The sequence below is a fragment of the Vipera berus genome (genome assembly GCF_964194415.1).
Source record: "Vipera berus genome assembly, chromosome: 1".
Taxonomy (NCBI): Eukaryota; Metazoa; Chordata; class Lepidosauria; order Squamata; family Viperidae; genus Vipera; species Vipera berus.
The window spans coordinates 303,263,653-304,405,926 of record NC_138202.1 but is presented as its reverse complement, the minus strand read 5'-3'; the positions used below and the strand labels follow the sequence as shown (position 1 = coordinate 304,405,926).

General features: G+C 38.8%; 7 protein-coding genes across 10 annotated transcripts; 4 read left to right on the top strand and 3 right to left on the bottom strand.

The window, feature by feature from the left end:
• Positions 1-100,581: 100,581 nt before the first annotated feature.
• On the bottom strand, positions 100,582-117,029 carry LBH (LBH regulator of WNT signaling pathway). The gene is made up of 3 exons (XM_081312502.1): positions 116,611-117,029; positions 112,853-112,952; positions 100,582-103,085 (listed from the first exon to the last, which is right to left on the bottom strand). The coding sequence occupies exons 1-3, from the start codon at positions 116,634-116,636 to the stop codon at positions 102,897-102,899; spliced, it is 315 nt and encodes a 104-aa protein (XP_081168628.1). The 5' UTR covers positions 116,637-117,029; the 3' UTR covers positions 100,582-102,896.
• A 51,147-nt stretch (positions 117,030-168,176) lies between these two features.
• YPEL5 (yippee like 5) lies at positions 168,177-178,005 on the top strand. The gene is made up of 3 exons (XM_081315341.1): positions 168,177-168,347; positions 174,771-174,930; positions 175,966-178,005. The coding sequence occupies exons 2-3, from the start codon at positions 174,790-174,792 to the stop codon at positions 176,188-176,190; spliced, it is 366 nt and encodes a 121-aa protein (XP_081171467.1). The 5' UTR covers positions 168,177-168,347; positions 174,771-174,789; the 3' UTR covers positions 176,191-178,005.
• A 9,358-nt stretch (positions 178,006-187,363) lies between these two features.
• LOC308660233 (ankyrin repeat domain-containing protein 9-like) lies at positions 187,364-189,352 on the top strand. The gene has a single exon (XM_081314489.1). The coding sequence runs from the start codon at positions 188,068-188,070 to the stop codon at positions 189,175-189,177; it is 1,110 nt and encodes a 369-aa protein (XP_081170615.1). The 5' UTR covers positions 187,364-188,067; the 3' UTR covers positions 189,178-189,352.
• A 110,454-nt stretch (positions 189,353-299,806) lies between these two features.
• ALK (ALK receptor tyrosine kinase) lies at positions 299,807-980,310 on the top strand (the record flags this gene model as incomplete). Its single annotated transcript, XM_081312714.1, has 29 exons — positions 299,807-300,479; positions 473,669-473,788; positions 519,741-519,899; positions 645,372-645,573; positions 773,481-773,608; positions 841,363-841,494; positions 850,084-850,218; positions 851,855-851,955; positions 864,774-864,943; positions 879,381-879,475; positions 881,386-881,511; positions 912,199-912,361; positions 926,517-926,664; positions 932,860-932,991; positions 934,980-935,124; positions 946,926-947,108; positions 950,372-950,473; positions 951,135-951,287; positions 951,659-951,766; positions 960,031-960,217; positions 964,747-964,837; positions 965,668-965,732; positions 966,480-966,609; positions 972,939-973,036; positions 973,480-973,572; positions 976,477-976,578; positions 976,909-977,043; positions 978,413-978,503; positions 979,639-980,310. 29 exons carry the CDS (start codon positions 299,807-299,809, stop codon positions 980,308-980,310), a joined length of 4,839 nt encoding a protein of 1,612 aa, XP_081168840.1.
• A 7,648-nt stretch (positions 980,311-987,958) lies between these two features.
• Positions 987,959-1,028,664, bottom strand: CLIP4 (CAP-Gly domain containing linker protein family member 4). 3 transcript variants are annotated; one of them, XM_081342725.1, is made up of 17 exons: positions 1,028,604-1,028,664; positions 1,022,465-1,022,618; positions 1,020,092-1,020,231; positions 1,019,514-1,019,607; positions 1,017,844-1,018,005; positions 1,012,364-1,012,482; positions 1,011,810-1,012,046; positions 1,007,543-1,007,678; positions 1,005,956-1,006,093; positions 1,004,470-1,004,550; positions 999,327-999,470; positions 997,887-998,021; positions 996,475-996,598; positions 992,825-992,886; positions 991,990-992,062; positions 990,771-991,118; positions 987,959-989,761 (listed from the first exon to the last, which is right to left on the bottom strand). In XM_081342725.1, exons 2-16 carry the CDS (start codon positions 1,022,595-1,022,597, stop codon positions 990,797-990,799), a joined length of 2,100 nt encoding a protein of 699 aa, XP_081198851.1. In that variant the 5' UTR covers positions 1,022,598-1,022,618; positions 1,028,604-1,028,664; the 3' UTR covers positions 987,959-989,761; positions 990,771-990,796. The 3 variants fall into 3 exon arrangements, with proteins under 3 accessions (XP_081198851.1, XP_081198850.1, XP_081198852.1); XM_081342724.1 differs by having other exon boundaries at positions 987,959-991,118; XM_081342726.1 differs by having other exon boundaries at positions 987,959-991,118; positions 997,887-998,018.
• A 9,260-nt stretch (positions 1,028,665-1,037,924) lies between these two features.
• Positions 1,037,925-1,049,394, top strand: PCARE (photoreceptor cilium actin regulator; the record flags this gene model as incomplete). Its single annotated transcript, XM_081312707.1, has 2 exons — positions 1,037,925-1,041,550; positions 1,049,265-1,049,394. 2 exons carry the CDS (start codon positions 1,037,925-1,037,927, stop codon positions 1,049,392-1,049,394), a joined length of 3,756 nt encoding a protein of 1,251 aa, XP_081168833.1.
• A 13,736-nt stretch (positions 1,049,395-1,063,130) lies between these two features.
• Positions 1,063,131-1,124,065, bottom strand: TOGARAM2 (TOG array regulator of axonemal microtubules 2). 2 transcript variants are annotated; one of them, XM_081313136.1, is made up of 20 exons: positions 1,123,988-1,124,065; positions 1,109,079-1,109,274; positions 1,108,522-1,108,656; positions 1,104,728-1,105,003; positions 1,102,944-1,103,170; positions 1,098,659-1,098,834; positions 1,097,610-1,097,659; positions 1,093,581-1,093,762; positions 1,091,382-1,091,538; positions 1,088,151-1,088,315; positions 1,087,535-1,087,676; positions 1,085,987-1,086,092; positions 1,083,016-1,083,251; positions 1,082,226-1,082,384; positions 1,082,023-1,082,140; positions 1,081,542-1,081,645; positions 1,078,133-1,078,331; positions 1,077,240-1,077,456; positions 1,072,047-1,072,133; positions 1,063,131-1,065,851 (listed from the first exon to the last, which is right to left on the bottom strand). In XM_081313136.1, the coding sequence occupies exons 2-20, from the start codon at positions 1,109,104-1,109,106 to the stop codon at positions 1,065,595-1,065,597; spliced, it is 3,021 nt and encodes a 1,006-aa protein (XP_081169262.1). In that variant the 5' UTR covers positions 1,109,107-1,109,274; positions 1,123,988-1,124,065; the 3' UTR covers positions 1,063,131-1,065,594. The 2 variants fall into 2 exon arrangements, with proteins under 2 accessions (XP_081169262.1, XP_081169261.1); XM_081313135.1 differs by lacking the exon at positions 1,123,988-1,124,065 and adding an exon at positions 1,118,449-1,118,497.
• Positions 1,124,066-1,142,274: the final 18,209 nt, after the last annotated feature.

The following is a 1,142,274-nucleotide window of genomic DNA, read 5'->3' as shown; positions in this document are numbered from 1 at the left end:
ATTTTTGGAAAGTAAAATAATTTAAATCCTCTCTATTTGTTGGGTGAGTTTTCCACGACATTCCTTCTACACCCTACAAGTAGTCCTAGCATAATGTTTAAAATTGGGACCAGAATCTTGGCTGTTGAACAAAGCAGTCATTAAGAGAAACATCCATGTTTTGCTCAATCACTACAATCCTGGCACTCCTTGTTGCAGTCATTAAGTGGTCACGTGGAGATAAAATCTTCCAGGCAGGCAACTCTTTGAAAGGGAAAGGGCTGCCTTCCAGAGGGTTTCAGCCATGTATGGAGCTTAAATCCTTCCTGCAGGCAGCTCTTTTGCTCTCAAAAGTTCCTGCAGCCTACTGAAGGATTTCAGCTCCTCTCCATGTAGGGAAGCAAAATCTTTCATGGGCTTGCAGGAACGGAACCTTTAGGATTTTAACTTTATTCCTGCAGTACATAGAAAGATTTCAGCTTCCCCCAGGCCCCTCCCCTCCACTTACAGGTTTCCCTGCCATCTTCCCCATGTACTTTCTGGGGAAGCTGGCAGAGAAGATTGCATATGGTGATCACAGGATACTTGGCAGCTGGTTATAAATGTGAGCCAATTGTCAAACACCCAAAATATGGTTGCATGATCATGGGAAGGTGGCACAACATTTTACAACATCTGAAAATGATTTACAGAACATAAAGCACTCTTTCTGAGGCTTTGTAATTGTGAATGGTCATTATGCACTGGCTATAAGTTGAAGGCTACCTGTACAGCATTTATCTTTAAGAGGAGAACAAGATGTTGGAGATCCAAGACCATAAAAATCACCAGAATCTGACTGCTCTCTTGCTGGCCATCTGGCTGTATTAAAAAGCTGCTTTCCCAAAATGATGCATTCCAGATGTGTGGGATTTTAATTCTCATAATCCTTGTGATTTGGAAAAAAATCAATCAAGATATCTATTGCAATTCTCCTGAGTCAACGCTGACTTGAAGACATACATACAATCTACAGTTACCGTATACAAGTTTTTATGTTGTTAAATTTGTTATCCCCTTTTTAAAAAACATTTTTTCACTTGCCAATAGTTGTACAATCTTTAAGACAATCACGAAAAGTAATGGTTGTCATTACATTTTATTGTGATGTGTATCTCGTAAGTAATTTTATTGAGATGTGAATACTTGATTGGATTTATAGTATGTGCATATAGAGTCAAGATGGTGAGGAAAGGAGGTGAATACAATGGCTTCTAATGTCAAAATGTGGAGGAAAGAAAGTGAATATAATGGCTTCCGACTTGTACAAATATCTATGCTTATGTCTGTTAACATGTGCTAAACTGTAGGTACTATCAAATGTCCTTCTTTCTAGTGCTTCTATTATTCTTTAATATCTGAATGAGCATTCCTTCGTATCTAAATATTTTATGGCTGAGCTGACAAGTTATTGTCCCTGCAAATGTGTTTTGGAGAGGAGGCAATTTACTTGTCTAACATAATGCCATATTTCCTTCTTTGTGTCCATCCATACATGCGCACCCTGAATCTCCTTGTGTACCTTTGAGAAATAGCAATCTTCATTTTCTTTTCTTTGCTTCCAGGGAATGATAACTCATTAAGATAATAAAACTATAAAGGAAGAGCTATAATAGAAAAGAACAGAACTAACTGCCCGAGTAATTAAAGGTTATATTAAGTCACAGCATGATTAATACAGTAATGCATTTGCTTTGGTGAGGCACATTAATGTACTGCCTGATTGTGTTTTTCCCTTGGCATATGTGCATCAAAGCAATGTCTCCTCCTTTTCTTGGCTGTAATGGTGTTTTGCAAGAAAGCTTAGGGCTGTGGCCCTGATATCTCCCATGAAAAGAATAAATCAGCAGGTGACATAAAGCACTTCTTTCCAAAACCTTATGAGGTCACCACCACACTAGCAAAGGGCCACTTCCTGTCTTTCGTGGTTATTTTCTCTGGGTTTGGCACATAATGTTCCTTGAAATTAATCAGAATCCCACTGCTAGGCCTCTCAGACTTTTCAGGCTTGTACAAGTGCAGAATATTGAGGAAACATTTGTAGCTGAGAGTTTTGTGTGTGGGAGGGAGGAGGGTTCATAAAATGACAATCACCAGAGATACAAGAACCATCAAGGAAGAACAATATCCCGATCAAGGCTCACAAGACAAGCTACTACATCTACACAACCAACAAACTTACCTCTTCCATGCACTGATAATCAAATGTCTGCAGGAAGATAAACAAAGAACCCAACAGAAATATGATCAATTTATTTTAAAAAATCATTTTCCAAAGCACCAGCTTACAAGAATTTATCTATTATTTCTCCTCTGCTGGAGGACAACCCCCTGCTTATCCCCATTTCCTTTTTCTAAGCAGGTCAACGTAGCTCCAAACAAACCACTGCACGTCAGCTGCACGTCATTTTTATTTTCTCAAAATGCTCTAGCCTCAGAAGTATTGTCGATAATGGCTGTTTTCTTTATAACACATCAACTTCCCATTTTTTTAAAATTACATGAATTTGTTCAAAGTTATAAAAATTGGGTGTAGCAGGCACCATGGGAGGAATCCACAAGCATTTTCTTGCTCTTTGACCCCATGTTGTAAGACCTAATGCTAATTTGTTCTCCATTTAATTAGAAAAGTAGTGTAGGTAGTTCCATAGTCAGACCTAATCAATCCAGGGAAAGCATATGATGGGAGATTTTAACAAACGAGTGATCAATGGCTGTTAATACTGATGACTGTTTACTATCACAGGCAGCATGACTTAAATACTGGACAATGAGTAATGGCAGAAAGACAGTCATTAAATAAAAGAGAAGCATGTTCTCATATTCCCTTCAGAAAATTTGGATTATAAATCTCATAATCCTGACAATATATCTAGGACTGAGGGGAAATAAAAACAGGATCAACTGTTCCCCTATCTCAGGAACTGTCGATTCCTTGGCTTCCAATCAGTCCTCTTCAGCATTAGATCATATTGTTTCCATATCTCTTTCAAGATTCTAACACACTCTTGAAATTACTCATTTTGTCTGAGCAGTAAGATTTAAGTTCACTTCTATTTTGCTTTATGTGATATACACTTGCAACTCAGTGAAACCTTGTAACATTTTTAGTGGCACTATCTTTTTTCTTTTTAAGATGTTTTGCCTCTCTGGATTCTTCTAAATTAAAAAAAAACTTAATAGGCAAAATTGAGCGACCAATTCTAAGTTAGATATATTCACAAATATGTGTTTTGCCACCATGCAGAAGTGAAAGTACAATTGATAGATAGCTGTAACTAAGAGAATAAAACTTAGCTGCAATTGAAATTAATAAAAAAGGGAAATGCTTCAACCTCCCTTTTACAATTGACCAACAGTGATTTTGTCAATGCTGATGGTGTTCAAGTGTGCTCCAGATGTTTTGGAACTGCACTCAAGGGGTCTATTACTTTTCCCCACAACAATAACCCTGTGAGGTGAGTTGTGCTGAGAGAGAGTGACTTGCCCAAAATCACCCAGCCAGCTTTCATGCCTAAGGTGAAACTAAAACTCATAGTCTCCTGGTTTCTAGGCCAGCATCTTAACCAATACACCAAATTGGTTCTTGTAAGAAAATGATAAAAAATATATATTTGAAAAATTACCCTGCTCCAAGATTTACTCATTTATTCCTCCCAAGAATGTAAAAATAAAACCATCTATTCTCATGGGGCAAGTCAGGATCCATGAATTAGACATAAGAAAAGCAAACTTGCAGTTGGCATGTTAATAGGTAGAGTCCATTGCCAAGGCTTAAGTTGTGGGAAAAGTACAAGTAGAAAAGAGTAGATGGTGAAAGAGCAAAATAAACAAATACAGAGGTGAGTGGTATATTTCCCTGTCATTAATACTAAAATATCTCTGCTTTTAACTGTGCTTTCATGATAGTATAATTAGCACTGCTTCTCTCAGAGGAAAAGCCGGTAATTCTGCCTAGAAAGAGATGGGTTTCCACAGAAGTGCTAATTAGCTGTTGCTTGATAAAACTGGTGCAGACAAGCAAACAGGTGTGGATGAAAATGGAAATAATAGGTACAAACCTGCTGTCATCCTATTCAATGGTGGCACTAATTATATTTTACTGGATCACCATTTTATTTTACACCATATACTTGGCAAAGGCAAATGACTGCATTGCATTTGCTTTTGATCAGGCATCTTCTTAGGATTAACTCTATTTGTACTCTGTTCATCATATCAAGTCTGCTCTTGAAGCAAAATATTTCTGTCCCATGATACTCTCCTAGTAAGTGCTGAACTGAGCAGCTTCGAGCAGCAAGTATGAGTAGCACATACAATTTCTAAATATGCAGCCCAGACAGGTTCTTGAATATACCTCCCCAAATTTCTACAAGGCTTTTCTCACTAATCACACAAAACCCATGTTAACACCACATTGAAATTCATACACTGTACTAAGATTATAACATTAATTGTTGCTGATTTTAGGTTAGAGTGGAGAGTGATAAAACAAAATTTCCTTTCAAAATTTCTTTCAAAGTGGAAATTAAGAAGCAACCAAGAGGTATTACGAAAATCCTATCTTTCATTATTCTCTCCAGTAATCAGCAGCTTCACTCACTTTTCATACTTTAGTTAAAGGAAACATATACTATGCTGGAACTAATTCGTATATTGCCATAAACATATCTAAAATTGCATTATAGTTGGTTCATTTCCTTGGTAAATTGTGGGAATGATGTAAATCTAATTTACCTTCATTTCAGTGCCAACATCATTCTGATTAGCTAGTTTTATTACATGCATTTATTACATGCATTTATTTATTTAAAGCATTTAAATAGGCACCCTTCTTAATCAAACTCTGGGTGCCTCCCAACCTGCAGTTAAAATAACATCACTATACATTAATACATACCTATGTCTATTAAATCCACAAACACTAAAAACTGGCACCAGATTAAAACTTTCACATGCAAATCCACTAAAGTTGGGCAAATCTTTAAAGGGGCATTTCACTTTGTTTGAGTCGACTGCCACTTCTAATGGGTGGAATGATTTGGCCACGCCACTGTTTTTTTGCTGAGCAACAAGTTTTTGTTGAACTTATAACCTTAAGTACTTTCTAACTGTAAGGTCAGGGACACGGTGGCTCAGTGGGTTAGGACGCTGAACTTGTTGATCAGAAGGTCGGCAGTTTGGTGGGTCAAATCCCAAGTGCTGCGTAACAGAGTGAGCACGTGTTATTTGTCTCAGCTTGTGCCAACCTAGCAGTTCGAAACCATGTAAAAATGCAAGTAGAAAAATAGGGACCACTACAGTGGGAAGGTAACAGCATTCTGTGTACCTTTGGCATCTAATCATGCTGGCCACATGACCACGGAGACGTCCTCGGACAAGCGCTGGCTCTTCGGCTTTGAAACGGAGATGAGCACCAGCCCCTAGAGTTGGAAATGACTAGCACGCATGTGCGGGGGAACCTTTACCTTTTCCTTTTAACTGTAAGGTCAGTTTGACAGTAGAACCAGTTACTGAGAGAAATGGTGGTCCTCAATCACTGGCACCTTCAAATAGAAGCTAGACATCCTTCTATAGGGGATGCCTTAAATAGGATTCCTGCATTCAGCAGGTGATTGGACCTTATGACCTAAACGTCCTTTCTAATTCTGATTCTATAATAATTTGTATCATTTAGGGCAGGGGTCCCCAATCCCCGGTCTGTGGCTGGGTACCAGTTTGAAGTCAGTTGGGAACCAGGCTACATAAGTGTCAGGAGAGCATATGCAGCTCCATTTGCACAAGCAGTGAGCACATGCATGAAACCATCCCCTATCCCTACCCATACTGCTGCCATTTGCCACCAACACTACTGCCGATCCACAGAATCAGAAAAGTTGGAGATGGCTGATTTAGGGTGTAATGTATGGGAATGGTAGTTAACATTGATTTTGTCATAAGATTGATTTGTTTACAGAATATAAGTTGGAAGGGATTTAGGAGGTCTTCTAGTCCAGCCCCTGCTTAAGCTTGAGTCCTTATACAATTTCAGACAAATGTTTGTCCAATCTCTTATTAAATCTTTTCTTAAAAACCTCCAGTGATAGAGCACCCACAACTTCTAAAAGCAAACTGTTCCCAGGAAGCATGATACTAATGACTCGAACATGCCTGCAATGGTCAGTTGCCTGAGGTGGTTCAGTCATTTATGCTCCATTTGGGAGCTTGTGTGTGTTTGTATGGTGTTCTATTCTTGCAGTTGGTTAGGCTAGGCCAGGGGTTTCAAACTCAATTTCATTGAGGGCTGCATCAGCATTGTGGTTGCCCTCAGGGGGCCGGGTGGGTATGGCCAGGGTGGGCGTGGCCTACTGGGTGGGCGTGGCTAGAGTGCATATGGCCTACTGGGTGGGCATGGCCAGCTCTACATCATTCGCATCAAGGGTGCCTATGGGGGCCTGGGCAGGAGTGGGACAGATCTGAGGGTCTCTGGCAGAAGGAGGGTCTCTGGGCCGGGGCCAAGGCAGTGGGGGCCATTCCCTCACTGTTTCCAGGATGGCTTCATGGGCCACATGAAACCACTTTGCGGGCCAGATCCGGGCCCCGGGCCTTGTGTTTGACATGTCTGGGCTAGTCAGTGTTACAATGATGTCAACACTGTAAAGATTGGATGTTCCCGCTCTGACAACTGATGAAAATTGCAGCCATTTTCTCTTTTCTTTTAACATGCTTTTTCTGGTACTTAGAAATTAGGTGCAGAAAGTGTGTGTGGGGGGTGGAGGGGTTGGGATGAAAGCTCAAGCTCAGTTACCTATAATAATAATGTTGCTTTGTGGGAACCCAAGGACGAGCTGAGAAAGTTTTGGTGGGCTGAGGAGCTGGGGAGAAAGCCCGCATTTTAAGCTAATTGGAGAATGTGATTTATGACAGCTTATTGGGGGTGGGAATTGCACTTTGTTACTTTGTATCCGGGGGAAGGGAATTTAGTTTTTGGGTTCAACTATGTAGTGCCGATACTTTGTTTCCTGAATAAAATGTTCTTTAAGGAAGAATTTTTTGCCTTGGTGGAGAAGTTGGTGGAGAGATTCGAAGGGCTGGAGATGAGGAGTGGGGAACAACTTTCTCACTCTTCACATGCCAGTCAATGTGATGATCAGTGCGGCCAACACCAATCTGTGACTAAGAGAAGCCCCACCGATAGAGTGCAGGTGGTTTCCCCGGCCTCAAAGCCAGCAGCCTATTGGCTTTGAAAGCTTTGAAGCTGTTTGCAAGTCTTTGGGGGGTTGCCATTCGATTACTGCTCTTGCTTTACCAGGATCCATTTCAATGCCCTCACTGGAAATTCTGTAGCCTAGATAATCCAGTCGGGTCTGGTGGAACTCACATTTTGATAGTTTAACATACAGTGTGGCATTCAACAATTTCTTCAATACTTCTTGCACTAGCTTCACATGGTCAGTCATATTCATGCTGTATATCAGGATGTCAAGATACATTAAAAACCCCTTGTACAAATGATCGTGTAGCACCTGGTTGATCAGCTACATGAACACAGTTGGAGCCCCCTGTAGTCCAAATAGCATAACTTTGAACTGATAGTTACCCATGGGAAAGTTAAAAGCGGTCTTCAATTCATCTCCTTTTCTTATTCTCACTCGGTAATATGCCTCCCTTAGATCCAGTTTAGTGAAGATGCTCCCTTTTGCTAGATGGGGCCTTCAGGAAGGGGAGGGGGTACTTGTTTTCTATGGACCGGCAGGTGGCTTGGGTTTCATCTATCGGAACCCTGACATTAACCCAAAAACTAAATTCTTACTGCTGGTATAAGTCTCATTTATCTTGTAAATATGGAAAGGAACCCAAATCCTTAAACAGACATAAAGTAAAGGTAAAGGTAAAGGTTCCCCCGCATATGTGTGCTAGTTGTTTCCAACTCTAGGGGCCAGTGCTCATCTCCGTTTCAAAGCCGAAGAGCCAGCATTTCTCCGAAGACATCTCCATGGTCATGTGGCCGGCATGACTAGACGCCAAAGGCGCACAGAACGCTGTTACCTTCTCACCATCATGGTCCCTATTTTTCTACTTGCATTTTTATGTGCTTTCGAACTGCTAGGTTGGCAGAAGCTGGGACAAGTAACAGGCGCTCACTCTGCTATGCAGCACTCAGGATTCAACCCGCCAAACTGCCGATCTTCTGATCGACAAGCTCAGCGTCCTAACCCACTGAGCCACCGTGTCCCTTATTAAACAGACATAATGGTCAGGTAAAGCTAATTCCAGATGTGTTATCCCCAAACACATTTTGCAAAGAAGCCAGCCATGATTCAGGAATGTTTGTAGCTCTTACAAAATAGGATCAGATGGGGTGATTTAGTAGCAGTGGCTGACTAGTGAAGCTGTTGCTATCAAGAAATATTTCTTGGCACAAAACCTTGAACAAGTCCTATTTTTCTGGGCTATAAATTAGCCAGTCACCTGTTTGCCAGTTGCTTGGAGAGAGCCCAGAGGAAATGTTCATATGAGTCTCCCAATAGAGGAATCAACAGCTAAAGCAAGTAATGAGCAAAGCTCAGCCCCAGCATGGAAAATGTTGCCTGTTATGAACCTATCTCCAAATGGTATGAGACAATACCAGCCTTCCAGAAAGTATAACTCCTATCATGCATGAATATTGTTTATTTAAATGTAAACTGGGGAAAGTCTCACAGATACTGAAGGACATTAACCTGGGACAGATTGACACTGAATTACCTCTGGATCAAAGCTTTGCCAGTCATCCCTATATGATGCTATGAGAACAAGATTTTTTTTTTTGAAAAAAATCCATCCACCTTTCCTTTTGCTTCATTCCTTATTGGTTCTCACCTATGTTTGTTTTTAAATGTTCTGGGAATCAATAATTTCTATAAAATTCAAATAGCCTTTACATGTTTCCATATTTAACAAAGACACTTTGTGGAATGTAAACATATTTCTTGGGCAATTTTCTAAGGAACGATAATTGGCATCCTACGTCTATATTTTATGATATCAAGCACCAGCATTATGGGCTTACACTGTCAGACAAGGCTGGGAATGCCCAGGTTCAAGATCCCACCCATCTATAAAAATAAATCGAGTGCCATCACTTAGCCTAGGCTATCTTACAAGTGGTGATGTGCTGCTTATGATAGTATATTGCTCTGCTTATGGATTTCAAAGTGTTGTAAAACTCTTGAAATGCAAAACCTTATTGGGTTCATCAACCAGCACAAATAAAATTCCTTTTACAAAATAAAATTGGTTTAATTTGAAATGTTGAGGCTATGGGAAAACCTGCCAAAGGTGGATGAGCATATTGATTACCAGTTATCAAATAACAACTAACCAAATAATAGAAGCTATGATGGATTATTTTACATTCTCATCTGATTCCACATGGACATTTGCATGTGATAGAAATCCATTGTCTTCCAGAGCATAATAATGCAAACAAATGCCTATCTAAACTGTTCCTCAACACATCTATGTTTGTTAGATGAGTTGAAGATTCAGGAGACCTGCATAAACAAGATTCAAATTCCTCATCAGCAGTGAAAAGAGATATCTCCTCAGCAGTTCATAGAAAACCTGTGAGAAAGAGAATGTCTCCACTGTAATGTGCACAGCAATACATTGACTCTAAACTTGGGGTTGGGTGGGGGGGGGAGTTCATTTGCTAAAATTCTTTATCTACTCCTTAATCTCAATCAATCATGATAAAGAGATTCCGGGCATATTTGCACTTATTATTTAAGCTGCTCCTGTCCTGTGTTCACGGTGGCTTGCCTCTAAGCCTGGTTAAGAAAATCCTATTTTATTGGCAACAACTTAGAATATAATCAGTCTGGACTGCAGACTAACATATTGTCCCATAGAGAATTTCCCTGTTGCTGGTCCTAGACTGTATGTTCTAGGAAAACAATAGCCGACCACTTCACTTCCTCCTGTGAGTGAGTTTTCCTGGAATGTTTATATGTATGAGTTAAATCTATAACTCTCTCTCTCTCTCTCTCTCTCTCTCTCTCTCTCTCTCTCTCTCTCTCTCTCTCTCTCTCTCTCTCTCTCTGTCTCCTCTCTCTCTCTCTCTCTCTCTCTCTCACTCTCTCTCTCTGTCTCCTCTCTCTCTCTCTCTCTGTCTCCTCTCTCTCTCTCTCTCTGTCTCCTCTCTCTCATTGTCTGTCTCTATCTCTCACACATACATACACTACACACACACACACACACACAAGCACATACCGAGACACATTCAAACACACCCAGAGTTAAATTTATATACGTATACAATGCAAGCATGAACAACCGTCATTTTTAAAACTGAGCATTCCTTTCTTGTTAGAACTTTTTATACGTTAATAATTTCTTATTATTCTTTTTGCTATAACAACAGAATGCTTAAGCATTTTGCCTGATATGTGATATGTGAAAGGTTGCTGGCTTGTAACCCAGCATATTTTTTTAAAAAAAAATACTATCCTTTTATATCTAACTAGCTTTCCCTATTTAGCCAATGGCTTTTTTTAAGGTGCAGAATTCCAGCATTTCCATGTTTTTCCAGTCTCTTGAGGTTAACAGATTTCATAATGAAACTCTAAAACCCTGCACTTTTTTTATTTTACAATTCTAAGCCAAATAGAAAAAAAGTAATTTGAAGAAACTAGTATTTTTAAATAAGTGTTTTAGTTACATTTTCAACCAGGAACCTCTTACAATAAAGCCAGTGTTCTTTGTGCTATTATAATGCTAATAAGGAGAGAGAAATCTTAGAAGTCAGTACATGAGGATCATTCTTGCCTGCATTAAGGGGCGCTCCTGTTTATGAAGTGGCCAATGCACCACTCAGTATAATGGTAGAAAGCCAAAGGAGTCCAGCCTGAATGGACAAGAACACAGAAAGTTACATAAAAGGAAATGGCTGCTTTCAAACTGCAGCTGGACATCAAACCTGCAACTGGAACCAGAAGAGTAAACACTGATTTCTGCCTCCATAGAACAATTGCTTTCCTGACAGGTCAATCTGACCATTTGCGGACAAGCCGTGTGTAAAACCCTTCAGGTTTCCTAAGCCCAAGACAGGTTTCCTAACCTTGGCGACATTAAGATGTGTGGACTTCAACCTGATTGGCTGGGGAATTCTGGGGGTTGAAATCTACATTATTAAAATTGCCAAGGTTGGGAAACCCTGGTTTAAGAGAAAGAAAGCTCTGTCACCTCTTCTGGAAATTGATTTCTTTTACGATTAGGATATTTTTTTTTCTTAAGGCTGGGAATCTATTTTCTGATCTTTTCTGCAGAAGCTACTAAAACATTTATTATTTCTGGCCTTTGAAAGTTTGTACCATTTCTCATTGCTCCTAATGTTATTTCACTGACGCTAAACATACTCATTTACTTTCATCTCTCCTCACAGACTTAGTTAACTGATCTTCCTTGTAACTTTCTCTGGACCAATTCCAGTCTGTCTATATAATTTTTTTCCCCTAAACAAAAACAGATCAAGTATTTTAACTATTGCTATATGTATTCCCACAAACAAGATGCACCAGACTCTGATACCTTTCCAGCAAATTTTATGCTTTACAATATCTTTTTTTGAAATGCAGTGAACTGACCTGAACTGAACAAGGTATAAGTGTAGTTGCAGCAGAGATTTATATAATAAAGAAACCATGATATGACAGTGAGTTACCAGGTATTGTGCTGAAAATATTTGTGAGAGAGGCAGGTTCTCAGCTAGGTCTTGAAAAAAGCAGCCCCAGTAGGCTTCCAGTTCAATCCAGAGTGAATATTATAGAGAAAAATGGCAGAAAAAGTAACATTTATACAAATGTTGGAAGAAAATAATCGATTTGTTTGTCCAGTTCTTTGGAGTATGTCCTTCCCTGCCTATACTACTTTGGAAGGGCTAGGCTCAGGGCTTTTTTTCTCATAGAATGCTCAGAACGGAGTTCCAGCACCTTTTTTGGATGGAACCTTGTAGGGTAGGCAAGGTGGGTTGTATGACATGTGTGAGTTCCGGCACCTTTTTCTTTTACAAAAAAAGCACTGGCTAGGCTACTTTTACTCTGGCTAGTAAAAGCTCAAAGAAGCACTTCAGAGAAAGAATGGATTGCAAATCAGTGCTTTTGTTCCAAGGGATTTGACCCAAATTGATGAGCCACTTTTTCCTGTTTGCTGCTGCATTGAACAAACTGCAAGGGTTTGCAGAATTTAGCTTTATTAATAGCCTACGTGTCTCTAGCATTTTTTCTCTCTCTCTTTCTTTTGCTTCTCATGGGTTATTTTCTGTTCATTGATTCCTGTGATCATTCTGTTCCAAGGCCTGATTAAACCAGTTGGTGAGATGATGATAATATAGAGAGTAGAAAATGAAGAATATTTCTATAAAAGTTTGGCATCTCTGTAGACAGAAAAAAGAACCCAGATTGTATCAGCTTGGCTGTTTTCATTTTTGCCTTGACTTATGAAGAGCAAAGGAAATTTGGATTGAATTATTTACCCATGTTGAAAGAGAGATGATTCCTAATTTTTATTTAGAACAGTGCTCCTCAACCTTTTACAGAAGTCTGTGAAGAAGAAAGATTTGAAAAAGGCTGACAACAAAATTTCCAGAGGCAAAAGGTTGTTAAGAGAAACAGAGCATTTCCAGGAAAAACAACATTGATTGTCCTAGTTCTGCATTAGACACAGAAGAAGCCAAGGACAAAACACTACTAAAAATATTGCACTTCCAGTAGTTGCCAGGTGTTAAGACTTAAAGGCACACACACACACACACACTCACACACACACAGTCACAGAGAGAGAAAAGGTTGGAGGTGAGGGAGAAGATAGGATAAAATCATAGAAACATAAAGTCATAAAATATCATTTAGACTATTCAGCAACCCAACTAAAAGCATCCTGAACAGATAGATGGCTGTCTAGACTTAAACACCCATCTGGGCAACTGATTCAAAAGTGAAATTGTTCTTATTACCCAGGTTTTCCCAACTTTCAAGTTTGCTTTCTAGAACTTAAGTTCATTATTCTATATCCTGCCTTCATGTCTTCTGTGAAATATGCTTTCTGGTATTTGAAGACTGATATCACACCATTCTTAGTCTTCCCATGGCTGCATAGATCCAGCTCTTTCTACTCCTTTCATAAAAAATATTTATAGTCCCCTGATCATCTCCACTGCCCTATTCATTTTTTACCCAAATGTTTTCCTAAAGTGTAGTAGTCAGAAGTGAGCACAATAATTGAGGCAGTGTCAATGGAATTTTACTTTGCGAATGATCTCCTGCAGCCTAAATTTCTATTTGCTAGTTTTGTAATCCATCACATTCCTGGTTTACCCTTTGTATAGTTCACATTTTTCTCTATACAATTAAATACAACATGCTCGTAGTGATATTGCCAGATGAATCCCAGTAAGATAAGAGGATATGAGGTGGTAATTTGTCAGTAGATCAACAATATCTGGGGATGATGGAGCAAGTTCTAGCAATCAGTGCAAGAAGTCTAGGAGGAGAGTGATATATCATAAGAATGAAGAAACACTTGTCATTTGTGCTGGACCAAGACATTGTACTGTCTGAGACCAGGCAGGAAATTGCAATTCCCATTCTCCTGGGTCAAGATGCACTGTGCCTAAAACTGGCCATGTTATTGTGGTTCACAAGGCAGGAACTCTCTCAGCCTCCTTAGCTCATTCTTATAATAAAAATACCATGATAAATTAAATAATTTAGATCTGATGTGTGTGACATTGAGCAATTGTGATATGATCTAAGGTTCAGAGTTGTTAGCATTGACATTTGCCCCTTTTATGATAAAATCACTCCCTGATTGCTCTGGAGCATATCCAGTGCTCAGACATTTAATGGGATTATTCTGTTTCCAGCTGGGATTTTGAGAATTCCCCAGAGTGATGGTGGGTACTTTCATCAAGGCTCTGGAATAAAGCTTGCTGACTTGGGTTGAGGGATGATTTTGCAGGGAGCTACAAGGAACGAAGCAAGCCAAAAGGTGCCTAGAGTTCTACTGGCCTAAAACCAATTCCATATTCTGGTCTACGCTGTGCTGATAAAACTAGCAAAACATTGGTATTTCTTCTCTTATTGTAAACTGTATGCAGATTGCTACTCTGCAGAGCCTTTTAACTGTATACTACCAGGCAGGGAATGGCAGAAAGAACATCTAAAGATATACTCTTTCTCTAGGCTTGTAGAGCACAGAGTCACACAGAATTGGATGCTATCTGGGCAGATCCAGAAGTGATGTCAGTGGCTTCAACTAGAAAAATTAAGTTTGGTCCTGTGAATCCTGAAGAAGTGGTTAGTTCTTGCAGCATGAGCTCTCAGTCCCTTGCAAGTAGGTCTCCTGTCCTTCCTGGATGGTGAAAACATCAGAGAAGTGAGAGTTGGGTTGGCACATGCATCCTTGAGAGAAGGGAGTATTATCATCATTTATAAAAGAGATGATATTGCATAGCCTTCTTTAAAAAACAACAACAACCTAGGTAGACCAGACAATTATTGACTTGTATCTAGCCTCCGTTTTGAGAGTATAATGTTAAAAAATAACAGGCCTAGAGAGGCAATGAGCCATGAAGAAAATTACCTGGATTAGTTTCAGTCAGGTTCCAGGCTATTTTAACATAGAGGAATCACTGATCATGCTTATAGATGATCTCTGTCAGGACCAGGATGGTTAATGTGAGTCTCCTAATCTTGCTTGATCACTCAGTTGCATTTGATGCCATTTATCATGGTATCCTTCTGATCCATCTCCAAGGGTTAAGAATGAATACAACAATCTGCAGTGATTCATTTTCCTGAAGGGACATTTTAAGTCAGTGACAGCAGGCACAGGAAAAGATTGAGCCCTAAACCCCTTAACAGTGGGGTCCTACTAGCATAACACTCTCCCCCTCCTATTTAATATTTACATGAAACTGCTGGCTGAGATCATCTGTTGGTGTGAGGCTAGTTTCTGCAATATTCTGCTGATGCCCAATTTTACATCTTATGCCCGAGCTAAGTAAGTGATTTAATTGAAATGTTGTCTAGGTTGAGATCTGGATGATAAGAACAGGTTAAGATTCAGTCTGGCAGTGGGAGTAGCTCTGAGTCTGAAGGCCTACCAACTCCAGTGAATTTCTATCATTAACCATATATGGGAGTTTGTAGTCTCCTGAAGCAAAGCTGGTTCACAACTTGTGAGGCCTACTGGACTCACAATTCCTGTTCCAGAAGCAGGGGGTCAACTTTCACCAAGAAGGCATTTGCACACCTCCATCTTGTATGTAAACTGCATTTTTTTTTCTTAGAAAGAGAGGCATTAATCCTTAGAGCATTGTTGGTCTAAGAACTTCTGGATTTTACTTAAGGATTTCACAAATTCATCTCCTCCATCTTCTTAACTCCCTCTTTAGTCAAAGAGTAGCTTTTTTGTAAGTCACATAAGAATTGCTGGTCAATAAGGAATCATAAAAATTGGAAAGTTTTAGCCACTCACAGCAAAGTAGACCAAGTAGATCGTGCTACAAATAACTAAAAATAATAAAGTAGAACCACAAGTTTCTATCCTTATATTTCTCCATCATTTTTTTTTAAAAAAAGATAGTCCACACTTCCATATTTTAATTTGCCTAAGCAACCTTTTTCCTTGTTGTTTTACAATGAAGAGATCCCCAAAGTGGCACAGATCTACAAAAAGTAATAACAGGCTGTGTGGCTAATAGTCTTTAAATATAATTAAGAAATGAAAGGCACATCTTACTGTCCATTTTGAAAAATAAATTCTAAAATGGCTGCTTCTTCCACAACTAACTGATTGCAGCCTCACCCCCCAGTTGTCGACATACAGGTCCTAAAACTACTTGCAGACCATTGCTGTATGGAGGATCTTGTAGGATGATTCTAAGGAATGCCAGTTCCTATGTTGGTAAGTTGAAAAAGTGACAGTCCAGGGAAAAAAACCTTCAAGGAGCCCCAGGGATCCTTCTCTGGGTGTGTCATAAGTTGGCCATCTTCTCACTGGACGTTTTTTTAACTTTAGGCACCTAGAGACTTACCTGTTCAGATTGGTTTCTTTGGAATCAGTTCACAACAATCTGAATAGAACATATGTGCAATAAAGCATTTCATATTTTACTCATGCAATATTTTTATTGCATAAGTTGCAACTGGTTACCTGTGGGCTTCAAGATGCAATTTAAGGCACTGGTTGTTATCTATAAAGCCTTTCATGGTTTCAGATCTGGACAACTACAGAATTGCTTTCTCCTTGTTGTTTTCTGCTTGGTCAGTAAGACATGCCAAAAATAGTTCACTCCAGTTCCCATCTGTAAAACAGTATCATATTTCAGGACCTAGGATGTGGACATTCTTTGGCTGAGCTTCTCATAGTCTGTATGGGTCCAGCCCTGTTTTTCAAAAACCTTTAAAAACTTGCTCTTCAAGCAGGCTCTATAGAAGGGTAGTATGATTCACCTCCTGATATCAGACTGGTTTTTTCTTGAGTGTTACTGGGTTATGTTGTTGGTTATTTTTGCCTATGGTTATTTTGTGCTGGCTTTTGCATTTTGTTGTTTCTTTCTTTAATCCTAAAATATTTTTTACTAATTTGGGCCATTTTGAGGTACAGTATTCCATGCAAACAGACAATGGTATGCAATCATATAGCTTCTGGGAAATTGGCCATGCCTTCCACAAAACTTAATTTTCTTCTCTTTCCATCCCTCTTTCCTATGTTACCTACTTTTCAAAAATCAGCCAAAAGGCATGGCATTGAATATGCTCAGCCCTAACTAGGCCTGTGCATTTGTTATTTTTAAACTCTTGGAAATTTCCAAATTTGCTGATATCTTTCTTTTGTGATTTATGTTGTTGTTCAGTCCATGTAAGGATCCATACAAAGAAATTGTTATTTTGTATTGGAAGGTGCTATCAGCTTTCTTCATCTGGCTTCCTTTAGATGTGTTGAGACAATTCTCAGAATTTTCAGCTGGTTATCTAGTATCTATCTATTGTCGGTCTGTCTGTCTGTCTATCATTCATCTATCTATCTATCTATCTATCTATCTATCTATCTATCTATCTATCTATCTATCTATCTATCTATCTATCTATCTATCTATCTAATTAATCACCAAGCAGCATATTGCTCTATCCTCACTCATTTTCCACTGCTTTGCTAATCTAACCATGATTATGATCTTGAACTTCCAGCTCTACTTGCAATTGCTATTTCTGATATAAGTCTCTGCATGAACATGTTAATTTCCCATGGAAGATATCCATAAAACTAGCTTGAATTTAAAGAGTATGTTGCTAGTTTTCATATGGCTATAGTTCACCCTCATGGTGTGCTAAGGAAATGGAATTCAGTTGTGACTCAATTTCATTGTGACCGCCCTCAACTACTGTATTACAAAAGTTGCATACTGAGAGAACAGACTGGCTCTGCTTGAGCTTGTTTTCACAACAGCCCAGTTAAGAACAAAGAAATTAGATAATTATATCATCACTGTCACTGATTAATTATATACACATCCTCTCTCACCTCAAGGCCTTAGCTTATTTAAGGAATTCAAATATGGTTATGTAAAATCTTAGCCATTCAGCTACTAATATAATGGGAAAAACACTACAAAGATTTAGTTTTACGTCATTAATCTTGGTCTTGGCAATCAGTTACTTGTCTTTCAGGTCTCACTGAAACTTGGCATCAACCTTGAACATATAGAGTGGAAACATGTAGCATTATGGAGTATATCTAATCTCCCTCATTTAAATCTTCCTTTCTCAGTCTTTCATGCTGTAGATTATTACATTCATAATTCCCAGATAACACAATTACTCACAGTTTGGGAACTGAAATCCAACATCTCTGACAGGTATCAACTTAGAGAAACTACTTAGAATCACCCCATACCCAGCTTCAAGGACCTTAAAGGATACAAATTAACTGGATCCCTTTCAGTGTGGTTTCAAACCAGAGCATAGCATCAAATACTGTGTTGCCCACACTTAGTGATGACCTTTGGCAGAGCTGGGATGGAAGTAGCACAACTTGTCCTCATTCAACTTGAGGACTGGACTTCCATTTCAAGGCTGGTGTTCAATTTGGAGGCTTTCTTAGCCTCTGATCTCCTGCTCGAGCAACAAGGCCTTTGCACAAATTCATCTCATGCGCGGGTGTCAAACTCGATCGCATCATGCGATGTATCGTGATGTATCTCAATGTTTTTTGCCTTTGAGGAGCCGGGGTGGGTGTAGCCTGCACATGACGCATCCAGCCCATGGGCTGCAGTTTGACAACCCTGATTTAGTGCCGCAGTTATACCAGTATTTAGACAAGGTGATCCTTATGATGGTTGCTCATGTTTTAGATATTATTGCAATGTGTTTTATAAGGAGCTGCTCTGAAAACTTCAGCAGTTTCAGATTGTAACAGCATGGGCAATTAGGAGCACGCCACAGCTTGCCCATGTAAATCTATGCTTCAGGACCTTCAGTAGTTGCTTTGTACATAATAACTGCAGCAAGACACATATGCACGATGATGGAAAAATATTGAAGTACCCACAATGGAGAATTGGATTGCGAAGATGGCAGAACTCACAGAAATGGCAAAATTGACTTGTTTGATCAGGTATAAAACAATAAGTCACTGAAGCAGTAAGCGTGAGCTTAAATGGACTCCAGAAGATGGTAGAGGACAGGAAGGCCTGGAGGAATGTTGTCCGATGGGTCGCGATGGGTCGGACACAACTTCACAGTTAACAAACAAACAAACAAACTAAACAATAAGTACTGTAATGTTATAAAAGACTGGAAACTCTTTATGGTCTGAAAATGGAAATAATGAAATAGTGATTTCTGGATTTGTTGGTTAAAAAGGATTGAATATGGCAGACATGTCAAACACAAGGCCCGGGGGCCGGATGCGGCCCGCGAAGTGGTTTCATGCGGCCTGTGAAGCCATCCTGGAAACAGTGAGGGAACGGCTCCCACTGCCTTGGCCCTGGCCCAGAGACCCTCCTTCTGCCAGAGACCCTCAGATCTGTCCCACTCCTGCCTAGGCCCCCATAGGCACCCTTGATGCGAACCATGTAGAGCTGGCCACGCCCACCCAGTAGGCCATATGCACTCTAGCCACACCCACCCAGTAGGCCACACCCACCCTGGCCACACCCACCTGCCCCCCTGAGGGCAACCGCAATGCTGATGCGGCCCTCAATGAAATTGAGTTTGACACCCCTGGAATATGGGGTTGAAGGGGACTATGTAGTATACTTTTGTAATATAATTTTAAAGAGGAAGGACACTATGCAACTGCTTTAAAGAAGATTGGAAGTTGCTTCTTTAATTATCTTTTTTATTTTTCTATCTACTGTTCTTTACATTTCCCCCCTTATATATTTTTTTCTTAACTTTTCATTATCTGTTACCACATTTATCTTTTACTTATGTATTATTCTCGCTGCGATAAGGGTGGCAAAATCCAACTATTTTTCCACCCTCATCGCGTCCGCAGATAATCGCCCGGCTGCCTTGTTCAGGGTGACTCGCTCCCTATTAAACCAAGAGGTGAGGGAGGAACCCTTGCAGGGTCGAGCCGAGGAATTCGGTCAATATCTGCTGGATAAAATTGCTCGGATTCGAACTGGCCTGGACTCCAACTGGGCTGAGATGGAAGAACAAGACATGGACAGTCTTGTCGACGTCATCTGGGAAGAATTTGATCCTGTAACTCCTAAGGAAGTGGACAGGATTATGAGAAGGTTGAGCTCCTCCACATGCTTACTGGACCCGTGCCCTTCCTGGATGGCCTATGCAGCTCGAGAGGGGACACGTGGCTGGTTCCTAGCGGTCATCTCTGCTTCTCTGAGTGAGGGTCACTTCCCCACTGCCTTGAAGGAGGCGGTGGTGAGACCTCTCCTCAAGAAGCCCACCTTGGACCCATCCTCTTTGAATAACTTTCGTCCAGTCTCCAATCTTCGCTTCCTCGCGAAGGTTGTTGAGAGCGTGGTGGCGCACCAACTTCCTCAGATCCTGGATGAAGCGGTTTATCTAGACCCGTACCAATCGGGTTTCAGGCCGGGCTACAGCACGGAGACGGCATTGGTCGCTCTGATGAATGATCTCTGGAGAGCCCGGGACAGGGGCCATTCCTCTGTCCTAGTCTTATTAGACCTCTCGGTGGCTTTCGATACCATCGACCATGGTATCTTGCTGCGACGCCTCAGGGGACTGGGAGTGGGAGGCACGGTTCTGCGTTGGTTCTCCTCCTTTCTCCAGGGTCGCTCGCAGTCGGTGCTGACAGGGGGACAGAGGTCGACCCCGAGGCCTCTCGCTTGCGGAGTCCCTCAGGGGTCGGTCCTCTCGCCTCTCCTGTTCAACATCTACATGAAACCGCTGGGTGAGATCATTCGCAGTTTTGGAGTAGGGTACCATCAGTATGCTGATGACACCCAGCTTTTCATCTCAACTCCAAACAATATCAGTGATGCCCTAGACGTGATGTCCCGCTGCCTGAAAGCGGTCCGGGAATGGATGGGGAGGAACAGGCTTCAACTGAACCCGGACAAGACTGAATGGCTGTACGTTCCGGCAAACCAGGATATTCAGAATGTCCATCGCTTAACATCGGGGACATGTTACTACCCCCTGTTGATAGGGCCCGCAACCTGGGTGTCCTCCTAGACTCGCAGCTCTCCCTAGAAGACCACATAGGAGCTGTGACCAAGGGGGCCTTCTCCCGGGTACGACTAGTTCGCCAACTACGGCCTTATCTGGACCTGGATTCCTTACGTACAGTCACCCATGCCCTTGTGACCTCTCGCCTAGACTATTGCAACGCTCTCTACATGGGGCTGCCCTTGAGATCCACTCGGAAGCTTCAGCTGGTGCAAAGTGCAGCGGCACGGACACTCTTGGGAGCCTCCCGATACTCCCATATCACACCTCTCCTCCGTGCGCTGCACTGGCTTCCGGTTGCCTTCCGTGTGAAGTTCAAGGTGCTAACAATGACATACAAAGCCCTACATGGCATGGGTCCGGACTACCTACGGGAGCACCTTCTGCCGATGTCAGCACCCCACCGTCCTGTGCGCTCCCACAGAGAGGGCCTCCTCAGGGTGCCACCGCTCAAGGAATGTCGGCTGGTGGCCCCCAGGGGGAGGGCATTCTCAGTGGGTGCGCCAGCCCTCTGGAACAGCTTACCAACCGAAATCCGGATGGCCCCCGACCTCCGTACCTTCCGACGTGACTTAAAAACCTTCCTGTTCCAGCAGTCTGGCCTGGCATGATAGCGTTAATTGGGGTCCCAGTTTGTTTTCAATATTGTTTTTATTACTTTTTATTGTTCATCTGTAGACCTTCCTTCCTCTGTACACCGCCCCGAGTCCCTCGGGAGAAGGGCGGTTTATAAAAACTAATAAATAAATAAATAAATAAATAAATAAATAAATAAATAAATAAATAAATAAATTTTTAATACAAATTACTCTATGTGTGCATGTGTGTATGGATAGACAGACATCCTGCACAGGTTGCTTATGTTATAGGCTTCCAGATGAAATTCAAGGTGCTGGTTTACAAAGCCTGGTAGTTTCAGGGACAATATGTCTCCAGTAATTTTTAGCTTGTAGGCTTCAAAGAGTTAAAAAATAAGACTTTTATAAAGCAGCATATGCAAGTGGAGTGTGATTTCTCATAAGTTTAGTTTAGTGTAGTATGTTGAATTATTTTTTATTGGAATAAAAAATTCCTCAAAAAGTGCACTCCTTTTTCCAAAACCACAATAACTTGTAGTATCCTCTTCATTTTCTTTCTCATCACTGACCCAAATTTTTCTTCAGGAGAAAAAGGACTTTTTTTAAAAAATCCACCTTTTGTTTTCAACATATTTTGGTACTATATTATTCCAGGATTTGAGATACATTGGCTGCTTGAATCAAAAGAACTCCTGGCACAACCACAACTATAATTCAGGGAGTCTGGAACTGCTTAAAGAAGGAAGAAAAAGAGTGAATTGTTCTGGCCCATCTCAAATTGACTAGGTGACCTCATTGGCAAACAGCCTAAGAGCTCTCAGATCAGATGAGTCTTCTTAAGGCTAATACATGTGGATGCAGTAAGTATGGCTGACTTAACGGTTCAGTGAATGGAGACAGCTGCCTCAGGTGGTACCTATATGAAAGCCTGATGCTGCCAGATACAGCAGGGGAGGCTATCCATTCACCAGTGTTGGAGTAAGGTTCAGTTGTGGTTCAAGGAAAGTTCCCTATGTAAAAAGAAGACATCAACTTGACTGCTTTTCTGACAGAAAATTGTTAAAAGACGACTCTAATGAGTACAACTAATTACTTCATAGAGATTGGGGTTGGCTAACCAATAAAGCCACTTTTGATCATTAAATTCTAATCTATATTTCACATGGGGTCCAGAGCAAACTTTGGTAGCACTCTGCAGAGTGAAAATATGGTGAGTATCCACATAATTCTTTGGGACCCTGTCTGGGAAACCGTGGTTTAAGCTGATTTAAGTTGGAAAGAAAGGTCCAGAATCCCACTGGTTCACCTGTGAAAAGAAAATGCAGGACTTACCCTCCCTTTTCTTTTTGTCACTTGGATTAGGAAAGGAAACTGGCTCTGATGGAACTCTCTGAGTCTAGGAACGAAGATGGGCATTTCAGAAATATTGCAGAACAAGAACAGACGAACATATTTGTGGTTTTAAGTAAGTGATAACCATCTTCCCATTAGACTAAGACTCAGCATGAAGATCAAAGGCAACATTACTAGGTCATGAAGCCCAAGGTTGAAGATTATGTAATTTAACCTCTTTTTCCTTCTAGAAAAAACTGCCTTCTGTGAACTTGTGAGAATCATGCTTTGTGGTTGTGAGATGTTCTAAGGCAGAATTCCTTTTTTATTTATATTTTTAAAGGAATTTACATGAAATAAAAGACAAATTTAAAGAAATATAAAAACCAAAAGGTACAAGAAGAAAAACAAAAGAAAGTAAAGTTATAAAATACGATGACTTCTGAACTTTACTTCAACAGATAATTACAATCTTAGAATTGTAGTTAGAATCTTCCCTCCATCTTATATTATAAAATCTCTTTAGCATCTCCTTTAGTCCAGATCATTTTCAATACTCAAATCCATAAATCATATCAACTGTTTTTCTTCCAGCAAGAAGTCCATTCAAGGTTTTCAGTCTTTCAAAAGCTTTTGTTGTTTTTTTATCTCTAATCAAACAGATCAGCTTTGCCATCTGAGCAAATTTTGATATTCCTCTGCTGCGGGAATTTCAGTGTTTTTCCTGCAATACTTACTATATATAAAATCAATCTGCCAAGAATTTTTTCTAATTCATTTTCCATAAGTGCCAATAAAAAAAATGTTCTGGTTTCTTCACAATATGTATCTTTAACATTCTTTGCATTAGCATATGGATTGGAATCCAAAATTTCTTCCTTTTTTTTTGCAAGTACACCATGCATAATAAAATGCCCCCTCATGTGTTTCACATTTTCAATACTGCTTTGAATTACAAGTATAAATGTTGATAATTTCTCCAACAATAGATCATTTTATAAAAGTTTTCTCTTAAGTTATGACAGAATGTAAATTTAATTCCAGTTATCCACACTCCCTCCCCAGTGTCCATCTTAAAATGTATCCAAAATTAATGGACTATTTTGTCATGTATTCTTTAACTTAGCTTTCTTCTGTTTAAATCTTAACTGTTTATACATTTTTGCTTTGGCAGGTTCATAATTTAAATTCAGTTTCAAATTCTGTTTTGCATTTTTCAATTCCAATTATTATTTATATTATTTCCAGTTATAACTCTGCATTATTCTGCTTTAAAAGTGCGTGAATAGAGAAGTTCATTAATTCACATTAATTACATTCTAGCAAAAAGAAGTGTTTAACTCAGAATCATAATAAAACATTGTTGTTATACAACAAGGCTGCAAAGTGCATTCCCAAAAGTTCTTGTGTTCATCTTGACTTGATGCAAATATTATGCTGTCAAAAACAAGCCAGAAAAGGATTGCATGTTAGGAAAAAAAAGTTTGATAGTTTTGTGTCAGGATGATCTACCTGAACACTTTCATCTTATGCAGTAACCTTAGGCAGGATATTAGTTCTAGCAGAGTTGCTTCAGCACTGATAGATGGCAATGTTGTCCAGCTAAGATGGATGATGGAATGTAAGCCTTAATTTTATGGCTTTGGAAACATAAACTTAAACACACCCTAATTAGGCTGGTAATTGTTAGAGATCTCAATCTCAGAGTGTTGCAATAGATGAGGGGAAGGGGGCAGGGAAAAGTCACAGTTCCCAAGGCTACAGAACAACAGTGGAAACACCATCATTTTATCTACAGAGCTTTGTTGCCAGTTTGGTCTTGCATAATACTGTCTTGTGCCACAGCAACCCAATAAATGTACTAAAAAAACAAAACAGCAACTCTACACTTTGGAATGTCATAGATGAGAGCAAATATAAAATTTGAGCAAACACCCAAGAGTCAGTCTTAAATAATCAAGAATAAATGGATTGGAATTTAACAGGAATTAAAACGAAGACCAAGGTTAACTCATGGTTTGCATTACGAATTTAAAAATCTTGGCTCCTCAGCTCATGACTGGTATGCCTAGGTGTCTGTGCCATAATTTCCACATCAGAGTTCCCCAACCCCCAGGTCAGGGCCCACTATCAAGGGTTGAGCTGTTTGGAACTGGACCACAGAAGTGGCAGGAGAGCACGCACACTCATCCCCGCTTGCACCAGCTATGCGCAAGCAGCTCCATTTACAGGTGTGGTGGGCACACGCACATGCGCAGCTCCATTTGCATGAGTGGCTGGTGTACGTGCCTGCAGTTCCTGCAAAACCATCCCCTCTTCCCCCCTCCCCTACCAGTCCGCTGAGCTGGAAAGGTTGAGGAACTCTGCTCTACATCATAGAATGCATTCATCTTTCTGAAGAGCTGTCAGAGGACAAACATCTGTTTCAAGACATCCCATGTTTGAAAACCACAGGAAGAAAAAATAGGGTTTGGGGGAATTATCTGTATAGTTAGCATTTATATAGCAGTCCAAGCAGCATTCTGCTTACTCAGTAACGGATTTTCACATTATAATGGAAGAAATTGTGTGTTATTTCTGCTTATATTCTAGTAATTCTATATAACTTTATATTGATACATACATAGCTCAAAAAGGTGCAGTAGAGCTGGGAAACAAATCTGCTCCACAGAGGTTTGCCAATAAAAGGAAGGATATTAACCTGAGCCTAGGGATCTGCTTGGACAGAGCTGTAACAGAGAGAAAGTAGAAGACAAGAAAATAGGATCCCGGAATGTTAGGATAAACAGAGAAAGAGATCATAGGAAGAGATGGGAGCTTCTTGGAAGTCAATGAAGATCCCAACAGAAATTAAAATTTGAGACCTGCAGAAAGAAAGGAATTTGTTCCAAAGAGTAGAAAGGGAAGGGGGGAAAACTTAAATGAGTTAGGAAGAGTGTAAAAACAGTGCAAAGGGCAAACATGGACATGCACCCTTCCACAGAGGAAAAAAAGGAATGGAGCAGAAGTTTAGCTTGGGAGCAATTGCTAAAGGCAGGAAAATGGAAATGGTTACTGCTGGGAAGCAGCCTGGGATGGGAAAGGGTATAAGAGACAAATTATTTCCTCCCTAAATCATTGTACTCCAGCCTGAGACTCCAGTTGCTACATTTGCAAGGGGAATGGGCAGTTGCGTGTGTGTTTTATGAGTAGGAGAAGGATTGGGGCTTTTAGAATTGAGAAGAGAAGAAGCAGACAGTGTTAAGGAATTTATTGTGCAGAGGTCTCCTTGTGCTACCAAAGAGTTGCACAGACAAGGAAGGGCACTGAGAGCAGTAAAAGTCACACACAGAAATACACTGAGTTCTAAAAGCAAAAAGTATTTTACTTTGAGGTGGTGTAAAAACATAAATGCACAGTCAAAAATAAACAGTCCAAGTAGCAATCCAAAATACAAAGTCTTCTTACCGGTCCAGAGGTCAATACACAGTTCAGGTTACAACAGTAGTAAACCAACAGCAGAGCAAAAACAGTAACAGTAGAGAGCAGTGAATTCAGAGAGAGAGAGAAGCTACTTTCCTAGCTTCCTCTTATGGCCATGAGAACACTTACACACCCATTGGCCAATTAACTTCTTAAAGCCATAGCATTATGGTTAATATATTTTCAACCCAACATTGTAGGCTAACACCATATGCCTAACATTCTCCCCTTTGGGTAGAATAATATATAACTCTTACAATCTTATGCACATTCTTTCACAATTAGCATTGTGTTTCACAGCACTTTGTACCTTCGTAAAATGGTCTGCAATATTTACATCAGATGAACAATACTCTAGCTGTATTAATTTATCCTTGACACATTGTCTGACATTTAAATAACGAAGATCAGTATGTTTAGATCTTGTTCTTACTGCAGCATTATTAGCCATCTTTATTGCAGCTTGATTGTCCTCATATACAATAAATGGATCATTTACATTTAAACCCATATCTAACAATAATTGTTTGTACACTAGCAGTTCTGTACATAACACTGATAGACATGAAAATTCAGCCTCCATTGTAGATAAGCTTATGTGTTTTTGTCTAATAGACTTCCATCCAATTAAAGAATCACCCAACATTATAGCCAACCCTGAGGTAGATTTACGAGTGTTTGAATCAGAGGCAAAACTCGCATCTGCATATGCAGTAAGGATTAACTCACGATTTGGCTCTAGATATAACGAGTAGTGAATAGTCTGCTTCAGATATCTTAATACTCGTTTAGCTGATTGCCAGTGTCTAACAGTTGGATTATTGTTGTACCTAGCTAATTGATTTACACAGTAAGAAATATCAGGTCTAGACCAATTACTCAGATACATAAGACTTCCTATCAAAGATTGGTACATAGTCTTATCAAATACAGGACTCTCAACATTAGTGTCCTTAAAATCCATAGCCATCGGAGTTTTTGCTGGTTTACACATTTCCATATTGTATCTCTTTAATAACTGAGATATCTTACTGGCTTGCGACATCTTAAAACCCCTATTTGTTTTCACAATATCTAACCCCAAATAGTGGCTTATTTTCCCAAGATTTCTAATTGTGAATTTAGTTTGCAATCTTGAAATGATAGTTTGTGCTTCTAACTCAGTTTTTGTTATTATTGCAATATCATCTGTGAATAATAAAATAAAAGATAATGCTCCGTTGTGTTCTCTTCTAAACAAACAAGGATCAGCATTACTGGCTACAAAACCTAATGCACTCAACTCATTAACTATACATTTATTCCACTCATAGCCCGATTGTTTCAATCCATAGAGGCTTTTCTTTAATTCCCAACAATCATGGTCTCTATCACTGGTCAATCCTGGTGGTATTCTTAAATAAATAGTATGTTGCAATGGAGCATGTAGATATGCAGTTTCAACATCTACATGATTAACCATATATTGGTTTTTAGCCGCCCATACTAAAGCTGCTCTTAAAGTAGTTGCCCTTAGACTGGGTGCAAACACTTCGTCATAATCCTCAGTAGTTTGGGCAAAACCTTGTGCAACCAAACGTGCCTTATGGGTTATAGTTCCGTCTACACCCTTCTTTATTTTATATATCCATTTACAACCTATAGCTTGCTCACCAGGTGGCAGATTTGCTTTCACATAAACCTTAAGATCCTGCAAAGAATTCAACTCCCTGTTCATTGCAGCTTTCCATGATGCTTGTTCCTTTTCAGGATACATCCTGATCTCATCATAGTTAGATGGCTCTACACTAACTTGACATACTATACTAGCTTCATAGCGATCAGGTGGATGTCTGATACGCATTGAACGCCAAGGAATTACAGGGCTTTGAATTTCTGTCTCCTTTCCTTCCTCTGATTCATCTATTATCTCCCCTATCTCCTCTTCATCTTTTATATTTACAGGAGATGTATTATCATTACTAGTTACGTTATCAGAGGAGTCCTCAAACACTAGAGGATCAGTATTAACAGCTTCTTGCTCTAACCTATCCCAACCAACGTGCTCAAGGAATTTTGCACTAGCACTGTTATATACATTAGTTGTGCCTCGTTCCCAGAAACGATAGGATCTATGGTTAGCTTCGTAACCTACGAAGCTGTTTTACGTAGTGAGTTAAAGTTTACATGCCCTAACCGCCTATGCAATAAATGTATACATTCATCATGTGGCTTCTTGTTCTCACATATCGAGTTAGCTTTAACTGTACTAACCTGGTTACTTGTGAGAATGAATAAACCATTTTTCAAATTAGCAGTTACACAGGTTCCATTCCTCTCAATAGTGCATTGCTCCCCTCTGAATGTTACCACAAACCCAACCTTAACCAATTCCCTTACAGATAACAGGTTGAATCTTAGCTTAGGTATATATAACATAGGTAACTGTTCATCAATGCATGGACAATAGGAATTACCTTCACCAGAGGCCTTCATCCTCCAACCATTGGCCAGTGAAACATATTGGTTGCTGTTTTTCATATTAACAAACCTCTTTTTCACTTTAGTAATGCATTGTGAAGCCCCACTATCAACAACCCACAATTCATTATTTCTGGATGTTGATTCACCAGAAATAGCCAAACCAATGCCCTTCTTAGCCTTCCCACTGCTATTCACATTCTGTTTTTTACCCTTTCTACAGAATTTGGCTATATGCCCTCTAGCCCCACAAGAATAACATTTCTTGACGTTGTAAGCAGTGGTGAATTGCTGCTTCTCTCGTGGCTGTGTCTCTCTCAGCTGGTCTCTGTCACGCCTTCTTCTGGACTCTTCCAGCAGTCTCCCAGTAATGTTAGTCAATGTCAGTTCCTCTCTGGTCAGGACTTCCAAAGAAGAAACATACCCATCATAACTCTCATCCAAAGATGACAGAATAATGTAGACCTGATGCAACTCTGAAAAAATCAGCTCCTTTTCATGAAGCTCTTGAAAAGTTGCCTTCATGTAATTTAAATGGGTCAGCATATCTCCATTCTTCTGCAGACGAGCCCTAAACAGCTTACGTGTAAGGTGTATATGTGCACCCACACTGTCACGAACATAAAGCCTTCGCAAAACATCCCAACACCTTGCAGCAGACTCCTCACCACGAATATGGACAAGCTGCTGGTCATTCAGTGTTAGTCCAATAATGCAAAGAGCTTTCTCATTGCTTCGTTTAAAGTTGTCTAACTTCTTTGCATCCTCTTCATCATCTGGATCCCAAGCAGTAGTATCTGGTGGGTTAATTACAACAGCCCATAGTCCTTCCTTGCGCAAAAGCAAGCAGCATTTTGTGGACCAGGAAACATAGTTTGTCCCATCCAACCGGGTTATCCAGGAGATGCCTGACAACAGTTCCTGTGCCATTTTACACCAAATACAAACTCAGCTAGGAATACTGTGTGTACTTACTCTCAGTACAGGCCTGGGCCCATAACCAGTGTTAAGGAATTTATTGTGCAGAGGTCTCCTTGTGCTACCAAAGAGTTGCACAGACAAGGAAGGGCACTGAGAGCAGTAAAAGTCACACACAGAAATACACTGAGTTCTAAAAGCAAAAAGTATTTTACTTTGAGGTGGTGTAAAAACATAAATGCACAGTCAAAAATAAACAGTCCAAGTAGCAATCCAAAATACAAAGTCTTCTTACCGGTCCAGAGGTCAATACACAGTTCAGGTTACAACAGTAGTAAACCAACAGCAGAGCAAAAACAGTAACAGTAGAGAGCAGTGAATTCAGAGAGAGAGAGAAGCTACTTTCCTAGCTTCCTCTTATGGCCATGAGAACACTTACACACCCATTGGCCAATTAACTTCTTAAAGCCATAGCATTATGGTTAATATATTTTCAACCCAACATTGTAGGCTAACACCATATGCCTAACAGACAGGATTCAGATAAGACAGGAGAGAAATCCACAGTAGGACCAAGTAGCCAAAAGAAGAGTGAGACCAACTATTGGATGAACCTTTTGTGAGCATCTTTAAGAAGTTTTTTTTCTTTTTGGATACACCTGGAGAGAGGGGAGAAACAATTCCTTACAGGTTTGTTTAGAGTGAAATGATCGTGCTGTTCGTCCATCAGCATTAATAAAGACCTCAACACAAATAATCATGTTGAAACTAAATATATGTCCAAAGTTAACTGGTCAGGACAATGCAGACATGGAATGTCCTGGCACACATTGACCAAACATGTATAGACACTGCAATTGTTGCAATGATGGGGCTCTAGACTTGCATAACTCAGACTTATATTGTGCTCGTACAGCACACATTATTTTGTAAGTTTCACTGCTGTTATGGATAAAGCCATGCCAGATAGAGCAATTTTGAGCCAGCTTCCCAGGTAGTTGTGTCTTTGTCAAGTAACTTCACAGAAACATAAAACATATAAGGAACAGTTGCTGGAATTGGGTATGCCCAGTTTAATGAAGAGAAGGACGAAGGGGGACATAACAGCAGTGTTCCAATATCTCAGGGGCTGCACAAAGAAGAGGGAGGCAAGCTATTCTCCAAAGCAATGGACAAGAAGCAACGGATGGAAACTAACAAGGAGAGTGTTGTGTTCGGTCAGGCGACAGATAACACGGAGACGGTTCAGGGTTTAGACTGTTTATTCTACCTGCACGTGGTTGAACTGACCTCGCATGGCCCTGTGTTGCTTATATGTCCGGCAAGTGCCGGACGCTAGCCAACCACCTGGCTGGAATCTCCCGCCTTGCCTCAGGCACCCAACCCAGTGTCCTAGAATTCCTGCTGGCTGGATTAGCCAATCACGAGGCTGTGCAGTTGTATACAGAACACCCCTTCCCCCCCAATTGTGGATTAACCAATACCCTGGTTCCCGTAGTCCTTTGATTATTTCCTTACATAGTCCCTTAGATATGCCAGAGGTCTGTGTTCTCTGGCAGGGTATCTCCCTGGTGGGCTGTCTGGCCTAGTCTCTCTTTCCTGGATTGGCCTTGTTGGCTGTGGCAACTCCCCCCTCTGCAGGTGCCCCGCTGGTTGCGATGTTCCTGTGAACATGTCTCTGTGGCTGGCTCTGTAGACTCTGACCCCCTTGTAGTTGACCTTAGTGACCCGGCCTCTGTTGGTCTGGCCCTGCCCGTTGGGTTAGGTGGGGGTGTTGTCATTGGAGATAGGAGTGGTTCATAGTGTGTGTGGCTTTGCGACGGCTGAGTCTCTCTGGGTGCCGGAGGGGTGTTCTCAGGGGCCCTTTTCCTGAGTTGGTCAATGTGTCTCCTGACCTGGTGTTCCCCTTCCCCCTCTATGATGTACGATAACGGCCCCAGCTTGTCTACGACCACTCCCCATCTCCACTTGTCCCCTTGGCCATAGTTCCTGGCCCACACTAAATCCCCAATGTTCAATGATCTGGCCGAGCAGTCCTGTTTGGTTTCAGCTGTTATCCTATCTGGGTGGAGCCTATCTAATTTGGTTGTTAGTCTCCTGCCTCACCTCATTTCCGCTGGACTTTTTCCCATTGCTGTGCATGGTGTTGTGTGTTGTGCCAGCAAAAACTGGGCCAGTCTTTGGTGCCAGTCCCCTACAATAATCCTGTGCAGTGCGTCTTTGGTTGTCCTCATGTTCCTTTCTGCCAATCCGTTGCTGGAGGGATGGAAGGGTGCCGATGCTGCATGCCTAATCCAGTTGGCCTTGAGGAAATCCTGAAATTCAGCAGATGTGAATTGAGGGCCATTGTCAGATACAACTACATCAGGTAACCCATGAGTGGCAAAGAGTCCCCTCAGGACCTGTATTGTCTTTGCTGACATCATGCTCTTAACAGGCACTACCTCTAACCACCAGGAATAGCTGTCTACTACTATTAAAAATGTCTGACCCTGGAAGGGCCCCGCATAATCTATATGTATTCGGGACCAGGGGTTGTGTGTCGCCTCCCACCTGTGTACAGGTGTGTGGGTTTGTTCTGGCATTGACCTCTGGCATTGATAACACCCTGCTACCCTTTCCTCGATGGCCTTGTCTAACCCTGGCCACCACAGGTAGCTCCTGGCCAGGGCTTTCATGCGCACGATACCCTGGTGCCCTTCGTGTAATTCGCAGACAACCTTGTCTCTAAGTTTCTCTGGCACTATTACCCTGTTCCCCCATAGCAGGCACCCTAAGTGTGATGACATCTCGTCCCTTCTCCTGAAATAAGGCTGGAATTGTGGACCTGGGCTTTCCCTTGTCCACCCCCCTTGGACCCATGATGCTACTCTGCTTAGTACTGGATCCTTGCTGGTGGCAATGGCAATGTCTTTGGCTGTTAGTGGGCATTCTGGGAGTTCTTGTAATGTGAGGATTTGTCCCACTGGTGCTGGGTCTGTGTCTGTGTCAGGTAGGGGTAGCCTGCTTAATGCATCTGCATGGCCCATTTCTTTCCCCGGTCTGTAATTGATGGAAAACGTGTATGCTGATAGGAAGATTGACCATGTCAGCATCCTTGGTGACATTATCTGGGGGGTCTTTTTGTCGGTTGTGAAAAGACCTAAGAGCGGTTTGTGGTCCGTGGATATTGTGAAATTCCTGCCGTAAAGGTAATTGTGGAATTTCTTCACACCTGCCATGATTGCTAATGCTTCTTTGTCAATTTGCGCATAATTCCGCTCTGCCTTGGTCAGGGTTCTGGAATAATATGCTATTGGCGTTTGTTCCCCATCACTATCCATATGACTGATCACTGCTCCCACCCCGTATGGTGATGCATCACATGCTAAGTATATTGGCTCACCCTCAATGAAGTGAGTGACTGTGGACCTACTGGATAGTATCTCCTTCAGTGTTTGAAAGCTTCTTTTGTGTTGTTCCTGCCACTGCCATGTGGTTTTTTTTGTCAAGTAGCCTGTGCAGTGGTTCTGCTATGGCCGCTTTATGTGGTAAGAATGTATGATAAAAATTTATGAGACCTAAAAATGCTTGTAACTCTGCCTTACTTTTTGGTGCTGGGGCTGATTTGATTGCTTTTATTTTTTCCTCAGTTGGATGTATGCCTTGAGCATCAATCCTGTACCCTAAAAATTCAGTGGATGTTACCCCAACAGAGCATTTTTCCTTTTTTAATTTAAGCCCTGCAGCTCTAAATCTCCCCAGTACCCTTTCCAACCTCTCAGCTAGGACTCCCTCTGTTTTTCCTGCTATCAATACATCATCAAAGTAAGGGCACACCCCAGGTATGCCCTTTAAAGTCCTCTCCATCACTTCTTGGAAGATGCCTGGGGCTGCTGCAATGCCAAATTACAATCTGTGAACTCGGAACGCCCTCTTGTGGGTAACTATCGTTTGTGCGTCCGTGGCTTCCCTGGAAACTGTGAGTTGCAAATACGCCTGCGCCAAATCAAGTTTAGCAAAGATGGCGCCGTTCTGGATCGTCGCGAGGACCTGCTTCACTGTCGGGACCAGGTAAGCATGCTGTTTCAATGCTTGGTTTAGTGTCGCTTTATAGTCGGCACATATTCTCACATCCCCGTTAGATTTAAGGGGGATGACGATGGGTGTCTCCCAGGGCCCCCCTTCCACCGGTTCCAATACCCCTTGGCCTACTAACTTGTCTAGCTCGGCTTCTATTTTTTGTTTAAGTGCGAAGGGAACCCTCCTAGCCTTAAGCCTTATGGGGTTTACTGAAGGATCTAATTTAAAGTTAATGGGCGGCCCCCTGTACTTCCCCAATGTGCCATCGAAGACGTCTGCGTAGCTGTCGCAGATGGATTTTAGGGTTTGCTGGTGTATTGTGTTAATTCCCCTGACCCATATGCCTAACAGACCGAACCAGTTGAGACCGATTAAGCTGGTTCTCTGTCCTCCGGTGACTAGGAGTTCTAACGGCCCTTTAAACCCCTTAAAACAGATGTCGATGGTGACCTTTCCCTTCACTTTGATGGGTGTCCTCTGGAAGTCTGCTAACTGTATATGTATATGTTTAATGGGTACTCGCCGCCCGCTTCTGGCCTCGATGTGTGTCAGTATTTTCCCCGATATGATGGACACTGCTGCCCCTGAATCTACTTCCATTCGGCAGGGGATGCCCTGCAGCCTGACCTCGATTTTTAGTTTGGGGCTCAGTAGCTGATTGATGACCACCCCCACTTCCCGGCTAGGGTTCTGTCCCTGTGGCCTGTGGGTCTCTTTGCCACTTTTGTGGGGGGTTACCTTACCTGCGGCCCAGGCGTCGATGTCATGGAGGTTTTTGCATGGTTTGCCTCTACAGATTATTTGAATGTGGCCGGTTTTCCCTCAGTTCCGGCATTTCGCGTTCCAGAACCTGCAGCTGGCACGGGGATGGTTTCCCCTGCAGCTTCCGCATTTGGCTTCGGGGTCCCTTTGTCTGTTCGGAGACTCTCTCGGTGATTTGTGTAGTTGCGACGGTGGTGGTCTTCTGGGATGGTCAGTGCCTTCCGATCAGGTTGTCCTCGCTGGGATTTTTCCGAATCGCTGGGTGATCTCTTTTTTTTTAATTGAAAAGTTTTACAATACATTTTTCAATACAAAAAAACCCCTCCTCCCCCTCCCCTCTCCCCAACCCCCCTCCCCTCCCCTCCCCCCTTCCCGACTTCCCAGAGCTGAATACAGGGTATAATACAAACAAGCATAATCTAAAATATGCTAACAACAATAATAAAACATTAAATTCTATCACACTTTAACTCTCCATAATCAAAATATTAATAAAATAACTACTAACTAATTATACGTCATAAAAAATCCACTACTTATTCAAATGCTAAATGATACTTTTTAGTCCCATATTTATTCTGAATATATTCAATCCATCTTCTCCATTCCACAATGTATCTCTGTTGCGATTGATCTTTCAAATATGCTGAAATCTTTGCCATTTCCACCAAATTAGAAACTTTCAAAGTCCGCTCTTCTATAGTCGGCAGTTCTTCCTTCTTCCAATATTGTGCTACTAAAAGTCTCGCTGCTGTAATTAAATTCAACATCAACTTTGTATCTATAACAGTAGTATCTATAATAATACCCAATAAAACAATTGCGGAGAAAACTTTATCCTTTTCTTAAATATCTTTTGCATATTCCACCAAATTTTAATCCAAAAAGCTTTAACCTTTTTACAAGTCCACCATATATGAAAATACGTTGCATCCTCACAACCACACCTCCAACATTTGGGCTGGCAGTTCGGATACATACTTGCCAATTTTTTAGGGTCTAAGTGCCACCTATAAAACATTTTATAAAAATACTCTCTTAAATTTTGGGACTGTGTAAATTTTACATTTCTAACCCAAATCTTTTCACAAGTGTCCATTGTTATAACTTCTTGAAAGTTCTGGGCCCACTTTATCATACAATCTTTAAAAAGTTCCGTTTCTGAATCAATTTCTATCAATGCATTATATATCCTTTTTATATGTGCTTGACCTTGATCTCTAATTTGTTTTACCAAATTTTCATCAATCATCGAGAAACCAACTTTCTGGTCCTCTTTCCATCTAGCCTGTAATTGCCCATACTGAAACCAAGTTTGTACAATCTTTTCTTCTTTTAAAATATTATATGACTTTAGTTGCCATACATTCCTTTCTAAACTTAAGATTTCCTTATATGTAGTCTCATCATGTTTAAATCCCACATTTATATTTTCTATTGCATGTTTAGGTATTGCCCAAATTGGTATCTTATAATTTAACTTATGTCTATACTTTTTCCAAACTCGCAACAGAGCATACCTTAAAATATGTATCTTAAACACATTATCCACCTTCTTATCATACAATAAATATGCATGCCAACCAAATAACAAATCATGACCCTCAAGATTTAATAATCTCCCTTGTGTTAGATTAAACCAGTCACTTATCGATGACAAAGCAGCAGTCTCATAATATAATTTAAAATTAGGCATTTTAAGACCGCCTCTTTCACGCGTGTCTTGCATTATCTTAAATTTAACTCGTGGCTTTTTCCCCGCCCAAACAAATTTATTAATTCCTTTTTGCCATTCCTCCAAATTTAAATCCTTTTTGAGTATAGGTATCATTTGAAATAAAAATAAAAATTTTGGCAAAACATTCATTTTCACTGCTGCAATTCTTCCCAATAAAGATAATTGTAATTTTTCCCAACTATCTAATTCTTTTTGTATTTTTTCCCATAGCATTTCATAATTATTTTTATATAACTTCACATTTGAAGCTGACAGATATATCCCCAAATATTTAATCTTTTTAACTATTTCAAATCCCGTTAGCTCTTCTAAAACAGCCTTTTGTGATACAGTTATATTCTTTGACAATATTTTAGTTTTTTGTATGTTTATCTTAAATCCAGAAACTTTCCCATATAACATTATTATCTCCATCAATTCTACAACTGAATAGTCCGGCTGAGTTACTGTAATAACCAGGTCATCCGCAAACGCCCTCAATCTATAATCCTGATCTCTTATTTGGATTCCCCTAATTTTATTCGAATCTCATATTTTAATCAATAATATTTCCAATGTTAAAACAAATAATAAAGGTGACATCTCATCGATGTCCGTCTCCAAAGGGTAGTCCTCCACCCCACCGTCCACAAGGCACTCCTGGTTGATGGCTCCGGCTGCACCATTGCTGTTGTGGGGGAGGTCGCGTTGCCCCATGGCTTCGTAAGTGAGTAGTTCGTCCAGGACTTCTTGTAAGTTCCCCGTGGGCTTTGCGATGATGCTGTTTTGCAATTGTTCATTGCGTAGCCCTAGGACTACTCTGTCCCTAATTCGCACCTCCAGATTGTCGTACTTACAACGGAGTGAGGCTTCCCTCACTGCAGCCACGAATTCTGTTATAGATTCCCCCGGCCTTTTGGTTCCTTTTCTCGAAGATTCTCCTCCAGAAAAGTTCCGATCGTTTGGGGGTGAAGTGCTCTTTGAGCTTCGCTAAGAGCTCGGTGTATGACACACTGGCAACTGCAGCTGGCTGGCACAAACCCATGGCGACCCGGTAAACCGGTGTGCCGCTGATCGTCAGTAGCACGGCAGCCTTCTTCTGATCTTCGGTTATGCCATTCACTAACATGTACCCCTCGACTTGGCCGACGTACTCCTCCCAGTCTTCCGGGTGTCTGGGGTTGAATTCTCTCACCGCACCGACTTGAGCCATTCTTGCTTTCCATCCGCGATTCTGTACCGCTGGGCTGGAGACTTGTTGTGCTGCTGACGGCTATTTGAATTTCCCGCTCCGCTTGCTTCCTGCTCACGCGTCCTTTTCTCCGCTGTTCTGCCGCAATCCCATCCTCGTCGCCACTGTTGTGTTTGGTCGGGCGAGAGATAACACGGAGACGGTTCAGGGTTTAGACTGTTTATTCTACCTGCACGTGGTTGAACTGACCTCACATGGCCCTGTGTTGCTTATATGTCCGGCAAGTGCTGGACGCTAGCCAACCACCTGGCTGGAATCTCCCGCCTTGCCTCAGGCACCCAACCCAGTGTCCTAGAATTCCTGCTGGCTGGATTAGCCAATCACGAGGCTGTGCAGTTGTATACAGAACAGAGAGAAGCAACCTAGAACTAAGTAGAAACTTCCTGACTGTTAGAACAATTAACCAGTGGAACAACCTGCCTCCAGAAGCAGTGAATGCTCCAACACTGGAAGTTTTTAAGAAGAGACTGGACAGCCATTTGTCTGAAATGGTATAGGGTTCCCTGCCTGAGCAGGGGGTTGGACTAGATGACCTCCAAGGTCCCTTCCAACATCATCATCATCATCATCATCATCATCATCATCATCATCATCATCATCATTATTATTATTATTATTATTATTATTATTATTATTATTATTATTATTATTATTATTATTATTATTATTATTATTATTATTATTATTATTATTCCAATGCTTAGAGCAGAGTTGCATCCAGGAGATCTTGATATGGGTAGGCAGGCAGAAAGTTGTATTGGTAATGAGAAGTGAGACTGATTCATAAATGATTGTGTTGTTCATCCATCACTGTTAATGATTTAGTTGAAACTAAATGTGGTGTGTCTGAAGATGACCAGTCTGGCCAATTTGGGCACAAAATGTCCTGGCACATGTTGGGACAGTGCAGTTAAAAGCCAATGGGATCCCACTTGGAGATTCTTTAAAGAACAGCTCCTCAAACTCATGCTTAACTATTGTATTAAAACAGGAACTATAATATATCATGCATATCTCTTGGTTATGCCTTCTTAGGGATGAGTTCTTCTTCTGGAATGCTATGCCAGTATCCTTGCTATGCTCAGAGCTTCAACATCTTTATGAAATAAATGGAGCCAATCAGCCAATCTCTATGTCTCCAAGAATGGGGAAGGAGGCCATCTAAGGAGAAGCTTACCCTTCTTGAATAGAAACCCTTCATGGTCACAGAAAGAGCATTCCCTGACATTTGGGAGTACTTAATACTCAGCTCTCTTTCTAAAAGGTGCAACCATGACCAGGTGGCAAAAGCAAGCAAGAATGATCTGGGTCTTCAATCATACCTTGGTTATATTTTAAGAAGATTAATGCCGAGGGGGACACATATGGTCCTCTATATGTCCCATCAATATTATTTGAGAAGCTGCTCTCAAAGGACCCCATAATTATGTTGTATTTCCACAACTTCTTTTTCCCCCTCTAACTTTCAAAACAGGCCACGCTGATTTGACCCTTAACACACTGTTCCTTTTTTGTATGTAATTTCTCAAAGGCTAAATATAAACTGCAGAAAGGTACTATCTTTTAGCCTTTGTGGTGTTTGGAAAAGAACTTAAATAAGGTTCAGTCATCACTGCTTAAAAATGTCTGGCCTTTAAATGATCCTTTTCTAATTCTGGTGCTCACTTCAGTAGACATATCTGTCTAATCAGCCAGGTATAATGACAATTTCAATCTGCACATGAAAAATGGTTGTTTATCATTATCTCTCCTCCTTTTTCCCCTTCTTATGTAAATGATCTATTTCCAACTCAAAAAAGAGGGGGAAAAACTATAAATAAATGGGAAGAGGCTATTTTGGAGGGAAAGAAACACTTCTTGTTCTTTTGTGTAAATAAATATCTACACTCTTCTCCATTTATCCTAGTCTATCTAATCTCTAAAATAAATTCCCAAACTCTAGCCAAATCATTTTATTCAGTTTCTGCTAAGGGCTTGAGAACATAATGTGCTGGCTCTTTTTTTAGAATGGGAGTCATTGACCCCTAGATAGGCATACAGACTTCATTAATGATCTTTTTTAGACGAAATTTTATCCTTTTTGATTGGAGTGAATCAATGGAGTTCAAGTTAAAATCATTATGAGCCATTTTGGGTGCAAGGATCCAGTGACGTAATATTAGCCTTAAAGGTCATATTTATTTTGCTACAAACCAATCTTCAGATGCTCATAGAGTCATTGAGCCTTGCTCATTTCCCCCAACATTTTTGCTTTATGACAGAATATCTGAACCAAACACTGTTGTTTATGGTTTCTGGCAAAGTGAACCAGATATAGAGTGACTTCTGAATTCAGGATCAACATCTGAAGATGAAACTCTGCATGTATTAACTGCATAAGCTGACTTTGTAAAAATGCTGCTTGGGGGCCCCCGAAAGCCCTAATAAAGCAGGCATATACATAGAATGAAGGCTATTGCTAAGCACATTGATTTGTGCTTCTTAGATTGTAAGCCGCCCTGAGTCTTCGGAGAAGGGCAGGATATAAGTGGGATAAAAATAAATAAATAAATAAAATGTATCAACTGTATGTGCAAACTGAACATAATACCTTTTCATTGCCAGTTTCTTTATCAAGCACCGAACTTGTACAGTACTAACATATATATGAAGACTTGGTTTAAAATATCCTAGGATTAGAATATCTCAAAAATATATAATTTTAAAAATAAATCTGCCCAATATCTGAAGTAGCTTCAGAGATTCTTCTCTCTATGTCTTTGTCACAGGAGGCTCTATTGGAAAATATATGCAACAAGCTTTTTATTTTTTGATGACACCAGAATATAAGAGTGCCTTTCCCATAGAGCAGAAGATTTATTTGTTCAAATATTACCAAGTCTAATATTTGCCTTGCTAAAGTGTGAGCTAAATTAAGCTGCTGTATTGTTTCAAATGGTGTCATAGTTGTGCATTAGAATTTTATTGTCATCCCTTTTTTGAAAAATGTACTTCTATTTGATCAAAGAATGTTGGCAAAAATTAGGATTAAAATCTAGCTGATTAAATGTGGACTCACCCCAACTCACTTATATACAATGTTTTATGGATTGTGTCTCTACATTAGCCTGATGCCTGATAGTGACATGTAGAAGTCATACACTTTACGTCTCTACACAGGTGGTCCTCACTTACTAACTTCACTTGGATCCAGCACCTCTGTTGCTAAGTGATGCAGTCTTTAAGTGAAACATCATGTGACCATACCTGACTTACAATGTCAGTTCTGCTGTGGTCATTAAGCAAATCACTGTGGGCCTTTAAGTATGACATTGTACAACTGTGACCTGCAACTTCTTGCTGGCTTCCCCATTGACTTTGCTTGTCACAAGTCGGCTGTGAAGGTTGTAGATAATGATCACATGACCGCAGGATGCTGCAACCATCGTAAATCCATGCTGAATGCAAAGTGCTTGAATAGCAATAGCACTTAGACTTATATGCCACTTATATACCACTTCACAGGGCCCTCGGTTTACAGGTTTATATTGCCCCCAATAATCTGGGTCCTCATTTTACCAACCTCAGAAGGATGGAGGGCTGAGTTAACCTTGAGCTGGTCAGGATTGAAGTGCTGGCAATCAATCAAGTTAGCCTGCAATACAGCATTCTAACCAATATGCCACCATGGCTCATGATCATGAATCAAGATCATGTGACAGCAGGGATGTTGCAATGGTTGACACCAGCCTGAAGATGACGAGTGGGACCTCATCGAAACATCGCCAAGACACTCTCAATTTTACACGGGAAAAGACCTGAATACGCCAAGACCTACATACCTGTACCTGTGAAAATCTACAAAAACATATGTGTGTGTGTGTGTATATATATGTATGTATGTATGTATGTATGTATGTATGTATGTATGTATGAGTTGTCACAGTTGTGACTACAGCTTGTGGATGGCCTTAGGTTAGGCTGATACAGGCAATAAGGTTTATGAAAAAGGCTAAGAATTAGAAGCAAATAATAATCATGGTTACTGGGATACAGAGAAAACTTCTTATATTCTTTGCTGCCCAAGAAAATCCAGTTTCCAGCCTTGGTCACCTAAATTAATTCAGCATTTGCACTCATCTCACCCAGAATGTGACATATCCTAAGGTGACATGAATATTGTCACGCAATTACTGTGGCTTGAAGGAAAAGTGTGGCATATGGAATTACAAAAGCTTTATCATATCATGAAGGAAACAATTGTACAGTCAAGGTCAAGGTGGCCTTAGGAATATTGACTCTCAGCACAGGATTAGCATGCTGTTTCTTAAAAAATCCAAAACAAGCCCATATCCTTCCCTCACTGCTGATAAGTGCAGATAAAGTGAATGGAAACTCACATGCCAATCTTACCAGCTCTCTTGTAGCTTAATGCATTAGCAGCACATTTCAAAAGCTGATAGTGAATTAATGTCAGCACAACAAAGCTTTAAAGATCACAACCCTGGGGAATATTCCTTTAAATAAGCGTCAGTGTTCCATATGTTCTTTTCCCTCAAACTTTGATCACAATTGTTCTATGAGTACTTCATTTCTTTTCTCATGGCCTTATCTAAAAGAACATCAAAATATTCAAGATGTATCTGTTATGCCAAAACATGTTAACTGTTCTGTCAAGTTGTAACTGCAAGACAGCCATCTTAGTACTATTTATTTAAGAGTAAATTTTAAGAAGTACACTGGAGTCTATTTCGCAGTAAACAAATATAGCAGTGTGCTGTAACACTATAGTCATTAAGCATATCACCAAGAAATAAATTCCATTGACATTGACTGGATTGATCCAGTTAGGATTGCATTGCATGACATCCTTGAGAGTGGGGATTATTAACTCATGCTCATTAACCAGTTTTAGCCTTACAAAATAATTTCATCTCAGTGATGACAAGATGGTCAGGGCAAACAGATCTGGATTCCAAAATGTGGACAATCACTGAAGGTGCATGTCACTCAGAATCAGAATAAATATAGAAAACTATTTTTTGGCTGCCATCTAATGGCCAGCCAGATGTTTATAACTCAGATTTGGTAGCCTAAGATTTGGATCAGTTTAAATGCCAAGTAAAGAACTTTTATATGCTGAATTTTAACTCTTTGTCTTGGAGAATGTATTTGTTTATTTATGTAATATCCCTCCTTTATTATTTTTTACAAATAACTCAAGATGGCAAACATATCTAACATACCTTCCTCCTCCTATTTTCTCCACAACAACAATCCTGTGAGGTAAATTAGCTCTTGAGTTTCCCCAAAAATCTTTCTTGAAGCAGGTGATATGTAAAGCAAACATAGATTTGGCCAAGGAGTCTCTGATGCTTAAGAAATCATTTGGAGCTCTAACATTAAGGAGATGAAATGGGAAGGACTTTGGTTTTCAGCAACATACCTGCTAATTGAGCTCCATCAAATACTGAGATAATTTATGTTATAGTAAGGAATATGCCAAGGAAAATAGTGGAATGGGGCTGACTATCTCCATTTTAAAACTTCATTTTAACAACAACCAATTTCATATCTAATTTTAGATAAGCTATCAAAATAAAGTTAGCTTAGCTCTCTCTGTATCTTTCTTGTCTATGTATATGCAGCTGATTCAGGAAGGACTAAAGTATTGAGCATCAAGGGCAGACTTGCTAAACCTTGACATGATGTGTGGATTTCAGCTGGGCATGGGGAATTCTGGAAGTTGAAGCACATCTTAAAACAGGGGTCTTCAAACTTGGCCCTTTTTTTATTGAAAAGTTTTAAAATACATTTTATCTTTAACAATCCCCCCTCCCCCTCCCCTACCTATCCCTCCCTACCCCTCCCCCCCTTTCCCCCCTCCCCCCCCCGACTTCCCAGAGCTAAGTACAGGGTATAAAAACAAAGAACAATCATAAGCATCCATATGCTACCAATAATAAATTCTTAAATCTGTCACTCTCTAGCTCATATAAGATAACTACAAGCAATACTAATATTTCATATAGAAAAAAAAGAAAATAGAAAGGAAGACCTATTCAAATGCTAAATGAAACTTTTTAGTCCCATATTTGTTCTGGATATATTCAATCCATTTTTTCCACTCCATAATATAACGTTCTTGCGAATGATCTTTCAAATAAGCTGAGATCTTTGCCATTTCTGCCAGGTCAGAAACCTTTAAAGTCCATTCTTCTATAGTCGGCAGTTCCTCCTTCTTCCAATATTGACCTATTAAAAGTCTTGCTGCTGCAATTAAATTCAACATCAACTTAGTGTCCACAACAGTAACATCTGCAATTATACCCAACAAAAAGAATTGCGGACAAAACTTTATCCTTTGCTTGAAGATCTTCTGCATATTCCACCAAATTTTTATCCAAAAAGCCTTGACCTTTTTGCAGGTCCACCATATATGAAAATATGTTGCATCTTCGCCACCACACCTCCAGCATTTTGGCTGATAATTCGGATACATACTTGCAAGCTTTTTAGGATCTAAATGCCATCTATAAAACATTTTATAAAAGTTCTCTCTTAGGTTTTGAGCTTGTGTAAATTTTACGTTCCTCACCCAGATCTTTTCCCACGTATCCATTGTAATAACTTCTTGGATATTCTGGGCCCATTTTATCATACAATCTTTAACAAGTTCTGTTTCTGAGTCAATTTCTATCAATGCAAGATATATCCGTTTGATATGTGCTGGACCCTGGTTTCTAATTTGCTTTATCAAATTTTCATCAGTCATAGCAAAACCAATTTTCTGATCTTCTTTCCACCTGGCCCGTAACTGAGTATATAGAAACCAAGTTTGAACAATCTTCTCATCTCGCAAGAGGTTGTACGGCTTCAAACACCAGACATTCCTTTCCAAGCTTAAAATCTCCTTATACGTAGTCACATCATGTTTGAAGCCAACATTTATGTTTTCTATTGCATGTTTTGGGATTGCCCACAACGGGATCTTGTAATCTAGCTTATGTCTATACTTCTTCCAAACTCTCAACAATGCCTGTCTTAAAATATGCACTTTAAACACATTATCTACCTTCTTATCATACAACAAATATGCATGCCAGCCAAATAACAAGTCGTGGCCCTCAAGATTTAATAATCTCTCTTGTGTCAAATTAATCCAATCACTTATTCCTGCTAACGCAGCAGCTTCATAATATAATTTAAGATTGGGCATTTTAAGACCACCTCTTTCACAAGTATCCTGCATAATCTTAAGTTTAACTCGTGGCCTTTTCCCTGCCCAAACAAATTTATTGATACCCCATTGCCATTCTTCCAAATTAGAATCTTTCTTAAGAACCGGTATCATTTGAAATAAGAATAAAAATTTAGGCAGGACATTCATTTTCACTGCTGCGATTCTTCCCAGATGGATGACGAATTCTGGGAGTTGAAGTCCACAAGTCATAAAAGGGCCAAGTTTGAAGACCCCTATCTTAAAATTATCATGGTTGAGAAACACTGATTTAGAGTTCCCATTTCTAAACTTAAGAGGACAATTATGATGGATAGTATTTCTCATTGGTTTAAGTAGCAAAGGGTTCTGTTATCTAACAGATAGTATCTTATATACTAGATATCCCAAACTTTTAATGCTTCTCTACACTGTTCTATTGATCCCATGCCTGTTTAAATTCTCCCTTTTTGCATCTTCTATACTTTCATGAATCTTATATATACTTTTCTACATGTCTCATTAATCGGAACCACGACATCTAGTTTATGTACTTTATATGATCTTTGTGTATAACGCTATGCCTTTTATTATATTTTTATACTTTTTTCAGTGATTGTATTGGCCTACACCTGTAATAAAAACTGATTTTATTTATTGTTGAAAGTTTGGAAAATGGAAACAGCATTGCTGTTGAACTATCCAATGTCAGCCCAAGCACTGACTCCATAGTTATATTTTTAAGCCTGTACCTTGCCCACTGGAGTCTAGTCTGCAGCTTCCTCAGCACATTGCACAGAGGTTCGTGTATGACAATTGCCATATGGCAAGATTATTCCAAGCTAAACTGGAAATGCTTTGATGGCAGAAAGATGGAGGGATTGATGTAACCTATTATTTCAGTCCCTTGAGTGCCAGATTCCCAGCTGCTACTGTTGTTCATAAATGACCACACTGCAGTGTTTGTAGCCATGCTTTTAGCTGAAGGTGTGTTTTCAAACTGAAGTCAACCCTTGGTAGCTAGACTTCCTTGCTCATATCTGTCTGAACACTGAGCTTTCTTCCCTGACATATATTAGATATCAAGGCCATGCATCACCTTCAAAAAGTCACACATATTGTCCTGGATATTAGACCACCATTAAACTCGTCCCACTGCAAGACAGAGCAGAAAGTAAGGAAATGGAGGACAAATTACATAATTAGTTAATGTCTTTTCATAGAACACTTTCCCAGCCTGGATTGCACTAGCCACATAAAAATCAGTCTCACCTAAACTTTTCCATCAAAAGCAAACAATCCAGTTTGGCACGTATCTGAAGAAATCTCATTTGGAAGATTTGGGAGGGGTACCGAAATGTGTATTAATTACACAAGAATGGTCATATGATTTAGTCCTAGCATTTTAGGAGGGAAAAACCTTATTACAACAATTGGTCTTACCTGAAGAATTAGCTCTTTGTTTAGAATGAAACAATGTTTTTTTCACTGAAGGCTTTGGGAACTTGCAAATTTATGTCCATCTCACCAGATTTGACAGGATTGGCATGCTTAGGTTCCCTTCCATTAAGCAATGTCACCTGGTCCTCTGTTGGGACCTAGGAAGCTCACCTTCTCTTTTGTGATGCCTGTCTTAATAAACAACCCCCCCCCCAAAAAAAATCCTGATAGTTCTGATTTTGCCGGTTTTTTCTAAGGTACTGAAGACCTGTTTCTTCTCTCAGGCAGAGAGAGTGGGGAAGCTGACCTTGCTGAAGAGATTGTGTAGTTTATGAATTACCCTGAGTATCATGAATTGCTTTTATTATTGTGGAGTTTATTTTTAATTGGTTTTAACCATCCATAGTCTCATGATTATTAGGCAATCATATACAATGAATGAATGAATGAATGAATGAATGAATGAATGAATGGATGGATGGATGGATGGATGGGTCTGAAATCTTAGAAAGTCAAAATGGATAATTCTAGTACAGAAATAATCTGATTCAGTATGGCTATATTATATGATTATTTGTGTAAGTCTTGCCAGTGATTCATCAGGGCCAGCCTTAGGTCTTAAAGTTAGTGTGTCATAAGAAAAAAAAAGGCACAGCTTTTAGCCATTGGAAAACAGCCTAAGGAAGAGAATGAGTAAATGTGGCATCACTACTTTGCCATAAATATGCACTCATTTTCAGTTTCAAAGAAATGAATGCATTGATGCTGTACATGTTAATTTCCTAAAGGTGACATTAACCAGAAGGAGATCACTTTACTGCAGTTTGGAAGTAGAGAAGCAAAGAGACATGGATGAAAAAAGACTGGATAGGATGCACATCAAGGCAATAGACCATGTGGAGAGTCTCAGTGTAGTATTGCATGGTGTACTCAGGACTTTTGGGGTTTCCTTTTGCATTTTTGACACACAGGGCATTTCAATACATGCACCTAAACATGGAGCACACATGGTTTGACAACATTTATTTTCTCCCATTTTCCTCATTTTGTTGCCTTTATTTCATCCCCAGACCATCACTGAGATAGACCTGTGTCCTCTTTAGCTGCTCTGCAACTAATAACAGTCCTTTCCTCCTCATCCCAGGTTGTCTTCTATAGTCACCTTCAAAAAGGTATGATTTTTTTTCCCTTGGCTTTGTCCCTCATTATCTTGGAGGGAAGTCAGGTTATTGCAGTGACTTCAAACAAAAGTAATATAAACAAGATAGAACTTTAGCAATGGGGAGAACAAATTTCATGCCGCTCTAGTATTCTATCAACTCAGAGATAGGTATAGAGGGCTGCAATGCAACAGTGGAGGGAAAGTCATAGGAAAGTATATGGTACCTTCGACTTAATTCCACACATGTCCTTGACCAGTACCAGGGCAGTGGCGGTAAATCCAACACACAGAGACACCCCATCTCTTCAGCTTTCAATAAAAAATATACAAAAGACAAGTTTATCAGTGATGACATCTGACTTTTTCCCTGTAGAGAAATATATGGCAACCCACTACAAAATACGAAGATTTTTCTGTTTAATCATCAAAATGGTATAAATTAGGGGTGCTGAGTATTTTTCTACCTTTTGTGGGTTGCTTTCCTGCAGGCTACCACCCAAAATCTTTTTCCTCTGATAATTTGAGGTGGCTAAAATAAAGCACCTTTACAAGAGCCATGGAGAAGAGTCTGGTAAGTGGAAACAGGGATTTGTTCTCTTCCAATTCAATTTGTTATTATTATTATTATTATTATTTAGACCTCTCTTCATATGCCATTATTTTATAATTGTGCATTTAAGAACCTAAAGATAAAACTTTGAGCTTTCCTAATGTGGACCCTACATATGGGAGAGATGTGGAAATAAAAGGCAAATGGCTATGGCAGTATCTGTCTCTCTGCAATCTGCATGACTTAGTCTTTAGCCCTAGGCAGCAGAGTTCTCAGGGGTGCCTGGCTTTTCATATCTTTTTTTTTAAGGAATAAAATTAGAACAATCAACTTGAGTGACAATTGTTTCTATATTAAAATAATATTTTCCCATTACAAAATTCAGAGGATGGGCGTGTGTGTGTGTGTGTGTGTGTGTGTGTGTGTGTGTTGAAATGCTAGGGAACAAGGAATCATCTTTTATCGACAAATAAATAGGGAAACAGTATTAATTTGCATTCATTTTGTTTTTGTTTTCTCATGTCACTTCATCAGTGCTTAGCAGAAATTGTAATGCCATTGGCTAAGTGGTTTTGGAGCAGAGAAAATGAAACAGTTATGTGCAAGGAGCATTTTCACACATCACTGGAGCAATCAGCTGGAATTAACTGCTTTGCTAGTTAAAACAGCCATTTTGATTCCACAGGAAGGCTCAGCTGCTCAGTTTCATTCAGGAATCAGGAGGGGGGGGGAATGAAAGGGAAAGGAGAAATAAAAATACGTTTAAGGGGAAAAAAGAAGCAGATGTTTTCATATCTTCTCGCTTGATCCCTCCACACTGAAGCACTATCTGCAGTTCTTCAGGCTTGCAGGGCATCTGTGTTGGATTCTTCTGACATATTTTATGTAGGGCACTTCTAAGATAGTTCAAAAAGATTTTTCTAGTGCAGAATGTGGCTGCATATCTGTTTGAACAACTCATACCACATGCAGACACCCCATTTTTGGTAGATCTAGTTGGAAACAGATGGATTGAAATGATATTAAATAAATAAATAATTAAATGGCAGGTCTGTAGTTCCTAAGACATTGCAAATACAACTACTGTAAGAAGGTAATATTATACTCAATATCTATGGAGATTCTCAGTCATCCAGGTCATGAACAACCATTGAACAAAACTGAACACCCCCCCTCTCAACAGAGGGGGAGGGATATCTCCAGTTTACAACACAGTCCTTTCAGCAGTTCCAAGAAGGCTCCACACCCATTTGCACTACTCAGGTGACCCTGAGGACACAGACAAACCCTCAAGTGGCCCCAAGGACTCTCTAAAAGAATGCAGTTGACCAGCTGTCTGCAAGGAATGTAAATCCTTCCATCCCCACCATCCAGTCAGAGCTGAAGAAGCTTCTTGGATGAGAATAAGCAATATATGAGGAGACAAAATTGTACACTACTATATAGAGCAATTATCCTACACTATCTATTTTAAAGGAAAGAGTCATTTCATAACTACCATTGAATCATTGAATCAGATTTCAGTTGGTTCAGCTAGGCCCAAGCTGCACTGTTTAAAAAGCTAGTAATAAATTCAGAGAGGAGAAGGTCAATTATGGCAGCATAAATCCTATATAATTCAAGCAAATGTAGAAGGGGGGCGGAGAGGGAAAACACTACCTAAACCAATATGCTCCATTCCATAACTTTGTCTTTCTGCTGTGTTCACGCAGCTCACTGACCCATATATTAACAAAGAATAATTTAACCTAACAAATTTTATCATCCTACTGCATTTAGCTTAATATCCTAGTTTATTTCAATAAACCATGATTCTACTAGATATAGATAAGCAAGTTATGAGTATACAATGCAAATCTTTCAGTATTTTATTACAGCCACCAATTTTTCCAAGGGCAAGGAGGCTAATGGTTTCAGCACCATGGAAAGCTCCTAATGAGCAACTTGAAGGATAAATCTTGGAAAAGAAATAAGGCTTTTAAGCAACCCACTCCCCAAAGAGTGTGGATTTTTAATAATAGGACTCCTGGCAAAGTGAAAAATCTCTCCTTTATTACTCTTCCCCCAAATGTGTACACTGTGTTACTAGTGTATGGTGTATTGATTTTTTGGGGCAACTAGATTAGGTGAAGTAGTTTGTGGCTTAGTTTACACAATATAATAGCTAGTTTATGATAGCACCACAATTATCAAATAGCATTTCAAGAGAATATCATTACCTTTACTGTTTTTAGCACCAAATTAATAACAATTTATTCATCCATTTCTAACTAGCATGTATCATTTAGCTTAGGCCCATTTGGCTCAAAATCAATATTTCAAATGTGTTTCGATTTTAATTATTATTACTATTTTAGATTATGTTTTTAATTTTATTCTTGCATCTGAAAGAAAACTCCAATTTTGGTGTAGTTATATAAATAAAATAATAAATAAATGTCCACATTTGGGCCAAGGGCAATAATTTCCCTGTCTCTATTTTACAGATTTGTGATGTCCATTAAATACTAACTAACAACACATTTTTCCATGATAAGCAATATATTTGGACAAATGAATGGAACTGTCCTCATGTAAAAGCAGAACAGTGGTGCAAATTATAAATAGCCTAGAATACTGAATATTTTAATGCAGTTTCAAATAGCAACAAATCAGGGTTTTTTAATTTAAATTCAAGTAATACCTAATGGAACATTGTGTGAGAGGTGACATTGTGTACTTTGAGATTTATAGATGTTACAAATTCTGAAGTTACTTCCAAGTTTCTCATCTTCTAAAGCAGACAGGAGCATACATATGACTAAACATTAAAATGAAAGGAAAAGAAACAAAACTGCTAAGCTTGTAAGCCGCCCTGAGTCTTCGGAGAAGGGTGGGATATAAATGTAATAAAAATAAATAAATAAAATAAAATAAATAAAAATCCACTATTCCATTCCATTCGCTTTCTAGATACTCTCAGGAGCATCCTTCCTGTGTGCTGAGGAACAAGGAAGACGACCAAGCTTCTTGCATCTCCAAACTCTTTCTTTGTCAGTGTGTCTTCCTATCTCTCAGGCAACTCCTTGCTCCTACTTCCTGTTCACCGTGATCTTATGAGAAAGAATGTGGAATCTGGATTACCTATGGGCTTGGTGCCTCTGAGAGGTTACATTCATTTTATCTGCATCTGGAAGAGAGAAAGATGAACATATGTGGCAATCACTGGCTGATGGGAGAATGGAGAAAGAGGAGCTGGATCACTTCTGGTTTGTGGAAATGGACATAGGAAGGGCTAACTATATTATCTTTTCTGCTGATGATATTGAATTTGTTCTAGTATACATACCCATATATTTTTTTTGCTTAACAGCCTTGTGTTGAAAGGATTCATCCTTGCAAATTAAAATGATACTTATTTTATTTATTTTTTTATTTATTTATTAGTTTTTTATAAACCGCCCTTCTCCCGAGGGACTCGGGGCGGTGTACAGAGGAAGGAATGTATACAGATTGAACAATAAAAATAATAAAAAACAATAGTGAAAACAAACTGGGACCCCAATTAACGCTATCATGCCAGGCCGGACTGCTGGAACAGGAAAGTTTTTAAGTCGCGTCGGAAGGTACGGAGGTCGGGGGCCATCCGGATTTCGGTTGGTAAGCTGTTCCAGAGGGCTGGCGCACCCACTGAGAATGCCCTCCCCCTGGGGGCCACCAGCCGACATTCCTTGAGCGGTGGCACCCTGAGGAGGCCCTCTCTGTGGGAGCGCACAGGACGGTGGGGTGCTGACATTGGCAGAAGGTGCTCCCGTAGGTAGTCCGGACCCATGCCATGTAGGGCTTTGTATGTCATTGTTAGCACCTTGAACTTCACACGGAAGGCAACCGGAAGCCAGTGCAGCGCACGGAGGAGAGGTGTGATATGGGAGTATCGGGAGGCTCCCAAGAGTGTCCGTGCCGCTGCACTTTGCACCAGTTGAAGCTTCTGAGTGGATCTCAAGGGCAGCCCCATGTAGAGAGCGTTACAATAGTCTAGGTGAGAGGTCACAAGGGCATGGGTGACTGTACGTAAGGAATCCAGGTCCAGATAAGGCCGTAGTTGGCGAACTAGTTGAACCCGGGAGAAGGCCCCCTTGGTCACAGCTCCTATGTGGTCTTCCAGGGAGAGCTGCGAGTCTAGGAGGACACCCAGGTTGCGGGCCCTATCAACAGGGGGTAGTAACTTGTCCCCGATGTTAAGCAATGGGACGTTCTGAATATCCTGGCTTGCCAGTACGTACAGCCATTCAGTCTTGTCCGGGTTCAGTTGAAGCCTGTTTCTCCCCATCCATTCCCGGACCGCTTTCAGGCAGCGGGACATCACGTCTAGGGCATCACTGATATTGTTTGGAGTTGAGATAAAAAGCTGGGTGTCATCAGCATACTGATGGTACCCTACTCCAAAACTGCGAATGATCTCACCCAGCGGTTTCCAGGTAGTCCCTAAAATACTGCATAATAGCAAGGTTCAGCCATCCTATTTTCCATTATCATTCCAAAATTGGAAGTAGAAATATAAATGGAGTTCCTATTTGGTCCAAGGGGAAAAAAAGCCTGTTCTTCTCCTGCCGTTGAAATAAGTGGTAGCAACCAAGCTGTAAATAACCTGTTGAATCAATAAGCACTTCCTGGATACTCTTGGGTGGCTGGTACATGAACTGGAGAAGAGCCAAGAGAACCAAATACTCAATAGAAAGATGGTGTGTGTGTGTGTGTGTGTGTGTGTGTGTGTGTGTGAATAAGCTAGACAGGGCAGATTTATTCCATTATACCCACACCTTTCCTCTGTCTTAAGGCTAATGCCTGGGAAGTATTGGAATCACATGTGACTATTTTCCTCCATCTGCTGAATTTCTACTTGTCTTGTAGCATTTGTTTCTTTTTCCTTTGACAAAAGATTCCCAAAGACCAGACAAGAGGGCCCTTGGGTTTTACTGCTTTTTAAAAATTATCTTGAGGCATATAAACTGTGAAAAGTAATTGTTACATTACAAGAGGAAGCAAATGATCCTGAATTATGCAATGGCTTTTAACTGAGGCTATTTACTTGATTGGCTGAGGGAGTGAGAGGCAGCTAATTAAATGTTGGTGTTTGTTTTTTAATCAGCTAGATGTTTAGACAATGGAGAGGTGGCAGACGTTTAGGATTTAGAATGAACAATTTCTATTATATCCTTTCATTGTTATTTTGCTGGTTACATAAGGATAAAAGCCAAAAATGCAAACAGCAATTTGAAGTTTTTAAAAATCTGTCAGTCTGTTGCAACACTACTTATATATACAAATTTAAAAGTTATTTTGTGGAATTGTCCCAACATTATCATATGTGCTGATTATCATATTGTGGTCATTCTCTCTCTCTCTCTCTCTCTCTCTCTCTCTCTCTCTCTCTCTCTCTCTCTCTCTCTCTCTCTCTCTCTCTCTCTCTCTCTCTCTCTCCCTCCCTCCCTCCCTCCCTCTCTCTCTCTCTCTCTCTCTCTCTCTCTCTCTCCCTCTCTCTCTCTCTCTCTCACATACACACACATACACACACACACATCAGAATGAAGCCTACTTATAGAAAGTAAGATTCATATGGAGTTCTTGCCTGCTTTAATTAAAAATCCCATGGTGCCAGTGATAATGATGCAAAATCATGTGATGGTGCCCATTGTTTGAAAGGTTTCTGGTCCCCGATCCAGCCTCAGTTTCCTTTAGGTAATGTCTCTTGCAATGGAGAGATGGAAATAGGCCACTATTTGAAATGCCTCCATGCATTCAGAGGATAAAAACATAGGAAAGAGTTTACAGCAATTATAAATCAGAGATAATGTTACTCAGCTATCATTTCAAGCGATAGTTGCTATGTACAGGGTCATTTGGATTAAGCTAGGATTACCAGGTTATAAAATCTGCATACACATACATACAAAAGGTCTTTGAATGTTTTGTTTCCTTCAGGGACTCGACTGGGCTTAAAAGGAGAATTCCTATTTGCTTTGCATGCATCAGCCACAACAGAAACCTGTCTAGTGGTAAGAGGAGACCTTAAATTACCTCTTGTTCCATCTCTGTTAAAATGCAGGTGGTTACTGTTGTTGACACTCAGTGATAAGTGAAGACTTTTTCCATTGGAAAGAATCTCAAGAATCCGAGTTCATTTTTCATACCATTTTCCTGCCAATGCCTTGTTTCACCTAGCCTTTTAGAACAGGATATAGATAAGAGAGGTAAAAAGTCTAGAGGACATGATAATACAGGATCTTAAATATCCCCCTCCCTCTCTTCCTCTCTCTCATTGGCAGTCAATAATAATAATAATAATAATAATAATAATAATAATAATAATAATAATAATAATAATAATAATAATAATAATAATGACACAAAAATTTGTGAAGCCTTTCAGATTATTTTCACCAGTGAGGCACTAGCTTGACACTGTTCTGGGGCTGTAACAGAGGTTCAGCCATACTAGCTAGGCCTCAACAAAGAAGCAAGAAGTTCCTCTCCCATAAATAATATGGTGAGACATAACATACAGAAACCCATACCAGACTGATCACTGCCTGGGTCAACAAGGACATACTACATAGTGGAGTCTCTGGACATCTGATGACAAATGAGTGACAGGACTCAGGACTGTTGGCTGAGCAGCCAGAACCAACAGCTGCAGGACTACCTGAAGAAAAGTTGTTTGAGGAATCAAGGTGCCCTATGGCAGAGATCCCCAACCTTTTGGGCACCAGGGACCAGTTTTACGTGGAGAGGGTTTTTTTTCACAGACCAGAGGGGGCGTGGTTTTGTGTGCTGCCTGCATCCCGCAAATGGGGATTTTGCTTGTTTGTGTGGTTCAGTTGCTGGCATGCCCTGGCCTGGTACCGATCCACAGACCAGGAGTTGGGGACCCTGCCCTATGGAAATAACATCAAGAGTTATTTGGATGAAACTGGATGAAAAACATCACTATACTGGGCCAGCCCTCCGGCAGCAAGCGGAGTAGGGGAGCGGGGATCCATTATACCAGTTCCTTACCTCTGCCTGGCTTGTTCTGTGGCCTTATGGTAGCGGCATTGGGTGCAATGTGTGAGGCGGCATATGGCCAGTTTTGGCATGATGTGGCTGTTTGCTGCTGGCTGCGGCCATTTGCCACCTCGCGCGTTGCACCTAATGCTGCTGCCATGAGGCCACGGAACAAGCCAGATGGAGCTAAGGAACTGGTATACCGGTTTCTTACTGCTGTCCAGTTTGTTCCACGGCCTCATCACAGAGGCACTGGGCTGGAGGCATCAAAGAGCCGGTTTTGGCATGGCATGGCTGTTTGCCACCTTGCGTATTGCACCTGATGCTGCTGCAATGCGGCTCGGTTGAAAGTAGCTATGGAACAGGTGGGGCAGGTTCCCCCCTCACCTGTTGATTCAGCTACAATTTTGGTGGCTCTGTAGGCAGAGCTGCGAAGTTTTCTTCTCTGACAGAGAAGAGAACAACACAGCTCTGCTTACAGAGCCACCAAAGCAGCAGGTGGATCGCCGGAGGTTCAGGGAGAGGGTGCTGAAGTGGGTGGTTGGGCCATTGGCAAGAACAATGTGGTTGAGCAAAAAGTGGCCTCAGAACAAGTGGGGCAGGTAAGGAAAGAAATCCTTGCTCCCCCCAGAATTGCCTTTCTTTCCTTACCTGACTCCCAGCCCTGTGCTGTTTCTCCTTCGCAGTCTACCACTGCCACTTGCAAGGACAAAGGAAGTATTTTTGGGGGTGGGGGTGGGGGGAAAGGTCAATCAATCAATTCCAACTTCTTGTGAAAGATTGCAAAGTTGGAATTGATTGATTGACCTTTCCCCCCCAAAAAAACCTTCCTTTGTTTCCTTGCATGCTTCAGCACCCTCCCTCCCAGAGCCTCCAATGCTTCACCTGCTGCTTTGGTCAGCCTGCCAGCCCCCACCTCAACGCCCTGCCCACCGCTGCCTAGCATGGCCACCCCAGGGCTGCAGGGACTGGCCTGGCATGGGAAGGGCACACGTCCTACCCTACTCCCACCATGCAAGGTAAAGTTGCCACCCTCCTCCTGATGCCCTCACCTTCCCCAAGCATTTTTTTTACTAACCTGCCTTTCAGCTGCATTCCATTTCTCTGTTCGCTTCTCAGCCTTTTCTGCATGTTTGTGGGACTATTGGTAAAAAAAAAAGTTCCATCAGACTTTCTAACTTCTTGAGATCTTGGGGGAGGCAAGGGCATCTGGGTGGGGGCGGGCCCAGCAACCTTACCCTGCGCAACTTCAGCAGGTGTCTGGCAGGGGAAGGGAAGCAACTGGTCTACCACCATGCCAGTGCTGCCGCGTTGTTTCTCTACCCCATGCACAGGCCCCGCCCTACACCTCACATGTTCACTCAGGATAGTGAACGTTGTAATACCTGGAGATGGCAGAAGATAAGAGAAAGAATTGGACAAAATCACCAAAGGCCTGCAAATAGAAGTAGAATGACTGGGGCAAAAGAAAGCAAAGATAATACCAATAGTAATTAAGTGCCTTTGGATGCAATGCCAAAACATCTAGAGCACTACTTGAATACCATTGGCACTGACCATCAGTCAACTGCAGAATGCAGCTTTGCTTGGAACAGCTTACATCCATACTGTAATGATACCATCAAATACCAGCAAATGTTGATTAATGCAGAGCCCTGGTTCAAGATGGGCCATTGATGACAGCAAAACAGCTGCCTATCTAACTAGTCTGTGAGCACTTGGAATACTGGCTTTAAAATACCATATCTGCTTTCCCTACAGTAAGAGAAAATGCAGCTGAGTCATCTAAATTGTTTTCAAGATGAATGTGAAGGTATATCTTTATGTTTTCTGTACAAGACTCTTGGTATAGACCCCAAACACCTAAGTGACTCTCTGTGTGGGGTTCACAACCAAGGAATTTACTTCTTTCCATGACCAGGAGCACACCAAATTTAAAAGCACCTGTTGATGATATAAATGTATCTGCAAAGCTCTTTGTGGCAGCAAAGCCCAAGGCATTGTAATACAAGATGTTTGGATTGCCTCCTTAGAGCATGACTTTATTTTTTTCTGTCAGTTTCCTGGAAAGTCTCAAATGCTATAGAGGTTCTCTTGTGGACTAATAATGTCTCCTACTTTGCTGTCCTCCCTCCCTTTCTTTCTCTCCTCAATTATGCTGGTGAAGGAAGAAGCAGTACTAACTACTGTGCCCTGCCCTACTGCATAATGGAAAGTATGAATTATCTTTTTTAAAAACATCCTTGGGAACAAGCAAGTGCAAGGTGTCTGCACAAAGTGCCTTGGGAACTTAACCTAGCCTGGCAAGTTCACTGTGGTTGAACTGCACTGCAGTCATTAATTAGCTGTCTTTTTGGCTGCCATAATCATCTGATAAGCCCTGAGAGCTCCTTCTTTCCATAAGGAAAGGGAGTCTAACACGTATAAAGCAGGCCAGATCTATAGAAGGGGTTAGTATCAAGGCTGCAACTCTGCATTCAGATCTTGCTGTTGCTACAAAAGTTGTGATGGGGGTTCAAGTCAGTTTTTGACTCCTGACAACTGGCTAGACAAGTCAGTGCAGTTTTCTTGACAAAATTTCAGACATGGTTTGCCATTACCTATTTTCTAGAACTGAGAGAGGGGGTCTGGCTCAAGGTCACCCTCCTGGCTTCCCACCTAAGGCAGGACTAGAACTCCCAGTCTTGCAGTTTCTAACCTGGTGCCTTAATTACGATTGCAAACTATATCTCAGATATGAAATCCAAAATACAAACTGGCAATAAATACAATAGTATAAGCAACCAAAGGAGGACTCCACTGGGTTAGGACGCTGAGCTTGTCAATCAGAAGGTCGGCAGTTTGGCAAGTCGAATCCCGAGTGTTGCGTAACAGAGTGAGTGCCTGTTACTCATCCCAGCTTCTGCCAACCTAGCAGTTCGAAAGCACGCAAAAATGCAAGTAGAAAAATAGGTACCACTACGGTGGGAAGGTAACAGCGTTCCATGAGCCTTTGGCGTCTAGTCATGCCGGCCACATGACCACGGAGACATCCTCAGACAAGAGTTGGAAATGACTAGCACGCATGTGCGGGGGAACATTTACCTTTAATATATATATATATATATATATATATATATATATATATATATATATATATATATATATATATATATATATATATATATATATATATCCCTTCCTCACCTAGGATGCCTATTGATTTTAATGAAATTTTTGTCAACAACCTTTCTCCCAAAAAAGATTTAACCCTGTCCTGTCCCAAGCAAGACAAATTGTAAATTGGATGAGTCTTAGAAGAACTATAGCGATTTTTAGGCCTGTTGTACAGGCTATATTCAAATGTATATTCTTCCAAAAACCCAGTGGCTTTGCATAGCCATGTACAACTAGACTTTATATATATATCACGGACCTTGCTTATTTTACATTTCCTGATTGTACCATATTGATGCTCTTGGTCACACTTTCCACTCCCAATTGGCATTTTGAGTGGGCTGTCTGTATAGCCCTTTTCCTAGCAAATGATTAGTAGGTATGCATACAGTGGAGCAAATCTTCTGATAATAAAGCTGTGGGAAGAAGTTGGGCAAATGGGCTGGTCCATTTGCATAACTGTGATCTATCTAGATGTTTATCACAAAACAATCAGAAAAGCTAATTGTAGGGAAGCCAAATATACAAATACGAATTGTTACTCAGAAAAGGGCATTTATGAACTGTCTACAGTGATTGATGTTTGTGGGTAAGTCTCATCTTGTGTTCTGGGAAGATATGCAGTTCCTCATAGATTTAGGAAGTAGCTGCTTCTATTTTAAAAGTTTGTGTATTAGGTCAACAAATATCTGTATACCTTACCATATTCCCCCAAAGGAGGTTTTTTTTTTGTTGCTATTGTTCTGTGCAATCTGCTGTTGGTAGCTTCTTGCAATTGGCAAAATGGGTCATATGACTCATCTCCTTCAGTAAAAAATTGCCATATTTTTAGGTGTGGAAAAGTTCCAAAAGTGTATGGAAAAATACTAGCTCTGCTTGAGACAAATAAATTGGACAATGCATTTGTCACTAGCAGAAAGATGCCAGGACCCATGCATCAGTTGGTTGGTTGTGGTCATCTACAATTCTCATCTCAGATTTCAGTGTTGCTTTACTGGAAACATGAGATAGATAGTTACTTCATAAACCCATCTATGTAGTTTACATGGCAACTGCTCAGAAACGATGTGGCAGTGCCAACTTCTAGGTTGTTTTTAACCTTTCTGCCTAGCCTGCTACCCTCAGATTTCCTAGTGGTTTCTCCTCCAAGTACTAACCAGATTTGAACCTGCTTAGCTTTTTTTTTTTGCAGTTAGGGTTTGGGTAGTTAGAGGAACTTTGAAGAGCAATAAAGTACCAAAACTTCTGATATGTGCAGAATTTATGAGGATATGTGACAGACATCTGCAGCTTTTATTTCTTTTCACAGCTTGTAAGTATTTCCTACAGTTCTGTTTATGCAGAAAGCTGACCTATAGATTATTTATGTACTATTGGCAATTTATTGATGGCAAATTGATAAGAAAATTGGCAAATAATTGATACAGTAGGTTATTTATCTAGGGGTAGTGTCTCTTACTATCTTGGTTTGGATGGTGTCAGAATCAGTAGCCCTCTAGGCTCCAATAAATGACTTACCTATCATCTGCAACTCATATTAGTTTATTTAAACAATCTATATGGCTATCCATCTTAATTCTGGACAGTTCACAATAACAACAAAACCAGTAAATAAACAATCATAAAAGCAATAAAAACAGTTAAAGAAGGTGCACCATTGTTAGACTTACCGTAAAACCAGCTTTGGGACAGATCCTCCTACTGAAAGCCTATCTGGGGTTTCTAAGAATCAACAGTGACTTGATGGTATGGAAGCAATCAAACAAAATCAAACCATCTACTACCCAGTTCTTTTACTGATGATGTTCAGGACTGCATCTCAGAGCAGGAATATATATGTAAGACAACTATTTTTCTCAAATGGTTTCTGGCATGCATTCAGAATGGTGATGTGCAAAGCCTTCGGTAATATTTCTTTTTAAAGTCTACCTGTAGCCTAGGGGCACTTACTGGAATTCTTTTCACCCGCATTAAAACTCAATCCTATGTGAAATCAGACCAGCTTTTTAGCAACAGGCCCACTCTTTTGTGATTGAGCAATAAAGCTATTCATTATAGGTCGGCTGTCAGGAGGAAGGAGAGTCAGCTTCACAAAGCAATAGATGTTATGTATATCTCATGTAATATCATGCAGGACTAAGTCTTTTTTTATATATAAATGAATCTTTATTTACATTTCGTGTTAAAAACACACCATACACCAACAAAGACAAAAAAAAAACATTTACAATATACAAAAAACGAAGAAATCGAAACATTGAAAACCATTTCAAAAATTTCACATTATATCTACTTCTAAACTAACAATTATATTCCACTCATTAAGTCTCTTATAACCATCCACCTCCAAAGCTTATTCATTAACAATGACTATATCACTTCATTTTTGACCAACCTCCAAGCCACCCTCATTTCTTTAATCTTTTATCCATCCAAATATACCATTTATTCCATGATAGAAATGCTGGTGTCTCTTCTTTACCCTTCAACTTCTTGGTCAATGTGTCTGCTTCTGCACAATCAAGTATTCTCCTAATTATAACTTCATCCGGCGGGGTATGATTTGCCTTCCAAAATTGAGCATACCCCATCCTTGCCGCCGTTAAGATACGGTATGTAAAACCAAATACCATATATCCTTCTTAATATTTCCAGGCCTGGAGCCAAGCAGATACGTCTCTGGTTTAAGATCAACTAAACACCCTGTGATTTCCTCTATCCATTTTTGGATCCTCATCCAATATCTAACCACTTCCGGACATGTAGGACTAACAGTCTTGAATACACCAGTCTGAAGTTACTTGGAGAAGGAAATTTGGAATATGGAATGCTTTCCAATTGCCAAGGTAACTTAGCAAATATTTCCTTTCTGGCACTGGACTGAAACTCCAAATATGCAACCAAAAATAACTGCCTGGGAGAAGAGGGTAAGATGGCACATTGTTGCTATAAGTCAGAAATATGCCATCTCTTTTAAAAAGTCTTTTTTTATGGGCAAGTAGGATGATTAATTAGGGAGGGGGAAAAAACCCAGCCATAGTTACCTGTGCTGAAGATCAAGATTGCTATTCTCTACATCTCTATTTTGAGTTAATTTGGGGAATCACTGCAGACTTTTCTATGTTCTAGTTGTTCTAGTAATTGTTTCAAAGTATCCACTTGGTAAGGGATTTGCCTTGTTTTAGTAAGTAAAATAAAACAAAAACGGCATTGTAAGGAAAGAAAATGAAAAAAAAATATGGTCTTGCTTTGTTTTTTAAAATCATACTCTATTTACTATCCAGAGATAAAATGGAGAAAAAAAACAACTCATTCTTTTCCAGTTGACTTGAACCCCATTAAAATCCCAAGCACAGAAGCCTTCCATTCAGATAGCATGAGTCCTGAGAGTTGCTTATTCCATACTTGGGTGGAAAATTATTCTTTGTGTATAAATCACCACAGAATCCTTGGCATATCTTTCCTTCACTGGCCATGTTATTCTTTTCTTTCACCTCTTCAAAGGAATCGCTTTTCAAAGGTCTTTTTTTCACCTTCCTACGCCTACACATATAAAAATGGCTTCTACTTATTTGTCAACATGTCCCACTTTCAGTCTTCATAACAGCTCCCAGCTCTGTAGCTAGCAGAGAATGTAGTGACCAGTATGCCAAGAACAGAAGGACGTTGCCTTTTGTCCCCCTCAGAGCTGAACCCGAGCTCGGCAATATATGACTGTCTCTTCCCAGACATTTTGTCTAGAGTAGAAGTCAGCCAAAAAATGAGAATCAATTTATTATAAAGCACAACTCACAAATGTCACTCCATTATGGCAGGCTTTCCTTCACTGCTCTGTTGGAGAGATAAGTCCGGGGTACAAAATTGTTGTTTATTGTCTTATGGACAGCCATTGAATGCTGTAGTGAACTCATCTCAGCGTTCAATTGGCAGGAATACAACTTTTTAAATATATCACCATATATTTAAACCATAGCCAAATCTCAGATGTGGTTGGTTAGAAGAGGATCCAAATCTGGCATTACCAGGGATTTGTTGAGATATTTTTGTTCATTTTTTTAGGTCTATACAACCCAGAAAGAGGTCTATCATTTATTCCCAAGCTCAGTGCCCTTCTCCCCTTTTACAATTGCTACCAGATTGTAACATAACCTCCTTTGAGTTGAGCTTATCTCCTGATGTTTTCACGGACAAGCTCAAATTATTTTCTGGGAATCAATTTAAAAACTGCCACTGCCTTTTTCTGGGATGGTTTACAATTTCTCAGTTTCACTTACAGCTTTGGTTTCTCCTAGTGACCTCCCATCCAAATGCAACTAGGTCCAATATGAAGCCAAGGTCCCCATCAGATAACCTGCAGCAGTTGGCCAATACTGCCATGTGGATGAGCTCTGTCCATTTGGAGTATTTTGACTTGCTCTCTCTGGCTATAAATCTAAAGTTGCCACAGGGCATCCATAAGTCTTTTATCGTTTTTTTCCAAGAAGGCTTTTTTATGCCCATTGAAGGCTTAAGCAAAGGGATCAAGACCTGTTGGACAAGGAAGACACATTTACAGGTTAGCATGGATGGTGAAAGACTCATCTGCAGCCATTGCCATGTGGAAGAGATTACAGGAAAGAAATGGGTTGATGAAACCTAGTCCGCCTCAGCTTAGTCTGAAGAGACACCTGCTCCCTCCTTCTCCTCCTCCACCTCCTCCTCCTCATCTTCCTTCTGCTCCTCCACTGCCCCTTAGATCCATATGCCAGGAGCAGATTCTGAGATTTAATATAGTTCGATATGGTGATTTTTCTCTCAACTGCTCCTGACCAATTCCCTTAGAAAGATTCATGTCCTAAAAGGGAAGAAAAGTGTAGAGGAAGAGAAAGAAATGGAGTAAATTTAATTAGTTTTACTGCCTATTTTATGGTGCAAATTTATGTCTCGGTTTTTAATAAAATATCACAGATGATTTATGTCTGATCCATTTAAGGGATAAGGGGAAGAGGGGGATGTCCTGACTAGGAGCATGCCAAACATTGAGGAAATGCTTCCCTTTGAGGGTGAGCTGATGAAATCATCCTATCAAAGTAGAACTGTGAAGATGGCTGATGAAATGCTTATGTTAGTACAGGTCAGAATAACCACCTTGTATCACTTTACTTTGTCTCTCCTTTGCTGCCTTATTGATTGGTTGATTGACTGATTGATCAAATAGATTTATATCCTTCATTTTTTTTGTTCAAAAACTAAAAAGGACAACTCCCATCTTATTTTCTGTGTAACACTCCCCACCACCACCACCACCACCACCACCCCATGGGGCAGGTGGAATTGAGAGAAAAGAACTGGTTCCTTTGATGGATCTCTGTGCATCTGTGGCAGCCCCTTTTCTTGAAGTGAAGTGGCCAGTTGAGGCACATCACCCTATCTTTGATGCTTCATAAGGTAGAGCATATCACTTCCAGCACCTTTTCCCTTTAAACAGAAAGTTGCATCTCCTCTGATGCTGGAAGTGAAGCATTCAAACAAATTGTGTTGCCTTAAACGAGCCAAATAATTAATCCTAGGTGGTTAAGGTTACTATTTTTTCTTCCTGCTAGTGTTCATCTTGGCTTTGATTTTAGTGGATGTGAAAGATCTGCTTCCAGTCAGATCTGTGCATATTTTTTTCTTTGTTTTTTTACATCTCTTATGAGATTGTGGAGGACAGAGAAATAATGTTATGATATTTGAACACTTTGAGTATCATGCTTACTAATTTTTACAGGAGGCTTATTTTTAACTGTACTTGTTCACATTCTTCTTTTTTTCTTAGCATAGATTAGCAACTATGGAGGAAAAACATGAAAATTCTGCATAATGCCTTTGGATTGGTTGTGCAGATTTTCATCCTGAAATAATTGTAGTTCTGCAAACATGACTGAAATTAAGAAGACATGTACTGGTGCACTTTGAGGACTGAAATAAAGACATCTTGATTGATCCAGAGAGAGAGATCCATAAAAGTTAACATGGATTTTTTTTTATCCTAATCTTGGTAAAGATGAATGCAGAAGAGCAAATAACAAAACAGCAACAAATAAAGATGTGGTTGTTTCTTTGTGTCCTACTTGGAACTAATCTTTCTTCCATTAGTTCATCACTGAGTTCCTGCTAAACACCCTGTGGGAACAACAGTTTCCAGAGCAGACTATGGAAACTTTCAAAGCACAAACACTTGAGGCATATTCTCATGGGCCTCTTCGTATTTGGCAGCTGGAGTTTCCAGTCAGACCCTGATCATTTCCTTGTGGGGACTGCCACAGACAAAAGTGATCACATGCACACTGATGGCACATGCCACCTATCAACCGAGATCAAGCCTTTGGCATGTCACCAAAATCATTCAGAGGGCTGTTTTTTCAGTGGTGTGAACAGCTTATCTACTCTAATTGTAGCACAACCATTAGGCTGAGTGAGGCAGTTGTCTCAAATGGCAGATTAAGTAAATTCAACTGCCTGTCTGGCCTGTGTTGGTTCATGGAATTGAGAAATATGATCTCCTTATTTATCCCAGAGAGCACTATTACTTGGACCAGCACTAAACTTACTAGATAACTATGACTCCCTTAATCTGGATCAACTATTCTGTCTATCTATATGTACCTAGTGGTTATATTACTCTTCTGTATATAGTTTACAAAAAATAAAAACAAAAATCAAATATATTTTACATGGATTTGAATATTCACCAGAGGGAACTTCCAGAAAAAAACCAAAAACTCTATTGGGCTGAAAGTAAATGTAGTTAAGGGTTTAACCATTCAGACTTAACTTTTCCTAATGTTTTATCATTCACTGGAGTGTAAAGGAGTATATTAAACCTTCATTGTGACAGATTGGCCCCCATAAAAATGCTCTTTGCCTGAAATAAATAAACATCTTTGCTTCTTGGGCAAACAGCATTTTCATGTAGGAAAATATTTTTATAAGAAAATGTCATAATTTAACATCATCTCACCATTGGCATGGATGTGAGTGGTATTCATTCCAATGTTTCCACTAATAATATCACTTTCTACAGGGGAACAATCCTGTCATACAGCATCACAGTCTGGTTTGGAAGCATCACTGCTTCAGATAGGAAGTTGGTGCAGAGAGTGGTGAGGATGGCCGAAAAGATCATTGGCAGTTTCCTCCCTCCCATCCAGGACATAGCACAGAAGTGTTGCTTGAGCAGGGTCCGTAAGATTATCTGGCACACTACCCATCCTCTTCACAACCTGTTTTCTTTGTTACCTTCTGGGAGGAAGCTTTGTGGTATCCGCAGCAGAACATCCAGATTCAGCCATAGTTTCATTCCATACAGCATTAACCTTGTGAACTCTCAAGCTTCCTCCTTCCATTATATATTTAAGATGGACAGTATTTAATATTTATTTGTTATGTATATGTAGGGGTGTGGGTCTATACATATGTGTATATAGTATGGTTAGGTGTGTGTCATGTATGTGTTCCACTCTGAGAGCAGGCAACTAAATTTCATTTTTGATGTGTGCCGTTGTGCCCACAGTAAAAAAAAAATGACAATAAAGGTTATCTTATCTTATCTAAAATACTTTAAAATGGTGAATAGAATGGGGATATTACACTATTATCATTTTGGGCTTCCTCGAGGCAACTTGATTATTCCAGGTCTCTTGGCTTACTATCCCCATGATTCCCAAATATTCCTTATATTGTTAGGGGTAATACAAAACAGTCATACTGAACCCAGATTGAGAAAATCTAAGAAAAGCTTCAGATCATCACCATTAAGGATGGTCTTATGATAAACTTCATAGATATTACACCTTAAGCTCATTTCCAGTTTGGTCCGCAGTGAGATCAATGTCCTTCATCAGATCTTTAGTTACTTTTCAATGAATATTTATGATGTAACAGTTATACCATCCCGGCTTTGTTCCATTTTTTAAAAAATGTGTAGTAACTTTCAGTGATATTCCTTAACAACCAACACAATATTCAACATGCCTTTCCTGAAGAAATTCAGAGCTTTTAGTCATCTTTTCCACATTTTCGCCTATTTGGTTTAACTCCTAGCAGTGTTCTGTAGATCTGGGAGTTGAAGTCCATTTATCTTCAACTTGCCAAGGTTGAGAAACACTGCTGTAGATTGTTAGTACTGATGATACATCAGGAATTTCTAGAAGGAAGGTTGAACAAGAGATTTCATTGCCGCCTATATGAAGTGTGCTGTGAATGGAAGTGCTTGTTTTCACTATGTGTAAATTTATCATTGCAGGTGCTTCCACTGAGCAATTTCCTAGCAAGAGCTGAGGTGCAAGCATATTCCAGTGGGTCAGGATGCTATTGTGGTGCTGAGCTGATTGCCTGACTCAGCTTCCTTCTATCGCAAGGCTTAGCATAGTCTTTTTATAAAAACATCCTTGGCTACAATGGCAGTGGTCCCTGTGTGTGTAGGTAACATGTGTCAATTTTGGCCAACAAGTGACAGACACTGGATGCATCCAAATGAGTTTTATTATGCAGCCTACATGGAAGCCATATTTACCAAAGAAGAGGTAAAGCTAAGGTAAAGGTAAAGCTAGTTCAACTTAAATTAATTAAACACAGTGAATAATGCAAGTACTCAACCTGTGTGAGGCAACTCTACTTTGCCTCAAAGAGGAAACTCTCCTACAATGGACCCTACCATAGTATTTGCCCAATTGTACTCTTTTGTTCTTTAGAAGTGCATCAGAGAAGATCTGCAAAGCTTTACAAAGCAATTTCAAAGGGGTGCTTCACCCAAAGCATGGCTACAGCTAAGCACCCCTTTGAAGCTTTCCACTCCCACAAGGATTCCTCTGTCTTTAATACCTTTCTCCTTTTGCCATATTATATTTTAGAATTAAATTGTATATTTGGGGGTTGCCTCCAAAGCTTTGGAGGTTTTATGTAGGTCTCATGTGACAGAGGTGTTTTTTGCAAAATCCAAAGAGAAGGAAGGAAGGGTACTTACGTTATAAGGAATTCTTTTTAAAACATAGTTTAAAGATTAACCCAATTACTTGATTCACAAAAATTCATTGACTGGAGTTTTAGTCCTTCATGCAGCATGAACTCCAGCAAAGAAAGACAGAAAGAAACAACATTAACAAATTAACACAAACCCACCTACTCACTCCCCAGACAGTTCAGAGAATCATTCACTTCCTAAACAGCCTCATTCCCTATTTCAAGTGGTAAAACTTCTCTGGACAGAACTTTTGACTCAGACTGATGAAAGATAGAAGTGAAATGGCAAAGGAAGAGAAACAAACAATTGCCAGATCATTAGACAGCAGGTATACTGACCATTTTCACTGCAGAGATGGCAAAAAATAGCATGAAAAGGTTTTGTGGCATGACAGAGAGGATGTATGTAAGAGGAAGAAGGATGACATTGGTAATTCCAACAAAGGAAGAAGGAACCCAGATGCAAATAAATATAATCTCCTTGAGGTAATAGCAAGCAAATGGAACATATAAAGCTGATAATTAAGTTAGTCACCAGCAGCAAATTACAGCTCTTAAGCCTGCAGTGACTTTAAAGACTCTTCCTTCCACCTTTTTTTCCCCCTCCCTTAAGCACCTGCCTGTTTATAAAAGGCCTGTGAGAAAACAACCCATTAAAGGAATTATGAAATGGAGCTGCCCATAACGCTTTCTGTTTCAGAATTTTCCATTCCTTTCTGCTTTGTGTAGCTATCTTAGCTAATTAGGCTTTCAAGGTACCAGGTGCCGCTGCTAATAATACACCTCCTTTCTTAGCAGTTTTCCTTAAGGTTTTTTTTCCCCCCTTTGTAAGCCAGAATACAATTCACAAAGATTGATCCTGGACAAGTACATTGAGAGAGATAATGACAAGAGAGGCAGCCTGAAAAAAGGATGACAACAGCATACATAATTTATAGAATGATCCAATAAGTGGAGAGGAAGACTGGAGTGGGGAAATGGATGGTAGACAATCTGTTTTTTTCTGGAGTCCTACTGCCTCATTGTCTACCCTGATGAAGGGACAAGATTATGCCCAGTTCATCACACATTTTGGGGAGGAGGGGATGTAAAGGCTTTAGGTCTTTCAGATTGATGGCCTGATGATATAGAAACACCAGAACTTGAACCCTTTTGGACCATGCTAGGGATTATGGAGTCCAGAATTCTCTGCCACTCTGTCACAATTTCTGACCAGTGGTAATAAAAAGTCACCAAAATTAATAGCAATTATCCAATACTCCCTGAATGTATCCATTAGTCGCCATGTAAAACTGTTTAAACTGGTGGCCGTAAGCACCATACATGGTTAACTATGGCTTTGTCCTCATTTGTACCTAACCATACCACAAGCTTGCCTAGACACCCTTTTTTTTCTCTTCTGCATTCCAATAACATTGACTTTGTCTTGTCCCCAGCCATGTGCTAAGACAGGCTTAAGCTGTCTGCAGATGTACCAGTGTTAAAGTAGAATGTTTCACTTTATTTTAATAATGTCCACGGACAGCCTCAGGCTATGTAAAATCTGTCAGAGTTTGTCATGTTTTACTTTGGATGGGTCAGGCACTTGGCGGTGAGTCAGAATAGAGGTAGCTGAGGTAAAATTAAGCATCAGCAAAGGGGGCAGAAAATTTCATGCAAACTTATTTTTCTGCCTGTTCAAGAATGCCTTCCTCCTCCAAGCCCTGTTGGGCTGACTCACTATGGCAGGGTGATCTTTAGGGAGAGCTGAGGAATGCTGGGGACCATATGCCAACAGTATATTGTATATTCCTTGCGGGATCACCCAAGGTGTGAAGGTCATCTTAGCTCTCCACCTGAAGTAAGCAGGCATTAGAATTGGCAGCAATGGTATAGGAAGATGCTGGAGGTGGATGATCACTTTAGTGACAATATCAAAGGGATGAGTTCATGCTGTGTGGGAGAAAGCAAGGTAAACCACTTCTGTATTTTAGCAACAAAACCACATGGATGGAAAATAATAAAAAAAAATCATTACCTATATATTGCTGGGTGATGGGCCTGTTAAGTTGGATGGCTCTCATCATGCCACTGAGAAAGAACTGAGTCTTTTGGAGTACTAATGGTGTTTATGATGTGGCTAGATTAAATTTTAATTGCTGGTATGGCTATATATGGAAAGGATATCCAAAGCTTCAAAGACAGAATGGAACATGGAATATAAGAAGTATGAACACGAGAAAGCTTAACACAGTGAAATATGAAAAGAAGTGTCTACTTCAATTATAGAAAGGACTTTGTGTCAATCACATCAAGCTGTGAAATGTGCTTAGAAAAATGAACATCCCAGAACATCTTACTGTCCTCGTGCAAAACCTGTTGAAAGGTCAAAAAGCCACAGTCCAAACAGAACATGATGGAAAAAAAATGTCTCTAGCCTGGCAAAGGAGTCAGGTAAGGCTGACTTCTCTTTCCTTTTTATTCAATATATATGCTGAATATATATTAAGAAAAGATGGATTGGAAGAAAATTAGCATGGAGGAAGAAACATCAAAAATCTAAGTTAAGATGGCTAAAAATGCAAAGGATCTACTACTCTGGTAATTGAAGTCAAGTGGCACAGTGAAAAAATAATAATATTAAGAAAACCAAAGAACAGATATAGCAACCAGCCATAGAACTAACAGCGAAAAGTGGTAGATAGCTTCTTATTTTATGATCAACCATGAACAGTAATGAAACAAGCAGTCAAGAAATACAAGCAGACTAGCATTTAGAGTAACAATGAAGGCCTTGGAAAAGATAATCAGATGCCATGGATACCTAAAACGGATACCTAAAATGATCAGAATAGTGCAGGCAATGGTGTTACACTCTATGGAAGTGAAATTGGACTTCGAAGCAGCAGGGTAGACAAGAGTATTGCCATTTTGATAATTGATGTTAGATAAAACTCTGGAGAATACTATGGTCAGTCAAGGAAACAAATGGCAGGGGTATAGAATAATCAATCCAGACTTCTTATTCAAGGTGCAAATAATGAGGCTCAAGTTGTCATACTTTGGACACCTTATAAGACAATCTAGCTCTGTGAACAGGGTTCCTGTGCTGGGAAAGGAGGAAGGAGAGGGGAAAAGAGGATGATCCGCCCAGTCATCTACTGTGTCAATGGGTGCATCATTGGAAGCGCTGAAAGATCAGGTTAAGGTCAGATTGTCATGAAGATTACATGGTTGCTAAGAGTAAATGTTAACTTGATAGCTCAAAGGATAAGAGTTGTATAGCATTTTTCACCCTTAAGGTGAAAGGCACCAAATATTGTGTGGTGAATTATTCTGAGTGTTTGTGCAGTGACTCTTGACTTCCAACTTGGTAACCGGAAGAAAATCTTCAGTCCTCATTTCAGATGTGTGAATTTCAGCATTTAGAATTCGTTAATCAGTGTAGCTTTTGCTGAGAATTCCGTTTGTAGTCAATGCAGCCAAAGCTGGGGACCTCTAATCTAAAATAAAAAGCCACAGACACTATAATCTTTAAAAAATAATAATAATAGGGGAGCAGCTTTAATCATTTTGATTGTCTTTTCTATTTTTTTGTTTTTTATCTTTTCCAGTTCCAGTGAAGTGACAAAACTGAACAAACCTTTTGGTTTGTTGAATAAAAATTCAGTCAGCATTTTCCACCAGCTTACTGAAGGATTTCCATTTTCTATTATCCTACTTACAGATCTCTTTGTTTGCTGCGGGAATATTACTTCTGTCACTTTCATAAATTTTCAGTCATCCTCCTGAGTCCCTGAGGTTGTCTCCTAAATAGATATTATATGTTCACCATTTATTGATGAGATTACTATCTCACCTTGTTCTTCTGCCAGGAGCTCAAGAGAGCATACAAACTGCACATTCTTTCATTTTATTCTCTGGGGAAACCCTAAGACCATCCCAAGATTATTCAGCAAATTTGAGGGTGGCAAAAGCCTCTCAGGAGGCTTTATTCAATGCTCAAACCACTGCGCTGCACCATCACAAAGAACTGAAGGCTAACCTCTTCTATGTCTACATGGAAGCAAACCCCACTTGTTTAATGGGCAGAGTTAATGTACTACTTTAAGAAAAGTATTGAGTGTGGCGTAGGAAGCAGCATATTTTTGACTTTTGTCCAAACTGTGCCACCCCTTCATCTATTTGATTTGAATGAATGAACCTTTATTGTCAAAGTACAACCAGGTATACATTAAGATTGGCTGAGCCTCCCTTCGTGCCCCCCCACAACTCACAGTGGCAACAAATCCACCATCTTATTATACCATGTGAGCTAATTGCTCACAACATACCGGCCTCGCAAGTCAATCATACATAAAGTTATTTCCCATTCAAGAGTCTGACAGCCCATGGATAGAAGCTGTTCTTCAGCCTGTTGGTACGGCTGGCTATACTCCTGTATTTCCTACCCAATGGTAGGAGAGTAAAAAGGTACCGACCAGAGTGTGAGTCGTCCCTGAGAATTTTCCTCACTCTTCCAAGGCAGCAAGCCCTGGTGATGTCATCCAGTGGTGTCAGGGGACAGCCCACGATGTTTTGTGCTGTGCTCACCACCCTCTGTAATATCTTCCTATCCGTGGCCGTCAGGCCAGCATACCAAACTGCAATACAGTGTGAGACGACACTCTCTATAGTAGACTGGTAAAAGAAAGTCATTAGCCGTTGTTCTACCCTGTTCTTCCGCAAGACCCTGAGGAACTGGAGTCTCTGTTTGGCCTTTCTGCCCCCCTGGGTTGTATTGACTTTCCAGGTAAGATCTTCAAAGAGGTAGACTCCCAGGAATTTAAAGGAGGAAACTCTCTCCACACAGCTTCCCCCGATGTAAAGTGGGGCAGGTTCCTCTCTTTTCCTCCGGGCATCTAGCACCATCTCCTTGTATTTATATTTATATTGACTTGTATTTATACAATAGAATTAGAATTAGAATTTATTAAATTTATATGCCGCCCTTCTCCCTAAGGACTCAGGGCGGCTCACAACAATAAAAAGATAAAAAACATAAAATACAAAATTTTAAAAAGAATTAAATCATAAATGTAATAAATACATAACAATTAACCCAATAAAATCTAATTTAAAACTATAGTCAGTCCAGGCTCAATTGTTGGAACAGCCATGTCTTCAGGTCACAGCGGAAGGACCGAAGGTCAAGGGCCATCCACAGCTCTGGAGGCAACTCATTCCAGAGGGTCGGTGCACCCACAGAGAAGGCTCTCTCCCTGGGGGTCACCAGCCGGCATTTCTTAGCAGATGGAACCCTGAGGAGGTTGACTCTGTGGGAGCGAACCGGGCAATGGGAGGTTGACAGTGGCAGCAGGTGGTCTCGCAAGTACCCCGGGCCTAAGCCATGTAGGGCTTTAAAGGTAATTGCCAGCACCTTGAATCGCACCCGGAGGGCAACTGGAAGCCAATGCAGCTCGTGCAGGAGTGGTGTAACATGGGAGTATTGAGATACTCCCATAAGCACCCGCATGGCCGCTTTCTGCACCAGCTGAAGCCTCCAGGTACACTTAAAGGGCAGCCCCATGTAGAGAGCATTGCAGTAATCCAGGTGAGAAGTGACAAGGGCATAGGGCATCTCGGTCCAAAAAGGGGCACAACTGGCGCACCAGGCGAACCTGTGCGAAGGCCCCCCTGGTCACAGCAGTTAGATGATCCTCCAAGTTAAGCCGTGAATCCAGGAGGACACCCAAGTTGTGGGCCCTTTCTGAGGGTGGCAATACCTCCCCCCTATCAGAAGAGATGGAACATGTTGGACAATACGAGATGCCGTTATCCACAGCCACTCAGTCTTGGAGGGGTTCAGCCCGACCCTGTTCTTTCCCATCCAGACCCGCACCGCCTCCAGGCACCGGGACATCACATCAAGGGCATCACTGGGTTGGCTCGGGGTGGAGATGAACAACTGGGTATCATCTGCATATTGATGATACCTCACCCCAAAGCCACGGATGATCTCACCCAGTAGCTTTATATAGATGTTAAACAGGAGGGGGAGAGAACTGACCCCTGAGGCACCCCACAAGTTAGGGGCCTTGGGGTAGATCTCTGCCCCCCCTGCCAATACAAACTGCGAGCGGCCCGAGAGGTAGGAGGAGAACCACCGTAGAACAGTGCCTCCCACACCTAACCCCCCCGAGCCGTCGCAGCAGGATACCATGGTCGATGGTATCAAAAGCTGCTGAGAGGTCAAGTAGGACCAGGACAGAGGAACAACCCCTGTCCCGGGCCCGCCAGAGATCATCTAACAGTGTGACCAATGCTGTTTCCATACTGTAACCAGGCCTGAAACCAGACTGGTGTGGGTCCAGATAGTCCGCTTCATCCAGGAATTGTGGGAGCTGATGCGCCACAACACTCTCAACAACCTTCGCTACGAAGCGAAGGTTGGAGACAGGACGATAGTTATTCAAGGAGGCCGGGTCCAGGGCAGGCTTCTTGAGAAGGGGCCTCACCACTGCCTCTTTTAAGGTGGAGGGGAAGACACCCTCCATCAATGAAGCATTGACAACTGCCTGGAGCCAGCCCCCTGTCACCTCCCCGGCAGCCGAAACCAGCCAGGAGGGACATGGGTCCAATAGACAAGTTGTAACACTCAGTCTATGCATAATCCTGTCCACATCATCTAAGGAAACAGGGTCAAACTCACCCCAAATGGTATAACCAAGACCTGTCCTCTCCACTCCGCCGGATTCCACCCAGTCGGAGTCCAAACCAGTCCGGATCTGAGTGATTTTGTCCTGCAGATACTGTACAAATTCCTCAGCCCTACCCTGAAAGGGGTCATCCCTCGGTCGCTGATTAAGCAGTGAGCGGGTCACTCTAAACAGGGTGACTGGACGGTTATCTGCAGACGCAATGAGAGTGGAAAAGTAAACATGCTTTGCCGCTTCCATCGCCACTAGGTAAGACTTAAGATAAGTTCTTAGCTGTGTTCGGTCAGAATTGCATCTGCTGGACCTCCAACAGCTCTCTAGGCATCTTTTCTGGCGCTTCATCTCTCAGAGACCCTCAGTGAATGAGGGGGCCACCCAGGATCTGCGCTGGGTCAGAGGCCGCAAAGGCACAACTCGATCCAAGGCCCCAGCAACCGCCCTCTCCCAGGCTTCTACTAGGGCCTCGGCAGAGTCGTGGGCAAGGGAAGCAGGAAATGTCCCAAGCTCCATTTGGAACCTCTCAGGGTCCATCAGGCCCCTGGGGCGGAACCACTTGGTTGGTTCCACCTCCCAGTGGCGGGGAGTGGCGTACTGAAAGTCTAGCTGGAGAAGAAAATGATCGGACCATGACAGGGGTTGGATGGTTAAATCCCCTCTACCCAGATCATTAATCCACTGTCCAGAGATAAAAACCAGGTCGGGTCTTGAATTACTTGAGTCAGGTCCATGGTTGTCATGGAAGCCATGAACTCCCGAGCCAACTCAGACGCCTCACCTGCGGAAGGCAGATTGAAATCCCCCAGAACTATAAGCCTGGGGAACTCAATCGCCAACCTGGGCAAGACGTCGAGGAGATAGGGCAGGGCCGATGATGCACAGCTGGGAGACAGGTACATAATCAGTAGGCCCAACTGAACTCCAGGACCCCACTTCAAAAGGAGAGACTCACACCCGCCTATCTGAGGGACAGTGGCTAATCACGGACAAAGACTCTCTTTAATAATAACTGCCACTCCCCCACCCCTGCCCTGGGCCCGCGGCTGGTGAAGCACCCGGAAGCCCAGTGGGCATAGTTCTGAGAGGGGGACCCCTCCCTCTTGGCCCAACCAGGTCTCCATGATGCAGGCCAGGTCCGCGTTCTCCTCCTCAATAAGATCATGTATGAGGGGAGCCTTGTTCACCACAGACCTGGCATTGAAATAAAGCAACCTGAGCCCAGGGTCCTGCAATCCTATGCCCCTGGGGGAGCAAGAAGAGCCACGAGGGTGGGAACAGGCAACAGCTTGAAGACAGCGGTGGCCTGTTCCCCAATAGCGATAGAGCCTTCTGCTCCCACACTCTCTGCCCCTCCCAATCACCGTCAGGATAGGGAGACCCTCCGCACTCGGAGCTGAGTCTGCCCCCAAACCCCTACTCCCCCCCGTGACCGTCCAATGGTCTGGACTGCTGTCCAGGTCGAACTCCTCCAAGTTCATTCCGGATCCCTTGGGCCTCCCCCCTCCCGGATCCCCTTAAAATTTTAAATAAAAATCTTGCTAAAAATCCCCACAAACTCCTCTTTGAAGCATGCCATCTCTCAGGGTCCCACAACCCATCATCAAGAAAGTTCTTATGTAAGACAGATGGACGCTCCTGCGAGAGGGGGGAATCTCGCAGCGAGTAAAGTTCTCCAAAGGTATACGCTGGCATACAGAGAGAAACGGTAGCATCGGACAATGGAGGGTTCCAGAAGATGGTAATGCATAGTTCAGTCAGCCTGTGGCAGGTCCCAAAGCCACAATCGTGGTAGCAGTAGAGAAGGGGTGTCAAACTCAATTTCACTGAGGGCTGCATCAACATTGCAGTTGCCCTCGGGGGGGGCAGCTGGGTGTGGCCAGGGTGGGCGTGGCCTACTGGGTGGGCATGGCTGGAGTGCATATGGCCTACTAGGTGGGCATGGCCAGCTCTACATCATTTGTGTCAAGGGTGCCTATGGGGGCCTGGGCAGGAGTGGGACAGATCTGAGGGTCTCTGGCAGAAGGAGATGGGACCAGGGAAGTGCCAAGGCATGGTCCACCGGAGGAGCCTCACTGTTCCTCTCAGGCCATGGGGCGGGACTGGACGGTGGCACGGAGGTCAAATGCCTAGCCCAGCCCTCAAGCACCCATGGCACTAAGCCCAGCCCCACTTCCCCAAGGGGGTGCCCAGCTGCATTTACCGGCTCCTCAAGGCTGCTGCTGCTGTGCTTGCTCTCCTTAGCCAGGTTGCTCATGATGGGTACGAGGGCAAAATCAAGAAGGAGGCCCATCCCTCTCCATGTGAAGAGACCTGGCTTTGTATCCAAAGCTTCCTTAGCAATAGGGAGACCCCCCAGCATAGGCCAGGAGGAGGGGGCAAGGGGATGGTGAAAGGGCAGCAGGGCAGGACTAAGGTAAGACTTCCCTCAGACCTTCCCTTTCCTTCCTTCCTTCCAAAGAACAGAGTGGTGGGAAAATATTTGAGATGAGGGAGGGAGAAAAACAGGCAAGAAACACAGCTGGGGAAGTGTCATCCTTCGTGAGGAATGAAGAAATGCACCATTGACTTCCGGCAGCACTGCCGCTTCGAATGGCGGCGTTCTGAAGCCGCCCGATCCTGGGAAGCGTCAAAACGCCCGGAGGCAGCAAAACCAGCTGTTCCACGGCACTGGAGCTTCTTCTTCGGGAGAAGAGGGAGAGGCGAGCCTGCCTGGATAGAGGTAGAGCCCCCATACGATCCTCCCAAGTAGTTTGGGGGATAAAAGGGTGAGCTCCCTCGGAGCCCAGGCTTTCTCCGCTCCCAGGACGTCCTCGCTCCAAAAGGAGTGGAACAAGACGCGACAACTGCACCTGCTGCTTAGAGGGGACTGTGAGTATCTTGAAAAGCAGGCAGAGCAAAGCAGGAAGATCTGGATTTTTAAACTGGATCTTAACTTTAACTCAGTTTCATTATCTTCTTCAAGCTTCAAGTGTGAAATGGAGTGAAAATGGCGCTGGAGTGTTTCTCTCCTGTGTGAAGTGACTGTGTTTGAAAAGTGTTATATTTTGCTACAAAGCAAGAGACACAACTCGCAATTGACTCTATTCAGTATTGGATTTTGTGTATTTGATTTTGTGTATTTGAAAGCCTGTTCCCTATTCTTCTTATTGAAAGTTAAAAACTCTGGGAGAATTGTTACTTTTTTTTTTCCTTTTCTTCCTGAACTTTGATTCTGCTGGGTGACAGAGGAAATTGAAACTTAAGAGATGGCTGCGAAACGTGGGGGAGGGCCCCCGCTTTCTAAGTACGCTATCTCCTCACCTATGCCAGAAACTGCAGGGCAGACTTCGATGAAACCTACAGTACAACCACCCTCTCCCCCACCTCCTGCATTTACACTGACAGACATCCAGCAAGTTGTGATGCAGTCAACGCAAGTTCTGCAACAAGAAATAAAGAATCAAAACAACCAGATGAGGGAAGATATACAGTAGTGCTTGCACTCCAGGGCTTAGCAGCACATATAGAACGCCTGGATGCTCGTGTGGATTCAGTTATGGAGTATGTGGAGAACTTGGAAAATAAAATTACTGATGCTGAGCAGAAGGTTGATAGAGCAGAGGCCAAGATTGACAGAACAGGGGATGAGGTCATTATATTAGAGTATAAGAGCATGGAGTTTGCTTTGCGTATTAGAGGCCTCAAAGAGAATCCTAAAGAAAATCTGGAATGGGAAATAGCACAAGCAGTGGCTCCTGTTTTGAAATGGGAACCTGAAGAATTACTTAAGGAAATGGATAAGATATTTAGAGTTAACTCCTGGATTGCTAGGCAAAAAAGTCTACCTAGAGATGTAGTGATCTATTTTTCCAGGAGATCAACTAGAAATTCTATTATCCAGGCCTTTTATCGGGAAAAATTCCAGATTGCAGGCCAAGATATTATGATCTTAAAGGAGATACCTTCAAAAATTCTTGGAAAGAGGAAAGACTTTGCCTTTTTGTCTGATGAGCTTAAGAAGCGACAAGTCCAGTTCAGATGGGAAATTCCTATTGGGATTGTGGTAAATTATGCAGGGACCAGATACAGACTGGATACAATCTTAAAAGCAAAAGATTTCTACACTAAGGTCCTGAAAGCAGGTTTACCACCATCTCCCCGAATTAAGAGAACAGAAGCTAGACAAGATGATAAACAATTGAGTGAAGAGGCAATGTTACTGCCCCCTGAGGAGATCCAGAAACCGGAGGCCATAGAGCAGAATTTGATATTAAAGGAAGACCCAAAAAAACAGAGGATGACAAGAGCTGCACATAAGCGTATGGAAAAGGAACAAAAACAGAAGTCTGCAACTGGTTCAGCTACGCAAGATGCGACTGTTTTAGAGCCCGTGGGAGGAGCACGTCCTAAGAGAGCAACAGCTGATCTTCAGGCCATGTTCCAAAGGCTTATGGTCACCAGAGATGGTGAAGTTCCTGACATGGAATGTTAACGGGCTAAATTCACCACAGAAAAGAAAGAAAGTATTTTTTTATTTGAAACAACATAAAAATGACGTTGTTTGTTTACAAGAGACACATATTGCATTAAGAGATCAAAAATATTTGACTAATTCCCGATTGGGAACATATTTTGCATCTTCTGCTCCGGACAAGAAGGCTGGAGTGGTTATTTACTTAAGAAAAGACTTTTCGGCAAGGTTGATTGAATCAGATAAGCAAGGGAGATATGTTAGTATTGAATTAATATTACAAGGAAAGAAAGTTCTTCTTATTGGATTATATGCTCCAAATCAACAACAGCAAAAAAATTTTAAATTCTTACACCAAAGGCTAATTGAACTGGATTATAAATCTGTTATTATGATGGGGGATTGGAATGGGGTCTTGGTGCCATCTGAAGACAAGAAGGGGTCTTCTAAAACCCTTTGTAACTCAAAATTGCCTAAAGCCTTTTTTGATCTGAAGGAAGATCTGGAATTAAGAGATGTATGGCGGGAAAGGAATATGAGAGACAGGGATTTTACTTTTTTTCGGATAGACACAAATCTTTTTCCAGGATTGACTTCATTTTGATTACTACTGACCTTTCCTCCTCGGTTAAGAATGTTAAGATTTTCCCTAGGACAATGTCTGACCATAGTCCTGTTTGGCTGGAGCTCTTTACTGAAGACAATAGTAGGAGATCCTGGAGGCTGAATGAGAACTTATTTACAAATGACTTGTTCTTGCAGAAATGTAGAGAACATATGAAAGAATTTTTTGTCACGAATATGCATAAAAGTACTTCGATGGAAATGGTTTGGGATGCTAGTAAGGCCTATATGAGAGGGGTTTTGATTTATATGAATAATGCTTATAGGCGTAAGCAAGTGCAAAAACGTTTAGATATTGAGGAAGAGATTAAAATTAAAGAGAAAAAGTTTATTTTGAATCCATTGGATAATAATTTAAAGATCTCAATACATTTATTGAAAGAACAATTTAATATGCTATTGGCTGATCAAGTAGCAACTAATTTGCGTTATGCCAAACACAATACTTTCTGTAACGCCAACAAGCCTGGTAGATGGCTGGCTTATCAATTAAGGAAGAAACTGAAATTACGTACTATAGACAAAATAGAATATAAAGGAAAAGAAGTCTACCAACAAAATTTGATTAAGAGGAGTTTCCTAGATTTTTACTCGAAATTATATTCTAAAGAGAATATACAAGCTCTAGATATAGATAAGTATCTACAGGGAGCTCATTTCCCAAGACTTTCACAAGAACAACAACTTGAGATGAATTGCCCAATTACACCAGAAGAAATTTCTTTAGCTATTAAACAGTTGAAATTGGGCAAAACTCCAGGAACAGATGGATTAACAGCAATTTATTATAAAAAGTTGCTGCCTGAAATGATTGAACCCTTAAAGATTTTGTTTAATGAAATTCAGACTGGAGGCGCAGTTCCTCCATCATGGAGGACAGCTTTTGTATCGTTGATCCCAAAGGAGGATCAAGATCTTACCCAACCTAAAAATTATAGACCTATATCGCTCTTAAATACAGATTATAAGATCTTTGCGAAAGTATTGGCTAATAGATTAATGCAAGTTTTGAAACAAATGATTCATAGTGACCAATCGGGATTTATATCTGGGAGGTATATGAAAAATAATGTAAGACAAATTGTTAACTTGCTTGAATATTTGGATAAGAACAACCAAGTCTCCACAGCACTGATATTTTTGGATGCAGAGAAAGCCTTTGACCAATTGAACTGGCAGTTTTTATTAAGAGTTGTTGAGGAGATGAATTTTGGAGAAGGTTTTCTACATGCTATTAAATCTATATATCAACAACAAACTGCACAAATTATAGTTAATGGGGGACTAACAGAGACTTTTAGAATTGAAAAAGGTACAAGGCAGGGCTGCCCCCTATCACCATTATTGTTTGTTTTAACATTAGAGATTTTACTAATTAAAATTCGAGAGTCCTCTTTGATAAAGGGAATTAAAATAAAACAGAATGATTATAGACTGAGAGCTTTTGCTGATGACTTGGTTGTGACAGTATCCCAACCGCTACAGTCGGTTGTAGACTTGATGGAAATTATAACTCAGTATGGTAAGGTTTCTGGGTTTAAGGTGAACAGTAATAAAACTAAGATATTATCCAAGAATTTATCTACGAGTGAAAGGGATATGTTATCTAACTTAACAGGTTTTGAAATAGTGAAGAAGGTTAAATATCTAGGAGTGCATATTGCAGCCTCAAATGTAAAATTGTATAAGAATAATTATGAAACACTATGGTTGAAGGTACAAAGGGACTTAAATAATTGGAAAAAATTACAATTATCACTACTGGGAAGAATTGCAGTTGTTAAAATGAATGTTCTACCAAAGTTCCTCTTTCTGTTTCAGATGATACCTATACTGAAAAAGGATGCCAACCTTGATCAATGGCAGAAGGGTATTAACAAATTTATCTGGGCGGGGAAAAAACCAAGAGTTAAATTCAAGATTTTACAGGATGCCAGGGAAAGAGGAGGACTCAAGGCGCCGAATTTGAAATTGTACTATGATGCGGCTGCTTTGACCTGGGTTAGTGATTGGCTTAATTTAACTAACAAGAGAATACTTCATCTTGAGGGATGGGATTTGGTATATGGATGGCATGCATACTTGCTTTATGATAAGAAGGTAGACAGGGCTTTTAAATCCCATATTCTTAGAAGTGCTTTACTGCGTGTCTGGAAAAAGTACTATAATAAGTTAAATTATAAAATACCGATTTGGGGAATTCCTGGACACGCGATAGAGGGTGTATCTATGGGAGTGAGTATGGATATGGTTTCTTATAAGGAACTACTCAAATTGCAAGGAATGATTGGCAACTTAAATCAGCAGAGGAGTTAAGACAAGAAAACCAGCTGCCGGTTGAGCTCCGGATGGCACCGGATCTCCGCTCCTTCCGGCGCGGGTTAAAGACCCATTTATTTGAACAAGCTGGCCTGGCCTGATGGGGAATCACTTAGGGTTTTAATATTTATATATATATATTATTGTTTTTATTGTGGGCAATAATTTAATTCTTTTTTAACTTTTGTACTTTTGTAGTTTTAAGATATGCCCTGTTCACCGCCCTGAGTCCTTCGGGAGAAGGGCGGTATAAAAATTTAATTAAATAAATAAATAAATAAATAAATAAAACATAAATTACTCTTGGTTTCAATATACCCAATTGAAAGCTAGGTGGAAGTCAGATCGAAAGGTTGGTATCACAATTACAGATCAAAATTTAGTAAAGCAAATTAGAGATTCAAAATGTGCACATATAAAGAGGATATATAATGCTTTAATTGAATTGGATTCGGAAACGGAATTGGTTAAAGATTGCATGGTAAAATGGGCACAAAATATTCAGGAACCAATCTCGTTGGACACCTGGGAGATAATTTGGGTTAGAAATGTTAAATTTACCCAGGCTCAAAATTTAAGAGAAAATTTTTACAAAATGTTTTATAGATGGCATCTGGATCCCAAGAAGTTGTCCAACATGTATCCTAATCTGCAGTCTAAGTGTTGGAGGTGTGGTAGCTTAGAAGCTACCTATTTCCACATGTGGTGGACTTGTAGAAACATAAAAGCCTTCTGGATTAAAATTTGGTGGAACATTCAAAAGATTTTTAAGAGGAAGATAAAGTTTTCCCCGCAATTGTTCTTACTGGGTATCGTTGTAAATTGTGATGTCAAAGAGACTAATCTGATGTTGAATATGATAACGGCAGCACGGTTACTGGTGGGACAATATTGGAAGAAGGACAATCTGCCCACGGTAGAAGAATGGGTGTTTAAAGTTTCTAATCTTGCAGAAATGTCCAAGATTTCTGCTTATTTAAAGGATCACTCACAGGAGAGATATATTTCAGTTTGGAGGAGATGGATAAATTATATTGAAAACAAATATGGGACCAAAAAGTTCCATTTAGCTTATGAGTAGAATTTAGTGGGATATTGTTATTGTTAGTAGTTATGCTAAGAGAGAGTTAAAGCGCAGTACGAATTTGGTTGATTGTATATTGTGTAAATTTTTATTTAGAATATGATTGTTGTAACTATAATCCTGTATTTAGCTCTGGGAAGTGGGGGGGGAAGTGGGGGGGTTGGGGTGGGAGGGATTTGGGGATATATTGTAAAATATTGTAAAACTCTTTAATAAAAAAAAAAAGAGAGAGAGAGAGAGAGAGAGAGAGAGAGAGATAGAGATCCCCAGGTGCAATTCCTGTGCTTTTTGGGGTGAGGAGAGAGGATTCCCAAGGCGCCCAAAGTCAAAGCAGATTCCCAAGGCGCCCGAAGTCAAAGCAGAACTCAATTAAAGTGCATTTTGCAAAGTGGAAAAAAAAAAGAAATGCACCATTGCCTGGAAATGGCCAGCACATGGCCCTCGCCTACTTTACATATCCGGCTTGGTGGGCTCTATGGGAGGGGATGCCATGAAAAACGTGAGAGTCAATATTACCTGCACAATGCTGCCCAGCCCCTAGCCTGCCCAGTTTTGGCAGCTAGCGGGGTGCTCTACTCAGTGTCGAGAGGCTGAGCCAGGTGGCATGAATCTGAAGAGAAGCACAACGCTGCCCAACCCCTAGCCTGCCCGAAGTAGGCAGGGCCATGTGCTGGCCACTTCCAGGCAATGGTGCATTTCTTCATTCCTCACAAAGGGTGATACCTCCCCAGCATGCGCCGAGGGGGCAGTGCCGACACGGCACGGGCCAGTCCCTCGCTGTTTTCAGATGGCCTTATGGAGCTAAGACTGAATGTATTTCAGCATAGATGACCACCACGGAATTGTACATTGGCTGCTGGCCAGCCAGGGCCAGGGCCAAGACAGTGGGGGCCGTTCCCTTACTGTTTCCAGGATGGCTTCACGGGCCACATGAAACCACTTCGCGGGCCGCATCCGGGCCCTGGGCCTTGTGTTTGACATGTCTGCAGTAGAGTAATCAGCGGCAGCGACAGCAAAAGCCATAAGGTGGTAGTGGCAAAGTGGTGGTGGCAAATGATGACAAGTCCGAAAAGGCAGCCCGATGACAATGGCGACGGACCCAAAACAACAGGATTCAGGCATGGCGACTACTAATGCAGATTAGTAATGTGGTTGGTTCAGTCCAGCTCCTGATGGAAATTCTAGATATTATGAGACTGTGACAAAGCATTATCCCTCAACCTGAAAGAAATTTAAAAAGGAGATGGAAAAAGAAAGGAATAAAAAAGACTTTAATTTAACATCTGATCATTCACTTTCTTGATCTCCACAAATGCTTTTTACTGGTAAACTGTATGTTGCTCTTTTTGGAGGCTGCATCAATTTCTCTTTTCCTAAATGATAAACACAAATATATCCCTGAAATCCATTCTAGATGAACCAGAGCACTTTTCAGGAATTGAAAGGCATCATGACTGATAGGATATAAAGGGGTGGTCAACTAATGTCCCAAAAAGCTGCCTTTGGCTCGAAATGCAATTTAATCTAACCCTGACAGCCATTTCAAATGACTGCTTTAAAATAAATAAAAAAAAATGCCCAAAGCTTCACTCTGAAGTAAATAATATTTTTTTTTGAAAGGTAACTTGGGCAAGAAAGAGAAATAGATACAGTTCTTTATCTTATTTTTTTTCTGAGTTTATATGTAATGTTATAATCATGGCTGAGTGGATTTGTTCCATAAATATCAAATCATTTCTACTTTATTAAAAAGCCTGGCTCCCGATGGAGGAGTGAAAACATGTGTTAAAATAAATTTCTGTTCCCAGACCCCTGCCAGAAAAACATAGCCCCCACCTCAACCTTCCAGCCAAATTCATAAGGTAGCCACAGAAGGGGATGAAGTGGAGTCTACTCAAAGCCTGCTCAAATTCTTACCTGTCCCAGAAAATGTACCCTCCCTTTAATTGTCAAAATTTACTTTTCTCTCAGGGAAAGAAACCTATAGTTACTCTGTTTAATCCTGAAGAGTAGAGGTAGGAGCTTAGATGGCACAGTCAAGAGACAGAATTTTAAAGTTTCAAAAGATCAACTTCATAAGACAAACTGAGATTGGGGATAGTTTAGCTTCCCGTAGGAAAATGAGAATAGAAGGGGGAAGAGTAATTAGGCTGGTATCAAAGGTAGTGTCTGAATTTTGCCAGAAAATTTGGGGGGAGGGAGAACTGGGAGGGAGAATTTGATGGAATTGAATCATGGCTGACAACTAAGATGGATCTTAACATCAGTGGCTGTTAAAGGAAAGCACACAGACGGTTGGCGATAGTGAAAGGAATGGTTCTTACAATGCTGGATCAGTGCTTTGTTCCTGGGATGTTGTAATGGTAAAATATACCCCCCATAAACATACACATATACATATGAGCTGCATTCAATACCAAACCTGTGAGATGGACACCTCCCATCCCCATCTCATACATGGGAACTACTTAAAGTGTCCTTGTAAGAGAATAGTGACAGCAAGTTGAACTGATCCTGAGTGGCAACAGGGAGAAGACTCAGCCAGGAATCTGTGGCCAGTAAACCAAATTGTTTATGCTCACTGATCACAGCTCAGAAATAGTATAGCTGCTATGCTGACCAAGGAGGAAGAGAAAAATAAGGTCACTCAGATGGGGCCATCAGAAACATTCTAATCTCATACTGTACCTTACACTATATCTCCCTTTGTCTTGCCTTTGCAATGAAGTAGGCCAAGGATACATAAACAATCGAGCTTCCTTTAATCAAGGGTTCTCAACAAGCTGCAAACGCTTTGAAGAGACCCAGTGTACACTGCTGGGTTGTTTGCATACTAATAATATTATGTTGCATCCTCAAAGTAATTTGGTTGCTTTAGGTGAGTTTTAGATTTTTGGGACAATGCGCTAGTTCAAGGGGTGTTTTGAAGACTTCTGAAGTGGAAAAGGGCAGAACCCAGACAATTGTGCCTGTGAAAAAGAGGATGCATCAAGGGACCTGGTTTATGCTTCATGGATGATCTTTTGATTGGTTAATTATGGGCTATCATTTTGTTTTCGGCTCCTAGTGAGCACATAGATCAGGGGCCTTCAAAAATTTAGAAGACTAGGTGGTCATTATATACTAAGCTAAAAGCATTATCTTGCAAAAAATAAATAAATCCAAAACCCTATATACTTATAGAAGTTTTAAGCTGCAGAATTCTCTAGAAGGGAGAAAAAACATTTTAGATACCAAGCTGAGACTACCCTCTCTTTTCTGAGTCTTATCAGTAAAAGAACCAATAGAAGGCAGGAGACCCCAGGCTTGGTTTGAATAGCTGTAAATCAACTTCCTAGGGGGAATGTATCTCAAAATGAAACTGCCTTTTTTTATAAAGAAGAACAGTTTCTGGAGAGGGTGTTTTGCACTGACTTTTCTATCAAAACTCAAGAATCCACAGAAAGCCCTGATCATGGATACATGATGCCTTTCAGATTTACAGCAGCTACATCTTGAAAACTGGACTTCGTAACCTAGATTTATTTTTGATTATTTTTAAGATGGATATTGTTTTAGGTCCAGATAACATTGCAAGCCACAAGCCTCAATTAAAAAGCTGTAAATAACTAGACATTCTATGACCATGTTTACTGAGTTGTATGTCTGGCATGTCACACTACCACAACCCAAAAGGTGGGCTATTTAAAAATGTGTTAGTGGCTGCAGTTGAACCATAATGCGGATTGTTTGACTTTAGCTTAACATATGCAATATGCTAGTCATTACCAGTTCCAGGCAGTAATAACTGCTTCTTTGAAGGAGGGTGTCTTCCCTGCCACCTTGAAGGAGGCGGTGGTGAGACCCCTCCTCAAAAATCCTGTCCTGGACCCAGCTGTTTTAAATAACTATCGTCCAGTCTTCAACCTTCGCTTTTTGGTGAAGGTTGTTGAGAGTGTGGTGGCGCATCAGCTTCCTCTGTTCCTGGAGGAAACTGATTATCTGGACCCGTACCAATCGGGTTTCAGGCCGGGATACAGCACGGAGACGGCATTGGTCACGCTGGTGAATGATCTCTGGCGGGCTCGGGACAGGGGTTGTTCCTCTGTCCTGGTCCTATTAGATTTCTCAGTGGCTTTTGATACAATCGACCATGGTATCCTACTGCAGCGTCTCAGGGGGTTGGGAGTGGGAGGCACCGTTTTACGGTGGTTCTCCTATCTCCTGGGCCGCTTGCAGTCGATGTTGATGGGAGGGCAGAGATCTACCCCGAGGCCTCTTGTTTGTGGAGTTCCTCAGGGGTCGGTTCTCTCGCCCCTCCTGTTCAACATCTATATGAAGCTGCTGGGTGAGATCATTCATGGTTTCGGGGTGGGGTATCATCAGTAGGCTGATGATACCCAACTTTTTCTTTCCACCCCAAACCAACCCAGCGATGCCCTCGCCATGATGTCCCGTTGCCTGGAGGCGGTCCAGGTCTGGATGGGGAGAAACAGGCTTCGTCTCAATCCTGCCAAGACTGAGTGGCTGTGCATATCGGCATCTCGGGTTAACCAGACCATTCCACCTTTAACGATGGGGGGTGAGGTGTTACCCCCCATTGATAGGGCTCGCAACTTGGGCGTCCTCCTTGACTCCCGGCTCAACTTTGAAGATCATATAGGAGCCGTGACCAGGGGGGCTTTTGCCCAGGTTCGCCTGGTGCGCCAGTTGCGACCCTATCTGGACCGAGATGCCCTACGCACAGTCACTCATGCACTCGTGACCTCCTGTTTAGACTACTGCAACGCTCTCTACATGGGGCTGCCCTTGAGGACCACTCGGAGGCTTCAGCTGGTGCAGAATGCGGCCGCGCGAGTTGTGATGGGGGTTTCCCGATACTCCCATGTAACACCTCTACTCTGCAAGCTGCATTGGCTCCCGGTTGCCCTCCGGGTGAGATTCAAGGTGCTGGTGATGACCTATAAAGCCCTAAATGGTGAGGGTCTGGGATATCTGAGGGAACACCTGCTGCCGGCATCAAGCTCCCTTCGTCCAGTGTGCTCCCACAGGGAGGATCTTCTCAGGGTGCCACCGGTAAAAGATTGCCGGCGGATAACACCCAGGGGGAGGGCCTTCTCTGTGGGTGCGCCTGCCCTTTGGAACCAGCTGCCAGTGGAGCTTAGGAGTGCCCCCGACCTCCGTTCATTCCGCCGGGACCTGAAGACCTGGCTCTTCGAGCTCTCTGGCCCAGGCTGAGAATTTTAATTTTAATTTTAACTGGGGTTTTTATTCGTTCAGGGATTGATATAATTTTTAAATTGTTTTTACCTTTTGTATTTTTCATTTTAATCACCCTGTAAACCGCCCTGAGTCCTTCGGGAAAGGGCGGTATATAAATATAATAAAATAAAAATAAATAAAAATAAATTGCGATTACTGTAGTCAATCATGTGAACGTCCAGGTAATAGTTTATTCATGGTTCATGAAGCCATGACTTATCAAATGTGTGAAGGCATTTTCTCATCTTCTGCTTCCTGACGTTTGATTCCCACTAAACCAAACCAAACCAATAAAGGGATTCATCTTACGGGTATCATTCATCTCACCAGGGACCACTGGAATGGCAAAACTCCCAAATCCACGCAGAGATTCATTTCAGGAATTTGTTTACCTCCCTCTTATAAGACTCTTTTAAAAATGTATAAAGCAGAGAAACAATTTAAATTAATCACATTTATATTTCATGTATTCTGGTGGTAGTTAAAGATACATTTAAAATACTCTCACTGAACCCAATGAGATTTAGAAGTTCTCTGTGTAGATATTTGATATTTTTATTTATTTGAATGCTTGGATTGTATGAAGCTTCAAAGGAGGCTTCGCTTTGATGAATCTTTGAATGAAACATCTTCTTTGCTGCTTCATTCACTTTTAAGGAGAAAGCAAAGTTGCTTGGTTTTACTCTGCGTCAGGGACCCTCTCGACTTTCTCCCACAGCATCTCAGAAGTCTGAGAGGGATCCAAAGACAATTGCTGCATGGGATGAACCACCTACATCTCTTGAAGCTTTCCTTCAAACCAGCTCACCTTCCCTACTAGGTGGCCCTAGTATGTGCTTCAGGCAATCACTAGTGCTCCTCTTGGAAGATGCCAATGAGGCTTGGTGACTTTAGCAAGACTTCTGAAGGGCTGTGGATTGTCCACAATGATGCACAGCCTCATAGCAGGAAGCTTCCTTTCTCCAACCAGGCAACCACACTGTGGGGAATCCCCAAACTGCTCAATCTGGAAGCACAAGGACCTTCTCTTCCTGTAATTGGCCTGAAACAGTTGAAGCCCCCCCAGCCCCCCCTCACTGTTCATTGCAGTAAATCATGTGGCCTCTTCACTTTGGTGGGATTGCATGGCCACTGCGGCCTGGATTGCTTCATCACAGCGTATGCCAGTTGCTTCACACAGGGCTACTGTACTACATTTGAAATTTTTGCAAGCTCTTTGGAGATATGACTAGAAATGAGAGTATATCACAAGACCACAAAAGAAAGGATCCAAAAGCCAAAATACCATAAATAGATAAAATTTAAAACTTTGGATAGGAGGAATCAAATATCAGTATAACTGATATTTAAAAGAATCTCCAACCATTGGGCAATAAATCTCTTTGGAGGTTAATATGCATTTGTTTTACCAGCTTGTTTATGAACCTGGCACTGTACAGGCTTGTTGTGATTTAACTGTGATGGGAAGTGAAGTATTTCTTTAAACAAAAATCTGATAAGTAAATGCAGCTTCAGTTAGAAATTCATTACACTTTTTGTCTTCTTCAGTTATGCAAGAATAAATCTATAAATCTGAAGAAGCCAGCATTCTCTTTTGTTCAGTTAAAGAATCAGATACCTACAGTACCTTGTATTTCATTTTCTGGGACAAATTAAATAGAAGATACTTGTATTAAAGATTCAATTTATCACACAAACCCAAATCAACTTGCTCCTTAGAGCCTTTATTTCCACTACACAATCCAACCCACAGGATCTTCAGCTTAAAGCCACATGGCAAAGAACTTCAGGTAATGAAGAGAAACTGAGCTCACACAAATGGTGAGGTGCTTTCACAACGAGAGTCATTTTATATGTAATATACAATATGTAATTACAATTGTTCCAAATGAGAATGACTCAAATTTTCCAGTAATCTTTCCTGTCGGTGGTGTGTAGAATGTAATTCTAGTCATTTTTTCCTATGACTTTGGACTTTAGAAACAATAATTAGCAGAGTCAGCATGTTATTAACTTTGTCAGTAACCTTTCCCTTACCAGGCATCTCTGTTCGGACACAGATTCAGAACAGTCCTGAAAGTTTGCTTCAGTTTTTCAAGCGATATGAAAAATTATAAAGTGTATATGTCACAAACACAGAACACTTGGTTTAAGTATTTTGTGTGCTATCCTCTTCATCTTAATTAAATAGGATTAATTTCCCAGTAGACAAATGAGGAACTTTTCCTCTTCATGTACAGAAAGGGGAAAATATTAAATTATTAAAAGGATGTATTAAATATATATTAAATAGTTAGATAAGAAATACATGGAGCTAAGTACTGATAATTATTGTAACCGTTGAAGTAATGTAACCGTTGTTTCTCTTCTGGCTTCACCCACTTGTTAGTTGTTATCCAAGGCATTCCACTTGAAGGTCAAATCTGAGCAGTTCAAAAAAAGATTGTGTCTCACTCATATAGTCTAAAACAGGCTACACACTTTACTTAGTCTGAAGAAAAGCAGTGGAAAATATCAGCATATTTTGCATTCCGGGCAAGCTTCTGTGAGATTCTAAAGAAAGTATCTTTGAGAATGTGCAGAGTATATACTCCTTAGCACAGTGCAACCATACCTGGTGCCCATGATAAAACCTAGGAGATTGCAGATCAGTGTAATCTAAGATAGAATAAACACTTGGAAAAGTTGGTCTATTTAACCTGTATTAAAATAGCTGACAGGAGGTCACATTTTCATCATCCTGATTTTGTTGAAAAAAAATATACTTGTGAGCATGGTTAATTAATCTAATGAAATAGATTACTTGATAGGAAGAAATAGTTGTCGAAGTTGAATGGATTTACATACACTTTTTTCAGGCCCAACGAATGAGTTTATCATAGCTTTGCATGCTGATCTGGGGTTGCAGCCCAATATATCTTGAAATATATTTTAAATACTTGTTGGATTTGAATTCAGATTTTATGTGACTATAACTAAAAATCTCAGTTACCCCAGTGATAGCCCTGATATGACCACTGTGGCAACAATCAGAGATAAGATAGAAAGATTAGCAGACAAACAAAGGCATTTTAAACAAAGGCATTTAAACAAAGGCATTTTAAAGAAGAACCGTGGGGGCACCACAGATAGAGCCCTGGAAAGACTGAGTATATCGGTACTTAGTGGACACTGAGAAACTATGTGGGGAGATAAAGAAAACCTGATGGAGGGATAAGTAATAGAAGAACTGAGATTCTAAACATGAGCATATTGGCTTCCCCTTCTTGAAAATTTCACTTGTTACTTTCAAATTCAATTTACCTGACAGTTTAAAAAGAAAGCAAAAAAAAAAGCAATATGCCTTTTAAATATTTATCTGTATTATTTTAGGGTGATTTTTTTTTCTTTTTTGTGTCACAAAAACAACAATACTCCTTGGTATTTTACAAATTGAGCAATGATTTTTTTTAAAAAAAATAATTTTATTAAACTTATCAGTATAAAATACAAATGGAGCAGTGGGCTAATGCCTCCTTAAGTAACACCAGCTGCCTGCAATTAGTGCAGGTTCGAGTCCCACCAGGCTCAAGGTTGACTCAGCCTTCCATCCTTCCGAGGTAGGTAAAATGAGGACCCAGATTGTTGGGGGCAATTAAGCTGACTTTGTAATAATGCCACTGGGGTGTGTGTGTGAAAGCCCTAATAAGCAGGCATATACATAGAATGAAGGCTACTGCTAAGCTTGTAAGCCGCCCTGAGTCTTCGGAGAAGGGCGGGATATAAATGGAATTAAAATAAAAAAAATAAAATTAAAATAAAATAGTGGGAAATCGGGAATAGTAAAGGGAAGAGAGAAAAGTTCTGGTAAAGGGAGAAAAATAAGAAAAGCATTGACTTCTGACTCTTTTTCGCACAGTAGAATAAAATAATAACATCACAGCCTCAACTTTTTACTTTGACATACTTAGCATGTATTAGCCATTTCTATAACAACAAACTTATCTAATCAGCAAAACCCAAAGTCAATATTTCATTTTTTTTCCATCTCAAGCAGAAACTCCAGAAGTGGTTTCCAGGTAGAAACAAAATTGGTTGTGTTTTTTTCTTTGACTAGAACAATTTAGCCATCTCTGATGGTTCCATCTGTTTTTCCAGCCATTCATCTGTTGTGGAAATTGAAGTTTTTTCCATTTTTGTGTATAGTGGTAAATAATTATTAATGTTCAAACCCGTTAGTGCTTTGCTATAAAATAAAAGGCTAGTCGTTAAATTGGAACTATTAAATTTTGATCTTGCTGCTGTCAACATATATAACAGCAATGGATTTTTCTCAAGTTCTTTGTCCATTAAGCTTAAAAAAAAGATCTCTAGTTTAATTTTTATATTTATTTTGTATCTTCTGTATTAAAATATGAATCTTACCCCAGCTTTATCACAAGTCTACCAAAGATGAAAATGTTCCTTCTTTGCATTTATATTTGCAACATACATTTGAAATACTTTTGTACATTTTGGACAATTTATCAGATGTTAAATACAGTGGAACATAATTTTATAAAAAAATGGATGATAGTCTAAGGTAATTTTTAAACCTTCATGGTTTTCCGTTGTTCAAGCATATTATACCCAAACTTCTCTGCCCATTGAATCATTCAGTCTTCACAGATTCATTCTCCAAAACTCAATAACAATTGTTTCAATAACAATTCATCATTGCTACATAACACAAATTCATTTTTACAAAATCCAATCCATTACTATTTTTATCTAGTTTAAATGTTTCTTTCAGTTTTAAATATATAAGCCAGTGTCAGATACACCCTTGTGACTCCAACTCTTCCTTGGAATTAATTAATCAACTCACCTTAATTAAAAAGTATAATTTAATCATAAGTCCACTAATATGACCTCACCATTGTTTCTTGTCTGAAAAAGGCTTCCTGAGGTGACACCCAAAGAGATACTTTCATAGAGAACATTGTTTTATATTTTGTCCAAACCTGTAGGTGACTTTTAAATACATTTTGCCAGCCTGTTAGAGGACAGGTAGACTCTCTTTTTAAACAGATGAGATAGTTGAAATTCTTATAGTTACAAAATAATTTCAATCTACTTTACTCCTTATCACAGATTCACTTTAAGGAAGATTGGCACCTTTGGACTTAGTTCCTGTGAGTACTTGTCCTGCTTTGGATCTGCTGGAAGAGGAACACCCAAATGTGGCCCCCTAAGAGATCTGTAGCAGGAGATGTTTTACTCTCAAAATATCACAAAATAATCCCCTAGCCTAGCATGTAGAGGCAGTCAGCAGGGACTGCTATTTCCCTTGACTCTTAAAAGCATTGAACCACTGCTTATAAAAGAGTTGGCAGGACAATTCACTGAGAACACCACTGTGTGGACTTGTGATATGGAAAAAAGCTTATGCAAAGCTGTCTGATCCCTTTATGTATCAGTATTTGTGATACCACAATCATGACCTTCAACAGTCATGTGTATAGTAAAAATGGTGGTAACGGTAGTAAAAGTTCTCCAGTACTGAGATGCCAAAAGCAACTGACAGCAAGACTACAGGCAGCTGCATTTTATCTTGGATTAAATTTGGGCTACAAACAACAGTGAATCCAGAAAAGAATGCATTATACAAGTGTTGCTGCTAAAATCTGTTCCTGAAAGACACTGGTATGAAACATCCATAAGATGAGGAACAGTTGCAGTACTACAAACAAAGATGCCAAGGATACAACTTTATTTGCAATATTGAGTTAATAGTAGTAAAGTTATTAATGGTGGTCTCTTTAATCATTGGGATTAAATCATTACTTCAACATTTCCAATATACATATAATAAAAGGGATGTTCTTTCCAGGACAAAAATCTGCAGCCAACTATATGAACTTTGTGCTCAAATAGTTCATTTTATTGTTTATAAATGATGGTAGGACCACTTTTCAAGGCATTGAAACAGAAAGTTACTTATATAAAAAGGAATGGATTATTTTTATTGGCATCTCTCCTATATAACACTGAGAAGTAAATTCAAGAGGTTGTTTGCATCTGCATTTTCAGAGAAGAATTCTGTAGTTTAATTTTACCTAACTGCAGCAATAAAGATCATTGGGCTGCTAGGGCTGCCCACTGATCCTGGAGGGTGTGCTTTACTTTAACAAAGGCTCAAGAGAGAAATTTGCTGAAAGTAGTTTTGCACAATAGTGTTGACCCCTTCTTGGATTAGAATCTGTTGGAATATGCAAAAGATATTTAAGAAAAGGATAAAGTTTTGTCCGCAATTGTTTTTACTGGGTATTATTACTGATACTACTGTTGTGGACACTAAGTTGATGTTGAATTTAATTACGGCAGCAAGACTTTTAGTAGGGCAATATTGGAAGAAGGAAGAACTGCCGACTATAGAAGAATGGACTTTAAAAGTTTCCAACCTGGCGGAAATGGCAAAGATCTCGGCGTACTTGAAAGACCATTCGCAACAGAGATATATTGTGGAGTGGAAAAAATGGATTGATTATATCCAGAATAAATATGGGACTAAAAAGTTTCACCTAGCATTTGAATAAGTATTGATGTGATATTTACATTGCTTGTAGTTATTTTGTAAGAGTTAAAGTGCGATAGATCTAATAGTTTATTGTTGTTTGCATAAGGTAGATTATGATTGTTTGTATTTTTATACCCTGTATTTAGCTCTGGGAAGTCGGGGAGGGGGGAGGGAGAAGGGAGGGAGGTGTTGGGGAGGGTTGGGGAGAGGGGAGGGGGTTGGGAGGGGTTTTGTTTTGTTAAAAATGTATTGTAAAACTTTTCAATAAAAAAAATAGTGTTGACCCCTTCAAATCTAAGAGCATGAATATAGAATAATAGAGTTGGAAGAGACCTTGCAGGTATTCTGGTGCATGTTCCTACTCAATTAGGAGACCCTATACCATTCTGGACAAATGGCTGACCAGTCTCTTCTTGAAAAGCTCCAGTGATGGAACACCACAACTTCTGGAGGTAAGCCGTCCACTGATTAATTATTCTCATTGTCAAGAAATTCCTCCTTAGTTTTAGGTTGGATCTTTCTTTAATGATCTTCTACCTGTTACTTCTTGTCCTGACCTCAGTGCTTTGGAGAATAGATCAAACACCCCACCCCCGCTTTCTCTGTGAAAGCCCCTCACGTACTGGAAGATTGATAGTCAACACTTAGTTCCCTCAATTATTCATCATATGACTGAGCCTCCAGACACCTTATCATCTTTACTGCTCTTCTCTGCACTCTTTCTAGGGTCTCAATGTCTTTTCTGTATCGTGATAAGCAGAACTGGATGTAGTATTCCAAGCATGATCTCACCAGTGCAGTATAAAACGGTATTATCACTTCACATAATCCTGTTGCAACCTAGGACTGGATTAGCTTTTTTGGCAGCTGCAGCATACCGCTGCCTCATACTTAAGTAATAGTCAAATGGGACACGTAGATCCCACTCACATTTGCTATTATTGAGTCAGGTACTAACTATTCCATACTGGTGCATTTGTTTTTTCTTGTCTGAATGCAAAACCTTACTTTTTCACACCACTGAATTGCATTTTGTTGGACAGGGTCCAGTGTTCAAGTCTGTCAAGATCCATCTGAAACTTAAGTCTATCTTCTGAAGTGTTGTCTGCACATTTGACAAGTTTCCCTTTTGTCCCCTCATCTAGATCATTTATGAAGATATTGAAGAGTACTGGACCCAAGACAGGAGCTTTGGGTACCCTACTGCCTGCTTCCCTCCATGTAGATGTAGTGTCACTGAGGACTACATACTGAGTGCAGATGGTCAGCCAGTTGTAAATCCATCTGCTGGTGTTATTGTCTATCCCACATTGTTCTACCTTAACAAAAAAACCAACAGCTGTGGGGCTTTATATCATCACTGCTCCCAGCTTTCCTCCAGCACTTGCAATAGTCAAAAGAGTTTTCTTTATGTGTATGGAAGCTTCTTCCAGGTATTGCAAGGATTGGGAGATGCTCTCAGAACATATAAAATGCTATGTCAAGACAAACTGAACCACCTCTTCACTTTAGTAAGTTGCATCACATTGCCTTCACATTGTGAAATGCCCTGACAAAGTAAATCATAGCTACTTTGCATGGGCCTATTGACTTACTATACTGACTCAGCTGTGGGCCTTTTCATATTTCAGGGTGATTTGTTCATATCAACCTTCCCAGTTTGGGTGTCTTTCAGATGTGTGCTGCCTTCAGTTCCTAAAATCCTTCAGCCAGTGTGGATGTTGCTAGGATTACTTGGAAGTGAAATCCTGGAGAATGCTTATGATATGTGTGTATGTATGTATGTGTATATGCAGTGCTTTTTTTGTAAAAGAAAAAGGTGCCGGAACTCACACATGTCATACAAACCACCTTGACTACCCTACAAGGTTCCATCTGAAAAAGGTGCCAGAACTCCGTTCTCAGCGTTCTATGAGAGAAAAAGCCCTGTGTATATGTACATACATGTACACCCATACATAAAATGAAGTAAGCAACCTGTTGCCCTCCAATGTTATTAATCTCAATCATGCCCATCAGCTAGCATGATCAGTTAATAATGAATTGTGGTACCTGTAATCTTAAGAAAACATACCAACATAGGCAGAAGCAAAAAGTAGGCATATCTAAGCTGTAGCCTTATCAAATGGGCTGCAAAGGTAATATTTTGTTTGGGAGAGATCTTATGAACATTTGGCATTTTTCTAGAGAAGAGGGAATGGAACACTGTTTTGTATAACAGAGTTGTGAGTTTATCATGATCTGTTTTGCAGTCTCACAGGAGGATAACAATTGCCTGAAGAGCGCACAAATCCATCACAGTGTCTCCATAAAAAGTCCCCGAGGCAAAGGAAAAGATTTGAGAAATATGAACTGGCTATTGCCTAGTTAAACTATTTTCAACAGGCCTAGCATATAAATAGTGCAAAATAAAGTATTACTGTTCTTCCATTTTATTTGTCCAAATTGAAAAGAAAGGAGGGATCATTCCAGAATGCCTTGATGCTTTAATACTATATCTAGGCTGCCACAATTCTCTTACCACTTGCAACAGCCTATTCATGCAGTTTCTAGATTACTGAATATCACCTTTACATTGTATATAGGTTGTTGTAGGTGCAGATGCCCACAAATTTTATAGTGACTTTCCCTAAACTGGCACCTTCCTGGTACATTAGGACTGAGAATTCCCATGCAGCATGATCAATTTCTAGGAGTTGCAGTCTAGACACATCTGGATTGAGATAGATGTAGCCTATCTGCTGTGTAGCATAACGTACATCTTCTCTTGTGGAAAAATGCGTCTCATGCTATAAAACCATCATGGAAAGGAATATTTCATTCTAGCAATGGTCTCTATGGTTCAAGAGGATATCAAACAAGTCACAACAAATAGAAAAATTGCTGCTGTACTTGGTCTCAATGGCCTTCTATCAAAAACTAGAGAGCATAATCTATAATGCATAACTTTGGGTTTCACCTCAGAAGGACTAATACTTTCCAATCTGTGGTGGGGGGAAAAATCCACTCCTACAGAGAAGCCCAGTGCAAAGTAATTAAATTACTTTACTTTTACTTTCAATCATTTGAATGCACTAGGACTCTTCATTATACTGTAAGAGTTAATAAGGGAATGCTCAACTTAGATTATAACCATTGAGAGACATACTGGCATTGTGTTGAAAGAAAAGATAGCAAATTCTATGTCCCTCAGCTAAGGAATGGGGAAGTCAATATCCCAAAGCAGAGCATAAACCCTGTAGAAATAGAACAGACATGCATCATCCGATGGCCCAGGGGAATATGAACACTGCCCACTAACCAGAAACAAACCAGCAATTATGTTGGAACGACAACATATGATACCAAAATAATTGGGATATTTATCAGCATGTAAGCCTCCAGCCTCCCCCAATATATTATGATAGTGTTTTTACTCTATCAATCAGTAACTCACTCCATAATGTATGGGATTAGGAGGGGGGGAATTCCACCAGAGCAAAAACCACATGTAACAATTATGTGATCCTGATACAATAATTATAATGTGGTCAAACAAGAGAAAGCACACATATGTCCCAACTGAAAGATGCATTGCCAAGCTCACTGGAGACTTCAAATATTTTTGTACTTCTTCAAATTGATGACCTCCTCAAGAAATGTTTGATCTCAACATCTTCAGTTTCCCAATCAGGTGGCTACTGGCCAAGCTGGGAACAGTTGTCTAGTATATCTAAAAATCACCAATATTGCCCTATTGTTATTTTGAATTGTTTTCTGCCTTCTAACTATGTTTGAAAGGCCAATGTAAAAATCATGCATTAATCAGAGGAAGCTGCTTGGATTATTATTACGGAGGGGAGGAGTGATTTAATATTAGAGAACAATAAAGTTGCACACATGAAGAACCTTACCAAGAGCAGGAAATACCATGCAGGCAAGAACATATTAAGAAGTACAGGCTGAAGGAGGAAGTACAAAAAATACAGCCAAAGAACTGGTGAGATTTTCTTGTGCTCAACTTGACATCCTCTTCTTTATGCATGCTTCACTTCCTTAGTTGTGTTTATCAGATGAAGCTAGTGGTTTCTGGGTACATTCATGGTGAGCTTGCAGCTCATAGATCTGTTTCACAGAGTAAAATGTTCAGTACATGCTTCCTTTGTGGCTTCTTTCCTCCCTGCTTTCTTTCCTATGTTGGTCTCTCCTCTTCATGACCCACAGAAATAATGTTTCATAGAAAATAAAGTTCCATCATCAGTTTTCGGATTTTATTTTCTGAGTTTTTTTTCGACTGAACTTGCTGAAGAGGAGGGCATGTATCTAAACCTTTTTCTATTCTGTGGCACATTTTATTCTGGGAATGTAAACAATCACCTGCAACAATCATATGAATTGTTTACTATTTGTGCACATCAGTTTGTTCATGAACTGATGTGCACAATGATCATAAAGCAAGTTGTTCCTGGCAAGCTAACTCCACGTGTTCATTCATGGAACACCTGTAAAAGTAGTCAAGTCCATGTTATTCATTTATGTCATAAGTTGAATACTTTTTTTAAAAAAAATGATTGTAGACGACTGCTGTTCCAACATCATTGCAAAGAGTTAGAACATTAGGGCAAACATATTTGGACTACAAAACTCCAGTAACCACTAAGGGATGTTTCTATAAAATACCATCTGGGGGTCCTTTGAATTTTTGCAGATCAGACATGGTAGGCTTACTCAGTGCTTTTTTTGTAAAAGAAAAAGGTGCCGGAACTCACATATGTTATACAACCTGCCTTGCCTACCCTACAAGGTTCTATCCAAAAAAGGTGCCGGAACTCCGTTCTGAGCGTTCTATGAGAAAAAAAGCCCTGGGCTTACTGAAGATAAAAAAAAATATTTGAAAACTGATAAAAGTTCAAAATGATGATTAAAATCATTCAGGTAACAGAGGTAAGGAATGGGTAGTCCTTCTTTTAGGGGGGGTTTAAAGTATCCTCTAATCATGACAGGTAAAGGCTAACATCACAATTAACTTGAAAGACAGATAAAATGATAAAACATTTTATTATCAAAGCTAAAAATGGCCATTATCACAGCTAAAAAGCTAAAAAAATTCCTGCCAGCTTGTAGCTCCCTAAAAATATTAAGTTTAGTCCTGCTAATATTGCCTGCTATTATTCCTGCCACTTAGTAACAAAAAAGATCAAGATGGCATATTTACAGCTGCAACTTGGTTTTGATCATTGAAAAAAGTATTAAATATATCTCTAATGGGGATATTTTTTCAGACTTTTTTTGAAAAGCATTCATATTTACCTTTTCTACTCAGCATAATCTGTATTTTATGGAATTTATATTTGTGGAACATGGGAATAAGATTTAAATACTACACATTCAGAATAACCTGTGTGTGTGCAGTTGCTCTTCTGCAACCGTGGATGTGTGGAACAAGAGAATGGCAACTGAACATACTAGAAAAGGCTCAGAACTGACCCACAACTCCTTGATGAGGAAAATAGCTTCACTGTTGTGAAGAGGAAGTTTTATTGTTTTGTATAAGCCTAATTTCTGTGCAACATTCTTGGAAAGATCAGTTAGACTGACATAAAGTATAAAGCTCTCGGGATGGGGATGAGGGAATACAGAAGCTATCTAGCTAATTTTTATGTTAACCCAGCATTATGTAGCAACAATTCCTTGAAACTAACTAAAAACAAACAATACCCCCTCCCATTTTACTTCTAGAAATACTTATATTTCTCTCACAAGTTGTTTATTAGTAATGATGTTCTGCTACAAGTATAATATTCTCCATTTTAACCAAAAGCCCTAACTTGAAGAGACACCATTTGAGCACACCATTTGACTCAGTGCATGCTGCATCTATGGATCAAGCAGAGTGTTAATTCATACTTCAGAGTCCACTCAAAAAGGGAAACTGTGAGGACTTCTTTGCAAAGCAGTGATGCTCTGCTTCATGGTATCTTCCTGACTCGGGGCCTTGAGATGATACTAGATAAGAAAGAACAAGATGGCTTTCCTCCAGCCAAGGAAATTTGTTTTGCTTTGGCAGAAATGTATTTTAAGTGTGTACATGCAGAAAATTGACAAGGGCCAACCTGGTGGATAATTGGCTATGCCTTACTACTTAAGACCACCTCTCAGGGATGGCAAGGAGTGAAGGGACATCTTAGAAAAAGGTTCCCCCAATCCTACTTCTGAATGTTTTGATTTACTTGCTTTAAATTAAAACTATCCCTTAAATGCCTTCTGTTTATATATTTGGTTTTACATTTATACAACAGCCCAATAGATCTTACAGTGTTAATGTGCAGTTTTAGTGGTGCTTGTACCCTCCAGGGAAACTAGCTAAGGAAATGGTGCAAGTATTGCTCCAGCAGCAGCCCACAATGATTCTGCCATCACACCTTTCTCACATGTCACAAGAGTTGGACAGCATAACTGCTCTGCCTGAGGTGCGGGAAGGTAGTAGAGGTATACTGTGTCGGGATGAGATGCAAAGGCCCATTTTCCAGTGACATGTCCACAGAAATGGCTTTACTAATCAAGACAGGGTTGGCACAGTGTCACTACTTCCATTGTAGAGAATAGACAAAAGGGTTTTTTTAAAAAAATAAAATAAAATAAAATAAAACCAGATCCTCCTGGCTGTGGTGAAAGAGGACTGTGAATGTGCTTTCACTCTACTGATGGATTCTCTTCTCCATCTTTTGCCATAAAATGAAGGTACGATTGCTCCGTTCAGTGAGATGATTCCATCTTCATCCAAATTTGTGAGACATATTTATTTAAAAGGCTATGGGAAAGCCAGAGCTTTGAATAATGTAAATAAATAGGACACCTCTTAAGAATTTGGAAAGCATTTTCAAACTTTATTTACAACTGTCACAGTGACAAAAGTAGTTTGAAAAAAATGCTAGCTTTTTCCCTGAGGCTCAAAAAAGAATTTTACAGAAATATAGAATGTAATATATATAACAGGAAAAAGTTCCACTGGAGTGCTTTGTTCCTCAGACACATTCAAAAGTGACAGAAATACAAGCAACAACTGTATCTTTTAAAAAAGCAGAAAAATGATATGCAAATATTCAAAGACAAACAACAATCCCACTCTGTCCATAAGCACTAAGGATTTTTGTTTTTCCAAGTCTGAGTGGTTAACATTTGACAACTTCAAACTGGGACAAAAACTGGAGAAACAAAAAGTGACTTTTGAAGGAAAAAAGAATAGGGCATTTTGGGTTGGGTGCAAGTGTGAAAGCTCATTGTACTGAACAGCAAGACAAGAATAGATTCAAGGAGACAAAAAACATCTGGATCCATCCATTTTAAAGCAACCTTGACAAGTGCAAGGGTGCAAGACGAATTTCAGTGATGCCCAAACATCCACCAAGACAGGTAGTATATGTGTTACAGGTTCTTGGCTGAAAAACACACACACAAGAACACTCAACTAAATCCCTACAATCTCACATCCACATGTAACAATGATTCACAGCTGTTAAGTTATTGCCATTATGTGGAAAACACATGCGAGACGAGACTGAAAAAAGTAACCCTGCTGATTTCAACAAGCAACTCTAACCCATTACCAGCAATTTCACTACTCATGAGGTATCAAAAATAAGTGTACGTGTGTGTAAGCGTGTGTCTTTTATATATAGCACATATACAGAGTTCCAACAAATTAGGAAAGGAATGGAAAAGATCATGGAAAACTAAGGATTATTTTGACTATCTTGTTAAGGCTATAATGTTTATACATTACAAAGTTTTAGTTTCTCCACAGTTAATATGGAATCATTGGCTTTTAATATCTGAAAGCCATACTTGAAATTTCAACTTTGTGGAACTTCCGGCCAAGACATCAGATACTGTTTTTTTTTAAAAAATGAGGCTGCCAATTTAGCTTATCCAACTATTTGTTTGCCTTCTCAGAAGAGAGATATATGGGACATGAGGAATGAGATGATAATGGGCAAATGAGAACCTGCGAACAAGGTAAGTCAAAGATCCTTGGTTCAAAAAAAGTGTTATCTTCTCGACAATACTGAGATGCTATAATACCTTTTGTTTTTGAAGATAAGTCCTGCTTTCACCATCCTGCTTTTAAAGGGGATACCGATTCTCTTAAGGTCTTCCTATTTAACAGCCTTGTTGGCCCTGTACTATAATCATGAGCCCTTGATCCAGCATTAAACACATGACTAAATTATAATCAGTACTTATGAAAAAGCTGCATTTCACAGCAACCGGATGCATTATAACAAAGAGAGTTAAACAGTAGCTTCAGTAGCAAGAAAGAAAATATTACTTATTTTCCATATCAAAATCTCCTGAAGTTTTTCTAAAGAAGCATTTCTTCCAATCCCACCTCCCAAACAAAATAAAATGTGATCTTTACAGCCTAAACAAAATAACTGCAGAACAAGTAGTAAAGGCCATTTCTATAGTCAACAGCTCAATGGCCATACAAAGCTATTCACTGCGATGTCAAAATGCATGCTTAGAGGTGCCAAGAAAAAAAGACATAAAAATATAGTTTATGTGCAACAGGTGAGCAAGCTAGTGCCAGACCCTGCAGCCTGACAAAGATGGTGTCACTTTTAAGAGGACGCTAGGCTGTACAAGGCCAACCTACTTATTGACCCATTGCTCCTCTATGGTGTTCCGCAGGAAAACTGCCTAACTTGGTAATGTCATAGGAGCATTTCAGTGGCTTTGTCTTCCAGCCTCCAAACACATGCACACATAAAACCAGAAAAAACACTATGAGAAGGCAAGGTTTTGAGAGATGAACACTATTCTCATGCATTTGTAGCCAGAGGCAGTCCCTTATAGAACTTAGCTGCATTTATATTTGCAGTTATTTCTTCTAATACCACACACTTCAGAAGAAGCATGCTTCCTGCTGGCCTATTCCTCCACCAAAGCGCCCTCTAATTTCCTGGCTGCCCCAGGCAACCACCACAGAATTCAACAATGATCTTGAGAAGGGCAATCATTTTTGGCTTGCTTTGCCTGCCCAAACTTTCTTAGTTTTAGCTGGAGATTGTCACATCAAGCGTTTCAGTTCTCAATAGAGAATATGAAAAAAAAACTAAGATCTTGCAGGTGCAAAATTGAATGTCTTTTGTAGAAAAGACCCTTCAGAAATCTGTTCTCTCTCCCTCAAGATGACCTAACATCTTGAGTAGAAGATCTTCGGTGCTTTTACTGCTCCTTGCTCTCTTTCTTTGCTTCATCACAGTTCTGTTCCTCTTCCTCCTGAACCAGGAACTCTTCAGGTGGCCATCTTAATTCTCCACTCTCTACATCTCCTTCTGTTGGCTCCACCACAATGGAAGGAAGACGGTCCTTCAGCTTACAATAACGATCAAAATCTGAAGGGTCAGGGAAAATCTGAAATAAGAGATTTACAATAATCAATGTCTCCAATCCAATGTATTTTCAGTAGATTTTCATTTATTCACAGCTATCCAAGTAGCCCCCTTTAAACTTCAAAGATGAAACATGTTTTAAACTTAGGCTCATTCATATCCCAAATTATAATTATTATAATTAAACTGATATGATTCCTTATTGTATGATTTAGAGCATAGTAGGCAGCCAAGATTCTCAGACAATTTTTGTTGCTTTCCGTTAGTGATCATTTCAAAGCCCTCCAGATGTTATTGATCTACAACTTCAGCAGTAGGCATGCCCACTGATAAGGAATGCTAGCAGCAATGTCTAGGGAGCCAGAAATTCCCATTAATTCCTCTCTTTTCTTGCATTTTCTAGTTGGCTGGAGGTAAAAGGAGATAGTTTTACCCCCTTTTACATTGATGGCAGTCAAAAGATCACCACATCCCAAGGGAATGGAGTCTTCACAGCCTGATTTGAAGTCAACACATCTCCAACTGAAAACAAACGTGTCTTTCATGCAACGGTTACAATTTGGACAAGATCTATCTCCAGTCTACTGGCAGGTTACAAGATGTAGTAAGCTGTCAATGATATTTTTCATATTCAGGCTTTTTAGGTGACACATACACTTTTTAGGTGACAAGCATGTCATGATGTGTTTATATCATATCACTGTTCCATGAGCTGCACTTGCTTCCAGGGAGTTTCCAGGTGCAATCTAAGGTTCTGGTTATCACTTATGAATCCCTACATGATAGTATAGCTTATCTATGGGATTGCTTGCCTTTGCTCGTCTGACCAGACCCAACAGGATGAGTAAAGTTCCCTTCTATGAAGCAATACCATCTATGAAGCAATACCATACTTCTTTATCATAGCACCTGCCCCCATGGTACAACATTCCTCTCAAAGTCTAGATGATCCTGACCCTGTCCATCTACCTTAAGGTGTCAAAGGCTTTGATTTCCCTCAAGTCTGGTGATTATTATTAGTCTGCCATTTGATTGGCAAAATAGAAGGGATTTTTTAAACCTCATGAACATTGCACTTATTAGATTTTTATTAAAAATTTGTTTACTTTCAACTGCTGTATTTGTAAGATATTGACCATATAAATGGTTAAATAAGGAAGGCTCTCTTGGTGTATTTTGTACACATAAGACATTAGGAAAACTGATCTTCAGGTTACTCTAATCACTATAAATAAGTATTGAATGTGATTATACTGCACAAAGAATCCACAATACAACAGATGTCCTGCCCATCAACTTCCTGAAACCTCATTATATATAATTCAGTTTTGGAGCTAGGTCTAGGTCACCCATAATGTATGAATTATGACAATGCTTGACTAACTGGACATTATCAAGCAACCCACTATGCTTATGTCTCAAATTCTCCTCTTGAAGGGTTGTTCATCTCTATTCCTGATTAGATTCTTACCAACATCAGACCATACACAAATATATTTTCACCCATTATATTAAATAACCTGTTATTTTACTCTGGCCAAGTTAGCACTGCCAAGATGTTACTGTTGGCAAGCCAGCATCATGATAATTCCATTGCTTCAATGTCTGAGCTCTTTGCAGATACTCAACAGGTACCATTTCCTTAGTCAGTTTTTGCCACCCTAGTGTCCCCCGGATTTTTAGACACTAGCTCTCAAGCCAGCACCTGCATTCGACCTAAAGATACTGAGAACTGCATTTCAATAAATCTGAACATTATGTAAATATCCAACTACTATGCTAGGTAGATATTTCCAGATAACAGTAATATCAATTAAAACTCATATGGAAATAACTGCAATATTAATGTTTGATCTATTGCACTCTAGGAATTTTTCATCCCATCAGTCTTACACTGATCACTACAAAGCTATTATAAACTAAGCTGAAGTTTCCATCTCACCATTAAAACATATCAGATGACCAAACAGACCCTGTATAGAGTCTACAGGTTGTGTATAAAGCATCAGATTTAGCTATTGTATCCTGTTCAAGAGGGGGGGGAATGTTGGCATTTAAAGTTGCTTTCCTCAGCAGAGCATTTCCAAATTGTTCAGCACTACAATAACCACTATCCTCAACCAACTCTATCAGGTGACTATAAATTTAGGGGGAGAGATGAGTTGCAGCCAAGCCTGAAGTTCATAATTTGGATAAGCCAATATACATCCTCAGTAAGAGAACAAAACCCTTCCTGTATCTACAATGAACAGCAGCACAGGACAGAACAGCATTAAACCTTTGTTATGGGAAGCACATTAGGTCAAAATGGAATAGCCATTTTGAAAATATGCTGACCTACCCCCTTTAAAGTAAGGAATAAATGATTTCTTTAAATAATCATCCCCCAAATATCTATGTTTGTGTGTGTGATTTAAATAGCCTAAAGAATCTTATCTGTAACAGCTGCACAGATAGGTCAGGATTTTTCCACTAAGTCATGCTTTTTTAAAATAATCAAGGAAGCATAAAAATGAGATGTTGCAATTGCACTCAAGGATTATATGGATGGGCCAATGGAAAATAAATGAAGTCACATTTCCCAGCACATGACAGAGAAACAAGCATAAGCTGTCAATAGAAGCAAAGAAACAAGAGCCTTTGCATAATGACATTTTAATCCATGAAGATGGTCAGCTGAATATTGCTTGCACTCTTTATAAGAAGACTTAAAAACTATCTTTGTGGTTTTCAGAGCTGAGCATTGGAGTAAACATTGTCTTCCTCTCTGAGTGTTAACTTTACTTTTAACCATCTCCTTGAATTCAATTCCTGGTGATTACTTACAAACCATATAGTTTTCTTGCAACTTGATTTATCGCTGCTTTCATCCAGGATAGTTTTTCAATTTCTCAGTCTAGTCAACAATTCATGAGAACTCATGTTGGTTTTCTTTCCAAGTCTAACCAGATTCAATTCTGGTTAATACTGGAGATCAGCTGTGAGGTACTACTATCTGCTGTAGACAATTACCCTCTACCGTCAACAAATATATTGAGTCTACAGTATCTATCACGATTAATACCAAAGTGCAGATTTTATAGCTGAAATATAGACATCTATCTTTCTTACTTCTACCCATCACTTACTTTTTGTTGTATCTTGCTTGTTGCTAAAATTCTGCATAGTCTTTTGAGCCATTTTGGTTCAAAGCAAGTTATAGACTTGGTACATTCCCCCCAAAAGTCCCTTGTTATTGTCTACCATGTTGCTTTTGTTCAATTTTCTAGAGAGGATGTATTGCAAAGTCCCTTTCTGCTCTGCATTTTATAAATTTTTTCATTAATCTTTATCTATGGCAGCAGTAACAATTTTTTTTATAAAACTAAACATTTAACAAACTCTTTTTCAGGTAACAGAGACATAGGAAGTGGACTGATGCATTATGAATGTATTCTGTGGCTGCCATAGGAGTAAGAACCAAATGTCAGAAAAAAAATCACTTGTTCAAATACAGTAATTTACCATTTTATATTATTTTATTTGGAATATTCATAGATAAGAATACTTATTTGCTAGGCACCTCAAAGAGGAGAGAAAAATAAAACTTAAAACTTGAGATAAACATCTTTTCCTGTGCCAAGTGACACCCCACCCCCTTCCTCTAGAATTGACTGAACTTAGCCCCAGAATGGAAAAAATGCTTAACCAAGCCATACTAGTAAGAAAAACAATACTACTGAGAAGAGTTTATAAGCATCTAGCTAGACTATTGACTGTGTCCCAGTCCATGCAGCCTACAAGACCTTCACTGAAACTAGCAGTAGCAGGCAGGGACATATTTAGTCAGTGCTATCTGAATGCAGCCCAGCCCAAAGTTACTGATGGTAGTTGCAACCCCAGGCATATGCAACATGATTCAGTGAACCTACCAGTGACACATTAAGACTACTTTTTGCTACTCCATTAGGATCCACTCCTGTGAATGCAAAGGTCACAGGTCATCCAGCTGGTCCATTTTGAGTTTCATGAACACCAACGGTATTTAATGGTTCAGAGGGTTTGGTGCGGTGGATCTCAGGAAGATTTGTCTTTAACAGTGTGTAAATCAACACCCACAAAGACGGTCCAAAACAAACAAACGTGTTGTGCAGTCTAAGTCATGTATATCAGAATTGCTTCTACGTCTATAGCCGATAGGTAAGAGATAAAGAGATCTCACTACAAGACATCACCCTGATTTCATTTGCACGTATAAACCTAATTCTGCTGCTTCACACAACAGCTCGGGTTGCTTTTGTATCAGCTTTGAGTGCCTACTGTCATCAGGATCAATGCATTTAGTTACCACTTCTTCATGGCAATTTCAATTTATATATAGAGAAAAAGAATGCTTGCCTCAAAATGTTGTTTATTCAACCCAGCTACCACAATGAGAGGCTGCCTCAATGGTCATCACTTCAGATTCCATTCTGAGGTTTTGTTTTGTTTTTTGGTTTTTTTTAAGAAGTTTCAACACATCATTATTTTGACAGCAGAGCAGGGATATTTTAGTCAACTTCAGTTTCAAACACCATGATTAGTGCTAGACTGTCATTAACAATCAAACTTGGGAAAAGGACATAGTCATTTCCAGGTAGAAAGGATAATAGGAGAACATAATGGATGGGCCTCAAATTTAGGCTGAAAACTAACAAAGCCTTTGTTTCAATATTCAAACAACATTTTAAAAAAGAATCAAATTCACTGAACAAGAATGTTGGGATATTCATTCCCCATTAAATTAGAACTTGCCGCTTTCAGCTGCCGCTTTCAGCTGTATGTTGATATTAATAAAATGTAGAGGGAGAAGAGTTCCCATACATTACAGCATTATTACACAGTTCCAAACTTGCCCTTCTTCCAATGAAGAGGGCAAAAGTCTATGTATATTCTGGATGTTTTTCCTGGCTTCCATTTGCTATTTATTTAGCAAAAGAAGCTTTCTCTGACCTGGCACTTTCCTGGCTGTTGGACTAAAGCCTCCAGCATTCAACCAGCATTGGCAACTCTAGTTGAGGGATGGCTGGAAGCAGTAACCCAGGACATCTGCAGTTTGCCAGGCTAGGGAAAGCTCTGCTAAAGGATTGCTAATTTAACAGTAACATTAATCACTTTCAATAATCCTGGATTTTATTACTTAAGGCTGTGTTGAAAAGCTCCTCCACACAAGAAAAGAAATAACTTCTGTCAGAAAAGAAAGCTAGGCTAGTTTTTATGTGCAGCGCATTGGGGTGGGGGTAGATTGTGAATTTTAAATTAAAATGCTTGTCTGAAATGGTACCACTTTTATAAGCTAAAACTGGGTGAGGGTTCAGATTTAACAGATTAAAAATAACGGTAAAAAGCTTAAAGCTTCTAGTTTAAGACAAACATTATGCATTTCCAGATGCTTTGGACTACAATTCCCATGCTTCCTCATTCGGCATGAGGCTCATGAGAATCAAAATCCAAAATCAAATCAAGTACAGGTAGTCCTTGACTTACAACCACAATGCAGCCCATAATTTCTGTTGTTAAGTGAGACATTTGCTAAATGAGTTTGGCCTGATTTTACGACCTTCCTTGCCACAGTTGTTAAGTAAATCACTGCAGTTGATAAGTTAGTAAACTGGCTATTAAAATGAATCTGGCTTCCCCATTGATTCTGCTTGTCAGAAGGTCGCAAAAGTGATCACATGACACACCCACCCACACACCCCAGGACACTGCAACCATGATAAATATGAACCAGTTGCCCAACATCTGAATTTTGACCACATGACCATGGGGATGCTGCAAAGGTCATGTGAAAAATGGTCATATGTCACTTTTTCCAGTCCCGTTGTAACTTTGAATGGTCACTAAAGGAATCATTGTTAAGTCAAAGGCTGCCTGTACCTTGTTGTCTCTCTCTCTCCCTTTGAAAGAGAGAAAGACAGAAGCAGGGTTGCCGACACTTCCTCTCTCTCTCTCTCCATACTGTATGCAATTAAATGAATTTAATGTACAGTTATCAGTAGTTAATAATAGCTAATAACTAAGAGTTAATAGTTGCCAATAACCTTTTTCTCTGAAAAATGATGCAAAACTTCAAATCAAAAATACTTTGTAAAGAACCAAGCCGAAATCAAGCAACAGAAAAACTTGTAGAGCAACAACTTCAAATCCACTCCAGCTGGATCACTTCTTTTCTATCTTTATCCCATTCCAGGTTATCTAAAAGGTGGTCCAGTAGCTTCAAGTGGCATTTACTTGGTAGTTTCCAGAGTGGGCTTCTAAGGAAGAAAAAAAACAGTGTATGGCAGGGCTCCCCAACCCCTGGGCTGTGGCCCACTACTGGGCAATGGCCCATTCAAAACCGGGCTGCGCAAGTGGTGAGGCTCTGCATACATGTGAACGCACAGCTTGACTTGCGTGAGAGGCCTGGTTCTCCTCCCCCTGCCCCCGCCAAGCCATAAAGGTTGGAAACTGCTGATGTATGGTACCATTTGGTAATTTCCAAAATATGCCCCCAACAAAAAAAAATTGGATGGGGACTTAAGGGGCAAAATGGGTTGTTTCGCAGATTTTTAAAGCACCCATTTCATCTTTTAAAACTTCTTAAAAATTCCTCCTCAAATGGGTCCTGGCTCCACTCACTTTGAGGATTCAGCCCCAGGCATGGCTTGCAAAGCCTGGCATTGTTACTTCCTGGAGTTCCTATCCTAGTCTTGAAGACAGATGCTTTGCTTATTCATAAATGGATTACTTAGCAGCTGGTTGAGAACTCAGAACAGGAGGGAAATAACTTTCTGGATCACATTTGAGTTGTTGCACTTCCTGATTTGATTGGACCGGGCAGCTATTAGTTTGGGGAATGCTGACATTTGAAAGTGCACAATGCAATTCAGACATTTATGGTAGGAGTAATAGATTAGGATGAGATTTTGTTTTCTGTCCATCCTAGAAATAAAATGATGTTCTCAGGCTGGAGAATTCTTTATGTAGAATCAAAAATCATCAGAACAATACTGTAGCAACCTTCTAGAAAACTGCAGTTCTCTTCAGCTTCCAGTGGCTTCCTCTTTCAAATTCATAAGGCTCTTCTAACCTCTGAACCAGAGGGTGTGTGTGTGTGTTTTGTGTCTTCTGAGAGATAACAAGGAACCTACAAGTCCCAATTTTATAGCAGCAGAAACTCTGAAGATTTAAACATGTTTTAAAGCTCTCAACTGGACTGCAGATTTGTGTTCAGGTTCATCAAGAAATCCTAGAGCCACCAATTGTCATTTTCAAGTATGTACTATATGTGCCTGGAGTCATGGTGGTTTCTAGCAGCCAATGATTTTGTCTTGCAAGTATATAGACAACCAATAAATAAATCTATACTGTAGAAGTTTAGATAATCATTTTAGGATCCTAAAATGTTATGAACTAGAGCAGGGGTGTCAAACTGCCGGCCCGCGGGCCGGAGCGTCACGGAGAAACCACGCCCATCCCATTTTCGGCAATGGGAAAAAGTTCCGATACATCGCGCGACGTCACGTGGCATCGCGAGTTTGACATGCCTGAACTAGAGGTAGAGACATAGCACAAGTAAGGATGAGGTCAAAGCCAAACTTCTAGTCATTCTAAATAGCAATTTTTGCCAATACAGCAAATGGGTTTCAGAGGTTTAACTCACTTAAATCACTGAATTCTAGCTTCTGGTTTGATCAAAGTTAATGGCCACAAACGTTTTCTAGATCAAGTTCAAACCACATAAATACTAGCATACTTATAAGACAAGAGACTATGCCATGTAGCATGACCTTAGAATTGTTTTTGTTCTATGAGATAGAGATTAAGAAAACATTCTTCAAAAACACTTTAAAATCTGAATTGCTGGCAGTTTTGATGATTTATGAGCCAAAATATAGTCATAAAATCATCCCAAATCCAAACACTGCCAAGCCTTTTGTGTTAGGAACAAGCAAAAGGCAATGAGCTTAAGGCCATTGATTTAACACGGCTTCTGCTTCACTCAGTAGAAGTTGTCTTGGTAGTCTAAACATATTGAACTTAATCCAGCTGGCCAAAGTTATCTGAAACACAAAGTTTACTTATTTTAATACAAGTCAGCCTCAAAATAGTTAAGACCCTTGAGCCTTACACTGGAAATTCATGTGGCTTTTTTCAGTTCTGATGCAATATTTGCTAACTGTATTTTTCCACTGGGATTCATTCCAAAATCAAGTTTTTTAAAAAAAACATTGCTAAAATTAGCCTGAAGTAACAAAGATTCCTTGCACTACCATTCACCTAAAGGACATTAGATAATTGAATGTGAAAGGTAAGTCAAAAGTGACCTACACACCTTCCATTCAAAGTACAGAGCAGAGTTAAGAGCCGCTGAGGGGGGAAAACCCTAATGGGGTTAGAAAATGCTTAAGCAAAACCTACTATGGCTTTTCAAAATCAAAATGCCACTTTATACAGAGCAACCTGAACAGAACCGCCCTGAGTCCTCAGGGAGAAGGGCGGTATAGAAATATTATTAAATTAAAAATTAAATTAAATTAACCTACAAATATTTATTCAGAAATATGTTGAAAGGACTTGAGTAGTATTCAATCAGATCAAAGCCCTATACTGTACAGCTGGTTAATCTGCCTCTGCAGTGATCAGCCAGATCATTATTAGTTATCCACAAACTGGATCAGGATGACAACATTCACTCATGCCTGTAATTTATACCTTTTTATATGCTGTTCACTTCCATTTCAGGCTTACAAACACTGATATAACAACATCTGAAGTAACCAATCATTACATCCAATCAAGAATTTGTTAAAAACAAAAAGTCATCAAAGCCAAGGTAGAAAGAAATGCTTTAAGGCTATACACTAGCAATAGCAATAACACTTTGTAGTGTTTTATAGCCCTCTCTAAGCAGTTTAGAGAGTCAGCATATTGGCCCCAATAATCTGGGTCCTCATTTTACCAACCTCAGAAGGATAGAAGGCTGAGTCAACCTTGAGCCGGTCAGAATCGAACGCCTGGCAGTGAGTGGTGAGTTAGCCTGCAATACCACATTCTAACCACTGCACCACCCCAGCTCTTAAAGTATGCTACTAAAGTATAACAAGGAACACTTACTCAATGTCAAATTTATTCCAAGTTCTAGGAGGCAATGTAAAAAATAACACACTTAGATGTTCATGTTAAACATATCAGTGGCAGGCCAGCAATGCAGTTGCTTTAGTTCAGGGAGTGATATGATGCCAAGTGCATACACCCCCCCCCAATGCTCAATCTTTCTTCTCCAGGATTAACACCAAATTATTACCCAAAGGTGATAGATAAAAAAACCCTTCTTCCCAATGATCTAAAACACACCAGAGATCCAACAGGACATCTAATCCTTAATGGGAACTGCAATAACTCCACATACATCCAAATTAAACCCATATCTCATATTCTGAATGAACCTAATAGTGGATATTGAGAGAGATGTAGCCATAATGTTTAATACCACTTATATCTTATAAGAAGAAAGCCTTATCCTTCATGAATTTATCTGCTGAATTCCTTAACAGATCTTTTTCTTCAAGCTGTTTATAAATTTACTTGTAAATAAATCACTTCAACATCCCTCCAAACCCCAAAATACACTAGATTCTGTGCTAACTGCTCTTGCCAAGGAAGCATTACAAACAGCTTTGTAAATTTTAAAATATTAAGAACTAATTAATCAGCCTTCTAAAAAGACTACTATCTAATCCTAGCTGAATCCATATGCAATTTGCAGTTAGCTAGCAGTAAATTTACCTGATAGGATAGGCCATCCTTGCGGGGGCTTAAACCAATCTCATCCATAGTTGGAGCACTCATCACCTCAGTCATGTCAGCTGATCTCAAATAATCAGGGCTGGAAACAAAGGCAGAGAGACAACTTCAGCAATTACTCTTTTATTCAGCCACAATTAATAGTAGACAAGCAAAGAAAACTTAGGACTCCATATTGATAAAGAATTCTAATACAGATTAAGATACTTAAGCATTTCAATGCATATATCCAGTCTTAAGTCACAGTCACCTAGATATTTTGAAAAGAAAGTACTTCAATCTGTTCTGGAACAGAATGAAAAACACTGTCCTACAGATTCTGTGAAGGCTTCAGAATTAAGAATTTTAAACCAAAGGCATGACTCTTGCTTTGCATTTTTATTGACTGAGCCACCGAAAGGTTTCAGATTGATTCATTCTATAGCCCTGGTTTTAGTTTCAGCCTTACATTGTTCCCAATATAATTTATTTTGAAAGCAAAAGTAGATTTACATGCATGCAACTTCTTGTATGTTAGCGTGTAATTCCACCTCAATTTCCCAGCACAATAATTCTTAAGTTTCTCTCACCCACTTAAGTTATAATAGAGATAAAAACAATGTAGTGGGGCACTGCCATAAAGAAATAGCATTGCAAGTTCACTGGCTGTTCTACACTGAAAGGCATCTTTCAGAATTCTTACTCCAGATAATATCACATAAGAATGTGCACCCATCAATCACCAGTGGCCAAACTATAATGGGTAGAAGGTTTTATTGTAACAGTCAGACATGAGACTGGTCTTGATTCCTTGACTATTCTTACAGTACCTTCTACTTTTCTAAATTAATATTTTAAGTACTACAAATACTGAAATGTTCAGCATTAGCTTTGCTTAGCTTAAAAATAATAAGCCAGGTCATCCCAAGGAATCACTTCCACAAGTAACAATTGTATCATCACAGCATATTATAATTCCATGATATATATCATACTTTTAAGTTATCACAAGAAACACACACACACACAAGGGAAGCAACATCTAGAAGAGTCAGCCTAGTTTTGCATATACCAGGTTACACAGACTGAAATAACAGTTGATTTCTTTCTTCCCCAATTTCTTTCCTTTCCACTCTTTGTCCCTTGGTCTTAATATCTTAGGGAACAAGACTTTCATCTTGTCCTTAGAATGCATACACCTACCTAATGGGCTGCCACAACTCTCTTCACAGCAAGTTCAGAGAAAAGTATCACCATCACTTGAGCTCTACAGAGTTGCTGAAGAGGCAACAAGTTGGTCAGCATTATTTATGAGAATAATTTAGAGCTATCAGTAACACTGTGGGGGTAACCTTAGAGTGTCTTTGTTTGCAACAAAATGGGGAAATAACTGTGATAGAGATTTGAGGTCAGCCAAACAGACTTTAAGACAATCAGAACAGAAAACAAAAAATGTTGCAGCTAGGAACATTGGTTTGAGGTTTTTTTTTAACAAGGTATATAATATAAAGGTTAGTTAACTGGCCAGGGAACCATCCAAGTTGCAGTGTCTGGCAACAGAACTATATGTAAAGCAACAAGAAAATTCACCAAGATAAAATACATCAATTGCCAGAGATCTCAGCATTTTATTTCACAGGTTTTATAGAGGAAAGATCACTTTCCTGACACTATTTCTGCACTAGCTCTTTCAGAAGAGACACACATTTTAATTGTGTCATACTTGCCACTTGTAGTCACTACTGGATCCTGGTAAAACTGCTAAGAATTTACTGTCTGCCAGAAGGTATTTATTGTTCTAATGGCATTTGTCCAGCGAAACAGTAAATACAGGCTACTGATGAGAAAGAGACAATGGGAATATATGCACACCAGGGCTTAATATCTGAAGGGGGGGGGAAGCTATTTTTCCCCTTGTGCTCTCTGCCAAAAGGCAAAAATACTTTAAGCATCCTTACTTACATCAAGCCAGCCTTTCTTGAAAACATTCCAGGAAGGCAGTTATACAACTTTGCCGCAGCTCACTCCTCTTCTAACAACAAAGAAATCAGGCTGCACTCAGTTCTAAAGTGTGAGCCTAACCCACTGAATGAATGCACCTGCCATAAAATGCTCATTTGGAGCCCCAGGTTTTGTGCAAGACCAAATTTTCAAACTGGGGGATAAATCCGATGGAACTAGGAGTTTCCTAACTTGTATCCAGAGCCCCTGGCTCTCTATTATGGCTTAACTGCACAGTGTTCACTCACATTCCAGATTATGGATCGGGGCTTCTGAGTTAATTGAAACACCCAGAAGGCAAATGACAAAATCTTAAATCCGTTTTTTTCTCCCCACTGTCTCCTCCCCCCCCTCCCCCTCCCCACAATCAAGGTTACTACTTCCCAACTAGAAGAATAGTCTAGTGTTTAAGTCACCAGGCTAGAAAGCAGGAGATTTGTGAGTTCAAGTGCAGCCTTAGTCAAGAAAGCCAGCTGGGCGACTTTGAGCCAGTCACTCTTCCTCAGTTCAGCCCACCTCACAGGCTTGTTGTGAGGAATATAGGAAGAGGAAGGTGTGTTGGATAGGTATGCCGTCTCGAGTTATTTGTAAAAATAATAAAGGCTGAATACAAATAAACCAAAAGCAGCAATTGTAGCAGCACCAAACGTCTGCAGTCTCCTGCCTTTGTTAATCGTCTTGAAAAAAGCAGCTGTTTAGCAGCAAACTTCTTACTGCGTTTTAAGTTTTCTTCAGCTCGACATAGCATCTTCCCCACCATCTGGGGGGTGAGGGGACAGGAGAGGAACCCCGATAAGGAACCGGGGAGGGGAAAAAAATCTTCATTGCTATCTGCGGAATTCTTCTAAGAGGCCGGTTCTTTGGTCCGGATTCTAATAACCCTGATGCCCCCCACACACACACACACACTTCCACTCCCCAACGTTGATGGGATAATGCTCCATAGATATATATATATATATATATATAACCCCTAGGGAGCTGAACAGTTGCAATTAGGAATACCGAAAAAAAAACAGCTGCTGGGTCGGGTTTTTTTTTCCACAGAAACCAAGCCAGTAGCTGTTTTGTTTTCTCCATGGAGCTCCAGCTGGAAGAAATTAACACTTGCTGACAAAATCCCCCGGGGACATCGCAAGCGGCCAGCCTCGATCCAGACACACACACACACCCCGCTCTTTTCTCGAGAGGAGAGCTGCCGCCTCGCCCCGCCAACGAGTCCTCCACAGCCTCCTCTGGCAGGAAAAGCCAGATCCGCCTGAACTGGCTTCTGGCGCGGTGAAGCGGAGGACAACCGACGGATGAAAAGCAGCGCTTCGGAAGCAACCTCTCTCCTCTCCTCTCCTCTCCTCCCAGCAATCGGACGTGCCGCGACTGCTAAGCAGGTCCCCGGAACGCCATCCGCCGTTTCCGGGTAGACTTGGGCTCCCGAGAGCTCAACGGGACCCGCTTGCGGGTGGACCCCAGGACAGGATCGGGAGTGCAGGCGCCGTCCTGCCCGTTTGGCGCCGGAACGGAGGGGACGCGCCCAGGGCTTGCGTTCGTGGCGCCCCTCCCCCCCTCCTCTTCCTCCTCCTTTCTTTGTTTCTCCCTCCCGCCTTCACTCTGCCCACCCCTCCAACATTCCTGGAAGTTCTCCGTCCTGGTGGCTCGCAAAAAGGTGGCGTCGAGCTCTCCCCGTTTCACCTCTACTACCATCGACCCGCAAGCCCTCGCCAGCCAGCCAGCCACGCCGCAGAGCCCCCCCTCCGGCTACTCACCAACGAATGGAGAAAAATACAGACATGTAGTCCTAACAAAGGAGGTCGACCCAACGTCCTTTTGCAGCTCAGCACAGGAGTTAGTGCAAAGGAGTGTGTGTGTGTGGGGGGCGGGGGGGTCGAACTCGACCAACCAAAAAAAAAAAAAAAGAGCGAGCGATTGAGAGGGCTAAGCTTCCCCGTGAGAAACTATCGCCGGAATAGCTCTCGGAAGATAAACGCCCCTTCGGGTTCTTTTTTTTTTTCTTATCTCCCCCCGCCCCCCTCAAGTTGTTTAGGTGGAAGCTGCTGGGTTAGCGTGTTTTTTTTCCTACCCGTCGCAGCTACAGGTTTGTTCCACTAAACTGACCAGCACAAAGAGTTTGAGAGCTATTTTTATAGACCGGGGGGGCGTGTCTGGGCTCACAAAGCCCGCCCTCTGCCTTCGATGATGTCACAAAACTCATGAATGGTTTCGTGCGTTCGGCCTGTAAGCGGAGCCGCATCGCGGAAGAAAGCAGCAGGCTTCGGGGCATTTCTATTGGACGCCTAGTCTGGCATCATCTTCGGCACGAGTCCGGCTTGCCGCTGGTGTGCGTTGTTACCTAACGCTGATCTCAATCGATCCAAGTTTGGCCATAAACCCTCCTCCGATTTCTCCCTCTCTCTCCCTCCCTCTCTCTCTCTCTCTCTCTCTCTCTCTCCCCCCATTCTTTTTTGAATGCGTGGCTGTGGGCTTAAAGGAAAAGTATTTAAAGCATCTCTCTCCCGTGAGAAATCATTCTTTGAGGAAAGGTGAGAGGAGCCTTTGGCAACGCGGGTCTTGCAGAAGCAGAATACGATCCTTGAGAAGATCGCCGGAAGATGCAGACAAGGACGGCATTTCATTCATAATAATGGATTTTACAAGCGCTCGCCGTAACCTGCTTTCGTACACTCAGAAAGGCGGACCTTTCGCCTCCGTCACAAAAACCCGCTTATTCCTCCCACCAGCTACGTTTAGCTTCTATTTAAAAAAAAATACGCAGATACATGCGCGGGTGCTCACAGACTGCTCCAGAAGCAAAGATTGAAGCAGTCGTTAATGCACTGCCTTGAGGAAGCCGATGCTTTTATTTATTTATATACATATACATATACATATACATATACATATACATATACATATACATACATACATACATACATACATACATACATACATACATACATACATACATACATATATATATATATATATATATATATATATATATATATATATATATATATATATATATATATATATATATATATATATATTGGTCTGGATCTGCGTAATATGGGTCAGGCCGGCCGGTTCCTATTTTTAGTATCCTTAACCGGGAAAAGAAAATGTCTAAATAATCCTTGGGAAAGTGGGCAGAGTTTGCAGCTTTGCAGGGCCATCAATCGCTAAGTCGGGTGATTTCGTTTTTGGCTTTCGTCTCTCCAAAATAGGAATTATTTTTAGCGTTTGGGAGAAAGGAAAAGGGTGTGTTTTGAATGTGTGCTTCGGTGATGCTGAATTGTTTTCCCACAAGAGGGACAAAAGGGACAAAAGAGTTGCTTTCCCCCCCCCCAGGTGATGTGGGCAGGTCTGCATTGATACCACCAATAGGCAGCAGTTCTCAAGAGGTCCTTTTCTCCCCTCCAGAAACTGAGTTTGTGGGAGCTTCTGCATATAAATCTGTTAGTCTCATCTGCTTTTTTTTAATCCATTCATACATGCTTCATGGATGTATAGGTGTAAAGGTAAAGGTTCCCCCACACATGTGTGCTAGTCGTTTCCAACTCTAGGGGCCAGTGCTCATCTGTTCTGTACCAGCCTGCTACCGGCCCTGCAGAAAAGGCAGGGACAACCCCTTTTACAAGAAGGCAAGAGGCTGGAACTAAGCCTGCCAAATTTATGGACACAAAAGCAAACAGAACAAGACACGAACCATGAAACAGGAGCTATTCAAGCGGTTGCCTTCAGCAAACCAGCCCTCCCACGCATTCCCCTTTTATACAGTTCAGGGCGTGGCTTCTCTCTGCCTCCTTCCGAGGTGCCCCATTGCCTTCCTCTGTTTACTCCTGATTGACTGCCTCCTGCTTCGGGCGTCCTTGAACAGGGCCAGCTGTGGGTCATCTTCATCCACGCTGTCAGGCTCACACAGCTGGGTCTGCGTCGTGACCAGGTGGGAGGGGCCTGGCTGAGGGCTCTCATCAACAAGCTCTCCAACCCCCTCAGCAACCTCTCCAACACCCCCCTCCTCCTCCTCTGCATCATCCGACCCAAATGCCAAACCCACAGGCTGACCCTGAATCACAACATCATCTCCGTTTCAAAGCCGAAGAGCCAGCGCTTGTCCGAGGACGACTCCGTGGTCATGTGGCCGGCATATACTAGATGCCAAAGGCGCACGGAACGCTGTTACCGTCCCACCATAGTTGTCCCTATTTTTCTACTTGCATTTTTACGTGCTTTCGAACTGCTAGGTTGGCAGAAGCTGGGACGAGTAACAGGCGCTCACTCTGTTATGCGGCACCCGGGATTCGACCCACTAAACTGCCGACCATCTGATCGACAAGCTCAGTGTCCTAACCCACTGAGCCACCACGTCCCTTGCATAGGTGTACATATTTTTAATTTCACTAGATGAGGGAGTTCACAGATCGTTTTAAGCGCTCCCCTCTTCTGCTGCATGCACTTCAATGAATGAATGAATGAATCTTTATTGTCAAAGTACAACTATGTATACATTGAGATTAGCTGAGCCTCCCTTTGTGCTCCCACCCCTCAACACACAGTGACAACAAACCCTCCATCTTACTACACCATGTGAACCAACTACACCACACACCGGCCTCCCAAGTCAATTCTGCATAAAATTCACAAAAGTTATTTCTCATTCAAAAGCCTAACAGCCCACGGATAAAAGGTGTTTTTCAGCCTGTTGGTGTGGCTGGCTATACTCCTATATCTCCTACCCAATGGTAGGAGAGTAAAGAGATACCGTCCAGGGTGTGAGTCCCTGAGAATTTTCCTCACTCTTCCAAGGCAACGAGCCCTGGTGATGTCATCCAGTGGTGTCAGGGAACAGCCCACAATGTCTTGTGCTGTACTCACCACCCTTTGTAATACTTTCCTATCTGCGGCTGTCAGACCAGCATACCAAACCACAGTACAGTATCACCCTGTAGCTGTAGGCTGACATAAAAATGGACCACCTTAACATTCTGGGGAAAAGTATTTGAGGCGTCTGCCTGTCTGTGGTAAATAGTCACATAAGGGGATGCATCACACGCAGTACAAACTGGCAAGTTTTCATTAAAGTGCGTGAGCACTGAATTTGAGGACAGTAGTGCTTTTACCACCTTAAAACTGTTTTCTTGCACCTTGGTCCACTTCCATGGGGTGTTCTTGTCTAAGAGCTGGTGTAATGGCTCTGCCACTGTGGCCTTGTTAGGAAGGAATACATGGTAAAAATTTAGGAGACCCAGGAATGCCTGGAGCTCTCCTTTAGATCTGGGGCTTGGTGCCAGCTGAATTGCCTTCAGCTTGGACTCTGCAGGATGGATGCCTTTGGCATCCATATGGAACCCCAGGAATTCAGTGGAATGGAGTCCAATTTTGCATTTTTCCTTCCTCAGCTTGAGTCCTGCTGTGTGAAACCGCTGAAGGATGGCTTTGAGCCGCCTTGCCAGGACCTCAGTGGACTCTCCGGTGATGAGTACATTGTCAAAATAGGGGCAGACCCCCGGAATACCCTTGAGCGTATGCTCCATTACTCCCTGGAAGATTCCTGGGGCTATGCTAACCCCGAATTGGAGGCGCTTGACCTTAAAAGCCCCCCTATGTGTCACAATTATTTGTGCTGTCGCTGTAGCCTCATCCACTCTTAACTGCTGATAGGCCTGTGCCAAATCTAACTTAGCAAACATGCTACCCCCTTGCAGCAATGCCAAAATGTGGCTAACAACTGGCACCGGGTACGCATGCTGCTGCAGTGCCCGGTTAATGGTGCACTTGTAATCAGTGCAAATCCTGATCTCCCCATTGGCCTTAAGTGGCGTAACAATAGAAGTTTCTCACTCCCCACCATCTACGGGCTGTAGTACCCCCTGACTGACCACCTTGTCCAGCTCTGCATCAATTTTGTTCTTTAACGCAAAAGACACACAACAGGGCTTAACCCTAATTGGCGTTACGGAGGGATCAAGCTTAAAGGTTATCGGAGGGCCCTTATACTCTCCCAGGCTTGTGTTAAAAACATTTGTGAATTCCTCGCATACTGATGCCAGGTTCGCTGCTTGTGTCCGGTGAATTCTGGTTACTTGAATGCCCAGTGCATCAAACCAATCAAGACTAATGAGGCTTGTTCTCTGGCCCTCCACCACAATGACATCTAGGCCCCCGAAAACCTCTTGAATTTTACGGCCAAAGTGGCCTCGCCCTTGACGGCTACTCGGGAATTCTGGAAGTCTTAAAATAATATCAGACGGCTGAAGTTTGGCCCATCTCTTGCTGCGGCTGCAAACAAACTGGAAGGTCTCAAGGGAAATAATGGATACAGCTGAACCAGTGTCCAGTTCCATTCTGCAAGGAACGCCTTGCAGCTCGACTTTTCAAGCCATCATAAGTGCATTTATCATTTTTATCTCTTGTAGGATCATGCATTGCTTGTTCAAAATGATACACAAGGGATTCAAAATTATTCCATACAACCAAAACTGTACGCAAACTAGATGACACCCATCGGGTACTTAAAATTCTTCCAATTTTCATCAGCTCAGTCCCCAGTAATTCTGCACATGAATGCAACTCTCTGCTATTCTTTGGTGAAACATGGTATATGACATACAGTTTATCAATAAATGATTGGAATCTATTTATTCCTGAAGTTTCCTTGGCAGTATCACCTACTGATAATTCTAGTCTGTGATTAGCACAATGCCAAACTATAATAGAAGGAAAACGTTCTGACAGCAATTTTTTCACTCCACTTTTACATCCCATCATCACAGCGGCGCCATCGCATGCCAGAAAAATCAAATATTTTTTCAAATAATCTTCTGTCATCCCATAAGAGTAAAGACATTGGAGTAAGGAATCAAATATTTCTTCTGCTATTACTTTTTCAAGTTCTACCAAGTCCAAAAACAAATTTACTGGTGAATTCATTCCCATACCTTCGATACAGCATCGAACAAATACTATGAGGGTAGTTTTTTTGCTTATTGTGGTTGATTCATCAATTATAAATGGAATTTTATTATTGGATTAAACAATTTCTTTAACCACAGTTTTCCTCATTTCTTCACTTATATGATTAACAATATATAATCTTAAAGGGCTTGCCATTGTGATAGAAGATTGCTACCACTACTCCAGGGTTTGGCTAATTTAAATATGCATAGCATAATTAGATTTATTATTGCTGCTAAAGCTATGGATTACGGATTCACATTTCCCATGGATTGTCTTCTGTCCATGGGAGGGAAGCTTGGTAGATTCTAAATTTCATAATTTTAGTTCTTCCTTTGTGGCAGGGTATATATGAGAACAAGCTGCAAAGGTCTTTAAAAACATGTTTCTCACATATTTATATTTTTGAATCATAAATATTAAATCTTTTTTCTTTCCAATGATCCAAACTAATGCTTTAGAAATATAATTTCCAGTTTTAGCTACAGTAAACAAGCAAATTACACTAAAGCTAAATTTAACATTACTTGTTAAAGATATTTACTATATTTCAGAATTAGTATTCTTTCACTCACAATCTTATTCCTATTCAATTTGGCTGATTTTAAAATGTGATGTAAAATCATAAGCACATAAAAAGAAAACAGAAGAAACAGCTGCAAATTAACTCAACAGTTCTATGCTTAGCAACATTTCCATTTAATCAAAGTCCTTGCTCTTTCCAAAGCTATTTCAGGGTTTACTTTCTATATACACAAACAATGGGAAATGAGTTTCTGGGCTGGTTCAAATTTTTTACACATTCCAAAAATTTCAGGTAATGTATCTGTTCCATATAAATATAAAAGCATGATAGGCTCTGTATTTGTACAATGGCCGATTATCTTAGTGAGCAGAAACGTGGATAACTACAAACAGAAGTTGCAAGCCCTCTCAGAGTCATCCTGGTGAGATAGTCAGCATATAAATTTAATAAATAACTTTTTTTTTCAAATGCCCCTATCAGGAATTGAATTTGAATGAAGTTTCAGAAAAGCAAATGTTCTGTGCTGGTGGTACTAAGCTCCCAAAGATCTAGCATGGGATAAATGAATTCTTCCTAATAAAAATAACTTCCTGCCTTTTTCTAATCATCATTTCTTCCCTACAGCAATTTGAAAAGTAAAACAAAGTGAAAAAAACCACTACTCCCTCCATGCAGGGAAAATTTCCTTGAGTCATACTTGGATATCCTATTTGCAAATAATATCTTACTTACCTACTTGAGATGGTGTAGTTGGGGATCAGGGAGGAGTGCAATGTTCCTGCCTTCACTGCAACATTTGCCTGCCAGGTCTTTTGGCAAGCTCAGCAGCAATTCCTATTGGCTTCCAAAAGCCAATAGCATAGCTGACTCAGGAATTCTGGGAGTTGAAGTCCATGAGTCATAAAAGAGCAAAGCCTGCAATAGGCTTAAGCCAATAGCAGTGCAGCTTGTGCAAAAGCTTTTTTTGGGGGGGCAAAAAAAGCTGCCAGAACACCGTTCTGAGTGTTCTATGAGAAAAAAAGCCCTGGCGAAAAGTTTTTGTTGGAGCTCTATGCTCCTGAGTCTGCAAACAAGACGAAGTCTTTCTTCCAAGTCTGTAAACTGACAAAGACGATATGCCTGCCTCAATGTTGCGATGAACTCTGTGGCCGTCTTGCCGGGTTGTTGTTCTCACTGTTCAAAGGCATGCCTCTACGCTATCACCAGCAGCTTTGATTGAAAATGGTTGCTGAACCGTTTCTTCAGGTCCGCATAAGTAATGAACTCCAGCTGTGCCAGTGCGACCAAGTTCTCAATGATGTTGAATGTTGCAGGCCCACACACACAGAGGAGTGTTGCGGCCTTCAAACCATCTTCAGCAACTTGATTTGCCCGGAGGTAGTTCTCCACCCTCGAAATGTAGGATCACCATCTGTCCAGGTGCGTGACATCAAATTCTTCGAGCTTTCCAACTTTCGCCATGGTGAGAAGTCTTTGTGGCTCATGGCTCGCTTCTTCGTAGGCCCTGGGACTGATCCTCAGGGTGGGGTGGTCTCCAGCATGGCTTGCTAGGCAGACTGAGGATGGGGGGAAATGCTGTCCCTACCAGACGGTGTGCTAGTCTCACCCCCTAGTGACTTCAGGCTCTTACAAAGAACCAGCATCCCATCCTCATATTTCCTCAAAGGATATTAAAGAGGCAGAAAAGCGTGCCCAGTTTTCTTAATAGCCCCAAGTCTCCCTCCCCCAAGCAGAAACCAGCTCTATAGAAATGCAGATGTAAATCCAGGAAGGTTGGAGCTAGAAGATTAAGAAGACAAAGACACCTAAAGTCCACATACCCCACCCAAACTCTAAGATGGGACATAATAGGATTAACCCACAGATGCCAAGGGCACACCCAGACTCAGGTCAGAATACATGACATAGGAAATAGCCTCAAACAGGAACAGGAAACAACTTCAAACAAAAGGCTCAAGAGCAGGGGTGTCAAACTGCCGGCCCGCAGGCCAGACACATCATCCAGAAGCCGCGCTTACCCCACTGCCAGCAATGGCAAAACCATCCCGATACATTGCATGATGTCACCTGACATCGTGAGTTTGACATGTCTGCTCAAGAGGGTATAAAAACCCACTCCCTACATGTGCTCAGCCCATTTCTCCTCTTTCTTCCAGAGCCATCTTTCTGTCTGGCTCTCTTTAATAAACTGCAACCTTCTTTCTAAAGCAGTTGCCATGTTGTTTACCCCCGGCTTGGACTGAACCATGATGAAGACTTTTCCTTCAACAAGCTATTACAGGAGAACTGCACAATTCCCTCCAGTCTGAGGGGCACATTTGGTCCTTGATTGGCATGTTGCAATTGCCATGCAAAAGATTGATGGGGTGGGCAAAGTCAAATTACAATTTCAAATGTAACCAATTGTTTTTAGAAATCTTTGCTGCACTTGTGTAGTTTTTGCTTCTCTGACAGTATATAAATACAGGCAGTCCTCAACTTACAACCATTCGTTTAGGGACCATTCAAAGTTACACTACAGGAAAAAAAAGACTTGTGACTGGTTTTCACATTCACAACTATTGCAGCATCCCTGTGGTCACATGATCAAAATTTCTGCACTTGGCAACTGGCATGTATTTTTTATCTATTAAATTTGTTTGCTGCACATTTTTCTTAGAGGACATGTTTTTATGACAGTTGTAGTGTCCTGGGATCAGGCAATCGCCATTTGTAACCTTCATAGATGGCTTCCAACAGGCAAAGTCAATGGGGGAAGCCAGATCCCTTAACGTTCACATGATTCACTTAACAACTGCTGTGACTTAACTGAGGTAAAAGGTCATAAAATGTGGCACAACTCACTTAACGGTCTTGCTTAGCAATGGAAATTTGGAAATAGGATGCTTTACTCATTATAGCACAGGTCCCCAACCTTTTAGGCACCAGTTCCGTGGAGAGAGGTTTTTCCACGGACCAGAGGGTGCATGGTTTTGTGTGCTACCTGCATCTTGCGGATGGGGCTTTGCTTGTTTGTGCGGACTGGTTGCTAGCATGCCGCAGCCTGGTACTGGTCCACGGACCAGGGGTTGGACCCCTGCATTATAGCAAAGAATAACATCTTTTTTGTGACATGACCTAATCAATATTGAATAAGAAGGATGGGGGTGGAGGTGTCAGTTAACTAACACTATGAATGATGCTATGCAAAATATGGACATTGTTGCAAACCTTGCATAAATCACTTTTTGTGTGCCTAGTATGAAGGTAGATTCAGAATTAAATAGGATGTTGGGACAGTTGATTTAATAACATAGAGTGGCATGTCTATCCAAACTATCAAAGTGCCAGACAACTGATTTACTGTAGATTTTTACCTATACGTTATAAAAAAGTGCTTTTCATTCAGCTGTAGCTACAGTATGTATGAAAAGGTGCATTTGTATTCAAGGAGTCTGTAAAACTCAAAAGCTGTAGCCAAAGAAAATACTGCTTGCCAGGGTTTGTGATTTTGCATATGGAATTTTGGTAGTGCAGTTTGCACATCTATCTGGTATAGTTCTCTTGTTCACAATGCATTTTTCTATTTGCTCATCTGTACAGCCATGAACATTTAGCCTCTTTCCTGAACAATTTGCTACCAAACATCCAGGCACATGGAACCAAGACTATGAGCTGATCAGAGTTGCTTCTTTATTGTTGCTTGCCTATTTACAAGAATCTTGCCAGACTGATTATATTCTCTTGGAAACAGCCAGAGAAAGGCACCAGGATTTTATTTTATTTATTTTATTTATTTATTTTGGAGCTGGGGAATGTTTGGCCTTTATCTCTTCCTTTCCTGCAAGGACTCCAACCTTGCAAGTATTTTGACTCCTCTCCGATTTTAGCTGGAGATTCCACCACAAACTATGTTCTCTTCTCATTTTAAAAATGAATCCTGGAGAATTAGGTAATTATTTCCCCATACCTGCTTTGAAACAAAACAAGTAAGCAGCAAATGTTGATTGGTTATCATTTCTGGGTTCTTTTTTGAAAATCTTAACAGTTTAGTCAGTCATGTAGATTATTAATGTAAAAATATTCCTGAAAATCACAAATCTTATCTTTTAAATAATGTGAGGAATTGTAGCGGATTTCTTTCCAGTTGTATCATTTATACAGCATATCTGTTTTTTGTTTTGTTTTGTTTTGTTTTAAAAAGACATCCTGTGAAACTGAGTTGAATGCTTTCTTCATTATCTTCTTTTTATGCAGATCTTCTATTTCTGGCCAAGCATCCTGTATGCAAATTGTTTGTTAGGCAGGCCTGTGTGTAGAAAAGGAGGCAGATGGTCCAATAAATCTTACCATACCTGCTTTTCCAACTCTAAATACTCAAATTAATAAAAAGATCCTGGATCACACATATCACTAAGCTGGAATATGATTTTGTATTATGACTTCTTTATTGCCATGGATTCCTGTATCACACTAGACCAATCTTTGCAAGCAATAAGGGAATGACTAGAGTCTAATTCTCAGATGCATTTTTTCCAATTGAGTAACTGAAACGTCCTTGCTATGCGGAGTAGAAAAAAATCCACTTGGATTTATGTTTAATTAAATGTCAGTTATAATTTTTGGCATATACATATCTTCACAGAGGGTCTCCAGAATGGTGATTTATTTCCTCCTTCAACAGTCTCTGTGACAAACCATTGTAATCCAATCTGTCATTATCAGAGATGACTTTGTGCTTAATGACTAAGAAGAAACAGGGAGGCTGGCAGGATACCACATTTACTTAGATTTATTTTCAGAATTAGCTAGCACTTCCTTAAGCTCAAATAATTTTATTTCAGAGTCAGAGAATATATGTGTCTAGTTCAAAAGAGGTAAATAGGAGATGTGGACTACATTTCCATTATAAAATAAACTGAACTGTTTCCACCTACATATTTTGATTCTGACAATTATGTGAGCAGAATTTCATGTGTATAGCTATTCTCTCTCACTTCCTTTGTGTGTTTTCTGAAGGGACATGAATGTTTAAATGTAGCCATGAAAGAACTAAATTATGTCAGAATGTATAAATTGGTGTCATTTAGGTTTTGTGGGTACATATCAAAGAAGAAATCCATTTGTTGGAGACAGCTACATGTTACACTCCAGTGAATGATGATAATGAGAAAAAAAGAGATGGGTTTTGCAATAGTGCAACATTATGAAGAAATGCAATCCTGAGGAAAAAATATTCTGTTAGATGACCAGAATGGATGGGCAGGAGAAAGATGACACTACAGAAAAAGTGATTATGCCATTTGGAAACCCTGAGTGAACAAGGATGGTGCTGTTTGGTATTTTAGATAAAGTAAATGTTTGTTTAAAATATATGATTTCAGCATAGAAATGAATTTAAATCTAAAAATACTACTGATTCAGTTGCTCATAGTGAAAAAATTAGAAAATTAGTGAAGAATGTAAGAGTAATGAGAAATTCCAAGACCATTGTTGCTAACATCATACCATAAATTTGGGGGGAAAGTGGATTTGAAAAAAAGGAAAGAACTGAAAGAAGAATCACCACAGAAAGAGTCCTACATGAAAAAGTAGATAATGTAAGAGGAGAGCAATATTTTGTCGTACTAAGTCACAGGTCTGTTAGCACCTTTTCTGACAAATAAATGTTATAAATGTTAGTTGAAAAAGTTACTACCAGGTTCTTGTGGAAGCCTCTGTTTCAACAGATTGAACAGAATGAGGATGCAAAGAATGCTGAATGCAGGTGGGTAGATACAAAAGACTGAACAGCTTGAAAGGAGTGGGTTGGGTCATATACAAGGAATGAGGATTAAATCACAAAATGAACACATGAAGAAAGATTGGATTGAGGGAAAAGGTAAAATTGAAAAATTTATGCTTGGATAGAATTGATGAGAATCTCAGAGACAAAAAAGGATGAGAAGTTTAAAGAACAAAAGGCCATGAATGATGAGGTATACGGAATATGATGCAAACAAGGATTGTTTGCAAGGTTAAAAAGTATGAAAGAGGAATGATGAATGCTGTTGATTTAAACTAAATGTAGTTTATTTCTTGTGTCATGCTTTCAAAGTTTTTTGGCTTACAATTCCATACTTCATTTCTGTGCTTGACATGACACTATTTAGCCTGAAAGGAAATAAGAATAGAATAGAATAAAGCTGGAAGGGATCTTGGAGGTCTTCTAATCCAGTCCACTGCTCAAACAGGAAAACCTATACCATCTCAGACAGGTGAATGTCCAGTCTCTTCTTAAAAAACTCCTGTGATGGAGCGTCCACAATTTCTGGGGGTAAGCTGTTCCACTGGTTGATTGTCCTCACTGTCAAGAAGTTTCTCCTTAATTCCAGGTTGCTTCTTTCTTTGTTCAGTTTCCAACCATTGTTTCTCATCCTTCCCTCTGGTGCTTTGGTGAACAACCTGGCCCCCTCTGCCTTGTGGCAGCCCCTCAGATACTGGAACACTGCTATCATGTCTCCCCTATTTCTTCTTTTCTTTAGACTAGCCAAACCCAAGTCCCGTAGGCGTTCTTCATACGTTTTAGTCTCCAGGCCTTTGATCATCTTAGTTGTTCTTCTCTGAATTTTTTCCACACACTCAACATAGCAGTATTCCAGGTGTGGTCATACTAGGGTTTTATAAAGTGGTTATAATACTTCACGTGATCTTGATTCTATGCCTCTGTTTATGCAACTCAGGATTGTATTAGGTTTTTTGGTTGCTGCTACACACTGCTGGCTCATAGTCAAGTGATCGTCCACTAGGACTCTAAGGTCCCTCTCACAGTTACTGTTTTTAAGCCAGGTCTTGCCCAATCTGTATTTGTACCTTTGGTTTTTCCTGCCTAAATGTAAGACTTTGCTTTTCTCCACATTGAAACTCATTTTGTTGGATAGGACCCATTGTTCAAGTTTGTCAAGATTTTTTGGATCCTGAGTTTGTCTTCTGGGGTGTTGGCTACTCCTGTCAGTTTGGTGTTATCTGCAAATTTGATGAGTTCCCCTTCAATTCCCTCATCTAAGTCATTGATGAAGATATTGAAGAGTACTGGACCTAAGACGGAACCTTGTGGTACCCCACTGCTTACTTCTCTCCATGTGGATGTAGTGCCATTGAGGACTACTCGTTGAGTACAATTTGTTAGCCAGCTACAGATCCATCTGGTGGTGATGTTGTCTATTCCAACTTTTTCTAGCTTACCAAGGAGTAGGTTGTGGTGTACCTTGTCAAATGCCTTACTGAAATCTAAGTATACTATGTCCACTGCGTTTCGCTGGTCTACTAGTTTAGTCACTTTATTGAAGAATGAGATGACTTTGTTTGCTTCTAGTTGTTTGCAGATCTGTTTTTTGATTATCTTTTCTAGTATCTTCCCAGGTATTGATGTTAAACTGATTGGTCTGTAGTTTCCTGGGTCCGTTGCTTTTTGCTTTCTTGAAGATGGGGACCACATCAGCCCTTTTCCAATCCTCAGGTACTTCTCCGGTGCTCCAGGATTTATGAAAGATGTGGTACAATGGTTCTAAGATAACATCTGCCAGCTCCTTCAGAACTCTGGGATGTAGCCTGTGGGGTCCCAGTGATTTATATTCATCAAGGTTGGATAGGTGTTCCCTTACCATTTTCTTGCTTATTTTAATTTTAGTTCCTAGTATGTCTTTTGCAATGGTTTTTTTGGTGTGTTGGTATGCAGAAATGCTTGCATTTAGCCTGACTACCATTTAAAGTGCTAGCAAACAATGTTTAGAACAAACTAGCAGAGGGGCTGATGAAAAGAGAAGATCTAGGTCTGCTTTACATTTCTCTTATTTTTAAGCTCATCCAGGCTTGTTCCAATAAATTAACATAACTATTTGAATTGTTTCATTTTTGGGATGTATATTTAGCTCCATCTCTGGACTTTTAGGGATGCGGTGGCTCAGTGGGTTAGGACGCTGAGCTTGTCGATCAGAAGATCGGCAGTTTGGCGGGTCGAATCCCGGGTGCTGCGTAACAGAGTGAGCGCCTGTTACTCGTCCCAGCTTCTGCCAACCTAGCAGTTCGAAAGCACGTAAAAATGCAAGTAGAAAAGACCACTACGGTGGGAAGGTAACAGCATTCCATGTGCCTTTGGCGTCTAGTCATGCCGGCCACATGACCATGGAGACATCCTCAGACAAGCACTGGCTCTTCGGCTTTGAAACAGAGATGAGCACCAGCCCCTAGAGTTGGAAACGACTAGCACGCATGTGTGGGGGAACCTTTACCTTTACCTGGACTTTTGTTAAAATTATTATTTTTTTGTTTTCTCTCTCTTTATAGCCAATGTTGTTTTAAACCTTTTAGATTGTAAAGACTTTTGCTCATTGTTTGTTACAGATCTTATTCACATTTTAAAGATTTAAACAGGAAAGAGGAACAACTCAAGAGCAGATACGTGTGTTGGCAAGATCAGAAAATGTTCTTCATGCAGTCAATATTTAGGATTGCAAGATATTGTAACCCAACTGGGTACTTCTTCAGAGAAAGCAAGTGACTAGTAATTAAGAATATTATTTAATACAAGACTCTTATGAGTTTCATGCTGTACAGCAACTTTTCTCAGTCATAGAACTGATACTATCATGATTTCCAGCGTGATTATGTTTTATAACATACAATGAAGCTTAACAGAATTTAGAAAATTATTTCAATCTTTCTTGAGGACAATTACAGCTAGGGACTTCTAAATTTCTTAATATTCAATTGTATCTATTCATGTTAGCATTTTATTATTTTCCACCAATGCAATGTTGTAAAGAAATAATGTGGAGGATCTCAGGAGGCTTGTGTCAGCCAGCAGAATAAATCCCTGAAAACTAAATGGGAGTGGAGGTGGAGAAGCCAGCAAAAGAGGTTAACAATGGGCTGGATATGATCAGGAAATGCAGAGAAATGTGTTGTCTCCAATGCACACTTAAGATAAATCATCTGGGCAGTAGTTTGGAATAACACAGACTGTTCTAAAACACCATGCCTCCAGAACAGTATACACACACACACACACACACACACACACACACACACACACACACACCCCGAAAAACCGCATAAAACACACAATGGGAGAGGAGAAACATATGCAGAGATTCAACACATTACTTTCTGTCACAGAAAAATACAAATACAAAAATACAAATCTAACTGTATGCTGTCACCACAGCTGGTAAAGAGGTCACAAAGAATTGCAGAAACTATGCTCTTCATTGTTTCCTTACCTTGTTATTTTTTTCCAACACAACAGAATAATGGAGATAAATCATATAAAGGGAGTCAGGACTCACTCTGTTTGCCAGTCATTAGGATAACTCTCTGAGAACTGAAAGAACGGGATGAAATGTAGAATAAAAGAAGTCAGCAATAAATGTGCAAATAGTCTGGTTGATTAATAGATAATACTGTATGTGTGCATGCAATTTTAATACAAGTTCATTTCCATATGATTAAGTTATACAGAAATATAACTTCTGAATCTGGCAACATCTTTCCAATTAACTCCCAACTTTGGAGAGCAGGCAGGCTTTTAAAGAAATTAAATAATGAATAGACCTCATGCTTGTTGCATCCTTTTGTTTTCCTAACAAAGGATAATTTCATCCATGAAAGGCCTTGAAGGACATCAGTGAAGTTTATAGTAACGGAGATTAAAAAAGATTTCTTGAACAAATATTAAGAGCATGAGGCTAGTTTACTTTAAAGAAAGAAAGGTTGGAGCCATTAGATTGATCAAATACAAAACAATCTGGGTCTCCTTGGAAGGAAAAAAAATCAAACAAATAAAAAGTTCAGTTTTGCAAGGGCAAATGAGAGCAAAGATTAAGTACTTTAGCTAATCAAGGTTAGTTAAAAGTTCATATCGGTGGAAATTGCTCAGCTGCTCAAAGAGTGTCTAATCCTGTAAGACATAAAGAAAGACCTATAACAAAATGCCTCTCTGTAGAAAGCTTCTTACATAGGACCCTCCATTTCACCTCTATTCTCCCCATTTTTCAAAAGGGCCACCACCAGGCTCTTTTCTGGAGCTTGCCTATTTCCTTCAAAGGCTTTATATTTATTCAACCTTTGCGGTTCTTCTATTTCCCTTCCCTGTAAATGTGCATTTTGGGATTGTGTGTGCATTTCTGGCAAAATAGCCTAAACAATAGAAATAAAGGAAACACTGGACTCTTGGGGAAAAGCTGGGAATGGAAACCAGAATGATGCATAGAATCCTAATAATTCAATAAAACTGTATTTCCCACTGAGCAGATTATTTGTTCTTGTTATGTTTATTTTTTTACTAAAGTTGGAAAAGCTGCCGAATGCAAGCAACATAAAGATTTTTTTTGCTTTTTGAAAACAATCTTAACTGAATTCAGACACAAGTCTTTCTGAAAATAGATGTAAATAAATGTAGTAGATCTAAGTTAGTGACTGAATTCATATATTGAGCTAAGTCATAGGTTGGATAAACTATTTTTTTAATACATTGCAGTTGGTAAGTAGAAATCAAGGAGTATTAATTACACAAAAGATGACAAACACATTAAATTAATTACAATAAGGAAACAAATTCTGTTCCCAGTTCATTTTTTAAATATACTAAATTGGTGTAATTGGAAGAAGAAATAATTTTGAGGAACAGGAGAAAGGACTCCAATCAAGACTATGCTCTGATAAAATAAATCTGAGTCCAGGTCAGAACTGTAACCTAAGAAAATATCTTAGGCAAGCCTTCCCCCCCACACCCCCAGATTTCCTGAAGATAAAGGAATGGATGGAGAAGCAGGTTCATATTTGCAAAATTCTGTTACTATAACTTTATACTGTAATAAAAATAATATTCCTATGAATGACTTTGGTTTCCTAATCTTTTCTACCTTGAAAGGCTGCCAGTTATGTCTTGCTATTTGCTGCCTGTGCTAAATTTATTGTATGTCTGAATTTCCACATACATGTTTTTATTTATTTCCAATTACGCTCCTCCACTTTGGAGGAAAAGTTATCCAGGCGTTAGAAATGGAAACAGCAAGCGATAGTCACAAGCTACAAAAAGATTGCAGAATAGTCAAGACAACATCACTTCTTGGCTGTCTCCTGACTGTTGTATTTTTTTAAATGAAAAGAGAAAAGGAAAATCCTATTGTCACACGTTAGCCATGAGACAATAACATTGAATTGAATTTACACAACAGAAGAGATTTATCTCATGTACAAAAGTGACCATAATTTGCGCCTCTTCTTTGCTTTGTTATCTAAATAAATAAATAAGGAAAATATCTGGCTACAAATGTTAATCAGATCTCCATTTGAAAAAAAGGATGTAATTGTTGTGTAGTGGGTTCTGGAGAGTAGGAAGGACGCCAGGCCGATGAGTACAGCATAACAGCTCTTTATTAGGTGGAAGTGACCATACTGGGGAATAGGGGTTACCTGCACTCTTTATATACCTGGCCAGTACCTGGCCAGTACCTGGCCAGGTACACATCCAACCAATCGGATTGAACCTCTGTTTCCCGCCAAAACTGCTTCCCGCCAAAACAGTTACAGTTCAACGCCTCCTGGTGGTGACTCTTATACAAATGCTTTAGGTGTTCCTTTAAGCCTAATACATAACAGTAATAAGACTGAAAAACGTGCAAAGGAGAACAGCCAAAATAATTAGGGGGACTGAGCACTAGAGAAAGCTATGTAGAATATCTTCAATTCTTTTGCTTAGGAAGGCATGATCAAGATGTATGAAAGCATTTGTGGCATGTAGAAAGTGGCTAGGAAGTTTTTCTTCTTATCTCTAGTCACTAGGACTAAGGATCCTCCAATTAATGCTGACCGGAAAGAGCCTCAAAACAGAGAATGAAGCATTCACATAGCACATGTAAAATGCATTAGCACAAAATACAGCGATGGCCACTAATGGATGACTTTAGAAGGGAATTGAATATATTCCTGGAGAACAAATCTATCAGCGGATATTAGTCTTGAAGATTCAGTGTTTCCACTGGATTGGGCAGGAGGCCCCCAAATAATAATGGCCTGTCAGCAATGGTGAGAGAAGGATATGTTTCCATTTTTGGCTTAAAATGGAAACACAGTTGGCTAATATGGCTACTATGTGTGAAAAGTGTTGGCCCTTGAACTAATTGAACTAGTTCAGCTAAAGAGTCTTCTTATATTCTTCAGAAGGTCAGAAAGAAAAGAGCGTGTGTTTATCCTACAGTAAGATCAATGTAGGGAAGAACACACTACTGTTTCTCAAATTATGTTGTTGGGATCACAGTACTGGGTTACCAGGTAATCTTGTCCACTTCCCTTTCTACAGGTAGGGCATATCAAGTCTTGTTTTCACAATTCCTATCACCTTCAGATATTAATTAACATAAGATTACCCACTAGTCAAGTATGAGGTATTATTTATATACAGCTTTGTACATTTTTCTTTTTATCATCTAATTCAACTTTCTTTTATGTAAACATGCAAATATATCATGTAGTCTATTAACATACAAAATTAAATGCTATTTGCTAAATATATATACAAAGAAATAAATTAATGGCAAATGTCCAATTTAAACCTGATACAGTACATAGTGCACAAAAATGCTCCTTTATTTAGAAGCACTTGAATTCAGTGACTTTCTTTTGATCAGTCTCAACCTTTCTTCTGAGATGGTATCTGATTGGGATCCTTTCTTCTTGATTTTCAAGTACTGCACTGAAAGAAGGCTGCTGAGAGATTAATCTGACTGACTAGGTCTAGACTGAGTACAAGGGATGGAACAGACATTTCAAATCAAGGCCTGTTTTAAAAGTTGAAGTCTGCACGACAGGAAATGCCTCCACTTCTTAGACTAAAATATCTAAAAATATTTTATCCTAACTCAGAAACTTTTGGGTGTGTATGGATTTGCTTATTGGAAAAGAATTGAAATTCACTTGGATTCAAGGTAGATAATCTGTTTTTGATTAAGTGTCACCAAGAATCCAGTAACTGTTGGGTAGCAAAAGGTGATGAAGCATTGTATTGTATAGTATTATACATTTGTTTTGCAATTCAGTTTGCGCTGGACATTTGAAGAAGTAATAATTTGTTTCCTTAGTTATGTGCTCCATTTGGCATTTGCTAAGTTTCAGTAATATTAGGAAAGTTTTCAGAAGATGCCACACTAGTTATGCTCATTCTGAACCATACAAATTAAGTACTTATATGAATGAGAAAATCAAACTGATCAGCCATATACAAAAAGACATTGGCAAAATGCAGTAACGTCAAACAAATCTGTCACAAAATGAAATCAAATTATTTCTTTTTCTCCACAACTAACTGGGAAGCTTTTTTACCCACTCAGAAGGCATAATGAACTAAAAAAAGCTTTGTGTACTTATGCCAAATGCACATTCAGTTTAATTACAATGCCACAAAAAAGTACAATCTTATTTAATGGCAGTACCACGCTTGGCATTATATGTGATATTTGAAAAGCTTTATATATTGCAGATTCTGGGCTCCATGCAATCTTCTGCTCAAAGTTGTAACATAGAAATCCAGCAGCCCAGAAACCTACTAATCTACCTCATGTAAAATGCAGGTTTGGCCTACATTTGTGCCTGGGCAAACTCAGTCCCTGTGTCTTATGCCTGCATTTTTCTAGCTTCTATTTAGGTTATGTCATCTTATCATCTTTTATACACAAACTTGCCAGCCTCCTTCCTTAATCATTCATCTACATGGCTCTCTTGACTGCTGCATTCCCCAGCCATTTCCCCAAGTTACTTCAGCCTTATTTGGCACTCTCTAAATGTGTCAGCTATAGATCTTGTTCTTACTCCAGCCAAAGCATCTGAAAAATTCCAGATTGTGAAACATGATCTGAATTTCTTTCCTGGAACCACTGATGCTTTGCATTTGTTTCCTGCATTACCTTGATGTAGAAGAGCTGTTTCAGATTACTGGCATTTTAATGTTTCAGCTTCACTTTCTGAATGCTATATTACTACTATAGTTAGATAAAATCATTGACATCATAAGAGAGTTTCTGTAATAAAGAACTCTTAACCTGGATTATTTCACTGCCTTAGTAGTGCTCCATCTTTTAGTGATGCTCTGTTGTAAAGGCAACCATGCTAGGTAGCCATTTTGCCAGCTCCAGTGGATGGAAAATGCATGCTCGTTGCCTAGCAACCAGAGCCAGTATAAGCCAGTATCAGAAAGGGAGTGCAACCTACCATTATTCATAAGTATGCATCTAAACTGATTAAGCTGTAGGCCATTTACAAGGGTGCATATATGACCGCTGCAAAAACATACTCTATGTCTTTCCCACAAAATGGCAACTAAAGGGCAAAAAGACTAATGGAAAATGGAAGTATTTGAAGTGAGGTTGTTCAATTCAAAACATACAATCACCTGCTCACAGACATCTCAGGGAAATCTCTTCAGCTTGACATCGTGGTTGAGATTAATGAGAATGGAAGCAGAAAGTAAAGCCAACTTTGGAGGGGGGGGCACTTTGTCACTTTTTCCAATTGTATTCTGAAGAATCCCTTCAGAGCTATTTCACAGCAACTTCCAGTTAGTGTGTGAATTTCATTGCATATGCAAGGAACTCATTTTCCCTGAAAAAGAAAATTATACCTGTGTTTATTATCATATTCTCAGTTATCCAAGACAAAAGTTCTTTTTAGTTTTCATTCCAGGTAAATGTAGAATATTCTTATTTCTCCACTGCTGTTGGAGAAATGCCACTTATGCCACACACATACATCTCTCTCTCTCTCTCTCTCTCTCTCTCTCTCTCTCTCTCTCTCTCTCTCTCTCTCTCTCTCTCTCCCTCCCTCCCTCCCTCCCTCTCTCTCTCTCTTTCTCTCTCCATATTCTTCCCACACAGATCCCTTATGGAATGCACCCATTTGAAGTTACTTTTCTCTGCTAATTGTTTTCATCATCACATTCCTTCTGTATATGATAACTTTGATGTGAAACTTGTGACTTGCTGCAAACTTCTGCCCCATCATCTCCAGGGGATGGGAATAGTCTCCAAATATTTCTTCTTTGCTGCTGTTGCTTGCTACATTTTGACTTGCTGTATCTGAGCATTAACTTGGTGATATAGTTCTCTTTCCACTAAAAAAGAGAAATCTCCCATCCCTTGGCAAGTTTCTCCAGACCAATGTCCATCATCTTACTTGAACTGGTCCCAAAGCCACCTTCATACCAAATGTCATTGTGATCCCATGGTGTATGTCCATCAATGTATTTCACCAATTTTTTTTAAAAAAATGGGGGGGGGCACTGTTCACTTTGTCACTTTTTCCAATTGCTCTTCAGGGCTATTTCACAGCAACTTCCAGTTAGAGTGTGAATTTCATTGCTGCCCATGGAAAGGAAATGGCCAACCAAGATTTTATTCCCTTGCTCAGCACAGTCTAAGGAGCTAAGAAGGTCACAGTCTTAATTGAGGGCAGACTGGAGATCAAGAAATGTAGTAAGAATGGTTGCTTCTTCTCCTGAGAAGCTTTTGACATGTAACATTTATATGAAGATACAGTGATAGGTCCATTATACTTCTTAAAACTCTGTCCTTCAGTTGTTAAAGCCAGGCAGATGGAGAGGGAAGGCAAATGCTATGAAACAGAAGAGTACAGAAAGATCAATATTATTACTGATGGAAGCAGTACAGTTTCACCAGGACCAGGAACAAATAAGATCAACAACTAAAGCTGTTTTGGTAGTAGAGAAAAGGCAGGAGGGAATGTTTCTATCCATTATGCAGCTGTTACAAATAGGAAAAAGGTGGAAAGCCTTTAAATTTCTGTTGTGTGCACATTCCTACTCTTTTATCAGCAGCTGACTGATGATTACCTCTCCCCCCCTTACAAAAACAGTGTTTACTGAACAGATTAAACAGGCAGGGGCAATTAAAGGGCAAAAAGTCTAATAGAAAATGGAAGTATTTGAAGCGATCACATAGAAGTAAATTCCTGATCACATAGAAGTATCCACATGCACATTATGATGAATAGTCCACATTTAACTAAGCTTTCTCTGAATGCAAAATGATCAAGGGCAGAGTCATGTCTTTGTATAAATGACACCAATATATCATTTGCAAAACTCTGCCACCCACATAGCAAAAATAGTACAAAACATGCTGCTTCATTGGCAGAAAAGGGATCGTGCCTTTTCCAATACCATTAACTTGAGAGAGAGAGAGAAATTCTTTTTTAGAGGCTTAACTTTATCTTACAAAAGCATTTTGGAAGTGGTCTTGTGCTGTTTCACAAAATCAGTGAGCACACACTAAGGAGCAAGCCATCTGATTTGTGCTTTGGAAAACACTGGCTGGGCATTGTGTGAGCAGCTGCTTATAGAAGTCAGATATTGTATTTGTTAGGAAGCAAAAACCAAAATGGCAAGGGACGCAGCACCCAGTGTTGAGGGGGTTGTATGCCACATATACTGTAGACAGATGCCATTTCCAGCTTTTGCCTATGTCCTCACTGCAGCCACTGCCAACAAACCAAGAAACCATGCAAAACTACCTAACATGACATCATCTTCTTTCTCTCCTCCTTCCCTCCCTCATTCATCTAAGGCATTTTATTTTCATGGATGGGTTCCCATTTCTTCATGTGACAATAATGAACTCAAATTTGTATTTCCATCAGATGCCTCCTTAGACAATGCATTGTTGTCAAACGTTTAAGGGACATTTAGATGTGTGTTTTATGAAAAAGAAGTTAATAGATTTGTCAACTGGATAAAACAAGTCACATGAAGTGGAAAATCACAGGAAAGTCAGGCAAATGATGAGGTCCCTAACTGCCATTGTCTGGGCAGAGCTATCACAGGTAACTGACTTATCACAATTACTTATTCAAAATTAAATCTCCTTTGCTAGTAATGAGATATTCTCTAAAGTCTGAGGAATGCTAGCTTCCTTCTTAAACATAACCTCTCATGGGAGGTACTAGGGGTATTTGTTACAGCTTTCTATACCTCTTTAGCAGTAGCTCTTTCCAGAGCTTTTTTTCTAAAAAAAAAAAAAAAGGTGCCGGAGCTCTCATCTTGGTGGGCACAGGAGGGGGGGCAGGTCACGGGTGCGAGGGGGTGTTGGTGGTGGGCTGCCCCCCTGGGCCAGAGCTGGCACAGCTGGTGCTGTGGGAGCAGCGGGGCCCACTCTATATGGCGTGGCTGCATGGTGCAGGCGGTGGAGGCGGTACAGGCCAGGTGATGCAGGACGGCCACTTAGGCACACAGGGAGAGGCGACGGTGGCACAGGTCCAGCACCAGGTAGGCCACCAGCCTTGCTGGCATGGGTGAGCACAAGGAAGGAGTGCACATGGACTCCGCAGAACCCACCTCCCACTCCTTGTCCTCTCTTACTTACCTAGTTGAGATGGTGTAGTTGGGCAGCAGGGAGGGATGCAAAGTTCCTGCCAACTCACCTTCACTGCAGACAACTTGCCGGTGCAACATTTGCCAGCCAGGTCTTTTGGCACACTCAGCAGCAATTCCTATTGGCTTTCAAAAGCCAATAGGCTTTTGAAAGCCAATAGAGGGAGTAGCATAGCTTGTGCAAAAGCTTTTTTTGTGTGTGTGTGCAAAAAAGGGTGCCAGAACGCCATTCTGAGCGTTCTATGAGAAAAAAGCCCTGCTTTTATGTTTTAATCTTATGATTTTAAAAATATTGTAAGTTGCCCCAAACCTCGCCATGTGGCTTGCATACAAATATTATATAATCGGTAAATAAAAGTAGAACATATGTTAAATATACATCTGTGCTCTGTCCAAGGGTGCTTGGTAGGCTGCATGTACAGGCCTGGTCTAGAATTTATTTTGGAGCATTCAACTATCTAGAGCAGGCATGTCAAACTCATTTTGTTTGAGGCAACTTCTTATAAAAGAATTGCCTTAATTTGTTTTAATAAAATAATTTAAATCAATTTTTCACTTGATTTCAAATTAAATGAATTATATTGGCTGACAATGAGATTTTTTTTAGTACAATTGCCAGGTGCAATATAAACTGGTTTTAGTTATATGTGTGCACTAATTATTTCAACACCAATACATTTTAACAACATATTCTATTTGTAAATGAATGCAAACGCAAATTATACAATTTTTTGTGCAAAAATAAAACAAAATAACAGATTTAAGAGCTGTTATCAATAGTTATCCTTAGATAAAAAATAATTCCATCATCCAAAACTTTGTTATACTGTATTTAACAAACAGATGCTTTGGGATTAAAAAAAAAAAGACTGACTACATTTGATTGTGTATCACTATGGCATTAAAACAAAATTTGAACAGTGTATGAAAAATAAAGGTTCCCTAAATGTCTGCTGGCTACGTATATCTATACATTTTCCTTCATAGCACTCTACTGCCTTCTTTTTAGCCTTTTTTTCAACTTCCCAGCTTAAAAAATGCAAGGCACCGGGAGCTGAAAGTTACAGAGACTGTTTAAGCAGGTTGCTAAGCAACCTGTTCACACTTGGCCCTTCTTACCCTCCCACTTTTAAATTAGCTTGTACGGATCACATTTCCTTCGATTTGAGCCATCTGAAGGCATGTCGCTGCGATGCATTCTGCTGCTCTGCAACCTGGCTGCCTGAGGAGAATTTGGCTCTCCAGAACAGTTTCCTTCAGCTTTGTGTGTGTGTGTGTGTGTGTGTGTGTGTGTGTGTGTGTGTGTGTGTGTGTGCAAAAAAGTTGCCGGAACGCCATTCTGAGTGTTTTATAGGGAAAAAAGCCCTGGATATATCACATATAATTGAAGATTGTAATTAGTTGTGTGTGCACGTTCAGTAAGTGTGATGTATTTGTGCTGGCATTTCTAGGCCTCTTTCCAACCATATCCAGAAAAATTTGTAACAAACATTGGAATTCTTAAGGCCATGTTTGGTATTTCCAAGCAATCTGTTACTGGAAGGAAAAAGCAATCCCTGCAGCGTTACTGATCCCAGAGAAGCATTTGCATGTATGCAGGTATCCTTAGGGTACCATGCTCGTGTCCAAGTACTTTGTCAAACTGAAATTCATCTTGTTCAGTGTTTTAAAATTAGGAACTTTGAGATGTTTAGACTTCAATTCCCAGAATTCCCCAGCCATCATGCTAACTAGGGAATTCTGGGAGCTGAAGTCCACAGACCTTCACATTGTACTGGGCTGCAAGAATCTGGATGACCACAAGATGGCACGAAGGAGATGCACTGTAACTCAAGTGTTTGGGAGTGTGTGTGTGTCAGGTGTTTGTAGTCTAAATCAGCTGCTTGGGAAAGCCTTTGAATATCCACACAAGTTGTCATTTAACGTTGTCATCCAGTAATTAATGTTCACACACATATTAATTGTGTTAATATGTCTGTGCATATAAACCAGCTGCACACAGCTCTGAAATTCACAAATAGAAAGGTGTGGTGGTTGGGGCTGAAGCTTTGCAATGTTACAACTCTTTAAAAATCAGACCTGGACAGCTCTACAGAAAATAAATTTTTCCTTCCCAGCAGTCACTTGACAGGATTTTTATGTCTGAAATCACCTGCATAGATCTTCTGCCAGTGCTCTGAGTTCAGTTAATATACAAATCAATTTTTTGATTTGTTTTTATTGCTGATCCCTAGGTGCCATAAAGGGACCTTCAGAATCTGTACTGTTTATTTCACAGGCATGATAGCCAACGCTGCATATTTTGAATGAAGTCAGCCTAAGATGGATTTTTTTTCCTAAGCACATGAGAATAGAAGGTCACATTCAAGATTACTCTGATAAGCATGTGACTCCCTTATCTTTTGCAGGGGGTATTTATGGATGATGTGGGGAATTTAATTTGTGCTGAGTACTGAATTAAGGGACTGCTAGCATTTCAGATTCAAATGGAGTAATATGAGAATAGGGAAAAGGATTAAATTTACTGGGAAAGAAATAGGATCTGGTTATTCTACGGTAATCTTTAGAGACCGACAACCAATTTTTATCCTTTTGAAAAATAAATGATGAGTGGGTTTCTGTTGCTTTCTCTTCACTGGAATACAAAACAGATCAGCTTGAGCAGTGTTTAGTGTATATCTTTGGAGATATTCTAGATAAGGGTTGATTAGGGTGTGTCACCAGTTAAATTTACACAATCGCTGAATCATAATCTGCCTAATCCTGTTTTAATCTAGCAAACTGTGTGAAACAGCTCATGTGGTTTATCAGATGAGTCATGCCAATTCAAAAAGTTGAGCTGATTCAGCAATCCATGACTAAATGAATTGTGGAGTGGGGTCATAGAAACACAGCTGCTTTCTGTGTTGGCCTGATACAACCATGATGATAACATTCAAGAAATTTTGTCATTGTTTTCAAACAAAATCTGCAGAAGAATTATATTTTTCAGGCCAATTCTAGAGGCATTCAAGTGCCTAGCAGGGCTTAAGCAGACTGGTCTGACATTCTGAATACCAATAAATGTCAAGGACTACCTTTATCACTGATTGGCAGGTCTGCAGTACTTGCAGACAACCGAAAATCAATTACAATTTGCTTCTCGGTTGAAAGATGAGCACAAAGATGTCTCAGCTCACCTGTGCTCCTCTGCTGGCCAATAAAGAATGCCTCAGCCTGTCATTCAGTTTCACACTTAAAGACAAATTGTTCCATTCCCCCACTGAAGGATTAGTATGATAGCATCCCAGCCATTTGACAATAAGAAAACTTGGAAAGTGGAGCAAGCCAGGTGTACCCTGCTATGGAAGATTATAATATGATCCAACTTCATTTTGTGCACAAACGTTGATAGTTTGCAAAACTTCCCATATATACAAAATCTTGTGATTATAGCAGACATAAGCAGAACCAAGAACAAGTGTAAATACCTAGCATCACTATTAAGTGATCACCAGAGTGCTGGATTAGCTTTGTGACTAGATCTGAATTTATGCCTGATAATATCTCAAGACCACAAAAGAGTGTACAGATTTTTCAATTTTCAGACTGTTTCATAAGGCAAGATGGGAGAAGGAAAAAGTGGCTAAAATAATGAAAATTGCATTTAATCAGATTTCATAGAGGGTGAGGACATTCAAATTGCTGTTGTATTGACTTTGGTTGCAACCAGGACACGTGTGTGTGTCTGTGTGTGTGTGTGTGTGTGTGTATGATGCAGAAACACACATTAAGTGATTCCCTCTGTTCTTAAACTAAAGTAAAACACATGAGTTCCTAGAAAGGTGCTAAACAAAAGAAAAGAGAAACAAAACATTTTTTGTATAAAGGAAACAAATAATAATTTTAGTTGCTGTGTTACAATCCTCCCGGGTTCTCAAAGTTGTTGGGCTACAATTTGCTTATTATGCTGCCAGCAAGACAGAAAGCCATGTTGACTAGAAATTCAAGTAGGTCCCTTGACTGGGAAAGATAGTTACTGCTAGGAATTAAGAATTGGAGGATGAATGCTCATGCAACCTCTCTTTCACTTCTTAATATGAACTTCCTGTCCAGCATAGATCATCATCATCACCATCATGCATTATTATGGCTTTAATAAATTTGGGGGGGAGGGGGTTGTCTCATAAGACTTGTCCAATATAGTACCATTTTGTGAATAAGCATTTCTTCTGTGAGTGTAATTTTATGAGATGCCTATCATAAACCAGATTTTGCAAACCAAAACTGTTGGTTGAGCTAAGGAAGAACCAAACAAATGGCACTGTGGCTTAGCCCAATATGTGAGCCCAGTTTAAAACACTATGATGGAGAGTTAAATGGCTTTGACATTATTAGTACTTCACAGTTCTGAAATTTCTCCAACACATTTCTTTATAGACCAGTGGAAGGAAGGGGGGGGGGACAAATGTAAGACATACCTTGAAAACTACAAATAAAACAATAGCAATGATTCACTTGCATCAAGCTGTTAAAACCAGCACAGCTATGATTTATAGTTATAGTTATAGTTATAGTTTATTTGATTTATATACCGCCCTTCTCCTTGGTAGGGACTCAGGGCGGTTCACAGGGCATATATAAAAAAGACAATACAAAAATTAAAAAAGGATTAAACCCATGCCCAATTAAAACAGTAATACAAATTTAAAAAACAATTAAAAACCCATAATCCCCCATCAGGCCAGACCAGCTATTTCAAACAGGTGGGTCTTCAGGCCCCGACGGAAAGTTCGGAGGTCTGGTGCCATCCGGAGCTCCACCGGCAGTTGATTCCATAATGCCGGAGCGCCCACAGAGAAGGCCCTCCCCCTGGGGGCCACCAGTCGGCATTCCCTGACTGGCGGCACCCTGAGGAGGCCCTCTCTGTGGGAACGCACAGGGCGGAGGGGAATCGATGCCGGCAGCAGGTGGTCCCTGAGGTATCCCGGACCCATGCCATGTAGGGACTTAAAGATCGTAACCAACACCTTGAACCTCACCCGAAAGACAACTGGTAACCAATGCAGCTCGCGGAGCAAAGGTGTAACATGGGAGCACCGGGAAACTCCCAAGACAACTCTCGCGGCCGCATTCTGTACCAGTTGGAGCCTCCGAGTGGTCTTCAAGGGAAGCCCCATGTAGAGAGCATTACAGTAGTCAAGGCGAGAGGTCACAAGCGCATGAGTGACCGTACACAGGGCATCCCGGTTCAGATAGGGCCGCAACTGGCGCACCAGGCGAACCTGGGCGAAAGCCCCCCTAGTCACGGCCACTATATGATCTTCCAGGGTAAGCCGTGAATCTAGGAGGACTCCCAAGTTGCGAGCCCTATCCATTATTTAATCCTTCTTTTGCCACTCCATTAATGTTTGAAATGTTGACAGAGGCATTATCAAGCTGGTTCAGTTTAGCTTGTTCCAGAACTAGTGGCTATTGTTTTTGCTCAGTCTGAGCAGGGGTGGGTGTGACTCCTGATATTTCACTACCTGCAGATGAGATTTGGCTACACCCTGACTCAAGCTCCCTGCAAAAGATGGAGGTACCATTCAGGCACCTGATAAGTAGCATGGCTAAAAGAGGCAGGAGCAGTGCCCACCAAAAACTCTTGGCAATGGCACCCAGAGGCACTGGAATTAAACACAAAGTAGGGGGTGGGGGTGTGAGACATTCTTCAAAAAGCCAATCAGGAAGGAGGACAGTCCATCTCCTACCCATGCTTCATTCTAAATATTGTTAGGTGACACATAGCAATTATGTTCCTTGCCACTAAGCTAATAAACAGATTGAATCTCACGGTTTCTAAGAATCCAACACCCACACGAGAGTATCAGCAACGCTCTTTATGATTGTTTTTAATGATTTGCTCACAAGAGAAAATATATCTAAGCATAACACACATGGTTGACTCAGCCTTCCATCCTTCCGAGGTAGGTAAAATGAGGACCCAGATTGTTGGGGGCAATAAGCTGACTTTGTAATAATGCCACTTGGGGGGGGGGGCGAAAGCCCTAATAAGCAGGCATATACATAGAATGAAGGCTATTGCTAAGCACATTGATTTGTGCTTAGATTGTAAGCCGCCCTGAGTCTTCGGAGAAGGGCGGGATATAAATGGGATTAATAATAATAATAATAATAATAAACCATGCCTGTCATTTATTCCTTGACCAGAATTTTTAATTTGTACACACAAATGAATATGACAAATGAAGGGAAGAGATCAGACAGAGGAGGAAGAAGTTCATGAGCTTTTCCCCATCTCTCCTTTGTGGAATTTCCCAAATCAAAATGTTCACAACATGAAATACCAGTCAAAGCAACTGAACTCTTCTTCATAACTCTTCTCCTATACCAGGAGTAGGCAACCTTGGCTCTTTTATGACTCTGTCCTATACCATCAGACCATTTAATGGAAGACACGCTCCCCCTCCTGGTGAAAGAATTGATTTGCAAAAGGGGAAAAATTGGATCAAATAAACAACTATTACCTTATTTAGGCCAACCAAAATAGCCTTTAAAAAGCACACTCATTTTAGTTGGTATAAATATTATACTGTTTGTTTTGAGTCAAGTTATTTTAGAATCTGCAGAGGAGCTTTCACAAACATCCTCATTTCAAATTTTGCACATCTTTCTTATGACATCCTCTTTTCTCTTCGCTAATATCTATTCAATCTGTCTGTCCTGCTCTGATTTTAAAACATGGAGTTATTTGTCTCAAAAGTGCTTTTTCAAAAGGCAACTGGAATTTCTCGTTTTTCCTTGAAGATGTTTTGCTTCTCATCCAAGAAGCTTCTTTACTTCTGAAGAAACTTCAGTCAGAACCTCAGTCAGAATTGAAGAAGCACCTTGGATGAGAAGCGAAACATCTTCAAGGAAAAACAAGAAAGTCCAGTCGCCTTTTGAAAAAGCACCTTTGGGACAAACGTGACCTGGATGACTGAGAATCTCCATAGATGAGTTATTTGCTACACAAAATATAGCAATTTTAGAAGTTCCCAGTTATCACCCATTTGTTTCAATGATCTATTCTAGCCTATTCCTCAGCATTCTCTAGGCATGCAACACAGTGGACATAACACCTATGAAAAGGAAAAACAATATGTATCCCTTCTGAAATTAGTGAAGTCTAATTATCATCAGCTTCAGTTGGCACAGCAAGAGATGAAGGATTATAAGGACTGTGGTTCTTTCTACAACATCCAAAATCCTATACCTTACTTACCACTGCTAGCCTCATCCAGAGATTATTTCTCTAGATACGAACTTTTGCACTGGGACTGTAATTTTTCTGTCTTGCAGAACTCCTGTGTATTTTTACTGCATAAATTCATCATTACCCTCTCCAGCTTTGGACTATCTGTTGGGAGCATGATAAACTATAACATGTGCAGCAAGTATTAAAAAAGTCATCTACTGCTATCAATGATTAGCTTCACATAAAGATTTGAACAACATTGCCACTATATTTGGTTAGTTCAGATTCTATTTAGCAACTTTTTGCTCCACATTTTTCAGGCTCCCTTTGGGTGGCAGGAACAAGCAAAATGGAGATTCTTGCCCTTCCTGAACTAAAAATCTTGATATTGGTGTAACCCACCAATAGATTTAATCTCAAAATAACAATAATAACTTTCACAAACAGAATAAGTTACCCCCTTCCAAAGATTAATTTGGGGATAATGCTGAAGAGCAAATATAGTTTTTTTTTTCTCCATTGAATTGATCATCATGGTTAGTCTTGGAAAATTGTTTTGCAATAACTGGAATTTTGATGGTGAGCACTGTGTTATGTTATTTGAAAAGTTGTGAAAAAACAATCATAGTATAGAATCTGATTTCATCAACAATTTTTGTTCCAACTTTAGGAAATAATCTTTTATTTGAGACTCTTAGTTTGATGGAAGTAGAAAATTGCTTCTTTAAAGCAATTCCCCCCCTATATCTATAATTAATTACTTAACGGTAAGATACTTTCAATTAAGGAAGAGGCTTTACAATACAGTTATAATTAGAAATAGGCACATCAGTCCCAAAGTCTTAAAAGATTAAGAATGTCCCTAAACCATTTCTTGATGCTAGATCCTGTGTCTTTGGCAGAGTTTCAGCTATCTACTATTTGGTGTTTAAGAACCTTAGCAACTCATCTGGATTGATCCCAGCTTTCAGAGACATGTCCTGGTTGGATTAATGCTTATACATGCCTCCTTGTATGGAACATATGAGAAAAAATATCAAATGAGAATTATAGGTTTAGGTTTTTAGGTTTTATTAAATTTTTATACCGCCCTTCTCCCGAAGGACTCAGGGCGGTGAACAGGGCATATCATAAAACTACAAAAATACAAAAGTTAAAAAAGAATTAAATTATTGCCCACAGTAAAAACAATAGAAAATATATATAAATATTAAAACCCTAAGTAACTCCCCATCAGGCCAGGCCAGCTTGTTCAAATAAATGGGTCTTTAACCCACGCCGGAAGGAGCGGAGATCCGGTGCCATCCGGAGCTCAACCGGCAGCTGATTCCACAAAGCCGGAGCGCCCACAGAGAAGGCCCTCCCCCTGGGGGCTACCAGCCGACATTCTCTGACTGGAGGCACCCTGAGGAGGCCCTCTCTGTGGGAACGCACAGGGCGGAGGGGAGTCGACGCCGGCAGCAGGTGGTCCCCGAGGTATTCCGGACCCATGCCATGTAAGGACTTAAAAACCATCACTAAGACCTTGAACCTCACCCGGAAGACAACTGGTAACCAATGCAGCTCGCGGAGCAAAGGTGTAACATGGGAGTACCGGGAAACTCCCAAGACAACTCTCGCGGCCGCATTCTGTACCAGTTGGAGCCTCCGAGTGGTCTTCAAGGGAAGCCCCATGTAGAGAACATTGCAATAGTCAAGACGAGAGGTCATGAGCGCATGAGTGACCGTACACAGGGCATCCCGGTCTAGATAGGGCCGCAACTGATGCACCAGGCGAACCTGTGCGAAAGCCCCCCTAGTCACGGCTACTACATGATCTTCTAAGGTAAGCCGTGAATCTAGGAGGACTCCCAAGTTGCGAGCCCTATCTACGGGGGGTAAAGACTCACCCCCCATAGAAAGTGATGGAACATTTTGAATGTCCCGGGATGCCGGTATGTACAGCCACTCAGTCTTGTCAGGGTTGAGTTGAAGTCTGTTCCTCCCCATCCAGACCCGAACCGCCTCCAGGCAACGGGACATCACAGCGAGGGCATCACTGGGGTGGTTTGGGGTCGAAATGAAAAGTTGGGTATCATCGGCATATTGATGATACCCAACTCCAAAACCACGAATGATCTCACCCAACGGTTTCATGTAGATGTTGAACAGGAGAGGCGAGAGAACCGAACCCTGAGGAACTCCACAAACGAGAGGCCTAGGAGCCGATCTCTGCCCCCCTGCCAACACCGACTGCGAACGTCCCAGGAGATAGGAGGAGAACCACCGAAGAACTGTGCCTCCCACTCCCAATCCCAATCCCCTGAGATGCCGCAGCAGGATACCATGGTCGATGGTATCGAAAGCCGCCGAGAGGTCTAATAGGACTAGGACAGAGGAATATCCCCTATCCCGGGCCCTCCAGAGATCATTCACCAGAGCGACCAATGCCGTCTCCGTGCTGTACCCGGGCCTGAAACCCGATTGGTACGGGTCCAGATAATCCGCTTCATCCAGGACCAGAGGGAGCTGATGCGCCACCACACTCTCAACAACCTTCGCAAGAAAGCGAAGGTTGGAGACTGGACGAAAGTTGTTCAAGACAGCTGGGTCCAAGGCAGGCTTCTTGAGGAGAGGTCTCACCACTGCCTCCTTCAAGATGGTGGGGAAATTACCCTCACTCAAAGAAGCAGATATAACCACCTGGAACCAGCCTCATGTCCTCTCCCTGGCTGCATAAACCAGCCAGGTAGGGCACGGATCCAATAAACATGTGGTGGAGCTCAACCTCCCCATAATCCTGTCCACTTCATCAGGACAAGTCTGTTGTAATGTTATGATTACATTTTATGGGTGGGAAACATTTAAGTGTTTTCATATTAGCCTTTATTTATTCCTTGTCAGATTTTTTTTTTAATAAGAGATAACATTATCACTGTTTCTCTATCTCACTTGTTTCAGAGCATCCCAACACATTATTCTGTTAGAGGTATTTCTTCATGATCACATTCAATTTAAAATTTAGAAACATGTTTCCTTGTTTCAAAGTTCAGGCACATTATTTAGGGAATCTATCTTAGGTCTCATAAAAATGTTCTGGCTCTCTTTGAAAAATTCTGCACACAGCCAGTTCGATCCTGACAGGGCTCAAGGTTGACTCAGCCTTCCATCCTTCCAAGGTCAGTAAAATGAGGACCCAGAATGTTGGGGACAATATGTTGATTCTGTAAATCACTTACAGAGGGCTGTAAAGCACCATGAAGCAGTATATAACTCTAAGTGCTATTGCTATTAGAGGATTTTTCTGCCTTATTGTATTGCACCTACTTCATTTAATTTTAATTTTCTTTTATACTGGTTTCATGATAAGGTACCTTCAGCACTTAAGTGAACAGAGGGAAAAATTCAAAATGCAAGGATTGATTTTACTTAGGATAAATAAATGCAAGGTATAGGGATTTTACTGCTAAGAAGAGATCTTTCTTAAGCAATATAACTGGGACACTGTTTTAAACAGGCAGGTGGATGGACTCATGGTTTTTGAGATAAAGGAAATTATTCTCTTGAAGACACTTAAGGGGTGATGCTAATTTTGTGCAAATTCTATCAGTTTCAGGGCTACTTTGGGCTTTGTGTGTGGCATGATATAAAAAAGTGAGCAGTGTGGTGGCTTAATGTTAAAGAGGCTTGCCTCTCACTCTGAAGATTGAAAGTAACAGGAGATATTTCTCTCCTAGGGCACAAAGAAAAACTATCTGCTGTGAACTCCGTGTAGCATCAGGAAGGGCATCTGAGCAGTAAACACTCAACTCCATCCAATCACCCTGACTCTACCCTGAATTAAGGGATTACAGGGTCATAAAGGACATTTTTTTTAATATTGTACCAAAGTAAATGGGACCAGGACATATTAATTGGGAAGAGGGAAAAATCTCCAGAAGTGATTTAGCTGAAATGGGATCTTGAAGTTACCACAGTAGGGAGCTTGGTTCTTTCAGGATTTTCTATACTGTATTTATAATTTTCCTTTCTAGTTTTTATTGTAAAGATTTCCCCACCAGTTCATTCATTGCTTTTCTTTTGAACAGCAGAGGGAGGTATTGAGCTATTAGTCCAATAGTTAGAATTAGATATACATTCAAAAAGCCCTATCAAATGACTAAATGAGCATTAGGATTAAATTAAATTGCTTCTCAAAAGACAATCTTCCGTGCACAATATTTATCAGGATTAACTTATTTTTGACACTGGCAATTTAGCAGATCCTACAATTAAAACCAATTGCATGCAGAGATATTAAGTAAATAACATCTGAAGCATCTTCTTGTCTCATTTTAGTTCAGCTTGAAAACCTAGTAGGGACAGACCTGATTAATATATAGAGAGAGTTGATATGGGAAGTTATGGGGTTGTAGACAAAAAGAAGTTTAAAAAAAGCCTGGGAGGTTGAAAAAAAATGAAAAAAAAAAAAACAAAGACAAAATACTTTCATATTCTTCTTAGGAAACTACTTGCAAATTTCCAAACTTTAATGGTGAGCGGGGGGGTGGGGTGGCATATGTATTTAATAAACAAACAATCAAACAAATTGTTGAGACTGATTCTAGAGCAGTGTTTCTTCACTGTTTTGCTGTCAGGAGTCCCTTTCCCACTTTTAAAAATTATGAAAGAGCCAAAGAGGTTTTGTTTGTATGGGTTATATTTATCAATGTTTACTATATTAAAAGTTAAAATTCATGCATTTGTAAAATATCAATAGTATCAGGCAAAAGTAACAATAACATATTAACATAAATATATTTTTCATGAAAAAGTTCTATTTTTTAACAAATAAAAATGAGAACAGGTGGCATTATTCTACATTTTTGCAAATACCTTCAATAATTGTCAAATAATTTTGAGTTTGCAGGTCCCTTAAGAGGATCTTGGGGACCCGCAGGGCTCGTCAGATCACATTTTAAGAAATACATTTGAGTACAAAATCTCTGTTAGCAAAAAAGATCTAGTGCATCTAAGAGATAAAACTTTTCCTTACATACACAAGCTCCTTTACTCCTCCATCTATGCACCTAAGGTACAAACTCAGAAAGACTTCTGTATGAGCCAGTAATAGGTAGTATGCAATTCCAGGATACCAGTTAGTCCCCATGGTGTCAGAGTCCTCTCTGAATATACTGCTAAAAAATTACAATTTTTTGTCACCCCTTGAGGTTGAAAATCCACAAGAATTGTCATTTAAATCCTAAAATGTAGATTTTTTAAAAAGATCAGAGCTCCCACCCACTAGTTCACAGAGAAAAGGTGGAAAAAATGCAGATGAGACCAAGCTGGCAGGAATAACTAACACTCTGGAACAGACATGTCAAACTTGCAATGTCACATGATGTCGTGCGACGTATCAGAGCTTTTTTTTTCCCATTGCCAGCAATGGGGTGGGCACGATTTCCTGGTGACGCGTCCGGCCCACGGGGTGGCAATTTGACACCCCTGCTGTAGAAGATAGGCTCAAGATACAGAAGAATCTTGTTAGGCTTGAACCCTGGGCTCTATCTAACAAAATGAAATTCAATGGTGAGAAAAGTAAGATTCTACATTTAGGCAAGAAAAACCACTGCAAAGGTATAGACTAGGTGGTACCTGGCTCAATAGCAGCAACTGTGAGAGAGATCTAGGTGTCTTTTATAGATAGATAGATAGATAGATAGATAGATAGATAGATAGATAGATAGATAGATAGATAGATAGATAGATAGATAGATAGATAGATTTCTAATTTTCACAAATCATAAGTGCTTAATAAACAATGTGTTGTCTGGGTTCATTTTTTACTTAACAATAAATATTAATATTATTCTATATCTTCCTTTTCTTTGTTCTTCAATATCACTCTTAGTTTCTGCCCATTCTGACATTTTCTTAATCCTTTCTTCTTCAAGTGATGTTTCTTCACTTTTCAAACACTAAACAAATGCAATTCTTTCTACTATTAATACATATAACATGCATACATATATTATATGTTTCTTCTTCATCATGTTTTTTCTAATACTGTATCTACTAACATTGCTTCTAAAGTATAGCATCTTTTCGATCCAATTCGTAACTCAATTTTATTTGCAATTACAGTCACCTTATTAGACCATTACCCTGTTTTCCCAGCTCATTTCCATTTTGTTTTCCCTTCAGTGTTCAAAATATCTTTATACATTATGATTTTCTCAACAGTAGTTATAATGAGGTGAGTAAAAGCTTCCCTTATTAAAAACCATCCTGTTATTTTCATGTTTCCCATCTCATAGAAAAATAAATCATACTAAGTATAAGTCATATCTTTCTAAATATAGTTTTTTTTTAATATCTAAGAGTTATCTGTTTCTAGCCATATTCAAATACCTGTTTGGTAATATGAGGCCCCAACCAATTGATCAAGTCATCTATTTTCTTTAGTCTAACTCTAGCTTTCTTTCTTTGCCAGATAGGCTTCCAAACCCATGTATTTGAATCATAAAAGTATTTTTCCTCAATTTTTATGGGTACTCTTTGTGATTGGAAAAGCCATTTGAGCAAGGCATTTCTGAGGCGGAGTTCAGCCCAGTGGTATTCATTGAAAAGCTCCCACTTTCCTCTTCCCTCAGCTTTTCTTGTTTCCCAGTTTCTAACACTTCTTCTGAGGGCTCTATAGTCTGCCCTATATAATCTTCTTCCTTATCTTCAAGTATATTCTGAGGTCTTGAGGGATGGTGTGTTCTTTCCATTTCCGATTATTATCTCTGGGTCTTCAGTATTTTTTTTTTGTCTGTCAGTCTATAGTTTCCTTCCTTTATTTCCTCTGTCTTTGGATCATTTTTTTCTAACCTGTCTTCTATTTTCTGGGTTCCTTGTTCTTTCTTTGCAGTCGTTTTCTGGGGATTCCCTAGTTTAGATTTTAAGTTAAGAACTTGCTCATTTATCTTATTCATGTTCTTTTTAGTCTCTTCATGGTTTCTTCTTGAATCTTCTTTATGTAACTCAATTGTCTCTTGAATTGATTGCAATATAAGTTGCATTTCTTTCTGCAAATTATTAGTTCTTTGTCTCTGGTGTGCCATATTGTGGGCTTCAGAGGCAGATACTTGGGGTGGGGTTTTTTTTACCACTTTTGGCTAGATGTGGAGCACTTATTTTTGTTCCCTCCCTCTATTTATATTTCCCAAATGTTAGTCTTTTTTGACAGGACCAATCTTATAATCAGTAAAATACAAGTTAAATTTAGGTCTAAAATCATCTCATATAGTTCTTATAGTCTTTATGTGTAGTCCAATAAGTTCCACAATATAGGTCTATCATCAACCAGGGGTATTTTGTCACAACTCTTCTGTCCAGAAGTCCAAAGATTTCAATCCAAACAATGTTTGTAATTCACAGTGTCCAACCACCTTAAAGTCAATCCTTTAGTCTCCTCCCAGTAAAAAGGAATAACCAAGAGACAGAAAGTCAAAAGTTAAGATTCAGTCAATATTTGTAGTCAGAATAGTCAGCAAGTTTCAAAACAGTTATATCTTCTACCAAGTAGAGAGTAGTCCAAAATACTTTTCTCTGTTACCAGCTGTTCTCTGTTGAACTGAAAGCTTAGCTGAAGGTCAAAGAAGCTGAGAGTTATCTGTGTCTAGGCATTGTGCCAAATGCTCTAGCTAGCCACAATAAGCTGTACCTCTATGTCACCGTTAGATGTCGTCAGATGTCCATTTTCCAACACTTAAAATAAACAGTTATTTTCACTTTAAAGTTTCTTTAATTTCACCCCAATATTTTTTCCAAAGAGAAAACCTTTAACAGATTTCTCAATTCTGCAATTTGTCAATGGTCTGTCTTGTGGAACTTCCACTTATATTATATTATATTCTTCTTCGTTTTTTCCCCATACAAGATTTACCTGCCACTTTTTTTCCTCTGGAAGTGGGGAGCAAAAATCTCCTTCCTTCTCACGCTTGGGGATTTCTTGCTTTATGGGAGTTTGTCTTATTGAAGAGTCAAATATCAAGGTAGTAGAGAAAGGATTAATAATCCCACCCAGTTCCATGCCTGTTGTTTAAAATGCTGCTAATGCTGGTGTTTTCTTTATTCAATTGTCGATGACTTGGGTTTACCACAGAAGTGGATCTAGCCTTTCCCATGCCAGTTTCAGGACTTTACTCAGATCAACGGATCGATCACCATCTTTCCGTGATCTACAAGGGTCCTCTCCTTCTTCATCGCCTCTCTGGGATGACTTTAGGCCCATTTAGAGCCCCCTGGTAGGGCGAAATCAGCCATGGGAAGAGGAGCCCTACTTTCCTTTAGCTGCGATGCCATGATGTAAACCAGAAGTAGGGATGTAGGTGTCTTAATAACAATCACTTAAGTATGAGCTGACAGTGTGCTGTCACTGCCAAAAACGCCAACACAGTCCTAGACTGCAATAACACAGGGATAGAATCAAGATCATATTAAGTATTAACATCACTTTATAATGCCTTGGCAATACCAACTTGGAATATTGTATCCAATTTTCATCACCACGATATACAAAATTTTTTGAGACTCTAGAAAGAATACAGAGAAGAACAATAAATATGATTAGTACAAAGAACTGTTGCAGGAATTGGGTATGTCTAGTTTACTGAAGAGAAGTATTAGGGGTGATGTGATAGTGGTGTACCAATATCTAAGAAGAGGGAGTCAAGCTATTCTCCAAAGCACATAAATGTAGGACAAAAAGCAATGGATGGAAGCTAATCAAGGAGAGAACCAACTTAGAAATAAGGAGAAACTTCTTGACTGTTAGAACAATTAATCAATGTAGAACTTGTGGGTGCTCCAATACTGGAGGTTTTTAAGAAGAGCTTAGACAACCATTTGTCTGAAATGGTATAGGGTTTCCTTCTTGACCGGGGTTGGACTAGAACAGTGTTCCCCAACCTTTCCAGGTTAGCGGCCTGGAATGGGTGGAAAGGGGGAAATGGGGATGGTTTTGTGTTGGGGACAGGCATGCACACACAGCTTCATTTGTGTGAGCAGCAGGCGCAGACACCCATCGCTTACGCAAGTGGGGTTGTAAGCTCCCCGCTCGCTTCAGTGGGGTTGCAAGCACCGACGCACACTGGCCCACTATTCACATGGCCCAGTTGCAAATAGGCCATGGCCTGATAGTGGGCTGCAGCCCACAGGTTGGGGACCCCTGGACTAGAAGACCTCCAAGTTCCCTTCCAACTCTGTTATTCTATAACACCTTGTCCCTTTCTATGTGTGTTGCATGGCCCCATCCACTTTGCATTATTCCCTGGCAGCTGGGATATTGGGAAAGTATTAAAGTATGGCTCTTGGCCAGAAAAAAGATTTCCTGCTTTTGGTTTAATCATAGGTTGCTGTTAGTTTATCCTATTGTTTTTCCCCAAAGCTGTTAATCATCCTATTTCATTTTCCAGCTCATACAAGCCAACCTATAACCATACAGATTCTCTCCGTAAGTTGGCTCTCCAAGGAAGGTTTAATCAATAATCATTAGAATTGTCTGGTACAAATCTTTCTTGACTGTTTGTATTCAGTACTTTGATTAAATCTTAACATAAAAACTATGTGAATATTAATTGAGTCAAAAAGAGACAGGATTAGTTCAAAAAAAGAGAAAAATCTTCTTGCTTAGCACTAAGAAGGCCCTTAACAAAGTTCTGAACCTAATTAGACAAGAGATCGATTTCATTTGCTAAATCTTTGCCTACAGGGATGTGATAGAAGTTGTTTCATCTACCATATAGCAGCCCCTTGCTGAGGAGGGGTGTCTATCTGTTGGTAGCAGAATCTGTTTAATGTGCGTGTGAATGCAAGTGTGATCTGGAGAGAACTGCTTGCTTGCAGAAAAAATGTGACTCTGGTTTGCCTGCTTTTCCAAAAATATAAGAAGGTTGAAAGCAATGGAATAGAAACAGTCACTCACCAAGAAGCATAAGCCAGCTAAAGATAATAAGGAATACGCTGCTTAACATGCTGGAAGTGTAACTTTTAAAATGTTGTGCTGCTAATTGATACAGATGATTGTGCACAGTAGGATGTGGATTTGGGGCATAGTTTCAAACAGATGGTATCAGTATACTTTAAAAAAAAATATCACTCCATCTGTCCAAACACAATGCTTCCCATAGTTCTGTCAGGCAGGATTGCTGTAGTTACTTTAAATACTAATTATGTCATATGCTACACCTGGTTTTTTAATGTGTGTGTGCTTTTATCAAGAGATTTCAATACCTTCTATGATATGACTCTTGTTCAGCAAAAGGCGAGTTGTACATGAGACCATTTTAGCACAGATAAATTTGTATTTACTAGGGAAAACCCCTTTTAGGGTTATTATTGCAAAAGTTTGGAAAACTGTGAATCTGTTGAAGCTTTTCCTCACAGTCCAAAGCAGTAAATGGCAGAGGAGAAAGATGGGGAAAGAAAAGAATGGCTCAAAATCTGAACCCACCTTTAGCATGTTCCCTGAAAAAGATCCAATGTACAGAAATGCTAAATTGCCCATAAATCTGGGGGCAAAAAGGATCTTGACTTTCAACAGAAACACAACCGAGATAAAATTTGTTTGTTCCTCTCTAGCTGGAATCTGTGTCAGGATTTCAAAGGGATTTACAACAATTCTGATAATATTTCCATGAAGTGTGTGACTAAGATCAGAAAGCACATGCCAACGTATCTAGGTTTAGCAGTAGAAAGGGCTTGAGGCAACAACCTCTGCTACTTTACCCTCCCTCCCTCCAACTATTCAGTAATGGATGTGGCCAGAAGGGATGGCCCAAACTGATAAATCAAATGAAGCTACTAAATGCTTTGTCAGGAGACCTGCTTTCCTAAAACAACAACATTTGCTCTGGCTGGATATATCTGTCCAGGACCTCAGATGGATTTATTTTTGGTTTGTTTTAATTGGAGATGCCACAGATTGAAAACCACATCTTCTGCATGTGGGTTTTAGGGGCCCCCAAAACTACTGACTTTCCATTGTTATCTGTGAGTGGGGTTTACTCTCCCACTCAAAGTCTGTGCACCATCTGGAGGGTCTTTTGTGCTCACAGCTGCTGCTTGAGGAGCCAATGGAAGCCATGGCCAGGAGAGCTTTTTTCACAAATACATAACTTACATCTTGTATGCCAGTTATGCCCATTCCTTATAGGCACTCATGCCTCATATCTCCCAACTGGACTGTTGCAACGTGTTCTATATCAGCTGTGGCGGCACAGTGGTTAGAATGCAGTATTGCGGACTAATTCTGCTCACTGCCAGGAGTTTGATCCTGACTGGCTCAAGGTTGACTCAGCCTTCCATCCTCCCGAGGTCGGTAAAACGAGGACCCAGATTGTTGGGGGCAATATGCTGGCTCTGTAAACTGCTTAGGGAGGGCTGTAAAGCACTATGAAGTGGAATATAAGTCTAAGAGCTGTTGCTGTTGCTATATGGGGTGGCCCTCAAAGAGCATTTGGATGCTTTGGCTGGTCCAGGAAATAGTGGCATGAGCAATTAAGGTACTCTACAATAGGCCCATGTAACATCATTGCTTTGTGAACTGCACAGGATTTCACTAGGTTTTTGGGTGCAATTTAAGGTGCTGATTGCCACCATTAAAGTCCAACACGGCATGGAATCAGGTTACTTAAGGGAATACCTCTCTCCAGTAGTTTTTGACTGCCCCACCAGATGGGGCAAAGTGGGTATGATCTGGATGCCGCTGATAAAACAATGTAATTTAATGGGTTGCCAGAAGCATGGCTTCTTTGTTAAGGCACTACCTATGAAACAACCCCCTCAACAATCCTGAAATACACAGTCCATACTCCTTTGGCCTTTTACAAAGCTGTAAAGAGCTGCCTCTTTGCCCAGGCATCGGTCTCAGGATATTAGTATGGAATCTCTGGCACAGGTGTATTTGTCTCACGGTCTTGTGCTTTCATTAAGCCTCAATGAAGTGTTGATTGTCATTTTTTATCTTAATATAAATATCTGTTTTTAGATAGATAGGCAGCCATATAAATTAATTAGTAAATATAAATAAATGAGGAAAGGCATGCATTATATCACAATGCTACAGAAATCCATTGAAATATAATGGCCCCGGCCCTGAGTAAAGATGACCTATTTGGAAAGCTATTTCATGGGATGTTAGCAAAAGCCAACAGTCAGTCCAGAAAAATAATCAAACCGAATCATACTCCCCCATTCCTCTTCTAGCAGAGAGTATATATATCAGTTGATTTCTACATCAAAACAGACGAGAGATTGAATTAAAATAAAAATGAGAATACTTAAAATGATATACTGCAGTAATCTTACTCTATCCAATATCTTATGCATATCTGATATCAGAACAGCTCCTTCATATCCATCAAAACCTCCAACACTAAATCCCAATGTCTAAATCATAGTAAATGCCAAGTGCTTTCTTAAATGTACCTTTAAAATCTGGCTGCAGAAGACAACAACATTCATGGAAAGTTTCAACAAGATGACCATTGGGGGGCTGTCATGAATAATACTTTCCTTGCCTCAATATCTACATGGCATAAAAGAAAGGTTTATACATTGTTCCACCCAGGGCTTTTTTTGTCATAGAACACCCAGAATGGAGTTCCGGCACCTTTTTTGCATGGAACCTTGTAGGGTAGGCAAGGCGGGCTGTATGACATGGGTGAGTTCCGGCACCTTTTTCTTTTACAAAAAAAGCACTGGTTCCACCACTTACTGCACTATGCGGTGGTAAATTGAAGAGAAGGCCCATTGAGAAACTTGATGGTTATGTGTCTATGGAGATTCTCAGTCATCCAGTCATAGTTGTCTCAAAGGTGCTTTTTCAAAAAAGGCAACTGGAGTCTTTTTTTTTCCTTGAGGAAAAAGACATTTCACTTCTTATCCAAGAACTTTCATCAGTTGTGATGGTGGGAGGGATGGAAGGAATGGAAGGATTGTACTTGTTTGCAGTCATCTGGTCATTATCTATCTATCTATCTATCTATCTATCTATCTATCTATCTATCTATCTATCTATCTATCTATCTATCATCTATCTCTCTATCTCCATCCCCAAATGACCTCAGTGGCTCTGAGAGACAGTGCTAATGACCAGATGACTGCAAAGAAATATAATCCTTCCATCTTCTCTCATCCTGTCAGTAGCTATCCTTCCATCCCCCCACCAACTGATGAAGCTTCTTGGATGAGAAGTGAAATGTTGTCTTCTTCTTCCTCAAGAAAAAAACAGTCCGGTTGCCTTTTTGGAAAAAGCACCTTTAGGACTTGATGGCTATGCTTCTTTTTTTCTTCATAAACAAAAAAAATAATATTGTATTTATTAAAATGCAAGCAATGCTATCATGTAAGGTTTAGTCTCCACTCACAACATTTTTCCAGCTCTACCAATAAATGTAACTGAAACTGGTGGGGTGGGGTAGGATGAAGAGAGAAGACAGGAAAATTAAATAGGTTTTTCTGAGATTTCCAGCTTACACTGCTGGTAATCTAACCTTAGCAATTCATTGCCAGGATGTGTTCATAAATAAGAATCCAATAATCGGATGTTCTTGCTTTGACAACAGATGGAAATGCAGCCATTTTCTCTATTGCTTTTAGAATTAGTTGATGCTGGGAGGGGGAATAGGGATGAGAGTTCAGCTAGTCAAAACAATAATAACTTAGCCGTGGGAACCCAAGGACATTAGGCCCAGAGCTGATAGTGTTTTGGCTGGCTGGAGAGCTGGGGAGAAAGCCCGAGCTTCAAGTTAATTGGGGAATGTGATTTATGACTGTTTATTGGAGGAGAGAATTGTACTTTGTTACTTTGTATCCAGGGGAGGGGAATTTACTTTTTGTTTTCAACTATGTAGTGCCGATACTTTGTTTCTCGAATAAAAGATTCTTTAAGGTAAACAATGCCTCGAAGTTCTTTTGAAGAGTTTCATCTGTTGGAACCATGACATAATCTATTATACAGAATTTAATTATATATTACAGTTATGAGATTGTTCTCTGCGCTTTTTATACCCCATCAGCTCTTCCCTCTGTTTCTTAACATTGTCATTGGTATCTGTGAAAACCATCCCACACTAGGCAGAATTAATTTAATTTTTATATTTACTGAGCAATGGATTACTTAACTTTCATCTCTATCTGCCAATTTATGCAAAAAAGGCAAGAACATCTTATCTGTCAGATGAAAGCAAGCAGAACCTCTGGTGAAGAGTTTCAACAGTAATTTATTGCTAGTCAGCTATGTTACAAAAATCTCCCCTCTTGGTCTCTCCCTCCAGTCTAACCGGATATTCCACATTATCTCTCTATATATACTAAGCACAAAAGGCACAATATAACCCAGGATCAGTCATAACAGTTAAATGCAACTTTATCTCCAACCAATTACATTTGCTTGTAATCACCTAGAACAAGGCTTTTAAATCAGTGGTACGGGTACCCCATGTGGTACATTGGCACCTGGCAGGCGGTATGGGACCATCCTAGAGAAGTGATAGCAGGGGAGGGGAATGAGCTGAACTGGTGGCTGCACTGCACAAGCCTGAACGAGAGATGCCTGGAGCTGCAGGGTTGTCAGGGCTCAGCGGAAGCACCAGGATCAGCGCCAGCTGGAGCTCGGCACTGATCCTGGCACTTCTGAGCCCAGAAGAAGTGCCGATCAGCTGGAATGTTGCAGCATCTCCAGGGTCTTATGATTTACATTCAGATGCTTGGCATCTGACTCATATTTATGATGGTCACAGTGTCCCAGGGTCATGTGAAGTAACCAAAACCTGCTGCAACCACCCAGCAGATGGGGGGAATAACCAAACACCCAACCCATCCCACCCCCGCTGCCAATCCTCAACAGAAATGCTCACAACAATGAAAACCTCGGACAGGAGGAAGAGCGCCACCAGGCAGGAAGGCAGGTGTCTTGCTCGGCTGTGGCTTGGGGGACACTTTTTTCAGTGCCATTGTAACTTCGAACAGTCACTAAGTGAACTGTTGTAAGTCGAGGACTACCTATACTTCATCACTTTTTTCCCTTTTTTTGGTCATATTTTTGATGCTAGGTGACTGGTGGTACTCGGATGTTGCCATATCCTAAAAGTGGTACAATGGGTGAAAAGGTTGAAAAGCCCTGACCTAGGGCACACATTTCTCAGGTTTTATAACATCACTTGGGAAGAAATAACTCTTACATTTTGCCAGAATAGGTTAAACATATATACAGTAAGAAAAAAGCAAAGGAAATGTGTAGTTCATTTTAAAAATAGGAGAACAATAAAACTATTTATCAATATGTGTTAAGGATGAATTAATTGATGTAAGAATAAATGAGGGGTCCTTGGTGTCCTCCAAGTTTGGTTGTTTTCAGACATTTCATTACGCAAACTAAGTAATATCATCAGTGCTAATATCATCAGGATGTTTAGGTAATGAATATCTGCAAGAAAACAACCAAGCTTAAAGAGCACTATTCTTATTTCAATCCTGAGCTCCAAATGTTCTCCTTTACTGATATGAAAAGCATGGAATGATGTGAAAAACCTGCCTTATGCTAAAACGGATAATTGGGCTAGTATCATCTATATTCACTGTCTTCAAGAAACAGCTCCAGTCAAACCTCACTCCTTTTGCTTGCAAGAAGTCCAAGAAGATTCAGAGTTAGAAAAGGCCATTTAAACTACTAAGCCCAGTTCTTTGTTCTATACAAAAATTCAGTTTGCAAGATCCTGAAAGATGGTTGCCTACCCTCTCTTTGAATACATCCAGCAATGGGAAGCTTATAATCATTCTCCGTAATTGCCTTCATTGTCAAAGTGTTATCATTAGAAGGTTTTCCCTGACAAAATCTGTAGCATGTCATAAACCAAAAGGCAACAGGATAAAACTGATATCGCCCTTCTTTTGTGGCATTCTGTCAGGTACTTGAAGAGTGTAATCGTATCCACCAACTCTCAAGGTTAAATATATTCTTTTCCCACAATTTCTCTTTTGGGGACTGTAGTTCCTGAACATATTCATGGGAATTAAGCATAGTTTTATCTATTATTTGGTTTAGCTTATCCAAATCTGTTAGTAGACAGCATTTGATTCTCTCCAGCCCTATAGCACAATATTCTTCCTTCATATTTTCAGTTACCTTCCATGGACTAAAAGAATGGATTAGAGGTCATCTTATTATATTTGCTGTCCAGGTCTCCAACTATAAGATGTTACTGCTGTTGATTTTGCTTTGTGTGCTTCATGTAGTTTTAAAACTATGTGAGTCCTTTTTGTATTGAAAGATTTTTCAGAAATACAGTACATATAAAAGACTATCACCTAACCAATGTAACTGGTAACTCAATAATAATCTGACTAGTTCTAATCTGTGCATACTTTTTTTTCAATTTTAAAATTCCATGAATTTAATAATCCAAATATGTACTAGTACTGAAAATGAACTGAAATTACATTTAATTCAGATACAAGTTTTATAATAATCTGTAATTGATAAAACATTCTAAGATGTTGTGTGTGAGACATTAATGTTACAATAAATGGATATTTTTAATGGTCATATTTTTAATGGTCACATTTTCAAAAGGGAACTGGATTTCAGAATGACCACTGCATCTGACTGATGGAAAGCCCATCAATCATGTTATTTGTAAAACAAAAATAAATAAAATTCAGGATACTTGTAAAGCTTAACATTATAGTTGCATAGAGGTGGGAAAAGCTACTATAGACGTTCACAGGTTCTTACAACAGAAGAATGTAAAAAAATCTATTCAGAAATAAGCCATTCATTTATTATTACATTCTCTATTTGGTAGTCAGGTTGGACTCAGAATGGCTTAGTATTCAATTTCCAAATTTATTTTATACCAGCAGAATCTGTTAAAAAAATAAAGGTCTAAGACACGGGTCGGCAACCCGCGGCTCCGGAGCCGCATGCGGCTCTTTGAGCCGTCTCCTGCGGCTCCCAGTCGCCTGGTGCGCGCGCACCTCTCCGAACGGGTGGAGGTGCGCGTGCAGCTCTCCAAACCTTCAAGGCGGCGCTTGGCCCAAAGAAGCGGGAACTGGAGGGGCCACGATTTCCCCTCCAGAGGAAGAAGGCGCTGGATGCGGCCGGCTCCGCGGGGAAGGGGGAGCGGCGGCGGGGGCGACGGAAAAGCTGCAGAAACGGTAGGAGAGATGCTGACTGGCGGCGGCCTCGGAGGAGGCGGAGGGGGAGGAGGGAAGGGTGACCCGGCGGGGGGGGGTGAGCCAGAAGGAAAAGGGAAACTCATCCCGCAGAGCGGTTGCGAAAAGAGGGAGGAGATAAGCCAGCCCGGTACCTGGATCCGCTTCCTGTGTCTCCTCCGCTCTGCCATGATGTCCCCGTTTTGGTCTCCTTGTGAAGTGGGGCTGAGCCGGAAAAGGGGGATGGGGAGACCGAGGGAGGGAGGAAGGAAGAGAGAGAGAGAGACGGAGCCAGCGGGCTCACGAGGGGCAGCAACCTTGCGAGAGGCCGCACGCAAGCCATTAGGACGCGCACGAGCCCTTGGGGAGGCAGGGCGGGAGCGCGGTCCGGCCGCTGGGCTTCCTTTCCCTCTTGTCCGCATCGCTGCAAGGAATTGCGTTGTTTGGGGAATTTGTTGAATTGGAGCCATGGGCTAGTCGTGGTTAAGGCACTTGTAGGCGAAGCAAATCACAAAAGCCCCCAAATCCTTCTAAATGCAGCCCACGGGCGAGCTTCCCAAGTTGTTTTAATTTAGTTTGCACGTGGCAATAGAAATAAGCTTTTTTCCTCCTCAGCGGATCGGTGCGGTGAAGAGGCTGGGCTTCCTTCGGGGGGCCTTTCATTCCTGTACAAGGGGAAGGGGAACTCTCTGTGCTTTTGTGTGTGTGTGTGTGTGTGTGTGTGTGTGTGTGTGTGGCCCATCTGCAAAGCTGCCGAGGAAGGAGAAGCGGGATACTGGTTGGGTGGGGGAGCGGCAAAAGCGGGGGGGGGGGGAGAGAGAGAAACGGCTCCGCCTTTGGTTCCCCCTCCTAAAGCACAGGGGCGCTAGAGAAAGTTTGGAGTTGGGTAAGGAAGCGCAAAATTCAGGAAGGAAAGCGGGGCGGCGGGCGAACGGGAGACCTGCCGACGTTTGGGGAGGTTTGGGGAGGTGCACGCCGGGGAAAAGGCTGGGAGAGGAGGGGGTCCGGGCTGGGGGGGAGGGATGGGGTGGGGGAGAAGGAGGCTTCCCGGGCTGGGGGGGGAAGCAGAAGCGAGGGATCAGGACTCCTCCCGCTTGGCTGCTGCCGCCGCCGCCACCACTCCTACGGCCGCCGCCACCTGCTCTCTCGGCTGGTTGCTTTCTGCTTCTCTCACCTGCCCTGCCCCCCCCGCCTGCCCTCCTTCCTGCCTTCCTTCCCTCCGCCTCGCCTTCCCCGCTCCCGCGTTTTCCCTCTCCCCGCCTCGGATTCGGGGTGATTCCCCGGGAGAGGGCGATGGGATTCCAGCAAGCTTTCAAGCCTTCTCGGCGGTCTCCGGCACGGCTCAGGAAGCGTTTCTGTGCCGCCCGGCCGGAGCCTTTGCCTCCTTCCCTCCCCCAAGCGAGGCGTCCTTTTTCAAGTTGCAAAACCAAGCGGGGTGAAGCGGGCTGTCGGGAAAGACATTGCCGCCTCCTCCTCCTCCAGCGGCGACACCTCCGGTCGGGCCCTGGTGGCGGAGGAGGCAGTGGCAGAGGCGGCCGCAGCACCGGCAGCCTTCCTAGCAGCGGCAGAGACAGAGGCGGCGGCGGAGGAGGAGGAGGAGGAGGCGGCGGCTGCAGAGGCAGCTTCCTGGCGGTCTTCTTCCTCTTGGCTTCCTGCCTCTCCGCCCGCGGTGCAAGCTCGGATGTTACGGGGCTGGCCGTCCCGGACTGGGTCGGGCGAGTCGATCACCTCCTCCTCCTCCTTCTCCCGCTCCCTCTCCTCTCCAGGATGACCCTCCTGAATGTCTTTCCCGACAGCCCGCTTCACCCCGCTTGGTTTTGCAACTTGAAAAAGGACGCCTCGCTTGGGGGAGGGAAGGAGGCAAAGGCTCCGGCCGGGCGGCACAGAAACGCTTCCTGAGCCGTGCCGGAGACCGCCGAGAAGGCTTGAAAGCTTGCTGGAATCCTATCGCCCTCTCCCGGGGAATCACCCCGAATCCGAGGCGGGGAGAGGGAAAACGCGGGAGCGGGGAAGGCGAGGCGGAGGGAAGGAAGGCAGGAAGGAGGGCAGGTGGGGGGGCAGGGCAGGTGAGAGAAGCAGAAAGCAACCAGCCGAGAGAGCAGGTGGCGGCGGCCGTAGGAGTGGTGGCGGCGGCGGCAGCAGCCAAGCGGGAGGAGTCCTGATCCCTCGCTTCTGCCTCCCCCCCAGCCCGGACCCCCTCCTCTCCCAGCCTTTTCCCCGGCGTGCACCTCCCCAAACCTCCCCAAACATCGGCAGGTCTCCCGTTCGCCCGCCGCCCCGCTTTCCTTCCTGAATTTTGCGCTTCCTTACCCAACTCCAAACTCCGCCGGCAGAGGCTCGATCTGCCGTTCTGCAAGCCTCCGCCGCCGGTTAATACCCTGTATTCAGCTCTGGGAAGTGGGAGGGAGGGGGAGTTTGGGGGGAGGGGGAGCTCCACGGTGCAAAAATAAAGCCCTGCCGCTCTTCGCGTTGCTTGCCCGACTGGCTGTCACGGGACCAGCCCTGCCCCCATCCACCTCCAGTATGGATGGCTCTGCCAAAAGAAAAGCAGCCGAAGCAAGTCTCCCATTGAGAGAATGGGGCGGCGGCGGCTTGCAAAACGGCGGATCCAGCCTCTGCCGGCGGCAGAGGCTGGATCCGCGCTCTGCAAGCCTCTGCCGCCAGCAGAGGCTCGATCCGCCATTCTGCAAGCTGCAAGCGTGTCTGCCGGCAGAGGCTGGATCCGCCTTTTGCAAGCCTCCGCCGCCCCATTCTCTCAATGGGAGGCTTGCTTCGGCTGCTTTTCTTTTGGCAGAGCCATCCATACTGGAGGTGGATGGGGGCAGGGCTGGTGCACGTTTTGCCTTGTTTTGCGCATGCGCGTGCGTGCATGCACGCGCGTGCACATTTTGCGGCTCCCACTTTTTTGTGTTTGTGACGGAACCGGTTCTGAGTGGCTCTTTGCCTTTTTCCGGTTGCCGACCCCTGGTCTAAGAAAATGTTATATATCAAAATACTTATTTTCATTTAAGATCCGTAAATGTATTTATCTGTTAACATATTCAGGCCATGAAAAAAGCTTAGGTGGGAGATTTGGACATCCCAAAGCAACCTCAATTCCATTTTTATAAAATGATGGCAGAATTCTAGGTCACCAATCCAACCCACCTAAGAATGAGCTTTTGTCTTGTTGCTGGTTTGGACACAAATTCTATCAATGTAGATGTGCTTGCAATATGTTCACATTTTGATCTTCAGATTTCAGACAAAGGTGGATAAAAGAGAAGTTGTATCTACTCCAGAAAACAGAACAACTGTCAATCTCTTCCAAGGCAGGCTGTTGTGTGCAGAAATGTCTTTGAACGCTAATACCAAAGCAATTGTTCGAGACATCCAGCTACATCGCCTGCTTGCTAGCAGGCAGCTAGCTGTGTCCATCAGTCTGTGTTTTGCTTCATGAGATACTGTACAATGTACAGCCCATCCACTTACATTACCTATCCGTTTACATTTTATATGGGTATTATCCATAGCCATACAAAGCCTGTGAGACGATGATCTGATATCTATTTTTCAGGGCAGCAACTCGCCGCTCTATTGCAATGAAGCGTATAATGTACACGATTGTTTTTGTAAGCAGAAAAATGGAGCTGTTGCACTATATTATTAAGTTGAGGCCTTTTTAATTGAGACCTTATCACTTCGTTTTCCTCTCCCACAATAAAACTGTGCCGAATGGATCTTTCTTCCCTCCTTTCCTTGCACGACAGAATTCAGGAATATTTCTCTATATACGGATACAAATAAAAGTTCTCAGACGACGAACCACCACAACAAAGAGGATTGGGGGTGGGTGGGTGGGGGTGGAAGACACCCGACCACGCACAAAGGACCGCGTTGCAAGAACTCTCGCTCCAGTCTCTGGCCCTTTAAGAAACCGCCCCCCCCTCGCCCCACGTGGCCTCAATGTTTGTGCGAGGCTCGAGTCGCGTTTAGCGGAGGGCGTGGCTCGCGTTAAGAGGAGACGGACCTCAGCTAGTATGGCCACGATTGACACAGTTGGAGGAGGGGCTCTTCCCGGAGGGCGGAGCCAAGCGGGGGGGCGGAGCCAGCGAGGGCCGGAGAGTGGGACCTGGCTGAGTTGAGAGAGCGACGCTCGGAGGGAGCTGCCTCGGGAGCGAGCGCGGACCCGGCACTTGAGGCGGCTCTTCGGCTGCCCCTTTTCCTTTCAGTGCAGGCTGCCGCGGAGTCGAGTCTCGGCTCTTAGGTAATGGCTGCTGCTGCTGCCGCTGCTCCTCCGCGGGGCTCCGGAGACGCGCTGGAGGAAGGGAGGGGGCGGGGAGGCCAGTGGCTGAAAGAGCGGCGGGGCCTCGGAGAGACTCTCTCGTCTCGGTCTCAGCCAGAGGGGCTCCTCCCGGGCCCCTCGCATCCCCTTCCCCCCGGACTCGCTGTTTTTGCTCGGCGACGGGGGCTCCCGGCGCGCCTGTTTCTTGCTTTCTTTCTCCAACTCTTTCCTCCCCTCCCCTCGGCCCCCGTGCAAAACCTCCTTCCCGTTTGTCCCTCCTGCCTTCGCTTCCTCACTCGCGCTGCCCTTCCCAGCAGCCAAACACCCCGAGCTGGTCCCGCCCTCGCATCATCACAATAACACTCACTATGGCACAATAACGCCCGATATGGCACGAAGCCGCCCGCCCGCCCTCCCTTCCTCCCTCTTGTGTCGGCCCGCCTCCCCCTCCCCTCCCCTCCCCCAGCAGCCTGCCGCCCTTGCATCTTCCTCCTCCTCCCTGGCCGCAACAGCCTAAGGCAGGGTTAGGCAACCTCGGCTCTTTTATGACTCGTGGACTTCAACTCCCAGAATTCCTGAGCCAGCTATGCTGGCTCAGGAATTCTGGGAGTTGAAGTCCACGAGTCATAAAAGAGCCGAGGTTGCCGACCCCTGGCCTAAGGGCTTCCCTCCCCACCCCCGGCTCAGCTACCTAGCCTGGACCCGCCGCGGTTGGGCTGCTGCCCTGAGTCGTAGCAATTCCCCGCTGCCTTTTGTCCGGCGCCGCAGAGGAGCCGTAAGGGGGGGTTTGCTTTCCCCTGCGGCAACTGGGCTAAAAGCGCAGCCGCGATTGTCCCGCGACGAAGGCGACGGTGGGGCTAAAAGAGCGTGTGGTTGTGGTGCCTTGGCTCTCCCTTTCGTTCGAGGCGTCTGGTTTTTTTTCCGCTCCGTTGGTTCCTCCTCCTCCTCCTCCTCCTGCTAAGTAAGACAACTGTTGATGAAGGGTGTTTCCTGTAAAGGAAACCGGTTTTATTTGTGTGTTTTGCACGCCTACGCGTATTCTGAGCGACAGTTTAAGCTCTGCGTTGGTACGGCTTCGGTTTTTTTTTCTCCGTCTGATGATGTGCCGATTCCAAAAAAAAGTGATACTAATTCTTAGGCTTGCAGCAGATCATGTTTACTTAGTGAGGTATGCTCCTAGTTCAGGGGTAGGCAACCTCGGCTCTTTTATGACTCATGGACTTCAACTCCCAGAATTCCTGAGCCAGCCAAGCTGGCTCAGGAATTCTGGGAGTTGAAGTCCATGAGTCATAAAAGAGCCGAGGTTGCCTACCCCTGAACTAGTTAAAAGGTTTATTTTTGAATCTTTTCTTGTCTCCCCCTCCCCTCCCTTTCAATACAGCCACTTCACTGACTGGATATAAATTTATCTCTGTTGCAGTCTTTGATAGCCATAAATGTATAAGAGGTTCCTGAATGTAAACGTTTCTAAATATAATGCTGCTGATGTATAAACAAGCCGTCTCTGGCTATCGTGATAACAACAGGAGGCCTGCTAGTCTCTTGTCAGCTGTTTCTTTTTTGTTGTCAAATCATCTGGGTTCGCTTCATTCTCACGTGTGAAGGAAGCAGGCAGACTCTTTGCTGATTGGAGACTGCGTGGCACGTGATCATTTCAGGCTGCTTGTCGTGGACTTGGGTTTCTGGCTCTTCTGGCGGAAGTGGCAGAAGTAACTCTTGCAATGTTCTGTAATGATTGGTGGAAAGATTTGGAGCACAGCTGCTCACGTGATTGAAATGCTAGTGGGGAAAGAATTCTCCTTCTCTTTTTTGTTTCTCTGGTTAATTCCTTAGTTCCAAATGCCTGATCTGTAAGAGTGGCATTCCAACGAATTTGCATTAGCTGTGTGGAAAAGATAGAGTTTAACCATGTTTGATTGATTCAGTATTCCACTTTTGTAAAAACTGAACCTGAACTTTTTGATGTAGCATCTTAATATATTAAAATTGCATAAAAATGACTTCAGATACAATAGAACTTCTTTCACATTTGTTTAAGGAATAACAAAATGGATACCAGTCCCCAAACAACTGCCCTCTGAAATAGTAACTGGCTCATGCCTTAAGGCAGGGGTAGGCAACCTTGGCTCTTTTATGACTCGTGGACTTCAACTCCCAATGCTGGCTCAGGAATTCTGGGAGTTGAAGTCCATGAGTCATAAAAGAGCCAAGGTTGCCTACCCCTGCCTTAAGGAGATTGGAACTTACTATCTTCTGGTTTCTAGTCTGGAATGTTAATTGCTATGTTGATGGCACTGCATTTAATCATCTGTGCTAATTGTAATGAAGATATATTTTATAATTAAAATGTTGCATGAATCAAACACATATAGATCTCTTCAGTGCACTCTATTAAAATATGCTTTTAAAAGAGTGTTTCTTCAGAATAACTCTTAAGAATGATGGTGAGGGGGAAGGATATATCACGAAATATTCTGAAGGTGGTCAGTGAATTAAATGTGCCTTAAGCATCTGAATTAGCTTTGGACTTGCCTATAGGGTGAGGTCTTTACTCCTGAAATAGGATATTATATCATTATTTTAAATTGTCTGTATAGACTCCTGGAATGGGTGAAATTATAGTAATGGTTGTGCTCATGTTTTGGGGCATAAGTAATTTTGAACTGTTCATATGAATGCAGTGAATTTCCCCAATTGTCTGCAAATGGCTGCATTGCATATATCTGGAAAACACATAGTTACTTAAGCTTGAATTCTTTAACCAAAGTTATATAGATCATGGAACAATAAATTGGCCCCTTTCATAATCTTTAAATTCTTTTTTTTTTTTTGAATTAATAAAACCAGACAAAAATAAAATATATGTTTAATATTTTTTTAATCTATAACCACTGTAATTTTAAAATATGAGACATTTTATGTTTAGTTTGTAAGATAATAGAACCAGAGTTGGAAGGGGTGAGTTATACATTGAACCTCAGTGTAAAATAAAATAACCATGTGGCTGAAACATAAATTGAAAAGTGCTAATGGGCAAGTGATTTTCCTTTAAAACATCATCAGCCCAGTAAGAATTTTATACATTATTCTATAAGGAAGAGTATGCTAGGTTTTCCCATATTCCTTGTTTTGTTGAAAATGGGTAAAAAAGAACAATGACAACAACATAGTAACATCTTTATGTGTTTTAAGATTTTAACATCTCAAAACCAGAGTTCCTTCCCCAGTGGTTTGTTAGGTGAATATTCTTATTTTCTGAGCAAGGGGGTCAACTTTGCCATCTGGTCTCTGTGTAAAGGATGTGAAATATAGTCAGCTTTGAATCTAGAGGGCAGTATTCATAAAACAATGGAATGTAGGCCACAAGCAGAAACATAAAACATTTTGGAATAGTGTAATAGAGGATATTTTCTATAAGTTGAGTTTTACATTTTAATCTGAAATACAGTTATATAGCTAGACTACAATAGTATATGGTGTAAAAATGTCTTTGAAATGCTGTTTTTTTGTGCTTCCATATGATGGCTTTCAGTGATTGTTTTCAGATTTCCATTCTTGATTTCTCCTCTCAAGAATGATGTTTGCAATCCAAAACTAACAGTTATATACTGTAGTTTTTTAACAATTATTTATGTAAGCACATCTGCTTAAATAAGCCTCTTATATGCTTTGTAGACAGTGAGATGTGTAATCTGACAGTTGCACGTGGCTGATTTTATCAAGTTCTTAGGCATTTAGTAGTAGCCTATGTAACAAATTGATACCACTGTCAGTGAAGCAGTACGCTTAGTGACAGATTGTCTCAAACCTACACCAGTTGATAAAATATATCCTCTTGTTGGCATTGCCCCATCTAAGATCAGGAGAGAACTAGCAGCAGATGCAGACAGAATGAACAAGAGACCCCGAATCCTCTGAATGGACATATGCCCCAAGCCCACTGATTTATATCTAGGAACAGCTTTATGGCAAGAACAAACATTCTTGAGGATACTCAAGAACAAATTGAATTAAAAGATGGAGAAAGGAGACCATTGAGCAAGGAATAACATTAATGGAGGATATGGCTGAAGCCTCTGACCTTCCTTATACTACTTGGCAGGAACCTGAATAGATTGAGATTTAGAGTGTCTAAATGTAAAACCAATATGCTCAAGTGGAGGCTCTTAGCAGATAACAGCACATTATGTGAATGGGGAGCGATAAAGAGCTGGACCCATCTGCTAGTATGTCAGGTACTACCAGAAACATGTACTGCTAATGATTTATTTTTGGGCAATGACAAAGCCAAAAAGGTGGCTTCATTCTGGCAGTTTAAAGTTTCCTTCTGCCATCTCCTTCCTCCTGGTCTCCTTCCCCCTCTTTTAATTTGATTTTGTATCCTCATGGAAGAAGAAGTAGCATACAGTCCCAAGTTTAATAGACTGTCCAGGTAATACATTGATTTATCTGGGGCTACTTTCCAATGCCAATTAAGGTCTTTAAAGACAAAGGCTTGCAGTTTGATTTCACATAAATGTAATATTGGTACATAGGTCATGAAAGTTCATAGGGAGATTTAATAGTCTTGTACAATTACTTTCTAAAAGAACACTATTGACTAATTATCCATGACAACTTTATTTAGAAATTCTAAGTAGAATTGTTTCTGCAGCAGATATCCTCCTGTTTTTGTGTTCTTTTCATTTAAATCCATTGTTCTTTTATCTTCGGACAACAAAAGAATATTCTGATATTTGAAAATATCAATTATATTTTCTTTTCAATATACACATAACTTAAAGCTTTTCATGTAAGACTATATTTCTAAGTTTCTCATGTGTATTTTAATATATAGGTAAAGGTAAAGGTTCCCCCGCACATGCGTGCTAGTCGTTTCCAACTCTAGGGGCTGGTGCTCATCTCCGTTTCAAAGCCGAAGAGCCAGCGCTTGTCCGAGGACGTCTCCGTGGTCATGTGGCCGGCATGACTAGACGCCAAAGGCGCACGGAGCGCTGTTACCTTCCCACCGTAGTGGTCCCTATTTTTCTACTTGCATTTTTTACATGCTTTCGAACTGCTAGGTTGTCAGAAGCTGGGACGAGTAACAGGCGCTCACTCTGTTACGCGGCACTCGGGATTCGACCCGCCAAACTGCCGACCTTCTGATCGACAAGCTCAGCGTCCTAACCCACTGAGCCACCGCGTCCCTTATTTTAATATATAGAATCTATTAAATGCTCAAAATATTTCAGTGATACATTTTGCAGCTTTCAAAAGTGCTACTGACAAGTTCTGTGGTCAGAAGTTTCCAAGGTTGCATACTAACAGAAGCAAAGCCTAAAATTGGAGCAATTTGGAATAGATCATCTGAGATGAGATGGATGGCTTAAACATACCCTGTTTTAATTCAAAAACCTTGGTGAAGCTGTGGTCCTGACTAGGGCAAAGATACAATAACATTACTAAACTGAATTTCTAGGGACACTCCTCTCCATTCAAAACTTGCTTACATAAATATCTTGGCAGGAAGGGAATAGAGTAGAAATGATGGATTCTGCAATATACAGAAACATATTAGATCAGATTACCCTTTGGGACCAAAACAGCCTTGTTTGCCTTAATTATTCAATCACAGCTTTTGGGAAAACTAGCATAATGGGGTCTCTCAAGCAGTGATTGGGTGGCAGGCAGGCCAGGGAAAGGTCAGAGGCACATTGCTTCATAAAGAATTGTTGGGGGTTTTGTAGTAATACAGAAGTGATGATTAAGGGACTGCTAGAGTCAAAATCAAAACTACAGAATGAAATTACTATGATGACTCAGGCTGGGTTCAGAATAAGGATTGTGATCTAACTTGGAAGATCCCAAATAACATTGAAGCTAATGGCATGGAGAGAATGTCAAAGGGGGTTTATATATAGGAGAGGAACATCACCTTTCATTTTGTTAAACAACAAACCTGTTTCACCTACATGGAATTATAGACTTACACATTCTTGTGATACAGATGGGAAGCTGGCTATTCAAGAGGTAGGGGGAAAAAAGAATCTGGCTGCATTCAGTGCTCTTGATTATTTTCTAAAATAATAAAAGTAATGAAGTTATTTTTTTTGCTTTCTTTTTGGTGTTTGCAAAGCAGCATGGAGATGCATTATGTCTGAGCTATTTGCAAATCATCTGATTTTTGTCTCTTCCTCTTTTTCAATATGAGGACAACTCATAATAGACATTTTTATAGATATGGTAACAGAGTGGGATAAGGTGGAGATAATCTGTTCTTTTAAGTAGCCACAATTAATATTTATGAAACAGTTATTACTGATATTTATGCACTGTCAATATTTTTTAAATATAATTCTCATAAGTATTTTGCCTTACTTTGACTTTTCAACATTAATGCAATTTGTTTCTCCTGGTTTTTAGGTCTCTAATAATTTTTAAAATGGGCCGCATCTTCCTGGATCATATCGGTGGTACTCGCCTATTCTCCTGTGCAAATTGTGACACAATTTTGACCAACCGCTCAGAGCTTATATCTACCCGTTTTACAGGAGCTACAGGACGAGCCTTTTTATTTAACAAGGTTAGTTAAAGACATCTAAAACTTTCTAGAAGTGTGATTTCAGTATTTCTGCAATATATGGTTAGGTAAAGCAGAAATGTCTATTTAAGAGTTCTAGCAATGTGGTAGTAACAGTGACTTAGGGCTTTTTTCAGATGCAAAATTCTCTGCTACATAGTATTGCTTCTATCTGGATTTGTGTCTGTAACTGTGTGTGACAGGTTGCACGTGCGTGCATACATAATACATAAAGTACACACATACATAAAGTATAGGTATCTATTTGACCATTTATTCATATGCTGAGAAGTAATGATCAATCTAAACTTGATACTAAGGTATTATGGCAGTTAAAAGTTATTGGATTAGCTGCCTTTGTTGGGCTGTAGATTTTTGTTAAAGGCTAAGAGTATCATTAACTGCTAGGAAAAAAATCAGCCTTCAGTTTCTGAGAATGTTAAAAATGTGAATAGCAAACTGGGTAAAACATTGGAGATAAAGTGGTAACCAATTTGTGTTCTAACAAACTATAACTTATAGGCCAAGTTCATTAATGTCCTTACATTTGTCTGTGTAAAACAGATTATAATATGTGTAAGATTTGCTGGACATTGCTAACCCTTGCTGTGGACAACTACCTTAAAATGCATGGCTTGCTTAATTTTGAAGGATACTTTGTCTCCAAAATAGAGAACATAATTAGGGAAAGAAACATGCTGGAGGAGTTGTTACCATAGTGGTGTTTATCAACAGACCAAAATTCCAATTAAGGCTATTGTATTATACAGAGTAATCAAGGAGTGACATTAAATGAAAAGTTGAAAATTGACTTTTCCATAGTTCTCTAATGATTGTAAGTTGTCACTGAAATGCAGATTTTAGCTTCTTTGGCTTTGGAAGCTCACTAACTTTCGGCCAGTAAATTTTTCTCAGTCTAACCTACCACTCAGAGTTGTTATGGGGAAAAAAATGTGAGAAAAGAGTGTTGCCTTGAGCTCTTAAATATGGCAAATGAATCAATCCATTAAATGCTTCTGTCCTTTTAACTTCCTTTAGGTGGTAAATTTGCAGTACAGTGAAGTTCAAGACCGAGTTATGCTCACTGGCCGTCACATGGTTCGTGATGTGAGCTGCAAGAACTGTAACAGCAAACTTGGCTGGATATATGAATTTGCCACCGAAGACAGCCAGCGCTACAAGGAAGGCCGTGTTATCCTGGAAAGAGCTTTAGTCCGAGAAAGCGAGGGTTTTGAGGAGCATGTTCCATCTGATAACTCTTGAATGGAAATCTCTTCATCTTCAGGCTTTCTTTGTTGAAACTTAAAAAAAAAGAAAAATCAACAAAAAGAAACCCAATCCTTACTTACATACGCTGTCACCTTAGCATCTGCGTTGGATTCATGAACTACATAGAGGGAAAGAGGGAACTACAGAGAAAGAGAATTCCATATGGAATGTTCCTTTTTCTTTATTATTTTTCATTATTTTTCTTTTTAAAATCTTTTCTCTTTATTCATAGAGAATATTATCTGGATGCTGTAATACTTTTTCAGTTTCAGCTATGTAAGCATTTGAAGTTACAAATCATCTAAAAGGAATTCGGAAATTTCTTTTATTAGAGAAATCAGTTGTATTTTAGTTGTAAAACCTGTTACATCATAAGGAAATTTTAGTCTAGCTATGCCTTTTAATTTATTTCCATTTTGTCCTCAGTTTTTATTTCATTTTAGCCAGACTTTCCACCTAACTGACTGGCTGACGAAGAGGTTTGACTTTGTGAAGAATGGTGAAGGTTCAGTGTTTTGTCCAGTTTGTGCTGGCCGCTGATTCATATTCTTGTTGGGGTTCATTGGTAGAATGGAATCTATGCTTGTCTTTCTTTGTGTAACCCAAAGTTATTCTCATTCCTCATTTACTTAAGCAGCACTTTTACCATGTGGCTGATGTTCTGCTACTTATTTAAGCAAATAGGACAAAACTATGTCTCTATTTTTTCAAACTTCACTTAAAATATTGAGAAATGACTATTGTATTTGTTCAAAAGTATATTGATAATTATGGGGATTGAGCAAGTTACCTTATTCCTTTTCTTTCTTAGTTGATCTTAAGTAGAAATGTACTCTTAACCTTGGAGTTTCTTCCCTTTTTTTCTCTTAACCTTTAGTTCTGCATTAAAACCTGGCTATGAAGAAAAAGGGCATGTATACATTCAGGTATTTAATCCATGCCTGTTTAAATAGCTTACAACTTGTCTTCAAATGCTGCTTCTGATGTCAAAGCTTAGATCTTAGATGCATCTTACCTTTGTGATGCTGGGCCTTTACTGCTTTCACCAGCACAGGAAGCTCATTTGGCTGTACCTTGTAAGTGAATGATCTGGTACTTTCTTTAGCAAGTTATTTGTGTTGCAATACTGATTCTTCATCAGAGGAAATATTTCTATATGCTCTCCTTAGTCACGGGTGCCCAGATGTTGCTGCTGGCATGGCCTGCCCTCAATGGCATGTTTTTGGAGATCCAAGAGCTGAATCTTATAGGACTAATCACAATTTTGTACTCTTCTTGTCAGTACTAAATGTTTCATAAATAGGGCCATACATGACATGTGCTTTACTGCAATAGATTCCTAAGCACTTGTTAAGTTCTACTTTTGAGCAAAGAATACAAAAGAGTATTCCTGAAGTTGGTGAGATATTGGTAATAACTCTAATCATCCTAACCACACTGGTAGTGGCTGGGATAGGAAGTGATACCATTACAAGTGTCTTTAGGAATTATGTTCTTTCAATTTGTAGCAGACTGAAGAGGGATGGGATTGTGGTTATATTTTTTGCACTCCAGAGGTGGCACTTTGCCATCCCTCTTAGTTTCATATTTTAAAAATTTATATTACGCAATTTAGAAGGACAAGATGTAGATGTGTATGCTGCAGCTAAATTGAATAAGGATACTTAAAATAGTGTAGTAAATAGACTTTAATATTGATTTCAGTATACCCCCTTTATTTTACTACTCTGATGATCTGTCATTGGCATGGTCTTTCATGTACTCTTCATGTGTTTGGTGTTGCAGTACAATAAAGTATGTTTTGTCCTGCCTGGTCTCTAATTACATAGTTCACATTAAAATATTACAAGTGGGTCTTTGAATAATGCCAATAGGTATTTTAGTGATTTTAGTCAATAATGAATATACATAGCTGAAATAATTTGTTATTAAATCAGGCTAAGATAGTTAATTGAAAGTAAATATATAAACTGCCCAGTACTGCCTTGTAATGTTTGGATAATAAAATCCAGTGGAGAATTATGTTTCAAGCTACATAATTCTTCAAGAAGTACATACCATGCCCACATACTGGAATATTTGTGTTGTTTTTAAACTGAAAGGTGTTATAAATATTTGTGCTATCAGACATAGTTTTGGAACAGAAATCTAGAATCCATATAGAAGGAATAGATGGCTTCAATATGTAGCAATAAATAAATAATGCATATTATTTCATTATTTACACTACTAGATAGGTGCACTTTTTCATAAATATATTCTTGTGAATTTAGAATTAAGGGTTCCTAATTCAGGTATAGTAAGGGAAGATATTCATTTGTATTCAGTTAGAACATGAGAACTAAATTATAATTTCTAAAATGAACACATTTCTAGTTTCCATCTTCTCATATTTCTTAAAGTAGTAATCAAAGTAATCTCAGTTGGTTTTGGCTTCTACAGTAGTATTTTTATAATGCTAACATGTTAAAATGTTGAATAATAAGACTTACAATATGTTCTATTTGTATATTGTTAATCTACAAATATACTATTCCGATCATTGTACTATTTGGTTGCCCCTCCCAGAGTTACTATTTTAGATTGCATCAAAAAATACAGCGTCAAGATTAAGAATCATGTTACACGGTATATAGAACATTGCCTCCAATTCTGGGGCCTCATTTCAGGTAATTGAGAAACTAGTACATATCCAGAAAAGATCAATCAAGATGATAACAGGCCTACGAGATAGAACCTATGAGAATCCTATAGAAAAATTTCATCCTGGGAAAAAAATTGTGAGGCATGATAGTATTCTTCAAATATGCAAATGACTTATCAGTAAAACAAGGCACAAATTTGTTCAAAATTATTCCACAAGACAACAAACAATGAGCTTGATTTTACAAGGAAGTAAGATTTTGGTTGGATTTCAAAAAATATAACAAGATTTCTTCAACAATGGAACAATCTTGCTTTAAAAGATGAGGCACTTCTTACTGTGTAGTGTATAAACAGGAAAGAAATGGCTTTTTGTCAGGGTTGTTGAAGCAATAGATACCTGGCCTGGGAGTGGGGTTGGACTAACTGATCTTCAGTGGTTCTTAAAACTTATGTGTTATGATTATAAGTAGGTTTTCTAAATGAAGGCAAATAATTATTCCATTCTATTATGACTGCTCGGACAACATCTTGAAAGCGAAGTCCAGTTCTGGGATCCATGTAAGAGAAAATGAAGCTGGTTCAGAGAGGGGCACAAAGGTGATTAGGGGACAAGAAATTAAAGGCATATTAAAAGAGCAGGATATATTAAATTTGAGAAAGAATAGGTGGTATGATGTAACTTAGAAGGTCAGGACACACATTTAAGAGTGTAGAACACAAAATAATGGAAGCAGAATTTGACAATAGGTTAAGAATGGAACCAATTATCCAAAGAGATGACAAGTTCTCTTGGATGTTTTTAGGTGGAGCGTCAAACCATATGCCTGGAATGCTTTAATTTTTGTACTGAGCAAATGATTAAGGTGGCCTTTATTTCTTATATCTTGCCTTTAGTATTTGTACAAATAAGACTGCAAACATCCAACATACCTTCTATTTTCCGCATGACACCCTGTGAGGTGAGTTGGGCTGACAGAGAGTGACTGGCCCAAAGTCGCCCAACTGGCATTTCAAAGGCGGGACTAGAACCCATAATTTAAATCAGAAGTCCCCAATCTTTTGGGCACCAGGGACCAGTTACGTGGAGAGAGATTTTTCCTGTGGACTGGAGCGGGCGTGGTTTTGTGTACTGCCTGCATCTCGCGGATGGGGCTTTGTGTGGACCGGTTGCTGGCATGCTGTGGCCCAGTACCAGTCCACTGACCGGGGTTTGGGGACCCCTGCTCAATAACTCCTTCAAACTTTATAACGTGGAGACCTTAGTGCTCTCTGAACTTCGTGTTTGCTGCAGACATTTTAATAAGCAAGCTTAGAGAATACCAAGAGCTCCACAGTTCCACCCTGAGCTACATATATTCCCTTCTATTGGAAATAATTCCAATAGAACAGTGCTAATTGGTGGAGTTACATTTGTCTTTTCACACTTATATTTCTGAATAATCTTGACTAAATTCAGTGGGGGGAAAATGAGGCAGCAATCCTGGCAATCTGTGTACAGATTACTCATTCCCTCCTCTGGAAAACTGGTTTAATGGAAGATTACTGGAAGGATTGTGGAAGCCTAATTCTACTCCCTCAGCAATTATGTGCAGGATTGTTGGTTTCTTCTTGCTATTGTCAACAGGAAATCAGCAATACTGAGTTTTTCAGAGGAAGCAACGTTTCTTTCAGTAGGCCTATGTAGATTTATGATTCCTTGCTGCCAATAGCAGCAAATACAGGTGACCGCTTGCCCATCTACTAGTTCTGTGGTGGCGAACCTATGGCACGCGTGCCACAGGTGGCACACAGAGCCTTCTGTGGACACGCGCACCGTTGCCCCAGTCTTAGGCCTTCAGCTGGGTTTTAAAAAACCTTTTTGATTTAGGCCTCTGCTACCATATGCAAAAAAAAAAAAGGTTCAATCAATTTCAACTTCTCGCTGAGAAAAAAAATCTCACAAAGTTGGAATTGATTGAACATTTTAGTCCCACCCAGTCTGCTGTTACCACCGCAGCCACGCCCACCCAATGGGCCACGCCCACCCGGCACCCAACAATACATAAATGGGGTTTGGGTTGCAGTTTGGGCACTCGGTCTCTAAAAGATTTGCCATCACTGTACTAGTTCATCATGAGGTGTAATTGGACAACAAAAAACCCCAAGCTCTATGTAACTCGGGCATTTTGTTCATAAGAAATCTGTGCTGAGAACTTCTTCAGCATGTTAAAAGTTGTGTGCCTAAAACCTATTAAGTTTGCCATCTTTGGGAGAGGGGGGATAATACATACGCATTTGCTGCTTTCAGGTTTCCTAAACCTTTTTGTATCTTTGCCACTGAATGTTGTTAGAGCTTTATGCTGGTCTTATCCATATATGAACAGAATCTATGTGGAAGAAGTACCATGAACATTTACTTATTTCATTTAGTTTGTAATATAACTTGATGTACCAGTATGAAAAGTTGCCAATATAATTAAAGGAGGCCAATTGTGGAAATACTTAATCAGAATTATCTGGAGTCATCCTTGTCCTATATAAGAACCACAGACTTTGGCTCCCCTCATTTGAGTGAAATTATCATACATATTTTAGAAATACATAAGCCCTTGTTCACAAGAAATATCTAAACATAGTGGTCCATGTCCTTAATGATTATCAGAGTGGAAAAATTACAAATGATTGCTGTAACTCTAAGGCTCCACCAAAGTACAACCAGAGACATAGTCTTGAAATGGAGAAGTCTGAGAAAAAAGTAGTCAATTACAGTTTAATTAAATATCTTTGGATATGGAGTGGAAAGTGAGATTAAGATAGTCAAGGGTGGCAAATGATACACATACAAAAGGGGTAGAGTTTTCATTGTGATACCAGGTTCAATATCTGGCCAATTTTGACTCCCCCTATAGATATTGATGAACTACCCTGACAAAACTGTTCTAGAAGCATAACATTATCAGAGAGAAGCCTAAAGTAGCACCTAGGGATCTTCAGGCCTCTCATGTCTTCAGTAAAATCAGTGTTCATGATTTTATCAAAAATATAGGTGCTCATATCCAGATTGTCAAAAAGTACCTTGGTGGCCCTCTATATTTCTTAAGTATTGTTTTCTCGGCTGATGAAACAAAAATAAATTTTTCTAAACTATAATGCACATGTATTGTTATGTCAAGGGGAAATCCAGCAGTATATACAGGACCTAGATGATTTCCCATCATTGAAGGCAATATTAAATCTGTTTGCTTCAAATAATTCAATAGAAGAATCTGAATGTCTGCTGAAGCTCAGCCAATTCCTGCAGCAAAGCATTAATCACAAACAAATCCATAAGTCAATAGGTACATAAGAATAAATGCTTTGGAATATTGTCCAGACTAAGCTCCATAGAAATGTTATGGTGTATCCTGAAATTAGTATTTCATGCAGGAATATTAAGCTGAAATATTTCTCCGTGGAGACATGGACCAAAATTCCTACATAACTATGCAACAAATTATTTACAAACTACAGGAAGCATTTGGTTGCTGTAATTGCAGTTAAATGTGACATAACTAGTATTTAAATCTATTTCTGTGTGTGCGTGTGTGTGTATTATCTAGATTCTAGAAGAAAATAGTATCATGTTTATTCTGTTGTTTCTTCAAATGAATCATAAGACTTTAAAATAAACTGTGAGGTTATCATATGAAGATTAGTCAATCTTCATCTGCCTTTGGAAGACAAGACAGTATAGAAGTCTGGTTTGCAATTATCTAAATAGTCATTCATTTAGGGAAGGCAGGTGGCTGAATATTTCATGGCACTCTGCAGAACAGCTTTAATACGGTCATATATTTCCAGGGAATAAAAAAATCTCTCTATGAGATAGTCCTTTACTCCTCTTTGGCTATGTGGATGAACATGTGATTGTGGTCAGAGATATCACTCCGATGTTTGATGGGCATAGTTTTAATCTCTGATTTATATGTGAGACTGAGCTGTGTGACTTTATTCCAAAATGAAACACTGGGAAATAAATATTTAAAAGTAGCATTCACAAATGGAAAAGGAATCAGATATAAATACACATGAAGCAGATTTCTGTGTTGTCCCTAAATTCCACCCAATTACTTAGCTGTCCAATTTTGAAATGCTCACGTTTTATTAATATATTCCATCTCTTAATTTGAGAATCACATTTCTATTATTGGAATCCATAATCTTCTCTGTAATTTTTAGATGATCCAACACTTTAAAAAAAATTGTGGAGATTGCCGTGAAGATAATAGCAGAAACAATCTGGTCTTTTCTAATTCTACAATCTAGAGCAGACATGTCAAACACAAGGCCCGGGGGCCAGATCCGGCCCACGAAGTGGTTTCACGTGGCCTGCAAAGCCATCCTAGAAACAGTGAGGGAACGGCCCCCACTGCCTTGGCCCTGGCCCAGAGACCCTCCTGCCACAGACCCTCAGATCTGTCCCACTCCTGCCCAGGCCCCCATAGGCACCCTTGATGCGAACGATGTAGAGGTGGCCATGCCCACCCAGTAGGCCATACGCACTCTAGCCACGCCCACCCAGTAGGCCACGCCCACCCTGGCCATACCCACCAGGCCCCTTGAGGGCAACCGCAATGCTGATGAGGCCCTCAATGAAATTGAGTTTGACACCCCTGATCTAGAGCTATCTGGATAATTTAACATTTTCAATAGAATAGAGTATGTCTTTCTCCTTATTTATGATATGAGTATTTGATAGACTTTACCATCAATGTAGGCCTATTTTGGCATTAGCAGTGAATATTATGCTATTTTCTATAATTTAAAATTCCTGACTCATCCATTTATGTTTTGTTACCATGAGACAGAGAACTCCAGCTGCATTAAAGTAATATTAAGCATCATGATATATATTTAAGCACCCTGGAAAATCCAGTGATAGGTACTTAGGCCAGTTTGCCTATGAAATTTCTTTCAGCTGCTGTGAATTATCTGTGGATGATCAGAAAATTAGTTTGAACTGTTTGAAAGAGTACTCAAGTTGGTTTGAGATTTATAAATAGAGAATACCAATTCAGACTACTGGTCTATTGACCTAGATAAGAGTTTTCTAAATTAGCAGAATCATATAGAATAATCCCTGTTATAAGGGATCACAAGGCATCCACTTCCTAAAGCTACTGAGAACCTAGTTTTCTAGGAAAAGGAATAAAATAGGAAAAAATAAAATAAGAAAGCAATTCAGTAGAGTTGTACTCCTCAGTTATTAGCAAATAGTTGTGTACTGGCAGTCAGGATTCTATTTGTGCTGGAGCAGAAACTTGCAAAGGGATTTATTCAAATATATGCCTTCCACAGCACAAATGGGCTTGTGGCAGCCAACCAACAATGCCCTCTTGTTTTGTTAAGTGCATTTTGTTGCCTCTGAGCCCATTATAAAAAGGTAAATATAATATGCCATGGGCTAGTTTTGAATTGTAAAGCAAGATCCAGGAACATCTAGTATGTTGACATATGATCACATGATCATTCTCTCTCGTTCTAGCCTTGGATATGAGAAACAAAAGCTGGCAATGTATAGGGAAAACTGTAGGTAACGATGTATCTAATTTGAAACCTTTTCAGTTTTTAGTATAGAAGGTGGGGGAGCATGACTCTTTAAGCTGAAGATTTTTGAGTTTGCCTATACCTTGTATGAACTGGAGAATTATCCTTTCCACCATATATTCTAGATATTTGGTGTTAGAAACAAAGGAATTCATTCTTGGCTGAAGCTATCATATCCGTTATAGAAGTCTAGATTACTATTAAGTTGCAGCAAAGATCTAGAGCAGGGGTGTCAAACTCAATTTCACTGAGGGCCGCATCAGCATTGCAGTTGCCCTGGGGGGGGCGGCTGGGTGTGGCCAGGGTGGGCGTGGCCTAGTGAGTGGGCGTGGCTGGAGTGCGTATGGCCTACTGGGTGGGCATGGCCAGCTCTACATCATTTGTGTCAAGGGTGCCTATGGGGGCCTGGGCAGGAGTGGGACAGATCTGAGGGTCTCTGACAGAAGGAGATGGGACCAGGGAAGTGCCAAGGCATGGTCCACCAGAGGAGCCTCACTGTTCCTCTCAGGCCATGGGGGGGGACTGGACGGTGGCATGGAGGTCAAATGCCTAGCCCAGCCCTCAAGCACCCATGGCACTAAGCCCAGCCCCACTTCCCCCAGGGGGTGCCCAGCTGCATTTACCTCCTCAAGGCTGCTGCTGCTGTGCTTGCTCTCCTTAGCCAGGTTGCTCATGATGGGTACGAGGGCAAAATCAAGAGGGAGGTCCATTCCCTCTCCATGTGAAGAGACCTGTCTTTGTATTCAAAGCTTCCTTAGCAATAGGGAGACCCCCCAGCATAGGCCAGGAGGAGGGGGCAAGGGGATGGTGAAAGGGCAGCAGGGCAGGACTAAGGTAGGACTTCCCTCAGACCTTCCCTCTCCTTCCTTCCTTCCAAAGAACAGAGTGGTGGGAAAATATTTGAGATGAGGGAGGGAGAAAAACAGGCAAGAAACACAGCTGGGGAAGTGTCATCCTTCGTGAGGAATGAAGAAATGCACCATTGCCTGGAAATGGCCAGCACATGGCCCTCGCCTACTTTACATATCCGGCTTGGTGGGCTCTATGGGAGGGGATGCCATGAAAAGCGTGAGAGTCAATATTACCTGCACAATGCTGCCCAGCCCCTAGCCTGCCCAGTTTTGGCAGCTAGCGGGGTGCTCTACTCAGTGTCGAGAGGCTGAGCCGGGTGGCATGAATCTGAAGAGAAGCACAATGCTGCCCAACCCCTAGCCTACCCGAAGTAGGCAGGGCCATGTGCTGGCCACTTCCAGGCAATGGTGCATTTCTTCATTCCTCACAAAGGGTGGTACCTCCCCAGCATGCGCCGAGGGGGCAGTGCCGACACGGCACGGGCCGGTCCCTCGCTGTTTTCAGATGGCCTTATGGAGCTAAGACTGAATGTATTTCAGCATAGATGACCACCATGAAATTGTACATTGGCTGCTGGCCAGCCAGGGCCGGGGCCAAGACAGTGGGGGCCATTCCCTTACTGTTTCCAGGATGGCTTCACGGGCCACATGAAACCACTTCGCGGGCCGCATCCGGCCCCCAGGCCTTGTGTTTGACATGTCTGAGCTAGAGAAAACTCCTGTAATGTTAAACAAGGAAACATATGGGCAAACCTTATACACAATAAAAAAAATTGAGTAAAAAGAGAAAAATAGGTGGAACTTAAAGGGAAAAATTGGGCAGAATTAGTTGAAAACAGCTATTCTTTTCCTTGATTATAAAGTGCCATCAATGCAGTGATCATAAACTAGGCAGATTCCAGCAAACTAGTGGACAGGGCGGGGCGGTGTGCTGTGGGTTCACGAAGAGTCAGACACAGCTTTGTGACTAAACAACAACAAATATTATTTTCCTTTATTTTTTTTTACCTAAGCAATGGAACATAATCCATAAAGCATAGAACAGTCTATTTAAAGAAGGATGAAAACCATTGTAATAAAAGGAAGACACTCTTGGATAGTTGAATTTGCTGAATCTGGCATGCTGCATTCTACACTACATAGCAAGAACAGCCGAAAAACCTATGTGGTTTCTATAAATTGTCTTGTTATAATTTCTTTTACAGTTGATGCCACTCACTTTAATTAGCTTACTACTTTGCAGGAGGCAGATTTTGTGAGCAGACTTTTCCACCTGCACTGAAGGTTTTCCAAGCTAATTTCTCATCTGCATCTTCATAGTGACTCTGCTCTGCAAAACAGAGGTTGTCTCCTTTCCACTGGTGGAGAGTAACCGCAATAGACAATGTGTTTGAAAAATGCGTGAAAAACTGGCTGTTACTCCATGAAAATGTTGTCATGTATGCTTTGTGATGAAGATTTTTTATGTTGGGTATTAAAGTATTGTAGTTTATAGTATCACACAATTAAACTTAGCTCCTTTCAGTGTTGTATAACACTGAGAAAAGAGGAGGCAAGGAGTAACTATAAGGAGTAACTAAAATATTTTTATATATTTCTAAATTTCAACAAGCCAATAGAAGTTACAGATGAGAAAAATGATGAATGCTCTGATTCTGTTCTCCCCCACCCCCAGACATTAAACCAGTTTCTTTTTTCTATATTTATGTTCAATAGTCTTCAAACTTACTTTGGATTTTTTTTAATTTCCATGTGAAAGTTCCCTTCCTATATACAATATCGCCATAATAAACCAGCACAATCTAGCAGAAATAAGCAACTTTCTAAGTTAGTGCTCAGTTAAAAGAAAGAAAAGGAGCTCTTGAGGTCTTCAAGGAGTCTGTGTGTGTGTGTGTGTGTGTGTGTGTGTGTGTGTGTGTGTGTTCAGTTGTGTAGTGGTGGCAAAAGAGGGCAAGGCAGGAACACTTTTTGGCAGCTTTTAGAGGTACAAAATAAACACCCCAATTCTACACTTTGAAGAAAAGAAAGCAATCAGAAAACATGGCACAAAAATCAATGGTTTTGCCACCCAATTTTGGTTGTGCCAAGTAGGGGGAACTAGAGGACCAATAAAACAACCACTGGAAAACCTGTCCTGGCTCTAGTGGCAAAAATCAGTCATATGGTTTTCTACCATTCTAAGGCAGAAAATATACAAAGTATAGGCTAACCTGTAAAGCAAGTTAAAAAATTAACAATGAAAAACTCATAAACTCTCTTCCAAATGCAGGAAGACCCAGAATGTTAGCCTTGCTTAACAGCCCCACTTTGCACCTTACCCTTACACCGCATCACAAAAATCTTAATTCTACTGGCTACTTCAATCACCTTTTAACGATTTGCATATCCAATTTCCCAGAACAGCAGAATTTTCTTAGACCCACAGCCACTGTAGCCAGATGTAGACGAGCTTTACGCTGTGGGGCTATTATTCAAAACCTGTCAGGCTAAGACTGGAAGTTTAAATTTCAGTTAACTAGGCTGGATCATTAAGAGACCAAATTATCATGGACATTCTGTAGGGAGCATCTAAATGGTTTTTATTTCAAAGAGAATCATAATCCTCTCTAAACACATTCCTCTAATCTGATTTCTTTATCTGTTTTTCAAAATAAACACATAAGTAAATAAATCACAATGGTTGGCATTCTGTTAATCTGGTGGAGAACTGCTTTAACATGCTGCTTGCTTGCACATCAGTGGTTAAATGAGCTGGCGGGATTGTGCTTACCTCAACAAAATCACCGCAGCGAGAAAGAGAAAGCACTGAATGGGTGGAGATGAGCAGCCCCCGTCAGAAAAGAGCTATGCATTCTGGCTGGTGCAGTCCAGAGGAAGCTGCTGCAATGACAGCCTGAAGGTGCAGCAGCCTCTGGATTCTGCTTTGAAACTGAAAGCCAGCCTTCTGTTGCACAGAGAATTGTTATTGCTGCGACTATTGTTGTGCTTATTCGTTTTTTGCACAAAAGAGACTGCTCCTCGAAATATGGCCAGTGGCAATGCGTCCAGCTTACAGGATGCCCAGAACAGGCGTTGCAAGTTTCTATCTTATATGTTCTATCAGTCTGTCCGAGATCACAAGCCTGTGTGGTTGCTAGAGGACATGAGGACAATGGAGTATTTCTACTGGGAAGAGAGTGCTAATATGAGGACATATTCCCCTTCAGAAGCTCTGCTGTATGCTGTGGTGCACAACCATCTGCCTTATGCCCAGTATCTGCTGTCTCATTTTCCGGAGGAGGCTCTCAAAGTTCCTGGAGAGCATTTTTGCTATTGTCCATCCTCTGCTCCTCATTTAGCAATGGCTGTAACCTATGACAGGAGGGACATCCTGGGGCTGATCATCAGCATTGCACACAAGCTGCCTAGCCTGAACTCTTACATCAATAGGACCGGCTGCTTTCATCTTGAAGATGGCAAGACCCCTCTGCATCTCGCCTGTGAGCTCCTGAGATCAGAGACTGTTCTCATCTTGCTAGGAAATGGAGCTTCTCCTCGGATAGAAGACAACAAAGGGCTCACTCCACTGGATGTCATCTTGGAACAGATGTGGGATTCCAAAGTCAACGTGGCTTCCAAAAAACTCTGCCTTGACTACCTCTTGCTCTTCATGCCTAGCCCCCGCTTTAAGCTGCAGAAGGTCTTGCGGGAACATCCTGAACCCTGGGCAGTGCTGCTTGGAGAGGACAGGTTCAACAGCCTGGTGGGGAACACACCTGCAACTTTATACCTGCAAGCTATGCAAACTATCCTCCAGATTCTCCCACCTTCTCATTTCCCTAAAAGCATCCAGGAACTACCTATACCTCAGGCACTAAAGCCCCTGCCTTGCATGGGCAAACAGCATCTGGCAAAAAATGGGGTAAACAATTTTCCATGATCTACTCTTTTTTTCCAGGATTAAAATCAAAGATAAGTGATCAGCTAGGATTTTCAATGATGTGAGAGGTATAATTTTATTTATGCTGAATAAAACTAGTTTGGGGTCAATCATAAGGATTGCTGCCTGTGAAATTTTGAAGTTAAGACATGTATTTATCCTGGGTACCACTGAAAATCCTACTAATATGATTTGTGAAATGCTATTGCTGTTGTTCTTGTTATTATTTCAATGGATTGCAAGCATTGAACTTTTGAAAGAAAAAAAAACTATTTTGTTTTATGCATGTGAAAGATTAAAATTACCTGAGCTGTTTCCCTTTTGCATTTTGCCTATTGAAATCTGGGTAGTACCATGATGCCAATTGCTAATACTTAGATAAATTATCCCAGTTTTAAAAAGGCAGGGTAGCCATTGGGCATTATGTGGACTCAGACTCCTGTATGATGCGCTGGTGCCGTCATTTAATTCTCCTGTGGGAGGATCCCAGGTTTTGTGTTTCCCCCATGTCGTTTCCCCCAAGGAACATATGAGACTGAGCCAAAGACTCGTCTGTTGCCTTATAAACCAGCAGTTATCATTTTAACCAGGAAAACAGTAGTCCTCAATCTGCAGTGATAAGGAATCCCTTTGCTGCAGGTTACTATTGTAACCCTAATGAAATCTTGGACTGTTAAATAAAAATTGCCTGGAATCTTTATTTTGGAAAGGCTGAGAGGATTTAGGAGCACATAGAGTCAGAATGTCTGTTGGAAGCTGAGTGCTGTGGAAGGCCCACTGTGGTTCATCAGGAGTGGAAATTGCAAGTCACAGTGATTTCTTTTCCACTATAGATGCCCCCTTCAGGAGCCAGGCTATGTTTGGTTGCTTCATTACATTAAAGCAATGCATAACCCAACTCTGTTTGTGTGTGTGTGTGTGTAGGGGGGTGGATGATCAGATATAGTTCTCTGCTAGTCAATTTAGTTTGTTCAGCCTGCAGGAGAATGCAAGAGATTTGCTTGAATCTTTATGCTGTGTTGTGCTCTAGCTGTGCTAATCAAGGAATGCTTAGCAAGTGAAGCCTTGGGAATGATCATCTGGCGGGCTTTATTGCAATGAAAAATGTTTCACTAGCATGTTTGCTTAAATATCTTGCTCCCCTCTCTATGGTATTCTCATTCCAGTTTATTGCTTTAGTCACTGAGGTGCCATAGTTAAGAAGTGTCCTTCATGAGGTTCTATACCATCAGTATGCATTAGTTTTTGCAAGTATGGCCTGGAACAGTGTTTCTCAGCCTCAGCAAATTTAAGATGGGTGGACTATAACTTTCAGAATTTTCCCAACCCTAACTTTGGCTGGGGAATTCCAGAAGTTGAAGTCCACCCATCTGAAATTTGCTGATGCTAGAATAATCCTGACTTTATATCTTTATATAAAGATATATATTGTCATGGTTCTGATGGTTCTCTTTCCAAAGAATTATAACTTTTTAAAGCTAGTGAGATGTTCACATTTTAGATTGGCGACATGTCCTTCTTTGCAGAAGCCTGTCCTTTTAAAAAGCCCCCCCACCACCAAAAAATAGACTTCTTAAGTTCTCTCAGTTCCAGATCCATTTAAAAGAGAAAAAAAAATCAGAGGGCCGATCTAAAAACTATCCATTCTATTAGGTATAGCTTTCCATTGATATTTTGATTACCAAGATGATAATGCTAATACATTTAAAACATTCTACTGCTTGCCAATAGTTGCTCTCTCTCTCTCTCTCTCTCTCTCTCTCTCTCTCTCTCTCTCTCTCTCTCTCTCTCTCTCTCTCTCTCTCTCTCTCTCTCACACACACACACACACACACACACACACACACACACACAGAGCAACTATTGGCAAGCAGTAGAATGTTTTAAATGTATTAGCATTATCATCTTGGTAATCAAAATATCAATGGGAAAGTATGGCTAAAATGTATATTGATAAGAAATTTTTGCCGTCCACCTGCTAAAGGAACATAAATAACTTTTTAAAATGTTATTAAGTACTATTTTCTTTTACACAATATTTTCATAACATCCCATGGTCTTCCCTAGTACATCACGATTCTCAAGGTTGCCTTGGAGTTTCCAGCTTTAATTTAAAGATATTTTTTTTGTCAAAGCCACTATAGCATAGAGACTTAAAGTGTCAGCCAACCACACCCTCCCACCCATACATGCAGATACACGTTAGAATAAAACAATGTAAAGTTACAGGTAAAAATACTTGAGAACATTTCAATGCTAGAACTTGACATTGTACCATATCTCTCAGAGGCATCAGATCTCAGTTAATATTTCTAAGTTAATCTTCAAAATTCTCTTTAATGTCTTGTTTCCAAATAGAAAGGGAGTATCTTCTGCCAAACATTTCTTTTCTATATTTTTTTACAGAACTAATACCAGGTAATATTATAGGGTCTCCCCTAAGCAACACACTGTCACATTGGCAATTTGCCCTTGATCTGGAATATTTTCCTTTCCTGCAAGAAATAATAATGATACTGTAAATGATACTGCCGGCGTCTACTTCCCTCCGCCCTGTGCGTTCCCACAGAGAGGGCCTCCTCAGGGTGCCACCGGTCAGAGAATGTCGATTGGTGGCCCCCAGGGGGAGATCCTTCTCTGTGGGCGCCCCGGAGCTATGGAACCAGTTACCGGTTGAGCTCCGGACGGCGCCCGATCTTCGCTCCTTTCGCCGCGATCTAAAAACATACTTGTTCGAGCAAGCCGGCCTGGCCTGAGGGGGGATTGGTGGGGTTTTTATTGTCATTTTATTGGGGTTTTTATTATGTATTAACTGTATTTTTAATGGGCATGTATTTAATTACTTTTTAACTTTTGTAATTCTGTGTTTTATTCTTGCCCTGTACACCACCCTGAGTCCTTCGGGAGAAGGGTGGTATAGAAATATTAATAAATTAAATTAAATTAAATTAAATAATAATAATAATGAAGAAAAAGGCTTCTGCAAATGCCTGCTCAAAAATACTGCATAGAATTCATCAACATCTCCAGCTAAAGCTCCTATTTACCTTGTAAGTCATGGAAAGGGTTTCCTGCCTCATCAGGGAATTGGACTAGATGACCTCCAAGATCCCTTCCATCTGTGTTCTTGTTGAGCCACTCATCATTCCAAAGATGCACCTACCAGTTTTGAATTTGTCACGAGAACTCCACAAAAATTCAGGCTAGCCAATCTGGACATTTCTTATTTTAATGATACTCAAGATTTTTCAGGAATTTCTCCACAATAATCCATACTAATGGCTATCACAAAGCCATCTGGGAACTTCTGGATGGGGCCACCAATTTATCAGAAAAATACAATTTCCTATCTATTTAATACACCTTGATGGGCAGAAATCAGCAAGTGAAGTTTTTGAGCCATATAGAGTTAAACATTATTATGAGTGCGCACTCCTATTTCAGAAAATGAAAAATTGGAGAGGTTGCACAATTCACCACTGGGTGGATTCCCTTAAACTAGTTCTTGGGAACTCACAGATGCATTTTTTTTTCTTTTCCAAAAGGCAACTGGACTGGTTTTTTTTTTCCTTGAGGAAGGAAAAAATAGCCCAGCTGCCTTTTGAAGAAAAAAAAAAGCACCTTTAAGACAACTATGACCTGGATGACTGAGAATCATTCAGTCCATGGGACGTTTGGGGTGTCAATTCTGTGGTTTTATTTGTTACACACATATATGGATACAAATACGTACACGCCGTTCATTCATGGAAGGCCATGACAATTAGTTGTTTCTTTTCACTATACTTGTTTCAGCCTCTCTTGACCTGGAATTGTAATACAGACATATATATGCCTAAACTACTTAGACTCGGGAGAAATTTCATAGTTAGATGAGAATCTTTATTGCAAGTAAGAAATGAAGCCAAATGAACCAAAGGATCTTCCACGGCTGCCCTCTGGTGCTTGCCCCAGCGCGTCAAATCCATGGTTTTCTCTTTTTACTTTTCCCATAAATCAGAGAACTCTGTGTGGCCTTTGGTGGCCCTGAAACTGTAATTGTCTGTATGCATAACTCTCAACTCTGGCCAAAGAATGACCAGCTTCCCACTTACTTCTCACAAATATTGGCCTATATAAGGTTGGTGAAATATTCACAATTCTCTATCTTCTGGCTCCATCTCATTACATTATCATTCATAAAGATGATCTCATCTAGCCCCTGTTAAATAAAGTATATGTGACTCTTTTACAAATCAAGTCTGACTTTAACCATGATTTATGAAAAAACAACTATCATGTTAGCTGAGAGAGTCTTATTTGCATATGAAGATATTTGTGTCTATAATAACAAATGAACATTGCCACTAACCAAAAGCTTGGATATCTGATGCATGTAACAACTTTACCGAAGGATCAATTTCAAATCCTCCTATTGATAATCAACTGCAATATTGCTTGCAGTTACTGACAACCAGTTTCTGAGGTTGTGTTGTATGCCTTCCTCCCTTCTCCTCCCTCTTTGCAGTGGACTAGGTATAGTAATACGAGCATCAGTTTGGAAAAGTTTGAAATATTAGTCTAGGTCTGTCTAAATCTAAGACTTATAGGAAGAAATTATTTGCTTCTGTTTTACTCTGTTCACACAATACACTTACTTGGATCTCTAAGAGGATTTATACGTTGTGGGAATATTAAAAAAATAGTCACTTGATCCAGTGAACTGATCCACAGGGGGTTAAATTTAATGCTGAGCTGATCCAAACATATAAAGGATTAAAGTAATGCCACTCAGTGAGTCATGTTGTGGAAACACCCAAACTCCATGACATGATATATTTTGTGTACATAATCTTCCAGGAAAAAGAGCTGGCAAGAAAGAACAATTGAAAAATCAAGGCTATTTATTTCTAAATTTCTTAAAACCTTGATGCAATGGCCAAGATGTGTCAACTCTGCTGATGGCTTCACAATGACAAAGATGCTAGTAATGGTGTGAAGGTTGGCCGGTAGTGTCTTGATACAAGAGCTCAAGAGATAATGGACACTTTCTGAAAAAATGAATGGGAGTTCTGGGTTTCCCAAAATTTGATTTTAACTTCAGGAGTTTGTCTGGACTAGTGTCGGGGCAAGCAGACAGATCTTCTCATGAAGGGCCCAAGTCAATAACTTTATTGTGTTCTTTCTATAATAGAAGAATCTCCCCAGAATGCTTGTCTTCTCTTGGGAACAAACCAGTGATGGGATTCAAATATGTGAACAACCAGTTCTCTGTGTGGATGCTGCTTCCGGAAGTCCATTTTGGGCCTGGGCAACAAAAAATTAGCTACCGGTTCTGCCGAAGTGGTGCAAACCGGCTGAATCCCACCACTGGAACAAACAGGTAAAGTTTCATGGGACTTGTCAGTGGGTGGGAGGGGGAAGGGTCAAGCTTATGCCACTTGCAACTGCTCAAAAACTCAAGGCTAGTTCCCAACTTGATTCCTCCTGCTTGGCTGGCTGGGAGTTTACCAACAGTTAGTTGACAGTTATGGGAACTTTTTGTAGCACATTGTCCTTAAATTTTCTTTCAAGATTGTACTACCTCATTTTCTAAACCACATACATTTGGTAACTCAAATTCAAAATGTGGGTTGAAATTTCCCATTCACAATTAATGCTTGTTCAAGTTGTAAAATGTAATCCTCTTCCAATAGTTGACACTTTTTCAGCTCTGCATTGGCAACCCTGCATATCCAGGAGCTGTGTTTATATTGACAAATTTTGATTTTGCTAAATAAAATAAAAGTAGATAAATCTACTTACCACTGATTGTAGCTGTCTTTCAAAGAAAAAGCCATATTTTGTAACTAAGACTTCTCTTAATATTTCCTCTTCCTCCCTCTCCCATTTATAATGAAAATAATCTTTCCCTCATTGTATATTGGACATGCCAAATAAAGAGAAATGTAGCTATATTTAAATAATAAATGAATGGGATGTACTTTAAAGTTGCTTATACCGGTATTTTTTACACATTGTATTGTACCTCCAGAATAAACATAGTCTGTTTAAACTTGTCCACTGAACTGTCTTTGAGTTTTATTATCCACTGAATTTAAAATTTGTGTTCATTGCTTTTCCTGTTGTTATTTTTATTTCCATGCTTTCAGCTCTTTTTCATTACTGGAAAACATAATGGTATTTTCTTGGGAGGGGAGATCATTATCAATGAGCCATAATTTCCAGATTAAGGTTATGAGAGTTCCAGCAAAATAAATAGATTGCATTTTCATTTCTAATTGAAAATGAGAGAGCTGTAGCTCAGTAGTGGAGAACATTTCAGTTTTCTTCATTAAAATCACATTTCAGAGTATGACATAAAGATATCACATTCAATACTAGATATTTGCTGTTTAAAGTTAAAGAGGAAACATGCATCTTCAATGCAAATTAAGGTATGATATTGAGATTTCAAATAATGTTATTTATTTCATTCCTGGGGCTCCTTCTTTATTTTATTTCTGGTCAAACTGTTTCCTCCAGCTGCTTTTCAGGGTAAAGTAGTATCTTAAAACTATATGCAGTTCACCAATAATCACTTCTTGCTTCCAAGGGGAACCCAACAGTATAGAGTACGAATTGGTCCTTGTAGGAAAATAATGCTATCTAGTCATTATCTGGATTTTTGTAACTCAGATATCACAACTCTGGTTCAAATATTTAAACACTGAAAAATCAGTACTTAAAAAAGCCCTTATATCTAATGGCATATGCCATAAAGTATACTGGCCTAGCCTGGCTGTCCTTCTGCTAGTGTGACTCAGCCACTGGAATGAGTGAAAGGAAGGAAAGAATCTCATCTCTGACCTCGAAGGGCAGCTGTGCTGTCACAAGGCTTGATGATGGCACCAGAGGGCAGTGTTTTCAATGTTAAGCAAAAATCAAGGACATGGGGCCACCACCTCAAACTGACAGGAGAAAAGTTCAAAAGTATTGTTAGAAAGTATTAATGACTTCCAGTGCTTTTTTTGTAAAATAAAAAGGTGCCGGAACTCACACATGTCATACAACCCGCCTTGCCTACCCTACAAGGTTCCATCCAAAAAAGGTGCCGGAACTCCGTTCTGGGCGTTCTATGACAAAAAAAGCCCTGATGACTTCACAGAAAAAGTAGTGGAAGCTTAGAACCAATTTTCAGCAGAGGGCTTTTTCTCCTGTCAGCTTTCTATATTTCTTTGTTTATATGAACTGACCTGGCTGCTAATCAGGGCTGGTATGGTGAGATATTCCATTGGTCCTGGCTGGCGTATAGGTGTTGAGAACTGGAACCCGGAGGAAGGGGGCATACTGCCAGTCTAACCTAAAAACTGGGGGGAGAGAGAGAGAGAGAGAGAGAAGGAGTAGAGTTAAAAAGTCTATGCATGGAGTTGAACAAAATAGGTGGGGGGAAATTGGAAATAGAAATGTCCAGAGCAGTTGTTGGTTCCTGGTCAGGATGGAGAATGATCTATGAGGCTTCCCTGATGAAGGGAAGACACAGAAGGAAAAGATCTCCACCCAAGAAGAAGGAACCTGGCTAATTGCAGGTGGCAGCTTCACTGAGGACCCTTGAGGAGGTTTAAATTGGGCTGTTGGTGCAGAAGCCCTGGTTTCTAGGGAAGAACTGGGCAGAAGACCTGAGAGAGGCTCTTTCCCAATGGAGAAGAAGCAGTAAGCATTTGGCTGAGAAGTTCCAGGCAGAGGTCAAGCCATGCCCAGCACATTACAGTCAATTCAAGCCAGTTCCTTTTATTTCACTCTCTCTCTTGTCAAGCCCAGAAACCAGGGAGGGAGATAAAGAGATAGAAGGGGACAGTCTCTGGGAAGGAGACTTAGGAGGAAACCTGACCATGGGTGAATGTCCACTAGTGTGTTGTATATAAAAGGTAAAGGTTCCCCCGCACATGCGTGCTAGTCGTTTCCGACTCTAGGGGCCAGTGCTCATCTCCGTTTCAAAGCCAAAGAGCCAGCGCTTGTCCGAGGACGCCTCCATGGTCATGTGGTCGGCATGACTAGACGCGAAAGGCGCACAGAATGCTGTTACCTTCCCACCGTAGTGGTCCCTATTTTTCTACTTGCATTTTTATGTGCTTTCAAACTGCTAGGTTGGCAGAAGCTGGGACAAGTAACAGGCGCTCACTCTGCTACATGGCACTTGGGATTCGACCCACCAAACTGCTGACCTTCTGTTCGACAAGCTCAGTGTCCTAACCCACTTAGCCACCGTGTCCCTTATGTTGTTGTATATACCTGCTCTACATAACATCACTGTTTACAGTAAAAAGCATAAAAGCCTACACTGTTTTGTTTTCCTTTGTCAATTGCCATTCTTGCAAAACAGTACACCTCAAGTTAAGAAAATTAACCCTGTGACACTAGGATATAACTTTCCCCTGCTGAGAGGTTTCAGATGGCTTCCCCCCAAAAAAAAAATCCATTTCACATATAGGTATGGAGGTGATAAATATGAAATATTTTGAATACATAAATTAGAACTAATGATCATAGTTCAAGAAGGAAATGATGTGATAGGTTTCATGTGAAAATGTATGGGATAATATACAGGATTGGCATATCACATTGTTAAAAAAATATTTTAAATGTAAGAACATAAGCCAGGGCTCTTCAAACCTGGCCCTTTTATAACTTGTGGACTTCAACTCCCACAATTCCTCAGTTAGAATTGATGACATAAGCAGTGCCCTGCTGGATTGAACCCCTGACTCATCTAGTTCAGCAGTCTGTTCTCAAAATGGCCAACTAACTGTCCAAGGAAGCCAACTAGTTTCTCAGCAGATGGTTGTCACAAACATTTGTGTTCCAACAAGGCTGGTAGCCACTGATCCCCATGGCTTTCATGAATTAGTCCAATCTTTTTTAAAGCCAGCCAAGCTGGTAGTCAGTACCATATCTTGTTGTACAGAATTCCATAAGTGAAATATGATGCATAAAACAATTTCTTTTGTCTTTCCTGATTCTTCCAGAACTTAATTCCATTGGGGTAGCCTCTGATTTTAATCTTTGGATCAGAAGAAATATATCCCCATTATCCATTTTATCCACACCACCCATAATTTTGTACACCTCAGTCATATCTACCCATATTTCCCTGAAAATAAGACCTGTTCTATATTTTTTTCCTCCAAAAAGGGCAGTAAGTCTTATTTTCAGGGGATATTTTACCCGCTTACCTCAGGACCACCACAGCCTGGATTCCCATGCCCCGATCCCAGTTGCACTGCTGCCCAACTTCTGTGGCTGCTTGTGACTGCTCACATCAGGACACTACATGGCACGCTGGTCCGGTGCTACTGCTCGCAGCGGGAGACCACATGGCATATCCTGTTGGTGCTGTTGTTCACGGCAGGACACCACATGGCACATTGTGCCGGTGCTGCCACTTGCGACAGAATGCTGTGTACACATTGTGCTGTGGCACACAAGAAGCGGCACCAGCACACCATGCCATGTGGCTTCCTGCTGTGTGGTGGTACCAGCGCGATGTGCCATGTGGCTTCTTGCTGCAAGCAGCAGCACTGGCACAATGTGCCACTTGGCTTCCTGATGTGAGTGTTGGCACCAGCTCATGGCACATTGTGATCAGCAGCACTAGCATGATATGCCATATGGTCTCCTATCGCGAGCTGCTGCCAGCAACCAGAAGTGGATGAGGCTGCTGCTGTCGCTGCCTCAAGGCAAGGCAGGTGTCGGAGCATGGGAGGCCTGGCTGCAGAGGCCCTGAGATAAGTGGGTACAGGGCTTGTGGGGTAGCTCCACCCCCACATCCTAGCTTGATTTTTACACGTGCGCCTTGCCCATATTGTAGAACCAGACAGTGGGACGGAGTGGGCGGGGTCTTAACTAGGGCTTATTTTGGGGTAGGGCTTATATTAGGCACACATGTAAAAATAAAGCTAGGTCTTATTTTTGGGATAGGTCTTATTTTTGAAGAAACACAGTACTCATTTGTCTCCTCTGTAAATTAATGACCTCCAAATACTACATTTTTTCTTCATAGGAAGTTTCTCCAGCCCTTTGATCATCTTAGCTGCCCTGCTCTGAGTCTTTTCTAGCTCTGTTGTATTCTTTTTGAGGTGTGGTGGTCAGAACTGCACACAATATTCCAGATGTGGTCACACAATTATTTATATAAAACATTATAATAACAGCATATCTGTTTTCACTATCATCTCTTATTATTCTTAACCTGATACTGGCCTATTTTACAGCAGATGCATACTGTATCAACACCTTCACTGAACTATTTATCATTATTCAAGATCTCTTTCTTCATAGGTCACTTTGATCCCATTAATTTGCATAAGAAATTAGGATTTGGTGCTCCAATGTGTATCAAGTTGAATGGCCTCTGACACTCTGATGTCCTTTTGGAGCTTATTGTTTATTATATGTATTATTATATGCGGCCGGCGTCAACTTCCCTCCACCCAGTACGCTCCCACAGAGAGGGCCTCCTCAGGGTGCCACCGGTCAAAGAATTTTGACTGGTGGCCCCCAGGGGGATGGCGTTCTCTGTGGGCGCGCCGGATTTATGGAACCATCTTCCGGTCGAGCTCCGGATGGCGCCTGACCTCCGCTCCTTCCGGCGAGATCTAAAAACCTACCTTTTCGAACAAGCTGGCCTGGCCTGATGGGATGGGGTTGGGTTTTATTAATCTGTTTTAACCTACTTTTTAATGTGTTTTAACTTATTCATGGGCATTTTGTTTAATCGTTTTTAATTTTTGTATCTTGTTTTTTAATATGTATTGCCCTGTTCACCGCCCTGTCTCCTTCGGGAGAAGGGTGGTATACAAATAAAATTAATAATAATAATAATTATTATTATTGCCTGAACAATTTAATGTCATTAGCCAACTTGATTAGTCAGCCCAGTTACAAATAATTTATAAATATGTTTAAAATGCTCCAGTTTTAGGTCAGAACTGTAGTGGGCCCAACTAGTTACATCCTTTCATTTTGAGAAATGACCATTTAGTTCTACTCTTTGATTTGTATTCTGAAGTCAGTTGCTTATCCTGAAAAGGACCTGTCCCTTTAGTATTTTATACTTTATTTTATGCAGGGCTACTAAGATCATTGAGAACAGATCTATGCAGATTATGCCCACAGAGTCACTCTTATCTACCTGTTTATTAACACTCTTGACAGCTGCTGGGAAACTATATCTGCCAAGAATCAGAAGTCTAACAAATTTTGTCTTCTTTTCCTACCAATATAATTTATCAGAAACTGGAAGAAAGAACAAAGGTGTCTCCTCTTCTGGATTTAATTCTCATGAAAAGGGAGGAACTTGCATACCCCATAGGTGGAAAGAAGAACCTGCTTTCCTGCTGGTGGACGCAACTGAGTGCTACAGCAACAGACCTGGAAAATGCCCAATGACATCAATATTGAACCTGACTGGGCACTCAATAACAATAGGTGTATGGTGAGTGTTAATAGAACCCTGCCCCCCCTCATATAGGTAAAGGTAAAGGTTCCCCCGCACATGCATGCTAGTCGTTTCCAACTCTAGGGGCTGGTGCTCATCTCCGTTTCAAAGCCGAAGAGCCATGGCTTGTCCGAGGACATCTCTGTGGTCATGTGGCCGGCATGACTAGACACCAAAGGCGCACGGAACGCTGTTACCTTCCCACCGTAGTGGTCCCTATTTTTCTACTTGCATTTTTATGTGCTTTCGAACTGCTAGGTTGGCAGAAGCTGGGACGAGTAACAGGCGCTCACTCTGTTATGCGGCACTCGGGATTCAACCTGCCAAACTGCTGACCTTCTGATCGACAAGCTCAGCATCCTAACCCATTGAGCCACCGCATCCCTCCCCCCCATTCACACACACAATAATGGCTAATGATTGTCTTTTGATTCACTAGACTTCAATAGGAACCTGTCAGGAGAAACTACAGCCACTTTGGGAAGAGTTCTCCACACTGTTGAAAACTATACGGAAATGGACTTGGTTAGCCTTCACCAACCACAATGCCTGCTTTTTATTTGCCTGCATAATCTGAAATACAGATGCTGAAAAGACTGATCAATATTTCAACTAAAAAAATGGCACTGCTGCACTGCCATATAACTGATTGTATTAGCTTAATGGAGCAGTTGGATAATGAACATTTGGGTATTGATTTAAATGTATGTAGTTACTTGTATGCTTCCATTCATTATGTGTATGTATTTAAAATATATAGGTAAAGAAGACATTTTAAAACTCCATCAAGTGAACCTCCACGGAATACTTGTGGAAGACTGGACATAGCAGACTACGAGGGTTGCAACTTGTGGGAATAATTGGTCTTCTATTTACATTTTCTTTCTGAAAGGATTTCTTACTCCATAGGACAGAGGGACTGCATGGCATGGAACATGTTAAACATGATAGCCAACATTACACAAAAATCACCTATTGAGTTAGTAGGATAATTTCCTTATTAATGTGTCCTCTGACCTTGCTGTAAGTTAGAGCTGGCAGATTTCTGAGTGTGTACACAACGTATGGAGGGTCTTCCTTTATTTGGAGCTCGTTAACTTTTCATGACACTTGCTTTTCCTGATGCATCTTATTTCTCAGTCCCTAGAATGACTCATGAAAATCTAAATATCTGGATGATTACCATTTTTTCTTGCTTCTATTTCAAGTCTCCCCACAAGCAATTCTGTTGATTTTTAAGGACTCTGCTCTGTTACAAGCCAGACAAACTCCAAAGGATAGTTAAATTTGGATATGTGGACCTGCTGCTTATAAATCCCCCTTCCATTTGCCAGGTTTAGGGTTGCTGAATTAGAATTTGCCCTTCTCAAAATTTCTGCATCACATGAAATCTATGGCCATGCTACAGCCAATGCTATTAGGACACTACAAACTGAAGTCTCTTTTGTGTCTCTAATTGATATTCAGAACTGCAAGGCTCTAGACTGTCATGGTTCCAACAGATGAAACTCTTCAAAAGAACTTTGAGGCATTGTTTACCTTAAAGAATTTTTTTATTCAAGAAACAATGTATCAGCACTAAATAGTTGAAACCAAAAACTAAATTCCCCTCCCCTGGATGCACAGTAACAAAGTACAATTCCCTCCTCCAATAAACAGTCATAAATCACATTCCCCAATTAACTTGAAGCTCGGGCTTTCTCCCCAGCTCTCCAGCCAGCCAAAACACTATCAGCTCTGGGCCCAATGTCCTTGGGTTCCCATGGCTAAGTTATTATTGTTTTGACTAGCTGAACTCTCATCCCTATTCGCCCTCCCAGCATCAACTAATTCTAAAAGCAATAGAGAAAATGGCTGCATTTCCATCTGTGGTCAAAGCAAGAACATCTGATGTTAGCAGCGTTGACATAGACTGTTTTTTGGACAGATCAAGGAGGCGTTTGTGTACTCTGTATTTCTGGTTGTTGTGCCTATTACCAGAATCAGTTTTTTTGTAGATTTTTAATGTGCTGTTTTTCATACTATAGTACACTGTATGTTGATGCCTTTTTTCCTTCATTTTTAAAAATGTTATTACTTCATAGTTACCTGGCTTGACATAGTTGAAATTTTAATTTTAATTTTGATTGTTATATTAGGGATTTTTATTTGTTTTGTCATTACTCATAGTACCTGCAGTATTACTCATAATCTCTGCTGCAACTTTTGAGAACTTTCTTCTACAAGAAATCTATTACTTCTTTTCCAAATTGAAACCTCTGTGCATTTGGTCTCTGCTACTGTTGATCCACATTTCTTAAACTTTGGTTTTCCAACATTTTCTTTTTTGGTGATGCTGAAAGAGTTCATTTTGTTTCAGCCTTTAGCCTCAAAGGGGGAAATGCGGGCCACATAGGATGGACTTTGTGGTATTGTTGTACTTGCTAACAAACATAGTTATTTTGTATTTTAATTTGACTTAGTTTTCTCTCTTTTTAAATGATGTTAATAATTTGACTGATAACTGCTAACATTGTAAACTTCAAGATAAAAAAACTGTCTTTGTTTCCCATATCAGGCCAGCATGGGATATCTGGAATTTGTCTCCTGAAAAAAGAAAGCTTGTTAGCACTAATTGGTATCAGGTTTGTTTCTCTGTGAACTCCAAACAAACCTATGACTTTCCCCCCATCATTAACATCTTAAATTTTACACCCCTACTTTTGTCAGACTTCATTCAAATGGACATATGTGTGGTCACATGTAATATGTTTAATTTCATGTCACCGGTTTTCTATGCAAAGGAGGACTTACTTCTGTCCTGTTCCATCAACTTTTCTCTTGTAATTTTCTTTGTTGTGTTAACTATAAAAGGGACCGAGAGCTGGGTCTCAAGGTGGCCTCTTTGAATGAGAGGAATCCTTTTTAATCAGAACATTCTAAATACATCATAATAAAATGATCTTTCTCTCTGGGTCTGTTTCATTGGAAAATAGGCATGCTGAGGCACAAGCCTAGAAGCCATATTTTGGCTCTCATTACAGAGATGTCTGCCAGCAAGATGGGGTGGGCTCAGAAAAGTCAAGGTTAGGGCAAAAGCCACCAAAGCCCTGAACCCTTTTTAATGTGTAAGGATTGTGCACTGCACTGCCTAGTCATGGATGCCATCTTGACATTTTTAAATGCCTCACCCCACATTCCTCAATTGTATTTACGACAGGACTTTTAGTTGTTTGGTTTTAAATTACTCCAACCTCGGATAAACTACATAAGAATCAGTCAATGGAATGTGTGCCATGAATCTTCAAAAATAAACATCCTTGCTTAGCAACTGTCTTTCAATCTATGGTAAAGTAAGGACATCGCTTTTGAGGTAAGTGGATTTGAACCCTTCCCCAGTCCATATCCACAATTATTAACCGGCATGGGGAGAAATAGCAAGAAACTTTACATGTAAAGGCTTATGCTCTCTCTCTTTCCCTTCTATATAAAATACAGAATCAATTCTGTGCAGGTAGAAGTGGGCAAGAGAGGGACAAAAGCCATATGTGTAACATACGCATACACAAACACACACAGACACAGAAACACACATGCACCAAAATAACACATATTTATATATATATAATTTCTCACAATTACTTAATTGTTTCTGGAAGTCCCTAAACTTAAATCTTTGCTTTGTTATATTGATTCCCTCTTTAGGCAACTTAGAAATATTTTCATTTCCTGCTCTTGGTGAACAGAAGGAAGGAAGGAAAAATACTTTGGAAAGTCAGGGTCTTGTCATACTTTTCCAAAGTATTCACCTTGAGACCATATCATTGGGTTGACTCATTTGTTAATACAACAGTTTTATAAATCAAATCAAATCAAATCTCAATGAGTTACACCCCAAAGTTCTCAAGGAACTGGCAGACGTGATCTCAGAACCACTGAACTATATTTTTCAAAGATCCTGGAGCACTGGGGAACTACCAGAGGACTGGAAGAGAGCTGATGTAGTTCCCATCTTCAAAAAAGGGAAAAAAATAGATCCAGGAAACTACAGACCTATCAGCCCGACCTCAATACCTGGGAAAATTCCGGAAAAGATAATCAAACAATGAATCAGTTTGTCAAAAACAGATCATGCCAGACAAATCTTATTGCATTCTTTGACCAGGGGACAAAATTAGTGGACCAGAGGAATGATGTAGATATAATTTACTTGGACTTCAGTAAGGCATTTGATAAAGCAGATCACAACCTACTACTTGATAAGATAGAAAAATGTGGGTTAGATAGCATCACCACCAGATGGATTTGTAGCTGGCTGACAGGCTGTACTCAGCGTGTGGTCCTCAATGGAACTGTATCTACATGGAAGGAAGTGTGTAGTGGGGTGCCCCAGGGCTCTGTTTTGGACCCAGTGCTCTTCAACATCTTCATCAATGATTTGGATGAGGGGATAGATGGGGAACTCATCAGATTTGCAGACGACACCAAGCTGGCAGGAATAGCCAATACTCCAGAAGATAGGCTTAAGATACAGAAGGATCTGGACAGACTCGAACACTGGGCACTATCTAACAAAATGAAATTCAATGGTGAAAAAAGTAAGGTTCTACACTTAGGCAGGAAAAATCAAATGCACAGGTATAGTATAGGTGGTACCTTGCTCAATAGTAGTAACTGTGAGAGGGATCTCGGAGTCCTAGTAGACAATCACTTCAATATGAGCCAGCAGTGTGCTGCAGCTGCCAAAAAAGCCAACACAGTGCTAGGCTGCATTAATAGAGGGATAGAATCAAGATCACGTGAAGTACTAATACCACTTTACAATGCCTTGGTGAGGCCACATCTGGAATACTGCATCCAGTTTTGGTCACCACGATGTAAAAAAGATGTTGAGACTCTAGAAAGGTTACAGAGAAGGGCAACAAAGATGATCGGAGGACTGGAGGCTAAAACATATAGGGAACGGTTGCTGGACTTGGGTATGTGTAGTTTAACGAAGAGAAGGGTGAGGGGTGACATGATAGCAGTGTTCCAATATCTCAGGGGCTGCCACAAAGAAGAGGGAATCAAGCTAATTCTCTAAAGCACCTGAAAGCAGGACAAGAAGCAATGGATGGAAACTAGTCAAGGAGAGAAGCAACTTAGAACTAAGGAGAAACTTCCTGACAGTTAGAACAATTAACCAGTGGAACAACCTGCTTCCAGAAGTGGTAAATGCTCCAACACTGGAAGTTTTGAAGAGGAGACTGGACAGCCATTTGCATGAAATGGTATAGGGTTTCCTGCCTGAGCAGGGGGTTGGACTAGATGACCTCCAAGGTCCCTTCCAACTTCTTCTTCTTCTTGTTCTTGTTGTTGTTGTTCTTCTTCTTGTTGTTGTTGTTCTTGTTGTTGTTCTTGTTTTGTTGTTGTTCTTGTTCTACTTCTCATTATAATTATGATTATGATTATGATTATGACTTGCAACGTAACCCTTATTCCAAAACACCTTGCTGGGCTCATTTACTGTTACCATCAATACTCCATATCTAAGTCCTATAACAGTGACACAGTCAGAACATTTCTTAGCAATTATATTAGTAATCGATGCCCTGCACTGCAAAGAAGTAGAAAGGAAAAAAGGAAAAAAAAGATTTTTTCCCATGTGGAATTTTTGTAAAATATCAACTTTTGCTTTGTAAAATATTGACCCTTGTAATTGAATCTCTAGTAAAAATAAAGAAAAACTGAGAGGTGGACCATGTTTTAGCCACCAGATGTCATACTTGTTCCATCTTTGATGCAGCACCTAATTTAACAAAAATGGAATATCACAACCCAGTGTAGTATAATTTAAAATATTGCACATTGTGCTTATAATGCATCTTTTAGTATCACAAATGTGTGACAGTACATAGAAAATATAACTGTTAGATGCATATATAACAATTAGAGAAGCTAATTGTTGAACTACAACATCTTTTATTCTTGAAAAGTCAGTGCTGGTTGTGGATGATGGAAGTGGCCAACATACTCTGTAGTCTCTTCTACATTTTAACCTGATATTAAGCTAATTCATTGCTCCAGTATTTTGCTGCTCTATATAATCACTTAATTATTAAAAACAGACTTCTACAAAGTTGTCTAAGCATTCTTTTAACTGAAAGAAAAGAAACAATACAAAATAAATAAATAAATAAACCCCCCCAAATCTGCCTGCTTTGAAGTCTAATTAATTGGAACTAAGAAAGTTGCAGGGGTTGTGTTGCTGTTGTTGTTAGTTGCGAAGTCATGTCTGACCCATCGCGACCCCATGAACAATGTTCCTCCAGGCCTTCCTGTCCTCTACCATGACTTATGTAGCTACTAGCTATTAGATTTAAAACAACAACTTCACCTTAAAATGAAAGCATGAATCAATTACAATTTATAAATGGCTTATAAGATGTACTCATCTTATGAACATAAATGAAATAACACACACATACACATTTTCCAGTGTTGCCTACTTCTCCCCCAATTAGCATTGGTATACAGCAGTGGCTCACATTATAAGCCTGACAGATTTTGCAGTGCATTGAATCTCAACATAAGTCTCCATTGCATTGCGGGGTGGGGAAGTACCACTCCCAAAGCAAAAGGCATGCAATATGGGGGAATCTATCTTTTTCAAGGACACAGAAGTGATTGATTTTATGAGAGAATACAACAAGGCTGTAAGTAAGGGGAGGAGATGGTAGAAAAGCAGCAGTGCATTAATTAAAGAAGAAAGTTCAAAGGTAGCACATACAATAAGTAGGAAAAAAAAGATGAAAACTTATAGCCACTCGATGTCAGACCTGCAATTCACATGGTGGGCCTCATGAGGAAATTCACAACCTTAATTTGCAGTTCTTTAGCTCTGACACCTGGAGAAATGTATATGCCACAGTTTTCTACCTTCAGTGGTGCCAAAATGAATGAGAGAAAGAGAGTCAGTTCCAATATGAACTAAGAAGGGGACCCTATTAAAGTGGGGACAGAATCTGACTTGTGAAGATTCTATGGGTCAGGTCTCTCCACATCTTTCAATTGCATACTATCTGTTTGAGTTTGTTGTGATTCAGGGTCAGCTTGTGGGTTCGGTAGTTGGGTCGGACGACTCAGAGGAGGAGGAGGAGGGGGGTGTTGAAGAGCTTGATGAGAGCCCCCAGCCAGGCCCCTCTCATCTGGTCACGACGCAGACCCAGCTGTGTGAGCCTGACAGCGTGGATGAAAATGACCCACAGCTGGCCCTGTTCAAGGACGCCCGACGCAGGAGGCAGTCAATCAGGAGTAAACAGAGGAAGGCAATGGGGCTCCTCGGAAGGAGGCCGAGAGAAGCCACGCCCTGAACTGTATTTAAGGGGGAATGCGTGGGAGGGCTGGTTTGCTGAAGGCAACCGCTTGAATAGTTCCTGTTTCATAGCTCCTGTTTCATGGTTGGTGTCTGTTTTATGTTAATAAATTTGGCAGGCTTTATTCCAGCCTCTTGCCGTTTGTAAAGGGGTTGTCCCTGCCTTTTCTGCAGGGCCGGTAGCAGGCTGGTACAGAACAGAGTTGTTCTATGCTCTGGCTGATATCAGCTTTGACAGTGTTCTTTGGCAGCCTGGTTTCCTTTTACCGCTAACTCTTCCAAACCTAGCTGCTTTCTCCAGTGAATCTTTTCCGTATGCTTTTGGATAAAAGTAATGAGAAGTAATTCAAGTGTTTGTACATTTTAATTTCCATCCCGCTGTCATCAGAGTTGCACAATTGAGAGATAAACTTACCTAAAACAAATGCATATCAATTATAAATAACTTGTGAAAAAATAAAGATGGGAGGATTGATGGAGAAATTTTTGAAGAAATGTTGAGAGTAATATTTGATCTATTTGATCTATTCCAACAAATTAATATTTTTTTAAAAAAATAATTCTATGTAAGTATGAGTTTCTGCACATTATTACATGGAAAGGAGAGGAAGTATAAGAAAAGGGAGAAATAGATCTAGAACTAGATCAGGGGTGCCCACCTTGGCAACTTTAAGACTTGTGGACTTTAACTCCCAGAATTCCCCAGCCAGAAATTAAAATCGCCAAGGTTGGGCACCCCTGAACTAGATAGACTGGATCAGGATCAACTAGATTTGGATCAGGTTGGCACAGATTTTTGTTTCCCTACTTGTGTAACTAGTTACTGATGGACCAAGGAGAATTGAAAATAAAGAATATGCTTTCTTTTGCTAATAAATAAAATAGAGAGAGAAATGCTGAGTTTATGTGGAAACTTTTCCCTTTTTCTTTTCTCCTATCAATATGTGTTAAAAGTCTTCTTTAAATAAGTAACCCTTATGTGTGAATTTCAAATGTTGTTTTCAAATCTGCAGGCTGACTAATGTTACAGACTATTCTCTTCATTTTTCCTGCTATCACTTTGTAGCCTCTACTGCCACCCCCAAATCTGCCCCACCGTTACATCCTCTCTGGTAGTGTTTTTCCAAGTTGGCAACCGTAAGATGTGTGGATTTCAACTCCCAGAATTTCCCAGTCAACTTTCTGGGGATCTAAAAGTTACAAACGTAAACATCTTAAAGTTGCCAAGTTGGAAATACACTGCTCTTTTAACAACACAGAAAAACAAAATGACTGCCAGAGACAGAAAATGTTTTAATAGAATATTTGGTTAGTGGATGTCAGCCTTACTAGATAAACTAAGCCATGAAATGAGCTCTACATGATGTGTACAATTACTCTCATTGAGACTTTTCATAACAAAATCTTGCAAGTCTGGTTGTGCTGTACTCCATCTTTTAGATCAGTGAATTATGAAGGTGTCTGAATGACCCATTGTTATCTAGATGTTGTGGACATAACCAATATTTTAGCCTTGATGGCAGAGTCTGCATATCTCTGTCATGGTGCATATCTCTTTACATTGGCTAAACAAACTTGGAGCTACTCTTTCAAAATGGTTCTTCTTGCAGGATTGTAGGGAGCTTCACTGCAAGCAAGCACTCCTTTGAAAGGAGTCCCTGAATTGCCTCACCATAAATGCCTTCTCTGAGTAGTAGGCTGGTTGCTCTACTTTGCTTTACCTGCCTGAAGTGGCTTCTGTGTGCAGAAAACATTATTTTAGAGGGCAGACTGCTGAGTGGGGCAAATCAGCTTGTAATAGCATTCTGCATCAAAAGTGGAGTGAAACCATGAACCTACATGCCAGCTTCATATATTCCAGTGTCTTGTTAGCCTTTTTAGGAATCAGTTGCTGTAATAGAAAATGGGTCCTCATATTCATAAAATAAGAAGAAAATAAAAGAAATACAGCTTGCATATGCAGAAAAAGCCAGGAATAAAACCTTGGCACATATTACTACCCTCCCTCCATACACTGATTATAGGGCCAGCATTTACCTGCATAGAGGTTATCAGATTCATTTCTTCCTTCTCCACTATCCTGCAACATTCAGCTTCTCCTAATATGTGCTACCACCCATGCTGATGAGGGCATTTGACTGGTACAGATCATTCCTTCTCTCTCTGCCTGTAAACATGTGAATGAGTGAAAAGGTCAAGGATAATGAAAGCTGCTAATTAGAAAGCATCTGGTTATTCACACTAGCCCCTTCCCTAAAGCATACAATGCTTCCAATGATGTTCATTTTCAACAGAACTTAGCCAATTCTCTGTAATATGATAATAGGTCCAATGTTCATTTGCCAAGTTGTAACAGATGTTTGGGGCTTTGTGATTGAATTCCCTGCAGAAAAGAAATCAGTCACCTTGATTTGGAGTTCATCTGAACTGCAATTGATTTCCTTTTTATTTCAAATGCAGTGTCCCAAGCCAATGCTGCAAGCCTATGTTGCCTTCAGCGGCATCTCAAGAGGCCATACAATACTGTAGGTCAGATTTTCCATTCCATTTAGATATCAGCAATTCTTCCCTTTCCACAATTGTAGGGGGAAAGGAGGAAAGGCAGGAAGAATGGGGTGGTGTGGATTGGCCAAGGGCCTTCCCAACAATGTACAATCCCCAACCCCTGGCCTGTGGACGGGCATCGGGCCGTGGCATGCCAGAAACCGGGCTGCGCAAACAAGCAAAGCCCCATCCACTGGATACAGGCAGTACATGAAACCACGCCTCTTTCGGTCCACAGAAAAACCTCTCTCCACAGAACCAGTCCCTGGTGCTCAAAAGGTTGGGGACCTCTGATCTACTGCCTACCTGTAGATCAGTCACCACTTGTAAGAAGGAAACTAAAGGAATTAGAGACCAGGATTGTTCCTTTCAGCATCCCTTTCAGCAAGACTGTGCCCTTAAATTCTGTAGGGCTTAGAAACCTGTCTCCCCTAGTGAAAGAGATCAACTGCTTCCCCACTTTTCTCCAGTGATGGAGAGCAAAGCTGTTCCATTTTCATGGGGAAGTTCTGGAAAGACAATGGAAGTTATGGGGATTCAGTCCCAGGAAGGGGAAAGCAGACACTCTATTTCCATTATCATTCATAACAGGTCAGTAAGACCATCATATTTTGTCATCATGTCAACAGTCCTTGAGTTCTTCTGGAAGCCAGAGTTCTTCTGGAAGCCAGATGTAGTCTATGATGAGATTTTCCAGCACTGCCCTAAGCTCCTAGTGCAGATGTTTCTAGTTGCAGTACTATTCCATCCTTTTCTCCCCAAAAGCATCCTTACTCTGATTTTGTCTTTTGATTCTTGTTCATGACTATTTATTTATTTATTTATTTATTTATTTATTTATTTAGTTAGTTAGTTAGTTAGTTAGTTAGTTAGTTAATAGAGATGCCTTTGGATGTTACCAATGCTTATCTTGAATTCAACATCTTTAGCCAAAATATGCAAAACTGCTTATCTTAAATGTTTATTCCAAATTGCAGAAACTGGAAAAGTTTATGATTAACTGCAAAATGCATTGATTCCTTTCCTGTAGTCATCCAGCCCTATTGGGTCTTGGTACCTCTCAAAAAAGTGGTAGATGTGCCTAACATTTTAAATAAATTAATTTGAGATGTCCTTCTTGTACATTCTTTTTCCTTTCAAGGAAGATTGCATGAAATCATCACTTAGGAGATGACTCTTCTTTCAATTAGATTTGTTGATTAGCAAGAGTTTAGTCATTTCAGAAGAAAAACAATTGCTACAAAGATATTAGAAACTAAAGAGTAAACATAATAATTGGATTAGTCTTTGCAATAGTAAACTTTAACAGAATTCAAAATCAAAACAAAACCACTTTAAATATTTATCCCTATTTTGAACACATATTTACACTGCATCAGATTTTAAAGTACATCTCTCAGGTAGTCCTATGAATTCCTAGTTTTTCACAGTACATAAAATGTATTTTCTTTTAGCTCTGTTTCTACAAAAACATTCCAATAAACCTCACAGGATGATTATTTGCTGTTCCAATTAAAATAATTAAGGCTACCAATAAAAGACTGTTTTACTCATCCACTGAGTATTTCTTAATTATCCACATGTGAAATCTTTTAATTGTTGCTGCTGGTTATTTCTATAAATACTTTATTTGAAAATCTTTAGTATTCAATCCATGCACAAAAGGCATAATGAATTCTGTCACTTTGGGATATTCATCATTTTTGCAATGCTTTGGAAAAGAGGAGAAGTAAAGAATGTCAAATCATTATATAAGGTGGAAAACATCTCTACAATGTTTTGAAGGAAAATGTGCTTTGGCACCAGCAACCCATGCAAAACAAACCCGTTCTGAAATCTGATCATTCATTACTTGGTCATGGTTACCCATCATAAAAACGTCATTTTTTATTTCATAAAATATCACACAGGCACTGAAAATACAGATCAATATCCGTTGACTATTATTTCTAATTTTTTTTGTTCCTTCAATTGAAAGCTTTAAATTAAACCAACATAAGAAGGAAGGAGGAATAGCATCTAGATATGTCTTTTAAATAAGCTGTATCATTAAGCAAAAACATCTATGCCATAGATTCTGGAGAAACAATCGCAGTAAGAGGAGAGGACACTTCTAACTAACCTGGGAAAAAGCAGGTTCATTTGTTTATTCTACCTTCTCTTGCCTGAATTGCTAACAGTACAAAGGAGGCATTTGGAATCCTTCAGGAGCAATACTTTCTTGTTAACTGTGATAATTAAACTAAGATGGAGTTATGGCAATCCTACCGCTTTGCTTTTAATAAACAACAGAATGAGGTCTTTATGAAAAATACACATATGAAGTTTCTTCCATGTTAGAAAAGAAAGCTAAAAATGAACAATGTTCAAACAGAAAATTAGGCCATCTTGGAGAAAGAATCTGTCTGTCTGTCTGTTTCCCTGTAAGGAATTTCATTTTTATAAGAGAAATTCCTTACCCCCCTGATGTGTGAGATGATATAGGACCTAAACATTCCATCATCTACTTGTGTACGCACACTATTTAGGTTTCAATTATTCATCTATAGGCATTTTTCTCACTGGTTTTCCTGCTCCTTTTCCATTACCATTTCTTCTTCATTTAGTGGATCAAAAAGATATTTTCCTTTCCAAAAGCCTTTTCTCATTATAAAACCTTAGTGCATCCCAGCCCTTGGTGCAAAGATAGAAAACTCCATCAGGAATTCTGTATTTTGTCCTGACTTTTCTCTTATCCTTTGTGTTTTGCATGCAGAAAACTGTGGGTTAAGGCTGCATAAATCATCACCTGAAAATGAGACAAGCCCAGCATCATGGGGACAATTGGGAAAAATTGGCTTGTAAGGCCACTAAATGACTTTGTAAATAACTAATGAAGAAAAGCTGTTAGAAAAGATTATGCTCTTTCTCATCCTTACAATTAGCATAATATATTACTTTTTGTTTTTTTTTTAAGATATAAGGTGCTATTTTCAGTTCATTGTCCTTATGCTCAAGGCAGCCAACATTTTTGAATGTTCTCCCCTTAATTTTGTGGCATTTCTTAATAAAAGGTTTTCTTTTTCCCCATACAAACTATTTTATTGTTATAAGCCCTGTAGTTTTTTGCTACTTTAAGATTCCAGGATATTTGCTTGGTAATATTGAGCCTTTAGATAAATTCTACTTGGATGTTGTCTCAGTGCAATTAAAATTCTCCACATGCTTACACAAAGTTCCAAACATTAGAAGCCTTTAAAGAAAGTTGTGCATTACAGGGATCCATAGTTTTAAGCTACCATATTTATGAACACTGTCTTTGATATACATTCATGGAACCATGGATACATAACTTTCTTCCAAATAATTGCAACAGAGCAACTATTTGTTGGTTTTTCAATGTCTCCTTGCTGCTATCTGGTAAAGATCCAGATTTTTGCAGCCCAGTTAGAATAGCTTTAATTAAAATCCATGCACCTACTCAATTTGGAGGATTTCCTAGCACTTCTTCAACCTTTTCTCCTGTTAAAAAAGAGTAAAATACTCAGGGAAAGAAGAGAAAAGCCATCTCTAGGCAGATTTGGGAAGGAATCGGATCAGAAATTCTAAAAACATGCTCCAATCAGAGTAAACAATGCTAACATGGGTAGTCTGACTGTGGATTCCATATTTGTTAGATTCATATGCTCAAAAGAGTCTTTATAAACTCCTATGGGATGGAGAAAGTCCTTTCTTTGGCTGGTCTAATCATTAGGAAATATCAGCCTATAAACTACTTCTACTGTCTATTATTCCCTTTATTAATATGTTTACTGTCTAGCCTCATCCTATCTGTAGGATGTTCTGGTGATTCAAAAACAGCAAGCAACTGTGATTTCCTCTACTTCAGCCTTTCTTTTTAGATGAGCTTCAAAATACCTGCTGTAGACATATTCAAGAATAGAGAATGTTCAAGAATTTCTCTGTGAAATATAGTTCAAGTTAGGAAATAAGCAAATAGAATACACTGGGGACATTGCCAGAACTATTTGAATTTTTTTAAAATTCCATTTATATCCCGCCCTTCTCCGAAGACTCAGGGCGGCTTACAAGCTTAGCAGTAGCCTTCATTCTATGTATATGCCTGCTTATTAGGGCTTTCACACACACACCCAAGCGGCATTATTACAAAGTCAGCTTAATTGCCCCCAACAATCTGGGTCCTCATTTTACCTACCTCGGAAGGATGGAAGGCTGAGTCAACCTTGAGCCTGGTGGGATGCGAACCTGCACTAATTGCAGGCAGCTGGTGTTACTTAAGGAGGCATTAGCCCACTGCTCCACCAAGGCTTAGAGTGATTGTTATAAATTATACCACACTACCTTGTTATTATTCTCATGAAGCAGATTGCAAAGCAACATATACTCAGGCTAGTGTACATAGATGGAAGCAAATATTAGGTTTCTACCTATGCTCAACAATATATATAATAATAATATAGGTGCCTTGTGTGCAATCCCAAAATATCTGGAGCACCACCTGAACACCATTGACATTGACAAAATCATCACTACCTTTTGTAATCATCAAGTAAGAAAGATAGCTTTACTTGGAACGGCTTACATCCTGTGATCCCTAACTTTTAACATCATCAAACAACAGCATTTACCTGTCCCAGATCCTGGAGAGTAAAGAGGATGCACTGAAGCTAATCAAAGAGAGAAGTAATCTGGAATTAAGGAGAAACTTCCTAACTTTGAGGACAATTAACCAGTGGAACAGCTTGCCCTCAGAAATTGTGGGTGATCCATCACTGGAGGTTTTTAAGAAGAGACTGGACAGTCACTTGTCTGAGATGATATAGGTTCTCCTGCTTGAGCGGGGGGCTGGACTGGAAGACCTCCAAGGTCCCTTCCAGCTCTATTCTATTCTATTCTATTCTATTCTATTCTATTCTATTCTATTCTATTCTATTCTATTCTATTCTATTCTATTCTATTCTATTCTATTCTATTCTATTCTATTCTATTCTATTCTATTCTATTCTATTCTATTCTATTCTATTCTATTCTATTCTAGTATACTATTGAATATTGAAGAGAGCAAACTGGCTACAAGAAAGACCAAATGAAGAATAGAAAAGAAATATGGCAAAGCAAAGAATTACATGATCACTACTGAAAACACTAGCAAACAAAGCAGGTAACAACAAGACCTAGTAATGGCTAAGAGCAAGAAAAGAGAAAGAGACAGAGGGCTGATTCTGGCAGCACAGAACCAAGTGTTAAGAGCAAATACATTTAAAGCCAGAACTGAAACAACAGCAACAAACAGCAAATGTCATTCTGCAAAGAAGCTGAACACCATTAAACATCTGCCTATCCCAGTCCTTGGGAAGGACTCAATACATGGACAGTCTAAACATCTGGCTGACTGTGCAACCAACCACAGTGATAATAGTGAAATCTAAACAGAGACAGAAGCAGAATAAAAGCAATTAAAATCTGATCTTTGTTGTTTCTAGGTTCTTTTTTTGGAGGAAATATTTTTAAAATTTCAAGTATTACAATCAATAAGTAATTAATAAAATGGAGGCTATTAATAAATTAATAGCCTCCATTTTTTTCTCCTTCAGTTTCTCTTTTAATTTCTTGTTTCCCAGTTTTCAGCATTTCTCCTAACAGCTCTATCATCCATTCTATCAATTCTTCTTCCTTGTCTTCAAATATGTTCTGAAATCTTGAAAAGTAAAATATCTTTTCAATTTTCGGTGTTATATCTGTGTCTTCCAAGTTTTTATTGTCTGTTGGTTTCTTCTTTCAAATCCTCCATCTTTGTATTAGTTTCCTCTATTTTTATTCTGTTTTCTGAGTTGCTAGTTGTAGTCATTTTCTGAACATTTTCTGCTTGTAAGTTTAAGTTGGAAAGTTGTTCATTTATGTTATTTAAATTATTTTTAGTCTCATAATGATTTAAAACAATTGTCTCTTGAATTGATTTCAACATGGAGATTTCTTTCTGAAGTTCATTTACATTTTCTTGTTGATTATCCATGTTTCTTCCAAAAAGAAATTATCCAGAAGCAACTTTCCCACTGTTTCTTAATATTTCTTGATAATTCTTAAAACTAAGAGTCAGTCAATATTTGTAACCCAGCCCAGCCAATTCAAAATGGTTTATTGTCTCATTCATACAGATAAACAGCCCAAGGATTCCCACCCCTTTTTACCAGCTGCAGTCTGCAAAAGTGAAAGTTTCCAGAAACAACAAATGTCTGGGCTTTGTGCCAAATTTTCTTTAAGCATGATAAATTGTAATGCCAAAGCTCACCACTAGATGTTATTAACACCATCTTCCATCTTTTAAGTCCAAACACTTCACCAACTTTCCAAATATCTTTTAAAAAAGAAAGTCTTAAAAGTACTTTTAGTCCCCAAATTTGTCAAAGCTATGTCTCTGTATTAATTATAGTTTTCTCTATTTTCCTCCCAAGGAAAGTTACTTGCTGCTTCTTTTTTCCTGAGAGGATGGGGCAGAAATTTCCCTTCTCTTTATCATTTGCAGGCATTCTTTGCTTTGGGAATTCTTTTTTCCAGGAAGAAGTTTTAAAGTTATAAAGAGGATTATGTTCTCGCCCAGTTCCATCCACATTGTTCAGAAGTTGCTAATTAGTGCTTATCTTTGGTTGTCAGTAGTTTCTGACTGGTCAAACTGGCCAGTCTTTTGCCTGCCAGGTTGGAGGGCTTCCTCAGATCAAACAGAAGGGCCGCCACCCCTCCATGATAGACAAGAGTCCCCTCCATCTTTGTCACCTCTCCAGGGTGACTTTAGACCTTTTTAGGATCCCCAGCAGAGTGAAATCAGACATGGAAAATGGAGCCCTGTTTTCCTGCACCTGTAACGCCATGACATCTAACCTGGAACTCTAGGTTCTTATTTACTTACAAAAGAAATAAATGACACAGGAACTGATTCTTCCAAGCAAAAAGTTTATTTAGAAAAACTGAAAGAAATAAAAATCTACTCACATAAAGGATCCTTACAGAATTAATATACTGTATAAGCATCCAGCCTTGAACAAGATACATTACTGACTGACATCTTTCCATTAATAGCAGCAAGACATCTCTGATCCCTAAGTCACATTTGTTCTTGCTATCTGTGACTTTCTTACTTTTCATCTCTTTCAACACATCCAAAAGAATTCCTCTAAATCAAGTTATTATTTTCTATTCCTTACCACCACACTTACACAGTAACATGCAAATGTTCTGGATCTCAACTCCGTTCTCAATTCTGGATCTATGAAATGCCTGACTAGGTATAAAACGTCTCCTCAGATATATAGAATTATCATGCTTTCAGGACTTTTAAACATGCATTTAGCAGTCTTCTGAAAAAGCACTAAAGAAAGGACCAGTGCTGCAATAGATTTAAACTGAGAGAAAGAAACTGCTTCCGCCAACTCGATTCTGCTGATTCTGTAAGCAGTGAATGCATTATGGGTGTTGTATCATTAACAAGAGATTTTGTGTGGTCATGCTGTTATTACTTTGGAAAGAGCAGTATCATTTTGCATATTACACGGGCTGCTTCCAGGTGCTGCCAGTCACAGTTGCTGATATTTCCTTGAGCATATCAATTTGAGATATATGGGAACTAGCCTGAAATTGGCAAGACTTCTAAGCTTCTCTGAAGAAGTGAGAGAAGATCTCCCAGTGTTTCTTCCAGTGTGCTAATGACCAGCCACTTGACTTTTGGGGGAGGGGAGAGACATTGTTAGTGATCTTCTGGAAGTCTGCTAAACCAATGTGAAAAAGAAAAATAATATAAGAATTTGATAGAGCTGCAAAGGGAAGTAGGACAGAATGGATCATCCAGTGAGAAGGAACAGCTCCTTCCAATCTTCCTTCACTCCTACAATCTGTCAGCCACACTATTTTTGGCCATATGTTTAACAGTCTTCCAGAATTTTGCTAAATCCATTCCCAGAAATAACCTGAACAAGAAGTCACCAGCATTGATAACTGTCATGTCATCAACCTGTCATTCAGGCAACCTGAAAGCTGGCTAAAGACTTTGGTCTGGATATCCACACAAGGCACCCAAGCTCATTCCATTACATGCTAAAGTCAGTGACTAGTAGTTGATTTTGCTACCAAGAGATAACACTGGGAGGGAGATGAAATGCAACCCACCAATTCCTGATTTAACTTGTCCTATATTAACATAGTAAGAATATCACTAGTTGATGACATTGCTCAGCTATCAGAGCAATAGCAATTATGCTAGGATAAAGGAAGGAAAGAATGTGTGATAATGCTAAGCTTGTAAGACGCCCTGAGTCTTCGGAGAAGGGCGGGATATAAATGGAATTAAAATAAAATAAAATAAATAAATAATGCTGCTGTGAAGAAAAGAACATAATTTACTAATTATCCATCAACCATTAATATTAGATTAAAGGTAAAGGTAAAGGTTCCCCCGCACATGCATGCTAGTCGTTTCCAAATCTAGGGGCCGATGCTCATCTCCGTTTCAAAGCCGAAGAGCCAGCGCTTGTCCGAGGACGTCTCCGTGGTCATGTGGCCGGCATGATTAGATGCCAAAGGTGCACAGAACACTGTTACCTTCCCACCGTAGTGGTCCCTATTTTTCTACTTGCATTTTTGCATGCTTTCGAACTGCTAGGTTGGCAGAAGCTGGGATGAGTAACAGGCGCTCACTCTGCTACGCGGCACTCGGGATTCGACTCGCCAAACTGCCGACCTTCCGATTGACAAGCTCAGCGTCCTAACCCACTGAGCCACCGCGTCCCTAATATTAGATTACTATAAGCTAAAACAGTAATCTTTACCAATTGCTATGAGGGAAATTCAAAGGGGATATAAATCTCATATGTGAAAATATAAATATCTTCAGTTTTAGCTCAGAAGTTCTTGTATACATGTAAGAATTTAAAAACTCTCCTTGAGCCAGCACAGGATTCCAGATGCATCATGGATACTGACCAAAGCCAGAAGATGGCAATGGTGGTTCACTTTCTACCTGAACATTGAGCATTCCTGCTTCCAATTCCTCTGCTTTTCTCTTTCACTTTCCTGATTTAGCTGGATCATTCTAACTCACCTACACCACGAAAGAGCTACAAAGACCTGCATGCCGCTTCTCCTAGAAAAAGTTTCCTGTTCTCTAGTTTATTGGAATTCCATTTAAGATCATGTAGTTGCACAGCATCTAATTGGCTTGCCATTTGGCTTTAGCATTGGATTATTCAGCTTCTCCCTGATGACATATTTATAACTTCTGGGTGAATCATGCATAGCTCATCACAAAAATATGACATCAGCCTTGTGCTCTTGGCAGTCATTACATGCATGAATTGTCACATTTATGCTTCTCAGTGGAATGCAAAGTGAAGTCACTGGTTTTATGAAAATGGGACATGCAGCACAAAGGATGTGATCCACTGATGTTATGTTTTCCCATAGCTAAATGCAGCCGTTCCTTACCTCCCACTTGCCATTTTCAATGTGCATGTCAGAATCCGTTTCTTTGCTGGGGGGGTGGGAATTTGCTTCTATTCTTTCTTCTCTGCGGGTTCTGTCATACTCCTGGGGGGAGGGGTGAAGTTTTGGGGGATTTCACATATTTATTCTTTCTTGCTTTTTGCCGCTACAATGTATCCTCTCCACTTCCTCTATCTGCTTGTTCTTTGAACTGTCTCCCCTTGACACCAGCCTGGGGTGAGAAAGGAATGTGCTTCCTGCCATCTGGCTTATCTCTTGCTGCAGAAGGAGAGGTGCGAAGTCCCAACAACATTTTCACAGCCTTGGGAACGGAGTCTTATAAGCCCCGTTCCCACAGAGAACATAACACCTGAGGATTGACCTGTTTGAACTGACCAGATGAACTATTCAGGTGGGGTTTGCTTTTTGCTCCTTTAATCTATTGATTTGAGCGTGAAACCCTCAGATCCTGCCTTCTATGCTTGCAGTCAACTTCTCTTAATAAAAGTTCCTTTTGGTATGACTCTGTTCCAAGAGTTCTGCTTTTTTGGGAAGAGGTTTTGAAGCGGGTCCTTACAGTGCATCACATGTTCTGATAAAAGCAGTTTGTTCGATATATATTGTTATTTCTGTCAAGCCTTTATGGACTTTCTGCTAATGTTAGTCCTGAAAATATGTTTTATGGATTTCTCTATAAATAAAGGATGGGATATGGGGTGAAGAGATAATTGTTTGTAACCTTAGAGGGAGTGAAAGCTCACTGAATTTGTTTATATTTGTGATGAAGTTTGGAAGTAATTTCTTTATTTCTTTTTTATTATATTGTTTTTTCTTTCTTCTCTTTTTTCTTTCCTTGCACTTTTTACTCTTTCTCTTCTTTTTAAGTTTAGTTTGCATTCAATTTTATATTATAATCACAATTCTTAATAAAAAATATCCCTGTGTGTATATCTCAATATTGTTTAGTATTCTGGTTGATAGCTAGGTATTTCATCAAGTTAGATATAAATATATTAAATAGCAGCTCACAAATGGGTAGGACAGGAAGCAATCCAACAGTCAATAATATAGTACACATATTAAAACAAGAAGTAGCACCTAGCAATTTTTATTGATCTAAAAGAAAAGTTAAGCTGGGTGAGATCTTGGATGTGAGATCACTAGGGTAACAATCTAGGGAAGTAATCTAGACAAGGAAATTGGGAAAAAACCACAGGAAGGAAACAGAAAATTGCTATTCTTTTTCTTGTTAAATAGGCTATGTGGATGTATCTGCATAGATACTAGGAAGGCTCTGCCTTACTATGTCAAGAAAAAAGTCTTTATCATCTAAGATAGTTTTAATGCAAGTTTGCTTTTCTTCTGTTGTTCACTAAGTGCCATCTGGATACCTGAGGTTATAATTCTTTGAACATTGGCCATGATGGCAGGGGCTGGTGAGTTGTAGTCCAAAAATTTTTGCAGGCATCTGGTTGCCTAAGCTTAATGTGGTACAAGAAATGTTGCACTTTGATCTGGAGAAACCCTAAAATAGATCTTGCTGAATTACAAGCCATACTGTGTACCCTTGTATAAAGTATTGGCTTCATCCTTTTTTCCAGCACCTTCTACTCTGTTTTGATTCCTGGTTACCACATGGACAAGTCCCTGAAATTTTCTAGATAGCATTTTCAGAAGTAGTTTGTTACTACAAGACACAAACACAAATACACACAAATGAACAAAAAGCCAAAAGTCTTCCTCCTTAGATCCCTCAAAATGAAATGGATTTACACTGCTTTGGCTGCCTTAAACTACTTGGAGAAAGGATGGAGTACAAGGGTTCTACATAAATCACTGAGACTCCCAGCTCATTGCTCAGGTAGAACATGGTGCTATGAAACATTTGTCCTGATCAAAACACTACTGGATTAGAATAGAATAGAGCTGAAAAGGAACCATGGAGGTCTTCTAATCCAGCCCTCTGGTCAAGCAAAAGGACCTATATCATCTCAGACAAGTGACTGTCTAGCCTCTTCTTAAAAATCTCCAGTGATGGAGTGTCCACAATTTCTGAAGGGAAGCTGTTCCACTGGTTAATTGTCCTCACTGTCAGGAAGTTTCTCCTTAATTCCAGGTTGCTTTTCTCTTTGATCAGTTTCCAGCCATTGTTTCTTGTCCTGTCTTCTGGTGCTCTGGAGAATAATTTGACCCCCTATTCTTTGTGGCAGCCCCTCAAATACTGGAATACTGTTATGTCATCCCTATTTCTTTTTTTTTAGACTAGCTAAACCTAATTCCTGCAACTTTTCTTCATATGTTTTAGTCTCCAGGCTTTGGATCAGTGGTGGGATTCAGCCGGTTTGCACTGGTTTGGTAGAACCAGTAGCTAAATTTTTTTGAGTTTGGAGAACAGGCTGAATCCATGCTGCTTCTGGAAGTCCATTCTAGGCCTCGGCGGTCTGGAGGAGATCTCATAGACCTAGAATGGCCCGCTGGAAGTGTGTTGATGTCACTTCCGGAAGTCTGTTCTAGGACTTGGAGGCACAGGCCTGCATCCACGCAGAGAACCAGCTGTTAAGGTATTTGAATCCCACCACTGCCTTGGATCATCTTAGTTGCTCTTCTCTGAATTTTTTCCAAGTTTCAACATCTTTTTTGTAGTATGATGACTAAAATTGGTTGCAGTATTCCAGGTGTGGTCTATTGCTTTATAGGGTTTTATAAAGCAATACTAATACTTTGTGTGATCTTCATTCTATGCCTGTTTATACAACCCAGGGCTGTATTAGCTTTTTTGGCTGCTGCTGCACACTGCTGGCTCATATTCAAGCGATCATCCACTAGGACTCTAAGGTCCCTTTCACAGTTACTGTTTTTGAGCCAGGTCTCATCTAATCTGTACTTATACATTTGATTTTTCCTGCCTAAATGTAAAAGTTTGCTTTTCTCCACCTGAAGTTCATTTTTTTGGATAGGGCCCATTTTTCAAGTTTCTCAAGATCTTTTTGGATCCTGAGTTTATCTTCTGCGGTATTGGCAATTCCTGCCAGTTTCGTGTCATCTGCAAATTTGATGAGATCCCCTTCAATTCCCTCATCTAAGTCATTGATGAAAATATTGAAGTGTACTGGGCCTAAGGCAGAGCCTTGTGGTACCCCACTGCTTATTTCTCTCCATGTGGATGTAGTGCCATTGAGGACTATTCATTGAATATGGTTTGTCAGCCAGCTACAAATCCATCTGATAGTGATGTAGTCTATTCTGTCTCTTTCTAGCTTACCAAGAAGTTGGTTGTGGTCTACTTTGTCAAATGCCTTTTTGAAAACTAAGTATACTACATCAATGTTGCAGGTCTAGTAATTTAGTCACTTTAACAAAGAATGAAATAAGATTGGTTTGGCATAATCTGTTTTAACAAACCCATGCTGGCTACTATTTATAATTTTATTTGCTTCTAAGTTGTTTGCAGATCTGTTTTTTTGATTATCTTTTCCAGGATCTTCCCAGGTATTGATGTTAGACAGATTGGTCTGTAATTTCCTGGGTCTGTTTTTCTCCCCCACTTTCTTGAAGATGGGATTAAGTTACTGCTATTCCCATTTCACAAATCATGGAATGGACTGAAAGTTAAACTATATCTTCAATGACAGTTGACAAATGTTTCACGTTATAAGTCTGTTCCATTCTTACATAAACTGGGAGTGGTGAGGTTGGTTTGTTTCAGCACCAAAAGAGGATGGAAATGAGCACCAAGTGAGAGAACGCACAAACCTCTCTCAATCCTTACTTGCTAGTCCAGTTCTTTTCCTCCCTTTATGGGTCATGTCTACTATCTGGGATGTCTAGGATTACAAAGAGACATGACACAGAAGGATCTAAGGTTTCAACGCCACTTTCTAAAGCACCCTCTTTATTCTTAAAATCATTTCCTTCTCATTTCTTTGTATTGACAGAGTGGATCAAGGGATGCCCCCCAAAATACGTATTCAGTTCTGCTCAGCTATATCACCCAACTAATCTACTGCAGAAGTGGAAATTGGTACCGAGGTTTTGCTGATGTAGCTTAATGATCTAGCTTTTGAACTGGTGTCATTGCCTCTCCCCTCCCACTTCTTTCTGTATATGTGCATAAACATATGCATATGAGGCCATGTATGTATGTAATATTGCACCATATACATTTCATTCCATTTGTCAGGTTTCAGAATTGTTAGCATGGAGTAGCTGGATTATTTCAAAGTGCAAGGAAACTCATTCTTCTCCCCGACAACACTGAGCACTTGGTGTCTTTTCCCTGCTCCTGGCTAGTCTCAGGGCAGGATTCTCATGCTAAATGAATCTGCTCTCTTTCATTATTCAGCATACTAACTCAAGGTCATGCTATGCAGATGTTTGAAAGAGGTGACAGTCAACCTATCAGTCATAGTTAGGCTTATAGGCAGATTGAAAGGAATTTCCAGCTAATGGTGTGAGGATGTTTGTCTTGAGAGAGCATGCTCACATTTATGTGTGGAGGCACTGCAGAAGTGCAAAGATGCAAGGGAGCCGATCAAAAGGGAATGCTGAAAATGTCCTATAAGCAATACCTCTCTGTCCCTGGGGAATATAATATTAAGTGAATGCCCTGCAAAAAAGATGCTAATTGGTATCCTGGTTGGGAAGGAGACAAGTTCTCTTATCCTTTTCATTCCTCTAATCTACCCAAAACCTCTGTCTCTTCCCATTCAGCCAACCAGCTTCTCTTTGGTTTGGACACATTTTGAAAAAAACCAAGACATTGCTGCTGGCATACAAGTATCTATCTAGATGTTAAGTTTTGCTGAACCGAATCCCATCCTACCCTGTTGTGTGTGCCTAGCATCTGTTCATCAGAAGCATATATTGCTTCTGCATCGGGAGATTCCCCTTTCCTGCTATAGAATCAACTGCATTTATTTATTTACACTTTTAAAAAGTGTAATCCTGCCTCCCCCCCCCTCCAAAGGATATTTTGTATGGCTAAAATATACAAGTCTGAATGTCTTTCTTTGAAGAGCCATGGACAATCCATGGAAATCCACAATTTTACAGGATGCTGGCTTATTTATTTACGCTTCTAATTGTCTGAAAAATCTGCTCTTGTTTGACTTTTCATCAGTCCTCTCTCTTAGTTTTAATCTGTTGTACTATTGCTGTACAATATATACATATTAGTATATTACAAATTGTCAATTATTATTCCTTAAAACTCTTAGTTGATTAAGCAGAATTTTCAAGAAGAGATAGTTCTCATTGTATGACCATAATTGAGCCCAGAATTTTGGCTGTAAGTCACTGTGGTAATAAGCCAAGCTGCCACATGACTGGATTCAATATTGAACTATTTTTATGAAAGTTGTTTAGTGAGTCACCATGGTTCTTAAATGAATCACATGCTGATAAGTCCAAATTCTACTTATCCAATGGGGATATTTTGCTGTTCTCTGGCATTTTCTGCTAAAAATGGCAACAAAAGTTGCAAAATGCTACCTTGTGATGGAGGGATACTGCAATCGGTCATAATTGTGACTTGTCTAGGAGATGACCAGACTGAGTGCAAAAGCCGGGTCAAATACATCATCAGTTTGCAGTCTCTACACCACCATAAGAGACCAAAGTCCAGTCCTTCTTGAAGTTCATTGATTCTTATCTGGCACCAATTCATGTTGACCATTAGTAGATCAGATTCTTGTCTATAGGTAGCATGAAATAAACTTGTAGTAGTTTAAAACACTATCCTGGCTCCTGATTTCTTGCACCCTGACAATCTGGTTGCCAAGTGCCCAAAATGCAATCACTTGATTGTGGCGTGGGTGGAGTGTGTGTGTGGAAGGCAGCTGTAACTTCAAGAACAGGTCATAAATAACTTTTTCAAGTCTGGTATAACTTTGAATGGTTGTTAAGCAATCTGTCATAAGTCAAAGATTACTTTATAGTTCTCTGAGGCAGTATTATCATATATTGGGTTGTGGGTTGTGAAACCAGAAGCTTTGCTATCAGGGTAAGAATCCCCCCCCACACACACACACTACTAAAGAGGAAAGCTGAAGGATGTTCAAAGTAGAGAGGTTATCTTTAGTATTAAACTTACGAGTTCTTTGAATCACTATCTATATTCTTTCACTCCAAAATAATTTCCTCCAGGAATGGGTTATGATTAACAGGACCTGGGGGCCAATTCCCTTTGAAACACTCCTCGCCACTCCCACTCCCACCTCCCAATCATACACATTTTCTTCTTGCGTATTTTTTCATTAGTGTAATTTTTTCTCTGTTATGACTTTCCCATTGAAATAAGTGGCCCAATCACCAGGAGCATGTGTGAAATACTATAATCATTCTTGCATTATATTTTAATGGATTCGTTTGTTGCCTTGCATAAAAAATAAATTGATTTATTGGTTCATTTTGGATGCTGGTTTATTGGGATCACTTTCTTCCATAAGGCCTGGGGCATTGCCCCTTTGCCCTCCCTACAAATTAAAAAGAATGTTAAGTACGTGCATGTTTTGCAAAAAGCAGAGTGTATCAGGAGGCATGGAGGAAGATTTTGCCCCTTCCCTTTCTGTTACAATTTTGAGATAAATTCCTTTCCTTAAAAGTTTAAGAAAATCTATTCTTCTAATATCAAACAATACGATAACACTTCTTAATTACAGAAAGCTGACAGAGGTTTAGGAAGGATAAAATATGAGTTCTGTATATTTCCTACTGAAACGCTCCAAGTACACAAAGTTGGAGGGTCAGGGCTCAGATTCAATCTAAGGACATCCTGTGCATGTATCTTCTGTTACCATAAAGGATATAAATTTATTCTTTAAACGTGTGCACTGAGGGACTTTGTTAAAAATAAATAAATACACCTGTAGAATATAGAAGTATATCTCACATATGCTTTTGCAAAGTGATTTTTTTTTCACAAAAGGGAAAACATCAGGCAACTCTGCAGAACAGAATCCCTGAAGAGAAAAACAGTCTGATGAAGTTAGTGTTGATTGCACTCACTAATTCATCTTCAAGTTCTTTTTTTTCTATCACCCACACAGATGAAAAACATGTTTGTGGAATACATCAGTGTTTTTCTTTGAGTGACTAAGAATATTTGCATTACTTGCACCTCATTAAGATATTTATGGCAAAGTAGAATCTGTACTTGACTCTACCTTGAGTGGGTAATTGTGTGTTGCTAATGTAATGGCTGGAGCTGGTGATCCAAATGGAGGTTTAGGAAAGGACACTGTATGTGACACAAGGACAGCTTGAACAAGTGGAAGAGAACCAGTTCCTGTTTCATACATGGACAATACTAGAAAAACATTTGAAATTATAAAAACTGCTTGAAATGCCTAAGGATAGTAAAGAAAACACTTTTTTCTAAAAGAACAAAAGAATGCATCAATGAAAAGTGATATTATTAGATGTTATCTGGTCTATGCTTTTGCTCAGTTCAGGAATCCACTAGACTAGTCCATTCCCAAATGGTGGTCATCAAGCCTGTATTTAAAAATCTCAATGGACGAGGAGACCACCATTGTTCTAGGCAAATTGTTAAGCTCCTAGAATCAGGAAATTCATTACATTATTCAGCAGAAATATCTTTTAAATTTTTGTAGAACTATATTACAATATATCTCCCTTTAGGTCTTCTCTTCTGCAAACTAAATCTGCCAACTGTTTTAACTATTTATCTATTCCTGTTTGTCTGTCAGAGTCTTTAATATCCTGGTAGCCATCCCCTAAATTTATTTCAAAATCTCTTTCCTTTTGGAGTGCCCACTATGGACAATGCTACATATATAGTCTAAGAACCTTGAAATAAAGTGGAATAATTACCTTTAATGATCGTGATGCAATTCTTCTGTTAATGTGACCTAAGACCAGGGGTGGGATTTAGCTGGTTCGCAACACTTTGGCAGAATCAGTAGCTAATTTTTTTGTTGCTCAGGTCCAGAATGGACTTCCAGAAGTGACATCCACACAGAGAACTGGTTGTTCACATATTTGAATCCCACCACTGCCTAAGACTACATTGGCCTTTAACTTCTGTGTTACATTAGTTTCTTGTGTTATTGGTGATCCACAAGTACTCCAAGAACTTTACCATACACAGTCTGCCAAACTAGGTTTCCTGTTTCTTGAGCATACCTAACAGTTAAGAGTTATTTTCTCAGTTATACACTAACATTTTCAGACAATTACAAAAGAATTCTGTATAGGTCTACTCAGGAAACTATTTAGTGAAATACATTATCATGTAAGTGTATGTAGGGCTTTAGCCTCAATTTACTGGAAATAAGCCCTACTGAACATGTATTATTGTTCTTGTATCTTTACGATAATAAAGTAGGTTAATAAAGTTGCTGTTACATTTTATCCAAAACTGAATTTCAGTTGGAAATAATTTTCAGAACTATATCTAACTTTTACTGCTTTCTGGGAAGAGCACCACCAGCAGCTTCAGAAGAGAAGGCAACACCAGATTCATATTACACATTTCTTTTGTGACCTTTACAAGCTGTCCATTAGCTTTTGAACCTACTGAAAACTTTTGTTGCTGATTTACACAGCCTTAAATGGTTTAGGCCCAATTATTTCCAGGAAAATTTTTTCTAGTATGTGTCAACTCAGTCATTAAAATCTGTTCAAGGCAGTTTACTGTATCTGTTGTGGTGATTTTGATATGAAGCTCTCTCTTTTCAGAAGCTTTCTGACATATTCAGGATTGTAATTTTGTTGTTTATTTATGACACAGCCCTTCACCTAAACAACAAAGGATGTTTTGCTGTTGATCTGCCTATGGTTTGATCATACTAGTTTCACTGTATATTTTGCTGTTTAATGTTACAGACTGCTTTATTAGTTCTTTAGGAGTGATTATGTCTAAATCCATCAAAAAGCTTTATTGCAAGATCCAGAATGGTGAACTATAGATACAATCTGGTCATTAAATTTGTGAAGTTTTTTTAATGAGACAATGCTTGTGCATTTTCTTTCTTGTCTGGCATAATTTTTGGTCCTATTCTTACAGTTTATTTTGAAAAGAAAAAGACAATGTAAATTACATTTTCCCTGACTACAAGGTACAGTTATGTTACAAATGAAATCTTGCCACATCAGTTATCCTGAAAGCAGCTATTCCCTATTTTAAAATGAGGTTACATTTATATGGGGTTAGCTAAGAATAGTTCATGTGTAAACTTTGAGTATATTGCAAGAGATGCGAAAATACAATGATAGTTAAGCATGCTGATATATATATATATATATATATATATATATATATATATATATATATATATATATATATATATATATATATATATATATATATATATATATATATATATATATATATATATATATATATATATATATATATATATATATATATATATATATATTGAGGTAAAACAATATACAGAGAGTATACAACCTTGCTTGTGAAATCTTCTTTGCCTAGGAATGGAAGAAGAAGTGGTACTCCAGGACATCTTCTCATCAAAAAGTTGCTTTTATGAACTGTTCTCAGGATCTAACTTGCTTATTAGTATGCTTCAGTTAATTAATTCTACTCTTTGTTAAAACTAGCTGATCATTAGTAAGCTTTTCTCACCTTGGCTTTTTAATAAATACTGCCAACTGGAGATTGTAGTTGATTACTTTATTTAGCCAGCAGTTAGTGGAACCTAAGGCACCTGATATATCATTCCGTATCTTAAGGAGTTTAAAAATAGTTCAAGGAAAAGATCTTACTCTTTTCAAAAAGAATAAGCTGTACATTTGGATCTAGATGACTGGTTGGAAATTAATCTGACAAATAGTGAAAACTTTTCATCTTGTAATCAGAGTTGAAAGTGCAAAATCCCATTTTTCATGAAACAAATTAGAAGGAGTATGTGGTGGAGTAAACCAAAATTACAGAGTCCCTCAAGGGCAAAACATCAGTGAAAGTAGGAATGATTTATAAAAAAAATAAGATTAAACATTTCTCAGATTTATATATGTTAATACTATTAAAAGCAACAATTGTACAATTTTGGACATTGACTTATCTCACACTATATGATGGACATGTCCTATGAATTCAAATCCAATCGCTTATCTGGCATTGTGACATCAACCAGTTCACCATATAGCTTTTAGCTTGATAGGATCACTATTATAACTAAACTAAAAAGCAGCAGCTGAATTTATTGGAAGGAAAATGTAACTGAAGCAACAGCAAGAAAGAGAAACAATGCAAACATTTATCATCTGAAATATGTACATTTTCAGAGATAATATAAATTGTTAAAACAATTATCAAGATGGATAATGCCCTGTATTCAAATATGCTGGAATTCATATTTGAAACTGGCTACAGTTCTATAACCAGTGAAGTATGCACCTCTTAAGACAAGCATAATCATATGTGTGTGTTTGTGTTGAGTGTATGTGTATGTGGAAAGAGAGAGGGAGGGAGGGAAGGAAGGAAAAGGGAAGGAGGGAGTAAGATAGAGAGAGGATGTCCTGAAGGATCAGCAGATTTGAGGGAGCTCTGGACAAAGCTAAACAAACAAACAAACAAATAAGATAATCTCTGCCACCAGCTGCCACTGAATCCTGGTTCTGTTATATCCAAGCTGTTTGACTGCTATGCTGTCTGTTTCCCTTCTTGCAGAGGTGTGGGGTGGGATAAAAAAAAATCAAATTGGTGTTTTCCATCACACAAGCCCATCTCTGCAACAAACATAAAGGGATGGGGCTTCAATTTCATCTTGACCGTTTTGGCCTGCCCCATGGGTAATTTGCCTCCTCGGCTATTTCTCACTTTGCCGCTTTCTTCTCTTTATCACTATCACTTTCCTTCTAGAACAAACTAAAAATGACAACATAAAACATTAAAACAATAAATATTATCATTAAAATTAACAAAGATAGCTAAGGAAGGAGCAATATACAGCGGGGTGAAGATAGAATCTTCTAGAAGATTGCCTTAGCAGTGAAAATAATGTGACCTTTAGGAAGAAATCACAGTACTTGTCTTTTAACAAGATTTCTTGTTCTAATACGGTATATAGGCAAACTGAATCCAGATTCTTGTTTTCCCAGTTACTTTTGTCTAAAGCTGACCTGTAGAAGCTTTGACTTTCCAGTCATTGTGGGCTCTGACTTTGATCACCCCCAACCAGCAATGGCCAATGGGAAGCAGTGATGTAATATGAAATTAAACAACCCTGTGTCAGGCACAAGAAATCAAGAGCCAGGATAGTGTTCACAAAGCACTGCAAGTTTATTCCATGCAACCTATAGACAAGAATCTGAACTACTAGCGGTCAAGGCAAATTGGTGCCAGATATGAATCAACAAACTTCAAGAGGGACTTGGTCTTAGGTTTCTTTCAAGAGCATAGAGGCTCCAGACTGATGTTGTGTTTAACTCTACCCTCAGGCTCAGCTTATCTCCTACACCTGCCTTCCCAGTGTACTAAAGAAAGTCGTAAGTTCTTTGCCCCATTTAAGAAAATTATTGTGTTGAAGTCTTCTTGTTGCTATCAGCGGTCTGAATTCTTAAATGCAAAGGTGATTTGTTTTGGAAAAAAAAAATCTTTGTTCATTTCTTCCTGTAGTACTAATTAAGAATTTGACCAGAACAATACCAGAATTATCCTCAGGAGAAAGCTTTTTAATTCCAAATTAACAAAACATCTTTTTTAAAAAAAAAACAACAACTTTTTTATATGATATGCTCCATTGGTACTGTGGCATTCTGCCTATGTGGGCATATTTTCTAACACATTATGCAAAAATAAGTCAGGGAAGATGCTGAGGATTGTAATTTTCTAATTTAATTCTGCCATTTCCAGTAATGGAAAGCCATACTCTTTCCATTTATCTTCATAAGTGACAGATGCATTTCATTAAGACTTCCTTAAATAATTTCTCATGACATTTGAGGAGGGAGGGGGAAAGAGTGAGGACATCTCCACTTTGCAAGCACACTGGCACTGGTGTTTTGAAAGCTGTTAAAGTCATAAATGATCTGAAGCAGAACATTTAAAAGGTAAAATAAAAAACCATTTGTCTGGTATTTTGAAATGTTGATGCCTGTTGAACAAATTATGAAATAATATAACATTGTTTCTGATGGGGTAATAGTACACCAATAGTGCTTCTATAATGCTGTTTACTATGAAGGATCTCTCTAGTATTTTGCATTTGAGGCCAAAGAAAATGCTTAGGTGATCACCCACATGGGAACCAACCTAGAGTGGATACGAAAACTGTCATATCTGTAACTTTCAGGGTTTAATTCCACTAATTATGGTAGTTTCATGTTAATTGCAGAAATCAGATTTTTTTCAGTCTAATTACCATGATTTTTTTTTTAAAAATGCTCCTAAAACAGACTGGGGGCAATAGTGATGCAAGGTGAAATAAATATTTTTGTGAAACAAATGTGTGTGTGTGTGCGTGCGTGTGTGTGTGTGTGTGTGTGTGTGTATACATACATACATACATACAGTGCTTTTTTTGTAAGAAAAAGATGCCGGAATTCACATCTTGCTAATCTTTTATTTAAAAAATTATATTTTCAGTTCTTAATATAAATTTAATTTATTGTATTTAAGGCAAATGTTCATAGTAAATTCCTAAATTTTGTCCAATTCTCATCTGGCAAATCTTCTCGACTCGTTTCCTTGCTGTTAGTATCTATGGCTGAAGCAGCCCGCATACACCGTTTTAATGATTTTGCCGCTGACCTGCTACGCTCGATAGGGCAATTCAAGTCCACATGGACCAAACATCAAATTTTCAAAAGTTACTTTTAAAATTTGGAAAATCCATTAAAAAAAGGTGCTGGAACTTTGGTTATTCAGGTTTTTCCCCATGTAGAACTAAAGGTGTAGGGGCGACGTTTCGACGGAATCCCATCCGGCATCATCAGGCTGGTGGCTTCTGCTTCCTTCTTCTGGGAGAAGCATGTGGCTGTTTGTTCCTCTTTTTTTTTAAACTGCCAGAGGGGGTGTGTTCTGTGGGTGGAGGTGTGCTCTGATTGGGTGGGGGAGTAAGTGTGTTCTGATTGGGTGGGAGTGTGTTTTGAATGGTGGGTGTGTTCTGATTGGGTGGGGGTGTGTTTTGAGTGGATGGGCTGGTCTCAGCTGCCAGCCTTAGACCTGAGCTGGTGAGTTGTGCTGCTTTTGTTCGGCTTCGTGTTTGTGGTGGTGCCATGTTTTTATAGTGGGTGTCAGTTTGCTTATTGTGTGGTTTGGAGGGGTTTAAAGTGGCTGATGTTGCAGCTGTAGTTAGGTTTCTGTTTTGTGGTTGTGCCTCGTTATCATTGTGGGTTCGGATTTGCTTTTTGAATGGTTGTGTGGTGGTGATGTCATGTGGTGTTATCATGAGTTTGGGTCTATCATTCTTGGTGGTTGGGACTCGTCTGTCAATCAAGGCAGGTTTCCAAATGGTTGGTAGGCGAGAGGTATCATCTCGTTTGTTTATGCTGTGGGGGCGTTTTTCTATCTCAATGGCTTCTCTGATTATTCTGTTGTTAAAATGTTCAATTTTGGCGATAGTTTTGGTTTTTTTAAAATCAATTTCATGTCCCGTGGCTTCAAAGTGTTGGACCAGGGATGAAGTTTGTTCTCCTTTTCTGAGTGAGTTTTTGTGCTCTTCAATGCGTGCACTTATTCTTCTGTTGGTCTGTCCGATGTATGTGGTGGGGCAGGTGGTGCATGGGATTTCGTATACTCCTTGGTTTTCTAAGCCAATTATGTCCTTGGGGTTTCTTAGGATGGTGGATATTTTTCTGTCTGTGTAGAATACTGTTTTGATGTTGTGTTTTTGGAGGACCTTGCTGATTCTGTCTGTGGTCCCTTTTAAGTATGGGAGGAGGGCTTTGCCATTTTCTTGTTCTCTGTCTTGGGTTTTTGTGGGTGTCTCTCTTCGGATTAAGTTGGTAATCGTGTTTCTTTGGAATCCATTGGCTGTTAGTACATTAGTGAGAGTGTGTAGTTTGGTTTTTTGGTGTTGTTCGTCAGCTAGGTGTTTTGTTCTGGAGATGAGTGTCTTGGCTACGGAGTTGATCTGTGCTGGGTGGTGGTGTGAGAGTGCGTTCAGATAGCGGTTTGTGTGTGTGTTTTTATGGTAGATAGTGTGTCCTAGGGAGCCGTTGGATTTCTTGTAGACTAAGACATCAAGGAAGGGAAGTTGATTGTTAGCTTCTGTTTCCATGGTGAATTGTATTTTGGGGTGTAGGCTATTGAGGTGTGTGAGGAAGTCATCCAGTTTTTCTTTGCCGTGTGGCCAGATTACGAAGGTGTCATCTAAGTATCTGAGCCAGAGTTTGGGTTTGTGGTTGGATTTTTCTAGAGCGAGGGTTTCAAAGTGTTCCATGTAGAGGTTTGCGATGACAGGTGAAAGGGGTGATCCCATGGGTGCTCCTTCCATTTGTTTGTATCTTTGTCCATTGTAGATGAAGTATGTGTTAGATAGGCAGTGGTTGGTCAGATCTAGGATGTGTTTTGGGGGGTTGTATTTATTTAGGATAGCTGTCAAGGCTTCTTTGATTGGCACTTGGGTGAAGAGGGATATGACATCAAAGCTCACAAGTAGGTCACAGGGCTGTAAGTTTAGTTTACTTATGATCTCTATGAATTGGAATGAATCTTGTACGTGTGAGGTGATGGAATTTGCGTAAGGCTGTAGTTGTTTGGCAAAAAATTTGGCTAGATTTTGTAGAGGTGAGCCTATGGAGCTGACTATGGGTCTGAGTGGGGTTCCTTCTTTGTGTATCTTGGGTAGACCATAGAGCTTAGGACATCTGGATGATTTTTCTCTGGGAATGATTGTTTTCTGGATCTCTTCACTGATGGGGGTGGCTTTTATTTTGGATTTTGTGGTTTTTTCCAGGTAGGTGGTGGGATCTGTCTTGAGGAGTTTGTATGTGGAGTCTCGGAATAGGTTGGATAATTTGGTATGGTAGTCAGATGAGTTCATTACCACCGTGGCGTTGCCTTTGTCTGCTGGCAGAATGATTATGCTGGTGTCATTTTTTAGGTTAAGTAGTGCTGTCTGTTCCTCTTTGGGTAAGTTGCTTTTGGGTGGTTTGCTGGTGCAGAGGATGTTGGTAACTTCGAGTCTGATTTTGTTGGCGTCATCAGGGTTAATTTTGGTCAGGCTGGATTCGACTCCGCATATAATGGTTTCCGTGGGAATGTGTTTGGGAGCGACTGCAAAATTAAATCCTTTAGACAGGATGTTGGTTTCGGCTTTGGTGAGAATCCTATCTGAGATGTTGTGCACAGTTTGTTTCATGTGTTGCTGTGAGAGAGGAGGGGTTTGTTTCTGGCGTTCCTTTAGTCTTCGGAGTTTATTGGTGTGTGTGTCTGTTTTGTAGGCAGTCTCTGTTTCAGCTCTCCAGACAGCGATTTGTTTGAATTTGTCCCAAAGTGTGGGGTGGATCTTGTTGCTGAGTTTGAGGTGAAGTGTGAGGAGGTCTCTGTTGATTCGGTCCAGGAGGAATCTTTTTGTGTGGAGTTCATTTCTGATTAGGGCCAGTTCAGTTCTTATCAGGATGCATTTGATGGCTGCAGAGTTGGAGTGGAATTTCAATTGGAAGGATGTGGGGATTAAATTTTGATCTCGGCAGTTGCGTAGGAATGTGAGGTCACACAGAATGGAAGCTCTTCGTACTTCGAGTTTTTCATAGGTCCTAGTTAGCTGGTGGATTTCCTCCCCGTAGAGGTAAGATATTTGTTTTCTGAGGTTTTCGCGGGTGTTTGTATGTGGATCTTTGGTTATTCGGGTTTTCCCCCGCGTAGAACTAAAGGTGTAGGGGCGACGTTTCGACGGAATCCCATCCGGCATCATCAGGCTGGTGGCTTCTGCTTCCTTCTTCTGGGAGAAGCATGTGGCTGTTTGTTCCTCTTTTTTAAACTGCCAGAGGGGGTGTGTTCTGTGGGTGGAGGTGTGCTCTGATTGGGTGGGGGAGTAAGTGTGTTCTGATTGGGTGGGAGTGTGTTTTGAGTGGATGGGCTGGTCTCAGCTGCCAGCCTTAGACCTGAGCTGGTGAGTTGTGCTGCTTTTGTTCGGCTTCGTGTTTGTGGTGGTGCCATGTTTTTATAGTGGGTGTCAGTTTGCTTATTGTGTGGTTTGGAGGGGTTTAAAGTGGCTGATGTTGCAGCTGTAGTTAGGTTTCTGTTTTGTGGTTGTGCCTCGTTATCATTGTGGGTTCGGATTTGCTTTTTGAATGGTTGTGTGGTGGTGATGTCATGTGGTGTTATCATGAGTTTGGGTCTATCATTCTTGGTGGTTGGGACTCGTCTGTCAATCAAGGCAGGTTTCCAAATGGTTGGTAGGCGAGAGGTATCATCTCGTTTGTTTATGCTGTGGGGGCGTTTTTCTATCTCAATGGCTTCTCTGATTATTGTTGTTAAAATGTTCAATTTTGGCGATAGTTTTGGTTTTTTTAAAATCAATTTCATGTCCCGTGGCTTCAAAGTGTTGGACCAGGGATGAAGTTTGTTCTCCTTTTCTGAGTGAGTTTTTGTGCTCTTCAATGCGTGCACTTATTCTTCTGTTGGTCTGTCCGATGAATGTGGTGGGGCAGGTGGTGCATGGGATTTCGTATACTCCTTGGTTTTCTAAGCCAATTATGTCCTTGGGGTTTCTTAGGATGGTGGATATTTTTCTGTCTGTGTAGAATACTGTTTTGATGTTGTGTTTTTGGAGGACCTTGCTGATTCTGTCTGTGGTCCCTTTTAAGTATGGGAGGAGGGCTTTGCCATTTTCTTGTTCTCTGTCTTGGGTTTTTGTGGGTGTCTCTCTTCGGATTAAGTTGGTAATCGTGTTTCTTTGAAATCCATTGGCTGTTAGTACATTAGTGAGAGTGTGTAGTTTGGTTTTTTGGTGTTGTTCGTCAGCTAGGTGTTTTGTTCTGGAGATGAGTGTCTTGGCTACGGAGTTGATCTGTGCTGGGTGGTGGTGTGAGAGTGCGTTCAGATAGCGGTTTGTGTGTGTGTTTTTATGGTAGATAGTGTGTCCTAGGGAGCCGTTGGATTTCTTGTAGACTAAGACATCAAGGAAGGGAAGTTGATTGTTAGCTTCTGTTTCCATGGTGAATTGTATTTTGGGGTGTAGGCTATTGAGGTGTGTGAGGAAGTCATCCAGTTTTTCTTTGCCGTGTGGCCAGATTACGAAGGTGTCATCTAAGTATCTGAGCCAGAGTTTGGGTTTGTGGTTGGATTTTTCTAGAGCGAGGGTTTCAAAGTGTTCCATGTAGAGGTTTGCGATGACAGGTGAAAGGGGTGATCCCATGGGTGCTCCTTCCATTTGTTTGTATCTTTGTCCATTGTAGATGAAGTATGTGTTAGATAGGCAGTGGTTGGTCAGATCTAGGATGTGTTTTGGGGGGTTGTATTTATTTAGGATAGCTGTCAAGGCTTCTTTGATTGGCACTTGGGTGAAGAGGGATACGACATCGAAGCTCACAAGTAGGTCTCCACCCACAGAACACACCCCCTCTGGCAGTTTAAAAAAGAGGAACAAACAGCCACATGCTTCTCCCAGAAGAAGGAAGCAGAAGCCACCAGCCTGATGATGACGGATGGGATTCCGTCGAAACGTCGCCCCTACACCTTTAGTTCTACGCGGGGAAAAACCCGAATAACCAAAGATCCACATACGAACACCCGCAAAAACCTCAGAAATATATATATATATATATATATATATATATATATATATATATATATATATATATATATATATATATATATATATATATATATATATATATGTTTTCGTAGATTCTCGCGGGTGTCTGTATGTGTAGATCTAGAGTCTCGGGTTTCTTCCCGCGTTCCTTTCATCTTCAGAAAGTTGTGGCGACGTTTCGACGAAATCCCATCCGTCATCATCAGGCCGGAGTGTTCCTCCTGCTGCTTCCAGGAGCAATGCGTGGTCTGGGTGGAGGCGTGGCTGCTTTCTGATTGGGTGGGGGTGTCCTCCAACTGGGTGGAGGCGTGGTTGTCTTCTGATTGAGTGGAGGCGTGGCTGTCTTCTGATTGGGTGGATGCGTGGTTGTCTTCTGATTGGTTGGAGGCGTGGCTGTCTTCTGATTGGGAGGGGTGTGTTCTGAATGGGTGGGGTTTTTTATTGTGTTGTAATATCCTGAGTGTTGTGATTTGGTGTCCTGAGGAGTGGGCTGTGTAGTGGCCTCCAGAGCTTTGGTTTGGCTCCGAGTTCGAGGACTTGCTATGTATCTCTGGTATGGGTCAGTCAGGTTCGTGTGAGCATTCTTCTGCTTGGGTGATGGCACTTTTGCTTGACTTGTTCTGTCTTCTGTGTGGGAGAGTTTTTGTTCTGGTTGTGGATGAGTCTTGCTGGGGCTGGTGGCATTTGGGGTTGTTTGTTGGTTTTTTAAATCCTTGTTTGCTGAAATTCGTTTCTCTATCAATGCTGGTTTCCAAATGGCATGTAAGCGGGAGGTGTCGTCTCGCTTGTTCATACTGTCTGGGTGTTTTTCTATTTCAATGGCTTCTCTGATTATTCTGCTATTGAGATGTTCTATTTTGGCGATTGTTTTTGTACCTTCAAAATTGATGTTGTGTCCCGTAGTGTTTATGTGTTGTACTAGTGAAGATGTGTGATCTTTCTTCTGTACTGAGTTCTTATGTTCTTCTACACGTACCTCTATTCTTCTGTTAGTCTGTCCGATGTATGTTGCTGGACAGGAGGCGCATGGGATTTGGTATATGCCCTGGTTTTCCAGTTCTATTTTGTCTTTGGGATTTCTCAGGATGGTTGATATCTTTCTGTCAGTGTTAAATGCGGTTTTGATGTTATGTTTGCGTAGTACTTTACTGATTTTGTCGGTTGTTCCTTTTATGTAGGGCAAGATGGCTCGTCCGTTGTTCTGTTCTTCTTCTTGGATGTTTTTCTGTTTCGGAGTCCCCTGCTGAATCATATTGGTGATTTTGTTTTTTTGGAACTTGTTTGCTGTCAATATGTCTGTCAGGGTGTGTAGTTCTGTTTGTATATGTGTTTCATCTGCAAGGCGTCTGGTTCTTGTTATTAGTGTTTTGGCTACTGAATTTATTTGTGCTGGGTGATGATGTGATTTGTTGTTGTTAGCTGCAAAGTCATGTCCGACCCATCGCGACCCTATGGACAACGTTCCTCCAGGCCTTCTGTCCTCTACCATCTTCTGGAGTCCATTTAAGTTCACACCTACTGCTTCAGTGACTCCATCCAGCCACCTCATTCTCTGTCGTCCCCTTCTTCTCTTCCCCTCAACCTTTCCCAGCATTAGGCTCTTCTCCAGTAAGTCCTTCCTTCTCATTAGGTGGCCAAAGTATTTGAGTTTCAACTTCAGGATCTGGCCTTCTAAAGAGCAGTCAGGCTTAATCTCCTCTAGGACTGACCGGTTTGATCGCCTTGCAGTCCAAGGGACTCGCAGGAGTCTTCTCCAGTATATATATATAAAATCCAGTTTGCAACTGAATTAATTATTTGGTACAGAGTAGTCCTCGAATGACAACCACAACTGAGCCCACAATTTTTCTTGCTAAGTGAGACAGTTGTTAAGTGAATCCTGCAGTTGTTAAGTTAATAATATGGTTGTTAAGTGACTCAGTGGCTTCCCCACTGACTGTCAGAAGATCACAAAAGGTGTTTCCATTTCCCCAGGACACTTCAACCATCCCAAATATGCCAAGCATCTGAATTTTGATCACGTGCCCTTAGGGGAAGCTGCAAGGGTTGCGAGTGTGGAAAACAGTCACAAGTTGCTTTTCTTTTAGTGCCATTGTAACTTTGAACAATCACTAAATGAATGGCTGTAAATCAAGGACTACATGTGCTGAGTTGGCAGTGCAGTCTGAGGTTGCTGTGGAGCTGCAAAATTGGGGCCTAGGAAACTACATGTGGCCTCAGAGCCTTAGGTTTTTCATCTGGGTAAAGAAGGCTTCCCTTTATAATGTCAATGGGTTACCCAAACTGAATTCTATGTCTGGAATGATATGGGGATTCTGCCATGATCAGGGAGATTAAACTGGAAGATCTCCAAGGCCTCTTGGGAATTTCTTCTGCTGACTCCATGAAAGGATCCTGATCAGTATCACTAATGTGTGCATATTTGCTGGCTTGTACATATATTGTTTATTCTTTTCTGGCCCACTTTTTTGTTCTAAATCTGTTGCCAGGTGATTTGAAAAGATAAAACACAATTTAATCCAAGTTTTATCACATTTAAAGTAGGCTACTGAAATTGATGGTACTTAATCAGCCATTAAGGCCCATTCCTTTCTTGGAGTCTAGCCTAAGTAGAACAGTATCTAAACTGATGCTAGCTCTAATGAATTAAAAAGTAAAACAAAACAATACAGCAACAACATTAGTAAAGGTAAAGGTAAAGGTTCCCCCGCACATGTGTGCTAGTCGTTTCCGACTCTAGGGGCCAGTGCTCATCTCCGTTTCAAAGCCGAAGAGCCAGCGCTTGTCCGAGGACGTCTCCGTGGTCATGTGGCCGGCATGACTAGACGCCAAAGGCGCACGGAATGCTGTTACCTTCCCACCGGAGTGGTCCCTATTTTTCTACTTGCATTTTTTACATGCTTTCGAACTGCTAGGTTGGCAGAAGCTGGGACGAGTAACAGGTGCTCACTCTGCTACGCGGCACTCGGGATTTGACCCGCCAAACTGCCGACCTTCTGATCGACAAGCTCAGCGTCCTAACCCACTGAGCCACTGCGTCCCTTATAACAACATTACAAGCACTGATCAACACCTAAATAAGAATGCAGCTGTTATTAGGTAACATTTTTGTAAAAGTCTGCCATTTGGAGTAGTATAAATAAACATTGATGGTATATATTCTTATCTTCTATATTTTACCCTTATGCTATGAACATTTCAGGTTTCTGAAATGTAGCATATAAATAGCAAATTATCAGATTGAAGTATTCAACAAGTATTCAAGTATTCAATAAGCATTTGGAGGTAGGGAAAAGATAAACCAGGCAAATAAGCACATTCGTTCATTTGTTCGTTCATTCATTCAATCAATCTATTTGCTGCCCATCTGGTTCAAGGGCTCTGAGTAGCTTACAATATAAAACAATTTATTACACATTAGGTAAATATTGTCAAGTAACTTGTTCACCTAGTAAGAAAAGACAGTTCTGCAAGAGCAAAAAGTGATCTATTCCTGTCTGAACATAAGATCATTTCTATATGATTCTGTAGAATTTTGGTTATTTATTTTATTTATTTATTTATATTTATATACCGCCCTTTCCCGAAGGACTCAGGGCGGTTTACAGGGTGATTAAAACAAAAAAATACAAAAGTTAAAAACAGTTAAAAAAAATATATCCATCCCTGAACAAATAAAACCCCAGTTAAAATTAAAATTAAAATTAAAATTCTCAGCCTGGGCCAGAGAGCTCGAAGAGCCAGGTCTTCAGGTCCCGGCGGAATGAACGGAGGTCGGGGGCAGTCCTAAGCTCCACTGGCAGCTGGTTCCAAAGGGCGGGCACACCCACTGAGAAGGCCCTATCCCTGGGTGTTGTCCGCCGGCAATCTCTTACCGGCGGTACCCTGAGAAGACCCTCCCTGTGGGAGCGCACTGGACGAAGGGAGCTTGATGCCGGCAGCAGGCGTTCCCTCAGATAACCCGGACCCATGATCTCCTGTGATTCTAGTAGATTGCCTCTTGCACCTACTGTCACTGCTGTGAATGGTTTAATGACAAACAGAGGATGTCCAGAACAGATGTAGATCTTCCTAAGGGCAGATGTGATAGACTCATTGTCTTCTGGTCTTCTCTTTCTTTATCCATTACTTTGACTTTCACTACAATACAGTGGCTACTCCTTTTTTAAAAAAGTATTTTTATTAAAAATTAATTTAATTTAATTTAATTTAATAATATTTCTATACCGCCCTTCTCCCTGAGGACTCAGGGCGGTTCACAGGGCAAGAGTAAAATACAAAATACAAATATTAAAAAGAAATTAAATGATTGCCCAATTTTAAAACAATTACAATTGCAACAGTAAAAAAACTAATAAAAACTAAATAAAAATACAAAGTGTGGGAAAGAAAATAGGAAGAAAAAGAAAAAAGAATATAGTAAAGAAAATCTAAAGAAATGACTTTCCTCTTGATCACAAGTTTAGACAATTTTAGTAACTTGTTGTTGTTGTTGTTAGTTGCGAAGTCGTGTCCGACCCATCGCGACCCTATGGACAATGTTCCTCCAGGCCTTCCTGTCCTCTACCATCTTCTGGAGTCCATCTAAGCTCACGCCTACTGCTTCAGTGACTCCATCCAGCCACCTCATTCTCTGTCCTCCCCTTCTTCTATTGCCCTCAATCTTTCCCAGCATTAGGCTCTTCTCCAGTGAGTCCTTCCTTCTCATTAGGTGGCCAAAGTATTTGAGTTTTAGCTTCAGGATCTGGCCTTCTAAAGAGCAGTCAGGGTTGATCTCCTCTAGGACTGACCGGTTTGATCGCCTTGCAGTCCAAGGAACTCGCAGGAGTCTTCTCCAGCACCATAGTTCAAAGGCTTCAATTCTTTGGCGCTCAGCCTTTCTTATGGTCCAGCTTTCACTGCCATACATTGCAACTGGGAAGACCATAGCCTTGACTATACGCACTTTTGTTGACAGGGTGATGTCTCTGCTTTTTAGTGTGCTGTCTAGATTTGCCATGGCTTTCCTCCCAAGGAGCAAGCATCTTTTAATTTCTTGGCTACAGTCCCCATCTGCAGTGATCTTGGAGCCCAGGAAAATAAAATCTGTCACTACCTCCATTTCTTCCCCATCTATCTGCCAGGAATTGAGAGGGCCAGATGCCATGATCTTGGTTTTCTTAATGTTTAGTTTCAACCCAAGTTTTGCACTCTCCTTCTTCACCCGCAACAAGAGGCTCTTTAGTTCTTCTTCACTTTCTGCCATTAGAGTGGTATCATCTGCATATCTTAGGTTGTTGATGTTTTTTTCGGCAATCTTAATTCCAACTTTTGATTCATCTAGCCCTGCCTTTCTCATGATGTGCTCTGCATATAAGTTAAATAGGCAAGGCGACAGTATACAGCCTTGCCGGACTCCTTTCCCAATTTTGAACCAATCAGTGGTTCCGTGTCCAGTTCTCACTGTTGCTTCCTGGCCCACATATAGGTTTCTCAAGAGACAAATAAGATGGTCTGGTACTCCCATCTCTTTAAGGACTTGCCACAGTTTGTTATGATCCACACAATCAAAGGCTTTAGCATAGTCAATGAAGCAGAAGTAGATGTTTTTCTGGAACTCTCTAGCTTTCTCCATGAGCCAGCGTATGTTAGCAATTTGATCTCTTGTTCCTCTGCCTCTTCGAAATCCTGCCTGTACTTCTGGTAGTTCTCGATCCACATACTGCTGGAGTCTAGCTTGTAGGATTTTAAGCATAACTTTACTAGCATGAGAAATGAGTGCAATGGTGCGATAGTTTGAACATTCTTTGGCACTGCCTTTCTTTGGAATTGGAATGTAAACTGATCTTTTCCAATCCTGTGGCCACTGTTGAGTTTTCCAAATTTGCTGGCAAATTGAGTGTAGCACTTTTACTGCATCGTCTTTTAAGATTTTGAATAGCTCAGCTGGAATACTGTCACCTCCACTAGCTTTGTTGTTGCTCAGCTTTTCTAAGGCCCACTTCACTTCACATTCTAGGATGTCTGGCTCGAGGTCAGTGACCACCTCATTGTGATTATCAGGGACGTTAAGCTCATTCTTGTATAGTTCTTCTGTGTAATTTTGCCACCTCTTCTTAATCTCTTCTGCCTCTGTTAGGTCCCTGCCATTTTGGTCCTTTATCATGCCCATTTTTGCATGAAGCGTTCCTTTCATCTCTCGAATTTTCTTGAAAAGATCTCTGGTCCTCCCTATTCTATTGTTTTCTTCTATTTCTTTGCATTGTTCATTTAAGAAGGCATTCTTATCTCTTCTAGCTATTCTTTGGAATTCTGCATTTAATTGGGCATATCTTTCTTTTTCTCCCTTGCCTTTTGCTTCCCTCCTTTCCTCAGCTGTTTGCAAAGCTTCCTCAGACAGCCATTTTGCTTTCTTGCATTTCTTTTTCTTTGGGATGGTTTTGGTTGCTACCTGTTGTACAATGTTGCGAACCTCTGTCCATAGTTCTTCAGGCACTCTGTCTATCAGATCTAATTCCTTAAATCTATTTGTCACTTCTACTGTATATTCAACAGGGATATGATTTAATTCATACCTAACTGGCCTAGCGCTTTTCCCTACTTTCTTTAATTTAAGCCTAAACTTTGCAACAAGAAGCTCATGGTCTGAGCCACAGTCAGCTCCTGGTCTTGTTTTTACTGACTGTATAGAGCTTCTCCATCTTTGGCTGCAGAGCATATAGTCAATCTGATTTCTGTGTTGACCGTCTGGTGATGTCCATGTGTAAAGCCGTCTCTTGGGTTGTTGGAAAAGAGTGTTTGCTATGACCATCGTATTCTCTTGACAAAATTCTATCAGCCTGTGCCCTGCTTCCTTTTGTACTCCAAGGCCAAACTTGCCTGTTATTCCAGTTATCTTTTGGCTTCCTACTTTAGCGTTCCAATCCCCCATGATGATAAGGACATCATTTTTTGGTGTTAGTTCTATAAGGTGCTGTAGGGCTTCATAGAACCGGTCAATTTCATCCTCTTCAGCACCGGTGGTTGGGGTATAGACTTGGACTACTGTGATATTGAATGGTTTGCCTTGGATTCGAACTGAGATCATTCTGTCATTTTGAGGATTGTATCCCAGTATTGCTTTTCCTATTTTTTTATTGACTATGAAGGCTACTCCATTTCTTCTGAGGGATTCTTGCCCACAGTAGTATACCTGATGGTTATCTGAATTAAATTCACCCATTCCTGTCCATTTTAGTTCGCTGATACCTAAGATGTCAATGTTTAGTCTTGTCATCTCTTGTTTGACCACGTCCAGCTTTCCTTGATTCATGGATCTTACATTCCAGGTTCCTATGGAGAAAAAATCTTTACAGCATCGGACTTTCTTTTCACCACCAGACATATCCACAGCTGAGCGTCCTTTCGGCTTTGGCCCAGTCGCTTCATTCTTTCTGGCGCTACTAGTACTAGCCCTCTGCTCTTCCCCAGTAGCATATTGGACGCCTTCCAACCTGAGGGGCTCATCTTCCAGTATCATATCGTTTTGCCTTTTGGTACTGTCCATAGGGTTTTCATGGCAAAGATACTGGAGTGGTTTGCCATTTCCTTCTCCAGTGGATCACATTTTGTCAGAACTCTCTGCTATGACCTTTCCGTCTTGGGTGGCCCTGCACGGCATAGCTCATAGCTTCATTGAATTATGCAAGCCCCTTCGCCACGACAAGGCAGTAATCCATGAAGGGGTTTAGTAACTTACTGCCTTTTAAAAAATACAACAAATGATCTCTTCTTCCTATATCCAGTCTCTTATCTATAAACAAATCCTTAAAGCCTCATTGTTTCAATCCATTATCACCAGAGATAACAACATATCTATTTTAACCCTGATCAACTTTATATTTCTTCCTTTTACTTTTAACAAACTTGATCTTTAGTCCCTTCCAACAATGTACCAGAACTAGATATCGTTTCATTTTTCTTTGTCCTTTCTCACAATATTTTCAAAGCTGTAACACATCTCTTTTGTAAATCCAGTATAGAAAAAATATCCAATTGCTTTGTTGGTTTGTTAGTTGGATATCCCTTTTGATTAGGAATCAGAAAGTTTCTTTTCTATGTCCAGATTTGCCATGTCATTTTGTAGCCTGTTATTTTTAAATTCATTTTCAGATCAGTCTCAATCATGTTAGGTAAAACTTGTTCTTCTTCCTTAACATACATTAAACATAGTCTATCTATAAGAGGCAAACACTCTTAACACTAACTGTGGCTTGAACAAGATGGCTACTCTTTCATCTCCCAGAGTTCTAAACTCACTAGAAACTTCTATCTCCTCATGAGAGCAAATGACTTGCGACCAATTTCAAGCCCTCTTCTTGTCCATGGGGGACTTACAAAAAGCTAGGCTACCTGCCAGGTCTTCACTCTGCCATGATTGTGAGCTTTTCTGGAGCTTTCTTCAGTTTGCCTGTTCTTCTCTGAAGGTTTCCCAAGTAACTACTCCTTAACTCATCTCAGCAGTGGTGGGATTCAACTGATTTGCACAACTTCACCAGAACCGGTAGCTAATTTTTTGTTGCCCAGGCCCAGAATGGAATTCCAGAAGTGGTATCTACACAGAGAACCAGTTGTTCACATATTTGAATCCCACCACTGCATCTAAGGTATTTACCAGTTTCCCAGTATCTAATGTCACTTCCTCTGATACTGAGATTGACATGCACAGGCCCTAATACATAATAGTATTGTTTAGTATAACAATAAGGTGGGAAAGCATGCAGACCATGGCTTCTAGAATATTTCCAATCCTATAATAATATTTATATTCCAAATCAGAAGAAGGAGGAAGGGGTGATAGGGCAAAGCTTATAATGGAGGAATCTGCAACATTTTGAGCCACTGGCCAAATGCCTTTTCCACAGGAATGCACTGGGAGAATTTGGGGAAAACTTTCCCAATCTGCACAGCTCATTTTTAAACTCCATCTTTCTTTTGTTGCTTCTTAACTTGACATCAGTTTGACACTGAACTTCCTCCCATTGGATAGGAAAAAGAAACAAACCATAATTTTGTCTCTAGAGTCCCAGCAGTTGGTACAACAGAAACAGCCAGCTTAGAATAAATTAAAAGTTAAATGGCAATTCTAACTGCATTTATTGCAAAACACTCAAATTTTTGAGTGGATATAAACTCTAAGAATAGCATTTTGTCTTTCAAAGTCAAAGATATGAGTATCAAAATCTAAAAAGCTTCATATATAAAAAAGACACCCAGGAATTTAACTCAAGAGTTTCAGAACTCAATTAGAAAAGATAGTTATACATAGACAAAATAACTATTTTGTATTAAAACCATAAGGCTAGACTGAGACGAATGCTAAATTCTTAATTATTTTTTTCATACTGGAAAAGTTGTATTCTGAAAAAGAAAGATCCATCCTTAATTGTCTCTTTCACAGCTAGGGGGAGTTAGAGGATTAATGATCTTTCACTTAACTATCCAGTTTTGTCCCCAAGAAAACCGTCAAAAGGTGGCATTACCAAACATCATGCTTAAATACAATTTTTATGTCATCATTTTTTTTGGAAGTTGACATTTTACTCATTCACCTGCTTTGCAGCACTATTTATTTTATTGAATAGCATATCCTTCCATTTTTGGAAAAAAATGCATTGGCTTTTTTAAAATGAATGATTTGAATGCATTCAGCTTTCCTGAATACATAAAAGTGAATTATACTTAAAAAAACAACCCTAAGTGAATAAAGCTTTGTTGTAATGGCTGAACACATTATTTACAGAAACCAAGCGGTAAATTTCCAAATGGTTATAATGTGATTTTCATTCTACTTGTCTAAATCCATTGTTGTATCACTATTGTTTTTTTTATTACACAATTAACATATCATGACGCTTTAGCAAGTGGTGACACTTAACAATTTTTAACAGCTGTTTTAATAGTTTTTTTATTAAAAGTGTAATAATAAATGTTTTTTCTTTTACAGTATTGTAGTACCATAACAGTACTTGATAGTCAGTAGTATAATAGTTTAATAGATAAAAGCAACAAAGCAAAACAGGAAATTATTCCAAAAATAGGCATCTGCTCAGAAAAAGCTAAGGAAAGCTTACTTTTTCTTGGAATAAAGTTTAAAGAGTAAAAGATGTGATATTTTAAATTCTGATTTTATCTTATGCTACTTAAGATAGTAATAATATACATTCATTCACTTACTGCTCAGATGATTAAAATGGATATGAGAATCTGCCTGGCCTTTTTATCTAGTCCCTGAATAGATTGCCTTTAAAGACTAGCAGCAAAACCTGAACATTGCAAGGCAGAGCAGAACAGCTTCTCTCAAGTCAGCCTACATTCCACTTCAGCTGAAGCAGCACTTCATTTGCCCATAGTTCCTCTTATACATGAGCAAACCAGATACTTCAAAGGATTCTATGGATTTATGGAGCCGAGCAGCTTCAAGGATTAACAAAATGTTTTCCAACCTGATAGCTTATTTATTATTTATTTATTTTTTAATTTATAGTTTCACTTTCTTCTGCATATGTGGCATGTCCTCCTTCATGCAGGATTTGGGTATGGCTGGTCTAGAGAAAAGAAGGACTAGGGGTGACATAGATAGATAAATAGATAGATAGATAGATAGATAGATAGATAGATAGATAGATAGATAGATAGATGATAGATAGATAGATAGATAGATAGATAGATAGATAGATAGATAGATAGATAGATAGATAGATAGATAACATTTATTATAATTTTTTTACTGTGGGCACAATGGCACACATTAAAAATGAAATTTAGTTGCTTGCTCTCAAAGTGTATGCATACATAACACACATTTAAACATATTACGTATATACAACATATGTATAGACCTACACCCTTACATATAAGTAACATATAAATATTAATCACTGTCCATCTTGAATATATAACGGAAGGAGGATGCTTTAGAGTTCACAAGGTTAATACTATATGGGACGAAACTGTGACTGAATCTGGATGTTCTGCTTCAGATATCATGGAGCCTCCTCCCAGAAAGTAACAAGGAAAACAGGTCATGTGTAGTGTCCCAGACAATCTTGCGGACCCTGTTCAAGCAATGCTTATATGCTAAGTCCTGGATGGAAAGGAGGGAACTGCCAATAATCTTTTCAGCCATCCTCACCACTCTCTGCACAGCCTTCCTGTCTGAAGCAGTGATGCTTCCAAACCAGACTGTGATGTTGTATGTCAGGATGGTCTCAATCGTCCCTCTGTAGAAAGTAATAAGGACAGGGGAAGGAAGATGTGCTTTTCTCATGTGACACAGAAAATGCAGGTGCTGCTGTGCATGCTTCACCAGTGTCTCACTGTTGAGTGACCAAGCATCCTACTTGTTAACTGCACACCCAGGAATTTGATTCTGGTAACCATCTCCACAGGTGAATCATTGATGCACAGAGACGTGTGGCTGTGGCTGTCTTGATAGCAGTATTTCAGTATTTGAAGGGTTGCCATAAAGAAGAGGGGGTCAACTTATTTTATAAAGCACCAGAGGGCAGGAGAAGAAACAATGGATGGAAACTACTTAAGGAGAGCAGCAACCTGGAATTAAGGAGAAACTTCCCAACAGTGAGAACAATTAATCAGTGGAACAGCTTGCTTTCAGAAGTACGATAGATGTTTCATCACTGAAGGTTTTTAAGAAGAGATTGGACAGCCTCTGGTCTGTAATGGTTTAGGGTCTCCTGCATGAGCAGGCGGTTGGACTAGAAGACCTCCAAGGTCCCTTCCAGCTGTATTCTTATTCTAAATTCATTTTATCCCACAACCACCCTGTGAATTAGAACGGGCTGAGCAAGAGGAACTGCCACAAGGTCATTTCTCCAAAGATTTTCCATCTTGCTCTTTTAAAACATCCTCAATTAATCACCTATTTATTTAAGCTGGTTGAATTTTTTGATGGATTTATTTATTTATTATCCTTGCTTGAAATATATTAGTGATCTGTCGGTTCAAATTTTTTTGCATTCTGTAATACTTGCAATTTTCAGCAGATGGCAGTGCATGGCTACCTTTCTCTGGATTCAGAAGTAAATCAGGCTCAATGCCACAGGTGCTTGGACAGAGAGCAGGAAAAAAATAATACTAGGTCTGTAGAATTGAGTCGGTATTTTAAAAAAAAATCCCCCATGAGAAGGCAGTGGTAAATTACTTCTATTTTTTGCCCAAAATGAGAGGGATGTATTCTTGAAGTCACCAAGATTCATGCTCAGTGCAAAGGAGACTTGAATATTAGTTTTTTGTATCATCTTTGTAAGTGTTTTTATTCCCTTTTTCAGTTTTTAAATGAACAACCAATACATAAAAGCAAAACAAGAAAAAAACTTTCTTTTCTTTTTCCTGGTTTATTAATCAGCCAGAAAACCTGAGTGGTAACATTTCTGGCTCACAACATACATTGTGGATGACGTTCCCTTATTGTGAATTTTGAATAAGTTCTAAATATTCTAGAGTGATTTTTTCCCCATTTCAGCTTCTTTTCCCAACTTGCTTTTTGCCATTTCCCTCATTGGAAACATTTTGTTTAATTTATTGACAGTAATTAAAACCATTAAAAACATTCAAGAAAATCATCCCAACATTAAATGGTAGCCGTGGAGACCTAAACTATATTCAAATTCATTGGCAATTTTCCTGTTTATACATAAACAACATTTGATGATACTGAAAGCTATGTATACTTATGAGAGTTTATATATACCAGGCCACCTAGCAACAGTTATTTGAGAGATGTTCTGTAAAACGTTTGTTTTGGAGACAAAGATGATTGTAAGTGCCACCAGTGTAGGATGACTTTTCGTTTTTGGAGTCCATGCATCTTCAGGTTGCCAAGGTTGAGAAACACTGTTTTATATTATTGACCAACGATAGAATAAATGCTAAGGCAGCACTTGTCTTCAGAAATGGCATTGCTCCAAAAACTTGCATTGATTTTTCCAACATCGCTCATGAACTCCAAGTACCGTGCAGCTAGGCTGATTCCTTGTATTTACAAAAGCCCTACTGATAAGGAGCAGTTTCTTTTGTTCTATTTATACTCACTCCTGGGAATTTCATTCCAGCTGAATCCAGTGTGATTTGCATTTGATTGAAACATTTAGGTTTGGAGTGTAAAGTGTGCCATGTTCCAATTTTATGAGCATCATACCTGTGGCATATGTGTTGTTTACCTCACTCATGAAATGCTCCTCCTAGTCTATCCTTTTGACAGTGCTTTTTCTTAAGACTACTGGTTTTTCTGTGGTTGGTGTTTATGACAAGACTAGTTCTTTTGCTTCTTTTTTGACAATTACATGTTCCTTATAGGGTCAAATAGAACATTTTTAGATGCTGAAATAATATCAGTTTGAATCCTGTGATGCTCTTAAGGAAAGGCACATGGTATATTTACGAGCAGAAGAAATCACTAGGCCAAAGATTGGTATAGCATTGAGAAACTGCCCAAAAGGGATTAACATGAGTCTGACAAATAAAACCAGTTGGCCAAATATACAGTGTGCATAGGAATGGGCAAGGCAAGGCAAGAAAGGGTTGATTTATTTTTAAACATGATACCAGAATAGGTGTGAAGGAAATATGGTTCCAACCTATGGGGGCCATAGAAAGAAACAGGAGTACTTTTACTATGCCTGAAGTTTGCATTTTTTTACTTTAAGGACATGACTGGAAAGAAATCTGCCTTGTCTTGTGCCAGACTATTTAGCATTGTGTTTTTGTCTGGAAATTTTGTTTGAAAAACACTGATTTAACACAATAGAATCTATATTTGCAGGACTCTCACACAAAGTCTTTTCTTAGTCCCCTTTTAGGACAGAAATCAGGGGGTCTTTGAATCCTGTGTGTGTGTGTTTGATTAAAATATACTTTATAGGGCTTTAAAATAAAGCTTTATAAGCTAGCTGCCTGACCTGTAATGAAAGGTAGTTATAAATAATGTTGTCAGTAAAATAAATAAAAATAGTTTTTTTAGGAGAGAATAACTTCAAGCTTTCCCTTTAAGGAAGTAAAACTGACAATCACACGAGAATTGGATGAACCACTTGACATTTTTTTAAAAAGCTATCTGAAATTTGATTGGAATAACAAAAGATGAAAAGAACAGTAAACAAAAATGAAGCTAATGCATTTACAGGAGTAAAGATATCACTGTAAATTCTTACCAATTTGCTTCCAACAGAAAATCAAAATTTGTATCACTAAAAGAAGTGTCCAGATTAGCCATCTAATGAGGAGGCAGCATTAATTCCAAAGACAGTGAAATGATATCTCATTTTACTTCCACTGATGGGCTTTACAATCAAAGGCTGCTGTTTATTCATTTCCTGCACTTCTTCACTAAACAAAAATTAAATGATTTTTTTCCATGAAAATCCTGGAGTGTGGGCACTGAGATAAAATGTTATAAAGCTTCCCATGCCGAACTATTTCAGTCATATCTGCTTCATACTATTTATTTGCCATGTACATTATTTTAAAGTAATCTAAAAGTTCAAATCTCTTTTCACAAGAATTTATTTCACAGTGTAGGATGATTCATCCTAGGATTATCCTACCTGGGATTTCAAAATCTAGGTAAGTATTTGGTGGTTGCAAAAAATTCTTGTATCTCTTTGCTGCCAACCAACTTGCCTTCTCAGTTTTTATAATACACGTATACAACCTTAATTTACCTCCTCTTTCTTTCCTCTTTCTGCTCCCATGCCTTCATCTTTGGTGATTCTTAACTTTCAGTATTGCCTTTTTCCATCTTGATTTTCTATTACATTATCCCAGGGTAAGAGAGATATTTGGGCAGAGATGAATCATCCACTGGTAACCAGATTGTAATTAATTATTTCACACAGATTAAAATTGGGAGCTTCAAAGCAGATTAAATAAAATGTTTGTCCCCATGAAAAAATGTTCAGTAAATTGCTCTTGAGCCATACAATTAGTATTCAGGCTTTTACTTAAGAACAGGAATTGTACTGTATCAACAAAACCATAAGGCAGGGGAACTATGACCTTTTCATGACTTGTGGACTTCAACTCCCAGAATTCCTGAGCCAGCCATGAACTCCCACTTGGTAATTTCTCAACATGGCTGCCATCACTCATTACTTAGGTATCCTTCCCTAAATGATATCTAACTTGGCCTCTTCCTCTTTGCTCTCTTTTATTCCTGTCTCTCCCAAATTTCTTGACTTGATTACAAGTTTCTAATAGACAGAACAGAGTACAGTAACAATTTCACCCCCATTCCATCCTGATTTTCAGAGACTGTCAAGCAAGTCCCTGGAGTTTTCTTGGCAAAGTTTTTCACAAGGGGTTTGCCACTGCCTCCTTCGCAGGGCTGAGAAAAAGTGATTAACCCAAGGTCACCCAGCTTGCTTTGTGCCCAAAGTGGAACTAGAAGTGACAGTCTCCTGCTTTCTAGCCTGGCGCCTTTAGCACTACACCAAAATAGTTCTCATGGTAGCAAAAAATAAACCCCAACAGGACAGATTACCTGAATCCTGATACAATAACAGTACAATTTGGAGGCTTGCTAAATCTACTGCTCCTGGTGTTTACTTACAGTATTCCCCTGTTGCTAGCATTTATTGATTGCGATTCCTTTCTTGTTAAATTTTGCTTTGGGAAGAAAAGATGCAGCTTTAGAGAACATAAGATCTGTGACACAATACTGCAGTACTCGTTCTCTAACAAGAATGCACTAAAGGAGCTAATTTATTTCTCCTCCTCATTATTTTCTTTTTCTTTTCTAAAGAGACAGTCAAGAGATCATTCCCTTCTCCCTGTTCTTTCTTTTTTAAAAAAAATATTGTGTATTTTTCCATATTTTGTGAGGTACAGTATGGCAGAAATGTCCCTGCTGAGATATCTGAAGAAAAAACGTATAAGTGCCCAGAAACAGTGATAAGAAAATATGCAAAGCTCCATGAAGGCACTATTAAGGTAAATCTACTTATTTGAAACTGAAGTTAGCAAAAGATACTGAAGCTGTTTGTGAACACATTGATTTATTCACTGGAATTTGAAGCCTTATGTTTATTTAGGGTCCCTTTTTGATAATGAGACTCTGGTATATCTATTTCTGCTACAAATACCTGCAACAGGGGACTTTTTAGAGCAGTATTTTTTAAAACTTGGTAACTTCAACTTGATATGCACTTCAACTCCCCAGCCAGCATGGGGATACACGCAGGTCTTTCTAAATTGTTGATGAGAAAAGGGTCTTCTTTTACAGAATATGGAAGAAGAAAATAACAACAAGAAGAAAGACAAGATAGTCTGTCAAAAGTGTACAAAGGCTAAAACTCAGAATAAGTAAAGATTTTTGAGAGATAACAAAAATAATACCCATCCTCCCCAAAAATCCTTTGAGTATGTTAGAAATAAAAGGAAATCTCAAGATTTCCCAGAGTTGTGGGTGCTCCATTGTTGGAGATTTTCAAGAAAAGATTGGTCATCCATTTGTCCAGGATGGCATAAAGTCTCCTGCCTTGGGGAAGGGGTTGGACCACAAGACTTCCAGGTCCCTTCCAGCCCCATGATTCTATGTTTCTATTTAAGAACACTGAGGCAAGAAAATAGTGACTCAATAAGTATGGTAAGAAGGCAGAACTTCTTAATGTCTTCTCTCAGGGAGCAAATGGAGCCTTAATTTGTCATTGTTATGTTATTGGGGGAATGAGGGAACTACAGTTTAGGGTAGATAAGGAAAAAGTAAGAAACAACTTAGCTAGTTTAAATGATACATTGGATACATCACAGGGTACTGAAGGAAGTAGTGAAAATGATCCCAGGACTACTCTTGGTTGTCTGAGATTGTCCTAGAAAACTACAGGAAAGCTGATATCATCCCCATCTTCAAAAATAGAAGAAGGACTCAGGAAACTGCAAAACTGTCAACTTGATCTGCATACTGGACAAAGTCTTCTGCCCAATGATCAAGCGGCATGTTTATAAGCACGTGGATAGCATGCTATAATTAACAGAACAGCATGATTGTGCCAGACTAACCTTATCGCCTTCTTTGATAGAATGATTAGATGCCATATATGTTTAGTTTTGTACTATACTATAATTATTTTAGGGATGCGGTGGCTCAGTGGGTTAGGATGCTGAGCTTGTCGATCAGAAGGTCAGCAGTTTGGTGGGTTGAATCCCGAGTGCCGCGTAGCAGAGTGAGCGCCTGTTACTCATCCCAGCTTCTGCCCACCTAGCAGTTCGAAAGCACGTAAAAATGCAAGTAGAAAAATAGGGACCACTACGGTGGGAAGGTAACAGCGTTCCGTGCGCCTTTGGCATCTAGTCATGCCAGCCACATGACCACGGAGATGTCCTTGGACAAACGCAGGCTCTTCGGCTTTGAAACGGAGATGAGCACCAGCCCCTAGAGTTGGAAATGACTAGCATGCATGTGCAGGGGAACCTTTACCTTTACCTTTTTATAATTATTTTAATTATTTTTAAGATTGTTTGCTACCTAGAGTAACTTGTCTGAGATGGGCAGATGTAGAAATTAAATAAATAAAAATAAAATAAATCAAGGAACTGCATAAACATAACATACCTGGACTTCAACAAAAACTTTGAACAATTTCTCATGATAAAACATAAAATATAGGCTAGAGGATATCAGTATTAGATGAATCTATACTTGGGTGAATGACTGCACTCATTGTGTGCCACTTCAGATTGAAGGGAAGTGCCAAGTGTATGTTACAGGATTCTGTCCTGGGCCATTAATGACTTGTATGACAGGGTTTTTAGTTGTAACAGCAAAAAGGTGTCCAGGGACTGACTGTGGAACAGATCGTGAACTGCTCATGTGCAAATTCCAAGTTAGCCAGAGTGAAAGAATAAAGCCAACTATTTCCCACAATATGATCTTGAGCATATATCCACCATTTTCAAAGAGAATATCACTAATCACTTAAAAAATCCCAAATCTCATTGATAGGGAACTAGAGAGTTATGCAGTGAACTTAAAAAGTGACCAAGAATAAATGTGAAAAGAAACTGCCAAAGATGAAGAAACAGAGGAAATCAAACTGGAAGTGAGAAGCATGAAAATGATCAAAACAGGAAAAGAAGCCAAAAGCAAGAAAAACAAAAATCTCAAGAAGGAACTTAGTAAGGAGTTTTAGAGTTTTAACCAGTATTATAAAAACATCTGTAAAGACTGTAAAGGCTATGGTCTTCCCAGTTGCAATGTATGGCAGTGAAAGCTGGACCATAAAAAAGGCTGAGCGCCAAAGAATTGAGGCCTTTGAACTATGGTGCTGGAGAAGACTCCTGCGAGTCCCTTGGACTGCAAGGCGATCAAACCGGTCAGTCCTAGAGGAGATCAACCCTGACTGCTCTTTAGAAGGCCAGATCCTGAAGCTAAAACTCAAATACTTTGGCCACCTAATGAGAAGGAAGGACTCACTGGAGAAGAGTCTAATGCTGGGAAAGATTGAGGGCAATAGAAGAAAGGGACGACAGAGAATGAGGTGGCTGGATGGAGTCACTGAAGCAGTAGGCGTGAGCTTAAATGGACTCCAGAAGATGGTAGAGGACAGGAAGGCCTGAAGGAACGTTGTCCATAGGGTCGCGATGAGTCGGACATGACTTCGCAGCTAACAACAACAACAAAGACTTTGAGGATTGAAACACAAAAAAAAATCTCAGAATTCAAAAGGAGGTTCCAGTTTTAAATTAGCTTGATAAAGGTGTCAATGGAAAACATCAAAGATGTAAGGAGTATATTGAAATTTTGCAGAGGAGAAAGATCAATATCCAAGATACTGTCATGGTTCCGACAGATGAATCTCTTCTAAAGAACTTTGAGGCATTCTTTCTCACTAAAAACCTCCGTTAGGTCCTGGTATTTGCTGTGGATGAGTGGCTCACCTGGTTGACTCAAGGCAGCCATGTGCGCTAGCTCATTGGGTGGGCTAAGTTCTCCTCTAATGTCCATTAAGTTAAGGGGGGGGCTTGGGTCCTATAGGTAACCTCACAGTCCTCATTCCTTCTCCCACCAGATAAGTGGTTTCCATTTGTCTAACCAGGCTAGTCCTAGGATCACAGCCTCAGTCATTTTTGGAGCCACCATGAATTGAATGAACTCCTAGTGTTCACCTATTTCTAAGCGTAGGGGTTTGGTCAATTGCATGACTAAAGTTCTTCCCATTAGGGAGCCATCCCTTGCTCAAACCTCACAGGTTTGGAGAGCAGCCTTGCCAATATGCCATTTTCAGAGCAAGTGATAAGCTAATAATGCATCGGGAACACCCAGAGTCGACTAGTACTTTCAGATCTACCTGTGCCCCTGTCTTAGGGATTATGAGTTTGGCAGGTAGTGAAAATGGTGGGATGTGTAGACTCACCATCGGGTCATTCTTTCCTTCATTGTCGCTGTCATAGGAGGGTAGAGTGGCGGAAAGTCCGACTTGGGGTTTGGCATTCTCTTGTGTGGGGAACATGACTTGGGCAACAGGTTCCTGCATGATCTAGCTGGATTTCTCTTTTGCCAGCTGCTGAGCTGGTTTCTTTCTCACTGGTGGTCCTGGTCTATTCTGTTGCTGAGGGTAAGGGACTGGGCAATTCGCCGCTCTATGTCCCTGATGTCCACATCTGAAGCTGTTGTGATTCAGGGTCAGCCTGTGGGTTCGGCAGTTGGGTCGGATGATTGAGAGGAGGAGCAGGAAGAGGGGTTTGGAGAGCCTGCAGAGGACAGTTCTGAGGCATCGCAGAGCTCTCAGCCAGGCACCTCCCATCTGGTTACTACTCAGACCCAGCTGTGTGAGCCTGTCAGCTCGGATGAAGATGACCCACAGCTGGCCTTGTTCAAGGACGCCCGAAGCAGGAGGCAGTCAAGTAGGAGTAAACAGAGGAAGGCAATGGGGCACCTTGGAAGGAGGCAAAGAGAAGCCATGCCTTGAAACTGTTTAAAAGGGGAATGTGTGGGAGGGCTGGTTGCTGAAGGCAACCGTTTGAATAGCTTCTGTTTTAGTGGTTCGTATTTTGTTTTGCTCAGTTTGCTCTGTTTTGGATCTGTTTTGTGTAAATAAATTTGGTGGGCTTACTTCCAGCCTTTTGCCTTTTGTAAAGGGGTTGTCCCTGCCTTTTCTGCAGGGATGGTAGTAGGCTGGAACAGAACAGAAGCATTTGATTGGTGGGCCTGCAGGTAGCCTGGGACTGTCAGTAGTCCTGGTGGTTGGAGGCTTTTGGGGGGGTGGCTGTTGTTTGAGTTGATCTGGCCTCGGCTCAGCTCGGCTTCTTGTGGGGGTGGCTTCTTATAGCAGGCAAGCTGAATGTCCAGTCTTATTGCTGCCTGGTACCATTCTTGCAGCTGTATAGATACAAGCCTTGGAGAGGTGGTCATCCAGTCCCTCCTTGAAATGATGGACTAGGGATTGCTCGGGCCACCTCTGTATTCAGCTGCTGCCATCCCCACTGTTGCTGACCTGCAGGTGGTTGTGGTATCCCCAGTTGTTGTAGGCCCCCTGTGGCCTCCGAGGTGATTGTTGCTGGATCCCCATCTGTTGCGGGGCCCTCAGTGGTTGTTGCACATTTGGAGGCGGCAGCCAACCCCACTGCTGCTGCTGTACTCCCAGCAGTTGCAGACTTCCTGGTGGCTGCATCACCCCTGGTTGTTGCAAAGCCCTCATCTGCTGCTGCACATTTGGGGGCTGTGGCCACCCCCAGTCCAGTTGCTGCACAGCCACCAACTGCTGGCTTCCCATCTGGGGAGACTGCAACATTCTCCATTGCTGTATGGGACCCGGGCTGGGTGGCTGGTAAGTGCGTTGATCCAGGGTTTGGCTGTCCCAGTGACAGCTCGGGCTCTTATCTCGTTGGCAGTGATCAGGGCTTCTGGAGAGGCAACGACTGGAGCTGTCTCTCACACAGGGCTGGAGGCCATGGTTGGTGGCTTCGAGGATGGGGAAGCTCCCTAACCCACACAGGTGGGACCGGGGCTTCCCCTTGGCATGAATTGGTAGCTGCCTCACCGATCATCATGATCGCTCATGTATGGGGAATGGGAGGGTTGTTTTCCACTTCTCATTTCTAGCTCCTCAAATCTCTCCACCAACTTCTCCACTGATTGACTATGGGCTGTGGACAGGTACTTCCATTCACCAGAGTCCTCAGTGATAAGATAACCTTTATTGTCATTTTTTTACTGTGGGCACAATGGCACACATCAAAAATGAAATTTAGTTGCCTGCTCTCAAAGTGGAACACATACATGACACACCTAACCATACTATATACACATATGTATGGACCCACACACCTACCTATACATAACAAATAAATATTAAATACTGCCCATCTTGAATATATAACGGAAGGAGAAAGCTTGAGAGTTCACAAGGTTAATGCTGTATGGAATGAAACTATGGCTGAATCTGGATGTTCTGCTGCAGATACCATGAAGTCTCCTCTCAGAAGGTAACAAGGAAAACAGTTCATGAAGAGGGTGTGTAGTGTCCCAGATAATTTTACGGACCCTGCTCAAGCAATACTTCTGTGCTATGTCCTGGATGGAGGGGAGGGAACTGCCAATAATCTTTTCAGCCATCCTCAGCACTCTCTGCGTTGCCTTCCTGTCTGAAGCAGTGATGCTTCCAAACCACTGTGATGCTGTATGACAGGATGCTCTCGACCGTTCCCCTGTAGAAAGCGGTCAGGACAGGGGAAGGAAGATGTGCGGTAGTCAATTTCATGGTTCTCCACTAGTCCAGGGAATGCGACATACGGGAAGCCCCTATTTGCAACTTGACCTCATCCACCTTTGAAGTACTTGATCGTGGCAAGACCATCTCAAGGTGTCTGGAGTCTCCACTGGGTAAGGTCCGTTCTGATGACCAGATCAGCTGTCCTTGCGGCTTGGGTCTCATTCCCAACTGAGAGGCCTGAAAAAGTTCTTCTCCACCAGCATGCTGGCTTGTGCTCCCCCTTCTGAGGTAGCAGCCACTGCCGGGGTGTTGGTTTCAGGCACTCCTTCCTTCTCCATGCTGAGATCTTCCCTGAATCTTTGTCAGTCTATCCCTTAATTCTAGGGACAGTGACTGGGACTCCAAGATAGTTAGGTAAAAATTGGAGTTTTTAGCTTATTGTCATGGTTCCAACAAATGAATCTCTTCAAAAGAACTTTGAGACATTGCTTTCCTTAAAGAACCTTTTATTTGAGAAACAAAGTATCGGCACTACATAGTTGTAGCCCAAAAGTGAATTCCCCTCCCCCAGCACAAAGTAGCAAAGCGCAATTTCCTCTTCCAATTAACAGTCATAAATCACATTCCCCAATTAACTTGAAGTGCGGGCTTCCTCCCCATCTCTCCTGCAGACCAAATTTCTATCAACTCTGGACCTAATAATCTTGGGTTCCCACGGCTGAGTTATTATTGTTATGACTAGCTGGACTCTCCTCCACATTCCCCCTCCCAGCATCAATGGACTCTAAAAGCGATAGAGATAAGATGGCTACATTTCCATCTGTTGTCAAAGCAAGAACATCCGATGTTAGCCACATTGACAGATACATTAGAAGATTTTTCTTATGTACAAAAGGGACTTGTAGAAGATGAAGTTAATCAGTATTTCATTCATTACCAAGGAGGAAGGCAATAGGAACTAATGGAATATCTATAGAAATAAGATATGCTAAATATGAATAATTGGTAAAAGTTCTAACTAAAGTATGCCAGCCAATCTGGAGAGGCCAAGTGATATATGCATGCCAAGAAAAAAGTCTTAATAATGTACAAACTGTTGTGCAAGATTTTAAATTTCTAATGCAAAATAATAGTTCAATTCATACAATGCAGATTAGGGGCTTCTATGGAAAGGGAGATGCAGATGTTTAAACTGGCTTTGGAAAAGGCTGAGTAACATGAGACATTATTGCTGATGCAGGCTGAATAATTGAGAAGAACAAAGAATACCGAAAGGATTTAGTAGATGCTTTATTGATTATAGAACGGTTTTTGATTGAATTAATCATGTCAAGCTATTAAATCTATGTGCTGAACATATATTGAGGGAAATTGCAAGAATATAAGTATGGTTTTAAAATTAGAGGAAGAAACATCTATAACCTGTTCTATGTTGATGACGCAACTCTGATTTCTAAAGCTCTAGTAATGAAAGTCAAAAGGAATGGTGAAACAATGGGATTAAAATTAAATATAAAGAGGACAACTTCTATGACATCCAAACTTAGAACTGACAATGTTTTTGGATGGTAGTTAGCTTCTGCCTTTTAGGAACAATTATCACAGTAAAAGGGCCCAGGAGTCAAGAATGTACCACAAAATAGCACTTGGTGTGGCATCAGTTCAAGCAGGAAAAATGTAGTCTCAAAGATGAAAAGGCTTGTCCATCACTATTTTAGATGAATAATAAACCTGGGTCTTGTTGACCCAATTCTTAAGTCTAACATCTTGATTTCAAGGATGATCACAACTAGCAAGTACAAAGCTTGCTGTGAAGTATTAATAATACAGTCCCATCTATACCACATCAGCCCTTGTCTCTCTAGGTAGGCAATTAAGGCTGTTTTTATGCTATTAAACAAGCTCTAATAGTTGCAGCCAACAGGCTATCTATTATCATGAATGAGTGCAATTATCCCAGTCACAATCAATATTTGCTTACACACAGCTGAGATATTGAAAGCACGCAGTGTGTTTAACTGGCTGCCACTATTCAAATAGTGGGGGAACTCACAGAAGCTGAGAAAAGTTATCTTTTGACTGGTTTCTATGATCATCTGTGAAATGAATATTGGAAAGCATCCCTGCAAACACCACAGCCTCTCACACTGCAAACAGCTAAGGCTGACTGAATGACTGACTGTGTCATAGTAGGAAGTGGACACCAAAGGGTGTTTTTTTTAAAAAAAAAAGGCAGTAGTAATTTTAAAATTTCTCTATTCTGTTTCCTTTTTCAGTCCCACCCCATCCACCACCCAGAATCCAAATAAGGTAAAATAATCCAATCATTACAGTAGTTGCAAACTGAATTCTGAAATCCAGGACTATCGTTCCAAATAGAATTTTTAAAAAATTGTAATGGGTGAGACTGCACCTCAGATGCTAAAATATATTGAGTTATTATCATCTCTCCATCAAAGAACTGTAGATAATTCAAAACAGCCCAAACTGATAATTTTGGAAGAGAAATTGAAGAGTCTATATGATTGGATATTAAATATTGCTCTTGATCATTTTCTTTCTTTTTCTCTTTCTTAATTGAAATACTAATATTTTCTTTACAAGGTGAGTTCTATTACTTTGTTTGTCCAGGTTAGGTATTTTATTTATTTATTTATTTATTTATTTATTTATTTATTTATTTATTATTTATTTATTTATTTATTTATTTATTTATTTATTATTGTTAATGCACTGGGTGAAGTTAAACTGCATGGCATTCAACTGAAACATTTGCCTAGTCTAAACCCACTTGTTGCTGAGCTGTTTAATAACATACTGCAAGGTGGCAAAATTGTAGATTGGTTAACATCTGGCAAAAACCAAGTGATCATGAAAGATCTAAAAAAAGAGTTAGCACCAGGCAACTACAGATCACTTCCCTACTTGCCAACAAATTTCAAATTGCTAACCAGCATGGTAGCTGATGAAGTCCACAGCATCTACTTGAAAATAAGCTTTTCCTACCCAAGCAGAAAGCAAATTGCCCAAATAGTAATGCAGGGGTGTCAAACTGCCAGCCTGCAGGCTGGATGCATCATGCCAAAACTGTGTCCACCCCATTGCTGGCAATGGAAAAAAAAGTTGTGATACATTGCAACATGTCATGTGATGTTGTGAGTTTGACACCCCTGCAGTAGAGGAACAAAAGACCTGTTTCTAATTGACAAGCTGATTTTGGAAAGCTGCAAGAGAAGGAAAACCAACTTGAATGTAGCTTGGATTGATTGCAAGAAGGCATTCAACTCCCTGCCATATGATTGGATAATCAAGAGTCCAGGTATAATAGGAGTCAGTAGAAAGATAACAAGCTTTGTGCAAAGTACAATGGAACAATGGAAGACCAAGTTGCTGGTCAATGGTGATACTGGGAGAGGTTAATATCAAGAGAAGAATCTGTCAAGGAGACTCATTATCACCACTACTGTTTGTCATAGTAGTGATTTCTATATTAACAATACTGAATAAGTCAGGCTATGGCTATCAAATGTCAAAAATAATTTCCAGACTATCCTTTCTCTTTTACATGGATCATCCAAATCTGCATGGAGAAACACCTTCTGAAATACAATAGTTCTTCAATACTGTGTATATACAGCCAAAATATTGCAATAGAGTGCAGTGTTCCACTCTTACCAATAGTGGGAAAATAGTAAAGAAATCAAGATGCCCTATGAAAATGACATCAAGAGTCTGGATGAAGACTATTACTACAGCAAATACCTGGGCATCCTTCAAGCTGACAACATCAAGCACAGTTAAGTCAAGAAGGTTAGAAGTGAATACATAATGAGAGTGAAGAAGATTTTAAAATTCAAACTCAGTGGAGGAAGTACCATCAAGACAATTAACACCTAGGAAATTCCATCCATCAGATACACTGATGGATTAGTAGATTGAATTTAAGCAGAATTAAAAGCAGTGGATAGGAAAACCAAAACATAATGACAATTAATCATGTCTTTCATCCAAGCAGCAATGTTTCCAGACTTTACTTACCAGTGAAAATAGGTGGGCATGAAATGCTGCAAGTATACCAGACAGGTGGGAAAAAATGAGTGGGTGAATTGGAAGAAGGACAGTAAAAAAGACACATTGAAGCTAGTATACCATGAAGGGTTCTGAGTACTAGAGAGACCAAATTGGCCTACAAGAAAAACCACATAAAGAAAAAATATATGGCAAGGCAAAGTATTACATGTCCAGTACTTATATATAAAAAATAGCAGGCAAAGCAGATACCAACAAGACCTGGCAAGGGCTAAGAGCAGGAAAATTGAAAAAAAGATCGAGGGACTAATTCTGGCTACACAAGACCAAGCCTTAAGAGCCAATACATACAAAGCCACAATTGAGAAGACAGCAACAGATAGAAAGTGCCACCTCTGCAAAGTAGCTGAAGAATCAATAGATCACCCAGTTAGCTGTTGGAAGAAGATTGTACAGACGGACTATAAACAATGGCATGACAAAGTAACAACAATGGAGCATTGGAATTTCTACAATAAATACCATTTGCTTGCAAGCAAGAATGGGTGGGACCACAAAATAGACAAAGTAATAGAAAATGAAGTGAATTTGCTCTGGGACTTTAGAATTCAAACAAACAAGGGTCTGCCACATGACACCCCAGACATAATAATTGTTGATAAGAAAGACAAAAAAAGTCTGTATAGTGGACAAGGAGAGAAACAATTGGAGAAGATAACAAAATACAAAGACTTGCAAATGGAAGTGGGATGATTGTGGCAAAAGAAAGCAAAGATAGTACCAATAGTAATAGGTTCCTTAGTTGCAATCCCAAAACAACTGGATCAGCATTGGCAAAATTACCATCAGTCAAAAGAACTGCTTATAGCTTGTGATGATAACTTTAACACCATCAAACAACAACTGAGAAGGACTTGATAGCAATAGCACTTAGACTTATATACAACTTCACAGTGCTTTACAGCCCTCTCTAAGAAATTTTACAGAGTCAGTGTATTGCCCCCAACAATCTGGGTTCTCATTTTACTGACCTGAGTCAAGACTGAGTCAAACTTGAGCCTGTCAGGATCAAACTCCTGGCAGCAGGCAGAGTTAGCCTGCAATACTTCATTCTAACCACTGCACCAGCATGGCTCTTAAGTTGATAAAATGCCAAATCCAGTCTAAACATCTGGTTGACTATGGAACCAACCATAATAAATAACAAATAAAACAAATAAATAAATAATGACTACCATGTGATTAAACCTTTTAAGTTCTTAGAATTAGAATTTAGGATTGAAGATTGAAGCGTTTAAAATGGTCTCAGCTTCAAATGTGGTTGCTGTTGGTATTTCCAATTTTTTCACCCTTCTTGCACACCTTATAATTCTCAGCAAGTGATGAAGAAACAAGTGAGAAATTTTATTTAGTTTAACCTCTTTTTTCATGGTTGGCAATAACTCTAGGATGTTTTCCCTAGTGATGCCAAATTTCTCTCTACCTGGGAAGCATGGAGCACTTTTCTTTGGCAATGCCACCTCCACCCCCACCTCTACATGTTCAAATGGCTAATAAGTGCAGTGAATGTACAGCTAAACCTTCCTTATTTATATTGTGTCCCAGGTGATGAAATGATATTTTTAAGTGACCATTTGAATATATGGATGGGAATGAATTCTAAATCTACTAGTTCATTTCAAAATGTCTTGAGACAATTACATTTCATTTTGTCATGCTTAATGTATATTATGCTGCAAAGGCCTCAGACTTACAGGAACTGAAAATGTAAAGGTCAAATAACCTGTTGTGCATGTTGCTTAGCATAAATCCTACTGTGTTCGTGGAGGTTAATCAAAGGCAATTATTCTAAGAACTCTATCTGGATTGAGATGGCAAAATTACCGTATGAGTGCACCCGTGCCGACGGACCAATGGGATGTAATTGCTTCATCCCTGTTCAGAACTAGCATTCATCTTAATTGCACCCCCAAAACATGTACTAATGCCAATAACTAGGTAAATGTGAGCTGATTTGTTATCATGGCATATGCTTTAAAATACAGATCAATTTATGTATAGCTCCATTCAGCGCTCACCTCTAATATTCAGGGTTGAATATGAATTTCAGATTGATTTTAATGCTCTCCTATGTTCTTGGATTTGGGCATGGATTCCATGGGATATTAGTTAGTCAATATATGTTTCATCCTCCTTTCCTCCTTTTAATAAATTTGACATATAGCAAGCCAAAGGAGTGCTTGGAAGAGAAAAGTAAGGACTATCTTTTGGTCATATCTGGCAGCATGTTTACTGTGAATGCACATTGAAGAAACAGCAGGAGGAAATACCAGTTCAACAAGACCCCTCCAGCCTTGTTGCCAAAATTAAGAATCACTGTTATTCATTAACTATATATTGTGAATAATTTAAAGGAAATCAGATTTCTCCCTATATATCAGATTAGTAAGTCACACAGTCAGTTGAAGATTATACAAATGAAATACCCTGAACCATTGAAAGCTGTAAGAGAAGAGCCATTTAAATGGTAATGGTTACATGGCAATAAATCACATTGATTTGGCAATGAATTCAATTTAAAAACTCAGGTGTCTCCCAGGTTAAGGATCTCTCTCTTCATCTATGGACACCATCACTGCTTCATTGGTAAGTGGAAAACTCCTTTTGTCTTTCTTCATTTAAACTACTCCTTTGTGGTGATAAAATATGGTTCTGAAATCAAGAAGATAGACAAAATAAGATCTAATTTTCAGACATACAACTGAAGGACAGCCGAAAGCTTTAAGTGCATTCCTGAGAAGAAAGTAGAGAAATACATGGAAATCAATTTAAAAAATATTTCTTGCAATTTTATTTCAGGAAGAATAACTTTATGAAATAAAATTTTTAGTGTATTATGAGAAAGAAATGTTTGAGCTGACATAGAAATTTGAAGCTTTAGAAAAGAAAATGGCTATGCCAAAAATCTTAGCAATAGATACATGTAAAACTAGTTTGATAATTCTGACAAAAAAATTGCCACAGATGTTGACACTATGTTCAAAATAAATAAAGGCATTCAAAATGAAGTGATCTATCTATAGGTGTAATGTAGTGGGATTTGTACTTGAACTGATTCACGTGTCTGTTTGAATGCTGCTTAAGGTTGCTCCATGCTGTGTCTGTGTAACAGTCACTGACTAAGCCAGACTTGTTGTCTCCAAGATCATTGGATGATTTGGGGTGGGAATGGGTTCCTTTAACCTATTGGCTGCTGCCTAGAGGCCAACCATATAAGTAGCTGTGCAGCAGCCTCTGTTTCAGTTCTGTTCCTATTTATCTAAATAAAGCATGTTTCTGTTTGCAACCTTCTGTCTAGCTCAGGGGTCGGCAACCTGAAAAAGGAAAAGAGCCACTGGGAACCGGTTCCATCACACATAAAAAAAGTGGGAGCCACGTGCGTGCGTCCATGCACGCGCATGCGCAAAAAACATTTTGCACATGCGTAAAACGGGTTTTTCTTGCGCATGTGTGGACGCGCGCGGTTGCCATTTTTTTTTATGTGTGATGGAACCGGTTCCCAGTTGCACGATGACAACAGCCCGTTTGCAGAGCTACCGCCTTCGGCAGCCTGCAAACGTGCCGCGGCAGCTTTCCCAACAAGCGCCGCCGCTGCCCGTTCACGTGGAGATGCGCGTGCACCTCTCCAAAGGTTTGGGGAGGTGCACGCGCACCTCCACTCATTCGGAGAGGTGCGCACGCACCTCTCGGATTGGACAGCGGCACCGCTTGTTGGGAAAGCTGCCGCGGCCCATTTGCAGAGCTGCCGCTTTCGGCAGCCTGCAAACGTGCCGCGGCAGCTTTCCCAAAGAGCGGTGCCGCTGCCCGTTCATGCGGAGGTGCGCGCGAACCTCTTCAAAGGTTTGTGGAGGTGCGCGCGCACCTCCGCCCATTCGGAGAGGTGCGTGTGCACCTCTCCAAACGGGCGGTGCCACTCTCCATTTGGAGAGGTGCGCGCGCATCACTGCCCGTTCGAAGAGGTGCGCGCGCACTGGGCGGCTGGGAGCCGCAGGAGACGGCTCAAAGAGCTGCATGCGGCTCTGGAGCCGCGGGTTGCTGACCCGTGGTCTAGCTTATTGCCCTCAAAGAACTGGCTATACAACACTGGAAACGAAGGTGAGATGCTTCTTCTTCACAAGAGCCTGAAGTCACTAGGGGGTGAGGCCAGCACAGCGCCTGGCAGGGACTGCATCCCCCCTCAGTCCGCCTAGCAAGCCATGCTAGAGACCACCCTGCCCTGAGGACCAGTCCCAGGGCCTACGAAGAAGCCAGCAGCATGAGGCAACATGAGACATGAGCCACGAAAACTTCTCACCATGTCGAAGGTCAGAAAGCTCAAAGAATTCGATGTCATGCACCCGGAGAGATGGTCGTCCTACATTTCAAGAGTGGAGAACTACCTCCGAGCAAACCAAGTCCCCAAAGATGGCCTAAAGGTCGCAAGACTTCTTTGTGTCTGCGGGCCTGCAACGTTTGACATCATGGAGAACTTAGTCACACCGGCACAGCTGGAGTCCATTACTTATGCGGACCTGAAGAAACAGCTCGGCGACCATTTCCAACCAAAGCTGTTGGTCATAGCATGGAGGCATGCTTTTGAACAGCAAATACAACAACCCGGCAAAACGGCCACAGAATTCATTGTGGCATTGAGACAAGCTTCGTGCCTGTGCCAGTTCTCAGATTTGGAAGAAAGGCTTCAAGATCGTCTCGTCTGTGGACTAAGGAGTAGAGAGCTCCAACAAAAACTTTTCGCGAAGGAGACTCTCTCGTTCCAAGAAGCATTAAAAGAAGTTATGGAGGACAAAGCTGTTGGAGGGGCCGTGAGGGCATTGTGGCCTGCCAAAAGCACTCCACACAAAGCCGTCCACCATGAGGATGCTGAGCAATGAGAAGATGTTGACTCCGACCACGAAATCAACAAGACTCAATGGCACAAAGACAAAGAACAGAAGCCTCTTTACAAGGCAGTTCCCTTCCTTCGATGTTTGGGATGTGGTGGCCGCCACCAACGAGTGGGCTGCCAATTCCGGTCAGCCATGTGTTGGGCCTATGGAAAATCTGGCCACATCACAGCTGTCTGTAGGGGTCACCAGAAGGACTGTCAACCAGATGAGCCATATAGGAGAGCTACTGGGGCCCCGGGGTAGCATAGAGTAGGGTTCTTCTCCAGCCGCAGGAGTGTCTGCTGCATGGGAACTCAATGTCCCCTTAAACAAAAACTTTGGCTTCAAGTCGAGCTGCAGGATGGAACTGGACACTGGCTCAGCTGTATCCATTAATTCACTTGAGACTTTCCAGTTCGTGTGCAACCAAAGCAAGAGGTGGGCCAAGCTTAGACCGTCTGACATCATTCTAACTGACTTCCAGAATTCCTGAGTGGCCGTCAAGGGTGGGGCCACTGTGGCTGTAAAATTCAAGGGGTTTGGGGGGGCCCTCTATGTAATTGTAATGGAGGGCCAGAGAATGAGCTTAATAGGGCTTGATTGGTTTGATGGATTGGTTTGATGGATTGGGCATTCAAGTAACCGGGATCCACCGGACACAAGAGGCGAACTTGTATGCGAGGAATTTGCTGATGTTTTTAACACAGGCCTGGGAGAGTACAAAGGACCTCCAATAGCCTTTAAGCTTGATCCTTCCATAATGCCCATTAGCATTAAGCCCCATCAGGTGCCATTTGCACTAAAACACAAAATCGATGCAGAGCTGGACAAGCTAGTTAGTCAGGAGGTACTACAGCCCATAGATGGGGGTGAATGGGAAACTCCCATTGTCACACCACTTATGGCCAACGGGGAGATCAGGATTTGTGCTGATTACAAGTGCACCATTAACCGGGCACTGCAGCAGCACGCGTACCCGATGCCACTCACGAGCCACATTTTGGCATTGCTATAAGGGGGTACTGTGTTTGCTAAGTTAGATCTGGCACAGGCTATCAGCAGTTACCAGTGGATGAGGCCACAGCAGCTGCACAAACAATTGTGACACTTAGGGGGGCTTTTAGAGTCAAACACCTCCAATTCAGGGTAAGCATAGCCCCAGGAATCTTCCAGGGAGTTATGGAGCATATGCTCAAGGGTATTCTGGGGGTCTGCCCCTATTTTGACGATGTGCTCATTGCCGGTGTGTCCACTGAAGTGCTTGCAAGGCAGCTCAAAGCTGTCCTTCAACGGTTCCACACAGCGGGACTTAAGCTGAAGAGGGACAAGTGTAAAATTGGGGTCCCTTCCACTGAATTCCTGGGGTTCTGTATCAATGCTGAAGGCATCTATCCTGCAGACTCCAAGCTGAAGGCAATTCAGCTGGCACCTAGTCCCAGATCCAATGGAGAGCTCCAGGCATTCCTGGGTCTCCTGAATTTTTACCATGCATTCCTTCCTAACAAGGCCGCAGTGGCAGAGCCGTTACACCAGCTCTTGGACAAAAACACCCTGTGGAAGTGGACCAAGGTTCACAAAAATAGCTTTAAGGCAGTAAAGTCACTACTGTCCTCCAATTCAGTGCTTACACACTTTAATGAAAACTTGCCTGTATGCATTGCATGTGACGCATCCCCTTATGGGGTGGGGGCTGTACTAAGCCATTTGTCAAATGATGGGACTCAAGTCCCTATTGCCTATTATTCAAGGACATTGTCCACGGCTGAGTGAAATTATGCTCAAATTGACAAAGAGGCTCTGGCTGTCATAGCCAGGGTGAAAAAATTCCATGATTATTTGTATGACCAAGAATTCACGGTCTTCACTGACCACAAGCCATTGTTGGGGTTATTTACCACAGACAGGCAAACGCCTCAAATACTTTCACCTAGAATGTTAAGGTGGTCCATTTTTATGTCAGCCTACAGCTACAGGCTGTTCACAAACCCGGCAAAGACATGGGCCATGCAGATGGCCTTAGCAGGTTGCCATTGCCGCACGTGGAGCCAGACCTGGCTCCAGCAGCATGCATCTTGTCAATTCAAGATTTGCCAGAACTTCCCCTCCATGCTGGGGATGTTGCCACGGAAACTGCCGCAGACAGAATTCTCAGTAGAGTATTGTCATGGGTTCACACCGGGTGGCTGAAAAATAGCCCAGGGCCAAAGTTCCAGAGCTACTTCACACGGAGACATGAGCTTTCAGCTCACAAAGGCTGCATCTTATGGGGGAGTAGGGTTATTGTCCCCAGTTCATTAAGGCACCGTGTGCTTCAGTCTCTTCATGAGGGCCATCCAGGTATTGTCTGGATGAAGGCACTGGCACAGAGTGGTGGCCAGGGTTAGATAAGGCTATTGAGGCCCAAGTACATGGGTCTTACATGTGTCAACAGTCCAGACCAAAGATGCCGCAAGCCCCTGTCCACTGATGGGAGGAGACTCATACACCACAGTCAAGGATTCACATTGACTTTGCTGGGCCCTTTCAGGGACAGTTGTTTTTGATAGTGGTCGACAGCCACTCTAAATGGTTGGAAGTAATTCCTATATCTACTTTTTTTAAAAAAAATCCCATTTATATCCCGCCCTTCTCTGAAGACTCAGGGCGGCTTACAATTTAAGCACAAACCAATGTGCTTAGCAATAGGTAAGTACTACTATGACTACTGTTAGGACCATCCAGTTGCTTAGAAAGCTTTTTGCCACACATGGGCTGCCAGACGTCTTAGTCTCGGACAACGGAGCCCAGTTCACAGCGGCAAAATTTCAGGCCTTCTTGAGGGCTAACCTCATAAGGCATGCAACATCAGCTCCTTTTCACCCCTCGACTAATGGGCAGGCTGAACGCATGTGTGTACGATGAAAGAGTCACTCAAGTGCATTGTTTCCGGTGATTGGCACCATACGCTGGCTGATTTCTTGCTTTGCCAGCACACTACGCCTTGGACAGCAATGGGCAAAAGCCCAGCAGAGCTTCACTGGAGAAGAAGATTAATCACAAAACTGGACAGGTTGCATCCTGACTGGGTAGCAGCAGATACCACATGACCAAAGGCATCACGGGTGTTGCAAGTGGCTGATGGGGTGAGGACCCAGAACTATGGGCATGGGAATTTGTGGGTACCGGGTAAAATTGTTAAAATCTCGGGACCCCTTTCCTATGAGGTGGCTTTGGATGGGAGGCAAGTCATTCACCAACATATTGATCAGCTGCGGAAGCATTTTGCAGAATGGCCACTAAGCGAGGACCTCACAGCGGGTCCACAATCAGAGCTGGCAACTGGCAGCTTAACAGAGCAGTTCATATGCTCTGAGGACTCATTCAGTCAATTCAACGGGGAGGTGGTTGTAAAGGGACACATTCTGGGAGTGCAACCTGGGTCTCCCACCAGGGAAGGTCAACCTGAACAAGGCAGCAGCTTCGCTGACATAGCTACCTCATTGGACTTTGGTTTGGGCTGACCAGGAATGGCCAGCCAAAGGAACTCGAGTCAATCCGACTCACGTGAACCCAAGAGTCCTGGTCTACCCAGCCCCGCGGGTAAGCTGGTAGACCGGGAGCTGCCTGGATCCCCCAGGCATTCTGAATGGTTGTGTAGACCATCACAATATCTACAAGATTATATTCTTAAATAATGTGTGTACATTCTAGGGGGGAGGGGTGTAATGTATTGGTATTTGTACTTGAACTGATTCATGTGTCTGAATGCTGCTTAAGGTTGCTCCATGGTGTGTCTGTGTAACGGTCACTGACTAAGCCAGACTTCTTGTCTCCAAGATCATTGGATGATTTGGAGCGGGAATGGGTTTCTTTAAACCTATTGGCTGCCACCTAGTGGCCAACTGTATAAGTAGCTGTGCAGCAGCCTCTGTTTCAGTTCTGTTCCTATTTATCTAAATAAAGCATGTTCCTGTTTGCAACTTTCCGTCTCGCTTATTGCCTGCAAAGAACCAGCTACACAACAATAGGATCTATCTGGTAGACATAATTTCTGATTTGTGAAGTTGAGCAAGATTAGTTCACAGCAGTCTTTGGGTAGAAATGTGTATGTAAGTTTTTTTTTCTTTTTGAACTCTTGTGAGAATACAAGCTTAAAATCAAAACTCCAAATTGTAAGGGTTTTTCCCCATTCAGTACAAAAGCCCAGTCCTAATATTGTGAGGGTTTTTATCAATGTAATATTTTTCATCCTTGGCAACTAGTTGTGCTGAGGAATTTTGGAAGCTGAACTACACACAACTTAAAGTTGTTAAGATTGAGATACACTGAACTACAGTATGACTTCTCATTTATAAATGCTTCAGTTAAATGATTGTTTTTTCTTCTTGATCAATGGAGATATTTACATGTACTTTTTTAAAAAAAACATCTACTATTAGTTTTATGGAATTGTAAAACCAAAACCTCCAATCCTTTCGCCGCGGCCTCAAAACACACCTGTTCCACCAAGCTGACCTAGACTGACAGGCATCTTAATTAATTTATATTTAGTATTTTTAATTCATTTTTAAATTCTCTAATTTTTTATTGCACTGATGTTCTCAATTTCATTTATCTTGATTTATGCACTTATTATATGTTTTATTGTGAGCCGCCCTGAGTCCTTCAGGAGATAGGGCGGGATATAAATCCCATCAATAAATAAATAAATAAATAAATGCCCTTCCCAGAGGACACTGATGCTTACCATTTTTTTAAAAAAATAAGAATTCTCATATCCTTCTACATGAGAATGATTTCTTTTATCTAGAAATGTGTTGGTTAAGTATAAATTAAAATTAAAAGTCTGTTAGGGGTATAGAAATTTTGATTAATAAGTCTTTGAAATTTCTAGATGAACAAGAAAAATTTAATTCCAAAGCATTATTTAAAGTACAGGTGAATCATAAAATCATATTTGCATTTATGAATTCTGGTGTTCCTACTAAGGACTATCCCTATATCTTGGATAATCATTTTGGATAACAGACAAATATGGCTGGTGATATTAATCAAGTTTTAGATCCATCATTATATTGCAATACTTTTGTGCCAAATCAATTTTCATGTAGGGCGCAGCTACAAAGTTACATGCTGTAATTTAATTTAGTGGATGTATTGTGACTTCTTTTGAATGCTACATGCCGGTAGGTTTAGTTCCATTTTTCACTATATCAATCTTCAACTAATGAAAGTGATAAATTCAATATTATAATATCCATGTTCAACTGTCATAATCAATGAGAAATAATCACCCTATTTTTTTAAATAAATACTGTACAAATTATTATTTAGCTATCCACTTTTTATAAAACTGATAAAAAGACTTTAAAGATTTTTTTTTAAAAAGACTGAAAAGACAGATATTAATGGTCATACTATCTCATATACATTATAAAAAAACAATAATCAATCCAAACAAGACAGTTTAAAAAAATAAACTTTTGTGGAAGTATGCAAGAAAATCTATATTTATGTAAAGGTTTCGTATCTGCTAGATAAGAATTTTATTTTCTATATGCATTCAGAATAGAATAATTATTGAATTGTTTAAAAGAAAAAAAATATTGTTTTATAGGAAGGAATAGAGAACACATCCAGTGAATTATTGACCTCTCATCTGAAACAGCAACAACAACATTAATTATATTGTATAATTAATGTTCATTGCAAAATATGCAATGACTCTGATCTAATAAATTACCATTTTAAAAACAAATAATTCTGCTTGATTTTATAATATGGAGTAAAAGTTGCTAAGAAAGAAATTATTTAAAATAATGAATCTGTATACACCAGCTAATTATCTGACTGTATCTTTATATCTACACTGCTACAATTAAATCTAAATATAGATGAAACTCTTAGTCCTTTATTTTTTTCTCCTTTTTTGCAATTTTATAATGATGATATTTGAATGAATTATTGCTATCTTCTTTGAATTACTTTTACACAACTGAATTCAAAGGTTAGTAAAGATACTGCTGATAGTGTAAATTATCTTCTGAATTCTTTTATAAATGTCGATACCAAAATGTTGGTAGTGTCATTGAAATGTAAACTACAGATGAGCTTATCTTTGTCCCTGAAGAACAATTTTGTAGCATGAAAGTTCAGTAAATTCAGAAAAGTGGAATCAGCATTGCCCTTGTTGGACATGGAAAAGGCCTCTGTTATGCAGTTTAAATTATTGGAGCACCTTCTGGTGAAACATGAATGTTTCTTTTCTTTTTTAAAAATTAATTGAATTAAAACTTTAGTCCTTCGGTCACATATGGAATTACCCTTCACTGATGTCTTGTCAAGGAAGCTTTTTCTTCTCCTCTTACATTTAATTTGATACTGAAACTACTGTCCTTTTTTAATCAGTTTAATGATATTCTACATATAAAAGTGGTTGAAGTTGAAAACAAAGTGTTATTCCAGATTGATGATGTAGTATGTTTTAGTAATAATTCTGAATGTTCTGTATCAAATCTCATAGACAGAGTACAAGTGGCTGATAAATTTTCAGGTTAATCAGTTAACTGCTGTAATCCTAATAAATTTATTTCAGTTCTTTTAAATATTTTGGAATTACCTAGACAAATGTTTTTCTGCTATCTGTAAATATTCTTTTTTTAATATTGATAGAAATACATTATTTAATATTGATAGAAATTCATAGTTAGAAATTCTAGTGAGCTTGTTGGGAATTACAAATGGTGCGAAATGGATATTATTTCAAGATTCATGTATGTAGTTAGAGAGATTCCCAAGTTAAATATACTGTGTTGCTGTTGTCCCCCCCCCCCCGAGAACATTCAATTTGTCTTTATCTAAATTACAGCTTTCGTATATATTTTTCTGAATCTCAGCTTTATCATGCCTATTTCTTCCCTGGAATCAAAGTGATTTAGTTCAAAACCTTTATGGGAACCATTAGAAGACAAGTGAGTGATTCTATTAACATGACAGACACTTGGTTCCTTTTTAAAAATAAAAACTCTTACAGTATTTCCTGTATTAAAGGTTGTAAAATAGATTTGGAGGATGTTGTGATAGAAGTATTATTCATATGGGAATGCTATTTGGGATAATCCTGATTTGAAACTTGGGGGTAATGTTTTTAGCAACATTCAAGGCATAACTATTCTAACAAGATGTAGTTAGTCATCCTGGAAGGAAACTTTATTTATGAGATTTTTAGTCCACCCCAGTCTGTTATAGCTATTGGTTTGCCTACCTTTAATATTGGATTTACACTTCACTTGATGAGCTGAAATGCATAAATTAATAAAATTTAGAGGCTAATAGAGTTATTATTACTTTAAATCTAATTGTTAATGAAAGGTTTAAATTATTTAAATTATTGCAAGAGAAATTTAGATTGTCAGACAGCAGAATGTCAGTATATTCACTCAAAACATCTCTTGATGGCACAAATTATTCCACGCACATTGACAGCATATAAAATTCAGGATTTGCTATGTCAGCAAATTTAGAATAGAATAGAATAGAATAGAATAGAATAGAATAGAATAGAATAGAATAGAATAGAATAGAATAGAATAGAATAGAATAGAATAGAATAGAATAGAATAGAATAGAATAGAATAGAATAGAGCTGGAAGGGATCTTGGAGGTCTTTTAGTTCAGCCCACTGCTCAAGGAGGAGAACCTATACTATTTCAGATAGGTGATTGTCTAGACTCTAGTCTCTTCTTAAAAATCTCTAATGATGGAGTACCCACAATTTCTGGGGGTAAGCTGTTTCACTGGCTGATTGTTCTCACTGTCAGGAAGTTTCTCCTTAATTCTAGGTTGCTTCTCTCTTTAATCAGTTTCCAACCACTGTTTCTCATCTTTCCCTCTGATGCGCTGGTGAACAATATGACCCCTTCTTCCTTGTGGCAGCCCCTCAGATACTGGAATACTGCTATCATATCTCCCCTATTTCTTCTTTTCTTTAGACTAGCCAAATCCAAGTCCTGCAGCTGTTCTTCGTATGTTTTAGTCTCCAGGTCTTTGATCCTCTTAGTTGCTCTTCTCTGATTTTTTTCCAAACTCTCAACATCTTTTTTGTGATATGGTGACCAAAATTGGTTGCAGTGTTCCAGGTGTGGTCTTACTAGGGTTTTATAAAGCGGTATTAATACTTCACATGATCTTCATTCTGTGCCTCTGTTAATAACCTGGGATTGTATTAGATTTTTTTGGTTGCTGCTGCACACTGCTGGCTCATAATCAAATGATCATCCACTATGATTCAAAGGTCCCTCTCACAGTTACTTTTTTTAAGCCAGGTCTTACCCAATCTGTATTTGTACCTTTGGTTTTTTCCTGCCTCAATGTAACACTTTGCTTTTCTCCACATTGAAACTCATTTTGTTGGATAGGGCCCATTGTTCAAGTTTGTTAAGATCTTTTTTGTTATGTATGGGGTCTAAGCAGCAGCTCTGCAAATACCACCAGGTGGCACTGTACCATAACCGGATTGGCTGGTTAGCTTTCAGCGGGAGATTTAGATGAACGGATTGGGCAAGAGTGTACCTGGCAAGGTATATAAAGGGTACAGGTAACCCCCTTTGTTCAGTACAGTGCTAACCACAATAAAGAGCTTTTTGCTGTACTCATCTGTCTGAAATCTCCATGCGGTCCTGAACCCATTACACAATAGTGGCGACAAAGGTGGGATGCTGCTTCACTCAGAGCTGAAATCACTAGCTGAATCACTAGCTGAAGTCACTTGGGATGGTGGAAAGAGATATCTTTCCCAAAAAGTCCCTTCCATCGAAGCAGTATCCACAGGACTGGACACAGCATGGCAAAGCTCGGTCAGATCCTCAAATTTGATGTCAGCTGTCCCGAACGTTGGGAGTCGCATTTGGGCCAGGTCAAAGGATACCTGTTGGTCAATCAGATCACCGAAGACCGCTTGAAAGCGGCGGCTCTGCTGTGCATCAGCAGGCCTGCTGTTTACGATGTAGCTGTCGGGTTGTGCTCACCGACAACTATCAGAACCGTTTCCTACGGCGACCTCAAGGACAAACTAAACAGGAATTTCATGCCACGGAGGTCTGAAATGTCCTGGCGGTTCCAGTTTGTCCAGCGGATCCAGCTACTGGGTGAGTTGACAGCCGATTTCATCGTGGCCATGTGACAGGCCGCCCGTCTCTGTAGGTTTCCTGACTTAGAAGACAGGCTGCGTGACCGGATCATTTTCGGTCTAAGCGATCAGCGGCTGCGACAGAAATTGCTCGTGAAGCCTACCATGAGCTTGAAAGAGGTTATGGATGAGGTATTGGCCTACGAGGTGGCCAGCAGCTCAGGCCAGACCACTCACCGACCCAGCAGCAGCTCTGGAGGATCAGTCCACCATGAGAGTGCTGCGTACGGCAGAGCAGAGAAAGACAAAGCAGCTGAAATTGACACGGTACACCGGAGGCTGGATCATAGACCAATACAACAGCGCGCAGACCAGGGTGGTCATCGGCGGCCAACGGCATCGCGAAGATACACCAGTGGGGCTGGCACCAAAACTACCTCCGGAGGCGGAGCAACTATTCCCAAGTGTGCCGGCTGTGGAGGAAACCATGCGAGGGCATCCTGCAGATTCCGCTCGGCAAAGTGCTGGGTCTGCGGAAAAACAGGCCACATTGCAGTGGTCTGTCAGAGTCATTCCCGGGATGAGGATGCGTCACCGAAAGGTACCAAAAAACCCCAAGTCACCACCTCTAATTCCTTCGTGAGTCTGACAGCCATTTCCCAAAAATTAAATTAGAGCTTGACTCCGGGTCCGCCATCTCTATAATTTCTTACGAGACATTTAAACTAGTGTGCGGCCGGAGCAAGCAGTGGGCACAATTAAGGCCTATCAGTCTAAAATTAACAGATTTTCAAAATGCACCCATTAAAATTAAGGGGGAGGCCACCCTGTCGGTGGGGTTCAGGGAGTTCCATGGGCACTTGGATGTCCTAGTAGTCGAGGGCCGGAGGATTAGCCTAGTGGGGCTGGACTGGTTTGAGGCTCTGGGCATAGGGATCTCAGGGATCCATAGCACCCAGGCCAAGAGCCTCGAATCCATCTGCAAAGCGTTTGCAGACGTCTTTGATGGCAAGTTAGGAAGGTACATGGGCCCCGCATTAAATTCAAATTAAATCCCAACATCATGCCTGTTAGAATTAAACCCCGGCGAGTCCCCTTCGCTCTCAAACACAAAATTGAGAACTAATTAGATAGGCTAGTGGAGCAAGGGGTGTTAGAGCCAGTAGAAGGGGGAGAGTGGGAGACCCCTATAGTTAACCCGCTAAAGGCTAACAGAGAGGTGAGAATCTGTGCTGACTATAAGTGCTCGGTGAACCAGACCCTTAATCCGCACACTTACCCTTGTCTTCTGGGGTGTTGGCTACTCCTGTCATCTGCAAATTTGATGAGTTCCCCTTCAATTCCCTCATCTAATTCATTGATAAAGATATTGAAGAGTACTAGGTCTAAGACGGAACCTTGTGGTACCCCACTGCTTATTTCTCTGTGTGTGGATGTAGTACCATTGAGGACTACTCATTGAGTATGGTTTGTCAGCTAGCTACAGATCCATCTGGTGGTGATGTTGTCTATTCCACCTTTTCCTAGCTTACTAAGGAGTAGGTTGTGGTCTACCTTGTCAAATGCCTTACTGAAATCTAAGTATACTATGTCCACTGCGTTTCGCTGGTATCCTACAGTACTTTAGTCACTTTATTGAAGAATGAGATAAGATTGGTTTGGCATGATCTGTTTTTAACAAACCTGTGCTGGCTACTAGTTATGACTTTGTTTGCTTTTAGTTGTTTTCAGACCTGTTTTTTTATTATCTTTTCTAGGATCTTCCCAGGTATTGATGTTAAGCTGATTGGTCTGTAGTTTCCTGAATCTGTTTTTTTCCGTTTCTTGAGGATGGAGACCACATCAGCTCTTTTCCAATTCTCAGGTACTTTCCTGGTGCTCCAGGATTTATGAAAGATGTGGTGCAACGGTTCTGACATAACATCTGCCAGTTCTTTCAGAACTCTGGGATGTAGTCTGTCAGGTCCCTTTATTTATATTTGTCAAGGTTGGATAGGTGTTCCCTTACCATTTTCTTGCTTATTTTAATTTTCATTTCTAGTATGTTTTTGATGTGTTGGGCTATAGTTTCTTTTTGTGTGAAGACTGACACAAAGTATGAGTTAAGCAGATCTACTTTCTCCCTGTTGCCTATGATTTCCTTGCCATCTTCTCTCTTTAGTGGGCCTACAGTTTCCTTGATTTTTTTCTTGTTGTTAATATGTTGGAAGAAACTTTTTTTATTGTCCTTAATTTCTGTTGCAAGTCTTTGTTCATTCTGAGCCTTTGCTTTCCTGACTTCATCTTTGCATGTTCTGGCTGTCTGCTGATAATTGGCTTTAGTTATGTGCCCCTCTTTCCATTTTTTGTATTCGTCCTTTTTGTCTTTCAGTTTGTTAGAGAAATCTTTGTGCAGCCATGCTGGTTTCTTCTTGGATTTCTTGTTTTTCTTTCTTGGTGGTATTGTGCTGGTCTGGGCTTTTGTGATTTTGCAGGGTTTACCACTCTTCTTGGGTTGTTTTCCCTTTGGGATTTTCATCCATGGAATCTTTCTTAGGTTCTCTATGAGTTATTTAAAGTTGGCTCTTTTGAAGTTTAGGACATTGGTTGGATTGTTTTCTATTGCTAGTGTTTGCATTATATTAAATTCCAGTATGACATGGTCACTTTTGCCCAGGATTCCGGTAATTTTGATTCCCTCTATCACTTCTTCTCTATTTGTAAGGATTAAGTTCAGTGTAGCTTTATATCTACCTCCACCTTTTGGGTGACAAAGTTGTCAACTAGGTTGGTTAGGAATCTGTCTGATCTACCATTCACTGCAGAGTTTGTCTCCCAATTGATATCTGGATAGTTGAAGTCTCCCATTAATATTTGGGTATGCTTCCTGCATGCATTTGTTTACTGGCAAAGAGTTCATCTATTTCTTCTGGTTGGTTGGGTGGCCTGTAATATACACCTATGGGAATGTCACTTTTTTAGATTTATAATGAAGAAGGGAAATGCAAAATAATGGGCAAATTACTGAACCATTGAACTAATCCATCACCTAGACAAAGTTTTTTTTTAAAAGAGCTTAAAAAGAAGAATTGAACTATACAGGGAGAGAGAAATGCTGAACAAAGAGGCAAGTTTCTGGAAAGGCAGAGGTACATGAGAGAGGATAGCTGACATGAAATGGATAATGAAGAAAACAATGCATGAAGGAGTTTGCCTTTGTTTTACTGACTACAGCAAGGCTTTTAGTTGTGTAGATCATGGCAGAATGAGAAGATATAGTTGACAGTGCAGAAGTGAAAGTGATGGATAGTTTTGTTTTCTCTGGCTCAGGAACAGGTAAAGATGGCAGTGTACTGGAGAAATAAAGAGGAGATTAATCCTAAGGAGGAAAGCAATGACAAACCTGGATGAATTCAGGGAGAATAAGAACATTTCTATCACAGCAAAGATCAGAAATGTTAAAGCAACAGTTGTCAGGTGCAAGACATCAGGAACCAAGGTTATTCAAATAAGTACATGTTTATTCCATGCTACCTCTAAACAAGAATCTAAACTACTAACAGTCAAGGCAAATTGTTGGTAGATCTGATGGGCTTGACCTCTCCCTCAGACTCAGCCTGGTCATCTCCTACAAGAGTATTTCTGGTGGCAAAGTACAATTGCAAAGGTTGGACATGAAAAAAAGAGAGAAAGAAAGTATGGATCTGGACTATAGCTACTAAGATATCAGGAACTGCAATATGAACCAATCAAGAAAAAAAAAAGCTTGACTGCTTACATGAGGCAATGGCCAGCAAGGAGAAACTTACATCAAACTTACATTTGAACAATGTATTGCAAGCAGATGATGGAACAACAACAACAAAAATGGCTATGCCTGGCAAAGTTTGTTGGAAGTCAAAGAAGGTGAAGACAATGGATGGATGATATCAAAGAAATTACGGAGCTGTCAATGGTTATTACTGATTATTACTGAAGACAGATTGAGAGAGCAGTCTTTTGTCCATGCAATCACAAGTAAACGTGCCTAACTCAATGGTGTGTAACTATCTAATAAATTCAAAAACAACACAATATCTTTCCAGCAAGAGGACAAAATCCACTCCTTTCTACTGTTTGTATTTTCTTCTTAATGTGCAACACTATATTGATTTAAAGATGTATATGCCACAAAAACAATGCGAGACCAAGTTACCACTGAAATCTTGGACTTTTAAAATGAGCACTCCTGAATATCTAGCCCATAGAACAGAAGCTTAATTAGCAAGATTCAAGATTGAGAATCTTGCTCAGTTAATTCAATCAGAAAAGTAGGTAACTCTTCTCATCAATATATGCTAATGTACTCTCTCAGTTCTCCACACCTAAAGACCTTTTGTGTTTTGTAAAATTAGGCAATATGAGAATTTCATATGCATTCAAGGATGGATCCCAGTGGAAAACAGCCAGAAGCACCCCTGGCAATCAGAGATATCTCAGCACTCAAGCATAGCTGCCTATTTAAGGAAGAGATATTTCATCACCTCAGGTCAAAAGGGGAGCTAGTAAGTCTTCTCTGAAACCAGAATTAAAGCTCTTAAGCCAGCCAGAAACATAGCATTTAATAAGAACTAGTGGGAAAAATAGAATCAGTTCTTTTCTTACTCATTTCTAGTGCTGTGCTTGATTTTTCAAGTAGGTGTGTGCTGATGCTGTAATACAGAGAAATGTGTCTTTGTAACAACCAAAGCAGGGTGGAGGCATAAGCCTTCTTTCAGGAGAAAAGGAGAAATAGAAGAGGATATATATGGCTCAGGATTGAACACTGGAGACCTAGGTACTCTCTGAGCTTGCTTGTTGACTTGCAGATGTTTCATTACCCAGGGCACTGTGGTTGTTGCCTAGTCACTGGGTAATGAAACATCTGCAAGCAAACAACCAAGCTCAGAGAACACCAAAGACTCCAAAAGGAGAAATAGACTGAAAGGTAAATGGAAACTATCAGTGGCAAACACCTAGGCACACTACCCAATTTTACCTGAAAACTGTACATGCAGGAATCATAGGAGACATTGCCCTTGGAATTTTGCTTTACAGAAAATCTGACTGGATTTACCAAAGATGTTTAAATGCTAAAATTGGGTTGAGTAATTGTGCTTCAGAATATTTTGTGAGACTCTAACATGTTGTATGAACTAAGCTGTCACATTAAGGCATCAGTTAAGTTCATTTTAAAAAAAAAATAAACTGTTATGTGAACATAGGAATTGTACTTTGTAATGTTGGGCCTAGAGTTTAGTGTGTCAATAAATTTAGTTTTTTTGAGTATAGAAGTAGGCAAATGAAACCTGCCTCCTTTAAATACTTCATGTTATATATGTGATCTGAGAGTTACATAATATGATGGAAACTAATCAGGGAGTGCTCCAACCTAGAAATAAAGAGAAATTTCCTGACAGAACAATCAATCAGTGGAACAGCTTGCCTTCAGAATTTGTAGATGCTCCAACACTGGAGGTTTTAAGAATAAATTGGAGAATAATTTGTCTGACATGGCATAGGGCCTTCTGCTTAAGCAGTGGGTTGGACTAGAAGTCTTTCAAGATCCTTTCTAACTCTATTATTCTATATTCTGCACTTTGCATACTTGAAAGGAGACGAGCTGCGTTATATAAGCATATATCACATGTGTGCATTAATCAAATTACTTTGAACCATGCCTAAAAAAATACATAGAATCACATAAGTTACTTTAATTTGTTTGGCAAACTGGCATCATGCAGAAAATATTCGCAACTGTTAAAGCTATGGGCTATATCTTTGAAGTCCTATTCTCTCATTACCTGCACTGACTACATATTTCCTTATTAAAAGACCAGTTCTGTTCATTTATTTAAATTTTATTTTAAAAGATTTATATGGCCACCCATCTTATACAAAATATCCTTGGAGGCTCACAAGTACACAATAAATATAAAATAGCTGCATACATTTCTTGGGCTCCAACCTCACTTTAGACCAATTACCCTAAACTGGGTAAAAGTGGTATGGGAAGAATCCAGAGAAAGAAATATTTTGGGCAATATTAAAAAGGTAGAATATGTTTCTCCAAAGGAATAATGGAGAAGATCTTAAAAAAAGATGGAAACCAGCCCCAGCCCCTCTCCCCCAAGCAGAAAACTCAGCAGAGGCCAGCTTTGAGAAATGCAAATTCATTAATTCTTTCAGAAAGGTTTGAGCCTTCCAGATAGAAAGTGAAGAAATTAGGAAGACAAAGACCCCTAAAATCTACATACTCCCACCCAAATTCTAAGGACAGGAAACATAATAAGATAAACACAGCAATACCAAAAAGGCACATTCAGACTCAAGTCAAAGTACATGACACAGGAAATACAAAGCCTCAAACAGGAACAGAACAAAAACCTCAAGAACCCCCAAAGGTATAAAAACCCACCACTCCCAGCAACATGTGGTCAATTTTCCCAGAGCCATCTTTATGTCTGGCTCTCCTCTTCAATAAATTGCAACCTTCTTTCTAAAGCAGTCTACAATTTGTTTATTCCCATCTTGGACTGGACCCTGATGAAGATTTTTCTTTCAACAGTGGTTTTTCTTTGGGTAATGATATACAAACCCATTTTGTGATCACAACAAAGATTTTTAAATAAGGACTTTCTGATTGTTGGTAAAAAGGACTTCCAGATAAGTTGTTGTGGGCAATGAAGGAAAATGGGAAATGCTGTCTTAGACCATTAGTTGGGGCTTCATACTTGGTTCAGATTTTGATCTGAATGTTTGATCTGAATGTGGTTGTTCAAATGTTTTGTTTTTCTTTCAATGGTCAATTCTGTCTAGACAGTTTGGATGACATTAAGCAGTTAACAAGGTTGTCTCCCTTACATCCTCCTGTTTTGTTTTCTTGATTAACATGTAGATCTCACAAGACTATTTAGGTCCTGAGGGAGTGAATTTATATAAAAGCAAACCAGCTAGTGACCAATCTATTTGTATTTCCTAAACCCAGTGTCAGAGATTGGGTTCTAATTTTAAAAAATGCTGGGAGTACAGGTAAAGTGTGAATGACAAACAAAGAGTCAAAAGCTTGGCTCTGACTTACTTGCTGCCATGTTCTTAATTAGAACATAAACATTGTCAGATTATAACATTAGCGGTCCTAATTGGGCCAACAAAACAAGAGACTAACTGTCGTATTAGCAGCCAGATTGCTTGCAGGCAGGATCACTGTTCAGAATACAAAAGCACTAATGGCTCTGTGGGTTGAGTGAAAGGAGTAACAGACAAACCCTGATTAATAAGGGAGGGGGAGGTTACTGTAAGAAGTATGCAGGACCCAAAGCGAAGGCAAGATAAGCAACTGTGACCAAGTGCACTGTTATTTCTCTACAGACAATTTGGGTATTTGGGCCAATTTTCATGGCTGAGAAACAGCACTTGAAGGTGTGAGAAATCCACGGTGTATTATCATTAGCCATCTGGCAAAGTGGTTCCTATGCTGTTCCACTTAAATGCTAGATAGATTGATAGGAATATGACAAATGGCAGCAGCAGCAGCAGCAGTAGTGGTAAATATAATATAATAATATAATAATATAATATAATTTTATTTATATACCGCCCTTCTCCCGAAGGACTCAGGGCGGTGAACAGGGCAAGCATAAAAATACAAAGTTACAAAAGTTAAAAAGGATTAAATATATGCCCACTAAAAACAGTAAGTACAAATATTAAAATAACAATAAAAAACCCCGCCCATCCCCCATCAGGCCAGGCCGGCTTGTTCAAATAAGAATGTCTTTAGGTCGCGACGGAAGGAGCGAAGATCGGGCGCCATCCGGAGCTCAACCGGTAACTGATTCCATAGCTCCAGGGCGCCCACAGAGAAGGACCTCCCCCTGGGGGCCACCAGACGACATTCTCTGATCGGTGGCACCCTGAGGAGGCCCTCTCTGTGGGAACGCACAGGGCGAAGGGAAGTTGATGCCGGCAGCAGGTGTTCCCTAAGGTACTCCGGACCCATGCCATGTAGGGCCTTAAATACCATTACTAGTATATTGATCATGCACTTCTAACTGAGCCCAGAATAAAAGCCACAATCAAAACTGTAACATATTACAAGCAACTGTAAAATCACCACACAAAAATAAGGAATCTCTTCATGAAAGGCCCATAACGCATATTAATATCAACTATGTTCAAATTAATATATTTTTTTTTAAAAAAATAAATTATAAGATACTACAGCTCCCCCCCATCCCCAAATATGTGTTTTTAGTATTTCTTTAGATCTAAAAAATCTGATTCCAAATATAATTCTGGTGGGAGATGATTGGTTGTTTTCTTTTTTCTTTTTTTTTTTAAAAGCTTCATCACCACTAAGAACAAAGAAAGCAATGATACCATGGATGACTGGCAACAATAATGCAGATTAAATGAGTGACTGGGCTGGTGACAATTGGCTATCATGTGATCCAATCCTAAAGATAACAGTGTACAGTTATTACAGTAGAAGAAATCTTAACCATCTCCTATGAGAAAACAGTTTATTGATACATATTGTATGCCCTTGTGATCCTTACATTTTAGAAGTCCTTCTTTTTCATTCACTTCCTGTTATGTATTTCATCAACAATTAAAAAAAAGATAACCATGGCAATTGGTTTGTGTTCTCATAAAGCGGGTAAGTATGATAAATGTCTTGAAAATGGCAACAACATTTGACTGGTTTCACAAATAAAGTTAAGACTTTGGTTTTGACTTTGGTTCATAACATGAATTTAACAGCTGTAGCTGGGATTAAGGCTTCAGATTATCTTTGAATTTAATAAACATGGGTTATTCAATAATCCACAGCTTTGCATGCTGCAGACATCTAATCATAGTTGTCTCTGGACAACATATTAACATAACAACACAATTGTCAATTGTATCTTTAAAAGATCTACTGGTGTTTTTTGAACTTGGACATCATTAAATACAAAGAACCAGGACAAAAGGCAGACAACTTTTAGAAAGCATGAATTATTTGTTTTTTCTCATTTGTTTTACTCTTTTTTATTTTGATTAATCTTTTATTATATGAAAATTCTTAATAAATGTAATAAAAAGAAAAATTAAATTATTTAGCCTAGTTTGATGGAGAGAAGCTTAAATAACATTGCTCCTATTTATAACTGAAATTTATGTTATTACTTTCTGATGTGTAACAATTACATTGCTTCCATTGGTAGACACAAAATGAATAGTACTAAGAATTGGTACTATCATGATAATTATGAATTCTGTTGCCAGCCCTAGAGCTATTTATTGGTATGATTATGTTACAGCTGTTACAACAGGCTTCATGAAAGTTCCATTGTAAAAATTTGAATCACAGCTAGAAGTCTATCATTTAAAAAAAAATTCACTGTAATGCAGATCCGGGATGGAAACTTCAAGTGACACTTAGAAAACAGCAGAATAGTAAATATAGATTATAAATAAACATAAGCAAAACTCAGTAAAATACCTCAAGCAAAAATAGGAAAGGGTATGAATTTACTTTCTAATTTGCATCAGCAAGATTATGACATCTCTTAAACTTCAGCGCTTGCAATCTTATTCACCCAAAGGACTGATCCTTTTCAATATATCAAGATACTGATTTTTTTATCACATTCTCTGGTACCAACATAGCAATAAATCATTTTTTCTGTCAAATTATTAGATCTTAGGCATTAACGTCTTCTCTGACACACAATATTGTTCTCTAATTGGATCCTCAAGGCCAGTCATTGATATCTGGCATGATTTTACAAAGCTTCCACTCTTTGGAGACCTCCCCTTCCTCATCATCTTTACATAATTTTGATTTTTTTATAGATGGCCAAAGTTTGGTAGACAAAGAATTATATTTGCTATTCTTTCTATCTCTTTCTCTCTTCATTAAATTGTTTAAAATAGATATCTAGACTTTGTCCAGTTTTTCCTTAAATGACAGATGCAGAACCTGAAGTTCTAGAGTAGGCAATGGACATCTTTAAAAATTACTATTATTTTATGATTTTTACTGTGAAATATTTGGGAAGCAATCAAATTAACTGCATTTATCTGCAGATGAACTTTTACTTTAAATTAAAAGAAGGGATCCTTTTCCCTATGCTTGTGGCCCTACTAACATTTCAGAGTGCAGCCCTCAACACATCATGGAAAGGCCACATGTAGCCCTTCCTCCTCCCGAAGCATTGAATATCCTTGCCTTAAATCACTGAAAAGTTCCTTATGCTTTGCTTTCTTTGTCTTTTCTATTCCCATTGGCACAATCAGTGCACTACAATCTACCTGTTTGGATACATATATGTTTTAGCAGGGCTTTTTTTGTCATAGAACGCTCAGAACGGAGTTCCGGCACCTTTTTTGGATGGAACCTTGTAGGGTAGGCAAGGCAGGTTGTATGACATGTGTAAGTTCCGGCACCTTTTTCTTTTACAAAAAAGCACTGTGTTTTAGAATGATCACCTTCTTTACAACATATTTTCTTGTTCTCTTTGACTTAATTAACAATTACTGTAAGAAAATCTTATTTATCTAAACCATTGTTCCTACCATTATAAAGGTTATTAATACCACAAAAGAAATAGTTTGGTCATTGGAGATTTTACATTATTTTTTTTCACTCTTCATATATTAATGAGCTTAACTTTCCTTCTCTCTTTTGTGACTTTAAAGGTAAAGGTAAAGGTTCCCCCGCACATGCGTGCTAGTTGTTTCCAATGTGTGTGTGAGTATACACATACATATGCATATGATTTTATTAGCTTTCAGGTTTCATAGACTTACATTTTGCCATTACAACAGCTTTACAAAACCAGATATCAGGTCCCCCTAAAGCTCCATTTCCTCCCCATAATTCATGACAACATGGAGATCTATTATCCTGAACAAGCTTTTTGGGACCATGTTTATCTTGGTTAAGACCTTTATAATTTATATATATATGTGTGTGTGTGTGTGTGTATATATATATATATATATATATATATATATATATATATATATATATATATATATATATATATATATATATATATATATATATATATATATATTAGTTGACCATATGCTACATGTGGGTCATATTTGGGCAGATTGGTGCTTGCAAGGTAATGGAATTGCATGCAACTGTTTTCATGAACAGATCACTCTCTAGTTGGCTTTAGATTAGCAGTTCATATAAACACTTGTCCAGATATCTGTCTATGGAGATTCTCAGTCATCTATAATGTTGAACATCTTGAATGAGAATCAAAACACCTTCAAGCAAAACAAGAAAGTCCAGTTGCCTTTTGAAATAAAGTTTTAAGAACACTGACAAACTAGAGAGTATCCAGAGGCAGGCAACCGGAGTATCCAGAGGCAGGCAGGATGTTGAGGAGCCTATAGAGAAAAATATATGAGGAAGTTTTGGAGGTACTGAATATGTTTTTCCCGAGGAAAGAAAGTCTATGGAGAAAGAGTAATATCTGAACAGCTATCATGTAGAAAAAAGACAGAATTATTCAGAGTTTTTCTAGAAGACAAGGAATGAAACAAGCAGGATTAAAATGTTTATGAAGTGTCCAAGAATTGCCTTGTGACAAAGTAGAATCCAGACTGATTAAGGAGCCTGAGATGCTGTAAATGAGAAGAGCAGTTAAGATACCTTTTCTGGTGATTGTGTTGATTCCATCTTTGAGCATGAAAGAATTCGGATCGATGCAGAGACAAAGAACCCAAAGACAATGCTCTCAAATATACATGAAAAAAGATCCACAGTCTCCAAAGTGCATTTTTTTCAGAAAGCACTCAGTTACTATCTAAAGGATGGAGGAAATCTAAAATTACATATAAAGGATACCATGTCAACTTTAGAGGCAAAACATATTTATACAGAAAGAAATGCAGGTTGTCTTTGTTTTAAATTAATTGCCTAGAAGTTATCCAAATCAGGGATATGCAATAAAAATGAAAAAGGAAGCAAATATACATTTAATAATTAATAGTTTTATTTGGTGAAAATGAAACTTGCTTTGAAAGTGGATAAAGAAAACTAAGCAAGACAAACTCCAGCAGAGTTTAAAAGAAGTGATGAAATTACTTGAGATGAAACTGAAATGAGTAGACACTGGAAGAAATACTTTAGGACTGAATCAATAATACTAATAGTATTGTCCAAGAAAAGATTAATAAAAAGGCATAAATGTTAAGAGAATGTTGAAAACAGTTAAATCTGCAGAAATAGATGATATAATTGGAGAAATATTTAAACACAAATGTGGTTTGTCACAGTATGTCACAGTGGGAAGACTGTATCTGTACCTGTTGATCAGAAAAGTGTTGCTAATATTCTTTTGCATAAAGAAGTTAGCAAGAGTAAATGTATAAACTACAGGGAATTAATTTGTTAAGTATGCAAAAGAAGAGGTTTTTGGAATTCTATGATAATGAGCAATGAACAAATTTAGGAAATTATGCTGGAAACGAAGTGTACAGACCAAACCTTTGCTCTTGAATAAATTAATAGGAAATGTACAAAGACTTCAGTTACCTGAAAATTTTGTATTACTAGAGAGTTGGTTACTAAATGTGATGGAAATAATATATTAATGTAACTGAATGAAATATTTTGTTCAGCACTGATAACAGAGGAAGCTGAAATGTATTATCTATTTTTGGTTGTTTATGGATGGATAAATGTAGAAAAATGATTTTGTGATATAGCAAATGTAGTGTTTGGGGAGAGAAATTTCATGCACTTTTCTATGTAAGCGATACCATTTTGCTGGCTAAAAACCCAACATAATTTGTAGTATATATTAGATGGATTGTATGATGTAATAGAAATATGGACTTGAAACGATGTAATTAAGTTTAAAATATTTGTACTTGACAGAAAAATTGAGTGATGATGGCAACTTATATTTACATGGCAAAAATTGTTATCCCTGGTAGAATGTGTATTAAAGATGGGGAAATGGGTTTAAAAATTTTAAGAATGGCAAATTCTGTTAGAAAATTTGTATGTTGTTTGTGATCTATGGGAAGAAATGAATGTGTGCCAAAAGAAGCAAAAATAGCTTTGTGTAAGAATGTGATTCTGCCCATTTTACTACATGGAAGTGAGAGAAAGCAGAATGTAATGGAAGTGTGTTATTTAAACCAAAAGGAGATTGGATCAGTAATGAATATATGTATAAGGAATAAGGACTAAATACAGAGGTAAGTAACCAATGTAGAAGAGTTATGTTGAAGCAGTTTGTCATAACAAATGAATTAGGATTGAATCACAAGACAAATACAGGGAAGCAGAGCAAGTGGATTGAGAATAAAGGAAAAAACTAAAGAATTTATTTTCTTTCTGTGGTTTGCTACAGAGGTGTCAAACTGCCAGCCCACAGGCTGGATGCGTCACACAGAAACCGTGCCCACCCCAGCAAGAGGAAAAAAGTTGCGATACGTCACGACACGTCATGTGATGCAATGAGTTTACATCCCTGGATTACTATTTCTTACTGCTTTTCTGCATAAGGGAATATTATCAATGGGGCTAGTATGATGGGTGTGTCTTTATGCATGCAGATAAATACCCACAGTCCTGCTTCAGCATCAGCCCAGCAGTGCAGTGGCCACTAATAGCACTGAAGCAGCCACAGTTTCCCCAAATTTCATTCTTCAGGAATGAAAGGTCCCAGAGATTGTAAGTTAGCCAGTTTGAGGTACCATGGTTCAAAAATGTTGTCCTGTGATATATCATTTCACCTTGTTAAGGGTCATGACCATTTAGTAGTAGGTAGATAAAAGTGCAACCTCTCAAAAGTTGTACTCCAAAGCTACTGGAAACATCACTTGCATCACTTGCCAATATTTGTGTGATATAGGTCAAGGATTTGGATCAAGGGTATCCCTAGTGTATGATCAAATTGATAGCCTCAATGGTACAATCAAAGACCCAGTCAATTTTATGTGTATTACATTTTCTCTCTGTCTCTGTCTCTGTCTCTGTCTCTGTCTCTGTCTCTCTCTCTCTCTCTCTCTCTCTCTGTGTGTGTCTCTCTGTGTGTGTGTGTGTGTGTGTGTGTGTGTGTGTGAGAGAGAGAGAGAGAGAGAGAGAGAGAGAGAGAGAGAGAGCGCAAGAGAAACAGAAAGAAAAAGAGAGCCTAAAAATGTTTAGCTATTTTGAAGAGAATCCCAGGCATGAAAGGCAAAATAAGAGCAACTAATTCCTTCACTGAATGTCATATGGAATGGAATTTATTATAATTCACAATACTTTTTTTATAAAAAAGAAAGGAAAATAATACCATTTTCCAAATTAGCAGTGTAATGTTATCCACAGGTGCTAGCTGAAGCCTCTATCTGCAAATATCCAGGCTTTTAAAAGCATAGGATTTCCATGCATTCTGGGACCCTACATTACATATTGGGGTCAGGACCATTAGTAAGGCATCACAACCCCATTCTACATGCAGCTTCAGTTCACACAAAGTACATGATGTCAAGTTTCCAACGTATGGGCTTTTCAAGTGACTCTGAGGCATTGTTTACCTTAAAAGTCCTTTATTAGCCTAATACACCGGCAAATGTTTGCTCGATGGAAGCTGGAATCTGAAATCTCCGCCCCTCGCACAATATATTAAAACACAATTCTCCACCTTTCTAATTTTGTCATTAATCATATTCTCTAATTAATTTAAAGAATCAGTTTCCCTTCTGTTAGAAGACCCGCCAAAGCCTTATCTTCTTAGCTAGAGATGGCCTTGAAAAGTGCAATCCTACTCATCCCCGCTCCTAACCTTAAACTAAAACAATACACAAGTCTTAAAGCAATACACAAGTTTAACTTATGAAATAGCTACTTCTTAATCTCTTGTCAAGCAATAACATTCCATGTTAGCAGCGTTGACACATGAGATGAAGACTAAAGACACCATATTAGAATGTAGCAAATCAATGTTTGAAGACTTAAAGTATGTAAGAGTTTATCTGATTTTTTTTAAAAAAATACTGATATATACAGAACAGGTAGATTAAAAAGAAAAAGGTGGAAAAAAGAATGTTCTACATATTTTATCATAAAGCAGGAGCAGCAACATCAGTAGGAAACCTGTGGTTCTTCTGGGGTTTGACACCTTTTCTCTTCTAGTGAGGCAAAGGAATGTTCCTGAACTCATGATACAATAGATCAGGGGTGTCAAACTGCCGGCCCATGGGCCGGTTGCGTCATATGGAGGCCACGCCCTCTCCAGCTCCAGCAATGCAAAAAAAGTCACGATACGTCGCAACACGTCATGTGATGCAGCGAGTCTGACACCTGTGCAGTAGATAATTTAAAAAAATACAACGGATTTAGCACACAGAGATGGGAAGGGCAGTCGATCAGAGAAAATCACAGGCTTTTCCAGAAATAAAAGATCTCCAGTACAATAAAGACAACAACCCTATTCTTCTCTGATTCTATCAGAAAGGATTCCAACATTCACACCACCAAATGAAATTTCTGTTTCTTCTATGTCTCTGACTTCAATTATCTTCCCCTACCAGTGTAGTATGTATTTGGAGAAGCAAGCCAGTCCCTTCCTCAACAGGCAAACTTTCCTGGTAGTCGAAAGAGTAAAATGCCTAAGCTTATGCTGTTAGATTCCCCAGGTTGAGGCTGTAAGTACTTTATAGGTGATTAGCATTGCTTGCAGTTTCCTGGTTTGTTTTTGTGCCTTGCAGAAGCCTGTAACCAATCCATGGGGGTATAAGAAGAGCTGTTAAACAAAAAGGAAACAAGGCAGAAATTGGCCAACTAGCTAACCCGCTAACTGACATGCAGTACTCCTTTGCTGTCTTGGGGACCTACTCATTCAACTGATTAGGAAAAGAGAAGTCATGATCTTACCTGACAGGAGGATGGCGATAGCAATAATGTCAAGAAAGTATAATACAAAATTTCTCAGTTCAAAAAAGCTTGCTGTGCTGTATTATGAGCTCAGCACAGACGTCTTCAGGTGCAAGTTCAGCTACCACCAAAAATTCTCCCGTCATAATAAAATATAAATTATGCTCATTTCTGTTTTCTCATGCAACCAAGCTAGAAGTGATACCCAAACAAGGGTTATGCTTTACAAATAACTTCTTCACTGGTCAACTAATTTCAATCAAGGACATTTTTCGTTTTTTTATCCCTCTCTCTCTCTCTCTCTGAGTCACTGTAGTGAATACTTTAAAAATATTTTCATACCACTCCTTTTCATATGAAACCTTATAGACCTCTTTCAACACAGTTACTAATAAAGAGTGATCGTGACACTTCAGTTGCCTCGTTTTTAACTACAGGTAGTCCTTGACTTATGACCACAATGGAGCCCAAAATTTCTATTGTTAAGTGAGATTTGCCCCATTTTACAGCTTTTTTTTTGGCCACAGTTGTTAAGTGAATCACTGCAGTTGATAAGTTGGCAATCTGATTGTTCAGTGAATCTGGCTTCCTCCATTGACTTTGCTTGTCAGAAGGTCGCAAAAGGGGATGACGTGCCCTTGTGGCACAACAATGGTCATAAGTATGAACCAGTTGCCAAGCATCTGAATTTTGATCACATGATCATGGGGATGCTACAAAGGTTGCAAGTAGGAAAAATCATCATAAGTCACTTTTTCCAGTGTCATTGTAAGTCTGAACAGTCATTAAATGAACTGCTGTAGATCGAGGACTACCTATATTTTACTATTTGCTTAGAAAGTTACAGAAGAATCCTACATATTGGATTTTTTTTTAAAAAAGGAAGATAGCATATGCTTGTATCTGAATAACTGAACTGTATATAAATTGGATTACATATTTTGTTTTTGATTTTCTTAACTTTTTTTTAAGTCTTTCTTCTTTCCTAAGAAATTCAAGTTAGGGATACATTGGAAGATTAGTGTCTGGGGTCTTTTGATATCATTTTATTATTTTGTAGGATATTTTAAATGAAGCATGTGTTGGATATTTATGATCCTAGTACCAGGAGAGGTGCATAAAATATTAAATTGGAATAATGCCAGAGTGCAAGAGAAGGTCTGAAAATACAATATACTGAGTATTGACTCAGAAATAAGAGAAATTTCCTTTCCATGCAGTGTTGTGAAAGGGCCATTTACCCTTGCTCAAATTCCTTTTTTCAATCTACATAATAAGGATATCAGCAAAATTCAGTATTGTATTAGAATAAATGCTGCATAAGGCCTCATCTGAGGCTCACTGTAGCCTTAATAAACCTAGCTGGTTTGCATGTGCTTCCTGTTAACTCATGGAAGACAAAATATGAGTGCCCTAAGTACTTTATAATGAATGAATGAACCTGAGTTGGGAGTTGCTAGGTTTTTGCCCTGAAAAAGACACTTTACTAAAAATATACTTACAGTAGTATGAAGTCTTCCATTTCAGTTTGTAAAATCTCTTTGGCACCAATGTGCAATTCTGTAAGAACAGAAAATATATGTTTTCCTATCATTGTTTTTGGTTTTTTTCATAGTAAACATTTGAGCAAGTTGATAGGCAGGCATCAAGGCAGGAATGTGTAACCTCTGCTTTTAGAGTCAAGCTATTCTCCAAAGCACCTGAGAGCAGGACAAGAAGCAACCAATGGAAATTAATCAAGGAGAAAAGCAACCTAGAACTAAGGAGAAATTTCCTGACAGTTAGAACAATTAATCAGTGGAACAACCTGCCTCCAGAAGTTGTGAATGATCCAACACTGAAAGTTTTTAAGAGGAGACTGGACAACTATTTGTCAGACATGGTATGTATGTATTTATTATTATTTATTTATTTATTTTATTTTATTTTATTTATTTATTTGTTTATTTATTTATTTATTTTTCATTCATTTATTTCATTTTGAAACATCACATTATTTTCACCTTTTAAGTTATTGCTTTGTAATTAATCCCTATTTACAAGGGATCCCTATCATGGTATTCATGGGTTCCAGTACAGCTGTGGATATCACCCCCATTTTCCTGAGTCATCCTAACTCATTCTGTGTTGTTGTTTTCTTTTGATTTAAAGGAGGTGAATGAAAAATAAATCTGCTGCAAAGCAATGCATCAGCATCAAATATTGTCAAGCTCTATGCCAGATATTTTTTAGTAGACATCACTATAAACATCGTATCTTAAATATGATAGACGGTTAAATAAACAAACGAACAGGAGGCATTTTGAGAGAATAGGACTGCTCACAGTCACTCATGCCTTAGTCACTTCCCATTTGGATTATTGTAAGAAGCTGTATCTGGAGCTTGTCTCTGAAAAGGATCGGAAGCTTCAGTGGTGCAAAATGCAGCTGTGTGGCCAGGTACAGGTGCAGGACATTTGACATGTGTGATAGTACTGCTCTGGGAGCTGCAATGGCATTAGTATGCTTCCAGGTACAATTCAGGGTGCTGAAATATTTTGTGGGTTCAGTCCAAGATACTTATGGGACTGTCTTTAGATCCAGCAGGAGAGCATGCTCTGTTCACTGGCGAGTTCCATCTACTGGGACCCAGGAAGACAATCTTTTCTAGCATGGCAGCTGCCCTCTGGAATATCATCTCTCCTGAGATTAAATTTAGATTGCCCCTGCTGGCCTTCCCTAAGCATTGAAAACCTGGGCTTTGCTTTCCATCCTGTGGCCCTGGCAATATTGGGAAGCCTGCCTTATGGCTGATTTGGATGTAAGATGTGAATGTGCTTGGCAGATATTCTTTGTCATAGATATTGGATTTTTTTTTCAGATTTAGTTGCTTTATCCTGATTTTATTTTGTTTGCAATTGTTAGCCTTCTAGAGCCATGCATATGAGATGGGCAGCCATAAAAATTTACTAAATACATAAATATTTATTATTCTTTGGACAGAAGCAATTAAAGGCTGGGAACATTTGGTAGATCAGTGCCGCCTACCTTTTGGGACTGGTTCTATGGAGGGCATTTTTTCTGTAGACTGGGGTGTGTGTGTGTGTGTGTGTGTGTGGCTTTGCATGCTGTCTGGATCCCATGTGTGTGTGTGTGTGTGTGTGTGTGTGTATGCTTCACTCACTTGCATAGCCTGGTTCCTGGTGGTGCCAGTCTGCAGACTGGGGATATAATGTACATATCAACAAAACTACTTAAATTCCTATCCCTGTTCCTAGAATATTTTTGTTTGTCACACAGCTGTGAGGGGCCAGGGTCTTCTGGGAAGGGGAAGCTGCCTCAGTTATCCTGATATATGGGGTGTGAAAATAGTTAACTTCTGATATTATTCATAATAGTACTCATTATGTCTATCCAAACCTAGAATGAAGACTGCCTTTGTGTGTTTCATCACTTGAACAGTTCTTGGTTTTTCATTTAAAATCCCAGTGTTGTTTACAATATGAACTAAAAACAATACATATTAAAGTCACTGCAGGAAACCCAGAAGCAAACCAACAAAAACAGCAGAAATTGATTTAAACAAACAAACAAAATGAGCAACCAAACAGTTTTCCGCAAATAAAATTCAGCCAGGATAATGTGCAGAGTGCTTTCTGTTGACTGTTAAGTCCTTACCATAGCCAGTCCTTATTTTGTAAGGCAAGGATGTTCCAAATCAGAAAGCACATTTAGTAGGTTTGAAGGCTCCCTTTTTAAGAAAAAATAAACAATAAAAATTAAATGCAGTATATTGAGTGGAATTTATCAGATATTTCAGCTGAAGTCTTAAGTCCCTTGACCATAGCTTGGTTGGAATGGAAACAAAATTGAAGTATCAGTTTGCATTGTGCCTTCTACATTGGGAAAGTAAGATATATCATTCTATTATTATTTATAGTGCCAACAAGATTAAATACACATTAATGCAGAAGCCACTCCAGTGCACAGCTTAGTATTTGTGGGTATGTGTGTGTGTGTGTCTGGGGGGTGGGGGGTGGGATTGCTTGCTTGTGAACTTTTATGAAAACTTTTACCAAAGGCAGAGGATAATTCACTTCAGCAATCAAGAAGATTGAAAGACAAAATTATTCCATATAAGTGCAAAATTTAATTCTCATGCCATGATTTATACATTACTATTAGCCATTTGATAAGATGGGCTGATTTCAGCAACAGGCAAGATGAGGATAATGAAAAAGAGGCCATTTTCCCCCTTGAAAAAAAACACGCTACTAATTCCAGTTGTGAAGGATCAAGGGGGGGGGGGAAATCACTATTCCTTGGTGATGACCAAAAATTACTTTCAGGCTCTGATACTTCAGCTTCAAATACTTGTAATATTTATTCCAGATTTTAAGCTAACCAAAAGCAATTTAAAACCTTTCTTTCTGTCTTCAGATTTACTACGTTATTTATCTACTAAAGATCTCTCACTTACCCTTTCTTTTTCAACATTGCTAAGGGGCAGGTTCTCCCAAAAAAAAAAAAAAAAATAGAAGGGGAAGAAGGAATCATCTTGCAAAGACCTACAGATTTCAGTATTAGAGGACAACCCGCAGTAAAGTTACAGTAGTGGTGGTGAACTTTTGGAAGAGTCGGCGGATCCGGTGAGGGACAGATCGTCAGGGAGAAAATCTATTCAGTCGCTCAGAATTGGCATGACTTGACCACACATCAGTCAATGCAGAAAGCAGATGGATTGGAAAAATTAAAGAGTTTTCCTATGGGCGATTGCGGATGTCATTTACCACATTTTCCAATATAACTGCAATATACTAGTTGCTGGGAAAGAGTTAAATCACTTTCCTTCTTCTTTCTGACTCTCATTGGGGGCTGCAATTGCCAGAGAAATCCAAATGACAGGGAAAGAGTTGGGCAAGGGTTTAGAGTTGTGTAAAAAGGAAAAAAAGGCCAAAGCTGTCACAACTCCTTCAGGCAGGTAGGGCAGCTGTTGCCTTCAGATAAAGCATTTCAGCTTGAGAATTTCACTTCCACTGCCATTTAGCGACACTGAGCATATTCGGTGCACCTTCGGCTTTTAGAGCATTTATATCCTTTGCTGCTATAATAGTCTTCCTTATGCGTCTCCTATGTTCGGTATGAATCACCTTATTTCTCCTGGCCGGTGATTTATAACATTTTACAGTTCCAGCAGCCAGAGGAGGTGAATTAAAGGCCTAAGCACGTTCCAGGGTGTTTTCACAGTGGCTTTTCTTTTCTTAGATCCGTCTAATATTTTACAACAACACTGAAGAAAGTATAAAGCGGCAAATTCCTCTTCAAGGGATTTTTCATTCATCTCAAACCGCCAGCTCGTACCGCCATCCGCAAAACTGAAGAGATGTTTTTTTTTTGTTTCCCCCCCCCCCCCGCCCTTCCTCTTTCTCAATGGCCGGCTCTTCTCCAGCTCAAGCCTTCCCTATCGATCCTTTGCTCATTTGCATAATGAATTCTTCTGAGGCGGCTATTGGCTGCCCCGAGCCGCGCTCGTGCGTGATGTCAGCACTCACAGGGTATTGCTTGGGTTGTGGCGGGTAGTTGGAGCCTGTCAAAAAATCTTCGCGGCGGCGGCGGCGGCGGCGGCGGCCGAAGAGGAAGAAGAAGCGAGGCTGCATCGCCCAGCAAAAGCCGCCTGTCGAGCGGCAAGAGGAGGGGAAAGAAAAAAAAAAAAGAGTCGCGCGTAGCTGCCCGAGACTCCTCGTTTGTGGCTTTTTGGTCACCTTCTCCGTCACCTGCTCCAAGCGAAGGAAAGCCCAGCGCAGAAGGAAAAGCAACACGGGCTAAAAGAAGTCAGCCCGCTAGCCAGAGTTAGGTTCCCGCTAAAACAAGGGCGCCGGAGGCCGCCTCAGACCACCCTCTCTTCGAGCTACCTTCGTTTCAGTCCCGCTAGTAGAAGCCCCGCGAGCGCCCGCCTGGCTTAGGACAGATACGGAGCCGCGCGAGCAAACGTGAAGGGGGGAAGCTCGCAGCTTCTTTGAGCCGGCTCGCCTGGAGACCCGAGAACGCCGGACCTTAAAGGAGGACGATCCGATTCAACGCCCCTTTCGCATTTCTGGGCAGAGGGCTGGAAGATCCCAAAGGGGAAAGCTTTAGCCTGCTCCGTGGACCCGGCCAAAGGTTCCTTCCGACGTGGAAAAAAGGCTGAACTTGTGCCGGAACGGGGTTGCTGGCTGCCTTTCTTCCCGAGCACGGGCCAGCCGGCGTGCAGGAGTTTCTTCAGTCCGCTGAAAGGGGGCTGGCGCCAGCTCGAAACGAAGAGACCCTCTTCCCCTCGGAGTCGGCTCCTTCCAGGATACGACGAGACCTTTAGAAGCTCGTCCGCGCGGTTTGCGAAGCGGGTCCCAGAGTGGCTCTAACGGCCGCGAACCTGGCTTAAAGGGAGGACTGAATTGGGGGGGGGGGTCGCTGGAAGACGCTGGGGCGGGAGAAAATTTATATATATATTATTTTGTCACTTGGCCGTTCCACTTGTGGCCGCCTGATAATATGAAAGGCGCTGGTTTCCCGCCGTTCCTTCTGGCTCATCTCCTTCTCTTTGCCACTCGAGGGGGAACTGTGGAGGCGGGCAGCCCCCTCTCGGGCTCTCGAGCTGGCGGCCAGCAGCCGTCCCGAGATGCGCCGAGTTTCTCCCGGCAGCAGAGAAAGAGCTTAGCGATGGATTTCATCGTGCCGTCGCTCTTCCGAACCTACCTGAGGGAGCTGGTGCTGGGTGACGGGGCCAGAGGCCAACCCTTGGCCGGGTTCAAGGCCCACTGCAGCCTGGTGCTGGACTGCCCGCCGCTTTTGCGCGCCGCTAGCTCTTGGCCGCCAAGGAGCGGAGCCGCAGAGCCCGCCGGCCGCGCCAGAGCCCTGTCCAAGGTGCTGAAAGCCGGTGCGGTGCGCAAGCTGCGCCGCGCCAAGCAGCTGGTGCTGGAAGTGGGAGAAGCCAACCTAAGGGACGACTGTGCCTGGCGTTCCGAGGCGGGAGTCGTGGCGACGGCGAGCCGGCTCGAGTTTACCCTCACCGAGGAATTCAGCTGGTGGATCCGCTCCGGGGAAGGCAGGCTGAGAGTTCGGTTGATGCCCGAAAGGAAGGCGTCTTTCTTGGGAAGGGAAGGCAGCTTATCGGCGGCCATCAGGGCATCCCGGCCCCGCCTGTTTTTCCAGATGGCCACCAGAGGTGAGAGAATAGTTGGTGACTTCTGCGCCTAGATAAAGTCAGCTTCCTAAGTTTGGGAAACGTAGAGGGAGTGAAAATATAAGGGCAGGATTAATCCTCTTTCAGGTTAGGAGGATTTCTAAATTTCTGCTCTCGTTTACCAAAGGTAAAGCAAGCCTTTAAAATTCACTGTAGTTTTTGTAGTATTAATTCAGAAGCATCCTTTGGAAAGAGTTTGTGATTTGCTGTGATATTTTCAAATAGAATTTCTTTCTTTCTTTCTTTCTTTCTTCTTCTTCTTCTTCTTCTTCTTCTTCTTCTTCTTCTTCTTCTTCTTCTTCTTCTTCTTCTTCTTCTTCTTCTTCTTCTTCTAAAAAAACCCATTATATTTCTAATTTTCTGCATTCTACACAGTGTTGCTTATCCTGAAAGGGAATAACATGACTACATAAAATAACCAATTTCCCCCCTTCCAGTTCAGAGTGCCTAAATGCCTATTCCTCTCCAGTATGTAGCTCTTAGGGGTTTGTTGGAGAGTAATGCACTGCAAGAAATTAATGTGCTGGTTAATGACTGAAATAAAGTTATTGTAAATCTTAACATATCAACCAGTACCCTATCAAACCAGTACCAGTACCCTATCAAAATCTTTTGTACTAAGTTAATTGTAGAAAGTTGAACACATATAACATTTTGTGTGTCATGAAATAGATGTTCTCAAGAAGGAACAATAATCTGGAGAAATTCAGTGGAGTTCGGTGGAATTACTATAGTTTAAATAAGATATGAATAATGTTACTTAGAAGTAATGTTACTTCTAAGTAAACCTTTGTAACACTCTCAGGGCCTTTAAATATGTTGAACTAATTCCCATGTTTCCTAGCCATCATAGGCCATCTTACACATTTGGAGAACACAAGTAAAACATGGATCCTCACACTGAGTTTAGTGAAGCTTATACCCAACTTAATGTCCATAATAAAAAGAATTATCTAAAAGGAATACTCATATAGAGACTGTAAGGTCTTGAATGCATTTTGCCTGGAAAATGAGATGTGCAGGTTGAGAAAAAGATACTTCTCATTATAAAAATTATATGTATTTTTCATTTTTTAAAAACAAAATACCCAAAAATTTTACACAATGACTCATTAGTGAGCTAGTAGCATTTCTTTTCAACTGAAATGTAAAAGTTATTCATTCAGAATAGTATAACTGAGATTCATAATTGCAAAAGCCACCCACTGATTAAATTAAAATTAAGACTTGTCATTGGTCATAAACTGTTCCCATTAATTAACCAATCACAATTATTATCTTAATATTTTAATGAAAATAGTTTAAACACATTGCCTACATCAGGAGATTTCTGTAGATTAATAGCCCAATTTTAAAAAGAAATTACAATATGGATCACTGGGATAGACTTGTGTTCAAAACTGATAGTATAAAATATTATATTTTGAATGTATGCAGTTCTATGAATTACAAACTAATTCAGTAAAAATACAATTACTGAGACATAATTAGACTTCACATAGTATAGCCAGACTTCTTTCCTTAGTTTACCAGTTCTAAAATAGTTCATATACTTACAGTTATTTTAAATTTAGTGAGATTTTCATAATATATACAGTAATGTGCAATCCAAATGGCATATGGAAAGCAGCAGAATTTGTTCAAGAAACAGGACTAGATACAGAGGTACCCACAATCTTAGTCTCGTGTGACAGAAAAATGTGTACATGGTGTGTTTTTTAGAATCATACTTTCCAATGTTGTTTTTCATTTCTACATATTCAGCCTGTGTTTCCCCACCTCACCCCAAAGCATTTATATCACCTAATGTTAACATATGATCTTCAGTAATTAGTACTGTTGAGATGTTTGGTTAAGGGGAAGGGAACTTGTGGGATAAAGTTTTTCTGAAGAGAGTTAGGATTTACACCCAATATACTAGCCCATGCAATCCTTGAATAGGCAAGAAAAAACAAAGGTACAGGTATAGTATAAGTGGTACCTTGCTCAATAGTAGCAACTGTGAGAGGGATCTTGGAATCCTAATGGACAATCACTTAAATATGAGCCAACAGTGTGCTGCAGCTGCCAAAAAAGCCAACACAGTGCTAGGCTGCATTAACAGAGGAATAGAATCAAGATCACGTGAAGCATTAATACCACTTTACAATGCCTTGGTAAGACCACACTTACAATACTGCATCCAGTTTTGGTCACCACGATGTAAAAAAAGATGTTGAGACTCTATAAAAAATGCAGAGAAGAGCAACAAAGATGATTAGGAGCAGGGCTATTTTTGTAAAAAAAAAAAAAGGTGCCGGAACTCACACACGTCATATAACCCGCCTTGCCTACCGTACAAGGTTCCTTCCAAAAAAGGTGCTGGAACTCCGTTCTGGGTGTTCTATGACAAAAAAAGCCCTGATAAGGGGACTGGAGGCTAAAACATATAGGGAACGGTTGCTGGAATTGGGTATGTCTAGTTTAATGAAGAGAAGGATGAGGGGGGGACATGATAGCAGTATTCCAATGTCTCAGGGGCTGCCACAAAGAAGAGGGAGTCAAGCTATTCTCCAAAGTACCTGAAGGACAAGAAGCAACAGATGGAAATTAGTCAAGGAGAGAAGCAACCTAGAACTAAGGAGAAACTTCCTGAGAGTTAGAACAATTAACCAGTGGAACAACCTGCCTCCAGAAGCAGTGAATGCTCCAACACTGGAAGTTTTTAAGAAGAGACTGGACAGCCATTTGTCTGAAATGGTATAGGGTTCCCTGCCTGAGCAGGGAGGTTGGACTAGATGACCTCCAAGGTCCCTTCCTATTATTATTATTATTATTATTATTATTATTATTATTATTATTATTATTATTATTATTATTATTATTATTATTATTATCATCTTAACTCAGAGGGAGTTGACCTTTCAGGATGGAAAAGCTCTTCACTCCTGTTTTAAGGAATTGGCAAACCATCTCATATAAAGATTCAGTCTCATTACACTTCAGCAATATTAGACTAATACAAACTACTATTGAACTGGGTATCTTCTTGCTCTATTTTTTTAATGGACTTCCTAATCTCCATTTCTTCAGCACTGATATTATCTGCATAAAAGCCCTTTTCCTCCTCTATAATTTTATGCACTCCTTATAACATCCCATAGGTATATAAAATTATATATCTATAATTAGTCATTATAAAACAAACTATGATTCTACGAAATTTCCAAAATAGAGTGCTTGAATGTTAATGTTTATAGTTATTAATTTTTGTAAATATTTCAAAAGAAATCTAGTTTGAAATTACGGAATGAAGTCTGAGGCATTCAGATTCAATCTTATGTAGGGATGAACAGGTCATAAGTTTTATATTACTGAAATTATTTGTAGCTCAAACTACAGTTGGGCAAAGAGAACTGCTACCCATGACTGTTGACTCCTCCAAGTAGATTCCTTAATAATACAACATTGATGCTCTGACTTCAATTCCAGGAACATCAAGAATAGGATTTTAAGAAAGAACAGTTCAGACCTGGACATTTTTTTCCTTATTACTTCTAGCAGACATAAATAATATTCTGATTTCATGTCATCAACTATTGGTTCTAAGTAACAGACTAAGGCTACATATGTATATGTGCTTCTGAAAGATATCACTGTATATATTTCTATGTTTTCTATCGCCCACAGCCATCAAAGCCAAAACTCTATTTAATTTATTTTTATTTATGACCAGGCATTCTAGAGCTACCAGCATTGTTTCTTCAATGTTCTGCCAACACCACTATCCATAGGTAGAAACCTATCTACACATGGGCTTTCAGTACTGCTAGTACCAGCCAAGCTGTTGCAAGAATGGCAAAGCAACATCTTTCTCTAAAGTTAGCTTTGCAGTTGTTCTATTGCTACAATAGATTGGAAACATGCTGCAATGACATTGGCACTGCAAAGCTTTTACACTGTGTTTGATAAGCTTTCCTTCACTTTCCTTGTTGTTGTTGATAGCTGCAAAGTCGTGTCTGACCCATTGCGACCCCATGGACAACGTTCCTGCAGGCCTTCCTGTCTTCTACCATCTTCTGGAGTCCACTTAAGCTCACGCCTACTGCTTCAGTGACTCCATCCAGCCATCTCATATTCTGTCGTCCCCTTCTTCTCTTGCCCTCATCCGCAACAAGAGGCTCTTTAGTTCTTCTTCACTTTCTGCCATTAGAGTGGTATCATCTGAATATCTTAGGTTGTTGATATTTCTCCCGGCAATCTTAATTCCAACTTTTGATTCATCTAGCCCTGCCTTTCTCATGATGTGCTCTGCATATAACCTAAATAGACAGGGCGACAGTATACAGCCTTGCCGGACTCCTTTCCCAATTTTGAACCAATCAGTGGTTCCGTGGCCAGTTCTCACTGTTGCTTCTTGGCCCGCATATAGGTTTCTCAAGAGACAAATAAGATGGTCTGGTACTCCCATCTCTTTAAGAACTTGCCACAGTTTGTTGTGGTCCACACAATCAAAGGCTTTAGCATAGTCAATGAAGCAGAAGTAGATGTTTATCTGGAACTCCCTAGCTTTCTCCATGATCCAGCGTATGTTGGCAATTTGATCTCTAGTTCCTCTGCCTCTTCGAAATCCTGCCTGTACTTCTGGTAGTTCTCAATCCACATACTGCTGGAGTCTAGCTTGTAGGATTTTAAACATAACTTTACTAGCATGTGAAATGAGTGCAATGGTACGATAGTTTGAACATTCTTTGGCACTGCCTTTCTTTGGAATTGGAATGTAAACTGATCTTTTCCAATCCTGTAGCCACTCTTGAGTTTTCCAAATTTGCTGGCAAATTGAGTGTAGCACTTTTACTGCATTGTCTTTTAAGATTTTGAATAGCTCAGCTGGAATACTGTCACCTCCTCTAGCTTTGTTGTTGCTCAGCTTTTCTAAGGCCCACCTCACTTCACATTCTAGGATGTCTGGCTCGAGGTCAGTGACCACCTCATTGTGATTATCAGGGACGTTAAGCTCATTCTTGTATAGTTCTTCTGTGTAATTTTGCCACCTCTTCTTAATCTCTTCTGCCTCTGTTAGGTCCCTGCCTTTATGGTCCTTTATCATGCCCATTTTTGCATGAAATGTTCCCTTCATCTCTCCAATTTTCTTGAAGAGATCTCTGGCCCTCCCTATTCTATTGTTTTCTTCTATTTCTTTGCACTGTTCATTTAAGAAGGCATTCTTATTTCTTCTAGCTATTCTCTGGAATTCTGCATTCAGTTGGGCATATCTTTCTTTTTCTCTCTTGCCTTTTGCTTCCCTCCTTTCCTCAGCTATTTGCAAAGCTTCCTCAGACAGCCATTTTGCTTTCTTGCATTTCTTTTTCTTTGGGATGGTTTTAGTTGCTACCCCTTGTACAATGTTGTGAACCTCTGTCCATAGTTCTTCAGGCACTCTGTCTATCTGATCTAATTCCTTAAATCTATTTGTCACCTTTACTGTATATTCAACAGGGATATGATTTAATTCATACCTGAGTGGCCTAGTGCTTTTCCCTACTTTCTTCAGTTTAAGCCTAAACTTTGCAGCCAGAAGCTCATGGTCTGAGCCACAGTCAGCTCCTAGTCTTGTTTTACTGACTGTACAGAGTTAATGACTACCACCTATATGTTATTTTTTTATTTAGTAAGCAAAGTTATTGTTTGCCTAAGCCAGTATTAAAATGTTGTTTAAGGAGTAAAGAATTCATCTGAATTATGCTTAGGTGTTAAATGAACAAGTAAATGTCCTTGCTGCTATATCCTACCACACATAGAAGTTCATAAAAATGCTTAACTGAAGTTGTCTGTTCAATAAATCACTGTTCTATGAAGGGTGACCCTCAGTGTGTATGGGCTGTATTTTTAAACAGACAGTGAAATATTGTAAGAAAAGTAATCTTAAAGAATGATGAGCACTGCTCTATGTAACATGGCAGTAGAATATTATTTCTTCAGAAATTGATGGTAAAAAGGTGAGCAAACTAAATTTACACTAATTTTTAACATGTTTTTCATGGTGAATTTTAAATATAAATTTTACACAATTCTCAAATCATATGTGAAGCAAGGACACTCATAATTTAAAGTAGAAACACTGACTGTTGTTTATCAGGGTTTAAAGTACCAACACAAAGTGCTATTCTTTAATGACAGAGAAGTGGGCTATCTTGAACTCTCCAACCTACAAATAATAGATTGTGCAGGCAACATATTCCACAGATCATTCATTTATATGGATATTGAATTAACCTTTTCTCTTCTTTTGATAGAGGCAAAATGTTTAAAAGAGACCTTTGTGTTTATTATTTATGTGGATAGAATTGTAATTTGAAGGTGGATATGGAAGATATTCCACAGCTCAATAAAAGTATGAACTTGGGTCAAGATCTATAAATTAATGGTCCATGGATTTCAGCTCTTAGTAGATCTTCTGACATAGTGCTGAAAACAATATCATTTGCTAATGCAAGCACGCAATTTGGCAAGTAATATATAGATAGTAATCTATGGATAAGAATAAAGATTTAACTTCTATACCAGTAAATTCTCACATATTTAAAAGTGTATGGGTCTGGGAATACTTAATAAAGGATATGGATATGGAGTGTGTGTTAGTATAGTATAGGTATCTTCTTGTGGGACACAAGAAACAGTATATAGGCTTGCAAATTAATCTTTGTAATAGAGTTTCTAGATTGCATAGAACAGTGGGAACAAGTTCAGGGTAAATTGGACTTTGTTTGGGCTTGTGATATACTGGCTGAAATGAATTTTAAAAGATTGTTTATGATGAAAGGCAAAATTCATGAAAGATACAAGATGACAAGAGGTTCTGAATATGGTATAGACCATTATTTTGGTAGAGTGAAGATCTTTTCACAAGAGGATCTTGTGAAAAAATGGACATGAATGAAAAAAGGGAAAAAAAACAGTATGAAAGAACAATTGCAAGAAAAGAAGGTGTGTAGAACTATGCTAATAGAGAATTTGAAAAAGGATGCTTGGTGGTATGATGAAGTGAAAGTGGCTGTGGATGAAAAAATATATGCAACACAATGTATATAAATTAAGATTACTGAAAGATATTATGGAAGGCAGAGAAATAATCTGTTTTAGTAGAAATTTTTTAAAAAATGTTTTGGTAGTCAGTGAAACAGACTAAAGAGTAAGCGTCCCACAGAGTTAATGGAATTAAAAATAAAAGGCATGAAATTATTTCAGCAAAATTAAACTGAAGAAGTGCTGAAAGGACTAGAGATTTCTATAAGAATGGTAATGATATCTTGAAGTGTGGAATTAATATAAATACAAATGCTATAAATATTTGTGTCCACTGTTGAATAAAAAGTAACAAATTCTATGAGACTGATAATAATTGGTACTTCTGGAGATGTACATGATATAACTGGAGAAATGTCAATGTATGTATGTGGTTTGCTTATGGGATGGCTGTGTGTCATACCTACATCTGGTAATTGGAAGAATGCTTTTATTGTTTGTGTTCCTGGGCCTTTTTAAAACAAGCTCCAACATCTGGCATCACCTTCCCCATGCAAGGCTCTAATCTGCTTTGGATGATCTTAAACATTATTTTGCTAGCATGTGAAATTAAGAACATTATACAATACTTTGCACACTTTGTTAAGTTTCTTCTCTTTGGTATTGGAATGTAGACTAACGTTTTCCAATCTGTGGCCATTGTGTTGTTCCTCAGATGTGTCAATTTGGCTTGATTAGAACTTTTACTGTTTTTTCTCCTGTTGCTTACCATTTTTCTGTAGATAAATCAGAATAGAGCTGGAAGGGACCTTGGAGATCTTCTAGTCCAACCCCCTGCTCAAGCAGGATATCCTATAACATTTCAGATAGGTGGTTATCCAGCCTTTTCTTTAAAACTCCCAGTAATGAAGCACCTACAACTTCTGAAGGCAAGCTGTTCCACTGGTTAATTGTCCTCACTCTTAGAAAGTTTCTCCTTAATTCCAAGTTGCTTCTTCTCCTTGATTAGTTTCCATCCATTGTTTCTTGTCTTGCCTTCTGGTGCTTTGGAAAATAAGTTGACTCCCTCTTCTTTGTGGCAGCCCCTCATATACTAGAATACTGCTGTCATGTCACCCCTAGTCCTTTTCTCTAGATTGGCCATACCCAATTCCTGCAACGGTTCTTTATATGTTTTTGTCTCCAATCATCTTGGATCCATATTCTAGGTGTGGTCTTACTAAGGTTCTATAAAGCAGTACTAATTCTTCAAATGATTTTGATTCTATGCTTCTATTTATACAACCAAGGGTTGTATTATCTTTTTTTGGGATGCTTTTGTTTAAATGATCATCCACTATGACTCCAAAGTCCCTCTCACAGTTACTGTTTATGAGCCAGATTTGCCTAATCTGTACTTGTATTTTTAGTTTTTCCTGCTTAGTTGTAAAACCTTGCTCTTCTCCACATTAAATTTCATGTTGTTGGATAGAGCCGATTGTTCAAGTCTGTCAAGATCTTTTTGTATCCTGAGTTTGTCTTCTGGGGTGTTAGTTATTACTGCTAGATCACTTCCTGTAGCCTTGCAATTTGACAATGGCCAGAATACTGATCTAACGTCATCTTCTAGTTTAGAGATTCTTGTAAGTAGGGAATATTTTCTAAGGAATCCTGGATGTTGACATCTCTCCTCTACAGAATTTCAGAATACTCTTTCCATCTTTGCTTGATCAACATTTAATACTGTATGTTACAATCTGTCAATTGTTGTCCTTTATCATAACTGCTAGAGGTTAGGACCTCCTGAGTTCAGGGATCATTTGGAAGACTTTCCTTATGTATCCACTCTATTTCCTTCTTCAGCATCTTGACAGATAATGTTGTAATACTGCTTCTTGTTTCTTCTAACAACTGTCTGAAACTGTTAAATCCTTCCTGAGAATTTTGGCTTTCTTGGACTTGATTTCTCTTCTCAGCAATTTCCATGTTTGTTCTGACATTCAGATTGATTTACTTTGGTGTTTTTTTTACTTTCACCCTTAAAAATTTCTTTAAGTTCATTGTATAGCTCTTTCATCCTCTATCAATAAGGTTCAGAACCTCAAAGTGATTAATGTTCTTCTCCTTGAATGATGGGCATAGGTTCAAATCATATCATGGAATCCAGTTGTATTTTTTGTTCTGCTTTTGGAACTTACACATGAACAATTTATGTGCTCTACGAGAGCTCAGTTATAACATGGCCAGGAAGTCTTTGTAAGAGATTATGAATTGAGATTATGAATTGAGGAATCAGGCTAGAAACCAGGAGACTGAGTTTTAGTCCTGCTATAGGCACAAAACCAGCTAGATGAACTTGGGCCAGTCACTCTCTCTCTCTCTGACTTGGGAAGGAGGCAATGGCAAACTACTTCTGATATCTTGCCAAAAAAGTGCAGGTACTTGTCCAGGAATCAAAAATTGATTCAAAGGACTACACACACACACACACACACACACATCAGAGGGTTAGAATAACAGCAAGATGAATGGTGGCGCAAGAACCATGGTGGCACAGTGGTTAGAATGCAGTACTGTAAGCTATGCTGAATCCCAACTGCCAGCAGTATAGCACAGTGAAGCACAGTATATAAGTCTAAGTGCTATTGCTATATAAATTTAATAAATAAATAATAAATATCAAGTGGCATATGGATGCAGCAGAAGCTGGGATGGTTCATAGGAAGGAAAAGTGATTGATCTGAAGACATAACAGTTATGGGAGATAAACTGAATGGTGCTGGTGAAAACCACAGTGTGCTACATTATTTTATGTTATATCAATAGCAATAGTACTTAGACTTATACACCACTCCATAGTGCTTTTACAGTGCTCTCTGAGTGGTTTACAATGTCAGCATATTGCCCACAACAATCTGGGTCCTCATTTTACCACCTTGGAAGGATGGAAATAGTATGATGGATATTCTTGTATGAAAGCACTGATAAGGCTATATAGTTAGGTTATTCAGAAGGTCAGGACACTTGGATGTATAAGACAAATTGAGATGTTGAAGTATTCCTAAAAGTAATGTATAACATTTCATTTTTATTCCTCAGACAGCATTTCCCCCCAATCTATGGCACACTCATGGACTAATACTAGTTTAACGTGAGGACTATGGCAGAAGCTATTCAAGTACCATGGGTTTGTCACTGCATTCTAGATTTATTGCCATACTGACATCTTAAAAACCAGCTGGATGCTTTAGTAATAGTTCTGAAAGGTTCCCTCAGTGAAGATTTAATTTCATTTAAACTCTTTATGGACTTAGAGTGGCAAAGACTTTTCTGGTTTTATGCATGCAAAGTTCTGGCCAGCAAATTTGTAAAAAGAGAAATGAAATATGTGACAGCATGAAAAGGTATTTGATTATGTGTAATTTGTAACCTATTTTTGATGATAACATTATCCTAAAACAGAAATTACAAGATTACAAATTCCACTGAAAAATCACTGGAAACTTTCTATAAATTAGGTTTTCAACTGGAATATAGACCACACATAAGCTGAGATCAATTTTTTTCTGAATTAGATATGGGACCTTTTCATGTCCCAGCATATAAATTTAATAAAACAAATAAATGCATTTATTGTATTTCAGTGTTGCCAAAAGTTCCCCAGTCACCTATTCTAAGTTGGCCATGAAGTTGGAAGAAAAATATTTGTTTGTTTAGCCAGATATATATGACAATATGAATATTTCTCATATGAATATATAGGAAAACATATATTTAAACCTTATTAACATACATTTCTGTGCAGAATATCATAGTAATTTAAAAATGTATATTTAATGCAAGTATTTCAAATATACACTGAGAAATACAAACAAGAATTAGTTGTATGGATGTATGCAGTATCTTCATGATGTAGCTATGGTAATGTTGTAGGACTTCATATTTCAGTGCTAAATGAAGAGTAAATGAAGTAATGTTTGCTTTCATAGTGTGCAGGAATATGTAAAAAGGACATTGCATCAAGAAAACAGTTGAATTTTTTCAAGGCTCACGTTCATTCACTGAGAAAAAAGAAGGGCAAAATGACCATGTATGCAAGGGCAATGCCAAAATAGCTGTGAGTAGCTTCTGAAACAGCTGGGTGAGTCTGGAAAAAGATGTTATTACTTCATTGATTTAAAGAGAGGTGCTTCTTATGTGCTCATGCAAAAAAATGAATCTCTCTTTTGAAGAGTTTGCTCAAATTTATTTATTTATTTGACTTGTATGCTGCCCATCTCACCTAGACTGACCTACCTAACTGATAAGATGGAGATTATTTTGCATACATCTTTACTATCTCTATTTTGCTTCTTAGAATCATAAGAGAAGTTGGTACCATAATTCGGTTCTCTAATTAGAATACACTGTAGTTCACTGACATCAATGCATACAAAAAAATCCCTTTGATTGGTTACTCTCCTAGACAGCTTCAGTCAAAGATATTAATTTTATTCACATGGCCCACTTAGCTGAGTCAAGGGTGATGTCAAACATGAAAGCCCAATGAGGAAGGAATAATTTTAGCCTAAACTTGACCTGACACTACTTTGGATGAAATTGCCTTTCTGTGATAAGCTGCATTGTGCAAAACTAGGCAAAGTATGATGGGAGAGAAATTATGTCTCTTTCTGCTAGACAAATGTGCAAAAGCTTAAAGCAGGCCCACAAATACAGGGCTTGTTGAGGCAGTCCCTAGCTGTGGTTCCCTCTTCTTGGTAGAGATTGTTACCATAATCCTTTAGGGAAGGAATTCCTTCAGAATTAATATTTTTCTATATGAAAGGTTTAGGCTCTGGGGAAGTCTCTCTAAGTCTTTTGATTTTAAATAAATAAAAGTAAGCACTCAACAATGTTACTTTTCACTTCCCACCTGCAAGGTATCCAAGAAACACATCACTGGCAATGGCACTATGGAGCTGTTGCTTCAGAGGGTTTATCCAACCACCAGTCTGAGCAGTTGGAACATCATGTTTGTCTCTGCTAGCCATAATACTATTTCCTTAATAGTCCCTCATCTGATCTTTCATGTTGTTGCCTTGGTTTTCTAGTGACCAGTGGGATGCTGGAATTTCCCCCTTGGCTTCTATTGTTTCATATTAGAGACAGTCTCTTAAAACATTCTGCTTAATTGTTCAAGGACCGTAGAGCCTTCAGTCTTGTTAATGATTTTTATGATACTAAGATACTAATATTAGTTTTCCATATTATGTATGCTGTGATATAAAGGGGCAAATGAGTATAATAGCAGAGTACATCTGTTTCCAGAGGGGAATAGCTCCTGAGTAGAAAAGTAGAATATAACTGAAATAATAATAAATCAGCATGTTGTTTTTTTCTGCAAAGGACTAATTGAGTTCAATGGCAAAATAAAGATCAACCTATTTAGTATCACATAGAATTTTGTGGCTCACACTCTTATCTACTACATTAATACATGTAGTATAGTTCTGAGAAAAGAATGTGATATAGCACCACAGACTCACAGAGTTAGAAGCTTTTGTCCAATCCCTTGCTCAGAATGAAAATCCCAATTAAAGCATATTTGACAGATGTCTCCCCAGTCTTCTCTCAGTAAAGAGAAACTTACCATATCAATTATTTTGACTATTGAGCTTCTCTGACCACTAAGACATTTTTCCTAAAATTCAGACAGAATTTCCCTTGCTGTATTTTCAGATCATTATGAAAAGTAGAATCAGATCAAGGCTTTCTTTTAGGAGACACTTCTTCAAGTAATTGAAGTTATTATATGTAAGACATACCCACCCCAGTGATCTTTTCTAATTTCACCTGTAAAATGACATTCCCATACCTGGAAAATACTGTGGGAAGGAGGGTTGAATTTTGTGATAGGATATTGACATTGTAACTGAATAAAATCACTGATGAAATCAACACTCATTGCTGAAAGAAGCCAAGTTAAATGTAGAGACTCTTATTCTGAGCCTGGAAGTTCCTCCTGCCATACACAGGTAGCCGAAGCTGCTTCATATGCTGTTGATCTGCAAATCCCAGCATCCTCCATCTTTGGCCAGGCAGTCTAGGAAGGTTGGAAGCTGTAGTTGCTTTGTAAACTGACAGGAATGTACTACAATGTATACAATCTTGAATGAATGGATGAATTAATAAGATCCAAAATATATAGTAATATTGAAAACATGTATTATGTAACAGTATTTAGTAGCTTGATGTTAACAGTAATTCTGTTAGAGCCTTTAGTGTGCTTGGAGACAAGAAATTACTGTAGTTTGCACTACAGTTGTACTATGTACATCTGTAGTGCAAATTCACCTTTAGGCTTACTAAAAAAGGAAAGGAGTCCCTTTGGATTTTACTCCATTTGTCATTGCCCACTATAGGGGGTTGGTGCTTGTCTCTCTTTTGAGGCCATAAGCCAGCGCAGTCTGAGGACATTTACACAGTCATGTGGCCAGCATGATATAGTGGAGCACTGTTTCCTCCCCACCAAAGGGGTATCTATTTATTTTCTCACATTTGCATGCTTTTCAAATGCTAGGTGGGCAGGAGTTAGGCAAGGACAGATGCTCACCCAATTGTGTGATGCTCAGGACTTGAACTTGCCTTGTCAGCTTTCCAGCTGATAAGCCCAGCGTCTTAACTGCTGAGCTATTCCACCACTCATTTAGGCTTACAACTTATGAAAATAATATTTAGTGGCCCAAGTGAAGAATTTATTGTATTTAATGACTTAAAACAAAAGTCCTAATCTCAATAGTAGCAAATAGGGCGCTAGCCTGAAAAACAGAAACTTGTCTAGTGAATGTTGGAACAAATCAATTATTTTGTTAGGATTTTTTCAGAAATCAATTTGCAGCAATTATTTGGTAATGCTTTAAGCCATTTTTATTGTGATTTATGGTAATACCAGCTGTGATATTAATGTGGTTGTATTTTGTGGTATATTTAATCTTTACCATCACACTTTGTGTTCTGCCCCATTCCTCATTATGGCAGTGGTATGGAGTATGTTTCTAGAAGAAATGAATGAAGAAGGTTGGGACTGTATTACAGGCATATATATTCACAGCAGGATCTCCCAAGGTGTGAAGGTCTAGCTAAAAAAAGCAGGTACTTACATTGGGCACAGCAATATAGGAAGATGCTAGAGGAAGAGGATCACTTAGTGACAATCACAAGTGACATGGAAAATAAAGTTGTTCAAAACATTTCTGAAGGAGGCTCCAATCTCAAACTGGTATGTTAAAGGATGCCAATCAATTAACTTTTAAGGCTGACAATTTCCAATTGGGTTAATTAGTAGTTACATGCACATACAAAGATGAGTCACTTCAATTCCTCTTAAATCTCATTAATTTAGAGTACATAAATATGTGTACATGCAGTATTCTAAACCACACAGGGTAGTTCTGAGGGACCATCCTATTCCACCCAGATTCAAATTTATGATCTTAATTAAAGCTTAATCCAATGATCCCACTGCTTCTCAGTGTTTTGTGTGGAACCAGGGTTCAAGAAACAATTTAAACATGAAGAAAGCATAAAGAGCAGTTTCTGCTTGTCTTAAATTAATTCAGAATGTCATATTACAATCTCTTCTCTATTAGCCCTTTTAGTGTGGTTGACAGCTACTTCGACACTGACATAGGCTGTCTATCTGTATAATACTGCAAATAAATGCAGTTATTTTTTCCTTAACTAAAGGGAAAAGGTGGCAGAAAATCCTTGAAAGCTTTTCTAGAGCCAAATCAGCATAAAAAAGAGGTTCCCTAGAGGGCATCTTGACTATTGAACTATCTCCTATAAGCTCAATATTTTTCAGAAGCAGAGCTGCTAATATGTTGTTTCAGATGCCCTAATTTGCTGAAACATCACCAGTTTCACAAAATATTCTGACTTGAAGGGTTTCATCAATGATTCATATAGGACTGAACTTTCTTAAACAAAGGCTGGCTTCAGAAATTCCAACTCATTTAAACCTTTCTTGTTTGGAAGAGAAGTTCCAATTGGGAAGTACCATTTAGTTAAAAGTCCAACTATTTCAGCAGCCAGAAAATGTAGATTCTCTTTGAACTGCCAAGTAAAATATTTTAAATGTTACTAGTTACTTCTCTCCTCTTCATAAACCATTTTTAAGAACAATAATTTATTTGATAGTTCTATGTCCTGTTTGTAACCTGTCTATATATAATTTATGGATGGCTCTGACATATCGGAGGTATTTAGAAAATGATTTTTTAAAATCTCTAACCTATTTATGGGAAGACCACTGTGTAAATGTATATTCAAAGATCAAGCTTTTATAATGGTATGTGTTTGCTTTTTGTTTACTGAACCATGTTTTTAGAAACATATATCAATGGTTCCAAGATTAGCATTCCTGAAATACAATTTGATACTTGCCCAAATTTAATTGACTTTTGTTAAACCTTCCAGCAATAATCTAATCTACTATAATTTTGGTAGATAATAACATATTATGCAATTAATAGCCAAGCTGGAGCTATGTTTAATATAAGAAAATAAAGGCATGGTTTCTTTAAAAACAATTACTTAACTCTGGATATTTTGTACATCTACTGTATTTCTGAAACTTGGCATGCTCTCTTAAGACCTTTTTATGTAAATATTTAGTAGAAATATAATTATAGCTGAACATCAACAGATGATGTATATAGACAAAATGTATAGGGGATCTGAAAGTTGGATCCAGTTTGTTTTAGTCTAAACTGGTTATCACATTCAGAAATTGAAAACTATGTTCCTTTGTCCAATGCATGTTGGATACATTCCAATATAACCAGTGCTTTTTTTGTAAAAGAAAAAGGTGCCGAAACTCACACATGTTATACAACCTGCCTTGCCTACCCTACAAGGTTACATCCAAAAAAGGTGCCGGAACTCCGTTCTGAGCGTTCTATGAGGAAAAAAGCCCTGAATATAACAATATTCACCAATTTAGTGCTTTGTGGAAGTGTGAGGCCATTCATTTCATTTGTTATTCTACAATAGAATGTGAAGATAGTAAGCTAGATAAGTGTGTGTATTTGTTTGTGTGTGATGTGTGAGCATGCGTGCACACACATACACCTTTAAATCAGTGTTGATTCCTGGTAAATGCCCAGACAAATTCCTACAGTTTTTTGGCAAGTTTTTTCAGAGGTGGTTACCATTGCCTTCTTCCTATGACTGAGAGAGAGGGACCAGCCCAGGGTCACCTGACTGGGCTTAAGGTGAGACTAAAATTCATGGTCTCTTAGTTTCTAACATGGTACCTGAACCATTACACCAAAGCTAGAAGTATCTTCCCCAAAATTCAAAGTGATTCAAGTTTGACCAGATATGTGTAGAATTACACTAATGAGCAAGTGACAAAACTGGAACCAATGCTCCATTTCCCCAAAGAGTCTCTCAACTTTCTTTTTAATATAGTGAAGAGTTTTGTTTTATATAAAGGAAATTTAGGGGGGGGAAGTATGAAAAGATGAAAAGGATCCTTTCTGAAATGAGCCACATTTGTCTTTTCTCTGTAATTCAGAGAAATTTGGTGGAAGAAAAATGTCAGGGAAGCATAAATGCAGATTTGATAAGTTTGACCTTTTTTCTTTTCAGAACAATAAATGTCAGAAAACTTAAAATGACAAGGTGGAATAGCTGGAGTTATTTATATGTTTTAATAATTTAGGGAGGAAGTACATTTTGAGACCTACATACTGATATGATGTTTTTGCTAAACTTGGTATCTGGAAACACCCGTTTCACAGTCACAATGATATACATTTCTACTAGAAAACAAAATAATAACACACAGTATTTTAGGATTAATTGTAACCTTTATGAATGAACAACAGTGTTATGTTGCTCACAAATGGAAGGAATCAGTAAAGACACCATAGAAATAGACCTACAGAGATGACATAATTCTTATCTTGTCCTTCTATCCAGAATGCACAAATTCACTGTCCAGAAATATTCAGGAAGATAGAACTGCTAACCAAATACAGCCAATAATAGCTTTCAAAAATACATTCAATATGGATAACATGGATATAGATTGGAGTGACTTAAAATAAGATAGGAATGATATGGGAAAAATATGTTTCAATAGTAGGGTCTCATTTTGTGACCTGGGTGCTTATTTCTCCAATATAAACATATTGCTACAATGATTGATTAATGTTAAGATAGCATAAAATTATACTCAGCTGTAGAATATTATTATATTTATTCAACCTCTTTATAGTATAATTTAAAGCAACATTCTCAAGAGCTTTTTCATTCAGACAATGCTACAGATCCACACTTTTGCTGTACATGATATTGCTGCAATAGGCTGCATTATATCACAGCTTTGATCATACACTTCACAGGAAGTGAATCTAAAGATTTTAATATAGTTCTAATATAGTTGGAAGGTGACAGAATGTAGATGGATAGCCTATGCATTTCTCACGCAGATGTAATTCTAGACAACCAATAATTTTATTCTTTTTATGCACAAATTAATATTTTGAATGCCCTCATGCATCTTCATAATGTGCAGGATGCAATCTTGTATAATTATTTTATTTTGTCTGCAGTTATTAGTGAAATATTGTTTAAAAACTCTCAAGACAAAATATGCATCCATTTTTGCTTTGATGCAAAAGTGTGTGTTCATTTTAGAAAGTTTGTTCCTAGAAGTAATGAAGATCCCTCCTTCATTGAAAAGGAATATCAGATTCATGTTGATTTTTTTAAAAAATTCAGGTTATTGTTTGTTTAGGATTCCATTATATAGTTTGATAATGTAAATAGGTTTGTAAGTTGTTATTTATCAATTGTTCTCTTGGCCCTTCATTAAATCAGTAACCAGTTGATTCCATATAGTCTTGTATTGCATAACTTTTTTTCTTGATCCAACAAAGCTTAGGTATTGCACACCAGTCTCACAACCATTTCCAGCATAGATAATTAGGAACCTGGTGGCTTCCCTATTCTGCACCCATATAAAAGGCAGTGATTATATTTCAATGGGAATCTTGGTTGAGAACGCTTGGGCCTCTTTGGAGGACACTTATGCTAAGAATCATAGGCTCCACTATTTATTTATTTTTTTGGAATATTCAGCAGGTCCTAATAATTTCACCCATGAACTGCCTTTTAGGTTTTAATTTTAAAGAATCTAGCTGGCAATGTTCTGGGTCCTTTTTGACAAGGAAGGTTAAGTACAACAGGTGCTGGGATTACTGGGTGCTGTTACAACACTTTTGAAAGAGCAATTCCATTGCCTGGGAAAGCTTTAAAACTGCTTTAGATGCTGGCTGTGGCAAAGGGGGATATTTGTCCAGTTATGTCTAATTCACCAGGTGCAGCTGTGCCTGAGCCACTCAGATTACATCCCAAAGATGCTTTTTCAAAAGGCAACTGGACTTTTTTTGTTTTTTTCTTGAAGAGGTTTTTCGCTCCTCACCCAAGAAGCTTCTTCAGTTCTGACTGAATGGCAGAAAATGGAAGGATTTTCATGCAGTCATCTGGTTGTTAGCACTCACTCTAAGAGTAGCTGAGACCACTTGGAGGCTTATCTGTGCCCTTGGAGTCACCCAAACAGTGCAAATGGGTGTAGAACCTTCTTGGAACTGCTGAAAGGACTGTGTTGTAAATAGGAGATAGGTGGTGTCATATACATCCCCCTCTATGGAGAGAGGGCTGTTTAATTTTAACTTTGGGGTCCTCTCTGTCCAGAATGTGGACTTTGCTGTCTTTTGTTGAACTCTTCACTAGTTCAGCATTGTTTTGAACAGAACTGAAGGAATTGCTATTAAACTTTAAAGTCCTAGAGGGCATATGGCCAGATAATCTGTGGGATTATCTCTCCTGTTGTGGTTGTTAAGATCTGCAGGAGAGGCTTTTCTGAAGATGTCCTTATTTTATGAGGCCTTGTCAAGCATTCTTCTGTGTTACTCCTAGTCAAGGGAGGAGTTATTTTGGATCCTCTTCTCTCTTCCTTTACAAAACAGTTAAGTTACACTATTACAACCAGACATATGGTGCTATTTTTAAGAATGGTTTTAGTAATTTTGCTTTAGTTTTTAACTATGTTTTTACTAAACTAAATAAAAACGAACATATTATAATCACAGAATGTTGAAACTACAATATCTATTAAAAATAACCCTGTGAGGTGGGTTTGCCTGAGAAAGAGTGGCTAGCCCTAAATCATGTTCTAAAGCAGAAATAGAGAGCACAGTGCCCTCCCTTTGACATCTCCATGTTTCCTTCTATTTGACTTTAATTTTCAAATCTTTCAAGTATAGAGAAAAAACAACAGGAGCAATGAAAATGAAAAGCTAGCCGATTCAAGGGGGGAAAAATACAAATGAAAGCTGGAAGTTATAACTGGAATTATTTTTATGCATCTTGAAGAGATGGTGGGGAATTAGGGGGAACTGTTTGTATTATGGTGTTGTGAATTGTCACACTCAGAAAGGAAAGCATCCTTTCCATGGAAGCCATTATGTGACGTGTTCATGACATGGTGTCAAAGTTCTAGAAATAAGTGCTGGTATTTCAGAGAGCCTTGAAGGCTCGGCTCTTTGCCCAAGCCTTTGGTGAGAATAATTTAAGACCCTTCTGGATAATTTGCTTCGCTTTGCTTGGGGCCTAGTTTGTGCCACCTTTTGTTCTTTGTTTTAATCATTGTATTATTTTATTCTCAGTATATTTTTATCAGTGAACTGCCCAGAGTCACTTATTTATTTCAATGTAATGAACTAAATAAATACCCACCAGACACAAAAAACGGCTACCTCTATATTTGTGTATCAAGTTATTATTGCTATTGATACAATGCCTTTTGTCTTATGGCAATAAAAGTGTACTGCCCTAATCTTTGCAGTGGCCCAAGCTCATAGATAAAAATATTGTATATTCCCACTTCTTTAAATCCGGTATTCTCCAGATGTGTCAGGTCTGCAATTTCTCAGTATATCTGGAGGTGCAAGGTTGGAAAAGTTATTTAGAAAAAAAATATCTGTATCTATATTTTAAAGTAAATAACCAAGGGAAACAATGATCCCTAAAGTATATTGGAATGTGTCTTTCTCATGTAACAGGGATAAGGGATTACATTTCCAAATAAAAACATGATTCAGCTAGTGATCATCTTCCATTGTTTTCCCACTTTCAGCCATGTTTCTTCACTCAGTAGACATGAAAGTGTTAACTGAAGAAAAAAATTCTTATAATGTATATTATTCATTTCAGCAATATTTATGAAAGGCAGAATCATATCTATAATCAAAAGTGCCATGTTTTTCTCTCTATTGACTCAGGTGTTTGAATTAAATAGCTATTAACACTACCAAATAAACAAGTATCTTATACAGCCTGCATAAAATATTATTATACAAATTAACCAGATGTTCCTTTGGGGAAAGTAAAAAGCCTTGCAGAACTTTTTTTTTAAAAAAAATTCAGTTCAATGACTATATCTTTTCTGAAATTTGATTGATGTCTTCTTCTGTTCTATCTTAATTACTCAAATACTTTGATCACAGAATAACAAGCAAGTCCATTATTTTATTTTGCAGTGGGGTACAGCACCAAGTGGTGAAATTAGTTTTTTTCATATTTGATCTACAACCCAACTAGATTTTAAAACTAGCCCAGAGTTGCTTTTCAGAGTGAAATGATCAGCATATACATTTAACTAATTAATTAAATAAATACATAGATAAAGAAATCTGAGACAATCCCCCCCCCCCCCAAGAATGAGTGGTCAACTTTCAGGAGAACCACAAGCATTTGTCTGGCTTTTTCTCTGACATTATTTTAATAAAGACAAGAAGCAGAGGGCAAATCAAGGTTTTAGCATAACCATTTTTTCCCAACATTTTTTTCTTTCATTGATGTAGTGTTTCAACTTCCATCCCATCTGAGATATTCCATTTTCCCCCTCTTTCCCTTCCTGAAAAATAAGTACTAGCGTAAATGCCATGGTACACATATTAGTAATAAAATAAAATACAAGGAGAGTAACAAAACATTTATAGTATGTCTCTATTAACCAAGAGGAGGAAATAAAAAGCATGGGATACTAAATGTAGCCTTCTCCAACCCTTAACTCTTTCACTATTATTAGCATCCCTTTAGTCAGCATGACCACTTTGAAGAATAGAATAGAATAGAATAGAATAGAATAGAATAGAATAGAATAGAATAGAATAGAATAGAATAGAATAGAATAGAATAGAATAGAATAGAATAGAATAGAATAGAATAGAATAGAATAGAATAGAATAGAATAGAATAGAGCTGGAAGGGACCTTGGAGGTCTTGTAGTCCAGCCTCCTGCTCAAGCAGGAGAATCTATACTGTCTCAGACAGGTGAATGTCTAGTCTCTTCTTAAAAATCTCCAGTGATGGAGTGCCCATGATTTCTGGAGGTAAGCTGTTTCACTGGCTGATTGTCCTCACTGTCAGAAATTTCCCCTTAGTTCCAGGTTGCTTCTCTATTTGATCAGTTTCCAACCATTGTTTCTCATCCTTCCCTCTGGTGTGCTGGTGAACAACCTGGGCCCCTCTGCCTTGTGGCAGCCCCTCAGATACTGGAACACTGCAATCATGTCTCCCCTATTTCTTATTTTCTTTAGACTAGCCAAACCCAAGTCCCATCCCTGCTTTTTGTATGTTTTAGTCTCCAGGCCTTTGATCTTCTTAGTTGTTCTTCTCTGAATTTTTCCAGACTCTCAACATCTTTTTTGTGATATGGTGACCAAAATTGGCTACACTATTCCAGGTGTGGTCTTCCTAGAGTTTTATAAAGCAGTACTAATATTTCGCATGAACTTGATTCTGTGCCTCTGTTTATACAACCCCAGATTGTATTAGCTTTTTTGGTTGCTGCTGCACACTGCTGGCTCATAGTCAAGTGATCACCCACTGGGACTCCAAGGTCCCTTTCACAGTTACTGTTTTTAAGCCAGTCTCACCCAATCTGTATTTGTACCTTTGGTTTTTCCTGCCTAAGTGTAAAACTTTGCTTTTCTCCACATTGAAACTCATTTGGTTGGATAGGGCCCATTGTTCAAGTTAATCAAGATCTTTTTGGATCCTGAGTTTATCTTCTGGGGTGTTAGCTACACCTGCCAGTTTGGTGTCATCTACAAATTTGATGAGTTCCCCTTCAATTCCCTCATCTAAGTCATTGATGAAGATATTGAAGAATACTGGGCCTAAGACGGAACCTTGTGGTACACCACTGCTTACTTCTCTCCATCTGGATGTAGTGCCATTGAGAACTACTCATTGAGTACGGTTTGTCAGCCAGCTACAGATCCATCTGGTGGTGATGTTGTCTACTCTATTCCACCTTTTCCTACCTTACCAAGGAGTAGGTTGTGGTCTACTTTGTCAAATGCCTTACTGAAATTTAAGAGACCAGGCATTTCTCTTTGAGACATAAAAGTAAGATCAGAGAAAGTTATAACCCAGAGGTTTTTAGGATGTCGGAGACCTTAGAACAAAGAGTATCTCAAAATTTAAACAACCTTCCCCCGAAAGGGAATGGTATTGTACTTGACAAATTTCTATCTGAAGAACCTTTTGTAGTTGTAAGCAAAGAGGATGCTAAGTACTGGGTCAAGCCAGCTTTAGGGCTCTAGATGTCCAGCTCTTTGTTTAACTATTAGATTGGGACCAAAATCTTTTCTTGCTTTTAATGAACACCACTACTATATAGTCATTTTTATTTAAAAATGCTATATGTTTCAATGGAATAAAACTTCTACATGCGGAGTCATTCAAGTGCCAGTGTGCATCCCATCATTCCCATTTTGAACAGCAACCACCAAGTTGATGCAGCAGAATGGTCATGCCCATCCAAGTTAAACATGTTCCAACATGAGTCTTAAGCACATACAAGTAACACTTTATTGATTATTATGGGCAGATATGAACTCTGAAAACTGTCTTATGAATGACTTACTGAATTTTGTTATCAATACGGGTAACCTAAGTTTTGTCTTGGGAAGGATTGGAAAACAATAGTTGACACACAGATTCTAAACAGAAATATCATTAGAAAACATAATCCAAGGTGGGACCTTAAATAAACAAACATGTATAAAATATTTTATGCCTTGAGGCATAACTGTTATGCCAAGTATGGATGAGATAACTGTCACCCATTAACTCTGGCATGCAGCTTTTGTGTGTTCCTGAGTTCTGCTTTGTTTTTGAGAAACAGTTGTGATTTCTAGCCTATAAAACAATCCTATTTATTTTATTTCTGTACCACTCGCCTCTTGTAAACCTGATGGTGCTTTATGATAAAACAATGCAATAAATTAACAGTAGCTTAAAAACAGCATGACAATGGCATAGTTATTTAAAAGGTGTGGGGATTGAAAGACAAAAGCAGAATAGAACCATTTAACTAATATTAATCCTGGAAAGGCCTGCCAGAAAGACATTGAAGGACATTAATTGTGGTTGAAGTATTTTGTGGGTTTGTGGGTTTCTCTCCCGAGATCAGGAATCTAACCTGAGCAAGGATTAGTGAAGCAGGTTTCATAACAATAACAGAAAGGGGATTTATTTCCAGCAAATACGTGCTAGGAATAAGCAGAGGCTAACACCTAGCTAACTATATCCTTCCATGAAATATTCAGATAGCATGGGCTCTGTGGTGCGTGTGCCTGGAAAGCAAGATTAATAATCCTTTGGACAAAGAGCAGCCAGAGTGAAAGATCACAATGGAACACAGAGTTAAACCTTACTCCCTTGCCACTACCAATTAGATCAGTAGATCATGAGACACTAAAAAGTTAGTCTTGTTGGATTTGTTAACTCCAACAGAAAAGGATTCTATGCAATTGAAGGAAAATGGGAATGATCCCCTTTCTCTGCTACTTCCCAGAGAACCCTGGAAGAAATATTTCACATATGTTTGGCATCAATAAAAAGTATATCAGATATTGGCTTTGCATGGAGCATAGTTGATGCTATAGTTTGGGTTAGACAGCTACTGATTAAAATATGTGCAGAATAAACTTGTGTTTTCAACCTTGTATATAAATTTCAACTTTGGCTGGCTGGGGAATTATGGGCATTGAAGACCACACAAATTTGCCAAGCTTTATTGGAATGAATTGTTCTGGGTAGAAGTCTAGCTCTTGTTACCTGGCCCAATCCCATGTACCTTAATAAGTAATGGCATTTCTTTATTTTGGCTTCATTTCAAATGTAATGGCTACAATTCTCTGAATAGTGCTGGGTATGTCTTTTGGGGGGGAAATATTTTTGGGGGAAGTGGGTTGCATGTCCACCACATATACTACTTTGTTTCTTAATTTTCATGGCATTTCCAGCATACATTACTATATGTTCTGTCTATTTTGGCAATTATTGATGACTTTTTACCATTAATATATATTGCTATTTCACCAGGGTATCTTGGATGGATGGATGGATGGATGGATGGATGGATGGGAGGGAGGAAGGAAGGAAGGAAGGAAGGAAGGAAGGAAGGAAGAAAGGAAGGAAGGAAGGAAGGAAGGAGGGAGGGAGGGAGGGAGGGAGGGAAGGAAGGAGTTCTATTTGGAAGAATAGTCAACCTTTTATTTTAGGGAATTCAGACTTTTGTTTTTCTAAATATATGCCTTTTCACTGTTCAAAATAACTAGTTATGTAGAGTGATATTTGCATATCTGCCATGGTATGCTATAAAAGAATCTGATATTGCATTCTGGAATGCATTCTAGAGTGCAAAAGAAATTATGGCCAATTAACTATGTACAAAGAGCTCTCAAAACCTGAAGTGAGTAAACAAATAAAATAGTAAACTCATATCAATTAATATAGATATGTAAATTAGGCATCCTGAATTTAAAAAAAAAAACCTTACTATCATAAAATTATATCATTTAGGAATTCAGGATCAGTGATTTATTCACTCATGATTCTAAGTAGTTGCCACCTAATTTACATAACACAGTTGTTCCATGAATAAATAGGAATGTTCTTAGAAGAAAAAAATTAAGTCAAAATATAATAATTGAAATAAGGATGAAAAATAACATGTATATCAAACATAAATTTAATGCTATCATTCAAATACCATTCTAAGATTGAAGAGGTTCAGTTTCAAAATGCCTGCTCTTCACACGCACCCCAGACAGACAGACAGACAGACAGACAGACAGACAGACAGACTCTCTCTCTCTCTCTCTCTCTCTCTCTCTCTCTCTCTCTCTCTCTCTCTCTCTCTCTCTCTCTCTCTCTCTCTCTCTCTCTGTGTGTGTGTGTGTGTGTGTGTGTGTGTGTGTGTGTATTTGTGTGTGTATGTCTATATATGGAAGTTAAATCTAGACTACATCAAGCATCAGGTTTAAAACTTTTTATTACATTGGAGGTTTGCATGCATTTTGTTTCCCTGAAGGCATGTGGAGAAATAATTTACCAATCAAATGGTGAAAAACTAAAAAAGATATTTTCCTGCAGTTTCCATCAGAATATTACTTTATAATATAAATTATTCTGTACTATTACAGCTGACAGTGTACTAATTTGGAACTGATTGGTAGATAAATAAAGCACAATTTGTTTTGACTAGACGACACAGTTTAGGAATCATAGGATATGTTCCTATTTTTAATTCTGTGGCAGTGACTGATATAACAGAATAGTAAAATCTGTCAGCAAATATGCAAAAAAATATTTGAAGATTGTAAGCAAGACGGCTGCCAGCAATAAAAAGCAACGTGGCAATCAGATGTGGAATTCCTTATCTTGAAGAAGCACAGCTTAAATGGTGGCAGTAGTGGGAGATAAAGCAAAAGAGGCGATGAAAGTAAGGATGAACAGAGAAATATCTTCCAAAGAACTGGAGCAGAAGACCCTTGTGAAAAAGTTATTGCTGAGGAAAGATACCTGCAACTGCCAAGAGTGAGTCTCTGCCAGGTTCTGGACAGGAGTGATAGGAAAGATAAATTAAAAAGAATGGGCTGTATGCCTACTTCAAGGCTCTTCATCTTAATTTGAAAATACATGGTATTTCAAATCCATCCTGAAATGTTCAGCTTTGAAGGGGCAGAGTTTGCCACATTACACTGTTTTCGACAAGCTGAAATTTCTTTTTTTCTTTTATACCATTGTTCAGGCTGGTGATTTTCAAATTTAACATGAGACTTGTATAAGTACCGTATTTTCCGGCATATAAGATGACTTTTTAACCCATGAAAATCATCTCAAAAGTTGGGGGGTTGTCTTATACGCCCAGTCGTCTTATACGCCGGAAAATAGTACATAAATCAATCGAGCACCCCTGTTCTTGCAAAGCAACTTCAAGCCTCCTTAGTCCAGTCCCCCCTCCAACGTGACTCTCCCTTCCCACCCCCAAGAGCCTCTCAGCCCCTTCCCCTCCCCCTTGCAAACGCCAGACCCCGGGAGCTCTTGCGTCTATTCCAAAGGGTGGGTGGAAGGAAAAGCCCCTTTCGGCTCCGGCTTGGCTGCAAGTCAGCGAGCCCGGGAAGGCACACCCTCCGCTCTCACTGTGGAGAAAGCAGGGCAGGTTGGCGTCTGGCGGGAGCCGGCAGGGCAGTCCTGTGCACGCGCGTGCTCCCTGGCTCCTAAGGAGTCCTCGGGGAGCCATGGCAGGCGCCTCACACTCTTCCCTCTTGAGGCAGCATCGGCGGAGCCGTCTGGCATCGGGCGGGAGCCGGCAGGGCTGTCCTGCACACGCACGCACTCCCCGGCTGCTAAGGAGCGCTCCTTAGCAGCCAGGGAGTGCGCGCGTGTGCAGGACTGCCCTGCCGGCTCCCACCTGACGCTCTTCCCTCTTGAGGCAGCATCCCCGAGGACTCCTTAGGAGCCGGGGAGCAATGCTGCCTCAAGAGGGAAGAGCGTCGGGCGGGAGCCGGCAGGGCAGTCCTGCATACGCGTGCACTCCCCGGCTGCTAAGGAGTGCTCCTTAACAGCTGGGGAGCGCAGGACTGCCCTGCCGGCTCCCGCCAGATGCCGGCCTGCCCTGCTTCCTCCACAGTGAGAGGGGAGGGCGTGCCTTCCTGGGCTCGCTGATTTTCCGGCGTATAAGACGAAAAATCTTGAAAATCATCTCAAAAGTTGGGGGGTCGTCTTATACGCCCAATCGTCTTATACGCCGGAAAATACGGTAGTCCAAAACTAGTTGCAGCTAGAAGCTAGCTGAATGTTGGATCTCTTCTCTGTGTTTCTCCTCCCCCACCCCCACCGTAGTTCTCAGAATCTGTATACTGCAACAACTTTTCCTCCAGGCTACAATGTCAGTCATTCTTAGCCAGCAAAGCTAAAAAGAGCAGAGATTCGGCAATACTGCTTTAAAAGATATATTATACATGTATTTACATTGTAAAATTTTACAAAAGAATGCAGATAGGGCAAAAGAAATACAGGCATCCTTGACTTATGACCAGTCACTTTGGAACTGTCTGAGGTTATGACAGACCCCCCCCAAGTTACTTATAATCCAGATTTGAAGTTTCAATGTCCACCCATAGTCACGTGATCATATTTTAGATGCTTGGAAACTGGCCCACATTTATGACCGTTTGCAGCACTCCATGGTCATGTGACTACAATTTATGATGTGTTTACCAGAAACTGAATTTACTTCTAGTTTCTGACACAAATTGCCCCATAGTGAACAATGGACTCACTTAATGACCACATCATTCACTTAATGGCAACTGTGTTCACTTAATGGCTACCACAAAAAGAGGTAGTAAAATCAGGTCTGGTCATGTGGTGAGCTGCTTTATGACCATCACAACTTAATTGTGGGTTCGGTTATGATAATAAGTTAAGGAAAACCTCTACAGTACAAACTTGAGCAGCACTGTTAGTGCATCATCTTTACAATTTTAGATTTCAATTAATTCAGTCATCTCTCTTAAGACACCTCAACAAATTTTACATGATTTATACTGATTAAAGATTGAATGGGATTAAATTATATGTTTAATTTTTAGAGATTGTATGGTATAACAAAGTCAGCTATTTGTATTTCATTGACAATATTTTTCCTAGCATTAATTGTCCCATTTCAGAGTCTTATCGCAGACATTGGCATGACAAATAGTAAGTTGTATATCATTTGGACAAACACTTCAATGTTGCTTTAATCCAAGCTATTGGCAATAGTCCAGTTGATTTCAATGGGCAGAAGGGCCAGATGGCATTCCCTCACTGCTATAGGCATGGCCCAAATGAAAATGATCTCTTTCCAGAGCTACTAAAGTCCAATGATGAAATCTTTAATCAGTGTTAGTTAATTAATTATTAATTATATTTTTATTACTTTTATTACTTTTTAAATAATTCAAGGTGGGGAATATACCTAATAATAATTATACTAAACATACCCAATAATAATCATAACTTTAATAAAGACTTTAGGGAATTCTAGGGTTAACAAATCATGTTGAGGAAAGAAACTTTACTGGACAGAATGGGAGAAATGCTCACTGTAGTTTCTATCATCATAATTCCAACTCTGAGAAAACAGATTATTTCACATGCTTTTATTCATACTCTTTATGACTTGTAATTATAACTGTATTAAGTGTATCCTGCCTTGTCATTTGGCTCTATGTTTATGAGTATGGGCATGCCTTTTTGCAAAACTCAGTCTACACATTGATGCTGTTATTCAGTGGTATTCCCATAAAGCCCTTTTTCTGCTTTCTTCTACCCTACTGTCGCTACTCAGTTCTATCTACATTTTACAGGCCTTCTCTTTAGAAGCTTTTCCATCCATTTCTTCAGATTTTGAACAGTGTACAGTGTAAAAGGACCTCACATTTGACCAGGTATTTCTTTTTGCAGCTTCTAATAGCCAATAAGATCTGCTCACAATAAATTGGAAGATAAAATGCATTAAGTATATTTACGGAGACACAAATTATATTTTATTGTATAAATACATTTAATGTTTTAACTGGAGCAAGCTTGTGCTGGTACAGTGAGAAGTATCACTATGCAAAATTCATTTCAAGAGTATCATTTATAAAACTATTAATAAACATGTGATGTAATGAAAATTATATGCAAAAAGTGATGTAATGAAGTTCAGGCTAGAAAGAAACCAAATTAGAACTTGTTAAGGAAGAAAAGCTAACTCAGAATTTTTACCCAAATGGAGATGTTTTCAAGCTGTGCTCTTGGCAAGATGGGGGGAAAAAAGGAGTTTATAAACATTCAACTGAAAGTCAGAGGTGACAGTCAAGGCTCTCGTAAAGGTGAAAAATAAGAGAGATTCATTTATGTCCCATTACTTCAACAGCCAGACAGTTAGAATGCTGGTTGAGTAAAAGGATCAAAAATGAGTTTGTGAAAAGGAATGAACTTTTGTGAAATGCAAGTGATAAGATGCTTGAATAAATGGTGTTCACTTTTTCATTCTAGATAATATAGAAGTATAATTAAATTTGACTTCACTTGACTTTCTCTGACCTTCATTGATTTCCAAAAGCCACCTGTGGATTTGCTGATATAACACTGCTGTGCATTGGTTTATCCAAACAAAACTAGAGAGGTACAACTCCTCACTTATATTTTTGTGTAATTGTCACAGATACAATTTATATATTTCTTACTCATGACCCCTATTAGCTATGTGTATGAGTAGTGGCAGGCAACAAGTCAGTTCCAAGTGGTGAGAATGAACTGAACTGTCTTTGCCCTGATATATTGGAATGAAAATTTGAAATTAGCAATAGAGTTAAAATTAAGCAATAGATAATAACTAATAAGAAGAACCTGCCCCTAGTATTCCAACTGTGTTACACAAGGACTTTCCTTATTTAGGAATGTTCTGCTATTATTCTATAACCTTGCAGTGGACAATAGCTGATTTTGGTTTTTCACTGTCAGTTCATCATGAATACAAGTTATTATTCCATAGCCATTCTACTCATCCTTCTCAGGAATGGTCCCCAATGAGCCAACATAGTAGGAATTTGGGGAGGGGGATTGAAAGGTACCAGGTTATTATTGTTGTTGCTATTATTTGAAAAAAAAATAGAATAAAAAGTATTGGTTATATTAAAAAATTAAAAAGAAAAATAGCCAACAAATCTAAAGAGCATATTTAAAAAATACCTATAATCTTTCAAACATTTTAGAGATACTGTATGTCTGTCCAAACTAAATTGGAAGTAATTATTTAATCAAACATTATCTATATAACTAATAAATAATGGCCCAATTTCATTGTTTTTAAAATTTTTGGTTATGTTAATTTTGCAACCTGCTTCCCATTTTTTTTAATTGCCATAGAGCCAATTTTCGAATGTTTTGAAATAACAAATAGCAGCCAACACTGAAAACAAGATTATTATTTTCTATTCATCCAATGAATATCACCATCTGGGTATTTTCCAATGAGTTAGATTCTAACTAAGAATCTTCTATCATTATAGCCTACTTCAAATATTGTTAGTGGTCTTGATTGTTCTGGTCTATATATTTTAGAAAGAAATAATTACACCTGACTCATTTGAAACCTGCCTTTTGCAAAATGTAAGTTGAAAATGGGAGAAGTCATAAGCACATCCATACCAGTCTGAATGGTGAGGAATCTTCATTCCTCACAATTACTTGAGAATTAAGTTTATCCTTTTACTTTTCCTCCCACACCAAACTTGGTCCTGTTTTGTTCAGCTTTTGAAGAATTATGTTACTGACAGATAAACAGATGGACAGATAGGCAGAGTCCTAATTCCCTTGATTTTTTTCAAACATTCTGTTGGGTTGAAAATAATAAAATTCACTTGCTAATATTTATTTCTCTGCAAAATAATTTGCTTAATCAATTCATTTCTCACTCCAGCTGAATCTCAAACCTTATCCTCTTTTGCTACATTCACTGAAAAATGTAGAGAATGTCAATATTCATTTCTTCTGCTTCCCTGGTTTTCATGAGATTGATCTTCTGAACAAGGTGTTGTTGTTTCTTTACACATTATTCAATTTAATCTAGCCACTGGAGAAAGAGGTAAAAAAGCAAATGCATGCTTTTGCTAGTGCATTTTATTCTTTCAGATGCTTCTGTTAAGAGCAATTCAAACATTTTTGCTGGAAGGAAATATAAAACTGTGCTGCATGCTTTCTTGTGAGTAGTTTTGTGAATTCAGTTCTCTGCTTGCACTTCATCTGTAATTACAAAAACAGGTCAGATATGAGTACCGTATTTTCTGGCGTATAAGATGACTTTTTAACCCATGAAAATCATCTCAAAAGTTGGGGGGTCGTCTTATATGCCCAGTCGTCTTATACGCCGGAAAATAGTACATAAATCAATCGAGCGCCCCCGTTCTTGCAAAGCAACTTCAAGCCAGCTTAGTCCAGTCCCCCCTCCAACGTGACTCTCCCTTCCCACCCCCAAGAGCCTCTCAGCCCCTTCCCCTCCCCGTTGCAAACGCCAGACCCCGGGAGCTCTTGCGTCTATTCCAAAGGGTGGGTGGAAGGAAAAGCCCCTTTCGGCTCCGGCTTGGCTGCAAGTCAGCGAGCCCGGGAAGGCATGCCCTCCCCTCTCACTGTGGAGGAAGCAGGGCAGACTGGCGTCTGGCGGGAGCCAGTAGGGCAGTCCTGCGCACGCGCGCGCTCCCCGGCTCCTAAGGAGTCCTCGGGGAGCCATGGCAGGCGCCTCACACTCTTCCCTCTTGAGGCAGCATCGGCAGAGCTGTCCGGCGTCGGGCGGGAGCTGGCAGGGCTGTCCTGCACACGCGTGCACTCCCCGGCTGCTAAGGAGCGCTCCTTAGCAGCTGGGGAGTGTGCGCGTGTGCAGGACTGCCCTGCCGGCTCCCGCCCGACGCTCTTCCCTCTTGAGGCAGCATCCCCGAGGACTCCTTAGGAGCCTGGGAGCGATGCTGTCTCAAGAGGGAAGAGCGTCAGGCGGGAGCCAGCAGGGCAGTCCTGCACACGCGCGCACAGCCGGGGAGTGCACGCGTGTGCAGGACTGCCCTGCCAGCTCCCGCCCGACGCTCTTTCCTCTTGAGGCAGCATCCCCGAGGACTCCTTAGGAGCCGGGGAGCGATGCTGCCTCAAGAGGGAAGAGCGTCGGGCGGGAGCCGGCAGGGCAGTCCTGCACACGCGTGCACTCCCTGGCTGCTAAGGAGTGCTCCTTAACAGCTGGAGAGCGTGCGCGTGCGCAGGACTGCCCTGCCGGCTCCCGCCAGACGCCAGCCTGCCCTGCTTCCTCCACAGTGAGAGGGGAGGGCGTGCCTTCCCGGGCTCGCTGATTTTCCGGCGTATAAGACAAAAAATCTTGAAAATCATCTCAAAAGTTGGGGGGTCATCTTATACGCCCAGTCGTCTTATACGCCAGAAAATATGGTACTCTAGCTGTTTTCCCAATACTTCCTGTAATCTACAATGCCTGGAATAATCTCCATTAAAATTCTTGCTGCTTTCAGCAATTTAAACACCAAAATTGGTTTCCTTTGCATCTGTAGGTGACAATTTTATCTATGAGTGAATGAGAGGGGTGGCAGATGTGATGAGATTTTAATGTAATTATATAAGGTATAATATACTTTTCCTGCTTGGTAGTGTTCTAATCAGTGCTTGTCCAAGCAGTACTGAAGTGACAAGAAAAATACAGTTTCATATTATTTCATTTTTGATGAAAATGCGTGCCTAAGGTAAGCTATCATGCTGTGCCCCTCTCTGATTATAAATGTATGACAAATCATTGAGTGAAAAGAGTACAACGGTCATGTAATGGGCTGTTAACTTGTGGCGCTCCATAAGGAAATGACAACTCTGGCAGCATTTGATTTCTGTTAGATGAACTTCAGAGCCCTGAAGAAACAAGCCTCAATAGCAGAAAATAAAATAAAAAAGATTGCTGAAATTGCTGAGCTAGTTCAAAGAAATAAATAGCCATTAAAAATATTGGACTAATGCTGCAGAGTTTTATTTTTCATCTTCAAAAATCCTGAAGCAGGATCACAGCCATAGAGTTATCAAGCTAGAAAGATACAGAAATGATTCAGCGACCTTGGTTGGGTCTGAATGCTCCATATCCAACACACACACACACACACACAGAGAGAGAGAGAGAGAGAGAGAGAGAGAGAGAGAGAGAGAGAGAGAGAGAGAGAGAGAGAGAGAGAGAGAGAGAGAGAGCTTTTTTTTTTTGTAAAAGAAAAAGGTGCCGGAACTCACACGTCATACAACCCACCTTGCCTACCCTACATTTAAAGTAACAATAAAGTTCGCATCCCACCAGGCTCAAGGTTGACTCAGCCTTCCATCCTTCCGAGGTAGGTAAAATGAGGACCCAGATTGTTGGGGGCAATTAAGCTGACTTTGTAATAATGCCGCTTGGGGTGTGTGTGAATGCCCTAATAAGCAGGCATATACATAGAATGAAGGCTACTGCTAAGCTTGTAAGCCACCCTGAGTCTTCGGAGAAGGGCGGGATATAAATGGAATTAAAATAAAAAAAAATAAATTATGTGTATTCTGCAAATAATTATGATTCATCATAATTCATGTGTCAAAGACTACCTTTGAGGAGGGGAAAGTACCAGACTGAGCAATCTCTCCAGCCTAGGTTCTATTGAACTCCAATAGCTTTAGCCAGAATGATTAATGAAAAAGAAAAAATTGCAGTTCTATAATATCTACAGTATAAAGCAACAGATTTTCTACTCATAGGAAGGAGTTTTGAATTCTTCATGCAATATATCATTACAAAACCACTACATTCTATAATAGCTAGTCCCAAAATCCCCTTTGCTTTTGCTTTCTCCTTTATGCAAATAGGACTGATACTCCTAGATTATAGGTCATAAGCCAGCCCTTTGAATTGTACTCATTACTCATGTATTAGAAGCTTATGCATGGCCCATAACACAAGAATAATATGCTTCAACTAATAAATATAATGCTTCATTTTTAATAAACTGAAGTTTCCATATAATCTCCAGAGAAAGCCATATCTAAAGGACACCTTCATTCATTCAGGCTGGTAAAGAGGAGGGCGTGAATTATCTTGACTAAGTCATCCTGTCTCAGGTAGGATCACAAGTGGCACACCCACTGGAGTAGAACAAAGCTCCCTCTGCCAGCTGTTTCCTCTGCTTGTCCAGGAAACAGTATTTATGAGTCAAGGTGACAAGTCATGGACCTTCAAAGGTTTGGAGACAACCTCTATTTAGAGAAAATGCAGGAACAGACAGAAAGATGCACAAAGAGCCATACACTTTTTCTAGGTTTCAGTTTTAGCTTGCTATGTCCCATCCAGTCCTTCAGAGTATCCATATACCTGGACAAGACTTTAACAGCAATTCTAGCCTTGCCTAGGGTGCCAATTGACAACCGTGCATCATAATGAAGAATGTATCCCCAAAACTTTTGTTGTTGTTGTTGTTAAACAGTGTAAGGCAATGATTTGAAATTGGTTAGACACTTAGTATAGAAATGATGGGGGGAAAAAGATTATCTTTGCTTGACATTGAATGTTGCCCATACTTAAAGTAAGGTACAATATATCAGCCCCACCAGATAAATCAGATGAAGGAATCGAGTTCACGGGAAGGTTAAATACTTTTATTGAGATTGGTTGTAATAACAGAACCTTGCACCTGATTGTGCTATAACTCCTCCCCTCTCTAATACCCTTGGGAATTAGGGAGGCATCTGGTATCAACCTAAGGTATTATTTTCTCCTTGTCCTGTCAATAGAGTTCTCATATCTCCATAAAGGACAAAGAAGTAAATATCTTATAATCAGTGGCATCTTCAGAGGGATCAAAATAGGCAAGTTAGTAATTGTGACAGCACAAGCCAAGCCCCACTTTTGCCCATACATACATATGCTAAAAGATGGAGCTTTTACCATGCTGCTGTAACTGCTATCTGACCCATGTAGGCTGCCCTGCAGATGATGATGCTTATAATAGTTTTATCTTCCTCTTTTTATTTGCTAATTTAATAATTCCTACAAGCACAAAACAAAATGCAGGCTTCTTCAAAGAGCAGGTTTTTATATGAATCTTTCTCTGTCTTTCCTTTTTTCTTCCATGGGAAGCTTATATTCCTCAAGCATCAACTATCATATTCTGTGCACAAAATCACATTGATGGTAAGATTTCATGCTTCCCACATTCAATTTAAATTATACTGTAAAGAATTTGACTTACCATAAACTTGTTTTGGTCTATAAGCTGATTCATCTAGTTGTAATTTCTCCTAATTTTTTTAATACATCTTTCCTAGCATACATTTTTGCAAGCAGTATTCCCTAGTAAAAGGCTACTTATATGAATGCTTTTCTCTATGTATTATTATTATTATTTTGCAATGCTTTGCAAAACTAAGGAAATGAGGATATTTTGACATTTTTCATTTTGTGCATAGGTTCAGTAAAAATAGACATCTTTACCTGTGAATCACATGCATATCTCCTCCATTTCTAATTGGTATCCTGCTGGGATGAGTATAGAGGTGTTTCTACTTAGGAATAAGAATTCAAAGAAATGTTATGGGTTATTATTAAAATGAAAGGGGTTAGAGAAAGTTATAGGTTCATATACCTTTTTGCCTTGCAGTGAAATCTGATGATGAAATGTTTTTTTCTTCTGTTATGTGCGTAACTATACTTGGATCCATAGCCTTACATTTACTTATTTGCTTTCAAGCCTATAATGAAATTTGAATAACTACAATGCAGTCTGAGAGAGAAAGACAGTTTTGTGTAATAGTTAAAGGCATCAGACTGGAAATCAGGAGCCCATGAGTTCTAGTCTCACTCAAGGTATAAAACCGTCCGGGTGACTTTAGACCAGTCACTTCTCAGCCTTAGGAAGGAAGGGCAAATCACTCCTGAAAAACCTAGCCAAGAAAGCTGCAGGGACTTTTCCAGGTAATCTACAGCAGTCGCAACTGAGTCAAAAACAGTAAATAAATGGGGGAAAAAAACTGGAGAGAATATTTGAAAACAGCTGTGAGGAAAGTGGTCAGATAGGGTAAGGGTTAAAGAAACTAGTTTGATTGGCCCATCCAGGTGCCAGGAAAGAGACAAACTAGCCTCAGAAATTCTCAGAATGCTGAGGAGCCAAACAGATGTTTGTGTTTCTTCTCCCAGGTGTGCTTTTAAAAGGAGAGAGCAAGCAGTTCTATTTTGTCTTTGGGGTGTGTGTGTGTTCTCTCTGGCTAAAAGAAAGGTAAGAGCAACTGGACTGGATGTAATTAATTTGGAGAGAAAATTGGGGTCATTGAAGCTAGTTTTTTGGGAAGGTGCTATAGGGCTATAAAAAGGGGCTTCTTCTGGGAAGCAGGGAAACGCAAACCACTACGCCCATTGTATGTGCCCATAACCACTGCTAGTAAATGGAGAGATGCCCATTTCCAGCATTCCATCTAATGTAAAATGTGACCATATTAGCTTCAATAGCCTTGGGTAATGAAATGAAAACATTTTTCACTGATTTTTATCAAGCTCCTGTTCATTAAAGAGTGAATAGATTATTCCATCCTTAAAATATTTCAAAATGCAAATCATGTGGGATTATAGAATTTTCTTCTCAAAGGGGGATTGTTTGGTAGTTTGCATAAAGTACTATATATAATTTATATGATCAGCCCCCTTGGTTCCATTCATTAACAGTATCTGAATTATTTCAAACTGAGACTTTGGAAAGCTGTTGCCAATCAGAAAAGACAATACTGGATTGAATGTGCAAGTAAGGCTGATTCTTCTCAGGAATTTCTCTTCTATGTATTTATGGTTAAACTGCAAGAACGAAACAAATGCTGTACTTTAAGATGTTGTGTTGTCATATAATAAGTAGAAACATCCCAGGATTCTTCTGCAACCAAGGCTTCTGCTTTTAATGAATTTTCCTGTGTAGTGGAATTAGAAGTTACACACATTTCTGCTATTAATAAAATAATAATAAAATAAATATTGCATGAAAGGTCCAGATTGCTGCAGGTTACAATGTAATTAAGACCACAGTTCTCCTTTGCTGGCTATACTTTTGCAGATCTTGCAATTTGTTTCTTTCAACCTGGAATGAGAAGTATTGTAGTACATTACTGAAATATAATGTCTTCCCACATAAGGTAAAAAGGACATAATACAATTTCCAGCTCCACTGAAGAGGGTAATAAGTCTAGGCTTCGTGGCTTCCCATAAAGTTATTGAGCTTTATTCCCAGGATAAAAAAATGTGAAAATCTGCTTCTTATGGTGCATTCCTATCTTTAACACTACTGTCCTTTTTTTGGTAGCCAATCTCATTCAAAATTCTCTACCATGTGATTGCAATGCTCAGATTCATTGTGCCCCATACTCACAACTGCTCTTTATGCAGGTCAGCAGGATAAAATGACAATCAAAGCCAAGGACTTGTAAAGTTTATCTTGGAAGGTCCTTGACAAGATAATTGAACTCTGAGTCACATATGAGCTTTCTTGGAGTTCTTGTAGGATTGTATCTGCAGCTAAACAAAATCAACCAGCAAATTTGCAAAGGGAACAATTTGGGTGCCTTGCTTGTTCTCAGAGTATCTCAATTTATATAGTCATCTATCTCAAATTCATGACTCTAGGCAAATAATTAGCAGTAGGAAACACTCTCTCCACATACATTCAGTTTTTAATATTTCTTATATGTATCAGTTGAAAATTCAGGTGTTCATAATTGGACTGCAAACTTTACAGTGCTGTTTACATATGTCTACTCAGAGGTAAACCCCACATGTTTATACAATGGGACTTATTTCCAATTGGTGTGCCTGAATTCCTTTCATAATTCATTGGAATAAATGAATGCAAACTTTTTGACTAATCTAAGAACCAACTGCAAAACTGGAAAAAAAATACAAGGGTATTTCAAAGAGTAATGCTGTCATCTTAGAAGATAAAATTGCTCCTTTGTTTCACAGCATGAAATCCTTTTAAAAGTATAGCTCATACAGCAACATGATTGTACATCAAGTAAAAAGAAAATATACATAACTTTTTTTTCTTTCAGAGTTATTGTTTTTAATTAGTTTGGGTTCATCAAAACCAACATAGAATAAATATGTTCTTTCAGCAGTTTCCTTTGGCCCGCTACCTTCTTGGTTATTAAAATGTAAGATCAACCTTTGCTCAGTTTAAGGACTGATCCAATTCAACCCTGACCTTGTCAACAAAACCCAATGCATTCAGGAAGTTCAGAAGTATTGTTCCACTGATGCTTCCTAGAAGCAAGTGGGTCTTTAAAATATACTGTTTGAGCTTCAGGAAACAGGAAATACTGTAGGCATCCAGTCAAGCAGCTATTGAAAGCTGTAATGTAAAATCTGCTTTTCAAATAATCTAAATTGGATGTGTTTTATAACTACTTTGCTCTAGTAGTTCTGAATCTCTTCACATTATATTATTTGATCTATATCTTTCTACCCTGGAAAGCACTCAGTTAACAAGTAAGCCATGTAGCTTCAATGGATTACCAAGAGCTCTAATGTGTGAAAGAAATAAAACGTATCTTTTCATACACACCCATGCACACACACACACACACGTAAACTGTATTTCAAATACAATCTTATGTATTTATAAAAGGAGATGCCCATCATATGGTTTTGTGTGCCTTATTTCTCTGTGTGTATTCAATGAATTTAATCCAGAAAATCAGACCACTTTCATTCAGATTTACTACATCCTCTCCTCTCCTGATTCATGTATTTTTTCATTTATTTCTCTTATATTCTGAGTTGCATATTTTCAATATGTCATGGTTACATGCATATTAACATGAGCTGCCCATCATAGCTTTGATTTATTGAGGTTTTCACAGAATACTTTTTAGTGACATCGAGAAGATTACTAGCTTTAGTTACCAGATACGTATAAAAAAATATTTTGACTCGTATCCCACTGTAGAGGAGTTCAGACATAGTGTTCAACAACAGATGCAGCAGTTGATAGGAAAGCATGAATTGGAATGATAAGGAGTGAGGAAGAAATGCCAGATGGTCCAATTTTGACTCTCATTGGTACAATAGGAAAAGAAAGCATAATGCTGTGAGATTGTCAAGATTCTTTTGTTACAGCCCATATAAATACAGTTCTAGTATTTCATATGATATTGGTTCCTGACCTGCTCTACCTCAGAGGCCTGACAGCCACAAAATGTAGTTTTGTCTTAAACATGTTCACCTATTCTATTCACCAATTTATATATTGCTAATTGCTATTCAAATGTAGCTCAACGTAGTTATGGTGATGAAGATCTAATTTCTCTGCAACCAGATGAGGAGGTTAGGGCATTATAATATATGCAGAATAGTGACAAACCTTTGGTGTTCTCCATGCTATAAAGAAAGGGATTTAGATGCCTTTTGTTGATGTCTTGATTAGCATTGAGTTAAGTTGGTGCTTTCAGTCCTTACTTTGTTCACATTATTTCTTAAAACGATTACCCAATAAACACATAAAGACATTGAGTTCTAATAAATCAAATTCACTGACTTGTAGTCATAATGGGTAATTGAAACATTCAGTATGATCCTAACAGAATAATGTGTGGTCTGAATTTAGTTCTTTATCAATTATTGATTTTCCTGAATGCTTATGATTTCTTATTTTAAAACCTTAAACCAGGGTCCCCCAAACTTTGCTACATGCACTGGCACCGGCCTGTGGCATGCCAGAAACTGGGCCACACAAACAAGCAAAGCCCCACCCGTAGGATGCAGGCAGCACATGAAACCACACCCCCTCCAGTCCACAGAAAAATCTCTCTCCATGGAACCGGTCCCTGGTGCCCAAAAGGTTGGGGGCCACTGCCTTAAGCAATGTTTAAGAGTTTAAAAATTCTGAAGTGTAAATGATACAGCATCTTTGTGAGGATAAAGAGAAATCAACACTGAGGATAAACTAGTATGTAGAATGGTACAGGGTCTCTCGCTCGACCAGGGGGTTGGACTAGAAGATCTCTAAGATCCCTTCTGTTATTCCATGTTGTGCAAAATTATTTTTGTTTCCATAACTTTCTTAATTTGCTGTAGACAAAGGACTTTAAAAAACCCAGGATAATTATTACTTGAAATATGCAGAGGTTTGAGAGGAACATTTAACTGCAAACCTTAATTTCAGCAGTATGATCAGATTTAGTGGAACAAAACTGAGACAGATTAGAGTCTTGCAATCATCTTCAGAGAAGCCACTCGTGTTATAATTTAGTTCTTATGCTTGTGATTAAAAAGTCAGTGGGATATCCTAGGAGAGTATTCTTTAACTAAAAGTTTTGCTGGCTGAGAATTTCAACCTTAGGGAACTACTGGCAGTAATGGGAACTTCCAGTGAGCTGAATGTCCTCAAGGGAAAACAAGGACAGTGTTGCAACAGAGATCGGTGACCAGACCATCTCTTTGTAAAAAGGAGTTTGTGAGGTTACCCAATGCACTCTTGACAGCTGCTCCTCATGAGCAGACTGCATGTATCAAGGTTTTTGCTGACAGCTCATGAGTGGAGTGGCTGCAAGTCAAGGCACTTCCTCCAAGCTAATAGCCATTAAAATGGACAGAAAGCTCAGTTGACTCTCATTAATAATGATAAGGAAGTGCAGAGTACCTCTTGAGTTAAAAAGAGCTTGCACAGAAAAAGAGGATACTGAGAGTAGTCAAGTTTATGCATCAACCACACAGATACACTGAGGTGTGTAAAAAAGTTTTACTTGTGGAATAATACAATAGCACAGTCCAAGAAAAAATCAGTCCAGGTCATACACGAGTAAAGAGATGATAGCAAATAACAATAGTCCAAGGATTATCCCCCCTTCATGGAAATGGGTGTACCAGACCATCTTATTTGTCTCTTGAGAAACCTATATGCGGGCCAAGAAGCAACAGTGAGAACTGGACACGGAACCACTGATTGGTTCCAAATTGGGAAAGGAGTCCGGCAAGGCTGTATACTGTCGCCTTGCCTATTTAACTTATATGCAGAGCACATCATGAGAAAGGCAGGGCTAGATGAATCAAAAGTTGGAATTAAGATTGCTGGAAGAAATATCAACAACCTAAGATATGCAGATGATACCACTCTAATGGCAGAAAGTGAAGAGGAACTGAAGAGTCTCTTGTTGCGAGTGAAGAAGGAGAGTGCAAAAGTTGGGTTGAAACTAAACATTAAGAAAACCAAGATCATGGCATCCGGCCCTCTCAATTCCTGGCAAATAGATGGGGAAGAAATGGAGGTAGTGACAGATTTTATTTTCCTGGGCTCCAAGATCACTGCAGATGGGGACTGTAGCCAAGAAATTAAAAGACGCTTGCTCCTCGGGAGGAAAGCCATGGCAAAGCTAGACAGCACACTAAAAAGCAGAGACATCACCCTGTCAACAAAAGTGCGTATAGTCAAGGCTATGGTCTTCCCAGTTGCAATGTATGGCAGTGAAAGTTGGACCATAAGAAAGGCTGAGCGCCAAAGAATTGAGGCCTTTGAACTCTGGTGCTGGAGAAGACTCCTGCGAGTCCCTTGGACTGCAAGGCGATCAAACCGGTCAGTCCTAGAGGAGATCAACCCTGACTGCTCTTTAGAAGGCCAGATCCTGAAGTTGAAACTCAAATACTTTGGCCACCTAATGAGAAGGAAGGACTCACTGGAGAAGAGCCTAATGCTGGGAAAGATTGAGGGCAATAGAAGAAGGGGACGACAGAGAATGAGGTGGCTGGATGGAGTTACTGAAGCAGTAGGCGTGAGCTTAAATGGACTCCAGAAGATGGTAGAGGACAGGAAAGCCTGGAGGAACGTTGTCCATAGGGTCGCGATGGGTCGGACACGACTTCGCAACTAACAACAACAACAAGGATTATCCAATACAGAGTCTTCTTACCAGTCTGTAAGTCAAAACACAGTTCTTCAGGTTTAGCAAACAGTAGCAAACCCACAAACCACAATAATCAGCAAGTAACAGAGAGAATAACAGAGAGAAAGAAGCTATGTCTCTAGCTCCCTCTTATGGTCATTGGAAAAACAGCATTGGCTAATCATCACACATTTAAAGTGATACAATACAGTTTCTATTACAACAATACAATCATAGTTTATATATATTGCCAACCCAACCAGTTAGGCCATAGTCATCTACCTAACAAATTACTTTTAAAATTGCTTTTAATTGCTTTTTAACTATTAAGAATCTTTGGATTTTCAAGTTTTATAACATTCACTGGGTAAGTCTCCTTCAATCCTTGGAGAAAAGTTTTAAGTGCAAGATTCAGGACTTTAAAAATGGAGGGGAATAAACAGAAGTGTGAATAGAATCTTGATTTCAGAAAGATAGAGATAGTTTGAGGATTGAGAGGGATTTGAAATAAACTATAAAAATCTTCCCATGGGAAAATCCTGTTTAGAAAAAAAAACATAAGGAAGTTTATACACTAGAGAAAAGAAAAAAATGTGAATTTAAAAATGGCAAGTTATAAGAATGATATAAAAAAAGATATAAAACTGGCTGATGTCATTATTAACAATTAAAATTATGAATAAAAAATACCGTATTTTCCGGCGTATAAGATGACCCGGCGTATAAGATGACCCCCTACTTTTAAGAAGTTTTTCAAGGTTTTTTGTCTTATACGCCGGAAAATACTTACATGCCCTGCCCTCCCTGTCCGTCGCAGAGGAGGCGAAGGCCCGACTGGCCCCGCCGGCCCTCCCGCTGCTCCCGCGCTTTTGCCGGCCCCCGAGGCGCAGCGTTTCCCGGGCGGCAGGCAGCGCCGGAGGGTAGCTGCCACCCCGCCACGGCCGGCGCCCCTCCTGCTTCCCCCCCAGGCCTTGAACTTCTCCGCCCGCAGCCTCTTTTTCATGTGCCGCTTCCCTCTCACCGTCGGCCGAGGTGCGCTCGGCCCGGGCTCCCGGTCCCTCTTCCCGGCCGGCTTCCCGCCCTGCCCCTCATGGAGCTGAACTGGGCGTGCAGCCTCTCGGTGTGGCTGCTTTTCCTGGGCAGCCTGGCGGTGAGGCTCCTGTGCTCGGACCTGTTGCTGAGCCGGCGGCTGCTGCTGCACGTGGGGCTGCTGGCCGTCCTGCAGGTGCTGGGCCGTCCTGCCGCTGCCCCTCAGCGCCGCGCTCATGGCGGCTGCCTGCTGGCTCGCTCGGCCAGCACCGCCTGGCGGAAGCGCATCCCCACGGGGGGAGAGTGGTGCTGGTGACAGGTGAGTCCAGCGGGCGCAAGGCCCTCCCCACGCTCCCGCCCAGCCATGTCCCAGAGCCGCGCCGGAGATAGCTTGGTTGCGCGGGGCGGCCCGGCTTTGCAAGAACGGGGACGCTCGACAGATTTGTGTTTTTTTTTCCGGCGTATAAGACGACCCAGCATATAAGACGACCCCCCAACTTTTGAGAAGATTTTCATGGGTTAAAAAGTCGTCTTATACACCGGAAAATATGGTAGCTTGGATAATTTCCTTACTTTGGATTTTCCAAAGAGACTTGTTAAAGTTTTGAAGGATTTTCTGAGAAATGACAAAGAGAAAATGAAAAATCAAATTCTGGAGCATTATTTAAAGGGATTAAAGTTCAACATTGGAATTAAAAGTTAAATATTTAGATTTTTTGTTTTTGTTTTTTTGAGAGAAAATAATTACTATGTTAAAGTAGAGAGATGGAACATAAAGCCAGTTTATTTCATAGAGGTTAAAATATATATGTTCTGATAATTCCAATGGAATTTTGCTGACTAGGACCAAATGATGAGGCTTTAAGAATTTATTTATAAATAAGAAATGAGATATGGGAAGAAAATATATTTTGTTGTATTCTTAGAGAAGGTGATGTTAGTGAATTTTTTTCTACTTGTAATGAAGGGGAAAATGATCTATTTATGTATTTATTTCCTTTTTCTTTATATATGTACATATATATATATTCTGCACTTTCTACTCTTTTTTCATTCTTTTATGTTTTTTTTTTAGTTTCCATTGGTCTTTTATCTTTGTAACTGCAAATTTTAATTTTATATATAAGCTTTGTGGATGAAACTATTAAATACTGTGAATAGATACTTGAACATAATCAGTTTACAATATCGAAAGCCAAAAAGAACACATATCTGTCAAAGCATACATTATTCTTTGTTGTTTCCAGTACAATCAGACTTGGAGGAGAGACATAGTTTTTGAAAAGAACACTAAGCCAAAAAAGATAGCATTTAAAAATCAGGCAGCACTTCTGTCATCAAACAACTTGTCCTAGAGCAGTTACAGAAATCGGTATTCAGATCAGTTAATAAGCATGTCACTTTAAAGAGATTTGTGAGTTAGCCCAGCAGTGCAGTGGCGTTGTATTTTATGGCCAGTTGGGAGTCAAGAGCTTAAATCTCATTTCTTTTATTATATTAGACAACTCAAAATGTTTATTCTTCCAGCAAATATTGGCACTATAAGTAGGATTAGGAACAGCTTTCAGTTTGGGACATTTCCTTCCAGAAATTGCTGAATGGTCCCCTGGGATAGCATGATCTGGGTTAGAGATTGCTGGCTGGCATATTTTTGAATTCTTTAAAACAGCCTACTTTTAGTTTAATAAATCCTACATATATCTACCTAGTAGTCCTATACTGTCTGGGGATTTAAAATATTGACCAGAAATTCAAACAGATTTGTTTGCAATAACTGTTAGCGTTAATGGAATTATAGGAAAGTGGGAAGAGCAGCATAAAATATATCGTATATATAACACAATTATGAACAAACCATATTTCAAAAACATTCCTAATTGTATTTACTTAATGCATGAATCTGCTGTCCTGACTGTCAACTTTAAATTTTTGCATATATCAGATTTGCTGTCATTGGATCACAGCAATAGCTTATAAATGCATTTTTAAATTACATTTTGACTCTCATTCATTTTGATGTAAGAATTTCTAGGAAACTTTCTAGTAAATTTGAATGTTGTTTTCATGCAAATAGGTAAACATCTAAATAGATGTTTAAAATTCTGAGAGTACTTGGGAATAAGACAAGTGTGATTAAGATAAATCTAACTACAAGGTAGATTAACATTTTCAGAGGCCTTCTTACATTTAATCATGTAAGATTACATTCAGTTAAACAAAGTCAGGGCTATTAAATACATTCTTATAAATACTTTAGAAGGCACCAGTGAACCTCCACGTTTTAATTATATCATTATTGTGTTTTACTATGGGCATGTCAAAACAAGGAACCTCTGCATTTTTTTTAGATGGATCATTTTGTTGGGTTGTTCACTTTTGTGAGGAGGTTAGTTTTCTAATGTAGGGAAGACATCTTTATTTTGGAACTCCTTTTTTATAGAACTCTGGATAATTCAAAATATTGCAGGACAGATACTTATGTATGAGAAGCTTCTGGCAGAGCAGTGCTAGGTTAAGCAAGTATGGGCTTACTTTCAATTATTTATGCTCCCTTCCTCTCTCTCTTTTTCTTCTTCTCATTTTGTTGCTGTCCATTCTCACCTCTGTGTGAGTTTGAAACAGGCAAAATAAATAAGTAAAATGCCATGTATATCAAGATTGAGCAATTTGTGCATCTGGAAGCTCTTCTAAATGTTTATTCAGATGAAGATGTATACAGAAAAGGTTATTTGCTGAGCTGATTTACTCCATGAAACCAACTGTTCAAATGGCTTAAATAGAAGAAACCGAATCAGCTCTGCAGGTTGAAAGCAATCCATACAAACTACCTTATTACTAAGCTTTGTGGCTTAGAAGTGATCTAGATGGATGATGGTGAATCTTCAAGTATCTACTTCACCTTATGCATTTTTCATAAATGTTGTTGTTGTACTTACGGTTTCCTTGACTGGTGACCAATTGTGTTAGTAGCTTCTTTCATTTCTGCCTGCTCAGGGAATGTGATCTCTTTAAAATATATAACCCACATGTTATTGGATGGGAATGTCATGACATCTAGGGGCATGGACATAACATTTATTATTATTATTTTGTTTCATATTGATTCATTATTTCCTGGTCTTTTAAAAGGTCGCTAAAGAGCTTACAATAAACATTTTATTTGTATGCTTGTTAACCTGCCCTTGCTTCAAGGTCAAAGCAATAAATGGGTTTTCTACATTTTCTATCTAGAATAAACTGAAAGTAGATTAGACGGAGAAATTGTGACTAGTATAGTCTTGTTAAACCAATTTGTATAGTTATATCTCACTGAATAAATTTCAACTATCTGTTTTACAGAAAATATTGAAATGATTAATAGACTATATACAATGTAATAGGTCAAAACCAAGCAAAAACCATTGGCCTCATTGAGACAATATGCACAGCAGGGATGTAGCTCAGTGGTCATGCTGTTTTTCTACAACACACCGAGTGCAACATTCCAGAAGTTGGGAAGCCAATGTTTGCTTTGCTTCTTTTTAGTATTATACTTTTAGTATTATACTTTTAAATATTATTTATTTCTATTCTCCCATTTTGTGAGTATGATAACTATAGAAATCCAGTAATAAATATTTTGTTTCCTCACTACAGCCTTAGTGTGTTTGCTTTAAACAACAGGCCTCCACCTAGAAGAGGGGAACTACTAGAAGTAGGGATCATTTTTTGCAGAATATTTTTGTATTGGAAGGTTTTAAAGCCCTGAAAAAGCTTGGTCCAAATTGGTTCATTCTGCTTCATTTTGCCAACATTCCCAAAAGGGGAAATCATCCCAATGTATAAGGTAAGGAACTCCAACACTGAATATTTTGTACACAATAGCTTAACATAATATGAATCTAGTCATAGTTGATGGTGTGTGATATGGTGTAGCATAGCATAGCATAGCATAGTATGGCATGGCATGGCATGGTATGGCATGGCATAGCATAATCAGATATTTGAAGTTGACTCAGTACAAAGTAAGTTAGTAAATCATATGTTTAGCAGGATGAGTTTCAAAGGCTTAGTGCAGTGTCTTTGAAACTTATCAACTTTAAGATGTCTGGATTTCAGCATTCTGGCTGGAGAATTCTGGAAGTTGAAGTCCACACATATTAAAGTTACCAAGTTTGAAAAACACTGGCTTAGAGCAATGCATAAATCCATCTAGTAAGTAACTAATAGATATATGTAAGGTGGCTGGGTGTGATGGCAGTTCCAATGACTGGAAGAGATACTTCTTTAGAGGTACTACAACTGGTGGAGAAACCTTCACAGGTGACATAAAATTAGTAGAACACTAGCCAATGTCTTTTACGCCGAACACATATTTAAACTTAAGTTCTTCTAGATAATGTTTATCTAATACTATTGAGAACTTCCCAACAGATCTGGAAAACATCAGGTTGGGAAAACTGTACAACACAGTCAAGTTTTATTAATCAAAAATTTTAAAAGTGAGATAGAATTTATTCATTTTTGTTCAGGAATGTGTTCAGTTTCAGAATGGTAAATCTTAAAGCTTAAAGAGATCAAACAGATTCCTAACCAATCTAGCTGACAACTTTGTCATCCAAAAGGTAGAGGAGGGAACTAGAAGTAAAGCTATGCTGGACCTAATTCTTACTAATAGAGAAGAAGTGATAGAGGGAATTGAAGTTACCAGAACCTTGGGGAACAGTGACCACGTCATACTGGAATTCAATATAATTCAAACACAAGCAATAGAAAATAATTCAACCAATGTCTTAAACTTCAAAAGAGCTGATTTTAACAAACTCAGAGAGAACCTAGGAAAGATTCCATGGATGAAAATCCTAAAGGGAAAAACAACTCAAGAAGCATGGGAAACTCTGAAAAATGCCCATACTAGCTCAATACCACTGAAAAAGAAAAACAAGAAATTCAAGAAGAAACCAGCATGGTTGTGCAAAGATCTCTCAGACAAACTGAAAGACAAAAAGGACAGGATACCATGGTCGATGGTATCAAAAGCCACTGAGAGGTCAAGTAGGACCAGGACAGAGGAACAACCCCTGTCCCAGGCCCGCCAGAGATCATCTACCAGTGCTGTTTGGACGCCTTCCGACCTGAGGGGCTCAACTTCCAGTGTCATATTGTTTTGCCTTTTGGTATTGTCCATAGGGTTTTCATGGCAAAGATACTGGAGTGGGTTGCAGTTTCCTTCTCCAGTGGATGACGTTTTGTCAGAACTCTCTGCTATGACCTTTCTGTCTTGGGTGGCCCTACACGGCATAGCTCATAGCTTCATTGAATTACACAAGCCCCTTCACCATGACAAGGCAGTAATCCATGAAGTGGTAAGGATGAATATTGGTGTCTAAAGATGAAAATAATTTTGCTAGATTAAATTGGTAGAAATAACATAATGAATACTGTGGTAGAAGTAAAGATGTCTTTCTTTGAAAGCATTTTCTGTCATAAAGTTCTAAATGTCTAAAATGTGGCTTCTTTTCATCCAGAGCTGCTGGGAATTGTATAGATATTATCTTTGAAATTGAATTCAGTGGAGCTATGTCAGCAGCACATAATATTTTATCACATGGGAACTACAAAACTACTTTGGGGGCCCTGATGTGACATTATGGCATCAGTGCTTTCTATGCTTGCCTGTGAATAAGTCCCATTCAAGACACTAGAAGTAAACATATGAATGTTTTGAAAGTTTGGATGCAATACATTTTTTTTAAGTGTCACCATGGGTCCAGAGATTTGATTTACCACAATTTTTTTTTCTGCAATAAGGATATGGTATAAATCTAAATTTTGCTGATGGAGCTGTTCCAGGAACTGTTTATATGGGAAAGGAATTGCAACATAATTTGTTCCAAGATCTTGAGGGTTAGAGATTCATAATTCTTTGGCCATGTGGAAGTTAAATAAGTCATGATTTGGATAGTTTATGGAAATACAGATATTCCATACATAGACCACTGACTTTTTCAAAGATAGCTCTGTTAATTTGTCATGAAATAACAAGTCAGCTTTTCCTAAGGGTTTATCCTTTTTTAATCAGATACAAAAACAAAATAACATCTCTGTTTGTGTTTAGAGATCATAACACTTTTATAAACAATATTTTTTTCATAGGAAGCTTAAGAAATGTGGTGTTATACTTAGCTTTGCATCAGTGATGGGTAGGAGAAGGAATGGCAGAACTGGAGGTGGAATTAAAAGAGGGATCAGCCTAGAATCCCTCTGTAACCTCTGGAAAACTAAGTTGAACACCACTCTTGAATTCTGTGTCCCTTATCTAATTCCAACCACTTGCTAACTGTTAGTTGAGAAGATTCCTGTGCACAATTAAATCAGTTTAATTGGACCTTCATGACTTGGTTTTGCCTGACATTAGGCCAGCTTTCTGTTTCTTATCTATGGTATTGATATATTCTTAGAGTTAAATTTCAAATCAGCATCTTAAGGTGTTTCTTAAAGTAATAATTTAATTTGCATTAATATGTCTTCTGATCTATACTTTTAAAAAATAATAGATATTTCTCTGAAGGGGCCTGATTAACTTGTACAAAGCCATATTAGGTTGATTTTTTTAAAGATGAAATTCCTTTGTTTGTGATGGTAACACGAAGATCTAATGATAATCACAAAGTGACAAAAATCTGTATTTATGCAAAAGATAAATAATAAATTAGTTAACTACCTATATTCTGATAGATCCAGTATTTCTAGAATGATAACAGAAGCTGGTTATCTAAATAAATGCATCAGGACCAGTTCCAAGTAGGAGTAAATAAAATGGAGGCTAAGACGCTGGAAATAAAATGGAGGCTAGCTGTTTGGGAAGAAGGTTTAATGATGAGCAGAACCAGCACAGCATGCAGCTCTGGGACAGCTGACCAAATGGATCTGGGATTAGATTGTTTGGGGGCTCTGAGACTTTGAAGTGGAAATGTTTCTGGGTTGTGCAATGAGGTGGACATTTGTGTCTTTTACTAGTCTAGGGTGGTGGGTTAATCCTTTTATTTATTTATTTTTTATTTTATTTTATTAAACTTATATACCGCCCTGCTCCCGTACGACTCAGGGCGGTTCACAAGGTTTTTTAAAACAATACAACAAATTACATAGATTAAAAACAATTAAAATGATTAAACCAACCTTGAAACTAAAAACCCCAATAACAATTAAAATACAATTAAAACCCCAGTTAATATTCTCAATCCAGGCCAGAAAGCTCGAAGAGCCAGGTCTTCAGGTCCTGGCAGAATGAGCGAAGGTCAGGGGAAGTCCTAAGCTCTACAGGTAGCTGGTTCCAAAGGGCCGGCGCACCCACAGAGAAGGCCCTCCCCCTGGGTATTGTCCATCAGCAATCTTTTACCGGCGGTACCCTGAGAAGACCCTCCCTGTGAGAGCGCACAGGATGAAGGGAGCTTGATGCTGGCAGCAGGTGTTCCCTCAGATATCCCGGACCCAAGCCATTTAGGGCTTTATAGGTCATCACCAGCACCTTGAATCTCACCCGGAGGGCAACCGGAAGCCAATGCAGCTCGTGGAGTAGAGGTGTTACATGGGAGTATCGGGAAACCCCCATCACAACCCGCGTGGCTGCATTCTGCACCAGCTGAAGCCTCCAAGTGGTCCTCAAGGGCAGCCCCATGTAGAGAGCGTTGCAGTAGTCCAATTGGGAGGTCATGAGCGCATGAGTGACTGTGCACAGGGCACAGTCCTTCGGGAATAGGGCGGTATAGAAATTTAATTAAATAAATAAAATAAAATAAATTTCTGTCCAGGTAGGGCCACAACTGGCGTACCAGGCGAACCTGGGCAAAGGCCCCCCTGGTCACGGCTCCTATATGGTCTTCAAAACTGAGCCGCGAATCCAGGAGGACGCCCAAGTTGCGAGCCCTATCAATGGGGGGTAACACCTCACCCCCCATCATTAAAGATGGAATGGACTGGTTAGTCCGAGATGCCGGTATGCACAGCCACTCAGTCTTGGCTGGATTGAGACAAAGCCTGTTTCTCCCCACCCAGACCTGGACCGCCTCCAGGCAACGAGACATCACGGTGAGGGCATCACTGGGTTGGTTCGGGGTGGAGAAAAAAAGTTGGGTATCATCAGCGTACTGATGATACCCCACCCCGAAACCACGAATGATCTCACCCAGCGGCTTCATATAGATGTTGAACAGGAGGGGAGAGAGAACCAATCCCTGAGGAACTCCACAAACAAGAGGCCTTGGGGCAGACCTCTACCCTCCCGTCAACACCGATTGCGAGCGGCCCAGGAGATAGGAGGAGAACCACTGCAAGACAGTGCCTCCCACTCCCAACCCCCTGAGACGCCACAATAGGATACCATGGTTGATGGTATCAAAAGCCGCTGAGAGATCTAATAGAACTAGGACAGAGGAGCAACCCCTGTCCCGAGCCCGCCAGAGATCATTCACCAGTGCGACCAATGCCGTCTCCATGCTGTACCCGGGCCTGAAACCCGATTGGTATGGGTCCAGATAATCAGTTTCCTCCAGGAACAGAGGAAGCTGGTGCGCCACCACACTCTCAACAACCTTCACCAGAAAGCGAAGGTTGGAGAAAGGATGGTAGTTATTTAAAATTGCTGGGTCCAGGGCAGGCTTCTTGAGAAGGGGCCTCACCACCGCCTCCTTCAAAGCAGCAGGGAAGACACCCTCACTCAAAGAGGCAGATATTACTGCCTGGAACCAGCTTCGTGTCTCCTCCCGAGCCACATAAATTAGCCAAGAGGGACACAGGTCCAATAAACAGGTGGTGGAACTCAGCCTCCCCATAATCCTGTCCACATCATCAGGGGAAACAGGATCGAACTCAGTCCAGATAATATGCTCAAGACAGTCCGATTCCTCCATATCAGACTCTGCCCAGTTAGAGTCCAAACCGGCCCGGATCTGAGCAATTTTTTCCGTCAGATGATGACTAAACTCCTCGGCCCGCCCCTGCAAGGGCTCCTCTCTCAACCTCCTGATTAAGGAGGGAACGAGTCACCCTAAACAGGGCGGCCAGGCGATTATCTGCGGATGTGATGAGGGCAGCGAAGTAATTAGCCTTTGCTGTCCTCATCGCAGCAAGATAAGACCTTATGAAGGTTCTTAACTGCAATCGGTCAGATTCGGAACAGCTCACCTCCAACCGCTCTCTAGACACCGTCTCTGACTCTTCATCTCCCGGAGCTCCACAGAAAACCATGGAGCCCAACGGGTCAGGGGTCGCAAGGGTACAAAACAGTTGAGTGCCTCAGTGGCCGCCCTTTCCCAGGAAATCAACCAAGGCATCAACTGGGCTGTGAGTGAGGGCGATGGGTATAGACCCAAGCGCCATCTGGAACCGTTCTGGGTCCATTAGGCACCTGGGGCAGAACCACCTGGTTGGTTCTGCAGCCCAGTGGCGGCGGGTGGCATAACAGAAGACCAGCCGCAGGAGATAATGGTCGGACCATGACAGGGGAACAATGACCGGTGAACCCCCTCCCAGATCATCCAACCACTGTCCGGACAGGAATACCAGGTCGAGAGTGTGACCCCCCACATGAGTCGGGCCTTGAATTACCTAGGTCAGGTCCATGGCCGTCATGGAAGCCATGAACTCCCGGGCTAACTCCGACGACCCTCCCAGGGAAGGCAGGTTGAAGTCACCCAGCACTATAAGCCTGGGGAACTCTACCGCCAACCCTGAGAGGGTGTCGAGCAGCTCGGGCAGGGCTGTTGCCACACACAACCACCTCCACCCCTCCACCCCTTTTATGTCCTAAAGGTCATGTCCTGCCCTTAGAATTTGGGTGGGGGAATGTAAATTCTTAATCCCATCAACTGTGGGGGCTGAAGGCATTTTCTTTATTAATAGTGTGCCCCAGTCTTTCTGAACGGATTACCAAATCTGCATTTCTAAAGAGTGGCCTTCTCAGGTTTCTGCCTAAGATTTTTTCCTCCATTTCTCCTTCAGGGAAAATATTCTATACTGCCTTTTTTAAATATTCCCCAAGATATTTCACTCTCTGGTGGGTGAATGGATGCTGGCTTCCTACAATAACTTTTTAAATAATATAAATATAATAAATAATCACGACAGAGAATGAGGTGGCTGGATGGAGTCATTGAAGCAGTAGGCGTGAGCTTAGATGGACTCCAGAAGATGGTAGAGAACAGGAAGTCCTGGAGGAACATTGTCCATAGGGTCGCAATGGGTTGGACACGACTTCGCAACTAACAACAACAACAATAAATAATCTACTGTTAAATCATTTGGAACCCTTTCAATTTTGTACTGAAAAAAATACCGGTAATGTTTTCTAGAACAAACAGGTTATAATCTCAAATCTATAACTTTATAGAATTTTATAGAACTGGTCAGTTTTTAAGAGCCACATCTTTCTCACCACTAATCTGCTTAATGACAAAGCATGAAGCTTTCAATAATATACTATTATAGCTTAATCTAATCACAGTATTTCTATACATACATATTTCTATATGTAACTTGGAGTTAAAGTCTGTTTTTATTCTGCAGTTTTTTCAGTTTCCATTCCAGCCAAAGTAATTTGATTTATGCTTTAGGTTTTTTTTTTGCTTGACCACCTATATCTGCAAAATTTGCAAATGGGCTTGCATGTGAATGGCTCTAAACATTTCTTGACATTAAGCCATTTAGTACTGTAATCAATGAGATAGGCTTGCCTAGTACCACAATGAAGTGTTAATTAGCTTCCATTTAGAAAACAATGTGAATTCACAGTTGTTGTCACATGGGAAAAGAGCAAAACTAGAGCAATCTAACAAAATGCTGAAAGATGCCAAGTGGTTAGAAACTCCAATCCTCATTTTTTTTCTTGTTTCCTCTCTTCATTTGCAGCTGGGTTTGAGGGAACACTACAGGTCTGACAGTGGAGTGGCAGGTATCCCAAGTGTTTGTACTGTAATCTGAATGTGATGACATCTGTCAAACTAATACCTCTTGTATTCCTGATTAGAAAAGCATAATTGGAGCAAAACTATGGGGGGGAAGGTTGTTTTTGTATTCCATAGCCTTAAAAGATTGACTTGTTATTTTGAAAATATTAATATAACATGATCAAGTTATTTAAAAAGTTCCAGTCTAAATGCAAATTCAATAAAAATGCATATATACAGCCTATATATACTGTTATACTGATGTTAATACAAAATACAGTTGTATGTATGTTTGTATGCATGTACATTTAGGCATTAGACAACCTGATGTCCAACTGATTTTTAACTGTAGTTGTAAGCATCTTTAATGTTGTACATTCTGGGATGCCTTATGGGAATTTCAGTCCAAAAGATATATTTGGTCCAGGTTCCTTTGTGCTTCTGTTTCAAAGTTGCATGCTTATGGTTCCATTCTGCCTTCATCTTTCATTTTTCATTATTGTAAATGTGATAACCTGTGACCTTGTGACTTCTAGGTTGAATTACTGCTATGTGGTCTACATGGAACATTTGAAAGCAATCTGGAAACTAGAACTTGTGCAAAATACTAAATCAATACTAACATTGGAATCCAGGTTATAAAGCTGTGATCTAATTTCTTGTCTGATTTCCACATTGTTTCTTAATAATTTTATATCCATTCTCAAAGGAGATTTGCAAAAAGGACCAGTAGAGCCAGATACATAATATTCACATTTATTCCTCTGATAGATTTCTTTAGAATATTTTAATGAGATGGAGCTCATTGCTTTGTTTGCATACAAAAACCTAGTTATGCGTATAGGCCTTTCACCTTGTGAGATTCATTCTAATGGAGACAAAGCCTATGGTTGAGTGGAAAAAAGAACCTACTTGTCCTTAATTTCTAACCATCCTATTTTTATCCTTTTATTGTTCTGTGTAGATACTTGCACATATATTTTCTAACTAAAGCCTCTCATGGTGAAATTCAGAGGTCAGCCTGCATGCTTTCATATGCGGATATAGACAATCAATGTAAGGGATCTGAGACAGTTTAATAGGAAATATCCGAACATTTATTTATTATTTATTTATTAATTTAATTTGTATACCGCCCTTCTCCCGAAGGACTCAGGGCGGTGAACAGGGCAATAGATAAAAACAAGATACAAAAATTAAAAATTATTAAAAAGTAATTAAACAGTGCCCATAATAAATTAATACAGATTAAAAATTAAAATCCATTTATAAAATCCCACCCCGTCCCATCAGGCCAGGCCAGCTTGTTCAAAGAGATGGGTTTTAAGATCGCGCCGGAAGGAGCGGAGATCGGGCGCCATCCGGAGCTCGACCGGAAGATGGTTCCATAAATCCGGTGCACCCACAGAGAACGCCCTCCCCCTGGGGGCCACCAGTCAGCATTCTTTGACCGGTGGCACCCTGAGGAGGCCCTCTCTGTGGAAGCGTACTGGGCGGAGGGAAGTTGACGCCGGCCGCAGGTGCTCCCCAGGGTGGGGTGACAATATGAAAGATACATATTTGCTCAGTGACAGTTGAATTTTTAATGACAAAGAATAGGTATCATGTAAAATGTAGCCACTGATTTTTATTTAGTTGTCTCCTTTAATTCCCTTATACATGAGCAACTGAAGGTAAAATGTCTACAGGTGGCTGCACAGCATTCTCTGAAATTAGGCTTGAGTTAATGAGCAATTTCTTGCTTAATTCCTGCAGTACAGTTTAGAAATACAGGAAACACATGAAATCACAAAAGGTCAGAACTTCTTCAGGTGTGAAACGTGATTCTCTAACTGTAAAGAAAAGCAATGAGATGCTGCTTTGTAAGGCACCATCAAGAGTAATATCTTCTATTTGTGCATTTTTCCCTCTTGCCATATTATTTAACAATAACATTGATATAATGAAGTACAGTAATTCTCTATATTTTCAGCATGCATGTAAACAATTAAATTTCTTCATTTAAATACTATTTCAATTTCAGTAGAAGTTCCATCACAACACATTATGCATTTCTTACCAGTCAACAAAGCAGAACAAGCAAACATTTTTCTATTACTTGTTTTACTGAAACTGCTAGATATGAGCCTGCAAGACTTAAGGTCAATACTCTCAGTCCAAGAAAATCCAACAATAATACAAAATCAAAGATATGCTTAATGATTCAATAATAGCAGTAATTAATTATGTTACTATAACAACATAAAATTGAGATACTGCCTCATTAAATCAAATGCCTTTATATCATCAGGAAATAGCAGGCTGGAATAACATGCTGCAGGGGAAAAATCATTTGCAAACATCCTAATTCTGATGACCAAAGAAATCTTTCTTTAAGTTAGGATGGTGATTTAATTACTGACAGAGTTGTGACCTTGGAAGGAAGATTTATGAAGATCATTGACTAGAGAAGCATTGTGGGATTCATAAAGTGAAGGCTTCGCAACTCAGTTTCAGGTAGAGATGAAATCTTCTCTATTCATTTTTAACAAAGTTCTTAATATGCCCATTCTCTTCAGATTTAGTTCTGTTTTTAATTCTGAGCCTCTATTTAAAATGTTAATAATTAGAAGTATATTTAATAAATAAAGTCATGAAACTCCACCTAAGCTCACAAAATGAAAAGAAAAAAAAAACCCCTCCATCTCTCTAGGTAAATGATTCTATTATACCAGCAGGAGGTTCAGGCAGGATGAAAGCTTTTAAAAAAAATAATTATATACTTATTTTATTTTATTTATTTAATTAAATTTCTATACCGCCCTATTCCCGAAGGACTTACATATCTTGCAGCAAATTGTTACCATTTTCTTCTACAAACTATACAGCTATCTAGCTCCTTTTATAGCTCTAAAACAAGGATTTGACCAATGCATGGAAGAGAAATGTAACTATTATTATTAGTTATATATTTCTTCTATGTTCAGAGTGAGCATGCCATCAGATACCAGTTGTTAGTAAATGCAGAATGCAGAGATGCTAATATATTTATTTCCTGCTACTTATTTATTGCTCAATTCATGTATTCAGTTTTCCTTTTTCAAGGATCAGCAATCTTCCTTTGAGTTAATTTCAGATATCTCTACAACAGATCCATTTACCCAGGTAGAATGGTATTATATATAATAATAATTGCTTTTGCTCTTGGGTGCCATTTTTTTGAGTTATATCTTTTGAACTATACCATTGAATGATTTTACACTGTGGTTCTTGTTAAACTGTGTTTACTATCCCAAGATGCTTTGGTAAGACGGGGTAGGGGTAATCTAAGTAAATAAATTAAATCAGTCATCCATTAAGATAGATAGATAGATAGATAGATAGATAGATAGATAGATAGATGATAGATAGATAGATAGATAGATAGATAGATAGATAGATAGATAGATAGATAGATAGATAGATAGATAGATGATAGATAGATAGATAGATAGATAGATAGATAGATAGATAGATGATAGATAGATAGATAGATAGATAGATAGATAGATAGATAGATAGAGTGGTGAAGATCACTTAGCCCAGATAATTGTTGAGTATTACCATCTGGAATTAATCCTTAGCACAGGAACAGAACTATTGTACCTGTAGCAACCCCATATATTTAGACAGTCTGAACATAAGGATCCCTGTTTGGTTGGACTGCAACCACGAAAGGTCTTTTTTCCTTCCATAAAAATTTAGGCTAAGCACACATTCAGATTGCTTCATAAAGCAATTTTCTTCCCTTCTCCATTATTAACATGCAGAGAAATTACCACCTTGATTCATTTTGCATTGCACTGAGGCTTATCCAGCAGTTCAAGTGCAGGTGATCCTTTCAGGAGAAGAACAAGCAGAGGTGGTGGTGGGGAAGAGTTAAATGCATCATATCCTTGCTTCATATCCAAGTCTAGCCTCCCTTGAATTCTGTTGACCCTTATCTAGCACCAATTTAGTGCTGACTGTTAGTTGATTAGTTTCTTGTTTATAGGCTTGAATAAATCTTCTGTGCTGCCAACCTGGTTCTTTGTGCCTGACAATCCTTGATTCACAATCATTCATATGGTGACCGTTCTAAGTTATAACCACTGAAACAAGTCACTTACGCCCTGTTTTCATACTTATGACTGTCATGGCATCTCCAAGATCATGTAATCAAAAGTCAGGTGCTTGGCAAGTGGCATTCATTTATGACAGCCTCCCGAGATCATGTCATTGTAACCTTCCCAGCTGGCTTCCAACAAGGGAAGTCAATGGGAGCAGCCAGATTCACTGCAGTAATTGGCTTAACTACCATGGCAAAAGAGGTCATAAATGAGGGTACTAGGCATTTACCCATCTTGCTTAACAACAGAAATTCTGATCCCAATTGTGTTAGTAATTTGAGGACCACCTGTAGCCAGCTAAGGCTTCTATGCATATATTTTGTATGTTAAAAAAGCCTCTTCAGGATAAGGAACTACTGAATTACTGAAGATGTCTCAGAACACAAAGTACTGTATGTTCACAAGGTTCACAATCCAGTACTGCAATGAGAATTGAATTGTGTTTGTGGCAGGACAACTGCATGACAGGATTAAGTGAAAAATTCTGTATTATCCAAGGGAGCCAAAAAACCCCAAAGTCCTAACCATGGGATAACAGTTTTTCCTTTAAAAGCAAGCTTGAACTCAAAATAATATAGATTTCAACATTCAGGTAAAACTTGAACAAGACTCAAACTTGTTTATATTCCTTACTCAGGTGTGGAATGTTAATTTTTTTCATATTCTACATCCAGATTAGGTTTCTTCAGGAAAGGCCTGATCATCAGCTTTTTAAAGCAGGCCTTTGGAAATATAGATTTCCAACCATTAATGAACACTTACTTGAGAAATGACTTAAGAAGGTAATTTAAAGTCTCATTATGCCTGGAAATTTGTCTTCCAAGTTTGCAAAACAACAGTACATAGTTAATCTGCATTAGTTGTTTGATTAATGTTTGTTCAACAAGTGAAACATTCAGTCACAAGCAGAACTATTTTGAATTAGTTTTCATTACCATATATTGACTATAATTAAAATTGTATTTATCTTTTTAAATTTGGCATCTTAGTTGTGAAGGAGCCTAGTTAAGGTGGTAGATGAGGCGAATATTACTCCTTGTTCCTTTGCTGTTATGAACATTTAATTTTCTTTTTAGCTGTACAGTACATTCCTTCCTGTTCTCTTTTTTCTTGACTGTTTATTAAGTTGCAGCTTTTATTCTCATTTAAAATTTGTTTTTAATCTAGATTAAACAAAAGTTTGTTTTGTTCCAATGTCTGACTTAATACACATCAATAAATCCTACAAGCCCCTGCATCTGAGATACCTCACCACTATACTTTTAAAGGAGCATTGAAGAAGGAATGCAAGAATGCTTAAGTAAACATCAATTTAGATTTAGAAAAGAAGAACGGGTGACAAGAAGATCAAGACAACTCTGATTTTTTTTTCATATAAGAGGGAACAGAGGGAAATTCTGTCAGGCTTTCAATATTCAATTATTATTCCTTATATCAAGAAAGTAGAGTTTCAGTGGCCCTTGTGGTATCTGTTTTCTGATCAGGTCTAAGTTAAAGGACTGACAGCCAGACACTGTTCATCTAAATCAGGGGTGTCAAATTGTCTGCCCGTCGGCTGGATGCATCACATGCAGGCCATGCCCACCCCTGCTCCGGAAAGGCAAAAATTTTTGTGATACATCACAATACATCACATGACGTGATTTTGACACCCGTGATCTAAACCCCCAAATACATGAATTCAACTATTCAGTGAAAGAATACACTCGATGAATAGATCTTCTATTTTGCTCTTTATATTCTTATGTTGATGGAATCTGGTGATGGAACTTCCTTCTTGTACGGGCCAACAATTCTTCATAAAATGCAAAGGTTGGAGGGGCACAAGATAATTTTGGGGACTTTGCAATCTTGATGGAGTTGTATTCCAGCAAATGTCTAGATAGTTAAAAATATTTCCATTATTAGTACATTTCTATTTCTTGAATATTCTGTAGTCTGGTCCAGAAGTGGATTGCCCAATCTTCTTCCTGAGTTGGCAATCTGCTATACAATTCCCATAATTTCCTTATCTTCTTACCCAAATGTTCTTCACTGAACCCTCATGCTGAAAATCCTGAATTTTAATAGATATGCTCATTTCCTTTGTGTATTATGTCACTCCTTACCTTTCATCTGGCCTATTCCTTCTGAATGTTTTGTAACCTTCAATTCTTGCATTATGCTCATGTTTCCTCCCTTCAGATTTCAATTATGCCTACTAAATCATATTTGTCTTCCTATATTAAAACTTTTAATTCTTTTTGTTACTCATACTCTGTGCATTATATATAGGCACTGGAATTTTTGGATCATGCATCTTGATCTATTCCTCCCTATATTTCCATGTTCATTATTGGCACCTTCACATCCTGTATCTTCTCAGCTCTACTTGGTATTGCACAATTATTTGGTTTCTCTTCTCCATCCTTCACAGGGTTCAGTTTAAAGCCCTTTGAACCAGGACTGCAAGACCTCTTCCAATCACATTCGTCCCAGTTCTTTCCATCTCTTGTGGTGTTCTCCCTGTCAGAAAAGTGTCCCATTGTCAAAGAATCCAAATCATTCCCATTGACACTTCAGCACGGCCAATTCTTCTCTTCCAGTATTATTCTCTCTTCCTGGGCAAAATGTAACAGGAAGGAGCAAAGAAAATACTATCTATGCTACCAGCTCTTTTACTCTTTGATTTAGTGCTTCATAGTCCCTTGTAATGACTTCAAGTCTGTCTAGCTATATCATGAATACTGTCAATCACTAAAAAGGGATATGTTGTCATATAGCTTAAAGTCCTATGGGAATCTCTATGATACAATCTGAATGTGTGCACCAGGAAAGCCATTTACCATGTTTTTCCATGTAAAAGGTAAAGGTAAAGGTTCCCCCGCACATGGGTGCTAGTCGTTTCCGACTCTAGGGGCCGGTGCTCATCTCCGTTTCAAAGCCGAAGAGCCAGCGCTTGTCCGAGGACGTCTCCGTGGTCATGTGGCCGGCATGACTAGACGCCAAAGGTGCACGGAACGCTGTTACCTTCCCACCGGAGTGGTCCCTATTTTTCTACTTGCATTTTTACGTGCTTTCGAACTGCTAGGTTGGCAGAAGCTGGGACGAGTAACAGGCGCTCACTCTGCTACGCAGCACTCGGGATTCGACCCGCCAAACTGCTGACCTTCCAATCGACAAGCTCAGCGTCCTAACCCACTGAGCCACCGCGTCCCTTTTTTTTTCCATGTATAAGACGCTATTTTTTCCTGCAAACACCCTGTTCAAAAATCAGGTGCATTTTATGCAAGTGCAGTGTCTTATACATGGAAAAATAATGGTAACCTCCGCAGCTCAAGGCATGCCTGTGTGGGTTGCCACACTGCCTGGTGCAGGAGTCAAGCCTCTGTGGGCTTGCCACTAATGGGAGGGGGGAGGGGGCAAGATCATCAGCTGGCCAAACTTCCAGATTTGCCGGCTCAGCTGTTCGGCGCTCCGGCTGCAAAATCAGTCTCTCTCAGTAAATTGATCTTCAAGTCAAAAGCACAAATCTTTCCCTTTGCAGGATCTCTAGGATTTACTTAGGATAGAGGCAGTGGCACTTTATTCAGAAATGTAATCAAAGTGAGCTTTTCTTCTTTATCTTGCTTTATCTTTTCCTAATTAGCCCCCCCTTGTTTTTTACTTTCCCTAGCATAGGATAGGAATAGGATAGGATAACTTAGTATCACTTTCATTTCGTTTTGTTAATTTTGTATCCCTGTGATCCTCTCAGGAGACCTGTGCTTTGTTTATATAGCAGCTCTTGCTCTATTATTAGTGGTTGCATAGTCAGCCAGATGTTTAGAATGAATTTGGCATTTTTGTCTATTATTAATAATAATATTAGTCATTGCAGTACTAGTGGCAGCAATAGTGGCAGTTATCAAATAATACAGGCCACTAATTTGTAAATAGTTTCTCCATCACAGATTATCATTAGAGTCTAATGATTGATACGGTTATACTGTGACAATTTTTTTAGAAAAAAGCAAAAAAGGATTTTGGCAAGTATTTGCTTTTCAGAAGAATCTGCTTTATGGGAAGCAAAAATACATCTTGGGCCAAGGTCATTGTCAAAATGTCACATTCACTGAGAAACAAATATATTGAATAACTTAACTGATGTTAAGATATGATAAGATGTAATAATTTTAAATATTCTTAATTCATTTTCTATGTCTCCTCAGTAGTTTTTGTTAAATATTACTGTAATAATTGTCTTTTTTTAAAAAAAAATATTATGTATTCAGGTGAAGATTAAACAGGCACCTGTTGAGAAAGTGTTAAATTTTTTCCTGCATTGTGAAAGGATCAGGCTCAATGACCTAAGTTGCTCCTTCAAATTCTGTAATTGTATGATACCTGTAGTATTGTAACAAGTTTGGAACTAAAAAGTACTTGTGTTTCATTTACAGAATAGTGTTTTTATTTCAAGCCCTACTTAATGTATGAATAATGTATGAGTAGTGATTTTCAAAGCATTTAAAAGAGATGTTTTTGAACAAACTAAGCATTTGGGCATTAACTGCTCACATATAGTGCAATTTTCTGATTTCCATACATTGGCTATAACCAGTGGCTCCTCAATTATAGGATGTAGTGTAACCCAGGAGGTTACATCAGGGGTGGGCTGGTGTGTGTGTGTATGTATGTATGTGTATATATATATATATATATATATATATATATATATATATATATATATATATATATATATATATATATATATATATATATAATAAATTTGGATTTAATACAAACAATTGCTGCCTGTGGATGGCCCTAGTTTGGGCTGATACAGGCAAAATCTTTTGCCCATATTTGGGTTGACGAGGTGCTCAAAAACACTACACACACACACACACACACACACACACACCCCTCTCTGCTTGTTCAAGAATAGGATCAGACCAATAACATTTTGGCTTGTATGATTTTATTCAAATATTGCATACTCTGCAAATGAGGGTTTTTTTGTAATTAATTATTATTGCATTTCCCATTTCAGATAAAGTGAGCTCTCTGGAGATTCTAAAGAAGCAAGGAATCAGTACTATAATTTTTAATTGAGTGACAGTAACAGATGGTTGAGTTTCTTTTATCATCACTTCATGACTTTTTCCCATCTGATTTTCACGTACATAAGTGAATTAATCCAGTTTCCCAATTTATTTATTTATTTAAACATTTCTATAGCCAGTTTCTTATTTTAAATTTATCCCCACCCCCACCCCCTACACCACACATCGCATACTATATACAGTATATAGGTATACTACTTATATGGGAAGTTTTTATATCCAGTGAAGTTTATTTTAATTCAGTCCTGTGTTTCAGTTGTAAATATCATCCAATAAAAGAAAATATATGTAGCTCAAATTTGAGTTTTGTGGTTTCTGGTGCTCTCTGGGCATAGTTATTTGCCTGCAGATATTTCATTAACTGACTAGATAGCATTATCAGTGCTAACGAGTATAGGATTTGGTCCCTATTTATATACAAAGTAGTTTGGCCTGAATATTTTTGAAGGGTATGGTTTTCTCCTTGGTAGTTCCTTGATTGGGATAATGTATTCTGCTTGATTGTTTGTCTGGTGTTGATCTCTGCTTATGTGGATGTAGGCTGCTGGAGAAGATGTTTGTTTCCTTATTTTTTGTTGTCTCTTTTGAATAATGTTTAAATGTGGTTTATTTCTATCTATCTATTGATTTGTCTGAATGTCATGCTTCCTGGAATTCACTAGCATTTTTGGATTTAATTTGGTCTAGGACAGGGGTGTCAAACTGCCGGCCCACCAGCCGGATGCATCATAGTGAAACCACGTGCACCCCATTGCCGGCAATGGCAAAAAAGTCATGATACATTGTGACACATCACATGACATTGTGAGTTTCACACCCCTGGTCTAGGATGTTCAGTTTCTCAGTTGAAACCATGTGCTTTTAGATTAAGGAGTTTTCATCATGTCTTCTGATTGCTAGTTATTGCTTATGGATGCACTCTGCTCATCTTCTGACTGTCTACCCTACATAGAAGCTGTTACAATCCTTACACTGTAAGGATGACTGCTATTTTTTCTTTTTCTTGGCCTACTGGTTCTTGGGTTTACTTAAGATATTTTCGAGGGCTTTGATTGGTTTGTATGCTATGGAGTTGCCATGTGTTTGTAATAATCTGTGGATTGTTTTTGAAATGTTTTTGAAGTTGGTAGTGTTATCCTTTTCATAATTTGTGTTACTTGTGCTTTAGTAGGTTGAGTGGTCAAGCACTTTTTGATAAAGTTGTATGAGTAAGATATTTGAAGATGTATCTTTTTTCCCCTTTTTTTCTGGTGTCCTGATTTGCTGCAATGCATTTGTACTCATAAAGGAGAATATTTGTAGCTCAGGGTTGAACGGAGGGGTCCTTGGTGCTCTCTGAGTTTGGTTGTTTTCTTGCAGATGTTTCATTACCCAAACTAGGTAACATTATAAGGGCTAGTCAGTAGTCACTAGCATTGAAGATGTTGCCTAGTTTGGGTAATGAAACATCTGCAAGTAAATAATCAAGAGAGCACCAAGAACCCTGCATTTGTACTCATCTGATTAATGTTCTTACACAGCTCTTCCTGTGAGAGGTTGGGTTGTTACTTTGGTCGATGAGTACTTGATTATTGTGAGTTGTTTTTCAATAGACTTGCATTTCTAATTTGCCATACTTTCTTCTGCTGATTAGGATATCTAGGAAGGATAGTGTGTTGTTTACTTCTTCCCTTGTGAATTTTATAATTTTGAAGATGTTGATTGTTTCATGTGATTTAGCTGTTCCTTTTTTATTAAAAGAAAAGTGTCATCTACATACTGGATCCAGATTGTGATTCTGTGTGTGAGAGGGTAGTCCTCTGACATTGACATATTTGTCCATCAGACTGAAAGTAGGTAGTGAGGTAAGGTCCATGATTCAGGGTATTTTGATTTCAGAGTATTTGGCTAGGTTGTGTTATGTAGTACTTCTACCATGGATTCTTAATATTTTTAGGAAATTTAGAAAAGAATTGTAATGCAGCATTAATTACAGTAATTTGTGTGCACATGTGTATGTGTGCCCATAAATTTTAAGTCAAAAGTAAACTAAAATATATTATTGATAAAGTTCCTGTAGAATTCTTCACTCCAATAGCAACATATTTTCCTGGAAGTATGAATATTCTAGCAAAGACTGGACTAAGTGATAGGATAATACAACTGGAACAAACATTTTCAGAATTTAATTGTCAGCATACTAAATTCATCAAGATCAAATGAAGGCCAGAAAATAGCTTTAAAATCTTAAGATGAAATGAAGTCTCAGCTGCAGCCTCCTTGTATCAGTATTTCTTGAAGAGATCACTGATAATGTCTTGTTCCCTCTTCAAGGCTCCACTTCTATCTGCACACACTCTTGTCATGCTTGATTTTGATATATGGTAATTAATTTCTTGGGGCTCTTTATACTAATTCACCCCAAAGTGCAAGGATATTATCTTAGGATATCAGCTAATTAATCAAAGGTTACATGTAGGTAATTAATCAACAATCTCTTGTGGAAAAAACATTTTATAGTACTGAGGCAGATAAGAATGCATAAGTAAATATATTTGCATGTTAAATAAACATTCTCTTAAGAATACAGGATAATATGTACACAGAGTCTTTGCCTTTGGTAGAAATGTTAAATAAAACATGAGTTTTAAAACACCTGGTTACAACTAAAACAATGCATTTGTTATGCTTTGCTTCTTTTCAAATATCTCTATTTTGTATGAATGCTCACAGATAATACACACAAACATTTTTTGATTCTCCGAAGGCAGATCAGAATTTCCTAGCTAAATGTTACAGGAAAAAATGGATAATATTCAGTACATTTTTAATGCATGGGAGATAATCTTTGAGTACTTTGAAGTGTCAAATAAACATTACTACTATATTACTGTGGATAGATAACCACCCCAAAATATCCTAACATACTGAGCTAATTTTTTATGCCACACAGAGTTTAGTAGAGCACAGACAAACTCCTAGAATAATCATACAATATTAGTAATTGCTGTTAAACCTTTATAATACTGAGACCCCTTGTGATGCAGTGGTTAGAATGCAGGCTAATTCTAACGACTGCCAGCAGTTTGATCCTGATCAGCTCAAGCCTTCCATCCTTCCAAGGTCAGTAAAATGAGTACCTGGATTGCTGGGGGTTATATGCTGACATTATAAACTGCCCAGAGAGCACTGTAAAGCACTATGGGGCAATATATAAATCTAACTGCTACTGCTATTGCTATAATAAGGATACAGGTTTTAGATAGGCAAGTCCTAATGTGCATCCTTTAGAGCAGGGCTTTTCAACCTTTTCACAGATTGTACCACTTTTAGAATATGGCAATATTCGAATATCACCAGTCGCCTAGCAAGGTGTCAAAAACTTGATGACCAAAAAAAAGAGGAAAAAAGTGATAAAATACAGGTACTCCTCGACTTACAGCAGTTTGCTTAGTGACTGTTTGAAGTTACAATGGCACTGAAAAAAGTGATTTATGACAATTTTTCACACTTATGACCATTCAACATCCCAAGGGTCATGTGATTTACATTCAGATGCTTGGCAACTGATTCATATTTATGATGGTCACAGTGTGCCGGGGGGGGTCATATGAACCCCTTTTGCGACCTTCTGACAAAGTCAGTGGGGAAACCAGATTAACTTAACAACCATGTTACTAATTTAACAACTGCAGTGATTCACTTAACAAATGTGGCAAGAAAAGTCATAAAATGGCACAAAACTCATTTAATAAATTTCTCACTTAGCAACATAAATTTTGTGAAGGAGGAGGAAGAGGGTTTAAGAAAGCTTAGCAACCAGAGTGGGGAATTCCCCCTAAAAAACAAACATGCTTCAACAGCACGACAGAAGTGACCAAACCCTGCTGCAACCACCTAGCAGATGCGAGGGGGGGGATAAAAACCAAACAGCGCCCCCTGCCAATACTGAACAGACATGCTCACAACAACGAAAATCTCAGACAGGGGGAAGAGCACAGGTGGGCATCTTGCTTGGCTCGTATCTTGGTGGGGGAAAGGGGGCAAATGCTGCCCTCTCACAAAAGCAGAATGAAAACTCTGAAAAACGACAAACAAAAAAGGTTAAAACAGAAGAGTGTCTCTTCTGAACAAGAAAAAAAAAATCACATCTGCATCCAGCTTTCTGCTAATAGTTGTTGCTCTGTCATTAACCTCATTGATAGGAACCATTTAAGTCTGGCTATTTTCTGGCCAAGGATCAAGACTTGACAATGTAAGTGTTCACCTAATTGCATAATTTTAATAAGTTCTGGAAAAATTCCATGAATCATAATAACTGTAATAAAAAAGGTAAAATGTAAAGGTTCCCCCACACATGCATGCTAGTTGTTTCCAACTCTAGGGGCCAGTGTTCATCTCCGTTTGAAAGCCGAAGAGCCAGTGCTTGTCTGAGGACGTCTCTGTGGTCATGTGGCTGGCATGACTAGATGGCAAAGGCGCACGGAACACTGTTACCTTCCCACCGTAGTGGTCCCTATTTTTCTACTTGCATTTTTACGTGCTTTTGAACTGCTAGGTTGGCAGAAGCTGGGACGAGTAACAGGCGCTCACTCTGCTATGCAGCACTTGGGATTCTACCCACCAAACTGCAGACCTTCTGATCGACAAGCTCAGCGTCTTAACCCACTGAGCCACCGCGTCCCATAAAATAACTGTAGTACTAACCCTTAATTATTCCCAAAGCTGTATGGTTAAGAGCAATGGCAACTTTTCTTATTTTTTTCCTGACTAGACTATCTTTGGCTGGACCAAAATAGAAACTAAACACAAATCCTGAGCCAAATCAGGAAATATCAGCTATTGTACATATCCAGAAAGCTGGAATGTCTGTACTGTATTACCATAGTGAAATATTCTGATAAAAATACTACAGTATTATTTGTAATGCTATCTTAAATTCAGATACATAAAGATACTCCCTAAATTATAGACTTAAATAAAATTAAGAGCCAATGCGGTACCAATATTTATTTGATAGCACTGTCTTTAATCTAGATTGAACTACTACATGGATCTTAATATACCATTAATAGGGATCAATGAGCTTTTAATCGTCTTCATGCCTTTTTGACTGATTATTGTAAGAACTGTATTGATTTGCTACACATTAACATTTGGAGTAGACATTTCATTTAACTGTACACAAACAAGGCTTATCAATGTCTAGTATCTGAAATTTTTTTTTATTATTTTGCACAGATTTTCAAGCAGGGAGATAACATTGAATCAGCCTCTTATTTCAAGGTAGCCAATGGATATTTCTCTTGGTACCTGTTCTGCTACACCTCATTTGAATTCCTTTGAGATCATTAAAAAATAAGTGAAAAGATGACATGTGGCAAAGCAAAGACTGATTTCTAGAAGCTAGACTCTAGAAAGATGTATACTGTAAGAACACATATGGGCACCACGTGGCCTCATAGATATTATTACAGAAAACAAAGATGGTGGTTTGTATCCCATCTTTGTATCCAATGTATCCAATTTTGTGCCTTTCCTTTAAATTAGTCTTAATTCCTTGCAAGTGACTAGAGTAGTTTTCTTGGCAAGTTTTTTTTTTTAAAAGGGTTTACCATGGCCTTCTTCCTAGGGCTGAAAGTAAGCTGGCTTTGTGCCTAATGTGAGACTAGAACTCACAATCTCCTGGTTTGCAGCTTGGTGTCTCTAACCACTAATAACCCACAGAAAGACAAAGGTAAAATAGTGGGATTTTGGAGAGCATTCTGGAGGGTTTGGGGAAGGAGAGATGTGAGAAGCACCCACCACAGATTTGGTAAATGGAGTTTTGTGACAGCCAATTTTTGGACTGGCTTGCCTTATCTCCTGGCAGCCTTCTTCATTCACAATAAGCTTTCATGGTTGCAAATCTGTTCTCTAGCCAAAGGGGTTCCCCATATGTATCTTCCTCCTAGGACTTAGCTGATATAACCCTCAAATAAATAACAAAAATAACATGGTTCCATATCTTTTTCCTATTTATCCCACCTCCTTTGTCTTCTTTCTTTTTCTTCCTCCTCCTCCTCCTCCTCCTCCTCCTCCACTTCAAAATAGTAAGAAATTGCTCTTAATTTTCAGTAACCATAATTAGAAAGTACTTTGAGAGGTTACAAAAATGGAAACTTGTGACCAGAAGTCACATATTTCTGCACAATGCCGTAAGTTTCGATTTGGCTAATTATCAAGTACAAATCTAGTGAACTGTTTATAGTATATTTTGTCTGATTCCCAACTGATCATAGTGCATTCATCAACTATGTTTAACCAAGGTATAACACAATGTGTAAACCTAGCAGCAGTGTGTGTAAGAGATAACAAAATGTCAGGATGATGGTCATGGCAGTGTAACTGAAGCTCCACCCTTTATGTAAATATGAAATGTTGATGACTTACCAAACAAGTGGAGATTTTTGCCCCATCCCCCAATCCTAATCCCTGGATGTTGCTGGAACCTTTGTTAGTGAGAAAACAGAAGTTTCATAAACTTTTAAGTTAATTATCTTAGTATCAATCCTGATTTCATCAACCAAGTTGCCTCCAGATATGTTAGATACATTCATTTATTATGTACCACCCTGCATGATGAGAGATCTGCAGGACAACAGGCTGGAGAAGAGGGGCTTAACCAGTATGGCAGAGAATATGTATTATTTTTTTTTTATAGAGAGAGTTAGAACACAAATAACATTGTATGTGTTATCTGGATATCTTTAAAACCTGATGATGTTTTTTCAAATGTATTTTTTATCTTTTTGTTTTCATTCAAACACAAGATAGCCAAAGGGCATCTGCTAATGGGTATAAAGTTCATCTATGTAATGTGTTATATTTCCAGGACATGATGAAATGCACAGTGACAATGACTGAGTATGCTAATCATACTGAATATTCCAAATACATTCTTCCGGCATAATTAAATTGTAGCCTAAATTAATGATGCTTAATTTAAGCATTAACCGGGAAAAACATTATAAAAATAACAAATGCTCAGACATATGCTTTATGAGTGCCAGCTTATTTGTTTCTACTTAGTAATTATGTTGTCCAGACTGCTAGTAACACTGATAAACCATGTTGTCATTAAGAAGAGTTATTATTAAATGGGACACTTTAAAGTAAATGCATTACTTTCTGATTGTCTGCAGAGAAAATACAACCATTAGAATCCAGAATGTCGAATGCATTGATATGGATATATTAAAAATAAAAATCTACAACCATCCAATCTGCATATCTACAGTTGGGGAATTGTAGCTCCATTGAACTATGGTTGAATCTGATCACTGCTCTAAGCCATAACATGGTTTGCTTGGTTTTAGCTTAGTCCTAGACACCCCGTGACCTATTGAGTTATCCTTTCAGAGATATTTTCTTACTTAAACAGAAAAACAGAATAATCATGAGCTAATTGCTATTGTTTTGGGTTCAAAATTAGAAGACATTTTATTCAAGAAAGATGTGCGGTAAGATAAATATAGATGTTTTCATTTAACAAAGGACACTTTTAATGACATTTGTGGTCGATCTTTCTTTTTTAAAGAATACTGTAATATTTTCAATTCTTTTGCCTCAGTTCAGAGTGACAGACATTTGACTAAGCCAGAATACTTGTTTTTCTGATAAATCAATGCTTTGTGCTTCACATGACTGCTTTGGGAACTGTGTCTGCTGAAAAAAGACATCTTCACCTTCTGATACATTGAACATAAATCTTGGAATTATGATAATGTCATTTTTGAATACACCAATGTTTATCTTTGTTAAAATGAGATTCTTGTGGAATTTTTCCATGGTCATCTGTGTTCCATGAAAAGCCTTAGAAGATCCAAGTTCCCCATTAAAATGATGGAAGATCCTGTGTTTGGTACAAGTTTATGTGGTGGCAATGCAGAAAGTTGAATTAAATCAAGGAATTCTTTTGGAAAATGAGTAATGTTAGCTCCTTCACTGACAATATTAAAGACAATATTCTTTCATTGTTCCAGGGAAGTGGCTACTACATGTAGAATTTATTTTTCATATCAGTTCATTGAGGGGGGAACCAGGATAGAGTTCTGTGAGAACAGGATTATCATATATTAGGCAGATGCAATTCTCCCATAGTTCTTGTTGGCAGAATCATATCTTCATATCTAATTCTATTTTATTATTTCATGTTTTTTTTAAAAAAATTGTCTTCTCCGACATCCAGTAAGAACTCAGAATATCTTCTTCAACACTCACTAACATTTTTAATTGAAATTTGACAAAGCTTTTCCATAAGTACAGGTAGTTCAAACACAACTGAGCCCAAAATTTCGGTTGCTAGATGAGAAGTTGGTGGAGCAGTGGGCTAATGCCTCCTTAAGTAACACCAGCTGCCTGCAATTAGTGCAGGTTCGAGTCCCACCAGGCTCGAGGTTGACTCAGCCTTCCATCCTTCCGAGGTAGGTAAAATGAGGACCCAGATTGTTGGGGGCAATTAAGCTGACTTTGTAATAATGCCGCTTGGGGGGGGCGAAAGCCCTAATAAGCAGGCATAAAACATAGAATGAAGGCTATTTCTAAGCACATTGATTTGTGCTTCTTAGATTGTAAGCCGCCCTGAGTCTTCGGAGAAGGGTGGGATATAAATGGGATTAAAAAAAAGTTGTTAAGTGAGTTTTGCCCCATTTTTATACCTTTCTTGCCACAGTAAATCCCTGCAGTTGTTAAATTAGTAACATGATTGTTAAATGAATCTGGCTTCTACATTGACTTTGCCTGACAGAATGTCGCAAAAGGTAATTACTTGACCCAGGACACTGCAACCATCATAAATATGAAGCAGCTGGCAAGCATCTGAATTTTTATCATACAACCATGCGGCAGCAGTCATAGTGTGAAAAATAGTCATACAGTAAGTCAACTTTGAACGGTCACTAAACAAATAGTTGTAAGTCCAGGACTACCTGTATAACTTTTTTTTTTACAGAGAAGCTTGTTCATGACATCTCTTATCATGATATTAGGTTCACTGATAGTTTTCTCAATTTGGACAAAATCTTCAGACATTGCATTCTTGAACAGATTCCACAATTGTTGTGGATTGTTGACATCGGTGCTTCTTATCACGATGACAAATCTCTTATTACTTTGGAGATTCTTGTTCTTTTGGTGTCTTCTATAGTTTGTTCCTCATAATCAGCTTGCAACAAGCCTTTCTCTCTGCAGACATCTTTGAATGAGGGAAAGATAAGTCCATTATATATCTTCATTTGATTTGAAAAATAGTGGACTCATTATGTGATGAAGAAACCATCTCAAACAGTAGATGTCATCAACAGTATATAATTGACTCAGAACATTGGCTTCAAATGTTGCTATTCCAATTACTATGTGAGATAGATGAAACTAAGAATTGATAATTGGCCAAATTAATTTTTATGGCATAACTACAACAACAACAACAATAATGTTGGAAGGGACCTTGGAGGTCATCTAGTCCAACCCCTCTGCTCAGGCAGGAAATCCTATACCATTTCAGACAAATGGCTATCCAATCTCTTCTTAAAGACTTCCAGTGTTGGAGCATTCACAGGTTCTGGAGGCAGGTTGTTCCACTGATTAATTGTTCTAACTGACAGGAAATTTCTCCTTAGTTCCAGGTTGCTTCTCTCTTTGGTTAGTTTCCATCCATTGTGTCTTGTCCTGCCTTCAGTTGCTTTGGAGAATAGCTTGACTCCCTCTTTCTTGTGACAACCCCTGAGATATTGGGACATTGCTATCATGTCACCCCTTGTCCTTCTCTGCATTAGACTAGACATACCCCAGCAACCATTCCTTATATGTTTTAGCCTCCAGTCCCCTGATCATCTTTGTTGCTCCTCTTATATTTCAATCATCTTACTCTGGTAACTTGCCCAGAATGCGTGCACACGCACACACAAACACACCTTGGGCACAAACAACAGAAATTTGGAGGTACTTACCAAGCTTTCTTCTTTTCAAGTAGCTGTCTGGGCTCAAAAGACCCCTTTACTACCATTGCCAAGTGGGTAGAATCTGGGAGCAGTACCCTCAGACAAAAGAAGAAAGTCTAATGCCAGCAGAGCAAAGACTTACTGGGCTGAGTCAGCTGGGCTAGGTTAGCCTTGTATCCCATCTGGGGTACCAATTGTTAGAAGAATAATTTGGGAATTCTATGAGCTAGAGTAGAGCAAGAGCAAATAAAAAATGAAATCCAGGCATACTATGGGAAAGAAGATTAATTTATTCCCAAGCACAAAGAGATTTGCTCTTGTGGGTATGTTAGTATCTCCAAAGAATCTTTTAATTTTTGCTTCAGGTGAAACTCAACATCTGTTTAAGGATTTACATGTAAACACAAATACCATCAGTCATGTTGAAACACTTGTACTGTACATTGCCTTGAAATTCTTCAACTGTTCTGCCTGAACAAATATCTTGAAAGTCACCTCAAAATATTTTTTCCAAATGAAACCGGGGACAACTCAGTTCTGTTACTTATTAAGCAATGAAATAGATATTCTTAAGCTTGCTTGGTCGTAATATTTAAATCTCATCACTGAGCAATGAGTTATGAAAAGAAGTGTTTTGGTTGATATAACTTTATATATTATGAAACATCCACCACTAAATTCTTTCCATATTAACCTAAGAAGTAGCAGGATATTGATGAATGCTGTTGCTTCTCCAGCAAGCTTGGTGTTTAAAATTAAGTCATTTTGGGAGGATTGTGTTACCAAAACCATTAAGAATGTTGTCATTATGTGACATACATAATGTAGAGGAAAAAGATAACTCTGGTTACAATCTTCTAGTTGTTTCTCTCACTGAGATCCATATCAGAATATACATGTGTGAATAGAACCAACCCATTAGCATTATCTAGATAGATGCTTAAGAACTCCCCAATAAAGGTTATTAAGCAAATTACATGCTATGATAGAAATCCTACACCTCTGAGCTTTCTTCCTCACAATGAGATAGACAGAGAAAAAGCAAGAAGGAAATATTTTATTTTTTATATATAGGAAACATGATAAAGGGAAGAGTGTAAGAGTATCCATCTCCCAGTCAGGAAGCAGATAAGAGATAAAGGGAGAAGCATAAGAGGGGAGTTCTTGCCTTATATCTACATTGACTAAAAGGTGAAAATTAATGATGCTTCTGGGGCTGCATCTCCACTTATGATTGTTTATAAAGTGGCTTTTTTCTTCTTCCCAAGTCTCTTTGGAACATTTAAAATGCGACAGAGAGGATTGTGATTTATTTTTTCAAAATATTTTTTGTATTACAATTGTTGGGGAAAAAATGAGCCGATTTCAAATTCTCCAAATCCTTTTTTTAATCTTTCATTTTTTTCTTTCCATAAATGAGTATCCTGAGAAAGTGCAATCATGATGACTCTTTTTTAAATTTCCTGATGTAGGAAAGCATATTTTATTCAGTTCTTTTTAATGGAAGAATATAGGTCCTATCATCTAATTCACAGAGAAGAAAGTACAAATGTCTTAAGTCTTTTACCCCCATCTCTTTCATATTTCCATATTTCAGCATATAGAGGAGGTACTCCCTTGAAGAGATATGTAAGCTTCAGGTTCAGAAATAGCTTATGTATCTCCCCAGAGGAAAAAGTGACAAACCCTCTTCTGATTCCTGCCAGCAGGAAGAAAAAGAATTCAAGTTTCTTCTGTGTTTGGGAAAAAAAAAACTGGTGACATGCTAGATCATTCTTAATGTAGCAACAAATCGTATTAAAAGAGAAAATCATTCTTGAAATAAAAGGTTATCCTCTGCCATGATGGACACACTGACATACTAAAAAAGTTTCAAAATTTAGTAGCAAAAGGCAGTATCAGTACAGCAAAAGCTGAGCTAAATGCTTTGGGATTTATTGTTGTAATTAATCAGGAGCTGGCTTGGAAGCCAACTTCAAATACATTCCGATAGTTTGATCATGAGGTTCTATTCCTTTCCATTTACTATCATGTTGCTGTTCAGTTCTATTGCAATTATATGAGCTTTTCTAGTGGTGGGATTCAGCCAGTTCACAACACTTTGCCAGAACCGGTAGCTAATTTTTTGTTGCCCAGACCCAGAATGGACTTCCGGAAGTAGCATCCACACAGAGAACTGGTTGTTCATATATCTGAATCCCACCACTGAGCTTTTCCTACCATATAAGATTTTGACTGCTACATGCCAGTTTCCAGTACTAATTTAGGAGAATGAGGTGATTCTCCATCATAAATCTGTTGAGAAGAAAGAAAAGAGATACCTAGTTCTTTAATAAGAAAACATTCCCATTTAGGTGCAACCATTTTTGACATTATTTATGTAAATGTAATTAATGTACTTTTTAAATAACATAAATAGCAATCTGCGGAAGCAGAACAGTTTGGGGACTAAGTGGACTTGGAAAAGTATTCGTGATTTTCTTTTACCTCTGACATGATGTAGTGAAATATTTTGCTTCTGAAGCTATTTCCACATGTTAATGAAATGAAATGAAAACAGCAATATTGGAGGAAAAAATGTTCTTGCAGAATGTATTTTCCTGAGAGAAAAGAGAACTTCATATATCCAAAGTGAGGGAAGTACTGAGGTTTCTCAGGCTTGCTTTTTGTTGCTATTTAAATGAATTTATAAATATAATAACAATAACAATAATAATGCAGCTGGCAGGATCTCAGGCAGGAAACCCTATACCATTTCACACAAATGGCTGTCCAGTCTCTTCTTAAAAACCACCAGTGTTGGAGCATTCACAGCTTCTGGAGGCAGGTTGTTCCACTGATTAATTGTTCTAACTGTCAGGAAATTTCTCCTTGGTTCTAGGTTGCTTCTCTACTTGATTAGTTTTCATCCGTTGCTTCTTGCCTTCAGGTGCTTTGGAGAATAGCTTGACTCCCTCTTCTTTGTGGCAACTCCTGAGATATTGGAACACTGCTATCATGTCACCCCTTGTCCTTCTCTTCATTAAACTAGACATACCCAATTCCAGCAACCATTCCTTATATATTTTAGCCTCCAGTCCCCTAATCATATTTATTCTCTTTCTCTGTACTCTTTCTAGATGAATATCTGCTATTCATCATTATTCCTCTCCTGTCTAAATATGATTGAACCAGTAGAACAGAAGAGAGACTGAAAAAGGAAAGTAGATACTTCCATTTTTATTTTGTTGTGTTTCAGGAAAATCTGATCTTGGTCAGAGGGAATGTCAGCTGGCAAAAAAAAATACAGGCAAATGTAAAAGGATACTTCTATCAATGAGACCAATATAATGCAGAAAAATGGTGGGAGGGCGATAAATTCTTTTTCTCATCTTTTTTATCTCCATTTATATCTCATTTTGACTGGCATTGCTATTTTTTGTGTATTGCCCAATTAGCAAATGTGGTAAGAACAGAGAATTATTCTATTGGCATTCCAAGTTAATCTCACTTTTTAATATTTTGTAGTTATTGTCTTTAGAAATTCTGAAGTTCTGCCAATATTTATTCAAATTCATGAATAAAGTTGCATATTTGAAATGCTTGAATTGCCCATACACCTGGCATTGTTCCAGGAGCCCATTCTATACCAGATGTATAGTCTATCTGCAGAAACTGCAATGCAGATGATCACAATTATTGGTGCAAGTCCAGCATTTTTGCCTGCCATGCCACATCACTGTTACAAGAAGAATATACTGTGGTTGGGACATTTCATCTTGTTAGTATACCATCACAGCTGCAGATATAGGCTCACAACATTACTTCAGGCCTAGTGAAATAGTCTCATTGATTATCTTGTAAGGTGAATGGAATTACTGACAAGTCATGTTATTAGCTTCAGGCAAACAGATGGTTTGCCAGAAAATATGTAGCAATCCGTTAAGTGACACAGCAAAACTCTGCAGCAGAGTATAAATCTTCCATTTCAGTCTAAATATTGGTACTCCTCAAATTCAAAAAATGGAATATTAAATATTCACCAAGGATGCAAAAATAACCTTGTACTATGCAAATGTTCTTTCATAGATTCCATGTATACATGTTCATGAAATAACTCAGATTTTTTTCCTCTCAGTATGTATTGATAAAAAAGAGACTTGTTGCACAATGCTTTTTCTCCATTCACAACCTAAGTCTCACAGGATTTGTGAAATGCTGTGGACATAGTACTGTATATTTAGACTTCAGCAAGGCATTCAACAAAGTAGACAACAACCTTCTTCTTGGTAAACTATAAAAATGTGGGATAGACAGCATGACCACCAGATGGATTTGTAACAGGCTGATAAGCCATAATCAACAAGTAGTCATTAATGGTACTACATCTACATGGAAGGAAGTAAGCAGGGTTTACCACAAGATTCCATCAGTACTCTTCAATATCTTCATAAATGACTTAGATGAGGGAATAGAATGGAAACTAATCAAATTGGCAGATGGCATTAAGCTGGCGGGAATAGCCAACACCAGCTCAGGATCCAAAAAGATCTTGACAGACTTGAACGTGCCCTATCCAACAAAATGGAATTTAATGTGGAAAAAAGCAAGATTTTACCAAAGGTACAAGTACAGGTTAGGTGAAACCTGGCTCAAAAACAGCAACTGTGCAAGGCACCTTGGAGTCCTAGTGGGTGATCACCTGTCTATGAGCTAGCAATGTGTAGCAGCAGCCAAAAAAGCTAATACAATCCTGCGTTGCATAAAGAGAGGCATAGAATCAAGATCACGTGAAGTATTAGTACTGCTTTATAAAGCCCTAGTCAGTGAGACCACATCTGGAATATTGCAAACAGTTTTGGTCACCATACTACAAAAAAGATGTTGAGACCTTGAAAAAAGTTCAGAGAAGAGTAATTAAGATGATCCAAGGCCTGGAGACTAAAACATATGAAGAACGGCTGCAGGACTTGGGTTTGGCTAGTCTAAAGAAAAGAAGAAACAGAGGAGACATGATAGCATTATTCCAGTATTTGAGAGGCTGCCACAAAGAAGAGGGGGTCCTGTTATTCACCAAAGCATCAGAGGAAAGGACAAGAAACAATGGTTGGAAACTGATCAAAGAGAGAAGCAACCTGGAATTAACGAGAAACTTCCTAATAGTGAGGACAATTAACCAGTAGAACAGCTTGCCTTCAGAAGTTGTAGGTGCTTCAGCACTGGAAGTTTTTATGAAAAAACCTGGATAACCACTTATCTGAAATGGTATAGGTTCTCCTGCTTGAGCAGGGGGTTGGATTAGAAGACCTCCAAGGTCAGGTCCCACTCTATTCTGATTGATTTTGCCAGGGTTGGGGGTGGGCAGTTAAATTTGTATATTATTTCTGTGGGCAAACTTAGTTTTATTACCTTTACTGCATGACTGAAGTTTCTCTATTCCCCTCTTCCTTGGTTAAGATGTGTATAGTGCAAGAATTGATCTACTAGCCTTGCAGGATGTGGAATAATCTTAAAACCAGTTATTACTCTTCCTCACTCTCCCTGGACAAAGATAAAGCAGCTTTGTCACTTGGTTGCAATTAAGAAGCAAAAAAGGCAGCCTTTCTTCTTCCTCTTCACAAACTTAGAAAATGTGCAATCATACCTAAGGTTATATTTAGTCCATTCACGCTGCGGCTCAACCAGGCTCATTTAATGATTCAAGATAATGACATGAAGTTCCCTTTGGATCTAATATGACTATTCTTGTCTCCAAAAGAAATGGACATTTCATAATTGCTACTACACTCTCCTTTATCCTGCCCTTCCCATTTTGTAAGCCCTTGAGTAACAGGGACTTGACTGCATTACTTAGTGAGAGCAATCTTGGCAGTCTCGGTTGACATTGTAACCACAGGACCTGAGGGCGTTGTTAAGCAGGAAAAGGCAGGAATCCCAGGCAATCAGGTCAATGGGTTTGTGAATGGCATGAGGGTGGGCACAGTTGCACCACAGGCAGGTGCTACAGGGCCTAGGCAAATTCTTCAGGGAGCACTATGGAGAATGAGTGGGAACATCATAAATTATGATCACATTTGGCTTCCGGTTTGTGCACGCAGTGCTTCTGGACGCACAGGAACAGTTCGCTTCCTGCTGTCCGTTTTTTCTTTTTTGGAGGACCCTGAAAAGGGTCAAAAATCACCCTGGAGGGGCAACTACCAAGAGGAGGACTTTCCTGTGATCATGGAAGGGCAGAAGCCCTCTGCTTTAATCTGGAACAACTCCTTTGACCCAAAAAAGAAGAGACCGGCCATAAAGATGGCTGGTCATTAAGCCGCTCCCTGCCGAAAGCCAAAAGCACTACTTAGCACTAAGAAGCAATCTGGAAGACCTGGGTGATACTTTACCTTTCTTAGTCCCTTAACTATTTTCCTGTGGGACTTTCCTAAAAATTTATTTCCCCACTTTTTGAAAAAACGGCAAATATCTACTCTGGGAACAAATCTTAAAGCCTTAAAGCCTTAAAGAAATTCAAGTAATTCAGGAAAGAAATTAAGTAATTTTATCTGTATTTACTAAAAAGCTCCTATTTTTTTGGTGGGGATCTTCTACCCTATTTCCTCTCTAAGCTGTGAATTAAAGAAAAAAATGGACTAATGTTACAAGAGTTTTATATTAATCTGGAAAAAAAGAAAATTTTTACATTGCATTTTATATGGTATTGATGTCATCTTGTGGCAAAACCTGATACAGCAAGTAAACTTTTCTCCTGTTGTGAGAGCTGACTGAATAACAGAGCTGTCCTTGACATTACTTTAAAAGATAGGTGTGGGAACACCTGGCACTAAGAACAACTTTTGGAGGTGGATAATCTTTTGACTATTATTAAAATAGCCTCCATGGAAGATTTAGCTGCAAACAACAAAGAAATGGATGAATATATCCCACCACTTGATTATAAACTGATACTGGACACGATTTTGGCAATGACAGAGCAAAGTAAAACCAAACTGCAAGAAAAATCTGACAACTCAAAGCCACCAAATCAAATTCTGACCTTAAATGAGGAAATAATAATCCAAGAGCAAATAGAAGAAGTGGAAACTAACACTAAAATAGGAGATTTCAAAGAACAAACAAATGCAACCTACAGAGAATCTTAAAGTCCAAACTGCAATGTCAACTACAAAACTTACAACTCAAAAAGCAATAGTGCCTGAAGAAAGCAATATTAAGAGTGAAGACATTAAAGGCCTTCAAATATACTTTATTGATAATTCAACTAATCAAATGACAACCATCACACCAGCTACTACTTTCTACCTAACCCAGATGGAATTGGAAGAACAAAAAGACTTGATTGATCTAATGGCAACTATATTACATCAATTATCAAAAACTGAATTATTAAAGCAAAACTTCAATGGTTACAAAGGGGACACTTTCTTTGCAAAACTAACATTTGGATACTCTCCCTGGATTCAAATAAGGGGTATAGGAAGAAAGGGAGATACATTTGAGAATTTAAAGATGCCAAGGGGGAAGCCTGATTGGCACAAAAGGAAGCCAAGAGTTAGATTTAAAAAACTGAATTTGTTTCTTTTTTTGGTATTCCTAAAGATAGACTATAAAAATACCTTTCAATGGATTAAGGGGAATCTCTAAAAAATATAACTGATTTTACATTTAGGTTTTAGATCTGTAAGGGAAAACAAAAGTAAGCTTTTAGAATATAATCCTAAACTATATTATAGAATTTGGAATCATATATCGAAAGATAGTATTTTAACAATTGATGTATCATTAAGACGACTTATTATAGAATATATTAGTTGTTACTTTTGAACTATATTACAGAATCTAGAATTTTATATACAAAAGATTGTATTTTAATAATTGTTGAACGGTTAAGACAAAAATATATTTCTAATAATTGGTGATTTGTTAAGATGAAAACTAGATTTTAATGGTAAAACATAAGAATGTTTTGTAATGAACAATGTAAGTTTTGTAGGCAACAGAATTATTCTTTATTGAAATAGGAAATTGTGGGTTACCATGATCTGGTACTGGTCCATGGCCCAGGGACTGGGGACCCCTGCTCTATAGGAAGCAGAACTAACATAGGGACAAATTGGTTTATATCAGAAAGTCCAGAGTACTGCCTTATCATGGATTTTAAATAATTCATAAAATCAGCTGGGTTTTCTTCTTTTTCCTGCCTCCACTTCTGAATTCCATGCCAATCTATATTAAGGGGATCAAAATTTGATTTAAGATAGAATTTCTAAATTCGGCCATGCCATCTGTCCCAGGATCTGCCTCTGGTCATTTTGCCTTTCTGACTAATTGATCTTTGATATCATGGGGCATAATTATTCTGAATAATTGACTTACATCTGCCTATATTGGCTCATAGAATTGGAAGACTACATTTCGTTCTTCTTTGAATGTATTTAAGTTGCTCCTAGTGAAAACAATTGATTTAACAGGATTTCAGGGATGATGCATGCTTACAATATCATGGGATCCTGGAACCTGTCTCACAGAGCATTGGAGTCAATTCCTGTTCCAATTTTGCTTGAGACTTGGTAGATATGTAAAATTTGGCCTTTCAAATACAAGGCTTCCAATTCCCTTTTTTGGAGTAGGTTTTATTCTTTTTTTTAATTACATTTATATCCCACCCTTCTCCGAAGACTCAGGGCGGCTTACAAGCTTAGCAGGATTCAAGATTACAATTACAACAGTAAAAATATTAATACAAACTAGAAAAAAACAAAAAATACTAGAAGGTGCAGAAAAAAACAAAAAAGGAAACAGAAAATAGGAAAGAAAGAAAAGTAAGAATATACAGTAATAATGAAAAAGGAAAAAAAATAGATGAAGTGACTTCATCATAACCAGTAAGAATAGTGCTAGACACCAGGTTTCCATAGGCACTTAACAAAAGCCTTGAGAAACACGAGCAGGAAGAATTTCAAACAGTGTATGCTCTTGGTCAGATAAAGGCGAGCCTTAGTTGAATTCTGTCTAAGAAACTCAATTTCTCTACCACCAGGGGAGAATCCAGTTACGTTGAGGGTGGAACAGTGGGGAAGAGCAGGGATGAAAGTTCAAGAGGGAATAAAAAAAATATCAAGATAGGCCTGTCCTTTTTTGAATCTCAAGGTGAAATCTTAAGGGAAAATGAGCTTTTTAAAAAACTTTAAAAGAAAAATGGGCGCAAACTACGCTTGAGTAATCCTTTCCCATTTTGGAGCTCCATATTGTCTTCTAACTGCTGTTTCCTAATTACATGTAGTCCTCAACTTACTATCACAGCTGAGTCCAAAATTTCTGCTGTTAACTGAGTTTTGCCCCATTTTATGACCTTTCTTGCCACAGTTGTTAAGTTAATCACTGTAGTTAATACGTAAGTTAGTGACCCAGTTGTTAAGTGAGTGGCTTCTGCATTGACTTTGCTTGTCAGAGGGTCATAAAAGGTAAACAAATGACCTTAGGACACAGTAACGGTCATCTTTATGAACCAGTTGCCCAACATCTGACTTTTGATCACATGACCGTGGGGATGCTGCAAAGGTCATAACTGTGGAAAATGGTCATAAATCACTTTTTTTCAGTGCCATTGTAACTGAATGGTGACTAAATGGACTGTTGTAAGTTGAGGGCTACTTGTGTTATACAAGTGGTTCAATGGTCAGCATCATATACACTGAGTTGTGGTCTATACACTCAAAAGCTATCAGGGCAGTATAAAGTAAAAAGTGCCTTGCCATTTCTATTATTCATTAAATGTTAGGAATGAGATCTTGCCAGTCTTACATTCTGTGTACAGTAATGTTGACATATGGATTGAAAAATCCTACTTGCATGTGAAATAAGCACAGTCGTTTTGCTAGTTTGATCACTCTCTTGCACTGAAGTGGCTGAAGGACCATGCTGGGACAGCAGGCTGGCTAACAAGGTTTATTTGGAAGCAAGGCAAAAGGGGTACAACTCGTTCGGCTTTTATAGCCGGCTGCCGGCTGGCTGGACCAATCAGGGTTTAGTCTCTTCGTGCCGCGCCTTTCTCGTCCAATCGTTGGGCCCGCTCTCTGACAGCTCTTTCTTCCTCGTGGCAGGCGGCTCTCCGTTGTTTTGACAGCCGCGAGCTGTCAGTCGGCTGCGCCTGCGCTCTGGCGGGGAATTTTGACAGCTGTCAAAATTCCCGTGTGTTCTCCTGTCAGTTTGGGTTTACCTCATAGTTTAACGTGTTTAACAATAGTCATAAGTATTTAACGTGTTTAACAATAGTCATAAGTATTTACATTTATACAAACATATATTACATGCACTGTTCCTTTTTAGTCAGAATAACACAGTTGGAAGGGACCTTGGAGGTCTTCTAGTCCTACCCTCTGCTTAAGCAGGAGACCCTATCACATTCCCGATAAAGTGGCTGTCTTTAAAGCCTCCATTGATGGAGCACCCATAACTTCTGAAAGCAAGCCGTTCCACTGGTGAATTGTTCTCCCTGCTAGGAAATTCCTCCCTCATTCTAGGTTGCTTCTCTCCCTGGCTAATTTCCAACCGTTGTTCCTGTCTTGCCTTCTGGTGCTTTGGAAAAGAGGTCAAATATTGGAGCCCTACTATCAGGGCACCCCTAGTCTTTCTTTTCATTAAGTTAGACAAACCCAACTCCTGTAACCATTCTTCATGTGCCTCCCTAATCACCTTTGTTGCTGTTTTATGCACTCTTTCCAAAATGTTTTGTAGTATTGTTTCCCATTCTGCTGGTCTCTGCTGTATTTTCCCTCAGAAACTGCAAGGAACATTTTATCTATATAATATTGTAAGATTTTAAACAGTTCCACTGGTATTTCATTAATTCTTTCATTAATAGGTTTTTTTTTCTTTTGTTATTTTTCCAGGTTCTGTTCCTTGATTGATGGGTTCTAGTTCAGTGACCAAAACCCTGCACATAACATTAATTTTTCATGTTTTGTTTTTGTTCCATTTCTTATATTTGTATCATCTCTCTTTCCCTAAACATGTACACATGCGTATAAATACTGGACTGAACTAATTTTATTAACTTTTAAATTATTCTTAGTAGAACATAAACAACTACAATACCAACAGGGGAAAAAATTCAGTGGTGGTTACACAGGAAAAAAAAGAATCTACATACATTGTGATAAACAAAATAAATTAGACACTATAAGAAAAAAAAGGATTTTTTTTAAAGTAAAAGGTCCAAGTAATATCCCTTTAGTATCAATATAGAATTAATTCAGTTCTTTGTCTTGTTATGAAATCCTATACAAATATATTGCTTCATTTTCTCATGTTTCAAACGCAGAGACGTTTCAAAAACAGATAACAGACTCATGTCCTGGTTCCATTCCTCGGTATCAGGAGAATAAGTTCCATTTACATGATCTGATTCATTTTGACAATATCTAGGAGCCAAAGTTTTTCACAAAATAACAATTTTTGAATTTTAGGAAAATAGTTTAAAATCTCACATACACCTCTAAGTGTCATTGCTTATTGCTGTTTATCTATTGTATTTCTTTCTACAGTATTATTAACATATATAGGTAAAGGTAAAGGTTCCCCCGCACATGCGCGCTAGTCGTTTCCAACTCTAGGGGCCTGTGCTCATCTCCGTTTCAAAGCCGAAGAGCCAGCGCTTGTCCGAGGACGTCTCTGTGGTCATGTGGCCGGCATGACTAGACGCCAAAGGCGCACGGAATGCTGTTACCTTCCCACCGTAGTGGTCCCTATTTTTCTACCTGCATTTTTTACGTGCTTTCGAACTGCTAGGTTGGCAGAAGCTGGGACAAGTAACAGGCGCTCACTCTGTTACGTGGCACTCGGGATTCGACCCACCAAACTGCCGATCTTCTGATCGACAAGCTCAGCATCCTAACCCACTGAGCCACCACGTCCCTTTTATTAACATATATTATGATCCAAAATGAAAACAAAGCTATACTGGACAAGGTCAAATCCTATAATTTGGTATATTGTAGTACACGTACAAATAAAGAAAAGCTGCCATCCCACTGTTTTAAAACATTTTCTGAGGCATCCAATAGACATAAAGTAACACTTTGTGAAGAACTGTTTTCCTTAAAATTTGGACGCATTGCTTTTTCCAAGTTTGGGTATATGTATTCTTCATTCTACAGTTCAGTAATCGATGTCATCTTTCATTGTTTTTTGCTTGTTTGTTTCGTTATAATATTGAATGATTGGTTTTATTACAAGTGTTTTGTCTCTTAGGAATACCAATCTTGATGAAATATGATTTTAATTACAATCATTGTACTTCTGAAATTTAATGAAAGTTTTTGCCATCAAATTGTATCTATTGAAATTGCATATAATCATGTATATGTATTTAATTCAACATGTTGTGATGCATGTTTCCCTTAAGGTCCAGATGATCCATTCTGTTTCGTTTATAAGAGCCGCAAAGACCTGAATCTTCATTCAAGATTTTGGCTTTTTCTTTTATTGATTTTATTATACTTTTCTTTGCGTTTTTAATTTGTTTTTTTTTTATTAAAAAGTTTTGGAAAAATTACAATATAATCCCCAAAACCAACTCACCCCAACCCCCCCTCTCCCTCCCCCACTTCCCAAAGCTGAACACAGGGTTACAAATATAATAATCATAATCTAACTAACATTAACCAACTATATAAATAACCAAGTTCATAATGTGCTTTAACTCCCCTTTAACGTCAATACAAACAAAGTAAAAGTGAACATAATAATAATAAAAACATAAACAAATTAATATCCAAGTTATTAAACAATACTAATACTAAAAATAATAATAATACCATATAATTAAAACTAATAAAAATTCTGCTATAATAAACTGTTAATAATAATAACAATCTAAAATTTACCCATAAGCTAAATGGAACTTTTTGGTCCCATATTTATTCTGAATATAATCTATCCATCTTCTCCAGACCGAAATGTATCTTTCTTGTGAATGATCCTTCAGATAACCAGAAATCTTAGCCATTTCTGCTAAATTTGACACTTTAAACGTCCATTCTTCTATAGTAGGCAAGCTATCCTCCTATTTCAGGAGTATTTATGTAGGGTGTAAGGGGTGTAAGAACTAATCAGAGAAAATAAAATACTGATAGATATTACTATCAATAAAATAAAATATCCTTCGTTGTCTGAATGCTCATGCTTTAAGTTTGCTGTTAAACATAATAGCTACCCCACATACTTTATTAAGCATCCCCTAATGTGAGTTTGTCTAAGCTCATAGGCATCAAGAAAAATTGTTAATTAGCTAAAATATGTGGGTTTTGCAACATAATTATATCTATTTATAACTTTCCAGGTTATTAAAATAGGTTCCCATTTATATCTGAGTTCATTTATATTCCAATTGATTACTTTAAGAGCCATGCCTTCATACAGATAAAATATTTTTTAAGACGAGACTGGACAGCCATTTGTCTGAAATGGTATAAGGTTTATGGCCTGAGCAGGGGGTTGGACTAGATGACCTCCAAGGTCCCTTCCAACTTTATTATTATTATTTCTCCAGGTCAATTTCCAAGTGTTACAGCTCTCTCATACTGCAGTAAGCTTCATAAAGTAGATACATAGAGAGAAAACCTAAAATAATGTATATAGATATAAGTTTAAAAATAAAAGTTAAACAATACAAAATATGATAAAAAGAGAAATCTCACCTCAATTGCACTATTTTTTTTAAAGAAACAAACAAACAGCCACCTCCATTTAAACCTTTATCTTGAATTAAATTATTACCACCGATTCTGGGAATAAAGACATTTTTTTAAAAAAAAATCCTTTGGTATTCATATAGTAGCAATGACAGAAGGAAACAGTTGCAATTCAGCTGAGGAGTGCGAAGTATACTAGAATTTCTGAGCAGCAGACGACTTGATATTTCTTAATATCTCTTCACTTGGTAGATTTGTATGAATTTATCATGAAGTTATTGTTTTACATTTAAGGACTTAATTCTGACTTTATGAAAAGTAATAATTCTTTTCAATCCCTCCAAATTTTAGCAAATTTAATTAATTTTATAGGATTAGGAATAGGGTGTGGTCGGGGTTAGGGTTGGGGGTTAGGATTTTTTAAAATAACATTCTTTAATATTTAGCAAATAGCATGTTCATGTATTTAAAAAAAACAATGAATAATAATTATTATAAACAATATGTTAATTAATCACTCAGTAGTCTTTTTCTTACTAGTATATATTCAATGTTACATATCACATTCCTTTCTCTCTAACTCATTTTTCTAGCCATTGATAAAAATTATCCCATGTTCTAAAATACATTGAATCTTCTTTCTCTTTTATCTTTAAAGTCAATCTCTCCTTTTCTGCACACTCTAAAATTTTCTTAATTAGTTCTTTCGTTTTCATTTTTTCCAATATTGGGCAAATACAATTCTTGCTGCAGTTAGTACATGCAAAATTAAATATATACAGTCTTTCTCATAATTTGCTCCTATTATTCCTAACAAAAATAATTCTGGCTTAAAATCTATTTGTTTTTTAGTCATTTTCTCCAACCATAAATGTATTTTTGACCAAAATCTTTTAGCTTTAGGGCATGTCCACCAGATATGGTAATAAATACCTGGCTTTTGTTTGCATTTCCAACACTTGTTTGAAATATTTTTTAAAGATTTTTGCTAATCTCACTGGTGTTAAATGTCATCTGTAAAACATTTTATATAAGTTTTCTTTATATGCCACTGCTTTTGTTTATTTAGCATTTCTTTCCCATAACCTTTGCCAGTTTTCTAATTCTATATTATGTCCAAAGTTCTTTGCCCATGTTATCATGTTTCTTTTACTTGTTCCTCCTCCATCTTTAAGCTTAACAGATATTTATAGAGTTTGTTAATCAGTTTTTTGTCTGTTTTTAGCAATATCTGGTCAAATTCGGTCTGTTCTTTATAAAATCCCATTGTTTTAGCATCTTTTTCATATCTCGTTTGGATTTGCAAATACGGCCAGCATGATAGATCAATACCTTGTATATCTCGTCTGTCTTTCAATATCCCATCATTGTCCAAAATATCTTTATAGGTCACAACTTTGTTGTCATTAATTAAATTTGGGTAAACAAATGCTTCCATTGTTGAAAGCCATCGAGATATCTTGATATAAATTTTTGCTTTCATTTTTTCCCCATTCTAAATAAATGATCTCATTTTAAAGTCTCCATGAACCCCAGATATACCAGAAGTTGAGGTCCACAAGTCTTAAAGCGGCCAAGTTTGGAGACCCCTGTGTTAAAGTAATATTACATCCAAATTGTAAAGAAAATAGTGAGAATTTGAACATTGCACTTGTTCTTTGGTACAGCATCCCCTAAAACAGACATATCAAACTCGCGATGTCACATGACATCACGCAACGTATCGGAGCTTTTTTCTCCATTGCCAGCAGTGGGGTGGGCGCGGTTTCCTGATGACATGTCCGGCCTGCAGGCCGGCAGTTTGACACCCCTGCCCTAGAGAGCTCCAGGGCACTCGTCTTGCCTACCTTCAGGCTATCTTTGAAAAATTGGTTGTGCCCCCAGATCTGGGGCTACGTGGTTTTGGTGGGTCCCCTGTTTAATGGTAGATAGAGTGGAGGTATGTTGTGTTTATGGAGGGGTTCCTTTCTTTTTTTTTCTTTTTTTTATTGAAAAGTTTTAGAATACATTTTATCTTTAACAATCCCCCCTCCCCCCACCCCTACCTATCCCTCCCTACCCCTCCCCACCATTTCCCCCTCCCCCCCGACTTCCCAGAGCTAAGTACAAGGTATAAAAAACAAAGAACAATCATAAACCTCCATATGCTAACAACAATAAACTCTTAAATCTGTCACTCTCTAGCTCATATAAGATAACTACAAACAATATTAATATTACATATATAAAAAAAAGAAAAAAGAAAAAAGAAAGGAAGACTTATTCAAATGCTAAATGAAACTTTTTAGTCCCATATTTGTTCTGAATATAATCAATCCATTTTTTCCACTCCATAATATAACGTTCTTGCGAATGATCTTTCAAGTAGGCCGAGATCTTTGCCATTTCCGCCAGGTCAGAAACCTTTAAAGTCCATTCTTCTATAGTCGGCAGTTCCTCCTTCTTCCAATATTGACCTGTTGAATTTAGTTACAGCAGCAAGACTTTTAATATGGAGGGCTTCCTTTCATATGCTGGTTATGTTTTATGCTTTGTTGCATTTTGTTTTATATCTTACTGTGTTTTAGACTGTGAAATGCTCAGAGTTGTTTGGGAATGTGATAAAGAAATAATCAAAGAGAAAGTCCTTTATTTGAATCTTTATATTAATAGATACAAAGTTTCACATTGTTATGGGGCTCCTACAGTAGGTCTTCCTCATTATATTTCCATCATTGTCTTTGTTCTGCCTAAGAAGACAATAATAGACTATTGTCCATATTGCAAAACGTATCTGGATCCTTTATCTATTCTTAATGCATTTGATGCTTAGGCTGCTCTTTTACTAGCACTGCCAGAGCCTTGATGTGGTTATTTTATGTTGAACTAAATGCAACATCTGAAATTCCAAGCAGAACTGTGCAGTTCCAAGATCACTAATATAGTATAAAATTTAAGAAATGGAAACCTTTTATTAGAGTAGCTGATACAAAAATGGCAATCAATAAAGTGAAAGTAAAATGAGCTTCAAAAGCCAGCAAGATGAGCTCTGTCTTCTTTATCTATACTGCAAAAGCTTTTCCCTAATGATTTTACTGGTACCCATTTAGAAAATGTTTAGTAATCTTTCCCAGAATTAAGGGAGGTGCTTTGCTCTGCATGCAGAAATCTTAGATTTCATTTCAACTTTCCCTAAAGCGATAGCAAAATTTCCAATCTGTAGCTCTGGAGAACTTCTACAAGGCAAAGCAATATGCTGGCATGGTATTAGGAACAGGGGTGTCAAATTGCCGGCCGGCGGGCCAGTTGCACCATGCAAAAGCTCCACCCACCCCAGCTCCAGCAATGCGAAAAAAGTCACGATTCATTGCGACACATGATGTGACGTGGCAAGTTTGACACCTGTGTATTAGGAAGGTTCTTATTGCTAGAATACAACAATATTTTGGGGAAATCATGTGAACTGATCAAGCTGATTAAAAGGACTGCCTTGCCAAGAAAATCCAATACATTTAGAGCACTCTTTTAATGTTATCAAACCACTCTTAGCTAGATACTCATTTATATTCTCATTGAAAAAAAATGTGCCAAGAATGGTTTGGCAGGCTGTGTTGCTTGGCATGCAGATTTTTTCCCTTCATATTCTTTACAATTTTATCTTTAATAACATGGTCTATCAGGTTACAAAACACAGATGCAGGCTAACCAATTAGTAATTTCTGTTCCCATAGCTCTTCTTTTGAAAGGACATTATAGTGATCTGTTACCTTTTTTTTACACAAGACTTAACCTCATGTCACTCTATGTGCCTCAATTTTGCAGAGTTTCTTCATTAAATTATCTAATTTCAAGCATGCTTATCTTCTGAGGTGAAATAATTCAGATAATTAATTTAGTTTTCTTCTGAGTCACAACTTTCCCTTTCAAGATCTTTTTTTTTAACCAGTCCTCTACCTCTTTGGTCAAATTTTATTTTTAAAGTCAGATATGAATTCTTTTTCATTTAGATATATAATGACTTCAGATCAGTTAAACATTTATATTTTGCATTGTATTTGGGGGATATTCTATTTATTTTAGCATATCTCTTCTACAATCTTATAATTATTTCTTAAATTAGGTGTTGAGTGAGTTTTCTTGATTCGCTGTATTTAAATTGTTGATCTTAATATTAGCAATAGCACTTAGACTTATACACCATTCTATAGTGTTTTACAGCACTCTCTGAGTGGTTTACAAATGTGAGAATATTGCCCCCAACAATCTGGGTTTTCCTTTTACCAACCTTGGAAGGATGGAAGGCTGAATCAACCTTGAACTTTTCAGGATTGAAAAACTGGTCGTGGACAGAATTTGCCTGCAAATACTGCATTCTAACGCAGTGGCTCAGTGGGTTAGGATGCTGAGCTTGTCGATCAGAAGGTCGGCAGTTTGGCGGGTCGAATCCCGAGTGCCATATAACAGAGTGATTGCTTGTTACTTGTCCCAGCTTCTGCCAACCTAGCAGTTCGAAAGCACGTAAAAATGCAAGTAGAAAAATAGGGACCACTACGGTGGGAAGGTAACAGCGTTCCGTGCGCCTTTGGCGTCTAGTCATGCTGGCCACATGACCACAGAAACATCCTTGGACAAGCGCTGTCTCTACGGCTTTGAAATGGAGATGAGCACCAGCCCCTAGAGTTGGAAACAACTAGCACGCATGTGCGGGGGAACCTTTACCTTTACCTTTAACCACTGCACCTCATGGCTCCTCATAATACATTCCTGTAATAATATTACTGGTCTGGGGAATGATGAAAGTATGGTCTGAAATTGCTGAATTATCAGTTAAGATTTTTGAAATTGAATTTTTCACACAATGATGGATAATCAAGCTAGTTCCATATAGTAGCACAAATATCCCCACAGAACAAAACTGAAGCACATTAAACACTTGATTTAAGAGATAAATACAAACCTTCTAATCTGCAAAATGAACAGGTAAATGTATAAGAGTGAAGAGTTACAACTAATTGATAAAATTTGAATTGCTGGTTTTTATATGAAATAAAACTTTAAATTACCTATACAATTGCACTGATAGCTATAAGATTCAATAAAATTACCCTGAGATAAAACAAGACATTGAAAGCAACAACATTTATATTGCAAAAATAGTTAAAAAAAGAAGAATCTCTCTGCCAATCAGGTAAAAGCGAAATCTCATTCAATCAAGTTCATTGCTGGTGAATTAAGTGGTTTTCTGATCCCCCCCACAATAATTCCCAGTCTATTCTATTGCCCAGACAGCTTCCTATGCAAGTATTAAATAGATCAGACTCTACTTAGCTTTTTTTTCTGGCCAGATTAAAAGCTACAAGCATGAAAGGGGAAGGGAAGAAAAAGAACAGGTTTATGAAAATTTGAACAACCGATGGGGGCAACAAAGAGTTAGGACTTTCTGCATCTTGTCTCCTGCCATCTAGTGATTATCCAGGTTTTTGTAGACCAGAACTATCTTTAAAAGAAACTGTGCTCCAAATCCTGATTCAAAGAAAATATTATAATTCTCAATAATGCTGGCTGTTGATCTCTGTTGTTGCCCTCCCTTCCAACAAATCCTCCCCCTATTTCTTTCCACACAATACTGGCTTGTTAGCTGAAATTTAACGTCACTTGGAGGAGGGAGCCTGTTTCTGGGTTCTTCAAATGACTAGACAGTGATGGTACCCTAATAACAATTTGAGAAGGACACACAGAGCAGCATCCACGTAAATTATCGGGTCTAAAAGCGGCTAGGTGCTAATGCAATGTTGTGTGCCACTGAATTAGTACAGTATAGAATTATGGCATAGAATTAGTATAGAAGTTGCAGATATGATTGCAACACTAAAACTCTGGGAGGGGGAGGTCAAAACAGCAAGATGATGGCCTTATGTTCAAAGCCCCGCTCTTTGTGCATGCATTGATTGACACACATACAAATTGAATGGAACTGCAATCTTCCCTTTCTTCAACTCAAATGTCTCTGGGTAGAAGCTTCATTTAGGTATCTTTTCTGTGCAATAGACTTGCATTTTTTTTTTTAAAAAAAGACTTGATAAAGGATGCTCAACCCTGACACAAATTAAAAATAGATCAGACTGTCAGAACAAGGCATGCCAAAGTGCTTTAATAAATAATAGGGATCTTTTAAAAATCCAATTGTGCTTTTTCTATAATTTACACCAGTTCATTTAACAATAGCATTGGATCAGTGACAAAGAGGTACCTTTTTCAAAGTAATTTGAAAATAAGAATAAACTACTTTGTATCATTTTCAGTACAGGGGAGGAATAAAGGAAACAAATTGGCTTGATACATTTTTTTTAACACTAAACTTATTTCCATTGAGTCTCTCTCTCTCTCTCTCTCTCTCTCTCTCTCTCTCTCTCTCTCTCTCTCTCTCTCTCTCTCTCTCTCTCTCTCTCTCTCTCTCTCTCTCTCCTCTTTCCAATATATCTCTTTTAATTCATGTGAGGAGTTTTCTACTTCATTTGAATAGAAGACCTTTGGCTGGGGAGTCAAGGGGGCAGGGAGGTTTCATGATAGTTATTGAAGTAAGTTTGTGATACTCTGCCTGGTCTGGTACATATAAAATTGTGTTCCTAAACTCCAGATTGGACGTTGGTAACCTCATGTTACATTCCCAACCAAAATGTAAGGAATGCTGAGGGCTATTTTTCCAAGCTCTTGTTGAATGATTTTTAATGTATTTCCTTTCTCTTTCCCGTGGAAGGCTAAATAGAGGAGAAGTATGCAGGTTTTTTGCAAATGAAGTTTGCAGGACATGCAGTGTTGAGTAGCTGCTCTCTCTCTCTCTCTCTCTCTGTGTGTGTGTGCATGCACTTACATATGTTTGTTGCATGCCATCTTACCTTCCAAATTGAGGTGACTTTTGGCAGCAGAAAGAATAGAAATTGTTTGGTTATCATACCTTTTGGTACAGTTTTCAGGAGCACAGGCTCCTATTTGTCACTGTTTTATGAAAGCTGTTTGGCACAGGCATTTTATATTCAGGCTTTCATTATTGATGTGAGCCACTGTTTTTGATGGACTGGATCCAATTTGTTAAAATTATTAGCTTTGGCTATGAATTAAAGAGGTGCATCTAAGATTAAGTAGCTTTGGGGGCTGACAAATACTAGCTATTAAAAATAAACTATCAAAGGTTAAATTGCTACCAAAGTGATGAGGTGTCCATATACATAGCTACACGAAGAAGAGGAGCACATGGTATGGCTGGTGTTTTTCATATTATACTCTGTTCTGTGAAGAAGCTGTTCTGAAGAAAGTTTATTGAAATATATGAACAGCTAATAACTCCAAGCTCAAGCTCAAACTATATATGACATACAGTGCATTGTACATATTTCCTCTTCATTTTAAGCAACCAGAAACAGCTGTTAGAAACTAGAGTTTTGAGCTGAACAGGGATGGAGGTAAGTAACTGAGATAAGCAATTCCTCAATTATTTTCTATCTATAAAATGTTTCTCCAACTGTTTTTCCCCCCCTAAAATAAAATTCAGCAAGTTTGGCCTCAGTATTGCTCCTCCATCAGATCCTGAAGTTTTGTTTTTGGAACCTGTTATGACTCCTCTTCTAGTGATGTCATAATCACTTCTCTAGATACTGGATTTTAATAGAAACCAACAACTATTATCCATCTATTTGTCTTGTTGCTATATTTTGGTAGTGGCAGAGATGGAAGAAAAACAAAACAACAACAAATTTTCCCACCAAATTAGTTAATGAGCTAAATAATATCATGAATCTGGTACAAAGTAATTAAAGTCTGTACTTTAAGAAAAGAAGATATTATTATCTAGAACAGTGTTTCTCAACTTCAACAACTTAAAAATGTGTGGCATTCCTCTCTCATGTTGACTTGGGAAACTTTGAGAACTGAAATCCATGCATTTTAAAGTTGTTAAGGTTGAGAAATGCTGGCATTAATGTTTGCCATATAGAAAAATCAATGGGACTGGAGAGGCTGATTTTCTTCCTACTCACATTTTTGTGAGTAAAATCACTTTTGCAGGGATGGTGAGATGGTGAGGCCTAATTTATGTTAAAACCAGATTTATTTTAGGCAAAGTATATGGTTTGTGGAGCACAAATAAATTGTCAAGGTTAACGTCTCTGTTTTTTTTCCTTATCTGTGAAATATTTCAGCTTTCTCTCTCACTGTCTACAGTCCATTATTTTATCTATCCTTTCCCTTTGGTACCTGAATTTGTGCTGCCATACAATTATAGTCACTTCTTTTTACTCCTAAATAATTTCATATGTTCTAGCTTTGTATCTGCTTTGGTATGAATATGCATCTATTTGATCTTAATAAGGAGAAAATATGAAGTAATGTTTCCTCTATAAAGAAATATTGAGATCCGTATGACACATAAGTGGCAGTTTTGTTCTGTGGAGAGATACAAAAGCAGATATACAAGTACAAGAGAGAGTGGGAGAGAGAGAGGAAACCAATAACTTGTGCAAGAAATCAGAAAGAATATTGTGATTAATTTAATCTTGTTCACATATCACTTACTATCTCCTTACATGAGAGGAGGGCTGTGGAGGCAGAACCACTTAGTCCTTTCTCTCTATGCCAGATTCAGATCTTTAAAAAAGGTTCTGGATGAAGCTGAAGATAGGTATTAGTGGCAGATGAGCAAGCCCTTAAAAAGGGTGGGGGATGTGATTGCTTTAGGAAAAGACACTCAAAGATCATCTTGGTGGTAGCACTGTTTCTGAAGAAGAAAAAGAAGGAAAAAGCTAAAGAGTACAGGGAAAAAAAAGAAGTATTCAAAATCCAAGGAGAAGGGAGAATAATACTAGTGGTTGGCAACCTGGAAGAAAATAGGGGCAAAGTCAGCAATGAAGACTGTTGGTTGTACAGCACACATGACAAACAGTAAGCCATTGTGGAGGTCCCTAGGAATGTGGACAGTTGTTCAGAGGATAATTCAAGAAAGATAGTAAAGAGTTCAATATGGCATAGAGCGAAGGAGAGCATCAGTGGCTGTCCAGTGGTAGGAGATGCTGAGGCCTAGATGGGAGACACTGGGACTTCCCTCAAAGTCCTAGAGCAGTGGAAAGGCCTGGAGAAATGAAATGTTCCTAGGAGGAGACTGCAGAAGAAAAAATGAAGGAAGGAAAAGATGGTTAGTCTCCTCCTGCTGAGCCCCAGCTTCCAGAGAGGACCAAAATACAGAGGTCAGAGGCCCCAAGCATCAGAAATGGTCAAACTATAGCACCAAGTGGCAGATAGGTCAAAGCTGAAGAGCTAGTACTGGATGACTAGTGCCAGAGATGAATCATTTAGAGCCACAAGTGCTAGCCCCAGAGAGCCAATATTAGATATTGGTAAAACAAGGAAACTGCATTGTAATAACAGCCAGCACGAGAAAGAGCAGTGCCAGCAAGAACCAATATGATGAAGGGTGAGAGTCCTGCCTACAGCTCCAGAAATGTGGACCATCAAATCCAACAACAATGACAGTGATTGAAACTCTGCAATCAAACTTCTGGATACCCAGCATCAATGAAAAATGAGCAGAGATTCAATTGCACCATCTCAATTGCCCTCGTAACTTTTTAATTCAATAAAATCCAGTGAAAGGCATCTGGGACATTAACACAAACAAATGGGAACTGTTTTAATCACTAATAAGAAAGATAGAAATATAAAGTAGGAGAAAAATAGAGTAGGTAATGTTGGAATAATTGAGAAATAAAGATTTGAGTATAATTAAGTTATAGAAATAAGACACAGTTGTAAAAACATAAAAATAAGAAATCAAAGAATAAGGTATAATTCTGAAGAATAAGTGAAGCATAACTTTATTTTTGATCAATATATTTTTCCTACACTAAAAATTCCCATTTAGAATTGTATTAGCTTTTTTGGTGGCTGCTGCACATTGCTGGCTCACAGTCAAGTGATTGTCCACTAGTAATCCAAGGTCCCTCTCACAGTTACTGTTTTTGAGCCAGGTCTCAACTAATCTGTACTTATATCTTTGATTTTTCCTGCCTAAATGTAAAACTTTGCTATTCTCCACATTAAAACTTATTTTGTTGGATAGGGCCCATTGTTCCAGTTTGTCAAGATCTTTTTGAATCCTAAGCTTGTCTTCTGGGGTGTTGGCTATTCCTGCCAGTTTACTGTCATCTGCAAATCTGATGAGTCCCCCTTCTATTTCCTCATCTAAGTCATTGATGAAGATATTAAAGAGTATTGTGCTGAAGACGGAGCCTTGTGGTGCCCCACTGCTTACTTCTGTCCATGTGGATGTAGTACCATTGAGAACTACTCGTTGAGTACAGTTTGCCAGCCAGCTACAAATCCATCTGGTGGTGATGTTGTGTCTTCCACCTTTTTCTAGCTTACCAAGCAGTAGATTGTGGTCTACTTTGTCAAATGCCTTATTGAAATCTAAGTATACTATGTCCACAGCGTTTTGCTGGTCTATTAATTTGGTCACTTTATCAAAGAATGAAATAAGATTGGTTTGGCATGATCTGTTTTTAACAAACCTGTGCTGGCTACCAGTTATAACTTTGTTTGCTTCTAGTTGTTTGCAGATCTGTTTTTTATTATCTTTTCCAGGATCTTCCCAAGTATTGATGTTAGACTGATTGGTTTGTAGTTTCTTGGATCTGGTTTTTTATTTTATTTTCTTGAAAATGGGAAGCATATCAGCCCTTTTCCAATCCTCAGGTACTTCCCTGGTGCTCCAGGATTTTTGAAAGCTATGGTGCAATGGTTCTGAGATATATATTATATTTATATTTATTTGATTTATATACCATTATATAACATCTGCCAGCTCCTTCAGAACTCTGGGACATAATCTCTCGGGTCCCGGTGATTTATATTCGTCAAGGTCGGATAGTTTTCCTCTTACCTTTTTCTTGCTTATTTCAATTTTTGTTTCTAGTTTGTCTTTTGCAGTAGTCTTTTTTTTGTATGTTGGGCTAAATTCTTTTTGTGTGATGAGTGATGCAAAGAATGAGTAAAGCTGCTCTGCTTTCTCCCTACTGCCTGTTACTTCCTTGCCATCTTCTCTCTTTAGTGGACCTACAGTTTCTTTGACTTTTTTCTTGTTATTTATAAGTTGAAAGAAACTTTTTTTAAAAAATTGTCCTTGATTTCTGTTGCAAGTCTTTGTTCATACTGAGCCTTTGCTTTCTTGACTTCACCTTTGCACGTTCTGGCTGTCTACTGATAATCAGCCTTAGTTAGGTGTCACTCTTTCCATTTTTTTGTACTTGTCCTTTTTGTCTTTCAGTTTGTCTGAGAGATCTTTGCGCAACCATGCTGGTTTCTTCTTGAATTTCTTGTTTTTCTTTTTCAGTGGTACTGTGCTAGTATGGGCATTTTTCAGAGTTTCCCATGCTTCTTGAGTTGTTTTTCCCTTTAGGATTTTCATCCAGAGAATCTTTCCTAGGTTCTCTCTGAGTTTGTTAAAATCAGCTCTTTTGAAGTTTAAGACATTGGTTGAATTATTTTCTATTGCTTGTGTTTGAATTATATTGAATTCCAGTATGACGTGGTCACTGTTCCCCAAGGTTCTGGTAACTTCAATTCCCTCTATCACTTCTTTTCTATTAGTAAGGATTAGGTCCAGTATAGCTTTACTTCTAGTTCCCTCCTCTACCTTTTGGATGACAAAGTTGTTGGCTATGTTGGTTATGAATCAGTTTGATCTCCTGCTTGCTGCAGAGTTTGTCTCCCGATAAACTCTGCAGCAAGCGGGAGATCAAACAGACTGGAAGTAAGCAATGCAAGTAGAAAATTCACACAGTTAATATATTGTCAGAGTACTCTGTGGCACCTTGATGGCTTACAAAGTTATTATAACATAAGCTTTACAGCGACTGTAATCTATTCCATCAAATTTATTGTACAACCGGTGGGGATAAAAAGACAGAGAGGTTAAAGAGAAATGAAATGCAGAAGGAACAGGCAATTATAATTCATATAATGTTCAAAATTATTTGATCTGGGAATGAATTGTTCCTGAGAACTCCAGAACACTTCAGTCACTTCTGTATCACTGTATCACTGAAACATATGATGTATAGGATAGACCTGCTTTGAAATAGACCTGTTTTGTCCAGAATGTTATGTGTGGAATATATTCTGTTTTGAGGACTTACCTCTAAAAACTGCAAGATCATTCCCTATGGTTTCACATAGAGGGGGGAGCAATGTGAAAGACTATAAAGAGGCAGCAGTTTCCCAGGATGGAAGGAGCACATTTTGGGAGGTTAGGGTTGGGAAGACAAGAGGTAGCACAGTCCAGAGATGAGTAGGAGAAGAGAAAAAGAATTTGGATAACCACTCCCTAGAATCTCCAGCATATATTTATTATGCTGTGGGTAGTAAGGGTATAGTCTGGCAAGATTCCATCTGTTGTTTGTAAGTAAATAAAGAACTGAATTCTGGCTGAACTGTTCCATGTCATTCTTGGGCTTAATGTGACATGGAATGAAACAATGTGAAGGAAGATTGGCATAGCCAGAACATAACAGAACATGCAGGAGTTGTTCAGAATTATCTTTCATGGATCAAATAATTTTTCATGCACCTCATAATTAAATATGATTGAGGGTTATTCACAGTCTAGTAATAACATGGTAGAAAACTTTTTGGATAATGTTTATTTTTTAATGAAGTAGATGACAATAATAAATTCTAGTAAAATGCATGGACAATACGTCACATGACTTTGAATGGAGGAACAGTGATTAACTTTGAGGAGGGAGGTTAATTATTTGAAGGATTCATACCATAGTTATCGCAGCAGAGTAGTTTGATTAATGCTTTGCTTCTAAGCAGAAAAAGGCCACATAAGCCTTTCAGCCTAATTCACCTGCTGGAAGTAATAACAGAATTCTTCTTTTTACATCATCACAAAAGGCTTACTTTTTAATTTGCTTTTGCAGAAGGCTATGAGGGAATGATTTGAACACATCAGAAATGGTTTTGTATTATTTTTTATTATTAATTAACGATTGTTCAGCCAGAGAGCATTGTACTTCATCCACAAAATAATGATGCTTTTAAGACTTGGTTCAGAAAGGTCATATGGAGCAAGACAATTTCATTAGTTGTAGACTGGCTGTGTGGATGTAATAATGGAAAACAAAAATATGAAACATGGGAATAGAAGGGAGGTAACAATAATTGTAAAAGTAGCTTGCCTGTGATGTGCCTAATAGCACATAGGAATGTGATTGGGGTTAGATTTTAAGGAAAGGAAGAATCAGGTTAGTGAAGTAATTAGGATGATAGGAAGATTTAATAGAAAGGCTTATGGCAATAGTATTTTATTTTACTGACGGGTCAACCGAATCATGTGTATCTCCTGCTATTTTGCTTGGAGTAGAAACCATGAAAAACAATTTAAAAAGAAGAAAGAAAAGAAAGAGTTAGCAGTTGACTCCTATTTGGAGCTTTTTACTGATAAAGTGAATCAGTAAGTAAAAATAACATTAGTACTCATAGTTGTGTTTCTTGTCTGGACTACTTCAAAGGGCTATTTTGATAACTGATGCACCAATTAAACCACGGGTGTCAAACTCACGATGTCACGTGACGTGTCGTGATGTATCACGACCTTTTTTCCATTGCCGGCAATGGTGTGAGCACGGTTTTGGCATGACGCATCTGGCCCATGGGCCGGCAGTTTGACACCCCTGATTTAAACAGTAGCAGAATAATATATTTTAGGTTTGTATAGCAAGTAAAAAAGCTATAAATTAATATCAGGTTTTACAATATGCAAAGGAAAGAGGAGGATTGGGTTTACCTGATTTGAAGTTGTATTTTGCAGCTTGCTCTTTGGTTTGGATAAAAGAGTGGGTGTTGCTGAGAAATAGAAGGTTTTGAGAGTTAGAAGAACATGGTCTGAGATATGGGTAGCATGGATATGTGTAGTACAATAAAATTGAGGTTAATGTAGATTTGAAAAATCACTAAGTTAGACATGCCATATTGAGCATATGGAATAGATACAAATTTAGGTTTTGCCCCCAAGCACCTTTGTGGTTCTCAGCATAAGAAGCATTTTATAGACAAACACAAATAGTTAACATACTGTGAGATACTAGAATTCTGTCAAGGGGAATACAAAATAAAATCAGAATAATTGATGGGTTGTCAATAGTTTTGCTTTTTCTATTTACAATTAACAGAAAAAATAAAAGTTGACAAAAATATGGTATTAAATACTCTAAGACTGTTTTTGAAACAGAATTGTGTACAAATGGTGAACATGTGATTGCTAAAATGTATAAACCTTTATTGATAATTGAAAGACGTAAAATACTGTAATGTGTGATAAAGTGGGCTAAAATTTTATAATATACAGATGGAACAAAGAGAAAATATGTGGTTGAGAGGATTTAAATTTACACTATAATCTTAAAGGAGAATCTTTATAAAATAATGTACCATGGGTTTATGACACCAGAAGAATTATCTAGAATATATAAAGGCACATCAAATGTGTGTTACCTGAGCCTTGAAGTGGATCCCGCTATTTCCTGTTATCCTGAGAGAGATTCTCATCTTGGCATAATTAATGCCCTTAGTTAACTCTAAGTGGGATGGCTACAAATATAACTACATACATAGAAGGATAAATTTTATTAAAAGTTTTATTTTGCCAATGAAGAAATAGTTCACCTAGTACTATTTGACGAGGCATGCATAAATGAAGTCTGTGATGTTTTGCTGCTGCTTATGAGAATTATTACAAGGTGTGAGAAAGGATATTTTTGCAGAGATAAATGCCTCAGGTATTACCATTTGACATAAAGAATCTGCATTACTGACAGAAATGCTTCTCATTTTGTTTATACTGAAATAAAAGGGAAAATTCAAAGGATGGATTTGGGGTGTGTTTTGTGTCAGATTGCTTCCTGTGAAACTACAGACAGACACTACCGCATAAATCCCAATTTATCTTCATTTTAAAGTCTTCTAGGGTCTTAAAGGAAAAATGATCACATTTTGTTCATTGCCTTGGAAGCAAGAGAAGGAACAGTTGCTCAGTTGTTGATCTAACTTAGGGATGACAGAAAGTTAGGAAAGGAACATTCAGTTGCTTAATATATTATGTACTCCTTCCTACCTTCTTCCAATGTTATAATCTACAGGAGAATAAAGTAGTTGTGGTCAAGATGGATGCATATACCCATTGAAGAATTGAAAGGAAGGGGGAAAAACTGAGTAGAGAAAATCTCACAGTTAATGTGGAAAATATTTTTTCTTCCCACAATAACCATCTATCTAAGATAGAGGTGAAATTTCAGCCTGTGATGACTGACTTAATTCAGTTTTTTATTATTATTTAAGTAGCAAAGTTCCTAATGGTGTTAAAATTCTTTTTTAATAGGGCTATGCGAGGCTTTGAATTGGGTAAGTTGATCTGATGAAGCTTCAATCAAATTACCCCATTAAAGCAGATTTGCAAAGTGAAGCAGAGACTTCCTTTGAAGTAATGGATTGAATCAGGTGGCTCTGAAGCGCTTCAGAGATTCAATGGCTTTTTTGCTGTTTGGGGATTTTTTTTTACAGACAATATATAATGCACATTTAGTTCCATACATGGACAATGCTGGTGCAGGGAGTTGAGCACTGTGATAAGCTCTCTGAGATGGATGTGAGCAGCTGGCCTTTATCACCTCATTAAAAGCTGTGCATATCAGTGGTTTTTTGGCTAACAAAGTTAGTATTACTGGGTATTTTATGCATTTTCTCAGCTCTCAACTTCCTTCATGGGTCAATCTATATATCCCAGCTAGCACTGTGTAACTTTTTGTTTTAAAATTTGTTTTAATAAATAGTTCAGGCTTCCATGTATTAATTATTTAAGATCTCATAGAAAAGAATTCATTAAAGATCTGAATCAACATTTAGACAGTGCCTTCAACTATAAGACTTCTCTAACATATTTAAACAGGATTTTCGAACATCTACATATTGTAAAAATGAGCTGTTTTTCACATTTACCATCATTGTCATGTTTAGGTGGTAAATACGCTAGCTTGTTATGTTTGCCTGAGAATTTGATGTATGCACTTACAAAGTGATACAACATGTGTTTCTGATCCCATGATGGCTTTTCCATAGTCATTAGCAAACCACATTTGGTAGTATGCCGAGCAAATAAAATTAGAAAAAAAGATATGGAGCATGTAACTGCTAGAAAAAAGTTCCAGCAAAGTTTACTTAAAAAACAAAACACCAACCTCATTTTGTCACTTACTAGAATAAATGCTAAAAAAAAACACCAGTATCTTATTGGGGACCAGTAAAGTGGAGTTTTTGAATGATTAATGATAGCAGGTTGTTTCTGTCATCTGTGACTGAATCTCAGTAGAATCTGGAGTGGGCCATAAATACCTTTCTATGGCCTTTCAGCCATTGCTTGGGACTTCCCAACTCTTCCTCTACCACAGAAAACACAGATTGTGTCAGATGTTTACTGCTAGACTTAGAATCTTAAAATCAAATACATTAGTAAATAAATCCAGCATTGTTACCCTCTGAAGTACATTATCTATTACAAAAACTGAAAACAGTGAGATGTGATACTAAATTGGAAGTTCTAAATCAGGGGTGTAAAACCTGCGTGCCAGATGTGTCATGGCGAAACCACTCTGGCAATGGAAAAAAAGTCATGATACGTTGCGACACGTCATGTGATGTGAGCAAGCCTGATACAAAAGATGGAACAATTGAAATAGTTTGTTGAGTGCATTAGCCCTCCACTGCATGCATACCTACGTATTAATGAACACTATGTAAACTAGGGGAAACAAATCCAAACATACATTCTTTTAAAGAATACTGTACTTGACTACAGCTTTGTTACTGTAAAATTATTTTATAGAGACATGAAGATACCAGGACTGAAATAAATTCCCCCTGCATTATGAATCGGTATGAAATGGTTGGGTTTCAAATGTTCTCTTGTATGTCCAATATTTCCTTTGCTCTGCTTCCCTTTATAGTGTCGTTCAATATTTTTTTTTCTTCGAACCTATGCAAATCTGCTATTGTTAAATATATACAAGTCTTGTTGTTGCATTTCCATATGGATGAAGCAAGCTTGACAAGGAATGCATTATATGTGTCTGTTAACAGAATGAAGGGTATTAAATCTTTGAGTCATTGTAAATATAAAGAATTCTCAATCCAAGTATCTAAACCAAAAGTATTTAAAATTTACTGTTTCAGCAAAGTTTTTTTTTTGCTACTGAACAAATAGAAAATAAGTATGAATCACCCAACATAGCAGGTTTATCTTAAAATATGAATGCATTTTTATGATCATTTTTTGCAGTGTAAGTCAAATATAGAGGCAAGACTTTCAGGTATATACAATGCAACTGTAAATCTCTTGAAGACAAGGGCATTGTTAAACAATACTTCCAATTGTGAAGCATATGAATATCTAGGCCCGTGGTGGTGAACCTGTGGCATGCGTGCCACAGGTGGCACGCAGAGCCCTCTCTGTGGGCACGTGCCCCATTGCCCATCCTAGGCCTTCAGCTGGGTTTTATAAAACCTTTTTGGTTTAGGCGTCCATCTACATTGTACCTCTCCACTTTCCTCGCCTTGTAACTTCATATATTACTTAAGAAAAAAAGAGCAAGGCTTTTAGATTAAATTTAATTTTTATCTAAACTATGGTTATTAAATAAAAATTAGTTTTTATTCCCAGTAACACCTTATAACTGAAACCAATATCACTGTACATTTTCGTTGAAGCTTTTGATCAGATCCATTACTTCAGGCCATTGCTCTTACTCAGTTATATGGGTATACAGTGCTAAAAGGTTTTGTTAGAAGCATTTGGTTTTTGGTTTATTGTGGTTATTTAAGAGGTGAGCTATGGAGAAATATTATTTTGGTGATAAGCTATTAAAATTGTCTTTAGTTGTTGGGATGAAGAGGGAAGTTACTTTTTCCTTCTTTTTCTTTTTCACACTTTTTTCTTTTGTATTTTTATTTTTAAAATTATAATTTTATTAAAGTTTTTAAATTATAAAATACAAATGAAAATGAAAGTAGTAGGGAAATGGAGGAGGGAAAAGGGGAAAGAAAAAACTGTAGGGTAAAGAGGAAAGTAAAAAGAAAAGCATTGACTTCCAATTCTTTTTAGTGCAGTAGAATAACAACATTACAGACTCAACTTTTTACTTTTACATACTTAATATGCACTAGCCATTTCTATAACAACAATCTTACCTAATCAGCAAAACCCAAAGTCAAAGTTTTATTTTTCCCCATCTCAAGCATAAAATCCAGAAGCAGTTTCCAAGCTTTGTAAATTTAATCTCTCTTAAATATTTGTATTTATTGTTCTATTGTTGTTTTATTGTTGTTAGCCGCCCTGAGTCCTTCGGGAGATAGGGCGGCATATAAGTCCCATAATTAAATTAAATTAATTATTTTCTTTGATAAGAGCAGTTAATTTAGCCATCTCTGCTAGTTCTATCAGTTTTTATACAAGTTTTATTGATTTTTTAATATTTGCATATACATGTATTTGTGAAGCAATACGGTGGCTGGGTAGTCAAAATAACAAATAACAAGTTGTAAATAGTTCAGGTTGCATCAACAGGGATTCCCTCTCTGATTCCCTTAATTTTCACGTAGTCAGAATAGTCAAGTTAATACACTTCTAGTTGTAAACTAGTCAATTAACAAAATTTTCAATATATTTTCACTAATACATATCAATATCCTGTTTTTAAATTTTATTTAATTGCAATAGAATATTCTAGAATAGCCTAGAGTATACAAAAGAAAGCTTAATTTTTGGGTAGCCCACAATTCCCTATTTCAATAAAGAATAATTCTCTTGTCTACAAAACTTACATTGTTCATCACAAAACAGTCTTATGTTTTACCATTAAAGTCTAGTTTTCATCTTAACAAATCACTAATTATTAGAAGCATATTTTTAATCTTAACGGTTCAACAATTATTAAAATACTATCTTTTATATATAAAATTCTAGATTCTATAATATAGTTCAGAAGTAACAACTAATATATTCTATCAGTCATCTTAACAGTACATCAATTGTTAAAATACTATATTTTGATATATCATTCCAAATTCTATAGTATAGTTCAGAATTATATTCTAAGAGCTTACTTTTGTTTTCCCTTACAGATCTAAAAGCTAAATGTAGAACCAGTTATATTTTTTAGAGATTTCTCCTTAATCCATTGAAAGGTATTTTTTATAGTCTATCTTTAGGAATCCCAAAAAAGAAACAAGTTCAGTTTTTTAAATCTAACTCTTCGCTTCCTTTTGTGCCAATCAGGCTTCCCACTTGGCATCTTTAAATTCTCAAATGTATCTTCGTTTCTTCCTATAGCCCTTATTTGAATCCAGGGAACATATCCAAATGTCAATTTTGCAAGGAAAATGTCCTCTTTGTAGACATTGTAGTTATGCTTTGATAGTTCACTTTTTGATGTTGGATGTAATATAGTTGTCATTAGATCAGTCAAGTCTTTTTGTTCTTCCAATTCTATCTGGCTTAGGTAGAAAGTAGTAGCTGATGTTATGGTTGTCATTTGATTAGTTGAATTCTCAATATAGTGTATTTGAAGGCCTTTAGTGTCTTCACTCTTAGTATTGCTTTCTTCAGGTGCTGTTGCTTTTTGAGTTGTAAGTTTTGTAGTTGCCATTAAAGTTTGGACTTTAAGGTTTTCTGTAGGTTGCTTTTGTTGTTCTTTGAAATCTCCTATTTTAGTGTTAGTTTCCACTTCTTCTATTTGGTTTTGGGTTATCTTTTCCTCATTTAAAGTCAAAATTTGATTTGGTGGCTTTGAGATGTCAGATTTTTCTTGCAGTTTGGCTTTAATTTGCTGTCATTGCCAAAATTGTGTCCAGTATCAGTTTATAATCAAGTGGTGGGATATATTCATCCATTTCGTTATTGTTTGCAGCTAAATCTTCCATGGAGGCTATTTTAATAAGAATCAAGGATTATCCACCTCCAAAAGAGTTGTTTTCAGTGCCAGGTGTTCCCACACTTATCTTTAAGAATAATGTCAAGGACAGCTCTGTTATTCAGTCAGCAATCACAACAGAAAAAAGAAATTTACTTGCTGTACCAAGTTTCGCCACAAGATGTCATCAATAACATATAAAATGCAATGTAAAAACTTTCTCTTTTTTCCAAATTAATATAGAGTTTTTGTAACATTAGTCCAATTTTTTTCCTTAATTCACAGCTTAGAGAGAAAATAGGATAGCGGATCCCCAGTAAAAATAGGAGCTTTTTAGTAAATACAGATGAAATTGCTTAGATTCTTTGCTGAATTAATTAAATTTCTTTTAAAGCTTTAAGGCTAGATTTGTTCCCAGAGTAGATATTCACCGTTTTTTCAAAAGATGGGAAAAGAAATTTTCAGGAAAGTTCCACAGGAGGATGGTTAAGGGAATAGGAAAGGTAAAGACTCAGCCAGGTACTCCAGATTGCTTCTTAGTGCTGGGTAGTGCTTTTGGCTTTTGGCAAGGAGTGGCTTAGTGATCGGCCATCTTTATGGCCGGTTTCTTCTTCTTCAGGCCAAAGGAGATCGTCCCGGATTCAAGCGGAGGGCTGCCGCCCTTCTGCGATCACAGGGAAGTCCTCCTCTCAGTAATCACCCCTCCAGGGCAATTTTTGACCCTTTTCAGGGTCCTCCAAAAAAGAAAGAAACGGACAGCAGGAAGCAGACTGTTCCTGTGTGTCCAGAACTGCCGCGCACATGAACCGGAAGCCTATCAGTTTTTCTTTTGTATTTTTCTGTTTGTATTATTCGTAATCTGTATTGGCTTTTGTTTTCCCCCAGTTATAATTCTTAATATATATATATATATTTAAAAATATTTTTTTTATTCTTTGACCTGACATTTTCATACTTTCAGTTAAGAAAATAATTGTTATATTTTTTCCCCATAAAATACTCTGTATCCAAATGAAAATCTTACCCATTGATGAGAATATAACAGAGGAATACTTCTACTTAAAAGGGGCTCTTGCAGTGGTGGGATTCAGCCAGTTTGCACCACATCGGCAGAACCAGTAGCTAATTTTTTGTTGCCCAGGCCCAGAATGGACTTCTGGAAGTGGCATCCACACAGAGAACTGGTTGTTCACATATTTGAATCCCACCCCTGGGCCCTTGGTAAGGATCCAAAATCCACTGATTCAGCCTCTTGTTATGTGGATATAAATTTATGGTTGGTCAAACAGCCAGCCAGACATTTTGGGATTTTTGTCACTTATCAAGTCCTTTCCAATGATCTGGAATAGGCAGTTTTTGTTTGATTTTGTTAAAAGTATTGTGACTGTTAAAGGATGTAAACTGTTCCATGTAAAGATGCCTTTGCCATTGACTGATGGTAATTTTGTCATTGCCAAAGGTAACAACAACAACAACAACAACAACAACAACAACAACAACAACAACAACAACAATAATAATAATAATAATAATAATAATAATAATAATAATAATAATAATAATATAAAGTTGGAAGGGACCTTGGAGGTCATCTAGTCCTACCCCCTGCTCAGGCAGGAAATCTATACCATTTCAGAAAAATGGCTGTCCAGTCTCTTCTTAAAAACCTCCAGTGTTGGAGCATTCACCACCTCTGGAGGCAGGTTGTTCCACTGGTTAATTGTTCTAACTGTCAGGAAGTTTCTCCTTAGTTCTAGGTTGCTTCTCTCCTTGACTAGTTTCCATCCATTGCTCCATTGTTCAGGTGGTGCTTCAGATATTTCAGAATTGCACTCAAGGCACCTTTACTTTCTTTCACCACAGATGTTACCTATTTCTTGCTGGAATTGATTTAGAACAATTGATCATTATTTCTTTGTTTTCAGTCTATATATGTTTGCAATGGGTAAATAACTTTTCTTTCTGTCAGCCCTGTTTGCTCAGCAAAGAATCCTTAAACCATTTGTAACCAGAACTCCTACTTTATTTGTTAATTCCAGCCATGATCAATTCAGTATTTAAATTACGTCTCACCATATATATTTTTTATGGGAGAGCCACTCTTCATCTGGCTACTCTGATTTGTGAGGCACTACTTTGATGGTGTTCTGGGGCTTGCATGCTCTGAGATTATGAGCGTTATTAATATTATTATTTTCTACAATGCAATTCGAACTCTGAATCAATGATTTAGAACAGAGGTCCCCAACTTTTTGGGTACCAGGGACTGGTTTCGTGGAGAGAGGTTTTTTCACAGACCGAAGGGAGCATGGTTTTGTGTGCTGCCTGCGTCCCACGGATGGAGCTTTTGCTTGTTTGTGTGGACCAGTTGCTGGCATGCCATGGACCGGTACTGGTCCATGGACCAGGGGTTGGGGACCCTGATTTAGAAAATAGCTGTATCTTAGACTGATTTAAAACCTTAACCTCAGTTTTGACAATCTAGTTGTGAAATCCAAATATCTCCCTTTGTTTCTGCTATTTATTAGGGGAAAAAGTAAGAGGCTTTTATTCTGTCTGATAAAATTGAGTGATATTTTTTTAAAAAAAAATAGAAACTACATTACGAAATAATGTATACTAAATTTCACACAGACTTCAGTCAGTGTTTTCTCAGTTTCTTGTAATTTTAAGGAAACTGTTGTAAGGGTTTAAAGGTAAAGGTAAAGGTCCCCCCGCACATGCATGCTAGTCGTTTCTGACTCTAGGGGCCGGTGCTCATCTCCGTTTCAAAGCCGAAGAGCCAGCGCTTGTCCGAGGACGTCTCCGTGGTCATGTGGCCGGCATGACTAGACGCCAAAGGCGCACAGAACGCTGTTACCTTCCCACCGCAGTGGTCCCTATTTTTCTACTTGCATTTTTACGTGCTTTCGAACTGCTAGGTTGGCAGAAGCTGGGACGACAAATGTAGCATTCCCGGGTTTTGTTGTGATTTTTTTTCTATGCTTATCATAACAAGGGTAAAAAGGCATTTGTTTTCTGAAAGATTAATGTTTATAGTCTGATAACTAAGCAAGCAGATTTCAGGTAAATTCATGCAAAGTAGAGTAGACAGATCGCCAAATGTGTTGTCCCATTTGCAACTAGAACAAAACTATTAGAAAATGTAAAAGATGGTGGATGCATAAAAATTAGAATCCATAGAAGTTTGAAACAGTCATATAGATCACTTACTCATACCACTGTTCAATGTACAAATCTCTTAAACTATCCTTATAGGTTACCATTCAGATGTAAGACCTTACATGTCATTTCTTAGAAAGTTCAGGCTTTTTGAGATAATTTTAAATTATGATTTTTGTTCTCTAAAATCACAATTTTCTATCATTGCAAATTTGTTTACCAATGTCCTATTAATTAGCCAGCTTTAATTATTATGTTGAACAAATCTAGGGAATCCCATTCAATATTTCCCTCTAGGACAATGCAGAAGCATTTCCGACACCCTTTAGGTTCTATTTTTCAGCCAATTGCAAATCCATCAAATCTAAAAAAAAACATTTAGCTCCCATTTGTGAAACTTGTGAGAATTATTTTCTGGTTCACAAATTAGTTGTGGAAGGCAAATTAATGCATTTTATGGAAACATCGGAAGAAAATGAATATTACTCCAAACTCTGTCAGTAGGGTATTACCACTTGATTTACTTGAGAAGGTCAATTCCACACCTTGTAACTTGACCTTTTTCAGTTTTAATTCCCAGCAAGTTCCAAACTAATTCAAATAATTCAGATGATGTTTTATAAATATTTTAATTCCTGCTTTCAGCATGGGCAGCATTATGCTCAATACTATTTCAGCACTGAATCAGAAATCAACATTTTTGGACACATCCCCTCAGATGGGATATTGGTATCAAATTATGGAGATTGAAGTCAATAAGGTGAAGAAACCCCAGCTTCCATTCAACATTTTCCATCTGGAAGATCGGGATGATGAAGAAAGGGCAACTGAATGTTAAAGTATTCAGTTTTGATGAATATTTGGATATTACCATAGTTCCATAATTATGGAAAATTCTATCCATTGTTAAGCAGAGATGGTGTTATGCAAATACTGTGGAGTTAGCAAACTTCATTCATGTACATAATGTGCTAACCCTATTACATTCTATTTTAAGAAAGAAAATCCTTTGAAAATGAACTTTAATTACGACTTGATTTATCAAACAGGCAAAACCTAACGTTATTATGAAGAAATTACTTTACTTTGGAAATGTTGAGTTTAAAGCACCCATCCAACTTACCAGCTTCTGATGCTCAAACTTTAATTTCACCTTGTACATGAAAGGATTTTAGAGAACAAAGCATTGTATTAGAATCACAAATACGGTAGACATCAAGTTCTAATTATAAAATAATGAGATTTAAAAGAACCACAAAAGTAAGTATTTGCCTAAGAAAGAGAGTATAGTATTTTATAATAGCTAGAAATGCTTTCCTGTACAGCAGACGATAGAATTCAGGCAGCCATTCTAACTTGATTCATCATCATCATCATCATCATCATCATCATCATCATCATCAGGGCTTTTTTTCTCATAGAATGCTCAGAACGGAGTTCCGGCACCTTTTTTGGATGGAACCTTGTAGGGTAGGCAAGGCAGGTTGTATAACGTGTGAGTTCCGGCACCTTTTTCTTTTACAAAAAAAGCACTGATAATAACAAACCTTTATTGTCAAAGTACAACATGTGTACATTGAGATTAGCTGAGCCTCCCCCCGTGCTCTCTCCCCCCAACACACAGTGACAACAAACCCTCCATCCTACCACACCATGTGAACCAACTATACCACACACAGGCCTCCCAAGTCAATTCTGCATAAGTTCACAGAGATTATATCCCATTTAAAAGCCTAACAGCCCACAGATAAAAGCTATTTTGCAGCCTGTTGGTACAGCTGGCTATACTCCTATATCTCCTACCGGATGGTAGGAGAGTAAAGAGATACTGTCCAGGGTGTGAGTCATCCCTGAGAATCTTCCTCACTCTTCCAAGGCAACGAGTCCTGGTGATGTCATCCAGTGGTGTCAGGGGACAGCCCACAATGTCTTGTGCTGTGCTCACTACCATCTGTAATACTTTCCTGTCCGCAGCTGTCAGACCAGCATACCAAACAACAATACCGTACAAGAGGACGCTCTCTATAGTAGACTGGTAAAAGAGGGTCATAAGCCGTTGTTCTACCCTGTTCTTCCACAAGAACAGGGTAGAACATTCATCTGTTGAGGAAAAGGCATATCCAGGACTGATTATTTCCTTTTTGCTGTCCATAATACAGATAGTTCTCGAATTACGACCACAATTGAGCCCAAAATTTATGTTGCCCCATTTTATGACTTTTCTTGCCACAGTTGTTAAGTGAATCACTGCATTTGTTAAATTAGTAGCATGGTTGTTAAGTGAATCTGGATTTCCCATTGAGTGGGCTGGTCAGAAGGTCACAAAAGCTGATCACATGACCTTGGGACATGGTAACCGTCATAAATATGGGTCAGTGGCCAAGCATCTAAATTTTGATCATGTGACCATAGGGATGCTGCAATGGTCGTAAGTGTGAAAAACTGTCATAAGTCACTTTTTTCAGTGCTGTTGTAATTTTGAATGGTCACTAAATGAACTGTTGTAAGTTGAGGACTACCTATACACCTAGTAATCATTTCCAAAGTTCAAACTTTTTTCTCTGTAGTTAGCTTTCAGTGCCATGCCCAAGAATATTGCTTTAAATATTCTGATCTCTGTTGTCATTAAAATGTCCTTATCTTTCACGATCAGTTTCTATTTTTATTTTTACCTTAATAATGAGCTCTTCTGAAAGCCAGTTTGGTATAGTGATTAAGGTACCAGGATTGAAACTGGGAGACTGTGAGTTCTAGTAATGTTTTAGTACAAAGTCAGGTGGATGATCTTTCTTCTGAAAACCTTGCTAAGAAAATTGCAGTCTAGTCAAAAACGTTGCTAGGACTCAAAGACTGCCCCCCACCACCCTCCTTGGTGGAGCAGTGGGCTAATGCCTCCTTAAGTAACACCAGCTGCCTGCAATTAGTGCAGGTTCACGTCCCACCAGGCTCAAGGTTGACTCAGCCTTCCATCCTTCCGAGGTAGGTAAAATGAGGACCCAGATTCAGTGGCGTAGCGTGGGTTGTCAGCACCCGGGGCAATTTGCGCCCCCTAACCCGGTGACGTCATGGCACCGCCGAAAAGACGCACCCCGCAGCGGCGTAGACTTTCCAAGAAGAGTCGCGCGCATGCGGGATGCTTCCGGGTCCCTCTCGACTGGGCGGGGCTCCGACCTGCAAGAGCCGCTGCATTTAAGCTCACACGTGAGCCCCGCTAAATAAAGCCACGCATGCGCACGAAGCTAGGCCAGCCGGCCGGCGGGTCCGTCTTCGCTCGGCCAAGCCTGCCGGGGCGCCTGCGGGCCCTGGGCGGAGAGTTGGGCGCTTCTATTTATTTTATTCAGTTTATGTGGCCGCCCATCTCACCTGCCGGACTCGTTTCGCTTTGCAAGAAAGAGCAGCTCGAGAGCGGAGCCAAGCCGACTCTGTGCAGCCCTTGGTGCTCCCTGAGCAGCTCAGTGCGAGCGCGCCCCCCCCAGATGTTGCACCCGGTGCGGCCCGCCCCCCCTGCACACCCCACGCTACGCCACTGCCCAGATTGTTGGGGGCAATTAAGCTGACTTTGTAATAATGCTGCTTGGGGTGTGTGTGAAAGCTCTAATAAGCAGGCATATACATAGAATGAAGGCTATTGCTAAGCACATTGATTTGTGCTTCTTAGATTGTAAGCCGCCCTGAGTCTTCGGAGAAGGGCGGGATATAAATGGGATAAAAAAACACACACCTTCCTTTGAGTTAACAAAGTGGTGTTAACATATCCAATTTAGATATTAATTCTTCATCTTTTCCTGTCTTTCTTATAAGGTGCATACTATAAAACAAATATAGCGACCACGTGGATTCTTATTTTTTCCCCTTCTGAACCACTATTTTTTTTCCATATTTCTTATTTGCTTCTTGTTTTTGTTAAGGTTCTTCAGAATAATAAGCACTTATTTTGGCCATCCCTAAATGATTTCCAAAGGATCTTTTGGAAGAATCTGAAAGGTCAGATTGCAGCTGGCATTATTTCCTGGATAGAACTAGTTGAACATCAAATAGGAGTTATATATCAGAAGTGTTGGTCAGATTTTTGGATATAGCTTCTATAATTCCAAATCATTAATCATGGCAGCTGAGTTTTATGAGAAATACACTCTAAAATTTCTGGAAGGTAACCGGCTTCCTTCCTCTGTGATACAGTATGATATATAATGAGTCTTGGGGTGGGAGGTGTTTCTTTCTTTCTTAATTTAATACTCTAGATGCATCCTATTTATTTAATTTATAAACAAGTAGTATTATATTCTAATTAATATACACCCACATGGACAAATTATTAATAAGTAATCACAATCACAAAAACGTCTAGAAAGTGGATGGTTTTGGATTTGGGTTGATGTGAATTTAATATCTCTGGAGATTGCTAGGTAGAGAAGACTGAATGTCATATTATAGAGAAGAAGCTGGCAGTTCAGTGTTTTAATAATGATCCAAAGATGGTATTATGTATTAAAGAAAATGAAGGCAGTAGGAAAGCCTTGCCTAAGGGGGCTCATTTATTCTTAATACTCACTTAATTTTTACTTCTGCTTTTGATTTTCCTGGGTCTCCGTCTCTTTCTAAGCTTTTAGCCCTTTTGCATGTTTACCCATTGATTCATTCCATCTTGTTTCTGTATTAAACCTCAGGACTTGTGTGTTCATTTTTTGGGGATCTCCAGCCCTTGCACTTATGTGCCCATTTAGGTTAAAGATTTTAAGGCCCAACTCAAACATCAGAACCCTACTGATTTTTAGTTTAAAAGACCTTCACAACATGGGGTCCTTATACTGGAAGGGATTTCTGGGCTATAACTATGATGATCTTCTATGATGCATTTCTCAGAGGCTTTTCTTGGAGAGGTGCCATCTTCTAAGTTAGAATGAGAGTGGTAAAGAGAAGGATTTTTCAATAATGGCTTTCTGGCTTTGCAATTTTCCTTGAGAAGATAATTTGAAGCTTCCCCAATGTCTTTCAAGCACTCAGCAATGGACTTTTCTTTTTTCTAGGCTTCTGCACTGAAATCAGACTGGTTTTCTTGATTGTTTCAGTATGATTTTTGTGTTGCCCATTTTCCTATTTTTACTACATGATTTATTTAAAAAAAATAAGGTGCTCTTCATGTTATCACTATCTCAACAATCTTATTTATGAATTTTAATCTCATCATTATGCTTTTTATAAATATTTTAAGGTGGTGAACATATTTAATATTCCTACCTTCTCTTTTTTTTCTTCACAACAAGAACCCAGAGAGATGAGTTATACTGAGAGTAATGGGTCCAAAGTCAGCCAGCTAGCTTTTAATTGAAGAATGAGTATTACATATCAAGTTTAAAATAATGGAATTATTAAATATTATTATTTGAATCCCATCATAAGGCTTAGAAGCTACCAAGTTTCTTGTCCCTGTTTTTCCACTAAAACACATTTAACTGGGGGGTTTGCATTCTACAATTCTAAGAGTGTTATATCCCTCCCTCCCTTCCTCCTTCCTAGAATGTCTCTAAGTATTAAACTTAGAGACATTCTTTAAAAAACAAGATATGTAGCTGCTGCTCAGCTTATCAGCTCAATGTGACCAGAAAAAAAGGGTGGATTCTTGGTGCTTTCTAAGCTTAGGTGTTTACTTGAAGACATTTAATTACCCAGCTAAGTAACATCATCAGTGGCATTAGGAACATTGAGTAATGAAATGTCTGCAAGCAAACAACAAACTCAGAAAGGCCAGACTCCACAGATCTGCTGGAGTGGGTGGTTAGGATCCAAGGAAGCCAGACAGAAGAGTAGTGAATGATGGAGGTATTTTGTTTTTGTGGTCTCTCTCTCTCTCTCTCTCTCTCTCTCTCTCTCTCTCTCTCTCTCTCTCTCTCTCTCTCTCTCTCTCTCTCTCTCTCTCTCTCTCTCTCTCTCTCTCTCTCTCTCTCTCTCTCTCTCTCTCTCTCTCATATTTGGACTTATGCTGATTCTCTTTGTTAAAAAACACAAACATTAATTTGCTTACTAGGAAGTGAACATTGGCATAAAAGACAGTGGACCCAAAACAATGGTTTTTGGTGTTTTAACTTAATATCTAACTTATAATTAGTTTGTTGTTAAATCCCTGGATGAATTAACCTTTCTTATTACTTTACTGGTTTATCTTCATGTACATGAATGTTTTGTAGCAAGGCTATTCCATGTGGCAGTAATTTGAATGCATTTATAATATTCTCTCATGATTTCTAATGTGCTCACTGACCTAAGAGGTCTCATTTAGTTTATTAACTAGCAGATGCATTTTCTTTCTTTTATTCTTGGTGCTAGAAAGTTTAATAGTTTGTAGTTAATGTGTGAAATGATGTGAGAAGCGTCATTCCTTTTCTTTGGTATTTTTAGTTGTTTTCTAGGGAGTTTCAGCCTACTACCAGATTAATTTATCCATGTGATCTTTAGCTGTTCTGCTGTTTCCTGCCATTTTTTGATAACCAACAAGTGAAACCACACTGCTCTATTTAGGGCAAAAGTCCCCAACCTTTTGGGCATCAGGGACTGGTTCCGTGGAGAGAGATTTTTCCATGGACCGGAGAGTGCGTGGTTTTGTGGGCTGCCTGCATCTTGCAGATGGGGCTTTGCTTGTTTTGTAGCACAGTTGCTGGCATGCCACGGCCCGGTACTGGGCCACAGACTGGGGGTTGGGGACCCCTACTTTAGGGTATATATACACACTTCCAGTGAGAGACCTGGGCTGCTAAATAACTTCTTGAAGTGTGGAAGATCATAAGGATATATGAATCTCTCCAGATATACTTTTAGTCTGGTTGATTGGTTCCTTTTGCATCCAGAAGATATATCACATCAACTGTGTTGATAAGGCTCTTAAGCCTTTCATATTAAGTTTTCATAAAGCAGATCAACTTTAGAAAATATAGTGGTGGCATTTTTAGTTGAGATATAACTAAACAGCAGATCACCAAACAGTTGTGGAGAAAGCTGAGCTCCCTTTTCAAATCTTTAAGAAGTATGTTTCAGGAATTGCTCCACAGCCAACTATTTATGTGAAATGTGCATTAATCTTGCACAAGTGACATAAAATTTAGAAAGATGTACCTTGGTAATAAATATGTTTTTAAAAGGTGCTTGCATTTCTATTTTCTGTGTGGGTTATACCCTTTCTTCCTGAGTTCCCCAGAGAACAGTTTGCATCTAGGATGAAGCTTCCTCCTGGAATAAGTAATCTAAACCCTGATCAGATTTTAAATATCCTGAAGCTTTTAAATAGAGGCTGATAGTCATTTTGAGGGGATGGTGCAGTGAATTCTGCATAGTGCAGGAGGTTGGATTTGATGATGCCTTAAATGCTTTCCAATGCTATGATGTTATAATTGCTCCTGCTTAAGATAATTTTGGGGGGATCTCCAACTTCAGCCAGGTGAATTTCAAAATTGGGGACTCTTTCTTTGATCCAATTATATATTTTCCCTAAGGATCAGGTTGTACTAGGATGCTTCAAAGTATACCATTTTGCCCACAATACAGGAACTTTTTGTTACCCTGATTTTTCCTTAACCCATTTCCTTAACTGTGGATATTTGTTTTGCAGTCCATTTCTATTTCAGCATTCAGTCAACTGGAGCCATGATGACTAAGTTCTGTTCTTCCAGACTACTTCAAAAAAGAAAAGGTGTTTAACCATTTTCTGTTGCTAAAGAAATATATCATTGAAGCCTAGAAGTTTTATAAAACCAACCTTAGAAAGGCATTATAAGGCCAGATCTTCATTAGTCCCATAATGGTTTACTGTCCAGGAGAGGAAATTTGGAAAATTTAGAAAGTGGATGTGATGCATATGTTCAATAAGCACTTCAAGACTGACAGATCAGGAATCTTTGACAGAGGGATTCGCCAGGCTATAGTCTGCCAATTCTAGCAGGGTGTCCTAACCTAACAATAAAAACAATTTAATTCTGATGCCACTCGGGTAACTCACCAATAAAAGACAACTAGTAAACAGAAGTAGAATGAAAATTATTCTACAAATTGAACTACAGGATAGTTACAAAATGTCAATCTAAACAATGCATTAATTCAGACAACATCCACCCTACCCCAAGGCTTTGGAGAACAGCCAGATTAAATATGCATTTTGACTTACTTCATCAGTGTGATACATAATGTGTAAATAGTTTTAAAATATGTCTTATTCCAGGCTTGTTTCAATAGTCCCGAGGACCTAAATCATGATTTTGTAATTCTTGCTAGATATCACACAGTTAATAGTATTTTTGAAAATGTATCAAATGTTGTGTGCATTTTATAGATTTTATTTCCAGTCTTCAAAGCCTTAACTGCTGCCTTCATTGATATATAGTCTGAAGTCTTTGTCCTATATTGAGCAAAAAATGTAGTCTGTTGTCCATTTCTTTATTCCATAGCTCTTTTTATCTTGAAATATGAACTAATTACATTAGTATTTTTACTATTTTTTCTCTATTACACATTTAGATGTGCATATATGTATTTGCTATTATTTTTGTTTAATTCAGACTAATTTCACCAAGGTTTCTCTTCCCCTCCCCTTGTGAGATGCCTCTGTACCATTAATGGAACTCCTGTTGAATTAAGATAATGTATACATAGCAGTTTACAGTCTACATTATTGAAAAATAAACTTTTAAAAGCTTATTTACATTTCTTTCATTAAAATTAAATTATTCAAAAAAGCCCAAACACCATTAATACTGTTTTTGCTCTCACCTACACATAGTACTCCTTTTATATTTAATACTGCTTTTTGCTGCTCATTAAACTGATCCCATGCTCTGTTTGGACTGATCTCAGAAGTAGCAGCAAAGAAAATTTCCCAAATGGTTTCTAACTTGATTGCATAGTCAACTTGATTGCATAGTGAAACATCAGCCCATGAAACTTATCTAAATTGACTGGTCAGTCTCCTACATTTCAAAACAGGAATTGTCATGAACTCTAAGTGAAGATGTTAGAGATGATCCTTTAAATCTTTTGCATGAAAAATTTATGCTGTGCTACATAGCAAAGACACCGCTGAGATTCATGAGAAGTTTATTTATTTATTCATTTTTCTTCAGTAGCTTCTTATAATCTGGTTTATTAAACAACTACAATTGGCTGGGATCATGCATTATGTTACATTATAATCAACAGCTTATAGATCACAACAGCTGAGTTTAAGCTATGCTTACAAGCCACTTTGGTGCAGTGGTTAAGGCAGGGGTCTTCAAACTTGGCCCTTTTATGACTTGTGGACTTCAACTCCCAGAATTCCTTAGCCAGCATCATAAAAGGGTCAGGTTTGAAGATCCTTGGGTTAAAGTATCAAAGTAGAAAGTGGGAGACTATGAGTTCTAGTATCACCTTAGGCCCAAAGCCAGATAGGTGACCTTGGGCCAGTCATTCTCTCTCAGTCCTAGAAAGGATACAATGGTAAACCATTTCTGGAAAAAAAACATGCTGAGAAAACTGCAGAGACTTGTCCAGGTAGTTGTCAGCAGTCAACACTGACTCGAAGGCACACACACACATACACACAAAAATCCCAAGGTGACCACATTCTATTTTTAGTATGATGTATGAACCAATCAGTGAGAGTCAGTGGTGTATGAAAAACTTTCTTGAATGATTGTTGAACACTCTAGACTACTCTTCCCTTGCAATGTGCAGCTTCAGAAGAATTTCATGTCTTTTGGTGCACATACAAAAGCAATGAGCTTTTTCTAAGGATTGCATAACCACTTGACCCAAATGTTATATATGAGCTAAACAAAAGATGCAGCTACTTTAAGGTATTGCAAACAGGTGCTAGGATTACTACGTTATGTTTCAAAGCTGATTTTGAAGATTTAACTGCTATATAACCCTATATTACATGTTGGTTTTTTTTTCCTAACAAACAGAATTAGGAATTTTATTTGTCAATAAAGGGGTTAATTCTACTGAATACAGCAAATAAGGAAATCATTCTATACCATATATTTTGGGGAGCAATAATAATGCTTTTACATTGCAGACATCACTGATTTTTAAACAGAGCAGGTGTTGAGTGGAACATTTGCTTAAAAATGCAAGTTCAGGACTTATTTCTGCCACCTTTGGATTAGCTCAGAAAATAACCTGGCTAGTTTTCAAACACTGAGAAATTATTGGCTTATTTCTGAAAGACTTTCAGAACAGATTGTCTCCTCCAAGCCCTCTCAAACCCTCTAATATTTTCAAACTCTCATTTCCTGTCAAATATACTGACCTTAATTATTGGTGGTGGCAATACTGTGATGGAACTCAAAAGGAAATAAATAAGGAAAATCTCTGAAGCTGCAGCAGGGAAGGAAGTATCCTCCCCTTTAAAGGAATCCCTGGAAAGACTATTACAAGGCTATTAGTCTTGGGGGCAAAAACCCCACTATTTTCAGGAGCTAGTGTACTATTACTCCTCTGGTGTAACTCACCATTCAAGCATGACCATTGATGGCAGAAAGGTGATTTGAAATGATGCTCCCTTCATTCTTGTTCTACTTGCCACCACTTTCTTGGTAAGATACCGGTTTTGGAAAGGAAACGTATGATTTGTGTCTGGCTGGGTATGTGAAAAAAGGAATTATTCTCTGGAACTCCAAGTCATAAAGAACAGAACAAGTGGTTAGCTGAATCATCCCCAAAAGTGTTAGTCTAGTTTAGGAGACTGTTTGTTTGTTTGTTTGTTTGTTTGTTTGTTTGTTTGTTTGTTTTGGTGTGGGGAGAACCCCATGAAATTAACCAAGCCTAGAGAAAGATACAGAGTCAGCAACATATGGGTTGCAATGGAGTCAATCAAACCATTTTAATGTGATGTCAAGATTCTGTTTTACAACTGCCCATCTCACACTGTGAAATAACAAAGGCAATAAAAATTCAAGTGGAACAGTTAAAAAAACTAAAATAAAAGCACAGGAGAGTACGTTCTAAATTGAAGCACACTGGAACTATTTAATGGACTCCACATTTTCATGAAATGCTTAGACCAGATATCAAAAGCAAGTTTTAAGAGCCTTCCATAAGGCCAGCAAGGTTGGGGCACTCTAAGTTTGTAGGGGATTATATTCCAAAGGAAAGATGCCACAGTAGAAAAGGCTTTCCTCCTGAAACCTGTCAAATGAAACTCATAGGACCCGTAATACTACCATTCTCTTTCAAGGAGGCAGCAGTTCTCCCACCTCTAAAAATATTCTTGCTAGTACTAGAGAATTATATCAACTACCACCCATTTGCAAATATCCCTTTTAGGGACTTAAAAGAGTGGTATTTCTGTAGTTTGCACATGTTGTTGAGAATTCTGCTAATTCTTTTCATCTCATATTTTTTCTGTCTAGATTCACACTTGATTTTCCAGCCTCAAAACTATGAGTTCTATTGATAGTCTTATGGACCATCTCCAAAAGATGGGTTGAGGGAGCTGCATGATATCTCATTCCTATCTGCAGTGTCAGAGAGTTGGGTGACTGTATTTCTATACACTGCCATATATCTTGTGGGATGATATAAGGCACCGTGGGTGACAGTTTGTCTCCAGTGCTTTTTAAAGATCTATATGATGTTGTTAGGAGAAATTACCAGAAGTTTGGAGATGTGGTGTTATCAATATGCAAATACATCTCTAATAAAAACCCATTTGAAACTAGTTTTCCAAACCTTTTTAAAAACTGCAATTATAAAACCTGTTGGAGAAGACTTTTTTTTTTAATACTGAACACAAAAGCCGCTGTCCTTGGTATTTTAATAGACTCATCTTAATCCATTAGGGTTTCCCATACTTAAGGAAAGCACAGAGATATTTTTTTGTTATGGATAGTTATTTAAATAATTTATTTTAATAATATGTTTCAACCATTTTGTGCAGTTAACTTTCATAATTTCAGAGTGTTTTGAGCATTTTGGAATATGCTGTTTTTTGTTTTTTTTAAAAAAAAATCCCATTTATATCCCGCCCTTCTCCAAAGACTCAGGGCGGCTTACAATCTAAGCACAAATCAATGTGCTTAGCAATAGCCTTCATTCTATGTATATACATGCTTATTAGGGCTTTCGGGGGGCCCCCAAGCGGCATTATTACAAAGTCAGCTTATTGCCCCCAACAGTCTGGGTCCTCATTTTACCTACCTCGGAAGGATGGAAGGCTGAGTCAACCTTGAGCCCGGTGGGATGCGAACCTGCACTAATTGCAGGCAGCTGGTGTTACTTAAGGAGGCATTAGCCCACTGCTCCACCAAGGCTCTTGTTTAGAAGGAAGTGTTGCAATTCAATTGTTGAGTACATTATTACATTCAGAAGATTATGTATTTCATTACCTGCTTCTTAGGAAATAAATAAAGAGTACAACAGGAAATATATCTCTGGCTGAGACCATTGAGAATACCTAGAAGATGATACAGGCACAAATAGCTCACGTTAGAGAATCCTGTCTAAGGCAATTTCATATGTTCACATACACAAAACTATGTAGACAGCTTTGTGAACCCTGAAGTTATATGGAACATATCCTGAAGTATTCTGACAGCATCCAGTTATGTATTTCTGGCCAAGTGATGGCATATGATGAAGTTTCTTCCTTAGTATCTGGAGGCAAAAGTGCATGGCAGGCCCAACATTTGGGAAGGAAATCAATGCAAAAAGTGGAACTGTACTGTCAACATTCATTTTTGTGAAATAAAACAGATTGCCTGAGTTAATTTTTATACAGCAGTAACACTTTCCTACTTGAAAGGTAAAACAAAGTCTACACATCTCTGAAGCTACTGAAAGTTACAAGGGCAGCCTCTTGATAAACATCCCAGCTGAGAAAAGACTACTACTATGTATAGGCCATTCTTTCAAAACAAGAGACTTTTGAAACATCTTGCGTAATAACCTTTAAAAGAACTCTTTAATTTGCTTTTTTTTCTTAATTCTGAATGCATTTACTAGCATAACAATATCAGGTCTGCAATATTGCTCTCTAATATTGACCTTACAATAAAAAAAATTCAAAACATCTAAACAAATGCAACAATAGTAGCTACAAATGATGAATAATATTTAAGATAATCAACACAATGTTTAAATGCATTGTAAAATTCATAAACCTTTTTTTAAAAAGTCCAATCTAAGCTAAAATCTCACAGAATAAGGTTTTTGTGTTTGCTCATGGCCATCATTGACTGTTTGGGAGACCAACTCAGCATGTTTCTTTCTCCATTTCACTTTATCTAAAGTTGGAAGAAAACTTTACATAAATTTGCAGTGGTCAGACTTTGCAGCCTATTTTTATTTGTGATTTATTCTGAGATCCTAAGTGCAAGCAAGTCCTTGCTTAGCATTTTCTGCAACCTAATTGTGCGGTGGCTCAGTGGATTAGGATGCTGAGCTTGTCGATCAGAAGGTCGGCAGTTTGGCGGGTTGAATCCTGAGTGCCGCGTAACAGAGGGAGTGCCTGTTACTCGTCCCAGCTTCTGCCAACCTAGCAGTTTGAAAGCACATAAAAATGCAAGTAGAAAAATAGGGACCACTACGGTGGGAAGGTAACAGCGTTCCGTGCACCTTTGGCATCTAGTCATGCTGGCCACGTGACCACGGAGACGTCCTTGGACAAGCGCTGGCTCTTCGGCTTTGAAACGGAGATGAGCACCGGCCCCTAGAGTCGGAAACGACTAGCACGCATGTGCGGGGGAACCTTTATCTTTACCTTAATTGAGCTAGATAAATAAAATGGGGAATCTTAGAATCTTACAGTAAGATTAGGATCTGTAATTTTACAGATTACGAGGTTACTATAATCCTAATCAGTTTCTAGTTAGTTTCACAATACCCGATGAGGCAACTCTCTTGCTTCATCCTCCCTGCCTCTGGGCTCAAGCCATTGCTTTTTCATACTTAATTTGTTATTATGAAAAATGCTTAGTTGCAAAGATTTCTGTTAGAAACTGGGGGAAAATTTTCTTCGTTACTGCATGAACTTTCCTATGACCATTGGTTTTTGAGTTCTTTTTATGCAGACATAAATGCACATAGTGTACTGAAGAGATGGGGAAAAGCACTAGTAATTTCTTCTCTTTTTCTTCTGTGTGAATTTTGGGCAGACATTTGAGCTATGACAGTTCTGGGGGTTATTATTTGCTTTTCTTTGTTTTATTGAACTTTTCTTTAGTCACCTGGAGATAGAGGGAGATCTGAAATGGTTATTACCTTTTCTTACTATCGCAAAACCAACAAAAGCGAATTATTTGAAAATGATCTTAAAACTCATTTATTAGGAACTGATAAATTTAAAAAAAAATGAACATTTTTGCTTTTAAATGGAAGGAACAAAACAAAATAAAATCCTACAAAAATTGTTGTTAAAACCAAAATTCACCAAAACATATGTCAGATGAAAAAGGGAAGGATAAAACTTCAGGAGTATACACACATATAAATGAATACATATGCAATCTTAAGGAGAAATACAACTTTTTAATAATTTGTATTCAATATTTATATGTAGAGTAACATTTGAACTTGCAGACATAACTAGGAAAGCATTGTTATTATTAATAAATGATGACTGGAGTATAATATATCCTTCACTGTATGTTTTTCAAAGCTTTTTGCTGACTTATTTTTTTTCCAGCCAAAACAATTTCTGACATTTTGAAATATCACTGATTCAGTGAAAATGTATTTAGTTTCCCAGGATTTTGTGATAACTAATCTAATAGCCAATGACAGAAACTGAAACTGTTTATATTGCTTAGAAAACCTGGATGATAAATCAGTGACATGATTCATTGTGAAAGAATATACATATAACTTTATTTATTTATTAGTCAAATTTATATAGCCACCCTTCTCACTGAGGGCAAATCTGGGCAGAGTAGAACAAATGGTTACAAACACATATAAAAACCACAGATATAGACGACTTCCAGTGGCGACGCGACGCTGAAGACAGCCATCTCCGGGCTGTCCGCTCCGCAGCTTTGTTGAATCACCGAAAACAGCGTCGATCAGCTGTTTAGGTGATTCGGAAGCCCCCTCCCCGGGAGAAGAGGAGGGGGTGAGGCCCCAGATAGGGGTTGAGCTCTCCGGGGCCGCCTGAGCTTTAAGTTTGGGTGGCTGAAGGATCGAGCCCCCCCGAAGCCTGGGTTTACTCCGGGCTGCGCAGCGTCTCTGCTCCGTAATTTTTGGAGCAGAGCCAAGCGTTAGCAACCACTCCTGCCAGAAGGAAGGACTCTTGAGTATCAAGACGCAGGCAGAGCGGTACAGGAGGTCAAGGTGAAGTGGACTTTTATCTTTACTCTCTAGCTCAACGGATTTTATGGATTAAAAGTGAAAGTGCGCAACAAGTGAAAGTGGGGGAAGATGGCGACGAAAGCCTCTAAAGTTCTTCAGAGTGCGGGGGCTTCCCCGGTGCAACAGACTTCGTTGCAAGCTTTGCTCCCTCCCGCACCTGCTCCGGCACTGACTCTTAAGGATTTACAGGATGCCTTTGGAAAGCAAACACAATTAATGTCAGATATGATGGAAAAGCTGGAGGAGAAATTGGAGGAGAAAATGGAAGAAAAGCTGGAAGAGAAGTTTAGAGCAATGAGGGCAGACATCTTGTCTACAATTGAAAGTGTGGCTGTATGTGTGCAAAGTTTGGATGAAAAAGTGGAGGATCTTAGTCAAAAGAACTCTGTATTAGAAGTAAAAGTATTAGAGAATGAAAATATAAGGGATAAAATGGATGGAGACTTGAGTCTGGTTCAGTACCATCAGATGGAGTTCGCTATTAGAATCGGGCTTAAAAGAGAATCCTAAAGAAGATTTAAAGCAGCTGATCTCCGAGGCTTTGGAAGTGGTACTGGGCCAATCAGCAGCTGAAATTGAGGGAAGTATAGATGAAATCTTTCATGTGAACTCATGGATTGCAAGGCAGAGGAAGTTACCTAGAGATGTGGTGGTTTACTTTACAAAGAGAGCAATTAGGGATGAAGTTATTCAAGTTGCTTATGACACTAAGTTTGTGGTTGCTGAGCAAGAAGTTCTGGTTTTAAAAGAGATTCCTCCGAAGATTTTAAGGAGAAGGAAAGATTTTGCCTTCCTAGCACAGGAACTTAAGAAATGTGACATTAAGTTTAGATGGGAGATCCCAGTGGGCATGGTGGTGATGCACGAAGGTAAAAGACACCGTCTGGTTACAGTGACTCAGGCACGTGATTTTTACAGCAAAGTTTTAAAAGCAACCCCTCTATCACTTCTGGAAGCTGTAAAGGGATATGGCGAGGGAAAGCCTCAAGATGCTGATGGAACACAGACAGAGGAGAATGGTGCTGGAGGGGATCAAATTACAGTTTCATCGGCAGCTGCTGGAGAGCAGAGGATGACGCGTGCCGCTTCAAGATGAGTGAGACAAGAGCAAGAACAAGATCAGCAGAAAGTTATGGAACCTCCAAAGCGTACTTACAGTGAAGCTGTGGGAGGGGCGTGGCCTAAGGAAGTTAAAGGGGTCCTGGCAGACGTGCTCCAGAAGCTTCGGGACGCCAAGAATGGCGACTAAGTTCTTAACCTGGAATGTTAATGGATTAAATTCACCACAGAAGAGAAAGAAAGTTTTTCAATATTTAAAACAATTTAAGACTGATGTTATCTGTTTGCAAGAAACGCATATTAGGGTTATGGACCAAAAGTATTTGTTGAACTCAAGGCTGGGCACGCAATTTATTGCTTCTGCAATTAATAAGAAAAATGGAGTGGTTATCTATGTCAAGAGTACCCTGACAGCGGAACTAATTGAAGTAGATAAACAAGGAAGATATGTTATGATAGATTTGCTGTTAGAAGGCAAAAAAACGCTTTTAGTTGGACTGTATGCTCCTAATCAACAACAAACTGATTTTTTTAATTTACTACATACAAAGATTACCCAGTTGGATTATAAATCTTTTATTTTTATGGGAGATTGGAATGGTGTCCTTGATGTACAGCTGGATAAATCTGGTTTCTTTAAGCGTGCCCCGAGTCATGCTAAACTGCCTAAATCTTTTTTTGAAATGAAGGATCACCTGGAATTGCGAGACATTTGGCGAGATACACACATACATGAAAAGGATTATACTTTTTTTTTCTGATAGACATCAATCTTTTTCTAGGATTGATTTTATATTACTGACTAATGATCTCTTTTCTAGGACTAAGAAGGTAAAGATTTGTGCAAGAACTATATCTGACCATAGTCCAGTTTGGTTGGAGATCAACAAGGACAATAGAGATAGGCGCTCCTGGCGCGTAAATGAGAATTTGTTTAGAAACCAGAGAAATGTGGAAGAATGTAAAAAGCAGATGAAGGATTTTTTTGAAATTAATATGAGCAAGGATACCTCTATGGACATGGTTTGGGATGCTAGCAAAGCTTATATGAGAGGGGTGTTAATATATATGAACAATAAATATAGACGTAATTTGGAAGTTAGAAGGAAAGAACTGGAGAATGAAATTAGGGAAAAAGAAAAGGCTCTAATTTTGAACCCATCGGATGCGAAGATTAAGGAGGTCATTAAACTGCTAAGAGGACAATTTGATAAGTTGATGGCTGATCAGGTGGCAACTAACCTACGGTTTGCTAGGCATAATACTTTTTGCAATGCCAATAAACCAGGTAGGTGGTTAGCCTACAGGTTAAGGAAAAAACAAAGGGCTTCTAATATAGATAAAATTGAATACAAAGGAAAGGTTGTGTTTCAACAGGATCTTATTAAGGAAGCCTTTGTGGACTTTTATTCAAAATTATATGTTAAGGAGAAGATTAATGAAACAGATATTGATGTATATTTGAAGAATGCTAGCATCCCGGCTCTCACACAAGAACAAAAGGAAGAGATTAATCAATTGATAACAGAAGAAGAAATTCTTTTAGCAATTAAGGAATTGAAGATGGATAAAGCGCCAGGTACGGATGGACTGAAGGCGGTCTACTACAAAAATTTACAATTGGAGCTGATAAAGCCATTAAGGGAATTGTTTCAGACAATTCAGAGGGGGGGAAGGGTGCCTCCGTCTTGGAGAACTGCTTTTATTTCTTTGATTCCGAAGGAAGATCAAGATGTTACTCAAGTAAAAAACTACAGACCAATATCACTTTTAAATACAGACTACAAGATATTTGCTAAGGTGTTAGCTAATAGACTGATGAGGGTTTTGCAACAGATGATTCATGGGGATCAAACCGGGTTTATTAGTGGTAGACAAATGAAAAATAATGTGAGGCATATAGTTGATGTGGTGGAGTTTTTGGAAAGGAACAACCAGATCCCTGCGGCACTAATTTTTTTAGATGCTGAAAAAGCTTTTGATCAATTGAATTGGCAATTTTTGATGAAAGTTTTAGACAAAATGAATTTTGGGGATAAATTTTTACAACCAATTAGGGCATTATATCAAAAACAAACTGCCCGAATAATAGTTAACAATAGTCTGACTGAAGTATGCAATATTGAGAAGGGCACAAGACAAGGGTGTCCGTTATCACCTTTATTATTTGTTTTAACATTGGAGATATTATTGATAAAAATACGGAATTCGGAAAAAATTAAGGGTATTCAAATTAGAGATCAGGATTATAGACTGAGGGCGTTTGCAGACGATCTGGTTGTTACGGTGACTCAGCCAGAAAACTCTGTTGTGGACCTGATGGAGATAATAATGCAATATGGGAAGGTTTCTGGATTTAAGGTTAATGTACAAAAAACAAAAAATTTGGCCAAAAACATGACAACACCGCAAAAGGCCCTTTTAGAAGGATTAACTGGATTTGAGATTGTTAAAAGGGTCAAATATTTGGGGGTGTATTTGTCACCCTCAAATGCAAAGTTATATAAAAATAATTATGAAAAGTTATGGGGAAAAATTCAAAAAGAATTGGAGAGTTGGGAAAAATTGCAATTGTCTTTATTGGGAAGAATTGCAGCAGTGAAAATGAATGTCCTGCCTAAATTTTTATTTTTATTCCAAATGATACCGATTCTTAAAAAGGACTCTAATTTGGAAGAATGGCAACGGGGTATCAATAAATTTGTGTGGGCAGGGAAAAGGCCACGAGTTAAACTTAAGATTATTCAGGACACTCGTGAAAGAGGTGGTCTTAAAATGCCTAATCTTAAATTATATTATGAAGCTGCTGCGTTGTCAGGAATAAGTGATTGGATTAATTTGACACAAGGGAGATTATTAAATCTTGAGGGCCACGACTTGTTATTTGGCTGGCATGCATATTTGTTGTATGATAAGAAGGTAGATAATGTGTTTAAAGTGCATATTTTAAGACAGGCATTGCTGAGAGTTTGGAAGAAGTATAGACATAAGTTAGACTACAAGATGCCGTTGTGGGCAATCCCGAAACATGCAATAGAAAACATGAATGTTGGCTTCAAACATGATGTGACTACGTATAAGGAGATCTTAAGCTTGGAAAGGAACATCTGGTGTTTGAAGCCGTACAATCTCTTGCGAGATGAGAAGATCGTTCAAACTTGGTTTCAATATACTCAGCTACGTGCCAGGTGGAAAGAAGATCAGAAAAGTGGTTTCTCAATGACCGATGAAAATTTGACAAAGCAAATTAGAAATCAGGGTCCAGCACATATCAAACGGATTTATCTTGCATTGATAGATATTGACTCAGAAACAGAACTTGTTAAAGACTGTATGATAAAATGGGCCCAGAATATTCAAGAAGTTATTACAATGGACACGTGGGAAAAGAGAGAACTTTTATAAAATGTTTTATAGATGGCATTTAGATCCTAAAAAGCTTGCAAGTATGTATCCGAATTATCAACCTAAATGTTGGAGGTGTGGTGGCGAAGATGCAACGTATTTTCATATATGGTGGACCTGCAAAAAGGTTAAGGCTTTTTGGATAAAAATTTGGTGGAATATGCAAAAGATCTTTAAGCAAAGGATAACGTTTTGTCCGCAATTGTTTTTGCTGGGCATAATTACAGATGCTACTGTTGTGGACATTAAGTTGATGTTGAATTTAATTACAGCAGCAAGACTCTTAATAGGTCAATATTGGAAAAAGGAGGAATTGCCGACTATAGAAGAATGGACTCTAAAGGTTTCTGACCTGGCGGAAATGGCAAAGATCTCGGCCTACTTGAAAGATCATGCGCAAGAACGTTATATTATGGAGTGGAAAAAGTGGATTGATTATATTCAGAACAAATATGGGACTAAAAAGTTTCACTTAGCATTTGAATAAGTTTTCTTTTCTTTTTTCTTGTTTTTTTTCTTTTTTTTTCTTCTTTCTTTTTACATGTAACATTGGTATTGCTTGTAGTCATTTTATATGAGCTAGAGGGCGATAGAATCAATAGTTTATTGTTTTTAGCATATGGATGTTTATGATTGTTCTCTGTTTTTATACCTTGTACTTAGCTCTGGGAAGTCGGGGGGGGGGAGGGGGAATGGGGGGGAGGGACAGGGAGGGTTATGTTGGGGTGGGGGGAGGGGGGATTGTTAAAGATAAAATGTATTGTAAAACTTTTCAATAAAAAAAAACCACAGATATAAAAAATACAAAAATCTCTTTAACAGTAAAGTTTATAAAAACAGAGAAGCAAACTCTAGGAAAAGGGGGAATAAAAGCCTGCTCAGTAACTGAACCACCTAACTTTATAATTTATAATTGTGACTATAAATTTCTTCAATAGAAATGAACAAGATTGGCTAATTAGATATTGTTAATAATGTTTACATTTGCTTTCACAAAATTAAATGAGATTACAATTTATAGTAGTGTGATTTTAAAGGAATGAACCATAAAGTATATATTTATGATCAATTTATATTGATTTATAAAGACTTAAATTCTTGTGATATTTTTCATTGATATGACCAAATTTAAATTAAAAAAATACCCAGAGATTTTCAAAAACCCTGTCATGCTCAATGTAAGGATTTTGTATAATTCTGATAAGATTTCCTTGTTTTTACATTAATTGGATATGTATTGTTCTTCAAATATGGATAATGGTCTTCACTGATGAATTCCAGATGGATATAGAGAAATAACTGAACCTGGATTAATCACTAACCTGCACAAGCAAACTATGGTTAACTATCCTGATTGTTAGCAGAATTCAACCTTAGATCAATCCTTATTTGGATGGTTTTGCCATCCCAGGCCCTCTCTCTACAGATATTATGCACAAATCTTAACTGTGAAAAAATTGGGAAAATTTTGGGAAAAGAAACTAGACAGAAATGCATAACAGATAACATTGCATACCTATATACATCCTATCCTCTCTATACATACGTGGGAAAGTGTTTGATTAGAAATTATTCAAATCAAAGTATATCCGAAGGATCATTATTGAATGAACTAAGATTTGCCCCAAATGTCAATAATAATAATAATAATAATAATAATAATAATAATAATAATAATAATAATAATAATAATAATAACAACAACACTTTCTTTCAACATGTAAAACACAAGAAAAAAGTCAAGCAAACAATTGTCCCACTAATGAGAGAAGATGGCAAGGAAGTAATGTGCACCAGGGAGAAAGCAGAGCTGCTTAATTCATTCTTTGTATCTGTCTTCATACAAAAAGAAAAATGTAGCCTAACCTACCAAAACCAGAACAATAAAAGACAGATTAGGAACACAAATTAAAATAGGCAAGAAAATGGTAAGAGAACACCTGTACATTCTAGATGAGTTCAAATCACCAAGACCTGATGGATTACATCCCAGAGTTCTGAAGGAGCTTGGCAGATGTGATCTCAGAAACATTGAACCATATCTTTCAAAGATCCTGGAGCTCTGGGGAACTACAAGAGGAATGGAAAAGAGCTAGTCCCCATCTTTAAAAAAAAAAAAACAGATCCAGGAAACTACAGACCAATCAGCCTGACATCAATACCAAGGAAGATCCTGGGAAAGATAATGAAGCAATAGATCTGAAATAGCTAAAAGCAAGCAAAGTTATAACCAGAAGCCAACATGGGTTTGTCAAAAACACATCATGCCAAAAAAATCATATTTCATTCTTTGACAAAGTTACTTTCTTTGACAGAGTTATCAGACCAGCAAAATGGTATGGACGTAGTATAATTATTTTATTATTTTATTTATTTTAATTCCATTTATATCCCGCCCTTCTCCGAAGACTCAGGGCGGCTTACAAGCTTAGCAGTAGCCTTCATTCTATGTATATGCCTGCTTATTAGGGCTTTCACACACACCCCCAAGCAGCATTATTACAAAGTCAGCTTAATTGCCCCCAACAATCTGGGTCCTCATTTTACCTACCTGGGAAGGATGGAAGGCTGAGTCAACCTTGAGCCTGGTGGGATGCGAACCTGCACTAATTGCAGGCAGCTGGTGTTACTTAAGGAGGCATTAGCTCACTGCTCCACCAAGGCAGAGATTTCAGTAAGGCATTTGACAAAATAGACCACAGCTTTCTTAGAAAAATATGCAAAATATGGAGTCCTAGTGAACAACCAATTAAACATGAGCCAGTAGTGTGTTGCAGCTGCTAAAAAAGTAATGCAATCTTAAGCTGCATCAATAGAAGGATAGAATCAAGATCATGTGAAGTGTTGGTACTACTTTATAATGCCTTGGTAAGGCCACACTTGAAGTACTGCATCCAGTTTCAGTCACCACGATGTAAAAAAAGATGTTGACAGTTTGGGAAGTGTGCAGGGAAGAGCAACAAAGATGATTAGGGGGATGTAGGTTAAACCATATGAAGAAGGGGTTGCAGGAATTGGGTATGTCTAGTCTAGTGAAAAGAAGGATTAGGGGTAAAATGATAGCAGTGGTCCAATACCTCAGGGCTGCCACAAAGAAGAGATTAACCTATTTTCCAAAGTACTAGTACAGGGGTGTCAAACTGCCAGCCCGTGGGCCGGACGCATCATGACGAAACTGTGCCCACCATATTGCTGGCAATGGGGAAAAAGCTCCGATATGTCGTGCGACATCACGTGACATCACAAGTTTGACATGTCTGCACTAGAAGGCAAGGCAAGAAGCAATGGATGAAACTAATCAAGGAGAGAAGCAACATAGAATGAGGAGAAATTTCCTGACAGAACAATTAACCAGTGGAATGGGTTACCTTCAGAAGCTGTGGGTGCTTCATCACTGGAGGCTTTTAAGAAGAGATTGGTCAGCTATTTTTCTGAAATGGTATAGGACATCCTGCTTGAGCAGGAGATTGAACTAGAAGACCTCCAAGGTCCCTTCCAACTCTGTTATTCTGTTCTGTTAATAACATTTGCTAATGCAATTTCTTTGGTTTATTTTTTGACCCTATGTGTACTTTCTAAGCAGAGAAGAAATGTCTTGTATAATGTTGTTAAATCTACCTGCTTGTTGATGAAGTAGAAATTTCAGAATGGAGCCCTATTGAAGAATGATCAGTGCATAATTGACTGTCAAACAGATGGACAAAGTTAAGGTTAATTGTTGCTGAGAATGGCACATTCCCAAAGGAACATTATTGCTAATAATAGAACAATAATTCAGCTTCTTGGAATTATTCAACATTGTCAGTAGATAAAAGGAGGAAGATTCAGCTGCAAAAAATAATATTTTGTTTTCCTCTAGCAGGACATTCTGAATCATTTTTCCCTTGAGACATCTGAAGTATAAAGTTGTGGAGAAACATTCTTAAGTGCAACTTGGATAGTAATATGGCTATATTCCATTAACAATTATTTTCACTATTAACTGATGTTGAATATCTGATGTGATTTTGAATTAATCTACTCAAACATAATTTTGACATAAAGAGATGGGTTTAGTAGAAATTACTAACTTTGCAAAGTTGCTTTAGTGGTCATTATTTTAGACATTGTGCTTTCAGAAAACCAATTTTATATTCTGTTCCAGTAAACCTTAGAAATACGGAGGATTCCAAGTGTTCATTGGGAGCTTTAGCTAAACTGAATGTTTAAAATGCTTCAAATGAGAATTCTTTCTGTAACATTTTCCATACTGCATTTTCCATACTGTTCTATCTTGACCAGAAAAATCAATAATGGTGGGTGGGCAAGATTTCTGACCTTATATCCAGAAGACAAATAATGAAGGGTGCATCTGATTTACAATGGTACACTGCCATTGATCATAGCACCTCTGTTTCTCATTGATCAAAGCAACCAGAAGGCTACTGTGCTGTTAAAAGCTGTAGATAAAAATTCAAAAACAGAGAGGTATTTCATTACTAAATAAAGTTACATTAAAAAGTCAGTGCATTCAATATTGCTAAGTTAATATCTGGGGCAGTAGAGTTAAAGATGAAGCTTTTATTCTATTAACTTACATTTTATGGTATTATAGACAGGTTTTAACATAAGGATGAATGAAAGGATGCTCCTATGCATTCTCCTAAACCACAGAATTTACATTTCCAAAATTAAGTGGCAGAATAGCATGATTTTTACTCATTTTTCTTCAGCTTTAAAAAGGGATTTGTTACCTGGAGGTCCCATGCTCACCTTCACCCTTAAAACACACCAAAAAAGAGAGAAGAAAATTGGTTTGATATTGAGATGTTTTGGGGTGGAGTATTGCAGTGACATCCATAGGAAGAAAATGATGACATAATAACCTAACAACAGCTTGAAATTTTTAAAACAACCATGTGAAAATATACCTTTAGACCTTTTTCAGATGAGAACTATATTGCAAAATTAAGAAAAGTGTATATTCTGAAAAACAGTCTTCCATTTCAAATATAAAAAATATGGAAAAAATATCTTGGAAGAAGGCAATAGCAAATAACTTCCATAATATAGTTAGGTAAGGATAGGCACATGAAGAAACAATGAGTGTTTATTTTCATAATTAATAGGTAAAGGTAAAGGTTCCCCCGCACACGTGTGCTAGTTGTTTCCAACTCTAGGGGCCGGTGCTCATCTCCGTTTCAAAGCCGAAGAGCCAGTGCTTGTCCGAGGACGTCTCCGTGGTCATGTGGCTGGCATGACTAGACACCAGAGGCACACAGAACGCTGTTACCTTCCCACCGTAGTGGTCCCTATTTTTCTACTTGTATTTTTACGTACTTTCAAACTGTTAGGTTGGTAGAAGCTGGGACGAGTAACAGGCGCTCACTCTGTTATGCGGCACTCGGGATTCGACCCGCCAAACTGCCGACCTTCTGATCGACAAGCTCAGCGTCCTAAGTCAATGAGCCACTGCATCATAATTAATATTTGTACACTATTATTTGATTGTGTCCACTATGTTTGGAAACAATTAAACCTTTAGCTATATCATTAAAGAATAAATGAAAATAATGCAACATAGGATATTGGTATCCCAACTCATATCCATAATAGTCATTTTTCTACCTGGGATCTGTAGAGGCATAGTTACTTAACATCATTTCAATTGACTGGAAAATCAGGAGGTTGTCAATTTTACAGATCACTTCTATATTGCTTTTGTATACACATTTCACAAGCATGGTTTCCCTCAGAGAATCTTCCAGCTGCAGTTCCCTAAGAGATCTTCAGATTCTCTACTCAGTATGGATAGATATTAGATTATGGATGTTAAAGAAAGTGAAAGATAAGTTTTGTTTAACCAATGTTTAATAGTCAAATACAAATTTGAAAAAAAATCATCCCCTATGCACATTCCAATTTTTTATTTGAAATTAAAATTTCCTTGGCAAATTCTTGAGAAGCTGAGAGGTCTTTATTGTTTGTTTTGCTAGATTTACCCTCAGGAATCACTGTAGGTTTTTTTATATCATTTCTTAATATATGTTCAATTATTTTTTAACATGACATTTGCCCAGAGTCACACTCTTTGGATGAATGGCCATGCAAAATAAATAGTATCTGGGTAGTAATTTGAAGCATTTGACAAATGAATTTGACCATTGGAAACACATTCTGAAATCAATTAAAATGATTTAGTTTTTCTGTAAAATATATAATCTAGGTGGGCATTTAATTTCTGTGTTGTCTGGGAAACCATATTGAGGTATAGAAAAATGTTTATGTGTTCGGTTTCATGGCCACCCATATGTCAAGTGTTAGATCATTTGGATAATTTAAGGATATTGTTCTTATTTTAGTTCATCTCCAAAATCTCTTCTTTGCAGTATAAGCAAAAGAACATAAAGCTCTTCTCCTACCCACTGGTGTATCAGGGTCAATAATATAATAATATGTCAATGACATAATAATACAGTATGTCATTAGTAGTGGTGGGATTCAGCCAGTTCATACCACTTTGGCAGAACTGGTAGCTAATTTTTTGTTGCCCAGGCCCAGAATGGACTTCTGGAAGCGGCATCCACACACAGAACCGGTTGATCACATATTTGAATCCCACCACTGGTCATTAGCCTAGCATAACAATGTCAGATGTGTGTTTGCAAGCCTTGTTGAATGACTGGTATGGAAGAAAGCCTTCTTAGGTATGGAATCAATGAATTTATATAATAGTTGAAAAGTGAAGGGATCATTATAGTATATACTGTACTCCCCCGCGTATTGCCCTCTGGTTTCTTTTGTGAGGTGACCTAAAACATTGCATCTCACTTTTGGCTGTGAGTCTTCACAGAGTTTAAAGAGAAGTAATAATAGACTGTCCGTAGAGGGGTTTTTAGGCTTATTTCATGGTTTTTCAGTTGAAACTGAGCCAAATGCAGATCATTATAAGATGAATATAGTTAATATTGAACAGCAGAATTTGACAGTATCTTTCTCAGCAGAGTGTTGTGGCATAATAGCCAAGGGAGAACATCCTGTCCTGAAGCCTGTTTGTTCTTTCCCCTGGTTAGTTTAATACCAATCTGGTAATTTCTCTTCTAGAAGCTTGATGTATGTATTTTACTAATTATTCATTTGAGCTACTTTTTACCATATATAAAAGTATAGCCAAAGCTTTTCTAAAAGTAGTTTTTATAAATGTATAAAATCTACTAAAAGGAGGTACAAACAGCTTTGTGATTAGAATATTAATAAGTTTGGGTTCATTTTTGTAGTCTTTTTTTTTCAAGAAAGGAAGGCAAATATCAATGTGCAAAAACATGCTAGACACAGTAAATACATCTGGTGTGATTCATGTGGAATGACAAGGAACAATAAAGCTTTCTCGGAGACTAAGAATATGAAAGCATTTTGCAAATAAAACTTTCCAGAATTTCCAGCCAGAAAAATACCTATAATGCTCATTATATAACGACACCCACATCTCATTTTCTTAGCATTGTTTAGGCTATTTTTGCACTTCGTATGCTTCATTGGCTTTGAATTATGTAGCTAATCAATCTAGTTTCACCGTCTGATGCCCATTGAACTAGCTTGAGTGGAAATGCTTGGCTGCATAGAAGGATAAACCTGACTATTGATGGTAAGGGGAGAAATGCATTCATTCTCTCCTTTGGTTTCATAATAATATATAAAAAGTGTTCATTATCATCCTTACTACTGTTACATATTTCTGTTAACTATTTCTCCATTTAAAAAATAATCCTCAAAATAAACCTTCTTTATTTCTAACACAGCCAACCTGATTGCTCCCTTCCCCCAGTATAAAAAGATTTCCTGCACCTGCCCCACCGAAAACTGAAGCTACAGAGATATAGAAAAAGCATCAAATTTAGAAAGAAGCAAAGGAAATAGCTGTGAACAGTCTGGAATATTTTATCCGTTATGTAGATTTCAACTTGCATGAAATTCAATTGTCAACATCCTTACCAGTCCCTAGTCTTTTCCACCCAAACACAGAATAACAGGAAACTGGCAAACAGGAACGTTGTAACAGATGCTTTAATGGTTCACAAACAAAGTCAGTGCTGGGAGTGGTTCGCTCCCAGCACGTTAAATATCCTCCCCACTGTGGCTCCACCCTTCCCCCATAGTAGACCAGCATCCAGTGATTGTCTGTAAAACCGCACCGGTGGCATCGGGAAGTGGCTCAGCTGTTCGGTGGGAGCAGGAACAGGCTGCTGGACCTCTCAGCTGTTTGGCGGTGTCGGGAGGTGCCCCATTGGTTTCCTGGGCATGGCGGCCACAGGGAGGCTTTCCTGGACATCCAGCTGGTGGAGCCATTCTGAACGTGTTGCTTCTCCACCCCCCCTCCAGTGAATGTTGAGCCCACAGGGCTTGGCATCAACTTGATCATAATGTGTATCAGCATATACAGGAACACTAATTTTAGACTTCCTGCAGAGGACTCCTATATCTGCAAAATATCCATAAACTCCATGTATTAATAATAAGCCACTTCTAAAAATTTTGATAGTGGGATTAGCATGATCGGGAAAATTACTTACCCTTGTGTTTTGTAATTTTATTTGCATTTGCTGTAAGTTTTAAAAAAATAGATATCTGTGAATTAAAATAAGTTGATTCTACAAGGTGAAAAATGTTCACAAGGACTATCTTTCCTGGTGAGGAATAATAAAAAATAGAATAATGCATTTGATAGATGTTTCTAAAACTACATTTAAGACTAGAGTATACATTGGAGGAACACTCATAAATAATGCATCTGTCAACCGAGGGAGCCAAAACCATCCAGTTTTCATATTGTTATCTCAGCTGATATTATTAGTGCTGATTTGTGCAGAGGGAGATAGCAGGAGATCATCTACACATAAATGCAATGATTATTGCAATGGTACTGTTAACTGTTCGGTTGAATACATGCTGTATATTGGTAACAGAGCAGTAATAAAAAGATAATTCCACATGTTGACTGCACAATCCATCAGACAGTGCACAAGAGGCGAATAGTGTAATAATGGAATGTCAGGACCAAATTAAAGAATATGGAGCCATATACTGAGCTCCATACCATTTTTCTCTTGCTAGCAGCATCTGTATGGAGAAGGTGGAACACTCCATTGCATATATAAGGTCCTCACAAATAGACAACTCCCCTGGAAGTTGTGAAGTTGTAATGGCTGGGAACCCCAGTATTCCAACACTGAAAATAGCTTGCATAAGGCTACTAGTCAGTTCATAGCAGAAACAAGAGTTTGTATTGGAAATTTCCCAATACAAAACTAAAATTTCTTTTGCAAATATAGGGGAATGTTAGGTTTTTCTTCAGATCTATCAATTTATTCAATTTTTTCTTTCTTCCTTCCTATTCAATTCCATTCTCATTCCTTCTTTGAATTATTAATACAGAAAATGACAACAGAAACATGTACTATAGAAGGGATAGATATTCAGGGGTCCAGCAGATGTTTTGGGGTTACTATTGGACTGCACGGGACTACTAGAAGTTGAACTCCAAAACAAATGACATCTCTTGAGGACACCTATTATTGACACCTCTTAATTGTGAAATTACTCAGGAAGAAATTCTAAATGTAGGAGTTTGGGGTTTTTTTTGTTTTGTTTTGTTGGGGTTTTTTTTGCATTTCCTTGGATGTCTGCTCCTAACTGTTCATATTAACATATTTCAGTATTTTGCCTAACTTTTTATTTGCCAACTGAAGAGCAACAGATGTGAGTCCATAATAGAAGATTAATAAAGGTAACAATGACCTGTTATTCCCAAGGCAATACAATATTATGTTCATTTGTACAGTTGTTCAGATACTGTATGTAGAACTGTACATCATGTCTTTTAATGTTTTTTTTATAGAGCTCCAGACTTTACTGCAGATTGAAACTTTAAAAGTAAAGGAGAGAGAAAAGGGCTTGGCTAAAATAATTTTTCTAGCTATTTCTTATTAGTAATCTGAAAGAAAAGCAAATGGGGTTTCTGTTAGGTAATCAAGATCTCCAGGAGTCATCCATCAACAGATAGTAATCTAGTTATATACCGGTAGGAGGATTAGCACTATGTGCAAATCACTTTTGCCAAATAAGTTAAATCAGATAAAACCTTAGTTCTAACTTTCACTAAAACATAAATAATTCCTACTTTGGAGAAAGGATACTAATCATATTATTAATTTAGGAACTTTCATTTGCCCCATTATAGTTACCTATGTGAAGTACGTGAAGTCGTATGTCAATTTATGTGTGATAAAGAGTGAAATGTTCACTGAATAGTGATATGATATTTAAATTGCCTGTTGGGTTGCTGCCTTCTGATTGTTCTTTTTTTAAAAAAATAAGTGGACATTGCATGGTTTATGTCTTACAGTATTCAGAAAAAAACACCTACAGATGAATATTTTTTTTAAAAAAAATCACATAAAATAATAATAATAATAATAATAATAATAATAATAATAATAATAATAATAATAATAATAATAATAATAATAATAATAATAAGAAGAAGAAGAAGAAGAAGAAGAAGAAGAAGAAGAAGAAGAAGAAGAAGAAGAAGAAGAAGAAGAAGAAGAAGAAGAAGAAGAAGAAGAAGAAGTTTGAAGGGCCCTTGGAAGTCATCTAGTCCAACCCCCTGCTCAGGCAGGAAACCCTATACCATTTCAGGCAAATGGCTGGCCAGTCTCTTCTTAAAAGCTTCCAGTGTTGGAGCATTCACCACTTCTGGAGGCAGGTTGTTCCACTGATTAATTGTTTTAACTGTCAGGAAGTTTCTCCTTAGTTCTAGGTTGCTTCTCTCCTTGACTAGTTTCCATCCATTGCTTCTTGTCCTGCTTTCAGGTGCTTTGGAGAATAGCTTGACTCCCTCTTCTTTCTGGTAGCCCCTGAGATATTGGAACACTGCTATCATGTCACCCCTCACTCTTCTCTTCGTTAAACTACACATACCCAATTCCAGCAACCATTCTCTATATGTTTTAGCCTCCAGTCACCCAATCATCTTTGTTGCTCTTCTCTGTACCCTTTCTAGAGTCTCGACATGTTTTTTACATCGTGGTGACCAAAGCTGGATGCAGTATTCCAGGTGTGGCCTTACCAAAGCATTGTAAAGTGGAATTAGTACTTCACGTGATCTTGATTCTATCCCTCTGTTAATGCAGCCTAGCACTGTGTTGGCTTTTTTGGCAGCTGCAGCACACTGATGGCTCATATTGAAGTGATTGTCTACTAGGACTCCGAGATCCCTCTCACAGTTACTACTATTGAGCAAGGTACCACTTATACTATACCTGTGCATTTGATTTTTCCTGCCTAAATGTAAAACCTTACTTTTTTCACCATTGAATTTGATTTTGTTAGATAGCGCCCAGTGTTCAAGTCTGTCCAGATCCTCCTGTATTTTAAGCCTCTCTTCTGGAGTATTGGCTATTCCTGCCAGCTTGGTGTCGTCTGCAAATTTGATGAGTCTATCAAATCTATCCCCTCATCCAAATCGTTAATGAAGATATTGAAGAGCACTGGGCCCAGAACAGAGCCCTGGGGCACCCTACTACACACTTCCTTCCATGTAGATGCAGTTCCATTGAGGACCACACGCTGAGTACGGCCTGTCAGCCAGCTACGAATCCAACTGGTGGTGATGCTATCTAACCCACATTTTTCTATAGATTTGTAATAAGATTTGTCTGGCATGATCTGTTTTTGACAAACCCATGTTGACTTTTAGTGATGACTTTGTTTGCATCAAGGTGTTCACTGATTTGTTGTTTGATTATCTTTTCCAGAATCTTCCCAGGTATTGAGGTCAGGCTGATAGGTCTGTAGTTTCCTGGATCTATTTTTTTCCCTTTTTTGAAGATGGGAACTACATCAGCTCTCTTCCAGTCCTCTGGTAGTTCCCCAGTGCTCCAGGATCTTTGAAAAATATAGTTCAGTGGTTCTGAGATCACATCTGCCAGTTTCTTGAGAACTTTGGGGTGTAATCCATCTGATCCTGGTGATTTGAACTCGTCTAGGCTGGACAGGTGTTCACTTACCATTTTTTTTGCCTATCTTAACTTGCATTTCTATTCTGTTTTTTATGGCACTGGTTTTGGTAGGTTGGACTGTTTTTTCCCTTTGTGTAAAGAGAGATGCAAAAAACGAGTTAAATAGTTCTGCTTTCTCCCTATTGCTTGTCACCTTCTTGCCACTTTCCCCCACTAATGGACCAATCATTTCCTTAACCTTTTTCTTGTTTTTTATATGTTGAAAGAAGCATTTTTTGTTATTTTTGGCTTTGGTCGCAAGCCTTAGTTCATTTTGAGCCTTAGCTTTCCTCACTTCATCTTTGCAGGCATGGGCTATTTGCTGATATCTGACTTAGTTATGTGCCCCTCTTTCCACTTCTTATACTTGTCCTTTTTATCTTTCAATTTATCAGAGAGTTCTTTATGCAGCCATGCTGGTTTCTTTTGAGAGCTGTTATTTTTCTTCTTTGTTGGTATTGTACTAGACTGGGCCTTTATTATCTCACTTTTCAAAATTTCCCAAGCTTCTTGAGTTGTTTTCCCCTTTAGGATTCTCATCCATGGAATTCTTCCCATAGTCTCTCTAAGTTTAAACTCTAGTTTGGCTGTGTTCTATTGCTTGTGCTTCCAGAATATTGAATTCCAATATTGCATGATCACCCCCCCCCAAGGTTCCTGAGGCTTCGACATTTTCTATCATTTCATCTCTGTTTGTGAGAATTAAATCCAATATGGCTAATCCCCTAGTTCTCTTCTCTACTTTTTGGGAGAGAAAGTTGTCTGCTAGGTTTGTCAGGAATCTGTTTGATCTTCCACTTGGTGCAGAGTTTGTCTCCCAGTTTATATCAGGGTAATTAAAGTCCCCCATTACTATTGTGATGTGCTTCTTACATACCTTAATTAGCTGACTAGCAAAAAGTTCATCCATTTCCTCTGCTTGGTTGGGCAGCCTATAGTATACACCTATGGCAATGTCATTTTCCCCCCCCTTTTATATTGACCCAAATGCATTCAAGTTTACAGTTTTTGTCATTGTTGTGCTCTATTTCTGTAGAGATAAAGTTATTTCTTATATATAGAGCAACTCCACCTCCTCTTTTGTTTAGTCTGTTTCTTTTAAATAGTTTAAATCCCTCTAGCTGTGTGTTCCATTTGTAGGTTTCATCCCACCATGTTTCCGTAATGGCAACAATATCATATCTGCCCTCATTTACCTGAATTTCTAGTTCACCCTGCTTACTGTTCATACTCTGTGCATTAGTGTATAGACATTTGAGTCCTTTATGACTGACCCTGTGTTTACTTGCTGCATAACTTGTGTGGTGCCTGGCTTCCCCTATTTTCTTAGATTGCCGGGACAGTGATGTTCTGTATCAATTAACTCACTGTCCCCATTGTTTAGTTTAAATGTTCCTCCAGAAAAGCTGTGAATTTATTGCCAAGTAACTCAGTCCCTTTCTTGGATGGATGCAGACCATCTCTTTTATACATTTTTTTCATTGGACCAGCTACAGACATCATGACTAATATAACCAAAGCCTTCTCCTTTACACCACTCCTTTAGCCACATATTAAATTCTGCTATATGCTGGCCTTTTCCATTTTGCTCCTTATACACTGTTAAAACCTCTGAAAAAGTAAGCCTACAGCCTATTCTGCTAAGTTCCTGCCCCAAGCTCTGGAAATCATTCTGCACAGAGAGTACATCTTTTTGGGACAGATCGTTAGTGCCAAGATGTAGAATAGCCTCCACATCACAGTCCTTGCTAGTATTCTTGATTATTTTAGAAATACGCTTCTTGTCCCTACTGGCGATGGATGTTGCTGTGACATATTCTTTAAAACAAATTTTCAGTATAGATTTCCGGAATTACTTTGAACTGTTAAGCCTGACTTTTTGAGGAGCAGGTTTTAGTTGTTCTGTATGCTTCTTACATATTCATACTAGCAAACGGATGGTCCTTGAATATTTCTGCCCTTGTTTCTTTCATATTCTCATATGAAAGTGAATGAATTTAGCCACAACGGCCTTAATTATTAAGCCACCTTCCTTTTTACATTTTGTGACTACTCTCTATAATAAGCCTGCACAACTGATGGAGGGGAAAGGGCCACATTGATACAATCATTAAAAATAATTGTAGTTCATAAGGGAATAACTGCAGTATCAGTCAGCTGTTTAGTGGCTAGTGGGGCAGCAATGGAAGTGTAGATGAGGGGGCAAAATGTTGAAGATGCTTGGCAGAGTATCTTTTGGAGCACAGCTGTGAAAAACTAGACAATGGATCCTTCTCATTGCTGATGTTTTTGGCAACATTTGTTAACTTTTTTTTTAAAAAAAAAGCTGGTGGCCATAGAAGGCTTGCTCTATAACATATACTGTATGTCCTGGGGTTGTAAAATTTGTTATATTAATGAATGGCTTTGGATTCAGGAGTTTAAATCTCCATTATCTGCAGCATTCTAAAGGATATTTATATATTTGTTGTTTGCTTGCTTCAAAGTTTTCTATGGTTGCCCTTCTTAAACAACTCTGGGCAGCTCATAAAACAGTAAAATCAATAACTATCAAACAATCATAAAAATGGTAAAACAATGTACCTGCACCTTAACTGTCCTCTTAGGATGCCTCACAGTGGATTCCAGTTGCCCTCATTCAATACTATCTATCTATCTATCTATCTATCTATCTATCTATCTATCTATCTATCTATCTATCCATCCAGTCCTCTCCCAAATCCTTGATAAAATGTGAGGTGTTAATGTCCTTTCAAAAACTAAATTTCCCTGCTGAATTGCTGGGGAAAGTGTTTTACAATGTAGGGGCAGCCACAGAAAAGACATGATTCTGAAGTGCCACTGGGTGACAGGATTTTTTTTTTTAAATCCCATTTATATCCCGCCCTTCTCCAAAGACTCAGGGCAGCTTACAATTTAAAGCACAAATCAATGTGCTTAGCAATTTCAGGGAAAGAAAGTGCCTGCCACATCCTATTGGTGGGATGGAGAGATAGTCTAATGGAGAGGTGATCCTGCAACTAACCACGTCACATACCATGTAGCATTTTAAAGCTACTTTCAATTGTACCCAGAAGAAAATTGAGGGGTGGGAGGGGGGGCAATTGAATGCTGGTTGTTGCTAGATTCTAGAATTACTAGAGCTAATAAGCAGCATGAGAAGATGGTTTCTCTTTATTAAGAATTCTTATTATAGAACATGTGAGATGGTGTCTGAGTTCTTGTATCTAGGCCAGGGGTAGGCAACCTTGTCTCTTTTATGACTCATGGACTTCAACTCCCAGAATTCCTGAGCCAGCTGGAGTTGAAGTCCATGAGTCATAAAAGAGACAAGGTTGCCTACCCCTGATCTAGGCATCTCCCTGTGTCACATTCTAGGACAGGGGGTGGGGCAGTTTAAAGAGGAGAGAGGTAACAGTTCAATAAGTGATACTTGGAGTTGAGACTCAAGAGTGTGTAAGGAGTGCAGTTGACACATTGTAAATTGTCTTAATTTTCTGGTTAGCAATGAGAAAACCTGAAAAGGGACAAGCAGGGTGAAACTAGATAATCAAGCACTTCATTGATCTAAACTTAATCTGCTGTAACAGCCTTTGTAAATGCTAAGAGGGGTTCCTTGCAGTCAATAAGTCAAACAAAGGTCTCTGTCAATATTCGTGTAGAGTTATAGGCCCCTGGCACTGTAGCCTTGTCTAGATCAAATGAAAGCTATTTACTCATTATTGTTTAAAATTAAGCTCCAGCTGGAGAAATAGTCTTGAGGTTTCTTTTTTTTTTCCAGTTTGGTCTGGTAGAAAAGAAAATGAGCCCAACCAATTCTTCTGTTAAGGAATCTCTCTTATAAACTATCTCAGTTGCTTGTCCTGAAAAATGAACACACTGTATTGTATTTCTCAAAGCTAATCTGAAAAGCTTTGAGCTAATATAAAAACGTGAAATGCTCCTTTAGAAAAAATAGTTCGCTTTATTGATAGATACCCAGGTTATGTAGGGTAGACCATGGTATCTTACTGCGGCGTCTCAGGGGGCTGGGAGTGGGAGGCACCGTTTTACGGTGGTTCTCCTCCTACCTCCAGGGCCGCTCGCAGTCGGTGTTGACAGGAGGGCAGAGATCCGCCCCGAGGTCTCTCATTTGTGGAGTCCCTCAGGGGTCGGTTCTCTCGCCTCTCCTGTTCAACATCTATATGAAGCCGCTGGGCGAGATCATTCGTGGTTTTGGGGTGGGGTATCATCAGTACGCTGATGATACCCAACTTTTTCTTTCCACCCCGAACCAACCCAGTGATGCCCTCTCCGTGATGTCCCGGTGCCTGGAGGCGGTTTAGGTCTGGATGGGGAGAAACAGGCTTCGTCTCAATCCCGCCAAGACTGAGTGGCTGTGCATATCGGCATCTCGGGTTAACCAAGTTATTCCATCCTTAATGATGGGGGGTGAGGTGTTACCCCCCGTCGATAGGGCTCGCAACTTGGGTGTCCTCCTGGATTCACGGCTCAATTTCGAAGACCATATAGGAGCCGTGACCAGGGGGGCTTTTGCCCAGGTTCGCCTGGTGCGCCAGTTGCATCCCTATCTGGACCGAGACGCCCTACGCACAGTTACTCATGCGCTTGTGACCTCCCGTTTGGACTACTGTAACGCTCTCTACATGGGGCTGCCCTTGAAGACCACTCGGAGGCTTCAACTGGTGCAGAATGCGGCCGCGCGAGTTGTAATGGGGGTTTCCCGATACTCCCATGTAACACCTCTACTCCGTGAGCTGCATTGGCTTCCGGTTGCCCTCCGGGTGAAATTCAAGGTGCTGGTTATCACCTATAAAGCCCTACATGGCCTGGGTCCGGGATATCTGAAGGAACACCTGCTGCCGGCATCAAATGCCCTTCGCCCAGTGCGCTCCCACAGGGAGGGTCTGCTCAGGGTCCCGCCGGTAAGAGACTGCCGGCGGGTGACACCCAGGGATAGGGCCTTCTCGGTGGGAGCGCCTGCCCTCTGGAACCAGCTGCCGGTGGAGCTGAGAACTGCCCCCGACCTTCGATCATTCCGCCGGGGCCTGAAGACCTGGCTCTTCGAGCTCTCGGGCCCAGACTGAGGAGGAATTTTTAATTTGGGGTTCTTTTTAACTGACTACAGGGTTAATTTAATATTTTTTAATTTGGTTCTTAATTTTTGTATTTTGGATTTTTAATTCCCTGTAAACCGCCCTGAGTCCTCAGGGAATAGGGCGGTATATAAATATAACTAAATAAACTAAATAAATAGAATGTAAAGTGATAGACAAAGCCACTGGAAAGTTGGACAACTTTTAAGAAAAGCAATATAAAGTTGGTAGACAATTCTGAGCCTCATTTCCTCACAAAGAAATATTACATGCAGCCAGATTGATCAAATGCCTGTGGGAATTGATGCTTACTCACATTTTGTAGTTTGCCTTTTCTTTCCCAACAATGTATTCTTCCAGAATGCCAGCTTTAACTTGCATCAAAACTGACGTTATTTTGGATCATGCTGAATTTTTAGCTGTTTTGCCTGTGCAGATTGAGGGGGTGAACTGTGGACAGCAGTGTGAACTGCAGAATAGTCAAAGTGAGATGATAAACCAGGAATAAAATAAAAGATAGATCTTGATTTTCAAGCAAGGAATCCAGAAATCTCAGAAAGAGGCTTTGACTTAGATAACTGATCCTGCTTAAATTGGAAGGAATGAGATTGGATAGAAGGAACTAATTGACCCCAAGATTAAAGAGGGATATTTAACCATGTTTCAAGGGCAGGAAGAAATCAAAAGTTTGAAATTTGGGGGATTTATATAGCTCTCATTTCTTTGTTTTGCTGTGGGCAATCTACTGTTATGCTTGAAGTTTCTTCCTTGTCAGTGTTAGAAAAAAGTTTCTCATCTAGCCAAGGGATAAGTGTCTGGAAATTTGCAACTTACTGCCAGGCCCAAGGGTGAAGACTGATTTAGTTATGTGGCTTCAGATGAACAACTTGAATAGATAAACCAAAGATCAGCCTAGGGAGATAGACAAAGGACAGAACTGGAAGGTTCTTTTCCAAGGTGGCTTAGTTATGCACCATATTACAGTGTGTGCACATTGATGTATGTGTGTATAGTGCTATGAAATGTTAATTAATACTAGAGAAACCAAAGCCTACTGTTCCTCCCACTGCTTTGCTACCTGTCAAATTAACAAGGACATTTTGTTTCTTTTATTGAAGAGAACATGAAACAGGGTTTCTATTAGGTGGGCAATAACCAGCATAACGGATAATTGGGTTTCCAATCAAACCTTAATAACCTTTCAATAAAGCTTAATGCCATAAGTTTTAATTTTTAAAATCAATCAGACTCTCTAGCCCCTGATAGGTGAGAAAATACAGAAGTTTCAGGAGCAAAGCACTATCCTAGTGAGTCTAAAATATTGGTAGTTCTTGTTTAGCAACCACATTTGGAACAGGCAATTCAGTCATTAAGTGATGCAGTTGCTCACTGAAACCTTGACTGATGAGTTTAGTTTATGGTCTTACGTCAGCTTTCCACTTTACAGATCTGAGGAGGTTACAAACGCAAGGATTGGTTGTAAAGTTCCTTTTCCTCACTGTTGTAACTGCAAAATGTCACTAAACAAAACAGTTGCTAAATGAAGACTCCCTGTAAATATAGTAATTCTGCTTATGTTACCCTCACCAGATAAGGTTGAAGAGATAAATGTTCATTAGAAAGAACACAATTCACCTCTGACTCTACTGCCTATTATTACCACTCTTAGAATTTGGATTAGTGCCAGAAACCCAAAGAAACCCATGAGAAACTAATTTGAAGTGTACAAATAACATTACACTGTAAATGTTTTTTTTTACATTGTAATATAGATTATATTGTATAATGTAAAATTGAATGTGGAATCTGTGCTATAGCTTACTAATGTTCTTGCATACATTTCCTACTTAAGGTATTGCAAGAACTCTATGATATTCCAAAACGCCATGGTGGCGCAGTGGTTAGAATGCAGTACTGCAGGCTACTTTTGCTGACTCCTAATTGCTAGCTGTTTGGCAGTTCAGTTCTCACCTGCTCAAGGTTGATTCAGCCTTCCATCCTCCCAAGGTTGGTAAAATGAGGACCCAGATTGTTGGGGCCAATATGCTGACTCTGTAGGCTGCTTACAGAGACTGTGAAGTGGTATATAAGTCTAAGTGCTATTGCTATTTGTATTATTATTTTTACTATTCTTACTATGCTGTATCTTCCCACTTCAAAAGTTCTGAAGATGGTTTGAAAATCACAGTTGTCACATTACTCTGTGAACCAGCATTATCCTCTTGTTGTTAAATGATGGCAGACTCAGTAGTGGAATGACAAGACTATGAATTCTTAGACAATTGCTAGCAGAGCAATCATCTTTATTAGTAATACTCCCTAAGCTAATATGATTGAACATAAGTGGAAAATGTGCGGGATGCCAGATTCCCAGTTGAGTCCTTAGAAAACAGAACACTGACTTTGACTAAAAATTAAATTGGGTATAATGTAGTTTCCTGGAGCTACTGGCATTTTATTTATACCTGTGCATTAAGCATATTTAATTTACAGCTGCCTAACTACTGTTTGGCTGCACTGCTTATTGGATAATGCTAATGCAGAGACTTAATCAAAAGTAAGGGTAAGAATGTCAAGAGAAACACCTAGCAGCAGCCATGTTAGAAGCAGTCTGTCAGTTGAACAATTTGTTAATGCTGCAGTACTTGAGAGAATTTTAAGAAGGAAGTTGCTACCAGCAGTGCAAGGCCTGGTTTACATAACATAGGAGTGATGTAGAGCAGTACTTACAGAATAACTTACAGAATAACAGAGTTGGAAGGGACTTTGTAGGTCATCTAGTCCAACCCCCTGCTCAAGCAGGAGGCCCTGTACCATTTCTGATGAGTGGCTGTCCAGTCTCTTCTTGAAAGCTTTCAGTGATAAAACACCCACAACTTCTGAAGGCAATGCAAAATAATGTCCAATGATAAGTAAAAGAATATTTTATTTATTTTTTTATTTTAATTCCATTTATATCCCGCCCTTCTCCGAAGACTCAGGGCGGCTTACAAGCTTAGCAGTAGCCTTCATTCTATGTATATGCCTGCTTATTAGGGCTTTCACACACACCCCAAGCGGCATTATTACAAAGTCAGCTTAATTGCCCCCAACAATCTGGGTCCTCATTTTACCTACCTTGGAAGGATGGAAGGCTGAGTCAACCTTGAGCCTGGTGGGACTCGAACCTGCACTAATTGCAGGCAGCTGGTGTTACTTAAGGAGGCATTAGCCTACTGCTCCACCAATAAACCCTATTACATCCCCAAATGAACTTCCTACATCTGCTCTCATGGAAGACATCTGATCTTATGTAGTGATACTGTGTTGTGTGTCCGTGTGCATAAACATTAGAGTCAGTCTTGACTCCTGGAAGCTTCCGAGACTAATCTTTGCATTTTTCTTGTGAAGATTTTTTCGAAGGTTTTTTTTTGTTTTTTATTTGTTTTTTTTTGGCTCTTGCCTCTTTCCTATGGTGATTCTGACTTTGTGCCCAAGACAGGACTAGAACTCTGCTGGACCATACTTTTCTCTAACCTTTCTGTTCCTTTGCCATGATATAAAAACAAATGCAACTCTCCCTTTACTGGTTATACTACATCTTATTGTTCTGCAACTGAGGAAAAAAAGCAATCTGCTGAAATGACCTGATGAATGTAACACAATCCTCTGGATAATGCAGTCCTATTTTAAGCAGAAAATAAGTGATATTTTGAGACCACAGTAATACTTGCTTTTCTTCGTGAGAAGGAAGTTAAGGAACAGCTCTGCATTTTTCAGTAAGTGAATTTTTAAAGAGTGGAGAGCTTTAAGGAATATAAAAGTCTGAATTCTTTTTCCTTGCTGTTGTTAGTTTTGTTTAACTTTACTAGATCTAACCAGAGCCTGGAGTTTGAAAATCAATACAGAATTTAGAAGCTATCCTTCTGTGAATCAGTTAGGAGATGAAAGTATTGGAATATAATTGTGTAATATGATTTTTTTAAATATATTTCATCAATATTGCCTGGAACCCCAGCCAATGATGTTATATTATTTAAATTACTGAAAGTTTTTTTTTAATTTATTTAGCAAAGCATCTTTCTGAAGTTTTGCCAAACCATTAAGCCTTTTAGTCATTACAATGACTTTTGGCTTGGTTCCTTCTAGTTGCTCTAACAGTAATTTTGAGTATTATGATTGATTGGTTTAACACAATCGGGAATGCTATAGCTTTTTCAAGGTACTTGTTGCACATAATGAATCTGTTTCTGTTTGGTCTGCTTTGATATTGATATAGGAAGTATTTTGCTACTGCAAGAAGGATAAGGCTATTTCTTTGCAATTATGTCATGGGATAAATAAACATGTGGAGATTTTGATCAACCATCTTTGTCCCCTCATTGATGTGGAAAGCCAACTGTCACCTAAGAAGTTGACAATGAATAAGGGAGCCTTAGACTCCCTTCTGGGAAGACAAGACAGTATCAGGAAAGCCCCTCATATGCTGGGATAAATGAAAAGAAAAATACTTTGAAGACACACTTTATGGAAGGGAGCTGTGGTGGCACAGTGGTTAGAATGCAGTATTGCAGGGTAACTGCCCACAGCCAGGAGTTTGATCCTGACTGGCTCAAGGTGGACTCAGCCTACCATCCTTCCAAGATCAGTAAAATGAGGACCCAGCTTGCTGGCGGCAATATGCTGACATTTGTAAATCTCTCATAGAGTGTTGTAAAGCACTATGGAGAAATATATATGTCTAAGTGCTATTGCTATGTAAGGGATCATGGTGTACATTTTCTCATCTCCCCTGATCTGTTAAGCATCACTGCAATCTCTTAAAAGATTTCCTGAAAAATCCACAACCAGTTTTCCTGGAAGTTACTCAGAGTGTATTGTTTTGCCTTCATTTAATTTTTTTAGTAAAAAAAAATAGGATCAAGTTTCCTTGGGGTGCATTTTATAGAATGTCAGAGAAAGAGGTTTTTTCTCTGATTTATGATGCTCTGGGCACCCCTCAAGGCAAATCAAGATAGTAGCCTTATGATAGGAAATTAACGGATGCTACTGCAAGAATCTAGAACCCTGTGCTTGGGGTAGAAGATTGTGATCTCAAAGGAGGAATTGATCAGAGATACTGATTTCCCTCTTCCCTGAATGGTGCCCATTCTTGGCCAAACACCATACCAACCATACATCCCATTGGCCATAATCTCATCACCCTCTCCTCCTCAAAGCTCACACCATCTCTGGATCAGGAAAGACTTGCACCATCGCCATCACCCATCTCTACAGTTACCCATTCACACCTTTTCCATCTACACAAACAATGTAATCCCTATTCTGTTCTCTCTAGAAATGTAGGGAATTGTCACCCCTCCCTCACACACAAGCATTCTCCTGCAAGGCTTGTTAATTTTGCATTACATTCCCTTATTGTCTTATTTGAAATCTGTTCTTACATGCTGCAGATTTTATTACAATCAATAGATCAGAGCTAAGAGCAAAGCAAATATATTGTATGGCCTCAAGAACTAATAATATAGACATAAATACAATACAACCCATGCTGTGAAGCCGTTTTTCTGTCAAGAAGTTTGTTCTTCATTTTAATAAGCATTGGCAGAAATTTAGCCACTAATAAAGCCACCCTTACAATTTTATCTTCCAATTAATATTTAACTTAAACTGACTAGTAATGCAGTCAATATATTTGCAATCAGTTATTAGTGGACCCCTTACAAAGACGGCAGAAGAGAAAATGTTTCCCAGATTTACTACCTTATTCATTATATTAACAAATTCTCAAAGACAGAGCAGTCCTAGCATCGATGTCAGAATCCATTTATATCACATTCATAAATGTATGTTTAAAACATTATCCCCCCATATGGATTCTGCCATCTCCCGAGGAAGGAGGAGCATACGTGGATTCAGCCTGCCTTAGGTTATTTCAAAGACCAAGGGAACCTTTTGAACTGGGGGGATCAAAAGGGAGGGTTAGAGAAGAAGGTATCTGGCTTGTGTTTTCTTTTAATTCTGGAGAGGAAGAAGGCAATAACCATAAAGATTTGAAGTTCCTTTTTTTCCCACACAAAAGGGATGACACGAAGTAGAAGGATGGGGGCTGACCAAATGGGGTTGAGGAAAGGGGGGTTGAACCGGGTACCCTTTATAACATTTCAATTTGTAAAACAATACTAAGTCCTGTCTTGTATTCCCACAACCAAGCATGTCCTAGTAAAGATTCCTTTTGGACTAGAACTGACTCCAAGAGTTTTTGTCTTCCTAAGACGTGGTTTGGGGTGGGTCCTGAAAATCCCTTTCCTGCAGCGTTTATGAGGGGACTACATTCAGTCTTGCCCAGCTACTTTGAAAATGAATTTTGCAAAGACTAACAGTATAACCAGCTGGTTAAAAAAGCATTATTTTCCCAACCAAAATGCTTTCAAAATTAGGTGAATAGGATTACCAAGCCTGAAAGGTCTAATACAGAAATCATAAAGGGGAATATCCCATATGATTTTCTTTATTAGTGCAATTGCAGAATTACCCCATTTTATAGAGTAAGAAAGAAGGATAGAAGAATGTTTGTTTAATGTAGTAATTAAGGCACCAGGCTAGAAACCAAAAGAGTTTCTATTCCTACCTTAGTCAGAAAGCTAGCTGAATAACTTTTGGCCAGTAACTCTCCCTAAACCTAGGAAGGAGGCAATGGCAAATCACTTCTTAAAATTCCAAGAAAATTGCAGGAACTTGTCTGGGCAGCACCAGACCTTAACGCTGACTAGTGGTGGGATTCAGCCAGTTCCCACCACTTCAGCAGAACATGACATTTGCCCAGAGTCACACTCTTTGGATGAATGGCCATGTAAAATAAATAGTATCTGGGTAGTAATTTGAAGCATTTGACAAATGAATTTGACCATTGGAAACACATTCTGAAATCAATTAAAATGTTTTAGTTTTTCTGTAAAATATATAATCTAGGTGGGCATTTAATTTCTGTGTTGTCTGGGAAACCATATTGAGCTATAGAAAAATGTTTATGTGTTCGGTTTCATGGCCACCTATATGTCAAGTGTTAGATCATTTGGATAATTTAAGGATATTGTTCTTATTTTAGTTCATCTCCAAAATCTCTTTTTTGCAGTATAAGCAAAAGAACATAAAGCTCTTCTCCTACCCACTGGTGTATCAGGGTCAATAATATAATAATATGTCAATGACATAATAATACAGTATGTCATTAGTAGTGGTGGGATTCAGCCAGTTCATACCACTTCGGCAGAACTGGTAGCTATTTTTTTGTTGCCCAGGCCCAGAATGGACTTCTGGAAGCGGCATCCACACAGAGAACTGGTTGTTCACCTATTTGAATCCCACCACTGATGCTGACTCAAAAGTGGAAAGCAGACAAGAAGGAAAATGCAGTGATATCTTCAGTCAAATACTATTATTATTTACTTGTAATCATGACATCAGTTGTAAGTTCATAAGCAGTAGTTTTTGTGTGATGACACCACATGCATGTTCTTATTACCCCCCCTTCTCCCCTATTAGCTATGTTTATGATGGAATGTGTACCTGGGGAAGCAGTGGAGAGGAGTCTTGGCAACACAGAGCTTTCCCAGGTAGCTGAGAGAGGCTCAAATTAAGAAAGTGCACAATCCAGAGCTGGATGGGTAAGGTTCAGTAGCCAAACTAGAATCTGTCTGGATATATCTAGTAGGTTAGAAAGATATAGATTTAGTTTGGCAAGATTCTGTCCACTGGATAGAAGGATTGGACTAAGTTGGATTTTGCTGTGTTGTCCTTGGGTTTGGATCTGACAGTGATGTATCCCACTGCTTGGCAGTCATTCCTTGTAAATCAGCAGAAAACTTTGGACTTTCTAAAAGATTTTCAGAAAGATTTTCTACTTTGAGTGGAAAGATTAATGTAAATATTTGTTGGCGGCTCTGAGTGTACAAAAAACAGTGTACCCTACAGAGAGTAAAATAGTGCCTTGAATGTACAGACGTGCTGAGATGCTATTACATCTGTTGTAGTCCCTTTAATTCTACTTCTGCTATAGCACCAGTGTAAAGACAGACACTCTGTCTCTGCCTCCTGTGGTCAGGTGGATTGAGCCTGGAGTACTAGTTCAGGAAATGTGCTGGTGAAAGCAATTTAACTGTATTTCATTTTCTATATGCTCCCTCATTCCATCTTCATTTGCTGGCAGCTTTGGAAACACATGAAAACAGGTTTAAGATAACCCTGGAGTCTGGATTCAGACATAATGTCAAGGAAAGGATTTAGTTAGTCATGGTTTAGAAATTGTGGGTTGCTGTTATGTTGTGGAGCGCTATTCAGAAATGCATTCATGGTTCTTTAAAAGTTGTTAGAGTGATTTCTTTACTGCCTTCCAGAAGACCTGAAAGCAGGAAAGGATAAGGTTCAGAAACAGAATTATAGATTGGGAAGGAGTACGGTAAGATCACCTTCTTAACATGACAGTTGTGCCCTAATAATTTTTCATGGACCAATTTTGCCATCTTGTAAACTAAGAGTTCCTGTATCTATTGAGGTATTTTGAAGTTCACCTTGTACAACTTCTTGTAAAATAGTTTTTTTTTCCTCAAAGAGATGTTTCTATTTCATTTTTATTCAAAACATCTGTATACCTTTCTCATTAATACATAAAAACATAATTAAATCTCAGAGCAGCAGTTTCCAAATGTATTATATTACAAGCCTCAGAATTCCCAACCATTGATTATGCTACTGGGAATTCTGAGAGTTATAGTTCTGATACATATGTAGATTACCAGACTGGAAGTGGCAATTATAAAACATTCAGTAATGTGGTTCTTCAGACATCAGCAGGCAAAATGCATTAATTTCAGAAAGTACTTTCAATGTGATATATTTTATAATTGGACTAGTTGTCACCTAATACAGTTTTTTTGGACAAGATGGGGAGGAGGGGGAAATGTGATCCTTTGCTTAACACACACAGATTAGAAGAACTAGACAGAAATGGGAAAGCAAATGTGAATGACTGTGGGATTAAGTTCTAACTTAATCTAACTTTCAAAACAAGTGGTTAGCAACTGAAAATAAGGTATAATCTTAAAACTGCTGAAATGAATTTTTGGGAAAAATATTCTTGGACAGCAGGTGTGCTTCTAAGATAGTAACATGCACACTTGTGCGTGTGTGTGTGTGTGCACACACACACACACACACACACACACCATAGAGGTGATATGATAAAGGAAGAAATTTGAATAGCCCTCAGTACTGTTGTTGATAGTACTGAAGTTATTCATTCTGGGGTTACATGCCCAGGAAAAAATAGGTATATTTTTATTCTTTCTCATGAACCATTTTTTCCTGATTTGCACACTATTGTACTGTTCAAAATGCATGCATCTTGAAAGTACCTTAAATTCTAACCCCACCCTCTCCAAAAAAAAAGGTTAAAATTGAATTTGAAAGGAATTTTAAAATGGTGTTTTAAAGTGTTTGGCAAACTATAATGTGTGATGTGATGCCTAGGAAAATGCATATAGAATAAATGCTTGAAAGAAAAGGGTTATATTCTGATGAAGTAATTCAGCATTTCTCTGTTTTTAGTATGGATCAGGAAGAATGGGTACGGTTGAACCGGTTTGTCCCAGTTTTTTTTTAAAAAAAAAGTATTCCCAATTATGTAGACCCAGACTGAAGAGAGCTACAGAAGGACCCACCCACACCTACACACACACACACACACACACACACACACATACACAGACGAGAGGGCTTCCTTTTACCTCTGTCCTATATTCTGTTCTGTTACTATAACAATTATAATGAACTTTATACTATGAATTACTTTTATGCTTTATTACTATTGCTCCTATATTATTACTATTTCCTCTATACTATTACTATTATACATCAAGCTTTTCTTTTTGTACAGTCCGTTCCTTTTTATTTTTTTTGATGGGGTTTACACACGCACATGTTTGGTGAAGAAGAGTGAATCTCCTCACTTCATAACAGTTGCCATCACTGTTATGTTATATTGATTTTATTATAATTTATTTTAAGGTTGTAAACTTCCTAGAAAAGGGACGCGGTGGCTCAGTGGGTTAGGACGCTGAGCTTGTCGATCAGAAGGTCGGCAGTTTGGCGGGTCGAATCCCGAGTGCCGCGTAGCAGAGTGAGCGCCTGTTACTCGTCCCAGCTTCTGCCAACCTAGCAGTTCGAAAGCACGTAAAAATGCAAGTAGAAAAATAGGGACCACTACGGTGGGAAGGTAACAGCGTTCCGTGCGCCTTTGGCGTCCAGTCATGCCGGCCACATGACCGCGGAGACGTCCTCGGACAAGCGCTGGCTCTTCGGCTTTGAAACGGAGATGAGCACCGGCCCCTAGAGTCGGAAACGACTAGCACACATGTGCGGGGGAACCTTTACCTTTACCTTAAACTTCCTAGAGTCTTTGAGAATCTAATAGCATACAAGTTTAATAAATTATACTCCTCCTCATTGATGAGTTATTCATCCTGAAGTCAACTGAAACATTGTACCATCATATGAGCATGACCCTAGGCTTTTTCTATATTTCCCCCTTTATTGAAAGACTTCTATCATGCTTCTTTCTGAAAACAAATTTCACTATAATATATCTCATTATATATTTGGTGTGATGGTATCTCATTTAATAAATATGAGGAATAAGCTACTTTTCCTTTTTAGCAGCAAAGTGAATTACAAAAATTTTAAAGAACTTTATTACTTTATATTCATTTATTTTAATTATAGGTTTTAGATATTTAAACAAATATGTTTAGAGTTTTTATATCAAGTTATTCAAATTATCCCCTCAGCAGGTATATAATGGCTTCCAATTCCAATATCATGCCATGTAGCAAATTGTATTATTTTGTTTCATGCCAATATACAAATTAGAATTGACATAATAAATGCTTATTAAATAGATAATTGGGAGAAAATGTTGACTAGCCTAGAGGATGTATAATTATAATGCAAAGTGTAGCAGGAGTAACCACGTGCCAGAACAATGTAAAATAGAAGTTAATTATGTAGTTTTGCTACACATACTAAGGTCTTTCTAAGCTAGATTGATGTATGCAAGAGATGATAGTTGCATAGCAAATTATTAACATTGCATAATGGGTTGGTGATACAGGATTTGAATACTCACAGAGAATATTAAGAATCTTTGGAAATTAAGAAAAAGTATTTTAGTGTGGGAATTGGGCTGGAATTTTCTCTTTTCAGTTCACAGGGATTTTTCATGAAGGCAAACATAAAATGTTGCTTTATATTTAAAGCTTCTTCCTTTTAAAGACGTAAAACTCAGGTGAATTTGGGACATATTTGTAATTATGGAAGGGGTAATATGGTTTGAAAATGGTTACAAATGTTATTTATGAGTTAATTATAACAATGATAATGCATGGTTTTAATCTTATCTTTTAATACCAGCTATTCCCTGATAAATTTGTCTACTCTTATCAGTTATTGCTCTAGTATGCTTACCTTTGAGCAGAAGAAATAAGTAATTGAGTATTACATTCGGCTACACTAAATTCTCTATAGAAATTATTATGCCTGCTATTTACTAGGCATCTGGCTACAAGCCAAGTCATGACCTATTTTTACCTTTCCCCTATTTTATAAGAGTTAACCATGACAGCATATTAATTAACTAATTAATATGTTTAATAGATTCTCAATGAGGACAGATTTGATTTGAAGATGTGTGATTTAAAAGTGCTGTAATGCAAACTGAGTTTGAGAAAGCAAACTCAATTGAGTTGCTTTGATTGTCAATTTCCAAAAAAAATAATCATTCATAGGCTATACTGAGGAAACATTAAAATGCTCTCATCTTCCTCCTCCTCCGAATAAAATCAAAATGGAATGGAAATCTAAACTCTTCACAGGATACTAGTCCTTAGCTTGTTCTGTAATAGTTAATTAGCAGAAGCAGACTCATTTGTTGAAAACTGGTGCTGCAAAGAAAGATTGGCCCTATAGAAGAAGAATGGCACAGAGCAAGTGGCTTCCTAGCCTTGTTACACCCTTGTTTTAAAAACACCAAAACATTTAGGCTTCATTCATTGTGACGACTTAAATACATCACTCTCATGCAGAATGTGAATTAAGATGTGACCCCAGGTGGTAGTGAATTGTTCGAGTATGAGCCATATTGGGAGTGCTAAGAGTTGCGTTGACTGGGATAGCACATAGGTATTTCATTTTATTAGCTACAAAAGCAATTTAGGTTGAGCGTCATACATGGATACATTAAAAATATGAGAACTGGGATAGTAAATGAAGAGCAAATGGCCCTTACCACTCCAGAATAGCTCTGATAAGCAGGAAGTTTAATGAGATGATAAAACACTTTGGCCAGCTACTCTAGATAAAGTCAGCAACATAAATCTGCTTCAGTAGAGTGATTTGGCTAAAGCTTCATTGAATCAATATACCCCTTCAAAGCATTCTACAGCCCTAATTTTTAATAATATTGTCACAAAATGTAAGGATAGAAAATGGCCTTGCTATAAATTATGCTCTTTCTTGATTTCTGGTTGACTGAATGCTGCCTATGCCTGTATGTTTAGGTTCCGAAGAAGTAGTGGTTCAGAAATCTTATGGGGGAGGGGGACAGGGAGAAGGGCCAGTTATTTTTTTATTTGTTTATTTTTTATTTTAATTCCATTTATATCCCGCCCTTCTCCGAAGACTCAGGGCGGCTTACAAGCTTAGCAGTAGCCTTCATTCTATGTATATGCCTGCTTATTAGGGCTTTCACACACACCCCAAGCGGCATTATTACAAAGTCAGCTTAATTGCCCCCAACAATCTGGGTCCTCATTTTACCTACCTTGGAAGGATGGAAGGCTGAGTCAACCTTGAGCCTGGTGGGATGCGAACCTGCACTAATTGCAGGCAGCTGGTGTTACTTAAGGAGGCATTAGCCCACTGCTCCACCAAGGCTCTTGTGAATAAGCTTCCACATTGCCACCTTCACAGCAGCTTAATACAGAGGAAGCCTTATCCTTATATATAGGCTTTGAATTTGTGGATAAACTTGGGACTCTTTTTTTAAAAAAAAATAAAGTTCTTGAAATCTGGGTAATATTATATTAGAGCTTAAAGGAGTATCACCCAACTTGTAACACAAAATGAATTGTCACTGTGGTACTTCTACTTAGGAACCTTTCAAGTTCCTGCCAGTGTTATATGTCCCCCCCCCAAAAAAAGGTAGTAGCTAGGAAGAAATAATCCTATACTTATCAGTATACCATTAAGCCAACATCTCTATGGGGTAACATTGAAAGTACCTTTAGCTGTGCTAATGGGTGAAAGAAAAGGTGGCCATTTATGATTTAATATAAAAAAGAACAAGAATAACATGTAATTATACAAAAGTCTGCAAAAGTCTATTGTAGATTCGTATTTAGAATTTACAAAAATATTTTTAATAGAAAAAATAATATTTACTGAGTACTGTTGTGACTGGACAGTCTGTGTGTCTGTTAGCATCTCTGTGTTTTAATGATTCTAAAGCAATTTTAAGTTTCCTCCTATTTGTTTTTATTGTTCTTTATCCTGAAGTTAGTTTTGGCAGGTCATCCAAACCTAGAATGTTTTTAAATGGATGATGATTCCCTAGTGACCTTTAAAATGAAGGACTAACCACTAAAAATAAGGGACATATATAGTCATGTGTAAAAAAATGGATAAAGTATAAGAATTGGATGTCCAATTAAGGCACCCAAAAACTGGGGAAAAGAATATGATGGATGAAATTCCAATACAGTATATCCATATTCTTCTAGCTCTTTCCTCTAACCTCTTTTTCCGTCTGTAAACAAAATGCTGAGGTATCATAATTTTCATGTCTACAATTTCTATTTACAGCCAGTTTACAGGTGAGTATCTAGGTAAAGATAAGAGCTTTTTCTGTGTTACTCAGGTATTTTATGGCATTCATTTCAGGAACATTTACAACACTTTCAGGAGAAATGCTTCTATGTATTTAATTTTCCCACAGCTGGAGTCAGATAAGATATCCTTTAAGCAAAGCAGTGAAAATAGACAATTTAAATATGCTGGGATCTTTCCCAGTCAAGGGAATTTGAATATTTTATTGTTGCTGCCAGGATACCTGGATTTTACATAGACATAGAAATCTTGTCCTTTCCCTCTTTTGGGGGGGGGGGGTAATGCAACAAATGGCTAGTATTCCTTCTGCATCTTGTGCGAAGAAACATCTTGTGAGTTCATTATCTTTTTTGCTAAAGTATTTCTTAGCCTCAAGGCTTAATGTTACTAATAAATGGTATTAAGCACACAAAAGGCATAAAATTCACAAGTACAGTATCCTAGAGCCATTAATATTTGTTTCCATTGTGCGGATGTAATGCTTCGGAGGATTCTGTATTATTAGTTTTAATAGGCTGAACTTTTTCAGGTTCTAGAAATTAAACAGGTCATAGAGAGCATTGCAGGCATCCTGTCTTAAGCAAGTAAAATCTTGGTGGCTATATTTGGTAGTTCAGCTATTCATAGAAAATACAACAAATACTTATTATGTTGGCTATTAAGCCACCATTTCAGGCTTCTGGCTATATTTCATTCTCATTCTCACTGCTATGACCAGCAATGTTGCAGAGGCTGTTTCAGTAATCTGACCAAAGAAAGCAGATATGTGTTTGGAATTTGCATGGAAAAAAAAGTGTAAGAGGTTGAAGACTTTATCAAACAGGGACACTTGTGGTGTAATCCAATAACCATGTTAATATTTTATTCTGGATAATTATAGAATCCCGTTATGGGATAGGCAAATCTGTCAAGGTCTATTTGACTAAATCCCATTTTTGTACTACTTTGTGTTTTTTTTAATACAAACAAGTTAGATCACTCATTTACATAGTTGCCAAACTTCTGAAATGTTTTAGATCATGAAATGTACTTTTTTTTCTATAACAACCCTAGAAAACTAATGCAAAAAACTAGTGCAAAAAACTCCTATATATATAGCATATATCTCAAGATTCAGAATATAATTAAGGATGAGTTCTTTTGTTGCTTTTTGTCTACCACCTGCAAATCCATTAACATTTTCTGACCACCTATCCATCCAGATATAAGAAGTGACTCATCTTCCCTTGTTTTTCTTCCAGGTTTTTAGCGCAAAGCAAAGCTAATATTTACTTAGGTGTGAAAAATACATATCATGAAAGCTGACATGATTATCTGTATTGTTTCACTTTAATTCCCATTTAGGAAATTCAAGCTTCCTTTGTCAACCTTTAAGGTGGAGTGGAGAACACCAGTGCCACATAGATCAGTACTATTTTTATTGTCAGGCTACAGTAACAAAATCTTGTACTTCACATGAATGTACTTTACCCCTCCTTTCCTTTATCTTTGTTTGAACTAGGGAGGGGCTTCTCTTGTTACATTCTTAGCCTGGACTCAGGCCCCTTTTATCTGCCTTTTTCCTTTGCGGTAGCTCTTCCTTCATCCCTCCCTATTGTCACAGTTACAGCATTTTCAGTTAATTGTCCTCATTCATCTCTTGACATTCTAAGAAAATGTTTGATACTGCATTTTCACTTCAGTCCCCCCCCCCCTGTGGGTTAGGATAAAGGATTGCAGCTTCTTTGTATAGACCTAATCTATATGGAAAAATTTTCTTCTCTCAGCAACAAAACTAATTCTAACCATAGCAGTAATCTAAACACAAATATGGGAAAAAAACATTCATAGATTTCCCGTTACACCTTCTTTGAGAATTCTCCGCTTTTATCCGAGTGTCTCACTTTTCTGAATTTAGTTATTTAAATATACACATGGATATTTGTGAATATTTGCATTAAATATAAATAATAGCTGTCCCTAATATGTTTGTATGATTAAAATATGAACATAAAATGGTTTGGAATCTTTCACCTCTGATTTTGAGACAGTTCCATTCATATCTCATTTTCCATACATTAAAGCTAAACTTTGAAATCCATATATGTTAATGCTTGATAGACTGTACCTGATGAAATAGATACTGTAAAATATGTATATTCATTAATATTTTGGAAAATATTAGGTATTTTGACTTGTTTTTAAAATAATATGTAAAAATGCTTCCTTAGATCTAAAAAATAAAAAATAAGAAAGATAAAACCAATATCAACCATTACCATGTTTGCAAAGGCATGTAACACCGGCATGTAACACATGGTTGTAGTTAAAAATCTTTTTCTAGTACCATAGACTAATTCAGAAAAAAAGTTTAAGATTTCGCCAGTCCTTGCTGTCTCTATTTTGGAATACAAGTAATAAAAGCAGATGTTCATAAATGATGTTTCCTTTCTTGTTCCTTTTTTTAATGCAAACAACTGTATAAAAACAATGGTTAAGGCAATTTTGTCTAGTTTCTGACAATCCAGTGGTCAATTTCTTTTCCATCAGTAGCCACCATATATATTTTTATGGTATGAACGCATTTTTCAGCCATTGTCACCACAGAATCCGGGGCTGATAATGTTTGCCGTAAAAAAAAAGCATGCACTTCAATATTGCATGGAACTGTAAGATGTTTCAGACTGAACATATTCAGTCAAATTATCAGTCATTTTTCCAAAGCATGTTCTGTTCAAAAAATGTCACATCGTCTGATTCCATGTATTAACTGCTACTCATATGGGCTTTCTTTTCAACAAGAGTTTAATACAAATTTTCTGACACTCCTAGTACTGTTTATTTGCGCTCCATGAAGCTTTCCCAGTTTGACATAAAATCATTCTAACATACTTTGCTTAACATGTTTCTTGGCCAGCAAAAAAAAAATGAAGTGATGCTCAATGTAAGTCTATCCATTTCAGTCCAGTCCAGTCTTTTTTTGATTATCTCTTCATCCAATGATGGTTTTTTTTTCATTTTTCCAGTGCTGAGCAAATACAATCCTCGCTGCTGTTAATACATGTAATGTTAAATATACATTTTGTTTATCAAATTTTTCTTAAATTCTTCCTAATAAAAAAAGTTCAAATTTAAAATCTATGTTTTTCCCTAACATCTATGTATGTATTTTTGTCCAATTTTTGTTTGCTTTAACACATGTCCACCACAGATGATAATATGTACCAGGATTTTGATTACATTTCCAGAATTTACTAGACATATTTTTTAACATTTTTGCTAATCTGACAGGTGGAAGATGCCATCTATAAAACATTTTATATATTTTTTTCTTTTATTCCATTTTCAATATTTTCCTGTATAATTTTTGATAGAATTCTTCTTGTTTAGACAAGACACAGAATACTTTCAAACATGGAACTTATTTTATCAATGACTGGAAAAATGGGATAGAGAGTAAGAACTTAACTTGTTTTACTAAGCAAAACAAATCAACCCAGACAACATATTGCTCATTAAGCACTAATGAACTGAAATAATAGAAAATTAACAAAATACTTTAAAAAAATTAACATTTTTTTTATTGAAAAGTTTTAAAATACATTGGGAGGGATAGGTAGGGGTGGGGGGAGGGGGGATGGTTAAAGATAAAATGTATTTTAAAAAAATTAACATTAAATGAGCTTGGCATGTTTGTATTAATGTATGTGAATACATTTCATGTGCTTGCCCCAACTGAATAGGGTTGCCTTCTTCATTAGCAAGGAACAATACATATGGCATGGATAAAATTAAAACCAGTTTCCTAATATATAAATGAAGTGATGGATAATAACTAAACAATTTGGAAAAAAATGTAAAGAAGGATGTTTGAATCAAAGCTGGGCACTGATGGATGGGGCCAAACTATATGATTTTAACATTATCACAAAAATTTGGGCAGTTTTCTGCCCATTCATTACAAATGAAAGTAAATACAGGCTTAATTCTGATATCAGTAATGTTTTCATTTTATTTGAATAGCAAATGTTCGGTTTTACGTTCTTTCATCAGTTAATGCCAACTTATACTGAACCCAACAGGTAGCTAATCAGAGAAAAAACTACAGACAGATACAATAGGTAATGTCAGGAAGCCCTGGAATTTTATTTTATTTCCCCATGCAGATCATTGTATCATCACACATCTTAGTGAACCATTGTGAGATTCAGGGGGTGGGCAACACAGTACTTACAAAGACCACAGCCTATTTGACATCCTCAATAGCCATGGGACTATAAAATTAAAATTAAAATTTAATTTGTACCTTGCTCAGTCAAGACTAGACTCTTGACAGTTCATACAAGCAAAAGTATATTCAACAATATAACTCAAATACCCATGAAAATAAAATGAGAAAAATAGAAGCATTTATTTATGTTGCAAATTTATATAGCCTACCCATCTTAGTCAAATAACACTGGGTGGTTAACAAAGGACAGCAATAATATATTAAAAATTAATAGTAACTGTAAATCCATCACTGAGTGGCATATGCTCACTCTTTGTAAGCTTCTGGAAGAGTTTGATATTTAAGAGCTTTCAGAAAATTAGTAACAGTTTCTTTCTCTATCAGTCCCTCAAGGTAGTTGTCATAGGGACAAAATGAAGAAATATATTTTGTCAGGCTAGGAGGAACCACTGTCTGTCTGTCTGTCTGTCTGTCTGTCTGAAACGAAGGCAGATATACATAGCAGATATAATGTTGCAGGATCAAATCTGGGTCAATCACTGGGACCAGAGGTTAGTCTTCCAAGCTTTTGGACTTTCGAGCCCATCCTCAGGAAACTTCTGTCTACTGGAATGCATGCATACATGCATGTATGTATACATGTGTCTGTCTGTCTACCTACCTACCTACTTACCTTGTGGTAACCTTGCAAATTAAGATCCTAGCCGAACTACTTTTTTGAGCTAAATAGAAGCTTGTCATAATATGTACATTTACTTATACACACTGTCATGTATACATCTAGGTTGAACAGTCTTTTCTCACTTGCATGCGGAAATAATGCAAATTACAGTAATGTGCATTTCCAGTAAGCAAGGACAGGATGAAATTAAAAGTAGAGTTTCCTGAGACAAGAAAAGGTGCGCAGAGCAGTCCTATTCCTCATAACTATCAGAACCACACCTCATTCTTTTAAGCAGGCTATTCAGCATCTCTCAGCAGCAATGAATCAAGGATCATTTGCACAGTGCTTCAGCGAAAAGGTCTCAGCGATGGATTTGAACAGCATACTAAGGAAGTAGATCTGGGTCAGGCAAAATCATAGTGAAATCAAATGAAATATGGCCTATGGATACTATTAAAGATCCATATGGAAATTAGGGGGTTTCATTTCTGTTACACAAGCAAAAAATCTGGATCTCTGACTTAATAAAAAGATACTTGTAACTCAGCTTTTTTGTATTATATCTGCAGAAGTTCTATTTCTACAGCCATTCTTTGAATCATCTATGTCAGAGGTCCCCAACCTATGGGCCGTGGCCCACTACTGGGCCATGGCCTCTTGGCCACCGGGATGCATGAGTAGCACACACGTGCTCACTCCCCCTTGTGCCACCATTGCCACAAGTGTTGTGCAGGCAGCAGCAGCACCAGTAGTATTGTGCTGACGGCAGCATCTCCACAAGTGGCAAGTGGGCTGTGGCATGATCCTCATGCTGGGGCAGTGGCGTGATCCTCACAGCAGGGGTGGTATCGCTGTGGGCCGTGGTGCAATCCTTGTGCTAGGGGTGGCATCACTGCAGGCTGCGGCATGAGCCTCATGCTTGGGCATCATCGCTGTGGGCATGGCGTGAACCTCGTGTGGGGGTGGCATTGATGCAGGCCATGGAGAGCCTTGCGCTGTTGGTAGCATCACTGTGAGCCCAAAGGTGGCAGCACCACAAACCTCACACAGGCATCACCATTGCTGAGAGTCTCACTCGCATGCTCGCAGCCCCATTTGCATGGTGTGCATGCTCGCAGCCTGTTTGTATGTGTATGCACATGTGTGGCCACATTCAGGTTTGTGTATGCACACATAAGGCACCTGCCCCTCCCTCTTCCATCGGGCCACCAAAACAAAAAGGTTGGAGACCCCTGATCTATGAGAAAAATAAATATAGAAATACAGAAATACTTCTACCACCGACTTGTGACTTTTATTTAAACAATTACATGACAGTGATTTTATTACACGTTGGATGGATGGATGGATGGATGGATGGATGGATGGATGGATGGATCAGGATTCCTATATAGCAATAGCACTTGGAATATCTACTGCTTCACACTGTTTTACAGCATTCTCTAGGTAGTTTACAATGTCACTATATTGCCTCCAACAATCTGGGCCCTCATTTTACCAACCTCAGAATGACTGAAGGCTGACTCAACCTTTAGCCCATCAGGATTGAATTTCAGGCTGTGGGCAGAATTAGCCTGCAATACTGAATTCTAACCACTGTGCCACCAGGGCTCCTAAATAATCAATGTGATTAAAACTTATAGTCCACTACTTGGAAGTATGCCAGACTGAGGAAGACTGATCCAGAACTTTTAAGTCTTCATTCTATTAAGACCAGTGGTGGGATTCTCTGCATGGATGCAGGCTTGGGCCTGCATGGATGCAGGCTTGGGCCTGCATGGATGCAGGCCTAGAATGAACTTACAGAGGTGACATCCATGCACTTCCTATGGGCTGTTCTAGGCCTGGGACACCTCTTCCAGGCCTCCAAGGACTAGAATGGACTTCCAGAAGCAGCATGGGTTCAGCCGATTCTCCGAACTCAACAAAATTTAGCGACCGGTTCTACTCAACCGGTGCGAACTGGCTGAAAGCCACCATTGATTAAGACTGAGGCAAGATGCTAGACCTAATTTTCGCATAGTTGATTGACTATTTATGATGATCTGTTCCCAACCTTGCCCTTCACATTTTGCAATGGTGCCACCATCACCACTATAACTGAATTCAGCTACTTGCTTCTGGTTGTCCTCTTTTCTTTTTCCTTCCAGTCTACATCTTTCCCAGATTGTAGATTTCTCAAGCGAATGGGGTCTTTGTATAATGTGTACAAAGTATGATAATTTAAGTGTTGTTATTTTTGCCTTGAGATGCAATTCTGGTTTGATTGATCTATTTGCTCATTTTCTTGGTTATCCATCAGTCTTAAACATCAAAATTCAAAAGCACCAACCCTCTTTTTATCCCACTTCTTCTGTAGAGTGTCGTTGGGAAAAATCATTCTCTCATAATTCTGATCTTCGTATGTATAGATATATCACATTATCTGAATATCTTTCCCAAGGTGTTTATTGTGACCCTGCTAAGCACTACTCTGTGATATATATTTTACTGCTGTTACCTTTCTTGTTCACAGTCAGTCCGAAAAGGCACATGCTATCCTATAAGGCATGATTAATAGCCTGAGCTATTTTACAGGAAAGTTGTAGCTGAGAAAATCAACTCTTTCCAAAAGCCAGAAAAATACTGTGTAGATCAGAGGACAAAGATACAATTGCATTTGTCAGTTTTATATCTTCATAAAGGCCAGCATTCCATTGTTAATGAAAGACATAGCTAATAATTTGTTTATTTATTAGACTTTATCATTTTTAAAAAACACAAAGTGCTGAACATACATACCGTAATACTCCTTCCTCATTCTATTTTTCCCCACAGCAGCAACCTAGTGAGGTGAATTGGGCTGAAAAGGAATGACTGACCTGAGTTAACCACCCATCTTGCTGGAAGAACCTAATGCATACATGTCAAACTGCTGGCCCACTGGCCGGATGCGTCACACTAAAACTGCACCTACCCCACTACCAGCAATGGGGAAAAAGTCACGATATGTCGTGCGATGTCACTTGACGTTGTGAGTTTGACATGCTTGACCTAATGGAAGATTCCTCCATGTGAGAGAAATATTTTAATTCACTTTCCTCTTTGAGCAATAGATTAACCAAAATTAAATTAGAGAGATAAATATCAGTATAAATCCTGTATATCAATACTCCGGGGCTGCTAGGTTTTTTGAAATTATTATTTACAAAAATGAATTACAAAAGATTAACATAAATATTTATTTTTATTTAAAATCAGAGATGCTAATAGAGCCCACTGAAATCTGCCAACACAGTTTCAATGTCCACCAAACAATTTAGTAGATATCACATCACTTTAATAGAAATCCATAGTAATTTTATTTTACATTCATGGATACCCTTCCTTCGATAAATTACAAAGCTCCCATTTTTTATTGATCTGAGAAACAGTGGAGAGGCAAAACCAACACTTTTTGATGCTTGTTTTAGTTCTTCTGGCACTCAAGCCTGGGAGAAGAACGAACATATCACAGAGCAAAACAGAAACTGTTAACAGTAAATAGATACAACCAACCAAATAAAGCCTGTAGATTAAATATCTGAACTTACATTGCAATATAATCATGCTAACAAGATGTTTTCAATGTTTTCACATGCTTGTCTTTGAATGTTTAAAAGCAAGGTTGGCTATTATTTTTATTTATAACAAAAATGATATTGCTATACAAAATTAATTTAAATTTATAGAAAATTTACATATTGTCTCCCAGATTTACTGTGGCTTAGCCAACTCTTGACTGTTAAAAGATATGCTCTCATTCTATGGGAAGGAAAGCAACTGACAACTGCTTTTCTGGAACTGAAACGTGAGAGACACAGCAACAGGGGAATAGTCAAATGGAAAGACAAGGTAGCTTATATTTTGCCAGTTGTTGCCAATATTTCTTATGGGAGAAATTTATTTGCATATTGGAAGTATATTTCTCCTTTAATTTGCAGACCTGTTAGATCTGGAACACTGGGAAGCAGTGTGTGGGGAGGGAGTGAGAGAAAGAGAAAGAGAGAGACACATTTGGTTTATATTCCATTTCAAGATTCTACAGCCAATGAAAAAACATTGTCAAAATATAATCTGCTTTTTCTTAAATTGGTGTCCTTTGGCTCTTTTGGGAGTATATAACCCAATCATTTGCAAAATTGTAATCTCTACACAACTGGGAGACACCAAGTTGGCAAAAATTGGGGTATTCCCTAAAGGCTTATATGGCAAATTTATGGCACTGAAATGCACCACAATATGGAGGAATCTGCTTTATGTGCCAGATATCAAGAGGATAATGATTAAGCGAGAAGCGAGAAATGTTCTGAAGTCAAATTTTATTCCTTGAAGATACAATTTTAGCTGTAGAGATACTGCTCACAGTTTTGTAAACTCCATTAAAAGTAAATTATATTTTGTGCTCTATTCCTTAATGTGTATGTGGCTAGAAAGAGCAAGAATATTATTTCTGATGTTGGCAATTATATTGCATTCTCCAGATTGATGCATATTTATATCTATTAACTAGGCTGACATAGTTTAATATATTCGAATTATATCTGGGTTTTGTATGTTTCATTAATTTGTATGAATGAAAGTTTCCTACTGAGAATTTTATTTCTCACTGAATATCTGAACAAATTTGTCTATATGCAGGTTAGATTGATTGCTGCATCCATCTCATACTCTACACTGGCATGTAAATGGCATTTCAGTATTTTTATAGATTTCAATTTTTATCAGATTAAAATGAATAAGATGATTTGCATTGTATACAATGACAATGCTTACATCAGACATGTGAAACACAAGGCCCGGGGGCCAGATCTGACCCGCGAAGTGGTTTCATGTGGCCTGCAAAGCCATCCTGGAAACAGTGAGGGAATGGCCCCCACTGCCTTGGCCCTGGCCCAGAGACCCTCCTTCTGCCAGAGACCGTCAGATCTGTTCCACTCCTGCCCAGGCCCCCATAGGCACCCTTGATGCGAACAATGTAAAATTGGCCATGCCCACCCAGTAGACCATACACACTCTAGCCACGCCCACCCAGTAGGCCATGCCCACCCTGGCCATACCCACCCGGCCCCTTGAGGGCAACCACAATGCTGATGCGGCCCTCAATGAAATAGAGTTTGACAACCCTGGCTTACATGATGCTTGAGAACAAAGTTTGTAACATATAATCAATATATTCTGTCAAAATATATGGTGAAAACTTTACTGCAGTATATCAACACTAAGACTCAAGCTACATATTAGGCTAATTGATTTGATATTTGATTAGAATATTATTCTTAACTGAGTTTAATTAGACTGAGGACACTTCCACAGCCCTCAGAAACATGTCCTGATGGAATTGTCTTCTCTGTCGATTCTCACAACATTTGATACTCAGCCAATCAGCATGTCTTTTAACTGACCAATTGGGAAGTACAAAAATTAGTCCTCTGCCCCCTATTCTAATTGTGACCTTGCTGCCTTTATTTTAAAACAGAAATAATAGATTACTGGAGGCAGGGAGCTAAGAAATCAACCCCCTGCTCAGTTTAATAATGAAGCAAGAATTCACAGCAAAGGGGAAGATGCCCTCCATGAAACTCCAGTTGTATTTCTTTCTGTGCTAGAACTGAGCCAGAAATCCATTAGTGTAGTTCTAGAACAGTGGTGGCGAACCTATGGCACACGTGCCAGAGGCAGCATTCAGAGCCCACTCTGCAGGCGTGAGCACCGTCACCCCAGCCCCACCTCCCCCTGCGGCCTCCTCCTCACCAGCAGCCCCTCTCAGAGGAGTCATGCCCAGGTGCAACCTGCACTGAGCAGCAAAGCCAAGCACATGGCAGCTGGGCAGCAGGGACAAGACTCCACCCTCATGCCCCATCGCACGCAGATGATGCTGTGGGATGTGGGCAGAGGGCGTGGCCGCCATGGCACTGCAAGGTCACCTGGGCAATCTGCGGTGGACTGTGGAGGTGGTGGGTGGCCCTACAGGTGGATAGGCAGGCGGGTGGGGCAGGGTGGCACTGGCAGAGGCGGGGCAGTTTCTGGGCACTCAGTCTCTAAAAGGTTCACCATCACTGTTCTAGAAGGTCTGTTGAAAGGCATATTAAGAACTCAGCACAAACAAGGTACAACAATCATTGTACCAGCAAGGAAATACAATGCAATGATTAAAAATGGGAATCAAATAAGCCATGTGAAAAACCAATGAAACAAAGAAACAAAAACAGCTATTTCCTTCTACTGATGTTGGCACTCCTAAAGATACTTAATTAATGAATGAAGTCAATGACTTTTTTGGTCCATTTAAGCTTTTATGACTCTGCATTCATAATGATATAGCATCTTGAACTTGTAGAGCAGAAATGTCAAACTCGCGATGTCACGTGATGTTGTGCAACTGTTTGCCATTGCCGGCAATGGGGTGGGTGCAGCTTCTGCATGACATGTCCAGCCTGCGGGCCGGCATATATACTGCTCAAAAAAATAAAGGGAACAGAAAATAATACATCCTACTATTAAATACAGTACATTGTGTTGTTTAAGTGTTCCCTTTGTTAAATGCTTGTTAACTATTTAGATTACCTTGCTAGGCCCCAAACATGGGACAAATCTTTATTTCCTGTTTCGGCCTAACCGAAGGCCATCCACAGGCAGTAGTCACAAAAGTGACAACTCATATTTGTGTAAATTTTAGATATATATTATATGTGTGTGTGTGTGTGTGTGTGTGTATACATACACACACACATATATACATACATACACACACACACACATAGGCATTTCCACTGAGGCTAATTGTAGAAACATGGTTGATATTTTTTCTGCCTTTCCACAGCTTAGATGTGTATACAGAAGGAGTCCATTTAAAATGCTTACAATTAATATCATATAAGGAAGCTCTGTAGCCAATCAAACCTAGCTGTCTGTTCCTGTCATAAAAGACAATAAGTCAATTTTCCTATTTGGTCTGTTTATATAGTGTTCAGTCGATTGAAAAGCTGAAGAAAATTAATCTTATGCAGAGTAATGCTTGTGAACAGGATACAAAAACAAGAAAGAAAAGAAGCCTTTCAGTCCTTATTCCAATTTACTGAGGTGATTGTATCATTAAGTCATTAGATTCCAGTTCTTCTAATTTTGAAAGGCTTTTTCATTTATCTTTAAGAACAGTGAATTTTTTTAAAACAAAAAAAGACATTTTCAAACCTTACCTAATTTCATATATTTGTACTTGGATTGAACCAGTAAATGTACTACAATCACTATGCCTGCCAGGTGTTCATTTCTGGAGGCCACAGCTGTATCTGCTTAAGAACGTTGAATGCGTAGGAAGATTAGGATTAGTTGGTTAATAGCTATCACTCAATATGAGGGAGATATTTTGCTTATATATGCACACACTGATATTCAGCTGAATGTTTTTATCTGCGCTATCACTTCATTGCTTATCTTTAATGCTATTCACGTGAATAATTTGTTCTAGCAGGTAGAATAGAAACTGTGATACACAACTGTATATAAGACATTTTTGGACTAAACTATTGAATAATGTCAATTCATCGTTATTAATAACTACTTTAGGTAGATGTTTACTTTGAAAGGTGTATTTACATGCATAAAGCTGAAACATGCTTTCCCTGTATTCTTTTTGCATCACAATCCTCTGATTTTACTGGCAGATATCAGCATTCCAGAATCACCAACAAACAGTCCCGCACATTCTTTGGATTTCACAGCCTGGAACTTGTCCTGGGTGATGAAAGATTCCTCCCCTTCCTTCATTCCAAGAGGGCGGCACTGTAAGTACATCATTCTATTTGCCTATTTGTTTTATTTATATGCCACCCATCTCACTCTGCAAAGCTGACTTCTTGGAACTGAATATAATTGATGGCCAGAGGTAACGAGTCCAATGAAAAAGTGGTTTCTTTTTCAAAAAGTATCACAGAAACATTAATGATTTAAAGCGAGTTTTCAATGCATTGTTAACTAAAGCTTATTATTACTTTTATGCAATATGAAATTCTACATTTTATTTTATTTAGTTTTAATGGGGGGTTTTTTCAGTCACTTTCTTAAAAAAGCCAGGGAAAGGTAATGATAGATCAAACATTAAGTTCTGGGGTTCCTCAAAGTTCATCATTTGCAAGAAAGAAAGTGGCTTATCCTGACAAGAACAACAAAAATATAGAGCAAAATATCAGCTGGGTTCCATTCATAGTTCTTAAAACAGCTGTGCAAAGCACTGAAAGCAAAGAAGTTGCCTATCCATATGAGGAAAACTAGCAATTGAACTAGCAGAAGCTACTTGCAATAGCTCTTTAACAGTCATTTGGAACCTTTCAAAAGATGTGGCTGCTTCAATGCTACAAAGAAGACACTTCTCAAACCATCCTTTACCTACTTTGCACAGGCCTAGTTCTTTAAGACTCTGAGAAACTGACATAGGCAAAACTCATTACATGAGAGTCACTGTTTTTTCCTCATAAAACATGTGAGTTGAGTAAAAGTTTATTCTGTACTAACTATCGTCAATGATTCTGGCTATTTCACTTGGATGTATATGTGTCAGGAAAAGTGATATTAGCAAACTTCTTATAGTTTTCCCCACCGAATGTATGAGCCATAGAACTATTGAACATTCACTTTACTACATTTGGTGGATTTGCCAGGTGCAGTCCAGGTGATTGCTTGAGTCATTTCTCTTTTCAAAAAAGCTGGGGGATGGAGGGAAGAGGGAGAGATTTGATGGAGAGAGGTGATCACCTTATTTTGATTGGTAATGTGGCCAGTGCTTGGAATATGGTGTTTTCTTGCTTAAAAAAAAATAAGCCATTTTAAACAGCCTCTCTAGTCTTTGGGAAAAAAAAGATGGAGGAAGAAAAAACCTTCGCAAGTTAATAATATGAGTGAAATTGAGGGCAGAGGGCAGAAATTGGAAAAAAACAGAATCATAGATTCAAAAAATCAGAAGGGGCTATTTAAGCTTCTGAATCTGGTTCAGTCTGACTAAGTCCTGTTCAGTGCAGAAATCCAAATGAAATATTCCCATCACATCAAGTCTGTGCTAGAATAGAACCATAAAATCTACACATTTTTCCAAATTCCAAACAAAATGAAGGAGTCCTACATTCATTGGATCATCTTTAAAATCATCCCACCTCCATAAACAGGACGAATGTAGAGAAACGCTAGTATATGGCACACTATAACTTTCTACTGGGGAAAAAAACACCATAGCAATAGGGACCCCCATTTTCTGCTACATATGAATACAGGTATTTTGTTTATATAACATATTTATATAGCTACCCATCTCACAGATTTATTACTCTGGATGGCATACAATAAAAAAGAGAGACATAAAAACTAACAATTAAAACACAAAGTTATTAATAATGGAGTAGCAGAAAGAGTTATTGTAATGATCAATAAAGCCATATCACTAATTCATTACCATCTTGAGATGCCCAAGCCTGTTGGCACAGCCACACAACCATGTTTTAAGGGACTTCCTGAAGTATATTGGGGATGGAGTGAGTTCTCTTCAGGAGGAATGAATTTCTACATGGGGGGGGGGGAGGGTGGCATGACAGAAAAGGTCTGTGTCCTTGGTCTTGTCAGATTAAACTCTTTAGTAAATGGGGCCTACAGCACACCAAATCTGTTGGGCTTAATGGGTTGGGCAGACGTAATTGAGTGAAGGTGATCCCTCTCAAATAATCATACCACTTTATTCTCCAGGAGCTGAAAGATATGATTGGGAACCATAAGCATAGTGATACAATCATATCCATGGTGCTGGATGAGCTTCATGAAAAGGAAGAGTAATAGGCAGAACCCACAAAGTAGGGGGTGAGGGTGGATTCTCTCTCCTCTTCAGTTACCGCCAAAGGCAGCCAATGCTGGAGAAAGAGAGCCAGTACAATACAGTGTACTCCATGCCCAATCCTCAGAGCTGGTCCATAAGGATACCATGGTCATTTGTATCAAAGGCTGCTAAGAGGTTAAAAAATGCAAGGATAGATGCACAATCTCCATCCGCTCCTACCAGAGATCATCTAAAAAATGCAACTAATGCCATTTTCATCTCACGTTCAGGGCTGAATCTTGACTGAAAGAGATTCAGATAATCCACTTTATCCAGAGCTCTCTGAATCTGCTGCATGACCACCTTCTCAATCATCTTCCTTCAAAAGGGGAGGTGAATACTTGATGAATATTGCCCAGTATGGTGAAATCCGGTGATGGTTTCTTGAGGAGGGGTGTGTGAACCAGTGCCTCCTTAAAAAGCAGAGGAACAATTCCCTTACTCAAGGAAGAATTCACAACCTCTAGAATCCACCCACATGAACCCTCCCTGCAATCAGCTTTAACTAACCATAAAAAATTCCCTATTTGCAACCTTGTAATCCCTTAATTGAGGTAGGGTTAGGGTGACTGGATGGAGATGAGCATTCCCTGGCCAGTTGCCCTTCCTGATCCCACACAGAGTTTGCAGGAGATATTTTTTCTTTCACCCTAAGAGAGTAACATCTGACGGTACCTAGGATTGAACTCTCAACCCTTTCAATTTAGAGGGGAGCATCTTTACCACTAGACTGCCATACCAGTCAACCAGCTTTAAGTAACCATGAGGGTGTGGAAAAACTGAGCCCCAAATACTAAGAACTCTATCCAGTTCCTTAGGGACAACAAGTTCAAACCAATGCCTAATGACAGGGCAAGAATTTGTCCTGGTTACCTTCTTAAGACCTATAGTAAGGCTCGCAATTAGCTGAGAATGAATTCAGGTGGCTTTGACAGATGCTGAGGAATTTTCTCCACAGAACTCTGTAGAGGATCTCAAAATTCCCTTTGACCAACAGGGCTAGAGTCTCCCAAGACAAATATGTGGGGCAGCTATCTGCAGATATAATAAGGTTGGAGAAGCATTGCCTCTTTGTTGGAACATGAGGTAGCCCTTTAAAATAGCTGTAACTATATTCGGTCAGGTTCTTCTGCCATTGTGTGCTAGACAATTTTTTTTCATTTCATCTCCCTCAATTCATCTGTGAATCACCAAGAATGATAGAATCCATTAAAAGGAAGAGGTTGCACAGGCAGGATCTGATCCAATGTCTCTGCATCCTCCTATTTCAAGGTTTCAGATGGATTGTGCAACAGACCAACCGAGGAACAACTCCCAGCTATTGTTCCACCACAGGAGGGGGGCCACAAGAGTCCTCATCAGGGTCCGTCAGTCACTGGGGGAGGAACACGCTAACCTGCTTTGCATAACTGCAGTGGTTAGTGGCACCAGATAATCAGGCCATGATCTGACCATGGCAAGGGAGATTCTAAAAGTTCATGTTGCCACTGCTCCAACAGGTAAACCTGGTACCAGTATATGGCCACTGTCCTAGGTCAGGCCCAGGATGACTAATCCCATAGTCATCATGGTAGCCATGAACTCCTGAGCTGCCTCATACCTTATCCTTAGTGAAGGGAATGAATATATAAAAGGTATATGCATATGAGCAAACAAGAACCAACTTAATATTTATTTAATTTATTTTATTTTATTTAACTTATATACCACCCTATTCCCGTAGGACTTGATTTTTAACGAAGTGCAACATGCATTTAACTAATTTATATAGAGCTAAATTCACTATCTAGGGAAATAGTTATTTCCCACTAATTTGGGGAAATTAGCTAAAAGTTGCAATCAAATTCACAAACAATAAGGAATAAAATTAGTTCACTAAGCACCCTTGGATCATAGACAAAGGGAAATAATTCGTTTGGGAAAGAACATTAAAGCAGATTTATACATTTGTTTTAGTTATAACAACATAAGTATGAAAGCATGTGAAAAGCAAATGACTTGGTTAGCGTCAAAGCATGGGCATAGCACATTTTTTTCTAGGATTTAAAAGTACAGAGGTGGAAGAGGTAGCATTATAAAGAAATCACTAAAAAAAATAGAAGAGTGAAATAATTTCATGGGTGCAGAAGTTTAATCCCTGGAAATATTTTAGAGTATGGGGATAAACTTGAGACATTTAGAAAAAAAAAGTTAAACAAACAAGCAAGAACAAATTATAGCATTAAACTTCTCAAGATGATAGTACACAATAATGATTCAACCTGCTGTTCATAAGTCTACACTATAAAATTTCAAATTTATTTCAAACTTACACGAGGCCAAATTTGCAGTCCCATGTGGGTATAAATCAGAAACTTTTTGAGATGTTTTTAATAGCTCTGTGGTAGTCATGATGTAGAGTCTAAAATGAAGAATTATACTAATCCATTATTAGGTCCTCTGAAGCTGCAAACTGTATGATTAAAATTAAGATTTGAAAATATTCAACCATTGTAATTAGTCCAAGATTTTAGGTAACCATTTGGCTTGTATTCACTGAAACTTTGATCTAAAAAACAATTAAGATTGTTGGGTATACTCTCCTTCAGAAACTTCATTGAGTAGTGAGGAAAGTGACATGTTAAAGATGCTACCATTCTATGGATAAAGCAAATGCCATTGAGGAGGGCAGGTGGGGCGGGGGAGGAATGGTGCTCTATGTTGGTAGTGACATACGTAGTTAAACTTTCATTATGGAAGTATAGGCTAAGTAGTGAAATAAAAACCAGATAGCACTAATGATTTCTTAAGGCAAATCAATGAGCTTTTCCAGAGAATATGTACAAAATTTAAAAACTGACAGGGAAAAGCCAGTTGAATAGATTTAAGGATAGATGCAGGCTTTATGATCAAATTAGAAAAGCTTAATGTTTAGATAATGTAAAGAACAGTCCACAGAAAATAATAATCATGTCTTCACCAGAGTTGTGTTTTTTTTCCTCATTGCGTGTGCATCTAAAATAGGGGTCACAAACCTATGGTCCGTGGCCCGGGCCCAGGCTGTGGACTCTTGGCCAGTGGGCCGCAGAAATGGCTGGTTGGTGCACACATGCATGGGTGTGCATTCCCCCCACTTGCGCTAGCACTTGCAGTCCTATTTGCACAATCTGTGGTGTGAATAGGGATGCTAATAGTTGTTGCTCTGTCATTAACCTCATTGATAGGAACTATTTAAGTCTGGCTGTTTTCTGGCCAAGGATCAAGACTTGACAATATAAGTGTTCACCTTACTGCATAATTTTAATAAGTTCTGGAAAAATTCCATGAATAATAATAGCTGTAGTACTAACCCTTAATTATTCCCAAAGGTGTATGGTTAAGAGCAATGGCAACTTTTCTTGTTTTTTTTTCCTGACTAGACTATCTTTAGATAGACCAAAATAGAAACTAAACACAAATCCTGAGCAAAATCAGGAAATATCAGCTATTGTACATATCCAGAAAGCCGGAATATCTGTACTGTATTACCATAGTGAAATATTCTGATAAAAATACTTCAGTGTTATGTGTAATGCTATCTTAAATTCAGCTACATAAAGATACTCCCTAAATTATAGACTTAAATAAAATTAAGAGCCAATGTGGTACCAATATTTATTTGATAGCACTGTCTTTAATCTAGATCAGACATGTCAAACACAAGGCCCGGGGGCCAGATCTGGCCCGTGAAGTGGTTTCATGTGGCCTGCGAAGCCATCCTGGAAACAGTGAGGGAACGACCCCCACTGCCTTGGCCCTGGCCCAGAGACCCTCCTTCTGCCAGAGACCCTCAGATCTGTCCCACTCCTGCCCAGGCCCCCATAGGCACCCTTGATGCGAACGATGTAAAACTGGCCATGCCCACCCAGTAGGCCATATGTACTCTAGCCACACCCACCCAGTAGGCCACGCCCACCCTGGCCATACCCACCCTGCCCCTAGAGGGCAACCGCAATGCTGATGCGGCCCTCAATGAAATTGAGTTTGACACCCCTGATCTAGATTGAACTACTACATGGATCTTAATATACCATTAATAGGGAGCAATGAGCTTTTAATCCTCTTCATGCCGTTTTGACTGATTATTGTAAGAACAGTATTGATTTGCTACACACTAACATTTGGAGTAGACATTCTATTTTAACTGTACACAAACAAGGCTTATCAATGTCCAGTATCTGAAAAAAATATTTTTATTTTGCACTGATTTTCATCTGTCTTGATAACTTGATGTCAAGCAGAGATATAACATTGAATCAACCTGTTATTTCAAAGTAGTACCTGTTCTGCTACACCTCATTTGAATTCCTTTGAGATCATTAAAAAAATAAGTGAAAAGATGACATTTGGCAAAGCAAAGACTGATTTCTAGAAGCTAGAGTCTAGAAAGATGTATACTGTAAGAACACATATGGGCACCACGTGGCCTCATAGATATTATTACAGAAAACAAAGATGGTGGCTTGTATCCCATCTTTGTATCCAATGTATCCAACGTTGTGCCTTTTCTTTAAATTAGTCTTAATTCCTGACTAGAGTAGTTTTCTTGGCAAGTTGTTTAAAAAGGATTTACCATGGCCTTCTTCCTAGGGCTGAGAGAAAGTAAGCTGGCTTTGTGCCTAATGTGGGACTAGAACTCACAATCTCCTGGTTTGCAGCTTGGTGTCTCTAACCACTAATAACCCAAAAAAAGACAAAGGTAAAATAGTGGGATTTTGGAGAGCATTCTGGGGGGTTTGGGGAGGGAGGGGTGTGAGAAGCACCCACCACAGATTTGGTAAATGGAGTTTTGTGACAGCCAATTTTTGGACTGGCTTGCCTTATCTCCTGGCAGCCTTCTTCATTCACAATAAGCTTTCATGGTTGCAAATCTGTTCTCTAGCCAAAGGGGTTCCCCATACGTATCTTCCTCCTAGGACTTAGCTGATATAACCCTCAAATAAATAACAAAATTAACATGGTTCCATATCTTTTTCCTATTTATCCCACCTCCTTTGTCTTCTTTCTTTTTCCTCCTCCTCCTCCTCCTCCTCCTCCTCCTCCTCCTCCTCCTCCTCCTCCTCCTCCTCCTCCTCCTCCTCCTCCTCCTCCTCCTCCTCTTTTCTCTTGTTATTGTTCTTTCAGAGTAGTTTTTCCCAACTTGTTGCCATCGAAATGCATTAGGGGAGAGCTTCAAAGGTTTTATCCAGTGAAGTCATTTTGCTTGGGAATTTAGGGAGTTGCAGGACGCCAGATTAGGGAATGTTGTTTTATATTCAAGACTACTTTATATTTTAAACCTGAATCTTTATAAAATGTCTTTTATAAAGAAGATATTCTATTGCATGACTTGCTTACTTAATACTTGTGTCATGAGCTTTGCTTTCTGGAGAATTCCTCTTCTTGGATTGTCACTATTATCACACCGAAAGCAGGAAGCAAAGTTAGTCATTCCAAATTATAGTGTTTGATATAATTGTTGTACAATTATTGCACCTGTCATGATGTAGAAAACAGGATCTTAGATCACTAATCTGACAAAGAGCCACAAAAAGGCAGATGAATGACTGATGCTATCCTCAATTCTCCTGCAGTAGCTGAATTCATAAGCGAGACTTCCGTAAACTATTTAAATACAGATCAGCCATCCTACTGGCTGGGAAATGGGCTTTTGTGCAATGGGATTATTTCAGCATTCCTCTTGGAACATTAAGGTATTTGAATCATCTGCTAGCCTCTTGTGAGAAAAGATAAGGTGAAAAAAGGCTAATAAGATTTACTCACCCCAAATCTCTAATTATCTGCTTGAAGAAAAAAGGTTGACCTATTTGGAGGCATCACCTGTTTTTCAAAATTTATGCCTTTTTTAAAATATGGTTCTTTCAAGGCATTTGTTCCTTGCTTTTGTATCTACTGGAACAATGTAGAAATGTTACTTTCATCCCAAGATAACAGTTTTTCCTCTATTTCTGTCAGCTCTTAAGGTAGGTTTTAAGATATCTCTCTCTTTTCGTTATCTGCCTTCAAATGCTTCCTCTTTCTCAAAAGCAGATGGGGAAAAACATGAAACATGACTCAGAAGCTTAGAAGCTTAGAAGAGAATATCACATACCTTCAGTTGAATAATATATCATCAGCAAGCTATGTTTGGAGTTTTTAAGATGTATTGTTTTCTTATTAGCATATGACTTTGTTGCCATTTTATAATTTTTTTAATGTTTGTTTGGGATTTATAGTTTTAGTTATAAAATTGTGCTGGTCAGTGATCACAATAAAGACTATTCATCTGGATGTTAAAACGGAGACATATGTGGCTAAAAGGCCTACTCAAGCCTTGTGAACTGGACTGTTCCTGTTGTACCAAAGGTATCTCCATTTTCATATGAGACTCAACAAAATTGTTTTCTAACCTGTCAGAAGCCTGTTGCCTGAATATATTTATAAGTGAGAGTTTAATAAAACTTTTATTAAAATTTTATTTACCTACTAGTCTGATGGGACTTTTTATTAAGTGACTGGCATTGCTGAATTAAGAAAATATTAGTCCTTTAATTGCTTTTTTCCTTGTTCTAGTAATTGATCAATGTCATGGATTCAAAGAGAGAGTAAATTTAATTTTACAGGATCTGTCTCCCCTTAAATTAATTTCTACAAGACAAAGTGTGGATATTCAGTGCCTAAAACCTTGATCACATTTCTAGAACCACATATTATGGTCCCAAAGAAAGTCATTAGTTTTCATTTAGGCAGCAGAAGGGAATACTTTAATACCATCTCTCACTGTTCATTACACTATGACAGTGTCACCTGTTTTATTCTCAGCTATGCCAGTAACTAACTAACTAACTAGTAAAGTTATGCTTAAATTTCTACAAGCTAGACTACAGCAGTATGTGGATCAAGAACTACCAGAAGTACAGGCAGGATTTCTAAGAGGCAGAGGAACTAGAGATCAAATTGCTAACATACGCTGGATCATGGAGAAAGCTAGAGAGTTCCAGAAAAACATCTACTTCTGCTTCATTGACTATGCTAAAGCCTTTGATTGTGTGGATCATAACAAACTGTGGCAAGTCCTCAAAGAGATGGGCATACCAGACCATCTTATTTGTCTCTTGAGAAACCTATATGTGGGCCAAGAAGCAACAGTGAGAACTGGACACGGAACCACTGATTGGTTCCAAATTGGGAAAGGAGTCCGGCAAGGCTGTATACTGTCGCCTTGCCTATTTAACGTATATGCAGAGCACATCATGAGAAAGGCAGGGCTAGATGAATCAAAAGTTGGAATTAAGATTGCCGGAAGAAACATCAACAACCTAAGATATGCAGATGATACCACTCTAATGGCAGAAAGTGAAGAAGAACTAAAGAGCCTCTTGTTGCGGGTGAAGGAGAGTGCAAAACTTGGGTTGAAACTAAACATTAAGAAAACCAAGATCATGGCATCTGGCCCTCTCAATTCCTGGCAAATAGATGGGGAAGAAATGGAGGTAGTGACAGATTTTATTTTCCTGGGCTCCAAGATCACTGCAGATGGGGACTGTAGCCAAAAAATTAAAAGATGCTTGCTCCTTGGGAGGAAAGCCATGGCAAATCTAGACAGCACACTAAAAAGCAGAGACATCACCCTGTCAACAAAAGTGCATATAGTCAAGGCTATGGTCTTCCCAGTTGCAATGTATGGCAGTGAAAGCTGGACCATAAGAAAGGCTGAGCACCAAAGAATTGAAGCCTTTGAACTATGGTGCTGGAGAAGACTCCTGCGAGTCCCTTGGACTGCAAGGCGATCAAACTGGTCAGTCCTAGAGGAGATCAACCCTGACTGCTCTTTAGAAGGCCAGATCCTGAAGCTAAAACTCAAATACTTTGGCCACCTAATGAGAAGGAAGGACTCACTGGAGAAGAGCCTAATGCTGGGAAAGATTGAGGGCAATAGAAGAACGGGACGACAGAGAATGAGGTGGCTGGATGGAGTCACTGAAGCAGTAGGCATGAGCTTAAATGGACTCCAGAAGATGGTAGAGGACAGGAAAGCCTGGAGGAATATTGTCCATAGGGTCGCGATGGGTCGGACACGACTTCGCAACTAACAACAATGCCAGTAACAGTTGTACCCTATGTATTCGGAGATAGGATAAGACTTCCCTAAAGCAAAACCTGAGTGGTCTCTTGCCATCCATTTGTAAATGAAGAAGTGCATTGCAAAAACTTTGACTGCTAAGCAGAATTTGATCTGGTTAATGCTCGGATGATTAACTAGCAGTGAATCCTAGGTCTGGGAACCTGACAAAACATCGCCAGAGAAGAAAATGCCAAACCATTTCCATATTTTGCCAAAAAATCTACAAAGATATATCCATGTGATCATAGGAGCAAAGCTTGAACTGAGACTGTAGGAGACTGTACTCTTATCTAGGTCTGTAGAAATATAGTGTATAGATTTGGAAGTTAATAACATATATCCCAAAGAACGTCTTAATGTTAATTTGGTCTCCAACCATAAAGCAATGATAAAGCAAAGAAAATTAATATAAATATATGTTTCATTGTTTTTGGAATATTGAGAATCTGGTGGAATAAATGTTTGTTGTAGAGAAATTTCAACAGAAAGTATTTTGGAAAAGAGAGGGAACTGATCTATGCAAGTCCCTCGTAGTTTTAATTCTCTGGGATGCTGGCTTGGGAAATTATATACTGCTTTTTTTTAACAGCTAGCCTAGAACTGCTGCTTTTAAACTTTGGAAGTAAGGGATAGGAGGAAGCAGGATAGTTTTCAGGAGAAGGAAAAGATAAAAGGCAATATTTTGTTTCCTCATTTCATCCCTGTTGCCATATAACTTAAGGGCTCAGAATGACAACCGTGGGTCAGAGAAGAACACCTTTAAGCTAGAATCTGACCTCATTCATAGCACAGTGGAAAGATTTCTTAGGGATATGAATCCCAGACTATTCTTGCTTCAAGCAGAGTAGCTGCTTATATATCAGAGTAATACCATATTTTATAAAGGCAAGTAAAAATTTCAAAAGAAATACAGTACAGTCACTGTAACTTGTATGTCATCTTAATCAACTATCCAAAGCCTCTGCTCTTGTCCTAACGTTTTGGTCCCTAATTCAATCTATTTAGAAAATCTCTTCCAATTCAATTTTGTCTCTTGTAAAATAAAATGCCACTCTTTCTACTTTAAAACTGACAGATCCATAAAGAGATAGCAACTAGCATTACTTAAAAAAAACTAAGTAGGAATGATTAAAAAAATCCCTAAAATATGACCAGCCTCTTTGAGGAAAATATTACACAGAGGAAATAGGGCAGCTGAAAGAAGCTTTATCCTCTAATTAGGTTCATTAAAGGGTCTGCAAAAGTAATGTTGATGTAAAACAGGTTATCCCTAGTTCCTAAACTGTTAAAGAAATTAAATATTTATTTATGTATCCATTTACTGATGGTATATTAATGAATATTCTCCTCCTAAGTGCCTTGCATCAATTAAAAGGCAGAAATGGAGAAGGTTGCCACCAAGCTTACAAAGTAAAGGTAAATGCCTCATGAGAGGAGTATGGGATTAAAAAAAATCAGCATCAGCTCTCCTAGACTAGAATGATTTGGCATCTTACAAACCACTGTGTAAATAAAGAGAAGGCATGGTAGCCTCTTAGCTACAGTTCTCAATAGTCAGTAATGACTGATGTTGGGAATCTTTTAGTTCAGCAACAGGTAAGCTTCTCTTGTTTGTGTCCTGATTGGAACAGTAATGGGTCCCTCTAGGACAGAGGTGTCCAACCGAGGCAACTTTAAGACAAGTGGACTTCAACTCCCAGAATTCCCCAGCCAGCATGCTCTAGGGCACAGGTCTGCAACCCGCGGCTCCGGAGCCGCATGCGGCTCTTTCAGCCCTCTCTTGCGGCTCCCAGTCCTCTGCCATGTGCAGTCCAAAAACAAAAAGTGGGACTAAAAAAGTTCAACCAATCAATTCAAATATGCAGGGTAGGTGCATATCTCGCCTTGGCTCCACTCTTCAGTCAAACCCTGTTCTGCGCATGCGCGCATGTACGCGCATGCGCACACATTTTTTGCGGCTCCCAGTTTTTCCTTTTGTGAGGGAACCGGTTCCGAGTGGCTCTTTCACTGTTTCAGGTTGCTGACCCCTGCTCTAGGGCCTTTGAATGAGTTAGAATGTGATGGTCTCAAGTTTTCAAGTCTTAGGGTTATATCAGTAAGATCTGAATTTTCTTTCTGGAAGGAAGATTAATTCCTTGGGACAGATACTATACAGCACTAACTTGAGAAATGTCTTGTAGTATCTTGGCTGGTTCACTCTACAATTAAATTCTGGACAGCATGGACCATTGGATTGAGCCATATGCCGAGATTTTACTTTCTAATATTCTGCTCCTCATTCACACTTTTTTAAGTAATTGGAACAGAATAAATTCCAGTTGAGAAGAGGCTGGGGAACAAGTGGGATTCTATCCAAAAAAGTTAAAAAATCTATCTGAAACTAGTTCAGGTGATTAAGCTTACAGCTAAAAGAAAGCCAGATGGATAAAAATTCTAATTAATAAAATATATTGTATGGTTTGAGTATACTATAGTAGCATAGGTATAAACAACAGAATTATAGTAATACATTCCCTGACACACTGAATAAAGAACTGCCTTTTCTAAGATAGGTCAGTTTGGAATCAGACCCCAGAAACATGGTAACTGCAGAGAAACTTAGCTGTTTTCTCCCAGTATACCAACACCTTTGCTTGTACTGACTGTCATCCATTTACCTCCTGTTGGGAATAAAACTAGTAAAGCAGCAACAACAATAAACACAACAGCATTAATAAGGCTTAACAGTTCTTGTATTATTTCTGTATTGATTTAATGCAGCATGTCAATACCTAGTTTCCACTGCTGATTGTACTCTAATTTGAGGCTTACCTGATACTCAAACCCAGTCATCCATTTTGCTTTTTGGCTCTGTTAAAATAATTATTAGTCCACTCTTCTGTGATGTTTATCATAATATGATAAATGATATAAGATTGTACTACTGGTAAATCTAACTAAGACAAATTGCACATTTTATATTGGTAATCTCTACATGTGAGCCAGTGCCCAATATTTCACAACTTTGTAGAGTAAATTTTCTTGTTTTTTTCCCCTCTGTGTAACTTCCACATTTAAAAAAAAACATTTCCTCATCTTCTCTGTCCAAATTATGCTTGCTTGGTTAACTTTGCATTGTTATGTCACATTCTATCTGATTTGTTTTAAAGTGCATTATTAATAATGCATTATTTGTTTTTTATGGTTTGTTTGCAATTGTTATGTCTATCAGGTAGTCAGATATGATGCTGCTCTTGTATATTTTCCTAAAAAGTAGGTTGTATTATTTATTTATTTATTTACTTAAATTTATATGCCACCCTTCTCCCTAAGGACTCAGGGAAGCTCACAACAATAAAAATTAAAAAAGAAAAAACATAGAATGAAAATTTAAAAAGAATTAAACTAGTAAATACAATGATAACATGACAATTTAAAACCCAGTAAAACCTAATTAAAATACATAGTCAGACCCGCTTGTTGAAACAACCAAGTCTTCAGGTCACAGTGGAAGGACTGAAGGTCAGGGGCCATCCGCAGCTCCGGAGGTAGTTCGTTCCAAAGGGTCAGCATGCCCACAGAGAAGGCTCTCCCCCTGGGGGCCGCCAGCTGGCATTGCCTGGCAGACAGCACCCTGAGGAGGCCGATTCTGTGGGAGTGAACTGGGCGATGGGAGGTTGACAATGGCAGCAGGTGGTCTCGCAAATACCCCGGGCCTAAGCCATGTAGGGCTTTAAAAGTGATTACCAGCACCTTGAAATGTACTCGGAGAGCAACCGGAAGCCAATGCAGCTCGCGCAGTAGTGGTGTAACATGGGAGTACCGAGATACTCCCATAAGCACCCGCGCGGCCGCATTTTGCACCAGTTGAAGCCTCCGGGTGCTGTCCAAGGGCAGCCCCATGTAAAGAGCATTGCAGTAATCCAGACGAGAGGTGACGAGGGCATGGGTAACCATGCATAGGGCATCTCGGTCCAAGAAGGGGCGCAACTGGTGCACTAGGTGAACCTGTGCGAAGGCCCCCCTGGTCATGGCCATTAAATGATCTTCCAGGTTGAGCTGTGAATCAAGGAGGACACCCAAGTTGTGAGCCCTTTCTGAGGGGGCAATACCTCCCCCGATTAAAAGAGATGGAACTTGTTGGACAACGTGAGATGCCGGTATCCACAGCCACTCGGTCAACTGGGTAACCTCCGTATATTGGTGATACCTCACCCCAAAGCCATGAATGATCTCACCCAGTGGCTTCATATAGATTGTTTTACCGGTCTAACATAGAGAGCGTCCTCTTGTATGGTATTGTGGTTTGGTATGCTGGTCTGACAGCCACGGACAGGAAAGTATTACAGAGGGTAGTGAGCACAGCACAAGACATTGTAGGCTGTTCCCTGACACCACTGGATGACATCGCCAGGGCTCATTGCCTTGGAAGAGTGAGGAAGATTCTCAGGGATGACTCACACCCTGGACGGTATCTCTTTACTCTACTACCATCTGGTAGGAGATATAGGAATATAGCCAGCCGTATCAACAGGCTGAAAAATAGCTTTTATCCGTGGGCTGTTAGGCTTTTAAATGGGACATAATCTTATGCAGAATTGACTTGGGAGACCGGTGTGTGGTGTAGTTGGTTCACATGGTGTGGTAGGATGGAGGGTTTGTTGTCACTGTGTGTTGGGGGAAGAGAGCATGGGGGGAGGCTCAGTTAATCTCAATGTACACATGTTGTACTTTGACAATAAAGGTTTATATATTATATAAACAGGAGGGGGCAAAGAACCAACACCTGGGGCACCCCACAAGTGAGGGGCCTCTGGGTGGATCTCTGTCCCCCTGCCAATACAAACTGTGAACGGCCCAAGAGGTAGGAGGAGAACCACTGTAAAACTGCCTCCCACTCCCAGTCCCCCGAGCCGTCGCAGCAGGATACTATGGTTGATGGTATCAAAAGCCACTGAGAGGTCAAGTAGGACCAGGACAGAGGAACAGCCCCTGTCTCGGGCCCACCAGAGGTCATCCACCAGTGTGACCAATGTCATTTCCGTGCTGTAGCCGGGCCTGAAACCAGACTGGTACGGGTCCAGATAGTCCACTTCCTCCAGGAATTGCGGGAACTGACGCGCCACCACACTCTCAACAATCTTCACTACAAAGCGAAGGTTGGAGACAGGACAGTAGTTATTCAACAAGGCCGGGTCCAGGGCAGGCTTCTTGAGGAGGGACCTTACCACCGCCTCTTTCAAGGCGGAGGAGAAGACACCCTCTATCAGAGAAGCATTGACAACTGCCTGGAGCCAGCCCCCTGTCACCTCCCAGGTGGCAGAAACCAACCTGGAGGGACATGGGTCGAGTAAACACGTGGTAGCGCTCAGTTTACCCATGATCCTGTCCACATCATCCAGAGTCACAGGGTCAAACTCAAATGGTATCCTCCAGACCTGCCCCCTCCACTTCGCCGGATTCCGCCCAGTCGGAGTCCAAGCCTGTCCGGATCTGATTGATTTTATCCTGCAGATACTGTACAAATTCCTCAGCCCTACCTTGCAAGGCGTCATCCCTCGGTCCCTGGTTAAACAGGGAGTGGGTCACTCTGAACAAGGCGGCTGGGCGGTTATCGGCGGGCGCAATGAGAGCGGAAAAGTAAACACACTTTGCCGCTTCCATCGCCACTGTCACGCCCCGCGGGCTCGACGCCCAGCGGCGCCACGGGTGCGACACTCACCGGCACCTGCTTCACCTGCTCCTGGCACTGACGTCCTCGGCGGGGCCCGGGCCGAGTCAACACCCCACCGGCTGCGGCAGCGACAGCGGCCTGCTGACATCTGCGCGCCTCCACACGTGCACGCTGAGCCGGCTGGAGCCTCGACGGTGCGCGCGTGCGTCGTGCGGCCCGGCCCAGCCCTGCCGGCTATGGTGGCCTCGCAGGTTCCTGGGCCCAGCCTCGTCCTGCCGGCTACGGTAGCCTCGCAGGGTCCTGGGCCCAGACCAGCTGTGGACTCGGCCCTTGCAGCGCTGGCGGGCGGGGCCCAGGGCAGCGGAGCCCGTTTCCAAGACAAGAGGACCGGGGGCTCGCCAGACCTGCGAAGGGAGGGCAAGCAGCAGGGTGAAGCTGTGTTTGAAGCAGCGGAAGGAAAGGTGCCGGGTCTAGGGACGGGGGTGGGGGTGGCGTCTAGCGGCGACGGGGCGAGCGTTCGTGAGGGAACTTACCTGGGGGGTGGAGGGTGCCGGGTAGCGGGGCGTGTTGCAAAGGGAGGTGTTTGGGAGGAACGGGCGTTAAGTAGGGGATGGGCGGAGGTGGGTGCGGCCGGGTGGGGCGTGGGTGTGTACATGCAATGTGTATTTAACAGCGTTGGATGCGGGTAGCAGCCAACACTGGCTTTGTTCCGTTTGGAGACCGTTTGCTTTTGCTTAATAAACCGTTCTTGGAAACTCAGCACTCGTCTCGGTTGCTTGAATCTCCTGCTCTCCGGACGAGGTTTGAGAGCCACTAGGTAAGACTTCAAATAAGTTTTTAACTGTGTTCAATCAGATTCGGACCCGCTGGATCTCCAACAGCTCTCCAGGTGTCTTTTTAAAAATCCTGGCAGGCCCCAACCCATTTACAAGCTTTTTACTACCTATATAAAGTACATATTTCCTTCCCAAATAGAAATTTCTTACTAATTGGAGCTTCTTCATATCAGGTCCTGAGTTCTGTCATTATTAACTGCTTTAGACTACAGACTAAAATAATCAAGCAAATGGGAAGATTCAAGGCGGTTTTGATCAAATCACACACTTAAGGCAAGTAACAACGCATGAGCTGTAATAAGATGGATCAAAGATGCTGCTGGTTTGAAAAAACAAAAAAAAATGGTTCTACTTTAAAAAATTAATTGAACAACTGAATGTTGTTCTTCTACATTGACAGTGAGACAGTGATCACCCCTACATTAGAAAGCATCAGGCTAGTTTAAGAGAATAAGAGCATGTGGCACACAGGTATTTCTTCCATTACCTTGTTGCCATCTTCCAAAATTTAGACTGTTCCCTTAATATGTCAGATTAGGATCAGTTCTGGTATGTGAATAGCCTCTGTTAGGGTAATAGCAGTTATGTTTATATAGGATTTCTAATTAAAAGTATATGCATCTGGGATCTGTACCATCTGCTAAGCTTGCTTTCTTGGGCCTGCTCATTTCTAAAGGGATGAATGCCATTATTCCTTTAGTGTCTGATTTTTCAGGCATCCATGCTCTCATCTAGCCACAAAATTTAGTAATCTTTGTTATTTTAGCTTGTTGTCTGAGATATACACAAGCATAAAAGGCCTGCTGGATTAAACCAAAACCCTTTCTAGTTTCCTTCTGTTTTTGTGTTGGTCTCCAGACGTCTCCTGATAAAGAAAGCATTAATACAGTAGTGTCTCTTGCTCACATTTCCCAGAAGTTGAAATTCAGAGGTAATTTTCCATACCATGTAATTGAAGTTGCTTTCCTATGACAACTTGCCTTATTTCTGGTCATTGGGTGTTTCTGTATCATCAATGCAAATTATTTTAGGGATTCAGAATTGTTAGCCTCAGCAGTTATACAAAGACATCTACATACATTTATTTTTTTTTTAATTGAAAAGTTTTAACATACAATTTTCCTTTAAAACCCCCCTCCCCCTCCCTTCTCCCTCCCCCCCTACCTCTCCCCCCTCCCCCCCTCCCCCCCCCCGACTTCCCAGAGCTAAATACAAGGTATATAAAAAAAAACAATCATAAACAACCATATACTAACAACTATAAACTCTAAAATCCATCACTCTCTAGCTTATATAGGATAAAACAAACCTTAGTAATATTGAATATATACAAAAAAAACTAAAAGAAAAAAAGAAAAAAAGAAAGAAGACTCATTCAAATGCTACATAAAACTTCTTAACCCTATACTTGTTCTGGATAAACTCAATCCATTTTCTCCATTCCATAATATAGCGTTCTTGCGACTGATCTTTCAAATAGGCCGAATTCTTCGCCATTTCTGCCAGGTCGGAAACCTTTAAAGTCCACTCTTCTATGGTCGGCAGTTCCTCTTTCTTCCAATACTGACCTATCAAAAGTCTTGCTGCCGTAATAAAATTCAACATCAGCTTAGTGTCCACAACTGTGGCATCTGTAATTATTCCCAACAAAAAAAGTTGCGGACAAAACTTTATCCTCTGTTTAAAAATCTTCTGCATGCTCCACCAGACTTTTATCCAAAAAGCCTTAACCTTTTTACAAGTCCACCATATGTGAAAATATGTTGCGTCTTCATCACCGCACCTCCAACATTTAGGCTGATAATTCGGATACATACTTGCAAGCTTTTTAGGATCTAGATGCCATCTATAAAACATTTTGTAAAAGTTCTCTCTTAGATTTTGAGCTTGTGTGAATTTTACATTCCTCACCCAAATCTTTTCCCACGTGTCCATTGTGATAACTTCCTGAATGTTTTGGGCCCATTTTACCATACAATCCTTAACAAGTTCTGTTTCCGAATCAATCTCTATCAGCGCAAGATATATCCGTTTAATATGTGCAGGTCCCTGATTTCTAATTTGCTTTATCAAATTTTCATCAGTCATTGTAAAACCATTTTTCTGGTCTTCTTTCCACCTGGCCCGTAACTGAGTATATTGAAACCAGTTTTGAACAACCTTCTCTTCTCGCAAGAGGCTATATGATTTCAAACACCAGACATTTCTTTCCAAACTTAGGATCTCCTTGTACGTAGTCACATCATGTTTGAAACCAGCATGTATATTTTCTATTGCGTGTTTTGGAATTGCCCACAGTGGTATCTTGCAATCTAACTTATGTCTATACTTCCTCCAGACTCTCAGCAATGCCTGTCTTAAAATATGCACTCTAAACACATTGTCTACCTTCTTATCATACAACAAATATGCATGCCAGCCAAACAACAAATCATGGCCCTCAAGATTTAATAATCTCTCTTGTGTCAAATTAATCCAATCACTTATTCCTACTAATGCAGCAGCTTCATAATATAATTTAAAATTGGGCATTTTAAGCCCACCTCTCTCACGAGTATCCTGCATAATCTTAAGTTTAACTCGTGGCTTTTTCCCTGCCCACACAAATTTATTGATACCTCGCTGCCATTCCTCCAAATTAGAATCTTTCTTAAGAATCGGTATCATTTGAAATAAAAATAAAAATTTAGGCAGGACATTCATTTTCACTGCTGCAATCCGTCCCAACAAAGACAATTGCAATTTTCCCCAACTCTCCATTTCTTTTTGAATTTTACCCCATAGTTTTTCATAGTTATTTTTATATAACTTTGTATTAGAGGGTGACAAAAACACCCCCAAATATTTGACCCTTTTAGCAATCTCAAATCCAGTTAATCCTTCTAAAAGAGCCTTTTGCGATACTGTCATATTTCTGGCCAAAATTTTGGTTTTCTGTGTATTAACTTTAAATCCAGAAACCTTCCCATATTGTGTTATTATCTCCATCAGGTCCACAACAGAGTTCTCTGGCTGAGTCACTGTAACAACCAGATCATCTGCGAATGCTCTCAATCTATAATCCTGATCTCTAATTTGTATCCCCTTAATTTTTTCCGAATTCCGTATTTTAGTCAATAATATCTCTAATGTTAACACAAATAACAAGGGCGATAACGGACACCCTTGCCTTGTGCCCTTCTCAATATTACATGCTTCTGTCAAACTATTATTAACTATAATTTGGGCAATTTGTTTTTGATATAATGCCCTGATCGGTTGCACAAAATTTTCCCCAAAATCCATTTTATCTAAAACTTTCAACAAAAATTGCCAATTCAATTGATCAAAAGCTTTTTCAGCATCTAAAAAAATTAGCGCCGCAGAGATCTGGTTGTTCCTTTCCAAAAACTCTAACACATCAACTATATGCCTCACATTATTTTTCATTTGCCTACCACTAATAAATCCCGTTTGGTCCCCATGAATCACCTGTTGCAGAACCCTCATCAGTCTATTAGCCAAAACCTTAGCAAATATCTTGTAATCTGTATTTAAAAGCGATATCGGTCTGTAATTTTTAACTTGAGTAGCATCTTGGTCTTCCTTCGGAATCAAGGAAATAAAAGCTGTTCTCCAAGACGGTGGCACCTTTCCCCCCCCTCTGGATTGTCTGGAACAGTTCCTTTAACGGTTTTATCATCTCTATTTGTAGATTTTTGTAATAGGCCGCAGTCAAACCATCCGTACCTGGTGCTTTATCCACCTTCAATTCCTTAATTGCTGTAACAATTTCCTCTTCTGTAATCAATTGATTAATCCCTTCTTTTTGTACTTGCGTAAGAACCGGGATGCTAGCATTTTCCAAATATATATCTATATCTTTTTCATTAATTTTCTCCTTAGCATATAATTTAGAATAAAAATCCACAAAAGCGTCCTTGATAAGGTCCTGTTGAAACACAACCCTTCCTTTATGCTCAATCTTGTCTATATTAGAAGCCCTTTGTTTTTTCCTCAATCTATAAGCTAACCATCTTCCTGGTTTATTAGCGTTGCAAAAAGTATTATGCCTGGCAAACCGCAAATTGGTTGCCACTTGGTCAGCCATTAATTTATCAAATTGTCCTCTTAACAATTTAATAGCCTCCTTAGTTTTCACATCCTTTGAGTTCAAAATCAAAGCCTTTTCTTTTTCCTTTATTTCATTCTCCAGTTCTTTCCTCCTAGCTTCCACAGCACGTCTATGTTTATTATTCATATATATCAACACCCCTCTCATGTAGGCCTTGCTAGCATCCCACACCATATCCATAGAGGTACCTTTGTTCATATTAGTTTCAAAAAAATCCTTCATCCGCTGTTTACATTCTTCCACATTTCTCTGATTTCTAAACAAATTCTCATTTACGCGCCACGAGCGCCTGTCTCTTTTCTCCTTATCAATCTCTAACCAAACTGGACTATGATCAGAGATAGTTCTTACACAAATCTTCACCTTTTTAGTCCTCAAAAAGAAGTCATTAGTCACCAAAATAAAATCGATCCTCGAAAAAGATTGATGTCTATCAGAATAAAAAGTATAATCCTTTTCCTGCAAGTGTCTCTCACGCCAAATATCTCGCAGTTCCAAGTCATCCTTCATTTCAAAAAAAGATTTAGGCAGTCTAGCATGACTTGGAATGCGCTTAAAAGCTCCAGCCTTATCCATCTGTACATCCAAAACACCATTCCAGTCCCCCATAAAAATAAAAGATTTATAATCCAACTGGGTAAGCTTTGTATGAAGTAAACTAAAAAAGTCAGCCTGTTGTTGTTGTTGATTAGGGGCGTACAGTCCAACTAAAAGCGTCTTTTTGCCTTCTAGCAACAAGTCTATCAGTACATATCTTCCATGCTTGTCTGCTTCAATTAAGTCCGCTGTTATGGCACTTTTAATATAAACAGCCACTCCATTTTTCTTATTCATTGCAGAGGCAACAAAGTGCGTACCCAGTCTTGAGTTCAATAAAAGCTTTTGGTCCGTAGCCCTAATATGCGTTTCTTGCAAACATATAACATCTATCTTGAATTGTTTTAAATATTGAAAAACTTTCTTTCTCTTCTGTGGTGAATTTAGTCCATTAACGTTCCAAGTCAAAAATTTAGTTGCCATGCATATCCTCCCAAAGCTCTTGAAGCACTGCTTTGATAGGACTATCTTCTTTAGGCCGTGCTCCTCCCACTGCTTGGCTATGAGTACGTTGTGAAGATTCCGAAGACTTTTGCTGGTCTTGTTCTTTTATTTTCTTTGCTCGTTTTAAAGCAGCACGCGTTACCCTTTGCTCTCTAGGATCATCCAAAGAAGCTATAGCTTGATCTCCTCCAGCACCGTTTTCCTCTACTTCAACCTCTTGATGTTCTCCCTCTCCAGATCCCTTTGCAGCTTCCAGAAGTGTTAATGAGGTTGCTTTTAAAACGTTATTATAGAAATCACGCGCTTGCTTCACAGTAATCAGCCGGTACCTTTTGCCTTCATACATCACCATCAGCCCATCTGGAATCTCCCATCTGAACCTTATATCTCGTTGCTTAAGCTCTTGCACAAGAAATGTGAAGTCTTTCCTTTTCCTTAAAATCTTTGGAGGAATTTCTTTTAAAACCAAGACTTCTTGATCAGCAATCACAACTTTAGCATCATAGGCAGCTTGTATAACTTCATCTCTAATTTCTCTTTTTGCAAAATAGACCACCACATCTCTAGGCAGCTTTCTCTGTCTAGCAATCCATGAATTCACACGGAACACTTTATCCATAGCTCCTCTTATTTCAGATGCTGGCTGATTCAATACCACTTCGAGAGCCACAGAAATCAGCTGCTTTAAATCTTCCTTAATATTCTCTTTTAAGCCTCTGATTCTAACAGCAAACTGCATCTGGTAATATTGAGCAAGACTTAATTCCCTTTCCATTTTATCTCTTAAATCTTCATTCTCCCGTACTTTTGCTTCTAGTATAGCATTCTTTTGAGTCAAATCATCCACTTTTTCATCCAAATCATCCACACATTCCGCCACTTTATGCACTGAAGACAAAATGTCTACCTTCATCACGCTGAGCTTCTGTTCCATCCTCTCTTCTATTCTCTCCTCCAGTTTCTCCAATTTCTCCTCCATCTGTGCAAATTTATCACCCATTGATTGATTAATTGATTCCAAAAGTTTATCCAAAGCATCTCGTAAGTCCTTCGGTGTCAATACATCAGGAGGGTGCAACGCCTGTAATGATGATTGTTGCACCAGAGAAGATCCACCACTCTGAAGAGTTTTAGGGGGAGGTTTAGCCGCCATCTTTTACTTTCAATTGTGACGCACTTTCACTTAGTTTAAAAAGTCCATCAAGCTCGAGAGTAAAATAAAATAATCCTCTTCACCTTTCCCTCTTGTACCGCTCTGCCTGCTCCTTTTAATCCATAGTCCTTCCTTCAGGCAGGGGTGGTCGCAGACGCCTGGCTCTGCTCCAAGAAATCCGGAGCAGAGACGCCGGCCAGCTGGGAGCAACCCAGGCTTCGGGGGAGTTCAATCCTTCAGCCGCCCAAGCTCCAAGCTCAGGCGGCCCCGGAGAACTCTACCCCTACCTGGGGCCTCACCCCCTCCTCTTCTCCCGAGGAGGGGGCTTCAAATTCGCCCAAACAGCTGATCGGCGCTGTTTCGGGCGAAAAAAACACTCAGCTGAGCCGCGGGCAGCCCGGGAAGGCTGTCTCCGTCGCCGCGGAGCCACCGGAAGTCTACATACATTTATTTTTATATAGAGATGACTGGATCCTATTTATTTTCTCTATTCCATCATATTTCTATTATGCATCAATGTTATGTTTTTTATTATTATTTTGCATGTACCATAACAATACCTTTCTCCAAATGGCTTCTTGGCCTATTTTTATAATTTTGATAAGAAAACCATTACTTGGATGACTTTAAAAGAAATACTACCATTTGGAATAATTCATACTATATTACAAATCCTTCAGATTAGAGATGTGGATTTTGTGAAACATTTGAATCAGAAACTATTACAGATTTTTTTTTAAAAACAAAATCCAAATAAGTCTTATTTGAATTAGCATCTTTATCTCAATATTCATAATATATTCATATGTTCATAATATTGACTTACTCAATGTGAAAAAAATCTAACAATTTCATGAGGTTTTAGTATTCCAGCCAAACCAAAATATTTGATTAAGTGTAGGAAAATAAATTCTTTTCCTAAACATTGAAAATGGATGATTAAATAATATTGTATATGACTGTAGTCTACCCATTAACAAACATCATGTAACTTTGAAACCTGCCTAATGTAGAAAACATTCCATCCCACTTTCTATTTCATCTCCTGTAAATTTTCTGTTAGCAGACAATTTAAAATGGTTCTGCCTTCTTTTTTTAATTTTAGATATAAGCTTAAGAACTGTTCTTGATTTTATTCCTGTGACACATGCTTATGCTTATTCCAAAATGGTGCTTTACTAAACTAACCCCTTCATGGATTACTGCCTTGTCATGGCGAAGGGGCTTGCGTAATTCAATGAAGCTATGAGCTATGCTGTGCAGGGCCACCCAAGACGGAAAGGTCATAGCAGAGAGTTCTGACAAAACGTGATCCACTGGAGAAGGAAATGGCAACCCACTCCAGTATCTTTGCCATGAAAACCCTATGGACAGTACCAAAAAGCAAAACAATATGACACTGGAAGATGAGCCCCTCAGGTCGGAAGGCGTCCAATATGCTACTGGGGAAGAGCAAAGGGCTAGTATTAGTAGCACCAGAAAGAATGAAGTGACTGGGTCAAAGCTGAAAGGACGCTCAGCTGTGGATGTGTCTGGTGGTGAAAAGAAAGTCTGATGCTGTAAAGATTTTTTCTCCACAGGAACCTGGAATGTAAGATCCATGAATCAAGGAAAGCTGGACGTGGTCAAACAAGAGATGACAAGACTGAACATTGACATCTTAGGTATCAGTGAACTAAAATGGACAGGAATGGGTGAATTTAATTCAGATGACCATCAGGTATACTACTGCGGGCAAGAATCCCTCAGAAGAAATGGAGTAGCCTTCATAGTCAATAAAAGAGTAGAAAAAGCAATACTGGGATACAATCCTCAAAATGACAGAATGATCTCAGTTCGAATCCAAGGCAAACCATTCAATATCACAGTAGTCCAAGTCTATGCCCCAACCACCAGTGCTGAAGAGGATGAAATTGACCAGTTCTATGAAGCACTACAGCACCTTATAGAACTAACACCAAAAAATGATGTCCTTATCATCATGGGGGATTGGAATGCTAAAGTAGGAAGCCAAAAGATAATCGGAATAACAGGCAAGTTTAGCCTTGAAGTACAAAATGAAGCAGGGCACAGGCTGATAGAATTTTGTCAAGAGAATACGATGGTCATAGCAAACACTCTTTTCCAACAACCCAAGAGACTGCTCTACACATGGACATCACCAGACGGTCAACACAGAAATCAGATGGACTATATGCTCTGCAGCCAAAGATGGAGAAGCTCTATACAGTCAGTAAAAACAAGACCAGGAGCTGACTGTGGCTCAGACCATGAGCTTCTTATTGCAAAGTTTAGGCTTAAACTGAAGAAAGTAGGGAAAAGCACTAGGCCACTCAGGTATGAATTAAATCATATCCCTGTTGAATATACAGTAGAGGTGACAAATAGATTTAAGGAATTAGATCAGATAGACAGAGTGCCTGAAGAACTATGGACAGAGGTTCGCAACATTGTACAACAGGTAGCAACCAAAACCATCCCAAAGAAAAAGAAATGCAAGAAGGCAAAATGGCTGTCTGAGGAAGCTTTGCAAATAGCTGAGGAAAGGAGGGAAGCGAAAGGCAAGGGAGAAAAAGAAAGATATGCCCAATTGAATGCAGAATTCCAGAGAATAGCTAGAAGAGACAAAAATGCCTTCTTAAATGAACAGTGCAAAGAAATAGAAGAAAACAATAGAATAGGGAGGACCAGAGATCTTTTCAAGAAAATTGGAGAAATGAAGGGAACGTTTCATGCAAAAATGGGCATGATAAAGGACCAAAATGGCAGGGACCTAACAGAGGCAGAAGAGATTAAGAAGAGGTGGCAAAATTACACAGAAGAACTATACAAGAATCCCTGACAATCCCAATGAGGTGGTCACTGACCTTGAGCCAGACATCCTAGAATGTGAAGTGAAGTGGGACTTAGAAAAGCTGAGCAACAACAAAGCTAGTGGAGGTGACAGTATTCCAGCTGAGCTATTCAAAATTTTAAAAGACGATGCAGTAAATGTGCTACACTCAATTTGCCAGCAAATTTGGAAAACTCAACAGTGGCCACAGGATTGGAAAAGATCAGTTTACATTCCAATTCCAAAGAAACGTAGTGCCAAAACTTTTTCAAACTACCGCACCATTGCACTCATTTCTCTTGCTAGTAAAGTTATGCTTAAAATCCTACAAGCTAGACTCCAGCAGTATGTGGACCGAGAAGTACCAGAAGTACAGGGAGGATTTCGAAGAGGCAGAGATCAAATTGCCAACATACGCTGGATCATGGAGAAAGCTAGAGAGTTCCAGAAAAACATCTACTTCTGCTTCATTGACTATGCTAAAGCCTTTGATTGTGTGGATCATAACAAACTGTGGCAAGTTCTTAAAGAGATGGGAGTACCAGACCATCTTATTTGTCTCTTGAGAAACCTATATGTGGGCCAAGAAGCAACAGTGAGAACTGGACATGGAACCACTGATTGGTTCAAAATTGGGAAAGGAATCCGGCAAGGCTGTATACTGTCGCCCTGCCTATTTAACTTATATGCAGAGCACATCATGAGAAAGGCAGGGCTAGAGGAATCAAAAGTTGGAATTAAGATTGCCGGAAGAAATATCAACAACCTAAGATATGCAGATGATACCACTCTAATGGCAGAAAGTGAAGAAGAACTAAAGAGCCTCGTGTTGCGGGTGAAGAAGGAGAGTGCAGATACCTCTATCATTCCATGGAGATAGCAACTATATCTATGAAATAATCAGATGCTGACTATTTGGGAAATATGATAGATCTAGATGTAATATTAAAACACAGAGACACTGCACTAAGAAGGATACATATTGCCAAATATATTATTTTTCCAGTAGTAATATATGGCTCTGAAAGCTGGATCATCAGCAAAATTGAACAAAAAAAAAGATCTTTGAACCGAGGTGCTAGGGAAAATTGTTGAGAATATCTTGAACTGATGGATATCTTTTAATATTACGTGAAACCAGCTTGCTCACTGCAAGCACTAATAATGAAGCTAATGCTTAAGCACTTTGAACACATGACACAAAGGCAAGTGTCACTGGAGAAGAACCTGATGCTTGAAAAAAAAAGATTTATTTAGCTTCCACTCTTATGATGTTCTGCAAGTCTGGTTGTTCTTCCAGGATTTGGGGTAGTGTTTGTGGAAAATCTGGGTGATTAGTTGTTAGTTTAGTCTGCCTGGAAGCTTAAGTTCCTCTTTACTTTTTTTTTTTTTAAAAAAAAATTAAGGGTAGGCCACCAGGAATGGTTTTGTAGCTGGGCAGCTTCTAAAGTAAACCAATAAATCAATAAACCAATGCAGAAAAAAAAAGCTGCCAGAAGGCAAGGTGATTAGATGCTATCACTGAGCTTACAAGAACTCAAAAGGCAGTTGTTAACAGAACCTCTGGACAAAATAATATCCATTGGGTCATAAAAAGTTAGAAGACAACGAGCAACAGCAATCACAAGCTTCCTTACTCAGCTTTTTTCAAAATTAAAAAAAACCCAATCATTATAACCTTTACACCATGTCTTTAATTGTTTTGCATGCTTTCTTCTGCAGCTTCTCTGTTCTGCAGTATTCTTTTGGGGTGTGATGCACATAACTTTGCATAGTGTGGAGTTGTCACAATATTGGCTTATATCGATACGTTACAATATTGACAGTAGTGTTTTCCGGGGGGGGGGGGTTTCTAACAAAGCTCAAATGAATTTTACTATTTTTACTTTGCCACTGGGATTTTTTTTTCCATTGAACTATCTAGTGTTTCCTGTCCTGTCTCTGGTTTCATGGTTACAGTAGTTTGGGCTTAAATTTCCCAAAGTCTCTTAATTTATTTTGAATGTTCAGAGAACTTAACCTAAAGTTACAGAAAGAATGCAAAATAGAAAAGCTGCAACCTAAGGGATTTAATAAAAAACCTAATACCAATGAGAATTTTATTTTCTTAAAATATACAATTTATCTTGCCTAATTTATTTGCTGTGTGAATTCAGTAGCACTTAAGTCATCATTAGTTTACCATTTTTGTGTTTCCTAATTGTAATAAGTCACTGAAGTAGTAGGTGTGAGCTTAAATGGACTTCAGAAGATGGTAGAGGACAGGAAGGCCTGGAGGAACATTGTCCATAGGGTCGCGATGGGTCAGACACGACTTCGCAACTAACAACAACAAATTGTAATAACCTAGAGTGACATTTACAAATCAATGAGCCAAAGAAGTGACATGTTGTCTCTTTTTCAGACATGAGACAGAAAGGTAAGAAAGTTGTCATCTTAAAAAAAAACTGCAGTTTTTGCACACTTTACAAGATAGGCATAAAAGAAGATCAGAATTATTTATTTTTACTTAATTGATTTCTAAAACTATTTGTCAATGACTCTGGGTGGCTTAAAGAAAATTAAATCATCGAGTTGGAAGGATCTTTGGGAATATTTAATACAACTCCCAGTATCAACATAGAACTTCTCTCACAGATGATACCCAACCTCTGTTTAAACACCTCTAGTGAAGAATAATTACCATTTGATGTGGTGCCCAGTTCCACTGATTGACAGCTTATACAATTCATTTGAAGGATAGTCAAAACTTCCTTCCTTGTTGTTTGAACCTAATTGTAATAACCTAGAATGACATTTACAACTCAAGGACCAAAGAAGAGACATGTTGTCTCTTCTTGATTCTCTCTGATCCTCTGGGGAAACAGAGAATAAGTTATCTTGACAACTTTTCAGATATTTGAAAATTGCTATCATATTTCCCCTCAGCCATCTTTCCTGTTGGCTAAACATACCCATATCTTTTAATCGTTTATCATAGCCCTTGGAGTTATTCTAATTTGTCACTGTCTAATTTGAAGTACACTGCTCTGGGCTGGATCAGGCCTGAGTAGGCAAAGGAGAATAGGACAATTCTTTTTTCCCCCTCATCTTTGTCAACCCTGTTAATGCATGCCAAGTTTTGCCTTTTAAGAAATGCATCATACTGCTTGTGATATTTAAATTGCCTATAAATAGAGTAGGTCTTCCTTTTCCTTTACTCTTACCTTCCATTTTTCTTATGCAGAGGCACAACTTTACATTTCCTTATGTTAAATTTCAGCATTTCAGCTCAACCCTGCCTCGATATTTTTGAATCTTGTCTCATATAAAATGTCAGCCACTCCTCCCAGCTTTATGTCATCTACAAACCAGATTAAATTCTCCTCCTTCGTTCAGATCATTGATGAAAGTGTCACACATTAGGCCCAAGACAGAGCCCCATAGAAACCCACTCAATACTTTCTTTAGAAGTAGAGCCATTAATGATGAGCAGTTGCAGCCTTGGAAATGGAGAAAGCTGTACACTACCTAAGATTTCAAAATATACCTGAAGACAAGGAGGAAGATAAAGCAGTAGTGATTATTAATCTACTGGTGGAGGCCCCAAAAACAGAGATACAAATGGAAATAGATGAAATATTTTGAATGAATTCAAGCTAAGTGAGGAAACACAAATTACCCAGGAAAGTCCATGTAAGATTCATAAAGAAAACAATAAGAGATAAGATACTGAGATGAGTTAGGGATGATCCATTACAATATAAAAACAAAGAAATTGTGGTGTTGAAGCAGATTCCTAAGAGAATAAGAGACACCCAAAGGCAATATCACTTTTTGACTACAAGGTTAATTGCAAAAGTTATAAACTTTAGATGGTTAATGCCAGAAGGGATCTTAATCAACTGGAACAATACAAGATATCGATTGGATTCAGTTTGGAAGGCAGAAGACTTCAACGAAAGAAATAGAGCATTCCTGGATGAAAGAATACAACCACAACAAGAAGATAGAAAAGGCCAGAAACAGACAGAACAAACTATAGAGAAAACAACTACATAATCAGTAGAAGAGAAAGAGAAGCCAGATCAGGAGGGTGAGGGAATGGCAAGAGAGCAGAGGACTACAAGATCAAGAAGATCTAAATATAAGTAAACAAAATGGAGAAAGAAAACAGATTTTTTTCAGTGAACATAAACAGACTGAATTCCCCATCAAAAAGAAACAGAATCTTTAACAAATTAAAGAAATTAAATATTGATATAATTTGCAAGAGACATATATATATAAAAAACAATACTATAAACTTTTGGAATACCCCAAAATTGGGAAACTCTATTTTGCATTAGCACAACAAAAAAAAGAGGAGTAGCTGTATATGTCAAAGAGACAATAGATTCTAAAATGATTTATTCAGATGAAGAAGGAAGAACTGTGATAGTAGAAATATTTTACATCAAAAACAAATACTTTGATAGCAATATATGCATCAAACAATAAACAAGAAGAATTTTATCAAAATCTTCGTAGAAAAATAGTAGAAATGGAATACTGAAATATTTGCCTAGTAGGGCATTTTAACGCAATAGTAGGTGGGACATTAGACTATAAAAGTAGCAAAACAGGAAAAAGAGGAAGAAAAAGATTATCTAAGGCTTTCTTTAACATGATAGAGGAAATTGGGGTATAAGATATTTTGAGAGAAACTAAACCAGAAAAACTACAATATACATTCTACTCAAATAGTCATAAATCTTAGTCCAGAAGGGACATGATTTGGATGACGCCTGAATTAAGAACCAATATGCAGGAGATTGAGATAGAATTAGGGACATGGGCAGACCATAACCCTTTAAAAATGACTTGGAAAAAAATACAAAAAAAAAACAAACAAAACTAAGATGCACCTTGAACCAATCCATATTAAAAGAGAAAGAATTTATAGAATTACCAACAAAAGAAATGGAGCTATTCTTTAAAGAAAATTTTAAAAAGATACAACGTTACAAAATGTATAGGATGCAGCCAAACTATATTTTAGAGGTGTAGCTATAACATACATGGTGAAAAAAAAATAAAGAAAAAAGACAACAATATATTCTGTTAAAGGAAGAAATTAAAAAAAAACTAGAATTAGAACAATAAATCCACAAAAGAAAATACTGAAAAGACAAATGGAAATAATAAAACATAAATTAAATTTAATAGAACCAGAAAAACTGGCATAGCAAATTAAAAGAGCAAAACAAAAATTTTTTGACAACGCAAATAAACCAGGAAGATGGCTAGCCTACAAACTTAAAAAAACAGAAGGAGAAAAAAATGATAAACAATTTAGGAGATTTTAAAATTGATTTTTTTTTAATTAGGTATAATGCTAGAAAAGACCGATAAACAAAATATATACTTGATTTTACATGTGATAACAGCAGCAAGAATCATATTCACACAATATTGGAAAAATGAAGAAATACCACCAGAAGAAAAAATAATTAAAAAAATACTGGATTGTGCGGAAATGGACAGACTTAATCTGAATTTGAAAGAAAAAGAAGAAACAGAATACTATCAAACTTGGGACTTATTTTATTGATGGAATAAGTGATTAGGAATTAAACCTGATAAACGCAGACAACACATTTGTTGAACAAGTACTATTGAATTGTATGAGAAAAACAATAAAAACGTAAAAAAAAAGAAGTGGAGCCATTAATCAAAGTTCATTAAAGGTGTCATTCAACTGATGATGAGTCCACTAACAGGAATGTCATCAGGCTTATAGTCTATCATTTTATTCAGGTATGTATTATGAGGCACTTCCCTGGAGGCTTTGATAAGATCTGATCTACTATGTTTGTTTTATTATGTTATCAAGGATGGAGTTAAGTCTGGCACAAGTGATTTGTGACAAATTCATTCTGGCTCCTGTAATTCAAGCTGGCCTAGCCAAGTATTTGCAGACATGCTACTGGAAAATCCTTTCAAATATTTTGTGTAGCATATATGTCAGGCTGATTGGTCTGGGTATCTCCTAGGCCTTTTCCCATTTGAAGGTGAAGCGATTTGCTCTCCTGCAATTTTCTGAAGGCAATCACCTTTACTACTAGCCTCAGTACTTTGGGATTTAATCCAACTGGCCCAGGAAACTTGGATTAATTTTCAACAGCTAAATTCCCTCTCACCCTCTCTTTTTGAAACAAATTCACCAGGACTTTGCAGCCAGTTGTAGCTGTTGCTGAATCTCCATGGTCACATGATGATGATTTACAACACTCCCTGCAAGCTTCCCATAAGCAAAGTCAATGGGGAAGCTGGCAGAAAATCAGAAGTGACTCCTACTCCCAGTCCTTTTTTTGCCCACCTGTGATCTTTCTGTTTATCTGTTTAGGTAAATCAGTACTGAGATTATTGAAGTTCATATGGTCAGCCTAAAATGTAATGTTCATTCTGCTCACATCAGACCATACTACCCTTCTCTCACAGAATGGTCCAATGGTCATTGGGTAATCTAGTATACTCATATAAATAGCGCAATTAGTACATCACACACACTGTTGTTATACAAAGTTGTTCTACACATTAAAGCAGTTACATTTTATGAGAGCTTTTATAAGAGCCTTTTTGCAATTGAAGTGGCTTATAAGCCTAAATAGATAAATTAAAATGTTATCATCCTTATCTACAGCATTTCTTCTGTTCTCCCTAGATCACAGTTAAATCACACGTAGTGTTGTCAGTTGTAATTTGTAGATTTGTATAATAAAGGAATCCTCAAGTCAATGTTTAATCAGTTTCTAAAATCTAATTACTTCCACAAATATTCAAAAATCAATCCACATCAGTATTATGTTTTTATTTATTTATATATAAAAGTTTTATTAATTTTTTTAAAAAATTACACTCTTAAGTGCTTAGTAAACAACATGCTGTCAGTTTAAATATTTAACATTAACTTTTTCAATATAAATCTGTTCATTACTATACAATTCAGTATTTTTTCCCTGATCCTCCTTTTTTCTCCATATTTTTTCTATTTTTGTGAAAATTGCTTGGCATGAGGAAAACAATTTGGGTAGGGTATTTTGGGGGGGAGGGAATTCTACCCATTTATATTCCTTAAACAACTCCCAGTTCCTTTCTCCCCCCATTTCTCTTTTCATTTCCTATATCTCAAGTTGTGACATTTCCCTTAACAGCTCTATATTCCCTTTTTTAAAATCTTTTTCTTTGCCATCAGATATATTTTGCAGACCTAAGGGGTAAAATGTCTTTTGCATTTTCATTGTTATAGCTAAGTCTTGCAGTTCTTTTATCTCTTCCATCTCTAAATCCATTTCCTCTGTTCCATCTTCTGATTTCTGGATTATTTGTATATACTTTGTGGTCGTTATCTGGGAGCTTTCTAATTGTAGATTCTAATTGTTTGGAGATTTGCTCGTTTATATGGTCTAAATTGTTTTTAGTCCCATTATGATTTCTTTTTATATCCCCTTTGCATCCAACAATTGTTTGGTGGATTAGTTGTAGCATAGAATATATTTCTTATTGGAAGGTGTTTGTTTTTTCTTGAGACTTAATTCCTGGAGATTTGTTTTCTCATCTTTGTATATATCCTTTATAATCCAATATATTCCAAAGTATAGATTCAGTTCTGAATTCTTGTCTCAAGTATCCCAAAAATTGGCAATCAGGCAAAGGTTGTAATTCACAATATTTGAAGTGTTCAAAATGTTCAACATCTCTGAAAACAGCTCAAAGGTCTCTTCCAGCCAGGCATAGTCCAAGGTCAAATTTTTCTTTCTCCACCACTAGCTCCTGAAGTTAAAAGTCCAAGCTCAGTAGGTATTTCTAATGCAAGAAGGTCAGAATGATAAGTATGCCAAAATATTTTCCTTTATTCCCAGCTGTTCTCCCAGGGTAGGAATCACCAAGCAAAGCAAATTATAGTGCTATACACAAATCCACCACTAGATGTCATTCAAAGTCCACTCTTAAGATGAAAGATTGATTTCTTATATTTCGCCTCAATGTTTTTTTTTCTTTTTTTCAAAGAGAATATCTTAACAGTTATCTCAGTTCTCAAATTTCTCAAAACTATAGCTTTATGTTACTTTCACTTCTATATTGTATGTTTCTGTCCCCCATAAAATTAAAACACCACTTCCATTTACATTTGGAGGTTTTTCACTTCTTGGGAGCCTTTCCCAGGAAATTGAGTTGTAAAATAATAAAGAAAGCATCACTATTCTCATCCAGCAACAGACATGCTGTTTACAATGCATTAAATAGTGCTTTTTTCCTCTTCGGTTGTCAGCAGCTAATGGCTGGCCACAGGAATGTAGCCAGTCTTTCTCCTGCTGGTTTGGAGGGCTTTCCTTGGATCAAATGGAAAGACAGCTGTTTTCCATTATCGACAATGCACCCCACCTCTTCATCACCTCTTTGGGGTGATTTTTAGGCTTCTTAGGGCCCCCAGCAGGGCAAAATCGAGCACGGAAAGCAGAGCCCTACCTTCCTGCATCCCGTTTTACTGCAACACAAACCAGAAGTCCAGTATTATGTTTTTTAATGTGTAATCAAAATATACTACATATGAATTCTGTGTTTAATAACAGGTTTTTATTTTCATTTTTCTATTTTTTTTAATTCCATTTATATCCCGCCCTTCTCTGAAGACTCAGGGCAGCTTACAAGCTTAGCAGTAGCCTTCATTCTATGTATATGCCTGCTTATTAGGGCTTTCACACACACCCCAAGCGGCATTATTACAAAGGCAGCTTAATTGCCCCCAAAAATCTGGGTCCTCATTTTACCTACCTCGGAAGGATGGAAGGCTGAGTCAACCTTGAGCCTGGTGGGATGTGAACCTTCACTAATTGCAGGCAGCTGGTGTTACTTAAGGAGGCATTAGCCCACTGCTCCACCAAGGCTCTATATACTAAAACTATAAAAAATAAATATAATTTTAAAATTTACATTTTATTGAAAATTATAAATATCATAGTCTTCATCTCTTCCTGACATTATCAAATGCTATATATTAGCAAAGTTGTGTAAGATTCAGTGAATTATTTCTTTCAAAAAATAATTAAAATTTTCTGCATAAGAAATGAAATAAACAGATTTAAGTACTAATACTAGCATAGTCTGAAAATTCTTTCCATCCAAATTACATACCATATTTATTGTTTAGTTTAAATTGCAAACATTAGGGCATTAAACTTCTTTTATTATTCTTTTGTTAATGTTCAGTTTTGAATGATACATTCTCCTACCTTTTATTCAATGATTCAATGACCAAATTGGGACAGATATAACCCTAAATGATTGTGTTGTCTTTCTTTCCTTCCTTCCTTCCTTCCTTCCTTCCTTCCTTCCTTCCTTCCTTCCTTCCTTCCTTCCTTCCTTCCCTCCTTCCTTCCTTCTTGTATTTAAATATTAGACACTACTATAAAAGAAGACCAGTACAGCAATTGATGAGAGAGATGCCTTTCATGACATCAGGCTAAGGCTTAGATTACAAAAAAGGACTGCTCAGAATAAAAGGAAGTGAAAATAATTGGTATACCAGCTGAACCAGGTGATAAAATACTGATAAAGATAACAAAGAAAAGGCAGAAACTACTCAACTTCTATTTTGGCTCTTCCTTTCTGAGAAGATGACATTGTTCCACCAGTCAATTGTGGAGGAAAAGACGAAGACTGAGATTTGTAGGAACATGGATGGGGAAGACCTATTTATCTTCAATGACTTTAAAACTGCAGGGCCAGAAGAATTACTTCTTATGCTACAGAAAGAATTTTCTGATGGTCTCATTTAAGCTTTACGTATTGTAGTTTAGAAATACTGAAAAAAATGAATGAAATACCAAATGATTAGAAGAAGACAAATGTTATTACTATTTTCAGAAAGGGAGATAAAAAGGATCCAAGGAACGATAAAACAGTCAGCCTGACACAGGTCATGGAAAGGTTGCAGAACAAATCATGACTTGATCAATCTGTAAGAATCTTGAAAACCTTGTGATGGTTATCTGAAGTTGGCATAGTCAAAAACTAATTCTGTTAGACTATTTATTTCAGCATACCACTTATTTAGTAGATTTGAGATTGCTGTAAATATAACTTACTTTCAGCAATGCATTTTTGAAGTATCACATTAAATGTGCAAATCAGAAGATAGTTAGATTTGAACTGGATGTATGAAAGTTAAGCAGAACCCAACAATGAATTAAGAAAAACATATTTTCACTATATTATTTTCCATCTATTTTATCCTGGAACCAGATTATCCTATCCTATCCTATCCTATCCTATCCTATCCTATCCTATCCTATCCTATCCTATCCTATCCTATCCTATCCTATCCTATCCATATGCAAAGGCAGTTTGTGAATGATTCCTTATCAGAAGGAGGAACTAGCCATAAAAATCCAATCCTGGATGCTCTATTGTTCAAGAGTTTGTTTTTTAGTGCTTAGATGAGGAGATTTTTAAATTTTTAAATTTGCTGAATGCTCAAAAATAAATGGGAGACCTAATATGTGAGGTCAGTCTTGCTTAGTTATAAAAATAACTGAAAATAACAGAATAAAAGCTTAGAGAAAATGAATTAATGAAATTCATAGGTACAGAATGGGATTTGCTAGCTTGGTAACAGTACCTGTCCCAATAGAATAGATTGCTCCAATGGTATCTGTAAAAAGAAAATTGGAATAGTATTTGATTAGAAACACGAGTCAGCAATGTGATGTGGCTGCAAAAGGAGTAAATGCAATTTTAAACTGCATCAATGGAAATATAATTTCTAAATATAGGAAGTAACCGTTCACTATTCTACCTGACAGTATTCTATATAGATAAACTTTGTTTTGAGTAATATGTATAGTTTGACACCACACTTGAAGAGGAATTCAGAGAAATAAAAACAGACTCAGAGAAAAGCAACAAGGATTATCAGGGGACTAGAAGCTTAAGCCTTATGAAAAGGGAGGAAGAAACTGGAAATGAGTAAGATGTTATTTGGTCACATTCTTCAAGTGCCTGAAGAGATTTCATGTAGATAAATGTGAAGAACTGTTCTTTATCCTGTCAGAAGGCTGGGCCCAAATAATGAGTTTGGGTTATAGAAATGCAAATTCCAGTTGAAAGTAGGAAAAATGTTCTAATTTCTAACAAGAACAATTTGACAATAGACCCAATTATCTTCAGAGATGGTTGAGCTCCTATTCATTGTATGTAATCAGACAGAGATTATGATTCATCACATAGTCAGCCAGATGTTCAGACTGGATTTGGCATTTTTATCGAATCCTTCCCATAGATGTTGATGTTTGATGGTGTTACAGGTATTGTCACAGAATGTAAGTTGTTCTAAGTAAAGCTTCCTTTTGCAATTGACTGATGGTGATTTTGTCAATGCTAATGATGTTCAAGTTGTGCTCTAGTTGTTTTGATATTGCATTCAAGGTGCCTATTACTATTGGTACTACCTTTGCTTTCTTTTGTCATACTATTTCTATTTGTAGATCTTTGTATTTTGCTATCTTCTCCAGTTCTTTCTCTTTTACCAGTTCTTGCTTGCAAGCAAATAGTACTTTTTGCAGATCTTTCAATATATCATTGTTGCTACTTTGTCATTGTTGCTACCATTGTTTGTAGCCAGTCTGTGAGTCTTCTTACAGCAAATGACCAGGTGATCCATTTCTTCATCTTCTTTGCAGAGGAAGCACCTGTTGTCTGTTGCTGTGCTCTCAATTCTGGCTTTGTGTGCATTGTTCTTAAGGCTTGGTCTTGTGCAGCTAGAATTAATGCCTCTGACTTCCTGCATTGTTAAGTCTCATTATTATTTCATTTGTCTGTAATTTTTTTTTAATGTACTGTCCATATAATAGTTTGACCTCATTTTCTTTTCTGTTCTTCATTTGGTCTTTCTTGTAGGCCAGTTTGGTCTCTCCAGGACTGAGCAAGCCTTCCTTATATACTAGCATCAGATTTTTATCCCACTTTTTAAATATATGCTTCAAGGCAGAAATCTACCTACGGTAATATTCCTGTCTCCTATTTCCCCACAACCACCTTGTGAAATGCATTGATCAGAGAGAGAGTAACTGACCCAAAGTCACCCAGCTGGCTATCATGCCTAACACAGACCTAAAACTCACAGTCTCCTGGTTTCTAGGCCAGCATCTCAACCACTACACCAATTCATTGGCTAGTCACCTGCAGGGACACTTTAATCTGGATTCCTACATTGAATTGATGACTAGATTCAATGCCCTTGGATACAAAGGAAATTTGGGATCCAGATTTCATTTTGGAATTAACTAAAAAAAATAAATATGTCACTTCTCTGTCATGAATTGAAACTTTATAGGCATTATAAATTAAGTATATAGAGGTTAGACAGGGTTAATAGAGGTCCCAAGGCTGACTGAGCAAAGTTCTTCTCTCAAGAAAGCAATTTAACAGTATCTCCTCCCTAATGCATATCTATGGATATTTATTTAAAAGGTCATAGTTTGCAAAAGTTATCTTAGCATTGTCTCTCTTGCTTTTGTCATACAAGAATACAATTCCAAGGGCAATGAAAATTGCAACTCATCGATCCTACTTTTAGAAGAAGACAGTGACAAACCATTTTCTTAAATGGTTACAAAACTTGCTTGGAAAATGTCTTTACCTTTTGTTGTTGCTTGCAAAAGGAACCTTGTGCTATATTTTGGCCAGGAGAATATGATTTTTTCAAGAATGATAGCACATGCATAATGCTAATATTCTTTTCCCAGCATGCTCCACAAAATCTGGTAAAAAATGTCAGATAAATTCTATGGAAATTCAATCAGAATGTCTCAACTTTTCCAAAAATGTTGTATTTAAGCTCCTGTGGCCATTCTGACTGAAGAATTATATAAATTTTAAACCAAAATATCTGGAGTCTATAATGGTGGAAAAGCCTGATTTATAATCTAGACTTAGTAAATGCAAGCATATTAAAACATGGATGTCTAGTTAAATTCAGAGGCCCGTCCAAAACATTCAAGATCTGGATAGAAGATTGTAACCTTTGCATTGACTTTGATCAGGAAATACGATAATTTGAGATCTCTGGATGTATCACTACTAATTTGTAAGTTGCTTTACATAGGGATATTAATGAATTGATTAGGTGCCATCAAGTTGTTTCTGATTTCTAGAGGATGGATGGATGGATGGATGGATGGATGGATGGATGGATGGATGGATGGATGGATGGATAGATAGATAGATAGATAGATAGATAGATAGATAGATAGGTAGGTAGATAGATAGATATCCTCCAAGACAATCTGTCTTTAACATTCAGATCTCCCAATGGCACATTCATTGCCACTTTAAGTAAGACTGAGATTTATAGGACTATTTTTTTATATTGCAGTTTTAAGAATCTGTTTCTGTTATTGAGATATCATTCAGAGATGTGTAAAAAATAATACTTATGGTACATTTCAATAGTTTATGTGGGCTTGTTTTTGCTTCAAAATAGCTGATGTGTGAACTGAAGGTAGATTCTATGCTGTTGCCAAGTAACTTTCTGGTCCATACAGGATTTGTCATTGAAAAGTGGTTGAATAATTAAGAGGCTCCATTGTAGGTTCCTGATAGATAATGACAGATTATTAATACCTCTAATTTTAGAAGATGAATCATCGTTCTGATTATTACCTTAGTCAAAAAGCTATAGGTAATTAATGGAAAACTTATACAAATATAGCAAGACACAGAAAAAAAAACATCTATGAAGGTCTGATCCAAATAATATCAGCAAATTAAAGAATGACACAATAGCCAATGGAAAAAGGTCAATCAATATCCATGGAATGAGACTTAACAGAGTATATTAATTGTTCTATCCCAGATTTGTCATATACCCACACACACCCATACACAGACAAAACAGTGGCAGGCAGGGCATGTATGCAAATGCACATACAGTCTTAAATAGTCCCCCAATCCCTTGGAAACATACAAGCAAGACCCTAGTAAACAAAAGTTCCAAGCAGCAGGCATAAGCATCATCAGGGCACAATCCCAATGTCATAAAGTCATCACAAGTCTTCAGCTAGTCTCGGTATAAAAGCACAGAGATTTCATAGGCAAGTGCTAGGTGCAACAGATGGAGGTTTCAGGTGCAAGCAATAATCAGTCTAATTGACTCTGGACAGTGAACAATATCACAATAATTAAACCATGAAAACACAAAACAGATACAAATAATCCATATAGGCAATTGAGAATGATCGTAATAATTACATAAAAATTAACAGTGCAAACAGGTAACTGGACCCCTGACATTTTCAAGACCCCAGGTTCATGTATATAGCCAGGTCTTTGGAGCCTTATGGACATGGTAGGGGTAATGCAGACATTCTTCTTTTGCCCTTCACTCAACCTTACCTGACATAGGACTGGGAGGAGGTCCTAGATCAGATCTTCCCATTTTCTGCTGCTTCCAAGGTGCTCTATAGGCTCTGCAGCCAAATCAATCTGAGGTGTTTTCTTGCTGCTCTCTGAAACAGGTTGCTATACCACATGGTCCTCTGAAGTATCCTCCTCCTCCTCCTCCTCCTCCTCCCCCTCAGAGGAGAACTGGTCATTAAATAATTATTGTACAATATTCATAATTTTTCAGCCTAGCTAAAAACTTGGATCATCCAACACAGATTAGAACCCTAGATGAAAACGGAGGTGCCATATGTTCAAGGTGACCTTTAGAACATGAAACATTGCTGATACACTCTGGATAATTGAGAAAGCCAAAAAATGCTATAAACGAGTAAGATTGTCCTTCACTGATTATAGAAAGACTGTTCTTTGTGTCAAACTGTGGAATGTGCTTAGAAAAATGGAATTTCAAAACATCTCATTTTCTTCGTAGGAAAGCTATAGATAGATCAAGAAGCCAGAATCTAGATAGAACATGGTGAAACACTGGCTCCAGGTTGGCAAAGGAGTGAAATAAGGCTGGATACTCTCCCTTATTTGTTCAACCTATATGCTGCTTATATTGAGGGAAGCCAAATAGAAGAATATGAGGGTGGTTTTCAAACTGGAGGATGAAACATAAATAACCTGCACTATGCTGATGATGCTACTCTGATAGCCAAAATACAAAGGATTTGTAAGCTCTAGCAATAAATGTCAAGAAGCACTGTGAAAAAAATGGGACTAAAGTGCTTTTTTAAAATAAAAAAAACAACCCACTGAGTTAGAAATATTACAAAGTGGTTCCTCTCACTTATCATAGCTACATCAAAAACTCTGTTTATTCTGAATTGTTTTGTTCAAATTTTACTATACGCATAACAGTTATTTCTCTTCAGGAGGAATAAGAATCCTTCTTCAAATTTCTTTGTTATTAGAACTATTTATTAACTAAAAGCAATGAAAAAACAGAAAGCAGTTTTTCTTACAAAATAGACAAAAAGACAATTTTATCCAGTTCAGTAAAGGTGGGAGAGTGGTTGTTTTTTCTTTAATTTATCACACTTTAGATACATTCTGTGATGACCTAGCCCTCTGGAGAAATCTTTGATGCTGAAGAAAAGAAAAGATGACCAGGAGCAAGGCTGATGGACTTAGAGCAGCACATGATGTACTATTGGAAGATTGTGGACAGATAGTTCTGGAGAAAATTTATCTGTGAAGTCACTAAAAGTCAATCCCAGTTTGGTAGATGATTAACACAAATTGGGATGCATAATTCTTCATTTGATTTATTATGTTATCAATCATGTCTATTTGTTCTCTCTGTTTTTAATTCAACTCATGTGTTTGGAGAAATATAAATCACCCAGTTTGATTAGAGTAGTTTATAAGACCTGCAGTCATTCAATCAATAAAATAATGTGATACAATCATACATCATGCTATCTCTCAATATGTTGAATAAATTTCTGATCAGAAAAAATTAAATGGTGCAAAAATAAAAAGAACATTGAGGATTCGTGATACATTTTGTTATAAATTGACTTTCAAACAGAATAAGAACAGAGGAAATGCACAGGAGACACATAATATCTTTAGGAACTGATTAGAATGTATGTTTGAAAAAGATTACTCTGCTGTTCTTAACTGTATACTGTATTACAGAAGCAAATGAATTTGTTGCACACAAAGGTGATGTTTCAGCAACTAGGATTTTCATACGTAATCTGCAACCTTCCTCATTTGTACGGAGAGAGAGAGAGGGAGGAGAAAGAGTGATAAAGAAAGCATATATATGTAAATGACATACAGACTTGCTACATGTACATAGCTGATGAGCATGTGAACATTGGGAGAGGGAACAAGGTATATTCAGCCTATGTAATTTCTGGAAGTATGAAAGGAGCTGATGTTTGGCCTTCTAAATATATCTTACAGGTTTGCTTTTTGTAGCCACCTGGTATGTAGAAGGTACTATGACACAGTTCTGGAAAATAAAAGGATATGTGAAAGAAGAAGGAAAAATGCAAAAACAGTAATTTGCTTCACTTTAGCATTATACTGGTGTCTTATATGAATAAGATCACAGAAAGGACAGTGGTATTAACTTTAGGAACAAAAGGTATGATGTTTTCCAAGAGAGTGGAGGAAAATCATAAATGTTGACAGGCTGGAAAGAAATTAGATATTTAATAGGGAAAGTAATTGAAGTTTAAAAAATGTCTTGCTTAGTTTAGCTATTGTCAACTTCAATTTGGGGGGTTATTTTTTTCCAGAACTAGAATAATAGCTGTCAATGAAAACATCAAAGGACACATCCTAGCTCCAAAACTCTTAATTTCCTGATCTAACTAAAGATTGAAAGCAGACATAAACGAATCACCAAAGAGTGATTTGCCAGAGTTTCCCCTCCACACAGGGGACATAGCTGCAGAAACGGCAGCAGACAAGACTCTAAGCAGAGTGCTATCTTGGGTCCACACAGGGTGGCTAGAAGAAAACCCAGGTCCTGAGTTTCAGAGCTACTTCACAAGTAGACATGAGCTCTCAGCTCATAAAGGTTGTACTCTTTGGAGAAACAGGGTCATTGTTCCCACCTCATTAAGGGACGGTATTGCAATCACTTCATGAAGGTCATCTGGGTATTGTTCGTATGAAAGCTTTGGCACAAAGCTATTTATGGTGTCCAGAATTAGATAAAGCCATTGAGGCTCAAGTGCATGGATATTACACATGCCAGCAATCTAGGCCTGAAATGCCACACGCTTCCATCCACAAGTGGGAGGAGACACACACACCCTGGTCGAGGATTCATATAGATTTTGCTGGGCCCTTTCAGGGACAGCTCTTTCTTATAGTGGTCGACAACCACTCTAAATGGCTTGAAGTTATACCAATTGCAAATATGACTACTGCTAGGACCATCCAGGTGCTTAGGAAACTCTTTGCAATGCATGGGCTACAAGACATCATAGTGTCTGATAATGGGGCCCAATTTACTGTGGCAGAATTTCAGGCTTTCCTGAGGGCAAACCTCATTAGGCATGAGACATCGACTCCATTTCACCCATCTAGTAATGGTCAAGCCAAGCGAATGGTTTGCACCATGAAAGAATCATTGAAATGCATAGTGACTGGGGACTGGCACCACAGACTGGCTGACTTTTTGCTCTTCCAACATTCCACACCGTGCACAGAAATGGGCAAAAGCCCAGCAGAGCTGCACTCTGGGAGGCGACTAATCACAAAACTGGACAGGTTGCACCCAGACCGGGTGGCAGCTGAGGCCTCTCGCCCCAAATCCCCAGGGGGCTACAAGTTGGCGACGGGGTGTGGGCCCGGAACTATGGCCATGGGAACTTGTGGGTGCCAGGGAAAGTCACCAAAATGTTGGGCCCTCTCTCATACGAAGTGGGCCTAGAGGGCAGGCAAGTCATTTATCGCCATATCAATCAGCTTAGAAAGCATTTTCCAGAAAGGCCACAAAGCGAGGACTTCGTCCCAGGTCCCATCCATAGACCACAAGCTGGCAGCCAGGCTGATCAATCCATAGGCTCTGAGGTGCCAAGCAGTCAGAGCAACAGGGAGATGGCCATAAGGGGGCAAAGCCCAGGAGTGCAACATGGGGCCCCTGATGGAGAAAGCCAACCAGAACACTACAGCTGCTGTGCTAACTCTGTGGAGCGATTGGAGTCTGGGGTGGGCTGAACTTAAAGGGCCGGCCAGAGAATTCTGAGTCAGTCTGATTCGTATGAACTTATGGACCCTGGGCTACCTAGCTCAGCGGGCAAGCTGTTAGGCCAGGGAGTGCCTGACTCTCCCAGGCATTCCATGAAGGTTCACAAGCCTCTCACATATCTACAAGATTTTGTTCCAAAATAACTGAGCTATAATGTTGTATGTGTCATTGATGTGCTGCTAGCCAGGAGAGTCTGTGTATTAGCCAGTATGGAAAAATGTGTACATTGCATATTACTTTTGTATCTCTGAAAAACTTGTAATTGCTGTAATCATTCTCTTTTGTTGTGATAATGTGTGTACATTCTATTTATTTATTTATTTATTTATTATTTTATTAGATTTATATACCGCCCCTCTCCAAGGACTCGGGGCGGTGTACAGGGCAATTAAAACGCCTGTTCAAACAACCAAGTCTTCAGGTTGCGGCGAAACAAGCGAAGGTCAGGAGCCATCCGAAGCTCAACTGGAAGCTGATTCCACAGGGCAGGCGCGCCCACAGAGAATGCTCTCCCCCTGGGAGCTGCCAGTTGACATTCCCTGACTGACGGCACCCTGAGGAGGCCCTCTCTGTGGGAGCGCACAGGGCGATGGGAAGTTAACACCAGCAAGAGGTGCTCCCGTAAATAGCCCGGACCCATGCCATTTAGGGCTTTATAGGTCATCACCAGCACCTTGAATCTCATTCGGAAGACAACTGGAAGCCAATGCAGCTTGCGGAGCAGAGGCGTTACATGGGAGTATCGGGAGACCCCCATCACAACTCGCACGGCTGCATTCTGCACCAGCTGGAGCCTCCGAGTGGTATTCAAGGGCAGCCCCATGTAGAGAGCATTGCAGTAGTCTATCCGAGAGGTCACGAGCGCATGAGTGACTGTGCGTAGGGCATCCCGGTCCAAATAGGGCCGCATTCTAGGGGGGAGGGGTGTAATATATTGAGCTTTGTCTTGCTAAGGAATATCACGTGGGGTTAATTGCTGGAAGGTTGCTCAAGCAGGGGAGCTGGCTAACGGCTCCCATCTCCTCAGACAACCCGTCTCCAGCGCCACCATTGGCTGCCTCTACGGCGGCGATAGGTTTCTTTAAACCTATTGGCTGCTGCCCAGAGGCCAGGGTATAAATTGCTGCATTTGCAGCCCTGTTTCTCAGTTCAGTTCCTGCAACCAAATAAACAATGATCTTTGCTGACTTGCCTCATCTTGTCAATCAAGCAACGAACCCAGTATCTAACAGTCCTCTTGAATAAAAGCAGTAGGATTCTGCATTAAAATGACTTTGTCCCACATATTCTTTTATCTGTTGCTCTGCTTTTTAATTTATTTGTTACATTAATGTGGCAACCCATCTGATACCCATCTCTGAGACGAGTACAATAAAATCTACTATAAAAATACTGTAAAACTGATTAATAGCAATTACAATTGTAAACAAAGATTAAAAACAAAACACAAGGAAGGGGATTTACACATTTTTTCTTGTGCTACTCTTTTTATTAGCCACATCAATGAGGGATAAGACAAGTATGAAAAGAAATTCATAGGAGTGGGGTATTAAAATTATACCAGTATTCACTCAGCACTTACATTTTTGGTCACCTCCTCTTGCACTTAAAAAGCAAGGAAGAACCTTTCCTAAATCTTACTTCTAATTATACATACAGTAAATATTTCCATTCTCAGTAGATACTTAAATGGAATCTTTGGGGAAGGACCATTACCTTTGTTTATATAGTATTGTTTCATTATAGTATTGTTTCATTATTGTTTCATTATGAAACAATACTATATACAATGCAGAATGTAGAATGATTTTTAAAAAGCAAAGAATGAAAGGGATATCTAAAGAAAGAAGGAAAGTCTCTTTGCCATTTTCAGATACGACATGTTCTGACTTATTATTTGCTGAATCTTATGTTCTCTTTCCATTTTCCTTTTTCCCCCTCCAGTTTTTGATTGCAATTTTGAAAAACCCTGTGACCTAGAATATTCCCCACCTCTGAGGGAGGGCCATAACAGATCCTGGCAGAGACTAAATGCAGATGAACTCTCACAGCTTCATGTTCTGTATGGTCCAGATAGAGACTACTCTGCAGATTCTACCAAAGGTAAGAGCAGCAAAATAATACATGTAAAACAAAGCAAAATGGTGGAAATCTTTTGGTTTTGATGGGATAAACATTTTAATTGCTTGGGTAGAAAAGATAAAGAGCTGTTGATGACTTTACGTTCTGTTTCTCAACACAAGTTAGTGTCAATGGATTACATTTGCTATGAAAGCTTGCTGAAAACCTGTAGAATTAATTTTAATGGAAAACAGACTAAACAGTGAAATAAATGAATTAAATTAAAATGAAGACCAATAAGAACAACAGCCTGTAGCTTCATCCATGACATTTTAAATAAGATAATCCACCTAATCCACAGTTATTGCATTTGAAGTGGGTTTGAGCAATGTCTCAACAATCTGATATTATTGTATGAGAATGAAGTTATTGCTGGGATCTTGCAGACAAAGCATGGCAATGTTAAGCAAGCAGGATTTCATAGGATAATTGCAATAATCAAAATTTGAATTCCCCCCAAAAATATTTTGCTATCAATCAGATATCTTTTTTGTTCTCCTGAAACATCTTAAAGATTTCAGATCAGCCCCAAATTATGACATAACAATTCCAGTTCTGGGATCATGAATATGGTGGATGTGTTCAAGGTCCTTCCAAATTTAATCACCACCTTAATTACCACAGAAGAGCTACCACATGGTTGTTGTCATCCCATTTACCCAGCCCTGTATAAATTAGATTTCTTTCTTTTTTATCGGCCTTGAATGCCATCACTTCAGGAATTAAAGACTGAATAACAAATAACAAACTCCCTTGCAATATTGTCCTCAGCCATTCTTCCCCCTCTGTGAAATTGGAATAATTAGACTGGATTATTTTGCAGGGCTGGAAATGCTCATCTTCCTCAGCCACCATTCTGCTTTTTGTTACAAATGTATAATAATCATGTACCTGGCATGTCTTGGCAGTATGATTTTTTAAAAACATTTAAAAACTAAGAAATCATTTTCTTTTCTTTTTCTTTTTAAAAAAACTGAGTTAGAAATATTATAAACAGCAATCTTTCCTCCTGATTCCTATCATTTATCAAAGCTACCGGTACATCAAAAACCTTTGATTTTCTGAATTGTTTTGTTTTGTTTAAATTTTAGTATGCAGGAAACAGTTATTTCTCTTCAAGAGAAACAAAAAAAAATCCTTCACATTTCTTTGTTATTAGAACTGTTCATCAGCTACGATGAAAAACAGAAATCAGGGTGTTTTTTTTACAAAATAGACAAAAAACATGATTTTATCCAGTTCAATAAAGGTTAGAGAGTAGTTGTTTTTTTCTTTAATGAAAGCTAGAATTTGGGGGATTACAGCTCATTGGTGGAGGATCTTCTTGTAAACATTTCAGTAGAAATGATGACTTCAAATACTGTCTGAAAAGAGAAACATTATTTGAAATTGCTTTGTGCAACTCAGACCAAACTGAGAGTTTACCATTAATAATTCTTACCCAGTGAAGTTAAACCCTGACAGAGTTCCTTCAACTGACCATCAGTCTTATGATACACCATTAGCTCTTTCCTTTCACATGTTTTAAAGAAACTTGGATTTTTTGTTCTCTCACCTATGACTTCTTATTCAATTTAAAATCATTTTTATTGCAATTATTTGGCAGAGAGCCTTTATGTGTGGTCTGCTTTAATCTGGGATTATTAAACACTGCAATTTTCACCCCTACTCCTTGCTTCCTGGAAATGTGATTCCAATTAGATGCCTCCCATTTAAATTTTATTCATATATTGTGCATAAAAGATGTAAGTAAGTAGGGCATGGAGCTATCCTGGGAAAACATTGTAGGTTGCAACTGGGTGACTTACAAGATAGTCACTGTCAATGAATCAAGCAGTATCTATAATTAAAATTCTATTAGAAAGGGTTATTTACATTTCCAGGATATAATTCCTGGAGCAAAAATAATAATAATAGGAGGGCTGTTTCTTTCTTGACATTTAATATTTTCTTCACAAAAAAGATTACGGTATTCTGAACAGTATTTTCTTGGGTCTTAATTTGTACCTGTTCAGTTCTGAATGCATATCTGATAAGAGATGCTAAAGACAACCTCTTCAGACTGCAGAGTGGACTTTTATAGTGGGATGAATTAAAAATGACTAAGTAGTGACTCTTCTTAATTAATTGTCAGTAATCTTCAAAAGGAAGAAAGGGAGGGAGACTAAAATGCCATTAAATAACACATGCACCTAAACTCTTTCTAAAGGACTTCTATATCTCAACTTTCAGCATTTATGCCTAGGAGAACAATCTTTTGTGGGTCTTCCAACCATAGTGAGTAAATTATTTCCAGTAATAAGGATTGCACTGGATCTTGTATCTCTTTCACTTGTCTCAATAAAATTAATGAGCTACTGCATCAAAGGCCACTAGAAGGTTGAGGAAAATCAATTGGGAAGTGCTCCTTTGGTCTGCTGCTACTTAAGATCGTTAGGACATGGCAGGTTGCCATGTAAAGGGAGCCAGTGCATTTGTACATACCTTTCTTGATACCTGCCACTACTTTTTCCTATATGAGGTTTGCTTATGTAAAAGAAACTAGCATGCTATTAAGCCAAATGCCAGACCATACCATTTGATTCTGGGCCAGTTTTTCTCTTTCAGCCTAATTCTCTTCATAGATTTCATGAAATAGGAGAAAGGGGAAATACGCTATGCTCAATATATTACACTCCTTGGAGAAAGTTATGTATAAAAATATAGATAAATATGCAACTTGAAAGTGAAAATGAAAAAGCTGAATATCTGGCATTCCAGGAAATGGGGAAATAAGTTTTTTAGTAGATTTGATCCTTATACATACACCAGTTACTAACTCTACTTCTGCTTTGTTTCTCTGGATATTGGTTGCTTATTTACTGTCCCCCTTAAATTATTCATTCATCTGTAATGTTACTAATACACTGGTTGTTTATTTCTGCAAGCCCCCATGTATGATCCTGGATTAAGCAAAAAGAAAAAAAGATTCCATGGTCTCAGGGAATCTCTTCCCTTGTCAGAGCTTCTTCCCATAAAGAACTACTATGTGCTAAGACTAGTTGGATCTACTCTAAATTGTTGACTTTGCTTATTTCCCGAAAGAAATATTTGTTTGCTTATTTTTTTTTTTTTTTGGCCTCCTGATGGTTTAGCAGATATTTAATGTACTAGCTTTTCTAATGCTGTCCTGAATCTTGTATTCCCAAATGGTTATCCTGCTAGCTGTCTTTATTAGTTTATATCTCTGAGCATTTTATACAGAATTGTTTGATGATTGAAAATGTCCTGTGTTAACCTAGACACCTGCACACAAATTCCAGAAACTTTTATTATGGTTTCTGTGATTATGAAGCAAATGGTAAAACATACCTTTTACCATTGTAAATATATTGAGAGAAATTATAGATGGTTTCATTTGGTTCCAAAACTGAATTTCAAAAAGAAAAAGAATCTTCCTAGGAGCAATTGAGACTACAGGTTTTATTTTTGCTTAGCATCTCTTTTTCTGAGCATTAAATTCACTTCGCTCCAATTTTACATTGGTCAGATTTTTTTAAAAAAAATAGGACAAACATACTAAAGTACTTAAATTAAACAAGATAGAGTTCCTATTCATTTGAGAACCAGCTGTCTGTCTGCTAGCTGTGGACATATTGAGAACCAGTTAGTTCTAGTGCTTAAGGTACCATCTAGAATCCAGGGGACTGAGTTGGTGAGGAAAAAGTTATTAGAGACAGTCCTCATTAATGACTGCTTCATTTAGTAACTATTCACACTTACAACAGTAACAAAAAAGTAATTTTATGAGCAATCCTCACATTTACTACCTTTATGGGTCTATAAAACAAAGGAAAGCTGAAGTAAGATCACAAGCACAGTCACAGTTTTCACTTGGCAACCACTTTACTTAATGACCAAGTTAGTCCTAATTGTGATCACTAAACAAAGACTGTGCATCCATGTAACATCTGCAGAGGACATAGGGAAGGGCCTTGAAGGACAGGAAGAAGACTCAGTCCCAAGGCAACAGTCAGTTAAAGGCGGGCCAAGAAAATAGCTTGTGAAAACTTATCAGACAAACCCCTTCCTGGTTCATGGTGATAAAATGAGGAAAGGGGGAAGCATATTTCCAAATGTTATAGGTCTGAATTTTTTAAAAAAGTATTTAGGCAGCCTCTTTTGCCTAAGTACTGGTTCCTGCAATTTTCCATCAAGATCTTCTTTACTTTCTATTGGTACATGCTGCATTGACTTCCAGTGGGATTTGTAGATTTTAACCTTTGAAACTGTACAAGGATTACATGTTTAGGTTTTTGTGTGATCACTTTCTCAAAGTAGAATAATAAAATATCTAGTTAGCTAGCTAGTTATGCATTGTTAGTGTGTTTCTTTAAAATTTTGGAGACCTCAATATAAAATTTGTAAAAGTGTATTTCATTTTAAGTATTCTTGGGAAGTATGAATAATTAAGTAATTAAAATATAAATAAAACTAATTTGTCTACCATCCCACCTCTGCCATGTATGCAGATCAGAGTTATCATTTTCACTAACTGAAATAATTTCTCAAGCTTTTTCTCCAAACGGTGGCTATCCTTTCACTTGAGGGATGTGTGTGCCCTATTAACCTTTGGATTGTAAAGATTAGTCTTCTATATCTGAAAATAAAATAAAATATAAAGAATAGCATGGTATGCTGTTCAAATGTTTCCTTTTTGTTTCTTTTATAACTACTGAGATATAAAGGTCACAAAGAAATGTACTCAGCAGAGAGAATATTAGCATTCAGAGACAATGACTTATTGGACTGCAAATGCTTACTGACTTTAATTTATGATCCTTTTGACAAAGAGTGATGAGGGAAACCCTACAGGATAATAAAGTGATAATCCTGAACAAAATATTATATATTCACCCAACCAGAGGGAATAAATCAAGCTACGTTCTCACACACACACAAAAATAAGCAACAAAAAGTATGAAGCTTTCTAGCATGAATATACTGAGAAATAGCGAACCAGATAAAAATATACCTGTCTGTATTCACATTTTGGAGAGTTATCATACATTTTGATGGCAGTCTCAGGACTATTCTTTCATTTCCACAGGGAAAGAGAGGTGAGTCATCTAAATAAGCAATAGATAGCATTGCTACCTATTTACCTAGGTGTATTTACAATCAAAATTAATTATTCTGACTGGAAAAGCCTTTTAGTGATTTTTTTTTCATGGTCCCAAAGGCCATTAAAAGTTTATGACAAAGACAAGGAAGTCCATAAAAAATTAGAAATCTTCACTTTTTTTTACACTAATATGGGTGATATAAAAATATGATCCAAATATCATACAGTATATTTACTTAATCAGTATTAATTTTTTCCTGTTCAATGGTATCCAATTTTTGGAGACTGCTTGGACAAGTTCTCACAGTTTTCTTGGCAAGGTTTTCAAAAGTGGCTTGCCGTTGTCTCTTTCCTAGGTCTGAGAGGGATTGACTAGGCCAGGGGTCTGCAACCTTGACAACTTTAAGACTTGTGGACTTCAGCTTCCAGAATTCCTCTGGCTGAGGAATTCTGGGAGCTGAAGTCCAGAAGTCTTAAAGTTGTCAAGGTTGCAGACCTCTGGACTAGGATATACAGTTGGCTTTCAGCCGAGGTGGAACTGGTGGTCTCGCAGTTTTTAGCCTGATGCTTCAACCACTACACCAATCTGGCTCTCTGAGTAATTTGAATTTAATTTGTTGATTTAACTGTTTTCCTTTTTTCCCCTAGTAGTACAGTTGTTAAAATTGCTGTAAAGGCTGAAGATCCCCTCACCCCAGTGCCATCAGTATGTGTGTGATTTGATTTTTATCTCACACAAAAAGTTCAGAAATGCAAAAAATATTTTTCATCCTCTCTGCATTTTGTTCTCATTCCACAGAAAAGAACAAATAAATTGAACGAAATACATAGAATTAGCATGGCTTTCAGTTCCTTGTCAAAGTTTCCAGAAAGAGAAAAGTTGAATAGATAGTCTTTTCAACCTTGTTGTAAACATAAGGGACTGGATTCCGCCCCGTAATGTCTACCGTTCAAAATGAACAATTCTTCCAGCTGTATATCATTGTGGATGTATATAACTTTTATCAGCACAGTAAAAAAAGAAAGGGGAAAAAAAGCTACCCAGAGAGAAATATGGAGATGCAGATTATCTGAAAGAAAGATGAAAGGATATTTGATGTCTCAATAGGGATACAGCTGAAGTGTTAACATCAGAACAGCGCATTTGACTTTTTAAAGGAAAGTACTGATGTAATCACAGAGTAGCACAGATAAAATATTTGTTGTTGAGGTTTTTTAGGGGCATTAACTTAATCAGTTAGAACACTTCAAACATTATTAATGTAGTATTTGTTCTCAATCATTATCCTCCAAAAAGAAAATATTTCTTTATCATAGATTAATGTATAGTAGTGCACACTGCAGTTAGCATGTATATACTGTATTTCATAGGCATCCATGAAGAAGACAAGGGGAACAAATTATGAAACATGTTGCAAAAACACAAGGTGTTAGCCTTTGAAGTAGACCAGGTCAAGAAAACAGACACACTCCTCCAAAGACAATAGAAACTATATTTTATTACCCTAGGGCAGGGGTAGGCAACTTCGGCTCTTTTATGACTCGTGGACTTCAACTCTCAGAATTCCTGAGTCAGCTATGCTGACTCAGGAATTCTGGGAGTTGAAGTCCACAAGTCATAAAAGAGCCGAGGTTGCCTACCCCTGCCCTAGGGATATAGTATAAACTTGAAAACCAAACAGAGTTTTTTTTGTTTTTCCCCCTTCTCTCGTCCTTTGCTCTTATGCCAAAGAAAATCAAGGCAGGATAATTTGGAGCTACTTTCTCATTCCTTCCTCCCTTCTCCAGCTAAATTCTTTTAAGTCCATCTCTGTTCTTTGATATAAAAAGCTGATGTTTTGATGCACATTTTGTCTTTTTTTCCCCATCAATGTATTCCTCATTTTGATTAGCTTTCCTTTTGTTAGATTTTGTTGCTTGATTACTGTAGAATACTTCTGAACTGAACAATTTTTGTGTGAAATACATAGTGAAAATAAATGTAGGCTGCTTTAAGAATGTAAGATAAAAGCACTTGATTAGTTTCCATGGATTGCTAAAGGAGAAAATCATGCAATCAATGAGACAAATAAAGTTAGAAGCAAAATAATATTTTACCCCATTTCATCTCATCAGCATCACAAACTGCAGCTTTTTTATTTTCTCTTATAAAAAGACAGTAATTGCCATAATAGTCAGATCACAGTTTTTGTGTAGATAAGTTTTATTCAATCTCAACTATATTTAAAATTTGTAGTCTTGTAAACTTATCTTGCAGAATTCAGTGAAAATTAGCAATGTTAAAAGTGTTGTGAGTAAGTACACATTTGAGGTTAAAGCCTAGAGCCCATCTAAGATGATTAAAGGGGAGGAGGAGAAATTTCACGTCTAATAATTATACGTCCCTTAGTTTAATAAAATATTTTTTCCATAGAAATTCTTTTCATAAAAACTGAAATATAAGCATTGCAGAATTCCTACCAATACCAGGACTTAAAAGTTCAGATTCTCTGTCTATTGGTTGAGCAGAGGAATTCTGCTCAGGACAAGTTCGGTGAAAGTTTGACAACAGTGAAAAGATGTTGGGAACTGAAAACTTTTGTAATGCTTTTAATCCTGAAACCATACAGTGCACTACTCTCCAGTTTCATTTGTCCCCAAGTCTCCTCTTGAATACTATGCGATGAATCCATAGATCTTATACTAAAAGCCTGATGCAGTGGCTTCTTATGCTTACTTCCATTTGTTGATAGAAACATTATTCCTGTAGTTGAGGCAGATGATCCTGTACTGCGGGAATATTCCACTGCCTAATGATCCCCAAAGGGGGTACCCAGATTTCATCAAAGTGATAGGTTGGGGAACCGTCAGTCCTTTTAGGTAGACCAGACAAGAAACCAATGCCTTGTAAATCAGTACTTCTTTTGCTGTAATAGCTATAATAACAGAATTTGCAAGTCTGGGTGTGCTTGCCCCTCCTTCCCTTTATCTTCATATGCACTAGGGAAAAGACTCTCTGAAATGCTTTCTCAAATTACTTTCTTGGGCCAGGCTTAGGTCCCTTTTATCTGACCATTGCCTTGGCAGTGTCTCTTCCATATAATACACATGAGAACTGGAATCAAGTAACCATAAATATCAAGCTAGCAATTTTAGCAGGGCCGATCGGAAGGTCGGCAGTTTGGCGGGTCGAATCCCGAGTGCCGCGTAACAGAGTGAGCACCTGTTACTCGTCCCAGCTTCTGCCAACCTAGCAGTTCGAAAGCACGTAAAAATGCAAGTAGAAAAATAGGGACCACTACGGTGGGAAGGTAACAGCGTTCCGTGCGCCTTTGGCGTCTAGTCATGCCGGCCACATGACCACGGAGACGTCTTCGGACAAGCGCTGGCTCTTCGGCTTTGAAACGGAGATGAGCACCGCCCCCTAGAGTTGGAAACGACTAGCACGCATGTGTGGGGGAACCTTTACCTTTACCTTACATAGGCCTACAAATATGTGCACACAAACACAATCATGGTTCTTATCTTCATCACGGTGCATTATCCTGTATACAGTTCAGATTTCACTGAAGACTTTCACATCAGGTCATAATATCAAAGTTAGAGTAATGGGCATTACAAAATTCCTTACATTCCATGCTATCTATTAGCTATGAAAAATGGAACACAAAACATGAATTTCTTAATATTCTGATACCTACATGAAAGTTAGCAAGGAAATATGCTACTTTTAAGCCACTATAAGACATATATTGCTACTAAGTAATTGTTTTACAGCCTGTATAGAAAGATAAATATGAAATGCATTTTGAAACCATAGTATGGTTATAAAATTCTTGCTGTTAAAATATCCTCAGGGGAACTGGGAAGTTTCAAGAGTTGACATCATCAGGCAAGAGCTTTCTAATTTAAGAAAATAGGAGGCAAAACCATCCCAACATTCAATTTTGGGCTTTAATTTTTTTTAAGAGCAGAAAATGATCCCATTAGCTTTAATGTAGTTAAAGTGACCCACAAGAGGGTCTGCAGCTAATGACAAAACAAACTGTTTTAGCATAATCAAGGCATATGCATGGGTCTCTTTGGAAAACTTTATATTATATTTTGTTTTAATTCATGAATTGCATGTGGTGTTCTGCATCGTTTTCATGGGATCTTAAGGGCTATAATTATCATGGCAATTATGTTTTAGAAATAGCACTGGCTGGTCTTGTTTAATAAAGCAGGAACTAATTGGAGTTATATTTAGGCAGAGGGCCAAACTCCAGTTTTATTCATTTGACATTGTTAAATCAGTCTGCTCTGGTGAGTTATTCATTTCATTCACTGGGATTAGATTGTGATGATTGCACTAAATAACAGAATGATTCATTGGTTAAAAAAAATATGAACTTATGATCAGAGTAAAGATTATAAGTCAACTAAGTAATTAGAAACTAAGATTGGTACTTTTAAGAAGTTAAGTCCATGATCAACAATGACATTGTATAATGTCACACAAAAAGCTCTAATGATTTGTAGAACCATAACAATTTTGAATATCTTTCTTGATCTCTGACGCTTCTTTTCCAGTTAGACATGGATCTGAAAATTCAAGAAAAAAATGTTTGTGGGTGGAGACTTAGCTGTAAGCAAACACAGTTTTTAATTTCACATGGTATCATTGCTAATTATGGGTGTATGTATTCAAGCATCAATTTTAACTTTCAGTGTCTTAGCTTTGTAGAATGTGAGCTAAAATGAGATAGGTGTACCTCTGGTCTTATGGACAAATTATTTTGTTATTTTGAAAAAAAATGGAACTTTATTATATTTATTTCTCCCCAAACGAATATATTTAAACCCAAATTTTGTGCACAATAATTTATACAATGAAAGTGAAAAGTAAATATGTTTTGTTCAGCAATAGAGTACTAATATACTAAATAAATAAATGGTTATATGCCACTGAAGTAGGCTTGATTCTGGTGAATTCATGAACAAATGCTCCCCATTTAAAAATGTCACTGAGCTTCAAGGCTAAATCTGCAACTTCTTTGATGTCCCCCTCTTACCTTATCCCTCTTTATGTTTGCCAGCAAAATCATTGTTTCTAGTTCATCATCTACTCAGATCACATCAAAAATGTAAATTTCTGCTTGATGATCATTGCTTTGAGAGAGAAGTCAGATTTTTTTTTGCTCCAAGATTGATTACCAAGAGTAAAAAGTCTTGCTCTTAATAAACAATTCTGGTCCCATCTACTTTCTTTTCCCTGGTCTTTTCACAGCTGTACAGCTTTGCGTTAATGATTCTGTCACAGGAATATCAATCATAATTTTGTCTAATTTTGTCTTTGCCTTCCTTGCTAGAATGAAGCTACTTCTCCAGTACACTCTTCATGTTTTATCTCTTTACAATCAACTTTTAATGCACTAAGCATTCTGGGTGGCATTATTTAATTCTTCTTGGTATTTAACATGCAGCCAGATTTTTCACTTTCCATTTTTATTTTCATCGTTAACTATTCTAAATCCTTCTAATAGCACTTCTCGAACTGTTAGTATTTTGGCCTCTTATTTTTATTCCAACTAGTTCTGTCTTTCTTATATTTGTTGTATAAATTGAATAAATATGGGGATCATATTCATTCTTGTTTCATTCTTTTTCTTACTCAGCACCTCTCTGTTTCTCCACATTTTGTTCTTACTGTAACTTTTTTTAAGGTTTCCTCAAAAGTGAAATTAATTATTTAATATCATGCACATTCATGTATGATCTATGACAGTATTTGTCAACCCTGCAAACTTTTAGATGCATGGGCTCCAACTCCTAGAATTCTCAGCTACCACAAATGCATCTGAAAGCTGCCAAGGTTGCAAAATGCTGTTCCACGCAATTAAAGGCTTGATGTAAGCAAAATTATACTTCCTTCTTAATTTTTATGGTTCACACAGTCAGCTAGATATTTGGACAGGGTTTGGCATTTTTGTCCAAGGGCCTTAGAAGGGGGTATTGCTGTTTAATAATATTAAAGATATCACCACAGAATGTAAGCTATTCCAAGTAAAGCTGCCATTTATAATTGATTGGTGGTGATTTTGTCAATGCAAATTTTAAGAATTTTATGAATCCACCTAAGGTGCCTATTACAATTCATACTATCTTTTGCCACAGTTGTTCAACTTCTATTTGCAGGTTTTGGTATTTTGTGATATTTCTCCAGTTCTTTCTCTTCCATTCTGCTCTCTCCAGGTACTTCAATGTTCCATATTCAGACTTTTTCTTTCTTTCTTATCAACAATTGTTAAGTGTTATGTGCCAGATGCTTATCTATTTTAAACTTAAAGTTACAGAGCACCTTATCGTCTTCATTATCTATTACTTTGTTGATTTTGTGATCTTACCTATATATACCTCTGTGTCTCTTTTCTCTTCTTCATTTGGTATTCCTTATAAGCTAGTTTAGTATCTTTGGTATTACGTAAGGCTTCTTGGTCTGATAGATTCAGGGCATCTTTGCTGTTCTTCAGATATTCTTCTAATGCCATTTTTGTTTCTTTAACTGTCTGGTATGGTTGCAACATTCCTACCCACCTAGAGTCTTTGATAAGTACAGACTTGATCAGTCTGATGTAGAAGCCCTGAATAGGAAGACAAGAAAAATAATGACAATGACATATGCCTTTAATCTATGCAATGGCATTGACAGACTAATTACTGAACATATATGGCTGTAGAATATTGCAAGATGTACTTACTTGAGTTTATTTGCCTTTTCTGAAATATGATAATGTATTTATTTAATACATAAGTTTATATACCATATAATTAATTCAATTTATAAGAAACAAAACCATAGGTAAAAATATGTTGCCCTCCAACTGTCTATAAAAACCATGATTAGAAAATGTACAAACAGCATAAAAAATAACAATAAGCAAAAAACCACTAAGGCATTTCTTTAATATATTTTTGCTTACCTCATGCTTTTATTGATTTGGCTTAGAATTCTTAACTCTTTTCCTTCACTTTGCATAACTCTGCCTACCTGCAGAGTATAGCACAATGGGTAAGTATCAATGTACATATGTGTTTGTGTGTTTATGTATGATCAGATTTATTAGAAACTCTTAAGGTAAATGTTGCTTATATGCAGAATTAATGAAGTGGTTTAATAGCTTTATGGTTTTACATCTCACTTCTTCAGTACAGGTAGATATGACTTTTTTGAATTCTAAGACACAGACCCATATAGCTTGATATATCGCTTTTAGCTAATTGTTCTCTTGCAGCCTTTAAGCAGTGAGTATTTCATCAGTGCTTGAGCTTCCCTATTGAACGCTGAGTTTATTATCTCTTGGTTCCTGCATACTTTCTCTCTGTGTTAATGTTTCCATAATTGTTTAGCATTAACCACAATGGTGCAAACTTAAATATGTGCATTGAGATGTCTCGACATATCTTTTTTATTTCTATTCCAGTCATGTTTACGTGACACACATTTTGTAAGTCACATCTGCCCTTGGAGAGCAGTGAAAGGTTTTTATTATCTATAATTTCATTTGTAAAGAGCTTCAATATATGCTGAATATATTGAATGATGAATATATGTTTTGGGGGCAAAGATCACATCTTTATAGGGGTGGTTCTGACATCTCTTCAGATATACAATCTTAGATAAGTTATTTTTCCTGTGATTTCTCTATATTCTTCTACAATTAAAATTAATCATGTAAACATTCTGCTCTATGCAGATGGTACATTAGTGATGTCTCATATCTTGAGAGGAAGAGAAGATTATTGTATAGGTTTAGTTTCTATTGTAAATGTATGTTCCTGAATATTAATAAGATAAAGTCTAAGATGGTTGACCTAGGGAACAAATGGGTGAGCGTAACTGAAGTCTGAATGGGGAAGAAACAAACTAGTTTAAACCAACCACAACTATTCTGGTCTCTAACTACAATACTCAAGATATATAATGCCAAAATGTTTTGACTGAAACATATGGTGTGGAGTTACAGGAACTTATAAATAAATACTCTGTTATTGGAACAATTATAATCCCACTTCCTGAAACATACTGTGTCTTCAGAGTAGATAAATTTACTCTAGCTTCTGCAGTTACGGCAGAGCTGGGAATTACCCTCTCCTCCAATTCTTGGATATCGACATCCCTATTATACAGAATTTCAATATATTCATTTCATATTTCTTTTCTGAATCAGTTAGTATTGATATGGCCACCCATCATATCATTGTGACTCTGTCAATTGGTCTCCTTAGTACACCAATTCAAAGTTGCAATATCCTCTTGAGTTTAGAGAACTTTCATATTTTTTCCATGTCTGTTTCCATCATTCATATCTTTACAGACATTATCATAATATTGCTTCTTGTCTCTTTTCATAGCTGCCTGTTGCATTCCTTCTTGATATTTATCCTTCTCAGCTTTAATTTCTCTCTCTTCTTGACAATTTCCACTGTCTGTTATGTCATACAGTTTAGTTTCTTGTTTTGAGGTTTTGGCAGTCTCTTTTCACTTTCATCTTTTTCATTCAACAGTTTCTTTGTTTCTCAATAGATGACATTTAGTACTTCAAAGCAATTCCTAATATTCTCCTCTAAAATGGTGGGCACGTGCGCAAGATTATATCTACAAACAGCACTGCTTGGGTGTTAACTTTTGTCTGTTGATAGACTGAAATTGATCAGTTTAATACTTGTCTGATTGTAGTGAGTAAAGAGGATGGCCTTGAAAGAGGCAGAAAAGATCCACTACCAAGGCAACAATCAGAAAAACAAGATGGAAACACCTGATGAAGATAAAAGAGAAAGGCAGGAAAGCACATTCAGACTGGCAAGATTCTGTTCCTATAGCTCTTCTAATATAAATAGCTTTAGGTCTGCATAGAGTCTTAGTCTGTTTTATAGGGCTAGCATCAGTCTGAATTAAGGGGTGGTGCTCTCCTATGTGTTTTTGTAAGCCACTTTCTTGGTCTGGGCTCAAGTCTCATTTATCTCTGATTTATAAACTGTAATTGATATTATTTGGTTGTTGATTGTATTGTGCCCAATAACTGTTTTTGTGATATCATTCCTGAGTATTGTTGTTTTTCTTGTCCTGAGCAGTAACCAATATGATCTTCTAACTGAAAATGTCCAATTTCAGTCTATTTCAATCTGTAGATACCTAAAACATGAGTTCATTGCATCCTTCACTGTGTTCAGCTTTCCAGTGTCATATTTCTTATGTTCCATGTTCCTACTGTATTCCCATTTTTGCAACCTTTTCCTGCATGCCAACATCACCAACTAGATGACATGAATGCTTTGATATGGCCATTTCATGAATCTTCATTTATACTCTGAAAGATCTTCAGCTCTTCTTAAGCAGTATGTTAAGTACCATATTGTACTGTATAATGTTAACCATTAGAGGGATGGTTTCATATTGCCTTTTCCTATGCAGTATGAACTAATGTTTCTACTTTTGTCACTAACATGGTAATCTGTCTCCAGCATCTTGCATCAATGCTAATATAGCTAGCACCTTGCTTTAGCTGGTTAGCTAAAATAACAATTACTGTACACTTTGTCTGATCCTGTTAGAATTATATAACTTGGTGTATGGTTCTGGCTTTCTTTCTTCCCATTCCTGTCATGATGAGGCAACCAGTGACGACTTTGTAGAGGACCCATTAATGAGGACAAATCAAAATAATACAATTTTTTTCTTAGGAATAACCAAAAATCACAAAGCAGAGACCATATTTTCAAACTATTTTTAAAATGGCAGGATGTAGAACTGTTTTTTTTTAATCCCTTGAGACTTCTATTAAGGTTAAGGTATCAAGATAGAAACTGGTAGACTGTGAAATTTAGTCCCACCTTAGGCACAAAGCCAGCTGGGTGACCTTGAGCTAATCACTTTCTCTCATTGCTAGAAAGGAGACAATAGCAAACCATTGTGAAAAAATCTTGTCAAGAAAATTGCAGGGACTAGTCCCGGTAGTCTCAGAGAAGTGATTGAACAGGGGAAAAAAAAGAATAGGTGCTTTTCCAAAAGGCAACTGGACTTTCTTGATTTTTCCCCCTTGAAAATGTTTCACTTCTCATTCCAAAAGCTTCTTCAATACTCCAGCTTCTTGAATGAGAAGCAAAACGTTTTCAAGGAAAAAGAAAATCCAGTTGCCTTTTGGAAAATAACCTTTGGGATAACCATGATATGGATGATTGAGCATCTCCATAGACAACAGAATTTCTACCCTACCTCCCTGCCACCATCCTCATAATTTATAATGCAGAGTGTGGGTGGAAAATGGAAGATGTAGTTAGGTTGTAATTTAGTAGCCACAAAGTGAAATATTTATGTTATCCAGCAGTACTGAATACTAAGCTATCTCATGTCAGATCTGCCTGCTGGTGGGTAGCCTTGGACTAGAATATAACTATATAAATTTGTTGCTCTTATTATTTTATTATTTTTTTAAAAAAATAGCATGCCTAATTGAAAATATAAGTAAAATAGTAAATTATTCCATTTTCAGCATTTTTCAATTTATAGAATCTGATGCAATTTATATCACAGTTCAAGACCCTGTCTAATAATTCTTTGATGGCAAATATTAATGTATTTATTAGTAGTTGACTATTGAAGCTTCTAATACATTCTTGTGACTTGTCACTGTTGTCCGGTTTTAAAATGTTGGTGTATTACACCCTAGCTATTAAATCTTAGGAATCTTTATTTCTGCTATGAATAGATAGCTTAAATGCCAGTATTTTATTGGAGAATTAAGGCAAATTATCTAACAGAGGCATCAAGAAGGTATAGATTTCCGGTAATACACTTGTATAACAAAACGACATTGCTTGAGACCCCCATAGTTCCTGTGAGAAGAGACACAGCCAGAGCTTTATTGTTGATGTGAGGTTTTAGAATTCTGGCTTTTAGAATTTCTGGTCTGCGCATGCTTTACCAGGTCATTCTTCCAAAATCATTTTGCCTCGAATTTTATATTCTATCGCATAGGCAATTTTGAATTTTCCATATACAGCCAACATGTTTTGGGTAACAAAGAATAATCTTGTCTGCCTTTGGTTCCAACGTAAACAAAATCACAGTAATTCACAACTTGATGATCTATATAATAAACTTAAAATGTCCCACCCAGGCTTGCTTTTATCACTTGTTTCTGGTCTATCATTGGAAAAATAGTTTCAGTATTTTGTTTATTTTGGTTTTAATGTATTCCTTTGGACTCTATAATCAGGAATGGTTTTAGCAAATGAAATATGTTGCCAGATGCTTCCATTTCGAAAGTGAAGCTTCCTTAAAAATTAATTGTTTGCCTTTCTGTCTTTTATAATTAAATAAGCTTCATAAAACAAAGCCAGAATTTCTCTTTAAAAACTGATTAGTAAAACGATAAAATTTATAAATTTGTGTTGTCCATAAGCAAATGTGAAGATTGCCAGCACAATCTGGGGTTGTTTTTAAATGAAAACAAATTAAATACCATTGGCAGTGATAGTTTGGAATCCCAGTAATTCTAATTCCAAATTGTGTTTCTTAAAATATATTCCTGCAACTGATGCTGTACTTTCCATGAATATGGAGACCATTAGAACTTGGAGATCTCATTCTCACTGACTGTGACTGTGTGATGGCCCAAGTAATTAGCTTTCAATAGTGCTCCCATCAAGGTTACACTGTAAAGGAGGGAAGTAGTGCTTTTTAGATTTTTCTTAAGCTCCCTACAAGAAGAAAACCAGTGTGTCATGGTCACAAACTATAGCCCAGACATTTTAAAAAATGTAGGAAAACAATGTAAAAGTGTTTGTATGACTTATTTTTGTTTACCTCCATCAGTATAGAATATATTGTTCTAGGCATATAGTTACAGAGTTACAGTGACTGGATGATCCCTACTTTGAGGAGGAAAATTTTAATTATTGAAACATTGTTATGGAAAACAGGAGAAAGAGAGATGCTTATGGGAAAAGGTAAACATTTTCAATGTGGCCACATTGACTTTGAAGACAGAAAAGCAATTTTATGCATGCAGTATATATTCATATCCCAAAAGAACATGGCATCAAACACAAAGTGAAGAGACCCAGAGATCTTTAGATGCCAGGATGCAAAGACATTGCTAATAATCTCCATCAATATCACTTTTGGAGTTCAGGAAGAGTGGGTGCGCACCAGGTCCTCCCAATACTCCCATGTTACACCTCTGCTCCGTGAGCTGCATTGGCTCCCAGTTGTCTTCCGGGTGGGGTTCAAGGTGCTGGTATTAACCTACAAAGCCCTACATGGCATGGGTCCGGAATACCTTGGGGAGCACCTGTGGCCAGCATCAACTTCCCTCCGCCCAATACGCTCCCACAGAGAGGGTCTCCTCAGGGTGCCACCGGTCAAAGAATGCCGACTGGTGGCCCCCAGGGGGAGGCCGTTCTCTGTGGGCGCGCCGGATTTATGGAACCGTCTTCCGGTTGAGCTCCAGATGGCGCCCGACCTTCACTCCTTCCGGCGCGATCTAAAGACCTATCTCTTTGAACAAGCTGGCCTGGCCTGATGGGAGGGTGTTGGGTTTTTATTACTTTTAAATGTGTTTTAACCTATTTAAGAGTTCTGGGCACTTTTTAAAATCTTTTTTAATTTTTGTATTCTGTCTTTTTAACATGTATTGCCCTGTTCACCGCCCTGAGTCCTTCGGGAGAAGGGCGGTATACAAATAAAATTATTATTATTATTATTATTATTATTATTATTATTATTATTATTATTATTATTATTATTATTATTATTATTATTATTATTATTATTATTATTATGATAATAATAATAATAATAATAATAATAATAATAATAATGATAATAATAATAATAATAATAATAATAATAATAATAATAATAATAATAATAATAATAATAATAATAATAATAATAAAATGTTGGCATCTTGTAGGACCAGAGAAGTGTACCTTCTCTGTTGCAGTCCCTTCCCTCTGGAATAACATCCCCCAATACACCTATCACTGTCCTTGTAGGAAGAGAGCAGGCAGAGCTGGAGGGCAGAATAAAGCACATCATCAGTTTAGAGTTCTTCCATTGCCATAAAAGACCCATGTCTAGCCCTCCTTGAATTCCATTGATCCTTATCTAGTGCCAATTTAGTGCTGATCATTAGCTGTCCAGATTCTTATATATAGGTATAAATAATAAATCTTTCTGAGCTACAACTCAACCTATGTTCCTAATCCTTTACACCTGATATTGCAAGCCTTGTGGGGAAAAACCTTTAAGATCCACTCTGCTCGTAGGTTTGGGATAGAGAACTTATGTTCTTCAGTGGTATTTTTTTGACTGTTATTGTTGCTGTTTTGTCCAGGCAGTTGTGTTTTGTTACATTGTGTTTTAATTATATACAATATTTGATATTTTGTAAGCCATTCAGAGTCTTCTTGGAATATGGCAGCCTTAATAAATCTAATAAATATCACCCAATTATTACTTTATTTGGTGCATGTGTGTGCCTTCAAGGGAGAAGTAAGCTAGGTATCTTGTTCCCATTGTCTTTAATAACTAGTATACAGTAGATGGACACTAGAAATCTGTATCATTGCAGAAATCTGTAACTGTGGTCCAATCTTCTTCCATCCTTGTCAGAAATGCATGCAAAATTCCTTGTTATTTTGCTGAAGAAAGGTTATATTCTTAAAGGGAAAAAATGCAATCAAGGTCTGACTTTGTTATTAGAGTGTCCATATATTCACTTCCAGCAACCAGTGCCAGATAATTTGATATCTGTTCACATCCCTGCTTGCTTCTGAAGTGCTCTTCAGAAGGAGTACATTTTTGCCCAAGTTTCTTGTCTAAATTAGGCAAAAAGCAATTCCAGATTCTTTTTTTTTGCTCTCTCCATTTTGTTTGCAATAGAACCTCAACATTCATCCTAAGTACCTGCCTATTAAACAAAATCAATTTTCTCCCATTCTTTCTCTTCCTCCCATCCCAGAAAACAAACTGTAATGCTTCTTCCTTCCCCCGTCCCCCCATTTCACACTTAGCTGTATATGTGCTATAAATCATTGGTAATCCAATATGTATATAATTATGCTGAGTTACACAACAACTGGCCTCCAATCATAAAGCATCCCCTTGGAAGCAGAAGACAGCAGGAGGTCCAATGTTCAAGCTACCTGGAATGGGCACATATGTTCAGAATCAAGCCCCATATGGCACCCCTCCTAGTTTGGATGAATGGGATGAAACTGCATTTTCCTCCAAAATTCTGGAAAGTGTAATTACTAGTTATAAATATTAGGTACATTTGCATACTCATATCTGTGCATAATCCTTGATATTTTTCTTCATACATTCTGAAAAATAGCCTCACTTTACTTTTTTCATGGTCTCAATAGTTGTTTTTGCAGTTTTTCTAATTTACAGGTTGTCCTCACTTAAAAACTGCCCTGTTTAGCAACCATTCAAATTTATGACAGTGCTGAAAAAGTGACTTTATGATTAGTCCTTAGGGCCACATGATCGAGATCCAGATGCTTTGTAGTCATTGGGTTTTTACAACTGCTATTCCATCCTACAGTCACGGGACTGTCAATTGCATGTTTCAGAGGTGGTTTCCAATACTTTACTCCCAAGCCGGCAGTAAAATTCCAAGTTGTGGTCATAAGATGTGAGCTTTTCCAGGTAAACCAGATAGGAAACATGACCATATGAGCTAATTCTACTTTATTGTAAGGCTTCATTAACAGAATCTTGCTCCTTCCCCTCTTGTTTGATTGCTTCCTAGGCAGCATTTCTTGTCCCAGGCCAAGCATACACAAGTGCACGAAGAGGTAGTTGCACACTTTACTAAATGAGGCTTGTAAGTAAACAACCTAGTGCAAACCCACATGCATGCAATAAGGGGAGCAGTTTCCCCCTAAAGTTTAGCAGGTTTGACCTTAAAAGTGTTCTAGTTTAAAACAGTGAGCAAAAGAGTAGTCAGGCGAAGTCTGAGGGTCAGAACTTTGTAGAAGATTTGTCATCTGGGCTTGTTTCAAAGACAGGGTCATGAAGTTCATACATCAAGAGTTAAGGGCGCACAGAGTGGGGGTTAGTAGGTGTTTGTTATCAATGGAGGGGCTTGAGCTTGCTGCTTAGTTTTAATAGAAGCAGACCTCGTACTGCTCACTTAGAAGGGTGGGACTCCTTCTTTGCGAGCAGTCTTGCAGAGTGCCTTTGCTCTACTCTCTTCTCAGCATGACAAGCCATTGTGTTGGCAGGTCAGCATCTTCATATTTGGAGAGTGGCGGCATCTGTGCCTCATGGTTGCTGGACAGCTCTGCCTCCTCTGCCAACTCAGACAGCAGCTCTTCTGGTAATTCTGGAGCTGGCTTCTTATTGTCGGTCTCTGAATCTCAGGCCCTCATCCCTCGGGGTCATTCCACACATGATGTCTTGCTTAATAACTGTGTCATTTAGTCACAAAGTTCCTGGTCCCACTTGTGGTTGTTAAGGGAAGACTACCTGTACTAGAAAACAGAACTATTTTAGAAAAGGTTAGTCTAATTTTAATAATAATAATAATAATAATAATAATAATAATAATAATAATAATAATAATAATAATAATAATAATAATAATAATTCCACGAAGTGACATCGACAGTACCTGCCAAGAAGAATAGTGGGCAGAGGGCTACTGCAAATCCACCAAACTGTAGAAGAAGAAAGACAAAGTTTGAATGACTATGTAAATCAAAGTACAGAAAAACTGCTGCAGGCTGTGAAAACAGAGAGCATTATAAAAATAACAGAAACAAAGGCAGAATATAAGAAAAAACGGCTGGATGACAGATTAAATAGATGGAAAACCAAAGCTTTGCATGGACAGCATTTGAAAAACATTGAAGGAAAATGTGATAACAACTTTATTTTATTTATTTATTTATTTATTTATTTTATTAGATTTATATACCGCCCCTCTCCAAGGACTCTGGGCAGTGTACAGGGCAATTAAAACGCTAACAACACACAAGGTATAAAAATTAAAATAATATTAAATCAATAGCCCTAAGTAATAAATACATTCTAAAATTTAATTTTTTTAAAATTTAAACTCTAAAATCCAATCCCTCAGTCCAGGCCAGCAAGTTCAAATAGCCAGGTCTTCAGGTCATGGCGAAATGAGCGAAGGTCGGGAGCCATCCGGAGCTCAACTGGAAGCTGATTCCAGAGGGCAGGCGCACCCACAGAGAATGCTCTCCCCCTGGGGGCCACCAGTTGACATTCCTTGACCGATGGCACCCTGAGGAGGCCCTCTCTGTGGGAGCACACAGGACGATGGGAGGTTAACGCTGGCAAGAGGTGCTCCCGTAAATAACCCGGACCCATGCCATTTAGGGCTTTATAGGTCATCACCAGCACCTTGAATCTTGACTTGAGATGGGCATGGCTTAAGATGGGAACCATCAAGAAAGAAACAGAAGGCTTAATACTGGCTGCTCAAGAACAAGCACTACAAACTAATGCCATGAAAGCAAAGAAACAAAAATCTACTGACAATCCAAATTGCCGTCTTTGCAACGACAAAGTTGAAAACGTTTCACATTTAATATGTGAGTGCAGCAAAATCGCGCAAACTGATTACAAAGCTAGACATGACCGAGTTGCTAAACTAATCCACTGGGCATTGTGTAAAAAATACGACTTGCCTGTGTCCAAAAAGTCATGGGAACATAGGGTGAAAAAACTCAAGAATGAGAGGGTGAAGATCTTGTGGGACTTCTGAATACAGACAGATTGCCATTTGGAACACAACATGCCAGATATTGCAATCATAGAGAACTGAAGCGTACAGCTGATTGATATTGCTGTACCAGGAGAGGCCAGAGTCAAAGAACTGGAAAAAATTATGAAATACTGCGACCTGGCTATCGAAACTGCGCGATTATGGATGAAACGTGTAACAGTGATAACCATTGTCATTGGGGCACTGGGAACTATGTCCAAAAACTTTTTAAAATACATCAAGAAATTGCAGCTTCCTGCAATAACTCCAGCAAAGCTACAAAAAACTGCACTACTCGGAAGATCTTACATTTTAAGGAAATACCTGGTTGATACGTAGGATGCTGGCAGCAATCCGTATCAACCATTAGTGCCAGTCAATTTGAGTGGACTGAGTTTCATGTTTTATGAATAAAAGTTTTATATAATAATAATAATAATAATAATAATAATAATAATAATAATAATAATAATAATAATAATAATAATAATGTTGGAAGGGACCTTGGAGTCATCTAGTCCAACCCCCTGCTCAGGCAGGACACCCTATACCAGGGGTGTCAAACTCAATTTCATTGAGGGCCGCATCAGCATTGCAGTTGCCCTCAGGGGGCTGGGTGGATATGGCCAGGGTGGGCATGGCCTACTGGGTGGGCGTGGCTAGAGTGCATATGGCCTACTGGGTGGGCGTGGCCAGCTCTACATCATTCACATCAACGGTGCCTATGGGGGCCTGGGCAGGAGTGGTAAAGATCTGAGGGTCTCTGGCAGAAGGAGGGTCTCTGGGCCAGGGCCAAGGCAGTGGGGGCCGTTCCCTCACTATTTCCAGGATGGCTTCGTGGGCCACATGAAACCACTTCACGGGCCGGATCTGGCCCCCAGGCCTTGTGTTTGACATGTCTGCCCTATACCATTTCAGACAAATGGCTGTCCAGTCTCTTCTTAAAAACTTCCAATGTTGGAGCAGTCACAACTTTTGGAGGCAGGTTTTTAATAGATTGCATACTCAGTTAAAGAGACTATAATCGGCTTCAGAATGTGTTAGGAGTGATGACCACCTTTTAGCCCGAGCGTTTTCTACTAAACAATGGTGTTGAACAAATACATTAGTATTATACACTGGATTAAATTCTTTTCATGACCAGTCCACTTCTGAATGTAGCTGAATCCACTCTCTGAAGAGCAAAGACTGAAATCACCTGAGTATATTCTTGTCCTCTCTGCAAAGGAAGAAGACAATTGTAGAGTTGGGTAGCAGAATAACAACAGCATTGAACTTATTATACACGCTAATGGTATGTCCTCTAAATAATGGTGCTTATTGTCCATTCCAGAGGTGATCTAAGGAAAAAAAACCAGAACCCTCTAGTTATTCAGTTAATTAAAAAAAAACAACAAATGCACGTTATAATGAGAATGACTTGATGAGAGGGGTGACTGGCAAAAATTAATTAACTCATTGGATAATTGATAGTAAGCCATTTTTATCACCCTAATCCCACATTTTCTTGTGACTGAGCTGAATTATTGAGCTCTGTAACTAAAATAACCTTATTAGTCACAGTATATACTGTTGTAAACATAGCAGACAACAAATCACTGCTGTTCTCTTCTCTGGCTTAGACGACCTTAATACTTTCTTTCCTTCCTCTTCCAATTATGCTCTCTCTGTCCTGGCAACAGCTTTGATTTCTAATAACTTATATGTCTACCTACAAGCATGCAGAGATAAGCAGAAGCTATCACTTGTTAATAAGATAGATTTCTTACTAACATTATTTCAAAACAAAACAAAAGCCATGATTGTCCTTTCTATGAGTTCTTCAAAGCTCAGAAAAGACCAGCATGAATTGAACTCCTCTATCATCTTCAAATTGGTTGCATATTTTTCTGTATATCTGCCTTTTCAAAACTTAAAAAGCTGTAACTAGACTGGAGGAAAGAGTAGTTGATGTGCTAAAACAATAGTAAGGAGTATCATAATATCATCCTGGAAAAAGTTTATTCCTGTGGTCACCAAGAGTAGACATTGACTTACTGGCCCATAATAAGTCAAAAGAGGGATCTCTAAGGTTTTGGGTTTTGTCTTTAAACATCTGAGCATATTTATAATTTCCTGCTATTACAGAATCAGTAAAAATGTAGAAATATAAATTATGAATACACATTTCTAGTTACATCAGTCACAAAATAACTCTTTGAAGAGACAATAAAGCATATTTTAGGCATGCGGTGATCTTTAGAATATGGAACTATGAAGATTTTCTTTTTTAAAAATTCAGGTCAATAGTAAATAAAAGTGTTAAAATTATGCTTGGCAGAATTCTGTTCATGCATAAGCAATTTAGAAAATACTTTTAACGTTAGCCTTTTTTGTTTTTCCCAAACTGTTGGCAAGTTTATGAAAATTTCACATGGAATATGCAGGCGAAGAGAGGAGAAATAACAAAGAAAGTGATGAAGAAATATATTTATTCCCTTTTTATGTTTGTTAGTCCCACAAATTTAAAATCTCAATCCCAACAAAATTCTGTTTGATTATAATAACTGAAACATAGATACTACTATGGTCTAAAGCAAAGCCCACTTCCTTTTCAGCTAAATGATTTTGAGATAATTTCCCCTTCTATTTAGATAATATGCAAACCACTCTTTGTAAATACTCCAAATTGACATCAATATCTCACATTGACTAATTATGATAATATTTAATGTGGTATATGGTAGTCTTTGCTATTACTTAGTAATTGGCATTTGATAACATTTGGTGCCGGCAACTTTCATGCTTTTGTATGGCTTAGATAAATAATCTTCAGTGCTTTTTTTAGATAAACCCTTGGTTGGAAAAAAAATACTCTGCATTACTTTTATGATCTTTATTGTGAACATTCTCAGAAAGATCATTTGAACACATAGATACTAATTTATGGAGTGGAAGTCAAGTATTGTGCTGAGCCCAGATTTCACTCGGAAGATACTTCACATTTCATGGTCTCAATCACAGCTTTGCCATGATTCTAATAGTACATTTAATATCTTTCATAGTTGACTGAAAGTAATACTTCACAGTCATTTTTTAAAAATAATAATAATAGTAGACAATAGCATATAATAGCAGACAATGTAATGACATTGGACCAAAAAGCTGTTTCTGGAAAGATCAGCACAAATCAATATAGTTTTGTTTTACAAATAACATTTTAAATGTTTATTCTATTTTTCTTTAATTATATGACCCCTGTATATCTAATATGTAACATGACTAATGCTTACAATAGTAATCTAATTGTTGTTGTTGTTGTTGTTAGTTGTGAAGTCGTGTCCGACCCATCGCGACCCTATGGACAATGTTCCTCCAGGCCTTCCTGTCCTCTACCATCTTCTGGAGTCCATCTAAGCTCACGCCTACTGCTTCAGTGACTCCATCCAGCCACCTCATTCTCTGTCGTCCCCTTCTTCTATTGCCCTCAATCTTTCCCAGCATTAGGCTCTTCTCCAGTGAGTCCTTCCTTCTCATTAGGTGGCCAAAGTATTTGAGTTTTAGCTTCAGGATCTGGCCTTCTAAAGAGCAGTCAGGGTTGATCTCCTCTAGGACTGACCGGTTTGATCGCCTTGCAGTCCAAGGAACTCGCAGGAGTCTTCTCCAGCACCATAGTTCAAAGGCTTCAATTCTTTGGCGCTCAGCCTTTCTTATGGTCCAGCTTTCACTGCCATACATTGCAACTGGGAAGACCATAGCCTTGACTATACGCACTTTTGTTGACAGGGTGATGTCTCTGCTTTTTAGTGTGCTGTCTAGATTTGCCATGGCTTTCCTCCCAAGGAGCAAGCGTCTTTTAATTTCTTGGCTACAGTCCCCATCTGCAGTGATCTTCGAGCCCAGGAAAATAAAATCTGTCACTACCTCCATTTCTTCCCCATATATTTGCCAGGAATTGAGAGGGCCAGATGCCATGATCTTGGTTTTCTTAATGTTTAGTTTCAACCCAAGTTTTGCACTCTCCTTCTTCACCCGCAACACAAGGCTCTTTAGTTCTTCTTCACTTTCTGCCATTAGAGTGGTATCATCTGCGTATCTTAGGTTGTTGATGTTTCTTCCGGCAATCTTAATTCCAACTTTTGATTCATCTAGCCCTGCCTTTCTCATGATGTGCTCTGCATATAAGTTAAATAGGCAAGGCGACAGTATACAGCCTTGCCGGACTCCTTTCCCAATTTTGAACCAATCAGTGGTTCCGTGTCCAGTTCTCACTGTTGCTTCTTGGCCCGCATATAGATTTCTCAAGAGACAAATAAGATGGTCTGGTATGCCCATCTCTTTAAGGACTTGCCAGAGTTTGTTATGATCCACACAATCAAAGGCTTTAGCATAGTCAATGAAGCAGAAGTAGATGTTTTTCTGGAACTCTCTAGCTTTCTCCATGATCCAGCGTATGTTAGCAATTTGATCTCTAGTTCCTCTGCCTCTTCGAAATCCTGCCTGTACTTCTGGTAGTTCTCGATCCACATACTGCTGGAGTCTAGCTTGTAGAATTTTAAGCATAACTTTACTAGCATGAGAAATGAGTGCAATGGTGCGATAGTTTGAACATTCTTTGGCACTGCCTTTCTTTGGAATTGGAATGTAAACTGATCTTTTCCAATCCTGTGGCCACTGTTGAGTTTTCCAAATTTGCTGGCAAATTGAGTGTAGCACTTTTACTGCATCGTCTTTTAAGATTTTGAATAGCTCAGCTGGAATACTGTCACCTCCACTAGCTTTGTTGTTGCTCAGCTTTTCTAAGGCCCACTTCACTTCACATTCTAGGATGTCTGGCTCGAGGTCAGTGACCACCTCATTGTGATTATCAGGGACGTTAAGCTCATTCTTGTATAGTTCTTCTGTGTAATTTTGCCACCTCTTCTTAATCTCTTCTGCCTCTGTTAGGTCCCTGCCATTTTGGTCCTTTATCATGCCCATTTTTGCATGAAACGTTCCTTTCATCTCTCCAATTTTCTTGAAAAGATCTCTGGTCCTCCCTATTCTATTGTTTTCTTCTATTTCTTTGCATTGTTCATTTAAGAAGGCATTCTTATCTCTTCTAGCTATTCTTTGGAATTCTGCATTTAATTGGGCGTATCTTTCTTTTTCTCCCTTGCCTTTCGCTTCCCTCCTTTCCTCAGCTATTTGCAAAGCTTCCTCAGACAGCCATTTTGCTTTCTTGCATTTCTTTTTCTTTGGGATGGTTTTGGTTGCTACCTGTTGTACAATGTTGCGAACCTCTGTCCATAGTTCTTCAGGTACTCTGTCTATCAGATCTAATTCCTTAAATCTATTTGTCACCTCTACTGTATATTCAACAGGGATATGATTTAATTCATACCTGACTGGCCTAGCGCTTTTCCCTACTTTCTTTAATTTAAGCCTAAACTTTGCAACGAGAAGCTCATGGTCTGAGCCACAGTCAGCTCCTGGTCTTGTTTTTACTGACTGTATAGAGCTTCTCCATCTTTGGCTGCAGAGCATATAGTCAATCTGATTTCTGTGTTGACCGTCTGGTGATGTCCATGTGTAAAGCCGTCTCTTGGGTTGTTGGAAAACAGTGTTTGCTATGACCATCGTATTCTCTTGACAAAATTCTATCAGCCTGTGCCCTGCTTCATTTTGTACTCCAAGGCCAAACTTGCCTGTTATTCCAGTTATCTTTTGGCTTCCTACTTTAGCATTCCAATCCCCCATGATGATAAGGACATCATTTCTGGGTGTTAGTTCTATAAGGTGCTGTAGGGCTTCATAGAACCGGTCAATTTCATCCTCTTCAGCACCGGTGGTTGGGGCATAGACTTGGACTACTGTGATATTGAATGGTTTGCCTTGGATTCGAACTGAGATCATTCTGTCATTTTGAGGATTGTATCCCAGTATTGCTTTTCCTACTTTTTTATTGACTATGAAGGCTACTCCATTTCTTCTGAGGGATTCTTGCCCGCAGTAGTATACCTGATGGTCATCTGAATTAAATTCACCCATTCCTGTCCATTTTAGTTCGCTGATACCTAAGATGTCAATGTTTAGTCTTGTCATCTCTTGTTTGACCACGTCCAGCTTTCCTTGATTCATGGATCTTACATTCCAGGTTCCTGTGGAGAAAAAATCTTTACAGCATCGGACTTTCCTTTCACCACCAGACATATCCACAGCTGAGCGTCCTTTCGGCTTTGGCCCAGTCGCTTCATTCTTTCTGGCGCTACTAGTACTAGCCCTCTGCTCTTCCCCAGTAGCATATTGGACGCCTTCCGACCTGAGGGGCTCATCTTCCAGCGTCATATCGTTTTGCCTTTTGGTACTGTCCATAGGGTTTTCATGGCAAAGATACTGGAGTGGGTTGCCATTTCCTTCTCCAGTGGATCACGTTTTGTCAGAACTCTCTGCTATGACCTTTCCGTCTTGGGTGGCCCTGCACGGCATAGCTCATAGCTTCATTGAATTACGCAAGCCCCTTCGCCACGACAAGGCAGTAATCCATGAAGGGGAATCTAATTGTAATTCACCATTATTCACCTTTTTATACAGTAATTCTGTATGAATCACAGATAGCAGTTTTGTAAGCTATAATGTGGTATTAAGTAATTTAAAATAGATGTTTGGACATTGTTTCTAAAAGTGAATTGATGAATTGTTTATAAAGAAGAATGTGAGTCCTTTAGATTTCAGAAATAGTCTCCTGGAATGTGGAGAAAATGAATATCTTTTTTCCCTACTTACCCCAATATTTACTTTGGTAGTGGTGAATTCCTTGATATGCTTTTATTGTTGTGATAGATTGCTTCAATTTTAAGTAGTATTGCCTGAATTTTCACTTATTTGACCATTTGGCCTCTGATTCTTTTTCATTACTATAGATATAAGCTAATATGGGTTTATTTGTTTGTTTTTAAGGTTTGGTACTTCCTTATTTTGACTTTCAACTATCTCCTTGCAATGAGTGAAAATATTCAGCAGACTACTTAGGTCTTCAAGGGAGAATGTCTGTAATATGAAGCATCTTTCACTGATGCCTTTCCATCTATTGCATGACCCACCCAAGTTTATTATTTGCTTAGCTGCTCTTCTATTACATCTGATTTTCCTAAATAATATTATTTACCCATTGCTTCTTGTTCTGATAGGTAGAGCCATTAATATTCTCCCTGCCCATGCCCCAAGAGTTTTATAAATATTTTAACCTATAATTGTGTTCACTTTTATGGTTTATTGCAATAAGATTTAAGTGCTACTGACTGCCTCTAGGAGCCATAATTTTTGTCCGTTTTTATCTCCCCATCCTTTCTATTTTTATATTAAAATGCACTGAACTGTGCCAAAATACAATTTGATTATTTGACTTGCATTCCAGTCTTAATCATATATATGTGCTGATTTCAAGGGAATTGTTCCAGGAACGGTTAGTATCTTACTGTGTTGAGGTTAATAGGCTGACTAGACTGATAGAAAGACCTGATTAGTTTAAAGGTAGATAAAGCCCAAATCTCCATTGCAAATTTCATAGGCAAATTGTTTTATTGCTTAAAAAAAACTAGTTTTGAGTTTCTCCAGATGGAAAGTGTTGTAAGTGCAAAGTATTATCATGCTGTATGCAAGTGATATTGGATTACTGTCTTTCATGACAATAAAAGGGTAGCAAGCAGAAGTTTGTATTGATGCCATCAAGTACTTTTCTAATAACATTAAATCTTTTATCTCCATGAAACCAAATGAGATTTCTCCAAACATAGCTACCTATCTATATGCAATGAGGACTGTGCAAAGACCAGGCTATTTTTAAAATAGTGAGCAATCACCACAAGGAGCCTAACAGACTGTGCATTCTCCATAATTACACCCAATTTTCCAATTGAATTAGTTCATGATTTAATTCCTTTGCTTGCATCTGGAAAGTCTCAGCATATGCAGCTGTTGCACTTTGAGAGCTAATTGTTGCTGAACAGATTATGAATAACCCAGTTACAATGCACTTCAGAAACTTGTTAAAACCTGGCCCAGTTCTGGGGTCTTAACTTTCACTTCTTGTTTCTATTTTGCTAGCTGCTGAGTAGGGAGGATGTGCTTCATACCTGTCTTGATCATCCAAAGCCATGGTAAATATATTGATGTGACTAGAATTAAAACTGAGAGAAAGATAGGCATGCTGAAGTACAAAAGCTACTACAGCAATGTCAGAGTCAGTTAAATCTGATGTTTCAAAGATTGTTGACAGGCAAGGTTAGTTGCACCATAATTATAAATACTTGTAGCAGAGGAAAAAAGAAACGTTCTGTCAGTATCGTGTAGTCCTCTGTCACCACTAGGTGATAGATGAAAGCTCAGGTGCCTGATTTTGATTCCCATATGAACATTTTAGCAGGTGTTGTTGTAGGTCACGGGTGTCAAACTTGCCATGTCGTGTGATGTGTTGTGATGTATTGCAACTTTTTTTGGCATTGCTGGAGCTAGGGTGGGCACGGCCTCTGCATGATGCAACTGGCCCGTAGGCCAGCAGTTTGACACCCCTGTTGTATATGATTTATTAGTGCTAGGCAGAGAAATTCTCCTGTACTTTTTCTTAACAATTCTCATTTCATTTCATTAAAGGTTTGCTTTAAAATTTACTTCAGCTGAGAAGAGAATGTGAGAGAAGTCTTCATTAGTACCGGGATGTTACTGTGTGTAGCAAGGGATCAAGACGTACATCTGAATTTCTTGTCTTAGGAGCAGTGGCTGTAGCTTCCCCACTTTCCCATTTTTCAGTTAAATCCCAGGGGAAGGCATCATAATTCCTACCAGTGAACTTTTATCATAGCAATGCTATTATTAACACTATTGGGGATACTGTATTCTGGAGAAATATGGATAAACCATCCGCCTAAATTTCTTCATCCACAAATTTGGTAGACAACTTTGAAAGAATGTATGTGTCCATTTCTATAGTTAATTGCATTAACTCAATATATTAGTACTGCTTTATAATATAAACATTATATTTATAATTTATAAATATCAATATTAGTACTTTATAAAGTATCACTTTATAAATCCTCAGTAAAACCACACCTGGAATACTGCATCCAGTTTTCGTCACCACATTATAAAAAAGATGTTGAGACTTTGGAAAAAGTGCAAAGTAGAGCAAGTAAGATGATTAAGGGCCTGGAGACTAAAACATGTGAAGAACGGTTGCAGGATTTGGGAATGTCCAGTTTAGAGAAAAGAAGAACTAGTGGGACATGATAGCAGTATGATGTCCCGTTGCCTGGAAGCGGTCCGGGAATGGATGGGGAGGAACAGGCTTCAACTCAACCCGGACAAGACTGAATGGCTGTACATACCGGCATGTCAGGATATTCAGAGTATTCCATCCCTTAATATTTGGGGCGAGTTACTGCCCCCCGTAGATAGGGCTCGCAACCTGGGTGTCCTCCTAGATTCACAGCTCTCCTTAGAAGATCACATAGGAGCTGTGACTAGGGGGGCTTTCACTCAGGTTCGTCTGGTGTGCCAGCTACGACCCTATCTGGACCTGGATGCCTTATGTACAGTCACCCATGCACTTGTGACCTCTCGTCTTGACTACTGCAACGCTCTTTACATGGGGCTGCCCTTGAGAATCACTTGGAAGCTTCAGCTGGTACAGAGTGCAGCTGCACGGACGCTTTTGGGGGCTCCCCGATACTCCCATAATACACCTTTGCTTCGTGAGCTGCACTGGCTTCCACTTGCCTTCCGGGTGAAATTCAAGGTGCTAGTGATGACATACAAAGCCCTACATGGCATGGGTCCGGAATACCTACGGGAGCACCTACTGCCAGCGTCAACACCCCTCTGTCCTGTGCGCTCCCACAGAGAGGGCCTCCTCAGGGTGCCACCGGTCAGAGAATGCCGGCTGGTGACCCCCAGGGGGAGAGCATTCCCGGTGGGTGCGCCAATCCTCTGGAACCGCTTACCAGCCGAAATCCGGATGGCCCCCGACCTTCGCACCTTTCGGAGAGATTTAAAAACCTATCTATTCCAGCAAGCCGGCCTGGCCTGATAGATTTGGGGTTTTATTTGTAGATCTGGCGTTTTATTTGTTTTATTGTTGGTTTATTGTATACTTACTGTACACCGCCCTGAGTCCTCCGGGAGAAGGGCGGTATATAAAACGAATAAATAAATAAATAAAATAAATAAATATTCCAGTATTTGAGAGGCTGACACAAAGAAGAGGGGGTCAACTTATTTTCCAAAGGACCAGAAGGCAAGACAAGAAACAATGGATGGAAATTAATCAAGGAGAGAAGCAACCTGGAATTAAGGAGAAACTTCTTAACACTGAAGACAATTAGCCAGTGGAACAGCTTGCCTTCAAAGGTTATAGGTGCTTCATCACTGGAGGTTTTTAAGAAAAGACTGGACAACCACTTATCTGAAATGGTATAGGGTGTCTTGCTTGAGCAGAGGTTTTGATTAGAACAGGGGTCCTCCAGCTATAGTCTGTAGCCCACTACTGGGGCATGGCCACCAGGCCATGGGAGAGGCTGGCCAGTGTGTGCACTCACCCCCCAACTCAGGCTAGCACCCTTGGCACCATTTGTGCATTCGCACGGCACTGGCAGCAGCAGTAGCTAGCACCTGCGTGCATGTACAAACAGGGCTGCTAGTGCCATGCAGATTGCGCAGCCTGTTTGTGCATGCACATGATGCTAGTAGCAGTGACAGCTAGCACCTGCGCACATGCACAAATGGGGCCACCAGCACCATGCGGGTTGTGTGGCCCATTTGTGCATGTGTGCGGTGCTATTAGTGGTAGCGGCTAGCACCTGCACACATGCACAAATGGGACCTCTAGCTCCTTGTGGGTGCACACAGCCCAGTTTGCCTGTGTGTGTGCTTGTGTGCACAAATTTCCCAGCTGCTCCCGTTCCCTCTGAGCCTCCAGCATGAAAAGGTTGGTGACCTCTGGATTAGAAGACCTCCAAGGTCCCTTCCAGCTCTATTCTGATACTGAATATGTCTAAGAAGGATTTTGTATCCAGATGAAAGGGACATTTTGCCTCGCTTTTCTATAAATGCATTGTTTGGAACCCAGAAACTGACTTCATATGTTCTGCCAAATCCAAGGTAATCAGATTATATAAAAATAATGAGATGCTGAATATATAGGATTGAAATATCAAAGGATGAGCCAGAAAGGTCAAGCATTGTAAACTGGGAAAAGAAGGGTTAGCAGAGGTAGCTGACATATGGCATGTCCATTTATGTTAGTGATATCAGCATGCTGCCACTTATAATTGACCTTCCACATCAATTACTTCTTTAAACTAAAAATGTTTGGTGTTCAAAGTCATGTGCATTATCATTGATTTAACATCTTCTGGTTGTTCTTGTTGTTAGTTGCGAAGTCGTGTCTGACCCGTCGCGACCCTATGGACAATGTGCCTCCAGGCCTTCCTGTCCTCTACCATCTGCTGGAGTCCATTTAAGCTCACGCCTACTGCTTCAGTGACTCCATCCAGCCACCTCATTCTCTGTCGTCCCCTTCTTCTCTTGCCCTCAACCTTTCCCAGCATTAGGCTTTTCTCCAGTGAGTCCTTCCTTCTCATTAGGTGGCCAAAGTGCTAAAAAATAAAATCAAGGACTGGTCAAAGATGCTAAAGCTGAACAGTGATGAAATCTAGAGTAGTGAACAAAACCACAATTGTCAGCTAACTTACTTTTCCAAGGTTGCTGTCCCATGTCTCTCATTCAGATGCTTATACAAACTTCTTATGCATAGATTATATGGAAGCTAACAATACATGGGGCACAGTATCATATGTTTATGAAGTCTTATTTTACTGATTGGGAGACTAATTGCTTCTAACTTCTCAATAGGAATTTATTATCTAAAAACTATTATTCCAGTTCACAGTGCTGTCCCACAAGCATTAAGGATGATTATTCTAGGTATAACAATTCAAAGATATGAAAGCAACAAGGAATAACCAAAAAAATTGTGCACTCTGAATCAGTTATAAGATTTCAGGCAAAGATTAAGGAATTTAACATCCCTAGAGCTCTGATTTGAATGGGGCAGAAGAGCAATAAGAAAGATAGGTATACCTGACATAATGAAAATAAACCTCAGTGTGCTTTAATAAAGCTAATACAACCCAGGTGGCCAGAAAGGCCCAACAGAGACCTCACTTTTTCAGGGTCTTGTGGAAGAACAGGGTAGAATAATGGCTAATGACCCTCTTTTACCGGTCTACTATAGAGAGCGTCCTCTCGTACTGTATTGTGGTTTGGTATGCTGGTATGACAGCCGCGGATAGGAAAGCATTACAGAGTGTGGTGAGCACAGCACAAGACATTGTGGGCTGTTCCCTGGCACCACTGGATGACATCGCTAGGGCTCGTTGCCTTGGAAGAGTGAGGAAGATTCTCAGGGATGACTCCCACCCTGGACGGTATCTCTTTACTCTCCTACCATCGGGCAGGAGTTATAGGAGTATAGCCAGCCATACCAACAGGCTGAAGAACAGCTTTTATCCATAGGCTGTTAGGCTTTTGAACGGGAAATAATTTTATAAACTTTATGAATGATTGACTTGTGAGGCTGGTGTGTTGTGCAATTAGCTCACATGGTGTAATAAGATGGAGGGTTTGTGTCACTGTAAGTTGGGGTGGGGGCACGAAGGGAGGTTCAGCAAATCTCAATGTATACATGGTTGTACTTTGACAATAAAGGTTCATTCATTCATTCATTTGTAGTTTCTTAATTGTTCTAAGAAAAAACAGGCTATTTTACACAAAAGAAGATGGCTGAATAACATTAAGGTACATCTGGTGCTGCTATAAACTTTTAAAGTAGTATGAAGAGTGATAATGCTTCAAAACTGAGCTTTTTTTCCTCATTAGGCATAGATTGGTCAATTCAGTGCTTTTCTTTGTGGGTCCACTTGCAAGGTTATAAATCTCATTAGGTCATTACTGTCAAATGCTGAAAAATACCCTTCAATCTAATTACTAAAGGAGATGCATGCCTTGTTTTTTTTAAATTAGTCAATAGCTTAAGCTCAAAAACAATAATGACAATTCTTGTTCCTGGCAGTTCTATTGCCTTTTTCCTAGCTAACTTCTTTACCTTCAAAAAACTGACTTTTTTTCTGGTCAAGGCTAAAGAGTAATTTATTTTAACTGTATTGATTTTATTATCATGTTTTGTATTTTTAATTGGTGTAAGCCATTTTTAGTGCTTATATACACAAACGTATGGAGAGAAAGTAGAATTCTTTTTTAAATGAGTGAATGAATGAATGAATAAATAAAGCACCATGTATAGGTATATCAGAAAAATATCTACAGGGAAGCAAATGTACGGTAAGTACAATCCATATAAATTCTGCTAAAAATACTTTTGCTATTATTTACTCTCCCTAACCTAGCTCAGGAAAATCTATGGATACAACTACAGATAATCAACAACAACTCTGGTAATCACAAAAAATTGTCCAAGTGACTCATAGCATAAATAATTGGTGAAGTAATATACAAGCCCCAGAATTTCTAGGGAAAACCATGATAAATTGTTGCTCCCTTACCAAAAAAAGGGATAAAACAAATACGAACTTATATATTGCAGTACAGTGATATAAAAACCTAGTCATGACTTTTATGGGTAGCAACAATTAACTACCGGTTTTGATTTAATGTATTACAATCCATTATTATACATTTATTAGGAGACAAAATAGATTTGCTTGCAGTGGGGATGGTAAGGATAGTCCTACTTAGACTCTTTCTAGAAGCTTTAGTTGGATTTAAGGAAAGTTAAATCCAACTATTTTTATTTATAATTTATAATTATTTATAAGTCTGAAGGAAATTAGATAGACAGACAGATGCAGGTTTCTTTTCCTTAGTCCAGTTTTCCTCTAATTTCAATTAATAGTTTCATGAATGGTTACTTCCAATAGATGTTTGAGTTATAAATCAGAGTAACATAGATCTTCTTGTTGATTAATCTGTATATAAACATTTACTTTAAAATGATGAAATTTGTATTACTCCTCAGTAAGTAAATGGTTGACATTTTAACTAGGTGAATTTATGTACTGTTAATTATGTCTTGCTAATGTTTCATAAACTTGATGGAATGTAAATTTATATTTTATATGTGTTTTATGAAGTACTATGATCTTGAATGTGATTTATTTTCTTTGCAGCACCCCGTGTTATATCCCATATCCTGTCTGTTACCAAGAGTTACCTTTTTTATTATCATGAACTAGAAAAATTTCAGTTCTGCTAAATTAAATATTGTGAAGGATGTGCAGATTTGAATATTCATCAAGCTTATGGCACATAAAACAGAAATGGAAGAAGAAACATGTTATTCAAAAACATGAGGAATAATATGGCAGTACAAGATAATACTGGCACGTAGCTCTTTTGTATTTCAGCCAAATTTGACTTAAATACTGACACACTGAAACTATGTATTATGGCTTGCTTGACTGACTAGCAAGGAGGAGGAAGAGAAGTTGTTGCCGCTGAAGTTGTTTTTGAAGCTGTGATTGGCAATAGAATTGCAACTTGTAGAAGTGCAGGTAGAAAAACATGTTCATCCATGTAGAAACAGTCGTTAATCTAAGATGGCATCAAAATGTTCAGCTTCATTTGAAATACAGCTGCTCTTATAAGGCAGCCTTCCTAAATTTAGGACTCTTCAGATGTAATCCCCACAATTCTCAGCAATAAAACTGATGTCTTTTCTGAGCAGTTCTGAAAGCTCCTCTATCCACAGAGCACCAGGTCCAAAATTAACATACCAAATATCCTTTCTATTACACATGTGAGGTTGGATACCTATTGTGGTGGGCCATAACAGTAGGCATGACATCCTCTGGTGATTCTGACTGGGCCATTGTAATAACTGGGAAAAAGAGTCCAGAGTTATCCAAGACTACACATACAATCAGTTCAGCTCTTATTAGGAGACTCTGTTAGAGAATTTGGTTATAATCATTCAAACAATTCATTCAAAATCAACAAATCATGAGATGGGATCCCTTTACCTCTTGTTCAGGCTACATAATTAGCAGAAGGAATAAACCTGAGGAACAGGAGGAAGAGCCATACACAAGATCAAAGAATATAAGATTTTTATAAAAAAGATATCAGATAAAAGAAATCCAAGTCTCAGGGAGAAATGTAATAAAGCATCTCAGATATGACCCTCTCTAGTCTGAATGAAGCTAAAGCAGGGGTCTTCAAACTTAGCCCTTTTATGACTTGGGGACTTCAACTCCCAGAATTCCTCAGCCAAGTCATAAAAGGGCCAAGTTTGAAGACCCCTGAGCTAAAGTGAGAGAGGGAAAAACACCTTCAGATTTGCAAGATTCTCTTGTTGTTAGTTGCGAAGTCGTGTCCGACCCATTATGACCCCATGGACAATGTTCCTCCAGGCCTTCCTGTCCTCTACCATCTTCTGGAGTCTGTTAGGCATATGGTGTTAGCCTACAATGTTGGGTTGAAAATATATTAACCATAATGCTATGGCTTTAAGAAGTTAATTGGCCAATGGGTGTGTAAGTGTTCTCATGGCCATAAGAGGAAGCTAGGAACGTAGCTTCTTTCTCTCTCTGAATTCACTGATCTCTACTGTTACTGTTTTTTGCTCTGCTGTTGGTTTACTACTGTTGTAAACTTGAACTGTGTATTGACCTCTGGACCGGTAAGAAGACTTTGTATTTTGGATTGCTACTTGGACTGTTTATTTTTGACTGTGCATTTTTGTTTTTACACCACCTCAAAGTAAAATACTTTTTGCTTTTAGAACTCAGTGTATTTCTGTGTGTGACTTTTACTGCTCTCAGTGCCCTTCCTTGTCTGTGCAACTCTTTGGTAGCACAAGGAGACCTCTGCACAATAAATTTCATAACACTGGTTATGGGCCCAGGCCTGTACTGAGAGTTAGTACACACAGTATTCCTAGCTGAGTTTGTATTTGGTGTAAAATGGCACAAGAACTGTTGTCAGGCAGCTCCTGGATAACCCGGTTGGATGGGACAAACTATGTTTCCTGGTCCACAAAATGCTGCTTGCTTTTGCGCAAGGAAGGACTATGGGCTGTTGTAAATAACCCACCAGATACTACTGCTTGGGATCCAGATGATGAAGAGGATGCAAAGAAGTTAGACGACTTTAAACGAAACAACGAGAAAGCTCTTTGCATTATTGGACTAACACTGAATGACCAGCAGCTTGTCCATATTCGTGGTGAGGAGTCTGCTGCTAGGTGTTGGGATGTTTTGCGAAGGCTTTATGTTCGTGACAGTGTGGGTGCACATATACACCTTACACGTAAGCTGTTTAGGGCTCGTCTGCAGAAGAATGGAGATATGCTGACCCATTTAAATTACATGAAGGCAACTTTTCAAGAGCTTCATGAAAAGGAGCTGATTTTTTCAGAGTTGCATCAGGTCTACATTATTCTGTCATCTTTGGATGAGAGTTATGATGGATATGTTTCTTCTTTGGAAGTCCTGACCAGAGAGGAACTGACATTGACTAACATTACTGGGAGACTGCTGGAAGAGTCCAGAAGGAGGCGTGACAGAGACCAGCTGAGAGAGACACAGCCACGAGAGAAGCAGCAATTCACCACTGCTTACAACGTCAAGAAATGTTATTCTTGTGGGGCTACAGGGCATATAGCCAAATTCTGTAGAAAGGGTAGAAAACAGAATGTAAATAGCAGTGGAAAGGCTAAGAAGGGCATTGGTTTGGCTATTTCTGGTGAATCAACATCCAGAAATAATGAATTGTGGGTTGTTGATAGTGGGGCTTCACAATGCATTACTAAAGTGAAAAAGAGGTTTATTAATATGAAAAACAGCAACCAATATGTTTCACTAGCAAACGGTTGGAGGATGAAGGCCTCTGGTGAAGGTAATTCCTATTGTCCATGCATTGATGAACAGTTACCTATGTTATACATACCTAAACTAAGATTCAACCTGTTATCTGTAAGGGAATTGGTTAAAGTTGGGTTTGTGGTAACATTCAGAGGGGAGCAATGCACTATTGAGAGGAATGGAACCTGTGTAACTGCTAATTTGAAAGATGGTTTATTCTTTCTCACAAGTAACCAGGTTAGTACAGTTAAAGCTAACTCGATATGTGAGAACAAGAAGCCACATGATGAATGTATACATTTATTGCATAGGCGGTTAGGGCATGTAAACTTTAACTCAATACGTAAAACAGTGGAATTAGTAGAGGGAGTTAAACTGAAGCCATGTAGTAAGTATTTGAATTGCAATGCCTGTAATCAGGAAAAGAGTAAGGCAAGTCCGGCAAACAGGATAAACAGCTTCAAAACAACTGTACCTTTGGAAGTTGTGTTTGCTGATTTAATTGGACCCATGAAACCAAGTTTAGGAGGGTCATGTTATATTTTAAGTATATTGGACCACTACTCTCGTTATGGATTTTGTTATCTGCTTAAGTCAAAGGCAGACACTTTCCAACAATTTGCAAACTGGCTGAAGTTTGTGGAGAGGAAAACAAAGAGAAAGGTTCAGTGCATAATTACTGATAATGGTACTGAATTTACAAATAAGTGTTTTGTTGATATGCTACAATCAGCTGGCATTGAGCATAAACGTTCAGCCCCTTATAGACCTCAACATAATGCTTTTGTTGAGAGACGTGGGCAAACGTTACAAGCCATGATGAGAACCATGTTACAAGATTCAGGCTTAACAGATAGACTGTGGGGGGAGGCAGCAAAATGTGCAAACCATGTTCTGAATATAGTTGTTAATACTTCTACTGGTAAAATACCATATACAATATGGCATGGTAGAAGACCAAACCTTGATTACCTGCACATGTTTGGCACCCCAGCTTGGGTCCACATTCCTGCACAACTCAGGAGTAAAGGCCAACATAGGGCTAGGCAATTATACTTTGTAGGTTATGAAGCTAACCATAGATCATATCGTTTCTGGGAACGAGGCACAACTAATGTATATAACAGTGCGAGTGCAAAATTCCTTGAGCACGTTGGTTGGGATAGGTTAGAGCAAGTAACTGTTAATACTGATCCTCTAGTGTTTGAGGACTCCTCTGATAACGTAACTAGTAATGATAATACATCTCCTGTAAATATGAAAGATGAAGAGGAGATAGGGGAGATAAAAGAGAAATCAGAGGAAGGAAAGGAGTCAGAAATTCAAAGCCCTGTAATTCCTTGGCGTTCAATGCGTATCAGACATCCACCTGATCGCTATGAAGCTAGTATAGTATGTCAAGTTAGTGTAGAGCCTTCTAACTATGATGAGATCAGGATGTATCCTGAAAAGGAACAGGCATCATGGAAAGCTGCAATGAACAGGGAGTTGAAGTCTTTGCAGGATCTTAACGTTTATGAGAAAGCAAAACTGCCACCTGGTGAGCAAGCTATAGGATATATGTAAATGGATATATAAGTTAAAGAAAGGTGTAGACGGGACTGTAACCCATAAGGCACGTTTGGTTGCACAAGGTTTTGCCCAAACTACTGAGGATTATGACGAGGTGTTTGCACCCAGTCTAAGGGCAACTACTTTAAGAGCAGCTTTAGTATGGGCGGCTAAAAACCAATATATGGTTAACCATGTAGATGTTGAAACTGCATATCTACATGCTCCATTGCAACATACTATTTATTTAAGAATACCACCAGGATTGACCAGTGATAGAGACCATGATTGTTGGGAGTTAAAGAAAAGCCTCTATGGATTGAAACAATCAGGCTATGAGTGGAATAAATGTATAGTTAATGTGTTAAGTGCAATAGGTTTTGTAGCCAGTAATGCTGATCCTTGTTTGTTTAGAAGAGAACACAACGGAGCATTATCTTTTATTTTATTATTCACAGATGATATTGCAATAATAACAAAAACTGAGTTAGAAGCACAAACTATCATTTCAAGATTGGAAAATAAATTCACAATTAGAAATCTTGGAGAAATTAGCCACTATTTGGGGTTAGATATTGTGAAAACAAATAGGGGTTTTAAGGTGTCACAAGCCAGTAAAATATCTCAGTTATTAAAGAGATACAACATGGAAATGTGTAAACCAGCAAAAACTCCGATGGCTATGGATTTTAAGGACACTAATGTTGAGAGTCCTGTATTTGATAAGACTATGTACCAATCTTTGATAGGAAGTCTTATGTATCTGAGTAATTGGACTAGACCTGATATTTCTTACTGTGTAAACCAATTAGCTAGGTACAACAATAATCCAACTGTTAGACACTGGCAATCAGCTAAACGAGTATTAAGGTATTTGAAGCAGACTATTCACTACTCGTTATATCTAGAGCCAAATCGTGAGTTAATCCTTACTGCATATGCAGATGCGAGTTTTGCCTCTGATTCAAACAGTCGTAAATCTACCTCAGGGTTGGCTGTAATGTTGGGTGATTCTTTGATTGGATGGAAGTCTATTAGACAAAAACACATAAGCTTATCTACAATGAAGGCTGAATTTTCATGTCTATCAGTGTTATGTACAGAACTGCTAGTGTACAAACAATTATTGTTAGATATGGGTTTAAATGTAAATGATCCATTTATTGTGTATGAGGACAATCAAGCTGCGATAAAGATGGCTAATAATGCTGCAGTAAGAACAAGATCTAAACATACTGATCTTCGTTATTTAAATGTCAGACAATGTGTCAAAGATAAATTAATACAGTTAGAGTATTGTCCATCTGATGTAAATATTGCAGACCATTTTACGAAGGTACAAAGTGCTGTGAAACACAATGCTAATTGTGAAAGAATGTGCATAAGATTGTAAGAGTTATATATTATTCTACCCAAAGGGGAGAATGTTAGGCATATGGTGTTAGCCTACAATGTTGGGTTGAAAATATATTAACCATAATGCTATGGCTTTAAGAAGTTAATTGGCCAATGGGTGTGTAAGTGTTCTCATGGCCATAAGAGGAAGCTAGGAACGTAGCTTCTTTCTCTCTCTGAATTCACTGATCTCTACTGTTACTGTTTTTTGCTCTGCTGTTGGTTTACTACTGTTGTAAACTTGAACTGTGTATTGACCTCTGGACCGGTAAGAAGACTTTGTATTTTGGATTGCTACTTGGACTGTTTATTTTTGACTGTGCATTTTTGTTTTTACACCACCTCAAAGTAAAATACTTTTTGCTTTTAGAACTCAGTGTATTTCTGTGTGTGACTTTTACTGCTCTCAGTGCCCTTCCTTGTCTGTGCAACTCTTTGGTAGCACAAGGAGACCTCTGCACAACAAATTCCATAACAGAGTCCATTTAAGCTCACGCCTACTGCTTCAGTGACTCCATCCAGCCACCTCATTCTCTGTCATCCCCTTCTTCTCTTGCCCTCCACCTTTCCCAGCATTAGGTTCTTCTCCATTGAGTCCTTCCTTCTCATTAGGTGGCCAAAGTATTTGAGTTTCAATTTCAGGATCTGGCCTTCTAAAGAGCAGTCAGGGTTGATCTCCTCTAGGACTGACCGGTTTGATTGCCTTATGGTCCAACTTTCACAGCCATACATTGCAACTGGGAAGACAGTTGCATGGACAGTACCAAGTACCAAAAGGAAAAAAAAAGATTCTCTTACTATAAACTTATAATAAAAATGTTATATATATATATATATATATATATATATGTGTGTGTGTGTGTGTGTGTGTGTGTGTGTGTGTGTGTGTGTAAATTACTAACAAAGAATTAAAGGGAAACTGAGATGCATTTCTGACTCCTTAGTCGTCCTCAGTCAGCTATACCCTTCTGAGATTCGAACCTGGGCTGATTGCATACAAGGCAGTGTTATTTGCCTCTAAGCCACAAGGTCCCTCTCGCTCTGTTAGCTTTTTTCTGCAAGCTATATATATATGTAAATTTTAAATTGTTAACAAAGAATTAAGGGAGACTGATATGCATTTCAAACTTATTAGTTTTCATCAGTCAGCCATACCCTTCTGAGTGTGTGTGTGTGTGTGCGTGTGTGTATAATTTTTTTGGCTTGCTAACATATATATGTATGTATATATATCTCAATATATCATATCATAAAGTCAGATTACTTTCTAAGGTTAGCCATCTCCATGACCTCATTTCCTTGCAGCAATTAAGCTATAGTCTTCAATGATATCCCTCTCTGCCAATCAGGAGCTTTCTACCTTTGCAGTTACAGTGCTGATGACAACCACCGAAGGACAAAATTTATTTTACGTTTCAAGCTGAAGAGGTTTTTGAAATCCTGAGCAGATTAGCTCTGCTACAAGTTCATGGTCAAAGGTCTCATCCCATGAGGACTGATGTTTTTCAAGGTGGAAAGTAGAAAGACAGTCAGATTGTACAGCACAATCACAGTATCTATCTGACCCAAATGACATTTTAAATATTCAGTCACAGGGTGAGGTGCAGTGCTAATATAGCTCAGGCTATAAAGTCAAGATTTGTTCCATTGTGTTTCATCCCATGCAACAATAGTTACAAGTAATCAGTCTTGACTGGCAGCTGCCATTACTGACAAAAATAATTAACAAAATAGAAGTAATTTTGCTGCTAAATCATATAAAAGCTATTTTTCTTCTAAATGATGCCTTTTGACTCTAGCTTTTGACAGAAGCAGTCCATTTTGTTAGACTTAGGACAAGTTGGGCTTTTAACAAATGATACTGATGTTAAAATTGATAGCTAAATTAAAGTCGGATACAGAATAGCAACTTTTTATATGTAAAATGAAAATGTGTGGTTTGGTACTGTTTAATGCAATATACGTTTGCACCCTTAAACTACTAAGATTAGAAATAATATAAAGCAGTAAGTAGAGCAAAATAGATGACATCACTCACAAGCAAATTATTCTTGTCTTGCAATTACAATTCTTCCATTTGATAAAAATTTTCAGCTCATTATTCTAATGTGATTTTGCGAGGATCACTGGATCCTTGTTTAACATAGGGAGGGATAGATAAATATAAATGTATCAAATTTCAAATTTGGAGCATGGTAATGAAACAATTTGCTGTCACACAAAGAGTAGACACAGTTGCTAAACAGCGGTTTCATGAGTGCTCCTGATATTTGATTGTTCTTTTTTGAATGACCACTGCTATTTTAAGGATGAGACAACACAATTCATATAAACTGTACATCAAATCCAGCAACTCCATCTTTAAGTCTTCATCTCAGCCTTTTGGAATTCATCTTAGACTTAGGCCATATATCTTTGATGAATCGACAATTAAAGGCTCAATTTGAAATACCATTATCCTCCAGAACTTGGTGTAACAAAAAAACACAACATAGTCATTAGTTTTTGAGTTTCTAGAACTTCAGTCATGATAGTTAGTGTTAAGGTGACTAAACAGATCAGCTTGTATAAAACAGAAGAAAAGTTCTTTAGAGTGATAACATTTTATTCTTAAAAATTAATTATAGTTTATAGTGAATATTTTATAGTACCCTATAGGTACTGTGATCACATGTCCTTTGTTACAAAAGACAGTCTTTTATTTCAGAAAACTGTCTTTTTTGTAAAGTTTTTCTTGGTTTTGCTTTTGAATTCTTTTTTGTAAAGCAAAGTTTTTATTCTTATGAACGTCTTTCATATTTGCTCTCTTTTCAGGTTTGTCCTTTTATTTTCCAAGAAAATATGCTCACCATACGTATAAAACACAACAATCTTGACATTCATTCCTCTTCTATTTATTTAGAATTCAGGATATCACTTTTTCTCAGATGAATTTTCTGTGAGAGATTTATGATGAGCACAAATTATGCAGTTGCAATGTTCAACAGCAGGGTTTTTCCCCTCTTTACAAACTTATTAAAATGATAAGACTATATCTTTCCCAAAAACTCTCCTCTAAATGTTATAGCTTTTTCCCTAACAGCAATATGGAACATGGTCTTTAGCTGGCAGATGATGATCTTTACCACAGTTCTGTGAGAAACTCACCTGCTGTTTTATGTGCATTGAACTGCTCATGAAAACGATGTTCTTTTTGACCAGTTAGCTTCTCTATCTAGCACAACCATTATATTATTGCTTAATATTCTCTATTGTCATTCCATGAGATCTCACCATAATCCCTGGTAGAAGGAACCCATTTGGACTGTACACATATATCATGCACACAATTGCCACTTGTTACACTGAGACTGTTTTCTGTTTACTTCATCTCAAAGAAGTCAGTGTCCTGCTGGCTAGCAGCATCCAGCTGATATTGACTAGATCATAAAAAAAAAACTAAGAAAAGTCAGTCTGGCAAGTAAGGCTGTGCAAAGCATTCAAAAGAAGTGCTTTGAATCATTTAGGAGGTAGAGGAAGCAGCTCTTTCAAATTATTAAAACAACTGTGTCTGGGACAAGACTCACACAGTTGCTTTAAAGTTGTTCCTGGCAGTCTCTGCATGAGAAGCAGCCATTCAAATCTTGCAATCAATGTGATTGGTTTACCTATTCAAAGAGAGGTGTTTTGTTATCATTCTGTCATTTTACAAGTCATAGCATTCAGATAGCTTGCCCAGCTGCACTTATCAGTATTTGGATGAGAGATCATCAAGAACTATGGCCCCAGGGTTAAACTAGGAGGTCACAAAAAATAATAACCTGGAAGAAAATATTTCTGAAAAATTATAAAAATAGCATTACCAGCATACCTAACCTTCTGGCCCTGGGGGACAACCAGGTTTTCAGTGTCTTACCAAAAAAAAAAAAGGCTAAGGGATGGTGTTTTAAAAAGTAGGCAATTATACAGAGAAGGCACAAGTCTTTGATCCAACAAGTTGGCAGAGTTTGATGGAAAAACCCAGAGCATGCCCTCTCTGCTGGAGATGGTGAGCCAAGCAGAAAAAATAGCAGACAGATGACTCTACAAATAGGCTGGCATTATGCCATGTGCCACATAGATTTTGGTTCATTGCCAGTTTTAGATTATAACAAAATTGTCTTCCGAGATACTAAAATGATAATGTGATGTTCCTTGGGTAGTTATATTATTTTTGTTGTGACTGCTATTTTTTTAAAAAATGGAGTAAATAGTAATATGGATTAAAGCATTTGGATTTACATTCTTAAATATAGGAATTTCAATTTTTAAATACAGCTATCTATCGTTTCATTATTTACTTTTCCCTGACTCGTTGAGGAGTTCAAAAAATAATTGTTAAGTTCAGTCCAGTCCAATTACAGCATTATGTAATTTCTCCAATCACTTGAGGTAAAAGCACTACGTATGTTGTTGTTGTTGTTAGTTGCGAAGTCATGTCCGACCCATCGCGACCCTATGGACAATGTTCCTCCAGGCCTTCCTGTCCTCTACCATCTTCTGGAGTCCATTTAAGCTCACGCCTACTGCTTCAGTGACTCCATCCAGCCACCTCATTCTCTGTCGTCCCCTTCTTCTCTTGCCCTCCATCTTTCCCAGCATTAGGCTCTTCTCCAGTGAGTCCTTCCTTCTCATTAGGTGGCCAAAGTATTTGAGTTTTAGCTTCAGGATCTGGCCTTCTAAAGAGCAGTCAGGGTTGATCTCCTCTAAGACCGACTGGTTTGATCACCTTGCAGTCCAAGGGACTGTATATATATATATATATTCTTTAATTAAGTTAAAAATACAAATCCCAGGCATATTGATATTAAAACAAACTTTTGAACACCAGGATAAGATAAAACCAAAACAGTTTAATTAAACCAAGATTTCATTGGCTAACTGCCAACATCATCAGGATAGAATTGCTGGAGAGGCGGAACCACATTTATATCACTGGCACTTTTGCACTCTACTCATGGAACGCATCACAGGTCTATTTGCCTCTATCGGCCATTTTGTCTCGAACTGCTTCGCACTCGTTCTCATGGAGTGCGATTGCCTCTGGGTGCTAGCTGTCGAGGGGGAATCACTGCAGAATTTTACAGAACTTAGCAATCACAGTAATTAGAGACTGCCTGCAACAACATGGAGTGGGGTGGCACCAGGACTCACTCAACAATGAAGATCTTTTACAACTCATGACCCTATGCCTCAGAAAGTTCTTCACATTCCACCTATGAACAGGTAAAGGGTACTCCTATGGAGTCCCCGATTTCTGGAGTCATTGCGGAATTGCAGCAATTGGAGACCCAGGTGATGTCCACATATCGTTCCAAAGGATCCACTCCCCAATGAAGAAAAGTCCTCAGTCATATATACTGCTCAAAAAAATAAAGGGAACACTTAAACAACACAATGTACTGTATTTAATAGTAGGATGTCTTGTGTTCCCTTTATTTTTTTGAGCAGTATATAAAGTGGCATGTGAGAACTGCCACTGCAACTATATTGGGGAGAAGGCAAAATGGTTGGGGACTAGGATGCATAAACACGAGCTTGCAGTTAAAAGACAGGAACAACATTCACAGGTAGGCGCACATGGCTACAAACAATCATACCTTCGATTTGGTGGGAGCTAAGGTGATTGCCCAAGATAACACCAAGGGCAGTCAATTATTTAAAGAAGCCTGGTTTTCGGACCGTTCCTCAATTAACCGCCATATAGATCTCCTCCCTGCATATCAAGCCCTTAGGAGTTGGGAAGAAGAACAGCGCAGACAACACAAACACTCACAGAGTATATCGTCGAACCAAGATCTAGATTGCACGGTTACACAACAACATTGCATCGCAATAAACAAAAAGGGGGAGGAACAATCCTCAAGGATGTTTGGCATGAGGACACGTGCAATGACGAGGGCGTCAATTGCAACCAGAAGAACAGGCAGCAATTCCCCTTTGACAGCTAGCACCCAGACGCAATCGCACTCCATGAGAACGAGTGCGAAGCAGTTCGAGACAATACGGTCGATAAAGGCAAATAGACCTGTGACTTGTTCCATGAGTAGAGTGCAAAAGCGCCATTTATATAAATGTGGTTCCGCCTCTTCAGTAATTCTATCCTGATGACGTTGGCAGCTGGCCAACGAAAGCTCGGTTTTATTAAACTGTTTGGGTTTTATCTTATCCCAGTGTTCGAAAGTTTGTTTTAATACACACACACACACACACACACACAGACACACACACACACACACTTTTTGCATAGATGGGAATAAAAAAATTACTAATATTGGATACAAGAGAATTTGTCACAGTCAAATTTGTTTTTGTCTATACAAAATATTCTAGTTGTGACCTCAGAGCTCTAGTTTATGTCACAAATAAAACTCAGAAAACTTTGATTCAAAAAACAAAGAGCATTTGTTCATTTCTTGTGCTACTATTAAATGATCTGCTGTCAAATGACAGAAAGATATATAGTTTAACACTGTTTTAAAACAATTATCCAGATGTGTTGACTCCTAAATATTAAAAAGACTACAAACTGATGCATAAATCCTTATTTGTTGGTTTTGTTCTCTTTTCAGTATTTCTAGCAACATTTGTTTCCCTACAACTAACAAAGCCAAACTGAATCACATCATCCTTTCTCCCCCTCTCTCCTTCCCTTTCTTGTTCTTTCTGTATATTCAGATATCTATAGCAAAGAATTAACAAACCAGAATAAGTTGTACTCTATGTATTCAAAAAATTAAATTAAATGAGGCATAATGAAGAAATAATAATCACTATTAAGCATATCGTAAAGTGATCCTGGGAAGGTCCTATTATGTAACTTTCCCTAATCTGTGTTTAATATAATTTTTACAGAAGAATTTTAACAAGATAAAGGCAATGCAAATATTAGAAAACAAAGAAAATAAAGAACAGTGAATAAGCAAAAAAATAGGTCAGAAAAAAGTAAAATGAAAAGAAAAAGGAGCCTGGGTGGTGCAGTGGTCAAAATGCAGCATTGCAGGCAAACTCTGCCCACAGCCTGCAATTCAATCCTGATGGGGCTCTAGACTGACTTTCCATTCTTCTGAGGTCAGTAAAACGAGGACGCAGATCATTGGAGACAATATGCTGACACTGTAAACTGCCCAGAGAGTGCTGTAAAGCACTATGGGGTAGTATATAACTTTAAGTGCTATTGCTATTTGACGGCCACTATAAATGCATTTATATTTTCCTTCTGCTCTTTATATGTTATAATTTCCTTTTTCCATAAGCTATTCTTTCTAATCATCAAACCCATAAATCACAAGTTCATTTTTTTTCTTTTTTTCAGCAAACTTCATAAGGGGTTTCCACTGGCTAACAAATGTAACAGTTGATATTTTTCTAAGCAAAAAGTTAATTTTGCTATCTATGCTACCTTCATCATCATCCTCTCCTCCATTGTGAATATACCAGACTCTTTCTGTTTTTGTGCATACAGTACTCTTGCAACAGTGATCGTACATAAAATAATTGTTGTAGTCTTTGTATCTGTGTATGTATTTGAGCCAAAAATTGTCTGGCTTTTTTTACAAGTCCACCAGGCATAAAAAAATGACTCTTCATGTTGTCCACATTTCCAATATAAATTTAAAGTATTCTTATACATACACTCTGGCTAATTTTTCTGGAGTCACATGTCAAAGGCATAACATTTTGTAAAAATTCTATTTTAGGCTATAACAATGTGGATTTCAGTCCTTTCAATCACACCTTTTCCCACTGCTGCAACAATATGTTACACCCAACATTCTTAGCCCATTTTATCATATATCCTTTCACTTGTTTGTCCTCCATTTCAAATTTCAGCAGGAGTTTATACATTTTGGCAATTACATGTTCAGCATTTGTACAGAATTTAGCTTTAAAGTCAATTTAAAAATGTCCTTTTATGTACCTTGACACTTTCTCTTAGCTGTGCATAAAAAAAAAAACCATTGAAAACTAAATCTCTGCAACCAATTGTTTTCTTGAATTCATCTTATATTCTTGCTCTAACAACTCTTGATAGGTTAACCCTTTTTCTTTCTAAATGTAAATTGATTGTTTGCCATGCCAACTGCAAGCTTATTAGTTCTGTGGTTCTGCCACAGTGAGGAAATAGATTGGAACAGAGTAGATGTTCAGCAGTTGCTTTATGGCAGGCCTACATTGTGTTGCCCCAAACTCTCTCAATCTATTATTTAACCTACTTTTCAGATCTATGTACTGTAGATTACAAGCTGATGAAGCCAATCCAAAGCTAAAAAACAATTTTTATTTCAATACAAATAAGAAGGGAAGAAGTTCTGTTTCCAAAAATTATCTTTTTGGATAATTTGGCTTCTCGATGGTATCAAATTTTCATATGAAAACTGTAACACAATATTTATTTATTTATTTATTTATTTGTATGTTTGTTTGTTTGGTGGCTTTGAGTCTGTGTTGGTTCCTGGTGAATATCTGGACAAGTCACTGTAGATTTTTTGACAAAGTGTTTTGGAAATGTCTTGATTTTTCCTTCTTCCCAGGTCTGAGAGTGACTTGCTCAAGGTCACCTAGTTGGCTTTGTACCTAAGATGAGACCAAAATTAATGGCTTTGGGGTTCTAGCCTTATGCCTTAACCACTACGTAAAATTGACTCCCAAAAGAATAAAAATGGACAGAACCTGTAGCCACCAAGATTTAAGGCAGCAGGATTTCTTACTCACTCCAGAATGGAAGGGAGCATGGTAATGCAATTGTGGTGACATTGCCTAAGACATTTTGGTAAACATCTAAGTTACATGTACTTACTGAAACATGATTGTCCCTGAAATTTCCTTCTCAGGGTAACTGTGAAATGTTAAAAAAAAATCCAAAATATGCATGATTATAGTATCCTCAACATACCCAGGTAGCCTCTTTCTAAATACTTCTATAACCTCCCCAGGCAACCTATTCCCCTACTGAACAACTCTTACCATTAGGATTTTTTTTCCTAACGTTCATGTCTTCCCCTTGATACTGGGCTACAAAATTCAGATGAGCTGTTGCATTATGTGAATTGTATATCATGTCCTAAGTGTAGTATGTTTTGCCTCATTATGCCTTTTTTGCTATTTTCCTTTGTTATTAGCTGCCCAAAGTCACTTGGTGAATAAGTAGCCATAAACACTGACTGCCTAATTGCCTGACTGATTAAATGAACAAATAGACTGCCATAAGCATTTATGCCAGTAACAAACCTCTTTTTGGCCAACTGATACTAATGCTATACATTTGATTAATATTTAAACAATGTAAAATGCTCTTCCAAGTTTTGTTCATTTATTTATTTATATTAAACTTATTTATATGGCCACCCAACTCATACATGGTGACTCTGGCATGGCTTACAACATTAAAATTCCACAATATAAAAACCCATATACCACTCCCATGATAGCAACAGAGACAATCACTCCAACCACTTGATGGACTCCCTGTCAGCCTGGGGTCCCCAGGGCCACTGGCAGAATCATGCCTTCAGGGCCTTCCAGAAAAAAATATCAAGATGGGGGGGGGAGAGCAATCTTATACTTTGGGGAATGATATTCCAAAAGTGGGGGAATCACCACAGAGAATGTCCTTTTTCTGGGTCCCACTAGATATACTTCCCTGATAGAAGGGAAGTGTAACACATTTTTCTGGTAGGCTGGGTAGATGTATATAGTTTATCTATTTATTGTTTCATAACAAGATTAGATGTTTTTCATCTTTATAAGATTAAGTGTTTCCAGTCAATTTAATGGATCATAGTTGCACTTCCTTTCCTAATTACGATGGTCCAGACTCATTGTTAAGCATGGCCGTCCCCTAGGAAGATGAATGTACTGGTACTATCAAATATAAAATATTTTATAATGTATGAAACCAATTAATGTTGACCAAAACTCTCTGTGGAGTTACCCTTCCCATGCATCATTTCACATTTAGTGCTACTGAGGAATATTTCTCTCTCAATATTTTTTTTTCTGTTGCCCATTTTCATAACCATCGTCTTACTAGTATTTCCTTGTCTGTGTTTCCTTGTGATATATTCCCCCAATAAACTTATCCAATACAATATTTATTTTCAGCACATGGATATTGTTATGGGAATATTCAAGCTATATATTAGGAAGGAAGTCATTTTATATATTCTGGCTGGGGAGATAAATTGCAGAATACCCAGGAGGTCTGTTTCTGACAGTTTAGCTTTAAGACAGAGTAAGTACTTTGAAGGAGATGATTCTGTCTCTCCCTGACACTTTCAGTTTAACAGTTTAAGCTCCTAAAGACTGTAATAGGCACAGAATATCTAAATTAATACATTTTAAATAGAATTGCAGCAGGTCAATAGAAAGAGAAGCTGAGTGAAAGGCCAGGGTAACAGAATTAAAACACATGAATTGTTTACCCATCAAAAACCCCAATTGATTCTAGTGGACAGCTTCTGGAACCAGAGCTGCTTTCAACCGATAAAAACATGCATGTGATTGGGACTCCAGAGGGAAATGCACAGTTAATAACACAAATCAACCCCTCTTAATTTGGAAAAACCCCTTTTTTTAGCAAAGTGTCCCCTACATACAACAGACATTTATTTTATTGAAAAAGATCTGGGCTCACAAATTTTGCACAAGAAGCTTGTTATTTAAAAAATGGGATGGTTCCTGAAATGCTATTAATATAACTTCAGTGAGCCGTCAGTGATATGAGAAAATGTGTGACTCTTACTCCCTTTATATGTTTCTTCTGAACAATATCTTAGATAGAAACAGAAAGGAGAGCGGGTAGAAGAGAAGGAGAAGAAAGAGGGAAAGGCACTCTACAATATATGTCTGAGACCTATTGCAAAGGTATCAAGCAGAAATGTATGTTGGCTAATGCAGGAAGATTTGGGAAAGATCCAGAATGAACTAGATATGCCTAAATAAGACTGCATCTGTATCTGAATCCCCCGATTGTAATTCATCATTCAGAGACACCCTGAGGCATATACAATAAGCTTTGATTTTTATTTTTATTATTTTGAAGCTATGAGGTTGGACTGACCCTGCTTAGCTTTTTGGATCAGCCAAGGTCAGCTAAGTGCTTAACCTGGTCTATCATGTTGTAGAAAGCCAGTCACAGTGAATTATATTAGCAGGATTTGTCAATTACAGTTATGGTGTTTTGGGGAAAGAAAGTTGAGAAATTCATCACAGAGCTGTTCTATAGGTCAGTTTCCTTTGCTAGGTTTTTTTTGTCTCCCAGCAGTAGGAATATTACTGTAAAGGGATTTGGGTGAAGTCTGTATAAAAGAAAGAACTTGGTGTTTGCTTGGAGTTGTTCATATATTTTTCCTCTCCGCTATATATTTTTCCACATCCATTATTCATCCAAATCATATTTATTTTTCACTAACTGAGCAGGAAAAAAAAAAGACTTTTCTTTCCTCATAGCTCATTTCGAAACTTTTTGAGGATTTTTTTTTTTTTTGGAAATGCTGTTTTGTTATCTAGGTACAAACATCAAATGCTTCTACTTCACAAAACACTGCACATATATTTTGGAAATTATACAGCTGTTACCTCATCGATTTGAAATATTCTTTGGATGTAGTGTCTCACATAAAGATATAATTTTCATTCTGTATTTCCTTGTTTTATATGGCTTCCCTCTCAGTGATTCTGAGCAGTTTACAATGGGCAAAATCAATACAAAACACAATAGAAACCACAACAATATATGCAACAGCCAAGAGATCAAATCAACCTAAACAATATAGTACAACTCAGGCTCTGACCTGTGCTTGAGAATATAACCATATTTTAAGGTAGGGGTGTCAAACACATCATCTGGAAGCCACACCCACCCTATTGCCACCAATGGCAAAACCATCCTGATACATTGTGCGATGTCACGTGACGTTACGAGTTTGACATGTCTGTTTTAAGGCCATGCAAAAGACTGACAAGGTTCGGGCCAATCTAATCTCAGGGGAAACACTATTCGTAGGCCACAGGAACAAGCCAAAAGATCTGGGTGGTTTTTTTTAATTCTTGCAAGACAACATTCTTTGACCAACAGGACCCTCAGTATGTTTGTCCTGATGGACCTAATGGGATGGGTAGAAACAACTGGGGAGACACATTCCTACAGGTAACTTGGCCTTATCCTATGAAGGGTAATCAACACTTGAATTGCACCCAGATGCATACTGACAATCAGTGCAGTTGAAGAAGCAGAGATGTAATATTCACAAAGGAGGTGCAATTCATAATTGCTCCTGTTGCTGTATTCTGTGCCAGCTACAGCTTCTGGATGCTTATCAAGGGCTTATCTCCATGTCAAGCACATTGCAGTTATACATTAAGGAGATGACGAAGTAGAGCTTCCAGGTCCAGAAAAGGGTGTACAAGACAACGTTGCGCAAAAGCCCTCCTGATCATAGTTGCTACTTGTTCCTCCACATGTTGAAGGACCCCAGGTTATGCACCAAATTTGTTTGGGATAATATTATCCTAGCCAGAAGAGATGGATTTTTTTTGTATATAGCTAGCTTTAAAACTCAGAACCACTCAGTTTTGCTGAAGTTAAGCTGAAGTTTGTTCATCTCTGTCCAAACTCTCAGAATCTTCATATACTGAAACAGAACTTTCACTATATCACTTGGTCAGCCAGGCCATAGATGTAAAGCATCGGCCAATGATACCTCACCCATGTCAGTAGATGATAAATGTTAAACAACAGCGGGGACAGCACCAGTCCTTGCAAGGGCTGTGGACTAGATCACTCTGCCCATCAACAACTAGAACCAATCCCAGAAGAAGGAGGAGGGCCTTTGTAACACAGTGCCTCTTGACTCCCAACCCCTGAACCTGTCCAGAAAAATACCATATCATCACATTTATGAAATGAGCTGACCATATGAAATTGATAAATAAACAAACTGAAATAAATTAAATTTAGGTTTTTTCTTTAGAAAGTTTATCAACTGTACCCACCAGAGTTTGAAATATATATATTTGAGTTACTGAAGTGTTAAGATCCATGAAACAAACTCTGAGTTGTAATCTACAGACTTGCCGATTAAAAAAAAATGCAGGCAAGCTCTGAAAAGCTTAGATTTTCAACAAAGTACTGAGAGCAATAATAAAGATAGGAAGAGCTTAAACAAACTCTTAAAAACTTCATTCTGAAAAAAAGATATATTTTTTCCTCCCTTGTATCTTAAGAGGCAAGAAGAGATCAATACAAATCAGAAATAAAAAGTGCAAAGTGTCAAAGTTCTCACGTATAAAAAACAAACCCCAGTCGCTGTCAAGGGTCTGAGTCTGATAACTGCAATGGGTTTTCCTGTCATTCCTCCATGTTGCCCTTTATTACATTTTGCAGTTGAAGAAGCAAAGCGTATCTACTTTTCTGAAATGCCCCAGCCACCTGAACATTTACGGTGAAATATTATTTTGTCTAATTTATGTATACACTTCATGTATAATTGCCAGGAGTTTTTTGTTCTTTTTTGCCTTATATGACCACCTTATACTGTTTCCCATTTCCGGATAAATTTAAAATTTTGAATTCAAGATTGTGTAGAAAAAAACTTTGAGATGCTGTAGTAATGAAAGATATACTCATGGCAATAATGACTACAAAGCTATATTAGGGGATTATATTATTTATTTTCTGGTTAAAGACCTTCAACGTGAATTTAGTGTTACTGTGAACTGAAAGTTGCTCTATTAATTAAAATAGTGTTTAGTGTGACATTTACAGCACTTCATGTAAGTATGCCAACCTTTTCCACATATATATTTTAATCTGAGGAGTGTAGAGTACATTAGCAAAGAAATAAAAAAAACCTTATTTACACATTACATCAGCTACATTGAAAGGTAATCAATTATATAAATAAAAAAACATAATAAATCAGTAGAAATAAACACTAGAGTAGAATGCTTGGGCAATTTTTTTCCACATCTTCTTTGGGAAGTTAGAAGATTAAAGCAGAGTATTTATCAAACCGATGGCCTGATCATCTGATTGTGTATTAAAAATGTCCAAAGAATTCAGCTTTTGTGATTTGTTACACAAAATTATCTGATCTGTACAACACATAAACTATCCACTTAAAATTACAAACCAGTTTAAATGTTTCAAAAAGCTAGTCTCATCTCTGAATAAATCTTGACTCCTAAAGATTATTGTACATGTACATATCCTAGTAGTTCTCTTGGCAGCAATAAAAGAGGGGAACATGTATACATGCATACAAACACAAGCATAATTAATAATATTAATCATATTTTGAGACTGAATTTTCTAGTGGAAGAATCCAAAATAATACCAACCAGACATTTGCAGATTTGCCTGCCTCTACTGTGGCCCGTTTGCTCCTCACTTTAGTGCACTATAACAATGAATATGGGATGCTACATCCCATCAAAAAAAATGACATATCAAGAAAGAAATATAATCTGTTCCAACTTGAGGTCTTGTAGATGCTTTAAAGCATCACTTTCAACATGTTCAGTCAGCACAGGAGTAATAGTAGAAAATGTTTGAGAAAATATCAAGTTGGAGAAGGAAGAATACTATGTAAATCAAATGGAAAAGAAGCATCCAAATCTTAAACTAATGAAATTTGAAATTGATTTATACACCATGCCAATTTATATACAACTAAGTCATAAAATAATACTTTATCTTATTTACAGTATGTAATCTATCTGCTGCTTCAGTTCAAACAGACTATCAATGGGGACCTAATTTTAATAATAAAATAACAAGATGACAATGAACCATACAGACAGTATCACCACCAGATGGATTCACAACTGGCTGACCAACCACACTCAACATGTAGTCATTAATGGAACTGCAACTACATGGAGGGAAATATGCAATGGGGGGGGTACCCCAAGGCTCTGTCTTAGACCCAGTACTCTTCAATATCTTCATCAATGATTTGGATCGGGGTAGAAGGGTGAATCATCAAATTTACAGATAATACCAAGCTGGGAGGAGTAGCCAACAGTCCAGAAAATAGGCTTGAGATACAGAAGGATCTTGACAGACTAGAACACTGGGCCCTATCTTACAAAATGAAATTCAGTGGTGAGAAAAGCAAGTTTCTACATTTAGGCAAGAAAGACCAAATATACAAGTACAGAATATATGGTACCTTGCTCAATAGTAGCAACTGTGACAGGGATCTTGGAGTCCTAGTGGACAACCACTTAAATATGAGCCAGCAATATGCTGCAGCTCCAAAAAAGCCAACACAATCCTAGGCTGCATTAACAGAGGAATATAATCAAGATCACATGAAGTGATAATACCATTTTATAATGTGTTGGTAAGACAGACTTGGAATATTGCATCCAGTTTTGGTCACTATGATATAAAAAAAGATGTTGAGACTCTAGAAAGAGTGCAGAGAAGAGCAACAAAGATGCTTAAGGGACTGGAGGCTAAAACATATGAAAATGGTTGCAAGAATTGGGCATATCTTGGTGGAGCAGTGGGCTAATGCCTCCTTAAGTAACACCAGCTGCCTGCAATTAGTGCAGGTTCGCATCCCACCAGGCTCAAGGTTGACTCAGCCTTCCATCCTTCCGAGGTAGGTAAAATGAGGACCCAGATTGTTGGGGGCAATTAAGCTGACTTTGTAATAATGCCGCTTGGGGGTGTGTGTGAAAGCCCTAATAAGCAGGCATATACATAGAATGAAGGCTACTGCTAAGCTTGTAAGCCGCCCTGAGTCTTCGGAGAAGGGCGGAATATAAATGGAATTAAAATAAAAAAATAAAATAAAATATCTGGTTTAATGAAAAGAAGGTCTGGGGTGACATGTATTCCAGTCTAAGGTGTTGATAGATAGAACCCATAATATGCCTTCTGTGCTAGATATGGTAGGACAGGCAGATGAAATCTGGGAGAGGCAAGACCCCAAGTCTGAAGGCTTTCAAAGGTCAACATCAGAACCTTGAATTGGACCCAGAAAGAGACTGGTAACCAATGTAACTTGGAAAGCAGAGGTGGTTCTACCAGAGATAAAAAATAACTGCATACATAATTGCATTTGCATCAGCTGAAGTTTCTGAGTATTCTTTAATGACATCTCCATGTAAAGTGCATTGCAGTAATCTAATATGGAGGTGACCAGTGCATAAGTGACCATGAGTAGGACCCTTAAACTAGGAATTGGAGCATAATACAAAGATCCTCCTTTGTACTACAACTGTCACCTGCACATCAAACAGGAGTTGCAACTTCAGGAAAACCATTAATTGTGCTTTGGTTCTGTTTGGGGCAGTGCAACCCAATCAAGTACCAAACATGGTATAGTCACAAAACAAGAGGGCCTCAATACCAAAAACTGCTCATTCTGACTAGGGTTCAGTTGAATTCTGTTGTTCTCCATCTAGACTTTCATAGTCTCCTTTACCAGGATAAAATGTTCACAGTACTGCTTAACCCACCAAGAGCAAAGATGTACAATTGGGTATCAGCAGCACATGATGGTGATAGATGAGCTCACCCTGAAGTCTCATATAGATGTTAAATAGGAGAGGAGAGAGCACCAACCCTTGCGGCACTCCACACAGTAGGGGCTGAGGGTGGGACCTCTCCTCCCCAATTATCACCAACTAGAATCAATCCCAGAGAAAGGAGGCAAACCAGCACAATACTGTGGCACTCATCTCCAGTCCTCTGACTCCATCTAGGATACCATGTTTAATGGTATCTAAAGCAACTGAGAGATCAAGTATAGCAAGGAAGGATGCATGTCACCATCCCATCCATGCTAGAAATCATCCAAAAATGTGACCAAGGCTGTTTCCATTCTCAAAGGGAAGTAGGCAGTGATGGGATTTAGCCAGTTCACACCAGTTTGGCAGAACCGGTAACTAATGTTTTGTTGCCCAGGCCCAGAATGGACTTCTGGAAGTGGCATCCACATAGAGAACCAGTTGTTCACATATTTGAATCCCACCACTGGACGTAGGCCACGTATAAATCCTTTGTAGAGTTTCTGTTTTAGAATAATTTTGAGCCAGGGTATGTAATGGCGTGGAATTAACAACCTACTACATTATCCTAGGTATGTTTTCTCAGTTATACATTATGTTTAATCTATTAAACTTTACATTTATGTATCGGACTACAGTTTTAATTAAGATGAATATGTGAAAAGAATTTTTGTATTAGCTATGTCAAATACTTAAGCACCATACACCAGGAATTACATACACACACACACACACACACACACACACACACACACACAGAGAGAGAGAGAGAGAGAGAGAGAGAGAGAGAGAGAGCACTTCTAGGAGTATTGAGACTTATTAAGTTTAACTCTCAATCAAATAATTATTTGACGAAAACTTCAGACATTAAGAAATCAGTATATTCAATGCAGATACAATAGAACTACATCACCATGTTTTCATTACATTCTAATACCTTGGCCTAAGTTTTCTTAAGAAATAAGCTATAGTTTCCACTAACTACTGCAGCTTCTTTTGATAGTGTAGATTCTTCTGATAAAATGCCTCCATGCATCCTATAACTTATAACCAAAGCCCCATGTTATCGTGCCATTTGTTTCAGTGGAACTGAACTGATTCAAATCCAGTTTCTTGGCTAAAATATTTTGTCATTCATAGAGGAAGGTCACAAAGAGTCCCTGGCTGGAAGGCTGGTCCCTATCACACTTTAACAACAGAGTCATCAAAATGAGTGAAAGTTGGAGCAACTATCTTTCTTTAGGGAATTACTGTAATCATTTTTGTCATATAATGTTGGCTATAAGAAATAAATCAAAATCTATATTGGGACAATATTTTTATCAGGTCAATTCAAATGTCACAAGAATGTCACATTTTCAAGATCTCCAGTTCATCATCATCATCAAAAAAAAAGCTGATGGAAGTAGAAGGGAAAAGTTTATTTAACACTGAAGTCTTAAATTTCTTAAAGCTACAAAATGGGAATTGGTTGTGTATACATTTTTAAATAAAAAAAATAACTTCATTCAGTATCTGTTCACAATATCAAAACGATAATGCCTGTTGGCCTCTTAAAGCCCCCTGGGAGCAACTAGCTGTACTAGTACCTTAAATTGGGTATTATGGGCTCTTGCAAAAATAAATAAATAAATAAAAATAAACCCAGCATCTTCAACTTTGCCACAGTTTTGCTTGGTGCACAAATGTAATTGGTTCCTGGGATTTGGGGGCCTGAGGAAGGGGGAGACTAGAAAAGACCCACTTTATCAATGTGGGGTGTATGAACAACCAGAAGAGACTTTAAGGCTACTATGAGACCTGGGCAGCAAAGTGAGTGTATTTTAAACAGGTAGTTTCTCAACAGGTTTTGTTGCCCAGTTGAAAATGATGGCACAAGGTCAATAACTGGCTATGCAGATGTCATTAAGAAAGGGTTGTGCTATTGGCCTGTGCTAAATATTGGGGAGGAAGTGTTTGGCAGGTATTGCACAGGATGGCATTAAATTACAAAGAGAGAGAGAGAGAGAGAGAGAGAGAGAGAGAGAGAGAGAGAGAGAGAGAGAGAGAGAGAGAGAGAGAGAGAGAGAGAGAGAGAGAGAGAGAAGAATTGCAACCAAGGTTCAAAAAAAGCAAAACACAAAGGGAAAAAGCAGGATGGACATGGAGTGTTTCTGAGCCCACCACAACAGAGAAACTAACAGGCAGTACCAAAAATGTAAAAAGTTTCTACACCAAGGCATAGAGTATGGGAAATAAAGAGAATTAACTGAACTGAAGGAGATAAATGTATGATGGGATGGAGTAATATTCATCATTGACTAAAACCTGGTGAGATAATACTCATGACTGGGGAACCTCACTGGAAAAAATTACCCAAACAGACTCAACAGAAAGGTTGAAAGTCTTGCACAGGGTATAATATATATATATACTGGTCCAGAAATTTGGGAAACAGAACATGGAAATCCTCTTGAAATTATTTGGGTAAGAACAAAAAGAGAGGAGGAAAACATGATATCACTGTGGACGTGTGTTACAGTACACCTGGATGGGTAGAAGATACAATAAGGCCTTTGTGCATCAAATGAACTTCTAACTCTGCCAACAAAATTCTCTGAGTCAGGGAAGCGCCAGATTGAATCTCTTCCTAATACTTTCTCTTTTCCCAGGATCAAAACATACTTCTACATATTTTATTTTTTTAATAACAGTTTCTGAATAGTTTCACCAGAGATCCTACCATGATTGCCTACATTTGATGTGCAGCGTAGACCTGTAAAAAAATACCTGCAAAGGGCAGTTTTTAATTGTAACTTTTCTGGTGAGCCTGACGTATATTAACTGAAATAATAAATAATATCTTAGATTGATTCAGGGCTGTCTATGCTGTCTTTACTTGGTTTCATCATCCTGCCCTTCTGTAGGTGTGAATGTAATAATTCTATGTCAGACTGGTGAAATACAGCCTCTGGAGCTTTCAGAGTTTTAATTAACCATATAGGTGGCTAAAGAGCAATATATATTAACATTTTTATTAAAATCACAGATAAGAAATGGCATTAATCAGCTAGAGAATTCTTGCCCTAGCTTTTCTTAATGGAGCATATTAGTCATTAGATCATTTCAATCAGCACTGTGGGAGGAATTCATTCTCTTTAGCTCACTGTTTTGTTAATATAACATCCTTATGAATTATCCCAACTTTTAGAAAATAAAAACAGTCCCTCTCTCCCTCCCTCCCTTCTCTCTTTTCTCTCTTTTTCCATGTCTTCCAAAGGAAAAAAAGGCCTTGTTAAGTTACTAAGAATATTGAACAAGACACAACAAAATGAAATAACCAGGCAGAGGGATCAGCTTTGACAGTTTCTATCATGTTTTGATTTATGTTCTTGCAGTTTTGAAGTGCAAAAGAAATACTGGCTTTCAGAATATATATTTTGTCTTGTATATTCACTCCCTCCTGACATTAGCTACTTAGCTGAGGTGTAATTTAGGCATACAACTGAAACCTTCATCCAAATTCACACATTTCTTGCTTTTCAAATAGAAACCACCACCACCATCATCATCATCATCATCATCTGATGTGGCTGGAAAAAGTCAGATTCAAAAATGTTTCTGATTGTCAGTACTCCCAAACTCTGAGCCTTAGGATATACAGTACATAATGATATAATTTGTATATTCAAATATGCATTTTTATTTTAAAGTGGTAAAGGATAGCTTATATACTTAAAGTAGGAGGTGGGGACTTCACTTACTGCTATTTATCACAGGAATTTCTATAGAAATCTTCAAAAGAAATACTCTGAGAACTTTGCATCAAATAAAAACATAAGAACCATTGAAATACAAATAACCATTAGAAATTGCCTCTGCAAAGTAGGTCACTACTACTACTACTAATAATAAAGTTGGAAGGGACCTTGGAGGTCATCTAGTCCAAGCCCCGTCTCAGGCAGGAAACCCTATTCTTAAAAACTTCCAGTGTTGGAGCATTCACCACTTCTGGAGGCAAGCTGTTCCATTGGTTAATTGTCCTAACTGTCAGGAGGTTTCTCCTTAGTTCTAGGTTGCTTCTCTCCTTGAATAGTTTCCATCCGTTGCTTCTTGTCCTGCCTTTAGGCGCTTTGGAAAATAGCTTGGCTCCCTCTTCTTTGTGGCAGCCCCTGAGGTATTGGAATACTGCTATCTGTCCCCCCTCATCCTTCTCTTCATTAAACTAGACATACCCAATTCCAGCAACTGTTCCTTATATGTTTTAGCCTCCAGTCCCCTAATCATCTTTGTTGCTCTTCTCTGTACTCTTTCTAGAGTCTCAACATCTTTTTTACATCGTGGTGACCAAAACTGGATGCAGTATTCCAAGTGGCCTTACCAAGGCATTGTAAAGTGGTATTAGTACTTCACGTGATCTTGATTCTATCCCTCTGTTAATGCAGCCTAGCACTGTGTTGGCTTTTTTGGCAGCTGCAGCACACTGCTGGCTTGTATTTAAGTGATTGTCCACTATGACTCCAAGATCCCTCTCACAGTTACTACTATTGAGCAAGTTTCCCCCTACATTTGGTTTTTCTTGCCTAAATGTAGAACCTTACTTTTTTCACCATTGAATTTCATTTTGTTAGATAGCGCCCAGTGTTCAAGTCTGTCCAGATCCTCCTGTATCTTAAGCCTGTCTTCTGGTGTATTGACTATTCCCGCCAGCTTCGTGTCGTCTGCAAATTTGATGAGGTCCCCATCTATTGCCTCGTCCAAATCATTGACGAAGATGTTGAAGAGCACTGGGCCCAGTACAGAGCCCTGGGGCACCCCACTACACACTTCCCTCCATGTAGATGTGGTTCCATTGAGGACCACACACTGAATATGGCCAGTCTGCAAGCTACGAATCCATCTGGTGGTGATGCTGTCTAACCCACATTTTTCTCTCTTATCAAGTAGTAGGTTGTGATCTACTTCAGGGCTTTTCAACATTTGCACCTGGCAGGTGGTACGTGACCATCCTAGAAAAGTGGTAGCAAGGGAGGGGAATGAGCTGAACTGGTGGCAGCACTGCACTAGCCTGAGTGAGAGATGGCTGGAGCTGCAGGGCTGTCAAGGCTCAGTGGAAGTGCCAGGATCAGTGCCAGGCTCCAACTGGAGCTCAGTGCTGATCCTGGTGCTTCTGACCCCAGAAGAAGTGCTGATCAGCTGCAATGTAGCAGCATCTCCAGGGTCAAACTTTTAACCAATCCCAACAGCGCGTTCTCCCGCCGCTGCTGCTGCGGCCAATCCACTGCTGGCAGGTTTTGACAGCTCGGAGCTGTCAACAGCCGCCGCGCCTCCGCGCTCAGCTGGCGGCAGGTCTTTGACAGCCTGGAGCTGTCAAATATGCCGCACGTGCATATTTGGTAGGCGGCAGCCTTTTGACAGCTGTTAACTGTCAACTGGCTGCCACACGCCTTTTTTCCTCATAGTTGAACTTTAACAATGTGTGATTTTATAACCATATATAACAATTTACATTCAGATGCTTGGCAACTGATTCATATTTATGACGGTCACAGTGTCCCAGGGTCATGTGAACTGACCAAAATGTGCTGTAACCACCCAGCAGATGGGGGGAATAAAAACCAAACACCCCCCCACCCCACCCCCACTGCCAATCCTCAACAAAAATACTCACAACAATGAAAACCTCAGACAGGATGACGAGTGCCGTCGGGCGGGCAGGCAGGTGTCTTGCTCAGCTGGGGCTTGGGGGGCACTTTTTTCAGTGCCATTGTAACTTCGAACAGTCACTAAGCGAATTGTTGTAAGTCGAGGACTACCTGTACTTCATCACTTTTTTCCTTTTTTTTTTTTGGTCATCAGGTTTTTGACACCTTGCTAGGCAACTGGTGGTACTCGGATGTTGCCATATCCTAAAAGTGGTACAATGGGTGAAAAGGTTGAAAAGCCCTGATCTACTTTATCAAATGCCTTACTGAAGTCCAAGTAAATTATATCCACAGCATTCCTCTGATCCACTAATTTTGTCAATTGGTCAAAGAATGCAATAAGATTTGTCTGGCGTGATCTGTTTTTGACAAACCCATGTTGGCTTTTAGTAATGACCTTGTTTGTTTCTAGATGTTTGCTGATTCATTGTTTGATTATCTTTTCCAGAATCTTCCCAGGTATTGAGGTCAGGCTGATAGGTCTGTAATTTCCTGGATCCATTTTTCCCCTCTTTTTTGAAGATGGGAACTACATCAGCTGTTTTTCAGTCCTCTGGTAGTTCCCCAGTGCTCCAGGATCTTTGAAAAATATAGTTCAGTGGTTCTGAGATCACATCTGCCAGTTCCTTCAGAACCTTAGGGTATAATCCATCTGGTCCTGGTGATTTCAATTCGTCTAGACTGGAGCAGGTACTCACATACCATTTTCTTGCCTATCTTAACTTCTGTTTCTGTTCTGTTTTATATGGCACTATTTTTGATAGGTTGGTCTGGTTTTTTCCCTTTGTGTAAAGACAGATGCAAAAAATGAGTTAAATAGTTCTGCTTTCTCCCTGTTGCTTGTCACCTTCTTGCCACTTTCCCCCACTAATGGACCAATCATTTCCTTCACATTTTTCTTGTTTTTTTCATGTTGAAAGGAGCTTTTTTTGTTATTTTTGACTTTGGTCATAATCCTTAGTTCATTTTGAGCCTTAGCTTTCCTCACTTCATCTTTCCAGGCTCAGATTATTTGCTGATATTCTGCTTTAGTTATGTTCCCCTCTTTCCACTTTTTATATTTGTCCTTTTTATCTTTCAATTTATCAGAGAGTTCTTTATGCAGCCATGCTGGTTTCTTTTGAGAGCTGTTATTTTCCCTCTTTGTTGGTATTGTGCTAGACTGGGCTTTTATTATCTCACTTTTCAAAATTTCTCAAGCTTCTTGAGTTGTTTTCCCCTTGAGGATTCTCATCCATGGAATCCTTCCCAACCCCTCTCTAAGTTTATTGAAATTAGTTCTCTTAAAGCCCAGGACTTTAGTCTGACTGTGTTCTATTGCTTGTGCTTCCATAATATTGAATTCCAATATTGCATGATCACTTCCTCCCAAGGTTCCTGTGGCTTCAACACCTTCTATCATTTTATCTCTGTTAGTGAGAATTAGATACAAAATGGCTAATTCCCTAGTTTCCTTCTCTACTTTTTGGAAGACAAAGTTGTCTGCTAGGTTTGTCAGGAATCTGTTTGATCTTCCACTTGATGCAGTTTGTCTCCCAGTTGATGTCAGGGTAGTTAAAGTCCCCCATTACTATTGTGATGTGCTTCCTACATACCTTAGTTAGCTGACTAGCAAAAAGTTCATCTATTTCCTCTGTTTGGTTGAGTGGCCTATAGTATACACCTATAGCAATGTCATTTTACCCCCTTTTATATTGACCCAAATGCATTCAAGATAGATAGATAGATAGATAGATAGATAGATAGATAGATAGATAGATGTATTTATGTATGTATGTATGTATGTGAAGGGATGTGGTGGCTCAGTGGGTTAGGATGCTGAGCTTGCCGATCAGAAGGTCGGCAGTTTGGCGGGTCGAATCCCAAGTGCCGCGTAACAAAGTGAGGACCTGTTACTCATCCCAGCTTCTGCCAACCTAGCAGTTCAAAAGCACATAAAAATGCAAGTAGAAAAATAGGGACCACTATGGTGGGAAGGTAACAGTGTTCTGTGTGCCTTTGGTGTCTAGTCATGCTGGCCACATGACCACGGACACGTCGTCGGACAAGCGCTGGCTCTTCGGCTTTGAAACGGAGATGAGCACCGGCCCCTAGAGTCGGAAACGACTAGCACGCATGTGTGGGGGAACCTTTACCTTTACCTTCATGTACGTATGAATGTATGTATCTATGGATGGCTGGATGGCTGGATGGCTGGCTGGCTGGCTGGCTGGATGGATGCTAGAACCAGTTAATATTTTACCTATCCGAGTTTCTGGATTGTTTATAAGGCTGCAATGGTATCAGATAAGGTTTCTTACTAACACCACAGATCATTAATGTGAGCTGAACTACAGTTCTTTATTTTCCACCTTGTAATATAGGAAATTCTCTCCCCTGCAGCCCAAATAGATACTTTTCAAACTAGATGAGGAATATCTATTTGTGATGATGTCAGAAAATGAGGTACATTCTATGGAGACATAGTAAATACCAGGGAAATTACATACTACTTTATGCAAGTTAATTTGATTTAATCTGTTGAAGTGAATTTAATCTGCTTTCATAATGGGAAGATGATGAGCAAAGAAATCATTCTTTGAGAATATTAAGCCACAATAAAATTAAATCCAACTGAGCCAAGTCCAAACCAAATCAATACCACTGCTCCATGCAAGGATCCAAATTAAAGTATTTTTGACAGATGGATATCCAATATCTGCTGAAGTAGTAATATCTAAAGTTGAATTTGTCTTCTTTGCAGCCATATCACTGCTATTCCAACGATTTTTTCAGAAATGTTCTTACTAACCCAAATGTCCTTTTTAGACACGCATTTCAATTCTTCTTCTTAAATGTATAACTTTGTTCTTGTCCCCATTAAGCATCATCCAGTTATTTTCAACCTGTTTCTCTAACTTATCAAAATCAGTTCCAATTTTGTCATCTAAGGTATTGACTGTGACATCTCTTTTAGTGTCCTCTGCAAATTTGATAAGCATTCCTTCCACCTATCAGTCTTCACAAGGACTGACATTGAAACCGAAAGCCTTCAACTCCTAATGATATATTTTTATTACAGAAACTAGAAAAGCTGTTAGTGTGAAGAAAACTAGTAACTGTAATACTAAAGATATTTATATTATACAGCACACCCATTGTTCAAATTACACATATTCTCTTGTATATGGGAGGTACAAGAGAAAGAAGGGACTTGCGACTACAAAAAACAATTGTAAAGGCTTTTTCTAGCACGCAGTGGATCTGAAAGTGTATCCAGAGTAGATCTATGCACACATTCAAAAGGGACAAGATTTGCATCATTCCATTCCATTCAGCATTTTATTGATTTTGAAACACAGCCATGGAGGTACACAAATATACAAACACAGAGAGAGAGAGAGAGAGAGAGAGAGAGAGAGAGAGAGAGAGAGAGAGAGAGAGAGAGAGAGAGAGAGAGAGAGAGAGAGAGAGAGAGAGAGAGAGAGAGAGAGAGAGAGAGAGAGAATGCAGCTGCAATGCTGCTGTCTTAAGCTGAGTTGAAGGCTGGAGCCTAGTCAGGCTGTGCCAGGCTGAGTGTTTAGAAATTTCTGTCAAGGCTTTTTCAGTAAGCATGACACAAATCAAACATTTAAGCAGGTGTGTGTTCTACAGTGTTGCCTTCTATCCATGCCGGAGCAGAAAACAGGCACCACAATCAGTTCTTGGAGATGTATGTATGCCTATTGATTTATATGGCCATGTGTATAGTCATATACTTACAATGGGAAGTCGTTATCCCTTCTTTTGCTCTCAAAGTGTACCACTACACTGAAGAATATTATTGATGAGAGATGAATAAATAAATAAATCAACTCCTTAATTACATTTATATTGTTAAGTAAATAGGTCATCTCATTAACTTAGTAAACAGAATTTGACTGGTGACAGCTTGTTGCCCTGGAGGCAAGCTTAACAATTGGCCTATTAAATAATCTGTTTTGCTTCAGCAAGGTTCAAAATTTATTTAGCTGTTTATTTATGTGAATGTAATTTAAAAGAAAGCAAAACAAGGTTTCTTGGGGAGAGAAGTCCATGACATGATCAGCAAGTCTTAAGTCTTTGTTATTTAAACTCCAGTCATTCTTCTCACACTTGGAACTTGTGTGCAGAAAAATGTGACCGCTAAAAATGAACTTTAAGTGTTTTAACTAACACGTGATACATCATCTTGAAAAAAAAAGAAATCCAAAAATCAATTCAAATAATCAGGACATTTAGTTCTTATGGTGAGTGCCAGTCTGGAGTTTTCTTATCTGTCTGATTGGCTTACTACATTTTCCTTTTAGAAAAAAGATGAGGAGGATAATTTCTTATACTTCTCTCTGCTCTCAATTTATCCACATTCCTTGAAATAACCCCTTCACTCTGCTAAAAAAAGGGGGGGGGACCATCAATTTATCTGATTGAATTTTTCTACACATATACTGTTCCTGACTATAGATTCTATTTACTTTGCCTCAAAAGAAAAAGAAAAAATAGGATACTATTTAAATGTAACGTCAGAAAGTGTAACTGTGACATTTTAAGTGCAACCTAGCTTTCTAATATTGTCTCATTTCATTGAGAAATATAATACTGTGAATAGCTGCAAAAACCTTTTTTAAAGACATGGAGCTCAAACACCACTGCACCAATTTTTATGAAATGAGGCATACGTCCTTCACTCATTTTTGTCCTGATCTTCCTTCAAATTACCATCATCTCCATCACAAAGCACAGCTGCTAATACAAGGCATAAGTTCCTGAATAAAGTAACTATAGTGAACCCTCAAAACTGTTTACCAAGGCTCAGTGGAGAAGTATCATCAGATAGTAAACTAGAAGATGCCAATACATTCCCCACAACAATTGCTAATCACTATAACTCAAACCAATGAACTGGTGTATGCTGCAGCTGCTGCAGTCCTACAAATGCTAGGCTACAAGATCAAGAACAGCAGGACATACCCCTCCTAGAAAATGAGATTAAAGGCTAAAATCAAGGCAACTTGGAGAGAGTTTAGTTAGATGGTGGAATTACAGAACGGTATAAAGATTAGAGATAAGACTCAGTTACTGGAAAAAAATGCAAGGACCTAGCCAAGCACTGGCTACCAGCTTAAGGAAATCATGTGAGAAGCAGAGACCAAAAACATAAATATCCTGTTTTCCAAGAACCATTCAAGATGCACTCCCAGCTGCAGTGCAACAACACAATAACAATAGAGTCACCGGCAGGAGAAACTGAACAGTACTGGAAGAACATATGGAAAAAAGACACATAGCATCTTGCTAAGTGGCTGCAAGAACTGAGAGCAGATGACAGCAATCTTCAAGGACAGGAATCACTCATCATCATAGTAGCAGACATCCAAGAACAGGTCAAAAACATGTAGAGCTGGACAATACCTGGTCTGGACATAATCTACACCTAATGGCTAAAAGAACTAATAGCAGTGAATGAACACATAGCAGTACAGATGAAGCTACTGCTAGCAGCAGCTCCTATCCAGATTGGCTAATACTAGAAAGGACAATGCTGATCATTAAAGACCCCCCACAAAGGAATATGACTATTCAACTACTAGGCAATAACCTTGGCATAGCTGCCAAGCTGCAGGACCCTGATGACCAATATATGAAGACAGTTCAGAAGGGCATTGGGAATAATACCAGCATAACCAGCAAAACAGCATGAACTAAACACAACCAAGTAGCTGGTATTATGTAGAGCAGGGGTCTTCAAACCTGGCCCTTATATGACTTGTGGACTTCAACTCCCAGAATTCCTCAGCCAGGCACACTGGCTGAGGAATTCTGGGAGTTGAAGTCCACAAGTCATAAAAGGGCCAGGTTTGAAGACCCCTGCTGTACCGGAACACCTGTACAGTGCATGCGCTGGACTCTTTCAACTCCAGATGGGAGATTTCACAGAAGTCATGGAGAATAACAGAGCTAATCTCTTGTGAGATTTCCAGATCCAGACAGACAGGTACAGGCCAATCAGTCTTGTAATAGTAGACAAGAACCAGAAGTCAGCAGTGGTGATATGTTAATGACAGCAACTTCAGGAAGAAGGAGTATGAGAAACCGGAGAAGTACCAGGGCCTGAAGGAGGATCTAGAGAAGATGTAGAAATAAAAGGCCAATCCTAGTGATCAGGGGTTTCCTACATTTGGAGAGTGGCTCCAACAGATCACAAGAACAACATCACAGCTCTCTCTACCGAAGAGTGCAGTGTGAAGAACAACTAAGATACTGCATGAAAACTTCAAAATCCTGTGTTGTATAGGACACAGGATTGTGGAAGACACATACCACCCATAGGAGTGAGAAGGGATTCTTTATTATTATTATTATTATTATTATTATTATTATTATTATTATTATTATTATTATTATTATTATTATTATTATTATTATTATTATTATTGCTGCTCTGGGACTTTAGAATTCAAATAGACAAGCACCTGCCACATAACACCCCAGACTTAACAATTGTTGATAAGAAAGACCAAAAAGTCTGGATAGTGGACATGGCAGTGCCTCGAGACAGCATAAGAGAAGAGAAAGAACTGGAGAAGACGACAAAATACAAACACCTACAAATGGAAATGGAACAACTGTGTCAAAGGCAAGGAAGGGTAGTACCAATAGTAATAGGTGCCTTGGGTGCAATCCCAAAACAACTGGAGCACCACTTGGACACCATTGGCATTAACAATTTTACCATCAGTCAATTGCAAAAGGCAGCCTTACTAGGAACAGCTTCCATCCTGCAACAACATCTGTAATACCATCAAACATCCACATTTGCCTATCCCAGGTCCTTGGTAAGGACTCGATAGGTAGACAAAAATGCCAAATCCAGTCTGAACATCTGGCTGACTGTGTGACGATTAACAACAACAACAATAATAACAGTAATAATAACAACAATAATAAATCTGAGTAATGCAGTCTGAGTAAGGTGACATCATACGAAATCACTGGGAGTCACAGAGTACTGCTTTCTGGTAAAAACTGAAAAGTTGCACCATTCTTTTGCTTGGCAGACTAACAGGATTGAGAGGAGTGATGGGAAAAAAACTAAGAGAAAAAAATGCTTGATGAAGAGAGTATACTAATTAGAGAAGGGTTACATAACTGTGATTCGGCTGGAGGGGATGCTGAGAAGTCTCCTCATTAGTCTTTGTTGTTTGGATCCCAAGGTTGTTAAATAGGGTTTGACTAAATAGAAGGCTAGTCAATCCCCAGGCTCTTTATGGAAAGAAACAAGATTAAAATCTCTGGTTGCAAAATATTTGAGTAACCAGCATGAAAACACATGTTTATTTTGCCTTCAGTTGTTCCTTGTATGTGGTTTTTTCTTATTAATTCCAAGCTGCAATATGCTTTCCAGCTTTTCAAGTGCAGAAGTAGGTGTTAAGGATCACACACACACACACACACACACACACAAAGATAATTGTACAACGTATCTGTAACAAATAGATCCCTTGCTACTTTAAATATATATAGCATAGCAGCTTTAATTTACTTTCTATGAGAGCACTTTGAAAGTATAACATTTCTTTTAATGGCTGTTTTATTTATAATCATATAAGCCCAAAACAAATCATATAAGTAATATATATATATATAAACAGGCTTTTACATCTGCAGTTCAGCATAACATTCTCACAAAAACTTTGCTGCTGATGCTTTTTAATATTTTACCTTCCCTACTTTTTGAATGTGACACATCCTTCCAGCTGTTAAAAAAAGTAAAAGAATGAATGTAAAAAGTCTAATCCTAGGGGAAAAAAAGGTCTCCAGTCGCTACTGCTGAGTTCTGTCCATTCATCTTTTGTATCTGCAGAAAAGTGTCCTGATGAAAAGATTGCTGCCTCTCTTTCCCCTCCCTATCCTGCTTCTATTCCTTGTGTTCCCTGGTATTCAGGATGCTGCTTATAAGCGTTATTGTTGTTAGAGCTTAAAGTATTGTTAGAGACCCACTTTACAGTCTGTTTCTGTTGCTGCCCTCTGGGAGGAGGTTTCGAAGTATTTCTAGCAGGACTACCCAATTCTGTAACAGCTTTGTTCCCTACACCATCCATCTGGTAAACTCGCAAGACTCATTTTTCTTGCTATGCACATGTATACATAACTGTTGTTTCTCTGTGTCGTATAATATATGTGGGTATATGCATAATTCTGTATTTATTTATGTCATATTTATGTAGTGTATATAGGAGGTGATAACCCTTTGAGAGCTGAATGCAACGAAATTTCATTTTAATGTATGCCGATTAGTGTACATTTAAAGTGACAATAAAGTTATTATTCTATTCTATTGCTAGTCTATTTCCTTTAAAGCAGGGGTGTCAAAGTGTCAGCCCCTTGGGCTGGATGCGTCATGCGGAAGCCACGCCCACCCCATTGCTGGCAATGGCAAAACCATCCCGATACCTTGTGCGACACCACATGATGTTGTAAGTTTGACAAGTCTGCTTTAAAAGTTTTATATATCTTGAGGCTCTTCTAGTGTTGGAATAAGAGGGGAATTGCTTGCATAATCCTGATACAGCTAAGAAATATGTAAACCAGTGTCACTCATGGGCTGAAATCCAGGTGAAGGCAATCTCATGGGCCCATAACAGAAAAAAAAGATGTAGCTCAGGTAAGTTTATAAAGATATAAGCTTATGTGCCTCTGAAGAGCATCAGGTATAATAACGTCTGTAGAACATTTTGCATGGAGCTAGTGCTAAATGAATGTCAATGATTGGCAGGAGAATGTGCCTATGAACATTTGCATCCCCTTCCCATTTGCCTATAATAGCAGCCAAACATGCTGAATTATAGTAACTGAAGCTTTTTTTTTCCTGTGGTGAAATAAAATGATGAGGACAGCTGGCTGCATCTGCATATTTCACTGCAATGGCAAAGTTTTTTTCCCTTGCTTTAATTTTATTTAGAAATCAGAAATGTTTTGCCATATGCTATCCTTTGTCTCCTAATTCCCAATTATCATTGCCTAGTGCACAGCTTGCCTTCTTTTTCTTCACCATAGTGATTATCATAATAGTGTTATAATTCTGCTTACAATCAAAGTTTTAGAAAGACTTATTAGATTTGAGGTGGCTTCTATGCAAAAAAAAAAAAGCATACCCAAGCTGTTAAAGTAGGCACTTGTAATTTCTAAGATGGTCTTCATTCTCCTTCTTTCATGTTATTAAACAGATACTACTACAGGTCTAATAACCAAGATTTTTTAGACTTGCTTGGGGACCTTATTTTGAGCATTAGCATCTGTGCTTGATTAGATGCAGTCTAATTTTGCAAAAAGATGGTTCTTTTTTCCCCTAGATTTGGATAATCAGCTTGTTATCTAGATAGCACAAAATAATTGCCTGCCGACATTTGTGCAGCAGAAACAATGAGATAATGGGAGCTGGTTGGAAGACAAAAGCTTTTCCTTAATAAAGAGAGAGAGAGAGAGACTGTAAGAAACAAAAGGAGAGATAATTTTTTGTAATGGTTAATATTGGAGCAGGGGATACACTGGAATGAGTCAATGGGTTCTAAAAAACAGCATTCATGTGATTTTTAAACAGAATTCGTGAACAACAGTTTGAGTGTTTGTAATCAGGTCAGTTCATTTTTAACATGATTTTATATTATTTTTACTCTGAGGTTTGTACATACAACAATCACGGCATCCAAATGTAACTTAAGCCAATGAAGCATTTCAAAGGCATGTCTTAGACTGAGAGTCAAAGTTAATTTCAGAAGGCTTCTAAATAGAATGAAGTTTTTGATGCTTTTTGAACCCATCTATTCTTAGTTTTGCATTTGATGGGCTCCCATATGTTTATAATGTTTAAAAATTAACAGCTCTGCCTGGACTTTGATTATTTCAGTCCATTCATTCTCCAGAACAGTGTTCTCAACCCCACCAACTTGAAGATATGTGGATTCAATTCAATGCTAGGTGGGGAATTCTGGGAAATGAAGGCCACATATCTTAAAGTTACTGAGGTTGAGAAACGCTGCTTTAGAGCCTAGGTACTGTTACTGTTCCATGACCATAAAGGCAGTGGTGGGATTCAGCCAGTTTGCACCACTTCAGCAGAACCAGTAGTTAATTTTTTGTTGCCCGGGTCCAGAATGGACTTCCGGAAGTGGCATCTACACAGAGAACCTATTGTTCACATATTTGAATCCCACCACTGCATAAAGGCCTGGCAAAAATGTCTTGAATTTAAACAGACTGTATTTTTCTACCTTAATTCTGCAACATTGTACAGTGAGGTCCAATATAAGAATCCACATTTACCAGTATGGATGGAAAACATGTCAGGAGAAAAACTGCATTCTGACTCTATGATACCTCATGTCCTTTTCTTTTCTGCTTGTAATGCTAACAAGGCAGAATCACTGCAGACTACCAATTGTCCTTTTAAATGTCCTTTCTTGTCTCATAGTAAAGTGGTACTACTAGCTATTTAGAAGCAGCTTTCAGATGCAGTTTTCAGGGCTTTTTTCCTCATAGAACACTCAGAACGGAGTTCCGGCACCTTTTTTGGATGGAACCTTATAGGGTAGGCAAGGCGGGTTGTATGACATGTGTGAGTTCTGGCACCTTTTTCTTTTACAAAAATAGCACTGGCAGTTTCTATCTGCAATCTGGAAAATTTCTGTACTAAATGCAGGAGAGCTTGTCCCTTACTGCTGCCTTTTTTTTCTTGGTTTTTCAGTTTCTGCCTCTGCTGGTGAGCAAACCAGTTCACATAAACTTGCTTCTTTATGCTCAACTCACAGTCAGATTGTGGCCATCTGCCATAGTTTGTCTAGTCTCTTGATTAATTAACTAAGGTTGATTGCTATATAAATAACAATAACAACAACAACAATAATAATAGAGCTGGAAGGGACCTTGAAGGTCTTCTAGTCCAATCCCCTTCTCAGGCAGAAAACCCTATACTATTTCAGACAAATGGTTGTCTTCTTAAAAATTTGTTGGAGCATTCACAACTTCTGGAAGCAAGTTATTCCACTGATTAATTGTTCTAACTGTCAGGAAATTTCTCCTTAGTTCTAGGTTGCTTCTCTCCTTGATTAGTTTCCATCGATTGCTTCTTGTCCTGCCTTCTGGTGCTTTGGAGAATAGCTTGACTACCTATTCTTTGTGGCAACCCCTGAGATATTGGAGCATTGCTATCATGTTCCCCCTCGTCCTTCTCTTCATTAAACTAGACATACCCAATTCCAGCAGCCGTTCTTTATATTTTTTAGCCTCCTGTCCCCTAATCATCTTTGTTGCTCTTCTCTGTACTCTTTCTAGAGTCTCAACATCTTTTTTACATCGGGGTGACCAAAACTGGATGCAGTATTCCAAGTGTGGCCTTACTGAGGCATTATAAAATGGTATTAACATTTCATGTGATCTTGATTCTATTAATGCAGCCTAGCACTATGTTGACTTTTTTGGCAGCTGCAGCACACTGCTGGGTCATATTTAAGTGATTGTCCACTAGGACTCCAAGATCCCTCTCACAGTTAGCAAGGTACCACTTATACTTGTACCTGTGCATTTATTTATTTTTGCATAAATGTAGTACCTTACTTTTTTCAGCATTGAATTTCATTTTGTTAGATAGTGCCCAGTGATCAAGATCTTCTGTTGTTTAAGCCTATCTTCTGGAGTGTTGGCTATTCCTGCCAGTTTGGTGTCTTCTGTAAATTTGATGAGTTCCTCATCTATCCCCTCATCTGAATCATTGATGAAATGTTGAAGAGACATGGGCCTAGAACAGAGCCCTGGGGCACCCCACTACACACTTCCCTCCATATAAATGCAGTTCCATTGAGGAGCACACACTGAGTATGGCTGATCAGTCAGCTATGATTCCATGTGGTGGTGATGCTGTCTAACCCACATTTTTCTCTCTTATCAAGTAGTAGGTTGTGGTCTACTTTATCAGATGCTTACTCTCCAAGTAAATTATATCCACAGCATTCTTCTGATCCACTAATTTTGTCACTTGGTCAAAGAATGCAATAAAATTTGTCTGGCATGATCTGTTTTTGACAAACCCATGTTGACTTTTGATAATTACTTTGTTTGCATTTAGGTGTTCACTGAATTGTTGCTTTATTATCTTTTCCAGAATCTTCCCAGGTATTGAGGTCAGGCTGATAGGTCTGTAGTTTCCTGGATCCATTTTTCCCCTTTTTTGAAGATGGGAACTACATCAGCTCTTTTCCAGTCCTCTGGTAGTTCCCCAGTGCTTCAGGATCTTGGAAAGATATAGTTCAGTGATTCTGAGATCACATCTGCCAGTTCCTTCAGAACCTTGGGGTGTGATCCATCTGAACTCATCTAGGGTGGACAGGTGATCACTTACCTTTTTTTGCCTATCTTGTGTTTCTAATCTGTTTTTTATGGTACTGTTTTTGATAGGTTGGATTGTTTTTTTCCCTTTGTGTAAAGATGGATGCAAAGAACAAGTTAAGTAGTTCTTCTTTCTCCCTGTTGCTTGTCACCTTCTTGCACCTTCTCCCACTAATGGAACAATCCTTACCTTAACTTTTTTCTTGTTTTTTACATGTTGAAAAAAGCTTTTTTTGTTTTGTTTGTTTTTCTTAAATTAGTGTGCTCAGGAAAGGTTTTTGTTATTTTCCTACTTCCCATCAAATCAAAATTGTTTTGAATTGATGATATCATATATCAGGACACTAGCTATTGTCTCAGAAGACAGGAATTTACACAGCAGGAGGGTGTGGTAATCTCTGAATAAGAACTAATCTTGTTTCTGAAAACCCTAGGCAAATCTTAGCCTACAAAATGCTGAAATGGTTTTCAGAAACCATAAAACCAAATTGTTTGTCATTTCCAAGGAAAATAAAGTTAATGGGTTTAACATTTCTTGGAAGCTACTGAATATTCATTGAAAGTTTTGAATGAAGTTTTTTGAGTGATGATATTGAAACATACCTTGGATGTTCCTTAGGCTTCCATCTTTCCCTTTGGATTAAGTAACCTTGGTGTTTTATTAGTAGTCAACCAACAAACAGCACAACTTGTCCAGCCCACATCCCTGAAACTCTACTATACCTGGACTTTTGAAAGATATGTCTTTGCTTAGGATCTGTTAAACCTTGTAAATACTCACTTTAAGTATTTAACTTAATTTTTTTCTTTAAGTTAGAAAATACAGGAAGAGCAACACAGGGTAATGCATTTTCTTCCTTTTTCAAAAACCATGCCCTGTTAAATTGCATTCTGGAACCCACTTTTAGATATTGTGATTGTTCTCAGTGCTAGAAAATATCAGAATATCAGAAGATAAAACCTTTTATTTCTGCCCTGTATTGTCAGGCAGACACATCTGGCTTCCTTGGGAGTTAGGATAATACACTCAATGGATTATTCCACAGGTGTCAAACTCGATTGCTTCATGTGACGTCTCGTGATGTATTGTGACTTTTTTTCCCCTTTACGGAGCTGGGGTGGGTGTGGCCTGCGTGTGACACATTTGGCCCATGGGCCGCCAGTTTGACACCCCTGGATTATTGGTTTTGCAGGTGGGAGTCTGTTTTTTGTTGTTGTTAAAATATGGATGATCAGTGAGCTGATTAGTGCTTTTGAAAATTGTGCTTGTATGAATGAACAGAGGACAGTGTTGCACTGATCTCCTTCCCTTCCTATGTTTTATTCCTCTATTTGCTTCATCAAAACATTCTGTGTAGAAGTAGGAAATATTCACAAATCATGCAACTTTGAAATAACTGAGAACAGAAATGGCAAAAGAAAAAAACAAAAAAAAACAAATCAAAGAGACAAGCATCCTGACCTCCAGAGCTTTTCATCACTATTGAATTAAATAGCTATCCACCCAGACATCAGTCAACAAAAAATTATGCCAGTGTAACATTTGCTGTTCACTTTGGACATCCCTGTCCTGCCTCTATTGTTTCTGTCCATAGTTTTGGTTAGTCATCTAATGTATCCTCAAGTGTAAAATAAAATTCCCATCTTGAGGATGGCCTTGGATGGTGGTGTAATAAAGGATAAAATACTAATTTAACACCAGTATAGCTAAGGATGAAGCAAATATGTGTCGCTCGTGGTTTGGGGATAAGATGAAAGCAATAACAATAAGTTTTGGGTAGAAAATGGACTTACGAGACTTGTTTTGAGATATTTCCAGCAATGCTCACCAACAATGGTTTAATTTTAATAGAACTGGATTTATTATAAATACTTGATTACACTACCAGTAGACTCTTCTTTATTCATTCATTCATTCAACCAATCAATTAATCAATTTCCATAGCCGCTTAACTCAACCAAGTGACTGTGGGTGGCTTACAATTCTAAAATTATAAAACAATTTTAAAAAACATTGAAACAATAAAAAATCCACAAAATATATAAGTATCAATAGCAGCTGCGTTGATTAATCTACTAAGAGTAAAACCAAGTAGAAGGGCTCTTAACATATTCTGAGCCCCAATCCCAGGTACATAGCCAAGTTTTTAAAGCTGTGTGAAAAGCCCATAGAATTGGTACCATTATAATCTCTGAGGGGAGAATATTCTTTTTTTTATTGAAAAGTTTTACAATACATTTTATCTTTAACAATCCCTCCCCCCCTCCCTCCGCCCACCCCTACCTAGCCCTCCCTATCCCTCCCCCCCTTCCCCCCTCCCCCCCGACTTCCCAGAGCTAAATACAAGGTATAAAAACAAAAAACAATCATAAACAACCATATGCTAACAACAATAAACTATTAAGTCTATCGCACTCTAGCTCATGTGAAATGACTACAAACAATACTAATATCATATAAAAAAAACTTATACAAATGCTAAATGAAACTTTTTGGTCCCATATTTGTTCTGGATATAATCAATCCACTTTTTCCACTCCATAATATAACGTTGTTGCGAATGGTCTTTCAAATAGGCCGAAATCTTTGCCATTTCCGCCAGGTCAGAAACTTTTAGAGTCCATTCTTCTATAGTTGGCAGTTGCTCCTTCTTCCAATATTGACCTACTAAAAGTCTTGCTGCCGCAATTAAGTTCAGCATCAACTTGGTATCCACAACAGTAGTATCTGTAATTATGCCCAATAAGAACAACTGCGGACAAAACTTCATCCTTTGCTTAAATATCTTCTGCATATTCCACCAGATTTTAATCCAAAAAGCTTTAACCTTTTTACAGGTCCACCATACATGAAAATACGTTGCGTCTTCACCACCACATCTCCAACATTTAGGTTGGTAGTTCGGATACATACTTGCAAGCTTTTTAGGATCTAAATGCCACCTATAAAACATTTTGTAAAAGTTCTCTCTTAAATTTTGAGCTTGTGTAAATTTTACGTTTCTCACCCAGATCTTTTCCCAAGTGTCCATTGTGATGACTTCTTGAATATTCTGAGCCCACTTTATCATACAATCTTTAACAAGTTCTGTTTCTGAATCAATTTCTATCAATGCAAGATATATCCGTTTAATATGTGCTGGACCCTGATTTCTAATTTGCTTTACCAAATTTTCATCAGTCATTGAGAAACCAATTTTCTGGTCTTCTTTCCACCTGGCCCGTAATTGACCATATTGAAACCAAGTTTGAACAATCTTCTCATCTCGTAAAAGATTATACGGCTTCAAACACCATACGTTCCTCTCCAAACTTAAGATCTCCTTGTACGTAGTCACATCATGTTTGAAGCCTACATTTATATTTTCTATTGCATGTTTCGGAATTGCCCACAACAGTATCTTGTAGTCTAACCTATGTCTATACTTCTTCCAAACTCTCAGCAATGCCTGTCTTAAAATATGCACTTTAAACACATTATCTACCTTCTTATCATACAGTAAATATGCATGCCAGCCAAATAACAAGTCATGGCCCTCAAGGTTTAATAATCTCCCTTGTGTCAAATTAATCCAATCACTTATTCCTGACAACGCAGCAGCTTCATAATATAATTTAAGGTTGGGCATTTTAAGACCACCTCTTTCACGCGTATCCTGCATAATCTTAAGTTTAACTCGTGGCCTTTTCCCTGCCCATACAAATTTATTGATACCCCGTTGCCATTCTTCCAAATTTAATAGAACTGGATTTATTATAAATACTTGATTACACTACCAGTAGACTCTTCTTTATTCATTCATTCATTCAACCAATCAATTAATCAATTTCCATAGCCGCTTAACTCAACCAAGTGACTGTGGGTGGCTTACAATTCTAAAATTATAAAACAATTTTAAAAAACATTAAAACAATAAAAAAATCCACAAAATATATAAGTATCAATAGCAGCTGCGTTGATTAATCTACTAAGAGTAAAACCAAGTAGAAGGGCTCTTAACATATTCTGAGCCCCAATCCCAGGTACATAGCCAAGTTTTTAAAGCTGTGTGAAAAGCCCATAGAATTGGTACCATTATAATCTCTGAGGGGAGAATATTCTATGAGGCTGTGGTTCTGACAGAAGAAGCCCAATCCTGCTAGTCAACACATTTTGGCTAATGGGATCTGCACCATGCCCAATCTGTTTGATCAGATTAGATAAGTAGAAATTCTTGAAAAAAGATGTTTCTTCAGGTAACCCAGTCCTAAGCCATGTAAGGCTTTAATTAATCATAGAATCATACAGATGGAAGGGACCTTGCAGATCTTCTAATCCAAACCCCTGTTAGGCCTTATACAAGCCTGGACAAATGGTTGTCCAATCTTGTTTTGAAAATATCTAGTGATGGAGCATCCATAACTCTGGGAAGCAAGTTGTTTCATTAATTAATTGTTTTTACTGTCGGGAAACTCCTCCTCATTTCCAGGTTGAATCTCCCTCTGATGAGCTTCTATTCATTGTGTCTTTCTTGCCCTCAGGTACTATGGAGAATAAGTCAATGCCCTCTTCCCTGTGACAGTCTTTCAAGTACTGGAAGACTGTTATCATGTCTCCCCTGAGCCTTCTCTTCATTAGGCTAAACATACCTAGTACCCTTAGCCATTCATAGCATGATTTATCCTTGAGACCCCTTATCATCTTTGTTGCTCTTCTCTGCATTCTCTTGAGGCAGCCTAGAACTGAACTGCCTTTTTTTTTTGGGGGGGGGGCAGCTGTAGCACACTGCTGGTTCATACTTAAGTGGTGATCCATCAAGACCTCTAAATCCCATTCTTACATTTAGTACTGTTGAGTTAGGTACCTCCTATTCTATACCTATGCATTTGGTTTTTCCTGCCTAAATGCAGGTCCTTACTTTTCTCACCAGAACTGCATCTTGTTGGATAGGATGCTGAATCTACAAGGACACAATAGGGAAGACAACATTAGTATGTTTTAGAAGTTTGCAGTTCACATTGTAGCTCACAAGAATAAATAAATTTGCTGGATATATAAGGTTTCAATTGATTTTTTAAGAGCTAAGCATCCAAGCCCTCCTGCAGAAATGGGTGAATCTGTCAATGTTGCTTTCCCCCACATTCAGTTTTTAAATCAAATTCTTTTCATTTTCTTTATGAAGAAATATTGTTACAAGCAAAATTCTCTCCTATTTTCTCACACATGCAACCTTTACAAAATCAGTTCCCATAATAACCTGTGATGCTGTGGTTGTAATTGAACATAAGGGAAGCTACTAATGTACGATTGAGGTAAATCTCATGAGACTGAATGTCTCCAGAAATAGGAGAAGCCAATATTTACAATTCATTGCTGCATTATAGCTCAGATCCCTGCTGCTTTTGTTCATTTATTTTTAAGAGTTTATTTTCCTCCCATAAACTGTTGCTGTCACTTCAATTTAGTCCCAGAAATTAGGCTTTGTAAAAATGCTGCTTTTTCATGACTCTGGAGATTCTTTCATTGGAGGACAATAAAAAGGGGGCAGGATAGTCCCAATTATCATGTTCTCCCCAGGCTGTGCTAAGACATCCAAATAAGGAATACAAACAATTGAGAGAAAGGTGAAATAACAAAAGATGTAATTCTTTGTTACATGCACATTGCATGGGAAACCTTGAGGATAAGCAAAATTGTACTACTGCCAAATCAGCTGTTGGTTTAGGATTTAGCTAGGACTGAAGTCAAAAGAATTTCATGGGCATAGAATAAATACCTGCAAGTCAATGGGAGTATTCACATGTTAGGATAGGTAAGAACTCTGATTTACTGGAACAAGCAATGTACTCTTCAATTAGTTCAACTTCTCTTGCTGCTTCTCCTCCAACTGGCTCGGCTCCAACTGTAGTTTGTTTATCATGATGTAAAGCTCAGATCTCCAGTTTGATCTTTTCCAGGTAAGTCAGAATCAGAAGGTGTGAACAAATCATGACTTCTATGTCAGGCATAGCTTACATTATACAGTTTTTCAATTATAATCCTTCATATTTTCCTATAATTCTTTCTCTATTTATATTTAGCACAGACTATGTATTTAAAAAAAATAAAAAACCCAATCCAAAATGTCTAGGGTCAAACAAATTATAGTCCGTGTTCAATAACTCTTTTCTGTTTTTGAGCAGTGGTAAAAAAAAGAATTTTAGAAAGTTTATGTTTGTGCTTTGCCATCTTTTAATCTATTTCTGAAGGTTCACAAATGCATTATCTATAGTCAGTGAACTATGATATAACAGGTAAAGGACTTGTCCTGGTTTATATACATTGGTATCTTCAGGGAGTAATTACACTCATAATTCCTTCATATCAGCAGTCTGAGTATGTATGTTTATTCAAATCAGAAAAGACATGTATGTTCCATCAAATATCCTAGCATAGCATTGGTTGTCTAAGTTCATGGTCAGCACCAACTGACAGATAATCTTGTCTCTTTCCATCGTACATATATATTCCACTGTACATATAACATTTAAACCAGGGAATCCACATGGACACTTTACAGTCTAGAGCCTCTCCTTCATTTAATTACTTAACATCTGCATAAGGGAGAAGGAGGAAAGATATCAGTAGAACCTCCAAATGTTTGTATATTCAAACTTTGTTTCATGATCCATCTTTTGCCAGTCAGAGAGGGGAGGTAATGCTTTCTTTGGTCATCAAAAGGCTTCAAGTCATGTATGAAGAGGTGACTCAGTATTTAAAAGTGGGTAAATCTACTTAAGCATATCTAAGAAAACATAGCTGCAAATATCAGGGCTTTTCCCCATGATATCATTAAATTGCTCAACTCCCATGATGTTGCTGCTGCATTCATGTTGGAAGCACCTACTAAGGCACTTCTGGGTTGAAAGGATTAGGTGCTGACATGACTGTTGTGACATGGGGATGTCCGGAGGAATTCCTTCATGTCCCTATTATTTTCCCATTAAACTGGTGCTTATTTATCTACTTGCATTTGCATACTTTTGAACTGCTAGGTTGGCAGGAGCTGGGACAAATTGATGGGAGCTCATTCCATCATGCGGCTTGTACTCTCGGGTTTCAAACTGCCAAGTTGTCACCTTCTCAATGGTCTAACCACATAAGTCACTGCAGCCCCAATAGTTCCATGATTAAACCAGTAGAACAGGCATCTCAAACTGCCAGCCTGTGGGCTGGATGCATCATACTGAAACCGCACCCAAATGGGGAAAAAGTCACGATACGTTGCACGACATCACGTGACGTCGTGAGTTTGACATGCCTGCAGTAGAATATTAAGGCATGTGAAGAAATCCTTTTCCAGATTTTAATTCCACCCTGTGTTTTACCAATCATTGTTTCATGGATTACCATCATTGTTTCATGGATTACCCTGCTTCTTTACAATTCCCAACTACACTGCTTCAATCCCTTTCTTTTTTCACAGGTGAACCTTTGACAATATGATTTCCACTGATCTTTTACACCATTTCTCCCAGTTAACTTCCCCTGATTTGTCCCAAAATATACCAGTAAAACCTTAAAAAATGAAAACATCAAATGTTTACGTGTCACTTAGGTTAATGTAAGCAAATGGCAGAATTCTTTCCAATTATACTTAATATAAAAGCAAAAGCAAAAAGTAAAGAAAGGTGAAGTACCTTGAACTTGCTGAACAGAAAAATTCACCATATCCATTCACCAAATCCATGGAAGGATGCAAACAATGACCCAATAGGGAAGACTAGACAATTGAAATAAAGGTGTCTGCTTTTAATGAAATAAAATGTAAATGGAGAACTGGACACCAGAACCTGCATTGGCGTATACAGAAAAGAGTGTCTAGCAAGACTCAAAAATTGTATATATCTATTCTATTTTGCCATTCATTATGTTAAGTGTTCAGCAGTGGGTGAGATCATCCATATGCTTATTGGCTATTTCACGATGTTCAGCTTAGCCTAATTTACTGTTATTTTCCTGTTGGATCCCTAAAAATTAGTTCTTTACCAGACTTTTGGCAAGGGTGAATGAAGCCTATTTGGCTTATGTGGGCTCATTTCTTTTGCATCCCATCCAGTTTTTGTCATCTTGTTCCTTTATTCTATTACTCTATTTTTTCTTGTTTTAATGTTTTTTTTAAACTTATAAACCATTCAGAGCCATTGGGAGTAATGTGGAAAACAAAGTTAATACATACATACATCTGGGGTTTTAATGTACAGGGTGAATTTAATGCTTTTTAAATTGGTTTTAACTTTTGTATGTTTTGATTTTTAATTCCCTGTAAACCGCCCTGAGTCCTCAGGGAAAGGGCGGTATACAAATGCAAATATTAAATTAAATATTAAATTAAATTAGATATAGCATCTGTTATCTTCATAAAGCAAGCAAAGGAGAAGATAATTTCAAATAAAAGTGATTTCTGTTCCTTTTGATTCCATTGTTTTCCTGTTTTGAATTTAGGCTATGATTAATGTGGTGTAGGTGGAGAGGCTCAGAAAGAAATCTAGGGATGACATTGTTTTACAGTTAGATACCCTTATTGTGTACTTATTATACTGGTGTAACTGGTATATAATATGTTTGGATATAATAAAGATGTGCTGAAGGAGGGCAGCAAAGGCAACAAAATCAATTACTTGCTTGGTTTTTTTGTAGGCTCCACCCACATAATCAGTATTGTACCATTTGGGATTGACTTCAGAACACACGCAGTAGGAAGAAACTGGAATTTCACACCAGTATAGCACGCATGTGCGGGGGAACCTTTACCTTTACCTTATAGTTTTCAAGACAGGGATAGGTAAATTGCACTTTAACTCAGCAACAAGGAAAACTCTTGAATGTGGTTTCTGAATAACAGGTCATTAGACATCATAGTTCATTTCCATTCCTTTCAGATGTCCAATCAACACTTTTGTCAGTTTGGATATATATTGCTAGTTACATTAATGGTGTTGGGGAATGCACTACAAATGACTTGCAGCATTGCCTTTAAATAAGATAGCACTTCTTGCTATCATGAAGCAGCTCAGGACAAATTGAATTGTATTTCCTCATTTATGTTATATAGTATGGATGGTTGAAATGGAAGCAAGAATAATTGTAGCCAAGCAAGATAAATATTATAAATCAAAAACTACCTTGTGCAATTCTCTTTCACTCTGGCAAATTACAATGTCAGTGAACTAAAGATAATTTGCTCAGAGAGCTGGTGGAATGATGAGAAGTCAGAGTATCCCAATCCATCTCTTATTGGATAATTTAAGGAAGATTGGAAAGTGACTGAAGATTGTTAGAAAAGCTAGTTGCAGAACACCAAGAAAATGCTGCACTCTACTTCTTTACTCATACTCAGAAACAGAAATCTTACTTAGATAAAAAGTTCTAGAATGAGATGTTGGAAGATTCTTTTTTGGATTTTAAAGTCACACAGAATTATTACTTCTAATAAGTAAACCAGTTTTTTCTGTACTGATTAGCTGTCAATAAGTATATTAAAGACATTATTTTAAAAACTGAAAATAGGCTTGGAATTGCTTTAGAACAGGAATCCAAAGCCCAGAATGAGAGAACATATTGAGAACTGATTTCTGCTATGGTTGTCATAAAACTGCAACAACTCTCTTTTGCAATCTGAGGGTGGAAAAGCCCTTGTCTTCTTCATATCAGCTCAATACAAAGAGATGCAGGCAGCAGTTATTCCTCTGTGTTGATGATGAGGTGCAGATCTACCAGCAGTTTTTCTCACATAAAGACTATAGTAGAAATGGACACTTTAGGTGAATAGCTAGAAAGAACGAATTAACACAGAGAAGGGAAACCAAATTCCTATAGTTTTAAAAGGTTATTTAGAGGAAAGGATTACAAATGTGCAGCTTTTTCCATGGACTGCACCTTGTTTATTCAAGTGCTCAATATACCAAACCCTCCTCTCATAACAGAGAAATTAAAACTCAAAAACGGCATGTGAGTGCTATCACCCAAGCCAATCAACCACTTTTTATTCTAGCATGTTGTGAGAACTCAGCCTCTGTAGGTTAGTTTATGGACAACATCTTACATAAGCCAAGAAAAATGGAGGCTGGTAAATTATAAACTAAGATAAAGTAGATACTTATTTCATCATACAGCCATGCAGTGTTTTTGGCAAGAGTATGGAATGGTTTGACATTGTTTTTTTGACCTCCCATTCTAGACAACAGCCTTTGTTTTCTTTGAAGATCCTCATCCAAATACTAAGCAGGCTTGCCCTGTTTAACTTCCAAGCCCTCACAATCTGATGCTGGTGCCTATTGAGACAAACAATAAATTACCTTGAGTAAATACTGTATGCCATACAAATATAGCCCAAATAAGTTGGTATAAACTGATTTAGAATTCTAGTAAATCAGCAAGGAATGCTGTGAACTAGTCTAATTTGCTTTTTATCAGAAAATGTTCCTTTTTCAAATAATTCCATTTTCTAATTATAAATGATTCACTATTACCAAGCATAAAAACTAGTGCAGGAGTGAGATTAAAGTTTGACATGCAGGAAATTTGTCCTGGTTGTTATCTTCTATTTGATTTGGGGAATTAATTTTGTGTTTGGCTTGCCTTTAAAAAGACTAAATAAACAACTAAAAATTCTTATTGCTAGCAAGCTTGATACCAGTTGCCACTCATAAAATGTATATTAAATTGTAAAATGCAAGGCAAACATGAAATTAATTCACCAGATCAGATGAGTGTACTCTGCAATATCACCAGATGTCTATAGTGAGCTAGAGAAAAAGAGATGAATAAAATATGTAAAAAGGAGATCCAGGCTAAAGACAATTAGTTAGCTTGGTCTTGTAATAATACTATAAATTATGTATTTTTGAAGGATCATGGGAATCACTTTGGCAATAGAATTTTCAAATGATAGGTTTGCAGGTCCATCTGCCATTCCAAATCACTTTTCAGAACTTTGAGAAGAGTTAGAGGCATAAAAAGAGGGACCTTCTTACAGAAAGCAAAGTAAACATTGGAGAAGGAAATTCTGTAAAAAACTAGACCAATGCATATTCTATTGTTTCTACTTCATCAGAATTACAAGAGCTTTCCTATTAATAGTTTTTTAAAAGCTATTAAAAGTTTAAAAGCTTTTCAAAATCTCCTATTCAGAACTGCTGGAAATAGTATATACAATAGGAAATAGTAAATTGCCTAAAGATGTTTAGGCTCTGGGTGAATAAGCTTGTAAACTAGGTTTAATAAAAGAAATCTCTTTCCTTCATATTTCATGTGGTCATATAATTAAAAATAATTTCTTGCTCAAGTAGTAATAATAAAGTTGGAAGGGACCCTGGAGGTCATCTAGTCCAAACCCCTGCTCAGGCTGGAAACCCTATACCATTTCGGACAAATGGCTGTCCAGTCTCTTCTTAAAAACTTCCACTGTTCGAGCATTCACTGCTTCTGGAGCCAGGTTGTGCCACTGGTTAATTGTCCTAACTGTCAGGAAGTTTCTCATTAGTTCTAGGTTGCTTCTCTGCTTGACTAGTTTCCATCTGTGGCTTCTTGTTCTGCCTTCAGGCACTTTGGAGAATAGCTTGACTCCGTCTTCTTTGTGGCAGCCCCTGAGATATTGGAACACTGCTATCATGTTCCCCCTCATCCTTCTCTTCATTAAACTAGACACACCCAATTCTAGCAACTGGTCCTTATATGTTTTAGCCTCCAGTCCACTAATCATCTTTGTTGCTCTTCTCTGTACTCTTTCTAGAGTCTCAACATCTTTTTTACATCATGGTCACCAAAACTGGATGCAGTATTCCAAGTGTGGCCTTACCAAGGCATTGTAAAGTGGTATTAATACTTCACGTGATCTTGATTTTATCCCTCTGTTAATGCAGCCTGACACTGTGTTGGCTTTTCTGGCAGCTTCAGCACATTGCTAACTCATATCTAAATGATTGTCCACTAGATTTTTAAGATCCCTCTCACAGTTGCTACTATTGAGCAAGGTACCACCTATACTATACCTGTACATTTGGTTTTTCTTGCCTAAATGTAAAACCTTACTTTTTCACCATTGAATTTCATTTTGTTAGATAGCGCCCAGTGTTCAAGTTTGTCCAGATCCTCCTGTATCTTAGGTCTATCTTCTGGAGTGTTGGCTATTCCTTCCAGCTTGGTGTCCTCTGCAAATTTGATGAGTTCCCCATCTATCCCCTCATCCAAATCGTTGATGAAGATGTTGAAGAGCAGTGGCCCTAGAACAGAGCCCTGGGGCACCCCACTACACACTTCCCTCCATGTAGATGTAGTTCCATTGAGGACCACATGCTGAGTACGGCCGATCAGTCAGTTACGAATCCATCTGGTGGTGATGCTGTCTAACCCACATTTTTCTATCTTATCAAGTAGTAGGTTGTGAACTACTTTATCAAATGCCTTACTGAAGTCCAAGTAAATTATATCCACAGCATTCCTCTGGTCCACTAATTTTGTCACCTGGTCAAAGAATGCAATAAGATTTGTCTGGCATGATCGGTTTTTGACAAACTCATGTTGGCTTTTAGTAATGACTTGTTTGCCTCTAGGTGTTCACTGATTCATTGATTAACTTTTCCAGAATCTTCCCAGGTAGAGTTCAGGCTGATAGGTCTGTAATTTCCTGGATCCATTTTTTTTCTTTTTGAAGATTGGAACTACATCAACTCTTTTCCAGTCCTCTGGTAGTTCCCCAGTGCTCCAGGATCTTTGAAAAATATAGTTCAGTGGTTCTGAGATCACATCTGCCAGTTCCTTGATAACCTTGGGGTGTAAGCCATATGGTGCTTGTCTAGGCTGGACAGGTGCTCACTTACCATTTTCTTGCCTATCTTAACTTGTGTTTCTAATCTGTTTTTTATGGTACTGTTTTTGATAGGTTGGCTTGTTTTTTTCCCTTTGTGTAAAGACAGATGAGAAAAATGAGTTAAATAGTTCTGCTTTCTCCTGTTGCTTGTCACCTTCTTGCACTTTCCCCCACTAATGGACCAATCATTTCCTTAACTTTTTTCTTGTTTTTTACATTTTGAAAGAAGCTTTTTTTTTTAATTTTTGACTTTGGTAGCAAGCCTTAGGTTTCCTCACTTCATCTTTCCAGGCTCAGATTATTTGCTGAAATTCTGACTTACCGTAGTTATGTGCCCCTCTTTCTACTTCTTATACTTGTCCTTTTTACCTTTAAATTTATCAGAGAGTTCTTTTGAGACCTTTTATTTTTTTCTTTGTTGGTATTGTGCTAGACGGGGCTTTTATTATCTCACTTTTCAAAATTTCCCAAGCTTCTTGAGTTGTTTTCCCCTTGAGGATTCTCATCCATGGAATCCTTCCCAAGCTCTCTCTAACTTTATTGAAGTCCAAGACTCTAGTTTGACTGTGTTCTGTTGTTTGTGCTTCCATAATGTTGAATTCCAATATTGCATGATCACTTCCCCCCAAGGTTCCTTTGGCTTCAACACCTTCTATCATTTCATCTCTGTTAGTGAGGATTAGATCCAATATGGCTAATCCCCTAGTTCCTTTCTCTAATTTTTGGGAGACAAAGTTGTCTGCTAGGTTTGTTAGGAAACTGTTTGATCTTCCACTTGATGCAGAGTTTGTCTCCCAGTTGATGTGAGGGTAATTGAAATCCCCCATTACTATTGTGATGTGCTTCCTATAGTTAGCTGACTAGCAAAAAGTTCATCTATTTCCTCTCTTTGGTTGGGTGGCCTATAGTATACACCTATGGCAATGTCATTTTTTCTCTTTTTATATTGACCCAAATGCATTCAAGACAATTTTCATCATTATTGTGCTCTATTTCTGTAGTGATGTAGTTATTTCTTTTTTTTATTAAAGAGTTTTACAAAAACAAGATTTTACAATATATCCCCAAATCCCCCCCACCCCAAACCCGCCCACTTCCCCCTCCCCACTTCCCAGAGCTAAATACAGGATTATAGTTATAATAATCATATTCTAAATAAAAATTATACATAATATACAATTAACCAAATTCATAATGTGCGTGAACTCCCCTTTAACATAAATACATACAAAGTACCAACACTAAGATCAATAACAATATCCCTCTAAAATCTACTCATAAGCTAAATGGAACTTTTTAGTCCCATATTTATTCTGAATATAATCTATCCATCTCCTCCAAACTGAAATATATCTTTCCTGTGAATGATCTTTCAAGTAAGCAGAAATCTTAGACATTTCTGCAAGATTCGAAACTTTAAACACCCATTCTTCTATAGTAGGCAAACTATCCTTCTTCCAATATTGTCCCACCAGTAACCGTGCTGCTGTTATCATATTCAACATCAAATTTGTTTCTTTAACATCACAATCTACAACAATACCCAATAAAAACAATTGCGGAGAAAACTTTATCTTTCTCTTAAAAATCTTTTGAATGTTCCACCAAATTTTAATCCAAAAAGCTTTTATATTTCTACAAGTCCACCACATATGAAAATAGGTGGCTTCTAAACTACCACATCTCCAACATTTAGACTGTAAGTTAGGATACATGTTAGACAACTTCTTGGGATCCAGATGCCATCTATAAAACATTTTATAAAAAAATTCTCTTAAGTTTTGAGCCTGAGTAAATTTAACATTTCTGACCCAAATTATCTCCCAAATGTCCAGCGAAATTGGTTCCTGAATATTTTGTGCCCACTTTATCATACAATCTTTAACTAATTCTGTTTCTGAATCCAATTCAATTAAAGCATTATATATCCTCTTTATATGTGCACAATTTAAGTCTCTAATTTGTTTTACTAAATTTTGATCTATAATTGTGATGCCAACCTTTTGATCTAACTTCCACCTAGCTTTCAATTGGGTATATTGAAACCAAGAGTAACTTATGTTTTCTTGTCTTAACTCATCTAATGATTTAAGTTGCCAATCATTCCCTTCCAATCTAAGTAATTCCTTATAAGAAACCATATCCAAGCTCACTCCCATAGATACGCCCTCCAGGAATTCCCCAAATCGGTATTTTATAATTTAACTTATAATAATACTTTTTCCAGACACGCAATAAAGCACTTCTAAGAATATGGGATTTAAAAGCCCTATCCACCTTCTTATCGTAAAGCAAATATGCATGCCATTCATATACCAAATCCCAACCCTCAAGATGAAGTATTCTCTTATTAGTTAAATTAAGCCAATCACTAACCCACGTCAAGGCAACCACATCATAATACAATTTCAAATTCGGCGCCTTAAGTCCCCCTCTTTCCCTAGCATCTTGTAAAATCTTAAATTTAACTCTTGGTTTTTCCCCCACCCAAATAAATTTATTAATACCCTTCTGCCATTGATCAAGGTTGGCATCCTTTTTTAATATAGGTATCATTTGAAACAAAGTGATGTAGTTATTTCTTATATAGAGAGCAACTCTACCTCCTCTTTTATTAGGTGTGTTTATTTTAAATAATTTAAATCCCTCTAGCTGTGTGTTCCATTTGTGGGTTTCATCCCACCATGTTTCCGTAATGGCAACAATGTCATATCTGCCCTCATTTACCTGAATTTCTAGTTCACCCTGTTTACTGTTCATACTCTGTGCATTGGTGTCTATAGTAGGGATGAGCAATCAATAAATTATATCTCAACATCGTAATCTTACCTTAGAATCAGGACCTCTACCTTCTGTTTTGACTTTTCTTTTCCTCCTTCATTCATTGGCACTGCACTGCACATGTATTTGGTTAATGCAAAATGAGAAAATATGATTTTTTTTAAAAAAAGTCAAATAATTTCCCATTTCTGATGTAAAAGAAAAGGGTTATATTGAATGACATAGATGACGTGCAAAACTCCAGAAGACACCATGACATCAAAGAATTAGGCCATTTTATGGCCACTCAGATTTTTTTTTCAGACTAGATATTGTGGCCTTAATTTATGCTAAAGGCAACAAAGCACTAAAACCAATCTGCAGATTTCATGACTCCCTTGGATGACCCCTTCAGAGAAGCGGGGGGGGGGAGGGGGGGAGAGCAGAAGATAGTGAAAGAGTGGCACGTTTCTCAGGAATCAGCACTTAGCACACAGACATTGCCAGGAGCACCTCTTTCTGTTCCTGACTGTAAGCCTGAACCTGATACAGAAACCTGGCTTCCAAGTACATAGAAATGCATTGCCACTATATTTAAGAGTGGCAGAGATTTCTGGGAATTAGAAGTCTACATAGTGAAATTATGCACATAGCAGATTTTGCAACAGCTTTGCTTTGCTCTGACTGTTTCTGGATGGAATCCAGGAGCTTCTGGAATATAAGCTTCTGGTGGAGAAAAGCCACATGTTAGAACAGCTGTAGCTGGTGTGGAAAGCTCCGTGCCTCATACATCTGCTTGCTACAGGGATTGCAATTCCTTGATCTCTACCATAAACTTGTTAACCTTCTTTTACTTCAGCCACTGAAATCGGCTGTTCCATATCTTGTGCACTTGGACTCTAGACTTTTTTCCTATTGATTATTGTGTCTATCTTCAGTTGTTTTCGTTCTGTACACACAACATAGGGATGGGACAACCCAATATGAAAAGGAGGAAGGAACAAAGAACATGCATGCATATCTAAATGCTTCTTCTTAGCTTTTATAATTATAAAATTATAAATTCCCCACTAGCAAGTTATAGCATGTCCTGGTGCCATATAGCTATAATTCTGCTAAAAATAAAAGTAAACACTATGCCTACTCTCATTGAAATGGTACAACACTGTCTTCATTACTGTTGTTTTGACATAAAATATTATTATTTTCCCACAAGTCATGAATGGGGAAATGACCTCTATGTCCACATATTGCTAATATTCTACCACTGCAATGTTAAAGTAGAGATGGTGTACTGTACTTGCCAACTTCTCTCCTGTCACAACATAATAGATACCAGAAGATTCCCAATTGTTTTTTTTAACTTGCCAACTCTGCCTTGAGGTCTCAGCCATTCTCTGTCTCTAGTCAAGCTGCTGCACACATGGTGGATTAATTCTAATATAGTATTAAGAGGCTATTAACTAGAATCAGAAAATTAATAGAGGACATAGCATTTAAGCAGATAGTCAGGATTTCCATAATAGGGGAACTCACTTAAAAGGAAATTAGTGCACGTAGCTTTTCTAAATCAAATACCTGACCAGGAAAAAGCATATAGCTTTATATATCCTCAGGCTGGTGGCTTCAGCTTTCTTCTTCTGGGAGAAGCATGTGGTAGTGGCTGTTTGTTCCTCTTTTTTAAACTGCCAGAGGGGGTGTGTTCTGTGGGTGGAGGTGTGCTCTGATTGGGTGGGGGATTAAGTGTGTTCTGATTGGGTGGGAGTGTGTTTTGAATGGTGGGTGTGTTCTGATTGGGTGGAGGTGTGTTTTGAGTGGATGGGCTGGTCTCAGCTGCCAGCCTTAGACCTGAGCTGGTGAGTTTTGTTGCTTTTGTTCTATCTAAGGATGTCAGGCTTAGTTCAGTGCAACACTTGTTTTGCAGCTGTCTTTCGCAGTACCCTTTCAAACTTGGAAACTGTCCTATCTGTAAACAAATCACTATACAAGGACAGATTATTTATCTAGGGCCTGTAATCCATGCTCTTCAGGCAGAAATTAGGTGTCCAGTTCAGCCCTTCTATTCTATTCTATTCTATTGAGCCTCCGTGCTATCTGCCCCCTCTGCCACAAAGATCCTGCAGGAGAAGGGCAGTGTGGACAACCGTGGGATCCGGCAGGGTGAGAGCTGTGAACCATAAACACAAAGCTTTTGCTGTGTCCCTGCACAACAGATACAGTGCCCTTGCTGACCTTAATAGGGACATTAAGGAGACTGGTAAAGGTATTTGTGAAGATAACTCAAATAAGCAGGGGATTGTGGTCCAAGATGAAGAACTTGTTTTCGACAGGGAGAAGTGCGAATCAGGTATTACACATCATTCATGCAAGAACAGAAAGGCATCCAAAAAGAGAAGCCATCTCCTGGTTGGTGATTCAGTTATAAGGGATGTAAGTTTAGGAAAGGCCACAGAGGTTTCAAAAGAGGTCAGGTGTCTTCCAGGTGCTACTGCCAGTAGGGACAAGAAGCATATTTCTAAAATAATCAAGAATGTCAGAAAGGACTGTGATGTGGAGGCTATTGTACATCTTGGTACTAATGATCTGTCCCAAAAAGATGTACTCTCTCTGGGCAGAATGATTTCCAGAGCTTGGGGCAGGAACTTAGCAGAATAGGCTGTAGGCTTACTTTTTCAGAGGTTTTACCAGTGTATAAGGAGCAAAATGGAAAAGGCCAGTGTATAGCACAATTCAATATGTGGCTAAAGGAGTGGTGTAAAGAGGAAGGATTTATATATATTAGTCATGATGTCTGTAGCTGGTCCAATGAAAAAATGTATAAAAGAGATGGTTTGCATCCATCAAAGAAAGGGACAGAGTTGCTTGGGTATAAATTCACAGACTTTCTGGAGGAATATTTAAACTAAACAGCGGGGACAGTGAGTTAATTGATGCAGAACATCCCTGTCCCCAGCAATATAAAAACTATAGGGCTATCAGTGCATGTAACATAGATGTGTGTGTGTGGACAAGAATATCAACCTTGCTGTCAAGCAAAATCAAGCTTCTAACAGCGAGTGCCACACAAACTGCACTAACCAAATAGGTGGTAAGACAATAGGGGAACTCAGACACCACACAGGTCATGTAGAAAGTAAACACAGGGTCAATCATAAAGGACTCAAATCTCTATACATCAATGCACAGATTATGAGCAATAAACAGGGTAAACTAGAAATTCAGGTTAATGAGGGCAGATATGATATTGTTGCCATTACAGAAACATGGTGGGATGAAACCCACAAATGGAACACACAGCTAGAGGGATTTAAATTATTTAAAAGAAACAGGCCAAATAAAAGAGGAGGTGGAGTTGCTCTCTATATAAGAAATAACTACATCTCTACAGAAATAGAGCACAATAATGATGAAAACTGTAAACTTGAATGCAAGTGCAACTGTAAACTTTGAACCAAGTGGAAGATCAAACAGATTCCTGACAAACCTAGCAGACAACTTTGTCACCCAAAATGTAGAGAAGGGAACTAGGGGATTAGCCATTTTGGATCAAATTCTCACTAACAGAGATGAAATGATAGGAGTTGAAGCCACAGGAACCTTGGGAGGAAGTGATCATGCAATATTGGAATTCAACATAATGGAAGGACAAGCAATAGAATACAGTCAAACTAGAGTCTTGGACTTTAAGAGAGCTAATTTCAATAAACTTAGAGAGAGCTTGGGAAGGATTCCATGGATGAAAATCCTCAAGTGGAAAACAACTCAAGAAGCTTGGGAAATTTTGAAAAGTGAGATAATAAAAGCCAAGTCTAGCACAATACCAACAAAGAGGAAAAATAAGAGCTCTCAAAAGAAACCAGCATGGCTGCATAAAGAATTTCTGATAAACTGAAAGATAAAAAGGGCAAGTATAGAAAGTGGAAAGAGGGGCAAATAGCTCGAGCCTGCAAAGATGCAGTGAGGAAAGCTAAGGCTCAAAATAAACTAAGGCTTGCGACCAAAGTCAAAAATAACAAAAAAAAGCTTCAGTGAGCATCTAGAGGAAAACAAAATCATTACTAAAAGCCAACATGAGTTTGTCAAAAACAAATCATGCCAGACAAATCTTATTGCATTATTTGACCAAGTGACAAAATTAGTGGACCAGTGGAATGCTGTGGATATAATTTACTTGGACTTCAGTAAGGCATTTGATAAAGTAGATCACAAGGTACTACTTGATAAGACAGAAAAATGTGGGTTAGATAGCATCACCACCAGATGGATTTGTAGCTGGCTGACCAGCTGTACACAGTGTGTGGTCCTCAATGGAACCACATCTACATGGAGGGAAGTGTGTAGTGGGGTGCCCCAGGGCTCTGTTCTGGGCCCAGTGCTCTTCAACATCTTCATCAACGATTTGAACGAGGGGATAGATGGGGAACTCATCAGATTTGCAGATGACACCAAGCTGGCAGGAATAGCCAACACTCCAGAATACAGGCTTAAAATACAGGAGGATCTGGACAGACTTGAACACTGGTCACTATCTAACAAAATGAAATTTGATGGTGAAAAAAGTAAGGTTCTACATTTAGGCAAGAAAAACCAAATGTACAGGAATAGTATAGGGGTTACCTTGCTCAATAGTAATAACTGTTAGAGGGATCCTGGAGTTCTAGTGGACAATCACTTAAATATGACCCAGGAGTGTGCTGCAGCTGCCAAAAAAAAAAGCCAACACAGTGTTACTCTGCTTTAACAGAGAGATAAAATCAAGATCACGTGAAGTACCCATACCACTTTACAATGCCTTGGTAAGGCCACACTTGGAATACTGCATCCAGTTTTGGTCACCACGATGTAAAAAAGATGTTGAGACTCTGGAAACAGTACAGAGAAGAGCAACAAAGATGATTAGGGGACTGAAGACTAAAACATATAAGGAACGGTTGTTGGAATTGGGTATGTCTAGTTTAATGAAGAGAAAGACGAGGGGGGAACATGATAGCAGTGTTCCAATATCTAAGGGGTTGCCACAAAGAAGACGGAGTCAAGCTATTTTCCAAAGCGCCTGAAGGCAGGACAAGAAGCAACGGATGGAAATTAATCAAGGGGAGAAGCAACCTAGAATAAGGACAAACTTCCTGACAGTTAGAACAATTAATCAGTGGAACAACCTGCCTCCAGAAGTGTTAAATGCTCCAACAGTTTTTAAGAAGAGACTGGACAGCCATTTGTCCGATCAGGTATAGGTCCGATCAGGGGGTTGGACTAGATGACCTCCTAGGTACCTTCTAACATTATTATTATTATTATTATTATTATTATTATTATTATTATTATTATTATTATTATTATTATTATTATTATTATTCTCCCAGAATTCCTCAGCCACCATGCCTGGCTGAGGAATTCTGGGAGTTGAAGTCCACAAGTCATAAAAGGACCAAGTTTGGAGACCCCTGACTTAGACTTATACACCACTTCACAGTGCTTTACAGCCCTCTCTATGTGGTTTGCAGAGTCAGCATATTGTTCCCAACAATCTGGGCCCACATTTTACCAATCTTGGAAGGATGGAAGACTGAGTTAGCCTTGAGCTGGTGAGAATAGAACTGCCAAACTGTTGGCAGCTGGCAATCAGCAGAAGTAGCCTGAAGTACTGCATTCTAACCACTGTGCCACCATGGCTCTAATGTATATTCCTTCATCTCCCAAAGCTCTAAACCCACAGAAGACTATTGTCATGTGGTTTCCTCTTGAGGAGCAACTATTTGGAGCACTTTAGGTTATCTCAAGTCCTCTCCTTATCTAGAGAGGAATTATGAAGAGCTGAGTCTTCTTGCTGGGTCTTTATGCTGTAGTTGTTGAGCCATATTCAGTTTGCCATTTCTTCCCTGGAAGTCCATTAAAATGAAAAAAAAAACCTAATAGATTGCTGAGTAAAAAAAAATGGCTTTCAACATGATATAGTAAATTGGATTTTTATTGTGAATCATATTCTGGGTCCCCATTATTTAAACTATGTACCATTTTTTTCTGTAGTTATGCTCTCATAACCTCCCAGGAATCGTTGTGGCACTTAATTTATTATAACTAAAACTTTGGGGAATCATGGTTCTGCTTCATCAGATACATGACTCATAGAATTACTGAACTGTGGAGTTCAAAGAGATCACAAGGATCATATAGTTCAGTCCTCTGCATTGTGCAGGAAAACCAATCAATCCATCTTTGAGAGATAACTGTCCAGTCTCTTCTGAAAATCCACCTGGGATTGAGAACATGCAACCTCCATAGCAGTAGTGTCCATAGTGTGTGTGTTAAAAAATGCCACATGACAATCAGAGAATTGCACTCAAAGCCCCACCTCTTGCTACATGTGTATAACATTAACAACTTTGCAACCTGGGTAGGCCTTGCATCACAATGCCACAAAAACAATGTTGCCTGTTTTGACCTCCTGCAGATACTCCATGCACCAGAACCCACTAAAAATAAAAATTTTGCATTCTCATTAAAGCAGTCAGACTCACTTAACTTGATCTGTAACTGGTTCTGTAATGTATTGGCCTCAATTGTTAATATCACTTGCTTAATGTGTCACCTTAATTGCTGTATAGGATTGCTTAATGGTTTCTGTTACTGCAACCCAGACTGTCTGTCTCCAAGCTGATAATTATGTTTGGGGCGGGAAACTGTTACTTTAAACCTATTGGTTGCCACCTAGAGGCAAACTGCATATATAGCTGTTCAGCAGCCTCTAGGGCTGCTTCTGTTGTGAGTTAATAAACATGGTTGCTGTTTCAACACTCTGCCTCGTCAATGCCTACCTGAATTAAGAACATAACAGATTCTTTCTATCATAGTCTTTACTGCTGCATTTTCTAATTGGGTCCTTGCTGAGAATTCAGGGACCTGCAGTCCAATACATCCAACCCTTCTGGAAGGAAATTGGTTTGGTAATTGCTGCATTAATTTTTTAATCAATGGAGGACATGCAGGTAATGCACAAATCACCAACTAAACAGTGAAGCAGATATGTTCTCACTTACTCAACTTTTTACATCAGAACAAAATGGTGGTTCCAATAGAAGAGAATATAGGTAGTTTAGGGTTGAGTCCCTGATGTTCTCTGAGCTTGCAGACATTTAACTAGATAACTAGGTAAAATCAGCAGTGTGAGTGAGTGTGGAGTTTACTTCCTTTTCTTTCCTCTTTAGCTTTTTAATTATCTTTTTTGAATAGTATGAAAATATGGTTTCATTCTATGTGTCTATTGATGGTTGATTTGTCTGAATGCCAAGCTTCCAGGAGTATCATGAAGGATTCAATATTAGTCAGATTACCAGTCCTGTTTTTTTATCCTTATCCTATTAACTAGAAGCCAGGTAGAATTATTGTGTAGTTAAGTAATGACATCAATATCTATTATTTGTGAATGTTGAACCCAATTGAAAAAAAGCAACCAATCAAACCAATAATTAAACAGTAGTGGAAGACACAATTTTGTTGAAATATTTTTTTAAGACATTGACTAATCAACTGTAAAGTTGGATTCTTTAGATTCATAGGGAACATTTTTATTTCACTGGTGAATTAACTGTTTTAATTAACTGCAGTTCAATAATTATCAGCTGGGTTGTAATTCATTAACAAGTCATTTAGGGATGGAGTTATGAGTAAACTCTGAGGCTACGAAAGAAATTGGAGTGTTTCAAAACTTTACAAAGGGAAAAAGAAGGATGGGCTTTTCAGTCTTATATGGCTAAAGGCCGGTTAGCCCTTCATTTAAGTAATTCTGGGAGAAAGAAGTTCAAATAATTCACAGAGCATCTACTTTAATGAATTCAATAATAAACGAGGAGTGGAGTTTTGCTTATTATTTAATGCCCCTTTTTCCTGGCATTAAACACAATTAAAGGAAATGAATCTTACTTTCTTGATGGCATGTTGTGGTTGGGAACTTGAAGGAACTTTTTTTTTAAAAAAAAGGTAATTAATGAGTTAAGAAACATTGGAAAAAAAGACAATACTTGATCTTCAGACTTGGTCCACGTAGAAGAGAGGAGTGAGAAAAAAACTTGCTTACAAAAAAGTAATTTGCATCTAAAGTGCAAGTTTGAAATGGGTATAAGGATTCTACCTAGAGGAAATTTCTGAGGATTTATGGAGAAAACAAAAAACTTGATTCATGTAAAATTTATTTGAATCTCCATTTAGAATCTACAAAATCTATTAATAGTTCGGTGTCCATGTTGTGCTCTGGATTTTATTCTAATTGCACAAATAGGGGCAACCTCTCTGGGTTTGGCTAAAAATGAGTAATAAACCAATTGGTAGATAAATTGATTATTTTTTTCAAAATACTTTTCCTTTCACTTTGTACCTCTCCAAACAGCAGAATCAGGCAATCTAAAGATAACAGTGTTAAAAAGTGTATTAAGGAAAACTGCATGCTGATAATGTAAACAGATATTCATGTCTTTATTCAAGAAAATTCACACCCTAATGTAGAAATTAGATGGAATGGATTTACTGGCTGAATATAATATCTGAAATGGACAAAAAAATAGGTTGAAATTTGAGGTGAGGGCAAAGCAAGCAGAACCTCAAAAGAGAACAGTTTCAAGGATTTTTCCCCCAAATGTTTTTAGTTACAAAGTAATAGTGACTATCCTTTATATTCCTTATTTATGGATTTGTGGTAGAGCTAACTATCCAGTTAGTGTCTTCCAGCAGCCATTTTCTTCCCTTGTAGTTTACTAGATCATGACAAATATCAAGCAAATGTTTTGCAAGATGGAGGAAGGGAGCTGAGATGTTATCTACCAAAATTAACTGCTTTTTTTCCACTAAAGGCATTATTGCTATATTGCCATATCATGAAGAAATTGTGTTGCTCCAGGAGCATTCTGGGCAGCAAATTACAGTCACCATTTAGTAGGAATAAAGTTATTTTTTTCAAAGTTTAGAAAAAAGAAATCTAGATACTTTAAAAAAAATCATGCTTCTAAAAGATTAATGAAAAAACTTCCAAACTGCCAGCTTTTTCACTTGCTTTCATCGTGACCACTGAATTTGAAATGGGCCATTCCATTGCTGCCTTATGTCTGACCTTTCTGAGGTTCTTTTTAAAAGGCCCTACCCAATGGCATTAATCTAACCTCATTAACCGTTTTGGAATTAGGCATTTTAAGGAGGCCTATTGTGGCAGAAGGCCTTTTAAAGCTATTACAGCTACAGTTTTGCTGCTGCTTTACAGAATTTTGATACCAATAATTTGTTTTCTTCATTATCATAGCTGTGATAGTCATGCGGTTAACTAACTAGAACTTCTGTGTGACAGTAAGGCAAGATACAAAATATTAAAATAAATATAACAGTTGGCCTCTGGTGGTTAGCAATAGATTGATCAACAAAGAATGATAAATTACACACGGCACTAATTGCATTCTGTTTATTATGCCCTTTGCACAGAGTTAATTTCATTCTTGCTTACTGTCTTTTAATACAATAAGTATTCTATCAGCTGGGTACTTCTCCTGTGCACTAGATTAATTAGTTGCTGACATGTTAACTATCCTTTCCTGCAAACTGCTTACATTGTGATAGGGAGCCAGTGGTTGAGTATGATTATAGCAATCCAGTAGTGGTTAAAATTATTTATTTATATATTATATTTAGAAACTGCCTATCTCCCTCATAGAGTGATTCTGGGAGATGTACAAATAGATGTTAAAACACAAAAGCTATAGATAAACATTATACTAAAACAGTTAAAATAATTAAAATTAAAAATATGAGGGAGGGCTTCAGAGTAGTAACCAGCCACATAGTTGCATGTTCCTCAGTGAGCCCCAAGTGAGCTAGCAGAGCCAGCAAGGCTTGGGCTCCAAGCATTTCTGCAAATCCAGGAAAGTGGGTGCCTTCTTACTCTGGGAGGGGAATGTTCCAGAGGATGAGGGCAATGGCTTTCTTCCTGGACCCTGCCAATTGAAATTCTTTAATGGATGCAGTTTTTAGTATACCTTCCCTGCCTGATCAAGTGGGACAGGCTAAAGTAATGGGACCAAGATGGGTAATGGGACCAGCAGGTAATCTGGCCCCATGCAACTGAGGGCTTTGAAGGTAATAAGCAACAGCTTGATTTGGGCCAGGAAGCAGCTGTAATGGTGCTTTGCTGCTCTTACCACGACAAGGTAAGTCTTAATAGCACCTGTAGCATATTTTCAGTCAGATTCATCCTTTATTTTCCTCCAGCAGCACTCTAGGTGTCTCTTGATCCTTTTCAACTCCATCAACTACTACTCCTCTGCAGGGCTATGCAGCAGACCATCAGGCATTTCTCCCAATGCCCTTTAAAACCTAGTTGGGTCCATCAGTCACTGGGGAAAACCAATTTAATAGGTCCAGCTTCGCTGTGGAGGCGGGTAGCATAAAAGAATCCAAATCCATCAGCGCATCATCTGACTAGGATCAAGGGACCGATACATGTGATCTCTCAGATCACATTGCCACTGCTCCAACAAGAAAACCATGGGAGAGATCCATGGCCATTATGGAGGCCATGAACTGAGCTGCTTCAGAATCCCATCCCATGTTTAAATCCCCCTGAACCAGTGGTAGCATTCAGCCGATTTGCACCAGTTAGGCAGAACCAGTAGCTAGTTTTTTTGTTGCCCACACAGAGAACCGGCTATCCACATATTTGAATCCCACCACTGCCCAGGACCATGAGTCTGGAGATCTCTACAGCCAATCCTGAGATGGTTCCCAACCCCTCAGGCATGAAGGCTGTTATGTAGCAGGGAGGCTGGTACAATAGGAACAATCCCAAAAGCACCGGTGAGCTTAACTTCAGAAACAGATCTCACAACCAACTACTTGTGGAACAGGATTGCTGATGAAAACGTATTCCCTACCTTTTCATTTTATAAAAGCTGTAAAACCTTAGTTTTCTAATTCTACTCTGCAATGTGTCTGAATGTTTATCATTCCTCAGTGGCCATGGTTTTATTTGTAACTATTTGCTACTGTTAGTCCCCCCCCCCGTAATATTGCTTTGTTATTTTAATATTCTTACTGAAAGAAGGAAATATAAGCTGTTCAGAATCCCTCTGGATTGAGCAGCATATAAATCCCAGTAAATCAATCAATTAATCACTATGTATATAATAGTGCTGCAAGTCATCCTGCATCCATGTACAATACCATACGAGAGCCTTTATGATCCACATAAAATGTAGTATGAAATTTAAATTTTGAAGTAAATCCAACTGTCTCCATTTAATCAAATTAAAAAAAATATTCATGCTGGTATGATTGCAATAAAACTTTCTGTTTAAACATTTATTAGAAGGGTAGCATTTTTTCATTGGTTTTCCAGTTTTGTAATTCTTCAAAGACTTACATGTATATTATGGCATACTCCACAAAGATGTATATCATAAAATATGTCCTAACCTTTAGGTTGTTATTGCACATTTTAATTTTATGTAAAATATTATATACACACCATCACTATTAGTAATTCCTACTCATTTCTGTTTACCAAATTATATAATGATCCAAACATGGATGCCTTACTTATTTGCAACAGAATACCACATTCACACAAGACACATTTTTACTTCTTGTAGCACAAGTTAGCAAAAGAATATTAAGTTTAAAACTGTGGCTTCTCTGTAACTTCTTTTTTTCACAATTCTAATGAAAATACTTTTCCATGTTCACTCCAGTTCATCAAAGTCAATAACATAAAATATTTTGCTTTAATTTTCTATAGGGCTCCCAAAGGGTATTGCCTTTTTAAACTCTAATCCATTCATTCTCTAATAAAAAAAAGTATTTTGTTATATCACTTCAGAAAAAGTTTCACTTAATTAGAGGCAGGAAAGCCAAAACACAAAAAAACAGGGATTAATATACATATATCCTTCGGGAGAAGGGCGGTATACAAATTTAATAAATAAAATAAAATAAATAAATATCTGTGTTTGCCTTAGGGGTTCATTTGATTCAGCCAAATACCATCTCTTGAGGCAGAGTTAAGAATGGGATGAGTGAATTTTTATTTCCTCAGGATAGAACCAACATATCTGAATTTACTTCATTCTCTTGCTGCACTTCAACAAAGCTCTATTCCTGCAGTGGTGGTCTTTTGAAGCACCAGGTGCAGCAAAAGATGCTTCCATGCAGCCTAGGATAGAAACAAACCTTTTATCTTTTATATGAAGCACCATGATACTGGATTCAGGGACTGACAAATCTAATGTCAAATCAGATTGATTCTTGCAAGCAGATCATAAGTGATCACCTCAATTGTTGTTCCTCTGTAGAAAGCCACAAAGATTACCTTGGAGAAATTATGCAACACCAGTTACAAAAACATGGGAAATGAAGGAAGCATGAAAAAGAAACTTATGGTGGCTGTGCTCAAACACTTTCAGGTGTAAGAAGGAGGGAAGGCAAAACACAGTTATGGTTTCAAGATTCTGTGACTATAGCTCACATCAATATTGTTCCAATCAAATTGGTGGAGTCTGTTTCCTGACTTGGATTTCCATGAAGGGCCTACAGTCCTAGGGATTGAAATGTATAGATTTTAGATTTAAGTTCAGCAGAGTGATTCCGTTTAAATCTACCTGTCACTACCAATTTGTCTTCTTGAACTGATATGTTTTGTGAGGTTCCCAATGATGTTTCCCTTACTCCAGTCCTGGAACCACTCCAGTCCAAATAGTATTTCTACATTCAATAGCAACAAACTTTTTTTATTGCAAAGGTATATGAGAAGTAGGCAAAATACTGTAATATTGTCTACAGATGGATCTTAAAAAGTCTCGTGAGTTTCTACTGTTTGTGAAAAAGACAGAGGAGACATATGATAAAAGCAAAATGAGGTGCATAGTACAGAAGAAAGAATATGTCTTGCACTATCGAATCAAGTCTGCATTCTGTTTAATACCAGAGTGGAAACCTCATTGGTTGGTCAACTTTCAAAATTACTAGCCTTCCAGTGCCTATTTTGGCATTATGCAAATGTACAAGGATTTAGTGCTACCTTGTTGGTGTCTGCAATCTCATAAACAGAACTTCTCCAGAATGATCTGTCCCCAAACTGGTCTTTCATACCTTCCAACAATGTTGTCCCACTGCTGCAGTTGAATCTATCCACCTTACTGCTGATTGTCCTATTCTTCTCTTTTCTTCTACCTTTCCCAGCATTATGCACTTCTCAGGAGAGCTTAGGCTTCACATAATGTATCCAAAATATCATAATCTGTTAGTAGTCATTTGTGCTTCAAGTGAGAATTCTGCTGATTTGTTCTATGATCCATTTATTTTTTCTTGGCTGTCTGCAGTATTCTAAGGAGCAGTGCTTTTTTGTCATAGAACTCACTAGAATGGAGTTCTGGCACCTTTTTTTTCAACGGATTTTCCAAGTTTTAAAAGTAACTTTTGAAAATTTGATGTTTGGTCCATGTGGACTTGAATCTCCCTGTCAAGCGTAGCAGGTTGGGGGCAAAATCATTAAAAGGGTGCACACAGTCTGCTTGTGTGTGGAGTCCAATGCATGTGTACTTCGTCTCCGCTAGTTGTGATGCCGCTGCTTGGCATGTGGTACTGCTCAGCTTTTGATTGGTCATGTGCTCACATGCTGAGTGCTTAGTGCGGGCAGAGACCATTATGTTTTGTTTCACAACTGACATGTGTGGGTGCGTGTACAGTGTTTGACTATGTGCGAAAGGTAAATAATTTATTTTAAAAAATCGTTGATGAATTGAAAATCTTTTTAAAATTTTTAGTGTAAAAGTATGACCCCAAATTTAAAAATGAAAAAAAAACCAACTAATTACTTCTCAACCACTGGTCCTGCTAAGAACTGAATATATAATTTTTTAAATAAAAGATTAACAAGATGTGAGTTCCGGCACCTTTTTTCTTACAAAAAAAGCACTGCTAAGGAGTCTTCTCCAACAACAATGTTCAAATGCATCAATACTCTTTCTATCTTGTTTAGCCTTTTCTAAAACAAATTTCAACATCTGGCATTTCCTTTCCAAGCAGGACACTAATGTGTGCTGGATTATTCTAAGCATTAATTCTGTAGCATGTGCAAATAAGTGTGATAGTTTGCACACTGTTGAGTCTCCATTTTTGGTACAGGTACGTGATCCCTTCCAATCTGTTAGCCACTGTCATTCTCTGGCATAGCTTTCTTAAAAACTTTACTGACCTTTTTTATTGCTTGCCACATTTTAATAGATATTCCATCAAGTCACAGCAAACAAATATAATAATAAATGAAACAAATAAATAATAAATCAATTCCTGTAGCCTTCTGACTAGGTAATGACTTGCCCGATAATCTGACTTCACCCTGTAATACTACCGTATATACTTGAGTATAAGCCGAATTTTTCAGCCCACTTTTTGGGCTGAAAAATTCCACTTCGGCTTATACTCCAGTCAACAAAAAAACTTACCGAGGACTTGTGCGCGGCCGAGGCTTTGGTGCTTCCGGGATCGCGCGCACCTCTCCCAAGCCACCGCCGTCCGAGACCTGCCGAAGTTTGGGGAGGTTTGGGGAGGTGCGCGCGCACCTCCCCAAACCTCCCCAAACGTCGGCAGGTCTCCGGACCTCCGCGCCTTGCCTGCCTGCTTCTTTCCGCAGCGGAAAGAAGCAGGCAGGCAGGGCGCGGAGGAACGGAGACCTGCCGACGTTTGGGGAGGTTTGGGCGCCTCCCCAAACCTCGGCAGGTCTCCGTTCCTCCGCGCAGACCTGCCGACGTTTGGGGAGGTTTGGGCGCCTCCCCAAACCTCCCCAAACCTCGGCAGGTCTCCGTTCTTCCTGCCGACCTTTGGGGAGGTTTGGGCGCCTCCCCAAACCTCCCCAAACCTCGGCAGGTCTCCGTTCCTCCTGCCGACCTTTGGGGAGGTTTGGGCGCCTCCCCAAACCTCCCCAAACCTCGGCAGGTCTCCGTTCCTCCGCGCAGACCTGCCGACGTTTGGGGAGGTTTGGGCGCCTCCCCAAACCTCCCCAAACCTCGGCAGGTCTCCGTTCCTCCTGCCGACCTTTGGGGAGGTTTGGGCGCCTCCCCAAACCTCGGCAGGTCTCCGTTCCTCCGCGCAGACCTGCCGACCTTTGGGGAGGTTTGGGCGCCTCCCCAAACCTCGGCAGGTCTCCGTTCCTGTTTGGGGAGGTTTGGGCGCCTCCCCAAACCTCGGCAGGTCTCCGTTCCTCCGCGCAGACCTGCCGACCTTTGGGGAGGTTTGGGCGCCTCCCCAAACCTCCCCAAACCTCGGCAGGTCTCCGTTCTTCCTGCCGACCTTTGGGGAGGTTTGGGCGCCTCCCCAAACCTCCCCAAACCTCGGCAGGTCTCCGTTCCTCCTGCCGACCTTTGGGGAGGTTTGGGCGCCTCCCCAAACCTCGGCAGGTCTCCGTTCCTCCGCGCAGACCTGCCGACCTTTGGGGAGGTTTGGGCGCCTCCCCAAACCTCAGCAGGTCTCCGTTCCTGTTTGGGGAGGTTTGGGCGCCTCCCCAAACCTCGGCAGGTCTCCGTTCCTCCGCGCAGACCTGCCGACCTTTGGGGAGGTTTGGGCGCCTCCCCAAACCTCCCCAAACCTTGGCAGGTCTCCGTTCTTCCTGCCGACCTTTGGGGAGGTTTGGGCGCCTCCCCAAACCTCCCCAAACCTCGGCAGGTCTCCGTTCCTGTTTGGGGAGGTTTGGGCGCCTCCCCAAACCTCCCCAAACCTCGGCAGGTCTCCGTTCCTCCGCGCAGACCTGCCGACCTTTGGGGAGGTTTGGGCGCCTCCCCAAACCTCCCCAAACCTCGGCAGGTCTCCGTTCCTGTTTGGGGAGGTTTGGGCGCCTCCCCAAACCTCCCCAAACCTCGGCAGGTCTCCGTTCCTCCGCGCAGACCTGCCGACGTTTGGGGAGGTTTGGGCGCCTCCCCAAACCTCCCCAAACCTCGGCAGGTCTCCGTTCCTGTTTGGGGAGGTTTGGGCGCCTCCCCAAACCTCCCCAAACCTCGGCAGGTCTCCGTTCCTCCGCGCAGACCTGCCGACGTTTGGGGAGGTTTGGGCGCCTCCCCAAACCTCCCCAAACCTCGGCAGGTCTCCGTTCCTCCGCGCAGACCTGCCGACCTTTGGGGAGGTTTGGGCGCCTCCCCAAACCTCCCCAAACCTCGGCAGGTCTCCGTTCTTCCTGCCGACCTTTGGGGAGGTTTGGGCGCCTCCCCAAACCTCCCCAAACCTCGGCAGGTCTCCGTTCCTCCTGCCGACCTTTGGGGAGGTTTGGGCGCCTCCCCAAACGTCGGCAGGTCTGCGCGGAGGAATGGAGACCTGCCGAGGTTTGGGGAGGTTTGGGGAGGCGCCCAAACCTCCCCAAACGTCAGCAGGTCTGCACGGAGGAACGGAGACCTGCCGAGGTTTGGGGAGGTTTGGGGAGGCGCCCAAACCTCCCCAAACAGGAACGGAGACCTGCCGAGGTTTGGGGAGGTTTGGGGAGGCGCCTAAACCTCCCCAAACGTCGGCAGGTCTGCGCGGAGGAACGGAGACCTGCCGAGGTTTGGGGAGGCGCCCAAACCTCCCCAAAGGTCGGCAGGAGGAACGGAGACCTGCCGAGGTTTGGGGAGGTTTGGGGAGGCGCCCAAACCTCCCCAAACAGGAACGGAGACCTGCCGAGGTTTGGGGAGGTTTGGGGAGGCGCCCAAACCTCCCCAAAGGTCGGCAGGTCTGCGCGGAGGAACGGAGACCTGCCGAGGTTTGGGGAGGCGCCCAAACCTCCCCAAAGGTCGGCAGGAGGAACGGAGACCTGCCGAGGTTTGGGGAGGCGCCCAAACCTCCCCAAAGGTCGGCAGGAGGAACGGAGACCTGCCGAGGTTTGGGGAGGTTTGGGGAGGCGCCCAAACCTCCCCAAAGGTCGGCAGGAGGAACGGAGACCTGCCGAGGTTTGGGGAGGTTTGGGGAGGCGCCCAAACCTCCCCAAAGGTCGGCAGGAGGAACGGAGACCTGCCGAGGTTTGGGGAGGTTTGGGGAGGCGCCCAAACCTCCCCAAAGGTCGGCAGGAGGAACGGAGACCTGCCGAGGTTTGGGGAGGTTTGGGGAGGCGCCCAAACCTCCCCAAAGGTCGGCAGGAGGAACGGAGACCTGCCGAGGTTTGGGGAGGTTTGGGGAGGCGCCCAAACCTCCCCAAAGGTCGGCAGGAGGAACGGAGACCTGCCGACGTTTGGGGAGGTTTGGGGAGGTGCGCGCGATCCTCCGGGCGGTCACTTGCTTCGCGTCTCCTGAGGGAAGGGGGGGCGACTGGAGCGGGCGTGTTTCCTCGCCTGCTGGGCGCCGCGATTTGCCCGGGGAACGCGCGGGCCCCGAATGGCAGCGTGGAGCGAGGAAGCTGACAGCCAGGGCTTCCCCGAGAGCCGCGGCCACACAGGGTATTCCTGTGTATTCAGGCTTGCAAAATGGCGGATCGAGCCTCTGCTGGCGGCAGAGGCTTGCAGAACGGCGGATCGGCTTATACTCGAGTCAATAACTTTTTCCAGTTTTTGGGGGTGAAATTGGGGGTCTCGGCTTATACTCGAGTCGGCTTATACTCAAGTATATACGGTAAGTCTTCTCATAAGTAGTTAATGTCTTCTAAGATATCTTGGATGTTAACATCTTTGTTGCACGTCTATGGAGATTCTCAGTCATCCAGATCATGGTTGTCCCAAAGGTGCTTTTTCAGAAGGAAATTGGCTTTTCTAGTTTTTCTTCAAGGGAAAACAAAAAAATCCAGTTGCCTCCTGAAGAAGCCCTTTTGGGGTAACCATGACCTGGATGACTGAGAATCTTCATAGACATTTAGCTATGTACTTTGGGAAGAACACCCTTTGAATGGTGCAGGAGTATGAATGGATTTCCAGAAAACATTGCAGACTACAGGAACAGGGCAGAAAACATCTTTCAGCCAGAAGGCTTCATACACATTTGCACTACTCAGGTGACTATAGGAACACAGAAAACCTCCAAATGGCCCCAGTGACTCTCTAAAAGAATGCAAATGACCAGCTGTCTGCAAGTAATATAAATCCTTCCATTCCCCACCATCCAGTCAGAGTTAAAAAAGCTTCTTGGATGAAAAGCAAAATGTCTTCAAAGAAACAAGAAAGGCCAGTGGTCTGAAAAAAGCACCTTTGGGGCATCTTTGTTGTACATTGTAGGATAACATTCCTCTAACGGCAAGAGGAAAAATATTAAACAATCTAACCACACAGTTAAGTTGCAGCAGCCAACCCGAACAATGACCAGGAGGTAACAGATGTAGGTAGCTGCAGGACTGATCTGCCAACTCAGCGGTCTCCTGCCACAACTATATGTTGCTAACATCTGCAGCTGTGTGATGCAAACGCCAGCCAATGTGGGTCACAAAGACAGTGGTATGCAACAAACAAGTTCTTCCCTTCAGGGAAATGAAGAAGAGATGTTGTTATCACTGTCTTGAAACCCACCCATGATGGCAGTGCAGTCTTGGGAGGATCAAGGAATTGTCTCACTTTAAGGACTCTCCCCCCCAAAGTACTAGTCTAATAAGATGGTATGTCAACTCTTCAGCATGATGCCTGTTGTGATTCAGTGTCAGCCTGTGCTACCAGAAGCTGAGTCTGAGGAATCTGAGGAGGAGGAGGAGGAGAGGTTGGAGAGCCTTTGGTATCAGAGGGAGGCTCTGATGCACTGCATGACTCTCAGCCTGGGCCCTCCAGTCATATTCCTCATGAGGCTCAGCTGTGTGAGGAGGAGGTGTCGGACTCAGAGGAGTCACAGCTGAATCTGTTCAGAGACGTTAGAAGCAGAAGGCAATCCAGCAGAGCAGAGGAGAAAAAATCTATGAGGCAACTCTGTGAAAGGAGGAGAAGGCATTGAGAAACCATGGCTTGGGACAGATAATAAAAGGGGAAGGTGTGGGCGGTGCTGGTTGCTGAAGGCAACCATTCGGAGACATTCAAAGAGAATCCTGGTCTGTTCTTGCTAATCTGTTTGACTCTTGTTTGACTCTTTTTGGATGCTTTGAATCATGTATTTTTGGTTGAAGAAAATATTCTGCTGCTTTTTTGTTTGAAAGACTTTATTATTTGGAACTGTAAATAAATTTGGGTTGGTTTTTTCCCCAGCCTATTGATTGTTAAAAGGAAAAAGGGGTTGTCCCTGACACACAAACAGGGCTGGTCGTAGGCTGGAACAGAACAATGCCATCAGTCAGTTTGCTCCATCTATCTTGCATCTCTATCCCTGCTTACATTCCCAACTTGGGCTCTCCTCTCCCTATTGCCTGGCTTGTTGCTGCTGCTAGCAAGCATCATTATTTTAATGCCTTTCTATTGCCTTTCTAATACCTTTCCCATTCAATTCACTGTAATAAAACAATAATGCATTTTTAAAGGCAAATGGCCTAAGCAGAGTCTGACATAATCTGAGTGATTTTGCTCTATCACCCATCTTCTGAACCATCCATTTCCTATCATTGCAATAATTTTGACAGGTTGCCAACAAGCTGGCAGCTCTAAGGGGGGGGGGAATGAAAGTGCAAGATTAATTCATTTATCTCATAGTGAATACTATTGAAATTAGGAAGTACTAAATATATTTTAATGTCAGCTATATTAATTCCTTTGAGCTTTTGATTAAAGATGTTTCTGCATCAGGCTTAAAATGACCAAATTAATAAACAGCAATGTACCCAAAAAAAACCCACCAAAACTTATTAAAGAAAAAAGCTACTAGGAGCCAATTGTAATATATTTGGAGGAAAATATTTAAATGTTAGGGGCCCAGGAGAAGATTATTTAGGATTTTCATTATTTGTTTAGAAAGAAATTAAGAGTTAGCTTATAGATAAAAGGCATTGTTGCTTAAAACACAAGCAAATTAAAGTAAACCGCTTACTGTGTAGTGTTCCAAGCAAATATATGCCCTTTTGCTTCAACTCTGTGGGTGGGTGTATTAAAGCAGAACATTAATGATCCAACAATATGCAAAATCTATACATTCAGTTTACAATCTGATTAAGCAGATTAAAAATGCAAGTAGCAACAGAATGAAAAAGTACAGAGAGAGAGAGAGAGAGAGAGAGAGAGAGAGAGAGAGAGAGAGAGAGATTTATCCCACTATACTTTCTTGCAGAACTTAATACCAATTTGACCGAAGTTTTCTACCTCTTTAAGGCATACCAAGGAGTATAAAAAATACTATGTCTTTGAAGTAATGCTATCACTGTATATCAAAATGCATATAAACCTTCTCAGCAATGACATAGAATAAGCAAGATATAATATTAATAATCACTTTTATATTACCTTTAATACTGTAACAGAGTCCTGTCCATGGTATCAACACATCATGAAGGATGTGTCAGATAAAGAGAAGTTTTAAAATTGATATATAGTCAAGTAAATATGAATTGACTTGATCTGCATATGTATATGAATTCAAATCTTTTACCTATCAGTTTGATTGCTTCACAAATGTTGTTGTTAGCTGCGAAGTCGTGTCTGACCCATCGCGACCCCATGGATTGGACCTCCAGGCCTTCCTGTCCTCTACCATCTTCTGGAGTCCATTTAAGCTCACACCTACAGCTTCAGTGATTCCATCCAGCCACCTCATTCTTTGTCATCCCCTTCTTCTATTGCCCTCAATCTTTCCCAGCATTAGGCTCTTCTCCAGTGAGTCCTTCCTTCTCATTAGGTGGCCAAAGTATTTGAGCTTTAACTTCATGATCTGGCCTTCTAAAGAGCAGTCGGGGTTGATCTCCTCTAGGACTGACTGGTTTGATCGCCTGGCAGTCTAAGGGACTCACAGGAGTCTTCTCCAGCACCATAGTTCAAAGGCCTCAATTCTTTGGTGCTCAGCCTTTCTTATGGTCCAACTTTCACTGCCATACATTGCAGCTGGGAAGACCATAGCCTTGACTATACGCACATTTGTTCACAGGGTGATGTCTCTGCTTTTTAGTGTGCTGTCTAGATTTGCCATGGCTTTCCGCCCCAGGAGCAAGCGTCTTTTAATTTCTTGGCTACAGTCCCCATCTGCAGTGATCTTGGAGCCCAGGAAAATAAAACCTGTCACTACCTCCATTTCTTCCCCATCTATTTGCCAGGAATTGAGAGGGCCGGATGCCATGATCTTGGTTTTCTTAATGTTAACTTTCAATCCTACTTTTGCACTCTCCTTCTTCACCCACAACAAGAGGCTCTTTAGTTCTTCTTCACTTTCTGCCATTAGAGTGGTATCATCTGCATATCTTAGGTTGTTAATATTTCTCCTGGCAATCTTAATTCCAACTTTTGATTCATCTAGCCCTGCCTTTCTCATGATGTGCTCTGCATATAAGTTAAATAGGCAGGGCGACAGTATACAGCCTTGCCGGACTCCTTTCTCAATTTTGAACCAATCGGTGGTTCCGTGTCCAGTTCTCACTGTTGCTTCTTGACCTGCATATAGGTTTCTCAAGAGACAAATAAGATGGTCTGGTACTCCCATCTCTTTAATAACTTGCCACAGTTTGTTGTGATCCACACAATCAAAGGCTTTAGCATAGTCAATGAAGCAGAAGTAAATGTTTTTCTTGAACTCTAGCTTTCTCCATGATCCAGCGTATGTTGGCAATTTGATCTCTAGTTCCTCTGCCTCTTCGAAATCCTGCCTGTACTTCTGGTAGTTCTTGATCCACATACTGCTGGAGTCTAGCTTGTAGGATTTTAAGCATAACTTTACTAACATGAGAAATAAGTGCAATGGTATGATAGTTTGAACATTCTTTGGCACTGCCTTTCTTTGGAATTGGAATGTAAACTGATCTTTTCCAATCCTGTCGCCACTGTTGGGTTTTCCAATTTTGCTGGCAAATTGAGTGTAGCACTTTTACTGCATCGTCCTGGCTTGAGGTCAGTGACCACCTCATTGTGGTTATCAGGGACATTAAGCTCATTCTTGTATAGTTCTTCTGTGTAATTTTGCCACCTCTTCTTAATCTCTTTAGCCTCTGTTAAGTCCCTGCCATTTTGATCCTTTATCATGCTCATTTTTGCATGAAACTTTCCCTTCATCTCTCCAATTCTCTTGAAGAGATCTCTGGTCCTCCCTATTCTATTGTTGTCACAAATATTCCTGGACAATTTTGAAGTGTGTATTTTGAGAGTAAAATATATTTAGTAATTCATCATGTGAGGAAATACTTTTAAAATTTAATGCAAATTTTGATGAATATTTTGAAAATGCAGATCAGTGCAAAAACTGGATGGTTCAAAATGATAGTGAGCATATGTGTACGTGGTTTTCTAAAAATATAGCAGAGGCTACTGTGTAAAAATATTAAAATATTAATATTTAAAATATTTAAACTACTTAAAAATAAATAAAAACAGCTTGTATTTGGTCTATTACATTATGGATTTTCCAGTCCAGTCCAGTCTTCTAGTTAGGTAAAGGTAAAGGTAAAGGTTCCCCCGCACGTGTGTGCTAGTCGTTTCCAACTCTAGGGGCCGGTGCTCATCTCTGTTTCAAAGCCGAAGAGCCAGCGCTTGTCCAAGGACGCCTCCATGGTCATGTGGCTGGCATGACTAGACACCAAAGGTACACGGAGCGCTACCGCAGTGGTCCCTATTTTTCTACTTGCATTTTTACGTGCTTTCGAACTGCTAGGTTGGCAGAAGCTGGGACGAGTAACAGGCACTCACTCTGTCACGCAGCACTCGGGATTCGACCCGCCAAATTGCCAACCTTCTGATCAACAAGCTCAGCGTCCTAACCCACTGAGCCACCGCGTCCCTAGTCTTCTAGTTATTGCTACATTAATCTATTCAATACCCCAGTAATGCCTAACTGGCACTTCCAAAACTACCATTCAGGAATAATATAGGCATCTTGTATCAACACTTTTCTAGAAGTGTGCTAGACAGTTTTTAAAACATAAGATTAGCAATCTTTTGAAACAGTGCCAGACCTGTAAAAAAGACAAATCAATCAATCAATTCTGGTGCGCTAATTAATTTAAAGAGAGCCAGTTCTGCCAGTTGTGTATTGCTGATTCTATCATCAGTGACTCCATTATATGTTTTCTGCTGCTTTTGTTAAAAAGGGCTTTTGGGTGCCGTACTTTGTATGGTTTCTATAAATGTCATTTTACAACTCCATTGCCATTTTGAGTATTCCGTTCATTACTTCTGATGATGCTGACACACGGTCACACTGCTATTTCTCTGCAGAACTTCTTCATCTGAATGTTTGATATCTGGGTTGATCTTGACAAGGGATCTAACTTTTCACCTAAGTGCACAGCACAGCAAGAGGTCATCATTATGTGGACATTTAATGCAAACAACCTAGCTCTTGGGTAAATTGAAAGTTGCCCAAAGCCTTTGCTCCACATTTATCCAAACTACAGCACCACTTGCTAAGCACCCTGATTAGAGATTTTTTTCTCTCTTCCACTAGGATATAATACCAAATGGAAACAGAAGCAGACAGGAGAATTCTCCGATCACTATTGTTAAATTATCCCACGCTAAAACTACAGTTTTAACGTGGGATAATTTAACAGCCGGTCAATGCTAGTTGCCAGCCTAATTAAAATGCAGAATAGATCTCAGCCATCAAGCTAGCACAGTTAATGCTGGCATACTTTACTCCTGAGTCAAGGGTTGGAAGAATTCATCTGATTCAGCCATGAGGAAGAGCCCTCAGGCTCTCAGTTTAGCCAACTACCACTTTAACCTTAGAAGAAAAAAATTGTTGAGGGCACCTCTTAAAGTCATATGTCAAATTCTATTGACAAACTTTTGTTTGCTCTCTTTGTTCATTTGCTTAATGAGTTCATTACTTGGAAGTTGGCTGCCTTACATGCCCCATAAAGTCTCTGCTTACGTAGCAGCAAGCAGCTCTTCAAGAAATGATCTGTCATGTCTTCACAACAGGGTGCACACTCTCCCTGAAGCCAGGGCTTCTCAGGCTTCACCTCCTGTGGGAATACACTGGTAAACTTTTGTTTTTCTTCTACCCAACTGGACAGAGTTGACAGAGAATAGAAAAAGGGACCTAAACTGGTCATAAATTTTACCCCAAATAGCAAATTCTGTGTTTTTAAGAATTTTGTTAACTCGGCTTCCAAAAGGTCCGAATAATAACTGCAAACTGCATCTTAATAATAGATTTCTTACCATACTGGTAGCATAATTTATAAACATTTCTCACATTCATCTCTTTCACACTGATATTGTGGCGGAAGGACCTTTTTTTAAAATAACCACTTTAATTAAAGAGGTGAGGATGGCAAAAAGCTAGATTGCTTGAGATTGTAAAGGTTCTTTCTCTGATAAATGATTCAACGTGTTAATCAGATTCACCAAGTTCCTTTTCTGCCTTTTCTCAGGATATTTCTCATGCATTTTATTTAAGTGCATGGACAAAGCTTGATGCCCACAACATGCTTGATAAAATGTAAGGCTGCTTTCATCTAAGGTTTAGTTCTCAAGGTACTTGAATGTCAGGAGAAAGCTGCAATGTTTGAAGCTGCAAAGCTCTTTGTGTGTTATTTGTTGACCCAGGATCATCCCCCAAGGGCCTCATTAACACAATATCCATGTTAAAAAAATCTAAGGAAATTAATTAAAACTTGTTAAAAAAATATTTAAGATTTATATGACCATCTCCCAGGTAGCTTTTCACAGCAGCTATATTTCTGGAAGAAAATCAAAAGCTATTGAAGACATTAGGAGCCAGTTTCCAATTTGAACATAGCCTGTTGTTGTTAGCTGTGAAGTCGTGTCTGACCCATCGCGACCCCATGGACAATGTTCCTCCAGGCCTTCCTGTCCTCTACCATCTTCTGGAGTCCATTTAAGCTCATGCCTACTGCTTCAGTGACTCCATCCAGCCACCTCATTCTCTGTTGTCCCTTTCTTCTTTTGCCCTCAATCTTTCCCAGCATTAGGCTCTTCTCCAGTGAGTCCTTCCTTCTCATTAGGTGGCCAAAGTCAAAGTATTTGAGTTTTAGCTTCAGGATCTGGCCTGCTAAAGAGCAGTCAGGGTTGATCTCCTCTAGGACTGACCGGTTTGATCGCCTTGCAGTCCAAGGGACTCGCAGGAGTCTTCTCCAGCACCATAGTTCAAAGGCCTCAATTCGTTGGCACTCAGCCTTTTTTAGGGTCCAACTTTCACTGCCATACATTGCAACTGGGAAGACCATAGCCTTGACTATACACACTTTTGTTGACAGGGTGATGTCTCTGCTTTTTAGTGTGCTGTCTAGATTTGCCATGGCTTTCCTCCCCAGGAACAAGCATCTTTTAATTTCTTGGCTACAGTCCCCATCTGCAGTGATCTTGGAGCCCAGGAAAATAAAACCTGTCACTACCTCCATTTCTTCCCCATCTATTTGCCAGGAATTGAGAGGGCCAGATGCCATGATCTTGGTTTTCTTAATGTTAAGTTTCAATCCAACTTTTGCACTCTCCTTCTTCACCCGCAACAAGAGGCTCTTTAGTTCTTCTTCACTTTCTGCCATTAGAGTGGTATCATCTGCATATCTTAGGTTGTTGATATTTCTTCTGGCAATCTTAATTCCAACTTTTGATTCATCTAGCCCTGCCTTTCTCATGATGTGCTCTGCATCTAAGTTAATTAGGCAGGGCGACAGTATACAGCCTTGCCAGACTCCTTTCCCAATTTTGAACCAATCAGTGGTTCTCTGTCCAGTTCTCACTGTTGCTTCTTCACCCACATATAAGTTTCTCAAGAGACAAATAAGATGGTTTGGTATGCCCATCTCTTTAAGAACTTGCCACAGTTTGTTATGATCCACACAATCAAAGGCTTTAGCATAGTCCATGAAGCAGAAGTAGACGTTTTTCTGGAACTCTCTAGCTTTCTCCATGATCCAGCGTATGTTGGCAATTTGATCTCTAGTTCCTCTGCCTCTTCGAAATCCTGCCTGTACTTCTGGTAGTTCTCGATCCACATACTGCTGGAGTCTAGCTTGTAGGATTTTAAGCATAAGTTTACTAGCAAGAGAAATGAGTGCAATGGTGCGATAGTTTGAACGTTCTTTGGCACTGCCTTTCTTTGGAATTGGAATGTAAAGTGATCTTTTCCATTCCTGTAGCCACTGTTGAGTTTTCCAATTTTGCTGGCAAATTGAGTGTAGCACTTTTACTGCATCGTCTTTTAAGATTTTGAATAGTTCAGCTGGAATACTGTCACCTCCACTACCTTTGTTGTTGCTCAGCTTTTCTAAGGCCCACTTCACTTCACATTCTAGGATGTCTGGCTCGAGATCAGTGACCACCTCATTGTGATTGTCAGAGATGTTAAGCTCATTTTTGTATAGTTCTTCTGTGTAATTTTGCCACCTCTTCTTAATCTCTTCTGCCTCTGTTAGGTCCCTGCCATTTTGGTCCTTTATCATGCCCATTTTTGCATTAAACGTTCCCTTCATCTCCAATTTTCTTGAAAAGATCTTTGGTCCTCCCTATTCTATTGTTTTCTTCTATTTCTTTGCACTGTTCATTTAAGAAGGCATTCTCATCTCTTCTAGCTATTCTCTGGAATTCTGCGTTCAACGGGAAGTATCTTTCTTTTTCTCCCTTGCCTTTCACTTCCCTCCTTTCCTCAGCTATTTGCAAAGCTTCCTAGACAGCCATTCTGCTTTCTTGCATTTCTTTTTCTTTGGGATGGTTTTGGTTGCTACCTGTTGTACAATGTTGTGAACCTCTGTCCATAGTTTTTCAGGCACTCTGTCTATCAGATCTAATTACTTAAATCTATTTGTCACTTCTACTGTATATTCAACAAGGATATGATTTAATTCATACCTGAGTAGCCTAGTGCTTTTCCCTACTTTCTTCAGTTTAAGCCTAAACTTTGCAATAAGAAGCTCATGGTCTGAGCCACAGTCAGCTCCTGGTCTTGTTTTTACTGACTGTATAGAGTGTCTCCATCTTTGGCTGCAGAGCATATAGTCAATCTGATTTCTGTGTTGACTGTCTGGTGATGTCCATGTGTAGAGCCATCTCTTGGGTTGTTGGAAAAGAGTGTTTGCTATGAGCATCGTATTCTCTTGACAAAATTCTATCAGCCTGTGCCCTGCTTCATTTTGTACTCCAAGGCCAAACTTGCCTGTTATTCTGGTTTTCTTTTGGCTTCCTACTTTAGCATTCCAATCCCCCATGATGATAAGGACATCATTTTTGTTTTTATTAAAGAGTTTTACAAAAAAATTTTTACAATACATATCCCCAAAACCCACCCACCCCAAACCACCCCCCTTCCCCCCCCCGCACTTCCCAGAGCTGAATACAGGGTCATAGATATAATAATCATATTCTAACTAAAATTATCCATTATAAAATTAACCAAATTCATAATGTGCTTTAACTCCCCTTTAACATTGATACATTCAAATTATTAAAAACATAATAATAATAACTTAAACAAAAATATAATCAATACTAATACTAAAATTAATAACAATCTAAAATCTACTCATAAGCTAAATGGAACTTTTCAGTCCCATATTTATTCTGAATATAATCTATCCATCTCCTCCAAACTGAAATATATCTTTCTTGTGAGTGATCCTTCAAATAAGCAGAAAAGGACATCATTTTTTGGTGTTAGTTCTATAAGGTGCTGTAGGGCTTCATAGAACTGGTCAATTTCATCCGCTTCAGCACTGGTGGTTGGGGCATAGACTTGGACTATTGTGATATTGAATGGTTTGCCTTGGATTCGAACTGAGATCATTCTGTCATTTTGAGGATTGTATACCAGTATTGCTTTTCATACTCTTTTATTGACTATGAAGGCTACTCCATTTCTTCTGAGGGATTCTTGCCCGCAGTAATATACCTGATGGTCATCTGAATTAAATTCACCCATTCCTGTCCATTTTAGTTTGCTGATTCCTAAGATGTCAATATTCAGTCTTGTCATCTCTTGTTTGACCACGTCCAGCTTTCCTTGATTCATGGATCTTACATTCCAGGTTCCTATGGAGAAAAAATCTTTACAGCATCGGACTTTCCTTTCACCACCAGACACATCCACAGCTGAGCGTCTTTTCAGCTTTGGCCCAGTCGCTTCATTCTTTCTGGCGCTACTAGTACTAGCCCTCTGCTCTTCCCCAGTAGCATATTGGACGCCTTCTGACCTGAGGGGCTCATCTTCCAGCGTCATATTGTTTTGCCTTTTGGTACTGCCCATAGGGTTTTCATGGCAAAGATACTGGAGAGGGTTGCCATTTCCTTCTCCAGTGGATCACGTTTTGTCAGAACTGTCTTCTATGACCTGTCCCTGAATTACGCAAGACCCTTCACCACGACAAGGCAGTAATCCATGAAGGGGACTTATAGCCTACTGAAAAATAAATTAATCTTATTTTTATATTGCCGCTAAATGCTGACATTCTGTTATCAAAGTTTGCAAAACCAATTCATCTAATTTTTGTCCTATGTCTCAATAAACAAAGAGAATTTTTTCCAGAGCTTTTACACTGAGCTGCATTTGTACAGTAATGGCAAATAATACATTTTATGTATTCCATATGATTCACCCCCTTTTTAAGAAGTCATCACTAGATCCCACCCTGATGGACAATTTTCATCCTGCTTCCAAGCATATTCTACTCCATATTCTGAATGCTTTAATGCTGATTAAAACAAACTATTCACTGTAAGGAGTTTGATTACGCTTAGATTCCAGATCAGCTATTAATTATTCAGGAATATTGATAAATGCAATGTAATTAAGATATGAATGGTAATTTGTATCCTTAAGATGCAGATAAAATCACTTGGATTCATTCCCAGTTGGATGTCGCCATGGAGGCTGGTCCAATGGAAATACCTCGGGTAGGTTCTTGCTCAGTTGATTGGAATGGTCTAATCCTGCTGCTCTTAAGGAAGTGGATAGGATCCTAGGGAATGTGATCTTAGCCACCATTGTTTACATCCATGTCTCCCCCCCCCCGCGCGTGCACTGGTAACAGCTTCTTTGAGGTGACACGAAGGTGGATACTGGAGTGATCAGTGTATTTTTGGATGTGGGAGTAGTGCCTTAACCCTTTAAGGAGGATATGGTTCACTCAAAGCCATAACTAGATCCCACCATGATGGACAATTTTCATCCTGTTTCTAATCTTCTAGGGAAAGATGCTGAGAAGGTGATTGTGCAGCAGATCCAGAGGATCCTGGATGAAATGGATTATCTGGACCCCTTTCATTTCTAAACTTGTTTGACAGATACAGCTTTAGTAATTTGTGAACTGTTTTATAAAATATAAAAATAGTACAATAATGTAATTCAGGTCCTAATCCTATGATTTAGTTCCAAGGATCCTGGAAAAAGTCTCACTCAGTCTCTCTTGAGGTTTTCTGCTGACAGTATGATGTATATTGAGCTGATTCATATAATAAGCTAAATTAAAATGGGTGGTTTGGGTTGGGTTTAATGTGCCATGTCCAATCATTATCTGAGTAAAAGAACTAGTTGTTTCACTCATTAGCAGTTAGTTGAACTGCTTATACAGATATCTTCATTTCCATGCATAAAAACACTACCAACTCCAGATTCAGCGAGACTTGCTAAAAGTAAGCATGCATTACTTTCTTGATGATTACAACCTTGCACAAAGGACACTCTTGAACTCTTTGTTTTTGACAAAGAAAACAAAAATCAATAACTTAATATTCCAAGGATGTCTTCCACAGTTTCCTCAGGCTATGTATACAGGACTTTTCCAACTATAAGAGTCCTTGACCTCAGTAGGACTTACTATGGGATAGGTATGTAGAAGTTTATGTTGAAATCTCTCTGTATGTTAACACTTGTTATACGTGGAAATTGTGGAAGAGTAATTTGTAAGAGAAAGAAAATTGGGCTGTCTATATATGTTGGTGGGGAATCAACTAAGTTTACCAATTACCACCTTATCTTACTGGCAGTTTTAAAAAGTAACCATGAGTTCCATTAATAATCACCTATTTTTTCTGTTCTCTTTTTGAAGAGAGATTTCTATGCACATATACAGATATGTTAGTGGCTCACATATTGTATATTATAGGAGAAAGAAAACTCTTCAAAATTTATTCCAGTTGAAGTTGGTAATTATAATCATCAAAGTGTGGATGCTGAGTAGTGTTCAAGAATTGCTTTCTTTACTGGTAACCCTTTTTCTCTCTAGTATTTTTTTTGGGGGGTGTCTTAAATTAAGATTCATCTTCCTATGGTATTTAAAATATTAACACCATAGAAGACAAGTCCTGTGTATGATTTCATAACAGTAAATCATTAAAATATCATATTATTGAAATGATTGATATCCTTGAAATAACTAAAGAATTTGGATATTTGAGCAAATTCTAATTTCTAGATTCTAGCTCAGAGTTCCCCAGCATTCCTGGCTTTGAGGATCGGTGGGGGTGGGGAAGAGGAGATGGTTCTGTGCAAACGGTGGGCAAGTGCGTGGGCACAGATGTGCAGGTTAATTTGTTGTCATTTTTTGCAATAGCTATTCATCACGTGTTTGCTCTCCTGAAGGAAACAGTCGGAAATACTTGTTAGCTAATTATTTCCAAGTGCTAATTGTGTGTCAAGTTCCCTTCACTACTTTTTGACTATCCCTGAAGCAGCATAGTGAGGAACTTCTTTGGTGTGAGCTTTTTGATGTGCTGCTTCCTTACAAATGGCTATTTTTGCTTCTTTCTACAAATATTTGTTCCTCACAACAAACCGCTACTGATTATCTTTCTTCCAGTATTTGAATGTCTTAAAATTTCTCCACCTTTTTTTCTTATTGTAGTAAACATTCTATGAAAGTACACAAATGTATCTGCTTGCTGCAGTGTTTTATAATTTACGTACATCTTGCACTTGTTCTAGTGTTCTAGCTTCAAGGTCAATAACAATTAGCAGATTCAAAAGGCCAGAAAATTTTCACCAGTTTTGTATTAATTGACTGCTGAGTGAAAATCAAGTTATCCTGACTACTTCTGCTTGATTGATTAAGCACCTTCAAGACAATGTCAACTCTTAGTGACCACACATATAGATTCACTCCTGAATGATCTTTCTTCAAGGTCTGTCAGTAATGCATTAACTGCTGTCAGAATTAAATCTATCTACCTTGCCACTGGTGGTTCTTTGTTTGTTTTTAATTCAACTTTTTCAAGCATCATGGACTTTTGAAAGGAGCAGGATGTCCATGTGATGTATATATAATAGTGAGAGCCTGGACAATTGTGTTTACATGAGAATTTTAGTTTGATTTCTTCTCTGATCTCTTTGTTCTCCTGGCTGTCCATCAGTTTCTTAAAAGTCTTTCCATTTATGCTTGCTTTTCTGCCCATTTTTCACAGTGATAGTTGTCCATATATTTTCTTTTTATGATTTTCCTGTAATAAGATGAAATAAAAGTCCTTCTGCATTTTAGCAGTTTTATGGTGAGGTAGGTTTCTATAACCAAAAGTGTATTTCATTTAAAAATGCAAGGAAAATATCTTACTTTGGTATCCCTATTTGTTGAATTTATTTAGAAACTTTTCTCCTAAATTAACTTTGTTTTTATTCCTTAATTCACAGCAGTTGATAGAGAAAAATATATTGTTTCTAATACTAGATTCTTACAAGTAGTAACTACTGATAGCCTTATCCTCTATGGATTTGCCCACACGTTTTAATATTGCCAAGAATATTTGACTGTCAAATCAAATCAAATCAAATCAATTCTTTACTATGGTCATAACCAGCATAAATATTAGGGGGAGTAAAAATTCATAGAACCCTATGTTCCCCCATGCTTGTGTTTGTCTAAGTCTAGAGAATAAGGATTTAACTGTGAGGGTGTATGAGAGAGGTAGAGTTGATGGTGTCTGCCTGTATGAGGTTGAACTGAAGCCCCAATCAAAACTAAAACATTTAAATTAATTCAAATGACAATAAATGCATTGATTTCTGTCCTTTCTAAACCTCTCTGTCACCTTATTAAGTAGGAGACTGCTAAGAGAATTGATGTTGCAGGTAACAACAAAACCCTTTATTATAGATTAGATGCATTTAAAGAGAGTGAAACAGAGAAAGAAAGAAAGAAAGAAAGAAAGAAAGAAAGAAAGAAAGAAAGAAAGAAAGAAAGAAAGAAAGAAAGAAAGAAAGAAAGAAAGAAAGAAAGAATTCCAGTCCTTTTACATAGTTTCTTTCCAACATCCCACTTGACTGTAATGAATAACTCAAGGAGCTGCAGAATAGGGCCACAGGAGCTTTTTCCAGCCTCTTAAAAGCAACCCTGCTCTATGATATTTTACCACAAGGGAGGAAAAAAGAGTCTTCATATTGAACTGTGAACAAATTCTAAGAAGCTATCCAACTGCTCATCTCACTGCCCTGTGGATTTTATTTTGGGGGATTCTTTACCACACAATTTCTATTTGGATCTAATCCACATTCAATCTCAGTCCTTTTTGGTCATTTTCTTTAGCACACAAATTTGCTTCTACACTGTTCCGTTTTTGGAAAGTTAAAATTATCCTCCTGATAGCTAGATAGACAGACAAGCTCAAGGCTTATAGGAGAAACAGGTTGCCACAGCTGTGTGTAAATGGTGGGAGAGTCAGAGCAGATACAATAAAGCAGGAGTCTTCAAACTTGGCACCTTTATGACTTGTGGTCTTCAACTCCCACAATTCCTCAGCCAGCATGCCTGGCTGAGGAATTCTAGGAGTTGAAGTCCACAAGTCATAAAAGGGCCAAGTTTGAAGACCCCTGCAATAAAGCATTAATAAAACAAGGACCCTGTATGGACTCTTGATGGAAACCAGGAGACTAGGGTTCTAGGCCTCCCTTAGGCATGAAAACCTGCTGGGTGACTTTTGGCCAGTCATTCTTTCTCAGCCCAGCCTAATTTATAGGATTGTTGTGGTGGGGAAATAGGAGGCAGGAGAAGTATGTCTGTGTTCTTTCTCTCTCTCTCTCTCTCTCTCTCTCTCTCTCTCTCTCTCTCTCTCTCTCTCTCTCTCTCTCTCTCTCTCTCTCTCTCTCTCTCTCTCTCTCTCTCTCTCTCACACACACACACACACACACACACAAATCTAATAATAAATCTAATCTCAACAGGATGCAGAAGAATTTTCAGGCCTTCTGAGGGCTGTCCACATTGGTCCTGCTGCCAGCTTTCCTCCATCTATTAGTGGCAGTCTGTACACTGTCCAATCATTGCTGACTTCTGCAATAAGGAGCCCATTGATTTGGCACAGTGGAGATGCCAATGAAGTCTGAGGAATCTAGTGATTTAGCATCTTACAATCTTTTTTATGGGAGGTGAGAGTAAGGGCCTATTAATTGTGAAGAGATATTGCCTCAGTTTCTCTCTACATTCAGGAGAGGGAGGTGAATATTAGGAAACATTGCAGGCTCCATGTAGGCTATCCATAAAAATCAGCAAATATAAAATAATATTATGGCTGATGATGAACAAGTCAATGGTGTGTGCCTTTTTTTTAGTAATTAGACTTCTTGTGTTTTCTTTTTCTCCAGGTTCATTCTTGTATCTTAATACATCAGAAAATATGAACTTCCTCCTTTTGAGCCCTTGGCTGAGAAGCAATAGTGAAAACTGCATGGTGCAAGTGGCTGTCTACAAATACTTCCAACCAAATGGGAAGTATGTTGCTTGGGTCCTCCATGCTAATGAAAGTCACATCAAAACCCCATTGATTCCTGGCAGAGAAAAACATGGGTAGGTCTCTTTCTCCCCACCTTTCAATACTAAAACTTTGCTTTGAAGCATTAAAACTGAGCTAAATACTTTTATCTGTAGAGTACTTTCTATTTTCATCTTTCATCAGGGAACTCTTTCGGTCTAGAATAGAGAGGAGAGAGGCTACTTGCATGGGTCTGTCGCTGGGAGATGTTATTACTTTGTCTACTCTCATTAATCTATTTGGATATATTAGTACTTGACCACACTAATTCACACACACAAAAATGCATAATTACAGGCCATTCTGCTCTCAGGGACACCACTTTGCTTTTTTTCATGAATATACTGCATTTTATTCCTGATTAGCAGAGTTCTTTCTTCTTTCATGCTGTTCTGCCAACTGGTATGTAATAACTGAATTCAGCATAATTTAATTTCCTAATCCTCCAACATTAGCATAGGAAAAATACAGCTTCTACAGTATAAAGCTAATTCTTGCCTGCAGACACCAAGACAAATCGATAGTTGGAAAAGGTAATGCATCTTTACTCATACAGAGTGAATTCATACCTTTCATTGAACATTATAGATTAATATGCTCCATAAACCCTAAAGTTTGTAAATCTTTCTTTGTAACTTATTATTCATAAACCCAGTTACAATGTCTTATTTCACAAACCTTTGTTAAAGTAAATCATGGCTTACTGCAGTTTTTAAACTTGGACCTATTAGATATTATAGTGCTTCTTAGTAGGTATTACATAATCTGGCACATAAACTAAATCTTCCATATGAAACCACAGTTTTTTGCTTTTACATTTTTAGAACTGGAAAGTGACCATTATTTCCTCATCCTCCAAAGCAATGGATACTAATAATCAATGTATTCAGTCTGCACGCTCCATACTGAGGCTAACTTTAAGAACAAAGGGTTCACAAGTTTCACAAATACAGCCTAATTTGAGGTTTGTGGTACATATTCCACATGTTTTCCTTTTAATCTCTTCTTAATATTATTTCAATACTACCTGTAGTATTTTGAAGGTTGAATACACTTCTGTATCACTTTAGATGTGCTATTTAAGATGTCATCCAACTTTCTGAATCAATGCGAGTTTGTTTTTTATGTTATGTTTTTTATGGTTTCTATGCTGTAAAAATATGAATGTATTCATAAAATAGGGTTTGACTATTACTATTCACTAATCTGCACAATGTAATAGATAGTGCGGTGGTAGTTGGTGGTGGTAGAAATAGGGATCAACACACATACAATAGTACAGCATGTGCTACTTTTTACTTCTTTAAACCTGTGTGCCTTGTGCAGAGGCCCAGCTAGCTGGAGGTAGTGATTTCAGAAAGTGGTTTTTTTAAAAAAAAACTTTTTTTTTAACTGCACAGTCTTTCTTATCTCCTTATACATTCATTCTGTGCTGGAGAAGGCATCTATAAGAAAACTGTAATCTGAAGGAGGTTTCAAAAATGAATTATTTCCTGGGCTTGGCCTTGTGTAAAGTTTTGCATTATTTTCAGGTTGGTCAGCCAAAGAAAAGAAGCCAGAATTCTGTCTGGCAAAAGATCAAATTCAGATGTAAGAACAGAGGTCAGTCAAGTTGCTCAGCTGAACAACTCCAGTGTCTTCTGCTGGAGAAAATCTAAAGCACTCTTTCTCAACCTTGTCAACTTTAAGATGTGTGGACTGCAATTCCCAGAATTCCCCAGCCAGCACACTTCTTAAAGTTGTTAACGTTGAGAAACATTGGTCTAAAAAACCAAATATCCTGTTAATAACTATATAGGGATTGGCCGCAAAAGAGTCTTCCTGTCTCTTTTTTTTCCACTTCTTAATATTTATACCTTTAAAAAGGTAGCAAATAGCAATGGCATATTCCATTTAGGATAGAACTGTTCTTACAAATATTGTGGCCAAAAAGATGCCTCAAAGGACATTTTTTTTCATTTCCTAGCTAATGCAGACATGTTTAAAGTGGCAGCTGTTTATGCTCATACAAATACTTCAGAAGACAGCTGTGATGGAATGAAGCAAGTGTAGCTTAAAACATCAGTTTATATCCTTTGCATCAATTTGTTAAGCAACTGAGAAATCAAGGTACTACTTGTATCTCTTAATTTCAGTCATGCCCCTCCCCTTGTCCCAAGGTTGAGAAATTAGCTTTTTTTAAAAAATATAACCTACTATATAAATACACAAGAGCCCTGTTTGTCAACATAGCTCAACATTTTAACCCCTCTTAATCCATAAATAATTTTGTATGCTTGCAACGTTTAAAAAGTATGTAGGGTGATGGTACTATTTAATTTACTTGAGCTCAGGCTTTCTATTAAGTAGTTTGCTCTTTCTGGCCTATGACCAGCTAAAATATCTTATTCCAGTTGTGTAATTAAGATTAATTGCCAGTGATGTCTCAATTTGTCAGCCTTTCTGTGTGTGTTTTTACATTATACTTAGAGGCAAAACAGCAGGAGCCTATTTTGAGCAAGCTGATTTTGGATAGTTTGAAGTGATATTCTTTGTTTAATTTAGAATTTAATTTGAATATATGAATAGTGTGCACCCTTATATTCTGATTAAAAAGTTTACCTTCATGGTTGCAGAATACATATTGCAATGAATAATTTAAAATAACTGTCATGGTTTTGTTTGTTTAGCATGGCAAACTGCTGAGAGAGTTGTACTGGTGCCCTTGCTAGCTTATTCTTGAAAGAAGGAAGGAAGGAAGGAAGGAAGGAAGGAAGGAAGGAAGGAAGGAAGGAAGGAAGGAAGGGTTTTTAAAAAGTAGTTGATTGATAGAGCAAAATTACCTTGGATTCTAAAAAGTTTATAAAAATTAGGTGCAAGGTTTTTTAATTAAAAACATAGTATCTTGGATGAGAAGATTAATCATTTAGTCTGTTGCTAGAATCCAAATAAAACAATTTCCCAGTGTTACTCTTAGTCCAAATTATGAACAACTCACTCCTACTGGTGCATGCTGATCTTCCTCATTTATCATCCAGAAGACTCAAATCAAAGAAGCCTCCAATGGCACAACATCTGCCAGACTTTGAACTACCAGCCAGGAATGGACAATCCTGTATAAGATTTGCACTTCACACGGCATCTGCTGGGACTCTATATAAATGGGGCATAGTATCCTCCCCTCAGTGTGATTGTGGGGTCCCATATCAAACTGTAGATCACAGTCATGATCAGCTGTAAGCTGAGGGCATATACAGGTCCAGTATCTGATATTTTTTATATATAAATGATGCTGCGCTTCAATAGCTAGACATTGGCATTTGAACATAGATCTGTCATGGTTCCAACAGATGAAACTCTTCAAAAGAACTTTGAGGCATTGTTTACCTTAAAGAATCTTTTATTTGAGTAGCATAATACTGGCACTTACATAATGAAAGCCAGAAACTGAATTCCCCTTCCCTGGGCAGATAGTATCAAAGCACAATTCCCTCCTCCAATTTACAGTCATAAATCACATTCCCCAGCTCTCCAGCTCTCCAGCCCCCCAATTCTTTATCAGCTCTGATTTCAATGACCTTGATTCTCACTCTAGGTTCAGTGTTGTTATGTCTAGCTGGACTCTCATTCACATCCACCCTCCCCAGCATCATCTAACTCTAAAAGCAAAAGGAAGAAAATGGATACATTTCCATTTGTTGTCAGTGCAAAAACATCTGATGTTAGCAGCATTTACAAGATCTTTTTGAGACTCTAGAAAGGGTACAGAGAAGAGCAACAAAGATGATTAGGGGGCTGGAGGCTAAAACATATAGGGAACGGTTGCTGGAATTGGGTATGTGTAGTTTAATGAAGAGAAGGGTGAGGGGTGACATGATAGCAGTGTTCCAATATCTCAGGGGCTACCACAAAGAAGAGGGAGTCAAGCTATTCTCCAAAGCACCTGAAAGCAGGACAAGAAGCAACAGATGGAAACTAGTCAAGGAGAGAAGCAACCTAGAACTAAGGAGAAACTTCCTGACAGTTAGAACAATTAACCAGTGGAACAACCTGCCTCCAGAGGTGGTGAATGGTCCAACACTGGAGGTTTTTAAGAAGAGACTGGACAGCCATTTGCCTGAAATGGTATAAGGTTTCCTGCCTGAGCAGGGGGTTGGACTAGATGACCTCCAAGGTCCCTTCCAACTTTATTATTATTATTATTATTATTATTATTATTATTATTATTATTATTATTATTATTATTATTATTATTATTATTATTATTATTATTATTATTATTATTATGGCTGACTGATGAAAACAAATAAGTTTGAAATGCATATCAGTCTCCCTTTAATTCTTTGTTAGCAATCTAAAAAATTTACACAAATATGAGCTGTCACTGTTGTGACTACTGCCTGTGGATGGCCTTCGGTTAGGCCGAAACAGGAAATAAAGATTTGTCCCATGTTTGGGGCCTAGCAAGGTAATCTAAATAGTTAACAAGCATTTAACATATATATATATATATATATATATATATATATATATATATATATATATATATATATATATGCCTGTTACTCGTCTCAGCTTCTGCCAACCTAGCAGTTCGAAAGCTCGTAAAAATGCAAGTAGAAAAATAGGGACCGCTACGGTGGGAAGGTAACAGCGTTCCGTGCGCCTTTGGCGTCTAGTCATGCCGGCCACATGACCACGGAGACGTCCTCGGACAAGCGCTGGCTCTTCGGCTTTGAAACGGAGATGAGCACCGGCCCCTAGAGTCGGAAACGACTAGCACGCGTGTGCGGGGGAACCTTTACCTTTATATATATATATATATATATATATATATATATATATATATATATATATATTTTCGTAGATTCTCGCGGGTGTCTGTATGTGTAGGTCTAGAGTCTCGGGTTTCTTCCCGCGTTCCTTTCATCTTCAGAAAGTTGTGGCGACGTTTCGACGAAATCCCATCCGTCATCATCAGGCCGGAGTGTTCCTCCTGCTGCTTTCAGGAGCAATGCGTGGTCTGTCTGTTCCTTTCCTTCCAACTGCCGGTGGGGCTGTGTTCCGACTGGGTGGAGGCGTGGCTGCTTTCTGATTGGGTGGGGGTGTCCTCCGACTGGGTGGAGGCGTGGTTGTCTTCTGATTGAGTGGAGGCGTGGCTGTCTTCTGATTGGGTGGATGTGTGGTTGTCTTCCGATTGGTTGGAGGCGTGGCTGTCTTCTGATTGGGTGGGGTGTGTTCTGCATGGGTGGGGTTTTTTGTTGTGTCGTAATATCCTGAGTGTTGTGATTTGGTGTCCTGAGGAGTGGGCTGTGTAGTGGCCTCCAGAGCTTTGGCTTGGCTCCGAGTTCGAGGACCCGCCATGCATCTCTGGTATGGGTCAGTCAGGTTCATGTGTGTGTTCTTCTGCTTGGGTGATAGCACTTTTGCTTGACTTGTTCTGTCTTCTGTGTGGGAGAGTTTTTGTTCTGGGTGTGGATGAGTCTTGCTGGGGCTGGTGGCATTTGGGGTTGTTTGTTGGTTTTTTAAATCCTTGTTTGCTGAAATTCGTTTGTCTATCAATGCTGGTTTCCAAATGGCATGTAGGCGGGAGGTGTCGTCTCGCTTGTTCATACTGTCTGGGTGTTTTTCTATTTCAATGGCTTCTCTGATTATTCTGCTATTGAGATGTTCTATTTTGGCGATTGTTTTTGTACCTTCAAAATTGATGTTGTGTCCCGTAGTGTTTATGTGTTGTACTAGTGAAGATGTGTGATCTTTCTTCTGTACTGAGTTCTTATGTTCTTCTACACGTACCTCTATTCTTCTGTTAGTCTGTCCGATGTATGTTGCTGGACAGGAGGCGCATGGGATTTGGTATATGCCCTGGTTTTCCAGTTCTATTTTGTCTTTGGGATTTCTCAGGATGGTTGATATCTTTCTGTCAGTGTTAAATGCGGTTTTGATGTTATGTTTGCGTAGTACTTTACTGATTTTGTCGGTTGTTCCTTTTATGTAGGGCAAGATGGCTCGTCCGTTGTTCTGTTCTTCTTCTTGGATGTTTTTCTGTTTCGGAGTCCCCTGCTGAATTATATTGGTGATTTTGTTTTTTTGGAACTTGTTTGCTCTCAATATGTCTGTCAGGGTGTGTAGTTCTGTTTGTATATGTGTTTCATCTGCAAGGCGTCTGGTTCTTGTTATTAGTGTTTTGGCTACTGAATTTATTTGTGCTGGGTGATGATGTGATTGCGCATTGAGGTAACGGTTGGTGTGTGTTTTCTTTCGGTAGACTGTGTGTCCTAGGGTTCTGTTTTGTTTTTTGTGTATAAGTACATCCAGGAAAGGTAACTGGCTGTTTGTTTCAATCTCCATGGTGAATTTTATTTTGGGATGTAGGCTATTCAGGTGTGTTAGGAAGTTTTCTAGCTCCTTTCTTCCGTGGGGCCAGATCACGAAGGTGTCATCCACATATCTGAGCCACAGTTTTGGTTTGTTTGTAGTCTTTTCTAGAGCGTTAGTTTCAAATTCTTCCATGAAAAGGTTGGCGATAACTGGTGATAGAGGGGATCCCATTGGTGCGCCTTCTATTTGTTTGTATCTCTGGCCTCTGTGTATGAAGTATGTGTTTGATAAGCAGTGTTCTGCTAGTTCTATAATATGGTTTGGTGGTTGGTATTTGCTTCTTATTGTTGATAGAGCTTCTTGGACTGGCACCTGGGTGAATAGTGATACCACATCGAAGCTGACTAGCAAGTCTTTTTGGTCTATCTGTAGATTTTTCACTAATTCTATAAAGTGGTATGAGTTTTGGACATATGAAGCTGCCATTTCTGCTAGAGGTTGTAATTGTTTTGCTAGGTATTTAGCTAAGTTTTGTAGTGGTGAGCCTATTGAACTTACTATGGGTCTTAGTGGGATTCCATCTTTGTGTATTTTGGGGAGGCCATATAGTTTTGGGCATCTGGATGACTTCTCCCTAGGAATGATTGTTTGTTGGATTTCTTGGCTTATAGAAGTTGATTTTATCTTTTTCTTGGTGGTCTTTTCTAGATAGGTTGTGGGATCTGTATATATAGGTTTGTATGTAGTTTCTTTGAGTAAGAAACACACACACACACACACACACACACACACACTGTATATATTGCAGGCTGAATAGTAATTTCAGCACATGCTAAAAAGAAAGAGGGTTTTTTTAACCTTACAGCATTCCAACTGTGATGAATAATAGGAAATAAACAAATAACCAGTTATCAAGTACATATCTTAATTTTTTTCAATATTCAAGTGATATCCTTGCCAATCAAGAAGTGACTATGACCCTTGCCTGATATTCCAGACATATTGGAATAGTACAGATGACCTCCTTTATCCTTGCCTCTTCCTCCTGCTTCTAAACATATTCAGAGACCCTGGTATATATTCAGAGGCAGAGATAACTTTTATTTGCATTGCAGATTTAGGAAAATAACCAAAGGGAGAAGATGTGGAATATTATTCTCATTCAAAGTGACATGAGGCACAGGTCTTCCCTGAGCTTTGAAAAAGGTGATCCATATTTCCCCCATTTGTGCATTCATTCCATTTCCAGGATTTGTTTACTCTCCCCACCTGTCCAATCATTGCATGGCTATTTACTTGGGACATCTGACAAATGTCTGCATTTTTGCTTCCTGTAACATGAAATAGAATGCAAAAGAATGATCCATTGTAAAGAAGGAAATGTAAGTCGATGTATTTGGGGAAGAGAATCTCTCAAATCAGAATTGGACTTTGTGGGGGAAAAAATCACTGAAATCTTTAGGGCTGCATTTTATCAGATTTCTACTTGTATATGTTAGGAACAACAACAACAATCCAACATAATTGCCTCCCTGCTTCCAGTGAGTATAAAAAAAAGAGATAGATATGTGTGATTTAAGTGAAGTCAATAACTGATTTAGTAGAATAAGGGGTGGTAGGAAGAAATGCCACTTCTCCTCAGACACGTATTAAAGTTGAACCAAGCCTTGCATGGATGTTCAATTTGGTAGATTAATGACAGTTTGTCTGACTATACCAGCTGAAGGTATAAGCAGATATCAAGTATTTATCATGTGTACCTACTGTTATTCATAGGACAGAAAATAGATGGCCTTTTGGCATCCACAGTGAAGAGTTAATTTCTTTTTTTTTCAGGAGGATTAATTTTCATTGATAAGCAAATTTGCTGTTATAAAAAGTCTCAGTGCAAATAACAACTAGTGTGAACATTGATCCTTTGGAATTAATGTTCATGAGAAACTGTAAATAGTTTAATGGAGAATAGCAGCTTTGAAAGACTAATTAATTCATTTGTAGAAAAAGAGTAGTGGGACATTAGCCTATATTAGATTTTTTTAAAGATTTCTTATAAAAATTCCAAAGGGCATTACATATATATATATATAATGTAAATTTTTGGATTGCTAACAAAGAATTAAAGGGAGACTAACTTTAATTCTTTGTTAGCAATCCAAAAATTTACACAAATATGAGCTGTCACTCTTGTGACTACAGCCTGTGGATGGCCTTGGGTTAGGCTGAAACAGGCAATAAGATTTGTCCCGTGTTTGGGGCCCAGCAAGGTATTCTAAAAATACTTAACAAACACTTAACATATATACACACACACATCAGCTTTAACAATATTTTGTCTAAATAAAGAGCAAAGTAGAGCATCAGGATATGTCACAAGATGCTTATCCTCAGATAAAAGTTCTCCTGGGCTCATGAAAATGTATCTTCTCAATGCAGCCTTACCTTTTAACAAAGAGAGACAGCTACTTTAATGCCAAATGTCTTTCTGAGTACTTTGGCTACTCCTTATTCCTGCTCAGGAAAAACTAAGCTTTGTTAGCCAAGCTAACATTAAACTAGAGAATTTTATCCTAATAGGAACAGTGACATCAGTTCAGATGTCACTTCAAGAGCAGTAGGTTGTCCTTTCATCCTTTGCTTCAAGTAGCTCTGACTTACATTTGCTCTTTCAGTGATAGATAATATGGTAAATGTCAATATCAGGGTGCCCTGCAAATCTCCCTTGGTATTTATTAGACCCTCAAGTAACTCTAGTAACTAAATCTATCTTTAGTTTTGTTTTTGTTTTTGTTTTTTTAAAAAAGCCTTAATTTTTAAAAGAGAATAAGGAATATTGTAAAGCAAAGTGCAATTCTGTAAAATAACACTTTTGTTTACCAGAATGTTTATGAACCATATGTAACTCACAGTCATTTTATGTAAATAAAAATAATGAGTGGCTACTGGCCAATGGTTTGTTGGGGATGTGCCTTCCTCTCAAGAAAGAAAGAAAGAAAAGAAAGAAAAGAAAAGAAAAGAAAAGAAAAGAAAGAAAGAAAGAAAGAAAGAAAGAAAGAAAGAAAGAAAGAAAGAAAGAAAGAAAGAAAGAAAGAAAGAAAGAAAGAAAGAAAGAAAGATTTGGGCAAGAAAAACTGATTGAATTGACCACACTTAGAATATTGCATCCAGTTTTGGTTGCCACAATATAAAAAAGATGTTGAGACTCTAGAAAGAGTGCAGAGAAAAGCAACAAAGATGATTGGGGGACTGGAGGGCAAAACATATGAAGAACAGTTGGAGAAATCTGGTATGTCTAGTTTAATGAATATATAGGGACGCAGTGGCTCAGTGGGTTAGGATGCTGAGCTTGTCGATCAGAAGGTCGGCAGTTTGACGGGTTGAATCCCGAGTGCCACGTAACAAAATGAGCGCCTGTTACTCGTCCCAGCTTCTGCCAACCTAGCAGTTCGAAAGCATGTAAAAATGCAAGTAGAAAAATAGGGACCACTACGATGGGAAGGTAACAGCGTTCTGTGCACCTTTGGCATCTAGTCATGCCGGCCACATGATCACGGAGACGTCCTTGGACAAGCGCTGGCTCTTCGGCTTTGAAACAGAGATGAGCACCGGCCCCTAGAGTTGGAAATGACTAGCACGCATGTGCAGAGGAATCTTTACCTTTACCTTTATCTTAGTTTAATGAAAAGGACTAGGGGGAACACGATAGCAGTGTTCCAAGATCTAAGGGGTTACCACAAGGAAGAAGGGGTCAAGCTATTCTCCAAAGCACTTAGAAGCAGAACAAGAAGCAATAAATGAAAACTAATCAAGAATTTAATTTAATTAATTTAATTATGGGACTTATATGCCGCCCTATCTCCCAAAGGACTCAGGGCGGCTAACAACAATAAAAACAACAATAAAAACAATAAATACAAATATTAAAAGAAATTAAATTTTACAAAGCCCCACTAAAAACTAGTAAAAATTAAAAACATAATTAAAACCCCCAACGTCAGTCCAGGACGGCCAGTTGGAAAAGGTATGTCTTTAGGTCGCGATGAAAGGACCGGAGATCTGGGGCCATCCGAAGTTCTCGGGGGTCCAATGGGCAGGTGCCCTGACAGAGAAGGCCCTCTCCCTGCGGGTCACCAGCTGACATTGTCTGGCCAACGGCACCCTGAGGAGACCCTCTCTGTGTGAGCGCACAGGGCGATGGGAAGTCATTCCTGGCAACAGACAGTCCTGCAAATATCCCGGGCCTAAGCCATGTAGGGCTTTATAAGTAAGAACCAGCACCTTGAACCTCACCCAGAGGGCAACCGGCAACCAATGCAGCTCACGCAGGAGGGGTGTAATATGGGAGTATCAGGATGCTCCCATCACAACCCATGCGGCCACATTCTGCACCATCTGAAGCCTCCGGGTGGCCTTCAAGGGCAGCCCCATGTAGAGAGCATTGCAGTAATCTACACAGGAGGTAATCAGTGCATGAGTGACTGTACGTAAGGCATCATGGTCCAGATAGGGGCGCAACTGGTGCACCAGGCGAACCTGGGCAAATGCCCCCCTGGCCATGACCCCTATATGGTCTTCTAAATTGAGTCGTGCATCCAGGAGGATGCCCAAGTTGTGTGCCCTATCAACGGGAGGCAACACTTCTCCCCCCATAACCAAAGATGGTGAATCTTGGACAACACGAGATGCCAATACGTAGAGCCACTCAGTCTTGGCCGGGTTGAGTTGGAGCCTGTTCTTCCCCATCCAGATCCGTACCACTTCCAGGCAACGGGACATCACATCGAGGGCATCACTGGGTTGGTTCGGACTGGAGATGAAAAGCTGGGTAACATCAGCATATTGATGATACCTCACTCCGAAACAATGTATGATCTCACCCAGTGGCTTCATGTACATGTTGAACAGGAGGGGAGAGACAACCGACCCCTGAGGCACCCCACAATCAAGGGGCCTCGGGGTTGACCTCTGTCCTCCTGCCAGCACCATCTGTGAACAGCCCAAGAGGTAGGAGGAGAAGCACCATAAGATGGTGCCTCCCACTCCCAACCCCTGGAGACGTCGCAGCAAGATATCATGGTCGATGGTATCAAAAGCCTCTGAGAGAATTAATAGGACCAGGATAGAGGAATAACCCCTATCCCGAGCCCGCCAGAGATCATCCACCAGCGTGACCAATGCCATCTCCGTGCTGTACCCGGGCCTGAATCCCGATTGGTACAGTTCCAGATACTCAGTTTCTTCCAGGACCAATGGGAGCTGCTGTGCCACCACGCTCTCAACAATCTTCGCAAGAATTATTTAAAGTAGCTGGGTCCAGAGCAGGTTTTTTGAGGAGGGGCCTCACCACCGCCTCCTTCAAGGTGGCAGGGAAGCACCCCTCACTCAAAGAAGCATTGATCACTGCCTGGAGCCAGCCTCGTGTAACCTCCCGAGCTGCATAAACCAGCCAGGAGGGACACAGGTCCAGTAAACACATGGTGGCACTTAATCTACCCATGATCCTGTCCACTTCATCCGGAGTCACAGGGTCAAACTCCTCCCAGATAATATTGGCCAGACCTATCGCTTCCTCCTCGTCAGATACTGCCCAGTCGGAGTCCAGGCCGGTCCAAATCTGAGCGATCTTGTCCAGCAGATGCTGACTAAACTCCTTGGCCCGTCCCTGCAAGAGATCTTACCCTGTCCCTTGATTTAGAAGGGAGCAGGTCACCCTAAACAGGGCGGCCGGGTGATTATCTGGGGATGCAATGAGGGCAGCAAAGTAAGTACACTTCGCCGCCTCCATTTCCACAAGATAAGATCTAGTGAAAGATCTTAACTGTGCTCGGTCAGATTTGGACTGACTGGATCTCCAAACGCTCTCTAGGCCCCTCCTCTGGCGCTTCATCTCCCGTAGGTCCACAGAGAAACATGGGGCCAACTGGGACCTGCACCAGGTCAGAGGCCGCAAAGGAACAACATGGTCAAGAGCCTCAGAAGCAGCCCGTTGCCAGGCATCAACCAAGGTCTCGACTGGGCTGTGGGAGAGGGAGGCAGGAATCAAACCAAGCACTGTCTGAAACCTTTCTGGGTCCATCAGGCGCCTGGGGCGGAACCACCTGGTCGGTTCCGTCTCCCAGCAGCAGGAGGTGGCATGATAGAGGCCCAGCCGCAGGAGATGATGATCTGTCCATGAGAAGGGCTGTACAGATGGAGAAACCCCACCCAGATCATTAAGCCACTGCCTGGAGATAAAAATAAGGTCGGGCGTGTTTCCTCCCCTTAATAATCTGGGTCAGGTCCATGGCCATCATGGAAGCCATGAACTCTTGGGCCACCCCTGACATCCCCCCCAGGGAAGGTAGGTTAAAATCCCCCAGCACCAAAAATCTGGGAAATTCCACCGCCATCCCCGAGAGAGCGTTGAGTAGCCCCGACAGAGCCGTTGCCACACAGCTGGGAGAGAGGTACATAAGCAACAGGACCAACTGACCACCAGGGCCCCACCTTAAGAGGAGGGACTCACATCCACCTATCTGAGGGGCAGTGGCCTCCCGCAGACAAAGGGCCTCCCTAATAACAACCACCACCCCGCCGCACCTACCCTGAGCCTGAGGCTGATGCAGCACACGGAAACCTGGAGGGCATAAATCAATCAGAGGGACTCCTCCCTCCGAGCCCAACCTAGAGCTAAGGAGAAATTTCCTGACAGAGCAATTAATCAGTGGAACAACTTGCCTCCAGAAGTTGTGGGTGCTCCGGCACTGGACAATTGCAGGAAGAGATTGGACAATTTGTGTGAAATTGTATAGGGTCTCCTGCTTGAGGAGGGGGCTAGACTAAATGACCTCCAAGATCCCTTCCAACTGTGTTATTCTGTTATTGGAATCATGAGCAGCACTGTGAATGAGTGTCTTGCAATTGGCCATATTCACTATGGCCATCATTTTGTAAGCATATCCCCAACACTACCTAAAATTCAAAAAGTATTCACTTATCTGAAAAGGATTCTTACACATTTAGTACAGCTCATCTATCATAAATATAAGCTACATTTGAGATATGTTTAGCTACTTCTACAATCTTGGGATAGGATGTTCATTTCTTGGCATGAGTAAGTTTTCCCTCTGTCAAGTTTCTGGATGCAAGCCCATTCCAGCTAAAGCAAAAGAAGAAAATAACTGTAGGGCTAGTGAAACATCTTGAAAAAGAGGTATATTAAAGGAATGTTTGTTTGTCTCCAATGTGCATTCCAGCAGGGCTATTTTCAGAAGAGAAGAGCAATTTCAGGTTTCCTGATTTCAAAAGGAAGAGGTGACTCCTTGACATCTCTGTCAATCAGGCCCCATAATAGAAGGAGAAAATGTGTTTCGCTGAAATTAATGCACTTGAAAAGCAGCGTGGCAATAAATTAATTTTAGGTCAGAATTTCTCACAACTCAAGTTGTTCATTGTGTCAGCAAGTGTCTTTTTCTCCCCTGTTAGCTTGAATTACACATTAATATCTGATAAGGTCTTCACAGTTCATATCCATTTACAGGAGAGAGAAAAGAAGTGTTGTCAGATCCTATTATTTGATTGGGGTTAAGCCAACCAAGCAAAGATTTTTGCAGGGACTTTGTACAGGAGGGATTAAACAGTAATGTGGCCAAGGAAGAAACTGTTTAAAAATAATGTTAGGAGGAATTGCTCTCTTTGCTTCATGAATGGCGCTCTAAAAAATATTTGCAGCTCCCATTGAATTGATAAAATATTCTGCCTAAGCACAGATAAAAAATGTTCAGAGTGTGCCTGGTTTTAAAACATCTGATCCCTTTACCAACAGGTATATTCTGCACCTATGTTTTAAATATTTTTTTGGAAAATCATATGTTATGGAGAAAAAGGGAACACATTTAACAGCATTACTTGTTTCCCCTATATCTCATAATATTGTATTGGAACAGTATTTGTTTAAAAGCACAGATAGTCCTCATTCAGTGGCTGCCTCATTTAGTGACCATTTGGTTATGGTGGTGATGAAAAAGTAACTTTGCAACCAATTCTTGTATTAATGACTTTCTCAGGTCTGCAAAGGCAAAGGAAAACTGAGGTAAGATTATAACCACAGTCATGGTTTCAGTGACCGATTCACTTAATGAAACTTAATGAATCACTTAGTGAGTCTCTATTTCATCACTGGAGGGATTTTTTAAAAAAAGACTGGACATGGTATGGGTTCTCCTGCTTGACCAGGAGGCTGGACTAGAAGACCTCCAAAGTCCTTTCCAGCTCTATTCTACTCTAATGACCAAGTGGTCAATCCTGATTATGGTCATTAAATAATGACTGTCTGTAAATGTAATACAAAGTGAAATCGACTCTACTCATTAAATGAGTTTTGAATTGTTGGAATGAAACTAGGGGGAGAAATGGCAAAAAAAAACACAATTTGGCAACATGATTAAGGTGCTGAACAGGGACAACTCAAGCTCAAGTTTATTGTTAGCCATGGAAACAAACTGGGAAAATATGGGCCAGGTATGCTCTCTAATCCAAATCTACCTGACGTAGGCATTGTAGAATAACAGGAAAGCAGGTCCCCATCTATGAAGGACATGGATTTGTGAATGTAAAGGATATAGATCCTCATATGTGAAGGTTATGAAAGAATTACATAGTCCTGAGAAACAGGACATATGAGAAAGATACTCAAAAAACCTTCCTCTGCTTTGATTTTGTTTGGTATAAGATGAGGCAGAGAGAAACTCAGAAAATTTTTCAAGATTCTATACCCCACATTAATAAAAAAGAAGAAAAAAACCATTTCTGGAACCTCTGCCATATCTGTTAACTTCAATCTTGAAGTTTCTTTCTCATGCTTCCTTCCTGTACAGAAATTGCCCATCTTCTCTGATGGATTTTAGTGTACCAACTCTCCCCATAAACCCTTCCCTTTCTCTTCCAAGAGGAAAACAAGCTTTAATTTGCAGCAAATGATGTTTTAGGCATTCTTCAGACAGAAAGACATACATTGCAGATCATGGTGATGCTTCCTTCACTGTCCACGATGCTTAGAGTTTTCCTTATGAACTCTTCTCACTAAACTTCCATGCAAATCATCTATAGCTGTGTGCTCTGGTTGTGAAACCTCTTCTCATCTCCTTTGGGGATGAGGAACAGCCCAGACTGAAAGAAAAAGATTGGGAGAGGGAGGACAATAGGGGAGGGGGAGGGGAGGGGGTGGGAGAGGGAAGGAAAGACCTTCCCACTTGACTTCCCCTGCAAACTTCTACTTGCTTTCCTTGTTTCTTTTCTCTGAATAGGAAAAACTACAGTTGGTGATAGGTAGCCCTGTACTCATATTAATGATATATTCATCATCATTATCATCATCCCAAATCAATCCACCATTGGATAAAGACCTCTTAATTAAAGATTATGGACTATTGTCTATAGTCCATGTAGGTTAGTAGATGGATGTCTTTCAAATTCCCAGTCTAAGATGAGGAATTTCCCCTATGCTTAACTATTACACAAAGCTGGCTCTCACATTGTAGATAGATAGATACATAGATAGATAGATAGATAGATAGATAGATAGATAGATGTAAAACATTAATATGAGTATCTAATACTGTCAAATTATTCCTTATTGCTACCATGTTGCATTTGTATTACCTTTGTATTTTTGTTATTTTTTATTATCTTAAAAATACTTGAAGCAGTCTATTTATGCATATCAATTTCCTGAGGTTTTTTTAAATAAAGATTGCAGACAAAAAAAAAATTATATTTTCATACTCTGTAAATGTAACTGCAACTATATAGTAAAAATACTGTCTTGGAGGCAGAAATAAAGGAATAGTACACATACCATTCAATTAACATGAATTGCCAAATTGTTTACCAAATCAGTCCAGTTTGCTTCTCTGTCCACAAAGGTAATCATTTTTTGATCTCATGTTGTTAAAATTTTCTATATTAACCATTTTTGGAAATGTATACTAGACATTTATTCAAATAGTCAACATAAGTTTCTCTTTCAGTTTACAAATATGTCCTAGTGTATCTTCCCAACAGCATTGCTCCCCAGACTTCACAATGGAATGGATGTTAGTCTTTGTTTTTTTTTTCTTTCTGATAAAATAATTGGGAAAAATAATTGGAAATGAGTTGCATGCATACAAACATCACAATGAAAAAAATTCTGCATTGGAAATGTACCAACATAAACTTAAAACATACAGTAAAATGATTCTTGTACAATAGAATTTAATGTTATATAATCTTGGGAAGAGTCCAGACAAAATCTCCATATTTTACAAGAGTTTGTCCATTTTTATATTTTTAGTACACAGAAAAAATGCTGGATGTGAATGCTGCCTTACTAATCCAAGAAACAAACCAAATAATTTTTTAGCAATTCACACATCCCTGTTCTTCAGAGATATTCATGCTATTGATTTGTGGTATAAAATCTATAGCTTCAAGGAAAAAGTAATGTAATACTTCTTCCGCAGAAAAAACTGTGTATGTTTGTATCACAAGTGTAAAATTATAACTTAAAAACTATTGGAGGTACTATAAACGAAGTTGCTTCTCTTGTCCTCTCACTCTGATACCTGTTACTAGCTTAGATGCCTGTTGTGGGTGAGGATCAAAGCCATGTAATATTTGCTTACATGGTATACTTGTATCTGCATTAGTAGTAGTCAGGCTCATGTTTGGAGAGTGAAGTGGGATGTCAGGGACTATTTTTATCTCTTTACCAGATGGGCTGAATCAAATGAAGGAACTACTCTGACCTAATATCCAGGATATTATCTAATTCTAGTCATAATTTACCCACAATGCCAATCAGCCAATTTGCAATAAGATTACTGTTCATCAACACAAGCATGTACATGAGCATAAGAAGTACAGGGATTACATATTCAGGCTACTTGGAGGGAATACACATGTTCAGTAGTAGGGATCAATGTGATATTTTTTTTATTTTTTATTTTTTTATTACATTTATATCCCGCCCTTCTCCGAAGACTCAGGGCGGCTTACAAGCTTAGCAATAGCCTTCATTCTATGTATATGCCTGCTTGTTAGGGCTTTCACACACACCCCAAGCGGCATTATTACAAAGTCAGCTTAATTGCCCCCAACAATCTGGGTCCTCATTTTACCTACCTCGGAAGGATGGAAGGCTGAGTCAACCTTGAGCCTGGTGGGATGCGAACCTGCACTAATTGCAGGCAGCTGGTGTTACTTAAGGAGGCATTAGCCCTCTGCTCCACCAAGGCCTTTAGCCCAGGAAGGGCCAATAATAACAACAATAAGATAGTAGCATTTGGTTCACACCAATTGGATTGAGCCAGCTGAATAACATTCTTACAGTCATCAAAAGAATTATAATTCACATTCCAAGTTGCAAAATTGACCACTACTTCATACTAAAAGTGCTTCCTTTTTTCCAAGCAATTTTATTATTAAATTACATGATCTTTATTAAAGATTATAATTACAGTATTAAATTTAGTTTGTAAAAATGAATGCAAACTAAAAGAAAGATGGGAAATAGAATGAAGGAGTAAAATATGCAAAGGTGAAAATTAGGAAAGACAAAGTATAGAAAGAAAAATGAAAAAGAAAATAAGAGTATGGTAACTAAAAATAAAAGAAATATATGAAGAAATGATTCCCAACTTTCATCATAAGAAATATAAACACTTTTAATAACTTTTACCTCCTCTTAAATTATAACAAATTAGCTCCCCACATCCCATCTCTTATCTATAAACACAGCCATCAAATATTTTTATTTTAGTCCTGTTGTCAGCAAAAGTCCATTAAAGGTGATCAGAAATAACATATTTATTTTAATCTTGATCAAATAAACCATTATTTTCTTTCCTCTTATTTCTAACAATTCCTATAAGTCTCTTCAAGTTAGTAGTAATACTTGTACTTTTTGGTCACAGAAGAGAACTTAGACATTACTTGGATCTGGTGCCCTAGAGTACAAAAGTAAGTTCAAAAAACTCAGAGTACCTTAACAAAAATATGCTAGCTAAGGGGCAGGCTGAAAATGAAATAAAAAATAAAATACTTTCAGGATTCATATTTATTGGCTACCCAAGCCATTTTGTACTCCACATGTTAAACAGTAAAACAGTTGATGACTTTTGAAGGTTAGAGAAAGAGGTGCTTTTAATTTGACTTAATTTGATTGTACTAACAGATGGCAATAAATAAGTAAATGGCTCTCTGCCAACTAAGATAACATACATGAAGGCTGAAAACTGCTTTCTTAAAATAATTTTTCTCAATAGTTTTAACTTTGACATTAGTATTAAATGATAATTCCAAAGTAGCAACTAGATGAATCCTTTCTGAGTTCAATTCAATACCGTGCCTGCTGTCATTGTCTACTGTATTTTTAATCCCCTACATACAGAGTAGGAAATGGACTTATGACTGGAAAGAAAAGAGATGCATACCCTGCATTGAAGGCTACTTTTTTCTTTAAAAAGTTTCTTCCTGTTGTAACAAGGAATTTTCAGTTACTAAGAACTTTCAATGGGTCTTAGGGCTTATGGCATGCTGAAAAAGGTTGAGTCTAATTGTTATTAAAGGGTGTGTTGTTCTCTCAAGACTCAAGATATCTTGAGAAAATTAACTACAAATATACTTGCTTCTGAAGAACTTGCAGAGGTCAGATGAAGACATTTGACCAAAATGGAACACACATCGCTACATTCTGATATCCATTCATTCAAGTAACAGAATTAACGAATATTCAGATTTCTAGTTTTTTTGACACACTACCGTTTCAATAAGAAAATATTAGTTTTGATGCAGTACAGTGGGGTATTCCCAACTGATAAAGATTTTCATGCCTTTTATTCAGGTATAACTGAATATAACTGTCTTAAGTAGTTAATGCTTCCGTTCAGATAGAGATAAATGATAGATAGATAGATAGATAGATAGACAGACAGACAGACAGACAGACAGACAGACAGACAGACAGACGGATGGACAGATGGAATTACATTTAAGTATATGACACCTCAGAAAAGAAAAGGTATTCTTTAAAAATGGTAAATTCTATTTTACATTGCAATATTATCTTGTACTTGTTTTGAAAATAACACTCTAGGTTATTTAATATTATCTCTCAATTAGCCAAAGTTAAAATTGTGACTGGTATAATCAGTAAAATCATACTGGAGATAAATATTATCATAGAAATGGTGATAGCTTTAGACTGTAAGATATTTAGAAGAAATGTTAATCAGATCAGATCTACATTTTAATACATGAGGGGAAAATGTAATAATGATTTTCAAATATTTAACAGAGTGAAAACTGTCACCTAGCATTCTTTTTGTATTTGTGCATTCAAAGAAGGTTGGATCAGAACATAATAATATTTAGAGTACAGTCATTGAAATGCATTGTTTTATCTGATTAATGTAAGTCTCATTAATTTTACTGAGCTTATCTCTAAACATAATTAAACCAGGATTTATCTCATGGTATATGGTGCATAGATATATACAATATTCTCAGCTTCTTAGATTTAGGTATTTCATAGAGTAATGGTTGGATCTAATGGTTCTGAAAATCATTGACTCAAATATATTTTGTTGAACTGTGAAATAATGAGCCCTGGAATTGAAATAAGTAAGCAGGTATAGCTATCAGAAATTTCATTTACTATGGATTCAGTTCTATTCTTGACTGAACACAAGGTCAGAATTTTGATAAGATCAGTGCTTAAAACACATACACAGTGATGAACAATGAGCTTTTCTATTGCAAAAGAGGATAGATCCATCAGCCATGCCCAAATGCTGGGGGGGGCAGGGGGATATATTGTTTTTCAAGTGAGGTTCACTTTCTAACATTTTTCTATCAGTGGTTGGCAGTTTGAAAAAGGATTCATCTAGTCAGGTGCATAGAGTTTTTAGAAATTCCAAGTTTACAAAATAGATATGTTTGGGAAAATTAAAAGGATATTTCAGAGCATTCTGGGTCATTTGCACTGCTGTAGAATTGATGCTGCATCATGCTTTTTCTCAGTGGCTGAGCTCTTCCTCAACCACATTGATTAGCCTATTATTTAGCTGTAACACAGAAGGAAAAAACGACAAAGATACCTTGACATTATCAATGGTAGAATTAAGGCAGAATTTTCACAACGTACAAGGGCATTCACAGGAAGGCAAAAAGGAAAGAAAGAAAGAAAGAAAGAAAGAAAGAAAGAAAGAAAGAAAGAAAGAAAGAAAGAAAGAAAGAAAGAAAGAAAGAAAGAAAGAAAGAAAGAAAGAAAGAAAGAAGTGGGCTGTGCCCATGTAGTGGAAGACCCACATGGTCACAAAAGCATGGATTCAATCACATGGACATGGACTTCATCCCACCTTCCAGACTCCACTTTCCAAGCAATCAGGTTGACATGGTGCCTCATTGGTTTTCTTTTGTAAAATCAGGTGAATCTCCCCTTTTCCTTGCTGATGTCAAGCACTGTGACAACCTATACCGCCATTTCAAGATGTCTTTTAAATGGGATGATTGAGTTTCCTCCCCGCCCCCATTTAAAAACAAGTCCTGAGAAATGACAAGGCAGGCAGGGAGTCAAGCACTGAATAGATAGATGTCCATGTTTGTAATTACTCCTCGGTGATTTGAGCAATTTTAAAGAGCATGGTAAGGGCAGCGTGTGAAAATGTTCTGATTGAGCAAGGAAAATGTTCTGATGGAGCAAGGCCCCCAATCATTCACTTTTTTCTCTATCCATCACTCTTGCTCTCAAATTACAGCTGTTTTTCTGGCAAATAAGGGGAGGCCTGAAAGCAGTTTACCCAGTCTCCCCTCAAATCTAGCCTGTTGCTTTTCATTCAACAGCTTGTTTAGTGCTTTCTTATTAAAAAAAATAAAAAAGAGTAATCCTGCAACTTTTCCCTCATTTTACTTGAAGTTATTATTAGGTAGTTTTAAAATGAAAGAAGAAGAATGGACTCATGCACCATTCAAGGTTTCTTACTTCTCTTCTAGCAGCATGGGAGAATAATTGGTGACCTCTTTTCTATATCATTTAATTCTCTGAGTCACTGAGCATAATACTAATTATTTACAAAAGAAAAATAGAAAAAAAGCATCTAGTAGCCACAAGATTGTAAAAATAAATAAATAAATCAAAAGGAGAACAATCAAGCAGCCTTTTCCTTGGCCCTTGTTTAATGGGTTTACCAAACCTAATTTTCCAGCTGAAATAACAGCAGTAAAGGTTGACTCTGCTGAGAATAAGTGAAATTCTGCCTTTTTTTGCTGGTTTGGAGACTCTCAGTCATGCAAAGGAATAAAAATGCAGAGAGATACAAAATACAACATGCTGCAATTCATATTTCTTGGTTAGAATTGCTTTTTCTACTCCAGTCTAAGCAATTGGTACAACTCAATCCCTACCTAATTTTTAGGCATACTGGCAATAAACACGATAGGTTTTATGATTTAAGGGTTTGCTGATATATAAATTATCTGATTAAAAGTTTGGTCAGCATAGTTTAAATGCTAAATTCCTAGGAGTAGTTTTATTTATTTATTTAACTTACTTAATCACGCACAGGTTGCCAGTGAAAACAGAGAAAAGGACTTTGGTCTGAAGCAAAATACCATCTATGCCTAGTGAGTTGTGTTTAATTTTAGTGGTTACAGATTATGAAGACTGGCATTATACAGATCCTTGGTTGAGGACAAATGGAAAAGAAACTAAAATTTGTTGTATAGCAGAAAAGCAGGACTTGCTACAAATCACTTTTTAGATAATTGTCAGTGTGGTTGTGTGTGTGGTTGTCTCTCTCTGTATGAGACTATGAGTTGTTTTGTTTCTTCAAGTCAGTCTTGATTTCTGGCAACTACCCGGACAGTTCCCTACAGTTTTTTGGGCAAGATTTTTGGAAGTGCCTCATTTCTAGGACTGAGAGGGAGTCACTGGCCCAGTCACCTAACTGGCTTTTCTGCCTAAGTTAGACCTACAACTCAGGTTTCTCCTAGCACAGTACTAGTACAGTGTTTTATATTCATCAGTTAAATTCAGAATGTACTGAGCACTGTTACCAGATTTTCTTTATGTAGAAATTGTGGGAGGAGACCCATGTTAGTCTGAGGTACCAATTCCTCCTTATTTTCAGCTTTTTTTAAAAAAAATTCTTTATTTGATTTATATCACAGCTTTCCTGCAAAAGTTCGAAGCAGCATATATGGGGATTGTTCTTTATGTGATTCCAACAGCAGGCTGGTGAGACAGGTTATGCTAGAAGAAAATTACCAGTCAAAAATCACATTTACAAGGCTAAGGGTGGACTTGAACCTGTTGGTTCAGCCAACATCTTAACCACTACATCACACTGACTGTCTCATGATCTCTTTAATCATCTTTATATCCTGCAATACAAACTGCAGTTCTTGTACTGAACTGAAATCATTATGTTTTCTGCATCATATCCAAGTCACTTTGCTGCCTGCATTCACCCCAGCCAAGAGGCATTTATTATTCATTGAATCTCAAAGTGGTAAAGTTATTTTGCTTTTTGAGGCACCACATGCAAAAGTCTCTCCTCAGTGTGGCAGTAATAAGAATCAGTAATAATATACTGAATAATAATGTTATGCAAGTTTAATGAAACCTAAAATCAAATGTCTGAGATAACCACCTATCTCCCTAGGATTAAGAGCAGAGCTGACCTGGCCTCATGTTTGCAAAAGCAAAAACTGAGTTCTGCAGCAAAAGATTTCTACAACAAAGATTGTAATACTAGCACACCACAAAGTGAATGCTGCTAAATATCAGGTGAAGTGAATATGCAGTGAAGTGTTTCAGCAAAAGTCTTTCCTCACTATTGTATTAAATTGGTACATGTTTATCCTTGGATGGTCAGAAAACAAAAGGAGCATGAAAATTCCCACCCACTTGTCTCTCCCTGTCTTACCTTCATTGTATCTGTTCTGGGTGACTCGTAAAATGGCCCTCTCCTGATTATGTCTATGATAGGCAAAGCGATTGCTTGAGTCTCCCATTTTGCTGCCCTCCATTTTCAGCAGATTCCCAGCCAGGGGAGGAATACATCTGCCAATCACTACATTGCAACAAAAATAGGTATGTTTGACAGGAGCCTCAAGGCTCCTTTATCTGTCCTTCCTCCTGGATCCCATTCTGTCATAAGACAAGTTGATTACAAAGTGTGGAAAATGGAATAAGAATTCCACACGTAGCTTTTTGTAGGGGAGCAATTTTCATTTAGAAAATCTCTCCTCTTCTTTTCCTTTTTGTATATAGTCAGCACCTGCTGACCTGGATTCCTCTTCTGTGTTGAAAAGTGGGACAGGGTGGTTCCTGTGCTGCTCACAAAAGGAAATATTTGCTGTGCATAAGTTCAGTAAAACCAATGATATTTGTTGCATTGCACTTAAGAAGGAAAGTTTTTATTATTATTTTAAACACCAAGAAAAATTGCTGATGGGATGGGAAGTTTGCAATGACCAGCAAATGTACAGCTCTCCCTGGTATCTGTACCTCATTTCATTGGTTGCCTGGATGGCTAAATATATATATATTCCACACTTTTATTGTGATGACAGTGCTCATTGCAGCTTTTAGAAAATTAAAAATAGGTCATAAAAGATAATAAAGCGATAAAAAATTAAACAAAATGGGAACGAGAGACAACAGACCAAAACAATAGCAACTTAAAATCAGGTGTAATCTCTTTCTGCCCAGCAGTTCCAGTTTTTGATGAAATAGGATCTTAGCAAGGGAGTGGAAAATGTGAAGAGAAGGGAATAGATGGCAAGACATGTCAAGCCTGCTTCTTTAAAAATATGAAAAGGGGGTTATAGGGGTCTTCTCCCCATAATCCAGTGAACCACTGCCAATGTACTACCATAGCAAGCCATTTGATCAGCTGCAACAATTCCTCTTTAAATGGAGAACTCAGAATGGTACTGATTGTCATGCTCATATTCTTTTTACAACGCAGAAATTCAGGATTTTATCATGCAGTTATCAGACTATGAAACAGTTTGAGTAAATCCAGAAAATTTTCCTTATGTGCAAGGAAACCCACATATTCATTTTCTCATGGTCTTGATCATATGGTTGCTTCTCTCTTTTATATCTATGGATAATACAGTAGCTTTCTTCTATGTATATCCTACTTCTCCCTCTAATCAATGGTATTCTCTAATTGAATTATAACAATTTATGTTTTGAACTAATCTTTACCCGTCCCTCAATTCCTTGTGACTTTTGATGTCTGCACTTAATTGGCTTTAAAGAGGAAGCTTCACTAAACAAAGAAATTAAAACCTGGTGTCATTTTTTCTTTCTATATGCTTGACTTAATCCATATATTTTAACTGAGAATAAATATTGTATTGAGAATAAATATTGTATTATGATTGTTTTAATCAATGATTGAGATAAAAGATCTGGGCTGCAGAATGATCAGTAAAATACTTCTAGACTGAAAATCATTATTAAGATATTACATTGACTTGTCCAGGAATCAAACTTGATTTGAAGGCATAAATTTCCTTTTTGGCCATGGAAGCCAACTTTATTTCGGCAACAAGGGTAATTCATATTTAAGAAAAAAATATAAGCTGACTTTTTAAGATTTTAAGCATTTCCTATCTTCCAAAGTTACTGTAAAGCTAATGTGTTATTTTTTCCCCCTTTATATAATTGTTAAATCGTACTTCTAGCAAAAAGATTTGGGATTCTATATCTTTTCAGGATAAGATACATTTGTAAAAACAAAAGGACAGGCTCTGATGCTTTGATTGTAAGGAGAGATTCTGTATTTGTATGTATATTTGTATGTATGTATTTTGGGAGGCTTATACATTAGGGACGCGGTGGCTCAGTGGGTTAGGATGCTGAGCTTGTCAATCAGAAGATCGGCAGTTTGGCAGGTCAAATCCTGAGTGCCATGTAACAGAATGAGCGCCTGTTATTCGTCCCAGCTTCTGCCAACCTAGCAGTTCGAAAGCACGTAAAAATGCAAGTAGAAAAATAGGGACCACTACGGTGGGAAGGTAACAGCGTTCCGTGCGCCTTTGGCATCTAGTCATGCCAGCCACATGACCACGGAGACGTCCTCGGACAAGCGCTGGCTCTTCGGCTTTGAAACGGAGATGAGCACTGGCCCCTAGAGTTGGAAACGACTAGCACCCATGTGCGGGGGAAGCTTTACCTTTACCTTTACCTTATACATTTGAACAAATCAAGTTTAGCAGTAATACCAATAGTATCATTATTAATTATTAGCTACAAAAAGTTAAAAACAGAATATTTGGTTAACATTTCTGACTCCTTTGATCTACATAATAATTGTTAAAGAAAATCCCTTTAGCCATGCATATGTTTGTGATTTCATAGATAAATTAATGTTCTAAAAAATCTGCTAGTGTATTAGTTTTAATGAAATGGAATGGAGAGCGGATTTAGAAAGCCCTTAGGATTTCAGTGTTTTCAATTAGTTACAACTGTGTAACTATTCAAATTGAAAATGATAATTTAATATCAGTGCCTGAATTTAAACATCTAGTTCTTTATAGCATACAATGGAGTTAAAAAATAAATAAAACCCATGCATAAGAGCTATAGACAGATGCAAAATAATAATGAAAATAATCCTGAAATCAGTAGTTGCACATTCAGAAATACATGGGTATGATATGCCTGTAATGATTGACCAGAATTTGTGGTCTCAAGGTTATATGTATGCATCAGTAATTTAAAGGAACTGTTCCCACCAAGCCCGGGTACAGATCCATTTCACTCCTTCTTTATTTACTTCTGTCAGGAAGCAGATTCTTATTTAAAGTAAACCATAAGTCCTTTTTGCACCTCTACCATTGGATTGTTACCAATGAAAGATAAGTCAGAAATGTATTAATAAATTAACTGTAGTTTAATATATTTTATCCATTATCATATATAATGAAGATTCTTTGTTTGATTTACACAGGACCTTAAATAGAGACTTTAAGTCCAGTGCTCTTTTATGGGAAACCAGTCCTGAGATTATTTTTCCATTATTTTATTGATCTAAACAATTATTTATTTATTTATTTATTTATTTATTTATTTATTTATTTATTTATTTATTTATTGTTTAGATCAAAAGGGTTGCTTTTATATATTTGGTTAACTAGATCACCTACTCTCTCTCTCCCTCTTCTTTCTCTAATTTGTAAAGCCACCCATCTATCTAGTATATAGTAAATATACCATATAAAACAGCAACAATAAAGCAAACAAACAATAAAAACCCTGAGTCAAAGTCCTCTCATTAAAAACACCAAATTCCTATGATATACATTCATACCAGAACTGGGTTCTTGGTTCTATAAAGGTCAGGGTATTTTTCCCTTTTATGAAAAATATTATTAGTAGCACTATCCTAGAAAGAGATGGAAAAAATTTAGGATTCAGGTCTCTAACATAGGAAGACCATATTATTTACATTTTGTTTGATTCTGCAGTAAAAACAGCAATGCCTCCATTAAAAAAATAAGAAAGAAAACATTGCTTTCCTATAATAGGCTTACAAAAAGAACAGTTCTAACATTATTTAGAACATGTCATTATTCAGTAGAAAATAGCATTTGTCTACATCTGAGATCTTTACATGTAATAAATTATAGGTCTTTTAAGCTATTAAAAGATTTTGCAGATGGTTTAATTGTGTTGTTTTAAGTGACAAGACAATTCAATTAATGGATTAAGAAGCAGAGATAGAATAACATCATAGCACCTTTTAAAAGACTGTTTTAATCAGACCAAGATATCCATCCAGTGGTGGGTTTTGTGTTTTTGTTCATTTGCATGGCACCTCTAAGTATGGACTCTTTATACATAGAATGGAGCTGACACCACAATATGTCATGCTATTCAGAGAACAATGTTTAAGTTAGCTGATGTTCAATCATAATCCTCTGATTCTCTGCTGCAAGTCTAGTGAACTAAAAGCCTGGCCACAAAAGAGAAAAAGAAAGAAAGAGAGAGAGAGAGAGGGAGGGAGGGAGGAAGGAAGGAAGGAAGGAAGGAAGGAAGGAAGGAAGGAAGGAAGAAAGAAAGAAAGAAAGAAAGAAAGAAAGAAAGAAAGAAAGAAAGAAAGAAAGAAAGAAAGAAAGAAAGAAAGAAAGAAAGAAAGAAAGAAAGAAAGAAAGAAAGAAAACCATTGAAGCCCCAACAGCCAAAGTTTTCTCCAAAATTAGAAAGATTCCACCATTAACTTCCAGTTACAAAAATGACTCAATTTGGAACAATTTTAAGTTTGAAGAATAGGAATGTTACCAATTTGATTCACAAGGGCTTTCTGCTCTGGTTCCCAATCTAACCCCACAGTTAAAACCCAGAAATTGATCCTGATAGGATTATAAGAGGCTGAGGTTAGGAATGGAAATTGCTTGCCTACCAGAGATTTCTTGATTCAATTCCAAATTTTAAATTTCTCAAATGGAGGGTGAAAACAATATGACTGCTTCCATTTAATCTCCTTCTGCACCCACCTCTTGAAATGGCTGTAGGTTTATCTGAAACTGAATAGACACAAAGGTTAACTCTTTACAAGTTCTGCAGAAAATTCCCACAAACTAGTGTGATGCTTTGTTTTCTTCCTAGTGAAATATTCCATGCTATTTTTCCCAAGATCCAGTCTTGACTTTTCTTTAAAAAAAAAGAACTACCCTATATTCAGAACCTTCGCTCAGTCTTTTTAAATAAATGATCAGATCAAACATGCCTTTAGATTCATTACATTGGGTAAGCTTTAACTTAAACTTTGTATTCTAAAGAAATAGTATCTCCACAATTTTCCTGTACTTTTTTCCCCTCATTCTCATCTATTTATTCATGTCACCAAATAGTATTATTTTTTTCCATTTTGTGTCATATTAATTTCCCCCCAAATTCATCTTTATTGTCATCATTCACGTGAGTATCAATGCAACCTGCTACAGAACTTTCTTACGTTGCCACAATATACTATTACTGATATGCAGTCACTTCTACTTCTTTGTGACCAAATGAACATCATTTTCAAAAACTGTCTGCTTCTTAAAGTTCTGATATATTCATGGGCAGTGATAATGTCTGGCCTCCTTATCTTTTTCAACCGCCTTTGATTTTTCTTGGCATCGGGGCTTTCTCTAATAACACTTTTGATCATGCATTTAAAATATTTAAGATTTGGCTCAAGAACAGCAACTGTAAGAGGGACCTTGGAGTCCTAGTGGATGATTACTTGACTATGAGACAGCAATGTGCAGCAGCAGACAAAAAAGCTAATACAATCCTGGGTTGTATAAACAGAGGCATACTGTAGAATCAAGATCACGTGAAGTATTAGTACTGCTTTATAAAACCCTCATAAGACCACATCTGGAATACTGCAGCCAATTTTGGTCAAAAAAGATGTTGAGACTTTGGAAAAAGTTCAGAGAAGAGCAACTAAAATGATCAAAGGCCTGGAGACAAAAACATATGAAGAATGGCTGCAGGACTTGGGTTTGACTAGCCTAAAGAAAAGAAGAAATAGTAGTGACATGATAGCAGTATTCCAGTATTTGAGGGACTGCCACAAAGAAGAGGGAGTCAAATTATTCTCCAAAGCACCAGATGGCAAGACCAAAAACAATGGTTGGAAACTGATCAAAGAGAGAAGCAACCTGGAATTAAGGAGAAACTTCCTAAAATGGGAACAATTAACCAGTGGAACAGCTTGCCTTCAGAAATTGTGGGTGCTCCATCACTGGAGATTTTTAAGATGACTGGACAGTCACTTGTCTGAAATGGTATAGGTTCTCCTGCTTGAGCAGGGGACTGGACTAGAAGACCTCCAAGGTCCCTTCCAGATTCTATTCTGTTCTGTTCTATTCATACTTCCAGTAAAGAGTCAGATTTTCTTTCCTCTACTGAATTAATATATGTCTTCTTGCAGACCAGTAAACAATTTTCTTCAGTACTACAGTTCAAAGGCAACAATTTTTCTTTATTCAGCCTTCCTGATGATCTAGTTTTCACAGCTACGTATTATAACTAGGAAAAATATTGCTTTGACAATGCTGTATATATCTTTGTTGTCAGTATGACATTTCTACAATTTAAAACTTGCTAATCCAAGTAGCAAATATCCCTTTATTGTTTCAGGATGATCACAATCCTTGTGAATTTTTGAGCCTAGGAAGATAAAATAAGTTATCACTTCAATTTATTCTCAGCATTGTTTTTATATGCTTAACTGATTATGTGCTATCAAGTTGGTACTAATTCTTAGTGATCATACTGGTAAACATACTCCAGGATGATCTGTTGCCAATCTAGTCCTTCAAGTCTTTTAATGATTGCTTGTATACTTGAATCCATCCACCTTGCTGCATCTTGATCTGTTCTCTCTTTTTCTTTCTTTCTTTCTTTCTTTCTTTCTTTCTTTCTTTCTTTCTTTCTTTCTCTCTCTCTCTCTCTCTCTCTCTCTCTCTCTCTCTCTCTCTTTCTTTCTTTCTTTCTTTCTTTCTTTCTTTCTTTCTTTCTGTGGCTCGCATGGGCTTATACCTTTTTAAACATTATTTTAAAGGTTTTTAATGCTTTTTAAACAACATATTACTATCCCTCAGTTTGGATTTGTCTCTGTTTACCTAATGGACTCTAAACATCTAAAAGATCTTCTGTCATCGTAAGTTCATATATTTTTAATAAGTCAAATATTATGCATACTTTTTAAAAAAAATCCCATTTATGTCCCGCCCTTCTCTGAAGACTCAGGGTGGCTTACAATCTAAAGCACAAATCAATATGCTTAGCAATAGCCTTCATTCTATGTATATGCCTGCATTAGGGCTTTCGCCCCCCCCCAGCGACATTATTACAAAGTCAGCTTATTGACCCCAACAGTCTGGGTCCTCATTTTACCTACCTCGGAAGGATGGAAGGCTGAGTCAACCTTGAGCCTGGTGGGACTCAAACCTGCACTAATTGCAGGCAGCTGGTGTTACTTAAGGAGGCATTAGCCCACTGCTCCACCAAGGCTCTTATTCCTTCATGTCTTGAAAAATTCAAATTTTAACCTTACTGAATTTCTCTGGGAATTTCAAGTAGTGACATTTTGGTACATACAAAGGCTGAGAAATTCAACCATATTTTTATTTGCAGTAGCTTTGGATATTATCTTCACTTATCTCCCACTAAAATAAAAATACATTTAATGTGTTGCCATATTTTATCAATCGATGATATTATGTATTTCAGAGATTTAATGCTTTTGAATTCCTTTGGAGAAATTCTGTCCATCATATGTCATTCAAGAAGCTTCACTTGTCCCAAACTAAGTTTGCATTTTCCAGTCTAAGATTCTATTCAAGGAATGTTCTTTTTCTTGCATTAATTGGTGTTAACCTGTGCTTATTGGTAATGTTCTCTTGTAGGCCAACTTGTAATTGGTGCATTTATTTCCTTTTATACACTAAAAGATTATAGGATCTAACCACGCTATGAAAATATGGCATTTTTGCTCCTCCTGTAGTAACTAGATTAGATCTTTATTATCAACTCTCTCACTAATATGGGAACTTCAAATGGCAAGGCAATACTTTTTATGATTTTTTAAAAAAAAAGTTATTGAGAATTTGCAGTATAAATACCATTCTCTAGAAAGTGCAAGAAGGCAATGTCTTCAGTTAAAACTTTTTTTAATATCTAGATATTAGCCAGCAGCCATGTTCCATAATAGTACTACAAATAATACTAAATATAATATCATATTTAATAACTTAATGGCATTATATTTAACATTCTAAATGTTTACTAAAACACATAAAGCACATGTTCATTATGGCCTTTAAGCCAGAAAACACTATCTAAAAATACATATAGTCAGTGGTGGGATTCAGCCGGTTTGCACCAGTTCAGCAAAACCGGTAGCTAATTTTTTGTTGCCCAGATCCAGAACGGATGTCCAGAAGCAGTATCCACACAGAGAACCAGTTGTTCACATATTTGACGCTGAGCTTGTCGATCAGAAGGTCAGCAGTTTGGCGGGTTGAATCCCAAGTGCCACGTAACAGAGTGAGCGCCTGTTACCCATCCCATCTTCTGCCAACCTAGCAGTTTGAAAGCACATAAAAATGCAAGTAGAAAAATAGGGACCACTACGGTGGGAAGGTAACAGCGTTCTGTGCGCCTTTGGCGTCTAGTCATGCCAGCCACATGACCACGGAGACGTCCTTGGACAAGCGCTGGCTCTTCGGCTTTGAAACGGAGATGAGCACCGGCCCCTAGAGTTGGAAACAACTAGCATGCATGTGTGGGGGAACCTTTACCTTTACCTTTAATCTCCCAGTGAGTTACTATGTTAATATGGTTGCAGGACTTGTGTGTTCTGATGAAGAAGAGAGCTATGCCAGAGGTTCGACCATACTGGACAGGTATTATTAGAGAAGCCATAAGCAACATGGTGGATGTAATTACAGAAACCCATATTGGATCAGATTGGTTTTTGTGTTAATCAACAAGACCTGTATGAGGCATTGGAGTTCCTGGATATCTGGTGACAACTGGGCCAAGCGACTCAGGACTGTGACAAAGTTGGCTGCTGTGAAAATTACTTGGAAAACAGATTCATTGCCACGAAAAAAAGAATGTTCATTGTTTTGGGGATAAAGATCTTTAATGATTAACAGTTCATGGTTCATATTACCAAACACTAAAAAGAAAGACCAATATTGCTACACTGATCTCTTGGACTGAGCTATGCTATAAGGTAAAGCATTGTTGAAGCCACTTTCTGAAAATAAATTCCTACTAGGCTCTGCTTTAGAATTACTGTTCTAGCATTTATACTTCTGCCCGACAGTTAGACATGCCAAAAGATTTCTGCTGGTAGACCCAGTTCTGGTATGATGTTCACAGGAAGAACTGAAGAAGTGAACAGTAGTTAGTAGTTCTTTCCTAAGCTGCCTTTTTAGAATTATTAAAAAGCTTATTTTGAAAGAATCCTTTATTTATTTATTCCCTCAGGCTATATAGCGGTGTATTTTCCACTCAGGCCATCAACTGAATCCACATACTCTGGAAGAAAAATGAATAAAATCTTTCTCAGAATAGGAATGCTACAAAACAATTTTTTTTGTAACTAGCAAAAAAATCTTGGATGAGGCTCTGAGAAATCAGCCTTAAAAGCTTGGAGTTTCAGATTGCTGAAAACTTGAATAATATCTGTTTCTTCTACTTGCAGTTCTTGTTTGATCAAATTGTTTGTTACCATCCATTCCCTCTGCTTCACCCCAGATTTTTGTGAAGACAAAATAGAAAAGACAAAATGGAGATGCATGATGCAAAATAATTGCTCATTTCTCTGGATTTTATAGTAGGATGGAAATTCAAGAATGTTTTGCCAGACTGAATACCATATGGTGACTATTGAATTTTTTTTTTCATTTCAGTGCGTCACTCAGTATGTATAAGGTCCTTTATTCAGTTCACTAGCCTAATCACACATATTGATAAGGGCATCAGTGAAAAAGTATTATGTAACTTTGATATCCATAGTAATAAATATTGAGGCAAGTTCATATAATTTATTTTAAAACTAGATGCTCATCATTCTACTTATTTCTCCATTTGATTCAGGACGGTATTTCTATAAATAGGGCTATTGCTAAATGGCATAAAAACTAGAATTAGAGGGTTAGGAAACCTCTGTATATAAGAATAGTTACCAGAAATGAAAACCATAATGTGCAAAGCATCCCAAAAGAATATTTGAGAAGTACAGATCAAAACTATTTTCATTGGCCTTTATTATCATTGTACCAAGTCTACAAATTTTCTTTAGGGATAGATTTTATTAGCTATAATGAATCTTATTCAAGCAAGTAGCCCTATGTATCTAAAACAACCATGTACATGGTCCTTTCCTCCTGAGGTAGGTTATTCTGATGTTGTACATCTGGCTGTTTCAGCCTTCATGAGCTAGGGACTCCATATGGCCATGATAGCCTGTCAGTTCCATATTACTGGTGTAATCTGCATTAGTCTAGCAACTGGCTTTCAGCTAGCATCCAGCTGGATGTACTGGCAGCTGCCTTGCTGAATGCACTAGTTATACTGAGAGCATGTTAGGAGCTATCAAAGCCATGAAATGAAAGGGGATAAAGAAACTACTAATTTATTTCATCAATCATCCCAACCTTTTGAAGTGTTATGGTAGCAATCCTATGTCATTTTCTAATTTGTAACTTGTAATGTGTATTAATTTCTCTCTCTCTCTCTCTCTCTCTCACACACACACACACACACACACACACACGTGTGTGTGTGTGTGTGTGTGTGTGTGTGTGTGTGTGTATCTTTCCACATTGGTAATCTGCAGGCCTGCTTCCTTGCCTGTTAAAGCAACAGGAGTCAAGAGGCATTGGGTCTGGCTCTGAGCTGCCAACCCAAAAGGAAGTGACACTTTCAGATAGTTCATTTTCCTAATGTGCTGTAAACTATGTGAAACTAAGGACTGTGTGGGCTGAGAGTTTTCACATCCTGCAGCTTTAATATGAACAGCATGTGGCAGATGGAGAACTCCATGCTGAAACTGTTGTAGAGCTATTCTATCTAATGCAGCTCCCTTTTGTTTCCTTTTTGTTTGAAAGAACGACAATACTATGTTGTTCATCTCCCCAGGCTAAGTGCAATGTCTATTCAGTGAAATGATACAGCAAAAAGGATATTTTATCATGTAAAATTTCAGTTGGTAAGTCATGACAGATGTAATCTTTTAATAGGTCTGCTGGCATCAAATAGATGGACTAGTAATAAACATACCTATAGCCCATTACTTTTCATAGGGAATTTGGAGAAAATCCTGGCATGTTCAACAGTTTAGTCCCATGTAAATGAGGATAACATTGTGTCTCTAGCCTTTCAATTCCCTGTACTCCCTGATTTTAATTAAGCCAACTGTCAAAACTTAGAATTTCAATAACACAGAGTAACCATTTCAGATATCCAGAATAAAATGTATTCAAATCAAACATTTTATTTCAGTTCACGCACTGATGTCTTCATTTTAGGAATGTGAAGATTCAGAAAATCTCCTAATCCTGACTTGACTTATAGTACCTAATATTTTGATCAATAAGGCTTAAACTGCTAGTGGCTGAAAGTCTTGATTATGAAAAAATGGTTGAATAAAGTAAAGTGGGAGAAGAAAAGCTTTTATTGCTTCACTGAATTTCAATTTCTGCAAAAATATACTTTTTATTGCATTTATCTCCCTTTTATCCAAAGAACTAAATACAGTATTATTTCCTTCTTATATTTTTCATCACACTGTTACCCTGTTAAATAGGTTATATTCAGAGACAGTAATTGGTCCAAAGTCATGGTGTAACTGTCATAACAAACCCTTGAACTCACATTTTCTAATTTATCTGTTTTTCTTATTTTTTGAATGCTTGTTTTAATATTTCTTTTTTAAAAAACAAAAAAGAATAAGAAAAAGGAACAATTAAAACATATTATATACAATAATTAATTCATCCTAATTTAAAATAAATCACTAAATCATTACAACGAAGTAAAAATTCATCACACCTATACCAAAACAAAGCCAACCCAAAAAGTGAAGCCATCTGTATTTTAAAATAATATCAAGATAGTTTTGTCTTTCCAATACTAAAAAGTAGTCTTTTTCATTGCCTGCCATATTCAAAAATTTATTTTAGATAATTATGTAATCTTCATATAATGATATATTCTTACATTTTTGTGGTTGGGGTTTTTGGGGGGGCAGGGGAATTATAATCTAATTCTCATCTTTAAACTGTGTTAAACTTCACAAATTTATTCACAAATTTATAGGTGCCTACCCAAATTTACAAATTTACCTACCCAAAGCACAGCAATAATAGGATAAGCCCAAATCATATGATTAAGTACTCCCTCATATGTTTTACACTTCATATATAATAAAGTTAAAAGCCACCCTTGTTTAAACATTATCTGTAATACCCAGTAAAATGGAAAATAACCTTTAAATAAATTAAACTCTTTCAAGATTTAAGCACACTTAATATTAATAATATAGCCATTTATTTGTTACTATAGAATATTCCAACTCTATATTCAACAATTCTTTCAAATAACTAGTTTCCACTATAATAATATTCTTTGTTTATAGAAAAATATGGTGGATTTAACAGCCTCTAAGGCTTATTCCAGTATAGAGAGCAATTGGGAAGTTTTAGATGCTGGTAAATCCAAACTGACATATTTTAGTGGACTATCCTGCTATTTTGGGTTTTGTGAGGTTTGGGGGCAATCCAAACATCTCTTACAATAACTCAAATGTTTTTTAAAAGTTTATTGGCAATAAATAGACCACAAGTAATAAGACTTCTGTCCATGACAAAACAATGCCAACATTTCAGACTGGGAATATTCCAAACAGCAAATTTGTTATGTGATAATTCTTCACCTGTCACTGATGTAGCATATTAGGTTTTACAAGTTAGATTTTTTTACATTGGGCAAAATCCATCCATAAGTTTATAGTTCATATTTATAGCCACTGAAATGAGCCCTAAGAAAAGCAAAGTAATGTTTCCTCATGGTTTTCACGCTGCTCTCTTCTTTATATTCATGAGCCCCTCATTTTATTCCTTCCCATCAAACACATTTTATGAAAGTTTGCTAATTAAAAGCATGGTCCTCGTTTTGCCAACTTTTACTTTCTTATGTAACTTTTAATCACACATTGATTCATCTTGCCCTCATCAGGATCACCTGATGAGGCCTGGGATCACATCATTACTATGATTAATGGACAGCTATATCTTCAAAGTCAACTGGCTTTTAATTGACTGATGTTTTGTTTTACTAATTTGCTGTCTCTTTAGGCAGAGACAGGAGAAGATGTCAGATGAATAGTTATGGCCATTGTCAATGATGTATGCAAAGAGTGTATGTATAATCTTTATCATAGCTTTCCTGTTCTCTAAGTCTGTGAGAAGTACAGAACTTTAATTTTCACATTCTGCTTTCCTTTAAGTTTTCATCCATGGCTTAACTTACAATGGTTTATAATCCTTTTTAATTTAAAAGAATTTTTCAAGCCACTTGTTTTTTTCTGCTGTTTCTTTATTTCATATAAGACACTATGTTTATCTTCATTTTCCAGTAAGAAGAGGTTATTGGTGTTTCCAGGTAGATTTTTTCCTACCCATTCCAATCAAAGGCATTGCACAACTACATCTCCCCTTCTTTTATTGTTTTGTCTTTGGGTAAGGAATATATGGGTAATATCATCATCATCATCATCATCATCATCATTTTAACCATTGTCTATCCACTGCAGGATGAAGGCCCTTGTCAGGACCCACCCCCATCCACATCTTAGGACATAAGAACTCCTGGATCCAAGTTTGTCCAAAAGGAAAAGTTTACTAGGATGAGATCGGTTGTGGCAATACAAGATGGGATCTGACATTGAGTTACATTTCAATACTATATAAAGCATTCCCATTTCACCCCCCTCCCCTTGAATCCATTTGGTCAGGCTCACATCATTTACTTAGGTGTCAGGCCCTTTGGGGGGGGGAGGTAAATCCTCTTGTGTTTATTGTTATTGCTTTCTTCCTGTCAGTTCCAAATGGAGATGCAACCCAGATCTCTCTCTCTCCCCCTGTTCCCCTCAGATCAAAAGCTTTCCTGGTCTTTGAAACCAGCCTACTGCAATCTGAATACACATCCTCTCTCCCCCCCCCCTCGGAGAGATGGCAGAATCCCGAGAATAGGCACAATATTCTAACCATAGATTTATGAAATGTGATATAAATGGATTCTGACAGCCCTCATGTTTCCAACCAATATGGTCCTGAACTTTCTTTTGCCATTTGGGCCCTCAATACTTGCAGATTTCATTGAGCCATCTTGTTTTAGGTCTCTTTCATGGATGTTTTTTATAAAGTGGGATCCATTCTGTGATTGCCTTGGTCCACCTGCCATCAGTTCTTTTTGCTGTATGTGAACAGCCCATTTCCATTTCAATTCTTTTACTCTCTTGATGACATCCTATACTTTCGTTTGTTCTCTATTCCATATGCAGGTCTTTCTGATTGTCTTGTAATGCTGAGCATGCATCTTTCCATAGCTCTTTGCACCACTTGTAGCTTTTGTATCGATTGTGAGATTAGTGTCCATGTTTCACTGGCATATGTTAGAGCAGGCAGCACACACTTGTCTCTTCAGGCATAGGGAGAGATTGTTCTTGAAAAATATGCTTAGCTTACCAAATGCCTGCCAACCACATTTAACCACATTTGACTATTTTCATAGTCAATGAAAGCTATGCACAGAGGCGTGATGTACTCATTGTGCTTTTCAATGACTTGCTGAACAAACTGGATACGATCAATTGTGCCGTTGCCACTTCTGAACCCTGCCTGCTCCTTTGGCTGTGCATCATTTAATGTTCTCAATATTCGTTTTGCTATTATCTTGCATACCGGTATATTACTATTATGGGTACTATATGATATTAATTTGGTTATTTGATTCAAATGGAAAACTGCTTTCCATATATATTCTGGATCCTCTAATTGAGTGTCCTCCATTGCTGTTAGAGCCCTTATGCTATCATTCTTCATAATGGCGGTCTCTCTGTGAGGCACTGTCTGTGTCATCATTAATTTGTTAACAATTGTATCACTTCATATATCAGGAGGAAATGTTAATTCACCAAATTTTCATTCCAAGTTTTTGCCTGTGCATGTTTTACACGTTGGATTATATTCAGCTATACTTTCTATCTTGTTATTAAAATTTTATTAAAATTTGACTGAAAACTTCCTAGACTTTTCTTGCTGTTTATAAACCAGACAAAAATTACTGCTAAATAGAAATGAATTTTCTCAAGCCCTCAGCTACACTATTCTATGGGGTTTTAAGAAACATGTGAATTGATATTAATGGTACCTTTTTTCCTTAATCAGATCTTTCTGGTAAAGTTATCTTGTAATAATATCCATTTTATTAATAATGAGAGATGTATCCTGATGTGACATGAAGTTCCAATCTGGCAAGGAATGGAGAATGTCTGGGTGGTGTTTAAATAACTCAGGTAATGATAAAATAATTGTTCTTCTTCCATTTCAGGGATGTCCCCTGGATGTAGTTTTTTTTTAAAAATGTCAAGGTCGTAATGGGGTTGAAGCTCCACTTGTTTTTTTATGTATGTCGCATTTTAAAAACTAGAATTAATACAGGGATTATCATGCCTGTCTTTCCCCCATCTCTTCTGCTTATAAGCAGTATTTGCACCTTGTCCCAGCTTTGTTCCTACTGACAGTGTGAGAGAGAAAGAAAGGAAAATCTGATGGGACTCCTTCCCTCATGATTATTTTTAACTTACCTGAAAATTTCGCCTTAGTCTGTTGAAATTTTACAGTTCCTGTTAAGCATTTTAAGAGTTCCCCACATTAAGTAGTAAGAAGGAAGAATTGTGGTTTTGGAGATTCCCACCTGTCAGATCAACTCAAAGTGGATTGAGTTTTTCCAAAGCAAAGTATCTAACTATAAAGTGAGTTTGGTTGTCTTCACACAGACCTATTAATAATACTTTTCTGGATGTCCTGGTGTACATTCCTTTCCTCCTAATATAGCTTAAGTAGGTGTTGTGCTTATTTGTGGAAATTGTGTATAAAATAGCTGTCCTGGGTAAATGTATATGATGAAACATTCAGCAAAACCATTTGCCATTTCTGCTCATGGTGTAGCAAATGCAAAATTAAAGGCAGACATCCCTGTGCTTCCTCGGTACTGTCCTGAGGTACTACACTGGTTAATTTTTATAGCATATAGATAAAATTCTTAGATTAAAATATGATTTATGTTCCCAGTTGATACTTCCTACCATTCTATATTTTTTATCTTAGTATAAAAAGTATGAGCTGACTATTGAGGCCTTCTATAGCTGGAACATTCAACACATTAGCTTTTTTGGATAGTCCTCCATCACTTAAATGATGCTCATGGATGCAGACAATTGTGCATCCAACTAATGCAAGATCCTGGATTATAAGGGAAACAATGTACATATTTGCCTTGTATGACAAAGCTTAACTGTAAGACATTTGTATTAAAGTTGTGAATGCCTGCAACATCTGACATCATTAAAATGTTAAATTGGGATTACTTGGAGTGTAGTACAGGGGTCTAAATGCACTGCTGGAAGGTTTCAGTAATCCAGGATTCCTGCCTGTCTCTTATGATGTCAATGGACAATTGTGAATATATATGTTGTGGTTCACAGTAGCAACCATTTCCATTAATTTCTTCCCACAGTATTGAGATGCATCAAAATCAGGACATTCCTCAATAGCTAGCCAGACCCCCAGGTGATTTAAGCCCTGCTTCTCCAAACTACCAGCATCACATTGTCCTTCAGTGTCCTTGTTTCCAGGCTATCATCATCCCTCTTTGGATTTGTCATTTTGCATTTTCCTACTGAAAATTGGTAGCACTGATTATTGTTGTTTATTTTGTCTTTAATTAAACAGTACAAAAAAGAAAAGAAAAAAAGAACAAGAAAGCAAAATAACAGCATCCATGTACCCATGCAAAGGGGCTTCTCATCCATGTATGATATATAATTTACATTGTAAACAATTCATTGATAATTCATAAGGGATATCAAGTCTTCAATCCACTGAGTAATGGAAGTGACAAATATCTTTCCAGTGTTGAAGGATAAGCCTATTAGCAATAATAAGGGTACACAGAATCCATTTTCATTGTCCAGCTGTCGATACCTCTTACGTGGAAATTGACAACTGGTGTTACTGGCTAGCTTTCCTCAGCATCTTGCCTTTTTCTGCCACCACTATAGTTTCAACTCTCTTTTCTTTTCTTTCCTTCACTATATATATTTCATTCTGATTTTCTGACCCTCCAGCAATTCCTTTGTGGTGGTTCAATATTGTTGTTTTCCTTTACCTCTTGTCATTCTAGTCATTCACTCTAACCATTTTCCATTCCTTCTTCACATAACCAGTGCTGGGAAAGAGCATGAGGAGAGGGTCTCCAGTGACTAGTGAGACAAATGATGCTCCAGGCCACCTTATTTTATGCCAAATTTAACATGGGCCCAGATTTATGCATTTGTTTAGAAAATCAGTACTCTACATTTTAAATTGCTTTAACCAGTCACTAGACCAAAGCGAGGCTGAAATAAAACTTATAAAGCACTTAGCGAAAACATACTTCATTAAAAATAATCATAATTAAAAATGAATGATTTGTTAAAAATATGCTTTAAACCATGAAATATTTAAAACTCTATTAAGCTAAGATTACAGTACTATCCAGAAACTGTAAATTGAAACACACAGTCATTTCAGTAAAGGAGAATATTTGTAGCTCAGGGTTGAAATGAAGAGTCCTTGGTGCTCTCTTGCTTGGTTGTTTTTTTGCAGAAGTTCATTACCCTAATTAGGTAACATCTTCAAGGCTAGACCTGCACTGATCTAGCACAGATGATTTTATCTATTTTGGGTAATCTTCAAGAAAACAATCAGACTTAGAGAGCACTAAGGACCCTTCACAGTAGTCTCATCCATCAAAAGTACTAAATAAACAGGTATACATGGAAGAGGTTCAAGAGCAAAGCAGGTTAATATGTGAGTTAGTCATTGGTCTTTGGGGACTGTGACAGAGGATAAAATGACATTTTTCTATGAAAGAACAGGAGAAAGAAGATGTGCTAGAACCACTGACTGAAGGTGGAGAAAGACACATTTCATCTTAGAAACTATTTCAGGGAGAAAAAGTCTAAGGCTAGATCCTTAGGTCTGTATCTACTGTTTGTTAAGGGAAGGCAGACAAGAGTTTGGTGTAATTATAATAATAATATAAAGTTGGAAGGGACCTTGGAGGTCATCTAGTCCAACCCCCTGCTCAGGCAGGAAACCCTATACCATTTCAGGCAAATGGCTGTCCAGTCTCTTCTTAAAAACCTCCAGTGTTGGACCATTCACCACCTCTGGAGGCAGGTTGTTCCACTGGTTAATTGTTCTAACTGTCAGGAAGTTTCTCCTTAGTTCTAGGTTGCTTCTCTCCTTGACTAGTTTCCATCCGTTGCTTCTTGTCCTGCTTTCAGGTGCTTTGGAGAATAGCTTGACTCCCTCTTCTTTGTGGTAGCCCCTGAGATATTGGAACACTGCTATCATGTCACCCCTCACCCTTCTCTTCATTAAACTACACATACCCAATTCCAGCAACCGTTCCCTATATGTTTTAGCCTCCAGCCCCCTAATCATCTTGGTTGCTCTTCTCCGTACCCTTTCTAGAGTCTTGACATCTTTTTTACATCGTGGTGACCAAAACTGGATGCAGTATTCCAGGTGTGGCCTTACCAAAGCATTGTAAAGTGGTATTAGTACTTCACTTGATCTTGATTCTTGTAATCTAGGTGATCAAAAATAAAGTACTTGAGCCTATCTACAAGTGGTACTGGTTGTTTGTCCCTGATAGGACTTTGAAATGATTGCAGAGAGTTCTATGCATTTCTGGAAGATCATAAGGCTAGCAACGAGGCCAGTGCAAAATCACTCAGTTTGGGACATTTGAGATAAAATTCCAATTTCCTATCATTCCCTTTTTAACTTTGCTTAATCATTATATTTTTATTTCTAGATGTCAGTTTCCCAAGGCATCTTAATATATAATCTATGATGCCATTTAAAACATATTTTGAGATGCCTTGCAGATGTAATGCAGCTTTTTGCTCGTATCTATTTACTGCATTGTTTGGACTATTCAGTGCATTAAGAGCTGGGATGATGGAAATTAGTGCTTTAAGGTTAGCCAGTGAACCTGTTTTATGTATCCCCATTTTCACTATAATTTAATAACATTACCTTTCTGAAAAGACATGTAACTAGAAATACAAATGTCATAAATGTAATTGGGCCTCAATAGGACTTCTATTCCATTTTACCCAAAGTTAAAGCTTTGTTACATGTCAGTTTTATTATTTCACTCTCAGCTACTGATTTTTTAAAAACAGAGTTATTTCCCTACTTTAATTAAAGATTGTTTTTCTTTTGTGCTAGATACTAATAGTTAATCAGATTCAAAAGTTGTAGTCATTTAGATATTATGCATTCTGGTGATTTTTATCCAACTGCAATTTGCAAGTATTAGTACTACTGTTATGTAAATGATCCCAGCAAGTAAAAATTCACCTGTATGATAATTAAATTAAAAATGATTAGCTGAGAACATTAATGAAAGCCCTGTAACACTTAATTCATACCCTCAGCAAATTTTAGAAAACTGGCATTGTGAAATCACATTTCCATTTCTTTTTGCTTTCTTGTTTTCCTCTTTAGCTTATATTATTATTCAATTTCTCTGTGAAGGCATGACCGGGACAAGGATGTGTGTATATATATATCAGTCAATTAGTTCTGCTTTCTTTCAAAGTCAGTTTTGAAATCTCAACTTCTTTCAACGTTTTGTTCCTAAATAAATAAATAAGCCTCATGCCTACGCAGATTAAAAATAAAATATATACAAATATCTAAAAATAAATACATGCAGCTACTCCCCACATGGAGAATTGAGCACCATATTGTCATATGCTTGTTGGAACTAACTGTTATAATCCAAGACATGGCATCCTTAAGTCACTACCACAAACACAGTAGTTGAAAACACAGATTTCCAAGTAGACTAAGCCCTCAGTGTTACCCAGTGCTTTTTTTTCTAAAAAAAAAGGTGCCGGAACTCAGAGGTGCTGTCACTGGGAGCGATGCTGGTGTCTTGCTACGGCATCACCACCTTTCCTTTGCACCCCCGCCCCTGCGGCTTGGAGCCACATGCCGCAGGGATTCCTCTCCCCACAGCTGCCATGGGGATTCCCCTCCCCACAGTTGCCACGCCGCAGCCTGTGCTGAGCCCCCACCCGGAGCTGCTCCAAACCCTGACCCAGAGCAGTGGTCTCTAGTGCCAAACAGCTGATGGCCTCCAGCACCGGCACTCTTTAATAAATGTTGTTATTGATGTTAAGCTCACCATGAAAAACATCATATATTGTTATGTATATACTAGGTTAATTATTTAAAGAGTGAAGTGCAACATAACTAGATTCTAAATAATCTATTTTTAAAAACACACAACAGTCCAAACAGTAAAAGTAAAGTCCAAATTAAGAATATTTCATTCTTAAGAATTATTTAATTTAAAGTGGTTTAGTTGTAATAGATGGTTATAGATTCAAAATAGTTTTCAAGAGTAGGTACAAAAGATACTATTTTTTTCTAGCATGAGCTAAATTAGACATATTATTTTGAGAAAAACGTTTCTCATTTCTTTCCTGTTACCTTTATTGATTTCATTGCAGAGATGTTAACATAGGAAATAGATTATTTTGTTATCTAATTTTACCTTCCAAAAGACAGAAGCAGATGAAAAATGTGAGGTTCTTTCCTGTTGGCTTTTTTGAATTAGCTGTTTTAGATTCTAAAAGTTTAGTTCCTAAAGAAGTAACCTTGTAAATAATTTTAATGTCCTCCTCTAGTGCAGGGTAGGCAACCTTGGCTCTTTTATGACTCAAGGACTTCAACTCCCAGAATTCCTGAGCCAACATAGCTCAGCTTGGAAACCTTTCTCTTTCCCTTCAGCGTGGCTGGCTCACGATTTCTGGGAGTTGAAGTCCATGAGTCATAAAAAAGAGCCAAGATTGCCTACTCCTAAAGCCAATAGAGGGAGCTTTTTTTTTTTAAGGTGCCGGAATGCTGTTCTGAGCGTTCTATGAGGAAAAAAAGCCCTGGTGTTACCTACGCAGGATTGACATAATTTAATTTTCTCCACAGTATTGTTTAATTTCATGTTCTAACTCATTTTTGAAGAAATTTGTGAAGTTAGGTATATTCTTACTGAATAATCAACTCAACTCATTAATACACCTGGATCCTCATTGGTAGACCTCCTCAAGAACCCTATTGTTGTAGGTTTTGGCACATATATAGTACATTCATATCTGTGTAAATGATGCAAAAGAATGTTTCTGCATCATCCATCAAAAAGGTGTCTTCATGTTATATCTCATTTAGTTAGCCTTCTTGATTCTAATAAGGTATTAAAGAGAAAGTAGTTCTACATAATTATTTATTGAATATATGTGCCCCTCATCTTGCCCTGCAAAGTGACTCTTTATTATATGACAGAAAGCAAGGAAGAGACAATAGCTCCTAAAGGTTTTCAGAAGAGATGCATTCTAATTAAAAACTCTCAAACACAGTAGCTATTTGTTGATTTAGCAAAGTGGCCAAAATGTGAAGAATATTAACCTTTTGTCATGTTCTACTGAAATCATTTTTATTAAATCAGAGGTTAAGAAGGATTTCTAGAAATTCACATGTACTCTAATTTGTATACACAAGTCTCCTCCAGACTTCTTTATTCTCATGCTGACAGGCAACATGGCAAGTCTTTGCTTGAAGGAGCTTTACACTATTCTACCAGTGGCATTATATTATCCATAAGTTGGGAAATAATGGATATCTTTAATGTTCTTGAATTGAGGAGATTTGAGTTTTCAAAGAGGTATACAAAGAGGTGTACAACCAAGGAATCTGAATGACCACTGCCCTCTCTTCTATGAACTTGTCATAAAGCATAGACAAACAATTAGTCCAGGTCAGCTGTGTCTCAGCAGGCTGCTTTTCTGGTCAGATATGGCTCTTGTCTCATTAACATGAGGAAACTGAGTAGTCAACCCTGAAATAGCATGAAGTACCATGAAAGCAAATTGTATGCCAGCTGAAGCCAAGAATTGCTCAGTGGAGGAGGAACTGATTGTCCTGACCTTTTTCATGATGCTACCATCTGTTGGGAAAGAAAACTTCTGTACAACTTCAACAGGCAATAAATAAATATAACCATAATTTTGAAAGTTTCCTTAGAAATCCAGTTGGATTCAATAGGACATGCGCCTAATAAGAACACATGCAATTTCAGGTTTTTAATCTGTATTCTATGCACATCTATTTAAAAATAAACCCCTTTGTTTTCAAGGGAGTTTGCTTACAGGCCAGATAAGTGGTTCCAGGTGATCCAAGTGTTTGCAGCATCTATTAACTTGTGGGAAACACTAGGTTTTCCTAATGTTTCTCCCTAACATCAGCAGGACCGTAGACTTCTTGATGAAAATTATCAGAGCTTAAATAGCATGTCCAGGAGACTGCTAACATAAAAATGTTTCCAGAGTTCTTCAGACAAGGAATGCCAACATGCAAAGATTCTTTTGCTTATTTATTAATTGTTGTCTTCCATCCCTTCCTAAATAAAAATTAACTTTGGTGGCACAGGAAATGTTGAGAACTTACCAAGCTCTCCTATAGGTTGAAGAAATAAGTTGATCAAAGCAGCAGTCTCAAAGATGAGCAATAGAATGGCAAAGCAGATGAAAGGGAAATAAAGACAAGCATGCTATTAATCCTCAAATAATTTCCAAGGGGCACAAAACATGTTCTAATTTTCATTAAGTTAGTTATTGATCTTTACATAATGGCTTTTTTTCTTCCTTCAGTTTTAAATATGTCCCAGCAGCAGTTGCTATTGCTCAATGTGCACATTTGAATCTGAGGTTAATTGGATTTTTATAAAAGGTGATGGGCCTGTGTTGCTTTCTTTTGCTAAAGCATTTTTTTAAATAAATTAGTTACTTGTGTTCTGCAGCCAATGGCAACACCAACTTCAATAAAGTAAGACACATCACAGTGTCCTGATTCAGAACGGACAGTTGTTTTGTGCATTGTGAGAACTCTTGGGAAAAGTTCTTGTCTTGTCTCACGCTTCCTTTCTTTTTCTGCCTTATGTAAAAGGAGGAATGGGAAGAGAGAAAAAAACACTTAAGGGCCAAGAAGACCTTTGCAATTCTATTTTTTCCAACACCTTTAATAACTTTTTATCACCTTTAAATCTGTAGAAGATGGAAATACTGATTGGTAGAACTATGAGTTATCCATAGTTATCCACCACCATGAGCCGCGGTGATGCAGGGTTAGAATGCAGTACTGCAGGCTACTTCTGCTGACTGCTGGCTTTGAGCAGCTCAACAGTTTGATTCTCACTGACTCAAGGTTGACTCAGGCTTCCATCCTTCTGGGGTCAATAAAATGAGGACCCAGATTGTTGGGGGGCAATATCCTGACTCTGTAAACTTCTGAAAGAGGGCTGTAAAAGCACTATGAAGCGGTATATAAGTCTAAGTGCTATTGCGATCTCTGGACAAGCAAATTTAGTTATTATTAGACTTCTTGGATTCAAATAATTTTCCTGGATTTATGTAGCAGATGTTTTGATTTGGGTAAGTAAAGCATATCATGTTTCATCATCCTGGGCAGCAAAATATAATCAACAATCTTTGCAATCAGATGATATAAGTGCATTTCAAAATTCAGAAATGCCGTGCTGCTTGCAATGAATTAAGTTGAATGGTTAAGACTTCTTTCTATCCAGGAAGTTGCAGTAACCTGGAACCATTTGTCTGAATTGGGTTTCCTGCTTGAGCAGAGGGTTGGACTAGAAGACCTCCAAGGTCCCTTCCAACTCTATTATTATTATTATTATTATTATTATTATTATTATTATTATTATTATTGTTGTTGTTGTTGTTGTTGTTGTTGTTGTTGTTATCTAATAGCTTAGTATTAGATACTAAATTATATAGCAGGTATTGTTTGTTTCCCAGTTGATGTCAGGGTAGTTAAAGTCCCCATTACTACAGTGGTGTGTTTCCTACACATCTCAATTAGCTGATTAGCAGAAAATTAATCTATTTCCTCTGGTTTGTGTGGTGGCTGATAGTACATGCCTATAGCAAAGTCATTTCTTTTATCTCTAATGCTTACTCAAATACTTTCAAGAAGGCTTTCATCCTTAGTATTGTGAATTTCTGTGGAGGCATAGTATTTCTTTATATATATACATTGCAACCCCTCACCCTCTTTTGTTAGGTCTATTCCTCTTGAAAAATTTATATCCTTCTAATTGTGAGTTCCAGTCATGGATTCCATTCCACCAAGTTTCCGTGATAGCTGAAACCTGTTTGTTCCCTGTTGTATGAATATTGGTATACAGGCATTTGAGCCCTTTATAGTTGTCCCTAGTTTTGTTCCCTGTATCTCCTGATTTATACTTGTGAGCCCCTTCTTCACTATTAAAGGTAAAGGTAAAGGTTCCCCCGCACATGCGTGCTAGTCGTTTCCAACTCTAGGGGCCGGTGCTCATCTCCGTTTCAAAGCCGAAGAGCCAGTGCTTGTCCGAGGACCTCTCCGTGGTCATGTGGCCAGCATGACTAGACACCAAAGGCGCACAGAACTATTACCTTCCTGATTATTTGATTTGTGGTCAAGTCCTATAAGTTTGTCATTCACCCCCACCAGTTTTAATTTAAATGCCTTCAGATGATGTTTCCCAAACAGATTCTTACCTATCTTCATGAGCGCAGCCCATCTCTTGCTTCCTGTAGGTAGTGAATCCATGGTCTAGAAAGCCAAAGTTCTCACATGGCACCATCCTTTGAGAGAGCAATTTACTTTTATAATCCTCCATGGTTGTTGATCTTCAATTGGAAGTATAGATGAAATCACCACCCATGTTCCAACCTCTTTGATAACCTGCCTAGTTATTCATAGACCATTGAAAATACTCCCCTTAAAGTATCTTGCCCTCTGAAGAGGCTTTGGTCTTTAAACTTTGTTCTAAAGGAAATGGAGAATATGCAATATGCTTGGAAGGCAACAAATGTATAAATAGAATACAGTCCTTCTCCTAAGACCTTGTCTTGTCTAGAAGCTGGAATCATTTCCTGCTTCCAACAAATCAGCTATCTATGTCAAAGATCAACATAGCTGTAGAGTATAAAATATTTTGCCACAGAAAAAGAAAAAAGAAATGTCTTATAGAGGACAAATGTGGTTTTCTGTATTGATAGTGCTTGCTCTGCATTTCACAAACAAAATCGAAAGGACACGTACCGTATTCTCTGTTCCATGTTCAATTGATTTTAAGTTTCATTTCTGTACAGAAATAAGATGAAGTTTATTGCTTGGTCCTTGAAAAACGCTCTTGACTTTCTAATTAAATGACAGGGTCTGTTATGACTTAATATATCATACTTTTAATATCCAGAGTATAATTTTGGTCCACAAGCTGCTGACCAGTATTACGTTCAGTAAATATTCCTTGCAGTTATAGACATAGTATTAAATGCATTCATTTGGGTGCATTTATAGATTTTTGCCTAGTAGTTTTAATATGAAATTTGGATCATTCACCAATGAAACTATCTGGTATTTTAACATTTCACTATTAAATAATTGCTGCTATTTCCCTCGAAGCAACATAGGTTGCTTGCAATTCTAACAGATGTATATAAAATTGAATTAGAAAAGTAGATAAAATTTTTTGGTAATCTACAGCTTTAATATTAACATCCTAAGGGTGAAAAGAATCCGAAAAGCACCATATCCTCATCACTATATAAACTTTACTTAATCTGGTCTCCTCCAGATCTGGCAGAACCCCCCAACACTAACAGGGCAAGCTACTGTATAGAAACAGGGAGCAAATCCCACACTCACTAGCACTGATTATGTAACTAAGTCAGGTAATGAAATGTCTGCAAACAAACAAAGAGTACCAAAGATTCCAAGTGAATAGTGATTTTAAAACTGAAGGAAATATGAGAGGAAAAAGAAGTAAATTAATTAATAAAAAACATGGATGAGCTTTAAGAAAAATGTTGTTTTGCTTTGCAAATTCTGTTTTAACCTTATTCACTATCTTCTCCATCCCCTAGCATACCGGGAATATGAGAAGTACATTTATGCTGTAGTACAAGAATGTGCAATATCTTCCAGAATTAGAGTTGACATAAGCAAGGCTAGGATGAAAACTAAATGTGATTTAATTTAATTTGAATTACATTTTACATGAACTTGAGTTGTAATTAATTACTGATATAATTATCATTGTGTTGTTCTTAAAGAGTTCTTAACAGAGATTCCTGTAAGTTGTAACACATAACAGTTTTACATACAACACTTCCATTGTATTCCCCTTGTCTCATTGCCCAACTCATTCCCAACTTGTTCATCTTCCTGTCTGTGGCAATGTCTGCTGTGACTTATAGTACTGGATTGCAATTACTCCTCCTCTATTTAATAAGTTTCTTCCATGTCACATTAAAGATTACAATTTCATTTGGAAGAACTGATGGGCTACCATTTAAGTATGAGTCAGCAGTATGGCGCACCTGCCCAAAAAGGCAATACAGTTCTGGTCTGAATCAATAGATGGATAATATCAAGATCAAGGAAAGTGATAATGCCACTCTGTAATGCACTAGTAAGGCCACATTTTGAATAGTGTGTCCAGTTCTTGTTGTCACAATACAAAAAAGAGAGCCTGGAAAGAGTGTAGAGAAGAGTAACAAAGATGATAAGGGATCTGGAGGCTAAAACCTATGAGTATGATTACAGGAACTAGGTATGTATAGCTTAATCAAGAGAAGACTGAGGGGAGCCATAATAGCAGTCTTATAATAGTCAAAGGACTGTCCCAAGGAAGAGGGTGTCAATTTATTGTCCATAGCATCTAAGGATAGGACAAGAAGCAATGGGGCGGAAGCTCATCAGAGGGAAATCTAACTTGGAAACAAGGAAGAATTTCCTGACAGTATGAACTGCTAAGCAGTGGAATAGCTTGTGTGTACTCCATCACTAGAGATTTTCAAGAAAAGATTGCCTGAGATGCTATGACAATACCTGCCTTGGGTAGGTGGTTGAACTAGAAGACCTCAAAGGTCCCTTCCAATCCTATGATTCTATATTCTAACTCTGGGAATGACACCCATTTTTTAAAAAAAGCCTTAAATGCAGCAGAGGGCTGTGACCTTAAAAATATGATAAATGTCTTAAAGTGTAACTCTAAACCCATCCATCCCTGTAACACTTGAATAACATCATGACATGATTATTGTCCCCTTTCACAGCCTCTCATTAGGTAATGATGTGAAAAAAAAATCACCAACAAGTGAATGCATTGGAATCTCCTTTTATCTTAAGTGAATGTGCAAGAGTAGAATTGGATCCCATTTATTAGCTCTTTCCCATCTCCCTAATAGAAATTGACCAGCCAACTAAATATTTGGATATAGATACATGTTTGACTAAACCTGAAGGAGTTTCTGACTAAACTTTTCAGTCTTCAACAAATTATTCTTGTCACATTGATCTTTCAGTTTGGGATATCCAGACAGAAAATAGCTCCACATTTGGAAGAACATGGTTATAATGCATTGGACAATTTAATTCTTAGATTTTGTAGACTTCTGAGTCATAGAATTATATTTTGCTAATTACTTGGGCATGTAGAATATAAAGAACTCAGAATGAAAATCATATAAAAGTAAATGAAAATGCTCTGAGCAGTTATTATAAACAAGCCCTACACAGTTTTAAATTTCTTTAAGTGGCTCATCCGAGCTTCTGATAATTTGTTTCTGTGAAACAACTGTTGCGTGTCAATTTTTATTATATTACATACCACTGCAAAGCCAAAGGTAAGAGAGGAAAGAACTGATGCACAGCCGGATATATGCTCTATTTGAAGGTGGATTCCAACAATAGAGAATATACCCAGGATTTAACTGTTGGTGTTCTCTCAATTTATTTGTTTTCCTGCAGACTTCCCAGGCTATGTAACTGTGCATGGGAAAGTGGCATTTGCATGTAAACCAAGGACCCAGCAATAAATAGATTGCCAGAGTTGATACTGATTATGCAATAGATACCAAGTGTGGTACAGAGTGTGGTGGCATGGGCAGTTTTGGAGGTCCCAAGAATGACCCCTGTAACAGCACAAGCTGCATTGGCTGCAGTCTGTTTTGTGTGCAATTCGATGTCATGGTTCCGATTAATGAGACAGCTCAAACAACATTCAGGCATTGTTTTATCTAAAAAGTCTATAATAATGAAACGAAGCATCGGCACTCATGGATGGATGCCAGAATCTGAATTCTCCTCCCCTTTACCCATCATATCATACAGAATTGCCTCCCTTAATTACATGTCATGAACCACATTCACCAATTAGTTTAACACACGAAGTTTCACTTCCTTTCTGTGGCCCGCACTATTTCTTATCTTATCAAAACATCCGTTAACATTCCCCACTTTCAGTGATTCAAAGCGAAACAGTTTAAGGTAAAAGGCTGCCTCTTATATTGTCAGTGCAAAAACATGTCAGTGTTTGCAGCATTGACATCAAGGTGTTAATTATCACCTTTAAAGCCCTTCATGGCATGGGTCCAGAACCATGTCATCCCACTGGGATTGGCCCATACCACTCGTGTCGGCAGAGAAGGCATGCTGCAGGTCCTGTCAGCCCAATTATTCCAGCTGATGGGGTCCAGGAGGAGGTCCTTCTCTGCTGTGGTTCCTGTCCTCTGAAACATTTTGCCTCACAATGTGAGGTTGGCCTTCCTATCCTTTCATAAGGGCCTAAAGATCTGCCTCTCCAGTTGACTTGGGGCCCCAATGGGGAAACAGCACAGTGGAGGTGGTTGATCAAGTAATAACAGATCCCACCTCTCCCCACTCCGCCCCACTCTCTCCATGTGTTCTTAGATTTTATTATTCAATTTTAATTTATTTATATTTTAATGGATATGTGTAGACATATTTTAATGACTATAAGCTGCCCAGTTGAAACTTAACATTAAGAAAACCAAGATCATGGCATCTGGCCCTCTCAATTCCTGGCAAATAGATGGGGAAGAAATGGAGGTAGTGACAGTTTTTATTTTCCTGGGCTCCAAGATCACTGCACATGGGGACTGCAGCCAAGAAATAAAAGTCACTTGCTCCTGGGGAGGAAAGCCATGGCAAATCTAGACAGTACACTAAAAAGCAGAGACATCACCCTGCCAAAAAAAAAGTTCATATAGTCAAGGCTATGGTCTTCCCAGTTGCATTGTATGGCTGTGAAAGTTGGACCATAAGAAAGGCTGAGTACCAAAGAATTGAGGCCTTTGAACTATGATGCTGGAAAAGACTCCTGTGAGTCCCTTGGACTGCAAGGTGATCAAAACAGTCAGTCCTAGAGGAGATCAACCCTGATTGCTGTTTAGAAGGCCAGATCCTGAAGTTGAAACTCAAATACTTTGGCCACCTAATGAGAAGGAAGGACTCACTGGAGAAGAGCCTAATGCTGGGAAAGATTGAGGGCAATAGAAGAAGGGGACGACAGAGAATGAGGTGGCTGGATGGAGTCACTGAAGCAGTAGGCGTGAGCTTAAATGGACTCCAGAAGATGGTAGAGGACAGGAAGGCCTGGAGGAACGTTGTCCATGGGGTCGCGATGGGTCGGACAGAACTTCGCAACTAACAACAACCAGTTGCCTAGAGTTACTCTATAGTAAGATGGATAGCCAGTAAGTTTTATAAATAAATAAAAAAATATAAATAAATTCATTAAGCAAAAAAGGTACATAATTCTTAAAATTTGAAATTTGATCCATAAATAATTCAGTTTGGGTGAATTGGTCCATAGAAACTTGCTTTATACTTTTCCGTATGTGGGACTACATTTATCTCAAAACTTTCTAGTACCAGGAACTGCAGGCCCTGTTAAGTTAGCTCGTATGCACTTTATTGATTTCCCTGAGCTTGCAAAACATTTAAATAGAAATCCAAATAAGCAAGACCATTCTTCGCAGGAAACAATAATAAGAATGAAATGTGGAACCCACAACATACTCTCTTACTCTACTCTCTCCAGATATCACATTGGCTGAGATGTAGAGCATCACTAATATTCTTCCAGTAACTGGTTTTTCTTTTTACTCTGACATCACAGGAAACATGTGACTTCATTACTGCGAGCTAAGTAATACATTGCATTGAGAAAGAGAATCCCATTTCAATTCCTACTTGGTAATGACTTACAGTTAGTAAATTGAAACTTTTTCCCCAGCAATCCAAATAATCATGAATCAAACACCTGCTGCTATTATGTTATTGAAGGGACATGATAAGCAAAAGGTACATAACTTGTGATAATAGGTATCGAAGAAAGAATAGCAATATTTATTATTCTGTTGCATAGAAAAACTTTCCACCATAGAATCATGGAATTAGAGAGTCTGAAAGGGGACATTTAGGATGCTGAACCTAACCTCCAACTTAGTGTGGGAATTCAAATTAAAGCATCCAGAAGAGATGGTTGCCCATTAACTTTTCTTGTGAAGGTTAGCCTACAACCTTTCTAGGTAATTGATTTCCTATTAAACTGCTCTTACTTTTAGGAAGTTGTTTCCAGTGTTCACATGAAATTTATAATCTAAAACTATTATTCCATGTCTCAGATTCTTGGTGATAGAAAATAAGTCTTAACTATCTGTCAACAAAAGTGTGTATAGTCAAGGCTATGGTCTTCCCAGTTGCAATGTATGGCAGTGAAAGTTGGACGATAAAAAAGGCTGAGCGCCAAAGAATTGAAGCCTTTGAACTATGGTGCTGGAGAAGACTCCTGCGAGTCCCTTGGACTGCAAGGCGATCAAACCGGTCAGTCCTAGAGGAGATCAACCCTGACTGCTCTTTAGAAGGCCAGATCCTGAAGCTAAAACTCAAATACTTTGGCCACCTAATGAGAAGGAAGGATTCACTGGAGAAGAGCCTAATGCTGGGAAAGATTGAGGGCAATAGAAGAAGGGGACGACAGAGAATGAGGTGGCTGGATGGAGTCACTGAAGCAGTAGGTGTGAACTTAAATGGACTCCAGAAGATGGTAGAGGACAGGAAGGCCTGGAGGAACATTTTCCATAGGGTCGCGATGGGTCGGACACGACTTCGCAACTAACAACAACAATCTGTATATGACAACCTTTCAAGTTTGTGAATGGCCTTCTATTGTACCTCTCCCCCACTCAATCTTCTCTCCTCAGAGCTAAACACACCTAATTTCTTTGGTCTCCTTTCATAGGACTGATGAAAAGGAAACCATCTATGCTATGAGAGTGTTGAACAATGATAAGACTGCAAGTGTAAATAGTGTAAATAGAGATATGGTAAAACATGCTTGTGTTTTGCTTATGGGGTGACTGCAATTGTTTAACTGACATATTGCACCTGTCCCTGATGATTAGATGAAATCAGTTTAATGTTCCCACATATTAAACAAAAGGTAGCAAGACCAAAAGCAAAAAATGCAGAGATTGTTGGACAGAATTTTCATTAAAAGGTTTAAAAAGTAACAATGAGCAAAATTTGGGAGGTGCAATGTGTCTTTATGCTGGGGAAGATGTGTACAAACCAGATTTGTGCCAGGCACAAATTAAGGTGCTGGCATTAGTTTTTAAAACCTTGACTAACTTTGGGCCTCATTACTCATAACTTGGGCCTCATTACTTCTTGTAATGAGTACGTAAGGATACTCAGTTGAGCAGTAGAGATGCTTCTGGAAATGCTTTGTGTTTTTAATTGTTTTAAATTTCTCATTATATATTCTATTTTTATTGCTGTAAATAATGTTGAATTTGGGTATATCCAGAAAGGTGGAGTATCTATTCAATAATTCATAAATAAATAAATAGTCACATTGTTTGTTGTTTTCTTGGATACAATGCACTGGCCAAAGTGATTCATGTAAAAGTTGATTGCTGTATTATATTATACATACATATTTAATATACAGTATTTGGAGCTGGATTAGAAGTTTCTAGCAAAGAAATACATAAATAAATAGGCATGGACTACAAATGTTCATCAAAGCAAACCATTTGTGTTTTGCATGCTATTATTCAGAACAAATGTAAAGGATTAAGGGACATATAGCACCAGGCTAAAAGCAATATCTGGAAGGTTTTTATTTATGCTATTGAGAAAGGTAGTCTAATTATTTCTCTATTTATTTATTCATCAAATTTATGTTCAGGTACAAAAGCATGATCTGACACATAATGCAATGATCTTTTGCAAGCTAAGATAGTTTGAGTTAAGTTAGTGTATGGATAGGGAATATCCTGATTCTATAAAACAAAGGTTGATATAGAACAAAAAAGAATAATAAGATAAGCTTCAGGAGTGATTAACAAGAAATGCATAGAACATATGGTACCCACAGTTGTCTATGTTGGATTTCAGTTCCCATTACAGGACTTGAAATAGAAGAAATGGGAGAGCATAAAGTTTAGAAAAAATGATTCAGCAAATTGTTTGATCTGAAATCAAAGTATTGCTAAATTTCAGCTTGGGCAAATTTCTGTTGTTAAGTATATTCATTCATTATGGATTTGGATTCAGAATTATCAGAGAATTTGCTTTCTTTATATAGAGAGCCCTACCTGATATTAAGTTAAACAGCAGAACCTCTTGGGAACAATCCTGCAGAATGGAGTTTGAAGCTACAGCTAATTTTGGCAAGTCCACGGAATTTCTTTTCCATTTCTACCAAACGTACACATCTCAGTTAACAACCAGTGAAAGAAAGGAATAAAAGTTCCTGCCTAGTGCAGGAACGTAAGGCCCTGATTTCAGTGAAGTGACCTTGAACTACTCTACAATGCTGCTGTATCTAAAAGTCTCCACCTAAGGAATAGGAATAATAATTCTTCCCTCTGAGGAACACAGCAAGAATTCATTAAGACTGATTAAGCAAATTGCAGAGCACAAAGCTTGAGCTAACTTCAAAATTATCTGTCTTTGCCATAATATTCTACAAAATGTGAAGGAGGAATGAATTGAACTGAGCACTTTAGCCAACTTCATTTTCCCCCCACTTGTAGGCTCAGGGGACCGAATTGTTTGAGGTAGAGAAATATGCAAGCTGCCTTCTAATTAAACCAATGCTTAATATACAAAGGCTTTCAATGCTGAAACTTTTGGGTACAATAAATATTCCCAAGGCAAAGCTGATATAATTTTTCAGTGCAAAAACTATATGCTTTACTGAACTGGACCCACTATGTAACAAAACTTAGAAGTGCAGTGATTTTAATTGCTCCATAGAGACTGTGGTCTTAATTGTCAAACATCTTGGCATACGATAGCCATTAATAAACAAAAGACTGGGCCAAGCTATTTAACTGAGAGATTGGATGAGTTGAGCTCCAAAATTATATGGAACCACTGAATAGAAATTTTCAGAATAGAAGATTTGCATTTCAATATCTATGTTGCTTTCAGATACCACAAAGCATTGCACTCCAGCCCCAACTGAGAGTGCATTCAGGATCTACAACAAATCTAGGCATTTACCCAAACTGTGAACTGTTTACTTCTCTCCAAAACAGTCTCAAAGCCTTCCCCAACTATACATTTGCCATATCTAAATTAAATTTCAATTTGCTCAATTTCCCGTGAATATTTCAAATTGTTTCAATTCGAAATGCAAATCTTCTTCATTTAGAATTGTAAGTCACCCAGAGTCATTGAGATAAGTTGAGATGGGTGGCTATAAAAATATGCCTCCCCATCTTCCACCCCCACCAGTTGAGAATTTTCACAGCCTCCTCAGTTTTGTTGATGGATGGAAATTACATCAGTTTATAGTCATAGCATAAATCAGTTTTTTATGTTCATTTCACTGAAATGCAGAATATAGGTATATACATTTAAGGCAATCATTTTATATATTTAGCTGATAAGACAATAGTTTCATGTAGTATATAGTTGATAATGTATACTGCTCAAAAAAATAAAGGGAACACTTAAGCAACACAATGTACTGTATTTAATAGTAGGATGTCTTATCTTATGTTCCCTTTATTTTTTTGAGCAGTATATTTTGACATGGAGCAGAATTAAACCAATAGTGTGATTAAGTGATTGATTGATTGATTGATTGATTGATTGATTGTGTGTCATCAAGTTGGTATCAACTCTTAGCAACCATATAGGTAAACTTTACCATAATGTAAAATAAAATAAAATAAAAGTAAATTATCCTACTTCAGAGTGATCTGTCCCCAATTTGTCCCTATCAGTGCACCCATCACCATTCTTTGAGTCCATTCATCTTGCTGCCAGTTATTCTCTTTGCTTCCACCTTCTACAGCTTCACAGACTTATAAAGAGAGACCCATGTCTTTGCATATAGGTCTAAAATATGATAATCTAAGGATGGGCATTTGTACTGATAGCAATATATATACCACTTCATAGAATTTATATACCACTTCATAGTGCTTTACAGTCCTCTCTAAACAGTTTTCAGAGTCAGCATATTCCACCCAAAAATCTGGGCCCTCATTTTACCAACCTCGGAAGGATGGAAAGTTGAGTCAATCTTGAGCAGGTTAGAATCAAACTCTCAGCAGTGAGCAGTGAGTTAGCCTGCAATACCTGCATTCAAGCCATTGCACCACCATGACTCTTATGTACTCATGTGCAAACTCTATCTTGATTTGTTTTATAATCCATTGTTGTTTGTTTTATTAGCTATCCATGGTATTCTGAGGAATCCTCTCCAACACCCAAGTTCAAAACAGTCATTATGCTTTCTATTTTGCTTCTTCTAAATCTAACTTTTGCTTCCATAGAGTGTCACAGAGGAAACCATTGCCTACTTTATTCTAAACTTTGAGAAATGTATTCAGATGTTACAATCTGACTCTTTTCCAAAGCTTTAATTGCTACTCTAACAAATGCCTTTCTTCAGCAAACCTGACTACTGATTCATTGACTTTTGATAATCAATCCTAATGGCAGACACTATCAATCATTTCAGTATCTTCATTGTCATTTCTTAAAGGATAGTTATTCTACCTGTTGTCAATAGTTTGGTTTTCTTTATATTTAATCTTAGTAGCATACTTTTCATGGTGTTCACTGATTTTATTATGAAAGTTTCCAGGTATTTGCATTTTCAGCTTTCAGGTTAGTGTCATCAGCACAGCAGAGTTTATTGATATTTGCTTCTCCAATTGTAAAACTACAGTCATATTTTTCAATCTAGCCTACCTCAGTGTACATTCAGCAAAACATTTGAAGAAATAAGGGAAGAGTATATAGTCTTGCTGCTTTGCCTGGGTCAAGCTGTTTCATCATGTTTATTTTGGACTGAGGCTTCCTCGCATGTGTATAGATTTCACATGAGGTTAATGGGATAGTTTGGGATCCCTATTAGAAGGCCTTTCTATAATCAATGAAGCACATATTGATTTATTTTAGGTAGTTTTTGGCTTTCTCAGTTATCCAACATGCATAATCAATATTTCTTGGTGTTTTCTAAATCTAGCTTGATGATCTGGCATCTCCCTTTCCATTTAGGGTCCTCTATACACTGTTAAGTTTTTCTTTGGTGCTGATATGTAGGTTGACCTCTTCCAATCTATTGACATTTGTCAAATTTGTTGGCATAGTTTGGTTATAATATTTGTTAATTCTTCCTCTCTTGCTTGCTCTATTTCTGTAGATGATGCATGTTAGGCATATGGTGATAGCCTACATAGTTGGGTTGAAAATATATAAACTATGATGTTGTGTCTTTAAGATGTTAATTGGCTGATGGGTGTGTAAGTGTTCTCATGGCCATAAGAGGGAGCTAGGAACGTAGCTTCTCTCCCTCTGCTCTCGCTGTTTTTCACTGTTAGTTACTCTGATACTACTATTGTTGGTTTACTACTGTGTTAAACCTGAACAACTGTGTTTTTGACCTCTAGACCGGTAAGACGACTTTGTATTTGGATTACTACTTGGACTGTTACTATTGTGTATGACCTGGACTGTTTATTTTTGACTGTGCTTTGTTTTTCAACCACAAAGTAAAATATTTTTCTGTTTATCACAACTCAGTGTCTCTTGTGGTTACTGTGTGACTATTACTACTCTCAGTACCCTTCATTGTCTGTGCAACTTCTTGTAGTTCAAGGAGACCTCTGCACAATTTCTGACATTTGGTTATGGGCCCAGGTCTGTACTGAGAGTTAGTACACACAGTATTAGAGCTGAGTTTTTGCTACCTATCCAAATGGAAACAATGGCACAGGAACAGTTGTCAGGCATCTCCTGGATAACCCGACTAGATGGGACCAACTACGTTACATGGTCGACAAAGTGCTGCTTGCTGCTGCACAAGGAAGGACTATGGGCTGTAGTTGATGACCCTCCAGATGTCGCTGCTTGAGATCCAGAAGATGAGGACGATGCACAGAAGATAGCCAAGTTTAACCGTGACAATGAAAAGACTCTGTGCATAATTGGACTAACACTGAATGATCAGCAGCTTGTCCATATTCGTGGTGAGGTGTCTGCTGCTAGGTGTTGGGCCACTTTGCGACATATCTACGTTCGTGATAGTGTGGGTGCACACATACACCTCACACGTAAACTGTTTAGAGCTTGTCTTCAAAAGAATGGGGATATGTTAGCCCATTTGAACTTCATGAAGACAACTCTGCAACACCTACACAAGAAGGAACTGATTTTTTCAGAGCTGCATCAGGTTTATATCAACCTGTCCTCCTTAGATGACAGTTATGATGCATACGTATCTTCTTTGGAAGTCCTGTCCAAAGATGAGATGACATTGCCAGGGATAACCGGAAGACTGCTGGAAGAGTCCAGAAGAAGTCATGACAGAGACCAGCAGAGAGAGCCATCTCCACAAGAGGAGCAGCACTCTACTACTGCTTATACTGTCAAGAAATGTTATTCTTGTGGGGCTAAAGGGCATATAGCTAGTTTCTGTAGGAAGGGTAGAAAACAGAATGCAGATAGCAGTAGGAAGACAAAGAAGGACATTGGTTTGGCTGTTTCTGGTGCACCATCAACCATAAACAATGATCTGTGGGTGGTTGATAGTGGGGCTTCTCAATGTATCACCAAAATGAAAAAGGGTTTTGTCCATATGAAACGCAGCAATCAACATGTTTCACTGGCCAATGGTTGGAGGATGAAGGCCTCTGGTGAAGGTAATGCATACTGCCCATATATAAATAACGTTTACCAATGTTGTATGTGCCGAAACTACGATTTAACCTTTTATCTGTAAAGGCATTGGTTAAGGCTGGGTTTGTGGTAACGTTCAAGGGGGAGAAATGTATTATAGAGAGAAATGGAACCTGTTTTACTGCCAACCTAAAAAATGGTTTGTTTGTTCTCACTAGTAACCCGGTTAGTACTACTAATGCTAACTCTATATGTGAGAACAAGAAGCTGCATGATGAGTGCATACATTTGCTTCATCGGCAGTTAGGGCACATGAACTTTACTGCACTGTGTAGGACTGTTGAATTAGTGCAAGGAGTAAGACTGAAGCCATGTAAGAGGTACCTGAATTGCAATGCATGTAATCAGGAAAAGAGCAAAGCAACCCCTGCAAACAGGGTAAATGGCTTCAAGACCACTGTCCCTTTGGAAGTTGTATTTGCAGATCTAATTGGCCCCATGAAGCCTAGTTTAGGGGGATCATGCTATATTCTAAGCATCCTAGATCATTACTCTCGTTATGGGTTTTGTTACCTACTTAAATCAAAGGCTGACACATTCCAACATTTTTCTAATTGGCTTAAATTTGCAGAGAGAAAAACAAAGCGAAAAGTTCAGTGTATAATAACTGATAATGGCACTGAATTCACAAACAAGCATTTTGTTGATATGTTACAATCAGCAGGCATTGAGCATAAACGTTCAGCCCCTTATAGGCCTCAACACAATGCATTTGTTGAGAGACGTGGGCAAACATTACAAGCCATGATAAGGACTATGTTAACGGATTCTGGCTTAACAGATAGACTGGGGGGGGAGGCAGCAAAATGTGCAAACCATGTCCTAAATATAGTGGTGAATTCTTCTACCGGTAACATACCATACACGCTATGGCATGGTAGAAAACCAAACCTGGATTACCTGCACACGTTTGGAACCCCAGCATGGGTCCACATTCCTGCTCAACTCAGGAATAAAGGCCAACACAGGACAAGGCAATTATTTTTTGTGGGATATGAATCCAACCATAAATCTTATCGTTTTTGGGAACAAGGCACCACTAATATATATTGTAGTGCAAGTGCCAAATTCCTTGAGCACGTTGGTTGGGATAGATTAGAGCAAGAAACTGTTAAAACTGATTGTCTTGTATTTGAGGACTTCTCTGATAACATAACTAGAAGTGATAAGACATCTTCTGTACCTGTAAAAGATGAAGATGCGATAGGGGAGATAAAGGAGGAAGCAGAGGAGACATCAATACAAAGCCCTGTACTACCTAGGCATTCAACGTGCATCAGACATCCACCTGATCGCTATGAAGCCAGTGTAATATGCCAAGTTGGCTTAGAGCCTTCTAATTATGATGAAATTAGATTGTATCCTGAAAAGGAACAGAAAGCATGGAAGGCTGTGATTGATAGAGAGATAAAGTCTTTGCAGAATCTAAAGGTCTACGAAAAAGCAAAACTGCCACCTGGTGAGCATGCAATAGGTTGCAAATTGATTTACAAGATAAAGAAGGGTGTAGATGGGACTGTTACCCATAAGGCACATTTGGTTGCACAAGGTTTTGCTCAAACCACCGAGGACTATGATGAGGTGTTTTCACCCAATCTGAGGGCAGCTACTTTAAGAGCAGCTTTGGTATGGGCAGCTAAAAACCAATATACAGTAAACCATGTAGATGTGGAAACTGCATACCTACATGCTCCATTACAACACACCATTGATTTAAAAACACCACCAGGATTGGCCAATGATACAGACAATGATTGTTGGAAGCTAATGAAAAGCCTCTATGGGTTAAAACAATCTGGTTATGAATGGAATAAGTGTATAGTCAATGAATTATTATTATTATTATTATTATTATTATTATTATTATTATTATTATTATTATTATTATTATTATTATTATTATTATTATTATTATTATTATTATTATTATTATTATTATTTCAGTTTATATACCGCCCTATTCCCGAAGGACTAAGGGTGGTTTACAGGGCAGAATTTAAAAACAATACAATATAAAATTAAAATAAATTGAGTGCAATAGGTTTTGTAGCCAGTAATGCTGATCCATGTTTGTTTAGGAGAAAACATAATGGAGTATTGTCTTTACTTTTACTGTTTACTGATAATATTGCAATTATAACAAGAACTGAGCAAGAAGCACAAAACATCATTTCAAGTTTGCAGAAAAAAATTACAATTAGAAACCTTGGAGAAATAAGCCACTATTTGGGGTTAGATATTGTAAAGACAAATAGAGGTTTCAAGGTTTCACAAGCCAGTAAAATAACTGGCTAAAATAACTCAGTTGTTAAAGAGATATAACATGGAGCTTTGTAACGAGCAAAAACTCCTATGGCTATGGATTTTAAGGACACTAATGTTGAAAGTCATGTTTTTGATAAAACTATATACCAATCCTTAATAGGTAGTCTTATGTATCTGAGTAATTGGACTAGACCAGACATTTCTTATAGTGTCAACCAATTAGCAAGGTACAATAATGAACCAACTGTGAGACACTGGCAAGCGGCTAAACGGGTATTGAGATATTTGAAGCAATCTATTCACTACTCGTTATATTTAGAACCAAATCGTGATTTAATTCTCACAGCCTATGCAGATGCGAGTTTTGCCTCTGATACAAGCACTCGTAAATCAACTTCAGGGTTGACTATAATGTTGGGTGATTCTATAATTGGATGGAAATCCATCAGACAGAAGCACATAAGCCTGTCTACTATGGAAGCCGAATTTTCATGTTTATCAGTGTTGATTTTCCATGTTTTTTTTATCTTGAACATCTTCAAATATCTTGAATGCCTTTACAGATGTTGTTCAGAGATGTTCTTAGATCAATACAATTGGAGGGGTTTCTTCAGCTATCATATTATCTTCCAGTAATCCCCACCATAATTTGATTGTGCTCTAAAGAGGGTAGCTTGACCAATCTGCTTTACTTCAGTAATGGTTTATGAGGCCCCTTATGAAAGTCATTTGCATTTAACCTTCAATCCATAATTTATTCAGCTCTGTATTTCCGCAGTGAAAAAGCAGAAAATTATCTAAACTCTTACAGTCTCAGTGTGGTTTAGAATTCAGTAAGCCCTGACCTTTACCCATAGCCTACAGGACTTTAAAAAGAAACAACCAGTTTTTCTATACAAGTTATCATTAATCATAGGGCACACAACATTGAAGTTTAACTGGCTTTGTGGTTAAAGGCAATGCCAATACTCCTCTTCAAGTAGGAAATAAACAAAGCAGTGAATTGACTGGGCTCAAATCTTCCAACCTGAGAAAAAGAAAATGTAATTTACAGTAAGATTTTTCTTTCCATTCTTGTTCATTTATGAGGATTTGGTGACACAAAAGGTGAACTGATGGAGTTCATTAAGTTCAGCTTGGACACAACTCTCGCCTGAAACAAAAAGGAACTTAATATATTGCAAAGTTCACATAATTACAACCCATAATTTGAGTTGGTTCAATTTTTAATAAAAGAAAAAACTTTATCACATTCTTTCTAAATAAAATAACTTATTTGGTCAACATTCAACACTTTTCAATTAGTTTGTTTAGCTTCTTGGTTACACATCTGCTCCATGTAACTTGCATTGTAGCATCTGTGGATACTTTGCTTCATGCAGAAGGATTATAAAATTGCAAAATAGATGCTGTATTTAAGAGTATTCTTCATGTAATTTTGGTCCTGGTCATATGCTCGATGCCAAATGGCACCTTTGAAAAGCAAGGTCTTCTGATTTGTGATGTGGGCAGCCAAACTAGGACTTAGTTTCAAGATAGTATTTATGATTCCCAAAATTCTCTGAATCTTTTCCTGGCATGTCAGTTTTGGCATATCTACAATTGTCTTATTATAGCCAGGTCTGGTTTAATCCCATACTATTATCTTTATCTTTATCTTTATTAGACTTATATACCGCCCTTCTCCTATAGGACTCAGGGTGGTTCACAAGGTTTTTAAAACAACAATACAACAATTACAAAAATTAAGAACAGTTAAAATGATTACATTTAGACCTTGAATAAATATAAAACCCCAATTAAAATCCAATTAAAACCCCAATTAAAACTCTCAGTCCAGGCCAGAAAGCTCAAAGAGCCAAGTCTTCAGGTCCCGGCGGAATGAGCGAAGGTCAGGGGCAGTCCTAAGCTCTACGTATTTATTTATATGTTTCCAAGATTCTACATTAATGTTAAAACAATATTTGCTTTTGTTCACTTTAATATTTTAGAATGTCTTTCTAGAACCAATTTTAACTAATGATCACATTTGTCCTTTGTGGCACAAGTATGCCATTCATCTATTCCATGTTTCCTGCAAGGTCTGCAACCATTTTTTTATGTTATATAATGTCAAGAGCAAAAAAAAATCCCCAAATGGTATATATTTATACTTGTATTGACTATATGGAGCTACATTAAACATTCAAAGATGTATGCCTTCTCTGCCCAAAACCTATTTGGTACATCTAATGTGGAAAATATCTTTGTGCCTGCCTAGTTTTGCTCGGAGTTCCACTCATGTCTTGAACATCCATGTTTCTGGTGAACTACTGTATATCCATAGCTATAGTTAGTTGTTTAGCAGGATGAATAAATTCTTTTGGTTCCATTCTGTCCAGTTCTTCCAGTCCTCAGTGCTACTATTTCTCATAGCATATACTAACTGGTTATACATCTTTATTAAGAATAATGCATTAAGTTGATGTGTGGCATCCAGTTTCATAAAAAGCATATTCATCTCTGTTTAATTGTGGAAATATTTTTCCTATAATATTTCTATGTTGATTAAATCACCATATTGTAACTATTGTATTATTGTACAATTATATTGTATAATACAATGCACTGTATTACTGTTAGTACCATTGTGTTAGTGTGTATCTTATACATTTTTCTGGGCCAGGATGGGTTTTTTGATATTATTGCTGTGTTTATATCTTTTCACTTTACAGTCACTTAGTAGGGTTACTGGGTCTTCATTATATTATGTCTTAATAACATTTTTGAGATTAATACTCCTTTGGCTAGTCTATGTATAGTTCTCATATTTCTGCACATTTTAGCTGGGTTATACTTTACACACTCCTGATGCTATTATGCTGGATTCTATCTACAAGTAAGAATCATATTGTACTTGTTGCATTATTTACACACACTTTGCTCTGTTTCCAAGTTTTTTGGTTGTTGTTCGTTCCTTTGTTAGAGCCAAAACTACACTCCTGACTAGGTATTGCTGGTGTCCTTTCATTTTGTAATCCTTTTATCCTGGGTGCAAGCCAAGAATATTACTGGAATAGTATCATTATTTTAAGTTATATTTTCAGTTCTCATGAACATCTTCTTCTACTTGGCATACATGAATAGCATATACTAGTGACAAGTTGATTTCTCTAACCAGGTATCATTATCCTCTGCTGTTTCTTATGTTCAAAACAATTTCACCTTTAATCAAAAATTCAACCAATATACCAAAATCACAAGGCTAACTCTTTAGTTTCAGATATGTTACAGGTTCCTAACTCCTTTTTTATAGGCATGAAGTGAAGATATTTTTCCCCACAATACACAGTAGATTTCAAATTTATGCAGTAAAGCTTTTAACATATTTCTTTCTTCTTCCTTGAATGTAAATATATTTACACACATCAAGGGCATCTGTTCCAAGTCATCATTGTGCACAGGAATTTAGCTTCAGTTAGGTGAAGTTCCTTTACAATAAGGCAACAATAGAAGAGATGAACAGTCTGGATTTATTACAACCATTTTGGACTCAGCTCTAACTTGGAATAAAAAGGAGCTTAACTTATTTAAATAAACATATTATTACTCCTCGTAACAAAGGTGAACTTTTCTGTAGTGATACATTGAAACAATTTTGTTCATTTCAAGAGGGCAAGCTGCCAAACAACTATTGTGTTTTAGTCTGCATGACTAAAATAATTCTGGATAAGCCATGTTAGTTGACTTTACTGTCCAGTTCAGTTCAAAGTGCTGTTTTAAGTTTTGAAATACTTTAACAATTATGACCTGGTGATTTTGGTTATGATACTTTTGGATTTCTGTTTGGTCCTTTCAAGGTTCTCTTCTCAGGTCTATTGCTTAGAATGACCCAGTTTGTGGTTCATTGGATTCTCATTATATTTCTTTAGATGCATGAATACTGGGTACAACTAAGACCTTTTTTTTGAGTGGTACCACAAGCTTTGGTTACATGGATTGGACAACCCCACTGAGGCACAAAGTCTGTATCTCCAGTTTTATCAGGGACAGCCTAGCTACATTCATGATAGAGTATCAGAAAACAATGGCCATTCCAAAGAAGTTAATTTTGGAAGGCCAAATTAATGAATTGTTTAAGAAAGATAAGGAAAAGGCAATAAGATAAGTTAAAGAGAGAAATTGAGTGGCGATGATGATATTAAGGCAACACTAATGTTAGAAACCCAATCCCTGTCTTAACAAGTTTTATAAATCTGCATATGAATCTGCACTATGGTTAAGTCTATTAGCAGAGAATGTTATATGAACATGGAAGTTCTGATTTGCTCACACAGCATACTGTATGTTAACAAACCAGAACTGCATTGTTGAAGACCCTATGACTAAATTCCCAACCCAAAAGTTAGGTTCACCAAGTTCTCAGCCAGCTTGCATGCTGTATATTCTAGAAGTTATAGCCCCAAAATATTGTTGGTTAGAAAACACTCTTCCATATCTCTCCTCAGTCTCTATTTTCCCCTTACAAATGCAACCTTTTCTTTCCATTATTGCCTTTCAGGTTAGAAAAAGTTTTCCTCATTTGTATCAATTGCTCAACTTTTAATACATATTTTAGTGTTTTATTTTTAATATATTTTAGCATCCATTCATCTCGTCTCCTGTCTCTTCTATGCAGTTGTTAAAGACCCCATGACTAAATTCCCAGGTCAACAGTTGTAATCTATGTAGGACTTTCTGTGAAACACTTAATGAAATAAAATGTTCTGGATTTTCTTTAAAGATATATCACACAAAGTTGTTGTTAAAGGAAAGTGACTGAGAAGTAATTGGCAGAGGGAGAGGACTGTTGTTAAGACAGAAAGACTATTGGTCTATTTTTTTTATAAAATATGCATAAAACAAACAGGAATATTCAGCTTTAAAGATGTTCAGTAACCGCAGCACAAACAACAAAAAAATTAAGCATTTCTTACAACAATTTTCTTGTTATCTTTTTGACCTGATATCTCTCCAAACAAACATTCAAAGCTGATTTTATTTGCAGCTGAGTTCCATTCAGAATAAAGAACAAGCAAATATGCAGAATGGATTGCTTCTGGAGTGCATCGGAAACCATAAAACAATCTGGAAGAATTCTCTAGTTTGATAGGAATTAGCTTCACTATTGTTGTCATTTATCTAAGTCATCAAATGCGACAAGCCAGTGTTTTAACAGAATGTAATGAATCAGGATGATGCACAGCTGAATGATTGACTTGAGGTTTATACCACCAATGCCACATTATTCCAGAATAAATTAGCAACGTGGTTCTTTCAGCCTTGAATGGACGGAGAAATCATTTGTGATAATTTCAAGCTCTTACTTTTGTTTTGTTTTTTTCATTTGGCAGAGGCGTTGTTTAAATCCATTTTAGACAAGGATGCAAACCAACTCACTGTCTAGACTAGATTAATGCATTTTGAACAAAGAACTGCTGTTTCCTTAGAAGAGAAGTTGGAATATTATTCTTATTTGATTTAGAAATTGGGGAAGAGCCATAGTTCAGTGACAAGCATATGCTTTATATATCAAAAGCCTTCCTATTAACCTGAAAAGAACATGGAAGATCCCTCCCTAAATGATTATCTTTGAAATGAGAGAGTAGCTTTACATGATAAAAGAAATGGGCAATAAAGCCTGAGGAGAATGTAGAAGCACGCTAATAAAAGCAATTATCTGGCACCAAGGACCAAAAAAGAAAGTGTGGGGGGGGGAGACCCTCAAATTGTTCAAAACTACCTTGCAAATTAAGCTCAAACAGTTGTAAATTTAGGGGGGAAGTTGTTTTTCCCATACCACATTCCACCAACTTCTTATGGAGTAACATGAAATAAACACATTGCTCCTCATAGAGTAGCATCTTGTGTCATTGAATTCAATGGGCTCACGATAGAGAAGTGCATCAATTTATGATTGCTGGATTCAACTGTTCCCTTTCTCTCTACTAGAATGTGCATGCTCATGTGTGGAAAAGATACATAGTTGTTTCTGTGAGAGACATTATTGTTTATATATTTGCTGTTGGGGAAATCATTTTGCACTAGGAGTGCCCTATTTTAAAGGAAAGTAGCTGTAATCAATTATATCAATCATAAGTTCAGTAAATATTGGTGGACTTTTTTTGCTCTGGCTTTACCTTGTTTTTGAGAGAAAGTTGCTTCTGGCCAACATGTTTTTGTTTATACAAGTGTATCACACAACATACATACATTTGGTCGGAGGAAATTGTACAGGATGCCTGAAGTTGGAATCCCATTTGACAATATAGGGAAACTGGAGAAGGAAAATAATTTGTATGTATGTTCTCTAAAATCTTTTTTCTTAAATTGTCTTAAATTCAAGTTATCTCCCTCTCAGATAAATACGATAAATCTTGGTAAAGATGGACAAAACTCCCACTTGAAACCACAGATTTAGAAAGCCATTAGATGAGCAAATAATCTGATTGGCAACTTTCTGGACCTTCTAAATAGCACTTGAGCTCATTGACTTGGATCCAGTTACTGTCTCAAAAGAAGGCAAGCTCAGGAGTTAAACAGGATGGGCCTGGTTGGTATTTTAATGTATCCACAGCTGTCAAAATAGTCAATATGGCAGTTGTTACTGTACAATTAAAGCTTACTTGGATTTTAGATGCACATAAAAATTAGGTGGAGCATTGATTGCACCATCACATCCCACCATCTTGACTTTTTTTTAACCATACCCTGAAGATAGGCATGACTAAGATTACTGACTAAATTGGAGAGTTTTCTTTAAAAAGTAATCAGTGACAAACCATTTTCACAGTATTGCCCCAATAATTGCCTGGCTGCATCCATATGGATACCAGTAACTAAACTCAACTTCCCAGCATCTTTACCTTATCATTTAGCTATTAATTGCCTTAAGGAACCCAATTTTACTCTTCTTTGGGAAATTTATTTATTTGTTAAATTTGTTAAATTTGTTTCCTACTTATCCCAGTGTGGGAAGCTTACAATAATAAAAAGGAAGAAAATGAAAGGAGTGTAAACAGAACAGAAGTAAAATGATAGAACAGTAAAATAAATAATGGCAAAGGAATGCAATGAGAATAATATATCAATATGATAACCAAAAAGATGGATGAGTGGAGAGCAGAGAGCATGGGGGGAGGGGCAGAGCGGAGTCTTCCATCAGCCTAGCAGTCATTTGCTACATTGATTTCTAGCAGAAATTTCAGGGAAAATAGAAATTAAAGGGGTAAGGTGATTCTAAGGAAATCTTTGACAAGTCTCATCTGTTGGTAGTCTTCCAGAACCAACAGAAACTACATTACATTTTCAACCCTGTTTTGTTTTAAAATGATGCCTGGGATTAAAATGCTGTCAGAATGCTACCTGAGGTTTTAATGCAATCTAAAAATGTCAGTAATTTGACCATTTTGCCTTTGCTTTTTTTTTCAGAAGGTCAGGCAAATAGATTTAACCTTTTATTTCATAAAGTCACAAGCCGAAAGAGTTGTTCCCCAGGATGCACAGAGGGTTATGTTGTTTTGTCTGATTTCTATACAATTTGGCCCAAAACATTGTACTACCCATTAAGACACACCTGCTTTATTTATTGTGGTAGCTTTCTCACTGTTTCCAGCCAGTGCTCTTCTGAGCAAAAAACATGGAGTGTTGGCTTTCTTGCACAGTCTAATGAGGTAAATAATTGTATTACTGTTGCCATTAAACTATTTAAAAAAGTTTGATTGGCACATGTGTAAAAGAACAAAGATATTTTTGTGATTTCTTTTGCAATCTGTGGCCTCGGGAGAAAATTGTGCAAAGAAGAACTCTGAACATTAGGTGTGATTCTATATTTATTGACACAGCTGCAATCAGAAACAAATATACTCCATTTGTTTCTGCAAAAAGTATCTGTAGTTATCTCCTTGCCCTCTTAATTCAGCAATTAGAATGAAGACCCAAGATACCCCCCAAATCAATCTGAATACCTTATTATATATGATTTGAAATGGACATGATCTACATGTTTGGGGGGGAGGTTCAGTGATGCACTGAACAGTATTTACACAGCAGATCTTGTTATGAGCAGCAATTCAAGCCTCTTAAGAAGCCAACAGTATTCACTTCTACACCTTTCAAATAGAATTTAGCCCTAAGTTATGTGAAGAGCTAGAGGTGGGTCCTCCAAGGCATCTATTATCCCTTAGCCATGTAAAGATAGCCCTTGGCCTTCTTAAAAAGTGGTGACTATAGAAGTAATAGAGGAGATACTGAAGGCCTCAGCAATGTAAAACAATGGCCCCTTCTACCACACTTCTTTCACAATGATTTAACGTGTCTGTCAGGCCTGTCCCAGCTTGGATGTTCAGAAAAGAAAGACCATTTGTAGTGAAAGGTATAATTGGTGTTAACAGAACAGCAAACCCAGATCTGAGGATTTCCTGTGTAATCCCAGTAAATTTCCCCTTCTCCCAGGCCCTTCCCCTGGTTATCCTGGTTATGTCCAATAAGTTTCCAATTAGATGTTTTGGTAACAGTTGCACATTTTGGCACCTTTTTTGAATGGGCATTTCACTTTCAACTGTTGTCTCTGGATTGCACCTCTGGTTCCTTTCATCCCCCCTCTCTTCCCAATGTTCCTCCCCACATTTTATGGCAGACTGCCATCATAGCAAAGTGAAGCAGGGCTAAAGTGGTTTAATAGCAGATCTGACATTGTTTTTATTCTTTTTTAATTTTATGGTATTAATTCTGCTTCCTTGAGATGGAAGTTCAATATAAATTTTAGACAAAAAGCAAAGAAAGAACTGCCCAGTAAATTCTTCAGTAGAATTTCCAAGGTCCAGTTATTTCTTCATTTTGTCAAATTTTACATGCAATCCTTTCCATGAATACTGAATTCATAGGAGTCATTTAGAAAGGCAATAGAAACTTGTTGTAACACACACACACACACACACGTTCTTTAGAGTGTTCAGTCAGGCCAGGGCACTTCCAACTGTGCAGACGTTTAAATTATTGTTTTCCATTGTCTTCATGTAACTGAATCATAATATTGAACTTTAATCCTAGAGTTGAGAATATTTTCCAAAAGAATTTCTTTTGGTGAGAGTTTCTAGTAGATTGGTGAGGCCCAAGCTTTTAAAACATTGAAGTCAACTGAAGTATCCCCAATGTGAATTTGAGTAACCTTTCCTGCACTTCAGCCTCTCCCCCATTTCCTATATGGTTTGCCTGCAAGCTAAGATCAATTAGAATGAAGTCAGAATGTTCCTGAATGACTATTGATGGCTTGTAAGATGTTTTCCCTGTGAATGTAGAATGACTTTACATTTAGTAGTGGTTTTTTTTTTCTTTCTCAGATCCCTTTTCAGCTAAGTTTATTTTATAAGGTTTTTTCACTGTTCATAGAATTTCATTTTTATTAGATGTTTGATTTCTATTTGCAGAGGTAATAACAGTAAGAATTTTATGGTGGTTTTCATGAAACCTTGGGTCTGAAAAAGACATGAACCTGCCTTTATAGTTTTTATTACTTCTTTTTTCTTAATTCAAGTCCAGCTTACAAAACCTGCAAAAAGTAATCCAACATTTCATCACTCATAACATTGAAGAAGTCTATTTGGATCAGCACTATTAGACTGATCTTGATATTTGTCTTTGAAATTAAAGGGCAGACACAATAAACAAGGAAAGTCTGAATTATTTTAGCTTAAGTCCAGTTAATATTCAAAGTCTGTCTGTCTGTCTATCTATCTCTAGGCCATCTATAAATCCAACTGACTTGTTTCAAAAAAGATCTTTCCTCATATGATAAGGAAAAAGTGTAAGACATGCCTTGTGTTTCCTGCACTGTGTACAGACAAAAAAAATCCCCAAATACTTACAATGCTACATTATTGCTAGACCCCAGAAAAATGGATGCTTGAACTTGCCCTGTATGCATTTCAGTAACACAACTAAAGGAACAAGAAAATCAATGAAAGCAGGAGGAAATGCTGAAATAATGAGTGATCTTGTAAAGCCTCTTAAATTAATCAGAGCTGTCCCTGTTTGAGCTTTGTAATCAACACATGGATCGCCTCCTTTTTAAACAAAAACGAACTCTCAGTTTGGCCTTCTCCTTTGAATTGTATTGCTGTCCGGGATGCAATTAGCATTCACTGACAGTTCTGGGGCAGCTAGCTAAGATGTTAGGTTTTCTAAAGTGGAGGGCACACTCTCTTAATTTTATCTTTCTGTCTCCAAGGACTTTTGGAAGCACAGCTGTAAGGTGCTGACATCATCAGAGAGGAGAAGGAGTGAGGTGGCTTGCATGGTTAGGATGCCAAGTTGGAGGTTAGCAAGCCTGAGTTCAACACCCCAGTGCTGTTGTGTGGTGGGGTGAGCTCTCATCCATCACTCCAGCTGCTGCCTGGGACATGAAAGGAGCCCCCAAATGGCGGCTACCAGGCAACAATGATGTCACCAACTAATCCTTTCAATCTGGAAGTGCCTTGGTGCTTCTGACCCAAAAAACAAAGGAATCAGAGAGGAGGCGACACCCACATTTTGAGGCTCTTTTGACACATTTTAGCTTGAGAGCATTTTATAGAAGTAAAATTAATATAGGATATTCTATTTTCTTATTATTTATTTTTAAAACATCTTGGAAAAATCACACTGTTAAATTTTGGTAGTTAGCTCTTTGAATTTGGTGCCATGATCTCAAGAGGTTCTGATGCCTCAACTGGGAACTACCAGCACAAATGTTCAGACTTCTGCAGCCTCTCGTGCAAGACATTACGTATGTTACAGGATAGCAAAGAGGATCATTCCATTAACTGAGCTAGCTAAGCATTGAGTGCCAGCACAGTCAGGTTCTGGATGTAGAATGATACAGACTTGGTGCCCTCTTTCTCATCCTGAATAAACTCAAAGGGCTATGTTATCTCAGCAACTATCCCTCTACAGAGGCATCATGGGAAGCTATAGAATAGTGTTTCTCGACCTTGGCAACTTTAAGCTGTGTGGACTTCAACTTCCAGAATTCCCTAGCCAGCATGGTGGCTGGAAAACTTTGGAACTTGAAGTCCCCTCAGCTTAAAGTTGCCAAGGTTGAGAAACACTGCTATAGAATTCATGTGGATTTGGGAAAACCAAAATGTTGTGCCAAAGGCCAAATGAAATGTAGGGTCATATAGAAATAATACTGCTTTTTAAAAGTTTGACATAAGCTGTAAGAAGAGAGAACAGGAATATGCATTAATGTGATTTCCTTTTAGTTCTTTCCTTTAAAGGTAAAGGTTCCCCCGCACATGCATGCTAGTCGTTTCCAACTATAGGGGCCGGTGCTCATCTCTGTTTCAAAGCCAAAGAGCCAGCGCTTGTCCTAGGACGTCTCCATGGTCATGTGGTCATGAATAGATGCCAAAGGCGCACGGAACGCTGTTACCTTCCCACCGTAGTGGTCCCTATTTTTCTACTTGCATTTTTATGTGCTTTCGAACTGCTAGGTTGGCAGAAGCTGGGATGAGTAACAGGTGCTCACTCTGCTACGCGGCACTCAGGATTCAACCCGCCAAACTGCCGATCTTCTGATCAACAAGCTCAGCGTCCTAACCCACTGAGCCACCGCGTCCCTTTCCTTTACAACCCAGCAAAATGCCTTGACTTTGCCCAATCTGGTATTCAGCTTCCTTTCCAAATCAAATAGCATTGACTTGGAGTGGGGCTAATGGGTAACAGGTCAAAGACTTAAAGTATATCAGCAGAGGGTGGATGGTCATCTGTAGATATGTTTTAATGAATTCTGTACTGAATAGGGGTTGGACCAGATGGCCTCTAGGTTACCTTCCAATATATCATTCTATAGAGTAAATACACCCAACCTGTACAAGAGGAGTTGTGTGAGAACATTATTCAGATGAATACAAATAACCTGAAGCAACCCTGAAAACCAGAAAAAGGAAACAGACTGCTTGTGCAACATCTTCCAATAAATGGGATATCCATACAACTTTATCAGAAAATTTCTGACACTCAACCCAATACAGCACAATCAGCACAAGCTATAAAAAGGACAACACTGCAATACACCAAAAACATCTCAGTAAAAAGAGACTGTTACAACCACACCATAGCACACAATTAACTAAAGCCCTCCAAAATATCTCAAAGAAATGAAAAGAGTCCAAGAAATAAAAACAGAAGCCACCTCAACATACAATGTAAGGACTATAACATTCACTATGTGGGACAAACAGACAGAAGACAAGCAGAGCTTATCTATGAACACCAACAAGAGTCAGAAGGCACAATGAAAACTCCTTAGTCTCATGAAACATGGATACACTCAACCACAATTTCAACTGGGAGACTGTGAACATTCTAGATAAGCTAAATACAAACATGTTAGCGATTTCTTGGAAACTTGGTATTCAGACAAATTGGCCATCCATACACACATAGAGATAAACCACAATTACACATCATTCAAAAGTGACAATAAAAAAGCTAAGAGGAAAACAAAGAGACCAGAACACATCCTCTCCAGCAGCCAACATCCAGATTAGCAGGAATTAACACCAAACAACCAAGTAGAAAATATATACTAATCAAGGAACCACCAAAGAGAAAACCATACTTCCATCAAAATTGGCAGAGCAATCTACTGTATATAAATCGGGAGTAAACCCTACACTCACTAGCAGTGATGATGTTACCTAATTTGGTAATGAAATGTCTGTAAACAAATATCCAAGGTCAGAGAGCATCAAGATTGAACAATTAAATCTGGAGCTACATAATTTGTCTTCTATTGGAGTAAATACAATAAAGGCTGAGGTGGCAGCCCACAAGGAGAAGGCTGGGTTTTCAGTCTTTCAAAGGGAAAAAAAACAACAAAAAACCTTGCTGTGCTTTTCTGCATGGCCACCGAGTAGTAATGGGTGGGAGTAAAGAGCAGACAAAAGCAGGCTATGGACAAGCATGACAGATAGCTTCAGTAGCTAGTCACTAAGGTGGTCACTAGATCATCCAAGTTCTAGCAGTCTTACTGAGTGACCCAGTAGTGAAGGAATCAACTTGCCCTGCTCCACTTCCAAAATCCTTGCCAAGAGCAGCTTCTGGACACAAGCCACAGATTCTGTAATTCAATCTCTTTTACTGATGGCTAATGTTGTGGTGGTATAGCTATCTACTGTACTACATATTTAGCTCTCTTATAGCAGACCCCAAGCTTTCAGTGACAGGCAGGCGCACATGAGTACAGCTCCCTTTGTGTGAGTGGCGTGCAAAGAGAGCTTCACATGCAAGCGCAAGCGGCCACCACTTGCACAAGGGGAGCTTCACATGTGTGCAAGAAGTAACCTGCCACTTGCATGGTCTGGTTCTAAACAGGCTGCAGCCTAGTACTGGGCCATGGCCCAAGGGTTTGGGACCCCTGCTCTAATAGGTCTCTATATAGTATCTATTAGAGAGGTTTGCCTTGCCCAGAGTGCATTAAATAGTGAGAAGCCTTTGGAAGAAACACTTCAAAGAGCCAAAGTCAATACAGACGTATTTGATAATGCAGTAATACAGCCTTCCCTCAGTAGGAAAACCTGATCCAATCTGTCTTTGCAAAAGAAAGATCAGTTCTGGGAAGGTGAAGTCTACTTTTTTTATTCACAGCAAAACTATTTGTTTTGCTCATGCCAATAATGAATGAGATTAACATTCTGTTCCACAATTCAAAAGCATCTCTACTTTGCCTTTTCTCTCCTTCCCTTTGTACATGTTCCTCTTTTCTAAAAGTCTTTTTTCTTTCTTAAATCAAGGTCATTTGGACAGGATCTATATATTTACCTCCTATAAACCTCCACACCAAATATTATCACATCGGTCCATATTTCCAACCCCCAAGAGCATCTTTTTTAAGGACCAAAGTATGTAATGATTGGAAGAATTATAAAATTATTAGTGTCCCAATCAATATGAGCTAAATTATTATTTGATGGAGATATACTAATATCTTGATCTGCTTCTGTTTTCTCCATTGGTGTTTGCCATGATCAAATTCAGAAAAAAATGCAGGTTTAAACACACCACACATTTTTCAGGCATAAAATGAGTTAACTTCTTATTTTGATTCAGCCCACCTTTGTCTGAAACAGACACTGTAGATTAAACATTCTGAGCATCTCTGCAATTTGTAGCTTTTGTAAAATAATGCTTTTCCCAAGCTGGGACCATTCTGCTGTAAGAAATTTATAGCATAATAAATGATTTTGAGACAATAATAATTTTGAGACACATGTTCTAAACATGCTGGCCATGTGAAAAACAGATATAGATTTAAATTTAACCTGCTGAAAGTGCTGAGAATGGTCATAATTTATGCACAAAAAATGTCATTCTTCCTGCACTATGGAAAAAGCTGTCACACATCAAGCCTTCCTATTAATAGCATTTTCTAAGAGTTTTCATTTCCACTGCCTCCAACTAATGTACTTGAAGTTGTGGTTAGATAAGTTTTTTTTCTAAATGTGTAATAGATACACCTCCTTGATGCAATTTTACTCAGCAGGTATTCTGATCATCTCTATGTAATCTCTTTATGATTTTCTGCACCTTTGCCTATTTTTTTTTCTTAACACAGAGAACTCTCAGGGAGAGAAAAACAGCACAATGTCTGTAGAGATATAAATAAAAAACATACAACTCAGCACAGTGCAACAATTTCTCCAGATAAAGGGGTCTCATATTGGGCTGGCATAGATAATGCATTGAGAATATCTTCTTTCTACAGCCAGTTCATACCCTCCCCATGATAAATTATTTAAAGGACATCTCTTCTTTTGTAATATTTTGTCTTGCTTTTTATGTATTTTTCCAACTTGCTTTTTATGTAATTTTCCAACTTGCATTGGAAATAGTTCAGTATAATCTAAAGCAACTCACTCACTTACCTCTAATTTTCAACAAATGTATTCAAACCTGAATAAATTTACAAGGGAGTAATGCAGAAAATGTTTTGGGAAGGAAGCAAACAATTGTACTGCATAATATGACAGTCCCATGACTGTTGTTATTGTTATATATTATAAATATAATAGAGTTATTCTGAAATTATGTACAAATCCAACTGCTTATGGCATATGAATTTCTGGGAAATCCAGAAAATTGCATTCTTCCTGGAGACTATGATAACCTGATTATTCCAGAGGTGGTTCTGAGTTTTCCCAAAGTGAATAAAAGCAATGGAATAGATCATCAAGTTCTGGGCATTGACTATCTCTTACCTTTGTAGTGTACCATTGGCTGGAACACCATATTTGGCTGGAACACATTGAGCTCCTTCATGTCTGGAGCATTAACCTCTCAGAAGTTGGTGGACTGCCTTTGAAACAGCCAGATCAGTGTGGTTCAGAAGAGGAATAGAATGTTACATACCCAGAATTTTAGAATTTGGGCATCCCTATTATTCTGTGATAAAATATAAGAAGGAACTTTATAAATCAGGAAAACACTTCACTTGGTACTCTATTACCACTAAATGTCCATTGAAAAGTCATAAAACAGGATATAATGGCATTTTCCTTATCTATATTTATTTATATATCTGATTTATCAGATCAGCCTTTTATCTAGGTGACTGTATCAAAACTGGTTTTGTGGGGATAGCCCTCATTCTCACAATGATCACTCTGTGTAGTAGGATGAGTGTAAACTCTAGTCTTCCCATTAAGAAATGAAAATAATTTAGGGACGTAATAATCTTTTTTGGTGCAGATGAATGGGTAACTATATTTTAAGGAAACTTGCTCTTGCCTGAGAATTGTGATTTGTTCCACCTAGACACTAATCTGGGTGCTTAACCTTAGTATATCTACCTTAATATGTAGGTAACCTAGTAAACCATTTTGCTGCAAACATGCCTGGGAAATCTCAGCATTTGACAATTTTATTTTTCTATAACATTTCCCCAAAATTGTTGTGCTTAAAATGCAAATTTACACCAAGCTGTTCTTTTCCCCTTCTCTAGTAATTTCATTTTGATGTAAGTATCACTTGAACTTCTTCACAAGCATGCCTAGTCTCCATATGCCCAGGGGAAGGAAATCAACAAAGGATTTGATAATTTGCATTGATGCTTTTTAGGGCATGGGACTTTGCCACTTGAATCACTCTCCCCAACAGGTGGCCTCCTTCCTGATGTGGTGAGAAATTGTTAATTTTTCTTCCACAGGGAATGTTTATATTCATCTACAATTGCAGATGCTGCAGAACCCAAGGCTAGATCTAGAGAACTTTGAAGTGGCTCTTTTACAATGACTTAAATGATTAGAATAATGAGAGTAAACCAGCTTCAGACTAGGAATTGGACATCTGCTGTTCAATTAGACCTAATTTAGTTTGTTTAGATGTGATTTGTGTCAGTGACATGCAGTATAACTCAGAGTTATTTTGCTGTCTCTTAACTTTTGATTTGTAGCTCAAGGGACCCAACAGATTTACAGAGGCCCCCATCATAAATATTATTAGTCAGGCTTGAATAAGGTTATAAAAAAAGCACATTGCAATCCTTTTAAAAGATCCTAACATTTAGACTATCTTTCCTGGTTTGTTCTCTACATGTGTTGAACTTTTAGATCTCAAAACTGCTAGCTATATGGAGCATTTTGAAAAATGAGATCCAACTCTGGAAGGTCAAAAAGAGAAAGATTGCACTGACAACAATGTGATTAAAACCAGGGTAGCACTTTTTACAAAATTGGAATGATGCAGAAATTAGTGTGGCCCCTTCACAGGGTTCACTTGAAAATTCATGAAGGGTTCCATAAAAAGAAAAAAAAAGAAAAAGAAAAACACCAATGTGATCAAAGCACACCTCTTTTTATATGTAGTATCTGTATAATGCACATCAAAGAGGGGTGGGACTTGACTGCATGGCTGTGGTTGCCATCTTTGTTTTTTTACTGTTCCCCAGGGACACCCCTGATCTCTACTATTTTTAATCAAATCCATATAGGCAAATGATTTCATTTACAACATTAAGGCATTGATATACTGTATGTTTCTTCCTTTACGTGCCTTCCTTCTTAGTTATGGAAAAATAATTCTGTAAATCAGCTCCAGGTCTTCCTTTTCTGAATAGAGTATACGCTGGGTGGTGGCCTGCCAAGATATTTTCTTGGATGAAGCTGAGTATTTAGATTCTTTATCACCATAGCAGATGATCATTACTAGAGAATGGGTTTGCCTTAATTCTGCTTTAAGCCTAAGCCAGTTTTGGATGACAGGTTTCAAGGACATAGTTATAAAAAGGTCGGTGAAGGAAAGCTGGGTTTAAAATCCAGTTCCTGTGAATGTAAGTTAAAAGATTACTGCTTAGTTTAGTTTGAAGAAAAATATACTAGGGAGCAACATGATAGCCCACTACAAATAGCTGAAGGTTTGTGATGCACAAAAGATGGAACAGACTTATTTTCTGCTCTTCAGTCTAATTGTGGTTGCCAGAAAACTAATTACTGGAAATTGCAGGGAAACAGCTTTCAGCCTAATATGAGAGGAAACCTAATAGGAAAATATTCCCTTAGGAGGCAAAGGGTGCTTCCTAGTAGACATTTAAGCAGAAGCCTGACAACTACCTGTTGGGAATGTTTTAGTTGCACTCCCACTGCAAATCTTGCATTGGAATGTGGATAGACTAGACACTTTTCAAAATTCTTTTAAGTCTACATTTGTATTTTAAACTAAATACAAGAAAAATATAAACTTTCCTTTTCAACAGAAGGACATTAACAGAGGGATAGAATCAAGATCATGTGACATGTTAATGCCACTTTATAATGCCTTGGTAAAACCGCACTTGGAATATTGCATTCAGTTTTGGTTGCCACAATGTAAAAGAGATGTTGAGATTCTAGAAAGAGTGCAGAGAAGAGCAACAAAGATGATTAGGGGACTGGAGACTAAAACACATAAAGAACGCTTGCAGGAATAGGGTATATCTAGTTGAATTAAAAGGACTAGGGGTGACATGATAGCACTGTTCCAATATATCAGGGCTTGCCTTAAAGAAGAGGGAGTCAAGCTATTCTCCAAAGCACCTGAAGGCAGGACAAGAAGCAACAGATGGAAACTAATCAAGGAGAGAAGCAACCTAGAACTAAGGAGAAATGTCCTGATAGTTAGAACAATTAATCAGTGGAACAGCTTGCCTCCAGGAGTTGTGATTGCTCCAAGATTGGAGGTTTTTAAGAAGAGATTGGACAACCATTTATCTAAAATGGTATAGGGTTTTCTGCTTGAGCAGGGGTGGGGGTGGGGGGTTCGACTCAAAGACCTCCAAGGTCCCTTCCAACTCTGTTATTCTGTTATATAACGTGCAAAAATTGTCTGAAATAAAATTTAATTTAGCAACTGTCTAAGAGTTTGGGTTTGTACATAAGTATGTAGCCCATTAAAAATGTCTGTTTAGACCACTTTTGTTGTCCATTTTACTTTTAAGGTAGAATTTAACATTAGATGAATGCAATCCATCATATTTTAAGGGGCATCTTGATAAATTTTGTTTTATTTTGTACATTTAATCATGTTTTCTGCCAGCTTTTTGCAAACTTTAAAGTCTAAAACTGCTTTGTTATTACTTCCTCTGTGATTTAGAGCCAAGCAACAAGACAGGTCATAAACATCCACATTTGTAATATTTATGATGCATTGGTACGATACTGCCTTCAAGTCATTCATATTTTTCTATACACTCCCTGAGAAAGAAAACACCTTGCAAATACACTTTAAATGATAAGCATTCTTATTTTTCTGCCTATTAAACAATTTATTAAAAGCACAATCAATATTAATTTGACTTGTAGCATTGAAAATATGAGAATGCCCCTGAACTAGATCTATTTTCATACACTGTAACTTGGTAGCTACCACTTGCTCCATTTATTTTCTGTTCTCTTGAAGTTCCAACTTACTTTATATCCTCCCTTTAATTAAACATGGGTAAACATTTTATGAATCTTACCAAATATTGAATTTAATTATTTTCTGTACTGACAGTCATAAATAAATATGCATGCTTTGTTTTGACATTATATTGAAAATTTAGCAATGCCACTTGGAAGGAACCACAGAAACTTCAATAATGTACTGAAGCTTCAATAATGTATTTTATGTATAGATAGCCATTGTTGAGTAAGGAGAGAGGTGGGGGAGAGGGAGAGAGGGAGAGAGAGATGCATGCATATAGCGTAAGGTTTTCTGGGTTCTTTTGGACTGCTTAACATATTGGACTGCTTAACAGTGAAAGGCTTAACATATTCCAAGATATCAAGAAGGTGCTTGTCTGCCCATGAATTTTAGAGGCATAACATTCTAAGTCAAGTAACCATCTCATGTAATAACTGACTGGTCAACTAGGGCTTTTAGAAAGAAATGCTTTATGGCCATAGCATCTTTGCTATTAAAGCAACCTGTCCTTTTTAGATTTCTACACAAGCCTTAAAAATGCAGTTGTTTTAATCAGTCAACTCCTATGACACTTAAAACAGCTACACATTTTTTTTCCCCAGTTTGCTGTTCTCACAGAAGATTGAAAGCAATTTTTCTATCTACACCATTTTTGTAATGGTTACAGCCCTAGAATGGATTTTTGGATTAATATAATCAAGCCCTTCTCTTCTATAGTTTTACCACAACTCTGAAAATACTTGATATTAGAACAATGTTTCTGTAATCTAATCTTGGCCTCAAAAGAAGTACGGACTGATGAAAAATATGCCAAGAGTAATTTAACCCAAAATCTTTGCACTTTTGGATGCAATATATTGTATAAAGAAGAGAGCTGAATGTAAGATAATGCTTCTACTTTTATAACTTTAATTTAAATAGGGTTTCTGGAAAATGAAATAGAAAAATAATATTTGACAAAAGCTCTTCTGTTATTTGTAGAACAAGAATTTTTAACTCGTTATTTTGAATTTTTAAATACTAAGAAATATGTATTTTCAAATATATAAATAAAATTAACAGAGGTAGCTGCTTATTGAAGTTGTAAGAAAAACAATAAAAATGTGGAAGATGAGAACTAGGAGATAGGAAAATTAATAAATTATTACTAAGTTAACTTAGCATGTCTCAGCATTCATGCAAAATTTGTAATATATTTCCTTAACAGAATTATGTACAAAAATATTCCAGTAGGGAGGAACTCAGCTGAAGTGGCTTTAGCCTGACCTTTCCTGACAGACTTCTCATAACCTAATATTTGCTTAATCATTCACCTGTCATGTCTCAGAGATATTTATAGGCAGGTAACCTGGGATATCACCATTTTCCCTCCTGAGTCATAAAATACAGCATTTTTATGTCAGGGCTCTTTCTCACTGTACATTTTCCTGAGATAGACTTATAAAGGTAAAATCAATATTTGTGCAGCATCTTCTTTAATAACTCTTTCTAGTGATCTGCCTAAGAATCAAGAGAAGAATTTATAAGTCTGCCATTCCTCATGTTACCATCTTTTCTGACTGATTTTCATCGATAAAATATCATTAAATACCAGGATTAGAATTAGGAATCTGGAACGTTATTGGGTTATTCTTTTTCCATCATTGGCCTTTCAATGGAATGTTTTTTTCTTGGAGATTCTCTATATTGGATTCACCAATGTTCTCACTTCTGCTGTACAAGGCATGGTTCTATCACAGCAATAAAAGTAGTGAAAGAATTGATGTAAGGTAAACATAAGCCCTTTTCTTGCTGTTAAGCCTGCACGGTGTTAAACCAAAAGTCCCCAAACATATGTTCTAAATTAGCATTTACTGACTGGTTACACTGGTAGTTCAAGGAATGATAATTTGGAAGAGTATCAGATTTCTCAAAAAAGGATTTTAGCAGTAAAGTAAAAGAGTGAATCTTAAGTATTTCATTTAATAGTCTGGGGAAGGATTTGTTCTTTGTATTTCTAAATAGAAATGCATCGTTCCAAATTTGGCATTCCTTCCTTCAGCTTATTCAGTTTTGCCATTTTGGAGTGCAACCCTCTTTGAAGCTCTCCTAATTTCTATATTATAACTTTGGAAAATAATAATTATAGAAACCCGTCTGAACAATATTTTATGTTCAAGGTGGCATATAAAATCTAAATATATTGTAAAATAATCATTCTTGCCCAGTATTGCTTTTTATCTTTTCTTAAAACAAATATCTTCATTGGTTGTTTTTTTTTTTTAAAAAAAATGATAAAATACAAACTAACATAAAAAGGGGAAAAAAGAAGGGAATGAAAAGGTAAAGTTAAAAACTGATACAAAAAGAAATGCATAAAAATATATAAAAAGATAACCTCCAACTTTTTTCAGTACAGAAATAATAATAACTTTCTCTAAGTTTAAATGAATAATATCTATAATATCAATGCATAGCAACCTTTAAAATGCTAATAATCAACATTCAAAAGGCAAATATCCATATATTCTTAATTTTAACTTTAAAATATAATCACCTATTAACTAGGAACAATTTATAACAATATATATATAAAACACCCCTTCATGGATTACTGCCTTGTCGTGGCGAAGGGGCTTGCGTAATTCAATGAAGCTATGAGCTATGCCGTGCAGGGCCACCCAAGACGGACAGGTCATAGCTGAGAGTTCTGACAAAACGTGATCCACTGGAGAAGGAAATGGCAACCCACTCCAGTATCTTTGCCATGAAAACCCTATGGACAGTACCAAAAGGCAAAACGATATGACGCTGGAAGATGAGCCCCTCAGGTCGGAAGGCGTCCAATATGCTACTGGGGAAGAGCAGAGGGCTAGTACTAGTAGCGCCAGAAAGAATGAAGCGACTGGGCCAAAGCCGAAAGGACGCTCAGCTGTGGATGTGTCTGGTGGTGAAAGGAAAGTCCGATGCTGTAAAGATTTTTTCTCCATAGGAACCTGGAATGTAAGATCCATGAATCAAGGAAAGCTGGACGTGGTCAAACAAGAGATGACAAGACTGAACATCGACATCTTAGGTATCAGCGAACTAAAATGGACAGGAATGGGTGAATTTAATTCAGATGACCATCAGGTATACTACTGCGGGCAAGAATCCCTCAGAAGAAATGGAGTAGCCTTCATAGTCAATAAAAGAGTAGGAAAAGCAATACTGGGATACAATCCTCAAAATGACAGAATGATCTCAGTTCGAATCCAAGGCAAACCATTCAATATCACAGTAGTACAAGTCTATGCCCCAACCACCAGTGCTGAAGAGGATGAAATTGACCAGTTCTATGAAGCCCTACAGCACCTTATAGAACTAACACCAAAAAATGATGTTCTTATCATCATGGGGGATTGGAATGCTAAAGTAGGAAGCCAAAAGATAACTGGAATAACAGGCAAGTTTGGCCTTGGAGTACAAAATGAAGCAGGGCACAGGCTGATAGAATTTTGTCAAGAGAATACGATGGTCATAGCAAACACTCTTTTCCAACAACCCAAGAGACGGCTCTACACATGGACATCACCAGACGGTCAACACAGAAATCAGATTGACTATATGCTCTGCAGCCAAAGATGGAGAAGCTCTATACAGTCAGTAAAAACAAGACCAGGAGCTGACTGTGGCTCAGATCATGAGCTTCTCCTTGCAAAGTTTAAGCTTAAACTGAAGAAAGTAGGGAAAAGCACTAGGCCAGTCAGGTATGAATTAAATCATATCCCTGTTGAATATACAGTAGAGGTGACAAATAGATTTAAGGAATTAGATCTGATAGACAGAGTGCCTGAAGAACTATGGACAGAGGTTCGCGACATTGTACAACAGGTAGCAACCAAAACCATCCCAAAGAAAAAGAAATGCAAGAAAGCAAAATGGCTGTCTGAGGAAGCTTTGCAAATAGCTGAGGAAAGGAGGGAAGCAAAAGGCAAGGGAGAAAAACATAGATATGCCCAATTGAATGCAGAATTCCAGAGAATAGCTAGAAGAGATAAGAATGCCTTCTTAAATGAACAGTGCAAAGAAATAGAAGAAAACAATAGAATAGGGAGGACCAGAGATCTTTTCAAGAAAATTGGAGAGATGAAGGGAACGTTTAATGCAAAAATGGGCATGATAAAGGACCAAAATGGCAGGGACCTAACAGAGGCAGAAGAGATTAAGAAGAGGTGGCAAAATTACACAGAAGAACTATACAAGAATGAGCTTAACGTCCCAGATAATCACAATGAGTTGGTCACTGACCTCGAGCCAGACATCCTAGAATGTGAAGTGAAGTGGGCCTTAGAAAAGCTGAGCAACAACAAAGCTAGTGGAGGTGACAGTATTCCAGCTGAGCTATTCAAAATCTTAAAAGACAGTGTAGTAAAAGTGCTACACTCAATTTGCCAGCAAATTTGGAAAACTCAACAGTGGCCACAGGATTGGAAAAGATCAGTTTACATTCCAATTCCAAAGAAAGGCAGTGCCAAAGAATGTTCAAACTATCGCACCATTGCACTCATTTCTCATGCTAGTAAAGTCATGCTTAAAATCCTACAAGCTAGACTTCAGCAGTATGTGGATCGAGAACTACCAGAAGTACAGGCAGGATTTCGAAGAGGCAGAGGAACTAGAGATCAAATTGCCAACATACGCTGGATCATGGAGAAAGCTAGGGAGTTCCAGAAAAACATCTACTTCTGCTTCATTGACTATGCTAAAGCCTTTGATTGTGTGGATCATAACAAACTGTGGCAAGTTCTTAAAGAGATGGGAGTACCAGACCATCTTATTTGTCTCTTGAGAAACCTATATGCGGGTCAAGAAGCAACAGTGAGAACTGGACACGGAACCACTGATTGGTTCAAAATTGGGAAAGGAGTCCGGCAAGGCTGTATACTGTCACCCTGCCTATTTAACTTATATGCAGAGCACATCATGAGAAAGGCAGGGCTAGATGAATCAAAAGTTGGAATTAAGATTGCCGGAAGAAATATCAACAACCTAAGATACGCAGATGATACCACTCTAATGGCAGAAAGTGAAGAAGAACTAAAGAGCCTCTTGTTGCGGGTGAAGAAGGAGAGTGCAAAACTTGGGTTGAAACTTAACATTAAGAAAACCAAGATCATGGCATCTGGCCCTCTCAATTCCTGGCAAATAGATGGGGAAGAAATGGAGGTAGTGACAGATTTTATTTTCCTGGGCTCCAAGATCACTGCAGATGGGGACTGTAGCCAAGAAATTAAAAGACGCTTGCTCCTGGGGAGGAAAGCCATGGCAAATCTAGACAGCACACTAAAAAGCAGAGACATCACCCTGTCAACAAAAGTGCGTATAGTCAAGGCTATGGTCTTCCCAGTTGCAATGTATGGCAGTGAAAGTTGGACCATAAGAAAGGCTGAGCGCCAAAGAATTGAGGCCTTTGAACTATGGTGCTGGAGAAGACTCCTGCGAGTCCCTTGGACTGCAAGGCGATCAAACCGGTCAGTCCTAGAGGAGATAAACCCTGACTGCTCTTTAGAAGGCCAGATCCTGAAGCTAAAACTCAAATACTTTGGCCACCTAATGAGAAGGAAGGACTCACTGGAGAAGAGCCTAATGCTGGGAAAGATCGAGGGCAATAGAAGAAGGGGACGACAGAGAATGAGGTGGCTGGATGGAGTCACTGAAGCTGTAGGCGTGAGCTTAAATGGACTCCAGAAGATGGTAGAGGACAGGAAGGCCTGGAGGAACATTGTCCATAGGGTCGCGATGGGTCGGACACGACTTTGCAGCTAACAACAACAACAATATATAAAACAATCCACAATATTTCTCTAATCAAATCACATCTAATCCTCAAATCCCAAAGATAAAACTTCATTTTTCTCCTTTTCTTGTAGGAAATCTAACTCTGGTCTCCATGCTGCAAGGAATTTAGCCGAATAAAAGCAGTCAATTTCACCATCTCAACTAGCTCCATTAGTTTTTAAATCCATTTTTAAAGGAGAAAATATCCCACATATAATGATACTTGCCTTTAAAGATATTGTTACATATTGAATTAATATTTGTAAATCAGTTTTCCCCTTTTTGATTAAATTTAGTAAATAAATAAGCAAAATGTCTAACGTGAATGACAAATTAATCCTCCTTGTAGTGTGTTTACAGCAATTTCAGTAAAGAGTTACATAGCCCTTCTCATCCAATATTTGCCGTTAGGTTTATTCATTGTGATCTGGCTTTTTAGATTCACAAATGCTGTTTACTAAATGAAAAGTGATACCAGGCTCCCGATTGTGTCAAAGAAGCTTTGGAGTTCTGTGTGGTGAAGAAAACTAGACACAAATAAAAGTTGGTAAGAGAAGACTAAGCCAAAACAATTTGTTTCTTTATGTCTGTCATATTGTCTTGGTCACATTTGTACTTCTTTGCCCTTTTAGCTTTCTGGTAATAAAATACTGATTAGAGCTTTACCTTGTACACAGTAATGTGATTATCCCCATCCCTAAGAGACAGGTAATAGCTATTATTTCCCCCTAACAGATGGGTCTCATGTACATTAAAAAATAAGATGCTCATTGGGAGCCTGAGGCTATGGACTATGAGCAGTAGCCTATGAGCTCCATTGACTTTTAAACATTTTCTTCTTGAAGAAGAAGAATTATTAGCTTTTTTTGGCTGCTGTCACACACTGCTGGCTCATATTGAACCAATGGGCCATATCCCACATAATGAAATTTAATGTGGATAAAAGCAAGGTTTTACACTTAGGCAGAAAAAACCAAAGGTACAAGTAGAAATTAGGCAAAAACTGGCTCAAAAACAGTAACTTTGAGAGAGATCTTAAAGTACTAGTGGATGATCACTTAAACATGAGCCAGCAGTGTGCAGCAGCAGCAGCCAAAAAAAGGTAATACAATTCTTGTTCGTATAAATAGAGGCATAGAATCAAAATCAGGTGAAGTATTAGTACCACTTTATAAATCCTTAGTAAGACCACACCTGGAATACTGCATCCAGTTCTGTCACCACATTACAGTACAATAAAGATGTTGAGACTTTGGAAAAAGTGCAGAGAAGAACAACTAGGATGATTAAAGGTCTGGAGACTAAAACATATGAAAAGCAGTTGCAGGAACTAGATATGGCTAGTCTAGAGGGGGGAAAAAAGGACTAGGAATGACATGATAGCAGTATTCCAGTATTTGAGGGGCTGCCACAAAGAAGAGGGGATCAACTTATTTTCCAAAGCACCAGAAGGCAAGACAAGAAACAATGGATGGAAACTAATCAAGGAGAGAAGCAACCAGTAATTAAGGAGAAACTTCTTAATTGTGAGGACAATTAATGGTGGTCAGACATGTCAAACACAAGGCCCGGGGGCCAGATCCGGCCCGTGAAGTGGTTTCATGAGGCCCGCGAAGCCATCCTGGAAACAGTGAGGGAACGGCCCCCACTGCCTTGGCCCTGGCCCAGAGACCCTCCTTCTGCCAGAGACCCTCAGATCTGTCCCACTCCTGCCCAGGCCCCCATAGGCACCCTTGATGCGAACGATGTAGAGCTGGCCATGCCCACCCAGTAGGCCATATGCACTCTAGCCACGCCCACCCAGTAGGCCATGCCCACCCTGGCCATACCCACCCGGCCCTCTGAGGGCAACCGCAATGCTGATGCGGCCCTCAGTGAAATTGAGTTTGACACCCCTGCTTTAGGTGCTTCATCACTGGAGGTTTTTAAGACAGCCACTTGTCTCAAATTGTATAGGGTCTCCTGCTTGAGCAAGAGGTTGGACTAGAAAACCTCCAAGGTCCCTTCCATCTCTATTCTGACTGATTGAAAGCATGTTTATGTATCTGAAAGCTTTGAAGGCAAAGGGAGACTTCTTTTTTCAAAGTTGTAGTTTGGGTGAACTGTGCAGCTACCAAAGGCTAAATATCAGGAAGCTCATACCACTTCTAATCTAAAAACAATTTTGTCCATCCAATTTTTCTCATGCTGTTTTTACTGGAAAAAAACTCCATGCTTTCTCCAAAATTTAACTTTAAAATAAGGTTATTGTATAATCACTGAAAATATAGTAACTGAGAGAGTTGCCTCCTCCCCCTTCCCCAAGTTTTTCTTGGATGAAGGAATTGACTTTAGTGTCTTTAATTCACAGTCATCTTTCTTGGAGGGTAAATATAATATTGACTGAAGAATGATGCACTCCTTCAGTCTAGGATGGTTGCCCCTTTCCACTGAGTGCCCAACTTTGGGAGGGACACCCACCTAGCAAGCCAGATCAGCTGAATCAACCCTAGAAATTAATGGGTTGAAAGATTTTTCAGCCAGGTCACCCTCACATCCTGAGTAATATAATAATTGTCAAAATGATCACTTGAATTAGGCAGTTTTTACAAATGGAAAGGTATGAGACAGAAACTTATCATATTTGCTCCATAAGCTATCACCTAGAATATACTATGAATCCATTAATAAATCTGAGTACTTTTCCACTGAGCAACTCCATTTCTGAGTAGTTTCTATCTCAATGAACAATTTAGCACCATCTTCATACACAGTCAGGCTTCAACACACATTTATGCTAAGGATGTACGTCTTTTTTCTGCATTAGGATACTTATCTTCCACTGCATTGAACAGATGAATGTTTTAATGCAGTCAAGTATATTGCTGAATTGCATCCAGTTTTTACATTCACACATGAAAGACAGGTTCTTTCCATTAATGGAAAACATTTGATGCAGCAGAGGAACATCATTTTAACAATATGGAAGGCAGTCTTTATCAATTTTCCCTTTTCTGGCAGCTGTTTCTCCCTTATGAATATCTGCTTTGGCTACAAAAGGAGGACATTGGCCAAAATTGGCTCCCTCATCGGTTACTCTCTATAGCTGCTTGCACCTGGAATTGGAACAGCATCAAAATCTCAGCCCTGCTGCATGGTCATCTAATAATTATATGTCTGTAGAGTCTCTCTTAAAAAGGGGTGTCAAACTGCTGGCCCGCAGGCCAGTTGCATCATGTGGAGGCTGCACCCACCCCAGCTCCGGCGATACAAAAAAAGTTATGATACGTTGTGACACATCACGTGATGCAGCGAGTTTGACACCTGTGCTCTAAAGGCTAGGCTCAGCTCCCTTCACTCATAGGTGATGTGTACAATAACTGGAACCAAATATAAATAAATACCCAATGAAAAGAAAATGACAAATAAACAGTGTACAACAGTTTTGTGCTTCTTGGTCTCAGAATCTGACATCTAAGCACCAAATTCACAAGAAATATAAACAAATATTCTCTCAAAGTTAGTATCTAAACCATTTTTCCTGTTTTCCCCTCCCTTGAAATAGATGCTATATTTAAGGAGGAAAACTATGCATGTGTATAGCCATCTTCGGCACCAAATTTTCCTTGGTAGATGAGTGGCTATTAGCCATTATAAATAGACTAGACCAGGGGTATCAAACTGCTGGCCGGTGGCCCAATAGCATCATATGGAGGCCACACCCACCCCAGCTCCGGCAATGCGAAAAAAGTTGCAATATGTCACAACATGTCATGTGACCCAGCCAGTTTGACACCTGTGGACTAGACCAAAAATCCCATCTCCAGAGGAAGAACAAAGCTACACTTTTATTAAGACATACAATAATGGGACCTTGCAAGTCTGATTATGCTATACCCAGCCCTGCCCCACCTTCTTATACTCTGGTGAATCAGGGAAGTGTTTTTACCTGATCTACTACCAAATATTATCTTGTTTCCCAGGCTTAAAGAATTCTTCAGCCCCCTTTGCTTAGGTAAAAGTTCTTGCATATTTATTTTTTTTACTATATTTTTATTAAAAGTTTTTTTTTCTTAATATAAGATACAAATAGAAAAAAAGGCAATTGAAAAAAGAGAAAGGAAATGGAATACAGGAGATAAAGTGAGGGAAGAAGGAAAAAGAAATTAAAACAAACAAAAAGCATGAACCTCCAACCTTTTTGGGGGGCAGTAAGATACATAATAAAGTTATAATATCAAATTTTTAGTTATACCAAATAGTAACTACCAGCCATTTCTACAGCAAATATCCACTTAATTGTTAAAACCCAAAGTCAAAATGTCATTTTTTCTCTTTCAAATGGAAAGCCCAGAAACGGATTCCAAACAACCACAAAACTATTTCCATTCTTGTCCCTAATTAATACAGTCAACTTCGCCATCACCTCTAGTTCCATCTTCTTTGGAACTTGGAATTTGGAACTTGGTTCTTGCATATTTCTGTCAATTTCATCTTCCTCATTCTCTTATAGTGGCTGCATCAGCTTGTTTAATTCGTAAAGAAAGAATCAATACTGCAGCAGGTAAAATAGGAATATATAAAGTCTAATGCTAGGATTTTGCCTAGCAACATTCTGAATTAACCCTGATTTAAAACTGCAGCAATGTGTATACACACCAACAGAAGCTGTGACTAGAGAGGAGGCAGCAAATAAGGATATAGGGAGCAAGAGCAGAGGGCTTGGCAGACCAGCCTGCTGTTGGAGACAAGGAGTTCTCTGCTCAAGCTGAATCTACTGGGCCTCTCTCTCTTCCTCAGAGGAAGCAGTCTTGAACAATGGTACCAAACAGATGATACTTTATGTACCAGTTGATGGAGTATAATACGGAATTATATAATTCTTCCCTTATATACAGGTAGTTCTCCAGTTAAAAAGTACTGAAAAAAGTTACCTGTGAGCAGTCTTTGCACTTACAGCCTTTACAGAATCCCCATGATCATGGGAATCAAAATTTGGACCCTTGGCAACCAGTGTGTATTTACAATGGTTGCAGTATCCCAGATCACCATTTGCAACCTTTTCAAATGGCTTCTGACAAGCAAAGTCAATGGGGAAGTTGGATTCACTTACTAATTGCATGGTGGACTTAACAACTGCAGTGATTTGCTTAACAACCATGGCAAAAAAAGTCATAAAATTGGGTTTGACTCAATAACTGCATTGCTTAGCAATGGAAATTCTGGTCCCAACCATGGTTGTAAGTCAAGGACTACCAGTATTACAAATGGGCTTTGTTAGGTATATGTCTGTGGCCTAACTGGTTGGGTTGGCAATATATATGAACTACGATTGTATCATTGTTATAGAACTGTAATGTATCACTTTAACTATGTAATGCATTGCATCATAACTTCTAAAGATTGGCCAGCGTTGTTTCCTACGACCATAAGAGGGATCTAGAGACATAGCTTCTCTCTCTCTGTTACGTTCACTCTCGCTTGCTGTTACTTGCTGTTTATCGTGGGTTTGCTACTGTTTTTGCTAAACCTGTAGAACTGTGTTTGACTTATGGACTGGTAAGAAGACTCTGTATCGGATAATCCTTGGACTGTTGTTATCTGCTATCTTTTTCATTACTCGTGTATGACCTGGACTGTTTTTTTCCTGGACTGTGCTATTATCTTATCCCACAAGTAAAACTTTTGTACACACCTCAGTGTATCTGTGTGGTTGCTGTGTAAACTTAACTACTCTCAGTATCCTCTTTTTTGTGCAAGCTCTCTTTCGCTCAAGAGTTGCTCTGCTCATCCTTGTCAGGCTTCTTGTATTCTTCTGGTTAGCGACTCTAAGACAAGATGATTGACAGATGATCTCAGCAGGCTGCTTATGTTGGAAGGAAATAATATAATCTTGTTGTCTCTCCTGGCTCTCACAATAGTTTACGCTAAAGCTTTGTGATGGATTTTTATACTTTTAGATTATTGCAAATTTCAGCTTAATAGATCAAATGGAGTGTGGAATGTTATTTTTAACCAGTGCTGCTAGTTTTTTGCAATTATAATGAGATTGTTTTTTTATGAAACTGTTTAATTATTCTGGTTGCTTGAAATGATATTATCTTCATTACACTTATAGTGGGTCACTTTGTGAAAGATTAAGCATTGAGGCACAAGAATGTAAATAAACAATTGTTTTCAGTGAAAAATGGCAGGTGCTCATTTTAAATAAACACTTGTCTAAAACATTTAATAGGCTCTTTTAACATTCTACATTGTATTTGTTGCTGTTTTCTTCCAGTTGTATTTAGTTAAGCTAAATATATATTACTTCTGCAGACCACAAGTTAAGTACAAGACAACCACATCATTTCAGGAAGACATGTTCATGAGTGTGGCTCTGAGGACATTCTTAGGGATTCCAAATAATTTATTTAGGTGTGGTGTTTTTTTTCATTTTGTCAATGGCTGCATCAGACAGCAGACAGCTAAACACCCTATGGGGCAGGTGGACAAAATAATCATTATACATTTTATATTGGTGTGCATAGGGGACAAGGGTTATGATTGAAGTTCCCAAGAGGTGAAGCAATAATAAATATAATAAAAGTTGGCCTGAAGCTGTAGCCAACAGCTATACCATACTGTGTTGTAAGGAACCAAATGACTGTTCGAGAAGAGATCAATGTCAAGAGTTCTTTTAAACTATGCCCAATTTGATTGATACAAGTTCCAAAGATCCATCAAAAGTACTGGGCCTTAGACAATTGGATTTTTATATATTCCTATAAGGTTTAGGGAAATGTTTTATTTTGGAAAAATACAAAAGTGAAACATACAAATATTTGTGAATTGTATGTCTATTATCTTTTTGTATATTTTATTTCTAGTAATACTATACAATGTTCTCTATATTATTTCTACTAGTAATAATATATCTATACCAGGGGTGTCAAACTCAATTTCATTGACGGCCACATCAGCATTGTGGTTGCCCTCGGGGGGCTGGGTGGGTATGGCCAGGGTGGGCATGGCCTACTGGGTGGGTGTGGCTGGAGTGCATATGGCCTACTGGGTGGGCATGGCTAGCTCTACATCATTGGCATCAAGGGTGCCTATGGCGGCCTGGGCAGGAGTGGGACAGATCTGGGGGTCTCTGGCAGAAGGAGGGTCTCTGGGCCAAGGCCAAGGCAGTGGGGGCCGTTCTCTCACTGTTTCCAGGATGGCATTGAGGGCCACAAGAAACCACTTCGTGGGCTGGATCTGGCCCCCGGGCCTTGTGTTTGACATGTCTGATCTATACTATTATTTGTACATTTGTGCTATATTATATTATTTCTACTACAATCACACTATTACCATTGCTACTATACTACAGCTAGACCTTGGCTCATGACTGTAATAAAGCCTGCTCATTATAGTTTCAAGTCACGGTTGTTGTTAAGTGAGGTGACCATGTGATTTTCTCACTTCATTTCATTTCATTTCATTTCATTTATTATATTTATATACCGCCCTTCTCCCGAAGGACTCAGGGCGGTGAACAGGGCACATAAAAAATACTTAATGACACCCATCCCTGCTCTCGCTGACAAGGTCATTAAGGGGAGCATGGTGTGCTCTAGGAGTGAGGGAGGCTCTGAGAGGCCTAGTCCAGTCCCAGGCCCACCTGCCCTGGGTCTCTCAAGTCCTCCCCCATTGCAAGATATCCTATGCACCACTTCCAGCTCCTTGCAGTTCTCATAGACCTTGGGCCTGCTTTCACGTCCCATCAGGTTCTTGTTGGATTTGGGCCTGGACTTCTTACTCTGCTTGTTCCCACATCCTCCTCCTCCTCTGGAGCTCAGGATTTTATATCCCTGAGCTGCATGACTGCATCCAAGTAGCCACTATTTTTTGAGTGACTGCAAGGAATTCTGGGATGCAGCTGTGCAAGCCAAGGATGAAATAGTCTTTTTTACTTCCCTAATGCAATCTGTGTGGCATTTTGAGGCCTGCAGGAACCCGGGGATGGGGAGTAAGCCCAAGAACAGTGGGGTCCAGTAAAGTGGGACTGGTGACATAAAGGCACAAAGTTCCATTTTTGCACATGGGAAGAGTTCTCTTTCATGCACAGAACAGCGCAGGAAAACTGACAAGAGATTTTTGGCCTTTGGAATGATCGCATTTGCTAACTTTCTAGCCCTCTTTCCATGAAAAGCCACCATTTAGAAAGCTAGAAACATTGGTAACCTTCAGAATGATGATGTTTGCTAGCTTTCTAGCCCAAGAAAGGCTGAAAAGGTAGCAAATGCCACTTTTATGAAGACTAAAAGATTTGTAGCCTTCTGAATGATCGTGTTCGCTAGCTAGGAATGTTAGCAAACACATTCAATCTCCACAGTAGTTTGGAAGGGCTTTTTCCCAAAGTCTGTGATTTGTAGAAGGAGCCTTCCAACAATTGGAATGGAACCCATCTGCAGGATGGTGTGAGGCCTCACCTTCCATCAGCTGGGCACACTTGCAATAACAGGAAAAGACAAAGGTATAATTGGACACGGGTAGGGAAAGAACCTCCCCCCAGTGCTCTCACTTTAATTATTGCAAACCAGAGAGCCAGGATTGTGATCATTGAATAAAGCACTCATTTCACTTCCAAATGTGACTGTAAGTTAAGAACTATATATTTCTTTTGTTTGTGTTATTTTTTTTTTAACTTGCAAGATACCTGCAAGCAAAACCAGCTTTAAGGGGCTAAGAAATAAGACAAACACACAAATATGTCAAGCACTCACACCCAGTGCTTTAGTGCCCAGACTTGTGGATATTTCCCCACAGCTGGGGGGGGGGGCAGTAGGAAAGCCTGAAAGCAAACCAGTCAACATGCCTATAACCACTGTCATTATCACAAATGTAGATAACAGAGTTCAGCAGGGAAGCACAACAGATGCAACAGAAGCAGGATGGATTGGCAAAGCAGACACTAATTTATTTTTTGTGTCAACACAAGTTAGGGAAGGTAGCACAAAAAACCAGCAGTAGTAAGAAATAGTTGATAACTATGTGACTGTTTAAATGTGGCACATAGTTGTTTTATGTCCACTTATCTCTCCAGGAGGCAGCCTTCTCTGTGAGGGGATTGCATATTTAAAACTCCTTTCTAAGTTCTCCATAAGAACTCTGCCAAAGACACCACTGGGATAATTATTCCCATTAGCATTCACCAACTAAGGACATGTTCATTCAACATTACTAACAAAATTAAGAGGAAAGAGCAGCATTGTAGGCCTAGCCTCCTTCTGATTTTTGGCTACTGTTAGATACTGGATTCATTGCTTGATTTAAAGCAACCTATTGTCACCCTAGAAGCAGCTAATGGTGGCGCTGGAGTTGGGTTGTCTGAGGAGCTGGGAGACGTTAGCCAGCTTCCCTGCTTGAGCAACCTTCTAGCAATTAACCCCACGTGATATTCCTAAGCAAGACAAAACCCAATATATTACACCCCTCTCCCCTAGAATGTACACACATTATAACAACAAGGGGAATGATTACAACAATTACAAGTTTTTCAGAGATACAAAAATAATATGCAATGTACACATTTTCCATACTTGCTAATACAAAGGCTCTCCTGGCTAGCAGCAGTCAATGACACATACAACATTATAGCTCAGTTATTTTGGAACAAAATCTTGTAAATACGCAGGAGGCTTGCGAACCCTCATGGAACACCTAGGAGAGCCAGGCACTCCCTGGCCTACCAGCTTGCCCGCCAGGCTGGGTAGACCAGGGTCCATAAGTTCAAGCGAGTCAGGCTAACTTGGAATTCTCTGGCTGGCCATTTCTGGTCGGCCCACCCCAGAGTCCAATCTTTCCACAGAGTTAGCACAGCGGCTATAGTGTTCTGGTTGGCTTTCTCCATCAGGGGCCCCATGTTGCACTCCTGGGCTTTGCCCCCCTATGGCCACCTCCCCATTGCTCCGACTGCTTGGGACCTCAGAGCATATGGATTAATCAGCCTGGCTGCCGGTTTGCAGTCCATGGATGGGACCTGGGACAAAGTCCTTGCTTTGTGGCCATTCTGGAAAATGCTTTCTAAGCTGATTGATATGGCAATGAACAACTCGTCTGTCCTCTAGGCCCAATTCGTATGAGAGGGGGCCCAACATTTTGGTGATTTTCCCTGGCACCCACAAGTTCCCATGCCCATGGTTCCAGGCCCACACCCTGTCACCCACTTGCAGCCCCCTCGGGGGTTTTGGGCAAGAGGCCTCAGCTGCCACCTGGTCTGGGTGTAACCTATCCAGTTTTGTGATTAGTCGCCTCCCCCAGCACAGTTCTGCTGGGCTTTTTCCGGTTTCTGTGCACAGTGAGGAATGCTGGCAGAGCAAAAAGTCAGCCAGTCTGTGGTGCCAATCTCCAGTCACTATGTGTTTCAATGATTCTGTCATGATGCGTACCATTCATTCGGCTTGACCATTACTAGATGGGTGAAATGGAGCCAATGTCGCATGCCTAATGAGGTTTGCCCTCAGAAAAGCCTGAAATTCTGCCACAGTAAATTGGGCCCTGTTATCGGACATTTCGACGTCCGGTAGCCCGTGCATTGCAAAGAGTTTCCTAAGCACCTGGATGGTCCTAGCAGTAGTCATATTTGAGATTGATACAACTTCCAGCCATTTAGAGTAGCTGTTGACCACTATAAGAAAGAGCTGTCCCTGAAAGGGCCCAGCGAAGTCTATATGAATCCTCGACCAGGGTGTGTGGGTCTCCTCCCACCTGTGGACGGGCGCGTGCGGCATTTCTGGCCTAGACTGTTGGCATGTGTAACACCCATGAACTTGAGCCTCGATGGCTTTATCTAATCCTGGCCACCATAAATAGTTTCGTGCCAAAGCTTTCATGCGAATGATACCCGGATGACCTTCATGAAGTGATTGCAATATTCTGTCCCTTAACGAGGTGGGAACAATGACCCTGTTCCACCAAAGAATACAACCCTTATGAGCTAAGAGCTCATGTCTCCTTGTGAAGTAGCTCTGGAACTCAGGACCTGGGCTTTTCTCTAGCCACCCCGTGTGTACCCAAGATAGTACTCTGCTTAGAGTCTTGTCTGCTGCCATTTCTGTGGCTATATCCCCGTGTGAAGGGGAAACTCCAGCAAGTCTTGAATGGACATAATGCAGGCTGCTGGGGCCGGATCTGGCTCAATGTGAGGCAGTGGAAGCCTGCTCAGGCCATTTGCATGGCCCATATCCTTGCCAGGTTTGTGAATTAGCTTAAAACTGTAAGCTGATAAAAAATGGACCATTCTAGGGAATGAGATATGGGGTGTCTGTCTGTCTGTAGTGAATAGCCCCAGTAGTGGCTTATGGTCTGTGAAGACCATGAAGTCCCTGCTGTATAAGTAGTCGTGGAATTTTTTTACTCCAGCTACTATGGCCAATGCCTCCTTGTCAATTTGTGCATAATTACTGTTGTGATTCAGCATCAGCCTGTGATACCAGCAGCTGAGTCTGATGATTCTGAAGAGCAGGAGGAGGAGGGGTTTGGAGAGCCTTTGGTGTCAGAGGGAGGCTCTGATGCACTGCAGGATCTCAGCCTGGCCCCTCCCGTCATGTTCCTCATCAGACTCAGCCATGTGAGCATGAGGTATTGGACGTAGATGATTCACAGCTGGATCTATTCAGGGATGCTAGGAGCAGGAGGCAATCCAGCAGAGTAGAACAGAGAAAGGCAATGAGGCAACTCAGTGAGAGGAGGAGAAGGCAATGAGAAGCCACACCTTGGGACTGCTGATAAAAGGGGAAGGTGTGGGAGGTGCTGGTTGCTGAATGCAACCATTTGAAGATCTTCTGCTAGAGTCCTGGTCTGTTATTCCTGTTTAACTCTTGTTTGAACTTTTGGTTTAACTCTTGTTTGAACTTTTGGTTTAGCTCTTGTTTGAACTTTTGATTTCTTTGTAAATAAATTTGGTTGTTTTTTTTCCAGCCTGTTGACTATAAAAAGGGGTTGTCCCTGACATTCAAACAGGTCATAGGCTGGAACAGAACAATTACGCTCAGCGGACGACAGTGTCCTTGAATAAAAAGCAATTGGAACTTGAGTCCCATCATTCTCCAAGTGACTTAGGACAGCCCCCACCCCATATGGGGACACGTCACACACAAGGCATACCGGCATCGATTCCTTAAAGTGAGTAATCATGGAACTGACAGACAGTAGAGCCTTCAATTCCTGAAAACTTCTTTCAAGAACACTAGTCCACTTCCACACAGTATTTTTGTCCAACAGCTGGTGTAACGGCTCTGCCACTGTGGCCATGTTAGGAAGGAACATAATGCCATGATGCCTTGAAAAATGCCACTCCATAATGCCTTGAAAAATGCCGGGGGCTACGCTGACCCCGAATTACAGGCGTTTTACTTTAAACGCCCCCCTGTGGGTTACAATTGTCTGTGCCGCGGCTGTGGCCTTGTCAACAGGAAGCTGTTGGTAGGCCTGAGCCAAATCTAATTTTGCAAAAATTGTACCACCTTGCAAGGATGCCAGGATGTGGCTTACTACTGGTACCGGGTATGCATGCTGTTTGTGTGCATGATTAATTGTGCATTTGTAATCAGCACAGATTTGAACCTCCCCGTTGGCTTTTAGTGGCATTACAATTGGGGTCTCCCATTCACCCCCATCTACTGGCTGAAGTACTCACTGTTCTACAAGCTTATCTAACTCAGTGTCTATTTTGTGTTTAAGAGCAAATGGCACCCTACGAGGTTTAATCCTGACCCGCACTACAGTAGGATCTAGTTTAAATGTTATTGGCAGCCCCGTGTACATCCCCAGAGCTGAGTCAAACACATCTGCAAATTCCTTGCATACTGTCGCTAGACTTGTGACTTGTGTCCGGTTGATCCCGGTTATTTGGATGCCTAGTGCATCAAACCAGTCAAGCCCGATCAGGCTCATTCGCTGACCCCCTACTACAACAACGTCTAGGTGCCCAGAAAACCCCTTAAATTTAACGGCTAATGTGGCCTCACCCTTGACTGCGACTCTGGCATTCTGGAAGTTGGTTAGTACAATGTCAGATGGCCTCAGTTTGGCCCATCTCTTGCTGCGATTGCAGACGAAATTAAATGTCTCAAGTGAAATAATAGATATGGCTGATCCCATGTACAGCTCCATCTTGCAGGGGACCCCTTGCAGCTCCACTTGCAGTCTAAACTTCGGCTTAATAGGGTGGCGACTCCCATGCGGCAAATGCTTCTGCGGCTGGAGCAAAATCCTACACTATACTGTCCCAGGGCCCTAGTACTGCTCCTCATCGGAATGTCTGACTGATGATTCCATTGCCGGTCTCTTTGGTGACCTCTGCAGACGGACGCGATGTGGCCAGTCTTTCCGCAGGCCCGACACGTAGCTGTCCAGAAACTACAGTCCATGCATTGGTGGCGGCCGTCACATCCTGGGCACCTAAGGAAGGGATCTGCCTTGTAAGTTGCCCCTTTTTGCTTGTCGCTGTGACGCTGTTGGTCGTTCTGTCTTTGTAGCTTGTCAACTTCTATGTTGTCTTCTGGGTCTTCCATGTGTTCGGCGTCCTCATGGTGGATGGCTTCCTCATGCTGTGCTGATTTGGTGGGCCGCATGGCTCATATGGCCCTGCCAGTGGCTTCGTCCACCTTGATCTCTTTCAGTGCATCTGGAAACGACAGAGTCTCTTTGGTGAAGAGTTTTTGCTGTAACTCTCAATTCCAGAGACCGCAGACAAGCCGGTCTCATAGCTTCTCCTCGATGTCAGAGAACTGGCACAGGCGTGCAGCCTGCCTCAACACTGTGATGAATTCAGATGCTGTTTCACCTGGTTGCTGAACTCTCTGTTCAAATGCATGGTGCCAAGCAATTACCGACAGCTTGGGCTGGAAGTGGTCTCTGAGCCGTTTCTTCAAGTCCGTGAATGTTACGGACTCCAATGGCATTGGCGCGAACAAGTTCTCCGTGATATCGAACATGGCTGGGCCGCATACACACAGGAGCGTCACGGCCTTCAGGCCGTCCTCGGCAACTTGATTCGTGCGTAGATAGTTCTCAACCCTGGATAGGTACGAAGACAATCTTTCCGGGTGAGCTATATCAAATTTTTTCAGCTTTCTGGTCTTTGCCATTTCTGCTGGTCTTCGTGGCTGGGGCTCGTTGTCTTCTTGTCCTGCTCCTCCATTGCCTAGGGACTGGTCCTCTGGGTGTGTGGTCACTAGCGTGGCTGTGCTAGGCCAACCATAGTGGGGGGAAATTGCTTTTCCCACCACATGTGTTCGGCCTCTCCCCTAGTGACTCTTCAGCTCAGTTGGAAGAGCAGGATCCCACCTTCATCGCCAGTGTTAGATACTGGGTTCATTGCTTGATTGACGAGATGAGGCAAGTGAGTTCAGCAGAGATCATTGTTTATTGGTTGCAGGAACTGAATTGGGAAACAGGGCTGCGAATGCAGCAATTTCCAGTTGCCCTCCGGGTGAGATTCAAGGTGCTGGTAATGACCTATAAAGCCCTAAATGGCTTGGGTCCGGATTATCTAAGGGAACACCTGCTGCCGGCATCAACTTCCCATCGTCCTGTGCACTCCCACAGGGAGGGCCTTCTCAGGGTACCGCCGGTTAAGGAATGCCGGCGGGTTATTCCCAGGGGAAGGGCGTTCTCTGTGGGCACGCCGGCCCTATGGAACCAACTTCCCACGGAACTCAGGACTGCCCTCAACCTTCGCTCATTTTGCCGGGACTTGAAAACCTGGTTCTTCAAGCTGTTTGGCCCAGACTGAGGGGTTTTAATTTAATTTAATTTAATTGGGTTTTAGTTTAACTTCAGGGCCTGTAATTTAATTAATAGTTTTTATTAAAAAAAGTTTTAGAATACATTTTATCTTTAACAAACAACAAAAACAAAACAAAAAAAAAGAAAAGAAAAGAAAAGAAAAAGAAAACCCCCCAGCCCCCTTCCCTCCCACCCTCCCCAACCCTCCCCAACCCCACCCTCCCTTTCCCCTCCCCCCCACTTCCCAGAGCAGAATACAGGGTATAAAAATACAAACAATCATAATCTAGCTTATGCAAACAATCCTGAACTATATAGACTATCGAACTTTAACTCATATAGATAAACTCCAAACATATATATATATCATATCAATAATTATTCAAAAACAATATAATACTTTTCAATCTACCCAATAAAAACAATCAAAAATAAAACAATTTATATCAATTGTCTAACGCTGTTCTTCTTCCCAACTAAGCTTTAAATTCATATTATCCTGATATATTATACAAATTAAAATACCATAGATTAGTTCCAAACTTAAAAATTTTTTATATAATCACATCATTCTTATATTCTTATATTCTATTACCTACTCCAATATTGCCCATAAAAGTATTACAAATTAATTTCAATCACACATAAAACAATTTATATCAGTTTTATAAAACTATTCTTCTATCCAACTAAACTTTAACATACTAAAACCAAATTTATACAACCTTTCCTTCTCCTAATGTATTATACAACTTAAAATACCATACACTACCTTCCAGGCTTAAAACTTTCCATCCAAATAACAAAGCATAACCTACAGAATATCAATAAACACTACTACAAATCTTCCCAATTAAATTTTCATAATCATCTTAAAACTAAAGCAACACAAAATATTATATAATTATTTTATAAGGGTGAAAAATGAATCCCCACATACTTAATCCTTCTAGCATCCTTATTACATTATTATCTCTTGCAATTATGCAACTAAATCCTCAAGTTTGCTTCATTCTTCCAGAAGCAGCACACCTCTTCCAATTTCTGGCCTTCTCCCGTGATGATGAAATTTGACCCACTCCTGTAGCTTTCACATCTGTCTGCGTTAACCCTTCAACATCTTGTGGATTCTCTCTGGAACGTTGAGGCTCTCTGTCACCTTTTTTCTTTGTAGACTCCAAAGACGATATGGGGACTGCTTTTAAAACATTACTGTAAAAGTCACGTGCCTGAATCACCGTGGTAAGACAATGCCTCGTACCTTCATAAGTCACCACCATACCCTCTGGTATTTGCCATCTAAACTTAATATCACGTCTTCTCAATTCTTGTGTCAAAAAAGCAAATTCCTTCCTTTTTCTTAAAATTCTTGCAGGAATCTCTTTTAAAATCAAAACTTTTTGCTCATCCATTACAAAATCAATATTATAGGAGGTCTGGATAACTTCATTTCTAATCTTTCTCTTTGTGAAATAAACCACCACATCTCTGGGTAATTTCCTTTGTCTTGCAATCCATGAATTAACACGGAAGATTTTATCTATATCTTCCATTATTTTATCTGCTGGTCGCTCCAACACCCCTTCCAAAACCTCAGAAACCATTTTCGTCAAATTTTCCTTAGGATTTTCTTTTAGGCCTCTGATTCTCAAAGCAAACTCCATCTGAGAATACTGTGTCAAAATCAAATCATAATCCATTTTCGCTATCATATTTTCAGTTTCTGTCATTTTGGCTTCCATTCTTGTATCATTTTGAACAAGATCTTCCACTTTTTCATCCAAAATCTCAATGCTTTTAGCCATATTTAATGTTGCAGATGTGATGTCTGCTCTCATTTCTGCTAATTTCTCTGTAAACTTCTCCTCCAACTTTTTCTCCATTATCTCAACAAATTGTTGCATTTGCTTTTCCATAGTTTCTTGGAGCAAACTCTGCAAATCTTTTACTGTAAAAGCTGATACAGATTCAGATGCAGAGGACAATAAAGTTTTCACGGAAGACTGCTGCCTCAGGGCAGGAACTTTAGAAGATATAGCCGCCATTTTCACCCTCTATTGTTAACTACGCACTTTCACATGCAGATTCAGCAAAGTCCATTGAGTTAAAGATCAAAACATCATCTTCACCAAAATCTCCTGCATCGCTCTGCCTGCGTCCTCGTTCTCATAAGCTCTTCCTTGCTAGCAGGGATGGTTGCGAACGCCCTGTTCTGCTCCAAAAAACCCGGAGCAGAGACGCCTCGCAGTCCGGAGCATGCCCAGGCTTCGGGGGGGCTCAATCCTTCCGCCACCAAAACTATAAGTTCTGGCAGCCCCGGAGAGCTCTACCCCTACCTGGACGCTCACCCCCTCCTCTTCTCCTGAGGTGGGGGCTTCCGAGCCGCCGAACAGATGATCGGCGCTGTTTTCGGCGACTCTACAGAGCCGCGAGGCTGACAGCCAAGAAATGGCTGCCTCCGGCGTTGCCTTGCCATCCGGAAGTTCCCAATAGTTTTAATTGATTTTAATTTTGTATACTATGTATTTTAATTTCCCTGTAAACCGCCCTGAGTCCTACGGGAATAGGGTGGTATATAAATTTAAATAATAAATAAATAAATAAATAAATAAATAAATAAATAAATAAATAAATAAATAAATAAATAAATAAATTTATACCCTGGCCTCTAGGCGGCAGCCAATAGGTTTAAAGCAACCTATTGCCACCCTAGAAGCAGCCAATGGTGGTGCTGGAGACGGGTTGTCTGAGGAGCTGGGAGCCATTAGCCAACTTCCCTGCTTCAGCAACCTTCCAGAAATTAACCCCATGTGATATTCCTCAGCAAGACAAAACCCAATACATTACAGCTACCATATATAGATTAATACAACTTTCCTTCTACAATGTTGAGGTGAAGGGAAAACACCACCCTTTTATGAATAAGACACAAGAGCAGATTATGAAAGTGTACATATCTTATGCTTCCTAAGCATTGAGGCTGCTCTGATGGAGGAATTGTGCAGGCTGGAGAAGACTAAGAGAGAGGACAACAATGAGAAACATACAGAGAAAGCACCTGCTGTATTAACCTTATCAGGTGTGTACAAACAAACTCCCTCTCCCTTCTATATAGGCTAGCTCTGGCTCAACTTATTATTCAGAAGACAAGAGAGTTAGTTCCTCAAGATGGAAAATCCCCAGATGAAAGAAGAGTGTGGGGCAAAGACTAAAGAAGGAAAAACTTGTTTATAAGCCCACAGCTGAGGCTGTAAGGGCTATTGAGACTTAGTACAAGCCTCAAGCTGCTGCTAGCAGATTAGTTTACTTCTTTGGTTAGACATTTTACCTTGAATATTATTCTGAGTTCTTAGTTTTGGTTGTCAAGGTCCAAGAGTCTGTTTTTAGTATCTCTCTGAATGATCAAGAGACTGGTGAGGGGGGACTTTACTAGTCCACTGGTTACTTTCTGTTACTAGCTAGTCACCACGACATGTCTCTGTTTACAAAGGTTGCTGCTAAAAATGTTTTTCATTGTAGCAGTAGCCCATTGATTTGTTGCCCAGTATAACTACAATCTATGACCTGCTATTGAATGCTCATGGTTTACATATCATATGTTTTCATTTATTTCAGTTTATATGCCATCCATCTCAAATTCATGACTCATTATTAGGATTAGATATGGCTTTAAGCAAACATAGAAACTACTGATATGGAGACAAAATGTTAATAACATGTTACATCTTTTCTCTGGGCAAATATACCTAAGGACTGCCTCTCAAAGTTCTGTTTCTGTAGTAACATTTTGTTTCCTAGGTTGGTGATTTTCACTTGAGACTTTTAGATTTCTAGAAAATCTTTAATCTCATGGTTTTTGACTGATGCAGATATTCTGGAAAGCTAATTCTCCTAGCTGACAAATGCAAACATGATTATGTCCCAAAGTCTCCATTTCCCAATGCATCTTTCCCTTGACACAATACTGAATCAATATCCAGCTTTTCCTCCATCCCTATAATTGGGAATTTTATTACTCTGTTATCCTAGGGTTCTTTGAGAGCGCCTAAAGCTTTATGTATTTTGCTTTTAGTGTGATCTTAGTTGTTTCACCACTCTTGGGGAGGATAACAATGGTGTTGGATTGCTTGACAATGGTGTTGATCTGCTTGACAATGAACTAGTGGTGTCCAGACTTTTGGGAAATAGCTTTGTAACCTAGCCTGGTGAACATCAACAGTTGTTTTTCAGAGACACTCAGAAATCATCTTTCTTTGAGCCATGGCACACTTCCACATAACTGTCTTATGAACATCAAAATTTGATACTGAAAATCCAGAATTTTGTTCTTGAAATAAGGCAGGATCATCAACACCTGATGCTCATCCCATTGATTGAAAAATTTCTCCTTCAAATGATTCAATTAAAGGTTCATATACTTTTGCCACCTAAAATATATAGTTTTGGATAATTTTGCTCAATAAATCAATAAGTACAATGTTTTTGAGGCATTTGATTAACTGTATTCTTATCTAGTTTTCTAGCCTATGGGAAGAACAGATCACATTTTTGGTCATATTTACACAGAAACATTGAAAATTAAAAAGGATTCAGAACATTTTAAGCACCACAGTATATATTAATCCAAATATATTAGCACTAATTCAAAACCTCCTGAATTATCATCCGAGCATTTGAATACTGAGAAACAAGCTGAGAACTTACGAAACCTTGAACAGAGTAAGTGCAGAAAAAGGTGTTGTCTATAAGATATTTTATTCAGCAATACTGATCTTTCCTTCTGGAAGACAAAGCCAGTCTTGACTCTGTTTGCTTGGAAACTGTAGAGGTTAGAGCTAGAGGCCTTAAGAGTTAATACTTCCTAATGTTGATGAAAATGCAAAGTGTGTATTTTCCAAAGCAGCAAGAAAAACAAAGATAGTGACAATATCTGTGTCCCTCTGGGTAGTGATCTCTATATCCAGGGTATTTTGAACTGATAATCAAGATAGTCAAACCCAACTCCAGAAATATCCCTCTACCTACACTGACCAGAAAACAAGACAAATGATGAAATAGTTGATACCAGTGGTCCTCGGTTAACAACCACTTGTTCAGTGACCATTCAAAATTACCACCTGCTGCATGAGTGTTGCTTACAAGAGAGCCTCAAAATTCTGGCCATCCCAGCACCCCTGCAGTCATATGATCACAATCTGGGCATTTGCCATCTGGTTCACACAACAGTTGCAACTTCTCATGAACATATGATCCCAATTTACAACCTTCCCAAAGACTTTCCCATGTAGCCTCACACCCTCCCCAGCTTCTCTTTGCTCCCACTGGCCTCTCATGTAGCCTCATGTGTTCTTCCTGAACCTCACAGCATTTATACTGGGCCTCTCTTGCCACACAAACACTATTCCCCACCATTGCAGCCACCCCAAGTCCTGGTGGACTCACACTGTGGCTCCCAGACCACCTGCACAAACCCTTGCTCCCTTTCCCACCTCTCACCAGGCATTTACTTGCCTGCTGACATGCCTGTGAACCCCAAAGGACTTGTAACTTTTTGCTTACTTTCCCAATGACTTTTGTTGTTGGAAGTTGGCAGGAAGTTGTGATGAGGTCCTTACTTAACAACCCATGAACCTCATTTAATGATGCCACAGGGACTGCAAAGATTTCCATTGCAGTTATGTGACATTGCACTTTATGACCTCATTGCTTAGCAATGGAAATTCCAGTCCCAATTGCCATTGTAACTCAAAGACTACCTGTATGCGTAACTGTATAGCATAATTGTTGGGGCATGATGGCTCAGCGGTTAAAGACATTGGTCTTGTCAGATCAAAAGTCGATAGACCAGGTTCAAGTGCCATGTGAAAGGGTGATTTCCTGTTATCTGCCCCAGTTCCTACCCACCTAGCAGTTTGAAAGCATGCATATGTGAGTAGATAAATAGTTACCACTTCGGCAGGAAGACAATAGTATTCCATGTACCCCGGCATATATTAATGCCTCCACTTGACCATGGAAATGTCTTCGGACAACATTGGCTTCCTTGGCTAAGAAACAGAGATGAGCACCATCTCCTAAATTCAGACACAATTGGACAGGGAAACCTTTACCTTTATAGCCTAATCACTTACCACTTAATATATTAATGAAGAATGAGTACAAATATAACAGAAGTGTCACTGCGTTTTTATGTGTTTGTCAGCAAGCATGTTGCAGTCTGCTCTCTGCAGTTATTTTTTACAGTAGAATATGTTTCGGGTTTTCTTTATTTTACCTGGAATGCACCATGCATCAAATAAACCACGGTTCATCGACCTCTGATAAGGAATTTTTGATTTACTCCTTTGACAAGAAGACGAAAAACAAATGTTTATATTAAATATTATACAGTTCCATCCTCCCTATCCTGGTGCTTTCCTGCCCCTTTCCCCCAATATCTACTGCCCACAATCATTCTCAACAAAAGTATTGATTGGAAATGGTGGGAGATATAGTCTAAAATATCAGTTTAAGAACAGATCAGGAACATTTATATAAGATTCTTTTTCATAGAATAGACTATTGTCTTTCACAGACTATAGTTTCTGCTTCTTTAAAGGAGAGAAAGAAATATAGCTATTATATAGACATGTGTTGAAAATAGGTCCTCCTAAGACTATTATCTTGTGCTGTGGTCCTTTAAAAATAGTATAAATAAAATGATACAATAGCTCCATAAGATCTCCCTGAAACTATTTTATAAGGACATTTTGATTGATGGTTATTCTAAATTCCTAAGAGTGATTGGCTGAGGTTTTGTTATATCAGGGTAAATTCACCCAAAATGCAGTCAGTATAAAATCTCATGTTGTTGTTAAGCAAATTTACTAACCAAGCAATAATGCCCGATTGCCATAGCCTAAGTCAGTGTTTTTCAACCACTGTTCCGCAGCACACTAGTGTGCCGCGAGATGTTGCCTGGTGTGCCGTGGGAAAAATTGAAAAGTAATTATAAACTATTTTCTTTGTGTTGATTTGATTCCTATTCAAGAGAATTACTTTATATATAGTCAATATAGGCACAGAGTTAAATTTTTTAACATTTTCTAATGGTGGAGTGCCTCGTGATTTTTTTCATGAAACAAGTGTGCCTTTGCCCAAAAAAGGTTGAAAAACACTGGCCTAAGTCATGTATCACAATCTCCAAATGAAAGTGGCTTGGTTTCCATAATACATTAAGCTACAAAAAACACATTCTAAACCCAGAATCTGAGATAAGAAAGAAAATTACAGACATCAGGAAGATATTCAGGCTATACATGGAAAAAAACTAAAAGGAATCTATTAAAAAATTTAAGTAGATGTTTATCTTGCCCCCACCCAGCATCCCAGTAATCTCTTCAGTCTTAAAAGGACAATGTGCAGTCCAGGCACTGACACAGGAACTACTCAGGAACCTTCTATTCTGGTGAAGATTGGAAAACAGAGTTTGGCTTCAAGAAGATCAGCAAAATAGCATCTTGCTTTCTTTTTTCTTAGCACACTTAGGTTGATCGTGGCTTTCAGAACTCAAACTGCATCAAAGTGTAAATCCTTGTATGGGGATCCTTTAATTATACTATACTAACTGTTGGGGAGGGACGCGGTGGCTCAGTGGGTTAGGACGCTGAGATTGTCGATCAGAAGGTCAGCAGTTTGGTGGGTTGAATCCTGAGTGCCGCGTAACAGAGTGAGCGCCTGTTACTCGTCCCAGCTTCTGCCAACCTAGCAGTTCGAAAGCACGTAAAAATGCAAGTAGAAAAATAGGGACCACTACGGTGGGAAGGTAACAGCGTTCCGTGTGCCTTTGGCGTCTAGTCATGCCGGCCACATGACCATGGAGATGTCCTCGGACATCTCAAAGCTCTTTGGCTTTGAAACGGAGATGAGCACCGGCCCCTAGAGTCGGAAATGACTAGCACGCATGTGCGGGAGAACCTTTACCTTTACCTTTACCTGTTGGGGAAATGGGTAACATATAAATTCAATAAACAAACAAAATATATTCACTTTCTTCCCCATACCTGATGTCGTCCAGATTTATTGGGAGTGAAGTTTTTAAATTCTAGGATAGTTCTGAAGGTGAGATGACATAGATAAGCATATATGTTCATGCATATACAAATTTTTGCAGTTGCCTTTTTTTATAATACTTAACAGTGGATAAAATTGTGTACTTCCTTTAAAGAGCCAACTGGCAAAATGGAAGTAAGTTTAATTACAATTGGAGCACACAATGTAATGACTAGGTATACAAACTGTTTCCAATACATCAAAGCAAATAATCCATAATAATAGTGTTTAGTTCTATTAGAAGTGCAGTTTTCAAGTAATTTGGCTCAGTTCAGACTTCTATTAGCAATAAAATATGGGGTTCGGAAAAAATTTAATGAGAAATAATGGCTCTATAAAATCTATTTTATTTATAATGTACATATTTTCATTGTTTCAAAGCTAGGTAGGATTAGCTTCTGTCTTCTAGAAAAATCTCTTTTTTATCAAAAGTTTATATAGTAATTAATTATTACCATTCTAAAAGATGTATTTCACAAAACAGTAGCCTATATCCAGAATAGTGTTTCAAAAAGGTCTGAGATACATAATGGATAGGTTCTAGCTCTTCTCTGAAAAAAATATTTTCACTATTAAAGGGTTACTTTATTTACAGAGAGGTATTACTTGCCCATAAATGCAAACCTAATTTGATATTTACATCCTTGCTCAGCATCACTGGGAATCCTCACCTCTGCAATAGCAATTTAGTTTGAATTGGTCTCCTGGACAATGCTATCAAACAGTTCAATTAATTCAAAACATCCCCATTTTCAGACTTAGTAAGGGCTGCAAAATAATACAACAGTTTCCTCCTTTGTTATAAATGTCACTATGGTTATTTTCTTCCATTCAAACAGTGTGCTCCTGCTGAGAGCTATCAAGCTTAGACTGAAGTAAATATGTCTAAAACTGTAGCCTTAACATTTCTTGTTATATATGGAAAATATTTCATGAATCATATTTTGCATGTACTGTCCAATTTCATTTTCTTGTGCAAAAATGTAAGGATTGGTTAATTTAATCTAGCCACTAGCCATTATTTAAATAATTTAATTCCTAGCAAACAAAAAAACCTTCATAATGTAGCTAACAATAACATCAAATAATATTAAAATAGCAAGATAAAATATTGCAACATAAATATTACTGTAATATAAAGAATTAATAAGTTAAGTACATTTGGAGACAGTCACTCAAAGCACGCATAAAAAGGCAGTAGTAGCTCAACATACCAAATGGAGCAACTCAGGCAGAATTCCATTCACCTGGGGATACATATGCATATACGTATACACATGCATGTGCATAAAAGCTTTTCTAGGTTTAGAGTGGTAAATGGATAATAATAATATGGCTTAATTCTGGGAAAAGCATTCCTGAGCTTTAACATCATTGTGCAAAGGGAATATCATCTTGGGAAGACATATATCAGATTTCAGATAAATAGATTTGAAACTGGAACAACTCCAAAGAAAATCTTAAAATACTGTTGCTGTTGTTTTTTAAAAAAATGCAGTTTCTAACCTAAACTTTATGACTTAGTGTAAACTGTGAAGCCAGACTCCTAATGGTTTATCCAACAAACCTTAGTTTAATGTGATAATTGACTGAATTCTATGGATCAGTAGGTAAGATGTTAGATAGATTCCAATAGGTAATTTACATATTCAGGAGAAGAGAAGCCAGATAACTTTTACTATGTTTAGTCTTAGTCTTAGTCTTAGTCTTCAGTCTTCTACATAGTTGTGTCACAGAATTAACTTGGGTATATCTAAGATTCTTTCTTTGATAGATGTATGTCACACCTTTCTGCCACAACTCCAGTCACTAGTCCTAGTCTACCATCTTAATCATGGCACTCAAGATCTTATTCTTGTACATTTTCAAATCAGGAACTAGCCATACTCAGTTTGTTGCACCAAGTAATGTTCGTTTTGTAGAATTATAGAGTTGGAAGAACCCACATAGGCCATCTAGTCCAACAATCTGCTCAAGGCAATAATTCAAATACACAGTGCATTCAGAAACATGTGAAATTTGGCTCTGGTGTCTCCCATTTCTCTTGATCATTGCTGACATGTTTCTACATCCTAATTGGAGTCCACCTGTGGTAAATTAAATTGATTGGGCATGATTTGGAAAGGCAGACACCTTTCTATAGGCCCCACAGCTGATAATGCATACTGTAGCAGAGTAAAAGCTATGAGGTCAAAGGAACTGCCTGCAGATCTCAGAGACAGGATTACTGCAAGGCACGGATCTGGGGAAGGCTACAATAAAGTTTCTGCTGCACTGAAGGTTCCTAAGAGCACAGTGGCCTCCATAATTCTCAAATGAAAGAGGTTTGGCCTAACCAGGACTTTTCCAAGAGCTGGTAACCCAGTCAAACTGTGCAATTGGGGGAGAAGGGCCTTAGCAAAAGAGGTGACCAAAACCTCTCTGGTCACTAACTAAGCTCCAGAGATGCCCTGTGCACGGTCACTCACGTGCTCGTGACCTCTCGTCTAGACTACTGCAACGCTCTCTACATGGGGCTTCCCTTGAAGACCACTCGGAGGCTCCAGCTGGTACAGAATGCAGCCGCGAGAGTTGTCTTGGTAGTTTCCCGGTACTCCCATGTTACACCTTTGCTCCGCGAGCTGCATTGGCTACCAGTTGTCTTCCGGGTGAGGTTCAAGGTTTTGGTAATGGTTTTCAAGGCCCTACATGGCATGGGTCCGGAGTACCTCGGGGATCACCTGCTGCCGGCATCAACTTCCCTCCGCCCTGTGCGTTCCCACAGAGAGGGCCTCCTCAGGGTGCCACCGGTCAGAGAATGTCGGCTGGTGGCCCCCAGGGGGAGGGCCTTCTCTGTGGGCGCCCCGGCTTTATGGAATCAGCTGCCGGTTGAGCTCCGGATGGCACCTGACCTTCGCTCCTTCCGACGCGGCCTGAAGACCTACCTATTTGAGCAAGCCGGCCTGGCCTGATGGGGGATGTGCTGGGGTTTTTATTGGGGATTTTTATTACTCTACTGTTTTTAGCTCAGGCTCTTATTTAATTCTTTTTTAATTTTTGTATTCTGTATTTTTATGTGCCCTGTTCACCGCCCTGAGTCCTTCGGGAGAAGGGCGGTATACAAATATAATAAATGATAAATGATAAATGAATGATCCTGTGTGTAGATGGGACAGAATTCCAGAAGGACAACCATAACTGCAGCCCTCCACCAATCTGGGCTTTCTGGCATAGTGGCTACACGGAAGCCTCTCCTGAGTGCAAAACACATGAAAGCCCACTTGGAGTTTGCAAAAAAGCACCTGAAGGACTCTCAGACTGTGAGGAACAAGATTCTCTGGTCTGATGAAATCAAGATTGAACATTTTGGCCTCAAGTCTGGAGGAAACCAGGAACTGCTCATCACCTGCCCAATACCATCCCAAGCAGTGAAGCACGGTGGTGGCAGCTTCGTGCTGTGAGGCTATCTTTCAGTAGCAGGGACTGGGAGACTTGTCAGGATTAAGGGAGCAAAGTACAGGGATATCCTCAATGAAAACCTGTTCCACAGCACTTAGGACCTCAGACTGGGCCAAAGGTTCACTTTCCAACATGACAATGATCCTAAGCACCCACCCAAGACAACACAGGCTTAGGGACAATTCCATGACTCTCCTAGAGTGGCCCAGCCAGAGCCCTGACTTGAACCCTATTGAACTTCTCTGGAGGGACCTGAAAATGGCTGTCCACCAATGGTCACCATTCAACCTGACTGAGCTTGAGAGGATTTGCAAGGAAGAATGGCAGAAAATCCCCTAATCCAGGTGTGCAAAGTTTTGTCGCTTCATACTCAAAAAGACTCAAGGCTGTAATTGCTGCCAAAGGTGCTTCAATAAAGTACTGAATGAAGGGTCTGAATACTTGTGCAAATGTGATATTTCAGTTTTTTTCTTCTTTTTAATAAATTTTCAGACATTTATAAAATTCTGTTTTCAAATTGTCATTATGGGTACTGAGTGTAGATTAATGAGAAAAAATGAATTTCAACAACTGTAGAGTTAGACTGCATCATAACAAAATTGACAAAAGTGAAGAGGGTCTGAATACTTTCTGAATGCACTGTAGTAACTAATGAGGAAGAACCCACCATCTCTTTGGAAAGTCATTTCATTATTGATCTTCTCTTACTGTTAGAAATAAAAAAAAAATTATTTTATTTATTTATTTTAATTCCATTTATATCCCGCCCTTCTCCGAAGACTCAGGGCGGCTTACAAGCTTAGCAGTAGCCTTCATTCTATGTATATGCCTGCTTATTAGGGCTTTCACACACACCCCAAGTGGCATTATTACAAAGTCAGCTTAATTGCCCCCAACAATCTGGGTCCTCATTTTACCTACCTCGGAAGGATGGAAGGCTGAGTCAACCTTGAGCCTGGTGGGATGTGAACCTGCACTAATTGCAGGCAGCTGGTGTTACTTAAGGAGGCATTAGCCCACTGCTCCACCAATTCTTTACATTCAGTTGGAATCTGCCTTCCTATAATTGGAATCCTTTATTCCATGTTCTCCCCTTTGAACAAGAGAAAATAAGTCTTGACTTTTTTTCTTTCTGGCTGTCTTTGGAGAATTTGAATAGTATTGTCATATTATGTAAGTTGTAGCTCATATTCAGGTTGCAATCAGCTATCATTTCTTGTTCATGACTATCATTATCAAGTCAATTGTTTGATTTTTATTTGCAAAGTCCTTCTGGCCTAAGAAGTTAGCATTTGTCTGTTATATTTCATTCTATTAAGTCGACTTTATTTTTTATACTTTGTTAAAATTTGAGTTTTGGATATGTATTCATGTTTTCTGGGATATTACCTAAATTAGAGGTCTCCAAACTAATTCCCCAACCAGCATAATGCTTAACAGGCTTTCTTCAGATGACCAATAGTGTATCAAAAAACCCCAATAAGACATAAGATTAATCTGGTAAGGTTTGACTTTGAAAACCATTACCATATTGCTTACAAACTGATCAATTTACAATGTTCTCTAGAATCTTAATAAGTATCAGTGTCAGACCAGACTATAATTTACTGGATTTTCCTTTTCTCCATCTCGAGAATAGGGGCATTTGTTTATACTCAATCCCCTGGCAGTTCTCAGATTTTTCATAATTTCTCAAAGGGATCACATAAGAAATCAGCCAGGAACTAAGGAACTGAACCTAGGAAGCAATTAATCTGGTCCTGGACATCAGAACTCACTTATGTGTTCTGTCAATTGAAATTTCAGTCATGTCCTTTCATCCTGTTATTCACAATTTCCTAACAGAACTTTTTTTTTTGTTGGGAAAATTTAACTAAATTTTAACTAAATAAGAGTAAGTTGTTCTGTATTTTCTTTATTACCTCTTAGCATCTTTCCATTGTTATTGAGCAGCTGGCATGCTGACTGATTCTGTTATTTTCCCTTTATTTTGAAGATAAGAAATTATTTTGTTACTTTCTGCATTCTTTCCTAACTCTAGCTTATTCTAATTTTTCATTTTCCAAACACCAGCTGTACAGTTCTAGGCTACCTGTTTGTGATATTCTTTTGTGACCAGACTGATTTTGCATCTTCTGCACATAAAGATTCTTTTTTTTTTCTGGTAGTCAGATCTGCACTAACTTTTTGTGTAGCCACATTGTCATCTTCTTCGTCCTTCTCTCCACCCCACCATTGGAATTGTCTCTAATCTCTTTCTTTAGAACTCCCACTCAGCTTGAGCTCTTTTTTCCATGACTTTCATCTGCCATGCTGTCCTACTTGTGCTGTGATTACATGGTAAATCACAACTCTCCCAGCATTTGTCAGCTTTTATTCCAGCTCCTTTTGAACAGTGTTTTGGAATAATGCTTCTGTGGATCAGCACTAAACACTTTGCAGACTTTTTCTGAACATAGAATAGTCAATCTATGTCCAAAAAAGAGCCATTCCTTTTTACTAAATGACACAACCTGGAAGGAAAACATCCACCAACCAGTCTCCTTAAAGCAGATGCAGATGGAGAAGGCAAATTTTGATAGGTGAGTAGATTGGCAGGTTTAATCACCTGTCAAAATATTCTTAGAACCAAACCCCCCCCAACATTTGCCCAAAGCAAAATGGCTCTAGAAGTCAGGGCCCAGAGACTGAAGGAGAAAGGTTATGCTTCCATCAGCATAAAATGGCACTAGGTGTTGGGTTAAATTTATTTTCAAGGGCTTGACTGCAAAGCCAACAGAATAGTCAGTGAAGCCAGCTGATTCTAAAACAAAACTGTTGGTGGAATAAGTAGGAAAACACTTCTGTAATTTCATTTAGCTATACAGTCTTAAAATTAACCTTGGGTTTAAGTTGGGAATAACATGAAGCCAGCATCATGAGGACAAAGGAGAAAATAGTTTCATAGACTAAGCTGAGCCATAACATAAGTAGACTGGTTTTAAGTTAATATGATATTGTAGTCTACAGATAGTTTTTGACTTATCACCACAATTGAGCCCAAAATTTCCACTGCTAAGCAAGACAGTTGCTAAGTGATTTTTGTTACCTTTTAGAACCTTTCTTGCCACAATTGTTAAGAAAATCATTGCAGTTGTTAAGTTAGTAACATGTAAAGTTGTAAAGTGAATCTCCCTTTCCCATTGAGTTTGCTTGTCAGAAGGTTGTAAAAAGTGATCACATGACCCCAGGACACTACAATTGTCATATGCCAGTTGCCAAGCATTTGAATTTTGATCATGTGACCATGGGGATGCTGCAATGGTCGTAAGCATGAAGCATAGTCATAAGCCACTTTTTTCAGTGCTGTTGTAACTTCAAACAATCACTAAATGAACAGTTATATCTTGAGGACTACTTATATTTGAAAAAACCTGATTAAAATAAACCATAGCTTAGCTTGATACATGGACATATTTGTTTAATTCCAGTCCTCCACTTATAAATATCAGAATGAAGTATTAATTACCTTAGATTATCACATTTTATCTAAGCTTGAAAACACTCTGGGAATCATGGTTTCATTTAGCATTATTCTGACATTTTCCTCCCTCTTGATTTCATGGAGTACAATTTCATTTCTAATAAAGCTCACTTTATGAAATCAAGTGTAATCAGGCTTATATATAAAAGGAGAAAAGGGGTTTGAAGAAGGTGAAACTGAAAAGCAACCAAGCAATAAGGATGTATTACAAAAAACTAATTTATTTGCACTTCAGTTATGCAGCCTCTCCTATGGCATAATTACTAAAATATGTTATAGTTGTGTGAACTGCACAGTTCATTTTCTTCCATAGAAGTTGAAAAAAAATGTTGATTTTTATCATATAGAGTTTTACATCTGAAGGGCAAAGGGAGTAGTTGGTGCCACAGATGCTTCAGTGCATGAAGTGTATACAATTACATCAGACATGTCAAACTCGCGACGTCACGTGATGTCGTGCAATGTATTGGAGCTTTTTCATCATTGCCAGCAATGGGGTGGATGTGGCTTCCCGATGACACGCCCGGCCTGTGGGCTGGCAGTTTGACACCCCTGAATTAGATGGAGGTCATTTTAAATACACCCTTAAGAAATATTCTTCAAAACAGTTTAGCAATATTGACATTGAATACCCAAGTTATGATCTTCAGCTTGCTTTATATGGGGCTTGAGAATGTATGCATTTTTACCTTTTTCTCTTGGGGTGAAGGTTTCATGAGACTGTAGCATGGATGCTGTAGGGAAGAATTAATATGGAAAGATTAAGACTAAATCAGAGGAGTCTGAAGGAAGTAATTTCATTTGTGGGTGGTGCAGGGAATTTTCAGAGAGGAAAATCCATGGTATTTATCCATTTTTCCCCACCACAAAATCGCCCCACCCCCCAAAAAATTGAAGGAACACAAGCAGTGAATTAAAAAGTTGTTTTCCCAACAACAACACAGAAGGAGCAGATAAAACAGATAAATAGATATAGAATTGAGAATAGAGACTTAAAGATGGAACTTAACAAACAAGGAAACATGATTTAATCCTAGTGGGGGTGAAACAAGAAATGGAAAAAAAAACAACTTATCCCTTAAGAGTCCAAAATAAATCTGAGGACAAGAAAACAAATTGGATAAAATAGACTGTAGAGTTGTTAGGAACATCTGAGAGAAAGGAAATGATAAGAGAAGTGGAGAGAAAGAAAAAGAAAAAGATTTTCAACAGACATGGAAAGGCAGAAACCCCGTACAAAGACACTTCACCTGATTTACTTTTTATATCTACAGTAACATTTACGAACATATGGAAAAAACCTTTTGAATTCAGCAAAAGACATTGATTAACAAAGACACTGGGCAAAGGAAAAAGACTAAAGTGGAAACTAAGAAAATAGATGATAGGACTTACCAGAGAGAATACTTTAAAAAGAAACATTTGTTTGAATATGGTAAAAGAAATAGAAAAGATTTGGAATATATATGTCATTCTAAGAGGGATGAATTCCCTAAATAATATAGTATGCTTTTTTCCATTTTTTATTTTTTTTCTTGATATGAGTAATATAAAAAAGTTGAAATGATTTAGATAAAGGAAATGTTTTAGATATTTAAATGTGATTGAATTTAAGAAAATTATAATGGATAAAAAATGTTTTGAATAAGAGTTAAAAGACTAGATGACTAGATGTATTAAATGTTTGTATCAAAGTTTACAAAGAACTTTTCTCATGCATTTTTGGAATGGAAATATCTCCACAAATCATCTACAGAGGAATTCTAAGAGGACTGGACTTTAATAGCTTCACACTGACTACCAAACAACAACAGCAGCAACAAGAACAACCATGACAATAAAAAGGCCGATGACAGAATCCTATTTGGAAATTTCAGCCAAAGAGCTAAAAAAAAGTTCCTAGAGTTTTATATCAGCTAAAGTTCGAAAATAAGGGTTCAGTAGATCTTGGACATCTAACCAGTGTGGTGGCCAAGAGTGCCTTTACACAGCTGTGCCTTTCCTAAAATAAAAAAAAATACATTTGGCCACAATATGTATGCTTTAATCACATACCAGATGGATTACTGCATCTTGTTCTAGGGAATTGATCTAGGCAAAGCAATGACACTTCCATCTTCAATATCAGGGTAAAATAAAAGAAAACAAAGGGATCAAGTACCACCAAATGTTGCCTGCACACCAAAACTATAAAATCTCGGCTGGGATATCCAAATGTTTTTATTTGTTGCATAAACAAAATTTGGCCTGGCTAATCCATGAACCATAATTAACAAATAAAAAAACTTAAGTCACAAAGCATTGTAAGTCTCAAATATACAATCATCAGATTAGGATTGCAAAAATGCTGCCTGATATTTACAGTCCTGATCAGATAATCCTACCAAAATACATAAATCTCCACGGCTAACTATGATCTGTAAACCATTATTCAAGTTTGGATTATTTAAACTAGAGTAATTGATACAAATAGTTTTTGGAACACTTCTGGTTTGTTTAAAACTCTTGGTTCATTGCAAGTTATTGTTCTGTCAAGATGGTTTTGTGATATGTATTTGTGCTTGTTAATTGCAATAAGAAGCCTTGGGGGCTGTTATTTAAAAAAAGGCAGGGCAGGAAGTAAACCTCTGAAACATAATTCATTCAACAGATTGCATTTTCAAAGCGATTACAAATTAACTCAAGTGATTGATTCATTCACTTTTAAATTGCAAAAGGAGACTGCTCAACATTTTTCTATTCATTCTCTACTGTAAAGCTGTGGCATTTCTATTCATTCTCTACTGTAAAGCTGTGGCATATGAAAAGAACCATTTGTTTTGAAGGGTGCAGCATAATAGATATTAGGTACAGTTTTTAAAGAATAAAAAAAAATCAACTTTTCTCTGGGCATCATATATTTCAAGTCACTAGTATGTGTGTCAAGCTACAAGGACAAAGAGGAGAGAAAATGGATGCTGGAAAAGTTGTATCCTCCTGGGCCATAATATCTTTCCAGTACTAGTGAAAATAAGTTAAAAATGTGGAAACTTTTAGATCCAAATAATCATCAGTTGGAGAGGCATGTGCTAATATACCATGGCAGAGCATATATATTTACTTTCTTAAAATACTTATATACTATCAAATGTAATAATGTCTTACATATACAAAATTGCCTCAGATAATAAAAAACAATGTCAGATCAAATGAACATAAGGAAAGTCTAGTTTATAATGATATAATTTTAGTATGTCCAGTATGTCCAGCAAGAATCTTACAGGATCCAATCTGGGTCGGTCACTTGGACCAGCCGTTTTGTCGTCCGAGCTTTCAGACTTATACTGGAGCCCATTGGCTACCAGTTGTCTTCCGGGCGAGATTTAAGGTGCTGGTACTTACCTTTAAAGCCCTACATGGCTTAGGCCCGGGATATTTGCAGGACCGTCTGCCACTGGGGACGACTTCCCATCGCCCAGTGCGCTCACACAGAGAGGACCTCCTCAGGGTGCCGTCGGCCAGACAATGTCAGCTGGCGACCCCCAGGGGGAGGGCCTTCTCTGTGGGAGCACCAGCCCTTTGGAACCAACTCCCCCTTGAGCTTCGGATGGCCCCGGACCTCCGGTCCTTCCACCACAACCTCAAAGCTTTTCTCTTCCATCAGGCTGACCTGGATTGATGATGGGTTTTTAAATATGTTTTAATTTTTAAATTTTTAACTGTGTAGTTAATTTATTTTGGGGCTGTTATTTAATTCTTTTTTAATTTTTGTACTGTTGTTTTTTATTGTTGTTAGCCTCCCTGAGTCCTTCGGGAGATAGGGCGGCATATAAGTCCCAAAAATAAATAATAAATAAATAAATTTTCAGGGAACTTCTCTATGGCAGAGTGTGTGTGTGGTCTTGAATCTGGTCATGATGCTTAAATGTATACATGTTCTCTCAGCATTGATAAAACAACTGACCTCTCCCCTGTTGTTGTTTTTTACTATTTTCTTAACCTGACACAATATAAATGACAGCCTTTACATCTCCATAATTGTTCATAGTCTGCAGATTTTTGATAGTATGCTTTTAATTTTGCTACTAACTTATTAATGACACAGTGCAAGATTTTGTTTGAGTCATTTATTCACAATTTACTAGTATGTAATACAGTGGTGGATGATGCTTCCAACAGTGTTTGGGGAAGTTGACAGGAAAAATATTGATGCAGGAAAGGTGGTTGGGGAATTTGCAACCATTCAAAATTGTCCCCAGAATTAAGACAAAAAAATAATAAACTGGGCTGCAACTGGACAAAACTAGACATCCCCCAGATTAATATCCATCTTTTACAAGATGAAGAGAATACAGTGAACTATTTTGTGACATTTAAAGGAACAGCCAAAAATGCCCAAAAGACAGGTGGCTGACAATATTAGCATCTGTGTTTACTTGGAAAGCTTTAAGACTATACAGCAGCATTCCAGGAGATTCAGGAGACACAGAAATGGGAAGGCACTGGAAAACTTGTAATTCTCCAACAATATATTGTAACTCCAGATTCATATTGGCAGAGTTTCATAGGATTACGATTCTGAGGAAAGCATTTTGAGAATTGCCAGCTAGGTTTGGGTTTATGTGAAGAGTGGCTTCAACCCAGGAGTGTCAAACTGGCAGCCCTTGGGCCAGATGCGCCACACACAGCCCACGCCCAACCTGGCTCTACAAAGGCAAAAACATCATTATACGTCATTATTCGTCACGTGACGCAATCGAGTTTGACACCCGTGCTATAACCCAAAATTCAGACTTGCAAAGAAATATTAGAGTAATAATCTGTGATAGGTTTTCATAATTGTATGATAACACCATGTGTGTGTGTGTGTGTGAGAGAGAGAGAGAGAGAGACAGACAGACAGACAGACAGACAGACAGAAGGGCCATGTATAACAGCTGCAGTAACCTTTTCTCTGTGAATCTTCAGGCGATGCATCTTAACAATTCTCCATCTTGGGGACTGAACAAACCTTGTATTCCACGAGGCTTTCACTCTGAGGCATTTCTTCAAAAAGAACTATAGAAAAACATTGCAATTAGTGGTATATTTTTTTCATTGGGGACTTTGTCTGAGAGGTGGGCATCTGCTTTGTAGAAATTGGCCTCAGAGCATATATTCTTATTGTGAGGATCAGTCGCTTCTAAAGGCACATGTGCTGCAGGTTTTTTTTTAAATGAATCAGCTCCCACGGGGCCTTTTACTGCCATGAATTTCAGTAGCATAAAATACCTGGCTGGCATTACCTCTGAAAGTTTAATATAGTTTTGATGGTAAACTATGAGTGTCTAAAAAATTTAAAAGTAAAGTTTATTGCACCAGTAACTCAGAAAAAACAATTTCTAAAACTCTTGACACATTTAGCCAGAGGGTTAGTGGTGGCAAAGAAATAGAAATTATTGTTGAGGGCCACCATGTACCTGGAAATAAAATCCATTTGTCTTGGAAAGGGTAAGGAATGTTTTGCATGACACACAGATGCTCCAGCATTTCACTATAAATCACCTCTAAAACTAACTTTGTCTTTACTTCTTAAAGAATAATTCTCTATTAGGATTTCCCGGTGGCAAATCAAGCTACTTTTGTTGTCAAGTTTTAAAGAGAACTAGCAAAGGGTAATATTTGGATAAGTCTGATGCTCCTGTGACTTTGACCCTTAAATCACATTCTTATTTTTACCCTCAAAGAGAAAGACAGTGGCACTCACCTTGCAAAAATGGGAATTACGGTATTTTCTATTTTGTTACTGTTTTTTAACCAACTTTATTAAGCTTCAAAGAAAGATAAAATACAAATAAGGAAACCATAAAAGATTAACAAAGGGGAGGAGGAATCAAAGAGAGAAAAAGTTAAAATGTGACAAGGAAAAAGAAAAGAGTATGCAAAAAATTGACTTACAACTTTCTTCAGTACAGATACAAATATATAGTAAAATAGCCTCTTACTTTAAATTAAATATATACACCTAGTAATAATACCCAACATTTTATAATGATAATAAATTAGAAACCTAATTATCAAACCCTAAAACCCAAACCACATTTTTATCTTTCTCAATCAAGAAGTCCGTGTATGGTCTCCATATAGAAACAGAGTCAAATAAACTTTTATCTTTGGGCTTTCATCAAAATAGTCAATTTTGCTATCCCTACCAGTTCCATTAGTTTCACCATCCAGTATTTATTTGTGGGAATTTATATCTTTCCACTTCTGCCCATATAAATGTGTTGCTGCAATTGTCATATATAAAACAAAACTATTTTGTTATTGTGAATAAATCAAGGGAGTCCACATGGTCAAAAAGTCAAGATAACATCTAAAGCCACACAACTGAATTGTGAAACAACAGCCATCCTGATTTTTAGACACCTCCCACAACCCTCCCTCATATAAATTACCACCTTTCCCATTTTGATATAGATTTAGCCATAGCCTCTGCTTTCATTTCTTGTTGCAGATTCAACCCCTTTCAAAGTCCCCTTGTTAATATTTCTAAAATATTTATTTTAAAAATCACATTTTAAAACCTTTTTGGGTTGGGGTTTTTGTTCTGTTTTTTTTTTCCTATTTTGGACTGCAGTTTTCCCAATCTGGTGCATTTTAATTCAGAATCAGGTGAGATGAAGTCCAGTACAACTAGAGGGCATCAGCTTGAGGAGAAAACATTTAAAACATGGTAAACATAAACATGTAGTGGTTACAGTGCTGCAGTAGGAGTGGGGAGATCTAGATTCTAGTCCTCCCTTAGGCATAGAAGCCAGCTTGGCAATCTTAGCCAATCACTCCTTCTCCACCCTAATCAGTACCAGGCTCTGCAACAAGTCAAATGTAAAATATATTCCATTGTTGTATTATGCATTATTATGTATTATGCAAACTAAGCAAACAAATGGATCCTGCATCTAGTAGGACAAATACAAAGAACAATAAAAGCAATTATCACAGACTAACAACAACAGAAACAATGAAAGCTTGCCATTTCCATCCAAACTTCAACTAATTTAAGCTGACTTTGTAATAATGCCGCTTGGGGTGTGTGTGAAAGCCCTAATAAGCAGGCATATACATAGAATGAAGGCTACTGCTAAGCTTGTAAGCTGCCCTGAGTCTTCGGAGAAGGGCGGGATATAAATGGAATTAAAATAAAAATAAAAATAAATAAAATAAAATAATTTGACTAACTGAAACTAACTGAAAAAGCCACTTTTTCTGCATTTGTAATAAAACACTTCATCAATTATTCTTGTTGTTGTTTTTTTTTGAGAAAGCACGCATTAGATTGTTTCAATGCTAAGCACTGGCATCATATGTCTTTTATGTTTTTTTTTAAAAAAACATACAGTCCAAGCAATTCTTTAAAAATACAGTTTGAACCTTTTTGGTAAGATAGCAATAATACTATCATAAAATTATTGTTATTGAAATGACAGGTGCCTTATTCTGATTGCTGGGGGAAAAAACAAGGGGAAACAATACATTAATTATTACAGCTGGAGTTATTCTTCATTTTTTTCTAGCACTGCTTTTTATTGTTTTGTTTGTTTACAGATGAGCGACTGCAGTACCTAAGCAAGAAAAGTTATTATTTGTTTTTATGAAGTTTTCTCAATTTGGTGACCCAAAGGAATCCATGAAGCAAAAGTAATGATCTCTCAAAGAATAGATCCTGGGAGGAGGGGGGAAAAAACAACTCCAGAATTCTGTACTTTCTGTTGTCTCTCACTGATCCTTAAGCAATTCTCCAGCCTTTATATTGCCAAATAAACTAAAATGCTAAGCAAAGCAGATGCTGGGTTGTAGTTCTGGAACTGTGTAAGCCATGAACTTGGAAGGAGCATATTCAAGGAACTGAAGCAGAAAAGGAGTTGATTATGGCAGTGTGACTCCCTTTATGGATGGCGACAACTCTGCCAATACTGTAGCCAAAAATGACAAAATTAAAAACAGAAGCAGTATAGTGATTATCTCTAGATAGTAATGATAGAGATAACCACTATATTACTTCTGCTTTTAATTATTCATATTTTTTGCTCTTATTCACTCTGTAATCCAAATTTTTAAAAAAACCTCACTAAGAAAATCTCTTGCCCTTCATAATATATGTAATTAATAAAAAAGAGTTAGGTTTTAGTCCTAGAATTTCTTAGTGCTAGAATTAGGTAAAGGTAAAGGTTCCCCCGCACATGCGTGCTAGTCGTTTCCGACTCTAGGGGCCGGTGCTCATCTCCGTTTCAAAGCTGAAGAGCCAGCACTTGTCCGAGGACGTCTCCATGGTCATGTGGCCGGCATGACTAGATGCCAAAGGCGCACGGAACGCTGTTACCTTCCCACCGTAGTGGTCCCTATTTTTCTACTTGCATTTTTACGTGCTTTCAAACTGCTAGGTTGGCAGAAGCTGGGACGAGTAACAGGCGCTCACTCTGTTACGCGGCACTCGGGATTCGACCCGCCAAACTGCCGACCTTCTGATTGACAAGCTCAGCGTCCTAACCCACTGAGCCACCGCGTCCCTTTTAGTGCTAGAATTAGGTTGAGCTAAAGCAAACTTCTTGAAAAGGGACGAAAGGGAAATAAAAGATTAATGGAGCATTAACTCTCTCTTCCAGCTGCTAGCACAGAAAGTCTCAGTGGCCCCACAAAATAGGGTTAGTCTAGGAACTCCTTCTTATTGCTCATGCTGCTTTTCAAATCCTTGCAACTATATAGTCTGTTATGCATCAAACTGATTCTCATTGTAGCATTTTTTTAAAAAAAAGTGTAGGGATCAAAAATGGGGGGAAATGAAAGACTTTTGTGGTTGCTGGAAATCTTTCAAGAACTGTTTCTTTCCATTTGGCCAGATACTCATGATTATGCATTGACAGCATACAAGTGGATACTGTGGGATAGTAGCTGAATAGGTAACTGTGCTCTGGAAATACAGAAACATGAAGAAAAATAATAGTGACTTCCACAAGTTTGTTCAAAGTGCCCATATTTACCTTATTTCATTGAAACTGAAAGATGAACCTTTTCTCTGGTATATATAGCTTACATTATAATTACTTTGTTTATGGATCTTGTTATTCAGGTTCATAAGTTCCATACCCCTATCCGGCTCACAATGGCTAATTTTAATTTTAAAGATAATAGCAGTGGTTGGAATAAGATGCCATTTGTTTGAGTGAGAAAAACACTCCAGAGGCAAAAGGTTAGGCATTACTCCTGGGACCCCAAAACAAAGTTGTAGAAAATGAAGAAGGTAGAGTGCTTTGGGACTTTAAAATTCAAACAGACAAACATCTGACACATAACACCCACCCACCACCCTATTTAACAGTTGTTAGTAAGAAAGACAATGTCTGGCTACTGTCTGGCTAGTATTGCAATACCTGGGAAGAATAAATGGAAGACAAGCAAAATGCAAAGACCTGCAAATAGAAGTAGAACAAATACGGCAAAAGAAAGCAAAGATAGTGTCAATAATAGTAGGCACCTTGGATGCAATCCCAAAACATCTGGGGCACTATCAGCATTGATAATTGCAATCTGTCAATTGCAAAAGGCAGCTTTACTTGGAGTGACCTACATCCTGCAAAATTACCTTTAATGTAATTAAACAACAACATTTGCTTATCCCAGTCCTTGAGAAGGATTCAATAGGTAGACAAAAATGGCAGTTCCTGTCTAAATATCTGACTGACTCTGTGACCAAGCATAACTTATTACATTTATATGCTGCTTGACTCCTAGATTAGGGGAGGACTGCGGGCTGGATCAGGACTGCGGGCCATATGCATCATGCCAAAACTGCGCCCTCCCCATTGCCGGCAATGGAAAAAAGTCACAATACGTCACAACACATCACGTGACATTGCGAGTTTGACACCCCTGTCCTAGAGAGTAGTGCAGGAGGAATTTCAAGCATTCTCAGGTATTCTCCAGCTTATAGCTCCATTCATGAGGAAGCCACAGAGAGACTAAAGTTCTGCTGATTGTAAGGTGCACAAAGAAGTTTGCAAGAGGATTCCTAGCTATAGTAGTGTGATAGACCATGGTGATAAAAGTGTCAGTAGCTGGTAGCATCCAGTCTTAGTAATAGCTCAAATCCTTACAAAGTTTTATTCAAAGCAACTAGGATTTGTTTTTAAGGGAATTCAGTAGAAATAATAATAATAATAATAATAATAATAATAATAATAATAATAATAATAATAATAATAATAATAATAATAATAATAATAATAATAATAATAATAATAATGATATTATAAAAAATACAAAAATACAAAAGTTAAAAAAAATTTAAACATATGCCCAAGCTAAAAACAGTAAGTACATATATTAAAAGACCCAACCCATCCCCCGTCAGGCCAAGCCCGCTTGTTCAAATAAATGTGTCTTCAACTCGCGACGGAAGGAGCGAAGGTCGGGCACCATCCGGAGCTCAACCGGCAACCGATTTCATAGTTCCGGGGCGCCCACAGAGAAGGACCTCCCCCTGGGGGCCACCAACTGACATTCTCTGATCGGTGGCACCCTGAGGAGGCCCTCTCTGTGGGAGCACACAGGGCGGAGGGAAGTTGATGCCGGCAGCAGGTGCTCCCTAAGGTACTCCGGACCCATGCCATGTAGGGCCTTAAACACCATTACCAGTACCTTGAATCTCACCCGGAAGACAACTGGTAACCAATGAACCCTTGGCGAACTGTATGATGGGACAGGTGTGGAATAACTACTTCTGCAAATATGCTTGTTTCCAGCTATATCTTTCCTTACCATGTTTGTTCTCTTTTCTTTCTTATTGTTGTGTCATGTAAACAGTTGGGTGCTTCTTCAGCAAAGGGTTGGATATCTAGAAAAGCCTTTTCGGATCTCCCTGGAGTATATGGCTAATGGAAACAGGAGTGTAGCTGCTGTTGACTCATTTGCAATGAAGAATTGCAGCACAGGTAAGTATGAATCTTCTTATGTTGGGATATTTGCCTATTTGATATCACTGGAAAAGGAAAGCTTTCTTTATGGCAGGGGTTCCCAACCAGCGATCCTCACAGGAGGTACAAAAACTTGGATTTTCAAAATTATAGTTGTATATGCATAATTTGTTACCGTTATTTCAAACTTTTGTAAGGGGTGCAAGAATATATCAGAAGTGTTCTAGGGGTGAGAAGTGCTCTAGGGGTGCAGGGTATAGAAATGGTTGGGAATCACTGCTTTATGGTATAGAATTTTGGCATTAGAAATAGCTGGTTGGTTGGTTTTCAGTGCCTTTGTCCTAAACATAAAGTATCAGCCCCACACTTAATGTTATAACTGGAGAGTTTAGAATAGTAATGTTACTTGAGCCACTTTGTTTTGCTCTTGTTTTATTTATATGTAGTGTACTTTATGACTATATGGTAATACACCTTGATATAAATCATTGTTGAAAGGATAAATAAAAATAATAAAAATAAAAATAATAAAATAATAGAAATAAACCATGCCCTCTCCCATGCCAATATGCTGTAATTGTGAATAATAAAATGTTACTGTCTTGTTTCTTCAAGTTTCTGAAATACTCCCCATCTATATTCTTTTAATTCTAAACATTTTAGTTCTGCCATGAAGACTTTGAAGTTTCCAACCACAACATACAAATTCTTTTTTTTTAATATGCAGGACTGCACTGGGTCTTGTTAAGCAACCATGTTTTATGTCTCATCTCTTATTGTCTGTACTTTCTTTGAGGATCTAAAGAATTCCCAATCTGCTTTAAATCAAAGATTCCCAGTCCATATTGACAAAGTATAGTTAAGACAATTTTCCCCCTTTGTATTCTCAAGTGGTGTTGAGTTTTAACATCTACACTCCTCAACTTGTTCCTATTTATTGTTGACTCGTCTGGATAGTACAAGGTGGAGAAAAGCTCAGATTCAAAATTACAAAACACATTAGCAGAGAATTCAATCTAATAATTAACTGTAAACTAAAGTTTTGTCTGCTCAGGGTTTGGAAGTGTCTATAAACCTCAAGTTACGTCACCTGGTAATGGTCATTGTGAAAGAAAAGAGGTCTTCTTTGACCATTGCTATTTCTTCCTCTGTTTTTATAGCATATCTAGAGATCAAGCCTTTCCCTCTCCAACTCCTCTAAATCCTTTTTATTTGTTCACTCCTAGTTGATTTGGGCTGATTTAGATTAGGCAACCTGAGAAAGCTAGAGATAGAGGGATATACCTCTGGAAATAGAGGGATAAAATCCTCTCTTTATGCCACATAATACAAAAATTGATGAGAGAGGAAGTGACAATGAAAAGCAAACAAGAGCTTGTCAGTTTCAAGAGCTCCATATCTTCCCCATGCTGATATCTAGCAATATTGGCTATGCCCTCTTTCATTCTTCTTTCTCTTCTTCAGATCTCTAATATTTTGTATTGTGAATGTTCTAGCAGTGAGCACAGCTTTAACCCAGTTAGAAGTTATCTTTTCACTCTCCTCATGACTGCTTTCAAATACCTTGCTTACTCAAGGTTACTACTGAGGTATATTGCAATTGGTTGCAACAACAAGCTTCTAAATAGCACTTTATCATCAGGACGCCATCTTGAATTAAACCCCTGAGTTCTTCTCTTTCTTTTGAAGATAGAGAATGGAATTCTCTATTCTCTATCCCATTCCATTCTGGTCATTTCTCCACTTGTGACTTAGAATTACACAACCCTTCAATCCTTGAAAAGCTTTTATGAAACTGTCTAGAGCACTGTCTCTCAACCGTGGAAACTTTAAGGTAGGTGGACTCCAACTCCTAGAATTCCTCAGCCAGCATGAGAATGAAAATTGAAGTCCACATGCCTTGAAATTGCTAAAGTTGAAAAACCCTGGTTTAGGCATGTGCATTATGGGATTTAATTGTTCGTATTTTTGCTCACCTGGAAGAGGAGAGGAGAGGAAAACCTATGCTGTGGCATTGTTTTAAGCCAGTTCACTGGAAATAAGGCTTCATCCAGAGTTATTAGCTACCTCTAATGTTCTCACAGAATAAACTAAATAAAGACTAAAGCAATAGGGCTAGGTCAGGGGTCAGCAACCCGAAACAGCAAAAGAGCCACTCGGAACCGGTTCCGTCATACAGACAAAAAAGTGGGAGCCGCAAAATGTGCGCGCGCCTGTGGGCATGCACGCGCATGCGCAGAACAAGCAAAAACAATAGCATCAGTGTTGCCAAGGAGAAACAAATCTATATTATTTACCTGAAAGAAATACTACTTCTGTTCTCCCAAATAATTTACATAGCAAAGACAAAGGAGTTTTTCTTTTCAAACTTCCATTTTCATAAAGGGAACATCCTAAATTTAGGAATCTGTTCCTTTTGGGTAAATATTAATTTTCAATGTGGCCCCCAAATCAGTCATGGTTCTTCCTCCCATTCTAAGCAATTTCCTTTATGAACAGTTCTCAAAATTCACAAGCTTGTTGCAGTTTTGTAAAATTTTAATTGCTCTGTTCCTTCCAAGAAACAACTAAGTTTTCAGATAGTAAATTGACAAAGTAATTCAGCCAAAGTTCCAGAAAGTGGCACACATTTCATGGAATACTACTAACCTCAGTGGACTTTATTTCTGTGTAAGCATACATGTACCCAGGCTACATGTCGGCAAAACTTTGAGAAAATGCAATGTAGTTAATTTAAGTTCTTAAGTTTGGAGACCTGCCGCGCTCTTCAAACATGGACGAACGCGGCAGCTGTGCAAACGGGACGGCGACAGTTTGGAGAGGTGCACGCGCACCTCTCCAAACCGCCGCTGCCCGTTTGGAGACCTGCCGTGTTGGTTCATGTTTGACGAGTGCGGCAGACCTCCGAACGGGACGGCGGCGGTTTGGAGAGGTGCGCGCGCACCTCTCCAAACCGCCACTGCCTGTTTGGAGACCTGCCGCATTGGTTCATGTTTGACGAGCGCGGCAGACCTCCGAACGGGACGGCAGCGGTTTGGAGAGGTGCGCGTGCACCTTTCCAAACCGCCACTGCCCGTTTGGAGACCTGCCACGCTCGTCAAACATGGACGAATGCAGCAGCTGTGCAAATGGGACAGCGGCGGTTTGGAGAGTGCACGCGCAAACTGTTTGGAGAGCTGTTTGGAGAGCTGCTGCCTTCATCAAACATGGATGAAGGCAGCATCTCTGCAAACGGGGCAGTGGAGGTTTGGAGAGCTGCGCGCGCAGCTCCCCAAACCTCCGCCGGCGGAGGAGGACTGGGAGCCGCAGGAGACGGCTCAAAGAGCCGCATGCGGCTCCGGAGCCGTGGGTTGCTGACCCGTGGGCTAGGTAAAGCTGTTAAAGGGTGATTAGCTTTCATTAAGCCCCTTCAAAGCTCTTTCAAAAAGGGTCCCTCCTCCAAAGAGTTGAAGCTGCATGCACAGATGCCATTGTTTGACTAATGCCAGAAGAGGCCTCTGAAGTTTCACCTAGTCCCTTGTTGTAGCCAATTGCATCATCTCTGAGCATCAACAATGCAAATAGTCTTAATTTCCTGTAACAAAGCACCACATAGAGGCAAAGCATGTTTTTCTCATATAGTCCTATAAACTAATTAATGCAGTAAAAATGGTATCAAATCTACACATAAATGTAGGAACAGTAGGTTACCTGAAAGCTACTGCAGTATATCCAGCTAACATAGAAATGTAAATGTAAAATCCCTGAGCAAATAAATAACACATAAATAAAAGTCTCCCAAAAGGTTCCATTCAATATAATCTTAATTTGGGAGCATGCACTGTTACATTCTACTGACAATCCTGTCTTGAGAAGAATAAAGATGGAAATGTGATTATTTCTGAGCTGAGCCAGTGTCTCGTAGGATTTTACTGTGATCTAATGGCTTTTTGTCAGGTTGATCAGAAGTCCATAAAATCTCTTTTAAAACTATCCTGAACTTTTGCTTATGAATTATCATTACAGACATAAATCTAATCTTCTCTTCTGTTGAACCAAATCTTTCCTAGCTAGGGAATTTCACTGTAACTTACATTGTGCAGTGTTGGCACAGTGTTTTGCTGGGATAAAAATACACTGTCCTGAATGGCAAACAAAACATACTGTCTTCATTAATGGGGAAAAGGAGAAGGATCTGCATCAGAATGTTTCAAAAATATGGAGTGGGATTCATGTAAAAGCCCATATTTACATGAGGCCTAGAACGGACCTCTGGAAGCAGTGTTCATTCAGCCTGTTCTCCAAACTCAGCAAAATTTAGCTACTGGTTCTGCTGAACCGGTGCGAACCGGCTGAATCCCACCACTGTGTGTGATCTAGGGAGACCACTGATTTGCTACAGTACTCCAGTGTTGATATACACAGCAAATAAGGAACAACCTCTGTTTGTTATTTACAAATTAAAGTGAGAAATACATTGAATTGTATGTGTATTTCATGCCTGGAATAATTGCATTTCTGAGTTCTTACATTCCGGTGAGTCTTTCAGATGCTGGGAAAAATGGGAATGAAATGGAATATTTTGCTTTTCTCCAATGTAAAGTTTCTGCTGAATCCTCCTTCCATTAACAGTAGAACTCTGACCTGACATTTTTTTTAATTAAATGTTAACTATGCAATGTAATGAATTCACAGTAGGTGGCAGTATGTAGGCAACTAAGCTTGCAAAAAAGTAAGCAGGGTTGGAGATGCTCAGTATTGGAATAGGGGACAACCAGGAAATTCCACTATCTGTAGGCTAGAGGGAGAAATCAATAAAATAGCTCAGAAGAAGAAAATGACAAATGTGAAGAAGGCAGTGTCAAATAATTGTATTGTTGCCAAAGGAAATATGTCTTTACAATCATCAGGACTAAATATGTTCTTGTTATCACCAAAACTAAAGGACAGCTGTGTGTTCAGTATAAACCTACAAGAAGAATGTTTGACACTAATAAGCGATCTGAGAACAAAGAATTTATTAACCACTTTTCTACCACTGAAATCCGTAACTGGTTTTATTAATGTCCAACCAATAATTTTAATTTGTTCATTTATAACTATAATAATTGGTACAGTGATATTTAGTAAATGATGGCTATTTCTAATAATAAAAGCTGAGTTCATTTCCTGAGAAATGTGTTGACTTATTAATGGCATATAATGGTTTTCATAGAAATACTTTCTTTCAATTTGAGTAATTTACTAAAACATTGTATTCTCCCTCAAACACTCCAATTCCAATTAAAATAAAGTGCTGAGTAGTAACCAGCTAAATGATAAGTAATTGATTTTGTTCAACCTCAGCCAGTTGGACATAGCAAAAGTGGGGGCATCTTTTCTTTGAATAGATTTTAGATGAGGTTTTTTTTTACCCTGCCTTTATTATTTTTATAAATAATTCAAAGCAGTGAACAAACAGAATATTCCTTCCTCCTCCTATTCTCCCCCCCACACACACAACAATCCTGCAAGGTGGGTTGGGCTGAGAGACAGCAACAAGCCCAAAGTCCCCCAGCCAGCTTTCATACCTAAAGTGAGACTAGGAATAGGAGAAAAGGCATACCTGTAAAAGGTGTGTGGCACTTATATGAAACATCTTCTAAAATCACCCTTTCATCCTTTACTGAAGGCTCCTATCACTCCCACTGTAGTGTGAAGATATCTTCCTAACTATACTTAATTTTAAATAATTATCGTCCGGTCTCCAACCTTTGCTTTTTGGTGAAGGTTGTTGAGAGTGTGGTGGCGCATCAGCTTCCTCTGTTCCTGGAGGAAACTGATTACCTTGACCCGTACCAATCAGGCTTCAGGCCCGGGTACAGCACGGAGACGGCATTGGTCTCGCTGGTGAATGATCTCTGGCGGGCTCGGGACAGGGGTTGTTCCTCTGTCCTAGTCCTATTAGATCTCTCAGCGGCTTTTGATACCATCGACCATGGAATCATACTGAGGCGTCTCCGGGGGTTGGGAGTGGCACTGTCTTGCAGTGGTTCTCCTCCTATCTCCTGGGCCACTCACAGTCGGTGTTGACGGGAGGGCAGAGATCCGCCCCGAGGCCTCTTGTTTGTGGAGTTCCTCAGGGGTCGGTTCTCTCTCCCCTCCTGTTCAACATCTATATGAAGCTGCTGGGTGAGATCATTCGTGGTTTCGGGGTGGGGTATCATCAGTATGCTGATGATACCCAACTTTTTTTCTCCACCCCGAACCAACCCAGCGATGCCCTCGTCGTGATGTCCTGTTGCCTGGATGCGGTCCAGGTCTGGATGGGGAGAAACAGGCTTCGTCTCAGTCCTGCCAAGACTGAGTGGCTGTGCGTACTGGCATCTCGGGTTAACCAGTCTATTCCACCTTTAATGATGGGGGGTGAGGTGTTACCCCCCATTGATAGGGCTCGCAACTTGGGCGTCCTCCTGGATTCACGGCTCAGTTTTGAAGATCATATAGGAGCCGTGACCAGGGCAGCCTTTGCCCAGGTTCACCTGGTGCACCAGTTGCGGCCCTATCTGGACCGAGATGCCCTACGCACAGTCACTCATGCACTCGTGACCTCCTGGTTGGACTACTGCAACGCTCTCTACATGGGGCTACCCTTGAGGACCACCCAGAGGCTTCAACTGGTGCAGAATGCAGCTGCGCGAGTTGTGATGGGGGTTTCCCGATACTCCCATGTAACACCTCTGCTCCATGAGCTGCATTGGCTTCCGGTTGCCCTCTGGGTGAGATTCAAGGTGCTGGTGATGACCTATAAAACCCTAAATAGCTTGGGTCCAGGATATTTAAGGGAACACCTGCTGCCGGCATCAAGCTCCCTTCATCCTGTGCGCTCCCACAGGGAGGGCCTTCTCAGGGTACCGCCGGCAAAAGATTGCCGGCGGGTAACACCCAGGGGGAGGGCCTTCTCTGTGGGTGCGCCTGCCCTTTGGAACCAGCTGCCCGTAGAGCTTAGGACTGCCCCTGACCTTCATTCATTCCGCCGGGACCTGAAGACCTGGCTCTTTGAGCTTTCCGGCCAGGACTGAGAATTTTAATTGTAATTTTATTTAATTGGGTTTTAATTGGAGTTTAATAGGGGTTTTATTTTATTCAAGGGCTAAATTTAATTATTTTAATTGTTCTTAACTTTTGTAATGTGTATTATTATTTTAAATTCCTTGTGAACCGCCCTGAGTCCTTCGGGAGAAGGGCGGTATATAAGTCCAATAAACATAAACATAAACATGTTTGATGTACTCTCTTTCACACCACAGATTTAAAAGTAATCTCCTTCTCAGGCTGAAAAGTCTGGCTAAAGTTTGAAAATGACCTGGTGCAACTGAATTTCACCTTTTTATATTAACTTACACAGGGAAAGGAAGGGGTGGGGGCTTTCCTGGACAGATATTTTAAATAAGGCAGGAGCACTCCCTGGGATTTCAAGCCTGGTGGCCCTGGCAGGAGAAATTGGAAGGTGGGGATGTGGCAGGGGGAAACTCACTATCAGCCATAAATACAATGCACAGTCCAAGAGTATCTTTAACATGCTTTGTTTGGGTGACTTCAAAGGGGGCCTGAATCCACTGGTGCAAAGCACATAAAAGTGGTGATTAAGGGCTCTATTCTGGCCAGCTGTTGAAACACACTTGCCTTTCAGCTCTATCCCATCTTAAGAGAAATTGGTCTATGTTATTTGTGTTGGCTGGCAATGTTTGGTAGAAGGGCAGATGAATCCAGGGAAGCCCACCAAGCACTTTCTTGAACTTGTCCCATCTTTGGCCTTGTTACTGAGGCAGAATAGGGCTTGGGGCAGTTCAAAGCTACCTTTTTCTGCTTCCTCACAGAGGCATTTCAGGACAGTTGTGAGGAAGAGATTGAGAGGAAAGGAAACTCTTAGCTTCATAAATTCAAGTTCATAAATGTAGCTGGAAGGCTGCATTGTGGAAATGCTACTTTATAGAGTCAGCACTGAAGTCCTTTGACAGCAAGCAATGCTCTTAAATGTAATTCTGCTTTTTAAGTAGCTGCAAGCAACCAAAGCCATTTCTATCTTTTAGGCTAGCATTTGAAGAGATAGCAGTGAGAAGCCTATTACCTAGCAGTCATCGATTCTCACTCCATGCAATGCAGTACGATTTCCCCATAGTATGTCATGGAATAGAGAGTACCTTCACTAAAATGATATCACTATAGCTCAGGCAAGTACTTAAGGCAAATAACATAGCAGCCAGGCTGGGAACTTTAGCCAGCTTTCACAACCTGCCATCTTCCAAAAGAAATGTCCCATTTGAAGGACACCAGTTCAGAAAAATGGGAATTATCTGTAGCATTTCAAGTAAAAATGCTTCAGGCAGACTTGGATGGGGACAACCAATCAGAGCATTGTGTCAGGAGAGGTCACATGAAATATATCACACAAGTCTTTCTTACAGATGATAACTGTAAGAAAGAGAATGTTTTAATGCATAAAATTTCACGCATAACTGAAATTTTAATATCGATGTGGAATAGTGCAGGTGGTCCTTGACTTACGACTACAGTGGAGCTCAAAGGTTCTGTTGCTAAGCAAGACATTTATTAAGTGAATTTTGCCCCATTTTACAACCTTTCTTACCACAGTTGTTAAGGGAATCACTGCAGTTGTTAAGTTAGTAACTCCGTTGTTAAGTGAATCTGGCTTCCCCATTGACTTTGCTTGTCAGAAGGTCATAAAAGGTGATCACATGACCCCAAGACACTCAAACTATCATAAATATGAGCCAGTTTCCAACATCTGAATTTTGATCACGTTGACCATGGGGATGCTGTAACAATGATAAGTGTAAAAAATGGTCATAAATCACTTTTTTTCAGTGCCGTTGTTTGGACAGTCACTAAATGAACTGTTGTAAGTTGAGGACTATCTGTATATAAACCCTTACATTGCAGCCTTAACCTCAGGGCTACTTAACTTTCAGTCAATTATGTATCTACTTTTGTAGATCCATACACGTACCATTATTAAGACATGAATGTGGCCCTTAAAGGTATATTTCGTAGGAGGAGAGCCTTGTTAATTCCTGATGGCAAAACAAAACAAAACCAAGCCATCTAAGGACTATCTGTGTGGGTTTTTTTTAAGGGAGATGATAATTAGTCATGCTTAGGTTACACAGATTAAAATGCAGTGCTGTTGAAAATCAAAGTATCAGTGACCTACTACAGCAGGGGTATCAAACTCAATTTCATTGAGGGCCGCATCAGCATTGCGGTTGCCCTCAGGGGGCCGGGTGGGTATGGCCTGGGTGGGCATGGCCTACTGGGTGGGCGTGGCTAGAGTGTGTATGGTCTACTGGGTGGGCGTGGCCAGCTCTACATCGTTCGCATCAAGGGTGCCTATGGGGGCCTGGGCAGGAGTGGGACAGATCTGAGGGTCTCTGGCAGAAGGAGGGTCTCTGGGCCAGGGCCAAGGCAGTGGGGGCCGTTCCCTCACTGTTTCCAGGATGGCTTCACGGGCCATGTGAAACCACTTCGCGGGCCGGATCTGGCCCCCGGGCCTTGTGTTTGACATCTCTGTACTACAGTATGTAGCAGGTACTACAAGATATTGTTTTATTCCTACATGTCCTCAGTTGGAAACTGAAAGTGGACAGAACTATAAAAAAAAATCATTCTTTTTTAATGATTGCATATGATTTTCAATTTCTCCTTGCCCTTAAATTTAAGCCTACCCTAATTGAAAGACTTTTGATTCAGTAAGGAGAAGATACAGTCCCTCATCTTCTTTCTCAGCTCCAAATTTATTTTATTACCATTAATTGGGGCCATTTAGTTTCGGTGGCATTTTAAATGTGTGGATCCGTTGAATTGATAGAGCATGCTACTTCATTGAGAAAGAGTCTATTTCAAATTCCAAATGCAGTTTCACATTAATGAGAGAATTGTGCAATCAGCCAATTTGTAGGTAGATTGTAATCTGGTTTCATAATTAAAAAAATCTGAAAATATTAGTTTTAACTTGATACTACAATGGGAATAAAATCACAACACAAATCCTGAATGTCTGCTCATGTGTAAGCTAAGTCCAATGAATTTTAGTATTCTTATCTGGGAATAGTAAATTCAGTTCCAGGCTGAATCAAATACTCATTTCTATAGCTGGAGTCTCAACATTGCATCCAAGGAGGAATGGTTTTGTGAAATGGTGTCTCTTGCAGCTTTCTATCACTGAATCCACATGCATGTCTTTACAATAAAATCCCATTCATTCAGGATTTCATTGTTAATACCTAACAGAATCTTGAAGGTTTGTCACAGTTTCTCTCTGTCACATGTTACCCTAAATAAAATCAAGGCAGACTATTTTGAGTTTCTCTCTCACACTTCCCTCTTTCTTGGGACTGAGTAATCCTCCAGTCCCTCCTTTCATTCTTCCCTAAGTCTTCTCTAAAATCCTTTATATTCTGCCATGCAGAAACTGTTGTTTATGGCAACACTTTTCTGTTTGTGTTTCTCTTGCAAATTTAAATGCACTTTATAAATTCAGTTCTGCCTTTCCCTCCCTTGTTCTTAATCTGTCACATGAAATTAATGACATCTGGGAAAGGGGAATTTAGTAGAGAAAGGTATCTTTCTTCCTTCAGTCCTACTCTTTAGTAACATCATCTGACTCATTCTGATAGGTGGGGATTGACTTTAATTCCTAGTCTAGATCTAATTCCCCAACCCTAGTGAATACTATTTTATGAACATAGAGGTACCCTCATGTTCCTATTTGATCCAAGCTGCTGTTTTTTTAACATGCTTTGTATATGTAAGAGATGGCGCTCTCATTTTCCCACATGCTACCTTAGATGAAAATATAATAAAGTATAACCCCAGAGTAAGACTTCATTAGCAAAATGCTTGGCTAGATAAATTGAGTTCCATAACAGAACATGACAAATTTTACTAATTTCAGAAGACATTAAGCTCAAGTCAAATTACCTTCTTTTGTTAGACTTATTTTGCCTTCATAATGATACTGACCTTTCTTTGAATTACGAGTACCAGTTAATTGCTTCACTGAGAGTAGACATCATTCCAAATTAGGCATAGATGGTACAAGACATGGGATGGGGCAGTCTAATGCAGGACTAACCTCCTCCCATCAGATGATCTACCAGAGACTCTGCCCCTGGTTTTGTTTCCCTTTCTTTAGAGAACTGTTGTTCATTATTTGGCATTGTGTCCATAAATCAAAGCATCAACTAGATTACCTGATTCCCCAAATAATTTGAAGCTGGTAATCTTCTCCTTCTCTAGAATGTTGTTTGTCTTTGAATCATGCACTCTTGGCCTTTATTTTACTTATTTGAAATGGCTAAACATTTTCTTCTCCATAGCTATACTAATCTAACAGCTTGTCTTTCATGTCCTCTAATGTCTAATACCATATGGCAGCAATGATACAACATGGCTTTCTTTGTCTTTGACTTCTATTCTGTGTAGCTGTCCTACATTTTATATCATTCTTGTATTTCTTGCTCATCTAGGGTACAATTTATACCATAGGTATAGGGTTTTTTTAAGTGTTCCTGCACACTCTGAAACATTGTTTTGGACCTCTAGTTAGGCATTGTTTTAAGATGTGAAGAAGCCATCTTCCACAAGCAAGTTGTTAATTGCTTGTGCTTATTTGTTCTTGTATCGTGTTTTCCCAAAAGTAAGACCTACCCCGAAAATAAGCCCTAGCTTGATTTTTTGGGGGTGGACCTAATATAAGCCCTACCCCAAAATAAACCCTTGTTTTGGGGTGAAGCACACACCTAAAATCAAGCTAGGGTGGGAGGGTGCCCTTGAACCGACATCTGCCTCACCTCACCAGCCCACTTCTGTGGCCAAAGGAAATGCCTCTGCAGCTGAGAATGGAGCTCCGGCCTACATTCACCATCAGAGGCCTGTCTACAAGGCCTATGCAGCTGTAGCTCGGTTCTCAGCTGCAGAGGCCTTGGAGAAAGTTCTCTGATGGCAAAATGATGGCGAGGCATTTCCTTCGGCTGCAGAAGAAGTGGGTCAGCTGGATAGAGCTGTCAGTGCTGCCACCATGAGATGAGACTGTGGAAAAGAGATACTCCCAAAAATAAGACCTGGTACCTCTTTCAGAGGCAAAAAAAATAAGACTGGGTCTTATTTTTGGGAAAACATGGTATTCTAACCACTGGTGGTGCAGTGGTTAGAATGCAGTACTGCAGGCTACTTCTGCTGACTGCTGGCTGCCAGCAGTTTGGCAGTTTGAGTCTCACCAGCTCAAGGTTGACTCAGTCTTCCATCTTTTTGAGGTCAGTAAAATGAGGAGCCAAATTGTTGGGGGCTATTGCTATTGTCTACAATTTGTTGCTTTTCAGAGATCATAGCCAGCATGGCCCATGAATTTGAATTTGAATTTCCAAGATTTATTGTTTCCATTTTTCAGCTTTCTTTTCCTCCACTTTCTTTTTGATTGGTTTACCATCTATTCCAGGCATCATTTCTTCAAGGTTTTTTTCCCTTGCATTTGGCCAAATAAAAGGAGCAAGCAGGCAGAAGTCAGTGGATTAAGAACATGACAGACTTTATTTGATTTCCAACTAAACTCAGCAAAATCAAAGCAAAACTTATTAAGGATAGTGTTCTTAGGCTCAGTATCAGAACAAAAACAGCACATTAGATAATCAAAACCCTCAACCTGCTTCTTTTGACTTAATTTGTTGATAGGCAACATGACTCCAGGGACCTTAATGTAGAACTGTACTTTGGGTGACACTATTAAAATACTTTTTTTAAGGTTCTAAGAGACATTTATCCTAATCTTGTTAGGATGATTTATCAACACTGTTCTCATTCTATTAAGTGTCCACATTTATTTTTTGGAAATAGTAATGCTAGAATTTTGAGAATATGGTAGAGATTAAAAAGTAGTTATCTTAAGAGATAACAAAAACTAGGCTTTTGAGTTATAAGATTAGAAATTTTATATTTTTGCTTTTTATTACTATTCTTTTTCTGAAGACATTTCATAATTTGTGTTTTGGTATTTCTTCTTTGCTACACACCTTAACAATAACCAAAACAAATGCAGAATGTATGTAGTGGGAGACAACACAAATATTGAAGAAAAATGTCTAAAATTATCATTTTCATCTAGAAAAATGTGGGTATACACTTAAGTCACATATTTTATAGAGTTTTGGTTAGTGTTTAGTACAGTCACTCCTAGATAATAAATCAGAAGTGTGCAGTGTGGAATGGAAATGTTGAAGGTAGCTAAATAGAATAAAAGGGGATATAAAATCAAACTCAACATGCTTGGAAAATTGAGAATGAACCAAAAATAAAACAAACACAGGATGAAAGGGAAGACAACCAAAATAAAAATGACTTATGAGAGTTAGATAATTGTAGAATGGTTAGATATGAAAGGTATTTTATAAGTTAGTAGATTTTTAGACAGGCAAGAATTTATTTAAAAAGAAATTTAAACTGATCCAAAGTAATCAAATAGTCACAGCTAGAAAACAATTTGCAAACAACAGTTGCATAGTCAATGGCTAATTGACTGAAAGCCCATACAAATGAATAGTTAAACTTTGAGTTAATTAAATAAAAAGAATAAATATAAAAGCAATAAGTTCATAAAAGTGATTAATTAAAAGGCCAAATAGAAAGGAGGAGAAATGAGATTACCATAATGTGGAAGAATTATCTGATATCAAAGTAAGCATTATAGTAAAGAAAAGAAAATTTGATTGGAACCCTATAATGGTGGGAGCAAACTAGATTGTAATGAGTAATATCTTCTCATCAGCTGGAGAACAAAGAAAAAGTGACTAAACTACCCCTATCCACAACATTAATTTTAATTTTTATTTTAACTTCTGTACTTATTGTACGTTATTGTTGTTAGCCGCCCTGAGTCCTTCGGGAGATAGGGCGGCATATAAGTCCCAATAATAAATAAAATAAATAAACATTTGCCCCCCAAAACAGGAAGTGTTTTCTAAACCTGTTATGTTAGTATATAAGGATTAGAAATACAATAATAGGTCAGATACAGGAAACATATTTTTTTTCTTCCCCTTCCCCCTCTTGCAGAGCAGAGAAATCGGAGAGTAAGAGAGTCACACAATGAGGAATACATTGGGCTGTTTGTATAGTGCAGTCATAGCTGAAGGCTCTAACACATTGTTGTTGATGTATATTCCCCATTGTGTGCCTGCTTACTAGTCCTTAGTCCTTTCCTCTACAATTTCTCTGCTCTTCAAGGAAGAAAAAAGAAAGAAAAAGAACAGGTCAGGCACAAAATAAGGGTACCGACTGTAATGGTGGTTGTGCAAAGGTAAATGGTTGTAAGTTGGTCATAAATTTATTTTTAAGAACCACTGCAACTTCAAATGGTCACTGAAAAGGCAGTCTGGTAAGCAAGGATTTCTGTAACAGCTTCAGAAATGTTAATGAATTCAGACTAATTTATTTTACAAGCATCCAAAAAAAAAATCAGGATATAAATATCATAATATTAATCCTGCATTCTGGTCTAGTTCCCCAAAATGGAATTCAAATGCTTAACTTCTTTTTTCACCTTTCCCTATGATATTTATGGTTTTTCAGTGATTCTGCCAATCTTGCTATGCAGATAAATGAATATAAATACAATGTGCAAGTTCATTACCCAATCATATTACCAGTATAACTATTATTGATGTATAAGGGACCATTGATAACTTTAAGTTTTCAAATAATAAATCTGCATTAAATTCATGTACTTTCATTAGTGAAACTTTGAAGCAGAGAACTGAACTCTGAAAGATTTTCTTTTAAATGTTACATTTTGATTACAGAGTCAAACAACATTCCTGTATATAATCTTTAATGGCACATTCGAACTTAGTAGCTTATATTTAAAATAAAACAAGCACATTGCCAATTGCCTTCATAAAAATGGGATTCTTTTGTTCAGCTAGAAATAGTATAATGGTGATAATTGTTCTTGCTGTTGTTGTTATGGAGCTATCCTATTTTGTTACCTCCCAATTCCTACTTTAATTAATATGCTATTGTTAACATGAGTGCTGCCTCCTATATATTTTCAGTCTCTGACACTTTTTTTATCCTTGCTATTCTTTCACATATTGCGACATATGGAGAAAAAAATGTGGCACACATATGCTTTATTCTAAGTTAAGTCCAATGTGTTTTGAGGGAAAACTATTCCTGAAATGCAATTAGGCATGTTTTGCAATAAAATACATCAATTTTTGCACTTACTTAGTTTTTTGTATGTTCTTCTATTTTCACACATCTCAAAGTATGGTTATAGGAGATCTTAACCAAGGCAATTTCAGTTTCTATTTATAATAATAATGAACACAGAAAATATTTTTTGATCATGTTGAAGCTCAGAAATCATTTGGATGATTGTTTCCTGCCAGCAATCCGGTTGGTAAAATACAACTGAATTCACTACTCTTTCTCAAAATACCCAGAGGCAGATAAAGAACCACTCAGTTTGTTATCTCAGCACAGGCAGATGCTGATATGTACATGGATAATGATATGATTTGACCCTCCCACTGGTTTTTGACATTCCAGAGCCATACAGATATTTAATATGATTCCTACGGATTAAAGAGAATTTGAGAGTATTTTCCATTGAGACTGAATTGCTCTATTTCCTCTAGTGGCAAACTGTCAGTCTTAAATGGCTAAGGCAGAGAACCCCTAGTTTTTTCAGCAGTGAAAAAGCTTAGACAAAGAACTGTCCTAGTTGTAATTGCTGCTGGACTAAGACAAATAACTAGACACTACAAAACTGAAGTAAATGCTGGTCTTAAAAAATGATATCCTATATCTGAACAAAGGCAATGTGCATCACTTTTTTCTCCCTTAACCAGTGCTTTTTTTGTAAAAGAAAAAGGTGCCGGAACTCACACATGTCATACAACCCGCCTTGCCTACCCTACAAGGTTCCATCCAAAAAAGGTGCCGGAACTCCGTTCTGAGTGTTCTATGACAAAAAAGCCCTGCCCTTAACAGTAATGGAATATTACCTCTTGACAGATTTCAAGTATATATGTAGAGAAGGAGTGTGCAGATAGTATCTGATGACTTGCTAAAAGTTATGTTAAAAATGTTTTGGTGCATTAAGATGATGAAACAGGGAATGAAGTTCCCTTCAGAAACAAAAATTATCCAAAGTGAACAAAATTTAATAGTCACAGAATGCAGGAGGGAAGTGATAGCCCTAGTTTCTTATGGGGCCCCTTGGGAAAACTAATTGCCCACAATTAAACAAGAACAAACATGACCCAATATTAGAAAAGTGATATCTTGCCCATGATATCTGACTGGGAAGAAAAAAAAATGGGAGAATATGCTGCAATTGAAAGCATACATCTATTGTTGTTGTTAGTTGCAAAGTCGTGTCCGACCCATCACGACCCCATGGACAATGTTCCTCCAGGCCTTCCTGTCCTCCACCATCTTCTGGAGTCCATTTAAGCTCACGCCTACTGCTTCAGTGACTCCATCCAGCCACCTCATTCTCTGTCATCCCCTTCTTCTTTTGCCCTCAACCTTTCCAAGCATTAGGCTCTTCTCCAGTGAGTCCTTCCTTCTCATTAGGTGGCCAAAGTATTTGAGTTTCAACTTCAGGATCTGGCCTTCTAAAGAGCAGTCAGGGTTGATCTCCGCTAGGACTGATCAGTTTGATTGCCTTGCAGTCCAAGGGACTCGCAGGGGTCTTCTCCAGCACCATAGTTCAAAGGCCTCAATTCTTTGGTGCTCAGCCTTTCTTATGGTCTATAATACATCTATAATAGAAGTTTAACCTCCTGTGATCTTCAGTCTAAAAAATCATCTTTCCCAAATGTTTTAGCAGATGATACAGTGAGCCAGGGGTTGGACTAGTCATGCTGTGTGATTCCTTCCAATTCTGTGAGTCTATGAATGTCTATTTTCTAAGCTCAAAATAATAAATGTGATGATGTAATCAAGCACACTATCCGTACAAAGATAGAGGACCAAACACAAACTATCATGGTATGGATCCAATAACCACAGGGAAAAAATGGTTATAAGACAAAATACTAAGTAATGTTAGAACTCACCTTTAAGGAACTCCAAATGTTTCCATAAGGATCTAATACATCAGATTCCACACCTGGAATACTGCAGCCAATTTTGGTCATCATATCACAAAAAAGATGTTGAGAGTTTGGAAAAAAATTCAGAGAAAAGCAACTAAGATGATCAAAGACCTGGAGACTTAAACATATGAAGAACAGCTGCAGGATTTGGGTTTGGCTAGTCTAAAGAAAAGAAGAAATAGGGGAGACATGATAGCAGTATTCCAGTATTTGAGGGGCTGCCACCAAGAAGAGGGGGGTCATGTTATTCACCAAAGCACCAGAGGGAAGGACAAGAAACAATGGTTGGAAACTGATCAAAGAGAGAAGCAACCTGGAATTAAGGAGAAACTTCCTGACAGTGAGGAAAATGCCACCGATCAGAGAATGTCGATTGGTGGCCCCCAGGGGGAGGTCCTTCTCTGTGGGCGCCCCGGAGCTATGGAATCGGTTACTGGTTGAGCTCCGGATGGCGCCCGATCTTCGCTCCTTCCGTCGCGATCTAAAGACATTCTTATTTGAACAAGCCGGCCTGGCCTGATGGGGGATGGGTGGGGTTTTTTAATTGTTATTTTAATATTTGTATTTACTGTTTTTAGTGGGCATATATTTAATTCTTTTTAACTTTTGTATCTCTGTATTTTTTATGCTTGCCCTGTTCACCGCCCTGAGTCCCTCGGGAGAAGGGCGGTATATAAATAAAATTTAAAAAAATCAAACAGTGGAACAGCTTGTCTCCAAAAATTGTGGGCACTCCATCACTGTAGGGTTTTAAGAAGAGGCTAGACAGTCACTTGTCTGGGATGGTATAGGCTCTCCTGCTTAAGTAGGAGGCTGGACTGGAAGACCTCCAAGGTCCCTTCCAGCTGTATTCTATTCTATTCTATTCTATTCTATTCTATTCTATTCTGTTCTGTTCTGTTCTGTTCTGTTCTGTTCTGTTCTGTTCTGTTCTGTTCTGTTCTATTCTATTCTATTCTATTCTATTCTAGATCTAGCTTTAGTACGAACTGGCATATATTTTCAGAAAGAAAGGAATAGCTGAGAGAGAGAAAAGACACAAAGGCATTTTAATGTATTTACAAGTTAAAACACTACACCAAACTGACAGCCTGCGGACCTGATGTGTCACATTTAGGCCAAACCCACCCCAGTTCTGCAAAGGCAAAAAATGTCATGATACGTCACATAACATGATTGAGTTTGACACCCAGGCACTATACCAATAAGGAAAAAATGCAAAATATTATAAAAATTATTGCAACACCCTTTTTTTCCTAACATTCTGCTATATCAAAAAGAATGTTGATCGTCCTGTGTAAGTTACTCTGGTCTAAATTCTTATGCAAGAGTTTACGGGTTCTGCATTTAGGCTTTCTAAATATTTGATCCTTAGCAGTGTAACAATAGAGATGTTCAGATTTGATTAACATTACTGATGTAAGCTTCTGTTGCCTGTTCTGCCTCACCATCAAGCTAGTTAATGACTGGTGAGGAAAAGTTAATTTCCCACCACTGCAACCTCAAAGATGATTAGTGCCAGCTTTTCTAGTGTAGTGAAGCTAATAAGCATTACAGATTTCAGGTAAGGAGTGAGAAATAAGTAACTCTCCAAAATATCAGATCCAATTAAAAAGCTGTAATCTTAGCCATCTATCCTTAATCCACACAGACCAATTATGCAGAACATTTGTTGTCTGGCAATTAATTTTAGTTCTTTGTGAATCTAAATGAACGGAAGGGTTTTTTTTTCTTTATTAATTTCTCAGCAAACTGAAGCACCTTGCAATCTCCCCATCCTTTCTTTGATTCCTGAGTTGGCTCTGAGAGTCCTGAGCAGCTTGTGAGGGTTTACTGGTTTATTACTTCTGGCAGGGATAGACTCTTGATCCTTTCATCTTAGCCAGGTCAGGCAATTTTCCTGGCTCATGATGGCAATCCTTCCTTTTTGTTTTTAGCCATAAAACTCTATTGACTATCTTAATCGCATCACAGGAGCCTCAAGGCAGCTGTATATTCCAAAAAAAAAAACAGCCAGTGCTCTCTTTCTCTTATTTATTGGCTTCTGATGTTCTCACCACATCATCAAACACCTTTAAAATATCAAATTGGATAGATGTGCTCTTCGTTCCTTCCCCGTAAAAAGAAAATGGCAGCTTAAGTAGCAGCAAAAAAAGAACAATTTCATATATTAAATGTTTGCTTCAAACTTCAGGGTTGCTGGAATGTTGTTGGGAGTGAGATAAATCCTTTGGGTTCTACCCTGAATATGAACTACTCATGCAGCAATGTTTTTCATTCCTACATTCCTTCGGAATGCTCTTTGCCAAATCTTTTCTGAAAAGTTTCCCAAATTCTTAAAACAAGCTTTAACAGTGCTCCAGAAAGTGATGGCAGAAACCGCACTATAAGTAGTTCCCATTGTATTGGCACACTGACAGGACTGAATAAAACCTGTTTTACTTACACTTTTACTTAAAATTCATTAGAATGTTTCCTAGCTCAGTAGTTTTCCTTGTTTTCTTCTCCACCAAGTTTCTTTTACCAGTGGGAAAAGCAACCATCATTCATTCTTTTCAATGTGTAGAGGACTGAGATGGAATGGACATGAATAGGTGCGTCTTTTGGGCTATTTCTTAACATGGGTCTTCTGAAAGGGAAGGCATATTTAATAATGAGAGAACTCTACCCTTAACTAGTAGCATAAAGCAATATCAGTGCTAGTAGCACATGTTTGTGACCAACAACACTTAGAAGTAGCCAGTGAAGCTGGTGCAATGGCACTTTCTCCTCAGCCTAATATATAGAGTAATGCATATGGTGACACAAAACCTTGTTGGCAGAAATAACAGCAAATCTGTAATTTAGTTTATTTTGTTTAAATTTTAAAGACTTAATTGGCCACTCTGGGTGGCTCACAACAATAATACAAATCAAAGGAAGAGTAAAATCAAAAACCTGGTACCATATCCAACATGCCTTTATTTATCTAGCACAGTGTTTTTCAACCACTGTTCCGCGGCATACTAGTGTGCCGCGAGATGTTGCCTGGTGTGCCGTGGGAAAAATTGAAAAGTAATTATAAAATACTTTCTTTGTGTTTATTTGATTCCTATTCAAGAGAATTACTTTATATATAGTCAATATAGGCACAGAGTTAAATTTTTTAACATTTTCTAATGGTGGAGTGCCTCGTGATTTTTTTCATGAAACAAGTGTGCCTTCGCCCAAAAAAGGTTGAAAAACACTGATCTAGCAATACATTCCCAGGCTCCAACTTCACTCTATTCCAAAAGCCAGCCCTTTATGGCTTTCTGGAAGGCTAAAAGAGTTGGAAATGGCCAGTTCTGGGGGAAAGGTTGCTTTTCCCACTGGTAAAAGAAACTTGGTGGAGAAGAAACAGGGCCATCAGTCACTATATATTGCATCACACATGAAAAAAAATATTCCATTGTCAACTGGGTGACATCCATTTCACAAATGGTAATGTGAATCTTCAGCATAACCCTGACAAATATGAAATAAGTCTTGAACTGATGGAAAGGACAGAGTATCAATCACCTAGCTACTAATATATTCAACTTCTTAATCAAGATCCATCATGGGAGAAAAGTAAGAGAACAGGGAGAGATGATGTGAATTATGAGTTTGGAATAGGATACTGTAATCATGTTCGCAGAAAGGCAGTTTGCCACTTAAATTAGTCAAAATCTTCAATTCTATATGGAAAAGGAAGAGTTATTCTGGGCTGATTTTGTTTCACCACTACATGCTATGAAAAAGCTTATTTTTTCTTATTCTCTTGACTGAAACTATCATACATCAAAATTTTCTCTAATAAGTAATAATTCATAGCAATAGAAGTCCTGCTGAAGATGCTTCTTGGCTTTTCTGGAAATGCTCATTACTTGTTTGGAGAATCACCATGGTCTCCTGTTCTAAGAATGTTCCCTAGAGACCTAGAGCTTTCTCTGTTGTAAGATGGGAACAATAACTATTAAATTGGAGAACAAAATAGATCAGCTGTCCTTACAATAAAACATAGTGCTTCTAGAATCAGGGGTGTCAAACTGCCGGCCTACAGGCCGGACACATCATCCAGAAGCTGCGCCCACCCCTTTGCCGGCAATGGCAAAACCGTCCCGATATGGTGTGTGATGGCACGTGATGTTGCGAGGTTGATATGTCTGTGCTAGATAGACAGGACTATCTTCAAAAAGTGCCTAACTTTTGGAAAAGAGAAGCAGACTAGTTTTCAATGTTAAACACATTACAAAATTATCCTTGCATGCATATTGGGTTGCTAACCAGTCCAAATTAAAATAGGAAGGAATGGGATTTAAACTTTTTGTTTTCATTTTGGATCTAATCCAGAACAGGAAAGTGTTATTTGACAGGTGAATGCTACCCATTATTTGCAATGGGATTTTTCCTCCTGAAACAACCACTAGGAGGGTCATACCAAATTGATCAATGAGGATAAACTTACCTCCCCCCATAGTCCTAACTTTAATGTTATTTTAGTGATAAAACAAGTATGAAACAGTAAATCATTTGCTTAGTGATAAGTCTAGCTTCTAGTTAAACAGAGGGACACAAATGGAATATGGACTGACAGAATTTGCAACTGCTACTGAACCGGTCAAAACTCTTTTATAAGAATTGATAGGTAGTTTTTTATTACAAATATTTAATATACATGTTTGCTTGTATGTTTTAACTAGATTAGTGTTCACTAATAATCCTTAAATTCTATTTTCAGAGACGATTCCAGAATTTTTCTGTATGCAAAGGCATTTTTACCTGCTTCTTTATTGACCAGGTTTACATGTCAGAAAACATACATAGACACACTTTTCGAAACTTTTCTTAGATCATTTTATTCATTTTTACTTATGTACTTTTGACAAAAAGTTGATCTGTAGACATTATCCATGATTAATATATCTTGTCAGTGCCATGAACAAATATCTAGTAGACCTGGGTTTGTACTGGATATCTTCCTTGTAATTTAAATAGAGACTTAAAATCTAGTCTTTACATTCTCTAAGCATTTGAATAATTTAGATTATTTTTACCCTCATATACTTTAGGAAAGATTCTTCAGCAACGTTTTTATGACAAGGAAAAGTAACCAGCGTAAATTGAATTTCTTTTAAATATTAAATTCCACTTTCCTGTTAGAGTTGTATTGAACAGCTATGTCACAATTTCATTATTCCCCTAATAGATATGAATCACACATTAATCTTACTTAATTGTTTTTCAGCCTGATGTATGAGGTGGATAATTTGTTAAATTACTGTAACTACAACTTACAGTAACAATGGACATTATCCATCAGAATGTCTGTTGAATTTGATGAAATTAACACCACTTGTACTGTACTGATGGGCTGCATTAAATGTAGAATGGAGATAGAGTAAAGATTTATAGTAATTCCAGCTTTTGGTCTGGACTTTAATTTGTGCCTGTGTGTCCATCTGCTGTTAACTCTCATTCCAAATCTGATTTAAGCTCACCCAATGTAATTTCAGTTCCAGCATAAGGAGCCATTAAGAGAAGCAGCAAATTATATTTCTTTACATTATGTAAGTCAATATGTCATCTTTATTAGAAGCGGTTAACACTAAATGTTGTTTACCTAAAAATAAAGTCAGCTCAAGTTTCTTGGTTATAGGGCTTGTCATGCTTTAATAATTTTAAACAGTTAATTGGAGAAATGCTGCTGGAATCTACTGTGCACATTTTTCAATATGTCTGATTTTAATTAGAAATAGCCCAACTTTCTGATAAACTAATTTGCAGTGGATTCATTGGTTATACTATTTGTTAGCTAATTTGAATTATCATATGATACTTTGAACTTTTGAAATTGCTATAAACTGTTTACAGTTTAGGAATTATCACGGATAATATCTGATGCTATAAAAGTTGCTTTTATAGCATCAGACATTTTTCCTCTCTGAGGTCCAAAGTGGGAATGATAAACTTTCTAATACATAGATATTCTTTAGCTATGTATAATAACATATAACAACAAAACACAGAGGGAAGACTGTAGAGCAGTAAGATTATAATTAGCTCATTAACCCTAACTGAATTTTACAAATTGTAGAGCAGAATTCTGTATAAGTGTAGGGAAATGGATATTTTTTGTCAGAGAATAAATAATCCAGATAAACTAAATCTGAATACCCTGATAATTTTATTATTAAAATTCTTACATGATGAGAGAAGATATCCCTGCATAGTCAACAATATTACAATATTGGCTATGATTTCAATAGTTCCAACACCACAAAAAAAAACAACAACTTAGCCATATGAGGAATATGCTTCAATTTTCCCTCCATGAATACCAGTGGGACCAGATTAAAATTAGCAAAGGATAAATCCCATCTAAATGTATGAATTGAAATTTGATGTAAATATTGGGCTGGTTCCCAAGCATGCCCCAGCTTCTACTCACCTAGTAGTTTGAAAGCATACAATTGCAAGTAGATTAATAGGTACCACTTTGGTGGGAAAGTAACAGCGTTCCATGCACCTTTGACATATAGCCTTGTTGGCCACACAACCACAAAATTGTCTTCGGACAACGCTGGTTCCCTTGGCCAAGAAACGGAGATGAGCTGTCCGCAATTGTTTTTACTGGGCATTATTACTGATACTACTGTTGTGGACACTAAGCTGATGTTGAATTTAATTACGGCAGCGAGACTTTTAGTAGGGCAATATTGGAAGAAGGAAGAACTGCCGACTATAGAAGAATGGACTTTAAAAGTCTCCAATCTGGCGGAAATGGCAAAGATCTCAGCGTACTTGAAAGATCAGTCGCAACAGAGATACATTGTGGAGTGAAGAAGATGGATTGATTATATCCAGAATAAATATGGGACTAAAAAGTTTCACCTAGCATTTGAATAAGTATTGATGTGATATTTAAATTGCTTGTAGTTATTTTATAAGAGTTAAAGTGCGATAGATTTAATATTTTATTGTTGTTTGCATAAGGTAGACTATGATTGTTTGTATTTTTATACCCTCTATTGAGCTCTGGGAAGTCGGGGAGGGGGGAGGGGGAGGGGAGGGAGGTGTTGGGGAGGTTTGGGGAGAGGGGAGGGGGTTGGGAGGGGTTTTGTCTTTTTAAAAAAAGTATTGTAAAACTTTTCAATAAAAAAAGAAAGAAACGGAGATGAGCATAGTGCCCTAGACACAACTGATAGGGAAACCTTTGCCTTTACCTTTTATTTAAGCATATTGATTGATGGCTTACAAAAATATCTCTTGGCAGGGAGGTGTGATCAATTTGACCTTACATACTGCATCTAGTACCTATACATGTGTGATTTCTTGGCATTTTTGAATCCTGGCCTGTAAAGCACATTGGTAGAATAGCCATAGTACTTCAGTTCCTGAAGGAGTGATTGTCTCCAGTTTTAGCTATAATTCTCAGTTGATGTTAGGGAGACTAGACCTACTGGGTAAAAGAATAGCTTCTCCCAAAATATAAATATGTTTAGGATGGATGTGTACTTGAATAATGCCAGGTTCCTGACAGCGTGCTGCATTTACTACCTAGCAGGCAACCTTGAAAAATGTCATGCAAAAATTTGGGTTTCCTGCTCTCTAAAATCATTCTGTTCTTATATAGTCCCAGCTGAGTCCCATATAAGAACTGCACTCAAGCTGTATGGATAAATTTAGTGCAGCAGCTATACACTGTGTGCCTCTGTTGAAATAACAGGATTTTGTAACTGATGCTGACCTTGAGTCATTTTGAATTACTGAGTCCAAATGAACACATCCTTCTCCTGCTGTTAAAATAAAAACATTCCTAAATATTTAGACATTTTAACTTGCTTTTTTAGATGCTGCCTTATAATAACTACCATGTTCCAACTTTGGGCATATAAAGAATGAAAGAATTTTTTGCCTTGGAATAATTCATCTCTAAAGCATCCTCTCTGCACTAACCAACAAGTGAATGCAGGATCTTTTCGTCCCAGCTGAGATCAGTGAAATTATTATCATGTCATTCTGTGTACAGTAAAATAGAATTATGTTTGTTCACTAGCTAACAAGGAGGGTAATCAAGCTTACTTAAGTGGACTGCCAATGAACTGATGTAATGATGAAAATGGAAAGGCACCAAGATACAGCCCTATATGATGGCATGCTTCAAAGAAGAGGCTGAGGGGATTTTTAAGATTTTTTATAAAAATCTTATATAAGATTTTTATATAAAATTTTAAGGGGACCCGGGAGGGGGGAGGCTTTAGGGATCTGGAATGAACTTGGGGGAGTTTGACCCGGACAGCAGTCCAGACCATTGGATGGTCGTGGGGGGAGAGTTGGGGGCTGGGGGTGGACTCAGCTCTGAGTGAGGAGGGTCTTCCTATTTTGAAGGTGATTGGGAGGGGCAGAGAGTGTGGGAGCAGAGGGCTTTATCGCAATTGGGGAACGGGCCACCACTGTCTTCAAGCGGTTGCCTGTTCCCGCCCTTGTGGCTCTTCTTGCTCCCCCAGGGGCATAGGATTGCAGGACCCTGGGCTCAGGTTGGTTTATTTCAATGCCAGGTCCATGGTGAACAAGGCTCCCCTTATACATGATCTTATTGAGGAGGAGAATGCGGACCTGGCCTGCATCACAGAGACCTGGTTGGGCCAAGAGGGGGATGTCCCCCTCTTGGAACTATGCCCACCGGGCTTCCGGGTGCTTCACCAGCCGCAGGCCCAGGGCAGGGGTGGGGGAGTGGTGGTTATTATTAAAGAGAGTCTTTGTCCGCGAGTAGCCACTGTCCCTCAGATAGGCGGGTGTGAGTCTCTCCTTTTGAAGTCCTGGAGTTCAGTTGGGCCTATTGATTACGTACCTGTCTCCCAGCTGCGTGTCATCAGCCCTGCCCAAGCTCCTTGACATCTTGCCCGGGTTGGCGATTGACTTCCCAAGGCTTATAGTTCTGGGGTATTTCAATCTGCCTTCCATAGGTGAGGCGTCTGAGTTGGCCTGGGAGTTCATGGCTTCCATGACAGCCATGGACCTGACTCAAATAATTCAAGACCCAACCCATAATGGAGGGCACACACTCGACCTGGTTTTTATCTCTGGGCAGTGGATTAATGATCTGGGTAGGGGGAATTTAACTATCCATCCCCTATCATGGTCCAATCATTTCCTTCTTTGACTAGACTTTCAGTACACCACCCCCCGCTGCTGGGAGGTGGAACCGACCAGGTGGTTCCACCCCAGGCGCCTGATAGACCCTGAGAGGTTCCAGACGGAGCTTGGGATATTTCCTGCTTCCCTTGCCCACGACTCTGCCGAAGCGGCAAAATGTGTTTACTTTTCTGCTCTCATTGTGTCCGCAGCTAATCGCCCAGCCGCTCTGTTTAGAGTGACCCGCTCACTGCTTAACCAGCAAACGAGGGATGACCCCTTGCAGGGTAGGGCTGAGAAATTTGTTCAGTATCTGCAAAAGAAAATCACTCAGATCCGAACTGGTTTGGACTCCGACTGGGCAGAATCCGATGGAGTGGAGAGGGCAGGTCTTGATCATATCATTTGGGGTGAGTTTGACCCTGTGACTTTGGATGATGTGGACAGGATTATGCATAAGCTGAGCGCTGCAACTTGTTTATTGGGCCCATGTCCCTCCTGGCTGGTTTCAGCCGCTAGGGAGGTGGCAGGGGGCTGGCTCCAGGCAGTTGTCAATGCTTCATTGACAGAGGGTGTCTTCCCCTCCACCTTAAAAGAGGCAGTGGTAAGGCCCCTCCTCAAGAAGCCTGCTCTGGACCCAGCCTCATTGAATAACTATCGTCCTGTCTCCAACCTTCGCTTTGTAGCGAAGGTTGTCAAGAGTGTTGTGGCACGTCAGCTTCCGCATGAAGCGGACTATCTGGACCCACACCAGTCCGGTTTCAGGCCCGGTTACAGCATGGAAATGGCATTGGTCACACTGGTAGATGATCTCTGGTGGGCCCGGGACAGAGGTTGCTCCTCTGTTCTGGTTCTACTTGACTTCTCAGCGGCTTTTGATACCATCGACCATGGTATCCTGCTACGATGGCTTGAGGGGTTGGGAGTGGGAGGCACTGTTTTACAGTGGTTCTCCTCCTACCTCTCGGGCCGTTCGCAGTTTGTATTGGCAGGGGGACAGAGATCTACCCCGAAGCCCCTTTCTTGTGGGGTACCTCAGGGGTCGGTTCTCTCCCCCCCTCCTGTTTAACATCTATATGAAGCTGCTGGGTGAGATCATCCATGGCTTTGGGGTGAGGTATCACCAATATGCCAATGATACCAGGTTGTTTATCTCCACCCCGAGCCAACCCAGTGATGCCCTTGACGTGATGTCCCGGTGCCTGGAGGCAGTGCAGGTCTGGATGGGAAGGAACAGGCTCAGGCTGAACCCCTCCAAGTCCGAGTGGCTGTGGATATCGGCATCTCGTACTGTCCAACAGGTTCCATCTCTTCTAATGGGGGGAGCTATTGCCCCCCTCAGAAAGGGCCTGCAATGTGGGTGTCCTCCTGGATTCACGGCTTAATTTGGAAGATCATCTAACTGCCATGACCAGGGGGGCTTTTGCACAGGTTTGCCTGGTACGCCAGTTGCGCCCCTTTTTGGACTGAGATGCCTTATGCATGGTCACCCATGCCCTTGTCACCTCTCACCTGGATTACTGCAATGCTCTCTACATGGGGCTGCCCTTGAAATGCGCCTGGAGGCTTCAACTGGTGCAAAATACAGCCGCACAGGTGCTTATGGGAGTATCTCAATACTCCCATGTTACACCACTCCTGCGCAAGCTGCATTGGCTTCTGGTTGCCCTCCAGGTGTGATTCAAGGTGCTGACAATCACTTTTAAAGCCCTACATGGCTTAGGCCCGTGGTACTTGCGAGATCACCTGCTGCCAATGTCAACCTCCCATCGCCTGGTTTGCTCCCACAGAGTCGGCCTCCTCAGGGTGCCGTAAGCCAGGCAATGCTGGCTGGCGACCCCCAGGGGGAGAGCCTTCTCTGTGGGCGCACTGACCCTCTGGAACGAACTGCCCCCAGAGCTGCGGATGGCCCTTGACCTTTGGTCCTTCCGCCGTGACCTAAAGACTTGGTTATTCCAATAAGCAGGCCTGGACTGATCATAGTTTTTAAATTTGGTTTTTTATTGGTTTAAATTGTTCTTATTACTTATATTGTTTAATCCTCTTTTAATTTTTGTATTTATATCTTTTAACTTTTTATTGTTGTTAGCCACCCTGAGTCCTCAGAGAGAAGGACGGCATATAAATTTAATAAACTTAAACATAACATGCATGAATTTGTTTTGTACGATGCACTGCTTCTAACTTTGCGTCACAGATTCTCAATAATAGAAACAAGAGATATTTCCATTTGATATGGTGACCTTAAGAAGTGGAGCCTCGCAATGTTTCCTCTAATACAAGAATGTTCAATTTGCATTATAGCTTACTGAGTGAAAACCAAACCTGAAGTCAATAAATGCCATATTGTGTAGAATAGATCCCATGATATATTTCTCAACTAAATGTTACAGAAACATAGCTTGATCCAAGGGGAAACATCAGTAAATGTTCAAATTCCAGCCTGTCATTTTCCTTCTAAATGCAGTGCATGCATTTTGTCCAATTGGATATCGATAGGGCAATTATCTTCTCTTTACTTGGTCTTTGAAAACTTGGATAATAATAGCTAGATCTTGCTTTCTTGGGATCTTAGTCTCATTAAATGGTGGTAAACAACAAAGCCACCATGGCCTCCCCTCCTACAATTTCCTATTGTTACAATTTCAATGGAAAATAAAATCCAGGCTTGCCATATTTTAGCTACATAGCTATTTCATAGCACATTTCAGGGGCCATTGTGGTGAGGAATTGCGTGAAACAAAAATCAAGTGTTCCAATCTGTGCCTAAAATATGCAAAAATAAGCTTCCCAGATTTATGGTGGGATTGTATTGTATTCCCAGATTGGATGGTTGATAGTATTGGAGATGTTATTAGGGGACAATGAAACCATGAGTTGTCATTGTTATTGAACTGAGGCACTGCTTTAGGGAATCCAAAAAAATGTGTTTGTGTGTGTGTGTGGGAAGTTATGTTAATCAGTTTGTATTGCTTCTTCACTTTTAACCATACCTACAGAGACGCGGTGGCTCAACAGGGACGCGGTGGCTCAGTGGGTTAGGATGCTGAGCTTGTCGATCAGAAGGTCGGCAGTTTGGCGGGTCGAATCCTGAGTGCCGCATAGCAGAGTGAGCGCCTGTTACTCATCCCAGCTTCTGCCAAACTAGCAGTTCAAAAGCACGTAAAAATGCAAGTAGAAAAATAGGGACTACTAAGGTGGGAAGGTAACAGCGTTCCGTGTGCCTTTGGCATCTAGTCATGCCAGCCACATGACCACGGACACGTCCTCGGACAAGTGCTGGCTCTTCGGCTTTGAAACGGAGATGAGCACCGGCCCCTAGAGTCGGAAACGACTAGCACGCATGTGCGGGGGAACCTTTACCTAAGGAGAAAATAATGTTAGGTCTCTTTTATATATCCAAATGTGTTCTACCAAAGGTTTCTCTGCCCTTGGATATTTGTGGTCAAACAACTAACAAGAATAGGAGAACTTTGTTTTAGTATCAATGGTTTTGGTAGCAAATAATAGTGACTGGAGTAAGTTGATATGTTGGCAGAAACTGTTCAAGATGCTACTATTAGAAGCTCTGTTCGCAATTCCATAATATTATGGAATAGTTTGATTAAATTTATGTCAACAAACAACACACGTGGGATGCCTTAAGTTACAATATAGGTATGCAATGTAACATTTCTTACAATATAAGTTTTTGTGAACTATAGGTCACTTCGGGAGATGTACAAACTTATGAAAAAAACTGCAGAAACATGCATACACACATCTGCGAATACATTTGTTGTTTTGGGATGAACTATAAACTGCAAGATTTAATAGAAATCAAATGCAGAATATGCATATTGTATACAATATCACTATATATCATATTGGAACTGCCTTCTGAACAGTATCTACTCACAAATCAATTGCAAAAGGCATAGAAAAACTGTTTATACATTTATTCATCACTCTTTCTATACCATCCATCTCACCTAAGCAACCCTGTGAAACTTACAATAAAAACATAACACAAAATATAAAAACATACATAAGAACAAAATTAGAAATAGAATTAAACAATAGGATTATGGGATTAAAAATTTAAAGGGTGGTGAGATCACCCTCACTACATCAATCATCCCCAAGAGTAGCAGGTATAATTAAAAAGAAAGAGCCGATACAAATAACTCAGATCAAACTATAGAAAGCAGAATTGAATATCTCAATGCACAACTTTATGAACCAATTCCATTTTGTAACTCCTTTGGTCATCACTGACAGTGTTCTGGGAAAGTGAAATGCTTCTACCAGAGACTGGCATGAAAAATGACACTCAATTTCATATTGGAAAGCTGAAAGCTGAAAGCTGAAGCATGAATTCCTGATATAATGAATAAGACCATTAGAGCTTGAAAATGCAAACAGATATGTTGCCTGAGTTTCAAGCAGTATCTGGCCCATGCTTCCTTTTGTGGTTTCTTTGCAGTGTTGGCTGCTGTTTTAATTGGACAGATGGCTACAAGCAGAGGGCCACATAAAATGGCTCTGTACTGAATCAGACCATTGGTCCATTTCGTCCAGGATTATCCACATTGAAGGGCAGTGTCTTTCTCCAAGTCAAGAATTTTTATTAGCCTTGCCTGGAAAATGGCAGATATTGAACAGAACATTCCTGCCTATATAGGTTTTCTGCCTAGGTCAATGATTGGTTGCAGGGGAGCTTTAGATGGCAACCAGGAGTATTGCATTGTTTTCTTTCTTATAATCTTATTATTTCCGAATTTATTTCATGGGCCATAACCTGGCACATGTTTCACTTTAAATATTAACTATGAATTTCTGTTGGGCTCATCTGAATAATTATGTTGTGGCTTTATTTGCTCACATAATTTGCTCAAAAATGTGAGCTGACTTAAGGAACCTTTAGTAGCAGTTAGCTGCATAAAAGTCCTAGCATGGTTTCGGCAAATTGGACAACAAAATGAGATTAGAAATAAAGATATGCCAAATTGCCAAAATTCCCATGTTTGATTAAGCACTTCCTTAAAGCCAGGGATAACACCCACACAAAAGTTCTATCTACATACTATTAAAACTCTTATGTCTGTAATCAACCACAGTGGGTGAAACAGTGCATCATACATCAACAAGTTTTGAACCAAATAGGCTCAGACAGACTAATTTACAGAATGCTTCCAAAATCTAGGACATGTGAGTCCCATGGGATTGAAATCTGACAAATTTGTAGTCACTTCAGTGCTGCTTAACTGCCACCAGAGGTTCAGTAGACCCGCCCTGCCCTAGCCTTCCATAGACCATGTCGATTGACCCCTCCTTCAGCTGATAGAGATCAGCTAGGCTGGTGGTGATCTAGTCCTACAGACATCTGGTAGACTGATCCCATCATCAACTGATGGACAGTGGCCAGCCGTAGTCAAGCTGGCAGGAAATTGGAAGTTGCTCCCATTCCCACAGCTTTTTTTTTTTTTTGCCCTTGGTCATTCTGTGTTTCTGTTTAGGTAATAAAATGTCTCTGAAACAATGCTCCAGTAGGTCACAGATTGTCTAATATGAACTAACATTGAAATGAGATCCCAAAGCATATGTTTATTATACTATCTAGAATATATTAACCATTCTAAGCTTCAATGCCTCTTACTTATAACTGGAGCCAGAACACATTTTGCAAGACAAAGGAAATCTGCTATGCGATAAAAAGAAATAAATAGCCAAACCTAGTTTCAGATATGTACCTACTCAATACTTGTATCTATTTATCACATTAGGAAGGAAAGAGTGGCCTGCTGTTTTCCCCAAACCAATAATTCCCAAGTCTTACCTAAAGTGTGTAACAGATTCATTAGCTCAATAATTGAATAATTAAATAGGCACTTGGACTGGTTTTTTTTTAACTAAATGTCTATTAGAGTTTACTGCAATGCTATTTAGCAATGTAGTTGCTTTTGGCTGTTTCTGCTTAAACAGTATTACAATATTCAACTACAGTATTGTTAAGAAAGTAGTTTCAACCACCAGATAATATTTTTATTTCCCAACTAAATCCATAACATCAAAGATGGAACAGTTTGGTTGACAGGAAAAAAATAACAGATGGTCTCTCTAAAGAGGCAGATTTTCATTTATGCTCTATGCGTTAGTTCTGAAAAGTACTGAATCCCCAAATCTTATTCAAGCAGATATGTAACTAGTTCAGGTATATTGATTTTATTTAGAATTCTACATGAATGATTGAGGCTTGTGCTTGCTTTATTTGTGTTTACTCTTTCCAAGTAAGAGTAAATGCAGGTAAAGTATCTACAGATTTAATTTTAAACTCTTTTTGAAACAACTATCATGAAAACCTTCCCTACGTGCAACATTGCATGGTTGCACAGGTACCCTTGTGTTCTCATGTTCACAAGTTTTTTTGTGTTTTTTTTAAGTTCTGAATTGCTGCACTATGGATACAAGCCAAAATATCTTCTCTCTGAGTTTCCCCCACAATGCTGAGCTGAAAGAATTGATAAAAGAATTGAGAATTGCCCAGCCACACAGAAAGACCTAGGATACATTCTGTTGTTCTTTTTTTTACTTTTCACTTTACACCCATACTTTACTGCTTCAGGTGTCAAGGGAGATATAATGTTCTAGTTCTTGCTCTTCTGGTGGCCTCAACCATTGTTAATTGATGTTGTGGTAGTGTGCCTTTGATGTTCTCTCTCCATTTTCTTCTGCATCTGCCTCATATTCTTTGACCTTCTTCTCTTTCTGTAGAGTATATGCCTTGTACAATAGAACACAACAACCACATTCTATTGCAATTATCCTTGCAACTATCCCTGGAACCCTTGGAAAAAATAGGTCTGCCAATGAGGTTTCAGTGAGATCATGTCTAATAGTAGTAGCTGAGGAGGGGGGGATGAAGAAAAGAACCTAGTAAATTGCTAATATTCACTAAAAAAGAATTTTGCAACACATAGAAAATTTTAGAATTATAGAAAATTATATTTGTGTGGTTGTATCTTCAAGTCAGCATTGATTCTTGGCAACAATCTGGGCGACAACAGCTAGTCCCTGCTGTTTTCTTGGCAAGATTTTTGCAAGTGGTTTGCTGTTGCCTTTTTCTCTGGGGCTAAGAGAGAATGACTGGCCCAAGATTACTCAGTTGGCTTTGTGCCTAAGGCAAGACTAGAACTCTTGGTCTCCCGGTTTCTAGACTTGCACCTTAAAAACTACAACAAAATGGCTCTCAGATAATTCTTTACCCATTCCCATATTCAGTTAAATTGGTCAGTCCCTCCTCCATTCCTCTAATCATCTAACCATAAGTATCTCTTTGTGTTTATATATTTGTGTCTATACATATGCACACACATAACTTCTAATATTATCTGATTTCACAAGAAGCATTTGTAATTATGTTTCACCCATTTTGAAATTGGTTGTTTTGTTTAATAAATGAAGCAAATTTGTGAGCAGAAAAGGGAGCACAGAATGAGCATCATTTTTCCTTCAAAAAGCCCTGTTTAAAAATATTTGAAAGTGTAGAATCTCCGCAAGCTGTTCTTTTTTCAAATGCTTCTTCTTTGTGATTCACTAGGAGTCAGTATTTTTAGTAGGCAACAGCGGAATCTCTAATGAAAAATGATTACTTTTTCTGATCTGTTTTTATCCAAGAGGTGCAATGCTGAGAGTACAATAGTTCCAAAAAATTGGCAGTGTTTGAATCAGGCCTCTTAAAATATAAAGGTATAGTGTGCCATTCACAAATCCTGTCTTTCAGTCTGATATTTAGTTATCCCTCCATCCCTCTATCCATCCCTCCCTCCCTCCCTCCCTCCCTCCATCCTTCTTTCTTTTATATAAAATGTCCAACCCAAAGATATCCCATCTGAGACCAGACCCAAAGGATTAAAAAAACATTCCGCAATGTGGTGGAAAAACTCTACTAAGAACATGACAATATCTGAAAAGGAGCTAATGATAATTTTATTAAAGGTAGCATATTACAGTATAATTGGATGTTGTTTGGAGAAAATGCACCAAGACTAGACAACCAAATTCTTACCCAGGGACAGAGAAACTGAAGAGAAGAATGTACATGCAGTTGATGATAGACAAAGTATTGTTTTAAACTGATTGTTCACAAAAAGGGATACAGACCAATCTCAATGTTCTTTTGTACAGAAAGGAATATTTTGTAATTCAGGGTATTTAGCTTTTGAGAATTGTGAATGACAGTCAAACCAATTGTTACATTAACAGTTTAACCCACCCTCAAAAATTGAATAGGGTGAGCTGTAAACAGAGCCATTATCAGTGTCTTTGAGAATGTTGCTATTAATGGAAACACAGTTTGTAAAATTTCATATGTTGGTTTGGACACCAGTTAAATGTGTCTAATAGTGGCATAACATGATACTATATTTGAAACAATGTAACTATTGTGGATTATTTAAAATGATTGGTTATAAATCTAACCAACCGTTGGAAAAATTCTGCCTTATCAAGGATGAATCCTGAATGTAATATTGGAAGTTCTTGGTATTAACCTTGAATCTGGGAAAGTCTTTCATTAAAATTGGAGACATGAAATGAAATGATTTCAAAAAACAAACAAAACAACAGAAATGTGGACAAATGCTAGATATTTGACACAGATAAGCAGTTGTCATGTCTCTTGCTCCTTGGTCTCTTCTAAAGCCAAATTGAACATTTTAATTTCTCTTTCTATGTATTGGTAGATTCTGAGTATTATATTGCTAGTATGTGAAATTAAGGATATTGTACAGTAATTAGGTCTCCTTTCCATCCTCTTTCAATCTGTTGGCTGTTGTATTGTTCTCCTGTTAATATCTAGTTCAGATTTTTATCTTGAGATTCTCTTCTGCATGAAATCTGAAAATGTAAAAGTTCTGAGCACTAATACATTCAACACTGAAGTCTAAAATGGTACACACTACTGACAGAGTTTTGTGATTTATATTGTCACTCATGGGATTTGTAAGCATCTAATTTACTGCATTAATCAGTGAGCATCAAATCAGTTTGTAAAATGCAAGTAAATCAGATTAATTTGTCAGTTTAATAGTCAATGTCATTTTTAATGTAAACTTGATATTAAGTTTAATTTCCATACCATTAGTAGTTGAGAAAGCAACATCAGTTTAATACTTATGCAAACATTAAGCTTATAGACTACTACAGAATGCGGGAGAATGGGCTTTTAAAAAGATTTTGTAAAGGATCAAATGTTAGAGCTTATAAACTCATAACATCCTCATTGCTTGTGGTGGGGGAGGGTAGGTGCTTAAGTCTGATTTTATCATAACTTAGAAATATAAATGTTGTTCAACCTTTTGATCCACATCACAAAATATTATGGCTTTATTGTATGCAACTCCCAGAAATCCCATTCAGTCTAGCCAATTATGCAAAAAGGAAGCTAACACTGACTGATAGCAGGATATCAGAAGTGTAGATGAAAACTTAGAGACAAGTAAATTGATAGTCTGTGCATATTCATATATGCTCACTCACAAATCCATTTCATCATCTTTATCTACTCAATCATTACCTTAAAAACATGACAAATATTCATGGACAATTGCATATATTTTTCTAATGTTATTTTATTCCTTAGCTAAAAGCTCTTTTGAAACATTCAGGAACTCTGGGTGAGTTGCACATTTGAACAGGCAATGCAGTTCTGGCATGCAAGAATATTTCAATATTCTTCCTAGAATATTTTCCCATTCACTCTTGAAATGCCCAATATTGCAGTTTGAATCTTTTCTATGAGTAGCTTCTCCCAGAATTATAGCCTTCCCTAACAACTGTTTTTCTACCCATGAAAGTACCCGATATGCTCATTTCCTCTTTGTTGATAGCAGAGATGAAGCAATAAATGACTGAATTAAGACCTAACCTTTTTCAGAGTGTTTTGTGAAGCAGAGGTCCTTTTGAGTATAGGAGAAATACTGTACAAGCTTTCCACTGTACATGCAGTGCCTTTGTACATAGATTTAAAAAAAACAATGAAACTGTAACGCATGTAAAAGTAAAGTATTCTTTGAGCTACATGATTCCAAGTGTTGGACACATGGGTATACTTATTTATTTATTTATTAGATTTATATACCGCCCTTCTCCCGTAGGACAAGGTTTTTTAAAACAATACAACAAATCACAAAAATTAAAAACAATTAAAAAGATTATATTGACCTGGAAATAAAAACCCCAATTAAAATACAATTAAAATCCCAATTAATAGTCTCAGTCCAGGCCAGAAAGCTCAAAGAGCCAGGTCTTCAGGTCCCGGCGGAATGAGCGAAGGTCAGGGGCAGTCCTAAGCTCTACAGGCAGCTGATTCCAAAGGGCAGGCACACCCACAGAGAAGGCCCTTCCCCTGGGTATTTTCCGCCGGCAATCTTTTACCGGCAGTACCCTGAGAAGACCCTCCCTGTGGGGAGCGCACAGGACGAAGGGAGCTTGATGCCGGCAGCAGGTGTTCCCTCAGATAATCCAGACCCAAGCCATTTAGGGCTTCATAGGTCATCACCAGCACCTTGAATCTCACCCAGAGGGCAACTGGAAGCCAATGCAGCTCGCAGAGAAGAGGTGTTACACAGGAGTATCAGGGGACTCCCATCACAACTCGCGCGGCTACATTCTGCACCAGCTGAAGCCTCTGAGTGGTCCTCAAGGGCAGCCCCATGTAGAAAGTGTCGCAGTTTTCTTGGCAATAATATAAAAGTATCTTGCCATTGCTGCCCTCTGAAAAAAAATTCTTGTTTGACTTTCCAGCCTAACCTGAAAACTTGACATTTTCTGAAAGTCACTCATCAAAATACTGAGTATAATCCAAATTTGCTGTTTGGATTATACCCAAGTCCAGCTAGGAGTTGTCATAAGCTTGTCTCTGTATATGTAAGGGTATTCATTGATCTGCAATGGATTTAGAGCCAGAAGCTTACAGATATAGTATTAAGAGGCTGTAGCCTTATAGGAGGGAGACTTGGTCCAGAAGCCTATAAATCCTATATGCCTGTTCTGGTGTTTAATATTTTCTTGTTCCTTGTCTGTCTGTCTTGCAAAGATCACTTTTGGTATCTATTGTCCACAAAGCACTTTTCAAAATGAATCTCCAGGGCTCCCACACCTTACAATGTGTTGCTTCCTTTGAGATAGGGGGCTCATTAATTTCATCCTTGACAGATGTGGAGGAAAGACATCTCCATCATTTTTGTAATATTTCAATGACAGACCCTTCAAAATTATGCAGGTTATTAAATTGTAGCAGGAATTACTTTTGGAGGAAGTAGGTTAGAAAATATGCCATCAAAATGGATGACCAATTTAAGGTCATTCCCTTAGTATCAAGAGAAATTTCAGGAGGTTCATTTTGATATTGCAATAACTTCCTTGATGTAAATTTTCTATGCATGGTGGATTAAAGTCTACACCATGCATATGTAGCAAGTATATTAATATTGGTCTGGAGATGTTCATTAAACTTAATGCAGTGCTTCCCCAGGTATGGTATAGGGCAGGGGTAGGCAACCTTACCTCTTTTATGACTCGTGGACTTCATGACTTCACCAGCCATGCTGGTGCAGGAATTCTGGGAGTTGAAGTCCACGAGACATAAAAGAGCCAAGGTTGCCTACCTCTGGTATAGGGGGTACCTTGCTCAATAGTAGTAACTGTGAGAGGGATCTTGGAGTCCTAGTGGACAGTCATTTAAATATAAGCCAGCAATGTGCTGCAGCTGCCAAAAAAGCCAACACAGTGCTAGGCTGCATTAACAGAGGGATAGAATCAAGATCATGTGAAGTATTAATACCACTTTACAACGCCTTGGTAAGGCCATACTTGGAATACTGCATCCAGTTTTGGTCACCACGATGTAAAAAAGATGTTGAGACTCTATAAAGAGTACAGAAAAGAGCAACAAAGATGATTAGGGGACTGGAGGCTGAAACATATAAGGAACGGCTGCTGGAATTGGGTATGTCTAGTTTAATGAAGAGAAGGGTGAGGGGTGACATGATAGCAGTGTTCCAATATCTCAGGGGCTGCCACAAAGAAGAGGGAGTCAAGCTATTCTCCAAAGCGCCTGAAAGCAGGACAAGAAGCAACGGGTGGAAACTAATCAAGGAGAGAAGCAGCCTAGAACTAAGGAGAAACTTCCTGATAGTTAGACCAATTAATCAGTGGAACAACCTGCTTCCAGAAGCAGTGAATGCTCCAACACTGAGTTTTTTAAAGAAGAGATTGGACATTTGTCTGAAATGGTATAGGGTTTCCTACCTGAGCAGGGGGTTGGACTAGATGACCTCCAAGGCCCATTCCAACTTTATTATTAGTATTAGTATTAGTATTGTACCAGGAGAAGGAATGAGTGCATAGGAAACTTAGGCTCTGTTTCAAGAAGTAAAACCTTTTGATCTGTTTTATCTTACTTTATAGAGTTCATTTTATTACTAAACTTTTTTTTTTTGCCTAACCTTGGTGGAAAGAACCATTTTAGCTTTTAAAAAGGGTTAAATGATTCCTTTTAGAATCCGTTAACTGAGAGCATTTCAAAATGGTTACCTTTCCCATTTTCTAACTCTTCTGAATTCATTTTAGAAAGTTCCCAGAATTGGTCCAGACTTACTGACTGCCTCTGGTCTGGAAAAGGAGAACTAGGCATGGCTGATTCAGCCTAGAAAAATAGTTTTCAGACCCATGTTAATATCAAGATATTCCAGCCATGTTGCAGAGTGTCACTGTTCATCATTTTCCTAACATCTACAACATTGGATGTTTTCTTGCTCACTCCCATCTTTCCTCCCTTCCTAAGCTGTTCCCATTCAGTGAAACACCTGAGATATATTAGAATTGGTTACAGTGGCAAGCACTAAAGGAACAGTTGTGCGAAGGGTGAAATACATTAGCTAAAGAGTTTTTGCACAGTCACCCTTATTATCTGTGCAAGATGTGAAGTTTCAAAATGTGTTGAGATGTTCCCAAAAGTATTTTAGAAATCTTAAAGACAACAAGTGAAACTCTAGGGCTGTACTGCCACCAATCAGCTAAGAGCTGGTTTTCAGGAAAATAAAATAAAAGCAAATAGAAGCTGAGAGTATATGAACAAACGTAAATCATCACAGATGCAGCAGATACATTGATTTATAAATCTGCTGGGGGGGTGGGTCAAAGAATATTATCACTTTATGTAATTAAGTAAATATATTTACTGAAAAGCAGAGCAATTTGAGAATAATAATAATAATAATAATAATAATAATAATAATAATAATAATAATAATAATAGAAGTTGGAAGGAACCTTGGAGGTCATCTAGTCCAACCCCCTGCTCAGGTAGGAAACCCTATACCATTGCAGGCAAATGGCTGTCCAGTGTCTTCTTAAAAACTTCCAGTGTTGGAGCATTCACAACTTCTGGAGGAAGGTTGTTCCACTGATTAATTGTTCTAAATGTCAGGAAATTTCTCCTTAGTTCTAGGTTGCTTCTCTCTTTGCTTAGTTTCCATCAGTTGCTTCTTGTCTGCCTTCAGGTGCTTGGAACACTGCTATCATGTCACCCCTTGACCTTCTCTTCATTAAACTAGACATACCCAATTCCTGCAACCGTTCCTTATATGTTTTAGCCTCCAGTTCCCTGAACATCTTTGTTGCTCTTCTCTGTACTCTTTCTAGAATCTCAACATCTTTTTTTTACATCGTGGTGACCAAAACTGGATGCAGTATTTCAAGTTTGGCCTTACCAAGGCATTGTAAAATGGTATTAACACTTCACGTGATCTTGATTCTATCTCTCTGTTAATGCAGCCTAGCACTGTGGTGGCTTTTTTGGCAGCTGTAGCACACTGCTGGCCTTTGGTATGTAATTATATCTACCGTGACTCAATCTTGGAAAGGTATCTCAAGTAGAGAAGCCCAAATCCTACTTTCTTCCTTGTCTTGCTTGCATTTCTTTCTTTTCTCTCTCTTGCTTGCCACAGTCCTTCTCACATTTCTCTGCCCAGTAGGCTTGCTTGCTCCCTTTCTTATTCCTTGCTTCCTCCTTGTGTTCCCTTCAACAAAACTCTCCCAGCAGGACAGCCACACCCAATCCTTCTCTTTAGCTGCTTCCTCCTTCTTTCCCTCTATCAGGCAGATCCAGCCTCTAGAGTAGACCCATCTTCCTTGTATTACTAACAGAAACAATACATGAAATGGATTTTTCTTATTTAAAGCAGTGTTTATCACCACCTGTCTTCTCATTATCTCCTGTTCTTCTAAAAGCACTGTTAAACTCAGCGGCAATTATTTCTGAATAGATGGTGGGTAGGTATGCACTGTTAGTTGCTGAATATCATTTATTTAGTTGGAGGCTGCTTTTTAACAATAACAATAAAGGCTAAAGTATGCAATAAGAGCTAGATCTGGGAAGACATTCAAGCATATTAAATTGGGAAAAAATGCAATTTATAGACCGGTATTCTGAAAATCTAATTTCTGACAATAAAGAGCTGTATCTTTTCATCAAACACATCTAGTTTATGTACGAAGCTCCCCGTGCTGGTTGTATCAGTAACCCTTCTCTCCAAATAAGCTTGTTCAATAAGATAATGTCTAGAGAAAAGCATTTCCCTACCAGTAAAATAGTAAAAAGTGGTATGATAGAGAAATTGTTATTAGTTGTTAGCTATAACACTATCACTTCAACAGCTTTTGCTATATTTTGTAACGCTTTAAAATCTTGCAAAATCAGTTTAATCAAATGGAGTACCACCTAGGGCAGTGATGTCTCTTTCTTCAAGTATCTTACAAATTATTAGATATGCAATTATTTAAAAAATTAAATTACAATGTCTGCAACTGAACTCTGCAAGAATCATTTCATTTATGCTTACTCTTTTCCCTCTTCAACTTTTATGAAAGAGTGATTTGATATGTACATGTGCATTCACACCTCAAAGAACATTATTTTTATAGCTGAAAAAACAGAATTATGTGATTTTAGGCTGAATTAAAAATGCATACCAGAAGTTATAGTTCAGTTTATTCTCTATTAGGCACTCATCATCAAGATGCCTTATTTTAAGAATGCCATAAATGGAACAAATTCAGAATAGCTAAAATGATCAGTACCATAGAAAAATAGAAGAATCTCTAGCCTAAAGAAAATTAAAAGCATTTTTGTAGAATACTGCAGTTATATTTCACACGCATAAGTCCAAACCAAATGAGCTTTAAATTGCAGGAGAGTAAATTCTGGTAGAACACTGAAATCCTGTTGGTTGAAGCTATCGGATATTGGTACACAAGAACATAGTGCTGTAGTTGACTTGCTTGCTTAACCAGATTCAGCATGTGCATTTTCACAATATGGTAATCATGGTTAATTTTGAATTTGTTTAGATTTGGCCTACAGATACAAGACTTGATTTTTGGTCCAGTGTTATTTACACTGTTGAAGATGAATTCTTGTATTGTCCAGAGTAGGTTGAATTCTCCTTTTGGTCAGGACTGGAAGTAATTTTGCAGATGTCAGACCAAATTTCTTCAAGTCTACATGGGGATGTTGAGGACTGGATCGAGGGTTATCTACAGCCAAAATCTGTGATCTTGAACAATAAAATCAATGACCCAGGAATGTTTTAGCCTCTTGTAGAAGGCTTCTGGCAAAAGCTGGGCAGCCAACTGTTATAAATGCTTCAGTTACTACTTCTCTATCCACTGCTGGCAGAACAAGGGCAAAGGAAATCAACAAGTGAGCCAATGTCAGTTACATCCTCCTCTATTCTATAATCCTCTAGTACAGGGGTCTGAAACCTTGACAACTTTAAGACTTGTGGACTTCAGCTCCCAGAATTCCTCAGCCAGCTGAAGTCCACAAGTCTTAAAGTTGTCAAGGTTGCAGACCCCTGCTCTAGGAGGTCCATGTGGTCATCAGCAATGGGCCACATCAAGGCAGGTAATATGCATTACTAATCTAAAACAGTTTTGTAGAGATACTGAGATGCAGCTTTTATAATAAAACACATATAATATGTATTTGCCCCAATTTCTTTCTTGGGAAGAAAATGGGTATAATCCATAAATAGGTTAAGATTACAAATAGGTATACATAAGTACATAAGTAACTAGAAAAAAGTAATGGAAATTTGTTTCTGTATGTGATAACTACAGAGAGACTGCTATATGCGCAGAATTGGAAAAAGTTTGATAATACAGTACTCACAGTGGAGGAATTGTTGGTAAAGATGATGACTCTTACAGAGATGACTTCTTTTCTTGTAGAGAAAAAAACAAGGTTGACTGGAAACCCCTTTTGCATTTTGCAAAAATGGGAAAAATGCACTTATGATTTGTGGGGTTTGATGATTAGAGAAAAAATGAATAATGAAAAGATTGAACTTTTCTTTCTTTTTTCTGCTTTTTCTTTTTATTAGTTTGTTTTCTTTGAAAAACTTTCAATAAAAATTTATGAAAAAACAACTGTACACGATACATGCATATATGATTTTCTTTAAAAATTTCAGATTAAGCGTTTGATGATCCTTCATGCTCATTAATTGTATCTGTTTCCTGTGAGCCATTTGGACTTCACTTCTTAACTATGTTGTTTCTCATCTGAGGAGACACCATGTTCACTAAGTTCATACTGCAGGATTTCTCAGCCAACAACTGATCGTAGAATGATGGATCAGATCACTGATACTCAACAACCTTGCTTCTGTGTTGCTTGGGATCAACAACAATAAAATCTTGGAGCTCAGTATGGTGGATAAGCAGTACTCTTTTGGAGCATAAAGGCTTAATCAATACTCCAGGCATTCAATTAGAACAGACATGTCAAACACAAGGCCCGGGGGCCAGATCCGGCCCGCGAAGTGGTTTCATGTGGCCCCCGAAGCCATCCTGGAAACAGTGAGGGAACGGTCCCCGCTGCCTTGGCCCTGGCCCAGAGACCCTCCTTCTGCCAGAGATCCCCAGATCTGTCTCACTCCTGCCCGGGCCCCCATAGGCACCCTTGATGCCAATGATGTAGAGCTGGCCACGCCCACCCAGTAGGCCATACGCACTCCAGCCATGCCCACCCAGTAGGCCACACCCACCCTGGCCATACCCACCCGGCCCCCCGAGGGCAACCACAATGCTGATGCGGCCCTCAATGAAATTGAGTTTGACACCCCTGAATTAGAAGCATAAATACTGCACAGTTATGTCGACCAACAGCAGCTTTCACTGAAACAAGAATAGGCCCTGATTTCCACTCACCCGAGAAATCAAGTCAAAAGGTGGACATTCTGCAATAACAGCCATAAATCCTTTCAGCAGAAAACCTGCCACGCATGACTGATGCAGATCTTTTTATCTGTCTGAAAATATTTCTGAGCAATTTCATTCCACTCAAGTTTGACTTTCTTTGGTAACAATCACTTCATTTTATGTGACATAGAAATTGGGTCCAAGAAGGAAGTGATTTATTCTAATCACCTGTGCCCATGTGACCATAGAATTAAGTACAACCATTCAGAAGTGGGTGATTACACAAGGAAATTTTAATCCAATCAGTGTTAAAAGCTTCACCCAATTTATGCATAGCATATATAACAAAGCTTAGATGAGGCAGCGTGTTGTGTGTTTACCAAGTCATAGGATACATGCTATGAGAACAGAAGACGGTTCGCTTTAATTCAGAATTGGAATAAATAGTGTGACAGATAACTCTCTCTGTTATGGTCTCATGTGGAAGCTCTGCCCATTTGGTCTTCTGAGGAAAAGATGATAGATAGATAGATAGATAGATAGATAGATAGATAGATAGATAGATAGATAGATAGATAGATAGATAGATAGATAGATAGATAGATAATAGATAGATTAAAAAGCAAAACACTCTATCAGAAAACCTGCTGCTTTGTGTTATTTGTAGTCTCATCATGAGCTAAGGCAATTGTTTCTTGTATTGAATTTCTTTCTTTCTGAGCTTCGTCAACATTTTCTTGATGGGTTTTTTTACCATTTAAAGCTGAGTATGGAACATCCATTTTGTTTTTGTATGTGGTCTCTATTTAGGGACTTAAAAAGTTTCAATCAATTGTGAATTGAGCTCTGAGTTATCCAGTCAGCCTACCAGTCCATCCTTAAGCCTCCCCTAAGCAAATATAATCAAAATTCAAGTTTTTCTGTCCAATGAAAAACATGTCCTTTCTGTCCAGAGAGAAAAAAGCAATTAAAAGTTGTTCATCAGTTAAAGGTTTATAATCCAAAGTATTCCATCATCTCAATCCATAATACATGTTTCTTCTACCGATAAATAGCTCCACATCACAGCTCTACAAGTCAGTTAGTGTTTATATTCATAGAGGAGATAAAAGAACAATTTTCTTATCTAAATCCAGAAATTCAGAAAAGAGCCAAGTTTTTAGGTCCCAGAGAAATGAACCGAGGTCGGGGGCAGTCCTAAGTTCCATAGGAAGTTGGTTCCAAATGGCAGGCACACCCACAGAGAAGGCCCTCTCTCTGGGAGTCACCCGCCAGCAATCCTTCACCGGTGGTACCCTAAGAAGGCCCTCCCTGTGGGAGCGCACAGGACGATGGGGAGTTAATGTCGGCAGCAGGTGTTCACTCAGATAATCCGGACCCAAGCCATTTAGGGCTTTATCACCAGCACCAGCACCAGCACCTTGAATCTCACCCAGAGGGCAACTGGAAGCCAATGCAGCTCACGGAGAAGAGGTGTTACATGGGAGTATCAGGGGACTCCCATCACAACTCGCGCGGCTGCATTCTGCACCAGCTGAAGCCTCCGAGTGGTCCTCAAGGGCAGCCCCATGTAGAGAGCGTTGCAGTAGTCTAGCCGGGAGGTCACGAGCGCATGGGTGACTGTGTGTAGGGCATGCAAGGACTGGTAGAACTTGGCAAGCACTATATATTCTCCCAAGTTAACATTTGAGTGTTGTCTAAACCAATCATAAGAAAATATGATGGGGTTATTCATAATCAGTGCATCAGGCTTCTATACAAAGCCTGCTTTTAGCCATAGATAGCATGGTATGTTGTATGTATGTGTGCAGTGGTCCACACAAATGTCTATACTATACTAGAGTTGTGAGCAGTAGTTTAGATTCTTATAACTAAACTCTAATAGCAAAGGAGATGTTTGCTTGTGAATAGAAGCGATGGTTGTCAGCTAAGGAATAAGTAGATAGCAGCTGATCATAGAGGCAGAGTTGTTGGTGTACTAAAGCCCAATATAGGTGGGTAAACATGAGCTGGATTAGTTCATGGGCAAGCAGGAAGTTTGCTGAAAAGAGCTGCTTGGACATTACCTGTAGATGCCTGCTGAAGAGGAGGTGGTACAAAGACACCATTCTACTCAGCACAATATGTTCTTGGTGGACAGGATTTTAGCCGTAATCTATCCATGTTTGATTTAGTGATTTTATAAAATGGAACAATTAGTGCTACAGTGATAAAGTCCATATGAAATAGAAAGAGACTAAGAGTGAGAGTTTTATTCAAAAATCCATGTAGGCAACTAAAATGTTATAACTAAAAATGTAAGGGACATCTTCCTGGAGTAATACCACTGGGCGAGTAACAGCTCATCCAGTAACTTCAGGCCTGTCTGAAAGTGACTACTAGCAAAAAGCTATAGAGCTAAGAGAACTAACTTCATGAAATAAAAATGTCTACTTACAAGAATTTGGAACATGTTTTCATTTCTGTGAGTTTTCTCCTTAATATAAATTTAGCACATTTTTACTAGATACCATAAGACATAATATCCAAGTTTTCCTTGGCAAGAAATGATCCTTCTGATAATTTCTTTGTTAGGCCTGCTTCCCCTTCTAGTAGTCATTCCTCCAGGTATTATTTTAATACTTTCACCAAATCCATAAAGAATAAACCATACTTGCAATATCCAATGTGTAATGTATTGGGATTTTTACTTGAACTGATTCACGTGTCTGTTTGAATGCTGCTTAAGGTTGCTCAACAGTGTGTCCGTGTAACAGTCACTGACTAAGCCAGACTTGTTGTCTCCAAGAAGATCATTGGTTGATTTTGGGGTGGGAATGGGTTACTTTAAACCTATTGGCTCCTGCCTAGTGGACAACCATATAAGTAGCTGCGCAGCAGCCTCTGTTTCAGTTCTGTTCCTGTTTGCCTAAATAAAGCATGTTCCTGTTTGCAACCTTCCATCTCGCTTATTGCCTGCAAAGAACCGGCTACACAACACAATATGATATGCCAGGGCTTCCCTGCCCTGCTCATCTCTTCTATATCTCACTTTTTATGCAGACAGAGGTGGAATTTGAAATGTTATTCATGACTGCTTAGATACATTGCATTCACTTGAAAAACTGTGAGTTAGCAGAAGCCAAATTCAACATTATTGTGGGATGCTGACTCTGATTTCCTTTAGACTGAAAACAAATATGCCAACTGTGGAAACAAATTACCACTAATGCTTTGTTATAAAAAATATCTGATCTTTTTTGACAGATCTACTTCTAACAAGATCACTCAAAAACCCATGCTATATACAGAGATACATACAACATTTCTCTCTGTTTAGTCTCCCTGCCACAACTCGTAAATGTCTATGTAAGTTTTTATACAGCAGTACAGAAGTGGTTTACCATTTCCTTCATCCAGAATGCTTTAAAGAAAATCCAGTGCAATCTACAGCCCTGGCTTTGAAATAAATTAGGAAGAATGACTCTCTCATTTGTCCTAACAACCAAGGTTTGCAAAATTTAGGAAAAATCATAATTATTCCAAAACCAACTCTGACTTTATTTCAAATCCAGTTGCAAATCCAAATGTCTCTAGGATTACAATTCCCTAAACATCCTGTGGATATTGGACTATTCACCTGCTTGCCTTTCTCTAAGCCCTTTATTGTTGCTCTGCAGCAGCAATGCCTGCAGGGGAAAAGATAAAGTTATAATATCTGGCATGTTGCTTTTTTTTTTTTTTAATAAATCAGTAATAGCGAATGAAACACTTTTGCAAGCAATCTCTGTTTCTTCACATACACCTATGGAAGAGGAGGAGGAAGATTACAGTCCCCTTTCTTCTATTCTTCCCCTGCTAGAATAGCAAAAGAATTTAAATGCTAGCCACGATAAATCTTTGAGAGGCTGTGGTACCCTATTGGTTGTCTGGATTTCTGTAGCCAAGAGATGATTGGCCTAGGGATGTCTATGGATAAGCAGACAATTGGAATTGGGAAGAATAAAAGAGGAAACATTTCCATTACTCTCTGTCCTAGATTTTAGAATCAAAATTTATTTTCAAGGTAATCTATAGAACATGGTTGAATTTGTCTCTTGCTTGAATGTATTGAGGGAGCCAAGACATGTATGCCATGCTATGATGTGTGAGAATGAGAACAAAGAAGTCATAATTCTTAAATACTAAGTATTTTTCTATGTGATATCAGACCAAATCATCTAGCAGAAATAGAGGAGTGCAAAATTAGCAAATGGAGGGAAAAGGTGGGTGGGCTAAACATTAGGAAACCAAGTTTTATAATATTGATGGCTTACAACATAGACAGTGCCACTGCTATTTACATGATATGAAATCAGTTTCAGAACTACATTGAAAACCCTTCAAAGCACACACAAGCCCTGCTTTCACAATACACAATCTAATCAGCCATTCAAATCTTCTTACCAGTTCACAATCGTACTAATTTGGTCAAATGTCATTATTCTGAGGATACACCAGCTTTTTTGAGGGTTAGGGTTCTCACTCACTTTTTTCCAGAAACACCAGGCATCTGAGAAATCTTTGCCCCAATATACAAGGCTTCATCTCTTTCCCATCAGTCAGCCAAGCAACAGTCAACATGGAAGGGAAAGGGAAGTGATAGTCTTTCAAGCCTGACTTCATACAAATCCTACAGTTCCTGGATCCTGTCTTCCTACACTCCCTTCCAGCAAATTCTGCATTACAACATCCACTTTTTCAACCCCTGCCCAGCTTCACGCTCTCCCCTTCACGGTCAGAGGGCCATGAGTTCAATAATTTCACACTCATTGCAAGTAAATCAAAATCTTTAGTTAGGTTAAAAAAAGCACAGCAAAAGAGAGACCTGATCCTGACCAAAGCTCCCCTACAGAGCATAAGGCAACCCGAAAGGGAGAAAAAGTAGAAGCAACAGTAAAACGTGCATGTGGCTCGATGTATGTTTATACCATCCAGTATGCAGTGAGGATTTTCAGCCCTGGAAAGCTAAACAGAAGGCAGCCAATTTCTTTCTCACCGTCTACGTCAGGCATGCAAACAGTGACTTCAAGTAGCATTGTTTAAGGCACCATTGTTTACTTAGATTAACGATCATACATATTTATGTTTTCATAGCTTAGACACAAGAGGCTCTCTGGAGGGCCTTCTCATTTGGAGTTATTGCTGGTTGTAAATGTTTGCAAGAGAAATGTCAGCAAGCAACCTGCCAAAGCAGTGGTGGCTTAGTTGGCCCCATAGCCCGTCACTAATAGGGAGAGATATTTACTTGCTGCTAGCAACTTAGCAATCAATTCCATAGTGCCTTTTCCAGCATCCCTATCCAAACAACAAACACAATGTAATATATAATGTACCTCTTGCTGGGATATAATTCAACTACATCAAAAAAATAATCAAATAAGAACTAAACAGTTGGTAAAAGTACACAAAGGTATAGAATCATTATGTATCATAAAACTCTTATAACCACAACGTAAACAAAGCTAAACAATTATAAAAACTGAAGCCTACCATCTCACTTTATTAATATTTCCTGTAAAGCATCCCCACTAACATCTACATTTCAGGCAGAATTTCCCATTTTCACAAGGTACAGAGAAAACTGATTTATAGACCCACTTCTTTCCATTATGTAAGTTTACTCAGAATAGAAATTGGCAAAAGATTTATACAATCCGGAGAGAAACCAGAATTTATATTGTAGCACTGATAAGATAAATGCATGGTTCCATTTTTTCAATGGATTGAAGAACTGATTGTACTTGCCACTTATGAGCAGACTGACTATACATGTAGACCTTGTATAGTCAAGGATAATGAAATATGGGATCCATTTATACAAAATAAGGTAAAAGGTAAAGGTTCCCCCGCACATGCGTGCTAGTCGTTTCCGACTCTAGGGGCCGGTGCTCATCTCCGTTTCATAGCCGAAGAGCCAGCGTTTGTCCGAGGACGTCTCCGTGGTCATGTGGCCGGCATGACTAGACGCCAAAGGCGCACGGAACGCTGTTACCTTCCCACCATAGTGGTCCCTATTTTTCTACTTGCATTTTTTTTACGTGCTTTCAAACTGCTAGGTTGGCAGAAGCTGGGACGAGTAACAGGCGCTCACTCTGTTACGCGGCACTCGGGATTCGACCCGCCAAACTGCCGACCTTCTGATCGACAAGCTCAGCGTCCTAACCCACTGAGCCACCGCGTCCCTTTTTATACAAAATACAGTGGGTTAAAAAAAGATAGTCCTATAAATGTATTAGAAATATATACATACTTAAATAATATTTGCATTAGACAAGTATAGATTTGTAAATATTCATATAATGGCTTATATTTCCTTTTTTCTTTGTCATATTTTATCACTGATTTTGTTAAAGTTCATTTAATGTGTTTTTTCTCTTTGACAATATATATATATATATATATATATATATATATATATATATATATATATATATATATATATATATATATATCACTATTAGTATACACACACACACACACACACACACACACACATCACACAGGCAAAAGAACAGTCCAGAGTTTAAGATACATAAGTATAAGACTTAAGCTACAAAAAAGAAGAAGAAAAACCAGTTGGCAGCAAAGAGTTAGAATTGTTATTTGTCTATTTGCTATCTGGGACTGGTCATCTCAATTTCTAGAGTCCAGATCTGATATCCCTACAGGGATAGTACATTCAGAGCCTTGAAGATCAAGGCTCGATCTAGGTTGTAAAAAGTGAAGGGAGTTACAAGATTAAGTTCACACTCAGGATGTAAAACAAAATTGTTACTGATGTTGGCTATCTGCTAGGTAGAGATTTTGGAAGACTAAGCTTTCTAGATTATGCTAATTACTCTAAAAGCAGGTTTCTTGCAGAAGAGCTCAAAATTCTGGCTTTGAAGTTCCATTTTTGGTCTTTCATTCTCAATCCTGATCTGTCACTGCTGTAGTATGCTTGGAGGAAATGGAGACTCAATCATGGTCACAGTCCTGGACAACATTTTATATTGTGTGCCACCCAAAGTTGCTCCATCTCATTAAAATCAGATTGAATCAAATAAACAAACAAGGTTGAAAGTTTTGATGGTCAAGACTGCTGTCTGATCTAAGTTTGGTTCTGGCTGTTTGGAATTAGCCTCTTTAAGTTTTTTGTCCTTTTGCTCTTTTTGCTCCAGTGAGGAGACATCTGGGGAGACTGGAGGAGACTCACGCAATTCTCTATCTTTGACTTTCTCCCGTACATTTCTCTCACAATCTGTGCAATCAGGATAAAATGTGATTCTTAGATAGTGTAGACAATGATCTGAAAATGAAATTCCTGATTTGTACATCCTGTTTCCCTGGTATAAAAGTAAGGATGGGAGAAAAAGATAGTTTCTTCAGATTTGCAGTCTCTGTAGGTAGTTTGTAATGTATTTCTCTTGTTTTCAGTGCAGCACTCCCTTTGCTGCTGATTGCTATTAATTCAGCAATGTGTTCTTGGAGGTGTTCATTGATTACAGGAGAAAATCACAGGAGAAATGACCCATTTATGTGTATCCTAGCAAACAGACAGACATACACAGTAAAAGACAACTTTTTAGGTGCCAGATTAACGAAACTATTGTTCAAGTTTGCTTGTTGTAACTAAACACTTTTTTTCCTGTGGAACAATGGAGATAAATATTAATCCATAGCAGCTTCTACCACTGGGGGGGGGAAGGGATGTATGACATGCAGGCAGTTTATTGCTCTTGGTCTCTAATTATAGTTTTAATTCTGTAGAGTAATATGCTGTCAACAGCTTCCAATTCTTTTAGGAGGTACATTTGCAAAATATTTCGAATTTTTTTTAGTGGTTCTCAAGGAAGGATTTGATTTAGATCCACATTTTGAAAACTAAAGGTTCTGAATGAATCATCATTTCAAAAGCAAGATTTTGCTGGGTTTTCAGCTATGGATCAATTTGCATAGTATTATGAGTCATCTTCTGTGTTATTGGAATCTGCACAGGAGTCTACCAGAGGTCATTTGCTGGAGAGACAAAGACTAATGCCCAAATCAAGCCAGAAATCAGATTGAAATGTGTCCAGTTAATCAGTGGCATTCAATAGTGTTTGAGCCACATACCCATCATTTATTTGGGAATGTTGCTGTACTAGGTTGGTAGTTTGCATAGCATAAATGGGGGGAAAGCAGTTAATTATATACTTTGGTTTGTTGTCAGACAGTGCTCAGTCTAGCATCGCTTTTGGAACCAGCCTGCACTGTTCCAATCTGCTTAAAGAAAACCTTTTGTCTTTTAGTACAAGGACATCTTTCACTGTGAATAATAGGTTTGTAAGCAGCCACAATTCGAGGCAACATGATTCACCCCACTAAGGTGCAATAATGATCTGATTCACCTTTTCACATAGCCATTGCAGCCACTCACCGGAACAGCTAAAGGGAGCATTCAAAAGGTTCAGATGCATCATCTTAATGTTAGAACTTCTGCCAGAAGAAGTTGTGAAAGCTATGCTCTTTAGAAACAGGAAGTGCTTGAAGCATTCTGCTTGAAGCATTGTAGAAACAAAAAGGTCTTGATTGGCCCAGAATGATCAGCGACACCCTCTAAACCAGAGTCACCAAACTTTTTGACACTAGGGACCGGTTTTATGGAAGACAATTTCTCCACAGAATGGGGGGGGGACAAGCAACCTACATCCTACACATGTGCAGTTTCATTTGCCCACCTCACACCTCCAGCTATGCGGCCTGATTCTTAATAGGCCATAGACTGGTACCAGTCTGCAACCTTGAGGTTGGGGACCCCTGCTCTAAACCCACTCCATGAATAATTTTTAATAAATGTGGCCTTACTAAAGTTCTCCCTCTAGCAATGTCGAAGAGCCCTCCTTCTTTCAGGATATTTCCTTCTATGAGTACAATTCCCACTTGCCTCTGGGATATTTTCTTGAAGCAGGTTGTAGCCCAATTTGGCTACAATTATGAGAGACATTCTACTTCCACCCTGTCTTTTCACCCTTCTTCAGTCTTTCGAGATTGTTTTCCTAGTACTTGGAGTGTAAATCATGCCAGTCAATACTCTGCTAGCTTTTTTCCCCAAAAAAATCACTTGGATCTATCAGCCCACTGTAATTAGATCACCATCATTACAGCTGTCACAAGATTAAATCTTATAAATAAATTATGAGACTGCAGTAATGAAATAAAAATTAACACACACATACTCATTGTTGCATCAACATTTTAATGCCAAGATTAAAATATCAGTCCTAGCATTGATTCAGAAAACATTTGGATCCAAAGACTTGCTAGGAAAGCAGAATCCAAATGTCAACAAAATAATAAACATCTGAATTGTCCCCAACACAATAGGCTCATTATAAATGTTGAGGTGCTCCCAAATATTTAGCCTAAAAAAATCTTAGAATTAATCCACCAATTAAATAAGGAAGTAGTTGATCTAAGTAACAAAATTTTGATATAAGTATGATAGTGGACCTATCAAAGCAAGAACATCCAATGTCAGCAGGACCATCATAACTTGACAGGACCATCATAACTCAGATGTAGCTCTTACTTAGGCATAGACTCAAGCTGAACCAAAATGTTTGTTAAATCCTATTCAAGGGGCAGAAGGAAGATAAATAGTTTACATCTTAAAGGCACTCTATGGAGAGAGTTGATCTGACATTTGCACTGCAGTATGAACTTTTGCTGAGTTAAGCCTTCTATGTGATAACAGATCTTAGTGTTCACAGCTATGGGCCATTTTCTTTCAAAATCAAGAAATGCTTGATTTTATAAATGGTGCAGGAATACTTGCGATTTTTTTAGAGATCAAAGATGATGAACAGGGAGGGAGAAGGGGGGAGCTCTCCTCAATGTAGTATGAATGAATTATCTATTTCAAGCCCAAAACAGAAATGGGCAAGCAAGATCTTTCTTCCATTATTTATATTTATATGCCTCTATAATTCCTTCTATAGAGTATAAGGCCCAAACACAACAGCTAAAAACAGAAAGAGCCTCAACAGAAGCATAATTAGGCTCTATGGTGGCATTAGTATGCCTGAAAATGGAACTTTAATTTTATTTGTACACAAGGAACCATTGGAAATAGCTGTTCATGAAGTGCTATCTTATAAGCATGCCACACATCCTTTCAAAGTAATTAATTAAGAAACACTGAAGCCTGGTATTGTGCCTACTTTCCATTGCTTTTGGCAAAAACATGGCATTAAAAAAATAACATACAGGACACACACACAATCTGGTTAAGTGAAGCCTTCCTTGGGTCCTCTAAAAGCTCAAGGGAAATTGATGATTTTTTAAAAAATTTGCTCTATTTTGACATAAGGCTCCAGAGGTCTCTGAATCAGAGGTGCTTAAAGACTGAGTACAAAATGATGACATTGATTCAATTAAACACAACATTTAGGGTGAGTTGGTGGATATGACTTTTCTTTTTCAAAAAAAAAATATTTCCATTATTTCTATTGACTTTCTTGGACAATCTTGAGCTCTCTTTCTTTCTTTCTTTCTTTCTTTCTTTCTTTCTTTCTTTCTTTCTTTCTTTCTTTCTTTCTTTCTTTCTTTCTTTCTTTCTTTCTTTCTTTCTTTCTTTCTTTCTTTCTTTCTTTTTATAGCACCTTTATTATTTTTATAAATAATTCAAGATGGCAAGCATTCCTCCTCCTATTTTTCCTGTAACAACAACCCTGTGAGGTAGATGGGAGTTTGGGCTGGGTTGAGGGAGATTGGCAAGCCTAAAGTCACTCAGCCAGCTTTTCCCGACTAAGAACTCAAGACTGTCAGTTTCTAGCCTGGTGTCTTAACCACTACAGCAAACTAGAATTTATCACTTTTTGTTTTCCATTCCTCACATCTTTTTAGCAGGATGATTTAAAAAAAAAAAGAAGAAGAAGCTAAGCGTTATCAATGATAGGTCTTTTAAAAGTGAAAAGGAGAAACAAAAATTATCAAAAGCATTGCATTTCATTGCATCTTCTAAGCAATCAGGTAAATTGTTATTAGTAAATGTATTTCAGCCTTCTTCAACATGTTGCCCTGTAGATGTATTGAATAGCAAACCTCATAATGCTGAGGATACATAATCAAAATCCATGCTAGGAGATTGTCAGATGATAGGAGTTAGCATCAAATGTATCCAGAGGGCACCAAGCTCACAGATTCACGTTCATGAGTCAAGCTCAGTTTGAATGACACCTCATCTTATTTTCTCTGTAATAACCTGCTTTCTGTTAACTTTTACAAAAATATCATAGTAGTTCCCTTTTTTATTACAAAACTTAATATTGCAATATATTTGCTTTTATAATAATGTTTATTCATGTAATATATCTGACTGTACCGTTTGCTAGTTGAGTCCAAATGTAGTAATCATACCATGCCAGTGATAGTTAAGAAACCCCGATCTCAGATCTGGCATTGGGGGTGGGGTGGGTGAGGGCACATACAGCAGAATCTGGAACTTCTTTTTTATCTACTTTTGTTTCAAACTGAAGGTGTTGGAAGCTGCAGAAATGGGGTGGGGGCAGGAAATAGAAAAAATAAGTTCTTCCATTGTTCCACTACTGGGAGTTACGAAGTGGAATTTTGCTTAGCAAAGGAGACATAGAGAAAATAAAGCCAGGATTCAAAAAATCTGCTGTATTCATATAGTACCAGGCTACTGAGTCCAATTTTGCATGTTTTGCAAATAAAACTACTGCTAACTAAACTAGTTAAATGTGTTCTGTGAGTAGAACCACTGTCTCTCTGATGGAATTGCACCTGGAGAAGCTGGAGGGGAATCTTGGCAGCATAGAGTGTTCTTGGGAAGGAGATGTCGAGACTCTAGAAAGGGTACAGAGAAGAGCAACAAAGATGATTGGGGGACTGGAGGCTAAAACATATAGGGAACGGTTGCTGGAATTGGGTATGTGTAGTTTAACGAAGAGAAGAGTGAGGGGTGACATGATAGCAGTGTTCCAATATCTCAGGGGCTGCCACAAAGAAGAGGGAGTCAAGCTATTCTCCAAAGCACCTGAAAGCAAGAAGCAATGGATGGAAACTAGTCAAGGAGAGAAGCAACCTAGAACTAAGGAGAAACTTCCTGACAGTTAGAACAATTAACCAGTGGAACAACCTGCCTCCAGAGGTGGTGAAATGGTATAGGGTTTCCTGCCTGAGCAGGGGTTGGACTAGATGACCTCCAAGGTCCCTTCCAACTGATGATGATGATGATGATGATGATGATGATGATGATGAACCCAGATAGTACATTAGATAGAGAAGCCCAAAATAAGAGACTACACAGTCCCAAGCTGAATGGGGGAGAGAAAAAAAAGTTTAGGGTAGCCATACCCTAGAATCTTTCAGGACATATCTATCAGGGTTATAACTTTAGTTTGACAAGATTCTGTCCATCGGAGGTAAGCAAATAAAAGACTGGATTTTGCTAGACATCTTTGGGCTTGGGCCTGATAGTATCTGAAAGAAAGGAGCATGCATCTTACTTCCGGCCTCCAAATTAATATCCTAGTGTCTACTTCTGAGGGTCCTGTTGCTTTTCTGCTGGTACAAACCTCTGTCAAGTTGCAGTTTGAAATGGAATTTGTTTAATGCAACTATTTAAATAATAATTTATACAGCTGGTAGCCAGCCATGCTACAATTTAATGACTAGAAAAATTTATGGATGCCTCGGGCTACATAGATGTAGCTGTAAATATGCCTCCTTTTTTTTTACTTTGAATTTATTCAAAATCATTTATCTTTCCTATCTGCTTTTCTAGTTACCTGCAAGACATGATCTAGGCAAGGCCCAATAATTTTGTCTCCTGGTTTGTATTGAGAGCAACTGCACAGAAAAATGAAAGGCCAAATTATATGCCCATGTTTAATATTAAACAAATAGTTCCAATTAAAAATTAAGCATCCCAGTCGCTGAGCTTGGATGAAAACCCTTTTATTTGTCTTTAAGTGAAAAGAACAAAGGATTTGTACTGAGCTTTTTTCTTTCAATGCCTGTTTTACCATCTAACGTTTTCCTGTGCCTGAATCACCCCCTTTGCATACATGTTCTGAATATATCAAGACAGCAGAATAGCAATTTATTGGAAGAAATAAATCCTTATAAACTCAAAGTGTATGTTGCTGATGTTTGTGTATACTAAAACTATATTACAAGTGCTTTATCTATGTGTAAGGCATACCTAAGCTCCTTCAGCGAACCACCTTGTCAACTGTGATAAACGAGCAGACAAATGCTGTGTGCTGTTTCACAACAGTAGCTGTAGAAATTTTCTGATGGCTGATTGAGAATGATGGTTTTTAAATTATTGCACTCAGTGGTCACTGGGACTCCATCCAATGCTGAGTTTGCCCAGAATAAATCAATGTGAAGCATCTTGCTTATAATCCCATTGTTGCTTTACAGATATTCTTTCTGTTTAGCTGTGAAACACCATTTCTGGTTTGTTTTCATCCAACCTCATCTTAGCCTTTATTTCCAAAAAAAATTCTGTTCATGAGATTTATGCAGTGGACAATGTCTGAAAATCACTGTAACCTCCAAGCAAGAAGCACTAAAGATGTTCTGCTTCCTGTCTTGTAAATTTTAAATTACAACTGCTTAGTAATTTTCTGGTTCTGATCAAAACACAAGGACAAAGCTGGGAATAATGCAAACTATCCTGTTTTGAAAGTAAGACAACTTTGTTGAAAGGGGATTTGTTTTTCCTTCCAAAATTGATTTGCAGTGTAAAATCATCTCTGGAGGGAAAAAATGGCTGTTTTTCGATATGCTTCATTAACTTCTAGTTTTGTCAGGCAATATAAATAACAATATCAAAAGCACATCTAATTGAATCACCAGTGAGTTCCAAATCCCCGTAGCAGAAAAGAACATGGTGTAACTGTGTTGTTAAGCAAGGTTGGCTGAGTCAGACAAACAATGGCTCATTTTTCCAACAGAGTTCAAATACTGCATCTTTTATACATAATGTTGGCTTTGTCAACATGAAGGATTTCCGGCCCTGATGTGTTTCGGATGTGGAATCATTCGAACATGGTTCCATTTCTTTTGGGAACACAGAAAGAAACTGAAAGCAAAATGAGGCATCAGCTCTCTCAGAAATATACAATGCTAGAACTCTTCTGTCTGTTTGTAACCTTCATTTGGGTTAAATTGGAAAATATACGGAAACAATTATTGAATCAAGGTAACTTGAATGGACTAATTTGCAGAATGCTAGGACCCATGACACTCATGGCAATGAAATTTGGGGAAGTTGTGCCCATATCAGCACCACCACAACTTCTAAGTACATACCCCAGAAACCTGTAAGCTGCTTAGTTCAAGGGAAAATGGGAAGGGCATCCCCTCTTTTCCACCACCCTCTGACCCCTGCACCCAGTCAGTTGCCAGCAAGGCCCAACAGGCATGTAGCCATTGGCCACTTTGGAACCTAGGTCAAAATATGACATCTCTTAATAGTGATGGCCAGTGGAGAAAGGCAAGGGAGCAACTGAAATGCCTGCTGGCAAGGTAGGCCTGGCTAGGGGGGGAGGGGTGCTAGAAATTGACAGGTGATCCTACTTTCTCCCTGAAGGAAGGGGGTCCTTGGGTACATGCCAAAATTGGGTGGGCATACAGTTTTCCTCATAGTCTGTGACTCTCTTGGTTCGTCCTCCATCTAGCAAAATGGCAGGCAGTTCTGCAGGTCAGCCAAGAAGAAGGAGGAGGCAGCAGCAGCATCATTGGAACTCTCCTAAAGGTCAGGCGAAAAGGGGGTAACAGTGCAAGCCTGTATTATATGTAGAAAGAAGAATTACCCAAAGGATCACAGATTGTCTAGTATAGTACTAAATCTGGCAGAGTAATATATTGGTAGCACAATCCTACAGGTATGTGGTGTGTGTGTGTGTGTGTGTGTGTGTATGTGTGTGTGTGTGTGTGTGTACATTGACTTTTAGTGGCTGCCTGTATTAATCCCTGAAGTTTTGTGGGGTTTTGTTTTTTTTTGCAAGATTCAGAAGTTGTTTGCCATTGCCTTCTTCCTAGGGCTGAGAGAGAAAAAGACCAGCCCAAGGTCACCCAGCTAGTTTTGGGCCTAAGTTAAGACTACTACTTAGTTTTTAGTCTGGTATTTTAACCTCTACACCCAAACAGGTTCTCGTTGATATTTACTCAGAAGGAAATCCCATTCTGCTGAATTTAACTTAGTAAAAGAGATCATTGGGACCACTGATGCCATTGAGTCCAATTAGGGACTCCGAAAAAAATCCATAACAGAGATCTCCTTAGAGGTAATTAGTTCAACTGTTGAAATGCTTTTACTGTTAGTCTTTTTAAAAACATTCCTCTGAATCTGCTTATTTAAAACTGCAGGCCTTTATTCTATAATTTAGTCTCTGGAATGAGGTCTTGGTCTTCCTGTGGGAAACAGTCTTTCCAGATACTTGAAGATTCTTTTCAGATACTACAGATAATCCCATCTCGCCTTGTCTCCTAAAAATTAAACAAATTCCAAGTTGTTTTTATAGGACGTATACATATTTATTGCCCTGGTATATGTAGGATTGAAGTTGATTTAAATATGGCTTATCATTTGTCTGGGGAAATGGATATCTCAAGCATTATCTGTGCTTTCAGATCTATCTGCTTGAATATTATATTATCATAATTTTCCAATTCTGGTTCATAAAATTTCAACTGATTTTGTTGCTTCACCAGACTGAAAGTCTATAAACAAACCAGTGGCTTTATTTTAACCACAATGAACTCTAAGGTTTGATAGTTTAATTTGCCCCTATGACCCATGAATAAAGATAACACTAATTAATTAATTGTATTTCATCATGTTTGCTTATTCAGTTAGACAACATTTTAAGGAAGAAATGTTTAAGTTATTTATCTGAGAATTGATAACTAGATAGCTGTGACAAAATAAGCATTTCTCCCAAGGAGGATTTCTGCATCAATTGTTTTTTCTCATTCCCTATTCCTTTAAAATTGCTGCTTTAATATACAGCAAACAGTGCATTTTTTCTGATAAACAATGTTTTGACATTGTTGGAGGCAAACATTAAACATTTTAAAATACATGAAGAAACTTGATGTCACAGACCTTAAATGGCCTTTGGGGACATTTTCCAATCCGTTTAATTAAATTATTATAGAAGACTAACTTTTCTCCCTTATTTTGAAGAGAGAAGGAAGCAGACTGAACAAGAGAGAGAAAATAAAATAAGTAAGAATTCCCATTAATCTGCCTACTGCCCCTTATTATTCAATTCCAATTGCATATCTTTCTTTCCAATGTCACAGGATCATTCATCCCATGTAGTTTTTTAAAAGGTAATAATTTGGTTAGATTAGGAAAGTTTGCAATACACACATATTGTTACTTAATATATCTATTGGTATACCACATAGTTTTGAAAAACCCAGTGCACCATGAAAACTACTGGGATGGCAGGAAGGAATGTAAAATATTATTTCATTTTCTATAAAACCTCTCACTATCTGTGCAATTCATGTATCTTCTCTTTGGGGACTCAGTCTCCCTGAAAAACTTTTAAGGCAGACATGTCAAACTCCCGACGTCACGTGACGTCGCACAAAATCGGGGTGATTTTGCCATTGCCAGCAATGGGGTGGGCGCAGCTTCCGCATGATGCATCCGGCCCGCGGGCCAGCAGTTTGACACCCCTGTTTTAAGGTATACCTAGGTAAGTAAGGACTTGCTAAGATAACATGAGAGTCAAATCAAACAGTATGGTTTAATCAGACTAATTTGCCTTAGTTCTCTATGTATACTAAATTTAGTTAGTAATGCTATGTAGTAGTTAAGAAGAGAGGAAAACATATCATGTAGTCAATGAAGAGGCAATAGATATCACAAGCCAAAATTTCCATTGCTTGTCTGACCATTGACCTAAAATTAGAGTTAGCATGTTAATCATGGAACATCGTATAATGAATTGCAGCTGTGAATGGGTCATATAAAACCTGATTTCATGGACCAAATGATCACATTACTTCACATATAATTCATAAAATAATTTGGATCCAAAGAAACCAAGAAGAGCTGTCTGTACAAAAGGTCTTTCATAATTTGGGGTGAGTTGTTTTTTTTTAGTATCAACTATCCACCATAAAAATAATGCTTCATTTTGCCAGCTAAGCAGGATCAATTAATTAGTATTTGGATAAATGATTACCTGGGAATTCCAGAATTGTTGGCTATATTGAAAATCTGCAGTGTCATGCCTAAAGAAAGCAACGACAAATCACAGCTGAATTGCAAAGAAAATTGAGTGGCTACACCCATAGTTGCATCCAATGTGGCATTAAATATCACTGTTCAGACATTCTGAGCTTCAATTGCATTACATAGGTGGAAGAGCTGTTTAGTCTGCATACTAAGTGACCCCTACTGACCCTTGACATTTATACCCTATTAGAGAGTACCTTTCATAGTAGAGAGAAATGATAGCGTATTTAACATAAAAAACCTTAACAATAAAAAAATCAAAGTTACACAAATGTAGGGATGAGCATGCAGATATGAACCCATATCTCATATTCTATTTCATTACATGGGATAGTTTTATCATTTGCTTTTGCTCTGTTCTGCACTGTTTACAACAATCAGAAAGGCTGCATTTCTTCCAGTTTTCTGAAAACCAAGCACTTGCAGTAAAGTGCTAAACCTCTGGAGAAGAGCTAGACTAAATCTATCAAAAATTCTAGACTTTATTTGCTGTCTTCTGAGAGATCATAACTACACACACGGAAAAAGCTGGAATAAACAAGTAAAATTAAAGCTATAAAAATTATTGGACAGTTTTTACTTTTATACCTCCACAGAATCCATAGTTCACTTTTGACATTTCCAGTTTGCTTTATTTTATTTTGCAAGGCTATTAGTTTCTAAGGGTCTTAAGCAATTAGTATAAAGAGTCACTGCACTGTTGTCTGAACTCAGTTCATCCAAATTAAAAAGAAAAGAAAAACACTTCTTTTCCAAACGAATGAGTACCCTCCATAATGCAAGTATTATGACAGTGGAAAAGAAATGCATAATCAAGCTGTCAAGTTCAAGAGCAAAAGACATTCCCCACCCCCTTGATTACTGCAACAAGCAGAAGAAGCTAAACAGCTAACTGGGAAGGGAAATGGTTCACAGAGCATATCCAAACTGCTTTTTGTGAAGCAAGACCAGCAGCCATCAGTTATCAGTCAATTGTACCAGAATGAATAACCCAGTATTCTCCAGATGCTGTGGGCTATAGCTCCATAGTCCTTTATTCTTGACATAGCCAATGGGGAGGACAAAAGGGAAACTTTCCCTTCAGTCCTGGTGATTTCATTAACACAACAATAATTTGGAAGCAGTTTGCTTTCTGTATTTTTCCCCCAAGTTCCCAGTCCAGCCCACAGCCAAAATATTCTCTAGCCCTGGCCTAGCTTCGCTTTCAACATCAGCCAAAGTTGTTTAGCTGTGCCAGGCTAATTAAGCTGAAATTCAAAATATCTGGATGGCATGACATTGCTTGTCCCTGATCTATACAAATCAGGCCATCAAAACATGTGTCGCAGACTCTTCCAGGTGACTGAGCTCTCACAAAGCAAGGGAAAATAAAAGACATGAAGCATAAATCATAAATGTGGCATTTCTCGCTTGTTTACTTCCCATGTCAACATCAAGCAAATTAGGAAGACCAGGAGTGGAAAATGAATTGATAGTACATAATCCATAAATCAATCAACAAAAGGAAATTGACAATCAGGGAATTGAAACTTATCTACTATCAGTTTCAGAGAAGCTCACAGAAACAACATTTATTCATACTGATTTAGCTATGATCTGAATGTGCAACTGCTTTACAACAAAAAAATATGTAATGATGTTCCTCCTTGAGTTTTTGGAGGGAAAGCAGGATACAAATCTACAAATCAATGACAATGGTACTAATGAGAGTTTTCTACTTGATACAAATGTAATCAAGCTGAGAAATATTTTTTCCCATGGAATGAACATGTTAGGTTCCTTCCCTGTATGTGTTTGGCCTCAGTAAATATCAGCTTTTTCTCTTAAACTGGTTGGGCTTTTTTTCATTGCTAATCTGAAATGTTATACATCCGTTCTTGAGTCAGTAGACCATGATGCCTCCATGAAACCATCATTTCTAATCTCTGCTTGGTCTCTATTCCACAGCACTTCTATTACATGTCTTTCTTCCAAGGTGACAAAGCCTCACAGCATTTACTTACCTTGAGGGCAACTTTGGATGGTATAGAAACTACGACTCTGACAGCAATTTAGTTCCCCATGGTGGGGAAAGTCCTAAGGGCAATAGTAAGAGATCTCAACAAAATATACATTAGCAGGATATGTGTGTCCCAAAGTTAGGTGGAAGTGGGGACTTGTCTAGAGACTACAATCCAGAAATACCCAGACACTATGAAAGGGAAGTTTGTTTGGAGCTGTTTCTTCCTCCACTTCATTTTTCAAAAATATTTTTGAGCATCTGTAAATCACGGGGCTTGCTTTGTTGCCAGTATCTTTGAGGCCTAACAGTAGAATCTCAGGTACATCACAGGTTTTAAGGAAGAGAGCAGATCCAAGGCATTTTCTGTATGGTCCTTTTCTATTGTCTCAGAGAGACAATTTTGGTTAAATGAAGGGTGGGATATTAGTGCACACACATGCCTTAGTTTTTGAGTCAAGAATTTAGCAGGAGAAGGAGGAAAAATAAATGTTTAGTCAGCCAGGAGTCAGCCAGGTAAACAGAGCCTCTAGAACAATGTTTCTCAACCTTGGCAATATTAAGATGTGTGGATTTCAGCTCTCAGAATCCCCCAGCCAGCCTGGCTTGGGAATTCTGGAACTTGAAGGCCATACGTCTTAAAGCTGCCAAGGTTGATAAACAATGCTATAGAAGTTCACAGAAAGGAAAAGGAAGGTAGTGGGAATTTATCAGTAGCAGTTTGCCAATGTTTCTTGGCTGAGCCATCTCGGTATGTACGTACCTTGCTTCCTAAGCCATGATTCTCTTCAAGCCAGTTTAGAGAATGGGGCACTGAAGTAGTATATCACTGCTTACTCTGATCTGCATGCAACTGCATGCAACTTCATGAACGTGCTGGCTCTTCCAATTCAGGCTACTGGCTATTCCAGGGAACCAAAAAAAAAAAAAGATTCTGAAATCTAAGGAAGCAACATTCATTTAAAGCTAAGTTCAATTCTTGTAAGGTGTAACAGCCTCCTTAGGGCTGTATCTGCAAGACCAATTCAGTGAAGGATCTGTCAATGTCACAGAATGGGCTCAATTCTAGTCTGTTAAAGAGAGGCCTGGCCTTAGATGACACAAAGAAGATGTTCTCTGGAGCAAGGAAAGTCTTGCAAAGAGGATAAGAGCAAAGACCTAGCCACACATCTGCTGCAACTTCCCCTCAAGTGACTTCAGTGAGGGACAAAAAATCTCAAAATCATTTTTTTTCTCTCTCTCTCATTAGCTAGCCAAACAGTCTGGATTTTATGTTTGCCCAATTTGAGTTATTGGGAGTGTTATCCCCCCCACCCAGGGACAAGTTCAAAATAACTTTCTAAATTCTGGTTGTTTTAAGGCTATCCTTAAAAATACCTCCTTCAGCAATTGGGAGAGGAATGGAAGGAAGATACCTCATGATCACTGTCTTATAAGAACCCCATGTTAACTCCAATACATGCCATGATGCACTCCAATACAGCCTCTTGTAGAAGCCTAAAATGGTGCAGTATTGGGATTTCAGGCATGAAAACCTCTAAGGATAAGGAAGAGGATTCAGTTGCATTGGCGGCTTTTTTACAATAGATTATAGGGATGTAGTGTTACAACACATCACTCCCTGGCTGTATTTTTATATAGGCAACGTATAACATATGGCAATACCACTGCCATCCTGATCTTCAATTGAATATTTCTTAATTTATTTTGATGGATTTCATAGCCTAGCATGATGGGGCCAGGGAGTTTAAAGAGCCAGCTATAAAACAACTCACATAATACTGAGCCATGTCATAACCCACCCACCCACCCACCCACCCACCCACCCACCCATTTTTTTAAAAAAAAAACAGTCCACAATCCTTCATCACTATTGCCAGGATCAGGCAGAGGCATCCAGGATTACAATAAGCCATTAATTGATGATGATCTGATCTGGCCACAAGGAATCACAATACCACGAATAGACAGTTCTTGTTATTGAACTAAAACCATGAAGCCAGTTGTTTCAGTAATATTTCAGCCTCTTGAGTAATCTTAAATGTTGCAGTCCCCTGCATTCCCCATACAGGTACAAACAAAAATTCATTAACCTTGATTTTTGCTCAGATTCAGTCACGCAAAGCTTCATCTCAAGTTTCATCAGACTTTCTCAAATTTAGCCACTTCCTGCTAGGCTAGTCTCTAGATCAGGGGTGTCAAACTCACAATGTCACATGACGTATTGCAACTTTTTTGTCATTGCCGGCAATGGGGTGGGCACGGTTTCACCATGATGCATCCGGCCCCCAGGCTGGCAGTTTGACACCCCTGCTCTAGATCCTCCCCATTTCTGCATTCACAAGCCTTGGGAAGTCCACTTCTGAATCCTTAGCATTAGCTTCAGGAATTATGAAATTTATATCTAGTTTTTCAGAAGCCACATTCCTCAGCTTGAAACTCTATTGAGAACACTAATATTAATCTTTGTCTAGCCCTCAGAGTAGGATTCATTTACTGGAACAGCCTTAAAATCATTTTTTATAATTGGTATAAGAGTTTCGGCCTATTTGTACAGTTTGGCATAGGAGGGCTCAAATTGTTTGGTTACATTTTATCTTCATTGAAATAATTATGGGAGCATCATGGAAAAGATGTACATGGACAATGCAAATTATCTGTAAATAGGAGTGAGTGTCTATGTGTAGATTTCACATTTTTTAAAAAAATCTGCTAGAGTCCTGAGCGTCAACCAAGTTATATGTCATTTTTTCTCTGTGGACCTTTCTGTTTGAAATTATACAATAACTACAAAGTATTATAGGAGTATCAGCTTATGTACAGAATATCATCTTTGTTTCTTTGTCTCTGACTAGTAACAATTCTCTCCATGATTTATTTCAAAATATATGCTGTATTTTCATTCCACTAAAGTAGCTGGAGACTCAGTTTGTGGATTAGCTCAGAAAAATTCTTCAAGAATGTAGTGTAACATGTATTTTTTTAGAAGAAAATTATCATTTTTAAATTAACAACCTTAAAAGAAATGCGCCTATGCACAACCAATAAAACAGAGTTCAAAATTCTAACTGTCTAATCAGATAGTTTTTAATTTAACAAAATTATTTAGGAAATAATTTCAGTAAGATGGCTCTTTAATTTGCTAAGGCAAATCTATTAGTGTTTTGAAGCCATCTTGCCTTGAAAATATTCCAAACAGCCAGCTGCTCTTTCAGACATTCAGTCCTACATCTTTTCTTAGCTTCAAGCAGGAGCACGTAGAGGCCACAAGGGAAATTCTCCCAAACCCTTCCTTTATCGTAGAAAAAAAAGGGTTTCTGTATTTAAAATCAGGCAGATGTTGAATAAGAGGCTGGAAAGAGTGGGATTTACCATTTCCCTTCAGTCTCAGATTTAAATTGGTATTTGTAGCAAACAAGATTTTCCAGGTAACAAATTAACAGAGAAATAACATCTGTTCCAAGGCTAGTTTGGTCTTTAGAGGAGTAGGGAAAATTTACCTAAGAAATGTGCTAAATTTAATTTATTCCATGCTTCTGGTATATAACATTTATGTATTGTGTCTTTGGTATTTATGTTCTGTGTACATGCCCAGTAAATTGTGGTATTTTTATGCATCTTGGTACCTCTTTAGCAGAGTTCCTTTAAGTTAGAGGCAATCAATATCATAATGTATCTGATCAGAGGCTCAGATTTCTGATCTAAAAAATAATACTTTTTACTTCCCTTGACACTGAATGGATACTTAAAGCTAAAAAGGAACTACATTTTTCCTTTTTTTCTTTTTAATAAAATTTTATTCTGTTTTATTTTGTGAGATTGATCTGGCTCTCAGAGGAGATGGAGATGATTTCCCTAGCCACACATGTTCACACCCTAGATTCAGAAAGTGCTGGAGTAGAATTGATTTCATTTTGCCATCTTTTTGCCTTTGTAGTGCCAGTCCTTGCTTTCTTATTTACATATGTTAGCAGGGAAGACAGCTCCTGCCTAGAAATTAAGTAGAAGCTGTAATTATAACAGTACTTCTGCAAGGTAGGTGGAGAATGTAGGTTGTGTAGACCCAGAGACTTCCTGGAAAAGGAGACTTAAGACCTCCAAGCTTTTATCCAATGGGCCCAGCTCTGCTAAGCAACATTGCTAGCATTTTTCCCCCTGAAAGAGACTATTAACGGCCTAATATACCTTTATTGGTCCATAGCTTTGTCCAACATAGGGCTTTGTTTGATGTTACTTTGAAGGATATACCTCTGTTTGTACATTTCATTTATTTTTCAAAATTGGAATGGATAAAATTTTCAAAGGATAAGTATGAGTTAGAAATGTAAAAGTTCACATTAAGCTGAAGCTTCTTTCCCTCTCTGTAGCAGAAAACTATAAACAGGTGATAGAAAAGATTTTAGCAATTAGAGCGTGTATTTTTTTCTAAAAATACCTGTACTAGTTATTTGTAGGAACAACACTGTGGCAATTTCTATAAACAATTGAACTATTTTCATGGAATATCAGGGAAGGGGAGGGGAGGAAAGGAGAAGAGAGGAGAGAGGAGGGGAGGGGAGGGGGAGGGGAGAGAGGAAAGTGGAGGCAAGGAGAAAGGAAAGGAAAGGAAAGGAAAGGAAAGGAAAGGAAAGGAAAGGAAAGGAAAGGAAAGGAAAGGAAAGGAAAGGAAAGGAAAGGAAAGGAAAGGAAAGGAAAGGAAAGGAAAGGAAAGGAAAGGAAAGGAAAGATACCTGGATTATTCCCATGGAAATGTGAAGCAATAAAAAATAATCTCATATAATGAATACAGTGAGAGACATTTTCATCTGTTAATTACTCTGTATCAACCAGTAGTTGGGCTTTGTGATCCTTAGTGGAATAACTGCCTTAGAGGTGTGATGATTATAGTGCTTTGGTGGAGAATGAAACCCAGCCAAATATACTGTACAAACTCTGATGAAGATATTTAAATAATATTCTTCTTTCTTTTTCCTAGGACCTCCATCTGTCTCTAAAATGGCTCTTCAGAGTTATTTCAACTGCTGGAATGGAACAGTGATCAAGTTGAGACAGGTGTGTGACTTCATCAAAGATTGTGCAGATGGAGAAGATGAAGGACATATATGCAGTAAGTCAAATCACCTCTAAAATTTCAGAACACTGCCTTGCTCTACAGTGGTGAAAATTACCCCAGTTTCACAAAAGAACCTGAACTGGTTCTTTGAACTCAATACTACATATGCATGGAGAAAAATACTTCAGTCTCCCAGTAAACAAACTGGATTTTTTAGTTTTTCTGACCAAAGAAGGAAACAGCCAATGCTGACTCAGATTGCTCCCCATAGAACATAGAAGTTGTAAGGAACCTAGGTCTTTAGTATAGGTTTTCCCTGTTCTCCCAGATTAGGTGACTACACATCTAATCTATAGTCAGGAGGAGGGCCCCAAGGAGGAACCCACCATAATGGGGAAGCCCATATACTAAATAATATATAGAATACTTTTTTTGTTGTTGTTGTTCAGTCACTAAGTCATGTCTAACTTTTTGTGACCTCATGGACCATAGCATGCCAGGACCCCTGTCCTCTATAGTCTCTCTTAGTCTGCCAAAACTCATGCCCACTGTGTCAATGACACTATCTATCTCATCCTCTACCACCCCCTTCTTTTGTTTTCAATCCTTCCTAATATCAGGATCTTTTCCAATGAGTCCTCTCTTCACATTTGGTGGCCAAAGTATGTGAGCTTCAGCTTCAGTATACAATACTCTTAGTAGATATTAAATAAGAGAAGGCAACCGAGCTAAACCTGAAGACAGGGATAGGGTAGAATGCACAAAGCAGTGCACTTTCATTGTGTTCATAAGAAGGATATGAAAGGAATATAGACATCAGGATATTTTGATTTAAAAATATTGTTAAGTAACAAGATATGGAGCCAACATGGAATTTATAAAGCTTACTGTAACAACAGAAGAAGAAAAAAAGCAGAAGGTTAAGCAGACATTCATTATTACATAAATCCTGAATTATATCTCTGAAACAGAGTGAATCATGATTTAGTTTCTTACTCTATGTGGGAAGCAGAAGTGTGTGAAATAAGATTAGAGAATGAGTTTTCCCCACACATACTCTTGTTGAGAAAGGAAATTAGTTGTGTGCATTTTAGATGAAACATGAGCGAGTAACTGCAATGTCCTGAGAATTCATTGGAGGTTTGTTGTTGTTGTTGTTGTTGTTTTGTGATGAAAGGTGGCCAGTTTATTTGAAATGTGCTGGTAGGTGTGATTCAGCCCAAATTACTCACAAAGGAAAAAGTAGGAGATAATTTTTATAATGTTATGGCACTCTTCCTCCATTAACTACTAAATAGCTGTCTATAAATTGAGAAGCTACCTGCACAGTCATTTCTGAATGACTAGGCATGGTGAATATATTCTTTCTCCCTATAGAAGTGCCACTTGGACTTACTAGATAACCCCCTTTCATACCAAAACAGTGTTCCAACAGTGCAAAAGACAGGTCTTCTGTTGTTACCAATCTAAGGAAGGCAGTTTACTTATATTTTATTGAGGAAACTAATCAACATATACAAATGCATGCAACAGCATTAAAGAGTAAACAGGACTGCAAAGCAAATAAGCACAGCAATACAAAAAGGAAAAAGTTATAGAAATTATATTATGAATCGAGCAACCTATTCTTGTTACTATGGATTTAATCTTAACATATTGTTAGTAGGTTTTAATTCTATTTGATTTTGGTTATGTATTGTTGGAATATTCTAAGTCAATTTGATCATACTTTCAAATAGAAAGAAGGGGTGTAAATATTTATATGAATAGAATGATGTACAATACAGCTATAATGATGTTGAAAACTTTGATTCCAGTCTATTGTTTTTCAATCTTCAGAGAGATAATTACCTCTTTGCATAGAAGATGAGATTAGGTGTTTGAGATTGTTTTATGATGGAAAGCATGCACATAGTATCCAGAATCATTGGGGTTGGGTGGCATACAAATGTATAATAACTTGAATTATTACGTTTCTACCAGTCTTACACTATGATTCTAATGTAGATTATTCATATATAATAATAAGTATATAGAGGGGTATCCTACGTCTCAGTCTTAGGCCCAATATTTTTTCAATATCATCTAACTCTTCAATTTAGATGAGGGGATAGAAGGGGAATTCATGAAATCTGCAGACGACACCAAGCTGGCAGGAATAGACAACACTTCAGAAGATAGGCTTAAGATACAGAAGGATCTCAACAGACTCGAACACTGGGTCCTATCTAACAAAATGAAATTCAGTCATAAGAAAAGTAAGGTTCTACATTTAGGCAAGAAAAATAAAATGCATAGAATGTATAGAATAGGTAGTACCTTGAACAATAGTAGTAACTATGAGAGAGATCTTGGAGTCCTAGTGGACAATCACTTAAATATGAGCCAGCAGAGTGCTGCAGCTGTCCAAAAAAAAAAAAACCAGTGCAGTCCTAGGCTGTATTGACAGATCAATAGAATCAAGATCATGTGAAGTGTTAATACCATTTTATAGTGCCTTGTAAGACCACACTTGGAATATTGCATCCAGTTCTGATCACCACGATATAAAAAAGATGTTGAAATTCTAGAAAGAGTGCAGAGAAGAGCAACAAAGATAATTAGATAACTGGAGACTAGGACATACAAAGAATAGTTGCAGGAATTGGGTATGTCTTGTTTAATGAAAAAAAGACTAGGGGTGACATAATAGCAGAATTCCAATATCTAAGGAGCTGCTACAAAGAAGAAGTGGTCAAGCTATTCTCCAAAGCACCTGAAGCAGGACAAGAAGCAACGGATGGAAACTAATTAAGGAGAGAAGCAATCTAGAACTAGGGAGAAATTTCCTGACAATTAGGACAATTAAATTGGTGGAATGACTTGCCTCCAGAAGTTGTGGGTGCTCCATCACTAGAGGTTTTAAGAAGAGATTGGACAACCATTTATCTGAAATGGTATAGGGTTTTCTTCTTGAACAGGGGTTTGGACTAGAAAACCTCCAAGGTCTCTTCCAATTCTATTATTCTGTTGTTCTGCCATTAGGCAAATATATTTCAGTCTTTGGCTATGGCAAGGAGGATAGGAAGGAAAAAAAATGATGATATACTATTCAAATACAGCCAGGAAGCCTATGGCTCTATTGTTACATATGGCTTGATAGTCAATGTAGGATGATGGTTACAATGTAATAAAACTAAGGGGAAGTAGATTGACATTTCCACTCACTCATGAAACTCATTGAATGACATTGGCTTACCTACCTAAAAAGGTTTTATATGGATAAATTTCAAGAAGAATCATATGTAGCTGTTTGGAGACTTTGGAGGAAGGGCAAATTATAAAGAGTTGCACATTTTAATCATTAACTTACTGAGGAAAATTTTAAATTATTTATTTATTTATTTATTTATTTATTTATTTATTTATTTATTTATTTATTTATTTATTCGGTTTATATTATCCAATTATATTTTTTGAAGAGAAATACTTATTATTATATAAAATGATCTTTTTATTTAAAATTATATAGAAACCTTTTAGTTAAAAAAAACAATGATTGATCAGCCATCAGTTATGATTCAATAGATTCTTGGTGGGTTTATTGATTAAAATGGTGTTCACCACATTCCAGAGTGAATGTAACAATATACTTGTAAGGAGAACTTAATTCTTGTCTGAGAAGGTATATTATAATCCAGGGGTGTCAAACTCAATTTCATTGATGGCCGCATCAGCATTGCGGTTGCCCTCAGGGGGCCAGGTGGGTGTGGCCAGGGTGGGCGTAGCCTACTGGGTGGGCGTGGCTAGAGTGTGTATGGCCTACTGGGTGGGCGTGGCCAGCTCTACATCATTTGCATCAAGGGTGCCTATGGGGGCCTGGGCAGGAGTGGGACAGATCTGAGGGTCTCTGGCAGAAGGAGGGTCTCTGGACCAGGGCCAAGGCAGTGGGGGCCGTTCCCTCACTGTTTCCAGGATGGCTTCGCGGGCCGGATCCAGCCCCCGGGCCTTGTGTTTGACATGTCTGTTATAATCCATGGCATTTGGTTTATCGTAATTCATTTGATAGGTCTGTTTCTATATTTACAAATGAGAACCTCAGAAAGATACTTGGAGCACATGAAATCTGTGCAAGTCTTTTCCTCCTTTCAATTATGCTTATTAGAGTCTGATCTATGCAAACTGAAAAATAATCCTGGCAATTTTGTCTAACACACAAGTTAGATATGTTAAATCTTGCCATAGAACTGGGATAAATGGCTGTTAGTAGTTCACTACATACAATAAATGAAGAAGTCTGTTTTTTCCTCACACCAAGCAGAGTTTCATAAAGTTACATTTATGAGAAACAAAACTCTGGGCTAGCAGTTGCACTGCTAATACATCTTCATTTATAGTTCCATACTCAATTTCCCTGTCATTTTCCCCGATATTCTAGACCCTAGGCAGTATTTAATGCTTAGACATTTCCAACAAATGTTCTACTTCATTACACCCTTCTATATATACTATACATTGGCAACAAAGTGAATTAAACTGAATGGCACACAGGACTGCTTCAAGAAGAATTCAAGGTGCATCTAGCTTGACAGTCTGTTCTGATTTAGCTTGAGGCTGCATCAGAATCTCTGTTGATTTGGAGAATGGAATCCAATTAAAGAAGAATGAATGTGACATTTTGTTTAAAAGGAGAAACTGGTAGGACTTTATAATCAACTATTTTTCTGACGTTTTTTTCAAAAACATTGCCCCAAAGTATTTGGGGGGAGGGGGCAGAAAAGAGCAGATGGAATGTAATCCCCAAGTTGTTTCTGTATAAATGAGTAGGGCCTTTTTGGTCTGCTGGCACATCCTATAGCCAATGTCATGGTACTTCATGGTACTTGGTATCACAGAGGACAGACAGTAAGTTTGTATTATCATCGAGTTCAGTTCCGATGAAAAGAAATATATTAATGTAGGTACAGTAAGGCGGGCTGGAAAACTCCCACTTGAAAACCGATCAGCAGGAGATATGAAGTAATGGTTTGATTTAGTATAAAGCAGCTTCCTATGTTTTTACTAAGAGATAGTTGGATTAGTATTCACTGTCATCACTACAAATGATGGGTTAACTCTCATTATTTATTTGCTTTTTTTAAAAAAAAATGTCCATGTTAGTGTATAGCAGTGGAAACAAACATGTTCCAAATCATAAATATCTGCCATTCTCCAGGGTTCTGTGCTCATGGAACTGTTTAACATGATTGATATCCTCATTTACTTTTATGAAGAAGATCACATGTATGCATATTTCTTTATATATGCAGGTTACTTGCCTCCATTGAAGAATTGTTCTAGAGATTTGTGTGTATGGTTCAGCACTAACAAAGGTCTAGCTTAAACTACAGTATATGACACCTATTTTATTAAGCATTGCCCTGAGATATTGGTAATGATGGATGAATGTATAGATCAGTTTTGTTTGGCTAGCTTTCAGAAGTGTATTGCTAATTTGAACTGAACCTCCCAGATCATGTATGGACTATAACAGTGATCCTTCAGAATTCATATCAGAATGGTGTATATATAGTACATCTTCCCTTAAACTCTCAAAGCAGAAAGGTAGATTTACTACATTATATCATGCCTACACATACAGTGTTTTATATGATTTCCACACACCCCCTCTTGGAGGAGGGAATTCTCTATTATTATTATTTTTACATGATATGTATCCTTTATGTGAAGGTCCTTGAGTTCAATTTCCTGTAGAAGGTTTGAACCACATTGAGCAACATCTGCCTAGTCACATCTGGAATCCCAATAAAGAACAAAACTGGTTACATGGTGCCTCATGGTAGTCAGTATAATTAAAAATAACTTCAGAATTGGGACTTCTTATATTAAAAAAATAGTATTCTTATGGAAATACTATTTTGATGAAATCCACATAGAAAGGTATAAAGAGTTATAGAATCAATTCTGAAATGCATACATAAATTTAAAATGTTAAAATTTAAAAACAATATATGGATTGATAAATTAATAGATGCAAACTGGAAATAGTCAAACCCATCCATACCTGTAGATAAAAGGATGAACAGAAGGATAAACTCCTTTACTTTTATGTCTGTATGTACCATTTAATGCATGGCTGTTGTAGCATTACAGAATTTTGACATATGCTTTATTTCTACCAGTGTCTTCAAAGTGGAAAAAATGAAATAACAACAACCTCACACTAGTATTTTAGTTGGTACATTTTCTTCCTCTATAGAATTGACCTTGGGCACCTTGGCATTAAGTCAAGAAATAAATGGTTAAAGTATATAAACAGTGTATCATGTTTTTACAGGTGAATGAGTTTTTGAAATCTGGTTGTCCACTATGAAGTTTAGGAAAAGGACAAGCTGAAATGTTGTTTTCATTTTAGCAACACTTTACCAGGAATGAAAAGGATGAAATAAAATAAGACTGGAAAAAAGAGTTCTGCAGAGCTACTATCCTCTAAATGCAGATTAAAGTTAGTATTGCTTGGAATACAACAGGTTATAGATTCCTCTTTTAGGCGCAAAATCTTTCTCAAGAGTCAAGAGGATAAAGTGGTACTGAATAAATATGAAATTTAAATGGCAAATTTCCAAAATCTTCAGGTCACATTAAAGTACAGTGTGTTAAAAAAATGGTTTCACAAGTTAAATCTAGCAGTAACTTGGGCTGGTCACTGGGAAAAAAAATCAGTTTTCAAATAGTACTTACATGTGGTAATGATCTCCAGCCTTGCTATTCAGAGCCATAGTAGATGTGCTCTAAGGATCAGCTGACCACTCAATTTGGAATTTAGTTCTGCATATTTAAATATATGAAAGGATTAACAAGTTGCTACATTATAAAGTAAAAGGCAATCCTTGTAGATCTGGGCCCTTCTTTGATGCCTCTGGCAAATCATTCACTTAACATGTCACGGACTCATCTCAGTTATCTATACAGTCTTAACAAGTGAAATCTACATTAAAGGTACATCTTGGAAGCTGCATGAAATCCTGTCATCTGAAGACAGCAATACTAGAAAGTTAAAGGGAAATTCTAATTTTCCTATTTTTGCTAACACAGTTTGTTGCTACTGATCATTTAATTAATATTAAACTGAAGTTAGAGGAATTATTTGAAAGCTGAACCTGAAGATATACTGTAGTTAATAAATGATTAAGTATTATAATTATTAAGACCATAAAATTATGAACTATGTATTGACAATCTAAACTTCATCATAATCACCAAGAGCCGTGGTGATGCAGTGGTTAGAATGCAGCACTGCAGGCCAACTCACTGCTCACTCCAGGAGTTCGATTCTGAGCGGCTCAAGGTTGACTCAGCCTTCCATCCTTCTGAGGTCAGGAAAATGAGGACCCACATTGTTGGGGACAATATGCTGGCTCTGTAAACTACTTAGAGAGGGCTGTAAAGCACTGTGAAGCGGTATATAAGTCTAAGTGCTATTGCTATAACTTCATGGGGTGGCCTTAGGAAAAGAACTATTTTAGGCTACACCCATTTATAAATTGAAATATGAAAATAATCCCGATCCTATCTTACACAGTTTCCATAATTCGTGATTTGTTACCTTTAATTTCCAGTAATTGTTGGACTACAGCTTTCATCTCCCTCAGCCAGCATGGCCAAAATGCTAATATTCAAGAAGGATAGGAACTGTAAACCAGCACTACCTGTAAGAATTGCTTTGATAATGCTTGATGCCTAGCCTCAATCTTGGAGGGATTGGGCGAACATTTTTGTGAAGGTTTATTATTTGTTTATATATTTTTATGCTGCCACAATCTGAAATATGCTTTCTGTCCTTAGGAAAATTACTGTGTACTCAGCCATCCATATGTTTCAGAAATATTTCCTTGCCTAAACAGAGAAACAAAATGACCATGGGTAGTCAAAAATTCAGTGGTAGCAGGTGTGATTTCTAACTTTCTGTTGGCTTCCCCACTGAGTTTCCTTCTGGTTAGTTGGCAGTGAGTGTCAGAAATCCTTCCTTCCTCCCTTCTTCTCCCTTCCTCTGTCCTCTTTACTCCCTTCCCTTCCTAGCCGGTAGGTAAGGGGCTGCTGTTGGGTGGAGCATGGACTGAGGGACCAGTGTGTGTGTGAGTTCAGAGAGGCTGGTGGAGGATGCACCGTTTCTCCACCGACATCTCCCTGCAAGCTTCCCACAAGCAAGGGAAGTGGGAAGGTGGTAAGGAGTGTCGGCAATCGTACCATTTCCTTCTGAGTTTCTCATTGACTTGTGGGAAGTTCTCGGGATATGTTAAAATGAGGATCACTTTACTATGGTTCACTGTTATGTGGCAGCAGCACAGAGGTGCTGAAGTGGCAAACAATTTTGCAAATTTCATTTCTTTGGGTGTAATGGGTCCCAGCATTCTGTAAGTTAGCCGATTTGAGGTACACCTGTTGACAGTTTTGCCCTATGATGCAGCATTTTTGCCCATTTGAAGGTTACAAAGTTTCAGACACAAGTGTTTTAGTAGTTTATATAGGGAAAGTAGTCCTTTTTGCTGCAAGAACCAGAGAGAAAGGTCAGGGTTCCAAAAAGCAAATACTGAATATACTTTCTTTTTTGTTCTTAGGAATTATTGATCGGTTCTCTGTCTCTTGCCATTCTTCCCCATGCAGAAAATCTTCCTACTGGTTTCTATTGCTCCTTTGAGGATGGAGAGTGTGGCTGGACTCAAAGTTCATCAACTTCGCCAAAGGCCCAGCTGTGGCATATTGGGAATCCAGGATATCATCACTTTTGTTCACTGAAAGGTAGATCACGGTAAAATTATACAACTGGGTAAACTAAGCGGTCTGTCAAAAGAGTTAAGATGTGATGGGGATGAAGCCATTGTTGTTCACTTTGATAGTTGGATCTTCTTTTTGTTGTGTTTTTTGCAACAGGAAGAAAAATCAGAAAATACTTTTCTGACACAGCATTAATAAGCAGAATCCACATAGAAATCTATGATTTTTTTTAAAAAAATAAACTCATAGAAAATCATCTTGATTAAGATTAGTAGCATTGGTAGATTGGCAACTCTTAATTTGGTTATTAATGGTGTACACTGTCAGAAGCAATGCCTTATCAACTTGATTGTTAAAACTAAGCAGGCTTGGCCCTGGTCAGTGCTTGGAGCAGGCACTAGTAAATAAAGAACTAAAGTGAAAATGAACTATTTCTGTAACCTGCAGGGAAAACTGAATATAGTCTTCAGAAATTGAGATCAAAGATGTCACTACAGGTAATCCTCAACTTATGATTGGTCATATAACAACTGTTTGAATTTATGAAAGTTTCCCCCCCCAAAAAAGCTACTTATGACCCAGTTTCAGTGTTATAGCTGATGCAGCGCCCTTGTAATCACTTACCCTTACACTCTAGCTCTCCCACCCAAACTAGTCACTCAGCTACCCAAAAGAGCCTCAAGCCAATTACATTATGATTGTAACTGAATGTCTACCTGTTCTTTATGATATTAAATAACTGGAGGCAAAAATATTGTTTCATTTACAATGTTCAGTAACTGACAGCATTGAATTACCATTCTTTTAATGTTTTCTCTCAACCAGGTACCCTCCAGATATGCTAGACTATCCTTATCATAATCAAGCCCACCAATTAACTGAAGTTTAGCAGGTCTTAAATCTACTATGTTGAGAAAGTATGCTTTATAAACATATACATGACTCCTGGCTTCCAGCTTTGGTGTGATAGCATTTCTTCCTCATTTATAGTAGAAATACTTCATTCAGAATAATAAAAATTGGTGCCTTTTGATACAAATCACATGAACAAAACAAATCACAAGCCAAGGATATACGTACATTATAAGTGATAGAAAGAGAGATCTTGTAAAATAAATGAAATTGCATTGTGATATCTAAAAAATGTTGAAAATTCCTAGCATAATGTAAGACCACCTATGATTTTCATGTGCAGTTTCATATGAAGGGTTATATAATAATAATAATAATAATAATAATAATAATAATAATAATAATAATAATAATAATAATAAAAAAAATAAAAATAAAAATAAAAATAATAATTTTATTTGTATACCGCCCTTCTCCCGAAGGACTCAGGGCGGTGAACAGGGCAATAAAATACCAAATACAAGAATACAAAAATTAAGAAAAAATTAAACAAAGTGCCCAATACCTTAAAACAATAAGTTAAAATACATTAAAACAGTAATAAAACCCAAAACCCATCAGGCCAGGCCAGCTTGTTCAAACAAGTAGGTTTTAAGATCCCGTCGGAAGGAGCGAAGGTTGGGCGCCGTCCGGAGCTCAACCGGTAAACGGACCTCAGCTGATTGTGTTGCTATACAAATGTTCCATGAAAACATTAACTAATTTCACTCTAATAATTTATGTACCTTTCCTCCCTTTTTCTCTACAGAATGTGCCCTTTTGCTTAATACCAGTGAGAGTCCCATTGCAGAGACAGTTATGGTGACTAGTGCTGTATTTCCAGCTCCAATGAAGAATTCTCCCTGTGAGGCAAGTATGTTTAGATAAGGTTTAAAAAAAAAGAGGTGCAAAAAGTGTTCCTTGTAATTTTATGAATATCTATGTCATCCTTGATTTTGAAAACCCTTGAATATAATTGAATTCATCTCCAGAATCATAAGGTAGACAAGAACTTTGACCATGTGCATGCCAGTTTTTGCCCATGCTGTGATTTTATAACAAATGTTTGTAGCCATAGATAATGGAATCTTGGTTCAGTCATGGTGCTCAAAGATATACTCATAAACTTCGTATATGTGCATGGATATATGTCATTGCCGTATAATTTTTAGTATTTATTACTCTCATTCAGTGTAATGATAGCTGCCAGCTTAGATGATTACCTTAAACTTGGACTAGATAAATTGATAGAGGATGGGGCTATCACTAATAGCTGAAATTGATTGCTGTAATGGTTCCTAATCACGACATCTATTCCTAAGGTACAAGGTGCTAGGGATCAACAGCAAAAGACTACTATTGTCTTCCAGTCCATGGCCTGAGTTTCCTCAGTGCCTCTGTTGACTATTGTATGGCACATAATTCTAGACTGCAATATATGAAGCAAAGCAACTTTAAATTGTATAGCTTTCCATTCCCAGAATTCCCCAGCCAGCAAGCGGGTGAGCACTTCACTAGAGGGTGAACACTGATGAATCCCTGACATCATTTTCATCATCATCTTAGTATCAGAAATCAATCACTAATTGAAGAGGGTAGCCATCACAGTAATAGGAACATTGCTAGTTATAAAATACTTGTTTTCAAATGGGAAATTGTCTGTCATATTTGTATAACCATGTGAAACTGAAATGGGATTTATAAGCTAACATGTACATAACTTTGTACATATTTTTATTAGATTTTATATACAGAGATATTCTGTTTTGGATTTATTGAGTTAAATCTTTTCTTTCCTCTTTCATTCTCAGCTGTAGTGATTTCTTTTCAGATTATGAAACCTTTGGCTTTACAGTGATTGTATTTGTGCCCAGCGTCTTTCAGATAATGAGATACTTACTACCTCCATCCAATTGACATGTTGACACAGATACCCACTTGTTCCCCTGTTGTGTCTTGTCTTTATCCTTTTTCTTTTAAAGAGTCCCTCTTTTCCTTTTCCCCAGCTGAGGTTCTAAATATTTTAAAACTTCATTTTGTCACACCTCAGCAAGTGTGACTATTTCTCATAATTTGCCTGCTGTCAATAGACGGATGAACCATTTCCCAAGATGTGTTTTTATATGTTCATAAACAAGGTGAATAATTAAATTTTCATTTAAAAGGAGATCAAGGAAAGAGAGACATCAGTTACATCTACCACTGTTTTACCTCTTTAACTTTCCATGATGCTTTTGAAAACATGCTCATACAGAGCCAGCATAGTAACTGTACTAAAGATTCAACAGACTCTCTCTCTCCCTCCCTCCCTCCCTCTCTCCCTCCCTCCCTCTCTCTCTCTTTGTGTGTGTGAGAGAGAGGGGGGGGAATTGTGCAAAAACTCTTCATTCTGAACAGGTCCTTGCTTGCAGCTTCATATACTGGAATAATTCAACAGCATTATTGAGCCCATTGCAAGGAGAAAATCAAATCGTTGGCCCCTAATCCCTCCTGAGGCTGGATACAAGTGATCAAGTTTATTACAGAGTAATAGTTGTGACTGTGAAATTACAATTTTGCTACTCCAGATATCCTTCTTCACTATCATTCCTTTTCCCCAATCTGTCTGCCTTAAATTCAGGCTCAAATGTCTCTTTGTCCTGCACACAGGTCTTTTTTTTCTCTCACTAACGGTTTAAATGACATTTTCAAAATCAGGGCATATTTTTGAGCAACTTGAATTTTCCACTACAACTGAATCTGGTATCTCATTAAGAAAAATACATCTTACTGATAATTCTTTTGATGAAAAAATCAACAGGAAAAACTTAGATCTGTATCTGCAAAAAGATCTAAGTCTCTCCTTGAGCTTCCCAGAAAACTGGTCTCTGTTCATGTCCAAGAATATAGGGTGGGACCATATTAAAATATTCATTCCAAACTGGACAGCACCATAAGGTGAGATAAGTTGACATGTTAATCAGAAGTCTCTGCAAATAGTGTTTGCTTGTTATTTGGATCCTAACAAAGCATTAACACATTTGAGACGGGTAAAGAAACATTGTTCTAAATCCTAATATTGGATGATAGTGTAAAATGAGATCTGATACTTCTATCCATAGCGCAAGACACAAAGGAGGTCACCTTTTGCTGGAAAACTGTTTATATACAGTAGCTTACTATGGTCTACTCTAGTTGGCAACATTTGTCTAGAATCTCAGGTGAGAGCTTGTTTTGAATTCTAAGCAGCTCTTCAAATCTTGCCAGGAGAGATTGTAGAGGTGTTCTGAGCTTCAAATGACTTAATTTTGAATTCAAAACGCTTACAAAATGGTCAGAACAATCTTGTAAAATTGGAATAACCTATTTTAAACTAGATTTTTTTTCTAAGCTTGAAATACCCTTCTGAGATTCGAACCTGGGCTGATTGCACATTAGGCAGTTGTTTTAACCAGAGCTTGTGGCCTAGAGGTTAAAACAACTGCCTAATGTGCAATCAGCCCAGGTTCGAATCTCAGAAGGGTATGGCTGACTGATGAAAACAAACAAGTTTGAAATGCATATCAGTCTCCCTTTAATTCTTTGTTAGCAATCTAAAATTTACACAAATATGAGCTGTCACTGTTGTGACTACTACCTGTCGATGGCCTTCGGTTAGGCCGAAACAGGAAATAAAGATTTGTCCCATGTTTGGGGCCTAGCAAGGTAATCTAAATAGTTAACAAGCATTTAACACATATCTCCCTTGCTTCTCAGCTAACAAAGTGAGATAGAGCTTGTGGCCTAGAGGTTAAAACAACTGCCTAATGTGCAATCAGCCCAGGTTCGAATCTCAGAAGGGTATGGCTGACTGATGAAAACAAATAAGTTTGAAATGCATATCAGTCTCCCTTTAATTCTTTGTTAGCAATCTAAAATTTACACAAATATGAGCTGTCACTGTTGTGACTACTGCCTGTTGATGGCCTTCAGTTAGGCCGAAACAGGAAATAAAGATTTGTCCCATGTTTGGGGCCTAGCAAGGTAATCTAAATAGTTAACAAGCATTTAACACACACACACACACACACACACACACACATATATATATATATATATATATATATATATATATATATATATATATATATATATATATATATATATATATATATATATATATGTTAAATGTTTGTTAAGCATTCAGAATACACTTGCTTAGTCCCAGACACGGGACAAATCTTATTTCCTGTTCCAGCCTTGCCCAAGGCCATCTACAGGCAGTAGCCACAGCAGTGGCAGCTCATATCTGTGTAAATTTTTTGGCTTGCTAACAAAGAATAAAGGGAGACCGATATGATCATTTCAAACTTATTTGTTCTCATCAGTCAGCCATACCCTTCTGAGATTCGAAGGCCTAGGGGTTAAAACAACTGCTTAAGACGCAGTTGGCCCTATATAACCTAGTTCTTGCAAACATCTATGAACTAAATCTTGAACAAGTTAAAGCTTCCAAGACATTTTAAACAGGCAACACAATTAAATGATTAGAATCACAAAATGGTCTAAGATCTCCGGAAAGGTACAGTCTCCTGCTTGAGTAGGTGATTGGACTAGGTCTCTTCCAACTCTGTCATTCTGTTAATACAGCCCCTTTTATCCTCTTTTGTTGCTGAAGCTACAATAAGTGACAGAAGCTATGTATTTGTTGGCAGGCATTAGAAACACACTGTCTTTTACTCTGAACATGTACAGTATTTATATTCTGTCTTAGACAGACTCATATCATTTCACCAAAAGGCTGGAATTGCTTACATTTTATTGGTTCACTTTACCTCCATATACAAGCCATGGTCAAAACCAAAACCTTAAAATGCTGCTCGTACGATATTGCCATCCTTTTCCGGAAATAAAATGCTGAAGAGAGTTCCATTCCAATTTGAACAAAGATATGAATATATCAGAGAAAGAGTTTTCTCCACATTAAATCTTCATATAGCTCATTTTGAGAGACTCTGTCAGGCAAAAATTGTTTCCATTGAAAAACAGTAGTAAAATATGTGCTCCTCATGATGTGTTCATCCTTCTTTCCATAAAACATGTTCTGATCTTGCTGTCCCATGGAAAATTGAATAATCTATATTTATGTTAGGTCAATGTTAAATATATTCTGTTGCAGGTGCTATTTCACCTTCCATATACCTATCATAGGATTAAAGTTCCCCCAAAGTTTTACAAACAAGGAACTTGTCATCACTGAATCAGGATACTTCAGAGTTCTTTGGTCGCTAATCTGTTTTCCAACAGATAATGGAGGTGGCTTCAGCCTCTAGCAGGATAGAGTAGTAATTATGAATCAACAATCATAGTCTTCCTTTCTATGTATGGTTTTATCTCTGCTAGAGGAGACAGGGAAAAACCATTGCTTTTTTGCATATATGAAGCACACAGTGTGCTGTTTTTAAATCAAGTTAGTTTGTGGTATATTAAAGGAACTGTGAGGGGGGAAAAAACATAACATCTACCATTGCTGAAGATCTCATATGTAAAAGGAATACCAGTCCTATTGGCCATCAGGATTCAAGGCAGGCAGATCACTGCATGCTTTTGTTCAGTTTATCTGGACTCAGCATGTCCAACTGCCTCAGAATGCCCTAGTGCAGAGCTCAGGAGCTGAGAAATAACAGTGAAAGGCATTCGTTCAGGAAGCAGGCCAGCTAATTCAATCTGAGCCAGTTCATTACAGTCTCTTCTATTGCTTTTTGCAAATACATTGAGCTCCTATATATGATACCGTATTTTCCGGCGTATAAGACGACCCGGCGTATAAGACGACCCCCTACTTTTAAGAAGTTTTTCAAGGTTTTTTGTCTTATACGCCGGAAAATACTTACATGCCCTGCCCTCCCTGTCCATCGCAGAGGAGGCGAAGGCCTGACTGGCCCCGCTGGCCCTCCCGCTACTCCCGCGCTTCTGCCGGCCCCCAAGGTGCAGCGTTTCCCGGGCGGCAGGCAGCGCCGGAGGGCAGCCGCCACCCCGCCACGGCCGGCGCCCCTCCTGCTTCCCACCCCCAGGCCTTGAACTTCTCCCATTTGGCGCAGGGCGGGGCAGCCCAGCGGCCACACTCTCTTAGGCGAGGCCGGCCCCTCGAATCAGGCGCGCATAGCTGACCTACCACCAGCCCCAGTACCTGCTGCTGCGGCCGGCTAAAGAGCCGGCCTACACGGTACCAAAATCCTTCTTGGGCCCAAGGCGCGCACAGGCGCCTCTCCCTCTATGCAAGGTGAAGCCGGGTGCGAAAAGCGACAGCGCGCAGGCGCCGTTGAGCCAGCCATTTGGCGCAGCTTCCGGTCTGCCTGTACGTAAGTAAGTCTAGGGACAGAACCGGGCCGTAGAGTTATGTTTCTGATGCGATCTGGAGCGGAGGGTTTGTATGGCTGACCTGCTGCAGGGGGGCAAGAAAGATCCCACGTAAGACGCGCGAGAGGCGTAACGGTCGTACGAACGAGCCGTCTCTTTACCTGCTTCTAGTGCGGAAAGTATAACTGGGCGAGATCCATCGGTTTGCTCAGCGAGCCACTGAGGTTGCTGCTCCTTTCTTGGTGTATGCGCGTTTCGACAGGGCAACTAAAGCCAGCGGGGTTGCCCACAAAGAAGAATTCACAAGAAAAAAAAGGCGGCAGATGGGCCATTAGCATTCCTAATGACGTTGATTTAAAAAAGGAAACCCCAAAAGCGGATTTTTTGGGATACGGTACCTTTGGTGCAATTTTTTGGGATACCTTTGGTGCGCGCGCGTGTGCAGGACTTCCCTGCCGGCTCCCGTCCGACGCTCTTCCCTCTTGAGGACTCCTTAGGAGCCGGGGAGCGATGTTGCCTCAAGAGGGAAGAGCGTCGGGCGGGAGCAGGCAGGGCAGTCCTGCGCACGCGCGCACTCCCCAGCTGCTAAGGAGCAGCCAGGGAGTGCGCGCGTGCGCAGGACTGCCCTGCCGGCTCCCGCCAGACGCCACCCACTGATTTTCCGGCGTATAAGACGACTGGGCGTATAAGACGACCCCCCAACTTTTGAGGTGATTTTCAGGGGTTAAAAAGTCGTCTTATACGCCGGAAAATACGGTACCAATAATTTCTTTCATCCAAGCAGCTGACGTATGCAAACTAAAATATCCTTTCCAATTTATGAAAGGCTTTAGGTATCTATCTAATCTTTTTGATAATAAGGTGAGGAGAGAATGCTACCTCTGGATTTTTAGACAGGGCAGGACTCTCTGTCACTTTTTGTATCAGTTGTGACTCCAGTATACTTGAGGACGTAGTTGTCTGGATCGTCACTCTGAGCAACACCCTCAGACCTGACTCCAACTCAAATTAAGGATGGCCTGGAGGACTTGGCTGCCCAGCAACCATAAAGACAGTGGTGCTGGAAACTATCATATTCTTCAGTATTGTGTTTGAGTTATAACCAGGACATACTGTATCAGTATTATTTCTGAGTAAGAGACCTAAAAAGTGAGATAAAAAATAATATTCCTTGAGCTTTCAACTGTTTCTCTTCTAAGCAACTGTTCCATGCTGGAACTCAAGGACACACATTTTCATCTCAGGCCATTTTTGCAAATCAAAAGGAAGGAATTGGCCAAGACGGGGGGGGGGGGCAGTACTAGATCATCAACCAGAGATTTTGCATAGCTTAAGGAAAGAAAGCACTCAAGAAATGTCTCAGTCTTACAACATTTATACATTTGTTGAATCAAGACGTTTATGGTCCTTTCTTAATCAAGCATCTCTTAAATACTCCCTCTCAAGGTCAAGTCAAGATATATCATGAACAACTGAGGTCTGTAACAAGAGAGTAGAAGATTTTTCAGTCTCCAAAAAAGTCTGAGAAGGGATATCACTATGCTATACTAGTTTGCAGTTCTTCCTGCTGAGCAGAGTTGGGCAGTAGCCAGAAGCTGCCCTGAATCTCTGCCAAAATTCTCTCAGGTTGTCAGTTCAACACTGGAAATCTTGCAACAGCAGAAAAATCCACCCCAATTGGCTCTGTGGATTTAACCTAGCAGTCCTTCCTTCTTTGAATTACCACAAAAGGGGGAGGGGGGAAAAAGCCCACAAAATGCTCACTTGGTAGTCAGCGGGTAATGATAATCCAGAGAAGCAAAAAGGCAATGAACAATAGGAAGTTGGCATGATTTGCTTTAGTATTGTCAGCCAACATAATTTGAGAGACATACAGCACCAACATTGCTCCAAATTGGTGGGAGAATATAATTTCTCTGCTTTCTGGCAGACTGAAAGGAAAAAAAATAAACAGTTCAGCCTCCCTTCATAAGTGCCTGTGTCTCCTTAGCCGAGTTCCAGCTTCCTAAACTGAATAAAGTTTAGTTTGCCACTGGGGACTTCCACAATATTTATTTATTTATAAAACTCCTTGGGCCACCCATCTGAAATATATATCAATTCATGGCAAATGAACAATTTACAAAAATTAAAAATAATCCATTGCAAAAAAACAAAGAAAAGCAAGGCACTGTATAATTATTTTACAAAACAAACAATCATTCATTGGTCTCTACTAACATCTTGCCCCTAACCCTTTGGGAATCAACAGGTCTTAACAGCCTTTCAGTTCATGTATGATTTGGTTCACAGATATCTCCTGAACTATTTCCTTTTATGAAACCAACTAGATCTAGATGGAGATGCGTAAGTTTCCCACCATACATGAAGTTACTGGATGAGGATCATGAGGCAGTGTTATTTTTTACTGTTGTCCCACTCTTATGTAGCAAACTGTACTTGGACAGCCTTGCATCAGTTGTAACTTTTATCCTGTCACTTATGCCAGAAAGAAAAACTTTCCTTTTCACCTGGAAAAGGGGGAAAAGGAGTCACATTTCAATGGCCTCTGGGGGAATCTATTAAAAGAAAAAATACAGTTTTCAATAGTGGCGAATATCTATAGCTCCGGTATAGAATGAGGGTGAACGTTTGTTCTCCAAACTTGTGGTTTGGTTTCTGAACCAGGTTAGGTAACATCTTCAGCAGCGTTTAGGGGATGTCAGTCTTCTTCTGTTTATAAGTTTATAAAGGTAAAGGTAAAGGTAAAGGTTCCCCCGCACATGCGTGCTAGTCGTTTCCGACTCCAGGGGCCGGTGCTCATCTCCGTTTCAAAGCCGAAGAGCCAGCGCTTGTCCGAGGACGTCTCCATGGTCATGTGGCCGGCATGACTAGACGCCAAAGGCGCACGGAACGCTGTTACCTTCCCACCGTAGTGGTCCCTATTTTTCTACTTGCATTTTTTACGTGCTTTTGAACTGCTAGGTTGGCAGAAGCTGGGACGAGTAACAGGCGCTCACTCTGCTATGCGGCACTCGGGATTCGACCTGCCAAACTGCCGACCTTCTGATCGACAAGCTCAGCGTCCTAACCCACTGAGCCACTGCGTCCCTATTGAGCCACCCCTAAACTCTCCTAAAGATGTTACCTAGCCTGGTAATGAAACATTCAGAAACCAAACCACAAGCTCGGAGAATGGATCTTCACCCTCAAAAAATACAGTATTTCATAAGTCATAACTGTTCCTCTCTGACCAGCTGCTGCTCTTACAATGGCTGCAAATAGGGTGGAATTGGTGAACTTGTTTTTCAGAGCACAACTTAACAAACACCGAGAGGAAGGAGCCCACATAATGCTTCAGACCCAGTGGTGGGATTCAAATATGCAAACAACCAGTTCTCTTGTGGATGCCACTTCCGGAAGTCCATTCTGGGCCTGGGCAACAAAAAATTAGCTACCGGTTCTGCCGAACTGGTGCAAACTGGCTGAATCCCACCACTGATCAGACCTGTCTTGCATGATACAGCAAAAGCTATGGATTTACAAAGACAAGTCCCTTTTCTCCATGTAGACCTTTAGAGAATAGATGTGGAGGGCAGAAACCAATAATCAGAAGAGAGGGAGTATTTTGGTAACTCTGCATATTAACAAATAAGAGTTCAGACATTGCCTCGACTGAATTAAAGAACAGCAGAGAAAACATAAACCTGGACTCATGCTGGCGCAGGTCAAAAATACTATTTTAAAAGCAGAGCACGAGAGCATCATTGCAGGCTGCCTTCTCAACAGGATAGAGGAGAGCTGAAGATGGCATTACAAATGACCACTGAAGTGTTGCTTGCTTGCAATTAGCAGGTCATGCAGAAGAGCCTTAAGACTGGCTAAATGAATATATGGGGGGGTCGGAGGTTTGTCATTTCATCAGCAGGCTCCTTCTTCAAGCTGTGCATGTTAATGTGACTTGCCATGTTTCATTTCTAATGTTTAATGTTTTAATGAGCACACTTGGTGAGGGAAGTAATCCATTTCTACAGTGGAACTCTGTGACCTGCTCAGTAATTCAGCTATAATGCCAGAAAAAGTGAAAAAGCACATCATGGAATGTTTCTATGGAAATAGGCAAAAACACCTTATCTTTTAATACAGAGGTGAGACATGTGTGTGGCCTTCTAGATAATGCTGTGTTACAACTCTTAGCAATTCCAGTCAATACATATCGTGGATTGCAAATTCTAATTTATCCCACATCCCCGTTCTCATTAAGAGTAGTGGCACGTGAAACCATGAAAAATAAAGAAGGAACTAAAGGCAAACTTTATACTGGAGAAATGTCATCCAGACCAGGCAAATGATTAGATAATCTTCAAGATTCAAATACCTTAGCCATGTGGAGTTGGATCTTGAAGATTATCTAATCTTTATTGAGATTTACTAAAACTGCTAAAGTTTTATTTCATTCTCAACAATGAGATGAAGCCAATTTTAAATGGCAAATAACAGCATCAGGAAGGGATTTTATATATAAGAGTAAAAGGATCACAGGGGGACTTGATTACTCTAAACCTAAGTGAAATCAGTTAGACTACTTTGGTGTATGGTATTTTAATTAATAGAAATCCAAATACCATTGGAGCATAATTGAAAAAATTATAATAACCTTCAGGGGAAAAGATGAAACCAATTTTTCTAAGCATATTAAAAGAGATAACTATATAATTGCTGGCAATACCTTCTTCTGCATTCTTTGTACTTCTCTCTGCCACTGCCTGAATACAAAATTATTCATTATAGAAAATAAACCTCTGTGTATTTTAACATGTAGTTGTTAAACCATGCCTAGAGAGAGGGGGGATTTGCTATTTAAAAATCATATGAATATTAATGTATGTTTTAGAAAAAAGGCATATTTAAATGGTAAGCTGAGGTGAGAATTCTTCCAGCGTAGTAAGTGCCCTGTGTTCGATGACAGAGGTTTCACAGAGGCCTTGTATGTTGTATCTGGTACCAGAACTAAAAAAAGCCTGTCCAAAAACTAAAATGTATAACAGAAAGTTAGAGGTGAACTACGTGAAAATGATATTAATGTAAGAGATTTATCTCGCACGGTTACAACTACAGACACAAACATAACGGCTGGGTTAGGAATGCCAGAATGATTTATAAAGTAAAAAGATGCTATGAAGGAGAAAAACAATCACATTCTATGAATGGCAACATTCAGAATTCCATATTACCTCTCCTGCCCGCTTAAGGTCTCTATGAAATGAATGGAAAATACCATACAAAGTTAGGCGTTATTGCTATGCAAATAACAGCTAGTACTGTATTGGTTTTTATTATTTTTTTACACTTTTGCCATATCAAAGTATGAAGTTTTAATACTTATCTAAGACTGGTGGAGATTAAATGTGCTTTAAGATCAGACTAGATCAGGGGTCTGCAACCTTGACAACTTTAAGACCTTTGGACTTCAGCTCCCAGAATTCCTCAGCTATGCTGGCTGAGGAATTCTGGGAGCTGAAGTCCACAAGTCTTAAAGTTGTCAAGGTTGCAAACCCCTGGTCAAGATCAAATAGAACTAATTGTAATGCTAGAGATGTACTTATTCAAGATCCAGTCCATCCCTCTAGAACAGACATGTCAAATACAAGGCCCGGGGGCCGGATTCGGCCCACGAAGTGGTTTTATGTGGCCCGCGAAGCCATTCTGGAAGCAGTGAGGGAATGGCCCCCACTGCCTTGGCCCTGACCCAGAGACCCTCCTTCTGCCAGAGACCCTCAGATCTGTCCCACTCCTGCCCAGGCCCCCATAGGCACCCTTGATGCGAACGATGTAGAGCTGGCCATGCCCACCCAGTACGCCATATGCACTCTAGCCATGCCCACCCAGTAGGCCACACCCACCCTGGCCATACCCACCCGGCCCCTTGAGGGCAACCGCAATGCTGATGTGGCCCTCAATGAAATTCAGTTTGGCACCCCTGCTCTAGAAGGAGCCATGTTTAGGGATGCACCTGAGCCCAGCCCTATCCCTAGATTCTTGGCTAATGGTTCAGTTTAAGTTTAGCATTTGTCAACGCTGTTTATCTTCTAAACTAAACTTCTAAACCGGCCAGTTTATCTTCTAAATTAGTCTATTGCAATGCAGTCTATGCAGGTAATCTCTGAAGACAGTACAGAAAATTCAGTTACTGCCGGATGTGTGGATTTACTATTCTAGTCCATCACTTGCTTAGAAGCATCTGCACTAAAAATCAGGTACTTCTCAAGCCAGGTCAAAGCATTCAGTTTTAGTAAGTGGCTCCTCTTTGGGAAGTCTCAGCGTGCCCCCTTCCAGCAGATCTTTTGATGAGACTTTGTCTAATAACCTCGACATTAGCAAACTCCTTTCACAGTGAATATTCAGCCAAGCCCTTCTTTTTGACTCCCACAAACAAGTGAATATGCTTTTCTTTCAGTATTCATTCTGTTCCACTTTTTCTGCTTTACTTTGAATTGTGCTGTTGAACTCTGTTCTTACTTTTTGTTGGTAGTGGGGGTTTTTTTTCTTAGAAGCAAATTAATGTAATGTTGGAAATCACTATAAAGCTTGCTATTGAAATATTCTTAGTAAATATAGAAAGGGGCTCTAAGATAAGTTGGAGTGAAAGAAGTAAACTCTTATACTCTCTAGAAAGAAATGCAGTGGTTTGATTGCCAAACCAGCCAGATTACATAGAAGCTACAAAGTGTGATGCTGAGGCTTATTTCCCGCAATATGGCATGCAGAAGGAATAAGAATGGAGCTCAAGGCTAAAGCTTTAGAACTTGAGCTTTAAGTGGCTGAGAAAGTATTGGAACCAGCATAAGCCATCTCTGAAATGATTACCAAAATAGATATTCCATCTACTGCTTCTCTGTTGTGTAAAATAAGGTACATAAGAAAAGGAAGTGGCATTTATATTCCAGAGAGAATGTGAAACTCTTTTACAAATTCAACTTTAAATTACTCAGGCGGGGGGGGGGGAGAATGAGCAAGCCACATGCAACCACTGGAGAAGTATTTTCAGCATTTCTTCATAGTACATGCTTCAAGTGAACACGATTAATTTGACATAACGAGCCATGGTGGTGCAGCAGTTAGAATGCAGTACTGCAGGCTAACTCACTGTTTACTCCAGGAGTTCGATTCTGAGTGGTTCAAGGTTGACTCAGCCTTCCATCCTTCTGAGGTCGGTAAAATGAGGACCTAGATTTTGTGGGGCGATATGCTGACTCTGTAAACGTCTTAGAGAGGGCTGTAAAGCACTATGAAGTGGCATATATGTCTAAGTGCTATTGCTGTAATGCAGATGGTTGCTGTTTCTTAGCACGCTGTTTTCATTGATTTTGCATACATTTTTTCTCTCTTAGCTTCAGATATCATGGCTCCTCCAAGGCAAATTGCTTGGAGATGTCTCCTTTGTCCTTGTTGAGAACAAGACTGGAAAAGAGCAGAGCAGAAAGCTCTGGCAGTTGAATGACCAGAAAGGATTGGGAATATGGCAAAAGATGATCAGACCTCTCCCTGACGTTTTTGACAGGTAGGATATATCATGCTTCTTCGTATGTCATTTGACTGAATGAATTCTTGACTGACTGAAACTGCTGATAAACAATGACGACCAGTGAAGCTTTTCTCGTTTAAATTCAGATTTAAGCTTTTTTATTATTATTTGAAATCTGTGTGGTTTTTTAATAAAGCAAATTTCATCTACTTGGGCTTGGTTGTCCAATATTTAATGGGATCAACACAATCATAGACAGAAAATATAACTTTTTCTCTACTGCCATTGTTCTTAGAACAATTCCTTTTCCTCCCTCACGTCAGTCATGTTTGCCCATAGCTCATTCTTTATTTGTTCTTGCTGCGTGCTGATAATGAATGCAGGGAGTTTCTTTTTTGAGGCAGTGACTGGTTTCATGATGATTCAGTTCAAAACTGCTTCCTTGACCCCAGACTTAATATAGGCAGTCACTTCAGGAGATAGTCTTAGTATCTTTCTAGCATACGATGCACCTCTGGAGTATCTTACAAAAGATACTTTTTCTTCTGCCTTGCACAGGTTTTTAAATGGATTGAAATCATAGACATACTGTAGCAGAAATGAAGTAGATATTATTTTGATCACAGAATGAATACAAGAGACTTAAAAGCTTTAGCCATTGGGGTCTCCACTAAATATGGCACTAGAGAGCCCCCAAGGCACATGTCACACAATCACCAGGGTGTCAATGCTCAAATCTACACAGATACATCCTGTTTTATAAAATAAAGACGCAAGCTTTTAATTGTTACTCAGAAAATATTGCTGCTTTAAAATAATAAGCAGATCTAAGCATACTTCAGAATAAATGTTGCTAGGCCTGTACGATAAGAACCTTTTACAGAACATTTAATATTAATCCTTGGGAATCCAAAACAGCTAATTCTCTACCTTGTTCAGGATACAAAAGTCTTCCACAAACACCATGACTAAATGAAAATCAAACCCCAATCTACTTTTTAAAAAATCTGGTGTTCTTCTCCTCTCTCATCTTAGGGACATTTTCATCTCTCCTCCCCAAGTGTCTGAGGAGAGGGCAAGCTTGGCTGAAATGTTCAACACTGCTCTTGTTCCTTATTTTTTGAGTGGTTAAGTATTCCAGGAACAGCTTCATTGCATTGAAAGCATTACTCTTTCAATGAGAAAATGTGGGAATCTAAGGCTTTAATGTCTGTTTTATTTGTAAATTATAAATTTAAGAGCTGAGAAGAAATGGCTGGGAAGAAATACTATATCTTTCAAACCATTTTGTAAGGACTCAAGCTGAAGAGATGGGGACTAATAGTTCTCATACTAACTAAAAAAAAACTGTCACTGTATATGATTTCCACGGAAGACCAAGAATGTAAACTAAAATAGATGATAGATGATGGATGAGGAAGGGAGGGAGGGAGGGAGGGATGGGAGGGATAGATAGATAGATAGATAGATAGATAGATAGATAGATAGATAGATAGATAGATAGATAGATAGATAGATAGATAGATAGATAGATAGATAGACAGACAGACAGACAGACAGACAGACAGACAGACAGACAGACAGACAATATAGAAGAATGAATATGTGTTTTTCTGTGATTTGTAGGAGATGCATATTGCATAGCTTCTATTTTGTCTGCATTAAAATAACATACCTAGTTGTCTTGCATCTGTGAACTTCTCTTGCAGCAAATTCCTGAATACTAGATGAAATATCTGAGAATCAAGATGTATTGCCTTGCCTGTCATGAAGTCTAATACAGATTTACTGGCTCTGTACCCCATGAGATTTCACTTTCAGTAGATTCATGGCTATATTGGTCTTTTTATGCTCCATGCTTTTTCTCCCAAATTTGCATTTCTCTTTCCCTTTCCTTCATATTTTCTGTCTTACTCATGTATGAACTTCCGATAAGATTTGACAGATAATTCAAACATAAGATTCTTCCAACAAATCAGGCATCTTTCTCCTTCCATCTCTCACTGATGATAGTAATCGATGTAGTTAAGATACAGCAGTGGAGTAAGTCTACTTTCAGCCACTGAAGTTTATTGAATTACACTGTGCCAGCCACTTTCTGTGCACCACAAGGTTGTTATGAGGAAAAATCAGAGAAAAGAATATTATGACAACTAATGAGCTAATTGAACAATCTGATTATGTGCTATCAACTTGGTTTAAACTCGTAGAGACAAAATAGATAGACCTTCCCTAGGATTACATCTCCACATTCTGCCCTTTCAGGTCTCCAGTGATGTACTAATGTCCATTCACCTTGCTGCTCTTTTTCTCTTTTCTTTCACCTTTCTCAGCATTATAGGCTTCTCAAGAGAGCAGGTCTTCACATAATATGTGCAGAATATGACAATAGAAATCTCATAAATAAAAATAAGTAAATAATATTCACCAATTTCTCCATAAAAGAAAAGGGTTTTAGAAATCACAGAAGGATTTATCTGTCTCAGGAACAACTCTATATTCCTAGTTGTCTTTCCCAATGCTAACCTAAAAATATGGGAAAGTTCTGAGTGCTTAAGCCTTTGCTGCAAATAATATATTTATTGTTTGTGTCTCAGCCTTGACACTTTCATTCATGTTAAAAACAATGCATATAATTTTAAGGGTACCTTGGTGGAGATGCTATACCAAAAATGTATTTCATCTTCCTGACTCTTGAAATAGCATAGCATAGTGTGGGTTAATGCAAAAAGCATTCTATTGCGGATATGAAATTAATGTACGATATAAAACTATCAGCATTGCCTCCGTTTGCTGTTCTTTGTTGTCTTTGCCCTCCATAGTAAGATGTACTGGCTTCATTTCTTTTAGTTATCTTCCATTTTTCAGTAGTTTTTTTTTAATTCATTTGTCTAGCATCATTTATTTGTTGCCAAGGTAACAATTTCCCCCCTAAACCCTATCCATTCTCATATACTTCATTTGTGAGGCTCCATTCTGACTCTCAGATTCTGTGCTGCTTTCCTTCTAACTATTTGCATGGTCAAATGCAAATGTATTCATCTTTGTCATATTATCATATAGATGCTGTTTCATATTTATCTTTTTCTTAGAAACTTTATATGGTCTATGGAGCGCTCTAAAACAATCTTCAGCATTCAAAACAAGCTCTTTGAAGGAATTCTGGAATTTGGGAAGCAATTCACAGAACCATTTTATCAGAAATGGTATAAACACGATATTAAGATGCATGCAAAAATAAAATCAAGAAGTCTTACAGTACAACTATTGGGTTTTTTCCCTTTCCTCCTCCACTTAACTACACCTGCATACAGTGTTTTTTTTGTAAAAGAAAAAGGTGCCGGAACTCACACATGTTATACAACCCGCCTTGCCTACCCTACAAGGTTCCATCCAAAAAAGGTGCCGGAACTCCGTTCTGAACATTCTATGAGAAAAAAAGCCCTGCCTGCATAGATGCATACATTTATTTATAATTATTTAGACATTTTTTAACAGCCTCTATTCTCATGGACTCTCATGACTTGGAAACAGATTATAAAATTATCAATATGGATCTTACACCCATAAAATACTATAATTCTTTTTCCAAATCAAACACAACTAGGGGTGATTTCAGAGAATAGCCATGCCATTTTCTTGCAATGATTTGCCAATACTTTTGCTTTATTTCTGAAATTTTTTTTTTAAAAAATCCCCTTCTAACCTGTAGCCTGGATCTCTCATCTAGATACTAGTTTTGTGGAAAAGAATTCACGTCTTCTTGGATTTCCTCAAGTTTTGCATATATTTGTCGCAAACAGCTATTAGAATTTAGTCTAATATGTAGTCTATTCTATATACAGTCAGTTAGTTCAGTTAAACTAAGGGTAGTTGTAGAATATTCCATTCATCAATAGAGGCTGATTTTGGCCAGCCCTGTATTATATGTATATCATAAATATTGGGTCCCTTATCACAATTTTCACCATAATAATATAAGAAAGATCTTATGCCTCCTCAAAATAATTTTCTGGAGACTTGAGTTCATTGTTTGTTATAATTCTAGACAAAGTTACAAAATCATTTCTAAAGTTTTGGATCTCCACTAGTCCACTGTCTGATTCATAGTCTTGAAATGGAGATTTGGAGGGAATGTAGATCTTCCTGAGATTATTTTATCAAAATCACTTCAAGAGAGCAAGATAAAATTATCCAGGGGGTTGCAAAATATTTTAACATTGGCCATATAGAAGGATATTTTTAAATAATAGACTCAGAAGTTAATTTAAAGAGTAACTGCCTCTATAGATAGTGTTTAAAAGATGTTATGGAAGAGGAACTAATTTTATATGACAAGATTGAGATTGAATTAAAAGTGGATTTAAAAATTACCTACAATAAGAATGACATGGAAAAAATGTTACACTGGATATAGAAAAGAAATTGGCTAATGTCTTAATAATTAAAAGGGATATACAAATAACTAAGTGAGTGGCCTGGATAATTTCCCTATATTGGATTTACAAAAGAGGTATATTGAAGTTTTGAAGAATTTTGTGAGAGAGGACAAAGAAAAAGTGAAAAGAAATCAAGTTCTTGGACATTATTTAAAGATTAAATATCAAGAAATAAAAGGAAGTAATATTAAGTTGTTTACCTGATCAAGGTTAAAATACATATGTTGTTATTTCTGTTAACTACTGTGAACTTTGCTGACATTAGGGTTGAAATGACAAAGATTTAAGAATTTATTTATAAATCAGAGATGGGAAATAGGAAGAAGAGATTAATTCTTGAATTTTAAGGGAAGGTGATAAATTACTAAAATTGTTTAAATTTATTGATGAAAGGGAGAACCATTTCTTTATATATATATTTCTTTACTCTGTTATTTTTTCTTTCTTTTTTGTTGATGAATTGAAGCTGAAGTAGACATAGGTCATGAAGTAAGATAGTGATACCAAATATGCAAGTTAGTGATGAAGACAAGTATAAAGAATCTCTGGAGTCTGAAGTAGGAAACAGATGCATGGTGGAAGGTTTCTTAATCTTTTCTCCTGTAGTAGTTCCTCACTTGTTTTATTATTATTATTTATTATATTTTTATACTGCCCTTCTCCCGAAGGACTTAGGGCGGTGTACAGGGCAATAAATACAAAAACAGGATACAAAAGTTAAAAGCGATTAAATAAATAAATAAATAAATAAATAAATAAATAAATAAATAAATAAAGAAAGAAAGAAAGAAAGAAAGAAAGAAAGAAAGGGAAAGAAAACATGCTCTGGCAACCTCTGCTCAGTGAAGTTTCAGTTCATGTTGGCAGGCAGTATAATACAATAAGAAAATTGATATATAAATACCAATTCACAGATGAAACAAGAATGTTGGACTAATGGGCATCTGATTCCTGATCGTATACTAAATTTCTATTTTGCTGTACAGAACAGCAATAATCCTATAGTGCAATTCCCCTGAGCTGAAAATATTTTTCCATACATAATTTCCCTTTCCTGTGCCTTGCCCCAAATAATTTTCTTTACAAATAATTAACTCCCACAGCAATTTATTTTCCCAAAACTGTTATTTTCTTTCAAACCTCTGGAAATGATTTCTTTTTCAATCAAGGAATATCTAATTTGTTGTGGTACCTCTCTTTCAATGAAGTCCAATCCTATCTGCTGCACACTCAGTGCAGCCAAGTTCTCTGTACTTCTTCCTCCAGTTTAAATTGACATGATTGCAAAAATAATAACATTTAAATTAGTTAGCTGGCCCACTATATACTTTGTGACTATGTCAAGTTTACATTAGCTGATAATTCACATTTCTAGGTAACCAGGATAAAAATACTAGATCTTAATAGCTTATATGTCTATCATCTCTCTATCTGATGCCATTCAACTCTCCATTAAAAAATAAAGATCAACAAATCACACACACACACACACACACACACACACACACACACACACACACCTAGAACCTGAGAAAAGGAATAAGACGGCAGACCTAGGGAACAATTCAAAACTTTCATCAACATCTAACCTCCAGCAAAGAGGGCTCCACCCACCCAAGTCCAAGGCCTGGGAAGAAGATCAAACTTTATGGTCTTTAAAATGTCAACAGAGTGTGAGTCATCTGGATCTCTGGGCCACCTCTTTTCAGAGGTAGATGTTGTGAGGGAGAAGGCACAATTCCTGGTTCTGATGCATTTGATTGAAGTAACATGCCAGCCTTATCAGCGTGAATTGACTGGAGATAGGCAAACAACCAGACCCTTTGCCATGGTGGGCTTTATAAATCATAATCAGCTTCTTGACTGGACCCAGAAATAAACTGCAACTGTATAGCTTGCAGAAGTGTCCCATCAATACACCAAGGTACACCAATTACTGGTCCATTGCATTCTAGACCAGTTAAAGATTCTGAGTGGTCTTCAAGGGTATCTGTATTTCAATGTATGGCATATTGCAATAGTCAAGCCATGAGATAACTAGGGCAGGAGTGACTATCTGGTGTGTCCCAGTCAAGGAAAAAGCACAACTAGTGCACTGCATAAAGCTGTGCAAAGGCCTTCTTGGGCATAGTTGCCACATGTTCATTAAACAGAAGCTGCAAATCTTCAAAACGTCTAAATTGTGTTAATATGACATTCTGAGATTGAAGATGGATTGCATTTTTACTGCTGCACCACTATTCTATTCCTGTTTGCCATTTTGAGGGTAAAAAAATTTGAACAAACCAAATGTCTTAAAAGTAAACAAAATCTAAAAACTGAAGATGATAGCTGGACAGGAAAAAAATTGGAGGATAGTGGCCTTTAAAACTAAACTAGAATGGAACATTCTAGAGTTGCAAGGGTCCATTGGCTCCAACTTTCACCTCAGTCTAGTTAAAAACATCTAGACAAGTGGCTGTCTGGCCTTTGTCTGAACGCATCTCAGGGTAGTTGGTTCCATTATCAAATTGCTCTTATTGTTAAAAAATTTCTTTCTACCATGCAATTGGAATCTGTCTTTCTGGATCTGAATACGTTATTTCATATTTTGAACCTTGGAAGTAGGAAAACTTCCTGATCACATCTCATATTCCTCTCTCTATTGCTTTGACCAACATGAACTGAAACTGTCTTCAAATTTAACACCATGCCTTTCATATATCATAGGCCTTTGAAGAGGTACCTTTCAATATTATACTTCCGATCAGATGAAGATCAGCATGTTGTGAGGACAGTTTTCAAGGAGTGCAAAATGCTTCATTTTAATATGGTCTGACATCAGTTTCCCTTTACTTTCAGTGAAGATTTACTTGTGACTGTAGTCTTGGTTTGAAATGCTGAGGTTTTTCATTTCAGTGGCATCTCATTTTGAGACAGTCCACTATCCTTGGGAAAAAATGTATATAAGGTAGTTTTCAGACAGATTGGACAAATGGTCTTCTATTTATAAAAAATTAAATAAGGGCTCATAGTCAAAAGAGCATAGCCATCACTCTTTTAGAATTACAAGGTAATGGCACTAAAAAGAAACATTCTACTGATTGACCAATGAACTACTGAAACGAATCTTCCCCAGTTCATTTTATTATTTTAGGACTCTACTAAAAATGTTTCCAGCTTAGTGCTTGCAGGTATGTTGAATAGCTGTAGTTGGATTCCCATGGAGCAAAATCAGCTGACTACACAGTGCAGTATCAGCATCCTTCTTTTTAAATCAAAGGTAGAAATAGTATCTGTACAAAATTGAAAGGCTTGTTTTCTTTTAATGGGCTTATTGGCCACATCAGTCCCAACATTTCAGTTGGAATTAATCTGAATTCAGTTGGAATTCAGACAGGTTGCTAACGTTAACTTGTTTTTTGCTCTTTGTGAGCAACAGAAGAGCAGCTGCTTTTCATCTGGCCCCACATTTTACTCAGAAGTGAGGAGAAATAAAAGTCATTGTTTAATGATTTCTATTAATAATCCAGCGTAGCATGAAACTAGCAAGAGCCTGGGCATATCACTACTCATTGCCTGTAAGGCAAGTGGAATTCAAATGGAGTAATTTGCAATGGAAAGAACTGAAGAAAGTCTACAAAACTGAGAACTGGTTTTGAACCAGAATATTCCCGTGTGGCTTGTCTCTGCAATTCTTGTCACAAGAATTTCTAAGATAAATTACTAATTACAGTTCAGTGATATTGAGGCTTAAAGTGTTTGGTTTCACAAGATCCAGGCTTTGCTGGAAAAGAAATGTGACTTGATCTCTAGATGCAGAGAAACTAAAGAAAGGAATGCTGACTAAAAGTGAATCTGTACAAAGTAGCTTATACTGTAATATGGTTTTAAAACAGAGATGTTGCTCTCTGGGTGTCCTGGCTTCTGAGATTTCAACTAGGGCAGACATGTCAAACACAAGGCCCGGGGGCAGGATCCGGCCCGCGAAGTGGTTTCATGTGGCCCGCGAAGCCATCCTGGAAACAGTGAGGGAACGGCCCCTACTGCCTTGGCCCTGGCCCAGAGACCCTCCTTCTGCCAGAGACCCTCAGATCTGTCCCACTCCTGCCCGGGCCCCCATAGGCACCCTTGATGCGAACAATGTAGAGCTGGCCATGCCCACCCAGTAGGCCATACGCACTCTAGCCACGCCCACCCAGTAGGCCACGCCCACCCTGGCCATACCCACCCGGCCCCCTGAGGGCAACCGCAATGCTGAAGCAGCCCTCAATGAAATTGAGTTTGACACCCCTGAACTAGGGGATTGTTCATGAATGATAAACCTATCACCTCAATAATAAGAGCGGGAACATGCTTATATTTTCAAAATGAAAGGTGAATTTTTCAACAGATAAGGCAAGACACTTTCTTAAATTAGTCATGTTCCGTTCCTCATCTGTGAAATAGGATTAACAGAATAAGCTTACTTCTTAAGGCTGTGCTGAGTGAAAGCACAATAAAGATATTAAAGCATTTTATGCCACTAACAAAAATACTATACTCTTTATAGCTGGATACCTGGCAGGCAGCTCCTGACTAGTGTAGAATTAGTAGAATTGCACCATTTTTCTATTGATTACAGATCAAGGAAGAATATTTTCTTGCCATCCCTTTCTTATTTTTTTCTTAACACTGTTTTTGAAAAATTAAATGCTACCTTTTTCACAGCTGAGTGGCTTCAACAGCACTTGCAGCTCCCCTGAGAAAATCCAAGTCACTTAAAATCATGCTGGCAACCTGAGCAGACACATTTGTATGCAACCAATCACATCTGACTACTAGTTGAAGTCACAAGCCAAATCAGAATGAGAGTAGTAAGAGCTACAAGAGGTGGGGGGGAGGAGTTTATTTGAAATAAAATTAGGCTCAACTGAATTATATCTGTCAAAATGGGATTCTTTTAATTTGCCAGAAGAAAGGGGTTTGAATCTCATCCTATTTTGATTCCGATAGTTTGACCCTTTCTCTGAAATAACATTTTTATCCTATCATGAAATACGCAACTTCTCCCCAGTTAGTGAACTGGAAGATGTAAGTGTGTCATTTGGGATGAGAAAATCCAAACTGACTGGAGCTTGAGTTTACACAGGGTTTTTGTTTTTGGGTGTTGTTTTTTTGTTCAATCTGTGTCAGAATCTGAATGAAGATGTGGACAGGTCTTGTTATTTGAGGAAACATTGTTTAAAAAAAATGGAAGAAATGTGTATGCTCTCTATTTATCTCTATTAGGTCTCTGTTTCACTTTTGATTGTCTTTAAGTGTATATGAGGCTTTTATGGCTCTCTTTAGACAGCCATTCTCACCTTTAATGGAATTATGATTGTAATGATTATGGAGCAATTCCTGGATTCAGAAAAGCTGCATGGTCCTGTCTGAAGTGCCTGCAAACCAATATTAAATTGCTCAACTATCTAAAGCATTATGGCACAAAGAGTTATTAAAGAAAAGGTGGTGAAAGAGCTAAATACAAGAGCCACCAGTGCAATTCTCTCCTTGGAGGGAAGGGTTCCAGTTAGACCAAAGCTACAGGAAGGCATATGATTAGCACAAGGTACAAATAGTGATTCTAAAATGTTATTCATTTAAGTGCTTCCTGAAATGCACTATGCAACCCTCTGTGATTCTAGAGATTAATATACACATTAACATGTATTTATTCAGTAAAACTTTAGTTAAAGTTTTAACCCTTCCTTCATTGTAAGTTTAGTAGGATGGGAAGTATAAATGATGCTATGAAAATTGAAACTGAATAGCAAAAATGCAGTATGAAACAAATAGAAATGCAGTATAAACTCATAATGGCAGCATTATAGGAAAAGCATAACAAAATGGCAAATTAAATCAGCTAGCAAAGAACTGGGAACTATTTCTGTGGTACTTTTCCCCATATTATACATTCGTGTGAGAACACAAATGAGAAATATAATGTAGTTGCTCAAAGGGAGGGAAGAATGACCCATTTCATCCAGCCTAGTTCATATAAAGAAATTAAAGAGTAAATCTGATCAAGAAATGTCGGAGAAGCCTTCTACTTCTTAGGCTGCACTTGCTTCCACTTTTTTCCCCTCCTGAAATAGACAAGTGAGTGAATACAATTGAAAAAGATTTAACACAAAATTAAGAATATTTGTTGGGTCTTATTTGCAAGTTTTTCTTGAAATACAATCCAAAACCCATTCAAACTGCATTCAATATATCCAGCAGTAAAAAGCCAAATCTACTCAGTATTGTCACTGAAGTGAAGGACTATTCTAAACAAAAGTTATAAAGTTAAAATTTGGTTTTGTTATTGACTAGAGTTGAAATTATAGATGTAACAGTCTTTCTGTTTGCCATCATTCATCTGTATGACATTTATTGGCACTGCGATTTTATTATTTTTCAACACATAAATTTCTATCCTAAATTAACCCTTCACCTGAAAAGTTGAATGTATTTTGATAAATGCACTTAAGGTTCATTTAATATGCAGAAAGTTAGTAATTTAATAGAGCTCATAACAATGTTGTCCTGTGTGAGTTGTTTCCTTGGCTATTATTATTCCCTAGACTCCTGCTGAGCAATCATAGGAGAATGATTTGTATTGCCTTCTACAGGTTTTTCTTAACCATAGTTAGTCTCATCATGGCTTAATCCTTTGAGAATTATTTCATGCTTTTGAATAGCATTTTTAAATAGAAATGAAATAAATATGGATGTTGTAGGTTCTTGTTCTAAATCGGATGGGAGAAGTTTCAAAGTGGCTTTCTGTTTTGAGAGACATCCTCCACCCTGTGGAGCAGAAAAAAGAAAAAAGGGAAGAGGATGCCTATGTTGGCCCTGCAGCCTTGCCTCAAATGTAGAGGTTACAGGTTTTAAGATGCCCTTCCAGAGAGGGCTTAATATTTTTGAGAAACTGATGGCATCCTTTTTGCTCCTTGAACCAATCCTTAGAATGTTTCCTTTGCAATAATCCATCAGAAAGAACAACTTATTTCCACCGCATTTAAAAGTAGCATACCTGAAATGCCAGTTTAATATTTCTTCCCTAATGGATTGCTTGGCATTTTCAAATAAAGGAATGAAAATTCTCCATTTGATGGCTGGTGCTATTGTAATATAGCTTATATTGGCACCCACCCTTCTGCCTTTAGGAAGGGCCCAAGGACTTGGCTGTGACATTGTGCCTGGGGGTTCAGCAATAGTGGTGAGCCTTGGCAATGACTACATTATAGGGAGTATGATTTATAGTCATATGTTTTACTGTGATTATGTTTTACTGGATTTTTAATTTTGGTTTTAAGATAGCTATATATTATGCTAATTTATTTTTTACTATTTCTATTGTTTTAATTGTGAGATGCACAGAATTTCACTTCTAAGATGGACAGCTATGATAGATAGATAGATAGATAGATAGATAGATAGATAGATAGATAGATAGACAGACAGACAGACAGACAGACAGACAGACAGACAGACAGACAGACAACTTGTTGATGGTATGGAGTTTTAGTTTTATATACATTTCACTCTTACTAATATAAAATGTGCTCTGGCCCTTATTAGAATGGGATTATTTATTTATTTATTTATTTATTTTATTTATTTATTATTTAATTATATTTTTATACCGCCCTTCTCCCGAAGGACTCAGGGCGGTGTACAGGGCAATAAATATAAAAAACAGAATATAAAAGTTAAAATACAATTAAATATAATGCCCAAATTTAAAATTTAAAACAATAATTAAGAACATATTTAAAACCCCAACCCTAACCCATCAGATCAGACCAGGTCAGATTGCTCAAATAAATACATTTTTAGATCACGCCGGAAGGAGCGAAGGTCGGGGGCCATCCGGAGCTCAACCGGCAAGCGGTTCCACAGGTCTGGCGCGCCCACAGAGAACGCCCTCCCTCTGGGGGCCACCAATCAGCATTCTTTGATCGGAGGCACCCTGAGGAGGCCCTCTCTGTGGGAGCACACTGGACGGAGGGAAGTTGATGCCGGCCGCAGGTGTTGCCATAGGTAATCCGGACCCATGCCATGTAGGGCTTTGTAAGTCATTACCAACACCTTGAATTTCACCCGGAGGGCAACCGGCAGCCAATGCAGCTCGCGGAGCAAAGGTGTAACATGGGAGTATCGGGAAACTCCCAGTACAACTCCCAGTACACACACTTTTCCCTTTTCCCTTTTTAGTTTTTCTATATTTATGAAAATAAAAAAACCATATCAGTTAGAAAGCAGCTATCTCTGATTGGCACAAGAAGCTATCCTTATCTAAACCATTATTCTCACCAATGGGGCTTTATGTTGTATTAATATGATTAAATTATAAAGTCAATAATGTACTCTTAATTTATTTGACTTAATCAGATCAATAGAAAATTCATGTAATGGAAATCCAGGTTGTTAATTTAACTATTAAAATTCAAGTGAACTCATAAGTGGAATAGAATAAAAGGTAACCTTATCAGGAAATTGCAATGCAGCTATGAGTATGAAGATCTGAACTCTATAGGGAGTATTTCAGAGGAAATGAGGATTAAAGCAGAAGGCATTTTGTAAAGGGAGAAGTAGATATTTTCAAGTATTGTCTGTTTCTGAAATATTCATTATTAAAGATAACTCTTTAATATCTATTTTCATCAGGGAATCTTTTTCATCCCAATGTTTATATCTATATACGCATGGACATGTATGTGCACATGGTTTAACACATGTTTGCATAAGAATGTACGTATGTGTGTGTACATATACATGTATTCACATTCATATCTAAATATTCCTACCAGTCCAGCATAAAATATACCAGTGTAAAATATTATTAAATAAGCATACCTCAAGGATCACCTGCTGCCGGCATCAACTTCCCTCCACCCTGTGCGTTCCCACAGAGAGGGCCTCCTCAGGGTGCCACCGGTCAGAGAATGTCGTCTGGTGGCCCCCAGGGGGAGGTCCTTCTCTGTGGGCGCCCCGGATTTATGGAATCGGTTGCCGGTCGAGCTCCGGATGGTGCCCGACCTTCGCTCCTTCCGACGCGATCTGAAGACGCACTTATTCGAACAAGCCGGCCTGGCCTGATGGGGGGATGGGTTTGGGATTTTATTGTTTTTTAATATATGTATTTACTGTTTTAGTTTGGGCATTGTATTTAATTCTTTTTAACTTTTGTATTTTTGTATTTTTATATATTTGCCCTGTTCACCGCCCTGAGTCCTTCGGGAGAAGGGCGGTATATAAATAAAATTATTATTTATTATTATATAGCTAAAAGTTAAGAGCAAGGATACTTCCTTGTGTCTACCAGTTTCAGGCATTTTAAGAAAAAAATAGTTTAAAAACATTTTTTCCCAAGATGTTTTTTCAACCTCCCAGCCTGACCTACAGTTCTGGAATTTCTGTCAATCTTCCACTGTGACAAATGTATAAAATTCATCGGAAATAAATATTTCTGAGCATTTCTGATTAGCACTACTGAAAATCATATTTATATGAAAATAGGTACCAAGTGTAAGTCCAAGACTCCTTTTTATAGATGTAGCAAAAATCTTTCCTTCACCTACCAAACTGCCAAACACCCATCTAAAGAAAAAGAGGCAGCATAACACATTGGACCACAGATGAGCCCAAGTGGGCAGAATCAGTGAGTAAATCCAGAGACTGGACACTTGTTCTTGCCCTTGTGGCTATCGCTCATTTGAAGATGGTTTCATAGAGAAGTCTTATGTGTATCAGAATTAGATACTTTCACTTGTATCTAAACTGCTTTTATTTTATTAAAACAATTGATTTGCTAGATTCCAGGAGTGTGTTTTACCTGTCCTCCAGAACCTAATGCTTTCCATGTGTGGACTACAATTCCCATCATTCTCAGTCTGTACAGTTGACACAACCAGAGGGCACCAATTTGAGAAGGTGATACCTTTTAGTTTAAGGCTAGGTTGAGAGTATCAAGACCAAAGTGGTTTTATGATGAGTGGTTGCCTTGACTGACATTGTCTGATCTCTCTCATTATTCTTTACAGATTTTGGCTTCAGATTATTGCATCCTGGAAAGCTGGATCAGAAGCCATCATTGCCTTTGATAATGTGTCTCTCAGCCTGGATTGTTATCTGACAAGTGAGCAAGCCTGTGATAAGCCTTTAAATTGGTAGATTGCTCATATGTCTTGCCAAAGACTAAATGCTACACTTAGAATGTAGGTGTAACTTTTATTTCCTGCTTTGGTGCTTCCCCATATTTTGAAAAGGGAAGACAAGATGTCAGTCCTTCAAGATAGACCAGACCAGGAAATCAGAGTTATGAATGCCAATGCTACTTATATTCTAAGTTTCTGATAAGAGAATCTTACATATCTGAATGTTTATATTTCCTTTATCTGAACATTATCTTGGTTGGGGCTCTTTCTCTGTTCCTCAAAGTTATTCCTTCTGCCCATTACACAAGGTGACCCCAGAATTACTATGAGTTTATGTCACAAAGCTTTCTGCATTTAATGTGTTGAACATTGACAAGAAATCCAGTGATTTTCTAGGCAGAAAACATTGAAAGTCCCATTATGTAGTGATATAATGCTTGCTAGAGTTTGTTTGTTTGTTTGTTTGTTTGTTTGTTTGTTTGATTCAGTTTCTGTAGCTGCCCATTTCAGTCATAATTCTGAGCAGCTTATAGCTCAGAAAATATATTACAATTAAAAATACCAAAAACATTTTAACATAGTAAATTTCAGAAATCTGTGTAAGTCTCCATCCCAGTGGAACCCAAGTGCAGTGTAAGTTAGCTGTGTAAGATTACCATTCTTGTTTTCCCCATAACTTCACATGTACTAAATGCAAATGCACTGAACTACTGAATAACAGATAAGTGTGAAATGTTTGTTTGTTACATTCCCTTAACCATTTCCCCCAACCATTGGAACCTTCAGCCATGTGCTGTTCACATATTCCTTTAGCTACTAGTTCTTCTAATGTATGGTACAGGGACTCCTCCACTTATGACCAGAACTGGGACCAGAATTTCCATCATAAATTGGCACAGACCTAAAGTAAGTCATCACATGACTGGAGCTGATTTTAGGACCACTTTTACCATAGTCACTAAAGTAAGTTGCCACTGTTAGACAAATCACATGGACATTAAGCAAACCGTATGATTATTAAGCTAATCCCGCTTCCCCAATTGACACTGTGGTCTGAAACTGTCTGGGAAGATTGAAAATCACAATCAGATGACCATAGGATGCCTGCAATTGGTCATAAATGCAAGCTGGTTGACGTGAATCTAAATTGCAATTTCATAAAATCACAAGGGTCATAACTTTTAGGACAGGTCACAAATCACTTTTTTCAAGGCCATTGTCATTTTGAATTATTGTTAAATGAATGGTCATTAAGTCCAGGACTACCTACATTTATTACTTAGCTATTTTACAACCACACTCCATAGCATTCCAAAAGAAACCTCTCCTTTCTTTTTAATGAATTTCATTTGCTTGCACTTTTTGTGCACTAATGCAAATACTGTTCAATTTTAGCATCTGCAATTAGAAATATAAAGAAAGAATATAAAGAAAGAAAAACTACTATTATGAAAATTATATAAATTTGCTGTAACTGGGTGGTTATACAGCATTTACTGGAATTTTTCAACTATAATAAATATGTCCCTTTACCTTCTTTCTTTCTTTCTTTCTTTCTTTCTTTCTTTCTTTCTTTCTTTCTTTCTTTCTTTCTTTCTTTCTTTTTCTTTCTCTCTCTCTCTCTCTCTCTCTCTCTCTCTCTCTCTCTCTCTCTCTCTCTCTCTCTCTCTCTCTCTCTCTCTCTCTCTCTTTCTTTCTTTCCCCCTCTATTTATTTCAAATCATGCTATAGCAATAATAGATGCCAGACTATCTTTCTCTTTAACACTATGTGTATTCTGGTTGCAATCATTTGGCCTGGTTTGATTCACCAGCTGTTGCTCTCCTAACTTTTTCAGGCCTACACACATAGCCCTACCCAGTCAAAAACCAGACTGCTTTTTGTGTTTCAGTCAATGAAGAGAAGACATCTCGACACAACAGACCAGATGCAGGCAATCTGCTCTATGAAAGAGGTAGGGGAGAAGGACATTTTGAAGAAAAACCCACACAATTTCCTGTTTCAGTTGGCTTTGCAGGTAGGATATTGGCTTCTTGACAATGATTTCAGAAAGATTGAACCATTCACAAGAGTGCAGATTTCCAGTGCAGTGTTGGTTAGAAGGCAAACAACAAAAAGAGAAATACTGATACCAGATAACCAACATCAGTATCAGTCAATAACAATTGAAGTTAAATACCAGCCCATCTACACACCTTAAAGATCAAAGGTATCAATCAACATAAATAATTAAAATATCCAACTGTTCAAAAGCATCATTAAAGAAAAATATTCTGAACTAAAAATGGAATTCAGGAAGAACTGAGGTGTTACCTTATAGCTTAGAATATGTAGGAGACATTGAGATAATCATGAATGGAATTCTTCAGTTCATTCTCCAGGTTCTATCTAGGAAGTCATGTTGTTGTTATACAGACAAAAATGTGAAATCACAGCTGCCAGTTCTTTAGCTAATATTGACCTTCATATGCGTTGCCTTCTTTCCAAGTGTTGTTATTGCTATAATATAGACAAAAATGTGAAATCACAGCTGTCAGTTCTTTAGCTGTTGTTGGCTTTCATACACATCAATTATAATATAGACAAAAAATGTGAAATCACAGCTGTCAGTTCTTTAGCTGTTGTTGGCTTTCATACACATCACGATCTTCCCAACAACCTACTGTATATATGCTGATAACCACTGGAACTACCATGGTTGGTTTATGCCATAATCTTTCAGTTTTAATTTTCAGATCACAATACTTTGTGATCTTCTCCAATTCTTTGACTTCTATTCTACTGTCTCCTAGTATTGCCACATCAATTATTCACACTTTCTTTTTTTTAACCACAGTTAAATCATCAAGACTATCAGTTTGTATTTGGAAATACCGCAATATTTTAACCTGTTTATTTTTAAGTACTTTTTCAATTCTTATGTTCCCAACAATTTTTCATTTTTACTGATGTTCCAGTGAATCATTTTGGTGACTCTGTTATATCATTTATAATCAGTTTGTGTGATTGTCTTGCACGAGCTGAGTATGTGAGCTATTGTTTCTTCTGTTTCTTTGCACAATCTGCATTTTGAATCATTAGACAATTTTTCAGTTCTGACCTTGATTGCATTAGTTCAAATAGCTTGCTCTTGAGCAGCTAAAATCAAGCCTACAAAATCATTTTTAAATATTCCAGTTATAAGCTATTGCCAGGATTTAGCTTTATCCACTTTTCATTTGATCTTTCTAGAAATTGAACATGTAATGTTTTTATTACCAGCATTCTGTGTGTGTTTTTATTACATTATTTCAATATTCATGTTTGTTTGTTTCACATTTCGTAAGTTCCAGTTTTGCACCAATACGTGTTCTTGGTTCTTTTACATAATCAGCCAATGCATGCTTTTCCTCTTTGACAGTTGGTTGGACTTGAGGTGAAGCTCAACCTCTGTTGCTGCAGCACAGGTATCACTACAGAGATGTAATGCAAAATGAATAGTTATTAGCTTTTTATATATTTTTTGGTTCAAACAGTCCAGTTCAAGTTGTGTCCATTTAATGATACCAGCTATGTATGGCCCAGGTATTGATGGCTTTGATGGTGTTTCCCCCGTTCAATTTTTTCTTTAGTACTTTTCTCACTCTTTTAATGTATTCTTTACTAATCACATTTTCAACTTGTCCATGCTTGTTGTTATCCAACTGTAAAATGCCCAAACATAAAACTTATATTTGATTTATAAATTTTATATTTTATAATTACAGGTCATCCTCGCTTAATGACCATTTATTCAGTGACCATTCAAAATTATGATGGCGCTGAACAAAGACATTTATGATTGGTGCCAAGCTTACAGCCACTGCAGGGCCCCCTGATCACGTGATTGCAATCTGGGTACCTGGCAACCTGTTTGCACTTACCCTTTATATTTCAGAATGACATAACACTTGTAAACCCAAGGCTGCTTTATGAGAACTATAGCATACTCTAAGCAGTTGCATTGTGGCTTGGAAATGCCAAGGTCCCTAAACTAGACCTCTTCCCACTTCTTACTCTACCCAACCCTGTGCTCTTCTGGACACAACAGCAGTCATCTGCTTGTGTCCCTCAGCCAATCCCTAAACTTCCCCTCTTCCATTCCTGGCCAAGCCAGCAATATCTATCTCCTGCCTACTTCCTGAATATACTGTATGAGGTGAAGCAGGCAACAGAGGAGGTGCAGGAAGGGGGAAATGATAACAAAGGTGCAGGGGCTGAATGGCAGCCACTGGCTGTCACCAAGTGATGCATAGGAAGTGTTCTCTTGTCTGCTTGGTCACCTAATGCCCTCCCCCCGACCACCCCGAAGCTCAAGACTCTCCCATATAAGCAGTTGGGAGAATCTTTTTCCCCAGGATCTGGTACGAAGGAGGATGGGACGACATATTTAAGTTACATTCCTGGTGGCTATTAAGTGGTCACAAAGAGCTATAGAAAACTCTTTATTTGTCTGCCTTTTTACAGCCCAGATCTGATAGCTCCTGTGAAAAAAAGGGTATGAGTAAAATGAGAAAACCAAGGAGTCATAAGAAAAAATGTGAAAGAGGTAGAGATTGCAAACCAAGATTGTGTTGTTGATCAAAAAGAGATGTTGCTTACTTACGTATATACATACCTACATGCATATTTATCATGCTGTTTCTTTGTGGGGTAAGCAACCTATTCAGAATTCAGAAAGGTAGCAAAAAAGATAGCAACAACAACAACAAAAATGTAGCCAAAAAGATTAAAAGCATGAGATATTCTCTTCAGGGAGGTTGATCTAATTTCTACAGGACTAGTTTACTTTCTCTGCCTGTACCCATTCTACATTTATTGTAAATTTCACCCTTCTTTCCTTTTCTTCCTCTATGAATATTTTTATCCTAATCCTCTCTTGACAGTACCAAAAATGGTCTGTCCCACATTTATGCCATTCTTGTCTCTTTCCCTAATTCTCAACTTATTCTTTTAAATAATGAAAATGATTATGTTTTAGATTTATATGCATCCCTGCTCCAGTTCTACAAAAGAATACAAATGTTTAAGATTTGTATATGAATGTATATGAATACAAATGTTTAAGATTTGTATATGAATCATATGAGAATTGTAGGACAACCATGGCCTGGATAATTGAGAATCACCATAGATACAAATCATATGAAAACTTTTTTGAAGCAGATGCTCACCAGTTTACATTTCCATTCCTTCTGGCCAAAATATATCCATTATATGCTTCAAGGATACTAACCTAAGCCCAGTTTTATCCCAAATATATTCATGCTCTTCTTTGCAAAGTAAGATCATTAATCTAGAGAGTACCTTGCAAGCCAACATGAATGGGTTGCCAGCACCTCATGAATGCAGAGCTACATCAGCATGCTGAGAACGCATTTAGCACACATGATTGGGTATTTTCTCTTATTTGTGATAGCTGTTCCTTGATGGTTGCATGTCCCTCATCATAAAAGTGACAGTCTTGCATTCCTGCTGGAAACTAAAATTGATTTGGCTACAGCTCTGCAGGAGCTATCTGCTTTCAGTTTGAAAATAAAGCTAAGAGGAACAGCAGGGATGGAGAGGAAGATAAGTTCTCCAGCACAGCAAAATCATCTATTTACTTTCCTAGAACAGCCTAATTACTTGTCCACAGGATAAAATTAGATGTCAGCAACAAGAAGGAGTAAGCAGCAAAATAACATCAAGAGTTACAGATAAGGTACTTATTTATTTATAAGTTATATACTAGTTACTCTTCAGCAAAAGCTCCTAGAACAGTTTGCAAGAATTTTAAAAAAGTCAACAAATATCAAACAATAAAACATGCCCTAAATTCCAGCATAAAAATAAACTAAGTGCAAATAAACAACTCTAAAAGCAGATATTATATTGTGATTTACATTGACAACTGTGCAAGTTCACACAGAAGAAACGCCTGGACAGAGTCACCGTTTCCTGCCCAGAGGTTCTCTAAAGTTTCAAGGTTTCTACTGAATCCTTCTTTAGTCTGAAGTCAAGTGATTGTCTCAGGCTGATAACAGAGAAATCTTCTATAGTTTTTATATCAGTTTTCACTCAGTTTGAGAAATGAACATTTCAAAAGAACTTCCCCAGTGCGAGGGAATTCATTGCTAAAGTGGACTATGCTATTCTTGTGTTTGCTTTGTTATGAGATGGCCAAGACGTATGAGTGAATCTCTCATCTGTTATTACACAATAATTTATTCAGTCATCCACAGCTTCAAGAGAAGTCATTGTGAGAGAAGTTCTGGACTTTTTCATTGGTGGTGCTGCTATCATCATTAAACAGAAATTGTTGGAGATTTGTTTTGTGAAATGTTTAGAAAAGCCATTTATGACCAGGTCTAATTTTTAGAACTTCCAGTCACACTGACCATTTGGATCTATGCTCTAAGAGAGATGTCTGCAAAATTTTATAATAAAAAGAATAAAATGTCAAGATGGTGGCCACAACAGTATGTTTGAAGTTCCTCCTGATATACATAAGACAATGATTGTGCCATCATGACACTGCTAATGCTCAGATGTAGAAAAGCAACCATCAAAATAAGATGCTTTTGTCTTGCTATCACAATTACAGAATCCAACAAATCACTCTTGAAATATGCCAGCCATTAAAAATAAAGAAGAAAAAACAAGTAAATCACCATAGCATAATATTTTAATATTTATGCTACATTTATTTTCCTTCTCCATTTTGGGTTATGTTTGAGGAGCCTTGTGAGAAAGCCTGTGTCTGCCATTTTTTTTTTATTTTAATCCCATTTATATCCCGCTCTTCTCCGAAGACTCAGGGCGGCTTACAATCTAAGCACAAATCAAATGCGCTTAGCAATAGCCTTCATTCTATGTATATGCCTGCTTATTAGGGCTTTCGCCCCCCCAAGCGGCATTATTACAAAGTCAGCTTATTGCCCCCAACAATCTGGGTCCTCATTTTACCTACCTCGGAAGGATGGAAGGCTGAGTCAACCTTGAGCCTGGTGGGATGCGAACCTGCACTAATTGCAGGCAGCTGGTGTTACTTAAGGAGGCATTAGCCCACTGTTCCACCAAGGCTCTTTTAGTTCTTAAGTTCTTAATAGAAAGAAAGGTTTATAGAAACTGACTAACAGTTACCTTTTCCATAAATTAAAAATAGATGTAAAATTGATTCTGAAAAGAAAGATATTCTTGGTTGTCTTAGGGAGCTTGGATGTCTTTTCCTCTCAGCCTTTTTGAAGTCTGACATAATAAATGATAATAAATGAAAGCACTTTAGGAAGAAAAAAAATCAAGCCTACTTTATTCCTCCTGGGAAGAATGATACTTCAAGCACAGACTATCCTGCTGTGCTATGGCAGCAGTATAATGTGGCAGAATACAATATCCATTCTGCATAAGATATATTGCAAATGCAAGCAACTGCTTAAGAAGCCATATTGACCTTTTTTTGCCAGATCTGATGCCACTGATCCATGAAGCAGCATTTCAGATAGTCTTTTTTATTTTGAAAGTTCTGGACATACACTCTTACTCATGAAGTCAGCAGATCTATCTCTGGAGCTTTTACAAATGGCATTTACAAATTTCATCAGATATAATAAATCTATTTTGAAAAAAGAGAGAGAATAGCAGTTTTTCTTTTTAAACATAATCACGATTCACAGCTTTAATCCATGTTACAGCAAACAATGGTGCAACTGTTGCTGTAATTCAATAGGCTACCCAGAAAACAGAACCACAAAACCCCCGTTACATGAGCATGCACTTTATCTATTTACTTATTACTGACATTTTAGTGTCATTCCAATCCAAATGCCTCTGACTGATACACAGTAGGAGCAGAGATTAATAACAATACAACAAATCAGAAAATAATGTAACATAAACCAAACTATAATGGTGTTACCAAACAGGAGCAGATCCAAACTTATCTTTTCCCCAAATAGTTTCAACTTTTCACAGAAGTTACACAAGGAAGCTGAACAGGGTCCTGTATATCTGTGGGAAAATTATTCCAGAAGAATAGACTGTTTCTAGAAATAATAACTTACTTTCCAGTTATTCCTACCTTTAGTTTCCTATCCTAACCAGTACCTGGCTAAGATTAACTGAACTCTTAATCCACAGCTCCTACTCTTAAACAAAGGTCTTTGCTGAAAATCTTCATTAAGAGCTTTGTGGACATCTAGAAATAGCAGTAGCACTTAGACTTATATGCCGCTTCACAGTGCTTTACAGCCCTCTCTAACCAGTTTATAGAGTCAGTATATTGCCCCTAACAATCTGGGTCCTCATTTTACTGACTTCAGAAGGATGGAAGGCTGAGTCATTCTTGAGGCAGTGAGAATCAAACTGCCAAACTGCTGGCAGCCGGCAATCAGCAGAAGTAGCCTGCAGTATTGCATTCTAACCATTGCACCATCATGGCTCTTATCTTATCTAAATATAAGCACTTCATAAAACCTCTGGAGTGAGGTGCATTACAAATCAAATAAGTAAGTCAAGGAGAGAAGCAACCTAAAGCTAAGGAGGAACTTCCTGAGAGTTAGAACAATTAACCAGTGGAACAATCTGCCTCCAGAAGTGGTGAATCTCCAACACTGGAAGTTTTTAAGAAGAAACTGGACAGCCTTGTCTGAAATGGTATAGGGTTTCCTGCCTAAGCAGGGGTTTGGACTAGCAGGGGGTTGGACTTCCAACTTGGTGTTGTTGTTGTTGTTGTTATACATCAATTGAGTCACTTCTATGTATATGTCTGCATGTCAAATAACACCAACATATTCTGGCCCCTCTCTCCCTCTCCAGGATAGCAGGTAGAAAGTAGGGGTTGGATGGGGGAATGTTGTTGTTGTTAGTTGTGAAGTTGTGTCCCACCAATTGCAACCCCATGGACAATGTTCCTCCAGGCCTTCCTGTTCTCTTCCATCTTCTGGAGTCCATTTAGGCTCACGCCTACTGCTTCAGTGACTCCATCCAGCCACCTCATTCTCTGTCATCCCATTCTTCTCTTGCCCTCAACCTTTCCCAGCATTAGGCTCTTCTCCAGTGAGTCCTTCCTTCTCATTAGGTGGCCAAAGTATTTGAGTTTCAACTTCAGGATCTGGCCTTCTAAAGTGCAGCATCATAGTTCAAAGGCCTCAATTCTTTGGTGCTCAGCCTTTCTTATGGTCCAACTTTCACAGCCATACATTGCAACTGGGAAGACCATAGCCTTGACTATACGCACTTTTGTTGGCAGGGTGATGTCTCTGCTTTTTAGTGTGCTGTGTAGATTTGCCATGGCTTTCCTCCCCAGGACCAAGCGTCTTTTAATTTCTTGGCTGCAGTCCCCATCTGTGGAGATCTTGGAGTCCAGGAAAATAATATCTGTCACTACCTCCATTTCTTCCCCATCTATTTATCAGGAATTGAGAGGGCTGGATGCCATGATCTTGGTTTTCTTAATGGGGGAATATCAGACTTTTAATAACCTTCTTGAGCCCATGGTAATGGGGGATCATCCACAGTCCCATCCAGTGAGATGGGGAGGAGTTTGGTCTGGCCAATAGCTACTGGCTGAGCTAGCCATTAAAATATCCTAACAAAAGTAAATATGTGTGGGCCTTCAAGTCAATGCTGACTCCTAGCAACCACCTGGACAAATCCCTGCATTTTTCTTGGCAAGTTTCAAAAATAGCTTGATATTACTTGTTTCCTAGAGCTGGAAGAGAATGACTGCCCCAAGGCTCCCTGCTGACTTTGTGCCTAAATTGGGACTAGACCCATAGCTTCCTAATTTCTAGCCTAATATCTTAACCATTACACCAAACTAGATATATCACTATACCAAACAGCCCTTCAAGAGGACATAATAAAAGGAAAACACCATGAAAATAGGACAGTGGTAAGGAATGAGGGGTTGTGTTTACAATTAAATATACACCAACTAATCTGTATAGTGAAAAGGAACATCAGTGCTCATAAAATTTATATAGATTAGTTGTGATACATATGTCCTGTCTATCAGCCTTCTGTTGTCCAGAAAATTTTGAAGAGTGCCCTTTCTCCTTCACTAATGTTTGCATCACAATGACCCAGGATGTAGGTTACATGGAAGTCATGCTTTTCACAGGTCATATTAAACATGTCTTTTGACTATTCTATTTTGCCATTTAATTTAATTTAATTTAATTTATTAATATTTCTATACCGCCCTTCTCCCGAAGGACTCAGGGCGGTGTAGAGGGCAAGAATAAAACATAAAGTTACAAAAATTAAAAAGTCATTAAATACATGCCCATAAAAACAATAAATACATTAATAAAACCCCCAGTAAAATGATGATAAAAACCCCAGCAATCCCACCCTCAGGCCAGGCCGGCTTGTTCGAACAGGTATGTTTTCAGATCGCGGCGAAAGGAGCAAAGATCGGGCGCCGTCCGGAGCTCAACCGGTAACTGGTTCCATAACTCCGGGGCGCCCATAGAGAAAGATCTCCCCCTGGGGGCCACCAATCTACATTCTCTGACCGGTGGCACCCTGAGGAGTCCCTCTCTGTGGGAACGCACAGGGCAGAGGGAAGTTGACGCCGGCAGCAGGTGTTCCCTAAGGTACTCCGGCCCCCTGCCATGTAGGGCTTTAAATACCATGACTAGTACCTTGAATCTCACCCGGAAGACAACTGGCAGCCAATGCAGCTCACGGAGCAGAGGTGTGACATGGGAGTATCGGGAAACTCCCAACACAACTCTCGCGGCTGCATTCTGTGCCAGTTGGAGCTTCCGGGTGGTCCTCAAGGGCAGCCCCATGTAGAGAGCGTTGCAGTAGTCTAGTCGTGAGGTCACGAGCGCGTGAGTGACCGTGCATAGATCATCCCGGCTTAGATAGGGCCGCAACTGGCGCACCAGGTGAACCTGGGCGAAAGCCCCCCTAGTCACAGCTCCTATATGGTCTTCCAGGGTGAGCCGTGAATCTAGGAGGACTCCCAAGTTGCGAGCCCTATCTACGGGGGGTAATAGTTCGCCCCCCATAGCAAGAGGTGGAATGTCCGAATAAACCCGGGATGAAGGTATGCAAAGCCACTCGGTCTTGTCGGGGTTGAGTTGAAGTCTGTTCCTCCCCATCCAGACCCGAACCGCCTCCAGGCAGCGGGACATCACGGTGAGGGCATCACTGGGGTGGTTTGGGGTCGAAAAGAAAAGCTGGGTATCATCAGCATACTGATGATACCCAACCCATTTAGATAAACTAGTTAACTAATGTCCTTTTTAGAAATACTTGCTCATGGGTCTTTGTGGAAAATACTAAAATAATTTGGGATGAAATTGAACTGAAAGAACGCTGGAAGAAATACTCTAGATATTTGCACATGGTAATCAAAGAGCAGAATTAAAAAGATTGCTATGTGCAATCTTGGAGCACAAGAAAAATGATAAAAGGAGTCACAGCTACTGTAGGAATATTGAAAACAGTAAGGCTGCCGATATAAATGGTATAACTGGAAAAAAGTGAAAATATGGATTGATTTACATATGGAGCGGCTTTGTGACTTGTTTATCATCTGTGTGAATACTGCATCTATGTCTGACAATAGGAAGAAAGCTCTTACTGTTCCCCTATTCAAAGGTCAAGATAATAAGATTGAATGGAAACACTATAGATATGGTAGATACACATAGAAAGGTGTTCATTTAAGCTCTCAAAAGGTCACAGAGAGACAGTGTGATACCAGATTTGTCTGCTATCAGAATAGCAGTCACGTAAAAGCTATTCCTCCTGGCCATTATTTTTCCTATGGGTGGAAGAAAGAAGCACAATAATTTAAGCCCTGAATCACTATAAATAGGGCTTGCATTTATTAGTTACAGAGTAGTCGCTGGAATATTTTCATAATGGCTTCATTCACTTTTCTACAGTAAATGAAGCTCTTGATATCTTTGAATACCTGTTTATGTGTTTTTGCACTCCAGCTTCTTTAGAGAAGTCTAACAAAACGTCTTTGTCAGAATTCTGAACAAAATATGTACATGTATAAAATCCATGAAATGCAGTGTGCTTTGATGCCTGATGGAGGGTTGTGCAGAAAATTTTTTTGTCCCTTCAGCAGCTGATTGATAAATGTATAACGTGAGAAGAAATATTTACTTTATCTTTGTTGATTCAGGGAAAGTGCATGCTTAAGTGAATCAACTTGAATAATGGAATGTTTTACTTGCTGAGTGCAATAAGAGCAATATGATGGAACTAAATCATGCATAAGAATAAACAACATTCTTAGCAAATGGTTCAACAGCAAAAGGAAATAATTTGAAGGATGTGTGACATACACATGGTTGTCTAATAATAAGGAATGCATGTATCATGTGTCGGTTGGGGAGTTGAAAGTACGCAGATGATATTTTTATATGCGGGTGATGCTGTGCTGTTGGCTGAGAACTTGAATGATTTGCAACAAATGTTAGACAGATTGTATTTTGTATTGAAGTGTATCTGAACATTAATATATCAACGACCAAGATAGTTGTGTTTGACAGGAAAACAGAGTCAACATATTTGCCAACAAAATTGGTAAAAAAAGAAATCTAGAGTAAGCAGATGAATCTGTGTGCCCCTGAAGAATGTTTACTAAAGATGGAATAACATATGGAGAAATTTTAATATAAGTAAATTCTGGGAGAAAGATAATTGAAAGAAATGAAAAAAGCTATAAGAATCTGCTTCTTCCCAATTTATTACATGCAACTGAGCATTGAGAATATCAGATAGACATAGGAATAAGTTGTCCACCCTCTTATTTATGTTGTTAATTGGATAACATACTAAGAGAAATGATAAAAACATTACAACTGAATCCACGAGGTCTAGAATTTGTAACCATATCTTTTCTGCATCATATTTTCTATTCAGAAATAATTTTTGTTGTGCTCTAATATGTGTTATTTAATCAACTGTGTCTCATGCTCTTCTTTAATATGACTTCTTATAAATAATTTCATATCGTCTTATCTCTTGATTGAGTTGCAAGATACTCTATATATGCATTTTTTTAACTGTTAGGACACATCCACACTACTTTTAGCTAAAAATACCCCTTTAAACCATTATTTAAGGACACACTCTCATGAGTGCAGATAACTTTGGATTTCTCTCATCTGAAAGTCCTTTCCATCTGCTTCTAACAGAAGCTTCGCTGTTTGCACAACGTGTAGCACTTTGGTCACAAACAAGTTAAAGTGGCAGAAGTAGCTGGAACCTTGTTTCAGCTGGTGTAAATATACCAGCTCCCCAAATGGCAAGCAGATCATCCATGCAATCTGCAGTCCATGTATCAGTCAATAATACAATTACTTCTAGCAAATTCTGTGTCTTTGAAGTCATATTTATTCTTCTCAGCCATATCCTCCATACAGGTATATAGCACTGAGATTGCTAGAAGTAATGTTATTCCAAATACTGTACATTCAAACTGTCATAAAGGTGTCTGGGAAGGAAGAATGAATGTGACTTCAAAGATACTGAAATTGCCAGAAATGATTTTATATTTAGCACTATATATAATTAGTGTTATATTTGTGCTGGATATCAAAATCTTGGCAACTTTTTTACAACCAAAAGTAAGGTTTTCATAAAGTCTTTTTAACCAGATGAAGGGGTAGGGCAATGGGTAAATAGATACATTTAGCAACTAAATTAACTCGAGATAAATTGGGCAGAATTTTCTTTGACTTCTTGCCTGCCACCCATAGATGCAGTGAATCATGACTGTTCTCCCAATAAAGCAAGGATGTAAAGATATTCTGACACTTAAAATCCCCCAAACCCTTAAGAATCAATTTCCTTTTTTTCTTGTTGTATACATATTGGTTTGAGGAGCCTTTTTTCTTCTTAAGCTGTCTTAGACTTAAAAATAAAATGTTTTAAAAAGTTGGCCTTTTGCTCCTCTTACACTAACAACTTTTTTCTCCCAGAGCCACTATTATGGCATTAGAAGCAGAAGCAGAAGAACTGAAAAATGATTCTCAGCATTTATATTGATGACGAAAAAAATTACAGCATATTCTGAAGGGCAGGAATGTTGCTCTTAATTAAAGCAACCTATAAAAATCATAACATTTAAAATAAAAAATGAATAGCCTACATTTAAATTTTAAAATAAAGGGGAAAAAAATATTCCTGTCTATTTTGGAACCATGGCTCTCTTATCCTCCATAGATCAAGATCTTGCATAAGGTTACTGACATTTTCTGGACTCCAGATTTTAATAATCATTTTATATGTCAACTGAAGCCTGGTAACATTGTACATAAGGAAAAATGCCACAAATCAAAGCGATAGGTTTCATTGTTAATCCTTTATATTTAGATTGTATCTACATTGTCTGTCTACTAATAAAACACTCTTGTCATGACCTTTATCTGACCAAGACAATGCATCATAGGACAACAATTTTTAAACCAAGGTACCTCAAATGAGCTAACTTAAGGAATAGTTTCAAAATTTGGGACCCAGGACTCCTGAAGGAGTGAAATTTGAGGAAGCTGTGGCTGCTTCATGCTATCAGTTGCTACTGTTACCATGCTGCTGGAATGCTGCTGTGGTCACATGATCTTTATTTTCACTGTTCCATGACAGTTTCTCAGGCAGTCTTGCAATCCCTCACTTCCTTCCCCACCCACCAGCAGCCACTTACTTGCCTTCTGGAAAGGGAAGTGGTGAGGGAAGAAAAGAAGGAAGTAATCCCTGCACACCCTCCTTGGCTTTTTCAGCAAAGGCGGTACATTAGAAATTCTGCCAGTTGAAAGAACTGAGGAATCTGGTAAGGAAAAATCTCTGCAAGGATGGCCCGTGGGGCCATGGGTAGCTTAGTATGATTACATAATTTTGCATAGATTATGCATTTCAGAGGACTGACTGGTTTTGCATAGAGATAACTCATAGATATAAAAATATTAAATGGGGAAATCTAGAAAAGTCTTACTGACAGCGGTGGGATTCAGTCGGTTCGCACCACTTTGGCAGAACCGGTAGCTAATTTTTTGTTGCCCAGGCCCAGAATGGACTTCTGGAGCGGCATCCACACTGGGAACCGGTTTTTCACATATTTGAATCCCACCACTGCTTACTGGTCTTCTCTTCCCACACAATTATATTGTGTTCACTTTGCAGAATGAACTACCAGGTTTTGCTTTGAGAAATCCTGTTAACAAGTCAGTGTCTGCATTTTTAGTCAGGAGAACAGAAGGGCAGGCAATAAATAAGCAAAAAATATTCAGACAGCATGTGTGAATATTTGTTTTAGTAGTTTGTTTTGTGTTAGTAGTTTTGTCCACCTCTTGTGTTTTCAATGTGCCCTGACTATAATCTACCCAGGATTCAGGTAATTTCAGATAATTTGTCAATAAATTTCCCATTGTCCTCTTGTAACAGTTTAGGTTTCACAAGCTGATATTGTAGGATTAAAAAAATTATATGTTCTGCAATATCCAAGATAGCTAAGAAAATATTATGCGTCTGTTTTTATTTTATTTCTTTCATAATTTATGTTCTCACATTATTAATCCATGAACATTCTTGGATATATGACAAATAAGAATAAGAATTTATAGCAATAGGTTCCTAGATCATCCAGGCATCATAATACAGGTAGTCCTTGACTTACGACTACAATTGAGCCCATTTCTGTTGCTAATTGAGGCAATTGTTAAGTGAGTCTTGCCCCAGTTTACGATCTTTCTTGCCACAGTTGTTAAGTGAATCGCTGCAGTTGTTAAGTTAGTCACACAGTTGTTAAATGAATCTGGCTTCCCCATTGACTTTGCTCGTCAGAAGGTCACAAAAGGTGATCACATGATCCCCCTGGAACACTGCAACCATCATAAATATAAGTCAGTTGCTAAGCGCCTGAATTTTGATCATGTAACCATGGAGATGCTGCAACCGTCAGAAATGCAAAAAATTGCCACGTCACTTTTTTCAGTGTTGTTGTAACATCAGACAGTAACTAAATGAATTATTGTAAGTCAATGACTACTTATAAGTAAGATTTTGTTATTTGTTAATAAGTGAATATTAACCATATTCATTTCCACTTTATGTTGTTTTTTTGTTTGTGTTTTTTTTTGGGGGGGGTGTTGTATGCTTTAGACTTAACACCTGATGACAATTACAGAATTTGTTTGCCATTTTCTCCTTCCTAGGGCTGAGAAGGAGTGGCTGGTCCCAAGTCCCTTAGCTGGATTCATGCCTATGACAGGACTGGAATTTATTATCTTCCAGTTTCTAGCTTGCTGCTTTTAACCATTCCACTATTATACTGAATTCTGCTTAAGTGCTAGATTTTACTGTTAAACATGTAGTAATTAGAACAGGCTGTTTTTCTAGCATTTACTTCCAATCTACTCCAAGGTCCCTTCCAATTCTTTTACTACTACTACTACTACTATTACTGTTATTACTGTTATTTACTTTTCTTTCTTTCTCCTTACTGGCACCTCCCTTTCAGCTTCTGCCACCAGAATGGGTCCCACAGAGTCATCAGAAGGTAGATCCTTTTTCAGATGGCAAATGGCATTTCCTGGGAAAGACTGTGAGTCACATGAGTTAATCAGATGAAGGAGCTGAAAGGAACAGCAGAGGAAATATTAATTACAATAAAATTACATTTGTTGGCTCTTTGCATGCAATTATGCTAACTGAACTGTTGGCATAATGCAATAAAGATGTCTGCAGAATTGGATTTCTATATAAAGTGGCAGTTAACTCAGTCAGTAACCAGTTCTAATCCAAAAGGCATTTGTGGTGGATGTGTTAGATGCATTAGTCTTAGATGTGACTTCATCTCTCCAAGTGTTTTTCCCCACGACCATATTACAATGCTACCCATCCATCTTGAGTTGGCAACAAACTGTATAGGCATAAAATTTGCTGTTCACATTGATGATTCTACTCCATCTTTATTGCCTTGATTCCCAGTCTCTGCCAAACTGCTGACTTCCCTCCAAAATATTGGAATGCAAAGCCTAACAGATTTTGCAACTCTTAAGGCTGCCCTTGGATGGTGACAGAATAAGAAGGAAATGCTACTCTGATTCACATTAGCTAACACTGACTCTAACAACTGCCTTGATTGTGGTCTGGAGACAAAATGAAGATAAAATTATGGAGACACTGATGAAAAGTAACTTTGCTGAATGATGATTATACAATAGCTAACTGGCCTAAGAATACTGGGTGGTTAAAGGAGAATAATATTAAGAAATGCAAGGAAAGTCAGATCTGACTGCAGAACCTCTTTGATGGACAGTCTGCCTTTCTGTAAATACTACATGAGATATAGTTTCTATGTAATTCCCATTTCATCCAGGATCAGGAATGCAGCTTTTGCTCTTAATGAAATGATAATCCCAAGAACTACAGTAACATTCCTATGAGTATGCATAACAACCATTAAATTATATTGTCAAAAGAAATGTAATGAGAAACATGTCAAGATGGATTCAGTCTGCTGACAGTTCATTAATTGTGGATAAGAATACTGACCTGGCCTGTATCATTAAAACCTGTTTGGGTGGCGGGGAAGAGGGGGGAGGGCTGGGGTTCCCCTCTCTGAAATCTGCCCTCCTGGGTTTCATGTGTGGCCCAATTGCAACTCCACAGAGGGATAGGGGTGTGGCTGTTGTCTAACTGTTACCTTTAAAGCTCTATAATGAACAGGGCCAAGTTATCTGAGGGATTGCCTCTCCCTAAGGACAGCCACCCATCCTATCAGATCAGATAGGGTGGGCATGCTCCTAGTCCTTCCCTTCAACATTGCCATTTCCTGGGATCTAGGAAGCTCCTGTCCTGTGAAGCATCCTTTTCTTTGAAACTTAGCAGGCCTCTACCCTCTAGCCTTCCATAAAGCACTTAAAAGTTTTGATTTTCCCCCCAAACACTGGAATAGGGTGAGGTGGATGAGAGGATTTAATGAGGATGTTAGAAGTTTAACGTCCGGTGCCAGGTTTTCAATGCTTGTGATTTTAACAGATTTATGTTATGCTCTTTTTGTCGATGTTGGCTAGAAGCTGTCCAGAGTTCAACATAAGACTGGCAGCTATATACATGTAAGAAAAGAAATGGGAGGGAGGGAGGCAGGGAGAAAGAGGCTGGATGAAAAACTAGAGCCAGATTACAGAGGAATTAGAGGAGAGAACAGCACAGTGGAGAAAGGAAGAGCAGAAACACCCTTGAAAGCAATTAGCACAGCTACTTTGGTTCAACAGCACAGATCAAAATGGCATTAGTGTAAGACAAGGGGTGCCTTCTCAGAAGATAAGCAAAATATACTTCACAAAGAAATAAAAAACACAACCAGCCAGTTCACTGCCTCTGTTTGACTGGCATGCTCCCGTGCCTTCACTCCTGTGCCTCTTTGCTTTTGCTTTTTCTATTTGTCGTCTCAAAGGTCTTTCTCGCTTCCAATTAACAGAGGTCAGCTCTTTATTTAATCATTGTTCATGGCCACCCAACTTGCAAATTAAAATTCTTCAGATTACATTTCTCCCTCTCCCCAACCAAACAAGGTCTGGGGTGTGGATGTCTCTAATATCCTGGGCAATGAAGGTTGACATGCATGACTCATTTAACTTCTCTGTAATTTCCTTCACTGCCTTTGGTCTTCTTTTGCTCAACTAACAAAACCATTTAATTTCCACAGAGCAGAAAGACCCATTATATTCTTCATTACTGTGCTTCTTCCCAGTCTTTCCATTTGACTATTTATTGCAATGTAACAATAGATTATATAGATATAGATATCTATGCAGGCACTTCAGCCTTCCTGCAGATCCACCGCAAGCTTGAAGGCCATTTTCCATATTTTCTTCCACCATTAACCCCTTTCCAACTTATTGCATAAAAAAGTTAATGTGCTAGGTCCCACTCCATTGCACACAGAGATGCCATTAAGCAGGAACAACATAAATGAAAAGTTTCCTTCTTTACTGTGTTAGACGGTTCTCTTGTAAATTATTGAGATATGTTTTCTGTAGCTATTTGTCTGAGACACAATGTTTATGCTTTTTTCCCCTAGGAATTAAATGGCATGTCTTTACTGTGGCATCTCTAGCAACAAAATTGGAATTAAGAAAATACACATAAAAACAATAATTTATTTTTATTTATTTTATTACATTTATATACCGCCCTTTCCCGAAGGACTCAGGGCGGTTTACAGGGTAATTAAAAACCAAAATACAAAAGTTAAAAACAAGTTTAAAAAAAATTAAATTTGTCCCTGTATAAATAAAACCCCAGTTAAAATAAAATTAATCCTCAGCCTTGGCCAGAGAGCTCGAAGAGCCAGGTCTTCAGGTCCCGGCAGAATGAACGGAGGTCGGGGGCAGTCCTCAGCTCCACTGGCAGCTGGTTCCAAAGGGCAGGCGCTCCCACTGAGAAGGCCCTATCCCTGGGTGTCGTCCGCCGGCAATCTCTTACCGGTGGCACCCTGAGAAGACCCTCCCTGTGGGAGCGCACTGGACGAAGGGAACTTGATGCCGGCAGCAGGTGTTCCCTCAGATATCCCGGACCCAAGCCATGTAGGGCTTTATAGGTCATCACCAGCACCTTGAATCTCACCCGGAGGGCAACCGGAAGCCAATGCAGCTCGTGGAGTAGAGGTGTTACATGGGAGTATCGGGAGACCCCCATCACAACTTGCGCGGCCGCATTCTGCACCAGCTGAAGCCTCCGAGTGGTCCTCAAGGGCAGCTCCATGTAGAGAGCGTTGCAGTAGTCCAAACGGGCGGTCACGAGCGCATGAGTGACTGTGCGTAGGGCATCTTGGTCCAGATAGGGTCGCAACTGGCGCACCAGGCGAACCTGGGCAAAAGCCCCCCTGGTCACGGCTCCTATATGGTCTTGAAAATTGAGTCGTGAATCCAGGAGGACGCCCAAGTTGCGAGCCCTATCAACGGGGGGTAACACCTCACCCCCCATCGTTAGAGATGGAATAATCTGGTTGACCCGAGATGCCGATATGCACAGCCACTCAGTCTTGGCGGGATTGAGACGAAGCCTGTTTCTCCCCATCCAGACCTGGACCGCCTCCAGGCACCGGGACATCACGGCAAGGGCATCGCTGGGTTGGTTCGGGGTGGAAAGGAAAAGTTGGGTATCATCAGCGTACTGATGATACCCCACCCCGAAACCACGAATGATCTCACCCAGCGGTTTCATATAGATGTTGAACAGGAGGGGAGAGAGAACCGACCCCTGAGGAACTCCACAAATGAGAGGCCTCGGGGCGGATCTCTGCCCTCCCATCAACACCGACTGTGAGCGGCCCAGGAGATAGGAGGAGAACCACCGTATAACGGTGCCTCCCACTCCCAAACCCCTGAGACGCCGCAGTAGGATACCATGGTCGATGGTATCAAAAGCCGCTGAGAGATCTAATAGGACCAGGACAGAGGAGCAACCCCTGTCCCTAGCCCTCCAGAGATCATTCACCAGCGCGACCAATGCCATCTCCGTGCTGTATCCGGGCCTGAAACCCGATTGGTACGGGTCCAGATAATCAGTTTCCTCCAGGAACAGAGGAAGCTGATGCGCCACCACACTCTCAACAACCTTAGCCAAAAAGCGAAGGTTGGAGACTGGATGATAGTTATTTAAAACAGCCGGGTCCAAGGCAGGCTTCTTGAGGAGGGGTCTCACCACCGCCTCCTTCAAGGCGGCAGGGAAGACACCCTCCTTCAAAGAAGCAGTTATTACTGCGTGGAACCAGCCTCGTGTCCCCTCCCGGGCCGCATAAGCTAGCCAGGAGGGGCACGGATCCAACAAACAGGTGGTGGTGCTCACCCTCCCCATGATCCTGTCCACATCATCAGGGGAAACAGGGTCGAACTCAGTCCAGATAACATGCTCAAGACCGTCCGATTCCTCCACATCAGACTCTGTCCAGTCAGAGTCCAGACCGGTCCGGATCTGAGCGATTTTGTCCGCCAGATGATGACTAAACTCCTCGGCTCGTCCCCGTAAGGGATCCTCCCTTGCCTCCTGATTAAGGAGGGAGCGAGTTACCCTAAACAGGGCGGCCGGGCGATTATCTGCGGACGCGATAAGGGCAGCAAAGTAGTTAGACTTCGCCGTCCTTATCGCCGCAAGATAAGACCTTATAAAGGTTCTTAACTGCAATCAGTCAGATTCGGATCAGCTGGACCTCCAACCGCTCTCTAGACCTCGTCTCCGACGCTTCATCTCCCGGAGCTCTGCAGAGAACCATGGAGCCCAACGGGATCTGCGCCGGGTCAGAGGTCGCAAGGGTACAACGCAGTCAAGTGCCCCGGCGGCCGCCCTTTCCCAGGCATCCACCAGAACATCGACTGGGCTGTGGGTAAGGGTGATGGGTATAGGCCCAAGCGCCCTCTGGAACCGTTCTGGGTCCATTAGGCACCTGGGGCGGAACCACCTGGTCGGTTCTGCAGCCCAGCGGCAGGGGGTGGCATAACGGAAGACCAACTGCAGGAGGTAATGATCTGACCATGACAGGGGGGCGATGGTTGGTGAACCCCCTCCCAGATCATCCAACCACTGTCCAGATAGGAACACCAGGTCGAGAGTATGATCCCCCACATGAGTCGGGCCCTCAATAACTTGGGTCAGGCCCATGGCCGTCATGGAGGCCATGAACTCCCGAGCTAACTCAGATGACCCTCCCAGTGAAGGCAGGTTGAAGTCACCCAGAACTATAAGCCTGGGGAGCTCCACCGCCAGTCCTGAGAGAGTGTCGAGCAGCTCGGGCAGGGCTGTTGCCACACAGCTGGGCGCCAGGTATGTGAGCAACAAGCCCAACTGAGCCCGAGGACCACATCTCAAGAAGAGGGATTCACTCCCGGCCATCTGGACAATGGTGGCCTCCCGCGGACATAGAGTCTCCCGGACAACCACCGCCACCCCACCACCCCTGCCCTGAGCCCGTGGCTGGTGTAGCACCCGGAAACCTGGAGGGCATAACTCGGTCAGAGGCACCCCTCCCTCCGAGCCCAACCAAGTCTCCATAATGCACACCAGATCCGCACCTTCCTCCTCAATCAAATTATGAATGAGGGGAGCCTTGTTAACGACGGATCTGGCGTTAAAATAAACCAGCCTGAGCTCAGGGACCTGATCACCCTCATCCCCTGGTAAGAGGGTGCTAACCGGAGGGTCGGAGCGCGCCACCACTCGGAGACAGCGGGGGCGCGATCCCAGATGTTGATATGGCCCTCCGTGCAACCACCTGCTGCCATTCCCTATCGTCGTGGGGATTTGAAGCCCCACCCCAACATTCACAGAACCAGCAGCCACCTCCCCCAACCCCGTCCCGTCAGGACCCCTAACAGGCCCAGACTGAGTGCTGGTTAAAGATTCCCTCCCCACCCTCCTACCCCTCCCCCTCCCTAACCTTTTAAAATAACCGGCTAAAAAATTTATCAGGGGCCTCTTAGTGCGTCTCAACTCGAGGCCCCTATCTAAGCCCAGCCACCTCTCGGAGTCCCAACAATTGGGCTCGTCATTAAGGGGAGTGTGGAAACAGGTGGTAGGTCACGCCCAGGAGGGAGAAACCCCCCTGAGGGCGTACAGATCAGCTTCGGAATAATGGAAGCAAACCATGCAGCACTAGAATGTTCACATAGGGCAGATGTTACAGATATATCCAAAGGGTAGTTTGATGGTATTGTTATAGATGAAAAAGTGAATCCAGTAGGCATGTCTCTCAATCCGCTGGACCATCTCAGCTCTCACCTGAGATGGCAATCAAAAGGAAGCCCCAGCCGTCCTCTCACTCCGGCTGAGGAGTCCAATCTGGAGTGGAGAGAAGAGGGAGTCCTGGGCCAAACCCACCCCAACTGGTCTCTCACACCAGTGAGGTGGTCAATGACCAGTCCAAGACCGTCCTCCCACCACGGTCAAGTCCCAAGCCAAACTGGTCTGTCAATGGGGAGGTCTTGATTCCAGCCGGGCATGGAGATAGCCATAGTACCTGCCTGCCAGCACAGAAAGCAAGCCAGGCCCCTGCCGATCTTCGAGTCGCCGGCCACTGCCGCCAGTCTGGGGGGGAGGGCAAAACATTCTCTCCCCCAAGCACCCGCTCGCCAATCCAACGATATTCCAGCGGTGGAGAAAGGCATTCCCGGCAGCTATCTAGAATCCGGGCATTCACCAGCACGTCCGCCGAGGCCGATGTCCGGGCCCACAATCCACTGCCGCCATCCGGGAGGAGAGGGAGGCTCCGTGCCGCCGAGGACGGCACCTGCCAGCTGATAGCCCTGATCGAATCTCCAGCCAGTGGGATCGCCGCTGCCCCTCCGAACGAGCAGAGGGTATCCACGACGACGGACAGGAGAGGAAAGGCAAGCAAGGACGCCCACAGCATTCGCAGCATTCAAGCATTGCTCGGCAGGCCGGCAGGCCGGCGACATCCAAAGCGCCGCTATTCGGAGGGGGGGGGCTCTGTGCCGCCGAGAACAGCGCCCAGCAGCCGTTTCTGCATCCCCCAGCCCCCAGAGTCGCCCCATCATACCGTGCCGTGGCTGGGCCTCCCTAAACTGACCCATTTAGAGCCCTTGTGGAGCGCCTGAAGCTCAAACTGCGGCCGCCGCCATCTTGGGCAGAAAAAATAATAATAATAGCATTGCATAGACCAGTAGTCCCCAACCTTGGGTCCATGGACTGGCACTGGACCATGGCATGCCATAAACTGGGCCATGCAAACCAGTGAAGCCCATCTGCAGGATGCTGGCAGCATGTGAAACCATGCCCCCTCCGGTCCGCAGAAAAACCTCTGTCCACAGAACCGGTCCCTGGTGCCCAAAAGGTTGGGGGCCACTGGCAGAGACCTACAATTAGTTATTTCTTACTTCTCAGAACTCGGGATGATACATTATTCCCAACCTCAATCCACGACCCCCCCAAAACTCCTCTCCAAAATGGTTTACATGTGAAGGTGTTGATATATCAAAATATACTCAACTGATTTTTTTTCTTACATATCCTAAGTTCATTTTTTTAAAAAGCTAAGTGGAGTTTTACAGGTACATCTAAAGCATCTTCATCTCCTACCCCTCTCCCAGTTTTAGAAAATAATAATAATAATAATAATAATAATAATAATAATAATAATAATAATAATAATAATAATAATAATAATAATAATAATAATAATAATGTTGGAAGGGACCTTGGAGGTCATCTAGTCCAATCCTCTGCTCAGGCAGGAAACCCTATACCATTTCAGGCAAATGGCTGTCCAGTCTCTTCTTAAAAACGTCCAGTGTTGGAGCATTCACAGCTTCTGGAGGCAGGTTGTTCCACTGATAATAGAATAGAATAGAATAGAATAGAATAGAATAGAATAGAATAGAATAGAATAGAATAGAATAGAATAGAATAGAATAGAATAGAATAGAATAGAATAGAATAGAATAGAATAGAATAGAATAGAATAGAATAGAATAGAATATCTTTATTGTCATTGTGTATCCCACGATGAAATTAAGTGCTGTCCACAGTGCACTCTACACACACACAAAAACCACAAGTAAAAACATACATTATATATACACATCCTTCACATTCTATTCACCTTTGCACTGCCCCTAATATTGCACTTCAAGGTTGCACTATACAGTAGTATTTAATATGGTTACAGCTCTGGGATAAAAACTATTTTTCAGCCTATTTGTCTTTCTTTTTATTATCCTGTATCATCTGGCAGATGGTAATAATTCAAAAAAAGAATGTCCAGGATGAGATGAGTCTTTAAGAATGTTTTGAGCTTTCCTAAGATAGCGAGAACTGTACAGTTCATCCAGGGGGGGGGAGGAGGAGAGGTCAGCCAATAATCCTCTGGGTGATGATAATGACCTTCTGGAGCTCTTTCCTATCTGCTACTGTGCAGTTGGCAAATCACATACAAATACAATAGGCTAGAATGCTCTCTATGGCACAACAGTAGAAGGTCAACAGCAGTTTTTTTAGTTCTTCTCACATGCAGCGTGATCTGCATATGGCTGTATTACGATCTAGTAGAAACTAAGTAGAGCACATCTGACTCAACACATTCAATCTTTCCTTTTCTCTTTTCCTGCAACCTTGGCCTTCAACCACTCTCACATTCCACATAGACCCTGGAAGTTCACTGAGCACAAATTCTTGATTTGCCATTTGTGATGATGTCATGTCATGCTATGATGTTTCCAGGGAATTCTTCAGTATGTATAATCTGGTGCCTTATTTATGGGTGGTCCCATTTCATGTTGAGACCAATACCTATGAGATCATCCAGTATGAATCTTAATAGGAAGAGGCTGGGTCAGATTAGTATCTTTTCTGGCTACTGTATTGGAAAAAAGTATCTAGGAAAGATTATGCCATCAAGGAAAGGCATACTAAGTAATAATGTTTTAAAGTTATATTATGTTTTTCCTGGGATGGGGGAAGTCTATTGGAGAATTATTTTTGCCAGGTAGTATTAGATTCAAGCAATATGTAATTATGTGATGCGTTTTCTAATCTTAATAAAAGCTTTCCTTGAATAAATCTCCTTAATTAACTGTTGGCTCAGAAGTACTTATATTAATGCACTTAGACCTATGAAGCACAGTTAAGATGCCTGTTGCTGTTCTCTTTACATTGCTCACATTTTTGAACAATGAAATTGCTTTCTACTCCCACTGAATATATGTCTTTTTCTCCCTGTAGGTCAGATTAAGTGTTCTAAAATTAATCTTAAAATACTTACAGTTGTTTAAGAACTCTATTTTGCATGCTCTGTTTTGCAAGACATGGATGTTGAGCAGGAGTGCCAGACAGTTAAAAATTAACTCTGATAGCTCCATGGAAGTCCTGATGCTGAGAGGCAATCTGGTGTGTGTGTGTGTAGGGGGGCTGTTGTGGATCACCATATGGGTCAGGCACTGCTTTAATGTTTGGCTTACTACTTTTGTTAAAGAATCTGGTAAGCCATATGGGAGGTAGCTGGGCTGGGTGCAACTTGGTTTGTTCCAATGCAGATACAAAAAGTCTCTGGCAGTGGCTTTTTGACATCCGAGAATTACATGAATAGATTCCAGAGAGGACTGCTTTCCTAGTATATTGCAATATCATGTAACTTTGATCCTTGGCTACTTGCTTTTGCAATATGTTGAGGTGAGAGGGGAGTTGTTAACCAGCTGCTCTTCATCACCAACATGTTCCTAGGCTTCCCTTAATTCCAGGACATATTTTTTTCCAGATGTTTAGTGATATATACAATACAAATTATGTGAATTAAGAAATAGAGGATACAGATCTGTTAATTCTTGAAGCCTATAAGTAATGTAAATTATTACTATTGACTTCAAGGGACAAATCTTTTTAACATCTATCTGAAACAGAAATTTATTTTAAGCCACTTCATGGGAAAGAGTATTTTTCTCTTGCATACATACATGAATACTTATATTTATCAATTACATTTGTATAATGCTGACTATCTGGAATCTTCAGATGTTTATGAAAGACCAACAATTAAACATCAACAATAACACAGTTGCAGAGTTAAAATATCCATGGTATAGAGTAAGTTAAAACTGTAAATATCATAATCCTCATAATCTTGATGGAAGCATTATCATCTAATCTAGCAAAAATAATAAGACAACAATTGCAATAACAATTACTCATGGTGAGTAATTAGCTTCCAACTGTGCTTCAGATGAGTTCCATTTTTAACTGTCTTCTGGAATGTTGTTAAACAAGGGATAAATCTAATTTCTGAGAATTGGGACCATAACAAAAAAATAGCACTTGATCTTTCTTACTTCATGAAAGTAGAAAACATAGTATAATTGGGTTGGATGGGACCTTGGAGATCTTCTAGTCCAACCCCCTGCCCATGGTTGGAGATCCTATAACATTCGATATAAATGGCTGTTCAGTTTCTTCTTGAACCTCCAATGATGGAGCACTCACAACTTCTGGAGCCAAGCCATTCCACTAAGTAATTGTTGTCACTGTCAGGAAATTTCTCTTTAGTTCTAGGTTGCTTCTCTCTTTAATAATCTTCCAACCATTATTTCTTATCCTGCCCTCAGATGCTTTGGAGTCTCAAATTTTGGAAGAATGCTATCATATCACCACTAATCCCTCTCTTTCTTAGACTAGATATACCTAGTTCCCTCAGTCATTCATCATATAGTTCAGCCTCCAGACCCCTTATTATTTTTGTTGCTCTTTTCTGGACGTATCATCCAGAAGCCACGCCCACCCCATTGCCAGCAATGGCAAAACCGTCCCAATACTTTGTGTGATGTGATGTGACGTTGCAAGTTTGACATGTCTGTTCTAGGGTCTCAACTTTTGCGGGGGGGGGGAGTTGGTATTGTGGTAAACAGAGTTGGATGCAGTATTCTAAGTGTGGTCTCACCAATGCAGTATAAAGTGGTAAAATCACTTTATGTGATCTTGAAACCATCCTTCTGTTGATAATATAAATTATCCTTCTGTTGATAAAATAAATTACCGGTATGTAGCATAATTTGCAGTTTCATGGGAGGCAATGCTTGATTTGTTCTAATTATGCCATCATGTTTGGGTTGGAAACATTACATAAAGTGACTGAATACAAAATTGTGATGTCAGAAGATACTGTATGCTGATATAGGGGACATACGAGAAGGTTTTCAGCAAGAAACAGGAAGAACTTGAGTTTTGGTGTGAGATAAAGTATAGCAATGAACCCAAAATGAGACTTTTTTGCTTGTTTCAATGGACTCTTACATCCTAAAATATCAGAAAATTGTTTTAATTGTGGATTGGATGACTTGGATGATACAAAAGCTCATCACCTAGAAGTGCCCTGAGACTACAATACAATGAGGACTTTGCACAGGTGGAATTAATATAACTTAGCTGGCTGCAATATTTCTTTGGTTGAAACCTACAATTTTTAAGTGACAGACTGCATCAGATTTAATCCCCTTAAAATGTACATGTTGCCAAGGCTGGTTATAGGGGCAAACAACTGCTGAAATGCTGGGCTCATTTTTATTCAGTTACTGAACTTTCTGTTCAACAGATGATACAAATAATCCAAATAATTTGTCTTTTTTTTCATGCTGCCAAGGCCTGTAGTGAGATAGTGTGTTTGCATGTACATGTCATGAAATAAAATGCAACTTTTTTGCCCAGTGGATGAAGAATGTCCTAAAAACTTATAAATGAAAATTATCATCTTATGTAGCAAGAATCATACATACAAATCGTGACTGAAGCCATAAAAAGGGCAACAGATCCAAACAAAGGCAACAGTAGACAATCCTTACTTGAAGTGTGTTTTTGTCGGAGGCTAATTTGCACCTGAAATTTTCAGAATTATGCTTAAATGCAAGACAATCACCCCCTTTTTGCTATATCAGTATTTCTTCAGAACAGTTGAGCACTTGATTATATATCCAGCAACTTGGTTTAAATTTAGCTGGATTTTGCAAACTTGTAGGCATGCTTCAGATAACAGGATTATCCAACTGATGTATCTCTCTGTTCTGCAGTACAGAAAAAAGGGGAAACACATTCATTTGCCAATGCAATGCACAACAGTATTATGTTATCTGCAGATGGAAAATGCTAGAACAGAGTCTCTGGAGCTAGGGGTTCCATTTCACCACTGCTTCTTTCATCTATGAAGATCAAAATCTGTGCTGTAAACCAAATTACCCTGAATTGCCATAACATGTAGCAACCTATAGAAACCATTCTGTGTGATGTTTTAATGGCTTGTGCGTGACACCGTGCAAATTTCTTTTCCTCAGTTCTTGCAGGGATGGGTGCAAAAAAAATATCAATAATACACAAAAGAGACATATTGATTTTTACTGGAAATGACTTCTTCCTTTTCCAAAGTATCATAGGCTGTGTTTATAGGAGCATTGGATATTTGATATGCTTAAAGCTTCAGGCAAATGCTACATTTAATAAAGCTTTTAAATCAATGTGTGTTCTATGGAAATTTCTGGGTAGAAAGTGAATTAAATCAATCTGTGGCATAAGCCTTTCCTTCATACTTGTATTCAGACTGAGGCATAAACTTCATATACATATTAATAGTTAAACTTAATAAGAAGATGGGGCACATACCTTTCTAAAACTGTAAAAGAGAAACAGTAACCCATTTAAGTTTTAATTTACAGTATAGCATATAAAATGAAAGTTTAAATAAAAGGCTGATGTTGTTGGCTCCTGAGGTAATTTGTTTTCCTTTGCCCAATGTAGGAGGGCTGGCCCTGTCCCCACCAAGTCTCTTATTCTTTAGCCTTATCACTGTCCACATTGGCATATTTTGGGAGATGCTTCACAAGGCAAGGCAGAAGAATACATACTTTATGTGGGAAAGACTCCAGATATTCTTCCCAGGATCTCTGAGAGTAAGGACATCTTAAGTCCTGAGAAGCTGCTGTCTACCAAGAGATCCTATTTAGCATTTCAAAAGGAAAAGTAAATTTAGATGTATTTGAATTATACCATAGCCCCTGCTGGATATTACTTCCTGACCCTCTGTTGAAGATACTTGAATACAAATCTACACAAGCAATTATGAAAATTATTTTTTAAAGGTAGAATATGAAATGGTGGGGAAGACAGTGGTAGATAAGACACCCTCACAAAACTGTCATCTGACCAACACCTTGTGGCCACAGGTCCTGTTCAGAATAAGGTAAACATTCGAAGCTAACATTAAACACAAGAATATGGAAGAAAAATAGGAAGTTCAGTTTGAAAGAATACTAAAAGTATTATGAAGCAATAAATTCCCCAGAATTGTTTTTCAATAAATGGTTCTTGGGTTCAATAAAATTATTAACAAAAGAAGAAGAATTGTTTCTTTGGAATCATTACCAGGTGATTTTTTTTAACAGTACAAAAGAGATCGAAATTATCCAAATAATATTTTTGCCAATAGCCCAAGACTGTTTAGTGGTTGCTATTTACATCAAGCAATGACTACTACTAGTAGTTTGAAATAATTAGTACAAATAATTGGATATAGTTCTTAATTTTTGTATACATTGTATTTCTTATGTCTGATAAGCTGCCCTAATGATATGGCTAACATAAAAGGTGTTGCAGGTTCTTTCAGGCTTGAAGGTCACATATATTTAGGAGTAGAAGTCTGTGAATACGAAATGGTGTCACGCATCTTTTAGCACATTCTTACTTTAGCAGTGTCAGGAAAAAAAAGGAAAAGAATTAAGCAATGTCAGACTTAGAATGTAAAGGATAAACTCATGATATAGAAAACTCATTAAACAACAATTAAACTGTCCTTATTTCTTAATGAGACATGGGGATAAATCTTCACAGTTCAATTTTTCTTGTTTAATCTTCTCTCTTGCTGTATGATTTTTCTCTTTTTTTAAAAAAAAATATCTTTTTTCAAGGTCACTTGCTACCACTTGAGGGAACATGTTTAATTTTTCACCAGAGATAATGCAACTGTTTCTTAATATTCCTGGTATAAACTTTTGCTTGCTCATTTTATTTAACATATGCTCTGTTACAGCTGGTCTGAACCTACTGGGACAGAAAAGTGTTAAGACTTCAAGATTGCTGGCAGGATATTCCTGTTTTTCTGATTTGCAGTTAAACAGAGGAACATGAATTTCTGTGAGAGTGCAATACTTTTCAAAAAATATTAAGTTGGCTAGGGAAAGGTTCAAATAGGAAATGTAGCTCACATTCTACTTCAGAATCTTTACCCCATTAATATGAAAATCTTGGATTCTTCCACATGGTTTCTCATTCCTTTCCCTTGAGGCATTATGAAATTAGGGCCATCAGGAGTGCCTTTGACATCTCACTGAAGGTAATGCAATCAGGATTACATCCTTTATAGCTTGATGCCATAAGCAATCTTGCCACAGCATAAGGCTATCACATAGAAAGTATATGACGAATTGTCACCTTCAGCTCTAATGCTTATTTGAGAAATTATTAGTCACCATATTAACATCAGTTGGCCCATGGCATCAGAGTCATGAAACCATGGCTTCTGGGTCTTCAAAATATGGACAGCTTAGTAGCTTAGTTTCACTGAACAAAAGAATGGATTCAATGTTAAGAAAAGCACAGAAAATGCAAGAATTAGAATATATAGAACATGCACTGTCATTGTAGGAGCTTCTAAGACCCATTGGGTGCTCCTTGAATGTGCTAAAATTATTTCACTGATATATCATAATGAGTCACTGTATAGGACAGGCCTATCTCAATGCAATAAAAATCTCAGTCTAAGAATGGAATTCTAAAAGTTACAAGTTCTTCTCACATTTCTGTCTCATGAGCTTTATTTTCCATTTCTGGAAACAGATGTGTGGACAAGAAAGTTCCAAGCCTTTACCTGACAATAATCTTTCTAAAAGTGGTTAATTTATTATTATCCAAGAAGGGCAAAATAATAAACATACAGTTCTCACGTAATTTTTCTTGTGATTTAACTTCCTGAAGATTTTAGGGCACCCATTTTGTCCATTAATCTTCAACTCTTTTTTTTTAAAAAATTGTGATGTGAAAATTTGATATATCCATTGGTGTAGGCTCTATGGACTGAAAAAGAAGTGTAGTTCTTTTTCAACCTGTGCATTTCTCATCCTTGATTTTGAAAGTTTTTACCATTCCCTTTTATTACGGTTAAAAGAATAGAAAAACCAAAAACACTATCTTTTGATAGTAACACTATCAAAATAATACGTAAACCCTCAATAAAGCATAGTCCCGTCCTACATTCATGTTTTCTGAAAGTAAATTCCACTGAACTCAGTGAGGTTTAATTTGGAATGAACATTTTAAAGGCCTCCTCGAGTGTTGGGAATCTGCATACTGAGCCCACCAATCATTCTTTGGGCTTTGGGGATCTGACATGGATTTCTCCTTACTTGAATGTGAATACTGCTTTGCCCACAATTAGGAAACCTGCCTTATTGGGGCCCAGATCACAAGGAATGCTGCATTTGCATTCAAACAAATATGAATATAATTCCTTTTCAGAATTTGCAACTGAAATGTGAAGGTCCAAGAGAAAAAAGGACATTCTCAACCCATTTTTAAGCATTCAGCTGAACTGTAAAAATTTAAAATGCGACTCACAATGGAGGGGAAACCCAAATCACACAATTATAGCTAAAAGAAATTGCAATTAAGTTTTAATTGCTTTATGGTATCATTTTTCTCCATCAATATAAATTAGGGGCAAATAATTTGTTATCTGTAGATTTTACATTTACTGGGGAGCATTAAGGGATGATGGAGAGGCTTAAGCTACGTATTTTAGGATTGAGTCTGTTATATAGTTCTATTCCATTCTCTCTTCCTTCAGTTTTTCTCTGAGTGTTTCTTTTTTACTCTATATCTATTGAAGATACTCAGTCCTTTGGGATTATTCTCATTTTAATTTGTTTCCTACAAATATTTTTTCTCCTTTGAATCTCAAGTTTCCCCCAAGTTTGTTCCTACCAGCAGATCTATCCTGCATGTGCTTTGTAAGAGAGGGGGGGGGGCTCTTTGTTAACCAATGAGAGCACATGGCATATTGGAACAACTGAATGTGAAGTTTGTTTCTTTAGTGAGACTCATGTAGATTCATCATTTGTTGTCATGCAGCTGAGGATATTAACTGCCACCTCTTTGATACTGAGGATATACCTGCATGTATCTCTTTCAGATAATTGGGTGTTTTCCACCTGTGGTGCCAGTGGATCACAAGGGCCTACTCAGACCCAGTGCAATGATGCCTATAGGATCTCTAATATCAGTGTACTGGTAGGAACAGAGGAACATTTTCCTGGTGTACAGATATGGAGAGTTCCTGCAGCCAATACATACAGGTGAGCTTTCTTTTACTTATTTGTTGAAACATTGATTGATAGATAGATGACATGGAAAGACAAGAGGAAGGAAGACTGAAAGGTACTCATTCATAATTTATTTGTTTCTTACAACAGTTATTATGTTAAAAATGAGCTGGCAGAAAAACTGCAGAGCTTGATCTCTAAAATCTATTTTCCCAAACTTTGCTAAGCCTTGAAACACACGTTTATTTAGCGTATGGCTGGTCACACACAATATTAAAAGCACTTCATATTTACAAGTTAAAACAGTTAAAACAATTAAAAAAAGAAGCAGTAATAAAACTTAAGAGGAAAACAGAAATAACATTTCAGAGTTTAATGTCGAGTTTGGAAATCCAGTCAGTAGCTGTTGTTGTTATGCAGAGGAAGTCCTTAAAATCTCCTGGGTATTTTCTATTAGTGCATTCCCTCACTATATGTTGGATAGTCTGTCGGGGAGCCCCGCAATCACATTGCGCTGAAAGTGTCTTTCCCCATTTATACAAAGAGTCGGCACACACCCCATGAGTTACTCGCGGCCGTGGCAATCCTTAAGCCACACGTGCCTCCTGGGTGGTGCTAAATGAGTAACAGACAGACTGGTTGCCAGACATCCGTGAGGATCTCCTGGCTTCACACACAACCCCACAGTCCTTTTAAGGACTAAAAAATAGCAGAAATAACAGAAATTGAAACACACAAAAAATGAAGACACTAAGGAAGGGCAGAATTGGATTTTATCCATAATTTTGGGGACTAGAAAGAAAGAAAATCCTTACTCCTGAAAAACATAGGGTGAACTAATGACCCTAGATTTTATTCTTGGCCAGTTCCATTTAAAAGAGCTTAATTAGCCTGTTATGCAGATCGGCCCATGTCTAAGAGGTGTGATTAGTAATTTACACATTACATTTGTAGCCAATATGAAATGGCATAAGGAGCTCTCACATCCTTGCTGCAGTATGAATAGACCAGTAAATCCTCTATCATAGTTTAAGGAGAGGATTGTGTAGAGTTAAATATGAAACATCTAATCTTATGGGAATGGTAGCACAGTATCCAAGGATACCATTACATCTTTGGCAGTTCCAAGAAATCTTTTTCATCCTATTATAATTAATTAAATATTAAAAGCATATGGTAATCCAGTGCAAGAACTGAGGAGATGACCCAAATCTTGCAAGAACACATGTGAGAACTCCTCAAAGTTTTATAGTTTTGTAGTTTTCTGTAATTTTCTCCTTTTCCTCTGTCTGTATTTATGGGGAGGGCGAGTTGTTTCACAACAGTTGATGATTTCTGGTTTAGAATGTGTAGATATCAGTAAATAGTAAAACTACCAAAGGGCTGCCAAGCTGACTCAATCCTAAATGCTGCCCAGAATCAAATGTGAAGTGTATAATTGTTATACTGTTTAGAAGCAATATTATATTGCTACTAAGTTCAACCCATTTGTAGATAAAAGAAATTGCCAAGAGAATCACATTTGGCTTATTTTTTTAAAGAAATGAAAGCACTGCATCATTGTAAAAATTGAGAAGATTGGGGTAGGCATGTGTGATTTGGTTTATTTCTAAACTGAGCCATTTCCACATGAGTTAATACATTTGATCCTACCTGCAAATATTTTAACTTTGGTTTTCTTTTTCCAAAATATACATATTTGTTGTACACATATCATACAAAACATATTTTGAAAATGTATTCTATGTTTCAATGTGTTTTTCATAACCATATGCTGTATTCAAACAAAAAGACTTGAAAACAACGGGGCTTTACAATGAACAGACAGAACCCAATCGTATATTGTTAAAAACAGATGAGAAGCTGATTAAAACACTCTACCGGTTTCTGCTTAATCTAAAGATGGAGGAAGAACAAGTTAAAGAAACAATGATAATTTGGGCAAAAAATGTTGGTCACACTATTGAACTTGAAGAATGGGAAAAGTTATGGGATAGAAATATTAGATTAACTAAAGCGAGATTCCAGGCAGCGCTGGGGTCCCCACCTGCCTCCCCCACTCACAGCTCGGCAGATGCCTTAGTGGAAGCTTGGGAAAGGGCAGCCACTGAGGCTCTTGACCGAGTTGTACCCTTGCGGCCCCTGACCCGATGCAGATCCCGTCGAGCTCCATGGTTTTCCGCGGAGCTCCGGGAGATGAAGCGCCGGAGACGGGGCCTAGAGAGCGGTTGGAGGTCCAGCCGATCCGAATCCGACCGATTGCGACTAAGAACCCATATTAGGTCTTATCTCGCTGCGATGAGGGTGGCGAGGTCTAATCACTTCGCTACCCTTATCGCGTCCGCAGATAATCGCCCGGCCGCTCTGTTTAGGGTGACTCGCTCCCTCCTTAATCAGGAGGTGAGGGAGGAACCCTTGCAGGGTCGTGCCGAGGAGTTTAACAATTATCTGTCGGACAAAATCACTCGGATTCGGACCGGTCTGGACTCTGACTGGGCAGAGTCTGGCGATCAGGACGCGGGTGGTCTTGTCGATATCACTTGGGAGGAGTTTGATTCTGTAACTCCGGAGGAAGTGGACAGGATTATGGGGAGACTGAGCTCCACCACATGTTTATTGGACCCGTGCCCTTCCTGGCTGGTTTATGCAGCCCGGGAGAGGACACGCAGCTGGTTCCAGGCAGTTATATCAGCTTCTTTGAGTGAGGGCAGCTTCCCTGCCGTCTTGAAAGAGGCGGTGGTGAGGCCCCTCCTCAAGAAGCCTGCCTTGGACCCAGCTGTATTGAACAACTTTCGTCCGGTCTCCAACCTTCGCTTTCTTGCGAAGGTTGTTGAGAGTGTGGTGGCGCATCAGCTCCCTTTGGTCCTGGATGAAGCGGATTATCTAGACCCGTACCAATCGGGTTTCAGGCCCGGGCACAGCACGGAGACGGCATTGGTCGCGCTGGTGAATGATCTCTGGAGGGCTCGGGACAGGGGTCATTCCTCTGTTCTAGTCCTATTAGACCTCTCAGCGGCTTTCGATACCATCGACCATGGTATCCTGCTGCGGCGTCTCAGGGGATTGGGAGTGGGAGGCACGGTTTTACAGTGGTTCTCCTCCTATCTCCAGGGACGCTCGCAGTCGGTGTTGACAGGAGGGCAGAGGTCGACCGCGAGGTCTCTCGTTTGTGGAGTTCCTCAGGGGTCGGTCCTCTCGCCTCTCCTGTTCAACATCTATATGAAACCGCTGGGTGAGATCATTCGTGGCTTTGGAGTTGGGTATCATCAGTACGCTGATGATACCCAGCTTTTTCTTTCTACCCCAAACCACCCCAGTGATGCCCTCAACGTGATGTCCCGTTGCCTGGAGGCGGTTCGGGTCTGGATGGGGAGGAACAGACTTCAACTCAACCCCGACAAGACCGAGTGGCTTTGCATACCTTCATCCCGGGTCTATTCGGATATTCCATCTCTTTCTATGGGGGGTGAATTATTACCCCCCGTAGATAGGGCTCGCAACTTGGGAGTCCTCCTAGATTCGCGGCTTACCTTGGAAGATCACATGGTGGCTGTGACTAGGGGGGCTTTCGCCCAGGTTCGCCTGGTGCGCCAGTTGCGGCCCTATCTAAGCCGGGATGATTTATGCACGGTCACTCACGCGCTCGTGACCTCTCGTCTAGACTACTGCAACGCTCTCTACATGGGGCTTCCCTTGAGGACCACCCGGAGGCTCCAACTGGTACAGAATGCAGCCGCGAGGGTTGTGTTGGGAGTCTCCCGATACTCCCATGTGACACCTCTGCTCCGTGAGCTGCATTGGTTGCCAGTTGTCTTCCGGGTGAGATTCAAGGTGCTAGTAATGGTGTTCAAAGCCCTCCATGGCATGGGGCCGGAGTACCTCAGGGAACATCTGCTGCCGGCATCAAGCTCCCTGCGCCCTGTGCGTTCCCACAGAGAGGGCCTCCTCAGGGTGCCACCGGTCAGAGAATGCCAACTGGTGGCCCCCAGGGGGAGATCCTTCTCTGTGGGCGCCCCGGAGCTATGGAACCAGTTACCGGTTGAGCTCCGGACGGCGCCCAATCTGCGCTCCTTTCGCCGCGATCTGAAAACATACTTGTTCGAGCAAGCCGGCCTGGCCTGAGGGGGGATTGGTGGGGTTTTTATCATTTTTATTGGGGTTTTTACTATGTATCAATTGTATTTTAATCGGGCATGCATTTAATTATCTTTTAGTTTTTGTAAATTTCTGTGTTTTATTCTTGCCCTGTACACCGCCCTGAGTCCTCCGGGAGAAGGGCGGTATAGAAATATTAATAAATTAAATTAAATTAAATATAAAGAAAATTTGTATAAAATGTTTTATAGATGGCACATGACACCAGTGAGACTAGCGAAAATGTTTAAAAATACTTCAAATGTTTGTTGGAAATGCAGCCAAAGACCAGGTACCTATTATCATCTCTGGTGGACATGTTCTAAAGCTAAAAGGTTTTGGCTTAAGATACATTTATGGTTGGAGCAGATGGTTAAAAAACAAATAGATTTTTTTTGTTAGGAATGATAGATCCCAATTATGATAAAGAGACTGGGTATTTAATGCATGTATTAGCAGCAGTGAGAATTATGTACACCCAATACTGGAAAAATGAGAGGGTACCAACTGAAGAAATGCTTATCAAGAAAATACTAGATTGTGCAGAAATGGATAGATTAACTTCACAGATTAAAGAAAAAGAGCATTTAGTTTATTATAGAACTTGGAATAAATTTTATCAATGGCTAGACAAATGAATTAGAGAGAAAGGAACGTGATACTTATTTTTTTACCTTATTTTACTAAGAAAAATATTAGAGATTGAAAATTTCACATTGTTTACTATGATTTGCTATGTCTATCATTGTTATCAATCATTATTCTCATAACTTTTATTGATGTATATCAACTCAGACAATATAAAGTAAAGGTAAAGTTTCCCCCGCACATGTGTGCTAGTCGTTTCCGACTCTAGGGGCCGGTGCTCATCTCCGTTTCAAAGCCGAAGAGCCAGCACTTGTCTGAGCACATCTCCGTGGTCATGTGGCCGGCATGACTAGATGCCAAAGGTGCACGGAACGCTGTTACCTTCCCACCATAGTGGTCCCTATTTTTCTACTTGCATTTTTACGTGCTTTCGAACTGCTAGGTTGGCAGAAGCTGGGACGAGTAACAGGCACTCACTCTGTTACGCGGCACTCGGGATTCGACCCGCCAAACTGCCGACCTTCCGATCGACAAGCTCAGCGTCCTAACCCACTGAGCCACCGCATCCCTTTTGAGCCACCGCATCCCATCAGACAATATGCTATTTGCTAAATATTGAATGTAATTGGGGGAAACCCCAACTCCTCCCTTAACTTTCCCTCTATCTCAACCCCGTACCCCATCCCTGCATTTTCCTCCCCACTCTTATAAAAACAAATAAAATTCACTTAAAAAGAGAGAGAGAGAGAAGATCAGATCTCACCCAGTTTCATTCACATTGCTTTAAAGGTGCTTGGTAGTAATTTTGTCAGCAGCTTAATGACGAGCCATATTGCTATGGCTGGTCTTTCCCCCACTGGTTTGGAGTATTGCCCCAGATCAAGCAGAAGGGCTGCCACCCTCCTGCAATCAAACGGTGATCCCATCCTCGCTCGTCGCCCTTATAGTGTGACTTTCGACCCTTTCCAGGATCCCCCAGCGGGATGAAATTGGATGCTGAAGACGGAGTTCGCCTCCATGCATCCAAAGGCACCGATGGCAAATCGGAAGTCTCCTTCATAAACATATTTTAGATATAGTCTAGCCATTGAAGCAAACATCATTACTGACAGTGTTGATATTGTAGTTATTAATTTCTTGTTCCATTCTTCAAAGATATCCTTTAATATTTCCACTGTTATAACATTTTGTGTTATTTTGTAAGCCCCAGTATTCTGATATGAAAAACAGGCTTGTATTTTGTTTTCTAGGTAGAACCTTTTAGTCCTCTCTAGCTTCCAATTTCTAATATTATCACTTATTTTTGTTTTGACCTAGTATAGCCAAAATAAATCTGTTTCTCAGTAGAAACTGTTTATTTTTAATAGTTAATTCCAAAATCTGATAATAAAAATCCATACTCCATATTTATCTGGACCATTAATTATTTATAACTTTTTGGATCAAAATCTTACATAGCTTTTTATTATATATTTCAAATTCTTTCTTAAGTGATGTTTGATTTTTCCTTTGTTCAGAATTGAATATAAACTTATCTGATAAAGTCTTTTCCAACATGGTATTTCAAAGGTCTCTAATAGTTTAAACATGATTAATAGGCAATTTTAGAAAGTAATTAGAAAGTAAGGGTTGCAAACTTATTGTCTTTTAAAATACTCTGTCATGTTTATGAAGAAGATGACTGATCTATTGATTTCCCAGCATTCCAAACTACAAAAAGTCACTGTCCTGTGGTCTTCTCATGAGGAGCAATTGTCTGGACCACATAAAGGTGATGTCCAATCCTCTTCTTATCCAGAGAAGTTCTAAACAACTGGTATATTCCTTGGAAGTCTCCATGATTTTGCTTTGAAATGAAAACCTTTTCCTGATGCTTCTGAAGGCCACTTCTATGATAGATTAGATAGATGGAATAGACAGACAGACAGATCCCTACAGTGTCCAATGGTGGTTTAAATAGCTGAGACACAACTTGGTGAAATTGAGTAGAAAAAGAACCCAAATCTGCTTGCCTGACCATTTTTAGGGAAATTGCTGCTAATGAAAGAAAAAAAACCTAATAATATTTCATTCAGCCATTTAGAAAAGAATGACTTTCCTGTGGGAGAACAGGTGGGAATAATTTTTCAAGGCTGGCATGTTATATGAGTGCATATAAAAATATCACCCTAATGTAAAAGAGAAGAGCAGTAAATTATATATACAGAATCTCATTTATTTAATGTTAATGTTGGGGGAAGAAACAACATTTAATAGTATCCCAAGGTTGACTTTGTTATTTAATACACTAGCAAGTAGATCAAAACTTACAAGTCATCAATATAGTGTCTAGCTTTTTTAATGGGATGTTGTGCATTTTGTCTTTCCTGTTATAATGCTTAATTCTGCTTATTTTGGAGATATATTGAGTCAAAACATTCTCTATATTGCAAGATATCTTAACCTGTTGCATAATACCAGACATAGAAGCTTATTTAGGATATCATGGAAGTACTTTCCTTTGATTGACATCTCTGGCTAAGAGCAATTACTGTAATCGGCTTGGCTGAGTTGATTAGAACATTCCTCTGGGTCAATTTCCCTAGTAACTTATATTGTTTCTGTTGTTAGATCTTCAGCATTGCTGCCCTTGGTCCCTTGCATGATATCAGCTGAAGTTCTTTGCTCCTTAAAATACATCTAGCCATGATGGGGAGTGGGGTATGACATTGGACAAAAGGAAAAATTTTCATTTTTGGCTAAAGTATGACAAAATGAATGAGCATTTTTTTTTAAAAAAAGGGGGTAAACAAATAAAAAGTAAACAAATAAATATGAAATAAATTTTCCATGTAGAACATTTTATTGGTGGTTCCCTCTAAGATTAAGAGTAAGAGTCGAATATATCTTTAAGTGGAATGAGTTCAGTTAGATGCCATAAAGACCATCAATTATAAAAAAGTCTGATACTTGGTCTATCTACTGGCAATCGGCACCATGCTTTTGAACAACAAATAATCCATTCCTATAATAGTGTTTCTCAACCTTGCCAACTGTGAGATATGTGGACTTCAATTTCCAGAAATTCCCCAGACAGCATGCTATAGTATAGACCACTTGTGATATTAACATTTCAAACGCTGTCTTTGTGTGTGTTCTGTTCCAGCCTATGACCGTCCTTGTTTGCTTGTCAAGGACAACCCCCCTTTTTTAATCAATAGGCTGGAAAAATCCAATTTATATACAGTTCAAATACTTAAGTACAAAAAACAACAGAATATTTTCCTTAGCAAATAAATGGTTCAAACAGCAAAAACAAGAGTTAAACAAGACGTTCAGCAAGAACACAAACAGACCAGGATTTCATTTGGAGTTCTACAAACGGTTGCCTTCAGCAACCAGCACTGCCCACACCTTCCCATTTTATTAGCAGCCCCAAGGTGTGGCTTCTCAATGCCTTCTCCTCCTTTCGCTGAGTTGCCGCATAGTCTTTCTCTGGTCAGCTCTGCTAAGTTGCCTTCTATTTTGAGTGTCTATAAATACATTCATCTGTGAAGCCTCAGAGTCCATGTCATCCTCCCCACACAGCTGAGCCTCATACAGAACACGACTGGAGGGGCCCGGCTCTTTCTCTGACTGTGAGTCCTGTAATGCCTCAGAGCCTCCCTCCAACTCTGAAGGCTCTCCAAACCCCTCCTCCTCCTCCTCCTCAGATCCCTCAGACTCAGCTATTGGGAACACAGGCTGGCACAGAATCACAACATTCTCTCTCTCTCTCTCTCTCTCTCTCTCTCTCTCTCTCTCTCTCTCTCTCTCTCTCTCTCTCTCTCTGTGTGTGTGTGTGTGTGTGTGTGTGTGTGTGTGTGTGTGTGAGAGAGAGAGAGAGAGAGAGAGAGAGAGAGAGAGAGAGAGAGATGCATTTCAGTAGGTATTTGTAATTGCTGCCTACTCCTTGACTTTCCTTTATTCTGTTATTGCCACGGAATGAAAGCAGATTCAGTTCCTAGAAGATTGTTTTCTTTAAAATAAACATTTAGAATTTTAGTGGTTTGGTTTGGTTTGGTTTGGTTTGGTTTGGTTTGGTTTGGTTTGGTTTGGTTTGGTTTGGTTTGGGCCAAGAAAAGCCTATCGCCAATGGTTCCTTGCAAACCAGAGAGATTTTTCCCAGTTTAAGCTGAGTCACATCTTTCATTTCAGAGACTGATTCGGAGTGTTAAGAAAGGGCAGAAAAGCATTGTTTTTAAGGCTATTGTTGGGAGCAAAGTGCTTGGAAGTTTTTCTACCTGACATGCAAACTGACATAATCATCTATGGGTCATGTGCATTCTGATATATTTTGGAGTGAAAACACCACTGGTGCCAACCAACACCCTTATTACATAATCTATGTTTGTTTATAAATAAAGGAATAGCTCTCATTGCTGCTAGACGTTTTCCTCTCTAAATGAATTAGGGGGAGATGGGTAGACATCAACAACACTTGCAAGAACTTACATGATCTTATTGAGGAGGAGAACGTGGACCTTGCCTGCATCACAGAGACCTGGTTCGGCCAAGAGGGGGGTGTCCCCCTCTTGGAACTATGCCCACCAGGCTTCTGGGTGCTTCACCAGCCATGGGCCCAGGGCAGGGGTGGGGGGGTAGTGGTTATTATTAGGGAGAGTCTTTGTCCGCAAGTGGCCACTGTCCCTCAGATAGGCAGGTGTGAGTCTCTCCTTTTGAAGTGGGGTCTTGGAGTTCACTTGGGCCTATTGATTATGTACCTGTCTCCCAGCTGCATGTCATCAGCCCTGCCCAAGCTCCTCGACGTCCTGCCTGGGTTGGCGATTGAGTTCCCAAGGCTTATAGTTCTGGGGTATTTCAATCTGCCTTCCACAGGTGTGGTGTCTGAGTTGGCTCGGGAGTTCATGGCTTCCATGACAGCCATGGACCTGACTCAAGTAATTCAAGACCCGGCCCATAATGGAGGGCACACACTCGACCTGGTTTTTATCTCTGGACAGTGGATTAATGATCTGGGTGGGGGGATTTAACCATCCAACCTCTGTCATGGTCCGATCATTTTCTTCTCTGGCTTGACTTCCAATACGCCACCCCCTGCCACTGGGAGACAGAACCAACCAGGTGGTTCTGCCCCAGGCGCCTGATGGACCCCGAGAGGTTCCAGATGGAGCCTGGGACATTTCCTGCTTCCTTTGCCCACGACTCTGCTGAGGCCCTAGTGGTAGCCTGGGATAGGGCTGCTGCTGGGGCCTTGGATCAAGTTGTGCCTTTGCAGCCTCTGACCCAGCACAGATCCCAGGTGGCCCCCTGGTTTACCGAGGAGCTCCGGGAGATGAAGCACTGGAAAAGAGAGCTGTTGGAGGTCCAGCAGATCTGAATCTGATCAAACACGGCTAAGAACTTGTCTTAAGTCTTACCTAGTGACGATGGAAGCGGCAAAGCGTGTTTACTTTTCCGCTCTCATTGCGTCCGCAGATAACCGCCCAGCTGCCCTGTTTAGAGTGACCCGCTCACTGTTAAATCAGTGACCGAGGGATGACCCCTTGCAGGGTAGGGCTGAGGAATTTGTACAGTATCTGCAGGACAAAATCGCTCAGATCTGGACTGGTTTGGACTCCGACTGGATGGAATCCGCCGGAGTGGGGAGGACAGGTCTTTGTTATACTATTTGGGGTGAGTTTGACCCTGTTTCTTTGGAAGATGTGGACAGGATTATGCGTAGACTGAGCGCTACAACTTGTCTATTGGACCCATGTCCCTCCTGGCTGCTTTTGGCCACTGGGGAGGTGACGGGGCTGGCTCCAGGCAGTTGTCAACGCTTCACTGATGGAGGGTGTCTTCCCCTCTGCCTTAAAAGAAGTGGTGGTGAGGCCCCTTTTCAAGAAGCCTGCTCTGGACCCGGCCTCCTTGAATAACTATCGTCCTGTCTCCAACCTTCGCTTTTGATACCATCGACCATGGTATCCTGCTGCGGCGGCTTGAGGGGTTGGGAGTGGGAGGCACTGTTTTACGGTGGTTCTCCTCCTACCTCTTGGGCTGCTCACAGTTTGTATTGGCAGGGAGGCAGAGATCTACCCCGAGGCCCCTCACTTGTGGGGTGCCTCAGGGGTCGGTTCTCTCCCCCCTCCTGTTTAACATTTATATGAAGCCACTGGGTGAGATCATCTGTGGCTTTGGGGTGAGGTATCACCAATATGCAGATGATACCCAGTTGTTCATCTCCACCCCAAACCAACCCAGCGATGCCCTTGACATGATGTCCCGGTGCCTGGAGGTGGTGCAGGTCTGGATGGGAAGGAACAGGCTCAGGCTGAATCCCTCCAAGACCGAGTGGCTGTGGATACTGGCATCTCATATTGTCCATGTTCCACCTCTTTTGATGGGGGGAGGTATTGCCCCCCTCTGAAAGGGCTCGCAACTTGGGTGCCCTCCTGGATTCATGGCTTAACTTGGAGGATCATCTAACTGCTGTGACCAGGGGGGCCTTCACACAGGTTCGCCTGGTGCGCCAGTTGCACCCCTTTTTGGGCCGAGATGCCCTATGCATGGTCACCCATGCCCTTGTCACTTCTTGCCTGGATTACTGCAATGCTCTCTACATGGGGCTGCCCTTGAAGTGCACCCAGAGGCTTCAGCTGGTGCAAAATGCGGACGCGCAGGTGCTTATGGGAGTTTCTTGATACTCCCATGTTACACCACTCCTGCGCGAGCTGCACTGGCTTCCGGTTGTCCTCTGGGTGCGATTCAAGGTGCTGGTAATCACTTTTAAAGCCCTACATGGCTTAGGCCTGGGGTACTTGCGAGACCACCTGCTGCCATTATCAACCTCCCATCACCCAGTTCGCTCCCACAGAGTCGGCCTCCTCAGGGTACCGTCAGCTAAGCAATGCCAGCTGGCAACCCCCCAGGGGAGAGCCTTCTCGTGGGCACACTGACCCTCTGGAATGAACTGCCCCTGGAGCTGAGGATGGCCCCTGACCTTCGGTCCTTCCGCCGTGACCTGAAGACATGGACGTTCCAACAATCGGGCCTGGACTGACTGTAGTTTTAAATTTGGTTTTACTGGGTCTATTGTTATGTATTTACTTCATTGTTTAATTCTTTTTTAAATTTTGTATTTTATGTTTTTAATTTTTTATTGTTGTGAGCTGCCCCGAGTCCTTAGGGAGAAGGGCGGCATATAAATTTAATAAATTCAATTCAATTCAATTCAAAGTATTGTGAAGAGACCTGAACTCCAGGGGGTTCCTTAATTATAATTGTTTTCTTTTTAGTTTGTGGCAATGTTTCCTCTTTTAGTCAGGCAAACTGACAATATGCCTTCATCCAGCTGATGACTTCTGAGAAGTAAACAGTCTGATCTTCTCTTCCATTATCCTTAGCCTTAGCAAGGATCCTCTGAAACTAGTCCCATGTTGGTTCTCTTCCTCTTTAACACACTTTATAGATTTAGTACTGTTTACAAACTAAGAAGCTTTCGGCTAAGGAACACCTAATCCATTTTAGAATCACTCTCCAGTCTTTCTCTGGACTGAAACCAAAAACCCATTTACAAAAACCACTAGAGCTCTCTAAGTCCACATTAGTCATTTTAGCTGAAAGCCATCAGCTCCATTTTGAAGCTTTTTCTTCCCAAAGCCTTCGTGGGTGTTGTTTAAAACTTGCCTCTTTGTGTCTCCATATCTGTTGCCCCACCTCTCTCTCCTAAAGCTAAACTTACTTTATCGGAAAAGTAAGTATAACATTTTTGATTGAGTGTCACATGGATGCATGAAGAGCCAAAGGGAAACTAATTCTGAGTGCAGACTCATAAGGAAGCTCCATATCTGGCAGTATGGTGGTATCTGCAGATTTTCACACTACTTTTTAAATATATATTCTCTTCCAGTTTGTAATCCATGTAAGAACAATTCATGTCTTCATAGGCTTAAGCGCTTTCACTTGGGACTAGTACCCACCTCAGTGTCTTTTTTCTGTCATTCGGCTGATCTATTATTAGTGAAGTAGCAAGGCACAGATAATTGATTCTGTTAGCAACAACAAAAGTAAAAAATATGTATATTCAGATCCAATTCCTTATCATCTTTGAGAAGAGCCTGATGGATGTTCTTTAGCAGTAAATCCTTGCTTTTGAAATGCATTAAACAAAGAAGATACTGTATGCCTGGCATCCATTCCGGTTTTATTTTTTTACACTAGGATAGGATTTTTTTCAATTCTCCCAGATTTATTAACTTTTAATTTTAATTTTAGTACCACAACCCATTCTGTTACTAATTTTATTCCTGCTATTTAATGGTGACAATAGAATGGAATTAAGTTTTTATATGTAGTTTTAAACAGCTTTTTTTTTTGCTCTGTGTTGCTCTGATAAGTGCTTTATAAGAAAGAAAATTAAATAGCTCAAAGGAAAAAATGCAATCAATCCAAGGGAAAAAAAGGTTAAGATCTCATTTTTTAGGTTTCTTTATCTACATTTCTCAGAGCCTCTCAAATTCTACAGCAGTCAGTCCATGTCCCAAGTCAAACAAATTGCTTTGACATAGAAAAGACCATCAATTGGCTTCTTACAGCATGATTTAGTGTCCCTCAAAACAATAAAAATGCAGCAAGCATAGATTTTTTTTTATAAACCAAATCCCCATTTTTGTATCCCCAGACCTTGTCAAAAACACCATTGTATACATTCTTGTTGCTTTAACTACTGTCATTCATCCCAACAAGATGATAATTGGCACTATAGGAGCCGTGCAAATTTGCCATGCATTATCAATGGCAGAACAAATGCCCTCTTTGTAGCTATAGGCTTTGACAAATGTGTAGAGTTGTGACCTGGAGCTAACTGTTCTTCTTTCACAGCTGGTGAATGAGGCACTAAGAGTGTCTCTCTGGGTTCCTGACTTTATTGCTTATATGCAAAATCTACTCTTACACAGAAAAATATGGCCCCTAATTGCTGCCAATTAGCCCTGCCAGCTTGCCTTGCTGAATAGCGCACCTCATTAGCCATTACAGTTTCCTGCTGAAAATCAGCTCAATGCCTCCTGCTCCTCCTAGCATCTGTTCAGGAGCTGCTATCTCGTGGCCATCGTGTCCTCGTGTCCTCTCGTGTGTCAATTGCTGCCTTATTAAAGAATGATAGCTTGGGTTATGGAAAGTGACACATGAGCATCATCGGATCAGATTCCAAGAACCCCTCTGCTTTATGAGCATTTGGAGTTAGGGAGCCAATGTTTTCAGCAAATCCTTTGCCAGCTTTTCATCATCTTGAAAGTGTATGGATTCTGGGCCAGTTAAATCAGTGACCGAGATATAGCAAAGAAGAATCACTTAGTTATGAAGCAAATGTAAAGTTTAGAAAATGACAAACCTGGGGTGGGGGGGTCTGTACCAGGTTATTCTGTGGTCAGAATAAATAATTCTGATTGTATTTCTCTTATGACTTTTTTGCCTTTTTTCTCTTTTGTTTTTCTGTTACTTGTAGCATCTCAGGCTATGGAGCAGCTGGTGGCAAAGGGAAAAACAGTATGATGAGATCACATGGTGTGAATGTCGTGGGAATATTTCCACTTGAGAAGAATGATACCTTGTATATCTTGGTGGGACAACAAGGAGAAGATGCTTGTCCTAGTGTAAGTGATTATCCTTCCACCATTTATTATGATGACTTTTCTTCCCATTTCTGTGCAGCTGCTAAAAACGTGGCATTCTGAGCTTCCCAGCCTTTGTTCTATTGATTTTAGCCTGTTCTTACATCCTTCCCATCATCCAACAAAAGTATCTGGCCCAGGAAAAATAGCCTGTTCTGATTGTACCCCACATACAAACATTTCCTCTGCTCTCTGCCAAGTGCCACGTAGATCACTCATTCCATCTGCCTTCCTGACTGCACACAGCCTATCATCACATCAGGCGATGCATTTTCAGAGGTTTGAAATGATGTCCATCTTTTGCCAAGTCTGTTCTTCTGAATGGGAATTTGATTTCTGGTATAAAATGCTGCTGCAGCATCTGGGTAAATTGTCTAGTGGAGGAGGGTGATGGGATGGATGTGATTGCTGATGGGTTGTGTATCAGGCAAGAAACTTGTACTGTGGTAACAATTGCTCAAGCTCTCTACTTACCCAGTAAATAAAATTCATTCATCTTGGGAGTTATTATGCACGAAGCATCTTAATGTACAAACTGGAAGTCTACTTGGTTCTAGAGCACCAGATGTGGCAGCTGGATTCCTGCAGACAATGGGGACGGGGAGGGGGGGACACAGATGGTAGGACAATGATTTAACTGGGTTATGAGTATGGTGGATTCAGACACATTTTTTTCAAATTTATTTTTTAAATTTTGGTGTATTTTTTTATAAGGGAACTTCAAGATATAGAAAATATTCAGTGATATCTTTTTAAATTGCAATCCTTTTGCTCTTTGTATTCTTCAGGGCTCTTGTCTTGAGCATCTTTTGGATGGCTAAGATTTAGACAGTGGTTATTTATGCTTTACCTGAACAAATGAAAATGGGGGTGGCATGATATCTAACAAAATGAAATTCAATGGTGAAAAAAGTAAGGAACTATGTTTAGACAAAAAAAACAAATGCATAGGTGTAATATAGGTGGTACCTTGCTCTACAGTAGTAACTGCAAGACAGATCTTGAAGTCCTAGTAGACAATCACTTAAATATGAGCCAAGTGTGCTGCAGCTGCCAAAAAAAGCCAGTGCAGTCTTAGGCTGCAATAACAGAGGGATAAAATCAAGATCACATGAGGTGTTAGTATGACTTTATAATGTCTTGGTAAGACCACACTTGGAATACTGCATCCAGTTTTGATTGCCACGATATAAAAAAGATGTTGAGACTTTAGAACAGGGCTTTTCAACCAGTGGTACGGGTACCACCTGTGGTACATTGACACCTTGCAGGTGGTACGTGACCATCCTAGAAAAGTGGTAGCGGGGGAGGGGAATGAGCTGAACCAGTGGCAGCCCTGCACAATCCTGAGTCAGAGATAGCTGGAGCTGCAGGGCTGTCAGGGCTCAGCGAAAGCGCCAGGATCAGCACTGCTTTTCAGCTGATTGGTGCTTCTTCGGGGCTGTCAGGGTTCAGTGGAAGCACCAAGATCAGTGCCAGGCTCCAGCTGGAGCTCAGCACTGATCCTGGTGCTTTTGCTGAGCCTTGAAGACGCACCAATCAGCTGGAAAGCAGCACTGATCCCAGCACATCTGCTGAGCCCAGAAGAAGCACCGATCAGCTGGAATGTTGCAGCATCTCCAGGGTCTTCTGATTTACATTCAGATGCTTGGGAACTGATTCATATTTATGATGGTCACAGTGTCCCAGGCTCATGTGAAGTGACTAAAACCTGCTGCAACCACCCAGCAGATGGGTGGGGAATAAAAACCAAACACCCCCCCCACCCCACCCCTGCTGCCAATCCTCAACAGAAATGCTCACAACAATGAAAACCTCGGAGAGGAAATAGAGCACCACAAGGCGGGCAGGGTGTCTTGCTTGGCTGTGGCTTGGGGGTCACTTTTTTCAGTGCCATTGTAACTTCAAACAGTCACTAAGCGAACTGTTGTAAGTTGAGGACTACCTGTACTTTATCACTTTTTTCCTTTTTTTTTGTCATCAAGTTTTTGACACCTTGCTAGGTGACTGGTGGTACTCGGATGTTGCCATATCCTAAAAGTGGTACAATGGGTGAAAAGGTTGAAAAGTCCTCCTCTAGAAAGAGAAAAGAGCACAAAGATGATTAGGGGACTGAAAGCTAAAACATATGAAGAACAATTGCATTAATTGAGTATGTCTAGTATAATGAAGAGAAGGAATAGTGCTTGACATGATAGTAGTGTTCCAATATCTAAGGGCTACCACAAAGAAGAAGGGGTCAACCTATTCTCCAAAGTACCTGAAGGCAGGAGAAGCAATGGAAGGAGAATAATCAAGGAAAGAAACAATCTAAAACTAAGAAGAAAATTCCTGACAATTAGAAAATTAATCAGTGGAACAACTTGCATCAGAAGTTGTGGGTGCTCCAACATTGGATATTTTTAAGAAGAGATTGGACAACCATTTGTCTGAAATGGTATAGGATTTCCTGCCTCAGCAAGAGATTGGACTAGAAGGTCCCTTCCAACTATGTTATTCTGTTATTCTGTTATTTTGTATCAATGATCTGGACATTGCAGCATACTCTAATATATGAAGTCATTAAATTACAGGCCACTGTAATCTTTACAAGAATTTATTGAGTGGTAATGTAATCAAGGCAAAGATATTGTATTGACTTTGTGAAAGTAGTAGCAGTAGTTTTAACCTGATTTCATTGTAATCAGTTACGTGTTTGCTGTGAAATGTGTTTCATATACATAGTATATATACATAAAATACATTGTGCGTGTTAATGTGTCTGTTTGTGCATGTGTAAGAATCCAGCTGTGATGTGTCACAACTGGAGAAGCGAATGGCTAATTAAATAGCTTTGAGTCACTGCATGAAGTTGTTTGATTAGCCACCCCTCCTCCAATTGTGATTTGGATGCAGCTAGTAGATGTTTTCTTATGATACCAAATGGCCCTTGAAGGACCAATTCTAATCAAGCTCCTAATGATCAACAAATTAAACTTAAAAGATATATGTTTAGTAAGTTAGTAGTGATTAGGTTCTCTTTTTTCTTCTTGTAAATGTTAAATTATTGTAGCTGGTTAATAATGTAAATAAGCTACAGAGTAATAATAATGCATGTTTTTCTGTCTTTGGTCTGAAATTCTTATTGTGAAGCATGAAGCAAGACCAAAGGTGCTTTTCTTCTTTTTATAGATTATAGATTAAATTGATCTAAATAACATGGCATGGCCTGATGTATTCAAACAATACATCTGAAGTAGAGGCCAATTCCTGCCTGCGCTTTATATGATAACCCTAAGAGAAAGATGTTTGAATTAACAAGGAACAGTATCAAGTCGTGGACGTAGTTCTGTGTAATGATTTTCAAGGAAATAATTTTCTCAGTCATCTGGCAGCCATCAAGTATCTACAGCAGCATCTGCAGTAGGGGTGAAAATCTGCATAAACACAGTTGCAGTATCACAATCCAAGATCTCTTCCTTCCATATGTATAATAGTGTAGCATGTGCATAAAAAAAGGGACAGGGTTTGGGTCACAATGCTATGCCTACCTTCTTACAGATTTTGAAAACATTGACACAGAAAACCTTGGGTTGCAATCAGTTACAAAAGAATCATCTCCAGGTGACATAGGTGGCATATAAAATGGATAGATGGATGGATGAAGGAAGGAACAAATGAATGAATAAAACATTCAAGGAAGTATATAAATATTGTGTGACTATATGAACATGTTCAGAGGCAGAAAAATGGATTGTAATGAACAAATGATGCAATATAATTCTGATTGATTTAAATGTTTATGGCTGCCTATCTTAAATTCATGACTCTGAGAATCTAACAACAATTAAAAACTACAATAAAATAAAACAAGTTGAAAAACAGCACAAATAAAATTGGCTCCAACTTGCATGGCCAGTTGAAAACTTAGGCAAGCTGTAGTTCAAAAACATCTAGAGGAAATTGGGTTCACTGTGCTTAGAGCGTTAGATTATGAATTCAAATTCCTATTGCAATGATTATTCTTCAACATAATCTAATCCCTCAAACATGAAAAGTCAGGTCTGTATCACTGGAATATAAGTAAGCATTTTAACAATGTCAAGCAGGTTTGGTTCCAACCTCCGAAAACGCTCTGGAATGAATGCATTCAGTCACAGGTAATTTCTCATCTATATGTTAGAAGTTCCCTAGAAACAGAATACATCCTTCTTCTTTTTTTACGTTATGTCTATTCTGGCAGTAAAATTTTATTAACAATATTTATAAGACATCCCCATCCACATGGACTGAGAGCCAACCTAAAGTAACCAGTTTTTCATCAGTGTGTAAGCCTACTTTTAGAAAAGAATATACTGAACTTCTGAGTCTCACAGTACAGATAGTATGCCAACATACAATTAAAATTTGTGTTGTTTCCCAATACAGCTGAGGTTGAAGCAAGGTTTTCTTGCTGGGCCAAGGAGCAGAATGACAGACCCAACATTCATAACTCTGTCACTCTTTGAGCTCAGTAGCGCAGTGTGGTGCATTAGGAAATAATTTCTAATAATTAAGCTTTGATGAAATATCTCTTGAAATATTCAGGAAGACCAAATGGTTACTGACAGGAAGATGGAGTTGTTTTCCAATCATCTCTTTGCAAATAAAAATACACCATTGCCTCAGGAATTACCTAGCACAGGGGTGTCAAACTGCTGGCCTACGGGCTGGATGCATCATAGTGAAACCGCGCCCACCCCACTGCCGGCAATGGCAAAAAAGTCGCTATACATTGCGACACATCATGTAATGTTGCGGGTTTGACACCCCTGACCTAGCACTTTTATCATTGCATTAAACAGCAAATTGTTGTTGTTGTTGTTGTTAGTTGCGAAGTCGTGTCCGACCCATCGCGACCCTATGGACAATGTTCCTCCAGGCCTTCCTGTCCTCTACCATCTTCTGGAGTCCATCTAAGCTCACGCCTACTGCTTCAATCCAGCCACCTCATTCTCTGTCGTCCCCTTCTTCTATTGCCCTCAATCTTTCCCAGCATTAGGCTCTTCTCCAGTGAGTCCTTCCTTCTCATTAGGTGGCCAAAGTATTTGAGTTTTAGCTTCATGATCTGGCCTTCTAAAGAGCAGTCAGGGTTGATCTCCTCTAGGACTGACCGGTTTGATCGCCTTGCAGTCCAAGGAACTTGCAGGAGTCTTCTCCAGCACCATAGTTCAAAGGCTTCAATTCTTTGGCGCTCAGCCTTTCTTATGGTCCAGCTTTCACTGCCATACATTGCAACTGGGAAGACCATAGCCTTGACTATACGCACTTTTGTTGACAGGGTGATGTCTCTACTTTTTAGTGTGCTGTCTAGATTTGCCATGGCTTTCCTCCCAAGGAGCAAGCGTCTTTTAATTTCTTGGCTACAGTCCCCATCTGCAGTGATCTTTGAGCCCAGGAAAATAAAATCTGTCACTACCTCCATTTCTTCCCCATCTATTTGCCAGGAATTGAGAGGGCCAGATGCCATGATCTTGGTTTTCTTAATGTTTAGTTTCAACCCAAGTTTTGCACTCTCCTTCTTCACGCGCAACACGAGGCTCTTTAGTTCTTCTTCACTTTCTGCCATTAGAGTGGTATCATCTGCATATCTTAGGTTGTTGATGTTTCTTCCGGCAATTAAGACCAGAGATCTTTTCCGGAATTAAGATTTCATAGCACCTGTAACCTACTATCAGTTTCAGGCCAATTGGCTTGGGCTTGTTCTAGACATGCCTCAGAATGTCTTACTTCATTGCTTTCTAGTGTATCATTCTGTATTTCCTGTAATAAAATCGAAAATCAAAACTTATTGGGAAATAAAAAACTTATCGGGAAGTAAAAAACTTATCAGGAAGTTAAAAAAAAGTAGCACACTCCTTTTCATACTAAATTTCAAACTGTTCCTTATGCAAAAGAGGATTCAGCTACAGCCTGAAATAGCCAGATGATAAACTTGACAACAAAGCTTGATTATCCCAGAATTTAAAGTTCTAGTACAACGGAGGACAACTGGATTAGGGAAAACAGTTCTTTCACTTTGGAACTCTTCTCATTTTACTCCAAGTGTAAGCTGAGAATTAGGCCTGGAATGACATAGGTTCAGTAGCTCTGGTTTCCATGGAGGAGGCCAAGAAGAAATTTCTCCATCTGAAATTGTTTACCGGGTTTTATCTGCAGATCCATCATGCCATACAGAAAGTTTGCCGTGGAGAGAATAATGTGATTGAAGATGAAATTAAAGCAAATGGAAGCATCCAAGAATGGGCAGGAGGAGGAGGTGGAGGTGGAGGTGCAACTTACATATTTAAGGTATATTAAGGACTACCTTATATTCTAATTATGGGCTCTTCTTTTGGAGGCAGAGGATTGAATTTGAGATTTTTTCAGGCAAAATATTTCTCTAACACTGGGTTGTATTAAGAGAAGAAGGCAAGCAGAAAATTTGAGGGTGTCAAAAACAGAATGAGTAGCTCTTTCAGAATCTGACTTTGGGGAACTACCTCTGAAATAATGTAAACCTTGAAGCAAAGCCCCTGGTTCCTGCATTGTCAACACCTTCTCTCTTCAATCACAGGGAATCACAAGGAAGTCATTGTTTCTGTTTTTTTCTTAATAATTTCAGTTTAGTACTGTACCCAAAGCATTATGTCAGAGCATGCACAGTCTTATTGCGCTGAGGTAACCCAGGAGTAAATACAATAAACAGTGGTTTGTATTAAATGGTGGTTTATATTACAATATCTACAAATATACTAGAAACAAAATACATACATGTGATAATTCAGCAAATTCCAATACACAGCAATTACAGCAGGAAACGGACAAGAGAGAGAGAGACTCTAGCAAGGCCTTCCCTTTTATACTCAAGCTCCTAAAGGGATAGAGACTCATGCTGAGTCATTCCTAACACTGCATCAATCACCTCACATTATACAAGCTGGTTAGCTTCTAAATCATTATCTTGGCATATTAAATGTTTTAGAAGATTTGGTTTATAGCAGTTCCTTCATAGGAATACATAGGAATCCATCATAGGAAAAAAAGTAGGGATGTCTTAAGTGTCACGGTCCATATTTAACATTTATGCAAGGTTAAGGGCTGCAAAGAACAGGTTTGAGTTTTTAAGGGTTGCCTGTCTCTTTTTTATACCAATATATACCTTGCGTTGTGTTAGAGTTAAAAGGGGAAAAAAGACTTGCAACCAAATAGTCACCAGGTTACATAGCTCCTACTGAAAAAGCAGTAGAGACCAGGACTGGAGGGTTTTTGCCCATCTGGATCAGGACATAATGAAGGCAAATGCTCATACCCTTAACACTTCACAATTAGATTGCTGACATGTGATCTATTGCCCTTAAAGACCTCCTGGAAACTTCACCTGGTGCAAAATGTGGGTCCCCATGTGCTTATAAGACAATGACAGTACAGTCATGTAATACTATTTTTACGGGAGCTACATTGGCTACAATTCATTTCTGAGAGTAATTCAAGGCACTGGTTATCATCTACAAAGCTCTATATGACTCAGGGCCTGGAGATATTTGTGACCATAACTTCTGAACAGAGACTGCTTGCAGAAAGTAACTTCTTATCAATAGGTACAAAAGCGAGGGAGTATTGAAGAGGCATTCATAATGGCTTCTTCCATCTTTTGGAATAATTTAGCCATCAGGGCAAGGATAGCTCCCAATCTTATAGCCAACTGGGGAATGATTAAGCCTGGCTAGTCCAGAAGACCACAACCAAAATCAGATCTGTGACCACCAGTGACACTGCGATTGTTATTGTGTTTTGGTTTTGTCGTGTATCATTGAATTTTTATCTGTATTGCATTATGCATTATTTGCAGAGGAGTGAGGCAGTTCACAAATTGATCAACTAGAGAATTGACTAATATATTCTAAAATTGCTTTTTCTGTCCACCATTGGATTCTTTGAAGCCTTTCAAGCCACAGTAGCAGCACTTCAAAATTAAAGCCAGAATACCTAAAATAAAAAATACCAGCCCATCAAGATTGCCAATACAGGCACAGAAGCAATTGCTGTCTGGTCTATTCTGAAAAAAAAGCATCTGTAAATTGTGGGTAGCATCCAAAAAAAAATTGCCTGTAGCATCCAAAATGTATTAAGCCAAGATTTGTTAAATCAAGGGTTCACTGTGCATAAAAAATGCAACAGTAATTTAGATCAATCTACAGCCCTGTGGGAGTTGTGAAGTGCACCCTAGACATAAGGAACACACTTTTTATTTGCACACCTGGCACAGTTAAACTCTCATTTTATTTCTGCCTTTGAAGATGGAGAACGGAAAGCCAGTGCCCTTGATCATTGCAGCAGGAGGAGGTGGCAGAGCCTACAGGGCCAAAGCCTATGTATTAAACCATGAAAGGCTGGAGGATGATATATCTATTCCAGGGTTCAATGGGAAATCTGGAGCCGCAGGTAAGAAATTGTTCCAACCTCTTTCCCAGGCTTAACAAAAGACTTAGTAAAAGCCATGGCTTATGATCCACAAAGGAATTTTGAAGCAGTCAGAGCAGACATGTGGCATCAGCTGATCTATTTCCGTTGCCTGAAAAACAAGGGTTGTCTGTTGGAAAAGCAGCAGTCAGTGTCCTCAGCCTGGGAACTGCTGCAGTGTCAATTCATCAGACCAGGTTCACACTATCCATATGGTTCTCTCTTGTTACATTCATAAAAATGTTTGGATCACAGCCATTAACATTAGTGAAGAAGGATTGCTGGAGCACTATTGGTGGGAACTTAAAATCTACAGCTGTCATTTTCTTCCCCTACTATTTTGCAGCATTATTCATGTTACTTTGCCTAATCTATAAATATTCATGAGATTTGTTCAAAGAGAATGATATGCTTTGGAATATATACAGTGCTTGAGAAGCAGAAAAATTATAAATGATATTTTGACCAATTAATCAGAGTGATTTCTTCCACCAGAGCTTGAGAACAAATAAACTCAGAGTGAAGATTATTCAATACAGATTTAGCTATCTTTTATATTTACAACATATAGCAGCAGTTTGTATTTGCAGTTAATAGATTTAAATTATTTTAATATATATGTATCCTGTTTCATTGTTCGTGAAAGAGCAATAATTTTTGCAAAACAATCCACCTCTAAATATTTTTAATTATTTTTAATTGTATAGATAAACACGGGATTTTAAAAATGCTTCTGCAATAATGTATACTTTAAAATAATGTATACTTTAAAATAATGTATACTTTTGCTCTGTTATTCTTTCAGAGTCCTAATGTACCTGTCAAATTTCTGACGTATGGGCTTTTCAAGTGACTCTGAGGCATTGTTTACCTTAAAAGTCCTTTATTAGCCTAATACACCGGCAAATGCTTGCTTGAAGGAAGCTGGAATCTGAAATCTCCACCCCTTGCACAATATATTAAAACACAATTCTCCACCTTTCTAATTTTGTCATTAATCATATTCTCCAATTAATTTAAAGAATCAGTTTTCCTTCCGTTAGAAAACCTGCCAAGGTCTTATCTTCTTTAGTTAGAGATGGCCTTGAAAGTACAATCCTACTTGTCCCCCCTCCCAACCTTAAATTCAATGTCTTAAGGCAATACACAAGTTTAACATATGAAATGGCTACTTCTTCATCTCTTGTCAAGCAGTAACATTCAGTGTTAGCAGCATTGACAGTATCTACCTAATACTAGAGCAAGATTTATGGGCAATTTATCTTTAAGAATAGTAACATAATCCCTGCTGCTGACTATGGGGGTAAAGGCTACTTTATGCTACTTAATCTTGGTTTGTGCTAAGTTAGAATGACATTGCAAACAATCCAGATATCCACATTAGCTTGGTTTCATGATCTTTATTTCTAATATAATAACCATTTTAGTAGGTATTCTATTCAGTCAATGCTTCTTCCCTTCTCTCCCTTTCTAATTGCCCAAACTCCTTCAAAAGGTGCTCAGATTGTGTAACATTCTGCTTCTGGTAATGCAAAAACTCTGAGACTGATCAGATCAGGCTTCTGATAAGAGTTGCCTACTGCTTCCCTGAGCACATTTTGTTTGGGAGACAGATGGGCCCACAGAATATGGTTAAAAAAAGTAATGATAGCAGCCCTAACATTCCTTCCTTCCTTCCTTCCTTCCTTCCTTCCTTCCTTCCTTCCTTCCTTCCTTCCTTCCTTCTTTCCTTCCTGCCTTCCTGCCTTCCTGCCTTCCTGCCTTCCTTTGGACACATTCTTTCCCATCGCCAGCATGTGACCACCAACAGGTTGTCCCAAGGATATGCAGGTTTTGACCTTTCTAAAGCAAATGAAGATACAGATATTTCAATAATCTTGTGTACTGAATGTAGATGTAGGCAATAAAATACTTTGTTTAGTTGCACAAAGAAAAATAAATGACAGTTTATTATGTCTGGCTGACTATGTGATCAACAATAGTAGAATAGTAGAAAAAATTCATAACAATTGAAAATATAAAAAACAGCTGATATAAACTACAGAAATGATAACTTAGAAAAAGTAACAACAACAAAACCAGTAATGGCCCGCACTGAAACATACTGACATCCACCCACCCTCCGAAGAATTAAAAAAGAAAATTATGGCATAAGCAGAATGATCAGTAGAAAAACTGCCAGCATTGAAAGTTGAGTCCCCCAAAGATCCGGCACTTATAATGAAGGAATTGTAATTCTTACAATAACGCCCTTGTAAGGATTAAAATATCCATTGAATAGACCAATCAGCTTGCCTACAGTACAGCAATGGTGGTTACAGAAGCACTGGGTTTCAAAATTAGAAAACCAAAAGCAACTTTATATTCAATCCCAAAGTCAAAGATCAGATTGGAGGTCAAGATAAAGAAATTAAGACCAGATACAAGTAATACAAAGAACATGAAAGAGCAAAAAGTAAAGAATGTAAGGATGAAGACCAGCCTAATCAGAAAATATTGTTTTAGCATCCAAAAAAAATGAAGAAGCTTTAGAAATCATAAAGCAAGAAATAATAGCAATAGCTATGAAAATGGAATACTATGAGGCACAAATCAACCAATTTAAACAAAATCAGCTATTTCAATCAGAGCAAAGGAGATTCTACTAAAGTATAAATGATAACAAAAATTCTGAAAATGGAAAACCAAACAAAGAGGAAACAATACCATTTTGGAAAGATCAATGGGAAACTCAAAAAGATTAATAAAAATGCTGGATGGATCAAAGAATTTGAGGATGAATTTAGTAAAAATCAAAAGGAAGAACAAATAATAACAGGATAAATGGGTAAAAATCAAATAAAAGGATTAAAAACTGGACATCTCTTGGAAATGATTAATTGGATGCTTTTGTCTTAAATATCTGGCTTAACATACATCCAATTATACCTAAACAGCTTAATGAAGCATTGCATAAAGGAAACATAGGCAGCTGATTAATAACTGGCAAAAATCTGTCTGATTAAAAAAAACCTAGTGAAAGGATAACACCAGGAAACTACAGGCTGATAACATGCTTACCTATAATGTTTATACTACTCATAGACATAATAGCAGACAACATCCAATTATTTAGAAGAAAATAACATCCTTCCAAAAAAGAAATAAAAGGGCAATCAATCAATCAATCAACTTCTGATTGATAAAATGGTTTTGGAGAATAGCAAAATCCCAAAAAACAATTTACACATGGTCTAGATCAGGGGTCGGCAACCTAAAAAAGGAAAAGAGCCACTGGGAACCGGTTCCATCACAAATTTAAAAAAGTGGGAGCCGCGTGCGTGTGTCCATGCACACGCATGCGCAAAACGTTTTTTTGCGCATGCGCGAACGCACGCGGTTGCCATTTTTTTTAAAGTGAGATGGAACCGGTTCCCGGTTGCCCAACGGCGACAGCCCGTCTGCAAAGCTGCCGCTTTCGGCAGCTTTGCAGACGGGCCGCGGCAGCTTCCTCAAAGAGCGGCGCCGCTGCCCGTTCGCGCGGAGGTACGCGCGCACCTCTCCAAAGGTTTGGGGAGGTGCGCACGCACCTCCGGTTGTTCGGAGAGGTGTGCACGCACCTCTCGGAATGGGCAGGGGCGCCGCTCTTTGAGGAACGCGGCAGCTTCCTCAAAGAGCAGCGCCGCTGCCCCTTCACGCGGAGGTACGCGCACACCTCTCCAAATGGGCGGTGCCACTCTCCATTTGGAGAGGTGCGCGCACACCACTGCCCGTTCAAAGAGGTGCGCACGCACCGGGCGGCTGGGAGCCGCAGGAGACGGCTCAAAGAGCCGTATGCAGCTCCGGAGCCGCGGGTTGCCAACCCATGGTCTAGATTGATTATAAAAAGACATAGACTATAAACCTGATTTTTTTTACTAGGTATAATGCCAGAAAAACTTGATAAGCAAAGTACATATTTGATTCTACATGTGATAACAGCAGCAAGAATTATATTTGCACAATATTGAAAGAATGAAGAAATACCATGAGAAGAAATAATCAAAAAAATACTAGATTGTGTGGAAATGGACAGACTTACTAGGTTGAAAGAAAAAGAAGAAACCAGATATTTTCAAACTTGGGACCTATTTTATCAATGGTTAGAGAAAAGATTTAGGGATTAAGAATTTAATTTGTATTAGTGAATAAGATACTCAGACAACACGTTTTTGTCAAATGATTACTATTGAATTCTGTTAAAAAAATAATAAAACTTTATTTAAAAAAAGACATAAAACACAGAATAATAGAGTTGGAAGGAACCTCAGAGGTCTTCTAGTCCAACTCCCTGCTTCAGCAGGAGATCCTATATCATTTCAGACAAATAGCTTTTTGAAAGCCTTCCATGATGGAGCACTCACAACTTCTGAATGCAAACTAATACATTGATTAATTGCTCTCACCATTAGGAAAATTCTCCTTAGTTCTAGGTTGATTTTCTCCTTGGTTAGTTTCCAACCAGTATTTCTTGCCTTGCCATTTGATGCTTTGGAAAATAGTTTAACCCCTTCTATTAATGCAGCCTAGGTCTGTGTTGACTTTTTTAGCTGTTGCCGCATACTGTTGGTTCATATTTAAGTGATTGTCCACTAGGACTCCAACATTCCTCTTGCATTTACTGGCATTACGCCAAGTTTCACCTAGTGTTTACCTATACAGTTGGTTTATCTTACCTAAGTGTAGAACCTTAATTATCTACAAATTTCATTTTGTTAGATAGGGCTCAGTGTTCAAGTTTGTCAAGATCTGTTTGGAGCTTGAGCTTTTCTTCTGGAGCATCGACTATTCCTGCTAACTTAGTATCCTCTGCAAATTTGATGAGTTCCCCTTCAATCCCCTCGTCTAGATCATTTATGAAGATATTGAAGAGTACTGGGCCTCATACAGAACCAGTGGGATACCCTGTTGTTTACTTCCCTCTGTGTGGATATAGTTTCATTGAGGACTACACACTGAGTACAATTTTTGTCAGCCAGTTCCAAACCTACCTAGTGGTGGTGCTGTCTATCCCACAATATACTAGCTTCAAAAGAACCTACTTCTTCTATTTTTCTAATCAAAAGTAGACATTTGATTCATTACCACATAGTTGGATCATCAAATGTTTGAAAGCAACCATTAGTAATAAAAATATTAAAATGTTTATGAAAAAAGTAATGAAACAGTGGAAGACAAATTAGTAGTTGGAAATGAAAAATATGGTCTTGTCAATATTAGAGGAGGCATCTTCCAGAGCTACTCATTATCATTCTTACTATTTGCCACTGCTAATGATCCCACTTTCAGCAATTTTGAAGAAAACAAATCTTGGCTACCACACAGCAAAAAAATCCTAACAAAATCTCACATTTGCTTTATATGGATGATCTGAAGCTTTATGGAAAAATCAGAAATTGAAATCCTTCATTGAAAAAGACTGCAAAAAATTTTTTAGCACAGCTATAGTGATGTAATTTGGCCTAAAAAAATGTGTTGTGGTAGCAATAAATTGGCCTAAATGGCTAAACTATCAGAAGCTATCAGGATGAAACCTACAAGTGCTGGTAATTTTATAACTGGATAACATCCAGCATGGCCAAGTTTAAAAAGTGATTACTAAAGAACACATCCAAAGAATGACAAAATTGAATGGAAGAAGCATCAAGGCCATGAATACCTATACCATAACAATAAACTGCTAGAATTATTAACCTAACATAAGCTGAACAGGACAGTTTGGACCAAAATATAAGAAAACCTATTCATTATTCATTACATCCCGACAGTGATATTGATAGATTATACCTGCCCTGCAGAAATGGAGGCAGAGATTTTGCACGGTAGCAAGCAGTTGTGGGCTTGTGGATTCTCCACACCCCCATGGCAAGTTTTGCCCTGCCAAGGGACCCTAAATGGGTCTAAGTCGCCCTGGAGAGGCAATGAAGAAAGAAGGGTGCTCCAGCAATTCTGGAACAGCAGCAGCCCTTCCATTCGACTTGGGGAAAGCCTTCTAACTCAACAGGAGAAAGGCTGGCCATATTGCATCAACCAGCCCAAGCTACTAGCAACCAAAGTCCAAAAGCACTAACCAGCACAACTGTGAACAGCGTGCTTGAAACTGGGTGAGGAATTCAATCTTCTCTTTTCTATTTTATGCTTAATTTCCTAGAAAAGATCCCCAAGAAGCAAAATACCTCTGAAAGGGAAGGAGGGGGATTTCTGCCCCACCCTTATACTAACGGAAGCAGCAAATTGATCTTTTTATGGAGGATCAAAATATATGGAAGTGAAATAAATATAAAACCTGAAACTTAAAACTTAAATCTGGATTAATCTCAAATTGCTTGAATGGTTAAGACTCTCATTCTAAAGATAATTGTTCATTTTGGAAATTGAAAAACAAATAGTTGCTGATACGTAGTGGCTGATGAAGACTATGACAGCTATAACTTTAATAGAAGACGTGGCAAAATCTGGGAAAAATAATCTGTGTTTGTGACCTTCAAAGCTTTAACAACAAAGAACAGCTGTGACAAAAAAAGACAATAATCTGGGCTGTAGACAAAGAGAGAATTATAAATTTCAGGGGGAAAAATTTTCTGAACTATTTGGATTACAAATATCTATCTAATTGGGACTCTAAAGCTATTTGCAAAGAAAAGAAAGGAAGAGAAAAACTCACATTCTTGGCTATCATGGATCAGAGACATGTAGAAAGAACATATCAAGAAAACATAAATACTTCACAGAAGGAGATATATATACTGCTCAAAAAAAGAAAGGGAACACTTAAACAACACAATGTACTGTATTTAATAGTAGGATGTCTTATCTTGTGTTCCCTTTATTTTTTTGAGCAGTATAGTATACTGCAACTAATTCAAACAACAATGACTTTAAACCACAAAGAAATCCAAAACAACTTTGAAAACATAAATCAATCTATTTCCAAGTTAACTCTACAACAACAAAAATTCCCAGTAAACAACAACAGAGAAGGAGCAGATAAAACAGATAAACAGATATAGAATTGAGAATAGAGACTTAAAGATGGAACTTAACAAAACAAGGAAACATGATTTAATCCTAGTAGAAAAAAATTCACAAGAATTGGAAAAGAACTTATCCCTTATGACTACAAAATAAATCTGAGGATAAGAAAACAGATTGGATAAAATGGACTGTAGAGATGTCGGAGAAAAAGGAAATAAGAGAGAAAGAAAAAGATTTTCAACAAACATGGAAAGGCAGAAGTCCCATACAAAGACACTTCTCCTGATTTACTTTTTATATCTACAGCAACATTTACTAACATATGGAAAAACATTTTGATTCAGCAAAATACATTGATTAAGAAAGACACTGGGCAAAAGAAAAAGACTAAAGTGGAAACTAAGAAAATAGATGATGGGACTTACCAGAGAGAATACATTAAAAAAACATTTGTTTGAATATAGTTAAAGAAATAGAAAAGTTTTGGAATATATATGTCACTCTAAGAAGGATGAATTCTCTAAATATAATATAGTATGCTTTTTTCCCTTTTTTGTTCTCTTTCTTGATATGAGTAATATAAAAAAGTTGAAATGACTTAAATAAAGGAAATGTTTTAGATATTTAATAGTGATTGAATTTAAGAAAATTATAATGGATAAAAATGTTTTGAATAAGAGTTAAGGAATAGATGACTAGATGTATTAAATGGAATGTTTGAAGATTAAACATTTTTAATTATGGTTAAAAAGAATAAGAAATTTAGGAAATAAATACATATTAGCTTAGGGGGATATATATTTTAAGTAGTATGTTATTTTTTATGTTTCTTTACTCTTGCTTTTCTTTCTTTCTTTTACTGTTTTATCTATTCCTTAAAAAATGTAAAAGTGTGAGATGGTTCATATGGAAAAATAGAGTTAAATTCTTAAATGTAATTAATTTTTGAGAAAATCTTAACCAGTAAGAATATCTAGAATTTGGTGGGAGAAACAAATTAAAATAAGGGCTGTAACAGGACCTATGATAAGGCAACCAGAGTGATTGCACAGAAAAGAAATATTATATTGATGTGATTATTATTTTTAGGACTATTGGGAAAAATTATATATTTTATTATCTATCAAAACAATAAGAATTGTATTAACTCAATGTTTGCAAAAGAGGATATTTTGGGAAAAAGGAAATCAACTAAAACTATTATGTGGATCATGGATTATAGAAATCAATTGTTAGTGATTGTTTTACAAATTTAATCCAGACAACACACTGTTCACCAATTATTAAGTGATTTATGGTTTTAAAAAAAAAAAATCAATAAAATATATTACAAAAAAAAAAAGAAATGGAGGCAGAGGTGTATTTCAGGGCAACAAACTGTCAAAGAAGAAAAGTATACATCAGTTGACTATGTGAAAAGCAGCCAAGAACAAGCACCAATGCAAGTTAAAAGTTGGAACTTGCTGAATATGCAAAATCAAAATATGAATATTGAAATAATGTAATAAAAATATTCACGGAACTCTGGCAAGGGAAAAACATTGCATAGTCAATTTCTACAAAAGACGGAGGGCAAAGTAGATAAAAAATAAAACCTGGCAATAGCTAACATTTGGAATATTAAAAAAAAGATAGTGAAAGCTAGATTTTAGTTGGTCAAGACCAAGCTATTTGTACTAATGCAGTTAAGGCTAGAACTTTAAAATTGTCAAATGATTGAAAGTGCAGATTGTGCAAAGAAGCAGAGGAAACAGTAAATCACATATTCAGCTTGTGCAAGAAGATGCACAAACTATAAACAATAAACAATGACATGATGCAGTTGTCAAAAATAATTCATTGGAACATCTGTAAAAATTATCACGAACCCAATACTGAAAAATTGTTGGGATCATAGAATTCGAAAAGTAGTTGAAAATGAACAGGTCAAAATATTGTGTGATTTCTGTATACAAACTGATAAACTCTTGGCTTACAACAGTGGTTGAAAAGAAGAAAGTGTGGATAATTGATGTAGCAATACCAGGGGATAGTAGAATAGAAGACAAAGAACCTAACCCTAGCCTTTAACACCATCAAACAACAAAAACTTGAGAAGGGTTCTTTAGGTGGACAAAAATGCCAAATCCAGTCTAAACCTCTGGCTGACTTTGCAACCAAACATAGTAATAATAATTGCAAAAGGCGGATTTACTCAGAATCTCATCTTACATCTTGTGATGATACCTTTAACACCATCAAACATCAACATCTGCCTATTCCAGGTCCTTGGGAAGGACTCAATAGATTGATTAAAAATGCCAAATCCAGTTTGAACATCTGGCTGACTGCAATGAGCCATAATAATAATAGCAATCCCGAAGAGGAAAGGGTGAAAGAAATATAAACATGGTACTGCTAGAAAAACAGGCAAAAATTTGTTGTGCAATTTCTGTTCCCTGTTAAGACAAGTTTGTTTTTTTTAAAAAAACTGCAATGATATTTATTAAAGTTATGTTCTGCATCTCTTGTCAAAGTTACTGCTGAATGACATATAATTATTTTACTGGGATGCAGTTAGAAACAGGTTTTATGCCTTTAAGTCTGCTTTGTACTAATTCAGTGCCCCCCCCAGATGTATTTAATTGTATTTCCAGAATACCTTAAGCCCAAGGGTTTGCCTTTCTATAAATATCATGGCAGCTGTTCCTGTAAGCTTTAGACAGATCAGATTGTGATAATGTTTCAGAGCATCAGTGTGTGATGTTTTGTTACTTATTTTAATTTCTAATGCCATATTTCACATTATTTGTTTTTCCAATGTCAGCTTGCATAAACATTTTTTAAATAATGTGTAAATTGTTATTTCTAAATCATTTGCATAAAAATACATTGACATGGAAACAAATGAAATGGGCTAAAAACAAGTAAAGGGATAACAATAGAGAGTAATAAAACAGCAGGAGTGAACAGACACAAAAGTGTAATTAAAAACCCATAATGCGGGACTAAGTACCACCAAAAAATGGAAAATAATTTACAAGGCTTAGGAGCTTTAAAATGTACTATATTTATCACAAAGGAAGACAAGTCCAAATGTCAGGTAAAGTAGATAGAAAAAAATATAACTTTATACAATGCACATTTTCCCATTTTGTTAGGATTATAATTGCTTGTTGACATTGTTCCCTGCAATTTTCTCTTCTGTGTGTATATGAGAAAAAAGAAGAGATTTGTATTGTAGCTATCTATTTTAACCAACAGGGGAAAAATATACAAAAAATACCTTTCAGTGTTCTCTAACAAATTTCAGATAACTCATATGACTGATCGTATTTCAGGGAATGAAAAATCTTTCAGTTTCTTAATTTCTCAACACCTCTTCAACAGGAGTGAAAAAGTTCACTAGAAAAAGTTGCTACATGATCATTTGCTTTGGGATTTAAGTGAAGCAAAGCTCCTGGAAATTTCAGGACCCTGAAGACATAAACCTTAGCCACCTTAAACAACAAAAGAAGTCCAAAAAAATCACACTTGGCTCATGAGCATTTCTCCCAAATTCTCTTCTCCTTTGAAAGCATTTCTATAGGAAATGCTTTTTTTATTATCTTGAATAAGACCCATAGAGGAACAAAAATGATATTTTTTTATCACTCATTCACCTTAGGCAAGAGAAACTATAAAGAGCATTAAATTATTACAGATAGATCATTTGTTCTGGGCTGCCTCTAACCTACACTATGCTTAATTCTATTGTACAATTTAGTGACAAGGAATCTACTAGATATTAGAACAGGTTGTTTGTCCAAATTGTCTAGGGGACAGCAATTTGCATTCCTACATGTAGCCTTTTTTTTTTGGCAGCACAGTTTTGTAGCTGAAAATTGGTGGCATCATAATTTTGAAATGAAAAACATTCAGAAACTTTGCTATAAAAGTAAAATCCTACAGTTTCTTAATTTCTTAAACTTAGTATAGTCCTAAATCTCAAGACGTAGATTCTCAGACAATTTGTGTTCTCATCATGCCCATTATAAAGTCCCAGATAAATGCAAATTTTAGCTGTCAAAAGATTTGTTCCAATCTTATCCACTCCGTCTGGTGGTGACTTTCAAGAAGTTCTCATTAGTGGTTATCTGCTCTTTTACTTGGAGGTGGCAAGAACTAAATCCTGGTTCATCTGAAAGGAAAACCTGAATTTTGGAACCCTATTTTTAATCCCTTGGATTATTTCCAAATGCACCAACTATACATGTATGCTGGGAACAGGAGATGTTATAAGTTTCCTCATATTGATTATTACATACCAAGGGACATACACCACACACACACACACATATACACCAATAGCCTTGGTCCAAGAAATTCAATTCCTGAAACAGGCAAATGTGTTTTACTTGGATTTAATATTTTACATGTACTTAAACACTAATTAGAGGGTATTTCTTTCTCACATGCCAGTAAGATATAAATTATTTGAATGGATATATTTATAGACAGGTCCATACTCCATGAATCTAACTGGCTCAGTAACATCATAAAGACTTCTTCCAGTTTGTGTATATCGTAGGACTGCTTTGTAATGTGATGAACAGAATTAGGTTAAGAGTCAAGGTTTTGTTGTCTTAAGAGAATTGTTAAATGTATATGTGCAAGCCTGCATACAAAGCCCAAGGAAATGTTTAGCCTTTCTTAGGAAACCTGTACAAACACTTCATATAGGAAGCTTGATTTTATCCTGCTGGTCTGTGCCTTCTGGGGGACTGCAACAAATACTTATGCAAGTTATTTTTTCTTCTGTTGAACTGCAGGTGGTGGAGGCGGCTGGAATGATAACACTTCCTTCCTCTGGTCGGGAAAATCCTTGCTGGAAGGTGCTACCGGAGGAAAATCCTGCCCCCAGGCCATGAAGAAGTGGGGGTGGGAGACAAGAGGGGGTTTCGGAGGGGGTGGAGGGGGGTGCTCCTCAGGTGGAGGAGGCGGAGGATATATAGGTAAAGTGGCTTCGTGTTCAAGGTGTCCCTTTCCCTCTCTTAGTGCTAATACTCAGCAAAATCTTGAAATATTTTTTCCTATAATTGACATATCTATATTTAAACTGACATCTATCTGTATATTATTTTTTTCATAATGTTGCATATGTATACCGGGTGTCCAAGGATCTGCGTGGTTGTATTATACCAATTTATCCATTGCTGGATTTTAAATTCTGTAGATAACCTTGGCTAAAAGGGAAGAAGGACAGCTGTGAGGAACTTCTGTTTTTCCAAAGGCAAAAGGATGTCACTTTTCACAGCTTGACACTAAGATGCTTCCGATTTCAAATTGTCCAATGAACATTGTGCAAAAATGGAAATCTACAAGAAATCATAGCTGATTGATTTCAACTGTACATTGTTAGGATCTGTGCTGACAAACATTGACTTGGAAATATTGTATGCAGACTTCTTGACCCCTGTATATATGTTGCCTTTTAATACTGTATGAATATTGTTAAATATATTTTAATGAAAAGCAGCCCAAAGAAAAATCAGCTTTTATGTGTACATTATGAAGGCTGGTGTATATCCCCATGGTTTGGATTGGGAGAAAGACATTTATTTGGTATTACTTTGTGACATCAAATTTCTGCAAATTACACTACTAGTATCTGTATCAAACTGCTAAAATACCCCTTGACATTAGTACAAATCAAAATCTGTGGCACAGCCAATGTGACAGAACATTTGACAGAAATATTCAAATGCACCCTATTTGGTGAAAATAAAGTTCTCATGAGGACATGCCATCAACCTTCAAGATTCTGCTCCAAATGTTTAAAAGATTTGTTCCTTAATGTTAGAAAAAAAATATCACACAAACCATTTAGTGGTATGGATGTGGTGGTGTCAAAGAACTGTTTTCATTAAGAGGTGTTTTTTTTTTTTTACCATGAACATCCCTCAGCTCAGAGTTCAAGAGATTAAGCAAATAAATCAGGCCTCTTATCTTCCTTGCAGATGGATTGCCAAGAAATTTAACAGTACCACCAGTATAGAAGACTTACAAGAAAGCTACTGAACTCAGTAGCTTTTCTGGTTTTCTAAATGTTTACACCTGGGATTCAAGTATTTAAAATGATTATACATATACATATACCTACATACATACACACACGTATGTATGTATGTATGTATGTATGTATATATATATGAATCCCACTTCCTTTCACTTATAGGTAAATTATGATACCTTATGTTATTAACACCTTTGACTATAAGTGAGGTAGATTGTGATGACTACTGTGTTTGTATTATTAATGAGATAAATGTTCAGGTCCATATCAAATACACAGCAATCTATGAAGTTCAGAAGAGCTTCCAGAAAGCTTTCCTGTTCTCAGCACATTATTGAGTGATGCAGATGGTACAGATGACCTTTTACATAAAATTAAAACCACATTATAGTAACTATCACAGCAATCATCTCTTCAAAACTATATTTGAGAATCTCAGAGGAAACTAATAAATATTTACAGCATTTAATTTAACTGCATGTGTATTACATAAATAGATCTAGCACACTCAAAAGATATTTTGGTTTATAATTGCCAATAATCAGGAGAGATGTTACAACCCAAAAGATTTATCAACACTCTCTGATATGCACATACTTTCTCTTGGGGGAAAAAATAGAATGATGTCTCCTGTATGAATATTTAAATTTACCTATAATTTAGTTATGTATTCTATTCTTGAAAAAGCAACTGGGATTGGTTGAATGTTTGGTTGGTAGATTGATTGGCTTGAACAAGAATAAAATAGATAATGAGAAATGAATGCACATTTTCATAACCCATTTTAACAATGGCTGCCATTTCAGAATGATCTTATTCAACGGTGGGATTCATATAGGTAAACAACTGATTCTCTTTGTGGATGCCACTTCCAGAAATCCATTCTGGTCCTGGGCAACAAAAAATTAGCTACCGGTTCTGCCTAACTGGTGCGAACTGGCTGAACCCCACCACTGATCTTATTTATCCATAATTTTCCATACTGGAGAGATTGTTGTAGATTGAATAAACTATTAAAAGAATGGTTACCTAATTATTACTATTTGCTGTGTTTAGCTTAACTTTTGCATATCATTCAAATGGATGTACAGAGATTATGTTATGCCTTTTTTCTAATTTGTCATATTTGTGGCTAGGACTTGGCCATAACATTCATTTACTATACTTCATTAATAACTCAAAAGTCTTGTTAAACTGAGATTCTGAATGTTAGAAGCTTAAAAAACCATTAAGCTACAACCATATAGAATTTATTGGGTATTTTGTCAGATGAATGCTTTTTTCTTAGTTAGATGCTTTTTGTTTTATAGTGTTGATCACTGGTATAATTTATTTACCTGCATTTGACAAATATCAAAAAGGTACCCATGTGGCATGAAAAAATGTTTTGTGTCACCTGAAAGATGTATTGTGGCATAAAGTTTAGAAGGTCAGACCACTTAATCAGATCTATCCCCACTGGTGATGAATAGGCAAAGCATGTTTGAACTATAAACAAATTCTTGAAAATGGATAAATACTTTCTATAGTATACAAGCTGCTCTACATTTTATAGGGCTCCAAGTCTGTAAAGCTGAATTTATACATGCATTCCAATTTGCCATATTTATGTTTATTAAGTACAAGAATTTTATAAATGTATGGTAGACTAAAATGATCCTTCACTGAGTATTCAAAGTGAAAAATCAAAAGAGAAAGTTACATAAAGGCCTTGACCTCATTTCTCTGTCACTAGAGAGGGAACTCGGAAACCTTCATGTACTTAAAGTTCCTGATCACAAAAAGCTACTTAAACATGATCGTCTTAATTGAAACTGGAATAACCAAAGTGAATTGTCAAAACATCCCTTGACTTTTTTTTCTGAGTGATATCATTTTTTAATATGTGGTAACCTATGGCATCTAGTGATCTGTTATTATTATGCCATTGAACCATTATATCAATTGGATTTAATTCTATATTCATTTGCATTCAACATATATTTTTATCTCTGGCCTCATTATCCCAAAAAATGGTGAGTTGTAGTTTTTTCAACATTCATGAAGATGTATTTATATCAGACTACCCACACAGAGCCCACGCACTAAATTATGCTACAATACATTATTTAATCTTAAGGTGCCGCAAGAAATTTTGTTGCTCTTTGATGTGCATTAGTGAAATCCATACAAAAATATTTAAGATGTTTTCCATTTCTGTAGGTGGCAATGCAGCAGAACAAAATGACCCAGAGATGGATGGAGAGGATGGTGTATCTTTCATTAATACCCAGTATGGTTCACTCTTTACTCCTGCTTTAAAAGGTATTTTCAGTTATTTATTTTATCACATATACGGATAGAATATCAGCAGTATGTCTTCTGAAACAGCTTAAAAACATTCCATGTTAAATTAGGCATTGTAAAGATGTCTTAGGAAAGTTTTAAGTTCTACATTTCTAGAGAACAATCTTTTCTACAGCTCTCCAGATGTTGTGACTACAATTTCCCTAATACTGAATTATTATGCCCAGCAGTTAGAACTATAGTTCTAGCATTGCTGGGGCAATGGCATGTTAGGGGAGTTATCTGAAACAGAGATGGGTAGAATATGGAGCAATTCAAACCAAGTATCTTCCAGTAAAGGTGGAAAAGGGAGTGGGAGTAATTTTGTATTTCCTCTTCTGCATATGTGCATTTGTAGTAAAATCTGTAGACAAAAGAATCACATGCAAATATAATTTAGGCATTAATCATGAAGAAGTAAGTGCAAGTAGTAATATTATACTACAACTGAAAATACAGGGCAACTATTCCTGCTTACCACCACCACCCTACCACCACTTCCAATAACCAAAGCTATTTGACCCTATCAGTTTTGTTAGTAGTTTTACAATTATTCTACTTACTGGTTTTTTGTTTATTGTTACAAATCTTTAACCTATAGGTATTATACAAATCAATAATTCTTTCATCTGCTCTCTAGTGACAGAGGGGCATGGTGAAGTCAGCATTAAGCTATATTTGAACTGCAGTCATTGTGATCATGATATGTGCCACGGAGATTTGAAGACTCAGGAAATTGTTTGCATTTGTGGCTATGGATATATGTTGGCAAATGATGGTGTCTCTTGCATAGGTAAGACATTGCATATGAACAGACATTAATCTTTTGCTCTCTGACTATGTTGTACTACACCCAACCAGAACCCATTGCTGATTTTGGATTCCAATTACAGTGGCAAAACCAATTTTAGGGCATCTCATTGTGGAAGTTTAATTGATCATTTGTGCAATGATACTAATTCTAGATCTCTGGCAAATATTTAGATACCTACCTCCACATGGCACTACATTTTTAAATGTGCACATCCAAGATATCTTTTTAACTAATCCAAAAATATGTGGGTCCATGGTTTCCTACAGATAATGTGCCAACATTTTTTGAATGGGAAAATAACAGGAAGAAAAGTTTAAAACAACTAATGTGTTGTCATGTTTATATTCCAGATGAACTGGTTCTGCCCAGCAAGAATCCTCCTCTTTCTTTGATCTTGTCAGTAGTGACTTCTGCTCTGGTTGCTGGTCTTATTCTAGCCTTCTCAGGGATTATGATAGGTGAGTTCTTTGTTCACTCCCAACGTATAAATTACCCACACAACTCATTGACTGACTGATTGATTGATTGATTATGTGCCATCAAGTTGGTGTTGACTCTTAGTGACAACCATCTTCTCCAGGATGATCTGTCCCCAAATAGGAACTTCAGAACTCCCAATGGTGTATCTATTGCCACTGTAATTGAGTCCATCCATCTTTCTGCTGGACATCAACTTCTCTTTCCTTCTTTTCCCAAGATTATGGGCTACTCAAGGGAGTCTTAGCATAGCACATTCACAATATGTAATTTGAGGCTAGACATTTGTATCTCAAGTGAGAATTCTACATTGAGTTTTTCTATGGTTCATTTGTTCGTTTTCTTTGCTATCTGTGATATTTTCAAGTGTCTTCTCCAACATCAAAATTCTAAAGTGTCAATGCTCTTTCCATTCTACTTTTACACAGTTCAATTTTGTAAAATATTGTACAATAGTCTGCACTCTGTTAAGTCTTGTTTCTCTGGTATTATATATAGACTGACCTCTTCCAATCTGTTGCCTACTGTGTCATTCTCCACATTTGCTGGCATAATTAAGTTAGAACCTTTACTGATTTTTCTTCAATTGCTTGCCATATTTTTATAGATATTCTATCAATTCCTTTAGCCTTCTACCCTGTTAATGACTGGGATTCTGATCTAACATCATCTTCTAGTGCTAGAGGTAAAAAAGGAATATCTTCTAATATATCTTGGATATTGATATCTTTACTGTACATAATTTCAGTAAACACCTTTCATCTTTGTTCGATCTAATTGTCCATTGGTATCCTTTAGTGTACCAATTCCAAGTTGGAACCTTCTGAGTTTGGAGATCTCTTGGAAGACTTTTCTTGTTTTTCCATGTCTGTTTCCATCTTAAATGTCTTTACAGATGACATTGAAATACTGTTTCTTACTTCTTATAACAGCACTCTGAAATTCTTTTTTCCTTTCTAAGATTTTTGTCTTTCTTGTCTTTGGCTTCTCTTTCCTCCTTGGCAATTCCCATTGTCTGTTCTGACATGCTGTATGCTTTCTTCTGTTTCTTGATCTTTGGCGGTCTCTCGTTCATCCTAAATAACTGCTTTGATTTCATTCCATAGTTCCTATCAATGAGGTTTCCTATCAATGAGGTTCAGGACTACAAAACGCTTCCTGTTGTTCTCCTTGAAAATGGTGAGTATCTTAGTCAAGATCATATCATGGAAACTGTCTGGCTTTGTTCTACTACTTTATCTTGACTTGGAACATCCACATGTTTCTCAGTTAGTTCCTAGCCACAACATTGCTATTATAACTGAGCCTTTCTATCTCTTTGTATTAATAATATAATCAGATTTTTGTATAGTCCATCTGGTGACGGTCATGTATGTAAGCATTATTTTGGTTGTTTCAAGAACTGTTAGCAATAAAGAAACTAGTAAGTCAGACTGATAAGTCATTCTCCTACTTTTTGTCTGTTTCCTAGGCTATATAGTCCAACTATGTTTTCCTCCTTACTATCTCTAACTTTGGATTTCAGTCTCCAACCATAAGGAGACATCTTGCTTGCATATGTTCTGTTGATTCTAGCTTAAATGTGACCATAGAATTCATCAACCTCCTCTTCTTCTGCATCAGTGGTTGGGGCACAAATGTGGATAATCAATATATGCCAAATCTAATTAATATCATTTGGGCATTGACTGCATTGTATCATGTACTGCCTTTGTTATATCTTTCTGGATCATGAAAGTGGTGCTGATCCTTCTTTGTTTTTCGTATCCTGAGTAATAAACAATATTAACTTCTGACCGAAAGTATCCAGTTCCAATCCATTTCAATTAGTTAATACCTAAGATGACAGTCTCTGGTAGACTCATTTTATCTTCCTTTGTGTAGAGTTTCCTATGCTCAACTTCCTTACATTCCACAATTCCACTGTGATTTCACATTTGCAACTTCAGATATTTTTCTGCATGCAACATCAGCAACTAGACATCCCTAAAGCTTTACTATAACTGCATAAATACCATTATTACCCTGAAAGATTCTCAGTTGTTTCTCAGTAATACCAGCTGACTTGAGGGGCCCATCATTTGGCACTATATTGTTATTTTATTTTGTATATCTGTATGGTTTTACTGATCAAATACAGGAGTGGTTTATAATAGCTTTCTCCTGTGCTGTATGCAATGGATGCCTTTGCCATTGTTATTAAATAATCACAACCTGCTTTAACTAGTCAGCTGGGATGATGTTTATAGCTTGGGTGACCCTGCTGGGAGTAAATATATACAACTGGCATACATTCCTGGTGTTCTCTGCTTATTCCTTCCTGGAATATACACATACCCCTACCACAATAGAGCAGCATAGCAGGACGTGAGGAGGCAGAGACATTTCCTGATATGTATCAACTGTGCAACCTGGTGCCCTCAAGGCAAACTAGGAATATGGATATGCTTGGTGATATTTCTGTCATTATGATCCCAATACATTTCAATGGCACAATGTTGGGAAGGCTGCTTAACTGACTAAATGACATGAAAAGTATTTATTTCAATTATTTTAAATATTGATGCAAGTGAGATGCCATTGCATCTGCTCTTTGGAACAACTTACCCTCCAGAGTGAGGTCATCTCCAACTCTCTTTACCTTTCATAAGAGCTTAAAGACCTGGCTCTGCCAGTTGACTAGGGGCTTCACAATAAATTCCACCCCCCTTCTCATTATACTCCCTCTCTCCTCATCTTTTTAGCTGGGTTGATTTTTATAATATTATATTTATATTATTCAGTTTTATACAGGTTTATGTTTTAATATTGTAAGCTGCTCAAAGTTACGGTGCACTAAGATAGGCATCTAATGAATTTTACAAATAAATAAATAAGTAGAAGGAGTTTGTTTTCAGGAAGATTCAACCATGATTGCCATTTATTCTAGGATGCTGCCTTATACCGAAATAAATCAGTACCATATGTATCAATGTAATTATCTACATAATCAGGGGATTCTTAATCATATGGATTAAGTGTTTCAAGACTTAAGGCTAAGTTCCTCATCCCCTACCCAGAACTACTTGTTTACAATGCTTATGTTCTACCACTGATCCATGGCTCTTCTGGTTTCATATATAGAAAATTCAATAGTCAACAGGCTTTTAAATGAGATAGATAACATATGCATTGTTTCTTTGGTGGGCACCATATTATTCATGCAATACATTCAGTAAGCTATTTGATGTGTTTATGTATGAGCTACTGTATGTTCCTGATTTCATGTCAGCTAAAAAGTAATTTTAGGAATGTAGGATAGAAGCAGCAACAGCATCCTTGCCAGTAAAATTGTGAATAACTGTCTTAAAACCCTTCAGATAAATTTTTCACTGTGATTCTTATAAAATTATGCAGAACTGGCCATCTCTGTAATTCTTATTATTGTGGTTGGGAAGGTGAGAATAAGCAATAAAGATTTGATTAGGATCATCTTATGAATTCATTAGAGAGGCAAGATTCAAACCTAGAAAAACATGGTCTTGTTACTTTGGACCACAGAATATGATTCCAGGACTAGATCATGCCTGTGATCTGTTAGATAGTTATTTCTTCTCTAAACAGCCAATAGATTAGATGTAAATTTGTGGAGTCAGAGCAAATACAATAATTAATAGATACATTTTAATTACCTTTTTAGAAATTAAAAAACCCCACTATATGTGTGCGTGCAGATTGCTATATTTTCTAGCTGCTTCCCCCTCACTTCCCAAAGACATTAACTTCTTATACTCTCATTACAAGATTTTGAATGAATATTTTATTTGACTTTTAAAAGCCATCATCCTTCGTGGGAGAAATTATAATTGGTTTCTCAAATCCTGTCCTACATTTTGCACACAGCCTAATAATTTATCTGTTGAAACAGAAATAATGTCACTGCAGCAAAATCTACAATACAGCACAGGGTTAAACTTCCCAGAATCAAGAATGTGCTGTGGGAAATTTTGTGCCCAGTTCCAATTACTCTTTTAAAGTAACTTTTTACATGTCCAATTAATTTTGATCTACACTCTACCTCTCCACCATTCCCACCTCCATATACAGCATGTACTGCTCCCACGGGATTTTGAAAGGATAGAACAGAGACTAGCTGAAGTCTGAAGTCCATATAAAGTTATTTATTTCCTTAAAAAAAGTCTTAAGAGCTTTGCAAAATAATATTGGAAAACTAGCAATGAAATAGGGTTATATATATATATATATATATATATATATATATATATATATATATATATATATGAATGTTCTTTACACATACGTCCTTATTTTATGTTTTGTATGTATGAATCATCTCAAAGTTCAGATGAGAAAATTGTAGAATGGGGTTCAAATCTTTGCAGGTATTGTTTGCTCTCAGAAAGCAGGAATACCATTTGAGTTTTGCTAGCAAGAGAGAATGTTTTTTAGGGAAGGACATGGTTTATTCATCCTGCAACAGATTTGCATCTTTTAAAGGCTCTTTCATTATTCAGAAGAGATCAAGTTTAGACTTTTAGTCATAGTTAATATCTCCTATTAGCCTGATAAACATATAAAGCTATCCAGGGCCCAGTGCAATTTTGAGATAATCTTGAGAATAATCTTTAAATAATGGGAATGAAAAGCATTAACATTTTTAACAGCACTGTAAGACAGACAGACAGCATCATCTTCTGCTAAGCCAGACATGTCAAACTCGCGACATCACATGACGCTGCGCAACTGTTTTGCCATTGCTGGCAATGGGGTGGGCATGGTTTCTGGATGACGCGTCCAGCCTATGGGCCGGCAGTTTGATACCCCTGTCCTAAGCACTCCAGGACTGCATACAGGTACTCCTCAACTTATGGCCACAATTGAGCCCAAAATTTCTGTGGTTACATGAGACATTTGTTAAGTGAGTTTTGACCCATTTTACAACCTTTCTTGCCCCAGTTGTTAATTGAATCGCTGCATTTGAAAAGTTTGTCACTTGGTTGTTAAGTGAATCTGCCTTCCCCATTGACTTTGCTTGTCAGAAGGTCACAAAAGATGGTCACGTGACTTTGGGACACAGCAACAGTCATAAATATGAACCAGCTGCCAAGCATCTGAATTTTGATCACATGATCATTATTATTATTATTATTATTATTATTATTATTATTATTATTATTATTATTATTATTTATTGGATTTTTATACCGCCCTTCTCCCGAAGGACTCAGGGCAGTGAACAGGGCATATAAATAGAAATACAAAAGTTAAAAAAAAAGGATTACGGTAAATAATTGCCCAATTAAAACAGTCAGAATATAAAAACCCATTAAAACCCTGACATTCCCCCATCAGGCCAGGCCAGCTTGTTCGAATAAATGGGTCTTTAACCCGCACCGGAAGGAGCGAAGATCCGGTGCCATCCGGAGCTCAACCGGCAGTTGGTTCCATAAAGCCAGGGCGCCCACAGAGAAGGCCCTCCCCCTGGGGGCCACCAGCCGGCATTCTCTGACCATGAGGATGCTACAAAGGTTGTAATTGTGAAAAACGGTCATAAGTCACATTTTTCAGTGCTGTTGTTACTTTGAACGGTCACTGAATGAACTGTTGTAAGTCGAGGACTACCTATACAATAAATAATTATTAACGAAGGTAGATGAGTCTCCCACTTCCCGGGTTTGGGGCTGCTGAAAGCAGTAGATTCCTTTGGAGGATAAAAACCAAAACTAAAGTTCAAATGATATTTCATATAATTGAAAACAGTTTTCAGGCCCTCCTAGGGGGGAAAAATACAGAAAAGAACAGAACACTAGATCATATTTAAAAGGAAATGGCTAGCTGGACCTCTGAGGATCAGAGAAATAACAAGGAAAATAATTGTAGTAGTTGGTAGCTGTGCAACTTGATATGGACCAACTAGACAGGCTGACTTATGAAATATGCTCTTTTGAGAGTATGAACCAGAACTATTGCAAAGATACTTCAAGACAATTTTAAGGTATCCCTTCCTCCTCTACCTTCTGGGGGCAAACAATATGACCAATAGCAACATCCTCTCTTACTTTAAAATGTTAGAAAGAAAGCTGACTCTGTCAATAAATAGTTCCACATTATTACTCATTGGCTAGATACAAATGAATCCTAATTGTGGACACAACACCATGTGAGGGTTTTTTGCTTTCCAAGGACTGGACATACCACAACATAGCATATCTGAACATAAGTGCTTTATTGCAATACACGTCTTCCCCAGCAACAGGCTATTGCTCTGGGTCAACCCCACCTTCCAGACCAGGTAATATTGCCACAAAAATACGCCTTTAATACTCTGTCCTTTGTACTAAGTCTTTTAATACTCAATTCAATCTCAATTTCTACAAAGCAGCACACAATGTTTGCCTTTTTCCAAAAATTCGTGTACTAGTTGGGTTGAGGTGCTGTTTCAGTGCGGTTACTCCTTTTCTCATTGCTATCAAGCTCCTGGCAAAGTTTCAAGGTCCAGGCCGGACTCCCCACCAGAATGTCCCACTCATCCTAGCTTGTGATCCAAGCAGTTAAATGAGTTCTCTTGCCTGCTTGTAACAGCTGCCGATCTCCAGACATTGCCTCCATTTCCCACCTCTGGAAATAACCATTTACTTTGCTCATCATTTTTCCTCCTACACCCATCCCTCCCTCCACTCTGTCTTAGCATTTGCTTTTGTATGCTAAAAGCCTGGGTTCAGTGAGGCTGTCCCTGGACATCAGCATATTCTTGAAAAAAAAATCAAGGAGTGCTGCTCATTTATCACAGGCAGCTGCAAAATCAGCTTGGATGCTTGGGAATAATGGGTTATGTTATGTGTGAAGGTGTGAATGCAAGAGGGAAGAGTTTCTGCATGAATGCAAGCAGCCCCAACTTGACTCCCTCACAGGGAGGGAGGGGTCTGTAAAGGGCAGCAAAAGTCTGTAAAGGGCAGCAAAAGTAATAAGGAGAATTATAAAGGGAGACTGAAGTAACATGAAATATTTAGCCTTGATAAAAGAAGGCTATGGACAAATATGAATGTACTCCTCAAATACCTGAGGGATTCATACAAAGATCTATTTATCATATTTATTTATTTCCAGACAGAGATCTCTATCGGATCTGTCATCAGATCTGTCAGAGTATAGAACAAAAAATAATATAGGAAGTTATGTACCAGTTAAATGTCAAAAATACTCCTTATAGTAAGAGCAGTTTGATTGTAAGAGTTATTACTAAGACAGGTTATGAATTCCTCTACATAGGAAGCATTCAAAAGAAATTGGGCAGCTATCTGGTCAGAGAGGCTTTAATTTGAATTTCTGCATCAAGCAGGGGGTAAGATTCAATGACATAAATTTTCCCATATAACTCTGTGTTGTTATTGCAACATCTCAACCAGAGCACATCTGTGTTGGGTGTCCTTGCAGATAACTGTTGGATCCAAGTTTGAGACAAACATTCCCCTAAAACAGGGGTAGGCAACCTTGGCTCTTTTATGACTCATGGACTTCAACTCCCAGAATTCCTGAGCCAGCACAACTGGCTCAGGAATCCTGGGAGTTGAAGTCCACAAGTCATAAAAGAGCCAAGGTTGCCTATCCCTGCCCTAAAACAATACTTTTAGCAAGTTGTCAGCCTTTCCCAGTAGTGTTTTCAAGAAATTGCAGTATGTTTCCTCTAGCATCTTGTCATTCTGAGCTGGAGACAAAGAAGCCTTCCAACTTTCCTGTTTCTGGAAGGACTGCAACTAAAAGATAGCATTTGGTATCTGAAGCTTCAAGGGGTTCCAGTTGGTAAGAAATTCTGAAGCACCTTGGACCTCTTTCTCCCATTTGATTAGGTACATTGGCGATAAAGGCAGTTTTTATTTCCATTCTAATCATGATAAGTTGGTGGCTCACTGGTGAATGTTGATGGTAAACTATTGAAGATCTCAAATCTTCACCATTGCAGAAATCATGCACAAATTCTGGATTAGTCAGCTCTGTATAAATGGTTACAAGTCTGTACTAATGCCAAACCCATTATTTCCCTGGACAGTGCTCCACTTAAAACCTTTCACTTTATTTGTGAGATATCACAAATAGTTATTGATGAGTACATTGCCTTATTCTGTAAGTCTCACTCTTCCCTGTCACTCTTGCAGTCAATCTGAACAACACAATCCCCGTTTATCTTTGTATGCTTTTAACCTTATGGCATTTCTCAATCCCATTCCTGATTCTCTTACTTTTCTAGTGTATCGGCGGAAACACCAAGAGCTGCAAGCTGTGCAGATGGAGTTACAGAGCCCTGAGTACAAGCTGAGCAAGCTGCGTACTTCCACAATTATGACAGACTATAACCCCAATTACTGCTTTGCAGGAAAAACTACTTCCATTAGTGACCTCAAAGAGGTGCCCCGGAAAAATATTTCTTTGATAAGGTAAAGCAATCTGCCTGGCTTCTTTATGCTCACATCTAGTTGCTAGAAGTGTGGGCACACCAATTCACATGTGCACTTTTGCTTGGTCTCAGAAGTCACACAATAATCCTCAGGCTCCCAAAATTGTACTTCTCAAATGAGGTGGAGAATAATTGAAATCTAGTCAGATCTAGCAGTTCTTAAGCTTGAGTGTTAAATCTCTTTCCTATGATTGATTGAAAAGGCCATCTTTTCTAGGAGTTGAAGTCCACTCATTTTAAAGACAGCGAGGTTCAGAAACACCACTTTCAGTTTAATATACAGTATTAGTGGTAGCTGCAAGGTCATTTTAATTGGTAAACTTGGAGGATAATGATGTCTAATTGCTGGCATGCTATGTGGCCCTAATTCACTAAGAAAGCAAAACATCAACAACCAAACTCAAAATCTTAATCAAATGTCTAGAAAGTGTAATATAATTCAAGCAACACTCCTAATGTATTGTATCTATACAGAAGGGGCATGAAGGACAAAGCAAAACCTTTACCTTATGGCTTATATGATTCTGGATGGAGAAGCTTAAATAGTGCAATATACAGATACTGTATAACAGACATGACAAACTTGCGACGTCACGTGTCATCGCACAACGTATCGGAGCTTTTTCTCCATTGCCGGCAATGGGGTGGGCACGGTTTTGTCGTGATGTGTCCAGCCCACAGGCCAGCAGTTTGACACCCCTGCTAAGGAGAACCCTACTGGCAGAGTCTAGCCATCTCTTCCTGCAAAGCTTATTAGAGGACTGTGAATTTCACAAACAAGACATACATCCAATAGGACTCTGCCAATTGTGTTCCACAGCAAATAATATATAGATAACTTATAGCCATGTCACTATTTCTTACAAAGACAATGCTTCCTCTCTAAAGATATCCTGTGGAGACTGATTTTGACTACAGCTGCTATCGTTTCCAAATGGGGTTTACTATTTTTCCCTCTTGTTTATCATTTAATTTTTGACCTGAAATTCCTAGTATTTGTTCTAGGGGCACAATCCAGATATTCAATCCAGATATTCATCATTTAAATGTGCAATCCAACTACCCAGTCAAATCACTTGACAGATTTTTTTCTCCGAAAACATATCCGAGTCACTTTCCACTGAAGCTGCTAGTGTCATACCCATCAGGACACCTTCTCTGCCACTAACCTGGATTTCTTTCAAAGCAAGTATCTTAAGCAGATGGGAAGCCTTAAGGGATTTATATTGGGAAAACATAGCAAAGGAAAAGGCATTCTTACAAAAATAACCATCCTCTAATACTGCTCCATTTGGACTCTTCGGAAGATGCTATAAATTTTTTAAAAATCTGGGAAGAAATGCCTATCACACACACACACACACATACATATATTGATACGCATATGCACGTACATGGATATACAATGGGGCAGAATCATAAGTCAACTTGTTTCTTTTGATTTTCAAGCTAACTTGCTAATGAAGACAGGTGTTTTCCTACTTTCTGCCATTGACATCCTACATTAAATAGTTAGTAAATGCCGCAGGATGGTAGAGAATTATAAAGCTTCTGCCTCTTCTATTTGAACTGTGTTTAGCTTCCCACCCCTCCAGACCACTGACCTTAACAATTATCCTCCTTATTTTGCTTTTACAGCCAGCATGCACAACGTTAGTTGGTAGTTTTACAGTATTAGGAAAAATCAACTATGGTGTTTTTCACCTTGTGAGAAATTGCATTCTGAAAGTATGCAATGTACTAGGAACAAAAGTATCACTGTTTAAACTTAAAACTAAATCAAAAATTGAAAAGAATTGAAGAAGTAAGCCTCTTGATAGCCTCATCATTCCATTATTGGGTATTAATTTTATAAGTTCTAGTTATAAAATTCTGCAAGATAAGCTTTTTAAGGCAACACTATGAGGCTCAGAAAAACCCTCCCCTTCTTCTCCCCTCTTTACATTAGTTTGTGTAATAAAAATTGCTTGATTTTTTATTATTTTTTTATGTTGGAAGGGGGCTATCTGTGATGTTCTGTTTTTTCAGTTTCTTACTGTTTCCTGCCATTCTGAAGAATGATTTTTATTCTCTCCTATCTGTATACAACCAGCCAAGCTTACAATTCCTACACAAGTGGAGAGAACTTGCTTTTCCCTTTAAATACTCTACAAGCAGCTCTACAAATTTTTTTTTAAAAAAACTGCCTAAAAAAGTTTTTTTCAACTCAACAATCCCTCAACCATATTATGCTTCTGAACCTATCACTACCTCTTGGGATTTGGTTGGTATTGCCACATAGAATATTATTATTTTTTTACATCTTTATTAATTGCATCCTGGAATGAACAGTGACCGAAAATCTGTATAATGAGCACACAGGAGAAAATATATAATAGAAAGGTGTATGATTTATTTATTAGTTCACTGTTTTTCAATTTTCCTAAATAATTAACCCTCCAATCCTCTTTATGAAACTTGGGCAGTGTCTACAGACCCAGAGTTAATCTACAGTGAATCTTACCTCTAATATAAAATTATTTATTTCCACTTTAAGGGCCTAAAAGGCTAATATTGCAACCAGAAGACTGTAGTTAGCAATTGCAAGAGCAGCTGACACAGAGATCAATTTGGTCATTTGGATGGATGACATAAGTCAGGAGAGACACAGGGGGAATTTGATTTGGTTCATGTTTCTGTGCCACTGAGCACCATTTTTAATACAAGCAACTGTAGTTTCATTCTGAATATCTGGGTAGGGAATTAGTGGCACCGGATAAAATGACTGCATAATACAGTTTCCATCTGATCCAAACTTCTTTCCTATCTTCCCCTTCATCCTTAATATGAATGCCATATTAAGGTTCAAGGCTGAACAAAAGTTTATACTTTGCTCGTGTTGCTATTATCCAATAAAGTCATCCCTATTTGGTTCCATCTTCTTTTCAAGATCTTCTTGAAGATGGTGAGGTTCAAAATTAGGTTAAACATTTAGGCTTATATACCACCCCATAGCATTTAGGCTTATATACCACCCCATAGCATTTAGGCTTATATACCACCCCATAGCATTTAGGCTTATATATCACCCCATACCATTTAGGCTTATATACTATCCCTTAGTGCTTTACAGCACTGTCTGGGTGGTTTATCTGAAGAAGCATTATTTGCATATTTCCCCCAACAATCTGGGTCCTCATTTTGCTGAACACAGAAGGATGGATGGCTGAGTCAACCTTGAACTCTGTCAAGATTGAACTTCTGGCTGTGGGCAGAGTTTGCCTGCAATACTGCACCTTAACCAACATTAATAAGATCAACTGCATTCTACTTATTTATTATATTGTTGAAATGGTTCCTGGATGGAACTACTGACAAGAGTTGTTGTTATGAAGCATATTGTTAAAAAAAGAATCAGGTTTTAGATGTCACAAGATTTGGGGGTGGTGTGTTTGACATTGCTGACATTGCTTGCTGGTTTGTTTTTCTTAGGTTCCAAAAAAACTAGTACACCTACCTCTTTTGGAAACTGTGGCATTCTAGTTCTCCTTTTCCCACCCAATTCACTGGAGGCAGTAAAAATAATGAACTAGAACTGGAATGTAATTATTGACTACATGAGAATCAATAAACTGGCACTCATAGTTTCACAATATTTTTAGGTATTTCCAAGAGTGCTTTCTAAACAGCCTGGGTTGGCATGCCAACTCGCATTTCTAATGTAGCTTCTATTACCCTGATTTGCTAACTTCTAAATTTTAGAATTATAGAATAATGTACCATATAGTAATATATCCATAGGACTTCTTTTACATATAATGTGAAAACTGTAATTATTTCAGATAACTGGGAAATAGGCAGTTCTCCTGTGTTTATAATATATGTGCTGTCTTGGTTCCTGCTTATTTCAGGATCCAGAGTATGGGTTCTTATCTTTCAAGGTATGCATAACTTGAAAGAATAACAAGATGTAACATTTCAGGGGGAAAAGATTCTAACCTAGTTGACATCCTGCTGTGCTAGGATTTTTTTAAAACTTGGAATGATGTTTTTTCTTCATAGGATATTTAAAAATTGAACTCCCTTATAGGCATGTGAATGAAATCCATTCTAGCATAGAAAACCATGACTGAGTCTCATCCATTTTAAACCTGAAAAAAGCAAACCTAGGTATTTCATACTTGATAAGGCTTACACGAATCTTGTTCTCTATTATCAAAAATTGTTGTTCTTTTGTATATAACAGCTGCTGGTACTGCAAATGACAGAAGAAAGACTGGCAGTGGTATGACTATGTGGGTCTAGTGAAATTGGCTCCTTTTTTAAAATATCTCCCCAGTAGCTCCTATATCCAATAGTAAGACTTCATTAAGAAATATTTCACTATTTACCTAATACTAGTTCAATGCAGTTAATAAAACACGAAGTCTTTTCCATTTGAACATTCTAGTATATATTTAAGAATATATATTGTAAGAATTGTGCCTTTGGCTTATGTCAAAATCATCTTCCCTTTTCTGATCTTGTCAGGGGTCTAGGCCATGGAGCTTTTGGGGAAGTGTATGAAGGTCAGGTGATTGGGATCCCCACCGACCCCACTCCTCTTCAAGTGGCTGTAAAAGTAAGTTTGGGTGAGACAAATCTGCCTCATGGGACATACCTCGTCAAAGAAAGGACTATGGTTGAGTTCATTTTCTAGTTTCTCTGAGGGAAAAATGGTGAATGTATTCCTGATTATGGACACAGTGGTATGAAGAATCCAGAACTGCCACACAGGTTATTATTGCTAAAGTTCATAAAAGTTATTAATTTTCATTCACAAGAATGTTTTTTTTTTTTTGCAATTCTGGTTCTTTCAAATATAACTGATCCCAAGCAAGAAATACTTTTGATTGTGTTCTCCTCTCTAGTGTCCTCCAGATGTATTGTCATTGTGACTCTCATAACTTCTATATCAGTGGCTGTTGTCCATGGTGGTTGGGAATTATGACCATTTAATCTGGCACCTATAGAACTATCATTTGGGAAGCTGGCTCAGACTTTTTCCTATTCAACATCCTTATCCTGTCACAGTTCACCACCCTATGTTGTTATTGATGTGCGAACAGAAAGATGACATTTTTCTCTAGTAGAGTGATGGAAGAAAATGTTTGTGGTTATTACTGTCTGAGACATATATATTAAATCCAGATTTTTTTTCTGATAGTATGCTTTCTCAACTTGGAGATTGCAAATGGTGTTGAACTGCATTTCTCATCATTCCACCCAGACTATGCTAAATAGTCAATTTTCTATATAGAATTTATACGGGGAGTTTCTATAAATAATTTCTAATAGAGAGTTTCTAAAGATTTAGGTATCTTTTAAATGGCTTAGAATTGTCTTTGGAAAGGTGGCATATAAAAAACTTTCCACATGAAAGAAATTTCACTTTCCTTTTTTCTTGACTAGACATTACCAGAGGTTTGCTCAGAGCAAGATGAGTTGGATTTCCTGATGGAAGCTCTTATAATAAGGTATGTTAATTCAAATTGATTGCCCGCTTTTCTACCTTAAACACACATTTACTAGTATTAAAAGCACTGGTCATTTTTACTCTCCAGATTTTATACAGATGAATCACATATAATGCTGTACAATTGACCAAAGCAATTGCATTTCTCTTATTTTCTACAAACTTTACCATCTGCCTATAGGATTGTTCTCTATCAGGACTATCATTCATAAGAGATGGGGCTAAGATTATCTCCTAAGCATAACACTGAGATTAGCTTAAAATCTCAGCTTTCCTGGTTTGTTAAAAGAGTCTCTTAGGAATACTTGAAATTCTCAGCATAGTAAAGAATAACATTTTTGCAAAGTGCATATTCGATTTCAGTGATAGTAATAATTTTGTAATTACCACCAAAATATCATAAGACTAACTTTATTCACTATTTCTTTCTTTCTTGGAGGGGAAGAAAATGGTTATTTTATTTTATTATTATTTTCCATATTAAAAAAAATCACTGACCAAATTATTATTTGGGTTCCAATATTCTTCTATAGTCCAATCCATCAGCAGTTTGCTTTTGACCACCAGACTACATTGATCTGGCTTAACACAAATAGTGATCTGCAATTTTATAATGTCCACTGTGGCCAAATGTGATGGGCACTGAGTCCAATGCGCCATGAGAGCAAGAGAGCTAAAAAAAAAAACCACAAACTCAATCTGTGTCTTTTGCATTAAAAAAAATTTTCCTCCTCAATCTTCCTTGCAGCAAGTTCAATCACCAGAATATTGTACGCTGCATTGGAGTGAGCTTACAAGCTCTGCCTCGCTTTATTTTGCTGGAGCTTATGGCTGGAGGAGACTTGAAATCTTTCCTGAGGGAGACACGGCCAAAGCCGGTAAGAAAAAAATTATAGTTCAGTATAGTCTCAGCTTCCAGTTCACATTGAAAGTTTTACCTAACTTAAATATAGCCTACTTCTTTTTGCCAATGTTCCAATATTTGCTTTTAAAAGCTGCAGTGCATTACAAGAATTTTTAGTACTTTGACAGATTAAATTGAGCAGGTCTTATGTTGCTGATTAGGGAAGTGAACAATAGATTGATTAAGTGAACAATTCACCAGCAATTACTCTGGAGGAAAGTTGATTTAGCATATATTTAGGAGCAACATTTCGCACATAAAGTGAACCAACTCTAACTCTCCTACTGTTGGTGTATTGCTGATTCAAAGACTAGCCTGCACTAAAAGATAGCGCACTATTACTACTCTATAAGAGCAATGTTATATAATTCCAGGGACTATTCTTCACTTGTGCAACTCTACGAGAATTCTACAGGTTCCAGAATTCTTAGCCAGCATGGGGGGCAAATTTAGCATTGACAAAGGGAATTCTGGGAAATAATGGAGGGCAGTAGGTTAGTGAAGGTTATTTTATTAGTTATATCAGACATTGCTTCCATGTTTGCCAAGTAGGATGAAAGACTACTTAAAGTAGACTACTGCTGGTGATTCCAAAGAAATAATTCTATGTACCTTGAACATTGAAGATACATAGGATTATTTCTCATGCATAACAAAACAGCATTGCTGAAATAAAATCAAGACGATATAATTCCATTATTATGGTTGAAGTGTCACCTCACCATTTGTGTTGCTGTTCCCTCACCTCCACTGAAAAATGTACTATAAGTTGCCAAGATATCTGAAGATTTGTTGTCTGTGTTAATCACATAATAATATGAGATTTTTAAGTTATTATATGAGATACATAGCAGGTCCTCGAACTCGGAGCCAAACCAAAGCTCTAGAGGCCACTATACAGCCCACTCCTCAGGACACCAAATTACAACACTCAGGATATTACAACACAACAAAGAACCCCACCCATTCGGAACACACCCCACCCAGTCGGAGGACGGCCACGCCTCCAACCAATCAGGGGACAGCCACACATCCACCCAATCAGAAGACAGCCACGCCTCCACTCAATCAGAAGACAACCACGCCTCCACCCAGCTGGAGGACACCCCCACCCAATCAGAAAGCAGCCACGCCTCCTCCCAGTCAGAACACAGCCCCACCGGCAGTTGGAAAGAAAGGAACAGCCAGACCACGCATTGCTCCTGGTAGCAGCAGGAGAAACACTCCGGCCTGATGATGACGGATGGGATTTCGTCGAAACGTCGCCACAACTTTCTGAAGATGAAAGGAACGCGGGAAGAAACCCGAGACTCTAGATCTACATATATATATATATATATATATATATATATATATATTTCTTTTTAGCAGAAGTAGGGAAGGGAATAGGAATAGCTTTGCAGAGAGATGGGCAGCATAAAATTTAATAAATGAATACATGAGCTGGAGCATGTCACACTCTGGGGCAGAGGCCAGGCGTATTGGCCATCAAGGATGAGAATCAACAATCTGGAGCATTCAGTGAAAATGAACATGGATGTTCTTGTCGGACTATTTTCTACAATGCCGAAATACTTACATTATTTGACCCTTCACATTCTCATTCATTCTCAAATTCAGACTGGCAGAAATTGTTTTATTGCAATATTTTCCTGCATGTGGTTTTTCAGGTTTCCTAAAAAGAATAACACATGCCTAGTAATTATTTTACTCAATGCTGGATTTGCAAATGCAAATGTTTTACGAAGGAACATAGAGATAGGGAATCAGTTGAAAAAAATAAAATGAATAAATATAAAAAATAAAATTTCTAAAAGGAATTTGAGGAGATGAGGGTGTTTTGGTATCACAAAATAGGGCGGGACTGGGTTAATTATATTGATATTTTTGCAGCTGTCCAATAAAAAATAATTTTTGTTTATAATCTTGTCTGTCCCTGGACTATCAAAATCTAGAAATGCTGCATATCACGCCAGAAATAATTTCCTTGGTAATCTCTGTTGGACTATATCTGTACACAGTGCTTTTTTTCTAAAAAAAAGGTGCTGGAACTCAGAGGTGCTGTCACTGGGAGCGATGCCGGTGTCTGTAAGAACCACCTCTTGCTACGGTGTCGCCGCCTGTCCTTTGCATTCCCGCCCCGCAGCTTGGAGCCACAGGCTGCGGGCATTCTCCTCCCCACAGCCACTGTGGGGATTCCCCTCCCTGCAGTTGCCACGCCGCAGCCCATGCTGAGCCCCCACCCAGAGCTGCTCCAAATCCTGACCCAGGGCTGTGTTCCTTGTGGCAGCGTTCTCTGGTGCTGAACAGCTGATGGCCTCTGACACCGTCCCTGACACCAGCTGAAGATGCCCCAGCCACAGAGCGCTGTGTTGGGCCTCCCGGCGTCTCCAGCGCCAAACAGCTGATGGCCTCTGGCCCCAGCACTCATTCACTTGCTGCCCTGTCACTTCCAAACACAGTAAGTGAGCGAGCAAGTGGCATTTGGAAGCGTTTAGAAGTGATGGGGCAGTGAGTGAGTGAATGAGCAACTGGCATTTGGAAGTGTTTAGAAGCAACGGGGCAGTAAGTGAGTGTGTGAACGAGCAAATGGCATTTGGAAGCAATGGGGCAGTAAGTGAGCAAGCAAGCAAGCGGCCTTTGAAAGAGACGGAGTGAGTGGGGGAGACACTGAATGAGGTGCCTTTGAAAGAGACGGAGGAGTGAGTGAGAGCAACTGGAGACTTTTGTGAGCAAAGTGTATGTGAGTGGGGGGGGGCTTTTGTGAGCGAAGGGTGAGAGAAAAAGGGAAAAGGGAGGGGGAGAAGGGAAAAAGAAAAGGCACTGACTTCTGACATCCTCTGGTGCAGGAGTAGAAGGAAGCATTAACATTGAGCCTCAACTTTTTACTTTTCTATAACATTATAAACTAGCCATTTCTATAACAATAAATGAGTCTAACCAATGAAACCCAAAATCCCCCCCCCTTTTTTTTTAGTCATCAAGTTTTTGACACCTTGTTGAGCACTGGTGGTACTTGAATATTGTCATTTCCTAAAAGTGGTACAATTTCTGAAAAGGTTGAAAAGCCCTGATGTAAATGCAGCCTAAATTGTTTATTGACATCCTATTTGCAAATATCTTACCTAGTTGAGATGTGTAGCTGGGCAGCAGGGAGGGGTGCAAAGTTCCTGCCTTTGCTGCAGACAACTTGCCTGTACAACGTTTGCTGGCCGGGTCTTTTGGTGCACTCAGCAGCAATTCCTATTGGCTTTCGAAAGCCAATAGGACAGGGGTAGGCAACCTTGGCTCTTTTATGACTCGTGGACTTTCGAAAGCCAATAGAGGGAGCAGCACAGCTTGTGCAAAAGCTTTTTGTTTTGGTTTTTTGGGTTTTTTTTGCAAAAAAGGTGCCGGAACGCCATTCTGAGCATTCTATGAGAAAAAAAGCCCTGCTGATAACCATATATTTGAAGGGCCCAATATCCACCATAATTTTGTCAGTCACTATGGCAGAGTGTAGTTTTTTTAGGTAAAACAGAGGAGCAGTTTGCCACTGCCTTCTCCTATAGAGTATGAACTGATGTCTTTGCCATTGTCACTAAAGTGACCATCTACCTCCACCATCTTTCTGTATAACTGCTACGGAATATAGGTACCTGTTTGCTTTAGCTGGGCTTCTAAGAGTATAAACAGTCTTGATGTACTCTCACAACATTTTTGATCCATCCCTTACTTAAACATCAATCTCCAGTATAATAAGGCTTGAGGGGACTCCTAGTAGTAAGTTACCCCAATAAAATTAGCCCTTAATTCGTTCAATGTTTGCAGCTTCCTCAATTTGGTATACTCCAAGTATGTTGGGACTGCAATTCCTAGAATTCCTAGGTATCTGGGAACACATTTTCAAATTCCACATTTGAAAAGCCTGTTTATGGCATTATAAATTAAGTGCCTTAAATTTAAGGTAAACAATTGGATAAGCATGAAGGATTTTAGACATTCAGCTATAAATGGCATTTTCTTGCTTAGCAACCAGAGATAACAGATTCTAAAACTAGATTGTTTTCTTCTGTGATCTGTGTCTATGTGCTATCTCTTTCTAAGTTCTAAGTATATACATATGTATGGTGCCTATCCTCTAGAACATCCATTCCTCTTTTCATTTTAATGCATTAGACAACTAACTTTATCTAGCTAACATTGACTTTTTTATGCTTGTAGAGGTATGCTTGTTCAGAAAAAGTGAAAATGTTGATTATTTTTTATAAAAAGTTGGAATTGTAATTGAGCTGATGTAATATGATATAGCAGGGTTAATAAAGCAGTGTAAATTGATTATATAATTGAAGAGAAGCTGAACATTCCTTGACAGAGTTGCTATCACGCTTAATACACAGAAGTGCATACACACCCACAACTACATGTATGTGCATGTATGTGTGGCCATGAATGGTTCCAGCATTTTCAAAATAAAAGATATTATGGGAAAAGTGAGTGAGTGAGTGAGAGAAAGAGATGAGATTCTTAACTGAAATGTACAAAGAATATGGAAGATCTATGCAAGGACTTAATGTGGTTTTGGGAACATTTCCTGACATATAACGTCAGCTGACATTTAGGGCTGAGTTGGTGTCTTTCTTTTTTTTAATGTGGCTTGTTTGAACCTGGAACAAATCTGTTGTTCTTTGTTGTTTTTGTTTCCAAAACTTTATTTCTTCTGAGCTAATGTATGATTCACTTTTCCATTGGATGAACCATTTCTGTTTCTTGGACTTTTCCTTCTGTTATTTTTCTTTGTGAGGTTTTTGGTTTTTCTTTTTAGAGATATCAAGTTTTAAATGCAGTGTGTTAAAGCAATTCAACACAGATTTTTTCCTTTTTTTCACAATACATTGTAATAATTGAGAACCAGGGTTGCTAGCAATTGTAACGGCTGAAGTTAATTTAAAGGGATTTGATAAAGTAAATCATAGTCTCCTTTTTGATAAAGTGGAAAAAATGGGCTTAATGGCCCCACTGTGCATGGATTCACAGTTGACTTCAGAGTCATCCTGGTGAGATAGTCAGCATATAAATTTAATAAATAACTTTTTTTTTTCAAATGCCCCTATCAGGAATTGAATTTGAATGAAGTTTCAGAAAAGCAAATGTTCTGTGCTGGTGGTACTGAGCTCCCAAAGATCTAGCATGGGATAAATGAATTCTTCCTAATAAAAATAACTTCCTGCCTTTTTCTAATCATCATTTCTTCCCTACAGCAATTTGAAAAGTAAAACAAAGTGAAACAAACCACTACTCCCTCCATGCAGGGAAAATTTCCTTGAGTCATACTTGGATATCCTATTTGCAAATAATATCTTACTTACCTAGTTGAGATGGTGTAGTTGGGGAGCAGGGAGGAGTACAAAGTTCCTGCCTTCGCTGCAACTTGCCTGTGCAACATTTGCCGGCTGGGTCTTTTGGCGCACTCAGCAGCAATTCCTATTGGCTTTCAAAAGCCAATAGCATAGCTGACTCAGGAATTCTGGGAGTTGAAGTCCATGAGTCATAAAAGAGCCAAGGTTGCCTTCCCCTGCAATAGGCTTTTGAAAGCCAATAGCAGCACAGCTTGTGCAAAAGCTTTTTTTTTTCCAAAAAATAAAAAGTGCCAGAACACCGTTCTGAGTGTTCTATGAGAAAAAAAAAGCCCTGTCTGTACAGGATCTGATTTGGAGGAAATCTACCTTTCAAAACAGGATATATGCTCTGTTCTGTCAAATAATTTCCTGGGTTCTTGAAATGGAGAGAAAATATTTCAGAACTGTTCTTTTTATTTTATAGTTTCATACTTCCTCTTCAAGAATTTAGGTTCTGTAGTAACCAACAAAAAAGGGGGGGAGCTAATTTGAGAACTATAAATTAAAGTTGGTGATTGAATACCATATATTTAGTTGGAAGTGACTTCAAAGATAGTTCAGTCAATCTGCTGATTAGAAAATTTGTCTCTTTATTCATGCTTACTTTGCATAAAATTGTTTATTAGCAACAAAGAAAGTAGAGAAAAATAGGATGCCCAGAAAACAAGAGGATAGACCCTGTGAAATGCAGGCAACAAGAAAGAAGAAGCATTTAAAATGGCAATAATGTGACCTAAAATCTGCTTTTTTGAATATATATATATATATATATAAACACACACACACACTTAGCAACAACTGTTAGCAACAACTGAATTAAACAGATTGTGATTGTACATTTAAAAAAAAATTCCTTGTGAGCCGTTTTTTGATTGTTTAAATCAGTAGTATGCTCCTGAAATAATTCTTTGATTCTTCCTTTTAGACTCATCCCTCCTCACTAACCATGCTGGATTTGCTCCATGTAGCTCGTGATATTGCTTGTGGTTGTCAGTATCTGGAGGAAAATCACTTCATTCACAGGTTAGTAGGAGAAGCTAATATTGCGAAGACCATTCTCTATGTCTGTGTTGTGTGGCTGAGTTGCATCAGGTTAGTATACAAGCCACGGACAACAATGGTTGTGTACTACCACCCCCTAGAGGTCTGCTGCTTTGAACGTAAAAAAGAAGGAACCAAGGCATTTTTTTAAAAAATTTCTTGAACAGATTTATATTCTGCCTTTCCTTCAGGAGCTCAAAATGGCTTATTGCAAATTATTCTTTTTCAAAACAAGTTTGAAGTCTTTACTTATGGATTTTCTATTTTGACTTTCCTATTTGGAAAATGAGTGTGCTCAATTATTTTAACAATAGTAGTTTTATCTTTAGCTTTCCAGTAAGTTAACAGCTAGTCTGACTAGGGTACCATTCGAATTTAATTTTATTAATTATTTTTTTTAAAACAGCCAATTGTTCTTTCTCTAGAGACATTGCTGCTCGAAATTGCCTCCTTACTTGTAAAGGTCCTGGAAGAATAGCTAAAATTGGAGATTTTGGGATGGCCAGGGACATATATAGGTGAGAAATATTACTTATTATTTCTTATTATAATTTCTATAAGGGAATATATAACATTCCTTTATATAATCCCTCCCTCCCTCCCTCTCTCTCTCTCTCTCTCAGGAGTGAGTGAGGGTTAGGCTTCCACAGGATTTATTTCATTTTATGCATTGGTTTTTTTCAGATGTTTATATTTTGAGGTACTCAGGAAGATATGTATGCTGTCTTCACTACAATTCTATGTTCATTCTGTGGAATTTCATTGCCTTATTTTTATTGTTATTTTATCTGCCACTTTCAGTATTGCGTTGAAACAGAATCCTCTCCAACCTTGTTTTCTCTGTTTTTCTCATACCAAGCAGCAGGATCTTATCCTGAAGCTTTATCCTCTTTGGTGTTGACCAGATCCATACACATCCTTCCACTACTGTCTCTGTTTATCGCATATAAAAATAGGGACAAAGGTTCAGGAGAATGTAATTACTGACCCTGGAATTTTTCCAGGGCACCAGGATTAATGATTCTGCAGTTGCTAAACAGGAAGACTAATAATCTACTATAATACAGTAGATCTTATTGATAATGTACTGTTACTGTCCTCACAGTGCCCTCTAATGTCATCCTGGAGAATTACTTCACCGCATATTTCTGTAGTGTATAGAATTGATTCTGAAAACAAACCAAAAGCTTGGACTATTTATAAGCAGGCTTGGATAAGGGGATTTTCTTGACATTTTGCAGGTTGAAAACTTCCCTTTGAAAATGCACTCTTTGTAGTAAAGATGAAAAATAAATAAAAATAAATAAAAAAAAAAAAAAAAAGAACTCAAGGTTGACTCAGCCTTCCATCCTTCCGAGGTAGGTAAAATGAGGACCCAGATTGTTGGGGGCAATAAGCTGACTTTGTAATAATGCCGCTTGGGGGGGGGGGGCGAAAGCCCTAATAAGCAGGCATATACATAGAATGAAGGCTATTTCTAAGCACATTGATTTGTGCTTCTTAGATTGTAAGCCGCCCTGAGTCTTCGGAGAAGGGCGGGATATAAATGGGATTAAAAAAAACTGAATTGTTTGGATTATTCATTCCAAGACAATGAGGTTTTGTTATATGTTGGGCTTATTGTATATCAAGCAAGTAAGATGAATCTATAATTCCTAGTATTATTTTAGGCAGTGCTGGCTAGAAATGGCAAAATCCATAGCCCCAAATCAGTTGGAGAGTTCCAGCTTATAATACCTGCATAAAACACCATGGCTCAAATCAGCCCAAGTTGCATTTCTGCCTTTCCTTTGTCAGATGAGCCCAAAATAAGAGCAGTTTTGTCACAGGATTACCAAAACACAAGCACAAGATGGCAAGAGCCATAATCAGATCTGCTGTCCCGTGAAAATAAATAATTAAGGGAGGGTAGGAGAACCCAGATCCAGACTAAAGCATTACTGTACAGCTTTTCCCAGCCCTGAATGGCACCCCATATATTGGAGTGGATGGAGTCAGGAGGAAAACTAGATTCGCTTTGATTCTTCTGAATTTAAACTGAATTAAAACTACAAATGATTAATATCATTAGTCTCCAATTATGTATTTACATATTTACCAGATAGGAAGACAAATTTATCCCCAAATGTGAATTGACGGGAGACCTTATATTCCCCTACTGAGAATAGTAAAAGCTATTGAAAAGAAGATTTTTTTGGAAATCAAGGTTTGCCAAAGGTGGCTATGAGCCTTCTACTAGGAAGAAGATCTCTTTGAAGATGAGCAGGAAGCTCATGTCCTGCTTGGAAGGGCTGGGGAATTTCAACTCTTTGTAACCCTAATTGGATTCTTCTCTTCTTTTCTTTTTCTGTTGCATTACTCCATGCTCCTGCTTTGGTCCTTTCCTGTGTTTTTTTAACCTATTCTTTATTCTTTTCATTCAGTCACCACTTTACTTTCTCTCTCTCTCTTTTTTCCCCCCCAAAACTTTCATGCATATGTTGTATTGTGTGATTTAGGGTGAATAGTGTACTTGTCTCTGAGAAAGAAGGGCACAACAGAAAAGGATTGATCAACTTGCAAATGGAGTACCTTATTTTGCAGACTGTTCATTTCATTAAGAATTAATTAATGCAATATTATTTGTGTGGAATGTGTTACCTACAAACATTTTATTTATTTATTTATTGGTGGATGATCTCCAGTAATGGATTCATACAGAGTTGGCATATCTAGATGGACAAAATAGGAAAAGCATTGGACAGCAGTTTGCTTTTCCGTCTCTTATTCCTTATTTATGGGGCTCTGCTGAGATCTAAGGCCATCTTCCTTTTGGTAAATGCCTTAAAATATCCTCTTCTTCTACATTAGAAATTTACTTAGTAATAATTTTATAGATTTCTAGGTCAAATTCTAAGACTTGTGTTTCATGGTCTACCTTATAAACATTCCAACTCTCCTTCTCCACACACACTATTCCTGATTAAACTCTACCTCTACTCCCAAAGTCTCCATTTGCCCTGTGGGAGAAAGCTTTGAACCCACACATGACAGAAATGCCCCCCCTCCCCCGGCCGTCATGAAAGCAGCTACGTCCCTGAAATCCTCACCTGATCCCACATTGCAATTATAGTCACAGTTTGGTTCCTCGTACTCAAACTGCTGCCATCGAAGAATGGAACGATTGCTTAAAGCACACTTAAGGAGGTAATTATACCTAACAAATAATCACAAATGCCATTTCCCTTGTTTAGAAAAGTAAAAGATGGATATTCCCTTTTCTATTTCTTCTTCTTATAAAAGGGAGAATTTGCCCTATTGTTTCAGAAAGAAAAAAAAAGTCTCACTGCTGCCATTAGCATAGCTCTCGGAGCCACCCACTTCAATCAGCTGCTGAAGGAGCCAATACTTAACTCTTATTAATATTCTTGCCTTGACTGCAGAGCTAGCTACTACAGAAAAGGAGGTTGTGCGATGCTGCCTGTCAAATGGATGCCACCTGAAGCCTTCATGGAAGGAATATTTACATCAAAAACAGATACCTGGTAGGCTCGCTCAGAATTTTCTTTCCCTTTTGCAAGCAAACAGCTGCTTGGGGTGGGGTGTTAAAATATCACTACCCACATTTTTTTGGGGGGGTGTCTGATGGAAGCCAAAAAGTTTTTTTTAAGCATGCCTTTTCTTCTGCCAAATAATAAAGTTTGTCAAATAGATGCCACAATAGAAAAGAAGTAGATCCAAAGCCACCAACAGAGAATAGTTAGAAAGAATGCAACAGAAAGGGCTTTGCGAGAATGGTCCTACTGTTTAGAGAATTTTGCTCAGATTTCCATATATAAACCTGTGGTTTTTATCTCTTGCTTTTCTGTGTCCAGGTCATTTGGAGTATTGCTGTGGGAAATATTCTCGCTTGGATATATGCCCTATCCCAGCAAAAGTAACCAGGAGGTCTTGGAATTTGTCACAAGTGGGGGAAGGATGGATCCACCCAAAAACTGTCCTGGCCCCGTGTATGTAAACTTTCATGCTCCATATGCGCATGCCAAAGACTAAATGTCTTTAGTTTCTGGAAATTTTTTAGCTATGTGTATAGAATAGATAATCAGTCAGACCCATATGCAGGGCATCTGTCTGATAAAACCGACATATCCTTGGTACTAAACAAATCAGCATTCAGAGACCATTGAAAATAAACTGTTTAGGGAGTTCTTATTTTCTAGAAATTTGTGGTAATTCTGCAACACTTGCGTCCCCCCAAAATTAACATACACAGATGATGCCATTTTGGCTCAGAATCACCATCTGGAATAATAGATTCGTTACACATTAGGATGTAGGATGGCTATTCTAGCTGGGTTCAAGAGATGCCCATTTTTGATGAATGGTCCCAGCCATTGTAGCCCATCCTAACTAAAAGATACTCTGCTATTCAAAGTTCTTATAATCTAGTAGTAATTCAATACCTTTTCTTGGTAATTATGTCGTTTTAATTTATTCACTTATAGGTAACTATATAGATGAATGGTATAAATAAGTTCATGTTTCTAAGAAATTGCTAATCAAAGATTCCACATTTTTTCTTATATAGATAGATGTTAGAGGCCTAGTTGGTGTAGTGATTAGGCATCAGTCTAGAAACCAGGAGATTGTGAGTTCTAGTTCTACCTAAGGCACAAAGCCAGTTGGGTGACCTTGGCCCATTCACTCTCTCTCTCTGAGCCCGAACAAAATGGCAATGGCAAGCTACTTCTGAAAATCTTGCCAGAAAACTTCAGAGACTAACCCAAGCAGTTGCCAAGAGTGAACTGTGACTCAAAGACACACACACACACTCACACACACACACACACAAACACACACACACACACACACACACACACACAAAATGTATGTTATTTAGGCAATATCCCAAAGACCCATGGTGGCATAGTGGTTAGAATGCAGTACTGCAGGCTACTTCTGCTGACTGCCAGTTGCCAACAGTTTGAGTCTCACCGGCTAAAGGCTGACTCAGCCTTCCTTTCTTCCGAGGTCGTTAAAAGGAGGGCCCAAATTGTTGCGGACTCTGTACACTGCTTAGACAGGGTTGTAAAGCACTGTGAAGTGATATATACTGTAAGTCTAAGTGCTCCTGCTATTGCTATATAGCTTAGTCTATTTTAAGCATCTAGTTTTAGCCCAGTTTTAGTCAAGCAATTCTGAATGCCATTCTATTGTCATCATCCAAAGCTATGATACTAGTTGACAAGGATCAAAAATTCATTTTTGAATGGTAATATTAAAAAATTCATTGTGATACTATTTCCTGTTATGCTGTAACAAACTGAGTGTCAAGCTAAATCTGTCCTTTAGTGCCATTTTCTCCTTCTATTGTTGTAGATATCGAATAATGACCCAATGCTGGCAACACCAGCCAGAAGACAGGCCAGATTTTGCCATTGTTCTGGAGAGGATTGAATACTGCACCCAGGTAACCATTTCTCTCAGGATCCATCACTGTGTGACCTGGTGCAGGAAAATACAAAAGGGAAACATGCCAAGCCTACCAAGTAAAATGTACTGATAATGTCTTTTTCTCACATTTCTGGGCTTCCAACCCTCATTTAGCAAGGCAAGTGTAGAACACAAACAATTGTTGAAAGAATAGTTCAAATCATCTTACATCCACATAAAGAATAGGCCACCCATATCTAAAATGGATGGTTAGTTTGATAGATACTTATCTATGGCCTTTATTGTCCTTCCTGACTAGACCATAAATCTTCAGCACACCTGGAGTTCTTTGTATATGTTTTCCCCAACTATTGTTTTTTGGCTGCTAGTGCAGGCACAACTTGAAGTCACTGCACTAGAAAAAGCTATGGGTTCACATATACCCATACCACATCATTTTCTCTTACATATTTAATACACCCAAAGTGGGTACAAGTTTTAAAAAACAGAACCCAACATAATCAGAGTAGTTACAGTATATCCCCAGCATATATTTCAAAGACAGTCTTATCGTCTTCTAGATGTAGTTGGTGGTCCTCATGGAGCTGCAGATCAGAAGTACAGGGAAGGGTCTGTTAAATATTTTTTCTCCCCACTCCTAATACTGTATATCTGGAAAAAAATGTTTTATTTTAATCAATTCCTATTGTTTCAATAGTCCATTAAATATGATATGCTTTTTAGTAGGGGGCCGATCAACCACAGTGAGATTGTGCACATTTCAAAAATTATTTGAAATAAGTTCTTTGGATTATGCATCTTCTTAAGAGAATAGCAGGCCTTCTCTGCTCTTCTTAAAGCAACTTAACTAATTTCATGAGCATAAGAAAAAAGTGCTGCTGGCTTAAGGAATACACTCCTGAGCATGGCTCCACATGGAAGAAATGGAATCCATACTTTTTTTTTTACTTATATGAAAGAATAATTCCTTTATCAGTCTCATTTTCTGCCTAACAATTTTATTGTGAAATTGTGAATTTTAATATTGTCGGGAAGATGAGGAAGAGAATATCTCTGTTTATGAACAAAAATATATTATTCCACTACTTTTTTTTGAATATCATGATTGAAAGATAAATGAATGTTGAACTACTGTCTCTCTTTCCCTATAGGATCCTGATGTCATCAATACGGTTCTGCCCGTGGAGTATGGTCCATGCATTGAAGAAGAAGAAAAGGTTCCTGTGCGTCCTGAAGATCCTAAAGCAATTCCGCCTCTGTTAGTGTTGCCACAGCGAGACAAAAAGGGTGCTGAGCAGCTCCTGCCCTTCCCGCCATCTCTCCCTTTTGTCATTCCAGCAGGAAAAGCTCTCCTGAAAGCAGCTACTATTGAGCCAATTACCCAGGCTAACATCCAGACTTCCCTAGAAGGGGGGCATGTCAACATGGCGTACACTCAATCAATTCCTGCAACAGAGCTCCACAAAACCCGGGGGTCCAGAAATAAGCCTACCAACCTCTGGAACCCAACATATGGCTCTTGGTTTTCAGAGCAGCCAGTTGTCAAAAAGACTTCTCAGCGAGAGAAAGAGGCAACAGAGCAGGATGATTCAACGCAGGAAGACAGCTGTACTTTGGGGCCCAGCTTAATGGCTGGAAGGCTACCAAGCTCTTCTCTTCTTCTAGAACCATCTTCACTTACAGCCAGTGTTAAGGAATTGCCTCTCTTCAGGCTCCGCCATTTTCCTTGTGGCAATGTTAACTATGGATACCAACAGCAAGGCCTTCCCTTGGAAACCTCAGCCCCACCTCTGTGCCCGCAGTTACGAGGACCTTCACCTTAGGGACCAGTTCAATTAACCTCTAATCTTCTTGACTTTCTTCCCATGTGACTCGTGAGCCTTGGCACAAACTTCAGTGTCAACCATATAGCAAGCACGAGAACAGAACAAATTTCCCTTCTGTTATGTGCCAATCTGCTCTGAAGTGCCATCACCCCTGAATTTTTTTTAATCTCTTAAATTTCAATTTATCAGTGCTCCTTTATATACACACCTACATACTCACACATTTGAACAAACATAACTCTCTGAGATAATAGTCACTATTCCAAGCAAGGCCCTGCCCTCAATTGCATAATATCACTTGCATGGTTGTTTGCTATGGCCTTTCCTGTGTGCTGCTTCCTCTTAGTTGTTTATATGCCATTTCAAGACTCGCTGGCCAAGTGTTTAATGTTTAGGGATTTTCTGTACTGCCAAAGCAATGTTATGGATGTCCTCATGGTTTCAGAGAAGATAGGGAAATGTCCTCCTGTCAAAGGCAAAATCAGATAACATGGACTCTGAAGGAGCTCATACTCACATAGCACCACAGCTACCATATGCATGCAAAACTATGGAGACCTAGCAACAGAATAGCTAAATGTGTCGATGTCACTCCTTTTTTTTTAAGGTGGAAACTGCAGAAAGTCAAAGAACATGACCAAATGCAATGGATTACCTTGGCAAGACCGTAAAAACCCTCTCCCTTTCCCATCCATTGTGATTGTTGGTTGGCAACATTTGAGCAGTTAAATCTAACACTTATCTTTCAGCATGTATTCATGTCATTGATGGATCTGCCACAATATGGCAGATGAGCAAAGGATTATTAAGATAGTAAAGGCCAGATTGCATACTACTGAAACTCTCATTATGTCACTGTCATTATATCATTGCTGAGGGCAAAGCCTGGCAATCAGAGGAAGAGAGTCCTTTGGTATACTATCAAATTCTTCCAGGGTGTGAAGATACTAATTATTATAATATGCATATTAGTTTAGAAACCAATTCAAAGGTTTTTATAGAACAAGAATTTAGGAGAAAGGGATGTTAAAAACATCCTCACTGCCCATTTTTCAAAACATACGGTATATACTGTAGATAGATGATAGATAGATAGATAGATAGATGATAGATAGATAGATAGATAGATAGATAGATGATAGATAGATAGATAGATAGATAGATAGATAGATAGATAGATAGATAGATAGATAAATTAGGAGTTTAAAACAATTATATTAAAATTCAGCATGCCATAGAGCCACAGTCCAACATGCTTTATAGCTTGTTGAAACAGCCATTAATTTGACTTGAATTGAAACTTGAATATTAAAATATCTTACTTTGTGTTTAATTGCCAAAATTGTACCTACACAGTAATACCTACTGGGTGAAAAAATGAGATGGTGATGCTTGTGGTATGAGAATATTTATACAAATTAAGATCTTAGTATTGTTCCAAGCAGGTAAACTACTGCATTGAGCCAAAGTTGCTACTCAGGTGTGCAACTTTCAACCAATTTTCTACCTTAAGTGAAAAAAGTAGTATCTTAAGTGGTCATACTGATCCAATCTTTGCATCACTGTAAAGATAAATGAAGACCAATTTGTGCCTCCTGGCTTTGTTTTAAGATCCTAATAAACAAATGCAGCTATAGTTCTGTGCAATTTGCACTGCATAAGCTCATTAATTGCCTTAGGCCTTGAATGCAAATGAAGATGAGTGATCTTCCTCAATGAAAGCAAATAGTATTGACTGTCAGTGGCTCAACAGTCAATAGAAATTGCTCTGTAAATTAGGCAAACAGAACATTAACCCATCCCATTGAATATCATTGTCCTGCCAGGAAGTAACCAAGATTCTTAAAATATAGTTTAAAGTGAGGCTGGCTTTCTCTCTGCTCTGAGCAACCACTTATTACCATTTTTACATAGGGAACCCCATGTTCTGTAGTTGATTGAGTCAGGGAGCTTAAATTAGTAAGTATGTGGGTTTCCTGCTTGACATTTCTACTTGCACATAGCAGAAATCACATTCTTTGTGAGAATTGTTCCTTATACTGATAAGACCAGCAATTACCAAACCAATCAACAGTTACATTCTGTCCTGCCTTCGCAAGAGGGGAACAGCCAGCCCCCTTAATTGCAAGAGTATGAGAAACTGGACAAGAGATTTTTACAATACAGTAATTGCTTCTGCATAACAGTATCATCTGAAAGTAAGAAATTTACTGGAATAAGTATGAAGCTCCTCTCCTGAAAGTCTGGGCAAGGAACAGTTAATCCAAGGGACATTTTTTTTAAAAGCCAGTAGTACATTAAATTACAAGGAAATTTAAGGTTGCAATAGAAGAATTCTAGCAAGTACCTTACTTTCAAATAAGATGCTTATATATAAGCAATTATGCTGGCAAAATTGCTACCTATTTTCTCATGCAAGTACAGTTTAAGAAACAGTTTTCCCTCTTATGAAGGTGGGATGGAATGTAGCAGATGATCATTTTGGTCAATATTAGTCTTATCACTGTAATTCCTGTTCGATTCAACTCAGGATAATTAAAAGCAGAGTTCTGGATTCTGTAAAACATAGAATATAATACTGAAGCAGGTTGTGGTGTTGCAGTGACTATACCAAACCTGTCATAGCTTATTAATGCACATTATGTAGTTGTGTGTGCTGTACCATTATTTTACCTCTTCCATTAGCCAAGGACAGCACTGGTCAAGAATTTATCTAGAATGTCATGTATTATAGTTTTAGTATATGCCAGAATTCATAGAAAACTCAACAAACCAGTAGACATTCTTACTCTCACAGCAAAAGGCCCTCAGTGGTGTAATTTTGCACCCTTGAAAATGATTGTACTGAGATGTGGTTGCTTATTGTATATAAAATGGTCAGCCATATAATTCTCTAAAGAAATCTATTTGATGCTTGCAAAGCTTACACACCTCATTATGAAGAGAATCTTGAGTCTTTTCACAGCAGTTATTTATAGAGGACATGGCTGAAAAAAATTAGCTTACAAGCCTATTAAGTATCTAGCACAAATGCATCATCAAGCATTTAAGTTACACTATTAGAATAGCATCAAATGCTATGCCAGGAACAGCACATAGACCACAAATCAAGCTGTAGGACCATCACAAATACATGGGAATCATGCTGATCTATAAAGGAATATGTTCCCCATGAATAATCCCCCACGTGGGCAGAAGTCACTTTCAATAACTTATATGGCCGAAGTAGCAGGTTTAGGGAAAAGCTGAAGGAATATGTCACACAATTTGCCTTTTAGCCGATCAGAGATGCAAATCTCTTTCCGAGGCATTAGCTCTGAAGCTATATGGAAAACATGCATTCATACTTCCCTACCTTGAAGTCTTACAGGGACAAGCAGTAAAGAAAAAACGTGGTTGCTGCAGGAGCTAAAGTTTTGTTTTTTTATAGACACACTATAGTTGCACTGCAGCAGAAGAAAGACACCCACCCACACAGAGTAGTTCCCCAATAATTACAGTCAGAGAAAAGTATACAGTTATAGAAAAATCAGTGAAGCGGAGACAAGGAGAAACTAGCATCCCTAAACTATGAGTCATTTCTCCAAATATTCTCCTTCAACATGTGTCTTGATGGCTGCCTCCAGAACATTGTCAATTTCTTTGCCTCAAGTAATAAACTTAATGGTACTAGAATACCACCAGGAGGATCTTTCTTTCAGAAATATCTTATAGGAGCAGGGTAAAATGAGTTACAAAGCACTTACTGATTTACCATAATACAGCCAGTCAACCTCCTAGTTTTTATCCCTTGTGAAGGCCAGAGTCTTGTAAAATTTGGATAGATTTGGAATTTGTTTTGCAATATAGCAGCTTTTTAAAATAATAATAATAATAGGTGTACAGCAAACTTGGTGAGCACTATGAGAAGTGTCTGGCTCAGTGGAACCCCAGATATCATACTAGAAAGGCCAGTCTTGAACTTTGGCTTCCATTCATTTGGAGGTTCATTAGCTTTGAACAATATATTAGAAGAAAGGTTAAATAAGGTAGAATTAGGTCATGTCTGTGGATAAGACTAATGGAAAGTATGCTCCTAGATCCACAGCTGCACCCACATTTGTACAGCCTATTTTCAGGTTCTGACATTTAGAAAGAGTATTCTCTTCGTGGGAAAGGGAGTAGAATTCTAACATAGGTCCAAGGGATGCTGTACATTCAAACAAAACATCTTTTTTCTCCATTTTGTCTGGAATGATGACACTGCTGTAGGTGTAATTTTTACATTGCTTCTCTCCTCTGGTATTAGATGCATGAGAAGTCAGATAGAAAGCATATTGCAAAAATAAGCCTGTTTTTCATGGGATGTGCTCTTGAAGTGGACATGCATAGAAGTGTCACAACACACAACGGAACATACAGTAAAATCCATTTTCTTTCTTTCTAAATCTACAAAGTTTAGGCCAGGGGAATTGGGTTTTTGCTGGGCTCATTTTGCAGGGCATGATAGCTGCTGTTCTTTAAGAATTTCTTTTCAGAAATCTGTTTCTGTTAAATGAAGCCATCAAGCTATGTCCAGGCTTTGAACGAGTACTACCATTTCAAGGGCCTTTTGCAGTTACACCTGGATGTCTCCACCCTCTGTGCCTCTCTTTGTCTGTATCAGAGCTTTGTCATTAGGAATGTGATTCATGTTTGTACAGAAGCTCGTGCAACATTATTCATACACCAAGGGCCTATGCATTTCAGGGATCCTTCTCAAAAATCAAATACTAATATATGGTCATTACGTATTTTCTATTGTATTTGTATTGTAATCGAGTGTAGTGAACCTAAAGCATGAAAATAAAATGACTATAAAGAAAGGCATGTGTTCAATGGTGTACTGTCTTCACAACTCAAAAATTACTGTTGCTGGAATATGAAATACACTTGGTCAGTAAGTAAGTCAGGCAATAGTTGAATACCTAACAATAATTCTAACAAGGAATGAAAATTAGAATTTGAATAAAAAAAACTTGCAATTAACTTAAGATATCCTAACTTGATCAAAATTGCAAAAGTCTGATTGAACTAGGAGTAATTCAGGTTAGGAGGGCCAGAAGTTATAATCTGTGTAGGCTAGAGGGGAGCTATTCACTTAAATGAGAGCCAGTTTGGTATAGTGGTGAAGGAATTGGACTAGAAACAGGGAGACTGTGAGTTCTAGTCCCACCTTAGACACAAAAGGTGACCTTGGGCCAGTCATTTTCTCTCAGCCCTAGGAAGGAGGCAATGACAAATCACTACTGAAAAAACTTGCCAGAAAACTGCAGAGTTTCCAGGCAGTCTCCAAGAATCAGAAGAAACAAAATCATTTAAATGGGACATGTCGACTGTTCTAAATATACCTCTTTAAAAAAAAAACTTGCAAAACCTTACAGTACATCTGGTAACATCACATCATGGTGAATTGGTTTTAATGTAGGAAAGTTATTTAGACTTGCTAGAATAATGGACAGACAAAACCATTACCGTCCTTTCGTTACAGTATTATTTCTTGCTGATTATACTTAGCCATCATAGTAGATCCATTTTCCCTTCCAAGCTGCACTTAAGCTTAACAAGATTCCAACAGAATTGAAGTCACAAAGGTGTTGCAGGTGATTATTTGAATGATGATTAAAAAAAAACAACCACTAACTCTTCAGGGACATCTCCAAGGGGGAAAAGTGTAGTAGTAACTTGTGTTTAGCCAAATATATCACACCAGAACACTTTTTGTTGCTGTTGAAATGTGATCAGTTATATTTTTGACAGCTGCTGAAATATTTTGATCAACTGTGTTACAATCAGTGACCTGAATTACCAATATTTTACTACCTTACTTTACAAATATTGTTTGGCATCAAAAGTAATTACAATCTAGAAACAAGTTACATTTTTAATGTTATTCATTCATTTATTATACAGTATATTTCCACACAATGCCCTAAAGGCAGCTTTACAACTTACAACTCTTGTAAGTTTCAACCTTACATTTACTTTCAACAATTGGAATTATTGCTGATGGTGTAAAACAACATCTAAAGCAGTCCCACACTACTTACGATTAGAAAGTTTGCTCTAGGAGCAGGGAAACCTGAGTCTTTATCCTGATTCAGGCATGGAAGCTAACAGGGCAGCTTTCGACCATTCACTTTCTCTAAGCCCTAGGAAGTAATGGTAAATCACTGCCAAAAATATTGCCAAGACTAGTGGTTTTCAATTTGTTCTCTGCGGAACGGGGGGGGGGGGGAAGGTTTTATCACAGGGTGTCAGCGAAAGTTTGAAAAAATGCTACGATTTAAATCTTGAGTTAAGTTTTAAGCTCCCATGGCCACAAAAGGTATTTAAAGGGGCTCTGTGGTGAAGAAAAGGTTGGCTTAGATTGCATGTACTAATTGGAGTTAAAAGTGAGTTGAAATCAAGCAAAGAATAATAATTACCATACATGGCTTCAAGGAATACTCAAAATTTCTAAGGGAAAACTTCAGTCTGATTCTGAGTGTTTCTGATGTAAGGCTCTATTTCTCTTAAATAGAACAAACTGAATTATGCAATCTTCAATCCTGGATTGAATTATCAGGGGGTAAACCCAATGGAAATGGACATCAGTGGGCACTGTTAAGTCTTCCAAAATTATTTCTGCATGGCTTAGCATTTATTTTGAGAAGTATTATAGTGGCAACATTTATCTTTGTGGTTATCATTCACTCTTTCAGTCTTTAGCATGCATTTTATTAATTTAGCTTCCTAATACACCAACACTGATTTGATATTAGTTAGCAAATAAGAAACGATATTTAATCTAATTTGGATCAAACAAGTAATAATAAAATTACCACTTCAGAGTTAAAAGGCTTTACAAGTCAAGGAAAGTAATATATCATAAAGCCATGGCTTTGGATAATTTTATCCGATGAAACCACAAAATAGCTACTGCATTCTATTAGGTACATATACCAGGGTTGTTTATATATACTTTGAAAATAATTTGGAAAAAAAGGTCTGGCACAAGCTCATGCCATTTCTACTACCTGTATTTCCCTGAAAATAAAGACCTGGTCTTGTATTATTTTTTTTGCCTCCAAGAGGCATTAGGTCATATTTTCAGGGATGTCTTGTTTTTCCCAATGTTTCGCCTCATGGCAGCGGCACCAACAGCCCTGTCAGGCAGAAGCCCATGTGGCCGCTGCTTGAGCGCATTGCCCTCAGCCTGTTTTGCTGGCAGAAACCTTCAGGAAAGTCTTCTGCAGCCCAGAATGGAGCCCCGGGTTGACGCACCTGTTGCCTCCCCCCCGGCCTCTGTTTCACCAGCAGAGGACTTTCATTTTTACAAGTGCACCTCACCCCACCACGTGCAACCAGATGGTGAGATGGAATGGGTGGGGTCTTAACTAGGACCTATTTTGGGGGTAGGGCTTGTATTAGGCGCACACGTAAAAATCAAGCTAGAGCTTATTTTTGGGATAGGTCTTATTTTTGGAAAAACATGGTATGCAAGTCAACTTTTGCAGGGTTCTGCGTAAGTCTAAAAAATAAAGTTGCAGTTGCTCATTAAAGTCTGAAGTACTTTTTCCAAATTATTGCCCCAAAATGTTCATCTCTAGTGCAAGGTATGTACACGTGCATAGCAATTTGTCTAAAAATATACAACACAATCCTATACTAAACTGGGAATAAGTTATACTAAACTCAGCAGGGTTTGCTGTTATGTAGAAATTGCATTCATTAACATTCCATGAAACTGAATAATGTGATAGAAGCAAACTATTATTACAATCACCAGGGTAACGATAATAATTGAGGGATATAAATTTAACAAAATACAATGATAATCTGTAAATGCTGCAAAAATACACTAATAATTGGTCACAGAACTGCTGCACCCAGAAGCATCAATATATTTTTACTCTTTAATTATATTAAGCATTTCCCTGGAAGCTTTATTAGTCAAATATGAAATGGATGAAAGAGAAATATAATGAAAAACATACAGTATACAAGGAATGTATAAATACTTTTATGTTCAACATCAAGATATCTACGGATCAATTAAAACATTAACAAGGTTTCTCAATGAGAGGGGTGCTGAATGAGAACACGAGAACTTTTGAGAGCATGTTTGGGGCAATACTATAAAACAGATGCCACCATGGGAGTGGTGATGATGAAGACTTTATCTAAAGGCAAATGAGGCCCTGCACTATGCTGGATCTCTGTGGCACCCAAAGGCACTGTTGGAAATACAGTTAACGTATGAAGCTGGTATTTTGTAGCAAGTTACATTGCTATTTATTGTGCTTGACTAAAAGAATCTTTAAATTCAAGTGGGATGAATTGCCTAATGAGCACCAAGGAACCTATCAGTGATTACATTGTTGCTCTTGAATTTCTTTGAGATTTCAGGTTTTACAGACATAAATAGAAATTTAAAACATCTGCTCTATTATGTATTACTGGTGGTGGCACCTCTTGGAATCATAAGGCAGCTGCTTCTTTTCTTAGGCTTCATGATGCTTAATATATTAATTTGTTTTACACACACATGTACGTGTACAACTCTTCAATCTCAAAAAGCATATGAGCTTCATGAGCTTTGAAAATGATTTAGCTAATTAGAAGTGAGGTGCTTTGTACACACTCCCATGAACACTAAACACCTGTTTCAAAGGATCTGCACAACCATGCTTAGTAACAACCTTTTCTATCAAAATTAACTTAGTAACAAAATAAAATTTAACTATTAAAATGTTAGATTAGGAAGTGTCAAGAATGAAGGTGCAACTTCATCCTTAAATTCATTAGCTACTTTTTACATGATCTTACCACTAAAAATAAGCTTATAGCCATGTTATATAATTATTCCCCTTAGTCAAAAGTATTAATTAATAAGAGAGTAATAGTGTTAGTATTTCATGAGAAATATAAATCAAGAAAATTTCTTCTAGCAAAGCTGAAAATATCATAAACATTTTATACAGATTAAATAAATCTTGTAAAAACCCCTTAATGTTGCTTTAAATTGTTACAGTTTTAATTGCAGTTTGACAAGATGCTTCATTTTGAAGAATTAAACCATTTTCTGGTTTCTTTGGCTTTTCATTAATGTATTAGGTATTATATATTAAACTATTTCAAACAACTGTAGAGCATTTGTTTTTCCAGTTATTATTTTGTGGTTAATTGCTTAAAGCAAAACCATTTTAGAGTTAAATTATCCAATGCTTTAAAAGATGTTTTACATTTCAAAGGTATATCAAACACACATTTTTCTAATAAAAATGTCAATAATATTTTCCTTAAATGTATTTTGCATGCAGGTAGCAAACCATAGGTTTGCAAATAATTTTTTGGCATCCATGTTGGCTTCAATTAGGCTAAGTATTATTCTATTCAGCTGAATTCTCCTCTGGCTTGATGTATTGTGTGTGAAACAGTCTAGCGCCTGCGGTAGACAAAAAAAACCACTTGAAAATACAGCAATACATCCACAGAATTTCTGCAATTTCGGTTCCAAAAAGGCAATCCTGATCAAATTATCCTGGAGTGTTGAAGATGAGAATGCTATCACACACCAAGTGACTTCCTTCCCACCTGCCATAGCAAGAAGGTGCATGTTTTCTGAAGCAGGAGGGGTTGTAGATCCAAGCTTATATTTCTCCAGGGCCTTAACACTTACTGATCACCTAACCTCTTCTGGATACAGTGCTTGGGACACATACAACTGGTGCAACGCTACAGACTACAGCCTAAACTTACCAAATAGTTTATCCAAAGGATCAGAGAAAATACTTCAAGGGAAATAAAAGTGCATACTAAATGTCCCAAAGGCTTTTTTTTTTGAAAGTGCTTCTGGCATACTTTTTTTAAAAAATAAAATAAAATAAAAAAAAATAAAAAAAAATGCACACACAGAGACACACACACACACAGTTTAAAAGTGCTTTTGCTGGAAACCTGAAAATATACATTTTTTGTAGCCTCCATGTCATGACAAATAAACAAATTCTGCTTTTCAGGGTTTTTGTTTGTTTTTTCCAACTGATCGCTTTGTGCTTTCAGGGAACTGTCTAAAGCTAACAGCTTCCCAGAGTTCTTTTACTGTTGTTTTTCTACCTTGTTTTTTTTCTAGAGAAAGCAGTTTAAAGAGTTATTTAACAAGCTGTATGATCTCTTGCTGCATTATAGCTTCACGAAAATATAGGATGAAAAGCTAATTTTGAAGAGACAAAACCTGTTCAAAATGGAGTTAGTTCAAATAATGGATATTATTGGAGTAGCAGAGCAGCTCAAATCCAAGACGTTTCTAATGCAAGAAGTACTCAAGCAAGAAATGTTTTATACTGAAAGCTACTAAGATCTCATTCTTCAGTCACTGCACACTTCCAAACTGTGAACATCTTAAGAGTCATGAAGGTAAAAATCAGGTTTTCCTCATCTGTTTTTGTTAGTACCTCATCTTACTGAAAGATAATGTTCTTCAACAGATGTCATCAACAAGTTTCATTCCATTAATCCCACGATAAGTTACTCGACTTGGACGCACCAAGACTCCATATTTTGGCTTGCAAGTGAAGTATCGCTTGTCACCCACACAGCCATCATTCTTGCCCTTAGCACTCCGAAGTTCCAGGCCAAGCCAAATGCCTGGAGCAAAACTGGTGGGCCCAATGTAGCGAATTGTGCCCATCTCACTGGAGCTGCTCAGGAGGACCTGAGAGCCTTCGTGTAATTTTACTGGGCCTCCTGTGCTTGTAGTAGTAGTGTTGCTCCAACTACGACGCAAAGAAGAATTTTTTGATCTGTACAGAAAAAAAGAGACAACAACATTAATTTCCAATTGAAATTAAAGTAAAAATAAAAAATACAACATTGCACAGCAAGAGGAAATTGGCCTCTACGGTATTAAATTAAGCCCAAGGACCTCATTCTACTAATTGATTCTAATTTAATTTCCAAAGCAAAATATGTATACGTTTGACTTATTATATTTCTATTCTGTCAGTAATTTTATGAAGTAATTTTCTTCATTCACATTAAACTGAAAGTCAAGAAGATTTTACAAGTATAACCCTTTCCTCTCAATGCCCACATTAGCTGTGGAAGAGCTAAATATGCCAAGATGCTGTATAAGAAAAAATAAACTGCTCTCCTGTTGCAATCCCAATAACTATCAAGTTTGTCATGTGATAAATACGCTCATATTTTTAAAACAAGGATATTAAAATCAGGTAAGTATTTAATGTCATTTCCAGTGTGGTCTAAGCAAGATTCCAATAAAAAGCAGCACAAACTATGGAAGATGAGAGAAGCAAGATTTTAGAAAATGTTGGCCATTTAGTTTAGCATGAGCTGGCAGGGAAAGGGCAATGATTTTCAATATAGACCTGGGTTTTTTACCACCTGGAGTTATTCACTTCAGAGTATATTACCACTTGTTTTTAACAACTATTAGCCACTGCAGCATGAAAATTCACAGGTGTGCACAACATCATTAGCATTGTTCTTCTTACAGACATTCAGAAATAGATATGGGATTTGCATACATACACCAAAATGATTCCTTAATCATGAAGATTCATGCCTCCTCAAACAAAAGAGGATTTTAAGTCTTCTAATCTCAGAAAATTGGGAATATATAAATTCTGTTCTTTCTTCTATAAAGTCACTTACTTGACAAAGAAATTTCTCCTGTTTATCTCTTTTTGTGAAGCTGCAGAGGTTGTACTGAAACTTCGTTGGAAACCTGAATGAAAAAAAAAGCAGAATAAGCTTTTAATTTAACATGCAATATATTTCTAAGATGGTTTGTAACTATGAATCTTCAGTTACTTTGGACTATGAGAAAAAAATGAGGTCAGCTGAAAAAAACAATGAGGAAGGCTACACAAAAAGCCAAATAAAGATCTGTAAAAAATAAAGTATACTGAGAACAGAAAGCAGGATGGGTCACAAGAAGATGATAAATAGTTGTAGCAGTATACAGGATGTTGAAGAAGCTAAAACAGAATAAATTGAGGCTGGCAAAAGATACTAAAGCAATCAAAATGGTTTATTAAGATATGTTAACTGCTTGATAAACACAGCAAAATCTTAACAAATAGCAAATATTCTCCATTAATATGCTTAAATAACCAGGTTAGTTGCATCCTCTAGGCCAGGGGTAGGCAACCTTGGCTCTTTTATGACTCATGGACTTCAACTCCCAGAATTCCTGAGCCAGCTTTAAGTTGCATTTCACAAAGATATATCTGTAGATCTCTGAAATCTAGAAATACAATCTATAGATCTCTGGAATCTCACAAAAAATCCACTCTTCTTAAAAAACCATATTTAAATCCAGAAATGCTTTTAAAAAAATAAAACAAAAGAAAAAGGACGTAACACTTGTTTTCCTAATTCATTCTCACTTTATATCAACAGCAAATATATCATCTTCAAGAATCTACAATTTCTGCAATTTGCATAGGTAATAAAAAACAAAAACAGATTCATGTTGTATTCTTACCAGGGAAAGAATGATTCATTTTACTTGAAGTATCTGTGAGAGATTCTAGTGAACCTGTTAGCCTGCAAATGAAATCATGTATTATTTTTTTCTCACTCAAGATAACAAAAGAAAAAGTGTAATTCAGCAGATAACACACTCTAGATTGAATTTTCTGAAATCAGAATATAATTTTCCAAAAACTACATAGTCCTCAACTTACGACCAAAATTGAGCCCCAAATTTCTGTTGTTAAGTGAGCTTTGCCCCACTGTATGACCTTTCTCCCACAGTTGTTAAGTGAATCACTGCAGTGAATTGACTTTGTCAGGAGGCTGCAAAAGGGGATCACCTTGGGACACATCAACATTCATAAATATGAATCTGTTGCCAAGCATCTGAATTTTGATCACATGATTGTGGGGATGCTACAAAGGTGTAGCTGTGAAAAACTGTCATAAGTCACATTTTTCAGTGCCTTTATAATTTTGAACGGTCACTAAATGACTTTTGTAAGTCGAGGATTACCTGTAATGCTCTGAAGATGAATTTGCCCTATAGTACTCCTCATAATCCTGAATCAAGATCCTTTTATTAGTTGAAGAAAATTGGTCTAACATGATCAAGAATGAAGTGCTGGGACATCACTGCAGAAAAACTGGTAATGGAAGGCCAAACTGGAAATGGGTCTTTAGAACAGAGAAATAGTTTTCCCTATGATTCACACTGTCCCCATGATTCTCATTCCCCAGGTGCAAGGAGGACAGAATCAATATCTATTGAAGTTCTCTAAATAAAGCGTCTCAGGGATCAAATACCATATATACTTGAGTATAAGCCGAATTTTTCAGCCCACTTTTTGGGCTGAAAAATTCCACTTCGGCTTATACTCCAGTCAACAAAAAAAACTTACCGAGGACTTGTGCGCGGCCGAGGCTTTGGTGCTTCCGGGATCGCGCACACCTCTCCCAAGCCACCGCCGTCCGGAGACCTGCCGAAGTTTGGGGAGGTTTGGGGAGGTGCGCGCGCACCTCCCCAAACCTCCCCAAACGTCGGCAGGTCTCCGGACCTCTGCGCCCTGCCTGCCTGCTTCTTTCCGCAGCGGAAAGAAGCAGGCAGGCAGGGCGCGGAGGAACGGAGACCTGCCGACGTTTGGGGAGGTTTGGGCGCCTCCCCAAACCTCCCCAAACGTCGCCGGGTCTCCGTTCCTCCGCGCCCTGCCTGCCTGCTTCTTTCCACAGCGGAAAGAAGCAGGCAGGCAGGGCGCGGAGGAACGGAGACCTGCCGACGTTTGGGGAGGTTTGGGCGCCTCCCCAAACCTCCCCAAACGTCGCCGGGTCTCCGTTCCTCCGCGCCCTGCCTGCCTGCTTCTTTCCGCTGTGGAAAGAAGCAGGCAGGCAGGGCGCGGAGGAACGGAGACCAGGCGACGTTTGGGGAGGTTTGGGGAGGCACCCAAACCTCCCCAAACGTCGGCAGGTGTCCGTTCCTCCGCGCCCTGCCTGCCTGCTTCTTTCCGCTGTGGAAAGAAGCAGGCAGGCAGGGTGCAGAGGAACGGAGACCCGGCGACGTTTGGGGAGGTTTGGGGAGGCGCCCAAACCTCCCCAAACTTCGGCAGGTGTCCGTTCCTCCGCGCCCTGCCTGCCTGCTTCTTTCCGCTGTGGAAAGAAGCAGGCAGGCAGGGCGCAGAGGAACGGAGACCCGGCGACGTTTGGGGAGGTTTGGGGAGGCGCCCAAACCTCCCCAAACGTCGGCAGGTGTCCGTTCCTCCGCGCCCTGCCTGCCTGCTTCTTTCCGCTGTGGAAAGAAGCAGGCAGGCAGGGCGCGGAGGAACGGAGACCCGGCGACGTTTGGGGAGGCGCCCAAACCTCCCCAAACATCGCCGGGTCTCCGTTCCTCCGCGCCCTGCCTGCCTGCTTCTTTCCGCTGCGGAAAGAAGCAGGCAGGCAGGGCGCAGAGGTCCGGAGACCTGCCGACGTTTGGGGAGGTTTGGGGAGGTGCGCGCGCACCTCCCCAAACCTCCCCAAACTTCGGCAGGTCTCCGGACGGCGGCGGCTTGGGAGAGGTGCGCGCGATCCTGGAAGCACCGAAGCAAGTCCTCGGTAAGCTCCGGGCGGTCACTTGCTTCGCGTCTCCTGAGGGAAGGGGGGGCGACTGGAGCGGGCGTGTTTCCTCGCCTGCTGGGCGCCGCGATTTGCCCGGGGAACGCGCGGGCCCCGAATGGCAGCGTGGAGCGAGGAAGCGTACAGCCAGGGCTTCCCCGAGAGCCGCGGCCACACAGGGTATTCCTGTGTATTCAGGCTTGCAAAATGGCGGATCGAGCCTCTGCTGGCGGCAGAGGCTTGCAGAACGGCGGATCGGCTTATACTCGAGTCAACAACTTTTTCCAGTTTTTGGGGGTGAAATTGGGGGTCTCGGCTTATACTCGAGTCGGCTTATACTCAAGTATATACGGTACTGTGCAGCAGCATACACAGCAACCAAGTATGTATCCTGTAAATCAGCTTTTAGGAGCCCTGTACCAAAATTCCGTTTTTCACCTCTTGTCGTTAAGTAGCTATGAATCCCCAAAAGCAACTACTGCTAAGAGAATCACAATTCCAAAATGTGGAAAATATGTAACACAAAATTTCTGACACTGGTGGAAGATTATTATGGTTCCATTCCAACTTCTTGTCTTGCAGCCAACACAGGTGCTTCTTTGTTCTCTTTTTTTTTCTCTGTAAAGAATTTATTGTTTCTCCTGAATTCACGTCATTCTTTTATGCTGTCTGTGTGTTAATTTCAATTTTCCACTGCACCTTCTCCAAGATACTCAACCTAACCATGTTTTAGCCTCAGTGTGTGCACTCTTCATTTGCCACTATTTCCCCTTATTTTCCTACCATGGTATTTTCTCTTCTACTCTCCATATCACCTCAAAGTCCCTCTCATTCACAACACTGAATAATGTCTGCTTGGGTACATCACAATTTAGTTAATAGTAACCAATAATGGAACAGCTTGCCTTTGGAAATTGTGAGTGCTCCATCACTGGAAGTTTTTAAGAAGAGAGTGGACAGTCACTTGTCTGAGATAGTATAGGTTCTCCTGCTTGAGCAGGGGGGGTTGGACTAGAAGACCTCCAAGGTCCCTTCCAGCTCTATTCTAATTCTAATTCTAATTCTAATTCTACTCTACTCTACAGAGCAGTGTCAGCTGTGAATGCCCACATAGGTAGATCTGTTTCCATCCTGGCCCTTCAAGCCTCCCCATCAATCATTTCTTTCTGCTTTATAGCACTAGAATTTAATTGAAGATTTCAGAAATCTTTCTTTCAATTACGAGATTCCAAATACTGACATCAGATGCAACTACTTTTATTAAAAAGAAATTCAAAATACAACTCAACTTTATTATCTCACATTAGTCTTGACTTATTAGTTTCTTTGGCCAAGCTTATATTAGAATAAGGATAATCAAAATTTGATAGAAGAGAATATTGCACTGATGATGTCACCTGGCTTGGTAATGAAACCTTGGCAAGAAAACCACCAAGCTCAGACAGCACCAGGAATCTACAGTTTGGCAAGAGGGATACTGACCTAGGCTTCTCTCCAACCAGAAAAGGTTTCTGAATGAAAATGATACAATAAAATATATTTGATGCTGAAACCACAGTCTATGGCACTTACTTTTGCACTCTAGAGGTTGGTGCAAAAACACCGTATCTGGGGGGGCATTTGAAGTACTGTATGCCTGCAACTGAGCCGTCATTCTTGCCACGAGGTTTATCCAGTTCTATGCCATACCAAAGCCCTGCAACAAGAAATACTTTTTTTTATTTCCAAACGGGGTATTATTGTTCATTAAAAGGAGTTTCATTTGAAAAGAAATGCTCCTCACTTTCAGTCTGCAGAAACAAAGGAGGGGGAAAGCTGTTTCAAATAAATAAATCGACTTCAGTAAACTATCAAGACAACAGAGTTCTCTCAAGATTTGTTTCAGCTTGCATTCTAGTATTTAACTCCACTACATATACAAAGAAGCTAATGGAATAAGGAGAGGAAAGTAGGGTATCAATTGCTAAATGCTGTAATTCAATCTAGGGAAGAACAACAAAGCTTTAAAATTAGAGTTTTCAGTTTAGAGGAACAATCAGTGCCTCAAGAGGCAACTGTGACATCTGCAAGTTTATCAGTAACAATACATTTAAATAAGTTTTAGGATACTGTACTTTAAATTCTCTCAGCTGAAGTAAAATGCTACCAAGTACAATCTTTTGAAGAAAGAGAAGACATGCTCAATTATTGTTGCTGACTAGCAACTCAACTTCTTCAGTCTTTTTGTAAGACTTAGGACAGTCCTTTTTTCAGTTAGGTCCCATCCAATGTATCTCTAATGCAGACATGTCAAACACAAGGCCCGGGGGCCGGATCCGGCCCACGAAGTGGTTTCATGCGGCCCGCAAAGCCATCCTGGAAACAGTGAGGGAACTGGCCCTGGCCCAGAGACCATCCTTCTGCCAGAGACCCTCAGATCTGTCCCACTCCTGACCAGGCCCTCATAGGCACCCTTGATGCGAACGATGTAGAGCTGGCCACGCCCACCCAGTAGGCCATACGCACTCTAGCCACGCCCACCCAGTAGGCCACACCCACCCTGGCCATACCTACCCGGCCCCTTGAGGGCAACCGCAATGCTGATGCGGCCCTCAATGAAATTGAGTTTGACACCCCTGCTCTAATGTGTCCCATCCTGATATATTTCTAGACACAAATTTAAATGCTCAGAGAAATTCCTTCATCATTTCCAACAGGAAAACAAAAAAGTTGATTCTACATTAATGCATTTGTAGCAGAATATTTTCTTCAGAAATTATCAATTAATAATTTATTGAATTTTAAGTAGTAGCTTACTTTATACTTCAATTAGCTAGTTGTTACTATTGATGTTTAGTGTAATTGCTATTGGTTTTTTACTGTAAATCTATTCATTATTTTATTAACTGTAAATATTTAATTGATATTCTATACTGTTTATGAAAATTACATTACATATTTTAATGGAAACTTAAAGGCAAACATGTGATAAACAATAAAGTTACCTGGTGCAAACTTGGTTGTCCCATAGAATCTAACTATTCCAGTTCTTTGTCCGACCACCAGTACTCTTTCTCCAATCTGAATTTCCCCTTCCTCAAATGCATTTTTCTTTGCAGACAGAAAAGTATTGTTTCCTTCTGTTCAATTGGGTTCACAAAATGCAGGAGATATACAAATTACATAAAATAAGAAAATACTTATGAACTCATTATTCACGTATAGGCTCATCACAGTCAGTTATGCTCTGACAGCAGTAAACAGAATTACAGTATAAGAGCTAATATATTATATCTGTATGATTTTCAAATTTAGCAAAGACAATTACCTACAAATCTAGGAAATTAAGATTGGTACTATAGAAGAGGCTTATATTACTTTACAATTCACTTCAAATATGTGAAATCTAAACAATTTCAGCCAAAGAAATTATCTTAGCTCCTTCTACCATTGTGATAATCTATTTTCTTCCACAGACATCCTAATGATTTTTAGATAAGATATATTTCCCAGAATTGCATAAAGCAGTCAGAAGCATCTGACCTCATAGCAACAAAGCCGCTGCATCCTGTAGAAAGCTAAGATAGCTGCTTTGTAAATTGAGCCTAGTTATCTATGCATGCACAGAGACCACAATTGGAGCATTCTCTGATAGTGGGAGAACATAAGAAAATTTGGGACAATTACTTTTTTCCCATTAAGTATAAACTAGAAAAATGAAGTTTTGCACAGAGTGTCATGGTTCCGACAGATGAAACCTTTCAAAAGAACTTTGAGGCATTGTTTACAATCTTTTATTCAAGTAGCATAACCTGAAGACATGGATGTTCCAACAATCAGGCCTGGACTGACTATGGTTTTAAATTTGGTTTTATGGGGTTAAATTACTATGTATTGAACATATCTACCGTTTAATTCTTTTTTAAATTTTGTATTTTCATGTTCTTTTTTAGTTTTTATTGTTGTGAGCCGCCCTGAGTCCTTAGGGAGAAGGGCGGCATATAAAAATAATAAATCAAATCAAAATCAAATCAAATCCAGCTCCCCAGCCCAATTCTTTATCAACTCTGAATTCAATAACCTTGATTCTCACACTAAGTTTAGTGTTGTTATGCCTAGCTAAACTCTCATTCACAGCCCCCCCTCCCAGCATCATCTAACTCTAAAAGCGAAAGGAAAAAGATGGCTACATTTCCATCTGTTGTCAATGCAAAACATCCGAAGTTTGCATAAGGCCCACAGCTGGGCTGGTGATTTGAGGTCAACTGCACTTACCAAATAGTCCCTTGCCACTTCACTCACACTTCCAGGAACAACAAAACTTACCTGGAAATCGCAGATATTATAGAATTTAACAGCTGCATTAGAGCTTTAGATATGCAATCTTCCTATATTTCTATCCTTATAATGTTCTATTACAACAAATAATTGAGAGAAAATTATACCAGCCATAGATTTGGATGAAATTGGGTGGTCTTTCATGTTTTCCTTCTTATTATTACTTGTGGAATTACATTTCTTGGGACAATTCAGCTTGCTGTCTAATGATACAGTTGAGGATGAAGAGCTACTGGATCCAAGGTAATTTGCTAAAAATAATAAAACAAAATTATTCAGCTAGAAAACACATAAACACATGAAAGAAGTGTCATTTTGTCACATTTTTCATTCCTTGTGAGCATAAAACTAACTGATCATGATGGATACCACTTAGTTTTTCAAGTCTATGTTACTAGTATGTAATACTTGTAAGCCTAGAGCATAAATGTAAAAATAATGCAGCCTTAAGTAATAAAAAATCTCAGTTCTTTGCTTTTGATAGCTAGTCTATTAAATCTTTGATGAGAAACAGGGAGAATGACATTTTGTGGATGAATTATGAAGTGCATGGGCTAGTGCCTACAGCATGCTGTTATGCATCATATTAATATTAAAATCCTGTCTATAAAGTAAGATTGGAAGGTAAATCACTTTCATTTCAATTTGTGAAATGTTGATGTACAAGCTCCTTATCAAGATTTATATCTATCTGTCTCTTCTTTCTATAACTTCCTCTTCTGGCACTTTTCACCTGACTCTAAAAATTTTCATGATTAGGCCTGAGGTTATTCATCCCGTCCTGGAGATAATGCGGACTTTAGGAATGTGGACTTTAGGAAGTACAAGTACCAAGTATGGAAAACATCACAAAGAGCTTTCAAGTAGCTGCAGTTCCTTGTATCATGTACCATTAATCACAATCTATATGAGTATTAGAACCTTGAACTACTATTTTGCCAAGCATCTTGAGATCTTCAGCAAGGTTCATAATCTTTACAAGAGAACATCCTATTTCATGAACAAAGTTTTCCACCACAGAACATGATGAAAAATTACAGTGCAATGAAAGATATGGAGCATCTCTAACAGCAGAGAGAGACTGGCATCAAAGGACCAAGCATTTTACCAGTCACACCCCATTCCATTACTCTATATCTTAGTAAATACTACTGTCTTAGTGTTAAAAGGGTATATTATAAGGATAATTTCAGAAATATTAAAATAATGAAATATGAGGAAATGTCTGAATACGTCTGAAAGTGTAACCCTTTTTGAGTCTCAATGAGGAAGGAACTTGACAGAGACAAAGTTTGGCACTCCACCAGTAACGGCTAAGATGTATATGTTAACCATGTAAAACTCATGTTTCCTCCTTTTTCAAGTATTCAATTTATTTCTCTGTGGGATTTATTTTCTTGTTTGATTTTAACATACTGGATTTATTCCAATTTATTTATTTATATTTTATCAATTTATTTACTGTATTTTGTTGCATTTCACTGCATTAGTTGTATGGATTGGATTGAGATCCACAGCATATGAACACTGTGACTACTTATAATTACCTGCACATTTAAGATTATTATCTATACTGTCAAATAATAATCTTATTCACAGCTCCGAGACTTCCAGTCCTGCGCAGTATTGACTGGTCACGGGCTTGCGGACCGCACAGCCAACTTTTGTCCTGCCTGGAGACCCTAATGGGTCCAAGCTGCCCCAGAGAGGCGGCGAAAAAGGAAGGGTACCCTGGCAACTCTGGAATAACTGCGGTCGTTCTGTTCGTCTTGGGGAAAGCCTTCTAACCCGACAGGAGAAAGGCTGTATTTCATCTATCAGCCCAAGCTAGTTGCAACCTGAGTCCAAAAGAACTAACCAGCACTACAGTAAACAGTGTGCTTGAAACTGGTGGAGGAATCTGATTTTCCCTTTTCTATTCTACACTTAATTTCCTGGAAAAGATCCCCAAGAAGTAAAATACCTCCGAAAGTGAAGGAGGGGGACTTCCGCTCCATCCTTATACTAACAGAAGTGGCGAATTAAAATTTATAAACTTGAAAGGTAAAATTTAACTTTGGACAAGTTTAAGATTGTTGAATGGTTAAGACACTCATTTTAAAAACCATTGTTCATATTGAACATTAAATAGACGCTGACACCTAGCGGTGGATGAAGACAATGACAGCTATGATTACCATAGAGAACTTGCCAAAACCTAGGAAAAGCTAATTTGTGTTTGTGACCTTCAAAGCTTTAATAATAAAGAACAGCTGTGACAAAAAATAGACAACAAGCTGGGCTGCAGACAAAGAGAGAATTATAAACTTTAGGAAAAAAATCTGTTTTGGAACTCTTTAAATTACAAATATCTATTTAACTGGGACTCTAAACCTATTTGCAGATAAGAAGGAAAACTCCAACTTTTGGCCATTATGGATCAGAGATATGCAGACAGAACACACCAAGAAAACATAAATACCTCTCAGGAGGAGATATATAGAATACTGCAATTAATTCAAATAACACTGAGTTCAAATCACAAAGAAATCCAAAATAATTTTGGAAATACAAATCAATCTATCTCTAAGTTAACCTCACAACAAAAAAACGTTCCAGGAAACAACAACAGAGAAGGAACAGACAAAACAAATAAGTGGACATAAAATTGAAAATAGAGACTCAAAGACGGAACTTAACAAAGCAAGAAAACATGATTTAATCCTAGTCGGGGAAAATTTACAAGAAATGGAAAAAACAACTCATCTCTTAAGACTACAAAATAAATCTGAGGACAAAAAAACAGATTGGATAAAATGGAATGTAGAGATGTTGAAAACATCAGAGAGAAAGGAAATGATAAGAGAAGCAAAGGAGAAAGAGAAAAACATTTTCAAGAAACATGGAAAGGCAAAAGCCTCACATAAAGATACTTTATTCGATTTACTTCTTATACCTATAGCAACAGTCATGAATATGTGGGAAAACATTTTGATTCAGCAAAATACATTGATCAAGAAAGATACTGGTTAAAGGGGAAAGACTGAAGTGAAAATTAAGAAAATAGATGATGGGATCTACCAGAGAGAATATTTAAAAAAGAAACATTTGTTTGAATATGGTTAAAGAAATAGAAAAGATTCTGAATACATATGTCATTCTAAGAGAGATGAATTCCTTAAGTAATACTGTATGCTTCCCCCTCTTTTTTATTTTATTTCTTGATATAAGTAATATAATACTGCTGAAATGGCCTAGATCAGGTATGTCAAACTCCCGGCCTGTAGGCCAAATGCGTCATGCTGGCAATGGGGAAAAAGTTGCGATACGTCGCACGACATCACATGACGTCGCACGTTTGACATGCCTGGCCTAGATGAAGGAAATGTTTTAGATAATTAAATGTGACTGAATTTAGGGAAATTATAATGTATAAAAAAGAAAAAATACTTTGAATAAAAGTTAAAGGATTAGATGACTAGGCACATTAAATAGAATATTTAAAGATTAAATATATATATTTAATCATGGTTAAAAAGAATAAGAAATTTGGGGAATGAATATATATATTAGCCTAGGAGGAATATATATTTTAAGTAGCATTTTACTTTTTATGTTTCTTTACTCTTGCTCTCTTTTCCTTTTCTTTACTGTTTTTACCTATTCTTTAAGAAATGTAAAAGTGTTGAATGGTTTATATGGGAAAAATGGATTTAAATCTTTAAATGTAATTAACTGTTGAGAAAATCTTAACCAGCAAGAATACTTTGAACTTTATGGGAGAAACAAATCTAAATAAGGACTGTAACAGGATATAAGATGAGGCAACCAGAGTGATTAGATAGAAAAGAAATATTATATTGATGTGATCATTATTTCTAGGAATATTGGGAAAAATCATATATGTAACCGTTATTTATTAAAATAATTATTATTTTGATAAATTATGTATTATGTATTATTTCAAGGTTTGCAAAGAAGACATTTTGGGGAAAAGGGGAAATCAACTAAATGTACTATGTGGTTATGGATTATAGAAACCAATTGTTAATGATTTTTCTTTACAAATGTAAACCCAGCAAACACACGGTTTACCAACTATTAAGTGATTTATGTTTTTAAAAAATCAATAAAATATATGGAAAAAAACAATCTTATTCACAGCTCCATTGATCTCCTTTCCTCCTGCACTTTTCCTTCTGAGACAGGACTAAAGTATTCTATTTTGAAAACCGTTGCTTCTCTTTTGTCCTGCCTGAGGAATAAGGCCAGTACAGTTACTATCCCCACATGAAGACAGCAACTGCTGCTGTGTGTGGGAGCAGCAGCCGTACTCTGCAGCAAGCTCTCTGGTAAGAGGCTAACTCAACCTTGGCCCAGTATTTGAATCACAGAATGAGAAGAATGGGCAAAGGCCCAATAATGTAACTTACAATCTCTCAACCAAAATATCAGAAGGTGGAATCAGCACCAAGCAGTAGTCAACCTGCTCTTCCTTGTAGCATCACATGCATCTCTGCCCATGTGCAGACTACCCACACCCACACCCAGCTCCACTGCCACCATTACCTCCAATCTTTCCTCTCCCTTCTCCTCTGTGGGCAAATACAGCAGCCACCATTTTGGACAGTTAGTTAAACTGTGCATGCTCTCCCCAGCTTCTAGGTGAGATTGGATTAATAGTACCTACCTCACTAAGAGAGTATAGCATAGCTAGGGCTAAGGAACTACCCATTTTAGAGGACTCCCTAGAGCCACTGGCCACTTTTCCAGCACTTCTTTGCTAGGAGCAATGGAAACAATGACATTTGGTCTTCTACAAAGTCAATACTCCCTTCACTAAATAAGCTAAAAAATAAATTAGTTTTCCTTTGGCTGCTCTCTCCACAGTTAAACCGAAATAGGCACAGAAGCATAAAGCCAAGCAGCTGGTTGGGATAAGATAACTCTCCAGTGGACCAATTAAAGTCCAACAAGTTACTGACCTCTGAATACTCTTCCTCCATAAGCATTAGAATCCATCTGATTCAAAAGCAGTTTATGGCTGAAATAATGATGAATTATTACTCATGTTTTAATTCATTAGCCTTCCAGTCAAGCACTCCTATATATAAATAAGTGCCACTAAAAAAGAATTATATACCCTGGCATAAGCAAACAAGATTTTCAAGGAATAGAGAATCTTATCTAAAATTACCAATAGAGCATTATTATAGATTTCCCTTATCCAGACCAAATATAACAACCAAAAATATCTGGAAGACAGATTACCTTGTTTACCTGATACAGTTTTCTTTACTTCTTCACTGCTTACAAATGTGGAATTGGAAGTACTATCTTTTCTGGATAAGCCTGTAAGCCAAACCAAACCTATGAAGCACTACAGTCTAAGTAACACATCCAAAACATCTCTGTATATATTCTCTGAACATTTATAGATACAATTAAATATGTAAAGAAATATTTATGCAAATCCTTTATTTCCCTCTAAAGGATAATGGAATATTGAAAGACTCAGTGGTAAACTCACGTATAGGTACATGAAGCCCTTTCTTGCATTTCACAAGCCAATAAAGTCAATATTATATCAACATGCCTTCTTCAATCTTCAGTTGAAGAGATCTCAGAGATACAGTAGCAACTAGACAATCCATGACCCTTGGGTAAACATTTCAGAGATATTTCCTTACCACATTCCTCAATGCCTTAAAAAATGGCAGAGTTTCTAATATACTTGAAAGTTCTTAAAACTTCAGAGAGATATTCAGGAAAATATCTGCCTTGAAAGTAGCTCATGTTGGCCTGTATAGCCCAGTCGAACATCAGGAGTTTATCACGGGAGATGTTTTAAGATACTTTTATTACGTTATAAACATTTTATGTTTTATATAATTCACCAAATTTCAATCCCATGGGAGTCATGTCCTGGCTTTTGGGCACATTCTGTCAGTTAGCCCATTTGAGGTACCTTGGTTCAAAAACTGTTGCTCTATGATGCATTATATTGCCCAGTTAAAGATTATGGGGAGAAGTGTTTTAGTAGTTTATAAATAGATGTGTCTGCTTTTAAATGAACTATAGGAGATTTTAAGCAAAGCTCTTTCACATTATATCAATTGTAATCTGTCATTTATATAAGCTAGCACTAAACACATTTGAAATATCCAAGCTTATTTTTTAAACAGGAATTTAAAAGCATTGTATAACATAAGTAATTATTTGCCAAAAGAATATAGCCTAATAAGTAAACAACCTTCCATGCAAACAAAACAACAATGCAATATTTCATTTAGCCTCTAAAAATGTAAAACTGAATATTAATAACATGATTTAAAATTTTAAAAGAAAATACAAATTCCTAAAAGAAATTCCAGAAAAAGAATCCAGAACACAAAGAAAAGATCAGAGTAATGCCCAGTGCATTAAGCACCTATTTTGCATTAAACATTTTGAGCTTTAAGGCTGGGAAAGATTATTATCTAAATCCTAAGACAGCTACAGATGGGTAATGTCTGTTAAATATGCCAAGGCAGCAAAACAATTAAAATAGGAGAAAATACACATTAGTCCTGATTATGAATGCATGTTGGGTTTATTCCTAATTAATCTTTGTCAGCCTAACATTATAATACCTTTTATTGCTTAAGTCTCTGAAAACAAAGGCTGCCTACAAACCATGAATTTTGATTTTGGTCTGGAAATTGTTATGCTTCCTGAAATGTTCTTTTACTTCAAAATAAAGTGTCCCCATGCTTACCAGAATTCACTTTAGAGGTTATGTGGGTTACATCTATTTTCTTGGATTTGATTATAGGCAAAGGTCGTGAGGAAGACGCTTTTGTACTTTTTTTGTGTCCAGAAATCTTACTTATTTTAGAGAGTGGTGCAAAGATACCTGGCAGAAAAGATATATGATAAGGTACAATCCTTTTTTTAAAAAAGAGGCTCATACAGCACACTCAAAGAAACTAGAAGCTTTCATGTGTGAAGAAAACGTGAAAGCAATATAAGGCAATATGCAATCAAACAAAATACTGCAAGTGGACTTCTGCTTATGACTGTAATTGAGATTGGAATTTCCATCTCTAAACAATGTGGTGGTAAACCAAGACAACCTGTGGCTCCATCACTTAGCGATGCAATCCCAACCCTCCCCATTGCCATTGTTAAACAAACTCCGGTGGTTCTTAGCTTGATCCACCTCAAGCCAAGCCATTCCGTGGTTGGTTCCTCTCAGCCACATACCTCAATAAGATAAGAGACTGCCTCCCACTCTCCCAACTGCTGATCTCCCCCATCTCTGCCCTTCGGACTGCCCTGTACCCTGCCTAGTGGAATGGCAAGCAGCCCCAGAAATGCACTGCTCTGGGGGATGCTTGCCATGCTACTTTACTTCTGAGCTGCAAGAAGCCCCTGAGCCACAATATCGTGCAAAGCTTCAGCTGCCCCAGCCCGGCCCAACAGTAGGGTACCAAGATGCAGCACTTGGGAAGCCCCAGCAAGCATTCATTCACCCAGCTGCCTTTTCCCTCAGTTCCCCACAGCAAGCTTTCATCTGCTGCATTCAGCTGTTGTGGGGCTGGGAGCCACATGTAGGAAGAGCCAAACCCTGGTGCCTTCCCATTGGGAAACCACTTCCAGCCTTCCCCATTGGCTGGCATTCTAATTTGCACTGCACTGCTGGATTGGGTTTTGGGGGTGGGGGGAGGGGGGAGGGGGATGTTTAGGAAGCATTTGCTGGAGAAGCTGGAGCACCTGGGGTAGCACAGTGGCTGCAGGTCCGAAAAAAGACAGCAAAGGCAGCAAGACACTTGTACTTCAGCTGCAGCCGGGTGCAAAAAGTGAAAGGTCAGTGTGGGGAACTGGGAAAGAAGGCTGTTGGGCAAACGAAGGCTTGTTGGCCCTTGCCAGGCACTGGAGATTGTTGCACAACTTGCTGGTGGTTGCTGGGAGAGGTTCCAACTTTGTGCTGTGCTACAGCTCAGGGGACTTTTGCAGCCCCAGAGCCACAGCGCACCAAGAAGCCCCTGAGCCACACCAGTTCTGGGGCTGCTTGCCACTTCCCAAGGCAGGGTGTAGGCAAATACAGCAATGTATTAAATATCAATTTTAGATAATCTACATAAATTTGGGCATATCACAGGTAACCAAAGTATACAGCAGTACTGGAAATAGGAATAAAAAATATCTATATAAAATACAACATTAACATGCAGAGTAAACAAATATCAATAACTACTTAAGTACTTATTTGGATAATTTTCACTGGTAGACTCATATATTAGACAAATGAAAAAATGGGAGATATGAGAGAAATATGAAGTTTAAAAATTAAAAACAATACCATGTTTTGGTGTACACTTGAAGTACTGCACTCTTCCAACAGTACCATTGTTTTTGCCATCAGGTTCATCCAATTCTATACCAGCCCACTGCCCGCTGGCAAATTCTGTCATGCCACAAAATCGTAATGTGCCAACCTGGAAAAGATATAAATATATATTCAACTATGCTGAAAGAAAGTTGAATGTGACAACAGAATATTATGTTCTGAAATTATTCCAATTCAAAGAAAAAAACTGAAACACAGAATGTGTTTATTCTTCATTGTTCTTCACGCCAACTGAACACTACGGGCAGAGAAGCAGTTCCAATCTTTATATATAAAATATTATATATGAGCTCTTTGGCACATCGCATTGATAGGTTTCCTTTTGAACAGGAGAAACTTCTTGAAAGGAAGTGTGGCTTGACAATGAAACCATCACCCGGAGGGATGATAGGGTTTTATATTTTATTTTACTTTGCTTTGCTTTGTTTTTTACAGCAGTTCTTAAGCAGGGACTAGAAATTACTATGGGAATTTTTTGTATATTTTTTTTACATGTTATGTCTTACATTTTATACAACTGTACTACAACATTTTATTCTATTACAGCTCTAAGAACAGAAGTCTCTTCCCATATTCTCTCGTTTTACTCATGGCTAAGGGATTTACTCATGGCTATGGGATTTACAAAAGGACAAGTGCGCCTCCATATCTTCTTCCTTCTTGTCCCTCTATTCTTTAATTTCCTTCTCTGCTCTTTCACTGTTAGTCCAAGGCATGTTCACCAAGATGTTCCCTCTGCCTTTGTTTCTATTTCTTCCACCCCCTGCTTGCATGGTCCTCTTGATTTTAAAGCTTACCTACATCCAAGAAATACGTTTAAATCTTATATCAAAATGCTATAAAGAGAAAAAGAGGCAAAAGAGTTGTGCCTGCACTGCTCTTCTCCCAATTCCAAAATTTAAAATGGACCATTTCCTTTTGCCCTGCCTGCAAGCGCTGCTAATTTTCTTAAGGAAGGCCTTCAAGTGGGAATCTCTCCACGCTCCATTTCCTTCAACCGGGAGCTATTCCACCAACAGCAACTTGCATCTTTCATTTTAAAGCCTGAGTGAGTGAAGTTCCATCCTCTTGAAAGCTGTACAGTAATTACCAGGCTGTAAAGGCCTTTGGAACAACAAGTGAATTATCTTTTCCAGGCCCAAAGCAGGTGGTCGACTGACTTCTGCAACCTGACAGTGCAATGTGCGGAAAGCCTCTCTGAATCAGAACGTGGTTAAATGCCATTTATATTTCCTCCTCTGCTGCCTAGTTTTATGAATCTGAAACAGTCTTCTCCTAATGGCATAGACGGGAGGAGGACCCTAACTAAGAGGTATTATGGGTGCAGGGAAATGTAGCTCTTGGAATTAACAACAAAGGAAAGGAATTAAACACCTGACTCCCTTTTTACAGGGATGGTGGTTCTCCTCCATTCAGACAAAGTATGGTAACTATACTGCCCCATCCTCTGGCCTGCAGGTGCAATTCTTAAATGGTGGATCTCTCTCGTTGATTATTTAATTATGAATAAGGTTCAATCTGGTTTGTATCACTTTAACTTGGATCAGACAGCTGTTGTGTATGTGTGTGGGATAGGCTCGGTGCCTTCCTTATTGCAGCACCAAAACAGATCAGAGATGAGAAGAGGGAGTAATTAAAGGATAAAGAAATGTTCTGCTTGTTTCAGACTTTCTACTATGCCATGCCAATCTACAGTGTTTGACTGAATATTGTGCACTAAATATAGTACAGGAATTATGTCAGAGAACCACCCACGTTACTACTCAGCAATCTCTCCAACTAAGCTGACAGAGATGGTTTTGGACTTGATCTTGAAGATTTCCAGAATAACAGTTCTGGAAGAATTCATTATCCAGGGCAATCATTATTGTAGCCCCTGAAGATTTTGTGATAGCCATAACAAACATGGTTCTGCCCGACTTATCATTGTTTCACTCAGGTAATAGATGCTCAGATCTACTGGATAGGACAATAGTCTGAACCAGGGGAAATTAACTCTGTTTCTTGTCACAGTGAGAACATTTCTAATTTATACTAACTTCCTTTCTGCAGAGCTGAAGTACTAATTAGAATTATCCAAAGTGAAAAACAATGGTTTATGATGGATTCTATAAAAGGGTAGAATAGTGATGGGTGCTCTTTGTAAAACCTTAGTTAACCCTTTGGTTAACATGACCTGGATAGTTCACATGATCACTTCTGGATATCCTCTACCATTATGCAGCACCCCATTTAGGTTTATTACACTTTCCAGCTGAAGACAATAAAACAAGTGGAAGACAACTAGTACATAGATGACAGAAAACTAATATTAAATTTGATCCAATACCCATCATGCATTTAATGGCAATGATGAAGAAACAATATTTTCTCCACTACTAAGTCCTCTCAGTGATGTTCCATTAGAGCCTTTCCAAATGATTCAGAGTCTTCTGGAATCTGGTTCTGAACAAGCTGGTATCTACTGTACTCTCCTCTACTTTTGAGGAGAAAAAAAATGTATTTGCCACGAAGTCTAACTCTGAACTAGAGACACAAGTATCCTCGGTGGAATAAAACATCTTATTACTTGAGATTGTGCACCCATTACAAACCTACTTGGACAGAGCTTGCTACCTCAGTCCAGGTCCTGGTAATTTGTTGGTTTGATTATTTGAATGTATTCATTCACGTAACTGTCCTTGAAGACAGTTCAGAAACTTCAGTTAATTACTGCAGTGAGAGTACTTACTGGATTTAAGTATAATGAACATAGAATGCCAACTGTATACAATCTTCACTGGCTCTCAATTTCATTTTTTAATTCTAGAAAGCACTTCAGTTAAAAAGTCTTTCAGAGCTTGCAATTACAGTAATTGAAATAATGTCTTTTCCAGCTTGTGTCCTATTTATATCTTAATTATCATACTTACTTTTATAGACAAAAATTCAGGATATAGACAGACTAAATAAATAAATACAGAGGGTTGGTAAGCGGGACTCAGAAATTGGCTTTTTCTGTGGTTCTTGCCAACTCTGAGTTACCTTCCCTAGGCATGGAACCAGTATTATTGTCCTCACAGCAACCAAGAAAGATGTTTTTACTCTCCTACATTTTATTGAATATTTTAATATTAAACATGTATAACAAATAAACATTTTGCTCTGTTGTTTTTAATTGTCTTAGTGTTTATATTATCATGCATTTTATTATTATAGCTTTTTGTACAGTTTAATTACTATATCAATCTTTAATTGTATGATTTAAATGTGTTACAAGTTACCTTGAAAAAATGATATTTTTTCAGAACAAATAAACAAAGAGTTGATCTCTTCCAGTTTAATGACCGTATAACTAAATGCATACACTATCTAAAAGTATAATTCTTTTAGATTTGAAGCAAATGTTAAAATTCTCAAAATACTAACTTTGGCTCAAATAACTATATCTCCTTAATAAAGCATATTTATGCAAAATTTTAACATGCAAACTACCAATTTCAGATTGTTGGTCACTATCATTACTATCAAACATGCTAGATTGTAATATAACATTTAACCAAAACATCCTATTAACTGATTTACAAAAAAGCAGCTTTAATTTAGCTTGTTTCAAAAATTTTATTGGAACCATTGTGCTTTGTGCTTTACACTTTATTAAAAGCTAAGAATTAATTTGCTTTGAGCAGTGTCTAGTAATAGCAACTAGGTTAGCTCGCGACATCTAATCTTCTAACAAAACAGAAATGTGACAGTTCTATGAAGTTTCAGATACTGAATTTCTGTTCACAAAGTTATTTGCTTTCGAAACTATCTTTGCATCAGATAGAATTCTTTTTAAAGGTAATCAAGCACAATTTACATTTTTATTAAAAATTAAAATTAATACAATTAATAGAAGAAACATATGGATCAATAAAGTTTGCAAAATTTATTTTAAAGTCCAAAGTAGAGTGTAGTTTTTTATGAGACTGGCAATCAACCTGATTCTATGTTTGCTAGTTCAGGACAGAGAACAGGTACATATTCCTTAGATGTACAAGGATAACATAATTTTTATATACTGTATCTAAGTGAGCCAGTTACAGCTCTCCTTAAAAAATTAACTTTTACTAGCTCATGTGACAAGAGCTACCAGGAGAATCATTCAGCTTGTTGTGATTAACAGCCCTACATATAAACCCAGAAACATTTTCAATCCAGTTAATTTTTCTTTCACAATTTGCTTATTAAAGCATACCTTCTGTCCTGCAATGACAACTCGATCTCCCAGTTTTAGACCAAGCAACTCAAGCATGTCTTTTCCAGTGACATTATCATAATTTGGAAGCATTATATTGGAAAGGTCACAAACCAGAGGTACTGCATCTAAAAGCATCTGTTTGATTTCTTTAGCACTGGCTGCTGCATCAGCCATTTCCAACGGCATATCTACTGGATCAGGAACCACATCAGCAGGTGTCTGCCCTTTGTCATTCTGTGGAACAATAATCAGCCAAAACAAGGGAGCAAATTCAGGCACAGTATTAATCCAAATTAAAACAGAGCTATTAGCAACTATTGAATAATCATCAAAAAACACAACTGCTCTGATAGATCCTAAACTTCCATTGTCAGGATCAACAAATTTCAAATAATTTACAAAAAAAATCTAAAGATACACAGAAGTACAAATATAATTTACACATATTTTAACACGTTTCCAATATCAAACTAAGCAAAGCATTTCTAAACAATTATTACAATTCAGATTCAGTCAGATAAAACAAATATTTGATAAAACTGATATCTCACCCTAAAAGCAGGGTTGGCACCATGTTCCAATAGACACTTTACAGCTCCAGTACATAGGTTAAAGGCAGCAATATGCAAGGCAGTTCCAAAATCAAAGTCACTGCAGGTGGCATCAATATCTACAATTAAGAACCAAGTTGATATGTGGATATATCAATTCTGTTTTATGCTGAATGACATACTATGGGTAAGAACAATTACTAAATAGAAATTAATTATAGCCAATAGAATTCAAAATCAAAACAGAGAAGTCAAATAGTCAGTAACCCATTAAACAAACCCAAAGGTATTTGTTTATTAAATTTATATGCACCTATTGCTTTCCAAATTGACTTTTTAGCAATAACAGAGAAAACATAAAGTTGCTTGAATACAATTCATGTGTCAGATCAATAAATATCAACTTTAAAACTATCTAAAACTACTGGGACCAGAGAGGCTGGGATATGAGAGTTGAATACCAGCAATAACAAGAAGTAGTGGGGGAGCAAGAAAAATTCCTCTCAAGCAAGCAAGAAAAACAGGAAAAGAAAGGTCAAGTTGAAGGGGAAATTTTAGCAGAATCTTTGAAGGAAGGAAGTTCTGTTAAAACTCAATCTCCCTTCCCATTGCTATTTTGCTAAAAGCAGAGGAAGAATTGATCCTTAAAAATGCCTGAGAACTATTTATTGGCCCTGTTCCCACATCAAGTTTAATTAGGCCAGGGAATAAGTATCAAGAGGCTAAAAAATTAACATATCAGGCAAGAAATTGAACAAATCACAGAACCAATTCAATTCCTTACTCTATACAGGAATCCAAATTCAAGCATCCATCACAAGTGGATGGAAGTGTAGGCTCTACCAAAACCAATGGAGGGGAGCTCCCTACATCTCAGGGTAATTGCTTCTATTGTCAAATTGTTCTTCCTTTAGAAAACTTTCCTTTCAATTGGAAATTGCTTTCTTGGAATTAAAAATCTATTATCCATGCCTTGTCTCTAGGTATGGCAGCAAATAGGCCTTAGGTTTCATCAACCGGACATCTATACTTTTCCTTGACAAATGGCATATTTCCTACTCTGATTTTCAAATTAAATATATCCATCTATTTAATTGTTATCCCATTCAGCATATTCTCAACTGGCTGGCAATCAGACTGTCATAGAAAACTTTGACAAATGATTTAAAGAATCAATATTTATTATAACTACAGCTCTATTATGGAAGTTAAAAAGAGGGGTTAATTGACAATCAGGCTGATTTCTAATAATCATATTTTCCAATATTTTATTTTGATTGTTTTATTCATGTTTGCTTTTTAATTATGCCAAAATAGCTCTTATTACCTTACTTGCATTTATACAGATTTGTGGGGAATGGAAATATTGAATACGGACATTTAACTTTAAAAAAAATGCTTCTCCTAAAATATTAAAAAGATATCCTACCAAATTCTTTTGTTTTGGTGTGGCTTGCTTTCCCATTTTTAGTATTAATGATTTGTTCATCGCTGTAAATTTATGTATATTTTAAAAGATTGGTCTACATGTGACTTAACATTGTGCATATTTATATTTCATGTTCATATTGGTCAATCCACACAAAGTATTATCTATATCTATGCAGAATTATAATTATTAAATTTCTAATAAGATAAGGTGAATCTGCACAATACAGCAACTAAAAAGGTAAAGGTAAAGGTTCCCCCGCACATGCGTGCTAGTCGTTTCCAACTCTAGGGGCCGGTGCTCATCTCCATTTCAAAGCCGAAGAGCCAGTGCTTGTCCGAGGATGTCTCCGTGGTCATGTGGCCGGCATGACTAGACGCCAAAGACGCACAGAACGCTGTTACCTTCCCACCATAGTGGTCCCTATTTTTCTACTTGCATTTTTACAGCAACTACAGTATTATAATTATTAAACTTCTAATATGGGTGAGCAATTCATTTTGCTTCTGCCACTAGCCAACTTTCAGATTGCGTTGACAATATTTGAGATTGCAAAACAACAAGAATATGGCAAAGAAATCCAAGGATTATTTCTCTATATTTGCAAATGTCAATTCTCACATCTATAACCTGCCTTCCAAGCTACATGCCATTAAAAAGGTAAAGGTTCCCCCGCACATGCGTGCTAGTCGTTTCCGACTCTATGGGCCGGTGCTCATCTCCGTTTCATAGCCGAAGAGCCAGCGCTTGTCCGAGGACGTCTCCGTGGTCATGTGGCCGGCATGACTAGACGCCAAAGGCGCACGGAACGCTGTTACCTTCCCACCATAGTGGTCCCTATTTTTCTACTTGCATTTTTACGTGCTTTCGAACTGCTAGGCGGGCAGAAGCTGGGACGAGTAACAGGCGCTCACTCTGCTACGCGGCACTCGGGATTCGACCCGCCAAACTGCCGACCTTCCGATCGACAAGTTCAGCGTCCTAACCCACTGAGCCATATAAAAGCATTTTTTGAAAAATGCAAAACATCTGAATAAACTTTAGTCTGATATTTACCAGACATTCTGCATAGCTAAAATTTATAAATGTGTAAGGAAACTAGAGATGGTTCTTGACTTATGACCACAATTGAGCCCAAACTTTCCATTGATAAGCAAGACAGTTTTAAGTTAGTTTTACCCCATTTTACAATCTTTCTTGCCAAAGTTGTTAAGTGAATCACTGCAGTTGTTAAGTTAGTAATTTGATTGTTAAATGAATCTGCTTCCCCACTGACTTTGTCAGAGTGCTGCAGAACGTGATCACATGGCCCCGGGACACTGTAACTGTCATAAATATATGCCAGTTGCCATATGTATGAATTTTGATTGCATAACCATGGGGTTGCTGCAACAGTTGTGTAAAAAATGGTCATAAGTAACTTTTTCCAGTGCTGTTGTAACTTCGAACAGTCACTAAAAAGTCTGGCTTTCTGGATCAACTCGAGTTCCAACAAATGCATGCCAATGGTTTGATTAGAAAAGAGAAATGCTACTCCACAAGCTTAATTGCATTCTATTTATAGATACAACTCTTAGATTAATTCAAATGAATGCCAGGAGCCAAAGTAAACAGATTGTTGAAATTTCTTCCAGATTTTATTGTCCTTTGTTAATTTTTTTGGAAACCAAACCAGTAAATTTCTCATTCAGTGTTACATAAATATGTCTCCTTTTCTTTAGACAAAAAAAATATGTGGAACAAGGTGCCGAAAATCATTTAGCATCAAAGAAAACACTAATGGTTATTGGCAGTCCTCATGGCTGTTAACTTTATGTAACCACCATATTGTTTCAAAATGCTCACATTGGTTAAGATATTGCTCAAAGCCATCCTCTATGAACCAATACTCCCTGTATGTAAACATGCAGGCTTTATAAAAAAACTAAATTAATCTTATCACACACCATGAATGGTTGCATAGATAGGATATTCAGCAGTCTAGGTTCACAGGGAATACTCTTTCATGTGATTGCCACCTCGCAACTTATTCACACTCTCTGCCTTTTACAATATGGCTAATCTTATGCTGTCAACTGATTATGTTTGAGGAGATAGGAAGAAGTTCTAATGATTTGCTGGAGAAGTGTAGGGCTTACTCCTTATCATCTACATCACCAAAAAAAATGTGCTAAAAGAAACTGGTAATATAAATCATTGCACTATTGGGGAAAAAAGAAAGAGAAATCAAAAAGCAGAAATGAGTAGCATGTTCCATCTGTTCTAATTCACACTGCTTCAAGCTGAAACCCAAACTAAAAATTATGAATATATTAATTTTTCATAATTTTAAGTGATGAAAAGAAACAAAATTGACATGAAACTTCATAAGATTACCAGAAAACAGTCATTAATTGCTATATTCCACAAACTCAATATTATGAAAATAAAAAGGGGTGGGAAGGATAAGACATAACTATATCTATGATTTAGCTACTTAAAGAAAATGTTTTAAATAAATAAATAAAATAAAAATATGTAATATCAGCATGTTCTACATCATTGTCTATGACAACTCCATAGAGCATAAACATAAAAATGGTCATCTCGAGGTAGATGAGTTGTCATGTGTTATTAAGAAAACAAAGATAGATACAATTCAAAGTTTCCATTAAAATAGTTGCAATTGATATGGAATTTTAGGTACTGACAGAGTAAACAGAAATTTATTTATTTATTTATTTTATTTATTATTTTGACTTCTATACCGCCCTATTCCCGTAGGACTCAGGGCGGTTTACAGGGCAATTAAAACCATACAATACAAAAGTTAAAATAAATTTAAAAGAAGTCATTAAATTTAAGCCCAAAAATTAAAACTTTAAAACCCAATTAAAAACCCCTTAGTCTAGGCCAGACAGCTCAAAGAGCCAAGTTTTAAGGTCCCGGCGGAACGAACGGAGGTCGGGGGCAGTCCTAAGTTCCATTGGAAATTGGTTCCAAAGGGCAGGCGCACCCACAGAGAAGGCCCTCTCTCTGGGAGTCACCCGCCGGCAGTCCTTCACCGGCGGTACCCTAAGAAGGCCCTCCCTGCGGGAGAGCACAGGACAATGGGGAGTTGATGCCAACAGCAGGTGTTCCCTCAAATAATCCAGACCCAAGCCATTTAGGGCTTTATAGGTCATCACCATTTAAAACTTCAGTATGGAAAAAATGTATGCATTTTATAGGTACTGATAATATCTATATTACATAATTTCTAGTATTTCTTTCCATACTTATTGTGGGACATACTGTATATTTTAAGAGCTAAATTACTTCACTTTTAAAAGATTGCTATAGATATATTAGTAACATTAGGTGAATATAATGATAAATATCATTGAAATGGCTGGCTGTCTATAAACGTCGTAGGGGCAAAACATATTCCTCTATCTTTCTACACCCTCCAATTGCTAATAATAGCATAGATGGAAACCATGAAGACAGGGTAGATAGATAGACAGACAGACACACATATAGATAGATATAGAGACAGAGACAAAGATAATTAATGAATACTGCAACTAAAATGAGTAATTCATTGATAAACATGTGTGCTTATTTGGGGTCTTTAGCCAACATTGTTATCACATTACAATATGTATCTTTGTCCAAGTTTTTAAATTGTCTTCACATCCAGGGCAACATCACTTTGGGAATAGTCTTACTGATAAGAGCCTTGGTGGAGCAGTGGGCTAATTCCTCCTTAAGTAACACCAGCTGCCTGCAATTAGTGCAGGTTCGCATCCCACCAGGCTCAAGGTTGACTCAGCCTTCCATCCTTCCGAGGTAGGTAAAATGAGGACTCAGATTGTTGGGGGCAATAAGCTGACTTTGTAATAATGCCGCTGGGGGGGGCAAAAGCGCTAATAAGCAGGCATATACATAGAATGAAGGCTATTGCTAAGCACATTGATTTGTGCTTTAAATTGTAAGCCACCCTGAGTCTTCGGAGAAGGGCGGGATATAAATGGGATTAAAAAAACACACAAAAAACATTTTATTTATTAGCAAATAAATAAAGATTTACCTTTTGGTTCTGCATTTTTCAAAATGATACTAATGAGTTCTGGAACATCAAAATAGGCAGCATAGTGCAGAGCATTCATATTTGTCCAGCGACTCCTCAAACTGATATCTGCACCCAACTCAATAAGCTGAGAGGCAAATTTTGCTGCTGTTTTCACGTCCCCTGCAAAGTAGATAGTTTGAAAACATAGCTTATACATAGTTTAGTGGGTTGATAAGATTTTCACAACATACTAGAAGACTATGTCCAAAAAACAATAGCAAGTTTCCATATAGCCAATCCTTACAAGATGTTTCCTTACCAGAGTTTGAAGGTTAGTCAGACTATAACTACATCAACAATGAAGAAAAAAATCAGGAAAGTTTCCTAGTACCTTTTATATCAGCCTTTTTCTCTGGATGTCTAGGGCAATAGCTTCCTCAATTCTAAATAACTATAGCCAATGACTGGAGTTGATGAAAACTGCTATCTCCACACATCTGGAAAGTATCAATTTGGGCAAACTTGTTCCACAGATACATGCAGCAAAAAATGCTTGTGTTTTTGTCTTATTTTCTGTAGAAAATTATATTTTATGCAACTTCCAATGTCTGGATTTGAATTAACTTGTCTTGATTGTTTCTGTTTTAGGACAGCAGAAACACTGCAGGATTCTCTGCAACTTATGTATACAAGAGGAATAGATGTTCAATTAACAATAGTTCCTTCCTTGCACAGATGCTGGAGTAACAGTTGTACTAATAACAACAACAACGATGATGATGATGGCGGCTTACACATCTTGTTACTATTCTAGGTTATGATGACAGAGAGTTAATGAATAACTAACCAATGGCAGAGTGATTCCCATCAATACGGCAATGCTAAAAGACATCTGACCAGAATATTAGTGAAATTATATGTATGCTATGACTTCAGGGGAATAAAACCATTGTTTTCATTTATACATAGCAATTAGGACTAAAACTATTTAATTGAACTGTTAAATTATTTTACATTATTTCATCCACACCATGTACTAACATGTAATTCTATTTTTTCCTAGGATTTTCAAATGATAAAATGTAAAGTTTCTGTCTGTTTCTACCCCATTAATTTTAAATTATTGCTGTATAGGAGGCCACAAGGCTACAGAACAATGGGAAAATAAAAAAGGTAATGTGATTATTTTAGTTTACCAACAATTCCATTTAGAAAGTTTGGACAGAAAGGGCAGCATACAAATTCGGTGGTTACAGTATAGTAAATATGGCCACATCTCCATGGATTTTAAAACGCTGTTTGAGGTATCAGAACAACCTAACCTATCATCTATACAAAGATTTACAGGAAACTATCCAGTGTTGTTGTGATGTTACTTTAGCCAGTTGGAAAGAGGGTTCAGAAATTAAATAGTGTGATTTTTGGAGTGTTGGGGAAGATATGTGGCTTGTGAAGGTACGGAAACTGCTGCAGATGATCCAAACTGTTTAAATTGGTAGAATTTTGGACACAGAGGAATATGGAATTTGCAATATATTAGAATATTACAGTTAAATGATTTGAAGAGAAACTACACTTCATTCCTCTCTATATTGGCATAAACAACATACCTGGAGAAAGATAGGAAAGACAACTACTATTCCTGCTGTAAAAACTAGCCACAGAAAAATTCCAATTCCTTTTCTTACCAATTCCATGAGCTCCTGATTTGCAAGTATAGTGCAAGAGAGTCATGTCAGTCAAGCCATCTCTGTCATTCACATTACAGCCTCTCTTAATGATCTGTTGGTAAAAAAAAATAGATCATTTATGATTCTGATGCAGCAACTCTTATTTCCTGGAAGGTAAAATATATATCACTCTCATAGTGATATATAATAACAAATTATTTTTTACTACCAAAGCAATTAGCTGATACATTTCACAGCAACGACATAAATATCTGGGTTCATGTGATTACCAATTTGGATTTCATCAGTTCACTCAGTACTACAGAGCTACCTAAATAAAAAAAAACTTGTCAAATCATGTAAACCCCAAAAGATATGTAGCCCTTAATGCACTTTTTATGGAGGATTCTGCTCTTAGCAGATCATAAAAAAGTTACTTAAATTTCTAGTTAATAAGGATGCAGATGTAAAGACACATTTGCTAATATCGGATTCTAAACAAAAATTTAACAGATATTTCCATTTATTAAGTGAGGGCATAAAATAAAAATTAATAAGATTCATAGATAAATCCAGGAAATCAATAAATGTCTCACCTCATTTCCTATCACATCAATGTTTTGCTGAACTTGGGGAACCCATTGTCTTAAGATAGCAAATAATTCAGATACAGAAGTTTTGGGGTTGAAAAGAATTTCCCGACATGCTGCATCATTTGGATCGAAAAAGGAGAACTCTACAGAAATGAAAAATTTAGCTGCTAAAATATTCATATGTTAAAAACCATTTTAGTCAAGTTTCCTACATCCTAACCAACCTTCCCCACCCTAAAGATGCTGGCTAAGGATACAGTGTTCAAGCATCTGGACAACCCACAATTGGAAAATAGTTTACTATGTTTCAATGTGTAACCCTCTCATACCTATTTTCCTGCAGAAAATCTTCATTCTTAGCCCAGAAAAACTATTAAGGAGTAACACATTTTATTTAACAAGACAGAGATGGCACTGAAAATGGATCTACAAATGACAGGCTATGAGAAAAATATGAAATAGGATGTTTTGCTGTATATACACAAGAAATGAGTTGATATTTAAAAATCAAAAGGGAAATACAAATAAAAAACCAAGAAGGTGACTTGGATATTTTTTTTATATTGGATTTACATAAGAAGCTTAATTAAAGCTTTGAAAATTCTTGTCAGAAGGGAAAAAGAAGAAATGAACAGAGCAAATTCTATGGTATTTCAATAGACTAAAGATTAAGACTGTTAAAACTAAAGCCAAGGAATATAAACTTGGTTTATTTGATCCAGGTTAAAATAAGTTCTATTAAAATAAGAGTGGGTGAAGAGTTATGAAAATAGATTATGTTTATCATGATGAAGATTGGAAGTCATTTAATATATATATTGCTTTTCTCTTCTCTGCTAATTTTTTTTCTTTTTACTTTCTGTTTTTCTTCTCCTTTGCACTGTTTACTTTCTATTTTACTTTCTTTTAGTTTCATTAGATTTTACCATTGCAATTAAAATCCTTAATACAAATTATATATACATAAAATCATTAAAAATTATAAGATTAAATGCATGCACTAGAACTTTCCTGGAAATGCCTACTATATTTTTTATATTTTTATATATTTTTATATTTATTTTTGATAGTTGATATTCTCTAGGCTGCTGTCACCTGGAACTTAGGTCAGGGGATGCTTCCATGGCCCTCCGGAGGCCCATTTCCGGGTTGCAGCAGCCTGGAGAAGGCCTCTGGCGCCCAGATCGGGCCACCGGAGGGCCGCAAAAGTGTCCCCCGGCCTCAGATCTGGGTGGCAGCAGGAACCATGGCAGAGAGGAGATGGATCTTTTCAAGGTAGTCTGGCACGGAGGAAGAGAGGGGGAAGCATGAAGGTATCTTAGTGGTTGGGGAGGCCTTGGGGGCCTTGTCCATCACTAGGCCCTCCATGGCCTTCCCCACCCTGAGATACCTCATGTTCACTTAATGAGCTGCATGCATCTTAACAAGCAAGGGAGTGATGTTGTTCAAGTTACGAGATTCACTCCCATGAGTTTTCAAGTTATGAATGGAATGGGCAGGTTCCATTACACTCGTAACTCAAGGACTACCTGTAATTCTAACCTGTCAGAAAATCATCTATAATATCTATTAGATCTTTTGAGTAAGCTAATAATCAGAAGCAGGTGCTTCCAACAGTCTGAAGATGGGCATACATTGGTCTTCACTAAAACTATATTTTAATCACTCCTGTTCTTAAGATTATTAAGCAAGTGGCTACAATTCATTTTGTTCTTTAATTTTTCAATTTCATTCATACATTCAGTTTAGCAAATATGTTGTTATATATTAACATTTGATTTAACATATTAAATTTTACATCTTATTTATTGAGCTGCCTTATTTAATTGCAATATGATTTAATTAATTACAATACATGCAAATTGAAATAATTTGTTTTTGTGAGAGTTTATTACCTAATAAAACTTGGCATTTGCCTGCTTGCTTCTAGTCTTCCACCACGAAAGGATGTTCAAAGTGGAAAGAAGTTCTAATATATTACACAGTATCAGTTTTTTCACATGACTAGCATACAAAATATTGTACAATGGTTTCCATGTCACTTGCACAAATATTTCACATAGCACTCAAAATTGCGCTTGATGCCCTGGTAGGAAAACAACTTTATATATTTCATACTATTTTTTTTCTGTTGGGAGCAAAATGATTTTCCAAGATGTGCGTTATGCACTGTTTATATAATAAAGCTATTCTCTGAGAAAGATAATTCACTACATCTAGCATACAGCACATTTTAAGAACACAATTGTAATATTTTCCAAGAGAATGTTGAGCTTTTTATTTTAAGTTCCGACCATCCCTTTGGAATCAATCTCTACTCATTCAATATTTTGAAAACAGCTCTGCAAAGCTCCCTCCTCCTATAAATAATCTTACCATATTCTGAAGGCATTGGTGCAGCAGAGACTGAATGGGTAATTGAATCTTCGGAGCCTGAGATAAAAAACTGGTGTCTTCTACTCAATGAAACGCCTTCTTCAGAAGGGTCAGGAAGATCCTCTATGGTCATCTTTTAGAAAGCCACCTTTGGCTAAAAAGGATTTTTTCAGAAATATCATCAATTGACCAATGACTCTAAGTATTATTTGCTCATGTAATTCATATTTCTATTACTAAAAATACTAATAGTTAAGAGATTCCAAATATTTTGAACATTATGTGAATTCACAAGCTGTTGCATCATAAAACATTTCATCACTCCTAAATATTAGTATTTTATCACAAGGTTTGAGATGAAACTAGAAGGCAGAATAAAAACTTACTTAGGAAGGCATTATTAGCTGACAATATGCTATAGGGTTAGCAGGTCTTCTTATCTAAATCGAAGTATAATATTGCATATGGTCTTAAGTCTAAAAATTATTTTCCTGCAATTTTCAAGATAAAATTTAGTCCTCACATTGCTTAAAAATCATGGAGTATATAGCCAAGAACACACTTGCTACAGACAAAAAGTTACAAGAAACATGTGATTAAATACGGGTATCCATTCTCAGAAGATCTTGATTTTTTCTTTACATATTCTATTTCTTTCAATAGTTCTTGTCAAACCTTTTAAGGCACATTTGTTCCAATTAATCTGAAATTTAGGAACTATTTCTAGAAAACTGAGTAGAATGTAGGAAAGGTTTCTCATATTACTTTTTCTGCCTCACAAAGGCTTGCTAACATTAACAGCATTGGATTTTTAATTTTTAATTAAATAATATTTACTTTTCAAAAGAAAAGACTTTAAGGTCACTTTTAAGTAAGGTAGATAATAAAACACTTTCCCCAAATATGAAGTTATAGAAATGAAAACCTATTAAGCTATATTTGTTATTTTTAATGCAATAAAGCATTAAAACAGAACGGAACAGCATTTTGTGTTTATAGTAGTATATAATCTACAATCTATAATACAGATTAAAGAAGGGTAATCTGTAATCATTATAGATTAATATGTAAGAGATGGTTTTAAATAGAATGATTACAGAATGACTATTATCCGTATGTAAATATAAAGCTATTGCTGATCACCTGAATTCATTACAAGATTCTTTGTAAACACATATCAACTATTCATGAGCCAATGTTCAGCACTCAAGGTAAAAAAGTTATAAATACTATTAAAGTCAGACTTGCATAGATTTCACCAAGTCAAAATTGAAGAGGGGTGTTTCTCATTCATGGGACAAGAAAAATAATTGTACCATTAAATGAATGAGAGTGAGTTTTGTGTAATTGGCGAAGGCTAGAAGCTAGGAGACTATACTTTCTAATCCTGCCTTAGGCATGAAGACACAGGGTATATTTAGCGTAAGGTGATAGTATATTAGCCAGGAGAGTACAGTGTTAATACAGAGTAGTTGTTCACCTGCCTTAGGCATGAAGACACAGGGTATATTTAGCGTAAGGTGATAGTATATTAGCCAGGAGAGTACAGTGTTAATACAGAGTAGTTGTTCACCTGTCTTAGGCATGAAGACACAGGGTGTATTTAGCGTAAGGTTATAGTATATTAGCCAGGAGACTACAGTGTTAATACAGAGTAATTGTTCACCTGCCTAAGACTGCTAGTCCGTTCAGTTCACACTCACACACTATCTAAAAGTGCACCATAGGGGGTGAACTAGAATGCATTCAGAATGGCTAATGGCATTTGGCAGCGTCCTCCAGGTCTTTTTCCCTCTGAGGTCGCCTCGCATTCAAACATCGCATTTGGGCAGGTCCAGCCCAAACTTCCACATGTATCTGCTTGCTTGTAGCATGCTCTCAAACTGCTAGGGGATGGTATACGAGTAACCCATGAAGTGTAGTATAAGCATAATGGAGCTGTGGTTGGCTGCTGCTAGGCAGTGAATGCTGCAAGCAACTTAATATTTCTCCTGCCAGGTTCCCCATTGACTTTCCTTGTAGGAAACTAGCAGGGAAAGTTGATTGTGTCACCATAGAATACTGCAACTATCATAAATACTAGCTGATTGCCAATGACCCAGATTACAATCATGTGACCGCAAGGGTGCTGTGATGGCCAGAATTTCAAAGACTGATTTTAAGTCTATTTTATCAGTACCATTGTAGTTTTCACTGGCCACTGAACAAGAGATTGGTAAGCCACAGCTATTTGCATAAAGCCAAAAACTGAAGTGCAGTTTATGTAAATACTCATGAAAAATTGGGGGGGGGGAGAGATACAAGACTCAGAATACATATATTTTCAAATGAATAGCATAGTCTTCGGTTATTTTTATCAATTGCATGGACTGAAGTAAAACTCTTAACTTATTTGTTTCTTTGATTTGGCAGAAATATCTCTAAATTCATATCAATTTATTTCACAAATATTTTTGTATTGTATGAAAAGAAAATATGTAAAAATTATTTTTTCCATTTTTCTTTTTCGAAAAAAAGGCCTTAGATGAAGCAGAAAAACATCCCCTTTTCTTTCCAGGTATCTTGGAATGCATATGTTCTTTTAACACTGCTATCCCATTATCTCTTGATTATTCAAAGTTAAATATAGAAACATATTTTAGGACAACTTCTGAAAAGCACTGTTTTTCTACATTTCTAGAGGACAGTTCTAATTAGCTTGATTCATTGCAATCTGCTAGCTTAAGTGCATCTGGGTCAATGATTGTAAATTATCTGAGTATTATATTCTGCAGATCTCTAAAGACAATGAGTCAATTTTAGTGCACTGCAACAACACATAAAGCAAAAATTACCAGCAAAATACAAAAAAGTTTTAATATTCCTTAAAAATAATTACAACCTGTCAATTCTTTTATTCTTTCATATACTTGGGAATGTGTTATATTAATAAATGGATGAAATGATATATAAAAGAAAGCAACCATTGTTTCTGTCTTTGACCTATTGTTTTTATGGATTCCAATTCTACTAGCATTTTGAAGGAACTTTTTTCAGGATTCTATCCAACTTTATTTATTTATATGTTTATGAATCCAGCTATTTCTCTGATAGAATATATTACAATACAATTTTTTACTTCAGAATATATCGGGTGCTCTGAGTTTAGCTGTTTTCTGGCAAACATTTCATTACCAAAAAAGGTAACATCAATGCTACAAAGGTATAGGGTGTGTTTTCTTTTTACATATTAGTGCCTTGCTCCATCAGTGTTGATAGGAACATTCTCAGTGGTTACTTTAGTAGACTGTTTACTATTAATTTATTTGTCTGAGTTGATAGTTTCTTGATTGGGATATTGTAAACAAAAAACAAGTAAATTGTTCTTGTATTAATCTTGATGTTTATCTGGGTGTTGATTGCTGGTAGGGTGGTGTTTTGGGTTCGTTCATTTTGGCTTTTTGATTGTCTCTTTGGAACTGTCTTTGTATGTTGTTGTTGTTGTTGTTTACTTCTATGTGCCTGTTGATGGCTGCTTTGTCTGAATGCCAGATTTCTAGGAATTCTCTAGTGTTTTAAGACTTGGCCAAAACCCAGCAACTGGGTATTGTGAGCTATATAATTAAATCAGGTATTACAAAAGTATATAATGTAGCATATTGCACATATTCCACCATAAAGTCTTAGCACTCAACTTTCACAGCTGACTAGAATGTATATTTGGTAAATAATTGACTTTGAAAATTACTTCTCTCTGGATTATACATAACTTCACAACATGATCTTGTTGTTCTATTTTCAGTCTACTCCTTACATTTCAAAATGACTTAAATCCTATAAACTGTGGAAGAGTATACTCAAGTGTAATTCTGAATATATTGGAATTCATTACAATAATTAATTGTTTCCAGATAAATTCAGAAATGATAAAGGCCTCTTTGGTAGCCATTTTTCAATCCACTCTTATAGTACTGTACACTACCCAGAATATTTGAACTGGTTAAATCCATTATTTTAATTTTTATTATAAGCTATATTTAAGAATATAAAATAATTTATATTATTTTAAATTTTAAATATTATTTATAATTTAATTAATATGGCTGTCTACTCACCAATGACTCTGGGTGACTTACAAAAATATTTAGTTACCAAAACACAGATTTTGTAAATTGTGAATATAGTGAACATTATTTATTAGCAAAACAATTCTCCAATAATACTTAACACAACTTTTGAAAGAAAAGAAAAGCCAAGTATGTCTTTGATGGACTTGGCTATGAGTCACACCTTCCTTCAAAACAAGTTCTGGCTTTTCAACTCACCAGCTGCACGTAGGTTATCTGAAGGAAGCCAAGCCAAACATACTGTATCTAGGCTCAGATTCTTCACTCACTAGATATCTTTCAGTGAGTTTGTTCACTCCTCAGAGGATGGTACAAGAGACTCCACATCTTAAATGTGCTAGCCCTACTTCTACTTGATTTCATTTAGCTAATAACTAAAGAATTCTAAGTCCACTGGAGGAAAAAGTGGTCTATGTTTTAGTTGTGCATAGTTTAGACTGTAAATAGCATTAAACACCATTAGGTCTTATCCTGCTACTAAATATAGCACAACCTTCAGCAACTACAATCAACAGTTCTGTTAAAAAGTTTCGGCAAGATGCAGGGCCTATAAAATTAATACTCTATACTAGGATAACTGCACAGAAATCAGCAGGTTTTTTGTTGCAATTGGAGATAAATGTGATACACAAATAACAAAACAAAACCTAATCAGAAACATTTCTAATTTGACATGGAAGGCATTTAATCTTCATGAATTAAGAGGCCTTTCCTGTTCTACCAATAAATGATTGCATTTCTGACGGTTCTAAAATAAACGTCAGAAATAATGTTATACTATCTGTTCTTTTAATAGAGGGACATTGGCAAAAATTATTAACAGAAATTCTGTCACAGAAAGTTTGGTATGTTAAAAAAAAGTAACCAGGCTAGCTCCCCAAAATAGAAAAAAAAAGTACTAGGACTGAAAGCTGCTCTGTCTTGCTGCTTTACACATAGGACAGTCCTCCATTAGCTCAAATTAAATCCAACTTCAATTTGTTGTTGTTGTTAGTTGCGAAGTCGTGTCCGACCCATCGCGACCCTATGGACAATGTTCCTCCAGGCTTTCCTGTCCTCTACCATCTTCTGGAGTCCATTTAAGCTCACCAACTTCAATTAATCAGTAGCAAATGGACAGAAGAAAAACTACAGGAAACTTCGATGCCAATCTACCCTTATCCTGCAGTTTTACCTGAAGTGCCCCGGTTTAAAGACATGACATCTATTAAAGCTTATTAGTGAAATTGTTCCTTTTTAACATACCTTTGGCAGAAAAGAAAGCCAGGGAGCGAGAAAATCAAGTCTGATTTTTTTAAAAAAAGTTAAGAGGCTATTTGTACTACGAAATTGACAAAAGATGCCGCTGACCGTGGGAGATGGGGGGGGAACTCCTTCAGAGCACCACCCTCCCTTCCTAAAACCTCTTGTTAGTTACATAACGCTTTCATACATTCAGAAACCCATCCCGGGTACGTTCCAGCAGTTTTCTGATTTCGCTCCCAGTTCTGCCCGCAGACATCGCCCCTAGTCATCTCTCGCCCCCACCTTGCCACAACCCTTCAGACTTGCCGCCGAAATCAGCAGCTACAGCAGGGGTCTTCAAACTTGGCCCTTTTATGACTTGTGGACTTCAACTCCCAGAATTCCTCAGCCAGCTTTGCTGGCTGAGGAATTCTGGGAGTTGAAGTCCACAAGTCATAAAAGGGCCAAGTTTGAAGACCCCCTGAGCTACAGCGTACACGCAAACCGGCTTCCCCGCGCCACCCGCTGCACGTGCAGCCAAGCTGCAGTTTTTCTTTTTCTTTCAGACGTTATGGTCCCACATGACATCACTCCCCCACCCCACCGTCCACCCCTCACACCACAAAGCAGGGCATCCTCGACCCCCTCCAGCGCGTCATTCTGTCCTCGGTCTACCCACACCCCACCCCACGCCACGCCTCCGGTTTGGGGAATGGGGACCGACCCTTCCGCGCGCTCTGCCCCGAAGTCTTTCCCGGTAAGCCGCACGAAGACAGCAGCAGCAACTTCCCCCCCACCCGCGCCCTCACCTGCCGTCCCCTCCGCAACTGCGGCTCCCGAAGCTCCAGAGAACCGAGGGGAAAAGTTCCCACCCACCGATCGAGGCCCCGCCCACCGCACAGACGTCAGGTAGTCCCGCTAAGCTTCCTAGGCCCCGCCCCCCGACCACCCCATGCAGCAGTGTATCTGCATCAAGGTTCCCCCCCCCTCCCCTCCCCGTCGCTAACCTTTTTTCCCCCCCTTCGCTCCCACTCCGGCGCGCGGCTGACCCGCCTAGCCAATCCGCATCGTTAACTCCGCCCCTTATCTGAGGTCTTTTACATACCCGTATCCTTTGCCGTCCGATGCCGCCTCTTGCGTGGTTTAGCTCTCGGGAAAAGCACCTGAAGCCACGCCCTCATTCGATGGTCCGCATTCGCTCTTCAGGTTTTAAGAGGAAGAGACGCGCATGCGCAGACCTCGATGGGAAAGCAGCTCGAGCGACTTCATCGGGTCTCAGCAATTTGTATTTTGTGTCAAATCTGATGGATGTGTAGGATAGGCGACATAAAAGCACTTGGTTTTGTAATTATATCTGTCCTTTTTGTCCTTTTTAAAGGAACATTTCACTAAATGAAAATAGGACACGCTAACAGATCATTTCACAAAAATAACTATCTTATTGCCTCCTATAATATCAAAGTAGGCATTTTATAGTGCTACCAATATGCATATACTAAGGAATAAACCCTTTAGATTGGAGTTTTGAATACACTTGCTTAACATTGTGCTAATGGGTTATAAATTTGTACTGGCTTTTCTGTTGGAATTAAACTACAGTATTCTTATTTTTAGATGGAATAAAACCAGTGATGGGATTCAACCAGTTCACACTACTTCAGCAGAACCGGTAGCTAATTTTTTGTTGCCCAGGCCCAGAATGGATTTCCGGAAGCAACATCCACACCAGTTGTTCACATATTTGAATCCCACCACTGAATAAAACTATTCTTATCCTATTATCTCCTATTAGATGGAATAAAATTGTGGCCGCAAGCAAGTGCATTTAAAGAGGAGCAAAAGAATGTCTTTCCCCCCTTGAATTAGAGAAACTGATTCCCATAATAAGTCATCTAATGAAATAAGCAAGCAGAGGAATATAATGGAACTCAGCCAGACAGCTGACTGTCAGCTGCCAGCCAGTTTATGACAATCTTACAAGCAGTGTGTTGAGTATTTATAAAGTAAAGGTAAAGGTTCCCCCGCACATGCGTGCTAGTCGTTTCTGACTCTAGGGGGCGGTGCTCATCTCCGTTTCAAAGCCGAAGAGCCAGCGCTTGTCCGAGGACGTCTCCGTGGTCATGTGGCCGGCATGACTAGACGCCAAAGGCACACGGAACGCTGTTACCTTCCCACCGTAGTGGTCCCTATTTTTCTACTTGCATTTTTACGTGCTTTCGAACTGCTAGGTTGGCAGAAGCTGGGACGAGTAACAGGCGCTCACTCTGCTACGCGGCACTCGGGATTCGACCCGCCAAACTGCCGACCTTCCGATCGACAAGTTCAGCGTCCTAACCCACTGAGCCACCGCGTCCCTTCTTATAAATCTTAGTAAATAGTAAATAAAATTTAAGACAAGTTAAAAATTAATTTAGTAAATTGTGGTTATATGTAAAGTTGTAGAAAAAAAATAAAAATCTAAGATTACAGAGAATACATTTATAAAGCAGGAAATTGACCCGTCAGGATTCAGTAGATCTTCCATGCTGTTTCATGAAAACCAGCCACATCCATTCATTGCTCCTTTTAAAGGTATAACGAATGGCACATTTTGACATGCACAAATGTTATTGATACACTATCAATGCATCCTGCAAAGCACCCTTTACGGCCCACTACACAGCCCTGTGAAGGTTTTAGTTTTTTCAAAAAATGCAAAGTTTAGTAGCCAATATCTATGTTCGAGTGTATGTGCAAAAGGAGGAGCAGCCAAATACACTTGCTTTATTTATAGCTTCTTGTCTTTTCTTGCTCCAATCTAAAACACTACATTTAAATGGGCAAATTTTCCGGTTGTCTTGCTTTCCATATTGGAATGAAAAGGAAGTGGCTGATATCGGTATTTAAAACTCTGTTAACTTGAACTTTAAGGCAAATTACCTAATTTCTCTAATAAGTGGAAAGTAAAAGCAGAGGAACATTTTATGTTGAGAAAGATGAAGATAATTATGTGGTATGCTATGTTAAAGAGGAAAAATCACTAAAGCCTACTTGAATAATATAGTTGGAGTATATCTTTCAGCTTCATATGGCATGAAATTCTTCTAATGTAGGATTTTTCTATTGAAATAGCTAAATTTTATATTCTTGGGGTAACACAAAAAGCAATCCGTTGAACTAGTTATAAGGAAAGAAGCCACACTACAGTTCTTGGTCTTTTTGAGTTCTAGGTAACCTATTAGGAACTAAAAACCTACATTTCTAGGTTATCTAATTAATTATTGGCCAAGATCAATCATAAAAAGAAATGTAGCAGGATTATATAAGGATATAATTTTAAAGGATAAAATTATATAAAAATCCTGAAACAATAACAGAGAAGAAGTAGTGAGTTCTGAAATTTATAACTATTAATGGCAATTTTGCAACCTAATAGGTTTCTGGTGATCGATTTGCCCAATTAAATGTAGTGTTCTAGATTGGAGCAAGAAAGTACATACAGATCATTACCTTTTTAATTAACAACTTTAATATACTGAACACCCATTGTATTTGTTGAGACCAATGGGATTGCTTGAAATCTTTTGATGTATTAGAGTTTAGCAACTTCTCATTCAATGGTGCATTTAGTCCTGTTTTTCCAAAATAGTCATTTTAAGGTCTGCCATTAATTATCCTTTGTCAAATTTATCAATTTTAATATATAAGTACCAAAATAGCTGCTTTTATTCAGTCAGCATCTTATGAAGGTCAAGGGTAGATATTATAGTGCACAGTATACCAAATCATTATTGATTTGACTGCTTTTGATAGATTTAAATCCATTTTAACAAATGATCAGCGACCAAGGAAGTTCCCCTAATATTTGCTACAGTGAGAATTTTAATTGACAGAATCATACTCTGAGTCCTTCTGAGCATGTTCAATTCAAACAATTGAAAAAAGGGTAATTAATAACAATGTGGGTTTCTCCGATAGTCTGAAACATTACTTAATTTTTTTTTAATTCCATTTATATCCCGCCCTTCTCTGAAGACTCAGGGCGGCTTACAAGCTTAACAGTAGCCTTCATTCTATGTATATGCCTGCTTATTAGGGCTTTCACACACACACCCCAAGCGGCATTATTACAAAGTCAGCTTAATTGCCCCCAACAATCTGGGTCCTACTTTTTGAGTAGGAAGCATTAGACCCAGATTTTTCTTGTTTGCTCTGCAGCCAGGATTTTTATGGGTTGTCATTAATATGAAGAAAGGCACAATCAGGTTGGCAACTTGCATAGCTAGTTAGAGCAGGCATTACCTTCTGTGACAGCATTGTTTGCAGGAAAAACAAGGGCTCGGCCCACATATATAGCAACCTTAACCACTAATTCTGGAAATACATGTCTTATTGGATTCTAAAACAAGAGCAGGCACGTCTATTGAAACTAAGCATGGAGTAATTTTAATTTGTGTTTAGTTTTGTGTCTGTAGCAACATGTACCACCATGTTCATCATATGGAGTCACCTGTGTCTTACAGTGTTCTAATACATCATTTCTTATAATTGCACAAAGCACATCAAGTAAGATAGAGGTAAGATAGGACTTTTCCAAATCCCTATTGCAGTCAGACATCTTCCTAGTTTGGTGCTGGTCCTATCTAGTTTGTCCACATTAAATATAAACTCTTGGGTGTATGAGAAAGCTGTTACTCTTCAAAATTGAACATTGTATTCAAAGCACAATTGGATAATGTTTATCCCATCAAACATGGTTATATGATCTCAGCCAATCCATGTAAAGACACATGTATGCTACATGGATTCTGTATTTCATTTGGCACAGAGCATCTCAGGAATTGGGTTTTGTTTTTTTAAAAAATCCATTCAAGCCTTCTGATCCAACTTTTTGAAGGTGGATATAGATTCCATTAGTGATGAAACTTTTTGATTAATGCAAATTTAAAAAATCCTTCAAGCAATCCATTTGATAGCTTATCTTTTTCTGATTAAATTTGCCTTGGTGATAAAGTAGTCTATGACATATTTTATTTTTCTGCTGTAAGCTTAAAGAAACAGGTACTATAATATTTAGTTTTTTCTTCATCACATCTCATTATGCTTGACTCTTGGGAGTTTAAGGCAATGTACAGCGGAATCTTCCTTCATTTTCTTCCACTTTAGCAATTCATTTCATTAGGTTGGGCTGAGAATAGACTGTTTACCTTAAAGGGAAGTCCAGTTTTCACTGGAATTTACATCCCAGTCTTCCCAAGCTTATATCTACATGATATCATTGCAATGTTTGTAAAGGAAAGATACGTTGCCATTGAAAATAGCAAAAGAAACTAGGGTTAGGGTTGGGGTTAAGGTTAGGTTTCCTTGGAGTCTTGGCCAAAAACTGATATCAAAGATAAATTCTGAGTTGTTTTTCAAAGGAAAAAAATGGTTACAGCTTTTTGTTTGGAGTTGTTTGTGGTTTATACTAAAACACTTGGGAAAATCCCATTGCCATTGAAAACAAAACTATGGTAAGGGTTAAGGTTAGGCCTCTTTGGAGTCAAGGCCAAAAGTAGATATCAGGGATGGATTCTTAGATGTTTGTAAAGGAAAGTGACATTGACAGCTTCTCATTGGGAGTTGTTTGTGGTCCACAGTAAAATACGTGGGAAATCCCATCACCATTGAAAATGAAATGGGTTAAGTTGGGGTTGGGTTGGGGTTGCGGTTAGGGTGAGGATTAGGTTTCCTTGGAGTCAGGACTGAAAATGGATATCAGGGATAGATTGTGAATCATTTTCTATGAAAGTGATAGTAACAAGTTTTCATTTGGAGTTGTTTGTGGTCTGCAGTGAAATACATGAAAATATCCAATTGCTATTGAAAAAGAGAATAGGGTTAGGATTAGGGGTAGATCTCCTTGAGTCAGGGTAGAAAACAGATATCAGGTATACACTCTGAATCATTTTTCTAGGAACAATAATGATTATATCGTTTTGTTCGGAGTATTTTGTGGTCCATAGTAAAATATATGGGAAAATCCCATTGCCATTGAAAATGAAACTAGGGTTAGGGATAGGTCTCCTTGGAGTCAGAGCCAAAAATGGATAGCAGGGATAGATTCTGAGTCACTTTCTAACCAAAGCAACAGTTACAGTGTTTCATTGAGTTGTTTGTGGTCCAGAGTAAAATACATTACACTTCCTTTTGCTCTATAAATGTTGATGCTGTTAATACCGAAAGAATTATGAGTAATAAATTATATATTCTAATATAATATGTGTTGCATATTCAGTTTGAATCCTGGCAAATTCCCTTGGCACATGTATAGCTCTGCTTTTCAGTTTCTCTGCTACTAATGGAAAAAAAATCACAAAACTGTAACTTTAAAATTAGCATTCAAGATATTGCTACATTTTCTTTCCCACAGAACCTCTTTAAATTTCAAGTTACAACTCAGTCAGGAATGCAAGATCTAGCCACGTAAGAAATTAGGAGGAAACCTAATCAATACTTAAAGCATTAATGCCAATTTTCTGAAGGGACACCAGTTTTTGTGAATGAGCTTGCAGCTGATAAATTATGTGAACTCTTTTGTTTGTGCTATATACTAAAGTCAGCTACAGATTGAAAACTGCTTCACAATTAAGCATCTTAGAATGCTTCCTTCACTTCTGTATATTCAAAGACTAACATTGCAAGATCAAATCTGGGTCGGGCACCAGGGCCAGAGGCTTAGTCTCCTGAGCTTTCAGACTCATGCTGGAGCCTATCCTCAGGGAACTTCTGTCTACCAGAATGTGTGTTTTGGGCTATTCTGTGTGTGCTATTTATGTGGTGCCCGGTTGGGTGTGGCTTCTTATTGGTTAATTGAGGTATTGACGGCCAGCTATTAAGCCATTGTGCTGCCAAGTCCATGGCTCCTAAGTACCTGATAAAGCTAGTATTGCAGACCATTGCTGACATGCAAAAAGAGAATCAACTATTTTCAGCATACTTCATTATATTCTTTTTCTCAGAATTGCCCATAGAGCATTCAAGACACCTGAAGTTCAACAAATTTCAGTTTGCATTGCAGGTAAGATTCGAGTACCCGTAAAGTGGGAGTGGAATAGTTCTATTAGCATTTTTCATTATCTTGGCAAGCAAGGAACAGACAGATAGGTAGAAAATAAATTATATTTCAAAATCTCTTGTAGTGATCCCAAGAAAGTACCATACCATTTCAGAATAGTATATTGTGGAGCACTTAGAATGTTGTTTTAGATACAGGTGGATTCAATCTCATGAAACATGAAACTTCTTGGGTGTGTTTGATCATTCATATCTCTTGCAATATTAAAGTGAATAGAACAGAATAGAATCCTACTGGACATTCACTTAAATATGAGCCAGCAGTGTGCTGCAGCTGCCCAAAAAGCCAACACAGTGCTAAGCTGCATTAACAGAGGGATACAATCAAGATCACATGAAGCATTAATACCACTTTACAATGCCTTGGTAAGGCCACACTTGGAATACTGCATCCAGTTTTGGTAACCATGATGTAAAAAGATGTTGAGACTCTGGAAAGAGTACAGAGAAGAGCAACAAAGATGATTAGGTGATTGGAGGCTAAAACATATAAGGAACAGTTGCTGGAATTAGGTATGTCTAGTTTAATGAAGAGAAGGATGTGGGGGGAGATATGATAGCAGTGTTCCAATATCTCAGGGGCTGCCACAAAGAAGAGGGAGTCAAGCTATTTTTCAAAGCACCTGAAGGCAGGACAAGAAGCAACAGATGGAAACTAGTCAAGGAGAGAAGCAATCTAGATCTAAGGAGAAACTTCCTGACAGTTAGAACAATTAACCACTGGAACAACCTGCTTCCAGAAGCGGTGAATACTCCAACACTGGAAGTTTTTAAAAAGAGACTAGACCGCCATTTGTCTGAAATGGTATAGGGTTTCCTGCCTGAGCAGGGGGTTGGACTAGATGGCCTCCAAGGTCCCTTCCAACTTTATTATTGGAATAGAATAGAATAGAATAGAATAGAATAGAATAGAATAGAATAGAATAGAATAGAATAGAATAGAATAGAATAGAATAGAATAGAATAGAATAGAATAGAATAGAATAGAATAGAATAGAATAGAATAAATACTTTATTGGCCAAGTGTGGTTGGACAAACAAGGAATTTGTCTGTGGTGCATAAGCTCTCTGTACATACAAGTAATAGTGAAGATGAATATAGAATGAATCAGAAGCCTATTGCATCTTATATCCCTTAATTAGGAAATTGTGTGAAAAAATAGCTAACATAGTCATTAGTAGCACAATACTCTATTGATTTGTCTATATCTTAGTTTAAAACCTTTCAAGTATATAGTTATCTCCATGTCTCTTGCTAACACTATACATTACATAGATCATACAGCCATGTGAAGAAATTCATTATCAATGACCCACATGTTCCAATGCTGAGTTTCATTCAATGATCTGAGTTCTACCATTATGACAGGAGAGACAAACCTTTCCTTTAATTTTCTCCATTTCATGATCAACTTAAGCCAGGGGTGTCAAACTCAATTTCATTGAGGGCCGCATCAGCATCGCGGTTGCCCTTAGGGGGCTGGGTGCGTATGGCCAGGGTGGGCGTGGCTAGAGTGCGTATGGCCTACTGGGTGAGCATGGCCAGCTCTACATCGTTCGCATCAAGGGTGCCTATGGGGGCCTGGGCAGGAGTAGGACAGATCTAAGGGTCTCTGGCAGAAGGAGGGTCTCTGGGCCATGGCCAAGGCAGTGGGGGCCATTCCCTCACTGTTTCCAGGATGGCTTCGCGGGCCACATGAAACCACTTCGCGGGCCGGATCTGGCCCCCGGGCCTTGTGTTTGACATGTCTGACTTAAGCCCATTGTCCTAGGTCCCCAATACTAGGTCCCCAGTATTGAATTCTTTCTGGGATTGAATGTAATCTACAGCATTTCTGTGATGTAAGAACTGTAAAATAACCAGGATCCTGGAAAAATAAAGATTATTCATAATAATTCAAGCATTTACATTAGAATAGATCTACCATGACTGTGAGGTGTTTCACCAGCTTGTTCTTGATCAAGAATCTGATCTGTATTCAGACTGACAACATCTCTTATTTGTACAGGCTGTAAAGTGATTGGGAACCCCTTCAAGATCATATAAAGGGCATTTTCATTAGACTAATCAACTGCACCTGGTTGCATTAATCCAGCCTTTGGGCAAGAGAAGATTACTGAGCGCTCTTTTGATGCTGAGAGACATCACTCTGGTGAATAATTCATAGTCTCCCATGAACTGCTGCAGGTGCTCTTGCACTTGAAGAAATCAAAGCAGAGCTGGGGGAAAAAGTGCATGCTGAATTGGGATCATTATTTAACTCTGAAAAATAGAATTATGCAAAATAGCTTTATCACTTTGGAAACTTAAAAAGGAGGAGAGCTAAAACTATTCAAAGCATTCTTGGAGAAAGTCTTCAAGGAATTGAATGCTTGCTTATGCTGATCTTGAGATGGGATAAGACTGAACGGCTTAATAAGCTTTTCAATGCCATTTTCTTTGGCTTTGTAGATTGTGTTTCTTCCTAATTGGCATTAGTCATCCAAGGTCATGTTCAGTCCTTTTAGGTGACCGTGCAGTAGTATTTTGCCTTGGAACTGACTTACAACTGCATTTGTCTTTGGAATTTCAGATCCCAAAGAAAGTTTAGAAATGAAATACAATGAGAACACATTGCAGTTGGCCATAAGCCAATTTGTAAAATGCAGTGCATAACAGGAATTGTCCTGTTCCAAGCGCAACAAACTAGCTGTGGGCTTCTTATCCTAATTAGCTTAAATCCTTCTTTCTGGTTGACATCTGTTAAGGCAGAAGCAAGAGACATAAGCACTCTTAATCTCCTAGCTCAGTTGAAAATGCCACAGATATTTTTCATAAGGGAAACTGTTCAAGGGGAGAATACACTGACCAAGCTGGGACTGGAGTTTTCTTAATAAGCAGGCAATCTGCAAAGCAGTGGTTCTTCAAGATGCTTTCCTCAAAAAATGCCAGCTCCCAACATCAGCTAAACTTGTGAGTTTTCATTTTTTTTTCATCTTTGCTTAATTTATTGGCTATCTTTCAGTGGTAAAGAAACTTGGGAAGACAGAGCACAATGGGTTGTACTCCTTCACGTAGTGATATTGTTAAGAATCCTGAAACAAAGTTGATGGATAAAAGAATTACATTAGTTGACCAAGGAGGTGAAGGGTTTTCATTTCCTTTGCTGATCAAAGGCTCCTCTTCTCGTGATACTGAAGGAATAAGACAGGAGGAGGCTCAGCTTAAAGTTCACTTCTTCAAAAATTTATCAAATGAAGAGAAGGATGTTAATTTCTATTCCTCATCTGAGGATCCTTTGCTATCTGAGCTGGACCAGGAAGAGAAAGAAATTGAAATGATAGCCTCAGAGACTGAGATAGCCATTTCTGAATCAAAGAAGTTAAACAAAGACAAACACATGGCAGAAGCAATTATGATTAAAAAGCAAAAAAGTTGTGAGTCAGAAAAGGTTGATGCTACCATCGGAGATAAAAGTGAAAACAGCAAAAATCAAAAACCCAAAAATGGGAAGAAGCAAAGGAACAGGCAGGGAAAACCAGGGCGTCCTTGCAAAATTAAAGAGAAATCCAGTTCTTCTGTAGGTCAGCCTGAGAAAAAGGTAGATTTCCCAGATGCTCTTGTTAAGGCCCATCAAAACGCATATGCATATCTCAATCCTAATATTGCCAAATATGAGGCTATGTTATCCATGGCAGATCAGGTTACTGAAACACAACTAATTGTGCAACAGTTGGTGAACTTTTTGCTCTTTCGTTTTGATGGAATCAACCACCTTTTAGAAGAAATTACTGAAGATGGAGAAGATCTGCTCAAAGAAGTGGGAGAAAACCTGGTTTGGCCAGCTGGCAAAGAAAATCCAAAAGAGCAGCCAGATCTTTTGCAACAATTACTACAATACACTGTCAACAAAATGCAGTTGTTAAATGGAACTGTGGCCTCTTTAGCCTCCGATGTCCTGCAGGAGTCTTGCAACTTTTTGCAGTCTGCAAGTACCAGCTTAGAAGAAAAAATGAAAACAAAGCAACATCTTGATGAACGCTTGGTCAGGATAATAAAGAATCTTGAAGAATCTGCAGTTGGATCTTCCCATCATTACCTTGATGATATGACTCTTTATTCTGAAGATAGTGGAATAGGCATTGACAATGAATCAGTGAAAGATCTGAATATTATTGATAGGCATGGAATGGAAACAAATTGTGAGACCATTCATAAATGTCCATGCAACTCCAGGGATGGTATAAGCATGTCCCAAGACTGTGTGTTGGAAAAACAGTTGAAGAATATATCTTACTCACCTCCACAGACAAGGAATGTAATATCATCATCTGAGGTAGTAGCATCAAAAAGTAGATCTGCTTTTTTCCAACATCAAAATATCTTGGAAACCTTTAACTCTGGGCACTGTGATATAACCCAGGAAAGTAATAGCTTCAAACAGAATGAATTGGGTAGCATTTCCTCCACAAATGAAGACAGTAGTGCCAACAGTTTAACTGAGGAAGAATGTGACTCTATAAGTCTGTCTGAAAAAGAAAAAAATGCTTTATCTAAAAGATCTATATCTTTTCCTGCAGCAAGAGAGAATAGACAGAAGTCTTCTACCAAACAAATAGATAGCGCAGATAATGAGATGATTCTCAAAATGAAAGACGCCATTAGCGAAAAGATAAAATTTATTCCAGCTAAATGTTGGCAAAGGGCATGGATGGAAGATGAAAATGGAAAAGAATTTCCGAGACCTAGTACAGGTTCTGGGGGCCATAAGACACGGATTAAACAGAAACGGACTAGGTCTGAGGTGTCTCTCAAAAGTCATGCTGAGGACCCAACTCTTTTGGAACTTCAAAGAACTCAAAAAGATCTTGACAGAAGGCTAGAATTATTTTATCAATTAAATGGAAAAGAGGAAATCAATGATACATTGGAAATATTGAATACAAAAGAACTGTCTGACCCAGAATATTTTGAGCATGTTACTCACAGAACTTCCACTAATAAACTGAAAGCATCTCTTGCTAAAAATTTCAATATACTGCCTGATCCTTCATGTAGACATAATGAAAATGTAAAATGTAAAAAATCGATCACAACTGGCATGTCTTCAAAAGATTTGATAGCTAAAAAAGAACATTCTTCTGGGACCCCCAAACCAAACACTCCATGTAAATCTGTGAAAAAGTTAATTGAAACATTTAGCCCACCTGAAAGTCTGGTGAAACCCTCAAGCTTAAGAACATTGGGCCCAATAAAATGTGTCAGAAAGTTTGGACTTCAAAGCATTTCTCCCAACCTTCCACTTCCCAAAGGATTTGTGCCCTTAAATCACAAACATAAAGTTTCACCATTAGAAGATACCAGTTGCAAAAACATCAGAACTAGACTTTGTACTCTTAGTGATAATAGTTCAATGGAACTTGCAAGTGGCTATGATACAAATGAGGATTCTAGTGAGATTGATATAGAAAACCTACCTCCTCCACCACCTGAAATGTTAATGGAAATTTTACATGAATCAACTGAATCTTCAGGAGATATAAAAATGGAAGAAAGCTATTTGGAAGTAGCTGATAAGATTGCCAGAGCAGATGAACAGTCCACCACCAAGAAAATGACACAGATTTCTCCACGGATGAAACTTTCCCTCTTTTCACTTGACTTGTTACCAAATAAGAATCTCAGCAATTCCCCAGCTGTCAACAAAGCACCAAATAATGGGGTAGATACCATACCAAATAAATGTTTTTTGGAGTTGAATGCAACTCATATGTCTGATTGCCGCAAAAGGGAAGATGAAATGGAAAAAGTTGCAGATCTATATAAACAGTCTTGTAAAATAATACCTCTTACACATCCTAAAGAGACATCAGAGCCAAATGGGAGCAATCTGGGAAACATGAGTAACAGTGAAGGTCCTTTACCTGAAAAGCAAACTTCTCCTGATTTATTAAAGAAAAATGAGAAAACATCAAGTTTCATCAGCCGAGTATCCCCTGTAAGAATACCACCTTCCTCACCTCCCAATCAGAAGAGATTTCCAAGCCCACCACTTAATTACAGAGCTATTAATCAAGTTTCTTCTTCCATTCTACATCAGCAACCTAGTCCCTCAACTCACTCCAGGTCAACAAGTTCCCCAGTACAGAGGAAAGTGATTTCCCCACTTCCTCAGCAAAATCTCTCTAATCCTCCAGTGATACGCAAACAACAAAGCTCCCAGAATCAAAAGGTGTCCAATCTACCATGCCATGATCAAGAAGCAAGCCCACCACCTTTTGCAACTACTCCTTCTCCATCCATTTCCCCATCTCAGTTTCATAGATGTTTACAAAACAATATGGATTCCAAGGATGAGCCACATTCTGCCTCCTCAAAGGTTGTTGGCAATGCTCACTCAATATTTTGTCTAGCTACTTCTTCTTTATTTGAAGCCAAGCCAGTGATGTCATCAAACATCAACCCAATGGGAGTGTCTATGGCCCAGCCTGAAGTCTCAACATCTGTAAGGAGAAATAGCATGCAGCTCAGGCAACTTGTGGATCAACAGAGGATGATCAACAGTGCCACTAGTCCTCAGCCTTGCCTCAGAAGGAGCTTCTCTGACCACAGGCCTGGATTCCAGCTTCCACTGCCAGTTTTTGTTACAGCAGAGAGCGACCCTGTGCTTAACCAAGCAAGGTAAGAAGTCTTAATATCAAAGCCTTTTAATTGCATTTAAATGTATAGTCTGATTGTCAGAATCCTCATGGTTTATAATTCATAGCTCTTTTCTGACAAGCCACTGTTCCAGTACGTAAAGGCTTATAGAATAGGGGCACATCTCCTTGTGGTACACCTGCACATTGTTTTTAATAGTACATAATCATCCTGCCCTAATTTCTGATATATTCTGAGTACACAGGCAGTGTGACATTACCTTTGGCCAGGCTGCTTCCTTATTGAGTTTCCATGTGATGCTATTGTGAGAACTATTTCAAATGTTCTCATCTCTGAAACTGACTAGCTGGCTATAGTTCTTTTCTGGGTAGCTACATTTCACAAAGTTATGCTGAAGCTAACAGCTCTGAACCAGTTGAAGAAAAGGTAGTGTGCTGATATAATAAACAGGTTTGCAAAGGGAGAAATTTTGCTTATTACTTGATAATATTCTTCTTTTAGTTATCTCTACTGGCCTAGGTGTTTTAAATATATTTCATAGTCTAAATTCTTCTTGGTAGTCTTACTATTTTACCATGGCTGATGAAGCGTGCTGAGTTTTCTTGTGTTTCTTTACTCATTGTTGTTGATTGTTCTGGAATCTCTTCATGTGAAAAAGTGTTCCAGTATTTAAAAATCTAAGAATCTTAATAGAGCTGCAATTGAAACTGAGCAAACAGTATATGATGCAGCTGCTAAAAAGATCAGCACAGTGCTTGGCTGTATCTGCAAAAGCATTAAATGCAAACCATGAAAGGTAACTGTTGTTCTTTGTGGGGTTAGGCCACACTTAGAATATGATGACCAGGATAGTTGGGCAGATTTAAAGGAGAAATCTAAGAGGATATATAATAGTTGTCCAGGAATATCTTAAAGTTTGTCACCTGCAGAAGAGAGAAAAGTTATTCTCTGTTGCAACCAAGAAAATAAGGACTAGCAGATTGAAATTAAAAAGAAGATATATTTATGCTCAGCAACAGTAGGAATTTCCTAACCAGCATTGCTGGAGAAGGGAAGAGTATACCAAGATTTGCAGTGGCCCCTTCTTAATTGTAGGTTTTCAAATAGGAGGTGAAGAAGATACTTTAGTGGATCCTGAGTTAAAGAGTAGGTTGAGCTAGATCAGTGTTTCTCAACCTCAAGAACTTTAAGGTGCATGGACTTAAGTTCCCAGAATTCCCCAGCATACTGGCTAGGAAATTCTGAGGTTTCGAGTCTATATAACTTAAAGTTGCTGAGATTGAGAAATGCTGTACTATATGATGCACAATATATAGCCTCTTCCAACCTGTACATTATATGATTGTATGCATTTTGTTTACCAAATCATGTTAATGTGACAAAGCAGGCACAATATTATTAATAATGGAGGCTCTACTCATTCATTATTATGCCTCTGTTTATACAACCAATCCTTGGTTATATAAATAGAGGCATAGAGTCAAAAATCATGTGAAGTATTAGTACTGCTTTATAAAGCCCTAATAAGGCCACATCTGGAATCACAAAACCACATCCAGTTTTGGTCACCACATTACAAAAAAGATGTTGAGACTTTGGAAAAGTGCAAAGAAGAGCAACTAAGATGATTAAAGGCCTGGAGACTACAATGTATGAAGAACGGTTGCAGGATTTGGGTTGGCCAGTCTAGAGAAAAGAAGGACTAGGGGTGCCATGATGGCAGTATTCCAGTATTTGAGGGGCTGCCACAAAGAAGAGGGGGGTCAACTTATTTTCCAAAGCACTAGAGGGTAGGACAAGAAACAATGGATGGAAACTAATCAAGGAGAGAAGCAACCTGGAATAAAGGAGAAACTTCCTAACAGTGAGGACAATTAACCAGTGGAACAGTTTGCCATCAGAATTTTTTTTAATCCCATTTATATCCCGCCCTTCTCCGAAGACTCAGGGGCAGCTTACAATCTAAAGCACAAGTCAATGTGCTTAGCAATTGCCTTCATTCTATGTGTATGCCTGCTTATTAGTTTAGTTTAGTTTAGTTTTATTTGATTTCTATACCGCCCTTCTCCCTAGGGACTCAGGGCGGTTCACAGGGCATATATAAATAACGATACAAAAGTTAAAAGGAAATTAAACCAGTGCCCAGTTAAAAAACAATAATAAAGTACTAAAAAACACCAATTTAAAAACCCATATTCCCCCATCAGGCCAGACCAGCTAATTCAAATAAGTGGGTCTTCAGCCCGCGGCAGAAGGTTCGGAGGTCTGATGCCATCCGGAGCTCAACCAGCAGTTGGTTCCATAATGCCGGAGCGCCCACAGAGAAGGCCCTACCCCTGGGGGCCACCAGTCGGCATTCCCTGACCGGAGGCACCCTGAGGAGGCCCTCTCTGTGGGCACGTACTGGGCGGAGGGAAGTTGACGCCGGCAGCAGGTGGTCCTCGAGGTAACCCGGACCCATGCCATGTAAGGACTTAAAGATCATGACCCCCCCCAAGCGGCATTGTTACAAAGTCAGCTTATTGCCCCCAACAATCTGGGTCCTCATTTTACTTACCTCGGAAGGATGGAAGGCTGAGTCAACCTAGAGCCTGGTGGGACTTGAACCTGCACTAATTGCAGGCAGCTGGGGTTACTTAAGGAGGCCTTAGCCCACTGCTCCACCAAGGCTCTTGTGGGTGCTTCATCACAGGTGGTTTTTAAAAAGAGACTGGACAGTCACTTGTTTGAAATGAGATAAGATCTCCTGCTTGAGCAGGGGCTGGACTAGAAGACCTCCAAGATCCAGCTCTGTTCTGATTAATTGTAATCTTGTGACAACCAGTAAAACCCTCAGGGGAAGTCTACTCAGAGACTGTGTAATTACTGCTTCTATTTTATTATGGCCATTTTTTATTTTTATTTTTGAAAGAGGAAAGAGGCCTTAGTTGTTTTTTTTAAATCAGCTATCTTCAAGCTTGGATTCAGCTTGATAGCTTTTAAACAAATAAATGGGGGGGGGACTGTTTGACAGATTATTACATCAACAAGCTGGGAAACAGTTTTCTACTGAACATTTACACTCTCATCAGATTCAGCAGTATAACAAAAACAATGTGTCAGTGGCCCCAAATTAGAACTGTATAGTACAGTAATGTCCATTAACAGTTTCCTGACAGTTTCCTTTCCCTGAAAAACAAGGGAACAGACTTCCAGACGTTGAAGCTAAGGGTGCCAGCAAACCTCTGTAATGGTATGGAAAGAAGAGGTAGATTAGATTATTCTTCACTTGGTCATTAGTTAAAATCGGACACAGCATGAAGAAACACTACAAAACCATATCATATTTGAGCATTTTATTTTAGGCTAATGAATACCAGATTAAAATCTTCCACTGATATAATGATTGGGCTAGCCTCCTTAAGTAACACCAGCTGCCTGCAATTAGTGCAGGTTCGAGTCCCACCAGGCTCAAGGTTGACTCAGCCTTCCATCCTTCCGAGGTAGGTAAAATGAGGACCCAGATTGTTGGGGGCAATTAAGCTGACTTTGTAATAATGCCGCTTGGGGTGTGTGTGTGTGAAAGCCCTAACAAGCAGGCATATACATAGAATGAAGGCTACTGCTAAGTTTGTAAGCCGCCCTGAGTCTTCGGAGAAGGGCGGGATATAAATGGAATTAAAATAAAATAAATAAAAATAAAATCAAATATTTTGCTTAATGTTAAGACATCATATCCAAACATAGCCAGAGTAAAATTAGTATTATTGTTATTGTTTCCAAATTCTCAAGAAACCAGTCTTTAAACTATGGGAATAGGCTTCTAAATCACTGGGGTATGGATATACATAAAAACATAATATAAAAGTATATTATGTTATAAAATATTATTTTAAGGTTACATTTATTAATAAAAGTAATCCATGTAAAAAAGATTACTGTAAATAAAATGTGTAAAAATTCAATTTATGTACAAAACCTGGATGTAGATATATGTCTATACTAAGTTTCTACATATTTATATAGATGCTCTCTTTATTTTTAGTCTAAAAAAATCTGTTCTATCTGCCATAATTCAATTTTTTAAAGTTTCCTATCATTATTTTACTCCAATAATCCAAAATATATTATGATTTATTTTACTATATGTGAGAATCAACATACAAAGGCATTTTGCTGTATAAATAGTATAAAATATGGAACTTTCCTAATAAAAGTAACCTACCTTACTGATAAGGACTTAAGACAATTTTTAGGAAGTGTATATATGTAGAAGGAAACATTGGGTAATTGTGGTAATACATAACTGCAGTAAGAGGAAATGCTAAAAGCAATTCTGATTGGAGAACATGAAATTAATGTCTAAATCATTCCTTGCCACTTAATTTTACATTGTGATGCAGCCACTCATGCTCTAAAGATTTTCATTAGGTTTTGTCCATCTGCATTGTGATTTTTCTCTTTTATGGTTACTTTTAGGCAACTGGCTATGTAGGTTTGAAACTGGCTGACCTTTTCCATGTAGTTTCTTTACCTAATTTACCCCTTGAAGGGGACAAAATGTTCCACCCTCATTCAATTTGGGAATAGAATGGAGTAGGAACAACAGCACCACTTCCCCCCTACACACACACACACACACACACACACACACACACACAACATTAAAGTAATAAAAACAATGAAAAGAATGGCCACATAAGAACCTTTTATGATACAGGCCGGAAAAACCTATAAGGTATCCAATGGTAACAGAACAGCAATGCAACTGACCCAACCTGAAACTATTATGTCTGTTGTTTTACTGTCTGATCTTTCCTGTATCCCTGTCAAAACAGACATGGAAGATGGATCCCAGAAGCAGGAAGGGGCCTTCCCATGGCAGTTAAGGTGGTTAACAGGAATTAGAGTGATCTTTCCCTCAATAACAATAATAGAATCAGAAGGGACATATGAGGTCTTCTAGTCCCACCCCCTGCTTAGGCAAGAAGCCTATACCATTTCAGACAAATGGTTGTCCAGTCTCTTCTTAAAAACTTCCAGTGTTGGAGCATTCACAACTTCTGGAGGCAGATTGATCCACTGATTAATTGTTCTGTCAGGAAATTTCTCCTTAGTTCTAGGTTGCTTCTCTTAGTTTCCATCCGTTGCTTCTTGTCCTCCCTTCAAGTGGTTTGGAAAATAGCTTGACTCCCTCTTTGTGGCAACTCCTGAGATACTGGAACACTGCTATCATGTCACCCATAGACCTTCTCTTCATTAAGTTAGACATACTCAATTTCAGCAACCGTTCTTTATATGTTTTAGCCTCCAATCCCCTATACCATTTCAGACAAATGGCGGTCTAGTCTCTTTTTAAAAACTTCCAGTGTTGGAGTATTCACCGCTTCTGGAGGCAGGTTGTTCCAATGGTTAATTGTTCTAACTGTCAGGAAGTTTCTCCTTAGTCCTAGGTTGTTTCTCTTAGTTTCCATCCATTGCTTCTTATCCTCCCTTCAAGTGCTTTGAAAAATAGATTGACTCCCTCTTCTTTGTGGCAGCCCCTGATACTGGAACACTGCTATCATGTGTCCCCCTCCCCACATCCTTCTCTTCATTAAACTAGACATACCCAATTCCAGCAACTGTTCCTTATATGTTTTAGCCTCCAGTCACCTAATCATCTTTGTTGTTCTTCTCTGTACTCTTTCTACAGTCTCAACATCTTTTTTACATCATGGTGACCAAAACTGGATGCAGTATTCCAGGTGTGGCCTTACCAAGGCATTGTAAAGTGGTATTAACACTTCACGTGATCTTGATTCTATCCCTCTGTTAATGCAACCTAGCACTGTGTTGGCTTTTTGGGCAGCTGCAGCACACTGCTGGCTCATATTTAAGTGATTATCCACTAGGTCTCCGAGATCCGTCTCTCAGATCCCTTGAATGTATGAATAATCTCATTCTTGTTAAAGCATGTTTGGTTGTATTGACAAAGTTGTGTAAGAAGAGGATATGTGTTACGCTAAAATGGAATGCCTAAGACAATTTTAGGCAGCCTCAACTATATGTTGAGGAATGAGATGAAGGCAACAACATAAGAACTGGCACAAAAGTGTGGTTCCTGGGGCATGTTCATGCTGTGGCTAAGAGGATGCAATGATGAGACCTTAATGATGTACATTCTTTTGTTGTTGTATTATTCTGTTAAAAGTAGTATTCAATTATGAATTTGGATTATTTTTCTCTATCAACCATCATAACTCACTGTAGTTTTGTTCTGTACCAGCCTGCTACCGGCAGGGACAACCCCTTTACAAACGGCAAGAGGCTGGAATTAAGCCTGCCAAATTTATTAACATAAAACAGAGCAAAACAAGACACCAACCATGAAACAGGAGCTATGAAACAGGAACTATTCAAGCGGTTGCCTTCAGCAAACCAGCCCTCCCACGCATTCCCCTTTTATACAGTTCAGGGCGTGGCTTCTCTCTGCCTCCTTCCGAGGTGCCCCATTGCCTTCCTCTGTTTACTCTTGATTGACTGCCTCCTGCGTCGGGCGTCCTTGAACAGGGCCAGCTGTGGGTCATCTTCATCCACGCTGTCAGGCTCACACAGCTGGGTCTCCGTCGTGACCAGGTGGGAGGGGCCTGGCTGAGGGCTCTCATCAGCAAGCTCTTCAACACCCCCCTCCTCCTCTGAGTCGTCCGACCCAACTGCCGAACCCACAGGCTGACCCTGAATCACAGCATGTTTTACTGAAGATATTTAGTAAATTCCCTTTTTCATTGCCTCTAAAAATTTAACAGAAACATATATGACAGTTTATATGCACTAAAGAGGTTACCTAGTTTGGGTAATGAAGTGTCTTCAAGAAAACAACCAAACACACTCTGAGCACTAAGGACCTCTCGTTTTAACCCTGAGCTACATACAGTATATTGTCCTTCACTGGTAGTATGTATGCCAGTTTTAAATAAGATGACTACATGTGTATGTATATATATATATATATATATATATATATATATATATATATATATATATATATATATATATATATATATATATATATATATATATATATATATATATATATATATATATATATCTCCTATGGTTCTAACAAAATTCAGGAAAATTGAATGATACACGTAAAATTCAACATCCTGATAATCTCAGTTTGCCTAGTTATGGTAGAATGCTTGAAAAAAAATTACATTAGCTGTTAATGTAGATCACATCTTTGTTCCAGAAGTTCATACATAGCACTTTTTCTACCATTTTTTTCCATAACAACCCTATGAAGCACACTAGTATGAAACTACAATTGGTCAAAAATCAGTCAATAAGCTTTCATGATTGTAAATAAACAATACATGATCTACTACACTATACATGCACAGAAGTCTCTAAACACTTCTGGGCATAAACTAATGGGCATGCTGGACAATTACTAATAATTCTAACAGAGTTGTAATTTCAGTGCCTTTCAAACATTCCTGCTTTTTACATAAAAAGAATATTTTAAAAATCCATTCTATGAATATGTGTTTAATGTGTGCATGTTTTATGTAGGTCACTGAAATATAATATTTGGAATGCAAAATGTTTGTGCTAGGAATTCTTGTCCTCCAGGGATAATTTTATTGATCTTTTTTACAAAGAAATTGGAATTAAAAATGAATTGATAATTTTCTTCCTTTCCTAGATTAACGCAACTTCTCTGTTATTTTATTTGAAATATTAAATTTCATTAGGCTTTTTTTTTTTGCAGCATGGAAAATGGCCTCTTAAAGGAAGGAAATTCTTGGAAAAGCAAATATTTCTCTGAGGGAAAAGGAATAGGCAAGTCATCTTCTTATCCTGAACTCTACATTGTGGGCCAAGGACTCCAGAAGGCCTAAGTGGAAGTAGTAAGATTGGAAGAAGTCAAAGTCCAGACTGAGGATATCTACATGTTGTCCTATGGAACTTGCATTCTTTTTATTAATTATATCAGAGTTGCATTCCTTTTACTAACTATATCAGAGAAGACAAAATATTTGGTAGAATTTGACAGCTTAACATTGTGAGGTTCTAAAATGCATATAGAGCTCACAGCTTAGAAAATAGAGTATCTATTCAAAATATGGAAAGATCAATATTTGCAAGTCAGTGTTGTGAGCCACAGAAAGCATGTAAAATGCCAGACATCTGCTATACAACACCTCATTTCAGATAACTCTGATAAAGCAATTATCGGAGTTAAGGAATGACAAGGGAAAGCAACCGCTGAAAACATCTGGTGTAGGAGTCTCCTTTATCACTTACATTTTTATGAAAGTTTGTTATTAAACTAAGAAAAAAGACTGCCATGGGGACTGAGTATGCCTATTCCACAAAGGGACGCCATTGTAGGCAAAGTCAGTAGCAAACACCTTTTTTATTAGTCAACAAACAGGTGATTGCTACTTGCCATTCATTATTTACACATTAATAACAACAGTAAAAGAATTAAGAATTTCTGGAAGTCTAGTGAGCACCAAGGAGGTGTCCATAACCACACTAATGCTTAGTCACTTTTCAGTCTTATCAACAGTAGTGTCTTCTGCTGGACCACAGAAAGCTTAATAGAAAAGCAGCAATATCTGCTAAAAAATCTGGAAGCACGATTCAACAGTGCACATAACTCATTGTTGGACAAAGATAGATAGATAGACAGACAGACAGACAGATAATAGAGATGATGTACTGTATATTACTAAGAGCACTGAATTCTGTCTGTAAATGAAGTAAGTAGATGATATATTATAAATAATTAGGATGAACTATGTATTAGAATAGAAACCCAAAAGGTGGTTTTGGCCTTGGTGATCCCATCTTTCGCCAGTCCACACATACTGAAAAACTAGTTTATGTATCCTAGTCTTTGACTGCATATCCATGTATTTTGATTAGCTATGCATCTTTGTTTTGCATTATTCTGCAGTGCCATCATTAATGTATAAGGGAATAAAAATCAGTAGCCAATACACAAGAGTATCAATTATATTTAATAATGATTTCTTTAAAAATCTGATTTTTCAGAGGTAACCTCAGTCATTGTATAATCACACTGCTTCCATGTTTCAAGCTTTATCTTGATTAGAAAAAAATGTGTCACACAATCAGACTATTTATAGCAGTTCTAAGATGTGGATTTGAGAGAAGAGACAAAGGTACAATAAACCAAATCTTTCTTATATTACATTCAATTTCATTTGATTTTCAGTATAGAATTGCAGAAAGAGTAGAGTCCCATTTCATTAATATTGTTGATGAAGTTGCTTGATGGGATATTAAATTATGTATCATGATATAAAGCATCCTTTCCCAATGTAGCATATGGATTGGACATCTGGACATCTAGATTATTCAATTCCAGTAATCCCAAAACAATGTTAAATCAAGCAGATTTAGAGAGCATCAGCCTGGGAAGATTGCTTTAAAACAGAAAATAGTCTACATTGTGAAACATGAAAACCATAATTTATTTTTTCAAGAAGAATTTCTGTATGTAAGCACAATCATTTGTTACTAACCTGTTTTATGAGGATGATTTTTCTAAAAAAAATCTGTAAAAATATTTTAAAATTTTATTTTATAATTATGCATATTTTTGTAAAGTTCACTGCAGGTTTTCTCCACATGTATATGACTTAATAAACCAATTATAAATATAACTTGATGTTTATTTTAAATACATATTTGTTTTTTGTTTTTAAATGTACTTTAAGAAACCTTACAATGGACGAAATTCTCTTTTATACTATTAATACTATGTGTTTTAGACTGTATTTGTGTAATTTTAAATCAAGGACTGATTAATACAAATATTAAGCTGAAACTAAAGATTTCTGTTGTATAGGCAAATATTCAAACATTTACCTAATGAAACCTGCAATCAGGGTGGCCTTTACTGTAGCTTCAGGGGCATGCACAAACATTCACCGCTTTCCTTAGAAAGAAAAAAATCTGTCCAGTATGTTGCACTGCAAGCTCAGCCCCTTTGAGACATGCACACAACATCATGATGCATGAGGAAGAGGGGCTGGGCTTGCATCGTGATGCTTTGTCATTGGTTCAGGCAGCCTAAATTGTATGAATAAATATCACACTGGTGCCCCTTCCTTCTGTGTGGATGCCACACTATGGCCCCTTAAGTCCACCTTTCAAAGAACAATCAGTGAGATGACCTTGCTTCCAGAAGTTGTGTGTGATCCAACTCTGAAGGTTTTTAAGAAGAGATTAGAAACCATTGTCTAATCTGAAATGGTATAGGGTTTCCTGCCTGAGCAGCGGGTTTGACTAGAAGACCTCCAAGGTCCCTTCCAACTCTCTTATTCTGTTCCTCTTTGCAACTGAATTTTTTGAATCTGCTATCAACTATATCTTTGCTATGGAATCAGCATAGAAATTTGGATGGTTACAAGAAGGCAATGGAAAAATTAACCCTGTTGTTTTGCCAAAAAAAATTGCACAGATGGGTACATGGAGTCACCAGGAGTCACATTCAATTCAGTGACTTGACTTGGTTTACAACCCAGAATGCTAGTAACCCTGTTTCTGTTCATATTACATAACTTCATGTGGACAACAGATAGTAGAGTTGTAATAGATTGGGAAATTTTATAAATTTCATAAAATAAATATGTCATTTAAGCATTTATTTTTTTGCAAAAATATAAGTGCCATTTTGGAGTGTGAAAGTATTTAGAAGTTAGAATAACATCAGCCTACCCATGTCTGATGAGTCCCAATAAGACCAAAACAGTTGTGTTGGTCAATGAAACTAAAAACACCACACAGAATATAAAACAGAGAAGTCTTATAAAACCTTGTACATGCAGTGACGACATACCCGTGTTTCCCTGAAAGTAAGGCCTACACCAACAATAAGCCCTAGCTTGATTTTTGGGGGTGGGCCTAATATAAGCCCTATCCCCAAAATAAGCCCTAGATTTGGGCCGAGGCACACACCTAAAAATCAAGCTAGGGTGGGGTTGTAGACCTGCCCCACCCGCCCCGCACCCACTTACCCTGCAGCCAGGCTTCTCCTTGCTGGCCCATTTCTTCTTCTGAAGCCTCTTCTGCAATCAGGCCTGCATTTCTCAGTCACAGGACTTTCTGGAAGGCCTGTGCAGCCAAGAACCAAGCTATGGATTCAATCCATAGCTTGCTACTTGGCTGCTTAGGCCTTCTGGAAAGGCCTGACTGCAAAATGCAAGCCTGAATGCAATTGCAGAACTTTGGCCCCAGAAAAAGTGAACTGGCTGAGTGGGGCTGTCAGTGCCAGAGGTATGATAAGTTCTACCTTGAAAATAAGAACTGGTACCTCTTTTGGAGAAACAGGATCCCACCTTCGTCGCCCGTGTTATATACTGGATTTGTTGCTTGATTGACGAGACGAAGCGAGTGAGTTCAGCAAGAATCATTCTTTATTTGCTTACAGGAACTGAACTGAGAAACAGGGCTGCAAATGCAGTTATTTATACCCTGGCCTCTAGGTGGCGGCCAATAGGTTTAAAGCAACCTATTGCCGTCCTAGAAGCAGCCAATGGCGGCGCTGGATACAGGTTGTCTGAAGAGCTGGGAGCCGTTAGCCAGCTTCCCTGCTTAAACAACCTTCCAGCAATTAACCCCACGTGATACTCTTTAGTAAGACAAAAACCCAATACATTACAGACCGGGTCCTATTTTCAGGGAAACACAGTATATAACATCTGTATCTCTCTGCTTTGAGTGCTTAAGGGAAGGTACTGTAAATTATATATAACATTTTATGTTTTTTTTCCAATAGTGTGGCAATGATGATGTAATCAGAACTGAAAGAACCATAATATTAGTAGGGAAATAATATATTTTTACAGTTAGTATTAAAAAATGTGTTACGCCTACTGAAAGCTTAATGCACCTATTCCTCTGATTTCCCATCAGCGTAATTGAATATTTTCTAATGAACTGGGATGAGCTTAGGTCTGCAGGTTATCTACCATTTCATTACATTATTCCAAGAATCCACTCAAATATACAGATTTATTTAATTCATCATTCTGATATTCTGCTTTTCTTTTCCAACTAAATGCACATCTATGCAGTCTGTTCAAGGGGTTTTCTTCCAGCCCGGGAGGATACACAAAGGTATGCCACTATAATTTCCCCCATTATCAAAGCAAATCTCTATTCTGCCTCAATAACAAGGCCAGCAAGAGTTGCTGTCCTGACAGTTTAGCACCAGGTAAATAAAGTGTGATGACTGATGTATACAAGAAGTAAAACACCAGAGTACTATTGCAAGAACTGTCCTGTCCTCCTGACAAAGTGTTTCTCAATTTCTACAGACTTCTTTTAAACTGTGTGCGTTGCATTTTTGCATGAAGTATTATCCTTCTCATTTGTCCTATTACCTACTCCTATTGGTATCTTATGGCTATCATTTTGTTGTTTGTATCTTATGATTTATGATTTATCACTTTGTTGCTTGTATGTACATTGAGAGCTTATGCACTGAAGATAAAACCCATATGTGTCCTATCAAACTTGATCAACGAAGAACATTTTGTTCTTTAAAAATAAAAAGTATAGAAAGATTGACCACAAACGCATATCTCCAAATTTAATGAAGAATTGTGGCACTGAAATAAGAGAAGTACCTCTAAGGATATGTTTTGCTACACAGTTCCAGAAATAAGAGGAAAGCAAGAAAGTACTGCATTGTTGATGGGAATAGAAAAAGGAAGCTGGTGGACCTAAATAAGAAATGATCATCAACAAACATGTTTTGAGATATAGAATATCAGAAAAGAAAGACGTGTCTGCTGGATGCAGAAGTCAATAAGAAGTCAGTAGAAGACAGGGCAGCATAAGCCCAGAACAATGAGGCAACTAGAGAACTTTGGCAGCAGAATGATGAATAAAGAATGGAAGTATGAGAGAAGATCAGAAAGAAGAAAAGAAAGAAAGAGACAACCACCAGAAAAATTAAGAGAAAAACTGCAGAACTGAAATGAAAAAAGAAAAATTTGTGAAATAAACTTTACACCAAATCCCCCAGACTGCTTCTGCAATTGTAATAAAATGGGTATTTTGTTTTTGCCAGCTTGCAGGGTTAACCCACTCCTGACTTTCTCTGAGAACTCAAAAGACAAGAAAAATAAATAAATTGGGTTAGCTTTTCTCTCTTTTTCTTTCATTTTCTAGATTAAAAATACAGTCCCATTTTTTCTTTTTATATTACCCCCATTACTAATATATTTTCAAAATTATCCTTTTCAACACTATATCCCCACATCCTGTGGATAGCTAGCATTTTAAACCTGAAAAGTATGAGCCTTTGCCGCCTACTCATTTGGGAAGCAATTAGGAATTTCTTTTATTTTTAATGGGCAATAGCCTATGGTTTGTGCTGCTAACATCTTCAGCATTTGAAAATGGAATGAAAAATGTGTGTTTCTGTCTACCCTGTAGAGAATTGGCCTACCACTTTTCAATATGATCTAGGGCACCTTTTTACAGACAAGGAAAATTATTCATCTATATACTACTGAAACTCTCTTTTTGATACTTTGTGACCTTCAGTTGGGTGGAACACTGCATCTTAGAACAAAACTTTGTCAACAAAAGTACTTCAAACAGCTAAGTTACAGAACGCGGAGACCTTTTAAACCAGAAGAATTGAAATGTGGGACTTTTTTTGCTGTTTCATTTTTTCCTGCTGTTCAGTGCTGCTGCTGTGTTGCTGTAGTTGGCCACGGTGATTCTCATTTTCAACATTCCCAGAGCTTCCCACAAGTTGTGGGGATCCTGGAAGGAACTGATATGATTATTGAAGCTGCTTGCCATCTTTTCCCTAGCAAAGTCTTTGCTTGTGGAAAGCTTGCAGGAAGAAAGTCAATAAAGAAACGGTGCATCCACCCCATCCAAGCACAGTCCCTCTGAATTTACCCAATGTTGGTCAGCCATTAATTCCTTGCTCCCTCCTCCACTTAGTAGTTACTTGCGGGCTGGGCTGGGCTGGGAAAAGAAGGGAAGGGAAGGGAAGGGAAGGGAAGGGAAGGGAAGGGAAGGGAAGGGAAGGGAAGGGAAGGGAAGGGAAAAGTGTATTTTTGAGGTTTGATGGCTAATAACTCCAATGACCATGAGTGTTTAGAAAGCCAATCAGGTGTCATCTTATTTTGGCAATGAGCCAATCAGATCACAGTAGGATTCAGTTATTGATTGAAGCTGAGAGGAGGACATTTGTCAGTGTGTTATGTGATTGCTATCAAGTTGGTTGGGTTTTTTTGTGTTCTTTCATTCAGTGAGCTTGTAAAATCTAATAATTAAAGTAATGGTGCAAAGAGTTGACTGGTTGCCCCGAAAGCAATGTAAAATAATATTATTAAGTGAACAAAGCTACAGTTAAAAAGAAATTAGAAGAAAAATTGGTGGAAACTTAACCAAAGGTGGCATTTCTACTGTACACTTTTCCCAAAAGGTTTCCACAATTTTGGCCACTACTGTAACTTTAGCATTTGGGGACCAACAGATGTGAAATCTGCAGACATACTTCTATCCCTTGAGACCATCATAAAAGCCAAATTTAAGGATCAAAGGTCCCCATCCAAGAGGCAAATCAAAAGAACTAAGCTATCATTTTTTTCATAGGAGAGCCCTATTTTTTTTAATCTGTAATTCTGGCATTTTAAATCCAAATAGAATGAAGGCTGTGTGATTTTAGATTACTCCTTTAAAACATCAAATATACCAAGTTTTAAAGGACAAATTTAAGGATGCTGTATGGTTAGTGACAGAAATCAAATCTTTTAAAAATTATTTTACAAACATTCCTGTACTCCCTGTGGACATTCAGAAAAACAACCCGAAATGAACCAGTTCAAAGATGGGTTGTAATGGAAGTAAAAATCAAGTATCGTAATCACTTAGACATTCCCACTTACTTTCTCCTAACCTTTCTCTTAAAACTGATCTTAGATGCTGATTCTGGCAATTTTAAACTCATTTTGGGATGGATCTATGTGTATACTATGCAAACCGTGAAATGAAATAGAGTTTGAAAAATGTCATTACTCGTTTTCAAAATAAGCAAAGCAATAAACTTTCTATGCTTGTCACCAAATCTCAACATTTATATAAGAATTATAAGCAAAGTACTTTAAGTATAAGTCTCTCATTATTTCCTGGTACTGTAGTAATTCAAATCAAACCCAGCCATGCATAAAACCATGCTATCAATATCTCTTTTACAGGCTACAAAATCCAGCCTTGCTGATTATGACTGAACGATTTCTGGAAAAAGTAAGGACTGGGTGAACATTGGAGATATCTGTTAATTTCCGAGCCAATTTATCACTGACTTCTTAAAGCAGTTCCTTCAAGTTTTCACCAGTTGCCAAGGAACAGTATTACGCAACATAAAATTCAGACTAGCAACATTGATTTTAATGAAGAATGTGATTTCTTTTAAAATTGTGGATTTATTTGTAACTTATGAAATCTAAATTAAAATAGGAATCTGCACTTCTTTATTTGGGATAAAACATATGCATATGTTATCAAACATAAGCCACTTTCCAAAGAATAAGTAGCATTCAGTATTATTTTATGTTTGTTCTTATTCTAGAAGTTTTTAAAAAAGGTTTGGGTTCATTTTATTAACTGTTGTTTCCAAAATGTTCATGAGAGAAAGTCTTCAGTTTTATTGTTAGCCAAAAGGTATGTTTGATTTTTTACAATAAACAGAAACACTTTGCAAGTTTAACTGCTTTAATGTGGATATATAGACAGTATTATAGCAGGGAATTTGACACACAATGAGGCTGTTCATTGGCTTCTCATCACATTTCATTACATTGTATGAACATTTATGGGGTGTCACATTCCCAACCAAAAGCTAAAAGTTGGCAAGTACACAAAATAAAGATTTCATAAAACATTTTTTTCTGTAAAGCTTTACCTGTACAATAGCTTTCTTGGCACAGAGGCCATATATTGCCCTGCTTAAATCATACAGATTGAACAACATGAAATTTGCTGTGCTGAGATCTAAGTCAGACATAAGTGGCCATAATGTTTTTATTTACGGGAGCCCTACTTTTTTGTTTTTTGTTTTTACATCTGGCAAGAATCGTGATTCAAGAAAATGGAATCCTAAGTAGGAACCTAAAATAAATACAATATTATGTAACCTCCTTACTTTGAATTGATTAATTAGGTGCCATCAAGTTGGTGTTTACACTTAGTGACCACATAAGTGGATTTTTTTGGGGGGGGGATAAGCTGCCCCTAACTCAAATTTTCAGATTTCCATAGGTGCACAATTGCCACTGTAACTGATTCCATCCACCCTGCTGCTGAACATTCTCTTCTTCACTTCCCTTGCACTGTAGACTTTTTGAAGGAGCTAGATCTTAACATAATGTATCCAAAATATGATAATTTGAGTCTGATTAATATCCATTTATCTGGCTATCTACAGTATGGTATTCTTAGGAATACTTACTTTAAGTAGATTTCTTCTAATGAATACATTTTTCCATCATAGTAGTAGATCATTTTAATTAAGATTGCATGGCAAAAAAAGTAATAATGATAAGGTGAACAGGCAACCCCATGTTTTGGAGAATAACTGGGTTCCTCAGGACACATTGCAACACAAGTTTTCCATGGAAGACGATCTTATGATCTATTGAACTGTTTTCCCTCTTCTGATTTCCTTTTTTTTTTACTGAAAATGGCACCACAGTATTGCCTTCACTTTACTCTACAGGGGAACGTTTGATATATCTGTATTTTTTTTTCAGTAACAGGAGAGAAAGAGATGGAAAGGAATTAAAAATTTATCTCCTCCCAACCTCTTACTGTTTTCCAGGTTATCTGCTAGTTTGAAGTCTTCACAATTGCTTTTTTAAAGGAAGAGACTCAGGGAGAAAATTGGATGCCACTGAACATATTCTCCACCTTGACCTTGGGGGGGGCACTGTTGCTGATACCATATGAGGCTAATGGTTAAAATATTCTTGCCTGCACAACTGCGCCAGGTTTGGAAAACGTTTTTCTTCTGTGTCTCTACACATTCTAAAACAAGAGCAGCTCTAAGTTCAGCAACAGGTGGGAAAGGATTGTTCAGATCTATTTATAACTGTCTCCTTCTCCAGGGGCTGCTTACTCAGCCCTACAGGGATTGCTGAATTGGTCATTCTGTTCCTGGTCATGTCTGTCAGCCACATTTGAGGGATTACCTTTGTATCTGGCCCCTAATACTAATAAGAACCATACAGTACTAATAATATGGACAGTGTTCATCCAGATCCCAACATTTGATTTTACATCTCGGTCTTAAAAATAGCATCCAAGCAGATCCTACTGGCATTTCTGAATAGAGAAAATATTTCTTTATTCTCTCTCTCCCTATACATGTAGGGAGAGACGCTAACTGCTGGCTTAATTATCATGCCAACGAACGAAGGCAAACCTGCTGTGAACAACAATTGCTCATAAAGAAATCTGCAGAAGGGTGGGAAGGTTTCAGAGACAACCAAGAGAAAAATCTTTGTTGCATTGCCCACACAAAACACAGGCCACCAAGTAAATATCTACAAATGACATGTAAACAAGTACATGTAAATACACATTTCAGTCATTTTCTCAGGTTATGGAGGGTTAGAAATATCAGGAAGCATAAGACCTCGCACGTTTGTAGACTTGCAATTTTTGGTATCTGTGTGGGTTTGTTTTATCTTGGCACTGTGAGAAAAAAGATTCCAAGGTATTTGATATCCAAAGCAGGCAGCCCCAGGCTTTCAGTTAAAGAGGTAGAGTACCTGCATTCATTTAAACTTTCTCCAACTAAAATGGAACAAAGCTGGAGTACATACAGTAATGTCAAGCCTCTTTACTTGAAGATTCTAAGGATCAAATCTTACAAAATATTCCCTTCTCCTCATGTAATTTTTATATTTAAAGTGGTCCTTTCTAGACTCCTGCCCTTGAACGTCGATTCCCATAATTGTTGTCTGCATCTATTGTGATTTATTTTGATTGCCTTTGGAAGAGGATTTATACCCCCAGCAAAGGCACTTGATTTGGAAATTCTATCCCTATAGGTATACCCACACACATGTACTCATTTTTGAAAAACTACTAAGCAGGATATACACAGGGTCCTCTGGATTGGATGCTACAGAAATAACTACTAAGATCTCCTTCTTAAAACTTCCCATTGTAGACTTCCCCATATAACAAATCTTCTTTCCATGAAGTTGTGCTTGAAATGACAAGATTTAAGACTGCCTGTAAATTTGTTGGCTCAAATTTCAGTTTGGGTAGGCTGAATGTCTTTGGAGAATAGAAAAATGGTTCCTAAGTCAAGTCTACAGAATCAGACTCATTTTCCATCTAGCCCAATATGGACTATTCTGATAGCTAGATGTTTTCTACAATCTCCAGAAAAGCTCTCCCAGGTCATTTGCCATCTGTTCCTTTGTTCTTTGTCCCACCTAACATATTTCATGCATATGCAAACTGCATGTACATAAATTTTGAACATGGAATTGGAACCTCTGTTTCAATGTTCTGAATAATGTAACTCATTCAGAGAGAAGTGCCTCAAAAATTGCATTTCTTGGATGCAATTTAAAAATTGGTATTTTTCCTTAATATATAAAATGTTGATCTTGCCTATTTGGGGCCCAAGAACTCTTATCAATATGCTTATTTGATATTTCAAGCCTTATTTGATCTTTCAGGTATTAAGGGCTGTATGCTACTATTAGCAGCATGTGGTCTGGCATAGTTTTGTTTCTCTTCCTATTCTTCAGTCCTTCCTTCTCCTGATTATTATTCATTTTATTATTCCCTTTATATCTGCTTTCCACTGGAGGCTCAAGGTAATCTTGAGGGATTTTCTATTTTATCCTCGTAACAGTCCTCTGAAATAGGTTGGAGTGAGAGATATTGACTGTCTCAAAATCATCCAAGGTGCCATTTCAAAGTTAAAAGGCCGTTTCAAAATTAATCTGTAGGAACGGAACAAATAATTGAGAGCCCAGTTTGAAATTCAATTCCGTTTTAATACACATTCATTGTAAGAAAAATATTACATTTATGCTCTTATTGCTCTTTGTCTTATTCAGAAAAAAATGGGATGTAGCAGCATAATAACAAGACAATTTAAAACTGGTTAACCAAAGATTTCTTCTACATTTCCACACTGTGAATTATACTGTTATGTGTATTCTGTGTGAGTGGAACTGCTTTTTTTCTGTACTGTGTGTAATTGCATGTATGTGTGTGTTTGTACCCATGTGAGTATGCATATCTGTGTGTATATATGTCTAATCCTGCTTGTTGTGTCCTTGTGAAGGTTAAACAAGAAAATTGGAGCAGAAACTGGCACACGCTGTTTGTCAACAGGATAAATCTAGCAGAGGCTGATGAAACCTAAGCCTTTGCGCAACTCTTGCCAACTAAACTGTCCTGACACTTACTGATCCTTTTGTGGCGGTGCTAAGTAACTGTGATGGTGATTCATAATGCCTCTTCAAAAAGAAAGATCCAGATTATAACAGTTCTATGTTTTCAGGCATCCTGAGAATGAGGCAGCAGAACAGGATTCTTTTTACGTAAATAATAAAACTTCAGAAATTGCAAGGCAGGTTTTAGGGTGGCAAAAGGTGGAAGAGCAAACTAATTAATTAATAGGTAAAACAAATTCTCTGAACCCCTTGCCAAAAAGATGAAACCCCAGCAATAGAAAATAGAAAATGCTACTGTTGCTTTTCTTTTTCTTTTCCTCTTCCTCCATATGTACTTTCCCCGCCCCCGTCTCTCTCTCCTTCCCTCCCCCCATCTCTCTTTCACATAGTGTGGATGGGTCAGTAGGTGCCTCTGGCTCATCCTATCTGAAATAAATATTTTAGAAGAGAATCAAGGGCAGTAGGAAGCATTTGCCAATTCTCTTTTGCAGATCCTGGCACTCCATCTAACCCCCATCTGTTTCCTCCCCCCAACCCTGAGCAGTCTTTTTATTCCCAGAAAAGATTCCAGTCCAAAGGAAATAGGCTGTTTCCTGGCACTGACTTCTCCTTCTGCCTTCTCCGTTTCACCTTGCATTAAAAAAGGAAATACTGTTAATAAAACTGACTTCTGTCTATTTCCACTAGTAGGAGTATCTCCTGAGCAGAAAGCTACTTAAGGGAGATTGGGACTCAAACCATGGTTGTTTTCCTCTTATATGCATAGTCAACTCATAAGCCACACAATGTGAATTTAGAGAGGAAGGAGAATTTAACCTAGTCTTGCCCAAGTACATGGGATTTTGAGAAGACCCAAAACTGCTATACACATAGAAGTTGCCAAGAGTCTTTGTACATGCACCTAATAAGTTTATAGAGCACAGACGGTCTTGCTTTCCCCTTTATGAATTTAAAGTGAACGGCACTAAGGAAAGAGTTGCTCTACTGTATAATTGTGCCAAATTTTCACAATTGCAATTCCACATTAGCATTACTTCATGTATAGATTGGGTAGCTCACACTAGTCCAGAGAATGTGGGTGGCATAGTCACATACAAGTAGCATTTCAGATTAATTGACTCACTCCAGGGTGGATGCCATTAAACAATCAGCAAGTTAGAATAGCATTGTTTTATCAGCCTCACAGAACATGAAGAGGGAGGGGATTTCACAAAACACACACAAACACAAAAGAGATTTAAAGCACAGAGCACTTCCCTTGGAAAAGGTCACCTAGTCCATGCCCACCAAAAATTGAAGGCTTTCAGCAAAACCTCTTGAGATGTTCTTATTAGATGTGCAGACTCAGCTGATTTTGGAAACCTCCTGGGTAACCAGTGCAAAAATTATTAGAAGTGGTGCTGCCCGACTGATTCAGCAGCAGCACATCTTGGACCATTACAGCTTCTGTAGAGAATAAGGAAGATGAGCTTGATGGAAATACCGTATTTTCCGGCGTATAAGATGACTTTTTAACCCATGAAAATCACCTCAAAAGTTTGGGGGTCGTCTTATACGCCCAGTCATCTTATACGCCGGAAAATCAGCGAGCCCGGGAAGGCACGCCCTCCCCTCTCACTGTGGAGGAAGCAGGGCAGGCTGGCGTCTGGCGGGAGCTGGCAGAGCAGTCCTGCTCACGCACGCGCGTGCAGGACTGCCCTGCCGGCTCTCGCCCGACGCTCTTCCATCTTGAGGGAGTCCTCGGGGATGCTGCCTCAAGAGGGAAGGACTGCCCTGCCGGCTCCCGCCCGACGCCGGACGGCTCTGCCGATGCTGCTTCAAGAGGGAAGAGCGTGAGGCGCCTACCATGGCTCTTGAGGCAGCATCCCCGAGGACTCCTTAGGAGCCGGGGAGCGATGCTGCCTCAAGAGGGAAGAGCGTCGGGCAGGATCCGGCAGGGCAGTCCTGCACGCATGCGCATGCGCAGGACTGCCCTGCCGGCTCCCGCCAGCCTGCCCTGTTTCCTCCACAGTGAGAGGGGAGGGCGTGCCTTCCTGGGCTCGCTGATTTTCCGGCGTATAAGACGAAAAATCTTGAAAATCATCTCAAAAGTTGGGGGGTCATCTTATACGCCCAGTCGTCTTATACGCCGGAAAATACGGTATGTAAGAACTGTTTTCTAAGCAAAAGGATCTGAAACATTTTAAAGTCCAGAACTGCCAAATAACATTCATAACCAGCTCAGATAGACACCTCCCTAATTTACTTAAGAAGACATACAGCACCAGAAGACTTGAAAATTCTGTGATTATATCAATCTCAATAAAAGTAATTTTAGATATCCCGTGAGGCTGATTTGCTCCACCTAGTGGGACTAGCAGCTTCTCCAAATATTGCAAATATTATCTCAAATAAAGCATGTTACAGTAATCTAGATATATTGAGATTAGGGCATCAGTTATCAGAATCTGGATCCAGGTAGGCATTTGGCACACACACACAGCCACATCTTCACCTTTGTTTAGGCAGTATCCAAGAGTCCAAGAAAAGTTCCAGAAACTAACTTATTGTGGAGGCTTAACATTCAGAGTAAGTACTGGGACTGATGTCTTTAGATGTTTATTGACATACAGCAATTAATCCTGGAGATAGGTATTTAGCTTGGGTTTATTTCACCTGAGCCTTCAGATATTGATTCAAGCTTTCCACAGTATTCCTGACATGGCTTGGTGTGGTGAGGTACAGCTGAATATCTTCAGGGTGTTTATAACAATTCACCCCAAACTGACACATTCCTTTCCCTCTTGGTTTTGTGAATCTCTTAAAAAGTCACAAGAAAGAACACCAGCATCACTTGAGTTTTTCTTTAAATACTTTTGCCCTTATCTTGTCAAAGACTTTAATAAGGAACTTGATTATTATTAGAATTGCATTCACTTTCCACTTATGCTCTCCCCCTCCCTATCCCAAAGGATATATAGGCTTTGGGTCTGATTTGAGGGAACACTTCATTTGGCCTTACATTTAGACTAAGGCAGAAAGCTTTTCGTGTTCCAGACATTCATGAGAGGCAAACTATTAGCAGTCTAAGGGCACTTAGAAACCTCTGGTACTAATTACTGCTGATTACTGCTAGTTTAGACAAAATACCCAGGTTAGTTGCATATTTTCATTCAGATAATCCTTCCCACCTCACTCTCAAGTTAATGTAGAGACAACAGGGAATGGCCTTGAAGGATAAAGGAAAGATCCATTTCCAAGTCAATGATCAGACAAGTGGGGCTTACATCCATTCCAAGAAAGTAATCTGAGAAAATGCCTCAGATAAACCCATCCCTAACTCACATGGATATAAAATGAGAGAGTGGGAAGCACATTTAGACTTGCAAGATCCTGTTATTGTAGCTGTTCTAATAAAAGTAATTTTTGACCAATATGGCATTGATTTCTTGATCTATCCTTTGGGGCTGACACTTAATGCCTTTTAAAAATCGAGGATAAAAATGTAAATGCAAATAAAGGAAGGCTAAAATGTATTTTTAATAATTAAAACATTTTACTTTTAAAAAATATTGATCTAATGATGATGAACATTTATGCCATGTTAGCAAGTGACAGCTGTCCATATAGAAATTCTGCAGGGATTAATTTTGACTTCCAGTATTTCAGAATCAATGTGGAAATCATTGCTGAAGGCTAGTGCTTCTAGAGCACAACCAGACAATTCCAGATGTTCCAAACCACTCTACTGTATTGTATTACTAAAAGAAGCACTGTATAGATACTTTGCTAATTAAGTGAGGGGAGGCAGATTCAAAAACAATGAACAGAAAGTAGTGACAAGTTATATCATCTTGAGTTCCTAACAGTATGAGATAAATGAGATTTTCTTGGTTCTTCCAGACAGCAACCAAACCTACCTTACATGGTGTTCTATTTTTTTCTCTTTGATGGCTTTTAAAAAAGAATAAAGAAATGCCAGTGCTAAGTGGAAGAACTGTGTATCATCTCCTCTATAACAGGCCAACTGAATGGAAGAAAAATATTGTTTAGAATATTTCTTATGCATTTTGTGTCCAGCATTTATATTCAGATTTCCTCTTCTTCCTTTCACAATTTTTTTTTCCAGTAACCGCCTAAGGAATAACTTTACTGGGCAGCTTACATGACAGTTTGGAAGGTACCACAAATTGGTATTTGCTTAGGCTGGCCTCTTTTTTATGGTCATATTCATCTTCTCTAACTGGCAATCCATAGTGATAGAGGTACTGTTATGGTTTAAAATTTACCTCTATCACTTTATCACATAATGTTGACAAACGTATATTACATAAATAAATTTCTTTTTTTACATATATAAATGTTACAGTTGTGCCATTTATGCATTATTGTCATTGAGGAAATCTCTATGGGTCAAAATTGGAGGAGCTTAAACCTTAAAAAAATAGATGATTTAATTCTACAGCAAAATATATTATATACATTTTCCATTGTAGGTTATTACTAAAAGCTTTCAACAGGAGACTCAAAAATAAAAAGGTTAAGTAATGACAAGTTCTGTATCATTATCCATTTTTGCTCCTCTTTGAAATGTGCCACTATAACTGTTCCAGAAACTGTAACAGGCTCTCTTCAGTGAAGATCCATATCTAGAAGATCTTGAAACAGTTTGATCACATGTTGTGGTTGGTTGCAAGCGTATTCCTCAAGTTTCAGCCCCATTTGTTTGTGCAAGCTTTTAGTGAGTTTAGAGACCACAGTTCTCACGTTTCCACTCTTCCCAGGTAATACCCCATTGCCAATCATGTTACTCAGGAAATACCAGAGAACAGGAAGGATGTGACGTTCCACAACTTGAGGCTTTCGTGGATAAACAACAGCCACAAGACCTGAAAGCAGAAGATTGCAGATCTTTAAGTAACAAGAACGGTGTTTCTCAACCTTGGCTGGTTCAGGAATTCTGGGAATTAAAGTCCATACTTAGTGGTCAAGATTGAGAAAATAGTAACTAGATAGTTGCTCACTTTTGTGATCACACTCATAGCACTGAAATTTGAAAAACTGTTAAGTCAATTTCCTTTTCAATAAACAACTGATTTAGTTATGTTTGCAATTACAGTGGTAATTAGGTACTCATTATTAATTGGTTCTGGGAGGTACAATAAGTACCAAAAACAAAGAATACCAAACAAATTTTTTCCCATAACGAATAATGTAGTGAGTCACAAAGCAGCTGACATTAACAAATTCTAGCTTCTGCACTAAGTACCAAACAAACAATGAGTACTGGGACAAAATTTTCACATCAAAATATATTGAGTACCAAATCTGATGAGTTTCAAAGCAGTTGGCTACCAAGGTACCACTGTATTCTCCTCATATAAGCATTAATAGTATTCTACAATTAAATAGATAGCAATAACTGTTATTTATTTAAATTTTAGCCCAGTATTTTCATATGTTGGTGTAAGGTAACATCAATACTTTTTATACAAGGGAAATCTTTCAAGATAATAATCTGCTATCTGCGTTAGTAATAGTGGCAGTATTTTTTCCTCATTGCTGCATTTTGTCCATTCCTTGATTGATTACATAGGCAGTCCTTGCCAACTGGACTGTATCAATAGACCATAGCGGTAGAGTCATAAAGTGGTTTGAAGGGAGAGAGAGAACATGGGCTCATCTTTTCTAATAAAGTTATCAACAGCTGAAATAAGATTTATAATAGAACAAGTAATCTTGCACAATTGTTAAAATTCTTGAAATTAGTCCCCATGGAAATATCCATGGAAACTTTTTTCAGGTAATGGAAAATAAGGTATGACTGTTTAAACAAACTCTTTAGTGCTTTATAATGCCTGTATTGTTGTTATTTATTTGAGATTTTGACTATTGACAGGGTGCCACAAATTAATACACAAATTATGTACCCCTGCAGCACATTGCCTGAGGAGCAGGCACCAGCTCCAAGTCAGAAAAAAAATCAGGTGAAACGTAGCTAAATAAAACACAGTGCTCTGTGGTGAGAAGGACACACATCACATCTGATCAGTGTCTGGTCTCTCCCACTTTGCCTCAAAAGCCTCATGACATAGTTATGTAGAATGAGGCCATCCGAGAAAGACAATGGTCATGGTTAATCAAGGAGGCAAACAACTTAGAACTAAGAAGAAATTTCCTGATGGTTACAACAATTAACTTGCCTCCAGAAGTTGTGAATGCTCCAACACTGCAAGTTTTTAAGAAGAGATTGGACAATCATTGGTCTGAAATGGAATAGCACACGGGTCGGCAACCCACGGCTCCGGAGCCGCATGCGGCTCTTTAAGCCGTCTCCTGTGGCTCCCAAGTCCTCCTCCATCATGTGCAGTTCCAAAAAAAAGTGGGACTAAAAAAGTTCAATCAATCAATTCAAACTGCTCAAAAAAAACCTCCCAAAGTTTGAATTGATTGGTTGAAATTCTTTGGTTTGTGGGACTGCCCACAAGTCGTTTGTGGGACTGCCCACAAACCTCTTTGCTTCTTTGGACTGCATGTGGCAGCAGCGGAGGAAGCGGAGGAAGAGACAGGAGGACTGGAAAGGTGAGTGGGCCCTTTTTCTACCTGCTGTGTGGATGGGGGCGGCCAGTCTCGGGGTGCCCTGGGCCTGCTGCTTCCCTACCTGGCAGGTCTGCCCTTGTCCTGCTCCACCACCACCTCTGCTAGCCTGGGGGGGATCCCACCAGGGGTCCCAGAAGCTTCCCCTGTCAGCCTCTGCCTTTTGGCCATCCCCTTCTCTCAGCTGGCTGGCGCGAACGAAGAGGAACCAAAGGCAGAAGCTCTGCAAGCCTCTGCTGCCCCCTTCGTTCGGGGCAGGCAGCTGAGAGAAGGGGGCGGTGGAGGCTTGCAGAGCTGCTGCCTTCAGCTCCTCTTCATTCGGGGGGCGGTGGAGGCTTGCAGAGCTGCTGCCTTCAGCTGCTTTTCTTTCGGGCCATCCAGCCTCTGCTCCTCTTTGTTCGGGGGCAGTGGCGGAGGCTTGCAGAGCTGCTGCCCTCATCTCCTCTTCATTCGGGCCAGGCAGCTAAGAGAAGAGGGAGGCGGAGGCTGGATGGCCTGAATGAAGAGGAGCCGAAGGCAGCAGCTCTGCAAGCCTCCGCCACCTCCTTTGTTCAGGCCAGGCAGCTGAGAGAACGGGGTGACAGAGCCAGGTGGATCCCCATATGGGTGGGGATGCCTCCAGGTCACTGCACAAACAGCGACGGGACAGGCAGTACTCAGCAAGTGGGTGTGGGCGATGCTGCCAGCAGCAGAAGAAGGAGGTGCAAGCTGTGAAGAAAAACACTTCGCACTCAGATTCTTCCCAGAGAGGTACTTTCATTACTTCAGAGATGTTGTTTTTATTCGGGAATTAAATTTCACATATGTTTGGCAATGTTCACGCCAAAGCAGGACACGTGTGCCCGGTACCATAATTGAAGCCACACGAGGAGTCAAGCTTAGCAAAAGCACCTCCGATGCCTTTTCCTCCACCCAAGAAGCAAAATAAAGGGTGCCCAGGGTGCGCGCTTATGTTCAGTTGTATGTTTGGAACCCACACACTCCATTTGTAGTTGCAGTGTCCCTGGGCGGGCTCTTTATTGCTCGGCCCACCTGCCTTGCAGTAACCCACCCTTTCCTTTCCCCCCTACTACTAACCTTCTCCCCCTGCGTTCAGTTGGCCTTGGAGCCGCTGCTGGGCAATGCTGTTTGTGCGCTACCAAAAGGTGGTGATCCTGGGAAACCGCTCTGCCCAGCCGGAGGAAAGTGGATGGGGCTGTCCACAGGAGGCACCACGTGGCAAGAGGTGCCGGGTGGCTGCTCTTCTGTGAGCGGTGCCTCAAGAGCCGGGCATGGGTGGAAGTTGGAAGTTCAGGGGGGAACAAAGGGAGCACTGTGGAAAAGGGAGCCAGGCGGACTCGGCACGTGCCGAAGCGATGGCCGGGAGGATAGCAGTGAAAAAGGGACCAGGGGAGAGGTGGCGGGTTTGTGCTGTTTCTGAGCTGACCAATTCTGGAGGGCAACTCACAAGGTGTCTGGGAGCTGGCGGGTGTTGCTTGGTGGAGAGGCGGGGGTAGCAGGAGTTTGCAGGCAAGGGAGGGGAGGCAGGCGAGCGCCAGAATGCCAGGGAAATTACCACCTTGGTTGCCCCATTTGCTGGGTGGTGGCAGGGTGTGAAAGAGCAAGTGGTTTCGCATGTGAAGTCGCAGAAGATGCTAAGCCGGAGGCAACCCTTGGATTGAGCTGCAGAGAGCTGGATGGGGGGTGGGCAGGACCAGTGCACGTCTTGCCTTAGGCTCCACTCTTCAATGAAGCTTGTTGTTCTGTGCATGCATGCATGCGCACGCACATTTTACAGCTCCCACTTTTTTCTTTTGTGAGGGAACGGTTGCGAGTGGCTCTTTCACCGTTTCAGGTTGCCGACCCCTGGTATAGCATTTCCTGCCTGATCAGGGTTGGACTAGAAGACTTCCAAGGTCCCTTCCAATTCTGTTATTCTATTGTATTTTATTCTAATCAAAGAGAGAAGCAACCTAGAAATAAGGAGACATTTCCTAACAGTGAGGACAATTAACCAGTGGACCAGCTTGCCTTCGGAAGTTTTTTTTGGAGGAGATCTAATATCAATAATATAGGAACACAGACTTCATGTATGCACAGTCAACTGCAGAGACTAGTGACAGAACACAAACCTGTGACTACTAAAGAAATGTGCAAACTTAAAAGCTAGGAAAATAAAAATATGTTGGAAACAAAAACTGTACATAAATGTGATTTGAATCTACATTTTTGTGAATTCCTTCTGTTATGTAACTATACATAAAATATATTTTGAATATTTAAAAATTATTTTGGGGAGCTCAGTGGAATTCTGCACAAGGGTACTTTGTATGCCAGCAGCAGCTTTGACTATTGATATTTGGTTATTCTTTTTTTAAAAAAAAACTTAAATGAATTAAGAAAATAGTTTTGTTGTTAATCCTACTTCACATGCTTTAGGAATGTGGAACACCAGATTGTGTAAATTAAAAACACCAGCTTTTCCCAACCTGATACACTTGGCTTAGACTCCTGGATGATTGGACTAGACTAAAAAATACCTTCCATCAGAGGAGGAAGGAAAGACACTGGCTAAATTTTGGGTGTCATTTTTGTTGTGACTTCTCATTGCAACTATGAGCCTAATGGTGACGTTAAAGAAATTGTTGTCACTTAGCCTGCAATGTGAGATAACAATGACCTATCTTATATGGCTGATGTTAGAATTACTGAAACAACGTACAGTATGTTAAATTCATTGCTCAGTGTAAAACCTATAGAAATGCTAAATAATAATTTCTGCAACATCCTCTGGATATTTTTCGCCAAATTACCATAATTGTTCCGGTCTATGGCTGGGGATGATTGTGGCATAATGGTTCATATATGTTTTCAAGAAATATAATTAGTCATCATTCATTCAAATAGTTGGGAGGACAGTATTAAAGCACTGTGTATTCAAAAGTTAAACTGTGAAAACATAGCTACTGAATAATCCAAAGGAAAAAGTAGATATGTAGTCCATACATATTTTAAAAAGGGGGTTATTTTCATCCCATAAGCAGTAAAAAAAACACCAGAAATTGAGAAAGTATACATCAATAATAAGTCTGTGCTGTCATTGTTGTGCCACATCATTTATACTGTATAAAACTAGGGATTAGAGGACTAGGGTAAATACTGTTTTATTATAAAGCCATTTGGTAATTTTACTAAATGGAAGTTCTGCTGATCTTAAATGATCATTATTGCAGTTTTGTGGCTTCAGTGTTTTTTTTTCCCCTACAGGAAAAAATATAGCTCTTGAATGCTGCTTGTTTTTAGTGATTGATTTACAGCCTAATAGATGGCTTGGTTATCTGTTTCAAATAGACACTTATTTAAAATGTCTGTATCAAATTACTAAGCTGCAAAGCTAAGCTAAAGGGTACTCTAAGAGGCAAACACCAGTGATGCCAGTGACCTTTTAGTGATATCTGATGAGGATATCTAGAGTCCGGTTACATCTCAGTGGCCAATGAAGAACGATCATGATAAGCTTTAGGATGCATATATTGAAGGAACTAATTTAAATTTTGGGGTTCTGATATAACAAGTTTGTGATCTAACTTCAGCTAAATACAGCTGTGGATTGGACCCCTGGAAAACTTTTGGTTCTGTTGTCCAATCGATCAAACAGATTGTAGCAATTGGTTTGGGGCAGGGGCAAGATACCAATTTTCAGAAATAATTCCTGAGTCATCCAAATTCCTGGAAAGGACATAACAACTTTGGTCCAAGAAACCATGGTTTATTTTACTGAGAATGTTCTATCCACATCATCTCTTCTTTCTCTCATTCCTTGTTAAGAAAAAAAATTCTTAAACCATGGCTGTGTGTCTAAACTTTTATATTGCATTTTAATTTAGACTTCTTGTCAAAGCTTATATCAATTACTTTGTTCAATGGTTTCTTCATTGTTTTCCATTGAAAAACTGTTATATTAAAATTCAAAGAATAAAGGGGAAAGAAAATGCTAGTAGAAACAACACCTACTTATTGGTTTGTATCTAAAATGCAAATTAAATGGAATATTTGATTTTATCCAATATTCATAAAACCGACACAGAAAATTGCAGAAATTTTTTTTTGTATCTTTATTTGGAAATAAACTCAGCTGAATACCCTTAACAAATGGAATGGGACAACATTTAAATCATATATATGTTTTTGCAAGATATTCTTCTCTATTTTGGAGTCATGAGCCCAACTGATTCAACTTACTTTGATACCAATCTTTTCAAAGTGACTGTCCTGCCAATATGTTGCTAGAAACAACACCTCTAAGACTGAGACATGTCTGTGCTAATAAGCCAGAGATCCTCCAGAGAAAGTGCTGGCCCATAAGCAGTCATTTCTCATTTCAAGTTTGAAAAGTTGTAAATAGAAATATGCTAGCTTGAGCTGTGAATAAAGGAACTCTTTGTCTCCTACTGTTATCAGAAATATTGTTCAGAAGAAACTCCACACCAAACATAGTCTTTTCTGACCTGCCAGACGATCCGTGATGTCCTGCAGAGCTCGGCCAGTGAGAAAACGCACTCTGCTGGCAAATATTTGAAGCAGCAATAGGTTATCTGAAAGGGACAAACATATTGTTTAGATGCAAACTACTATTGACCACTGAAGAATGAACATGGAAGTTACACAAGCTACAACATAATAAACAATGAACAATTTCATGTTTTGTTGTGCTTCAATTGAGAAGAAATTGTTTTTGCAAATTTAGATTTGTTGCTACAAGCTACTATCCTTCATAAACCTATGCTAATCTCCCCCAATTTGCATTCTTCCAATGTGTTGGGACCACAATAACCAGAATCCCCAGTAACTAATTCAATTAAATTGAAGGCTTGGAGAAGTATTGAGCTTGAAGGAATATGACTAACGTATAAACATTCTGTCTCTGACACTCAGTGAAATCAACTGACATGCAGAAATTACAGAAACATTTTTATCATCATAGCACTGAAGCTTTTGCTTGCAAATAATCAAACTAGGCTTCAATGGATCCTGCTTGGCCAGACATTCTTCTCCCAACACATTCAAATGTAATCAACGTTCCTTGCAATAATCCATTTCACACTCTTAAAATTGCAAGCTATTTTAAATAATGATATTTTAAAAGCATAGCGAAGAAACATTGTTTGTTCAGTATGCCTTTACAAGCAAACTATTTATTTTATTGAACAATGTACTCAAACCAGCATCTACAATTCTTTAAGATGGAGCATTATCTTTTTGTTAAAAGTTCTTTCAGCGATTATGCAAGTGTTTGATGCAAAAGATGTATGACCTATGGTTCTTCCATGCCACTTTATAAAGAGATATGAAGTAGCATTGGTGGATTGCCTTAGGACTATGGAATTCCTGCTTCAGATGACAACCAATACTATTAGAAGTCATTTTGGGGGGATTGTATGTTAGCTGGCTTTTGACAAGCCAGGATCAGGCATTTAACAATGATCCAGGTTTCAGCCTTCAGTGAATAGATAACATGCCCACTTGATTTTAAATGGAATCTATTCCAAGCCATCATGATGGAGGGAAATGGTACAGCAAATAAATACACATTAATTAAATGTGACAAGTGTTGATGTGTTGGCAGGTGATTTTTTTTAAAAAAAGATTATTTTCCTAACTTGTTCCTTCCCAGGTTACGCAGCCAAAAAGAATCAAAGAATTAAAGAGAACAAAATAGCAAGGAGCAAAAAATTCGTGCTCTGATCAATGCCATCCATTGTGATGGTCATGAGGAAGAGGATGATGTTCTGAGCCAGGCAATTCTGTCCTTTTAGTGATTAATGGCAGGTATCACCATTTGCTGCAGCAGGAAGAACAATTGCTTTGAAGTGCTAATGTCAAATGTGGAGAGTGGGTGTTAATTATTGATGATCATTGCCCCCTTATTAATATCTTTAAAGATTTTAGTTCACTTGTAAGACTGACTTTCAAAACTCATTCTAAAGTAAAGCAAGGTACATTTCTCTCTCTCTCTCTCTCTTTTTTTTTTTTTTTTGAAGAAAGATGTGCTGTACATTTCAAAAATCTGAGAATCATGAAAGCCCCAAAAAGCTATTGGTAGGAGATTAATTTAGAGCTGCTTTTCCAGAAGGTCAAGAAATGGGGGGATGTAATGTTTGACAGCAGTGGTGTTTTTTTTTAATCTTCTGCAGCCAGCCTTCACAAAGTGAGAAAACAGGTACCAGATGAAAAAACTCAAATTCTGAAATACAGTCAGAGAACACTTCCTTTTGAATGAGTTTTGTTCTTGCATCCATGCAAACAGGACCTTTCTGCAAATGTAAATCTAATTGTATATCTTAAAACTATTGCTGATGTCGATGATTATATTAAGCTATTTTTCTTGCTGCGCTCTCTCTCTCTCTCTCTCTCTCTCTCTCTCTCTCTCTCTCTCTCTCTCTCTCTCTCTCCATCTGATATTTTGATTCAAATAGCCTTTTCATAAAATCAGTATAAGGAAGGTTTCTATATTTTATTCAATTTCAAAAACTAAAAAAGCTAGTTATTAAGAACTCATTATATTTTTCAAATCCAAAAATATTCTGTCCAGTAACATCTAGAACCTGTGATTGCCAAGGTCATATGAACCCCATACTTATAAATGACAATCATACATTCCCTGAAAGACAAAGAAATATATACACATACTGTCCTCTTGTGGTCAAAGCTCCTAAAGGATCCATAGATGATGTAAATGGTTCCCAGTCCAGTCAAGGAAGGAAAATAATGTTAATCCAAACTCAGAATTTATAGAAAGAGCTATAATTTCCAAAATGTCAATTATCGTCATCCATAGAAATATTGATGGACATTTTTGGAATTAATTGCAGTATCAGGGTTATTTTTGTCAGAAGTAATCCACTGGGGTCCAGTGTAAAAGAACCAAAGAGTTTAGATAAAAGGAGAATATTCTCTGTACATGCTCAAGCCTGTAGCTAAGTATAGGCAACCTGTGCACGTGTTGCTGAAGTACAAGTAATAGCTTCTCCCAGCATTGATAGTGCTTCCTATAGAAGCTGGGAGCTGTAGTTCAACAATATTTACAATGATACACATTAGCTATCCCTCTGAATTAAAACACAGTAAAATTAATTTCTGATTCTAAATTCAGTACTCGTGTTCTTCAATATAGGCAGAAATATGACATGGTTTGGATATAAGTAATTCTACTAGGACATTTGTATGTTAGTACTAACTTCAGTTGTGATTCATGAAATCCTATAATATGTCTGGCCTATTCACCCAGTACAGCATTTTCATATTGATATAAATCTATGTGGTATGAAATTTACAGCAGTCCTTGGTTTTTTAGTTATTGGCAATTGCAATTTCTGCCTTTGGAGAACAATGTTTGAAAGAAGCCGTCATTTAGACATGGATTTATGCTTGTTTGTTCTTCAGAAATGAGCTCAGTAAACTATAAATTTCCTTCGAAGAAGAAGAGTACGCATTGGAGATATTTATGGATTAGAGATAGGAGAATGAGCTGGATGAAGCTCATAACTTAGGACTTCTATAAAGCCAGCACAGAAGAAGTTTATTTGGGAGATTGTCCTCAAATCAAGAGCAAAAATAACTCATGGGCTATATTCACACAATGCACATAACCTTGTCCCTGAAATTTTTAGATTTGCACGATACATGGAACCATACACTAACTAAAAAAAACTGTCTTCATATAATAGTAAGCAATGAAAAAGCAAACCAGGGTTCAAACTTACCAAGCTTAATTTTAAAAAATATATAACAATTTATAAGGCTGCCTAGTCAAGATGTGACTATGAGAAGATAATTATCAATCAGACATCCACATTAATAATTAAAAACAAACAGCATTATGTACAAGGATAAAGGTCCAACAAAAAGCAGTCATTGTATTAAATCTAGCTGATACCCATATCCAATGATTAATGGAAGAGCAAGTTTTTAACATCTTTCAGAAGGTCATTAAAATTGAGGTCATTGAAATTTCAGGGAATATCCTGTCCATTGGTTAGGCCAGGGGTCTCCAACCTTGGCAACTTTAAGACTTGTGGACTTCAACTCCCAGAATTTGCTGGCTGAGAAATTCTGGGAGTTGAAGTCCACAAGTCTTAAAGTTGCCAAGTTTGAGGACCCCTGGGTTAGGCAATATAACAGAGATAGGTCCCATTACAGGTAATCCTCATGGCCATAACTGAGCCTGCAATTATGATAGTAAGTTGTGCCAGTCATTAAACTTGTCATCATTGTGACCATACCCAGTTTTACCATTTTTTTGTGGTAGTTGTAAAGCAAATGTGGACATTAAGTGAATGCCACAATCAGTAGATGAATACCATGGTCCTTAAGTGAGCCCATTGTTTGCTACAGGTATTTTTTGCTGGAAACCAGAAGTATACCCCAATTTCCAGCAAAAAAGTCATAAATCACATTCACATGACCATGGGATGCTGCAAATAGACATACATATGGGCTGGTTGCCAAGTGCCCACAATGCAATCGCATGACCATGGGAGGGACAGCCATCGCCACTTTGAATCCAGGTCCTTTTAAGGGTTTTGCCATAATTTAGAATGTGGGTAAGCAACCAACATAAGGACTACCTGTATATGGCATTGTTTAATGAAGAGGATCCATAGTATGCCCATGCTTTATCTGTATTCATGCTGCCAATTGAGAAATGGAGTAGCAGAATCGAGTAGCAATTACATCAAATTGCATGTAGGAACCTTCTTTTATACTCTATTCAGTTAAAAATAGTCATAAAAAAGAGATGACTTAGCGTTCTATTAGCACTAAATTTTACATGGTGGAGCATCAAGGTGATGTTCCACTTCTGCAATCTAAAATTATTTTGTTAGCTTCTCATGATTCTACTGCCTAATTCTAAGTCATATGCAGATCTGACCTCTCAAGCAAACATGAGAATCCAGACTACCCTACAAAGAACAGTACAGAGATAGCTCCATAGCTATAGCACCCAAGGATGTGTTTTTACTGCAGTGTCAACTTTTAATAGGACATCATTTTCCACCAATCTGCAATAATTCACTACAAAGGCCTTTGTTATTTCAAATCCAATACTCCATTCCCCCAATCCCATATATATATATATATACAATTTCATTTTCATATAAGAATTTAGAGGAAGTAAAAGATGGCAGTGTTATAGAGCCCGAGATGGGCCAGTTTCTCTCTCTCAACCCCATGGAATGGCAAATTACCTCTAAAAAACATTGCCATAAAAACTGCAGGAACTTGTCCAGGCAGTCATCAGGAGTCAACACTGATTTAAAGGCATGTGCATACATGTACACACATACAGAGAGAGAGGAGAGAGAGAGAGAGAGAGAGAGAGAGAGAGAGAGAGAGAGAGAGAGAGAGAGAGAGAGAGAGAGAGAGAGAGAGCTATTCTACCACTGTTAACTAAAATTGTGGAGAGTTTTGCTCTAAATCACGTTCCTAAAGTTATATGTTAAATGAAATGCACTTATATGCTGAGATCTGCAATTTGAGAGACTTTGAATGTAATTTGTAACTCAAAAGACGTATGTCCCCAAAACTATGCATTTCTGCTTTCTTTAAAATTCTGTAAGTCTTTTTATCTGGTGGGCTGAAAGATATGATATCACAGCAAACCCAAAAATAGACATAACTGGCAAGTAGATAACCATTACCTAAATAAGTAATCATTGTGTCCAGAACCTTTATTGTCGCACTGTAAATCCCAGAATTCTTTGAGTTTAAGTTGTCCATCACTATAGTCACCACAGAGAACAGGACTGGATTAAAGCCATTCTTAAGCACTGGAATCATGGTGGCAACTGATTCTAATGCATACTGGTTCACCTTCTTGTTGGAATCCTGAAGCCTCAGTGTAAAAGTATCAAAAATCTGTTAACAATAAAAAAAATAAGCAAGTAAATTTTACCATAAATATCAAACACAGAAAATGTGGGAATTTGTCCAACACGTTATAAGCCAGTAAATGAAAATTTGCTTTAATATATTTTGCCAGACAAATATATCTTGTATTCACCCTCATTTATCGAGTGCTAATAGAGGTCATTTGCAACAAATCAAACCATCCTCCAATTCATTCACCAAGACTCACATTTAGCGTAAGATCACAGATGTGAAAGTAGAACTGTTAATATTTAAGGTATAATAGGATAACTTGGTCATTAAGGATGTTATACGGTATGAAAGAAAGCTCCCTTCTAAGTTGTCTACCTTCAAGGTGGGAAAAAGAGGTAGAGGAAATATTCTATTGTTGCTATGGGAAGCAGTTTTAAATTGACAGACTAATAGTATCAGTCTCTCCATGAGATGAAAGCAAAACTGTTTCTACTCCTGATGTTTTAACAGTTAATAAGAAAAAGCAGAACTGGATCTCCAACAAGGAGAGTCCATGTGTCTCAACTATTATAAAGAATTCTTCATAAAAAATAATAAATTGGAGAAAAGTAAAAAAAAAAGAATAAAATTAATTCATCTGGCTGGATGCTAGGATGGTGTTTCCCTTGCAACTTTTATTTTAATTAAGGTTACTGGTTTTCATAATGGATACCTGCACAATATTTGACAAGACAAAGTATGGGTTCTTCTTGCAATGGTCCATTAGTAAGGCTATTCCATCTATTCGTATCTGAAATTCCTTGGCCACAAGCTGTTTGTTCAACTCCTTCAGCTGCTCCATTATTTCTACGCTGCGAAGTGAGGAGCCACGAGCTGCAGGTTGTGAGAAATTAAGAACATCCATGGTGGACCTGGAATTGGAAAAGTGAACAGCTTTTCACCATATTTCTGAAACATATGATATTACAGTAAATAATTTTATCAAGCCCTGATGTGCCAAATATAGCATGCAAGTTAAACAATGTTCACTTAACCTTCATGAGTCATCCCAGATGCAGGATGGAAGACTCTGAATCAAGTTCAGAATAGTATGGTAAATTAGGAAAAGCTGAAGATGAGATTCTTTTAATTTATTTCCTTGAGTTTACAAGTGTATAGCCACTAATTTCTCAGTGATTCTGAGCAGCAGATAAAAGATCAAGCTAACTACCGGTAATTTGTTTTTGATTGGATATATAGTTTTAATATATATCCAATCAAAAACAAGTCAATAAACTAGTAACATTTTAAAAAAAACCTCTAAACACTCTAAATTGGCAAATGGTGGCTTGTTAAAAGCCTCCTCTCCAAGACAACTGGGAGAGATGTTAATGTTTGACACATCTCTAATGGGATCTGCAAAAGTCCTGAGGGTATGGAGCAGATTATAGAGAAGCAGGCAGTGCTATAAGTTTCAGGGACTTAAACTTGTGTAAGATTTTCCACAGCAAGGTAAGTGTTTTAATTAGTCTTAAAAATAAACTGACATGAAGGGTAGGAATTTCAACATAGGGATGATTTTTGAGGAACTTCAATTTGCCCACTATACTCAGGGCTAACTGCAATTTCCAAAATGGCCCACAAAAATGCATTATCCTAAATCAAATTTGAGATTACTATGTAACTGAGGCAAATCATTCTTCCACTGGTAGGGACACAATTGGTTTATCAACCAAAGCCGATAAAAGGGTACTTTTGGCACAGATCTTCTGTGTTTCCAGTGTGCACACTAGATTCAGGAGGACTTTAGATTGTGAACTTGTTTCATCCAAAACAAGCATATCATATGAATCCTAAAGACTGTCCCATAGAAATGACAGCAATTCCATCTTGGATGAATTCAGCTTAGTTTTATTCTTTCACATTCAGTCCCTTACAGGTTCTTGAGAAGCCAGCCCTGAATTTCTAGGAAAAGTCAAGTACAGATCAATATCATCAGCATACTGTAGTTCTGATAAAAGTTTCCAAACCTACATATGATCCTACCCAAGGGTTTCACAAACAATAATAAATAAATAAATAAAGATTCGTATCTATAAGATAATTCCAAAAGGTGGAACTGATGTTTGCCTATGCCATTTTCAAAAGCCACCAAAAGTGGAATCTCCATAAATTGATGTCTCCAACTTTCGGCTTGAAAAAGATAATTGTACAAACAGGTGATGTGAGAGATCCAGAAATATTCATGGGGGACTCACTTCCCGTCTCTCGCTTTGCACAGACCTTTTATCAAAGTGACCAAAGATATCTGTATGCCAAATCCAGGACTTAATTTGGATTGAAAAGGTCTGGATAAACTCTTTTCTCTCTCAGTTTTTACACTGCCACAGCCTTCTCCTTCAGCTCAGTTAAACATGGGATATTGAACAATGACCTGTGACTGCTGCAATAGGTTGAAGAAGCTTCTTAAATAAAGATCTGACCATCAACATCTTTAAGCTGGTAAGGACTTCTGCCACCTATACTGAGGTGTTAACAATCTCAATTTTTTTTATAGGATGGGGTCTTTGTAAGCCATGGCCAAATAATGGCCTGGATATATTCAAAGTCTAGAAATGTTCCAATCTAATATGATTTCTGCCTTGCAGAGGGAAACATGCTGGAACAGCTCAATCTTCACCACAGAGTGACCAATCAAGGGCAAGAGTACATCCAGTCATATCTCCTTCAAACATATCTGTTTGTCCCCTTGACTTAATATAGGATCGGGCATGCTATTCTTTTTGTCAGAGACCCAAATAGCATTAAAAAGTTGTAGATGCTCAGCCTGAGTTCTCTTATGAACGTGGTGAATATAAAAACTGCAGACAGAAATTATTATGACTTAATGGATTCTACCCCTCCACAAAGGACTGTCTCTTATTTGTCCATTATATGTCCCTTTTCTCATACTTTTTTTGGATGAAATATCCTTTTAGCCTTCTGGAAGAGGCTAAAGAACTCATATCCAGCTCACAACAACAATAAGTGTGAATTATAGAAAGGAAATGGGGGTAAAAAGAAAGGGGGACCAGAGAGAAAAAGAACAAGTTCTAAATCTGAACAGTAAATCTGGAGAACAGAGAAAAGAAGAAAACTCTACTCTTGGTTGTGCAAATGATTTCAAATGATTAAAAACACAGAATCTAAAATGTTTCCAAAAATTTTCCTCAGTAATGAATTAGCAATTTCCCTCGCTCTCTCTCTCTTTCTGTAAAACATATCGTGCTTTTCTTTACTCCTTGCTGCTCTGTAATTGCTACTAGTCCTGCTAATTGCTAAAATTTGTAATTTCATGCCCCAGGCAATGCCATCCAGAGGGTGTCGCTCACTCAGTGCCAAGAGAGATGGCTTTCACCAGGTGTGGAGCTCAGCAGCAAAGGGCAAGCAGGCAGTGTGTATTTCCAAAACATTCTCCCCAAGCCATCAAGCTCTCTCTGCAGCTAGAGTGGGAAGACAAATGGTAAATTTGGCTGGCAATTTGCTTCTCTGAGATGGCTGACTTTCAAGAAAACTTATACGCATTCTAGAGAAAAGAGAAGAGGATTAGCACCCTATATACAATAAGTCTGGGTGCTTATCAAAGGGCAGCAAAGAGTCACAGTCAAATAAAGCTTTGCTGACATCTAAACGTTACTTGAAGGTGTGCTGTCTGGATGCAGAAGCTCTGTTCTAGGGCAGGGATTTCCAAACTTGGCAACTTTAAGACTTGTGGGCTTCAACTCCCAGAATTCTTTGTCCAGCCATGTTTAAGTCTTAAAGTTGCCACATTTGAAGAGCCCTGTTCTCGAGGGCAGACAAAAGTTTTCACATATCAGTCTTCTCTCCTAAATTAAGGGTTTTCAGCAATGGCATGAACTATGAGGAAAACATCAAGCATCTCAAGCAAATGAATTGTGCTTAAAACAACAGCAAAGGAAAGGCTACGGAAAAGGAACAAGCTTTTCTCTTGACTCTGGCCTCTCAACATACATGTAGAATATAACAGGCACCTGACCTTTTTTTAAAAAAAAATACAGCATGTCTCCCAGTGACATGCTATGTGTTTTTCCAAAATCCAACATCCAGCTAATCACAGAAGCAAATGATGGTCCCCACCATACCTTTCGCCCGAAGACAGGATGTCCAGTGAGATTGTCAAACTGCCATTCTTTGATCCTCGGTAACTTTTGGCAGAAGTTGCTTGAGAGGCTGAATCTTCTGTCCCCTATACAGATAAAGTCACACAGTCATTTTAACATTCTAGTCAATTACAAATACCCACCTTTTCTTGCCAACTGATTTATACTTCATGTTAAACCATTTGGCTGATTTGGACTAAGAATGTTATACAAAACCAGCCATTGTAGCTTGGAAACCATGATGAATATATTACGCTGTGTGAACTCTGCCAGTTGGGGTGTATTTAATAAAGCAGACTTAAGAAAATAATGCTATAGGTGAATGCTAGTGGTATATTACTTTTTTATGTCATTTCTGAAACATACTCAATTGTTCACTCTATGCCCATGTATAGTATCAGATCTTCCGATTCCCCTTTTAATTTACGCATTTCCAAGGTTGTCCCTGGGCTTCCATACTTACTTTTTGTTTAATTGCAGCCATGACATCCCGCAGGTCACGTGATGGTACATTTTGTTTCAAATAGCCATCAAATTTTGAATGACACATAAGCATGTTCAGCATCTTCCGGCCATAAGACCTAATTGAGTAAAAGGAAATCTTATTAAGACCACTGGAGAAGAAAATTCTGTCTTCATCAAGGAGATGGCACTTCCTGCTATTACCTTGTGTCTTGATGGCAGTCCTGAGCCATCTTCACTAATGTCTGCACTAATAACTCCGTACTCTCCCGATTGCCCGAGAGCAGTTTCTCAGCCCCAATTTGTTCCATGACTGTCAATAAGTGTCCAGCAGCACATTTTCGAATGAGGGGGTTTCGGTGGCTGCAACAAAATGATCACAGCTGTCAGAAACAGGGCACATTTTGTCTCCATGCCAAAGTAGAAACCTGCCAAGGTGTGGGCTGATAGCAACAGTTCTTCTAGCTCACCATGATCAACAACACCTACTTCATTTATCCTAGAGCATCTTGAGTATGAATGGGAAAATACTTTCCCAAAGGAAAGGAGACACAGTCCATCATGATGGCAAAGGAAATTTCCAGCTTAATTTACAGGGTTGCATAGTGTTCTTTTTTATTTTTCTCTGCTACTCCGTGTCATGGACAAATGGAATAAGCATAGGAGCAAAGAACCGAATGCTAAGCCAAATTTCTGGTTTCCACTTGTAGGTTCATACAGAAAAATTCAGCCATCCTTTTGCAGCGATAGGGAAAATTTTGCATCCTATAACACTGTCTCCCTTCATCACGTTCAATAGTGAGGAATGCTAGGAGCTACACAGTCAGCTACATCTGAAGAGTTATACATTTTCCCAAATTACTCTAATAATTCAGAGGTATGGAATTATCACCTCCAGCAATATTATTTTTTTGTAAATTCTAGCTAGCACTTACTGCTCATGCCCACAGACCAGCAAGGATTGAGATTGCAGATTAAAAGGCATTGTACATACTTCACTCCATTGGCCATGAGGGCTGTCATTGCTCGTGTTGGAGTCACACTCTGTGCCATGATCCCCAGGGACTGGTCAGCTGCTTTCTGGATGAATTCACTAGTATCACCTGCCTTCTGAAGCAGGACTCGAGAAATCTCCTCAACCTCTTGATCCATGTGCTTCTTCATAGCTTTGAACAATTCAGCAAGGGTCCCAATAGCAAACCTAGATACTTTAGATCGTAAGTTGCTAACCTGATAAAAGAAAGTCATATGATATTATTTACTTTTGCAAATGGTAAAGAACAACAGCCAGAGAATCAGTACAGCGCTATTTTCTTATCCAAATAAAGACTCCAAAATTCAGCAATATGCAAAATCCATGGATTAGATGTCTAAAACTAGTATCTCTTGTTTTATTTACTTATTAAATTTTTATCCCACTTTTATTACTTTATAAGTAACTCAAGGCAGCAAAAATACATAGTACTTTTTTCCTTGTGTTTCTCCCATAACAATAACTCTCTGAGGTGAAGTGGGCTGAGAAAGAGTGACTGACTCAAGGTCACCTAGCTGGCTAGAGATAAGGCTAGAACTCACAATCTCCTAGTTTCTAGGCCAGCACCATAAGCGCAACACCCAACTGGCTCTTACTTTTCTCCTACTTCTATATCTTACTTCTACATACAGAAATTTATTGTACAAATTTTTACAGTATATTTTCCAAGTTCCACAAGAACTTGTTCCTAGGGATTATATGTACTTGCCCAAAAAGCTATTATAAGCTCCTAGGTCTACAGTATTCCTTGATAGAAGAAATAGAAAACTTTTATTGCTATATTCCATCTGACAGCCAGATCTTGCCTTGCCCTTGTCTTGACTAACACTTTTTAATCTCCTAAATAGAGTCTGGGTGTATTATAATTTTAGGGGAAAAAATATGCCAATTGTTTCCCAATATTTGCCTAGAGAGGAAGCATAATGGCCTTTGAAAACTCTGCTGATAGCAGCCTATCAGCTGTGCAAACAATGAACAAGTGTGGAGTTGGCTTGTGACATTGTTTAGCTCTTGCTTTTTGTTAGAAGGGTTTAAAATGAGAGCAATAAAACCTCACCATTAAGCGGTCAAATACAGTAAACAGCAAGTCCATGAAATTTAACTCCCAGGAATGCAAGAACTAGCCAGCTCTCAACATACGAGTTTTATAAGAAGGCCAAACAGTATTTAGGTCTGGGAAAATGGAAAATGCAAGTACTGGATTGGTCTATGTAATTTAGGTATTATTTCCCTTTTCCTTGGTAAAATGATAAAAAATCAGTGAAATTCCATTGGTAGAATAGAGAAAATTAAGACATTTGTAGTTAAGGCACAGTAGTGTTTCCTTCAGAAGCCTGGAAATCAATGATTATATAGAAAAATTTCATTCATTCACTCATTCATTCAGTCAGTTTAGAAGCTGCCCAATTTTAAATTACTCTGGGTGGCAACAACAAAGAAACAACCACCATTCTATACTAAGATCTGAGAGGAAACTCAAGTTTTTAATGACTTTCTAAATACCATTAGGGTGGGAGCCATATGGATCTCCAGAGAAATGCTATTCAAAGCGCAGCTGCTGAGACAGAAAAGGCATCTTCCTGAGAGATGACATTGTTTAATCAAATTCATTAGCGTCTTAATACTAAGCCATAATAAATGAGTTCATATATCACTCCAAGCATGAGCTTCTACCAGGGGAGGGGACAAATAATATAACTTGCTTCACAACATTGCTTTGCAAACTATATTATTTAAATATTCTGACAATATCTGGATATAAATATGGAAAACCAGGCTTTACATCATGATGGCCCAAGACATATCATTTTCATATCGCTATAGCATGCTATGATTCCAAGCCAAAAAAACAAATAAATTTCATTATCCTTCAGCATTGTGCACAAGCCAAGTTTATGAAGGAATGGTTTGATGGTAACCTTGGATAGCTTTCAGTAGCAAGGCATTTGACAAGACAACATTTGAGAACTTTCCACTACTTTTGATCAAACTTTAATTTTGATACAAAACAGATTAGTTACCAGAGCACACATGCAGAATGTAACTATACAACATGACATAAATATACAGTATACGTAAGAATAGATTTATTTAATGCATAAGGATTTATGATTTCACACATTTGGTTGTATATATAGAAGAGAATATAAAATTTGTTCCTCATTCAGTTTCAAATACACATAAGCAGAAGAATCCCCCTTCTCCTAAGTATTGTTTTATGTCCTTTATAGTCAACATGAATGATCCAGACATCTAGATTCTTACATTTTATTTATTATTTATTTTGGTACCTTCAAGTCAGGGCAACTGCTTGGACAACTCCCTGCACTTATCTTGGCAATATTTTCAGAAGGGGTTTGCCCTTGCATCCTTCATAAGGTTGAGAGAGAGCCTCAAGGTCCTCCAGCTGGCTTCATACTTAAACAGGACTATAACTCACAGTTGCCTAGTTTCTAGCCTGGCATGGCCACCAAAAACTGTACCTCTGAGTTCCAGCCCCTGTCACTTTGCAATGGTAGAGGCAGAGCCCTGGGTTCTTCTGCTGGAAACCATGGATTTTCCACCTTTCATTCTGCTCCATTCTCTCCCTCTTTTGCTCCCCTATCCTTCTCCTCATCAGAATAAATTGTACATTCTCTTAAAGCGTATTTTTCAAAACAATTTTATACAAATGCAGATATGAGCACATGTAATTACTTTATATACCTTGTTTTCCTGTAATTTTATTCCCACCCTGAAGATAATAAAAAGTTTATTAACTTTTTTCTTACTATAAATAAATGTAAATAGCACACATTGCGCAGACACACAGGTGCACAAAAGTATAAAAGCTGCTTGGAGACATACTGACTAAATGGAAACAGATTGGAAAGCATCAGGTAATCCACCAAGAGAAGATTGATTGGACATATGTTAAATATTCGTTTCCCACCTCCTTTGTAGCTGCCAAGGAAACATCATGAAGTCTACCCTGCAGAACTTCTGAATGGCAGGTAGCCAAGCATATGATGTTGAGGAGTCCTTTCTCCTTCAGGTGCCTGAGAGGCAGTTATCAGGAAGATGGAAAAAGAGAAAAAGAGAAGAGAAACCATTAGTCTCACCTGGCATTTTGCAGAAACCTCACTTCTCATACTGGGTAAGACTGTATGTGAAAATGATATATGTCACAAAAGTAACTCGGCAGAATAATAGAAAAAAGTAAAGACTCGGAAGTTCTCCTACACAGTGGATTTCAGAACTACAGGTGGGAAAATGTTTTATCACCAGTGTACATGGTGTATATACCATACAGGATGCCCTGCAAATTAAGCTGGATAAGAGAGGGTGGTTTATCTACTAGTTCTGCATAACAGGCTTCATTCTTGGAAAAGGCTGAGACCAATGCAGCAGAGGTGCCCCCCTCCAGAAAAGAAAGCTTTTAATCTGTTTTTTTTAAATGCTGTTTTTATATTTATTTGCATCTTTGTGTGTTCCTTTCCATGCTCTTCATTTGGACAATGCTTCTGAAAAATTCTGAAGGAATTTTTATTCTCTCGGATACAGTAGCTTGTCTGATGTTATTCATTACCTATATTCACAACTGGCCCTGGCCTTCCAAACTTAGTTGCATGCTCATATTACATGGCGCACTGTGGGTATCCTCAGGACGAGCATGTGGGAGGGGGAGAGAAGGGCAGCTGTGCACTTTAAGCACAGCTCTTTTTAAATATGCATTGCACATGCAATATGGCAAAAAAAATGAGGGCAGGGCCCTGCCATGCAATGGTGGCACCAATTTGACTTTTTTTTAATACCTTCTATATATGTCTCCGCCTCAGCATCTTCTTCCCCTAAAATGGCTAGCCCCACCAGCTGCTCCATGAGGGAGCACTAAAAATTACAATTACATAGAACCCATTCATCTTTCTTGTTTTTTTTCTCCTTGAATTGGCTTTTTGTGATTAAAAAAAAGCTAGCCATGCAACATCAACTGGCCATAGTGCATGGCAAAGCCAAATCTCAGAAGAGCCACAGAATTGTGAGCAGTCACTGTAAGGTACCATCATGGAAAGGAAATCACAAGAGGTGGAATGAGGCATGAATTCCTGCTATTGGGAATTCATGTTGGGGGGGGGAAGTTGTAAATCTGCCCACGCTGCCTTTCTTCCTGGGCACAGGGAGTGAAGATTGCAAGCCCCATAGCCTTCTCATCACACAAGCATTATAATTGTGTGATTTGGGGGAAACTTATATATCTGAGAACATTGCCACCTTTTCCCATTGTCTTTTTTCCATTTCCCCCATTTTGAACACATTTCCTTTTTTGAAATGATACATGATTGTATTACACTTCCTACCCAACCTTCCTTTATGCATACATGACAAATTACAACATTTGGTGGCCATTTGCAGTTCTTTCTGGACAATATACATCCTGCACTAGATCTTGACATCACCGACTTTCACACAGCTCAGAAAGCAGTGTTCTTCCTTTCCTTACCAATCATTGCTACTGAGCCACTTGAGAGCCTCGATTAATTTGTGTTCTGGATGAGACAAGGGTCTTATCTCAAAGGCATCCCTATTTACAAGGTCCTCTTCCCATTCTGGAGAATGTTGGAGATTTGCTGGCAGGGAATTAGCTGTAAGCATAAAATTACACTCAAATATTATTATCAATATACAGGATATCCAAGTCACATCCTACTGAAACCTTGAAGAATACTCTGGAAGAAGAAGAGTCACAAGTAGAGTCAGTAAATGCACATCTTTTCCTTCCATGCCCTTCCTCCCAGGTCCTTCCTCCATGATTAAGAGGTGTGAAAGAAACCACTTAAGACTCAAATATGGAGGTGCCATTGTATGCCAACACAACAGCAATCATATCTCAACAACTCAGGCTGCAGGTACATCCTCACAATGGCTCTTCCTACCCAGTGAGAGACAGCACTGCTGTCATGAAGTCATCTAATATTATAATGTATAGCGCAGGCACTTTCTTTATAACTTTGTCCTACAGAACAAATATATGACATCTGTGAAGTCCTTTCCAGTTAATGTTACGGCGAAAGCAAAAGAGGTACATATAAGAAGCTGGCAGAATTTTTATGTCACACCTGATGCATGTCTCAGGAAATTGCTCTCTTGGCTGATAACAGGGATGCTGGGCAATGAGGGCCTGTTCACTCGTTTCCTTAAGGCCATCCCAACAGAAGCTCTGCAAGGGTTGCTCAGGTGGAGAGTAACAGGGGTGGCTCCATTGTGGTGAAGCCAACTGGATCCTGCAGAAAGTAATTTAAGGAGGTCAGTGAAGGATGAAGGAAGAAACATCTGCCAGAACGTACCACAGAAGGGGAAAACAATTCATCCATTGCACTGTTGGACCAATGGATGTTCACATTAATAAATGATCAAGACTATTTTACTATCCTCATTAATATTTCAGTGTTATAAATTTTTTATTTAAAAATATCCATATCACCTTCGGACACACCAAGCCACACATTGTATGTACTTGTTAATATAAACTCATCAAAAAAAAGTAGAGATTTTTTTAATACGTATCACCTTGATTCCATTTTTTGACAAGGAATTTGCTTCAATGTCAGCATTAAAAATGCAATTTCCCATGCAAGCTCTTTTAAAAAAATTCTAATCGCCATTCTCTGTCTGTAACGCTGAATCGTGTGGCTTTTTTTTATTTTCCTTTTGGTTGACCGAAGATTTAGTTTGATAACATTTCTCTTCTATGCCTTAGAACGGGGGTTTCTAAACTTTCTGCCATCACACCTCTCTTTGGTGTAATCTAAATGCACACACCTCTGCTAAAAATCCAAACACCAAAATGAACACAAATCAAAACAAGAAAGAAACAAGGAAACTTTGAGAAAGATGGGTTTATTGTAACAATGCAACTAAAAGGTTCTTCACATATTCCATGGTCTTTGTCTGCACTTCCCCAAGTGCACTTCCGCTCAGATTTGGAAAAACCTGCCTTGGAATATCTCACTTTGCTTTCTTTTCTTTCATTTCCATTTTAGAGATAAATCTTTATTGTGACCTTGTTTGTGGCTCTCACTGGTTATCTTTTTAATGCAAGCCAAGTCCCATTTAGAAGTGGAAGGAAAGGGAGATCAGTCATGGAACTGAGTAGATCTAGATCAGGGCTGTCTAACCTTGGCAAGACTTCTAGACTTAAACTCCCAGAATTCCCCAGCCACGCGGCGGGGGGTGCAGAATTCTGGAAATTGAAATCCACAAGTCTTAAAAGTTGCCACAGGGTTGGACATCCCTGATTTAGATAATCAAGTAAGGCATTTTATAGCCATCTTTTGGTATCTTTCCCAGGTCCAAGGGGTAAGTCTAGTTTGTCTGCCTTGCTTCATGTCATTGCGGCAAATTGGTTCACTCCTTTCTGAAGTTCTGCTGAAAGAACTTCAACAATAATTCAACATTTCCAGACAATATAATAGTTTTAAATTATGCATACATATAACACTCTGGCATTCTTTTTCATGTGAACCAAAAAGTAAAATGTTTCAGATTTTGAAGAAAGGAAATAGAAAAGCAGCTACCTAATTAATCAGGGATGCTGTCTTAATCAAGTAGAAGGTTTTTTTTAAGTTGAATTAATCAGTGTATTAACTAAAGATGATAGCTCAATAGGATAATCTTCATTCCACATATACTGGTTGGTTCCAAAGGCCCACTTTAAAAAAACCATCACACTGAGCAATTGCACTAAAAAAAAACACCCAACCCTTTCCCCCCTAATTCTGTCAGCAAAAAAAAAGCAAAATAAAAAAATGACCAGGCAGAAGGGTCTGGATTTGGCAGAATGTATCTTTCCTTGCTGCAGCAGAGAGCATTGCCAAAATTTCTCACAAATGCCCCTAAACCTACAATGCATAGTTCATGGAAGCAACATTGATGCTTTGTCTGAAAGTTTTACATCTTAAGGGCATACATATACTTAAAATGGATAAACACTTTCTACAAAATATTTTTCCCGTGCTATAATTGCATTGAAATTAAATAGTGTTGTGCACCTTGTGGTCCTAAACACACCCACAGTCTCAAAAGCTGTACAAGTGGCCCCTGGAGAACCTTTCAAAGTTGCCAGCAAACTAAAAATTGTAATGCGCTTGAAGGGGTAAACCACTAAATCCATGGAAAGTGATTATGTTACTATATTTAACTGATTTAAGTGTAATTTTAATTTGGGCAAAATTAAAATTAGCTTTTATCCTGGACCCTAACAGTTTTACATATGCAAGTCCCGTTCTGTCACACAAAAGCCAAAGGTAGCCTTCAATCTGAAAGTGTTGTGTTCTCTGGGTTTCTGGGAAGATAATATTGCTGGACAGACAGTTGCTGTTGCTGTTTTAAAATATGTGGTTCAGACAAAACATAACATCAGATCCAACATTGTCCCTGACAAGGATTCTATATCTTTAAAACATAAAACCCATAGAAATGTATCTAATGTCATGAATTTTTCTTCTTTTCTGGCATTTTTATTCAGAGTAAAGGCAATCTTATCTAATGTCAACCCTACATAAACAGATTCTCAAACCTTCAGAATCTCATTCCAGCCCAAACACATAATTCAGGAAAAAAGAGTTCTGAGATTATCCATTACCACATTTTTAGGGGTCTTCAACCTCATTTTGTATGCTAAATTTTCTGACTGCTAAGGGAATCTATGATTATGCAAAACTCTATTGAGAACTGAGGGAGGGGCTGAATTCCAAAGGGCAAAGAAACTACAAAGTTTAGATAATCTGGTCACTAGAAAAAGAGTTAAGAAAATGCCTCCCTAGCAATTCTCATCCATAGTGATGCAAACAATTGCTTTAGCTTGGCAAAACTTCTGTCCATAGGTGAAAAAAATTAATAAAGGAAACTCCTCAGAAGAAATTTCACATGTCTTTCTTGGGTCTTGCTGACAGCATGAATGGGACCAATACTTGCACATAGTTGTTTTAATTAAAAAAAAATCTTTTAAAAATTCGTTTTAGCTGGCCCTATTTAAAAATGTGGCATAAAGCTACTACTATCAGAATTTTAATTTGCCAATATAAACTCCCCACTAATGTTCTGCTGGGTACTGCAACTTCAAACCGATCAGACAATTTGCTTACTAAAAGAGCTGGGTTGTTTGACCTACTTTTCCTACTGCTGTCTATTTTAATCCATCTTAAATTCACCAGAGGACACCCTGAGTGCAGGGGCGAGGGGAGTGGGTAGTCTCCTTAAACTTGGCACCAGACCATTTCTACTGTGACTGGGCAAAATAAGCCATCTGCAAAAGTAGATTTCCCCCTTCTTTCACAGTAATCACATACCATCCAGAGCATTCCTTGGCTGTTGTTCCTGGGTTTTTGTGGATCTTTCTTTTTCTCTCTCTTTCTCCTTTTCCTTTTCTTTACGCAAGAACTCTATCTCCTTTAGTTGCTTCTGACGCATTTTCTCCTGAGCTGACTTGGATATTGTCACATGAATCTGAACACAATAGAAGCATGCACACTTCATACAAATGTATATGTGTATGAGTGCAGGTGCATATATAGAGAGAGTAACTTGTACACAATAGCAAAGAGACAGATTAATCTGTTAAATTATTAATTTGCTATAACCCAAAATAAATCCTTTATAAGTGTGAGTGATAGTTTCACACTCTTCATTTTTCATTAGAGTCAACCTAACAGGTAGCCATGGAAAGTTCCATCAATTTAGCATGTGTAATTCAAGTTGGGTTTTTAAAAAGAGAGATTCAAGCCACATTAGACATGAATCATGACATGGCAGATTCTCTCAGTAGATCTCTGAGCATCTTTACAAGTTTCTACAAAGATGGAAGAGGGAGCAGTGCTGTTAGGAGAGACTTGAATGCCAGCCATTTAATACTTGATTTAAGCTGAAACTAATTGCAAAGCAGAGAGGGGGAAATGCACCATATGTAACACGGGTACCTGCTGAAGTTTCTTTCATGCTTAACAGCGGCTTTGAGACCAGGAGCCCAATTTACATTAGTGAAATGGTGCAGGAGAAAAAGCATTAAAGCCCAGTTCCTAATGATACAGAATCAATCCAATTTGTTATATTCATAAAACCACACTAGCTGCTTTTCAAAGGAAAGCATAAGGAACTCTAATTCTGTATTCCCCTTATCTCATATTATTTGTTACCCAAAGTTGAAATTGCTAGACAAGACTTAATCTGAGACAGATATTCAATCAGAAAAAAATATCAAGGGATGTTGTACAACATCAGGAAAATTAGAGCAAGAAAAAAGATCTGCAGCAAGTTTTTTTATAGCGACAATCTCTTATGAAATCACTTACACATAGCGCTAGTTTGGGGCTGATGTTAAGCCCATACTGACCCTAAAGCTGTTCAACCACCCAGATAGAAAAGCTTAAGAAGCACAATGCTGAATTGATTAGAAACGATTTGATCTGGGACAGGTAAAATGGAAGTGGTAGATTGTGATGTATTAGGACATATCCTTCCTAATCATTTTATCATTGCGTTGAACATAAATTGCTTGTATCAAACACCAATTCACTACTTCACATTTATTACAATTATCACACATTTTCAATGTGACATGTATTCTTTTGCATTCCATAAAATGCAATGCTTTACTTAAATTATGCATTCATTCTTATGGCTGTTGCTATGTGTGGAGTATGAGCATGTGGATATCATACAGACTTTGTTGATATTCCACACTAATTAATAGCAAATAACTCAAATTTATTCCTACCATTTCATTACCTATCTACCTATCTATGTATTGAGGGTCAAACTATTTATAAGCCTTTTTGGTAAAGGTAGTACTAGGTAGTGTAGTACTAAAGATGCTGGAATGGAATGGAAAAACCTAGCTTTTAGTCCAGCCTCTGCACTGAATACACACTGGTTGATTTTGAACCAGGGACTCTTTTTCTGCATGATATATTTCAAAGAGCAATTTGCGGAGAGAAAAGATAGAACAGAGAGACTGCCTTCAGATTTTGGGAAAAAAAGGCCTTTATAGAAGGGAAGGAGGATGGATAGATAAATGGAGGGAGAGATGGATGGATGGAAATCCAGCCAAGGCCAGCCGTATCATTGGGCAAAATGAAGTGCGAGGAAGCCACTAAGTTTTTCATTGTTTAAGTCATTATCACTGCCTTTCTGTTGGGGAGGGAAGCATTCATGTTGATGGTTGAGCTCCTGCATTGCTCATCCTGCCAGTATCACTTCTGGGCTTAGGCCCCACTCCCTCTCTCTGCTTAGTTCTTCTCCACCAGAAATTCCTTTCCAAAGCTTGAGGACAGTATCTCAGGAGAGATTCTTCACTGATTGCTTGATAATGCCAGCTTTGCAAATGGCAGAGTAGAGCCTATCAAGCTCAGCTATGATGCCCGCCTTCCAAATAGAATTTCCAGTATCCCTTCATGCCAGTTTGAGTCCTTATTGTAATATTGTCTTTACTTCTTGCCAACTTTAACATTCACCTCATGCCAAAATGCAAAATGATGGAAATGGAAACATACCCTTCCATTGCTCTCTTTCCATTCATCATCTTTTAACAGGTGAGGATTTGAAAGCAAGCCTTCTTCCTTGGCCAGACAGAGGGAGGAGGTGGCCGGTGGGAGTAAGGATGTCAGTGATCCCCCAACAATCTTCAAAGGTGCAGGAAAGCCATTCTGGAAAGCAGGTTCAGACAATCCAATTTCTGAGAAGCCAATTTTTTAAAAAAAGGAATATATTACTGTGGACTGTAACTACATTTGTAATTTTTAAAAGTGTTTGTGAAGACAGCGAGAGCAAAGAAAAGAATCAAGGGGAATTCCAGCAAATTGAATCATTCACTGCAGATGGAGTTAAAGGGCTCTTTTTCATAAACAGGTTAATGCACTACACCAGTATAAAATTTACTGTCCCCATTGATGAACCTCATCCTGCCACAAACAAAATGGTGGTATTCTTATTTATGGAGTTTAGGAAACATTAAGGTCAGAGATTGGTGTTTCCTCTGACTTTCTTTCCATCTTCTCTTATCAAACTTCACCCCAGCATGAAAATATCCATAAATCACTTTCCTTAAACACAGAATAGGCTGCACTAGGGGGAAAAATGAGTTAAGACAGAGAGCTAGACTGGCAGGTTAATCACCTGTGAAAACTCAATCTGCCTTGTGTGTTGACAGAGAACCCAGCTGATAGACTCATTTCAGACCCAGATGAGGTGCAGTTCCAGGAGAGCATTAAATCCATCTTCAAAGGAGCCTAAATAACAACTCACAGGTCTGGGATAGGCTCTCAATGACTGTCAGCCACTGAGGAGGGAATTATTCAGAATCCCTCCATCTCTACACTTTCACTTGCAAATGTCTACAAGCATGGAACCTTTCAGCTGACCCAGAGGTGGATTGCCATATATGTTTACTCTAATTTCATTACTAAATTGACATAGACTTCTTTCTGTTGCTTTACCTGGGATTTAAAAAATGTACAGATGCCAACCATCAACTCCATGGGAAGGTTGAAATAAACTGCTTGCTTCTTTCCTTGGCACAGAGTGACCTGTTCACACTTTCTTACTGTGTTAGTTCCAGTGGATAATCACTCCTGTCCATATTCTCTCTCTCTGCCTCTCCCTCCCGCCCTTCAACTCCTGAAATAAAGAATAAGTACTGTAGCCTCTTTCCTTCTTTCCTATTCTTCTGTCAAGAACTGGCAAGTTGAATTATATAAGGAAAGTTTTTATCTTGGCAGTACAGTAATGATTTGTTCCCTGGGTTGATCATCACAACCTAAGTTAGAGTAGGAAGTACCCTCTCCAGGTTAGGCAGAGCGCATGTGCAGAACATGTGTGTTCTCAAGTTCCAGGCTCAATTCCAAGGCAACTCATCTGAAATCTTGGAAGAAGCTACAATCAGGGAGCACCGACCCTATGAGCTAGACCAGGGGTAGGCAACCTTGGCTCTTTTATGATTCATGGACTTCAACTCCCAGAATTCCTGAGCCAGCATAGCTCAGCTTGGAAACCTCTCCCTTTCCCCTCAGCATGGCTGGCTCAGGAATTCTGGGAGTTGAAGTCCACGAGTCATAGAAGAGCCAAGGTTGCCTACCCCTGAGCTAGACAGACCCATAGTCTGATCCTATAATAGGCACAAATAACTCAAAGAGGAACAAAATGAGGTGGGAGAATAAGGAAAAGTTAATCAATGGTGTTGGTAAGTGTTATGTGGCAGGAGCTTGTCTGTTATAATTCTATTGTTGTTGTTGTTGCTGTTGTTATATACACAAACGTGAAATCAAAGCTGCTAGTTCTTTAGCCAGTATTGGCCTTCATAAACACTGAGTTCTTCCCAAGAACCTAAGATGTTGCACTGTACCAGCATAGTGTGTGTGCAGATGTGTGGCCTTTTGTAATTAACAGGTGGAAATTTTGTCAACGTGCAGATTTTCTAAGTGCTGTCCAAGATTTTCTGGTATTATTATTATAGTCTGCACTGAACAGGGATTGAATGATGGCCTAAATGACCTTTACACTTATATTCTATTTATTTATAAATTTATAAATATTTATATTCTATTCTATTTCTATTTTATCCTAAGATCAGCATAGAAAAAAGAAAATAAATAAATGAATAAGAGCCACAGAAAATTGTAAAGACCTCAGACAAAAATAACAAGAAGGTTGCTTTGCTATCTTACTGTATCCTGTATACAGTGCATGCTATATGAATGGTTTAGTGAAACAGCAAAGATATTAGATATGCATTCTAATATCTTTGACTGCTAGATACTGGATCTAAGCTCCAGATTTTGGATCCAGCTGAAATACTTGTCCTTGATGCAAAGAAATTAAATTGCATCATAAAAGAATACACCTAGTTTAAAGTAGTTATTACAATAAATTTGTTTTCAAGCTATCTCCGCTGTGGAATAATTATCAAGGCAAGCAGCTTTACCCTTTGAAATTAACACTTTTGACCAGGCAGTCATCCCAGGATAAAATGTGACATTTCATTTCAACACAAAACAAGAGATGACTCTCCAGCTGACCTTTTTGTACCAGTGAGAATTAAAAAGGATCTGCTTTTAAAAAACAATGAACTCAAGCCAATCATAATTTATACAACAATGTTGTTTAAAAATCAATAACATAATTTTGTATGTTTAATTCATTCCAGCCTGGAGCACTTTCATTTTCCTGTTCAGCAGATCAGTCATATAGTTTCATGATTGCTGGTACAATAACACAATGCCCAGCACCATGACAGTAAAAATAGATTCTCTCAGCTTCATTCATTTTTATTTATAACATTTACATTTATCTACTGCCTTCCTCCATAGTGTGCAAAGCAGCATATATGATCTGTTTCATAAAAAACTTGTCAGGTAGCTCAGATGGAGAAATAAAATTAAGAGATTACACAAATAAAAAATTCCTAGTGTTGCTCTTGGTAAAATGAAGATGGGAACAGTCAGCCAATCTTGGCTAATTTTGAAAAAACAAGCAGGTCCACTCCTGGCTACAAGATAAGTAGAAAAGTATCCAGAAAAATTCTAAGAATCTCATTTGTATCATTTTCACATTGTCATTAAAAAAAACTATTATACATGTTTCCACGAAGTCACCAAAAGTTATATAAAATCATTTTCATTTTTAATTTCCTTTTATTAAGGTACAGTTTAATATTTTCATACAGCCTGTTCTGACTGAGCCTACCAATCAGGAGTTTGAGAGTTATCCACCCTTAAAGAAAAAAAAATCTATAAGGGTGGTTTGGAGGGTGGCAGCTAAACTTAATACTGAAGTTTAAAGCCTATATGTTAAGAAGTTAAAGAAAAAGATGCATTAGAAAGTTTTGATTCTAGAAAAGTGTTTTAAGTTTAACATTTTAAAAAAGGTGGAAAAAAGAGTGTTTTTGTAAGGTCAAAAAATTTGAAAGAATATAATTAAGTTTGTTAATAAACATGCTGATAGTTACAAAGATTATTAGGTGCAAATAGAAATATATACCATTTCCACAGCAAGAAAGATAAAACAGGAATGGTTAAATTGATCATTCTATTCAAAGAGTAGAATATATTTGAGCATGTTTTTTATTTCGATATCACTTCTGGATATCACTTCTGAAAGTTTGACTTTGATTTTGTCCATTAGACAGATTTGTCGTTATAGAAATGGCTAGTTATATATTAATGTATAAAAGCAAAAAGTTGAGGCTGGAGTGTTTTTATCTTGTATTGTGCTAAAAAGAGTCAGAAGTCAATGCTTTTTTTTTCTTTTTTCCCCTTATACCTCACACCTTCTTTTCCCCTCTCTATTTCCTTCCCTTAATTTCCTATTTCTATTTTTTTTGTATTTTATATATTAAATTTTTTAAAAAGAGAGTTGTCCATCCTTCCCACATAAGAAGGAAAACTAAGAGAATTACCTAATCAACCACACAGAATTCCATGAATGAGACAGGGCATCTCCACTGCAAAAAACTTACTTTGAAGCACATTTAACTTACCCTGAAATTTCCATTGTTTAAGTTCAAATAAATTACTATATGTACGTACTCAGTGTTTTTTGGCTGTTGTCTTCACCATTACCAGGCTCTGACAATGACCTTAAAGACAATTGGGTGAGGGGAAGTGAAAAAAAATAGAGAGAGATTAAACTGTCTTTCACAAAAAAAAGACAAATATAAAAATTTAGGGAGCTCTTAATTGATAGAAAGAGCCGTGGCGGTGCAGTGGTTAGAAAGGAGTATTGCAGACTAACTTTACTGACTGCCAGGAGTTCGATCCTGACCAGCTCAAGGTTGACTCAGCCTTCCATCCTTCTGAGGTCAGTAAAATGAGGACCCAGATTGTTGGGAGCAATATGCTAATTCTGTAAACCACTTAGAGAGAGCTGTAAAGCACTATGAAGCGGTATATAAGTCTAAGTGCTATTCTATTGCTATAGCACTTAGTTTCAACTTGTTGGCACTCGCATTTTGCAGGGAATGTCCAGAGGGGGGCAAGAGAATAAGCTAATCAAGACAATGAAATGCCTAACTCATTAGCTTGCAAACACAGGCAAAACAGAGATTTGAACCAAGAATTTCCCAACTAGTTGTTCTGTTATTATACAATGCCATAAGCATCAAATCCCTCATCACAAGCAAGAACAAGAGAGGACATCAGTCTTGTGGGATTTCTAGAGGCATTTAGTTTCTACTTTAAGAACTAGAAATATTTTGGTCCCATTCAGCCAAATTCTTTTTTTTATTCAGAATCTAAGAAACTTACTTACTTATACAGCACTGCAGTGTGACTCGTTTTTCTATTTGAATGAGTGAGATTTAAAATGGTCTGTTGTTTATTGAAATCGAGAAAGTTTACAGAGGACAATTTGTAACCTGCTGGAGAATCCTTCTCCAATATAACATCAGCTTGATCCAGATGTACGGGAACCATAACTCCCAGGATTCCCAGCAAGTATATCAAAAACATTGCTGGAAATTGCAATGCCAGCGTATCTGGAAGGTGCCAGATAGTGAAGGTCGTCTTAAAAATCAACTAATGAGGCTTTTTAGATGTGACTTTGAAAGAAAGGCACAGGAACAGCAGAAAAGGCTTACCTTGTTTTGGGACACTCATCTGTAGCAAGTGGAACACATTCTGCCTGTGGCAAGCTTGAAAGGCATTCTGCAACGTTCTGAGAATTTTCTTCATATGCCTTTGCTAACTTGGGGATGGGTGGGATCAAGGCAGCACCTAAATATTTTTTTGGATTCTCATCATGACCATGTGCAATCTACAGGGACGGACGGGAGAGAAAAAAATAACTTTAAAACTGTGCTGAATGTCACAGGAGCATGAGAACCAGGCTGTTTCAAAGACCGCATCTTCCCATTGGCATCTACCTGTTTTTAACTGTTAGTTTTATTGTATGCTGTCTAGAGTCATATTTGTTTATCTAGTTATTTATCTTTTTTATTTATATTCATTTATAACATACAACGTGAAAATAGAAAAGCAAATAGTAGGGGACAACAGTAGAAAAAGGGAAAACAAAAAAGGTGTGAAGAGAGTGGGGGAGAAACAAAAAGCATTGATTTCTGACTCTCTGTTGCAGTAAAATCAGATATTAAAATCAGATCTCAACATTTTGCATTTCTATAATAGTATGCACTAGCCATTAGTACGCACTATCAGCAAATCAGTCTAATCAGTAAAAACCCAAAATCGTGATATCATATTTTTTTCACCTCAAGCACAAAGTCCAGAAGTGGTAAAAAGTCAAAAGAAATATTGGAGTAGTATTCATATTCTAATACAGAAGATTCTTTAAGTGAATATAAAGATAAAACCAGAAACTTTTCTTTTGGATTTAATGGGAAAAGACTTGGGGGGGGGGCGGGGAAATTGGAACTTTGATGGTATATATGTTGATGGCAGCATGATTGCTTTATGCACAAAAATGGAAGGACACTTCGATCCCCACAATGGACGAATAGCTGCAAAATTTGACAGAGTTAGCAGAGATGGCTAAATTCACTACTTTAATAAAAGAAAAAAGAAAAACATAGCAACTTTTGTTTCCACTTGGAAATCATTTCTGGACTTTGTGTTTGAGCTGGAAAAAGAAATGAAACTTTGATTTTGTGTTTTACCGATTAAATAGATATGTTGATATAGAAATAGCTAGTTCATACCATTATGTAAAAGTAAAAAGTAGAGTCTTGATGTTACTATCTTATTTTACTGCACCAAAGGGAGTCAGAAGTCGATGCCTTTTCTTTCTTTTTCCCTTCTTTTCTATACTCTTCCCTCCCCTGTTATTCCTATTATTTGTTTTGTATTTTATACTATAAATTATTTAAAAAGAAAAAAGAAGGAAAAGAAGAAGAAATTTCAGCTAAGGCAATAACTCTAATTAGATGGAGAGGCTTCAGGAAAGTTTCTGCACTTATTTCACTCTGCTGTAGAAAGTGAGGGATCTGCTTGAGAACTGTCCCAGAGCTCTGCTTCCAATCCCGCTTGAGTCTTGACACTCTCTGCTGCCTTAAACTTTCTTGTGTCTGAGTCAAACCTTCTCGAGGGCTTCACCTTGTCCAACAAGATTCAACTAGCCGAGTTATTTTGATAGATAAAGGATATTCTTAATGCAAGAACCAGCAACTGATTTGACACCTCACTTGTCAATACCACATAAGCAGAAGTGCTTGCAATTTATTTTGACCTGTTTGATAAGAATGTGTTTTCAGGCAGAGGTACCAAGAACTGAATAATTCTTCTTTAAAACACTAATCTATATTGGCAGAGCTAAGTGTCAATCAGACTATTCAAAAAAATCATATAGGTATACTACTCCATAATGCAAATCAGAGGTCATATTATTATGTTCTCCTTCACAATATAATAGCTCTTTGCCCCTAGGAGGTGGTGCCATGGAAAAGAAAATGCCAGGATAATTGGACTATTCTTTCTTAAAAAAACACCAAATAAATCAAAGGGAAAATAAGATGCCTCTCAACCCCAGCTAAACCAGGCTCTGCTTCAGGAGGTAGCAACACTTGGCCAACATTGTCAAGTTGAAAAGCTATGCAGAGTCAAATCTCAGAGGCTTGAACACTTGAATGGGAGGCCATCAGAGCTGTAGGTTACACTGGGGAAAAATATTCCAAGATAAGGCACTGGCAAACCATGTCTGTACTATTGCCAAGAAAACTACAGGAATGTGTTCAGAAAGCAAGCAGGACTTAAGCTCAACTTCAAAGGGTCAAAAAACGTAATCTCTGTTTATGCAGATCATACATTTTTCAGTTGCACAGAAATCTTCAGGAAGCAGAAAGATGGGAGAGAAAAAAATCCACATCTCATGAAAGCTAAAGTATTTCCTTGTTTTCTAACTTTTCACTCTATTAACATTAGCTGTGGAATAAAAGCTCCCTCTACTTGTTTTTCCTGTCCTTTTTTTCCTCAGAGTTTCAGCTCTTGACTCCTTTTGAATTCTTACTTTTAAAAACTTTACTGGAATAAATTTAGCTCTCACTGTCCAGAATGTATAAGTATTATTTCTGCCAGATAGCTTTTGAGTTCAAGCCAATTTTGCAACTCTTTTGACCTTCCACCAAAGTCTGCTTTTCAGAAGAGAAGCCTATTATTTTTGCATTAGTGCTCCTTCTGCTGGCTCTCATCAACTTGTCAGCCTAAATGGTAAGACGCAATCACAGGATCCTTGGTCTTCTCCAATGCTGTTTAATAATTCTCGTATCTAAGTTACTACAAGTTCTTAATTTTAGAAGAACTTCATATTGTACTGACTGTGCTATATGAAAAGTATAGTCTTCCTCAGCAATTATTGCAGCATCAGGAATGAATTTATAATGCAGTTCACTTCACTTTGCTGATTCTCTACATAAGCTGGTTTAACATCTTCCAATGATACCGAAGCAAGAGAACAAGGGGGAGGGGGATCTGTTGGAAAACTGCCAACCCAAAAGTCCCGAGCAATATTACTCTAATATTCCCAATGGCTCCATCAATCTCCTGAACCTGGTGTCCACCTCCCAATGACTTAGCAGGCTGGGAATGATGGGAGTTGTAGGGCAAAGTTGAGCTGCCCCTTCTCTGGAAACAATAATTTGCAAGGAGAATCAACAATCCTTAAAGGTAAAGGTAAAGGTTCCCCCGCACACGCGTGCTAGTCATTTCCGACTCTAGGGGCCGGTGCTCATCTCCGTTTCAAGGCCGAAGAGCCAGCACTTGTCCGAGGACGTCTCCGTGGTCATGTGGCCGGCATGACTAGACGCCAAAGGCGCACGGAACGCTGTTACCTTCCCACCGGAGTGGTCCCTAGTCGATCAGAAGGTCGGCAGTTTGGCGGGTCGAATCCCAAGTGCCGCGTAACAGAGTGAGCACCTGTTACTTGTCCCAGCTTCTGCCAACCTAGCAGTTCGAAAGCACGTAAAAATGCAAGTAGAAAAATAGGGACCACTACGGTGGGAAGGTAACAGCGTTCCGTGCGCCTTTGGCGTCTAGTCATGCTGGCCACATGACCACGGAGACGTCCTCGGACAAGCGCTGGCTCTTCGGCTTTGAAACGGAGATGAGCACCGGCCCCTAGAGTCAGAAACGACTAGCACGCATGTGCGGGGGAACCTTTACCTTTACCAACAATCCTTAGATGTAAACATTTATTTTGTCTGTTCCTGTACTGCATGTTCTCAATCTATAAGCCAGTCCTCAGTGGTCTGTTAAGGTCTTTCATTGTTTCGTATTAACAAGAGGTCATTCTGGTAATATAGAGCAAAAAGAAAGAAAGAAAGAACCATAACACTACTACTAACCATATTCTACAAGGATTTAATGCTAAAGGAAGGAAGTGGAGTTAAGCAAAGACCGCTTGGCTTCAGTTATCAGAAGGCCAAAGGATGGAACTAAGGAAGAGTTTAAGGGCTGAGAGGGCTGCTAGCTCTGGAGAATAATGGATTTCCATTACATAAAGCAGGACTAGTTCAGTGCTAGGTAAAATAATAAGCCTTCCTAAAGGTAAGAACAGTTTATTTGTGAATGCAACTACTGGGAGAGATGGTAAGCTTCCTTTTTAAAAGCGGTTTCAAATCAGTGGTCTAAACTGCCCCTTCTGTGATTCTGTGATTAATTTTTTCCTAATCTTAGATCTCACTAGAACCTGCTCATTTTTTACTTGAATATACATTTCTGCTATTTTCAGAACAATGCAACTTGAATTTATGTAACCCACACATTCAAATCCTCATTTTTAATAGCAGATGTATAAAGTAAAGCAGGTTATTCTAAAAACAGAACAACAGAGTTGGAACGGAGCTTGGAAGTCTTCTAGTCCAACCCCCTGCTTGAGCATCCATTTCTTAAACACAGGCAACATCTATTTTATACCTGCTGGGTGGATGTTAATTCTGGATTAACTCCTTCAGCCTGTAAAGAGCCTGAAGCATTCTCCCTAACTTGTGGCTCTGTTTCTTGAGCTCTGTTGGTCTCTGTGGTGTTTGGTATGCTCTGAATAGGAGGCACGGGCTTGGGAGTAACCAGCAGTCTTTGAGAAGCAGATCTGGAAATGGCTGGTTTCAGGGCAGGTCCCTTGGGAACAGCTTTGTCCAGCAAGCCTGCAAATACAAAAAAAAAAAGTGGGAATATTTGCAGGCTAATGTCAAACTTCAAGGAATTGTCCCTCTGCAGCACCAAACTGATAGCATGACAAATTATCACTTGTTTTCCAGATCAGTTTTGTACTATAGTGGGTTATTTTCAATACCAGGAAATGCCCTGAAGAAAGGTATAATGCATTCTTTTCCTGCAGTTGTCTCTATGCATGCAGAGGTCAAAGTACCAGATTAATCCAACCCCTATGATATATCCTGTTTCTGAGTAAGTAGCAACTGGGCCTTCCTCCTAACTGAAATATGGAAAGAAAGATCATTACTGTAATGTATTGGGCTTTGTCTTGTTAAGGGAACATCACTCCCTAGAGACTAAAATGGACAATGTGAAATTTGAGCGGGCCATGAACAAGGAGTATATATCGGAGGTGGTGACCCTTTGAGAGCTGTATGCAACGAAATTTCATTTTGATGTATGCCGATTGGTGTACATTCAAAGTGACAATAAAGTTATCATCATCATCATCATCATCACGTGGGTTAATTGCTGGTAGGTTGTTTAAGCAGGGAAGCTGGCTAACGGCTCCCAGCTCCTCAGACAACCCATCTCCAGCACCACCATTGGCTGCCTCTAGGGCGGCAATAGGTTGCTTTAAACCTATTGGCCGCTACCTAGAGGCCAGGGTATAAATTGCTGCATTCGCAGCCCTGTTTCTCAGTTCAGTTCCTGCAAGCAACAAACAATGATCTTTGTTGAACTCACTCGTCTCGTCATTGAAGCCACGAACCCAGTATCTAACAATTACCTTTCACAATTAATTCAAAGGCACAAGATTTAATGGTATGCTATACCTAAAATAGTGAAAAAGGATCCAGTAAACTGGGCCTTTAAAAAAATGAACACAACAAAATTGCATCAGGTGTATACAACAAACTCCCACAAGGCTGGGCACACAGGTAACATGCAACAAAGAGCCCAAATTGGTAATTCTACCTACAGCATGGATTTGGCAAGCATTAATCTCATTTCACTTTAAGAAGCTTTCAGGTTGATTTGAAAATAGTTGGTGTGCAAAATGGCTCTCAGTTGCTTTCTTATTGAGGTCAGTAAATCAAATCAAATCTTTGTTGCAATCATAGACCAGCATAAGGAAGTCAGCATGTTTATGGCATCAACTGCTAGAAGTATTGGAGAAGAAACTTTCACTACACTAGATGTTATCCAGCACAGTTCTTTTAACTTTAAATAAATACTTTATCATTTTGGTCCAATTGCCTTGCAGGTATGTGTTGCTAGATTGATTGATGATTGTATGTACTAATGGCAGATTTTAATAACTCTGTAATTCTTCTCTCTAATAATGTAGCTTAACTGAGCTTTAGACCACAGAGCCAATAATTCAAGAATTATGGTTTCACTGGGTACTTATTCTGGCTCAGCCTCCAGGCATAAAATTAGAATAATGACAACTTATCCAAACAAGGCTGAAAGCTATACTTATTTATAGCAATTATATATAAAGGTTACAGATAAATGTATTCTTACCAGAAAACTCATCCTACCTTTTTTTGATGCCAGTAGGCCTTCTGACATTCTTCTTTTTTTGAGCTTATCCTTAATTTGAGTAGTCTCCATGGCTGCACTGTTTATCTCCAATTCACTGAGACTGTACTTTGGCTGGGCATTAGGTATCTGTGAAGAGCCATTCATGACTGTACTGTCTGTATTCTTCTGAAGGCCATGTCTACTGTCGTAGCTCTCCAGAGAAGAAACATCTGGAGGTTCTCCTTCGCTTCCCCATAAACATGATTGTTTTTCTAAAACTGAATGAAGAGATGCTGTGGAATAATTTAAGCAGAGCAGCTTGGTTACTCAGCCTGAAATTTACTTCTCCAGAGAACTAGGAAGTCAGGGGGTGGATTAAGAACCTCAGATGCAAGGATAATCAGCCGGACAGATGCAATGTAAGACGTGGCTTCTCTTCTGCAAAATTCTGTATAAAGGTAAAGGTAAAGGTTCCCCCGCACATGTGTGCTAGTCGTTTCCGACTCTAGGGGCCGGTGCTCATCTCCGTTTCAAAGCCGAAGAGCCAGCGCTTGTCCGAGGATGTTTCCGTGGTCATGTGGCCGGCATGACTGGACGCCAAAGGCGCACGGAACGCTGTTACCTTCCCACCGGAGTGGTCCCTATTTTTCTACTTGCATTTTTATGTGCTTTCGAACTGCTAGGTTGGCAGAAGCTGGGATGTTCTGAAAAATTTTGCTTATTGTGCAGAGACGAGGGGGGAAGAGCTATTAAAAGGCCTTATAATTTGAAAGACTATTGAGTAGCATAGAATGAACACTATCTAAAAATCAGCACAGCAATATCATGATGCCAATATCTTTATATAAAATTCCAGTTTTGTTGTGTCTGTAATATGTTCCTGGTTTGACAGCAGATCAGCATTATGCAGTATATTGTTGAATTGCTTTGGATAGGTAGACTTAAATTTGCCACATCACTACTGAAAGGCTGACTAGTTCTGCTTCTCCTCCCAGTTTCAAATTGTCTCAATACTTGCAAGTTTCCATAAGATTTCACACATATTATATTGATAATTGCTATTTTATGGCTTCAGCTAATCCCAAGATTATTGCTCAAGCTGCAGCACTTTATTTATTTATTTATTTATTTGTTCTTATATACCGCCCTTCTCCTGAGGGACTTGGGGCGGTGTACAGAGTAAGGTAGGTATACAGATTGAACAATAGTGAAAAACAATAGTAAAAACAACTGAGACCCCAAGAGCTATCAGGCCAGGCCGGACTGCTGGAACAGGTAAGTTTTTAAATCGCGCCGGAAGGTGCGGAGGTCGGGGGCCATCCGGATTTCGGTAGGCAAGCAGTTCCAGAGGGCTGGCGCACCCACTGAGAATGCCCTCCCCCTGGGGGCCACCAGCCGACATTCCTTGAGCGGTGGCACCCTGAGGAGGCCCTCTCTGTGGGAGCGCACAGGACGGAGGGGTGTTGACGTTGGCAGAAGGTGCTCCCGTAGGTAGTCCGGACCCATGCCATGTAGGGCTTTGTATGTCATTGTTAGCACCTTGAATTTCACTCGGAAGGCAACCGGAAGCCAGTGCAGCTCACGGAGGAGAGGTGTGATATGGGAGTATCGGGAGGCCCCCAAAAGTGACCGTGCAGCTGCACTTTGCACCAGTTGAAGCTTCCGAGTGGCTTTCAAGGGCAGCCCCATGTAGACAGCGTTACAGTAGTCTAGGCGAGAGGTCACAAGTGCATGGGTGACTGTACGTAAGGCATCCAGGTCCAGATAAGGTCGTAGTTGGCGCACTAGTCGAACCCGGGAGAAGGCCCCCTTGGTCACAGCTCCTATGTGATCTTCCAGGGATAGCTGCGAGTCTAGGAGGACACCCAGGTTGCGGGCCCTATCAACAGGGGGTAATAACTCATCCCCGATGTTAAGGGATGGAATGATCTGAGTATCCTGGCTTGCCGGTACGTACAGCCATTCAGTCTTGTCCGGGTTGAGTTGAAGCCTGTTCCTCCCCATCCATTCCCGGACCACTTTCAGGCAGCGGGACATCACGTCGAGGGCATCACTGATACTGTTTGGAGTTGAGATGAAAAGCTGGGTGTCATCAGCATACTGATGGTACCCTACTCCAAAACCACGAATGATCTCACCCAGCGGTTTCATGTAGATGTTGAACAGGAGAGGCGAGAGGACCGACCCCTGAGGGACTCCGCAAACGAGAGGCCTCGGGGTCGACCTCTGTCCCCCTGCCAGCACCGACTGCGAGCGACCCTGGAGAAAGGAGGAGAACCACCGCAGAACCGTGCCTCCCACTCCCAGTCCCCTGAGGCGCCGCAGCAAGATACCATGGTCGATGGTATCAAAAGCCGCTGAAAGGTCTAATAAGACTAGGACAGAGGAATGGCCCCTGTCCCGGGCTCTCCAGAGATCATTCATCAGAGCGACCAATGCCGTCTCCATGCTGTAGCCCGGCCTGAAGCCCGATTGGCACGGGTCTAGATAAACCGCTTCATCCAGGACCTGAGGAAGCTGATGCGCCACCACGCTCTCAACAACTTTCGCAAGGAAGCGAAGGTTGGAGACTGGACGAAAGTTATTCAATGAGGTTGGGTCCAAGGTGGGCTTCTTGAGGAGAAGTCTCACCACCGCCTCCTTCAAGGCGGTGGGGAAGTGACCCTCACTCAGAGAAGCAGAGATGACCGCCAGAAACCAGCCTCGTGTCCCCTCTCGAGCTGCATAAGCCAGCCAGGAAGGGCACGGGTCCAGTAAGCATGTGGAGGAGCTCAACCTCCTCATAATCCTGTCCACTTCCTTCGGAGTCACAGGATCAAATTCCTCCCAGATGACGTCGACAAGACTGTCCATGTCCTGTTCCTCCAACTCTGCCCAGTTGGAGTCCAGGCCGGTTCGAATCAGAGCGATTTTATCCAACAGATATTGACCGAATTCCTCGGCTCGACCCTGTAAGGGTTCCTCTCTCACCTCTTGGTTCAGTAGGGAGCGAGTCACTCTGAACAAGGCAGCCGGGCGATTATCTGCGGACGCGATGAGGGTGGAGAAGTAGTTGGATTTCGCCACCCTTATCGCTGCGAGATAAGACCTGGTGAGGATTCTTAGTCGCAATCGGTCGGATTCGGATCGACTGGATCTCCAACAGCTCTCTAGGCCCCGTCTCCGACGCTTCATCTCCCGGAGCTCCGCGGTGAACCATGGGGCTCGCTGGGATCTGCGCCGGGTCAGTGGCCGCAGGGGTACAACTCGGTCCAGAGCCTCCGTGGCTGCCCTTTCCCAGGCTTCCACTAAGGCGTCCGCCGAGCTGTGAGCAGGGAGTGCATGTGGGTTCCCAAGCGCTGCCTGGAACCTATCAGGGTCCATTAGGCGCCTAGGGCGGTACCATCTGGTTGGCACCGTGCACCCACGGCGGGGGGTGGCAAAGGGGAAGTCTAGCCGTAGGAGGTGATGATCGGTCCATGACAGGGGCGTAGCGGTCGTGGCGCCCCCACCGATATCATCACGCCACCGTCCAGACAAGAAGACCAAGTCGGGGGTGTGGCCTCCCTCATGAGGCGGTCCAGAAATTATTTGCGACAGGTCCATGGCCGCCATGGAAGCCATGAACTCCCGAGCTAGTTCGGAGATCTGTGTGTACATAAAAGTCACTGAAATGTGTGTGTGAACATACACACAGATTGGGCAATAAAATTCATACAAAGCTCTGCTGGATACTAGAGAAAAACAGTTTAAGTCTCATTAATTCTGTTTATTGGGTTCACAACCATACCCATATCTAGGCTGCCAGTCATACCCAGAGCAGGGTCCTCACCTTCATGTGTTCTCATCCATCCATTTCCATGGAGCTGCAAAGTAGAATCAATGCTTCCTCCTCTAGATGACTTGCATCCAGATTTTAGTTTGGGAATCCTGCCACAATATATTGCAACCTGAGCTTGGTACTTTCCTATAAAATGAAATAAAATAAAATAAAATAATAAAATAATAAAATAAAATAAATAAAATAAAATAATAAAATAAAATAAAATAAAATAAAATAAATAAAATAAAATAAAATAATAAAATAAAATAATAAAATAAAATAAAATAAAATAAAATAAAATAAAATAATAAAATAAAATAAAATAATAAAATAAATAAAATAAAATAAAATAAAATAAAATAAAATAAAATAAAATAATGAATAATGGAAGGAAGAAGGGAGAACGATCATTTGCTAATCCTTCAAGTCTTGCATATCCCTTGTTTTGCCTCAGGTTGGCTCCAGGAGGGATCAGGGAAACTCAGTGTGTAAGCAGACCTCCATTCTGAGAATTTGCAACAACAAAAAAGCAAAGGAAGGAAAGGAAAGGAAAGGAAAGTCTTTACCTGCTGTAAATTCATCATGTGTTGCCATGCGCCTCGAAGAGCCTGAGATACCTGCACAGCTAAGGAGTTGCAACTTTTACTCCATTTTTCTGGACCCAGAACTGCTGTTACTTCTTTCCCAGAATATCTCAGTTTCTGCATGAAGGGACAGTACCAACATCACAATGTATAGCATAATCTTTATGATTATTACATTCTCACCTGCCAGAAAAAAATTTAAATGTACAAATGTTACTATCAATTATTTTGATTTAGCCATAAACTGTTGCCACCATTAAACATTTTAATAGGAAATAGTGCATAAATTTAAAGGTAAAGGTTCCCCCGCACATGCGTGCTAGTCGTTTCCAACTCTAGGGGCTAGTGCTCATCTCCGTTTCAAAGCCGAAGAGCCAGCACTTGTCCGAGGATGTCTCCGTGGTCATGTGGCCGGCATGACTAGACGCCAAAGGCGCACAGAACGCTGTTACCTTCCCACCGTAGTGGTCCCTATTTTTTTACTTGCATTTTTACGTGCTTTCAAACTGCTAGGTTGGCAGAAGCTGGGATGAGTAACAGGCGCTCACTCTGTTACGCGGCACTCGGGATTTGACCCGCCAAACTGCTGACCTTCTGATCAACAAGCTCAGCATCCTAACCCACTGAGCTACCGCGTCCCTTGCATAAATTTATGACAGCTAAATAAGCAAAATAAAGAATTGAGAACTGCTTCATACATTTTAAAAATCCTATACAAAAATCATCTATTTAAAAAAATTCATGCAGTTGCCATACTGAGTGAAATAGTCATGTTGAGTTATTAATCAAGTTGCAAATACAGAATAGGAAGTTAGCTTTTAGTCTAGATGACAACAGTTCTCCAAGGTGGCAGGGTATGGAATTCCGCGGTAAGTAGATGTGGATGTGAAACTGAAAGTCGGACGGGTTGTTTACAATGAAGACATTTTATGTTGCCTTGTGGAACCTGATAAATCAGAAACTTCTCAGGGTTGACAACCAAGTTTGCCTGTTCTTGGCTGAGGTCTGATAATGGTGGAGTATGTAACACCTCAAAAACAGCAGATTTATAATTTGTGGTGCTCCTAAATTCATAAATGTTCATAAAGGACTATGAGGAAAATACCATCTTCAATTGGTACTCTATAGCAGATATAACAAAAAGAATAGCTTTTTCTAGCTACAACAGTACATGCACTGGTAACCTCACATTAGATGTTGGATTACTCTTGTGTGCTCTAGTGCTCTTGTGGAGCCACCTTTGCTCTTTGCCTGAGATTGCAGCTGAGCAGAATATAAGAGTGGATGTGTTGAATGGGATACCAGTAGATACTGTATTATTAGTTTTAGATGATGGCTATTAGTAATTGAGTCAAAGGTTTTTGCTTTTGGCCTATTCTGCCTGATGCAATCTGGAACTATAAGAAACTGCAGATGCCTTTCCTTCCCATAGAATCAGATGGTCACCAAGATCAACAGAAGAGGCCATGCTGCATCTACCTATCCATCTTACTCTTAAAGACAAATAGGCCTTTTCTGCAGTGGCTCTTCCTCCTTGTCATTCAGGAGACACCATATCTCTTAACTACTTTGCTGAAGACTAATGTTGACTAACTACTTTGCTGAAGACTAATGTTACTGGGTTGAGTAATGGTGTTTAAAGCCCTACATGGCAGGGGTCCGGAGTACCTTAGGGAACACCTGCTGCCGGCGTCAACTTCCCTCCGCCCTGTGCGTTCCCACAGAGAGGGACTCCTCAGGGTGCCACCGGTCAGAGAATGTAGATTGGTGGCCCCCAGGGGGAGATCTTTCTCTGTGGGCGCCCCATAGCTATGGAACCAGTTACCGGTTGAGCTCCGGACGGCGCCCGATCTTCGCTCCTTTCGCCGCGATCTGAAAACATACCTGTTCGAACAAGCCGGCCTGGCCTGAGGGGGGATTGGTGGGGTTTTTTATTATCATTTTATTGGGGTTTTTATTAATGTATCAACTGTTTTTATGGGCATGTATTTAATTATCTTTTAATTTTGTAACTCTTGTTTTATTCTTGCCCTGTACACCGCCCTGAGTCCTTCGGGAGAAGGGCGGTATAGAAATATTAATAAATTAAATTAAAATTAAATTAAATTAAATTAAATTAAATTAATGTATGAATCCAGTTTTTTCTTTTTCTTCCATATTTTAAATGATTTTATGCTTTAGTAGTCTATTATTTTGTGTTATTATGCTTCATATTTATTTTTAACTGAATACAATGTTTACAATTGTTGACATCAGGGATATAAAATCTGCAAATAAATATAACTTTAATACACCTTCTTACAAAGTTTTCAATCAAGAACCATTGCATTAAGAATTTCACAGAAATGGAAAGTCCACAAGCCCACTAGGTCACAATCATCACATTTCTGTTGGAGATGCAAATCAGGTCAATCTATGTCCAGTATCAGAAAAATCAAATTTGTGGGATTCTCTTTGAGCTTGATTATTTTCTTGCAGACATTTCATTACCCAACTAGGTACCAACTAGGTACCCAACAATGCTAGCAGTGGGCTTTGCTCTTTGTTTATATAAAAGTGGTTTTGGTAGGAATGTTCTTGTTTACTGTATGGTAGTTCCTTGCTTAGGTGGTTGTTTATTGTTTGTTTCTCTGAGTTGGTTGTTCCTTGATTGGAGTATTGTTTATTGCTTGATCGTTGGTCTGATATTAATCCTAGTGTTTATCTCTGCTTATCTGGATATTGATTGCTGATGAAGAGATGTTTTGGTTTTTTGTTTCCTTTTCTAGCTTTTTGATTGTCTCACTTGAATAGGATGTACTTATCTTCAAACCGGTCAGTCCTAGAGGAGATCAACCCTGACTGCTCTTTAGAAGGCCAGATCCTGAAGCTAAAACTCAAATACTTTGGCCACCTAATGAGAAGGAAGGACTCACTGGAGAAGAGCCTAATGCTGGGAAAGATTGAGGGCAAGAGAAGAAGGGAATGACAGAGAATGAGGTGGCTGGATGGAGTCACTGAAGCAATAGGCGTGAGCTTAAATGGACTCCAGAAGATGGTAGAGGACAGGAAGGCCTGGAGGAACGTTGTCCATGGGGTCGCGATGGGTCGGACACGACTTCGCAACTAACAACAACATCTTCACATGCCTGTTGCTGGCTTCTTTGTATGTGTGCCAGGCTTCCAGGAATTTTCTAGCATTTGGGACTTAACTTGGTATAGGATGCTCAGTTGAAATTATGGTCAAGTCTGTCCCCATACTATACAATTAAGGAGTTTTCATGATTTCTCTTGGCTGCTACTTGATGTTCGTGGATGCCCTCTGCTAGTCTCTTATCTGTCCTACATAGTGGCTATTACAGTCCTTATACTGTAAATTGTAGAGGACTCCTGGGTTTTTTTTAAAATAGCTACTGGGTCTTTTACTTAAGATGTTTTACTTAAGATTTTTGGAGAGCTTTAGTTGGTTTGTGTACTATGATAATATTTGTAATAGTCTGTTGGTTGTTTCTGAGATGTTTTTGATGTACGGAAGTGTTATCCTTTTTCATAGCTTGTGTGAGTTATGTTGTACTGGGTTGAGTGGTTAGGTACTTTTTGATAAAGTTGCATGTATATCCATTTTGTTGGAAGATGTTGTAGAGATCATCTATGTCAGACATGTCAAACTCGCAATGTCACGGGACGTCGCGCAACGTATCGGGGCGGTTTTGCCATTGCCGGCAATGGGGTGGGCACAGCTTCTGGATGACGTGTCCACCCTGCGGGCCGGCAGTTTGACACCCACCCCTGATCTATGTCCTTTTTCTGATGTTCAGGGTTGCTGTTTAGATGGGCCTGTGCTCATCTAAAAGTGTTCTTAGACAGCCTCTCTTGTGGAAAGTTGGGTTGTTACTTAGGTAATGGAGCACTTGGTTTGTGTGGGTAGTTTTACAATAAACTTTATTAAACAGCCATTACTTCTGTTGGTAAAGATATCCAGGAAGGTCAATATATTGCTTTCTTCTTCTCTTGTGAATTTTATTCCTTTCAAAATGATGTTGTTTTTTTCAGGTGTCTTTACCTTTAGTTGTTCCTATTTTATTATGATGGCATTGTTTCATCTTATCGACCCATACTCTTGATTGTATATGTGGGATTGCTTCAGTTTCTACATGCTGTATTATGGTCTCTGCTATGAGTCCTGAGACCAGTGATCCCATGGGTGTTCCTCTTATTTATTGGTATATTTGTCTGTCATATTGAAAGTAGGTAGTCAGGCAAAGCATTATCTATGAAATTTATTAATACACAATATTGCATACACCAAGACTGCTCCGAGATATTTTTCTGTCTGAAGCAAACAACAAAATACTTTTACCATTCATCCTACAGATAAATAGTTGAATTTTATTACTGACTCTTGTCTTGAGAGAACACCTTTTTGCAGCTGAGGGCGGCAAAAATCACTTGGGGAATATTAGACAAAGTACCCGAAAAATACATGGTTCTGCCCTCAAAATGAGGGCGCCACCTGGGAGCTATCACCACCATTGTCCAGCATCTTTCACTTTAAGCAAACAGTCCTCTCTATCTAATGATTCAGATGTAGATCATGCTTTCTTTAAGAACATGTAAGAGCAGCAAGAAAGTGACTGATTTGTGACAAGATTACATTATTATTAAGTCAGATTTACTACAACAGGTTTGCCTGATCTGAGCCCCAGATTTGCATACAGGTTATGAAATTGCTAACACAAAGAACCCACTAAAAATTGCCACGGAATTAACTGGCAATTAACTGGCAGGAAAGCGACATCATTAAATGCCAAAGGAATCATCAGTAATCAGTACTGAATTGACTTGAATGCAACTTAAATTAACTCATGTTTATTTGTAATTGTATGACTCTTCTGCTTCATAAAAAAGGCATGAAAATAGATGGGTGGACGAGCCTTGGGGAACCCAAAACAATCACACGGCAAAAGTATCATGTGGTGATTTCATAATCAATGTCAAATGTCCCCTGTGAAAGTGGCCCACATGTAGCAGTCAATTGTTTAAAGAGACTAAATTCTTTGGATCTTAGAGTACAGAGTATGGAAAGAGCCTGTGATGTATATTTCAGTGATGAGCAAGCTTGATTATTATAACAAATATCTTAATTCCACAGTAAAAAGAAGAGACATTTCCACAAGGAATCAACCTGATCAATCACTGCAAGGAGATTGGCTTGTGAAGACAAAATCTGGAAAGACAAATTGAGCGCTTTGTGCTTGCTTAAACCATGACAATAGAATATGAACCTGGGATAGAACAATAAGAAATATTGATTTACTCATCCAATAAAAATGAAATATTGAGAGTGCTTCCATGTATGCCTCAACATGAAATCAGCCAATTAACTATGAATTTGGATATAATTTATTTCTCCACTTATCATGCTATAACCTGACAGTCATTGCTTAGGCATCTTCCCTATGGAAGATTTCTTCTCTTTGGCACTCTGCTCTGTGAATCAATAAATTTGAACATATGAATGATTAAATAAGATTAAATAAGATAGTGTCAAATGCCAAGACAAATTGAATGTTTCATGCTAAAAAAAACCCTGCACATTTTATAAGGCAAACATCTGCAATGAAAAGTTTCTAAATAAGCCAAGTTCCCATATCTCTTCTTAGTCTTAAGGATAGTTGTTAGTTACACTTCCAAGCAAATCATCTGTAAATGGCTTGCTCTTTTTTATTCTTTAAAGAAGGTTATGAGGCTTTTTTAGGGGTCAGTGGCATTCTCAAAAGTAAAAGTAATTCTGGAACTAGCACATGTGTTTTGAGGCATACTTTTTGATTGATTGATTGATTGATTGATTGATTGATTGATTGATTGATTAAATGTTAATGTAAGGATCCAAGTGGCACAGAAAAGTACAAAAGGAGATGTTCATGTTGGAAACTGTATGCAGGAGATGATCAGGCTAAGCCCAAGGGAAGGGTCAAATACACCATAAGTCCCTATGTGCTTGCAAGTCATCTAAGTCCATCTGCCTTGAATGCCTCTTATCTCATTTCCTTTGACCATTGGTTGGTCATATTCTTGTAGAGAGCTTGAGCTTAAGCTTGCAATAAATAATTATACTCATTTGAACTGCCTGAATCTCCTGATTTTCCCAGAGCTTGACACTGGGTTCACCAAAAAGTAGTAAATATGTTTTTTTTAAAATTTATTTATTTAGATTTATATACCGCCCCTCTCCAAGGACTCGGGGCGGTGTACAGGGCAATTAAAACGCTAACAACACACAAGGTATAAAAATTAAAATAAGAATTAAATCAATAGCCCTAAGTAATAAATACATTCTGAAATTTAAATTTTTTAAAATTTAAACTCTAAAATCCAATCCCTCAGTCCAGGCCGGCCTGTTCAAACAACCAAGTCTTAAGAGAAGGTAAGAATTAAATCTACACACTATAAAGATAAAGGTAAAGGTTCCCCCGGACATGCGTGCTAGTCGTTTCCAACTCTAGGGGCCGGTGCTCATAATAATAATAATAATAATAAGTTGGAAGGGACCTTGGAGGTCATCTAGTCCAACCCCCTGCTAAGGCAGGAAATCCTATACCATTTCAGACAAATGGCTGTCCAGTCTCTTCTTAAAAACTTCCAGAGTTGGAGCATTCACAACTTCTGGAGGCAGGTTGTTCCACTGGTTAGTTGTTCTAACTGTCAGGAAGTTTCTCCTTAGTTCTAGGTTGCTTCTCTCCTTGACTAGTTTCCATCCATTGCTTCTTGTCCTGCTTTCAGGTGCTTTGGAGAATAGCTTGGCTCCCTCTTCTTTGTGGCGGCCCCTGAGATATTGGAACACTGCTATCATGTCACCCCTCACCCTTCTCTTCATTAAACTACACATACCCAATTCCAGCAACCATTCCCTATATATTTTAGCCTCCAGTCCCCCAATCATCTTTGTTGCTCTTCTCTGTACCCTTTCTAGAGTCTCAACATCTTTTTTACATCGTGGTGACCAAAACTGGTTGCAGTATTCCAGGTGTGGCCTTACCAAGGCATTGTAAAGTGGTATTAGTACTTCACGTGATTTTGATTCTATTCCTCTGTTAATGCAGCCTAGCACTGTGCTGGCTTTTTTGGCAGCTGCAGCACACTGCTGGCTCATATTTAAGTGATTGTCCACTAGGACTCCGAGATCCCTCTCACAGTTACTACTATCGAGCAAGGTACCACCTATACTATACCTGTGCATTTGATTTTTCCTGCCTAAATGCAGAACCTTACTTTTTTCGCAATTGAATTTCATTTTGTTAGATAGTGCCCAGTGTTCGAGTCTGTCCAGATCCTCCTGTATCTTAAGCCTATCTTCTGGAGTATTGGCTATTCCTGCCAGTTTGGTGTCATCTGCAAATTTGATGAGTTCCCCATCTATCCCCTCATCCAAATCGTTGAAGATGTTGAAGAGCACTGGGCCCAGAACAGAGCCCTGGGGCACCCCACTACACACTTCCTTCCATGTAGATGCAGTTCCATTGACGACTACATGCTGAGTACGGCCTGTCAGCCAGCTACGAATCCATCTGGTGGTGATGCTATCTAACCCACATTTTTCTATCTTATCAAGTAGTAGGTTGTGATCTACTTTATCAAATGCCTTACTGAAATCCAAGTAAATTAATTCTACAGCATTCCTCTGGTCCACTAGTTTTGTCACTTGGTCAAAGAATGCAATAAGGTTTGTCTGGCATGATCTGTTTTTGACAAACCCATGTTGGCTTTTAGTGATAACTTTGTTCACATCAAGGTGTTCGCTGATTTGTTGTTTGATTATCTTTTCCAGAATCTTCCCAGGTATTGAGGTCAGGCTGATAGGTCTGTAGTTTCCTGGATCTGTTTTTTTCCCTTTTTTGAAGATGGGAACTACATCAGCTCTCTTCCAGTCCTCTGGTAGTTCCCCAGTGCTCCAGGATCTTTGAAAAATATAGTTCAGTGGTTCTGAGATCACGTCTGCCAGTTTCTTGAGAACCTTGGGGTGTATTCCATCTGGTCCTGGTGATTTGAACTCGTCTAGGCTGGACAGGTGCTCACTTACCATTTTCTTGCCTATCTTAACTTGCGTTTCTATTCTGTTTTTTATGGCACTGGTTTTGGTAGGTTGCACTGTTTTTTCCCTTTGTGTAAAGACAGATGCAAAAAACGAATTAAATAGTTCTGCTTTCTCCCTGTTGCCTTTCATCTCCGTTTCAAAGCCGAAGAGCCAGTGCTTGTCCGAGGACGTCGCCATGGTCATGTGGCTGGCATGATTATACGCCAAAGGCGCACGGAACGCTATTACCTTCCCACCGTAGTGGTCCCTATTTTTCTACTTGCATTTTTACGTGCTTTCGAACTGCTAGGTTGGCAGAAGCTGGGACAAATAACAGGCACTCACTATGTTACGCAGCACTTGGGATTCGACCCGCCAAACTGCCGACCATCTGATCGACAAGCTCATCGTCCTAACCCAATGAGCCACCGCGTCCCTACACACTATATACCCTCACATATAAGCCCATCCTCAGATAAGGCAAACCTTGAATTTTTCATATGTTTTAATTTTCACATAAGTAATTCATGAATTATCTAACTTTTCATAGTATTTTGATTAAAAATCCCAGGGTCAGCTTATCCACAGATGGATTTATATACAGGTATGTACAGGATATAAGGATACTTTTGAAAAGAATCGCCATACATACTTGCAGATAAGCCCATCCATCAATAAGCCAAACCCAATCTTTTGGGTATATTTTGGCACCTATAATTCTTCACTTATTCATGACTATATATGGTATGTTCAGCCTGGAGAAAACAAAACAAAGAGAGAAGAGACATTCCTGAATGACCCTCACCCAGAAAAAAGGAAAAGATATATTTTTAGAAGCAAAAGAGCCCAGAACTGATTTAAAATAATTTACAACATAGAAGAAAAGCTTTTAGTGAAATATAGTACCTCCTTGATAGTAAGACCCTTGTGACATACAGAACTACCGGACGCAGGCTGAACAAAAGTATAAATATAGCACATCCAACACTGGGAGCAAAGTTACTCAACACAATCCTCTTTTCAGGTTATGTATACTTGCAACTACCTTTTGAAATGCCCAGCTACGGTTTTCATGACTTACCATTCTTTTTTAAAAAAAATCCAAAGCGTAGAATTATTAAAAATGCAAACTCAGCCACAAAAATCCATTATATCTAAAACCTTATACCTAGCATTGAAGCAAAGTAGAATTCAGTAATGTTACTTATTAAAAGCTTTCCCATAAAGGAAATTGTAACCTATTTTATGTTCTTAATTCTTGAGCTCCCAGAGGAAAGGATTCTTTAAAAGGATAGCTACCTTAAGACGTTGCATCAAGCAAGTTAATCACAGGGTAACTATTCTTGAGACTGATTATAAGCAGAGGCATGAATTTGAATAAGGGAGGGGAGAGACTGAGTGGTTTTTGAATCCAACTCTCGCTGTAATTTGACACGTCCATGGAGTGGCAACTTTAGGTCATGGCAAATTATTTAAACACCTTGCCCAATGTTTTCAGAGTACATATTGTTACTGTCTCCATTAGAGCTGTGGCCAAGATGCACGGATTTCTGAAAGGTGGCTGATGGATTGTGCAACAAGCTTTCACAGTTAAACAAAGACGCAAGGACAGAGAGTATATTCTCATTCATTCTTCTTAGGGACCATGCAGTCAATGACATGCTTCTTTTCACTTCAATGACCTTTAGATCAGAATCTTGTCATGAAGACGCTCATGATGGGAACAGCTTCCAGTTCCTCTCCCTGCTCATTTCAACATTAAATCAGTCTACGAGTTGGGGCATTTGTTCTTCGTGAGAAAGAGGGCTGGTTCACACATATACATTCTTTCTTATTATTTCAGTATTTAGTGATGATATACAGGTATGTCCACCACAAATACAGGCCCATCATATGCTGAATATCAGGTCTCTCTATTTTCTTTCTGGGTTTTTTTAAAGCCACTCTCATTGTATTGGATATATTTAATATATTTCCTCAAAGCTGAGCCAGACAGGCCAGTAAGTAGGCAACTTTTAGTAGCTCAAGTGCAGGCTAGATACAGTTACATATTATATTATATGTTTATTGATTTAATTTCCATTGTGATCCAACTCAACCAAGTGACCCTGGGTGCCAAATAGTTCTAAAACAATTAAAACCAGCACAAAATAATTATGGATTTTGAGCAGAGAAAACGGGAGAGAATTTGCAATTAATGTCAAAAATGTGAAGAAATATTTATATTTTAAGACTGGCTCTTATTCTAAATTTTCATACTTGAATTTACCACTGAAACCCTGAAAGCAGTGAGCTCTTAGTGCGTTGCATTTTGGCATGTGCATGAGTAAAGAACTTTTTGTTCTTAGCTAAACTGTACAATCAAGGTCAACACAAAAGGCTCCTGAACCTGATTCCATCATTTTGTCTATAAGTGCTGGAGCATAGGCCTGCTGGCATTCAGCCCACCATTTACTTGAGGAACCACAGCATGCTTCAATACGTCACTTCTCTGAGAGGTTTTCAGTTGCCTCTCTAGTCTAAAGAATGGACTTGGAAGGATAGGCAAAAATTGAGTTCCCACCTAATTACAAAAACTGGACCATTTGTATATTACCTTCATGATTTGACTTTCCTATCTATTACTTTCTGCATGACTCCACAAGCTGAAACTTCACTTTCTATGCCTCATAGATTCATGTTCATTAAATAATTTTTGCAATGGTCTAGTTAGAGTTCACCTAAAAATATATTTCACTAACAATAAAAACTGTGGCAGGATCTCTTATTTCAACATTTAATCTTTCCTAACTATTTTATACTGAATGTTCTTGCATTGTACATAGGAGGAATAAGATTTCAATTTGAGTTTATTAAGTTTGAGTTTTATTAAATTTTTATACCGCCCTTCTCCCGAAGGACTCAGGGCGGTGAACAGGGCATATAATAAAAAATACAAAAATACAAAAGTTAAAATAGAATTAAATTAATGCCCAAAATAAAACAATAAAATATACAAATATTTAAAACCCTAAATTAACTCCCCATCAGGCCAGGCCAGCTTGTTCGAATAGGTGGGTCTTTAACCCGCGCCGGAAGGAGCGGAGATCCGGTGCCATCCGGAGCTCAACCGGCAGTTGATTCCACAGAGCCGGGGCGCCCACAGAGAAGGCCCTCCCCCTGGGGGCCACCAGCCGGCATTCTCTGACCGGAGGACCGGAGGAATTTGGGACCTAGTGACTATAATCCAGGATAATAATAGGGAGACAGCTGCTTGCTGCTTAATGGATAAAGAGACCATCTGGCTACTAACTTTGCTTTGTAGATATGAACCATCTGTAATAGCTGTGAACTCACTGAAAAGATAAGAAAAAGGTGACTGAAATAAAACTACATACCTTTCCAGTTGGTTAAGTCCTACTCATATCTCCTGTAATGCTGCTGCTAAAACAAATGTTAAATAAGCATAATGCTAGCCAGAACGTTGGTCAATTCACACTAATCAATACAGCCATTCTATTTATCAAGCAGAGTGACTGCTTTCGGAATAACACATGACACATTGGAATGTAAAACTTGTTTTTAATCTAAAGGGAAGGAACAAGGTGTACATGTAAAAAAGGAACGATAAGGAGATAGAACGGTCAAGAGAGAGGCAGAAAGAAACAGTTGAGCATTTTGAGACAGTATGTGTTCCGGAAAAATAAGAGTCTATGATTCTAAGAAGCAGCCCGTTGATGTTGGCTTTCTTAAAATGCAAATTGTATGCTTCTAATGTTATAAGAAAGTTGAGTTCCAACAGGTAGAGCTACTGGTGGCATTCAGAGAGACAAGGACGTAAGAGCAGTCTATGTAAGAGCTAAAGGCAAGATGCAACATTCTTTGCTCCTTCCATTAACTAACAAAAGCCAAATACATTATGTTAAATGAATAGATAGGTGTGTTTTACATTAAAAGGAAGAATTAAAAATGAAATCCATGCCAAGTAACATACATATATTAGGACTAATCCAAATGACATTCAAAGCAAGGTTTTTTTTTCAATATTTCTTAACATACGTAGAGATTTAGACTAAAATGGTAAAGAATCAGAAATCTTTTTTATTTATTTTAGATTTATGTTGGTTATTTTTCCATAACGAGGACAGGAAAAACCTGTTCCAATTTCTTGTCATAACATATAAATGTGGCAGACAGAAGTAACAATGCAACTTTTGGGTCAAAGGAATATAAGAGCCAAGATTATGGATCAATAGTTCTGCTTTACAATTCAGAAGTAAGACTTGACACAGTCAGTTCAGGCATCCTGGAAGAATTATCGAATGATTATGTTCTAATAACTCTAAAATATGTATAGTCAAACTCTAAAGCACAGACCTGTTGCTTGGGTTTAACTAGACTACAAGAAAGAAAGAAAAAAGGTTGCCTGAGAAGTTTTTAGTTGGTCTTCTATCAGGGAAGCATGACTAGGTCACACTTATTAAGTGGGTGAGCCAAGAATAATTTGAACATCTCTCAAGTCTATAACTTCTGATTTGCACACATTTCATGAAACCAGAAGAGATTAATCCAGAGTGGCCAACTGCTTAGAAACAGCTAACCAGATTCAACATTATTCATTAAAGACAGACTAGTTAGTTGAATAATAATAGTAGTAAAAAGTTGTCAATCTTAAATTGCTCGAATATTTTGTTGCTTCCCCTTACCATCAAAGAGAAGATCAGGAACCTTAGGGCTGTTTCGCTTTTTTGCCCACTTCTGCTTCTTCTTTTTGCTTTCTGTACTTAGGGGAGAAAAGATTCTAAGCCAAAAAAAAGGTTGTCGTCTTCCTTTCTCCAGCTTCCCAAGCAGTTTCTAGCATCAATACTGAGGCACACTGTATTGCGGTAAGTAGCAAGCAGCAAGACAATAATCCAGAGGGAGAAAGCGTACCAGCAAACATCTCTAATAATGTGCTGAGGGAGCGTCTGCTTCAAACCCCATGGGGAGCTGAAAATCTCATCTTTCTTGTCAATGGCAGGAGAATGGCCAGAAATTTAAAAACTTTGTCAGGAATTTCCAGAAGGAAAGATCAAGCGTTCCCTCACAGACATTGCAGCCTGTGTCTATGGGTCAAATCAGGTCCTCCAAAGAAGGCCTGGGATTTGCTATATTTACTAAGATAGTAAAGGGATACTAAGGGAGGCTGCAAGATGCACAGATGCACAGAATAATACTTCGCTATTCAGCCTTCATTCAGTTAATTTGTTACACTTATGCAGCACTGAGATTTCCAGAGAAACCTGGACTCTATAATTCAAGAGAGAGAGATGGATGGGAAGCAGAAGAATCTGGAGTTCCTTCATACGCTTAGAATTCCTCAAGGCACCTGGTACATTAAGGCAATATTTCTCAACTTTGACAGTTTTAAGATACGTGGAATTCAATTCCCAAAATTCCCAGCCAGTCAGTTGGCTGGGAAATTCTGTAAGCTGAAGTCCTCACATCTTAAAGTTGCTAAAGTTGAGAAATGCTGCAGTAAAGTATGGAAACCAAGAGACAGAGCAAAAGCTTGAAGGATATATGAATGGTGGGATTAGAGAGAAATTCAGAAAAATTATTCCCAGGCTTAGACACAAAAAGACTTTTGAAGAAGCAGAAAACATCATGTGTTTACATCACCAAAGTGCAACAAACAAGATCAGATGAATGGCATCTCTGCCATGTTTCTCAAACTCCTCAGTAAAAAAACCCCAAAACATTGATCCATATTATTGGACTATAGAAATTGCAAAATTATTATTTTAGTAACACAACCATCAAAACATTATTCAAATTTCTAAAAAAATAATGTGTATAAGGTTTTTGGTAGAGCTTCCTATTTCAAAGCCATATAACTTAAATTACCCTTGTTTGTTTAAATTTTAGATTGCTTGAACTCTAATAGAAAGGAATTCGAGATTTTTTATTAGGAATTTTGGTACCATGGGCTGGAGACTCCTATATTCTCTCCTTTTTCAGAAAAAAAAGCCACAAATCATCCATAATGCAAAGTATCTTCAGGAACTAGCTTTCCAGAGAGTTGCTAGGCTTCAACTTTTCACACATTTGATAAAATCAATTGGTTATATTTAAACAGATTTGGTTTATTGAACACACCAGAGTAACCCATATATAATATTAATCCACTGATGGTAAATTTGTGCATTACATTAAACAAACAAACACTGCCTAATATAACTTATGATTATTAAATGACAGTTCCACCGGGGTAAACCCCTAATCCCAGATGCTGTAAATCTGTTTTGGGACGGTTATAGGGACTTCAGCTTCCATAACCCTCAACCACAGTGGACAAGGCCATATGTGCACCTTTCCACCTGATGATTTTTCCCTCCAGTATTCCACCTCACAATTTATGTGATTTACAAAAAGATAAAATGATTGGCTGGTTGGTAAATTACTCTGAGATCATTTTTCTGCCCCATGATCTACTGTATTGTGACTCATTTTCACAGAGGCCTTTGCAAATTTCTAGCTATTCCATCGGCCACCAGAAGTAAGAACTCGTCATATCCTCCTCAGCTTCACTCTTACATTACACTCTTATAGCACTCCTTACAAGGATCTCCTGGATGGCCTTTTTTCAGTTTTTCAAAAATAGCTGCTCCTCTCTTTGAAGAGTTTGACTAGCCTCTCCATCTGGGAAGCCCTGTACCAGATATGGAACAGCATTTATCCCTTAATTAAAAAATAAATGCAAAATAGCTTAAGGGCTGCATGACAAGTTCTACAGGCTGTGTGCTTGTGGCAGAGTAAACAGCCTTAGAGGAAAGGGCTGATCCCTCAAACAGCAGTGAAGGCAGTTCTTGTCACTCACCTGCTCTAGTCTTTTATGTCAGGATCCTGAACAAATGTGCTGTCTGTGGCAGAGCCTCAGAAGGTGGGTACAACTGCTTTCCTTTCCCCTTAATAATTTTGTCCTTCCTCAGCAGCTTTCAAAAGCTGTGGGTATCCCTTCAAGGCCAACCCTCTTCAGCACTAGGCTAATAAGCTTGCACTTGCAGGTTACACATGCAGGCCAGCAAACAGTGTCACCTACCGTGAACAAACAAGGCTGCATAGCAACCATGTTTTCTAAGGAGTCTTGAGATGCCGGTGGCGTGAGGAAGAGATTTTGCTGGCCTGTCTCTCCTGGGGATTTGCATGATGAGCACTGAAGTGACCTGGCAGCACCTTAACTCTGAAAAAGTCTCAACAATAATAGGAAAGGGGATTGTGTGCACTGGGCCTTTGCTTCCAGGAGCTAATAACACATGAGCAAACGTACATCCCCAGTAGAGAAAAGATGCTGTAAATTCTCGAGGGAGGGAGGGAGACCTTCTACTTACTGAGTAGACAAAATTGCCACCTCACAGCCTTTTCTCATTCACGTTTTCTTTTGGATAACAGTTACTGACTGGATTAGAGTATTACTGAGGGAACAAATTGTTTTGCAATTTTTTGTCACATACCTCACAAATAATCCTGTGAAGTAGATAATATGACAGATTGAAGACAATGCCTCACTGAATCAGTGCTTACTGCTTTTGCATAAAAATTTAGAATCAGAGAGTTGGAAAAGGTAGTAGACATTATCTAAGCCAGTCACCCTGCTCAGTTCAGGATCCAGTAGTATATCTCTGGCAGATGTCTATCTAGCCTCTGTTGGAAGACCTCTAGCAAAACTGACCTCTCTACTTTATGTGACAGTCTGTTTCACTGGCTGAAAGCTCATACAGCGAGGAAGTGCCTCGTTGCATCTAACCTGAGCATACTTACTTGTAATTTTAACCTGTAGCAGGGATCTTCAAACTTGGTCCTTTTATGACTTGTGGACTTCAACTCCCAGAATTCCTCAGCCATCATGCCTGGCTGAGGAATTCTGGGAGTTGGTCCACAAGTCAAAAAAGGGCGAAGTTTTAAGACCCCTGACCTATAGGTTCTGGTCCTGCCCTTTGGGATAGTAAGTCCACTCTTTCTTCAATGAGGCAACCCTTCTGCTGTTTGAAGATTACTATCATATACCCCGTCAGTCATCTCTTCTGTGGACCAAATGTACCTAGTTATTTCAGTCCCCTCTGAAATCATACCATGACTGAAAATGCACATCATGTTATATAGCAATTTCTTTGAAAAAATCTGGTTTGTTGACTAAGTCACAACTAACTGGATTCCCACATAATTGTGTTATGGCTATCACAGTTTCTGAATGGGAATGGAATGGATTTGGAAAACCAAACCCATTTCTTTTCAGGTAACCCATAACTATTCTAGATCTTTGTATATTGTTTGTTGATATCATCTCATTTTCCTGGTTTACTATGTTAAACCAATCACATGTGTGTCCTTTTTCTTTTTCATCATGTAGCTGTTTAACATCTTGGAAATGTTTTTTGAGATCCATCCCCCATTCACCAACCCACAGAAATCAGAGTCACCACTGCATGGCAGCAAGAAAGGCCTGAAAATATTCTGAGCTAAAAAGTCTCAAGTTTTTATCATGGCAAAAAAACTTTATCAAGTTGTTATCTTTGGCCCATAAGCCAAAGATTCTCCATTTTGTGGCAATGAGATATAAGTCATGGCATCATTGTTCTAGAATCTGTCCCAAAGAAAGCTCATTCCAGGAAGCCTCATTTGGTTGTTTATTTTTAGAGCTTATACCTTACAAATATATTATTTGAGGGGGAAAAGTAACTATCCTACAAAAAATCCACGTATGGGTATTTGTGCCTCTCCAAAATTAGTTCCTAGTCAGTCATTAGTGTTTGGCTGCTAGACTGATTAATTCTGCTCCAAGAAATATATCAGAACTAACAACCAAAGAGAAAGGAATCTCACATCTTTTCTCATATTGCCTCTCCACTCCCAGCTCCAACTGATAGTATTCTGCTATAGATCCTTAAAAGAGACCAGGTGGGTTGATGGTTTTACAGATTTACATAGCAACCCTGCTGATTTCACTTTAAAATACCACTGGCATTGATCTGAGCATTTTTTGGCTCTATGCAGATTCTTGCAACATTCCCCCAGTGCCCGGGACTGTAGCTAAAGAGAGAGGAACAGTATTAAGTTAAAATAGATTATGCCCAATTCCCTCCTGTCTTTCAGCAGGAACCAGTTGCTGCCAAGCACCTGGATTTCTTTAAGCAATTGCTTTTGTGGTGAGAATATTTTTTGTTGTTGCTGCTGTTGTTGTTATAAGGTAACCACCAATGCCCTATTCCTGACATAGTCAATTCTCATTATTCGTGGTAGTTATGTTCTATAAGGTTGCCACAAATATTGAATTAGTGTGTTTAAAACCACCTGGCAATGTATGCATCTGGCAACCCAAATGTTTTGCTGTTCTGCGTGCTTGCAAATAACCAAAAAAGCACCGTGGGTATTGATTTTGCAGGTACAAATCCATTTTAACAAACAAGTGAATGGGGCTTCCTCAGCAGGGACAGGGACAAGGCCCTGCTTAGCTGCCTCAAAAGTTTCCAGCAAATCGGATCCCTGGGATTTCCTCAACTTCTATAAAAATTTTGCTTTTCTGTCCAGCCCCGACTCTAGTCTGAATTAGAGGATGACAGGGTTGTAAAAAAGGGAGTCATTGTGCAGGTTCCCTCTTTTCTGTAAAGCAATGCAATGCAGTGCAGTTATCAGCACAATAAACATGGCTCTTCTCCTCAGTGCTAGGCTCTGCACTTCTGAATTTCCCATGATAAGTATCATCCCTTCCTCCACTGCAGCTGCCAAAGCAACTTGAATGATTATAGCTACTGGCAAAAGCATCAGCTTGCCAAAAATGTTAGCCTACCTTTTACCATCACGGGTAGCAAAAGGCTTCAAATGTAACAGAGGGATGGAGCTTTGACAGCTTTATACAAAATGTTCCCCGATGCCCAGATAAATGCACAGAAACCCAGACTGGGCAGAGAGCGGTTTATTATTATTTATTTTGCACGCAGAGTGGAGACCGGGAGGATGTTGGTTGTTTTGATGTTTGGAACAAGGTAGCGATTTAATAATTTTTTACATTCCGATTGCTCAGCTAGAGGGAGATTAACTCCATTTTCTTTTCCTGCTCTCTGGGCTCCAGTTTCAGAGTGACTTGGAGGGACTGAGGAGGGAGAATCCTGCTGTCAAAAAAAAAATGCCTTTAGTGATCAGCGGCACTGATTACTTTTTAATTACCTTGCTGCTGGTTATAGGAATTGTTTTGTTTGCTTTGGTAGATTGCTACTTCTGGTTATTGGGAGGTTTCTCCAACCTCCCAGTGTCTACTGCTATTTTAGATGTGCATTTTATAGCCACTTAGCCGCTTTTGGCTGCAGTCTTAAAGCCAATTAAAGCTGGCTTTGAAACAGACACCCAGAGAATTTCACTCCTAATTAAAAGAAATAAACAGTACCGGGAGGAAAGAATATTCATTCAATCAGTCTATTTCTCCCACCACACACCCATTTAATATACCTGGAGCAACAAAAAACAATAACTTACCATCAAAAGCCAAATGGAGGCCTGTAGGGAGATTGGGAAATGGCTGTGCCATCTTATTATGTAGCAAAGCAGGAGATAAACTTTTGACAGAAAGAACCATTCTGGAATAACAGATTAGAAATACTATTTCTAATATTTACTACAGGAGTAACAAGGAAAAAGTCTTAGTCTTCTTTGATTCCACCTATATTTTACTCTCACAACCAATATTTCCCTGCTATAATAAAAAGTATGAACTGCTGTCTGAACATACAGTACCTGCACACATTTGGTCAGTAATGGAATAAAACAAAAGATGTATTATATAGCCGTACTTACAACACAATTGAGCCCAAAATTTCTGTTTTATGACCTTTCTTGCTACGGTTCGTAAGTGACTCCTTGCAGTTGTTTAGTAACACAGTTGTTATGTGAATCTGGCTTCTGCTTGTAAGAAAGTTCCAGAAGCTGATTACATGACCCCAGGACATGCAGCCATTATAACTATGAGTCAGCATCTGAATTTTTTGATCACATGACCACAGGGATACGGCAATGGTAGTGAGGGTGAAAAATAATCATGTCCCTTTTTTCAGTGCTGTTGTAACTTCGAACAGTCACTAAATGAACTGTTTTAAATCAAGGACTACCTGTATGGTAGTCTAGGCAGCATCTAGCTCAGGGGTGTCAAACTCAATTTCATTGAGGGCCGCATCAGCATTGCGGTTGCCCTCAGGGGGCCGGGTGGGTGTGGCCAGGGTGGGCGTGGCCTACTGGGTGGGCGTGGCTAGAATGCGTATGGCCTACTAGGTGGGCGTGGCCAGCTCTACATCGTTCGCATCAAGGGTGCCTATGGGGGCCTGGGCAGGAGTGGGACAGATCTGAGGGTCTCTGGCAGAAGGAGGGTCTCTGGGCCAGGGCCAAGGCAGTGGGGGCCGTTCCCTCACTGTTTCCAGGATGGCTTCGTGGGCCACATGAAACCACTTCGCGGGCTGGATCCGGCCCCCGGGCCTTGTGTTTGACATGTCTGATCTAGCTGATCTTAGCTAAAAGATTGGACCTGATTAGCACTTGAGTAAGAAAGAACCAGGAAATATTAAGGGTGTTGACCAGGCTGAGAAATAGGAAAAAAAATATTCAGAAGTTAGTGGGATATCAGCCCTGTTTTGTTGCCGAATAAAATTAAATGGAAGCATCCATGAATCACCAGCAGTAGAATGGAAAAGTTTTTACTATTCTTGCAATGTCGCATGGTCACACAGAGAGATGGACACTTGAGCTGGGTAGTAACTTCTTTATTGGATCAGGAATGAAGCTGGGGCAAGGGGTTTCCTGGCGTCTCTTTATACCTGCCCAGGTGAATCGCGACCAATAGATTCAAACCTGGGCTTCCCGCCAGTGCAGGTGGCCAATGGATTTAAACCCTGGCTTCCCGCCAGAGCTGACCATGCCCTGGGGCTGTCAACGGCTTGCTCTATTCAGGCTTTCCCACCAAAAGCGGTTATAGCCTGGAGCTGTCCAGCCCCCTGCTGTGCTGACATTTCCATGTATGCTTTAGGAGCATACACTACACCCCTTCCCCCATAGTGAGGAATTACCCTCTGTCATTCTTTCTCCCATAACTATATACACTTATTTACACTACACAAAATTTACATTTGTTACTCCTTGTTGCTTCTCCACCCCCCTAAGAACGCACATAGTCAGCGAGGTAGCTTGGAGCCTTGTGAGGCCTGCTTGATCTTCTTGGGACTGGTTCTCCTGGTGGTGTGGTGCTGTTTCTTGACTCTCTTCCTTGCTGTGATTGTTGTGGTGGATTGTGGTGTGTGTGTGTGTGTGTTGAGGTGCCTGGGTTTTGTGTTATGCTGGGTTCCGGTGACTGCCTGGTTTCCCTGTCAGTCTCCTGCCTGGGGTGGGGATGCCACTGTGCCCCTCTGGTAACCCTCCTGGGTGTTTGTGTTTGTGTTGGCTCTTCCTCCTCAGCCCCCAGTGTGTCCTCAGCAACCCTTTCAGGAGCCCTTTTCCTCAGCTGGTCCAGGTGCCTCTTCCAAAGGAGTCCCCCCTCCACCCTTACCTTGTAGGAAAGGGTTCCTGTCTGCTCTAGTATCTCCCCTGGCACCCATGGGTGATCTGAGCTATAGTTCCTAGCCCAGATGGGGTCCCCCGTATTGAAAATTGTTTTGATGTTTGGGGTCCCGATGTCTGCTGCTACTCTGTCTGGGTGAAGCCTGTCCAGTGTTGTTATTGAGACGTCTGCCCCATCTGAGTTCTGCTGGGCTTTTGCCTGTGGCGGTGCAGGGTGTTGCATGTTGGTGTAGGAGGAAGGTGGCCAGTCTTTGCTTCCAATTCCCCTGCACTATGCACTTGAAGGCGTCCTTTGTTGTCCGCACGAATCGCTCTGCCAACCCATTACTGGCCGGGTGGAAAGGAGCCGAGGTGGCATGTCTAATCCCCAAGGTCCTCAGGAACACCTGAAAATCTGATGAGGTAAATTGTGTTCCATTATCTGACACAATCACATCTGGCAGACCATGCGTTGCAAACATCCCCCTTAATGCTTAAATAGTTCCTGCTGAGGTCATGTTGCCCACAGGCACCACCTCCAGCCATTTAGAATGGCTGTCTACTGCTACCAGGAATGTGTGTCCTTGGAAAGGGCCCACATAGTCTATGTGCACCCTGGACCATGGGGTGTGTGTTTCCTCCCACTTGTGAACTGGTACATGTGGCTGTTCTGGCCGTGACCTCTGGCACGTGTAGCACCCGGCTACTAACCCTTCTATCTCCTTGTCCAACCCTGGTTCGTCGCCAGTGCAATGTCGCGTGGTCACACAGAGAGAAGGACACTTAAGCTGGGTAGTAACTTCTTTATTGGATCAGGAATGAAGCTGGGGCAAGGGGTTACCTGGCGTTTCTTTATACCTGCCCAGCTGAATCGCGACCAATAGATTCAAATCTGGGCTTCCCGCCAGTGCAGGTGGCCAATGGATTTTTTTTTAAACCCTGGCTTCCCGCCAGAGCTCACCATGCCCTGGGGCTGTCAACGGCTTGCTCTATTCAGGCTTTCCCGCCAAAAGCGGTTATAGCCTGGAGCTGTCCAGCCCCCTGCTGTGCTGATATTCCGTGTATGCTTTAGGAGCATACACTACAATTCTTCAAATACATTCTGCAGTTCCAGAGGGATCAAAAGATGAATATTGAGGGTTAATTTACACTGCAAGAAGGATAGCACAATCCATGTTTATTAAAAGTGTGGGAACGTAACTTCATTTCTTTTCTCTTTCAGAGTCTTATTTCAATTTAATCTCAGTTAAAATACTCACCTAAATTGTTCAAGGAAAATAAAATTCCCATCCATGTTTTTGTTTGTATTATCTGTTCATTCCCAATTCACAGAAGCCAGAATTCTGTATGATCCAGCTTTTGAAGTATTATCACAAATATCCTTCTTCAATTAAATTTGCATAACATAACCATGGTGTACGAAATGCTAAACAGAATTTCATCTGTTTTTTCATTCAGTGAGATCATGTTTAAATGTATGTTTCTATTAATTGTTTCAACTGTTGCACTAATTTGAAATGTACTGTAATAGCTGTTTTTTTTTCAAAACCGGAGTGGATTCCCATATCTTTTACGTAAGTAATCATATATTTGGCAGAAAATGACCATGGGTTTTGCTAGACTTTCTCCTATAGCCAAGCAGTTGTGAGAACAAGTGCCTAATCTTTATGCAAGGACAGGCCTGCTTGAGATTCGATTAAAGGACATTCTTGGTAAGATGCTAATGTTCTTGAGAGATGTGCAAGAAAATAACATATTAGCTGAAATATCAAACAGGAGTCCACAGGTAACATGTCAGAAAATGTGTCAGAATGTCAGAAAACATTCCTGATTTTTCTACAATGTTTGTTAGCAGGGCAGAGGTAAGTCAAGAGGGTATCCATGACAACGTGATCCAAGCCATCATCTTGATCCCCTGCCTCTCTTGGATATCCCTGGCTTAGCAATCTTTAATTTGAGCAAGGGCAATTTTTCATGAAGGGGTAATCTGTGTAGCAGCAATATAATCAGAGCCAAAGCTAGGAACCATGTGTTGCCAGATGTTTCAATTAACCTTTGGAAAAGGGCTTTTTGCAACTCTGAAGATGTTCGTTTCTGCTGTAGCTTTAATAATGCCTTCTCCCAAAAGAACACACAGGAAAGAAACAGGAAAGCTTTATACTGCGGTGATGAGCTTACAAAGCAACCAAGTATGTGAACAAAAAGAATGGGAGGAGGAGAGAAGAGATAACGGGAACATTACGAATTCCCCTCAGGAAGCAAGCAGCAGCTCAGAGAAGGAAAGCGTTGCAAAGAGGGGCAAAAAGTGTGATGTGATTGATTCCTTACAACCGTAAGAGTGAGAGGAAATGTTACCTTTGCCCCTTTTCTTTTGCTTCCCCATCTTGATTTTTCTGATTCCCCCCCCCCTCCCCAAGCCCCTGTACGGAGTGTCACTCAAACAGTAGAAAATGTTGGCAGGGACAGGAGTGGAAAGAAGAAGGACCAGTTAAGCTGTATCGCAGGGGTGTCAAACTCAATTTCATTGAGGGCCGCATCAGCATTGCGGTTGCCCTCAGGGGGCTGGGTGGGTGTGGCCTCGGTGGGCATGGCCTACTGGGTGGGCGTGGCTAGAGTGCGTATGGCCTACTGGGTGGGCATGGCCAGCTCTACATCGTTCGCATCAAGGATGCCTATGGGGGCCTGGGCTGGACTGGGACAGATCTGAGGGTCTCTGGCAGAAGGAGGGTCTCTGGGCCAGGGCCAAGGCAGTGGGGGCCGTTCCCTCACTGTTTCCAGGATGGCTTCACGGGCCGCATGAAATCACTTTACGGGCCGGATCCGGCCCCCGGGCCTTGTGTTTGACATGCCTGCTGTATCGGATTTACATTTTACATTGGATTCATCTACCGGCAGAATGCGTTTGCAGTGTCCTTATTCTACACAGATCATTGACCAAAATCTAAACTGAGTAAATGCAGCAGGCTCAGTGATGGGAGGTAACTGGAAAGGTAGGGGCTGTATAAGACCTTCAAGGGTAGCTTTTTCCACCAGCTATGCTTTAATCGGCTTGCCGCTTGATTGGCTTATGGGCATAGAAATCATATGATCAGGAGAGAGCCTCACTAGGCTTCCTCTGTCATTAATCTGGTTAATTGTAAGTATTGTCTTAAATGCATGGCTAGCTTAGCTTTGCAGCCAATTGCACGGTGTCCAATTTCTTTTGGAAAGAATGTGTTCACTCTGGCTAAGACAGAAGGGGCGAGGGAGAAAATAGACTTTTAATCAGTTCTAAACAGAGTTAAGGTTGGAACATTAATGAACATTAAGAAATGGTTCCCAGTTGTTGTTTTGAGATGCTGCTAGGACATGGCCCGAGCTAGTGTTTTATATCCAATGTTTATTATACCGAACATGCAACACTTTTTGTTTACAAAGCAATGCTCAAAGTTAGAGGATGTGGAGAATGAGATTTCTGAATCATTAAAGAATCTATTCATGAAAATGTGACCCCCACAGACTGGAGATTAAATTATATGAAGTCCTTCTTAGCTAGGAAAGCTAAGATTGGAACATATTTGGTTTTTAATCCTTCTTCAAGCACTAATCCTTCATATCTTCCCTGATTTAATTGCAGATCAACAACACTCCTGCCCAAATAGTTAGTAATTTTGCATTGTCAAATTTTGTAAATTTGTGAAAAAAACAGAAAATACAGAGCTTGAACTACTATTTTAAAAATATAGCTGTTTTGATGGCCTTTGGCAGGTTTTGTCCACATTGCACCCAAGTCTGACTACACAAAAAACTAACAGCAGATAAAACAAAAGCTCCATTTCTGTCCTGTACAACAACCTGAAAAAGCAAAAAGAAAGTTACACTCATCTACTCCTTTAACTAACTTCAGAAGTGGGGACTTCCCCAGTTGGGAAAATCAGACTGAACAAACTTCACTAATATTTATTAAAGAGTGGTGCAGTATATTTCTGGAGATTCGGCAGCCAATGGAAGAATCTCATTTGGGCTGGCTTAGAAAGAGAGTGTAGTTATCAAGGAGGAGTTTAATGCTGATGTCTGGATTAGAGTAGATAGTAGACACTGAATAATAAGTTCCTAGTATTTCTATCACTCTAGAAGGATCATGAACTGAGCCTTTATAGCACATATAAAATATCTTTAGAGCATCATAATAGACCTGCATCTTAGAAATGCTTTTGGTACATAAATCCATGCCACTGCCCTAATAGGGCTTATCATCCAATTAATATGAATGTGTATGGATTGAAGGAGAATCATGTTCACCTTATATCTTTTGTCAGATGTAAACAGTATCCCATAACATGCATCCAGCCACTACAGTGTTGTTCCATTTAATCTATTGAGAAGTGGAATATGGCCAATTGTAAATCAGATTGAACATGATTAGACAAAGGCAATAGGATAATATCAACCCTTATGAAAGTTTTGATTGTATTTAAAATAGCTGTTCAAAATGTGGTTCTACCCAATGGCATAAGGATACAGGTCCTTTTATCCCTGGGTAATTGACTATGTTAGCTGCTGCAGCAAGTTGAAACTCAATACCACTGCAATACAAAACCAATTTGTGAGGCTCATTTATATTCAGCTACATATTCTGTAAAAATAAGCTTTGGCTCACCAATGGAATAATAATAATAATAATAATAATAATAATAATAATAATAATAATAATAATAATAATAATAATAATAATAATAATAATAATAATAATAATAAGAAGAAGAAGAAGAAGAAGAAGAAGAAGAAGAAGAAGAAGAAGAAGAAGAAGAAGAAGAAGAAGAAGAAGAAGAAGAAGAAGAAGAAGAAGAAGAAGAAGAAGAAGAAGAAGAAGAAAGTTGGAAGGTACCTTGGAGGTCATCTAGTCCAACCCCCTGCTCAGGCAGGAAACCCTATACCATTTCAGACAAATGGCTGTCCAGTCTCCTCTTAAAAACTTCCAGTTTTGGAGCATTCACCATTTCTGGAGGCAGGTTGTTCCACTGGTTAATTGTTCTAACTGTCAGGAAGTTTCTCCTTAGTTCTAGGTTGCTTCTCTCCTTGACTAGTTTCCATCCATTGCTTCTTGTCCTGCTTTCAGGTGCTTTGGAGAATAGCTTGACTCCCTCTTCTTTGTGGCAGCCCCTGAGATATTGGAACACTGCTATCATGTCACCCCTCATCTTTCTCTTCGTTAAACTACACATACCCAATTCCAGCAGCCGTTCCCTATATGTTTTAGCCTCCAGTCCCCCAATCATCTTTGTTGCCCTTGTCTGTACCATTTCTAGAGTCTCAACATCTTTTTTACATCATGGTGACCAAAACTGGATGCAGTATTCCAGGTGTGGCCTTACCAAGGCATTGTAAAGTGGTATTAGTACTTCACGTGATCTTGATTCTATCCCTCTGTTAATGCAGCCTAGCACTGTGTTGGCTTTTTTGGCAGCTACAGCACACTGCTGGCTCATATTGAAGTGATTGTCTACTAGGACTCCAAGATCCCTCTCACAGTTACTACTATTGAGCAAGGTACAACCTATACTATACCTGTGCAATTGATTTTTCCTGCCTAAATGTAGAACCTTGGTTTTTTCACCATTGAATTTCATTTTGTTAGATAGCACCCAGTGTTGAAGTCTGTCCAGATCCTCCTGTATCTTAAGCCTATCTTCTGGAGTATTGGCTATTCCTGCCAGCTTGGTGTCGTCTGCAAATTTGATGAGTTCCCCATCTATCCCCTCATCCAAATCGTTGATGAAGATGTTGAAGAGCACTGGGCCCAGAACCGAGCCCTGGGGCACCCCACTACACACTTCCTTCCATGTAGATGCAGTTCCATTGACGACCACATGCTGAGTACGGCCTGTCAGCCAGCTACGAATCCATCTGGTGGTGATGCTATCTAACCCACATTTTTCTATCTTATCAAGTAGTAGGTTGTGATCTACTTTATCAAATGCCTTACTGAAGTCCAAGTAAATTATATCTACAGCATTCCTCTGGTCCACTAATTTTGTCACTTGGTCAAAGAATGCAATAAGATTTGTCTGGCATGATCTGTTTTTGACAAACCCATGTTGACTTTTAGTGATGACTTTGTTTGCATCAAGGTGTTCGCTGATTTGTTGTTTGATTATCTTTTCCAGAATTTTCCCAGGTATTGAGGTCAGGCTGAAAGGTCTGTAGTTTCCTGGATCTACTTTTTTCCCCTTTTTTGAAGATGGGAACTACATCAGCTTTCTTCCAGTCCTCTGATAGTTCCCCAGTGCTCCAGGATCTTTGAAAAATATAGTTCAGTGGTTCTGAGATCACGTCTGCCAGTTTCTTGAGACCTTTGGGGTGTAATCCATCTGGTCCTGGTGATTTGAACTCGTCTAGGCTGGACAGGTGCTCACTTACCATTTTCTTGCCTATCTTAACTTGTGTTTCTATTCTGTTTTTTATGGCACTGGTTTTGGTAGGTTGGACTGTTTTTTTCCCTTTGTGTAAAGACAGATGCAAAAAACGAGTTAAATAGTTCAGCTTTCTCCCTGTTGCTTGTCACCTTCTTGCCACTTTCCCGCACTAATGGACCAATCATTTCCTTAACTTTTTTCTTGTTTTTTATATGTTGAAAGAAGCATTTTTTGTTATTTTTGACTTTGGTCACAAGCCTTAGTTCATTTTGAGCCTTCCTCACTTCATCTTTGCAGGCACGGGCTATTTGCTGAAATTCTGACTTAGTTATGTGCCCTTCTTTCCACTTCTTATACTTGTCCTTTTTATCTGTAAATTTATCAGAGAGTTCTTTATGCAGCCATGCTGGCTTCTTTTGAGAGCTGTTATTTTTCTTCTTTGTTGGTATTGTGCTAAACTGGGCCTTTATTATCTCACTTTTCAAAATTTCCCAAGCTTCTTGAGTTGTTTTTCCCTTTAGGATTCTCATCCAAGGAATTCTTCCCAAGGTCTCTCTAAGTTTATTGAAATTAGCTCTTTTAAAGTCCAAGACTCTAGTTTGGCTGTGTTCTATTGCTTGTGCTTCCAGAATGTTGAATTCCAATATTGCATGATGACTTCCCCCCAAAGTTCCTGTGGCTTCGACACTTTCTATCATTTCACCTCTGTTTGTGAGAATTAAATCCAATATGGCTAATCCCCTAGTTCCCTTCTCTACTTTTTGGGAGAGAAAGTTGTCTGCTAGGTTTGTCAGGAATCTGTTTGATCTTCCACTTGGTGCAGAGTATGTCTCCCACTTGATATCAGGGTAATTAAAGTCCCCCATTACTATTGTAATGTGCTTCTTACATACCTTAGTTAGCTGATTAGCAAAAAGTTCATCTATTTCCTCTGCTTGGTTGGGCGGCCTATAGTATACACCTATGGCAATGTTGTTTTTCCCCCCTTTTATATTGACCCAAATGCATTCAAGTTTACAGTTTTCGTCATTGTCGTGCTCTATTCCTGTAGAGATAAAGTTATTTCTTATATAGAGAGCAACTCCACCTCGTCTTTCATTTAGTCTGTTTCTTTTAAATAGTTTAAATCCCTCTAGCTGTGTGTTCCATTTGTGGGTTTCATCCCACCATGTTTCCGTAATGGCAACAATATCATACCCGCCCTCATTTACCTGAATTTCTAGTTCATCCTGCTTACTGTTCATATTCTGTGCATTGGTGTATAGACATTTGAGTCCTTTATGACTGACCCTGTGTTTACTTGCTACATAACTTGTGTGGTGCCTGGCTTCCCCTATTTTCTTAGATTGCCCAGGACAGTGATGTTCTGTATCAATTAACTCACTGTCTGTTAGAGATTAAACTTGATTTGGGTGACAATATTATATAATGGAGTAAAAGCACCTTTAAGGAGTTAAACGGCCTTAGGGTGTGGCTGTAATTATTCCACATAAAAGAGAGTTAGATGTTACACGTAGTTGCTCTTGTATATGTGTTTGATGTTAGTGTTTGGATACCTCTTGTTCTCTTGTTTGCTAACTTGATATTTATTCTCTCAAGAATCAACTGCTTGCTACAGTGTATATTGTTTTTGATATTGGTAAGCAGTTTTTGTATTTTGATACTATGTTTTTTTATGGACTGACTTTTATGTGCATGATACTGGATTGATACTTGGACTATTTCTTACTGTGTTTCTTTTTGTTGTCTGAGTAAAAATAAGTTATAAAACTCGTGTTAGTGCATTACTGTTTGCCTAAAAGTCCCAGTACAACTTCCACTGTGTATTAATAATACTCTGTTAAACAAACCATTTTTTCAACAACAATATTTCCTAACAATGGTTATGGGCCCAGATCCAGTGTGGTGCTGAGGACAGGCACAGTATTGTATTTATATTTCCTAACTGAGTTTTCAAATTCAGACAATGGCACAAGGACTATTCAATCCATTCTGCATTACCCGGCTTAATGGGTCAAACTACGTATCCTGGTCTACACAATGTAGTTTGTTATTACAAAATCAAGGTCTTTGAAAAATAGTCCATAATCCTCCTGATGTAACTGCCTGGGATCCAACTAATGAAGAAGATAACAAGAAGATTGTAGACTTCAATAAAGACAATGATAAGGCTTTATCTATCATTGGACTAACATTAGGAGACCAACAGCTAGTCCATGTGCGTGGAGAAGAATCTGCTGCTAAATGTTGGGCTAAGTTGAAAAAGATTTTTGTTCGGGACAGTGTTGGTGCTCATATAAATCTTACCAGAAAGCTATTTAGAGCTAGACTGGAAAAGAATGGCGATATGTTAGCTCACCTTAACTTTATAAAAGCAACTTTGTTGGAACTGCAAGAAAAAGAACTTATTTTCTCAGAGCTTCACCAGGTTTACATCATTTTATCATCATTGGATGAGAGCTACGATGCCTTTGTATCGTCCTTGGAGGTTTTGTCCAAAGAAGACCTAACTGTTTCTTCAATAACTGGAAGGTTGTTGGAAGAATCAAGATGTCGTATGGAGAGAAAACAGTTGAGAGAGCCATTGCAACAAGAAATAAAGAAGACTGAATCTGCTTATATTTTAAGGAAATGCTTTAATTGTGGGTTAAAGGGACATATTGCTGAGTTTTGTCAGAATAGTAATTGTCAGAGAAAGGAAAACCATAGAAAGAATAAAAAGCTGATTAATGTAGCTGTAGCTAATAGAACTACTAATAACCACAATTGGTGGGTGGTAGATAGTGGAGCTACACACTGTATTTCAAAAATAAAAAGGGATTTTGAGAATATAAGGTCTAGTAAAAAATATATTTCTATGGCTAATGGCTGGAGAGTCAAGGTCTCTGGAGAGGGTAAGGTTTACTGTTCATTTTTAAAACAAAATTTGGAAATGCTATATGTTCCCAGATGTGATTATAATCTATTATCAGTTAAGGCACTATTGGAAGCAGGTTTTAAAGTTACTTTCCAAGGGGAGGAATGTCTTATTCAAAAGAATGAAGTGAACTTAATAGCTAATATGAAAGACGGTTTGTTTGTAATTAGCAATGATCCTATTATAATGGCTACTACTTGTACAAATCAAAAACCACATGATGAATGTATTCATTTATTACATAGAAGATTGGGTCATGTGAATTTTAATACACTAAAAAGAACTGTAGCTTTGTCTAATGGGTTTAAGTTAAAGGCTTGTAAGAAATATCTGCAGTGTAACGTATGTGGTAGAGAAAAGAGCAGGGCATCACCAGCTAATAGGTTAGATGGATTTAAAACTACAACTCCATTAGAACTGGTATTTATGGATTTGATAGGTCCTATGAAACCCAGTTTAGGGGGTGCTTGCTACATATTAAATATTCTAGACCATTATAGCAGATATGGGTTCTGTTATCTCCTTACGTCAAAAACTGAAACTATACAAACAATATCTAATTGGCTCAAGTTTGTACAAAGGAAAACTCAGTTAAATGTAAAAACCATAATAACAGACAATGGAACTGAGTTTGTTAATAAACAGTTCAATGAGCTGTTAGTTTCAGAGGGAATAGAGCATAGACGTACAGCTCCTTATAGACCTCAGCATAATGCATTTGTTGAACGGAGGGGCCAAACATTGCAAGCTATGATTAGATCTATGATTGAAGATTCTGGTTTACCTGATAGCTTATGAGGAGAAGCAGCAAAATGTGCTAATCATATTTTAAACAATGTGGTTAGTTCAGCTACAGGTAAAATTCCTTATACCTTATGGTATAAGAGAAAACCAAATCTTAGTTATATTCACACATTTGGGACACCTGCTTGGGTACATATTCCAAGTTCAATAAGAAATAAAGGAGAACATAGAGCTAAACAATTATTTTTTGTTGGCTATGAGTTAAACCATAAGTCTTATCGGTTCTGGGAGAAAGGTACTAAAAACATTTATTGTAGTTCTAGCGCTGTTTTTCAAGAACAGTCAGGCTGGGAAAGGGTAGAAGATATTGTATATATTCCTCAACAAGATTTAACTAACTCCTCAAATGAAAGTGATAAAGAAGAGGAGGAACCTGCTAGAGAGATCAAACAAGAACCACTGATAGTGGAGACAGGAGAGGAAGAAGATAATAATGTAAATGTACCTATAAGTCCAATAATTCTCAGAAGGTCTAACAGGGAAAGACGGCAGCCTGATCGTTTCGAGGCAGGTTTAATTTGTCAAATAGACATTGAACCTTCTAATGTTGAAGAAATAAAAATGTATCCTGAGAATGAAAGAAAGAATTGGAAAGTAGCTATGGATAAAGAAATAAAGTCTTTGCAAGATCTTAATGTTTATCAAGAGGTTAAAATACCTAAAACAGAAAAGTTAATTGGATGTAAATGGGTTTTTAAACTGAAAGAAAGTGTTACAAGAGAGGTAATACATAAAGCAAGATTAGTTGCTCAAGGATTTGCACAGAATAATAGTGATTATGATGAAGTATTTTCCCCAACGTTAAGAGCTTCCACTCTTAGGGCTGCTTTAGTTTGGGCAGCAAATAAGAATTATAGTATAAAACATGTAGATATTGAAACTGCTTATTTGCATGCAACATTAAACCATGATATATATATGAAAGTTCCATCAGGAATAGAAAGTAAGGTAGGGTACTGTTGGAAACTGAATAAGAGTTTGTATGGTTTAAAACAGTCAGGTTATGAATGGAATAGATGTTTAGTAAAAGAGTTAAATAGTTTGGGATTTAAAGCTAGTATTGCAGATCCTTGTTTATTTATAAAACAGCAAAATAGTGAATTATCATTGTTATTATTATTCACTGATGATATTGCTATTATAGCAAAAGATGAAACAGAAACTGAAAGAATAATTTCAGGGTTAAAAAGAAAATTTAGAGTAAAAGATCTAGGAGCTATTAGTCATTATCTAGGGCTGGATATTGTCAGGACTAGTAAAGGATTTAAACTGTCTCAAGCTAAGAAAATTAATGGTTTGCTGAAACGTTATAATATGGAAAACTGTAAACCAGTAAAAACACCTATGGTTCAAGGTTTTGAGAGTTCAGCAGATAACAGCAATGTCTTTGATAAAAAGATATATCAATCATTAATAGGCAGCTTGATGTATTTATGTAACTGGTCAAGACCTGACATAGCATTTACAGTTAATCATTTAGCTAGATATTGTGAGAATCCTACAACCAGATGTTGGCAAGGTGCGAAAAGAGTTTTAAGATATTTGAAGCACACCATACATTATTCTCTATATCTAGAGCCAACAAAGGAATTGGAACTAAAAGCATTTGCAGATGCTAGTTTTGCATCTGATACTGTAACCAGGAAATCCACTTCAGGATTGGTTGTATTATTGGGAAACGCTTTAGTAGGATGGAGGTCTAACAGACAGAAGCATATAAGTTTATCAACAACTGAATCCGAATTTTCTTGTTTATCTTTATTATGTACTGAGCTATTGGTATGGAAACAATTATTGTTTGATATGGGTTTAAATTGTAATGAACCAATAAAAGTGTATGAAGACAATCAAGCAGCTATAAAATTAGCAACTAATGCTGCAGTGAAAACTAGATCAAAACATACGGATCTACGGTATCTAAATGTCAGACAATGTGTTAAAGATAATTTGATTAAACTGGAATATTGTGCAACTGAAGATAATATTGCTGACCAGTTTACTAAAGCTCAGGGTGCTATAAAGCATAAATCTGTTTGTGATATGTGTAATTTGAGATTGTAAAAATATGTGTATAATATGCCACCCAAAAGGGGAGATTGTTAGAGATTAAACTTGATTTGGGTGACAATATTATATAATGGAGTAAAAGCACCTTTAAGGAGTTAAACGGCCTTAGGGTGTGGCTGTAATTATTCCACATAAAAGAGAGTTAGATGTTACACGTAGTTGCTCTTGTATATGTGTTTGATGTTAGTGTTTGGATACCTCTTGTTCTCTTGTTTGCTAACTTGATATTTATTCTCTCAAGAATCAACTGCTTGCTACAGTGTATATTGTTTTTGATATTGGTAAGCAGTTTTTGTATTTTGATACTATGTTTTTTATGGACTGACTTTTATGTGCATGATACTGGATTGATACTTGGACTATTTCTTACTGTGTTTCTTTTTGTTGTCTGAGTAAAAATAAGTTATAAAA

Excerpts from the sequence above, each read along its gene's own strand:
- LBH (XM_081312502.1), bottom strand. The coding sequence starts at position 116,636 with ATGTCTGTATTTTTCTCCATTCGTTG. Across the intron at positions 112,953-116,610 it reads GTATTTTTCTCCATTCGTTG|CCCTGATTATTTGAGATCAG; the intron begins GTGAGTAGCCGG and ends CTTTGTTTCCAG. Across the intron at positions 103,086-112,852 it reads AGGATGGCCTATCCTATCAG|ATTTTCCCTGACCCTTCAGA; the intron begins GTAAATTTACTG and ends CTCTTATTTCAG.
- YPEL5 (XM_081315341.1), top strand. The coding sequence starts at position 174,790 with ATGGGCCGCATCTTCCTGGATCATATCGGTGGTACTCGCCTATTCTCC. Across the intron at positions 174,931-175,965 it reads GAGCCTTTTTATTTAACAAG|GTGGTAAATTTGCAGTACAG; the intron begins GTTAGTTAAAGA and ends AACTTCCTTTAG.
- LOC308660233 (XM_081314489.1), top strand. The coding sequence starts at position 188,068 with ATGGGTGGAGATGAGCAGCCCCCGTCAGAAAAGAGCTATGCATTCTGG.
- CLIP4 (XM_081342724.1), bottom strand. The coding sequence starts at position 1,022,597 with ATGACCATAGAGGATCTTCCTGACCCTTCTGAAGAAGGCGTTTCATTG. Across the intron at positions 1,020,232-1,022,464 it reads ACCAATGCCTTCAGAATATG|AGTTCTCCTTTTTCGATCCA; the intron begins GTAAGATTATTT and ends TCATTTCTGTAG. Across the intron at positions 1,007,679-1,011,809 it reads TTGTCATTGCAGGACAGAAG|GTTGGCACATTACGATTTTG; the intron begins GTATGCTTTAAT and ends TATCTTTTCCAG.
- TOGARAM2 (XM_081313136.1), bottom strand. The coding sequence starts at position 1,109,106 with ATGGCAACACATGATGAATTTACAGCAG. Across the intron at positions 1,108,657-1,109,078 it reads ACATGATGAATTTACAGCAG|GAAAGTACCAAGCTCAGGTT; the intron begins GTAAAGACTTTC and ends TTCATTTTATAG. Across the intron at positions 1,082,385-1,083,015 it reads CTCATGGCCAATGGAGTGAA|CCACCGAAACCCCCTCATTC; the intron begins GTATGTACAATG and ends ATTTTGTTGCAG.